The sequence below is a fragment of the Homo sapiens genome, chromosome 20 (assembly GCF_000001405.40).
Source record: "Homo sapiens chromosome 20, GRCh38.p14 Primary Assembly".
In the NCBI taxonomy this organism is placed as follows: Eukaryota; Metazoa; Chordata; class Mammalia; order Primates; family Hominidae; genus Homo; species Homo sapiens.
Window position 1 is genome coordinate 34683008 of NC_000020.11, and position 851928 is coordinate 35534935.

General features: G+C 45.7%; 18 protein-coding genes, 4 long non-coding RNA genes, 4 other non-coding genes and 4 pseudogenes across 174 annotated transcripts, besides 78 other annotated features; 11 read left to right on the top strand and 19 right to left on the bottom strand.

The window, feature by feature from the left end:
* Positions 1-20651: 20651 nt before the first annotated feature.
* On the bottom strand, positions 20652-21175 carry LOC105372599 (uncharacterized). The gene is made up of 2 exons (XR_936690.3): positions 21130-21175; positions 20652-20806 (listed from the first exon to the last, which is right to left on the bottom strand). It is a non-coding gene; the product is annotated as an uncharacterized LOC105372599 (long non-coding RNA).
* Positions 21133-21612: a silencer, noted in NCBI's record as "silent region_12843". NCBI's record gives its function as "represses an Ori minimal core promoter by ATAC-STARR-seq in GM12878 lymphoblastoid cells {active_cell/tissue: GM12878}" and the evidence as "EXISTENCE:reporter gene assay evidence [ECO:0000049][PMID:35858748]".
* On the top strand, positions 21337-30429 carry TP53INP2 (tumor protein p53 inducible nuclear protein 2). 4 transcript variants are annotated; one of them, NM_021202.3, is made up of 5 exons: positions 21337-21505; positions 22351-22467; positions 25684-25856; positions 26229-26517; positions 27051-30429. In NM_021202.3, exons 3-5 carry the CDS (start codon positions 25733-25735, stop codon positions 27298-27300), a joined length of 663 nt encoding a protein of 220 aa, NP_067025.1. In that variant the 5' UTR covers positions 21337-21505; positions 22351-22467; positions 25684-25732; the 3' UTR covers positions 27301-30429. The 4 variants fall into 4 exon arrangements, with proteins under 4 accessions (NP_067025.1, NP_001316358.1, NP_001316359.1 ...); NM_001329429.2 differs by having other exon boundaries at positions 25702-25856; NM_001329431.2 differs by lacking the exon at positions 21337-21505 and adding an exon at positions 21712-21771.
* Positions 25518-25812: a silencer, noted in NCBI's record as "tiled region #13945; HepG2 Repressive non-DNase unmatched - State 12:CtcfO, and K562 Repressive DNase unmatched - State 4:PromP". NCBI's record gives its function as "represses a minimal TATA promoter and a strong SV40 promoter by Sharpr-MPRA in HepG2 and K562 cells {active_cell/tissue: HepG2 | K562}" and the evidence as "EXISTENCE:reporter gene assay evidence [ECO:0000049][PMID:27701403]".
* Positions 25912-26471: a silencer, noted in NCBI's record as "silent region_12844". NCBI's record gives its function as "represses an Ori minimal core promoter by ATAC-STARR-seq in GM12878 lymphoblastoid cells {active_cell/tissue: GM12878}" and the evidence as "EXISTENCE:reporter gene assay evidence [ECO:0000049][PMID:35858748]".
* Positions 26512-26771: a silencer, noted in NCBI's record as "silent region_12845". NCBI's record gives its function as "represses an Ori minimal core promoter by ATAC-STARR-seq in GM12878 lymphoblastoid cells {active_cell/tissue: GM12878}" and the evidence as "EXISTENCE:reporter gene assay evidence [ECO:0000049][PMID:35858748]".
* Positions 27022-27191: a silencer, noted in NCBI's record as "silent region_12846". NCBI's record gives its function as "represses an Ori minimal core promoter by ATAC-STARR-seq in GM12878 lymphoblastoid cells {active_cell/tissue: GM12878}" and the evidence as "EXISTENCE:reporter gene assay evidence [ECO:0000049][PMID:35858748]".
* Positions 30430-31766: 1337 nt separating the features above from the next.
* Positions 31767-142644, bottom strand: NCOA6 (nuclear receptor coactivator 6). 37 transcript variants are annotated; one of them, XM_047440047.1, is made up of 17 exons: positions 136295-138632; positions 126446-126515; positions 109443-109556; positions 99114-99397; positions 93286-93441; positions 85457-85579; positions 75798-75941; positions 74213-75097; positions 72089-72178; positions 71715-71828; positions 66396-67512; positions 63800-63921; positions 57356-60334; positions 53683-53751; positions 49552-49588; positions 44252-44400; positions 31767-32358 (listed from the first exon to the last, which is right to left on the bottom strand). In XM_047440047.1, exons 4-17 carry the CDS (start codon positions 99346-99348, stop codon positions 32315-32317), a joined length of 6264 nt encoding a protein of 2087 aa, XP_047296003.1. In that variant the 5' UTR covers positions 99349-99397; positions 109443-109556; positions 126446-126515; positions 136295-138632; the 3' UTR covers positions 31767-32314. The 37 variants fall into 37 exon arrangements, with proteins under 37 accessions (XP_047296003.1, XP_016883231.1, XP_016883237.1 ...); XM_017027742.3 differs by lacking the exons at positions 126446-126515; positions 136295-138632 and adding an exon at positions 142465-142644 and having other exon boundaries at positions 75798-75926; XM_017027748.2 differs by lacking the exons at positions 44252-44400; positions 126446-126515; positions 136295-138632 and adding exons at positions 55852-55925; positions 142465-142644 and having other exon boundaries at positions 58551-60334.
* Positions 113907-114883: an enhancer, noted in NCBI's record as "H3K27ac hESC enhancer chr20:33384717-33385693 (GRCh37/hg19 assembly coordinates)". NCBI's record gives its function as "activates a minimal SCP1, AML or CMV promoter by ChIP-STARR-seq in primed H9 embryonic stem cells {active_cell/tissue: H9 hESC(primed)}" and the evidence as "EXISTENCE:reporter gene assay evidence [ECO:0000049][PMID:30033119]".
* Positions 114884-115859: an enhancer, noted in NCBI's record as "H3K27ac hESC enhancer chr20:33385694-33386669 (GRCh37/hg19 assembly coordinates)". NCBI's record gives its function as "activates a minimal SCP1, AML or CMV promoter by ChIP-STARR-seq in primed H9 embryonic stem cells {active_cell/tissue: H9 hESC(primed)}" and the evidence as "EXISTENCE:reporter gene assay evidence [ECO:0000049][PMID:30033119]".
* Positions 142111-142550: a silencer, noted in NCBI's record as "silent region_12847". NCBI's record gives its function as "represses an Ori minimal core promoter by ATAC-STARR-seq in GM12878 lymphoblastoid cells {active_cell/tissue: GM12878}" and the evidence as "EXISTENCE:reporter gene assay evidence [ECO:0000049][PMID:35858748]".
* Positions 142561-142750: a silencer, noted in NCBI's record as "silent region_12848". NCBI's record gives its function as "represses an Ori minimal core promoter by ATAC-STARR-seq in GM12878 lymphoblastoid cells {active_cell/tissue: GM12878}" and the evidence as "EXISTENCE:reporter gene assay evidence [ECO:0000049][PMID:35858748]".
* HMGB3P1 (high mobility group box 3 pseudogene 1) lies at positions 150568-151455 on the bottom strand (annotated as a pseudogene). Its single transcript, NR_002165.1, has one exon. The product of NR_002165.1 is annotated as a high mobility group box 3 pseudogene 1 (transcript).
* Positions 151456-161712: 10257 nt separating this feature from the next.
* Positions 161713-189849, bottom strand: GGT7 (gamma-glutamyltransferase 7). Of its 11 annotated transcripts, XR_001754240.2 has the most exons (16): positions 189640-189849; positions 180306-180541; positions 179807-179958; positions 178438-178555; positions 177247-177314; positions 176962-177035; positions 176436-176632; positions 173799-173886; positions 171789-171916; positions 171524-171612; positions 169382-169531; positions 169148-169265; positions 168224-168361; positions 166954-167053; positions 165495-165660; positions 161713-162484 (listed from the first exon to the last, which is right to left on the bottom strand). XR_001754240.2 is itself a non-coding variant. In NM_001351702.2 (15 exons), the coding sequence occupies exons 1-15, from the start codon at positions 189806-189808 to the stop codon at positions 162422-162424; spliced, it is 1881 nt and encodes a 626-aa protein (NP_001338631.1). In that variant the 5' UTR covers positions 189809-189849; the 3' UTR covers positions 161713-162421. The 11 variants fall into 11 exon arrangements, 10 of the variants coding, with proteins under 10 accessions (NP_001338631.1, NP_821158.2, XP_047296063.1 ...); NM_001351702.2 differs by lacking the exon at positions 165495-165660 and having other exon boundaries at positions 166961-167053; NM_178026.3 differs by lacking the exon at positions 165495-165660.
* Positions 180026-180577: an enhancer, noted in NCBI's record as "H3K4me1 hESC enhancer chr20:33450836-33451387 (GRCh37/hg19 assembly coordinates)". NCBI's record gives its function as "activates a minimal SCP1, AML or CMV promoter by ChIP-STARR-seq in primed H9 embryonic stem cells {active_cell/tissue: H9 hESC(primed)}" and the evidence as "EXISTENCE:reporter gene assay evidence [ECO:0000049][PMID:30033119]".
* Positions 189731-190020: a silencer, noted in NCBI's record as "silent region_12849". NCBI's record gives its function as "represses an Ori minimal core promoter by ATAC-STARR-seq in GM12878 lymphoblastoid cells {active_cell/tissue: GM12878}" and the evidence as "EXISTENCE:reporter gene assay evidence [ECO:0000049][PMID:35858748]".
* Positions 191982-244952, top strand: ACSS2 (acyl-CoA synthetase short chain family member 2). Of its 13 annotated transcripts, none has more exons than XM_011528909.3 (21): positions 191982-192120; positions 199787-199982; positions 225898-225936; positions 230089-230180; positions 230386-230489; positions 230746-230818; positions 231089-231164; positions 231316-231430; positions 232211-232249; positions 236428-236565; positions 237532-237702; positions 237999-238132; positions 238323-238455; positions 238537-238593; positions 238779-238859; positions 238956-238985; positions 240316-240424; positions 242691-242759; positions 243098-243274; positions 243870-243944; positions 244080-244952. In XM_011528909.3, the coding sequence occupies exons 1-21, from the start codon at positions 192093-192095 to the stop codon at positions 244205-244207; spliced, it is 2064 nt and encodes a 687-aa protein (XP_011527211.1). In that variant the 5' UTR covers positions 191982-192092; the 3' UTR covers positions 244208-244952. The 13 variants fall into 13 exon arrangements, with proteins under 13 accessions (XP_011527211.1, XP_011527213.1, XP_047296249.1 ...); XM_011528905.2 differs by lacking the exon at positions 191982-192120 and adding an exon at positions 193605-193816; XM_011528911.2 differs by lacking the exon at positions 225898-225936.
* Positions 192824-192903: an enhancer, noted in NCBI's record as "active region_17768". NCBI's record gives its function as "activates an Ori minimal core promoter by ATAC-STARR-seq in GM12878 lymphoblastoid cells {active_cell/tissue: GM12878}" and the evidence as "EXISTENCE:reporter gene assay evidence [ECO:0000049][PMID:35858748]".
* Positions 192924-192973: an enhancer, noted in NCBI's record as "active region_17769". NCBI's record gives its function as "activates an Ori minimal core promoter by ATAC-STARR-seq in GM12878 lymphoblastoid cells {active_cell/tissue: GM12878}" and the evidence as "EXISTENCE:reporter gene assay evidence [ECO:0000049][PMID:35858748]".
* Positions 193244-193383: a silencer, noted in NCBI's record as "silent region_12850". NCBI's record gives its function as "represses an Ori minimal core promoter by ATAC-STARR-seq in GM12878 lymphoblastoid cells {active_cell/tissue: GM12878}" and the evidence as "EXISTENCE:reporter gene assay evidence [ECO:0000049][PMID:35858748]".
* Positions 193464-193893: a silencer, noted in NCBI's record as "silent region_12851". NCBI's record gives its function as "represses an Ori minimal core promoter by ATAC-STARR-seq in GM12878 lymphoblastoid cells {active_cell/tissue: GM12878}" and the evidence as "EXISTENCE:reporter gene assay evidence [ECO:0000049][PMID:35858748]".
* Positions 237833-239032: an enhancer, noted in NCBI's record as "CDK7 strongly-dependent group 2 enhancer chr20:33508643-33509842 (GRCh37/hg19 assembly coordinates)". NCBI's record gives its function as "activates an origin of replication core promoter dependent on BRD2, BRD4, P300/CBP, MED14 and CDK7 cofactors, with strong dependence on CDK7, by STARR-seq in HCT116 cells {active_cell/tissue: HCT116}" and the evidence as "EXISTENCE:reporter gene assay evidence [ECO:0000049][PMID:35650434]".
* Positions 245425-273020, bottom strand: GSS (glutathione synthetase). Of its 3 annotated transcripts, none has more exons than NM_000178.4 (13): positions 272720-272799; positions 268717-268853; positions 262946-263091; positions 259924-259999; positions 259481-259620; positions 258706-258822; positions 253936-254016; positions 253756-253833; positions 252569-252635; positions 248932-249126; positions 248329-248410; positions 246394-246583; positions 245425-245944 (listed from the first exon to the last, which is right to left on the bottom strand). In NM_000178.4, exons 2-13 carry the CDS (start codon positions 268843-268845, stop codon positions 245821-245823), a joined length of 1425 nt encoding a protein of 474 aa, NP_000169.1. In that variant the 5' UTR covers positions 268846-268853; positions 272720-272799; the 3' UTR covers positions 245425-245820. The 3 variants fall into 3 exon arrangements, with proteins under 3 accessions (NP_000169.1, NP_001309423.1, NP_001309424.1); NM_001322494.1 differs by lacking the exon at positions 272720-272799 and adding an exon at positions 272863-273020 and having other exon boundaries at positions 245426-245944; NM_001322495.1 differs by lacking the exon at positions 272720-272799 and adding an exon at positions 271709-272628 and having other exon boundaries at positions 245426-245944.
* Positions 272607-272706: an enhancer, noted in NCBI's record as "active region_17770". NCBI's record gives its function as "activates an Ori minimal core promoter by ATAC-STARR-seq in GM12878 lymphoblastoid cells {active_cell/tissue: GM12878}" and the evidence as "EXISTENCE:reporter gene assay evidence [ECO:0000049][PMID:35858748]".
* On the top strand, positions 272861-319430 carry MYH7B (myosin heavy chain 7B). 8 transcript variants are annotated; one of them, NM_020884.7, is made up of 45 exons: positions 272861-273000; positions 275091-275205; positions 292393-292492; positions 294625-294673; positions 294927-295089; positions 296383-296489; positions 296654-296797; positions 297571-297727; positions 298026-298053; positions 299452-299548; positions 301685-301708; positions 301847-301939; positions 302059-302122; positions 303093-303191; positions 303879-303982; positions 304142-304280; positions 304550-304668; positions 304758-304907; positions 305085-305255; positions 306733-306912; positions 307007-307139; positions 307227-307303; positions 307731-307818; positions 307997-308114; positions 310095-310218; positions 310327-310463; positions 311139-311394; positions 312329-312571; positions 313339-313515; positions 313606-313751; positions 314076-314166; positions 314244-314633; positions 315288-315414; positions 315504-315622; positions 315712-315908; positions 316049-316398; positions 316564-316688; positions 316784-316899; positions 317286-317682; positions 317761-317886; positions 317981-318151; positions 318238-318342; positions 318424-318519; positions 318941-319078; positions 319170-319430. In NM_020884.7, the coding sequence occupies exons 5-45, from the start codon at positions 294999-295001 to the stop codon at positions 319179-319181; spliced, it is 5826 nt and encodes a 1941-aa protein (NP_065935.4). In that variant the 5' UTR covers positions 272861-273000; positions 275091-275205; positions 292393-292492; positions 294625-294673; positions 294927-294998; the 3' UTR covers positions 319182-319430. The 8 variants fall into 8 exon arrangements, with proteins under 8 accessions (NP_065935.4, XP_047296292.1, XP_047296293.1 ...); XM_006723840.4 differs by lacking the exons at positions 272861-273000; positions 275091-275205 and having other exon boundaries at positions 292469-292492; positions 319152-319430; XM_047440336.1 differs by lacking the exons at positions 272861-273000; positions 275091-275205; positions 299452-299548 and adding an exon at positions 306317-306360 and having other exon boundaries at positions 292468-292492; positions 297571-297788; positions 306717-306912; positions 310095-310463; positions 319152-319430.
* Positions 272947-273126: an enhancer, noted in NCBI's record as "active region_17771". NCBI's record gives its function as "activates an Ori minimal core promoter by ATAC-STARR-seq in GM12878 lymphoblastoid cells {active_cell/tissue: GM12878}" and the evidence as "EXISTENCE:reporter gene assay evidence [ECO:0000049][PMID:35858748]".
* Positions 284091-284248: a silencer, noted in NCBI's record as "fragment chr20:33554901-33555058 (GRCh37/hg19 assembly coordinates)". NCBI's record gives its function as "represses an EF-1alpha promoter that drives an FKBP-Casp9 reporter gene in an ReSE screen in K562 erythroleukemia cells {active_cell/tissue: K562}" and the evidence as "EXISTENCE:reporter gene assay evidence [ECO:0000049][PMID:32094911]".
* Positions 297191-297742: an enhancer, noted in NCBI's record as "H3K27ac-H3K4me1 hESC enhancer chr20:33568001-33568552 (GRCh37/hg19 assembly coordinates)". NCBI's record gives its function as "activates a minimal SCP1, AML or CMV promoter by ChIP-STARR-seq in naive H9 embryonic stem cells {active_cell/tissue: H9 hESC(naive)}" and the evidence as "EXISTENCE:reporter gene assay evidence [ECO:0000049][PMID:30033119]".
* Positions 301051-301602: an enhancer, noted in NCBI's record as "OCT4-NANOG-H3K27ac-H3K4me1 hESC enhancer chr20:33571861-33572412 (GRCh37/hg19 assembly coordinates)". NCBI's record gives its function as "activates a minimal SCP1, AML or CMV promoter by ChIP-STARR-seq in primed H9 embryonic stem cells {active_cell/tissue: H9 hESC(primed)}" and the evidence as "EXISTENCE:reporter gene assay evidence [ECO:0000049][PMID:30033119]".
* Positions 302705-303256: an enhancer, noted in NCBI's record as "H3K27ac-H3K4me1 hESC enhancer chr20:33573515-33574066 (GRCh37/hg19 assembly coordinates)". NCBI's record gives its function as "activates a minimal SCP1, AML or CMV promoter by ChIP-STARR-seq in naive H9 embryonic stem cells {active_cell/tissue: H9 hESC(naive)}" and the evidence as "EXISTENCE:reporter gene assay evidence [ECO:0000049][PMID:30033119]".
* Positions 303257-303808: an enhancer, noted in NCBI's record as "H3K4me1 hESC enhancer chr20:33574067-33574618 (GRCh37/hg19 assembly coordinates)". NCBI's record gives its function as "activates a minimal SCP1, AML or CMV promoter by ChIP-STARR-seq in naive H9 embryonic stem cells {active_cell/tissue: H9 hESC(naive)}" and the evidence as "EXISTENCE:reporter gene assay evidence [ECO:0000049][PMID:30033119]".
* Positions 307369-307490, top strand: MIR499A (microRNA 499a). Its single transcript, NR_030223.1, has one exon. It is a non-coding gene; the product is annotated as a microRNA 499a (primary transcript).
* On the bottom strand, positions 307393-307465 carry MIR499B (microRNA 499b). The gene has a single exon (NR_039912.1). It is a non-coding gene; the product is annotated as a microRNA 499b (primary transcript).
* Positions 315755-316254: an enhancer, noted in NCBI's record as "H3K4me1 hESC enhancer chr20:33586565-33587064 (GRCh37/hg19 assembly coordinates)". NCBI's record gives its function as "activates a minimal SCP1, AML or CMV promoter by ChIP-STARR-seq in naive H9 embryonic stem cells {active_cell/tissue: H9 hESC(naive)}" and the evidence as "EXISTENCE:reporter gene assay evidence [ECO:0000049][PMID:30033119]".
* TRPC4AP (transient receptor potential cation channel subfamily C member 4 associated protein) lies at positions 319397-409800 on the bottom strand. Of its 11 annotated transcripts, none has more exons than XM_047440096.1 (20): positions 409607-409800; positions 395039-395167; positions 386289-386405; positions 374507-374564; positions 371969-372024; positions 366859-366987; positions 361498-361705; positions 352116-352301; positions 338183-338325; positions 333001-333132; positions 330001-330059; positions 327180-327281; positions 325657-325740; positions 324543-324633; positions 323428-323568; positions 322688-322796; positions 321451-321563; positions 320403-320609; positions 320100-320276; positions 319397-319634 (listed from the first exon to the last, which is right to left on the bottom strand). In XM_047440096.1, the coding sequence occupies exons 1-19, from the start codon at positions 409772-409774 to the stop codon at positions 320139-320141; spliced, it is 2370 nt and encodes a 789-aa protein (XP_047296052.1). In that variant the 5' UTR covers positions 409775-409800; the 3' UTR covers positions 319397-319634; positions 320100-320138. The 11 variants fall into 11 exon arrangements, with proteins under 11 accessions (XP_047296052.1, XP_047296051.1, NP_955400.1 ...); XM_047440095.1 differs by having other exon boundaries at positions 338183-338349; NM_199368.2 differs by having other exon boundaries at positions 319397-320276.
* Positions 335086-335286: a silencer, noted in NCBI's record as "peak4198 fragment used in MPRA reporter construct". NCBI's record gives its function as "represses an SCP1 promoter by STARR-seq MPRAs in K562 erythroleukemia cells {active_cell/tissue: K562}" and the evidence as "EXISTENCE:reporter gene assay evidence [ECO:0000049][PMID:32103011]".
* On the bottom strand, positions 347310-347413 carry RNU6-407P (RNA, U6 small nuclear 407, pseudogene; annotated as a pseudogene).
* Positions 372881-372990: an enhancer, noted in NCBI's record as "active region_17772". NCBI's record gives its function as "activates an Ori minimal core promoter by ATAC-STARR-seq in GM12878 lymphoblastoid cells {active_cell/tissue: GM12878}" and the evidence as "EXISTENCE:reporter gene assay evidence [ECO:0000049][PMID:35858748]".
* Positions 387331-387500: an enhancer, noted in NCBI's record as "active region_17773". NCBI's record gives its function as "activates an Ori minimal core promoter by ATAC-STARR-seq in GM12878 lymphoblastoid cells {active_cell/tissue: GM12878}" and the evidence as "EXISTENCE:reporter gene assay evidence [ECO:0000049][PMID:35858748]".
* Positions 407486-408045: an enhancer, noted in NCBI's record as "OCT4-NANOG hESC enhancer chr20:33678296-33678855 (GRCh37/hg19 assembly coordinates)". NCBI's record gives its function as "activates a minimal SCP1, AML or CMV promoter by ChIP-STARR-seq in naive H9 embryonic stem cells {active_cell/tissue: H9 hESC(naive)}" and the evidence as "EXISTENCE:reporter gene assay evidence [ECO:0000049][PMID:30033119]".
* Positions 409572-409701: a silencer, noted in NCBI's record as "silent region_12852". NCBI's record gives its function as "represses an Ori minimal core promoter by ATAC-STARR-seq in GM12878 lymphoblastoid cells {active_cell/tissue: GM12878}" and the evidence as "EXISTENCE:reporter gene assay evidence [ECO:0000049][PMID:35858748]".
* Positions 413335-413464: a silencer, noted in NCBI's record as "silent region_12853". NCBI's record gives its function as "represses an Ori minimal core promoter by ATAC-STARR-seq in GM12878 lymphoblastoid cells {active_cell/tissue: GM12878}" and the evidence as "EXISTENCE:reporter gene assay evidence [ECO:0000049][PMID:35858748]".
* Positions 418351-418852: an enhancer, noted in NCBI's record as "H3K4me1 hESC enhancer chr20:33689161-33689662 (GRCh37/hg19 assembly coordinates)". NCBI's record gives its function as "activates a minimal SCP1, AML or CMV promoter by ChIP-STARR-seq in naive H9 embryonic stem cells {active_cell/tissue: H9 hESC(naive)}" and the evidence as "EXISTENCE:reporter gene assay evidence [ECO:0000049][PMID:30033119]".
* Positions 418853-419352: an enhancer, noted in NCBI's record as "H3K4me1 hESC enhancer chr20:33689663-33690162 (GRCh37/hg19 assembly coordinates)". NCBI's record gives its function as "activates a minimal SCP1, AML or CMV promoter by ChIP-STARR-seq in naive H9 embryonic stem cells {active_cell/tissue: H9 hESC(naive)}" and the evidence as "EXISTENCE:reporter gene assay evidence [ECO:0000049][PMID:30033119]".
* Positions 432357-464329, bottom strand: EDEM2 (ER degradation enhancing alpha-mannosidase like protein 2). 3 transcript variants are annotated; one of them, NM_018217.3, is made up of 11 exons: positions 464145-464329; positions 463818-463928; positions 461972-462011; positions 459366-459471; positions 454873-454998; positions 451731-451942; positions 448635-448776; positions 443244-443368; positions 440883-441027; positions 435591-435712; positions 432357-432926 (listed from the first exon to the last, which is right to left on the bottom strand). In NM_018217.3, exons 1-11 carry the CDS (start codon positions 464249-464251, stop codon positions 432426-432428), a joined length of 1737 nt encoding a protein of 578 aa, NP_060687.2. In that variant the 5' UTR covers positions 464252-464329; the 3' UTR covers positions 432357-432425. The 3 variants fall into 3 exon arrangements, 2 of the variants coding, with proteins under 2 accessions (NP_060687.2, NP_001138497.1); NR_026728.2 differs by having other exon boundaries at positions 463818-464329; NM_001145025.2 differs by lacking the exon at positions 463818-463928.
* On the bottom strand, positions 432357-595115 carry MMP24-AS1-EDEM2 (MMP24-AS1-EDEM2 readthrough). The gene is made up of 15 exons (NM_001355008.2): positions 595039-595115; positions 588998-589138; positions 553074-553184; positions 534805-535054; positions 482780-482864; positions 463818-463928; positions 461972-462011; positions 459366-459471; positions 454873-454998; positions 451731-451942; positions 448635-448776; positions 443244-443368; positions 440883-441027; positions 435591-435712; positions 432357-432926 (listed from the first exon to the last, which is right to left on the bottom strand). The coding sequence occupies exons 6-15, from the start codon at positions 463910-463912 to the stop codon at positions 432426-432428; spliced, it is 1614 nt and encodes a 537-aa protein (NP_001341937.1). The 5' UTR covers positions 463913-463928; positions 482780-482864; positions 534805-535054; positions 553074-553184; positions 588998-589138; positions 595039-595115; the 3' UTR covers positions 432357-432425.
* Positions 434129-434200, bottom strand: LOC124900460 (small nucleolar RNA SNORD56). Its single transcript, XR_007067763.1, has one exon. It is a non-coding gene; the product is annotated as a small nucleolar RNA SNORD56 (small nucleolar RNA).
* Positions 450365-451564: an enhancer, noted in NCBI's record as "MED14-independent group 3 enhancer chr20:33721175-33722374 (GRCh37/hg19 assembly coordinates)". NCBI's record gives its function as "activates an origin of replication core promoter dependent on BRD2, BRD4, P300/CBP and CDK7 cofactors, and independent of MED14, by STARR-seq in HCT116 cells {active_cell/tissue: HCT116}" and the evidence as "EXISTENCE:reporter gene assay evidence [ECO:0000049][PMID:35650434]".
* Positions 463511-464114: an enhancer, noted in NCBI's record as "H3K27ac hESC enhancer chr20:33734321-33734924 (GRCh37/hg19 assembly coordinates)". NCBI's record gives its function as "activates a minimal SCP1, AML or CMV promoter by ChIP-STARR-seq in primed H9 embryonic stem cells {active_cell/tissue: H9 hESC(primed)}" and the evidence as "EXISTENCE:reporter gene assay evidence [ECO:0000049][PMID:30033119]".
* Positions 464363-464492: an enhancer, noted in NCBI's record as "active region_17774". NCBI's record gives its function as "activates an Ori minimal core promoter by ATAC-STARR-seq in GM12878 lymphoblastoid cells {active_cell/tissue: GM12878}" and the evidence as "EXISTENCE:reporter gene assay evidence [ECO:0000049][PMID:35858748]".
* On the top strand, positions 488089-533252 carry PROCR (protein C receptor). Of its 4 annotated transcripts, none has more exons than XM_047439830.1 (5): positions 488089-488212; positions 489082-489217; positions 491695-491946; positions 493161-493439; positions 493691-494355. In XM_047439830.1, the coding sequence occupies exons 1-5, from the start codon at positions 488168-488170 to the stop codon at positions 493804-493806; spliced, it is 828 nt and encodes a 275-aa protein (XP_047295786.1). In that variant the 5' UTR covers positions 488089-488167; the 3' UTR covers positions 493807-494355. The 4 variants fall into 4 exon arrangements, with proteins under 4 accessions (XP_047295786.1, XP_011526798.2, XP_047295787.1 ...); XM_011528496.2 differs by lacking the exon at positions 493691-494355 and adding an exon at positions 532886-533252 and having other exon boundaries at positions 488140-488212; XM_047439831.1 differs by lacking the exon at positions 488089-488212 and adding an exon at positions 488829-488887.
* Positions 491178-491880: an enhancer, noted in NCBI's record as "H3K4me1 hESC enhancer chr20:33761988-33762690 (GRCh37/hg19 assembly coordinates)". NCBI's record gives its function as "activates a minimal SCP1, AML or CMV promoter by ChIP-STARR-seq in naive H9 embryonic stem cells {active_cell/tissue: H9 hESC(naive)}" and the evidence as "EXISTENCE:reporter gene assay evidence [ECO:0000049][PMID:30033119]".
* Positions 492583-493285: an enhancer, noted in NCBI's record as "H3K4me1 hESC enhancer chr20:33763393-33764095 (GRCh37/hg19 assembly coordinates)". NCBI's record gives its function as "activates a minimal SCP1, AML or CMV promoter by ChIP-STARR-seq in primed H9 embryonic stem cells {active_cell/tissue: H9 hESC(primed)}" and the evidence as "EXISTENCE:reporter gene assay evidence [ECO:0000049][PMID:30033119]".
* Positions 512299-512416, top strand: RNA5SP483 (RNA, 5S ribosomal pseudogene 483; annotated as a pseudogene).
* Positions 533053-533552: an enhancer, noted in NCBI's record as "H3K4me1 hESC enhancer chr20:33803863-33804362 (GRCh37/hg19 assembly coordinates)". NCBI's record gives its function as "activates a minimal SCP1, AML or CMV promoter by ChIP-STARR-seq in naive H9 embryonic stem cells {active_cell/tissue: H9 hESC(naive)}" and the evidence as "EXISTENCE:reporter gene assay evidence [ECO:0000049][PMID:30033119]".
* On the top strand, positions 535002-535178 carry MT1P3 (metallothionein 1 pseudogene 3; annotated as a pseudogene).
* MMP24 (matrix metallopeptidase 24) lies at positions 543683-593991 on the top strand. Of its 4 annotated transcripts, none has more exons than NM_006690.4 (9): positions 543683-543977; positions 563833-563981; positions 568898-569014; positions 571443-571747; positions 580784-580945; positions 584198-584412; positions 586753-586891; positions 588562-588828; positions 591265-593991. In NM_006690.4, exons 1-9 carry the CDS (start codon positions 543732-543734, stop codon positions 591600-591602), a joined length of 1938 nt encoding a protein of 645 aa, NP_006681.1. In that variant the 5' UTR covers positions 543683-543731; the 3' UTR covers positions 591603-593991. The 4 variants fall into 4 exon arrangements, with proteins under 4 accessions (NP_006681.1, XP_011526802.1, XP_016883086.1 ...); XM_017027598.2 differs by lacking the exon at positions 543683-543977 and adding an exon at positions 560443-560637 and having other exon boundaries at positions 563813-563981; XM_011528500.3 differs by lacking the exon at positions 588562-588828.
* Positions 555826-555965: an enhancer, noted in NCBI's record as "active region_17775". NCBI's record gives its function as "activates an Ori minimal core promoter by ATAC-STARR-seq in GM12878 lymphoblastoid cells {active_cell/tissue: GM12878}" and the evidence as "EXISTENCE:reporter gene assay evidence [ECO:0000049][PMID:35858748]".
* Positions 578267-579028: an enhancer, noted in NCBI's record as "H3K27ac-H3K4me1 hESC enhancer chr20:33849077-33849838 (GRCh37/hg19 assembly coordinates)". NCBI's record gives its function as "activates a minimal SCP1, AML or CMV promoter by ChIP-STARR-seq in naive H9 embryonic stem cells {active_cell/tissue: H9 hESC(naive)}" and the evidence as "EXISTENCE:reporter gene assay evidence [ECO:0000049][PMID:30033119]".
* Positions 579029-579792: an enhancer, noted in NCBI's record as "NANOG-H3K27ac-H3K4me1 hESC enhancer chr20:33849839-33850602 (GRCh37/hg19 assembly coordinates)". NCBI's record gives its function as "activates a minimal SCP1, AML or CMV promoter by ChIP-STARR-seq in naive H9 embryonic stem cells {active_cell/tissue: H9 hESC(naive)}" and the evidence as "EXISTENCE:reporter gene assay evidence [ECO:0000049][PMID:30033119]".
* Positions 579793-580554: an enhancer, noted in NCBI's record as "OCT4-NANOG-H3K27ac-H3K4me1 hESC enhancer chr20:33850603-33851364 (GRCh37/hg19 assembly coordinates)". NCBI's record gives its function as "activates a minimal SCP1, AML or CMV promoter by ChIP-STARR-seq in primed H9 embryonic stem cells {active_cell/tissue: H9 hESC(primed)}" and the evidence as "EXISTENCE:reporter gene assay evidence [ECO:0000049][PMID:30033119]".
* Positions 590692-590761: an enhancer, noted in NCBI's record as "active region_17776". NCBI's record gives its function as "activates an Ori minimal core promoter by ATAC-STARR-seq in GM12878 lymphoblastoid cells {active_cell/tissue: GM12878}" and the evidence as "EXISTENCE:reporter gene assay evidence [ECO:0000049][PMID:35858748]".
* Positions 592443-593050: an enhancer, noted in NCBI's record as "H3K27ac-H3K4me1 hESC enhancer chr20:33863253-33863860 (GRCh37/hg19 assembly coordinates)". NCBI's record gives its function as "activates a minimal SCP1, AML or CMV promoter by ChIP-STARR-seq in primed H9 embryonic stem cells {active_cell/tissue: H9 hESC(primed)}" and the evidence as "EXISTENCE:reporter gene assay evidence [ECO:0000049][PMID:30033119]".
* Positions 593051-593658: an enhancer, noted in NCBI's record as "H3K4me1 hESC enhancer chr20:33863861-33864468 (GRCh37/hg19 assembly coordinates)". NCBI's record gives its function as "activates a minimal SCP1, AML or CMV promoter by ChIP-STARR-seq in primed H9 embryonic stem cells {active_cell/tissue: H9 hESC(primed)}" and the evidence as "EXISTENCE:reporter gene assay evidence [ECO:0000049][PMID:30033119]".
* MMP24OS (MMP24 opposite strand) lies at positions 593345-595115 on the bottom strand. 4 transcript variants are annotated; one of them, NR_149147.2, is made up of 3 exons: positions 595039-595115; positions 594383-594925; positions 593345-594290 (listed from the first exon to the last, which is right to left on the bottom strand). NR_149147.2 is itself a non-coding variant. In NM_001355004.2 (2 exons), the coding sequence occupies exon 2, from the start codon at positions 594920-594922 to the stop codon at positions 594707-594709; it is 216 nt and encodes a 71-aa protein (NP_001341933.1). In that variant the 5' UTR covers positions 594923-594925; positions 595039-595115; the 3' UTR covers positions 593345-594706. The 4 variants fall into 4 exon arrangements, 2 of the variants coding, with proteins under 2 accessions (NP_001341933.1, NP_001341932.1); NR_149148.2 differs by having other exon boundaries at positions 595002-595115; NM_001355004.2 differs by having other exon boundaries at positions 593345-594925.
* Positions 594245-594344: an enhancer, noted in NCBI's record as "active region_17777". NCBI's record gives its function as "activates an Ori minimal core promoter by ATAC-STARR-seq in GM12878 lymphoblastoid cells {active_cell/tissue: GM12878}" and the evidence as "EXISTENCE:reporter gene assay evidence [ECO:0000049][PMID:35858748]".
* Positions 594465-594634: an enhancer, noted in NCBI's record as "active region_17778". NCBI's record gives its function as "activates an Ori minimal core promoter by ATAC-STARR-seq in GM12878 lymphoblastoid cells {active_cell/tissue: GM12878}" and the evidence as "EXISTENCE:reporter gene assay evidence [ECO:0000049][PMID:35858748]".
* Positions 594765-594984: a silencer, noted in NCBI's record as "silent region_12854". NCBI's record gives its function as "represses an Ori minimal core promoter by ATAC-STARR-seq in GM12878 lymphoblastoid cells {active_cell/tissue: GM12878}" and the evidence as "EXISTENCE:reporter gene assay evidence [ECO:0000049][PMID:35858748]".
* Positions 595075-595294: a silencer, noted in NCBI's record as "silent region_12855". NCBI's record gives its function as "represses an Ori minimal core promoter by ATAC-STARR-seq in GM12878 lymphoblastoid cells {active_cell/tissue: GM12878}" and the evidence as "EXISTENCE:reporter gene assay evidence [ECO:0000049][PMID:35858748]".
* EIF6 (eukaryotic translation initiation factor 6) lies at positions 595899-601765 on the bottom strand. 7 transcript variants are annotated; one of them, NM_001267810.1, is made up of 7 exons: positions 601690-601710; positions 601374-601485; positions 601169-601254; positions 597647-597822; positions 596935-597111; positions 596559-596740; positions 595899-596199 (listed from the first exon to the last, which is right to left on the bottom strand). In NM_001267810.1, exons 2-7 carry the CDS (start codon positions 601478-601480, stop codon positions 596190-596192), a joined length of 738 nt encoding a protein of 245 aa, NP_001254739.1. In that variant the 5' UTR covers positions 601481-601485; positions 601690-601710; the 3' UTR covers positions 595899-596189. The 7 variants fall into 7 exon arrangements, 4 of the variants coding, with proteins under 4 accessions (NP_001254739.1, NP_852133.1, NP_002203.1 ...); NR_052023.2 differs by lacking the exon at positions 601690-601710 and adding an exon at positions 601719-601765 and having other exon boundaries at positions 595911-596199; positions 597647-597815; NM_002212.4 differs by lacking the exon at positions 601690-601710 and adding an exon at positions 601719-601765 and having other exon boundaries at positions 595911-596199.
* Positions 601495-601684: a silencer, noted in NCBI's record as "silent region_12856". NCBI's record gives its function as "represses an Ori minimal core promoter by ATAC-STARR-seq in GM12878 lymphoblastoid cells {active_cell/tissue: GM12878}" and the evidence as "EXISTENCE:reporter gene assay evidence [ECO:0000049][PMID:35858748]".
* Positions 601777-602327: an enhancer, noted in NCBI's record as "H3K27ac-H3K4me1 hESC enhancer chr20:33872587-33873137 (GRCh37/hg19 assembly coordinates)". NCBI's record gives its function as "activates a minimal SCP1, AML or CMV promoter by ChIP-STARR-seq in naive H9 embryonic stem cells {active_cell/tissue: H9 hESC(naive)}" and the evidence as "EXISTENCE:reporter gene assay evidence [ECO:0000049][PMID:30033119]".
* On the top strand, positions 602244-602765 carry FAM83C-AS1 (FAM83C antisense RNA 1). The gene is made up of 2 exons (NR_109815.1): positions 602244-602308; positions 602463-602765. It is a non-coding gene; the product is annotated as an FAM83C antisense RNA 1 (long non-coding RNA).
* On the bottom strand, positions 602724-609418 carry FAM83C (family with sequence similarity 83 member C). 2 transcript variants are annotated; one of them, NM_178468.6, is made up of 4 exons: positions 608785-609418; positions 605784-605951; positions 605454-605578; positions 602724-604965 (listed from the first exon to the last, which is right to left on the bottom strand). In NM_178468.6, exons 1-4 carry the CDS (start codon positions 609295-609297, stop codon positions 603528-603530), a joined length of 2244 nt encoding a protein of 747 aa, NP_848563.1. In that variant the 5' UTR covers positions 609298-609418; the 3' UTR covers positions 602724-603527. The 2 variants fall into 2 exon arrangements, with proteins under 2 accessions (NP_848563.1, XP_047295848.1); XM_047439892.1 differs by lacking the exon at positions 608785-609418 and adding an exon at positions 607396-607631.
* UQCC1 (ubiquinol-cytochrome c reductase complex assembly factor 1) lies at positions 619571-728966 on the bottom strand. Of its 9 annotated transcripts, XM_011528877.2 has the most exons (11): positions 728933-728966; positions 711085-711189; positions 709229-709270; positions 701031-701126; positions 698911-699018; positions 691177-691249; positions 683550-683607; positions 664157-664265; positions 631681-631758; positions 623659-623772; positions 619571-621062 (listed from the first exon to the last, which is right to left on the bottom strand). In XM_011528877.2, exons 1-11 carry the CDS (start codon positions 728954-728956, stop codon positions 620928-620930), a joined length of 942 nt encoding a protein of 313 aa, XP_011527179.1. In that variant the 5' UTR covers positions 728957-728966; the 3' UTR covers positions 619571-620927. The 9 variants fall into 9 exon arrangements, with proteins under 9 accessions (XP_011527179.1, NP_060714.3, XP_011527181.1 ...); NM_018244.5 differs by lacking the exon at positions 709229-709270; XM_011528879.2 differs by lacking the exon at positions 709229-709270 and having other exon boundaries at positions 728908-728966.
* Positions 621295-622115: an enhancer, noted in NCBI's record as "H3K27ac-H3K4me1 hESC enhancer chr20:33892105-33892925 (GRCh37/hg19 assembly coordinates)". NCBI's record gives its function as "activates a minimal SCP1, AML or CMV promoter by ChIP-STARR-seq in primed H9 embryonic stem cells {active_cell/tissue: H9 hESC(primed)}" and the evidence as "EXISTENCE:reporter gene assay evidence [ECO:0000049][PMID:30033119]".
* Positions 622407-623606: an enhancer, noted in NCBI's record as "P300/CBP strongly-dependent group 1 enhancer chr20:33893217-33894416 (GRCh37/hg19 assembly coordinates)". NCBI's record gives its function as "activates an origin of replication core promoter dependent on BRD2, BRD4, P300/CBP, MED14 and CDK7 cofactors, with strong dependence on P300/CBP, by STARR-seq in HCT116 cells {active_cell/tissue: HCT116}" and the evidence as "EXISTENCE:reporter gene assay evidence [ECO:0000049][PMID:35650434]".
* Positions 622699-622993: an enhancer, noted in NCBI's record as "tiled region #10216; HepG2 Activating DNase matched - State 5:Enh, and K562 Activating DNase unmatched - State 5:Enh". NCBI's record gives its function as "activates a minimal TATA promoter and a strong SV40 promoter by Sharpr-MPRA in HepG2 and K562 cells {active_cell/tissue: HepG2 | K562}" and the evidence as "EXISTENCE:reporter gene assay evidence [ECO:0000049][PMID:27701403]".
* Positions 628531-629454: an enhancer, noted in NCBI's record as "H3K27ac hESC enhancer chr20:33899341-33900264 (GRCh37/hg19 assembly coordinates)". NCBI's record gives its function as "activates a minimal SCP1, AML or CMV promoter by ChIP-STARR-seq in naive H9 embryonic stem cells {active_cell/tissue: H9 hESC(naive)}" and the evidence as "EXISTENCE:reporter gene assay evidence [ECO:0000049][PMID:30033119]".
* Positions 633419-633713: a silencer, noted in NCBI's record as "tiled region #6334; HepG2 Repressive non-DNase unmatched - State 15:Elon". NCBI's record gives its function as "represses a minimal TATA promoter and a strong SV40 promoter by Sharpr-MPRA in HepG2 cells {active_cell/tissue: HepG2}" and the evidence as "EXISTENCE:reporter gene assay evidence [ECO:0000049][PMID:27701403]".
* Positions 661299-661593: a silencer, noted in NCBI's record as "tiled region #14546; HepG2 Repressive DNase unmatched - State 25:Art". NCBI's record gives its function as "represses a minimal TATA promoter and a strong SV40 promoter by Sharpr-MPRA in HepG2 cells {active_cell/tissue: HepG2}" and the evidence as "EXISTENCE:reporter gene assay evidence [ECO:0000049][PMID:27701403]".
* Positions 661299-661593: an enhancer, noted in NCBI's record as "tiled region #14546; K562 Activating DNase unmatched - State 5:Enh". NCBI's record gives its function as "activates a minimal TATA promoter and a strong SV40 promoter by Sharpr-MPRA in K562 cells {active_cell/tissue: K562}" and the evidence as "EXISTENCE:reporter gene assay evidence [ECO:0000049][PMID:27701403]".
* Positions 722165-722324: an enhancer, noted in NCBI's record as "active region_17779". NCBI's record gives its function as "activates an Ori minimal core promoter by ATAC-STARR-seq in GM12878 lymphoblastoid cells {active_cell/tissue: GM12878}" and the evidence as "EXISTENCE:reporter gene assay evidence [ECO:0000049][PMID:35858748]".
* Positions 728298-729121: an enhancer, noted in NCBI's record as "H3K27ac-H3K4me1 hESC enhancer chr20:33999108-33999931 (GRCh37/hg19 assembly coordinates)". NCBI's record gives its function as "activates a minimal SCP1, AML or CMV promoter by ChIP-STARR-seq in naive H9 embryonic stem cells {active_cell/tissue: H9 hESC(naive)}" and the evidence as "EXISTENCE:reporter gene assay evidence [ECO:0000049][PMID:30033119]".
* Positions 728712-728811: an enhancer, noted in NCBI's record as "active region_17780". NCBI's record gives its function as "activates an Ori minimal core promoter by ATAC-STARR-seq in GM12878 lymphoblastoid cells {active_cell/tissue: GM12878}" and the evidence as "EXISTENCE:reporter gene assay evidence [ECO:0000049][PMID:35858748]".
* Positions 728872-729021: an enhancer, noted in NCBI's record as "active region_17781". NCBI's record gives its function as "activates an Ori minimal core promoter by ATAC-STARR-seq in GM12878 lymphoblastoid cells {active_cell/tissue: GM12878}" and the evidence as "EXISTENCE:reporter gene assay evidence [ECO:0000049][PMID:35858748]".
* Positions 729122-729944: an enhancer, noted in NCBI's record as "H3K27ac-H3K4me1 hESC enhancer chr20:33999932-34000754 (GRCh37/hg19 assembly coordinates)". NCBI's record gives its function as "activates a minimal SCP1, AML or CMV promoter by ChIP-STARR-seq in naive H9 embryonic stem cells {active_cell/tissue: H9 hESC(naive)}" and the evidence as "EXISTENCE:reporter gene assay evidence [ECO:0000049][PMID:30033119]".
* Positions 729152-729201: an enhancer, noted in NCBI's record as "active region_17782". NCBI's record gives its function as "activates an Ori minimal core promoter by ATAC-STARR-seq in GM12878 lymphoblastoid cells {active_cell/tissue: GM12878}" and the evidence as "EXISTENCE:reporter gene assay evidence [ECO:0000049][PMID:35858748]".
* Positions 744732-744932: a silencer, noted in NCBI's record as "peak4201 fragment used in MPRA reporter construct". NCBI's record gives its function as "represses an SCP1 promoter by STARR-seq MPRAs in K562 erythroleukemia cells {active_cell/tissue: K562}" and the evidence as "EXISTENCE:reporter gene assay evidence [ECO:0000049][PMID:32103011]".
* On the top strand, positions 750022-751644 carry GDF5-AS1 (GDF5 antisense RNA 1). Its single transcript, NR_161326.1, has 2 exons — positions 750022-750156; positions 750845-751644. It is a non-coding gene; the product is annotated as a GDF5 antisense RNA 1 (long non-coding RNA).
* GDF5 (growth differentiation factor 5) lies at positions 750340-771742 on the bottom strand. 2 transcript variants are annotated; one of them, NM_001319138.2, is made up of 4 exons: positions 771633-771742; positions 758225-758380; positions 754291-755162; positions 750340-751776 (listed from the first exon to the last, which is right to left on the bottom strand). In NM_001319138.2, exons 3-4 carry the CDS (start codon positions 754919-754921, stop codon positions 750902-750904), a joined length of 1506 nt encoding a protein of 501 aa, NP_001306067.1. In that variant the 5' UTR covers positions 754922-755162; positions 758225-758380; positions 771633-771742; the 3' UTR covers positions 750340-750901. The 2 variants fall into 2 exon arrangements, with proteins under 2 accessions (NP_001306067.1, NP_000548.2); NM_000557.5 differs by lacking the exons at positions 758225-758380; positions 771633-771742 and having other exon boundaries at positions 754291-755221.
* Positions 754922-755676: a promoter, noted in NCBI's record as "-448 to +319 promoter fragment". NCBI's record gives the evidence for it as "EXISTENCE:reporter gene assay evidence [ECO:0000049][PMID:23356643]".
* Positions 754984-755032: a protein binding site, noted in NCBI's record as "segment A probe containing Sox sites". NCBI's record gives its function as "positive regulation of promoter activity" and the evidence as "EXISTENCE:protein binding evidence [ECO:0000024][PMID:23356643]".
* Positions 755141-755394: a promoter, noted in NCBI's record as "-115 core promoter; StuI/ApaL1 fragment". NCBI's record gives the evidence for it as "EXISTENCE:reporter gene assay evidence [ECO:0000049][PMID:10512744]".
* Positions 755186-755211: a protein binding site, noted in NCBI's record as "rs143383 probe". NCBI's record gives the evidence for it as "EXISTENCE:protein binding evidence [ECO:0000024][PMID:23825960]".
* Positions 755186-755211: a protein binding site, noted in NCBI's record as "rs143383 probe". NCBI's record gives the evidence for it as "EXISTENCE:protein binding evidence [ECO:0000024][PMID:23825960]".
* Positions 755186-755211: a protein binding site, noted in NCBI's record as "rs143383 probe". NCBI's record gives the evidence for it as "EXISTENCE:protein binding evidence [ECO:0000024][PMID:23825960]".
* Positions 755266-755290: a protein binding site, noted in NCBI's record as "Inr; -41 bp C-allele probe". NCBI's record gives the evidence for it as "EXISTENCE:protein binding evidence [ECO:0000024][PMID:10512744, PMID:22929025]".
* Positions 756086-756145: a silencer, noted in NCBI's record as "silent region_12857". NCBI's record gives its function as "represses an Ori minimal core promoter by ATAC-STARR-seq in GM12878 lymphoblastoid cells {active_cell/tissue: GM12878}" and the evidence as "EXISTENCE:reporter gene assay evidence [ECO:0000049][PMID:35858748]".
* MIR1289-1 (microRNA 1289-1) lies at positions 770947-771090 on the bottom strand. Its single transcript, NR_031620.1, has one exon. It is a non-coding gene; the product is annotated as a microRNA 1289-1 (primary transcript).
* Positions 771526-771575: an enhancer, noted in NCBI's record as "active region_17783". NCBI's record gives its function as "activates an Ori minimal core promoter by ATAC-STARR-seq in GM12878 lymphoblastoid cells {active_cell/tissue: GM12878}" and the evidence as "EXISTENCE:reporter gene assay evidence [ECO:0000049][PMID:35858748]".
* Positions 771836-771985: an enhancer, noted in NCBI's record as "active region_17784". NCBI's record gives its function as "activates an Ori minimal core promoter by ATAC-STARR-seq in GM12878 lymphoblastoid cells {active_cell/tissue: GM12878}" and the evidence as "EXISTENCE:reporter gene assay evidence [ECO:0000049][PMID:35858748]".
* Positions 772006-772385: a silencer, noted in NCBI's record as "silent region_12858". NCBI's record gives its function as "represses an Ori minimal core promoter by ATAC-STARR-seq in GM12878 lymphoblastoid cells {active_cell/tissue: GM12878}" and the evidence as "EXISTENCE:reporter gene assay evidence [ECO:0000049][PMID:35858748]".
* Positions 772158-836273, top strand: CEP250 (centrosomal protein 250). Of its 26 annotated transcripts, none has more exons than XM_006723691.2 (35): positions 772158-772509; positions 775297-775367; positions 776976-777098; positions 779258-779546; positions 780568-780624; positions 782736-782818; positions 783032-783197; positions 783959-784065; positions 784297-784548; positions 786883-786979; positions 789043-789144; positions 789666-789824; positions 790367-790545; positions 790863-791045; positions 792495-792639; positions 793442-793588; positions 794864-795094; positions 796224-796417; positions 796639-796766; positions 796969-797138; positions 807630-807797; positions 808205-808339; positions 810422-810565; positions 811517-811650; positions 813570-813708; positions 814712-815060; positions 815588-815709; positions 817042-817162; positions 818838-818959; positions 819383-821998; positions 824731-824844; positions 825028-825183; positions 825936-826037; positions 826991-827047; positions 828356-836273. In XM_006723691.2, the coding sequence occupies exons 4-35, from the start codon at positions 779361-779363 to the stop codon at positions 828617-828619; spliced, it is 7329 nt and encodes a 2442-aa protein (XP_006723754.1). In that variant the 5' UTR covers positions 772158-772509; positions 775297-775367; positions 776976-777098; positions 779258-779360; the 3' UTR covers positions 828620-836273.
* Positions 780811-780990: a silencer, noted in NCBI's record as "silent region_12859". NCBI's record gives its function as "represses an Ori minimal core promoter by ATAC-STARR-seq in GM12878 lymphoblastoid cells {active_cell/tissue: GM12878}" and the evidence as "EXISTENCE:reporter gene assay evidence [ECO:0000049][PMID:35858748]".
* Positions 788648-807975, bottom strand: CEP250-AS1 (CEP250 antisense RNA 1). Of its 7 annotated transcripts, NR_184016.1 has the most exons (5): positions 807849-807975; positions 798126-798244; positions 796207-796328; positions 794990-795031; positions 788648-793668 (listed from the first exon to the last, which is right to left on the bottom strand). It is a non-coding gene; the product is annotated as a CEP250 antisense RNA 1 (long non-coding RNA). The 7 variants fall into 7 exon arrangements; NR_184015.1 differs by lacking the exon at positions 798126-798244; NR_184013.1 differs by lacking the exons at positions 794990-795031; positions 796207-796328 and adding an exon at positions 794819-794938.
* Positions 807774-807933: an enhancer, noted in NCBI's record as "active region_17785". NCBI's record gives its function as "activates an Ori minimal core promoter by ATAC-STARR-seq in GM12878 lymphoblastoid cells {active_cell/tissue: GM12878}" and the evidence as "EXISTENCE:reporter gene assay evidence [ECO:0000049][PMID:35858748]".
* On the bottom strand, positions 837734-846645 carry C20orf173 (chromosome 20 open reading frame 173). Of its 10 annotated transcripts, none has more exons than XM_047439907.1 (12): positions 846552-846645; positions 846058-846417; positions 845694-845872; positions 845444-845537; positions 845226-845277; positions 844039-844243; positions 840002-840232; positions 839666-839853; positions 839384-839582; positions 839183-839231; positions 838964-839083; positions 837800-838036 (listed from the first exon to the last, which is right to left on the bottom strand). In XM_047439907.1, the coding sequence occupies exons 2-5, from the start codon at positions 846364-846366 to the stop codon at positions 845251-845253; spliced, it is 609 nt and encodes a 202-aa protein (XP_047295863.1). In that variant the 5' UTR covers positions 846367-846417; positions 846552-846645; the 3' UTR covers positions 837800-838036; positions 838964-839083; positions 839183-839231; positions 839384-839582; positions 839666-839853; positions 840002-840232; positions 844039-844243; positions 845226-845250. The 10 variants fall into 10 exon arrangements, 9 of the variants coding, with proteins under 9 accessions (XP_047295863.1, XP_047295862.1, XP_047295860.1 ...); XM_047439906.1 differs by having other exon boundaries at positions 837800-838039; XM_047439904.1 differs by having other exon boundaries at positions 837800-838136.
* Positions 846646-851928: the final 5283 nt, after the last annotated feature.

The following is an 851928-nucleotide window of genomic DNA, read 5'->3' on the forward strand; positions in this document are numbered from 1 at the left end:
GTTGGTATTTCATCAAGATGTTAAACAGAATTGCCTTATGACCCACCAACTCAACACCTAGCTATATATCTGAGAGAAATGTAAACGTATGTCCACAAAAAAAATTATGCACAAATGTTCATAGCTCATTCATAAAACCAAGAAGTGGAAATAACCCAAATGAATGGATAAGCAAGATGTGGTATACCTACAATGGAATATAACTGGACAATAAAAAAAAATGAAGTAGTTATCCATGCTGCAACATAGATGAACCTTGAAGACATTATGCTAAATGAAATAAGCCAGTCACAAAAGACCACATGCTATGTAATTCCATTTATATTAAATGTCCATGGGTGGGCGTGGTGGCGCATGCCTGTAATCCCAGCACTTTGAGAAACTGAGGCGGGAGGATTGCTTGAGCCCCAAAGTTTGATACCAGCCTGAGCAATATAGGGGAGACTCCGTCTCTATAAAAAAGTAAAACATGGCCAGGTGCGGTGGCTCACCCCTATAATCCCAGCACTTTGGGAGGCCAAGGTGGGTGCGTCACCTGAGGTCAGGAGTTCGAGACCAGCCTGACCAACATGGCAAAGCCTCATCTCTACTAAAAATACAAAAATTAGCCGGGTGTGGTGGCATGTGCCTGTAATCCCAGCTACTCAGGAGACTGAGGCGGGAGAATCACTTTGAACCCAGGAGACAGAGGTTGCAGTGAGCGAGACTACGCCACTGCACTCCAGCCTGGGCAACAGAGCAAGAATCCACCTCAAAAAAAAAAAAAAAAAAAAAAAAGTAAAACATTAGCCAGGAATGGTGGCAGGCACCTGTGGTCCTAGCTACTCAGGAGGCTGAGACAGGAGGATCACTTGAGCCTAGGAGGTAGAGGCTGCAGTGAGCCGTGTTTGTGGCCACTGCCCTCTAGCCTGGGTGACAGTGAGACTCTTCCTCAAAAAATATTAAAAAAGAGAGAAATGTCCAGAAGAGTCAAATTTATAGAGGCAGAAAGTAGATTAGTGCTTGCCTAGGGCTGGGGGTGGTGACTGGGGGAGTAGGGAATGGGAAATGACTGCCAATAGGTACGGAGTTTCAGCTGGGTGCGGTGGCTCATGCCTGTAATCCCAGCACTTTGGGAGGCTGAGGGCGGGGGTGGATCACCTGAGGTCAGGAGTTCAAGACCAGCCTGACCAACATGGAGAAACGCTATCTCTACTAAAAATACAAAATTATCTGGGTGTGGTGGCGCATGCCTGTAATCCCAGCTACTTGGGAAGCTGAGGCAGGAGAATTGCTTCAACCCGGGAGGCAGAAGTTGCGGTGAGCTGAGATCACGCCATTTGTACTGCAGCCTGGACAACAAGAGTGAAACCTCATCTTAAAAAAAAAAATTAGTAAGCATCAGAATCACGGGGGAGATGTATTTTTTATTTTATTTATTTTTATTTTTCATAAATAGAGATGGGATCTTGCTATGTTGCCCAGGCTGGTCTTGAACGCCTGGGCTCAAGCGATCCTCCTGCCTCAGTCTCCCAAAGTGCTGGGATTACTGGCATGACCAGCCTAGATTTTTGAAGTGTAAATTTTCTAGTTCTGACCTAGAGACTAGGCCTGGTGTGGAGCCCAGGAATCTACATTCTTAATCTCTCCAGGTAATTCTAATGTTTGTGATTCAGAAGCCATACCTTGGGAAACAAAAAAATAACCCTGAAGGCGTAGGTGTCCAGTAGCTTACACAAAAAAAGATGAATATAGTAATGATAACTAGCAAATATTGAGTGCTTACTAGGTGCTAAGTACTGTTTTAAGTGCTTTACACATATTATCTCATTTAGTACATGTACCGTTACAAGTGCTATCTATTATTTCTCCATCACCAATGAGGAAACAGAGGCACAAAGAGGTTTAGTAACTTGCCTAAGGTCACATGGCTAGTAAGTGGCAGAACCAGGATCTGTCTGTTAGCTCTAGATACTGTGGTCAAGCTGCTCTGCCTGAGAAAATGAGAAGAATTTGGGTTGTGTTGGATTGGGTTGTGTTGGGTTGGGTTGCGTTGGGTTGGGTTGGGTTGTGTTGGGTTGGATTGGGGTGCTTTCTTGTTGTAGCTGAGAAGGAAGGGTAGGGAATAGAAAGGAAGGAGATAATAAAGGAGCAATCATGGTGTTTTGTTTTGTTTTTTTCCTGTGACACCAGAGATTCCTGTGATATGTGGGTTACCTAGAGAGGAAGAAATTGAGGTGCTAAGATACTAAGTAACCACTGGAATGAGTGAATTGCAATCAGTTTTTAATGACCTTGCATCTTTCCATTCAAGAATCAGCATTCTTGGAAAAAGCGCAAGATTGATTAAGATTAGGTCTTGTGCCCAATCTTAATCAGCCAGAAAAGTGTATCTGTGAGAAGTCAGATGATGAATTTACCATATTCGCCTGAGGACAGCACACCCTAAAGGCAATTGGATGAAGTCAGTTCGAGGAAGGCGAAAGGGTACAGTCCTGTGCTGCATAAAGACATTTTGGTCAACGTTGGACTGCATATACCACAGTGGTCCCCTACGATTATAGTGGAGCTGAAAAATTCCTCTTGCCTACTGATGTTGTAGCCATCATAACATCGTGGCTTAATTTGTTATCTTTTCTATGTTTCCATATGTTTAGATACACAAATACTTACCACTGTGTTACAATTGCCTGTAGTATCCAGTATAGTAACATGCTGTACAGGTTTGTGGCCTGCAAGCAATAGGCTATACCATATAGCTTAGGTGCGTAGTAGGCTTTACCATCTAGGTTTGTGAACCTGCTAATAATAATAGTGATGACAAAGACAGACCCAGGCCTCCCTGTACTGTGGTTTATAGTCTAGCAGGGAGTCATACAAAATAGAAGTAAGCAAACAAAATAATTAGGGACTGTGACCACACCAAAATAAGTAGGGATTGTGAGGGCAAAAGACCAGGAAGAATGATAATGAATAATGGAGGACCTACTGTATATTGGATGGTCAAGAAAAGCCTTTCTGAAGAGGTGATATTTCAGCTGACACCCAAAGGATGGGAAGGAGCCATTGATGTAAAGAGTTGGCAGTGGTATGTATTGGAAGGAGGGGATGGAGGTTACAAACAGCTTGTAATGAGGGAGGCCAATGTAGTCGGAGTGATACGAGCAAGATGTGAGACTGGAGAAGCAGGCAAGGGCCAGATGGCCTTGGTGGACTATGGTGCTAAGTTGGATTTTTATTCTAAGAGAAATGGGAAGTGCACGGAAGGGTTTCAAGTTGAGTTGGAACATAATCATCATTTAAAGTTTAAAAATATGCCTCTGGCCAGGCACGGTGGCTCACGCCTGTAATCCCAGCACTTTGGGAGGCCCAGGTGGGTAGATCACGAGGTCAGGAGTTCAAGACCAGCCTGGCCAACATGGTGAAACACCATCTCTACTAAAAATACAAAAATTAGCCGGGCATGGTGGCAGGCGCCTGCAATCCCAGCTACTTGGGAGGCTGAGGCAGGAGAATCGCTTGAAACTGGAAGGTGGAGGTTGCAGTGAGCCAAAATCACGCCACTGCACTCTAGCCTGGGTAAACAGTGTGAAACTCTGTCTCAAAAAAAAAAAAAAAAAGAAAAGAAAAGAAAAGAAAATATGCCTCTAAGGCTGGGCATGGTGATTCATGCCTGTAGTCACAGCACTTTGGGAGGCTGAGGCAGGAGGATTGCTTCAGCCCAGGAGTTTGAGACCAGCCTGGCCAACATTTCAAAACCACATCTCTACCAAAAAAAAAAAAACAAAACAAAAAAAAAAAACTAGCCAGGTGTGGTGGTGCACACCTGTGGTCCCAGCTACTTGGGAGGCTTAAGTGGGAGGATCACTTGAGCCTGGAGGGTCGAGGCTGCAGTGAGCCATGATCGTGCCACACTGTACTCCAGCCTGGGCGACAGAGTGAGACCCTGTCTCAAAAAAAATTTTTAAAAAGACACAGCAAAGGCCTGATCTGTGTGACTGCGGATTTTTTACCAGAAGACAATAAACTACATAAAAATTTAAAAACAAACAGTAACAACCACGTGGGTGGGTGTGGAAGTCAGTAGCATGTACGAAAAGGTCATTAAAGGCTTCTTTGAGGTCGCAAAAGTAAAAAGGGCCTGATCCAGTTCATTGTACAGATTGGGAAAAATAAAGCCCAGAGGAGCAGTGCCAGGCCCAGGATCACACAGCAAGTCAATAGTGGCACTTGGCCCAGAAACCAGGGTTCTCACTATCGGCCTTTTATACTAACGGCCTCCTGGTCCTGGGCTGGAGTCTCCCGTGAGGCCCACTGGGAGACCCATATACCAGCTCCCTCCTCAATCTGAGACCCAAGTATTGTAAGGGCCCAAAAGAAGGATTTGGATTTACATAACGCCCTGAGGACAGATTTCTGAAACCCTTCCTTCCTGTCCCCTACTCACAAATACCCACTATTGTAAAAGCTATCCTGTAGCAACAAGACCAAAATGTAAACTTGGCCTAAAACTGGAAAGCTGTAGATAGGCTCTTGCACCTCCAACTTTCTTTCTCTGAATCCCTCTCACTCCCCAGGAGCCACACTCCCTACAACTGTGCATCCAGGCCTCTCATCCCCATCCCCCAAATATACACACATTTCTCTGCTCTGAGAAAGGAGATAGGTTTGCTTGTTGCTTCCTGGTATCCATTCCCCCTTTCCCTGACATCCATTAGAAACTCAAAGATGGCTGGGCACAGTGGCTCATGCCTGTAATCCCAGCACTTTGGGAGGCCGAGGTGGGCGGATCATGAGGTCAAGAGATGGAGACCATCCTGCCAACATGGTGAAACCCTGTCTCTACTAAAAATACAAAAATTAGCTGGGCGTGGTGGCATGCGCCTGTAGTCCCAGCTACTCGGGAGGCTGAGGCAGGAAAATTTCTTGAATCCGGGAGGTGGAGGTTGCAGTGGGCCGAGATTGTGCCACTGCACTCCAGCCTGGCGACAGAGCGAGACTCCGCCTCAAACAAAAAAAAAAAGGGGAACTCAAAGATTTGCTGAATGAATGAATGAATGTGCAAATGAATGAATGAATGAATATCTCTAATTCCTTTCTTAAAACTCTTCATTGGCTTTCCATTGCACTTAATTTAAGAACCATAATTCTGAGGCCGGGCACGGTGGCTCACGCCTGTAATCCCAGCACTTTGGGAGGCTGAGGCGGGTGGATCGCTTGAGGTCAGGAGTTCAAGATCAGGCTCAGGGCTTAGACATCCCAATGATAACTGAGACTTTGAGCTTTGACTCAGAGGGAAGCACAAGGGCGAGTTCCAGATGACACCCTAAGGCTCATCTTAGGGTGGAAGTCTAAAGTGGTACAGCACTTTGGGAGAGTAACTTGACAGCATCTGTTAAATTTGAAATGTACATACCTATCAATCTTGCAGTTGACTTCTCTGAAAACTATTCTGTATATCCAAGGATAGTCACTGTAGCATTCATTGTGGCAGCTAACATGGTGAAGCCCTGTCTCTACTGAAAATACAAAAATTAGCTGGGCCTGGTGGCATGCTTGCAATCCTAGCTACTCGGGAGGCTGAGGCATGAGAATCACTTGAACCCAGGAGGCACAGGTTGCAGTGAGCTGAGATCGTGCCACTGTACTCCAGCCTGGGTGACAGAGCGAGACTCTGTCTCAAAAGAAACAAAAAGAAAGCATATACTCCAAGCATTATCTATTACAGTTGCCTTAGTCATTTACTTCACACTCCTACGGGCCTCAGAATACTTTGCAACAATCTTTACTATCTCCGACGGAGTGTACAGCTCAACATTCTTTATAGCCACAGGGTTTTATAGACTTCACATCATCATTGGCTCAACTTTCCTGCTGCCTTCTACGCCAACTACCATTTCACTTTATTCACCGTTTTGGATTTGAAGCTGCTGCTTGATACTGACATTTTGTAGATGTAGTATGGCTATGCCGGTACGTTTCTGCCTATTGAAGAAGATCATGTTCTTTTAGTATTAAACAGTACAGTTGACTTCCAATCAATTAGTTTATATATAGGAATCTTGTGTAGCCTGCAGTGGGGTTGTGGGGAGCAAGGCAGAAGCAGCCACTCCAGAGAGGATTTACATTTATTTCTTCCAGGCATCTGAGAGATCATTTCAGAGTGGGTCGCTTTTTATATTAATTTCTCAGCTTCGAGATTCCCAGCCATGCAGGTGATGCAAATGTGAACGCCAGACTCATGGAGGGTAGGCATGTGGTTTCAAATTCTCAGGAGATTATTTTCCCTCTTACCCAAAGACCAGGTCAAGATGGACACATCCTTTTTGTCTCCCTTCGCTAGTAGGTGTTGGTTTTTCCCCTAGTTTGTTCTTTCACTGTGGGTGTAGCCCTTCAAGGGTCCTAGATTTATCAAGGGTCTCAGTTGCAACCTCTAATTTCATATAAGCCCAAAGCTTCAACTCCCCAAATGTTTCTTTAAAAACACAAGCTATTGCAGATTCAGTTGTGCCTTTTAAAGGATGTTTGTTGTTTTTATTTCCAGCATCTCCTTGGGTTGTGTAGCAGGAAGTTCCTGATATTGTCAGAAAAGGAAGTCCAACTCAGTATTTAGTACAACTGTCTGTTTACTTGTCTATTTTCTCCATGAGTGTCAAGCTCTGGGAGGTCAGGAACTAAGGCTGACTCATCTCTGGGACAAAACACCAGGCCCAAGATCTGGCACAAAGTAAATGCTCAGTGCGTTTGTTGATACTGAACCTCCACTTGGTCACTTCTAATGATGGGGAGCTCACTTTCTCCCAAGGTGGCCTCTTTCCTTTAGAGAGGGTGTGTGACCTGAGTGACCACCGGGCTAATGGGGGACAGCCTGCCCCTCATTTATGTACAACCTTCCCAATACTTAGCTTGTCCATCCAGATTCTGCAGAAGGGGGCTCAAGGCCTAGACATCCCAGTAATAACTGAGACTTTGAGCTTTGACTCAGAGGGAAGCACACGGGCCAGTTCCAGATGACACCCTAAGGCTCATCTTAGGGTGGAAGTCTAAAGTGGTACAGCATTTTGGGAGAGTAATTTGACAGCATCTGTTAAATTTGAAATGTACATACCTATCAATCTTGCAGTTCACTTCTCTGAAACTATTCTGTATATCCAAGGATAGTCACTGTAGCATTATTTGTGGCAGCAAACAATTGAAAACCACCCAAATGTCTGTCAATAAGAATAACTAAATAAATTCTCTAAAGTCAAGTCATACAGTGGAAAACTGTGAGCCTTTTATTTTTGTTTTTTTGAGACAGGGTCTCACTCTGTTGCCCAGACTAGACTGCAGTGGCGCCATCACGGCTTACTGCAGCTTCAACCTTCTGGGCTCAAAGGATCTTCCCACCTTAGCCTCCCAAGTAGCTGGGACTACAGGTGCACACTACCACACTTGGCTAATTACTTTTTATTTTTGTAGAGATGAGGTCTCACTATATTGCCCAGGCTGGTCTCAAACTCCTGGGCTCAAGAGATCCTCCAACCTAGGCCTCCCAAAGTGTTGGGATTACATGCGTGAGCCACCACACCTGGCCTATGTTTTTTTTTGGTTTTTTTTTTTGAGATGGAGTCTCGCTCTTGTCACCCAGGCTGGAGTGCTGTGGCGCGATTCCGGCTCATTGCAATCTCTGCCTCCCGGGTTCAAGTGATTCTCCTGCCTCAGCCTCCTGAGTAGCTGGGATTGCAGGCGCCTGCCACCACGCCCAGCTAATTTTTTTACTTTTAGTAGAGATGGGGTTTCGCTATGTTGGCCAGTCTTGTCTCAAACTCCTGACTTCAGGTGATCCAGCTGCCTCAGCCTCCCAAAGTGCTGGGATTACAGGTGTGAGCCACTATGCCCGGCATGTTTTTTTTTTTTAATAAGGTAGATCTATGTATATTGACATAAGTGGAATTCCAAGACATGTTGCTGTGAGTCTGTAAGACAGAGTGTATAATATCAAGAAAACAGACAAACCTATAAGCAGTGTAAATTGGTACATCATGGAGGCTATTTGGTAATATCAGTCACCTTTTTTTTTTTTTTTTTTGAGATGGAGTCTTGCTCTGTCACCCAGGCTGGAGTGCAGTGGCGTGATCTTGGCTCACTTTAACCTCCACTCCCGGGTTCAAGCAATTCTCCTGCCTCAGCCTCCCGAGTAGCTGGGAATATAGGTGTGTGCCACCACGGCCAGCTAATTTTTGTATTTTTAATAGAGAAGGGGTTTCGCCATGTTGGCCAGGCTGGTCATGAACTCCTGACCTCAGGTGATCCATCTGCCTTGGCCTCCCAAAGTGCTGGGATTATAGGTGTGAGTCACCGTGCCCAGCCTAAGTCAACTTTTAAAATGCTATTTAAACTTTTAAAATAACCTCAACTGACTAATCCCCACTAATAGATATTTATATTACAAATAAATATGCAAAATAATGGGTAAAAATATTAATTGCCACATTGTAATAACAAAATATTGGAAACAAACTTTTTCTCCTTATGAGACTGGATATATAGAGTGCATCTATTTGATGGGATACTATGCAGGTTTGAAATAGAATGAGGCTGCTCTCCATATCGATATGGAAAGGTCTGCAAGATAGAGTATGAAGTGATGAAAAAACAAGGTGCAGAATAGTGTCTCTATGTTTATGAAAAATACATGTATTATATGTTGGATTTTATTATTTTATTATTAATTTTTTGAGACAGCATCTCACATCTCACTCTGTCACCCAGGCTGGAGTGCAGTGGTGCAATCATGGCTCACTGCAGCCTCAACCTCCTGGGCTCAAGCAATCCTCCCACCTGAGCCTCCTGAGTAGCTGGGACCACAGGGCTACACCACCACGCCCAGCTAATTTTTGTATGTTTTGTAACAACAGGGTTTCACCATGTTGCCCAGGCTGGTCTTGAACTCCTGGGCTCAAGTGATGCTCTCGCTTCAGCCTCCCAAAGTGCTAGGATTACAGGCATGAGCCAACATGCTCACTCTGCATTGGATTTGAAATGCATAGAATTCCTCTGGAAGGAATCACAGGGAACTGGAATTGGTTACCTCCAGGAAGGAGACCAATAATTGGGAACTGGGAAGGGAAGGACACCTGCAAACGCTGTACTCCCTATTGAAGCTTTGTAATTTTGAACTATTTCCTTACAATTAAGTAAGGAAGTAAAAAATGTTAAACCATAATTGTAAAACTGGAAGCAAAACAAGCTGTACAAAACACTTTCTATATGTACATACACATGTTGTGTAGAAAAAGAAAAGAAGGATACACTTCAGACTGGTGGCAGTGGCAGAAGTTTTCTGGGACTGGATAACAAAGGGTGGTCAAGGGTGACCTTGACTTTATCTTTTTGTTGTTGTTGGGGTTTTTTGTTTGTTTGTCCGTTTTGAGACGGGGTCTTGCTCTGTCTCCAGGCTGGAGTGCAGTGGCAGAATCTCGGCTCACTGCAACCTCCGCTTCCCAGGTTCAAGCGATTCCCCTACCTCAGCCTCCCAAGTAGCTGGGACTACAGGCGTGTGCCACTAAGCCCGGCTAAATTTTTTCATTTTAGTAGAGATAGAGTTTCACCATGTTGGCCAGGATGGTCTTGATCTCCTGACCTCCTGATCCACCCGCCTCAGCCTCCCAAAGTGCTGGGATTACAGGCGTGAGCCACCGCGCCCGGCCTGTTGTTGTTGTTGTTGTTGTTGTTGTTTTTTAACATACAGGGTCTTGCTTTGCTTTTTTTGTTTGTTTGCTTTGGGGTTTTGTGTTTGTTTGTTTTGGAGTTTTTTGTTTATTTGTTTTGAGATGTCATCCAGGCTGCAGTACAGTGGTGCAATCATGGCTCACTGCAGCCTGAACCTTCCAGGCTCCAGCAATCCTCCTACCTCAGCCTCTGGAATAGCTGGGACTACAAATGCATGTCATCACATGTCGCTTTTATTTTTATTTTTATTTTTTGTAGAGACAGGGGTCTCATCATGTTGCTCAGGCTGGTCTTGAATTCCTGGGCTCAAGCAGTCTTCCTGCCTCAGCCTCCCATAGAGCTGGGATCACAGGTATGAACCACCATGCCTAGCCTTGCTTAGATTTTTATATAATCTTTCTGTTAATTGTTACTTTTTTTTTTTGAGATGGCGTCTAGCTCTGTTGCCCAGGCTGGAGTGCAGTGGCACGATCTCGGCTCGTTGCAACCTCTGCCTCCTGGGTTCAAGTGATTCTCCTGCCTCAGCCTCCCGAGTAGCTGAGATCACAGGCACCTGCCACTACACCCAGCTAATATTTGTATTTTTAGTAGAGATGGGGTTTTGCCATGTTGGCCAGGCAGCTGGCTGGTTTCAAACTCCTGACCTCAAGTGATTTGCCCACCTCGGCCTCCCAAACTGCTGGGATTACAGGCGTGAGCCACAGTGCCCAGCCTGTTACATCATTTAAAATCCATTTTAATCTTTAAAAGTAGGCTTCAGGTGGATGGAACACAACCACAGCCTGGCAAAGGAATGAGGCTGACTCTCCTCCTTCTGAGGGAAGTATTCATGTTGTGCTCTTTGTCCCACTGCCTTCCCCAAGGACAGCCTGGCTCAGTGGAGGCACCGGGGCTACTCCTGGCATCATTCCAGAGAGCCTCTCTTGTCACCTCTTACCCACTTGGCTCCCTGTCACCAGTGTTCTGGGCTGGGCTGAGAAGCAGCACAGATTAACTATTGGGTTGTATCTCCAGAAGCCCCATCGATGTCAGGTTGGGCAGAGCCAGCCCAGGAAACATGGAACATCTGCCTCTGGCCTCTCACCTCTTTGTTCTCCTACGAAGCCCGGCTTTTTTTTCTTTTTTTGAGACGGAGTCTGCTCTGTCACCCAGGCTGGAGTGCAGTGGCGCGGTCTCAGCTCACTGCAAGCTCCGCCTCCCAGGTTCACCCCATTCTCCTGCTTCAGCCTCCCGAGTAGCTGGGACTACAGGCGCCCGCCACCATGCCCAGCTAATTTTTTGTATTTTTAGTAGAGATGGGGTTTCACTGTGTTAGCCAGGCTGGTCTCGATCTCCTGACCTCGTGATCCACCCGCCTCAGCCTCCCAAAGTGCTGGGATTACAGGTGTGAGCCACCGTGCCCGGCTTGCCCTTTTTTTTTTTTTTTATAGATTTTGGCAGTTACTTGGAATATTCTTTCCCTTTGATACTCCACTACCTTTTTCCTCATACCCCAATTTATATTTCTGTCTCATCTCATTCAGTGGAGAGGAGGCATCTGAAAAACCCATCAACTAGATGTGCAGGGATTTAATGTTCCTACATTAATTGTATTTTAGGAGGCATCTAAAAAGGACGATGCTTAACTATGAGGAAACACACAATAATGATGGAATTCCTAGCACCGGTGGAGAAGAGATCCTGAGGCAGAAAGGCCTTGCTATCACTCTTCAGTCATGTTGATAGGCAATGCTACAAAGGGCTTAAGAACGTGGCACTGAGGCTGGGCACTGTGGCTCATGCCTGTAATCCTAACACTTTGGGAGGCCCAGGCAGGAGGATTGCTTGAGCCCAGGAGCTCAAGACCAACATAGGCAATATAGGGAGACCCCGTCTCTATACACAACAACAGCAACAAAAATTAGACAGGCATGGTGGTGCATGCATGTAGTCCCAGCTAATGGGGAGGCAGAGGTGGAAGGATTGCTTGAGCCCAGGAGGTTGAGGCTTCAGTGAGCTGTGATTGCACCACCGCACTCCAGCCTGGGCAACAGAGTGAGACCTCATCTTAAAAAAAAAAAAAAAAGGCCAGGCCCAGTGGCTCACGCCTGTAATCCCAGCACTTTGGGAGGCCAATGTGGGCAGATCACAAGGTCAGGAGATTGAGACCATCCTGGCTAACATGGTGAAACCCCGTCTCTACTAAAAATACAAAAAAATTAGCTGGGTGTGGCGGCGTGCACCTGTAGTCCCAGCTGCTGCAGAGGCTGAGACAGGAGAATGGCATGAACCCAGGGCCAAGACCGCACCACTGCACTCCAGCCTGGGTGACAGAGCAGGACTCCGTCTCAAAAAAAAAAAAAAAAAAAAGAATGTGGGCACTGGAGCCAGGCTGCAGGCTGACAGATTCGTATCTGTCACTTAGCAGCTGTTGAACCTTTGACAAATAACCTGTCTGTGCCTCAGTTTCCAAATCTGCAAGATGGAGATAAGAGTAGCTCCTTTATAGGACTGTTGTGAGGCTGTAATGAGATATTACATGAAAAGCCTGTAGTCCCAGCTACTCAAGAGGCTGAGGCTGGAGTACCACTTGAGCCCAGGAGTTCAAGTCCAGCCTGGGCAACATAGTGAGACCCTCATCTCTAATTAAAGAAAAAAAAAGAGATTTAATCTCTCTGTAATCCCCATCACTTTGGGAGTCTGAGACAATTGGATCTCTGGAGCCTGGGAGTTTGAGACCAGCCTGGGCAACATGGTGAAACCCCATCTCTACTAAAAATACAAAAATTAGCCGGGCATGGTGGCTTATGCCCATAGTCCCATATACTCAGCAGGCTGAGGAACAAAGAATTGCTCGGGCCCAGGAGGCAGAGGTTGCAGTGAGCCGAGATTGCACTTGGGTAACACAGCAAGACTCTTTCTCAAAAAAAAAAAAAAAAAAAAAAAAAAAAATCGGCCGGGCGCGGTGGCTCACACCTGTAATCCCAGCACTTTGGGAGGCCGAGGCAGGCGGATCACGAGGTCAGGAGATTGAGACCATCCTGGCTAACATGGTGAAACCCCGTTTCTACTAAAAATGCCAAAAAAAATTAGCAGGTCGTGGTGGCGGCCGGCGCCTGCAGTCCCAGCTACTCCGGAGGCTGAGGCAGAATGGCGTGAACCCGAGAGGCGGAGCTTGCAGTGAGCCGAGATCGCGCCACTGCACTCCAGCCTGGGCGACAGAGCGAGACTCCGTCTCAAAAAAAAAAAAAAAAAAAATCAAAGGGCCTCCGATCTATGCCAACCACTCCTTAAGATCCCTTTGGTTCTCACCAATCTCTCATATCCCACCACTGCCTTTCAGTGGCCTTCACTCACCAAACCTGTTACTCTTCATCAAAAACTGTACCCCTAGGCCCTTTCCCTCAGGCCTCGCTTTTTTTCTTTTTTTCCTCTCACCTCTCCATCCTGTCCCTGTTACCCTGTTATCTCAGTTCCATATCTCAAAAGCCTAGAAAGGCAGACAAGACAGAGCTCTCCTTAAAAAGTGATGGGCAGGCCAGCTGTGGTGGCTTACGCCTATAATCCTAGCACTTTGGGAGATCAAGGCAGGAAGATCACTTGAGACCAGGAATTGGGCAACATAGTGAGACGCGGTCTGTACACAAAATTTTAAAAATTAGCTGGGCATGGAGGTGTGTGCTGTAGTCCCAGCTACTCAGGAGGCTGAGGCAGGAAGATTGCTTGAGCCCAGGAGTTCGAGGCTGCAGTGAGCCACGATTACACCACTGCACTCTAGCCTGGGTGTCAGAGACCCCATCTCTAAAAAATAAAAAAAGTGAAGGCCAGGTGCAGTGGCTCACACCCGTAATCCCAGCACTTCAGGAGGCCAAAGTGGGAGGACTGCTTGAGCCCAGGAATTCAAGACCAGCCTGAGCAACAAAGAGAGAGAGAGAGAGAGAGAGAGAGAGAGAGAGAGAGAGAGAGAGAGAAAGGAAGGGAGGGAGGGGGAGAGAGAGAGAGAGAGAAAGAAAAATAAATTAGCCAGGCATGGTGGCACAGGCTTGGATAATTTTTTAAAAACTATTTGTATAGAAGGGGTCCCACTATGTTGTCCAGGCTGGTCTTGAATTCCTGGCCTCAAACAATCCTCCTACCTTGACTTCCCAAAGTTCTGGGATTACAGGCGTGAAGCCTGCGTGTATCGATTTTCTATTGCTGTGTAACAAACAAAACCTCCACAGACCTAGGGGCTCATGACAGCACCTGTTTATTAGCTCACAATTCTCTAAGTCAGAAGTCTAGGCACATCTGGGTTCTCTGCTTGGGATCCCACAAGTCTGAAATCAAGGTGTTGGCCAGGTGTGTCCTCATATGGAGGCTTGACTAGAGAAAGATCAACTTCCAAGCTCCCTCTGGATGTTGGAAGAATTCATTTTCTTGTGACCATATTAGCAAGGCCCTGTTTTCTCACTTTCTGTTGGCAGGGGACCACTCTCAACTCTCAGCTTGTAGAGGTCCCTCTTGGGTCCTCCTCTTGTGGCCCTCTCCACACATAGCATTTGGTCCTTCATGGGAGCACCAGCTGCTGGAAAAAATGATTCTGTTAGGTAAAAATACTATACATTTTTGAAACATGCACCAATTATTTAGCTCTGTGATTGTGGGCAATTTCTTCAAGCAGCCTGAGCCTCAATTTCCTTATTTGTAAAGCTGGGAAAACAACGATGCCCATCTTGGAGGGTTACAGGCACATAGAAAAACAATCAATAAATATAAGCTGCTGTTTACATTTGTTCTTTTTTTAAAAATTTTTAAATTTTATTTATTTATTTATTTTGAGACAGAGTCTTGCTCTGTCATCCAGGCTGGAGTGCAGTGGCGTGATCTCGGCTCACTACAACCTCTGCCTCCCAGGTTCAAGTGATTGTCCTGCCTCAGCCTCCCAAGTAGCTGGGATTACAGGTGCACACCACCACGCCCAGCTAATTTTTGTGTTTTTAGTAGAGACGGGTTTTCACCATGTTGGCCAGGCTAGTCTCGAACTCCTGACCCCAGGGCATCCACTGCCTCCCAAAGTGCTGGGATTCCAGGTTTGAGCCACCACACCAAGCCTACATTAGTTCTAACGAATAGACAGGGTCTAGACACAGTGAGATTAGATGAGTGAGGGACAGGGTTCCCTACATGGAGAAAACTGCAAGAGCCAAATCTTGGAAGCAGGAAAGCTGGTGGTTTATTTGTGAAGGGTGTGTGTGTGCGTGTGTACAGAGAACGCTGAAAGAGTAGGTGAACACAGTTTTGCTTATCCCTCCAGTCAGAATTTACTGGATGCTTACTGTGTACCCAGTACCATGAAAGGGTGCCCGGCCAGCAGTGTGAATTCAGCCTGGAAGTGGGAGGGAGCCAAGGAAGAGCTCTGAGTTGGAGAGGGAAGTGGTCTAAGCTTCGGGAAATTTATCTGCTCCTAGTAGAGTGGTTGACTCAGCAGGAGAGAACCCCCTTCTCTTCTGCACCCTCTCCTCCCTAGCCTCAAAGCCTGCTAAGGACCCAGTTCCCAAGCAGAGACCCAGGAGGGAGTTGCAGAATCTGGCCCTGTCTGGACAAGACAGACAGGGTGCGACTCCAGATGCCAGTTCCTTTCTTTCTGCTCCTGAATGGCCCCAAAGCTATCCCTTCTCACCACAATGGTCAAGGAGGGATACAGCAATTTCTCTTTTAAATGTTACACATAGGGCTGGGCACGGTGGCCTCTAATCCCAGCACTTCAGGAGGCCGAGGTAGGAGGATTGCTTGAGCCCAGGAGTTGGAGACCAGCCTGGGCAACATAGGAAGACCCCTGTCTCTAAAAAAAAAATTAGAAAAATAAAGTTCTAAATGTGGGAAATCATGCTGGGCACTCAACTACAGCAGCTCACTTGGGTACTTGTCCACACTCACAAATATAGCCCTGGGACCCCAAAGTCACTGTCCCACCCTCACACCATGGGCAGATGGACTCAAACTAAGCCAGGCTTTTGGCTTTCTGCCACTTGCCTCTTCTCTCTGAAGTGAATCCTGTCCTGATCATCACCTCCTTGCTGACAGGGCCATTAAGCGCAGTTCACACAAACAAACCACGATGCCTTGAGGTTGAGACTGGGAGGTATGTTAAGGGAGCATGGAGCCAGCCATTCTGCAGATGGGGAAACTGAGGCAAAGAAAAAGGAAGTGACTTGCCCAGGCTCAGGCAGTGAGCCCAGGACAGACCAAGACTGAAATCTGACAATCAGCCCAGGGTTTATACACACACACACACACACACACACACACACACACCCCACAATTTGAGTTACGCTCAAATTCAGACATCGTGGGTTGAACAACAAAGCTTTTTTTTTTTTTTTTTTTTTTTTTTTTTGCCAGAGTCTTGCTCTGTTGCCCAGGCTGGAGTGCAGTGGTGCGATCTCAGCTTACTGCAACCTCCACCTCTTGGGTTCAAGTGATTCGCCTGCCTCAGCCTCCCGAGTAGCTGGGATTAAAAGCACCTGCCATCACTCCTGGCTAATTTTTGTATTTTTAGTTTCACCATGTTGGCCAAGCTGGTCTTGAACTCCTGAGCTCAAGTTGTGTGCCGGCCTTAGCCTCCCAAAGTGCTGGCATTACAGGTGTAAGCCACCACACCTGGGCCACAACAAAGCTTTTTGAATAGAAGTTCTTGGAATATGGCCTCTTGTTAATGTGTAGGCCCATCTGTTGGGGGAATTTGGGGATTATGCCTGCTCTAGCTGGCTTTACCAATTAAATGTTTTCCCCTCTCTGTCTCAGTTTTTTCACCGGTAAGATAGGAAGAATTTATTATCTATGTCAGAGGGATTCCTCTCAGCCTCACTCTCTATCTCAGGTCGGGGGGCAGGGGAGGGTGGGGAAGGAAAGGAGTGGTGGGCCAGTCCTCCAGCTAAGCACACAGACTGGCCCATACCTGCAAGTACACACAAGGTCCCTTGAGCGACACACCCAGGCTGACACATCACTTTAAGGGGGCACGGAGGGGGGCAGGCAGTGGGAGTGGCAAGCCAGTGGGGAGCCCCCAGGTGAGGGCAAGCCCGAGGAATAGAAGGGTGGCCTCTTTTTTTTTATTTTTGTTTTTGAGATGGAGTCTTGCTCTGTTGCACAGGCTGGAGTTCAGTGGCGTGATCTCTGCTCACTGGCAACCTCTGCCGCCCGGATTCAAGCAATTCTCCTGCCTCAGCCTCCCAAGTAGCTGGGACCACAAGTGCATGCCACCACGCCTGGCTAGTTTTTTGGTATTTTTTAGTAGAGACAGGGTTTCACTATGTTGGCCAGGCTGGTCTCGAACTCCTGACCTCAGGTGATCTGCCTGGCTCGGCCTCCCAAAGTGCTGGGATTATAGGCGTGAGCCACTGCGCCCGGCCTGAAGGGTGGCCTCTTGACCTCCAGTCCTGCAGCCCATGAAATTGGGCAGGTACTCACACCTGGGCATGGGTTAGATGGGCGTGGGTCCCTAGTAACTCTGAGTATGAGCTCATGTGCATGTGTGTATATGTTTATATATGGATGCCTTCATTGTATGCACAGATACCCATGATTATCCATGTGTGTGCATAGGAATGGCACCCTCTGTCTGATTGGAAATGAGACTCCAGAGTTACCCCAGCATGATGTTCACTGCCTTTTTTTTTTTTTTTTTTTTTTTTTTTTGAGACAGTGTCTCCCTATGTTGCCTAGGCTGAAGTGCAACCACCCAGGCTCAATTGATCCTCCCACCTCAGCCTCCTGAGTAGCTGGGTCTTCAGGTGCAGGCCACCACACCTAGCTAATTTTTGTATTTTTAATAGAGACAGGATTTTGCCATGTTGGCCAGGCTGGTATCGAACTCCTGGGCTTAAGCAATCCTCCTGCCTTGGCCTCCCAAAGTGCTATGATTACTGGCCTGCACTGCCGCGCCCAGCTCTGCTGCCTCTTTTTACAGCCTGCCGGCCCAGACCAGAGTCTCAGAATACTAAGCCCACTTTCTGGGGCCAGGGTCAGTAGATAGCTTTGCTGCTGTATGATTCTAAGCAAGTATCTTGACCTGCATGTGTCTCAGTGCACCTCAGTTTCCTCACCTATAAAATGAGGGGTTTGGATGAGTTGAGGTCTGAAGCCTCCTCCAGCCCAGGTAATAAATCTTTGTAGTGGACAGGAGGAATAGGTCCTAGGGGTTTCAGGAGGGGACTTCCATGGGTACCTCTGACTCTACAGAGAAATGGAAGACTGAGATCTGACTTAGCAGCCTAGAAAGACTTAGCAGCCTAGAAATGGGGTTCAGCTAATTCTGGGAACAGAGTCCGGTCACTTAAGGTACCAGAGTGTAGCCAAGAGCCCCCTTTTCTGGGCTTGGGGAACCAGAACCATGTGTTCAACAGACCATTGCCTGTACACAGGGTAGAGAGTGCAGGTGTATACTCCTGAACCAGCCACCCTTCTTTTTTTTTTTTTTTTTTTTTTGAGATGGAGTCTCACTCTGTCGCCCAGGCTGGAGTGCAGTGGCACGATCTCTGCTCACTGCAAGCTCCGCCTCCCCGGTTCACGCCATTCTCCTGCCTCAGCCTCCCGAGTAGCTGGGACTACAGGCGCCCGCCACCACGCCTGGCTAATTTTTTGTATTTTTAGTAGAGGCGGGGTTTCACCGTGTTAGCCAGAATGGTTTCAATCTCCTGACCTCGTGATCCGCCCGCCTCAGCCTCCCAAAGTGCTGGGATTACAGGCGTGAGCCACCGTGCCCAGCCCCCAGCCACCCTTCTTAAGCTTCAAGCTATAACTACTGAGCCTGTGATGAAAGTCTACTCTATGCCAGACCCCCACAAGCTGGGTGCGGGCAGTATAGGGACAAAGACTCTGCCCTTGGGATGCCAACCATCCACTTGAGAAGACACATACACATACAATGAGTCATCATCACTTACTGTTTATGGACAAATAAACGTCCATCAAGGTAGCCATCAACTCGTGGGTAGGGACAAGGAAGGCTACCTAGAGGAAGAAAGGGTGAGTAGAATCTCTCCCTCTCTCTCTCTTTTTTAAGAGACAGGGTCTGGCTCTGTCATCCAAGCTGGAATGCAGTGGCTTGATCATAGCTCATTGTAACCTAAACCCAAGTGATCTTCTTATTTCAGCCTCCCTAAGCAGCTGGGACTACAGGTGCATGGCATCTGGCTAATTTTCTCATTTTTTGCAGATAAGTGGTCTCGCTATATTGGCCAGGCTGGTCTCAAACTCCTGGCCCCAAGCAATCCTCCTGCCTTGGCCTCCCAAAGTGCTGGGATTATGGCTGTGAGCCACCACACCTGGCCAAGTAGAATCTTGAAGACAGGAAAGATCTGGATTTCAGAAAGTTCTGAAGAAGGCATTCCAGGCAGGGGAAACAGCTTGAGCAAAAGGGTGGAGGTGGGAGAGTGCTGTAGAGTCAACAAGGAGTTTGACTTTAGCACAAGATGCGTGTAGGAGAAGGGGAGGTGAAGCTGGAGAGAACTGGGGCCGGAGCATGGGGGGCATGAGTTCTGTGTTAGGAGTGTGGGGCTTTAGGAGCCACATCAGGTTTTAGAACAAACAAGTGGCTTGACAGGAGAGACGTGTTAGGGATTATTTAATTAAAGTCAGCAAGTAGGTCTGAAAGGGTATGAGGTTAGCAGGAAGTGGCTGTGATGGGCAGAGGCTCAGAGTTGCATGGAATGAGGACACTTTGGGTATAACACTCCAAGGGCCACAATGCCACTCCCCTCTCCACCCCTCAGCCTTGGGTTATTTTTTTCTGGCTTCTTCCCCTGTCGCTAGGGTTAAGGAGTCCCTTGGGGGTTTCAGATGAGGCTGGGATAGAGTTTTATCACTAGAGTGCCGGGCACGGTGGCTCACGCCTGTAATCCCAGCACTTTGGGAGGCCGAGGCAGGCAGATCACAAGGTCAGGAGACCGAGACCATCCTGGCTAACACTAAACATACAAAAATACAAAAAATACAAAAAATTAGCCGGGCGTGGTAGCGGGCGCCTGTAGTCCCAGCTACTCGGGAGGCTGAGGCAGGAGAATGGCGTGAACCCGGAAGGCGGAGCTTGCAGTGAGCCGAGATCGTGCCACTGCACTGCAGCCTGGGCAACAAGAGCGAGACTCCGTCTCAAAAAAAAAAAAAAAGTTTTATCACTAGATCATTAACCTCTGGCCTAGGTCACCTCCGGCCTCCTTTTGGGCTAGGTGGGCAGTTCTCGGACCCTCCCCCACCAGCCCTGCTCTGCTGACCTAGAACCTCTGGCCCTGGAGATTCTGATATGTGTATTTGTGGTCTCTTCTCGGGCATCTCCCAGGCCACTGGGAGAGCTGGGGCCTAGAGCGTGGGGTGGGTGGAATCCTGAGGGCAGAGAGTGTGGAAGAATCTTACAATGGCAGCTCTAGAGGGAAGCCTGGATATGTTTGTTTGACAAACTGAGACCCAGAGAGGTAACATGACTTGAGGTCACACAGCAAGTCTAGGGCACAGTCAGGACTGAAAGCCAGGACTCTGGGGAGGCTAAAGCGCCCTGAGGTTTAGACCATCTGGTTCATGTAGAGAATGGAGAGGGTCAGGGCTGGGAGCTATGGGTTCAAATCCTGGCTCTGCCATTGACTGTACTTTTGTGACCTAAGAAAGTCACTTGAGCTCTCTGAGTCTGTTTCCTCAACTGTTAAACGGGACAATATCTACCTTTTGGGTTGTTGTGAAGATAAAAAAACACACCCATAGCACAGGTCGTGGCACACAGTAAGTGTGCCAATACATGTCAGCTAGTGGTATGGTGGTGCAATAGTAGGTGCCTAATAAATGTTGAATGCATTGTTGAACATGAGTTCACACGCTAACAGTGAGATTGTGAGACTCAGCTTTCCCACGTGTAAATCAGGACTCATAATCAGTCCCTGTCCTGCCACTTCTTTACAGCCCCGGTAGCAACATAGATTAAATAAGGTATGTAAACGTTCAAGCGCGGAGCCGTCTCAGGTCAATGTTTACTCAGCCCAGGGCAATTCCTCTCCAAGTCCTACTCTGCGAAATTTCACGTCAGCTTCACTAACTTCTCTACATTCCCAGATGCTCCCCGGGAACCGGGGGTTGGGGATGTCCCTCTTTTCTCAAGCCCGCCGAGCTGAGGAAAAACGGGGTGGGAAAGCAGAGTGTGTAAGGCTGAGGAGGTGAGCCAGAGGGGGGAGGGAGAGCAGGAATAAGGGCAGTGGGGAGAATGCAGGTGCACGGACGTGGTGTGGGTCGAGAACAGGGTCCGCATCGGGGGACTTGGATATAGGATGCAGTGAAAGGATTTGGGGAGCAGTGGGAGAGGTGAGGGCGCTGCGATCCGGGAAGAATCAGGAAAATAAGGAGCCGGTAGGAGGGAGTGGAGATCCTCCTCGCGGAGAGCTCGCCGCGGCGCAGGGCTCCCAGCTCCCCGCAGCTGCCTCCCCGAACACTCACCCTCCCGGTTCCGAGAACGTTTCCCGGCCCGAGCGCCCGGCCCGCAAACCGGGAGGGGAGGGGAGGGGAGGGGCAGGGGGGGATCCGCAGCCCGGGATTGGCCGCCGCCCCGCCAGCCGGTGACGCGAGGCGGGCGGGCCCCTTTGTGACGTCACAATCAGCTGTTTGAACGTTCCAATTTGTGCCGTGAGCCCCGCCGCAGCGGCCGCACAGACTCAAAGCCCCGCGGGCGAGCTCAGCAGCCCGGAGCGACCGCGGCCCCGCCGCCTCCCCCGCGAGTCCCGGCGATGCGGCCCGGCCTGTGAGCGGCCGGCGACCCTGGGACGCCCCGCCGCACAACTACCTCAACGCCGTGCCGCCCCCCTCCCGCCCCCAGGTGAGTCCCGACCCGGGTGGGCCTGGGGGCTCCCCTGCCACGGACACGCCCTGCGCCCCCCGCGCCCGGGCCTTTGTCTGTCTCCGCCGGCGGCCGCCGGGGCCGCGTTCCCGGCTCCCGATTGGTTGCCGCACGCCCGGTAGACCATGACGTCGTTCTATTTGCATATGACATTGAGACGTCACCAAGGCCGGTACCGCCCCCACAGGCTCGGGTCGCTTGTCCTCCCGTGACCCGGTAGCCGCTGTGTCGGGGCTGGGCCCTGGGTGAGACGCTGCAATCCAAAGGGGGCTGCAGGGGGATCGGCGATTTCCTAGGCTTATCCAGGGGCTGGGGTCAGGCCTCTGATCCCCTACTTTCTCTTTGCAACCTGAGAAGGAGTCAGACGGCGCTGCTGGGCCTAGGTTGAGGGGGTCGTCAGGAGTTCAGGGCTGCATGGGACTCCAGGTGGTTGGGACAGCACCAGATGGTGGTGGGATCCCCTCCCTCCGGCTCCAGACTCCGCCCCCAGGGACTAACAGAATAACATCCTCCTAATCCCTGATTTGTGTGCAGCGCCTTAGCTGATGTCACTCCTAGACCCAAAATGAAGGGTCTTAGACCCCAGTGCATGGAAGGGGCAACAGGCCCAGAGAGGAGGATTAGCTCTCTCGAGGTCACATAACCAATTAGAGTCATGCTCACTGAGTGACAGATGGATTATTAGCCAGGGGCAAAGACATAATAGGGGCTCAGTACAAGTGGTAAGATACACATCCTCCTTCCACTGGGGACCCGATCTTGGGCTCAGCCTTATCACGGTTTGATAGGCTCCTAGGTGTCCTTACTCCTGGACCCTTTTCCAGGGAATCTCTGGAGATTGGTTCACCTTTTGTGGTCCTGACCCCTTCTGTCCTCACTGTACCTTGAAGTCCTAGAGTCCAATAAAATCGCTGCCTCCCAGCTGTTTGGATCACAGAGAGGTGAGTCATTGGCTGCCTCGGGGTGTCTCCAGGGCTGATGTTGGGGTGGAGGGTGGGGTGAGGGTTCCCTCTATTGGCCCTTTACCTTCCCAACTTCCTAGGTCGTCAGCTAGGAAGGGCCTGACCTGGCCTAGTGCAGACAATTGCAGGTGTTTTGCTGCTCCCTCGTCACCTCTGCCCACAGAGAGTATAGGAGAAGGGATAGGATAAGGAGAGTTTCTGACTTAACAAGTGGATGGGCCTAGAGGCTGAACCAGGAACTCCATTCCTGCTGGGAGTTTGCTCAAGGATGGGCTGGGGGTAGGGGTGGCTTAGGGCACAAATGCTATTCTGGGCAGAGCTGCTGTAGTTATTAAAGGGAATGGTTCTCCCTGGAGCAGAACTGGGAATGTGAGAACCAGGAAGCTGGCAGGGCTGGGAAAGGAAATCTGGGAGGCTCCCCAAGTGGTCAGGAGAGGGGGCAGGCACTGGCTGGCTGGTGACTGCTTTCACTCCTGGCTGTCACTGACTTGCTGTGTGACCTCAGGCAGGGAGCTTTTCCCCTGAGCCTCCCTCCCCTAAACCTATCTGAAATTTGGGGAGGCACAGTGCAGGCTCTGGTACACAGTGGGTCTTCAGTAAATGCATGCTAAATCTTGGTGCCAGTAACCCCAGACCCTTTTGTAGCTAGGCGAGGGGTGGTGTGGCTAGGTCAAGGTCTTTTTCACCTCCCTGTACCCCTGCATCATTGTATTCTTGGGGATTGTTTGCTGAGTCTTTCCTGACTGTGTACACTCTGGACTGGATGCACAGTAACGTGGGACTAGGTCTGCCCTGCCACTATCTAGCCATGTATTTTTGGATAGATTTATGTCTTCTTTCTGATCATCAGATTTTAAAATGGGCTGGGTGAATATGATGGTCCCTGAAACAGCTCTTAACTTCTCTTTCATATTCCATGAATTAGTAGGTTCTTGGAAGGAGGATGTGCCTCATCAAGGCCTCGATATTCCCTTCCTTCAAGAGGGGCCAAACTTTCTGGGCTTTTGGTAATGGAGTCACTAGCTCCCTGTGGCTACATATGGGTTGGGATACATGAATTGTGCTGGGTGGACACTAGTTGGGGGTGGCCCCACCTTCTTAATCCCTGTAGATCTCCCACCCCCATCCCACCAGAGAAGCCAGCATCTTAAGCCTACTGTGAGTCTGCAGATGTGGAAATATTCTCAGGGTATGGAAGTGAGGTGATTCTGCAGCAAGTGTGAAAACATTTCTAGGGAATGGGGGAGGTAGCAATAAGCATGGCAATACTGCAGGTGGATTAGCAGAAAGAGGAGAAATGCCTTCAGGGAAGTCTGGACATGCCCCCAGGAAGTTCTACAGGAAGTGTGGAAACACCCTTAGAGAATGGTGACAAGTGTCTCAGCAGCAAAACCGTTGAGCATCTTTAGGGAACAGGTGTGGAGAGTCAGTCAGGCTTCAGGTACTGGGGGAGTATGGCCAGCAGCCCCCAGCCAAGCTCTAGTCCTGAGGTAGGCTGGCATGGGGAGGGGGTAGATCTAGAGCTACCACCTTGGTGTTTCCATTTCTGCAGTAGGGGGCCTCCCTCTTCATCTTCACCCAGGGAAGGATTGGTTAAGGGCTTACCTCGGTCTGGGTCCAACCCTCAGTGCTCATCCTTAAGGGCTCCTGGGAACTGACAGCTCCCTCCCTTCATCATCACCTCCCACTGACCTGCTGTCTCACTGAGCCCAAGCAACCTGATCTTCCTCCTACCCCTGGATGCTGCCCTTGAACAGGAGCCTGGGAAAAGGGGGTCAGAGGGGGGAGGGCCTGCCGGCATGCCATCTTTACACTTCATATGACAGACACAACCGAGGTGTGCCAAATCACATGGTAAGATGGTAGCAGTTCTATGGGATTTCTGCTGGCCAGTGCTTTTCAAACCACACAGGCTCCAGGAGTGGTTCTTAATCTCTGGGGTCAAAGATTGCTGTTTAGGAAATCATGATGAAAACCAAGGTCCTTTTTCCCAGAAAAATACACATGGACCATGACCCCTGGCCACCAAATTGAAAATATCAAATTCAGACAGACACCCAGAAAAGGCAATAGAATATAGTGATTCTGGGTGCTGCCTCTGGAATCTGATTGTGTGGATTCAATCCCACCTTTGTCTCCTACTAGCTCTGAGACTTTGGGACAGTTAACTTCTCTGAGCCTCAATTTCTTAACTGTAAAGTAAGGACAGTAATTATCCACTTCCTGTAGTTGTTGTGAGGATTACATGAGGTAATATAGGTAAAGCTGCTTAGCATAGTGCCTGGAACATAAATGTTAGCTATATCATTATTATTATTTTGAGACCAAGTTTCGCTCTGTCACCCAGGCTGGAGTGCAGTGGCACCTCGCAGGTTCCAGTGATTCTCCTGCCTCAGCCTGGGATTACAGGCACCTGCCACCACGCCCAGCTAATTTTTGTATTATTAGTAGAGATGGGGTTCACCACGTTGGCCAGGCTGGTCTTGAACTCCTGGCCTCAAGTGATTCACCCACTTCTGCCTCCCAAAGTGCTGGGATTACAGGCGTGAGCCACTGTGCCCGGCCTAGCTATATTATAATGATAACAAGCAGACAATATGGGCAATTTCCTCCCTGCCTGGAGAACTCCTATTTACTCCTCAGAGTGCAGCTTGGATGTCCAATTCTCTGGAGACCTTCCCTGGCAGAGCTGTGTCATGTGTCACTCTATGTTCCTAAAGCACCCTGTAATAATAACTAATTTATTAGTTTGTTGAGTGCTTACCATATGCCCAGACAGTTCTAAGCACTTTATAAGTGTTTAGCTCATTTAATTCTTCCTCCTCCATCTTTTTTTCTCATTCAATAACTTTGGTATAGCTCATTTAATTCTTATTAGAGCCTGGAGGAGGATACTATTATTAGCTTATTTAATTCTTATAAGAGCCCGGAGGAAGGTACTATTATCATTGTCTTTTGACAGATGAGAAAACTAAGGCACAGATAAGTTAAATAACTTTCTAAAATCATACAGAAGATAAAAAAAAAACCCTGGATTTGAATGCAGAAAGCACATCTTCCCAAAGCGTCCGCACACATCCCCGTTGTGTGTACCCTTCTCCCTGCTCTGGGGGTGATATCTTCTGGCCTCTTCCCCAGGCCAGGAGTGGGGTGAACCTCAATCAGTGGTGGCTCTCACGTCCTTCTGATTCCCAGGTTTTTGCACTGCCATAGGGCGCCCCCGTGAGGCGCTTCGCCCCCCACCATGTTCCAGCGCCTCTCCAGCCTCTTCTTCAGCACCCCCTCGCCCCCCGAAGACCCCGACTGCCCCCGCGCCTTCGTGTCGGAGGAGGATGAAGTGGACGGCTGGCTCATCATTGACCTGCCGGGTGAGGCCTGGGTCTGTCTCCTGGGCCTGTGAAGTCATTCTAAGGGCAGATGGCCTAGCAGCGGAGGGGAAGGGCGCTGCTGGGGGACGGGGGAGTCCCCCAAGCCTACTGGAGGTGGGGTCACGGGGCCCCTTCCCATGAAAGCCGGGGCTCTCTCCTGGCGGCCCAGGAGAGGCCCGCACGTCAGGTCCCCTAGGGCAGCAGGGCGAGACGCCTGGCCCGTGGGTGCCCCGGGGCGCTGCGGACGGGCTGCGGGTCTGACTAACGATGCCCTTTCTCTCCCCGCCCCCTTGTCCGGTGTGTGTGTGTGTGTGTGTGTGTGCCTCCTCGCTGCTCCCCTCCTCTGCACGGCTCCCATCCCGCGCCCCGTAGACAGCTACGCGGCTCCACCCAGCCCCGGGGCCGCCCCTGCCCCCGCGGGCCGCCCTCCGCCCGCGCCCTCCTTGATGGACGAGAGCTGGTTTGTTACCCCTCCCGCCTGTTTTACGGCAGAGGGGCCTGGACTCGGTCCCGCCCGCCTCCAGAGCAGTCCCCTGGAGGACCTCCTCATCGAGCACCCCAGCATGTCCGTTTACGTCACCGGCAGCACCATAGTGCTAGAGCCCGGGTCCCCTTCCCCGCTCCCGGACGCGGCCCTGCCTGACGGCGACCTCAGCGAAGGGTGAGCGGGCCGGGGGCGGAGCCTGGAGGCCCAGGGAGACGGATCTTGGAGGCCAGGGTCCAGGCTAGGAGGCTGGGGTAGTGGGGCCAGGAGCCCGCCCCGCGCTCGAGGGGGTAGCGGCCTTGGGAGGGTTGCCTTTGAGACAAAGTGGGGGGCCGGTGGGCCTCCGGGCGAGGCTAGAAGCGGGCCTGAGGACGGAGGGGCGGGGCTTGAGAGGGAGGGGCGTGGCCAAGAGGCTGGGGCCGGGGTTGGAGGCTTGAGGAGCGTGGCTGGAGCGCCTAGGGAGTGGGACTTAAACAGAAAGGCAAGGGTGGAATAGGGGGTGGGGGTCCAGTCTCCCCCGAGGTCCAGTTTACCTGTTAAGGGCTAGAACCGAGGAGGCACCTCCGGGTTGGTACCCACAAGAAGGGCGTCGGGCACCCCAATCTGAACAGACACAGAACTGAGCCGAAGCAAGGGTGGGAGATGGCAGCGCCCTCTAGACCCCCCGCCCAGCTTACCCGGCTTGACCGAGCCTGGCTCTGTCCTCACAGGGAATTGACGCCCGCCCGCCGCGAGCCGCGGGCCGCGCGCCACGCCGCTCCTCTCCCAGCGCGGGCGGCGCTGCTGGAGAAGGCGGGCCAGGTGCGGCGGCTGCAGCGGGCCCGGCAGCGGGCAGAGCGCCACGCGCTGAGCGCCAAGGCGGTGCAGCGGCAGAACCGAGCCCGCGAGAGCCGTCCGCGCCGGTCCAAGAACCAGAGCAGCTTCATCTACCAGCCGTGCCAGCGCCAGTTCAACTACTGAGCGTCCACCGGCCGCGCCACGAACCCCTTGCCGATCCCGATCCCTGTCGGGCTCCTCCGACTCCTCGGGCTGGACACCGAAACCTCCCTTCTTAAAGCGTGTGAGGTTGGGTGATAGCCGTTCCTTCCCCGACACCCTCAATTTCCCCATCTCTGATCCTCTAATCTGCCTCTGAACCCATTCACCCTTCACCCTCACTCCTGGTCCCCATACCCAGCATCTAATCATCCATGCCCCCTACTCCTGGCCCCTCCATCCTTTCTTCTCTGGTCCCCATCCCTGTCTCTCCCTTTCACCCTTGCCCTCCAGTCCTCTACCTCTGGCCTGCCCCTATTTCTGAAAGCTTCTTCCAGTCCCTGATCTGGCTCATTCCCCACCTTCAACTCCCACCTTACATGTCTCACACTATCCCATGGTTGGCATTACACTCACTCCTGTTCCCTTATTCTTCATTCCCAGTAATTCCCTACCAAATGGTGGGGACCCTGAGCCCAGCTCTGACCAGGTAGAGCCTGTGCAGCCTGGGCTGCTGTCATTGCCCTCCAGTAAGGGCTCAGGGTTTTGCTTTTAGTCTCCCCTTCCTTCTGCCTTGGGGGCGGTACTCTGTGGAGCTGCTTAGGCCTGGAAAGGTACAGTATGTAGAAGAGGACTGTGAGACGTGAGTTAGAGGGAGAAGATGGAGGGAATCTAGGGAACGAGGCAGCCTATTGGAGATGCGGACAGGACAGACACGTTGAGAAGCTGCAGGGAGCAGGGCACCAAGGGAGTGTGCACTGTGCTTGCTCAGAGAGGCCAAACCCTGCTCCCAGGCTGAAGCCTGGAGTCTGCCCCCACTTCCCTTTTCTATAATCCACCCTTCTGCAGGCCCTGAAATCTGAAGGGCTTAGTTAGTACCTTGCCACTCTACCCCCAACACGTCACCCGAGTAGAAGCTGGGCAAGGCCCTACCATCCTGGCCGTCTGTTCACAAGCCCAAGGTGCTAGAACTAGCTTAGGAGACATGCAGGCCACAGGGCTTCTAGGCAGGGAAAGGGCACACACCCTAGGTCAGCGTGCAGAGCAGTGATGCTGGAGGACACACCATGGGGTGAAGCCATCCCAAGGCTGACAGCTCAGTCTTCACCTTGCCTCTGGCCTTGTATTTCACACCCTGCTCAGTATGGCTAGCCAGCAGTCCTGAGTAGGAGTCCAGGACTCCCACTGTCTCAATCTGCAAATTGTTCCTATCCAGGTTCAGGGCCTTCAGGGGGCCTCTTTTCATTTTCTCCCACAGGCCTCTCTTTCTTTCTAGGTTGCTGGGGAGAAATGGGTACCCTATGATCCCCCTCCCCTTCTCCTCCAGTAAATACCTGGAAGAGGGAACCTGAATCCCTGGGGGAGACAGAAGGGGCAGGGGCCACCAGCCTCCCCTTCTTGTGGTGAGACTGAATTTTGGGCTCAGACACCAGCAACAGCCTCTTGGGATGCCCTGAGTTGCTTCCCATTTCCTCTTTCTAGCCGTCCTTTTCTAGTGTGTGCTCACTCTTCCTAGGAACTTTTAAGACTTCTTGGTACCTATGAACATAGGTCCTCCCCTCACCCCAACTCTAGGTTTCCAGGCCTCACAGCCAAGCTGAAGCTTGGAGAAAACTCTGCATTCCCATGAGGGCAAAGGCAGCTGCCCTCCCTGACCCTATAGCCCCAGGCCTCATGGGGGGTATGTGGGGAAGGGATGGGGTATCCCCATGGATGCTGGGATGAGGACAGAGGAAGACCTGATGGGGTCTCCTATTCCAGGGAATAAGCCAAATTAACACTAAAAACGGATCAAAGCTCCCACGCCAGTCCACTAGGGCCCCAGTAGTTGACAGCCTTGCTCCTCTCCCAAGTTCTCCTTCAGAACCTAGTTGCTTTTATTCTTCCAGCTACCACTTGGGCACTTCACAGCCAGCCTAGGGTCTTCGGCACCTCCAAGAGCTGAATCTCCCTCCAACCCTTCTTGCCTACTCCTCACTGCCAGCTGGGACCTAGGCTCAGTCCTGTGTGGTGCCCATGATCCTTCTGGTGGGGGAAGAGTTTAAGTTATAGGGCATTTGGCTCAAATTTTAAAAGGCCTTTTGTTTACCTATATTTCTGGAGGCTCCTGTATTCTAGAACCCAATCTCTCACCTGCTTGGTTGCAAGGCTCATATTTTTTTGTACCTTTCCTATAGATTCTGTAGCATTTGAGTGTGGCAATATTTTAATTGTGTATAGATTTCTAAGAACCAACACTACTCAGTCTCCTGCTAGTCTGACTCCTGAAGCATCAGCCCTTGTCATACTGTATTGACTGTGTACGTGCCTTTCACCTTGAGCATGCTTCAGGATTTTTTTTTAAACCACAGAACTTGAATACATGAGGGAACCAGAGTTCAAAGTCCTATGCAACCTTAGGAGGGGGTTAGAGAGTCTGTTTTGATTGATGTTTTCTGAGGCCCTAGAGGAGTTTGTATCAATTTGTGAGTATTAATGTCAGTACTACCAGCACTTTGCCAAAACTGTCAGAGGGACCCGTTTCTAGAGTGAGTCCCAGTTACATCAAACAGTGACTTCCAGTTATTCCCCAGTAAGTCTGAGTGGTTCCTTCAAGCTGGGTGTCTTTCCAGCCTTTGCCAGTCTAGCCCCAGCAGGGCACCGTGTATGAATGCAGTTTGGTGCTGTTTTAGAGTATGCCTGCTCCCCAGCCCCCTGCCTGGAACCCTCTGAGCAACTTGCTCTGACCTATAATGTCTTAGGTGCAACACGGACCCCACCAGAGCTCTTGGATACCCCCCTAGATCCATGTGGCTTTATGTGAGGGGACTGAATGCAGACACACCATAGCCCCCTTCTACTACTTTCCCTCTCGCCCTGCCACCTAGTTCCACATGGAACCAACAAGTTGAGTGCATCCCTGTTGGGTGTTTTGTGTTGAGACTGGCTGAAATGAGGAGACTTTGACCATGTGACGTGTCAACAGACTCAAGGAGACAACCACCTCAACTGGGTCATGTGGCATGCCTGTGTATGTGTGTAACAGAATTCTGATTGTTAGACTGTAATGCTATTCCTCTATGGGAGAAAAAAATTAATATAAAGAAAAACAAATAAAAATATATTTAAAGCACATGATCCTTTCTGCCTGAGTTGAGCTTAAGTATGAGAAGCATCTTGTAATCTTAAGCACAGTAGTGGCATAGGATATTATGATAAAGCTGGCCTTGGTTCTGGTGTGTGTGTCATATGGGAGAGGAAGAGGGGAGATAAGCTTACTGGGAACAGAGCCAGACAATGGGGTCTGACTCATAAATGACTACTGTTAGAGGATCCTTACAATGCAAGACACATACATGAAGACAGCTGAAATAGAGATGAGAATAACAGCATGACAGAATGACCAAACTCATCCTTGTGGTCTCAGGCACTGGGTTAGAGCAAGGGCAAGTAGCCACTGGAGGGGAAAGGATGAAGTCTAATCCTGGGGGAGATGCAGCAGAAGGCTGAAGCCCAGGCTGAGACAAGGCCAGGGCCCCAAGCATCAGAGTCTCCTCAAGTTGCAGGTAGGGTGGGGCAGAAGCAGCTGGCTTTGGAGACTACACACATTTTGAAGAAGGACAGCCAGAGTGAAATGTAGTGGACATCTCTGAAATATACAGCACAAAATGACCCCTTTAATTTGGGAGCTGCTCTGTCTAACCACAGAACTAAAGGTGGAAACCTGACCTAAACTGGACTAGATTTTTTTTTTTTTGAGACGGAGTTTCACTCATTGCCCAGGCTGGAGTGCAATAGCGCAATCTCGGCTCACCGCAACCTCCGCCTACTGGGTTCTAGCGATTCTCCTGCCTCAGCCTCCCCAGTAGCTGGGATTACACGTGCCACCATGCCCAGCTAATTTTGTATTTTTAGTAGAGACAGGGTTTCTCCATGTTGGTCAGGCTGGTCTCGGACTCCCAACCTCAGGTGATCCACCCGCCTAGGCCCTCCAAAGTGCTGGGATTACAGGTGTAAGCCACCATGCCCGGCCCTGGACTAGATTCTTGATGCTGGCACAATCTTACAGGCCAGTTTGGGCTTACCTCCTGCAAGGAGGAGATGTCAGCACAATTGTTTTGGAGCAATCCACCATGCAAATGGAGGAGCAGATATGTGACATGGTGAAAAAGTGCCATCTCAGCTGCTGACAGCTTCCTGTCCCTAGAAAATCCTGGGTGGCCATTGATCTCTAAGTTGGTTTTGTTATTTGCATCAAAAGAAATCTGAGCAATATATATCAAAATACCTGGCACAGTGCTGAACAGGGCTAGTTTCTTCAAAGCCAAGAATGAGGTGAGGGAGCAAGTATGTACATTTTCCTCAACTTGCCAGGCGGGCATCTCAGGTTCAATGAGGACTAGATAGGAATTCCATCCACAAGGCTGTGTCTGCTTAGTTAAGGTCCAAAGAAAGAGCTGATCACCCAAAAATCCCTTACCAATAACATAACTTTATGTTCTATGACAATGACATTTATTTAACACGTTATTTCACATTGTACAAATCCTTAGATTCTCTTTATTCACTGGTCCATTTCTACAACAAATACATCCAAAACACTATATAATAAAATTATTTACAACATTTCCAAATGAGAAGATTGCTTTTGCCCCCACTACTGCTATTCACACACAGTACTTCCACGGCACAATACATCATTAGGAGATCTAAAAATGCTCACCCTGTACTCTAGGCTGCTTAGGAAATGTGAAAACTAGTAACATTTATAATGGCATTAGCTCCTTTCAATACAAGACAACATTTTAGAAACCTTGAACTTCAACTCGCAACACCAAAAGGGCTCAACAGTCCTGCTTTCCCCATTGCACTTTATGAAACAGGTTGCAGGGACTAGGAAAAGGGCCACATTATTAAAATTACTAACTGTACAGAAATTGATTTAAAAAAGTCACAGCTCAAAATTGCTCTTTGTAAAAGTCACACACATTTCCAAGTATCAAGTCGCAGTCCTGCTTGTTTACTTGGATTTTCTTCGCTTGGATTGCACCGCACTGGTTATGTCTGTGGGGGAAAGAAAGGACATGTTCAGTGGAAGTAACTCTTTACAGCAGTGCCCTTTAGACAGTCCACAACAAGCAGGGCAGACCTAAGGGGAGCCCTACTCAACTCAGAATCTGTCTAAGGGGTGCTCTGAATGGAGAGAGTCACAGGCTTTGCTTGATGACTTACGTGGGAAGAGGGTGTGGTCCTGCATTGGGCAGAATTGGAATGTGACAGAGGTGGTGGCGATGAAGCACACTGACTAGAGAAAGTGCAGGGTGGAGAGAGCCTTTGTAGCTGGGCAATTCACCCACTGTTTCCCTCACCAGTTCTCATCATAAAACGAAGTGTAATAGACAGACTGACAATGCTTTTGGTGAGAAATCAACGAGTAATGCCATAAGCAAATGAGTAAATTCTGTTAGAATGCAAAAAAAAACCTGCCTTGGGATCCCTTTTGGAGCCAAGCTATTGTTTCACAGTAAGGAACCATTTTTGTCATGCTATAGTCAAGGTCTAAACAACATGACCATGGGCCTTGGTCAGTGAGGGTCTACTATGGCCCAGCCAGTTATATCAAGATTGTGGAAGGCTGGGCGTGGTGGCTCACGCCTGTAATCCCAGCATTTTGGGAGGCCGAGGTGGGCGGATTGCCTGAGGTGAGGAGTTTGAGACTAGTTTGGCCAACATGGCGAAACCCCATCTCTACTAAAAATACACGAAAAACTAGCCGGGCGTGGTGGCGTGTGCCTTAATCCCAGCTACTCAGGAGGCTGAGGCAGGGGAATTGCTTGAACTACGGAGGTGAAGGTTCCAGTAAGCCGATATCCCACCACTGTACTGTAGCCTGGAGACAGCGAGACTCCGTCTCAAAAAAAAAAAAAAAAAAAAAGACTGTGGATACATACAGTCATGAATGCAATTCAGAATAAGCAACGGCCTGCTCTGAGCCCAAGTGAGCCTGAAGGCTTCATGGAGGAGGTGGGAACTGAGTGATTTACACACAGAATGACAGTGACATACAGGGAAATGACTATGTTTTGATTCCTTTAGTTTCTCTTGTACTATCAGTGTTTTAACTTAATCTTATGCCAGACTTAAACTGTGTTTCTTAAAAACGTTTTGGCCAGGTGTGATGGCTCACCCCTGTAATCCCAACACTTTGGAAGACTGACGCAGGAAGCTCACTTGAGCCCAGAAGTTTTGAGGCCAGCCTGGGCAAGATGGTGAGAACCCATCTCTACAAAAAGAAAAGAATTAGCTGGGTGTGGTGGCACATGCCTGTAGTCCCAGCTACTCAGGAGACCAAGTGGGAGGATCACTTGAGCCCAGGAGTTCATGGCTGAAGGAGTTCAAGGCTGAAGTGAGCTATGTTCATGCCACTGTACTCCAGCCTGGGTGACAGAGACCCCATCTCTATTTAAAAAAAAAAAAAAAATTCTACACAAAGTTATGGCAGAGTACAGTGAATAGCCTGAAGCTCTCCAAAGGTAAACACTTCTTTAGAATCTCATATTGACTTCAAAAGGTCACCTTTATTTCATATTCTGGTTTTAATATGAAAATAATGTTCTAAAATTACTTCTCATCAAGGAGAAAAAAAATGCTTCTAATATATCAATACAAAAGATGAATCAGATTTACCCATTTCTGGTAACTAGGCTGAATTTTCTGATACTGCATGTTAGGTTGTATTCAAGGCAAATTTTCCTTTGTCTTTTGTATCATAATATTTTGTGAACCCAGACTCTAATAAATATGTAGATTGTAAGGAAAAATTTCACTACTCTGTTAGCTAAGGTGACTGCTAAGAAGTGAGGCCTAGGCCAGGCGTGGTGGCTCATGCTTGTAATCCCAGCACTTTGGGAGTCTGAGGCGGGTGGATCACCTGAGGTCAAGAGTTCAAGAGCAGCCTGACCAACGTGGAGAAACCCCATCTCTACTAAATAAAGAAAATTAGCCAGGTGTGGTGGTGCATGCCTGTAATCCCAGTTACTCGGGAGGCTAAGGCAGGAGAATTGCTTGAGCCTGGGAGGTGGAGGTTGTGGTGAGCCGAGATTGCGCCATTGCACTCCAGCTTGGGCAACAAGATTGAGACTCCGTCTCAAAAAAAATAAAAAAATAAAAAGAAGTGCGGTCTAGATGAATTTCCAAGAGGTGCCCAGTACAGTAATTTCATTCAAGCCTCTGTTGGTGGAAATTTCAGTATGTTTGTCTTCTCAAAGGTCATGTTTTTTTTTGTGCCATGTGGTAGAATCAGTCTTTCTGATTTACTCATTAGTCTTTTACTAATCAGAAGACAGTTAATCTGCCAGGATGTTAATAATGGTGTTCTTTATTTTAATTCATGTAAATTAAAGAGTCTCACACAGCCCACATAACTCCCTAAAATCAACTCTTCAGGTCCAAATCTCAAGCGTTATTTTCACTGCAGCAAATTTGTCATTTGCAGTAAAAATAGGCAGGGTTTTTGTCTTGACAGTGTTCATCCTCAGCAAAACATTCATTAACTAGGTCAACTTTGGAAGCTTTTCCCTTGTTGTGATATGAAGGATCAAGTGGTATGTCTGAGAAACATATGTGGCTGGGAAAAGAAGTGGGTAGTGGGGTGTGGGGGAGAAGCAACCTCAGGCTCCCCCTCCTTCCTTGCTTGTTCCCATTTGTCACTGCTCCGAAGCACCCAATGAACTGGTAGGTTGCCTCTGAGCGTGAATCAATGAGTGGGGTCAGGAATAAACAAATGACTTGTGCTAGAAACTGCAAAAAAACCCACAAACACACCATTAAAAACCCTCATCTTTTGGATACTGTGGTTGGTGGGGAGAAGGATGTAAACTTTCATACTTCCATGAGGAAAAAAATAAATTTTAAACTGAGTTTGAAGTCTCTATCACCTTCCCTGGATAAATCCAGTCAATCTGAGACATAGAGCAAACCTCAGACTCAACATGTCTAAAACCAAACTTGGGATTTTCACCTCCAACAGTGAGGTCCTTTGCCACTGTTCCCCATCATGTCTGAAAAAAATCTGTCTGAAAAAAACATCTTTTGATGAGTTTTTTTGTTTTGGTAGTTGATTTTCTACTCCCTCCAAAATGTTACCACTTTTACTACTCTAATGAATAGGCAAATCACCTTTTTTTTTTTTTGAGATGGAGTCTTGCAAATTACTTTTTTTTTTGAGACAGTCTCGGATTGTCGCCCAGGCTGGAGTGCAGTGGTGCGATCTGAACTCACTGCAACCTCCACCCCCTGGGTTCAAGCAATTCTCCTGCCTCAGCCTCCCTAGTAGCTGGGATTACAGGCATGCACCACCACGCCCAGCTAATGGTTGTATTTTTAGTAGAGATGGGGTTTGGCCATGTTGGCCAGGCTGATCTCAAATTCCTCACCTCAACTGATCTGCCCGCCTCAGCCTCCCAGAACGTTAGGATTACAGAAGTGAGCCACTGAGCCTGGCCACAAATTACTTTAAGGTAAGAAATTCTAGGTAAGTGATGTAGAGGCTAATGATCCAGTCAGGGTGTACCTCAGACTGTGATTGGCACGCTGTTCCTAAAGGCTGCCTGGCCTGACTGTGAACCTACCTTCAGTTTTTTAACTATCAGGGATTTTACAAAATTAGTGTCTCTTAACAGATAGACAAATAGTTCAAACTCTAGCAGTGTAGTCAAATCATTTATATCCATGTCTTAGAACCAACTGGGTGGTAAAGAACTGGGTCAATAATAGTCTTTTAAGTGACTGTCCAACTATGTCACTGGGGGAACATTTAAATTTATAACCTAATAAAGGGATTTGTTTTTCAGCCTGGTTGCCTCATTTTGACCTTAAGCAAATTTGACCAAATCTACAGTACAAGGCTCTACTTAATCCTCTAGTATGTGACCTCTACCATCCAAGGAGCTTTAGAAATGGACTTTGACCTTGCTCACATCATTGTGCCTTTCACTGTACTATTTCTATCCGAGACGTCTAAGTAATTGTAAAAAATTCTGGAAATCGGCGAGATGCGGTGGCTCACACCTGTAATCCCAGAACTTTGATTAGCAGAGGTCGGCAGATCACTTGAGGTCAGGAGTTCAAGACCAGCCTGGCCAACAAGGCGAAACCCCATCTCTTCTAAAAATACAAAAATTAGCCGGGAGTGGTGGTGCATGCCTGTAGTCCCAGCTATTCGGGAGGCTGAGCCAGGAGAATCACTTGAACCCAGGAGGCAGAGGTTGCAGTGAGTTCAGATCGCACCACTGCACTCCAGCCTGGGCGACAATCCGAGACTGTCTCAAAAAAAAAAGTAATTTGCAAGACTCCATCTCAAAAAAAAAAAAAGGTGATTTGCCTATTCATTAGAGTAGTAAAAGTGGTAACATTTTGGAGGGAGCTCTCCAGCCTGGGTGACAGAGCAAGACTCTGTCTCAAAACAAACAAAAACATTCTGGAAATTTTCCTTCACAATTTGCATGGTTGGTTTCAAAATGAAGCTACTACAGTTTCAGGTGGTTACTCTTCAGGGTTTTCTCCCACGACATTATAAATGTATGTTCACTTGCATATCTACAGTAATACTTCTGTTTTAATTCAGTATATCTTTATACCCTGTGTTTTTTTAGACAGTTTCTTCACTGGCTGTGGGTAGGGTGGGGCTATCACCTACTTTGTTGTCAGAGGGACACCCAGGGCTGCTGATAATTACAGATTGCTCTGAACTTTCCTTAAATTAACATATTTTCCTGGTTCCAAACTTAAAGCTTTGAACTTCATATTTTTAACTACCTTTTAAAAAAATAATTACCTTTTTCCCAGTTGAAAATATAACAACAACTATTCTAAATGGAGGAGTAAATAATGATAAAGCAAGCTAGAAAAATCATTTGTGTTTTTGTGGCAAATTCATCATGTCAGGAAGGAAAACTACTCATTTGCATGTTTGTAAACAACACATCTGATCAGGTGCAATTTTAAAAAGTGATTTGTGGTAGCTAATTTTTGTGTAATTATAAGTGACCCAACCAACAAAAACAATGGACCAAAGAATGACCAAAAACCATGTGGGCCTTCCTGGACTTGCCCAGAAATCATCCATCCCACCTGCTCTGATCTGGCAGTCTGGCAGGCCTTGGCCAGCATGATGTAAGCAAACTCGGCTCTCGCAGCAGGAGCATGATTAATGTCACTGGTTCTCCAACAATACAAACAGCAACACTTTTAATTACAAACTGCTCATAGTGTTTCTCAGCTTCAGAGATTTTCATGAAAAACACAGAATGTCTCTGATTTTGTTTGCATATGATATATATGACCAAACTCTTATTAAATGCAAAAAGAAGCCCTCTTTCCCCCTCAAAACTTTACACAGTGCTGATTCTGCAGGAAGATACTTCACTCATATTTCAGGTACCCAGCACTGCATATGTCCCCACATTTGAGGTGCATCCATTTTAGAAACCAGCTTGATATTTGGTGATCACATTCTGGGTATGGGTTTAAATACAATCACAGTAAATTATTTTATAACTTGGTTCACATTTTTGGATACAATATACAGGCCAAAAATATGCATAATTATTCTTTAATTTGGCTCCAAGAGCTTTAATACTGAAAAACCAAAAGAGCTACAGTACTCATTTCTGATTTAAAAGGTAACTGTGATACTACAATATATATTTTTTGGTTTTTGTCCCACGTTCCTGGCTCACAGCTCCTATAACTCTTGTAATTTCCTAAGTGAGCCATCTTTTGTTAAAATATTTGGCCTTTTGCCCATGGTTCCTGAAACAGCTCTGAGGTTGAGTTGATCACAAATGGCCAACTCTTTTATCAATCATGCCTATGTAATGAAGCCCCACTAAAAACCCAAAAGGGACCTATCTCCCCTTCCCCTTCTTCCTCTATACAAAAAAAAAAAAAAAAAAAAAAAAAAAAACAACCCGCAAAACCCACAAAAGGACTGAATTCAGGGGCTTCCCAGAAGGTGAACGAGAACACATCTACCTGCTAAGAGGGTGGTGCACCAACTCCACAGGGATGGAAGCTTCTACACTTGGGATCCATCCAGACCTTGCCCTATGTATCTCTTCATCTGGCTGTTCATTTCTATCCTTTAAAAGTGGTCCCCAACCTTTTTGGCATGGACTGGGGGTTGCGGGGGAGACAGTTTCAGGATGAAACTGTTCCACCTCAGATTATCAGGCATTAGTTAGATTCTTATAAGGACTACACAACCTAGATCTCTCGCATGCACAGTTTACAGTAGGGTTCACACTCCTATGAGAATCTAATGTCACCTCTGATTTGACAGGAGATGGAGCTCAGGCAGTAATGCTCGCTTGCCCACCACTCACCTCCTGCTGTGCGGCCCAGTTCCTAACAGGCCACAGACCACTACCAACCAGTCCATGGCCCGGGGATTGGGGACCACTGCTTTAAAATATCAGGGCATAGTGGCTCACGCCTGTAATCCCAGCACTTTGGGAGGCGAAGGTGGGAGGATCACTTGAGCCCAGGAGTTCTAGACCAGCCTGGGCAACATGGTGAGTCCTGTTTCTACAAAAAATAAAGAATTTAGCTAGCCATGGTCATATGTGCCTGCAGTCTCAATTACTCAGGAGGCTAAGGCAGGAGGCTTGCTTGAGCCCAAGAGTTTGAGGCTGCAGTGAGTGATGATAGTGCCATTGCACTCTAGCCTGGGTGACACAGTGAGACCCTGTCTCAAAAAAAAAAAAAAAAAAAAAAAAAAAAAGCAAAAGAAAAAGCCGGCTGGGCATGGTGGCTCATGCCTGTAATCCCAGCACTTTGGGAGGCCGAGGCAGGTGGATCATTTGAGGTTAGGAGTTCGAGACCAGCCTGGCCAACATGGTGAAACCCTATCTCTACTAAAAATATAAAAATTAGCTGGGTGTGGTGGTACGCGCCTGTAATCCCAGCTACTTGGGAGGCTGAGGCACAAGAATTGCTTGAACCTGGGAGGCGGAGGTTGCAACGAGCCAAGATCACACCATTGCACTCCAGCCTGGGCGATGGAGTGAGACTCCGTCTAAAAATAAATAAATAAATAAATAAAATAAAAGTAAAAATTAAAAAAAAACTTTCATATGGGAGGCCAATGTGGGAGGATCACTTGAGGCTAGGAGCTCAAGATCAGCCTGGGCACACAGGGAGACCCCATCTCTACAAAAAAATTAAAAAATTAGCCAGGCATGGTGATGCACACCTGTAGTTCCAGCTACTTGGGAAGCTGAGGCAGAAGGATCATTTAAACTCAGGAGTTCAAGGTTACAGTGAGCCATGATCATGCCACTGTACTCTAGCCTGGGTGACACAGTAAGAACCTGTCTCAAATGAAAAAAAAAAAAAAAAAAATGCCAAGCACAGTGGCTCACACCAGTAATTCCAGCACTTTGGGAGGCCGAGGCAAGTGAATCACTTGAGGTCAGGACTTCGAGACCAGCCTGGCCAACATGGTGAAACCCCATCTCTACTAAAAAAAATACACACACACCCACACACACAAATTAGCCAGGAATGGTGGTGCAAGCCTCTGTAATGCCAGCAACCTGGGATGTTGAGGCATAAGAATTGCTTGAACCTGGGAGGTGGAGGTTGCAGTGAGCCGAGATTGTGCCACTGCACTCTGGCCTGGGCGACAGAGTGAGACTTTGTCACAAAACAAAACAAAGCAAGAAAAAACGAAAGAAAAAGCTGTATAATAAACTGGTAAACATGTTTCCCTGAGTTCTATGAGCCACTCTAGCAAATTAACTGGACCTGGTTACGAGGGGTTCATGGAAACTCCAATTTTTAGCCAGCTAGTCAGAAGCACAGGTAAAACAACCTGGGGCTTGCACCTGGCATTGGAAGTGGGCAGCAGTCTTGTGGGACTGAGCCCTCAAACCTGTGGATCTGATACTATCTCCAGGCAGATAGTGTCAGAATTGAATTGGAGGACACCCAGCTGGTGTCTGAGGCAGAACTGATGACTTGCTTGATGTGTGGGGAAAAAAACACCTTACATCTTGTGTCAGAAGCGTGTTGTGAGAGTATAGCAGGAGAAACTGAGTCTGTTTTTCTACTCATACACAGTAACTTAACCAGAGACAGTTAGAGAATGATGGCCTGAGGTCTTGCGACTGATGCGGATATCTATACATGACTGTGATTCCAGGGACAGGCCAGAGCTATGCCATTCTTTAGGGAGACACTTAGCACCCCTCCATGCAAGATCACAAAGCCTGAGAGTCATTATGGCCTCTTCTAAGCCAACTGCTAAGCCTCAGAGCAAGGATGTGCCAGGCTTTCCAACATCACCACTGCCACGGTGGGACAATGTTCAGTTTAAGTGTACAGGCTTATTCCCCATCCCCAACACCCCTTAAAAACAGGTTCTAGCTTTCCATCTCTTCTTGGCTGGTAGTTCTCTACAGAGCGGTTCTAGTTTGAGCATCTCTTCTTAACTGTCCCAGTTGCTTCTTAGATTCTTTCTGGTGCCCTGTAAATAACCCTTTAGTACCTTGAGGCTCTGGGCTGAGGTCAAGGTTCCAAAAATCTGGTGTGTGACATCTCTAAAGGCCAATACCTTTTCCCCGCTTTAAAGGTAATTACATACCATATTCTATAGCCTAGAAGATCTTACTCTTTTGGGAAAGTGAAAGGCTACAAGAACATGCAGAACTGAGGGGAAGCAGATTTTCCCATAGAACTCTAGGCATGTTCCCTTTTATGCTTTAAGTGTAGTACTTCAATATACTGAAAAGTGTACTCCCTTCCAAACTAGTTTCTGCCTAGAGATGATTCCCAGAGAGGAGGAATGAAGTTATTGGCTTCATATCTCCACCTAAAATGAGGATACCTAAGAGACCCTGACTGTGGTGTATACACTATTCCTGGAAAAGAAAGAAGGCCTCTCTCACCTTTGCCCCTTAACTCTCCAGCAGGCTGAGTATGGTGATGGTACTTTGTACACCTCAATTTTAACTGTATATGACCTCTGGCCTATTCCCAGAGGCTCTTGTGAGGCATCGTGACATTCTTGCCTAGAGACATAACCTGCCAACAGCAGCTGAGTCCTCAGATCCGTGTCTAGTGTCTAGTGTGGGTGCACCAGAATCTGCCTGGTCTTTAGGCTGGCATCCCAATGATACTTGACCGTTTCTCAGCAGTCCTGCTGATAATCAGGAACTCAGCCAGGATCCCAGCTCTTACCTTACCCAAACTGAACTACTCAAGCTCAGCACATTTCCTAAGAGAATGATCTGGTCACTGCCTCCTCATTCTTCAGGTCTCAGCTTAAATGTCATGTCATTTTTTTCTAGAAAGCCTTCTCTGACCTGGCAGAAGAGCAAGGTATCTCAGCTATATGCTCTTATAGTGCCATGTAATTTTGCTATCATAGCATTTAACATTTAACACAGAGTATTAGAATTCGTCTTTCAATGTGGTAAAGACAGAGACTTTTTTTTTTTTTTTGAGATGGAGTCTCACTCTGTTGCCCAGGCTGGAACACAATGACGCGATCTTGGCTCACTGCAACCTCCGCCTCCTGGATTCAAGCAATTCTCCTGCCTCAGTCTCCTGAATAGCTGGGATTACAGGCGCCCACCACCACACCCAGCTAATTTTTGTATTTTAAGTAGAGAGGGGGTTTCACCATGTTGGTCAGGCTGGTCTCGAACTCCTGACCTCAGGTGATTTACCTGCCTCGGCCTCCCAAAGTGCTGGGATTACAGGCGTGAGCCACTGCACGTGGCTGAGGCTCTGTCTTTTCACTATTATAACCTCAGGGCCTGACATGTAGTAAATATTTAATACATATTTGATAGATGGTTATTCATTTGATAATTACTGATTGGTACATCTCTGTATTTGGCACCATACTAGGCACCAGAGATACAGTAGTTCGCAAAATCAGACATAATCTCCTGCCCTAACCAAGTATACATACTAATTACCTATGTCACAAACTGGCATAGTTATAGCTGTGGTATTATGAAGAAGAACCTGGTGCTGTGATTCCCCATAGCAGTGACAACTGAGCTAAGATAAGTAGGAAGGGTGGGACGTTAAGGAGAAGAGAGGTGGGCAGAGAGAAGAGCACTCCCTGCAGTAGCTGCAACATATGCACAGGCTTGTGATCAGAGGAATGAGGACGGCATGTCCGACTTGCTAAGGGAAGTGGGATGAGGCTGGGAGATGACAGGGCCGAGACCACACAGAAGCTTGTGGGGTAGGTTGAAGCTTTTGGACTTTAATCCTAATTACAATGGTAAATCATTGAAGGGTTTTAAGCTAGTGGGTAGTAGTGAAGATGGAAAAGGGCCACCTGAGATAAAATGGGCAGTTTTTTGTGACGAGTTTGATATAAGGGTGAGGGAGAGAGGTATCAAGGAGGACTTGTCTAATGGATAGATGGTGGTGCCATTTATTGAGATGGGGTACAATGGCAGAGGACCTCACTGTTGGAGGTGAAAAATCACAAGTTTGGTTTTAGATATGTTGAGTCTGAGGTTCCAGTAAGGATGTGCATGCAGTTGTCTAAGATCTCTAGGGGTCTGTACTAGAAATAGAAATACAAATTTACAAGTCATCTGTGAAAGGCTGTTACTAAAGAAGAGGGGCATGACTGAGATCCATTAGGGAGAAAATACGAATTTGAAGAGAAAAGGTGACTCAGGATCAAAGTCTGAGGAAGGTCACCATCTAATGGCTGGGAAGGGAGACTGAGGAGGAGCAGCTGGAGAGGTGGTAGCAGAAGACAACAGAGAGTTCTTGGTCACAGAACCCAAGGGAAAAGTTAATTTAAAAAGGAGATAGTAGTCAACAGAGAACACTCACAGGGTAAGGTTCTTAAGAAGGTCAGAGGAGATGGGATCAAAGGCATAGATGGAGAAACTGGCCTTAGACTTGAGGAAGGACAGCTGCTCTATTATAGAAAGCACAAAGGAGGATACTGGTAGATTTATTTCTTGGTAGTGGGAAGCTGAGGGAATTCTATTTTCTCTGTGAAGAGGTCAGGGTCTCTACCAAGAGAGAGGGGGAGAAAGTGTGGACCAGAGGTTTAAAAAGAATAGAGTGGGAAAGATAGTTGACCATGGAAACATGGAAAGATAGCTGGGCCATATTCAGGACCTATCTGAAGTGGGTGATCATGAATTTAAAGTGGAATCAGCTGGGCGTGGTGGCTCAGCCTGTAATCCCAGCACTTTAGGAAGCTGAGATGGGCAGATCACTTGAGGTTAGGAGTTCGAGACCAGCCTGGCCAACATGATGAATCCCTGTCTCTACTAAAAATAGAAACATTAGCCAGGTGAGGTGGCACGCACCTGTAATCCCAGCTACTCAGGACGCTGAGGCAGGAGAATCACTTGAACCTGGGAGGCGGAGGTTACAGTAAGCTGAGATCACGCCACTGCACTCCAGCCTGGGCAACAGAATGAGACTCCATCTCAAAAAAAAAAAAAAAGTGGACTCAAGGCCAGGTGTGGTGGCTCATGCCTGCAATTCCAGCTTTGGAAGGCTGAGGCAGGAGAATTACTTGAGCCCAGGAATTCAAGGCTGCAGTGAGCTGTGATTGTGCCACTGCACTCCAGCCCAGGCAATAAAGTGAGACCCTGTTTCAAAAAAACAAACAAACAAAAACCAACAACAACAACAAAAAAACCCAAAACCCAAAAACCAGTGGAATAAATCTGCCCTGTTATGTTCTTTTTTCCAGCAGTGCTTGTTGCTCTTGAGTACACACACAGAAAACATACAGTTAAATGAACAAATAAAGGAAGGACCAAACAGGTAGTAGAAGACAAAGACACTTGACAGACTTCAGGAACAGAAGCAATGATGAAGGACAAAGTCTTCTACTGCTGTGGTAAGAACTCTATTCCTCTATTTGACCCACAAATAGCACCCACATCCCACTGCTAACCTTTAGTAGAGCTGGAGGCTGAAGCAGGTCGAGAAGATCGTTTACGATGTCCATTTTCCACACTTTCAGAGGCCACAGTTGGCTCTTCAGTTCGGGAGTTTCTTCGGCCTGGGATTTTGGACTTTTCAACTATCTCTTTGGGCTCACTGCTGACAGAGGGAAGCAAAAAGTTTCCAAGCAGGTGAGGGAACCAGGCCACACAAAAAACGGGCTCTTCAGATAGTTTCATTCGTAAAGTAGGAGACTAAGAACTATATAGTTATTCTGGAGAGAAAGCAGTTCAACCTGGGGTAATAAGCACTATTGCCTTCTATGTTACTGGGGGTTTAAAAGTGAGTCTAGCTTATTACATTAGTAAAAATAAAATAGTAAAGCATAATGTTGGTGAAATTGTAGAAAAACTGGTAAAAGACATAAAAAAATTGGAACAAAACTCCCCTAATTCCTCACCCATTTTCTTTTCTTTTCTTTTTTTTTTTTTTCCAGACAGAGTGTCACTCTGTCGCCCAGGCTGGAGTGCAGTGGCGCTGTCTCAGCTCACTGCGACCCCTGCCTCCTGGGTTCAGGCAATTCACCTGCCTCAGCCTCCCGAGTAGCTGGGACTACAGCCATGTGACACCACGCCCTGCTAATTTTTGTCTTTTTAGTAGAGATGGGGGTTTCACCACACTGGCCAGGATGGTCTTAAACTCCTGACCTCAAGTGATCCACCCACCTCGGCCTCCCAAAGTGCTGGGATTACAGGCGTGAGCCATTGCACCAGGCCCCTCACCCATTTTCCTAAGGTAATAGTTCCCTTCAAAAATTAAAACATTTTGGATTTTGTAATTTTTTAGAATCATGAAAATGGTCTTTAAGATGTCTGAAAATTGCTATTAACTCAAAATAGTATATAAACCTAGGAAATTATTAACATATATTGGCATTTACTAATGATCCCGGTAGAGTCAGATAACAGCATATTAGAAGCCACAGTATGGGGATAATTCACAATACACTGCTAGGTATATTGATTGTCCACACCCCAACCCCCTTTTCTTAGTATATGAAGATTTAAAATTGGTAATATTCACTGTTATTGAGGATACAGGAACAAAAACATTTACATACACTCCTAACTGGAGTGTAAATTGTATAACCCAGTGGTTCTTAAAAGGAGGCAATTTTGCTTCTTAGGGGACATTTAGCAACATCTGGAGACATTTTTGATTGTCACAACTTGGGGAGAGGGGTGCTACCGGAATCTTTTGGGTACAGGCCAGGGATGCCACTAAACGTAAGCCCCACACAACAAACAGTTATCTGGCCCCAAAGGTCAATAATGTTGAGGCTGAGAAACTCTGGTGTAACCCTTGACTCAGCAATCCCACTTCTAGGTGCCTAAGGAAACAAATCTTTTTACAGAGCTCCACACATAAGGAAGTTAAAACATTTTATTTGTACTAGTGAAAACAGAAGACCTAAATACCTAACGATAGTAGATTAGTTAGCTAAATCATGGCACATCCATATGGAGTCATGAAAAATCATGTTGTAGATTATTTAATGACAAAACGATTTATGACACATTACCAAGTGGGAAAAACTTACCAACACAATGAACAGTATAATTCCATTTTCATTGTTGTATGTGTTGAGTATATATGTAACTACATATGAATAAATATGAGCTATATACACATAAATCTTTTGTTGTTGTTGTTTGTTTTTGAGATGGAGTCTTGCTCTGTGCCCCAGGCTGGAGTGCAGTGGCAGGATCTCAGCAAAGTGCAAACTCTGCCTCCTGTGTTCAAGCAATTCTCCTGTCTCAGCCTCCTGAGTAGCTGGGATTACAGGCATGCGCCACCACGCCTGGCTAATTTTTGTATTTTTAGTAAAGATGGGGTTTCACCATGTTGGCCAGGCTGGTCTCGAACTCCTGACCTCAAATGATCCACCTGCCTTGGCCTCCCAAAGTGCTGGGATTACAGGTGTGAGCCACAACGCCCAGCCCTATACACATAAATCTGACACAATATATTTGGGTGCACACTGTGTGAAAAAGACTAGAAGCAGATGAACTAAAATATATGTACAGTGAATATTGTTGAGTTGTAGGAATACTAGTTTACTGGTGAGTTATTTTCTTCTTTGTAATTCTCTGATCTGAATTTCTGGTTTTCTTTAATAATTTTTTACACTTTCATGGTTCAAAAACGCATGTTAAAATGATCAGAAAAAAAATTCTTTAGAAAATTAAATTTGCTTGCAAGACATGTAACAAATAAAAATAATGCAACAAAACAAAACAAAACAAAACAAAACAAAACAAAACAATACTGGTCAAAAGGCTGCCTCTTCTGGGAAGTCTTCCATGATCTCATTTCCCAAGTAGAGCTGTCTCTTTTGTCTCTTGGGTTCACAGTCTTTATCTGGCATTCTAGAGCACCCATCAGATTGTACATCGTGTTCTATTTTAATGTTTTGTGTCTTCAACTAGACTGTGAACCTCTTAAGGACACAGACCATAACCTGACTGTCAACTATCCCTACCCTTCCACTGTTCACTCCTGCCAGAGGACCCTTTGCTAGTAGCACCGTGGTTGGGAACTGGGACACACCATTCACTCCCATAGCTTTATGTATAACAGCCGCCCGACACCCAACCATAAGCCAAGGTAAGTCAAGGAGAGGTGAGGCTGGAGCTGGGGTGGAATTACAAGTCAGGGGGATTTATACCTCCTTTGAGAGGTGGTGAAGATGGCTTTCTGGCTAGGAGCTCAGAAAATGGTCAAAGCTTCTGAGGAAAGAAAGTTCTTTTTTTAAAAAAAATTTTTGTTTTTTTTTTGAGACAGGATGTCACTCTGTCCCCCAGGCTGGGGTGTGGGTAGTGCAATCATGGCTCATTGCAGCCCTGACCTCCCAGGCTCAAGTGATCCTCCCACCTTAGCCTCCTGAGTAGCTGGGACTACAGGCAAGTGCCACCATGACCAGCTAATTTTTTATTAATTTTTTATTTTTTATTTTTTTTTCATAGAGACAGGGTCTCCCTATGTTGCCCAGGCTGGGCAACTCCTAAGCTCAAGCAATCCTCCCTCCTTGGTCTCCCAAAATGCTGGGGTTACAGGCATGAGCCACTGTACCTGGCTAGATGATTCCTAATGAAAGTGCCTCTTTCTCCTGGCAAAACAAAAGCCACAGCAAGACTATCCTGTTTTTTATGGTCAATGCTCAGGTATCTCTGGAAACAAACACCCCAAATGTATTTTTGGTCTGATTAGCTTCTTTCTCTAGACAAATAGCTGGTGCATGCTTGAGAAATGCAGATGAATTCAAACATTAGCCCAATCCAAATAAAATCAGACAGGCAGAGTGGTATAGTAGGAGTAGCAATGAATTTGGAATGAGATGAACAGGGGTGAAGTCTTAGCTATGCATTTATTGACTATGCTATTTAATGCTCTATGTTCTAGACTTTTTTTTTTTTTTTTTTAAGATAGAGTCTTACTCTGTTGCTCATGTTGGAGTGCAGTGAGCACGACCATGGCTCACTGCAACCTCGACCTCCCTGGGCTCAGGTGATCCTCCCACCTCAGCCTCCTAAGTAGCTGGGACTACAGGCACATACCACTATGCCCAGCTAATTTTTTGTATAGACAGGGTTTCACTATGTTACCCAGGCTGGTCTCAAACACCTGGGCTCAAGCCATCTGCCTACCTCGGCCTCCCAGAGTGTTGGGAGTACAGGTGTGAGCCACTGAGCCCGGCCGTTCTAGACTCTTTTTTCTTTTCTTTTCTTTTAGACAGAATTTCACTCTGTCGCCCAGGCTGGGGTGCAGTGGCATGATCTCGGCTCACTGCAACCTCCGCCTCCCAGGTTTAAGTGACTCTCCTGCCTCAGCCTCCCAAGTAGCTGGGATTATAGGCATGCGCCACCATGCCTGGCTAATTTTTGTAGTTTTAGTAGAGACGGGGTCTTACCATTTTGGCCAGGGTGGTATCGAACTCCTGACCTCAAATGATCTGCCTGCCTCGGCCTCCCAAAGTGCTGGGATTACAGGCGTGAGCCACTGCACCCAGCCTCATTCTAGATTCTTGATCTATAAATCCCATCTTGTCTGTTGCAATACATAGGTTAAATATCAGGGCTCTGAAGTCAGAAGGCTTGGGTTTGAATCTAACCTTCACCATTTACTAATTCTGTGACCTTGGGCAATTTAGTTAACCTTTCTGAACTTTAGATTTCTCATCTATAAGACAGAATTTACTTTCCTAATAGATACTGTGAAAATTAGATGAGATAACACATCTAGGGCACTTGTAGCTCAATCTATTAAGGATGCATGGCATGGAACAACATTCAAATAAATGGTGGCTATTAACCTCCTCACAGGGATGATATGAAGATTAAATGAAAAAAATATTGTGAAAGTGTCTTATGAAGTTGCTGTACAATTATGAGAAGTTCTTTAAAATATTATCCAGTGCATTCCTACACTAAAAGAGACAAGACTGTGTGTGGTGGCTCACACCTGTAATCCCAGAGGCTGAGACGGGTGGATCACTTGAGGTCAGGAGTTCAAGACCAGCCTGGCCAATGTGGTGAAACCCCGTCTCTACTAAAAATACAAAAATTAGCTAGGTGTGGTGGTACATACCTGTAATCCCAGCTACTTGTGAGGCTGAGGCAGGAGAATTGCATCAACCCCAGAGGTGGAGGTTGCAGTGTGCCGAGATCGTGCAACTGCACACCAGCCTGGGTGATAGAGCAAGACTCTGTCTCCAAAAAAAGGCATGACTTTTGGAAAATGGTAATATTCCTCTCCACAGAGCTAATGAAGTTGAAGCCATAGATGTATGTCATTTTGTAGGGTTATGTGGAGCAGCACAGTGTAACAGAAAAAAGCATAGGTTTTGGGTCAGATCCTGCCTGGCTTTCTCCTTCTTTTGCTTTCAGGGTCAAACAACTGTTCTTTAGAAGACAGCTGCAAGGACTATTATTAATATTAATATCAATGGTAACAACAGCTCCCATATATTGAACATTTACTATTTCCTCATTATGCAGAACATGTTATCTCACTCAGCTTTGAAAACAACCATAAAAGGTAGAAACTTGGCCTCCAGCTTTTATTAAGAGAAATGTTACCTCTGAGGGATTAGGACTCATGACAGCTCTCTACGTTAGCAGTAAAAACAGACTGGTGCAAGAGTGAAGGAAAAGGACAAGGTGAAGAGAGGTTTAAAGACTGAGACAGCTGATACCTTTCAAAGAGGCTTATGCTGTGTTCATGCTACGTCTGCAGAAATGATCATCTTACCTTTGTCCAGAGACTATGGCAGCATTTACCTCCAGCTCTGCAAAAAAATATAAAGGATAGAAATGAAATGTGGGAGCTGCCACAGAGAGAAGCTAGGAGTCTACAAGAATTCTCTATGCCCTATTTAGGCTAAAGTGTCCCTGTGCCCAGCAGGATTCTCACCCTACATGGTATGGAGACAAAGCTGGCACAGATACAACTTGGTTTGTTTGGGACATAAGACACTTGGTCTATTTTTATTTCTACTCCACATGGTGAAATAATCTGTTTGGATTAATAGAACTAAGTTCACCCTTCCTTGTTCATATTTCATCCAGTTACAACCAGGTTAGCAAAATAAGTCTCTTCCTCTCATGTGGAAGAGACCGTTTTCATTTTAAAACATCTCCATCCACCTTGTTGCCACTTTTTTAAAAAAAGCAATCTTCAAATATGTCTTGAACATCTATTAAGGATGCATTCTTCTCCAAAGGACTTCCTCACTGAGTTTTAGAGGGCACAGTGCTTTGCTTTCAGATATTGCCTTTACACCCCATTCTATTCCTTTCTTTCTCAACCTCCCAGCAATGCCCTCCAAGCAAGGAAAATCTTAGTAATCTGTCTAGCAGGGTTTTCCATCAATGAGCACACTCTGGGTTTACCATGCACTTCTTCCTCAGCACCAGCAGAAAAACATTTGCTTTCTCTATTATGTGCCTTTAGGTAGTTCCATCTTTTCCAAAAGCCTTCCCTGATGTACCAGATAGCAGTGATCTATCCTGCCTCTGGCCTCCCACAGCCCTATTCCTGTTCCCCCATTGAGGGAAGTCAGCACCTCATTACTCAGTGTACATGTCTAACCTACTCTACTAATCACATGGTAACCTTAAAGGCAATGAAGTCAGAGTGCCTGGTTCAAAATTTTGACTTCAATGCTTATTAGCCATGTGACCTTGGGTAAATTATCTGACATCTCTGTGCTCAATCCCTTACCTAAAAAATGGGAATAATCACATTACCCACTTCAAAGTTAAGGAGATGAAATAATGCATGTAGAAATTTTAGTATGGCACCTGACACTTAGTCATAACTCAATGTTATTAGCTATTATTATTGCTATGAAGATCAGATTGATGCAGCCTTTCATGTAAGGAGGTTGGACTACTCTGCCTTTAATGCAAGGTGCTAGTAGAAGGGAATCTTTGATGGGAGGCTGAGGCAGAGGAATCCCTTGAACCCAGGAGGCAGAGACTTCAGTGAACCGAGATCATGCCACTGCACTCCAGCCTGGTGACAGAGCAAGACTCTGTCCCAAAAAAAAAAAAAAAAAAAAAAAAAAAAGGAAGGGAATCTTTGCTTCTCATTGCTGTTTAGCCTCCTGTATTTGTACCCACAAAGCCTGAAAACCCATCCACAAAAAATAGATACCAATTCACTGAGTCTCTGCTACTTTGCTGGCTTGGCTGGAACGTATAAACTCAGGTAATGTGTGCTCAAAAATGAAAATGACTCAAGTCAAAAGAAGTGCTCACCCTCATTGTTTTTTATTTTTTTGAGACAGGGTCTCACTCTGTCCCCCAGGCTGGGGTGCAGTGGCACTCACTGCAACCCCCACCTCCAGGGTTCAAGCGATTCTCCTGCCACAGCCTCCCGAGTAGCTGGGAGTATAGGCACGCGGTACCAGGCCAGCTAATTTTTGTATTTTTAGTAGAAACAGGGTTTCGCCATGTTGGCCAGGCTTGTCTTGAACTCCTGGCCTCAAGTGATCTGCCCGCCTTGGCCTCCCAAAGTCCTGAGATTACAGGCATGAGCCACCGCACCTGGCCTATTTTTATTTTTTGGGGGATGGTCTCACTCTGTCTCCCAGGCTGGAGTGCAATGGGATCACAGCTCACTGCAGCCTCAACCTCCTTGGGGTCAGGTGATCCTCCTACCTCAGCCTCCCAAGTAGTATGCATGCCAAGCCCAACTAATTTTTAAAAATTTTTTGTAGAGATGGGGTTTTACTATGTTGCCCAAGGTAGTCTTGAACCCCTCGGCTCAATCAATCCTCCCATCTCAGCCTCCTAAAGTGCTGGGGTTAGAGGCATGAACCATTACACCCGGCCTAGTTTGCTCTTCTTTTTTTTTTGAGACAGAGTTTTGCTCTTGTTGCCCAGGGTGGAGTTCAATGGCGCAATCTCCGGCTCACCGCAACCTCTGCGTCCCAGGTTCAAGCGATTCTCCTGCCTCAGCCTCCCAAGTAGCTGGGATTACAGGCATGTGCCACGACAGCCAGCTAATTTTGTATTTGTAGTTTGGGGTTTCTCCATGTTGGTCTGGGTGGTCTCAAACTCCCAACCTCAGGTGATCTGACCGCCTCGGCCTCCCAAAGTGCTGGGATTACAGGTGTGAGCCACCGCGCCTGGCCTAGTTTGCTCTTTTAAAACAAGAAAAAGTTTGATGCTTTTGAGAATCTTAACACTATCACTGCTGATTCACAAGTAGAGATCAAGAAGGTTTGATGAAGGTAATCAGTGGCTCTGAGGGATGTTAAGGATAAGGAGATTCATTTACGCCAGACTTCCAAATGGAAGAGGATTCTTCAGCCAATTACTGTGAGAAGGGGGAAAAATGATATGGTAAATCCTATTTTCTAGAGTAGGGTTGGGGCAGGAAATGGAATTCCCTTTCCCTTTAGAGTTACTCCTTTTCTTACCAAAAATGAGTTTTGCTGTATGACCCCTCCTTTAAATAACGTGCTCCATTCCTACCCTTCTCAAATATCCAACACAATGTCAGGTATCATGTGGGCAATTGGCAGCAAAGAAAGAATCTGGGTGGCTGGGCCGGAAGTAGTGGCTCATGCCTGTAATCCCAGCACTTTGGGAGGACGAGGCAGGTGGATCATGAGGTCAGGAGATCGAGACCATCCTGGCTAACATGGTGAAACCCTGTCTCTACAAAATATACAAAAAATTAGCCAGGCTGGTGGCGGGCACCTATAGTCCCAGCTACTTGGGAGGCTGAGGCAGGAGAATGGTGTGAACCCAGGAGGCAGAGCTTGCAGTGAGCCGAGATTGCGCCACTGCACTCCAGCCTGCGTGACAAAGCAAACTCCATCTCAAAAAAAAAAAAAGAAAAACAAAAAGAAAAAAAGACTCTAGGTGGCTGAAATGTTTTTTGCTCGCACACTATTTTCAGAGGCCTGATTTTATTCAGAGTGTGCAGTAGAAAGTCCTATCAGTCACACAGGATGTAGCATTCTGAAGTAGGTTTTAAAATAATCACAAACTATACCTTACTTTTACTGGCTCAGATTCACAAAATTAAGCATGGCTACTATTGCTTTTTCTTACTAACTTTGTCAAGTGTGTGAATTGTAGTTTCAATGAGATTCTTACCTCTGTGGGGACCAGTCATACTTTTTTTTTTTTAACTCCTCAATGATCTACAGTGACAAAGAATCAGGCGAAACTAAACTGTACCATATCTGCGATATTTATCTGCCTCCATAGTCTATAAAGGCAAAACAAGGGCTGTGGCTGCCATCATCCTCATGTATTCTGAGCTGACCCTGATCCCACAGCAGTTATTTGTCAGATTACCATGGGATCCTACTTCCAGAAATATCATCCCTTGTGCTATTTACAATATATTGGTCATGGGGAGAAACTTAATGCCACCCAGAGACGACTGAAATGACTCTGCCTCCCTGGAGGAATGGCTATCACATTGTGGCAGAGACTCAATGAACAAGACTCCACTACTGTCATAATAAAATTACAAAGTGCGTTAATGCTTGCCAGCCCAGTAAGTCACCATATGCCAGCTATTCAGCTGCCAACCATGGGTGCCAGGGTCACAGAACAGGGAAAACTCTGCAACAGAAACCCATGGCTGGGTGGCAGACAGACAATGGGCACGGAATTGCCCTTCTTGAGTTCCCTAGCTGACACTATGAATGCATGAGAGAGCAAGCTGGTCGGGGGGAAAATAATCTCAAGTAGAACTGCACAAGCTTTGTCACTCAACCAAAGTCTGCTCTGAAGCAAACAGATAAAATAGTTCCTGTCACTTCCTGGCATAAGAACACACGACATTGAGGACAGCAGTAGTTCCTTCACATGTAACCCATCCCACTCCAAGAAGTTTTTCCAAAGTACGCCTTACCTGGTCTGGCAACAGAGGCCTGCAGTGCTGTGGTTGAAGTTTCCTTTGAGACTAAATTCTGCGACGGGGCTAAGGCAAGGAAAAAAAAATTACAGACCTTTTACTTTCTTTTCTAAACAAAAAGAAAGCATTAACCTAATCAAGGGCTAAGTAACTGCTGAAACAATGTACTCTTAGAGGGCAGTACTCAAAATTGGCCTCGAAATTACAAGTACATTTTAAAACTTACTACAAAAATTAATTACCATAACACCCAGTACCAATGACTACCATTTAGGGGTATAGGCTCTTCCTTTTTGTATGTATAATAATAAGGGGAAGAGATGGCTATAAGAACATAGCACTCACATTTTCTGCTTCTTGGGGTCAGGTCCTGACCACTACTTGAAAAAGCCCCAAAGCATATCTTAGTAGGCAACCCAAACCATAGAGGTACAATTATACCATTCCCCTCAGCATTTAAAAAATCTAGCCTCACTCCCTAAAGACTATACTCTATGAGAGTGGAAATGGTCACATAATTTTGTACTTTTCTATAGCACTTAGCAAAAGTGATGGGCATAAAGCAGGCATTCAATTCATACATAATAAATAAATAAATTTGATATGTTATTTACTTATCTAACAAATAGTTGCAAAGAACTTACTAGGGGCAAGGCACTGTGCCAGGTACCCTGAGAGACCAAACTATATCCTCTTGCACATCAGGAACTCAGTCTAGTATTAAAGATAAGATATATACATGTAGTGCACTTGAGTGCACTCTGATGTCATATGAAGGAGTCACAAAGTATAAAATACTACAAAAGTCCAAAGCAAGAGTTAGCAATTCTAGGTTGAGAAATCTGAAGGTACATTAAAGGGAGAAACATCAGAATCAGGCTTCAAAGGACACAGAGAACTTAGGCCCTTAAGGAATGGAATAAAATATGTAATGCCCTCTAGAAGGGAACCATCCTGGAAGATAAAGATTATGGCATGGATATGCCACAGTCACATCTTGACATCTCAGTCTAAAATCCTAGATAAACTCTGCAACAACATGTTTTACTCTCTTGTGGAAACTGAATTTTGTATATTTCCCTCCCTGCTTAGCAAAGCAGTAAATTATGCATTTGTGTTTAAGAATTTATTTTGGATGCTTATCTGATAAAGCTTAAAACTATATCTTAACTTCTACTTTTAACTTTAGTGTTCATTTCTCAAATTTCCTTTTCTTTTTCTCCTGAGACAGAGCCTTGCTCTGTTGCCCAGGCTGTAGTGCAATGGCAGGATCTCGGTTCACCACAACCTCCGCCTCCTGGGCTCAAGCAATCCTCCCACCTCAGCCTTCTGAGTAGCTGGGACCACAGGTGCATGCCACCATGCCCAGCTAATTTTTACATATTTTTTTTGTAGAGACAGGGTTTCGCCTCATTGCCCGGCATGGTCTCAAACTCCTGGGCTCAAGTGATCCACCAGCCTCGGCCTCTCAACATGCTGAGATTACAGGCATGAGCCACCGTGCCTGGCCAATTTCTCATATTTTCAAAGTAAAAGCACAGAAGCCCCTTGAAAAAGAACAGAAACAATCACTTATAAGCAAAGTGAGTGTTCTTAACTAAAATTGAGAACTTTTCCCAAGTGCTGGTTCATCTCCTCAAGGCCCACATATTTCTCTAGTATAATATATGATCCAGATAAAAATAATTTCTAATTACTTCATCATTTTTCTCTTGATACCAGAGGGAAAAGTCTCCTGAAAGAAGGAGAAATGGAAATACTTAATAGTGAAGGATATACTTAATTTACACCAGGTTCCCTTTTAATTCTTAGGGTTCATCTACACCAACAGAACTAGAACAATATACAATAAGCACCCAGTCTTGTGAAGACTGTCTCTTGTAAGAGCAGCAGACTTCTTGAAGGCCTTTATCCTGCCCCCATCTCTCTAACACTGAGGTGAAGAGGCAGAGAGAAGGGGAATTAACCTTTCCAGAGCTCTGCGTGAGGCAGTGTGTTGGCCACTTGACAAATCTTCTCATTGAGTCCTCTCTCAGAATCCTAAATTCTGGGAGGTAGAATGTACGATCTCCATTTTACAAGTGAAATACATGGCTTAGGAGAGGTTAAGGAACGTATCAACTGTAACTGGTAACCAGTGGGCTAGAATTTGAACTCTGATCTTACCCTGAAGTTTGTGTTCTTTCTGCCTCTCCTCCTGGGTGCTTACCACTCAGTGGTAGGCACTCGAAGCATTTTAGCTGCATAAATAAGATAGGCACTTAATTAGCTGGCCTAGGATATCGTAAAGGTCTTTCCCAGCTCTAGCAGTGTGTGACTGACTCCACTCTGGGGAAATAGAGCTTCTTCACTTAAGCCTCACAGGAGGAGGAACATGTCAGGGAAGGGAAGAAGGGAAGGAGGGGCGGTTGTAAGGACACCTATGCTTCCATCATTAGCCCATCTTAACAGTACATAGGAAATAGCCTGAACTAGATACACAAATGGAATGTACCAATCAACAAAGAGATTACATCAAAAAGAAACTGGGAATAACAATTTTTACCATTTATTGAATAATAATTATATGCTAGGTTCTGTGCTAAGAATGTTATATGTACTACCTTATTGAATTCTTACAACTATTATTGTTCCATATTACAAAGGAGGAAACCAAAGTCTGGAGTGGTCAAGTAACTTGCCCAAGCCCATATAGCTGGTAAATGCTGGTGTTATAATACCAACCCAAGCCTACTGGCTCTTGACCACTTTGTTTCTACTGTGTCCATTATCATGAAACCCAGTTTTCTTCCAGCTCTCCTCTAGAGTAGCCCAGACAAAAAAAGAATGGTTCCTGAGATAGAGTACAGTGAGAATGGGGCTATGAGGACCCATTGTTCTGAAATAGTCATGAGCAAATCTTCACCCTGGTAAAGAGAATCTGCAGAAGCTGCTGTTCACACTTAAGGCACAGTGTTAAATGGGAGGTTCACAGTATAGACTCTGAACAAACACTGAACGTCTTTGAGCTTCAATCTTCTCACCCATACAATGGGGTTAAGAATATCTGACATAGTTGGTATAAAGATGATGCAAGACAACATATGTAAAAATGCTTCCTTATAAATTGAAAAACTTATATAAATGAAAGGTATCATTATTTCAGGAACTCTTTGTTTTGAGAGCCTTAGCTCTCTGTTTTGTTTTTTTCAGACAGAGTCTCGCTCTGTTGCCCAGGCTGGAGTGCAGTGGCATGATCTCAGCTCACTGCAACCTCTGCTCCCAGGTTCAAGCTATTCTCATGCCTCAGCCTCCTGAGTAGCTGGGATTACAGGTGTGTGCCATCATGCCTGGCTAATTTTTGAATTTTTAGTACAGATGCAGTTTCACCATGTTGGCCAGGCTGGTCTCGAATTCCTGACCTCAACTGATCCACTCACCTCGGCCTCCCAAAGTGCTGGGATTACAGGCGTGAGCCACCGCACCTGGCCCTTAGCTCTCTTTAATGAATGCAAACTTAACATGGGATTTAAAAGCATATTTTCCAACGTACTTTCAATAAATAAAACTACTGCTATTGCCATTTAGCCCATTCTCTTTCCTCCAAGTAAAAAAGGAGTCATGCTTTCTCTTGTGGGATTAGGTCATCAAAAAACTGACACAAAGAGATGATGAAGCCCCAAGTACATACCTATGCTGGGTAGAAGTTCTGGATGGGATCCCACCTTCTCCTCCACTAGGCCACCCGCAAGTGACTCAGATGCTATGCCACCATGATTGCTTTTTGTGGTCGGTACGGCGGAGATGAGCTCGGAGGGTACCAGAGTGGTTACTATCGAGCGTACACTGGTGGGGAGAGCACCGCCAGGTAAGCTGGGTCCTGCTGAGGCAGTGCCCGGGCCCACAGGGCTAGAGGTCATTTTTAGCAGAGTGGGTGCTGGGGGCGTTGGGGTTTTACTGTCCAGCTCTGTGGATAACTGCTCTGTTCCCATGAGCCCCGGAGCTGTGGTGTCTAGCCCTTGGCCTTCAGTCTCTCCATCTGCACCATATTGTTCTTCCCCTTTCTCAAGAGAGCCTGTAACTTTCTTACATGCCTTGGTCAACAAAATTTGGCCAATTTTGTCCACTTTTCCTTTGCCCTTACTAGACGAGACTGGGCTTCGCCGGTTGCCAGAGGACCCTGGACTATTGGTCAAAAGGGGAGAAACCATTGTGGTTGACTGTGAAGAGGGAAGAGTGTTCTGATCTGCTGAGGTGTTCACCTGAGGGCTAGCCTCATCTGGATTCAATTCTTTCACTTGCTGCACAGGGGGATGAGAAGGGACAACTGGAGAAGACGTACAAGGAGGGGAAGGAAGCTGAACAGGGGTGGCTCGTGAGCTAAGGACCAAAGGTCGACCTGTCTGGATGTTTGGAGCAGGACTACTGGAGAGGGCATTAGGCGGTACAGGAGCAGAAGAAAATTTTATGTTCTGAGGTATGTGTAAAGGGCCAACAACTGCAACAGAGGGAGGCATCAGGCCAGAGTTGGTTGTCAGTGGGGCTGCAGGAATTGTGCTTGGCTGTGATCCTTTCATAACCTGAATTATTGAGGATGAATTGATAAAGACAGGTGTAATGAACTGAGGCCGGGCATTAGACTGAGCAGCTGACTGTCCCTCAGAAACCATAACCTTGCTACCCGCATTGGGCATTGTGACAACTGTTGACATCAATGCAGACTGCAAGTGAGTTGGCAAAGCTGCTGATGTGTTAGCTGAAGTTGTGATGGGATTGGAAGTGACAAATACAGTTATTTGATTTGGGGGCAAGGGAGTGGAAATGGAGGAAGAGCTAACAGGTCTTGACATTACTGGAGGGATGCTTGGTGCAACGTTAGAACTGACCTCACTCAATTCGGGATGCACAAGGGATGAACACAGCTCATTACTGTGAGGTAAGTTTAGGGAATTAGAAGGTTCTTTAGAAGAAGACAGATCCTGCAGTGTGGGAATGACAGATGCTTTTTTGAGGTCCTCCCCAGAAACTACTGGAGGTGTTACTTCCAGATCTGTAAGCCCAGGGGGTTTAATTGTCACATTGGGAGCTCCAGAGTTGTCAAGAAGTTGACTTAACGATGTTGGTGCTTCCCTCATAGCAGGAGACACCAAATTTTTGTTCTCTTCGACACTGGGAAGTTTGTTAGGATCCGAAGGCTGCCCATCCTTTTTGGACTGATCTTCAGGGACAACCATTTTAACTTCTTGGGCAGGGACTGCTTTTAGTTCAATGTTTACCTGTTCCTTCCTACTCTGGGAATTCTGGCAATCACTGTCCTGAGGCACATTCAAGCTCTCCTTGTTATCCTCAACAACACCCCCAACTGCAGCCACAGACACAGTAGAATTCTGAGGATTCAGCCCACTGTTGTTAGGAAAGCTCCCAGGTACAGGGGGATTGGCCAGAGGAGTGGGACTGACCAATACATTTCTCGGCAACTCCACATTCTGCAATAGGGCTGCATTTGTCTGAGAGGCCAGAGTAAGTTTAGGGGCTTTTGAATTTTGCCTCCCAGGGCTTGGAGTGGTTTTCCTACTGGACCCAGGACTAGACCTGCGACTGTTGCTTGGACTTGCCCGTTTTGTTGCTCCAGAATTAGACTGCTTTCCAGAATTCACTACCACAGAATCTAATTTGTGAGTTTGTGGGGTAGCAAAATTGGAAGGATTCATGGTAAGATTTGAAGGTGCTTGCCCGATGGCCTTCAAAGTTGTTGGATTTAGGCCTTGTTGATCAAAGCCCCTGTTTAAATTTGGCCTAGGAGGTAAAGGAATATTAATCTGTGGAGGGAAGAGTCCTGCTATGGAGGCATTGAGTCTTTCTGGTGACAGACTGATTTCTGAAGGTTCTGTGCTGGGAGGGCGGTTGTTGGGTGTCTGAGGATAATAGGGTCTGGGGCTGGCTCTGTTTGGTGTTTTGGGCCTAGATGTCTGGGTTGGCGCAGCCACATTTGGGAAGTGGTGGCCGTGAGAGCTGGGCAGGGAATTTACAGGGGGTTGCTGGGGAGTTGCACCTTGAGTTGCTGAAAGGGGCGATGGTCCAGGTTTTGGCCCTGTCATCATTAACTGATTCTGGGGAAGTACTACATGTGAAGGCATGTTGTTTGGGCCTCCTGGGACAGATGGTGCTTCACTGCCACTTGCTTCAGGGAGTGAGGCCATCTCCGCCAGTGGCGAGCTGGAAGGATTCTGCGGGCTCTCCTGATAGACCATTTTCCTTGAATTGCTTCCCAAGGGAGTATTCACAGGCATTGGCATTCTTTGTTTATCAGGTGATGGTGGCACGGAGGCAGGTCCTTGCAGACTGACCATGACAGGCACACTGCCACTCTGTTGCATGGGCATTCTCTGGGAGTCGGGGTTCAGGGGGCCCCTTGGAGGATGGACATTTTGAGAGACTGGAAGCCTAACTGATTTGGGATCCTGCTGCATCATGAGCATCATCATCATTTGTTGCTGCTGCTGCTGCTGCTGCTGAGACTGTGGCTGACTGGGAGGTGGTGGCTGCTGCTGCTGAGGCAGTTGTGGCTGTGGCTGCTGCTGTGGTGGCTGTGGTGGGGGTGCCACATGCTGCATGAGTTGAGGAGGCATCTGCTGAAGTGGCCTCTGTTCAACTGGTTGAGAAGGATAACCTAAAACAAGCCCCCCAAATTAGGGAAGTTAGATTTTTCAGCAAGAAAATGTTGCTACCTTTAGAGTATAGCCAAGCAATACTCATCTAGGTGGCACAGACTATGCACAAACAGCTCAGGCATGCCCACTCCTGGGGCAGGGGGCAGCCCCTCATTACTTGACATAAGCAAAAGGGGCACAGTGCTTAAGGAAGCAAAAAGCAAAGCATCAAAAAACCTGGAGCTCCTCGGTGTGTAGGATCTGAATGAGCCATGACTGTACTAAGAGCCTGATTTTCTGTGCTATGCACTGAAAATGGCTGTGTCTATACCAGCCAAACATTCAGATGAAATGAGAAAAACTCCATCAACATCAAGTGCCTGGCCACCCAAGATTCAGGTCTCATGTAGTCATAATCAATATTTCAATGTACTTGTGAATGAAGTAAAGCATTTAGGATTCACTTCTTCTGTTAGCACAGGAATAATTTTTTTAAGATGTGGTTTTGTTGAAAATAACAGCACTGAAGACAGCCTTTTTATTCTTTCAACAGAAGTAAAATATAAAATTCTAGGATTCAGTTCCTTAAGAAAGAGGAATTTAAAATTATTCCAATTCATTGGCTCCATACACTACGCCGCATCCTTCAGGCTTAATCCTTTGGGGGAAACCGACTGAATTAAAATTGCCCTTCAGGTGTAAATCAGTTTAATAAACAGTAGGAGCTAATGGAAGCTGATATACACATTGAAAATAAAATTAGGGCATTGAAGTTTTTATGGATATTAATTTGCACTTACTTTCTTACATGCAAATCTCTATTTGGAGAAATATTTTCCATGAATCCACAGCTGGAGAATAAGTAAGGCAGAAGCATAGCCCTCAGGAATAAAAAATAATTTTGGGAAAAGAACTCTGAAGGACAATGTCTTCTAGATATGCAGAGGGCAACATCTCAAATTATTCTCTTTTTTTGTGAAGATTTTACTTGGCATTTTAGAACCAAAACCTTACAATCAGAAAAGATAAAAAGATACGCAAACCAAGAATAACGGTGGTTCTGTGGGAAAAAGTGGGCATACAGCTGGGCATATATGGGATACAATTCCAGTTCCACAAACTAGATTTATTCCATTGTTGCATGAAGAGTACATTAGGGAGGTTTTAAGAAGGTGTAGGAATAAGAACAACTGGCTCTGGCAGTCAAAAGAAATGCTGACTCAACATTTTCATAGAGCAGCTACCAAATTTTGTGGGTCAGACTCAGCACTCAATTAATGTCTTCTGGCCAAAGATTTCCATGGTATCAATGAATACAATGTGTAGAATCCAGTTTTGAAGATTTTTAAAAAAATCCTTTTTTATTTTAGGCCCGAGTAACTTCTTCACCTTTATAAAGCCAATAACATGGCATTTCTATGGTTCAACTGTCCTTTCGACTACATAGTCAAATACAGTGGGTTCCTATTTTTCACATTCAGTCTGGGGTTCCCACATTAAGAAATTTGTAATTGCTACAAAAGCCTGTTGATGTCAGGGTTATGACATGGATGCCTTTTATCTTTAAAATCAGCCCACCAGACAGTAAATACCAAAGAGGACAGCATAGACAATATAGCAGCCTCTCAAAAGTAACAGTTAAGGGCATGGCTGCTACAGAGTCCAGAAGCTGGAGGCAGCAGTCCAAAAGGCACTAATGATAAGACAGATTGGGGCTGACGTGACAGAATGGTGAAGAGGGAAAGCCAGGACACACATAGTGCCCATAACACAATCACAAACTGAATTTATTACTCAGGGAATGCAAACTCCTATGCCTTTAGGGGCCAGGCAGGTAGTAGAGAATAGAAGTGGACTGGTATAAGACAGCAGGAGTCCTGTCAACAGTGCCAAACTGCAGAGCAGATGCCCTATTTAAAGGCATTTAAACTCGGACTTTTGTTTAAGACACTGCATAGCAACTCAAAACCATTATAGGCCAAATTCAGCCTGCAGGCCCCCAGTTTGCAGAAAGAAGGCAATAAATGTATACAAAGACCCCTGGGATTCTTATAAGAAGAGTTCAGATGTGTCTGAGGCAAGCAGGCATGTTCCTGCTCTCAATGCCTTCTGGACATACTCCCCAAAGACTGATGACCTCCCAGTCTCAGCTATGCTGCTGCATCTCACTGACGGGAAGTGTGATATGCCCAAATAATTTGTAATAAATAACACAAAGTATTGATATCATGATGGATTTAGCTTTTTGTTTGGATTCAATTTTAAAATACATAAATTAGGGGTAGATTAAAGGTTACTCCTAAAATAATGTCGCTCTCATTTTCATGCCAAAAAGAAGTTGAAATAACTAGTGAGGAAGAAACAAAACATACCCTCTGTACACACAGGGGAGAGTGGCCTAAGTGTGAAGGGTTGTGTATCTTCAACCGTGTCATAGGGGAATAAAGTTACAAGTCATTGCTCAGGCCAAGATAACCAGGTATAGAGATATTGTGGCAGCTGGCCTTGGTTCTATAATATCTAGGTTTGAATGAATTAATTTTAGGAGCTTTTCCATCTTTGACATAATTTTTCAACATTTAAAGGATAGTATTATTTTATAATCAGAGAGGATACAACAAAGGGGGCTTCCAATATTGGTCCTATTTATTATAAATTATTAACCTATGTGGTAGATACATGGGTGTCTCTTTTATTCTTTATATCTTCTTTATATTTTAAAGACTCATTAATGAAACTTCTATAAAAAAGATCATCTTGTTTTAAACCCTGGTAGTTCCCTGCTTTGAGAAGCCCCAGGAAGAAACGCTGCAGGAAAGGCAGGCAAGCAGGATTAGAGTGAAATCATCTCTCCATTTAATCTTATCCTGTTCTGATGCCAACTAGAATCTTGACATTGACAAGAATAAAGAGGCACTTCACATTTCATGGTTTTTTTTTTTTTTTTTGAGACAGGGTCCCAGGCTGGAGTGCAGTGGCATGATCATGGCTCACTGCAACTTCGACTTCCTGGGCTCAGGTGATGCTCCCACCTCAGCCTCCTGAGTAGCTGGGACTATAGGTGCGTGTCACCACACCTGGCTAATTTTTAAAAAATTTTTAGTAGAGACAAGGTTTCACCATGTTGCCCAGGCTGGTCTTGAACACTTGCGCTCAAGCGATCTGCTCATCTTGGCCTCCCAAAGTGCTGTGATTACAGGTGGATGAGCCATCATGCCCAACCACATTTCAGTCCGATTTTATGAGGACTTAAAATAACAAAGACAAATTTGAATAGAATGTGTGTGTGTATGTGCCTTCAAAAGTTATATTTGAAATTTTTACTTAATATCAAGGCAAAGCTTCCAAATACCAGACACATTAAATCACTGAAGTAGACTAGTTAGCAGATAAAATAAAATACTATTGTTTCCTTGAAGACATGGAAGCCTTGTAATGCCACATGCACATGTAATAAGTATATAATCTAGCTAACATTTTATCACCTGGTGGCCGGTTTGAAAATTCTGGCAGTTTAGGGCCTGAGTTATCCAAGTTAATTCCTTGTTCTCCAGGCAACGGTGGCTGATCAGCCTCTTCCAGACCAGCTGGGCGAGTATCTGGGGTGCTAAAAAAAAAAAAAAAAAAAAAAGTGACATATTTTAGAATAAGTTGTATAGAAAATACACAAAACTAGCTTAACCCTTCCCCTATTTCTGAAGAACTAAAATGTTTGCATTACCATTATTCATCTCTCTCTAGTCTAGATAAAATATTAAATATTGGCATAAAAATAATCTGGCAATTTCATTAAATGTTAAAATCCATTTAATCTAACAGCACTGTATTTACTCAGAATGCTTTCCACAAATTCCTGGTGCAATAATTTTCATGTAATCACCCATTCCTTAGCTGTTTTAAGACCTGATCATAGGACTATCAATGTTACAAGGTACTGTTCCTGTGAAACCACACTATCTTCAATGTAGCGATCAAATTCAACTAGGGGGTCTGATTGTTTCTTTTTTGTGGATATAACAGTGGGGGCTCAATTCATAACACCTTGCAAAAGGTTGTATAGGTTGGCTGATGGTATTCAGAGAACAAAGAAAGATTGAGACCACCACCACAAAGATTTTGCTGCAGAATGAGAATTTGCAGACATCTCTATTTGCTTTGAGATGCCTTTGCTTTTACCTGGGTGTAGCTTAAAATTTTTAGTAAGGAAGAAAAAAATGAAGAAATTGTAGCTACTAACACCCACATTCTCAAAGAACAAGACTGGTCACGGGCCTCATTTTGTTTGTAATCTCAGTACTAATTGTACTTTTCTTTTCTATCTTTAGTTTCCCTTTGCCCTGATTTTGTTCACCCACTTTTAGGTAGTGTTTTGTCTCATTATACTCTGTACAGTTTCATAAGCCACAAAAATCCACTTTAAAAGCCTCCCAGCAAATGGAAATTTAGAACCTGAAGCAGATCGTCAGCACATCCAGACCTATAACAATTTGCTCCTTGTAAGACTTCTCTCTCACTTTAAATTACAGGCAAGAATTCAGTGGTAACCTTTACTTTCAGAAAATTGTAGAGATAAGAAATCTCAGATATCTGGTCCAGCCCCATCATGTTATGAATGAGAAAACTAAGGCCCAAAAAGGTGTATGAAACAGGCCCAAGATTCCACAGTGAAGTAGTGGTAGAGCTGGAAGCAGGTACTTTTCCTGTAAATCCACTGTCTCCCTTTCCTGGGAGTCCTGATGCTGTGTAAGGTCCCTTTCACAATTTGTAGACCTAAGTAACCAATTTCCCTAAGGGCTGGTGAAGATGGCAAAAAATACACACTAGAGGCAACTGAATAACCTTGCAATTTTACTCCCAGACTACCGAGAGAATAAAATATTTATTAAATAATTATTCCCATAGGTTGATGCTAGTAAAGAATTTAACTGAGAAAGAGCTATCAGAAAAATTAGATAATTAACTTTGAATTCAGGAAAATATAGGTTATCATTAATAATACACCATGATTAGCTTTTAAAGCATAAGATTCAAGAAGAGGCAAGTGAGCATGATATAATACAGTACAAAGAATGTTGTGGGAAGGCTGGGATAAAGGTAGTTGGTTTAATTTTGAATATTTAAGCTGGTTGAAATAAAGTTTCTTGATTCTTTTTCTATAATTCTAACAATTTATTTCAATTAACCTGTTTTACATTCATTAGCCATTATTTCCTCATTTATTATTTTTTTATGATTAAAGGCACAAAATATAGCTCAGTGAATATTCCTTCTGGAAACATTTTATCAAACCCAGAAACACAAATTAATACTTAGCTTCAGGAAATGAAATATAAATTGTTAATTGCCTTTCCTGCTATGATCTTGCAAAATAACTCACCTGGAGAACGTTTACTGAAAGGGTAACTGATTTAAAAGGTCCAATCATCTTAGCGTGGGGTTTTAAGCTTCTAGGGATGATAAAGAGCCTTTAAAGGAAAGGCACCTGTGCAAAAAAACCATTTCTATTTGAGAGACAGCAGTAGTTTTAATTTCCAAAACACATTTGGCCTCTCTGGTTCCCCAATAGCCATCATAAGCCTAAAGTCAGTGCTTTGTGGAGTTGCCATATGGTAGCACTGGTTACTTTTCAGGCTCTGATTGCCAAAACCCCCCGACACTGTAAAATTAAGAGATATACCAGCCAATTGCAACATATGAATCTTGTTTGGATCCTTATTTGAACAAATTGTAAGAAAAAAATTTGAGATAATCAGGGAAGTTTGAACACTGGATATGAGAGTACTAAGGAAGTATTAGTTTTCTAGGTGTGCTAACAATATTGTGCGGGCATATTAAAAAGTGTCCTTATCTTTTAGAGACACACACTGAAATATTTACCCAGCGAATTTGCTTTGAAATACTCAAAAGGGTAATGGAAGAGAGTACAGATGAAGGCAAGACAGACTATGAGTTGATAATTATTGAAGCAGGGGGATTTCATTATACTATTCTAGTTTTATATTCTGTAAAATTTTCCATCAAAAAAGTTATCCACACAGAAAACAAATGAATAAAATTTGAGGCAAAACCATCACAACCTACTTTAGATCTTGCTGACTATTTTTCTTCTTCCGAGGGGGTTTCTTCTTCTTCGGTTTATTTGCGTTGGTATTATTTTGCTTATTGTTTACCCCAAAATGGCCTGCAGATATGTCACTCTGCAATAAGTTGACCAACAATGGGCTCGTTAGCGTGACATCCTTATTGACTGGGAAGCCTGGATTTTGACCACAGGACATCTGATTTCCATTGGGAGCTCCACTGAAAGGTGCATTGAAAGACATCCCATGGCCTGAGAAGTGGTTTCCCGAGGCACTGTTTCCCTGCATGGCCTGCACATGAGGGGGGACCATGTTGGTTTGTTGAATGCTAACATCAGGCATCATCTGAGATAAACTGACATCGTTATTTGCTGTAGTAGCAGGATCACCATGCTGCTGGGCCATGTGTGGGCTGGGCCCTGGTGGCCGCAGGACCTGTCCCTGAATGCCCATAACCTGAGATGGACTGTTGTTCACAGGCCCTTGCTGGGGCAGCATCTGTCCTGACATCTGTCCCGTAAACTGCACCATATTTCCTTGCATGTTTGGAGTTGGTCCCCTCATTATCTGGGCTGGTCCCGGCATGACATTGGACTGGTTCTGAGTGTTAAACTGCTGCTTATTCCCCTGCATTTGATTGGTCATAATCTGCTCTATCATTGGGTTCTGTTGGAGCAAAACCTGCCCCTGAGGCCCCATCATCTGGTTATGTGGCGCCATCATTTGTGGGCCCTGCTGGGAAAGCATCTGCTTGGGTGGGGTCATCCTTTGGGGCGAGGGCCCAAGATTTTGGCTCGGGGGGTTCACCATCATCTGGCCCTGTGGCATAAGCTGGGCCCTTGAAAGGATCATAGGGTTCTGAGGGTTCAAGGTTCCTTGTTGCTGGACCATCTGGCCCTGGGAGGGCACGATTTGCTGGTGCATGCCCATCAGCTGAGATGGTGGGCCCTGCTGGGGCTGGCCTTGCATGTTGCTGAGGTTCACTTGAGGAACCCCAGAAGTACCAGCCTGCTGATTGTTCATGTTGCCATGAATTCCCATGAGGCTGGGCTGCATCATATTTGGCGGCCCGTGGGACACCTGCATCTGGTTTTGAGGAGGACCAGCTCCTTGACCACCTTAAAAAAAAAAAAAGTCACAGTTTCAGAAATAAATATTTTTATCTTATTGGTATTAAGATACTCAAGTTACATTACTCAGAAAGACATCCATCACCCTTATATCCACTGACCAACATAAATATGCTGTTGACATACTTCCTGTGAGTTTTCTAAACTACAAAGATGTGGCTGTGGGATAACTGCTTACATTCCCAATGACCATATAATAGAGAAGGAGAAACAGTTTCTACATTCCCATATGGTATCTTAAAGATTTAACGTTTCAAAGATCAAGAAAGTTTACTTTCTTTCAGATTAAATAATGAGAAAGGCAGCATCTCACTGTTTTAAAATGACTTGTAGTGGCCAGGCTCGGGTGGTTCATGCCTGTAATCCCAGCACTTTGGGAGGCTGAGGCAGGCGGATTGCTTGAGCCTGGGAGGTGGAGGTTGAAGTGAGCCAAGATCATGCCATTGCACTCCAGCCTGGTGACAGAGTGAAACCCCGTCTCAAAAAATTAAATTAAATTAAATTCAAAAAGCACTATGGGCTACTGAAATAACTCTGCTATAAGAATGTGAAGTGTCGGCCGGGCGCGGTGGCTCACGCCTGTAATCCCAGCACTTTGGGAGGCCGAGGCGGGTGGATCACGAGGTCAGGAGATCGAGACCATCCTGGCTAACAAGGTGAAACCCCGTCTCTACTAAAAATACAAAAAATTAGCCGGGCGCGGTGGCAGGCGCCTGTAGTCCCAGCTACTCGGGAGGCTGAGGCAGGAGAATGGCGTGAACCCGGGAAGCGGAGCTTGCAGTGAGCCGAGATTGCGCCACTGCAGTCCGCAGTCCAGCCTGGGCGACAGAGCAAGACTCCGTCTCAAAAAAAAAAAAAAAAAAAAGAATGTGAAGTGTCCTCTTAGGAAAACCTCAACAATCATGAGAAGACATTTAAAAATGCTTCTTGGAAAACTGTAATAATAATGACTCTCAAAAGCTATGTGTGTGATATGTGGATGCTGCACTTCAAAGAAAATAACACCAAGGACAGGTGTCCTCTGCCCTGATGTGGTAAAAAGCAGTTAATCTTGATCTGGAAGCTGAGCCTCTGGTGGGAGCCAACTGACTAGATGACCCATCTGGAAGCTGCAAATAGAGGAATAATAAAACCTCAGTGACCCTCTCCTGCGCAGTCCCTGGTGAATCATGTGGCACATGTTTTAGTCTTCTCAGCTATTTCTAACTTAGACAAAAGTTGCTACCCGCCTTGCTGTAGTGCTTATTTATTTACTGGGTCTTTGGGATTTTCCTATAGCTACTTGCATTATCTCCCCGTTTAACTGAATAACTTTGTAGTTAATTTTGTCCCTTTTATTTTTCACTTTTTTTGTTGTTTTGTTTTTGAGACAGAATCTGGCTCTGGTGCAACCTCGGCTCATTGCAACCTCCACCTCCTGGGTTCAAGTGATTTTCATGCCTCAGCCTCCCCAGTAGCTGAAACTAGAAGCGCACAACAACACACCCGGCTAATTTTTGTATTTTCAGTAGAGACAGGGTTTCAGCATGTTGGTCAGGCTGGTCTCGAACTGCTGACCTCAGGTGATCCACCCGCCTTGGCCTCCCAAAGTGCTGGGATTACAGGCTGAGCCACCGCACTTGGCCTTATTTTTCACTTTTAAATGGGGACTAGAAAATCCCCTACAATGAAGTTATGAAGCCAGTCCATGCTCCAACTATGAAGGCAGGGGGCAAACTACCTTGTTCACACTATCCAGACTTCTCCTGAACTCTAAGGAAGATTTTCTAAACCAGCCTTATAAACTCAAAGTGGAACTCCATGACCATTGTATATGCTTGTATACAATAAATATACTGTGTATATTCATTCAACTGACAATTATTCATTAAGTACCTGATACATAGAAGGCACTTTGGTGCTGAGGTAACATCAATAAACAAGACAGACCAAATCCCTGCATCCTTGGAGCCTACAGTCTAACTGGCAAGAGACACAACTAACAAACAGACAAGTATTTTTTCAGGAAGCAGTAAAAGCTAACAAGAGAAAGTAGGGTGAGAGAAGAGAAAGTAAGAGATAAGAGTAGAGCTACTTTAGATAGGATAAATGGGGAAACCAAAACATGTACACGTGGGCCGGGCACAGTGGCTCAGGCCTGTAATCCCACCACTTTAGAAGGCCAAGGTGGGTGGATCACCTGAGGTCAGGAGTTCGAGACCAGCCTGGCCAACATGGTGACACCCCATCTCTACTAAAAATTAAAAAAATAGCAGGGCATGTAATCCCAGCTACTTGGGAAGCTGAAACAGAAAAACGCTTGAACCTGGGAGGCAGAGGCCGCAGTGAGCCGAGACTGCGCCACTGCACTCCAGCTTGGGCACAAGAGCAAAAACTCCATCTCAAAAAAAAAAAAAAACACACACAAAGAAAACAAACAAAAAACATGTACATGTGGAAGGTACCATATAAAAACACAAAATAGCTGTGATAGGGTACAAGAATGAGAAATGACTTTGTCATTGTTTTAAAACATACTTTTTTTTTTTTGAGATGAAGTCTCTCTCTGTCGCCCAGGCTGGAGTGCAGTGGCGTGATCTCAGCTCACTGCAACAACCTCTGCCTCCCAGGTTCAAGTGATCCTCCCGCCTCAGCCTCTTAAGTAGCTGGGATTACAAGCGTCCGCCACCACACCCGGCTAGTTTTTTGTATTTTTAGTAGAGACAGGGTTTTACCACGTTGGTCAGGATGGTCTCAAACTCATGATCTCAAGTGATCCACCTGCCTCGGCCTCTCAAAGTGCTGGGATTACAGGCGTGAGCCACCGCACCTGGCCTGTTTTAAAACTTCCTATAAAAAAACATGAATTTGCTGGGTACAGTGGCTCATGCCTGTAATCCCAGCACTTTGGGAGGCCAAGGCAGGTGGATCATGAGGTCAGGAGTTCAAAGACCAGCCTGGCCAACATGGTCAAATCCCGTCTCTACTAAAAATACAAAAATTAGCCAGGCATGGTGGCGGGCACCTGTAATCCCAGCTACTCAGGAGGCTGAGGCAGAGAATTGCTTGAACCTGGGAGGTGGAGGCTGCAGTGAGCCGATATTGAGCCACTGCACTCCAGCTTGAGCGACGGAGCAAGACTCCGTCTCAAAAAACAAAACAAAATAAAAAAAAAACAAACATGAATTCATATAACTCAGGAATGCAGTTTTGCATTAGCAGATAGAGAAATTCAAGCAGTTTGCACTACCCTTCTGTTACCCTGCCAGAAATAGTGTGAACTTTTTTTGTAAAAGTCAGATTTTTGTCTCATTCCTTAGTGATTTACAATTAAAGTTGGAGTCACATTACTAAATTAACTCCAGGAGGGATGGGAATTCAGAAACTAGTTGCACTATCTCAGTCCAAACTGCTTCAATGAGAAAGGGTAAGAGGATTAGTCATGTGGTCCTTAAGCAACCAGAAACATGAAGTTTGAGCTTATACATTACTGCTTTGCAAATACTTTTTAGCCATTCCCCTGTATCTTATTTCCTCTCCAAAATTTCTTCTTTTTGCAGTACACTGTTGGTAGTAAACGTGAACTGATGAAGTTTGAAAAATATCACACTGTAAACCAGAATTCAGACACTCAGCATAAACAAAGCTTAACATGTACCACGTAGAGATTTAAAAAGTTGCAGTTGTCCAAACATGCCTCCATGCCTTTGTGTCTGTGGTTTTCATTTGCCAGAAATGCCTTTTTGCCTTTTACTACCTGAGCAAGCTCTAACTCAGGGGTCAGCAAACTATGGCCCTCTGCTGGTCTGTAAATAAACAAGTGTTTGGAATGCTACCATGCTTGTTTGTTTATGTATTGTCTATGGCTACTTTCTGTGCTATCATAACAAAGTTGAGTAGCTCCAACAAGAGACTATATAACCTGAAAAGCCAAGAATATTTACTATCTGCCCCTTCAGAGAAAAAAAATACTGCTGATTCCTGCTCTAACTCAAGTTCCATCTCCTCTTAGATGTTTCTGAGTTCCTGTGACATTTTACCTACTTTTGATATATTGACAAAAGTTACTGCCCTGAAAGAATAATTATTTATGGGCTTGAAATTAAGGGGAGAGACCAAGACTTATTACTTATCTGTATACTCCTGTTGTCTATCAAGTCTACGACACAATGCTCAATAAATGCTGGCTAAACAAATCACAGAAAACAAACCTGCATGCTGGACATTTTGATTTGCTTGCAGCTGAGGGGCTCCTGAATTCCCAGGGGTGGTTGCTGTGGTCGAAGGCACCTGACCTTGCATAAAGTTCGGATTGGCCTGTCCTGCTGAGAAGCCAGGTGGGAGGCGTTTAGGCATTCCTTAATAGAAAACAATGAGTAAGGCAGTTACCTAGCAAATTTATACTCTTGCTTAGATATGGAATGAATAAGGAAGGATGAGCTGCATGAAGTCTCCACTGGCTTAGCTCTCTCTGTCACACTGGTAGGATCTTTAATAATAAGGTTGGGAAAGATGGTTAAAAAAATCAACACAATCTCTTATATGAGGCATTGTCAAAATGAAAAATAAATACTAAAAAACTTACACTTAGAACATGCCAAGGAAAAGATGGCAATCTGCTCCCTAAATGTGATCTGAGGCCACGCCACAGCAAGGTTTGAGGGCTCACTTTTCTCTGTAATTAACAATGGACCCCAAAACTTTAGTTATTTTAACACAGGCACCAAAGGAATATGCTAAATTCTCTCATTTCAAACAAATTGATGTGAAATAGTATAAAACAAAGAGATGGGTCCTGATATTAAGGATAGATTGATTATTTTTCCTTTGAGGGAAACTGATGGCAATCTCCTTTGCAGAAAATTTCCCCCCATTATTGCGCTTGTCTCTTTGGAAGAGACAGGAGATTAGAAACAGTTCATGGGAGCTTCAAAGTGATGCTGTATTAAATCATTATGCTTTCCCCTCATAAGGTTTGCTGTGATTCTGACAGGTTTGGTACCAAAAACCATACTCTAATGGAATCTTTCTCAAGTATCAGTTCCTTTTTGGAAGGGCTAATTTTAGAAAACTTGTAATAAGGAGAATCTCAGAACCCACTTATCATTTACAACACAGGCCTTGATGTGGCCAGATCACCTAGGTGAGCATATCATCTGCTCTATGAAAGCATCAAGACCTAAACTCACTTAAAAATTTATTACATTCATTCATTTATTTATTTACTTTTATTTTTATTTTTTGAGATGGAGTCTCGCTCTGTTGCCCAGGCTGGAGTGTGGTGGAGCAATCTCAGCGCACTGCAACCTCCTCCTCCCAGGTTCAAGCAATCCTCCCTGCCTCAGCCTCCCAAGTAGCTGGGATTACAGGTGTGCACCACCACACCCAGCTAATTTTTGTATTTTTAGTAGAGACGGGGTTTCACCATGTTGGCCAGGCTGGTCTCGAACTCCTGACCTCAGGTTATCTGCCCGCCTTGGCCTCCCAAAGTGCTGGGATTACAGGCGTGAGCCACTGCGCCTGGCCATTTATTTTTTTAAGGGCCAAATTTTCAATGTCCTGAAAAACTCTTAGTAGACAAATATGCATTTGTCCTTTCTTTAACAGTGACAAGTCCCATTTGCATGCTCCCACTGTAATTAAATCAGTAATCACATTTGCAGGAGGGACTACCCAGCTTCCACTGATCTGGGGTAGATACCCAGAACAGTGAAATTTGGAGCTGAAACATCCTTGCATTTTCTAAGAACTTCTTACAATTCAAATATTAGAGCCTGCATGTCAGCAAAATTAATTACAAGAGAGTAAAAGGCTGATGAGCAACTTAACTTCATCAGAAACCATGGGAACATGCCTTTGCTATGTTGCACTAAAGATGCAAGGGGTTTTTTCTGGGTAGGCAATGGGTGTCTTTTGGTGGGGAGTATGTTTATCAGATGACAGTATTACTGATACTCTATACCTTACTGAAAAGCTCCAAGCACATTCATGTGCACTAGATCAATGATTAATAAGAATAAATAATAAACATGGAGATGGATAAGTTTTACTGTAATCGTTTTACCTCTCACACATTAAGCTCCATTGCTTTTTCTTCATACAAGAGGCACCTTACAAAATAAATAAATAAATCTCCTTTAGGTATAACTGGTGGAATTCCCTCTCTAAGGAGCAGGCATTGGCATTATAAAACTATAAAAGTCAATGATTTCTGAACTTATTCCCCTTTAATACTTTAACCAAACTTAACAAGTACCATGCTTACTATTTTATTAACTAGGATTATCAAAATTGATAACTAAAAGGGCCTTTTCTTCAATGAGACCCTGTTCTTTTTATTTTGCTCTATTGCATAATCTTAATTTTTCAGCAACTGAGAAGTTTAAATTGTTAACAAAATGCATTTTTCTTCTGGACATTTTAATTTACTAGTACAAGATCAAGCAAAAATAATTTGAAAAACAAAATGAACATCTCTACATTGAATTTTACCTGAATTTTAGTCCAGAGAGCTAGCTTAAATTTAACCAGTAAGATGCTGCATAACGTATCAAGTTAACTTTAAGTTATATCAAGTGTCACCACCATATCCACAAAACCAAATAATTATATCCTTACTCCACTCCCTCCATTAACTCTAAAAACTGAAGTTCTACTAAGATCTAGCTCCAGCAAATTTACCAACACAAATAGCTACAGTGTTCCTCACCTCCTAGGCCTGGATGTAAACTCTGTGGCCCCTGGTTTGGTGGTTGCTGCTGCATCACCATGAAGTTAGGTGGCACATTTCCCTGTTGAACCATAGGATTCCGACCCGGAGAGCTGACAGGCTGCTGAAATCCCTGGGGAAGTGGGTTATTTTGAGGTGGCCTTGGTCCCATCTGCTGCTGAGTTTGGTTAACCGTTGGGGAGGATGCAGGGGATCCCTGCTGGAAGGAGGAGGGTGAGGAGGCAGGAGACTTGTTGGTGAGGTGGGGCTGCTGCAAGGGAGTTGGGACCCTAGAGGGCCCTCCCTGCAAACTCTTCATCTGAGGAGCTGTGAACTGGCCTGGGTTGCTCATCTGAGGAAAGTTTGTGTGGGCTTGTGAGGCTTGCTGGCTGCCAAAGGGATATGGAGGGGGAGGGTGGGAAGGCGTCTGTACCGTGGCTAAGGATGGTCTTGCCTGGAGTTGCTGTTGCATTGGGCCGGGCAAGGGAGCCTTCTTCCACCCTTGGTTTGCAGTCATTGTGCCCAGAGAACCCTGGGCTGGAGGAGGTTGAAGGGCTCCAGAAGGCAGCTGGTTCCAGCCTGGAGGAACAGGCACCTGAGTTGGGGCAGTAAACTGGGGTCGAATTCCCTGTGGCTGTTGCTGCTGATGTTGCTGTGGGGGTCTTGCCTGCAACTGTTGTTGCTGCTGTTGCTGTTGTTGCTGCTGCTGCTGCTGCTGCTGCTGTTGTTGTTGTTGCTGCTGCTGCTGCAGCTGGGGAAAATTAGCTGGGTTCATTTGTCTGTTCACAGAGACAGGCTGCATTGGGTGATGTGGGGGAGCTAAAGATCCTGAGGGATGACTTTGCTGCTGTATATGGAGCCCAGAGAGGAGTGGATCCATTGCATCTGTTTAAAGATAGTCAACAAAGCAATAATTAACCTACTGCAATCTAGATCTTAGAGAAGTGGCCTTTGTAATTCTGGATATACAGAGCAAAATCTGCTGGTACTATTCGATAAAATAAATGCTTGTGAATACCTTCTATGTATGAAGCAACATACCAAGATGATGAATTCTGTCTTAAAAAGAGCTTGGTCAGTAGTGGACATTAAGAGCGAAGTGTAAAACATGGAGACCAGTATTTACCAAATCATATTCTGGAGAACTATGTTAATTAGCATTATAAGAAAACAAAACAATTAGGTTTGGGAAACACTGAACCTAACAAACTTAGATGCGTTTCTTCACTGTAGGACTTTCAGTGCCTCCAATATGTTACTTTTGAATCTCCAGGAGGGAGGGTAAAGAATGATGCATTTACCAAATTTACTTGACTACAGAATTCTATGTAATGAGCATCTTGCAGGACTACGCAGGCCAAGGCACACTTTTAGAAATGTTGGGGTATAATTGATAAGAAAACAATGAGAAATTCTGAAAAGAAAATAATGACATTTAGTTTGAAGAAATCAGGTCAGATTTTGTAAAGAAGGTTGACATTGTGAGTTTGGAAATTAGAAATTCAGCATCAGAGATAACTGAATTTTATAATGATCTGTGCAGAAAGTTTCAGACTCTTCATCCTCAAAGATTGGAAGTCATTACCTGACTGAGAAGCAGGGCGAGGAGTCCTGGGCTGCAGCTCTGGATTGGGGCCTGGTGCCATCATGGAAGATGACACATTTCCACCCGGGGGTATCATAACAGTGGCAGGGTTGTTCATCCTTATTATTCCTAGAAAAAAGATCCCTAAAATAGAGTACTGGAATTGGCACAATTTTTGTTTTTTAATGAGTTATTTCAAGAATATGAAAAGATATGGAAAATTTGTTTTTTTTTTTTTGACAGGGTCTCGCTCTGTTGCCCAGTCTGCCAAGTGGCACAATCACAGCTCACTGCCATCTCGACTTCCCGGGCCCAAGTGATCCTTCTGAGTCAGCCTCCCAAATAGCTGGGACCATGGGCACATGCCACTGGGACCACAGGCACACACCACTGTGCCCAGCTAATCGTTCTATATTTTATAGAGATGGGGTCGCTATGTTGCCTAGGCTGGTCTCAAATTCCTGGGCTCAAGCGATCCTCCAGCCCAGCCCTCCCAAAGTGCTGGGACTACAGGCGTGAGCTACTGCACCCGGCCTGGAAGTTTCTACACCCACCATCTACCTTTTTAAAATTTAAAAAATTTGCTCTTATGTCCTTCAGATATATATGTAGATACAGCAGAAGCCCCCTACTCCTTCCATTCCACTTCCTCCCTCTTATTGCAATTGTGGTTAACAGTTCTGTTCTTGTTTATTGACCTTTTCTGTATCTGTAGGTAAACTGCACTTTTTCTGTAGATAAACATTTTTTGTATGCTTTTAATCTTTGTATAAATGGCACCTTACTATATGCATTCTTTGTCAGCTTCCTTTTTCACTTAATGTATTTTTTGAGATTCATCTCTCTTGACTGTTATAAGGGTTCCATTGTATAGAAGCATATATCCACCCTTCTGCTGATGAATACTAAGGTTTTATTTTTCCTTTATTCTTATAATTTTGCAATGTTGTGTATTTGTCATGAATTCTTGTGGATACATGAGAGTGTCTTTAGACTATATATTTAGAATTGCTAGGTTTTAAAGTCTAAGCATCTTTAATTTTACTAGATATTGGTAAACTGCTCTCAAAAGTGGTTATACCAATTTATACTCAAACTAGCAGTTTGAGAACTCCTCTTTCTCCATATCTGAAAATTTCTGATACTGCTAAACTTTTCAGAATTTATCATCTATGCTCCTAAGTGAGAATAGGTCAGGCATGGTAGCTCATGCCTGTAATCCCAGAGCTTTTGGAGGCCAAGGTGGGAGGACTGCTTGAGGCCAGGAGTTTGAGACCAGCCTGGGCAACATAGAAAGACCCCATCTCTACAAAAAATAAAAAAATCAGCCAGTGTGGTGGCAAGCGCCTGGATTCCTAGCTATTTAGGAAGCTAAGGCAGGAGGATCACTTGAGCCCAAGAGTTTGAGGCTGCAGTGAGCTATGATCATGCCACTGCTCTCCAGCCTAGGCAACAGGGCAAGAGCCTGTCTTCAAGAAAAAAAAGTGACAACGCCTATACTTATTCTCTTTTCCTTTCCTTGGCTACAGAATTCTCTGTCATGGAGCATCTTGCAGGACTAAGTTGGCCAAAGCACACTTTTAGGAATGTTGAGGTATGAATAAGAGAACAATGAAAAATTCTAAAAAGAAAATGATGACATTTAGCTTGAAGGGCAGATTTTGTGACATTTTGATTTTTGGCATCGAGGTGAAAATAACCTCAAAATGAGTTGGAAAGCATCTTTCTTCTTTTTCTATGCTCTGGAAGAATGTGTGTATCTGTTCTTTAAATGTCTGAGAAAACTTTCCTGTAAAACCATCTGGGCCTATAGGTCATACTAATTGATTTACAGGGAAACAGATTTTTATTTCAATTTCTTAAATGGCTATAGACTTTTCAAGTTTTCAATGTCTTACTGTCAATTTTTATTAAATTATAATTTTGCCAACACTAAAATTTATTAGCATAGTTAATTGTGGAATATATTTTTTCTATTCTTTTTAAAAAATGATATATAATTCATATACTATAATATTCACCTTTTAAAATTTGTACTTTTTTCATTCTTTACATTGTTTGTGCCCTCTTTTTTTCCTTGGTGGTCTTAGCACATTCATCAGTTTTAGCTGTCCTTTCAAAGAAACATCTTTTGGGCCAGGCACGGTGGCTGACACCTGTAATCCCAGCACTTTGGGAGGCTGAGGCAGGTAGATCACTTGAGATCAGGGGTTCGAGATCAGCCTGGCCAACATGGTAAAACCCCTGTCTCTAGTAAAAATACAAAAATTAGCTGGGCGTGGTGGTGGGCGCCTGTAATCCCAGCTACTCAGGAGGCTGAGGCAGGAGAATCTTTTGGTTTTGCTGTTCTGTTGTTTTTTTGATTCATATTTTACTTATCTCTATTCTTATCTGTATTATTTCCCTCATAACTTACAGCTCTGCTCAATTCTTAAGTCAGACACTTAGCTTGTTAATTTTCAGTTGGTGTTCTTTCTTAATATAAATTTCTGAAGGCTTAACATTTCTTTGAAGTGTTGTATTGGCTACATCTCACACATTTCAGTATATATTATTCTCATAATTCCATTCTAAATATTGTCTAATTTCCATCAGGATTGCTTTTTTAAATCACTAAGTATTTATAATGCATTTTTACGTTTCCAAAAATATGAGATATTTTGGTTATGCTTTTTTTTTTTTGCCACTGACTTAACCTAACAGCACTATGGTCAGAGAACAGAATCTATGTGATATTAATATTTGGTATTTACTGAAACGTGCTCTTGGAATAATCCTTGGTCAGTTTGTATAAATTTTCCATTTATGCTTGGAAATATTAAGAATTCTTGAATTATGACTGCATGGTTTTGTTTTGTTTTTTTTCTCCGAGATGGAGTCTCACTCTGTTGCCGAGGCTGGAGTGCAGTGGCGCAATCTTGACTCACCACAACCTCTGCCTCCTGGGTTCAAGTGATTCTCCTGCCTCAGCCTCCCGAGTAGATAGGACTACAGGCACACGCCACCATGCCTGGCTAATTTTTGTATTTTTAGTAGAGACGGGGTTTCACTATGTTGGCCAGGCTGGTCTTGAACTCCTGACCTTGTGATCTGCCTGTCTCGGCCTCCCAAAGTGCTGGGATTACAGGCGTGAGCTATCGTGCCCGGCTGACTGCATGGTTTCTATATATGTCCATTATATAAAAAGTATTTTGTTATTCAAGCTCTCCTTTATCCTTACTAATTTTTTACAAACTTGGCCATCAATTACTCACAGAGGTGTATTAAATCTCCCCTAAGGTTTGCTGTTTACATGCAATTCTTAAATGTCTTGAGGCTAGGTTGTTAAATACGTAAGAGTTTAGCAACTTCCTGGTGAATTTTTCCTTTTACATTATATAGTGGCCCTATATACCTTCAGTGATGCTGTTTATTTTAATGTCTGCTTTATCTGGTAAAAATATTATTATGCTTTTCTTGGTTAATAATCACCTTGTTAATCTTTCTATCTTTCTAACTTTGAACCTTCTGAGTCCTTATATTTTATGTGTTTCCTGTAACAGCACATAGGTAAACCTGAGAATACTATTCTGATTAATCATTTCCTTTTTATCAGTGTTCATAATCCATTTACCTTTATTGTTTACTAGTATATTTTGATTTTTTTGTCATTTTATGATTTCTATTTACCCTTTTTTTCTATTCTGTTTTCCTATTTTCCTGAATTTTACTGGATTAATTTTTTTTCATCATGGTCATCCTCTTTAATCCTCCACTACTAGTTTAGAAGTTATATATTCCATTCATATTATTTTACTGGTATCTTTAAAATGTCAGCAGACATACCTGACTTAAAGTTTAAAGACATATATGATCATCATTATTACTAAATAAGTCAATGCTTATTTAGATTTACCCCATGCTTATCAATTATTTAGCTCACCATTCCTTCTTAGATCTTATTTCTTCCATCTTAGGTTCAATTTTCTTCTTCCTGAAGTACATCCTTGAGCAGTTCAATTAGCAAGGGTCTGTTAATGGTAAATTCTCTTAGTCTCTTTGAAAAGCTCTTTATTTCATACTACTCTTGATAGTATAGCTATGTTTAAAATTCTAGGCTGTCAATTATATCCTCAGCACTTTGAAAAAATTATTCCAATGCTTCCTGGCCTCCAATGCTGCTGTTGAGAAATCAAGAAAAGCTGATAGTCTTTCCTTTGTAAATAATACGTCTTTTCTTTTGGGTTGCTTTTAACATTCTGTTTTTCAATGTTCTGTAGCTTTACAATATTGTGTCTAGATGTAGTTTTATTTTTATTTTGTAGTGCTCAGGAATACTGGGCTTCTGAATCTGAGGACTTACGTCTTTCATCCATTCTGGAAAAAATTTTAGCCATTCTTTCTTTGACTGTCATCCCTCCTCAATTTCTTTATCTTCTTCAGGAACTCTTTTCAAACATATGTTAAACCTTCTCATTTTATTCTTCTTGTCTCTTGACCTCTTTCATATTTCCATCTCTTTTTCTCTGCGCATCCTGAGTGATTTATTCAAATTCACCTTCCAATCCACCTATTTCTAATTTGCTGAATAAGTTATCCACTTTGATGATTTTTAAATTTCTGTAAGTTCTGTTCCCCCCATCTCTCCTTATGTTTGATAGTGTCTTGTTTTCTTATGATTCTCATAATTGTTAATACTCTGACATTCCTATTACCTAAAATTTTAGAGGGAGGGAATCTAATCCTAAATTGTATAAATTCAGAATATAAGCTCATTTATATCAGGCTTTAACTAGGAGAAGTATGCAATGACTTGGGTTGAGAAAATACGCCCCTCCACAGCTTCAACAGTTATCACCAGTCTAGACCTACCTAATGTTAATGACTTAGCCTGGCTATTAATGGGTATTCACTAACATATCAAATGTCCAAAATGCAAGAGGGTAGAGAAGACAATTCCACAACACCCATTCTCCCACCTAACGTCTAGAGCCCCAGCGAACACAGACAAATTTCCCATTAATTTCCCTATGCCAGAGAGTGACATTTTCCTAATCTATCTTTCACTGAAAATTCTGGCTTCATGAAGAATTCTGAATTCTAACTTGCTTCTTCCTGTTGACCCAAGGCTTTATCTTCTATCCCTTCCCGGCCATTAAAACCCAAATGCTTTGGACCCTGCAGAATCTCATTTGTTTACTGCCGTTTAAATATTCACCTTTGACATTTTTTTTTTTTTTTTTTTGCCCTAGGGAGTTCCTCTACTTTCTTTCCCCATCCCTCTGCTTCCAAGCCCAGCTACATTTTTTTTTTTTGTTTTTTGAGAGGGAGTCTTGCTATGTCACCCAGGCTGGAGTGCAGTGGCGCGATCTCGGCTCACTGCAAGCTCCGCCTCCCAGGTTCATGCCATTCTCCTGCCTCAGCCTCCTGAGCAGCTGGGACTACAGGCGTCCGCCACCACACCCGGCTAATTTTTTGTATTTTTAGTAGAGACAGGGTTTCACCATGTTAGCCAGGATGGTCTCCATCTCCTGACCTTGTGATCTGCTCACCTTGGCCTCCCAAAGTGCTGGGATTACGGGTGTCAGCCACAGCGCCCGGCTGCCCAGCTACGTATTAAATGTTATAGGCCGGACGCGGTGGCTCACGCCTGTAATTCCAGCACTTTGGGAGGCTGAGACGCGTGGATCACTTGAGGTCAGGAGTTCGAGACCAGCCTGGCCAAGATGGTGAAACTACTAAAAATACAAAAATTAGCCAGACATGGTGGTGGGCACCTGTAATCCCAGCTACTAGGGAGGGTGAGGCAGAGAACTGCTTGAACTTGGGAGGCAGAGCTCGCAGTGAGCCAAGATCGCGCAACTGCACTCCAGCTTGGGTGACAGAGCGAGACTCTGTCTCAAAAAAAAAAAAAAGTTATATTTTAAGTTTTGTAGTTGGAGAGGACAGTTAGGCTAATGTTTATCTGTTGAAACTGGATCTGTTTCTGAGGAATCGCACCTGGTTTTTTAAAGATGGTAGTTAGACAGTTAAGAAAGCTCTCATGAGGGCTTGGTGCGGTGGCTCACACCTGTAATCTCAGCACTTTGTGAGGCCCAGGTGGGTGGATCACCTCAGAGCAGGAGTTCAAGACCAGCCTGGCCAACATGGTGAAACCCCATCTCTACTAAAAATACAAAAATTAGCCAATTAGCTGGGCATAGTGGCACCTGCCTGTAATCCTAGTCACTCGTGAGGCTGAGGTGAGACATCGCTTGAATCCAGGAGGTACAGGTTGCAGTGAGCTGAGATCATGCCACAGTACTCCAGCCTGGGTGATGGAGTGAGACTGCTTCACAAGAAAAAAAAAAAAAGAGAAAGCTCTCATGAGATAAGAAACAGGTTTTTGGCTGGGCGCGATGGCTCACACCTGTAATCCCAGCACTTTGGGAGGCCGAGACAGGTGGATCACAAGGTCAGGAGATCGAGACCATCCTGGCTAACACAGTGAACCCTCGTCTCTACTAAAAATACAAAAAAAAAAATTAGCCAGGCATGGTGGCATGGGAGGCTGAGGCAGGAGAATGGCGTGAACCTGGGAGGCAGAGCTTGCAGTGAGCCGAGCCGAGATCGTGCCACTGCATTCCAGCCTAGGCGACAGAGCGAGAGTCCGTCTCAAAAAAAAAAAAAAAAAAGAAACAGGTCTTCTTGGTCCATAATGAGCTTCCTAATCCCAGAAAATTTCAAGTATATGCTGACTACATGTTCAATAGTGACACTATAACATGCATTCCAGTACTAGATGGGAATCTGCACAAGATCCAAGGTTCTCACCTAGGGGAAATTTTGTCCCCTGGGGGACATTTGGTAATGTCTGGAGACATTTTAAGTGGCACAAATGCAGGGAAGTAGTGGTGCTACTGGCATCTGGTGGGTAGAAGCCAGGGATGCTACTAAACATCCCACAACACACAGGACAGCCTCCCACAGCAAAAAATTATTGGCCCCAAACATCAATAGTGTTGAAGTTGAGAAACTTGAATTAAATGACTACTATAGTATCCCCACAAATCTTGGAATTCTATAAGGCTATGAAAAAAAACAGGCTATGGATTTAGTTTTAGTTGCAAAAGACTCTTGCTTATTAGCTAACTTTCTGTTGCCCATGCTAAGAGAAGAAAGCAGTACTAAGAATAATTGAAAAACCAACTGTTGTAGATACACAGTTCTAAAGTTACTTATTATTGTTTTAGAGGGGATTTAAGGTCTCTTTCCCTAGAAAAATTTAGCTGTTCAGTTTAACCTAATATTAAACTTTGTTTGCATCCTTCAAGTCTCAATAGACAACAGAGAAAAGCAATCCTAAAATATGCTTGGCAGTAAAGAGAGATATCTTGGGGGTTAAGATGTTACTGTTACTACAGGTCATTACTAATTGATTATTCCTGAAACTTTATACTATATACATTATCACAATCTGAGTCCTTCATTAAATACCAATCTAATCTGATTTCAACCTAAAGCTTCTCAGTTTCCTAGGTTGATAATCAACTATAGCACTATAATTGGCTGGGTACGGTGGCTCAGTTCATGCCTGTAATCCCAGCACTTTGGGAGGCTGAGGTGGGCAGATCACTTGAGCCCAGGAGTTCAACCAGCCTGGTCAACATGGCAAAACCCTGTCTCTACAAAAAACAATACAAAACAAAACAAAAATAAGCCGGGTGTGGTAGTGCACGCCTGTAGTCCCAGCTACTGCAGGGCTGAGACAGGAGGAACACTTGACCCTGTCTCAAAAAAAAAGCACTATAATTTACATGCACTTCTTAGAGATACTTAGTAAACATGCTTGCTATTTGCCAGATACTAGCCCAAGAGAGCTTTTAATTAGGGTACTAATAACAGTTAAGTGGCGTCTTAACATTTTAAGCCTAGAAGGGATCTCTAGCATTGTTTCCAGAACATAAAGATGTTTATAGGCAACTAGAGTCAGTACATATTAAGTCCTTTGGCCAGGAGTTGAGATTAGAACCCAGATTTCCTGATGCTCATCCCAGGTTTATTCATTCTTTCATTAACTATATCTAACTTGGCTAGGCTTTTCCCACTCTGCTTCTGGCCCATGTCCTTCCAGTAGTGGCAACAGTGTCATCTATCATTTCTCATAAAGCTACCTTAACACCAAATGCTCAGACTTCTGTGGGGAACTACATCTATGTACACAATACCAGGCTGGATATTTTACATCTATTTTATGGTATTCCACAACAGCCCAACAGCACAGGTCCTGACATATATATTTTCCTAAGTCCTAACAAGAACTTAGGAAATGTTTGCTACACTGCTCAGGGCTCTTCTACCTTCAAGCATGAGCTCAAAAGATGGTAGGTATTATTATTTCATTTTATATGTGAAGAAAGTATTGCTTGGGGAAGTACAGTAACTAGCTTGAGGTAACCTGTAAATGGTAGTACCAGAATGAAAACCTAGTTCCAATTCTATGATCAGTTCATTAGCTACAGTTCAGAATAGCATTTTTTTTGTTTTGTTTTGAGATAGAGTCTCACTCTGTTGCCCAGGCTGGAGTGCAGGGTGCGATCTCGGCTCACTGCAACCTCCACCTCCCAGGTTCAACTGGTTCTCCTGCCTCAGCTTCTCAAGTAGCTGGGATTACAGGCGCCTGCCACCACACCTAGCTAATTTTTGTATTTTTAGTAGAGATGGGGTTTCACCATCTTGGCCAGGCTGGTCTCGAACCCCTGACCTCAGGTGATCCACCTGCCTCGGCCTCCCAAAGTGCTGAGACTACAGGCATGACCAATCGTGCCCGGCCAAGACTAGCATCTTATAAATTGAGCTCCTCTATACTGCTGCATTTCTCCAACAGCTACTCTGGTAGAGTGGGAGGGGAATGACTGGGTAAGCAGGTTCTTACTCTGCTTCAACCACAGCAGCTGTGCTTTTCTGTTTTATTTGAATAAAGGGTCCTGAAGCTGAAAAAATTGGAAAGCCACTAGTGCAGTGAAAAAAGCACTGAACTGGGAGTTAGAAGATCTGTGATACTAGTTTATCGCTCCTTGACCCTGGGCAAATCACTTCCTTTATGTGAGTTCCACAGCTTCCTCTGCTTTAAATGACAGCCAACTCAATTCTAATATTCTGAGATTCAATCTCAGAATATTGAGTTCAATCTCTGAAGAAGAAATTTCAGGATTACTAGAAAAGGAAGCAATTTATAACTCTCAAATTCTAAATACATAAAAACACATATTCTCTCAGATACATCTTCAGATTCCACATAAGCACACAAGAACTCAATTCACAGATATTCTCTGCCTCAGAGAAAGTGGGAGTTGGAAAGCTACATTCTCCATTGTACTATTAAAATAATGAGGGTAGAAAATGTCTCACTTATTTCTATTTCCAACAGCACAGGTCATGTCACACAACAGGAAGTCAATAAATGTTTGCTGCATGGCTCAGTGTTCATCAACCTTTAAGCACGAGACCAAAAGATTGCAAAGATGCTTCATGCTGTGACCTCTAGCCTCCGGGAAGGACTCATGTCTAGCTTTCCTGATTCAGCAAATAGAGATGTTAAGTATGCCATGAACCCCCACCTATCTTGCAGGGCTCAAATGATCAAATAAGCCAAAAAAGGAAACTAGTAAAATGTCATACAATTGAGTGGGAGGTCTTACCTGGACCACTTGCCATAGGAAATCCCGCCTCCATCCTAACTGAATTTCCAGCTCCCATGGGTCCATTCATTCTCACATCTTGGCTTCGGTTCTGAGCCAAAGCCAGGTTAATAGCACCTTCCCCTGAAAATGAGTCAAGTGATAAAAAGGAAATCATTAGAATAAAATGCAAATTTTGTTTATAGACAGCTATATAAGTGCTTTAGTTTTCTGTGCTTTTGAAGAATTATGGTTAGTTTACCACCAGAAAAATGGTGGGTTCAATGTAGATGGGTCTTTCTTCAACCCATCTAAGCAGGTTTCATGAAGCACAAGGAGATATAACCAATTCTTACTTGTAATAGGGAAGCAGGGTGACCATGAATGATGCTTAGTATCAACAGAGATCCTGGAACTCTGAATATTTATTTTCAACCATCTTACCAATTGTGTGTGTGTGTGGGGTGTGTGTGTGTGTAATGGAAGAAAATGTTCTCAAAAACTCTCAAAATCCTAGACTTCCTTTTGGTAATTTATGATCAGAAGGTAGACACTAAATATAAGTAGGTTTAAAGAAGAAAGAACCTATACTGGTGTGGGGACACTAACACTTGTGAACAAAATACCAATTCCATTCAATAACTGCAATATAAACATATTTCCAGCAGGAAAAAAATCATGCAATGAAGAGGAGATAGGTTGCTACAAATCTACTTTCTGAGACACCTAATGACAGGACCAATACTTTTATAGGTTTTTGTTTTCTGAGATGGGGTCTCACTTTGTCACCCAGGCTGCAGTGCAGTGGCACAGTCATATAGCTCACCACTACCTTAAATTCCTGGGCCCAAGGGGTCCTGCTGCCTCAGCCTCCTGAGTTGCTGGGACCACAGGCGCACATCACTATGTCCGGCTACGTATAGGATTTTTTTTTTTTTTGAGATGGAGTCTTGCTCTGTCACTCAGGCTAGAGTGCAGTGGTGTGATCTTGGCTCACTGCAACCTTCATCTCCTGGGTTCAAGGGATTCTCCTACCTCAGCCTTCCGAGTAGCTGGGATTACAGGCGCCCACCACCACGCCCAGCTAATTTTTGCATTTTTAGTAGAGACGGGGTTTCACCACGTTGGCCAGGCTGGTCTCGAACTCCTGACCTCACGTGATCCACCCACCTCGGCCTCCCAAAGTGCTAGGATTACAGGCGTGAGCCACGGTGCCCAGCCTGCATAGGATTTTTAATTTTACCTTATTTGAGCTTCACAGTACCCTCATAGGTAATGTTACTAGAAGTGTTCCAATTAAGTAGACTCTAAACTTAGAGGCAACTTAAATCTTACTTGGTCCAATGATAAAAACGTCTCTGAAACAAGCAACAGAATGTTTCTTGCACTTAATCCAAAATTTTGACTATTGTTATTGTAAGAGAGCACCACCTTGTGGAGAGTTAAAATATAGCTAGTCTGTGGCTGCTGAGCTGAAAGGCTGCACTCACCCAAGTCCTTCTAAACTGTAGGGTTCTGATTCACAGGGTCTGATGGTAAAACAGAAAGTTAATGAGGTATGGCAGTTTCCTCTGTTCTGTCACTGATCTAGGTCAGCCTTCCTTTTTTTTTTTTTTGAGATGGAGTCTCGCTCTGTCGCCAGGCTGAAGCGCAGTGGTGCAATCTCGGCTCACTGCCATCTCCACCTCCCAGGTTCAAGCGATTCTCCTGCCTCAGCCTCCCGAGTAGCTGGGATTACAGGCACGTGCCAATACAAGCAGCTAATTTTTGTATTTTTAGTAGAGACGGGGTTTCACCATGTTTACCAGGATGGTCTCGATCTTTTGACCTTGTGATCCGCCCAAAGTGCTGGGATTACAGGCGTGAGCCACCATGCCTGGCTAGGTCAGCTTTCTATGTCTATTTTAACCAGGGAGGTTCACTGGTCACAGGGAACAAACAGCCTACCAAAAAGGAAGCAATCACTGGGAGCTACCAGATGCTATAGCTTGCCTCTAGAAGTCAGGCGTAAAAAGAGAAACAGAATACAGGTCATGAGGGTTTCCATTAAAGGAAGGGAACTATTAATATACAAAATTTGTTAAGACATTCTAAGTAGAAAGAATATTGTTCTGGAAAAGGACATCAGTTCGTATCATTCCTTAAAAACAGTTCCATTGCTTCCCACTAGTTTAGAAATAAAGGCCAAACTTCTTTTTTTTTTTTTGAATCGGAGTGTCTCACTGTTGCCTGGGCTGCAGTGCAATGGCGCGATCTCGGATCACTGTAACGTCTGCCTCCGGGTTCAAGCGATTCTCCTACCTCAGCCTCCCGAGTAGCTGGGATTACAGGTGCTTGCCACCACGCCCGGCTAATTTTTGTATTTTTAGTAGAAACGGGGTTTCACCATGTTGGCCAGACTGGTCTCGAATTCCTGACCTCAGACAATCCGCCTGTCTTGGCCTCCCAAAGTGCTGGGATTACAGGCATGAGCCACCGTGCCAGGCCAGGCCAAACTTCTTAGCCTATACAAGGCCTTAAATTATCTACCTAGCCAAGTGTTGTTCAACAGAAATATAATATGAGCCACATATGCAATTTAAAATTTTCTAGAAGCCACAGTAAGAAACAGATGAAATTATCATTTATTTTACTTAATACATTCAATGTATTATTTCAACATGTAATTAATGTAAAAATTATTATTATTTTTTGAAACAGGGTCTCACTCTGTTGCTCAGGCTGGAGTGCAGTGGTGAGATCACAGTTCACTGCAGCATTGACCTAACTGGGCTTAAGTGATCCTTCCCACATCAGCTTCCCAAGTAGGTGGGACTACAGGAGTATGCCAACATGCCTGGCTAATTTTTTTATTTTAAATTTTAAATTTTTTGTAGAGACAGGGTATCACTATATTGCTCAGGCTGGTCTCAAACTCCTGTGCTCAAGCAATCCTCCTGGCCTCAGCCTTCCAAAGTGCTGGGATTACAGGTGTGAGCCACTCAGCCCAGCCAATGTAAGAATTATTGAGATATTTTACATTCCTTTGGGGAATACCAAATCTTCAAAATGTAATATGTATTTTATACTTACAGCGCACGTCAGTTTTAACTAGCCACATTTTCAGTGCCTAAAAGCAACATACAGTCTGTGGCTACCAATATTGGACTGCCCATATTTAGCCCTGTCTACCTCTTTAAACTCATCTCATGCTATTTTTCTCCTTCAATAGCAAGGATTCAGCCCCAGTGTTTCCTTTTAGTTTCTTAGGCACACAAGGCTGCTTCTCACCCCAAGGCCTTTGCTCATGCGGTTTCCTCTGCCTAGAACAGTTCTCTGCACTCTTCGCATAGCTAGCTTCTCAATTTTCATGTAATCTTAAGTGTCACATGCCCAAAAAGGCCTCTACCAACCATCTTATCCAAGGTTAGGTAACTTTTATCAGAACATCTTGTTATTTCTGCAGAGCACATTCCATGTAATCATTCACTCACTCGTTTTCTTGCTTGCCTCCCCCATCACTATACAGGGTTAATTACAAGTCTGTCCTTGTTCCTTCACATCTGTTGTTCCAGCATAATTAATAGCATTCTCTTTCACTTTCAGAAATGTCCTAATTTAGGCTAGGCATGGTGACTCACATTTGTTAATCCCAGCACTTTGGGAGGCCAAGGTGGGAGGATTGCTTCAGACCAGGAGTTCAAGACTAGCGACATGGTGAGACCCCGTCTCTATAAAAAATTAGTCAGGTCCGTGGTGGCACGCACCTGTGGTCCTAGCTACTCAGGAGGCTGAGATGGGAGGATTGCTTAAGCCCAGGAGGCCGGGGCTACAGTGAGTTGTGTTTGTACCACTGCCCTCCAACCTAGGCAACACAGTGAGACTTTGTCTCAAAAAAAAAAAAAAAGTGTCCTAATTTAGATGATAAATTATATGACTATCTATAATACATCATTTATACATAAAATAGTGCCTGGTACGTGGCAGATGCTCATTAGCTATTTATTAAATATAATGGTCATCTTATAACCTTATAAAGAATTATAAGCATTTTTCTATATGACAAATTACTTCCTGGAAAACCTCACATTTATCAAATCTCATACTGACAATAACAGGGTTAGGGCAAACTGAAAACCTGTGAGACTTTGTAACCAGAGCTCTAATAAAAACAATAACTGGTGGAGGCAAAATGCCAGAAAAAAATGCAGCAGAAATGCCTGGTTAAAGGTGCTGAGATAATGCACATGTAGTGGAGTTCTGAGCCAGCGGGGCTGCCATTATGGTGGGCACAGGAAGAAATGCAACCTGTCATGAACTGAGAGCCACACAAGGCTGGGGGATGCACGTCAGGAAGGCATACGAATATACACTCTCATTCTTAATTTTAATAGAGCTGAAAAGACTCCCACACATGCAACAGCTGAGTGAAAAGCTTTTTCTTGTTGATAATTATAATTCTATTTCTACTATTCCAGCTCCTCTTACCTAAGAAAAAAAATCACATATTAATAAACAGAATTTCCACACTATACTGCTATCATTCCCCTATTTACCAACTGCATATATGCTAATTTGTGTCAAAGAGAACACTACCGGCTCCCAAACTTGCCAATTAGGGGTCCACAAACTACGTCCTGTGGGCCAAATGCAGCCCACTGCATGTTTATTTAAATAAAGTGTTACTGAAATCCTGCCATGTTTACTTGTTTACATATCGCCTATGGCTGTTTTTGCCCTACAAGATGGAACTGAGTACTTGTTGAGTTGAGATCTTATGGCCTGCAAAGCCAAAAATATTTATTCTTGGCCCTTTACAGAAAAAGTTAGCAGACTACTCTTTAGATCACCATGAATTTACAGAGGGGGCACAAAATGTCCTCAAAAAAGATGTTTCCCCAATTCCCTGGCCAAAACTTAAAAAAGGAAGGGTACAGGAAGTATTTGTCAATGGAGAACGGACTGTTGGGAGAACCTGTCCCTCAAGCCTTGCAGCAGACACGATAGTGGCAACATTGCTTCATTCCTTCTTTTTTGTTGTTGTTGTTTTGAGACAAAATTTTGCTCTTGTCGCCCAGGCTGGAGTGCAGTGGCGTGATCTCGGCTCACCGCAACCTCCACCCAGGAAAATTTTGCTCGACACCCAGGCTGGAGTGCAGTGGCATGATCTCGGCTCACCGCAACCTCCACCTCCTGGGTTCAAGCAATTCTCCTGCCTTAGCCTCCCGAGTAGCTGGGACTATAGGCACGCCCCACCATGCTCGGCTAATTTTTATATTTTTAGTAGAGACGGGGTTTCACCATGTTGGCCAGGCTGGTCTCAAACTCCTCCCCTCAAGTGATCCACCCACCTTGGCCTCCCAAAGTGTTGGGATTACAGGTGTGACCCACCGTGGCTGGCCAACATTCTTCTTACAACTTACAAAATCAACAGCCCAGTTCCACAAAAGCAATAGCTGCTGCCATCACTTTCACTCCTGCTGAATTCCCAGGAGCATGGGAACAGAGATCATCTGGGACACACATGTAGCCTAAAAGTTAAAGAACTCTTTCTGTATTGTGATAATCATTGTCATATGTGAATTTCATAATTTCTTAAAATATGTTATCTATTTGCTTCCTTGCTAGTACTCATGTTTAAATTTATGGCTATAATGTTAAGGGAGAACCAGCATTATATTGTTTTAGGAAGTAGGTCTGCTTAAGAAATAAAACTGGTACTTCTTTCTCCAGTGAAAAACACTATCAATTAAGGTTTTGAAGCCTTTAAATAGGTAACAGAGACCAAAAAACATGTGGGGTTTTAAAGAAACCACTTATGTATTCCTTAAAGTATAAACAGCCCACATATTGTTATTTTATCCAATAGTTGTTCGACTTCCACTTTTCCTAATAGTTCATCCTACAGATTGCTGTGAATTAATTGTACTTTTCTGGATCCTTTTAGATAGTTCCACATTTTTCAAATTAAAGTGGTATTGCTTAAGCCACTATTCTCTCATTTATCAAATGGTGAAAATTATCCCATTTCTCAATCTACATATAACCCTTTCTAAATAATTTGTTTGTTGGTATTGCCCCTTTGAGGGCACAGCAACCTACAATGCTAGACTGCATAAAATGTGTCTCACTCCTATAAACAAAATGACCTCGACTGCTCAGGTTTCATGGAGCAATTAGGTTCTACGTAAGCACAGGGCCAGGAGGACCTGGACTAAAGTGGAAGGGAAAGCTGGAATTGCTGGTTGTCACCTGGCTGTATCAACACAGGAGGGGAAGAGAGGGTTCTAGTTCACTGAGCTTCCAAAGAGCTCCCCCACACATGGTAGGTACTTACATCTCTCACAGGTTTGTCTTCCTTACTAAAGTCATAAGCTCTTCCGAGTTTATAACAATAAGGACAATATTTATCATTGTATTCCAAATGCTAAAGCTTATAGTCTATGGGGATAAAACAATAATCAAATAATTGCTCTATGAAAGTGTGAGATAAATGATCTGAGGGAGAGAAACAAACTTTTGTGAGAGCACATAGCAAAGGACTCTGACTTGCCAAAGGAGTTCAGAAAATACATCCTCAAGATTTAAGCTGATACTTGAAGGCTGAGCAGGCATGAACTAGGGGAAGGGGGTTGGTAGGGAATAGTATTTCATTTAGAGAAGACATCAATGCAAAGGACCTGTGGCAGGAGGAAGAGAAAGCTGAGAAGCTGGAACACAGGGGGCAAGGGAGGAAAGTTACACAAGATAAGGCTGGATGAGGAAGGTAGAGGTGAGACCATGCAAAGCCTGAGGTCATGGTAAGGAGTTTGGTCTTCATTCTTTGAATAATACCAAGAGATAGCAGGATTTTAATCTAGGGGTGTAGGGTTATAGGGGTGTAGGTGTGTGTGTGTGTGTGTGTGTGTCTGTGCGTGCGTGCACGTGCTCATCAAATTCTCATTTTGAAAAAGATCATTCTGGTAAAAATACTGAAAATGAACACTGCGGGCCGGCGTGATGGCCTGTAATCCCAGCACTTTGGGAGGCCGAGAGGGTGGATCACCTGAGGTCAGAAGTTTGAGACCAGCCTGGCCAAGACGGTGAAACCCCATCTCTACTAAAAATACAAAAATTAGCTGGGCATGGTAGTACATGCCTGTAATACCAGCTACTCAGGAGGCTGAGGCAGGAGAATCACTTGAACCTGGGAGGTGGAGGTTGCAGTGAGCTGAGATCATGCCACTACACTCCATCCTGGGACTCTGTCTCAAAAAAAAAAAAAAAAAAAAGAAAAAAAAAAGAAAAGAAAATGAATGCTGCTACAAAAGGAAAGGACTGTTGAAGGCTTCATAATCTGTTAGACGAATAAAGAAAATACTAAAGTTTATTTGGTGGAAGGAAGGAAGCAAATTAAATTATATGTTAAGCTGGGTACAGTGGTATAGGTGTAGTCCCAGCTACTCAGGAGGCTGAGATGGGAGGATCATCTGAGGCCAAGAGTTTGAGTCCAGCCTGGGCAACACAGAAAGACACTGTCTCTAAAAATAACAACAATAACAAAGAAAACCACACAACTAAATAAATAAATAAGACAAATCAATTCCTGGTCAGGATGCCAATAAAATCAAAGTCTGAAAGACTGATGGTCAAAATTAGCCAAAGGAATGGAGTCCAAGGCTACAGATGCTAAAGACCATCAGGACCCAGCAATAACCTCAGTCAGTCCCTCTTCATCCTAAGGTGCTGCAAAGCAAAGTACAAGTTACATGAGTTGCTTGGCATTCTGAAACACAAGAGCAGAGGAACAGACAAAGCAGCACAGAAAATCATGCTATATTCTACTGTTGTAATGATTCTGGTCTAGATGGGCACATGGCAAAGTAAAAGACCTTCAATCTGAACGGAGAGAATCCCTAAATCCCGAAGCTGCTGGTTGTTGCTCTGAGCAAGGATCCGTAGCCGCTCCGCTGCTTCCCGGGGGATGTTGAATGTCACACGCACGCTGTTCCAGGGCTCCACCTTCTGTACTTTTAGCTTGCTGGACTCTTGATTGTGAAAGAAAAAGAATTATATTAATAATCTTTTAGCCACCAGAGGAGATGGAATTAAAAAACAAACCAAAAGAGCAAAAGAATAAGGTGGAGCACCAGCTTGGAATAGCTAACAGAGCATATGCTTTGGAGCTACAGACTCAAATCTAATCCTAGCTTTGCCACTTAGCACCTGGGTGACCATGAACGAGCTATTTAACCTTTCTGAAACTTATCTTTTTCTTTTCTAAAACTATGAAAAAACTACTTCATATGATTTTTGGGTACAAATTAGATAATATATGCAAAAAATCTAGCATAGTACCTGGCACACCACAGGCAATGAACGGAAAGCCGTAAGATGGAGAAAGGACCATAAGAAAGAAGAGAGAGGTTAAGTTTAAATTAATAGAATAGGCTCATGCCTATAATCCCAGCACTTCGGGAGGCCGAGGCAGGTGGATCACGAGGTCAGGAGTTCAAGAATAGCCCAGCCAACATAATGAAACCCCGTCTCTACTAAAAATATAAAAATTTGCTGGGCATGGTGGCATGCACCTGTAGTCCCAGCTACTCGGGAGGCTGAGGCAGGAGAATTGCTTGAACCCGGGAGGCAGAGGTTGTGGTGAGCCAAGACTGCGCCACTGCACTCCAGCCTGGGCAACAAAGTGAGACTCCGTCTCAAAAAAAAAAAAAAAAAAAAAAGGTAAAGGACAGTTCTCCAGAAAAGATACACAAATGGCCAATAAGCACATGAAAAAATGCTTGACATAACTAATCATTAGAGAAATGCAAATCATAATGATAAGATACCACCTCACCACCATTACCATGGCTACTATCAAAACCACAGAAAATAAACAATGGTGAAGATACGGAGAAATAGAACCTGCGGGGCACGGTGGCTCACACCTATAATCCCAATAATCCCAGCACTTTGGGAGGCTGAGGCTGGTGGATCACTTGAGGACAGGAGTTCGAGATCAGCCTGGCCAACATGGCAAAACCCCGTCTCTACTAAAAATACAAAAATTAGCCAGGCATGGTGGTGCACACCTGTAGTCCCAGCTACTCAGGAGGCTGAGGCCAGAGAATCGCTTGAACCCAGGAGGCGGAGGTTGCTGTGAGCCCAGAATGCACTACTGCACTCCAGCCTGGGTGACAGAACAAGACTCCGTCTCAAAAAAAAAAAAGAAACTGGAACCCTTGCGCACTGTCAGTGGGAATGTAAAAGGATACAAGCTGCTGCGGAAAACGACAGTTTCTCAAAAAAAATTAAAAATAGAATTACCACATGATGCAGCAATTCTACCTCGGAGTACACACTCAAATGAACTGAAAGCAGAGTCTCAAAGAGATATTTGTACACCATATTCATAGCAGCATTACCCACAATAGCTAAGATATGGAAGCAACCCAATGTCTACTGACAGATGAATGAATCAGTAAAATATGGTATATACATACAATGGAATATTATTATATTATTATTTGAGACGGAATCTTGCTCTGTCACCAGGCTGGAGTGCAATGGCATGATCTTGGCTCACTGCAACCTCCGCCTCCCAGGTTCGAGCAATTCTCCTGCCTCAGCATCCTGAGCTGGGACTACAGGTGCATGCCACCACGCCCAGCTAATTTTTGTATTTTTAGTAGACACAGGGTTTCACCATGTTGGCCAGGATGGTCTTGATCTCCTGACCTCATGATCGCCCGCCTCGGCCTCCCGAAGTGCTGGGATTACAGGCGTGAGCCACTGCGCCCAGCCACAATGGAATATTATTAAGCCTTAAAAAGGAAGGATATCCTGCCACATGAATGGGCTTTGAGCATCTTACGCTAAGCGAAATAAGCCAGTCACAAAAAGGCAAAATTCCACTTATATCAAGGAAGTAGAGTAGTCCAAAATCATAGAAACAGATAGTAGAATGGTGGTTTCCAGGGACTAGCAGCAAGGAGGAAATGGTGAGTTGTTATTCAATGGTTAGAGACGTTCAATTTTTTTTTTTTTTTGAGACGGAGTCTCAATCTGTCGCCAGGCTGGAGTGCAGTGGCGCAATCTTGGCTCGCTGCAACCTCTGCCTCCCGGCTTCAAGCAATTCTCCTGCCTCAGCCTCCCGAGTAGCTGGGACTATAGACACCTGCCACCATGCCCGGCTAATTTTTGTATTTTTAGTAGAGACGGGGTTTCACCATGTTGGCCAGGATGGTCTTGATCTCTTGACCTTGTGATCCACCTGCCTCGGCCTCCCAAAGTGCTGGGATTGCAGGCATGAGCCACCACACCCAGCCAGAGATGTTTAATTTTACAAGATGAAAAGAGTTACATCCTGGCTAACACGGTGAAACCCCATCTCTACTAAAAAATACAAAAAATTAGCCTGGTGTGGTGGCGGGCGCCTGTAGTCCCAGCTACTTGGGAGGCTGAAGCAGGAGAATGGCGTGAACCCGGGAGACGGAGCTTGCAGAGAGCCGAGATCGCACCACTGCACTCCAGCCTGGGTGACAGAGCAAGACTCCGTTTCAAAAAAAAAAAAAAAAAAAAAAAAAAGACAAGACAAGACTTAGGGCGACACATGGTGGTGATTGTTGCACAACATTATGAGTACATTTAATTTCCACTAAACTGTATACTTAATAATGGTTAACATGGTAAATTTTATGTTACATGTATTATACAATAAAAAATACTTTTTAAAAAAGTTAAGTAATTGAGGAGGTATTATTAATTGTAGTTACATTTTACAGATTGGAAAGCAAATCCCAGGCACAGTTAGCTGATAAAAAAGTTATTTGGCTGCGTGCAGTGGCGCATGTCCGTAATCCCAGCACTTTGGGAGGCCGAGGCGGGCAGATCACTTGAGCTCAGGAGTTTGAGATCACCCTGGGCAACATAGTGAGACCTCATCTCTACAAAAAATAAACAGAAAATTAGCTGGGTGCAGTGGCGTGCGCCTGTAGTCCCAGCTACTTGGGAAGCTGAGGTGGGAGAATTGCTTGAGCCTGGGAGATCAAGGCTGCAGTGAGCTGAGATCATGCCACTGCATTCCAGCCTGGGTGATGGGGTGAGACACTGCCTCAAAAAATAAATAAAAAATAAAAAAAGTTATTCAACAACCTCAGGCAAAACAATTTTCTCTTTTGTTATTAACTCAGCTAAACTTAAACTTCTGTATCCTTCATTCAGTTATACATTCTAATATTAAGATAATGGTCATTCAACACCTGTGAAAAGAAGGAAAAAAGAGATAATGGTCATAGAGGAATATGCTTTCTCAAAATGAGAAATATCTAAGGATAGAGGAAAGTGCCTACATGTTGCCTAAAGCCCCTTCCAGCTCTTAAACCATTGTACATTGAATGTTAACTTTTCCAGACATGGAGTTCACTTGTTCTAATGTGGAAAAAAAAACAGGGAAAACTTGCTAAAAGGAATGAGATAACACAATCATAGGAATTTAGAAAAGATTAGACAATATTTAGTCCAAGACCATTTTACAGGAGAGGAAACCAAGGCCCAGAAAGGCTAAGTGATTTGCTCAGAAGCCTGTGGCTAACCAGTAGCATCAGAGATGACATTAAAACCCAGCTCTGATTCTCAGGGCAATTTCCTTTCCATTACATGTAGGCCTCCAAACAGCAAAAGGCAGGAAGTTTGGGGATCCTGGTTCCACCAATCATAGACACTGCAGGACTTCTTCCCACTCTGAAGTATGTTGGAATCTTGTACATATTCTACACAAACATCAAATTTGCTTATGGTATTAACACTTGTAATATGCTTGCAGAAAAATCCATATTCATAACAGTTATATCTTATCAAAATCTTTTTAAACTTCCATATTTGAGAGATTTGACTTAAAATATTTTTTGGACCAAGAATATAATCTGATAGCACCATAAATCTAGAGTTGGTTATTTTTTATTTATTTTTATTTTTTTGAGACAGAGTCTCGCTCTGTCACTCAGGCTGGAGTGCAGTGGCATGATCTCGGCTCACTGCAACCTCTACCTCCCAGGTTCAAGCAATGCCTCAGCCACCCGAGTAGCTGGGATTACAGGCACCTGCCAGCACGCCTGACTAATTTTTGTATTTTTAGTAGACAAGGTTTCACCATGTTGGCCGGGCTTGTCTCAAACTCCTGGCCTCAAGTGATCCGCCCACCTCGACCTCCCAAAGTGCTGGGATTACAGGCATGAGCCACTGCGCCCACCTTTATTTATTATTTATTTTTTTTAGACAGGGTCTCACTCTGTCACACAGGCTGGAGTGCAGGGGCACTATTAGAGCTCACTGCAGCTTTGACCTCCCTGGGCTCAAGTGATCCTCCCACCTCAGCCTCTCGAGTAGCTGGGACTACAGGTGCATGCCAACATACCCAACTAATTTTTGTATTTTCTGTAGAGATGAGGTCTCTCTATATTGTCCAGGTTGGTCTTGAACTCCTGGGTTCAAGTGATCCACCCAACTCAATCTCCCAAAGTGCTGGGATTACAGGCATGAACTACTGTGCCTGGCCTAGGTTTGGTAATTTATTTGAAAGCCATAAATAAATTGAATTAGCAATATGTAAACAACAGAAAAATGTGGTAATTAATGAAGAGCAATGAACAATTTCAGGCCCAGCAAGACCTTTATAATATATAACTATGATTATGGTTACAATGATGTTGATAACTACATGAAAAATTCTTAATTGTATGCTAAATAACGCATAACTATGGAGAACCTTGTACAACACAGTGAAAAGCAGTTGAAAAAACAACAGCTTCCGTCCAGATAACAAATCTCAAAAGATAAAACCCCCAAGCCTTAAAAGAAAGCTAATTAGCTCTTGATCAATTTAGGATTTGTGATAAAAGGAATAAATCTAGGCTTTTCACTATGTCCGAAGGGATTAGATAATTGTGCTAACTAGAATAGAGAACATCTAAATCAAGGTTCAAAACCACAAATGCCCGTAAGATATGGACAGGTAATCTAAATGTGTGAAGAAGCCAGATGGGAACTGTGGTGAAGTGGGGCTGCTCTCAGAAGCAGCTGCTACTTCGTACCATCTGGGAGAGAGGGAGAACTCAATGTTATCAGATCTTCCTATTTTTAAAGACAAATGTAAAAATCCGGATTTTCATGCAATATAACTCAATTTTTAAAGCACTGGCAATGAAACTCAAACACTGAAAACAAACTAAATCTCAAACACTAACGTGGGCCAAATAACAAATGCCTGCAGACTGGATCCAGCAAGCTGTTAGCTAGTGACTTCTGACATAAAAGTTAAAGGAATAAATTTAAAGTATATTATAAGCAGATTCATGGAATAATAAGTTTTCTAAGCTTTAAGGGTCCTTAAAGATTCAGTTTAACCTTTTCAATTTACAGGTAAGGAAAATGAAAACCAGAGAGTTAAAAACAAATAAATTTGGGTCTTGAGAATTACTTTTATCCACTAGAGAAGATTATTCAACAATTACCATAATAAGCAACACTTTATGTTCAGTTCTTCTATGTACTTAAAAAGAAAGAAAACATGTATATTTTTAAAATCCTAAAATTCCACCTCTGTGCTTAAATTCAGCCTTTTGACCCAATTTAACAAGCTTGTTTTGTAAAACTCAAGATAACCATGGAAGGGCAAACATTTCAAAAACAGTAACAGGAAGAAAAAATAATTAAAGCAAATTACCCATGTGTAACAAATTGGGCACGTTTTTCAATATTGCATCTAATTTCCATTTGAAGTCTTTATCATCTATATTTCCTTTGAAGGCCACAAAAATTGTGGAATCCTCCAAAATACTATCACTTTTTGTGTCATCATCTTCTAGTCCAGAGTCAAAATCCATCTCTGAGTCTTCCATTGTTGATGAACACAAGGAAGTATAGATGTCTTCTAAGTTTGGAAGGTCATCCAAAACCATGGTGAATATTATTCCAGAAGCATATGCCAAGAGGACAATAAGAAAACTTCTGAAAAGAGAAGATGCAAAAGAGCATTACAATGCATAGTTATGCATTCAACAATGTATAATTCATAGTTCTATGAAAATTATAATTTATTTAATAAGAAAATACTATAAAAATTAAGAAATTACAGAGAAGATAAGCTATTTTAATTATGACATTCTAAAACAATTAGTTCTTACAGTTACCAAAAATAAAAATACACTAGTCTTAAATTTAACATTCTTTTTATTATGTTATATGCTACTTTTTTATAAGCTAGAATGTCAGGAGAAGGGAAGAAAGGATCACAAGAAAATAAAACAAGTACATACTTTTTGAGAATTATAGGCCTTTGGTTGACCCCACAGAGCAAGGGGCTCCCCAAGACTCCCCCTACTTCTGTCTTGACAAAAGCTTAAAAGGAGCCAAGGTTTCTAAAGCCTTCTTCTTTCTCCAAACTACAAAGCACAACCAGACCTGACTAATAGCAACTGGATGATTACCTAAAATTCTGAAGTCTTTCATGAACCATTTTAAACAACTATTAAAGGGTTATTAACAGTGGAATGGCTGAAAATAATGATTCTGAAATAAACACTTAAAAATTCTTATATGAAAGGGCTGGGCGCAGTGGCTCACACCTGTAATCCCAGCACTTTGGGAGGTCAAGGTGGGCAGATCACTTGAGGTCAGGAGTTTGAGACCAGCCTGGCCAACATAATGAAACCCTGCCACTACTAAAACACAAAAATAAGCTGGACATGGTGGTGTATGCCTGTAATCCCAGCTACTAGGGAGGCTGAGGCAGGAGAATTGCTTGAATCCAGGAGGGTGGAGGTTGAAGGGAGCCGAGGTTGCGTCACTGCACTCCAGCCTGGGCAACAGAGCAAGACTCCGTCTCAAAAAAAAAAGGGGGTTGATATGGACAGGTAATCTTTATGGAGGTAAAGAACTGTGTTCCGGACAGAATTAAATTGCTTCCTAAATTTTAGATATAAAGAAGTTACATTTTCTGCTATCTTCAGGTATGCTGCTTACCAAAGAGTACATGTATTAAAGATCACACAGTGTGGCCATTTCCTCTGTTAGTTTGGGGATTGAAGATCACATACTTAACCCAAAAGTAAATGAATGAACATTAATTTTCAGCATTTGCGGTAAGCAAAAATGGCATGGAAACCTAAGAACCTCCCACAAATGTTCTAATAAAATAATTCCTTATAATTTTAACTATAATACAACATTGATTGATTGATTGATTGAGACAGAGTCTCACTTTTTTGCCCAGGCTGCACTGCGGTGGCACAATTCGGCTCACTGCAACCTCCACCTCCCAGGTTCAAGCAATTCTCCTGCCTCAGCCTCCCGAGTAGCTGGGACTACAGGCAAGCACCATCATGCCTGGCTAATCTTTTGTAGTTTTAGTAGAGATGGGGTTTTGCCATGTTGCCCAGGCTGGTCTTGAACTTCTGAGCTCAAGCAAGCCATTCACCTTGGCCTCCCAAAGTGCTAGAATTACAGGCGTGAGCCACCTTTTATTTATTTATGGCACTTATTTATTTATGGCACATGTCCAGCCTTTATTTATGGCACTTATTTATATTATTAAAGTATTACGAATTATTACTTTATACTTATAACTATAATTACAAGTTTCTTAAAAAAAAGATGGATAAGAAAATTAATCCCCTAAAAAGCAACTATATTAGGTTGGTAGGATCATTGATAAATTTTATTTTCCTATTTTCCAAATATGCTGCAAATCATTAGGAAATACAAAACTGCTGTAATATGGTTATATTCCTTGCATAAATGAAAAAAAGTAACTCAAACACCGTTTAACTTTTTTTTTTTTAATTTATTTTTTTGAGACACGGTCTTTCTCTGTTGCTGGAATGTAGTGGCAAAAACATGGCTCACTGCAGCCTCAACCTCCTGGGCTCAAGTGATCCTCTCGCCTCAGCTTCCCAAGCAGCTGGGGTTACAGGCGTGTACCACCGTGCCCAGCTAATTTTTAAAATTTTTTGCAGAGATTGGATCTTGCCATATTGCCCAGGCTGGTCTCAAACTCTTAGGCTCAGGTGATCCTCCCACCTTGGCCTCCCAAAGTGCTGGGATTACAGGCATGAGCTACCATGTCCAACCAATTTTTCTTTTTTAAATAGTGAGGCTGGTGGATGGCTTGAGGGCAGCGATTTAAGACCAGCCTGGGCAACACTGTGAGACCTTGTCTCTACAAAAAATAAAAAAATTAACTGGGTGTGGTGGTGCATGCCTATAGCCCCAGCTACTCAGGAGGCTGAGGCGGGAGGATCCCTCAAACCCAGGAGTTCGAGGCAGCAGTGAGCTACGATAGTGCCACTGCATTCCAGTATGGGTGATAGCAACATTTTTGTCTCTAAAAATAAAAATAAAATAGGCTGGGCGCGGTGGCTCATGTCTGTAATCCCAGCACTTTAGGCGGCTGAGGTGGGCAGATCACCTGAGGTCAGGATTTCGAGACCAGCCTGGTCAACATGGTGAAACCCCGTCTTTACTGAAAATAGAAAAATTAGCTGGGCATGGTAGCAGGCGCCTATAATCCCAGCTACTTGGGAGGCTGAGGCAGGAGAATCACTTGAACCCTGGAGGCGGAGGCTGCAGTGAGCTGAGATCGCACCACTGCACTCCAGCCTAGGGGACAAGAGCAAGACTTCATCTCAAAAATAAATAAATAAAATAAAATAAAAAAATTACTACTGACTAAACTTCAACAGCAAAGGCTTTCCAAAAACCAACCTAAGCAATCCTTGGGGGAAAAATTCTTCTGTTATAAGTAAATATGGCAAAAATACTTCCAAATTTGAGCAGAGCACCTTGTGTTCTGGCAATTATATCCTTTTCTAGTGCTATGACTGTTACAATGAAACTGATTTGGGTGGTTAAGAAACAACAGCAGGGTCAGTGGCTCATACCTGTATTCCTAGCACTTTGGGAGGCAGAGGCAGGAGTGCTGTTTGAGCCCAGGAGTTCCAGACCAGGCTAGGTAACAGCGAGACCATGTCTCAATTTTTTTAAAAATTAAAAAAAAAAAAAAAAAGATACAACAGCAGTCAGAAAATCTCAAATTAATACCACTGCCCTTATTTGATTGCCATCTGCATTTTACAGATTTTTAATAAACTTTAGAGGTAATTAAACAAAACTAATGAAGATTTTTAGGGCTTAAAAGTTGCTGCTTAGCAGGAAAAATGATGACTGCCTAAAAAACTATGACTATTTAGCAGCTATTCCAAAGTTGGAACAACTGCAAGAAAACATCTTAAAATCTAAGAAACATTTTCCAAAAGAATCTTTAACCAGAAAGGAGACTAACTAAAAAGCCTGGACTTTGATAGTCTCCCTAAACAGGTCGTTGGTCATGACATGAGGACTATGTATCTAGATCTGGAAAATCTTCTACTGGCAGATACAGGAATTGTCAGTTTAACAATACTATGGGCATTACACAGTACTTAAAAAAAAAAAAAAAAACAGAGAGAAATTGAAAGTCAGTCTATGAAAAATTGCTGGCTTTCCCTCCAGAAAAAATAATTTTTAAAGAAACTTCTTTGGTTGGTAGGCTATTTATTACTGCCTCAATTTCAGAACTTGTTAATTGGTATACTCAGAGATTTAATTTTTTCCTGGTTCAGTCTTCCTGGTTCAGCTGAGAGTGTATGTGTCCAGGAATTTATCCATTTCTTCTAGATTTTCTAGTTTATGTACATAGAGGTGTTTATAGTATTCTCTGATGGTTGTTTGTATTTCTGTGGGGTCAGTGGTGATAGCCCCCTTATCATTTCTGATTGTGCTTATTTAATTCTTTTTTCTTCTTTATTAGACCTGCTAGCGATCTATTATAGCTAGTGATCTATCAATTTTTTTCAAAAAACCAGCTTCTGGATTCACTGATTTTTTGAAGGGTTTTTCACATCTCTATCTCCTTCAGTTCAGCTCTATTCTTGGTTATTTCTTGATCTTTTGCTAGCTTTGGGGTTTATTTGCTCTTCATTTTCCAGTTCTTTTAGTTGAGATGTTAGGTTGTTAACTTGAGATCTCTCTAGCTTTTTGATGTGGGCATTTAGTGCTATAAATTTCCCACTTAACACTGTTTAACACTGTCCCAGAGATTCTGGTATGTTGTCTCTGTTCTCATTAGTTTCAAAGAACTTCTTCATTTCTGCCTTAATTTCATTATTTACCCAAAAGTCATTCACGAGCAGGTTGTTCAATTTCCATATAGTTGTGTGGTTATGAGTGAACTTCTTAATCTTGAGTTCTAATTTGATTGTGCTATGATCTGAGAGACTGTTATGACTAAATAGGATTCCCTATTTAATAAATGGTGCTGAAAGAACTGGCTAGCCATATGCAGAAAATTGAAACTGGACCCCTTCCTTACGCCATCCTTACAAAAATTAACTCAAAATGGATTAAAGACTTAAATGTAAAACCCAAAACTAAAAAACTTCAGAAGAAAATCTAGGCAATACCATTCAGGACATGGGCATGGGCAAAGATTTCATGATAAAAACGCCAAAAGCAACTGCAACAAAAAAATTGAAAGTGGGATCTAATTAAAATAAAGAGCTTCTGCACAGCAAAAGAAACTATCATCGGAGTGAACAGACAACCTACAGAATGGGACAAAATTTTTGCAATCTACCCATCTGACAAAGGTCTAATATCCAGGGCCCACAAGAAACTTAAACAAATTTATGAAAAAAAAAAAACAACCCCATTAAAAAGTGCGCTTTCAGGTCTCCCCTGCCTCCAATCTTATTGTCCTCCAATCTGTCTCCAGACAGCAGCCACAGGGATCTTTCTAAAACACAAAATAGGCCAGGTGTGGTGGTTCAGGCCTGTAATCCCAGCACTTTGGGAGGCTGAGGTTGGAGGATCATTTGAGCCCAGGATTTTGAGACCACTCCTGCCAACACAGTAAGACCCCGACTCTACAAAAAAAATTTAAAAATTAACCAGGTGTGGTGATGCACACCTGTAGTCCCAGCTACATGGGAGGCTAGGGTGGCAGAACTGCTTGAGCCTGGGAAGTCAAGGCTACAGTGAGCTATGATTGTGCCACTACACTCCAGCCTGGGTAAGAGAGCAAGTTCCCGCTCTTAAAAAAAAAAAAAAAATTAAAAGAGATCAATTTTGGAGATGGCTTAATAGGCCTAGGAAACAAGTTATTGAGGAAAAACCTCAAAACAAACTTTGCCATTTACAAATTAACCTGTATTTGATGCAGGACCGGCAAGCCTCCAAAGTGGGGCTTAGCCTTCAAGCGTTCTTGGCTTCGCCCAGGAGAACTTAAGGGTGAGCCAGGGTAGGGTAGAAGAAAACAGCTCTATTGAAGCTGCAGTGTTACAACTCTGTGACTGCTCCTGCAGAGCAGGACTACCCCATAGGCAGTGTGCTGAGACTGGCAGCTCAGAGCAGTTTTGCAATTATATTTATACCTAATTTTTTTTTTTTTTTTGGAGATGAAGTCTTGCTCTGTCACCTAGGCTGGAGTGCAGTGGTGTGATCTCAGCTCACAGCAACCGCCGCCTTCCAGGTTCAAGCAATTTTCCTGCCTCAGCTTCCCAGTTAGCTGAGACTACAGGCAGATGCCACCACGCTTGACTAATTTTTTGTATTTTAGTAGAGATGGAGTTTCACCGTGTTGCCCAGGCTGGTCTCGAACTCCTGAGCTCAAGCAATCCGCCCACCTTGGCCTCCTACTGTACCTGGCCAGCAGTTATATTTATATCTACTTTTATGTATTTCATTTATTTTAATTTTTTTGAGATGGAGTCTAGCTCTGTCTCGCCCAGGCTGGAGTGCAGTGACACATTTTAGTAGAGATGGGGTTTCACCGTGTTGCCCAGGCTGGTCTTGAACTCCTGACCTCAGGTGATCCACCCGCCTCGGCCTCCCAAAGTGTTGGGATTACAGGCGTGAGCCATCGTGCCTGGCCTATACCTACTTTTAAGCATGTAGATTAACAGGTGGTTTATGCAGAAATTGCTAGCAGAAGTATGGTAACTTTTGGGTAGTCAGGTCATTGCCACGGAGAGGGGTGGTAAGTCTTGGGTGTTGTCATGGTAATGGTAAACTGACATGGCACACTGGTGGATGTGTCTTATGGAAAGCTGCTCCTGCCCCATCCCTGTTTTAGCAGTCCTCAATTTGGTCTGGTGTTCAAGCCCTGCCTCTGGAGTCAATTTCCACCTCCTACCTCATATTTAGGCTTAACTGAAGGACATATAGGTTTTAAAGTTGAAGATTAAGTAAACAGCCTGTAATTCCAGCACTTTGAGAGGCCGAAGCAGGCGGATCACCTGAGGTCAGGAGTTCAAGACCAGCCTGACCAACATGGAGAAACCCCGTCTCTACTAAAAATACAAAATTAGCCGGGCATGGTGGCACATGCCTGTAATCCCAGCTACTGGGAGGCTAAGGCAGGAGAATCACTTGAACCTGGGAGGCCGAGGTTGCGGTGAACATAGCGCCATTGCATTCCAGCCTGGGTAACAAGAGTGAAACTCCGTCTCAAAAATAAATAAATAAATAAATAAATCTCTTTAGCAGGTTGATGTTTTGCCTTGGTGTGCCAATGAATTGCTAGATTATGTGTCAAGTTCAAAGCATCTGAAAATTTCAAGTTACAACTTACAAAAAAGTATATACTATAGGTTACGTGGAAGCCTGATATTAGGAAATCAACAATTCATCTAAGTGCTGTATGAAGCAGCATCTAGAAAGCTTTATTCAACAAACTTTGAGGGAACTATGGTAGTAGTAATGAGAAAAGTTAAGTAAATAGCAGTGATCAAATGCAATTTCTTCAAGTTTCAATCTATGGAAGTCAACCAATGACAACAATGGTATCTTTCTTACTCATCTAACAAATAATTTACCTTTAGAAAAATATAAGGATAAAAAGGTTATTGTAAAGCCCTACAAGGAGGAAATCCAACAGTTTTTCTGATTACTGAGGCATCAAATGCCTGACATTGTATTTACAGGTATCTTGATATTGTGTCACAGGTTTATCAGCAGTTCCCCAAGTTCCTACTCCAACTTTGCATAAAGGCTTACTATGGCTAGGTGTGCTGGTTCACACCTGTAATCCCAGCACTTTGGGAAGCCGAGGTGGGCAGACGGCTTGAGCTCAGGCTTTTGAGACCAGCCTGGGGAACATGGTGAAACCCCATTTCTACAGAAAATACAAATATTAGCTGGGCCTGGTGGTGTGTGCCTGTAGTCCCAGCAACTCATGAGGCTGAGGTGAAACAATCCCTTGAGCCTGAGGGGAGTGAGGGGAAGGGTGGAGGTTGTGGTGAGCTGAAATTGTGCTACTGCACTATTGCTGCTCTGAGCAACAGAGTGAGACTCTGTCTCAAAAAAATTAAAAATGACTATAAATACTCGGTAAATGTCAAAGTGTTATAGTCACACACAGCATAACAATAAAATAATATTCTTCACGGCAATTATTCCTGCCTTAAATGGAAGAATATTCACTGAAAAACATTAATGTAAAAACAAAATTTAAGAAAGGCCGGGCGGGCACAGTGGCTCACACCTGTAATCCCAGTACTTTCGGAGGCCAAGGCGGGTGGATCACTTGAGGTCAGGAGTTCGAGACCAGCCTGGCCAACGTGGCAAATCCCATTTCTACTATTAAAAAAAAAAAAAAAAATTAAGAATAACTCTAAATTACACATATATTCACAGCAACATTATTCACAATAGCCAAAAACTCAAATGTCCATTAACAGGTGAATGGATAAACAAACTGTGGTAGATACATATAGATAGAATATTATTTAGATATAATAAGGAATGAAGTGCTGATACATGCTACAACGGAGATAAACCTCAAAAACTATATGCTAAGTAACAGAAGCCAGACATAAAAGGTCATATATTGCATAACTCCATTTATTTATTTTATTATTTATTTATTTATTTAATTATTTTGAGATGGAGTCTCGCTGTGTTGCCCAGGCTGGAATGCAGTGGTGTGACCTCGGCTCACTGTAAGCTCCGCCTCCCAGGTTCATGCCATTCTCCTGCCTCAACCTCCCGAGCAGCTGAGACCACAGGCACCCACCACTACGCCCAGCTAATTTTTTTGCATTTTTAGTAAAGACAGGGTTTCACCGTGTTAGCCAGGATGGTCTCGATCTCCTGACCTCGTGATGTACCCGCCTCGGCCTCCCAAAGTGCTGGGACCACAGGCGTGAGCCACCACGCCTGGCCTATTATTATTTTTGAGACGGAGTCTGGCTCTGTCACCCAGGCAGGAGTGCAGTGGCGTGATCTTGGCTCACTGCAACCTCTGCCTCCCAGGTTCAAGTGATTCTCCTGCCTCAGCCTTCCAAGTAGCTGGGATTACAGGCACGCACCACCATGCCTGGCTAATTTTGTTTGTTTTTAGGAGAGATGAGGTTTCACCATATTGGCCAGGCTAGTCTCAAACTCCTGACCTCAAGTGATACACCCGCCTCAGCCTCCCAAAGTGTTGGGATATCAGCCGTGAGCCACCGCACCCGGTCTAATTTGTATGAAATATCTAGAATAAGTAAATTCACAGAGACAGACAGACGGATTAGTGGTTGTGAGCGGGAGGTATAGGGGATGGGGAATGGGACATCTTAATGGTTATGAAGTTTCATTTTGGAGTGACAGACATGTTTTGGAACTAGATAGAAGTGGTGGTTGTAGTACAATGTGAATCTACTAAATGCCACTGAACTGTTCACTTTAAAATGGCTAATTTATGTTACGTGCATTTCAACCTGATGCATTTTTAACAACTCAGAACTCAGCCCACTCCATACAGAAAGTAGCACATTTAATTTCTTCTCGAAACATGCTTTTAGAAAAGTATTTTCCCTAGGTAATTTTTCTTGTATCTTTTTACTGCTTTAAAATGTCAATTGTGCACCCATCATGAGTATTCTCTAAGTAGGGAGCAGCAGTCTTTGTCAGTCAGATAAAGATTTACATAGAAGAGTAGCTGCTTGTGGCAACAGCTCTACAGTGCTTGCTTCCTTCTTTGTTCCTAATAGCACTCCTTCTTTCCTCCTAGGATCTGGGAGTGAAGGACTGGTCGTACCTCAATGCACTGCTCACCCTGGCAGAAATGACGGCCTTCTGCTCCTGGCACAAAGCTCTTAAGTCTCAGAATGAAAGAAAAAAAAACTTTCTAGATACAAAAACTACTTCTCAGTAACTTGCAAATGTCAGTGTCTTTAAGGAAAACCAGCAATAAACTCTTAAATTACATTTAATGTAAACAATGACTGCTTGCCAGAGTAGTCACTTCAACAAACTGAGATAAAAATCTAAGGATGTTAGGGCACCAAGGCACATACCCAAACCCCTGTCATAATACTGTACATGAAGGAAATTCTCAAAAGAAGAAGGAGAGAGGGCAGGGAGATGATGCAAAAATGTTCTAATATTAGCAACTTCTCATGGGCTTATGAAGCACTTCTGAAGAGTCCCCTGTGCCAATTTAAACCCATTATGACATACCTCCCAGTGGGGGACTGCCAGGATCTGTTATTGGAGTGCTATACAAAAGCTAGGAGGGAGGGAAATAGAAATTTCAAGATAAAAACAGTCTAATTTTTTCTGGGCTTTAGCTCACCTCAGATCTAAATACAGCATCAAACTAGAGTTATGTTGAGTTTGCAACTTTCAACATATATTTCTATTTTTAATCAAAGGTATTTATTTGAAGTACAATATCCTATTATCATTTTAATCAACATAAATTCTAAAAATAAGTATTGTTTACTGGTCTTTCATTGTCTTCTACAGTGAAACCTAAGATTATCATTTATAAAAAAGATGAGAAACTACATAGTTTGTAGTAAAAACCCCATTTAAAAACAGAAGAATAGCATCTGTATTTTATTAAATGTCTCCAAGAATAATAAATGCATTCTACACAGTTTTTCCAAAAGAGAGACAGTATCAGAAAAAAAAAAAAAAGAATAAGCATTAAGTTGGCTTTATTAACTCTCTCGCATAAGGTTTCACTCACCAAAATCTCTTTCTTAATTTTTATCATTTATCCAGGTCATCTTCTAAGTCCAAAGAAGCTGGCATTTTTAGGGCTTGGATTTCAAGGTAGCAGCCCAGCAGCCAAATCAAAATTCTAAAAACAAACAACAACAACAACAACAAAAAGAGAGAGAGAGATAAAATAAAACCACAGTATTATATAGAAATTAAAGATTTCTTTAATTTCATAACCTATCTTTTCAACAAAAGTCAATGTAAATATCACAAGTTATCAAGTCAGCATTGGCATCTTTAGAGAATGTTAAAACAGGGTTTTCATTAAGTCTACAAAGATTATCTTTTCTGATTTTTTTTTTTTTTTTTTTTTGAGACAGGGTCTCACTCTGTCACCCAGGCTGGAGTGCAGTAACAGATCATAGCTCACTGCAGCTCAACCTCCTAGGCTCAAGCAATCCTCCCACCTCAGGCTCCCAAGTAGCTGGGACCACAGGCGCATGCCACCACATCTGGATAATTTTTTTGTATTTTTTTTGGTAGAGATGGGGTTTCACCATGTTGCCCAGGCTAGTCTTGAACTTCTGGGCTCAAGCGATCCACCCGCCTGAGCCTCCCAAAGTGCTGAGATTACAAGCATGAGCCACTGCCCCCAGCCTTTTTTGAGATTTTAGGCCACTCATCAGCAAGCATTCAAAGATTGTAGAAGCAAAACTCACAGACTTATACAAGCATCACTTAAGAATCATAAAACTGTCACTTTAAGCCTTAGAGCCCTCTCTATACCTTCATTCTTAATTCTGTCCAGATTAATTAACATCAGGTCACACTATCTGCATATGCTTAGAGCCCAAAACAAAATATTTTGTACACATACAAAATACAAGACCCGCTTTTCTAACAGGATTTCAAATTTAGCTTTTTAAACTTGACAAAGTTTTAGGTGTAAGTTTTTTTCCTATTTTATCCATAATATCTATACATTATATTTTTCATTAAATTTTCAGTTTAAGTCTTGAAATATTTACTGTAGATATAAAACTTATGCATGGAACTTGCATGGTGGTGCATGCCGGTGGTCCCAGCTATTCAGGTGACTAAAGCAGGAGGATCACTTGAGGTCAAGAGTTTGAGGTTACAGTGAGCTATGATCATGCCACTGCAATCCAGTCTGGGCAAGAAAGCTAGATCCTGTCTCTAAAAAAAATAATAATAAAGCCATAAGAGAAAAGATTGATAAGTTCAAATGCAAAAAAAAATCAATTCTGCAAAGCAAAAAACATTGTAAGTCAAAAAAACAACAAACTAAGAAAAAAATACTTGCAATCATATCAGTGATAAAAGAACAAATCTCCCTATATAGAATGATATAGAAAAAAATATGCATAGGTATGTGTATGTATATGTGCTTATACAGGCACATAAAATAAAAAGATCAATTTGGACAAATGTATAAAAATGGACACAGAATATGATCAGAAAATTCACAGAAAAAGAAATACAAACGAACATTCAACATATGAAAAGATGTTTACCCTCACACAAAAGAAGCAAAAAACAATTTTTCACTCATCAGATTAGCAAAACTCCAAAAATTTGATAATTTACTGTTCCCAGCAAGGTTATGGTGAAACAGGCACTCTTATTCATTGCTGGCGGTAGTGCAAATTGGTACACCAGCAATTAAGTAATGTCTTTCAAAATCACAATTACAAGCTGGGTGTGCTGGCACACACCTGTAATCCTGGGTACTTGAGAGGCTAAGACAGGAGGACTACTTGAGGCCAGGAGTTCAAGGCTGTGGTGAGCTATAATAGCATCTGTAAATAGCCACTGCACTCAAGTCTGGGCAACACAGTGAAACTTCATCTCTTAAAAAAAATTACAATTGCATAAACTATTAACCTAGCAATTCCACTTCTGGATAGCAATCCTACAGATACACTTATCATCATATAAGATGACGTATGTATAGTGTTATGCACTACAGCACTGCTTGTAATAGAAAAGTTAGGAAATTACCCAGATGTCCATCAATGGGACTGATTTAAATTATAGAACATCCTTAAAAATGAAATGCAAAAAAAAAGAAACACAGCAAGAAGGAAAATGCTGTCTGTGTACTGACACAAAAAGATCTCCAAGATATATTTTTGAGAGAAAAAAAACAGAGTAAACCATTGAGTACCTTGTGCTACTTTTTTTGGGGAAAGGGGAGAAAAAATATTTTATACATGCTAGTGCTAAAATACTCTAGAAAGAAATATAAGACCAATAAAAATGGTTATCTTACAAGGTGAATTTAAAAAATGATGTTATACCAGAGGGAAGGAAGCACTCACACTAATGAGGAGTGTGTTACAAGAACACAGGAGCCAGTTTTAAGGGTTTTCCACTGGGCAAATTTGAGACAATTTGAGTACCAAAAGAGAATAATTACTAAAATTGATATCATGAATAAGAATCCATGAATCTCCAGCAATAACTCAGAGAGTGAAAAACTTTAAAAAAAAACACTTCTTCCCATCATTGGAGGTAACTATGACATTAATGACTTATTCTGAAGATTGATAATTAAAGAGAAAGAAATAAGCAATTTACAGCCTTTTTAGAAGGGTTCATCCTCGGTAGAGCGGCAAAGCTCTCTTACAGAAGACTACCAGTTAATAAATGTAGAAGCAAAGAAAGAATTTCAAAATCACCATTTTGCAACCCCAAATGAAATAAATGATTCAGGCAAGGACGATCACAGGTTGCTAAAAATCATTTTTGCATGATCGAAAATTGTTGGAAAACAGGTTACCACAGTGCCAAAGGATCATTCCAGAGATTACTTCCGAATTGCAAAGGGGAAAAACTGAGTACCATTATAATGGGAAGATGTGACAGTCACCAGCTTAACCTAGTGATCAAACTCAGCAACAATCAGAGTGAGACTCTTCATTTATGCCTCTTGATGTGATGTAACTTTAAATACACAGACTAAGTTATGATGTATTATTACCAAAAGTGCCTAACCTAGGTCTAAACAAGTCTTCAACGTAATTTCTCCTTCACAGGAATTCAAGAGATAGAGCAACAAGAAAAATCACAAGAAAACGTAATCTGACAGAACTAGAATATGGAACTTGCTACAATAAAACTGGTCTGGTCTCTTCAAAAAGCCAAAATCTTGGGGGAAAAAATAGGGGAAGGATAGAGTTCTAGATTAAAAGAGACTGAAAGTCACAACAACCAACTGCAATGCAGAAATGTTACTCAGATCTGGTTTGAAGAAAACAGTTTGAAATAATTTTTTAGGCAGCTGGGGGAAACTGAATGTGAACTGAGTAGAAGGTATTAGGGCATTATTTTTAATTTTCTTGGGTGTGGTAATGTTATTTGTAATTAGGTAGAGAATGTTCTTTATTCTTAGAAGATGCATGCTAAAGCACAGGGTTATAAAGTGTCATTATGTCTGCAGCTTGTTTTCAAATTATTCAACAAAGGTAGATATTACAAATATGGCAAAATGTTAACACTTGTTTAAACTACATGGTCTTCATGGTATTATTGTTTCAACTTTTCTATATGTTTGAATTTTTTTTTTTTTTTTTTTTTTTTTGAGACAGAGTCTTGCTCTGTCACCTAGGCTAGAGTGCGGTGGCATGATCACAGCTCACAGCAGCTTCAAACTCCTGGGCTCAAGTAACCTCCCACCTCAGCCCCAGAGTAGCTGGGACTACAGGTGCACAACCACCATGCCCAGCTAATTTTTTGATTATTTGTAGAGATAGGGTCTCCCTATGTTGCCCAGGCTTATCTCAAACTCCTAGGCTCAAGCAATCCTCCTGCCTCGGCCTCCCAAAGTGCTGGGATTATAGGTGTGAGCCACCGCACCCGACCTGAAATATTTCATATTAAAAAAGTTAGAACCAGGTATAGCGGCTCATGCTTGTAATCCCATCACTCTGGGGGTGCTGAGGAGGGCAGATTGCTTGAGCCCAGGAGTTTGAGATCAGCCTGGGCAACATGGTGAAATCCTGCCTCTACAAAAAAATACAAAAAATTAGCTAGGTGTGGTAGTGTGTGCCTGTAGTCCCAGCTACTCAGAAGGCTGAGGTGAGAGAATCACTTGAGCCCGGGAGGCAGAGATTACAGCGAGCTGTGATTGTGCCACTGAGCTCCAGCCTGAGCCTATAAGTTCGAGACCAGCCCAGGCAACACAGTGAGATATTGTTTCAACTAAAAAAAATAAATAAAAAATTGACTGGGTTTTGTAGCTACTCAGGAGACTGAATTGGGAGGATCACTTGAGCTGAGGAGACTGAGGCTGCAGTGTGCCATGATCAGCATTCCAGCATGCCGGAATTCCACTGCTTTCCAGCCTGGGCAAAAAAGCTAGCATCCCGTCTCAAATTAAAAAAAAAAAAGGTTGGAAGAAAAAGACCATAAAGGTCCATGGGAGCTGAGGGTGAGATCGAGACTTCTCACTATGTATCTTTTTGAATAATGTTTTTCTTTTGAACCATGTGAATATATTACCTATTGAAAACAAAAGTTAGCTATAAATAAAACCTCTTAAACGCTTAGTATCAATATTTCTACTCTTACCCCATCTCAGATATGCAACAACAAAAATGTCTCCTGCTTTTTATCTCCTTTTTTGAAGGGGGCTCCTCTGGCTACATTTCCCCACGAGTCATTTGACTCATGATAAGAACCTGGACCATCAGCCAGCATGGCCAAGGAGTAATTGTGCCACCTCTTCCCAAAGCCCAGGCAGCACAGCTCACAGCTCCGGGAAAGACTCCTTCCCTCTGCTTGAGGAGAGGAGAGGGAAGAGTAAAAGAGGATTTTGTCTTGCAACTTGGATACCAGCTCAGCCACAGTAGGAGAGGGCAGAGTCCTGAAGTCCCCATTCTAGACCCTAGCTCCTGGATGACATTTCTAGACATACCCTGGGCCAGAAGGGAACCCACTGCCTTGAAAGGAAGGACTCAGCCCTGGCAGCATTCATCACCTGCTGATTAAAGACCCATGAGGCCCCAAATAATCAGCACTGATAGCCAGGTGGTATTTGCTGTGGGGCCATGAGTGAGACTGAGACATGCTGTCTTCAAGCATGACCCAGCACATTCCCAGCTGTGGTGGCTACAGGGAGAGACTCCTTCTGCTTGAGAAAAGAAAGAGGAGTAAAGGGGCCGGGTATGGTGGTTCATGCCTATAATCCCAGCACTTTGGGAGGCCGAGGTGGGTAGATCACCTAAGGTCAGGAGTCCCAGACCAGCCTGGCCAACATGGTAAAACCCCATCTCTACTAAAAATGCAAAAATTAGCTGGGCGTGGTGGTGCATGCCTGTAGTCCCAGCCACTCGGGAGGCTGAGACAGAAGAACTGCTTGAACCTGAACCTGGGAGGCGGCAGCTGCAGTGAGCCAAGATCACACCATTGTACTCCAGCCTGGGAGACAGAGCTTCCAGCTTAGGTACCAGAGACACTAAGCTACAAGACAAAGTTCCCTTTACTATTTGGGCTATGTAGAGCACTAAGCAGGCTCTCGGGGTCCCCAATTCCAGGCCTTGGTTCTTGGATGGCATTTTCATTCTTTTTTCTTTTGTTTCCTCTGACTGCATATTTTCAAAGAGGCTCTGGGCCTGCCCTGGGCCAGACAAGAGCCCACTGTCCTGAAGGGAGAGTCCTAGGCCTGGCAGCATTCATCACAACCTAACTCAAGAGCCTTCGGGCCTTGAGTGAACACTGGCAGTAGCCAGGTGGTGCTTGCCACAGGTCTGGGGTGGTGGCGGCCGTAGGGAAAGATGCCTCTGTTTGCAGAAAGAGGACGAAAAAACGGGAAGGACTTTGTCTTGTTACTTGGGTGCCAGCTCAGCTGCAGCAGAACAAAGCACTAGATAGATTCCTAAGGTTTCTGACTTCAGGCCCTGGCTTCCGAACATCTCTGGACCCACCCAGGGCTGGAGAGAACTTGCTGCCCTGAAGGGAAGGACACAGCATGGCTGGCTTTGCCACTTGCTGACTGTAAAGCCCTAGGGCCTTGAGTGAAGAACACAGGTGATAGCCAGGTGGTAGTTACTACAGGCCTTGGGCGAGAGACCCAGTGCTGTGCTGGCTTTAGGTCTGACCCAGTGTAGTTTCAGTGGTGGGGTGGCCACAGGGGTGCTTGTGTAACCTCTCCCCTAGCTCCAGGTAGCTCAGCATAGACGGACAAATTCCAGTTGTTTGGGAGAGAGTAAGAGGAGAGAACAAGAGTCTCTCCCTGGTAATCCAGAGAATTATTCTGGATTTTACCTAAAACCACCAAGGTGGTACCTCTATGAGTCTGCAAGAGCCACAGTTTTACTACACTTGGGGTGCCACCTAATGTAGATACAAATGCAGTGACAAGAGACCTGGATCACAACACTCAAGTCCCTTTGAATACTCGGAAAGCCTTCGCAAGAAAGATGGGTAAAAACAAGCCCAGACTGTAAAGACTATAATAAATACCTAACTCTCCAATGCCTAGACACCAACAAACATCCACAAACATCAAGGTAATCCAAGAAAACATGACCTCACCAAATGAACTAAATATGGTACCAGAGACTAATTCCAGAGAGACAGAGATATGTGACCTTTCAGACAGAGAATTCAAAACAGCTGTTTTGAGGAAACTCAATGAAATTCAAGATAGCTCACAGAAGGAATTCAGAATCCTATCAGATAAATTTAACAAAGGGACTGAAATAATTAAAAAAATCAAGCAGAAATTCTGGATTGAAAATGCAACTGACATACTAAAGAATGCATCAGTCTCTTACCAGCAGAATTGATCAAGAAGAAGAAAAAAATGGTGAGCTTGAAGACAGCCTCTTTGAAAATACAAAGTCAGAGGAGACAAAAGAATGAAGCACATCTACAAGATCTATTAACAGAAAATAGCCTCAAAAGGGCAAATCTAAGAGTTACTGGCCTTAAAGAGGAGGTAGAGTGAAAGAGAGGGGCAGAAAGTTTATTCAAATGAATAATAACAGAGAATTTCCCAAACCTAGAGAAAGATATCAATATTCAAGTATAAGAAAGTTATAGAACACAAGCCAGTTTAACCCAAAGAGTACTACTTCAAGACATTTAATAACCAAACTCCCAAAGGTCAACGATAAAGAAAGGATCCTAAAAGCAGCAAGACAATAGAAACAAATAACAATTTTAAAAAATACAATGGAACTCCAATACATCTGGCAGCAGACGTTTTAGTGGAAACCCTATAGGCCAGGAGAGAGTGGTATGACATATTCCAAGTGCGAAAGGAAAAAAAATTTACCCTAGAATAGTATATCCAGTGAAAATATCCTACAAACATGAAGGAGAAATAAAGACTTTCCCAAACAAAAGCTGAGGGATTTCATCAACATCAGACCTGTCCTACAAGAAACGCTAAAGGGAATTCTTCAATCTGAAAGCAAAGGACGTTAATGAGCAATAAAAATCATCTGAAGATACAAAACTCACTGGTAATAGTAAGTACACAGACAAACACAGAATATTATAACACTGTAATTGTAGTGTATAAACTACTCATATCTCAAGTAGAAAGACTAAGAGACCAATTAAAAATAATAACTACATCAACTTTTCCAGACAGTACAATAAGATAAAAATACAAACAAAAAGTTTAAAAGTGGGGGGAACAAAGTTAGTATGTAGAGTTTTTATTAGTTTTCTCTTTGTTTATGCAATCAGTGTTGTTATCAGTTTAAAATAATGGTTATGAGATATTATTTGCAACCCTCATGATAAACTCAAATAAAAAAATACAACAGATAAGAAATAAAAAGTAAATTAAAACATACCACTAGAGAAAATCACCTTCACTAAAAGAAAGACAGGAAGGAAGGGAAGAAGGAAAAGAAGACCACAAAACAACCAGAAAACCAATAACAAAACGGCAGGAATAAGTCCTTACTTATTAATACTAACATTGAATGTTAATGGACTAAATTCTCCAATGAAAAGACACAGAAAGTGGCTGAATGAACAACAACAACAGAAAACAAGACCCAATGATCTGTTGACTACAAGAAACACACTTCACCTACAAAGACGCATACAGACTGAAAACAAAGGGATGGAAACCAAAAAAGAGCAGGAGTAGCTATACTTAGATCAGACAAAATGGATTTCAAGACAAAACTATAAAAAAGAGACAAAGAAGGTTATTATATAATGATAAAGGGGTCAATTCAGCAAGAAGATGTAACAATTATAAATATAAATGAACACAATCCTGGAGCACCCAGATATATAAAGTAAATATTATTAGAGCCAAAGAGAAAGACAGACCCCAATACAGTAAGAGCTGGAGATTTTAACATCCCATTTTCAGCACTGGACAGATGATCTAGACAGAAAATCAACCAAGAAAAATCAGATGTAATCTGCACTACAGACTACATGAACTTAATAAGATATTTACAGAACATTTAATCCAATGGCTGCAGAATCCACATTCTTCTCCTCAGCACATGGATCATTCTCAAGGACAGACCATATGTTAGGCTACAAAACAAGTATTAAAATTTTTTTTAATTGAAATAACATCAAGTATCTTCTATGACCACAATAAAACTAAAAATCAATAACAAGTGAAATTTTGGAAACTATACAAACACATGGAAATTAAACACTATGCTCCTCAATGACCAGTGGGTCCATGAGGAAATTAAGGAGGAAATTGGAAAATTTCTTGAAATAAATTATAATGAAAACACAACATACCAAAACCTGTGAGATACAGTGAAAGCAGGACTAAGAGGGAAGTTTATGGCTATAGGCATTTACATTAAAAAAGTAGAAAAATTTCAAATAAACAACCTAACAATGTATCTTAAAGAATTAGAAAAGCAAGAGCAAACCAAACTCAAAATTAGTAGAAGAAAAGAAATAAAGATGAGAGCAGAAATAAATGAAATTGAAAGAATACACAAGATCAGTGAAATGAAAAGCTGCCTTTTTGAAAAGATAAACAAAATTGACAACCTTTAACCAGACTAACAAAAAAAGAGAGAAGACCCAAATAAATAAAATCAGAGATGAAAAAGGAGACATTACAACTGATACTTCAGAAATTCAAAGGATCGTTAGAGGCTACTATAAGCAACTATATGCCAATAAATTGGAAAACCTAGAAGAAACAAATTCTTAGACACATACAATCTACCAAGATTAACCATGAAAAAATCCAAAACCTGAACAGACCAGTAACAAGTAACAAGATCAGGTGAAACCCTGTCTCTACTAAAAATACAAAAATTAGCCAGGCATGGTGGCACGTGCCTACAGTCCTATCTACTCGGGAGGCTGAGGCAGGAGAATCACTTGAACCCAGGAGGTGGAGGTTGCAATGAGCCGAGATTGCATCAATGCACTCCAGCCTCGGCGACAGAGACTCCATCTCAAAAACAAAACAAAACAAAACAAAAAACAAGATCAAAGCCATAAGTAAAAGCCACAATAAAAAAGAAGCCTGGGATCCAATGGCTTCACTGCTGAATTCTACCAAACATTTAAGGAAGAACTAATTCCAATCCTACTCGACCTATTCCAAAAAATAGTGAAGAGAATAGTTCCAAACTCATTCTACAAGGCCAATATTACCCTGATACCAAAAGCAAAGAAACATCAAAAAAAGATGATAGACACAGTGATAAACACTAATGCAAAAATCCTCAACAAAATACTGACAAATCAAATTAAACAACACATTAAAAAATCATTCATAGGCTGGGTGCGGTGGCTCACGCCTATAATCCCAGTACTTTGGGAGGCCAAGGCAGGCAGATCACCTGAGTTCAGGAGTTCAAGACCAGCCTGGCCAACATGGAGAAACCTCATCTCCACTAAAAATACAAAATTAGCCCAGGCACAGTAGCTCACACCTGTAATCCCAGCACTTTGGGAGGCCGAGGCAGTCGGATCACGAGGTTAGGAGATCGAGACCATCCTGGTCAACATGGGTGAAAGCCCGTCTCTACTAAAAATACAAAAATTAGCTGGGCGTGGTGGCGCATGCCTGTAATCCCAGCTACCTGGCAGGCTGAGGCAGAAGAATCACTTCAACCAGGGAGTCGGAAGTTGCAGTGAGCCGAGATTGCACCACTGCACTCCAGCCTGGCAACAGAGCAAGACTCCGTCTCAAAAAAAAGAAAAAAAAAATTGGTGAAAATATAAAAACGAAATAATACTATGATCATATATTGGTTACATATTAAAATATATCAGTTCATGAACTGTTCGAAACAACTAAGCAAAATATAGGTTTAATTATATAATTACATTATTTTAAAATTTTTGCAAGTCAAAATGCACATGAACTGAAAGGCAAAATGCAAGTTGAGAGTTACACATTTTTGTTTGTTTTAGTTTTTTGAGTCAGGGTCTCACCCTGCTGCCCAGGCTAAAGGACAGTGGCACAATTCCCAGCTCAATGCAGCCAAGTGATCCTCCCACTTCAGCCTCCCGAGTAGATGGACCCAAGTGATCCTCCCACCTCAGCCTCCACCATGCCCGGCTAATTTTCGTATTTTTTGTAGAGACAGGGTTTTATCATGTTGCCCAGGCTGGTTTCCAACTCCTGGGCTCAAGTGATCCACCCACCTCAGCCTCCAAAAGTGCTGGGATTACAAGCATGAGCCACCATGCCCAGCGATTTATAAAATTAGAAATGAAAATAATCAATGATCAAAAAGCTTGCTACACTTCGTAAGTAATCAAAGAAAAACAGGTCAGGCATGATGGCTCACACCTGTAATCTCAGAACTTTGGAATGCCAAGGCGACTGCATCACTTGAGGTCAGGAGTTCAAGACCAGCCTGGACAACATGGTAAAACCTCGTCTTTACTAAAAATACAAAAATTAGCAGGGTGTGGTGGCCTGCACCTGTAATCCCAGCTGCTCGGGAGACTGAGGCAGGAGAATCACATGAACTCAGAGGCAGAGGTTGCAGTGAGCCAATACGGCACCACTGTACTCCAGCCTGGGTGACAGAGCAAGACTTGGTCTAAAAAAAAAAAGAAAAAAAAAACAAAAAAACAAAGTGAAATGTGTCTTTTTTCATCAAACTGGAAGATTTAAAAATAAAATAATTGTGGCAATGTACAATGAAATAGATTAACATTTACATTTTGCTTAAATATAAGCAAATAGAATTATCCTTAACATCTTAACCATAAGCTTAACAATCTAGGAATCTAACCTAATGAAATAACTGATTTTGTGGTCAAAGATTTATATTCAAAGAAGTTCATCACTGACGGGTGCAGAGGCTCACACTTGTAACCCCAGCACTTTAGGAGGCTGAGGCAGGCGGATCACTTGAGGTCAGGAGTTCGAGAGACCAACCTGGCCAACATCATGAAACCCCGTCTCTACCCAAAATACAAAAAATTAGCTGGGTGTGGTGGCACACACCTGTAATCCCACCTACTAGGAGGCTGAGGCAGGAGAAATGCCTGAACCCGGGAGGTGGAGGTTGCGCCACTGCACTCCAGCCTGGGTGACAGGGAGAAACACCGTTTAAAAAAAAAAACAAAAAACCGTCATCACAGCTTAGACAACACAGTGAGATTCCATCTCTACAAAAATAAAATTTAGGCCAAGCGTGGTGGCTCATGCCTTAATCCCAGCACTTTGGGAGGCTGAGGCAGGCAGATCACCTGAGGTCGGGAGTTGGAGACCAGTCTGACCAATATGGTGAAACGCCATCACTACTAAAAATACAAAAATTAGCCGGGCGTGGTGACAGGTGCCTGTAGTCCCAGCTATTCAGGAGGCTAAGGCAGGAGAATCATTTGAATCCAGGAGGTGGAGGTTGCAGTAAGCCGAGATCACGCCACTGCACTCCAGCCTGGGTGACAGAGGGAGACCTTGTCATAAATAAATAAATAAATAAATAAGCAAGCTGGGTGTGGTGGCACACCTGTGGTCTCAGCTACTCAATAGGCTGAGGTGGGAGGATTGCTTGGACCTGGGAGGTTGAGGCTGCAGTGAGCCATGACTGCATCACTGTACTCCAGCATGGGTAACAGAGTGAGACCCTGTCTCAAAAAAAAAAAAAAAAAGTTCATCAAAATATTCTGTTGATGGTTCAACAACAGAAGTGGTTAAACAATTTAAATATACTCAAATATTGCTTCCCATTGAGACTAATGTTTTTGAGAATATTTAACATCATGAGCAATATTTATATTTTAAATATAAAATATATAAAACATGTTACTTCCGCTTTCTTTTTCAAAAAAATTATTTTAATCACACATAACTGTATATATACATGGGGTACAGTATAATATTTTGATACATGTATACAATGTGTAATAATCAAATCAGAGTAATTAATTAGCACATCCATCACCTCATTTATTATTTGTGTTGGGAACATTCAAAATCCTCTCTTCTAGCTATTTGAAAATATACAATAAATTATTTTTATCTATAGTCATCCTACAGTGCTAGAGAACACTAGAACGTATTCGTCCTATCCAGCTATAATTTTGTATCCATTAACCAGTCTCTTTTTATCCTTCCCCTGCTCTTCCCAGACTCTAGTAACCTCTGTTCTACTCTCTATTTCTTATACCCTTTTTTTTTTTTTTTAAGACAGTCTCATTCTGTCACCCAGGCTAGAATGCAGTGGTACAATCTCACCTTACTGCAACCTCTGCCTCCTGGTTTCAAGCAATTCTTGTGCCTCAGTCTCCCTAGCAGCTGGATTTTCAGGCGCGCACTACCACGCCCAGCTAATTTTCTTGTATATTTTTAGTAGAGATGAGGTTTTGCCATATTGCCCAGGCTGATCTCAAACTCCTGGGCTCAAGCAATCCACCCACCTGGGCCTCTCAAAGTGCTAGGATTACAGGTGTGATCCACCACACCTGGCCTATTCTACGATCTACTTCTATTGTGATCAACTTTTTTACCTTCCACATATAAGAACATATGGCATTTATCTTTCTGTGCCTGGCTTATTTCACTTAACATAATGTCCTCCAGGCTGATGCATGTTGCTACAAATGACAAGATTTCATTCTTTTATGGTATATATACCACATTTTCTTTATCTAGTCATGTACTGATGGACACAAGTTGATTATCTTGGCTATTGTGAATAGTGCTGCAATAAACATGAGAATGTAGATGTCTCTTTGACATACTGATTTCCTTTCCTTTGAATATATACCTATTAGTGGGATTGCTGGATCATATGGTAGTTCTCTTCTTAGCTTTTTTTTTTTTTTGAGACGGAGTCTTACTCTGGTGCCCAGGCCCCAGACTAGTATGCAGTGGTATGATCTCGGCTCACTGCAACCTCCAACTCCCAGGTTCAAGAGATTCTCCTGCCTCAGCCTCCCTAGTACTGGGATTACAGGCGCACACCATTGTACCCAGCTAATTTTTGTATTTTTAGTAGAGACAGGGTTTCACCATAGTAGCCTGGCTAGTCTCGAACTCCTGACCTTGTGATCCACCCGCCTCAGCCTCCCAAAGTGCTGGGATTACAGGCGTGAGCCACTGCGCCCAGCCCTCTTTTTGGCTTTTCAAGGAACCTCCATAACTATTTTCCATAATGGCTGTACTAATTTACATTCCAATCAACAGTATATAATAGTTGCCTTTTCTCCATCTTTTTGGTAATAGCCACTATTTTAACTGGGGTGAAATAATATCTCATTGTGGTTTTGATTTGCATTTCTTGATGACTAGTAATGTTAAGCAGATTTTCATATACTTGCTGACAATTTTACATTTTCTTTGGAGAAATGTCTATTCAGATCAAGTACCCAATTTTTAAAGTCAGACTGTTTTTCTACTGTTGAAACATTTCAGTTCCTTCTTTATTCCAGATATTAATCCCTTGTCACATGAATAGTCTGCAAATATTTTCTCCCATTCTGCAGGTTATCTCCTCACTGTTTCCTTTGCTGTGCAGAAGCTTTCTTAACTGGATATAATCCTATTTGCCAGCTTTTGTTTTTGTTGCCTGTGCTTTTAAGGTCTTATCTATAAAACCTTTGCACAGACCAATGTCCTGAAGTGTTTCCTCTATGTTTTCTTTTAGTGGTTTCATAGTTTCAGGTCTTACATTTAAGTCTTTAGCTCATTTTGAGTTGATTTTTGTATATGGTGAGAGATAGGGGTCTAGTTTCATTCTTCTCCATGTGGATATCCAGTTTTCTCAGCATATGCATTGAAGAGACTGTCTTTTTATCAATGTATGTTTTGGGCGTCTCTGTTGAAAATCAGTTGGCTGTAAACGTGTGGATTTATTTCTGGGTTCTCTATGGTGTTTCATTGGTCTATGTGTCTGTTTTTATGCCAGTGCCATGCTGTTTTGGTTACAATAGTTTTGTATACTTTCAAGTCAAGAAGTGTACTGCCTCCAGCTTTGCTCTTTTTGCTCAGGATTGCTTTGGCTACTCAAGGTCTTTTGTGGTGCCTGCCATACAAATTTTAGGATTGTTTTTTCTAAAGAAGTCTGTGGTAGACAGACTTGTAAAATGGCCACCAATTACTCCAGCCTCCTGGTGTTCATGCCTTTGTGTAATCTCTTCCTCCTGAGTATGGACTGGCCTGGTGATTTGCTTCTAACTAACGGACTATGGAAAATGTGATAGGATGCCACTCCATGATTATAAAAAATTGTGATTTCCATCTTCCTAGGAGACTTGCTATTCCTTTCTCAGCTTTGTGATGTTGAAGAAGCTACATGGAAAGGAATTCAGAGCAACCTCCAGCCATCAGCCAGTGAGAAACCAAGCCCTTCAATTCAACATCCCTTCAAGAAGAGAATTCTGTCACCAACCAAGTTAGTTTGGAAACAGATTATTCCCCAGCCAAGCGCTAAGATGAGACACCAGCCCTGGCTGACACCTTGACTACCTCCTGTGAGAGACCCTGAAACAGAAGACCCATCTAGGCTATGCCGATTCCTGACCCATGGAAACCCATGCCATAATAAAAATGTATGTTGTTTTAAACTACTAAATTTGTGGTAATCTGTTATGCAACAATAAATAACTATTGTACCCTACATGGAAATCCTGCTGAATAAACTGCCTGGCAATTTCCTTTTTTATTTTTTGAGATGGAGTCTCGCTCTGTCGCTCAGGCTGGAGCACAGTGGTGCAATCTCAGCTCACTGCAAGCTCCGCCTCCTGGGTTCACACCATTCTCCTGCCTCAGCCTCCCAAGTGGCTGGGACTACAGGTGCCTGCCACTAGTCCTGGCTAATTTTTTGTATTTTTAATAGAGACGGGGTTTCACCGTGTTAGCCAGGATGGTCTCGATCTCCTGACCTCATGATCCGCCCTCCTCGGCCTCCCAAAGTGCTGGGATTACAGGCATGAGCCACCGTGCCCGGCCTTTTTTTTTAGTTTTTGTTTTTTTGTAGAAACAGTATCTTGCTGGCGGGGCCTGGTGGCTCATGCCTGTAATCCCAGCACTTTGGGAGGCCGAGGAGGGTGGATCACATGAAGTCGGGAGTTTGAGATCACCTTGGCCAACATGGTGAAACCCTGTCTCTACTAAAAACACAAAAATTAGCTGGGTGTGGTGGCAGGCGCCTGTAGTTCCAGCTACTCAGGAGGCTGAGGCACGAGAATCGCTTGAACCCAGGAGGCGGAGGTTGCAGTGAGCCAAGATGGTGCCACTGCACTGCAGCCTGGTAACAGAGCGAGATTCCGTCTCAAAAAGAAAAAAAAAAAAGAAACAGTGTCTTGCTATGTTGCCCAGGCTGATCTCCAACTCCTGGCCTCAAACGGTCCTCCTGCCCTACCTTCCCTGGAACTCTGCCCAGCCAGGATTCTTAAATCAAATCACAGTGCTGGAACTGTGCCCAGCCAGGATTCTTAAATCAAAATATTTTTCCCTCTATTTATAAATATTTATCCAAATATTTATGGGGGGAAAAAAGTCACAGGTCACACAGTGGCCAGTTCTGCTTTAGCTAGCAGTGGTTCCCAAACTTGTCTGTGCTTTTTTTTTTTTTTTTTTTGAGTCGGAGTTTCGCTCTTGTTGCTCAGGCTGGAGTGCAATGGTGCGATCTTGGCTCACTGCAACCTCTGCCTCCCGGATTCAAGCGATTCTCCTGCCTCAGCCTCCCGAGTATCTGGGAGTAAAGGCATGAACCACCACGCCTGGCTAATTTTGTATTTTTAGTAGAGACAGGGCTTCTCTATGTTGGTCAGCCTGGTCTTGAACCCCTGACCTCAGGTGATCCGCCTGCCTCGACCTCCCGAAGTGCTGGGATTACAGGCGTGAGCCACAGTGCCCAGCCTTGTCTGCACTTTAGATCTTCTTGAGATCTTTTAAAAATTCCAAAGTCCAGGCCATACTCCCAGGGCAATCAAATCACAATCTGCTGGGGAAGGGAAAGGGACAATGGCATCAGTTGTCCAAGCTCCACAGGTGATTTCAATGTGAAGACAGGTTTGGGAAATCACTGAGCTAAAGTTTTATCTGTGTGATCAAGAAAAAGCTAATTCAAGATGACAGAGAGAGAGGCAGCTGAATGAAACTAACTATATACACCTGCCCTTCTCTGAGATCGTAAGGTAGCCTTGATTTCCCCCTGCAAAGTTATGAATTCTGAAAATATCAGAGAGAAGGCCAAATAAATGCTTATTTTGCTTTTTGGATTTATCCATGCCTCCATTCGCCTCCAGAATTATGAACAAGTGAGAAATTCACCTTTTTGTCTTTTCTTGGTACTTTTCATGGAACCAATAAAGAATTCTGCCATATTACATGTATTCAACATAACTAATAAGACATGACTTGAATGCTTTTTTATTAAGCAGATCTTATTTAATTTAGTCAGTTTTGATCCAACCCACATGCCAAATGCAGCTTGCCAAAGTAAAATACCCTATGGACATTAGGATCAAAATGCCTCCTTTTTAAAAAGTAAAGTCTATTTATAATCCAATCCTTTAAGTTGAAATTAGGCCTTTTATAAATTGAATTTCATGTATTCTACAGAATCAACAGACCTGCTTAAGAACTCTCTGACCACTCTCAGAAAAGTTAGTCAGTGGGACCCCTCTCCATTCCTCCCAGGACCTAAACAAAAAAGAAAAAGGGCAAGAGGAAGAAGAGAAACATCAGAAGAAAAGACTACATATAAACCCTTATAAACCTATTCAAAATAAATTTTTGTGATTGGCCAAATTCCTTCTCTCTACCACTGTTTCTGCTAATTTTACTCTAGAAAGAGTTGTAAAAGGCCAGGTGCTGTGGCTCACGCCTGTAATCCCAGCACTTTGAGAAGCCAAGGTGGGTGGATCACCTGAGGTAAGGAGTTCGAAACCAACCTGACCAACATGGCAAAACCCCATCTCTACTAAAAATAAAAAAAATTAGCCAGGCATGGTGGCGCACTCCTGTAGTCACAGCCACTCGGGAGGCTGAGGCAGGAGAATCACTTGAACCTGGGAGGCAGAGGTTGCAGTGAGTGGAGATTGCACCACTGCACTCCAGCCTGGGTGACAGAGCTAGACTGTCTCAAAAAAAAAGAGTTGTAAAAGACAGATGACCTATCTACAATTTCTAGTCCAGTGGCTTTTATTAAGGAAAGCTTATAATCATCAAAGAGGCTCAATATACTTTTGAAATACCACAGTAGTGGTTACACAAGTGTGTTAATTTTATAATTCATTAACCTTATAATTTGTGTGCTTTTCTTTGTATGTTACACATCAATTAACACATTTTTACAATAGATACATTTGTCCTGGGCAGAATCTCTGAAAGATTCTAAGTAAGCAGGTATCAGAAATAGTCAAGGTTACATGATTTGTCCTAGGTCACAGATATAGTTAGCTACAAATGAAGTCCTTCATATCACTTTCCTACTCTTTCTGTTATAAATTGTAAATATGTTGATATTATTATACTTTTTAATTTAACATTACTTTCCTACTTAAGACTATGAAAAAAATAAGTATTACAAGTGAGAACTGCAAAAAACAAGCAAACAAGTAAATAGAAAACACATGTCCTGGGTTCATAACTGTGCACTATTGAAGCTATTGTACCATCCATATGAGGAAATTAAATAAAGCCTAACGCCCATGCAACCATTTTTTTTCTTTTTTTTTTTTTGTTTGTTTTTGAGACGGAGTCTCGCTCTGTCACCCAGGCTGGAGTGCAGTGGTGCAATCTCGGCTCACTGCAAGCTCCGCCTCCCGGGTTCACGCCATTCTCCTGCCTCAGCCTCCCGAGTAGCTGGGACTACAGGCGCCCGCCACCATGCCCAGCTAATTTTTTTGTATTTTTAGAAGAGTCGCGGTTTCACCGTGGTCTCGATCTCCTGACCTTGTGATCTGCCCACCTTGGCCTCCCAAAGTGCTGGGATTACAGGTGTGAGCCACCGTGCCCGGACTCTGTGCAACCATTTCTTAACCTCAATATCCTTTTTCAAATGCTTTCAATGTAGACATATGTCAAACTATTAGTAGTAAAATCAACTGTGTACCTATTCAGATAGACTAGCATTATTTTTGATATGAAAATATAGGGTGATAGAACGGAAAAAGGGCTAGGCTGAGCATTGCAGAGTGGGTTTTAGTCATGGCTGTCCCATAAAGTTGTTTTATGATTTAGGGCAAGACATAAATCTCTCTGGTCTAAGAGTATTAAAATGAGAGGATGAACACCAGAGCTAGGACTAAACAGAATCTCAGGTTCCTTCCAGGTTTAAGAAAACTCAAGGACTATTTAACAACAACAACAACAACGTGTATATATATATATATATATATATATATATATATATGCTTTCAAAATGCATTTTACAAATGATTATCTCTATTCAAATATGTTTAAAGTAGCTTTGTAAAATAAAAATACTAGAATTCCTCTGGCACCTGCTTCATAAATACAAGCATATTCTTCAGCTTGTATCAAATGCAAACCTCTGATCTGTTGTCTAGGTGCAACAACCTCTCCCTCTCAGTTGGCTAATAATAACATTGTTGATTCTTTATCATCATGAGACTCTTTTGCCTGCATTTAAAAAACTTCATTTTATGAATCAATTTCAGATTTACAGAACATGAGTTATTTTTATGAGAAATATGTATCTCTCAATATGTAACAGAAGTCTTTCTTAATTTCTAATAATCTACTGTAATTTGAAAACTTTCCATGGATGCATTTATTTGACTACCCTTTACCAACTGCCTACTAGCACTCTGCTAGGCACTTTCCTGCTCCTGAAGTTACTATACAAGAACAAAAAGACTGTGGAATGGTTAATTGAAACAACATTATTTCATGAATGCCTCCATCTGAATATTACACTTATAGTATTTAAAAAATTAAGTTGGCCTTGTAACCACACAACCTTAAATGTTTCAGGATAACTTATAAGACATTGTTAAAGTGTCTAAATAAACAGTTAAATGCTCACTGTTAAAGACAATTTGCCTAGGCATAACTATTATAAGATCCAATTTCATCCTCCCTATACCCTTTCATGAGGTCCTTATAAAACTATTTCATGGTGGCCGGGCACGGTGGCTCATGCCTGTAATCCCAGCACTTTGGGAGGCCGAGGTGGGAGGATCACAAGGTCAAGAGATCAAGACCAGCCTGGCCAACATGGTGAAACCCTGTACCTACTAAAAATACAAAAAAAAAATTAGCTGGGCGTGGTGGCATGTGCCTGTAGTCCCAGCTACTTGGGAGGCTGAGGCATGAGAATCTCTTGAACCAGGGAGGAAGAGGTTGCAGTGAGCTGAGATTGCGCCACTGCACTCCAGTGTGGCGACAGATGGAGACTCTGTCTTAAAAAAAAAAAAAACAACAACAAAAAAACTATTTCATGCTTATTCTCAGATCTGGGGCTCCCAAGGGAAAATTTGTGCAGCTCTCCAGCCAAATCAGAGAAACTTAATGCTCTGAAAGGATCAACAAAATGCCTGTCAAGGTGATTGGCATTTCAATACAACAACCCTGGTTTGCTCTTGGTAGGGATAATAGACAATTTAAGGGATTAGGAAATATTAACATTAATTTTTAAACTTCAATCCTAACTTCTTAGTATAAGAAACAAAAGATAAATTAGTAAAACATGAAACTTGAGATTTCCAAAACCACTCATCCCAACACATATTATAAACATATTATAAACCGTAAGTCAGAGGCTCAGTGAGATTTTTCCCACGTTGTTACATAAAAAAAACAAAGAAATAAATCTGTGCCCAAATTGCAACAAAGAGAAAAAAAATTACAAATGAATAATACAAAAACAGAAATAAAATCTAGAAGAGGTCAGGCGTGGTAGCTCACGCCTGTAATCCCAGCACCTTGGGAGGCCAAGGCAGGAGGACTGCTTGAGCCTACGAGTTTGAGACCACCCTGGGCAACATAGGGAGACCCCACTTCTACAAAAAAAATTTAAAAATTACGGCCGGTCACAGTGACTCATGCCTATAATCCCAGCACACTGGGAGGCTGAGGTGGGTAGACCACCTATAATGAGGTCAGGAGTTGGAGGCCAGCCTGGCCAACATGGTGAAACCCTGTCTCTATTAAAAATATAAAATTAGCTGGGAATGGTGGAACACCCCTATAATCCCAGCTACTAGGGAGGCTGAGGCAGGAGAATTGCTTGAACCCGGGAGGAGGAGGTTGCAGTGAGTCGAGATCACGCCATTGCACTCCAGCCTGGGAGACAAGAGTGAAACACTGTCTCAGAAAAAAAAAAAACAAAAAAATAGGCTGGGTGCAGTGGTTCACGCCTGTATTCCCAGCACTTTGGGAGGCCGAGGAGGGTGGATCACTTTAGGTCAGGAGTTCGAGACCATCTTGGCCAACATGGTGAAACCCTGTCTCTACTGAAAATATAAAAATTAGCCAGGCATGGTGGCGGGCACCTGTAATCCCAGCTACCTGGGAGGCTGAGGCAGGAGAAACGCTTGAACCCACGGGGCAGAGGCTGCAGTAAGCTGAGACTGCACCACTGTATTCCAGTCTGGGCAACAGAGTGAAACTCTGTCTTAAAAAAAAAAAAAAAAGGTCATTTTGGAGACAACTGGAGAAACTTACAGACTTAATGTTAGATAATATTAAGAAATTACTGTTTTGTTAGGTGTTAATAATGGTATTGTGTTTATGTAGAAGAATATCCTTACTTGCAGGTGATGTGTGCTAAAATATTAAAGGCATAGTATCATGATATCTTTATTTTTAAAAAGTTTAACATAATAAACATATTATTAAACATATGACAACATGTTGAATATAGATGGTGAGTATAAGGGTGGTTCACTGTACTATTATTCCTGGGGCTTTTTCTATGTTTTAAAGTTTTAATAAAACATTTAAAATATCAAAAAAAGCCCACAAAACTGAAGAACTGCTATTATACTAGAAGAAAAAATTTATGAAATTCAATTTTAACTAGTAGCTAGTGGCACTATAAACTGGTAGTTGTTCTGAAGAATAATCTGACAATGTGGCTAAAAAGTGATAGCCTCAGACCTAATGAAATCATTTTAGGGAATATATTCTAAGAAAAAAACTGGAAGAAAAAAGATTTATAAAAAGATGTAACAGCGCTACAATTTAGAATTGTAAAATAGGGCTGGGCATGGTGGCTCACTCCTGTAATCCCAGCACTTTGGGAGGCTGAGGCGGGCAGATCACGAGGTCAGGAGTTCGAGACCAGCCTGGTCAACACGGTGAAATCCCATGAAATACAAAATCCCGTGAAAATACAAAAATTAGCCAGGCATGGTGGCGCATGCCTGTAATCCTAGCTACTCAGGAGGCTGAGGTAGGAGAACTGCTTGAACCTGGGAGGTGGAGGTTGCAGTGAGCTGAGATCACGCCACTACACTCCAGCCTGGGTGACAGAGTAAGACTCCATCTTGGGGAAAAAAAAAATTGTAAAATATAAATAAAAACGAACTGAAAATCACCCAAATGCCAAATAACCAGAGTATTTTAGACTTTGGTTGTCATATATCCATTAAAAATGATAAATATACAGATGTGTAGAAAAGTACGTCAATATATTGCCAAATGAAAAAAGACTAAAAAAACCTTTATATGAATTAAATTTGTAAAGACTGTATGAATATGAAAATGACTCAGAAGTTATGTACTTGCGGTATTTAAACATAATTTTTTTTTGTTTTTTGAGACGGAGTCTCACTCTTGTCACCCAGGCTGGAGTGCTACGGCATGATCTTGGCTCACCGCAACCTCTGCCTCCCAGGTTCAAGCAATTTTCCTGCCTGAGCCTCCCAAGTAGCTGGGATTACAGGCGCACGCCACCACGCCAGGCTAATTTTTGTATTTTTAGGAGAGACGGGGTTTCACCATGTTGGCCAGGCTGGTCACGAACTCCTAACCTCAGGTGATCCACCCGCCTTGGCCTTGCAAAGTGCTGGAATTACAGGTGTGAGCCACAGTGTACAGCCTTAAACATAATTTTTAAAATTTCATGGGGACACGTGCTATTAGAAAAAGTATAAACAATGCAAATATAAAATCAGGAAGAACTGCCTGGGCACAAATAAAGAAAGCACCTGAGGGCTATTACTGACCACAATTCAAATGAGTATTCACAATTTAAATACAGTACTATCCTGGGCAAGGCCAACATTGCTACCATTAAAAAGACACAGGCTGAGCACAGTGGCACACGCCTGTAATCCCAGCATTTTGGGAGGCAAGAGTATCGCTTAAACCCAGGAGGTTGAGACTGGCCTGGGCAACATAGGAAGACCCATTCTCTACCCCAAAAAAAAAAAAAGCCAGGTGAGGTGGTGAACACCTGTAGTCCCACGTGTTCACTCAGGAGACTGAGGTAAGAGGATCGCTTGAGCCTGGGAGGTTGAGGCAGCAGTGAGCCATGATCACACCACTGCACTCCAGCCTGGGTGACAAAGCGAGACTCTATTTTTTTTTTAAATAATAATTTAAAAATAAAAAGACACAGAAAAAGAGCATATCATTAGCCTGGACAGTACCCAGTCTTCCTCAATTCTATTTGTTATTTTAAAACAATACTCAGTTTTCCTCAATTCTTTCCAATATTTTTTTAAATTATGGAAAAACTGAAGAAGTTTCAAAGAAAAACCAAGAGGTAAAGAATAGGATGGAAAAGAGGTAATTTTGAAGAATGGTTTGAAATCAAATGAAGTGTGACATGACTATTAACACTGAAATATCCATGGGGAGGCTTTTGAATGGAGACCCTGAAAAGCTGATGTATCTCTCAATGCCCACAGATGACTCACCAAGAAGAGAGGGCTAACAAAACCCTCAAAGTTTGTTGTTTTACAGAAGAGAGATTTCTTTATTGTGCTGGCAAAAGTTACTGGCATAGGAAAATGAGGGAGGCTGGGTGTGTTGTCATTGACCATCTGTTTTTCTACAGGGTGTTTACTTATCCATGATCACCTGATCATATTAGAATGTCTCTAAAACTTGACTCAGTTACTCAAAGCTTGAATCAATTATCTACCATTTCAAAATTCCGCAGTGCCATCCTGCTCCCACACACTGGTCACTCAGCAACATTCAAATGTCTTAGACCTGGCATCCAGGGCCCCAAGAAAGTACGTCGGCTTCACTTCTCCACAACTCCTCAACAAACCAGCAAATCAGACTTCTCACTATTTCATTACCTAAATATTCCTTACATTTTCCTATGTCCATCATTCCTTTGGTTACTCTCTCCTTAATCCCATTTGTTGCAATCTTACCCTTCCATTTTAATAAATTTTAATTTAATGCCTCTATGTTATCTCAAACACTACCTGTTATGTGTTGACTTGTGCCCCCCAATCCCATCCCTGCCAAATATGTTAGTCTTAACTCTCAGTACCTCAGAATGTGACCTGATTTGGAAACAGAGTCGCTGCAGAGGTAATCAATTAAGATGAAGTTACTCCTACTGGAGTAGGGTGGGACCTACTAGTGACCTTATAAGGGAAATTTGGACACAGAGACATACAGGGAAAACGCCATGTGACAACAGAGGCAAAGATGGAGTGATGCAGCTACAAGCCAAGGAGCACCAAGAATTGATGGAAGGCTCAGCCTCTCAAGTAGGTGCGATTAGATGCACATGCCAGCACGCCTGGCTAATTTTTGTACTTTTAGTAGAGATGGGGTTTTACCATGTTGGCCAGGCTGGTCTCAAACTCCTGAACTCAAGTGATCCACCCACCTTGGCCTCCTAAAGTGTTGGGATTACAGGTATGAGCCAGCTATTTGGGAGGCTGAGGCAGGAGAATCACTTGAACCTGGGAGGCAGAGGTTGCAGTGAGCCAAGTTTGCACCACTGCACTCCAGCCTGGGCAAGGGAGTGAGATGCTGTCTCCAAAAACAAACAAACAAACAAACAAACAAAAAAGAGCAGCTGGGTGCAGTGGCTCACACCTGTAATCCCAGCACTTTGGGAGGCCGAGGCAGGTGGATCACCTAAGGTCAGGAGTTCGAGACCAGCCTGACCAATATGGTCAAACCCCATCTCTACTAAAACTACAAAAAAATTAGCTGGGCGTGGTGGCAGTTGCCTGTAGTCCCAGCTACTCAGGAGGTTGAGACAGGAGAATCACTTGAACCCAGGAGGCGGAGGTTGCAATGAGCCAAGATCTCACCACTGCACTCCAGCCTGGGCAACAGAGTGAGACTCCATCACACACACACACAAAAAAGCAAAAGCAAAAGCAAAAGAAAATGTATATAAATGGGTACTACGGAACTGATATTCAACAGATTCAATATCAGTAAAGGAGCTGATTAATGGGAACTTTTGTTGCCTTTGTGTGTGTGACGGAGGGGGAGGGGTTGCAGCTGGTTAATGCTAAATACAAACTGAAATATCTGTTTAAAGTATGAATGCCCTCTGAATTTGGTGCTCATTAATATTAACTGATATAGTTAATTTATTAACTGATAATGAATATTATAACTGACATAGAATACACAATTCATCACAAAGTAAAGGTATGGTCCTGGCCTTCTGCTTTATAGAGATTGTATATCAAATAAAGCATATGACCAACTCTAGGGCTGCATTCCTCCTTCCATCAAAGCCATAGTATTTCATTTGTGTATACATCTAAATGTAACTCTAGTTATTTACTAATTAACTCAGAATGTTTATTGAGCTCCTAGGCAGCTACTTTATGTCCTTTTTAGAATAAGGTGAGGTAGAAAAAGATCACATTTAAAAAAATAAATGAATATACCAGACATCAAAATAGGCAGACACTGGAGCTGAAGGGAGGGAAGGGGGAAGGCAGAGACAGACACCAGCCCAGTCCTAAAGGAGCACTCACCCAATCTAGTGAGAAGTAAGAGAGTAAACTAGCTCCATATCTCTCCTTTCTCCCCATGCTGATCCTACACTTCACAATCAGGCTTCCTTTCCTAACGTACAGCTTTCATCACATCACTGGCGAAAAACATTTGATGACTTCCCACTACCTAGTCAATCAAGTTCAAACTTCCCAGCTTGGAATAGAAATGGGTATTCAAAGCCTTCCATGATTTGATTATATGGTATGCAGAGATTAGGAAGGCAGGCTTTGAAATTAGACTACCTGGACTCAAATACTTTCTGTATCAATTGTTAGCTCTCTTCTTCATTTTATATGTAAAAAGGGATTAAAAACCAGTGCCTACCTCATCAGGTTGTTGTAAGGATTAAATAAAATGCTACTTATGAAATACTTAGCACATTATCTTGCAAATAGTAAGCATGCAAAAAATGTGAGCCATTGGCCAGGCATATGGCTTGTGCCTATAATCCTAGCAATTTGGGAGACCAAGGCAGGAGATCACTTGAGCCCAGGAATTAAAGACTGCAATGAGTTATAATCACGCCACTGCACTCCAGCCTGGGCAACAGAGTAAGACCCTGGTTCTATTTAAAAACAAAACAAAACAAAACAAAAAAACCCTACCCAAAGAACACTGGGGGGAAAGAAAAGCCACTACTACTATTAATTTTTTTAAGTTTTATTTATTTTAGGTTTTATCTATTATTGTTACTATTGTTCATCTCCATTTCCACCCTTAATTCCAACAACACCCTTATAACAATCCTCTTCTCCAAGCAAAGTGGACTCTTTACCATCTCCTAAATACCCACCTCTGTGTTTATGCTTTCACTCAGCCTGGAAAATACAGCACTGTCTCATCTCCAAGTATTAAGATACTAACTATTCTTGGCAGCTTCGTTCACAGACCACCTCTTTCAGGTACCATTCTCTAGTATCCCAGCTCCATAACACATTACAGACATTCCTCAGCATAGAAACCTTGGCTAGATTCATCTTGGTATCTTGCAGAGTTCTAGCCAGTTTCCAGAATACATGGTAGGGCTCAACAAATGTTTGAGAAAATAATACCTATATTTCCTTTCTCGTCCAACCACTCTCTTAGACAACAGCTCCACAATACAAGTAAAAAGAGTTCTTCTACAGTATTTCATAAAGCTGGCCAGCTAATTTTCTATCACCAATGTGGTAATTTCTAATACAGTACTTAATACATAGTAGATGCCTAAATATTCAAGGAGCTAAGCTGAATTTCACCTCATCTTTTAATTTCATTTATCATTCTATTCATTATGATCAAGTATGGCTCATCCTTAGAAATAGGTTTTAGTATTTACTTGCCCACAAACTCATCTGTCAATTTCTGGCCATCCCCCCCACCATCCCAATATGTCATTTACTGGTTTGGGGGAGACAATATTCAATACCTCAATAAAGTAAGAATCAGAAAATTAAATGTCTGCAGGGCCATAAAAATAAAGAGCAAAGCAAGACAGCAAGGCAGACTATGGAGAACTAGGAAACACATCTCACCTAAAAGTTTCAGCTGGTTACCGCTATAAATGAATATGGGCTTGCTGTTGACAGATCTTCCAATTTTTCAAGGTTAAGTCAGAAACTCAGAGGTCTGTGTACATTTTTAAGACATTAAAAATATTGTGTAAACCAAACAAAATACTTATACAGGTCAAATCCAACCACAGGTTGCCAGTTTGCAACCTCTGCTACAGAAGTTCTCTGCAAAAGTGATGGCGTGAGAAGAGTTCTATCCTAGCAGATAATCTAAGGCAGCCCCTAAAACTAAGTAGCTCCTTGGAAGCATCTCCTGCAACACTCAGCCCAACTCTCACCATTCTGATTGACCTGAAAACCAAATTAATTTGGCAATTTAATTGAGCAAAATGAGCCCCTGCTCTGTACCAGGTGCTGAGGAATCAGAAATGAACAGTAGTGCTAAAGTACAGCTAATATTTATTGAGCATGTTCTAGGTGCCAAGCACTGTTTTACACGTTATGTATATTGACTCATTTAATCCTCACAAAACCCTATGAGATTACTATTATCCTTAAAGACTGAGGCGCAATGAGGTTTTATTTGTCCAAGGTCACACAATCAGCAAGCAGCAGTGCTTAATAAGGACCTGAGACAGACTCCACCAAAAAGAGCTCACAATTTGAAAGCAAGCCCCATTCAATAAATGATGCTGGGATCACTGGTTATACATAGGGAAAAAAAATGAAACTGGACCCGACCTTACACTACACATAAGAATCCATTCCAGATACATTAAAGATCTAACCATTGAAAACAACAGTAGGTATTCCAGAATATAAAGAATAATTGCAGGCTGGGCACAGTAGCTCACACCTGTAATCCCAGCACTTTGTGGACTGCTTGAGCTCAGGAGTTCCAGACTAGCCTGGGCAACATGGCGAAACCCCGCCTCTACAAAAAATGCAAAAAGTAGCAGGGCATGGTGGCGCATGCCTGTGGTCTCAACTGGCATGGGAGGTGGGAGGGTTGCTTGAGCCCAGGAGGTTGAGGCTGCAGTGAGCCGAGATCGCACCACTGCACTCCAGCCTCGGTGACAGAGCGAGACCCTGCCTCAAAACAAAGAATAACTGCAAATCTTAAAGGAAAAGATTGATAAAGTTGATACTAAAATTCAGAACTTTTTAACAAATGACACCTTAAAACAGATGTTTTAAAATAAGCAACAGGCCAGGCGCAGTGGCTCACACCTGTAATCCCAGCACTTTAGGAGGCCAAGACGGGTGGATCACTTGAGGTCAGGAGTTTGAGACCAGCCTGGCCAACATGATGAAACCCCATCCCTACTAAAAACACAAAAATCAGCCAGGTGTGGTGGCACATGCCTGTAGTCCCAGCTACTTGGGAGGCTGAGGCAAGAGAATCACTTGAACCTGGGAGACGGAGGTTACAATGAGCTGAGATGGCACGACTGCACTCCAGCCTGGGCGACAGAGCAAGACTTCATCTCAAAAAAAAAAAAAAAAAAATTAAAATAAGCAAGAAACTGGGAAATGACATCTGTAATATCTACCAACAACAAAGGATTAATAATCAGAATATATAAATAAATCTTTTGTAAAAGACAACCCAATAAAAAAAATGGCAAAACAAGCCCGAGCATTATCTAATCCGTGTAAAGCTGGCACTACCACAGTTACCACACAGTACACTCCAGAACAATAGACCTTGCCATCACTGACTGATATAAATATTCAGGGGTCTGTGTTATGCTGCAGGTACACAGAGCATGGGTAATCCAGCCCAAAGGGCAGAGCCAAGACGTTTATTCATTCTCTATCATCATATAGACATTGGATGGCAAATTAGAGGTTGAACATCCAACACTCAAACACATAGATCAGGGGTTGGCAAATGTTTTTGTAAAGAGTATTTCCAGCTTTGTGAGCTGACACAACACATCTCTGTCACGACTACTCAACTCTGCTATTGGTACCACAAAAGAAGATATGGACAATATATAAATAAATGAGTGTGGCTATGTTCCAATAAAACGTTATTTACAAAAACAGATCGTGGGCCAGATTTGACCTATGGACCACAGTCTGTCGACCTCTGACATAGATAGTTGTGCTTTTTCTACACTATAGGTAGGACACTTCCCATGTTTTCCCCTGTCTTTTATGTCTGCTGACACCTCTGATTTCCTTAACCAAAAACTACACCACACTTGACAGCTTTGCAATGGTTTCCAAAACTCTATTACTCTGCCAAAAAAACCTTTTCGCCCTTATTATCAATGAGAATTCTCCCCTCATTTTCCTTTCACTTTTTTTTTTTTTTTTGAGACGGAGTCACGCTCTGTTGCCTGGGCTGGAGTGCAGTGGTGCGATCTCGGCTCACTGCAAGCTCCGCCTCCCGGGTTCACACCATTCTCCTGCCTCAGCCTCCCGAGTAGCTGCGACTACAGGCGCCCGCCACCACGCCCGGCTAATTTTTTGTATTTTTAGTAGAGATGGGGTTTCACCATGTTAGCCAGGATGGTCTCGATCTCCTGACCTCGTGATCCGCCCGCCTCGGCCTCCCAAAGTGCTGGGATTACAGGCGTGAGCCAACACGCCCAGACTTCCTTTCACTTTTTTAAACCTCTTTGACAGACACCACCCCAAACCAGAAATTTAAAAAACTCCCCCTAAGCCACTCACAATGTCAATAATCAACACCTGCAAATTCTAACTCCACTCAATGCCCACAGCCTCTGCCTTAGTTCAGATCCTCATTACTTCTAACTCTGCTCAGTGCCCACAGTCTCTGCCTTAGTTCAGATCCTCATTACTTCTAACTCTGCTCAGTGCCCACAGTCTCTGCCTTAGTTCAGATCCTCATTACCTCTCTGGTCTTCAGTCTACCCTCCTTCCAAAGAACATCCATTTATCTCCTAGAAATTAAACCTCCACCACATACTCCCCTTCTCGAAGATCTTGAATGCCTCTCTCAGCTAAGGATTCAGTCCAAACTCCTTAGCAAGGTCCTTCACAACCAGGTTCCTAACATGGTCTTCCTAGTCTCATCTCTGGCCATGCTTTCACACACATTCTATGCTCCAGCCACATTCAGTTATTAATACATTCCCTGAAAACGTGTCTTTACCTGAAAGGCCCTTCTCTCCATTTCACTGGCAAATTCCTGTATCTTTTAGGACACATCTCAAATGTCACCCCTTCGCAACACCTTCCCTGATTCTTTGAGCAGACACACCCATCTCCGTGTCCTTATAGCGTTTAATAACTCTTCTTTGGCATCGACCATCCTGAACTATGATTGTTCACATGTCTACTTCACTCATGGGGCTGCATACCCAAAGTGAAGTGACTCTGCCTTAAAAACTTCTGAAGCTACAGAGCCCAGTATAATGCTTGATATGCAGTAGATGCCTTGAGGCACAGTAAACGTTTGCTGAATGGAAGACATGCCTGGCAGTAGGAGTAGGGTTTCTTAACCTGGGGTTCATAGACAGGAGTCTATAGATAGGACTTCAGTGGGGCTTGTGAACTTGGACAGGGAGAAAAAAATCTCTTTTACTAACTTTTAACTGAAAATTACCATTCTATTCAAATATGAGTGTAGGTAACATACCATTCTAGTATTAGCAGTTCTGTGACTCTGTAACAACAGAAATCTCAAATATCTTTATATCATACTACAATTGTTGCATATAATCTTGAAGTAGCCTTTATGCGCATCATGTCTTTGAAATTATAATTATCGGATCCATCACTAAATCTGATTTCTTAACGTGCTGATAAACAAGTATATGCATATTAGATTTGTATATTTTGGAAACTGTATTTTAATATAATTGGTGTTCCTTATAATTCAATGTACTTTATTTTATACAATTAAAAAATATTATTCTGAAAGGGGTCCATGGCACAGATAAGGTCAGGTCTTCCTGCATTAGAAAAACCCAGAATAGGCTGGGCGCGGTGGCTCACGCCTGTAATCCCAGCACTTTGGGAGGCTCAGGTGGGCAGATCACTTGAGCTCAGGATTTCAAGACCAGCCTGGGCAACATGTTGAAACCCCAACTCTACAAACAGAAAAAAAAGAAAAGAAAAGAAAAGAAAAACCCAGAACAAATGAATTGTGTTGCTGTATATACATATGGTATTGACAGTTTTATTTTATATATGCCCGCATAATATTTTTGTTCGCTAATTCTCTTTGATTATATGGGGCCCTGGACCTATTTTCCATGACTAATTTGCATATTTCCTTCAGAACTCTCCCATAGCCCATGCGAACTTTGAATTCTTCTCTAACATGATCCAACTTCAATTAATAAAATAGAGACTCTGGGTGTCTACAATTTTTCACTTTTCTTTTTTAGGATTTTGTGTTCCTTTGTGGTAAACACCTAGAAGAGAAGGAGCATCTCTCTTTTTTTTTTTTCTTTAGACAGTGTCTTGCTCTGTCGCCCAGGCAGGAATGTCATGGAATGACCATAGCATGGCTCATTGCAGCCTTGACCTCCCAGGCTCAAGCGATCCTCCCACCTCAGCCTCCTGAGTAGCTGGGACTACAAGTACAAGCCACATCAGGTGGCTAATTTTTTTTATTTCTTTTGTAGAGATGGGGTCTGCCAGCTCCTGGGCTCAAGAAATCCTCCCACCTTGGCCTCCCAAAGTGTTGGGATTACAGGCGTGAGCCACTGTGGCTGGCCGGAGCACCTCTTAAAACTCTAGAAAGTTAGAAGGTCTCAAAGATAACTTCTTTGCACAATTAGAGATGAACCAGGAAATACCAAATAACTGGCTGCCTATACTTTTTTGTATTCCCTTCAGCCTTTGTATTGCCACACTCATTACAGGAAGAAAACAAATTTAATAGTTATCTGGTATATACTGTTATGCTTCATTTCTTGTTGTTTTTGTTTGTTTGCTTTTAGTTTCATCACAAGAATGTTATGCTTCATTTCTTAACACCTTTCTCCCAGCTAGCAAATTCCTTTAAGGCAATGTGTTTAGTGAGGAAGCAGCCGACAATTTCTAGTACCCCTCTGCCACTAACTTGTAAGATCTTGAAAAGTCAACTTTACCTTTCTATGTTTCAGCTAAAATCACTACCTGATTTGAAATCTTTACTTGATCTCTCAGGCCTTTGTAGTTTTTATACATTCACTCTTCTTCACCATTTTACTGGCTTCAATAACGCCTTTCTGATGACCTCTCCAGGTGACTCTGCTCTTAAGCTGTGGGCTGTCCCCTTCCAGGGAAGACACCTTGGGTCACCGCCCCCAAACAGCCAGGTCCCTCCTTTTAAAGACACACACAACTCCCTAAGTTGATAAAGGTTCTCTCCTTCCTTGCCAACCAGTTCCACTCTCTGTGCCTCTTTTGCTGGCCAGCTCCTGCACCCAAACCTCAGTCTCCCTTTGTCCCCCTTTTCTCTCATCAAACACCTCCTTTTTCCTGTTGCTTCCCCCAAGAGGGGGTGGAGGATGCTTGGGACATAAGTCTTCAGAGCCTTGGGAGTTATACAGCTTTGCAATTCAGCCCCAGTACCCCAAGGACTGCCCCAATCTGAACCAGCGTCTGTACCCAAAGGGCCCTCATTCCTCATCAATCACCTCCTTCCCTCCCAGCAAAGAACTGCTCCAGCCCTGACAGCCTGAGCTTGGCCCCCATGCCTCCACCCCAATCCCCAGGTCCTACCTGCATTAGGGCTCTAACACCGCCTAAGGCCTAACCCAGTTCCACGTCCTGCCATCCTCTCAGCCCATAGACCCCAATCCCGGTTCCCTTCGGACCCAGTGTTCCTTCTCCGCGACCCTGACCACGACCCCACGACCGGCTCCCGCCTGTTCCCCAGGCCTGGAGCGCCACCCCGTGCAGACCCCGGCCAGCCCTGCACTCCCTCAGTGCACCGGCCCCCGCGCCCAGCACCCTCCCCACCCAGCCCGGCCGCCGCTCCCTCCAGCGCCCCCGCCCGCAGGCCTGGGGCCCGCTCCCCAACATGGCGACGGGGACACAAGCGCGGCGGGCGGGGCGGCTCCGGGCCGGGCCCGCTCTCAGACCGTGCCACTCGGTCGCCCGGCGCCATTTTTCCGCGCGGGCCCGGGCGGCGCCTCCTCCCCGCGAAGCCAGCCCGACAAGGACCGCGGACGCCCGGCGGGCCCACCCCTTACGGGCCCGCGCCGCCGTCCCCTCACCTGAGCGCGGCCCCGGCCCTCCCGGGCGGGCCTTGGAGCGCCGGCCCGGGCCGTGCGTGCCCGCCGCCCTCGGTGCGTCCGTCCGTCAGTCCTCGCGTGCGCCCGTCTGTCCCGCCGCCCGCGCCCGGCCGCCCGCAGCCCGACCCGGCAGGGCCTCACGGAGCCGGCGGGGAGGGGGATGGGCCGGACCGGGCCGGGGAGGGAGGGGGAGGGAGGGAGAGAGGGAGGGAGCGCGAGAGGGGGCGGGGCGGACTCGAGGGGCGGGGCATTGCCCACGTGACCAGACGTCCCCGGGAGCGCGAGGTGGAGCGCGCGCCAGCTCCCTTCGGTGCTGAGTGCTTAGTGCTGGGATCTCGTGGGTCTCTGTCGGCTTTCCAGGGCTATTCTCTCGCCAGTGAGTCCCACTTCGGAAGCACACATTGCACAGTCTTTTGCGAGCGCTCTGAGTATCCTTGGACATGGCAACTCCAAGCCTCAGTTTACCCATCTGAAATATGGGGAAAATCATAGTGCTTGTGAAGAGCAAATGGAGGTGGGCTTGGAAAGCACTTGTCACCGTGCCTGACACATACTGTCTAATAATAAGCTTAATGGGATATAGATAAAAGCTTTCATTATTATTTGCCTCTAAATCCCTCTCTTCTTTTTCCCATCATTACCTCCCTAGCAAGCTAAAATGCTCAGTAAATAGAATTATTGATCGAACGAGTGTGGCCCCTCCCCTCTTCCCAAACGTAGAAAGGCCTCCTCAGCACTGGACTTCATGTCTGTCATACAGGCCTGGATTCATATCTGGCTTTCACTCTTTTTTAAAAATTTTCTGTTTTTTCCCACACTACACTGATGTATTTTTTAAATTTTCGTAAGTACGTAGTAGGTGAATATATTTATGGGGTACATGAGATTTTGATACAGGCATGCGATGTGTAATCACATCATGGTAAATGGGGTATCTAGCAACTCAAGCATTTATCCTTTGTGTTACAAATAACCCAATTATACTCTAGTTATTTTAAAATGTACAAGTAAATTTTGTGTGTGTGTGGTTTTTTTTTTGTTTTTTGTTTTATTTTTGTTTTTTTGAGACGGAGTCTCACTCCGTCGCCCAGGCTGGAGTGCAGTGGCGCGATCTCAGCTCACTGCAACTTCCGCCTCCCTGGTTCAAGGGATTCGCCTGCCTCAGCCTCCTGAGTAGCTGGTACTACAGGCGCATGCCACCACGCCCAGCTAATTTTTGTATATTTTTTAAGTAGAGATGGGGTTTCACCATATTGGCCGGGCTGGTCAGGAACTCCTGACCTCATGATCCGCCCGCCTCTGCCCCTCAAAGTGCTGGGATTATAGGCGTGAGCCACCGCGCCCGGCCAATTGTTTTTTACTGTAGTCACCTTCTTGTGCTAGCAAATACTAGGTCTTATTCTTTCTAACTATTCTTTTGTACCCGTTAATCATTCCCACTTCCCACCTACCTCCCCATTAATCTTACCAGCCTCTGGTAACCCTCCTTCTATTCTCTATCTCCATGAGTTCAATTGTTTTAATTTTTCGCTCCTGGCCCGGCATGGTGGCTCACGCCTGTAATCCTAGCACTTTGGGAGGCCAAGATGGGCGGATCACCTGAGGTCAGGAGTTCAAGACCAGCCTGGCCAACATGGTGAAACCCTGTCTCTACTAAAATACAAAAGCTAGGTGGGCATGATGGCGGGTGCCTGTAATCCCAGCTACTCAGGAGGCTGAGACGGGAGAATCTCTTGAACCTGGGAGATGGTGGTTGCGGTGAGCCTAGCTCGCGCCACTGCACTCCAGCCTAGGTGGCTGAGTGAGACTCCGTCTCAAAAAAAAATAAAAAATAGTTAATTTTTTGCTCCCACAAATAAGTGAGAACATGTGAAGTTTGTCTTTCTGTGCCCGGCTTCTTTCACATAACATAATGACCTCCAGTTCCATCCATATTGTTGCAAATGACACGATCTCACTCTTTTTTAATGGCGGAATAGTATTCCATTGTGTATATGTACATTTTATTTATCCATTCATCTGTTGATGGACACTTAGGTTGCTTCCAAATCTTGGCTGTTGTGAACAGGGATGCAGTAAACATGAGAGTGCAGATCTCTTCCATACACTGATTTCCTTTCTTTCCGGTGTATACCTAAGAATGGGATTGCTGGATTGTATGGCAGCTCTCTTTGGCTTTCGCTCTTGATAGCTGTCCTTGCCTCTCTGAACTTGAGCATCTTCATCTGTAAAATGGGAGTTGGGGTCTGTTCTGAGCATCCCAGGAGATAGAGGATGAGCAGGTGGATTGTAAACTAATTAAACAAATCAGTCCTACTGATCCCATAGAAGAAAGGGAGTCAGGAACCCTTTCATTCCATCAATATTTATTGAGTACACACAGTGTGCTTGGACTGGTGTAGTAGATACCCACCATCTTTTCACATTACCCTGACCGCCCTCTAATCTATTCTCCACCCTGCTGTCAGAGTAATGTTTCTAATGATCAGAAATATGATCATGTCACTACTCTACTTAAAAGTATCTGTTGATGGCCAGGTGCAGTGGCTCACACCTGTAATCCCAACACTTTGGGAGGCTGAGGCAGGTGGATTGTTTGAGCCCAGGAGTTCAAGACCGGGCTGAGCAACATGGCAAACGCTGTCTCAACAAAAAATACAAAAATGGCTGGGCTCAGTGGCTCATGCCTATAATTCCAGCACTTTGGGAGGTCGAGGTGGGTGGATCACGTCAGCTCAGAAGTTCGAGACTAGTCTGGGCAACATGGCAAAACCCCATCTCTACTGAAAATACAAAAATTAGCTGGGCATGGTGGTGCACACCTGTAGTCCCAGCTAATCGGGAGGCTGAGGCATGAGGCAAGAATCACTTGAGCTGGAAGGTGGAGGCTTCAGTGAGCCGAGATAACACCACTGCCCTCCTGCCTGGGTGGCAAAGGGAAACCGTGTCTCAAAAAGACAACAAAAGACAAAAACATAGCAGGCATGGTGCTGCACACCTGTGGCCCCAGCCACTTTGGAGGTTGAGGTGGGAGGATTGCCTGAGCCTGGGAGGTTGAGGCTGCAGTAAGCTAAGATCATATCATTGCACTCCAGCCTGGGCAATAGAGTGAGACCCTGTCTCAAAAAAAAAAAAAAATCTGATGGCTCTACATTGCTCTTAAGATAAAGGCCAAGCCGGGCGCGGTGGCTCACGCCTGTAATCCCAGCACTTTGGGAGGCCGAGGCGGGCAGATCACAAGATCAGGAGATCGGACCATCCTGGCTAACACGGTGAAACCCCGTCTCTACTGAAAATACAAAAAATTAGCCGGGCGTGGTGGCAGGCGCCTGTAGTCCCAGCTACTCGGGAGGCTGAGGCAGGAGAATGGTGTGAACCCAGGAGGCGGAGCTTGCAGTGAGCCGAGATCGCGCCACTGCACTCCAGGCTGGGCGACAGAGCGCGACTCCGTCTCTAAAAAAAAGATAAAGACCAAATAAATGTTGGCCTCCCCACATCTCTAGATTTATCTTAGGGCCCTCTTCCCCTTTCTCTGGGTTGCAACTACAGTGATATTTCTTACACATTGTTCTCCCTCCTTTCTGAGAACCCTTGCACATGCTGATCCCCCTGCCTGCAATGCTCTCCCCACTTAGATAACTCTCAGTCTTCAGATCCCAGTTCAAACGGGGCTACTCCAAGGATACCTTCCCTGACCCATTCCCACACAGGTTTTCTTAGCACGATATGCTTGTCCTTAGTAGAATACACTGAGTCATTATTACCTGTCTTTGCCACTAGACTATGGACACCATAAGGAAGAAAACCTTATCCATCTTGTTTAACATTGTTTTCTCAGCATATAGCACAGCACCTGGCACAGAGTAGGTGCTCAGTAAGTATTTGTTGCGTTTGTGAATCCTAAGCACAATACTAGGTATTGGGCCCAAGAGGGCAGACAGGAGCAAAGAGAACCACAGGCAACCGCAACAGGGGGGCACCTTAGACCTTTGAGCCTATGAAATTAACACCAAATAAATTTAAAATATCCTGGAAAAAAAAACTTTTCTGAAGCTTTTTATTTTAACTTTTAAAAACTGAAATATAATTTATATACAATAAAATGAAAAACTATTAAGTGTATATCTAATAATTTTTTTGCCTACATTCCTGTGTTACCACCACCTAGATCAAGTTATAGATCTATCAACCCAGAAAGTTCCCTTTTGTTCTCTTTTGTATGTTCTCTTCTAATAAATACCTGCTCCCCCAGATGTAACCATTATTCTGACTTCTAGCACCATAGATTAACTTTTTTTTTTTTTTTGAGATGGAGTCGCGCTCTGTCGCCCAGGCTGGAGTGCAGTGGCACAATCTCGGCTCACTGCAAGCTCTGCCTCCCGGGTTCACGCCATTCTCCTGCCTCAACCTCCTGAGTAGCTGGGACTACAGGCACCCACCACCACGCCAGGCTAATTTTTTGTATTTTTAGTAGAGACGGGGTTTCACCGTGGTCTCGATCTCCTGACCTTGTGATCTGCCCGCCTTGGCTTCCCAAAGTGCTGGGATTACAGGCATGAGCCACCACGCCCAGCCGTAGATTAACTTTGACAGTTTTTGATCTCCATAGAAACAGAACCATACAGTTTGTACTCTTGTGTTAGCCTGGAAATCTGACATAGCCAAAGGGTGATTTTTTGGATAAAGATACAATTAATGAATGACTTGATTAATTAACCTGAAAGACTGAATGAAAAGCTCTGGCTACTTCATCCTACAGACACAGAGGTCCTGACAACAGCCAGCCCAGAGGCTGAGAAGACCTCACTGACATATTTCCAAACCCACAAAGACTTCTAGAGATAAGAAAGCTCTCAAAGATTCCAGAAACTCAGCAATAAGACTGGGTGCTATGGCTCATGCCTGTAATTCCAGCACTTTGGGAGGCCAAGGCAGGAGGATTGCTTGAGTCCAGGAGTTTGAGACCAGCCTGGGCAACACAGTAAGACTTCATCTCTACAAAAAATTTAAAAATTAGCTGGTCATGGTCGTGTGTGCCCGTAATCCCAACTACTCATGAGACTGAGGTGGAAGGATCACTTCAGCCTGGGAATTGGAGGCTACAGTAAGCCAAGATCACATCACTGCTCTCCAGACTGGGTGACAGAGTGAGACCCTGTCTCAAAAAAAAAAGGCAAAGGACTTGAATAGACATTTCTTCAAAGAAGATATACAAATGGCTAATAAGCACATGAAAAGATGTTCAATCTCTGTAGTCATTAAGGAAATGCAAATCAAAACCACAATGAGATACCAATTCATACCCTATTTATGTATGTATGTATTTATTTATTGAGACAGAATCTCACTCTGTCGCCCAGACTGGAGTGCAGTGGTGCGATCTCAGCTCACTGCAACCTCTGCCTCCCAGGTTCAAGCAATTCTTGTACCTCAGCCTCTGAAGTAGCCGGAATTACAGGCGCGCACCACCATGGCCAGCTAATTTTTTGTATTTTTAGTAGAGGTGGGGTTTTGCCATGTTGTCCAGGCTGGTCTCAAACTCCTGAGCTCAGTCATTCCCCCTGCCTTGGCCTCCCAATGTGTTAGGATTACAGGCGTGAGCCACGGCGCCCAGCTGCTGTTATTTTTTTAAAAGGCAGAAAATAACAAGTTTTGGCAAAGATGCGGAGAAATTAGCACTTTTATGCATTGCTGGTGGGAATGTATTTTGTTTTTGTTTTTTGTTTTTCTTTGAGACGATCTCGCTCTGTCACCCAGGCTGGAGTGCAGTGGTGCAATCTCGGCTCACTGCAACCTCCGCCTCCCGGGTTCAAGCAATTCTCATGCCCCAGCCTCCAGAGTAGCTGGGATTACAGGCATGCGCCACCATGCCCGGCCAATCTTTGCATTTTCTGTAGAGACAGGGTTTCACCCTGTTGCCCAGGCTAGTCTCAAACTCCTGGGCTCAAGTGTTCCACCTGCCTTGGCCTCCCAAAATGCTGGGATTACAGGCGTGAGCCACTGCGCCCAGCCAGGAATATAAATTGATGCAGCCATGGTGGAAAACAGTTTGGCATTTCCTCAAAAAGTTAAACATAGGCGCCCCTGTAATCCCAGCTACTTGGGAGGCTAGGGCAGGAGGATCACTTGAACCCAGGAGTTTGAGTCCACCCTGGGCAACATAGCAAGACCCAGTCTCAAGGAAAAAAATGTTAAACATAGGATTACCCTATGAGCCAGTAATTCCACTTCTGGGTATTCATCCAAAATAAGTGAAATCACATTAGTACCACTGTACTCCAGCCTGGGTGACAGATGAGACCCTGTCTCAAAGTTTAAAAATAAATAAATGAACAAGCCAGGTGTGGCAGCACATACCTGTGGTCCCAGCTACCCAGGAGGCTAAGGCGAGAGGATCAGTTGAGCCCAGGAGGTTGAGGCTGCAGTGAGCCATGTTTCCATTCCTGCATTCCAGCCTGGGTGATGGAGCAAAACCCTGTTTCGAAATAAAATTTAAAAAATAAAGAAGTGAAAGCAGAGTTTCAAAGAGATATTTGTGCACCCCTGTTCACAGCAGCATTGTTCACAATAGCCAACATGTGGAAGCAACCTACATATCTATAGACAGTTGAATAGATAAGCAAAATGTGGTCTATACATGCAATGAAGCATCGCTCAGCCTTCATGAAGGAAGGAAATTCTGACCCGACGTACACCACAGATGAACCTTGAAGATATTATGCTAAGTGAAATAAGTCGGTCACAAAAAGACAAATATTGTATGATTCCTCCTATATGAGGTTCCTAAAGTAGTCAAATTCATAAAGACAGAAAGTAGAGTGGTTGCCAAGGGCTAGAGGGAGAGGGAATGGGAAGTTTGTGTTTAATGAATACAAAGTTTCAGTTGGGGAAAACAAAGTTCTGGAGGTAGATGGTGGTGATGGTTGCATGTGAATATACTTAATGCCACCGAATTATATGCTTAAAAATGGTTAAAATGGCAAATTTTATGTTATATATGTATTTTACCATACACACGCACAAAAGATTCCAGAGCCACTATCCTAATTTTTTCACCTTGTTGTCCATGTCCTTAAGCCAAGGGTCATGGGTGTTCCTGGGATCTGCAAGAATGCAAAGAGCTGAGAAGACAGGGGCGCATTGGGCACCTGCAGATCCTGTAGGTAAAAATAGCAGGAGCCTAGGCAACACAAATACTTGTTGCCTGCAGGCAGGCAGCAAAAGAACAAAAACAGGCCATAAACTAGCAGATAGTATAGCATAATGATTACAATATTGGGCTCTGAAGCCAAAGTGAATCTGAACACCCAAGTTCAGATTCTAGCTCTGCCATTTATTAGCTATGTGAAGAAACTGCAACCAAAAGGAGATAAATGACTTGTCCAACAGGGTCCAAAGTATTTTCTCATTTATATTGTTTAAAAATCTTTACATGGGTTTTGTTTCATTCTATATCCCCAGTAGACTGTAAGCTCCCCAAGGAAGCTATGTTTGTAATATCCTCACTTGAAATGTAACTTAACTTCTTTGTGCTTCAGTTGCCTCACCTGTGGGATGCAGAGAATAAGGGCTCCTACTTCATAAGGTTGTCAAGCATATTAATGAATTTATACCTATAAATGTTTAGGAGAAAGCTTAGTGCTTATGATAGTCTCAACAAGCAATAGATTGAGAGAGGCTTCTGAAGAGGTGGTCAGGCTATTTCATAAAATGTTTTGAGCAAGAAAAACAGTCCTAAAACATCCAGGATTGTTCTAGATTTGGACTAGAGTGAAGAAAAAGCAAATCAATTGTTCTTTGATAATTTGATTTGTATTTATTGGACTTCTACTTTCATGTGTGTCCAAACAGGCTCAAGCTCTGCAGTGATAAGACTGACAGTGAATACTTCAATGATGTCTTTAAGAAAAACAATAATAAAACAGGGGAAAAAAGAAAGAACAAAACCATCTAGAAAGTGTCAACATTTTACTGTCTGCAGGGTTCGTCACAACAGTGCCAAATGACAAACTTACCACATTTAGTTGGATGAATTTTGCCCTGCAGAAGGATATCACCTTTTTTTTTTATAGGCAAACAGTTTATTTATTCATCCTCCTTCTCTTCCTCCCCATCTTCTTCATCTTCTTCTTCCATCTTTTCCCAGGCAACTTTAGCAGGACCTTTTGTGCCGTCCAACTTTCCTTTCGACTTATAGTCAGCAACATCCTTCTCATACTTCTTCAGCTTTGCCACCTTAGTGACATAAGGCTGCTTTTCACTGTCATTTAAGTTATTCCACATCTCACCCAGCTTTTTTGCCACGTCTCCAATAGAGATGCCAGGGTTTGTGGATTTGATCTTGGGGCAGAATTCTGAACAGAACAGGAAGAATCCAGACAGTGGCCTTTTGGGGGCATTAGGATCGTTCTTGCCTCCCTTAGCTGGTCCATAATCCTTCATTTCTCTATCACAGTGCACTTTATCCGCCTTTGCCATTTAATCGAATTTAGACTCTCTCTCTCTTTTTTTTTTTCTGAGATGGAGTTTTGCTCTTATTGCCCAGGCTGGAGTGCAGTGGCACGATCTCAGCTCACCGCAACCTCTGCCTCCTGGGTTCAAGCCATTCTCCTGCCTCAGCCTCCCCAGTAGCTGGGATTACAGGCGCCCACCAACACGCCCGGCTAGTTTTTTGTATTTTTAGTAGAGACGAGGTTTCACCATGTTGGCCAGGCTGGTCTCAAACTCCTTACCTCAGGTGATCCACCCAACTCACCCTCCCAAAGTGCTGAGATTACAGGCGTAAGCCGCCGTGCCCAGCCTAGACTTCTCTTTCCCAGACATTGTCTTCCACCTCTCAGAGCACTTTTTGGAAAATTCTGCAAAATTGACAGGGACCTCTGGATTTTTCTTATGCTCTTCTCTGCACGTCTGCACAAAGAAGGCAAAAGCAGACATCTTGCCCCTTAGTTTCCTGGGGTCACTTCTAGCCATCCTGACTGTATTGTTCACTAGTCTTGAAGGATATCACTTTTAAGTGGACACCATTCACATGACATTATAATTTGCAAATTTATTATGATAATTTACCAGTAGATGGCAGTAAAATGCCTTGTTATTTCAGAATCTGTTCGTTGTAACAATTTTCAGATATATGGAAATAAAATGCCTTGAGGAGGGGGTCACTTGTGCTTTGCATAAAGACATGCTATGGCGAGGCGCAGTGGCTCATGCCTGTAATCCCAGCACTTTCGGAGGTGGAGGTAGGTGGATTGTGTCAGCCCAGGAATTAGGGACCAGCCAGGGCAACATGGCAAAACCCCGTCTCTACAAAAAAATACAGAAATTAGCCAATCGTGGTGGTGCATCATGCCTGTAGTCCCAGCTCCATGGGAAGCTGAGATGGGAGGATCACTTGAGCCTGGGAAGCAGAGGTTGCAGTGAGCTGAGACTGCACCACTGCACTCCAGCCTGGATGACAGAGTGAGACTCTATCTCAAAAAAAAAAAAAAAAAAGCGGTGGTGGGGTGGGGGCTTACTATGGGCAAGCCATGGCTTGCTCTTCAGGAAAAAAATCATTGAAAAAATAGAAGAAATAGACTAATAATTACACAATTTTAAAAAGTGGAAGAATATCAAGTGACCATACATACACAAAAAGGTGGGGGTGGGGGAGAAAAAAAAAACTGTTTTCAAAAATATTCTGAAATTTTAAAGCTTTTTATTAGAGTATAATATAAAGACATAAAAGTACAGAAATCGTAAGTGTAAAGCCTGTTGAATTTCCACAAAGCCAACACACATGTCTAACAAACACCCAAATCAAGAAATAGAACATTCAGCCCCACAGAAGCCCCTTCCAGTCATTACCCACAGCCCCCAAGGTTAAACAGTATTTTAACTTCTAACTCCATAGATTAGTCTCACCAGGAGTTAAACTTACAGATTCATCTACATTGTTGCATGTAGTTGTAGCATGTTCATTTTCATTGCTGGGTAGCATTTCATTATTTATTTTTTATTTTTTTGAGACAGAGTCTTGCTCTGTCACCCAGGTTGGAGTGCAGTGGTGGGATCACAGGTCACTGCAGCCTTGACCTCCCAGGCTCAAGTAATCCTTCTGCCTCAGCCTCCCTAGTAGCTAGGACCACAGGTGCATGCCACTACACCATGCTAATTTTTGTATTTTTTGTAGAGACGGGGTTTCACCATGTTGCCCAGGTTGGTCTCAAACTCCTGGGCTCAAGTGATCCTCCCACCTCTGCCACCCAGAGTGCTGGGATTACAGATGTGAGCCACCACACCTGGCCAGCATTTTATTGTTTGAATACACCATAATTTATCCATTCTACTGTTAATGAGCATGTGGGTTTCCACTTAGGAGCTATTTTATTTTATTTTATTTATTTTTTTTAGAGATGGACTCTTGCTCTGTCACCCAGGCTGGGGTGCAGTAGTGCGATCTCGGCTCACTGCAACCTTCGCATCCCTGGTTCAAGCAATTCTCTGGCCTCAGCCTCCCGAGTAGCTAGGACTACAGGTGCACGCCACCATGCCCGGTTAATTTCTTTTGTATTTTTTAGTAGAGACAGGGTTTCACTGTGTTGCCCAGGCTGGTCTCGAACTCCTGAGCTCAGGCAATCTGCCTGCCTCGGCCTCCCAAAGTGCTAGGATTACAGGCGTGAGCCATCACGCCTGGCCAGAGCTTTTTTTGTTTTGTTTTGAGACAGAGTTTCGCTCTTGTTGCCCAGGCTGGAATGCAATGGCGTGATCTCGGCTCACTGCAACCTCTACCTCCTGGGTTCAAACGATTCTCCTACCTCAGCCTCCTGAGTAGCTGGGATCACAGGTGCCCACCACCATGCCCGGCTAATTTTTTATATTTTTAGTAGAGACAGGGTTTCTCCATGGTGGTCAGGCTGGTCTCAAACTCCCGACCTCAAGTGATCCGCCCACCTCGGCCTCCCAAAGTGCTGGGATTACAGGCGTGAGCCACCGCACCCGGGCCGGAGTTATTTTAAATTTTACTACTATGAACATTCTTGTGCATGTCTTTGGATGAACATGTGTACAATTTTTTGCTGGATAAAAACCTAGGACTAGGATTGCTGGGTCATAGAGTTTGCATTCAGCTCTTAGCTCATATTACCAAATCCTATGTCTTTTTAAAACAGTTTTATTGACAGGCTGGGCACGGTGGCTCATGCTTGTAATTCAAGCACCTTTGGAGGCTGAGGCGGGTGGATCACCTGAGGTCAGGAGTTTGAGACCAGCCTGGCCAACATGGTGAAACCCCATCTCTACTAAAAATACAAAAATTAGCTGGGCGTGGTGGCGGGTGCCTATAATCCCAGCTACTCGGGAGATTGAGGGAGGAGAATTGCTTGAACCTGGGAGGTGGAGGTAACAGTTAGCAGAGATCCCGCCATTCCATTCCAGCCTGGGTGACAAGAGTGAAACTCTGTCTCAAAACAAAAATCAAAAACAAACAAAAAACAATTTTCCAAAACAAAACAAAAAAACAGCTTTTGAGATATAATTGACATACTATACAATTTACTCATTTAAAGTGTATTATTCAGCCGGGTGTGTGGCTCAAGCCTATGATCCCAGCACTTTGGGAGGTTGAATCGGTTCGCTCACATATGTCCAGGAGTTCGAGACCAGGCTGGGTGACATGGTGAAACCCCATTTCTACCCAAAATACAAAAATTAGCCGGACGTGGTGCTTTATACCTGCAGTCCCAGCTATTGTGGAGACTGAGGTGGGAGGATCACTTGAGCCCAGGAGGCGGAGTTTGCAGTGAGCCAAGACTGCACTATTGTGCTCCAGCCTGGGCTACAAAGCCAGACCCTGTCTCAAAAAAAAAAAAAAAAAAAGTATAATTCTATGGTATTTAGTGTAGTCACAGATATGTGCAACCATCACCACAGTCAATTTTAGAACATTTTCATTGCCTCAGAAGAAACTCTATAATCTTTAGGTATCTCCCTCTCCCCAACCCCCCCATTCCCTCAGCCCTAAGGAATCACTAATTGACTTTGTCTCTGTCAGTTTGCCTATTATGGATACTTCATATAAATGGAATCATACAATATGTGACCTTTTGGCTTCTCTCACTTGGCACAATGTTTTCAAGGTTCATCCATATTGTAGCATGTATCAGTATCAGTACTTTATTCTTTTTCATAGCTGAATAACATAATATGTATTATTATGTGAATATACCACATTTTGTTATCTTTTTGTCTGTTGATGGACATTTGGGTTGTTTTTTACCTTTTGGTATTGTGAATAGTGATGCTATGAACATTCATGTACAAGTTTTTCTTTGAACACCTGTTTTCAGTGATTTGGGGTTTATGCCTGGGAATGGTATTGCTGGGTCGTATGGTAATTTGGTTTGTCTTATTAAAGAAATGCCAAACTGTTTTCCATAGCTGCTGTACCATTTTACATTTCCACCAACAACGTATGAAGATTCCACTTTTTCACATCCTGAGCAACATTTGTTATTTCCTTTTTAAAAAATTATTGTTGTGGGCGCACAGTGGCTCACACCTGTAATCCCAACACTTTGGGAGGCTGAGGCAGGAGGATTGCTTGAGGCCAGGAGTTTGAGACCAACCTGAGCCACATAGTAAGACTCCATCTCTATTTAAATAAAAGATAAAAAATAACATTTAAGTAAATAAACAAATAAAAATAATATTTATGGCCAGTCTAATTGTTGTGAAGTGGTATCTCATGGTGATTTTGACCTGTTTTAATCTACATTTCCCTAGTGATTATGATATTCAGCATCTTATCATAGACTTATCTTTGAAGAAATGTCTGTTGAAGCCCAGGCACAGTGACTTACACCTGTAATCCCAGCACTTTGGGAGGCCAAGATGGGAGGATTGCTTGAGTCCAAGAGTTCCAGACCAGCCTAGGCTGCATGGCAAAACCCCATCTCTACAAAAAATACAAAAATTAGCTGGGTGTGGTGACATGCACCTGTAGTCCCAGCTACTCAGGGGGCTGAGGTGGGAGAATCTCTTGAGCCTGGGAGGTGGAGGTTGCAGTGAGCCGAGATGGTGCCACTGCACTCCATCCTGGGTGACAGAGTGAGACTCTGTCTCAGAAAAAAAAAAAAAGTGTCCTTTTTGTTTTGTTTTGTTTTGAGGCAGGGTTTCACTCCTGTCACCCAGGCTGGAGTACAATGGCACGATCTCAACTCAGTGCAGCCTCGATCTCCTGGGTTCAAGGGATCTTCCTGCCTCAGCCTCCCCAGTAGCTGGGACTACAGGCACGTGCCACAGCACCCAGCTAATTTTTTATATTTTTGGTATATACAGGGTTTCACCATTTTGCCCAGGCTTGTCTTGAACTCCTGGACTCAAGCGATCTGCCCACCTTGGCCTCCTAAAGTATTGGGATTACAGGCATGAGCCACTGAACCCTGCCAAGAAATGTCTATTGAAGTCCTTTGCCCATATTTTAATTGAGTTGTTTGTCTTTATGTTGTTGAAGTGTTTTTAATATATTCTGGGTACTATATAAAGTACTCAGATCAGATATAAGATTGCAAATACTTTTCACATTTTTTGGACTGTCTTTTCACTCAAGATTGTCCTTTTATGTACAAAACTTTTTAATTTCAATGACATCCAATTATCTATGTTTGCTTTTGTTGCTGTGCTTTCGGTGCCACATCTAAGAAACCATTTGCCAAATCCAAGGTATGAGGATTTACCCCTATGTTTCCTTCTAAGAGTTTTATAGTTTTAGCTCTTATATTTGTGTCTTTGATCCATTTTGAGTTACTTTTTGTATGTGGTGTGAGGCAAGGTTCAAACTTCATTTTGTGTATGTGAATATGTTAAAGAGAATATTCCTTCTTCATTGAATGATCTTGGCACCCTAGTTGAGATCAATTGGCCATAGATATATTGATTTATTTCTGGACTATCAATTATGTTCCATTGATATGTTTATCCTTATACCTACCACACTGTTTTGATTACTTTGTAGTAAGTTTTAAAATCGGGAAATGTGTGTCCTCCAACATTGTTCTTTTTCAAGATTGTTTTGGCTATTCTGAGTCCCTTGCAATTAATTCCATATGAATTTTAGGATCATCCATATTCATTTCTGCAATAAAGTGCTGCTGGAATTTCCATACAGATTGCATTGAATCTGTAGATCAATTGGGAAGTATTGTCATCTTAACAAAATTAAATCTTTCGATTCATAAACACAGAATGTCTTTACATTTATTTAGGTCTTCTTTCATTTCTTTCGACAATGTTTTATAGTTTTAATTTTTATACTTCTTTTATAAAATTTATTCCTAAGTATTTTATTCTTTCTGATGCTTCAGTAAATGGAATTGTTTTCTTTCTTTTTTCTTTTTCTTTTCTTTTTTTTTTTTTAAGGGTCTCACTCTATCACCTAGGCTGGAGTGCAGCGGCGCCATCAATCCACCTTCTGGCCTCAAGCTATTCTCCCACCTCAGCCTCCCGAGGAGCTGGGACTATAGGCACACACCACCACTGTCAGTTAATTTTTGTAGAGACAAAGTTTCACCATGTTGCCCAGGCTGGTCTCCAACTCCTAGGCTCCAGCAATCCTCCAGCCTCAGTCTCCCAAAGTGTTGCAATTCCAGGTGGGAGCCACTGTGCCTGGCCAGAATTGTTTTCTTAATTTCATTTACAGGTTGTTTATTGCAAGTGTACAGAAACTTTATACTGATCTTGTATTAGCAATCTTGCTGAACTCCTTTGTTAGCTGTCATTGTTTTCATTGATTTCTTAGGATTTTTTGTATACAAGATCATGCCATCTGCAAATAAAAATAGTTTTACTTTTTACTTTCCAATCTGGAGGCCTTTTACTTCTGTATCTTGCCTAATTGCCCTGACTAGAACATCCAATACAATATTGAATAGAAGTAGCAAGAATGGGTATGCTCTAATCTTAGTGGGAAAGCATCCAATCTTTAACTATTAAGTATGATGTTAACTGAGGGTTTTTTATATTTGCCTTTTATCATGTTGAAGAAGTTCCCTTCTATTCCTGGTTTGCTGAGTGTTTTTTGTTTGTTTGTTATCATGAAGGGGTGGTAGGATTTTGTCAGATGCCTTTTCTGCATCTATTGAGATGATCATGTGTTGTTTTTTATTCTACCAAAAAAATATAATGCAATACTTGATTTTTGAAAGTAAACCAAGCTTGAATTCCTGGAATGTATCCCACTGAGGCAGTGTATACTTCTTTTTATATGTTGTTGGCTAGTATTTTGTTGAGTATGTTACATCCATGTTCATAAAAGAATATTGGTCTGTAGTTTTCTTATTAGGTCTTATTTTGTTGGATTTTAATTTCAAGGTAAAACTAGCCTCACAGAATAAACTAGAAAGCGTTTCTTCCTCTTCTATTTATTGAAAGCTTTTTTTATAGAATTGGTATTAATTTTTTTCAATGTTTTGTAGAAATCACTAGTGAGGCCGTCTGAGACCTGGGCTTTTCTTTGTAAGTAGTTTGCTTTTTAGTATATATTACTAATCTCTTTATTTGTTATGTATCTCCTCAGATTGTCTATTTCTTCTTGAGTCAGTTTTGGTATGTGTCTTTCTAGGAAATTTTATGTTTCATCTAAGTTATCTGATTTATTAACATACAGTTGTTCATAGTATTTCTTTGTGATCCTTTTTTATTTCTGTAAGATTGTAAGTACTGTCCCATCTTTAATTTCTGATTCTAGTAATTTCGAGTCTTCTTTTTTTCTTGATCAATCTGGGACAGGTTTGTCAATTTTGTTGATTTTTTCAAAGAGCCAGGATTTGGTTTTATTGATTTTCTCTATTGTTTTTCTATTCTCTATTTCACTAATCTCTGCTCCAATCTACCCAGTTTATGATATTTTGGTATGGCAGCCCAAATGAACTAAGACACTCTGTCACTTGAAAGACAGCCTGGGAGAGTAGGTATGACTACAGGCATGGCTCAGGCACCTAAAGATATCAGGGCAAGGATCACCCAAACATCCATCAAAAGGAAACTGGTTAAACCCTTCAGTGAACTACGATGCATTATTATAAATAATGAAGTGGATCCATATATATTAACAGGGGAAAATGCCCACGCTCTATTGGTAAGTTAAAAAAAAAAGGAAGTTGTAGACAGTGTGAAAATATAGTCCCATTTTTACTTTTTAAACAGAATATATGTTAGTGTACAGAAAAAAGTTGGAGGAATGTGTATTAAATTATTGACAATGAGATTTTTGGAGGGTTTGGATTTTGAAGGGGTGGATTACAGATATACATTATATATCTATAAAGTATTTGATATTTGAAAAACTGTTATATCTGCAATCCAATAAAATAATTTAAAAATTTTTAAAGAAGTGGCCAGGCACAGTGGCTGAAGCCTGTAATCCCAGCACTTTGGGAGGCCAAGGCAGGAGAATCACTTGAGGCCAGGAGTTCAAGATCAGCCTGGGCAACATAGTGAGACTCTTGTTTCTACAAAAAAATGAAAAATTAGCCAGGTGTGGTGGTATGCGCCTGTAGTCCCAGCTACTTGGGAGTCCGAGGCAGGAGGATTGCTTGACCAGGAAAGTTGAGGCTACAGTGAACAGGGATTGCAACACTGCACTCCAGCCTGGATGGCAGAGTAAGACCCTATCTCTAAAAAAAAAGATAAAGAAACGAAGGGGAGGGAAGGGAAGGGAAAGAAGGGGAAAGAAAGGGAGGGAAGGAAGGAAGAAAGAGAAAGAAGGAAAGCAAAAGAGAGACAGTGAGACAGAGGGGAAGGGAAGGGGAGGGGAAGGAGAGGGGAAGGAGAGAGCAAGGAGAGGGGAGAGGAGGGGAGGAGAGGGAAGGGAAGGGAAACATAGTCTATGGAGTCGAACAGATGGCTTTTGAATCATGGATCTGTGAAAGGAGGGGAAGGAAGGGAGAAAAGAAGAAAAGAGAAAGGTAGGAAGGAAGGAAAGGAAAAGAAAAAGAAAGAAAGAAAGAGACATAGTCTATGGAGTCAAACAGATTGCTTTTGAATTATGCATCTGCCAACTACCAGCTGGGTGATCTCTGGTAAGTTGCTTCGGGTCTCTCAATTTTCTCATCAATAAAATGGGGGAATTAATACCAGCCTCATAAGAATGAGCTACCTATCTCACCAGTTTCATCTCATCTCATCATCCCCTCGGGGTGCTCTAGTGTAGGGGTCAGCACACTACTGCCCTTATAGCAGTAAGGGTCTGGTTTTTGTTTGTTTGTTTGTTTGTTCTTGAGACGGAGTCTCGCTCTGTCACCCAGGCTGGAGTGCAGTGGCGCAATCTCGGCTCACTGCAAGCTCCGCCTCCCGGGTTCACGCCATTCTCCTGCCTCAGCCTCCCGAATAGCTGGGACTACAGGCGCCCGCCGCCACGCCCGGCTAAATTTTTGTACTTTTAGTAGAGACAGGGTTTCACTGTGTTAGCCAGGATGGTCTCGATCTCCTGACCTCGTGATCCGCCCGCCTCGTGCCTCCCAAAGTGCTGGGATTACAGGCGTGAAGGGGTCTGTTTTCAGAAAATAAAGTTCTGGCGGGGCGCGGTGGCTCACGCCTGTAGTCCCAGCATTTTGGGAGGCCGAGGTGGGCGGATCACGAGGTCAGAATATGAAGACCATCCTGGCTACACGGTGAAACCCTGTCTCTATTAAAAAAAAATACAAAAAAAAAAATTAGCTGGGCGTGGTGGGCTCCTGTAGTCCCAGCTACTCGGGAGGCTGAGGCAGGAGAATGGCGTGAACCTGGGAGGCGGAGCTTGCAGTGAGCTCCACTTGCAGGCAGAGCTTGCAGATCGCGCCACTGCACTCCAGCCTGGGCAACAGAGCGAGACTCTGTCTCAAAAAAAAAAAAAAAAAAAAAAAGAAAAGAAAGTTCTATTGGAACACATCCACAGCCATCAGGATGTTGTCTTACACATTGTCTATGGCTGCTTTTGCACTTCAGCAACAAAGTTGAGTAATTACTACAGGAACCATATGACCTACAAAATCTGAAATATTTACTCTCTGGTCCTTTGTAGGAAAACTCTGCCAACCCCTGCTCTAGGAAGAATATATAGGCCTTCTTTCACCTCCTAAAACATGACACATTCCTTCTCACCACAATACCTTTGAACATACTGTTCCCTTTGCCTAGAATGACATTCCCACATCCCATATCTAATCCTTTCCTGTCAATCCTATTCATTCTCATGACCTTCTCAGGGAAGCTTTTGCGGATCCTCAAACTAGATTAACTTTCTTGATATACATTCTCTTAGTATCCCTCATAGAGTTTATTGTGATGGCAATTACCCGAATTATCTGTGCTCTTATTTCTTTAACATTTGACTGCCCCGATAGACTGCAAACCCATTAAAAAGTCTGTCTTGGCTAGGCGCGGTGGCTCATGCCTGTAATCCCAGCACTTTGGGAGGCTGAGGTGGGCGGATCACCTGAGGTCGGGAGTTCAAGACCAGCCTGACCAATATGGAGAAACCCTGTCTCTACTAAAAATACAAAATTAGCCAGGTGTGGTGGTGCACGCCTGTAATCCCAGCTACTCAGGAAGCTGAGGCAGGAGAATCGCTTGAACTGGGGAGGTGGAGGTTGCGGTGAGCTGAGATCACGTCATTGCACTCCAGCCTGGGTGACAAGAGCAAAACTGTCTCAAAAAAAAAAAAAAAAGAAAAGAAAAGCCTGTCTTGTTCAGTGCTGAATCTCTAGTGCCTAACAAAGTACCTGGAATGTAATGGATAGAAGAATGTATGCATGAATGATATTATCTATAAAAGGTATTTATTGTCTGATATATACTATATGACGTATACTTTATAACAAAGAGTTCAACTAATAGGTGTGGAATTGGTTAAGAGCACAAATTCCAGAGTTGGACATGCTGAGATGAACCCCAGTTCTTCCATTTAATAGATGAAGAACCTTAGACAAGTCCCTTAACCTCTTTTGGCCTGTTTCCCATCTGTAAAATGGCAATAATATTAGTACCTACTTCATGAGGCTTGTAATAAAGATTAGATGCTATATATTATAGTTATTGGTGTTATGAATTATTATTATTGGTGCATGTCTTAGCTGGACAGATATTATTATGAGTCCTTCAACGTTGACTCCAGGTTACTCTTGAATCGGTTACTGGGACAGGGTGAGCCGAGGTCTCCTCTCCCACTCCCACTCTCAACCCAGTTAAATATAAATTAAACCAGAGCCATGGTTAAGCAACATTCTTTCTTTAATTTCCCTTTGCAAATGGAAGCCCCTGAGCTGGTGCCCACCCCCACCCCTACCCCATACCCTGGGGACCCCCGATGCAAGGCCCCCACCTCAACCTGGTGGGAAAAGAGGAGCACCCCCTCCCTATGATGGTCCATTAAAAAATTCCTAGTCATTTAAGAAATGAGGCTGGGAATGGGAGAAAGGAACTGGAAGACAAGGCCCAGGTCAGGCCAGTCTGAAGATGTTGGGGTTGTGAGACCCTTGAGAAGGGTTTGCAAGCACATCCCTAAGCTCGGGGCCAGCATGGCTGAAGGAGGAGAGGTGACACACAGACAGATAGTCTGATTCCTCAAGGTCCTGCCTGCCTGGCTGTACTGTAGATGCTGACACTCACCACCACCACCACCACCACCACCACCACCACCACCACCACAGGCCTCCTGATGGAGAATTTTCCAGTTACTCTGGGATTGGGTTTGCTAAGCATCCCCTCTGGCCCCTGATCTGGGGCATCCCTGGGGTCCCCCTGAGACCAAACCTGGGAGAAGGAGGGACTCTGGGAACATGCAAAGTGGGGGAGCAGAGACCCCGCCCCACCCCGCTGCTCTACAGGATGGTGGCTCCAGCTGCATCTGGGCTCCGAGGGTCCTTAACAGCGATGATGAAGTTGTTGGTCCTTCGGCTGCCATGGACCCAGGATAAGACATCTACTTTCTCCACGTGGTGACCCCTGGCTTCCAGGAACTCAATCTCTTCCTCTGTGAACTCACCTGAAAACCATCCCCGACATATACACATTCAGAATGTACAGAGCACTAGTTCAAGAGTCCTACAGTCAGACCTGAGTCCTCATCCTGGCTGCTCCACCACAGAGCTGTATGACCTTGGACAAATCACTTTACCTTGCTGAGCCTCAGTTTCCTCATGCATAAATAGGGATTATATGAGAACATGAAGTTGCAGGGACTAAAGGAGATAATGCACACACAGCACTGAACCTTGCATACAGTAAGTGATCAATAATATGCAGTCATTCTTAATATTGAAAACAGGACAGGCCGGGTGCAGTGGCTCATGCCTGTAATCCCAGCACTTTGGGAGGCTAAGGTGGGAGGATCACTTGAGCCCAGGAGTTTGAGACTAGCTTGGGCAATATAGGGAGACCCCATCTCTACAGAAAATTTAAAAATTAGCTGAGCGTGGTGGTACATGCCTGTAGTCCCAGATACTCAGGAGGCTAAGGTAGGAGGATCGCTTGACCCTGGGAGGCACAAGTTGCAGTAAAGTAAGCTGAGATTGCACCACTGCACTCCAGTCTGGGCAAAAGAGCAAAACCCTGTCTCCAAAAAAAGAAAAGAAAGAAAATGGAAGGAAGGAAGGGAGGGAGGGAGGGAGGCAGAAAAAAGAAAAAGGGGCTTTGTGGGTCTTCATCTCCACCTGCCAAAGTCAAGCTGCCATCATTACTTGCCAGGATTTCTGCATAATCCACTAACTGGTCTCCCTGCTTCCAGCCCTCCCTTCCTTCCTTCCTTACTGGTCTCCCTGCTTCCAGCCCTCCCTCCCTCCCTCCCTTCCTTTCTTTCTTTCTTTCTTTTTTTTGAGGCGGAGTCTCACTCTTGTTGCCCAGGCTGGAGTGCAATGGCACGATTTTGGCTCACCTCAACCTCTGCCTCCCAGGTTCAAGCGATTCTCCTGCCTCAGCCTCCCCAGTAGCTGGGATAACAGGCTTGCGCCACCACACCCGGCTAATTTTCTATTTTTTTTTTTTGTAGAGGTGGGGGTTTATCCATGTTGGTCAGGCTGGTCTCGAACTCCTGACCTCAGGTGATCTGCCCACCTCAGCCTCCCAAAGTGCTAGGATTACAGGCGTGAGCCACCGCGCCTGGCCCCCTGCCTTTCTTATAGCCTGTTCAAACAGCAGCCAAGGGGATCCTTTTAAACCATTAGTCAGACCTTGTCACCTCCCCTGCTCAAAGCCCTCCAACAGCTTCAACGGAATTTAGAATAAAATCCAAAGTCCTTACCAAGGTGCCTCTAAGCCCAACATTGCTTGGGACCTTGCTACTTCTCTAAATTCCTCCCCTCATTTCCTTCTATTTCTCACCTTGCTTAACTGTATTCCAGCCACATTGACCTCCTTGCTGTCCCTTTAGAAGGCCAAACATGTTTCTACTTCAGTGCCTTTGCACTTACTGTTCTTTCTGCCTGGAATGCTCTCCTAGAAAGTCACACTGCTGGCCCCCTTACTGCTATCCAGTCTTTGGCACCTCTTCAAGAATTTCCTCCACCATTACCTAAAACAGCAGTCCCTACCATCTTTACCTTGTTTGGTTTTCTTCCAAAGTACTTACTGCTACCTGTATTTGTTTATTTATTTACTGTGTCTCCCTCCACTAGATTATAAGCTTTTTGAAGTTAGGAACGTTGTCTTGTTTGCTATTGATCTCCAGTGACAGGGTCAGTACATAGTAAATATTGAGCAGATACTTACTACATAGATGAACAAATCCCCATCCCATTGGATAAGTTCAGACCCTCATCATCTCTTGCCTGGGCCATATCCCAGCTGCTTCTCATATTTCCCTGACTTAAATTCTCCTCCCCTCAATCTACCTCCCCTAAATAAGACAAATCAGGTCATGTGTCTCCCCTTCCCAACTGGATAATCTTAAGGCTGACCTCTGTGAGAAGCCCTGTAACTCCACATCCTACCGCTTCTCAATAAAGATCTAGTCTTCTTCTTTCCCTAATAGGAAGACTTTTGGTAGCTCTTGAGATGAAGACCCAATCTTGAATAGCATTAAATCACTTAATCGAAAATCTATTTCCTTTGTGGTTCACTTTCAATCCTTTTGATTATGGCAAGGAACAAGTTTCAGTCTGCTCTCTAACGCTTCCTAATCTCCTTCTTTAATGGAGAAAGCAGTCTCAGAGCCTTCCATGGGCAACAATATTTAACTAAAAACTACACATATCTATTTGTATAGCTAACAAATAGATGATAGCTATTTGTCATCTATTTGTGGCAAATGATGTCATTTTTCCATTTGTGATTATGATATAAGGTCTATTTTTAAAATACATTTAGGGCCGGGCATGGTGGCTCACGCCTGTAAATCCAGCACTTCGGGAGGCCGAGGCAGGCGGATTACTTGAGGTCAGGAGTTTGAGACTAGCCTGGCCAGCATGGTGAAACCCTGTCTCTACAAAAATGCAAAAATTAGCTGGGTGTGGTGGCATGTGCACCTGTATTCTCAGCTACTCGGGAGGCTGAGGCACGAGAATCACTTGAACCCAGGAGGTGGAGGTTGAAGTGAGCTGAGATCGCACCACTGCACTCCAGCCTGGGTGACAGAGTGAGACTCTATCTCAAAAAAATAATAAAATACATTTAGGCTAAAAAGGAAGTTCATTTAGAGAGACATGTTATGTACATATTGGTTTAGATGGTGTGCAAATGTGGCAAAAGTCACAAAGGTGCTGGGTAAATTGAGAACTCTAGGAAACAACAGCTAGCCTCCTGGCTGCTCTCTGAGCCATTCATTCTGGTTTTTGCCTAGGCTGTTCCTCCTGTCCAGAATGTCCTTTACCTCCACATACCAAATTCCTACTCATACTTCAAAGCCAAGCTACTTGTCACCTCCTCCATAAAGCCTCCCCAGGGCCTCAGGTAGATGAACTTTCCCTTCACCAAGCCCCCACTCCTTGTACCTCCATCTTACACTAAGGCCCTGAAGGCAGGACTGGGCTGAGCCCAAATAACTTAGCACAGAGCCTCACATTCAACAGAGACCAGCAGATATTTGTTGAACAAAATTCAATTTCAAGGATGTGGCCTTGTCATCTATCAGCTGGGATCCAAGTGTCGCTGGCCAACCACAGGATGTGATTGTTGAAGATCGCGGTCTCTGCTTCTAATGTGATTCAGTCCAGGAGATATCAAGAGCTGTGCAGTAAAGAATAGAGTCTTTGGTATCAGCCAGGTGTGTGTCCTAATTGAAGTTCTGCCACTTAGTGGTTGATCTTTGACTAGTTTATAACTTCTGTGAGCCTCAGTTTCTTCCTCTATAGAATGGGGATAATAATATTGAACAGGCAAGGACTGTGTCTCAATCAATTCTGTATTCTTTTGGACTCGTGTCATATTAATACATTGTCTGTTATAATAAAAACTCCTCAAAGGTGCAGATACTTTCCTGTTTATAAAATTCAGCTGTGCCAAAATTAAGCCCTTTTCTTAGAGGAAAGTCCGTCTCCTCACCCTAAGGTCCACGATCCGGCGCCTGCCTGCCTCTCTGATCTAATTTCATCCTTGCTTACCTTGGTCTCCTTTTTAGTCCTCAAACTCACCAAACCCACTCCTGCCCTGAGTTCTTTGTACTTGCTCCCCTGACCTACAAAGCTCTGCACCAATTCTTTGTATAGTGGGCTCTCTCTTACTTTTTTTTTTTTTTTTTAGGAGATAGGATCTCACTCTGTTACCCAGGCTGTAGGGCAGTGGCGTGATCTTGGCTCACTGTAACCTCTGCCTCCCTGGTTCAAGCAATTCTCCTGCCTCAGCCTCCCGAGTAGCTAGAACCACAGGCACGTGCCATGCCTGGCTAATTTAAAAAAATTTTTTTATAGAGACGGGGGGGTGGAGGGGGGTCTCACTATGTTACTGAGGCTGCTCTTGAACTCTTGGCCTCAAGCGATCCTCTCACCTCAGCCTGGGATTATAGGTCTGAGCCATTGCACCCAGTTTCTTTCTCACTCTTTAGATCTCAGCTTAAATGCCACCAAAGAGAAGTCTTCCTTGATCATTGAGTCCGTCCTATTATATCACCCTGCTTTGACAGTTGGCAGAGCATTTATTTGTCTCATATTTCTTTGATGACTTATTTTCTTGTTTGCCTGTAAATGCAGAATCCCCAGCACCTAGGATGATGCCTGGAACACGTACGTGTTCAATACAAACTGTTGAGTAAATGAAAGTTTGAAGAATGAACAACTGTGTCTTATTTTACAAATGAGAAAACTGAGGCTCAGAGTTGAGACATGGATTTCCCAAGGCCACACAACCAGGAAATGGCAAGACTGGTTCCAATCCCCAGATCGTTCACTGCTCCAATAGAAATTTGCCAAATAAAACCAAACTTCACTGGCAGTTGGTGCTGGTTGAGGCATGGGCACCCTTGGGAGGAGTCCTTTCTCTACCTGTCCCTGTGCCCGCCCCACGAGGTCTCTGCTCTGCACTCACTGTCCACCTGCAGGAGGTTGGACTGCAGGTCCGGGTGTAGGCGGCCGCGGGCCAGGCTGTCACTCAGGTTCCGGTTCAAGGTCAGGACATTCAGCAGAACCTGTGGTAGCCAAGGTACAGAAAAATCAGGGCTGTCCCAGGGGTGATGGTCCAGGATTCCTCAGCTCTCACCCTTGGTCCAGGCTCCTTAGTCTTGAGAATTCTTACACCGGGTGTCATCTGAGCCTCCTAACAGCCCTGGAAGACAGGCAGGCCTGTGATGACTGTTTCCATTTCACAGAGAGGGAAAGTGAAGTCCAGCAAGGAAAATGACTTACTCCAGAGTTTAGAGGAAGCCAGGGAAGATACACCACTAGAACCAAGTCTCTTTAATCTAGCCCGGGGCTCCCTTCTTTTCTCTCTGGATAGGGCAAGGTTAATAGCTAGGAGTGGTCTAGGGCACAATGTGGGTGCTTTTAACTTAGTGGTTAGGAGTGTGCGTAGGCTCTGGAACCAAACTGCCTCCCTGCTCTTTCTAGCTGAAGGTACTTGACCTAAAGTCTTAACCTCTCTGGGCTTCGGTTTCCTTATCTATAAAATAGAAATAAGGATTCTCTCCAGAACTGGGAAGGTTAAAATGGTTAACACACATAACACAGTGCCCAGCACTTAGTACGAACTCTTTAAATGTTAGCTATTGTTATTATTTCCATTTTAAAGATGAAGAGACTGAGGTTCAGAGCTGTTAAGTGAATGCTCCAGCATCACACAGTTACAAATTGGTAGCACTTGGGCCGGAACCCAGGAGTGTCTGATTCCAGAACTTAAGATCGTTAACTCACCACCTGCCAAAATAGGTGCCTGGCATATATATCAGGTTCTCAAGACATTCATGGAGCCATTCTGAGGTGTTCTGGAGAAAAGCAGGCCCTTCCTTTCAAATCCCACCCTAAAGAGGGCTGGTTGTCTATTCAGATGCTGGGTAGAGGTATAATGGGACTTGAGGTTAACAGAACCCAGGCCACCCAGATGCTAACCCCACTTTTCAATCTACTGACCCTGCCATTTCCCCTGCAACCGGGAAAGACAGGGAGCATCAGGGCTCCATTTTCACTAAGAAACTCAGCGCAGCCCATGTCCACATTGCCCAGGATGCGCCTGGCACAAAACAGCCTCAGCCCATGTTTGCCGCATGAGGAATGGAAACAAGCCACAGATATGACAGGCATCTGCAGTCTAGGCCACAGCTTGGCTCCCGGCTGAAAAAGGCCAACCATGGCGTAAACCTCACCTGTGTCAGGCCGCTGAGGCCCCGCGCAGCTCCATTGGCCCCCAGAGCGAGGTAGGTTCCACAGAGCCCCTCCGCGGGTCGGACCACTGTGGGCAGCAGGAAAGAGAGTGGCCGCTTCCCTGGCTGCACTGAATTCTCCTGTTGTTAGAGGACAGAGACCACAAGGGGCAGGTGGGGTGGGACAAGACCGGGAAAGGGCCCCTCCACAACCCTTCCAACTGCTCTCCCTCTTCTACATCTTCCACAGGCCCAGTTTTCCTGGGAGACTGGTCCCTTCCCAGACAACAGTTTGCTATCTGTGAAATGGGTAGGGTGCCTGGATGGGTGGGGTGGATGGGGGAGTGATAAGTACATCCACTGAGCTATGAGGCTGCTACGGGTCACAGGAGAAAGGACCAAGCCAAGAAAGATGGCAATGGGGAAGAACAGGATAACCCCACCCTGATCATCTCTATGTGTCTTTGCCCTGCTGGGGCCCCAGATGGCGGGGTGTAAGAGTGCTGATTTTTAACTAGATAAAAATTATTAAATCCTTCCTCCTTGGGTCCCTCTTTGGTGCCCAACCATAGGGCTGAGCCCCATCAGCTCAAGCTCACATAGTCACAGACCGCTAGTGCTGGAAAATGCCCAAAACATCAAATAGGAGCCAAAACCCTCATTGTACAGGTGAAGAAATTGCCCAGAGAGGGCAAGATCTTCACAAGGTCACACAGTAAGACAGTGACAGAATGGGACAAGGGTTCTTCAGACCCACCAGGCTCCATGTCCCAGACTTAGCAGGGCTAGGGATGAGGTGAACCTCTTCTTTAGGCTTCCTTATACTAGAAGATTCTGGAGAAAGTAGGGAGAAAGGGGCAGCCATGCCATTGCACCTCCTACCTATAGGCCTCAGGGTCCCCAGGAAAGCAGGGAAGCAAATCCTACCAGGCTGGGTGCAGAGTGGTTAGCTGTCCGGTTGGGCCAGGAGAAGTCCAGCATCTGGCTGTTGAGCAGGATCCCCGAGGGGGTGATAAGGCCGCTGCCAAAGGGCTGGTTCAGGGAGCTGGGGGCCGAGGTGGGGTTGGGTGAGCCCTGGCCCATCCTCACCTCTACCCAGCCCCCACCCCCTCTTGGTTCAGAGGATCCCTTGTTCCAGGTTCTGAGTCTGAGCTGGCATACCTAACCATGGCCACAATGAAGTCATCAGGTCCCATGATCAGCACCTGGGCAGCCGTGGGAGCTCCGTCTAGTTCATAGACAGGCAGGAGTGGGGCAGGGGCTGCCTGGGAGTCATTGATATGGCCCCGGAGGTAGGCGGCCTCCACCTTGCTGAAAAGACAAGGGGTGGGAGATGAGCAAACAACAGGCTCTCAATACACCCCACCTACCTCACTTTTGTGGTGTTTGTGTAATTATTTGATGAAATCTACCTCCCTCACTGGACTACTAGGTCTATGAGTGCAGAAGCTCATTAATTGCACATAAGAAATACCCAGAAAATAGCTGTTGAATGTATTTAGGTATTATTTAGATTCTTTTCTGGAACCAACTTTTATTTAATGTTTAAATCAAGAGCCTTTTAGTTATCTGACTTCTTAATCCTTTCTATGAAAGTGCCTGGTGCATAATGGATCAGAAAATATTTGCTTTGAATTAACAAACTGGATTCATTTAAACTAATGTTTGTAGTCTAAAGTTTTATTAAGAGTTTAGTTGGGGGAGGATTTTGTATATGAGGATTTTTTTTTTCTTCCTAATGAGATAGAGTTTTTCTCTGTCACACAGGCTGGAGTGCAGTGACGCTGTCTCAGCTCACTGCAACCTCTGCCTCCCAGGTTCAAGTGATTCTCCTGCCTCAGCCTCCCGATTATCTGGGATTACAGGCACCTGCCACCACACCTAGCTAATTTTTTTTAGTAGAGACGGGGTTTCACCATGTTGGCCAGGCCGGTCTTGAACTCCTGACCTCAAATGATCCACTCACCTCGGCCTCCCAAAGTGCTGGGATTACAGGCATGAGCCACCACATCCAGTCAGGATCTTTACTTTCTTTTAGAGTTTTTTCCCAAGGCACAGAGTAAGTGCTCAATAACTATTTACTGGATGAACTGGTTGAATAGATTTCATATAGGTGTGTGTGTGTGTGTGTGTGTGTGTGTGTGTGTGTGTGTGTTTTAGAGCAAAGTTTGCATTGACCTTAGAAACAATATGTAATGCTCCAGACTTTTAAAAATTCAACTGAGGCGGGAGGCTGAAGCAGGAGAATTGCTTGAACCTGGGAGGCAGAGGTTACAGTGAGCCAAGATCATGACACTGCACTCCAGCCTGGGCGACAGAGCGAGACTCCATCTCAAAAAAAAAAAAAAAAAATTCAACTGAGGGTTTCTTACCTAATAACTATGTGTTGGATTATCCATAGCTGATTAGAGAATAAGTTACCAAAGATTACTTGAAGACATTTATTCAATTTTCAACCAAACAAAGCTTTACATGTATGATTTTGTTTAGTCCTTACCACAACCTTACAAGGTTGATACCATTATTGTCAAGCCCCCTTGTAGAAACAGATTTAGAGAGTTTAAACCACTTGCCCAAGGCTGCACAGCTAGCGAAGGGTCAAGCTGGAATTTGAATGAAGGCAGTCTCACCAGAGCCCACAAGCTACTACTATGTTATGTTGCTAATGAAGCTGTATTACCACCACCTTCAGTATTTGCTTGGAGACTGTTTGTTTGTTTGTTTTTGGAGACAAAGTCTCACTCTGTCACCCAGGCTGGAGTGCAGTGGCATGATCTCGGCTCACTGCAACCTCTGCTTCCCGGGTTCAAGTGATTCTCCTGCCTCAGCCTCCTGACTAGCTGGGACTACAGGCACGCGCCACCACGCCCGGCTAATTTTTGTATTTTTAGTAGAGGCAGGGTTTCACTATGTTGGTCAGGCTGGTCTCAAACTCTTGACCTCAGGTGATCCACCCGCCTTGGCCTCCCAAAGTACTGGGATTACAGGCGTGAGCCACCGTGCCTGGCTTTTGTTTGGTATTGAGCTTTCTTTTCCTACTCAAAAGGAGGAGCAGATGGGCTTATATAGGTGCTATGCTAGCCTCAAAAAAATTTAAGAGCCACATGAAGTAAGCCAACTCATTGTGCTGATAGGAAAGGTGAGGTGCAGGGAGAGGCACCCAGTGTCACGTTGTGAGTTGGGGTTGAGCTGAAATTGACTTAGGATTTCAGGCCTTTATTGCTATACCAGCTGCTTTTCTCCTGACCCTTTCCCCACACCCACCGCTGCCTCTGTAGCCCCCAGGTCCTGCCCAAGACCCACCTGAGCATGTCATCCATGCTCTCAGTGATGGTAGAATCATAGACGGGATCTCCCAGTCTGCTGGCCAGGGCTAATGCAATCTTCAGGGTCTGAAAATACAGCAGGGATATGGAAGAGGCTGCCAGGCCCCTCCCAGAACCCACACCCAGTGGACTTTCGTGTGTGAGAAAACTTGGAGGGGATTTAGTCCTGCCCTATGGCAGTACCCAATCTCCCCACTCCTAATATCCTTAAATCCAGGGAAAGGCAGACGGGTCAGCCTTACCTCTGCCACCCAGTGAAGAGCCTGTTCTCGGGATACCAGGCTGGTGAGATTGAAGCCCTCCAGGATGTTGAGAGCACTGATGAGGGCAGGGCCCGTGTGCGGAGGTGGGGGACTAAGAACCAGGTGGCCTGAAAGGACAGGAAGTGACTGATGGCAGGGTAGGGGTCAAGGCACCTTCACATCCCACATCCCATCTCCACATTCCACCATCACACACTGAGACCACTGCGCTGAACTCCCTCACCAGATGGGGAAACTGAAACATTGAGAGGCAAAGAGACTCATTCAAGTTCACATGGCAAGTCAAGGGCAGGGCCAGGACTTGAACTCAGAACACTGGTCTTCAGTTTCCTCTGCCATTTGAGAAAACTAAGGCTCAAGAGGGCTGTGGCTTGCCCAGAGTCACACTGCAGGCTATCAGCAGAGCACAGCAGAAACAGGTGACCAGATGTTCATATTCCTGGCCTGTCATGTGTCTCCTTTTAGCTCTCCCATAGGCCAGGATATTATCCATGACTCCTGATGGTCTCATCCAGCCCCAAACTTCTTGGCAGCAGCAACCTTCTCTTCCTATTCTGTTACTAGATGTTTGGACATCAAAGGAATAATAGCTGATGCATAACACTAACATTAACTCATTTAGTCCTCACTGTGGCTACTGTTATCACACATATTTGATAGGTCCAGAAACTGTGGTACAGAGAGACAAGGGGAATCCAGAGCACTCAAGGTACTAGCATTGTTGAGACAACCCAGGCTGGGAAGGGGAAATGGAAAATCTATATTCAGTGCATGCTCTGATCAGGGCAACTTCCTACATCATCTCATCAAATCCTTATGGGCATCCTAAGATGTAGGCACTATTATTATTTCCATTTTAAGGAGGGAACCAAGGCTCAGAGTGGGAAGTAGCTTGTTCAAGGTAAATGGCACAGTTGGTACTCAAACCCAGGTCTTCCTAGCTCCAACGCTACGCTTGTTCTTTTTTCTTTTCTGTGTGTGTGTGTGTGTGTGTGTGTGATAATGGTCTCACTCTGTCACCCAGGCTGTAGTGCAGTGGCACAATCATGCTTACTGCAGCCTTGACCTCCCAGGCTCAAGCAATCCTCCCATCTCAACCTCCTGAGTAGCTAGGACTATAGGTACACCACCACGCCTGGGTAATTTTTAAATTTTTTATAGAGACGGTGTCTCACTATGTTGCCCAGGCTGGTCATGAACTCCTGGGCTCAAGTGATCCTCCTGCCTCAGCCTCCCAATGTGCTGGGGTTATAGGCCTGAGCCACTGCACCCAGCTGATAGGCTCTTTCCATTGCTTCATATTCCACTGCCTCTGGCAGAGGAATCAGGTTGGAGATTGAGGCCTGGAAAGTTGAACTCAGAGAAACCCTTTCCTGGGGCTTGATGTGATCTGGCTCTCCTAGAAGGGAAAGAACCTGAGAATCTTCTGAGAAATCCAGCACCTACCACCTTGGGTTCAGTAAACATGGACCCCACCCATGTCATAAGCTTGGTTTTCTGGGTTCCCTGTTGGTTTTCTTGAGTTTGGCCAGTTGTTATATTCCCTCCTCGGGCCTCAATTTCTTTTTGGCACTATGAGGAGCTGGGTCTATGACTGTCTTGAAAGGTTCATTCTACTGTGAAGCTTGGATGGACTTTGTCTTAAAAATTCTTAGGAAGTACAGGGCAGTGACAGCGCTGCTGGGGAAAGGGCAGAGGCAACACAGAGCCCAAATCAAGAAAACCTATGGCCAGAACCCCAACTTCCAGGTTGGACCCTTTGACCAGGTCCACCCCCCAATATCCTAAATACTTGGGGTAACTGACCCCACAGCTACTTTTCAGAAGGTGGGCTGACTCTGGTTTGCTTCAACAGTTGACTGCCCAGGTAGCTCACTGCCTTAGTTTCTCTCCTGTGAAATGGAGAGGAGTCTCTAGGCCAAAACGATGTGGCCATGGACTGGGAGGCTTCTCCTGAGGGGGGACCCTGGGAGCCGGGGGAGAGGTCACCTCTGTACACGCCACACACAGGCTTCTCCACAAGGGCGCTGTAATTGCTGAAGTCCTCTTCGGTTATGACACCCCCTGCGTGCTGAGCCTGGAGGGAAGAGAATGAGGGAATGACCTCCCACCACTGTGACATGGTGGTTTTGGCCTATAACACGTTTGGATCACAGACAGATCAGCTGTTTATAACTTCTGTGCCTTCTGCAACCCCCATCGTGGCCTTTAGAGACCCCATTATCCCTAGACACCTCAGGAAAAAGGAAGGGGGAAAAGCACTAACATTGAGCACCTATCATGTGCCAGGCATCACACTGGGTACATTCCATGAATGACCTCCTTAGCTTGCCATTCAAGACTTTTTGTGATCTGGCCCCAGCCTACCCCTCCCACCTCATGTCCTGCTGTTCCCCAGTGAGCTCTATGCAGCTGCAGAGTGACCTGCAGTTCCTGAACTCATGCCTTCGTGTCTTTGTACCTGCTGCTCTCTCTGCCTATGTAAAAGGAAGGTTTTCTACTTATGGCACACTTGCCTAGGAGATACCAAAACTGAATGCTGCATCTCACCACAACCAACTAAAGCCACTAGAAAACCATGACTTTGAGTGATCCTAGAAGGACTGACCCTTATTGGACATAACCAAGCCCTCATTATTGACCAATGAACCAATCTTGTACAAACCAATGGGCTCATTCCATCCTATCCAGTGTGCTGTCAACCCTAAATTAGCATAACCACTCTGAATCCTTTCCTTTTTTGTACCTTATAGTACTTGAAACCCTTGAGTTATCTATCTTCAGAGAATTACACATTGATTTTTTTTTTTTTTTTTTTTGAGGCAGGGTCTCATTCTGTCGCCCAGGCTGGAATGCAGTGGCACGATCATGGCTCACTGTAGCCTCAACCTTCCCAGGCTCAGATGATCCTCCTGCCTCAGCCTCCTGAGTAGCTGGGACTACAGGCACATGCCACCACACCTGGCTAATGTTTGTATGTTTTGTAGAGATGGGGTCTCACTATGTTGCCCAGGCTGGTCTCAAACTCCTGAGCTCAAGTGATCCACCCATCTTGGCCTCCCAAAGTGGGGATTACAGGCATGAGCCACCATGGCCTGGCCCATTTGAATTCTTGAGTTCCTTTTTCTGGCAAGTTAATAAACTCAACTTTGGGTTTCTTTTTATCAAAGATCTGATGGTCTTTGTTACAATCTCCTGCATTCCCTTTGCCACCTCCAGGAAAGGGCACACAACCCAGGCCTGGCCAATTGGGGCATTCCCTTCTGTGCCACAGTGATTGATTTGGGAATAGTCATGAAACCTATGATGAGCTAATAAGACACAACCTGGAGGCTTTTGCTGGAACTACTGGGAAGGAAAAATGCTCTTTCTCTGGGATAGCTTGCTGGAAGGATGGCCTGATATGGGCTGGTGGGGAGCAGGTGGAAAGGATCTGAGAGTGAATCCAAACAAAGGAAAGTAGAGTTGAGAGAGAGAGAAAGAGAAAGAGGGAGAGCAAATCCTAACACAGTGGATTGATAATCTGGACACAGAAGAATCTAAAGCCAGTAATCTCCTGGACTTTCCAGTTAAGTCTGTTTGAGTCTATCGCCACATCCAGTGCCCAGCATAGGGCTTGGCACAGAGCAGGCACTCTGTGAATGTTGAATGAATAACAGACCTATTTAATTCCCACAACTGTATGGCAGAGACAGATATAATCATCCCCATTGCTCAGATGAGAGAACCACTGAGTTGGTCTATGCATCCTTACCATGAACTTAATTTTCCATTAGGACTTTTGCACTATTAATGACAGTTCTCACATCTGTTACTGCCTGAGACTGGGACTCTTTGGGATTGGATGGTAAACTTCTGTGTCAATCTCCCCAGTCTTGATACTCAACAATGAAAGAGGTGCTTCCCTCAGTCCCTAGAAAACCCAAAAGCAGGGAAGGATTGTGAGCTTAGGGAAGCTGAGGCCGATACTGGGTCTCCACCAGGCCTGGGAGGGACATGACAAGCCCCTGCACAGGCTGGCATCACCCCTGAGAAGCCCAAAGGTACCTCTGAATCAAGACAGAACACTTCTGGCTAGGCATGGGGGCTCACACCTGTAATCCCAGCACTTTGGGAGGCCAGGACAGGTGGATCTCTTGAGGTCAGGAGTTCGAGACCAGCCTGGCCAACATGGTGAAACCTCATCTCTACTAAAAATACAAAATTAGCTGGGTGTGGTGGTGCACACCTGTAATCCCAGTTACTCGGGAGGCTGAGGCAGGAGACTCACTTGAACCTGGGAGGCGGAGGTTGCAGTGAGCCAAGATCGCACCACTGCACTCCAGCCAGGGTGACACAGCAGGACTCCGTCTCATAAAAAAAAAAAAAAGACAACACTTCCATCATCCCAGGAGGTTTTTCATGTCATATCCCAGTCAGCTCCTCCCAGCCCCACCAACCACTGATCTGATTTCTGTCACTAGAGGTTAGTTTTGACTATTCTAGAATTTCAAATGAACATAATCCACAGTAAATAATATAGAAAGAAAGGGAGGGAGGGAGGGAAGGAAGGAAAAAATGCGGACGCGGATGTCCTGCAATAGGGACCTTGGGGCATGCCCCCACCCGCACAACACGAGCACTTACCTCGGCCACCATCTCCAGTGTGAGGTTGCCACCTGCGTAGAAGGCAGCCGGGCCGGAGGTGCCAAGTACATCCAGCACCTCAGCCAGGTCGGGCCGATGCAGCAACGAGCCAGGTAGTGGCGGGCGGCCCGATGGCAGGAACGTCTCCCGGAAGCGCTCGGACATGTTGGGTGGCAGCTGTTCAGCCAGGGCACGGGCTAGGGGCAGGGACGGGAGGCTGGGCAGGGCGGGACGCCAGGACTGGACCGGATGAGACGCGCAATAGATGGGGTAGATGGGGGCTGAGTGGCCCACCCTAAGTGCCCTGACCCCCAGGAGCCTGTTAAGTGCGAGGCAGGGATGTCTAAGGGCCCTTCCCAGACCCCCTCGTTTGAGGCCGCCTCCAGGTGAGGGTGGGATAAGGTGGGGAGGGGGTCTGAGGAGCAAACTGGAAGAGAGGGCCTCTCTGGCTTGGGCTCCAAATCTCAAAGATTCTACCCTTCTCCATCAACCTCATGTCTCTCCCAAATCCCCAGGCCCCACTGACCTAGATCATGAGTCACGTTGAAGCCATCTTGGGCCACAGCTGCTGCAAAGGCCAGGACTTGGGACCATGGCAGCCTGGGGGGGCCGGAGAGCAGGGGGTGGAGGAGGTCCTGGGGGAATGAGGAGGGGTCCGGGGGGAGGGGGGTTCCTGGGAAGGAGAGTCCTGGCAAGGGAAGGGGATATTAGGAGGGGGAGTTGGGAAAGGAAGAATCCAGGGAAGTAGGAGAAGGCCACCCAAGGAGAGATGCAAACGGGGGTCCCTGGTCCCCAGGGGGAGGGTTGTTACCTGCCATAGAGCTGGTGAGCTTCATGTAGCCCCTTCACCATTCCGGGAACCCCCACCAAGAGCCCAGGCTGGGCAAGGCGGGTAGGCGAGGGAGAGAGGAGACCAGGTCACTGGAAGGGGGGTGCTGGGCTGAACTCCGCAGAGCCCCAAGCCAGGGATGGCTGGCACAGGGGAGAGACACAGGCCAAGTATCCCAGGGGAGGGACAAGCTTTCCCAAGCAGGCACCCCTCCCATCTCCCTGACTTCCTATCAGCAAATGCAGAAAGGCCTCTTTTAGCTGCCGTAGTTGGGGGATTTATAAATTAAGCAAAACTCTTTTAAGAGCCAGGACATAACCAGTGTAGAAAGACACCTGTCTACATTGGATTTCACCAACCCCTGCCTTTTTTTTTTTTTTTTTTTTTTTTTCCTGTTACCCAGGCTGGAGTACAGTGGCATAGTCATAGCTCACTGTGGCCTCCAACTCCTGGGCTCAAGTCAAGCGATCCTTGGTGCATGCTACTGTGCCTGGCTAATTTCAAAGCATTTTTTGTAGAGACAAAGTCTCACTATGTCACTCAGGCTGGTCTCAAACTCCTGGCCTCAAGCAATCCTCCTGCCTTGGCTTCCCAGAGTGTTGGGATTACAGGTGTGAGCCACTGTGCCCAGGCAACCCTACCTTTTAAAACGGTGGACAAAGGACCTTCATTTAACCTATTCAGTTTCACCCCACCATTACTCTGAGCTCTGAAGACTCAGGGGTGTGTTTGGCTTTTGCCACCGCACTAAGTACCCATTTTTCCAAGTTATTCGATATCTTCTTTTTCTTTCAGCAGACAGTTGGTTTACTTCTGGCAATTCCCCTCTAATCTTCCAATATATCAAGGGCTGGGAAAGTTATAGTCAACTGGCTCAGAGTGAGATGTGTGAGTTTCATTGCATCAACTTCGTGACATTTCAGGGTACTCAGTAGCCTTTTTTCTTCCTTCCCACGTGCCAGATAGGTAAGATTCCCAGAGAAGTAAGGTTCCAGATTTTCTAGTTCATTATTTTATCTTGGGGGCTGCCTGACTCTCTCATAGCCTAAGAGAATCCTGCTCAACTCTTTTTCCCACTCCCCTGGTAAATACTTAGCAAATTAATGCTTGGGTTAGCAGAAGGGCAATGAAGAGAGACTCCCCTGAACTCTCTCTTCTCACCAGGGTCCCCACCTTGGTCTCCCAGGATCTTTGCAGGGTCTCTTCCCTGAGGGCCCCTGGTGCGGACTCCCGGAAATCAATTAGGTGGCTCTCATTTCGTCGGATGTCATGTACCAGCATCACGCCCCCACTGGGAGAGACACAGAAGGGGAAGTGTGATGATAACATGCTACCCCTCTGTACAATGAATCTGCTGCCCCTCCACCCCCAGTGGTGAGAGCTGTAGGCTCAGTTTTTCATTTGGGGTCAGGTGTCTGAGCTCCCTCCCCAGCATGGATTCACAGACTCAGCCACCCTAAGAGGATGGGAGCAAAACCAAGAGGGTTGGAGACCCAGGGTCCATGGACCTCTTCTATCCTGTCACTGGAGACTTTAATCCCTGATTAGGAAAAGCCCAGAGACTGGCAGAACAGGATGTTCTGCCCCATGCCCCCACCCTGGACCAGAGCTGGACCCCTGCCAGCTTCCTGCACCTGTCTACTTGGTATGTCCCTTGCCCCTCCCCCAGGACTGGATTATGTAAGGATAGAACATGCAAAACCAAAAGAGGAATTTCTTTGGTACGGCTTGGAGAGCTGGTCTTACAGGAGCCAAGATAGGAACTTTGTCAGCTTGTTCCTTTTCTGTAGCTTATTTACGTCTAAGATGGGGGCTGCAAACTTAAATGCCCACAGCCAAATGACAAACTAAGGCAAGCAGGACAGAGAAGAGGAAGTGGTAGAAACTACGGCAAACTGGACAGTGCATGCCCATCATGGGAAGCAGCTTCTATTCCACGCCAGGTAACTTCAGCCATGTGAGAATGCGGGCCCAAGTTGTTATCGGATTTCCCGATTGTTCAAGAGATGTTGGAAATCTGGATTTTTATGAAAATTCTCAACTTTTTAACAAAAGCAAACAAAATTTTAAGACAGTTCAGTGTCTAAACCAAACCAGTCTGTGTGCTGGGTGTTGCCCATGGGTGGCCAGCTTGTAACTTCTAAGAGTTCTTAGTGCAGGGTGTATTTTTGGAGGACAGAGGGTGCAAGGCTTTTCATCAGACCCATAGGGATTTATGATCCTAGAAGTTGAAATATCTCTGCCTTAATTGATGACAGTATACCTCCACCTGTGCATCTTAATTTATGGTTTACAAATTTCTTTTTCTAGTTAAAAAAAAAAAAAAAAAGCTTCTGAAAACACTTTCAGGTTTTCCATAAGGTAGCTTTGCTCTTCTGACTCCATCCAGGGAGAAGGGGGTGAAATTTGGTGTAGAAAGAGAAAATGCAAGGAGTTGGGGCCCAAAAGCCCCTCTCCCTAAGTTAGGAGTGCTGCACATGAGGCCTACAGACCTGGAGGCAAGAAGTAGGCCTGGGGGACCCCGACCTCCACTGCTCCTTACCCGCCCAGGCCAGAACTGTGTGGAGCCACGATACCCAAACACAAGGCTGCTGCCACCGCTGCGTCCACAGAAGATCCCTGTTTACTGAGCACCTCGATGCCCAGTGAAGTGCAGCGGGCAGCATCGGTCACCACGGCACCCTGCTGGAAGATCTGGGAGGGGAAAGAGGACTTGGTGGGGGCAGGAGGAGCTGTCCACCTCCCTAGGGCACCTCCACTAGCCCTAGAACTCTACGCGGCATGAAGGTCGAAGCCCTGCCCCCTTGTTGCCTTGACTCTGCCCTCATTACCCCAAGTGCCTCCTAATGGATCTGTCCTTATTCTTCCTTGTTCTGTCTCCCTCATGCCCTGGAGCTCCTCTCTTTGGGACCTTCCTCTCCCAAGTCACCACCCTCTCTCCCCTTCTACCACTCAGCCATTCCCCAGTTTCCACAGTTCCTCAAACATTACCCCACTCCCCACTCCCCAGTTTCCTCCCCCTCCCCATTTGTCCCCCTCACCTGGGGGTCCCCGAAGTAGATCTGCATGACCAGCGCCACGGTGACACCGGTAGCGAAGGTGAGACAGGCCGTGACGATGACCGTGAGCCCATCCTGGCGGCAGGAGCACTCGGCCGCTGCGGCGGAGAACGGGTCTTTGCGCGTCTCGCGTAGCGGCGACCCGTCTTGGCTGCCCATCTCCGACGACGACGATGGCAGCCGCTGCAGCCGTGCAGACTTCAGGAAGGAGTCCGGGTCTGCGGGCAGGCAGCCGGGGTCGGTCTGGGCATCTCCTATCTGGCCCTGCCCACCCTCCAGGTGGGACTATTCAGCGCTTTCCCTGCCCCGCCCCTGCCACACAATCCCCGCACTGGCTAGCACTACTCACCTTTCCTCATTTTCGCGTGCACCCCAGGACAGGCGGGGCAACGGTGCCCGGCTAGGAAGAGACAGGGACCTCCCCAGCTGGGCAGCAGGGAGGCTGGATTCCCGCCCCTCCCTGATACCTAGGCCAAATTTCCTGGCACCCAGGGCCCAGGGCTGAGAACACTTCCTGGGGGGTGGGGTGGGGGTTCCAGCCCTCAGTGGAAATCGGATCCTGCCCCAGTTGGGGCCCAGCCTTCCATGCAAGGAGGCAGCTACATAAACAGAGTGGAGGGACCCTGCCTTCCAACCTCACTTCAGTTATCAGCTCACTCATTCCTTAAATATGGAGAGCCCTATGCTAGGTGCCAGGGGACGGGAACAGATAGTTCCTGCCCTCATGTGGTTCATAGAGCCCTGGAAGAAAAAGCCAATAAGCAAAGGAGTCTATAATTACAAGTTGTGGCAGGTGCTATGAAGAAAAAGGAGGAAATGACAGAATAATGGTGGTAGGGGAGGGAGGATTCCTTAGCTGCAGAAATCAGGGAAGGCCTCTCAGGAAGTGACTTTTAAGCTGAAAACTAAGGGATGAGAAGGAGCCAGCTATAATGTAGAGCAAAGAGTATGTGTGTGGAATGTTCTGGAAAGAGGGAACAGTGGATGCAAAGGCCCTAAAGTGGGAATGAGCTTGGCACATTAGAAAAAAAAATAACCAAGGCCTGGGCGGCTCTGGTGTAGCAGGCATGGGGAAAGAGTAGTAAGGGTGGAAGCTAGGCCAGATACATACTGAGCGCAGTGGCTCAATCTTGTAATCCCAGCACTCTGGGGGGCCGAGGCGGGTGGATCACTTGAGGTCAGGAGTTTGAGACCAGCCTGGCCAACATGGTGAAACCCCGGCTCCACTAAAAATACAAAAATTAGCTGGGCATGGTGATGTGTGCCTCTAATTCCAGCTACTTGGGAGGCTGAGGCATGACAGTCACTTGAACCCACAAGGTGGAGGTTGCAGTGAGCCGAGATCGCGCCACAGCACTCCAGCCTGGGTGACAGAGTGAGACTCTGTCTCAAAAGAAAAAAAAAAAAAAAGGAAGATATGTGGGGCTCTACTAGCCTGGGGAGAAGCTTGGGTTTTACCCTAAGGACTATGGGAGGTCACTACTCGAGAGGCTATTTTTGTTTGTTTTTGAGATGGAGTTTCGCTCTTGTTGCCCAGGCTGGAGTGCAATGGCACAATCCTGGCTCACTGCACCCTCCGCTTCCTGGGTTCAAGCGACTCTCTTGCCTCAGCCTCTCCAGTAGCTGTGATTACAGGCACATGCCACCATGCCTGAGTAATTTTGTATTTTTAGTAGAAACAGGGTTTCAGCATATTGGCCAGGCTGGTCTCGAACTCCTGACCCCAGGTGATCTACCTGCCTCAGCCTCCCAAAGTGCTGGGATTACAGGTGTGAGCCACCGCACCCAGCCCACTACTAGAGAGTTTTAAGCAAGAATGTGAAACCATCTGTTCTGTGTGTTATTGTTGTTGTTTGAGACAGGGTCTGGCTCTGTCACCCCAGCTGGAGTGCAGTGGCACCATCTCAGCTCACTGAAACCTCTGCCTCCCTGCAACCTCTGCCTCCCAGGCTCAAGCCATCCTCCCACCTCAGCTCAGCTTCCTGAGTAGTTGAGACTACAGGCATGCCCCACTACACCTGGCTAATTTTTGTATTTTTTGTAGAGATGGGATTTCGCCATGTTGCCCAGGCTGGTCTCAAACTCCTGACCTCAAGTGATCCACTCACCTCAGCCTCCCAAAGCGCTGGGATTACAGGCATGAGCCACTGCGCCCGGCCTGTTTTGTGTTTTAAAATGATCCCTCTGGCTACTGTCTGGAGACAAACTGGAGGACGATAAGAGTGGAGGTAGGAGAGAACTGAAAGCTCACTATTTGCTGGTGGCTATGGACAAGTCAGTCAAGTCATGCACCTCACCTTCCTCATTCTAGTAATGGAACTAATCCCTAACTGGTGGGATAGGGGTACAAGGATTCCATGAGGTGATGTGCACCCAGTGCACTGTAGGTACTCACTCCAAGTTATTTCTATTCCTTTTCCACCTTGACCAGGGCTGAGACCCTCTTCCATCCCATAGCTCCCTCCTCTGAGTGTTATTAGCTGTGAACCCAGGTCCCTAAATGGCCTAAAGGTCCTAGGTGTTTGTGAACAGTAAAGAAATAGTCTTTACTTTACCTTGACCTCATGCTGTACTCACAATATGTTTTTTAAAGTTTATTCATTCAATTTTTTTAGTACCTGCTACTATGCACTAGGACTATAACCCCTTTAAAAGTCTATGTGATAATATTAAAAACTGACCATTTTATTGTTCTGTTTAAAATACGTGGTTCACTGATGCCAACATAATAAACATCTAAGCTCCTTGTGGTGTTTAAAGACCTTCATGATCCACAGTCCCATCTTTTGTGTAAATAAGAAACCAAATATATAGATAAAATGATGATATATGCAAGAAATGTTTATAAATTATTACAGAAGTTACTCTTGGGAAAGGATACTGAAGATGGGAATGAGATGGGGTGGGAGTTTTTTTGGTTTGAAATTTTTACCACTTATATCTATTTCCTTTTTAGAAATCAATACATAAACCGGGAGTGCTCGTGCATGCCTGTAAGCCCAGCTATTCAGAAGGCTGAGGCAGGAGATCACTTGAGTCTAGAAGTTCAAAGCTGCAGTATGATTGCAATATGAATAGCCACTGCACTCCAGGCTGGGCAACATAGATAGACCCTGTCTCTAAAAAAAATTAACACATATATTTTGAAATGAAAAGGAAAAATTACAGGGAGATAGGAATGGGAAAGGGGACTTTTTTATTCTTCCTCACTATTGCTTTTTTTTTTTTTATCATGAACATGTAATTTTTGTTTTTGTTTTTGTTTTTGAGACAGAGTCTCACTCTGTCGCCCAGGCTGGAGTGCAGTGGCGCAATCTCGGCTCACTGCAACCTCCATCTCCCAGGTTCAAGTGATTCTCCTGCCTCAGTCTCCTGAGTAGCTGGGATTACAGGCACATGCCACCACGCCTAGCTAATTTTTTATATTTTTAGTAGAGGCAGGGTCTCACCATGTTGGCCAGTCTGGTCTTGAACTCCTGACCTCAGGTGATCTGCCTGCCTCAGCCTCCCAAAGTGTTGGGATTACAGGCATAAGCCACCGCACCCTGCTGTTTTTAAACTTTATTTTCAAAAAAAGGTTATCTTCTGAGACTCTCCCTCACTTCATAATGCTTGCCTCTAACCCTCAACATCAGCATCACAGAGTCTGTAAATAAAACTGGAATTCATCCAAACAAACAGACGTTAAACACCCACTGTAGGCACAGAACTCTCCTTGGCCCCTAGAAATGTCTTGTTGTTGTTGTTGTTGTTGTTGCTGTTGCTGTTGTTGTTAATAGAGACAAGGTCTTGCTATGTTCCCCAGGCTGTTCTCAAACTCCTGAGCTCAAACAATCATCCCGCCTCAGCCTCCCAAAGTGTTGGGATTACAGGCGTGAGCCACAGCACCCGGCATTAGAAGTTTCAAAAGAAGTGTGGGAAAGGGTTTTGAACTTATATTTATTGATGCTGACTACATATTAAGCATTTTACATATATTCCTTTATTGAAGTGTTCCCAAGACTTTATGAAATAAGTCCCACTCTCGCCACTTTACAGATGAGAAAACTAAGACCAAGAAAGGTGATATTGCCCATCTCAGGTCATAAAATGAGTAAGTGGGCCAGGTTTGGTGGCTCACGTCTGTAATCTCAGCACTTTGGGAGGCCGAGGTGGGAGGATTGTTTGAGCCCAGGTATTCAAGACCAGCCTGGGCAACATAGCAAGACTCCTGTCTCTACAAAAAAATTTTTTTAATTAGCCAGGAATGGTGGTGTGCACCTGTTGTCCCAACTACTCGAAAGGCTGAGGTAAGAGCATCACTTCAGCCTGGTAGTTCGAGGCTGCAGTGAGCCACTGCCCACCAGCCTGGGCGACAGGGTGAAACCCTATCTCAAAAAATTTAAAGTAAAATATAAAATAAAATAAAATGAATAAGTGGCAGGACCAAGAGTCTGTGTAACTAGAAAGCCTCCTTCCCATTGCTCCACATGGCATCAAGAGCCATTTCTACCCTCAGAAACCAACCTTACAAGCTAATTTTTGTTGCTATTTCTTGGTACTTATTGCTTTGTTTTTGAGAGATAATCTTCCTGCCAGGCTGGAATGCAGTGGCGCAATCTCGGCTCACTGCAACCTCCGCCTTTGGGTTCAAGCATTTCTCATGCCTCAGCCTCCCAAGAAGCTGGAATTATAGGCATGCACCACCATGCCCAGCTAATTTTTGTATTTTTAGTAGAGATGGGGCTTCACCATGTTGGCCATGAGGCTGGTCTCAAACTCCTGGCCTCAAGCAATCCGCCCGCCTTGGCCTCCCAAAGTGTTGGCATTACAGGCGTGAGCCACTGTGCCCGGCCCTAGGTATGGTTTAATTTGTTTTCTCCAGTCAGATATAAGGATCCAGGAGGTAAAGGTGACATGTCCCTATCATAGCTATTCAAGACTCTCTACTCCACCAGTCCATCATAAAGTTATTGATTTATACAATAAAAATATTTACTGAGTACCTACTATGTGCACTGTGGAACAGCTAGGGCAATAACAGTGTTGATTTTACTGATAGGGAAGAGCAACAGCAGGATACTGGAAAAAGATTAATTTGCAACCAGAAGGAATAAGTCTTTTGGGAGAAAGATGACAAGTTCAATTTTGGTTATTATAAATTTGTGGGACACCATAAGAAGCTGTCTGGAGGCAGTTGGCCTAGTAGATATCTAATTTTTACCTTCAGGGCTCATCCCTGGTATCTGCTTGGATACCACTTCTCATTCAATTTTCTTTTAAGGAACATTCTCTCTCCTCTCTCAGCCAACTCCCTCATCCCTGACCAAAGTATATAACTCAGACTTGGCCAGTCAGAACAGGTACCTCTGTGCAGTAACAGGCAATGTGAACAAAGCCAGGCCAATAAGACCCAAACTTTGTTATTTTGCTGGAACTACTGGGAAAGAGAAAGGCTCCTCTTTCTATTACACTTAAGTTGCTAAGTTGGTAGGATGTAAGCCTGTAGCTGCTGGGGGCATCTTGCCCCTAATAAAATGGGAGGCCTTCTGCCAATGAAGCCCACCAAAAGAAGGCAGAGCAAAAGATGGAGAAAAGTCCATTCCTTTTTAGGTACCTTAATCCAGCTATGCCTGAAACCCCATATCCCTGGACTTTTCAGTTATGCTACCCAGTAAAATTCTCTTTTTGGATGTAGCTCAGTTAAACTGGGTTTATAACAAAATAATCCTGAACAAAATTGATTATACAAGTCCAGAGTTTAGGAGAGTGATCTTGGCTAGAGGCTAGGGTCATCCCTGGCTTGTTGTTTATTCCCTTAAGGGGAGAATCACTAAAATAAATAAATAAATAAATATATATATATATAAAATTTTGAAACAGTGTCTCACTCTGTTGCCCAGGCTGGAGTACAGTGGTATAATCTCAGCTCACTGCAGCCTCAACCTTCAGGGCTCAAGCCATCTGCCCACCTCAGCCTCCCGAGTAGCTGGGACTACAGACAGGCATGCACCACCACACCTGGCTAATTTTTGTATTTTTTCTAGAGACAGGGTTTCACCATGTTGCCCCGGCTGGTTCTGAATTCCTGAGCTCAAGCAATCTGCCCACCTTAGCCTCCCAAAATGCTGGGATTACAGGTGTATGCCACTATGCCCGGCAGAATCACCAAAGATGTCTGAACCAGGGAGTGACATGACCAGAAGCGATGGATGGATTGGGGTGGGGACTGGGCAAGAGGGAGGAGGCAGGAGGAGTAGCTAGAAGCCTATAAATAATATTGATAAGAGAGGTTGGTGGCTTAGTCTACAGTGGTGATGACAGGGATGATGAGTAGGAATTTGGAAGATACTTAGGAGGGGTGCAGAGAGCACTTGATCACCATTTGGAAATGAGAAGAAAAGGAGGAGTCCAGCATGCCATTCATTATTGGGAGACTGGGTGACTGGCAGTGTCATTAATGGAGAATGGCAGTGGAGGAAGAGCAGGTGCATGGGGAAGGGATATGATGAGTTCAAAATAGAACATGCTATAGATGAGGCACTTGCAGGACATCTGGAGACACAGGCCTGGGAGAGAAAGGAACACAAGGGCTTGGAGCTCAGAAGAAAGAAAGTATTTCCCAACCTTGGAATGATCACTGTCTAGCTCTCTTTCCCACAGAGCCTGATGTGGGGTGCCTGGCACTTGGGTTTAGGGAATGGCAGGCTAGAGGCTAGCTGGGCACAACCAAGGTCCTGGCTAAGAGGATGGTGCTGTGCCACTAGATGGTACCACCAGGTTGAGAACACAGGAGGCCATGTCAGCCTGTAGTCTGGTCCAGGTGAACCGAGGAAGCCTTGGGGCTTGGAAGTAGGATTGGGAGATATGGCATTCAAATGATTACACTGAAATGATGGCAACACACAAACCTGACACATAAATTTGGCATAAGGTATAAACTCCCAGAAGCTCAGATGACTAGGATCTCTGCTGGATTTCCATACAGGGGTGAGGGCAGAGCCTGTATTGAACTTCCCAAAATACTCCCTGAGGTTTTGGAACTTGCTCTCTCCTACCATTCTTTCATCCTCTCTCCTACCATTCTTTCATCCTGAGATCTTCTCTCTCATGCATTTATTCATTCAACAATTATTGAGTGCCCAATAAATAAATAGAGATGAGGGTTTTTTTTGTTGTTGTTGTTTGTTTGTTTTTTTGAGACAGAGTCTCACTCTGTTGCCCAGGCTGGAGTGCAATGGCGCGATCTTCGCTCACTGCAACCTCTGCCTCAGCCTCCTGAGTAGCTGGGGTTACAGACACCTGCCACCAGGCCTGGCTAATTTTTTTTTTTTGTATTTTTAGTAGAGATGGGGTTTTGTCATGTTGGCCAGGCTGTTTTTGAACTCCTGACCTCAGGTGATCCACCCGCCTCAGCATCCCAAAGTGCTGGGATTACAGGTGTGAGCCACCACACCGGCCAGTGTATTTTGTTTTGTTTTTTGTTTTTTGTTTCTTTTTGAGACTGAGTCTCACTCTGTCACCCAGGCTGGAGTGCAGTGGAGTGATCTCGGCTCACTGTAACCTCTGCCTCCCCAGTTCGAGTGATTCTCCTGCCTCAGCCTCCCGAGTAGCTAGGATTACAGGCACCCACCACCATGCCCAGCTAATTTTTGTATTTTTAGTAGAGATGGGGTTTCACCATGTTGGCCAGGCAGGTCTTGAACTCCTGACCTCAAGTGATCCACCCACCTCAGGCATGAGCCACCGCGCCCGGCCTATGGATAAGGTCTTGATGCTGGAGAAAGGAGAGTGAACAAAACAATCATGATCCCTGCCCTCATGGGGCTTACAGACAGGGAGTAATCAGATAATTGCACAAATAAATAATCATAGATTTTGGTAAATGCTAAGACATTTACAGAGGGCCAGAAGAAAACATGTCAGGCAGTTCCAATCTCTAGGTCAAGAGAGACAGGCATTCTCTGTTGAGCTGGAAGAGGAAACTAAGGCCCAGGACAGGGTAGGTGTGCCTGTTGTCGCTTGGTGAGTCAGGGCTGTATTAGGACCAGAAGTCTCACTCCTGACTACTGAATAAAAGGCCTAGCTTCAGGCTGATATCCATCATGACACATCTTCCCACTCCTCTCCCTGCTACCTCCTGATTCCACTCCCTTTGGAAAATAAGTTTTGATCCGCAGCCCTGACATTTGACGCCCATAAACCTCTAAACTCCATCTTCATTATCTCCTCACCCCCACCCCATACAGAGTGCAGTCCAGTCAGGTTGGCAAGGGCTGCTGGTCAGGGCCAGATGACCAGAAAGTGTAGAGGAGGAGAGAATTTGGGGCTTTCAGGCTGGGAGCAGCTAGGGAAGGGCCAAGCCGGAAAAGCAGCATCTGCCAGGCTGGTAAGAGACAAGGCTCAAGTGCAGGCACTGCGAGGAAGCGAGAGTGAGGTAGAAGGATGCTCTAATGCCAGGAAGTGACGTGCAGGGACAGAGGGATGGGGGATGAAGGATGAAGAATGGAGGGGAGGATGAAGCTGGGCCACATGGCTAGGAGGAAGAGCAGCAGGGAAGGAATGCACAGAGAGCTCTTTGCCCCCAGGTCTCTTCCAATCCCTGTCTCCTCCTTCTCTTACCCCCACTTCTCACAATTCCAGCAGAGGGCTGAGGGGAACACAGTAAAATTCTGGAGACTGCTTCCTAGGGAGCAGAGTACCTTACTAATACCCCGGCCAGATCCATGGCTCAGGGAGGGGTGGGGTAATCCACAGGAGAGTGAAGGCGTTCTAGTCCCCAAGGACTTTTGAGAGGTCATGCAGTCCATGCCTCCGTCTCCCAACACCCAACAGAGGGGAATCATATTCTCTTTACCCCTCCCTAGACATGAAGAGATTCTCCGCTTCTCCCAGACCCTCTGCTTCTCACAATCCCTGGCTGTGGGGAACTTCTCTTAAGGCACAGATTGGATCCCTCTTGCTGCAGTCTCTGACTTGGTTTCTCCTATCCTGTCCTCTGTGGCTAGAGAAAGCCCTCTTCTGGGTGATCACAGCGGTTCCTTAGGATCTCCCCTTCAACATTCCTTCATCGTTAGTTGGTTCTTCCCAGAAGGTAAGCCCAATCCCTTCTACTGCAGTCCCTAGCATCCTCTCCGTTGTCGCATCCTACGCCTCCAAGGCAGAAATGCACCCCCTTCCTCACCAAATAATTAACAGAGACAAGGGAGAAGAAGGGAGAGATCCAAGAAGATGGGGATGAATTAAGGAGATGGAGCTGGAGGTGGATGCTTGACACAGAAGAAGGAAGACCGGGGACTTCCCAAGGCAGGGCAGGGACGGGGTCAGCGGGCCTCACCGGTGTCGGGGTCTCCCAGAAAGGCGTCCTCGTCCTTGCGGCCCCTCAGCGGGGCCGCGGGCGCCGGCTCGTCCTCGGGCAGCCGCGGGAAGCTGGTGATGCTCATGTAGTCCACTGGCGAGTAGGCGCCCAGGGCGCTCTCCTGGCTGGCCTCGTTCTCCGCCGCCATCCTCGCCCGCGCCCCCCAGCAGCGCAGCGCCTGCCGGAAGTGGCTGCGGCGGGGGAGTGGGAGGGCGGAGGGCGGGGCCTGATCTTCGCGACAGCCGGGAGGGGGCGCCTCTCCCAGCCCTCGGCCGTGTCCCGGTCTGACTCGCCCCCGTCTGCTCAGCGCTATCAGCCTGCAGCTGGCACACAGGTGCGTGTAGATGGACAGCCAGGAAGGCAGCGCAGGGTCGAGGGGAGAGCGCGGGGCAAGCGAGACTTCAGTGGCTCTGCACTTTACGCAGCTCAGGGACCAAACCCCTTCCTCCTTCCAGCCTGAATACAGCTAGTGTCCTCCTCAAATCCCAGGCTTCCTTTTCGGGCCCCAGACCCTTTCACTGACCGCAAATCCCTCTCGACCCCAGATCCTGTCTCTGACCCCAAACTCCTCGGACCCCAGACCCCTCCTTGAATTCCGAGATCCTCCTCCTCCGATTTTAGACTCCTCCTCCGACCTTAGACCTCTTTTTCGACTTCAGACTCTGTCTTCACCCCCAAACCCTTTTGAAAACCCCAGCCCATGCTTCATCTCCAGGCCTCTTTGACTGCAGACGCCTCTTTGGACAACAGATCCCTCCTCTGACCTCAGATCCCTTCCCGCACCCCGACACTTCTGACTCCTCTTTCAACCGCATTCTCAAACTTTAGTGTGTGTTAGGATCTTTGAAAGCGGATCCCCAGATTCCACTCCAGAGATCATGATTCAGTAGGCTGGGATGAGGTCCTTGGAACCTGAATATTTACCATCATTTTAAGAGTTTTTGATGTGGTTCTGGAAAGGACACTTTGAGAAAGAAGGAGTGGTGGTAGTGATGGTAGGGCAGGAGTGGGGCAAGGTGGGGAATAGGTCTCCATATTCTGGATGTCTGGGTTCTATTCTGCCACCGCTCAAACACTGTGTAATCTTGGGCAAGACAATTAGTCTCTCTATCAGTTTCCCCATCTGTGAAATGGAAAGAATAATAGTACCCATTTTAGAGGGTTGTCATGAGGATTAAGTAACAGAATGGAAAGCGATTAGTATAGGGCTTGGCACCTACTCAATAAATGGCATCATCATCATCATCATCATTGCCTTAATCTGGTAGATTCATTCCCTCCAAACTCATCCATCCTCTCTCCACTCCAAAATTCCAACCACACTACAGCTTGTACTACTTCTCCATATCCAAGGATGAGGGAGGTTCCTTCTTTTACGAGGTCTCTGTTCCAAACTTTCATTGTGAAGTCCACAGGAAGAGAGGGGGGCTGGTGAAGCCTCTATACACACATCCTTTCTCTTCCCAACCCCAGACCAGTCTCAGGGATGGCCTGAAGTGCTTGAAAAATCTACTATATACACAGCAGCTGCAGTAGCAACTATAGACAGGAGGGGGAAGCAGTGTGTCGGGAACAGCTCTGGGGTTTGGGTGTAGGACTTGGGAGAGAGGATAGGAAGGAGAGGGCTACTCAGAGCTGTGTGGTAAGAGTGCCCAGGGAGGGTAACAGTCTATCACCAAAAAGTGTACCCATTGTCTGTGCCTTTCCCCACCCCAGAGAGTTCTTATCTCCTCAGTGATGTTTGTAGGGTCTATTACACTACCCTGAGGTCTAATCCCTCTGGTGGGACCCTTCCCCACTTGATGAGGTCTGCACCTTCTCAGTGATGTCCACTCCCACAGTGTAGTTGGCAGCTCCTCACTGGAGTTTGAGTCCTCTGGTAGGGTCCACGTCTCCTTAGTAAAGTCTATATCCTCTGTATCTCTTAGGGGAAATCCATGTCTCCTCACTAGGGTAAGTGCCCTTCAAAGCCATTCATGTCCTATTAGCAGGGCCCAGGGCCCTTCAGTCAGATCTGAGAACCCCCAGCAACATCTGTGCTCCCTTAGTGGAGTCCATGTACTGTCAGTGAAGTGTGTGTCCCTTCGGTGCAGTGAATATCTCCTTTATGAAAGTATCTGACCCCTTGGTGGGGTCTATGTCCACCCCAAGAGGTCTGTACTCCTTCAGTGGGCCCTCAGATTCCCGCCCTCCTTGGGATTGGGCAGACTCTCGGTCTCCCATAGAGAGATTTTTTTTCAGCTTAGGGTGTGCAAGGTTTACAGTCAGCTGGGCAAAGTGCAGGGAAGTAGCTGGGAAGGGAGGCTGGGCTAGATGGGGTCACAAGGCCTGTGTAGGCTTCAGGAGGTGGGAGCTGCCCGCTTCAGGCCTCAGAATCACTCTTGGAGTTAGATATTTAAGAATCCTTCCTGCCTTGACAGCCAGTCTGTGAAATGATGGTGAGGTGGGCACTTCTTTGTGGTGAGTGCAGGTGAGAGATGGAGGAGGGTCCTGCCTGACTTCTTTCTGGGGTGGAGGGGCTAGAGAGAAGCTAGAGGTAATTAAGCCCAGGTTGTGGTGGTGGTGGTGGGGGTTTCCCTTGGTGGAGTAAAGAGATTGTGAAGGAAAGAAGAGAATGTGGGCCAGGTGTGGTGGCTCACGCCTGTAATCCTAGCACTTTGGGAGCCCAAGGCGGGCAGATCACCTGAGGTCAGGAGTTCAAGACCAGCCTGGACAACATGGTGAAATCCCATCTCTACTAAAAATACAAAAATTAGCTGGGTGTGGTGGTGTGCACCTGTAATTCCAGCTACTCGGGAGGCTGAGGCAGGAGAATTGCTTGAATCCAGGAGGCAGAGGTTGCAGTCAGCCGAGATTGTGCCATTGCACTCCAGCCTGGGCGACAGAGCGAGAGACTCCATCTCAAAACAAAAACAACAACAAAAAAAGAGAATGTGAATGATTTTTCCTATTTGCACAGACTTTGATATTTTACAAGCCTTAGCTTCAAGCCTGACGAGGAAGTAAAACCAAATCTGGAGTCAAAGAACCTAGCTTTGGCCCTAACTTGGTCGTTATTTGCTCTCTGACTGTGCACCAGTTCCTTCCCTTTCCTGGGTTTGCCATTTGTGCAATTAGGAGGTGGGCTTATTACAAAAAACCTGAAGGTGTCTCCTAGTCTTCACTTATTGAGTCTTGTACTTTAGATCTGGATGGAGATTTGTGAAGGCAAGGAGATTGAAGACATGTCCTCATAAGAGGGAGAAAATCTGAGCTGGTTCCAGGGTGAGCAGAGAGGAGGTGCTGTCGCCAGAGCATGCCCTCAAGGTCATGGGAGAAGTTTTTCCGGAGGACGAGAATGTGGGTGTGGCTCAGAGAGGGGGGACCTGGAGGGAAGGGTGTCACCTGGAAGGAACTGGTGATAGTCAGGACTGTGCAATCAGATCACGGGGCGGCTCCGCGATGGACCTTACTCAACTCCTCTCCTTAGTCCATCCCTTTCCCTTTCGATCCTTGCCTTAACCCAACCCCTTATCTGTCACTCCAAGACCCCACCCCACTCTGGTCACTCCATGGCTCTGCCTCCTCTCCTGTCACAACCAGCCGGGTTACTCCCCATCACTCCATGGGCCCACCTCCTCTCCTGTCCCGCCTGGCCCCGCCCCTCCCTTGGCACTCCACGGTTCCACCCTCTCCCTTGTCACACCCGGCCCCGCCCCTTCTGCTTTCACTCGACGGCGTCACTCCTTCCGGCAAGTCAGCTCCACCCCTATCCCTCGACTTTTCCTTATAGTATTTCTGTCCTTGCCAACCTCGATCCCTCCCCAACCAGACACGGCCCCGCCCCCTCTGGCACCGCCCACCCGCCAGACTAAGCCACTCCCCCACTCACCAGGCCCCGCCCCTCTACGGAGGCCCCGCCTCTAGTTCGGCCTGTTTTCTCAGTCCCGGCACCCGCCGCGACCGCAAAGGCGGCCGCGGTTCTAGGAACTTGACGTGATGGGGCTTCCTGAGGAGCGGGTCCGGAGCGGCAGCGGGAGCCGGGGCCAGGAGGAAGCTGGAGCCGGAGGCCGGGCGCGGAGTTGGTCTCCGCCGCCCGAGGTCAGCCGCTCCGCGCACGTCCCCTCGCTGCAGCGCTACCGCGAGCTGCACCGGCGCTCCGTGGAGGAGCCGCGGGGTGAGGCCCGGCCCGGGCGGGCCTGGGGTGTCAGTGAGGAGAAGAGTGGGGGCTCCCTGGGGGAGTCGGGGGCTCCCTTGGGAAGCTGAGGGGTGGGTGAGGAGATGGAGGTTCTGTGAAGGAAGAATTGCGGTTCTTTGAAAATGGAAAAGGGATTCCGGGAGGAGACGAGGGTTCCATGGGAGCTGGGGAGTTCCCTGCAGACTTGGAGGGTCCGTGGTGGAGATGCGGGTTTTTGCGAGGAGACGCGGGATTCCGTGAGGGAAGAAGTGAGGTTCCTTGAGATTGGGACGGGGAGGTCGGCCAAGAGAGTGAAAGTTTCATGGGAAGAGAAGGGGAGTTCCTGAGGCGAAAAGAGGGTCTCTAAGGGGCGACGGGAGCCTTGAAGGGAGGAGGGCCACGAATAGAACTTTCTTTGCTTCCCTTTCACACCAGCTCAGCCACTGCCTCCTGAGACCCTTAACCTGTGAACTGTTGAGGGCAATAACGGGTCTGGTTCCCATCTTGGGGTCCTCAGATTAGTAATGGAGTCCCCGATCTATTTTTAGTATATCGGACATCCTAATGGAAATTACGCGGTATAAGACTGAACGAGTTACTACGATGTCAAGTTGTTTTATTTATTTTTTTAACTTGGGCTGGGATTGTATTAGTAATAGTTCAGAAGTTCTGATAGATGGTTCCATGTCTGTTAAAATGTATGAGGAAAATCGGCCAGGAGCAGTGGCTCACGCCTGTAATCCCAGCACTTTGGGAGGCCGAGGCGGGCGGATCACTTGAGGTCAGGAGTTCGAGACCAGCCTGGCCAACATGGTGAAACCCCCGTCTCCACTAAAAATACAAAAATTAGCCGGGTGTGGTGGCGGGCACCTGTAATCCCAGCTACTCGAGAGGCTGAGACAGGAGAATTGCTTGAACCCAGGAGGCAGAGGTTGCAGTGAGCCACGATAGCACCACTGCACTCCAGCCTGGGCGACAGAGCAAGACTTTGTCTCAAAAAAAAAAAAAAAAAAAAAAAAAAAAAAAGGTATAAGGAAAATCCCCCTACCCTTGCCCTCAGTCTGGGTAAAGGACAGATAGATAGACAGATAGATAGATAGATAGATAGATAGATAGATAGTTTGTTTTGAGACAAGGTGTTGCTCTGTCACCCATGCTGGAGTGCAGTGGCCCGTTCTAGGCTCACTATAGCCTGCATCTCCTGGGCTCATGCGATCTTTCCGCTTCAGCCTCCTGGGTAGCTGGGACTACAGGCGGACGCCATGACACCCAGCTACTTTTTTGTATTTTTTGGAGAGACGAGGTTTTGCCATGTTGCCCAGGCTGGTCTTGAACTCCTGGCCTCAGGCTTTCCTCCTTACTTGGCCTCCCAAAGTGCTGTGATTACATGTGCATGAGCTACTGCGCCTAGCCAAGGAGTCAAAATTGCACCCCCATTGGGAGGCAGCATGATGTTTGGTTGTGGGACAAACATGGGCCACGAATCAAATCCAGAAAAATCTAGATTTAGACCCTGGCTCTGCTGTTCATTTACTGTGGGGTCTTAGGCAAATTTTTAAGCCTGTCTGAGATTCCTTTTCTTCCATCTATAAGATAGGTCTAGTAATACTTGCCTAATGGGTTTGTATGAGGTCTAAAGTGTGTAATAAGTATGCGCTATAACATGCCTGATGCACAGTACACATTCAATAAATAGTAGTTAGTCTGATACAATATAAATCAAGCAATTACCAAGTAATGCAAGACAGGATTCAATCAAGTGTAAAGTGGTGGAGTTGGGATTTGAACCAAGACAGTTTGACTGCAGAATCCATATCCTAATAGCAATGCTATTCCTCTTCCATGACCCCACAGAATGCATTTCACCAAATTCCATCAAATACAGAATTTCTACCAGGGAAGCAGCCTCCTAATTTGTCCTCTCTTGCCTAGTTTCGCCAACTTGAGTCTTTCCAGTAGATTTATCAAGACACCATTAGATTGATATTATGGAAATATGCTTTCATATGTCACTGCAAAAACTTTCAATGGTTCCCTGTTTCTGGCAGTTTCTAATTAAAATTCTGCTTTTCTTTTTTTTTTTTTTTTCTTTTTTTTTTGAGACGGAGTCTCGCTCTGTCGCCCAGGCTGGAGTGCAGTGGCGCGATCTCGGCTCACTGCAAGCTCCGCCTCCCGGGTTCACGCCATTCTCCTGCCTCAGCCTCCCGAGTAGCTGGGACTACAGGCGCCCGCTACCACGCCCGGCTAATTTTTTGTATTTTTAGTAGAGACGGGCTTTCACCGTGTTAGCCAGGATGGTCTCGATCTCCTGACCTCGTGATCCGCCCGCCTCGGCCTCCCAAAGTGCTGGGATTACAGGCGTGAGCCACCGCGCCCGGCCTCTGCTTTTCTTTTAAGACCTCCAGATAATCTAGCTCCACCCTGCCTCTCTATTCTTATCTCCCACTACTTGCTACCACTCCCCTCATTCTAGATAGATCATTCTCCTTGATATCCTGGATACACATTTATTCCCACCTTCTTGCCTTTGTTCATTTCCTTCTGCTTCTCTCTACCTAGTCAAACTCCACCACTTCCAATAGAGCATTCACTGATCATCCCAATTTATGCTCACCTTTTTCCTCTTCTGAATATCTTTAGTACTTAGAAACTATGCCACTCATCCAGATTCTGACACACACACACACACACACACACACACACACCCCTACCCCCCCCAAAAAAACCCAGAAAAACTAAGTGTGCATAAAATTCAGTTTTGTAGCCAAACATGGTGACGCACGTCTGTAATCCTGCTACTCAGGAGGCTAAGGCACGAGAATTGCTTGAACCCGGGAGACGGAGATTGCAGTGAGCCAAGATTGTGCCACTGCACTCCAGCCTGGGCGACACAGCGATACCCTGTCTCAAAACAAAAACAAAAACACCTCAGCTTTCTTCATTCTTTGTTGATGGACATAAATGTGGTTTATAAATAGTTTTATATACTATATGCCTACTATTATCACTTGAAAATATTTTTGAGTATTTGTACTCTCGTTATTAGCTGCGTGGTCCTTGGCAGAGTTTCCTGTGCTTCCTGAGCTTCAGTTTTCTCATCTATAAAATTAGGATAATTAATGTATACTTTGTAAGACCATAATGTCATAAAGATTAAATGAGATTAGTCCAGTCCCTGATACATGAATGGCATTTACTAAATACTAGCTCTCATTTGCTTTCTCTTTAATGGCCATTTATTATTCTATGGTATTACTACTTGTATTACTAGTTTTCATCAGTTTGTTATTGTTGGGCTATTGGGTTGTTTCCAGTTTCACTATTATAGTGTTGCTATAAACATCTCTTTACTAATCACTTTTTTTCTTTGTGATTATTTTCTTGAAGTCTATTCCCTATAGTTGAGATAGCAGAGAAAAGGGTATAAAAAGTTTTATGGGCTGGGCGTGGTGGCCCACACCTATAATCCCAGCATCCTTTGGGAGGGCAAGGTGGGCTCCCAAAGCTTGAGCTTAGGAGTTTAAGAACAGCCTGGGTAATATGGCCAAACCCTGTTTCTACAAAACAAACAAACAATGTGCGCCTGTAGTTCCAGCTACTGGTGGGGGAGGGGGTACAGCTGAGATGGGGGGATCACTTGAGCCAGGGAGATGGAGGTTACAGTGAGCTGAGATCATGCTACTGCACTCCAGCCTGGGTGACAAAGAGCGAGACACCGAGCTAAAAAAATAATAATAATAGAAATTAAAAAAAAAAAGTTTTATGGCTCTTGTCATGCATTGCCTTGCAATCTAATAAGACTGCGCCAATTTCTTACAATGCCATTATTGTGTAAGAGTATCTGTTTTCCCAGGGCCACCCAGACATTGGGCTTAATAATTTTTTTAAATTTTTACTAGTTTTCTAGGTATATAATGGCACCTTGGGGTTGATTTAATTTGGATTTCTTTAATACATTACAACGTTGTACACTATGTGATTTAGCTTTCAATTATATTCTGTCTTGTACATTAAAAAATATTTCATGTGTTAATCTTATCTCTCCAACTAGATTGTATAAGCTCTAAATTGTGTAACCTGAAACAAATGACTTAGCTTCTATGAATTTTATTTCTTATGAAATGAAATGAGGGGGTGATAATCTGTAAGGTTACTTCCATTGTTACGGTTCTAATTGCTTCTCTTTCCTCCAAATTTTTTTTTTTTTTTTTTTTTTTTTTTGAGATAGAGTCTTGTTCTGTTGCCTAGGCTGGAGTACAGTGGTGCAATCTCAACTCACTGCAACCTCCACCTCCCAGGTTCAGGCGATTCTCCTGCCTCACGCTCCTGAGTAGCTAGGAATACAAGCACCCGCTACCACACCTGGCAATTTTTTTTTTTTTTTTGTATTTTTAGTAGAGACAGGATTTCACCATGTTGGTCAGGCTGGTCTCGAACTCCTGATTTCAGGTGATCCGCCCGCCTTGGCCTCCCAAAGTGCTAGGATTACAGGAGTGAGCCACAGTGCCTGGCATCCTCTAACTCTTGATTCAGTACTCAGACTATCCTAAATTCTCTGCATTCATATGTTTTACCTGTTGAGTACATTTTCTGCAGAATAGCCAGGCAGATATTTTAAGAATGTAAATTTGATCATGTTACTTGCTTAAAACCCTTCAATGAATTTTCATTGCTCTTGGGATATATACCAAATTCCTTATTATACACAGAATTGCATGATTTGCCCAGTTTATGCATCAATTCCTGCTATTCTTTCCCTTATTCTCAGTGTTTCAGCCTCAAGGAGTTCCTCCTAACATATGCCCTTGGTCTCTTTTTTTCATATGGGAGTGGAGAAAAACTTCTATTCATCTTTCAGATTTTAGCAAAAATGTCTCAAGGAAGTTTAGATCTTGACTTAGTAATTGTGTAACCTTAGACAAGTTATTTAACCTCTCTGAGCCTTGATTTTCAAGTTTATAAAATGAGAAAAGCCTCCCTTCTAGAGTTGTGGTAAGGATTAAATGAGATAATACATATGAAAAGCTTAAAGAAACATTTGGCACATAGTGAATAACACTTATATAAGTAGAAGCTGGAGAAGGAGATGCTCAATATATAATTGCTGAGAGAGAATGCACGAATTAAGAGAAGAAAGAGTTGGTCATGGAAGGTTCTGTGGGTGAAGAATTTTTTCTTTTTACTAATTACTTCATTAAAAAATTTACTTTCTAGTTAGACAGATGGTGAAAAAAATTGTACCTGATTTCAGCAGAACTCGGTGTGTACCTATAATCCCAGCTTCTTGGGAGGCTGAGGCAGGAGGACAGCTGAGTCCAGGAGTTTAAGACAAGCCTGGGCAACAGCAACAAAAAATTACTGATTGCCTATTTTGTGCTAGGCATTGTGCTAGTACTAGGTGGCTCTGATTTTAATAGATGGTAAAAAGTGAGTAGGCAGTCTTGAGGACAGGAGGAAGAATTTGAGTCAAGATTCAGCCCAAGAGAATAGAAGATGGGTTAGAAGAGTGTTGGCTGCTGGCCGGGCGCGGTGGCTCAAGCCTGTAATCCCAGCACTTTGGGAGTCCGAGGCGGGCGGATCACGAGGTCAGGAGTTCGAGACCAGCCTGGCCAACATAGTGAAACCCCGTCTCTACTAAAAATACAAAAATTAGCCAGGCGTGGTGGCACGCGCCTGTAGTCCCAGCTACTCGGGAGGCTGAGGCAGGAGAATTGCTTCAACCGGGGAGGCAGAGGTTGTGGTGAGCCGAGATCATGCCACTGCACTCCAGCCTAGGTGTCACAGTGAGCCTCCATCTCCAAAAAAAAAAAAGTGGTGGGTGCTAAGATTAGACAGGTAAAGAAGGGACCCAGGTGGTGGGTCCTAGGGCAAGGAAGTTATAATTTGGTCCTGTGTATAGACTGGTAAGCCTTCTGAGGCTAAATATGTCTCAGAAGATTAATGATATCTGGGCTTCCATTTCTGTTGCAGAATTCTGGGGAGACATTGCCAAGGAATTTTACTGGAAGACTCCATGCCCTGGCCCATTCCTTCGGTACAACTTTGATGTGACTAAAGGGAAAATCTTCATTGAGTGGATGAAAGGAGCAACTACCAACATCTGCTACAATGTACTGGATCGAAATGTCCATGAGAAAAAGCTTGGAGATAAAGTTGCTTTTTACTGGTAAAAATATCTATCTTATACTTGGTGGCAGATAAAAACACTCATTTGATACTTACAACAACCCAGTAGAGTAAGCAAAGTGTCATCAACTTAATGCCTCAGGTGAGGAAAAATACCTCAAGGAAGCTACATGACTTCCTTCAGATCACATAACTAGTATGTGACAGAGCTGACATTCAAAGCCAAGTGTCCTGACTTCTAGTCTAGTGTTCTTGGCTTTGTAGTTGAAGAGGGAGAAAGGGCATTGGCAAATGGAAGAGAACAAGACTGAGTAGCTTTCTTCCTCATTCTTGCTTTGGAAGACAAATAGTATTGGGTTTTTCACCACCACTACTACCACTACCATTATCATTATCTTTTACAGAGCTGTGTGCCAGAAACTATGCTTAAGTGCTTAACAAATACTATCTCCTTTGATGCTTATAATAATTATGAAAGCACTATTTGTTTTCCTCATTTTACATAGGTGAAAACTGAAATTCTGAGAAGTCAAGTGACATATCTGAAGTGAAACAACTAGCTAGAAGCAAGGCTGAGATTCAAACCTAGGCAGTATAATTACAGAGCTTACACACAACCATGACACTCTATTATTCCTCTAATTCCTTACCTTGGCCTCTCAACAGGTTTGTAAAATAGGAATTCTTAGTTTCATTTTATAGGTGAACAAATGAAGCATTGAAGGGTTATGTAGTGAATAAGGTCATAGAGTGAATAAGTGGTAGAGCCAGGATTCAAATTCAAGTCTGCCTGACTCCTTGCTTGTACCACTAGGCCATGCAGCCTCCCCAGCAGGAAATTTCTAAGACTGCTTCTCCCAGGAATTTAGCTGTCTAGGAGATACTACTATACCGAATCCAAATAGGACTTAGAAATTCCAATAATTGGGGTGTTGCTTCTGCCACAATCTATGAGCACTCAGAGTTGATCTATTGTTTTTGTATTGTTTTGTTTTGTTTTGTTTTTTTGGAGACAGGATCTTGCTCTGTTGCCCAGCCTGGAGAGCAGCGGCATGATCTTGGCTTACTGCAACCTCTGCCCTGCCTCCCCTGCTCAAGCAATCCTGCCACCTCAGCCTCCTGAGTAGGTGGGACTACAGACATGCACCACCACGTTTGGCTAATTTTTGTATTTTGTATTTAGTATTTTTTGTAATGATGGGGTTTCACCATGTTGCCCAGGCTGTTCTCAAACTCCTGAACTCAAGCGATCCACCTGTCTTGGCCTCCCAAAGTGCTGGGATTAGTGTGAGCCACCATGTCTGGCCTGATTAATTATTTAAGCTAGCCAATAGGAGCAGCTTGGATGCTTCATGGGAGAGTTAAATTGAAACTCACTCAATATCTTTGCCCAGTTTGTGTGATATATTGAGAAGAGCCTTAACCTGAGAGACAAGAAATTTAGGTTCTCCTTTCAACTCTGCCATTAACATGTTATATAACCACAGACAAGGCATTTAACTAAGAGTCAGTTTCCTCTTCCATAAAATGGGGATAATAATTCTATCCTTGTTTTTCTCTCTAGATTGTTGTAAGAATCAAATGAGATAACGTTGTAAAAGCACTTATTTGTTTATTGGAAAACACTGTATAGGTGTGAGTGGTCTATTATTATACTACCATTGCTTAGTTGGGGGCCAGTTTGTCACTGAAATTCACTGTCCATTGTGTCTGTTGAGACTCTCTTTAGCTTCTGCTCTAGAGCTTTATGCTTGAGCTCCAGCCAACACTTGGGCTCATTTCCCAGGCTCTTTAAAGATCAGAAAACCTTTAAAGATCTTCAAAGGAGGCCGGGCATGGTGGCTCATGCCTGTAATCCCAGCACTTTGGGAGGCTGAGGCAAGAGGGTTGCTTGAGCTTAGGAGTTTGAGACCAGCCTGGGCAACACAGTGAGACCCCCATCTCTATTTCACAAAAAAGAAAGAAATAGGCTGGGCATGGTGCCTCATGCCTGTAATCCCAGCACTTTGGGAGACCAAGGCAGGTGGATTGCTTGAGCTCAAGAGTTCGAGACCAGCCTGGGCAACATGGCAAAACTCCCTCTCTACATAAAAGACAAAAATTAGCTGGGCATGGTGGTGCACGCCTGTAGTCCCACCTACTTGAAAGGCTGTGGTGGGAGGATTGCTTGAGCCCAGGAGGCGGAGGTTGCAGTGAGCACAGATCACACCACTGTACTCCAGCCTGGGCAACAGAGCAAGACCCTGTCTCAAAAAGTAATAGTAATAAAAATAAAATAAGAAAAATAAAAAGAGGAAAAAAAAGATCATAAAAGGAAATGCTTGTATCTGAATTTGTTCCCTGGTTTGAAAGAACTCAGGTGCCTAATGGAAAACAGAATACACAGGCCAGAGTTTTCAATCACTGGAGAGTTTTCCAGAATCCTGAGGCCCTTTCTTTCTAGAGACACCAGTTCCCCTACCACCCTTACCTGAACAGGCTCTGGAGAGCCTCTCTTTCCCCATCTGTAAAATGAGAGGAGTAGACTAGATCAGCATTTTCCAAAGAATGCTTCAGGAACTGCTAATTACTGGAGATATTAGTAGGGGGCTTCTTAATTCATAAAATGATTGAGTCTGAGAAACACTACATAATAAATTGCCTTTGTGTGAGATTCCCAATGTGTATTAGCATAGTAAAATCTCCAAGATGTCCTATATTAGAGATACCTGATTAATTTTGTTTAACATAGGATTTCCTGAATTTATTGAAGCCCCAAACACTTTTTGCCAGCATGCTATTGATATCACAAGAAGCAGTATTCCATGGAACACCCACTGGGGAAGCACTGGATTAAATAATCTCTAAATTTACTTCCAGTGCAAAATTCTGTAACTCAAAAACAAGACATCCTCACTCCATTTTTACATTGGTCACTCCCTCAACAAGAATTGTTAAAGATATTGGATACTCAGGGCTGCATTAGGCATTATGGATATGGGGGTAAAAAGGCAGGAGACAAGTACCATATAGGCAATTACTATTTAATTATTTTATGTTTATAGTAAAGCAAAAGCAAAATACAAATAAATTGCATTTTATTATAAGAAAGTAAAGTGCAAATATGCCGGATATGTGGTTACATCCCTTTGTTGCCTCTATATTTTTAAATGATATGCTTATACTGCTATTTTTCATCATTTTTAAAGAAAGTATTGATTTCTTACTACGATAGATAAGAATTTAGTTCTTATATACCTCTCTAACTTCCTTCTCTCTTCTTCTCAATATAATTATAGCTGTTTTCTAGTTAATTTAAAATCAGTTTACATAAGAATAGCATACTGTGGTTATATTTCCTTTTATGTACGGATTTTTATTTACTCTGAAGTTAATAATTGCTTACTGGGCTGGGTGCAGTGGCTTATACCTGTAATCCCAACACTTTGGGAAGCAGAGGCGGGCAGATCACCTGAGGTCAGGAGTTCTAGACAAGCCTGGCCAAAATAGTGAAACCTCATCTCTACTAAAAATACAAAAAAAAAATTAGCTGGGCATGGTAGTGCACACCTGCAGTCCCAGCTACTTGGGAGGCTGAGGCAGAAGAATCGCGTGAACCTGGGAGGCAGAGGTTGCAGTGAGCCAAGATCACACCACTGCCCTCCAGCCTGGGTGACAGAGCAAGACTCTGTCTCAAAAAACAATAAAAGTAATAATAATAATTGCTTACCGTTTTTCTTTTTGTACTATTTAAGCCTTTATCATATATTTAATATTTTCCAATCTCACTATCATATGAAATCCTCCTTTTCCTCCCAAAGTTCTCCCTCTTGGAGCTCACTTCTTTCTGTTCTAATTCTTACTAATGCTTTTAAAAATGACATCTTTTCTGTGATTCGCTCCAATTGATATACTTCTTATAGAAACACATTATGGCTTTCTTCTTAACTTTATGTCATTTAGACAGCTATGGTGGCATTAACAAGCCACATTTGTAGCTAGTTTCTTGTTTTGGAACATACATTGTGTAGTCATTGAAATTATCCACAAAGGAAATGGTGCTCTTAGGAAAGTACTCCCATTATCCAAAATAGAACCATATTAAGGAATAATTTGGCCTTTTACTTTTGGCTTGACACATTGCAAATGTTCACGGAATAGTAGTATTTTTAGAACTTGAAGTGACCGTTAGAGTCCATCTAGGCCAACTCTCTTCAAAGATTGGTAGATTAAGGGACAAAGAAGCTAAGTGATTTGCCTAAGGGTCATACACCTGTTTGAAGACAGAACTGAGACTAATCTCCAGATACTCTCACTCCTAGTCAACTATTTTTTTTCACTCGTGACACTACCTCATTATTCTAGTAGTCCAGCACTTGGCTGTGACAGATAAAAAGAGAAATTAGCCACATTAGCCAAACTGATTTAAATTAACTTTAAAATACCAGATAAAATGTGTTATTAGGTTTAAATGTCCCAGACCCTAGTCTCATGGAATTTACATTCTATTTGGAAAGACCAAATAGATTGGCCGGGCACAATGGCTCATGCCTGTAATCCCAGCACTTTGGGAAGCCAAGGCAGGTGGATCACCTGAGGTCAGGAGTTCGAGACCAGCCTGGCCAACATGGTGAAACCCTGTCTCTACTAAAAAATACAAAAATCAGCTGGATGTGGTGGCAGGTGCCTGTAATTGCAGCTACTTGGGAGGCTGAGGCAGGAGAATGGCTTGAACCCAGGAGGCAGAGGTTGTAGTGAGCCGAGATCGTGCCATTGCACTCCACCCTGGGCGACAAGAGCGAAACTCCATCTCAAAAACAAAATAAAACAAAACAAATAGATCTACATAAAAACAGCCTGGGCCAGGCATAGTGGCTCACGCCTGTAATCCCAACACTTTGGGAGGCTGAGGCGGGCGGATCACCTTAGGTCAGGAGTTCAAGATCAGCCTGGCCAACAAGACGAAACCCCATCTCTACTAAAAATACAAAAATAGCCAGGTGTGGTGGCGCACTCCTGTAATCCCAGCTACTTGGGAGGCTGAGACAGGAGAATTGCTTGAACCCAGGAGACAGAGGTTGCAGTGAGCCGAGATCAAGCCAATGTACTCCAGCCTGGGCAACAGAGCAAGACTCCATCAAAAAAAAAAAAAAAAAAAAAAGCCTGAAAAGAATTATGGGCCAAACTGCAAAGAGCTACTTACACAAATAGTTCACAGAAAGGAAAAAGCCTTATAGGGAGGCAGGATAATATAAAGATTAGGAGAATGGGTGTTTTGGTGTCAGACTAACCCAGTTTGAGTCCTATTTTTGCCACTAATTAGCTGTCTGATCTTGGGCAAGTTACTTAACCTCTTTGAGCCTCAGTTTTCTCAACTGTTAAACGTGGATAAAAATAGCTTTTATCTCATGGAGTTGTCAGTTTTGTAAGATTGAATAGGATAAAAAAAAACATGTCAAATTCCTGGCACATTGAATGCACTTAAATATTAGCCACCACAATTATTTATATTGGAACAGTGAGAAGACCAAGCATGTTTAGAGTAAAAGGTTTATGCAGGGAACAATTTATTCATTCAATAAATGCTTACTAAGAACTTATTAAGTGCCAGGCACTATTCTAAACAAAGTTCTTGCCCTCATGGAGGTTATAGTCCAGCTTGAGGAGACAGACAATAAACATAGAAACCAGTAAGTATATGACAGGTAGTGATGAGTACTATAGAAAAATATAGAGCAGAGTCAGGGGAAAGGGAAGTGACAGTGCAGAGTGGGAGCTGATAAGGAAAGAACCTTTTGATAAATATGACATTTGAGCAGAGATCTGAAGGAAAGTATGGAGTGTGCCACGCAGATAGTTGGGGTAGGGAGGGGAAATGTTCCAGGTAGGTGGAGAACAAATGTGCTGCTGCCTGGTGTGTTTGAAGACTAGCTAGGAAGTTAGTGTAGCTAAAATGTGTGAGCTAGGGAAGAGAGAGTAGTATTGACACCAGCAGGATATTAGATCATGTCACATCTTGAAAGCCAATGTAGACTCTGGCCTTTTATTCATGGTAAAATGGGAAACCACTAGACAATCTTTTTTTTTTTTTTTTGAGACAGAGTCTCGCTCTGTTGCCCAGGCTGGAATGCAGTGGTACGATCTCGGCTCACTGCACCCGCCATCATGCCTGGCTAATTTTTATATTTTTGTATTTTATTTTATTTTTTTTTGAGATGGAGTCTCGCTCTGTTGCCCAGGCTGGAGTGCAGTGGCACAATCTTCGCTCACTGCAAGCTCTGCCTCCTGGGTTCACACCATTCTCCTGCCTCAGCTTCCCGAGCAGCTGGTACTACAGGCGCCCGCCACCATGCCCGGCTAATTTTTTGTATTTTTAGTAGAGATGGGGTTTCACCATTTTAGCCAGGATGGTCTCTATCTCTTGACCTCGTGATCCACTCTCCTCGGCCTCCCAAAGTGCTGGGATTACAGGCGTGTGCCACTGCGCCTGGCCAATTTTTGTATTTTTAGTAGAGACAGGTTTTCACCATGTTGGCCAGGCTGGTCTCAAACTCCTGACCTTGTGACCCGCCCGCCTCGGCCTCCCAAAGTGCTGGGATTACAGGTGTGAGCCACCATGCCCACCCACACCACTAGACAATCTTAAGCACAGACGTGATAATGATTTGGCTTCTATTTAGGCTCTATCTTTTATATTAAGAAGAGACTGTAGAAGGGGAAAAGTAGAAGCAGGGTAACCAATTAGGAGGCTATTGTAGAAATCCAGGTGATAGATTGTGGTGATTTAGACCATAGTAGTAGTCATGAAGATGGTTAGATGTGGTCAAATTCTGGATCTATTTTGAATGAAGAACCTATGGAATTTGCTGACTTGGATTGGGTCTGGGGAGTGAAAGAGGAGTTACGGTTGTCATCAACAGCGGATGAGGTCCAGGTATGGGAGATCTTGACTATTTTTGGAGATCTGTGAAAGGATTGCATGCAGCGGAAGTCGCAGCAGAGGTTAAGAGGATTCATCTGGATACATATGGAAATGGGAATGTGAAGCCAGAGAACTGAGAGTTTGTTATTCAGTCCTGAACTAGGATGCTGCTGGTGGGAATGGAATGGAACAATGACATTTTAGAGTGATTTGATAATTTTACAGTAATTTAATCTGTATAAAGGGCTTAGTGCTTGGCAGAAAGTGTATTAGCTATTTTTTTCATTATGGAAAGAAACCAGCACAGGTAACTAGGTGTGTAGATGGTGGAGAGACAGGGAGAAAGTGAAAGGAAAGAGTCAAGGATTCTCCTAGTCTATATAAACACTGCCTCTTTTGAAGGCACACGTTCATCTGCTCCAAGGGCTAAATTTTCCCTGCAAAATACAGACTTTGGTTCCAACTTTCTCATGCTGTCTTCCCCCTGGTGTGGCAGATAAATATGTTAGTGGGGGTGCATGTGTATATGTATGGGAAAATGATCAGTGACAAGGTATTGGGATAGTCATTCAGGGAGAGAGAGTCAGTGAGGGTGTTAGAGGTAGCTGAAGGAGTGGAAGGGAGTTAGCTAGTTGAAGGAACACTGGAGGACTGTCGGGGATTTGGGGGATTAAGTAAAAGGTTTATAAGGAGAGGGTGGAAAGAGTGGTTGATGGCTGATATTCTGATCATTTATACTAGCTACTCAGTCTCTACTTTTTCTAGAAGTCCCCAGTAACCAAAGCCCAACACATTTGGTATCGTTGATTCCTTCCATTGTTTGCTTTGCTTTGGGTTGCCTAAGGCTGTGGTTATCTCTGAGCCACCTAAATTCTCACCCTCAGCTGAAATCACTACTGTCTCTTCATGGCTCTCAGTATATTTCAATCCTTCTTCAGGAACTGGAGCTTTTGAGAATAAGGCAACTTTAGGATTGACCCTAGGACAGAAGCTCTGCTCTCAGGATCCTTGTATGCTCCTGAATATGAATTCCATAGTATGATATTTGGAGCTCCCCAGATCCTTGTAGGCATATGTGTGTGTGTGTATTTGAGGCCAAAAAAAAAAAAAAAAAGTCCCTACCTCCCCATGTCACTGAAGTGAACTCCAGAATATGGACCTAGATAATTTAGAGTCCCTGGACATGAATGATAGGACAATATACTCTAGGGCTCTGATTTTCCATATCACCTTGACAAATCTCCTTGACAAAACATGGGCTTGCCTCACCTTCTCAACCATCCCCACCTTCTCAAATACACACACTACATCTATATCTTTACTAGTTTCACAACAGCATATCTATTGATTAAGATATATTTGGTAAAGAAAAACACTCATTTTGAGAAAGATGACTTCAGACCATTCTCTTCCTCTCTCTGGGCCTTCTCTTTGTGGGCATGATGGGAAATGAACTACAGATACTCTGCAAGGTCCCTTTCATCTCTAATCTTCCAGAATTCTATGACTGTTTCTGAAGAGAGGAAGCAGTTTTTAGAAGTTCTGTTGCAACCTGTAGTGACTCTGTGGTGACTCAGTAGGCGGGTTGAATTTCTGTTGAGATGGTAAGAAAGAGGGAGGATTTTGTTTATTTATTTATTTATTTAATTTATTTTCTATAATGATGTTGACACCATAAAGCAAGAATTTTAGAAGGTTTGGAATGAAGGGGCTGAGGAAGGAGTCTGTTCCTCTTGCCTGAGGGTTGTTTGTGGCTGGTAGCATAAATACTCAAAGCTAATGGGAGATACATGGGAAATACCTGTTGTTGGGAACAGTCTTTCTCCACTTGAATGAGGTGAGCAGATTGTGGAGGTGAGCTGGAGGATTTCATGTTTAAGGTGGATTTCTAACCTGCTTCTCTCATTTCTCCCTGAGTTTTATGACCCTTGACACTTTACAGAACACCTCCCTAAAGTGGTGAAAATGAGACAAGTAGGCTGTACTTTCCGAGTCACTTTTTTTGGAAGTAGGTGGCATATGAATAATAAATGTATTGCTCTGAAGACTCTGTCTTGAGGCCTGTTTCAGTGTCCTGAGCTTCATATCAGCTACCTGAGTTTGTGTCTGGGCCAACTTCTTATACTGGCATGTTCAGTAAACATTTAATGAAAAGAATGGCTTTAGTTAATGCCCTTTTCTAAGCCTTCTTTTTCCCACTTATAAACTGTTAGGGATGTACAAGACTCTTTTTTAAGTTACTTCTGGCACTGACCTTCAGAATTTCTGTCACAAATGCAGGGAACTGCCTGGATAAATTCTCTACATTTCTGGGAGAAGTTAGGGGAGAGGAGGAACTGGCCTCCTCTCCTTTGAAGATACTAGGTGGTCAGATGGGAGCAGGGGTTCTTGCCTTATGGCAGCCCCACATTTATAACAATTAACTCAGAAGGCGTGGAGTTGAGGATGGGCCTTCCCCCACTTCCTGGATTTGGTTTGGGAGAGGTTGGGCACTGGTAATGATCCCCGGTGTCTCACATCTTGAACCTCTGAGAATTCAAGACTCTCAGTTTCAGTCCTTAGAGGTCATTTGGTCCAATTCCCACACAAATCAGGAATTGTAGTACCAATATCCCAATCCCTAACAATCCCCATAAGTTATCATTCTGATTCTGGGTCATTCTCATTCAATTCCTACATCTCTACCTTAATACTTACTAGTTGGGCAAGTTACCTCACCTCTTTAAACCTCAATTTTCATGTCTGTAAAATGGAAATAATAAGTCCTGTGACATAGATTGTTGTAAGGAAGAATTGGAATAATCTATATAAAGGGCTTAGTGCTTGGCAAAAAGTGTATTAGCTATTTTTATTATTATGCCAAAACCCTATACCTAAAACAGGTAACAGCGGTGCTGATCTGGTTGGAGCATGGATGGGAGGCCTAGAGCCACATTCTGTAGGCTTCTCCACCCTGTTACTGTGTTCCCTGTGAGGTGTGTGTCTGGAATCCCTAGGGATTTGCAAAGCTCAGTTTGAAAACCCCTGATCTAGTCCAGTGTTCTTGTTTTATAAATGAAGTGATACTGAGTCCACAGTCTCAGGTTCCTCATATGATGTGGCTTCCTAAACAACCATGTCGGTCTCCCCTGGATATACTTTAGTTGGCCAATATCTCTCATTAAGTATTCCAGCTATGGTCTGACTTGAACAGGGTACTATTACCATTCTTTCACTTTACATATCTAAGATTATATTAGCCTCATTGACAGCCACACTCTCCAGTCAGTTTATAATCTCTCATAATACTTAAGATTTTCCTTTTCTTTCTCTCTTTCTCTCTCCTTTTCCTTTTTCCTCTTTCTCCTTTCATTTCCTTCCCTTTCCTTCCCTTGTTTGTCTCACTCTGTTGCTCAGGCTGGAGTGCAGTGGTGCAGTTGTGGCCCACTGTAGCCTCAAACTCCAAGGTCCAAGTGATCCTCCCACCTCAGCCTCCTGAGTAGCTAGGAGCACAGTCATGCACCAACACAATCAGCGAATTTTATTTTTATTTTTATTTTGAGACAGAATTTTGCTCTTGTTGCCCAGGCTGGAGTGCAATGGTGTGATCTTGGCTCGCTGTAACCTCTGCCTCCTGGGTTCAAGCAATTCTCCTGCTTCAGCCTCCTGAGTAGCTGGGATTACAGGCACACACCACCATGCCCAGCTAATTTTTTTTTTTTTTTTTTTGTATTTTTAGTGGAGACGTGGTTTTGCCATGTTGGCCAGGCTGGTCTCAACTTCCTGACCTCAGGTGAGCTTCCTGCCTCAGCCTCCCAAAGTGCTGGGATCACAGACGTGAGCCGTTGTGCCTGGCCAGCTTGGAATTTTGAATTAGAGAAGGTACAAGAGAAGACTGCAAAATCTCAGATATAGGAGGGCCTTGGACTACCTATTATCTCTTTTTGGGATATAAAGTTTTTAGAACAGCCCTCTTCTAGGGTTCTAAGGTCTGGTCTACTTATGGTTTTACTATCATGGTTTATTATCATGGTTACCTTATGGTTTTACCATCTTGGAGCATCATTATTTTATTTAAATAAAATAAATACAACCCTGAAACTATTCACCCTGGAATACTTTACACACAGAGTTGCCCGTACAGAAAACATCTCTAGAGCATATGAACACCTGCATTTCTAAGTGTGATTTTTTTGACCAGAGACTAATTTTTGAAACCAACGTTTGCTTCTTTTTGACCATGATATTTTAATACATGAAAATCTATCCAAAGGAGCAGTCACAGAGGGTTCTTGTTGAACTTTAGTTTCTGAGCTGCTTTTGAGGATGGTTACTTGAGGTGTCCTCCAAACTGCCACATATAGTGAGTTAGAGAATCTGCCAGGCACAGTGGCTCATGCCTGTAATCCCAGAACTTTGGGAGACTGAGGAGGGAGGATCACTGAACTCAGGAGTTTGAGATCAGCCTGGGCAACACAGGTAGACCCCATCTCTATAAAAAATTTTAAAATTAGGCCAGGCGTGGTGGCTCACACCTGTAATCCCAGCTACTCGGGTGGCTGAGGCAGGAAAATCGATTGAACCTGGGAGGCAGAGGTTGAAGTGAGCCAAGATCATGCCACTGCACTCCGGCCTGGGTGACAGAGTGAGACTCTGTCTCAAAAAATAATAATAATAAATAAAAAATTAGCTGGGTATGGTCATGCATGCCTGTGGTCCCAGATATTTGGGAGGCTGAGGTGGGAGGATTTCTTGAGCCTGGGAGGTTGAGGCTGCAGTGAGCGGTGATCGTGCTACTGCACTCCAGCCTGGGTGAGACCCTGTCTCAAAAAAGAAGTTAGGGAGTCCTAATACAACATCTGGATTTGTTAAAAATCTGTCTAGTTGTTTTCATATGATGGGAAACAAACTGACAGAAATCTAATTTTATTTATATGGATAGCCATGCTGTACTTGCTAAGACCACAAGAATAGGCTCAGAGAGAGGGGAAAGTTTGTGTAAATTATACATTGAATTAGGGGTAAACAATCTAGTCTGATGACTCCATATTCAGAGCCAGGGTTTCCCAATTTTAGTTTATGTAAATAATTACCTGAGGATGTCGTTAGAAATCCAGATTTCTGGACCCTATCCCAGACTATTGAGTTAGAATCTCCAGAGGATAAGACCTCTGACTTGTATTTTTGTAACCTCCTCAGACAATTCTGATGTTGGGGGGAGGGACAAAGTACCATTGAAAAATTATTTAGATTAATAACCTTAAACTCTTAAAATTATATACCTAAAAGAATTTTGAAAAATTATGTAACTCTTGACATAATGTTCATATCTAAAAATTTTATCATAAGATTTAAAAATTGCAAAAAATCGAATTTCCAAAACATTTTACATATTATATACACACATATATATATATGCACATATAGGTTATACCTCTTTCAAAACATTGGCACTGCAAATTTAGCTCATATAATTTATAGAAGACATCTACCATACAACCTGTTTTGCATAGCCAGTTATCACCCAACATAATCAGCCAAATCAGATCTACTGTGTTAGAAATTGCCTAACTTCTTTCTTAAGATAAATATGTTAATATATGACTCTGTGATAACTGTTTCACTTCTGAGTTGTAATTCTAAGAGATATAAGGCAAGTAGTCTTGCCATGAGTTTGTTACGTGGATGAATTAAGATGCCAATTCTTTCAATACTGATTTCTCAGAGAAGCTCTCATTGATTTGCTTTCTTGGGGCTCTCCCTCAGAAGTTATACATTCTCAAATTGTCCCTTTGTTTAACACTTTGTTCATACCCTGTCATTGTACCATAATAAAGTTTGAGATAAGAGAGAGCTATGACATTCTTGTTTAACGTGGGAGAAGGGTAATTGTAAAAGAGAGTGAGAAAGAAGAACCAACTCAGACAGATCATTGTTAGGAAATATTACATATGGAAGTTGAGGATCTAGACATTTATTCTCTTCATATTTTTCTGTGCAGGTACTCACAGGAATAGAGTACCGTAGATTGAGGACTAATGATTTAAACTGCCTTTGACCTAGATAATAGAGAACCATTGTAATGAATATTTTTGCATGTGTCTATTATACTTGAGAGACTTGATGTACACATAAAATGATGCCCCTGGATTTTCTTTCCACTTTCTGTTTCTGCTCTAGGCATATTCCTCTTTTGGGCTGCATTCCAAATGCTCTGCCCTCATTCACTTGTTATAGGTAAGGCCAGCATGGGACACAGGATGGTAGGAACAAGTGTGTGATTCCCCTCCTGTAAGTAGGCATGTAGGCAGTGAGAAAAGAGAAGAGGTACACAATCCATCGGGCACCAAAGCCACTTTGGCCAAGGGGAACATGCAAAAGGTATTTGGATCAAGGCCTGAAAATAGCTGGCAAGAGGACAGGGTACAATAATAGCCCAGACTGCAGGGCAGGAGTCCCATACTCTGAACCTCAGCTCCAGGGTTCTCTTCCAGCCTCTTCACAGAGTCCCAGACTGAGCCCACTGTAGGATCTCAAGAAACACTTCTTGACATGATTCCAAAATCCATTCCACAAATTCCACTCTTGTCTTTCCTCTGCCTGTCCAGCATCTATCTTGTTTATCTGTATCCTATCTTATCCCCTCTCCTTCCATACTTTCTCTCTTTGATCATCTTGGATCCAGCTGGTCATATAAGCAGAGATAAGTTTGTTCATTTATTTATTCATTCTTTTATCTATTCATTTTACAATTATGTATTAAGTGCTCACTGTGTATTGGCCTTTGTGGTAAGCACTAAGGAGAAAACATATAAAAAGATATCCTGTCTGCCATTAAGGAACTCATAATCCAGTGAGGGAAACAGATGTCTACATAGGACTCTAGTGCTAGAAAAAAATAAGTGCCCAAGTGTTGTCTTTAGAAATAAACAGGCTGGGCGTGGTGGCTCACGCCTGCAATCCTAGCACTTTGGGAGGCCAAGGCGGGCGGATCACTTGAGGTCAAGAGCCTGGCCAACATGGTGAAACCCTGTCTCTACTAAAAATATAAAAATTAGCCTGTGGTGGCGGGGGCCTGTAGTCCCAGCTACTCGGGAGGCTGAGACATAAGAATTGCTTGAACCCGGGAGGCGGAGGTTGCAGTGAGCCGAGATAGCACCACTGCACTCCAGCCTGGGCAACAGAGCTAGACTGTCTCAAAAAAAGGAAAAAAAAAAATAGAAAGAGGCAAGAATGAATGAATGAATAGTGCTTAATCTTTCTAATGAATGAATAGTTACAACCTTTCTGGAAAGGAAGGTTTGTAAAGATGTCTGTATTTTCCAAATTAATCTGTACATTTATTGCAATTCCAATCAAAATTGCAATTATATTTTTTATTGAGATATAATTTATACCATATAATTCACCCATTTAAAGTATACAATTCATATTTTTAATATATTTGCAAAGGTGTACAACTTTCAATTTTAGAAAATTTTCATCACCCCCAAAAGAAGTGCAATACTCATTAGCAGTCATTTTTCATTTTCCCCCAACTTCTTCTCCTCCAGCTCTAGGCAACCACTAATCTACTTTCTGTCTCTAAGGCTCTGCCTTATTCTGGATGTTTCATATAAATGGAATCATATAACACGTGGCCCTTTGTGTCTGGTTTCTTTCACTAAGCATAATGTTTTCAAGGTTCATCCATGTTATAGGCCGGATGCAGTGGCTCATGTCTGTAATCCCAGCACTTTGGGAGGCTGAGGTGGGTGGATCACCTGAGGTTGGTGGATCACCTGAGCTTGGCAGTTTGAGACCAGCCTGGCCAACATGGTGAAACCCCATCTCTACTAAAAATATAAAAATTAGCCGGCCATGGTGGTGCATGCTTGTAATTCCAGGTACTTGGGAGGCTGAGGCAGGAGAATTGCTTGAACCCAGGAGACGGAGGTTGCAGTGAGCCAAGATCATGCCACCACACTCCAGCCTGGGCAACAAAGTGAGACTGTCTTAAAAAAAAAAAAGTTCATCCATGTTATACCATATATCAGTACTTCATCCTTTTACATTGCTGAATAATGTTGCATTGTATAACTGTATCACATTGTGTCCGGAATTGGTGGGTTCTTGGTCTCACTGACTTCAAGAATGAAGCCGTGGACCCTCACGGTGAGTGTTACAGCTCTTAAGGTGGCACGTCTGGAGTTTGTTCCTTCTGATGTTCGGATGTGTTCGGAGTTTCTTCCTTCTGGTGGGTTTGTGGTCTCGCTGGCTCAGGAGTGAACCTGCAGACCTTCACAGTGAGTGTTACAGCTCATAAAAGCAGTGTGGACCCAAAGAGTGAGCAGCAGCAAGATTTATTGCAAAGAGCAAAAGAACAAAGCTTCCACAGTGTGGAAGGGGACCTGAGCGGGTTACCACTGCTGGCTGGGGCAGCCTGCTTTTATTCTCTTATCTGGCCCCACCCACATCCTGCTGATTGGTAGAGCCAAGTGGTCTGTTTTGACAGGGTGCCGATTGGTGCGTTTACAATCCCTGAGCTAGACACAAAGGTTCTCCACATCTCCACCAGATTAGCTAGATACAGAGTGCCAACACAAAGGTTCTCCAAGTCCCCACCAGAGTAGCTAGATACAGAGTGTCAATTGGTGCATTCACAAACCCTGAGCTAGACACAGGGTGCTGATTGGTGTGTTCACAAACCTTGAGCTAGATACAGAGTGCCGATTGGTGTATTTACAATCCCTGAGCTAGACATAAAGGTTCTCCAAGGCCCCACCAGAGTAGCTAGATACAGAGTGTCCATTGGTGCATTCACAAACCCTGAGCTAGACAGAGGGTGCAGATTGGTGTATTTACAATCCCTTAGCTAGACTTAGAGGTTCTCCACTTCCCCACCAGACTCAGGAGCCCAGCTGGCTTCACCCAGTGGATCCCGCACTGGGGCTGCAGGTGGAGCTGCCTGCCAGTCCTGCGCCGTGTGCCTGCACTCCTCAGCCCTTGGGTGGCCGATGGGACTGGGTGCCGTGAGCAGGGGGCGGTGCTCGTCGGGGGGGCTCGGGCCGCACAGGAGCCCACGGTGGGGGTGGGGGAGGCTCAGGCATGGCGGGCTGCAGGTCCCGAGCCCTGCCCCGCGGGAAGGCAGCTAAGGCCTGGCGAGAAATGGAGCGCAGTGCTGGTGGGCTGGCACTGCTGGGGTACCCAGTACACCCTCCGCAGCTGCTGGCCCGGGTGCTAAGCCCCTCATTGCCTGGGGCCGGCAGGGCCGGCCGGCTGCTCCGAGTGCGGGGCCTGCCAAGCCCACGCCCACTCGGAACTCCAGCTGGCCCGCAAGCTCCGTGCGCAGCCCCGGTTCCCGCTCGGGCCTCTCCCTCCGCACCTCCCTGCAAGCTGAGGGAGCCAGCTCCGGCCTTGGCCAGCCCAGAAAGGGGCTCCCACAGTGCAGCGGTGGGCTGAAGGGCTCCTCAAGTGCCGCCAAAGTGGGAGCCCAGGCAGAGGAGGCGCCGAGAGCGAGCAAGGGCTGTGAGGACTGCCAGCACGCTGTCACCTCTCAACGTTATCACATTTTTTTCTTTCTTTCTTTCTTTCCTTCTTTCTTTCTTTCTTTCTTTCCTTCCTTCCTTCCTTCCTTCCTTCCTTCCTTCCTTCCTTCCTTTCTTTTTCTTTCTTTTCTTTCTTTTTTGTTTTTTTTTGAGATGGAGTCTTGCTCTTGTCGCCCAGGCTGGAGTGCAATGGCATGATCTCGGCTCACTGCAACCTCCGCCTCCCGGGTTCAAGCGATTCTCCCACCTCAGCCTCCCGAGCAGCTGAGGTACAGGCACTGGCCACCACGCCCGGCTAATTTTTGTATTTTTAGTAGAGACGGGGTTTCACCATGTTGGCCAGGCTGGTCTTGAACACCTGACCTTGTGATCCACCCGCCCCAGCCTCCCAAAGTGCTGGGATTACAGGCATGAGTCACCACACCTGGCCCCACATTTTTCTTTATTCATTCCTCAATTGGTGGACATTTGGGTTGTTTACACTTTCTGATGTCATGAATAACGCTACTACAAACCTTTGGGTACATGTTTTTGTGTAGATGTATGTTTTCAATTCTCTTGGGTATATAGCTAGGAGTTTAATTGCTGAGTCATATGGTAAGTCTATATTTAACCTATTGAGGAACTGCCAGACTGTTTTCCAAAGTAGCTGAACCATTTTATATTCCCGGCAATGTATGAGGTTTCCAATTTCTGCACATGCTTGTCAGCACTTGTTACTGTCTGTTTGTTTGATTATGGCCATCTTAGTGAGTGTGAAGTGGGATCTGATTGTTATTTTGATTTGTATCTCCTTGACCATGCCTGACCTTTTTTTTTTTTTTTTTTTTTTGAGACTGAGTCTCGCTCTGTCGCCCAGGCTGGAGTGCAGTGGCACAATTTTGGCTGATTACGACCTCTGCCTCCCAGGTTCAAGAGATTCTCATGTGCAGCCTCCCAAGTAGCTGCGACTACAGGTGCGTGCCACCATGCCCGGCTAAATTTTTTTTTTTTTTTTTAGTAGAGATGGGGTTTGGCCATGTTGGCCAGGCTGGTGTCGAACTTCTGACCTCAGGTGATCCTCCCACCTTGGCCTCCCAAAATGTTGGGATTACAGGCATGTGCTACTGCACCTGGCCCATTAACTGCCTTTTGAAGACTGGCCGGTACAGTCCTGGCTCCCTCAATAGGTGAGGAATCAATGTTTAGGGAGAAATTTCATAAATAGTCCACTGATTGAGGCTATTTACTCTAGTTTCATCAGTTTTGAGTTGGTGAAAAGCCCGTCCAAATTTGGGTGATAGGATGACAGTTGATTCCAGTTTTTGAATCAGGAGCTGAGTGAGGCTGCATTAGGGTCTACAAGTTAGATATCATTTGAAACCAGAAATCTGTGGTGTTTTCAAAAGGAACTTTTTCTAAGGAACTAAGGGAAAACCAAACAGAATGATGAATTTCTGTTAAGTACACTAAAATTCCATCCTTGGTAGTTGTCAACCTCACAGTTCTCAGAGTTCCTACATTTTTATTTTTTTCCTTATGCTAATTCTGAATTTGGAAACAATACCCCCCTTTTGGAGGCCATGTCATTTAGGAGGAGAAGGCCCTGAACTAGACATTTAGACTCAAGAACTGTGCTATCCAACATGGAAGCCACTAGCTACATGTAACTATTGATATTTATAGTAATTAAAATTAAGTAAAATAAATAATCCAGTTCTTCCGCCACATTTCTAGTGTTTGATAGCTATATGTGGCTAGTGACTACCATTTTGGACAACAGTGCTTTAGAATAGTGTTGCTACTAATTTGTAAGTAACCTTGAGGTCATCACTTTCTATTTCTGTGCCATAGGTTTCTCAATGGTAAATAAGAGTGGTGAGTCTCAAAAGTACCATCCTCTTCTGGAATTCTTTCTTTTTCTCTTTTCTTTTCTTTCTTTTTTTGACAGGATCTTGCTTTGTTGTCCAGTCTAGTCTCTAACTCCTAGCTTCAAGTGATCCTCCCACCTCGGCCCCTAAAGTGTTGGGATTACAGGCATGAGCCACCATATCTGGCCCTCCTCTGGCATTCTGAGTAATCTGTGGTTCAGTTTTTGGGGTGTGCCTCCATCTACCTCCTCCTTCAGCCCTTCTTGATACTTACTGCAGCTAGGGCAGAAGCACCCAGAGGGAACATTAGGCTGCTAATTAGTCAAGGTACATTGCTCCCATTCCCTGGTGAAAGGGAAATTGACTTGTGGGTATACTTATATCTTGAGTGCTCCACAATTGTGCAGTGCTTTATGGATCACAGAACTCTTTCACATTGTTTTTTCATTTTATAGAATCAAAGAATCTCAAAGTTGGAAGGGCTGTAAAGGTCATCTCAAACTTCAATAACCATGAATTATATGGGGAGCTTATGCAATGAAAATTTCAAGGCCCCACTCCCTGGAGAATAATCTAGTAGAAGTAGGTGTCAGGGTTACCCTGGCCCAACCTGAACAATCCTGTGCTGCATGGGAACTTGGTACTGCATTATTAACACTATCTGACCACTCTTTGAGAAACACTGGTCTTGCTTGGTCCCCAGCCATATTGTGGAGGCTGCTCTTTGGTATCGCTACAAATCCCAGATTCAACATGATATCTCCAGGGTCAGGAAACTCCTGAAGGAGTGCCTTCCATCTTTGGACATCTCTAACAGAAAGGTTTTTTTTTTAATATGGAGCTCTCCCAATTGATGTAGATTTTCCATTTATAGTTATACTACATTAGTCTACTTTTCCCCATAATGATCCTTTAGATTCATGCATTCATTCAGCAAAAATTTACTGAACACCTATTATATACAAGGTTCTGTACGAGACAATGAGGGATTCAGCAGTGAACAAGACCAACTTGGCCTCTGCCTTCAGAAACTGTCTTCTGTCTAGTAGGGAAGATAGGAAATTAGCAAAAATAATAATAAGTAAACAAGTAATATTAATTCTATTAATAATATTAACAATAACAATAAGTAAACAAATAACAAAAGAAGTATAGTTTGAGAAAAATGCTGTGAAGAAAATAAGCAGTGTTATGATGAATAACAAGAAGAGCTGATCTACTTAGGGTGGTCAGGGAAAGCTTCACTAGGAAGTGACATTTAAGCTGAGATTTGAAACACAAGAAGAGTTGGGGAAAGATAGTTAAAGAATATGGCATGTTCTATCAGTCAGAAGGCCAGCATGTTTGGAGCCTAGTAGGCAGAATAGGAGAATGGCACAAGATGAAGTTGGGGAGGATACAAGGCATAGCAGGAGTGCGGATTTTCTTCTATATGCAGTGGAAGCTGTTAAAGGGTTTTAAGCAGGAGGTGATATGATCTGATTTGTGGTTTGTTTTATTGTTGTTTAATTAATTAATTAATTAATTAATTAATTTTGAGACAAGGTCTGGCTCTATTGCCCTGGCTGGAGTGCAGTGGCAACATCTCAGCTCACTGTAATCTCCACCTCCTGGGCTCAAGTGATCCTCCCACCTCAGCCTCCTGAGTAGCTGAAACTATAGGCATGTGCCACCACACCTGGCTATTTTTTTTTTTTTTTTTTTTTAGTAGAGAGAGCATTTCGCTATGTTGCCCAGTCTGGTCTCGAACTCTTGGGCTCAAGCAATCCTCCCACCTTGGCTTCCCAAAATGCTGGGATTACAGGCATGAGCCACCATGCCTGGCCAATTTATGTTTTTAATAGATCATTCTGTGGCCGGGTGCAGTGGCTCATGCTTGTAATCCCAGCACTTTGGGAGCCAAGGCAGGCAAATCACTTGAGGTCAGGAGTTCGAGACCAGACTGGCTAACATGGTAAAACTTCATCTCTACTAAAAATACAAAAATTAGCCAGGCATGGTGGCATGCACCTGTGGTCCCAGCTACTTGGGAGGCTGAGGCAGGAGAATCATTTGAACCCGGCAGGCAGAGGTTGCAGTAAGTCAAGATCACACCACTGCATTCCAGCCTGGGTGACAGACTGAGACTCTCTCAAAAAAAAAAAAAAAAAAGATCACAGATCATGCTGGGTGATGTGTGGACTGGAAGGGAACAAGAGTGAAGTGGGAAACCAGTTAGGTGGGCATTGTGGTCATCCAGGCAAGAGATGAAGGTAGCTTGACCGGGGTGGAGACAATGAAGATACAGATTTTTGAGACTTGCTATCACATCTCTCAATATCTTCTCTTCCACAAAATAAACAGTTCAGTGTTCCTCTCATCTCCTCTCATAACAGGTTTGGTGTCTCTTCTCACCTGGGTGTTTCTCCTCCTGTTTCTCCTCCATCTGATTCCTCTGTAAAGAACTCAGTCTTTCCCTCAGCTGTTTCTTCCTATCCTGTGCCTTGCTTGTAGTTCTAGGGAATTAAAATCTTCAATTCAATGACTATCGTTCTCATATAAAGAGGGGAGCTGGGTGCAGTGGTGCATGCCTGTAGTCCCAACTACTCTGGAGGCTGAGGTGGGAGAATCATTTGAGCCCGAGAGTTTAAGACCAGCCTGGGCAACATAGTGAGACATTGTCTCAAAAAAAAAAAAAAAAAAAAAAGTTGGGGGGTAGCACCAGTCTTCCCTGTCATTAGTCAATTACCAGTCTTTCAATTATTCAACCATGACCCTCGAATACCTATTGTGCCAATTGTGCTTGGAGGAGACAGAGAAGAAGACATGATCTCTGCCCTCCAAGAGCTCAGGGTATAATGGGAAAGATAAGGCCCAAATAAATATAATAAAAGCTAGAAAAACAGATCACAAAGAAAGTGAGATAAAGGGCTTTGGGAGGAAGAAAGAACTTTTAGCTTTTGGGTAGGTGAGAAAAAGAGAAACTAACAAAAATTTCATGGAAAATGTTAATTCAGAGAACCTGGGGCTGGAGAGGAGCGCAGGGAGTATTTTTTTTTTTTTAATGTGGTGATCAAAGATAACCTTACTGAGAAGCCAACATTTGAGCAACGACTCAAAGATAGGGAATAAGTCATGTGGCTATCTAGGGAAAGAACATTCCAAGTAGAGGGCAAAGGCTCTGAGGTTAAATGTTCTTGGTGCTTTTGCCAAACACTGGGGAGGCCGTTTGGCTGGAGCAGAGGGAAAGGGAGAGGAAGAGAGAATAGTTGTATGTGAGGACAGAGAGGAAATGAGGGACTAGATCATGTAGGCCATTGTGAGGACTTTGACTTTTACTCAAAATGAAATGGGAAGTGATCTGAGCATTCTGAGCAGAAGGGTGACATAATCTGAACTACCTAATGGTAGTTTTGGACTAGGATGGTAGAAATAGATGTGAAGAGAGGTAGTCTAATTCTAAATGGATTTTGAATCAATAATGGGTTAAAGTAAATTTCGAGAGTGTGAGAATGAAGTAGTTGGAGAAGACTCCTTGGAGGAGGTTCCCTAGGGGAAGAAGATGAGAAGGACTAGTGACTGTGTACCATGGGTTGTCACACCAACCATATGGCCTCCAGGTGAAGGAAAAGTAGTTTGGTTTATACCAAGGGTTCCCCATGTTATCCCACCAGCTAAATTTCTCATTAATAGTTTTGTTTGATTCACAGTGTTTAAACCTTTTTTTTTTTTTTTTTTTTTTGGTAGGCAGGGGCGAGACAGGGTCTCTGTTGCTAGGCTAGAGTATAGTAGCATCAACGTGGCTCACTGCAGCCTTGACCTCCCGGGCTTATGTGATCCTCCTATTTTAGCCTCTCGAGTAGCTGGGACCATAGGCATTAGCTACCATGCTTGGCTAATTATAAAATTTTTTGTAGAGACAAGTTCTCACCATGTTGCCCAGGCCAGTCTTGAACTCCTGTCCTCAAACAGTCCTCCTGCTTTGCCCTCCCAGAGTGCTGGTATTATGGCATGAACCACTGCAACTGGCCTTAAAGCTTTAAAAAAATTAGTGGTCAACACATATAAATTCAGAAGTTTTTTTTTTTTTTTTGAGACGGAGTCTCGCTCGGTCGCCCAGGCTGGAGTGCAGAGTGCAGTGCAGTAGTGTGATCTTGGCTCACTGCAAGCTCCACCTCCTGGGTTCACGCCATCCTCCTGCCTCAGCCTCCCGAGTAGCTGGGACTACAGGCGCCCGCCACCACCCCCGGCTAATTTTTTGTATTTTTAGTAGAGATGGGGTTTCACCGTCCTCTCGATCTCCTGACCTCATGATCCGCCCGCCTCAGCCTCCCAGAGTGCTGGGATTACAGGCGTGAGCCACCGTGCCTGGCCAATTCAAAAGTTTTGACAAAAATAGATTCCAGGCTGCTATTGAAAAATCGAAAAAATTGACAACATTGAGCCCTGATTCCTAGCAAGCAAAAGCTGACAGGAACCAAGTTTAGGTACTAGATGCCTCCTTTTGCCAGAGCATGCATTTGCCAGTTTTCCTGTCCTTCCCCTTCCCTATTGTTCCCCTGAAACTGAGGCTAAGGTTTATTATACATGTGCTGCTGTTTTCTTATAGGGAAGTGGAAAGGGAACTATTTCTTATCTTTATCATATATTTTCTTTCATGTGGTCCACTTATTTACATTCCGTGCCTAGATCCTGCCAATTTTTGAGCTTGCAGCTCCTGGTGTAGAGGAAAGAGGCCTGGACCTTAAGTCGTGGTCCCTGCTCTGCTGTGGTAACCCACCCTGTGATGCCAAGCATAGCTAATAGCCTCTTTGGATCTCAGAGTTAAGAGACTAAATTGGATGTTCTTTTAAGAGTTCTGATATCCTGGCCGGGCGCGGTGGCTCACACCTGTAATCCCAGCACTTTGGGAGGCCGAGGCGGGTGGATCACAAGGTCAAGAGATTGAGACCATCCTGGCTAACACGGTGAAACCCCGTCTCTACTAAATATACAAAAAATTAGCTGAGCGTGGTGGCAGGCGCCTGTGGTCCCAGCTACTCGGGAGGCTGAGGCAGGAGAATGGCGTGAACCTAGGAAGCACAGCTTGCAGTGAGCCGAGACTGCGGCACTGCACTCCAGCCTGGGTAACAGAGCAAGACTCCGTCTCAAAAAAAAAAAAAAAAAAGAGTTCTGATATCCTAGAGGGCTTGGGATTTTGCAGTAGGCCAATACCCTGCCCCTCACCTTTCCCAACCAGCCAGGGGCCCCAGCCTGGTGTGTATGTCAGAGAAAGAAGACACTGGAATGAGTAAGGTGCTTATATCAATAATGTATAACTTGAGCCCATAGCCAAGGAGAGGAATGCACACTGTGGTGTGTGTGTGTGTGTGTGTTTCACGGTTGGAAGTGGGCTCAAATAAGTTGTACTTGCATAGGTTGTGCTTATTTCTTCTTGTGCACTCTCTATGTACTAGGCTGTACTTGAGGTGCTAGGGATGTAGCAGTGAAGAAAACAAATAAGATCTCTGCTGTCAGCTGGGTGCAGTGGCTCACGCCTGTAATCCCAGCACTTTGGGAGGCCGAGGCAGGCGGATCACCTGAGGTCAGGGGTGTGAGACCAGCCTGGCCAACATCTTGAAACCCCGTCTCTACTAAAAATACAAAAATTAGCCAGGTGTGATGGTGGGTGCCTGTAATCCCAACTACCTGGGAGGCTGAGGCAGGGAGAATTGCTTGAACCCTGGAGGCGGAGGTTGCAGTGAGCCGAGATCGCACTATTGCACTCCAGCCTGGGTGACAGAGCGAGACTCCATCTCAAAAAAAAAAAAAAAAAAAAAGATCTCTGCTATCATGGAGCTTATATTCCAGTGAAGAAAACAGATAATATATAAGTAATTAACATACATGAGATAATTTCAAATAATGGAACGTTTCATGAAAAAAATAAAACAGAATGTGTTTTTTTTTTTTGAGACAGTCTTGCCCTGTCACCCAGGGTGGAGTGCAATGGCGCAATCTCAGCTCACTGCAACCTCCATCTCCTGGGCTCAGGTGATCCTCCCACCACAGCCTCCTGAGTAGCTGGGTTTACAGGCATGCGCCACCATGCCCGGCTAATTTTTGTCTTTTTAGTAGAGTTGGGGCTTCGCCATGTTGGCCAGGCCGGTCTCAAACTCCTGGCCTCAAGTGATCTACCCACCTCAGCCTCCCAAAGTGTGGGATTACATGTGTGGCACCTGGCAAAACAGAATGATTTGATAGAGAGTTTCTGAAGGGGCACACTGTGCACATAGGTGGCTACATGTATATGGTGGTTGTACTTGCAGATACAGATAAGTCCATGTTTGAATCCTGGGTGCATATATTTATCCTTGTTTGTGCCTATGTGTGCAGATGGGCAGCTTTTATGCCTAGAATGTTTGTATATTTATATGTGATTTTATACAAGTGAGCGCACATAGGTGAGTTGGTATGTGGTTTGCATATGGGGACACATGTGCTTGGGTATGTATATGTTGGCATTCAGCCATAACCGGAGACGTTCTGAAGTTCCTGTGGCACTTGTCAGTGAGCCAGTTAAGGAAATGGCTTTTCTGCCTCTGGCATTCAGGGCCGTTTGCCAGCTTCCTCTCTCCCTGTTCTTTCCCACTTTAGTAAGCTCCCTGTGTTTGGCTTCTCTCATCCCTAGGAGGGTTAAAGCCTACTGACTCATCGAGCCAGGAACTGGAAAAAGGCTGATAATCTTCTGTGTGACCTCTGTTAGTAAGAAAAGGCCTGGCTTCCCTGCCAGTCCCTGTCCTTCACACTATGAGGGAGAGTCCTGACTTGAAATCAGAAGACCTGAGCATCTATTCTTGGCTCTGCCACTTATTATTGTGTGACCAATAATCTCTCTAGGTTTCAGTTACCTCCTTCATAAGTGCTCTGTGCAGTAAGGAAGGAGAGGGGAAGCAATGGTCTGTGGTGCTAAGGGAGAGCCAGATGGTGCTGGTGTCTGAAGGAGGAGGGAGAATATTCTGAGCAGGGGCAATGATGTGGCCAAAAGCGTGGAGGTGGACCTGAACTTGCCAAGGGAAACCAGGGATCCACTTACAGTAAAATTCAAACTTCTTACTATTGCCTACAAGGCTCTACGTGATTTGGCTGCTGCCTACCTCTCATTCTTACCCAACTTCTTGCTCACTGAAATCTAGCCATACTGTCTTTCTTTCTTTCTTTGAAAAGGTCTCAGTGCCTTTTCACTTGATGCTCCTTTTCCCCAGAATACTCTTCCCAAGAATTAGTATGATTGCCTACCTCTCATTATTCAGGTCTTGGCTCAAATATCACCTCTCCAGAGAGAGGCCTTCCAGGACCATCTTATTTAAAGTAGTTGTTCCCTAATATTTATCAATATTTAAAATGCACACATCAGCCAGGCACGGTGGCTCACGCCTGTAATCCCAGTACTTTGGGAGGCCAGGGCAGGTGGATCACCTGACGTCAGGAGTTCAAGACCAACCTGACCAACATGGTGAAACCCCATCTCTACTAAAATGCAAAAATTAGCCAGGTGTGGTGGTGCACGCCTGTAATCCCAGCTACTCAGGAGTCTGAGGCAGAAGAATTGCCTGAACCCAGGAGGCGGAGGTTGCAGTGAGCCAAGATCGCGCCATTTTACTCCAGCCTGGGCAACAGGAGCAAAACTCCATCTTGGGAAAAAAAAAAAAAAAAAGCACACATCTCTTGAACCAACAGGTCCACTTCTGGTAATTCATCCTACAGATATACTTGCAGGTGAGTAAAGTGACATAAAAATAAAAATATTCATTGAAGCATTTATTTGTTAAATAAATTACAGTACATACAAATAGTGGAATATTTTGCAGCTGAGAAAGATAATGAAATAGCTCTTTAAGCTTGGCACCGTGGCTCACACCTGTAATCCCAACACTTTGGAAGGAAGGCTGAGGCAGGAGGATTGGAGGATCACTTGAGGCCAGGAGTTCCAGACTAGCCTGAGCAACATAGTAGGATCCTGTCTTTGCAAAAAAAAAAAAAAAAAAAAAAAGGTAGCCAGACATGGTGACTCTGGCCTGTAGTCCCAACTGCTCAAGAGGCAGAGGTGGGAGGATCACTTGAGTCTGGGAGGTTGAGGCTGTAGTGAGCTGTGATGGTGCCACTGCACCCCAGCCTGAGTGACAGAGTGAGACCCTGTCTCAAAAACAACAACAACAACAAATAAAAAAGAGAAATAGTTCTTTAAGTCTTGGTGAAGAATGATATCAAGGTATATTGTTAAATTTGAAAAATCAAGATGATCAATTTCTACACATAAGATTTGTGCATTTTATTGAATGCATATAATAATTAACAAAAGATACAGAATAGTGTGTATTGTATGCCATCATTTGTGTAGAAAAAATGAGACTATGTAAACAAATGCATGTAGTATATATGCTTGTCTGACAGACCTGTCCCTTAAGTAGAGCAGTTCTTCCTACCCCTGTTACCCTGTGCTTGACTGGGGACTATGAGGTGTTCATCTCTTTTCTGAACAACATTAAAATCCTTTTTTTTTTTTTTTTGAGACAAAGTCTTACTCTGTTTCCCAGGCTGGAGTGCAGTGGTGTGATCGCCGCTCGCTGTAGCCTTCACCTTCTGGGTTCAAATGATCCTCCCGCCTTAGCCTCCCAAGTAGCTGGGACTACAGGCGTGCACCACCATGCCCGGCTAATTTTTGTATTTTTAGTAGAGATGGGGTTTTGCCATGTTGGCCAGGCTGGTCTCAAACTCCTGACCCCAGGTGATCTGCCTGCCTTGGCCTCCCAAAGTGCTGGGAATACAGGTGTGAGCCTCTGTGCCTGGCCAAATTTTTTTTTTTTTTTTTTTTAAACAGAGTTTCACTCTTGTCGCCTAGGCTGGAGTGCGATGGCACGGTCTCAGCTTGCTGCAACCTCCATTTCCCGGATTCAAGCGATTCTCCTGCTTCAGCCTCCTGTAAAATTCAGTTTTTTAACATTCAATTTTCAAATTTTGGTCTTCAATGATATCTCAAGGGTCTTATTAAAGATCATAATGATACAGACTTCTTGCAAAGTAATTATTTTGGTCATTCCACACTAGTTGAATTACCCTAGCCCTGTGTCCTACAAAGAATGGTCCTGTCTGAATATTGATTGTTTCTGGAAAGTCACACAGAATATTGGTAACTGTTTTGCCCTGGGCATGGTGGCTCACGCCTGTAATCCCAGCACTTTGAGAGGCTGAAGCAGTTTTGCTTGAGGCCAGGAGTTTGGAGACCACCCTGGACAATATATCGAGACTCTGCCTCTATGAAAAATTTTAAAATAAAAAAATTAGCCAGGTGTGGTAGCATGTGCCCGTAGTCCCAGCTACTCAGGAGGCTGAAGTAAGAGGATTGCTTGAGCCCAGGAGTTGGAGGCTGCAGTGAGCTATGATTGTGCCTCTGTACTCCAGCCTATCAATAGAGTGAGACCCTGTCTCTAAAAAACAAATCACAAAACCCAAACTGTGGTTTGCCAGTAGGCAGGGTGATTGGGAGATAGGAGTGGGGAGAACACTTCTCATTATGTATCTTTTTATGTAGTCCCACTTGTATGTATTACTTATTCAAAAAAATCATAAAATTGGAAAAAAACCACTAAGGGAAACATTTATTTATTTATTTTTTGAGACAGGGACTCACTCTGTTGTCCAGGCTGGAGTTCAGTGACATGATTACAGCTCACTGCAGGCTTGACCTCCAGGGTACAAGCGATCTTCCTGCCTCAACCTCCTGAGTAGCTGAGACTACAGGTGTGCACCACCATGCTCAGCTAATTGAAAACGATTTTTTTTTTTTTAGCAATGAGGTTTTGCTGTGTTGCTCAGATTGGTCTTGAACTCCTGGTCTCAGGTGATCCTCCTGCCTTGGCCTCCCAAAGTGTTGGGATTACAGGCATGAGCCAAGAGATCTTCCCATCTCATCTTTCTGAGTGGCTGGGACTATAGGTGCATGACACCACACTCAGCTAAAATTTTTTTTTTTTTTTTTTGAGACAGAGTTTCATTCTTGTTGCCCAGGCTGGAGTACAGTGGCACAATCTTGGCCCACTGCAACTTCCGCCTCCCAGATTCAAGTGATTCTCCTGCCTCAGCCTCCCGAGTAGCTGGCATTACAAGCATGCACTACCACACCCAGCTGATTTTTGTATTTTTAGTAGAGACGGGGTTTCTCCATGTTGGTCAGGCTGGTCTTGAGCTCCTGACCTCACGTGATCCACCTGCCTCGGCCTCCCAAAGTGCTGGGATTACAGGTATGAGCCACCGTGCCCAGCCGGATCCAGCTCAATGTTTTTAGAGATGCGGTCTTGCTATGTTGCCAGGCTGGTCTTGAACTCTTGGCCTCAATAGATGGGCCCACTTTGGCCTCCTAAAGTGTTAGAATTACAGGTGTGAGCCACCGTGCCTGACCCAAGATAGTATATTTTTTAAAAGTATTTCTCCCTAGTCACTCATTTTTATATCATTCTGCTCTATTTATAATGCTTATCATAATCTGAAATTATCCTGGTTATATTTGTTATTTGTTTATTACCCACACTATCATTGGAATATAAGCTCCATGATATCAGGTATCTTACTTATGTTGTTCATTGGTGCCTTATTTCTTCTTTTTTTTGTTTGTTTGAGACGGAGTCTTACTCTGTCGCCCAGGCTGGAGTGCAGTGGCGTGATCTTGGCTCACCACAACCTCCACCTCCCTTCAAGCTATTCTCCTGCCTCAGCCTCCCAAGTAGCTGGGATTACAGGCGTGTGCCACCACACCCAGCTAATTTTTGTATTTTTAGTAGAGGCATGGTTTCACCACATTGGCCAGGCTGGTCTCAAACTCCTGACTTCAGGTCATCTACCTGCCTCAGTCTCCTAGTGTGTTGGGATTACAGGAAAGAGCCACCACGCCCCGCCCATTGGTGCCTTATTTCTATACATGTAGATAGCACATAGTAGTTGTTGAATAAGCAAATGAATGCATGAAGGAATGACTGAAGTAAACCAGGCTAAAGCCTAGGAAGGAGTGGGAGGCAAGGCTGAGGAGGTAGACAGAAATCACCTGATAAAGGATGGCGATTCTCAAACTTTATTTATTTATTCAAGATGGAAACTCACTCTGTCATCCAGACTGGAGTGCAGTAGTGTGATCTCAGCTCACTGCAACCTCTGCCTCCTGGGTTCAAGGGATTCTCGTGCCTCAGCCTCCCCAGTAGCTGGGATTACAGGCACACACCACCACACCCAGCTAATTTTTGTATTTTTAGTAGAGACGCGGTTTCACCATGTTGGCCAGGCTGGTCTCAAACTCCTGACCTTTGATCTGTCCACCTTGGCCTTCCAAAGTGCTGGGATTACAGGCGTGAGCCACCGCGCCTGGCCAATTCTCAAGAATCCCCTACTAATTCCTTGTACCATCTTGTAATAAAGAAGCAGATCCTTGGACCCTGTGATTCTAATTCAGTATGTTTGAGCTGGGGCCCAGGAATCTACAAATCCTCTAGATGATTTAGGCACAAGTGATCTGGAGACCCTACTCTGAATAATGCAGTCTTGATGCCTCATCAGAAGGAATCACATCTGTGATTTCACTTCTCCTTAATACATTACTAGGATGGAAGAGAAGGGGCCGTCACTCCATTTCATCAAGGATCAGAGATGGACAGTGCATTTTCTAATGACATACAACATGTGTATAAAATATCTTGAATGGCCAAAGTATCTGACCCGTCAGCTCAAGATTGGTGATGGCAAGATTGATGGTGGGCAGATAGCTCATCCTCATAGAACAGTTCCAGGCCTTAGTGTCACTGAATGGATTTTATGACTCTGCCTGTTTCTTGTTTGGGGAAGAAGTTATACCCCTAATCACTGGTTCTTTCTGGTATGTCTCAGGGAGGGCAATGAGCCAGGGGAGACCACTCAGATCACATACCATCAGCTTCTGGTCCAAGTGTGTCAGTTCAGCAATGTTCTCCGAAAACAGGGTGAGTGTGGGGGTGTGGGAAAGGACTGGGGGTCTGGCCTTGGGGTATCTGAGTATCTGAGACTTATGGGGAGAGGGCAAGGGATGGAAAGAATTTGGTAACAGAGGAAGAGAACAGGTCAGCTGGGAGGGAGGCCAGCTGGATGGGAGGGAGCAAGTAGCAGCAAGAAGGGTTCATGGTTCATATTCTGTGCTTTTACCTGCAGGCATTCAGAAGGGGGACCGAGTGGCCATCTACATGCCTATGATCCCAGAGCTTGTGGTGGCCATGCTGGCATGTGCCCGCATTGGGGCTTTGCACTCCATTGTGGTAGGAGTTTGGGCTGGTGAAAAGGGGCAGGCGGGGGGGTGGGGCTCTGGAGAAGTAGGTTGGGCCTAGATGATGGAGGGTCTTAAATAACAAACTAAGGAGCTTAGAAGGTTTGTGTCATAGGTCCATATTAGTTATTCAGTTTCTTCTAGGACCCTGGCTTAGAGATCCTGAAAGTTCCATGAGCAACCCCTTTCTTCATTCACTCAATCCCTGGGGCTTTCTTCTCTCCCTCAGACTTTCTTCCCTTCCCTAGTTTGCAGGCTTCTCTTCAGAGTCTCTATGTGAACGGATCTTGGATTCCAGCTGCAGTCTTCTCATCACTACAGGTGACTAATTCTCTCACCTCTTCTCCAGAACCCCCCATACCTCAAGCCTTGGTCTCCAATCAGCTCATTGGTATTTGGGGCTACTCAGCATAGAGGGTAGAGACTGCCTGCCTTTTCTCTCCTGGTCCCACCTCAGCTGACCCTCTGTCAGCTCGAATCAGCTGGAAGAGCCAGAGTTAAGAGGCCTACTCAGGAAGGGCCCTATGGACATTGTGCCCACTAGGCAGCATGGGGCTTACTAAGGCCTGGAATGTCTGTTGCTCCCCAAAGATGCCTTCTACAGGGGGGAAAAGCTTGTGAACCTGAAGGAGCTGGCTGACGAGGCCCTGCAGAAGTGTCAGGAGAAGTAAGTGTGTTTGGCTACTGTCTGAGTTGACTGAGCCTTTCCCCAGTGCCAGGTTCCCTTTGTCCCCTCTACCCTAAATGGACATGGGTGGGTCTTGCCAAGTTCCCTTTGAGCCAACAAGGCTACCACTTTAGGCTTTTCTCTTCTCCAGGGGTTTCCCAGTAAGATGCTGCATTGTGGTCAAGCACCTGGGGCGGGCAGAGCTCGGCATGGGTGACTCCACCAGCCAGTCCCCCCCAATTAAGAGGTCATGCCCAGATGTGCAGGTGAGTCTGGCACTGCTATGCCTTTCTCCAGGCTCAAATTCCTTCACTTTTCCTGCCTAGAAAATTCTTGATGTCCTTCTTTGCCTGCTCATCAGTATACTGAGGATCCAGGAGCAATTCTAGGAATGCCTCCTCTAGCAGGGCTAGGTGGGAACTGGAAGACTTTGACCTTGACTGTGGGTAGAGAGGCCCTTGTACCTTGAGAACATAGCACAAGCGATTGTAAGGGAGACTCCTATGCTGGTTGGGGTATCCTTGTGGGCACAGGGGATCCTCAGGGCCTAGGCTTGTGTTAGAAATGTCTAACTTGAGTGACAATATATAGTCATCTCCATTACTAGGCTGTGATGTGGGGTGGGCTATCTTTGTGGCCTAAGGGATGCCCACCTTGGAAGGACCAGAGTCCAGCCCTCACAATATGGCCTTTGTTAGCTTTGGACCCCCAGGCTTCTGGTGGGAATGGTAGAAATGCCCAGTGATGGCCTCCAGGCTGAGCAGCATGAGGGATCAAAGTTCTGGGGTTGAGTAAGAGTCTGTGACTTGAGGCTCCCTGAGGGGTCTTAGGGCTAGAGAGGCTGTAGTCTAGTTTAGGGAAGTTGGAAAGCCCAATCAGTGTTAGGGGTTTTACATATATAGGGGCTGGAATCAGGATCAGGAAAATGGAAGCTGGGAGGACCAGTGAGAAGGGAGTTTGGGGTTTATGACACACTGACCCTTTCCTCCCACTCCCTGTATACTTGGACCCTCCTCACTACCCTTTTCATCCTGGGCTCTTAACAGGGTAAACTGAAAGAGAAATCCAAGCGTGTTCAGCCCCAGGTATCCATTTCTGCACTGCCGTGGGCACCGCTTCTCTGTTTGCTTGTCTGTGTGCTCATCTGCCCTTTGCCTGTTTGCCCCATTGAGGTGGCTGCCAGACCTAACCTCCTTCCCCTTGCCCCTGGGCAACTTGACATCTAAGCCACTGAAGGGTGGTGAAATTAAATGTCCGTTACTGCCTCTGTGAATTGGTATAGAGTATGGATCTTAGAGAGGTAACAGCAGAACACATTTTATCCTGATACTCAGGACCTTTGTGGGAGAGGGGACAAGGTAACCTGTCAGAAAACATTTACTGTGCAGGTAGCTGGAGCAGAGCCGAGAGACAGGAGGAGGAGGAGGTGGAGGAGGTTCAGACCCTGACTTTGGGAATTCACTGTCAAGTTGGGGAGTTAGACATGTATTATTAATACAAAGGAAAATCTAAGTTTTATACAGGACAGCAGAGGAGATTCCTAAATACATTTATATAGTGCTTTGGGATTTATAAACTGCATATAACTTTGTAATATGATTAAGTGCTAAACTGAACAAAAGTCATATTGTAGGTGGTTCTAAGAAGGGAGATCCATAAGGGGGTGCTCAAAGCAGATTAGTATCGAGGAAAGAGTGGGCCTGAAGTCCAGAGACCAATTTTTAGCTGTATGACCTTGAGTAAGTCAATTCTCCCCTCTGGGATTCAGTTTCCTTATCAGTAATGGAGAGATGATAACACATGTTATAAAAGGAAACAGCTTCCCTTCCTAAAACAACACATAAAGCTCACTATTCCTCTGGATTTTACCATCTTCACAGGGTGTCTTACTCTAAATCTGCTATGATTAACCTCTTAGGCCAATGGTAGATATAAGCCCCTTTTCTCTATTCTCATTAGCATGGCGGAGACAGATCTGATTCCTAGGGCATACTGCTTTCCTTTTAAAACTCAGGCAGGACCTACACCCTTTCTTTTGAAAGAGGTGACAAACTTAGTGGCTTAAATTGTAATCTCTGGAGCCAGATTACTTGGGTTCAAATCCTGGCTCTGCCATCTGCTGCTGTGTAAACTTGAACAAATTACTTAAGCTCTCTCGCTTGTTTCTCCATCTGTAAGATAAGGATAATAATTATACCTATGTTATCGGGTTTTGTCAATATATGTAAGGTGTTTGGCACATAGTAACTACTCAATAAATGTTAGCTGTTTTTTCCTTCCCCTTAATGCAACAGACAGATTGGCATTTCTAAAACAGAGACCAGAAAAGAAATAACAAACTCTTGTAATTCTTAATACCAGAGACCTTCAGGCCAAAGGCTACTGGATTTTTGTTTCTTGGAGGTGAAAATAACCAGTTTCCAAAATACCAAAGAGCATAAAAATAGGCTTAAAAAGTCCAGGTTGTTGGTCTGAGAATTGCAGTCAAAGCTGCAAAAATCTTTCTGACAATGGGCCCCATATTTAAAAATTAAAAAATAGTTTTCAAAAGAGCTGCAAAAATCCTGGCAGGGCTCCAAACCCCTTTATCCTTAAACAATCTTCCAGGGAGATCCTGGCAGGGTTTGCAGGGACCCTCCTCAACCATATCGTCTATGAGCTCCCTCATATTCCTCTCCCGTACATGGCAGCTGCCCTCCTTGAGACTATCCTGGTCCAAGGACAAAGGCCAACTCCTCAATTCTTATTTTAGAAAATTCAGACCTTTTCCTGGTGCAGAGCCTGGGGCCTCATAGGCACACACCTAATTCACAATCAAAGGTTGCTTTGCTAATTGAGTTCACTCTGCTTCCTGGTGCTAGTTATCAGTTCCACACCTGGAGTACTCTGACCCCTCCACCTCTATATACACACCCACCCACAAAAGAAATAATAAGATTATAAGAGTGCCCTCATTGCAGAGCCACAGTTGTAACTATGCCTTGTCCTTACATGTACTTAGTGCCTGTTCTGTGGCAGTTCACAGTGCTGTAGACCAGCACCATTTGTCCAAAGCAGTATTGATACTTCTGGTTGAATACCTTAGTGCCCCCATCTCAAGTGATCATTTGGCAGGAAAAAAAGTACCCATGTGACAATGTATGTGTAGATGCATATGGATAGACCAAATCAGGTGTGTTCTTATGTTTTCTAACCGTAGGCAGCTTTCTCTCTCTTCTTCCTTTTTCTAGGCTTGTCGTTTTTATGATGTTGATAATCCAGAAATTTCAAATTCTCTACCATAAGGGGCAGGTGGTACAGAAAGAACGGAGTGGTTAGAGAGTCATTTTCTAATTTATCAAGCTATATATCTAACACTCCAGAAGTTTTTTTAACCAAATATGCACACAACAAATTAGCATATATCCTTATAATGGGAGAATGGCATTTATCTTACACCATCATGTCTACCTGCCAGCCAGGGCCATTGAACATACAAGAATCTAATTAATATGAAAGGACTTTGTGACAGCTAAAGCAAACCCCAAACAGTTCCTATCATCACACTCTTAAGTTTTTGTGGGTTTTTTTTGTTGTTTTTGTTTTTGTTTTTGTTTTTTGAGATGGAGTCTCACTCTGTCGCTCAGGCTGAAGTACAGTGGTACGATCTCGGCTTACTGCAACTTCTGCTTCCTGGTTTCAAGTGATTCTCCTGCCTCACCCTCCCAAGTAGCTGGGATTACAGGTGTCTACCACCACGCCTGGCTACTTTTTGTATTTTTAGTAGAGATGAGGTTTCACCATGTTGGCCAGGCTGGTCTTGAACTCACTCCTCACCTCAGGTGATCTGCCCACTTTGGCCTCCCAAAGTGCTGGGATTACAGGCGTGAGCCACCGCGCCCAGCCCCACACTCTTAAGTTTAACTCCCAGTAGTCACTGAACTAACCTCTGTCTCTCCTGACATTCATCAGTCTTCCTCATCTCACCCCAACCTCTACCCTTGGGGCAATCCAAGGCTTGATGTTTACTAGATAATACTTTTTTCTTTTGGTGTTTACCACATCCTGTGAGTCTGTTAAGGCAAGAATGACTGTCCTCATTTGTAAAAGGAGAGACTTAAGGTAAAGTGATTTGCCCAAGGTCATATAGCTAGGAAGTGGCAGAACTGGTATTGAAGTACACTGAAGATTTTGGACAAATTCAAGGGATCTAACTTCATTCAGCAGATGGTAGACTCAAAATTGGTGTTCAAAGAGGTGATATAGACAGAAAAGTAAAACAGTTTCAAAGGAGAATTTAGAGAAGTTTCAGGATGACAGATCCAGAAGTAATTATCAAAGGCATAGGGGGACATCCTTCTACTGGGAGAAGTCCACCTTGGTCCTTCTTCACCAACTTGAAGCAAAGCTTCCTGCTGAATGGAACCTGTCCCCTCAAGCAAAAGTCTCTATGGGAAACCCTATTGGTACCAGTGGTGTAAAGGCAGGAGCAGAGCTAGGGTAGGAAACACGCAGATGTGGATTGGGTCTGGACATGTAGGCAAAAGTGCTTGGACCAAGATCTGTTGACTTATTTTACTACTAACAGGGTCAGGTGCCCACCTCACCTGTAAGCTCTGACTAATTTTGCATTTCTGAATTGTGTGGTGTCCGCATCCCTGCTAATGAGCCTAGTCCCATAAGTACATATGTATGTATGTAGACCTGTGTGTGCATAGTCATTCATCCAACAAAAATTGACTGAGTGCCAGGCACTTTGCTAGGTGTTGGGAGATATGGCAGGGGTCGGGAGGAAAGACATTTCACCTCCTTCATAGATGTCGCTATCTAGATGGGGAGACAGTAATCAAGTAGACAACTAAACAAAATAACAGGAAATATGTACTGTGTGGGAAAGAAACATGGTGTTGTGATCAATAATAATAGCAGGGTTGGGGGTAGCAATCTATCAGATACTGTTCAGGTAAAGGCTTTCCAAGAAGGTGACATTTCAGCTCAGAATTGAAGGATGGGAAGGGACCAGCCAAGGGTTCCTCCTCAGCCTGAGGCCAGGTGAGAGGAGTTCTGGGGTAGAGATGGGGGTAGGATGGCAGGGTGGTTGGAGTACTCAGTAAGCTTGGGTTCTGCTCCTGTTCTTTCTGTTCCATTCCATCCTTGAAGGGCCTTCTCTCCCTTCCTGTACTCCTACCTGCCTGTCCCACCTCATTCCCTCCAGGGGCAAGGTACGGGTGTATCTTGTCCCCATCTTGAGCTGTTCACAGTTCTTCCCTGCCCATCCCTGCAGATCTCATGGAACCAAGGGATTGACTTGTGGTGGCATGAGCTCATGCAAGAGGCAGGGGATGAGTGTGAGCCCGAGTGGTGTGATGCCGAGGACCCACTCTTCATCCTGTACACCAGTGGCTCCACAGGCAAACCCAAGGCAAGTGTGTGTGTGTGTGTGTGTGTGTGTGTGTGTGTGTGTGTGTGTATTATGTAGGGGTAAGAAGTAAGTTTCTGAGGAAACAAGTAATGAAATTATTTTTTTCCTACAACCCTGAGTTTTGGAAATGTAGCATTGTCTTTTCTAAATCAAATTAAGACATAAATCCTCAATCTATAGGTGGTGAGGCCCAGGGTGAGACAGTTCAGGTGGAGGGTTTTCATACAGCTGACATGGATGTTCTTTCCCTATGCACCCATGGTTTGGTTGAAGGAGAGCTATTCTGTTAACTCAAGGCCAAGGGTGGGCACAGAGATCCCTCTCAGGCTTCTAAGACCATAACTCTTAGAGTTCAATTCCTTCCACCTGGCACACTATTAACATGTAGTCCTCTGCCAGCACACACCATGGGAGCCGGAAACACTTAAGAAAACTGTTTCTTCCATTGACTTGAAAGCTATGTCACTCTACCTTCTGCCCACTCCACCCCTAAATTATCTCCATATGCTTTGGAATATCCCTCAATAAGTCTTTAGAAACACAATTTTGGCCTCTCTTTCATAGAGATGGGGGTAGGGATGGAATAAGCAAAGGGAATTATCTTTTTTTTCCCACTCACTCTGATGGTGTGTAATTGAGTGTGTGGGCACAAATACACAACAGAGGGACTATTATGAGTGTGCTATGAGTGCTCATGTGTGAGTGATGTGGGTGGCTCTGAAATACCATCTGAGGGTGCTGGTATGAATGATGGCCTGATAGACATATGTGTCATCAGGAGTGTGATAAAGGAGATGAGATGGGAGCATGGAGAAAAGGAGATGGAAGGGAGATGGATGCTGTGAAAAGGGTGCTGGCAGGGCTGGAATCCCTGAGGAGGATCTTCCTCCAGCTCTGCCCAGCCTCCATTTGGTGGTCAGTAGGGGTGGGCATAAGACCCTAACCTGTTCCCCATTCTTCCCACAGGGTGTGGTTCACACAGTTGGGGGCTACATGCTCTATGTAGCCACAACCTTCAAGTATGTGTTTGACTTCCATGCAGAGGATGTGTTCTGGTGCACGGCAGACATTGGTTGGATCACTGGTCATTCCTACGTCACCTATGGGCCACTGGCCAATGGTGCCACCAGTGTTTTGGTGAGAAGGGAGCCACCTGGCCTAGCTGGGGGATGGACAAGATTATCCTGGGTGACTACCTCCCAAGGCTGCTTGGTCTAGAGGGAGGGGGACTTATACAATCATCTGTTTTCTGGAGAAAGAGAAGTCCTGAGGGGGTTGCGTATCCTGACTAGGATGGTATCTTGGCTTGTCTGGCCAGGGAGTGAAGATATGGTTGGTCAGAAAGGGCAAAATACTGAACCTGAGGGAATGGTAGGGGGATGAATAGAAGGACTATTAGGAAAGACTGGGAATGACCAGCCTTCATGGGTCAGTTTGAGGGGATTCCCACATATCCGGACGTGAACCGCCTGTGGAGCATTGTGGACAAATACAAGGTGACCAAGTTCTACACAGCACCCACAGCCATCCGTCTGCTCATGAAGTTTGGAGATGAGCCTGTCACCAAGTGAGACCTCTTCCCAGTTGCTGCCCTGTGGGTATCCCTCAGAGCTGGGTGCTGGCCTTTGTACAGTCTCTTCTTTTCCATTGTCCCAACTCTCTGACCTGGAATAGAGGATGGGGCAAGAGAAAAGCCTGGGTATGTGTGTCTTCCAGTAGTACTCAGAGCCTTCCTCTCTCCCATTCCCCTGCCCCAGGCATAGCCGGGCATCCTTGCAGGTGTTAGGCACAGTGGGTGAACCCATCAACCCTGAGGCCTGGCTATGGTACCACCGGGTGGTAGGTGCCCAGCGCTGCCCCATCGTGGACACCTTCTGGCAAACAGAGACAGTGAGTGAAGGGTACAGAAGGCTGGGGCCCAGGGACAATGTGGGAAGATTGACTCAAATTTCTCATCTCTGACTTCCCCAGGGTGGCCACATGTTGACTCCCCTTCCTGGTGCCACACCCATGAAACCCGGTTCTGCTGTGAGTGATGCTTCCCTGGCTGGTCTTGGGCTAGGCAGGGATGGTGTCTTGGGGCACTTGGCCTAGTTAGATAGTGGAGAACTGGACTGACATGTGTGAAGAATTTGGGGTTCTGGGGCCCCTTGGGAGTTGAGTCAGAGTTGCCTCATTCCTCTTCTTGGGTTCTGTCTCCCGTTTGCTTCTAGACTTTCCCATTCTTTGGTGTAGCTCCTGCAATCCTGAATGAGTCCGGGGAAGAGTTGGAAGGTGAAGCTGAAGGTTATCTGGTGAGGCCCTGGCCCTTGGGAGTCTTTAAGGAGAGAGGGAAAGGGTCTGCCAAGGGTACTTTGCTTTAGAGTTAATAACCTAATCTCTCCTGGTAGCTGCTTAGGACTGAAACTTCATGGTTGGAGGTTTGCTCACTGAGAGACCCTGGAGGGGACCCTCGATACTTTGCCTGCATCTCTTCCTTTTGGGCCATAAGTCTCCTAAGGGCGTTTTAAGAGTTGCTCAGATTCCTGATGGTACCTTTTTGGGTCTGGAAGACTAAGTCCCATCTTCTTTTGACAAAGATTCTACAGAAAGGAGGCTTTATAACATAGTAGAAAATCACGTAGGATCTGGAGTCACCCTGCCTGGGTTCGAATCCTAGCTCTGCCTCTTCTGTGACCTCAGATAAGTTATTTAACACCTCTGAATCTACATTTTCTAATTTGTAAAATAGGGTTAAAGTGGTGTCTCTGGCCGGGCACGGTGGCTCACACCTGTAATCCTAGCACTTTGGGAGGCTGAGGTGGGCGGATCACCTGAGGCCAGGAGTGCAAGACCAGCCTGGCCAACATGGTGAAACCCCGTCTTTACCAAAAATACAAAAAGTAACTGGGCGTGGTGGTGGACGTCTGTAATCCCAGCTACACGGGAGGCTGAGACAGGAGAATCACTTGAACCGGGGAGGTGGAGGTTGTATTGAGCCGAAATTGTGCCATTGCACTTCATCCTGGGCAACAAGAGCAAAATTCCGTCTCAGAAAAAAATAATGCCTTTGTCTCCTATGGTTGCTTGCTTGATTGAGTTAGATAATCCACATGAAGGGGTTAGCAGAGAAACTAACAATTAGTACTTGATAAACATTAGCTGTTGTGATTATTGTATTCATACTTGCAGGAGCCTCACCTGTCCCTTCAACCCCACCCCATTTCACTTTCCCAAGAGCAAGTTAGTAACAGGGACAGGGCTTACATCCAGGCCTTCTGACTCAGCCTAGAATTCCATCCATTCCATCGATCTGCTGCCAAAGAATGTTACTGATTGGGCAATAATTATTTACTTGGTGTGTGGGCACCACTGTTTTTTAAATGAGTGTTTTCATTTGTATCAAACTGGACCTGCTTTCCTCAAGGATTGCCCAAAAGGAGACACAAATTTACTAAACACTTATCAATAATAGAACACCGTGCTAGGCAATTTCCATATACTATTAATTTAATCCTCACAATAACTTTGGAAGACAGAAAGTATTTTCTCTGATTTACAGATGAGGATCCTGAAGCTCAGAGGGGTAAAGTTACTTCTCTGAGGTCACCTAGCTAGTAAGTGGTAGAGCTGGGATTCCAAGCCAGGATCCTCTGTCTCCAAAGCCTGTACTTCATTCAGGACACTTTCCCCCACATTTAGAAAAGCTGTAATTATCTTCCAGTGAGACAGCATAGCAAATGTGATCACTGTCCCTTCCTCACTCCCCAGGTGTTCAAGCAGCCCTGGCCAGGGATCATGCGCACAGTCTATGGGAACCACGAACGCTTTGAGACAACCTACTTTAAGAAGTTTCCTGGATACTATGTTACAGGAGATGGTGAGCCTTAGCTATCCCCCTCTTGCACCTCCCACTAAGACATGTACCTTCCACTTCCATTTTCAGGAAGAGTTGGTGTGTTGCTATAAAATAATACCTGAGACTGGGTGATTTATAAAGAAAAGAGGTTTATTTTGGATCATCATTCTTCAGGCTGTGCAGGAAGCATGGTGCTGGCATCTGCCTATGGTGAGGCCTCAGGTAGCTTCCAATCACGGCAGAAAGCAAAGGGAAAGCCAGTGTTTGACATGGCAAGAGAGGAAGCAAGGGAGAGAGGGAGGAGATACCAGCCTCTTTTAAACAACCAGATCTTACATGAACTCATAGAGTTACTGCAAGTACAGCACCAAGCCATTCATGAGGGATCTGTCCCCCCCGCCCCCCCCACCTCCCCGGCCTTGACCAAAACACCTCCCACCAGGCCCCACCTCTAACACTGGGGATCATATTTCAACATGAGATTTGGAAGGGACAAACATCCAAACTATATCAGTTGGTTAGGGGTAAAGAAAATTAGAGAAGAATGTGTCCTACATGTCAGTATCTGGTTTCTACGCAGAGCTACAAAGACTGTAAGGGCAGGAATGAGTATAGCAGGAGGGGTCTCAGAATGGTGCCATCCGAACTTTGATGTATGAGGAAAGATGGACAATGTATGCTCCTGTGTTGAAAGAGATGGGGCATGTGGCAGTGCATGACTATTATGTCATGTTTGTCTTTATGTCTGGAGTCTGTGTTTCTCCATCTATCCATCTACCAATCCATTCATCCATAAGATCTGAGCACTGTGATCCTGTGCCCAGGCACTGATCATGAATAATGTAGTCAAAATCTCCTCCCTCATGGGGATTCTAGTAAGGGGAGACAGACAAACCCAACAAACATAAATAAGCTTATCTTAGATAGAGATAAATGCTGTTAAGAAAAATAAACAGGGTAGCATGATAGTGTGTGCAGGGATGGCTACTGTACACAGGATCGTCGGAGAAGACTTCTCTGAATTGACATTTGAGCAGAGGCCTGAAGGGTGAGAAGGAAACAGGCATGGGAAAATCTAGAGTAAGAGTGTTTTGTGCAGAGGGACACAGCTTGAGATGTCTGAAGAATGGACTGAAGCCTGTGTGGCTGGAGCGTAGCAAGCAAAGGGAAGAATATTACATGACGTTGGAGACGTACATAATACAGGGAGGGTCTTGTGGGCCATGGTGAGGAGTTTGAATTTTATTCAAAGTACAGTGGGAAACCTTTTTTTTGTTGTTGTTGTTGTTGTTGTTTGTTTTTTTTTTGAGACAGAATCTCACTCTGTCACCCAGGCTGGAGTGCGGTGGCACGACCTCAGCTCACTGCAACCTCCACCTCCCGGGTTCAAGCAATTCTCCTGCCTCAGCTTCTCAAGTAGCTGGGATTACAGGCGGGTGCCACCATGCCTGGCTAATTTTTGTATTTTTAGTAGAGACGGGGTTTCACCATGTTGGCCATGTTGGTCTCGAACTCCTGATCCACCCACCTTGGCCTCCCAAAGTGCTGGGATTACAGGCATGAGCCACCATGCCTGGCCACCTTTTGGGGTTTTAAGCAGGGGAGTGCTAAGAATTGATTTACTGTTTAGAAAATAACTTTGCTGGATTTATGGAGAATAGAGTTTAGGTGAGTATACTATTGGCATGGAACAAATTATCCCAAAAGTTGGCAGCTTAAAATAACAAATATTATCTCACACAGTTTCTGAGGATCAGGAGTCTGTGAACAGTTTCACTGGGTAGTTCTCATTCTGGGTCTCTTGTGAGTTTCAGTCAAGCTGTTGGTAGGGCCTGTAGTCATCTGAAGGTTTGAGTGAGCCTGGAGGACCTACGTTCATGCTTACTCGCATGGTTGTTAGCAGGAATCCTCAGTTCCTCACCTCACCATAGGACTACTCAATACATGGCAGCTAGCTTACCCTACAGCAAATGATCTGAGACAATGCAACCGAGACAAGCTAGGTGTCTTCTACAACCTAATCTCAGAAGTGACATCCTATCACTTCTGCCAAATCCTATGATGACACAGACTAACCCTAGTACAATGAGAAAGAGGACTGCAGGGCTATGAATACCAAGAGGCAGAGATCAGTGGTGCCCTCTTGGAGGCTGGCTACTACAGTGGGCAAGAGTGGAAGCAGGAAGACTTGTTAGAAGGCTATTGCAGAAGGTGTAGCAGTTTGGTAATGTGGATCAGGTATCCTACCGTAGGGTTTTTATTTATTAGGTTTTGCATTTCTTCCCAGGCTGCCAGCGGGACCAGGATGGCTATTACTGGATCACTGGCAGGATTGATGACATGCTCAATGTATCTGGTGAGGGCCAGGGGCCACCTTCCCATCTTATTAACTCTGCTCCTCTGACAACACCCAGCCGAAGCCTTCCGCAAGAGCCCAGGAGTGTCCTTTGGCCAGACCATGTACTAAGTGTAGCATTCAGTTCTGGGCCCAGGTTTTAGAGGAGTAATGAACACTGGAATGTGCCTAGAGTAGGGGAACTTGGATGGTGGGGTGACTGAAAGCATGTCATCTGAGGAGTGAATGAAGGGTCTTCTCCATTTGGCCAGACCAGGACTGCCCCATGGGTACAGATGGAGCATGGGCTGGGGCAGAGCCTGGGATCTCTCTCATGGCACTTCCTTTCCCTTGACAAGGACACCTGCTGAGTACAGCAGAGGTGGAGTCAGCACTTGTGGAACATGAGGCTGTTGCAGAGGCAGCTGTGGTGGGCCACCCTCATCCTGTGAAGGGTGAATGCCTCTACTGCTTTGTCACCTTGTGTGATGGCCACACCTTCAGCCCCAAGCTCACCGAGGAGCTCAAGAAGCAGAGTAAGGAGCCTCCCTGGGCAGGGACTATAGGGTCTGTCTTGGAGGCCCAGTTATCACTGCAAGTTGTTGGGGAGGGGCTAGAGCAAGCTGCTCCCCAAACCACAAACAGATTCCAGGGGGCCCCATGGGCTGATTGCCCTCTTCCTGTTCAGTCTCCACTAGTCTCCCACTAGGATAATAATAATAGCCAACATTTCTAGAATACTTTGTGCCACCGCTAGGCTAAGTGCTTTAAATGAATTACCCCACTTAATCCCTAGAGTCACCTCCATGAAACAGATCTTATTGTTACCTTCATGCTAAAGATGATGAAACTGAGACTCATGGAAGTTAAATCACTTGCCCAAGGCCACACTGCTAGAAAGGTGGCATTTAAACTCTAGCAGGCTCATTCTACAGCCTGAGTTCCATAAGATAAAATGAGAGAGTAAAGAGACAAGTGTGTTGAGAGCAAGAGAAGCAGTGAACCTGAGGCTGTCTCTGTGGGCAGGGACTTGAGGAGGAAACAGGTGGGGAACAAAGCCATCTCTACTTTGATTTTTGAAAAGTCTGGCTAAGGGTGCTGAAGAAATGCTTGATGATTTGTTGGTTACAGTTAGAGAAAAGATTGGCCCCATTGCCACACCAGACTACATCCAGAATGCACCTGGCTTGCCTAAAACCCGCTCAGGTATGTTCAGAGGCCTCCATGGATTGGGATGGGCTGAGGCCTGGTGGTGGTGGGGTGTGCGTGGATGAAAGCCTTTGGCAGGGCTAGGGTGGGTCAGTGCTTTCACCAAGTAACTAGAGGTCTGTGGTTCCCCAGGGAAAATCATGAGGCGAGTGCTTCGGAAGATTGCTCAGAATGACCATGACCTCGGGGACATGTCTACTGTGGCTGACCCATCTGTCATCAGTCACCTCTTCAGCCACCGCTGCCTGACCATCCAGTGAACATGATCCTGACCTTTACCTAGGATTCCTCCTGCTCCAAACTTTGCCCATCCTCTTTGCCCCCTCAGGAGTGCTGAGGGCCAGTGTTGACCCACACTACCCTCCCTTGACCAGCTGTCTGGGACCGGAAACCAGCTTTGTCTCCAGGTAGAGACAACATCCTGTGACTGCCAGGCAGAAAGGACAGGGCCCAGGTCAGCCTCAGTCTGCTGTGCCTCCAGACTGCAGAGCTCTCAGAACCCAGAACAGAGACGAAAAGGCTACCTCTCCTACCCAAGTTAAGTGTTCAAAGGGGATGTGAGGGCCTCCACTGAAGCAGGGAGGCAGCTGTGTAATCCTATGTCAGCTCTCTTAGGAAGCCCCAGTACTTATATTGGGCATGCACTTGCCCTTAAAAACAATGATTTGTGAGTCCAGGAACAATTTACTATTTTTAAAATATTTTGCTGCTTCTGTTCTGGGTCTGAATTCCCTTTTGTGCCAGATGCCAGTACTGTCTGCCCATTGGCTCCAGGGGCTGTATGGGCAGATTCAGTCTCCAGAGGGTATTCAGATCATCTGCTTCTTTGAAGGAGTAAATGTGTTTTGTTCCTAGGGCCAGAGGAGCTTGTCTTCCTTGTCCTCTGTTCCCACCCTCCCCTGAACAGAACCCAGCCCATAAGAGACATTCTCAGATGAAACTCTGTTTTCTTGCCCCAGTCAGGCTCAAGCCCTGTGGTTGTAGGAATAAAGCCTGTGATCTCAAGAAGTGGTGACTTGTTTTCTTAGGTATCTGTGCCCTGAGGCTGTATATTCATTAGTGGCTCTGATTTGTGTGGCAGATGGGAAGGGAGGGGTATTTCCTAGGACTATCCCCAATATCTTCCTTCTAGAACTTTTGGTTTGGGCAGAGCGAAGGAGGCTTCACTGACAGGGCCTTTGACAAGCCCCTGAGCTAAGCAGGAAAGTGACTGAAGCCAGTTCACAACTGTTATGTATGTCCCATCTTGGTTGCCTTCCCTCCTGGGCTCCTGCCAGGGACTCTCATTCCTCCCTGTGATCCAGTAAGAGCATTAGTGGGTGGCTAAGGATTGAAACTTCAGGGTTCCACCTGTAGAGACTGGTCTAGGGGGACCCTGATTACAGACCAGTCACTTCCCTGCTCTAATACATCTTAAGTGGGCTAACGTAGATTACAGCTCCCGCCTCCCCTCTATGCACGAAGTAAGGAATCATCACTGAATCAGCAATGCAGTTTTATTTAAGGCAGAATTAGGGAAAGGCTATGCCCCTCCACTCCCCCTCCTCCTACCACTCAGTCCTATCCCAAGTCAGGCACTGGAACCTGCTGAAAAGGCTGATGAGGGGCTGACAGGAGTGGGGCAGGGTTCATGGACCTTTACCTCAGAGCAGCTTACCCTGAGCTATACCCACATCTCAAGGATTTGGGGGCGTCTAGATCTCATCTAAGGGAGACACAACTTTTCTGGTCCTCAGATGGAAAGCTGGGGGAAGGTACCAGTATTTACCCTTCCATAAAAACTTTGGAGGTCTTTAGGAGGATACCCCTCAGGAGGGCTAGGAGAGGAATGACAAATACAGAGGATAGAAGGTCCCGTGGCCTGGTTGTGCCCTCACACAGGGTATGGGTTGTCCAGGACTGCCACTCCCGCTGCCACACCACCATCTGCATGCTCGATGGCTTTGGTTCGAAGTAGATGCCCCACGTGCTTGTTCATCACGAGTGTCTTTTCCTGCCTATAGAAATGGAGGCAGGGGACACACATCACCTGGACTCAGCCCCAAACCCAGGACCTTCCCTGGACCCAGCTGAGCAGTACCTGGGTAACTGTCTATACCAAGAAAGTGCTAGGATTTTAGAGTCTCTATGCCTCTCTGGAGTCTCCTTCTAGTCCTAGGTTGTCAAACCATGTGTTCTGAGTCCTCTTGGTGCTATTTGGAGTTTCCTTCACGGTTGCAAAGGACTTCTCATCAGGGCTTCATCTGATACCCTGGTAAGGTGGGCAGGTCTTGGGTCCTTGGCCTCATTTAATAGATAAAGAAACAGGTAATAAAGCTAGTGATTGGCAGAGCTGGCACCGAAGCCCAGGATTCCTGACTCTTTCCAGTGTTCCCCTCTAGGCTGGCTCACTTGGCTGGCACTCTTGCAAGCAGGTAGTGGAAAGAGCTTCTCCTGATTGGCTCACCTGACATAGACCCCAAAGATGCCCAGCTCTGAAATGCACTGGACCACTCGGGCAGGGCTGCCAGGCCGTAGCAGGCAATTCTCAAAAGGCTCAGGTTCGATCTTCTCCATGAGGATGTAGGAGGCCCTCTCCTCACTGTCCTTCAGCTGTTTCAGGGCCTGTACCATTTCCTCCCCATATAGGTTGTTACCTGCAATGAAACTGGCCAGTCACCCTGGACCCTCTGCCTACCTCCTCCATCCCATGCCCTCACTTTTGGGGCCACATGGGCAAGTCAGCAGCCTCAGTTCCTGGCACCCGCTCAGTGAAGCCAGGGCATATCTGGCTTCTCAGGAGGGAAGCTCACTTTGACAGGAGAGCCCTTACTCATGCAGTGAACACATCTTCCACTACACTGTTCTGCCCTGGTTCTCCTCCTACCTACAGCTGTTCCTTCTCAAGCTCCATTGCTGGCTCCTTCTCTTAAATGCTGGGGTCCCAGGGGAATTGGTCCTCCACGCTTGCTCTCTCCCCCATGTACATTTTCCCAAGGAGATCTCTCCTATTCCTGAGTCTCCATCTATACCCTAAAAATTGTTAACTTCCGGCCGGGCATGGTGGCTCACGCCTGTAATCCCAGCACTTTGGGAGGCCGAGGCAGGCAGATCATGAGGTCAAGAGATTGAGACCATCCTGGCCAATATGATGAAACCCCATCTCTACTAAAAATACAAAAATTAGCTGGGTGTGGTGGCGCACACCTGTAGTCCCAGCTACTCAGGAGGCTGAGGCAGGAGAATCGCTTGAACCTGGGAGGCAGTGGTTGCAGTGAGCCAAGATCATGCCACTGCACTCCAGCCTGGTGACAGAGCGAGAATCCGTCTCAAAAAAAAAAAAAAAATTGTTAACTTCCAAATATTTAATGCAGGCTCCCTGCTTAGACATCATATGACTGGCCCCCAAACAAACTCAACTTGTCCAAGCAGAACTTATTACTTCTGCCTGAACCTGCCCCTCCTGGACCTTCCTACTCCCAATCAGGCAAAAGGTACCCCTGAGTCATATTTAACTCCTCCCTTCCACTACCCTCTCACTATCTAGGACATGTCTCTCCAGTTGGCCCCATAGTCATAGCCCTAGCCCAGGCCTCTACGTTGCTCTTCTGAACAACTGTATCAGCCTCTTCCACGGTCTTTCTGCTTCCAGTGTCTCCCCTCATTCCAGGACATCTTCTACAATGCAGAAACTGTAAGTTTTGCAAGTTCCCACCACTGCTAACCACTTGAGTCCTGGATCAATGTGTCCCTTCCTGGCTTAAAACTCCCTAATGGCTTCCCACTGCCCTTAAGATAAAATCCAATTTCTCAGTATATATTCAAGGCCCTTTATAATCAGGATGCAAACCATTTTTCCAGCCTAAATCCCTGTCCCCTCCCAGCTCCCCCTCCAGCCTCACCAGTTTCTCATTAACCTCCAAACATCTCACACTTTCATGGCCCGGTGCCTTGGCTTGAGGTTGTCCCTTTTGTATGGAACACTCTTCCTCCTTTCCACCTGGGAAATTCCTACCCACCTCTTAAGACAAAGATTAAAAAAATCCTCTCCTCTGGAGAGGCAGACATGACCCCTGACCTCAAGGAGTTTCAAACTAGAAAGGAAAACAGACATGTATTCTCTCCAGTCTCCTAATATGACCCTACTCTACTTCCCAACAATCTACCCACAGGCACCTCAGGTAAAACTTGTCCAAACCCTTCAATGCTGGTTAATCAGATTCCCCTGTGCTCCCGGACTTGGTCACAGGGTCTTAGGGGACACTGTCCAACATGTGGCCTGTGTCAGTTCCAATAGTTTCCCCCATGCCCGGGACTGTGCCCAGAGTAAGTGCCAATGAGCACTGGCCACAGCCTGCTAGTCCCTCTCATTGAGGAGCCCTGCAAAGGGAGATCCACCTACCTCCACCCTCTCTCTGGGGCTTTAGCACAAACCGGCTAGGGGCAGCAAGGGCCTCGGCGATGGCCTGGTCCCCTTCTTCACCCTGGCAGGAGGCAGAAAGCAGTTATCAAAAGTTTAAAGGCTAAAGAGGCAAGAAGCTTAGGTCCAGCTGGTTATGCAGAGCAGCATCAGAGGAAGAGCAGGAGGGAGAACAGCCACAAATTCCTTCAGGCAGGATGCTACTATCTGGATGACACTCCCAACAAACCCCCTGCAGCAGCCGATGCAATGAGAACAGGCCTTTCTTTAGCAACAGCTCAGGGCTCTGCAGCAGGCAGCCTGATACACTTCTCAATTCTTGCCACCTGCCTTAGTCCCTTCCCTCTGGTTGCCATCCTCATCTCTACCTTTGCTGAGGGAGCTTACAATGGATTCCAGCCCCCATCCTTCCATTATGAGGCTGCCCTTCTGCTCAGAGTTCTAGGGGTTCTCCAGAGCATCACCAACCTTGCCAGCTCCACCTTCCCCTTGTCACAATGCCAGCTCCACCCTCCCCAACACATTGGGCTGTAGGTCTCTGCCACCTAGGAGGCCTGTGGTAGGAGAAACAGGCTGCCCACGTACCACATCCAGTGAGTAGAGGCCAGCAAAGGTGGCGCGGAGGCGGGCCACAGCCTCAGGCTGGCCAGGGAGCAACATCTCCAGCATGCCCGGCCTGCTTAGCTCCTGCTGCACCTTCTTAGTCCCAGCCAGCTGGGTGGCAATGTCTGGGCACTTGGCAGCATGTGACCTCTCCAGCAGTAGACGTGCTTCCCAATTCTGCAGAGGGAAGAAGACAAAAGGAATTCGACTTTATTTTACTTCAGCTGACGTTTACTGAACATCCATCCATTAGGTGCCAGGTATCATGATTTGTATCTTCACCCTCATTATCACCCAGGATCATTCTAACATCCTTGTGAGCCAGGTGTGATATGTTGTAGTTATGTATCATTGTGCCAGACTGTGAGCCCCTGCAAAGGCAAGAATCCCCCAATCTGTGGGAAACAATAGAAGGTGTAAGGGTAGAACATTTGTCTACGTGCTCAGCTTCCCACTGTGTTCCATACTCCCTACCATGGCCTTCAAGATCCTTCAGGAGCTGGCTCCTGTCTACTTTTTCAACCTTGTACCATCCCTGACTCCTAGTCTCTGCCATTCTACTCACACAGGCCTGTCATTCCTCAAATCACAAAGCTCTTTCCCTCCTCAGGGCCTGCACTGCTTTTCCCTCAACCTGAAACCCCCTTCCTTTCGGCTTTTCCCATGCATAGCTGGATCCTTACCATCCTTACATCTCAGCTCAATGTCACCTTTTCAGAGAAGGCTTCCCTGTCCACTCTATTTAATGTGGATTTCCCATAATTCTCTTTTTACCCAGTTGTTTCATTGAAAGCAGTTACCTGAGACTAAAACACACACATGCACACATACACGCACACGCACACAAACATACACACACAAATCCCAATTTTTTTTTCCTATTTTTGTTTACTTTTTTTTTCTTTTGAGACGTGGGTCTTGCTCTGTCACCCAGACTGGAGTGCAACAGCGCAATCTTGGCTCACTGCAACTTCTACCTCCTGGGCTCAAGTGATCCTCCCTCCTCAGCCTCCCAAGTAGCTGGGACTACAGGTGCACGCCACCACACCCAGCTAATTTTTGTATTATTTGTAGAGATGGGGTTTTGCCATGTTGCCCAGGCTGGTCTTGAACTCCTGAGCTCATGCAATCCACCTACCTAGGCCTCCCAAAGTGCTGGGATTACAGGTACGAGCCACAGTAAATGGCCATATTTTTGTTTACTTTCTGATGCCCATTTCTCTGACCAGACTGTGAGCTCCATAGCACAGGGCTCTTATCATTTTCCTCATTTTCTGTTGTATCTCCAGTGTCTAACACAGTTCCTGGCACTTTGTAGTTGCTCAATAAATATTTGTTGTTGTTGCTGAATAAGTTGAAATTTGAGTGGGGTTCTGAAGGACAGGTAGAGCCTGACAAGTGAGACTCAATAGGGAAGGGATACTCAGGCTAAGAGAATAATATGAACACAGGTCTCAAGTGGATGATCACAGGATGAATGGTTTATTACCACAAGAGCTGAGGGTATAAAAGGCAAGGAAACAGCAGGGGATCATGCCTCCCAACTCTGGTTCCCATTCTCATGCAATGGGGAGACAGTCTGTCCTTGGCTCCAGACCACTGCAAACTGCACACAGCAGGATCAGGTCTCTCCTGTGACCCCCACCCAATGCTGTCCTTCCTTTGATACTACTGGTCCACCTGTAGCACCTTGACCTGATCTTCATCAATAACCCCAGGAACCCAACTACTAGTCTGGCATTCCACGCAGAATCACACGTGACCAGAACATCAGAAATAAACCCAGAGAAATACCCCATTATGGTAGAAGCAGGAAAGCAAAACCAAAGATAAGCAAGGACTTGCCCAGGGTCATCTAGTAAGTCACTAAGCCTTCTAGATCTCTCTCCATGTCTAAACCTGCTCTGAGCTGCTCAGTTCCCTAAAAATGTCTACCTCTTGGCCAGGTGTGGTGGCTAACACCTGTAATCCCAGCACTTTGGGAGGCCAAGGTGGGTGGATCGTAAGGTCAGGAGTTCGAGACCAGCCTGGCCAACATGGTGAAACCCTGTCTCTATTAAAAATACAAAAATTAGCTGGGTGTGGTGGTGGGTGCCTGTAATCCCAGCTACTCAGGAGGCCGAGGCAGGAGAATCGCTTGAAACTGGAAGTCAAAGGTTGCAGTGAGCCGAGATCGCACCACTGTACTCCAGCCTGGTCAACAAGAGCAAAACTCTGTCTCAAAAAAAAAAAAAAGTCTACCTCTTTAAACACTACTTTCCTTCCTTGTTATCTCAAACTCTTCTAAGTTTTCTTTGTCGTGTTTTGAAATCTAGACCCATTTCTTTTTTTTTTTTTTGAGACAGAGTCTCGCTCTGTCAGCCAGGCTGGAGTGCAGTGGCATGATCTCAACTTACTGCAACCTCTGCCTCCCGGGCTCAAGCAATTCTCCTGCCTCAGCGTCCTGAGTAGCTGGGATTACAGGGGTATGCCACCACGCCCGGCTAATTTTTGTATTTTTAGTAGAGACGGGGTTTCACCATGTTGGCCAGGCTGGTCTTGAACTCCTGACCTCAGGTAATCCACCTGCCTTGGCCTCCCAAAGTGCTGGGATTATAGGCGTGAACCACCGTGCCCGGCCTAGACCTATTTTTCTAATAGACAGTTTATCTCTCCTGTAGTCAGCAAGTTGCCACCACTGCTAACCACCTATCTAAAGAAAAGGATGTTCTATCGAGATACCACCTCTATAGAGCCTCCTCATGTGGAGCTCAACCCTCGGGGGGAGTCCTAGATGAATTACAGACCTAGAAGGAGCCCCCTCAGTTTTCTAGTGTAGCTCCCCCCGCTCATAGAAACAGACCTAGAAAGGGTCAGGAACTTGCCCATCATCACACAGAGGCAGTCAAGCTCATGACCTCCAGCTCACTGCCCATGGTATTTCTAAACTTATTTCCTCCTTTATCATCTCCCAGCTGAGAGCAGAGCTTCTTAGCCTCTCCATGATGTGGATGTTAGGAGCAGAGGAGAAGAATGGGAATACCATCGGCCTGAAAGTCAGAAAACCTGGGAACTTCCTGTAGGGCCTTAGAGAAGCCTCTCCATCTCTCTAAACGTTAGTTTCTCCATCTGTATAATGGGGATAATTATATGCCTCACCGAGTGGTTGTGAGGGTTAAATGAAATAATGGATGTGGAAACTAATGAAACTACATGGTAGGATAGCAAAATGAGGTGATATAACTGTCATTAACATGAATGAGGAGATGATAAAACTTTCTGATTCAGATAAAGGAAAGGTAAGAGTTGGCAGGAAAAAAAATGGTCAGCAGTATGCTGGAACTGGCTTATATCAACCAGTGAGAGCTGATTGTTGTTAAACATTTGCCAGCACATCTCTGGAAACAGTGTAAATGGCTGAAGCTCTGTGGATTCCTGAGGATTCAAATTCTAGAAGACTGTGTAGAGTGATAGGTAGCAAAAGGCTTGAGGGAGGATAGGAGGTTCTAGCAGCAAGCTCCCTGAGAAAGAAGTGAAGTGAGGACTCGGAAAACCCAGGTTGTTATAAGCCTGAATTGGGTCTCTGTGGAGCTCTTGTGGGTCCCAGGAGGCAAAGAATGGTCTCACAGAAAATACCAACCTGTAGACTGTACTGACGAGGCATGTAGCCATCCCGGAAGTAAACCACAGCAATTTCCTGGCCATCCCTGGAACACAGGATGGAGAAGGCTGCTGTGTTAAATTATAACTGATTTGTTCAGTGGTTCAATCTATTTCAGGGTGCATCAAGATGAATTTGGCTTTTTCAAAATTCAGCCCACAGTGGGAGCCTGGTCAGGGGTTCACTGGAACCAGTGAAAGTAGATATCCACACTACCAGGGCTTCCACTGAAAACAGGGAGGTGTGCCATACAGAATACTTTAGAATATGCCAGATTTAGAGTCATTCTAAGAAGGCCAGAAGGAACAAGAAGGTCACTAGAATCAAATTTGGTAAATGCATACAAATGTTGGCTCGAAATTACCGAGCAGCAGAATCATACTGCCATGTGTAGTAAAACACACTTTATATTTCCACTGCTTAAAGCAGCTGAAACCAGAATGAAAAAATTTTTAATGGCAGGGGTGAAGGTGAAAACGCAAACATGTAAAATGATGAGTCTGATTAAGACACAGGCTTTTTAAATGTCTTTTCCTTTTCTTTGACCTATTTGATATTGTCTAGTTTATCTGAAAAGTAAATTAACTACTTTGTTTAGTTATGATAAAAGCACATTTTGAAAAACAGTGAGTGGTATTGTGAAATTCCATGGACAGTTTTAATTTTAACAATCACAAAGGTCTAGGTCTAAATATATGTGCTGCAATGCTACCCAAATATGTAGCACCAAATCTACCTGGTGGTGGCCCCTAGAGAAAAGGATAAGGCTTGGCTTGGAACACAAATCCAGGCTCGAGCTCAGACAGTGGCATCCAGACCAATCACAGCATGAGCCAGCTGCTCCTCTTCCTCCCTGACTGCCCAGCTCAGCTTCTCAGGCCTGACCTCACCTTACTAGGAGAGGCAAGAAAACTTTTGGGAACTTAGGGCATATGAAAACTAAGATGATCTCTAAGGAGACCCTGATCCAGAATGTCAACAGCTCTGATAGAAGCACAGCGTGGCTGGCTTTCTCCAAAATTTCCTGGGAGGATGAGATATTTCAGGAATTATGAGAGAAGGAAGCAAGCCATCACATCTCCCAGAAGAAAGAATCATTTTGGGGAAGAGGGTGGCAGGATGAGTTTCATAAACCAGCCTTCCACTGGATTCTTGGGAATGCTTACACAAACAGCCTTCGGTCTTGGTCCAGAGACCCCTTTTCAGAGATATCTTCAAATGTTCGTCGGATCACATGGATGTTCCTGGGAAAAATGGGCAAGAGCCAGAGGGAATGGATGCTATGTTCTGAGTGCCCCACCCCTAATCCTGGAGCCACACCTAGAAGTCCCCCTTCCTTTACTTACCTGGCCAGTAGCTCATTCTCTATGGCACGCTGGTCAAATATGTTTCTTTCCTTCTCTTGAGCAATCAGTAGCACCAGAGCACTGGGGAAAGAGCACAGGTGGCCCGAGGCTACTATAGAACTTGTTCTTCTTTTGTTTCTCCCCTCAACCCCCATACCGCCCCACCTCCTGGAATAAGAATAAGAACACCGCTTCCCTGAAAGAACAGATGTTCCCTCTCTCAGGAACCTTGAGATTACCTCAGGCATAGACACCTGATGCTATCACATATGATTTCCTGAAAATAGAAAACTTCAAAAATGAAGATGCCTCTGACCCTTCTCCAGTGGGCAGATGAAATATTGTAATGATGTCATGGGTTGATGAATTTCTGTGCAAATTAAAATTTAGATTTAAAACCATCTCAAAAACCCAAGAGGACTTTTTCTTAGAACTTAACATAATTCTAAAATCTTTCTGGAAGAATAAACAAGTGGGAGTATTGAGGAACATTTTGTAAAAGAACAATGCAGGGGGTCCGGGGCTAATGGCTCTATTACTAGATTGTAAAGGATACAATAAAGGAATGTGGTTCTTACACAAGATGGAACCCTACAGAAACCCACAGGGCCAACTACAAACAACGACATTATCTCCTGGGCCCTCCCAAGATTCCTATAATGTACACAGGGCCACATTTGATCTCATAGTATTAATGAGATCACTAGGGCTTATGTGGCTTCTTCCTCTCTGATTATTCATGTATTTCTTAAAGAGGCAGGGGCTTGAGGGCTCAGGGAAAAGCTTATGCCAGGGAACTATCTGTTTGGCTGCCAGCTAACATATTTCCGTTGTCAAAGATAGGTCCAGTCCCCTAAGAGATTCCTAGGGCTAATGCTCAGCAGTACCAAACTGCATTTTTTTTCTTTTACATTTTATTTTATTTATTTTTTTGAGACGGAGTCTCCCCCTGTTGCCCAGGCTGGAGTGCAGTGGCACAATCTAGGCTCACTGCAACCTCCACCCCCTGGGTTCCAGCGATTCTCCTGCTTCAGCCTCCCGGGTAGCTGGGATTTCAGGTGTGCACCACCCCCGCCGGCTAATTTTTGTAGTTTGAGTAGAGATGGGGTTTCACCATGTTGGCCAGGCTGGGCTCGAACTCCTGACCTCAGGTGATCTGCCCGCCTCGGCCTCCCAAAGTGTTAGCATTACAGGTGTGAGCCACTGCGCTCAGCCTCCAAACTCCATTTTTGCTGTGACTGTACTGCTTTGTGTCTGTGGCTTCTTCCTGAGACCCATGGAACCCTAGGCTTTGGCTTAGGATTCTAAGTGTGTATTCCCTGACCTCCTCTGCTTAGCCTCTCTTGTCTATCTCTGCTTCTCCTGACCTTGGCTGAACCTCTTAGTCTAAACTCTGTTTGCCTGACTCCTTTCTGCTTAGCCAAAATATAGGTCTTAGTAAGTCCCCTCTCCTGGTTTGCCTGAAATCTCATGAGGTCAGATGTGATGTTAAGCTGAGTCTTGGCTTTGAGTTGGGTGCCTGAGAGACAAACTAAAAGTGGTGCTCTCACAAGTCATCTTGCCCTGAGAGAGTCCTAAGGGCCAATGGCTTTGCTCTTCACTTTGCAGCCTAAACTGTCCCGCTCATGGGTGAGGGTGTGTGTGGGAGGGAGGCAGTTGGCCCAGGCTGGCCCACCTCCAAAAAGAGGCGGAGGAGGAAGGCTGGCAGCTGGAGGTTAAAGAGGAACTGCACGCCCCAGCTAATTAAGTCAGCCTGCCAACTGCTAAACAATCAGAGCTGGGCTCAGAAAACATATTTGACCTCTCCTGCCTTCAGTTCTGAGCAGTTCTCAGCAGTCTGTTTCCTAGTAGGAAAGTTGTCAGCTAAGGACGCATGCGGGCTGGGGGTGAGGACCCCTGAGTCGTAGGTAGTCCAGGCTCTGCCAGTGACTTGTAGTGTGTCTTGGTAATTGACTTGGGTAAGGCAATTTCGTTCCTTGGGCCCTGGTTTTCCCATCTATAAAATAAGAGTGTTATGGCTGGGCATGGTAGCTCACGCCTATAGTCCCAGCACTTTAAGAGGCCGAGGCGGGCGGATTGCCTGAGGTCGGGAGTTTGAGACCAGCCTGACCAACATGGAGAAACCCCGTTTCTACTAAAAATACAAAATTAGCCAGGCGTGGTGGTGGGCACCTGTAATCCCAGTTACTTGGGAGGCTAAGGCAGGAAAATCCCTTGAACCTGGAAGGTGGAGGATGTAGTGAGCCGAGATCGTGCCATTGCACTCCAGCCTGGGCAACAAAAACGAAACTCTGTCTCAAAAAAAAAGAAAAAAATTGGTGTTAAAAAGATCACAGTTCCCAAACTTTTATCACCAGTAGTCCCCTTTTCTTATTCTACTCATTCTAACCACAGGCCCTATGCTTTGAGAGTTTGTCTAAATTGAAATTGTAAGTCATTTTGCAGGCTTCCATTTTTAAGAAATTTTAAAAATCATGAGATAATTGACGAAAATTAATCTGCTCTACCAATGCAGTTTTTCAGTCAATACTGTGGAACCATATCTCTTAAAGGCAGAATAGGGAAGTAGAGAGAACATAGGCTTTAGAGGCAGATGAATTCTATACTTACCGGTTGTGTAACTTTGGGCAAGTTATTCAAACTCTCTTAGCCTCAGTTTGCTGTTGTATGAATTAAAACTAATACTTGTCAAATGATAGCTATTATTATTATTATTTGGGTTTGTTTTTTGTTTTTTTTTTTTTTGAGATGGAGTCTCGCTCTGTCGCCCAGGCTGGAGTGCAGTGGGGTGATCTTGGCCACTGCAACTTCCACCTCCCGGGTTCAAGTGATTCTCCTGCCTCAGCATCCCAAGTAGCTGGGACTACAGGTGCCTGCCACCATGCCTGGCTAATTTTTGTATTTTTTAGTAGAGACAAGGTTTCACCATGTTGGCCAGGCTGGCCTTGAACTCCTGACCTCTGATGATCCACCCGCCTCGGTCTCCCAAAGTGCTGGGATTAGAGGTGTGAGCCACTGCACCCGGCCTATTATTATTATTGAAAGTACCACATAATGATCCACACAGATTTTTAAAAACATTTTTCAGATCCATGATCTCATTTAATTCTCACTAACACCCCTTTAGGTATTATTATTACTCCTATTTTACAAATGAGGAAACTGAAGCTCAGAGAAGAACTAACTTGCCAAGGTCATGTGCTATGTCAGCAGAAGAACCTATCTCACTCTCACAATGGGGGAAGCCAGTTCTGGCTCAGGTGCCACATAACTCCTACCTACCAGTGCCTAATTTTGGACACACAAGTATTTTCTGTCCACGTTACTGACAGGCTGGCAGGCAAAACCCTCTGCAGCATTTGTCTGTCAGCAGTTCCCCAGCTGACCCATCCCCTGGCTTCACTCTCTTAAAATACAACCTAGCCAATATACTTGAAAGAATATTTGTCTGATGACTTCTAAATGCTTACAGTCTGAGGTTTCTTTGGGCTTAGTGAGGCTTAGCAAGGACAGAGAGGCTCCCTTGGAGGTAAGAGCATGATTAAGAGTGGAGGTTTTAGAGGGAGGTAGACTTTGGGATCTGCCACCAACTCATCACTTAGCCTTAACAATTCACTTCGTTTCTCAGAACCTCAGTTTCCTCATCTGTAAAATGAGGGAGTTGAACAGTATTGACCTCAGAGAGCTTATTATGAGAATTCAATGAGATCCTGTATGTACAGAGCTTAGCACAAGGTGTAGCACTAGTAAGTGTACATTAAGGACTATTAATGCTATATTAACATTGCAATAACTGTTAGTATAGCGGCCCCTCGATGATCTGAAAATCACTTACCTAACATCTTCACTTGAGAAATAGGAAGAAAGCAAAAAATGCCTCTAAGCAGTTAAAAAGGATACCATAAAATTTCGTAGTCAAAGCTTATGCATTTACTCATCCAAGAGGCCCTCACACTCTTCAGACCCAATCATAACAATCTGGATCATTTGTTTTCCCAAACCACAGCAAATCAGAAGGGAGGCATGGGCATGGGGGGTGGAGGATTCCAAATTCAAGCATACCAACAGCAGTCAAAAGTAAGAGCTGAGAATTGGGAAACAGACAAGAAAACTATGAAGAAAATGAATGAGAGGCCGGGTGCAGTGGCTCATGCCTGTAATCCCAGCACTTTGGGAGGCCAAGGTGGGCGGATCACGAGGTCAGGAGTTCGAGACCAGCATGACCAACATGGTGAAACCCCGTCTCTACTAAAAATACAAAAATTAGCCAGGTGTGGCAGCATGCGCCTGAAATCCCAGCTACTCAGGAGGCTGAGGCAGAAGAATTGCTTGAACCCGGGAGGTGGAGGTTGAAGTAAGCCAAGATTGTACCACTGCACTCCAGCCTGGGTGAGAGAGTGAGACTCTGTCTCAAAAAAAAAAAAAAAAGGAAATGACTAAGAACTTAAAGCCTAGCAGTCAGAGCTATTAGCGCAGGCAAACAGCCTTGCGTGCCTCTCTAACCCTAGGTAGCACTACTGTATTACAGCAAGCTGCAATTGTTGACAGTCATAATGATGACCTCCACTCAATAAGAAAAAGTTAAATCATAGTCAGCATCTGTTATTTAAGAAGGAAACCTTAAAATAATTTTGGCATGTAAAGGTATAAGTTTCTATTCCTAGAAAAATCCCCTTATTCTCTAATGATGGCTGGCAAGAAAAGAAGTTGCTAAACCCATGAATGCTGAAACTAAAGCAGGATCCTCCTGCTACCTTTTCACACCCTTACTTGGGTGAGCCGTAGAGCTCCCAGGCTTTGGCAATTCCCAGGGCCAGTCCCTTGCTGGGATTATTAGAGAGGATCTTGCCAGCTTCTTTGGTCTTACTCAGGACACTGAGAACATGTCTGTTGGAAGAGAGATGGCTGTTCAGTAATTGGATGGACCTGGAAGACCCCTCTGCCCATGACCTCATATATACAGCAACATGACTCTGAGAATCAGCTGAGCACTAAAAAGCATCCTCCCATCACATTCCTGTAAGATCCACTTCAGGTTGGAATATGCTGGGCTGCCCTAACCTTGGCCCCTGGTGTATATGCCTGGAGGAGACCTGAGAGCCTCTGTCCCCACCCCAACCTACCCTAGTGTCCCAGTGAGCTGGAGCCCCTTACTCTGGGCCTCCAGGTGCTGTCTGGAATCCTGCTGCAGACCATCTAAAATCATTGCAACCTGGAGCATCACTGCTGGCTAGAAATGGATGCTACCAGGCCCAGCCCCCAGACAGAAGTCCCTGCATTCCTCTCTCTGGGGCTCTCAAGATATTGTTCCCTCTGCCTGTACAATGGAGGGACAGGACTAGATGAGCTATGAGGTCCTTTTTCTCCCTGACATACCAAGGATCTCATTACAAGTGGAAACTGCTGTCGGGGTGGCCAGGGGCAACATGTGACCCGGGGCCCAGGAAAGCACAATCATAGCTGGAGTTCCCTGGCCTAGCCAGTGACTGTACACCCATCAGCATGTCACCCCACAGGTATGCCGGGGGCTGCCCAGGGGACCCACCGGTGCACAGCTGGGGTCCGGGAGGCCAGGCCCCCAAAGCTGGCAGAGATGGTGTTGATTTCGATCTGTTTCAGGGCTGGGGAGCCATCTGCGCTGCGCTGGAACATGTAGTCTGAGCGATTCAGGCCCAGGAACACAGTCTGTGGGGAAAACTGAAGGCTGACAGTACCTGCCCAGGGACTGACTCTGAGGACCTAGCCACAGAGCACACAGGTACCATGAACTCTACACAGAGATTAGAGGTACCAGCAAACACTCCCAAGCCCAGTGGAATCATTCTTCTGGTCATCCTAGAATTGGTCACTGGGATAAACCCAGTGAGGACCAGTGAGAGGCAGATTCCCATGAGCTGAGGGCCTGGACCAAATTCTTCAAGCAAAACAGAAAACAAACAGAGATGGGAGGGACAGGTTACAGACTGGAGTAGGGCTGGGAATGGTTACCTGGGCAATGCCCTCTTTTAGGACTTGCTTGTGGATGTCAAAGAGACGAGCGGTAAAGTCATCCTGTTTGATGGTGCTGGAGGAAGAAACAGAGAACATTTTGCAGGCTTAATTGGACCTAAAATTTCAAGGAGTCCCATCCTCAGTCATTGACTCCTGAATCCTCTCTGAGTCTACTGGCCAAAACTTGAATGTCCGCCCCAATGTGGTAGAGAACAGTGGCTAAGAATCCAACTCTAGACCTGGGTTCAAATCCTAGCTCTACCACTCACTAGTAGGCAACCTCAGGGAATCATTTCACCTCTCTGTGTCTCAGTTTGCTGATCTTTAAAATGGAGAATATAATTATATTTATATCATAGAGTTGTGGTAAAAAGCCAATAAGATATTACATTCAAAGAATTGAACATACTGCACCGAAGAAGAGCTAGAAAATGACATGATGTATCTATTCTACTTGAATAGCTCTGATGGTTGGCAAGCCTTCTGGTTGACCTAATACTAACTCTCCATAGCTTTTCCTACCCTCTGCGACCTCCCAGGGTGAGCCTTCTCCTCCTCCTCCACAGCAGCCCTTGGAGATTAGAAGACAGCAGTTATGCCCTGTGCACCAATAAGATTTTTCTGACCCAAGCTAAATATCCTGGGTTTTTTTTGTTTGTTTGTTTCTTCTTCAACTAGTCCTCATATGATGTGATTTCCTCAGGGAAGCCTTCCCTATCTGAGTCAGATCCCCCTACTATGTGTTCTCATAGAACTAAGAACCACTCCTTTACAGCACTGACTGCAGTTGCAATTTTACATTTTCTTTGTGTGATGATTAGTGTCATCTCTCCTGTTTGACTATAAACCTCATGAAGGTAATGGCTGTGTCTATGCAGGCTCATCGTCACAGCTCAGTGTACTGCCATGACATGTGACATGTGTTAGGGGCCTATCCAGTATGGTTTTCTGAAGTCTCAACAAGAGCCACAGTAAGAAGGAATCCACAGGTGATTAACATCACACTTACTGCCCTTTGAGATTCAGGGTGGATTCTGCACACCTGCTCAAGCCTGAATCACCTTGTTACAGAAACGTCACAGCAGACCAGTGGGGGGAAGCCAAGTAGCCCAGGCCTGCCCTGAAGTTCCTCTGCTCCTCAGCCAGCTCTCTCCCAAGGGTGAGCTCTCTCATGCCAGCCCTTGGTTAGGAGGAGAGTCCCAGCTGGGCTTCAGCCTCCAAGGAAGTTGAGACACACTTTCCTTTTTCTGAAGAGGTGCTCCCCTTCATGTTTTGTAGGGGGCTCTTCTCCCTTAGGAACTAGGGTTTATATGTGTATGAGAGGAGAGAGGAACAGAGAAGGCAGGGGTTGCAAAGATGAGCTGCAAGTCTCCTTCATAATTGCATCATTAGGGTTATAAGCCAGGCTGCTCATGTTTCCCACAATCCAGGATTGCAGGTACAAAGCTGGGCCCATTCCAAGAAACAGCTCAGGGGCAAGGTGGTGGGCAGATTCATACATTCATGACTCATTGGGTTTTTGGCTACAAGTCAATGGTTTCCAAGCTTCTTACCATTATGACCCCTTCTCATATTCACCCACACATTTTTAAAAGATTTTGTCTCCAACAAAAGTCTAATTTCTGTTGAAAAATTAATCAAAGACATGCAATTACAGGTTGGATATCCCTTATCCGAAATGCTTGGGACCAGAAGTCTTTCGGATTTTGGAAGATTTGCATATACGTAATGAGACATCTTGGGGATGGGACTCAAGTCTAAACACAAAATTCATTTGTTTCATATACACCTTATACTCATAGCCTGAAGATTATTTTATACAATATTTTAATTAATTTTGTGCATGAAACAAACTTTTGACTGTGTTTTGACTGCACCTGTCACATGACATCAGGCGTGGCGTTTTCCACTGGTAGAGTCATGTGGTGTTCAACAAGTTTTGAATTTTGGAGCATTTCAGCTTTTGGATTTTTGGATTAGGGATGCTCAACCTGTACAGTATATACACATCTAGCATGTATATGTAAATACATAATATTTCTAGATATTTAATTCTACAATGAATATATATACATATATATATGTATTATTATTTCTTTTTTTTTGAGATGGAGTCTCGCTCTGTCGCCCAGGCTGGAGTACAGTGTCGTGATCTTGGCTTACTGCAGCCTCTGCCTCCTGGGTTCAAGCGATTCTCCTGCCTCAGCCTCCCAAGTAGCTGGGATTATAGGCACCCGCCACCACACCCAGCTAATTTTTTTATATTTTTAGTAGAGACGGGGTTTCACCATGTTGGCCAGGCTGGTCTCAAACTCCTGACCTTAAGTGATCCACCCACCTCGGCCTCCCAAAGTGCTGGGATTACAGGCCTGAGCCACCGCGCCCAGCCTATATATATTTAATTCTAAAATAAATAAAGAAATTTTAAGAAATTGCCCCAGAATCTGAAGAAAAAAAAAAAAAGATCAAGGGAAAGAGACAGAGAAGGGCGGATGGGCTGAACCATTTCAGAGGTTGCTTCCTCATGCCCTGAGTGTGGCCCAGTCTGTACCCCATCCCATCCAAAGATGAGAGGCCTGAGGTGACAAGAAAGTGTCGCTGCTTAGGAGAAGTAGAAAATCTGACTTTAACCCAATAACCTTCCCTACCTCTGTTTTCCTCCAAAACCAGGCTGACTTCCCCTAATTCCAAATGGAAATATCAGTCTTCAAAGTAGGGTGTCACGGATTACAGAATGTCAACAATAAAGGGATCTTGGATTTAAGCCAGTCTCTTCATTTTTCAGATGAAGAAACCTTAGGCCCAGAGAAGGAAAGGGAGTGGCTTGAGGCCATATAAATAACTGGTCGAGCCAGGATTAGAAGCCAGCTTTCCTGACTCCTATGACTTTTTGTTCTTTGGAGGTACCTTTCCTCTATCCCACCAAGTCAGCTGACACAGTAACACCTCACGGCTCTGCAATCTTCCAGTTCCTTGGCTCTGGCAGCTCCTGGCCCCCCAATGCTTCACTGTCCCCTACCTGGAAAGAGTTTGCTCCAGGAAGGCAGCGTTCTGGCTGACAGCATCCACTAGCAGGTTGAAGTCCATCTGCACAGCATAGGCTTGCTCCAGCAGGGCACTGGGGACCAGTGAGGGGAAGAGCGTGAATGGGGCATAGCTCACCACCTGTGATCAAGAAGAGAGAATGGGACAGGGGTAGGGCACCTGTGAACGGGTTGTCTTCCTGCAAATGGAATCCCATGGAAAGTCTGGCCTATATTTACTGAGGACACACCAACTGTAGATTAGTGGTTACCTTGGGAGAGTGGAAGGGGGAGAGTGGAACCCAGAGAGCTTCCAGATTCTGTGATAGTTTATCTCTACGTATTGAAGAGAGAGAAGCAAAAAAGCAAAATGCAAATAACAAAAAGAAACCCACAAGTTATTGAGCACTTACTATGTGCAAGGTACTATTTTAAATACTTTACATAGATTCATCATTCAGCCCTGTGAGGAAGATACTATTATTATCCACACTTAACAGAGACGGGACCTGAGAAAGAGAGGTTAACAGATCCAAAATTATATTCAGCTAGGAACTGGTGCTGGGATTTGAACCAGAACAGTTAACAGATCCAAAATTATATTCAGCTAGTAACGGGGTGCTGGGATTTGAACCAGGATGGTTACTAAACACAACACACACATACATACATGGAAGCCTGCTCCTTGCTGGTTGATGTTCAAGCCCAGGCCCTTCCATGCATCAGGAGCTCACACTCCAGTTTCCTTGCCTTTTGATTTTGATTTGGTTACTGGGTAGGACAAGTGAACTCTGGTTCCCTTAGTAGAAGCCAGGAGTGTTTTTTCCACCAATGTTAGTGATGGTGACTCAGGTTAACAGGCCTAGAGTTCAGCTGCATTCCGCATTCTTTGGACTTTATCATAGACGAGAAACCCAAATACCATCAAGGACACTGATTCTAGAAGGGAAAAGTGCATTCTGAGATCCCTGCCAACAACTGAACTAGAACTTGGGTAAGAGATGAAAAGAAAATCTTGTGACTTGTATTATAAAGCATTCCTGAGTTTAACCTTTGAGTTAATATCAGTTTGTCATTATGGTGGTATAAGTTTACGGTGTTAGAACTTGGTATTTAGATATTTATTTTTAAAGTACTATTTTTTTTTTTGAGGTAGAGTCTCACTCTGTTGCCCAGGCTGGAGTGCAGTGGTACAATCTCGGCTCACTGCAACCTCCATCTCCTGGGTTCAAGCAATTCTCCTGCCTCAGCCTCCCAAGTAGCTGAGACTACAGGTGTGTGCCACCACACCCAGGTAATTTTTGTATTTTTAGTAGAGATGGGGTTTCACTGTGTTGTCCAGGCTGGTCTCAAACACCTGGCCTCAAGTGATCTGCCTGCCTCAGCCTCCCAAAGTGTTGGGATTACAGGCATGAGCCACCATGCCCAGCCAAAATATTATTATTTTTTTAACAGGTAATACAAATACATGATACAAAATTCAAAAGAGACATAAGAATATATAGTGAGAAGTATGTCTCACTCTCATTCCAGTCTCCTGGGGAAAAGACTGGGCCCCAGCCACCCAGTTCTCCTCCCCAGAGGCAAATGACAGACTAGTGTCTCACACATCCTTCCAGTCATCTTTGTATTGATATATATGTATACACATATATTTTCTCTTTTTTTCACCCCCATAGCAAACTATACTACATTGTGCTTTTTAAATATTTCCTTATATGTTCAAATAGAGCATTTTCATTATTTTTAATTGCTGTATATTATTCTACTCTTAGGATATACCATAATTTATTGAATCTAGTATATAGGTGGTTTCTTTATTTTCCTATTACCATTAATGTTTCAATGGGTATCCTAGAATATACATTCTAGATATTTTCATATATGAGAAAGTCCATACATTCTAAATTTCTAAAAGTAAAAATATCAAGTAATTCAGGTAAATCTATTTTAAATTTTGGTAGATAATTTCTAAATTACCCTTCTCAGCATCTTTTTTTTTTTTTTTTGGAGTGGGGTCTTACTATGTTGCCCAGACTGGAATACAGTGGCTATTCATAGGTGCCATCATAGTGCACTATAGCCTCAAATTCCTGGGCTCAAGCAATCCTCCTGTCTCAGCCTCCCCAGTAGCTGAGACTGCAGGTGTGTACCACTGCCCTGGCCTCAGCATCTAAGATAAAACTGAGGAAGGCTATTTGTGAGAATAAGGTTTATTCAGTCTGAAGCCTTTATGAGTTAGAATGGGAATGACTGCAGATTACATAAGGGGTGACCTAATACCCTGAGTAGCTATGTGATGACTACAGGAGCATTTCCTTGGCTTGAACACATAGAGCTCTGCTGCCCCCAACAAGTCTCATCTTGGCCTCAAAAACTCAGAGTTTTTCTGCTAAGACATCCCTCTGCCTCTGTCCCAGGGCTCATTATGCCCTCCTGAATTTAGGATCAATAGTTTATAGCTGTTCTCTGCTATCTACAGGCTAAAGGCTGAAACACACAGTCTTCTCACTTTTGATAGAGACATTAACATAAAATGACATTACTGGCCGGGCACGGTGGCTCATGCCTGTAATCCCAGCACTTTGGGAGGCCGAGGCGGGCAGATCACAAGATCAAGAGATCGAGACCATCCTGGCCAACATGGTGAAACCCCATCTCTACTAAAAATACAAAAATTAGCTGGGCGTGGTGGCACACACCCGTAGTCCCAGCTGCTCTGGAGGCTGAGGCAGGAGAATCGCTTGAACCCAGGAGGCAGAGGTTGCAGTGAGCTGAGATCGTGCCACTGCACTCCAGCCTGGCGACAGAGTGAGACTCTGTCTCAAAAAAAAAAAAAGAAACATTTTTCTACTATTTAAAAAAACCTATAGCACGTGCATGACAAAATTCTGCTTTGTAGCCAGGAAGCAACAGGGAGTGATAGGAATTGTGGCAAAAAGAAGTACTTGCATCTTCTCTAAAGGGGGCAGCCAGAACTCTGCTCTAGCCAATTGTTGCCATGCAGGAAAGTAGGCCAGAGTTGCCAGATGATATAATTTTTCAAGACAAGTTGGGTTGCTAGATTTTTTGTTTTAATTTCATGATTTTTTTTTTTAAATGTTGGCTCTGACTTTTTAAAAATACTCTGGTGAAAACAACTGTTAACAATGCTTGCCCCTGGTCAGGGAAACAGTGGCTGGAGGAAGGGGACTTACTCTGTACTGAATACCCTTTTGAATTTTGCGCCCTGTTCAAATGTATTTGAACGTATTACTTATTGTAAAAAACAAATTAACTCCCCAAACACTGCAGGAGCCAAATACTCAGCCTAGATATGGCTAGTTTGCAGCTCTGATCTACAGGATAAAGTTCATACTCCTCCTCCACCCAGTAGCTAAGGCCCCGCGGCTGTCTGACGCTGGCCTGCCTTCTTTCCCACTATATCCACTTATGCGCCCTGCATTTCAGCTGCATTCTCTTGAACATTTTTTTTTTTTTTTGCCTTTTCCTACTTTTGGGTCCTTGCTATGCTGTTCCTTTTCCCTATTTGTCTTTTAAGGTCTAGTTCAAATACCACCCCCCATCTCAATCATCTAATCATAATGAACTACTCTTTCTTCCAGCTGTCCTATATAGTATCTTGGGAGAGGAAAAAAAGCATGGATGTTCAGAGCATGGACTCAGGAGCCAAATTCCTTGGGTTCACATCCTGGCTCTGCCAATTATTTTACCATTTAAATAACCTCAGGTAGGTTACTTAGCCTCTCTGGGCTTCGGTTTCCTTATCTCTGTTGTGGTGAGGAGTCAGTGATTCCAAAGTGTTTAGAATAATGCCTGGCACATACTAAATACTCAATAAATGATAGTTAACTTTGTGTAGCAGACTGCCTGTGTTTCCTCATAGAGCTGATGTTATTTAATTTTGTTTTGTGGTATGTTCTCTAACTAGACCAGGAGCCCCAGAGGCTAGGGCTCTGGCTGACTCACCTCTCTGTCCTCAGTGCCTACAATGGCCCGGCATAGAGCAGGCATTTGGTAAAGATTTGGAGTAAAATCATTCTCTCTCTCTCTCTCTCACACACACACACACACACACATACACACACACGTACACTTTCTGACTTTTTTTCTGGATTAGAAATCTCATTGTGGATTACGCCTTTTCTAGGCTCCATAACCTCCCAGAAAGACCAAGTGTTGGATCTTCACATGGTACCTATTGATTAACAGAAGAAACAAAAGCGTGGAAGAGAAAATGCTTCATTTTAGATTCATACAAGTAATTCACAAAATCTAGGTTCACAGCCCAAGCAATTCTATTCCATACCATCAGCCTGCCTTAGGTGACAGACATTGTCATTTACTTGGGCCTTAGCAAACAATTACTGAGTGTGGACTCCATCAGGCCTGTGTAGGTTCTGGGCACACAGAGACAAAAAAGAATGGGTCTGGCTAAAAAAAGAAGAGATGTTGGCAGCTCTTTAGTCACCAATATGGTCTTAAGGTGTACTGTTAAGTTAAAGAAAAAAAAGTGGGCAAAAGGAGGCTGGGCACGGTGGTTCACACCTGTAATCCCAGCAATTTTGGGGGGCAGAGGCCAGTGGATCACTTGAAGTCAGGAGTTTGAGACCAGCCTGGACAACATGGTGAAACCCTGTCCCTACCAAAAAAAAAAAAAAAATTAGCCAGGCGTAGTGGCACATGCCTGTAGTCCCAGCTACTTGGGAGGCTGAGGTGGGAGAATTGCTTGAACCCAGGAGGCGGAGGTTGCAGTGAGCCAAGATTGTGCCACTACACTCCAGCCTGGGCAACAGAGCGAGGCCCCAAGGAATATATTTACTTGTTATTAGTTACTTGTTATGAATAAGCCATCTGAAAGGATCAACAAGAAACCAAAACACAAGCTGCATTAGGGTAAACTCTTGTACCATTTGAATTTGAACCATGAAAATGTCTTACCTAGTCACCAAATTAAAAAAGATTTTATTTTTTTATTTTTTTTTCTTCCCTAAGGATGAGGTTTTAAAAAGGTGTGGTTTGGACTCAGCAGTTCTACTTTTACGTATTGAACCTGGAGAAACACTCACATAGGTGCCCCAACAGACATATGCATGGATGTTCCCTATAATGCTATTTATGGTCATAAAATAATGAGAAATCACCTAAATAGACATGAGTAGAGGGAAGCTAAACTGTGATACACCCACATCTGGAATACTATGCCTCAGAATGAAGATGACCCTAATAGAAGGCATTAGAAAGTTCTAAGACAGACAAATAAAAAACCAAAAACATATCATAGAATAATATATATGATACAATTTGTTTTTTAAAAAAGACGTATTTCTATATATACCTATCTATGTATATAAATGCACAGAGAAAGGCTTGAAAGCATATATCACAAACCAGTTACAGAGAAGGTAGAGTGATTATGGGGTTTTCAGTAATAGCTCACTGGGCAAAGTGCTTCACATGAATCATCCTGTAATTCTCTTACCAAACCAGTGAGGTAGGTCCTATTATTATCCCATTTTTACACCTGAAGAAACTGCAGCTGAGAGCGGTTAAGTAATTTGCCTAAGTCACACTTCAAACCCCATATTTAAATTTGATTACTCCAGGACACTGCCTTTTTATTTTCTACTTCTAGAGATCAATTTTAGTTACTGGAAAAAATAAGGCAAAAGAGATATGGTCCCTGATGCAAAGGAGTGACCCTCAGCCTGGCCGGGGCCAGACAGTGGGCCATGGTGAATGCTGTGGGGAGGAGCTAGGGGCTTACCTCCGAGGAAGTGGGCTCCTGTGAGGTCCTCAGCAATACTCCCTCAGCCAGGGCCCGGTCCACGGCCTGCCGTGCCAGCTCCTCTAGCTGCTGTTTATCCTGCAAGAGGCTCCCCCAGTTGGTGGCCATCCCAACACCTGCAAAAGATGGAGAGAAGAGAGTTGGTAACAGATGGCCTGAAGCCCAGCAACCACCGAAACTGGCTGGCGGCCACCCCCAACACAGCAGGACCCTGACCTCTGTTGGAAGGGAACAGCGTGGTATACAGGAGTGAACACTGGCTGGTTCTAGCTCTTAACAACTTCCATGTGCACAAAATAGAAAGCTTGACAAAGCATTTCCATTGCCACTCTCTCTTTTGATTCCCAACACAATGGCATTATTCTCACAGTAAGGAAGCAGAGGCTTGGAGAGGTGAAATGACTTGCCCGAGGTGATGACTGGTATAGCCTGGACTTGAACCCATGTCTCTGGACTCCCAGCCTAAAGGCTCTTCATTGGAGAAAGAAGCACTAATATCAGATGTGACTGGGGCAAGTTCCTTCCCTTCCCAGAGCTACAGATTCCCTAACTGTGAAACAAGAAGAATCGGATAGATCAGTTTCCAAACCTGGCTGAACATTCTGGGGAGCTGGGAAAGAATACAGATTCCTGGGCCCCATCCCAGAGACTCTGATGCAAGAGGCCTGATGGGAAGGAGGGGTTGAGGCTTTGTATTTTTTTTTTTTTGATATGGAGTCTCACTCAGTCGCCTAGGCTGGAGTTCAGTGGCTCGATCTTGGCTCACTGCAACCTCCGCCTCCTGGGTTCAAGTAATTCTCCCGCCTCAGCCTCCCTGAGTAGCTGGGATTACAGGCACACACCACCACGCCTGGCTAATTTTTTGTATTTTAGTAGAGACGGGGTTTCACCGTGTTAGCCAGGATGATCTTGATCTTCTGACCTTGTGATCCACACGCCTCGACCTCCCAAAGTACTGGGATTACAGGCGTGAGCCATCACACCCAGCCGAGGCTTTGTATTTTTAACAAGTTTTCCTGGGATAGGAGTCACTGCAGTACATTATTAATTCCCTTCAAGCTCCAACAACTCATGTCAGCAGATCTCAAATAAATTACATGGGAAGGGGGAGGGAGCTCTTTGTGGAATACCATGAAATGCGAATAAGGTGAACTCCTCCCTTATACAAACCAGAAGGAATCTTAGTAGCAGGAAATGACTACATTCCATATATGGACATTTATCATCAAAGCACCAAAAGACAGAAAATATTTTTGAGAAATCACATTAGCAAGATGGAAATTGCTGAAACCCAAGTGTCCAATGTAATAGGAGAAGTTGTCTGATTGGTTGCCCAGAGACATACAGAGGTGTACAAACTCACACCCTGATACTCATTCATTTTTCAGCAGGCCTCAGGAGTTTAAGATCTGGGTAAAAATCTGGAAACACAGTCACTAATTTTGTTCTGCCCTGTTGCCATTTAACAGAACATGGTTGCCCAACTCAGTGGTCCCCAGGAAGGGAGTTAGAGAATAATAGGAAACCTCCATCACATTCAGCTCTGTCCCCCTGTCCCCATGACAGAGCCAGTGCCAGGCCAATTATGAAAGTCTGCCAGCCTCAGCACAATGCTTTGAAAGAATGCGCATGTGATCTCAAGAGGGTCCTGATAATATCCCTGTTGAGTGAGACATACATGAGGGCAATCATAGTAAAGAACAAGGTTCAAGTCAGACAGACAGACAGACCTGGGTTTGAGTCCATAATAATACGACTTCTCCCTTTCCCTTCTTTCCTTCCTTCCTTTTCCCTTTCCCTTTCCCTTCCCTCCTTCTTTCCTTCCTTCCTTCCTTCTTTTTCTTTCTTTCTCTCTCTCTCCCTCCCTCTTTCTTTCTTTTTTTTTTTTTTTGACGGAGTCTGGCTCTGTCGCCCAGGCTGGAGTGCAGCCGCACGATCTCGGCTCACTGCAAGCTCCGCCTCCTGGGTTCATGCCATTCTCCTGCCTCAGCCTCCCGAGTAGCTGGGACTACAGGCACCTGCCACCATGCCCGGCTAATTTTTTGTATTTTTAGTAGAGACGGGGTTTCACCGTGTTAGCCAGGATGGTCTCGATCTCGTGATCCCCCACTCTCGGCCTCCCAAAGTGCTGGGATTACAGGCGTGAGCCACCCCGCCCAGCCGACTTCCCTTTCAAGTAAGATTGCTGTGTGGATTAAAAGAGAAAAATCAGTGTGAAATTTATCAGCAGTGTTTGAAGCTCTATACATGAGACCATTTTTTGGCTGTACTCTCTTTATAGGTAGGAGGAGACTTGTCAGAGGTCACACAGAAGCCTAGTGGCAGAGCCAGGACAAGAACCCATTACCTTGACATTAGAGTAATGAAACCCTCCATGAGCCCCCATCGTTCCACAACTCTGAAATTCCAACATCTGTTTGCTGTTGGGCTTTTATTTAGTTGGCAAACACTGATTTGCATTTAATGCCACTCCCTTGACTAGGTACTGGGGATATGGAGGAGGATAAGACATAAAGATAATCACCATGGGCCAGGTGTGGTGGCTCACTCGTGTAATCCCAGCACTTTGTGAGGCCGAGGCAGGCGGATCACCCGAGGTCGGGAGTTCGAGACCAGCCTCACCAACATGGAGAAACCCCATCTCTACTAAAAATACAAAATTAGCCGGGCCTGGTGGCGCATGCCTGTAATCCGAGCTACTTGGGAGGCTGAGGCAGGAGAATAGCTTGAACCCAGGAGGTGGAGGTTGTAGTGAGCCGAGATCGTGCCATTGCACTCCAGCCTGGGCAACAAGAGCAAAGCTCTGTCAAAAAAAAAAAAAAAGAAAAAAAGAAAGAAAGAAAAGAAATCAGATGAAGGTGCTAAGTGGGCCCTTTGTTTTTCTCATTCTACAGCCTCAACCCTCCCTTGGCTTTATTTATGTTTTGCTGATGACATTCAAATCTACATCTTCACAGCAATACTTTCCTACCTTCAAACTAGAATATCCAATTTTTTCCTGCGAGTCTCCATACAACCAGAATAGAATTTGTTGTTGTCTCCCACAAATCTGCTTCTTCTCTGATGAACCCCACCCAGGTACCCAAGCCTTGAGTACTTGTTTCCTACATCTCACTCTCCCCAAATCCTATGGATTTTGCTGCCTAAGTATATAGTACTTTGAATTCCTTTATTTATCTCCATTTCCAGAGTTTGTAGCCTAGCCCCGGCCACTGTCATCTCTTCCCTGGGCGTGAAACAGATTCAGAGTCAGGTGTCTTCAGTGACCAGGATATGTTGGCCTCTGTCCCCCTTCCAGGACTTGGCACGTGCTGTCTTCTCTTTGGAACTCTCGCCACCACTCCTGATCTGGGCTCGCGATTTCGTTCCGGAAGCTGTCCCTGTTCTCCGCCCCGGGCTTCTACATTCTACAGCCCATCACTTTTCCCTGTACCGTAGGAACAGTGTTTGTCTTGATCACTTCTCTACCTAGTAATTAGCCGCGCTTAGTACTGTATTCATTCATCACATGAATGAATGAAGAATGAATGACAGACGGGTCAGATCACCGAAAGCCTCAAAACGCCCACAAGGAAATCGGTCGCACTTTATCGCCAGGACTTAGGCCAGTGCCTGGAAAGGCCCCGAGGCAACGACACGGTCGGCTGCCCAGGCTGGCCCCACTTCACGGGCCCGCTCGCTTCCACCCTGGACAAAGTTTGGCCCTAATCGCTCCCCGTTGTAGCTCTAACTGGCTCCAGTCTCACTGGCCTACATGCCCCGACACCGGCCCGATCTAAAGGCAGAAGATCCGGAAAGTCTGGGATCAGTGCGCGCCAGCCCAACCCCCTCACTAGACACTAGTTGCCCCGCTCCTACGAAGGGTTTCAGCCACAAGGTCTCCCGGCCTCCGGAATTCCAATCTCTTGCCAGACCCCTCCCTCACATCGTTCCTCCCGAGGAAACGTGACCCATGCCGGCCGCCGTGGCCGCCCCAACCTACTAGTTCGCCTTTCCTCCGCGAACGGTTCTCCCGGCCCTCGCGCCGCTACCCAGGCTCAGGGGGCGGGGCCTCGATGCGACCCAGTGCGCTTGCGCTGACCGCCCCGGCTAGGCTTAAAGAGCAGGCGGGGCAGAGACCCATACCTTTGGCGCTGAGTCGAGGCCAGGAAGGGGCGGTCGATGAGAGGGCGGCCTTAGCATTAGGAGTGCGTCGGCTGCACCCTGGCGGATGGACCTTGGGAAGGAGGGGAGGGGACCATCGGGGTCGGCGGGGAGCTACGGGTATGCATAGCTCATAGAGCGTCAGAGCTGACGACGACTAGTGGAAGATGGGGAAACTAATGCTCAGAGCGGGACAGTCACTACCTCAGGGGCACACAATTGATAAGGGTGGGGGTGGCCGTGGTAATGGAGGCCCCAAGGAGGGGCAGGGGCCCATAGTACGTCAGGGGCTGAGCCTGTATTAGAACCCAGGCTTGTTTCCCAGCCCAGCCAAGTCCCAGAAAAATCCCCCTGATTTTATCTATTTTTTTTTAACCTGGGATACCAGCAGGGAAAGCATTAGAGGCAAAAGGAAAGGATTTTCATTTTTCCAGGAATGCTGAAGTCAGGACTGTTTGAGGGGAGCCCTGTGTTTCTCAGACTCTCTTGTACCGTTTACATCAGGATCTGGGGCAGTTTTTAAAAATATGCGGATTCATGATTCCTACCCCCCACCTCATTGCTTGGCAGCCCCCAGGTGCCTTCCCTGTTTCTTCCTTCTGGGTTGTGATAGGCTTGTCTGCAGTCCGAAGCACCTGATACGAATTTTAGTTAAATGGAATGTATCAGTCCAGCTTCTAGGGAATTAACCATAAATAAGACACAGCCACTGCTTTCAGTCTGATAAGATAGGCAATAAACTGCCTTTCTGAAGGAATCAGGGATGGTTTTTGGGGTCTTGAAGGATGGATAGGAAGGTATAGGTAGTGAAGGAGGTAGGGGTAGAGGTGAGAGGCTGGGATGGGGACAGTGTTCCAAATTGCAGGAACAAAAGCAGCAAAGGCTGGCTGGGTGCAGTGGCTCAGACCTGTAATCCCAGCACTTTGAGAGGCCGAGGCAGGTGGATTACTTGAGCTCAGGAGTTGGAGACCAGGCTGGGCAACATGGCGAAACCCCGTCTCTACTAGAAATACAAGAATTAGCCGGGTGTGTTGGCCCGTGCCTGTAATCCCAGCTACTCGGGAGGCTGCGGCGTGAGAATTCTTGAGCCCCGGAGACGGAGGCTGCTGTGAGCTGAGATCACGCTGCAGCACTCCTGCCTGGGTGACAGCGTGAGACCCTGTCCTAAAAACAAAACAAACGAGCAGCGAAGGCATATAATTCTGAGGGTTGCTCGGCTTGTTTTACAGACACTGAGGAGTTTGGTGTGGATAATGAGGAAGGGCCTGAGGGTTGCAACAGGACTTAGGCGCTTAGGCTTGGAGAGGTAGCCTCAGACGCCAGTTCCACTGAGCAACAGGAGCTAAGGGCTTTAAGCAGGGGAAGGACATGGTTAGTTTTGTGTGTTAGGCACTGGTTACAGCGTGACAAATGGTTTGGAAGTGGGGAGATGGGCCAGAGAAAGCAGAGAGAGTTAAGATGTGAGATCATGAGGCTGTAGCCAGTGCAGCAGCTGTGGAGATGGAGCGAAGCGAACAGATCAAAGAAATTTAGGAGTGAGAACTCCTAGTGATCGTAAATCAGTGGCCCAACCCAGGGACCAAGATCCTTTTGACTCTTTTTTTTTTTTTTTTTTTTTGAGACGGAGTTTTCGTTGTTGTTGCCCAGGCTGGAGTGCAGTGGCACGATCTCAGCTCACTGCAACCTCCACTTCCCAGGTTCAAGCAATTCTCCTGCCTCAGCCTCCCAAGTAGCTGGGATTACAGGCGTCCACCACCACACCCGGCTAATTTTTGTATTTTTGGTAGAGACAGGGTTTCACCATGTTGGCCAGATTGGTCTGAAACTCTTGAGCTCAGGTGATCCACCCGCCCCAGCCTCCCAGAGTGCTAGGATTACAGGCGTTAGCCACTGCGCCCGGCCCCTTTTGACTCTTTAAATAAACCATGTACATTATCTGACTACAGGACAGGCTGAGTCCTCCAGTCTCCCGTGTGTGGTCACGGGATGGGGGGAGATGGTGGCAGATAGGTGTCTGGTTATTCCCAGAACAATGTTTCCTGATGTCCTTTCCTCGTTGGCTTTTGTACCTGAGGGGATAAGCAGCTGTTAACTAGAATAGGCCCCAGGTGGCAGGAAGAGGCTCCTGGGTCAACCAGGAACAAAAGAAGCTATTTCTAGTGCAGCATGAAATTAAAAATCAAAAGCATGACCCAGGGTTCTCTGTGCAGGTTCCCCTCTTCCAAGACGGGTGCCAAGTGATGAGTATCAGGTGTCTATGGTGAGATTTGGGGAGGATCCCAGACCTTAACAGCCCTTTGGTTGAAACCTCTCACAATGTGGCAGGTAAGATGTCTTTATTCCCATTTTGTAGATGTGGCAGCTGAGCCTCAGAAGTTACGTGACTTGTTCAAGGTGACCCAGTTTGTGGTAGGACTGGGAGTGAAGGACTCTTGACTAAGAATCTTTCCAGGGAGCGTTTGCCCTTTCTGCACTCTCTGCCTGGGTGCTTTCCTCCAAAATCCTGGCATGACTGGCTCCTTTGGTCATTCAGATGTTTCATCCCTGGAGGCTGCCCCACCCTATAAGTCTATCACGTTATCCTTTTCTTTTTTTTGAGATGGAGTCTCACTCTGTTGCCCAGGCTGGAGTGCAGTGGTGCGATCTTGGCTCACTGCAACCTCTGTCTCCTGGGTTCAAACAATTCTCCTGCCTCAGTCTCCTGAGTAGCTGGGATTACAGGCACGTGCCACCATGCCCGGCTAATTTTTGTATTTTTAGGAGAGACAGGGTTTCACCATGTTGATCAGGCTGGTCTCAAACTCCTGACCTTGTGATCCGTCCGCCTCTGCCTCTCAAAGTGCTGGGATTACAGGCGTGAGCCACCGTGCCCGGCCTTGTATTTTCTTCATAGCAGTTATTCATATCTGAAATTGTTGCTTTTATTTGTTTGCTGTTTCCCTCTGCTAGAATGTGAGCCCCATGAAAATGGGCCATGTCTGTCTTGTTCACCACTTTACCCCCAGGACCTGACTGGTGCCTGCCACGTGGCAGATGCTCAATAATATTTGCTAACTGATGGAAATAGTTTGGGGAGAGAGAAAGAGAAGGAAACCAACATTTAATGAAAGCTGAGGATGTTTCAAGTACTTCTCACAAATTACCTCATTTAATCCCTTCACAGCCTTTCAAGGTAGAAATCGTATCTCCATTGGGTGAATAAGAAACCATGCTAAGTCAGGTCAAGTCTGTGGTTTGTTACTTTTGAGGCTATAGACTCGTCTGAGATCCATTAGTATAAAATTTTGCATCAGCTACGTGGAGGAATTCACAGACCTTCTCAGGCTCACTTGGGGATCTCAGATCAAGACACATAGGATTGGGGAACTTGCCCAGGGTCTTTTTGGCCCCAGGCCTTTGCTGGATCCTCACTCCCTGGCAAGGATGGAGTCCATGTAGTGGACTGTAGGGAACCTGCTGAAGATTCCGGAGCAGAGGGAGATGATTTGCCCTGAGCCTCTGGTGTCTCAGACCTGAGTTTGAATCCTGACTGTGCAGAAGTCATCTCACCTCTCCGAATCCCACTTTCCTCATTTTATTTTTTTTCTTTCTTTCTTTTTTTTTTTTTTGAGATGGAGTCTCTCTCTGTCACCCAGGCTGGAGTGCAGTGGCACGATCTTGGCTCACTGCAACCTCTGCCTCCCGGGTTCAGGCAATTCTCCTGCCTCAGTCTCCCGAGTAGCTGGGATTACAGGCACATGCCACCATGCCCAGCTAATTTTTTGTATTTTTAGTGGAGACAGGGTTTCACCTTGCTGTCCAGGCTGGTCTCGAACTCCTGACCTCGTGATCTGCCTGCCTCAGCCTCCCAAAGTGCTGGGATTACAGGTGTGAGCCACCGCGCCTGGCTTTCCTCACTTTCAAAGTGAAATCTGTTTTTTCCTAACAATAACTACCCTTTATTGATCTGGTCGCTAAGTGTCAGGTACTTGGCTAATGACTTTACAGTCGTTATCTCACTTTCCCTTACCTCCCTATCACATCAGTATCTTTATAGCCTCCATTTTACAGCCGGGGAAAGGAAGGCTTGAAGAGGTATCCTGACTTGCCAAAGATCACAGCAGCAGTGTCAGCCATGGTGTTCCCACATATGTACCTTGGGACATGCCATGGGCTCAGACTTCCCAAAGCTAACTGTTGAATCAATTTCATCCTCTGTTCTTGGGGTTTGTGGGAACATTTGGGTCTGAATTAGGTGAAAAAAGGTATGCAGGGATGTACTTCACTGTGAATGGAGGCCAATCCCTTAATTTTGTGTCTTGCCTTTCTCCCTGCGAGGGCCTCTCTCCAAGTCTGGACTGTGGGTTTTTTTTGTTTTTGTTTTTTTGAGATGGAGTCTTGCTTTGTAGCCCAGGCTAGAGTGCAGTGGCGCCATCTTGGCTCACTGCAAGCTCCGCCTCCCGTGTTCATGCCATTCTCCTACCTCAGCCTCCCGAGTAGCTGGGACTACAGGCGCCTGCCACCACGCCCGCCTAATTTTTTCTATTTTTAGTAGAGATGGGGTTTCACCGTGTTAGCCAGGATGGTCTCGATCTCCTGACCTTGTGATCCACCCGCCTCAGCCTCCCAAAGTGCTGGGATTACAGGCGGGAGCCACCGCACCCAGCCACTGGACTGTGCCTTTTGATTGGAACATCTCTGTCAGCCCCAGGGTCTGCATCACACATGGTCTGCATCTGTGCACATGGCTACTGTCTCTTTTTAGCAGTGATATCACCCTGCCTCATACTGTTGTTTATGAGGCCATCTCCCCACCTGGCTGGGGGCCACTGCTTTGGCCATTCAGAGTGGAATTCCTCTGTCTTCCAGCCCCTAGCACAGGCCTGGGCCAGCATTGCTGCTCAGGAAATGCCTGTGGAATCAAAGTGAGGACTGTCCCAGGTGTTGAGGATTTACTGTATGCTAGGCCTGTCCCTGACACTTTATATGTGTTATCTCATTTACACCCCCACAGTCATCCTGGGAGGGAGAAGTTACTCTGCCTATTTTACCGAGAAGAAACAGACTAATTGAAGTTGGGCTTTGCCTTAGGCCCTCTTGTGGTGGTTGATGGCACGAGGGCCAACTCTAGGGTCTGTGCCCTGGTCGTGTTTGAGGTGTGTGGGCTGAAAAAGGGAAGACACACTTCAAGGCTCCAGGGATCCTCAGAGACCTTCTACTAACAGGTTCCCAGTCCGGCTCTCATTTCATCCGTGAGGACACAGAAGGTTAGAAAGGGGAGATAACTTACTTATAGACCCTCTTCTCCACTTGTTATATACTTATGTATCCACTTACTTTTTGGCAGGATGGATCTGTTTTGACTCAACATTGTACCACCCATGTAGCCCAGTGCCTAATCCAGGTTGATGCCCAGTAAATACTTTTACATTTTATTTATTATGAAACCACTGAGAAAGGTATAAAAATTAACAGAACAAATACCTGTGTACCTACCATCCAGCTTGCAAAATAAAACACTGCTAATATAAAGACCTTTTTGTTTCCCTCCATGACTGACCCCCCAACCCAAGAAGTAAAGACTCTCCTGATTTGGTGTTTATTATTCCTATGCAATGTTTATTGAGATATAATTCATGCACCATAAAACTCCCCCTTTAAAGTGTGCAATTCAGTGGTTCTTGGTATATTTACAAGATTGTACAACCATTACCACTGTCTCATTCCAGAATATTTTCATCACCACAGAAAGAAACCTCATCCCTATTAGTAGATACTCCACAATTCTCCTTCTCCCCAGCCCCTGGCAACCAGTAATTTACTTTCTTTGTCTATGGATTTGCCTTTTCTGAATATTTCCTGTAGGTGGAATCCTACAATCTGTGGCCTTTTGTAACTAGCATCTTTCACTTAGCATAATGTTTGCAAGGTTCATCCATGTTGTAGCATGGATCAGAACTTTATTCCTTCATATGGCTGAATAGTCTTTCATTGTACAGATATATCACACTCTGTTCCTCCACTCATCAGTTGATAGGCATCTGGGTTGTTTCCACTTTTTGCCATTAAGAATAATGCTGCTATGGCCAGGAGTGGTGGCTCATGCCTGTAATCCCAACACTTTGCGAGGTTGAGGTGGGAGGATCACTTGAGCTGAGGAATTCAAGGCCAGCCTGGGCAACATAAGGCTCTCTACAAAAAAATTTAAAAATTAGCCGGGCGTGGTGGCATGCGCCTGTCATCCCCACTACTAGGGAGGCTGAAGTGGGAGGATCACTTGAGCCCAGTAGGTCAAGGCTGCAGGGACCTATGGTCACGCCACTGCACTCCAGCATGGGTGACAGAGCGAGACCCTGTCTCAAAAATAATTATAATAATGCTGCTATGAACATTCATGTACAGGTTTTTGTGTGAATGTTTTCTGTTCTCGTGGGTAGATACCTAGGAGTGGAATTGCCGGGTAATATGGTAAGTATATGTTTAACTTTTTGAGGAACTGCTGTTTTCCAAAGTGGCAGCAATTGTATCAGAGCTCCAATTTTTACATCCTCACCAATACAGTTATCCCTCTGTATCTGTGGGGAATTGGTTCCAGGACCTCCCATGGATACCAACATCCAAGGATACTTAAGTCCCTTATATAAAATGATGCAGTGTTTCATATATGCTTAAGTCCCTTATATAAAATGGTGTAGTGTTTCATATAAACTATATGCATCCTCTCATATGCTCTTTAATTTTGTTTTATTTTATTTTAAATTTAAATTTATTTTTATTTATTTTGAGACAAGGTCTCACTCTGTCAGGCTGGAGAGCAGTGGTGCGATCATAGCTCACTGCAGCCTTGAACTCCTCGGTTCAAGGGATCCTCCTGTCTCAGCTTCCCAAGTAGCTGAGACTACAAGCGAGAGCCACCACACTGTCCTTTCCATGTACTTTAAGTCATCTCGGCCGGGTGCAGTGGCTCACGCCTGTCATCCCAGAACCTCAGGAGACCAAGGCTGGCAGATCACCTGAGGTCAGGAGTTCGAGACCAGCCTGGCCAACATGGCGAAAACCCATCTCTACTAAAAATACAAAAATTAGCTGGGCGTGGTGGCGCACACCTGTAGTCCCAGCTATTCAGGGAGGCTGAGGCAGAGAATCGCTTGAACCCCAGAGGCAGAGGTTACAGTGAGCTGAGATCGCGACACTGCACTCCAGCCTGGGTGACAGAGCGAGACTCCGTCTCAAAAAAAGAAGTCATAAATGCTATATAAATTGTTATACTGTATTGTTTAGGGAATAATGACAAGGAAAAAAGTCTGTACATGCTCAGTACAGTTGAAACATTGTTTTCAAATATTTTCAAGCTGCAGTTGGTTGAATACACAGATGTGGAACCCATGGATATGGAGGTCCCACTGTACTTGTCTGATTGTGGCCATCCTGGTTGGTCATTGTGGTTTTGATTTGCATTTTCCTAATGACAAATAATGCGCATATCTTTTCATGTGCTTATTGGTAGTTTGTATATCTTCTTTGGAGAAGGGTCTATTTAAATGTTTTCCTTATTTGTAAGTTATTTGTCCTTTTATTATTGGGTTGTAGGAATTCTTTATATATTCAGGATAGTAGATCCTTCCTTATATGTGATTTGCCAATAATTTGTCCCATTCTGTGGATGGTCTTTTCTGTTTTTCGATAGTATCTTTTGAAGCACATATTTTAAAATTTTGACGAAGTCCAATTTATTTATTTTTTCCTTTGCTTGTGCTTTGAATGTCATATCTACGAAACCATTGCCTAATTCGAAGGTCACAAAGATTTACACTTACTTTTTCTAAGAGTTTTATAGTTTTGGCTCTTAAATTTAAGTCTTTGATTCATTTTGAGTTAATTTTTATATAGGATGTGAGGTAGGTCTTATGCATTTTTACCCTCCTATTAGGTGTATTTCTAAGCAATATATGACACTTTTTCATGGTATTTGCACTTTTAAGTGGTAAATTATATGATTCTTGTGCAGCTTGCTTTTCTCTTTCAGTGTTATATCAGGAGATTTATCCATGTTTTAAGGGGAAATAGTTCATTCATTTTCACTGCTCTATAGGTTTCATTGCATAAAAATACCAAAGTGGCAGCAATTGTATGAGAGTTTTGTTTATTCTCCTGTGAATGGTCACTTGGGTTCTCTAGTATTTTATTACTATATATGGTAAAAAGACTAATAGATGCCTCCTGTGCAGTGTGTTGAAGGTCGTGAGCATATTCAGACTTACAAGGTAATACAAAGTTTCTTTCCCAAATGGTTTTGCAAATGTGCACTCCTGCCAGCAGTGTATTAGAATTGCCCTCATTCTGCATCCTCACCGAGACAGAATGGTCAAGGTTTCTAGCTTTTGTCAGTCTAGTGATGTGAAACGGTGTCTCGTTGTGATTTTCCAGATTAATAGCAAGATTTGTTTTTCAGTAAGTGTTTACATGGTTGGATGGATGAATGCATGAAAGCAGAAGGGGCCCAGAATAACCCTTTACTCTGCCTGTTGTTGGAGGATGGCAGGGCTCTGGGCCTAGACTATGTGGCTCTCTGTAGGGACACCGTGGAGCTAGAGAATGTTGGGGGCAGGCTGACAACTCTAGATGTGGGAGAGGACGGTTGTCACCTTGAAACTAGTGATGGGAGCTTCTCTCTACCCAGGGAGAGGCTATCGTCCTGCTCTTCCATCTCCTTGAATTTTCCAAGAAGGGAGGGAGTGGAGAAAGAGTGAAGCCAAAAGAGAATTCCTGGGACTGGGCGCGGTGGCTCACGCCTGTAATCCCAGTACTTTGGGAGGCCAAGACAGGAGGATCACTTGAGACCAGGAGATAGAGACCAGCCTGGGCAACATAGTGAGATCCCACCTCTACAAAAAATTTTTGTAAAATTAAAAAACAAGGGAATTGCCTAAGGATGAGAGGTCACAGTGGCCTAAGTGACCCTTAGGAATGACCCTTTTTCTGGGACTTTTTCATGATCTTTATATTGGTGTGACATGAACTTTCCTTGTTTAATCTACTGAGTTTGGAGATGGTCTTAATGATAATAAGAAAATGAATAGTAATGATTATATGTTGAACTCTTATGTGCCAGGCACTTACGCCTTTTCTTTTTAAAAATAGGTATTATCTCATTCAATTCCTATGGGACAGGTACTATTAGTATTCCCATTTTATTTTATTTTTAAAATAGGGATGAGTCTCACTGTGTTGTCTAGGCTAGTCTCAAACTCCTGGCCTCAAGTGACCCTCTTGCCTTGGCCTCCCAAAGTACTGGGATTACAGGCATGAGCCACCGCACCTGGCTCATTCCTGTTTTATAGATGAGGAATCAGAAGATCAAAGAGACAGAGCAACTCTGAGGGTTTGCACATAGGCAGTTGGACTCCAGAACTCTTAGGCATCATGCTGTGTGGTTAACCTGGCTCAGCCGAATCCACTAGAGCAAAGAAAAGAGAGGCTTGCCCAGGCTTGGGTGAGAAACAGGAGTCAGAATATTCACTGGGCCTGGCCTGAGGGCGCAGCAGGGAGCAGAGCGAGAGGCCGCTGGGAAAGATGGTTCTCAAAAGCAGAAGCCTCACGCCAGGGGACATGGCCCATCAGCAAGCACATGGGTGCCTCTTCTGGGCATGCTGGCTGCTGGGGACCCAGAATGGGATCTGTCTGCTCCTGGGTCTCAAGAAAGACCTGTCTTGTGGGGTAGACAGATGATAATAAGCAGACTTACCCATAAGTGTAATACACTCAGAAATGGGGACATGTGATACAGAGGGTGAAGAGAGAACCTTTATAGAAAGGACCTAGTTTAGTTAATGTAGTCAAAGGAAGCCCCTTTGAGGAGGTGACATTTGAGTGGAGGCTCGAGAAGAAGGAAGCAGCCATGCCCCAGTTTGGGGAAAGAGTAAATGGCAGATGCAGAGTCCCTGAGACAGAAAGGAGCTGGTTTAGTTGTAAACTCTCAGAAGGCCACTGTATCTGGAGTGATATGAATGAGAGGGTGGGGCTACTGTAGATGGGCTGGTCAGTTGGCAGGGCCAGGTCAGGCTGGGTCTCCAGGCCAGGGTCAACATATAGGTCTATAGCCAACATGTTTAAATAAGGCCCATAAGACTGTCTTCTTGCTGTCCCTGAGAACTGGGTGTTTGCATATTTGGAAGGGACTGAATCCTGATGCCTAGGCTGGGAAAGAGGGTCGGGGGGTGGGGAGAATTCTTGGCTTCTGGCCCTAGAAAGCTGGAACAAGAATTTGGAGGCTGCATCCCACTGACTCCCAGATGGGTTGGAGGGTGGGTGGCCTCAGCCACCAGGGCCCTGTGATAAGGTGGCACCACATACTGATAGCTGTCCAGATATCCTTCCACAGGTGAACGGTTCATCAAACTGTGGCGCATCCATACATACCATGAGTACCACTCAGCAATAAAGACACAAACATGAAATGAGCAACACCTTGGAAGAATCTCCAGGGACTTATGTGGAGTGAAAAAAGCCAGTCTCAAAAGAGTACATCCTATATGATTTCATTTATGTAACATTTTGGAATGACAGTTTTAGAAACAGAGGACAGACTGGTGGTTGCCAGGGGTTAAAGATGGGAGGGAAGTTAGTGTGGTTCTATAAGGGCAACACCTTTTTATTGTTAGAACTGTTCAGTGTCTTGGTGGCAGTGGAAGATCTGTGAATTGACACGGGTGATGAAGTCGTATAGAACTTAATACATGCAGATGTGCGTGCACACACACGCTCACAACTAGTACATGTAAAACTGGGAAAATCTGAATAAGATCGGTACATTATATCAATGTCAATAGTACAGAGTTACTGTACTATTGCTTACAATTGCATGCGAATATACAATTATCTCAATAGAAATTTTAATTAAGAAATGAAATTTGGCTAGGCATGGTGAGGCACGCCTATAGTCCCAGCTACTTGGGAGGCTGAGGCAGGGGGATTGCTTGAGCCAGGAGTTCAAGGCTGCAGTGAGCTATGATTATGCCACTGTACTCGAACATGGGTAACAGTGATACCTTGTCTTTAAAAATTTTTTTTTTAAAAAAGGGAGGCTGAGCACGGTGGCTCACACCTGTAATCCCAGCACTTTAGGAGGCCGAGGCGGGTGGATCACGAGGTCAGGAGTTCGAGACCAGCCTAGCCAACATAGTGAAACCCCGTCTCTACTAAAAATATGAAAATTAGCTGGGCATGGTGGCGCGCACCTGTAGTCCCAGCTACTGGGGAGGCTGAGGCAGGAGAATCGCTTGAACCCAGGAGGCGGAGGTTGTAGTGAGCCGACATCACGCCACTGTACTCCAGGCTGGGAAACAGAACGAGACTCCATCTAAAAAAAAAAATAGGAAATTTAAGGCCCAAAGCATTAGATAGAATGATAGAGATATTTGTACTAATAAAATTTTCAGCCCATGGAAAAAAAATCTGAAGGCTCTGCTCAAGGAGGTCTCTTGTCCTTGAGTTAGCAAAGTCACAGGGAGGTAGGCAGTGTGCCCCCAGCTGTGGGAGCAAGCAGGGTCACCCTCAGGACACTCAATATAGAGCGGTGGTACCCTCAGACCCTCTGGGTAGGTTTCCCAGCTTAGCCTTTTGGGCCTCCCTCTGCCCCTCACCCCTCAAGCTGATTGACCACGATCACAAGGGTAGAGCAGAGCTACAGCACCCCCCGCCCTCCACTGCTGCTTGGTCTTTCATGGAGAACAGACATTCTCCTGCTCCCCACTCCACCAGGTTAGGTAAGGACCCTTCCTGGGGAGGCCCCTGTGTCAACTGTGCTTAACCGTCTGTGCCTGTGTGTCCCCCAGCAGCCTAAGACTCCTGAACCTTCAGAACAAACCTGATGCCAATTCCAACCTGGAGGGCACGGGAGAGTGTTTGTTTGAAGCACTGAACTACATGGGAAACTGACCAAGCCTGGGGCAAGCCCATCCTGAGACCCCAGGCAGGGCCTCAGCTTTGGTCCAGGATTTGTGGGGTGGTTTTACAAGATCCTGGGATTTCACATGTGGGCCCCACTAAGACCTCTCTTCCAGAATGTTGGCTGCATTGGGCACTGTCTCAAATTCCACCTACAGAGTGGCAGACCCAAGGCTTCCCGCCATAGTACCCCAACACCCACAGAGCCACAGCTGCATCCTCAAATTAATTGACATCTTCCCATGGGCTGAGCACTTTGTTTCATTTATTTCTCTCAACCACATTACAAGGTAGGTCTTCTTTGTGTATTTATTTTGCAGAGAAGGAACCCAGGGCTCAGAGAAGTTACGTAACTTGCCCAGGGTCACTCAGCTTGTAAATGGCAGAGCAAGGATTTGAAAAGGCAGTCCTGACATGTGGCAGGCCTGAACGAGTCCCTGCAGATGCAAAGCTGAAGGAGAAACATTGCCTGCTCTTAAGGAGCTAATGATAATATCACCAGATATTTACATAGTGCTTATGATGGGTCAGGCACAGGCTAGGCTCTCTGCATGTGTTATTTCATTGAATCCACACCACAACCCAGTGGAATAAGGTTATGCCTGTTTTATGATGGAAATTGAAGCTCCGTGAGGAAGAGGGACCTATTCAAGGTCACATAGTGAGTTGGAAAGTCTGACCTCCTCTTGTTGGCTTCTTCCATCCTCCAGGCTGGCCTCCCAGGCCCCTCCCTGCTCGTGGTCTGTACACCCCTTCTCCCTTACACTCGGCTAAGCCTTGTCCATGGCCCCTGCCCCTTTCATGTCTATTCTTAGCATAGTTTGGAGCCTGCGGTTGGGCCACATTATCTGGATGGTGACCCCTGGGGGTACATCTTCTACCCCAGTGTGTCCTTTAGCCCTTCCTGTCTCTTCCAGCTGTGCAGCAAGGGGCGTGTTAGAGGGGCCCACTACCCAGGCCCTTACACTGCGGCAGCCTACCTAAGTATGCACAGCGCACGTAGCGTAGAGGATGGAGCCCGCAGGACACCCTTAATGCCCTTACCTGGCAGGGAGGCCAGCACACAAGGGGCTGGGGGCGGGACTGGGCTTCTTGGGGTTGAGTGGTTCTGGAAGCCGATATGAGCAGCAGCAACTGCTGGCATTATCTAGGCTCTAAGAATAGCTTGGGATGAAGAGTCAGAGGTTGAGGCCAGGGAAGAGGACAGGAGCCTGTTCCTACTGCCCCCTCCTGCTGCTTGGCCTGGAAGCTGGGAAGCCTGCCTCCTGGCTCACCATTTGCTCTGGGATGGTTTTGCATAGACACATCTTGTCCACCACTGGACTGGAGGAAAGAGGGTACCCCTGGGACTCAGACCTAGGCTGCTTGACCTCAGGCTGAAGGCAGTGGGCCCACTCTCTGAGGACCAGCCCTCACCCAGGCCCCTCACCACTGGCACAGAGTAGGGGTTTGTATTTTTCAAGGATCATGCTGGAAGTGACCCTTATTCATTTAGCAAACACTTTAAAAATAGGTTATACATACACGATTTAAAGTTCAAAGGGTTTACAAGGGAAAAAAAATCACTCTGCCTCCCTTCCCTGGCCCCCAGCTACCAAACACTGTTACCAGCTTTCTTGGGTGACTTCCAAAGGCAGTCCATCCATAGATAAGCACACAGATGCACAAATGTCTCTCTCCCCCGATTTTTACGCAGGAGATGGCATAGCCCATACATTCTTCTGCTCCTTTTTTTTTTTTTTTTTTTTTTGAGATGGAGTCTAGCTCTGTCGCCCAGGCTGGAGTGCAGTGGCACGATCCCGGCTCACTGCAACCTCCGTCTCCTGGGCTCAAGCAGTCCTCCTGCCTCAGCCTCCCGAGTAGCTGGATTACAGGCACCTGCCACCATGCCCAGCTAGTTTTTTGTATTTTTAGTAGAGACAGGGTTTCACCACGTTGGCCAGACTGGTCTTAAACTCCTGACCTCAGGGGATCTGCCTGCCTCGGCCTCCCAAAGTGCTGGGATTACAGGTGTGAGCCACCGTACCCGGCCACAACTTTTTTTTTTTTGTAACCTAATGATCTATCTTGGAAATAACAGCAATGACATATTGAGTCTCCACTAGTGTCAGGTACTATTCTAAGCATTTTAGATGGTTTAACTCATATAATGCTCATCACAGCACTAGGAGGTAGGTCCTGTTTGTGAATCTCCACCATTAAGAGGTTTAGTCATTCTCCAAGACTTCGTGCCTGGTAACTGGCAGAGCCAGGACTAAAACCCAGGCAGCCTCACTTTAGATGAGGTGCTCCTTCCTCACTGCTCTGTGCTGCCTCCCAAGCTTGAGACATGTTGAGACTCACATCATGCCCTCCCTCTTCCTAAGGGCCAAGGTAAGCCATGTACGGTGAACACTTACCACGTACCAGGCTGAGGCTGGGCTACTGCAGTGTAAGGGAGACCAGGCCTCTGTCCTCATGGAACTGTCATCCCAGTGCCCATGAGTGTCTGCCAGCCAAGGCAGGAGGAGGGAAACCCACTTGTCTCATACCCATGTGCCCTTGTATAGGTCTGCTGTTCAGACACACCCTGGTCCCATGTCCACTAGTCCTGTAGTCACACCGCCTCTGAGCTGGAAGGCCTTAGAGCCCAGAGTTACAGATGGGAACATAGGGGCCCAAACAGAGGTGGACACGAGAGATCATCAGGTGGCCCTGGTGAGACTCATCCCCTGCCTCCCGGGATCTATTTCAGCAGGGTGGGTGGGGGGTGACTTTAATCCAGGGCCCAACCATTGTTTGAAGTTGGAAACAATTGAAGGACAAGGGAGCTATAGATAGATCCACAGCTGCTGTCACTTGTCCCAGCCTGGGCACTGGGCCTGAGCATTGTCTACAGAGGGGCACTCTAAGCAGTGAGGCCCACTCCTGGGGGTAGGAGGTTGGCCCAGCCCAGCTCAGCTCAGCTCGGCTCTAGAGATAAAGAGTCAGAGGCCAAGACAGAAATACAGAGTCTTGGAAGGCAGAGAGTGGGACAGGACAACATCGAAAGAACAAGACCCTTGAGAGATACGATGGACTCCCATCAAATATCGACAATACTCAGACTGGCTGGGGGTGGGAGGGCAGACGCAGGGCCTGAGCCACAGGTTGAACTCAAGGATGCGGCATGTCAGAGACCTGGACCAGAGTGGGTGCTGGGGTCTGGAGCACCTCAGCCCAGCTCAGGTCTTTCTGTCCATCCCTCCAGAACAGCTGTTCATGTTAATCACTCTTGGGGGCAGCCAGTCTGAGGTACCCTTGTGTGTGCTCGGGGAGGCCTCAAGGTCTTCCGAAGTGAGAGGTTGTGCTGTCAGGCCTGGTCATGGCTTGAATTCACTGTATGACATCAAGCAAGGACCTGCCTCTCTCTTTGCGGCTCAGTTTCCCCAGCTGTCCAATGAGAGAGCTGGTTGGCATGATGGCTGAAGGGCCCCTTCATCCTCCAATGATGTCAGGAGATTTCCTTTTATGTGTCTAACTCCCTCCTCTTGCTGTGGCTGAGGTCGCAGTCCCCTCCTTTCTTTGTCCTTTGTGAAGATGGGGGACAGCTGGTTCCCCACCCCCTCCCCCCAGTAACCTTTCAGCCATAAATCCATGCTGAGGCATCTCTCCTCTGGATAAACAGCCCTGATGCCTTTTGGCTGCCCTCGTCCTATTTTTTGCTTCAAGCCTCAGAGCTGGGGCCCACTTGGGCCCTCTGCAGCTGCCCAGGGCCCCAGGAGGGGTACAAACCTGGGACAAGCAGGGGCCCAACCACCCCCAGTGTGCCAGGGTCGTGGGCCCCTTTCTGGGCCTCACCACCTTGCACTGGGACCATTATGGCAGCCTCCTCCTGAGTCCTTCTTCCTGCCACCGGCCTCACCCCTTCAGTGCATCCTCCACACCAGCTGCCACAGGGAGCTTAGGAACACATAAATCTGACCACACTGTCAAATTCCGTCGCTCAGAGCTCTTTGATGCAAAAAATAAATAAATAAAAATGCCTTTGATGGCGCCCCAACTCCTGCAGGATAAAGCTCCAGATCTGAATCTGGCCTTTGAAGCCCTTCACAGTCCAGCCCACTACCCAGTCCTGCCCCACTCCCCTTTATGCCCCTGGTGGCCCAGCTGCAGCTGGTGGGGCTGCTTGGGCCCATCTTCACCCCCTACCCTGCCTTGGAGTTCTAGGTCATGCTGTCCATTTCCTGTCCCCTCTTGCCACCTCCATGCCAGACCCATCCGCTCTCACCCGGGTGACAGCAGCAGCTCGCCCCGCTGCCTCCCCTGCCCCTTCCAAGCCGTTCAAGTGGTCACTATGAAACTTCAGCTCACTCACATTTCTGCTCTCACAGGCTCCCTTTGCACTTGCAATACAACCCTGGGTCCCTTCCAAGTCCTTCAAGGCTCTGAATGATCTGCCTGTCCACCCTCACCTTGGAAAACTCTCCCCTTGTTGACCACTAGGACGGCACCTTAAACATCCCAAGCTGTTTTCTGCCTCATGGCTATTGTATTTGCTGTTCCTTCTGCTTGGAATACTGTTCCAAGGGCTTCCCGCCTCACCGGCTTCTTGGCACTCTCTGGTCTCACCTTCAGTATCGCCTCTTCAGAGAGGCCCTCCCTCACCCACCAGAACGAAGTACACGTACCCCATTACCCTCCAGGCCATACTTCTTGTTTCATGCTTACCACTTGCCACAATCTTTAATTACCTTAAAAATGTGTTTGCTTGTTTATTTTTTGCTTCTCCAGGGGAGTGTCAGCTCTATGAGGGAAGGAACCTTGTTGCCATACCCCTCTTCCTGGCAGTCTGGGTGTCACACTTGTTTGTTTTGAGTCAGGGTCTTGTTCCTGTTGCCCACGCTGGAGTGCAGTGGCATGATCTCAGCTCACTGCAGTCTTGAACTCCTGGGATCAAGCAATCCTCTCGCCTCTCAGCCTCCTGAGTAGCTGAGATTGTAGGCGTGTACCATCATGCCCAGCCAATTTTTAAATTTTTTGTCGAGACAGGGTCTTGCTATATCAGCCTAGGCTGGTCTTGAACTCCTTGGCTCAAGTGATCCTCCTGCCTCAAGCCTTCCAAGTTACTGGGATTATCATAGGTGTGAGCCATCATGCCTGGTTAATTTTAAAAATATTTTTTTGTAGAGATGTCACAGGGAGCTTACAAACACATAAATCTGAACACACTGTCAAATTCTCTTGCTCAGAGCTCTTTGATGCAAAAAATAAATAAATAAAAATGCCTTTGATGGCGCCCCAACTCCTGCAGGATAAAGTTCCAGATCTGAATCTGGCCTTTGAAGCCCTTCACACTCCAGTCCCAACTGCTCAGTCCTGCCCCGCTCCCCTTTATGCCCCAGTGGCCCAGCTGGTCTCAAACTCCTGGCCTCAAGTGATTCTCCCACCTTGGCCTCCAAAAGTGCAGGGATTATGGGCATAAGCCACTGCGCCCAGCCTTCAAACTAGCTTTTATCCTTCAGACTCCTCCGTGTTGATGTCTTCCTTGAGTATCTTTCCTTTCCTAGACAATGAGTGTCTTTTGTTCCATGTGTCCCTCCCAGCTGTAGAAGCATTATTCACAGAGTCCTTCGATGTCTTTACCCAAAGAAGAAATTCCAGGCATTGGGTTACATTGAGGGCAGATACATTTTGGGCTGGGATCTAAAATCCTGGAGTCTCGCTCTCCTGAAATCGGAACGAACTTCAAAGGTCATCCAGTTCAGAGGCCTCAGCCCTGGTCGACCTCTGCCTGAGTCTTCCTTGGTGCTGGCAGGCTCACTTTCCTCCAAGGCAGCCTCTCCCGCTGCTGATGGGCTGAGATGGTGAAAAGTCCCCTTTTGCATGCATCCGCATCCTGCTTCCTGTCGCTGCCCATGGATCTACTTTTGAGGCTACACAAGTCACATCAGCTCCCTCTGCTCCAGGACAGCTCTTCAAGTTTTTTTGATTTTTTGTTTTTTGAGAGGGAGTCTTGCTCTGTTGCCCAGGCTGGAGTGCAGTGGCACGATTTCAGCTCACTGCCACTTCCAGCTCTCAGGTTCAAGTGATCCTCCTGCTTCAGCCTCCCCAAGTAGGTGGGATTACAGGCACACGCCACCATGCCTGGCTAATTTTTTTTTTTTTTTTTGAGACGGAGTCTTGTTCTGTTGCCCAGGCTGGAGTGCAGTGGTGCGATCTCGGCTCACTGCAACCTCCGCCTCCCAGGTTCAAGTGATTCTCCTGCCTCAGCCTCCCGAGTAGCTGGGATTACAGGCGCCTGCCACCATGCCTGGCTAATTTTTTTGTATTTTTAGTAGAGACAGGGTTTCACCATGTTGACCAGGCTGGTCTCAAACTCCTGACCTCAGGTAATCCACCCGCCTTGGCTTCCCAAAGTGTTGGGATGACAGGCATGAGCCACCATGCCCAGCCTTTTTTTTTTTTTTTTTTTTTTAAGTAGAAACGGGGTTTCATCATGTTGGCCAGGCTGGTCTCAAACTCATGAGCTCAAATGATCCACCTGCCTCAGCCTCCGAAAGTGCTGGGATTACAAGCTCTTCAGGTATTGAAAGTCAGTATCTTACTTAAGTCCTTGCAGGTTATAGTATTTGTTGCAAATCACTCAGAGCATTGGGTTTCCTCTTTGCGTTGTCATGTTTGTTTGTGAGCTTATCTCAGCAGGAAGATGCACCCTGGGTGGTGGAAGGGAACCTACGAGGAAGATCTAGACCCATTTTGAGGCTTGGTTTCTCAGCCCCAGGTTCATACACTGAGTAGGTAACTCTAGGACTCAGACCCACATGATAGGTGTAAGTTAGACTTGCTAGAGGTTCTGATTCTCCAGGCTAATTCTGTTGGTCCCTGACAAGAAACCCTACCTTCTGAGCATCCTTGAACAATGAAAAGAATTTTTCCCACTTTCTGGGCTTTCTATAAATTGCTCCAGCCCAGCTCTCCAGCCTCTGATGCCATAGGAGATTAAAATCCTATTATCTATCAGGTTTGGTTCGTTCACTTACTAGGTATTTATTGACTTTCTATGATGTGCAGGCACTTGGCAAGGTGCCGGGGACACAGACCAAGCTCCTGCCCTTGTGCAGGTCTTTTCTAGTGGCAGGAGGTAGGCAAGGTACAATCTAAGCTCTACAAAGAGAATTGAAACAGTGAGGTTCTCACAGAGACAATGCGGAGAGAAAGAAGAAAGGAATACATAATGTAGGATTCCATTCAAACAAATTCTGAAAATAGACAACACTAATCTCTGAGGTTAGAAGTCAGTATTATATTGTGGATCAAGCAAGAGTCGGTATAAAAAAAATAAAAATAAAAAAGAAGTCAGTATTCTATTATCCTAGGTGAGGGATGGCCCGAAGGGGATAATTTTTCATAATTTCTGTTTTTGTACAGGGTACGGTTTTGTTTTGTTGTTGCTTTTGAGACTGGGTCTGTTGCCCAGCTGGAGTGCAATGGTGTGATCTCGGCGCACTGTAACCTCTGCCTCCTGGGTTCAAGCGGTCCTCCCACCTCAGCCTCCTGAGTAGCTGAGACTACAGGTGCATGCCACCATGCCTGGCTAATTTTTGTTTGTTTGTTTGTTTGTTGTAGAGATGGGGTTTTGATGTGTTGCCCAGGCTGGTCTTGAACTCCTGAGCTTAAGTGATGTGTCCGCCTGGGCCTCCCAAAGTGCTGGAATTACAGACATGAGGTACTGTGCCTGACCCAGGGTATGTTTACTTTGAGAAAATTCATCAAACTTTATAAGATCATTCACTGCAGCCTTGACTGTAATGGCAAAAGACTGAAAACAATCGAAATGTCTACCGAGAGGGGACCCGCGTCATTTCCTAATGGAGACACACTGTAGGACTAATTCCTAATAGGGTCTGGGCGGCTGTAATTTTGATAAATATCGCCAAGTTTGGCACTGTAATTTTTTTTTGAGACGGAGTCTCGTACTGTCGCCCAGGCTGGAGTGCAGTGGTGCCATCTCCACTCACTGCAAGCTCTGCCTCCCGGGTTCACGCCATTCTCCTGCCTCAGCCTCCAGAGTAGCTGGGACTACAGGCGCCCGCCACCACCTCTGGCTAATTTTTTTGTATTTTTACTAGAGACGGGGTTTCACTGTGTTAGCCAGGATGGTCTCGATCTCCTGACCTCGTGATCCGCCCTCCTCGGCCTCCCAAAGTGCTGGGATTACAGGCGTGAGCCACTGCGCTTGGCCGGCACTGTAATTTTAAATGTGTTCATGTAATATGCACACAGTAAAGTGCATACATCTTAGATGTACAGCTTGATTTGTTTTGCAAAGTGCACGCACCTGTGTCTCATGGCTCTACTCAGCGTATAGAGCATTTCCTGCCTCCCAGAGGCTCTCTGGTGCCTCCAGCCATTACCCTCCCTCAGAGGACCACTCTGCCACTTCTGTCACCATAGGCGAGTTTTGCCTGTTTTGAATGTAGATGGTTGAAAATGTAGCTGGGAAATTATTTCTCTATATTTCGTCTAGCACACCTGTGCATTTGGAATGGGAGCGCATCGGTCGGAGGACTTCCCGTGTGAGCCTGGTCTGGCCTCTGGCTGGAACCCTGGATCTGGAACTCCATTGTTCCATGTGTCTGGCGTCTGAGGTTCTCAGATCCTTTCATTCTCGATTCTAAAATCCTGTGGCGTCACGGAGCCCTGAATGGGGTGATGGACAGGAGAGCCTGGAGGTGCCCTGACACATTCCAAAGACTGTATCAGGCAGATGGACTGCCAGCGCCCTGAACCTCTGTCGAGAGTGGGCCACGGGAAGGTGGCTTCCTGTGAATCTTCAATGTGGGGATCTGAAGGGGCTCCTAACTGGGTTACATTTCCTTGATTTGCTTCCATTTCAGCCAAACAATTCCTTGATTCTATAAGTTCCAGGGCTGGTTTTCTTCATGTATGATTTCCCCAGGGGGTCCCCAGAAAGAGGATGGGGAGGGAGGAAGAGGGAAAGAGGGCATCGATGTGCTCCCACTTCCAAATGCACAAGTGTGCCAGATAAAATATAGAGAAATAAGTGCAAAGCTACATTTTCAGCCATATACATTCAAAACAGGCAAATCTCGCCTATGGTGATAGAAGTGGCAGAGTGGACCTCTGAGGTAGGGTACAGAGTGGAGGCACCAGAGAGCCTCTGGGAGGCAGGCGATGCCCTATACCCTGAGTAGAGCCGAGGGGACACAGGTGTTTGCGCTTTGCAGATGTCTGAGAAGGATGTCCCTCTCCCCCTACCCCTCCCCCCTCTCTCTCTCCCTCTCACTCCTTCTCTTTTTGATCTGTTCTTCTCCTTCTCTCTCCTTCTCTTTTTGATCTGTTCTTCTCCTTCTCTCTCCTTCTCTTTTTGATCTGTTCTTGGCCATTGCTCGTCTGTGAGACTTGGCCAATGCTTTCCTTTCTCTGGGCCTCAGTTTCCCTGGATGTATCAAGAGGGTTGGACTAGCTGGTCCAATCTCAGTAGGCATTCTGTGGTTTCCCCTCTGAGTGTCCTTGCTCTCTGTATCTGGAGGTGGGGTATTTTTCTGGGTGTGTCAGACTCTGCGTGACTTGGTTTCTCCCCGTGAGCTCTTCAGTCTCCTGAACCTCTTACTGCCTTGTCCCTGTCCCCGTCAGTCTCTGCACCCAGCCTCCCTGTCTCTCAGTGGAGTGTCTCTCTCCGCCTTTGTGATCCCCTGACAATGGGAGGTAAAAATAGCCCAGGGGCCGTGCTGGTGGAGATAAAAGGGAATTTGCCTTTTGTGTCCTGTGGCCAGGCTGGGGGGGCTGTGACACGTGGAGATTGCTGACATAGCTCTCCTCCTCTGACCTTGACAGTGGCAATAAAAGGGGTAGCAGAGCTTCCTGCCCTCACCGTGGTGCCGAGGTAGGTGATCAGGGCTGGGGTTGGAGCCGAAGGGAGGGCAGGAGGGTGGGCGGGTGGGTGAGGGTGCCCATGGGTGGCCGCGAGTCTTCTGAATCTGGAGTGGAGGAAGCCCTGGTGTTTGAGGGTGTGCATGTATGCTGGGCACTCACCCAAGGAGGCTGCATTGGGAGCCAGAGGGAGTCGCCTAGTATCTGGTCTTGTGGGTTGGGGGATCGTGCCCTAGTTCAGCTCCCTTGTCACTGCCATCTTCCAGTGCCTGCTGCCTTGGGCCGCCTTGAACCTCCAGGGTTTCCAGCTCCTCCTCCTTCACCCCAGTGCCACTGCCATGATGGATGTGAGTGAACTTGGGGAGTCTGCCCGCTACCTCCGCCAGGGCTACCAGGAGATGACGAAGGTGCACACTATCCCATGGGACGGTAAGTGGAGACAGAGGGGGAGGGGTCATAGCCACAGAGATGCCCTTATGGACTCAGACCAGGAATTGGGAGGGGTGGCACCAGCTCAGGGCTGAAGGGGCATTGGGGCCTGACAGCTGGAGCCCTGGACCTTTCCTGCAGAGTCTGGGGCCTGGAAATTAAAACCCCAGGGACACTGTATATCACTGTGTGTCTGTGAGCAAGCCTTGGTTTGTTCCCCTGTGAAATGGGATAATAGCACCTGCCTTCCGGAGCTGCAGTTTATGAAGACTCAGGCTGGAGCCCGAGGCCTCTGAGATGAGACTGATCGGCATGTGTGCAGGCTGCCTCCGCGTGTCCACAAAACTTGTGCTGGGGTTATTTTTAGTGGTTTCTGCAGAGCCAAAGCCACCCTTTATTAGGGACAGGAATAAAGGCTGTACTATTTATGACCTGGTTTGCTCATAGGACAATACTAACAATAGGCAGTGTGTACCGAATGCTTATTGTGTGTCAGGCCCAGAGCAGATGACTTTCCATGCATCATCTCAACAACCTGGGGAGGTGGGGCCAGCACCAGACCTAGCTTCACAGGGCGCCAGGCTAAGAGGGACCTTGTGTTTGATTCGACACTCTGCTGTTGCCGTCTTGAAAGTTTTAATTGTTTTCAACAAGGGGACCCACATCGTCATTTTGTACTGGGGTCTGTAGGTTATGTAGATGGTCCTAGATGGTTCTAGATGGTCCTGACCCAGGCACTTGGCAGAGCAGGGGACACAAACTCCGGTTTGCAGCCTGAGTCCATGCTTCTAACCACCATGAAATCTGGGCTCCTCAAAGCTCTGGGGACAGCTGGCCAGGCAGGAGAGCACAGGTTACAGTTAGGAGGCCTGGGTTTGAGTCTTCAGTGAAATAGGGAAGGCAGGACCCCTCCCTAAGAGTCATATGCCTGATATTGAGGGGCTGCTCTGTATGGGACCTAAGGAGATCTCCATAACATTTTGCATGTGAGGGAACTGGCCCAGAGAGAATCAGGGATTTTCCTGAGGTCAGAGGGCAAATATGGCGGAAGCAGGAATTGGAACCCAACCATTAACCCAGACTCATCCTCCAATAAGGGGATCTCTAGGGACCCTCCCAGCTCCGCCCTTCCTGAGCCTGGGTTTGGAGGGTTCTTCACTGGAACTCCTGGGTCCTGGCAGAGGGGCTTTGGGGAGGGTCACAGCTGTATGGATACCATGGCTTGGGAACTCCAGCTAGAACCTGGAGGTGCCTCAGCCCCTCTCTGAGTCCAGAGCTCTCTCTGCAACCCAGGGAAGAAGCGAGTCTGGGTGCCTGATGAACAGGACGCCTACGTGGAGGCCGAGGTCAAGTCGGAGGCTACCGGGGGCAGAGTCACCGTGGAGACCAAAGACCAGAAGGTTCCGTTCCCCCTTTCCTGAGATTAGCCTCTCTGTCCCTAGGCCTCCTGGCCAACAGGATCTGCCCTCTGGTTGAAGGGGGTCTGGGTATGTGGGTGGGGGTGACAGGTGAGGTCGGTCGGTTCCTCCCGGTCCCCCGGCCCCTGACACGATCTCCCTGGTAGGTGCTGATGGTGCGTGAAGCCGAGCTGCAGCCCATGAACCCGCCTCGCTTCGACTTACTGGAGGACATGGCCATGATGACGCACCTGAACGAGGCCTCTGTGCTGCACAACCTGCGCCAGCGCTATGCCCGCTGGATGATCTATGTGAGCCCCAGGCCCGGGCCATGGGCGGGGTGGGGCTTGTATGTGGGGCGGGGCTAGAGATGAGGTGCTGGGGGCGGGCCCATAGCGGTGGGGCGGGGCTGTGAGCGGTGGATCGGGGCTGTGAATGATAGAGCGGGTCCATAGCGGGGGTGGGGCTGTGAGCGATGAGGCGGGGCTCTGAGCAGTGGGGGCGGGGCTGGAGGTTGGGCCTTGGGACCTTAGGGGAGCAGCTGTAGCAGTGCGGGGCGGGTCTAGAACTCACCTGCGGACTATGGAGGCCGTGCGTGTGGGCTGGGGCAGGGCTGTGAGCACAAGTCAGGGGTGAGGCCAGGACGGCCACAGAGGGTGTGGTGTGGCAAGTCAAGTAGCTCCTTGAGGAATATCGCAGGGTTCTTCTGAAGACTGGGGCCTGGGGCCTGGGGATGGGAACTTGCGTATCCCTCCCAAAACCCTACCTATGGGGGGAGAATGTGGTGGCCCATGCCTGTAATCCCAGCACTTTGGGAGGGCAAGGCGGGCGGATCACCTGACGTCAGAAGTTCGAGACCAGCCTGGCCAACATGGTGAAACCCCGTCTGTACTAAAAATACAAAAATTAGCCGGTCGTGGTGGCACGCGCTTGTAGTCCTAGCTACCCTGGGAGGCTGAGGCAGGACCCAGGAGGCGGAGGTTGCGGTGAGCCGAGATCATGCCGTTGTACTCCAGCCTGGGAGACAGAGCAAGACTCCATCTCAAAAACAACAACATAAACCCTACCTATACTCTCTCTTCAGACCTACTCAGGCCTCTTCTGTGTCACCATCAACCCCTACAAATGGCTCCCAGTCTATACGGCCTCCGTAGTGGCTGCTTACAAGGGAAAGCGCCGCTCAGATTCCCCGCCCCATATATATGCGGTGGCGGACAACGCCTACAACGACATGCTGCGCAGTAAGGGCCGCCTGGACTCCTCCCCAACCGCAGACCCCGACCTCGGTCCCGGGAGGCCTCTGTAAGGGACCCCCTTCCCCCACTGGCACTGCCCCCCTTTTGACGCTGCTGGACATGGTCGCCCAGCCGTTCTGTCCCTCCGCATGGGAGCTGACCTCCACTAGGGACAGCCCCACCTGCTCCTTCCCATTCCTGGCTCTGGGTGGTGGGGTCTGCCCCAGATGGATACCCAGGGTGTTCCACCTGTGGCTGGCCCCACACCTTGGCTGACTTCTCTATCCCCTTCCCTTTCCTCCAGACCGAGACAACCAGTCCATGCTGATCACGTGAGTGTGGGGCTCTGGGGGTGGGGTGGAAAATGCTGGCCATCTGGCAGAAAGAGGGCGGTACCACAGTCATTTCCCAGGATTGAATCCAAAGTGCTTAGGCCAGGACTTTTACCACCTGGAGCTAGTGTCCCAGCTGAAGCTAAATTAGGCCTGAGCACTTTCCCTGCCCCCATTCTGAACAGATGTGTTCTTGATGGGGGATAGGGAGGGGACACCCACAAACGGAGTGACCACCAGCCCCACACCTCCTCTCCCCGGGGCCTGGAATCTCCCACCTTGATCCTCTGGGGTTCTAATTCTGGCTCAGGGGCAGCGGAAAGATTCCTCTGCTTTTCCTCCTTTTTACCATCTACTTATGTCTGAATCTTACCTCTGATCTTTCCATTGCCTCTGTGGGAAAATGGTAGAATAATTCTTACATGCCAGGCTCATGTCCAGTCAGGCCAATATGGACAATGTTTAGTGTGAGTGTGCATGCGCGTATGCAGTTAAGAGCAAGTGCCTTGGCCGGGCACAGTGGCTCATGCCCGTAATTTCTGCACTTTGGGAGGCTGAGGTGGGTGGATCACTTGACGTCAGGAGTTCGAGACCAGCCTGGCCAACATGGTGAAACCCCATCTCTACTAAAAATACAAAAAATTAGCTGGGCGTGGTGGCAGGTGCCTGTAATCCCAGCTACTCAGGAGGCTGAGGCAGGAGAATTGCTTGAACCCAGGAGGCGGAGGTTGCCGTGAGCCAAGATCACGCCACTGCACTCCAGCCTGGGCCACAGAATGAGACTCCATCTCACGAAAAAAAAAAAAAAAAAAAAAAAAGCAAGTACCTTTAACCCAGACGGGCCCGGCTGAGTGTGGTGGCTCACACCTGTAATCCCAGCACTTGGGGAGGCTGAGGCAGGAGGATTGCCTGAGGCCAGGGGTTTGAGACCAGCCTGAGCAACATAGCGAGACCCCATCTTTACCAAAAAAAAAAAATTGAAAAGTTAAATAAAAAATCCTACCTACCACACAAAGTTATGAGTCAGTGAGTTGATATATGTGCCTGGCACACAGCAGGGACAGCCACAGAACTCCTGAGGCCCAGTTCCTTGTTCCTAAAATGGGGGTGATAATGGAGCCTGCCTTCCAGGGTTTTCTGAGCTGTAACTGAGCCAATGGAGTAAAGTGCCGGGCACTGAGTTAGTCCGTAGTGGACAATGGCATCATCGTGTGTTGTCATCTCACAGGGATGGTCTACACTGGCTTGCTTTGTACACCTCTGAGGGTTGATCCATCCTTGGGGGTTTCAAGCTGGGGGGAAGGAGAGGTGGAGGGCTCTGCTTGAGGGGTGAGGCATTGGGGGTGGGGGAGAATTAGGCCAGATGGGCATTGGTGACTCATGTTTGTGTCGTCCAAGCGGAGAGTCGGGGGCCGGTAAGACGGTTAACACCAAGCGGGTCATTCAGTACTTTGCCATCGTCGCTGCCCTGGGAGACGGGCCGGGCAAGAAGGCCGTAAGACTTGCCCACTCGGGCATGCTCCCCGTTGCTTCTCGCTGTTTTTCTTTTCTTTCTTCCTCTCTTTTTTTTTTTTCCCCCTTTTTAAAAATTTTACTCCCCAGAACCCTGAGCCCTGCCTGAGCCTCCCACCCTGGTGGGGGACTCTGGCCTGAGCAAGGCTTGACCACAAAGGCTGTGGCCACCTGACGCGCCTGCCTTCGCCTTCCCATTGGTAAACATGGAGGGGTGGGGCCACGTTGCCGTTTCTAAATTTGTGTAATTTTTATCTTCCATTGTGACCTTCATATATTGAAAGAGTTTACTAGATGGGCTGCTTTTACTAAGCGTTGTTGTCTTGGTTTCCCTGACAGTTACCTGCTGCTGACACATTAGACACAGAGGTTGGCTGGCATGCAGGGCACTGGGCATTCCCAGCAGCCGGGGTTGGCAGGGCAATTTTGTGCCTTGTGATTTCTGTACAGTTTTTGGAAATTTCTGAAACAATGGGGCCAAGTTTTTTTGTTTTTGTTTTTAAGGCATAACATTTCATCCCTAGCCTTGGGGCCAGTTGTTCAGAGCCCTGTGGCTACCCCTAGATGGGCTGCCTTTTTCCAGAAGCCCGAGGCCTCCCTCCCCACCCAGTCCCTGCTCCTGGTCCTGTTAAGCCTTGCTTTATTCTGGGTGTTTTTCTTGTTTTTCCCCTGTTTTCTTTCTTTCTTTCTTTTCTCTTTCTTTTTTCTTTCTTTTCTTTTCTTTTCTTTTTTTTTTTTTTTTTTTGCCTTTTCCTTTTTACCCATTTGATTGTCTTGATTTTTGATTTTCATTTCAGTTTTGTTTTGTTTTGTTTTTGCTGTTGACTTTTTGGTCCTTTTTCCTCCTTCCCTTTCCTGCCCTGTCTTCCAAATCCCTAAAAAGGTCTCTGGGGACGTAACAGAAAGTTGGGTGGGTCAAGTGACAGGAAGAGATGTCAGGGAGAGGCCAGAGCTGGCAGGGACACAGCTGGAAGGGCAGAGGAGCACCTGGGCAGAAAGGAGCTGGGACAGTGGAGCCCAGGGGAGAGGGTCGGGCAAGGGAGGGGTGGGAGAGGCTGCCCGCAGGAGCCATGGCTGCAGGAACTTAAAAGATTGATCAGCTCCCCTTACCTTGGCCCCAAATTTGGCCAAACGGGCTAGAGAGAGCCCTGCACAAAAGCACTGGATGGGAGTGTATTGGGGGGTTCCACCTCCCCTGCCCAATGTCCCTGTGGGTATTTTAACTCTTGGGCTCCCTGGAGGTGAATGAATGACCACAAAGTCCGTGGTGGTATATCTGTTCCCTCCAGAATCCATTCCTTCCCTTCTCTCCCTTTCTTCCTTGGCTCCCAGCATCCGGAGTAGGGAAGAGAAGGAAAGGAAAAGGAAGGGAAAGTGAGGATGAGGCTAGGATGGGGAGAAGGAGGATCTGCTCAATTCACTTAGTCCCCCTGGGTGACACACAGGACCGCTGTGGCGTCCAGGCGGCAGGATGCTGGGCACCTGCCCTGCCGCTCCTGACTTGCTGTGTGGCCTTGAGCAGATCCACTCCCTGCCCAGAGCTAAGTCTCCTCATTTGCAAATTAGGGCTAATAATGGGCACCTGGCAGGGCCTTTGTGCGCACTGGTAGGTATACAGGCAGACAAACAATGAAGACACACCCAGTTGCATTACAAAGGAGAGGTGTGTAAGGTCATAGTGGGAGGTTAGGGCAGGAAGGTTCAGACCAGGAAGAGGTCTATTCCAGCTTTGGAGCAGCCAGGAGGCCTTCCTAGAGGAGGGGGCACTTGGGCTGGGCTCTGGAGGGCCCTAGATTTTAGTCGGGAGGCCCCTGGGGCTTGGAGCAGGGCCACTGCATGGAGACTAGAAAATGAAGGGAGGCCAGAGGCCGGGCTGGGGCAGAGGAGGCTGCAGGTGGAGACTCTGGCTGGGGCTGTGCCACTCCCACTTTCCAGCATTTTGCCTCCTAACAGCTGCAGGAGGGTCAGGCCGAGGGGCTGAGGGTGGGGGCCATGCATTCCGGTGACTAACTCCACCCCCCTGTCCTGCTGCCCGCTGCCTCCCGCTGATACCCTGCCCCACCCCGCCCTTCCCCACCGGAGGCCTGGCCCTCTAATGTTGTCTGTCTTCTTCCCCCAGCAATTTCTGGCAACAAAGACGGGGGTGAGTATGGGGCCAATGTCAATGGGGCAGCCCTGGGGGTACCCCCTTCCTCTGCACAACAGAGGGGCCACGGGTGGCTCTGGCCTCCCGGTGGGTAGGCACCAGAACTGACAGACCCCCTCACCCCCACCGCCCCAGGGCACCCTTGAGGATCAAATCATCGAGGCCAACCCTGCCATGGAGGCCTTTGGCAACGCCAAGACCCTGAGGAATGATAACTCCTCCCGCTTTGTGAGTGGCTGAGGTGGGAGGGGTGGCGGGGATGCCGTAGGCCACCAGCGGCAGGTCGGGCACAGGTGGGGACAGTGCTGGCTGTGCCCCTTGGCTGAGGGCTGCCCCTCTGCCCACAGGGCAAGTTCATCCGCATTCACTTTGGTCCCTCTGGGAAGCTGGCATCCGCGGATATTGACAGCTGTGAGTCAACCCCCTGCGGGCGGTGCAGGGGAAGGAGGCCTGAGCCCGGTCACCCCAACTCGGCCTCTGTCATCACGACTTCTGGGCTCCTGCCTGCTCTGGGCACTTCTCTCTACCCCCTGGCTGCTGCCCAGCTCAGGCCACCTCACCTATCACCAGAACATCACCCCAGCCTCTGCCTGGTCTCCAGCTTCCTCTCCTCTACGCGGCCATAGTTTTGCTGGTCATATCCTGTTCCTGCTTGAAAGCTTTCTCTAGATCCTGTCACCTGAGGATGGAGACCCAAATCCTCATTTGGCCAGTCAGGCTCCTGTGACTGCACCCCTAGCGTGTCCCCAGTCTTCTCTCTGGCCACCAAGAGGGCAGGCCTGGCCCACGGCCCTCCTGCCCCAGCTGCACAGCTACACGTAGAGTGCCCCATCCTTCCAGGCACCCCGCTGGGAAGTGCCCCAGTACCACCAGCTGCATAGACCCCAGGCGCCTAGGCCACACTCAAGGGGGCCAGGGACACAGAGGGGCCCCCACGTTGGCCACTCCCCACATTGGGCTGCATGGCTAGGTCTTGACGGATGAGCGCAGGCAGGCAGTGACGGGGACAGGGATAGGCTGTAATTCACACCCTGACCCCTACACAGACACACACAGACACACACGGAGGCTCGGCCACACACGCACACACGCTGACACACCAACAGATAAAAACCTGCACACGCAGACACCACACTCACCCCACACACACGCAAGGACACACACTGACCCATCTGGCCAGAGACACAGACACACAGGTACAGACACACGGCTCGTGTGATGACGCAGGCACAGGGGAGATACCCTCCCCACACAAGCTGGCAGGTGCAGATGCAGCCCCCCTGCACACTCCCTGCCCACCTCTCTCCCTCCGCATCGCCCCCTTGGGATGTCCACTCTGGGGAGGTGTGGGAGATGGCAGGCCAGCGTCCCTTCTCCCCAGATCTCCTGGAGAAGTCGCGGGTGATCTTCCAGTTGCCTGGTGAGCGCAGCTACCATGTCTACTACCAGATCCTCTCAGGGAGGAAGCCAGAGCTGCAGGGTGAGGGGCAGTACGATGAAGGGGGTGGGAGTCAGAACCTGGAGGGGCTGCCTGGCGCTTCCTGGCCCCCATCAGGCCAGGCCCTGGTGGTCTTTCCCTCCCTGTCCTGGGGTCTGTGGCCTCTCTTCCTTCTTGGGACTTTTGGTTACTTTCCTGCTAGGGAACAGTCCTCTTAGCTCCAGCAACCTGCCAACGTGTTATCGCTGCCTCCAGGAGCCTAAGCCCTAAACCCCACTTGCTGTCCTGAGACTAGAGAGGTCCCACCCAGCACCAAGGCGGACTGATGACTGTCTAGGCCCAGCTCTCCTCTCTGGCAAGCCCGTTGAGGGCAGAGTCTGGTCTTCCCTGTGCGCCAGCATCTAGCATGGGATCTGGGCCAGAGGGGGCCATGAGCAACAGTCAAAAGATGAGTGAGACGTGAGGACTGTGGCTCATTCCTCAGAGAACCAGAAAAAGAAGCCAGGGTCAAAGTGAAGGCCAGGTCAGGGCCCTTCACTCTCAGTGCCCTCAGCCTTGGCAGGAGTGAGGATGAGAAACTTAGGCCCCAGACTGGGAGATGAGGTCCTCTGGGAGGGCCCTAGACTCCTGCTGGGCTTGCCCCCGCAGGACCCCCTATGCTGCAATTGTTGTGGGGAGAATAGCCGGTAAGCACTGCCTGACCCTCCCTTCTCTGCCCTGTGTCCCCAGACATGCTGCTTCTGTCTATGAACCCCTATGACTACCACTTCTGCAGCCAGGGCGTCATCACCGTGGACAACATGAATGATGGGGAGGAGCTCATCGCCACCGACGTATGAGCTCTGGTGGGAGGGGAGCTGTGTGGACGCCTGTGGTGGAATCGGGCAGCACTGCCGGTGCCCCCAGCTGCATGAATGGTCCCGGGGCAGTGCCTGGCTGGACCCTGGAGGAGCCCAGACCTCTCTGAACTCGCTTTCCCTGCTGCCCCCCAGCATGCCATGGACATCCTAGGCTTCAGCGTGGATGAGAAATGTGCCTGCTATAAGATCGTGGGCGCCCTCCTGCACTTTGGCAACATGAAGTTCAAGCAGAAGCAGCGGGAGGAGCAGGCGGAGGCCGATGGCACTGAGAGTGAGGGGCCCTAACCTGGCCTTCAACTTGACCCAGACCTCAGCATCCTGTCCATGATGGTTAACCCCAACTCTTGTCCACAACCTTTAACCTCAGTCTTACCTGGCCCTGCCTCCTCAGCTCCAAACCCTTACCCTCCTGAGGCTTTGTTTGCTAGCCCTGAACTTGACCCCTCTTAACTTCCCTCTCCTAGCCCCAGGCTGAGGCAGTAGAGCCCCTGAGTGCGCATGGTGGTGTCCTCCTCCCTTACCCCACTCGTGCCCTGCCAGGTGCTGACAAGGCTGCCTACCTGATGGGGGTCAGCAGTGGGGACCTCCTCAAAGGCCTTTTGCACCCCCGGGTGCGTGTAGGGAACGAGTACGTGACCAAGGGCCAGAGTGTGGAGCAGGTGAGCTGCCTGCAGGCCAAACCCATGGGGGACAGCCGGGCAGGGTCCCCTCCTTGCCAGGTCCCAGCCCAGCCTCCCTGCACCTCCAGGTGGTGTTTGCTGTGGGGGCTCTGGCCAAGGCCACCTATGACCGGCTGTTCAGGTGGCTGGTGTCTCGGATCAACCAGACCCTGGACACAAAGCTGCCCCGGCAGTTCTTCATCGGGGTTCTGGACATCGCTGGGTTTGAGATCTTTGAGGTGAGGACAGGCCCTCACCTTGGCCTCTGTTCTCTCCAAGGTAGAGGACATGGGCCTGTGGGGGGGCAGAAGCCCTGGCCTTCTGCCTGGAAGTTGGGGGTGAACTCATGCCCCTCCCCGGGCCTCCCTTTCCCCATCTGCGAGAGGTCTGCTGAGCCAGGCCCCTCCCTCTTGTAGTTCAACAGCTTCGAACAGCTGTGCATCAACTTCACCAATGAGAAATTGCAGCAGTTCTTCAACCAGCACATGTTTGTGCTGGAGCAGGAGGAGTACAAGCGGGAGGGCATCGACTGGGTCTTCATCGACTTCGGCCTTGACCTGCAGCCTTGCATCGACCTCATCGAGAAGGTGGGTGCCGCGGCAAGGTCACTTTGAGGAAGGGAGGGTGTGTGTGGTGAGCAAGCAGGGATGGATGACCATGGCTTGCATGGAAGCCTGCAAGTGTGCATGGAAGCGTGTGACTGTGCGTTGCAGTAAGCATGCATGTGAGTGTAGTTGTGACAGCGTTTATGTGCTTGTGTGTGAAAGGGCACGTGTGTGAGTGGGTGTGTTGGAGTTGACCATGAGTGAGCCTTGGTGAGTGTGTGAGCAGTGTGAATGCATGCATCCCAGTACTGTGGACAACAGCTCCTCCTGGGTGCTCAGAATTCTGCAGCTCACAAGGCCCTATTTGCAGCCACAATTTCACTGGATCCCTAGAACTGCCCTGGGTGCAGGGCAGGGTGTGTTTCCTTGTTTTTGTGATTGTGGAACATTATGTATATTTACCCATTGTACAAAGAATGGAAGAAAGAAAATTTGAAAAATTGGCAGGGGAAAAAATGTTTCTCCCCATTCCTATCACAGCCAGTCACATGACACTTAGGTTCATTTCCTCGAAATCCTTTATCCCTTTTTTTTTTTTTTTTTTTTTGAGATGGAGTCTCACTCTGTCGCCCAGGCTGGAGTACAATGGCACCATCTCAGCTCACTGCAACCTTCGCCTCCAGGGTTCAAGCAATTCTTATGCCTCAACCTCCCAAGTAGCTGGGATTACAGGCATGCGCCACCACACCTAGCTAATTTTTGTATTTTTAATAGAGACATGGCTTCACCATTTTGGCCAGGCTGGTCTCGAACTCCTGACCTCAAGTGATCTACCCACCTTGGCCTCCTAAAGTGCTGGGATTACAGGCGTGGGCCACTGCGCCTGGCCTATCCATTTTCTTTTATAGACACAGATTTCATTTCATATCCTACTTTTTCTCTGAAAATGTATTTTGAATGCTGCTCATGGCAAGAGTAGTTCATGCAGTGGATGAGTTTCATACGATGCATTTCTGCAGTCCCCTACAGCTGGGCGTTTAGGTGATTGACAGCTTTTTAAATATTATGTCAGCACTGAAGACATTCATCTTCCCACTCTGCAGGTTAGAAGACTGAGGCTTAGTGATGTCGGAGGGCCCCACAGCTAGTGAGTGAGGAAGCCAAAATGTGAACTTGATGGCTTTTTTTGACTTACCCCATGTTTGTGTGTGACAGCCATGGCTGTGGCGGGGGTGAGAGTGGGTACAGAGATGCCAGCTTGGGTTTGCCATTGTTAGAAGTGAAGATGACACCTCAGTGCTGCAGATTTTGCAGGAGGGGACTGGAGCCAAGCCACAAACTTTTCTCTGTTAGGAGATGGGTTCTTGGAGTGGGTGTGGTGTCTGACCATCCGGGGAGATGGCTGAAGCTGGGGATCTGGGAAGGCTCCCAGAAGGGAGGTGGCCTGGGGAACCAGGGGTTCAGTCCTTCCAGGATGGACTGGCTTGATGGTGGCTTTTCAAGCTCGTTCTGTTCCCAGCCACTGGGCATCCTGTCCATCCTGGAGGAGGAATGCATGTTCCCCAAGGCCTCAGACGCCAGCTTCCGGGCCAAGCTCTACGACAACCACGCGGGGAAGTCACCCAATTTCCAGCAGCCTCGGCCTGACAAGAAGCGCAAGTACCAGGCCCACTTCGAGGTGGTCCACTACGCAGGCGTGGTAGGTGCTTGCTGGAACCCCAGCCCTCGGCCAGGCTCCTCCCGCCCTGCTCCAGGTCTCCCACCCGGGCTCAGCACCTGACTTGTCTCTCCAGGTGCCTTACAGCATTGTGGGCTGGCTGGAGAAAAACAAGGATCCCCTGAATGAGACCGTGGTCCCCATCTTCCAGAAGTCACAGAATAGGCTCCTGGCGACTCTCTATGAGAATTATGCGGGCTCCTGCTCCAGTGAGTATGGAGGGACAAGATCTCCACTCTGACAGGGGCCCACAGAGCGACATTCCCTGGAGTGACCAGGCCCCTTGTCTCTATTAGCTGAGCCCCCCAAGTCTGGGGTGAAAGAGAAGCGTAAGAAGGCAGCATCGTTCCAGACGGTGTCCCAGCTGCACAAGGTAAGGCCCCATCTGGGAGACAGACCCTCCCTCTTGGCAGCCTCCAGCCCCGTCCTTCACCCCCTGCCCTGTCCCCTGTGCCTTGGGCGGGCGGCTGTTAAGACTTGCAGTGATGTTTAACTCCTCTCCACGTGAACATCACAGCAAGTCTGTGCTGCTTCCCGTCCCTACGCTGCCTGGGCAGGGTTTGTGGGGAAGGGGTGGGAGCCCTGGGGCTCTGGGAGGGACGGGGATTTGGCAGGGAAGTGAAGACTTTGGTGGTGGTGATGGGAGACAGCGAAGGGTCTCCCATCACCAGAATGAGAGTGAAAGAGCAAAAGTGCAGGGCACTTAGGGCCCTGCTCCCGTCTCGGTCCTGACCACTGCGGCATCCAATTCTGGTTCTCTGCCCCCTTTGTGCCTTTCCCTCACTCTTCCCCACTGCCAGGAGAACCTCAACAAGCTGATGACCAACCTGCGGGCCACACAGCCCCACTTCGTCCGCTGCATTGTCCCCAACGAGAACAAAACCCCAGGTAGTCACCCAGGGCTGGCCTGGCTGGGGCCGGGAGGCATCATGGGAAGGTGACAGGGCAGAGGCCGGGAGGCTGAGTACATCTTCCCCCTCACCTCGCAGGGTCTCCACTGCTGCTTTTTCTCTGGGGCCTGCGGGTGTGCCTGTTGACCTCTGACCTTTTCCCCTCTCACGTCCAGGGGTCATGGATGCCTTCTTGGTGCTACACCAGCTGCGCTGCAATGGGGTCCTGGAGGGGATCCGGATCTGCCGCCAAGGGTTCCCCAACAGGTTGCTCTACACCGACTTCCGGCAGCGGTGGGTGACCCCTTCCCCCTGCCTGCTGCTCCAGGTGGAGGCCTGAGGGGCTGGGCAGGACACACATATCAGAGCCCAACAGACGGTCCCCTGTCTGGAGGGGGAAGCAGGGACTGTGAGGGGCCTGGCCAGGTATCCCAGCAAGACATGGGGGTGGCTCAGACCTGGCCGGGGACTTGGGGAGAAGTGAATAGGCTTGGGGCAAATAGTGGAGGTGGAGCCTACAGGCCTCGCTGATAAGCTGGACATGGAATTCTGGATGCAGAAAAGACGAATGATTTCTAGTTTTGGGAGTGAGCAACCTGGGAGCTACCAGTGGTAGATTTACTGAGCTACAAAAACAGGGTTTTTTGATTTGGAGGAGAGGTGAAGGGATACTGGTTTGAGCTCTGTTTTGCGTGTATCAGGTTTGAAATGCCTCCAGCAGACATCCTAGAAAAGTCATGGGGGAGATTGGGATTATCAATCTGGAGCTCAGGGCAGCGGGCAGAAAGGATGCAGATTTGGGAGTTGAACGAGAATCATGTGGACGAGGCTTCATGAGACACCTGGCACATAGCAAGCACCTGGGCAGTGCTGCCAGCTCCTCCCCGTTCCCTCAATGGGCAACAAGCATCCATCGTTCCTTCTCCCTCCAGAAGTCATGGTGTCATCCACACTATCCTTTGTAAACAGAGGTTCACACAGATACCATACACGCACACACACGCATGGTGCTGTGACCTTGTTTTTTCTAACAGTCTGGCCTGGAGATCGTTCCTTATCCCCAGGCGTATGCCTGCCATCGTCATCCGTTTTTCTTGGCTGTGAAACATCTCACAGTCTGGTGGACTGCATGCTTTGTTTAATGAGTCCCCCTCATGAGGGGCCTTCACAGCGTGGCTGTAGCCCACCTGACCCACACAGCCCTGTGCATGTGTCCACTTAGAAGTGGGCAGGCTGGGAGCCCTGGCTCTTTTGCATTAGAATTTCCCCCCAAATGGGCTGGGCGCGGTGGCTAACGCCTGTAATCCCAGCACTTTGGGAGGCCGAGGCAGGCGGATCACGAGGTCAGGAGATCGAGACCATCCTGGCTAACACGGTGAAACCCCATCTCTACTAAAAATATAAAAAAATTAGCCGGGCGTGGTGGCGGGAGCCTGTAGTCCCAGCTACTCGGGAGGCTGAGGCAGGAGAATGGCCTGAACCCGGGAGGCAGAGCTTGCAGTGAGCAGAGATCGTGCCACTGCACTCCAGCCTGGGCGACAGAGCGAGACTCCGTCTCAAAAAAAAAAAAAAAAAAGAATTTTCCCCCAAATGTTTCTTCAGTGATAGGGTACAGCATGTCACCTTCTACTAATATTTTTTGCCTTTAAAAAAATTTTAAAAATAGTGCATGCCTTCTGTAAAAAGCCTCTTTAAAAACTTAATGAATGCATTTAAAATCCCCCCAAGGTTGTGTTTTTTTTTTTTTTTTTGAGACGGAGTCTTGCTCTGTCACCCAGGCTGGAGTGCAGTGGCAGGATCTTGGCTCACTGCAACCTCTGCCTTCTGAGGTTCAAGCGATTCTGCAATTCTTCTGCCTCAGCCTCCCGAGTAGCTGGGATTACAGGCGCCCGCCACCATGCCCCACTAATTTTTGTGTTTTTAGTAGAGATAGGGTTTCACCATGTTGCCCACGCTGGTCTTGAACTCCTGGGCTCAAGCAATCCACCCGCCTTGGCTTCCCAAAGTGTTGTGATTATGGGCGTGAGCCACCGCACCCAGCCAACCCCCCAGGGATTTTAAGTGGAGTGTCCCTAGTGTCCCAGTGTGGTGACGCATCCCTGGCCCCCTTGTTTGGCATGTGCCCTGCTGGAACCTCTGCACCAGCCTCGGAGAGGCCCAGGAACGAGTCCCCTGCTACCCACACGAGCCTCCTCAGTCCCTGACTTCCCCATTCTCAGTGGCCTGTGCCCCATACCCAGCCCTCTCCTGACCAGCTCTGCCCTCCTTTCCCAGGTACCGTATCCTGAACCCCAGTGCCATCCCGGATGACACCTTCATGGACAGCAGGAAGGCCACAGAGAAACTGCTGGGCTCGCTGGACTTGGATCACACCCAGTACCAGTTTGGCCACACCAAGGTCGGGGCACTGTGGGATCAGGGCTGGCCATGGCTGTGGCGGTCACACTGGGCAGGGTTCATGCGGATGGTTGGGGGTTACCCTGGCTGTCTACCTCTCCGCCCCCAGGTGTTCTTCAAGGCTGGGCTTCTAGGCGTCCTGGAAGAGCTCCGTGACCAGCGCCTGGCCAAGGTGCTGACGCTGCTGCAGGCGCGGAGCCGTGGCCGCCTCATGCGCCTTGAGTACCAGCGCCTGCTGGGAGGCAGGTGGGTGTGGGAAGGAGGCTGGGGACAGGGTGTGTCCCCTGCCTCTCAGCTCCCAGACCCACTGGCTCTCCCAACCCTAACATGCTGCCCTGTAGTCAGATCAGCCCCTGTGGCTGGTTGGGGCAAGGTTCTGTTCTGTGTCCCCCAGCCTCCATTTCCCCACCTCAAAAAACGGGGTACGGCACTTGCCTCTCCATTTCAGGACATCAGCGTGTGGCCCGGAGGGGTAGCGATGGCACCCAGTGTCTTCCAAGACTCTTGCGGGCCGGGCCCCAGGCAAGATACTTTCTCTGCATTATCCTGGTTAAAGCGCTGACGGTCCTGAGAAACAGGCGCTGTGATGGCCTCCACTCAGCAGAAGGGTGCCCGTGTCAGAGATCCAGAGCTAGCTGGCACGTCAGCCCAGGCCGCTGACTCCAGAGCCCCGTGGCTTAACAGCCCTGGTGTCTTCCGGGAATTGCAGAGGCCACCAGGACATGGGGGGCTCATGAGCCCCTTCACTGGAGGCAGGCCTGTGGGACTGTGGGCCTCCCCTCACCCTCACCTATAAAGCAGAGCTATTAGGAGCTACTCCATGAGGCTGCTGGGAAGGCAAAACAAGTGAACTGTGCTGAGTGTCACCATTTGTGACGGGCAGCACTGAGCCACCTTCACAGCTTGGCTGCCCCTCCCTAGGGATGCGCTGTTCACCATCCAGTGGAACATCCGTGCCTTCAATGCCGTCAAGAACTGGTCATGGATGAAGCTCTTTTTCAAGATGAAGCCGCTGCTGCGCTCGGCGCAGGCTGAGGAGGAGCTGGCGGCCCTGCGGGCAGAGCTGCGGGGGTTGCGAGGGGCGCTGGCTGCGGCCGAGGCCAAGCGCCAGGAACTGGAGGAGACGCACGTCAGCATCACCCAGGAGAAGAATGACCTGGCCCTGCAGCTGCAGGCTGTGAGTCAGGGTTCCCCTTGTGACCGGGCGTCCCCAGCCCCGAGTACCCCTGGCTGCTCTGAGGGATAGTACAGCGAGACCCATGGGGCTCAGGCCTTATGTCTCTCTGTTCCAAAGATGCCATGAGATGAGGCCTCCATGTCCCAGCCTCACCACCCCAAGGCCTCGTCTGGCACGTTTCCTGGCACTCTCCCCTCGTGCCACCTTGGCCTCCCGCTAAAGCAGAGGAACCCCAGCTCCCCAGCTCTCCCCTCCCTGCAATCCCTGAAACCAAACAGACCCATGCTCTCTTCTCTGGTTAAGGGCCATGGGAACCCAGGTGGCAGGTAACAGGGTGATAGCCAGAGAGCACAGATCAAAGGTCTGGAATCTCCCCAGGTCCACAGAGCAAGCTTTCCTGCCTTCGGCACATGGCTTTGTGTATCAATTGTGTGCCAGGCTCAGGCTAGTGCAGGAGGAACGTTGGTGGGAAGACAGAGATGGCCCTGTGGTCACAAAACTCACCTGCTAGTGCAGGAGACTGTGACGCAGCTGGACAGTAAGGAAATGGGGGGTAAGGATACCTGAGCCCTTCCAGGGACTGCCTCCAGGAGCCCGTCCGTGGCTGTGCAGAGGCTGCTGCTGCTCACCCTGCCCCTCGGAAGGCCTCAGCCCAACAGCGGGGCAGTGAGCAGCGGGCTTCCCTCTCAGAACCCTTGTTTGGGCCTCACTCTGGGCCGCCCCGCACTTCTAACTTTCCCCTCTTAATGCTCTGGTGTGTCCCTCTGCGCTATTGCCCTTCCATGCCCAAGAGCGAGTCAAGACATTCCTGAGTTCTCAGAGCACAGCCAAACTTTGCTACAGAGGCAGTTTCCTCTCCAGGGCCTGGCCTGGTGTCTCTCTGCTGGTTTACCTGGCCCTCCCCCAACCTGGCCCCGTTCCGTGTGCCCTCCAGGAGCAGGACAACCTGGCAGATGCCGAGGAGCGCTGCCACTTGCTGATCAAGTCCAAGGTGCAGCTGGAGGGGAAGGTGAAGGAGCTGAGTGAGCGGCTGGAGGATGAGGAGGAGGTGAACGCTGACCTGGCCGCCCGCCGGCGCAAGCTGGAGGACGAGTGCACGGAGCTCAAGAAGGACATTGATGACCTGGAGCTGACACTGGCCAAAGCTGAGAAGGAGAAGCAAGCCACTGAGAACAAGGTGTGGGCCGGGCCAGCTGTGGGGAAGGGCCCTGAGCCAGGGGCCAGCTTTGGGGCCAGGTGGCTGCAGGTCCCACCCCGGCTCTGCTAAGCCTCTGCTTTCTGGCCCTGGGCATGTCACTGCCTTTCCTGGGCCTCAGTTTCTTTATCTGTCAAGTGGGGTTAGCAGCACTTACCCCATTAGGGTAGGTGGTGATGTGTGTAATTGGCCTTTACTGAGCACACGCTCCTAGGCCTTGCACACGGTAGGTGTTTAGCACATGCTGGCAATCCTCATCCATCCCGGAGTGCAAGCCCCTTGAGGGCAGGAACTCCATGTCCCCAGCTCGGCATCCCGCAGGTGACTTCTGCCCTTGAGCCCTCGTGATGGCCCCTGTGGTTCCCAGTGCTGGAGGAGGGACTCCATTACACAGGAGGGAAAGTGAGGCAGGGGTAGGCAGCTTAGGTTCTCACAGGTGCTCACTGAGGAAGCCGGGACTAGGAGGCAGCTGCCCTGAGCACATGCTAATACTGCACATGGCTGGCATCTGTGGATTTCTCACCAGGCCAGGTGTGGTGCTGAGCACTGCGGGTGCATCCACTCGTGAATCCTCATTACAACCCCATGAGGAGGGTCCTTCCCTCAGGCAGAAGCGGTGGAGGCTCGGAGTCAAGTGACTTGCCTGAGTCCCATAGCTGGAAGGGGCACTTGCTCTGACCTGGTGTGGTGTGGTGGCCGCTCAGAGTGCGGGGAAGGGCGTCCCCATTCTGGCCCTGGCCCTGGCACAGGTGAAGAACCTGACGGAAGAGATGGCTGCGCTGGACGAGTCAGTGGCCCGGCTGACCAAGGAGAAGAAGGCGTTGCAGGAGGCCCACCAACAGGCCCTGGGTGACCTGCAGGCCGAGGAGGACCGTGTGAGCGCGCTGACCAAGGCCAAGCTCCGGCTGGAGCAACAGGTGGAGGACGTGAGTCAGGGCCACCCCGAGACTGGGTGGCGGGGCCGGGGTGCCGGCTGGCTTGGGCCATGGCTGACCCCTGCTGTGCCTGCTCTGCAGCTGGAATGCTCCCTGGAGCAGGAGAAGAAGCTGCGCATGGACACGGAGCGGGCCAAGCGCAAGCTGGAGGGTGACCTGAAGCTGACGCAGGAGTCGGTGGCTGATGCTGCTCAAGACAAGCAGCAGCTGGAGGAGAAGCTCAAGAAGTAGGTGTGGTGGGGCAGCAGGTGGGGGCCTTCTGAGCCTGCACCTGGCCCTTGTTCCCTTCTGGATTCTTGTGGTTCCTGCGGCATTGCAGAGGTTAAGGGTGGGGGTTGACAGATGGGGCACTGGGGTGCAGGGGTAGTGTCTTGCCCTCCCTGTACTGAGGGCCCTAGCCAGGGTCCAGGGCTGAGGCCTCAGGGCCCAGTGCAGCAGGTGCATGGGGTGAGGTCCCTCAGGGCCTGAAGGGGACTGGGGGGCGTTATGGGGTCCCAGGCGGGTGGGTGGGAGTTAAGGCCTGTGCTGGCCACCCACTCTGTGGCTCCCAGGAAGGACTCCGAGCTGAGCCAGCTGAGCCTGCGGGTGGAAGACGAGCAGCTCTTGGGGGCCCAGATGCAGAAGAAGATCAAGGAGCTGCAGGTGCGTGGGGATCGGGTGGGTGAGGCCTGGGGTCAGAGGCCCACAGAGGTGACAGCTGCCCCACGTGCCCACCCCAGGCTCGGGCGGAGGAGCTGGAAGAGGAGCTGGAGGCAGAGCGGGCAGCCCGGGCCCGCGTGGAGAAGCAGCGTGCAGAGGCGGCGCGGGAGCTGGAGGAGCTGAGCGAGCGGCTGGAGGAGGCAGGCGGCGCATCCGCGGGGCAGCGCGAGGGCTGCCGCAAGCGGGAGGCGGAGCTGGGGAGGCTGCGGCGGGAGCTGGAGGAGGCGGCGCTGCGGCACGAGGCCACAGTGGCGGCACTGCGGCGCAAGCAGGCGGAGGGCGCGGCGGAGCTGGGGGAGCAGGTGGACAGCCTGCAGCGGGTGCGGCAGAAGCTGGAGAAGGAGAAGAGTGAGCTGCGCATGGAGGTGGACGACCTGGCTGCCAACGTGGAGACTCTGACCCGCGCCAAGGTGTCCGTGCCTTCCTCACCCCATACCCACCCTGACTTTAAACCAATCCCGATCCCAGCAGCCAATACTGTTCCCACACCAGCCTCCACCCAGTACCTTATCCTGAGCCCTGACCTCTTCACCTGGTACACAACCCTCATTTCTCAGCCTCCTACCAGTCCTGACCTTAAGCCGTGACTCCCAAGCCCTGTTCCCTGACTCCAGGTCATTTCTGATCCAGCATCTACTTCCAGCCTCAGACCCTTGAACCAGCAGTAGTTGTGACCCTAGCCCTTGACTCCTGAACTCTGACTTAATACCTGTCCTCTCTTCCTGTCCTGAACCCCAGCACCCTAGCCTTAACCCCTGACCTTTCTACCACATAATCCTGACAGCTGACCTCTGACCATTGTCCCCAGGTGACTCCGCAGCTACCATCCCAACTCTCACCCTGACCCACTGCCCTGGGACTGGCCCAGCCCTGTCAGTTCTGACACCTGTTAAGCCCAGCAGTAGAATCTCTTTCCCTGACTTTGAACTTGGGGCTCTGCTCTCCCTTTGATTCCTGGGCCCACATCTAGCTTACCAGTCTCTGATCCCAGATCCTGCCATCTGATGCACAAACTTGTTCTGACATCTAACTCCTGACCCCTGACTCCCAACCTGGGATCCTAGGCCAGTGCAGAGAAGCTGTGCCGGACCTATGAGGATCAGCTAAGCGAGGCCAAGATCAAGGTGGAGGAGCTGCAGCGGCAGCTGGCGGACGCAAGCACGCAGCGTGGGCGACTACAGACGGAAAGCGGTGAGGCTGGGGCTCAGCTGGCCACACCAGGCAGGGCTTTGGTGCAGCCCTCACCAGCCTGACCTGTCCGCTCGCCTCTTTGCCTGCAGGGGAGCTGAGTCGCCTGCTAGAGGAGAAGGAGTGTCTGATCAGTCAGCTGAGCCGTGGAAAGGCCCTGGCCGCCCAAAGCCTGGAAGAGTTGCGGCGCCAGCTAGAGGAGGAAAGCAAGGTGGGCTGGCACCGGTGACCATGGAGTGGGCAGGTGGGCACCAGAGCCACTGGGCTGCACTAACGCTGAGGTCACTGGTGTCCCTGCAGGCCAAGAGTGCCCTGGCCCACGCCGTGCAGGCTCTGCGGCACGACTGTGACCTCCTGCGGGAGCAACACGAGGAGGAGGCTGAGGCCCAGGCTGAGCTGCAGCGGCTGCTGTCCAAGGCCAATGCCGAGGTGGCCCAGTGGAGGAGCAAGTACGAAGCAGATGCCATCCAGAGGACCGAGGAGCTGGAGGAGGCCAAGTGAGTGCTTTGCTGGCCAGGCCACTGCCATGCAGAGCTTTATGCCTGTGCCTGAGCCCCGCTGAGGGTGGGTGAAGGGAGCTGCTGGGGCTGTTCTCCCTCCTTCCATGGTCCACACCTTGTCTGGTTCCATGGCCTAGAAAAAAGCTGGCACTGCGGCTGCAGGAGGCAGAGGAGGGCGTGGAGGCTGCCAACGCCAAGTGCTCATCGTTGGAGAAGGCCAAGCTGCGGCTACAGACAGAGTCAGAGGATGTAACCCTGGAGCTGGAGCGGGCGACCTCAGCAGCTGCTGCGCTGGACAAGAAGCAGCGGCACTTGGAACGGGCACTGGAGGAACGGCGGCGGCAGGAGGAGGAGATGCAGCGGGAGCTGGAGGCGGCACAGAGGGAGTCCCGTGGCCTGGGCACCGAGCTCTTCCGGCTGCGGCACGGCCACGAGGAGGCACTTGAAGCCCTGGAGACGCTCAAGCGGGAGAACAAGAACCTGCAGGGTAGGACCTGCCACACGCCAGGGCCAGGGTGCTGCCCTGGGGTCGGAGCAACTTTGAGTTATGGGGGTGCCCTGGTGGGGCCACCCTGGAATCAGGGGTGAGTGGAGTGACCTGGGTGGGAGTACAAGCCATGGGGGTGGCCTCTCAGCACCCTGTCCACTGCAGAGGAGATCAGCGACCTCACAGACCAGGTGAGTCTCAGTGGGAAGAGCATCCAGGAACTGGAGAAAACCAAGAAGGCGCTGGAAGGCGAGAAGAGTGAGATCCAGGCTGCACTGGAGGAGGCAGAGGTCAGGGGCTGGCTGCAGGGGTGGGTGGACACTGACCTGCTGCTCCACTGGCCATCCCCCCCCCCCACCCTACCCTGCCTGCTCTGTATCCACAGGGGGCCCTGGAGCTGGAGGAGACCAAGACGCTGCGGATCCAGCTGGAGCTCTCCCAGGTCAAAGCAGAAGTGGACCGGAAGCTGGCAGAGAAAGACGAGGAGTGCGCTAACCTGAGGTGTGTCCATCCTTCTCCCGTCCCCACCTCCCGAGAGCAGAAGGGGAGGGAAGCAGTGTGTACTCTGCTCTCTAGTCTGTCCCTCCCATGGGACTTTGAGGTCCGGGTTGCTGTCTCCATTCTAGCTGTGAACCTCGGAGATGCTAAAGGACTTGCCCAAAGTCACACAGTGGGGGTGGAGCCAGTCAGTCCACCTCTGTCTGCCTGGGCCTCACTCTTGTCCATGAACTTGCTCTGATGGGCCACAGGCAGTCACAAGAGACTTTAAATCGGGGAGGGGTGACTCATTTGTTCTCAAAATGGGTTCGTTTCCAACGGTCCTTGGGCATTTGTAAGGACAGGTATGCCCTTACGAGACCCCCTTTCATGCCACCCTCCTCCCATAGGCGCAACCACCAGCGAGCTGTGGAGTCCCTGCAGGCCTCCCTGGATGCAGAGACACGGGCCCGCAATGAGGCGCTGCGGCTCAAGAAGAAGATGGAGGGTGACCTCAACGACCTGGAGCTGCAGCTGGGCCATGCCACCCGTCAGGCCACAGAGGCCCAGGCTGCCACGCGGCTGATGCAGGCACAGCTCAAGGAGGAGCAGGCAGGGCGGGACGAGGAGCAGCGGCTGGCAGCTGAGCTCCACGAGCAGGCGCAGGCTCTGGAGCGCCGGGCCTCGCTGCTGGCTGCGGAGCTGGAGGAGCTGCGGGCTGCCCTGGAGCAGGGCGAGCGCAGCCGGCGACTGGCAGAGCAGGAGCTTTTGGAGGCCACCGAGCGCCTCAACCTTCTGCATTCGCAGGTGGGGACAGGAGTCCCTGGGGACAGAGCAGGTGCAGGCCTGCTGGCTGGCTGGCTCTGAGACTCCTCTTCCCCTCAGAACACAGGCCTCCTAAACCAGAAGAAGAAGCTGGAGGCGGACTTGGCCCAGCTGAGCGGGGAGGTGGAGGAGGCTGCACAGGAGAGGCGGGAGGCTGAGGAGAAGGCCAAAAAGGCCATCACTGATGTGAGGCTGGGCAAGGGCTGTGGGGAGCCTGGGACAGAATTGCAGAGGGACTTCCCTGAGGCTGGGCACCTGACCAGCTCCTCCTCCCCAACAGGCGGCCATGATGGCCGAGGAGCTGAAGAAGGAGCAGGACACAAGTGCACACCTGGAACGGATGAAGAAGACGCTGGAGCAGACGGTGCGCGAGCTCCAGGCCCGCCTTGAGGAGGCAGAACAGGCCGCCCTCCGTGGCGGGAAGAAGCAGGTGCAGAAGCTGGAGGCCAAGGTGTGTGCAGCCCCTCTAGTCCTTGGCGCAGGCAGGGTGGGTGACCCAGGGGTGGGCTTGGCATCAGGCTGTCCCCCTGCCTGCAGGTACGGGAGCTGGAGGCTGAGCTTGATGCAGAGCAGAAGAAGCACGCCGAGGCCCTTAAGGGCGTGCGCAAGCATGAGCGCCGTGTCAAGGAGCTCGCATACCAGGTGGGCGACAGGGTCTCCCTGGGGAGTGGCCCTGGAGCTGGCCCAGCCCAAGCAAGCCCTGAGTCCCCCTTGCCCGCCCAGGCCGAGGAGGACAGGAAGAACCTGGCTCGCATGCAGGACCTGGTGGACAAGCTGCAGAGCAAGGTCAAGAGCTACAAGCGCCAGTTTGAGGAGGCGGTGAGTGCGCTGGGGCCTGGACACCTGGACCGGGCACCCCAGCTCTGCCCCAGGGTCTGTGGCCAGGTGAGGCATCAGCAGCAGCTCCACCCTCCAAGGTCAGTGACCCAGAGGGAAGAGAGAAGCTTCTAACATCTCTGGGGAGATCAGACCTAGCTCCTTCTCATGGAACAGACCCCATGTGCTTTCCCCTGGCCAAGGCTGGGGCTGCCTCTGAGGGGTGGGGCAGGCACAAAAAGGCACATGAAGTTGGTGCGTCCCAACTTCCTTATTCCCGCTGTGGTATTGGTGAGGATGGACAGTGGCAATAGGAACAAAGTTGAGAACCAGGAGGAGCTAGCTCCCTTCTTGGACTGGGGCAGGGACCAGAATAAGCATCTCAGTCACCCAAGCGGAACCAAGGCCCTGTGTGTGCCCCCAGGAGCAGCAGGCCAACACCAACCTGGCCAAGTATCGCAAGGCCCAGCACGAGCTGGATGATGCGGAGGAGCGGGCAGACATGGCGGAAACCCAGGCCAACAAGCTGCGGGCACGGACCCGGGACGCCCTGGGCCCCAAGGTGAGGAGTGGCAGGGGCATTGCTCTCTGTGCAGGGGGACTGTGGGGGCTGACAGGTAGTACTGCTCACTCAGCTATCCCTTTCTCCTCAGCACAAGGAGTGACGGCCTGACCCCCTGGGCTCTAAAGAGGAATGTCTGCTGTTGCACATCTGGCTGAGGCCACCTGCCCCGATCCTGCCATCTCTGCATCGCCCCCTGCTGCCTTCAGCCTTCCCTGGGCCCTGAATAAACACCACAGCCAGTTTCCTTCTCATTCTTTTCTTTGGGGTTCAGGAGGAAAAACACAGTCCTAGGGACAAAAGCCAGGTCCACAGCAGTCATTTTTAAAATAAAGTTATTTAATAGTCTCCATTTAATTGGTTTATTTGCTGTTAATAAATTGGCAACACAAGGAAGGGCCCCATGTCCAGGCTCAGGCAGGAGCGGCTGCCTCAGGCAGAGGCAGGGCAGGCACAGCTGCCCCGTGCCCCAAGGGATGGAGGGAAAGGCCCCTCACTTCTGGGAGAACCCCCTTGGATGAACACAGCGGCCAATGAGCAAACAGAACCAGAGGAGCTACAGGAAAATGAGGCAGAGGGGCAGGCTTGGGGGAAGGCAGCATTCTCTGGTACCCACCACCCCTGCCCAGGGCTCAGAAGCCTTTGCCTGGGTCCAAAGGCCAGGGACAAGGGAGGCTTGGCTCACAGATGGGGGGTGGGGGTCACCCATATCTTCCTCCCCACTCTGGGACTGACTGACAGCCAAGAAACCGGCAGGAGCTCACACAGAGCTAATGCTAAATGTCCTCTTACCTCTGGGTGGCCCTGGGCCCCAGGGTTCTGAAGGAAAGGTGGGCATGGTACCCTGTCCTCATTATGGGGACTGAGGCTCTCCATGACCTAGGGCCCTCAGACCCAGGGGGACCAAGGGCTTCTAGGACTTCCCTCCCACCAAGCCTGTACCCAAAGACCTGGGGCAGGCAGAGAGCAGCAGGGAGGAACGGGAACAGGGCAGGGCGTGTGGCATCGTACCCACGCTCACCCACACTGGCCCAGCAGCCTCCCGAGGCCTGGCCCAAGGTCACTCCTCAGTGAAGTCCCTGTCTATGTCCATGTAGGGCTCCTCAATGTAGCTAACGAGAGCAGAGGGTGACTGCCGGTCCGGGTTCAACAGGATGGACACTGTCTCCTTCCAGTATGAGAAGCTGATGCAGGAGCTCTGGGCAAAGAGGGAGGGGCTGGGGGGCGCCTGGAGGACCCAGGTCAAGCCCAGCACCGGGACACCCCTCTGAGAGGCCCTGGGTCCGCGGCCCACCCATCACCCCCTTGAGGGTGGGGCACTCACGTTCTCTAGGCAGGTGCTGTCCTTGTCCTTGTGCAGGTAGTGCTGCTGCCAGAAGCGCAGCAGGTTGTGGAAGTTGTTGAGCAGGAAGCCGGGGTACTTCTTGCTGTGCTCCATCCGCTGCAGCAGCCGCAGGTACAGGGGCAGCCGCTCTTTCCGTCGGGCCAGCATCAGGATCACCAGGCTGGTGTTGAGGCAGCTGACGTTCTCCTGCAAGGCCACAGGCCCACAGGGTCAGGGGCTGGTGGGAGCCCCAGTGGCCCCTGGTGAACCTGGGTAGCCATCAGGCAGGGAGGAGAGTGGCCCCAGGCCTCGGGCCACCCACAGAGCTCTCCCTGCACAGAGGTGAGATAGGACTGGGGGAAGGGGGCCCCCAGCAGCCCCAGTTTCCTGACTGAGCACCTTCCTCTTCCCCACGCCCACCTCCCACCCCACCTGAGGCAACAACACCTGTCCCTGTCCAGACCTGGGCTCAAGCATCACTCCTTCCGGAAGGTCCGTCCCAGGCAGGGCTGGGTGCGTGTGTTGGGGCGGTTATCCCGCTTCAGAAGTGCCATTCAGCACTAGCCTGCGCGCCTCGGTGGGGAAAGAGTTCTGCCCCACTCACCATGCACTCCCACCTGGTGCTTCACCTCAGAACGGAACCAAAGACCACCTCTGAGAGGTGCTAAGATCACCCTCACTCTAGAAAAGAGGGGCAGGAGGCTCAGAGAAGGGAAGGCTGCATGACTATTCAGTGAGGGAGTTGGGCAGCCTCAGGTCCGATTCCAAAGCCCAGCAGGGCAGAAGGTGTGAGGGACGTGGACATGGGGGAGGCGGGGAGAGCACTGGCCTGCAAGTCAGCCTGTGACCTGAGGGCACTTGCGAGCCCTCCTTCCTTAGGCCCTGTCTGTACAATGGGACACTGATTCCTCCTGAGCACAGTCCTCAGAAGAGCTGGGTCTCCAGAGACGCACTTCTGGAGTGGGGGACAGAAACCTGCTGGGCACCAGGACAAAGGAAGTGGTTTCCAATCGACCTTCCCTGCTGTGTGTCTGCCGGGGCCTCTCACCTGGGTCAGCGTCTGCACGTGGATGATGTTGATGAGGCGGAAGAGGAAGGACATCTGCGTGGGCACCTGGGATATGTAGGCGAGCAGGCGGCATTCAGACAGTACCTCGGCAACTGTGGAGGGAGGCAGGGGTGCAGCAGGTCAGGCTTAGGCCCAGTGGCTGGGTCGCCCAGGCCTTTCGTGGAGCCCCGCTTGGGTCCTGACTCTGAAGCTAGGAGCTCATCATCAAAACAGCTTCAACGAAAGCTGACTGTGGCAGAAAGAAGGACCTCCAGCTGTCCTGCTACCAGGCAAAGCCATGTTCTCAGAGTGCCCAGGAGCACCCCACCTCATCCTCCAGAACCAAGCTCAGGGCAGCTCTCCCTCAGCCCTCCCCAGACTGGCTCCAGACCCGTGCCCTCCATATCACACACAGAAGAGTTCCCTCCACAGGAAGATGGATCCATGACGCTGCATTAAGAAAAACAACGCAAAAGTTCCACTCCTTCTGCAGAGGTCCTAGCGCAACTGGTTTTCCACACCAGCTCTCAGGTGAGTCCGGCCCAGTGCTGAGACCACAAGGCACAGGTTCTGCTCCGTCCACTAGTGTCGGAGCAACTGCTTCCCGCACAACTGGGAGGCAGGGCAATAACCGAAGGTACCAAAATCTGTGTGGCTGTTCCCCTGAAACAGACCCTCTGGGGCAGAAAAAGGAAGCAAACGGCTAAATTACCAACAACCGGGATACTTCTTGCTATCAATGACAGTGACCGTGACAAGGAACAAGTGCCTGACTTTTTGGGGGTGTGGGGGGGTCACAAACCCTCAGGAGAATCTGCTGGATGCCACAAGCCCTCTCCTAGGAAAAAAAGGAAACGCGTGCGCATACACATGGAAGTGCGTTAGCAAGTCCAGGAGGGTTCAGATGCCTGCTGCACCACAGGGCACCTGCGATGCCACGCACAGCACACTGAGGACGAGGGGGCCAACTCATCGTGCCAGGCAATACCAGCCCAGAAGAGGAAGGTCTTTTTCTGGTTTTCTTTGCATCTTGCTAGCAACAATGGATTTTCACCTTATTAAAGTGTTGAACAAGGCAGCAAAGCCAATTGCCCTGGAAGCCGCCACCTTGAGGCCGGCCACGTGGGCATCTGGTGCAGCTCCCTCAGTCATTCTTGTCTCCCTGCTGGAGACAGGGTGTCTGATGCCAGCATTCTTACCCTGCATGACTTGCCTTGACAGCCTGCCTTTCATGTACCTTTCATATCCACCTGGTTTTCAAATCGGTCCAGGGACAGAGTGACACAGCGCACCAGCATGTTGGAGTCCACCAGGGAGCTGTTGATCTGCTTCAGGAATACCTGGAACTATACAGAAACCAAGCTCACAGCAGGCAGTGGGCTGCTGGCCAGGTATGGCCATGGCCCGGGGGGATAGTCACTACAAGGGGCATCAGCGACCTCTACCAGCCCCACTGCTTCAGATAGGAAGACAGAGGCTCAGATAAGCTGAGGGACCTCCCCTCACCACCCAGGTACTAAGAGGCACTCCCCGGAATTCAGCACAGATCCGACACTCTCTCCAGTGGTTTTACGCTCAAGGGTGCTGGATTCCTTTAATTTTTACTTTTAATTTTACTTCAGCTAGCCTGAGCTGGGTTTCTGTCACACACACTCGGTGAGCCTAACACACCAGGCCCAGTCCCTCCCTACAGCGGCTCCCACCGTGGCACCCACCATGCTGCGTCACGGCAGGCGCACAAGCCACCCATTCCCACCCTCACTCCCTACCCACAAGCAGCCCCGGTTTTCATCCCTGCATTCCCAGGGTCTAGCACAAAGCCAGACAGAGCAGGTTCCAATGAATGTTTGCCAAAGACTGCCCAGACTCCCCCGTCGTCTCTAACGTAAAACCTGTGCCTAAAGCCTGGCAGACCAGGACTCCAGGTGAACTTCTGGACAACCCAGCACACTCCACAGAGCCCTGGGTTAACTTTACCTTTGCATCGGTGTTGATATATTTATTGAATCTCTTGAATGCATCAACGTTGAACTTCATCAGCTCCCCCAGGAGGTCAAAGTAACTCTGGAGCACATCCCTTGACTTACACTCGCTGTCCACAATGCAGTAAAGGATGTGCTGGGTGAGGAGGGACAGGGTGAAGGTGTCAACGTGGCTGCCCCCACCAGGGCCTGGCATGGAGCTCAGACCATGCATTGGCTTTGAGCAAGCATCCTGGGGATGGAACTGGCAACACTGTCTAGATTCTTGTCTGAGGATGCTGGTGGCTCCAAGGACAGGACCAGGCCTGACAGACCTCACCAGGAGGTGGAGCAGACTGGGAATGCAGCACAATCTCTCCCCTGCCCAGGGCGTACAGCTGAAGCCTGTGACCTGCTCTGTGGTCACCAAGATGGCCGGGGTGCTCAGCTCCTAGGTGAGGGGAGCTGTCATCACCAGGTCTAAAACACAGGCCACTGCCTAAGCACTGAGGTCATTCAAGTAAATGAAGGACAGAATTTAAAAGCAAAGGACACATTTTGACCCCATGGTTTGTCTTTGTGTTTATGAACGAAATTGTTTAAATAGAGTTTACACCAAAATACTGAGTTTTCATCAAGAGAATAAAGCCAATTTACTCCTTTATAAAGTTTTCTACATTTTCTTGAAGTTACATTGATTTGGATCAATTCTTTTCCACATGGATTTTATAATTCGTGGGTCAGTTTCTTGTCCATATGAAAAAATCTGAAAGACCAATTATAACTTTGGCCATTCTGCTCTAAGTTTTACTTTTTCTGAAGACCATTATTCAATAAAGGAAAATTAACTTTTAGTACAAAATATCTTCAGGGTCAAAATGCCTTGCTGGGTAACCAAACTGTCACCCTCCTGCATGGCCTGGCCACCCTCTAAACCTGTCACCCCGTAAGCACCCATGGGGAACCCACAGTTGGAAACCCAGGGCAAAATCTAAGGCAGCCTGCACAGGCATTTGGAAGTCACGAGATCTGCTCTGCTCCTGATGAACTGTTTGGGGCTCAGGACAGGACACAGCAACGCGTGGGCTGGGGGGAGACGGAACCCAAGACACTGGCTGCTCCAGATCATACCTCCAAGAGGCCTCGCTTCAGCAGGAACATCTGGTCTGCATAGGAGGTGGTCCCTCGGAGGAAACTCTCCACAGCCCGAGCTTGCCAAAACCTGCGACCCAAATACTGGCTCAGGTGGCTAAGGCTGCCCTCTTCCGGCCCATGTTCAGTTCTCCAAGGGGTTGGGAGATGTTTGTTGCCTTTTCATGTACTCAACATTTACTGAACATCTACCAAGCATCAGGCTTCATCCTGGGCCTGGGGACACAGCAGTGCCCCCATCCTCACAGAGAGCCAGCTCAGTGGAGAAGTCTTCTATCTGGGTCTGTCTGGAAGGGGCTGTGTCACAGAAAGGGTAACATCTGGGATCGAAGGGCTGGCTCCTGCGAGCCCCCGTGAAACATACTCTAGGCCTTGCCCTTTCACAAGAATGGGAGGACGTGCAATTGAGGGGCCAGGAATGTGTGTGGGAAGCGGACGAACACATGCAGACAGGCCACTGGGCTCACAGACGATGGGCTGGCCTAGGGAAGTAGTGGTTGATGCTGACCGAGGGACCCAGAGGGCACAGCGGGTATCCACGACAGGGAGTTTGGACAAGGCACTGAAGTGACAAAGGCCCATGTGGGCATGAAGCCTCCTGACAGCTCACGCCCGGCCCTGATGGAACTCTACCTGTCCACTGACTTCAAGACTCATCTTAGATGTATCTAAGGACCTCAGAGAAGGTCTCCCTGTATTCACCCAGCCCCCAGCCCTAGCAGCGGAAGAGGCTTTCCTTTGCTGCTATAGCTCCTGGGCCAACCCTGGCTCCATTCCTTCCCACACTGCATTGAAACAGCACAGCTCTAGGGAATTCATGGCAGGGCCCGTATCCTAGTTCTCTCCCACCCATAAGGCACCAGCACAGAACAGGTGCTTGGTGAATGCTCGGTCACTGTGGGCTGCAGAAGAAGCTCTCACATACCTGTCGAGTCAAAACTACACAAGATGGCAGTCAAACCACCTCTCCCCAACAGTAATTGTGCTTCAGGAGGCATGGACGCTGGTGACTAAAGGAGGTATTCCTAACCTCCTGAGAAACACCTGGCTCTGCAGCCCCGCAGAATCGGCAGGTACTTTTCCCCAGACTCACCTGAAAGACGACTCTGCTGGCTCCTTCTTCATGACCTGCAGCAGACGAGTTAATAAGCCCCTCTTCCCATCACACACCAAACTCCTGAAATAGAAGAGAGATATTGGTGACAGATCTGAGAGGCTGACAGGGGCCCTGGGGATGGGTCATTCTGCTGGCTTAGGCGGTGAAAAACCATGGGGACATTTCCAAGTCTGCAGGATGCCTTCCTGCTCCAACTGGGTCCAGAGCCCCGGAGACCCCTGCAGCCACAGAATTAAACTGCCAAGTGCATTCCCACCACATCTCAGGCCAGCTTTCCTTCCCAGGCCAGAAACATATCCAGAATCAGACATGGCTTAGAACTGCCAGAGGAGAGCTGTTTATACCAAAAGTGTGTTGAAACAGGTCATGCCAGTCTGCCAGATGGGGAAAGACTCTGCCAATAGGGTGAGGCCCAGCGTACTCCGTGCCTGAGGTTCACTTCCAGCTGGCCTTGGGCAAGTGTCCACAACTCCAAGCCTCAGCTTCCCAGTCTATGAAGCAAAGGCAGGAGATGAGGAAATGACTCTGGCCCCGTCATGGGGGAAGGAAGACGGCCAGGCACGCAGGGGTCTGGGCCCTTCAAACAGAGCAGCTCTGCTGTGATCCACTGCAGACATCAGGGCAGGACTGGGTACAATTTTATTTGAATGAAGAGTTCTGCTACCTTAGAAAAAAAAGATTGGGAGGCCAGGAGAGGTGGTTCACACCTGTAATCCCTGGACTTTGGGAGGCTCACTTGAGGCCAGGAGTTCGAGACCAGCCTGGGCAACATAGTGAGACCCCATCTCTACAAAAAAAAAGTAAAAACACTAGCTGGGAATGGTGGCGCACACCTGTAGTCCCAGCTACTCGGGCGGCTGAGGCAGGAGAATCACTTGAGCTCAGAAGTTTGTGGCTGCAGTGAGCTATAACACCACTGCTCTGCAGCCTGAGAGAAAGAGCAAGACCTTGTGTCTAAAAAACAAAACAAAACAAACAAACAAAAAAGGTTGGGAAATCATGGCTCTTGTTGGATAAAGTCCACTGTATTCTGACGCCTGTGAGACTAGCCCCCCACTGCCTGGCTCCAGGTGAGGCAAACCTAACCCAGGTAATGCAACCTAACACTTGGCAGCAGGTAAGAGGCTTCTGTCTGTCCTGCTTGGCTGCAGATGCCACCAGGCAAGAAAGGAGCACATAAGCAAAGGGGCTGAATGCACGAGACAAGGCGGTGGGGCAGTGCGGAGCACACATGACTTCTGGCAGGTGACCTCTCTGAGGCTCACCTCATCTGTCAAGTGCAGGTACTGATGGGGCTCCCCTCCTAGGGCTGCTGTGAGGCTCCAATGAGAAAATGCAGGTGACATGAATACAATGCCTGGCACACAGGAGCCCTCAGGACACTGTAGCTGCATGTGAGAGAGGACACGCGTGCATACCTGGATGTGCTCACCGGTGAGCCCCCGGGGAACGTGGGCAGCCGGGATGGGCTGAGGGAAAAGCTGCACCCCTGCACTCACCTGTCGGTGTTGAGGACAGCTTCCACCTCAGGGATGTTGGCCTTGAGAGAGATGGCACTGAGTTCATTCAGCTCCTGGTTGTTGAGTAACAAGTACTTGTTCCTGAAACAAAATGGGTTGGAGGAGGTAAAGGACAGGAACTGGGGCTGCTGGGTCAGCACCAGGCTAGTGTAGGGAGTCTCCTGCCCACTTCCTGTGGACAGAATCTGAGAAGCCACCAGGCACTTTCCTCTAGCACCTCTCACTCCAGCCAGCACCTGCAGGAGGGAACTCTGGGCTCTCAGGCAGTGGAATCTCTCCCTGGCCCCACCCCCATCCCCGACCCCTGCCTGCCACATTCATCGACAAGGCCCCTTCCCTCAGCAGCTCTGGGCCTTTCTCTTTGCCTACATTTCCACTTGTTTTCTCAAAGGCACCAACACCTCAACAGGTCCAATCACACTCAAGCCTGGCCCTGCTGCAGCAGTCCCACCAAGCACCACGGTCACACATCACACAGAGGCCTGGTTAACTGTGACACTTCCCCCGACTTGCCATCCAGGCCTGTCACTGCTGGGTCCTGTGTTCCCAGGACACCAGCTCCCTTTACTAAAAGGTATCCCACAGGAACTGAGTCATCACACGGTGCCAAAAGTGATCTTCAGAATCAGGACTCTGATCCTGTCACTCCCGGTGAAAACACTTCCACAGCTTCCCACTGCATTTAGAACAGACATTTCCTGACTTAGGAGGAGGTTATGTCCTGATAAACCCATCGTATTTGAAAATGCCGTTAAGTTGAAAACATATTGAGGCCGGGCGCGGTGGTTCACGTCTGTAATCCCAGCACTTTGGAAGGTCCAGGCGGGTGGATCACGAGGTCAGGAGTTCGAGACCAGCCTGGCCAACGTGGCGAAACCCCATCTCTACTAAAAATATAAAAAATTAGCTGGGCGTGGTGGCACACGCCTATAATCCTAGCTACTCAGGAGGCTGAGGTAGAATTGCTTGAACCCAGAAGGTGGAGGTTGCAGTGAGCCAAGATCATGCCACTGCACTCCAGCCTGGGCAATAGAGCAAGATTCCGTCTTGAAAAAAAGAAAAAGAAAGAAAACACATTTAATATATCTAACCCACTGAACCTCCTAGCTTAGCCTAGCCTACCTGGAATGTGCTCAGAACACTGACTTCAGCCTACAGTTGGCCATAATCACTGGCAACACGGCAGGCACAGCACAGAGTACTGGTTGTCTACCTTGGTGATCGTGTAGCTGGTCACCATTTTTCTTGAAATACATTCTGAGCTGCAGCTGCAGCTCAGTGCCCAGCATTGCAAGAGTATTGAACTGTTTATCATGAGCCCAGGAAAAGATCAAAATTCAAAATTCTACTTCTGTACCATTGTGAAGTTGAAAAATTCTAAGTGGACCATCTGTATATAAAATCCAGGCCTGTGACTGTGACCCACAACACCCTGTGACTGTGACCCACAACGTCCTGTGCAGCCCAGCCCAGAGCCAAGCCCACATCACTCCCATCAGCTGGCCACAATGGTCTTCCCTCGTTCAGGGGCTTCTGGCTAGAACACACACCCTCTCACATGCCTGTTCACTCAATTCACTACAAGCTGACACTTCAGGTCTTGGCTGGCAAGCCACTTCTGCAGGGGAGAGTTCCTGAGTGTCCTCTGGCCAGTCCTGGACCCTGTCAAATGTCTCTCACAGACCCCGTTCCTCTCCTCCTGAATACCATCTCCACTTATCACTAATGCTCAACGGTGGAATCCTTGGATGAACAACTGTCTCTGTTTTCAGACTCTGCCCTTCATGAGAGCAGGGGCCATGGCTGTTTGCATTCATCCTGATATCCCACAGAGTACTCAGACTGAAGAGTCTGATGAAAGCCAGAGACTCACTTCCTCAGGGAAAACAGCACAGTTCCATAACATATGTGGTGCCATTTTTCAGAAGGTTAACATGCTTCCTGGAGCCCTTCTATGGCTTTCAGCCGGAAAACCTCTCACAGAGGATGGGTGCATATGATGGAGGTGCCCTGGGGCCACAGCTGTCTCCAGGCATGTTCTGTTAGCTCAAATGCAAGGTTTTTAAAATATTTAAACCAACATTTAAAATCAGGACCTTTCACATAAATCTTAATTTCTGCCTTTGCTTGGCAGAAAAAATCAGAAGTTATGCAACAGTGGGCCCAGTTTCCTGTGCACACGCAGCTGGCTGGAGCTGAGCTCACTGAAATTCTTGTTCACTAAGGTCCCCACATCACCTCCCCAATGCCAAGGTCAAGGGTCAGCTGCTAGTCACCCCCTTCCTGCACTGTTTTCCTTACAGCAGAGAGTAATTTTCCTTGTACATTCTCCATCGAAGGTTAAAAAATAAATGAGCGCAGAATGTCTTTCAAGAAAAATGGGAGCACACCTCCTTGTGGAGGGAAGAATCCTCCAGCTGCTCAGTAAGCAGTCGGCTTTGCCTGTCTGAAGTTCCTGCCGGCCCCTGGGAATAGCCACGCTGTCCACTCTTGCTTTAGAGGGGCAGTAGGTTGAGAAATCCATTGATTCCAAAGGTAGTAAGGGGCCAACGACTTCCATACTCAGTTCCTGGGGTGGCTATGAGGGTTAGAAGAAAGCTTGGGGCAGTGCCTGCCATAAGGAAGTCTGGAAAGACGGGAGGTCCGACTGCAGTGTCACACCTGCTAACACTGAGGGGACAGTGGGCTTCCACCAGCTCCAGGGCCTCCTCTCGAGCTGAGGTCAGGGACCAGACAAGGAGATCGAGGCCTTCCGAAGACAGCCCAACAACTCTCCTTGCAGGGACACTCTTGTACTTACTCGTGGTGGTCACTGAAGCTCTGAAGAAGCCTCAAAAACTGTATCTTCAAGGTGATGTCCTGAAACACATGCACAGCCTCAATGTTAGGACCACAGCCACAAGGTTCCAAAATAACACAAGCAGACACTCTGGTGGGAGCCTGCTTCTCTAAGCCTCTGTCCTCATGTACCATGAGGACTTTTCTTTAGTTAGAAAACCATCTGTTCACTTCCACATCTGATCAACAGCAGATTAAGCTAATGTGGCCCCCTTCCTGCTAAAAACATGCCATCACACTCAATAAAAAATAAGGCGGGGCGTGGTGGTTACACCTGTAATCACAGCACTTTGGGAGGCCGAGGCGGGCAGATCGCTTGAGGTCAGGAGCTTGAGACCAGCCTGGGCAACATGGCAAACCCTGTCTCTACTAAAAATACAAAAATTAGCCAGGCATAGTTGCTGCGCCTGTAATTCTGGCTACTCAGGAGGCTGAGGCAGGAGAATCACTTGAACCTGGGAGGCGGAAGTTGCAGTGAGCCGAGATCGCACCACTGACTGCACTCCAGCCTGGGTGATGGAGACTCTGTCCCAAAAATCCAACCAACCAACAAACAAAACAACACGTGTGGGGAGGAGCGGGGGAAGTCCATAGGAGTTAGAAATGAAGAAAGGACCGAGGAGTTTGGAATAGTGAGCCAAGGAACTGATACTCAGCAGCTGTGGGCAGTGTGGAGAGGTGGAGACAAGACCTAGTCACACTAAGGCTTGGGTTTTAATGCCCTGCAGGGACTAGACAGGGTGTCAGGTCCCAGTAAAGCCTGGGGAGCATGTACACTTGGTGAAAGAAGGGTTAGAAAGGCCTGACCCACCAGCCCAGGGAGCCTGGCTCTGCCATGGTGCTGCTGGTGGGTGAAGGGGGCCCTCCCAAGAGCAGCAGAAACCCTGGGCTCATACGACTGGGGCAGTAGGGCCAAGACATTAAATAAGAAAACTGGCCCTGGGACAGCTGCCAGACAAAAGCAAAAGTGCCCTGTAGAAATGCCTCCAGGGCTGAGGCTACACAGGTATCCAAGGGGGAAACTAACCCCACTGACCTCAAGTGATCTGCCCGCCTTGGCCTCTCAAAGTGCTGGGATTACGGGTGTGAGCCACCATGCCCGGGAGCACGTTTCTATAGGTGGATGAAAATTACAATAGGATAAAACAGCAAATAAGGAAAAGCAGGCTGCTAGCTCATGCAGTGGGCAGCCCCCTCCCTGCCTGGAGTGAAATGAGATCCCCATCACAGAGATTACAAGGGGAAGTGGCTAGAGGGCCTCAGGCAGAATTTTTTTTTTTTTTTTTTTTTGAGACACAGTCTCACTCTGTTGCCCAGGCTGGAGTGCAGTGGCGTGATCTCAGCTCACTGCAACCTCTGCCTCCTGGGTTCAAGCAATTCTGGTGGCCGCTCCACAGACATTACAAAACACGAGGCAACACTCCACCCTGAGGTCTGAAGACCCAAACACAAGCATTAGTGCCCCATGAGCAATCGAAAGAGACCTTAAGAAAGTATTTTAAAAATGATTAAAAACAGAATATGCAGCAGAAAAAAGATATTAACATCATGGCTAAGCAGTTTCCGAATTGAGCCAGACAGAACATCTAGAAATGCAAAATATATTTGCTTGAAATTAAAAACTCAAATGATAAAGCAGAAGACAGGTCGCTGAGGGAAGTCCCCAGAGTGCAGTGAAGAGAAGAGGGCCCCATGGCACCAGGCCGATGGCTGGGTGGCACTTTTAGGTCCCAGAGCACTTTCCTTCTCATGCTGGTAGGCAGGGTGCCGACTAGCCGGGGGGCCAATAGGGGAAAGAGTATTATCCTTCTTTTGCAAGAAAACAGAGGCTCAGAGATTCAGTGATTCATTCAAGCTCTTCCAACAAGCCTTCCAATGTCCTGTTCAGAGCTCTCTCAAGGGGACTGTGAGAGACACAAGCTAAAGGAGAGTGCTTGGGCTCAAAAAACCAAAGCCACCTTTTTTTGTATGAGACAGTGTCTTTGCTCTGTCACCCAGGCCGGATGTGCAGTGGCTTGATCTTAGTTCACTGCAACCTCTACCTCCCGGGTTCAAGTGATTCTCCCACCTCAGCCTCCTGAGTAGCAGGGATTACAGGTGCCCCACCAACATGCCTGGCTAATTTTTGTATTTTTAGTAGAGACGGGGTTTCACCATGTTGGCCAGGCTGGTCTCGAACTCCTGACCTCAAGTGATCTGCCCGCCTTGGCCTTTCAAACTGCTGGGATTACGGGTGTGACCACCACGCCCGGGAGCACGGTTCTATAGGTGGATGAAAATTACAATAGGATAAAACAGCAAATAAGGAAAAGCAGGCTGCTAGCTCATGCAGTGGGCAGCCCCTGCCTGGAGTGAAATGAGATCCCTATCACAGAGATTACAAGGGGAAGTTGGCTAGAGGGCCTCAGGCAGGAACTTTTTTTTTTTTTTTTTTTGAGACACAGTCTCACTTTGTTACGCAGGCTGGAGTCCAGTGGCGTGATCTCAGCTCACTGCAACCTCTGCCTCCTGGGTTCAAGCAATTCTGGTGCCTCAGCCTCCCGAAGAGTTGGGATTACAGGCACCCAACACCATACCTGGCCAATTTTTGTATTTTTAGTGAGAGACGCAAGTGTCTCTCACACTAGTGAGACAGGGTTTCACCATGTTGGCCAGGCTGGTCTGTAACTCTTGACCTCAAGTGATCTGCCCGCTCGGCCTCCCAAAGTGCTGGGATTACAGGCCTGAGTCACTGTGCCCAGCCTAGGAAGATCTTAAAAGGGATTTCTGCATAGGTTGGGGTGGGGAGTGGAGTTCACTCAGATCCTACTCCAAGGTAGCTTCCAATTAGGGGACTATAAGATATGATTTTAGTTTCTGCTCTACTCCCAAAGGAAAAAAGGTCAAAGGGTCAGCAGCAGGTCTTGAAACAACTACTCCAAGCCAGTGAGGCCCCATCTGTCCCCGGGGGTCTCCTGCTTACCGGGCTACAGTCACAGTTCTGGTTGTGACCATGGAGGACAAGGGCAGATGCTGAATGCTTCCTCCAAATCAGTTTGTCAAACAAATTATTAAGTCCAGGGATCAGCTTGAACTCTGCAATCATTCTGTGAACCTGAATGGGATAGGAAGGAAAAAGTATTAAGACAAATGTGCTTGAAAAATCTAGCAAAACCTCGTGCTCAGTACACACGATAATGATATTCAGGACAAGTATCAGTACTGTCAGTAAGGAGGGCCAGGGTCTGAAGAAAACATCCGTGTATCCCCTATGCCCAGCACACACAAACCCACTTTCTAACTTTGCTCATTAATGCTCACAATAATCCTACAAGGCATAATGTCCGGTAGTTCCTATCACAGAAGCATGAGTTTGGGATTCAGAGAGTCCTGCATATGATTCAAGAGTCCTTTGGGATGCAAGAGTCCTGGGTTTGACTCTTAGCTTTACCATGTGCAAACTTTGTAACCTTAAACAAATTCCTTAAGATTTGTCTCCTCGTATTAACATCAAAATGTTCCTCATGCTTTGCACTAGGATAAATTTCAGCTGAAAGTAAGATACAATTATTAAAAAACTCTAAGATCTAGAAAAATCTCTGCAAAGAAAAAAAAATGATCTAAGAGTTGGAAAAGCCTTTCTGAAGGATTATAATAAACCTAGAAGCTCAAAAAGAAGCTTGTTGACATCAACCACCTAAACCTTTAAAAATTCTGTATGGCAAAACTCAAGCAAAGTCACAAGCCAAATATGACAAACAGAGAACATACATTGGCAATTCATGCCACAGGCAAAGAAATTCCTCTATAAGGAGTCCTACAAATGTCTCTGATTTTTCACTTTTTCAGACTGGGAAAGATGACAAAGCTTTATAAGACCGTGTTGGTGACTTGGGCATTGGGTACATTCACACGCTGTTGGTGGGAGGGCACACTGGTATGACCTGCACAGGGAAGAGTGTTTGGCAGTAGCTCTAAAATTGCAAATCCATAATCCCTTTAAACCAGCAATTCCACTTTAGGAATTTACACTCAGACAGATCCATATAAACACTAAATGATATATATTTACAACACTACTCACTATAGCATTATTTGTAATACCCCAAAATAAATTATGGTATGCCACTCAATGGGATACAAGGCACCAGTAAAAAAGAATCAAGGTATTTTATATGTCGTGAACTGAACAATTGCCGAGAGATAATACTGGGAAAGCAAGTGTGCTCATGCTGTATTACTGATTGTGTAAAAAAAGAGGAATACAATTCGCCTTTGTAAGCATAAAAATGTCTCTAGAAGGATACACTAATAACTGGTAAAATTAGCTGCTTCATGGAACCATTAGAATAGAATGTCAAGGATCAGAGGGGAGAGAGGCTTCACTTATACTAATTTATATCTTTTAAAACAGAACTGCAGGAATGATTTCCCTGTTAAAATTTGTTTATATAACATAAGGCTATTACTAGCCCTTCTCGGGGCTGTTGTAAGGATCGAGTCAGAAAGCAGATGTAAAGCTCTGCACACAGCACCAGTGCTCGCTTATTGCTATTTTACAAGGGGGAGAAGTTCAGCAAGACCAGCCTGGGTAAGGTCAGTGATTGCAACGGCACCTAACTCAGGTGTTCAGATCTTAAGTCTGCCCCTTTCTAGCCCACTACAGGTATGCATTTATCTTGGGAGACCAGAAGCTGACAAAGACATCCCTGGCAGCCTCCATTTCCATGGACCTCTTCCTTCAACATATTAGGTTGTGTAAAAGTAATTGCGATTTTTGCCACTGAAAGTAATAGAGGTGACTATTCTCTTCCTACTAGAAATCACAGCCTCTGGCCAGTGTTAAGACTCATAAGCAGCCCAGAATCTGTTAGACTGAGGCTGATGTAAAATGACACCTGTTCTGCCACTCAGGCCTTTACTAAAACCCAGCCTGGATCTACCTTGCCCTGCTTAACTGGGGGTGGGGAGGTACGGCTGACATCTATGGTGTTCACCAAGCCATGTGCCTTCCTGTCTCACTCCAAAGGGCCCTAAGCCAGGCCCAGGTCACACAGCTATAAAATGTTCCAACAATGGCCCAAAAAAATTCATCCAGTGCAATTGCCTCACTGCACAGACTAGAAACCCAAGCTTAAGAGATTAGGGGTGAGTCACACAGCTGGGAAGAGAGGGGCCTTCTAAGGCAGACTTGGACCTGACCCTGGGTCTCCTAAGTTCAGGCCAGTGCTTAGGTTTGAGGTTTCTACTACATCATTTCCCTTTTCTCTTAACAATACCAGCTTCTCGGCCGGGCATGGTGGCTCACGCCTGTTAATCCCAGCACTTTGGGAGGCCAAGGCGGGCGGATCACTTGAGGCCAGGAGTTTCAGACCATCCTGGCCAACATGATGAAACCCTGTCTCTACTAAAAATACAAAAATTAGCTGGGTGTGGTGGTGTGTGCCTATAACCCCAGCTACTTGGAGGGCTGAGGCAAGAGGATCGCTTGAGCTGGGGAGGCAGAGGTTGCAGTGAGCCGAGGTCATGTCACTGCACCACTCCAGCCTGGGTGGCAGAGCAAGACTGTCTCAAAAAAAGAAAAAAAAAAAAAAAAAAAAAAGAAAGAAAGAAAATAGCAGCTTCTTCATGTGTAAAATTTGTAAAACAAATTTTACTTGTAGAATGCATTATTCCTACTCTCAGGTCCAGCCCCGTAGCCTGCTCTATAGCAGGATGGTAGGCAGGTGGGCGAGATGAAGTGCCACTCTACCAGAGGAGGCAGCGGGTACAGGCTCAGGCATTTATCTCTGCAGTCAGACAGCCCTGGGTTCACAAGATAGCTCTGTGACCCTGGGCAACATTCTTTGAACCCAAGTCCCTTGATAGAAAAGGCGATGGGGGACGATGGAGCTGTTGAAAAGGCTCAGTGAGGTACTGTAGAAGCTACTCAGGGGGCACTAAAAGAAACGACTGCTATATGGATGGTTTTCATTAGCACCAGAGGGATGAAACTTGACAGCACATGGGGAGCCTTTCCAGTCCTGAGATTTCAATTTGGCCAAGATTGGTCTGAGAACTTGGCCCAACTGCTCATTAACGAGGAGGCCTCTTTAAGGAGGAAGCCTTCTGTGAGGCCTGGCCAAGGAAACCCTTCCCCTTGCTACCCAGTGTAGGCAGGATCTGGGAATCCAGATCCTCACGGTGCCCGGCACACAGCAGAAACCCAGGAAATGCTGACTGTGCAAATGAGAACACGCTAGTGAAACAGTGGTTTTGGGGGGCCAGGATTTCAAGGTCATTAGTGGTCCCTTCCCAAGGAACCAGCACTGTAATCATACAGTTTAACTCAAGACCGCAACAACTCATAGCAACCTGGCAACAAGAAGGCTCAGGGAACAGAGAACTGCTGTGAGAGGGCAGAAAGAGGAGACAGGGCAGCAGAGTTTAAATCCTGGCTCTATCCAGGCCTGTCCCCTGAGCGCACAGCCCAGTTTATGCCCTGGCTTTCTCAAGAATCGAGTGTGGGGACACAGAGTCACCACCTGTTGTGTAACTTACTAAATACCTGAAAATTCAAACAACTGTGAAAGTGCCTCGAAAAAGTAATAGCACTCAATGCACAGAAGCTGTCCCTACAATTATTTCACATATAAGCAACTGCGAAAGTGCCTCAAAAAAGTAATAGCACTCAATGCATAAAAGCTGTCCCTAAAACTATTATTTTTTATTAAAAACATGTTCCGTATTGAAGGAAGGGACACCAATGCTGTGGCTATCACCGTGGGATCTCATCCAGTGTCCTGGTTTTAAATACAACCATATGCTGAGGACTCCCAAAGTGATACCTCCAGCCTTGCCATCTCCCCAACACCAGGTGTAGGTAATCAATCCAAGTGTCAATTCTAACACACACCTCAAATCTACCTTGTACAAAACACAACTCCCCATCTTCCTCCCTAAGCCTGCTCCTCCACCCCTTACCTGCTAGTCTTAACCACCTCAATACCTGGCAAATCCATTCTCCTACTTCCTTGGGCGAAAAACCTTGGGAGTCACCCTTAACTCCTCTCCTCACTCTTAAGTTCACATCCAAACCATCAGCAAATCCTATCTTTCAAAACATATCCAGAATGCAACCACCTCCCACCAGTCCCACCATCAATGTGCTGGTCCTAGCTGCTATCATCTCTTGGCCCTATTATGAGGGCCCCTAATGGTCGCCCTATTCCCTTCCTTGCTGTTTCCAGTCTTTCCAAAAGCAGTCAGAGGAATGACTTCTCACTTCACTCAGAGTAAAAACCAAAGTCTTTAAAATGGCCTGTGACAGCTTGACATGACCTGGTCCCTGTGAGCCCTCAGCCCTCCTCTCCTGGCTGTTTGCTCCAGGCTGTCCCGCGCTGCCTCACTGTTCCAGCAACTATGCACACTCCTCCCCAGGGCACTGCCCCCTCCCACCTGGTACACTCTTTCATTCTCTTCTGGACGTTTTCATCCTCACTTGTAAAATGGGGGTAACTGCACCTCTGTTGCCCAGACTTGTGACAGTCCAGTGTCTGACTCAGAAAGATGTGGAAGGACTGCTGAGCCTCCAGCCTCTCCTGCCCCCATGCTTGGTTTCCTCCCTAGAAGGGCGCGGTCTGCAGGAAAAGGCTACTTCTCAATAGTCTTGAGGAGGGCCGCACTGTTCCAAGCCCTTTTTCCTCCACTGTAGGTTATGGGCCCCTCCTCCTCCGTCTTGGAACTACTTCAAGGCTCAGGGAACCTTGCACATCTGGAGCTCCCTGTACTTGCCCAGTTTTCCTAAGCAGACACAGCTCTGGGCTCTGTCCCACTGCCCTGAGCCCACATCAGGTTGGCAACTCCTCTAGCATGTCCACAGGGCCAGGCTTGCCAGCTTTCAACTCTTTAGTCTTCACCTCACAGAGGCAACTGCCTGCTTCTGCCCTCAGCACCAACCAAGACTGCCTAGAAACGCTCCATACAGCAAGGCACAGTGAAAAGACTCCCGGTTCTGGAATCAGCCTGGTTTCCTTATAGGTAGAACAGAAGGAGAAATACCCCTATGCTTTGCCAGGCTAAAGCGAGAGCCATTCTAACAGAAGGCCCAGTGGAGCACCTGGCATACCATGAGCACCCGGGCAGCACCTGCTCCCCGTGTCCTGAGACGCTGGAGAGGGGCCCACCTGGTTTCGCTGACGCCCCATCAGCAGCACGCAGAGGACATAGAGCACTTCCAGTTTGTACATGATCTCATGCATAATCTTCATTGACTGGGGCAGCTGGGTTCTGGCTGACGTGTGAGGCAGGCCATTCTCCTCAGAAGCCCCTGGAGGAGGGAACACAATGGAGGCTGACACAGCCACCGGAGACAGGATTGAGTCACAGCTTGTGAGGAAACACGTTTCTGCCCCTCGAACCTGCTCTGAACAGACTTGTAGCATGGCCATTCGGCTGGGCCATGAGCCCAAAACACAGACTCTGAAAGCTGCAAAACTCCCTCCACAATCCCAGGAGCCAGGTGAGCGCAGAGACTCGGAAAAATGGACTCTGCAATAGTTGTGCCTCATCAACTTTAACATAAAGTAAAAATATTCGGACACAGCCAATACAGTAACATGACCCATCCCTCCCTGCTTATGCCCTTCTCCTGCCACCAACCAGACCCCCAGGAAGTGCCCAGGCAGATGTATGACAGCAAATTATGGGGACCGCTCTTCAAGTCGCAAATGGCCCTGCTTACTTGGTTCTTCTGCTGAGACTCCATGAGGGACACTGCTGAAGCCCAAGAGGGATTCTTTTTGAAGAATTCCCCGTTTTTTAAAAGAAGAACCATCTAAATTTTTCTAAGGTTCAACTTTCTAAAGCAGACTGGGTATCACAACTGATGCTACTGATGCAGATGAACATATTATCTACAGGCAGATTTTCATTTTACCCAATGTCATTACTGCTAACATCAACAGCAGCTAAGTGATATTTATGGGACACTTGATATGTGTCAGACTTGCTGGCTTTATGACTTTGGGCCAGTCACCTCCTCACTAGGCCTTAGACTGCTCTGCAGCAGACAGCTAGGGTTACTGTGCAGACTGAATGGGAACGTAAGAGAAGCCCAGCATCTGATTCTTAGGAAGCCCCCATTCACTCCTAGATCCTTTCTTTACTTATTTACAGAGTCTTGCTCTGTCACCCAGGCTGGAGTGCAGTGGCATGACCTTGGCTCACTGCAACTTCCGCTTGCTGGTTTCAAGCAAGTCTCCTGCCTCAGCCTCCCGAGTAGCTGGGACTACAGGCATGTGCCACCACGCCCAGCTAATTTTTCTATTTTTAGTAGACATGGGGTTTCACCATGTTGGCCGGGCTGGTCTTGAACTCCTGACCTCAAGTGATCTGCCCGCCTCAGCCTCCCAAAGTGCTGGGATTACAGGCGTGAGCCACGGTGCCCAGCGTAGATCCCTACTATTTTAAGAGGGCATTGGTCAGAGTCAGGAGAGGCTAGGTGATCTTAGCAGAGTGACTTCCCTTCAGTTTCCTCATTTTAAAGGTGAACAGATGAATCAGTAACTGCCAAGGTCCTCTCAAGTTCCTACAGGAACTGCTTCCCTAGAGGCCTTTTGCAAAGGCCTCTATGTGTTATAGAGGAGTGGTTATCAGATATATTCAGGTAAGGCTCATACAGAAAACACAGTGATACTCTTTAAAGTATCAAGACAGAAGACCCTAACTTATTCCGACTAGGTGTGGTGGCTCATGCCTATGATCCCAGGACTTTGGGAGGCCGAGGCAGGTGGACTGCTTGAGCCTAGGAGTTTGAGACCAGCCTGGACAATACAGTGAGACCTCATTGCTATAAAAAAATTTAAAAAATTAGCTGGGCATGGTGGCATGCGCCTGTAGTCCCAGCTACTCAAGAGGGAGAGGTGGAAGGATCGCTTGAGCCTGGAAGGTGAAGGTTGCAGTGAACCAACAGAGATCGTGCCACTGCACTCCAGCCTGGGCGACAGAGCTGGACTGTCTCAAAAAAAAAAAAAAAAGAGAGAATCTAACTTACTCTATCCTACAGACTTGGAACTATCTTTCCCCGTCATGTTAAAATCACAACCTTGGAAGACGACAAGCTGCTGAATGAAGTGTGACTGAGACACAGTGTGACACGGTAGTTAAGAGCACTGACCCTGAAGCCAGACTACTGGGTTTGAACCCCATTCACTAGCCGGGTGGTCTTCAGTAAATCAGTGGACCTCTCTGTGCTTCAGTATCCATCCTCCTTTGTAAAACAGCAATACTGACAACCATACCTACCCCTTAATGTTGTAAGGAGTAGAGGGATATACTGAAGGTGCCTGGAACATAGCCCCAAGTAAGCAACATACAATTAGAAACTAAATAGAAGTTAAGTTCTCAGAAAACTGAGTTTTTCTGCGAATGCTTGCTTGTTACTTTGTATTCTTTTTCATCTCCAAGCTTTTAATGGGAACTAAACAGGCAGGAGGCAAAGACTTAGGAAAAATTTACTGGAGAAATTTTTAATTTAAGAGATTCTATCTACTCATATTTATTCTCCTGTACCTTGGGCAAAAAACTATAGTTACTCAATTTCCATGTTAGCACTCCTTGGCCCAGCTTCCAGAACAGTTAAGTGTCAGCTAATCTGTGAAGTGAACCTGAAGAACTATCACGCAGAATCCTGCCTCTGTCGTGCACTGCTGTGAGACCTTGCGTGCTTGGCATCCTCGGCACCCAGCCCATGGTGCTCTAGGGAGTCCTGCAGGGAAGGATGTTTATGCAAGCAGTGGGCACAGTGTGGGGCACACAAGTCCTACTGAGAAATGAACGTCTGCGAAGAAAGAGACAGGGCAGCCTGACCCCTCTCCAAGTCACCACCAACTTTTGGTGCCTGGCTTGCGCAGGCCTGACAAGACTTTCTGTGATAAATATTTTCAAGAAACAGTCTCCAAAGCAATGGCCAGAGCTTAGCAACAAGGTCAGTCCCAAGGATGAGGATGGGAAAACCAGCTCACGAGGCCTGTGCTCCCCTGAGTCTCTTCAGCTCTACCACACCGATTGGAGCGGTCACCACTCTCTGTCTGCACTGCACTGTTTTCTGCGGACATGCACACTCACTTTTTTTTTTTTTTAACAGCTTTGAGGTACAATTCACATACCATGCAATTCACCCATTTAGTTAACCATGGTATCGTGATTTTTAGGACATTCATAGAGTTGTGCAGCCATTACCACAATCAATTTTAGAATATCTTCATCACCCCCCAAAAGCAGCCTTGTACTCACTACCAGTCACTTCCTATTTCCCACCAAACTCCTTAGCTCTAGGCAACCATGAAACTATTTTCCATCTCTATGCAATTGCCTGTTCAGGACACTTCATATTAATGAACTCATGCAATATGCCATCTTTTGTGACTGCTTCTTTCACCTAGTACAATGTTTTCAAGGTTTATCCATGTTGTAGCCCCTATCAGCATTCCCTTTTATTGCTGAATAATATCCGCTAGTATAAATATATCACATTCTGGCTTGGTACAGTGGCTCAGGCCTGTAATTCCGGCACTTTGGAAGACCAAGACGGGAAGATCATTTGAGTGCAGGAGTTTGAGACCAGCTTGGGCAACACAGCAAGATCCTGTCTCTTTTTATTACAAAAAATAAAAAAATTAGCTGGGCGTGGTGGTGTGCACCTGTTTCCAGCTACTCGGGAGGCTGAGGTAGAAGGATGGCTGAGCCTGGGAGGTCAGGGCTGCAATGAGCTGTGATCACACCACTGCACTGTAGCCTAGGTGACAGAGAGAGACCGTCTCAAAAAAAAAAAAAAAAAAAAAAAAAAAAAATTCTGTTTATTCATTAATCAGGTGACAGTCATTTGCGTTGTTTCCATATTTTGGCTGTTATGAATATGCTGTGATGAACATACCTGAACAAATTTTTGTGTAACATATATTTTCATTTCTCTTGGGTATATACCTGGGAGTAGGATTTCTAGGCCCTATGACATAACTGTATGTTAACCCTTTGAGGAACTGCTAGACTCTTTTCTAAAGTGGCTGCACTATTCTACATGCCCACTAATAGTGACTGAGGGCTCTGATTTCTCCATATTCTTGCCAACCCTTATTATCCACCTTTTTTGATGATAACCATTCTAGTGAGTATGAAGTACTATATCATTGTGGGGTTTGTTTTTTCCTCTATCATCTAGACTACTTAAGTGCAGTGGCAGGATCACAGCTCACTGCAGCATTGAACTCTGGACCCAAACAATCCTCCCACCTCAGCCTCCCAAGTTGTCAGGACTATGGGCACGTGCCACCATGCCTGGCTAACCGAAACAAAATTTTTTTTTGTAGAGATGAGGTCTTGCTCTGTTGTTTGAGCTGGTCTTGAACAATCCTCCTGCCTTGGCCTCCCAAAGTATTGGGATTACAGGTGCCAGCCACTGTGCCTGGCCTCACTGTGGTTTTGATTTGCATTTCCCTGACGGCTAATGATGGTGAACATTTTTCACGTGCTTAATAATTATTTATATATCTTCTTTGGAGAAACATCTATTCAGATCCTTTGTCTATATTTTGAAATGGGTTTTTTTATTATTGTTATGAGAGTTCTTTATACATTCTAGATACAAATCCCTTATTAGATATATTATTTGCAAAGATGTCCCACCCTGCCTTACCCACAAAAAACGTTCTTCCATTCTGTGGGTTCTCTTTTCACTTTCCTCATTGTGTTTTCTGAAGAACAAAAAGTTTTAATTTTGATGAAGTCCAATTTATTATTTATCTGGTTGCTTGTGCTTCAGATGTCATTGTGTATGACAGCTAAATTGTTAAATCCAAGGTCATGAAGCTTTATCCTTATGTTTTCTTCTAAGGGTTTCACAGGTTTAGCTCTTACATTTAGGTCTTTGACCCTTTTAATTTTGTATATGACATAAGGCAGGGGATCTAACTTCATTCTTTCGCATGTGGACATCAAATGGTCCCAATACCATTTGTTGAAAAGACTACTACTGTTTCCACCAATGAATGGTCTTGGTACCCACTGAAAATCAATTGATCATAATAAGCATGAGGGTTTATTTCTGAACTCTCAACAATATTCCATTGATCAATATGTCTATCCTCAGGCCAGCAGCATAGTGTCTCGATTGCAGCTTTGTAGTAAGTTTTCAAGTCAGGATGTGAGTTGTCTTAGGTTGTTTTTTTTTTTTGAGACAGAGTCTTGCTGTCACCCAGGCTGGAGTGCAGTGGCACAATCACAGGTTACTGCAGCCTCAAACTCCTGGGCTCAAGCTACCCTCCCACCTCAGCCTCTTGAGTAGCTGGGACTATAGGTGGGTGTCACGAGGCTTGCCTAATTTTTAAATTTTTTATAGAGACAGGGGTCTCACTATGTTACCCAGGCTGGCCTCAAACTCCTGAGGCCAAGTGATCTTCCTGCCTCAGCCTCCCAAAGTGCTGGGATTACAGGCATGAGTCACTGTACCCGGCCTAGTTCAAGACTGTTTTTGTTAATCCAAGTCTCCTGCATTTCCACATGAACTTTAGGATCAGCTACTCCATTTGTGCAAAGTAGTCAGCTGAGAGTTATGACAGAAATTGTGTTGAATCTGTAAGGCTGATCTATAGATCAGAATGGGACTATCATTATCTTAACAATATTAATTTTCTGATTCAAAGACATGGGATGTCTTTACATTTATTTAGGGTTTAATTTCTTTCAATGATGTTTTAGAATTCTCAGAGTATAAGTTTTACACTTAAGTTCCTAAGTATTTTATTTTTTTGATCCTATTATAAATAAAATTGTTTTCTTAATTTTTGGTTTGTTGATTGCTACTCTATAGAAATACTACTCATTTTTTAATATTAGCCTTGTATTCTGAACCTTTGTTGAACCTATTTATTAGTTTACTGGTTTTTATAGTAGATTCCTTAGATTTTTCTACATATAAGATCATCCCATCTGTGAACAGTTTCACTACTTTTCTAATTTGCATGCCTTTAATTTCTTTTTCTTGCCTAACTGCCCTAGCCAGAACCTCCAATACGATGCTGAAGAGAAGTGGCAATGGCACTGCCACTTCCAGAAACGATCAGGAACTCGTCTTGTTCCTGATCTTAGTGGTAGAAGCTTTCAATTTTTTGCCATTAGGTATGTCAGCCATGGGTTTTTGTAGATGCCCTTTAACAGGCTGAGGAAGTTCTCTCCTGAGTTTTTGTTTTTACCATGAAAGGGTGTTGGATTTTGTCAAATGCTTTTTTGCTCCTATGGAAACGATCATGTGGTTTTTGTCCTTTATTCTATTAACACAGTGTATTACATAAACTGATTTTCAAATGTTGAACCAAACTTGCATAAATCCATTTGGTCATGGTATACAATCCTTGTATGTTGCTATACTTGGTGTGCTAGTATTTTGTTGAAGATTTTTGCACCTATAATCATAAGAGATACTGGTCTTGTGATGTCTTTATCTGGTTTTGGTATCATGATAATATGACCTCAAAGAGTAAGTTGGGAACTGTTCCTTCCTCTTTTATTTTCTATTAGAGTCTGGAAAGTATTGGTGTGAATTCTTCTTGAAACATTTGGTAGAATTAACCAGTGAAGCCATGTGGGCCAGGACTTTTCTTTGTGGGCAGTTTTTCATTATTTATTCAATCTCGTTGTTATACTTCAGGTTTTCTATTTCTTCCTGAGTTAGCTGCAATAGTTTGTGTCTTTTAACTTGCTCATTTCATCTAGGTTATTTAGTTTATTGGCTTATATTGTTTATAGTATTCCCTTAGAGTCCTCTTACTTTCTTAAGGTTGGTTGTAACGTACCTTCTTTCATTTCTAATTTAGTAATTTGAGCCTTTCTTTTTTGGTCAGTGTGGCTAAAAGTTTGTCAACTTTGTTGATCTTTTTAAAGATTACCTTTAAAAAAATCACCTTTGGTTTTACAGATTTTCTCTACTGTTTTTCTATTCTCTATCTCACCAGTTTTCACTCTAATCCTATTACTTCCTTTTCCTTTTGAGATGTTTGTTCTTTTTCCAATGACTTAAGGTAGACGTTTAGGCAATTTAGATTTATTTAAAAATGTAGGCATTTATAGCTCTAAAGTTCCCTCTAAGCACGCTTTAGCTGCATCCCATAAGTTTGATATATAGTATCATTTTCATTTGTCTCAAAATATTTCCTTTTTTTTTTTTGATGGAATCTCACTCTGTCACCCAGGCTGTAGTGTGATCTCGGCTCACTGCAACCTCTGCCTCGGGGGTTCAAGCAATTTTCCTGCCTGGACCTCCTGACCTTAAGCGACCCGCCTCCTCGGCCTCCCAAAGGGCTGGGACTACAGGTGTGAGCCACCGCGCCCGGCCTCAAGACACTTCCTAATTTTGTTTGTGATCTCCTGTTTGACCCACTGGTTATTTAGAAGTATACTGCTTAATTTGCATGTATTTATTAATTTCCCAAGTTTGTTATTTATTTCTAACTCACCCCACTGGGATTTGAGGACATACTTTTGTACAGTTTTAATCCTTTTAAATTTGCTGAACTTTTTTTTAACAGCCTAGCATATGGTCTGTCCTGGAGAATGTTCATGTGCACTTGAGAAGAACGTGCATTCTGTAGTAGTTGGGTGGAGGGTTCTACAGTTCTCTGTTAGTCCTTGTTGGTATACAGTGTTATTTAAGTCTTCTGTTTCCCTGTTGATCTTCTGCTTAGTTTTATCCATTATTAAAAGTAGTATGTTAAGGTCTCCAGCTGTTGTTTTTGAACTACTGCTCTCTTCCAATCTGTTAGTTTTTGCTTCATGTATTTTTTGGGGGCTGTTTTTGGATGCATACATGTTTATAACTGTTGTATCTTCTTGATGGTTTCACCCTGTTATTATCAAATATCCCTATTTTGCTCTGATAACAGTTTTTGTTTTAAAGTCTCTCCAGCTTTTTTGGCTGGGTGGTGGTGGCTCATGCCTGTAATCCCAGCACTTTGAGAGGCCAAGGCAGGCAGATCACCTGAGGCCATCTGAGACCAACCTGGCCAACATGCTGAAACCCCATCTCTACTAAAAACACACACAAAAATGAGCTGGGCGTGGGCTCCCCGCCTGTAATCCCAACTACTTGGGAGGCTGAGGCATCAGAATTGCTTGAACCCGGGAGGTGGAGGTTGCAGTGAGCTGATCGTGCCACTGCACTCCAGCCTGGGTGACAGAGTGAGACTCTGTCCCTCCAACTTTTTAAAAGTACAGCCTCTCCAGCTTTCTCGTGGATGCTGCCTGCATGATACATCTTTTTCTGTCCTTTACTTTCAACCTATTTTATCTCTGAATTGAAAGTGTGTTTTCTATAGGCTGCATATAACTGGATCTTGTTTTCTGATCCAATATAACAATCTGTCTTTTGAATGAATTGTTAAATCTATTCACATTTAATGTTACTATTGATAAGGCTGGACTGACTTCTGCCATTTAACTTTTTGTTTTCTGTATGTCTTGTGTGTTTTTTTGTTCCTCTATATCTCCTTTAGTGTTTCTTTTGATTAATATTTTCTAGTATAACATTATATCTCCTTCAATTATTTCTTTACTATATTTCCCAAGTTACTTTCTTTTTTTTTTTTTTTTTTTTTTTTTGAGACAGAGTCTCGCTCTGTCACCCAGGCTGGAGTGCAGTGGCGCGATCTCGGTTCACTGCAAGCTCCGCCTCCTGGGTTCACGCCATTCTCCTGCCTCAGCCTCCCCAGCAGCTGGGACTACAGGCGCCCGCCACCACGCCCAGCTAATTTTTTTGTATTTTTAGTAGAGACGGGGTTTCACCACGTTAGCCAGGGTGGTCTCGATCTCCTGACCTCGTGATCCGCCCACCTCAGACTCCCAAAGTGCTGGGATTACAGGCGTGAGCCACCGCGCCCAGCCCCAAGTTACTTTCTTAGAAGTTGCTGGCTGGCGCGGTGGCTCATACCCGTAATCCCAGCACTTTGGGAGGCCAAGGTGGGTGGACCACCTGAGGTCAGGAGATCGAGACCAGCCTGACTAACATGGAGAAACCCCGTCTCTACTAAAAATACAAAATTAGCTGGGCATGGTGGCACATGCCTGTAATCCCAGCTACTAGAGAGGCTGAGGTAGGGGAATCACTTGAACCCAGGAGGCGGAGGTTGCGGGGAGCCAAGATGGTACCACTGCACTTCAGCCTGAGTAACAAGAGCGAAACTCCATATCAAAAAAAAAAAAAAAAAAAGAAGTTGCTTACCACATACATCTTAATCTTTTCCAGATTTTTTTTAAAAATTAGAAATAAATATGGAATGCATCAGGAATTTGCATGTCATCCTTGCACAGGGGCCATGCTAATCTCTGTACTGTTCCAATTTTGGAATATGTGTTGCTGAAGCAAGCATTTTCGGATTTATTCTAACTTAGAGCTCCATTCCATCTTCATTCTTTTTGTGCTGTAATTGTGCATATTGTATCTATGTATGTTAAAAGCCCAACAATACTTGTTCTAATTGTTACTTTAAATAATTTTATGTTAGAGAAACTGAGAAAAGGAATGAAGAGCAAGTATACATTTATGGAGTTTTTATATTTACCCTCTTATTACCATTTTGGTTCTCCTCACCGATTCCTAGGGATTCAAGTTGCAATTTGGTGTCATGATACTCCATTACAACTTTGGTACCACCCGTTTTCTTTGTACAGTTATTGCAAAATATGTTTCCATATGTTATAGGTTCAACAATATAATTAGATGGTTTGTGTAAGTTTTTTAACTGAAGAAAAGGAGAAGAAATATGCATTTACACAATCTCTTACAATTACAGAATTACCTTTACTTAAGGTGCTCTTTGTTTTTCATGTGGAGTCAAATTACTGTCTGAAGTCACCTGCTTTCAACCTGAAGAACTTCCTTTGGTATTTCTCATAAGTCGGTATGCTGCTTAATTTCCAGATGTTTGTCTGTTACTAATGAGTTCTTTCAGTTTTTCTTTTCTAAGAATGTTTTTATTTCAACTTCATCTTTGAAACATAGTTTTGTAAAATACAAGATTCTTGGTTGACTGTTTTCTTTCAGCATTCTGAATATGTCACCCTACTGCCTTCTGCCTTCCATTATTCCTGATGAGCAGTCAGCCACTAATCTTATTGGAATATCCTTGGGCATGATGAGCCATTTTTCTCTTACTACTTTCAAGATTTTCTTATCTTTCAGGATTTTTTTTTTTTCTTTTTGGAGGCAGGGTCTCGCTCTGTCACCCAGGCTGTGATTGCAGCTCACTACAGCCTCATCCTCCTGGGTTGAGGTGATTGTCCCATCTCAGTCTCCTGAGTAGCTGGGATTACAGGTGTGCACTACTACCCCTGGTTAACTTTTTTTTTTTTTTTTTTTTTTTTTCAAAGAGATGGGGTTTTGCCACATTCCCCAGGCTGGTCTTGAACTCCTGAGCTCAAGCAATCCACCCTTCTTGGCTTCCTAAAGTGCAGGGATTACAGGTGTGCGCCAACATGCCAGGCCTCAGCGTTTTTATTACCATGTGTCTGCATGTGGATCTGAGTATTCCGACTTGGATTCTTTGGGCTTCTTGAATGTGTGCATTAATGATTTACATTACATTTGGGAGATTTTCAGCATTATTTCTTTGATAATTTTTCTGTTACTTTATCTCCTTCTGGTACTCCCATTATGCATATCTTGGTGTGCTTAATAGTGCCCCACATTATTTTAAGGCCCTGTTTTCTTTATTCTTTCTTCCCTCTGTTCTTTAGAATGTTTAATCTCTATCAACCTATTTTGCTGAGTCTTTCTTCTGCCAGTTCATATCTACTGCTGAGTCTTTCTAGTGATTTTTTCATCTTGATTATTATACTACTTAAAAAAAAGTTTTTTTTGAGACAAAGTCTCACTTTGTCACCCAGGCGCAACTGCAGTGGCACCATCTCAGCACACTGCAACCTCTGCCCCGGGTTCAATCGATTCTCATGCCTCAGCAATCCAAGTAGCTGGGATTCCAGGTGTGCACCACCATGGCCATCTAGCTTTTGTATTTTTAATAGAGATGGGGTTTCGCCATGTTGGCCTGGCTGATGTCAAACTCCTGGCCTCAAGTGCTCCGCCCACCTCAGCCTCCCAAAGTGCTGGGATTACAGGTGTGCACCACCATGGCCATCTAACCTTTATATTTTTAATAGAGATGGGGTTTTGCCATGTTGGCCTGGCCAATCTTGAACTCCTGGCCTCAAATGCTCTGCCCGCCTCAGCCTCCCAAAGTGCTGGGATTACAGGTGTGAGCCACCACACCTGGCCTGATTATTATACTACTCTTCAATTCTAGAACTTCCACTGGGCTCTTTTCAAATACTTCCTATCTTTTTATTGTTATTCTCTATTTAACGACACATTATCAAATAGTCCTTTACTTCTTCAAGCATAGTTTTAGTTCTTTGATCTTTTTTTTTTTTTTTTTTTTTTGAGACAGAGTCTCGCACTGTCGCCCAGGCTGAAATGCAGTGGCAGGATCTCGGCTCACTGCAACCTCTGCCTCCCAGGTTCTCGCCATTCTCCTGCCTCAGGCCTCCCCAGTAGCTGGGACTACAGGCGCCTGCCACCACGCCCAGCTAATTTTTTGTATTTTTAGTAGAGACGGGGTTTCACCGTCTTAGCCAGGATAGTCTCGATCTCCTGACCTCGTGATCCGCCCGCCTCAGCCTCCCAAAGTGCTGGGATTACAGGTGTGAGCCAACGCGCCCAGCCCTTTGATCATATTTTTAATGGCTGCTGTTAAATCTGGTATCTGGACCCTTTCACAGGAAATTTCTGTTGCCTGCTTTTTCTTGTGTATAGGTTACACTTCCTGTTTTTTGTGTGTATGTCTCAATTTTTGTTAAAAACTGGACATTTTAGGCTGGGTGTGGTAGCTCACGCCTGTAATCCTAGCACTTTGGGAGGCCAAGGTGGGTGGATTGCCTGAGCTCAGGAGTTCAATACCAGCAACTAGGTAAAATCCTTTCTCTACTAAAATACAAAAAATTAGCCGGGTGTGGTGGCATGCACCTGTAACCCCAGCTACTCGGGAGGCTGAGAGAGAACTGCTTGAACATGGGAGACAGAGGTTGCAGTGAGCCGAGATTGTGCCACTGCCCTCCAACCTGGGCGACAAGAGACTCCATCTCAAAAAAGGACATTTTAAGTAATATACTGTAGCAACTCTGGATACTGATTCCCCCTCCTTCAGGGTTTGTTGTTGTTATTTGCTTATTTATTAGTTTAGTGACTTGGTTAGACTATTTTCGTAAAGTCTCCTTCCCCAAAGACTGGTGAAGATTTTCATGTTGTGCCTCAGAGAGTGCAACCTTGGGCATGTACAGAGTCTCCCTGGGATGACATTGAGCCAGGCTGTCTTTGACTAGCTCTTTCCATGATCTCTCTGTTAAGCTTTCTACCTCTTCTGGTATCACATCCAGCTGTTAGGCTCTACTAACTGCTGACTGAATTCTCGACTGTTTTTGATAATGCCCTGGAGTATACACTGCTCCAAAGTCTAATTCAATTAAATTCAGGAAGGGGTAATTTTTGAAATTGAGCTTTGTTCTGACCTTGGGAGAGTTCTTCTCAGCTGTCTCCTTCCCTGGTTCTCTGGTGAACTAGCTGGCCTGTAGATCACCCTGTTCTTAATTAAGAAGAGGGTACCTGGCCAGGCACAGTGGCTCATGCCTATAAACCTGGCACTCTGGGAGGCCAAGGAGGGTGGATCACTTGAGGCCAGGAGTTTGAGACCAGCCTGACCAACATGGCAAAACCCGTCTCTATTCAAAAAAGAGAAAATATAAAAAATAAAAGAGTAAAGGCCGGGCGCGGTGGCTCACGCCTGTAATCCCAGCACTTTGGGAGGCCGAGGCGGGTGGATCATGAGGTCAGGAGATCGAGACCATCCTGGCTAACAAGGTGAAACCCCGTCTCTACTAAAAATACAAAAAATTAGCCGGGCGCGGTGGCGGGCGCCTGTAGTCCCAGCTACTCGGGAGGCTGAGGCAGGAGAATGGCGTGAACCCGGGAAGCGGAGCTTGCAGTGAGCCGAGATTGCGCCACTGCAGTCCGCAGTCCGACCTGGGCGACAGAGCGAGACTCCGTCTCAAAAAAAAAAAAAAAAAAAAAAAAAAAGAGTAAAAAAAAAGAAGAGGTACCTCTTTTTATTTGCTTACCATCAAAATCTCCTCAGGCATGAACTTCCCTGGACTCTGTTCTTATTAACTGCCTCTCTCTGTGGGCAAATTCTCAGAGCAGGGTCAGTAGCCTCTAGTCTTCCGGGCTTGCCTCTCCCAGTGTAAAACCTCTGTACATGAGCAAGCTAGGGCAAAGGTGATCAGAGCCATAGAATTCTTGGCCTCAAGTATGTGGGATAGAGCTTCCACACCGTGAGTACAGTATGGAGCTGGGTGGAGGAAGGAAGCCTCTGACCTCTTTGCCATACTCACCGAGAACTTAGTCTCTTCAATTTGGAGCTGGAGGGAAGAAGAAAAGCTGATGGCCCCCCACTCCCAATGAGAAACCTATTCCTTGTTTGGGAGCTGAGAATTCCTGGGTTTGTATATTCTGAACCTGCTGGCCAGAGTCAAATGCTTTAAGGCTGGGCACCTAACCAAAGATGGGCCAGAGTTCTTTACCAGGAAGCTGGAGCTGAGACTGGGAGTCTTCTTATTTAATAGGCAGTCTTCTGCCTAGTCCCATCAAGGGGACCAGGAAAAGGTAGGGTACAGTGAGAGAGAAGACTAAGAAACACTGTAGAAAGAAAAAGAGACGAGGAGAGAAGTTTCTAGGTTCCTAAGAATGCTCTGGTTACTGGTTCTTGTTAGTCCCTGAGACACAGCTGTCTCAGGTCTGCAACAAAGCCCTTCTCCCTGAAATCAGGTCCACTTTGGGGAGTTCAATGAAGTTTCTGTAACAAGCTGTCAAAAGAGTCTTAATAGTCATGGTCTAGAATTGCCTTGAGGACAATTCTACTCTGAGCAAATCTCAAATTAATCCTTCTTGGAAAGAAGAGCAAGAATGGTCCCAGGCGCCCAAGGAAAAGCTCCCGATCACTCAGGGGACCCATCCTTCCATACCTTGATTGTGCTCTGACTCCTCATTGGCCACTCGCATCAGGGCATCTAGCACCAAAGCATTGTCTAGCCATGTGTACCACTCTTCCAACTCCTGAAGGAAGCTGGCTGTGCCCGTTGACTCTGACACCTTTCGAGTCGCCAGTTTGCAAAGCCGCTCAACAAAGCCAGGAATGCTGAGAAGGGCCGCTGCCAGGGAAAGAACAAGCGAGGAAATTTTCAAAATAGAGACCAGCAAAACTACCCCTAAAGCCCTAACAAACAATCTGCATGATAGGAATAATTCTTACTCTGATAGTAGCTAAAGCTACTCTTTTAAAATGAATGTCAAACCAAGGTAAATAGTAATTATGTTACAGGCATAAGCTCAGTTTTTAGCAGGTACAGGGAAACAGGCTTTTTATCTACTGGGAATATAAATTAGAATAATCTTTATGCCTTAAATGTGTGTGTCTTTGAGCCAAGAGGTCAATTTCTGGGAATTTACCATAACGAAATAACCAGTCATATTACACGAGAATATCTGTATAAGGAGGTTCACTGATGTGGTTTCTGTAACAGCAAAAAGGTGAAGGTAACTAAATGTTCATCAACAGCTGATTAATTAAATACAATGACACATTTATACAATGGAATACTGCATAGACACTAAGAATGATGACACATACATCTTTATATAGTGACTCAAAACAGCTGTTTACTTGTTAGAGAGTAAATTATTAAACAATATGAATTTAATTTTCTTCAAAAATTTAAATATTTGCTTCTTCAAAATACACAAGGAATGAAAGCATATATACCAAGGAATTTACTGTGGCTGTTCCTAAGCAGGAGAGAATACAAACAATTCTCTTAAAATTACTCATCTATAGTTTCTAATTTTCCTGTAACATTTACTAGCAGGATGAAAGATAAACATTTTTTTAAGGTAAAGAAAAAAACTGAATAATCACCCAATTTTTCTTTCCACCAATCTCATTTTATTCACAATGAGTGAGGTGGAAATTCTGATCGGCATATTAGAACATCATAAACTTTGGAGGCAGGGAGATCCAGATTCAAATCCTGACTCCATCATTTAACCTTCTTTAAAATGAGACTAATGCCTGATCATGTTTGCCTGTATATGCATTAAGTCTCCCTGGAAGGACAGAAAAGAAGCCAAGAGCAGTGGCTGCCACAGTAAACAGCCATAAGATGGAAACAGCCAAAATGTCCGTCAAGTGGAAAAGGGGATTTAGGTCACTGAGAGTAACAGTGGAACTGAAACTTTTCAATAAATACCTTTTTGAATCCGCAGATTTTTTGGAACCATGTGAATGTTACACCTAATTAAAAATTAATAAATAACTAGATATTTCAGGATATCAAGGGATTACTATTAATTTTTGATACAGTGGCAGTTACGTTTCTTAAAAGTCGTTATCATGTAGAAACACTGAAATATATGCAGGTGAAATTATACGATGTCTGGGGTTTACTTCAAAATAACCCAAGGTGAAGTAGGGTATAGTGAATGGGAGTAGAGATAAAGTAAGACAAGCTGGCCAGGCACGGTGGCTCATGCCTGTAATCCTAGCACTTTGGGAGGCCAAGGTGGGTGGATCACTTGAAGCTAGGAGTTTAAGACCAGCCTGGTCAACATGGCGAACTCCATCTCTACCAATAATACAAAAATTAGCCAGGCGTGGTATCGTGCGCCTGTAGTCCCAGCTACTCAGGAGGCTGAGGCATGAGAATTGCTTGAACCTGGGATGCAGAGGTTGCAGTGAGCTGAGACTGCACCACTGTACTCCAGCCTGGGCAAGAGTGATACTCTGTCTCAACGCGTGCGCACACAAACACACACACACACACACACCCCTCCCATAATTAGTGAGTGGCTATAAGATGATGTTTGACCTTAGTTATAAAATAAAACTACATTGAGGTTCCTCAAAAAGTTGGCCAGGCACGGTGGCTCACGCCTGTAATCCCAGCACTTTGGGAGGCCGAGGCGGGTGGATCACAAGGTCAGGAGATCGAGACCATCCTGGCTAACACGGTGAAACCCCATCTCTACTAAGAAGTACAAAAAATTAGCTGGGCGCGGTGGCAGGCGCCTGTAGTCCCAGCTACTTGGGAGGCTAAGGCAGGAGAATGGCGTGAACCCAGGAGGCAGAGCTTGCAGTGAGCGGAGATCGCGCCACTGCACTCCGGCCTGGGCGAAAGAGCGAGACTCTGTCTCAAAAAAAAAAAAAAAAAAAAAAAGTCAAACATAAAATTACCATATGACCCAGCAATTTCACTCCTACATATATACCCAAAAGAATTGAAAACAGGTGCACACACAAATATGTGTACACACATGTTCATAGCAGCACTATTCCCAACAGCCAAAAGATGAAAATATCCCAAATGTCCATTAACTGAAGGGATAAACAAACTGTGGTATCTACATGATGAGTATTATTCAGCCATATAAAGGAATGAAGTACTGACATGCTACAACATTAATGAACCACAAAAACATTATGCCAAGTGAAAGAAACCAGATTCAGAAGGCCACATGCTATATGATTCCATTTACAGTTATGCACTGCATTAACGCTGTTGCGGTCAACAACGACCACACAGAAGACGGTGGTGCCATCAGATTATAATACTGTATTTTTACTATACCTTTTTTCTATGTTTAGATACACAAATACTTACCATTATGGTACAACTGCCTACTGTATTTAGTACAGAAACATGCTGTACAGGTTTGCAGCCTAAGTGTATCATGGGCTATACCAGCTAGGTTTGTGCAAGTACACTCTATGACATTCACACAATGACAAAATCACCTCACTGCATTTCTCAGAAGGATAGAGACTGCTAAGTGACAACATGACTGTATATGAAGTAATCTGAATAGGTAAATCCACAGAGAAAAAAGCAGAATGGTGGTTGCCAGCAGTTGGGGAGAAGGGGTAATGGGAAGAAGCTGCTTAATGTGTACGGCGTTTCCTTTTGGGGTGATGAAAACGTGCAACTAGATAGAGGTGGTAGCTGCACAACACTGTAAATGTACTAAATGCCGCTGAGTTGTTCACTTTAAGACGGCTAATTTTATGTTACGTGACTTCCATCTCCATAAAATAATTACACAGAAATAGATTTTTGTTTGAGACACCATTTTTTTTTTTAACATATCAGCTTGGCAAATATAAAAAAGTTTGATAATGCTCTGTACTGGGAAAGGCTACAGACAACACGGTGGGGAAGATGAACAAGTAATTTCTTTGGAGGGTTAATTTGTCAACACTTACCAATTTCCATTAATGGGGGACTAATTAAATTACAGTATGCCTGTATAATAGAATATTATATAATTACAAAAAGGAATCATATAATTCTATATATACTAGAGTGTAATTTTTGGCAAGATAAGTTTAATAAAAAGAGAGCAGCACTTATTTTATATTACCTATTTACATTACCATCTGTACAAACAGGAGTCAATCTCTCTCTGTCCCTCCCTCCTTCCCCCGTCCCATGATTGGGCATGTATAGAATATTTTTCGAAGGACGTTTAAGAAACTGGTAAAAAGTTACCACAGGGAGGGGAACAAACTCTCTGCTGTACTTTTTGTATCATTTAAAAAAAATTTTAGGTGTGTATTATTTTTTCTAAAAACAAATCAGTAGGCGGGGCATGGTGGCCCATGCCTGTAATCCCAGCACTTTGGGAGGCCGAGGTGGGTGGATCACCTGAGTTTGGGAGTTCAAGACCAGCCTGGCCAATATGGCAAAACCGATGTCTACTAAAAATACAAAAAAATTAGTCGGGCCTGGTGGCGCATGCCTGTAGTCCCAGCTACTTCGCAGACTGAGGCACGAGAATCGCTTGAACCAGAAAGTGGTGGTTGCAGTAAGCCAAGATTGTGCCACTACACTCCAGCCTGGGCAACATAGCCAGACTGTGTCTCAAAATAAAACAAAGCAAAAAAAACAAAAAAGAAATAAAAAGAATTTGTATTCTACATGAAAATCTTCACATAGCTGGATTTTTACTCTTATACTTCTGTTCTCAGCAAAAATAGCTCCTGCTGCTTGACCTGCTCCTCTCAGGACAGCATGTAGGAGCTAGTCTTCCCCATTCCTGCACACTCAACACACTCCTCCAGATGGGAAGTGCCCGGTACTCAGGGTTCTAAGTCTGACTTCCCACCTGAGATTCTTGAGCTGTTGTGAGTCACTCACCTCTTGAAAAGCTAATAAAAGCTAAGACCTTCTCCCCAGAAAAAAATTCACTGGACCAATCATACCTAGCAACTCATACACAATCTCATGGGCTGACATCCCAGCATATCCAGTCCTTGTAATTCTCACAGCTTTATCAGTAGCTACCACACCTGGCTGGTTAATGTTAAACTGACAACTAAATCACTCACAACCCCTGAGAATTTCTGCAGAAGCAGGCCTCTTCTCTCTTCTCACTGTTGAAACATCAGTATTCCCCCCATACTCCTGTAGTTTCCCCTCCTGCTTTCCAGCTTCATGTGCTGCATAATTCAGCCCCTCTCAGCTAAGTGTCACTTATAAATTGACAATTATCTAGCCTATAGCTTCATTTACATCTCTGCTAAGAATCTTGAAAGACGTTACTTTCCCCCAGAAGGAAACCAGCTGTTCTCTTCTAAATCGACAGAAGAACAACTGGTAGTTCTGAGAATCTCAAAAAGGACTCAAAAAATAATTATTTATTTTAAAATGAATCTCAAAAAATAATGACTTACGCTATCTTCCTGGGGCTCAGATAATTTACATTAGATAATTACATGTAAATTATCTGAGCCCCAGGAAGATAGTGTAAATCATTATTTTTGCTAGACAAGAAAATGACCTCACAGCCACAGTTTATTAAAAACGAAACGAAAACTTTTTGGCAACATCCTACATATTTCAGCTTTCCATACAGTTATGGACTGTGTCCCCACCCCCCGCGCCCCCACAAATTCATACGTTGAAGCTCTAGCCCTAAATATGACTGCGTTTTGAAACAGGCCCTTTAGGGAATGCGGTGGTGTGATGGTTAATTTTAGCTGTCAACTTGACTGGACTATGGGATGCCTACATGGCTGGCACAGCACTGTTTCTGGGTGTGTCTGTGAAGGTGATTCCAGAAGAGATTGGTGTATGAGTGTGTGAACTAAGGGAAAATCTGCCCTCAATGTGGGCAGGCACCATCCAATTGGTGGGGGAGCAGTGGGAGGCGATGGAGGAAAACAAAAAGGGATTCTCCCCCTTCTGGAGTGGGAAGTTTTTCTCCTACTGCTCTTGGATATCAGACTCCAGGATCTTTGGCTTTTGGTCTCTGAGACTTGCACCAGCAGTTTCTGGGGTCCTCCAGCCGGGGAGCTACACCATTAGCTTTCCTGGTTCTAAGTTTTCCGGACTTGGACTGAGCCATGCTAATGGCTTCTCAGGTTCTCCAGCTTGCAGACGGCTTATCTTTTATTTTATTTATTTATTTTTGGAGACGGAGTTTCACTCGTTGCCCAGGCTGGAGTGCAATGGCACAATCTCAGCTCACTGCAACCTCTGCCTCCTGGGTTCAAGCAATTCTCCTGCTTCAGCCTCCCAGGTTGTTGGGATTACAGGCGTGTCACCATGCCCAGCTAATTTTTGTCGCAGATGGCTTATCATGGGACTCCTCCGCCTGTGATCGTGTGAGCCAATTCCCCTAACAAATCCCACCTCATAAATCCTACTGCTTCTGTCTCTCTGGAGACTGCTGCCTAATACAGGGAAGTAATTAAGGTTAAATGAGGTTACAAAGTGTGGGGCCCTAAACCGAGAGGACTGGTGTCCTTCTAAGAAGAGGAAGAGACACCAGAGATCTCCGTCTCTCCTCAATGACAGAGAGGAAAATTCATATGTGGATACAATAAAAAGGTGGCCTTCTACAAGCCAGGAAGAAAGGCCTCAACCAGGAACCAATCCTGACAGCACCTTGATCTTGGACTTCTAGCCTCCAGAACTGTGAGAAAAATAAATGTCTGTTAGTTAAGCCACCTAGTCTACGGTACCTTGTTATGGCAGCTCAAGCTGACTGATACACACACCTGAGATAAAGGCATTCACTACTGGAGCGCAATTCAAGAATGATAACATTCAGAGGACTAAGACTTTCCTCATCCACTCGTGATTTAATTATGTCCACCAGCTTGGCCTTCCCAGGGCATTTGAATGGAGAAAATCGTGCGGGTAAGGGAATGGAGTAGGAATTATGGTCAGGGTTGGGAAGGGTCAGATCCTGCACAACCTCATGTGTGGAACTACAACTTTTAGGCTTTATCCCAAAAGCTACAAGCAGAATCACACATAGACTGTCTACTAGGCTAGTCACACAGATATGAAAGTGAATCTAGATTATTTTATAGAGACTTTAAGAAAAAACTCCCAAATAAAAAAACAAAAACAAAAACTGGGCTTTCCGTTCTCAGTTAATCAAAAAAGCCCAGCTGACCAGAACAGTTCATTCCTCAAGAATAATGGGTAATGCTGGTTTTACTTAAGTCAGTTTACAAATAGGCATCTGAAAGCAATCAATACTAACAGGATCAAAATCATCTGCCAGAATAGATTCCTTAAATGGGAAACTAAAAGATGAAAGTTACTTAGTGCCTCGGCATACACAGGCATCCAATACAGAACCTTTCTAGCCCTCAGTTTCCTCACATGTGCAATGGGGATACTAATCTCTATTCCACAGGGCACTTGAAGGATTAAATAAAATCACTTCTAGGTAAAGCAGTTACCCAGCGTTTGCCACATACCAGGAGCTTAGCAAATACTACCTTTTGTCAATGTATATGGAGGTGTGTACACCAGCTCTGAGGTATAATTTAGTTATAATGAAAGTCACTTTTTTTAAAATTATACTTTAAGTTCTAGGGTACATGTGCACAACGTGCAGGTTTGTTACATATGTATATATGTGCCATGTTGGAAAGTCACATATTTTTTAAAAATGTAAATTTCCTAAAATGAGAACTCCCCCAAAATCATAAAGGAGTGGGAAGAAAACCGTACACAGACCAAGGAAGACCTTGTATCTAGTGACACAGGAGGAAAAGCAAATCTAGAGAGAGAATAAACTGGGGTTGGAGTCCACAAACTTCTACCTTTACATATGACTACAACATGTAAAATTATATTCCCTAATAACCTACAAAGTATAGTTATGATCACCTCATGTTCCTAACTAAAACTAGACAATAACAGAGTGAATGGCAGGTTCATATTCAGCCTCAGGAGAGGAGGCTGCTCTGAAGCACTTGATAACTCTGCAGAGCCAGCCTGGGGAATGCACACAACTGGACTTTAGAAACAAAGAACTGTTTTCAGAGCATGATTAGGGCTACCTCTGCATGGTCATGGTTTTCTACTGCTGCTTTTTAATGATACATTTGTATAATTTTACCTTGTTTATTTGGTGTACCATAAGGTACACAGTGATAGGTTTTTGTATTAACAATATTTCCAGCCTGTTAACATTGAAAAACTAGCTTTTAAGACACAAGTTTCAGTTCAAATATGAATTATCTACACTCTTATGACCAAAATACATCTATGCCAGTTTCTCCAAAATCTGTGCAGGCAACAACATTTTAGATAGAACACAGTTCTTTTGCTACTGAACAGAAATAGGTGGGCTAGATTGGTTAGAATAGTGTTTTGTTTTTAAGTAATATATTTACACGGTTCTAAAATCAAACAATATATGAAAGTATACAGTAAGGAGTCCCACTCCCACTGCTACTACCTTCCCTTACCAGCTACTTCCTATTAATAACCACTTTATGTTTCTTGTGTACCCTTTGTTTCTTTAGGCATACCATATATGTGGGCAAACGTATGGTCTTATTCTCCCCCTGACTTAATACAAAAACTATACCATATACACACTGTTCTGTATTTTCCTCTTTATCATTAATATATCTTGGAGATTTTTCTATAGCAGTACATAGAGATCTTCATTTTTTCAAAGCTACACAATTTTCCATTATATAAATATTGAATACACTAAGCAGTCCAGTGTTAATGAACATCTGGGTTTCTAGTCTTTTGTTATTACAAATAATGTTGCAATGAATAATTTTTTTTTTTTTTTTTGAGACGGAGTCTAATTATGTCGCCCAGGCTGAAGTGCAGTGGTGCAATCTGGGCTCACAGCAACCTCTGCCTCCTGGGTTCAAGCAATTATCCTGCCTCAGCCTTCTGAGTAACTGGGACTACAGGCGTGCACCACCACACCCAGCTAATTTTTGTATTTTTAGTAGAGATGGGGTTTCGCCATGTTGGCCAGGCTGGTCTCAAACTCTGAACCTCAAGTGATCCTCCTGCCTCGGCCTCCCAAAGTGCTGGGATTACAGGCGTTAAGCCACCGTGCCTGGCCTCAGTGAATAATCTTGTACAGTAGTCCTCCCTTAGTCAAGACCCTCACAGTGGATACCTGAAATGGCAGATAGCACCAAACCCTATATATACTATGTTTTTTCTTATATACACACATAACTATGATAAAGCTTAATTTATAAATTAGGTACACTAAGAGATTAACAATAACTAATGATAAAATAGAACAATTGTAACAAGATGCTGTAATAAGAGTTATACGAATGTGGTCTCTCTCTGGAATTTTTCAGTTAATATTTTCGGATTGCAGTTGACCACGGATAACTGAAACCACAGAAAGTGAAACTGCAGACAAGAGGAGATTAGTGTCTATACATCATTATCTATAAAATGAAGGCCCAGGAGAGACTTAGTAGATCAAAAAGTATATGCATTTGTAATTCTGATAAAAAGTAGTTCTTAACTTTTTTTGTGGTTCTGAGCCCATTAACAAATCTAATGAAAGGTATGGAACTCAGTTCCCAAAATAATGAACAGATACACAAAATTTACATACTAGGAGCCTTCACATGGATCCATCTCTAGAGATATTTAAAAGGGGTGCTAGGTGTGGTGGCTCACACCTGTAATTCTAGCACTTCGGGAAGATGAGGTGGGTGGATCACTTGAGACCAGGAAGTCAAGACCAGCCTGGGCAACATGGCGAAACCCCATCTCTACAAAAAATACAAAAATTAGCCCGGTGTGGTGGCACCTGCCTATAGTTCCAGCTACTCAGGTGGCTGAGGTGGGAGGATCACCTGAGCCTGGGGAGGTCAAGGCTGCAGTGAGCCACGATTGTGCCACTGCACTCCTGCCTGGGTGACATAGTGACGATCCCATCTCAAAAAAGGAAAAAAAAAAAAAAAGAAAAGAAAAGAAAAAGAAAAAAAACTAGATGATTTAGTAAGGGCCTCAGAGCTATAATCTCAAAATTCTGAGAACTTGGAGACTTTACCTTGATTGATTTCAGCTGCAGAAGGCCCCAAACTCAAGCTCTTCTTCTGTTGAGCATTTTTGGCAAGAAGCGTGTGCTTGTCATCATTCCCTGTATCCATCTCTGAAATGGTGACAGCCAGAATCCGGCAGAAATTAGCGAGCTGCTGCTGATCGAAATTGGATACTAAGGAACTCAGATTGGGGACTTCATCTAGTCGGATCATTTCCTACAGAAGACAAAAATGAAACAATCCCCATGCTCAATTCACTCAAGAGATTGGATGTGCCTCTCTTTCGCATCCCCTTACATACGGGGCTTAGTGGCTAGATCACTTAGGTTCCTATCCCAGCTCTGTAACTTGCAGCTCTGAAACTTTGGTTAAGTTACAAAAACCTTTCGAGTCTTTGCTTGTTTATCTGTAAAACGGAACTAATCTACCTCACAGGATTAGTCTGAGGACTAAATTTACCTTTTGAGCACCACTGTTTTCAATTGTTCTTGTGGTATATTTTGCCTATTTAAAAAAAAAGGAAATGCCTACCACTCAAGTTTTGGAAATCATAAATTACCATTCTTGCTACAGATTTGCTTTTTTAAAAAATAAAATACTTCAAATATAGCTAAAGGCCTCTGTGTATCCCCCATCCAGTCGCATTTTTTTCTCTCCCTGCAGACGTAAACATTATTTTGAACTCTGTGTTTATTATTCCCGTGCATGTTTTTATACTTACAAATATTTCCATTAAAATACATGTTACTGCTCTGCATGCACAGTGTGAATGATACCATACTATACCTTACTTTTCATCCAACATTTTGAAGTTTATCTACACTGATACAAGCAGCTGATTCAATCACTTCCCGCCGTTTTACCCCACAGTTTAATCATCTCTCTCTTTTAAGAGACAGGGTCTCACTCTGTTGCTCAAGCTGCGGAGCAGTAGTGTCATCATAGCTTACTGCAGACTCAAACTCCTAGGCCCAAGCAATCCTCCTACCTCAGCTTCCCAAGTAGCTAGGACTACAGGTGCGTGTCATTACACCTGGCTACTTTTTTAATATTTTTTTTTTTGAGATGGTATCTCATTGTCGCCCAGGCTGGAGTGCAGTGGCGCAATCTTGACTCACTGCAAACTCCACCTCCTGGGTTCAAGTGATTCTCCTGCCTCAGCCTCCCAAGTAGTGGGGATTACAGGCGCCCGCCACCACGCCTGGCTAATTTTTGTATTTTTTAGTAGAGATGGGGTTTCACCATGTTGGCCAGGCTGGTCTTGAACTCCTGACCTCAGATGATCCATCCACCTTGGCCTCCCAAAGTGCTGGGATTACAAGCGTGAGCTACCACGCCTGGCCAATACTTTATTTTTATGGAGACAGGGTCTCACTATTGTTGCCCAGGCTGGAACTCCTGGACTCAAGCAATCCTCCCACCTTGGCCTCCTAAACTGCTGGGATTACATGTATGAGCCACTGTGCCTGACCCTTTCTTCTTTTAATACATATTTAGGTAAACTACAGTTTTTCACTATTAAACAATGTTGCAATGAACATTCTTACAGGTACTCTCTGTGTACACATGTATGTGACCATTTATCCAGAGTGAGAGCAAGAATTCTTGTCTTTTTCTTGACTTTACCAGAAATAATTCCAAAACATTAAAATTAAGTTCAATATTTGCTGTAAATTTTAATATCCTATAAGTTAAATTTTAATAAATACCCTATATATAGTTTATAAGTTTTCCTTCTATTGCTAGCTTTTATTAAGAATGATAATTTTATGGAATGCCTTGTGCTATTTGGTTCTATTCTCACTCATTACTCCTTAAAATCTGTAAATGGCATGTACTACATCAACTTTTCTCATTTTGAACCATCCCCGTGCTACTCAGATAACACCTGCTATCCTTCATCCCACTAATTTACTTCCACTGGATTGGGTGTTTCTCTTTCACTGCACAGATCACATGAACTTTTAATAATCTGTTCCTGCATCTATTTCCCAAATAATCTGACCATACTTTGATGAAGGCATATATCCTACCCTTTCTCCTGAGACTCAATGCACAGGACCTGGTAGCAAGGGTATCAGTGAATGTGCCCAAAACGAGTGCATGATTCCTAGAAGCTCTCATGAATCCCATACTCGCCTCTATTTCTAGTAATGGAGGACAGGAATTTGCTGTGCAGGGGGCATTGGGGAACAACTGCTTCCACTTTTCCTTTTCCCTAGTACAAAACAAATGTAAGCTACTACTATTATTGGCAACTGTAACTTGTAGCTCACCAGTTCCTCTAGCCCTGTCTAACTCAGTATATGGTTCCCAAAACAGGTCCCACCACCCCCAGCCCACTTCTTATGGTTTTTTGTTTTGTCTTAAATTTTAAGATTTTTTTTTTTAAGGCGGAGTCTCACTGTGATGCCCAGGCCAGAGCGCAATGGCACAATCTCTGCTCACTGCAACCTCTGCCTCCTGGGTTCAAGCAATTTTTCTGTCCCAGCCTCCCAAGTAGCTGGGACTACAGGCATGCACCACCATGCTGGGCTAATTTTTATATTTTTAGTAGAGACAGGGTTTCACCCTGTTGGCCAGGCTGGTCTCCTGACCTCAAGTGATCTGCCCACCTCGGCCTCACAAAGTGCTGGGATTACAGGCATGAGAGCCACTGTGGCTGGCCAAGAATTTACTTCTTATGTTTTAATTTTTGATATGTACAATACGTATTATGCAGCACAACAAAATGACTAGCTGTGTGTGCCTTTCCTATTGCATCTCTCTGCCTCTGGGAACCACCATCATTAATTATTATTGCCTTGCCATTTAAAAACTAGTTTTATCAACAAATAATTTGCTTTTTTGAGCTTTATGAAAATGATATACTACCTACAGTGTTCTGCAACTGGCTTCTACCACTCGATTATTTCAATTACTCAGCTATGTTGTTGCCTATGGCAACAGTTCATTCATTTCTACTATATAATATTCCATTGTGTGAAGAAAGTACATTCATCCCTTCTCCTATTCATGGATCAGAGACTTGGTTTCAGTTTTTTGTTCTGAAACAACGAAGCTACAAATGTTCTTATGTGTTTCTTGATGCACAGGTGGAGAAGTTTTTGCTGGGGCAGTGGCTTCTAAACTTTTTAGCTATCACCAAGAACGACCACCAGTAAACATACATATTGGAATGTATATAGAAATGTCAAACAAAAACTTATTCAAAAAATACCCTTACACAATACAGTTTGATCTTTTCTACTTGGCTGGTAGACCCGATGGACTGACTTTACAACCTTCTGGGTTTCAATCCTAAGAATCACTGTTCTAGGACTGAGCTTCCCCACAAGTGTGTCCAGGCACAGGTTATAGGTAACCCATGGCAAAATACTGATGCCTCAGCCCTCAGGGTAAAGCTTCCCTAGGTGCTGGGGCACAAGATATGTGCCTGTTCAACTACAAAACAAAAAAAAAGAGGATATTCTGCTGATAAACATTTATCAGTAGTATACAAGTGTTTCCACTGATACACACACTCACCAACATTTGCCCACTCTCTCCCTCACTATGGTATTGATTTGCATTTCCTTGATTGCCAATCAAGTTAAACATCTTCTCTTTTATGTTTATGGACCATTTCTTTCTTGTCTGTGAAATGCTTGTTCATAACATTGCCCATTTGTCTACTGGGCTATTTCTCTTTTTCATGCTGATTTGTAAGAATTCTGTTTTTTTTTTTTTTTTTGAGAGGGAGTCTTGCTCTGTTGCCCAGGCTGGAGTGCAGTGACATAATCTTGGCTCACTGCAACCTCTGCCTCCCGGGTTCAAGCAATTCTCATGCCTTAGCCTCCCAAGTAGCTGGGACTACAGGTGTGCACCACCATGCCTGGCTAATTTTTGTATTTTTTAGTACAAAATGAGACTGGGTTTTGCCATGATGGCCAGGCTGTTCTCAAACTCCTGACCTCAAGAGATCTGCCTGCCTCAGCCTCCCAAAGTGTTGGAATTACAGGCATGAGCCACCGTGCCTGGCCTGTAAGAATTATTGATAAATTCTGAATACAACAAATCCTTTGTTGGTTACCTGAATTCAAATGTCTTTTCCCAGTTTATGGTGTTTCCACTTTCTTTATGGTATCTATCCCCCTTTCAAACTGCACCAAGATACCCATAATGTTTGGTGGAACACCTCGCCATTTTGGGGTACACAAAAAGGAATGAGAGGGAGTGAGAGGCAAGTGGGAAAAGTTGTGAAGGAGCACTTCTAGACTCCTATGCTGAGACTGCTAAGGAGTCTGGAGTTTCCACTCTGGAGGTCCCCTTTCACACACTGGCTGGAACACACAATTACTGGAATAACAACAAAGCCTTTTTATCAAAGGGCACAAAGGGTCTGTCTGGGGCCTGCACACATCTCCAATGTGTTCCTACAGACAATAGGCCACTTGTGCTGGGCAATGACAAGCAAGGCCTGGGGAAAGCACAGCAAGAAGAAATGAACGCTGGGTTCACCACAGTGCACATGAACATCCACCTCCCTGCAACAGCAACCTCTAGGAGGCTGCTCAACAGGAAGAGAAAGAAATCTGCCAACCAGCAACCAACATGGAGGCTCAGGACAGATTAGGACTGGGGAGGTGAGCTCCAGGTCCTAACAAGCATTACACCAAAAATGTAACACAGTAAGTCTCTAACAGAGATCTATGAATGTATTTTTGGGTATCTGTGAATTCTTGAAATTTTTAATTTAGTTTTCATTTCGATCATAGCTGTTTTTTTTTTTTTTTAAAGTTATGGGTCATCCGAATATTAACCTTATGACCAAGTGGCAGGATTTCAGAGCTCCCATTTGTCTCCTACTGCGCTGGTGCCAATTAACCAACTTTAATTGTTGAAGACTAATGAGAAAAAATAGAGGCGGACTTCATAAGTGAAAGCCAAACATTACTACCAAGGAGAACATATCCTAATGAATGAAGGCTTCACACCAGTTCAGATAGCGGTAAAGTGGTAAGAGAATGGAGTCACTGCATAGCATACAATAGCACATACATGCTACAAAGAACTTGCCCCAACGGTGATGAGTGAGGGGCAATTTGATTTCAGCAAAGTAACATGAGGCATCACCCTACATTCACAGAGTCAATCTGAAGTTCTGAGTTTTAGAATTAGTTTGATTTCAATGTATGTCTGTTTAGGTTTTACAGTCATTTAAGAACCACTAGTATAAGGGGTAATCAAGTTTTATACTTGAATACATCTGAGTAACAAGACATAATTTAACACTTTCTTTTAAAAAAGCTCTGTATATTATTCAGTTTTGAGAATCCAATGGTCTGAGACACCCTTCCCCATCTGGTCAGCTAGAGGACACAGCTCACCTTTTTAACACCCAAAATATCTTCAATGAGGGTTGCTGTTTGTAAGAATGTCTTCTTACTTGTCATCAATGTAAACAGGAAGATCACAAAGTCATTCTTTTCTGCCAAACGCTTTGTAACTCCCTCTGTCTGTCACAAGAAGAAAAGGCAGAATAGGTTGTAAGTACAAAATAAATTATGAAAGTACAAGGCATCCTTTACAGACACTGAAAAGCAGTTTCACCTCTGAAAACTGGCATGAGTCAACAAAACAGGAATGGCATGGCTTAACTGTGGGAAACGCTCGTTAACTCCCCAGCTATGGAAGAAAAAAGTCTCCTGACGTGCAGGCTACACAAGTGGGAACTCACTTGTGAGAACATAACACAATGAGATGGTATTTCCTAAAATAACTTATCTCAGAGTTCTGAAGGCCATTCTTAAATCTGAAATCAAACAGTGCCGAAGCATGGACTTAAGAGTCAGACCTAAGTTCTAATTCCAGCTGTGTGATCCTGAGCAAATCACTTCTCACCTTTGGAACTCCATTTTTTTCATCAGTAAAATGATCATCTTAAAAGTCTTTGAGGCCAGGCGTGGTGGCTCACACCTGTAACCCCAGCACTTTGGGAGGCCAAGGTGGGCAGATCACTTGAGGCCAGGAGTTCGAGACCAGCCTGGCCAACGTGCCAAAACCCTGTCTACTGAAAATATAAATATTAGCTGGGTGTGGTGGTGCATGCCTGTAGTCCTAGCTACTCAGGAGGCTGAGGTAAAAGGATCATTTGAGCCCAGAAGGTGGAGGCTGCAGTGAGCCTAGACTGTGCAAATGCACTCTAGCCTTGGCAACAGAGGGAGACCCTAACTCAAAAAAAAAAACAAAACAAAAAAACCAACAACAACAAAAAAACAAAACCCCCAAGGGGTATGAAGGAAGTTAAGGAAACTAGCTGGTAAAAGACCTTAAAACTTAGGTTCAAGAGTTTGGATTTAAAACTGCAGTATTGTCAAGTGCAGTGGCTCACACCTGTAATCCCAGCTACCCCGGAGGCTGAGGTGAGAGGACCGCTTGAGGCCAGGAGTGTGAGGCCGCAGTGAGCTACAATCTGTCTCACCACTGCATTCCAGCATGGGGACAGAGTGAAACCCTATCTCTAAAAAGAAAGAAACTGCAGTACTGCTATAGCTTACACACACACACACACACACACACACACACACACACATATATATCCCACCCCTACTGCCTTAAGGCAACTAGAGCTTAGTGACTTTAATATTTCTTTTTTTTAGCCTCTAAGCTGAAAAAATTCCAAGGTTTACTGCGATAAACTTGACTTCTCCTTAAAAAGTATAATCAAGAGTGCAGACACACACAGTTTGGTAAATGGGAACCCCAAGCTAGGAGGCATTTCAGAATCAGTGAAATGAGATATGTTGCAACAAATTTAATTTTCTTTCTTTTAATTTTAGAGACAGGGTCTCACTCTGTTGCCCAGGCTGAGGCCATGACTATTCACAAGTACGAATATAGCTCACTACAGCCTCAATCACCTGGGCTCAAGCGATCCCCCCACCTCAGCCTCCTGAATCACTGGGACTACAGGCGTGCACCACCGCACCTGGCAAATTTAATTTTCAAAGTGAAGGCATCAATAAAGATGTGCCACGTATATAAATCTTTGACGATCACATTAAATAGGACACTAAAGAAAGCAATCTCCATCTGTATTAATACATTTCGGTTCTTCAGTCGTAGCACTGACACATTAAAAAAAAAAAAAAAAAAGGTTGTTATTCCCGAACTACATACAGTACCTACACTGGCTATGATATGTGAAACAGGACTGACTCTAGTTTTACTGACAAGCAAAAGTTCTGGAAGATCCAAAGAAACAGAACAAAAAGAGAACTAAATTTACACTTTCTCAAAGCTTAAAAATCTATCTCCAGGCTGTCAAATACACAACCCTGCTGCTCTAACTAGCTACCCTTGACTACCCACCTTTCTCCTCTCTTCAATTTATCAAAGTGCTACTCCTTTTACAGACTGACTAAAATGACTCCTCTTGGAAAACCTTCCCAAGTCAACAGTGGCCACCCAAAAGGCCATCACAATCCTTCCTTTCCTCTATATCACAAGTTCTTAACTGAGGCCAAAAAGCACTAAAACAATATATAAAAGGTTGTATGCAACTACATTTTTCGGGGGAGAGTTTTTTCCATGTAACATTCATCATAGGTTTTTTTTTGGTTTTTTTTTTTTTTTGGAGACAGGGTCTCACTCTATAGCCCAGGCTGAGTGAGTACACTGGCACAATCATGGCTCACCGCAGCCTTAACCTCTCAGGCTCAAGCAATCCTCCCACCTCAGCCTCCTGAGGAGCTGGGACTATGGTATATAACACCACGTCCAGCCAGTTTTTTATTTTTTGTAGAGACAGGTTCTATGTTGCCCAGGCTGGTCTTGAACTCCTGGACACACACAATTCTCCTGCCTCGGCCTATCAAAGTGTTGAGATTATAGGTGTGAGCCACTGCGCCCAGCCTAATCATAAGCTCTTGACCTAGTATCTGTCAAGTATCTAAATGAGGAGCTACAAACTAGCATCCAGTAGGCCAAGCTTTTTCTGGTGAGCAGTACTGTTTATTTTTTTATCTTTTATTTTTTGAGAGACCCTCACTCTGTCACCCACGCTGGAGTGCAGTGGTGCAATCTCAGCTCACTGCAACCTCTGCCTGCTGGGTTCAAGTGATTCTCTTGCCTCTCCTGAGTAGCTGGGACTATAGGCATGTACCACCACACCTGGCTAATTTTTGTGTTTTTAGTACAGACGGGGTTTCACCATGTTGGCCAGGCTGGTCTGGAACTCCTGACCTCAAGTGATCCACCCGCCTCAGCCTCCCAAATTGCTGGGATTACAGGTGATAGCCACCGTGCCCGGCCAACAGTACTTTTTAAACTTTTGAATTCAAACATCTTTAGACAGGACATACTTGCTCCAGTTTAGTCACAGTTTACACAAGTCCCCACTCCAACACCAGCAATTCCAAACATTTCCTGTTTTCTGCCTGATCCCTGGAGGCATTGGTGTTTGCAACCCTGAGAGCCCCAGGTTCTCTACATTAACATGGAATTCAGCCAGATAGCACATAATTGAACCATATCGCCCTATGTTCCTCAAATTTTTTAAAAAATTTTATTTAAAAATACTTTTAGTTGATATATAATAAAGGTACATAATTTCAGGGAGCATATAATTTAATACATTCGTATAATTTATAAAAATCAAATCAATGTACTTGGGATAGCCATCAGCTTAAATACTTGTCTTTTCTTTATGCTAAGAACCATTCAAATTCTCTTCTAGCTATTTTGAAATGTAAAACAGAACAGAATATTATAAACTAAGTCACCCTTACTGATTTATCTAACACTAGGTCTTATTTATCATCCCATATATTTGTACCCATTAATCAACTTCTCTTCATACATTTCATTTTTTTAACTTAACTGTTTTATTGGAATGTCACTGATTAACATTAGGTATCATGATTTTAAAACGGCCTCATAAAACTAGTGACTATATGGAGTTGCCAAAGATGGAGTCATTATATTATACACTGTCTTCTTCTATAAGGACAATTTCTTATTGGCCTTAGTTGCAAGAACTGTGCATTTCCTGAACAATTTGAAATTTTATCTTATAGATCTCCCTGTGCCTATCTCTGTCATTGGCTATACATGGCTACCGAGCACTTAAAAGGTGGCCAGGCCAAACTAAGATGTGCTCTGGGTGTTCAAACAAGAGGAAAGAAAAACAAAACACACACACACATTGGATTTTGAGAGCTCAATACGAAAAACAAGTAAATATCTCATTAATAATTAATTATACTGATTACATGTTAGAATGACAATATTCTTGATACACTGTGTTAAACAGAATTTATCATTAAAATTAACTTCACCACTTCTTCCTACTTTTTTCTTTAAAAAAATGTGGCTACAAGGAAATTTAAAATAACCCAAGTGGCTTGCATTATATTTCAATTGCACAGCACTATTATAGATGCTGAATTACGTAAGTGTTCAAACATATTCCCCTATTTGTGTTGGCTGCTAAGAAGCTTGAAGCCAAATTTGTGCCCATCCGTAATACAGATGATTTTATGGTCTTCATTTTTATATCAGCCCAATTCCTGGCTATACGTTATGTCCCCACCTTTATCTTCTTCTTTCTTACCTGCTTCTAAGTTCGTGATCTTGGTAGATTTTGCATACACCCACAAGATGTCAGAAATCTTATTTTGAATGAGGCAAGAAATGAAATGGAGCTAAATGTTTTTTTTTTTTTATTTCCACAGCATACAGGGTTCACATTTATAATAGCGCTCGTCTCATTCTGCCATGTATTATGATTCACAGTTTACACAGTTTATCATAAGTTTCTAAAAGACAGGTACTGTATCTTTTAAAAACTAACATTTATATATTGTTTTACAAAGTGTTTTCACATCTACTATCTCATTTCTCACAATAAATCTATGATGTTAATACAACTGCTAACTGCATTCTATTGGTAAGAAACTACGGCTTGGGAGGTGTACTAAGCCAAGGGCCAGAACACAAAATCAGGTCCTAACACTAAGTGCCATCCTCTTTTGTTTCTACCAGATTGCTTTCTTTATTCACCATTCTTCCTGGCTCAGTGGTCAACCTAGTAGAGTCCTGCTCAATATATGGGCGGGGCTTCTGGTTCTCATTTTGTTTTCTAACAAGGAAAATGAAGAAATAGGCATAATGGAGTTAAAATGAGTCTTAAAGGTCACAGTCTGCCAACACTTGTCACCTTTTGACAAGTGTCCAGTTTCTACTTGGACAGCTCTAAGGCCAAAGGAGTTTACTACCTGCTGCAGCAGTCCTGGCTCTTAACAACTGCTACAAAATTCTGCCTCCCCGTAATTTCTACCAGTTAGTCCTGATTTTCAGGCACACATAAAATAAGCCCGATTCCCCCACTGTCTGAAAGCAGCTCTTATGTCTGCCATTCTACTCGAATATTCCCATCTTAAACATTGCAGACCTGGTAGGGGAGATAAACAGAGCCCCAGTGGCAGGGGTACTTACACAGACACAGGTATTATACAGGATACTCAAGCAGTCCTTGGACATTTCATCACTTACTGAAAGTGAAAGGGTAATGACTGGTTATTTTTCTCAATGAAAAGATAGTACAACAGTTACCACATTTTTTTCAGCATAAGAACTGTTATAATCCCCTCCAAGATGATTATTTTTCCTTTAATATACTTCTTCCAGCCCCTGTCTACCAAAGGTTTTCATAGTGCCCATCAGAACCTACAAGCCCATTTGCATATTGCTTTTGGTTTGATACAGCAGCTGTTTTCTTATTATGCTCCACAGTCTTCATAATTTCAACCTGTTGTTGTGCCATCATTTAATAAAGCCATTTTCCCTTAATGTCTTGCTTAGGATATATCTAGGATTTGTTTTTTTTGTTTTTTGTGTTTTTTGGCTATTTAAGTAGACCACAAATGAACAACTTAATATATATGTGTATCCTTTTCATGTTTGTATTAAACTAGTTCCTCAAGATACATTTTCAAAAGTAGAACTACTAGAATCTAAAGTATAGGCATCTTTTTTTTGTTCATTTGTTTTGGTTTTTTAAATGAGGTCTTACTCTGTCACTCAGGGGCACAATCACAGCTCACTGTAGTCTCGAACTCCTAGGCTCAAGCAATTTTCCCTCCTCACCCTCCCGAGTGGCTAGGACTGCATGCGCGTGTACCACGCCTGGCTAAAAGTTAAAAGTATAAGCATCTCAATTGCTCTTGTTATAAATTTCCATTGAAAGTTCTACTGCAGCAAACAAAAATACCATTTTTATCAGACTCATTAACTGAGCATTTCTTTTTTTGTTGCTGTTATCTGTGTTGGGCAAATGGCTCTTAATGTCTGATCTATTACTAATTCTTATAAAGAAACTACTACTTCCCTGTGAGCAGGAACAGGAAAGTAGCATAAAAACGAAACTTAATTTTCATGAGCCCAAAACCAAAAGATGATGAAACTGAGTATGAACCATGGACAAAGTGCTTTATTTGGCACTTGCTTCTATTTTTTAAAATTGTTTCCATTCACTCCTAAGCTGCTAGGAATGCTAAAATGCTAGGTCTCCTTCTCAGATCCCAATGGGCAGCCCTGCCAAGCTAGCTTGACTAGATGGGTTGTCTCATAATCCTGAGACAACGCAGACGCTCTGCATCCCTTATCACCACCTTTCAACCTACTGGGGCTCTGTGATTGATTTATTTAACGACTTCAGAGCAGGGTGAAACACTGCTCTGCATGTCTCACTATATATCTCACTATTTCTAGATCCTCCATTTTTAAAAGGAATTGGGATTCACTCATTCATCAAGTATTGTTCAGCATCTACTCTAGAGCAGATACAGTGGTGAGGGAAAAAAAGTCTCAGCCTTCATGGAACCTATAAATCTAGTGGGAAGAAGAGAGACTAAACAAGTGCACCAACAAATAATTACAATATGCTACTTGCTATGAGGGTACATAGAGAACATGAAAGACCAAGTTAGAATACACAGCTGAGACATTAAAAATGAATATAAATCCTCTTAATAACCACTACTGCATGCACAAATGAGGCCTTATACAGTATGTCGTATTGGGGTAAAAAAAAAATCTTTTAAATTAAAAAAACGCAAAGTTGGTAGGAGGGCATTCACCAAACATTAACTGAAGTCATCTCTGGCTTTTAACACCAGAGTAAAGTGCATTCACTTTTTTATTTTAAATTAAATACCGAAGCTGGGTGCGGTGGCTCATGCCTGTAATCCCAGCACTTGGGAGGCTGAGGTGGGCAGATCACTTGAGGTCAGGAGTTCGAGACCAGCCTGGTCAACATGGTGAAACCCCATCTCTACTAAAAAAAAAAATACAAAAATTAGCCGGGTATGGTGGTGGGCGCCTGTAATCCCAGCTACTTGAGAGGGTGAGGCAGGAAAATCACTTGAGCTCAGGAGGCGGAGGTTGCAGTGAGCCAAGATCATGCCACTGCACTCCAGCCTGGGCAACAGAGCGAGAGACTGTCTCAAAAAAAAAAAAATTGAATACCTAAAAAGAATTATTTGTAACGTGTAAGTTATAAAAAATAATAATAGAATATTACCCATATATCTACCACCCAGCTTAAGAAATAGTGCATACCAAAACACTCTGACTTTTTACCATTCACACCCTGGTAATGCCTGAACTTTTTACAAAGAGCATGTATCACCTTTCTAAAAAAAATAGTTTAAAAAAAATAAAACAGAGTGATCTTACTCTCTCAGCTAGTTATATGTGAGAAAGAAGAATTTCCCAAGGAAACATAGAAGCTGGATCACAGGACTATCAAAAGTACAAAGATGCATTCTCTTAACCCAGATCTGAATTTCTACGCAGTACAGAATGAATAAAGACAGCTGCTTAGCTGGGGGAGGAGAGAGCAACCTGTAGCTAAATGTAAGACATGTCCTTACTATTAAGAGTTAGGAAGGGAAGGAAGAAGGCAGCTGCTGGGAACTGCCACCGTATCGGCAGGTTGGAAAACAAGGACCAGTAGCTAATAGGTATACTTACTTTTCAGTTTCTGTCCCCGGATAGAGATCGTAGGCCTCATAAGAATTTCTACAAGAAGCTATAAAAAAAATTAGATAAAATCTTCAAAATTAATTCAAAGTATAACTTATAAAATGATTTTGCCATAACCATTCATGGCCCATGTATCTGTCACAGTATTACAAGACCCTTTTGTTCCAGGAGGCAGTTAAGGTTCAGTAAGGCTCCTGACTGCAGCAAGTCAGGAGACCCAGGTTCTAGTCCCAGCTTGGCCACCTACTTGCCCTTCTCTGGCCTCAGCTTTCTCATTTTTGAAAAGAAGTATTTTAGATTAGGTAATCTCTGGGATCTAATGCGGCTTTAATTTCTGAAAAGCTGCAGAACATTATTACTATGATTCTTCTGTTTAAAGAACATTTGTAAGTTTATTTTAAAAGGACTCAAAAGATACACCATAAATTGTTAACACTGATTTCTACAGGTTTGGGGGTTATATGCATGTGTTTTTTATTTTACATACTTTAATACAATTTTGCACAAACTGTTTAAAATAAGCATGTATTTAAAAATTCATTCTACGGAGAGAAAGGATAGTTGATAAAAGGGTCAATCCATTAGAAAGATATAACAACTACAAATATGTATGTACCTAACAATAGAGCCCAAAAATACATGAAACAAAAGCTGGCAGAAATGAAGGAAACAGATAATTTAAAAATAAAAGTTGGACACGTTAATAACTCTGCTTTCAATAATAGACAACTAGGCAGACGAGCAAAGAAATAGAAGACTTGAACACAACGAACACATATATTCTAACAGACATCTACAGAACACTCCATGCAGCAAGAACAGAGTATACATTCTACTCAAGTGCACATGAAACATTCTCCAGGACAGATCAAATTTCAGGCCACTGAACAAGCCTCAATAAATTTAAAAGCACTTAAATCACATACAGTATGTTGTGTGGCCACAATGGAATGAAATTAAAATCAGAACGAAATTTGGGAAATTCATGAATTATATGGATAATTTTAAAAACCCATCCTAAATAATAATGGGCCAAAGAAGAAACCACAAGGGGAAGTATAAAGTATCCAAGAAGGATGAAAATACCAAAACTTATGATGTAGCTAATGGAGTGCTCAGAGGGAAATTTATAGCTGTAAATGCCTATATTAAAAGAAAATTCTTTTTTTTTTTTTTTTTTTTGAGACAGAGTCTTGCTTTGTCTCCCAGGCTGGAGTGCAATAGCCCTATCTCGGCTCACTGCAACCTCCGCCTCCTGGGTTCAAGCGATTCTCCTGCCTCAGCCTCAGAGTAGCAGGGATTACAGGTGCCTGCCACCACTCCTGGCTACTTTGTGTATTTTTAGTAGAAACGAGGTTTTGCCATGTTGGCCAGGCTGGTCTTGAACTCCTGACCTCAGGTGATCTGCCCACCTTGACCTCCCAAAGTGCTGGGATTACAGGCATGAGCCACCGCACCCGGCCAAAGAAAATTGTTTCTAATCGATAACCTAATCTTCTACCTTAAGACACTGGAAAAAGAGCAGACTAAACCCAAAGCAAGCAAAAGGGAGAATAAGAGTTGAAACAAATGAAACAGAGAATAGAAAATAACAGAAAATGAACAAAACCAAAAGCTGGCTCTTTGAAGACTGGCAAATTCTTAACTAGACTGACCAAGAAAAAAGGAGAGAGGATACAGATTACTATACTCAGAAATAAAGGAGAGGGCATTACCACCAACCTTATGGCAACAAAAGTGATTATAAGGAACTACTATGAACAACTGTATGCCAACAAATTAGATGACCTAGACGAAATGGACACATTCCTAGAAAGACATAAAACTAAAAACTGACTTAAGAAGAAACAGAGGCTGAGCATGGTTGTTCATGCCTGTAATCCCAAGACTCTGGGCGGCTGAGGTGGGAGGACTGATTGAAGCCAGAAGATTGAGACCACCCTGGCCAACACAGCAAGACCCCATGTCTCTACAAATAAAATAAATTAGCTGGGCGTGGTGGTACGCCTATAGTTCCAGCTACTTGGGAGACTGAGGCAGGAGGATTACTTGAGCCCAGAAGGTTGAGGCTGCAGTGAGCTATGATCATGCCAATACACTCCAGCCTGGATGGCAGGGTGAGACTCCATCTCTTTAAAAGAAAAAAAAGAAGAAGAAGAAGGAAGAAGAAGAAAGAAGAAGAAATAAGAAGAAGAAGAAGAGGAAGAAGACTACGACGAAGAAGAAGAAGACGAAGAAGACGACGAAGACAAAGAAGATGAAGAAGAAGGCGAAGACGAAGACAAAGATGAAGACGAAGAAGATGAAGACAAAGAAGACGAAGATGAAGATGAAGAAAAGATGAAGAAAAGACGAAGACAAAGATGAAGATGAAGAAGACGAAGACGAAGAAGACAAAGACGAAGAAGACGAAGAAGAAGAAAAAACAGAACATCTGAACAGCCCTATAACAAGTAGAGACTGACTTAGTGATTTAAAAAAAAACAAACAAAAACAACAATAACAAAAAACTACCCATAAAGAAAAACCTTGGACATGATGGCTCCATTGGTGAACAATACAAGACATTTAAAGAATGATCAATTCTTCACAAACTCTTCCAAAAAACAGAAGAGAAGGAAACATTTCCCAACTCATTCTTTGAGGCGAGTATTACCCTGATACCAAAACCAAACAAAGACATCACAAGAAAACTACAGATGAGTATCTCATGCATATATACACAAAAATCCTGAAAACCCTAGCAAACAAAATCCAGACACATACAAAAAGGATTATACTCCACGCATGATGGCTTATGCCTGTAATCCCAGCACTTTGAGACGTCAAGGCAGGAGGACTACTTAAGCCCAAGAGTATGCAACCAGCCTGGGCAACATAGTGAGACCCTGTCTCTACAAAAATTAAAACCAAAAATTAGCCAAGCATGGTAGCATGCTCCTGTAGTCCCAGCTACTCAGGAGGCCGAGATAGGAGGCTCGCTTGAGCCCAGGAGAGGCTGCAGTGAGCTGTGATCACACCACTGCATTCCAGCCTGGGTGACAGAGAGACCTTGTCTCCAAAAAAAAAAAAAAAAAAAAAAAAACAAGAAAAGGATTATACACCATGACACTATGACAAAGTGGAATTTATCCCAGGAATGTAAGGTTGGTTCAACATATGAAAATCAATATAATACACCATATCAATAGAATAAAGGACAAAAGCCAAAAGCCACACGGTCATCTCAACAGATGCAGAAAAAGCGTTTGGAAAAAAAAACCCAAAACACTTTCATGATAAAACAATCAACAAGGAATAGAAGAGAACTTCTTCAGCCTGATAAAGGGCTTTTATTAAAAAACCCACAGCTAGCATCACGCTTAACAGTGAAGACTAAATGCTTTCCCATTAAGATGAGGAAAAAGACAAAGATGTCCACTCTCGCCACTTCAATTTAACATTGTACTGAGTGTTCTAAGGCAACTAGAGAAAAATAAAAAAAGAAATTAAAGGCACCCAAATTGGAAAGGAATAAGTAAAACTAACTATTTACAGATGTCACAATCTAGAATACAGAAAATTCCTAAAGAATCCACTCAAAAAAACTATTAGAGCCAATAAGCAAGAGTTCAGCAAGATTTCACGATATGTGATCAATATACATAAATCAACTGTATTTCTAAAATTGTAGCAAGAAGCAAAAAAAACTGGAATTATGAAAACAATTCCATTTAAAGGAGCATCAAAAACAGTAAAAACACTTAGAAATAAGTTTAACAAGTGCAAGACTTGTACAACAAAACATTTTTGAAAGAAATTAAAGACAATCTAAAAAAATGGAAAGCTATCTTGTAGTTCATGGATCAGAAGATTTAATATTGTTAAGATGATAATACTCCCTAAATTGACCTACAAATTCAATGCAATCACTATCAAAATCTCAGCTGGCTTCTTTGCAGAAATTGGCAAGCTGATCCTGAAATTCACATGCAAATATAAGGGATGCATAACAGCCAAAACAATCTTGATCTGTAAATACAAAAATAAACCCGTGTCTATGATCAGTTGATTTTTGACAAGGTTGCCAAGACAATTCAATGATGAAAGAGTAGTTTTTTCAATAAGTGGTGCTGTGACAACTGGATAGTCACATGCAAAAGAATGAAACTGGACCCCTGCCTCACATGATAAACAAAGTCAATGCAAATGGATCAAAGATCTAAATGTAAGATACAAAATATAAAATTCTCAGAAGAATACATAGGTAAATCTTTGTGACCTTGGATTAGGAAATGGTTTCTTAGATGCACACCAATACCCAAGTAACAAAAGATAAAATGAACTTCATCAAAATTAAAGACTTTGTGTTTCAAAGGACACCATCAAGAGAGTGAAAAGACAGCTACTTAATGGGGGAAAATATTTGCAAATTACAAGGAATTAGTATCCAGAAACTAATACAACTCAATAATAAAAAGACAACCCAATCAAGAAATGGAGAAAGCAGATGAACAGACATTTCTCCAAAAGTCCAATAATAAACAGATGATCAACATTAGTCATCAGGGAAATGCAAATCAAAACCACAATGAGATACCTCTTCATACCTACTACGATGGTTATAATGAAAAAGACAAATAGTAACTATTGGCAAAGATGTGGAGAAATTAGAACCTTCATACACTGCTGGTAGATATGTAAAATGGTGCAGCTGCTTCAGAAAGCAGTCTGGCAGATCCTTAAAAATTAAACAGAGTTACCAGCAACTCCACTTCTAGGTATATACCAAGGGAAATTTTTTAGTAAGACAATCTAATAGAAAATGAAAACACGTCCACCTAAAAATTTATATGCCAATGTTCATGGCAGCATTATTAATCATAGCAGATTACTAATAATAGCCAAAAGTGGGAACAACCCAAATGTCCATCAACTGATGAATGGATAAATAAGATGTGGTCTATCCATACAGTGGAATATTTCTTGACAATAAAAAGGAATGGAGTATTGATACACGTTATGACACGGATTAACCTTGAGAACATTATGTTAAGCAAAAGAAGCCAGTCACAAAAGACCACGTATTGTTATGACTCCATTTATGTGAAATGTCCAGAATAATTAAATCTATAAAGACAGAAAGTAGATTAGTGGTTGCCTAAGGATGTGGGAGGGAGGCCTTGGGAGGAAATGGGGAGTGGCTACTGAAGAATATGGTGTTTCTTTTTTGGAGTGATGAAAATGTTTTAAAATCAATTGTGGTGACAGTGGTATATAACTCTGACTATACTAAAAAACTGAATTATATCTTTTAATATATCTTTTAAATGGGTGACTTGTATGACATGAATTATATCTCAATAAAGCTATTATTTAAAACAATAAAACACCTCATGCTCAGTTATAGAAGCTAGACATAAAAAGCCACACAGTGGACGATTCTGTTGATATGAAATATCCGTAACAGGTGATATGGTTTGGCTGTGTGCCCTCACCCAAATCTCACCTTCAATTGTAATAATCCTCATGTGTCAAGGGTGGGACCAGGTGGAGGTGACTGGATCATGGAGGCAGGTCCCCCATGCTGTTCTCGTGATAACGAGGGAGTCTCATGAGATCTGATGATTTTATAAGTGTCTGGCATTTCCCCTGCTTGCACTCACTCTGTCCTGCTGCCCTGTGAAGAAGGTGCCTGCTTCTCCTTTGCCTTCTGCCATGATTGTGAGTTTCCTGAGGCCTCCCAGGCCACATGGAACTGTGAGTCAATTAAACCTCCTTCCTTTATAAACTACCCAGTCTCAGGTATTTCTTCATTGCAGCATGAGAACGGACTGACAGAACAGGCATATTATGGACATTATGGATATTTCACAACAGGCATAATACAGACATAAAATAGATTAACGGCTGCCAGAGCTGGGGAGAAGGGGAGATGGGGAGTGACTGCTAATTTGTACAAGATTTCTTTTTGGCGTGATAAAAATGTTCTGGTTATCACTGCACAATACTGATGGGTGGTTACAAGAATTAACTTTATGTAAATTATATTTCAATAAAGCTGTTATTGCTGGGGAGGCAGGGTGGCTCGTGCCTATAATCCCAGCTACTGAAGAAGGTGAGGCAGGAAGATCATTTGAGACCAGGAGTTGGAGACTGCCTAAGGAACAAAGCAAGACCCCCATATCTCTAACAAATATTAAAAAATTAGCCACGTGTGATGGCATGAACCTGTAGTCCCAGCTACTCGGGAGACTGAGGCAGGAGGATCACTAGAGCCCAGGGGTTCAAGGCTGCAGTGAGCTAGGATCGTACCACTGCACTCCAGCCTGTGACACAGTGCAACTCTATCTCTAAAATCATCCCAACAATTTTTAAAAGCTGTAATTAAAAAAAATTCTGTTAAACAAATTCTAGGTTAATATAAACAGAAAAAAATAAATGTTAGAAAGGAATACTCCCGAATCTTAACAGTGGTTGAATTTTGGTGACAAGTCCCAAGACAGTTTTTCACATTTTCCTTGACAAACACCTTTTCCTTTTAAAATGAGAAAAATTAGGACCTTTGTTTTCCAAAAAAGTCCAATTTTCACTTAAAGCATTTAAAAATTATCTATATGCTGAGAATATGACTAAGCCCATATGTTTAAAGACATTCCCTATATACGTATGTATTTTTTATTATTGTTTAAATCAAGCTAGGAGCTACCCCAGAACAAAAAGAAAAATTCTTCCTTAGCCCCTTCTAGCTATAGGCCAATACTTAGGCAGCATGTCCAAGACACCTCAAGCCAAATGAAGAAGGAAGATTCCATAGCATTTTTTAAATTAAAAAGCCAGCAGGCAAATCTTTGAGACTAGACAGTTCAGCTTGAGGGTCTGAGAAAGCCTCTGCTCATCTCAAACCAGCAACAAATCTTTAGAAAGTAATTCACATGCCATGAGATTGCTCGTGGCATGAATGTGACACTATAATTCAACATCCTGAATTAAGAGAGATGTGTTATTTTAGCTTAAAGCAGCAGATTAAAAATAAAAATCCTAAACTACTACACCACAGATTGTCAATTCTAGAGAAGCACTGGGCTCAGCTTTCTGCACATCTGTATTTATTGTTAACTGCACTTGCAGGAGGGAAAAGAAAGAAGTCTCATGACTTGAGGCAACAATGAAAACTGCCCTGAACATATGCCTGCTTTGCTTTGTATAATAGAGACCTAAGGTCATCCTCTAGAAAAGGTGAAGTAATTATTATACAGTATATAACCATTTTATAGCCTGTTTTCATCATGAATTTTCCCATATTACTATAACTTTAACATTATATTAACAACTTCATAAAATTCAACAAAATAGATAGAATAACCATTATCTTCTCCTGGTAGATAGTCATTACAAATAATGTTACACCTAACGGTCTTGGTATACACAAGCTTTATCTCATTTTGACTTACGTCTTCATCAGAGTCACAGAAATGGAAACAACAGGGCAAAATGAGTAGTAATGTTTAAAGCTCTGAAGTATACTACACCAATTCTTCTCAAAAGAGATCACATTCATCCAAGTAAGACGTAAGATGCTCAAGTGCATAGAATGTATTTAAAATAAATTAACTTCAAATGGAAGATAGACTATGTCAGTGAATAAAAGTTCCTGAATGCCAAGCAATGGCTTACACCTGGCCCACAATTACTGAAAAGCTGGAAGATTTTTACCTACAAATCTAGATTTCCCATAACCTCTCAGGGAAACACTCAATGGGAGAGGAAGAGTCATTTCCTCCATAAAAGCAGGCACACACTCTCTAGCCCAAAACATTCCCCATACTCATTTAATTTATGCAGATGAGCTTGCTCTGGGTCTGCTTCACTCCACTTAGTTACATACTTCACATCTGCTTTGTAAACTCTAAGACACACTTTTCACAGTCATGTTATGGATAGGGTCAGGCTGACAAGGAGTGATCCCACTGAGCTTTGGGCAGCATGACCAAGAGAGGCTTACTTTGGGTTCTTGCTAGTTATTAGCAGAGGAAGAAATAACAAGCTGTTTGGAAAATACTACCAGCAGCAGGACAGCAAGAGAGTTCACTAACAAATGCACCCAAACTGAAGGTCAGTGAGGTGCATAATTACTTAAGCAGGAGCCCATGTTTATAAAATGACTGGGATTCCTGGAGAAGCTGCCCTAACTCAAAGCAGGAAAGAAAAACCCCCACAAAATCAAGAACAGTTGATCCAAAGATGTCCGAAGATGGGATAGGCTCCTACTAGAGAGCCACATTTCCACTGCAAATAGACACAGGCTACAGACCTACATTATTATTTTTCCTCCCATAAATACATCAGTTCTTACTAAGTAGATTTCTTGATGAAACAATTCAAAAGTAAAGGGTCTCTTGAGCTAGCCAAGTAAGTAAATGCCCTAGGACCACCGACACTGCTGTGGAGAGGGAATGCGGAGCAGCAGTTAAAGAAGAAAGGCTGTGGCTGATGCCATGCATGCAGATGTCACACTCAATCTTTACTTTACTGGAAAATGGTAGCTTTAAACAAAAGGAAACTTTAATAATTGAAGTATAACGTGATACCGCATAAAGAGTACAATTTTTTTTTTTGAGATGGGGTCTTGCTCTGTCACCCAGGCTGCAGTTCATGGTGCGATCTCGGCTCACTGTAGCCTCAACCTCCCGGACTCAACCAATCCTCCCACCCAGCCCCCATCAAGCAACTGGGACTGCAGGCCATGTGCTACCACAATCGGCTAATTTTTTTAATTTTTAGTAGTGATGGGGTTTTGCCGTGTTGCCCAGGCTGGTCTCTAACTCCTCAACTCATGCAATCCGCCTGCTTCGGCCTCCTAAAGTGCTGGGATTACAGGCATGAGTCACTGTACCTGGCCATGAGTATAAATTGCACATGTAGTTTTACACACTGAACACCATTCCTGTACAATCGCCACATAGATCAAGATAAAGACTAACCATAATACCCAGAAATGCCCTCTCCCTCATGTTCACTTCAGGTAATGGGGTTAAGGGCAGATATCTAGGGGAGCAAAGTCAGATCCTAACCCCTCAGTCATTACACCAAAATAAACTTCAAATGATGCAAAAATTTAAACATACACAATAAAAACTGTAAAATATTAGAAGGAAATAGGCATGGTTTAAATCCAACAGTGGGAAAGGCATGAACCAAAACTCTGAAGCCATTATAGTAAAACACTGATCAATCTGACAATCTAAAAATTAAACATTTCTAATTTTAAAATAACATCAAAATTTAATTCTCAAAATAGTAAAAAAACACAAATGACAAAGGCCTTTAAAAAATCAAAAGCACTTACAGATCAATAAGAAAAAGGACAAATAATCAAATCGAAAAAGGTGCAAAACAGAAAACTGGCAGAAAAGGAACTACTTATAAACACAAGAAAAAATATCCAATCTCAGTCATAGAAGAATGAATTTTAAAAACTATGCAGAGAATTTATAAAGAACTCTTACAACACAATATTCAAAAGAGATATATCTCAACTAAGAAATTGAAAAAGGAGAGACAGACATTTCTCCAAGGAAGATATACAAATGACAAACTCAAGAATAAGATGGTCATCATTGGCAATCAGAGAAATTCAAATCAAGACCACAATGAGATGTCTCTTCACACTCACTAGAATGGCTGTAATCATTACAGGGCTGGAGCGGGGGCTCATGCTTGTAATCCCAGCACTTTGGGAGGCCAAGGCTGGGGGACTGTTTGAGTCCGGGAGTTTGAGACCAGTCTGGGCAACAAAGCAAAACGCCATCTCAGTACTTTTTTTTTAAATTTTAAAACACTTTCAAAATGACAGATAACAAGTGTTGGCAAGGATACAGAAAAACTGAAACCCTTATACACTGCTGGTGGCAATGTAAAATGGCAGGGCCTCTTGGAAAACATTCTGGCAGTTCCTCAAACAATTAAACATAGAGTTACCCCATATGACCCAGCAACTGTATTCCTAGGTATGTATATGCCTGAGAGAAATGAAAACATGTCCACAAAGAACCTGTGCAAGAATGTTTATAGCACTGTTATTCATAATAGCAAAAAGACGGAGGCAATCCAAATGCCTCTCAACAAATAAAAAATGTGGCATATCCACACTGTGAAACATCATTTGACCATAAAAATGAGTGTTGATACATGCTACAACACAGATGAATCTAGAAATCATTACGCTAAGTGAAAAGAAGCCAGTCACAAAAGACCACATATTATATAACTAAATTTATACAAAACGTCCACGACAGAGAAATCTATAGAGACAAAAAGTATACTAGTGTGGGGAGAGGGGGAGGAGGTGGTAGAGGTAGGGGAGTGCTAGATAAAACACATGGAGTTTCTTTTTTGAGGTGATGAAAATGCTCTAAAGTTGACTGTGGTGATGGTTGCACATATCTGCAAATATACTAAGAACCACTGAATTGTGTACTTCAAATGGGTGAAATGTATGGTATATGAACCATATCTTAATAAAGCTGATTAAAAAAAACTATGGAAAAATATCACTTTTCTCATAACTGCTTAGTAAATACTTAAAATACACTGTTTGTGGAAGGGGGCTTCTGGGTACTGGTAATGTTCTATTTCCTAATTTGGGTGGTAGTGCAAAAGTGAATGTATTTTGTGGTAATTATTGGTGTACTTTTCTGTATGAAGGTTATACTTCAGTAACAAAGTCTATAAAAATACACACATAAACACAGTATGTTGGTGATGGTATGGGTAAACAGACGCTCATACTTTGTTCCTGGGGATATAAACTGACAAAACTTCTTAGGTAGGTAAACTTCAGATTTATAAACAATAAAAAACATACGTTCTTGTTCCAAAGGTATATACTCACATGTATACAAAAATATGTAAAAGATCTTTACTGCAACCTTGTCTGTAAGAGAAATGGTGTGGAAAAATTATAAATGCCAGTCAACTGGGGCCTGGGTAAATAAATTATGGCACAATCACACCAGGAAACACTAACCATTTAATTTTTTTTTGAGAGCTCATCACCCAGGCTAGAGTGCAGTGGTATGATCTTGGCTCACGGCAACCTCTGCCTCCCGGCTTCAAGCAATTCTCCTGCCTCAGCCTCCTGAGTAGCTGGGATTACAAGTGCCTGCCACCGTGCCCATCTAATTTTGGTATTTTTAGTAGAGACAGGGTTTCACCATCTTGGACAGGTTGGTCTCGAACTCCTGACCTCACGATCCACCTGCCTTGGCCTCCCAAAGTGCTGGGATTACAGGCGTGAGCCACTGCGCCCGGCCTAAAATTGTTTTAATTAAAAAAAAAAAAAGAAGAAGAAAGAAGGTACAGAATAGTGTAGCCGTGTATATGGTATATCACTCTATGTGCGGAGAAAATAAACTAAGGTGGAGGTGGTGGGGAATATTTACACACACACACACACACACACACACACACACAAAAAAAACAAAACATCTTAAGCAGGACACACAAGAAACTAGTAATCACAACTGGTTCTGAGGAGGGGACACTGGGAAATTTAGAGATGTACTTTTCACTTAGTATTTTTTTAAAAAGGTATACACCAATTTAAATAAATGAATTCTTCTGAAGTAAAAACTATGCTGCTTCAACATGTAAATGCCGCTAAGCTTCTAAAAGTTAAAATCTGAAATGTTATAAATTCTGAAATCTTTCCTATCTCCCATTTCAAAAGTTAAATTCCCAAACCATTAAGCAGTAGTAACAGCAGTAGTAATAATAAATAGCTACTTACATCAACACCTCCAAACAAGTCAAAAATGTAAGTATTTGGATAAGTGGTTTCTTGGGTAAGTTTCCTCTCTTCAGTAACAAATGCCATAGCCTCCATGGAGAGAAGAGGAGAAATTTCCTAGTTTTTTTAAAAAAAAGTACATACATTGTTTTAGTAACCAACACAGACCAGACACTAAAGCATCAGTTTGAGCTTTAGTCCCAACTGGAGTTCCCATGAACACAAAGACAGTCCCCAATGAACCACACTTCCTAGTATTCAGGCCCCTGTAAAGCCCCTTCTCACACTAAATCTGGGCTGGTATGACACACCTCAACTAACAGCATGTGGTAGAAGTGACACTAGGCCACTTCCAGCACAAGCCTTAAGAAAGCCAGGCTCACACCTGTAATCCCAGCACTTTGGGAGGCTAAGGTGGGCGGATTACTTGAGGCCAGGAGTTTGAGACCAGCCTGGCCAACATGGCAAAACCCCATCTCTACTAAAAGTACAAAAATTAGCCGGATGTGGTGCTACACACCTGTAATCCCAGCTACTCAGGAATTTGAAGTACAAGAAGCACTTGAGCCACGGAGGCAGACGTTGCAGTGAGCCAACATAGAGCCACTGCACTCCAGCCTCGGCAACAGAGGGAGACTCTGTCATTAAAAAAAAATAAAAAGCCTGACAGACTTCGCTCTTGCCATCCTGGAACCCAAACATCATGCTGTGAGAACACAGCCAATGGGGAGGCCATAAGGAGAAGAAATGAGGCCAAGAGCAACATCCTTAGTTGATCTCCAGCTGACAGCCAGCACCAACCTGCCAGGGATGTGAGAGAGACCATTTTGGACATTCCAGATATCTCAGTACCACCCTACCCAACAGCACATGAAGCAGAGGAGCCACTCAGTCAACCAAGAATTGTTGACAGATAAATGATTCTTGTTACTTCCGGCTGCTAGGTTTCGGGGTGACTAGTTCTGTAGCAATAACCAAGTCACTGCTCAAATATAATCTCCTGCAGGAAGTCTTCTTGATTTCCCCCAACCAGAAGCATGCTCTTCAGACCCCCAAAACAATCTACAACTCATTTGTAACATTTAGCACTTTTACTTTGCACCTATTTACAAACCATTTCTTTTTTTTTTTTTGAGAGGGAGTCTCGCTCTGCCACCCAGGCTGGAGTGCAGTGGCGCGATCTCGGCTCACTGCAAGCTCTGCCTCCCGGGTTCACGCCATTCTCCTGCCTCAGCCTCCCGAGTAGCTGGGACTACAGGCGCCCGCCACTGCGCCCGGCTAATTTTTTGTATTTTCAGTAGAGACGGGGTTTCACCGTGGTCTCCATCTCCTAACCTTGTGATCCACCCGCCTCGGCCTCCCAGAGTGCTGGGATTACAGGCGTGAGTCACTGCGCCCGGCCAAACCTATGTTATTTCTTCCCTAGACTAAACGTTCCTTGAGGACAACACAAACAGATCCCACTTTGTATTCCCCACAGATTCCAAGACAGAGTATTTGATACAGCACACATAGGGTAGTAGTTCTCAAACTGACGGCCACAGAATCCTTTGTTCATATGGAACAAAGCTAAGAGGAAAAAAAATCTTACAAGAAAACCTAAAACATAGTAAGTTTCAAATAAGTACTTACTTAATGAATAAAGAAATGATGATCACATAGCAAAGATATACAAATATTAATTTCCCTCCCCTTTAACTTCACCTCAATCTCCTGAGATTTTGCAAGAAGCAAATAATGTGCAACTCTTTGAAAAGCATTTTTAAACAAGTTTAAGAAGCTATAATTATTTCTATCAGACTGTGAGATTCAAAATATGAAAATGTCTCTTCTTAAACGTAAAGACTAAGTTTAATTAGTTTCTATTACATTTTAAAATAACTTACTATGTGATATAATAATCAAAACTTCACCTCTGAAGAACACTGTCATTCAGTTTCATTACGTTCAATATAACTTACATGGTTTTTATTTATTTATTTTTGCTGTTTTTTATTTTATTATACTTTAAGTTCTAGGGTACTTGTGCACAACATGCAGGTTTGTTACATATGTATACATGTGCCATGTTGGTGCGCTGTACCCATTAACTCGTCATTTATATTAGGTATATCTCCTAATGCTATCCCTCCCCCCTCCCCCCACCCCATGCCAGGCCCTGGTGTGTGACGTTCCCCACCCTGTGTCCAAGTGTTCTCATTGCTCAATTCCCACCTATGAGTGAGAACACACGGTGTTTGGTTTTCTGTCCTTAACGATAGTTTGCTCAGAATGATGGTTTCCAGATTCATCCATGTCCCTACAAAGGACATGAACTCATCATTTTTTATGGCTGCATAGTACTCCATGGTGTATATGTGCCACATTTTCTTAATCCAGCCTACCATTAAATGGACATTTGGGTTGGTTCCAAGTCTTTTGCTATTGTGAATAGTGCTGCAATAAATATACACGTGCATGTGTCTTTATAGCAGCATGATTTATAATCCTTTGGGTAAATACCCAGTAATGGGATGGCTGGGTCAAATGGTATTTCTAGTTCTAGATCCTTGAGGAATCGCCACACTGTCTTCCACAATGGTTGAACTAGTTTACAGTCCCACCAACAGTTTAAAAGTGTTCCTATTTCTCCACATCCTCTCCAGCACCTGTTGTTTCCTGACTTTTTAATAATCGCCATTCTAACTAGTGTGAGATGGTATCTCATTGTGGTTTTGATTTGCATTTCTCTGATGGCCAGTGATGATGAGCATTTTTTCCTGTGTCTGTTGGCTGCATAAACGTCTTCTTTTGAAAAGTGTCTGTTCATATCCTTCGCCCAGTTTTTGATGGGGCTGTTTGCTTTTTTCTTGTAAATTTAAGTTCTTTGTAGATTCTGGATATTAGCCCTTTGTCAGATGGGTAGATTGCAAAAATTTTCTCCCATTCCGTAGGTTGCCTGTTCACTCTGATGGTAGTTTCTTTTGCTATGCAGAAGCTCTTTAGTTTAATTAGATCCCATTTGCCAATTCTGGCTTTTGTTGCCATTGCTTTTGGTGTTTTAGTCATGAAGTCCTTGCCCGTGCCTATGGCCTGAATAGTATTGCCTAGATTTTCTTCTAGGGTTTTTATGGTTTTAGGTCTAACATTTAAGTCTTTAATCAATCTTGAATTAATTTTTGTATAAAGTGTAAGGAAAGGATCCAGTTTCAGCTTTCTACATGTGGCTAGCCAGTTTTCCCAGCACTATTTATTAAATAGGGAATCCTTTCCCCATTTCTTGCTTTTGTCAGGTTTGTCAAAGATCGGACAGTTGTAGATATGCGGCATTATTTCTGAGGGCTCTGTTCTGTTCCACTGGTCTATATCTCTGTTTTGGTAATAGTACCATGCTGTTTTGGTTACAGTAGCCTTGTAGTATAGTTTGAAGTCAGGTAGCGTGATGCCTCCAGCTTTGGTTCTTTTGGCTTAGGATTGTCTTGGCAATGTGGGCTCTTTTTTGGTTCCATATGAACTTTAAAGTAGTTTTTTCCAATTCTGTGAAGAAAGTAATTGGTAGCTTGATGGGGATGGCATTGAATCTATCAATTACCTCGGGCAATATGGCCATTTTCACAATATTGATTCTTCCTATTCATGAGCATGGGATGTTCTTCCATTTGTTTGTGTCCTCTTTTATTTCATTGAGCAGTGGTTTGTAGTTCTTCTTGAAGAGGTCCTTCACATCCCTTGTGAGTTGGATTCCTAAGTATTTTAGTCTCTTTGTAGCAATTGTGAATGGGAGTTCACTCATGATTTGGCTGTCTGTTATTGGTGTATAGGAATGCTTGCGACTTTTGCACATTGATTTTGTATCCTGAGACTTTGCTGAAGCTGCTCATCAGTTTAAGAGGATTTTGGGCTGAGACAATGGGGTTTTCTAAATATACAATCATGTCATCTGCAAACAGGGACAATTTGACTTCCTCTTTTCCTAATTGAATACCCTTTATTTCTTTCTCCTGCCTGACTTCCCTGGCCAAAACTTCCGACACTATGTTGAATAGGAGTGTGCTGAGAGAGGGCACCCCTGTCTTGTGCCAGTTTTCAAAGGGAATGCTTCCAGTTTTTGCCCATTCAGTATGATATTGGCTGTGGGTCTGTCATAAATAGCTCCTATTATTTTAAGATACGTCCCATCAATACCTAGTTTATTGAGAGTTTTCAGCATGAAGGGCTGTTGAATTTTGTCGAAGGCCTTTTCTGCACCTATTATCATGTGGTTTTTGTCTTTGGTTCTGTTTATATGATGGATTACGTTTATTGATTTGCATATGTTGAACCAGCCTTGTATCCCAGGGATGAAGCCAACTTGATCGTGGTGAATAAGCTTTTTGATGTGCTGCTGGATTTGGTTTGCCAGTATTTTATTGAGGATTTTTGCATTGATGTTCATCAGGGATATTGGTCTAAAATTCTCTTTTGTTATGTCTCTGCCAGGCTTTGGTATCAGGATGATGCTGGCCTCATAAAATGAGTTAGGGAGGATTCCCTCTTTTTCTATTGATTGGAATAGCTTCAGAAGGAATGGTACCAGCTCCTCTTTGTACCTCTGGTAGAATTCGGCTGTGAATCCGTCTGGTCCTGGACTTTTTTTGGTTGGTAGGCTATTAATTATTGCCTCAACTTCAGAGCCTGTTATTGGTCTATTCAGGGATTCATTCAACTTCTTCCCAGTTTAGTCTTGGGAGGGTGTATGTGTCCAGGAATTTATCCATTTCTTCTAGATTTTCTAGTTTATTTCCGTAGAGGTGTTTATAGTATTCTCTGATGGTAGTTTGTATTTCTGTGGGATTGGTGGTAATATCCCCTTTATCATTTTTTATTGCATCTATTTGATTCTTCTCTCTTTTCTTATTAGTCTTGCTAGCGGTCTTTCAATTTTGTTGATCTTTTCGAAAAACGAGCTTCTGGATTCATTGATTTTTTGAAGGGTTTTTTGTGTCTCTATATCCTTCAGTACTGCTCTGATCTTAGTTATTTCTCGCCTTCTGCTAGCTTTTGAATGTGTTTGCTCTTGCTTTTCTAGTTCTTTTAATTGTGATGTTAGGGTGTCAATTTTAGATCTTTCCGGCTTTCTCTTGTGTGCATTTAGTGCTATAAATTTCCCTCTACACACTGCTTTAAATGTGTCCCAGAGATCCTGGTATGTCATGTCTTTGTTCTCAATGGTTTCAAAGAACACCTTTATTTCTGCCTTCATTTCGTTATGTACCCAGCAGTCATTCAGGAGCAGGTTGTTCAGTTTCCACGTAGTTGAGTGGTTTTGAGTGAGTTTCTTAATCCTGAGTTCTAGTTTGATTGCACTGTTGTCTGAGAGACAGTTTGTTATAATTTCTGTTCTTTTACATTTACTAAGGAGTGCTTTACTTCCAACTATGTGGTCAATTTTGGAATAAGTGCGACGTGGCGCTGAGAAGAATGTATATTCTGTTGATTTGGGGTGGAGAGTTCTGTAGATGTCTATTAGGTCCGCTTGGTGCAGAGCTGAGTTCAATTCCTGGATATCCCTGTTAACTTTCTGTCTCGTTGATCTGTCTAATGTTGACAGTGGGGTGTTAAAGTCTCCCATTATTATTGTGTGGGAGTCTAAGTTTCTTTGTAGGACTTGCTTTATGAACCTGGGTGCTCCTGTATTGGGTACATACATATTTAGGATAGTTAACTCTTCTTGTTGAATTGATCCCTTTACCATTATGTAATGGCCTTGTCTCTTTTGATCTTTGTTGGTTTAAAGTCTGTTTTATCAGAGACTAGGATTGCAACCCCTGCTTTTTTTTTTGTTTTCCACTTGCTTGGTAGATCTTCCTCCATCCCTTTATTTTGAGCCTATGTGTGTCTCTGCATGTGAGATGGGTCTCCTGAATACAGCACGCTGATGGGTCTAGACTCTTTATCCAATTTGCCAGTCTGTCTTTTAACTGGAGCATTTAGCCCATTTACATTTAAGGTTAATTTTGTTATGTGTGAATTTGATCCTGTCATTATGATGTTAGCTGGTTATTTTGCTCATTAGTTGATGCAGTTTCTTCCTAGCATCGAAGGTCTTTACAATTTGGCATGTTTTTGCAGTAGTTGGTATCGGTTGTTCCTTTCCATGTTTAGCGCTTCCTTCAGGAGCTCTTGTAAGGCAGGCCTGGTGGTGACAAAATCTCTCAGCATTTGCTTGTCTGTAAAGGATTTTACTTCTCCTTCACTTATGAAGCTTAGTTTGGCTGGATATGAAACTCTGGGTTGAAAATTCTTTTCTTTAAGAATGTTGAATATTGGCCCCCACTCTCTTCTGGCTTGTAGAGTTTCTGCCAAGAGAACCGCTGTTAGTCTGATGGGCTTCCCTTTGTGGGTAACCCGACCTTTCTCTCTGGCTGCCCTTAATATTTTTTCCTTAATTTCAACTTTGGTGAATCTGACAATTATGTGTCTTGGAGTTCCTCTCCTCGAGGAGTATCTTTGTGGCGTTCTCTGTATTTCCTGAATTTGAATGTTGACCTGCCTTGCTAGATTGGGGAAGTTCTCCTGGATAATATCCTGAAGAGTGTTTTCCAACTTGGTTCCATTCTCCCCGTCACTTTCAGGTACACCAATCAGACGTAGATTTGGTCTTTTCACACAGTCCCATATTTCTTGGAGGCTTTGTTTGTTTCTTTTTATTCTTTTTTCTCTAAACTTCTCTTCTCGCTTCATTTCATTCATTTGATCTTCAATCACTGATACCCTTTCTTCCACTTGATCGAATTGGCTACTGAAGCTTGTGCATGCGTCACGTAGTTTTCGAGCCATGGTGTTCAGCTCCATCAGGTCATTTAAGGTCTTTTCTATGCTGTTTATTCTAGTTAGCCATTCGTCTAATCTTTTGTCAAGGTTTTTAGCTTCTTTATGATGGGTTCAAACATCCTCCTTTAGCTCGGAGAAGTTTGTTATTACTGATCATCTGAAGCCTTCTCTCAACTCATCAAAGTCATTCTCCATCCAGCTTTGTTCCGTTGCTGGTGAGGAGCTGTGTTCCTTTGGAGGAGAAGAGGCGCTCTGATTTTTAGAATTTTCAGCTTTTCTGCTCTGGTTTCTCCCTATCTTTGTGGTTTTATCTACCTTTGGTCTTTGATGATGGTGACATACAGATGGGGTTTTGGTGTGGATGTCCTTTCTGTTTGTTAGTTTTCCTTCTAACAGTCAGGACCCTCAGCTGCAGGTCTGTCAGAGTTTGCTGGAGGTCCACTCCAGACCCTGTTTGTCTGGGTATCACCAGCAGAGGCTGCAGAACAGCAAATATTGCAGAACGGCAAATGCTGCTGCCTGATCCTTTCTCTGGAAGCTTCATCTCAGAGGGGCACCCGGCTGTATGAGGTGTCAGTCGGCCCCTACTGGGAGGTGTCTCCCAGTTAGGCTACTCAGGGGTCAGGGACCCACTTGAGGAGGCAGTCTGTCTGTTCTCAGATCTCAAACTCTGTGCTGGGAGAACCACTACTCTCTTCAAAGCTGTCAGACAGGGACATTTAAACCTGCAGAAGTTTCTGCTGCCTTTTGTTCAGCTATGCCCTGCTCCCAGAGGTGGAGTCTACAGAGGCAGGCAGGTCTCCTTGAGCTGCGGTGGGCTCCACTCAGTTCGAGCTTCCCGGCCGCTTTGTTTACCTACGCAAGTCTCAGCAGTTGTGGACACCCCTCCCCCTGCTTTGCTGCCACCTTGCAGTTTGATCTCAGACTGCTGTGCTAGCAGTGAGCAAGGCTCCGTGGGCATGGGACCCTCCAAGCCAGGCGCAGGATATAATCTCCTGCTGTGCCATTTGCTAAGGCCGTTGGAAAAGTGCAGTTATTAGGGTGGGAGTGTCCCGATTTTCTGGGTACCATCTGTCATGGCTTCCCTTGGCTAGGAAAGGGAATTCCCCCACCCCTTGCGACTCCCAGGTGAGGCAATGCCCCGCCCTGCTTCAGCTCACACTCCGTGGACTGCACCCACTGTCTGACAAGCCCCAGTGAGATGAACCCGGTACCTCAGTTGGAAATGCAAAAATCACCTGTCTTAGGCATCGCTCATGCTGGGTACCATAGACTGGAGCTGTTCCTATTTGGCCATCCTGGAACCGGACCCCCACTTACATGGGTTTTAACTGCATTAGAGCTGGTGCTCTAAATTCAAATTTAGATCCAAACTACAGCTAAAGTTTAGATACTCCAGCCCTACTGAATCAGAATTTCAGGGGTGGGGCCCAGAACTCTGTGTTTTAACACGCTCTTCAGGTGATTCATAAACACACTCCAGTTTGAGAACAATTATCCTAGCATAATGTCTCCGTGCTCTTTCCACTCATTTCCCAATCATCAAACCTGGCCCCTTCAATCTTCTTACGTTAGTAATAATATTCAACAACCATAAGGCCTCTTCCACGAGCCTTCAGCAGTATGTAATCTTCTAAACCCTTTTCAAAAAGAATGTCATCCCAATCACAGGATAGTGTTGACCTCCCAAAATTAAGCAAGCACTGCCACAAAATAAACACACATAGAGCCCAAAAGGATAACACAGGGAACCTAATGGTGATTATCTTGGGATGATGGGATTATAGGTGATGTATATTTTCTTCTTTGTACTTTTTCTGAATTTCTCAAATTTTCTATAGCTCACACAGTAAAAACAGGCTATTTTTAAAAGCCAACGGAAGGGAAAAAAAAAACAGCAGACATCTTGTGTCACCTAGAGGCCCTGAATACGCCCCTCCAAGGTCCTTAAGAGTTACCTTGAGGATGTTTTGACACTCAACAAAGTCACTGTGGAGGTGGCTGGTGGTGTGCAGCTTGAGGAGCAGCTGAGGAATTCCACTCCACTTGGATTGTTTGTCCCTCTCCGTCAAAAAAGTCTCAGTGAACTGTGAGTCAAAAAAAGAGAGAACATATTATTGTATTATTGATGATAATAGCTGATACGGCAAAGGAGAGCAGCCGACTTCCAAACCCACCCAGGACAGTTACAAATTTATCTCTAAGCACTACTATAAAAAGCCTCTTTCTATAAATCTTCAAAACCTCCCCAACAGCCTATTACTATGTTATAATAAGAAGGAGGGATTGGAAATACTCTTGTACCACTCACAAACAGCACAATATCATTGAGAGTGGACTTAGACTCGTCGTAAATATATACTGGAAATTCTAGGGCAACTGCTAAAAGTATTTTTACAAGAAGAATAATTGATATGCTAAGAGATGAAAAATAATGGAACCATATAAACTGCTCAGTTAAGCCCATAAAAGGCAGAAAAAGAGGGGAAGACAAAGAACAAGTATAATAAAACAAACATGGTATACATTAATCCAACTATATCAATAATCACTGTAAATATCTATGAATGGTCTAAACTTACCAATCAAAGGAAAGAGACTAAAAGAATGGATTTAAAAAACCAAGATCCAACAATATGCTGTCTACAAGAAACTCATTTAAATATACATATAGATAGGTTAAAAGTAAGGGAAAAGGCCAGGCACGGTGGCTCACACCTGTAATCCCAACACTTTGGGAAGCCGAGGCAGGTGGATCACCTGAAGTCAGGAGTTTGAGACCAGCCTGGCTAACGTGATAAAACCCCATCTCTACTAAAAATACAAAAATTAGCTGAGTGTGGTGGCAAGTGCCTGTAATCCCAGCTACTCGGGAGGCTGAGGCAGGAGAACCGCTTGAACTCGGGAGGCAGAGGTTGCAGTGAGCCAAGATCGCGCCATGGCACCCCAGCCTGGGCGACAGACCAAAACTCTGTCTCAAAAAATAGAAAAGGGGATGGAGAAAGATAAATCACATAAAAAGAAAGATGGAGTAGTTATATTAATTTCAGAGAAAGCAGGCTTCATAAAAAAATTATCAGAAATAAAGTGGGTCATTTCATAATGACAAAGGGGTTAATTCTCCAAGAAGACATAACAATCCTTATCATATATGCACCTAACAACAGCATGTCAAAATATGAGGCAAAAACTGCCTAAAAGAACTGCCAGACAAAAAAATGGCAAATCAACTCTTACAGTTAAAATATTTTAAACTAAATGAAAATATAACTTATCAAAATTTGTGGGATGCAGCGAAAGCAGTAATAAGCCAGAAGTGTATATCACTGAATGCATATAATAGAAAAGAAGAAATATCTATAGTCAATAATCTAAGCTTCTACCTTAGTAAACTACAGAAAGAGCAGTTTAAGCCTACAGCAAACAGAAGAAAAAAATAAAAATGAGAGCAAACATCACTGAAATTGAAAACAAAAAATCAAGAGAGAAAACAAAACCAAAAGTTAGTTCTTTAAAAAGATCAATACGATTGATAAACTCTAACCAGGCTTATCAAGAAAAAAAGACAGAAACACAAATTACTAATATGTGGTACATAAGAGGAGTTATTATTACTGACTCCATGGACTTCGAAGGATGATAAAGGAGTATTATGAACCGTTTGCCCCAATATTTGCCTAGCACTTTGGGAGGCTAAGGCGGGAGGATTGCTTCAGCTCAGGAGTTCAAGACCAGCCTGAGCAACATAGCGAGAGCTCGCCTCTACTAAAAATAAAAAAAAAAAATAAGCCAAGGGTGGTGGTGCACACCTCTGGTCTCAGCTACTCAGAAGGATGAGGTGAGAAGATCACTTGAGCTTGGGAGAATGAGGCGGCAGTGAGCTATGACAGCACCACTGCACTCCAGCCTGGGTGACAGAGCAAGATAAAAAAAAAAAAAAAAAAAGACATCATTATAACCAAAGAGTGAAACAACTCAAATGTCCATCAACTGATGAATAAATAAAATATAGTATATCCATCCAATGGAATATTATTCAGCAAAAAAAGTAATGATGTACTGATACTACAACAAGGATAAATCTTGAGACCATTATGCTAAATCAAAGAAGCCAGTGTCTAACTGGGCACAGTGTCTCATGCCTCTGATGCCAAAGTAATCCCAGCACTTTGGGAGGCCAAGGTGGACAGATCACTTGAGCTCACAAGTACAAGACCAGCCTGAGCAACATGGCGAAACCCCACCTCTACAAAAAAAAAAAAAATTAGCCGGATGTAGTGGCACATGCCTGTAGTCCCAGCTACTCGGGAGGCTGAGGTGGGAGAATGGCTTGAGCCCAGGAGGCAGAGGTTGCAGTGAGCCAAGACTGCGCCACTGCACTTCAGCCTGGGCGATAAAGCCAGACCTTGTCTCAAAACAGAAACAAAAACAAAGCGAGACTCCATCTAAAAAAAAAAAAAAAAAAAAAACCTAAAAGAAGCCAGTCTCAAAAGGCCATATATTGTCTGATTCTATTAATTTAAAATGTCCAGAATAAGCATATCCAGAGACAGAAAGATCACTGGTTGGCAAAGGCTGTGGGGATGGGGAAACTGGGGAGTAACTGCTACTGAATACCAGGTTTCTTTTTTGGGTGATAAAATATTCTAAAATTGATCGTGATGATAGATGCATAACTTTGTGCATACAGTAAAAACCACTGACTTGTACACTTCAGTTTTTTTTTTTTTTACCCTTTTATCTCCTTAGTTTACCAACTTGTACACTTTAAAAGGGTGACTTGTGCAATATGTGAATTACATCTCAATAAAGCTGCTATAAAAACTAAATAAATAAATGAACATAAGTGAACTTTTTAGGATGACAATGTTCTAAAACCAGATTGTGGTGATGGTTGCATAACTTCATCAATTTGCTGAAAATCACTGAACTGTACACTTACAATGGGTAAATTTTATTGTATATAAATCATGCCTCAATAAAGTTGTTTAAGAAATATTTAAAAGAAGAAAGAAGAGAAAAGGGAACAAAGGATAGGACATTAAAAAAGCATATATTGTATTAAGCAAGTATAAACACCAAAATGTCAGTTATTACATTAAATCTAAATATGCTAAAATGCTCCAATTAAAAACAAAGTTTGGGCCGGTTACAGGGCCTCATGCATGTTACTGCAGCACTTTGGGAGGCAGAGACAGACAGATCACTTGAGCCCAGGAGTTAAAGACCAGCCTAGGCAACACAGTGAAACCCTGTCTCTACCAAAGGAAAAAAAAAAAAATTAGGCATGGCAGCATGTGCCTGTAATCCCAGTTACTCAGGTAGCTGAGGCAGGAGGATCCCTTGATGCTAGGAGGCCGAGACTGCAGTGACCTGTGATCTGGTACCATACTCCAGCCCGGGCAACAGAATGCAACCCTGTCTCAAAAAATAAATAGAAAATAAAATAAAATAAAAATAAAATAAAATAAAATAAAAACAAAGTTTGTTATGCCACCTACCAGAGAAACAGAAAGGCTAAAAGTAAAAGAATGGGAAATAATACTCAATGTAAACATATACCAAAAGGTAGTATAACTATATTAAAATCAGCAAGAGCAAAGAAAAAGCATTACCAAGCCAGGCATGGTGGCTCACACCTCTAATCCCAGCACTCTGGGAGACCGAGACAGGTAGATCACTTAGGTCAGGAGTTCAAGACCAGACTGGCCAACATGATGAAACCCTGTCTCCACTAAAAATGCAAAATTAGCTGGGCATGGTGGCACAGGCCTGTAATCCCAGTTACTCGAGAGGCTGAGGCAGGAGAATTGCTTGAACCCAGGAGGTGGAGGTTGCAGTGAGCCAAGAATGCACCATTGCACTCCAGCCTGGGTGACAGAGTGAGACTCTGTCTCAAAAACAAAACAAAACAAAAACAACAACAACAACAAAGTACTACCAGAGATAGGCACTTTAATAAGGATAAAAATGGCAAACTGGATAATGTTAATGATCCTAAATTTGAAAATATCTAATAAAAACTTCAACATACATAAAGCAAAAACTGACAAGGCTAAAAGGAGAAATAAGGAAATCCATAATCATAATGGGAGATTTTACACATCTCTTTCAAAAACTGATATATGCAGACAAAAATTAGTGAGAATACAGAATATTTTAACACAATTAAACAAAATGGACACACCTCGAGCAGTATATCTAGTAAATGCACTCTACATGTCCTTTACAAATACAAATAGAACATTTGCAAAATGACCAGCTGCTAGGCCATACTGCAAATGTCAATACATTTAAATGAACTGAAATACAGACTATGTTCCACATCAGAAAGATAGTTATAAAATCCCCATGTTTGGAAAATAATATACTTCTCAAAAATGCATGGGTCAAAGAAGAAATCGAAGTGGATATATGAAAATATCCTGAAAGATAATGAAAATACTACACATCCAAACTGATGAGGTACAACTAAAGCCATGCTTACTGACCATTATAACCCTGATACCAAAACCTGTCAAAAGGAAAACTGCAGGCCAGTTTCACTAACGACGATGTAAGGGAAAAACCACAATTCAAAAATTGAATTAAATTTAAAATTTGTATCAGAAATTAAAAGTTGGTTTAATATTTGAAAATTTTATTCAATGCAATTCACCACATTGATAACATAAAGGAGAATAATTATTTGATAACATAAAGGAGAATAATGATATGAATACCTCAATTGATACAGAAAAAGCATTTGATAAAATTTAACATCCATTCATGATAAACTCAAATAAAAAAATGAATTTCTAGTAACAGGTATCCACAGAAAACCCACTGCAAACATCATACTTAATGGCAAAATGTTTAAGGTTTTTTCCCTCTTAGATCAGGAACATGCTACTTCTATTCATCATACTGGAGGTCTCAGGCAGCAGAGTAAGGCAAGATATATAGAAGACATAAGATTGGTAAGGGTAAGATAAAAGATTCATTTGCAGATGATATAATATTCACAGATGACTGTACAGTATACAATCCAAAAGAACCTAAATGTAAATTATCAACTATTACAGCAATATACATGAATAATATAAAAATCTATCTTATTTTTATATTACAGCTACAATTTTTAAATGCAGTTTTAAAAACACTACTTACAATACCACTTTTAAAAACGCTAAGGAATAAATCTAACAAAGTTATGCAAGACGGCTACATAGAAAACTGTAACACACTCTTGGCTGGGCACAGTGGTTCACACTTGTAATCCCAGCACTTTGGGAGGCTAAGGTGGGCAGATCACCTGAGATCAAGAGTTTGAGTCTAGCCTGACCAACATGGTGAAACCCCATCTCTACTAAAAATACCAAAAAAAAAAAAATTAGCTGGGCGTGATGGTGGGCGCCTGTAATCCCAGCTACTAGGGGAGGCTGAGGCAGGAGAATCGCTTGAACCTGGGAGGCGGAGGTTGCAGAAAGCTGAGATGGTGCCACTGCACTACAATCTGGGAGACAGAGCGAGACTCCATCTCAAAAAAAAAAAAAATTACAGGAAAATAACTTCCAATTTATACTTCTATACCCAGTCAAACTAAATATATGTGTCAGAATAAGACATTTTCTGATCTGCAAGCTTTAAAAAAAAAAAAAAAGTTACCTCCCATGTACTCTTTCTTGGGAGGCTACCAGAGAGTGTGCCCCAGGAAAAAGGAAGACAATTGAGGAAACAAGGTCTAAAACATGAGAAAAGAAAGAAAAATGCTCTGGATTTGGTGAAGAGAAGTCCCAAGAACTCAGCTGTATAGCAGACCTAGTAAGCAGCTAAACTAAACTGCTAAACTGCTAAACTGCAGTAGGGGAATGAAGGGCTTCAAATGATTTCTTTAAAAAAAAAAAAAAGTTTTAGAATTTAGGAACAAATTATAAGTATACAGAAAGCAGGCCGGGCGCGGTGGCTCACACCTGTAATCCCAGCACTTTGGGAGGCCGAGGTGGGTGGATTACCTGAGGTCAGGAGTTCGAGACCAGCCTGGCCAACATAGTGAAACCCCATCTCTACTAAAAATACAAAAAAATTAGCCAGACTTGGTGGCGGGCACCTGTAATCCCAGCTACTCGGGGGGCATAGGTTGCAGGGAGCCGAGATTGCGCCATTCCACTCCAGCCGGGCAACAGTGCGAGACTCCGTCCCAAAAAAAAAAAAGGTATACACAAGGCAAAACAATTTAAAAGGATGCATTATACCTGACTTCACCACCATGCGATACACCAATGTAGCAAAATTTCACTTGTACCCCATTAATACAAATTTAAAAACAGTAAAATAAATTAAAGGATGCACTATTATGCTAATGAAAGTCAAAAGGGTATATGTATATATGTGTGTATATATGTATATATGTGTATATATGTATATATCTATATATGTATATACGTATATATGTGTATATATGTATATATGTATATGTATATATGTTTATATGCATATATGTGTATATGTATATATGTTTATATGCATATATGTGTATATGTATATATGTTTATATGCATATATGTGTATATGTATGTATGTTTATATGCATATATGTGTATATGTATATATGTTTATATGCATATATGTGTATATGTATATATGTTTATATGCATATATGTGTATATGTATATATGTTTATATGCATATATATGTATATGTATATATATACAGGGTATATGTATATTTATCCTTCAATTTAAAAAATGGAAGAGGACTGTTTTTAACACTACAAAAAAATTATATAAAACAAATATAATTGTACAATATATGGCCCTGCTGTAAATAATAATGCTAACATCATAATGTAAATACTTAACAACAGCCAAAGCTGTGATATAACTACATTGGTAGACTAGTGGAGACGAGTAAGAAGGAATCGAATGTGTGAATTAAATCCTAGTCTTTCAAGAGCGAAGAAAATAGATAGTATCTAAAAGTGAAAAGAAACAGCTTTATAACCATGTTATTTAGAAATACTGGCTCTCCTGTTTCCTGGATCCTTCTCTTGCAAAAGAAATAGCTAAGTATGGACACTGAACAGCATTAGGAGTATGGAACTTAGAGGTGCAAAGCAGGCAGGGCACTGCTGTTTTTTTGTTACAAGCTCCATGATACGCAGAGATCTAATCACAGTCCAAATATTTGACTTCACAAGCAATTTCTTTACTATTTATACATTGTCTTACAAGGCATGTACTCTCATTTAAAAATAATAATTTGGGGCTGGGCACAGCGGCTTACACTCATATCCTAGCACTTGGGAGGCCAAGGTAGGCCCATTGCTTGATCCCAGGAGTTTAAGACCAGCCTGGGCAACATGGCAGAACCTTATCTCTACAAAAAAATACAAAAATGAGCTGCGTATGGTGGCATGCGCCTATAGTCCCAGATACTCGGGAGGCTGAGGTGGGAGGATTGCTTGAGCCCAGGAGGCGGAGGTTTCAGTAGTTTTTTTTCACCACTACACTCCAGCCTGGGCAACAGAGCAAGACCCTGTCTAAAAAAAAAAAAAAAAATCATTAGAATTTTGTTTTCCTTGTGAACAGCTCAGCACTGTGACAAAAGTGCCACCATTCAGTCATCTTCCCAGTTGAATTACTGGCAGGTATCACATGGGTTTTCTCTTGAAGTACTTGTGGTTTAACAGTTTACAGCAGTGATAATCTCTTACATCATACCCTCTAAACTGTCAACCTGTTTAGCAAATATGACATTTCTAGACATTTACAGTTTCCACTGATTTTATTGTTTTTAAAAATAACTAAAGGCTAAATTCCATGAAGATAACTGTGCATCTTATTTGTTTCTTTAATCCTAAATGTAAGACATCTAATGCCTCAAAATACCACACTAAATGCAAGGGTCTCGCGCAATCTCACTGCAACCTCCGTCTCCTGGGCTCAAGTGATCCTCCCACCTCAGCCCTGCCCCCTTCCCCCTCCCAGCCCCCCACACCACCACCACTGCCACCAAGTAGCTGGGATTACAGGCACGCACCACCACGCCCGGATAATTTTTTGTATTTTTAGTAAAGATGGAGTTTCACCCATCTTGCCCAGGTTGGTCTTGAACTCCTGAGCTTAAAGAATCCGTCTAGCTCGGCCTCCCAAAGTGCTAGAATTACAGGTGTGAGCCACCGCACCCAGCCTAAATAGATATCTTAAAGGATAATAAAGATAAAATACCTTGTTGGGTTATTCTGACAATACATGTTAACCACTGAATACTTTTGTGTCCTTTAATGGGGTATGATTCAGTAAAATTAGGAGCAAATTTAAGGGCTTGTGAATACGAAAACTTCCCATTGAAATGAATGGCATATGTGTGTGTGTGTGTGTGTGTGTGTGTGTGTGTGTGTGTGTGTGTATGTGTGTGTATATATATATGTGTATATATATGTGTGTGTGTGTATATATGTGTGTGTGTGTGTGTGTGTGTGTGTGTGTGTGTGTGTGTGTGTGTGTGTATATATATATGAATAAGACTTTATCCTAATCAGGAGTTTTTCAGTATCAAATTACCTTTGAAAAGCCAGGTAAGATTTGTTTGACTTAAATGCCTAGGTTTCATAAATACTAATGGTTAGAATGAGGCTAAAACAAGTAGTGCCTAATGAAATTTTTTTTAAAAGTTAGTGAATCTGGCTGGGCACGGCGACTCACATCTGTAATCCCAGCACTTTGGGAGGCTGAGGTGGGTGGATCAAGAGATCAAGAGTTTGAGACCAGCCTAGCCAGCATGGTGAAACCCTGTCTTTACTAAAAATACAAAAAGTAGCCGGGCATGGTGGCACATGCCTATAGTCCCAGCTACTCAGGAGGCTGAGGCAGGGGAATCGCTTGAACCCGGGAAGCGGAGGTTGCAGTGAGCCGAGACTGTGCACTGCACTCCAGCCTGGGCAACAGCACGAGACTCCATCTCACAAAAAAAAGAAGTCAGCCAGGCGCAGTGGCTCACACCTGTAATCCCAGCACCTTGGGAGGCCGAGGTGGGCGGATCATGAGGTCAGGAGATCGAGACCATCCTGGCTAACACGGTGAAACCCCGTCTCTACTAAAAATACAAAAAAAAAAAAAAAATTAGCCAGGCGTGGTGGCGGGCACCTGTAGTCCCAGCTACTCGGGAGGCTGAGGCAGGAGAATGGCATGAACCTGGGAGGCGGAGCTTGCAGTGAGCTGAGATTGCACCATTGCCCTCCAGCCTGGGCAACAGAGCGAGACTCCATCTCAAAAAAAAAAAAAAAGTCAGTGAATCTAAAGAAAAAATATAAAGTAAGGAACACTCAGGGGCATTTAGATATGCCAATAATCATAAAGGAAGCAACGACTGCCATGTGGGAAATATAACAGCATCCCACAACCCAGTCTGTCACCAGATTGCCAAACTGAAGGGCATCCAGGGATGGCGGGTCATGACCTGTAATGTGAGCTGCACTATCCTAGAGCCCAGCGTTTACTCAGTCTATCCTTTCCTTCAACTCGTACTGATCATTTGGGGCCTTGTACGCCCATGGTAAGGAATCCAGAATTGATTCTATCAACTGCAATGAGATGAGGCTGGAGAGTTTTAAGCAAAGGATTTATAAGATCTGATTTGCATTAAGCATCAAATGTGCTGATGAATATGAAAAGGCTCAGTAAACTCCAAAGTATCACCCCAGCATATTTTATTGCCTTGACAGAGGGCAGAACAAAACGAAGGGAAGAAAATAAAGCAAACTAAAATCCAAGTAGAATTGACCCATTACAAATTATGTGGCCAGTAGTCATGACTCAGGCTTCCCTTATGCCCCATTTAGGGAGATGGAGAAGATCAGGTCTGATGGAAAAGGGAGAGGATTTTGGCTTTCGACATACTAAGTTTGAGATGCCCATTAGACATCAAAGTGGAAATGCTAGAAGGCAATTGGATATACCTACCCATCCAGAGCTAAAAGGAGAAACACGAATGGAAACAGAAACTTAGGATCCGTCAGCGTATAGAGCAGTTATTAATAACAATACAAGCTAATCTTTATAGCAGTAAGCTATGTACTTATAGCTGAGAAAGTATGTTTCAGTCACTATTTTAAGTGCTTTATATGTACAACTCACTTGGTCCTCACCACAACCTTGGAAGGTCAGGTCCTATGATACTTACTTTACAAATAAATAAACTGAGGCATAAACAGATTAAATAACTTGCCTAAAGACACATAGTAAGTAAATACCAGAGCTAGGTTTCAAACCTAGGTAATCTGACTCTGGAACTCTTTAAAGCCATGAGATTGCTTGGCAAGTACAGACAGAAATTAGACTGAGGACACAGTATTTCAATTTAAGCAATTTCCTGAATATCAAATGGCTGGCAAGGTTTCAGGCTCTGCAGATACAATGAAAAATAAGACACAGTCTCTTCAGGAAGCCCAGTCTAATTAACTACTAGCTGAGAGCAACTATTTACTAAACAACTATTCCTATATGCCACACTGGCTACGCTTTTAAAACATATTATTTCACTTAATCCTCCTAACAACTTTATGGGATAGATGTTATCATCACCTCTTTAGAAATAAGGAAACTGAAGTTAAGAGAGGTTAAATAACTTAATCTTGGTCACCCTGCTAGGATTCAATTCAGGTCCACCTTACTTTAAAATCTGATTTTTTTTTCCAAGGAAATTCCATCACATGCTATACCACAGATGATCCTTGAGGACATTATGTTAAGTAAAATAAGCCAGTCACAAAAAGACAAATACTGTATTACTATACTGGGGTTATCTAAAGTAGTCAAACTCACAAAAACAGAAAGGAGAAGAATGGTTACCAAGGACTGGGAGGGAGAAATGGGAAGTTGTTCAATGGTAGTTTCAGATTTGCAAGATGAAAAAGTTCTGGAAATCTGTTTCACAACAATGGGAATATACTTCACATTACTTAACTATACACCTTTTTTTTTTAAGATACAGGGTTTCACCATGTTGCCCAGGCTGGTCTCAAACTCCTGGGCTCAAACAATCCGCTCACCTCAGCTTCCCAAAGTGTTGGGATTACAGGTGTAAGCCACCACACTGGGCCTGACCTATACACTTATAAATGGTTAAGATGGTAAATTTTATGTTTACATATATATATTTATATATGTATATAGTTTGAGGCAGGGTCTCATTCTGTTGCCCAGGCTGCAGTGTAATGGTGTGATCATGGCTCACTGCAGCCTTGACTTGCCAGGCTCAAGCGATCTTCCCACCTCGGGTTCCTGAGCAGCTGGGACTACAGGCATGCATTTCCACACCTGGTTAATGTTTTTTTTTTTTTTTTTTGTAGTAGAGCTGGGGCTCCACCACACTGCCCAGGCTTGACTCAAACTGGCTCAGGTGATCATCCCATCTTGGTCTCCCAAAGTGCTGGGATTACACACATGAGCCAATGTACCTGGCCTATATTATATATTTGTTTACTACAATGAAAAAATTTTGGCTAGGCGCAGTGGCTCACACCTGTAATCCCAGCACTTTGGGAGGACAAGGCAGGGGGATCATGACGTCAGGAGTTGGAGACCAGCCTGACCGACATGGTGAAACCCCATCTCTACTAAAAATACAAAAAGTAGCCAGGTGTGGTGGCACACGACTGTAATCCCAGCTACTCAGGAGGCTGAGGCAGAATTGCTTGAATCCGGGAGACGGAGGATGCAGTGAACCGAGATTGCGCCACTGCACTCCAGTCTGGGCAACAGAGCGAGACTCCGTCTAAAAAATAAAAAATAAAAAATGTTTAAATCTGGTCTTTTCCTACTATACCACATGCCATAACAGTATAAAAATATGGGTAATCTGGGCAACAGAGCAAAACCCTGTCTCTACCAAAGATACAAAAATTAATGGGGTGTGGTGGCACACGCCTGTAGTCCCAGCTACTAGGGAGGCTAAGGTGGGAGGATCACTTGAGCCCAGGAAGTTGAGCTTGCCACTGCACTCCAGCCTGGGTGACAGAGCAAGATTCTGTCTCAAAAAAAAAAAAGGGTAAGCAAATAACTTATTCTGCAGGATGGGAGAGAGGAGCGGAAGGGCACAGCATGGAATAAATTAAAAAAAAAAAAAACTAAGAAAAGAAATATTTGAAAGATGAAGGTCCCCATTTTATCCTCACTATAGCTCCAGGCAGGGGGTCTCTACTTCAACTTCTGAAATAGCTCCCACACCTATATACAACCATCAGTTACCACAATAACCTGCCTTGCTTTTGTGGCTCCAGAATATTCCAGCAGCCTTGTATCTGGTGAGCTTTTTTTTTTTTTTTTTGAGATGAAGTCTCACTATGTCACCCAGGCTGGAGTGCAGTGGCGTGATCTCAGCTCACAACCTCCACCTCCCAGGTTCAAGCAATTCTCCTGCCTCAGCCTCCAGAGTAGCTGGGATTACAGGTGCTTACCACCACGCCCGGCTAATTTTTGTATTTTTAGTAGAGACGGGGCTTCGCCATGTTGGCCAGGCTGGTCTCAAACTCCTGACCTCAGATGATCCACCCGCCTCGACCTCCCAAAGCACTGGGATTACAGGAATGAGCCACTGTGCCCAGCCTCTGGTGGGCTTTTCTAGGCTCCTCCCATTCTAAGTCATTCAGCACTGGAAACAAATTAAGTTGCCTAAATTGCCTCATTTATCATGCTAAAGAACTTCTGTGGCTCCCTATTATTCTCAGAACACTGATTATCAGGATGGGTGTTTAGGAACATATCATCTAACCTCTCTGAGCCTCAGTTTCCTCATCCATATTAAGAAATGAGTCTTGAAGCATAACTCAAAAGCTTGAGGATTAAAGATAACATATGCCTTGTACCGTACTTTTTCTAAAGGTTATGTGCTCACTAAAAGTTAGTCCTCTTTCTGCCTGTCTCTACACACCCAGCTCGGTAAGGTATCTTAGCTTAAGAAGGAAAGAGCAAGTATTTCTAGGATTTTTTTTTTTTTTTGAGACAGGGTCTCACTCTGTCAATCTCCGCCTCCCAGGCTCAGGTAATCCTCCCACCTCAGCCTCCCCACAGGCACACACCACCACCATGCCCGGCTAAATTTTTGGAGACACAGGATTTTGCCGTGTTGCCTGGGCTGGTCTCGAATTCCTGGATTCAAGCGATCTGCCTGCCTCGGCCTCCCAAAGTGCTGGGATTACAGGGTCTTAAGTCAGGTCTTAAGAACACAAGGGGGAAAAAGGCTGCTCATCTATGGTTGTGTGATGGCCAGGAAAACATTTCTCACTCACAACTGCTCCTTTCGTCCACAGTCCTCCATACACACAGACCCCCTAGCCTTTATTTTATTCTATCCTTTTCGTCATTTGAGGAAGTGATATTCAAATTAAATTTAAATAAAGTTACACTGTGAAAAGTCTCACTCCCATTTTCTCCCCCTTTAGCCCAATTCCCACCTCACTCCCACCAACCACTTTATCAGTTTCTTGAGTATCCTTCAAACTTTTTATGAAAAAGCTGTCTTTAAATAAAGCTAATGTTTTACAGGTGTTAGCAAGGTTCGGGGTGGGGGAGGGTGGAAGAAGTAGTGGACTAGGTCCTATTCAACCTGGTTTACCCTAAAGCAGTGTCCTTCGCTCACTCAAAAATAACAATAATCATATGTTGGGCACCTGTTATAAGTCAGATGCTTAATATTAACTACCTTCAGCCCTTAGTATGCACCAGAAATGCACTAATGCTTTACACAATTGCCCCCTTTGATCTCCACAACAATCTTAAAAGGTAGGTTACTAATTCTCATCTTCATCTTACAAGTGAGGAAACTGAGGCACAGAAAGGTCACCTGCCCAAGCAAGAGAGAGGAGCAGGGCTTTGAACCCAGGCCTGACTCCAGAGTCCCTCTTAACCGTGACGCTCTACACTAGCAAACCAGATATAGTCTCTGCACCCGCTGGAACTCAGCCTAATGTGGGAGACGGGCGAGAAAAAGGCAGACAACAAAGAAATACGAAATTATAGACTAAGAAAGTAATGTAAACGAAACGAATTCGCGGCTGTGACAGAATAACAATGGGGACCTACTTTAGAAAGGGGAAGGAAAGAGTGTCAAGGAAAGGCCTGAGAAAATGACATTTATGAAATGCTCGGGAACCATTTGGGGGCTGCAATGATGACCCCCTCCCCCACGCCCAATACACGGGATAAACTCGAGGCCCACAGAGGCTAAAACAAACACGACAGGGTCCCCCAGACGTGTAGACGTGGCGCAAAGAAGGGAGGATCCAGAAACTGGGCCCAGGGTTCGTACACGCCATCAGTGTCCACAGCAGCCCAGCCCCGCTCGGCCCCTGACAAGGGACATCAAGCCAGCTGCTTCCCACGGCCCCGCTGCAGCTGAGAGCGTCCGGGCAGCTCACAGGGAGGCCTTCCGGCCAGCCAAAAGGGCTTTGGCCCGTCCAGCGGCGGCCTGGAAAGGCCTCTTCCCCGGCCCCCCGCCAGCTCCCGCCTGGTCCGCCCCGCCCCGCCCCTCCTGGTCCAGCCTCGTACCTGCACCGCCCGGACCAGGCCCCGGCCGGTCAGCTGGCCCTGCCGCAGCTGCAGCAGAATGTTACCAGGCCGCGGCCGGCCGCCCCATCCGCCCCAAGCCGCCACTGTGGCTGCCGACCGTCTCCCTCGGCCGGCTCCAGACCCAGCCGCTACCGGCGCCGCCGCCATGTCTCCTCGTCGGACAAACAGGAAGCAAGCGGCCTCGGGGCCGCGGAGATTTCTACGGGGCGGCGGAGGGGTCGCCGCAGCGCCCCCAGTGGGCCGTCGGCGGAGGCGCAAGCCGCGTGGCAGGGACCGTGTGCGGCGTGGAGGCTACTGGGAATTGTAGTCCTGCGCGGCAGCGGGGTAGGTGGGAAAAGAGATGTGGCCTTTCCTGCACTGCCGGTTTCTCTGGCCCCCGGGCCCAGCATTTCGGCGAAATCTCCCAAGGTCCACATTCTCCCATTTCTCTCGCCGATTTGGGCAGGATGCAGGCAGCTGGCCAAGAAATGATCCTGGGCTTCAGGTCAGGAGTCAGGCCCTCGAGTCCGCTTCCTGCCTGCTTCTCTCTACACGTGACTCACCGCGGACATCGACCAAGTCATCGCGCTCTGCCACTGCGCCTGTGTCCTCGTCAGGTCACTCCATCTATAGATTCTGGGAGCCTGATCAATCGTAGTTCCTGGGGCTTTCTCTGCGCCCGACACCAAACCATGTCTAGGGGAAAGGGAGGGTGTCTGGGATACAGTGGTGAGCAGAACGGCCTGGGATCCTTTATCACGAAATGCAGGTTACAGGGGAAGACAGCAGATCCATACACAAAGAAACGCAGTCTCAAACTGGATAAGTTGTGTAACTGGGTAGGTTGTTGTGAAATTAAATAATGGAAGGGAAAGGGATTAGTAAATTGTGACATCATATTCTCTGTCAGATGAAAACCCTGTCCTAATTTCTATCCACCAGATAGCATGTTGTCTCTAATACTCATTTTTTCAGCTAACTTCTGTGGCAGGATGGCACTGACTCCCCCCACCCAACACACACACACTTTTTCCCTTCCTAGCAGGGGGCCTGTAATAAAAATGAAAGAGGAGAGCTAAGTGTGATGTAACAGGGAATGGTGAAGATTGTGACTCATAACTAAGATGACTGTAACTTACTGCTCAAACCAGAACACTTTAAAGAATGAAAAGACACAATAAATAATTACACCGGGACGGTAGGCATAAAAGTGACTCTCCCAGGTGAACTGGCACTATGGTTACCATCCTCACACCCCATCTAAAAGGAGTAGACTCACCATCCATCTTCATAGAACTAGAAAAAAGAATCCTAAAAATCATATGGAACCAAAAAAGAGCCTGCATGTCCAAAGCAAGACTAAGCAAAAAGAATAAATCTGGAGGCATCACATTACCTGACTTCAATCTATACAATAAGGCCATAGTCACCCAAACAGCATGGTACTGGTATAAAAATAGGCACATAGACCAATGGAACAGAATAGAGAACACAGTATAAAACCAAATACTTATAGCCAACTGATCTTCGATAAAGCAAACAAAAACATAAAGTGGGGAAAGGACACCCTATTCAACAGCTGGTGATAACTGGCAAGCCACATGCAGAAGAATGAAACTGGATCCTCATCTCTCACATTATACAAAAATAAACTCAGCCGGGTGCAGTGGCTCACACCTGTAATCCCAGTGGCTCACACCTGTAATCCCAGCACTTTGGGAGGCCGAGGTAGTCAGATCATGAGGTCAGGAGTTCGAGACCAGCCTGGCCAACATGGTGAAACCCCATCTCTACTAAAAATGCAAAAATTAGCTGGGCGTGGTGGCATGCACCTGTAGTCCCAGCTACTTGGGAGGCTGAGGCAGGAGAATCACTTGAACCCTGGAGACAGAGGTCACAGTGAGCCGAGATCACGCCACTGCACTCCAGTTTGATGACAGGATGAGACTCCATCTCAGAAAAAAAAAAAAAAATAGCCAAAGAAGTTACAGTCAGGAGATATTTTGTTCCCTATAGAAACTGAATATAACATCTTAAAATTTGTCCCTGAGTGTTGTTTCTTAGAAACTCGAACCCCCACCAAATGGATCTGCTGATAGGCAAACTCAGATAAGGGAGAGCTGAGAACTAAACTTTGACTTCTATTTTTTGTTATAAATTTCTTCCTAGGGGGCCTGGAGGAGGACACGACCATAAGTCAGAGCTAACATTCTTTTCTGCAGATCCCAAATTTTTAGACAAAGCTTTACCTCCTTAACCAATTACAAGTCAGAAAATCTTTGAATCCACTTGTGGGCCCCTGGTTGGAGATGTCCTGTCTTTTTAGGTGGAACCAATATACAGCCCCTATGTATTGATTTATGACTTCGCCTGTGGCCTCTGCCCTCCTGCCATTAAAAACCTGTAAGCCGGCTGGGCGCGGTGGCTCACACCTATAATCCCAGCACTTTGGGTGGCCGAGGCAGGTGGATCACCTGAGGTCAGGAGTTCGAGACCAGCCTGACCAAAACGGCAAAACCCCGTCTCTACTAAAGATACAAAAATTAGCCAGGCATGGTGGCACGTGCCTGTAATCCCAGCTACTCGGGAAGCTGAGGCAGGAGAATCGCTTGAACCCAGGAGGCAGAGGTTGCAGTGAGCTGAGATTGCACCACTGCACTCCAGCCTGGGCGACAGAGCAAGACTCTGTCTCAAAAAAATAAAATAAAACCCCTGTAAGCCATAAGGGAGTTCAGGTCTTAAGCATAAGCTGTTTGATTCTCCTCGCTTGGCACCCTGCAGCAAGTGCAATAATAAATGCCTCACTTTCTCTTGCTGTAATCCCAATGTCAGTGGCTTTGCTGCACCAGGTAAGCAGCCCTCACTTTGGTTCAATAACAATACTTTTCATAACTTTTTGCACCAGCTATGTATCATTTCTAGATTCAAGAAAAAAAAGTCTTCTAATATGTGAAATTAACTTTAAAAAGACATAAAAAGAAAAGGCATTTCCAGGGATACAAACAGGGCATTGGTGAGCTGTCCGGGCAGCAGCCAGCCTTACCAGGGAATCCACAGCCCAGGGATTCCACCCAGAGCTCTTCCTGAGGCATATGGTGATGGATATTCTCACCCTTGTCGCGGTGAGGAGACAGGATCCTGACTAATTTCACAGTTCACATGGCCCTCCAGGTTTCCCTTGGCACTCATCATGCTAGGGACAAATCTTCCCACCTCAGCTTTGACCCAACTGCAAATGTCACTTTCCATTCCTCAGTTCCTATCTTTGTCAGTCTAGCCTGGCCCAGGCATTCACCAAAGCTGGGTATTCACTGGGTCAAAAATGACAACCTCAAATTCAGTCCTTACAGATACCATGTGACCATGAAGTAAGGGGACATGTTTCCAGAAACCTCTGTGGAAAGACACTCTTTTCCACTTCACCTCTGCTCTGCCAGCCTTTTCCGTAGAAACTAGCTGAGGCTAGGCGCGGTGGCTCAGGCCTGTAATCCCAGCACTTTTGGAGGCCGAGGCGGGCAGATCACGAGGTCAGGAGTTCGAGACCAGCCTGGTCAATATGGTGAAACCCCGTCTCTACCAAAAACACAAAAATTAGCTGGGCGGGGTGAAGCGCGCCTGTAGTCCCAGCTGCCCTGGAGGCTGAGGCAGGAGAATTGCTTGAACCCGGGAGGCGGAGTTTGCAGTGAGCCGAGATCGCGCCACTGCACTCCAGCCTGGGCCACAGAGCAAGACTCTGTCTCAAAAAAAAAAAAAAAAAGCTGAGTGTCTCTCACCACCAGAGGGCGAAGTACCTCTCCCACCAGAGGTCTGTTGATGTCAATTTTAATCAGCACTAGAAAAAAAATGAAGCTCCCAAACTGGCTAATTTTTTTTCCACCGTAATCCCAAATGGCTTAACCAAACATGATGATGCTATTCAGAGAACATTAACTCTTGTAAATAAATCGCCAAACTCATCTCAATTGGGCAGACAGATTTTCTGGGACTTTTTTTTTTTTTTTTTTTTTTGAAGTCTTGCTCTGTGGCCCAGCCTGGAGTACAGTGGTGTGATTATAGCTCACTGCAGCCGCCAAGCTCCTGGGCTCAAGCAATCCTCCCGCTTCAGCCTCCCAAAGTGCTGGGATTACAGGCATGAGTCATGGCACCCTGCCAAGAAGTCACTTTAATCAAAGCAACTGGCACTGTTATATCAGGCCATGGTAACAGCTGTCCCATGCAACTATGCATTGTCCTGTGGTGTCATTTTTTACAGTGATTTTTTTTTACATTACATTTCTAATGTACAACCTCTCCATGATTTGTCTTTTAAATGTTTGTTAAGTACTATCTTATGTGCCAGGCACTGTTATAGGTGCTGTGGATATTGTGCTAAATAAAATAAACAAAATTTCCTGCCCTCATGGGGCTTATACTTCTGGGTAAGATCTACCCTTTATTGAGCACTTACCATTGGCCAAGCACTTTCTTTGCACTATCTTATTATTCTCGCAGCATTTTTGGGGAAGTTTTTCAAATCTACAGAAAGTTAAAAGATACACCATTAACACTCATATACCCTTTGCTTAGACTTGTCAGCTACTAAAACTATATTTTATCTTTCTCTCTGTGTATATATACACATATATGTACATATATGTGTATATATACATATACATATATACACATATGTACATATATGTGTATATATACATATACATATATACACACGTGTATATATACATATACATATATACACACGTGTGTATATACATATACATATATACACACGTGTGTATATACATATACATATGTACACACGTGTGTATATATACATATGTACACACGTGTGTATATATACATATGTACACACGTGTGTATATATACATATGTACACACGTGTGTATATATACATATGTACACACGTGTGTATATATACATATGTACACACGTGTGTATATATACATATGTACACACGTGTGTATATATACATATACACACGTGTGTATATATACATATACACACGTGTGTATATATACATATACACACGTGTGTATATATACATATACACACGTGTGTATATATACATATATACACGTGTGCCTATATACATATATACATGTGTGCCTATATACATATATACATATATGTGTATATATACATATATACATATGTGTATATATACATACACATATATACATATACGTACATATGTGTATATATACATATACATACATATATATGTGTATATATACATATATACACATACATATATGTATATATACATATATGTATATATACAGCTCTTTCCATATATGTATCTCTCTCTATACTTCATTTATACGTAGAGAGGGTTTGTGTTAGTTTTGCTAAACATTTTTTTTTTTTTAGACAGGGTCTCGCTCTGTTGCCCAGGCTGGAGTGCAGTGGCACGATCATAGCTCACTGTAGCCTTGGGCTCCTGGGCTCAAGGGATCCTCCCATCTCAGCCTCTCAAAGTGTTGGGATTACAGATGTGAGCCACTGCACCCATCCTGCTAAGCCATTTTTTGCTAAACCATTTGAAAGTAAATTGTAGATATTATGACACTTCACCTGCATATTTTAGAATGTATCTCCTAAGATCAAGGACATGCTCCTAAAAACTATGATACCATCACACCCAAGAAATTTAATATTGATACAATTTATCTTTTTTTAAATTTATTTATTTAAGACAGGGTTTCACTCTTTTTGCCCAGGCTGGAGTGCAATGGCACAATCTCAGCTCACCACAACCTCTGCCTCCTGGGTTCAAGCTATTGTTCTACCTCAGCCTCCCAAGTAGCTGGGATTACAGGCATGCGCCACCACACCTGGCTAATTTTGTATTTTCAGTAGAGATGGGGTTTCTCCATGTTGGTCAGGCTGGTCTCAAACTCCTGACCTCAGGTGATCCGCCTGCTTTGGCCTCCCAAAGTGCTGGGATTACAGGCATGAACCACCATGCCCAGGCTTTTTTTCTTTTTTGACATGGAGTCTTGCTTTGTAGCCCAGGCTGGAACACAGTGGTGTGATCTCGGCTTACCACAACCTCTGCCTCCCAGGTTCAAGCGATTCTCTTGCCTCAGCCTCACGAGTAGCTGAGATTACAGGCACCCACCACCACACCCAGCTGACTTTTGTATTTTTAGTAGAGATGGGGTTTCACCATGTTGGCCAGGCTGGTCTCGAACTCCTGACCTCAAGTGATCTGCCCACCTTGGCCTCTCAAACTGCTGGGATTACAGGCATGAGCCACCATGCCTGGCCATTATTTATCTTATAATCCATATTCAAATATCTGCAATTACCCCCCAAATGTCCCTTACAGTCTCTTCCCCCCAGTCCAGAGTTCAGTAAAGGATCATGCATACATTTGAAAGCTATGTCTTGTCACTGTCTTTTAATCTAGAAGAGTCCCTCATCTCTTTTGTCCTTTCGGGATATTGACAGTTTTGGGGTCCGGGCCAGTTGTACTGAATACCCTGACATCTGGATCTGCTTTATTGTTTTCTCATGATTTGGTTAGGATTAAGCTTTTATGGCTAGAATATTAAACAGGTGATGGTGTGTCTTTCCCATTGCTTCATATCAGAAAGAAATAATGTAAATGTGTCCCATTATTGATGATGCTAAGTTTGATCTGTTGGATCAAACTTAATATGTCTTCATTGGAAACATACATTTTGGGGTTAATAAGTAATCTGTGGCCTTCAAGACTACGAGACTGTCTTGTTCTCCACCCACCTTTCACCCAGTAATGTTTGTGTTTGTTTGTTTTGAGATGAAGTCTCGCTCTGTTGCCCAGGCTGGAGTGCAGTGGCGCAATCTCGGCTCACTGCAACCTTCTGTTCTTCTTCTCTTGCCTCAGCCTCCCTCCCGAGTAGCTGGGACTACAGGCACGAGCCACTTCACATTGCAAGTTTTGCTTTTTTTTTTTTTTTTTTTTTTAGTAGAGATGGGGTTTCACCATTTTGGCCAGGCTGGTCTGGAACTCCCAACCTCAGGTGATCCACCCGCCTTGGCTTCCGAAAGTACTGGGATTACAGGCGTGAGCCACCGCGCCCAGCCCCCACCCAGTAGTTTTTTTTGTTTTGTTTTGGGTTTTTTTTGTATTTTTAGTAGAGACGGGGTTTCACCATGTTAGCCAGGATGGTCTCGATCTCCTGACCTCGTGATCCACCCACCTTGGCCTCCCAAAGTGCTAGGATTACAGGTGTGAGCCACCACACCTGGCCAACCCAGTAGTTTTTATCATCCCTTGATGATCCCTCCCTGGATTATCATGCTGGTGGTTGCAAAATTGTAACTTTCTAATTCTACCATTGCTTCCTCTTTTATTAGGTAATATTCCCCCCCAAAAGGAGCTCCCGCCCTTTTTCTGGGGTATCACTATGGACTCATAAACTTTTTTTTATTTTATGTGTTATAATCCATTACTATGGTTATTCTATTTTCCCTTGGTTTTATTAGGGTATCATTTACATAAAATGAAATGCATAGATATTAGGTAATATGTAATCTGATGAATTTTGACATATGTATATACTTGTGTAACCAACACCTGAATTTAACCAATACTCCCAATGGATATAGAAATTTCCATTACTCCAGAAAGTTCTCATGCACTTGTTACTTACTAACTCCAAAGGAGAAAAATGTACCTCTCCACTGTTCTAATTTTATCATCATAGATTAATTTTGACTGTTCCATAACTTCCTATAAATGGAACCATCTAATATATAGTCTTTTGTGTTTAGCTTTTTTCACTAAGGATGATGTTTTCTAGATTCATCCATGTTGATCTGCATGTCAGTGGTTCATTCCTTTTTACTGCTGGGAAGTGTACCGTCTCAGGAAATGATAGTCCAGGGCCGGGTGCAGTGCCTCACACCTAGAATTCCAGCACTTTGGAAAGCTGAGGTACAAGAATCGCTTGAAACCAGGAGTCTCTACAAAAAATTTTAAAATGAGCTGGGCTTGGTGGCACACACTTGTAGTTCTAGCTACTTGGGAGGCTGAGGTGAGAGGACTGCTTGAGCCCAGGAGTTGGGGTCTGTAGTGAGCTATGATCCCACCACTGCACTCCAACCTGGGTGACAGTGTGAGACCCTGTCTCTGAAAAAATAAAAAAGAAGATGATACCCTAAGATAAAGGCTTCAGAAGCAGCTCTCTCTGACCGTCTCCTGCCCTTCTGTCTCTGGCCTCTTATTCTCCCCTGAGGCTAGTCATAGAAACTAGAATCCCTCTTCCCCAAGGCAGGGTTTAGAAACCAGAAACTGGCAGGGCGCAGTGGCTCACTCCTGTAATCCCAGCACTTTGGGAGGTCGATGCAGGCGGATCACCTGAGGTTAGGAGTTCGAGACCAGCCTGGCCAACATGGTGAAACCCCATCTCTACTAAAAATACAAAATTAGCCAGGTGTGGTGGTACATGCCTGTAATCCCAGATACTCTGGAGACTGAGGCAGGAGAATCGCTTGAATGTGGGAGGCGGAGGTTGCAGTGAGCCAAGATTGTGACACTGCACTCCAGCCTGGGCACTAGAGCAAAACTCCATCTCAAAAAAAAAAAAAAAAAAAAAAAGAAACCAGAAACCTTCCTCCTTCCCCTTGCCAGCGGTGAAACCAAACCTAAAAATATTACTCTAACTCCCTCCCCCTAAACCACCACACCTTTCTGTGCATAAACTGGCCATCAAGAAATTATCCAACCTACCTGGTTTGACTGTAGGTCATAAGACCCCCATTCCAGAGAGGGTCCTGCTGCACACCCGGAAGGAAGGACAAGAACAAAACTCTGTCTCAAAAAAAAAGAAAAAAAATTCTGTGTGTGTGTATTTCTCATTCTTTTTGATGCTCAAATTGTCCCAAATTTGACCATTGGTAGTCCTCTCAAATTAATTCCTGTGTCATCTTTGGGACAATCTTAATTTTAAATGGGCCCTGTGGGACTTAAACTTGTCCAACACTATGATCGGTTCTGAGTTCAGAAAATAGTCTCTCTAAATTTTTGTTCCAATCTCCACAGATGTAGATTCTTACCTCATTCCCAAAGCTAGTCACTCCTTAATCTACAACAGCCATTCTTCAGCAACACTGAAGACTCTTATGACATAAAGTTGAAACTTCTTTCCCCAAATGATGCATGCATCCGACACACAGGCAGACACACACGTGCATGCGCAGACACACAGGCAGACACACACGTGTGCGTGCGGACACACAGGCAGACACACGTGCATGCACACACACACACATTTTGCCAGTGGTTCTTGGATTGTTTACAGTGATCTCTAAATCACTGAACGCCTACTATGTATTAGAGATTGTGCTAGATGCAAAGAAATGCAAAGGGAAGAAAATAAGAAAATTAACATTTAAAAAAGACCTAGGCCCCATGTGGTGGCTCACACGTGAAATCCCAGCATTTTGGGAGGCCAAGGCAGGAGGGTCACATGAGCCCAGGAGTTGGACACAAGCCTGGGCAACATAGTGAGACCTCATCTTTACAAATATATATATATTTTTTAATTAGCCTGGCATGGTGGTGCATGCCTGTGGTCCCAGCTAGTTGGGAGGCTGAGGTGGGAGAACTGCTTGAGCCCTGGGGGCCAAGGCTGCAGTGAGCAGAGATTGCACAGTCCAGCCTGGGCAACAGAACGAGACCCCGTCTCAAAAAGAAAAAGAAAATACCTACCATGTATGTTCCGGACATTGTACTAAGTGTTTGATACATGTCATCTTAACAAAGATGCATAAAATAGAGATTTCATAAACTAACAAATTATCACAGCACACTAGAATACATACTATTGTAAATAAAGGCATGTAGTCACTGAATTACATTCATTCACCAGATATTTCTTGAAAACTTCCTATGTACAAGCTCTGCCCCAGGCGTGGGGGATACATCTGTGAATAAGACAAATGCAGCCTGTGCCTTCTAGGGCTCAAGTCTAGTGGAGGAAGGCAGACACATAAGCAATTACCATCAGAGCTCCAACCCACACAAACATTTTTAAAAACATATTATTGTAGAGACAGGTTCTCACTATGTTGCCCAGGCTTGTCTCAAACTCCTGGCCTCCAGCAATCCCCTCACCTCTGCCTTTCAAAACATTGGGATTGCAGGCGTGAGCCACTGCATCTAACCCAAAAATATGTTTCAAAAAGAAAAACAAAATCTAAAACCCACTGCCTCTGAATCTGTACTATATTCTTTGGAAGCTCCTCACAGGTGACAAATTAGCATTGTCTTATATACAACCCAAAGCCCTCTGAGCAGAGCTTGATGAATAAGTGGATAATTAATATCTTTTTTTTTTTTGAGACAGAATCTCACTCTGTCGCCAGGCTGGAGTGCAGTGGCATGATCTCAGCTCGCTGCAACCTCCAACTCCCTGGTTCAAGCGATTCTCCTGCCTCAGCTTCCCGAGTAGCTGGGATTACAGGCGTGTGCCACCATGCCATGCCCAGCTAATTTTTGTATTTTTGGTAGAGACAGGGTTTCACCATGTTGGTCAGGATCACAAGCTCCTGACCTTGTGATCCGCAGGTGCAGATAGAAAAGAAATCCCAGATTGAGTGTTGTGCTGTAATCCTAGAAAACAATCGATCAAATCAGAACAGACTCCATGAATAAAAAGAAGAGATTCCAACCAGAAATTAATGTCAGAAATTTGAAAAGGGAATATCATTTCAGATTCTTCAGCACCAAAAGATCATAAGAAGACATGATGAATAACTTTATGCCTATGTATTTGAAAATTTAAGTGGAACAGAAATATTTCTAGAAAAAAGTCTTACCTAAATGGACACAAAACATAATAGAAAATTGGAATCATCCTATAACTATTAAAGACATTTCATCTCTAATTTAAAAGGTTCCCACAAAGAAAACTCCAATCCCTAATGCCTTTGAAATCTACCACACTTTTAAGGAAGAAATAATGCCAACATCACATAATTTCTTCCAAAGGCCAGGAAAAAAGGTCACCAACCGACATGAAAGCAACATAACATTGACACCAACATAGGAGATAAGGTGCAAAAATATCTCTAATTTCATTTCATTCAGTTCAAACCGTGATACAGTTTGCCTGTGTCCCCACCCGAATCTCATTTTGAATTGTAGTTCCCATAATCCCCACATGTTGTGGGAGGGACCGGGTGGGAGGTAATTGAATCATGCGGGCAGTTACCCCCATGCTATTCTGATCATGAGTTAGTTCTCACAAAATCTGATGATTTTAGAAGGGGCTTTTCCCCCCATTCGCGCTTCACTTCTTGCTGCTGCCAGGTGAAGAAGACCTTGTTTGCTTCCCCTTCCACCATGATCATAAGTTTCCTGAGGCTTCCCCAGCTATGCGGAACTGTGAGTCAATTAAACCTCTTTCCTTTATCAATTACCCAGTTTTGAGTATGTCTTTATTGGCAGCGTGAGATTGGATTAATACAAACTGCTTTCATTAATAAAATTGCATCAATTTGTTGCAGCAATGTTGGGAACATCTAGTACCCTTGTTCTCAGTCTTGAGCTTGCATTAGAATCACCTGGAGGGGTTGGCTTTGTTAAACCAGATTGGGGGCCCATCTGTGGTCAGGGATGGGGCCCAAGAGTTTTAAATACAACAAGATCCTTGGTAATGCTGTTGCCTCTGCACCAGGGACCACTTTTGACAATCACTGACCCAGTGGCACATACTATTTTGAAATCTTGCTTGCCATAGAAGTAATGTTATTTGGAATGCTTGGACAGGCTCAGTATGTTGGAACAACTTCTAATTTAATTCTCTAAGGATGTAAAAAAAAAAATCTTGGTTAGATTGGCCAACATTGATATGATTGGCCAATTTCAATATGCTAAAGTAAATGATGTGGTCAGCTGTAATCCCTGAAAATTTGTTTTCAAGAAGTTGATTATCACTGTTTTTCCCCCAACATATATATGAATTTTAGCAGGATCCCTTTGTTTTCCTAAGATTTACAGCATATAAAAGAGTATTCCAAATAGCATTGCTTTCAGATTCTTCTAACAATTTTATAATAACTGTATTATATTTTCATTCATATTTGCTACTCTCATACAATGTCTTTATATTTGTCTGGACTAATCTGTATTGGCCAAAGTTACAATTGTCAATTCTCTGAATGCTTTTAATCCAGTTTTGTGAGAGAAGATTAACCAAACAAGAAGACCCTCCTTAAAATGTTCTTACCACTCATGTAAGATATAAGCTAAGTGTTGTGCAACTTTCAATTTGACTTTCTCTGGTTGGATTACAAAATCTATACGAGATTGTAACAGCATAATAAGCATTGTTTCCAACATTCCGCAACAGTATAGATTCAAGGAGAAACTCTATTATTGCTAAGGTATGTTTTTATGGCTTGCTACACCATAAAAACTATACACACCAAAATACATGCCAGAGAATAAATGTTTTTTTCAGGAACCATGTGAGCAATTTTTTTCTTTTGGCACATAATATGCAACCCAATACAATGATAATAAGGCTTTCTCACTGACAGTCACAACATGAATCATAAAATTTGCCTATCACATTATATATGTTTTTCTTTCTTTGGAAATATTCGAGAGACTGACTAATTCAACATGTCATGTTTCCAAGCATCTTTTAAGTTTTGATGGTTTTAAGTTCTCATTTGCAAGAACATCATTATAATGCATTGGTGTACATGTCATTTTGTTGGTTTTACACATTTCATAAAATAATACACACATATATGTATATATATATATAGAGAGAGACAGAGTTTCATAATTATCACCCAGACTAGAGACTGTGATCTCAGCTCACTGCAACCTCCGCTTCCCGGGTTCAAGTGATTCTTCTGCCTCAGCCTCCAGAGTAGCTGGGATTACAGGCGCCTGCCACCACACCTGGCTAATTTTTGTATTTTTAGTAGAGATGGGGTTTTGCCATGTTGGGCAGGCTGGTCTCAAACTCCTGATCTCAGGTGATCTGCCTGCCTTGGCCTCCCAAAGTGCTGGGATTACAGGTGTGAGCTGGCTGGGCATGGTGGCTCATGCCTGTAATCCCAGCACTTTGGGAGGCTGAGATGGGAGGATTGCTCAAGGCTAAGGGTTTGAGACCAGCCTAGTCAACATAGTGAGACCCCCATCTCTATTAAAATAAATAAATAAATACATAAATAAAGCAAATCTTGCATTTACCCTTTTTAACAAGATGCAAATGATGTCAGTCTGTTGATTAGAGTTGATATTTTCTCCAATATTTCCATTTACTCTTCCCATGTTTTTCACCTTATTATTCTTGTTCTTTGTAGCATTAAAACAGTCAACTTAAGAGCAATTTGAACTAGTTCAATTAAAATGCTACAATTATTGCACATCCAAAATTTTTTATCTGATTATAAACTTTCTGAAAAACTGCACTGCAAATTCCTAACCAAAACTCAGTTGAAAGTCATGGCAATATTGCAAAAAAAAAAAAAAAAAAAAAAAAATTCCACTCTTCAATTCACAACTAACTACAAACTATTTTGATATAAAATTAAATAATACACAGCTGGGTGTGGTGGCTCACGCCTGTAATCCCAGCACTTTGGGAGGCCAAGGCGGGTGGATCACGAGATCATGAGTTCAAGACCAGCCTGGTCAAGATGGTGAAACCCCATCTCTACTAAAAATACAAAAATTAGCCAGGCGTGGTGGCAGGTGCCTGTAATCCCAACTACTAGGAAGGCTGAGGCAGAGAATTGCTTGAACCCGGGAGGCGGAGGTTGCAGTGAGCCGAGATCGCAACACCACACTCCAGCCTGGGCAACAAGAGCAAAACTCCATCTCAAAAAAAAAAAATAAATAAATAAATAAATACTATACTATTCTGCCATTATAACTTGATGGTCATATTGACACTCATGTACCAGAAAATCAAATGAGATGACAATTCACCAAATAAACTGCTTTTAGCCAACGTGCACATTTTTCACATCCCCTCCTCTGTCTCTCCCACAATGTAATGCAATTAGCCTTGTGCGATTAGTAATGTGCTCCTGTCCTCAGTTCTTGTCAAGAATCCACACAAGGCACTCTAATATTTTCGAATCCATTCTATTTCATTATTTAAAAAGTTAGTGGGACACATTAAATTTATTTCTTGACCCACTAAAGGGTCATGAGCAAAGTCTCAAAAACACTACTGTAAGACACTAAACTATTAACTATTGCAAGGGAGTTTGTAAAAAATACAATAAACAGAATAGCTTACCTCTCTGCATGCAGAATGTTTTCTTTGCTAACTTTATTTTTCAAGGCTGGATTTATACCACACTGGGCTTGCAAACTTGCTGCTTCATGGGTTGGTGGGGAGGGGTAGGAGAGGGGTGTGTGGGGTATATATGTTTTCTTTTTTATTTTATGGTCTTTTTAAAAAATTGAGATATAATTCATACACCATAAAATTCACACTATTAAAGTACAATTCAGTGGTTTTTAGTATATTCCCAATATTGTGTAACTATCATCACTATCTAATTCCAGAACATATTAATCACCCATCAAAAAAATCCATACCCATGAAGAGTAACTCCCCATTTTCCCTGCCCCTGGTCCCTGCCAACCACTAATTTACTTCCTGTCTCCATAGATTAATCTATTCTAGATATTTTATATAAAAGGAATCACACAGTATGTGGCCTTTTATGTCTGGCTTCTTCCACTTAGCATATATTTTTAAAGGTTTATCCACGTTGCAGCATTTATCAGTAGGTCATTCCATTTAGTGGTCAAGTAATATGCCATTGTATGAATATTCCACATTTTAATCATTTGTAAGTTGATGAATGCTAGGATTGTTTCCACTTTTAGCTATTATGAATAATGCTGTTACAAACTGACGTACAAACTTTTGTGTAGACGTAATTCATTTTAGTTTTCTCTTGGGTGAGTGGAATTGCTGGGTCACATGGTAACTTAATCTTTAATTTTAATTAATTTATTTATAGGCTGAAGTGCAGTGGCGTGACCTTGGCTCACTGCAACCTCCACCCCCCAGATTCAAGCAATTCTTCTGCCTCAGCCTCCCGAGTAGCTGCAATTACAGGCGTGCGCCACCATGCCTGGCTAATTTTTTGTATTTTTAGTAGAGACGGGGTTTCGCCATGTTGGCCAGGCTGGGCAATGTTTAATTTTTGATAAGCCAATAAAGTGTTTTCCAAACCAGCTACCCCGTTTTATATCCCCGCTAGCAATGGATGAAAATTCCAGGGCTGGGCGCGGTGGCTCACGCCTGTAATCCAGCACTTTGGGAGGCTGAGGCGGGCAGATCATTTGAGCGCAGTAGTTCGAGACCAGCCTGGGCAACGTGGCAAAACCCTGTCTCTACAAAAAATAAAAAATTAGCCAGGCGTGGTGGCATGCGCCTGTGGTCCCAGCTACTTGGGAGGCTGAGGTAGGAGTATCACTTGAGCCCCAGAAGTCGAGGCTTCAGTGAGCTTTGATTGCGGCACTGCACTCCAGCCCGGGCAACAGAGTGAGAACCTGTCTCAAAAAATAATAAATAAATAAATAAATAAAAATTTTAAAAACAAAATTCCAAATTCTCCACATCCTCACTAACATCTCCCACCTCAGCCTCCCTAAAAGCTGTGACTACAAGTGCGAGCCACCATGCTCAGCTAATTTTTTTATTTTTGGTAGAGACAGGGTTTCGCCATGTTACCCAGGTCTTAAACTCCTGGACTCAAACTATCCACCCACTTTGGCCTCCCAAAGTGCTGGGATTACAGGCTTAAGCCACTGTTCCTGGCCTTTTTTTTTTAAATAAATGATTTTTAAAAATTTTTATATTGACAAGGCTGGGCGTGGTGGCTCACGCCTGTAATCCCAGCACTTTGGGAGGCTGAGGCAGGCAGATCACGAGGTCAAGAGATCGAGACCATCCTGGCCAACATGGTGAAACCCCGGCTCTACTAAAAATACAAAACTTAGCTGGGCGTGGTGGCACATGCTTGCAATCCCAGCTACTCGGGAGGCTGAGGCAGGAGAAGCACTTGAACCAGGGAGTCGGAGGTTGCAATGAGCCGGGATCGCGCCACTGTACTCCAGCCTGGCGACAGAGACTTCGTCTCAAAAAACAAACAAACAAACAAAAAAATTACATTGACAAATAAAATTAGTATATATTTATCAAGTACATGTTGTTTTGAAATATATATACATTGTGGAATGGCTAAATTGAGGTAATTAGCATATGTGATTAACTTTAGACTTTAAGGATATGTACTCGTCATAATGGTCTCTATTAGCCAGGAACCTGACAGGAAACAGATGGCTCATTCAAATTAGAAAAATTAGTGGAAGGTTTAATAAAGAGACTACTTACAAAGGTGTGGACAGAGTGTTAGAGAACCGCAAGGGAAAATACAGTAATCCTATACAGCCAATCCTATCCCTAGCCTGAAGGGAATAAGAGAATGGTTACTGTATTAGTCAGAATTACAAAACAGAACTAATGGAATATGTTTGTGTAAGGAGGGCGAGGTGGCTTACACCTGTAATCCCAGCACTTTGGGAGGCGGAGGTGGGTGGATCACCTGATGTCAGAAGTTGGAGGCCAGCCTGACTAACATGGTGAAACCTCGTCTCTACTAAATACAAAAAATTAGTCAGGCATGGTGGCAGGTGTCTGTTATCCCAGCTACTTGGGAGGCTGAGGCAGGAGAATCACTTGAACCCGGGAGGCAGAGGTTGCAGTGAGCCGAGATGGTGCCACTGCATTCCAGCTTGGGCAACAAGAGTGAAACTCCATCTCAAAAAAAAAAAAAAAAAAAAGAATATGTGTGTGTATAGAAAGAGGTTTATCATAAGGAATTGGCTCACACAGTTGCAGAGATTGGCAAGTCCAAATGTGCAGTGTGGGCTGGCAGGTTTGAAACCCAGGAAAGCCAGTGGTATAGATGAAGTCCCAGAGCGGGCTGCTGGAGAATTCCCTCTCATGTAAGGGAGAGGCCGTCTCTTCATTCTCTTCAGGCTCCAGCTGATTGAATGAGGCCCATCCACATTATGAAGGGTAATCTTCACCAATTAAAATGTTCATCTCATCCAAAAACACCCTTGCAGAAATACTCAGAATAATGTTTGACCAAATATCGGAGTACCCAGTGGTCCAGCCAGGTTGACACATAAAATTAACCACCACCTGAAAATAAAAAGTTGTGTAGAGATGGGCACCTTGGGATAAAATGATACTTTTTTTTTATTATTGTACTTTAAGTTCTAGGGTACACGTGCACAACGGGCAGGTTTGTTACATATGTATACGTGTGCCATGTTGGTTTGCTGCACCCATTAACTCATCATTTACATTAGGTATTTATCTTAATGCTATCCCTCCCCTATCCCCCCACCCCACCACAGGCCCCGGTGTGTGATGTTCCCCGCCCTGTGTCCAAGTGTTCTCATTGTTCAATTCCCACCTATGAGTGAGAACATGCAGTGTTTGGTTTTCTGTCCTTGCGATAATTTGCTCAGAATGATGGTTTCCAGCTTCATCCATGTCCCTACAAAGGACATGAACTCATCAAAAGGATATTCTTTTTATATACATATATATAGAGATAGGATCTCACTATGTTGCCCAGGCTGGTCTTGAACTCCTGGGCTCAAGCAATCCTCCCATCTCTGCCTCCCAGAGTGCTGGGATTACAGGTGTGAGTCACCATGCCCAGTCAGAAATGATACCTTTTGATTGAGAGATGTAGCCAGCCTGAAGCAAATCCTGCAAGAAGGGAGCCAGAGGGATAAACGCCCTTGAACTCACTCCACTCCCTTTCACCAGTCTCCTGTCTGGGCTCCCCACTGGATGAACCCAACTGGAAGCCAGGAAGAATGAGCCCATTAATTGTAGCTCATACCAGACCACGAGAACAGAGGATAATGAATTTCTTGGGGCAAAGAATAGGGTGAAAAAGGGTGAAAAGCACATCCACAGGGGGAAATGGAAGATATCCTACACACAAGATTATGCCACAGTAATAAGCAATTCCAGCGGACTCAAAGAAAGTAGAAGGAAGGAAATAAGATCAAAGCAGAAATTAGCACAACAGACAAACATACACTTGACAGCAACAAGTCAGTCCCAAGTTTGTTCTTCAAAAAAGAGAAATACAATAAGAAATATCTGGCAAGACTAATCAAGAAAAAGAGAAGGCATAGATAATTAATAATAAAAAACAGGCCAGGCATGATGGCTCACACCTGTAATCCCAGCACTTTTGGAGGCTAAGTCAGGAGGATCATTTGGATGCCAGGAGTTTGAGACCACTCTGGGCAACATGGCAAAACCCTGCCTCCACACAAAAAATTTTTTTAATTAGCCAGGTGTGATGGTGCATACCTGGAGTTCCAGCTACTTGGAAGGCTAAGGCAGGAGGATTGCTTGAGTGTGGGAGGTCAAGGCTGCGGTGAGTCGTGATCACACCACTGCACTCCAGCCTGGGCAACAGAGCGAGATCTTTTCTCAAAAAAAAAAGAACAAAACAGATAGGACAACTTCATGCCAATGAATTCATAGAAAAGTACAACTTTCTAAGTTAGGGAAGAGCAGGGTTTAGGAAAGGACTTTCTTTCGTCTCTCTGATCTGGCCTGGAATCCGGGGTGTTGACTAATGATCAAGGGTATCCCTGGGTGTGGGGATGAGCTGGCCTTGGCCACAAAGAAGCCTGAATAATGAAGTGGACTGTGGTTCTAAGAGTAGTCATAGCTAATAGTAGCTGTTAGCTAGTAGATGATGTAATTTCCTTCCATTATGCCTCAGTTTTCAGTCAAGACTTCTTCAAAGTTATAGCAGTTCTCGTCTAGGTTATGGGGAATTATGTGTAGGCCTGAGTCTCTATTTGAGGCAAAGTAATAGAAGAGAGGGCAGGAGGTATATCCCTGCCTATCAAGGTAGCCAGAGGTTTGCCATGGTACTGAAGAAAATGATCAGCAGCTGAATTAGCCAAGGTTCATGGGCAAAGATGAGGCTGGCAGATAAAGCCAGACAAATTCCTGGTTAAAAGTCACCTCCTGAGCTATTTAGAGAAACAGTTGATTCAGGGCTGGGATAGGAACGGGATCAGCTGAGCTTGGAACATCTTGTAATACCAGAAAGCAGGACACTATCAAAGACTATTGGGGTTGTGTTAACAGGACTCAGGGCTAACTTGAAGAGAGGCTTCCACTGGCCAGAAATGGGACAATTTGAGCTTTGATAAGAAAAATAATTTCAATGAACTGAAAACCATCAAATGAGTTTAAATCCAAGAGTTCACAATACTTGAAAAACAAAACTTCATTGTCACAATTGGAAGATGCTAGGAAAATGATGCATTATTCTGGAAAATAAAAAATAAAAGTTAAGAATCAAATATTTATCCTGGCTTTCCTGAATGAACTGTGCCCCAAGGAACCCAAATAGTTGACGAGAGGAAGTCTTTCTTTAGAGAAGTAGTCTAGCCTTGGCTGGGCATGGTGGCTCACACCTGTAATCCCAGCACTTTGGGAGGCCAAGGTAGGTGTATCACCTGAGGTCAGGAGGTCGAGACCAGCCTGACTAACATGGTGAAACCTTGTCTTTACTAAAAATACAAAATTAGCTGGGTGTGGTGGCGCATGCCTGTAATCCCAGCTACTTAGGAGGCTGAGGCAGGAGAATTGCTTGAACCCGGGAGGCAGAGGTTGCGGTGAGCCGAGATCAAGCCATTGCACTCCAGCCTGGGCAACAAGAGCAAAACTTCATCTCAAAAAAAAAAAAAAAAAAAAAAAAAAAGAGAAGTAGTCTAGACTAATTAAAATCTCACTATTTTGAAACCCCTGTTGAAATAATGGATCCAAGCAATGACCAACAAATGGCTGTTAGTAACAGGCAAGGAGACATCATGTGTCTCTTGACCAAAAGAAACAACAGTGCTTATTCTTGAAAAATAAAAACACCAGCCTAGACAACATAGCGAGACCCCATCTAAACAAAAAATTTAAAAATTAGCCAGGTGTGGTGGTGTGGGCCTGTAGTCCCAGCTATTCGGGAGGCTGAGGCGGGAGAATCACTTGTGCCCGTGAGGCTGCAGTGAACTGTGATCACCCCACTGGGTGACAGGGTGAGACGCTGTCTCAAAATACATAAATACACAAATAAAAATAAAAACAAAAGTAAAAATCCAAATCTGATGATGTCTCTAGATCTTAATATCAACTTTAAAAAACAGTTATATAATAAATACCTCAGAGATGCAATTAACAAAATCCATAATATGGAAACCTACAGGACATACAACTGTTGTCTTCAACAAACAAACTGCAATGAAAATAGAGGAGGAGTGGGAAAGGAGGGAGGGAGGGAGAGGGAAAGAATTCCTGTAAATTAAAAGACATTTCAGAGATATATCATCTAATTTCAAATATATAAATCAACCCTATGTGGGTCCTGATGCAAACAAACTATAATACAAAGTTATGAAACAAAACATTTTGAACATTGGAGAGGATATCAAGGAATAATGATTTATTTTTATAGGCATGCTTTGGGGATGCATTCTGAAATACTTTTAGGAATAAAATGTTTGGAATCCTAAATAATCTAGTGTGGATATAAATGAAATAAGGTTGGCCATGAATTCATCATCTTTGAAGCTAGTTTGTTGAAATTGGGTGATGAGCACACAAAGGATGGATGTCCTGTTCGCTCCATTTTTGTTTATTTAAAATTTTACTTAGCCAGGCATGGTGGCATGCACCTGTGGTCCCAGCTTCTTGGGACGCTGGGGTGGGATGACCGCTTGAGCCTGGGAGGTGGAGGCTTCAGTGAGCTCAGATCATGCCACTGCATTCCAGCCAGGGCATGAGTGAGATCCTGTCTCCAAATAAATAAGAAAATAAATAAAAATAAAATAAAATAAAATAAAATAAAAATAAAAAAATAAAAAATAAATAAAATAAAATAAATAAAAAATAAAATAAAAAAATAAATAATAAAAATAAAAAAATAAACAAAATAAAATAAAATAGTACATCCTGGCCAGGCACGGTGGCTCATGCCTCCTAGCACTTTGGGAGGCCAAGGCAGGCAGACTGCTTGAGCTCAGGAGTTTGAGACCACCCTGAGCAACGTGGCAAAATCCCATCTCAACAAAAAATACAAAATTAGGAAAATTAGCCAGGCATGGTGGCATGCTCCAGTTGTCCCAGCTACTCGGGAGGCTAAGGTGGGAAGATTGCTTGAGCCCAGAAGGTCAGGGATTGCAAGGCTTGCAGGGCTTGCAGTGAGCCGTGATTGCGCCACTGCACTCCAGGCTGGGCAACAGGGTGAGACCCTGTCTCAAAAAAAAAAAAAACAACTTTGTGGCCAGGGACAGTGGCTCATGCCTGTAATTCCAGTACTTTGGGAGGCTGAGATGGGAGGATTGCTTGAGCCCAGGAATTCGAGACCACCCTGGGCAACAAAGCAAGATCCCATCTCTAATGTTTATAAAAATGTAAAAAGAAAAAATTAAAGTTACAAGAAAATAAAATTTTAAAAAGCAATAAAATTTTACATAATTAAAAGCTCACGTCCTCAGGGAGGCTTTTTCCACCCACCCTATCTAAAGCAGCTTATCTTTCCCCATTATTTTCTAGCACAGCCCCGTGTTTTCTTCATGGAACTGATCACAATGTTACTTTATCTATTTACTAGGTTATTTCTTTCTGCTAGAAATTTAGTTTCACAAGAATAAAAACTGTTTGCCTTGTTTGCTGCTGAACCTCTGGGGCTGCGGCTGGCACACAAAGGTGCCTGCCCAGCCCCATGGCTCACGCCTGAAATCCCAGTTAATCAGGAGGCTGAGGCAGGGGATTGTTTGAGCCCAGGAGTTTGAGATCAGCCTGGGCAACATAGGGAGACACCGTCTCTGCAAAAAAATTTTTAAAAATCAGGCAAATTATAGTGGTGTGTGCCTGTGGTCCCAGCTACTCCAGAGGCTGAGATGGGAGGATCACTTGAGCCTGGGAGGTCGAGGCTGCAGTGAGTCGTGATCATGCCACTACATTCCAACCTGGGTGACAGAGGGAGACCCTGTCTCAAAAGAAAAAAGGTGCTTAATAAATCTTCGTTGCTTGGAAGGACAGGTGGATAGATAGGTCAACTAAAGAGTAAGAAGCAGCCGGGGCATGGTGGCTCACGCCCATAATCCCAGCACTTTGGGAGGCCGAGGCGGGTGGATCACCTGACGTCAGGAGTTCGAGACCAGCCTAGGCAACATGGTGAAACCTCATCTCTACTAAAAATACAAAAAATAAAAATAAAAATAAAAAAATTAGCCAGATGCGGTGTAGCCAGATGCACGCCTATAGTCCCAGTTACTCAGGAGGCTGAAGCTGGAGAATTGCTTGAACCTGGGAGGCAGAGGTTGTAGTGAGCCGAGATCACACCACTGCACTCCAGCCTGGGTGACTGAGTGAGACTCTGTCTCAAAAAAAAAAAAAAAAAAAAAAAAGTAAGAAGCACATGTTGGAGCAAGAACTAACAAAGAAATACATTTATGACAACACTTTCCACAAAGACACCAGAAAAGGAAGGGAGATTCAACTATCGACCCCTAGGATCTTTGGAGCCAGCTAACCGCATTTAGCCGTCTCTCCAGCTGCATGAGAAAATTAACTAGAGTCACAATTGCCCGTAGCCACCAATCCTTTCTTTGAATGAAATCTCATGAGACAGCCCAATATGTAAAACATGATAACCAAAATATGATAGCCAAAAGCAATTTATTATAGTTTAGCCTCAAAAAAATAAAAATAAAAAAATTATCCAGTGGTTATGAGGAGTCTAGGAAAACCTGTCCCAGTAATGCCAACTTGGAGGTGAAGGGCTGACTGGGGCAGCTGAGAAGTGGGACCTTCTGTTTGGCAGGCTTCCTCTCCCTTGCCTGGTCATGGTTTTCTGGTGAGAAGAGTGTTCCTGGCCTTGCTGGAGGTTCCCATGGCCCCGAACTAACAGTGTTTTTCTGAAATTTCGACCTGCTCCGTTTGAGAGAGTAGAATTCCCTCATCAAGTCCTCCACCTCCCACTGCTCTTCCTTCAGCCTCTGGCAGCAGTGCAGGGCGGCAGGGTCGATGGGGTGAGCTTCTGTGTTGAAGATGTACCCCCCAGCCCCCAGGATGCACTCCCCATAGGGGGTGATCACCGCGTCGAAGGTGGACCCATTGTTGTGGATGAAGTTGGTTGGGTCAAACAGGAGGTAGAGGTATTTCACAGTCTCGGCCAGGAAGAACGACTCCATGCGGTTGTCCAGCTTGTGGTCTCGCAGATCTTTGATCTGACATGTGGGAGAAGGAAGCAAGCTGGAACACCATCACAATTTAGTAGTAAGGGTCAGGCAATCCCTTAAGAAGGCCTGTTCTGCCACAAAGCAGCTGAGGGCCTGTGAGCAAATCACTGAACTTTTCAGAACTTCACTCTTTCCCAAGCCACCATCATCTCTCACCTGGATTATCACATAAGCTTCCAAATGGGCTCCCAGCTTCCAATCTTAGCCCTGCAGTTTATATACACACACTATTTTAAAAAATAGGGACAGGGTCTCACACCATGTTGCCCAGGCTGGTCTCAAATCCCTGGGCTCAAGCAATTCCTCCTACCTTGGCCTCCCAAAGTGCCAGGATAACAGGCGTGAGACACACACCAAGCTCCTACAGTATCTGTATAACATAAGTCTTCCTGTCAATTCTCTACTCACAACTTTCTGTGAGCCCTCCATTTCATGCAGGATAAAAATGCAAGTCATGACCTGGCCCCTGCTCCCTTCCTGCCCTCACCTCTTACCACTCTAAGAGCTCCAGCTGCTGCCTTTCTGTCCTGAGCTAGCACAGCACCCTCCTGCTTCGGGCTCTTTGCATCTGTGGTTCTTTCAGCCTGGAGCACTCCGCCTCCAGTTTTTCTCATAGCTTGTTCCCTCCCTTCCTTCAGGTCTCTGCTCAAATGCTTCCTCACCAGAAAGGTCTCCGCTAACCTTGCTCTATGACATGACAATCTCCTATCCCCTTTATCCCAACTTTTTGTGACTATAAACATAGAGCTAATCGTCCCTTTTAATGATGGCAGAGTATTCCATCGTGAAAATGGATCACCATTTACTTGGCTAATCCTCCTTGGAAGGGCATTCAGATGATTACCAAGTTTTTTTTTTTTTAGAGATGGAGTTTCACTCTGTTGCCCAGGCTGGAGTGCAATGGCATGGTCTCGGCTCACTGCAACCTCTGCCTCCCGGGTTCAAGCAATTCTCCTGCCTCAGCCTCCAGAGTAGCTGGGACTACAGGCACATGCCACCACACCCAGGTAATTTTTTTTGTATTTTTAGTAGAGACAGGGTTTCACCATGTTGGTCAGGCTGGTCTTGAACTCCTGACCTCGTGATCCGCCTGCCTTGGCCTCCCAAAGTGCCGGGATTACAAGCCTGAGCCACTGCGCTTGGCCAATTACCAAGTTTTTGTAAGCAACTAATAAGGGGTCTTTTTTTCTCCACTCAGACCCAAAGTATCGACACTTACTAGGTTCAACTGCTGTTGATGAAAACTATTGACATTGTTTTAGTAAGGAGTCTTATTTAGAGAATTTCAACTGAGTTTTCAGGCATGGATGACTAAGATTACTTGCTACAAACATTTATTTTAGCTTCTCAGAATTAGTAATACTTCTAAACAAAACATTCTCAGTGGACTCTATCTTACATTTAAAAATATGACTCAAATATGGTCTTGATGTATCAAGATGATTATTTCCTTGCCCTGTTTGAGAAAGGTCAGACCCCTGTTCCCATCATTCACCATGGAAGACCTCCAAAGGGCTTCATGTTCATGGAAATGAGCCCAGCATTCCTAGGAAGGCCCCAGTGGGCTTATCATTTTGGTTTTTCACACAATACAGCATATTAGAAACCAAATCATATCAGGGGTTTATTTTTTCCCTTCCACATGTAGGTCTTCTCTCTTCCCCTACACATATCTATATTTTACTTATAGAATATAATCACATTACAAACTTTTGCAAAATAAGTGTTTTGTTGTTGTTTTGAATTCCATACCCCAACACTGTAGGCTTTTCAGGGGATTTTCTTCCAGACTATTTTCTTCTACTTTCATATTTATATCTTGCCTGCTTGGTTCCTGCATGGATGTGAGATGGCTCTCACCTTTGACCCTTTCAATCTATTCTTCACAAAGCAGCCAAAGCGATCTTTCTAAAATACAAATCAGATCATGTCACTGCTCTGCTGTAAATCCTACCAAGGGTTCACATTCCAAGTAGAAAAAAAAACCCAAACTCTTTCCTGTGGCTTACACAAAACCCTACATGATCTAGCCCCTGCCTACCTCTGGGACCTTATCTCTTCCCACTTTTCTCCTTGCTTGCTCCGCTCCAGCCACACTGGCCTTCTGTCTACCAGATACACATTCATGGTTTTTTTCTCATTAAAATGTAAGCTCCATGAGAGCAAGGCCACTGCTGTAACCCTTGGGCCTAGCAGAGTGCCTGGCATGTGAAAGACATTCAAGAAATATCTGTGAGACTAAGCAGGACTGCTTTGTTAAGGAGTCCCAGGTTTGAATATAGGGCTATGGGACTCTGGATTCCCCTTAAAATCTATTTTAGTGTCTCACAAAACTTTTCGCTAAACTCACCTTTTCAAAGTCACCTATTCAAACAGATCAAAGATCTCCACTGTGGGAGGAATGCCAAGGGCCGGGGTCAAGATCCCAAGGAACTAATTCTAGCTCTACCTCTACTAGCTGTGAGATCTTTAGCAAGGCACTTAGCTTCTCTGTTCTTTGGTCTCCCCATCTGTAAAATATGAGCATTATGTATATCTCCAAGGTCCCTTCTAGTGCTGATATGTCAGAACTCCCAAAGCTCTACCCTTAAAGAGGCTTTTTAGCAGCAAGGGGAGACTCTTCCCAGTTCTTGGGGCCATGCAAACACTTACTGTTGCAAATCCGCACTCCACCTTGCTGATTTTTTCAATGGATTCCACAGCATCTCTTCCGAGTTCTAGGAGGGTGGGATCCCCCGTGGCACGGTAGAGGTACATTGCGCTTTCAATAAGTTCTGCAAAGTCCAAAGCAGACCCTCCTCACTCAGTGGCTGCACAGAGATGGCCTGGGGCCTCTTAGGGCCGTGAGGGACTACTCCCCTCCATATCTTGTCCATAAGGCCCCAACTAGCAGGAACACAGGATACCTCACCCAGTGCTGAGTTTCAGAGCCAGTATACCCAAAGCTTGAAGCTCAGTGGAGACCAGCATTAAGGCTGACCAGTGACTTCCACCACAAGGGAGAGAAAGGTGGCCAGGTTCTGGCATAGAGAAGGTGGCGGAGGTTGTTGCCTAATTCCCAATATCTGTTCCCCGCTTCCTCCTTAGTAGCAGGATTCCTAACTTTAGCTAAGCACAGGCTGCCTGGCTGCCAACACTAACTATTCTAACAGCTAGGTGGGATTAAGGACACCATGGCGAGCCATATAAGCCCAGAACATGAGAGAGAAATACATTTCTATCCTAATTAAGCTACTATTTTTTTTCCTGTCACTCAGAGTCTAACCTAATTCTAAAACTCAAAAGAAGAGTAAGAGCTTGGCATCATAAGGCTCGTTCTAAGATAGGATGGACCAAAAGAAAAGGCTGAGATATCCAAGAGCAGGCCAGGCATGGTGGGTGGCTCATGCCTGTAATCCCAGCACTTTGGGAGGCCAAGGTGAGAGGATCGTTTGAACCCAGGAGTTTGAGACCAGCCTGGGCAACATGGCGAGATCTTGTCTCTACAAAAATTAAAAATGATTAGCTGGGTGTGGCATGCACCTGTAGTCCTAGCTACTCAGGAGGCTGAGGTAGGAGGATCACTTGAGCCCAGGAGTTTGAGGCTGCAGTGAGCCATGATTAAGCCACTGCGGCACTCCAGCCTGGATGACAAGAGTGAGACCTTATCTCAAAAAATAAAAATTAAAAAAATAAAATAAAATAAACCACCAAACCGTCAATCTAACAAAGACGTAGTCATCAGTTCACTGTGGCCAGAAAAAGTGATGTTTTGTCTTGCCCAATTCTATGCCACAACTGGAACTTGATGTTAAGACATGAGCTCTACCTTAAGATGAATATTAGCCAACAGGAGTGGGTCCAGATGAGAATATTTATTCTAGAGATAAGGAAATCCAAAAAAAATGTGTTTATTGCTTTCAAATACCTGAAGAACTGTTGTAGAGTTGACTTCAAGGGTGGCCTCAGCTCAGTATGTTTTTCTACTTCATCCATCTTTTCTAAGAGACAGAAGAACCCCTGTCTCCTTTCTATACCATCATCTCCCCCTGACCTTCTCCTGTCCTGTTTCCTCCTGGGCTTGATCAGTGCTTCTGTCCCTTTTGGCTTATTGCTGCAAACTCTGGTTCTTATTTTATTCCGTTAATTACTTTTTTGTGACAGAGTCTCACTCTGTCACCCAGGCTGGAGTGCCATGGTGCGATCTCCGCTCACTGCAACTCTGCCTCCTGGGTTCAAGGGATTCTCATGCCTCAACCTCCCAAGTAGCTGGAATTACAGGCATGCGCCACCAGCCCTGACTAATTTTTGTATTTTTAGTGGAGACAGGGTTTCGCCATGTTGGCCAGGCTGGTCTCAAACTCCTGACCTCAAGTCATCCGCCAGTCTTGGCTTCCTGAAGTGTTGAGATAACAGGCGTGAGTCACTGCACCCAGCCTCTAGTTCTTATTTTAGAGAAAAGGTCTCTGCCTATCTCCCCAGTTCTCTCTTACTTCCTCCTCCCCTCTCCTCACAGGCCTCTAGACAATTGCTAATCTAATTGCTCATATTCTAAGGCACAGACTAGGGTACATTCATTACTAGATGAACACATTCTGTGTGTTCAAAGGCAGAAAAGACAGTGCCCTCATGGGAGGCCTCCTCTTCTGCTTCTTTTTTCGGCTTCTTCTTTTTTTTTTTTTTTTTTTTTTGAGAGGGAGTTTTGCTGTGTTACCCAGGCTAGAGTGCAATGGCATGATCTTGGCTCACTGCAACCTCTGCCTCCCAGGTTCAAGCAATTCTCCTGTCTCAGCCTCCTGAGTAGCTGGGACTACAGGCACATGCCACCGTGCCCGGCTAATTTTTGTATTTTTAGTAGAGACAGGGTTTCGCCATATTGGTCAGGCTGGTCTCGAACTCCTGACCTCAGTTGATCCACCGCCTTGGCCTCCCAAAGTGCTGGGATTACAGGCGTGAGCCACCACACCCAGCCCTCTTCTGCTTCTAGCAGCTGGTGGGCCAGTGCCCTCATGACCAGCCATCACGCTTCTCTCCTCACATGTGGGCCTCCTAAGCATGTTAGTTATTGCTTTACTTTCCTGTGCATCTGACCAACTCTGTCGAGCAGTGGTCCCCAACCGTTTTGGCACCAGGGACCAGTTTCATGGAAGACAATTTTTCCATGAACTGGGCTTGTAGGAGATGGTTTTGGGATAATTCATGTGCATTACATTTATTGTGCACTTTATTTATATTATTATTACATTGTAATATATAATGAAATAATTATACAATCCACCATAATGTAGAGTCAGTGGGAGCCCTGAGTTTGTTTTCCTGCAACTAGACAGCCCTATCTGGGGTTGATGGATGACAGTGACAGATCATCAGGCATCAGCTTCTCCTAAGGAGCACACAACCTAGATCCCTCACATATGCAGTTCACAATAGGGTTTGTGCTCCTATGAACGTCTAATGCCACCACGGATAAGACAAGAGGCGGAGCTCAGGCAGCAATGTGAGCGATGAGGAGCAGCTATAAATATAGATGAAGCTTTGCTTGCTCACACGCAGCTCACCTCCTGCTGTGTGGCCTGGTTTCTAACAGGCCATGGACTTGTACCGGTCCACGGCCTGGGGGTTGGGGAATCCCTGCTCTAGAGGAAGGAGACAGCCCAAAGTTCAGATTTGGACTTAGAGGAAGGTAAAAGCCTGCAGAGGCCTTTAGGCTAGGCTCTGTGCTCCAACACTGCTGATCAGAGAGACATATACGAAAGTACAGGGCTCTGGCCAATTTAGTGAAAGAGTAGTCCTTATCTCCTATTTGCCATTGTTTTGGGGTAGGAGGGATGACTGGATTAACGCACTCCTGGATTCCTGACAGCGGTGCCTTATGTTTTTTTTTTTTGGAGACAGGGTCTCACTCCATTGCCCAGGCTGGATTGCAGTGGCGCCATCATGGCTCACTGCAGCTACGACCACCTGGGCTCAAGTGATCCTCCCAGGTAGCTGGGATGGGACTACAGGCATGCAACACCACTCTTGGCTAATTTATTTATATTTCTTATAGAGACAAGGTCTTGCTATGTTGCCCAGGCTGATCTTGAACCCCTGGGCTTAAATGATCCTCCTGCCTCAGGCTTCCAGAGTGCTGGGATTACAGGCATAAGCCACTGCATCTGGCCAGTAGTGTCTTACTTTCCATGAATGCCTTCCTGCCAGCCTGTCCCAAATGGAACAGGTTGCCTCTGTTAAGTAGCAAGCTCCTTGTCACTCGTGGTAACTAAGCAAAAACTAGATAACCACTTGACAGGGCCATATTAGGAAAATTCCAATTAGAACACCTCTCAGGTTCCCTCTAACCCTAAGATTGTGCAAGCCTATGTCTTACATTTAGTTCCAAACCCTAATCTTTACCTGTTGGTAACACCAGATACGATACCTTCTCAGAGCTTCTTATTTTTAAAATTTACTTATTTATTTTTTTGAGATGGAGTTTTGCTCTTTTTTGCCCAGGCTGGAGTGCAATGGCGTGATCTCAGCTCACTGCAACTTCTACCTCCCGGGTTCAAGCGATTCTACTGTCTCAGCCTCCCCAGTAGCTGAGATTACAGGTGCACGCCACCATGCCCAGCTAATTTTGTATTTTTAGTAGAGATGGGGTTTCACCATGTTGGCCAGGCTGGTCTCAAACTCCTGACTTCAGGTGATCCACCTGCCTTGGCCTCCCAAAGTGCTGGGATTACAGGCGTGAGCCACCATGCCCAACCAAGTTTCCTGTTTTAAAAACATGCCATGAGAACAAATGCATGAGAAACATCAATAACAGTGGCCTCTAAGGAGTCAAAAGTTGATGAATTTGCTCTTTATTCCCTCTCCTGGTCCCCTCTACACCTCCTACGATAATCACTTGAGTTAGAAGAGGAAGGAAATGGGGTAGAGGAAGGCAGGATAACCAGAAGGCCTGTCCCATGGCTAAAAGGCAATTCAGGTGGGAAAGTGGGAAGTGTCTAAGACAATGGGCTCATAGCCTGTTTTGGGGTGGGGGATGACTATGTGTGCTGACTAAGCTTCCTTCCTTTGTCCCTCTTTTTCTTTCCCTCCTCACAATTTTCAGCTTCCCTGAAGTGAATCAAATGACATTAGGGCTAGAAAGGAACCTATGAGAGTGTCTCAAATATAGTCCTTTGCTTGATTCTGAGCTGCAAATGGGGAGGTGGAAGAGACTAGGTAATTCCTAAGGTCCGCCCCAAAGTTCTAACATTCCATACACGTAAGCATAATTTATCTGACCCATGGACTTAGGAAGCTTGCCTACACTTCTGAAATCCTGATGGCAGGAGCTCAAAAGGAGTCAACCTTGGCCTTTTCCTTCTCACTCATTTCCTGATTTGAAAGAGCATATGGGGCCAGTCGCAGTGGCTCACATCTGTAATCCCAGCACTTTGGGAGGCCAAGGTGGGCGGATCACCTGAGGCTGGGAGTTCAAGACCAGCCTGACCAACATGGAGAAACTCCATCTCTACTAAAAATACAAAATTAGCTGGGCATGGTGGCTCATGCCTGTAATCCCAGCTACTCGGGAGGCTGAGGCAGGAGAATCGCTTGAACCCAGGAGGCGGAGGTTGCGGTGAGCCGAGATCACACCATTGCACTTCAGTCTGGGCAACAATAGCGAAACTCCATCTCAAAAAAATAAAAATAAAAAAGAGCATGCAATTTAGTTAGGAGCCCTGGGTTCCAGGCCTAGCTCCTGCACTTAAGAGCCAGAGGCGAGCCATTTCATCCCACTAGGCCTCAGTTTCCATATCTGAAAACATGGGGATAATTAACTCCTAGTAAGAAAACCACCCAGAGCCACTGAAAGGAACAGATGGAAAGAAATGAACTTGTGGGCAGTTGTGGAGGATGGAGCCTTGTAGAGGGGATTTGGGGTTTCAGCAACCAGAGCCTGTGGGCAGATGACAAGCCAGAAATGCTGCTCACCTGGCCGAAGTGGGTAGCCCTCTCGCTTCTCCACTGTGTATCCCTGAGGAATGTTGTAGAATTCCGGGAGCCCCCCAAACTGCTTCCATACAGTGTAGTAGTTGAGGAAGGTCCTCATGGCATTGTCAATGTCTCCAATGAGGCTCTGTGGGAGAAAGTGGCTGTCAGGCAGGTAGACACCAGGCATAAAACCCCACAGACAACCTTAAGAAAAGACAAAGTAAAATCTGTGGGGCCAAAAAGGCCTTGAATCAATCCCTGAGTCTGCCAGTTACTCAGTGTGGTGCTGAGCCAGGCACTGGACTTCTCTGAGCCCCATCTATAAAACGTAAAATACACCACCTATCTCATGCATTGTTGGAAGGAACAAAGATTGTATATTAAGTCCCTAAATCTTCAGAGTCAATGTCAGCTAACAGTTTTGGAATTCGGCCAGCCAGTTAAAAATTCTAAGAATAGAGAAAAGTTTGTGCTAAGGCTCACTCCCACACCACACCCCCAAAAGATAACCATTTTTGTTTTTGTTTTTGAGACAGGGTCTCGCTCTGTCACCTAGGCTGGAGTGCAGTGGCACAATCACGGTTCATTACAGCCTTGACCTCCTGGGCTCAAGAGATCCTCTCACCTCAGCCTCCCAGTGCTAATTTTTTTATTTTCTGTAGAGATGGGGGTCTCACTTTGTTGCCCAGGCTGGTCTTAATCTCCTGGGCTCAAGTGATCCTCCTACCTCAGCCTTCCAAAGTGCTGGGATTACAACCATCACCCATCTTGCCTGGCCTCAGATAAACATTACTGGTTTCTTGTATAACCTTTCAGAGTTTCTTTATGCATGAGTATATGTTATTTTCCCCACACTAAAAAATAGCCTTTGGTTCTTTATTAATAGGGATATTAATTATCTCCATATTTTTAGATATGGAAATTTGGCTTTCAGATATTTTTATTTGAATTGGTTCCAACAACTAATGTGGCAATAAATAATTCTGTATATATGTCACATCAAATAGATGTAAAATGTTATGTGTAAGATACATTTTCAGAATTAGGATCACTGGGTCAAAGGATATATGCATTTATAATTTTACCACTATTGCTAAGTAGCCATTACTATTAATGTAATCTCACAGGGAAGCAGCTGACCCTGACATCTTCATTGGATGTCTCATGGACAGAACAAACTTGGCACTTCCTAAACAAAATTCTTGGTTCCCTTACTTTCCCACGAAATTGCCTCCCTACTTTGGCCTTTTTCCCTTCTTGGTAAATGACACAATGTCTACCTGGTTATTCTGGATAGAAACCCGGTGGCCACTTTTTTTTTTTTTTTTTGAGACAGGGTCTCACTCTGTCACCCAGGCTGCAATGGCATGATCATGGCTCACTGCAGCCTTGATCTTCTGGGTTCAAGCAATCCTTCCACTGCAGTCTCCTGAGTAGCTGGGACTACAGGCATGTGCCACCACCCTAGGCTAATTTTTTATTTTTATTTTTATTTATTTATTTTTATTTTTTTGAGACGGAGTCTTGCTCTGTCATCCAGGCTGGAGTGCAGTGGCGCAATCTCAGCTCACTGCAAGCTCCGCCTCCCAGGTTCATGCCATTCTCCTGCCTCAGCCTCCCGAGTAGCTGGGACTACAGGCGCCCACCACCACGCCCAGCTAATTTTTTGTATTTTTAGTAGAGATGGGGTTTCACCGTGTTAGCCAGGATGGTCTCAATCTCCTAACCTTGTGATCCGCCTGCCTCGGCCTGCCAAAGCGCTGGGATTATAGGCCTGAGCCACCGCGCCCGACCTAATTTTTTATTTTTTGTAGAGATGAGGTCTCACTATGTTGCCCAGGTGGGACTACTTTTTCTTAAAACTTTTAAAAACGTAGATTATAAAAACATTTTGGTACATGCACTATTTTGGAACACCAAAGTGGGGTAGATTAGATAAGCTCTAAGATCCTTCCAGCTGCAACTCTACCAGACCATGTAATGGAAAAACAACGAGATGGCACAGCGGCACAAGCTGCTTCCTGCCCTTCCTGAGGCCCACTGTCAAGAATGAGATTGGACAGAAACGCCCAGTGGAGAAACACCTGTTGCCAATGGCCATTCCTGCCCAGACTGGAAATGCACTGTCGACTTTAAGTACTGTAACACTCCATGGCAAACTGGAAGCTCAGTTCCTGACACTCAATTTGGCAGAACTCTAAATCTATCTAATTCACTCTAGGTCTCTCTTCCATCCTCAACCTGTCCCTCCAAAAAAAGTACTCAAGCAATTAACAAAGTACATTATTTGACTTATACATCAGAATGAGCTTGCTTTGCCAGACTCATAGAAAGATGATCACATTCTTTGATCATTCCTACCTGAAGACCAGGCCAGTAGGCCTCCAAGGACTGGAAGACTGGCATGGACACAGTCCCCTTGTACATCTGAACCCACAGGTACCAGTCATCGAAGCGGGTGTAGTTCCGGATGGCTTTGTTATACTCTGCAGTGGGGGAGATGGGATAATGGACATATGAGTGATTAGGGAGAAAAAAGGCAGGCCTGGACAGCGGAAGCGAGAACTTACACTTTGGAAAGAGCACCAGGATGCAATGAGGCAAGGAGGCTAGACAAGAGCATGGATTCTGGAGTCAAACTTCCAGCTCAAATTCCAGCTCCAGCTCTACCACTTGCTAACCGTGACCTGGGGTGGGTTTTTCCCTTTTAAGCCTCAGCCTTATGATCTATAAAATGGGGAGGCCAGGCGTGGTGGCTCACATCTATAATCCCAGCACTTTGGGAGGCCGAGGTGGGCGGATCACCTGAGATTGGGAGTTCGAGACCAGCCTGACCAACACGGAGAAACCCTGTCTCTACTAAAAATACAAAATTAGCCAGGTGTGGTGGTGCATGCCTGTAATCTCAGCTACTTGGGAGGCTGAGGAAGGAGAATTGCTTGAACCCAGGAGGCGGAGGTTGCTGTGAGCTGAGATCGCACCATTGCACTCCAGCCTGGGCAACAAGAGTGAAACTCCATCTCAAAAAGAAAAAAGCAGAAAATAATTGATGTGGTTTGGCTGTGTCCCCACCTAAATCTCACCTTGAATTGTAGCTCCCATATTTCTCACGTGTTGTGGAAGGGACCTGGTGGGAGATAATTGAATCATGGGGGCCGTTTCCCCCATACTGTTCTCATGGTAGTGAATAAGTCTCACAAGATCTGATGGTTTTATAAGAGGTTTCCCCTTTCACTTGGCTCTCATTCTCTCTTGCCTGCACCATGTAAGATGTGCCTTTCGCCTTCCGCCACGATTGTGAGGCCTCCCCAGCCATGTGGAACTGTGAGTCCATTAAACCTCTTTTTCTTTATAAATTACCCAGTCTTGAGTACGTCTTTATCAGCAGTGAAAATGGTCTAATACAGTAATGTTAGGTATCTGTGGAATTTTTCAGTCATTTATTTATACCACAAACATTCGCTAAGCACCTACTAGGTTCCAGGCTCCTATGAGTTTGTAAACAAGACAAAATCCAGCCTTCAGAGAACTTACATTCTAGTAGGAACTTGAATTTATCCCTCATATCTCTCCCCTAGATTGTAAATCCATGAGGCCTGGGACTTTGTTTTGTCTACTGCAGAATCCCCCACACTAGTACAATGAGCAATAAACATTTTCTGAATGAACAAAGTACCAAATATACATGCAAATAAATAAGATAATCTCAAACAGGAGTTGTAAGGATTATATGAAACAGTCCATGTTCAGAGCTTGGCACAATGCTTGGTACATCCGTGGTATTCAATAAATATTTGTTGAATAAATGAGTAAAGTAGTCCCCCCTTATGTGAGGAGAATACGTTCCAAGACCCTCAGTGGATGTCTGAAACCATGGATAGTACTAAATAAACTCTATATACAGTCATGTGCCATATAACAACATGTTGGTCAACACTGAACTGTAGAGATGGTGGTCCTATAAAATTATAATAGAGGTGAAAAATCACCACAGCCTAAAGATATCACAGCTGTTGTAATTTTATAATGCAATGCATTACTTACTTGTTTGTGGTGATACTGGTGTAAACACACCTACTGTGCTGCCAGTCATAAAAGTATAACACATACAATTATGTATAGTACGTGATATTTAATAAACAACCATTTACGCGTTTATGTATTTACTATATTATTATCATTAGATAACTCCTTCCTCTTATATAAAAAAAGTCGGCTGGGCGTGGTGGCTCACACCTGTAATCCCAGCACTTTGGGAGGGCGAGGTGGGCGGATCACGAGGTCAGTGTTAGACCATCCTGCCTAACACGGTGAAACCCCATCTCTACTAAAAATACAAAAAAATTAGCTGGGTGTGGTGGCGGGCGCCTGTAATCCCAGCTACTCGGGAGGCTGAGGCAGGAGAATGGCGTGAATCCGGGAGGTGGAGTTTGTAGTGAGCGGAGATCACACCACTGCACTCCAGCCTGGGCAACAGAGCAAGACTCTGTCTCCAAAAAAAATAAAAACAAAAACAAAAATTAGCTGGGCGTAGTGGTGGGTGCCTATAATCCCAGCTGCTCAGGAGGCTAAGACAGGAAAATCACAGGAGAATTGAACCTGGGAGGCGGAGGTTGCAGTGAGCCGAGATGGTGCCACTGCACTCCAGCCTGGGCAACATAAGCAAAACTCTGTCTAAAAAAAAAAAAAAAATGAAACAGCTTCAGGCAGGTCCTTCAAGGAATTCCAGAAGGCATTGTTATCAATCATCTGAGATAACAACAGTTCTGTGAGTGTTACTGCCCCCAAAGACCTTCTAGCAGGATAACATGGGGAAGTGGAAGACAGTGATATTGATGATACTGACCCTAGGCCTAGGCTAATGTGTGTTTGTAGCTTAGTTTTTAACAAAAAAGTCTAAAAGGTGAAAACAAAATAAAAAACTAAAAACAGAAAAAAACTTAGAGAATAAGGATATAAATAAAATATTTCTGTATAGCTGTACAATGTGTTTTAAGCTAAGCATTATTACAAATGAGTCAAAAAGTTTTTTAAAATTTTAAAGTTCATAAAGTAAAAAAGTTACAGTAAGCTAACGTTAATTTATTATTGGAGGCCAGGCATGGTGGCTCACGCCTCTAATCCCAGCACTTTGGGAGGCCAAGGTGGGTGGAGATCACCTGAGATCAGGAGTTTGAGACCAGCCTGGCCAACATGGTGAAAACCCATCCATCTCTACTAAAAATACAAAAATTAGGCCAGGCACGGTGGCTCACGCCTGTAATCCTAGCACTTTGGGAGGCCGAGGCGGGTGGATTGCCTGAGCTCAGGAGTTCAAGACCAGCCCGGGCAACACAGTGAAACCCCATCTCTACTAAAATACAAAAAATTAGCTGGGCATGGCAGCGTGCACCTGTAATCCCAGCTACTCGGGAGGCTGAGGAAGGAGAATTGCTAGAACCCGGGAGGCAGAGGTTGCAGCGAGCCGATATTGCACCACTGTACTCCAGCCTGGGCAACAGAGTGAGACTCTGTCTTTAAAGAAAAAAAAAATCAGCCAGGCATGGTGGTGGGCGCCTGTAATCCCAGCTACTCAGGAGGCTGAGGCAGGAGAATCACTTGAACTGGGGAAGCAGAGGTTGCAGTAAACCAAGATCATGCCACTGCACTCCAGCCTGGGCAACAGAGCAAGACTCTATCTCAAAAAAAAAAAAAAAATTTATTACTGGAGAAAGAAAAAAAAATTTAAATAAATTTAGTATAGCCTAAGTGTACAGTATTTATAAAGTTTACAATAGTGTAATGTCCTAGACCTTGACATTCACTCACCACTCACTGACTCACCCAGAGCAACTTCCTGTCCTGTGAACTTCATTCATGTGCCCTTTTATACTGTATTTGTACTGTACTTTTTCTATGTTTATATACATACTTACCATTCTATTACAATTGTCTATAGTATTCAGTAGAGTAACATGCTGTACAGGTTTGTAGCCTAGGAGCAATAGGCTACACCATATAGCCTAGGTGTGTAGTTGGCTATACCATCTAGGTTTGCTTAAGTACACCCTATGATGTTTGCACAATGATGAAATCACCTAACGATGCAATTCTCAGACTATATCCCTGTCATTAAGCAATGCGTGACTACTGTTTTCCTATACATACACATCTATGAGAATTCTTAATTCATTAAATTTTTAAAAATTTTTATTTTTGAGACAGGGTCTTACTCTGTCACCCAGGCTGAAATGCAGTGGTATGATCACGGTTCACTGCACCCTTGACCTCCCAGGGTCAAGCAATCCTTCACCTTGGCCTCCCAAGTAGTGGGGACTACAGGCACGCACCATCATGCCCAGCAAATTTTTTTTTATTTTTTGTAGAGACGAGGTCTCACCATGTTGCCCAGGCTGATCTTGAACTTCTGGGGTCAAGCAATTCTCTCGCCTCAGCTTCCCAAAGCACTGGGATTAAAGGCATGAGCCACTGTGCCTAGCCGAAAAAGTTTAATTTATAAATTAGGCATGGGAAGAGATTAACAACAATAACTAATAATAAAGCAGAACAAGTATAACAATATATGTTATAGAAGTTATGTGAATTTGTCTTTTTGGTAAGAGACAGGAAAAAAAGAAATTATGTAAATTTAGTGCCTCAAAATATCTTTGTTTTTTTAGAGAGGGGGTCTTACTATATTGCCCAGGCTGGTCTCAAACTCCTGGCCTCAAACAATCCTCACTTCCAAAAAACTGGGACTACAGGCGTGAGCCACTGCACCCAGCCTCAAAATATCGTATCTGACTGTACTCACCTATTTTCAGACTGCAGTTGACCATGGATAACTGAAACCATGGAAATCAAAACTGTGGATAACGGGGGACTACTGTAGCTATAATAATAATAGTAATTAGGTGCTCAACAATTCCTCAAGATTGCTAGTGTCTAAGGGCCTGGCGGGTAAGATGTATTTATTCAACAGGTATTAATCTATTACCTACCACATGTAAAGCACTGTGGGGAACATAAGATGAGTAAGGCATGGATTCTGCATTCAATTTGTAGAGCTGTAACTGTTGATGAGAGCTAACTGCAAGAAAGATGCTGAAGGTCCCAAATTCTGTAGAAGGATCAAGCTACTTCCTGGGCAAGGCGACATTTAAGTTAGGCTTTGAAGGGTGAAAAGAATTTGGACATAGGAAGACAGGAAAAAAGACATTCTAGGCAAAGAAGATGCCATGTGCAATGGCCAGGAGATAAGAAATCCAGGGCTACATACACAGAATGCAGCACGCTTCAGTTGGCTTTTGCAAGAAGGCATCAAGTGCTGTAGTGGGCATGAAGTGGGCAGTGTAAGTCCATAGTGACTCTGAATTCAGAACTGATTCTGCAGGCACTCAGGCCAGGCGTGGTGGCTCACACCTGTGATCCCAACACTTTGGGAGGCCAAGGCGGGCAGATCACCTGAGGTCCGGAGTTTGAGACCAGCCTGGCCAACATGGTGAAACCCCGTTTCTACTAAAAATACAAAAATTAGCTGGATGTGATGGTGTGCGCCTGTAGTCCACACCATCACATGCCCAGCTACTCAGGAGGCTGAGGCATGAGAATCACTTGAACCTGGGAGGCAGAGGTTGCAGTGAGCCTAGATTGTGCCACTGCACTCCAGCCTGGGAGATGGAGCAAGACTCTGTCTCAAAAAAAAGTTTTTAAACAAATCACACATCAGCAAGAAAAATGAGGGGAAAAGCTCCCTTACTCTGCCATTTTTACCTAGGAACATGGCCATGAGCTTCTTATCCTGAAGCAGGATGGCTCCTTTCACCAAGTACTCAAAGTAGGAGTCCACGCCAGCCCCGATGCCTGCGTCCTGGGCCACCCACTTGCCAGTGAGCACATCAATGTGGTTGCCGACCTGAGAGAGAGAAAGACACACGGTCCCAACGGGAAGGCCGATGGCCAAAGAAGGATCTACTCACCCCCAACCCTGACTGCCCAGGGAGATGCAGGGCAGGTGCCCCAGTGCTTCTTGGGAAACATGCAGACCCTGAGAGGGAAGGGCAATGCTGGATCATGGCCAGCCTTCCTGTACATCTGCATAGTAGAGATGCATCTCATGCACATTTATGAGGACTTAATTATACACATTGAGCAAAAAATGAAAAAGAAAAATGATTTGGAGTGTTTATGTCCTGCCTAGAGTGAGTGTGAGATGGGAGATGAGAATTTGCTGTTGCCGCAATCTGTCTGATTTCTCAGCACCCAGCATGTGATTCCACTATCTGAAGACACAGACGTGCTTTACGTATTTCCATAAATTAACTCAATAAGAACATCCACCAAGAAGCTGACAGAGTGGTTCTAAGGAGAGAAACCGAATAGCTGGAGACAGGGGCAAAAGGGGACTTCACCAATGTCACTGAGTACCCTTTTTTGTATCCTTTGACTTTTTTTTTTTTAATTGTTCAGTCTCTGTAGAGACTGTGAAAAATTGGCAATGCCGGCCAGGCGCGGTGGCTCATGCCTATAATCCCAGCACGTTGGGAGGCTGAGGGGGGCAAAATCACTGGAGGTCAGAAGTCCGAGACCAACTTGGCCAACATGGTAAAACCCTGTCTCTAATAAAAACACAAAAATTAGCCAGGCATGGTGGTGTGTGCCTATAATCCCAGCTACTCAGGAGGCAGAGGCATGAGAATCACTTGAACCCAAGAGGGGGAGGTTGCAGTGAGCCGAGATCGTGCCACTGCACTCCAGCCTGGGCGACAGGGGGAGACTCTGTCTCAAAAAAATAAACAAAGATACGTATTTTTCTATTTTATTGTATTTATTTTATTTTTTGTATTTTTAGTAGAGACATGGTTTCTCCCTGTTGGTCAGGCTGGTCTCGAACTCCCGACCTCAGGTGATACGCCTGCCTTGGCCTCCCAAAGTGCTGGGATTACAGGCGTGAGCCACTGCGCCCAGCCAAATATATGTATTTTTCATATGGCTTAGACCCTCATGGAAGCTGGTAACTTCATCTGGTACTCAAAGAAATAGCTAACTGTTCCGCGTTGGTTTGTGTCCCCCCAGGAGCACAACCTCATTCTGCCTGAAAGTAGTTGATTTGGAAGGTAAGTCCTTGTAAACACCAGTAGAGGAGGGGGAAGTGAGGCAGGGCAAGGGAGGCGGCATTTAAGGGGTATGCCATCAGGCAGGTTTCCACCATGGGAACTGGAGTTCAATCTTGCTGGGGAGCTTAGGAATTCAGTGTAGAGCTCCAGCTTCGGAGTGATCCCACCCAAGGGGCAGGGAACTGGAATGTTTATCCACCAACTCCCATCAGTATCAGTTACCGGCTTGAGAGCTACTCATGGGTAGCATTAAATCCTGGTACCCTCAGCCAAAGGCAAGCAGAGTGGCTCCAGGCACCAGAGGAGACCCACAGGCAAAGAGGCGCAGGTGATGGCAGTTGGAAGACTGGCCAGTGTGCATGGAAATGTTAAGAGTTGAGAGGATATGGGCATGGCACCAACAGAGTCTACTACGGTCCCACTGCTGGAGCAAAACCTGCCTGAGATGGACTAAGGGATTTACTACAGGTCTCCAGCGGGGCACCTTTTTTTTTTTTTTGAGATGGAGTTTCGCTCTTGTTGCCCAGGCTGGAATGCAATGGCGCGATCTCGGCTCATCCCAACCTCCACCTCCCAGGTTCAGGCAATTCTCCTGCCTCAGCCTCCCAAGTAGCTGGGATTACAGGCATGCACCACCACGCCCGGCTAATTTTGTATTTTTTAGTAGAGATGGGGTTTCTCCATGTTGGTCAGGCTGGTCTCGAACTCCCAATCTCAGGTGATCCGCCCGCCTCAGTCTCCCAAAGTGCTGGAATTACAGGCGTGAGCCACCGCACCCAGCCTTAGGGGGGCACCTTCTTAAGGGATTTTCGGGGAGTCCTCACACAAGCTTTACTTTTCAAGCTGGATTAGCACCAGACTGCATAAAATGTGCCTAGACCTAAATGCAGTCTTCCTAAGTCAGAGTGACTCAGCAAAGTTGGTATTAATATATTAACGTTACTGCTGAAGTAACTGAGGACCAGAGAGGTTGAGTGACTTGCTCAGGGTCACACAGTTTCGATGTAGCAAGGCCAGGGCTTGAATCCAGTTCTGACTAAATCCAGTGTTATGTCCTGGATGGCTTTGGCTCAATTACTGTTAATCTTATTGATTATCCCATTTAGAAGCTGAAACTGACCTTAGAGATCATCTGGTCCAAAGTGTGTTCAATTTCCATGGGTTAATAGTACTGGAAGATAAAGGGAAGCTCTGGTGTTAAATAAGTTTGGGAAATGTTAAATTAAACAAAGTTGAATAGATTTCTTTACTAGAGGATTTTTATTCTGCTCATGTGCATTCTGACTCTCCAAAAAAGGGGGGGATATTATATCTAATATTCCCCTAACTTAATTGGCCAAGACTCATTTTTTCATGCAACTGCCACTCAGTATCTCTCAGAACCGGTGTCCTAAGAAACACAGCAAATACAGATAGACGCTAAAAATGAAGGCCGGACGAGCTGATGATCTGAAGCCGTCAAGTGAGTCAGGGGCATGAAACATACGACCCTCTTCCTAGAAATCAGAGAATCTCAACTGGTCAAAGCTGAATGCAGCCCCTGCTGCCTGCCAGAAACGTGCTTTCCCACTCTCCTCCCCACTCCAAGCCAAACTTGAATTGGAGGCTTGGTCTATTTTTGGTGTCCTGAGCCCAAATCCTGGACCACTCCCAAGGTCACCCTAAGTTTTCCTTGGCTTGACTGCAACTTATTGCTCAGAGCCCTGGGCCTCGTAAGCAGGGACTCAAACAGGAAGGGCAGCAGCGAACCTACCAGCCCGATATCTGACCGGCTCTCCCAGAGGCGCATCAAAGCCACTCTGGCCACATCTTCGAACACCGGGTCACCAGTGAGGCTGCTCAGGGTGGCAAATTCAACAATGAAGGTCCCAATCCCTGCCGTACAGGTGACAGGGGTCTCTCCTGGGTTCACGCCATGAAGTAAGTTCACTGTTCCATATGGCATGCCAGTGGGGGTCTGAAAGGCTGAACAATCGACAAATTATGATCCCGGACAGGAGCAGGGGGATAGGGATAGTTCTGATACACGCCCAAAGCCTGGGACCTTAGCCAGCACTTCCCTCTTTCTCCTGGGTATCCTGCTAGAGTCTGAGCCAGAGAAAGATAAATGTCATAACTGGAGGGCCCTGAGCAGCCACCCAGCCCAGATGCTGTCAAACACTGCTCTGCATAACCTTGGGTTCCTGCTCATCATGAGGGGGCAGGGAGCAGGCTGTGCTCCACACACACTCGCTTTAGCTAGAGAGCTTTACCTATTTTTATTTATTTTACACTACGCCTTCAAAGCCCAGGCAGGTAACTTATTGTGATGCAGGCAGGGTTTAAGCCACAGAAAGTGGTGGGGCTTGTGGCACAATGACAAGAGTAAGCCCCGTTCAAAGCCATTCATAGACTTTTGGCTCACGCCTATAATCCCAGCACTCTGGGTGGCCAAGGCAGGCAGATCACTTGAGGCCAGGAGTTCGAGACCAGCCTGGCCAACATGGTGAAACCCTATTTCTACTAAAAATACAAAAATTAGGCAAGCGTGGTGGTGCACGCCTGTAATTCTGGCTATCTGGGAGACTGAGGCACGAGAATCGTTTGAACCCAAGAGGCGTGGGCTGCAGTGAGCTGAGATTGCACCACTGCACTCCAGCCTGGGTGACAGAGCGAGACCCTGTCTCAAAATAATAATAATAATAAACAAAGCCATTCATAGACTTTAAATAAAGATCTCTGCTTTAAATAAAGAGTATAGGGGCTAAATTATTTTTAAAGGGAAGCAAAATAGGATATAAACCACTAAACCACGGATATAGTATGACCCTCGATTTATAGGTAGGGAAAACCATGCCTGTAAAGAAGTAATTCAGCCACAGGTCACACAGAGAGAGTCAAACAGAGCTGGGATGGGAACGCCTCCCCTGTGCCCACCCCAGCCCCAGTCCAGTTCTCTGCCCGCCCCACCCAAGTGGCACCCAAGTGCCTTCTGGTTCAAGACGAGAACTGGACAACCAGCCAGAGGCAGAGATTTCCTCTCTGGGCCTAAAGGTCAAACAACTCCAGAGCAGCCTATGCGTCACCAAACTGTGAACAAAGGTGTCGACACTTCCAAGAACCACAGGGTCTAGCAACTGTGTCTGCCACAGACAAGAAACTTGCAATCTGGCAGGCACCAGCGGGAGAGCAAGTCACAACCAGGAAGGGCTCTAAGCAATATTTCAGAAAAAGTCAGGCTGTAATAAAAAGAAGAGGAGTGACAAAATCCTGTTTCTTGACCTTTTTTTATAAAATGACCAATGACCAAAAATAATTAAATTATAAAGGAGGAGCAGCTAGGCAGAGTTTCCAGAGTTTCCTCCAGGGATGAATCACACAGGACACAATGTCTGCAAGGAGACGCTCAAGCCATGAGCCATGAGCCATGAGTGAGACCTGAACCTAGCTCACCCGCTATCCTCAGCTCTCCCCCAAAGGAGAGGCAAGTGCTATGTGAGAAGGATAAAGAGGCCGGGTGTGGTGGCTCACGCCTGTAATCCCAACACTTTGGGAGTCCAAGGCAGATGGATCACTTGATCCCGGGAGTTCAAGACCAGCCTGGGCAACATGGTGAAACCCCATCTCTACAAAAAAAAATTTAGCCATGCATGGTGGCATCTGCCTGTAATCCCAGCTACTCAGGAGGCTGAGGTGGGAGAATCAACTGAGCCCAGAAGTTCGAGAGGCTGCAGTGAGCCATGATCACGCCACTGCACTCCAGCCTGGGCGACAGAGCAAGACCCTGTCTGAAAAAAAAAAAAAAAAAAAAATTAAGAAAGAAAAGGGATAAATAAGTGAGATGGCCAAGAGGTGATGGAAAGCACAGTGTGACGTGTCTGGGTGTGAACAGTCCTCAGAGCCTCCACCACACCCTGAAGGGAACACAGTGTACAGTTGATGCTACTGAGCCTGGTGTTACTGCCCCACTAGACAAAAACATGGAGGCTTGACCTGCAGCCCTGGACACAGCTTAGCCACAAAACAAATCCCTCTCGTTTTAAAAGTGTTGGACGTTCTCTAAGCAGTTTCTCCTTCCTGACCTCATTTTAGCCTCTCCAAAACCCGATGTGGTAGGGAAGTAGAAATTATGATTCTCATTTGATAGATGGGGAAACCAAACTGTGGAGAGAGGCCAGACACAGTGGCTCATGCCTGTAATCCCAGCACTTTGGGAGGCCGAGGCAGCCAGATCACTTGAGGTCAAGAGTTTGAGACCAGCCTGATCAACGTGGCGAAACTTCATCTCTACTAAAAAATACAAAAATTAGCTGGGCATGGTGGCAGGCGCCTGTAATCCCAGCTACTCAAGAGGCTGAAGCAAAAGAATTGCTTGAACCCAGGAGGCGGTGGTTACAGTGACTTGAGATTGTGCCACTGCACTCCAGCCTGGGCGACAGAACAAGACTCCATCACAAACAAACAAACAACAAACTATGAAGAGAAAGAGTGGCTTGGTCACGATGTTGGCTGGCAGAGCTGAGTCTAGAATCCAGGGCTGCTAATGCTCACACCAACACCCTTCCCTGGGCCCCTGTTACTCCAGCAGTGTGTGGAATAACTGTAGTACCTGGAAGGGGACAAATGGGCTCATTCAAAATAAGGGTAATGGCCTTCCACCCACCAGGCTGGCCACCTTCAACCATCCCCTGCAAACAATAATGAGGTCAACTCATCCATCCGGGTCAGGGCCCCAGCAGGCCCTTAAAATGCCCAGGACACTCCTGATTTCCATGGTGGGTGCCTGGTGGGTAGAAAGACCAAATACACCTGGTGAGAAATACCAGGAATTAATTCAGCACTGCCACTCTCATCTTCAGCAAGGGAAGCAGGACCTACTGGACTTCGTCTCTGCCCCATCTCTGTGTGGGTCTTACCTGGGAGGAGTTTTCGGGCCGCCTCCTCAGCCATTCTCAGGAGAGGCCCGGAACAGGGCCATCCAGCCTCTACTTCCACCCCAGCCTTCTTGGAGAGCAGATGAGCAGACAGGAGTCCTCCTACCACTACAGATGGCACAGAAAGCAAATGGCACAGTCCAAAGGGAAAGACCAAGGGATCAAGGATCTTTCCCCTGTGCGAGTTAAACATAAACACTCTATTGTGGGGCGCATGTTCTCAGGACCTCCTGAAGCTATTTCACGGGTAAAAACAAACAAACAAAAACCTCACTCTGTTGGGGTGGCTCACTGGGAAGGAGCTAGAGCCACCCAGCGAAAAAAGAGTCCCTTAATCCCACATATTTCTATGGTGTTAAGTTTATGGGGTTTTCTTCTCTTGGTTCATCACAGGAACAGTGGCTATTTTTTGTAAGTCCCTATTGTGTACCAAGCACTAAGTACTACTGTCCCCTCTTCGTATGAAGATACTGAGGTTCCATGAGATAAAGTGACTTGCCCCAGGTCACCCATCTAGTAGGTGGTAGGGCTGAGTATCTTTGATTCCAAAGCCCATGCTCATTCCATTTGTCACTCTGTCTGTCTCCCAGTCACCTGTCATACCTGGGGGGAAGGGGTAATGATGGTTATTACCTTTATTTTACTAATTTATCTATTTCAACTTATTATGCAATATGTAGAACTTTTTTTTTTTTTTTTTGAGACGGAGTCTCGCTCTGTCACCTAGGCTGGAGTGCAGTGGCGCGATTTCGGCTCACTGCAAGCTCCGCCTCCCAGGTTCACGCCGTTCTCCTGCCTCAGCCTCCCGAGTAGCTGGGACTACAGGAGCTCACCACCATGCCCGGCTAATTTTTTTGGATTTTTTTTTTGTAGACACGGTGTTTCACTGTGCTAGCCAGGATGGTCTCGATCTCCTGACCTCATGATCCACCTGCCTCAGCCTCCCAAAGTGCTGGATTTACAGGCATGAGCCACCGCACCCGGCCTACTTAGAACTTTTAAAAAGACACAAAGGTTCTTGGAAATACAGCTAAATAGATATCCTGAGTGGCCCTCTCAATGAAAATAACTGGTGACCCTAAGTTTCAAAATTCCCCTCCTCCCTGCAGAGGGGGAATAGGAGACCAAGGTCAGACCTGCCCCAAGTGGAAGTCTGATAAAAGGTCCCTATGCAGGCCAGGCATGGTGGCTCACATCTGTAATCCCAGCACTTTGGGAGCCGAGGTGGAGATCACGAGGTCAGGAGATGGAGACCATCCCGGCTAAAATGGTGAAACCCTGTCTCTACTAAAAATACAAAATATTAGCTGGGCGTGGTGGCAAGCGCCTGCAGTCCCAGCTACTTGGGAAGCTGAGGCAGAAGAATGGCTTAAACCCAGGAGGTGGAGGTTGCAGTGAGCCAAGATTGCACCACTGCACTTCAGCCTGGGTGACAGAGTGAGACTCCGTCTCAAAAAAAAAAAAAAAAAGTCTGGGCACGGTGGCTCATGCCTGTAATCCCAGCACTTTGGGAGGCTGAGGCAGGTGGACTGCCTGAGCTCAGGAGTTCGTGACCAGCCTGGTAAACACGGTGAAACCCTGTCTCTATTAAAAATACAAAAAATTAGCCGGGCATGGCGTTGTGCGCCTGTAGTCCCAGCTACTCGGGAGGCTGAGGCAGGAGAATTGCTTGAACCCAGGAGGCGGAGGTTGCAGTGAGCTGAGATCATGACACTGCACTCCAGCCTGGGCGACAGAGCGAGACTCCATCTCAGAAAAAAAAAAAAAAAGAAAAGAAAGAAAGAAAAGAAATCTACATGTATGTACCTTATGGTAAAACTGCAGAACACCAAAGGGAAAAATGATCTCGAATGCAGCCAGAATCCATGTAATAATAATTATTAATGCTGGGTGATGGGCACGTCTGGTTCATTATGCTATTTTCTCTACTTTTATGTTTGAAGTTTTCCATAACAAAAAGTTTTTAAAAGGAGAAGACAGCCAAAGTGAAAACCAAAACAAGATTCTCTACAAATAAATAATAATTACATTGACAGATTACTTCTTAACAATAATGAAACCAGAAGATAATGGAAAAAGTTTTTAACACAATAAGAGAAAGTAACCATCAACCTAGAACCATACACCCAGCAAAAATATCACTCAAAGGCCAACCAAAGGCAGTTGAATAAAGACATTTTCATATAAACAAAAGCTGGGAATGTTTATGAAGCACACACCTGCATTAAAGGAAATTCTAAAGGAAATACTTTAGAGAAAAGGTCTGAGACACGAAAAGAAAAAATAGTCAAAAAAGTGGTAAATAGGCCAGGCACAGTGGCTAAACCTGTAATTCCAGCACTTTGGGAAGCCAAAGCAGGTGGATCACTCAAGATCATGAGTTTGAGACCAGCCTGGCCAATGTGGTGAAACACCATCTCTACTAAAAATACAAAAATTAGCCTGGTGTGGTGGTGCACAACTGTAATCCCAGCTACTCTGGAGGCTGAGGCAGGAGAATCGTTTAAACCCAGGAGGTGGAGGTGAGCCAAGATCGCGCCACTGCACTCCAGCCTGGGTGGCAGAGTGAGACTCTATTTCAAACCAACAACAACAAAAAAAGTGGTAAATTTATGTGTAAATGCAAAACTTCAACAATATAGAACAAAAATTATAATGTATGGAAGGTTTAAAACAAATAACTAAAATATATAACTGTAGCATATAGGTCAGGATGTTCTCTAAGTCAGGTTTTGCATTATTCAGGAGGAGAACAAAGATTTTCATTAAATTTAGACTTTGATAAGTTATGTTTGTTAAATTTGCTTGGAAAACTATGTAAAAAGCTAGATATTGTGCATAATTTCCATATTAGTAAGAGGAAAATGGAATGGGGGGAAAACAATCTAAAGAAGGCATGAAAAAGGACAGAATAAAGGAACATAAAGAAGATGGCACAGGGCCAGGTGCAGTGGCTCACACCTATAATCCCAGCACTTTGGGAGGCTGATGGGGGGCGGATCACCTGAGGTCAGGAGTTCGAGACTAGCCTGGCCAACATGGTGAAACCCCATCTCTACTAAAAATACAAAAATTAGCAGGGCACGGTGGCAGGCACCTGCAATCCCAGCTACATAGGAGGCTGAGACAGGAGAATCGCCTGAACCCGGGAGGCAGAGGTTGCAGTAAGCCAAGATTGCACCACTACACTCCCGCCTGGGCGACAGAGTGAGACTCCGCCTCAAAAAAAAAAAAAAAAAAAAAAAAAAGAAGACGGCACAGAGAGCACAATACTGTAGAAATGAGTGCAAATATATCAGTAATTACAGTAAATGTAAATGGATTAAATGTGCCAGTTAAAGATTGTCAGAATGGATAAACAAAATATAATACACTATTTGCAAAAGATGTATCTAATCATAAAACTACAGAAAGATGGAAAGGATAGAAAAAGATACATGGGAAAATGTCAACCAAAAGAAAGCTGGTATCACTTATATTCCTATCAGAAATAAAGGTATAAGAATGACCTTCATTTACAGATGACAAACTGGGCTCAGAAGCTGGGAGACATAGCAGCAAGTACAGCCTCAAACTCAGGCCGGATTCCTAAACCAGGATTTTAGACCATGTTGTCCCTCTGCTCTCTTCTCTTTTTTAATCTTTTATGGATCATATGTCTGGAATATAAGTTTCATTGCAGAAAACATACAAAATAATGGGGAAAAATAGAACTCTGCCATCCAGAGGTGACAGCTGTTAAGTGGTCTAGAGGTTCGATGCAAATAAGGGCTGTGCTGGCTTCACAAGAATCACTGGAAGTCTGCTAAAAATACTGATTCTAGGACCCAACACAGAGATTCCAATTCATTAGGTTTAGGGTGGAGTCTCAACATCTGAATTTTTTAACCACTTGGGAGTGGTTCCTATGGGCTGCCAAGTTTGGAAGATTAATGCTGTAGATTTGCACTGTCCAATACAATAATCACTAACTACATGTGACTACTTAAATTTAATATCATTAAAATTAAATGAAATTAAAAATTCAATTCCATAGTTGTAGTAGATACATTTCAAATGCTCAATAGCTCATGTGGTTCGTGGCTACCATACTGGACAAAACACAGCTATAAGACATTTCCATCACTGCAGAAAATTGGATTGGACAGACAATAAGTTCCAAGAAGGCAAGGATCATATCTTTCTTGTTCATAGCTGTATGCCTAGTATCAAATACATATTAAAGAGGTGAGTAATCTGGTGTATTTCTTTCCAGTCTCTTAGTCTCCTGCTCACTTTCATATCTGAAACTGATGGGGAAATCCTGAGACTTCCCCACCTCACCCTCCAGGAGGGAAGAAGAGCTCTGTCGGTCAGAGGTTTTGGCCAAGGGTCCTGGCATGGTCAGTCCTTAAAATCCTATTTACCACTTCTTGGTTTACAGAGGCAACTTCACACTCTTTTTTCTTTTAAAGGTCCTAGAGAGCAGCCCTTACCTCGAATGTTTGTTTCAAACACAGAGGCGTTCACATCAATATCAAAGTCCACGCTGTCCTGGAGCACTTCAACCACTCTTTGGAATTCTGAGACATTCCCCAAAATCTGGAAATAAAAAAGAGACCTGACAATGAGGCTCTTACATGCATGGAGGCAGATTCAGAGTCTGGGATCCTATGTTGATGTGGCCCTCACTAATTCCACTTAAGACCTCCAGTTTCTGTCCTAGGATTGGTGACAGCAGAAGAAAACACTGAGAGCTAGAAATCATCTAGAGACTTCATACCAAGAGACTGGTTAAGTAAATTCCTAGGTCCCAATTAAGAGTCACGATGTTGTCATTTAAATGGACACAATATAAAGAACGCAAACTACGCATAGAAGTCTTAGGTTTTTTGTTTCGTTTTTTTGAGACAGAGTCTCGCTCTGCTGCCCAGGGTAGAGTGCAGTGGCGTGATCTTGGCTCACTTCAAACTCCGCCTCCTGGGTTCAAGCGATTCTCCTGCCTCAGCCCCGAGTAGCTGGGATTATGCACCACCATGCCCGGCTAATTTTTGTATTTTTAGTAGAGACGGGGTTTCACCATGTTGATCAGGCTGGTCTCAAACTCCTGACCTCATGATCCACCCGCCTTGGCCTCCCAAAGTGCTGGGATTACAGGTGTGAGCGACCGCACCTGGCCAAAAGTCTTAGTTTGACATTTGCAGTAGATACCAGTTGTCACCTTCAACCTTGTGGAAAACAGAACAGGTTGGTTGGCCCAAAACAAATTCATTCCTACCCTCTTTACCTCATGGCCTCCCACCAGAGGTTGGAAATCCAGAAGCTTTCTCGGCCTCCTTTGCTGCTGCAGTTGATTGTGTTACCCAGTCAATTCTGACCCTTGAGAGGTCTACTGGGGGCACTTCTGGGAAGGCTTCTGTTTTCTTAATACCAAGGGACAAACACAGCTAACATGGCTTTTAGTCTCTCTCTTTCTGCCTTGAACTCAGACTCGATTTCTGAAGTGATGGCAGCTATGTGAGACCATGACGTACTAAGCATTAGAATAAAAGCCAAAACACTAACGATACTAGAATGCAAAGCTACAAAGAGGCTGGTCTCTAATGACACAGTTGCGTAGCTGACCCAATGCTAGAAATTACCTCTAGACTTTCTTTTACTTGAGAAAATAAACCCTCTTTATTTAAACCGTTAGCCAAATGCAATCTCAATCTCTCTTCTTTTGATAGTAACATCTCAATTTACCCTCGAGGAATCACTCTTCCCCGGCAGTCACTCCTGTGGTTTGGGAGAGGCTGATCCCATCCCTCTAGCTGTGGAGTGGGTACTTGACCTGAACCAGTCCAAGTCTTTTTTTTGAGACAGGGTCTTGCTCTGTTACACAGGTTGGAGTGCAGTGGTGTGATCATAGCTCATCACAGCCTCGAACTCTGGGACTTGAGCAATGTTGGCCTCCCAAAGTGCTGGGATTACAGGCATGAGCCACCACACCTGGCCCTTTTTACCTTTCTAAGCATCAGGTTTCTTTTATATCTTTTTTTTGTTTGTGTGAGACAGGGTTTTACTCTGTTACCCAGACCAGAGTGCAGTGGTGCGATCTCGGCTCACTGCAACCTCTGCCTCCCTGACTCAAACAATCCTCCTACCTCACCCTCCTCCCTAACAAATGGAGCCACAGACATGTGCCATCATGCCTAATTTTTTATATTTTTGGTAGAGACGGGGTTTCACCATATTGCCCAGGCTGGTCTTGAACTCCTGTGCTCAAGCAGTCCTGCCGCCTTGGCCTCCCAAAGTGCTGGGATTACAGGCGTGAGCCACTGTGCCCATCCCTAAGCATCAGGTTTCTTAACGATAAGAAGGAGTAAAGGTACTAACCTCAAGAAGTTGTTAGAAGAATTAATACATGTCTGTACTAAGCCCTACAGAAACATACTAACTAGTCACTGATATTATTTCTTTATAATTTTTTTTGAGATGAAGTTTCACTCTTGTCACCCAGGCTGGAGTGCAATGGTGCAATCTCGGCTCACTGCAACCTCCGCCTCCCGGGTTCAGGCAATTCTCCTGCCTCAGCCTCTCCAGTAGCTGGGATAACAGACATGTGCCACTATGCTGGGCTAATTTTTTGTATTTTAATAGAGATGGAGTTTCACCATATTGGCCAGGCTGGTCTCAAACCCCTGACCTCAGGTGATCTGCCTGCCTCGGCCTTCCAAAGTGCTGGGATTACAGGTGTGAGCCACCATGCTCAGCCTGATACCCTTTTATTATCATTGAACATGGCCACTAGAATGTAAGCCTCTGAAAACAGGAGATGTCAAAGTCTCTGTATCCCCCATAGAGCTATGCAAGCCTATCACAATTCTCCGTACATAACAGGTCCTCTATAAATGTTTGCTAAATAAATGAATCTGCATAAGTTGTAGTTCGTTTTTCCCCTATCTAGCTAGGCAACCACAGCCGGACGCTTCAGAATCATGAGATGCAAATAAAAGGCCTAGGAGAGGAATTCATTTTTCACCCACAGTCACGCTGCCAAAAGAGGAAGGATGTTGGTTATGTAACAGTGGAAAGGAAAAGAAACAGACGAGATACTTACCAGCAAGGTGTCCAGTGCATCAATTAGAGTCAGAGAAAAACTGCAAAAGGACAGAAATCCCAGCCGCTTAGTAAGAAAATCAAATACCAGATATTATGGCTGCCCTAGATCTGATCCCCCTAAAACTAAATGAGGCAAAGTAATGCCTCTGCCTGTCCCACTTACAGTCACAACAGAGAAACCACAGTGAAAATCGCAGGTATTCTCTGACCCACTTAATGCACCTGGGAGGGTTGGCTGATGTAGCTCAATTGTAATTAAATACATCACCTATAGTCTGGCATTCTCCTCTACCATTGGGAGGCAGTATAAGATTGCAGCTTAAAGCACAGGCCTTTCACCAATTTTCACCTCTAGGAATTTAATTCACAGTGAACAGCTGTTTGAGAGTGTTCATGGCAGTATTGCTTAGAACAGCAAGAGGCTGGAAAGAACCCAACTGTCCACCCATTAATGGGTGATTAAACTGTGTTATAAACAGTGCAAAACTATGAGTTATCAAAAAGATTGTTATCAAGACTTCTATGTGCTGATGGAAAGACATTCGAATTGTTTTTAATGAAAAAGTCAGGGTGGTTTAGTATGTTTCCATCTGTTTCAAAAAGACATGCTGACAGAAAGCAGACAGCAATTGTTAGGGTCAGTGGTGGTGCAGGGATGAACTATAAAGGGCCACAAGGGAACTTTTTAAAGTGACAGAAGTGTTTCATATCTTGACTGTGATGGTGGTCACTTCAAACGAGTGTAGGCTGGGCACAGTGGCTCATGCCTGTAATCCGCCAGCACTTTGGGAGGCCTAGGTGGGTGGATCACCTGAGGTCAGGAGTTCAAGACCAGCCTGGCCAAATGACAAAACCCCGTCTCCACAAAAAAATTAGCCGGGTGTGGTGGTGGGCTCCTGTAATCCCAACTACTTGGGAGGCTGAGGCAGGAGAATCGCTTGAAGCCAGGAGGCGGAGTTTGAAGTGAGCCAAGATCACGCCATTGCACTCCAGCCTGGGTAACAAGAGCGAAACTCCATCTCAAAAAAAAAAAAAAAAAAAAAAGAGTGTATTTTATTATATGTAAATTATGCCTTTAAGAAGTTCATTTTAAAAAGATACACATACACACATCTATATATATAATGGTATAAACCAAGAATATTTCTGGACAGATACAAAGGAAAGTTAATAGTTGGAATTCTAGGGTATGGGAGATATTTATTGTATATAATCTTTTACCACTTGAATTTGCCATTTGTATTTACTTTGTTTCAACTTAAAAAAATAAAAACCATCACAAGTTTTGAGTTTAATTTCTCCCGACCTTAGCACATTCGTGTGTAAAACAGGGATAATGGCACCTAACTCGTAGGGGTATTAAGATACTGAGCTGAGATCTGAATGACAAGCAGCAGCCAGTGATGGGAGGAAAATGGGGAGTGTATTTCAGGCACGGGGCACACCAACTACAAAGACTTAAGTTTTAGGAGTGTCACACTCCTTCCTGGATCTGAATGCCCACCTACATAATGAAAGGGGTGGGTTTTCTAATTCTTGGAGCCCTTCCACGGTATCTCGTTACTCCAGAAATTGCCTATGTCCCCACAGCTGATGCCTGTTACTGCTGGGGCTGAGCTCAGCGATCCAGCCCACCCGGCTAATCCAGGACTTTTTTTTTCACTGCGAGAGGCTAAGTGGATCCTGGAGGTGATAGTAAGAATTGCGGGGAGCGCGGCTCTAGCTCAGCTGGGAGCTTTCTGGTGCCGGTGAGGAGACCATGAAGCCACCAGCCCCAGCTGACCCGCCCGCCGAGGCCCAGAGAGTCAGACCCTGGCCGCCCCTTGCCCCTCCGCTCGCACTACCTGCCCCAGGTGTCGTGCCCGTCACAGGTGAGAGGTCGCAGCTCATCGAAGGGAAAGGCATTCTCCAGGTAGCTGTCGTAGGCGTGGTAGAACATGGCCTTGACTCGCTCCCTGGGTGGGGGACGAGAAATCAGGCATGGGGCAAGAACACAAAAACAAGCGGGGGAAGAACAAGATACAGGGCGGAAAGTGGGAATCACTAGCTGATTTCTCCCTGGGACCTAGCGGCTGTGTCGGAGCAAGTCGGGGTCTGGGATGGACGGAAAGGGAAAGGACCGGGTTCACGCTTCCCATTCCCCAACTGCGAAAGGGCGGGTCACAGTTCACCTGTAGTGGGCGGGATCTGGCGCGGAGCCGTCGGGACCTGGCGCACCATGGTGCTGAGGCAGCAGCGCGCACAGGAGGCCGAGCGGGATGAGCAGCCGGAAAGGCATAGAGCTCGTGTCCTCTCAGCGCCCCCGCAGCAGCAGCAGCCACTGCAACCAGTTCATCCTGGGAGCTGCTGCGGGTTCTTCCGGGAATCCGCGCCACTGCGCCTGCGCGCTGAGAAATCAGCCTCTCACTTCCGGACTACAAGCCCCTGAATGCAATGGGCAGCGAAACGCGGCCGAAGAGCAACTTCGGATGTACGGTTTCGGCAACACTGATCAACGTGTCTTAAAGTCAGTGGCTGTTGTTACTACTGTTATTAATTAATGTTTTAATAATAACAGCTAGCATGTATTGAGCACTTATTGTGTACTAGTACTGTACGGAGCATTTAAAATGCATTCTCTCATTCATTTTTTTCAACAACCTTATTAAGTATGAAGGCAGGGTAAGCATGAGAAATGTTCAGCCTTTACCATTATTACCTAGCAGGACAAGCCGCAGACAAAACTCCTCAGACACCGGGTTAAAGAAGGAAGGAGCTTTATTCGGCCGGGAGCGTCAGCTGACTCACTTCTCAAAAACGGAGCTCCCCGAGTGAGCAATTCCTGTCCCTTTTAAGAGCTTACAACTCTAAGGGGGTCCGCGTGAGAGGGTCGTGATTGATTGAGCAAGCAGGGGGTACGTGACTGATTACCGGTGCACCGGTAATCAGAACGGAACAGAACAGGACAGGGATTTTCACAATGCTTTTCCATACAATGTCTGGAATCTATAGATAATATAACCGGTTAGGTCAGGAGGGGTCGATCTTTAATTACCAGGCCTGGAATGCATCGCCGGGCTGTCTGACTACTGATTTCACTTCTGTCTTTCTTTTAACTCCTACATTTTCTTTGAGGCAGAAATTGGGCATAAGACAATATGAGGGGTGGTCTGCTCCCTTATTTAGGGATATTGAGTTTCCCAAACCAGTTACTTGTTGATTGTATAAGACACAACTCACATTTATTTGTCCAAAACTTCCACTCTTTTTTTTTTAAAACCTCTTGCATTTTCCGATGCTGTCACTCTTGAGGTTTCCTGAAATCCCGTCAGTTCTAGGAATTCATGACACTTCTCTCCTCCCAATTTGGGATGTGGTTACACAATCATGGTCCCTTCAGTCTCCATCTCAAACCGGAAGCTTTACCCCTGTCAGCCCTGTAGAATGTCTTGGGTAAGAATGAATACCCTGGTTGGGCGCGGTGGCTCACGCCTGTAATCCCAACACTTTGGGAGGTTGAGGTGCGTGGATCACCTGAGGTTAAGAGATAGAGACCAACCTGGCCAACATGGTGAAACCCCGTCTTTACTAAAAATACAAAAATTAGCCAGGGGTGGTGGCGGGTGCCTGTAAATCCCGGCTACTCGGAAGGCTGAGGCCGGAGAATCGCTTGAAACCGGAAGGCGGAGGTTGCAGTGAGCGAGGATCGCGCCACTCCACTCCAGCCTGGGCAAAACAGCAAAACTCCATATCAAAAAAAAAAAAAAAAAAAAAAAAAAAAAGACAAATGACTACCCTGGGGCACTATAGCTTTCAGGAGGTTTGTGATCCATTTCTCCATTCCCCTTATTCCCAAGTTTCTAAAATTTGGTCAGCACCTTAGACCACAGCAACACCCATGACTTTGGTCAGTGTGACATGCGGTAGAACCAACACTGGATTTGAAGTCAGATCTAGGATCCAGTTAATTACAACTCTGTCACTCATCTATAACCTGTGTATGTGACCCTCTCCTTCTCTGGGGCTAGCATCCTTGTCTATAAATAATGAGGAGTTTGAACAAATGGATCTTTAAGATCCTTTTCGGTCGAGCTTTCTATGATTCTAGGATTGGCTATCTCTTATTTGCTGAAAAAGTCAGATGGAAGTGATAGCTCAGTTTGTTGAGCCAGAGTGCAGCCAGGCCTCCCAAAGTGCTGGGATTACAGGCATAAGCCACTGTACCCAGCCTGGGATGTTTTTAGAAACTCTTCTTGGCCGGGTGCAGTGGCTCACGCCTGTAATCCCAGCACTTTGGGAGGCCAAGGCGGGCGGATCACGAGGTCAGGAGTTCAAGACCAACCTGGCCAATATGGTGAAACCCTGTCTCTACTAAAAATACAAAAATTGGCCGGGAGTGGTGGCAGACGCCTGTAGTCCCAGCTACTCAGGAGGCTGAGGCAGGAGAATCGCTTGAACCCGGGAGGTGGAGGTTGTAGTGAGCCAAGATCAAGATCAGGCCACTGCACTCCAGCCTGGGAGACAGAGCGATACTCTGTCTCAAAAAAAAAAAAAAAAAAGAAACTCTTCTTGGGGCTTCCAAATGGAAGGGAAAGGAGATGACAGTAAGCTGAGACCTGGATAACAACACAGGAGCACTGTATTCGTTTCCTGTGATTCCTGCAACAAATTACCACAAACCAAGTGGCTTAAAGCAACAGAAATTTATTCTCTCGCAGTTTGGGAGGTCAGGAGCCTGAAATCAATTTCACTGGGCTAAAATTAAGTTATTGACAGGGCCACACCCACTCCAAAGGCTCTAAGGGATAATCCGTTCCTTGCCTCTCTAGATTCTCCTGACTGCTGGCATTCCTTGGCTTATGGTTGTATCACTCCAGTATCTGCCCGTGCCTTCATATCGCCTTCTCTGTGGATGTGTCACATCTCCTTCTGCTTTTCTCTTATAAGGACATTTATAATTGCATTTAGGACCCCCCCCGCGCCCCCCCCAACCCAGATAATACAGGATAAACTCCCATTCCAAGATTTTTAACTTAATCACATCTAGGGGGAAAAAAAAAAAAAAACACCATTTTTCCAAATAGAGAAACATTTACAGTTTCCAGAGATTAGGACCTGGACTTTAGGTGGCTGTTTCCAGCCTAGCGCAGGGACTAAATATTTTTCAGACCTGGGCCTTTCCCTGTGACGAAATTCACCTTCTCCATATTATAAATCCTATAGCTTATCTTTTTGTCTCCCATTCAAAATTCTAGTGTGGATAAAACTTTTGCAGGAAGGGTGGGTTCAGGTTGCCTGGATTTGGTAACGATAGGTCTCTCTTTATGAGCAAGATTGAAACACTCATGATTTTCCTTTATATTCTTTTTCTAGCTTGATGTCATTCTCCACACTGTCACTGAACAAATAAAACCATGACTTACGTTTTCACAATTCATGTGACTATATGTTCTCTAATGAGAATAAAAAAATTGTTTTACCCTCTGGAAAGTATCAGGACTCTTCTTTCTCTCACTCTGTGTTTATGATATTGGATTCTAGAAGGTTATGACCCACCAGTGAAGTGTCACACTTGAGCATTTACTTGTGAAGAGACTCAGGGTAAGTTGCCTACCTCTCTGAGACTCAATTTCCTATTGTAAAATACAGAAATTGATGAGGCCATAAAGGAATTCTGGGAATTAAATGGGATAATGAAAGTGAACATTCTCAGCACAGTGACTGGTATATATTAAATTCTTGATACATATTAATTCTCTTCCCTGCCTCCCCAACTCTTCTTTTTTTTTTAAGGCAGGGCAGTTGTTTCCATTTACTGAGCATCTGCCCCGAGTCATCCAAGGTGTTATAGGCAATAGTTCCTACCCTCAAAAGTTTGAGGCACAGTGCTGAGCATATAACTAAGATTCCAAAATAATCAAGTCATAGTCCTTTCCCTTGAAGTGCTTGCAATTTTGTTAGAAGGGGAAGATGTCAATTGGAGAATACTTGGAATCATAGGGTGTTCAAGTCTTCCCTGTGGGTGAATAGAGTTTGGAGGGAGCTCAGATCACATCAGTATCTGAGGCCAATGTCCTCGGACTCTGTGTTCAGTGGAACAAGACTTGGACTGGTTGTCGGAAACCCTTGGTCTTGTTACTTGTTTATCCACTATCTCTGTGTGATCTCGGGCAAGTCATTTTCCCTTTTGGGGACTCAGTTTCCATATCTGGAAGATGAAAGAGTGAGACTATCTCTCAGCACAAGGAAAATATTAACAGATCCATACAGTTATTGCAAAAAATCAGAAAACAGAATTCAACACACATCGACTGCACAAATTTCCCCCAGAAACATCCATGAAGCAGAATAAAACAGTGGGACAGCATTCCAAATGGAATTTGACTATTTGCCAACTAAACAAGGAAGAGGAGGGGGATGGGGAGGGGGACAAGAAGAAGAAGGAGAAAATAGTCACGTGTATTGATAATAGCGAACATTTACATAGCAAGTAATGTTCTTTGTACTTTACATCCATCAACACCATTAATCCTTACCACAACCCTCTGAGAAAGTGTCATTATCACCATTTTATAAACCAAAAACCTGAAGCACAGATTCTAAGAATTGAAGAAAGATTTAGCAACTTAATCAATGTCTCATACCGAATAAGTAGAAGAGTCAAGATATGGACCCAAACAGCCTATACTCTAACGCATTAATGAAAATAATGACAAATATATAAATAAAAGGCCAACACAGAATTCAACAATGGAGATCTGGCGAACTGCTACAGTGTCCTCTAGCTTTAGCTTCATGTGGTTTTAGGGTCAACATTTCCTTCCCTTTTGCTAGAAAGTTAGAGGGAAAAGCTCAGTTCCCTGAAGTTGGAAGCCAAGGCATTTTAGATCCCCTTTGGCCAAGTACACTCGACCTCTTTTAGCAGGGAAGAATCCTTTTTGTAGCATCTGGAGGTCATTTGGTTCTCCCAACTCCCAAAGCAGGGCTTGCACAATACATACTTTTGACTTGCCAAAAAATAAGTTTATCCCTGGGAAATTTCCCATCCATCTGTTGCTTTGTAGAAATGCTTGAACTTTGCATGCAGTATGTCCAAACATTTCGATCGACTCCCTGGTTAGAGTCTCAGACCTCGTTATTATTATTATTATTATTTGAGATGAGAGTTTTACTCTCGTCACCCAGGCCATAGTGCAGTGGCGCGATCTTGGCTCACCACAACCTCCACTTCCTGGGTTCAAGTGATTCTCCTGCCTCAGCCTCCCGAGTAGCTGGGATTACAGGCATGCGCCACTATGCCCGGCTAATTTTTATATTTGTGGTAGAGACAGGGTTTCGCCATGTTGGCTAGGCTGGTCTCGAACTCCTGACCTCAGGTGATCCGCCCACCTCAGCCTCCCAAGGTGTTGGGATTACAGGCATTAGCCACCGTGCCTGACCTTACACTTTTATTCTTATTTTATTTTTCTTCTTTTTGAGATAGGGTCTCGCTCTGTCACCTAGGCACTATCACCACTCACTTCAGCCTCGACTTCCCAGGCTCAAGTGATCTTTCCACCTCAGCCTCCCAAGCAGCTGGGACCACAGATGCGTGACACTATGCCCAGCTAATTTTTAATTTTTTTGTAGAGACAAAGTCTCGCTGTATTGCCGAGGCCGGTCTTGAACTCCTGGGCTCAAGCAATCCTACCGCCTTGGTCTCCCAAAGTGTAGAGATTACAGAAATGAGCCACCACACCTGGCCTCAGACCACGTTTTTATTATGCTCATATTCCAAGTGAACTCAGACCTGTAGCTAAATCTGCCACAGAATTGTGCACTTTAAAATGGTTCAGATGGTAAGTTGTGTCACAAGTATTTTGTCACAATTTCTTAAAAATTAAAAAGTGAGCCCTCTCCCTCTCCCTCTCCCTCTCCCTCTCCCTCTCCCTCTCCGTCTCCCCACGGTCTCCCTCTCATGCGGAGCCGAAGCTGGACTGTACTGCTGCCATCTCGGCTCACTGCAACCTCCCTGCCTGATTCTCCTGCCTCAGTCTGCCGAATGCCTGCGATTGCAGGCACGTGCCGCCACGCCTGACTGGTTTTGGTGGAGACGGGGTTTCGCTGTGTTGGCCGGGCCGGTCTCCAGCCCCTAACCGCGAGTGATCCGCCAACCTCGGCCTCCCGAGGTGCCGGGATTGCAGACGGAGTCTCGTTCACTCAGTGCTCAATGGTGCCCAGGCTGGAGTGCAGTGGCGTGATCTCGGCTCGCTACAACCTACACCTCCCAGCCGCCTGCCTTGGCCTCCCTAAGTGCCGAGATTGCAGCCTCTGCCCGGCCGCCACCCCATCTGGGAAGTGAGGAGTGTCTCTGCCTGGCCGCCCATCGTCTGGGATGTGAGGAGCCCCTCTGCCTGGCTGCCCAGTCTGGAAAGTGAGGAGCGTCTCCGCCCGGCCGCCATCCCATCTAGGAAGTGAGGAGCGCCTCTTCCCAGCCGCCATCACATCTAGGAAGTGAGGAGAGTCTCTGCCCGGCCGCCCATCGTCTGAGATGTGGGGAGCGCCTCTGCCCCGCCGCCCCATCTGGGATGTGAGAGCGCCTCTGCCCGGCCGAGACCCCGTCTGGGAGGTGAGGAGCGTCTCTGCCCGGCCGCCCCATCTGAGAAGTGAGGAGACCCTCTGCCTGGCAACCGCCCCGTCTGAGAAGTGAGGAGCCCCTCCGCCCGGCAGCTGCCCCTACTGGGAAGTGAGGAGCCCCTCAGCCCGGCCAGCCACCCCGTCCGGGAGGGAGATGGGGGGGTCAGCCCCCCCACCCGGCCAGCCGCCCCGTCCGGGAGGGAGGTGGGGGGGTCAGCCCCCCACATGGCCAGCCGCCCCGTCCGGGAGGGAGGTGGGGGGGTCAGCCCTCCGCCCGGCCAGCCGCCCCGTCTGGGAGGTGAGGGGCGCCTCTGCCCGGCCGCCCCTACTGGGAAGTGAGGAGCCCCTCTGCCCGGCCAGCCGCCCCATCCGGGAGGGAGGTGGGGGGGTCGGCCCCCCGCCCGGCCAGCCGCCCCGTCCGGGAGGGAGGTGGGGGTGTCAGCTCCCCGCCCGGCCAGCCGCCCCGTCCGGGAGGGAGGTGGGGGGGTCAGCCCCCCGCCCGGCCAGCCGCCCCGTCCGGGAGGGAGGTGGGGGGGGTCAGCCCCCCTGCCCAGCCAGCCGCCCCGTCCGGGAGGTGAGGGGCGCCTCTGCCCGGCCGCCCCTACTGGGAAGTGAGGAGCCCCTCTGCCCGGCCAGCCGCCCCGTCCGGGAGGGAGGTGGGGGGGTCGGCCCCCCGCCCGGCCAGCCGCCCCGTCTGGTGGGGGTGTCAGCCCCCCGCCCGGCCAGCCGCCCCGTCCGGGAGGGAGGTGGGGGGGTCAGCCCCCCGCCCGGCCAGCCGCCCCGTCAGGGAGGGAGGTGGGGGGGTCAGCCCCCCGCCCGGCCAGCCGCCCCGTCCGGGAGTGAGGTGGGGGGGGTCAGCCCCCCTGCCCGGCCAGCCGCCCCGTCCGGGAGGTGAGGGGCGCCTCTGCCCGGCCGCCCCTACTGGGAAGTGAGGAGCCCCTCTGCCCGGCCACCACCCCGTCTGGGAGGTGTGCCCAACAGCTCATTGAGAACGGGCCAGGATGACAATGGCAGCTTTGTGGGATAGAAAGGCGGGAAAGGTGGGGAAAAGATTGAGAAATCGGATGGTTGCCGTGTCTGTGTAGAAAGAAGTAGACATGGGAGACTTTTCATTTTGTTCTGCACTAAGAAAAATTCCTCTGCCTTGGGATCCTGTTGATCTGTGACCTTACCCCCAACCCTGTGCTCCCTGAAACATGTGCTGTGTCCACTCAGGGTTAAATGGATTAAGGGCGGTGCAAGATGTGCTTTGTTAAACAGATGCTTGAAGGCAGCATGCTCGTTAAGAGTCATCACCAATCCCTAATCTCAAGTAATCAGGGACACAAACACTGCGGAAGGCCGCAGGGTCCTCTGCCTAGGAAAACCAGAGACCTTTGTTCACTTGTTTATCTGCTGACCTTCCCTCCACTATTGTCCCATGACCCTGCCAAATCCCCCTCTGTGAGAAACACCCAAGAATTATCAATAAAAAAATAAATTTAAAATTAAAAAAAAAAAAAAATTAAAAAGTGAGGCTGGGCACAGTGCCTCAAGCCTGTAATTCCAGCACTTTGGGAGGCTGAGGCGGGTGGATTGCTTGAGCCCAGGAATTTGAGACCAGCTTGGGCAACATGGCAAAACCCTGTCACTACAAAAAAAAAAAAATTAGCAGGGTGTTGTGGCATGTGTCCATAATCCCAGCTACTCAGGAGGCTGAGGTGGGAGGGTGGAATAAATGGAATGTGATCCAACAAAATTATTATTATTATTATTTTGATGATGTCTATTGCCCTTTTGAAATACCCAATTCTGGCAGGGTGCAGTGGTTCACGCCTATAATCCCAGCACTTTGGGAGGCCGAGGTGGGCAGATCACCTGAGGTCAGGAGTTTGAGAGCAGCCTGGCCAACAAACCCCATCTCTACTAAAAATACAAAAATTAGCCAGCTGTGTTGGTGAGCGCCTGTAATCCCAGCTACTTGGGAGGCTGAGGCATGAGAATTGCTTGAACCTGGGAGGTGGAGGTTGCAGTGAGCCGAGATCATGCCACTGCACTCCAGCCAGGGTGACAGAGCGAGACTCTGTCTCAAAAGAAAAAAAAAAAAAAAAAAGAAATACCCAATTCTTTCACAGAAAATATGTTCTTACTGGCTGGCGGGGAGAGGGGTGGTTGGTAAATGGGAAAAGGGTGCTTCCTTTGCTGATATCCAAAGCAGATACTTTCTCTGCCTATTTGATGATACAAAACTAGCCCTACCACACCAGGCTAAGGGAGAGAAGAGGATCCGTGTCCTACAGAATTCCCCCTATTAGCCTACCTGCCCCATAGCCCCCAAACTCTGCTGCTAATCAACTGTGCCAGGTCAGGAAGAAAGAAACTGGAGGGAAAGAAGAAGCCTAATAGATTGAAAATCCCTTCAGCAAACATTTTTTGAGAGCCTTATAACTGTTAGTGTCTACTGAATTAAACTTACTAGTGTTAAGAAAAATTATCTGAAACATGTTACTAAGGTAAAAAGATGATTGTGTGACTTTTTGCTGTCATGATAAAGCATTGACTAGCAAGTCTACTTGTCATCTGTCCCTGAAGAGAAACGTGACACTATTTTCATATTAATTACGGCCCAGACATTGTACAATTCTGTAAAGTAATAAGATGTGACAATTTCCTTTCCTGCCTGGTAGAGAAGATAATCCCAAAGGTTATGATATTATTACTCTGTAGGACATTAACCCATTTAGTATTTAATTTAGCAATCTTACTTCAATATTTTCCTTTTCCATTGACTATAAAAACTCAAGTTCTTTTTTCTTTTTTTTGAGACAGGTCTCACATTGTTGCCCAGGCTGGAGTGCAGTGGTTCGAACACGGCTCACTACAGTCTTGACCTCCCACATCCCAGGCTCAAGTGATCTTGCCTCAGTCCCTCAAGTAGCTGGGACTATAGGCATGTGCCACCATGGCCAGCTAATTTTTGTATCTTTTCGTATAGACGGGGTTTTGCCATGTTGCGCAGGCTGGTCTCAAACTCCTGGCTAAGCGATCCACCCACCTTGGCCTCCCAAAGTGCTGGGATTACAGATGTAATCCCACCATGCCCAGCCAAAACTCTAGTTCTTATATTCTATTTTGAACTGGCTTTGTCGTCCTGCTTGTCCCTTCATTAATGAGTTAAATGAAACTCTGACCCATGCTCACTGTCTATTTCAATGAGAATTATGGTTGGTTTTGTTTGTTTGTTTGTTTGTTTTGAGACAGAGTCTCGCTCCGTTGCCCAGGCTGGAGTGCAGTGGTGTGATCTTGGCTCACTGCAATCCCCGCCTCCCAGATTCAAATGATTCTTTTGCCTCAGCCTCCCAAGTAGCTGGGATTACAGGCACCTGCCACCACTCCCAGCTAATTTTTGTATTTTTAGTAGAGACGGGGTTTCATCACGTTGGCTAGACTGGTCTTGAACTCCTGACTTCAAGTGATCCATCCACTTTGGCCTCCCAAAGTGCCGGGATTTACAGGAGTGAGCCACTGCGCCTGGCCAAGAATTACATTTTTAACATGCTGACAGTTGTCCTTGACACTAAGTGTCAGACCCTGGATTAAGTAATTTATAGACCCATGATACTCCTTTGAGATAGTTTTTGTCCCCATTTTCCAGATGAGAAAGTGAAGGCACAAAAAGATAAAAGAAATTTTCTCAGTGCCAGTTTTGTGCCAGGAGCTTTACTAAGTTACAGTTTTTTTCTCCTTCCCTCGAAGTCCTGTTTATCTATTCATTGATTAAAAAAAAAAAAATCATTGAGTACTTACGATGTGCCAAATACTCTGCTAAGCTGGTAATACAGAACTTTAAAACACATTCTCTGCCCTCTTATGGCTTTTGGTGTGGAAGACAGATGCATAAATAGACAATTATCATTTAAAGAAGTAAGGGAGGAAAACTCTCTGAACTTATTCTGGTTTGGGGGCTGCCTGCAAAAAAATTAATTAATGAATTAATTAATTAAAAATTAAAAAAAATAAAAAGAACTAAGGGAAAGAGAGGGCTCCAGTAGAACAGAGGGAGCATCTAACCCTGGCTTGTGGACATGAAGTCAGGGAAGGCTTCCTGTAGTAGGTGACACCTGAGTATTCTAATAGGAATTAGTAGGGCTGAAGAAGGTGGTGGGAAGCACCTCAATTCAAAATTTTGATTCCTTTGTGTATTATGAAAGGCTCTTCTGACTCCTGCTTACCTCCTCATATCACTTCTTCCTTCCTATCACCTACTCCTATTTGGCCATACTTAAGTATTACTGCTTTCTCAAGTATGTTATATTCTCTCTCCTTTCCTATTATATTCTTTTGTACCTTCTTCACCCTGTACTTGAAACAACTTTTTCCTCACCCCTACTTGCCCCTTAGGCATTATCGGGGTTTTTTGTTTTTGTTTTTTTCTTTGTTTGTTTGTTTTTGAGACAGGGTCTTGCTCTGTCACCCAGGCTGGAGTGCAGTGGTGCGATCTCAGCTCACTGCAGCCTCAGCCTCCTGGGCTCAAGTGATCCTCCCACCTCAGCCTCCCGAGTTGCTAGGACTACAGGCACACGTCACCACGCCTGGCTAATTTTTGTATTTTTTGCAGAGCCCAGATGAACTCCTGGGCTCAAGCAATCCTCCCACCTCAGCCTCCCAAAGTGCTGGGATTACAGGTATGAGCCACCGGACCCGGCCTGGAAAGCATTCCTTTTTAAACCAGGAAAATGGCAAGAATATTCTCTTATATTCTCTATCACTTTTTTTTTTTTTTTTTCCTGGAGACAGAGTCTTGCTCTGTTGCCCAGGCTGGAGTGCAGTGGCACGATCTCGGCTCACTGCAGCCTCCGCCTCCTGGGTTCAAACGATTCTCCTGCCTCAGCCTCCTGAGTAGCTGGGATTACAGGCATGCACCACCACACCCAGCTAATTTTTGTATTTTTAGTAGAGATGGGGTTTCACCATATTGGCCAGGCTGGTTTCAAACTCCTGGCCTCGAGTGATCCACCCACCTCGGCCTCCCAAAATGCTGGGATTACAGGCGTGAGCCACTGTGCCTGGCCTTCTATTACTATCTCTGTTAAACATTGTACTAGAGGTTATAGCCAGAACAATAAGTTGAAACAAACATTATAAAAATTAAAAAAGAAGAAATAATCTGTCATTATCTATTGGTGCTATGAATATGCATGTAGAAAATCCAAAAGAGTCTAAAAATAATTATTATAACAAACAAAAGAATTTATTAAGGTTGCTAGAAACAAAACTAATGCAACAAAATCATCAGTACTTCTATATGCTGAGAATAAGCACACCATGAGATTTAAAAAAAAATTATTTGCAATAATATTTTTAAAATATGGAGAACTTGACTGGGTGCAGTGGCTCATGCCTGTAATCCCAGCACTTTGGGAGGCCAAGGCGGGCAGATCACTTGAGGTCAGAGTTTGAGACCAGCCTGGCCAACATGGTGAAACCCTGTCTCTACTAAAAATACAATTAGACTGGTATGGTGGTGTGTGCCTGTAACCCCAGCTACTCTGGAGGCTGAGGCAGGAAAATTGCTTGAATCTGGGAGGTGGAGGTTGCAGTGAGCCAAGATTGTGCCATTGCACTCCAGCCTGGGCAACAGAGCAAGACTCTGTCTCAAAAAATATATATACGTATGTATATATGAAGAACTTAGAGGGGAAAACTTAACAGAGGATGGGCCATATGTTCAGAGAGAAAATTATGAAACTCTGAGAGATACCAAAAAAGATGTAAACAAATGAAAAAAATACACCCTATCATGCACTGGATGATTCAATATTGTGAAGATGTCAATTCTTCCCAGTCATTTACATGCTAAATGCAATACCAACCAAAACTTCATCAACGTGATAAAAAAGATTCCAAAATTTAGGTGTAGACGTTCAAATATTCAAAAATAGCTAAGACACTCTTGAAGAACAAAGAGGAAAGGCTTGATCTACAAGATATAAATACATTATGAAATAATACTAATCGAGGGCCAGGCACTGTGGCTCACGCCTGTAATCCCAGCACTTTGGAAGGCCAAGGCAGGTGGATCACCTGAGGTCAGGAGTTCGCGAGCAGCCTGACCAATATGGAGAAACCCCGTCTCTACTAAAAACACAAAATTAGCCGGGTGTCATGGCGTGTGCCTGTAATCCCAGCTACTCGGGAGGCTGAGGCAGGAGAATCTCTTGAACCCGGGAGGCAGAGGTTGCGGTGAGCTAAGATCCTGCCATTGCACTCCAGCCTGGGCAACAAGAGTGAAACACCGTCTCAAAAAAAAAAAAAAAAAAAGAGAAAAAAAAATTTAAAAAAAAAAGAAATAATACTAATTGAGATAATGAGCATTGGTACCAGGTGAGACAACTGGACCACTGAAACAGAATAGACATATTTACTGTAAGTCAGAGATGCCACTGCAGATCAGTAAGGAAAGGCCAACTTTTGATAACTGGTTCTGTCTGGGACAGTGGATATCCATTAAAAGAAACTAATCTTGACCTCCACTTCATACCATACCTCAAGGTGAAAGACAAAACTAAAAAGCTTTGAACATAAACAGAATATCTTCATGACCTTGGGGTTTAGGGAAGGGTTGCTTAAATAAGGCACAAAAAGTACAAACTGTAAAGGAATAGGTTGATAAACATAACCACCTTAAAATTAGGAACTTTTGTTTATCTAAAGACATGATAAAGAAAGTGCAAAGCGGCTGGGCGCGGTGGCTCATGCCTGCAATCCCAGCACTTTGGGAGGCTAAGGTGGGAGGATCACTTGAGCCCAGAAGTTTGAGACCAGCCTGGGCAGCATAGCAAGACCTCATCTCTACAAAAATAAGGTTTTTTAAAAAAAAAAAAACTGTGACGGTTAAACCACCTACTCAAGACTCAGCAATGGTGGATGCCCTACGACACCTAGGTGGCGTAGCCTACTATACCCCTAGGCTCCTTGGTATAGCCTATTGCTCCTAGGCTACAAACCTGTAGAACATGTTATGATCCTGAATACTTTAGGCAACTGTAACACAACGGAAATATTTGTGCATCTTAAGAAATCTAGGATTTGCTGGCAAGATGGCCAAATAGGAAGAGCTCTGGTCTGCAGCTCCCAGTGAGATCGATGCAGAAGGTGGGTGATTTCTGCATTTCCAACTGAGGTACCCGGTTTATCTAATTGGGACTGGATGGGCAATGGGTGCAGCCCACGGAGGGCAAGCCGAAGCAGGGTGGGGCGTCGCATCACCCAGGAAGTGCAAGAGGTTAGGGGATATCCCCCCTAGCCAAGGGAAGCGGTGAGGGACTGTGCCCTGGGAAATGGTGCACTACGGCCCAGATACTGCGCTTTTCCCAAGGTCTTCGCCACCTGTAGACCAGGAGATTCCCTCTGGTGCCTACGCCACCAGGGCCCTGGGTTTCAAGCACAAAACTGGGCGGCCATTTGGGCAGACACCGAGCTAGCTGCAGGAGTTTTCTTTTTTTTTTTTCATACCCCAGTGGTGCGTGGAACGCCAGCAAGATAGAATCGTTCACTCTGCAGGCTGGGCGCGGTGGCTCATGCCTGTAATCCCAGCACTTTAGGAGGCCAAGGTGGGCAGATCACGAGGTCAGAAGTTCGAGACCACCCTGGCCAACATGGTGAAACCCCGTCTCTACTCAAAATACAAAAATTAGCTGGGTATAGCAGTGGGGGCCTGTAATCCCAGCTACTCAGGAGGCTGGGGCAGGAGAATCACTTGAACCCAGGAGGTGGAGCTTGCAGTGAGCTGAGATTGCACCACTGCACTCCAGCCTGGACGACAGGGCGAGACTCCGTCTCAAAAAAAAAACAAAAAAAAAAAAACAGGTTTGTTCAATCCGCTGGAAAGGGGGCTGAAGCCAGGGAGCCAAGTGGTCTGGCTCCATGGGTCCCACCCCCACAGAGCTCAGCAAGCTAAGATCCACTGGCTTGAAATTCTCGCTGCCAGCACAGCAGTCTGAGGTCGACCTGGGATGCTTGAGCTTGGTGGTGGGAGGGGTTGTCCGCCATTGCTGAGGCTTGAGTAGGTGGTTTTACCCTCACAGTGTAAACAAAGCTGCAGGGAAGTTCAAACTGGGTGGAGCCCACCACAGCTCAGCAAGGCTGCTGTGGCCAGACTGCCTCTCTAGATTCCTCTTCTCTGGGCAGGGCATCTCTGAAAAAAAGGCAGCAGCCCCAGTCAGGGACTTACAGATAAAACCCCTGGCCAGCACGGTGGCTCACGCCTGTAATCCCAGCACTTTGGGAGGCCGAGACGAGTGGATCATTTGAGGTCAGGAGTTTGAGACTAGCCTGACTAACATGGTGAAACACCATCTCTACTAAAATACAAAAAAAATGAGCCAGGCGTGGTGGCAGGGGCCTGTAATCCCAGCTACTCGGGAGGCTGAGGCAGGAGAATTGCTTGTACCCAGGAGGTGGAGGTTGCAGTGAGCCGAGATTGTGCCACTGCACTCTAGCCTGGGTGATAGAGTGAGACTCTATCTCAAAAAAAAAAAAAAATCTCCCTGGGACAGAGCACCTGGGGGAAGGGGTGGCTTGGAAACAGCTTCAGCAGACTTAAACGTCCCTGCCTGATGGCTCCGAAGAGAACTCCCAGGACAACATTCGAGCTCTGATAAGGGTCAGACTGCCTCCTCAAGTGGGTCCCTGACCCCTATGTATCCTGACTGGGAGACACCTCCCATAGGGGCCAACAGACACCTCATACAGAAGAGCTCTCGCTGGCATCTGGTGGGTGCCTCTCTGGGACAAAGCTTCTAGAGGAAGGAACAGGCAGCAATCTTTGCTGTTCTGCGGCCTCCAGTGGTGATACCCAGGCAAACAGGGTCTGGAGTGGACCTCCAGCAAACTCCAGAAGACCTGCAGCAGAGGGGCCTGACTGTTAGAAGGAAAACTAACAAATACAAAGGAATAGCATCAACATCAACAAAAAGGACGTCCACTCAGAGACCCCATCTGAAGGTCACCAACATCAGAGACCAAAGGTAGATAAATCCATGAAGATGGGGAGAAACCAGCACAAAAAGGCTGAAAATTCCAAAAACCAGAATGCCTCTTCTCCTCCAAAGGATCACAATTCCTTGCCAGCAAGGGAACAAAACTGGAAACAGAGAATGAGTTTGAAGAATTGACAGAAGTAGACTTCAGAAGGTGGGTAATAACAAACTCCTCCGAGCTAAAGGAGCATGTTCTAACCCAATGCAAGGAAGCTAAGAACCTTGAAAAAAGGTTAGATGAATTGCTGACTAGAATAACCGTTTAGAGAAGAACATAAATGACCTGATGGAGCTGAAAAACACAGCACGAGAACTTCGTGAAGCATACACAAGTATCAATAGCCGAATTATCAAGCAGAAGAAAGGATAACAGAGATTGAAGATCAGCTTAATGAAATAAAGCGAGAAGACAAGATTAGAGAAAAAAGAATGAAAAGAAACAAAGCCTCCAAGAAATATGGGACTATGTGAAAAGACCAAATCTACATTTGGTTGGTGTACCTGAAAGTGACAGGGAGAATGGAACCAAGTTGGAAAACACTCTTCAGGATATTATCTAGGAGAACTTCCCCAACCTAGCAAGACAGGCCAACAATCAAATTCAGGAAATACAGAGAACACCACAAAATCAATGTGCAAAAATCACAAGCATTCCTATACACCAATAACAGACAGAGCCAAATCATGAGTGAACTCCCATTCACAATTGCTACAAAGAGAATAAAATACCTAGGAATACAACTTACAATGGATATGAAGACCTCTTCAAGGAGAACTACAAACCACTGCTCAAGGAAATAAGAGGTCACAAATAAATGGAAAAACAATCCATGCTTATGTATAGGAAGAATCAATATCGTGAAAATGGCCATACTGCCCAAAGTAATTTATAGATTCAATGCTATTCCCATCAAGCTACCATTGACTTCCTTCACAGAACTGGAAAAAACTACTTTAAATTTAATATGGAACAAAAAAGAGCCCCCGTATCCAAGACAATCCTAAGCAAAAAGAACAAAGCTGGAGGCATCACGCTACCTGACTTCAAACTATAGTACAAGGCTACAGTATACAAAACAGCATGATATACCAAAACAGATATATAGACCAATGGAACAGAACAAAGCCCTCAGAAGTAACACCACACATCTACAACCATCTGATCTTTGACAAATCTGACAAAAACAAGCAATGGGGAAAGGATTCCCTGTTTAATAAATGGTGTTGGAAAAACTAGCTAGCTATATGCAGAAAACTGAAACTGGACCCCTTCCTTACACCTTATACAAAAATTAACTCCAGATGGATTAAAGACTTAAACATAAGACCTAAAACCATAAAAACCCTAGAAGAAAACCTAGGCAATACCATTCAGGACATAGGCATGGGCAAAGATTTCATGACTAAAACACCAAAAGCAATGGCAACAAAAGCCAAAATTGGCAAATGGGACCTAATTAAACTAAAGAGCTTCTGCACAGCAAAAGAAACTATCATCAGAGTGAACAGGCAACCTACAGAATGGGAGAAAATTTTTGCAATCTATCCACCTGACAAAGGGCTAATATCCAGAATCTACAAAGAACTTAAACAAATTTACAAGAAAAAAAACAACTCCATCAAAAAGTGAGCAAAGGATATGAACAGACACTTCTCAAAAGAAGACATTTATGTGGCCAAAAAACATATGAAAAACAGCTCATCATCACTGGTCATTAGAGAAATGCAAATCGAAACCACAATGAGATACTATCTCATGCCAGTTAGAATGATGATCATTAAAAAGTCAGGAAACAACAGATGCTGGAGAGGATGTGGAGAAATAGGAATGCTTTTACACTGTTGGTGGGAGAGTAAATTAGTTCAAACATTGTGGAAGACAGTGTGGTGATTCCTCAAGGATCTAGAACCAGAAATACCATTTGACCCAGCAATCCCATTACTGGGTATAAGGATTATAAATCATTCTACTATAAAGAATACATGCAGAGGTATGTTTACTGTGGCACTATTCACAACAGCAAAGACTTAGAACCAACCCAAATGCCCATCAGTGATAGACTGGATAAAGAAAATGTGGCACATATATACCATGGAATACTATGCAGCCATAAAAAAGGATGAGTTCATGTCCTTTGCAGGGACATGGATGAGGCTGAAAACCATCATTCTCAGCAAACTAACACAAAAACAGAAAACCAAACACTGCATGTTATCACTCATAAGTGGGAGGTGAACAATGAGAACACATGGACACAGGGAGGGGAATATCACATACCAGGGCCTGTCAGGGGGTAGGGGGCTAGGGGAGGGATAGCATTAGGAGAAATACCTAATGTAGATGACGGGTTGATGGGTACAGCAAACCACCATGACAAGTGTATACCTGCGTAACAAACCTGCACATTCTGCACATGTACCCCAAACTTAAAGTATAATAAAAATTAAAAAAAGAAATCTAAACACAGAAAAGGTACAGTAAAAATATGGTATAGTCGATTTTAAAAGGTACACCTGTAGAGTGTGTACTTCATGCATGGAGCTTGAAGGACTTGGTGTTGCTCTGAGTGGGTCAGTGAGTGAGTGGTGAGCAAATGTGATGGCCTACGACATTACTGTACACTACTGTAGAATTTATCAATACTGTTCACTTAGGCTGCACTAAGTTTATGCAAAAATATTTTTCTTTCTTCAGTAATAAATTAACCTTAGCTTACTGTAAAAAAAAAAAAAGTGAAAAGTTAATATTTATGTGTTCTGTGTTCAGGAAACCAGGAGGAATGGATTTGGCTGAAACTGGAATACATGGATAGATAAGGCTAGAGAGATAGGCAGGAGCCAAGCCAACAATACTAGGCTCCCATCAATTGCTGGGGCAGGCAAGAGCAGGCATCATCCTGAGTGTTTGGAGCTTCTTTTCATGTTCCCTAAGTTGGGGGGTGTTGGGGGGATGATACAGGGGGAAATTCTGATTAAGACTTAACATCTATTCCTTTGCCTTCTCTTCAAGAAGTCATACTTGATGTCCATCCCTCCTGGACAGGGTCCGTTCTGTTTGCTGCTAAGCTCCTTTCTTATCTCTCCCACCTACTGAACACGTACTGTGTTCTGGGAGTTTTGAATGCATCATCTTGTTTATCCTCATGAGATGGTCTAATAATGAAGAAAGCATGTTTTGGCATCCAACTCACCTGGGTATGAGTCCCAGCTCTGCCTTTTACTAGCTGGATGTCTTTGAGCAGCTCAGTTCCCTGTTCTGTGCTTCTGTGTCCTCATCTGTAAAATGGGAACGACGGCTATTTCTTCAGACTGCCCTCCCTCCCTCCTTTTCTGTCTCCCTCCCTCCCTCCCTTCCTCCCTCCCTCTTTCCCCCTTCTTCTTTTCTTTTCTTTCTCTCTTTCTTTCTTTTCTTCTTTCCTTCTTTCTTTTTTCTTTCTCCTTCTTTCCTTCCTTCCCTCCTCTCTCTCTCTCTTTATTTCTGTCTGCCTGTCTTTCAACAGGGTCTTGCTATATTACCCAGGCTGGTCTCAAACTCCTGGACTCAAGCAATCCTCCCAGCTTGGCCCCCCAAAGTGCTAGGATTACAGGCCTGAGCACCTGGCCTGGACTTTCTTCAGACTTTTCACAGGGTACTAGTGAGAAAAAAATACATGGACTCTGCTTACTTAATACTGTGCCTGGCACATTGTAAGCTCTTCGCACATGTTATTGTTATTATTCCTCATCCTAAGGGGGAAGTGCCTTTGAAGGGTCCACACTCCTTTGTTACCCAAATTGGGCCAGGTTGCTTAAACTGCCGTTCTTCAGTAGCTAACAACAGGGGTGGGAGAGCCTGGTCCTCTGAAGTCCAGCTGGGCACACGGCCAGTCCCTGGCCTGTCCCTGCTCCTGCTGCCCTGGCAAGGCCTCCCTCACCCACTGGGGCTGCACCAGCACTGGCCCCAGCTCAGCTTCCTGTCTCCCTTATCTTCCTCCAGCATGTGCTCTCTGGAGTAGGAAACACCACCGCTTGCTTCCTTCATTTCCCTTTGCTCAACGGGACCCTCATTCTTTAGGTCTCAGTCAAATCCCAGCTGCTGGCCTGGTGCCCACTCTGTGATTTTCTACACCTCAGCCACCCAGGCCAGATGCAGTGTAGGCCATGGCTCCAACAGCAGCATTTCTCTTTTCTTCCCCACCCCCATCCCTGGGTTTAGAATGAGAAAAGGCTCAAGTTGCCCCCCTCCCAACTTCCCTACCCGCAACACTCTTTTTATTTTCTCTGTTCCCAGCTCCATACTTCCATGCTTTTTTTTTTTTTTTTTTTTTTTTTTGAGATGGAGTCTTGTTCTGTTGCCCAGGCTGGAGTGCAGTGGCAGGATCTCGGCTTACTGCAACCTCCACCTCCCGGGTTCAAGTAAGTCTCCCACCTCAACCTCCTGAGTAGCTGGGATTACAGGCACGCCACCATGCCCAGCTAATTTTTGTATTTTTAGTAGAGACGGGGTTTTACCATGTTGCCCAGGCTGGTCTCAAACTCCTGACCTCAGGTGATCCATCCACCTTGGCCTCCCAGAGTGCTGGGATTACAGGCATGCCCAGTCCCATACTTTCTGAGTTCAAATCCTCGCTCTGCACTTCCAAGCTGTGTGACCTTGGGCAAGTTACTTAACTATTTTTCTGGGCTTTGATTTTTTTTTTTTTTTTTTGTACAGAGGAGCAGAGGAGGATTCATCAGGTTGCCCAGGTTGGTCCAAACTCCTGGGCTCAAGGGATCCTTCTGCCTGGGCCTCCCAAAATGCTGGGATTACAGGCATGAGCCACCATGCCCAGTTTTTTTGGTTGTTGTTTGTTTTGTTTTGTTTTGTTTGAGACAGGGTCTCTTTCTGTCACCCAGGCTGGGGTGCAGAGGCACAGACATAGCTCACTGCAGCCTTGACCTTTTGACATCCTGGGCTCAAGCCATACTCCTGCCTCAGCCTCCCAAGTAGATGGGACCACAGGTGTGTACTACCATGCCTGGCTAATTTAAAAAAAATTTTTTTGTAGAGATGGAGTCTCATATGTTGCCATGCTGGTCACTAATTTACAGGCATGAGCCACTACACCCAGGCAGCTTTATTTTATTTATTTTTTTGTCTGTAGCATGGAAACAATGAGCATGGTCTGCCCCAGAGAAAGTGATTAAAGGCCTAGCACATAGTATGAATTTAAAGAATGTTTTATAACATATATATTAAACATTCAAGCATGTTGGAGGTATGTGTTAAAAAAATGTATTGATGGAAAGTGATCAAAATAATTTTTGAGTCACTGTGTGGGAGTTAAATTCACAAACTTTGGCACCAGAGAGAGAGAGAAACTTTCAAATTATAGCTTTTGCTGTGTGACCTTAGGTAAGTCACTTAACCTCTCTGAGCCTCAGTTTCTTAGTAAAATGGTGATGCTAGTGAAACCCATTTCACAGGGCTAGCATAAGAATAAAGTAAGATTATTTAAGTAAAGAGCCGAACACTGTTTCTGGCCTACAATAAGTGTTACCTATAATAATGCTATCATTGTCTCACTGTTCAATTTTCAGGGCTCTAGTATATGAGAGGGGTGCTTGGGAAATAGCTGTTGCTGCTGCTATCTGTCCATGATGGATCTTAACCTGATTAGAAAGGCCTCCATGTGGCTGGGCGTGGGGGCTCGTGCCTGTAATCCCAGCACTTTGGGAGGCCAAGGCAGATGGATCACTTGAGGTCAGGAATTCGAGACCAGCCTGGCCAACATGATGAAACCCTATCTCTACTAAAAATGCAAAAATTAGCCAGGCATGGTGGCACCTGCCTGTAATCCCAGCTACTTGGGAGGCTGAGGCAGGAGAATTGCTTGAATCCAGGAGGTGGAGGTTGCAGTGAGCAGAGATCATACCATTGCACTCCAGTCTGGGCAACAGAGCGAGACTCCATCTCAAAAAAAAAAAAAAAAAAAGAAAGAAAGAAAAGGAAAGAAAGCCCTTGATGTAATGAGCTCTGTGTAAGATAATGTGGATGAAAGTGGACCCAGACCCTACCCGCTTAGATGGAAGGCTCACAGCATTCAATTCCAAATTGGTTCAATCGTACACTCTTTTGCCCTCTCTTATCCATCCCAAAGTACCCTTCAAGCCTTCAAGGGAGAAAAAAGGCAAAGCAAAAATATGCACAACCTCACTAAGAACCAGAAAAATGCAAACTAAAACCAAAGAGAAATGCCATTTTACACCCAACCATCTGATAATGCCAAGGGCTGGCAAGGATGTGAAGCGAGGGAATTCTCATACACTGCTGGGAACGTAAATTGGCACAACCTTTCTGTAAAACAGTTTGGCAATATCTAGTAAAACTGAAGATGCATATACTTTATTACTCAGAAATTCCACTGTCAAGTTTGCACCTACAAAAACTCCCACATATGCACAAGGACTCGAGTATGAGAATGTTCATACCAGCACTGTTTGTAATAGCAAAAAACTGGAAAAAACTTAAGTGTTCAGCAACAAGAGAATGGATACATAAATAATGATCTATTCCCAAAATTGATTTTTTTTTTTGAGACAGGGTCTTGCTCTGTTGCCCAGGCTAGAGTGCAGTGGCATGATCATGGCTCACTGCAGTCTCAACCTCCTGGGCTCAAGCAATCCTCCTACCTCAGCCTCCTGAGTAGCTGAGACCACAGGCACAACCCATCACACCCAGCTAATTTTATTTTTTTTGTAGAGATGGGGGTCTCACTATGTTGCCCAGGCTGGTCTTGAACTCCTGGGCTCAAATGATCCACCCACCTCGGCCTCCCAAAGTGCTGGGATAATACCTCCCCAGCCGGAATATTTTAAAGCAGTGAAAATGAATGGTCTACACATAGCCACATGAATGAATCTTATTAATACATTAAGTGAAAAAAGCAAAAGGTACAGAGGAATACATACATTTTAATACCATTTATATAAAGCTCAAAATATGTGAAATACCACTATCTATTGTTTAGGGATATATACATAAGTAGTGTAAGTATACAGAAATATAAGGAAATGAAAAATATCAAATCTTCATTTTCATCTGAAGTGGTTACTTCAGGGGCTGTGGCAGGGAGAGAGAGATGCAGCTGAGGAAGAGTCCATAGGGGGCTTCAACTATATTAGCAATATTGTATTTCTTATGCTTGGTGGTGGGGATAGGTATGTTTGAAATGTAATCCTTTAAGCATGAAATAACTCTTCAAAAATGAAATATTTCAGGCTGTGCACAGTGGCTCAGGCTTGTAATCCCAGCATGTTGGGAGGCTGAAGTGGGCGGATCACCTGAGGTCAGGAGTTTGAGACCAACCTGGCCAACATGGTGAAATCCCATCTCTACTAAAAATACAAAAATTAGCCAGGTGTGGTGGCAGGTGACTGTAATCCCAGCTACTTGGGAGGCTGAGGCAGGAGAATCGCTTGAATCTGGGAGGTGGAGGTTGCAGTGAGCCGAGATCACGCCACTGCATTACAGCAAGACTCCATCTCAAAAAAAAGAAAAAAAAAAAGAAAAAAGAAATGTTTCATAATTTTTAATAAAAGGCAAGACAATATAAATTGGTAGTTATTTAAGTCATTCTACTTTTCCTGAGGCCCAGTGCAGGAAAACAAAGTTCCTATCCTTGTTCCAACTAGACCATTTTGATAAGCTGCAAAAAGAAAAGACTTTGATGCTATTTCTTAGCCAGTTTGCAACAGCTGAGAGGTGAGCATGGAAGCTCTTGCATATATTCAGTTCAGAGAATGGGTGCTTAGTTTATGTCCAGAGTTTGTCCCAGATTTCACTATGACGTCAGCTCTCCGGGGAGAAGTATATAAAATAAAAAGTTAAAATCCCTCTCAGTCCTTTACCCAATCCTATTCCCCAGAGGTAATCTCTATTGACAGTACCCCTCCAGATATTTTCCCTATGTATATACAAATACACAGATACACACTGAAAGTTAATTTTGGCCAGGTGCAGTGGCTCCTGCCTATACCAGAGGATTGCTTGAGTGCAGGAGTTCAAGACCAGCCTGGGCAACATAGCGAGACCACATCTCTAGTAAAAATAAAAAAAAATAGCTAGGCGTGGTGGCACAGTGGCACGTACCTTTAGTCTCAGCTACTCGGGTGGTTGAGGTGGGAGAATCACTTGAGCCCGGGAGGTCAAGCCTACAATTAGCTGTGATTGCTTCACTGCACTATAGCCTGGGCAACAGAGCTAGACCCTGTCTCAAAAAAATAATAATAAATTTTATATATATATATGAGGATGAAATTACATATGTATTATTTGAACAGAAGTGAAATCTTTTCTTTTTTTTTTTCAGACAGAATCTTGCCGCATGACCCAGGCTAGAATGCAGTGGTGTGATCTCGGCCCTCTGCAACCTCCACCTCCCAGGTTCAAGCGATTCTCATGCCTCGGTCTCCCAAGTAGCTGGGATTACAGGCATGCACCACCATGCCCAGCTAATTTTTGTATTTTTCGTAGAGACGTTCGCCATATTGGCCAGGCTGGTCTCAAACTCCTGGCCTCAAGTGATCTGCCCACCTCGGCCTCCCAAAGTGCCAGCAGCATGCTCGGAGGAGTGACTTTAAAGCTTTTCTACTTGCTTCCTAGAGTAAGGGACGCATTTTACACTGCTATCCAAAACTCATCATAGAAACATACACACACAAAACCAAAGCACACATATACAACTGAGCAAATATTTCATGACATAACACTTTCTCTTACTAAGGGTGACGCGCTGAAATTTTGTATTCTGTCCTATTTCATTTTTTAAAAATGGTAACCATGACCTGCTAAATTGATTTCATTGTCCACTAATAAATTATGACCTCAGTTTCAAAAAGATTGCTTTAGGTAACCAATCATCTTCTGAGATTTATACAGATTGCTCATAATTCTCTCCTATTTTTTAAAAACATGCTGCAGTGAACTGCTTTACACTCATTTTATGACTACTTCTGAGACCAAGATCCCGGATTATGTAATTGTTATTTACTTAAAATTCTGGTAAAATGTAGCCATTATACTGGAAAACTAAATTTTAATCTTGGATCTGTCACCACCATGATATATAAACTTTGGGCAAGTCCCTGCACCTCTCTGGACCTCAATCTCCCCATCAGCAACCTGCTGATCCTACTCCCAGGAGTGTGCTCTAAGTTGAAAGTAGATGCCCCACCCCCTGAGTCAGCGCCGGCAGGACTTCTCACCAAGCCCTTCTCCCCCTTTTCCGCTCCCTGTTCCTGGTTCCTAGGAAGCAGCCCAAGGAGAAGGGAAAAGGCAGGTCTGGGCAGGAGGGAGCAATGAAGGGCGGGGCAGAGGGAGGGCAGGAGGGAGGCCGGCCCCCTAGTAGGAAATGAGACACAGTAGAAATAACACTTTATAAGCCTCTTCCTCCTCCCATCTCCTGGCCTCCTTCCATCCTCCTCTGCCCAGACTCCGCCCCTCCCAGACGGTCCTCACTTCTCTTTTCCCTAGACTGCAGCCAGCGGAGCCCGCAGCCGGCCCGAGCCAGGAACCCAGGTCCGGAGCCTCAACTTCAGGATGTTGACAACATTGCTGCCGATACTGCTGCTGTCTGGCTGGGCCTTTTGTAGCCAAGACGCCTCAGATGGTGAGTCGGGGGCACATCTCCTGCCTCAGGATGGTTCTGGAGAATCTCAGTCTATCTGGGCACATGGCAAGACCACAGGAGAGCTTATCTCACAGCATCTGTGTCTGCAGCTGGCTAGATCTCTCTACAGGGCAGGCAGAGTCTTGGGGACTGGTTCGTGTCCCAAAGCCAAGGTGAGTTAGTACATTTAAGCCCCTGAAAAGGGGGAGATGAAAGAGGCTAGGGGAAACAGGATGACTGGAAACATGAGAAAGAAACCAGCAGAGAGGGTAGGAGAATCAGCCCCAGGGAGAGGGGAGAAAGGGGAACTGAGGGTGATGGTAGATAGGGGTACATCTAGGGGAGACGGGAAGAGGCTCAGAAGAGAAGAGAAATGGAGGGAATGGGAAGACCCTGGGAAAACTGATGGAAGAAGTGGGGGAAGAGTGGGGCAGAGAGAGGTTAGGGGAGGCTAGGGAAAATGGAAGGAGACTGGTCGCAGCTGGTGGAACTGGGGAGAAAGAGATGCTGTGCCTAATAGAACTTATGGGCGATCAGGCTACTGAAGTGGCCCTGTTTAAGCAGAAAAGGGAGTTATTACCCTCCATTATAATTGCACAGGGGCCTCCTTTCCCCTCTCTCACAATCCCCGTAACTTCAGTCTCCCCCTCAGAGAGGCAGCAAATAATAACCAGTATTCAATGAGTGCTCACTATGGTTAATACATGTATTGACCCATTTAACTTGCACAAACCCCTAAAGGTGGGTAATATTATTACTATCTCCATTTTATGAGGAGGAAACTGGGTCACAGAGTAGTTAAGGACCATGTCTAGGGTTATCCATAAATATACTTATTCACATCTGCAGATACAAAGCACAACTTCTCAAATGCAAACACAGACAGGACCCACTCACACACACAGATTTACAACCCCGGACTCATCCAAATGTGCTCTGGGCATCAACTCTGTGCCAGCCTCTTTTCTGGGTGTAGGAAGCAGAGATTACCAAGCATGGTTCCATAGCCTAGAGGAGTCCAGTGTGGCCTGTGTGTGTTTGGAGACAGCCAGGTAGTATCCCGTGAGATACACACTAATATATGGTGGTCTGGGATCACTGAAACAGACACACTGTGTCTCGTGGGGCATCAGAAAAAAATTTCCAAGAAGAGGGCAACTGAGCTGGGTCTTTTTTTCTTTGCTTTTCTTTCTTTTTTCTTTTTTTTTTTTTTTTTTTTTTTTGAGATGGAGTCTTGTGCTGTCACCCAGGCTGGAATGCAGTGGCACAATTTCAGCTAACTGTAACCTCCAACTCCCAGGTTCAGGCGATTCTCCTGCCTCAGCCTCCTGAGTAGCTGGGACTACAGGCATGTACCACCACGCCTGGCTAATATTTGTATTTTTAGTACAGATGGGGTTTCGCCATGTTGGCCAGGCTGGTCTTGAATCCCTGACCTCAAGTGATCCGCCCGCCTCGGCCTCCCAAAGTACTGGGATTACAGGCATGAGCCACCGCGCCCAGTCTCTGAGCTGGGTCTTAAATCATGAATAAACTTCGCCAGGCAGAAAAAGGGAGGCAGAGCAATCCTGACATGCTATTCATGTGTCAGCCAAAGGCAGCATGAGGAATCCCAACTAGTTTGATATATAAGCAGCGGGAAGCGGCCAGAAAAGGCAGCAGGGGCCAGGTCTCTAGCAGCCTTGAATGCCAGGCTAAAGACTCTGGACTTGATCCTGTGGGGAGGCAGTGTAGCAGAATGGCTGAGTGCTGGACTTGACTGCCTACGTGCAAACCTTGGCTCTGCTACACTATCTCTGTCTCAGTTTCCCATGTAGACTGGGGTTAATAATAGTAGCTATTGCATTAAGCCACTGGGGAAAGGCACAAAGATAATAATGTATGTAAAGCCCATTGCCCAGGTTATAATAAGCACTGAATCGACATTGGCTATGATTATTTTTGATTAATGAAGGGGAGGGGGTTATGGCACTGGAAGATTTTAAGTAGGAAAAGGACATGATCTCATCCCTGGGTCAGGTGGAGGTCGGAATAGAGAACGGGGAGATGAAGTAGAAAGTTACTACCCCAGTCTAGATGAGACGGATGAATCCTGAATCAGGGCAGTGGAAGAGGAGATGGAGAACAGGCGATGGAATTGGAATTTTATTCAGGTCAGGATTTGTTAACCATTTGTTCCGTTGGTTAACAGGAAACGGGGGGAGGGAGAGCCGAGGGTGAAAAAGGAGGCAGAAAGGAGTGTCTCTTCCACTGCAGGCCTCAGTTTCCTCATCTGTAAAACGGAGATAATAATCCCTGTCCTGTCCTCCTGGCAGAGTTACTGTCAGCGTCAAACGGGAGAAGCGGTGGGAGGGCACATTATAGTTTATGAAGGGTCGAGAAGGCGGGCGGCCAGCCTCGAGGTAGGGGGTTATTATCTTCCGCTGCCCGCCGCCCCCTCCCACGCCGGCCCAGGCTGAAGCTGACTCTGCCCGCAGGCCTCCAAAGACTTCATATGCTCCAGATCTCCTACTTCCGCGACCCCTATCACGTGTGGTACCAGGGCAACGCGTCGCTGGGGGGACACCTAACGCACGTGCTGGAAGGCCCAGACACCAACACCACGATCATTCAGCTGCAGCCCTTGCAGGAGCCCGAGAGCTGGGCGCGCACGCAGAGTGGCCTGCAGTCCTACCTGCTCCAGTTCCACGGCCTCGTGCGCCTGGTGCACCAGGAGCGGACCTTGGCCTGTGAGTAGGCGCGCAGCGGGGGCGGGGTCTGGGCGGGGCTAGTGGGGGCGGGGCCTGGCGGGTGGGGGCGGGGCCTGGCGGATGGAGGCGGGCTGGGACTTGCAGGGACCCGGCAGCCACTGGAGCTCGGTGGCGCCTGGGCCTTTGAAGATTGCTGGGTGGGGGCTGGAGAGAGGCAGTTGTCCCCGCTAAGAAAGCCCCGACTCGGGCGGTCGTCCTGCTGGCATAACCTCTTGGGATAGACCCTGTTGGAAGGCCCTGACACCGTGACGTCGAAGGTCCCCAGAAAACTCCTCACCCCTCGCCTCACAGTCCTCCAACTCCTTTTCTTCATAGATCTCCGTCCTTCCCTTCCCACAGCCCCCAGCACTTCACCCCCCACCCTCCAGCCACTTCTCATACAAGCTGATGACTTCGCTCTTAGCTCCACTCATGACCCGAACTCTTCCCCCAAAGACCCCAAGTTCTTCTCTCAAAGCCCCACTCCTTCCCCGTCACAACCCTAACTCCTTCTTCTCAAAGACCCCAATTTCTTTTCTCAAAGCACCAAGCACCACTCCGTCCCCCTTCCCCCACCATCATGGCCTTTAACTCCTTTCTCTCCTAGTCCCCCACCCCACCCCCCTTTTTTTTTTTTTTTTTTTTTTTTGAGACGGAGTCTTGCTCTGTCGTCCAGGCTGGAGTGCAGTGGCGCGATCTCGGCTCACTGCAACTTCCGCCTCCCGGGTTCAAGCGATTCTCCTGCCTCAGCCTCCCAAGCAGCTGGGACTACAGGCACCCGCCACCACGCCCGGCTAATTTTTTGTATTTTTAGTAGAGACGGGGTTTCGCCATGTTGGCCAGGCTGGTCTCGAACTCCTGACCTCAGGCGATCCACAAGCCTGGCCTCCCAAAGTGCTGGGATTACAGGCGTGAGCTGCCGCCCCTGCCCCAGCCTCACCCCCTGTTTTTTTTTTCTATTACAGTTGAACAAGGCCTGACAATTCCCTTTTTTCATCACAGTCCCTGGCCCCTTCTTTCTTAGCCTCTAACAGGCTAACCCCAAACCCCTCCTCACAGCCCCAGGCCCTTCTCCCCATAGTTCCCTGACCTAGACTCCCCTCTCCTCACAGCACTGACTCTTGCCTTCTCATGTTCTTTTCCCCTTGGTGGGCCTCGCCCCACACCTGGCACCCTCTCTGCACAGTCCCCTGACCCTGACTGTCTATCCACAGTTCCTCTGACCATCCGCTGCTTCCTGGGCTGTGAGCTGCCTCCCGAGGGCTCTAGAGCCCATGTCTTCTTCGAAGTGGCTGTGAATGGGAGCTCCTTTGTGAGTTTCCGGCCGGAGAGAGCCTTGTGGCAGGCAGACACCCAGGTCACCTCCGGAGTGGTCACCTTCACCCTGCAGCAGCTCAATGCCTACAACCGCACTCGGTATGAACTGCGGGAATTCCTGGAGGACACCTGTGTGCAGTATGTGCAGAAACATATTTCCGCGGAAAACACGAAAGGTATGATGGGACGGGGCCCAGGCCTGCAAGCTGGGGAGAGGGCGGGTTCCAGACAAATGGATGGACCTGAAGGATGGATGCCTAGAGCAACAAGAGGCCCACAGCTGGGGGTTTGGGACAGAACACACGCAGCTTCAGTCAGTTGGTAAACGGGTCCCTTTCCTCTGGGGCAGAAACGCTTTGGGGTTTGACTCAAATCATGGACTCCTTGGGGGCCTATTCTTCGGGCTAACTCTTTGCATGTTCTGCAGGGAGCCAAACAAGCCGCTCCTACACTTCGCTGGTCCTGGGCGTCCTGGTGGGCAGTTTCATCATTGCTGGTGTGGCTGTAGGCATCTTCCTGTGCACAGGTGGACGGCGATGTTAATTACTCTCCAGCCCCCTCAGAAGGGGCTGGATTGATGGAGGCTGGCAAGGGAAAGTTTCAGCTCACTGTGAAGCCAGACTCCCCAACTGAAACACCAGAAGGTTTGGAGTGACAGCTCCTTTCTTCTCCCACATCTGCCCACTGAAGATTTGAGGGAGGGGAGATGGAGAGGAGAGGTGGACAAAGTACTTGGTTTGCTAAGAACCTAAGAACGTGTATGCTTTGCTGAATTAGTCTGATAAGTGAATGTTTATCTATCTTTGTGGAAAACAGATAATGGAGTTGGGGCAGGAAGCCTATGGCCCATCCTCCAAAGACAGACAGAATCACCTGAGGCGTTCAAAAGATATAACCAAATAAACAAGTCATCCACAATCAAAATACAACATTCAATACTTCCAGGTGTGTCAGACTTGGGATGGGACGCTGATATAATAGGGTAGAAAGAAGTAACACGAAGAAGTGGTGGAAATGTAAAATCCAAGTCATATGGCAGTGATCAATTATTAATCAATTAATAATATTAATAAATTTCTTATATTTAAGGCATTGTTATCTCCTCCACTTTGCAAAATTTCTGGAAAAGTAACCTATACCCATTTCTTCTGCTTCCTTATTTCTCACTCATTCTTTTTTTTTTTTTTTTTTTTTTTGAGACAGAGTCTTGCTCTGTTGCCTAGGCTGGAGTGCAATGGTGTGATCTCAGCTCACTGCAACCTCTGCCTCCCGGTTCAAGCAATTCTCCTGCCTCAGCCTCCCAAGCAGCTGGGATTACAGATGCATGCCACCACACCCAGCTAATTTTTGTATTTTTAGTAGAGATGGGGTTTCACCACGTTGGCCATCCTGACCTCGTGATCCGCCTACCTCGGCCTCCCCAAGTGCTGGGATTAGACGTGAGCCACTGCGCCTGGTCTTCTCACTCATTCTTAGACCCAGTGCAATCTGACTTCTCTATAAACTACTCTGAGATCACCAGTAACCTCTAATTGTCAAACCATCACCCTACATGGTATCTGCAAATTTGCGGACTAGAACTCTCTTTTTGCCTTAACTTCTGAGATACCATACTTCAATTTTTAAAACTGTTCTGTCTACTTTTTTTCAATCCCTTTGACTATGTCATCTTACACGATTCACCCTGGAAATGCTGGCTTCCTTAGAATTCCATTTTTTGGTTCCTTTTGTTCCTGTTTGAACTATACCCTTTCTAGGTGACCTACTGACCTTCATGGCTGCAAATACTATCTACCTGTGGTTTCCATGGAGAAGCAATATAATTTTATCTTTAAGAGCATGTGTTTTGTCGGCCAGGCGCGGTGGCTCACGCCTGTAATCCCAGCACTTTGGGAGGCCGAGGCGAGAGGATCACTTGAGGTCAGGAGTTCAAGACAAGCCTGGCCAACACAGTGAAACCCTATCTCTACTAAAAATACAAAAATTAGCTAAGTTTGGTGGCACGCGCCTGTAATCCCAGCTACTTGGGAGGCTGAGGCAGGAGAATCACTTGAACCCGGGAGGCAGAGTTTGCAGTGAGCTGAGATCACACCACTGCACTCCAGCCTGGGCAACAGAGTGAGATTCTTTTTTTTTTTAATTCTAAAAAAAAAAAAAAAAAAAAAAGAGTATGTGTTTTGTCATCAGACTTAAGTTTTACTTCTTTGAACTAGAAATTTAACTTCTTCAAGTCTCAGTTTTTTTTTTTTTTTTTTTTTTTTTTGAGACGAAGTCTCGCTCTGTCGCCCAGGCTGGAGTGCAGTGGCGGGATCTCGGCTCACTGCAAGCTCCGCCTCCCGGGTTCACGCCATTCTCCTGCCTCAGCCTCCCAAGTAGCTGGGACTACAGGCGCCCGCCACTACGCCCGGCTAATTTTTTGTATTTTTAGTAGAGACGGGGTTTCACCATTTTAGCCGGGATGGTCTCGATCTCCTGACCTCGTGATCCGCCCACCTCGGCCTCCCAAAGTGCTGGGATTACAGGCGTGAGCCACCGCGCCCGGCCTAAGTCTCAGTTTTTTTTGTTCCCAAATGGTATTAATAAAATATACCAAAGGGTCTAAGAAAAACAATACCCAATTCATAAAGGCATGAAGAGTATTAAATAAAAGTATATATGTAAAATAATATGCCAAGCGCAAGCTGGGCACGGTGGCTCATGCCTGTAATCCCAGCACTTTGGGAGGCCGAGGCGGGCGGATCACAAGGTCAGGAGATCGAGACCATCCTGACTAACACAGTGAAACCCTGTCTCTACTAAACAAAAACAAAAAATTAGCCGGGCATGGTTGCGGGCGCCTGTAGTCCCAGCTCCTCGGGAGGCTGAGGCAGGAGAATGGCATGAATCCGGGAGGCAGAGCTTGCAGTGAGCCGAGATCACGCCACTGCACTCCAGCCTTGGCGACAGAGTGAGACTCCATCTCAAAAAAAAAAAAAAAAAAAAAAATGCCAAACGCAATGACTGGCTCACACCTGTAATCCCAACACTTTGGGAGGCAGAGGCAGGAGGATTGCTTGAGCTCAGGGGTTTGAGACCAGCCTAGACAACATAGTGAGACCCTGTCTCTACAAAAAAAAATAGAAAAAATTAGCTGGGCATGGTGGTGTGGGCCTGTAGTTCCAGTTACTCAAGAGGCTGAGGTAAGAGGATTGCTTGAGCCCAGAAGGTTGAGGCTGCACTGAGCCATGATCGTGCCACCACACTGCAGCCTGGCAACAGACCAAGAAAAAAAAAAAAAGATAGTGTATGTATAGTCAGTAAATACAGCAGTGGCTTCTGATCTCCAGACCTCTCATTTGCATTGATTCTTTAAAATCATCTCTACCTTAATGTTCTGTAGACATTTCAAAATCAACATGTTCAAAATCAAATTTATTATCTATCTCCCCAAATCTGCTCTCTCTACTTCTGATGTTTACTGTTCATTAATGGATAACAGAATAACCATCAAATCATGTAAGTGGAGAGAACTCAGTGTTAACCTTTATTTACTCCCTCTTATTTATCCCCATCTACCAACTACAGTATCTATAAAACACATTCACTCCTTTCTACCCCATTGCTTTTGTTCAAGATATCATAATTCCTCTCTTTCTTTGTGGTAAACATGAAGGTGTACCATCCAGTTCTACCTCCAAAGAAAGACTTCCTGTTGGCCGGGCATGATGGTTCACGCTTGTAATCGCAGCACTTTGGGAGGCCGAGGTGGGGGGATCACCTGAGGTCAGGAGTTGGAGACCAGCCTGGCCAACATGGCGAAACCCTGTCTCTACTAAAAATACAAAAATTAGCCGGGCGCGGTGATGCACGCTTGTAATCCCAGCTACTAGCAGGGGCTGAGGCAGGAGAATCTCTTGAACCCAAGAGGCAGAGGTTGCAATGAGCTGAGATCTCGCCACTGCACTCCAGCCTGGGCAACAAGAGCAAAATTCCATCTCAAATAAATAAATAAATACATAAATAAGAAAAAAAAGACTTGCCGTTCAGCTATAGGGGGAATAGCCAGCAGATAGCTTCCGCTTGCTTCAGTTCTTTCAATGTCTGCCTCAGCTGTAGAGGACAGTCCTGCACAAGATCATGCCCATCCCAGGGCTGCCCTCACTCGGTGCCTAAGCAAGGCAGGGGTATAAAAGTTCGGTCATTTTGGCCAACTGCAGGACAACTCTGAGAATAGGTTGGATTGACAAGGGCTAGCCAGGGCTGGAAATATTCACTCCAGAGCTCCCTGCCAGGGAGGCTGGGTCTTTGTCAGATCTGCATTGCCGTTTGACTTCTCTCTTAGCTCAGCCCTACTTCTTCCCCCTGGTAAGCATCTTGCACCTCAAACTCTGTCTCAGCCTCTGCTTCCAGATAACCCAACTTGTGTGTGTGTGTCTCTCTCTCTTTCAAAATTGAGAAATTTTCTCAATCTTGTCTGGACCATGGCAGCAGCCTCCTCCTAAGAAATTGCCTCTAATTTCTCCATATTTTAATTCATCTTCTACATGGCAGTAAGAAACACAGATCTAATTGTGTCATTATTCCGTTTTTTGTTGTTGTTTGTTTTTTGTTTTTTGTTTTGTTTTGTTTTGTTTTGAGACAGAGTCTCTCTCTGTCACCCAGGCTGGAGTGCAGTAGTGTGAACTTAGCTCACTGCAACCTCTGCCTCACAGGTTCAAGCAATTCTCCTGCCTCAACCTCCCGAGTAGCTGGGATTACAGGCATGTGCCACCACGCCCGGCTAATTTTTTGTATTTTTAGTAGAGTCGGGGTTTCACCATGTTGGTCAGGCTGGTCTTGAGCTCCTGACCTCAAGTGATCTACCCGCCTTGGCCTCACAAAGTGCTGGGATTACAGGCGTGAGCCACCACGCCTGGACTGTTTTTTAAATTTCTCATTGAGTTAAATTCAGAATCCTCAAAATGACATTCAAGGCCTTGCACAATGTGGCCCCAACCTAATTTTCTAATTTAATTTTAATTTAATTTTATTTTATTTTATTTTGAGATGGAGTCTCACTCTGTCACCCAGGCTGGAGTAAAGTGGTGCGATCTCTGCTCACTGCAACCTCCACCTCCTGGGTTCAAGCTATTCTCCTACCTCAGCCTCCCAAGTAGCTGGGATTGCAGGCATGTGCCACCACGCCCGGCTAATTTTTGTATTTTTAGTAGTGACGGGGTTTCACCATGTTGGTCAGGCTGGTCTTGAACTCCTGACCTCATGATCTGCTCTCCTTGGCCTCCCAAAGTGCTGGGATTGCCGGCGTGAGCCACTGTGCCCGGCCCCTCAAATTTTATTTTCTACCATTTCTCTTTAGCCACTGTGCCTTAGATTATTTATTTTAAAAGCATATTTTTAAATGACGGAAGTGGTACAACAACAGCAATAACAGAGAAGTTTACAAAGAAATTTCATAAAGGAAAAACGGAACGCCTCCTGCTTTCTCATTCTCCCCAAATCCTTACTCCAGAGGTATGCTAAGATTATTAGTTGCAAGCAACAGAAACCAATTCTGCCAACTTAAGGGGAAAATAAGTATATTGGAAGGTTATTAAGTAATCCTCAGAGTTGATGGGAAAGCCAGATAATCAAGCTCAGAAAGTAGAACCAGGGACCACAGCCAAAGTCACACCACAGGAATGGTATTAAGGATGCCACAGCTGGAAGCACTACCTCCATCACCAATGCTGCTGCCATATTAAAGGAATTCTCCTCTGACCCTGTGTCTTTACATCATTTGTTCAAGAGTCAATATCCTGAGTGGAAGCAGCCAAATGACCAAGCCTTGATCATGTTGCTTTTGCCTTAGCTGCAAGTGCAGGGGGGAAAAGGAAAACTTTAGATACCTTTGACTTCTCTTGTGGGAGGTGAGAACCTGTCTCCCATTAAGACTCACACAGAGGAAGAGATTTCAGATGCTGGGCAACCAAAACAGGTACAGGTGATTTTAAAGAATTGATGCAAATGAGAAGCCTGGAGATCAGTAGCCACTGCTGTATTTACTAACTCTACATATATTATCTTTTTTTTGAGACAGACTCTTGGTCTGTTGCCCAGGCTGGAATTGGTGGCACGATCATGGCTCACTGCAGCTTCAACCTCCTGGGCTCAAAAAACAGAACAAAAGAAAAATAAAATAGAAAAGCAAAAACAACAAAAACCCATAAATGTTCACTATATCTCACATCATTAATTTATTTACTCGTTTAATAAATGTTTGTCAGAAACTTCCATATAGAAGGCTTTATGTTATGTACTTTGGAAGACACAAAACGATTAGGATATGATCCTTCTCAAGGAGCCCAGTCTTTTCTTGGGAAGATAAAACATACAAAAGAGAACAACACAAGGCAAGATGCATTGTATAACTAGAAGAAACACACAAATAAAAATGTGATGTTATGTGGCCGGGCATGGTGGCTCACGCCTGTAATCCCAGCACTTTGGGAGGCTGAGGTGGGCAGTTCACCTGAGGTCAGGTGTTCGAGACCAGCCTGGCCAACATGGTGAAACCGTCTCTACTAAATATACAAAAATTAGCCAGGCATGGTGGCACGTGCCTGTAGTTCCAGCTACTCAGGAGGCTAAGGAAGGAGAGTAGCTTGCACCCAGGAGGCAGATGTTGCAGTGAGTTGAGATCGTGCCACTGCACTCCAGCCTGGGCGACAGAGCGAGACTCCGTCTCAAAAAAAAAAAAAAAAAAAAAAAAAAGGAAAGAAAGAAAGAAAAATGTTATGCTCTGATTTACTCTTGTAGCTATCATTTACATATTGCTATATAGTTTTTGGAATTCTGTAACTTGCGTTTATCATTTAATACTCTCTTTGGTCTTGTAAGATAGATATAATCATTTTAGATTAGGAGACATGTTTAGGGAGAATAAGAAAGTTAATAACTGATATGGTTTGGATGTTTTGTCCCTCCAAATCTCATGTTGGAACGTGACCTCCATTGTTAGAGATGGGCATAATGGGAGGTGTTTGGGTCATGGGGGCAGATCCCTCATGAATGGCTTAACACCATCCTTTAGTGTTGAGTGAGTTCTTGTTCAGTTAGATTACACATGAGATCTCGTTGTTTAAAAGGATCTGAGACCTCCCCTCCTCTTTCTTGCTTCCTTCTGTCTCATCTTATATGCCTGCTCCCCCTTTGCCTTCCAACATGATTGAAAGCTTCCTGAGGCCTCACCAGAAGAAGATGCTGGTGCCATGCTTCCTGTACATCCTGCAGAAGTGTGAGTCAAAAATAAACCTCTTTTCTTTTATAAATTAGCCACTTGCAGGTATTCCAGTATAGCAGCACAAGAATTGACTAATATAGTATCAGAGCTAGGATTCAAACCCGTGCCTTTGTGTTCTAGGATTTATGCTTTCTCTCCTCTACTAAAACTGCAGGAATCAGAGGAATCTAGGGGAGAAACATGGTATTTGTGAATTGGTGAGATATGACCATGCCCAGATAGGAAAGATAGACAGAACAGATTCAATAATGAAAATAGGAAAAAGCAGAGTAAATTTTAGACATTTCTTAAAGAAGATACACCAGTGGCCAATAAGCACATGAAAAGATGCCCAACATCGTTATAGTCATTATGGAAATGCAAATCAAAACCATGAGATACCACTTCATACCATCAAGAATGGCTATAGGAGGATGGATAGAATCAATATTGTGAAAATGACCATACTGCCAAAAGCAATCTACAAATTCACGCAGTCCCCATCAAAATACCACCATCATTCTTCACAGAGTTAGAAAAAACAATTCTAAAATTCATATGGAATCAAAAAAGAGCCCACATGGCCAAAGCAAGAGTAAGCAAAAAGAACAAATCTGGAGGCATCACACTACCTGATTTCAAATTATACTATAAGGCCATAGTCACCAAAACAGCATGATACTGGTATAAAAATAGGCACATAGACCAATGGAACAGAATAGAGAACCCAGAAATAAACCCAAATACTTATAGCCAACTGATCTTTGACAAAGCAAACAAAAACATAAAAGTGGGGAAAGGACACCCTTTTCAACAAATGGTGCTGGGATAATTGGTTAGCCACAGGTAGAAGAACGAAACTGGATCCTCATCTTTTACCTTATACAAAAATCAACTCAAGATGGATTGAGGAGCTGGGCGTGGTGGCTCACGCCTGTAATCCTAGCACTTTGGGAGGCCGAGGCGGGCAGATCACGAGGTCAGGAGATTGAGACCATCCTGGCTAACACGGTGAAACCCATCTCTACTAAAAATACAAAAAATTAGCTGGGCGTGGTGGCGGGCGCCTGTAGTCCCAGCCACTCAGAAGGCTGAGGCAGGAGAATGGCGTGAACCCAGGAGGTGGAGCTTGCAGTGAGCTGAGATGACGCCACTGCACTCCAGCCTGGGTGACAGAGCGAGACTGTGAGACTCTGTCACAAAAAAGAAAAAAACACAAGATGGATTAAGGACCTAAACCCAAGACCTGAAACTGTAAAATTTCTAGAAGATAACATTGGAAAAACCCTTCTAGACATTGGCTTAGCCAAAGATTTCAAGACAAAAAAACCAAAAGCAGTTGCAATATAAATAAAGGTAAATAGCTGGGACCTAATTAAACCAAAGAGCTTTTGCACGGCAAAAGGAACAGTCAGCAGAGTAAACAGACAACTCACAGAGTGGGAGAAAATCTTCACAATCTATACATCTGACAAAGGACTAATATCCAGAATCTACAATGAACTCAAACGAATCAGTAAGACAAAAAAAAAAAAAAAAAAAATCAATCCCAACAAAAAGTGGGCTAAGGAGATGAATAGACAATTCTCAAAAGAAGATATACAAATAGCCAACAAACATGAAAAAATGCTCAACATTACTAATGATCAGGAAAATGCAAATCAAAACCACAAAGCGATACCACCGTACTCCCATAAGAATGGCCATAATCAAATAATAAAATAATAGTAGACGTTGACGTGGATGCAGCAATCAGGGAACACTTCTACACTGCTGGTGGGAATGTAAACTAGTACAGCTGCTATGGAAAACAGCGTGGAGATTCCTTAAAAAACTAAAAGTAGAGCTACCATTTGATCCAGCAATCCCACTACTGGGTATCTACCCCGAGGAAAAGAAGTCATTATTCAAAAAAGATACTTGCACACGCAAGTTTATAGCAGCACAATTCACCATTGCAAAATCGTGGAACAAACCCAAATGCCCATCAATCAATGAATGGATAAAGAAACTCTGGTATATATATATGATGGAGTACTACTCAGCCATAAAAGGAATGAATTAACAGCATTTGCAATGACCTGGAGGAGATTAGAGACTATTATTCTAAGTGAAGTAACTCAGGAATGGAAAACCAAACATCATATGTTCTCACTGATATGTGGGAGCTAAGCGATGAGGATGCAAAGGTATAAGAATGATACAATGGACTTTGGGGACTTGGGGCAAAGAGTGGGAGGGGGGTGAGGGATAAAAGACTACAAATATGGTGCATTGTGTACTGCTTGGGTGACGGGTGCCACAAATCTCCACCAAACAACTTACTCATGTAACCAAATGCCACCTGTACCTCGATAACTTATGGAAAAATAAAATTTTAAAAAGAATGGCTATAGGAAAAAAGACAGACAATAACAAGTGTTGGCAAGAATGTGAAGAAATTGGAACCCTCATACATTGCTGGTGGCAATGGTATAGCACTTTGGAAAACAATTTGACAGTTCTTCAAAAAGTTAAACATAGAGTTATTGTGTGGCCCAGCAAGTCCGCTCCTAGTATATGCCCAAGAAAATTGAAACATACATCCATGCAAATACTTGTACATGAATGTTCACAGAAGCATTATTCCTAATAGCCAAAAATGGTAATAATCCAAATGTCTGTTAATTGATGGAGAAACAAAATGTAGTATTTTAATACAATGGAATATTATCTAGCCATGAAAATGAGGTACTGACACATGTTACAACACGGATGAGCCTTAAAAACATGATAAGTAGTCCGGGAGCAGTGGCTCTCGCCTGCAGTCACAACACTTTGGGAGGCCAAGGCGGGTGGATCATGAGATCGGGAGTTCAAGACCAGCCTGACCAACATGGAGAAACCCCGCCTCTTCTAAAAATAGAAAATTAGCCGGGCATGGTAGCACATGCCTGTAATCCCAGCTACTCGGGAGGCTGAGGCGGGAGAATCACTTAAGCCCAGGAGGCTGAGGTTGCGGTGAGCCAAGATCGCGCCATTGCACTCCAGCCTGGGCAACAAGAGTGAAACTCCATCTCAAAAAAAAAAAAAAAAAAAATGATAAGTAAAAGAAGCCAGTCACAAAGAACCAGGTATTATATGATTCAACACACGTGAAACATCCAGAATAGGCAATCTGACCAGGCACAGTGGCTCATGCCTGTAATCCCAGCAATTTGGGAGGCCAAGGCAGGTGGATCACAAGGTCAGGAGATCGAGACCATCCTTGCTAACATGGTGAAACCCTGTCTCTACTAAAAAAAAAAGTACAAAAAAGAGCTGGGCATGGTGGCACGTGCCTATAATCCCAGTTACTCGAGAGGCTAAGGCAGGAGAATGGCGTGAACCTGGGAGGCGGAGGTTGCAGTGAGTGGAGATTGCGCCACTGCACTCCAGCCTGGGCAACAAAGCAAGACTCTGTCTCAAAAAAAAAAAAGAAAAAAAAATAGCAATAGCTGTTTAAGTCAGTGGCCTGCAAAACATGTTAACAATTAGGTCAATTCCTTCTTTGCGCTTCCTCAATCCATAGTTTGATCTATCTTCCTCCAAATCTGCTCTGTCACTCAGGCTGGAGTGCAGTGGTGTGATCCCAGTTCACTGCAGTCTCCATCTCGCAGGCTCAAACGATCCTCCCACCTCAGCTTCCTGAGTAGCTGGGACTACAGGCATGCACCTCCAAGCCTGCCTAAATTTGTTTTGTTTGTTTGTTTGTTTGTTTTGTAGAGTCAGGGTTTCACCATGTTGCCCAGGCTCGAATTCCTGAACTGAAGTGATCCACCTACCTGGGCCTGCCAAAGTGCTGGGATTACAGGCATGAGCCACCACACCTGGCCTGAACACGCTTATACTAATGGTGAAATAATGTTGGGTAGCTGTAAGTGGCTTGCCCAAAGTTCCACAGTGATGTGGTACAAGAACTGGCACTAGAGCTTGGGACTTCTGACTTCTGATCCTGAGCTATTGCTGCTACATCATTCCATGAGAGGCATTAGGAATCATAGGTTAAAGAGGTAAGGTACTACTTGGAGGGATTCTCTGAAAATTTTTGCCCATGTCCAAAAGCAGGAGAGGTAAGTAATCAGGGAAACAGTGGGATGAATAACTCTGACCGTTTAGGGAGAAGATATGATCCTCATTTCCAGGAGTTTCTACACAGGGTGAAGAGTGAATGGAAGGTTCATCTGCTTATGCTTACGTATGTGAATACATGTTCATAGCTACATGACCTTAGATAAGTCAGTGCCCCTCTCTGAGAGGGAGTTTGTAATCTCTGAGATATCTAAGGTATCTCCCAGCTCTGATAACTAGGATTCTACATTCCTAAGTCCAGATGGCTGACAGGACAATTGTAAAGGTCCTAGAAGTTCCATTCCTCTTTTTGGGAATGATCTTAGAATGTTTGGCTTGGGTCAGTTACGTGGCAGCCAGACTATTAGAGCTCCAGTTGGAGTTTACAAGAGAAATAAACAAATCTGAAATAAAGGTAAACAAATGACTCCCTGGCATATTCTAAAAGTATCCTTCTGGGTGGCTTGGCTTACTGGATTCCCCATCTTTTAATTCAGTTCAACACGTGTGCCTTGATTTTATATCTCTGCCAGGTGGCCTGAGGTTTAGGTTTTGGACCGCATTCTTTTTCCAACTCAGCCAACTGTTGCTGAGGACTGTTTTATGCAAAGAATTGTGCTAACTGCTAGCAGGGATGCAAAAGTGGGTAAAACATGATCTCTGCCCAGGAACTGATAGTCTAGAAGGAGAAGCATACAAAGCAGTTTATTTTAACACAGAAGGAATGAAAAGATTCAAAGTAATTATAAGCTATGTACTGAAAGAAAGAGATCTGGGAAGGCTACACAGAGGCCATAGATTTCATCTGGGGCTTGAAGAAGAGAATTACAGTAGGTGAAAAGGGGAAAGATGTTTCTCCTTTCCTAGACTAAGATCTTTGAGGGCAGAGATTACATCTTATTTATCTCTGTGTTCCTGATACCCAACATAGTGCCTGGCACAAGGAAAGAGTCCAATACATGTGTTTTGAATCAATGAATAATGAGTGGATTCTAGACTGATATAATAGCACAAAGACAAAGTGGATAAAAGTGCACCTTATGTTTGGGGAATGCTAAATGGTCTGATGTGGTTGCTCCGAATATTGGTTATATAAGGAAATGTTATGGGAAATCAAATTTTAGTACCAGATTAAGAATGCCATGCTAAGAAGTTATACTTAGTCTATAGGCAATAGTTAACTATTTACTCCTCTAGGACAAAATACCCTTGGGTTGTGGGAAGTCAGGGACCCCGAACAGAGGGACCTGCTGAAGCCGTGACAGAAGAACATAAATTGTGAAGATTTCATGGACATTTATCACTTCCCCAATCAATACTCTTATAATTTCCTATGCCTGTCTTTACTTTAATCTCTTAATCCCATCATCTTCATAAGCTGAGGATGTATGTCACCTCAGGACCCTGTGATGATTGCGTTAACTGCACAAGTTGTTCATAAAGCATGTGTGTTTGAACAATTTGAAATCTGGGCACCTTGAAAAAAGAACAGGATAACAGCGACGTTCAGGGAACAAGGGAGATAACCATTAGGTCTGACTGCCTGGGAGCTGGGCAGGACAGAGCCATATTTCTCTTATTACCAAAAATGGGTAAGAGAAATATAGCTGAATTCTTTCCCCAGTAAGGAATATTAATAATTAACAGCCCTGGGAAAAGAACGCATTCCGGGGGGGGGCCTCTAAAATGGCCACTCTGGAGGGGTGTCTGCCTTATGCAGTTACAGATAAGGGATGAAACACACCCTGGTCTCCTGCAGCGTCCCCAGACTTGCTAGGATTAGGAAATTCCAGCCTGGCGAATTCTAGTCAGACCGGTTCTCTGCTCTTGAACCCTGTTGTTTATCAATGACAATGCATGCACAGTGGGACATGGAACTTCATTAATAATTCTAGTTTCGCCCTGACCTTGTGATCTCGCCCTGACCTTCTGCCTTGTGATCTTTTGTTGCCCTTGAAACAAGTGATCTCTGTGACCCACACCCTATTCGTACACTCCCTCCCCTTTGAAAATTGCTAATAAAAACTTGCTGGTTTTACGGCTCAGGGGGCATCACGGAACCTGCCGACATGTGATGTCTCCCCCGGACACCCAGCTTTAAAATTTCTCTCTTTTGTACTCTTTCCCTTTATTTCTCAGACCAGCCAACACTTAGGGAAAATAGAAAAGAACCCACGTTGAAATATCGGGGGCTGGTTCCCCCAATACCCTTGTTCATCTTTGTATCCTTAGTATCTACAACAGTGCCAGGAATTTAGAAGTTAGTCAATAAATGGCTGGATGAATGAATGAATTGAAGAGTTTTGAGGAAGGAAATTATTTCATCCAATCTGCACCTTACTTTACTGATAATAATCCCTCGCCTTTTTGTACAATTTTGTAGTCACAGAAACATTTTATCCTATTATGTCATGAAAAATTTTATTGATATGCTCAAAAAGCTTATTAGGAAAGAAAGGCAGATATTATTATCATTTCCTATAGATGTTATTATTCTCATTTCCTGGCAACGTTATTATTCTCACACCCAGTAAAAAGAAACCAAAACTCTATTTCTTCTAATATCTCTTGGTATATCCGATGATCTGTTGTATGTGTACTGGCATATAACAGGGTTCTCATGGGTAGCCTTAATCTTGCATCACACTCACTATAATCAGGATTTCTACATATCCCAAAAAATAGATCCAACTCGCAATGCAGGGATATTGTACTGATTACTTCATGGGGATCCTGGCTGTACCATACCCCACACAGCAGAAGCTTAATCAATTCTTAGACATTTCTGTTCTTTTTCTTAAGCTTGATCTCTCTCAACATCAACGAACTTATCTCTCTTCCTTCTCTTTCCTCTCACAACCTTGCCCCCTTTTCCCACCCAAACAAAAAACAAAACCCATTATTTTATTAAGCCTTTCATTTTTCAGTATGTTTATTTTTCTCAGCAAAACAAAAGCCCTGTAGTTTTTCTTATTTCCTTAAACATGGTGTTTTATTTCATCCAAATGCAAGTGAAGAGGAGATTAGATTTGGTTTGTGGAATTCCAGGGAACAGATTAATGAATGAGAGGAAGTCAGAGAGAAATAAATGTTAGTTTAATGTAACTTTCTGACCCAGCAATTCAATAATGGAACTGGCTGTTTCACAGAGTAGTGAACTCCCTGTTACTGGAAGTATTTGGCATGTCAAGTCCAACTTCTGACCTCTAAAACCGCATGTGACCGTCCTACATATGTTCAAAGATGATGGTCCTGTTCTCCTAAATCTTTTCTTCTTTTTTTGAGACAGAGTCTCGCTCCGTCGCCAGGCTGGAGTGCAGTGGTGTGATCTCGGCCCACTGCAATGTCTGCCTCCTCAGTTAAAGTGATTCTCCTGCCTCAGCCTCCTGAGTAGTTGGGACTACAGGCACGTACCACCAGGCCCAGCTAATTTTCATATTTTTAGTAGAGACAGGGTTTCACCATGTTGGCCAGGATGGTCTCGATCTCTTGACCTCATGATCCACCTACCTCAGCATCCCAAAGTGCTGGGATTACAGGCTGTGAACCACCGTGCCCAGCAATCTTTTCTTCTCCAGATTAAACATCTTACTTTCTTCAAGGGTTCCTTATTTGATGTGGCAGTTCAGTAACCTGCTATTGTTCTTCTGGACTTGTTACAATTTGTCAATTTCTCATGCATTTATTTAAAAAAATTTATTGAGTCGGGTCACTAGAATTACTAAATAAGAAAAAGAAAATTATTGAGTGACTTCTATGGTTCAGACGCTGTTTTAGGACGTGGGAATAGAGCAATATAGCAGAGAACAAAAACAAAGTCTGTCTTAGAAGCTACAGTTTACTGGGAGGGACAGACCCTAAACAAATAATTTTTTTTTAATGTCAGAGATAATTAGTAGGAAATAGGTAGAAAAATAAGGAAGGTCGAAGGGAGAATAACTGAGTTGCTGTTTTAGACAGCATAATCAGGGCAGGCCTCTGGAATAAGATGACAGTTGAGCAGAGATATGAAGGAAGTGCAAGAGTGGCCAGGGGAAGAACAAGCCAATTTAGATAGACCGAACAAGTGCAAAAGCTCTGAGGAGTAAGCTTGGTTTATTTCATGAACAAGGAGGCCAGTTTATCTGAAGTGGTACAGGCAAAGAGAAGAGAAAGAGCAGGAGGCAAATAACCGAGGGCCTAATAAGCCAATTATCTGTACTTTGCTATTTGTTCTGAGTGAGATGGAAAGGCATTGGAGGCTTTCGAGAAGAGGACTGACGTGATTTGACTTGCATTTGAAAAGCATCACTATGGCTACCATGGGGGGAAACAAAGTTTAAAAGGCAAAGAAATACTCAGGGACCTCCAAGGATACTCATACATTCCTGTTAGGAGGCAATAATATGGGTGAAAAATGATGGTGGCAAGGACAAGGGTGATACCACTACTTACCCATTACCCATCAGAATAGTCAGAAAGAAAAAGACAAACAAGGAAGGAAAGAAAAGACAGTATTGGCAAGGATACAGGCCAATTAGAACTTTCCTACACTGCTGTTGGTAAGGTAAATTGATATGAAACAACCACTGTTTAGAAAACCGCAGTATCTACTAAAGTTGAACATCTGCCTCCTAGGCATATGCCTAACAGAAACGTTTACCTATGTTCACTGAAAGACATATACAAGATTAGTCATAGCTGTAAGAATTAAAGAAAGAAGAGAGAAACACGAAGGGCGGCTCGACAGTCAACAGGGACAGGTTTATTCTGAATAAACTTGAGTGGGGCAGCTGGCCAAGTTAGGTCAGAGCCACACTCTCTTACAGACTAAGTGTTTTTAAGGATTCAGGGTGGGAGAATTTATCAGAGGCTTGGACTGCTTCTGTGTTTCTTTGTTGTGCTTATCTGGGAGGGAAAGTTGTGTGTCTGTTCCCATACATCTTTCTGCAGCTGCAGGCATATCCCCCGGGTTGCTTTTAGCTTCCCTATCTTAGTGCACCTGAAGGGAAAGGAATGTGCTTATTAGGGCCTACTGTTTTACTGGGAGCCATCGTATGAGGGTGAAGTTTGGCAGTTACCCAGGAGACTTTCCCCCCACCTCCCTCTGTACCCAAGCTGTCTTATCTATGTTTTACTGTCTGCTCTTTCTATTTGTACTTAGAAGAGAGTGATTTCCTTGAAATGCACGAGGCTAGAAAGGGAGCTGGAACTTAAAGTGGCAGTGTTTGTTCGAGATGACAGTGCTCCTGCTCTGTCAATAGCAGTATTCTTTGTAATATCCCCAACTAAAAAGTACCCAAACACCATCAAGAATAGAATAATGAAACAAATTATACTATATTTACATAATGGAATATACAACGAGAGTAGAAAAACTTAAACTACAAGTCTTAATATAAGTGAATGTCACAAATATAATATTGATCAAAAGAAGCCAAACACAAAAAAGTATAAACTATATGATTACATTTATATAAATTTCAAAGACACACAGAACTAACCTGTGGTGTTAGAAGCCAGGATATTGGTTACATTTGGGAAGCTAATGATTAGAAGGGAGACATGAGGGCTTCTGAGGCAATGCCCTGTTTCTTTCTTTCTTTTTTTTTTTTTTTTAAGATGGAGTCTCGCTCTGTCACCAGGCTGGAGTGTAGTGGCGCAATCTCGGCTCACTGCAACCTCCACCTCCCAGGTTCAAGCCATTCTCCTGCCACAGCCCCCCGAGTAGTTGGGCCTACAGGCGCATGCCACCACGCCCAGCTAATTTTTGTACTTTTAGTAGAGACGGGGTTTCACTGTGTTGGCCAGGATGGTCTTGATCTCTTGACCTCGTGATCTGCCTGCCTCAGCCTCCCAGAGTGCTGGGATTACAGGCATGAGCCACCGCACCTGGCCTGCCCTGTTTCTTAATCTGGATGCTGGCTATATCAATAGGCTCACTTTGTGAACATTCACTAAGTTGTACATTTATAATTTGAGCACTTTCCTGTATCAGTGTTATGCCTCAATAAAGTTTACATTACAAAGGAATGACTCAGAGGTTTTGATCTGTGCAACTGGAGGCTATAATTGACATTTATTGAAATGGGGAAGCTATAGAAGAAGCAGGTTTTGGTGGGAAATGCATTCATTATGTACATACTACATTTGATATTTATTAGACATCCAAGTTGAAATGCTGATAGAATGCAGTTGGTATACAAGTCTGCAGTTGAGGGAAATGTCTAGGCTGAAGACCTAAATTTGAGAGCTCACTATATAGATAACATGTAAACTCATAAAGCTGGATGGGATCACCTAAGGAATAGTCTAGACAGAGAAAACATTCAAGTACTAAACCCTGAGGACGCCCCAACATTTAAAGGCTGGAAATTGAGGAGAAACCAGTAAAGAAAACTGAGTAGCCAGTGAGGTGTGATAAGAGCTGAGAGAGTGGAATCTCAGAAGCCAGGTGAAAAAAGTGTTCTAAGGAGGAAGTAACCACTGTAACAGATACAGCAGATAGTGGAATAAGGTAAGGACTGATCATCGGTTATTGATGGAGATCACTGGAGACCTTGATAAACAGCAGTTTTGGTGGTGTGGTAGGGACAAAAGCCTAATTAGAATGAGCTCAAGAAACAAACTAATTTGAGACAGTGACTATAAATAACTCTTTTGAGGAGTTTGGTTTGTTTTACAGAAGAACAGAGAAGTAAGATATTAAAAAGAATATTAATTAAGGATATGAAGCAGTGTTGGGTTAAGTAACTAAGGAGGCTTATGGGATCAAGAAAAGTTTTTTCTCTTAATAAGGTAGATAATAAAGTATGTTTGTACACTTACAGGGATAATCAATAGAGAGGGAAAATTTGATGACACAAGAAAAAGAGAGGGCAGTGGCTGGAGTGATGTCCTGGAGCAGGTTATAAAAGAGGTTAGACTCCAAGGCACAAATGGAGAGACCAACTTAGCTAAGATCATGGACAGTTCCTCTAGGGAGGAAAGAGCTAGAGAAAGGGATCCCTTAAATCTGTACGTGAGCCAAGAGAAATTGCAAGCTCACTACCAAGTTGCACATGTGCTTGGTAAAAAGAAAGCTTGGTAATGGCTTTGATAACTCAACTGTAATATAAATCACCATCTGACTGTCAGACTAACCCCAGAGTGGCATGGGGTAGATTCAAACAGCCTAGCAAAGACTCTGAAAATGAACTGACACTGCAACCACCCACAGCAGGTGAGACAAAGCTTGTAGTCTGAAACTAATTGAGTTATTTGCCTGCTAAAATAAACTAGTCACCATCCAGATAATTTAAACAGGACTCAGAGTCCCACAATCTAACACTCAAGATGGGCAAGATACAATCCAAAATTACTTAATATACAAAGAACCAAGAAACTGATAAATGTTTAAAGGAAAAGAAAACAAATAGATGCTAATCCCCAAATTATTTAGATGTTAGAATTATCTGACAAAAACTTTAAAGTAGCTATTATAACCATCCCCCATGAGGTAAAAGTTAAACATCCTTGAAATAAATAGAAAGGTAGAAGTTCTTAGCAGAGAAATAGAAATTATGAAAAAGAACCAAATAGAAATTATGTGAAGTAAAAATATTTGCTGCAGAGCTCATTAGTAGAATGGAGATAACAGATGGATGAATGAATGAGTGAATTTGAAGATAGATCGATATAAATTATTCAATATAAAGATCATAGAGAAAAAAATATTTTAAAAATGAACAGTCTACAGATATACCATCCTGAATGCACCTAATCTTGTCTAATTTTTGAAGCTAGGCAGGGTCAGGCCTGGTTAGGATTTGGAGGGAGACCACCTGGGAATACTGGGTAATGTAGGCTGTCAATTAAAAAAATGTTTTTAAACAATCAGACACCTACTATGTACCGATAAAATTTTGTAATAAAAAAATTCAAAAAGTAAACGAGAATAAATAAGAATAAAGAATGTGATGTTGGCCAGGAGTGGTGGCTCACACTTGTAATCCTAGCACTTTGGAAGGCCAAGGTGGGTGGATCACCTGAGGTCACGAGTTTGAGACCAGCCTGGTCAACATCATGAAACCCCATCTCTACTAAAAACACAAAAATTAGCCAGGTGTGGTGGTGCTTGCCTATAATCCCAGCTACTCGGGAGGCTGAGGCAGGAGAATCACTTGAACTGGGGAGGCAGAGATTGCAGTGAGCTGAGATTGCACCATTGCACTCTAGCTTGAGTGACAGAGCAAGAGTCTGTCTCAAAAAAAAAAAAAAAAAGAAAAAGAAAAGAAAGAAAGAAAGAAAAAGAACATGATGTTTTAGATATATATTAAAAATAGTCTGGGCACAGTGGCTCATGCCTGTAAGCTCAGCACTTTGGGAGGCAGAGGTGAGCAGACTGCCTGAGCTCAGGAGTTCGAGACCAGCCTGGGCAACATGGTGAGACCCTATCTCTACTAAAAATACAAAAAATTAGCACAGTGTGGTAGCATGCACCTGTAGTCCCAGCTACTCAGGAGGCTGAGGCAGGAGAATCGCTTGAACCCAGGAGGCAGAGGTTGCAGTGAGCCAGGATTGGGCCACTGCACTCCAGCCTGGGCAACAGAGTGAGACTGCCTCCAAAAAAAAAAAAAAAAAAAAAAAAAAATTAACAGAGCCTCAGATACCTGTGGAAAAATATCAAAAGCTCTAATATTGGTGTCATCAATATTTCTGAAATAGAGGAGAAAGAGACTGATGTGGAAAAGTATTTGAAGAAATGATGGCTGAAAACTTCATAAATTTGGTTAAAGATACAAATTTACAGAATTGTAAAGCTCAGTGAACCCCAAAAGGATAAAAGCAATGAAAACCCCACCCACCCTAATCAAACTTCTGAAAACCAAATATTAGGAAAAAAATTTTAAGAGTAGCCACCAAAAAATCACATGTTACATATGGGGGAACAATAATTCTTATGACTGTAGATTTTTCATCAGAGACCATGGAAGCCAGAAGACAATGGAATAACACCTTTAAAGTGCTGAAAGAAAAGAACTGTCAACTTGAAATTTTCTATCTAGTGAATATTCCCTTTGAGAATAAAAGTGAAATAAAAACATTCTCAGATAAAGAAAGCCTAAAAGAATTTGTCTCCAGAACACCTGTTCTGAAAGAAATGCTAATAGAAGCCAAAGTGAAATAATACCAAAAGGAAACTTGGAACTACAGAAATGAAGGAAGAGCAACAGAATTGGTATATATCTGGATAAAGTTAGGTTATTTTTCTCTCCTTACATAAAGTTATTTATGATCATTGAAAGAAAAAATTATAACACAGTCTAGGAGAGTTTCAATGTATGTAGATGTCATGGATAGGACAATTATAAACAACAGGGGGAAGGTAAAGGGACCCATATACAGGCATACCTCATTTTATTCATTTTCCCATCGTGTTTTGTAGATATTGTGATTTTACAGATTGAAGGTTTATGGGGCAAGTCTATCAGTGCCATTTTTCCAACAGTATATGTTCACTTCCTGTCTCTTGTATCACATTCTGGTAATTCTTGCAGTATTTCAAACTTGTTTTTTCTTTTGTAGAGACAAGGTCTCACTATGTTGACCAGGCTGGTCTTGAACTCCTGGCCTCAAGTGATCCTCTGCCCTTGGCCTCCCAAAGTGCTAGGATTACAGATGTGAGCCATCGAACTTAGCCCAAACTTTTTCATTATTATTATATCTGATGTGGTGATCTGTGATCAGTGATCTTGGATGTTACTATTGTAATTGTTTTGGGGTGTCACAAATCACACCTATATAAGATGGCAAACCTATAGTTGATAAATGTAGTATGTGTCTGGCTGCTCCACTGACCACCTGTTCCCTCACCTTTCTCCCTCTTCTTGGCCCTCCCTATTCTGTGAGGCAATATACATTGAAATTAGGCCAATGAATAACCCTACAATGGCCTCTAAATGTTCAAGTGAAAAGAAGAGTCACGTCTGTGTGCGGTGGCTCATGCCTGTAATCCCAGCACTTTGGGAGGCCGAGGTGGGCGGATCACAAGGTCAGGAGTTCGAGACTAGCCTGGCCAACATGGTGAAACCCCATCTCTACTAAAAATACAAAAATTAGCCTGGCATGGTGGCAGATGCCTGTAATCCCAGCTACTCAGGAGGCTGAGGCAGGAGAATTGCTTGAACCCAGGAGGCAGGGGTCACAGTGAGCCGAGATCGCGCCACTGCACTCCAGCCTGGGGGACAGAGCAAGACTCCGTCTCAAAAAAAAAAAAAAAGAAAAGAAGAGTCACATACATCTCTCACTTTAAATCAAAATCATGATATGATTAAGCTTAGTGAGGAATGTACATCAAAAGACTAGATAGGTCAAAAGCTAGGCCTCTTACACCAAATGGTTAGCCGAGTTGTAAATGCAAAGTAAAAGTTCTCAAAGAAAATTAAGGCCAGGCGCGGTGGCTCACACCTGTAATCCCAGCACTTTGGGAGGCCAAGGCAGGTGGATCACGAGGTCAGGAGATTGAGGCCATCCTGGCTAACGTGGTGAAACCCCATCTCTACTAAAAAAAAAAAAATACAAAAAATTAGCTGGGCATAGTAGCGGGTGCCTGTAGTTCCAGCTACTCGGGAGGCTGAGGCAGGAGAATGGCGTGAACCAGGGAGGTGGAGCTTGCAGTGAGCTGAGATTGTGCCACTGCACTCCAGCCTGGGTGACAGAGTGAGACTCTGTCTCAAAAAAAAAAATTAAAAGTGCTACTCCGGTGAACACATGAATGATAAAGTGAAACAGTCTTAATGCTTATACAGAGAAAGTTGTAGAGGTCTGGATAGAAGATTAAACAAGCCACAACATTCCCTTAAGCCAAAACTTAATCTAGATCAAATCCCTAACTCTCTTTAATTTTATGAAGGCTGAGAGAGGTGAGGAAGTTGCAGAAGAAAAGTTTGAAGGTAGCATAAGTTGGCTCCTGAGGTTTAGGGAAAGAAGCCATCTCCAGAACATAAAAGTACAAGGTGAAGCAGCAAGTGCTGATGCGGAAGCTGCATCAAGTTCTACAGAAGATCGAGCTAAGATCACTGATGAAGGTGGCTACACTAAACAACACATTTTCCATGTAGGCAAAACAGTCTTCTATTGGAAGAAGATGCCATCAAGGACTTTTTTTTTTTTTTTGAGATGGAGTCTCACTCTGTCACCCAGGCTGGTGTGCAGTGGTGCAATCTCAGCTCACTGCAACCTCCATATGCTGGGTTCAAACAATTTTCCTGCCTCAGCCTCCCAAGTAGTTGGGACTACAGGTGTACACCACCATGCCTGCCTAATTTTTTGTATTTTTAGTAGAGATGGAGTTTCACCATGCTGACCAGGCTGGTCTCGAACTCCTGACCTCATGATCTGCCCGCCTCATCCTCCCAAAGTGCTGGGATTACAGGCATGAGCCACCATGCCCAGCCAGCCACCTAGGACTTTTATAGCTAAAGATAACTCATTGCCTGGATTCAAAGCTTCAAAGCACAGGCTAACTCTCTTACTAGGGGATAATGCAGCTGGTGATTTTAAGTTGAAGCCAATGTCCATGTACCATTATGAAAATCCTAGGGCCATTAAGAATGATGTGAATTCTCTGCCTATGCTCCATAAATGGAACAACAAAGCCTGGATGACAGCATATCTGTTCATAGCATGGTTTACTGGATATTTTAAGCCTACTGTTGAGACCTACTGCTCAGGAAAAAAGATTCCTCTCAAAATATTACTACTCATTGGCAATGCACGTGGTCACCCAAGAGCCCTGATGGAGATGTACAAGGAGATTCAGGTTGTTTTCATGCTTGCTAACACATCATTCATTCTGCAGTCCATGGATCAAGGAGTAACTTCGATTTTCAAGTCTTATTTAAGAAATACAGGCCAGGTGCAGTGGCTCACGCCTGTAATCCCAGCACTTTGAGAGGCCGAGGTGGGCGGATCACAGGGTCGGGAGTTCAAGAGCAGCCTGGCCAGCATAGTGAAACCCTGTCTCTAATAAAAATGCAGAAATTGGCCGGGCATGGTGGTGGGCGCCTGTAGTCCCAGCTACTTGGGAGGCTGAGCAGGAGAATCGCTTGAACCTGCGAGTCAGAGGTTGCAGTGAGCCAAGATCATGCCACTGCACTCCAGCCTGGGCAACATAGTGAGACTGTGTCTCAAAAAAAAAAAAAAAACATTTCATAGGCTAGAGCTGCCATAGATAGTGATTTCTCTGGATGATCTGGGCAAAGTAAACAAAAAGCCTTCTGGAAATGATTCACCATTCTAAATGTCATTAAGAACAGTTGTGATTCATGGGAGGAGGTTAAAAATATCAACATTAACAGAAATTTGGAAGAAGTTGATTCCAACCCTCATGAATGACTTTGAGAGGTTCAAGTCTTCAGTGGAGGAAGGAACTGCTGATGTAGTGGAAATAGCAAGATAACTAGAATTAAAAGTGAAGCCTGCAAATGTGGCTGAATTCTGTAATCTCATGATAAGACTTTAATTAATGAGGAGTTGCTTCTTCTGGATAAACAAAGAAAGTGGTTTGTCAAGATAGAATCTACTCCTGTTGAAGATACTGTAAACACTGTTGAAATGACAACAAAGGATTTAGAATATTACATAAACTTAGTTGATAAAGAAGCAGCCAGAATTGAGAGGATTGACTCCAATTTTGAAAGAAGTTCTACTGTGGGTAAAATGCTATCAAACACCATCACATGCTACAGAGAAATATTTTGTGGAAGGAAGAGTCAATTGATATGCAAACTTTATTGTTGTCTTATTTTAAGAAATTGCCACAGCCACTCCAATCTTCAGCAACCACCACCCTTATTAGTCAGTAATCATGAACACTGAGGCAAGAACCTCCACCAGAGAAAAGACTATGACTCACCGAAGGCTCTGATGATTGTTCAGATTTTTAAGCAACAAAGTACTTTTTAACTAAGGTATTTACATTTTAGACAAAATGTCATTGCATAACACTGTATGCAATGTCTAATGTAATTAGACATAATGTTATTGCACATTTATTAGACTATAATATAGTATAAACACAACTTTTATTTATTATTGTTTTTCTTTTTAGACGAACTCTTTGCTCTGTCGCCCAAGCTGGAGTGCAGTAGCAATCTTGGCTCACTGCAATATGCACCTCCTGGGTTCCAGCGATTCTCCTGCCTAAGCCACTTTGGTAGCAGGGATTACAGGCATGTTGCCACCATGCCCGGCTAATTTTTGTATTTTTAGTAGAGACGGGGTTTCACCATGTTGGCCAAGTTGGTCTCGAACTCCCAACCTCAGGTGATCCACCTGCCTCGGCCTCACAAATTGCTAAGATTACAGGTGTGAGCCACTGCACCCGGCCTTAAACATAACTTATATATGCACTGGGAAACCAAAAACCTTGTGTGATTCACTTTGTTGCAATATTCACTTTACTGAAGTGGTCTAGAACTGAACCTGCAATATTTCCAAGGTATGCCTGTAGTTGTGAGATGTCAGTGTTTTACTTGAAGTGTTAAAACATTGATTTTAAGTTGACTGTTAAAATTAGGTATGTGTATTATTATCCCTAGATCAACAGCTAAAAAAAAAAAACCACAAAAGATATAGACAACCAATATATTAAATTGGAATATAAAACATATTCAAATAATCCAAAATATAACAGGAAAGGGGACATTGAGAGGCAAAAAAATGGAGGAGACAAGCAGAAAAATAACAAATTGTAGACCAAAATCCACTCTTATCAATAACTACATTAAATGTAAATGGTCTTTAAAAATGTAAATGGTCTAAACACACCAATTAAAAGACAAAGATGGCTGGGTGCGGTGGCTCACGCCTGCAATCCCAGCACTTTGGGAGGCCGAGGTGGGCTGATCACCTGAGGTCAGGAGTTCAAGACCAGCCTGGCCAACATGGTGAAACCCCACCTCTACTAAAAATACAAAAATTAGCCGGGCAAGGTGGTGCATGCCTGTAATCCCAGCTACTCGGGAGGCTGAGGCATGAGAATCGCTTGAACCTGGGAGGCGGAGGTTGCAGTGCACTGAGATCATGCCATTGCATTCCAGCCTGGGCGGCAGAGCAAGATTCCATTTCAAAAAAAAAAGACAAAGATCATCAGATTGGAAAAAGAAAAAAACAAGACCCAACTATATGCTATTACATTTTATTTTATTTTTACTTCTCAAATGTTAAGGAAACCTATTTTAAATATAAAGATATAAATATAGGGAAATTACATAATGATAAAAGGGTCAATTCACCAAGAAGATAAACACTGAAATATAATATGCAACTAACAAAGATCCAAAATAAATGAAGCAAAAATTGATAGAACTAAAAGAGATATGGAAAAATCCACAGTCATAACTGGGAGACTCAATAAGTCCATTCTCAATGACTGATAAACAAATAGATGGAAATCAAAAAGGATATATCAAACCTGGATAACGTTATCAACTGGTTTAATATAATGGACATTTACAAAAAACACTCTACCCAAGAACAACAGAATACATATTCTTTCCAAGTGCCCACAGAACATATACCCAGATAGATCATATTCTGGGTCATAAAATAAACTAACAATTTTTAATAAAACCACATAAAGCATGTTCTCTGGCTATACCAAAATTAAACAAGAAATAAATAATAGAAAACTCCCCCAGCCTAACCAACATGGTGAAACCCCGTCTCTACTAACAATACAAAAATTAGCTGGGCATCGTGGCGGGTGCCTATAATCCCAGCTACTCGGGAGGCTGAGGCAGGAGAATTGCTTGAACCTGGGAGGTGGAGGCTGCAGTGAGCTGAGATCACGTCATTGCATTCCAGTCCAGGTGGTAGAGCAAGATTCCATTTCCAAAAAAAAAAAAAAGACAAAGATTATCGGATTGGAAAAAGAAAAAAACAAGACCCGACTATATGCTATCAGCAAGAAAGCTATTTTATTTTATTTTTACTTCTCAAATGTCTTATGGTTTAAGGAAATCTATTTTAAATATAAAGATATAAATATAGGGAAGTTACATAATGATAAAAGGGTCAATTCACCAAGAAGATAAACACTGAAATATAGTATGCAACTAACAAAGATCCAAAATAAATGAAGCAAAAATTGATAGAACTAAAAGAGACATGGAAAAATCCACAGTCATAACTGGGAGACTTCAATAACTCTGTTCTCAATAACTGATAAACAAATAGATGGAAATCAAAAAGGATATATAAAACCTGGATAACATTATCAACTGGTTTAATATAACGGACATTTATAAAACACTCTACTCAAGAGCAACAGAATACATATTCTTTCCAAGTGCCCACAGAACATATACCCAGATAGATCATATTCTGGGTCATAAAGTAAACTTTAACAATTTTTAATAAATTAAAACCACACAAGGCCGGGCGTGGTGGCTCACACTTGTAATCCCAGCACTTTAGGAGGCTGAGGCAGTGGATCACCTCAGGTCGGGAGTTCAAGACCAGCCTGACCAACATGGTGAAACCCCATCTCCACTAAAAATACAAAACTAGCCGTGCATGGTGGCACATGCCTGTAATCCCAGCTACTCGGGAGGCTGAGGCAGGAGAACCGCTTGAACCCAGGAGGCAGAGGTTGTGGTGAGCCGAGATCATCCACATAAATGGTGTTCTCTGGCTATACCAAAATTAAATAAGAAATCAATAATAGAAAACTCCCCCAGCCTGACCAACATGGCAAAACCCTGTCTCTACTAAAAATACAAAATGTCATTGCATAACATTGTATGCAATGTCTAATGTTATTAGACATAATGTTATTGCACATTTATTAGACTATAATATAGTATAAACATAACTTTTATTTATTATTGTTTTTCTTTTTAGACGAACTCTTGGGCGTGATAGTGCGCGCCTGTAATCTCAGCTATTCAGGAGGCTGAGGCAGGAGAATTGCTTGAATCCAGGAGGTGGAGGTTGCAGTGAGCTGAGATCGCACCACTGCACTCCAGCCTGGGTAACAGAACAAGACTCTGTCTCAAAAAAAAAGAAAAAAAAGAAAAAAAAGAGAACTCTCAAATATTTAGAAATTGTTAATATACTTCTAAATAATCCATGGGTCAGAGAAAAAATCTTAAAGTAAATCAGAAAATATTTGAACTGACTGAACATCAAAACAAAACATATCAAAATTTATGGGTTGCAGCTAATGCAGCGTGTACAGGAACATTTATAGCTTTACATGCCTATGATAGAAAAAAGAAAGGCCTCAAATCATACTCTAAGCTTCTACCTTAAGAAACTAGAGAAAGAACAAATTAAACCTAAATCAAGCAGAAGAAAAAGAAATTAGAAAAGCAGAATTCAATGAAATTGAAAACAGAAAAAAATAGAGAACAATCAATAAAACCAAAAGCTTTGAAAAGGTGTACAGAATTCATAAACTTTTTGACAGATTTACCAAGGAAAAGAAAGAGAGAAGACATAAATTACTAATATCAGGAATGAAAGAGGGGATGTCACTTCAGACCCTCCAGATATTAAAAGGATAATAAGAGAATATTACAAACAACTCTATGCTCATAAGTTTGACAACTTAGAGGAAATGGACCAATTTCTTGAAAGACACAAATTACCTAAACTCAGTCCAGAAGAAACAGATCAGAGAAATAGTCCTAAATGTACTAAAGAAAATTTAATTCATAGTTTAAAACCTTCCAATGTAGAGAAGAAAACTCCAGGCCCAGAAGGTTTCTTTTCTTTTCCTTCCTTCCTCCCTCCCTCCCTCCTTCCCTCCCTCCCTCCCTCCTTCCTTCCTTCCTTCTCTCTTTTCTTTCCTTTTCTCTTTTCTTTTCTTTCCTTTTCTTTCTTTTCTTTGTGGCAGGGACTCACTCCTGTTATTCAGGCTGGAGTACAGTGGTGCAATCACAGCTCACTGCAGCCAAGACTTCCACACCCAGCAAATTTTTTTGTATTTTTAGTAGAGATGGGTTTTCATCATGTTGCCCAGGCTGGTCTCGAACTCCTGGCTCAAGCAATCTGCCTGCCTTAGCTTCCCAAAGTGCTGGGATTACAGGCATGCGCCACCATGCCTGGCCCCCAAATGGTTTCACTGGGAAATTCTACCAAATGTTAAAGAAAGAAATAGTATCAATTCCACACAAACTCTTCCAGAAAATCAAAAAAACTTAGCTCATTTTATGAAGGCAGCATGGTCCTGATGCCAAAATTTGAAAAAGATAACAAGAAAACTATAGAACAATACTTCACATGAACATATACCCCAAAACTTCAACAAACTACAAACTATTAGCAAAGGAATCCAGAAATATATATATATTTTTAAAAAATAATACTTCACTACTATGTGGAGTTTATCCCAGGTAATTTAATGCTGGTGTAACATTCAAAAATAGCCAGGCATGGTGGCTCACGCCTGTAATCCCAGCACTTTGGGAGGGTGAAGCGGGCAGATCACCTGAGGTCAAGAGTTTGAGACCAGCCTGGCCAACGTGGTGAAACCCCGTCTCTACTAAAAATACAAAAATTAGCTGGGTATGGTGGTGTGCACTAGTAGTCCCAGCTACTTGGGAGGCTGAGGCAGGAGAATTGCTTGAACCCGGGAGGTGGAAGTTGCAGTGAGCTGAGATCGCACCACTGTACTCCAGCTTGGGGGACAGAGCAAGACTCCATCTCAATAATAATAATAATAATAAATAAATGAGCATAATTCACCATATTGGCAGACTAAGGAAGAAAAAAACACATGATAATCCTAACTGATGAAGAAAATGCATTAACAAAATTTAAAACCCATTCATGATAAAAAAAAAAAAATCTCTCAGCAAACTAGAGAAGGAAACTTCGTTAATCCAAAAATATATATATATATTGGCCGGGCGCAGTGGCTCACACCTATAATCCCAGCACTTTGGGAGGCCGAGGCAGGCGGATCACCTGAGGTCCAGAGTTCAAGACCAGCCTTACCAACGTGGAGAAACCTCGTCTCCACTAAAAATACAAAATTAGCCGGGTGTGGTGGTGCATGCTTGTAATCCCAGCTACTCGGGAGGCTGAGGCAGGAGAATTGCTTGAACCTGGGAGGTGGAGGTTGCAGTGAGCCAAGATCATGCCATTGCACTCCAGCCTGGGCAACAAGGACAAAACTCTGTCTAAATATATATATATATATATATATATATATATATATATGTATATATACACACATATATATGTACATATATACATATATCTACATATACATATATACATGTATACATATACATATGTATACATGTATATATGTATATATGTGTATGACCTCCGGTGATCCCCCCCCCAACCTCGGCCTCCCAAAGTGCTGGGATTACAGGTGTGAGCCACTGCACTTGACCGCAAATCACATTTCTAACAAAGGACTTGAATCCAGAATTTATTTTTTAACATTTTTAAAAAATTTTATTTTATTTTATTTTTGGTAGAGACAGGATTTTTGTATGTTGCCCAGGCTGGTCTCAAACTTCTGACCTCAAGTGATCCTCCTGCTCAGCCTCCCAAAGCACTAGGACTACAGGCATGAGCCACTGTGCCTGGCCTAGAATTTATAAAGAACCCTCAGTAGGGCGCAGTGCCTCATGCCTGTAATCCCAGCACTTTGGGAGGCTGAGGCAGGCGGATCACGAGGTCAGGAGTTCAAGACCAGCCTGGCCAACATAGTGAAACCTCGTCTCTACTAAAAATACAAAAAAATTAGCCAGGCATGGTGGCAGGCACCTGTAATCCCAGCTACTCAGGAGAATGAGGCAGGACAATCACTTGAACCCGGGAGGCAGAGGTTGCAGTAAGCCAAGATGGCGTCACTGCAGTCCAGCCTGGGCAACAGTGTGAGACTCTATCTCAAAAAAAAAAAAAAAAAAAAAAACTCTCAAAACTCAGAAATAAGAAAACAAACAATTTTTTAAAAAGGCAAAAGTTTTGAACAGGCACCTCACCAGAGAAGATACATGGATGGCAAATAAATATTTGAAAATATGCTCAACATCATTTGTTGGTAGGGAATTGCAAATTAAAACCACAGTAAGGTATGTCTATACACCTATTGAAATTGAAAAAAATCCCTGACAATACCAATTGTTGGTGAGAAGGCGGAACAACTGCCACTCTCATAAATTACTGGTGGGAAAACAAAATGATACAGCCCCTCTAGGTTTCTTATAAAGTTAAACACACACTTACCATAGGCTCCAACAATCCCTCCTAGAAATTAGCCCAAGTAAAATGAAAATTTATGTTCATACCAAAACCTGTACGTGAATGTTTACAGAAGCTTTATTCATAATTGCCAAAACTAGAAACAACCTAAATATTCCTCAACTGGGAAGTGGAGTAACAAACTGTGGTACATCCATACAATACACTACTACTCAGCAATGAAAAGGAATTGACTACTGATACACTCAACAACATGGATGAATCTTAAATCCATTATGCCAAGTGAAAGAAGCCAAATTCAAAATACAACATATTGTATGGTTCCATTTTATATGACAGTCTGGAAAAGAAAAAACTATAGGAATAGAGAACATATCAGTGTTGCCAGGGCTTAAGGGTAGGGAAGGCTTTGACTACAAAGGGGTAACAAAAGGGAATTTGGGAAGGTGATTAACTGTTTTATTTTTTTGTTTGTGTGTGGTGGTGTTTACATAATTCTTTGCATTTGTCAAAACTCACAGAACTCTACACCAAAATGTAAATTTTACTGAATGTAAATTACAATTAAATTATATGTATGCAAATCTATTATGTGTATGTTTGTGTATATATATATATATATATATACACATATGAATATTTTTAAAAGCTTTTTCCCCTCATATTACTATCAAGTCATATCTCACAGATTTTGTATTTGTACAATTATTCTTTCTTGAGCCTGAAATTAGTTAGGACTGTTTTGTTTTGTTTTTTTCTTGAGATGGAGTCTTACTCTGTTGCCCAGGCTGGAGTACAGTGGTATGATCTCGGCTCACTGCAACCTCTGCCTCCCAAGTTCAAGTGATTCTCTGGCCTCAGCCTCCCGAGTAGCTGAGACTACAGGCGCTCACCACCACACCTGGCTAATTTTCATATTTTTAGTAGAGACGGGGTTTCTCCATGTTGGTCAGGCTGGTCTCGAACTCCTGACCTCAGGTGATCTGCCTGCCTTGGCCTCCCAAAGTGCTGGGATTACAGGTGTGAGCCACCACGCCCGGTCAAGTTAGGACTGTCTTCATCTCTGTTAACCTTCCATTTCCTCTCCTTCCACAAAACCTAAACTTTATTATTATTTGAAACATAATTTTTGAGTAAGTTATTCCGTCTCAAGAAGGTCCAATTCGTGTTATTGAGAATGGTAAAATAATACACTACCTGCCCTGGGCACTTTAGTGAGAATCCATTTATTGGGTTAACTAGCAGTGACTGTGGATGGCAGTGAGCAGGCCTGGGAGTGGCCAGGACATAGGACAGATGTGCTTTGATGGGAGAGAAGGGAAGGAAAAGCCGGCAGCACAGCGATGGGAAACTAGAGGCCAGAGGTAGAGGTGGAGGGCAATGATCAGGGAGCAGAGATGACAGCATGCCAAGGACATCCTGTGCTGACTTCACAGGCTGGCTCTGGGCATAGGCCAGTCTCTTCCTGGAGCTTTCATTTTCTCTCTTCGGAATCTGTCAACTCTCTACTGCAATCTGTTCCACAGTCGTATAGCCAAAATCCTCTTGCTCTGTGTCTGTTTATTCAACAAATATTTATCTTAACTGACTCTAATCACATTGTCTCCTGTTTGTCCTGCAGTGAAGCCCTTTTACATCTGCTTATCTCTTTTGATCCAAGGGAAGGAGACTTAACCCTGACTTCCAGAGAAGGAAATAGTCTCAGAAAGGTTAAGTCATTTATCTGAAGTTGCCCTTTTAATACTGAGTACTGGACTCTCTCAGTATCCGCGTACTCTGCTGCCCCCTACCGTGAACATAGCAATAGGTTTTAAATCACAAAAACACACAGCAGAACACTACACAACACTGGAAAGACTACGACACTATAAATAGTGCTTACATTTGTTCATTTAGCAAATATTCAGCTGGACGTGGTGGCTCACGCCTGTAATCCCAGCACTTTGGGAGGCCGAGGCAGGTGGATCACTTGAGGCCAGGAGTTCAAGACCAGCCTGGCCAACATGGTGAAACCCCACCTCTAAAAATACTAAAATTAGCCGGGCATGGTGGCACGCACCTGTAATACCAGCTACTCGGGAGGCTGAGGCAGGAGAATTGCTTGAATCCAGGAGGCGGAGGCTGTAGTGAGCCGAGATCACACCACTGCACTCCAGCCTGGGTGATACAGCAAGACTCCATCCCCAAAAAATAAATAAACAAATATTAATTGAGAGCCTACTATATGCCAGAAATAAGCAGGTATTGTCCTTGTGTTCATGGAGCTTATGGTGTAGAGGGGGAGACAGAATTACACAAAATAATTACTTAATTACAGTTTGAATAAATACTATGAAGTACAAGGTGCTATATGAGGGTATAGAATAAGGGTATGTAGCCTGGTCTGGAGGCTTAGGGAAATCTTACATGAAGTAGAATTCATAGGAATAAATTATTGGTTGGCTATGGGGGAGGTTAAAGAGACATCAAGAATGCCTTCCAGGTCTCTGGCATGAACAACTGGGCAGATAGAGCACTGTTACTAAGCAGGGGAAGCCTAGAGGAGGAAGACATTATGAATGGAAAGAATATGAACTTGGCTTTGGCTTTTTGCAGTTCGGGAATCCCACGAGACATTAAGGTATAGATGTGGAATAAGCAATCAGATTCAGGAGTTTGGGAGCAAGGTCTATGCTAGAAATAGAAAGTTGGGAGTTGTTGGGATACAGATTATATTTGAAACTGTGGTCATGGATGACATTTCTTAGAAAATAATAGAAAGAGTAGAAGGCTTATAACTTCCCTGAGAAACTCCAGAATTTAAAAGGTCAACTGGAAGAGATGGAGCTAGCAAAAACTTAGGACAAGGGGCCAAGGAGGGGAAAATCAGGAATGTGCAATGATGCCAAAGTCAGGGGAAGTGTATTTCAAAAAGAAGACTGGTCAACCATGGTGGTAATTACAAAGAAATCAAGTGCAATGACTTTCTTGGTCTACGATGATTTTTTTGGTCTGCCTAGTGAAACAGATTCAGTTTCAGAGGACTAGAGGTGGAGAAGACTAGGCCACTACCTCTTAGAAAACCTCCTAAAGGCCACCATAGCCTATGGTCTTGAACCAGTGGTCTTCATAGTCTTTTGCTCACATACCACTTAAAATAATTTTGATAAATAATGTGAGCTGGGCACAGCGGCTCAAGCCTGTAATCCAAATGTTTTGGGAGGCTGAGTCTGGAGGATCACTGGACCCCAGGAGTTTGAGACCAACCTGGGCAACATAGAGAAACTCCATCTCTACAAAAATTAAAAAATTAGCCAGGTGTGGTGGTGTGTGTCTGTAGTCCTAGCTATTTGGGAGGCTGAGGTGGGAGAATTGCTTGAGCCCAGGAGTTCAAGGCTGCAGTGAGCTATAATCATGCCACTATACTTCTACCTGGGCAACAGAGCAAGACCCTATCTCTAAGAAAATAAATAAATAAAATTTTTAAAAAACATTAGGCCAAGTGCAGTGACTCATACCTGTAATATCAACACTTTGGGAGGCCAAGATGGGAGAACTGTTTGAGCTTAGGAATTGAGGACCAGCCTGGGCAATATAGTATGACCTCATCTCTATGAAAAATTTTTAAAAATTAGGTGGGTGTGGTGGCACACGCCTGTAGTCTCAGCTACTTGGGAGGCTGAGGCGGGAGGATCACTTGAACTCAGGAGATTGAGGCTGCAGTAAGCTACGGTTGCGCCACTGCACTCCAGCCTGGGCAACAGAGCGAGACCCTGTCTCAAAACAAACAAACAAAAATATAGACATATTTTTAAAAGATAATAGAAGGCTATTTTCTGAATCTTGTATTTTTAACTGTCCCCAGTTCTGAACTTTTTTTTAATTGCCCCGTGCAATGTATCATTCAGGGTGGGTCAGATATATGCCTTTCTTTCTTTTCTTTTTTCCATTTTTTTTTTTTTCTCTGAGATGGAGTCTCACTCTTGCCCAGGCTAGAGAGCAATGGTGTGATCTCGGCTCACTGCAACCTCCACCTCCAGGGTTCAAGCGATTCTCCTGCCTCAGCCTCCCCAGTAGCTGCGATTACTGGCACGTGCCACTGTGCCTGACTAATTTTTGTATTTTTAGTAGAGACAGGGTTTCACCATGTTGGCCAGGCTGGTCTTGAAGTCCTGACCTCAGGTGATCCACTCACCTCTGCCTCCCAAAGTGCTGGGATTACAGGCGTGAGCCACCATGCCTGGCCTTTCTTATGAAGACTAGCAGAACTACAATTATGAAGAAAAAGTCGGCTTGGAGCCTCAACCCCAGGAACTTTCTCAGGTGGAGTACATCTGGAAGTTGAGGATCTGGAAATGAATTTCCTTAAATATATCCATGCATGAGTACCGCTTACCAAGCCTTCATTTACTTTACGGCTATTGCATACCCCATTTGAAAACCAGTGTTGCAAAGGACTGGGGGCAATCTGAAACTACTGGGTTCCTGGAACCTGGCACTGATTGATGGGGCCAGTGGGCCCTAATGAGATTGCACCTCCATTTTAAAAGCGTGAAAGGTATAAGGAGATTCAGAGATAGGTGTAAATGGCTTGCGGGAGCCTCCAAAATTTTCAGGTCCAGGTACCTCCCACCCCTTCAAGGGACTGTCTGATACTATTCTATGGCTCCTGGAATGAAGAACCAGTCATCAGGACCTGCTGGCCTCTATTAAATTAAGAGTCCAGTCAGATTTAACAACCTGAAGATGAGGTGTAACTGTGAAGCAATATATGGCTGATTTTTTAACACACCCATCCAAATACATCCACTCCAGCTGATTCATTCTCTCAACTCCCATGTGCTAGGTAATGTATGAGGTGCCAGAGTTACCCAAAAAACAAACAAAGCACAATCCATAGGCCAAGTCCTGCAGAAACTCTAGGAGAGAAACTTTTAAAGAAATAATTATAAAAACACTGTGATCGGCTGGGCGTGGTGGCTCACGCCTGTAATATCAGCACTTTGGAAGGCTGAGGCAGGAGGATCACCCGAGATCAGGAGTTTGAGACCAGCCTGGCCAACATGGTGAAACACCATCTCTACTAAAAATATAAAAAAATTAGCTGGGTGTGGTGGCTCACAACTGTAATCCCAGCTACTTGGGAGACTGAGAGCAGGAGAATTGCTTGAACCTAGGAGGCAGAGGTTGTAGTGAGCCAAGATCATGCCACTGCACTCCAGCCTGGGTTACAAGAGTGAAACTCTGTCTCAAGAAAAAAAAAAACAAACACTGTGATAAAGAGTTAATAAAACTATGTGCAAGAGCTAGGGGAGTACTGAAGAAAGAGTGATTTGAGTAAGAACTTTGTAAGACTTTGAGTAAGAACTTTTTAAGACTTTGGGAAAACTTCCCAAAGGAGGTCACATTAGAGTTATTTATTGGCAGGCGTGTAGTACATCATAGAGAAAAAGAGATGGCAGTGGAAGGATGTTCCAGGCAGAGGATGCAGCATGTCACATGGGCAGCCAGTGTCCAAGTGACACTCAAGGGGCAAGACCTGCTTCATGGACTTGTGACCTCTGTAGTCACACAGGGCCCCCCTCTTAGAAGGGCCCTCACGCTTGTTTTAATGTTCTGCTGTCATCATTTTGAAATTCTTATTTTTTTTTTAACAAGGAGACTTGCATTTTCATTTTTGCACTGGGCCCTGCAAATTACGTAGCAGGTCCTGCAAGAGGGCAAGATGAAGGCAGGGAGACCTGCTGGGAAGTTATTACTGCGGTCCAAGTAAGAGATAATGAAGGGGCTAAATCAAGGTCTTGTCGTAACAGTAATACACAGCCACACCATTTTCAACTTCTTCCCAGTGTATTCCTCAGTTTAGATGTAGCAATTTCCCCAACTGGAAAGTACTTAGGTTGATTTTGGTGTTTTGTAATTACAAAGAATGAGGCAATTGAATAATTTGCTACAAATAATTTTGTGTTTGCACCTATGCAAGGATATCTATCTAGGATAAATTCTCAGAATTAGAATTGATGGGTCAAAGGTATGCTCATTTTCAAGGTTGATAGGCATTGCCAGTTGGTGACCTGAAGAGAGTAAACCAATTTGTATCTCTTCCAACAGTATGGAGGAGTATCTGTTTTATCATGCCCTCTTTAACACTCTGTAGTATCCAACCTTTTGGTATTTGCAGTCTGATAATGTTAAGAAAGCAGTGGCTGATTGTCTTAATTTGCCTTTCTTTAATTACAAACATGGTTGGTCATTTAAAAAATTATTATAGGAGTCTGTTCAGGCCAGGCACAGTGGCTCACGCCCATAATCCCAGCACTTTGGGAGGCCGAGGCAGATGGATCACTTGAGGCCAAGAGTTCCAGATCAGCCTGGCCAACACGGCAAAACCGCGTCTCTACAAAAAACACAAAAAAATTAGTCAGGTATGGTGGCATGTGCCTGTAGTCCCAGCTACTTGGGAGGCTGAGACATGAGAATCGCTTGAACCAAGGAAGCAGAGGTTGCAGTGAGTTAAGATCGTGCCACTGCACTCCATCCTGGGTAACGGAGCGAGACTGTCTCAAAAAAAAAAAAGAGTCCATTTATATTTCTGTTTGCATGAAGCCCATTTAGTCCTTCGCCATTATTGAATTGGGTCATAGGTCTTTTTCTTATTGGTTTATAACAGCTGTTTTACGTTAAAAAAATAATAATAAATATTTTACCTAGTTTATAGTTTGTTGCTTTATTTCTGCTTTTTTTTTGGCCATGCAGATGAAGGCCTGAATTTTTGAAACCTAAGTGAACTGTTACTGCTTTCACTGTATACCAGTATTTTGCAATATAAGCCCTCTTTTCAGGGAGTGGCCTTTAGAGACTATTACACTTATTTTTTTAGAAGCTCAGCTTGTTCATTTGGAGAACATACAATATTAAAGGGAAAAAATGCTCAGCTTGTACTTATTTTTTGAAGAGATAATATATCCACATGATTAAAAAGTCAAAAGATACAAAAAGGTATACAGTGAGAAAAATCTCCTTCCAGCCAGGCATGGTGGCTCCCACCTGTAATCCCAGCACTTTTGGGAGGCCAAGGCAGGCGGATCACATGAGGCCAGGAGTTCGAGACCAGCCTGCCCAACATGGTGAAACACTGTCTCTACTAAAAATATAAAAAATAGCTGGGCTTTGTGGTGTTTGCCTGTAGTTCTAGCTACTTCGGAGGCTGAGGCAAGAGAATTGCTCCAACCCAGGAGGCAGAGGTTTCGGTGAGCCGAGACTGTGCCACTGCACTCCAGCCTGGGTAACAGAGCGTGACTCCATCTCAAAAAAATAAAATAAAATAATTAAAAAAAATTAAAAAATAAAAATAAAAATTGCCTTCCCACCCTGTCCTCAAACCACTTAAGCTTCCCTCCAGGAAGTAAGCACTATTATCAGTTCCTTGGGTATCTGTCCCTATTTTATGTGTAAATGAGCAAGTGCATGCACACACATGTATTCTTTTTTCCGATTATTACACAAATAGTAGCCTACAATATCCAGGATTCTGCACCTTTGCCTTTTTTTTACCACTTAACATTACATTTTGGAAATAATGTCCTAATTATTCATAAATTCGTAAGTACTTCCTCATTTTAAAAAATGGCTGCATTGGGCCGGGCGCGGTGGCTCACGCCTGTAATCCCAGCACTTTGGGAGTCCAAGGCGGGTGGATCACAAGGTCAGGAGATCGAGACCATCCTGGCTATCACGGTGAAACCCTGCCTCTACTAAAAAAATACAAAAAAATTAGCTAGGCGTGGTGGTGGGCGCCTGTAATCCCAGCTACTCGGGAGGCTGAGGCAGGAGAATTGCTTGAACCCAGGAGGTGGAGGTTGCAGTGAGCCGAGATCGCGCCACTGCACTCCAGCCTGGGCGACAGAGCGAAACTCCATCTCAAAAAAAAAAAAAAAAAATTACAAAAGGCTGCATAGTGTCCCATTGTATGCATTGGTTTGAATATGCTTTTAAGGGAGAAACCTGAGTAAGAAATACTCTCAAGTCATTTGGGGCTGGACATTGAGACTGAGTCGGGGGATTGGACTGGGACCTTCTCTAGATCCTGAACAATCAGACCTTTTCCTTCCTCCAGGCCTTTACCTCCCATTTTCTTTTTCTTTTTTTTTTTTTTTTTGAGATGGAGTCTCACTCTGTAGCCCAGGCTGAAGTGCAGTGGCACCATCTCAGCTCACTGCAACCTCTGTCTCCTGGGTTCAAGAGATTCTCCTGCCTCGGCCTCCTGAGTAGCTGGGATTACAGGCACGCGCCACCAAGCCAGGCTAATTTTTTTGTGTTTTTAGTAGAAACGGGGTTTCACCCATGTTGGTCAGGCTGGTCTCAAACTCCTGACCTCAAGTGATCCACCCGCCTCAGCCTCCCAAAGGTGCTGGGATTACGGGCGTGAGCCACAGCGCCCGGCCTTTTACCCTCCATTTTCTGCCAATTAAAACTTCACACAGTCTTCCATTGCTTGTAACTTTTGAACACGTGTGTGGTAATGTTCTGTGTATATTGCATATAAAACTATTAGCTTTTAAAATATTACCAGTTTATATAGACTCATCTCAAATGCTACTTCCTTTTGGAAACCTTCCTTGATCTCCCTGATATCCCCAGCCAGAGTGACCTCACTCCCCTCTGAAATCCTATAGAATGGTGTAATGTTTTGTGGTTATTTGTCACGCCTTTTATGTGCACAAGTCTTATCTTTTTTTTTTTTTTAACCTGAAGACGGCCTCACTTGCCCCAGTACCTTCCACAGAGTGGCTTCTGAGTAATGTTTACAGAATTTTTGAGGTAATTAATGAATGAACAAAGGCACCAAGGGTTAAGGACATGAATTTAGTGTCAGACACTTGGGTTCTACTCCTGGTTTTGCTGTTTTTTAGGTGTGTCGTGGGGTAGGTCACTTCTCTCACCCTTTCCTTAGAATCCACTTCACAGGACAGTGGTGAGGATTAAGTGATTTGATGTAGGTAAATTGCTTTTCATTGACTGTTAGCTGCTGAAATAGGAATTCAGAGGAAGGAGGAGAGAGGTCAAGGAGACTTCCTAAGCTGGACTGTGCTCTCCAGCCACCCTCTCATTTATATTTCCTTTCAGATCTCTACTAAGAATGTCACTCTGGCCGGGCGCAGTGGCTCACTCCTGTAATCCCAGCACTTTGGGAGGCCGAGGCAGGAGGATCACTTGAGGTTGGGAGTTCGAGACCAGCATGACCAACATGGAAAAACCCCGTCTCTACTAAAAATACAAAATTAGCCAGGCGTGGTGGTGCATGTCTGTAATCCCAGCTACTCGGGAGGCTGAGGCAGGAGAATCACTTGAACCCGGGAGGCAGGGGTTGCGGTGAGCCGAGATCACACCATTGCACTCCAGCCTGGGCTACAAGAGCGAAACTCTGTCTCAAATAAATAAATAAATAAAACAAAATAAAAAATAAAGAATGTCACTCTTCCTTGTTCCTGCATTTTCTTTTTATGTCTTTATCTTTTGGGTAAATTTGCCTGGCTTCAGGGCGAAGGCCCTCCAGCACCAAGAGCTGCCTAGTACTGCAGATTCTTACGACCACTCAAATCTTTCTTTCCTTTATAAGAAACAAGCAACTCTACCCTATGGTTGAGCCAATGTGTCAGTTTCTTCCTATCCAAATGGATGGCATCCTGACATCTGCAGTGAGAGGCCAATGCAATTTGGTGGGGGTAGGGGCAAGGGTGGGGGAGTTTTGCAGAGCATAAAGAGCACAGTATCTTGGATCTTCAGCAGCTTGAGTTCAGTTCTTAACTTTTCTTGCCTCATTACAACAGTGTCACAACCCATTTTCCTCATACATTGAGAACTGCTGCAGTCAGGCACGGTGACTGTTACATGGCTGTTATATTGGCCATGGATGGCCAACATAGTGAGACCTCCATTTTAAAAAAAAAATTAAAATTAGTCAGGCATGATGACACGTACCCGTAGTCATAGCTACTCAGGAGACTGAGGTGGGAGGATCGCTCGAGCCCAGGAGTTTGAGGTTGCAGTGAGCTATGATCATGCCAGTGCACTCCAGCCTGGGTGACAGAGTGAGATCCTGTCTCTAAAAAAATAAAAATAATTAGAAAGAATATGATTGGAAAAAAATAAAAATACAAGTAAAAATAAAAAAGAACTCTTGTGAGGAAAGCATCTAACAATGCTAGACAAAAAGTAAGTAACCAACAAATGCAAGTTCTCCCTTTAAGCTCTTCTCCACACTGGTACCAGATTTGTACTGCTAAAAGTCCTGTTCTTTCCTCTTATTATGGAGGAATTATCCTAGCTCATAGCCAACCTCCTCACTCATATACATGCTTACTCAAGGGCATGGCTTCAGCAGTTCTCCTCTCTCTCCTGCATCATCAATTTTTCCCTCTCTCCTGGATCAGTCTCAATCAACATACAAATGTTATGTTTCCCATCTTAAAAACAAACAAAAAGTCTGTTTTGACTCCACTACCAACTACAGCTGCCACATTTTCTCCTTCTTCTTTGTAGTAAAACTTCTTGAAAAAGCTATAACCTGTATACTCAACATTTTCAATTCCTCTTGAACCTACTCCAATCAGATTTTTGTCCCATACACTCCACCAAAACATCTCAAGATCACCAACAACCTCCACATTGGTAAATCTAATTACCTTCTATTCATCTTCATATTATTTGATCTGTGTGACACAGTTGATTACTCTCTCTTTCTTAAAACATTTTATTCACTTGGCTTCCGGGAGTTCTCACTTTCCTGGTTTTCTTCTTTTTGGCTCTTCCTTCTCAGTGTCTTTGGCTGATTCCTCTTCATTTTCCCAACCTCTAAGTATTAGAGTTGCCCCAGGATCCAGTCATTGGAACTCTTTGCTTTTCTGTCTACACTCATTTCCTAAGTAATTTCTTCAGTCCCTTGGGTTTTACATATTATATTGATTCTGAAAACCTCCAAATTCCCACTTCACTCTCAACCTTCTTCCTGAACTCAGGTCCAAATATCAAAATAGCCTACTTACCACATCCACTTGGGTGAGCTCTTCATATTTCTACTCAAACCTGTCCCTCCTGCAGTCTTCTTTGTGTCAAATAATGGCAACTCCATTCTTCTAGTTGCTCAGGTCAAAAAGTTTGGTAATTGGTGAACACGCCGTCCACGTGCGCCTTGCTGTCTCTCCATTATCGCTTGAGATCTCCAGCCTTACCGCGGCTTGAAATGGACCCCAACTGCTCCTGCACCACTGGTGGCTCCTGCACGTGCGCCGGCTCCTGCAAGTGCAAAGAGTGCAAATGCACCTCCTGCAAGAAGAGCTGCTGCTCCTGCTGCCCCATGGGCTGTGCCAAGTGTGCCCAGGGCTGTGTCTGCAAAGGGGCGTGCAGCTGCTGTGTCTGATGTGGGGACAGCTCTTCTCCCAGATGTTAATAGAACAACCTGCACAACCTGGTTTTTTTTCCTTAATACAACCCTGAGCCATTTGCTGCATTTCTTTTCATATTAAATATGTGAATGACAATAAAACAATTTTGACTTGAAAAAAAAGTTTGGTAATTGGTAATGTGACTCTCCGCTTTGTCTCATACCTCCTATCCAATCCATTAACAAATTCTGCCAACTCTACTTTCAAAATCTATGATTCCAAAAAAATCCAAAAAAAGTGTAAAGGGAAAAAATACAAAATACAAAAAACAAAAAATTAAAAATCAAAGTCTATGAGAATCCAACTACATCTCTGTATCTCTACTTGGACCCAGGTCTGAGCCGCCATCATCTTGTACTTGGATTATTGTAATAGCCTCCTAACTGGCCTTTCTGATATGGTCTTAAAACCTTTTCTCAGCCCAGCAACCAAAGTAATTCTGTTAAAACATAAGCCAGAAGATGTCTCTTCCACTCTCAGAACCTCTCATCAGTTTTTGTTAAGAGACAGGGTCTCACTCTTGCTCAGGCTGGAGTGCAATGCAATGATGATCACATAGTTTACGACATTCTCAAAGTCCCATGCTCAAGCAATCCTCTCACCTCAGCCTCCCAAGTAGCCAGGACTACAGGTGTACCCCACCATTCCTGGGTAATTTTTTTTTGTTTTTGGTAGAGATGGTGTCTTGAACTCCTGGCCTCAAGTGATGAGTGAGAGTATCAGGAGATGACAGATGATGATCAGGTGAGAGGATCAAGAGACTGTCCTACCTCAGTCTCCCAAAGTGCTGGGATTACAGGCATGAGCCACCATGCCCAGCCCCATCAGTTTTTTATCTCATGTAGACCACCCTTCCCTCCATAACCTTCATCTCCTGATACTCTCACTCTCTTCCACTCTAACCACAGTGATTCTTACCCTTTTCCTCAAACCTACCAGGCACGTTCTTGCCTCAAAACTTTTGCATTTGCTGTTCCGTCTGCCTGGATTCATTTCTTTCAGATATCTACATGGTTCACTCCCTTGTTCCTCCAGATCTTTACAAAAAACTCACTTTTTTACTGAGGCCTTCCCTGGCCACTCCATCCAAAAATTTTTTTTTTTTCTCTCTCTCTCTCTCTCTCACACACACACACACACCATTCAGATTTCAAGTCCTAAATCCTGCTTTTCTCAACAGAAAAAAAATGCTATTTAACTACATATATATATTTAAATCATTTTGTTCGTTGTCTATCACCCCAGTTTTTTTGTTTGTTTGTTTTTGTTTTGTTTTGTTTTGTTTTTTCTTTTGAGACAGAGTCTCACTCTGTCACCCAGGCTGGAATGTAGTGGTGCGATCTCAGCTCACTGCAACCTCCACTTCCCGGGTTCAAGTGATTCTCGTGCCTCAGCCTCCTGAGTACCTGGGATGACAGATGTGCACCACCATGCCCAGCTAATTTTTGTGTTTTTTAGTAGAGATGGGGTTTCACCATGTTAGCCAGGCTGGTCTTGAACTCCCAACTTCAGGTGATCTGCCCACCTTGGCCTCCCAAAGTGCTGGGATTACAGGTGTGAGCCACCATGCCCGGCCTGCTCCATTATAATTTAAGTTCCATGAAAGCAGGAAGTGTTATTAGATTTGTTCAAAGCTCTATCATCCCAGTACCGAGAATAATGTTCAACACAAAATAGGTGTTTCACATAAGTATTTGTTGAACTTGTTTCTTGAGTGAAATCAAACGTTATCATTTTGCTCCTCTGTTTTGGGTCATTCTGCCCAGAACAGAGTACTCATGCCTTTTGGTCTCAGGACCCTCTCTACACTCAAAGTATTGAGGGCCAGACACAGTGGTTCATTCCTGTAGTCTCTGGTACTTGAAAGGCTCAGGTGGGAGGATCACCTGAGCTCAGGAGTTTGAGGTTGCAGTGAGCTATGATTGTGCCACTGCACTGTAGCCTGGGCGACAGGGTGAGACCCTGTCTCAAAAAAAAAAAAAACACAAAAACATTCAGGCTGGGCTTGGTAGCTCATGCCTGTAATCTCAGCACTCTGGGAGGCCGAGGCAGGCAGATCATGAGGTCAGGAGTTCAAGACCAGCCTGGCCAACATAGTGAAACCCCATCTCTACTAAAAATACAAAAAATTAGCCAAGTGTGGTGGCTGGCACCTATTACGTAATCCCGGCTACTTGGGAGGCTGAGGCAGGAGAATCGCTTGAACCTGGGAGGCAGAGGTTGCAGTGAGCCAAGATTTCGCCACTGCACTCCAGCACGGGAAATAGTGCGAGACTCTGTCTCAAAAAAAAAAAAAAAAAAATTTCAGGACTCCAAATAACTTTTGAAAATTCAGGACTCCAAATAACTTTTGTTTATGTGGATTCTGTCTATTGATAAGTATCACACTAGGGATCAAAACTGAGAAATTGTTAAATATTTACATACTAATTCATTTAAAATAACAATAATAAACATGTTAACATAACATTTTTATTTTTAAAAAAATAATAAAAATTTAGCTGTTTTGTTCCAAAACGAAACAAAAAAAATAGTGAGAGGAATGCTACTGTTTTGCTTTTTTGAAAATCTGTTTTATGTCTGGTTTAATAGAAGATAATTGTATTATCCTATTTACTTCTCATTCAATCTGTATAATGTGCCATGAAGCCCTGGAAAACTACCCAGTACTCTCATGAGAAAATGAGAGTTTAAAAAGAAAACAATGTCTTCGTATTATTATGTAAATGGTTGTTGTCTCCATATATATCTGTTGTCTTTGTACATAGTTTTCCCTCCCATTCTACATAGCAAACTCCTGCTGGTCACTCAAGGTCTGTCTCACCTGCCATCTCTAGACAGTCAGTTGTTCCCTCCTCCCTACTCCCATTTCTCTATTATAGCACATATTATGTTATCTTGTTATCTGGATAATTGTCTATCTTCCCAACCGACTATCTTCCTAAAGAAGGCAACTATAACTTGATCTTCTTTACATCCCTAGCCCCACTCACAGTATCTAGCACCAAAAAGATATTTAATAAATATTAGTTGAATAAAGAAATATGAGGCCAGGTGCAGTGGCTCATGCCTGTAGTTCTAGCACTTTGGGAGGCCAAGGCAGGTGGATCACCTGACGTCAGGAGTTTGAGACCAGCCTGGCCAACATGGCGAAACCCCATCTCTACTAAAAATACAAAAATTAGCCGGGCATGTTGGTGGGTGCCTATAATTCCAGCTGCTCAGGAGGCTGAGGCAGGAGAACCGCTTGAACCCAGGAGACGGAGGTTGCAGTGAGCCGAGATCATGCCACTTCACTCCAGCCTGGGCAAAAGAGCAAAACTCCATCTCAAAATATATAAATAAATATGAAAGGAGGTGAAGGGAAGAGGGGACCCAGTTTATCTACAGTGAGCTCAGGCACTGATATAACATTTCTTTTTTTTCTTTTCTTGAGACAGGGTCTAGCTCTGTTGCCCGGACTGGAGTGCAGTGGCATAATCACAGCTAACTGTAATCTCTGCCTCCTGGCCTCAAGTGATCCTCTCTCCTCAGCCTCCCAAGTAGCTGGGACTACAGCCATGTGCCACAACTCCCAGCTAAATTTTTTTTTTTTTTTTTTTTTTTGTAAAGACAGAGTTTCACCATGTTGCCCAGGCTGGTCTTGAACTCCCGGGCTCAAGTGATCCATCCTCCTTGGCCTCCCAAAGTGGTAGGATTACAGGTGTGAACAACTGTGCCCAGCCAATATCATAATTCTTTTCTTTTCTTTTTTTTTTTTTCTTTTTTGAAACAGAGTCTCTTGTCGCCCATGCCAGGGTGCAGTGGCACAATCTTGGTTCACTGCAACATCTGCCTCCCAGGTTCAAGCAATTCTCCTGCCTCAGCCCCCAAGTAGCTGGGATTACAGGCGTGCACCACCACGCCCGGCTAAGTTTTGTAGAGATGGGGTTTCACCATGTTGGCCAGGCTGGTCTCGAACTCCAGACCTCAGGTGATCCACCTGCCTCAGCCTCTCAAAGTGCTGGGATTACAGGTTTGAGCCACTGCGCCAGCCCCAATATAATATTTCTTGTTAAGATTATCAGTGTCAAAGGTTTTCCAACATCACACTCTGGGGACTGTTGTGGGGTGGGGGGAGGGGTGAGGGATAGCATTAGGAGATATACCTAATGCTAAATGACGAGTTAATGGGTACAGCACACCAGCATGGCACATGTATACATATGTAACTAACCTGCACATTGTGCACATGTACCCTAAAACTTAAAGTATAATAATAATAATAAAAAAAGAAAGAAAAAAACAAACAACCCCATTAAAAAGTGGGCGAAGGATATGAACAGACACTTCTCAAAAGAAGACATTTATGCAGCCAAAAAACACATGAAAAAATGCTCATCATCATTGGCCATCAGAGAAATGCAAATCAAAACCACAATGAGATACCATCTCACACCAGTTAGAATGGCAATCATTAAAAAGTCAGGAAACAACAGGTGCTGGAGAGGATGTGGAGAAATAGGAACACCTTTACACTGTTGGTGGGACTGTAAACTAGTTCAACCATTGTGGAAGTCAGTGTGGCGATTCCTCAGGGATCTAGAACTAGAAATACCATTTGACCCAGCCATCCCATTACTGGCTATATACCCAAAGGACTATAAATCATGCTGCTATAAAGATACGTGCACATGTATGTTTATTGTGGCACTATTCACAATAGCAAAGACTTGGAACCAACCCAAATGTCCAACAATGATAGACTGGATTAAGAAAATGTGGCACATATACACCATGGAATACTATGCAGCCATAAAAAAATGATGAGTTCATGTCCTTTGTAGGGACATAGATGAAACTGGAAATCATCATTCTCAGCAAACTATCGCAAGGACAAAAAACCGAACACTGCATGTTCTCACTCATAGGTGGGAATTGAACAACAGAACACATGGACACAGGAGTGGGAACGTCACACTCCGGGGACTGTTGTGGGGTGGGGGGAGGGGGGAGAGATAGCATTAGGAGATACACCTAATGCTGAATGACGAGTTAATGGGTGCAGTACACCAACATGGCACATGTATACATATGTAACAAACCTGCACATTGTGCACATGTACCCTAAAACTTAAAGTATAATAATAATAATAATAATAATAATAAAAAGCTTTTCCTAGCAGCTGGTCAGTTTACCATATAGTTCATTAAGTGAATTCCAACCACTCATGTGGTCTTTCAAGTGAAGTGGAGAAGACAGAGGTCATTCATTTCATTTTATGAGGCAACCAAGGCCCAAATAAATGAAGTGACTTGCTGAAAGGCATACCAAAAGTCAGTGACAGAGCCAGTGCTTGAATCAGGTATCTGACGTTAAGTCAAGTGCTGTTTCCATTTTATCCCATGCTCATCATGGTGACTGGAGGCTGCAAAGTCAGAGTTCCCGTGATTCTATCTTGGGGTGTTGCTCTGAAACCTTCTAAACCTCCTCTTGAACTGATTTCACAGCAGTCTCTGGACCGTCCTCTTACTAAGGACTATCTTAGGGATCCATTTTATAAGCAACCATTGACTTCTATCAGCCTCTTCTTTCCTTATCATCAATACCTACTGCCATTCACATCCGCCATCCTTGGGAGCTGGTCAAGGTGGACCACCACAGTGCTATATCATCATCGGCAGTTCCACAAGCATTTGGTATTAGAGGAAAGGAGAAGAATAAGACAGAGCTCAGTCCAGTCTGTTCCCCTTCATTCTTTGAATATACTATTTCTTCTTTCTGGAATATATCCCCTCCCAAACCTTCCAACTTTGGCAGTTCATTGCTCTTTCCTCAGTGTTTCCACAACACTTTGTTCTCATTCGTGTCATAACTCATCATGTAACCACAATGATTTGTCTCTATCATCTCCCTACCGGGACTGTGAGCTGTTCACCTCAATGGTGTTAATACAGTCTTCAGTCTCTTTGATTTCCCTGAGACTGTCAACTCCTTCTCTCTCTCTCTTTTTTTTTAGACAGAGTCTCACTCTGTTACTGGGCTGGAGTGCGGTGGCGCAATCTCAGCTCTCTGCAACCTCTGCCTCCCAGGTTCAAGCGATTCTCAGGCCTCAGCCTCCTCAGTAGCTGGGATTACAGGTGTGCACCACTATGCCTGGCTAATTTTTGTATTTTTTGCAGAGACAGGGTTTCACCATGTTGGCCAGGCTGGTCTCAAACTCCTGGACTCATGTAATCCGCCTGCTTTGGCCTCCCAAAATGCTGGGATTACAGGTGTGAGTCACCACGCCCAGCCAACTCCTTCCTTTTCTTTGAACCTCTCTTCTTCTTTCCGGTGATACTCCACAATCCTGATTCTTCAGTCTTTTTGGACAATCTTTAGATTCACTTTTGGCTTGACTTTTCTCAGGCTCTGAATATGTATGTCTCAGGATGGAACTCTTGGCCTTTTGCTCTCTTCAACTCTTTGCTTTCAGCTTCAACTACCGTATTTACTTGAAGGTGTCCAAAATATCCATTCTCCACCTTCTTCGAGAACTCATTCCCATACCCATCTCACAGATCTTGTGGTCACCCCAGTTTCAGCAAGTCTAAAACCGAGCTCCTTGTCACCTCCTTCAAGCCAGTTCCTCCACATGAGGACTCCGTTTCTGTGAAGATGCTACCATCCATCTTTCTCGATTTGCCATCACTCCAAACTCCTTTCCCTCTTCTTGTATGCCCATTGTCTCTTAAATCTGTCTCTTTTCTCACCCCCATCCTAGAAAAAAATGGGTTCTGAAGTCAAATCGATTCAGCTCTATCACTTATGAATCACGCAAGTTTGGCAAACTTATTCAGAGTCTTCCACTTCTTTATCCTAAATTAGGGGTAATAATAGCATCTATTTCATAGGGTTTATCTATGAAGATTAAATGAGATATCGTGGAGGAAAGTGCTTAGCCCAGTAACTAGTATGTATTAGGCACTCAATAAATGTTAATTATTATTGTTATCCTTATTTCCTTATACTTAGACTATTACACTAGTCTCCTAACCAATCTCTCTGCCTCCTCTGGTCATTATTCTCTCCACTGGGAGGGGAACTAACATGGAATATCTATTAAGTGTCAAGCACCTCATGCTGAAAGCAATCTTATACAGTAATAGTAGCATCATTTTATAAAAATGGAACAGAGCCAAGATATGAACATAGGTCTGACGCTAAAGCCTGTGCCCTTTTTTCATCTCCAAATTACCACGTAATCATAAAATACTATTTTCACACATCATCCTGCTTAAACACACACATACACACACACACACCACACACACACAACCTTTAATGACCACCCTCCCCCATTTTCCTTCAGAACACAACCCAAATTTATTATCCTAGCATTCACTGTCTTGTACAACTTCCCTCACTTCCCAACACTTTCCTATAGGAACCCTGTGCTCCAGAGAAACTTATCTGCCGCCTCAGGCACATCCTGTACACCCTCAACTTCCTCCCTGAAATGCCCTCTCCTCTCCCCTCCCCTGGTTTAAATCCAGCCTTTCCTTCAGGTCCTAGCTAGAGTCCCACCCTCCTCCATTACACTTTTTCCTAACTTCCCCAGCCCCTCATCAGGTCTCCCTCGACCCCTGGAGCAGCCGCCTGTATCCTTGTTGACACGTGGTGTTTGCCATTCTGTTTTTCTTTGCGTTTATGTTTTCTCATCAAGCTGTAAACCTCTGCACTCCAGGAAATCGGCCTTCTCTTTTTTGTTTTTGTTTTTGGGTGTTTTTTTTTTTCCTTTCAGCATCCCAAGTAGCCCAGAGCCCTACAAATAGAAAGCGCTTGATAAATATGGGTTGTTTTGGATGAAAGATGATCTTCCCAGCTGGATGAGCTCTTTCCCTCTAGGGGTGAGGGACTGAGCTTCACCTCAACTTCACCTAATGTCTCACAGGAATGCCCCCTCTTAAACGCTCCTCAGGTCTTCTCTACCCCTTTCCCCCACCACCCCGGCCCAGGAGAGCCACTCAGAGCTCCCTCTCCGGAGTCACCCTCTCAGACCCAGGGCTATTTCTTTAGCTTGCTCTCGAACCCCGCCTTTACCCCAGAGCCGCTCCTCAGTCTCCTCCCCCAGGCTGCCTCTCAGGCCCCCTCTCCTCCAATGCCACTCCCTAGGACCCTCTCCCCAGGGTTCCGGACCCCCAACCCCGGATATGTTCCCCCAGGGCCATCCAGTTGTTCTACCTCCAGGATTACTGATTTAGCCTCTTCCCCCTCCTGCTCAGGGCTACCCCCAGACCCCGACCTCCAGTTCCACCCCTTCGGACCCTGCCTCTAGAACTGTTCTTTTAGCCTCTGCAACCCCCTCCCCAGCGCCGCTCCGCGGCCCCTGCCCCAGGGCTGGTCGGGGAGCCACTGCCCTCGCAGGTCCCGCCCGGGTGCTGCCCCCGCGCCCCCGGCCGCCCCCCACCGGGGCGGGGCGCGCGGAGGCGGGGGCGCGCTGGCGGCCGAGGCGGCGGCGGCGGCGGCGAAGGCAGGCGGGCCGGGCGCGGGCCCCGCCGCCGGGATGCCGAGGAGCCGGGGCGGCCGCGCCGCGCCGGGGCCGCCGCCGCCGCCGCCGCCGCCGGGCCAGGCCCCGCGCTGGAGCCGCTGGCGGGTCCCTGGGCGGCTGCTGCTGCTGCTGCTGCCCGCGCTCTGCTGCCTCCCGGGCGCCGCGCGGGCGGCGGCGGCGGCGGCGGGGGCAGGGAACCGGGCAGCGGTGGCGGTGGCGGTGGCGCGGGCGGACGAGGCGGAGGCGCCCTTCGCCGGGCAGGTGGGGCTGGCGCGCGGGGCCGGGGCGCGGGCTCGGGGCATCCGGGCAGGGCGGGGGGCGGCACCGGGGACGGGCCTGGGCCGGGCCGCACCTACTGCCGAGGTCGCGGAGGCGGCGCGCCGGGGGTCCGCGCCTTGGGTCCGGGCTGGCGCGGCCCAGGGCGGGGGCTGGGGAGGGCCTCGCCGAGGGCCGCCGAGGCCGGGAGCTGCTTCAGCACCGCGGACAGGGGCAGCGGGCGGGGGCCGAGCACGAGGGTCGGGTTTGTTGTGTTGGCAGTGGGGTGTGTGGCCTGCATGACTATGTGCGAGGGAAACCGTACAACGCCTCGGAGTAAATAGTAAGCGCAGCCAGTCTGTTGTGGGTTGGGAGAAGAAACCGAGGATGTTCAAGCTGGAGAAGGGGGAGGGGGAGGGCGGAGGAAGGACTCGATCACTGTCTTCGTAGCTGAAGGGCTGTCAGGTGGAGGTAGGATAGACTTGTTCTAGCTTGGCCCCACAGGGCAGAACTAGGGCCAGCGGGAGTGGGGGTTGCAAGAAGACAAATTTGGGCTCGATATAGGAAGAAGTTTGTAACAATTGGAGCTGCTCAACCAGCTTAGGAGGCGGCGAGCTGCTCATCACTGGCATGTGCAAGTAAAAGCTCTCGGAGGGGATTGGATGGAGGCATGCATAATGCTTGCATGGATGCATACATCATCATCACAATAATGCCAGCTAGCATTTACTGAACACTCACTATGTGCCAGGCCTGGTGCTATGTTTTATACGAATTATCCAATTCAATCCTCATAACTACTCTATGAAATAGCTGCAATTATTATCCCCATTTTACAGATGGGGATACAGACTCAAAGAGCTTAAGTAACTTGCCCAAGGTCACACAGCTAGTGAGTGATGGAATTGGAATTCTAACCTAGGCAGGCTGACTCTAGTCTCCCCTTATTTACCCATGACCTTATCCTATATCTCATGGGGGGTGCAGTTGGACTAATTTCTCTAGTATCTTCCAACCTAGAGGACTGCAATATTCTAATAAATGATGTTGGGACAATGGTGTTTTGCTGAGGAAAATCAGAGTGATAGCCTCGCCACCCTAAGAGATGGAGTATATTTGTTGAAGCAGGCAGTCTGTTTGTTTAGAAGAATCTGCCTCAAGAGATATTCTTAATTGGGCATGGAGCTCAGGGGGTCATACGTGCACTGAAATTGCGTACAAATTTGTAAGTGCAAATGTGTGTATTTCTAGGCGAGGACCCCTAGATTTCTTCAGCCTCTCAAAGGGTTACAGGTTCCACAAAACAACAAAAAAGATATGGTGTGTAAAAGAACCTTTAGTGCCAGTTGGCAGTTGTCCTCCAAAGATTTTATAATTGCTGGTTGACTTGTTGTGGAAACTTTGCTTAGCCTCTTTGTGTTTTCACATGTGTTTTATCACATGTTAAAGTAATGCATTTCCTAAGTTTATACCCTAGAAGAAAGATTGCTTTAGACTGCCTGAGTGCACAGGATGAGGTGGAAAGACCCTGGCCTGGGATTAAGGAGGCCTGGGCTCTGATCTGACCTTGGCCCCCATTGGTTTGTGTGACCTTGAGCCATTTCCTTGCCCTCTCTAGGCTTGAATTTCACCATGTCTAACATAAAGAGATAGAGCTAGACAATCTCAACTCTGAAACTTTTTTATTCCTACAATATTTCAAGCATTAAGAGGAAGCTAGTCCTTACCTGTATCAGTTTTATAGGCTTTGATTATTCCACCTCTTAGCCTTTGTCTTTTTAAACTTAAGTTTCCCCCTATGACACGAGACCCCTAGAATAGCCACACTCATTCTCTGGGTCATTTTAGTTGTCCTTTTCTAGATACCTTTTGGCCCTAATTTTCAATAGATGTCAACTTGACCATTGTCTCCAGATACAGGACCCTACGGTTTTGCATAAAGGAAGGTTGGTTTCTTCTTTGCTCTCCTGGTCCCATCCTGCTTCCCCCTTCCCTCTGTCAGCTTTCCTGATCTCAACACACTAGGCCACTGCCTTTAGGGAACAATCTATAATAGCTCCCGGAGCCTTTTCCTGGGTCAAAACTGATAGCCTGGAACACAACACCCTGTATGTGGATTATTTTTATCGGAGTGCATTACCTTACATTTCTCCACCTTGACGTTTGTCTGCCATCTTGCATTGCACTCAGTAACTTCCTTCAAGCATTCGCTCACTCTCTCTCTCCCTTCCTCCACCTCTTCCTCCTTCCTTCTCTTTTGGCATAGCATTTCCCTGTCTGAAAGGGCTTAATATGATCTGAAGTCTTGAAATTTTCACTTTGCTATATTTCTTCTGGATCACTTATAAAAAATTTAAGTGAGACAGGTCCCAGCATGGTCTCTTGGGGCCCCCTGCACTCTTAATCCCCTTTCATTCACGGAAGTGACCATTTATATCTATCTATTGTTTTCTAAGTGACAAAAACATCATCCTTAATTTGACAATGACTCCATTTTAAATGTCTAATACATTGTCCAAAACTTCCTGAAAGATAGACAAATTATATCCACTGCTTCTCTCAATAATTTGTGCCTAATTATCCTTTCACTGAACACTAGGGGATCACTTGATTGACACCTTATAGAAATATTGTTGCTTTTAAGCCGGCAGATAATATTGCTTACTCCTCTTTCTGTCTTTTAAGCCCTCTGGAGTCTGTCTCCACCCTACCCCTCCATTAGCAGGCCATATTTCCCACTGCTTATTGATAACGCATCCTTACTCGACAAGCTCATCTCTCCTTTACCCTTAGACAGGCTGCCCATATTTCTCTGGACATTGTCACATAGTTACTTCTGCACCCCTACCCGTTCATTTGAAACCTTTCCTTAAAGTTTCAGCTCAAGCCCTGCTTCTCCAATAAACTTTCCCTGATTTCTCTAGTTGTCATTTTCTTCTCTCTTCTCCAGGAAACATTTTTAAGGCAGCCCCAGCCAGTTTGTCATTTATTTATTTACTTATTTTTATTTATTTTATTTATTTATTTTTGAGACAGAGTCTCACTCTGTTGCCCAGGCTGGAGTGCAGTGGGGTGATCTCGGCTCACTGCAACCTCCGCCTCCCAGGTTCAAGCGATTCTCCTGCCTCAGCCTCCTGAGTAACTGGGATTACAGGCATGCACCACCACGCCCGGTTAATTTTTGTATTTTTAGTAGAGAAGGGTTTTCGCCGTATTGGCCAGGCTGGTCTCAAACTCGTGACCTCAAGTGATCCACCTTCCTCAGCCTCCCAAAGTGCTGGGATTATAGGTGTGAGCCACCGTGCCCAGCCCTATTTATTTTTTAATAGTTAAACATTATTTTTGGGGAGAGGAAGGTTGGTTCTTAGGCAAGGCTTTCTTGACCAAAATGTTTTATTTTTTTACATTGAACAAAATCCCTGATTCTCAATGCTCATCATTAAGTATTCAATGAGCAATCAATGATTCTACTCTTTATCCTTTATCTCAAAAAGTTACATGGATCTGAAATAGGCACTCATGGGCATGGGGCTCCAAGCCCCCTTCTAAAACCCTTCTTAGAGATGGGACTCATTGCCAACTTGTACTTTCTTCGGTAGAAATCAAGCCTATTCCTTTTGGCAGTGGTTCCACAAGCTCACCCTTGAGTTCCTTCAGAACTCTTTAGGTAGTCTTCTAATGGTAGTGGCATCAATAGAAAGAAATTGAGAGATAACCGTGACCTTAGAGATCACCCAGTACCTACTACAGCACTTACTAGATACTTCTTTAATTGAGTTGCCCAAGGGCACAGAACGTGATAGTAGATGATTCGGAACTACTGTAGAACTTTTCCTAGTTCTCCTGATTTCTAAATTGAAAGCATTTTTCATCATCATTGATTTTTCATTTCGTATCTATGATCTTTCATTACCAAGCCAAAAAATTTTTTTATTCAGTCTATCTTCTCCTTTGCTTTATTTTTCTCCACACCCCACAACCCCCGACCCCTTGAAGCTCAACAAACAGGATCCTATGCTTTCTTTAGTCTTTCTTTTTTATCTTACACATCAAGAGGTCCCACTGATTCTCTAACTGGCTTCCTTCATTTGATTTATTAAAAGCACCACTTCTCTTATTTGCTGAGTAGAATGCTCCTCAAATACTTTTCTGGCCTTCCTAGTTTCCAACTTGATTCTGAGGAAGATCAGAACAGGATGAAAGAGACAAGTCAATTATCACAGGCCACATGAATAAGTAACAGAGTGTGACTCCTAGACCCAGGACTTATGGATTCCTGCCCTTGAGACTGGTTTTGAGTGGTTTGTGCTGAGGAGATGGAGAACAGTCTTTGGTTTGAAACTGTAGTCAAGGAAGATTGACCCCGAATGATTGGAGGGGTAAGAGAGTGACCTACTAAGAAGCACCAACGTATTCCCAAATCAAAATATTCTTTCACTGTGATCATGGCCTCCAGTATATCTTCATTCTTGTCTGGAAAAAAAAAACTCACTATTAGGAAGTTTTCCCTTTTACATAAGCTGGATCTAGTCTACTGTATTTTTAATTCATTTTCTCTTATTTTTACTGTGGGGTTTCATATTACTTTAATAGCTGTTTATATTTGTAAGGTGCTTTGCACTTCCCATATGCCATGTATGTGGCCCTATTTGGTCCTGGGAACAATACCATGAGGTAGATAAGGAAGACATTGTCCTCATTTTATAGGTGAGTAAAAGGAGACTCAAAGATGATGTGAATTGCCTATCATCTTGTCTAAGGACCCACACATAGCTCATAAACATTAAAGCAGGCCAGGCATGGTGGCTCACACCTGTAATCCCAGCACTTTGGGAGGCCGAGGCAGGTGGATCACCTGAGGTCAGGAGTTTGAGACTAGCCTGGCCAACATGGTGAAACCCCATCTCTACTAAAAATACAAAAATTAGCTGAGCCTGGTGGTGCATGCCTGTAATCCCAGCTGCTGAGGCAGGAGAATTGCTTGAACCCCGGGGGCAGAGGTTGTAGTGAGCCAAGACTGTGCCACTTCACTCCAGCCTGGGCAAAAGAGTGAATCTCCGTCTCAGAAGAAAAAAAGAAATTAAAGCAAATAACAGAAGCTAGGTTTTCTGTTCTTGGGCTCAGCACTCTGCCCACTATACAAGTTTCCTGTTCTGGATTATTATTGTAGCCTTTTAGCCAGTCTTTTCTACTTTCAAGTATGTCCTACTCTGGTCCTTGAAAGAGGTATTTTTAGAACTAATAAAAGTAAATTATAATTGTACCCAAAAGACTAATCTTAGGAAATGCCTAGCCCTATAGTATGGTATTGTTTGAACTCAAAACAGGAAGAACAAACCACAGCCAATATCTCCTCAGTACCTAGCACAGTGCATGATACATTCTGGACATGTGATAAATATTTTAAAATTAATTTTGTTATCTAATCCCCATCAACTTCTTTGAATAGTGCTTGGCACACAAAAGTCGCTACCTTTTGTGAAGAATAAATGAATGCATGCTAGAGGTATAACAAGGTGCCGGGAAGCACCGAAGAGGGAGGAGATGAGGTTCCCCAGTTGAGGTTCGGGAAGCCAGAGAATGCTTCAGGAAGAAGGTGGTATCTGAGATGAACCTTTGAGGGAGGAGAATGATGGAGAAGGGTGAGTGGGGCAGTCCAGGCAGAATAAAAAATATGAACCATGGCTCCACAAAAATGCATGGCATGTTTAGGAAACAGTGGATAATTTGATGTGCCTGAATCATCAAGTTACTTGCTGTTTCCAGTAAGAGTGTATAAGGAGAAGAGGCTGGAGAGGGAGACTGAGAGCAGATTGTGCATTTGGCTTTTGTCCAAAGGCTGAGGGGAGTCATTAAAGGTTTCTGAGCAGAGGAGCGACCTGCTCAGAGCCATGTTGAGGAAGTGGAGGGACTGGAGTTTGTTCCTGAGTTGTTCTGGCTGCTGGCTCCTGCCCTGAATGCTTTTAAGCTTTCTTAGCACAACTTAGGGGCGAGTACTCATTTTAGGGCTCAAGTGACCCGCCCACCTTGGCCTCCCAAAGGGCTTACAGGCATGAGCCCTGGCCTTGCCTGTTAGCAGTAATTTAAAGACTCAATTCTATGCCACAAACACTTACGAGGCATAAAGGGCACCAAAAGTACTTGGCCAGAAAGTCAGGAGTTGTTCTTTACTCCTTTCTCTCTTTATACATATGTATGTATAAAGATCATTTGAGGCCAGGAGTTCGAGACCAGCCTGGCCAACATGGTGAAACCCTATCTCTATTAAAAATACAAAAAAATTAGCTATGCATGGTGGTACATGCCTGTAGTTCCAGCTACTTGGGTGGCTGAGGCACAAGAATCACTTGAACCTGGGAGGCGGAGGTTACAGTGAGCCAGGATTGAACTACTGTACTCCAGCCAAAGCAAGACTCTGTATCAAAAATCAATCAATGAATCAATCAATCAGTCCACTCAGGAGTCAGTTATATCTGAAGCCTATATGGCAAAAACTAATGTTTGACAAAGCTGGCTGGTGATTTTCCAATATATATTGTTATTTTATGCCTTTCTGAATGACTGAAATATTGAATAATAAAAAAAATTAAAAACAAACCAAAATCTGATCACCTTACTCCCACCCTCACCTGGCTTAAAATGACTCTTAGGACAAAGATTATACTATTATTACTGTACTACTATCACTTCTTCCTTTTAGTTTTATTATGGAAAACTTTCAAATGCATATGAAAATGGAAAGAACAATATTATAAACTCCCTTGGACGCAGCACCCACAAGGATCACTTGAGTCCGGGAGTTTGAGACCAGCCTGTGCAACATGGCAAAACCCCATCTCTACAAAAAAATACAAAGAGTAGCTGGGTGTGGTGGCATGTGCCTGTAGTCACAGCTACTTGGGAGGCTGAGGCAGGAGGATTGCTTGAGCCCAGGAAGCTGAGGCTACAGTGGACAGAGATCACACCACTGCACTCAAGCCTGGGCCACAGCGCAAAACCCTGTCTAAAACAAAAACAAAAACATGCTTAATGAAGCCGATGAGGCCCTGCATGACTGAGTCCTTCCCATCTCTCTGACTTCCTTTTATACCACCCATTCTCCCCATTGGTCACTAGACTCCAGTCACCCTGCCCTTCCCTCTCTTTTTCTAATATACAGGCTCCTTCCCATTCAGGAATTCAGTAAGGTACTCTTTCCTGGAGTCTCATTCTCAGCCTTCACCTAGCCTCTTCTGTTCATTCACAGATGTCAGCTGAGATGTCATGTACTCAGGGAGGCCATCCCTGATATCACAGCCTATATCTCCTGCCACACACTTTTGTAGCTCCTGGTTCTTCTCTTTCATTCCACTTATCACCACTGTAATGAAATGTTTAGTATTTCCATGTCTATCTCTCCCACCGGCTGTAACTTCCATGAGGATGAGTTCAAAGGGGACTACAGGCATGTAAACCATTATTTATAATGTAATACAAAATATGCTATAAATGAGGATACATATAATGCCATTGGGAGCACATAGAAAGTCCATTTAACCCCAGACAGATAGCCCTCCCTGATGAAGTGGCATTCAAGTTGCATTTTGAAGTAGCGCACCATGGGGAGGCCAGAGTACATATGGGAAAGGAGTTCTAGGGAGAGGGAATGAAATAAAGGCACAGAGGCAGGACTCTGCAGGATATGCTCAGGCAACACAATTAGGTCAGTATAGCTAGAGGTTGGGGTACTTGAGGTGAGCAATAAAGGGTAGAAGGTACAGGACAGAACATGAGGCTGGCAGAACCAGGCATGGTGGCTCATGCCTGTAATCCCAGCTTCTCAGGAGGCTGAGGCTGGAGGATTGCTTGAGACCAAGAGTTTGAGGTCATAGTGAGCTATGATTGTGCCACTGCACTCCAGCCTGAGCGACAGAGCAGAACCCCATCTCTACAAAAGAAAACAGGGCTGGAAAGGTGCATTGGCATCACATTGTAAGGGTTGTTGTGTCATGCTAAAGAATCTGGACTTTAAGACTGGCAATGAGGAACCAGAAGATCGGCTTCACAGTCAATCCACTTAGGCTAAAATAATGGAACTTTTTAACATGACTTACAGGTTATTTAGTTCAACCATCTCCCTGTTGCAGTTAAGAAACTGAGACTTGGTCTGGCTGTGGGGCTCACATCTGTAACCCTAGCACTTTGGGAGGCCAAGCTGGGAGGATCACTTGAGCCCAGGAGTTTGAGACCAGCCTGGGCAACATGGCGAAACCCTATCTCTACAAAAAATACAAAGATTAGCTGTGTATGGTGGCATACACCTACAGTCACAGCTACTTGGGAGACTGAGGCAGGAGGATTGCTTGAGCCCAAGAAGTTGAGGCTACAGAGAGCAGAGATTGTACCACTGCACTGCAGCCTGGGCCATAGAGTGAAACCCTGTCTTAAAAAAATTAGGCCAGGTGCAGTGGCTCACACTTGTAATCCCAGCACTTTGGGAGGCTGAGGTGGGTGGATCACCTGAGGTCAGAAGTTCGAGATCAGCCTGGCCAATAGGGTGAAACCCTGTCTTTACTAAAAAATACAAAGAATTAGCTGAGCGTGGTGGTGGGCACCTGTAATCCCAGCTACTTAGGAGGCTGAGGCAGGAGAATCACTTGAACCCGAGAGGCGGAGGTTGCAGTGAGCCAAAATCACGCCATTGCACTCCAGCCTGGGTGACAAGAGCAAGACTATGTCTCAAAAAAAAATTTTTTTTAATTTAAATTTTAAAAACCCTGAGGCCTGGCCACTGGTCTTTGTCTTCACTTTTCCCTTTTCTTAACTCACCAAGAAGTCGAGCCTCAGGGGACAGAAAATTAGCAGATCTGCGGGAGGGCCTTGGACAGGGTGAGGAAGACTAAGGCCTCTCCTTTTCCAGAGAGTGAATGAGACCATGGCCACACTCCTGACTGTGGGCAGAGGCCTCCCCAGAACTGCAAAACTTGGACATCCCAGTGCTGACCCAAAACCCCAAATGTGCCACCTCCCCGGGTATGGTGATCATCTGGCTTGTGGTGGCCTCCTGGGAGTGGGCCAAGGACATTCTGCAGAGCGCCAGGGAATTCCCGCTAGTGCACTTACCACCCACTCAAGAGCCGATGGCAGCCAACAGGCAATGCTGCGCCATTAAGGTGTTTGTCAAGAAGCTAAGCTGGGCATTGTGGGCGATCCTGAGGGCCCTTTTTAGATTGGCTGTAAGTGAAGAAAAAAAACAGCATTTGGAGGCAAACTAGAGCTAGTGCAGAGGGTGTAGCATGACAGAAAACCCTCTGAGAGGCAGAGATGCTTGCCTCCATGTCTGGCTTCCTTACCAACTTGCTCTGTGATTTTGAATAAGTCATTTCCCCTCCCGGAGTTTTCTTTCTCTCTTCTGCAAAACAAGTATGTTAAATTAGATGATCTCTGAGTATTGGTGACCAGTGCATTTTCTAGATACCTGAATGATTATGCCTTCAGTATGAAATTTTACGAATTAGTTATATAACTCAGGTGGGCTCAGCAGCAAGGCTGGGACCTCAGTTATATGGGTAGAGGAGGAAGCAGGGTTTTGGTGGGACAAGAAGTGGAGGGAACTGACACAGTGATAGGACCCATCCCTGAGGAGTCACCAGAAAGACCCAGTGATTTGGTCTGGCAGCAATAACCAAACGTGGTGGTCAAAGAGGAGAAATGACTTATTAAAAATCACCAAGGGCTGGGTGAGGTGGCTCACACCTGTAATCCCAGCACTTTGGGAGGCTGAGGTGAGTGGACCACCTAAGATCAGGAGTTCGAGACCAGCCTGACTAACATGGTGAAACCCTGTCTCTACTAAAAATACAAAAATTAGCCGGGCATGGTGGCGTGCACCTGTAATTCCAACTACTCGGGAGGCTGAGGCAGGAGAATCACTTGAACCCAGGAGGCAGAGGTTGCAGTGAGCCAAGATCGCACCACTGCACTCCAGCCTGTGCGACAGAGCGAGACACCATCTCAAAAAAAAAAAAAAAAAAAAAATCACTAAGAGCAAGTTGGTGGGGGAGCTGGGAATGGAGCCAAGCGTCTCTGCCTTTCAGCGGTTCTTTCCAAGGAGTATGGGAGCAGGAATAGACAATAACATTGTACGAACACTTACTATGTGCCAGAATCTGCTAAATGCTTCTTGCTGCTGTAACAAATTACCACAAACTTATTTCTAAAAGCAACACAGACTTGTTTTCTTACATTTCTGGAGGTCAGAAGTCCAAAATGGGTCTTGCTGGACTGAAATCAAGTTATTGGCAGGGCTGCATTCCTGCTGGAGTTTCTAGGAGAGGATCTCTTCCTTGCCTTTTCCAGTGTCTAGAGAATGCCCGCATCCCTTGGCTTGTGGCCCCTTCTAGCAGCAGCAGCACTGCTATAACCTATGTCTCCCAACACCTTCTCTGACTCAAACCCCCTGCCTTCCTCTTATAAGGATGCTTGTGATTTCATTAGACCCACCTGGATAATCCGGGCTAATCTCCCCCATCTGAAGATCCTTAACTTAATCATTTCTATAAAGTCTCTTTTACCACATAAGGCAACATATTCCCAGGTTTTGGGGATTAGGATGTGGCTGTCTTTGAAGGGTCATTATTTTACCTACCACAGTGCATCATCTCACTGAGTCCTCCTAACAGCCCTTCTTTAAACATCTGTTTAACAGATGAGGAATGTGATGCTTAGAGGAGTTAGGTCATTTGCCCAAGGGCACTCTGCTGGAAAGAGAAAAGTTAGGTAATATTTGGTATGTGGTGGCATCTTGGTCCCAAGTGAGCTGTCTTTTTAGATAGGACCCCATTCAGCTCCCAAGTGTATTGAGAATACAGTCTAACTCTGTGGAGGAGGCTGTCTAAGAACTAGGCAGGGAATCTGAGACCCTGAAAAATAGATTAGGGTCACAGCAGTCTCAGCTTAGAACTTGAATGCTAGAGAGAGAAACTGAGGGAAAAAACCCAGTTGTAAGCATTAAGCCAATATAGCAATGGATGAGGAAGAATGATCTTAGGCCACCATTCATGCCTGCATACAGTGATACAATAATATCTTAGTGTTGGGGGTTGAAGCTGCTGATGGACCATTTGCTCAAGTTAGGATTGACCAAGGAGATGGACAAGGTGAGGGACTCAGAGATAACTGCAGAGCCGAGGCACAGAGAGCAGAGGCTGGCTACTGAGCCAGTGCTAATAGAAGACTTTTCTAAATGGGTAACATAGTCAATTATAAGTGACACTGAACAACATGTCCATTTCGTCATGGTTATGGCAGGCCCTGTGCTAGCTGTTGGGGTGACAATGATGAGGAGGACATATATGCATTTTAGAGTCAGGAGGAAGCGACAGATATTTCAACATGTGGTTACAATACAGTGTGGTAAGAATTGCGATAAGGAAACAGATGGGGGACTGACAGGGATGTACAAGGACCTTCTGAAATAGATGTAAGAGGCCAAGGCTCCCCAAAGAGGGAGGAGGGGAGAGTGAACTGAATAGAAGGAACAATACGTGTAAGGGCCTGGGAGAACTGGAACTCACTGGAACACAGAGCACTAGGTGGGGAAAGATAAAAGGGGTTGCAGAGGGAGTCAGGGACCATATCATAAAGGCTCTTAACTGCAGAGATGGAAAGCTCTTAGAGCCACCTCAGGGCATTCACACTTACTGTTCCCTCATCCTGGAACACGCTTTCCTAGTAGCCACAGGGTCCACTCCCTCACCTCCTTCAGATCTCTTGCTCAAATGTCACCTGCTCAAAGAGATTGTCCCTGATCACCCTCCATAAATAGCTGTCCCACTCTCCATCTCTCCAACCGGCTCTATTCTTCACAGCACTTATTCCCACATGGTTCTTCCACTAGACCATAACTACTAGAAAGTAACTAGAATGCTGTTTTTGGTTTTTGTTTTTGTTTCTGTTTTAGACATGGTCTCATTCTGTCGCCCACAGCCCACTGCAGCCTCCAACTCCTGGGCTCAAGGATCTTCCTGCCACAGTCTCCAGAGCAGCTAGGACTACAGGGGTGTGTCACCACGCCTGGCTACTTTTTTCAATTTTTTTTTTTTTTTTTAGACAGAGTCTTGCTCTGTCGCCAGGCTGGGGTGCAGTGCCGTGATCTTGGCTCACTGCAACCTCCACCTCCTGGGGTCAAGCGATTCTCCTGCCTCAGCCTCCCGAGTAGCTAGGATTACAGGCGCACGCCCGGCTAATTTTTGTATTTTTAGTAGAGATGGGGTTTCACCGTGTTGGCCAGGATGGTCTCGATCTCTTGACCTCATGATCTGTCTGCCTCGGCCTCTCAAAGTGCTGAGATTACAGGCATGAGCCACCACGCCTGGCTGTTTTTCAATTTTTTTCTTTTTTTGTAGAGAGGTGTCTTGCTATGTTGGCCAGGCTGGGACTAGAATGTTTTTGTTTGCTCTTTTAGCCCTAGCACACAGTACTTGGTACATAGTAGGTCCTCAATAAATATTTATTGAATGAAGGGACAGAAATAAACATTTGATGTTTAGGAGGTAGGACCCATAGTTCTTTGGTAAAAGACTAGTGTGCTGTGGCTCACGCCTGTAATCCCAGCACTTTATGAGGCCAAGGCAGATGTATCACTTGAGCCTAGGAGTTCAAGACCAGCCCTAGCAACACAGCGAGACTTCGTCTCCACAAAAGATTAAAAAAGAAAAATTAGCCAGGCGTGGTGGCAAACGCCTGTAGTCCCAGCTACTCAGGAGGCTGAGGTGGGAGGATCACTTGAGCCCAGAAGTTCAAGGCTGCAGTGAGCCATGGCTGAGAGCGAGACCCTGTCTCAAAAAAAAACCAACCAAACAAACAAACAAAAAAGGAAACTGGATGTAGGCAGTGAAGGAGAGGGAAGAGTCACAGGTCATATGAGGCTGCTGGTTTGGACAACTGGGTAGCTGATGGTGCCATACCCTGACATAGCACAGGCATATTGAGCTCACTATTGTCTGAGATAAGGCATTGCACTCCAGGAGTGTGAGGTATAGGAAGTCCTGGGAGGGGGAAGGGCTGCCTGTCCAACACTCTGACCGTACGGAATATGCCTGAATTCTGCCATTTCTTAGCTTTAGGGCTCTGGATACTTGTAGGCACTGCCAGAGCTCTGCCTCTTGCCACCCCCATTGCCACTTCTAACCTCACCACCACCTCTGCTGTCTCCCGCTCTCTTCCCTCTTCTGTGCACATTTTGTTCTCCTTGGTATTCTCTGCTCTCTCCTTTCACTGCCACCACTCCGGGACTTCTCAGCTTTGGCTTCTCAGGAACCCAAATCCTGCCTTCTGGCCGGCAGACCAGTCACACCATATTGTCTATGATCTCTACGTCTTTGGCTCAGCCCAGCTATTTTGGTCTCTGCTTGCACTCTGAGATTTTTCTTACTTTCCTCTGGGTTTACACCTCTTTCTGCACTTAAAGGGTGACAGACATCTTAAGAGTTGGTTAACTGAGCTGTAAAGGTTAGACTTCTGACGTGGCTGATGATTGATTAATGGATCTAGGTGTAAAGAGATGAAAGCAAGGTCATTCTGTCTAAAAGTGAATGGGACTTTTTTCCTTCAGTGGGTTTTATCTTTTTTTTCAAATGGAACAATGGAACCTATTGCCTCATCAAGCAAGGAAGTCAAATCACAATAGATTGAATTTCAGCAAGTGTTTTTTGAAACCTCTAATAGATACCAGGAATTGTGCTTGGTGCTTTCAGTGTATTACTAAATCTTCCCAAGATGAAGTCCCTTCCTTGATATCCAGGCAGTGCCTCCTAGATCAACTGTTCATTCATTAACTCAGTGATTATTTCTTGTGTCAGACACTGTGCTAAATACTATAACAGATACAAAAATAAATATGACACCATCTCTGTTCTCCAGGAACTCAATCTAGTGGGAAAAACAGACATATCCATGACTGGGTATGATACATTGTGGTAGCTGTGTGTACAAAGTACTGCAGGAGTAAAGAGGGCACCCACTAGCTCTGACAGGGAGAGCTAAGGAAGATTTAACAAAGGAGGTGACATTGAGCTAGACCTTGAAGGATGAGTAGGAGTTTGCTAATGTGCATAAAGAGAATGGGTTTTGGAGGCAGCAGAAACAGCCTGGAACTGTGAAGGGCAGAGAGTGCTTTGGACTTGCTATGACTGGAATGTAGAACACTTGCTCTAGCCTCAGGAGTTCTGCCCAGAGAAGGCAGAGGATTGTCTGGGTCACAGAGAAAGTGAGTGGCAGAGACAGGATTAAGCAGCATGAATTAGAATTGTCCGACCCCGATCCATCTTCCTTAGCCTCTAATACACACACACAGACACACAGACACACACACACATAATGCTAGTCCAACTTCTTGTCCTGTCCCCTGGCTTAGATGCTGTCATTCGACTGCCCCCACCCCATTTGCCCTTCTAGGAGTGTGCCCCTAGGCTCTGAGGATTGTCCCCAGAGAACCTGGGAGAGAAACAGAGCCTAGAGAATATTAGAGAATACACTAATACTGGCCCACCCCCACCATGTGTCTGATCCATCCCAGTGTTTAGTTCTGGCCTAGACATTTGCCTATGACCTGAGTCCATAGATCCTAACTCCTGATGTGGCCACGATAGACTCTGTGATGTTCGTAATGGATTTGGATGGGCTGTGAGATGCTCCTTGCTTGAGTATCCCAGAAAACGAGCTGCGTAAACCAGGTTGCCAGCTTTTTACTGAGGAGGAGCTACTTTTAATTCCCAGAGCACTGGAACGCTAGAGTGGGCTTATGTAGAAGACCCCCTGTTCCTCACTTCCTACCATAAGCAGGAATGAAAATTTTTAAATTCCATGCTAGCTTCGAGGTGGATGCTCAAAAAATACTCCATTGGCTGACTGGCTTGTGAGTAGTTATCTGTTCAGAGGTCCCTAGCTATTTCCCAAATGGTGTAATTCATCTTAGTCAAATTTTTAGAGAACCAGTAGAGTCCGTTGGCAGATAGGGAGGCACTGGATATATTTTAGGTTTGTACCACACCTCTTTTGGGGATGTCTTGAGGCAGCTTACATATTAAAACATAATGTCTTGTGGCTCTACGCCTGTAATCCCAGCACTTACGGAGGCCAAGGCGGGTGGATCACCTGAGCCCAGGAGTTCAAGACCAGCCTGGCCAAAATGGTGAAACCCCGTCCCTACTAAAAATACAAAAATTACCTGGGCATGGTGGCACATGCCTGTAATCCCAGCTACTTGGGAGGCTGAGACAGGAGAATTGCTTGAACCTGGGAGGCAGAGATTGCAGTGAGCCGAGATCGTACCACTGCACTCCAGCCTGGGCAACAGAGTGAGACTCCATCTCAAAAAATAAAATAAAATAAAAATTAAATTTAAAAAAAGCCCATAATGTCTTTATGTAAGTCTTTTAAGGATGAAACATAAAACTTGGTGGTCTGAAGGATGAAAAAAGTAATGGTTACTTCCAAACATCCCCATGCTCAACAAATAAGCTATAAATTTGGCTGAAAAATTCCTGGGAGAAAGACAAAAAGGGAAACGCATTGGGTTATCCAGTGTTCCTTTTCTTATACCTTAAAGTATACAGAATATCCTATAGGGAAAACATTTTCCTCAAGCTAAAGCCTAATAGAAAGTAATTGTGTTTGGTCCTAAGAAAGTTGAGTGAGAAGGTGAAGGGTATGTAATTCCATTTAGCCGTCGTTTCTCCGTATCCACTCAGCACCAGGCCCTATGCAGTGTCCCCAGTCTTCTGGGAGATGCTGTCATGTCCATAAGTCACCCAAGAGAAAGAAGACTTGACCGCAAAAGATGAACTGCCCTCCATAGGACCCACAAGAACTGGCTCTTGGTCCAAGGAGCACATGGGAGGGCAGGATGGCTAGATTTCAAAAAGCAAGAGTCAAATGGCCAGGCACGGTGGCTCATGCCTGTAATCCCAGCACTTTGGGAGGCCAAGGCAGGTGTATCACTTGAGGTCAGGAGTTCAAGACCAGCCTGGCCAACATGGTGAAACCCCATCTCTACTAAAAATACAAAAATTAGCCAGGCAGTAGTGGCATGTGCCTGTAATCCCAGCTACTTGGGAGGCTGAGGCAGAAGAATCACTTGAACCTCGGGGGTGAAGGTTGCAGTGAGCCGAGATCACACCACTGCACTCCAGCCTGGGCAAGAGAGCAAGACTTCATCTCAAAAAAAGAAAAAAAAAATCTGCTCAGAATGTGCTATGCTCTCCCACATTTCCAGGCAATTGCACATGCTGTATACTTCAAGGCTTAGCTTAAATCTCATCTCTATCTGGAAGCCGTCCCTGAGTTCCCCTTTCTCTGTGGTGCTCTGCTCCCCACCATGGATAAGACACCCTTCTTTTGTTCTCCCATAGAACTCTATGCACACTTGCTTTTTAGCATTGTATTTTTATTGTGGGTTTACTTGTCAGTCTCTGAGTTCCTTATTCATCTTTATTTTTTCAGAGCCTCGCACAGTGCCTAGCCTGTAGTAGGTGCTCAGTTAATGCTTGTTGAATGCACATAATGAGCAACTACTGTATCCAGCACTGTCCTGGGCACTGGATGATTAAGCTACAGCCCCTTCCCTCGAGGATGTTAAAGTCCCAGCACTTTGGGAGGAGGAGAAGGAGGAGGAGGAGGAGGAGACTCTTACATAATGATTCCAGCCCAATCTTATAATATCTATAATAGGGGATTTGGGGAGCACAGAAGAGGAAGAAAATAACTTAGCCTGACACGTCAGGAAAGTCTTCCAGAGGTAGTAATTTATGGGCTGAACCTTAAAATATAATTTGTTTTTTGCCAAACTGAGAAAAATATTAGGCAGAGGAAAAAACATGTATTAATACAAAGGCAGGAAAGAGAATCAATATTTAGGGAACTGCAAGTATTGATATTCTGTGCCATCATTTGGAATGGAAAGTATGTTTCAGATCCAATTGTGAGAGACAGAAAGTTGTTACTTTATTGTGTATGTTTCAAGGCTTTATTATTCCAACAATTTTTCTTGTATCATCAGATGGATTTTATCACAAGGCAGTAAAGATGTTATAGTCACCTTTGGTGAAGCAAATAATAACTTATTTATAGTTTCTGGCTGGCTGCCTTCTGAAAAACTGTTTCATTTGACTTATAATAAAAGACACATCCATAATTAGCCTGTTCATATAGACACATGAAACAAAAGCTATAGCTAGGAGGGGAATAATGCCATTTCCCCAGGCTCTTTTCCCTTCATTGGCTTACTTGGCATTCAGGATAATCCTCTGAGGATGGGAAACAGGGTTATCTAGATTCGAGCCCAGCATGTAGCTCCTGGAAGTGCTTGTGGGCTCAACAAATACACGGATGTTTTCCTCATTTTCCAGCTGATGCCACACATATTTCCTGGTACTCTTGTGTCCCTGGGTCTCCATCCCCTCATGCTTTTGGGTGGGAATAATTTTTTTGTTTGTTTTTTGAGACAGAGTTTTGCTCTTGTTGCCCCAGCTCGAGTGTAATGGCGTGATCTCAGCTCACTGCAACCTCCGCCTCCTGGGTTCAAGTGATTCTCCTGCCTCAGCCTCCCGAGTAGCTGAGATTACAGGCACCCGTCACCATGCCCGGCTAATTTTTGTATTTTAGTAGAGACGGGGTTTCACCATGTTGGTCAGGCTGGTCTCGAACTCCTGACCTCAGGTGATCCACCCACCTTGGCCTTCCAAAGTGCTGAGATTACAGGCATGAGCCACCGCGCCCAGCCGGGAATAATCTTTACTTGCTATCCTTCAGAGTCATTACTTGTTGGAGCTCCTTCACCCAAGCTTCTTTCAGATTCTCTTGCCTTTTTAATGTTTTTCTCCTCTTTAAAAAAATCACTCCATGCATAAAACTTAGAAAACAGGAAAGCACAGAAAAGAAGTGCCTCGTGATACTATAACCAAAGGATACTCAGTCAATTCTTTTTTATTTAAAAAAAAAAGTTATGACATCATTTCAGACTTTCAGAAACATTTTCGAGAATAGGACAATTTCTTTAAATATTTATTTATTTACTTATTTATTTTAGAGATGAGATCTCACTCTGTGGCCCAGCCTGGAGTACAGTGGCATGATCATGTCTCACTACAGCCTCTTACTCCCGGGCTCAAGCGATCCTCCTGCCTCAGCCTCCCAAGTAGCTAGGACCATGGGTGCACACCAGCATGCACAGCTAATGTTTAACTTTTTTGTAGAGATGGGGTCTTGATATGTGGCCCAGGCTGGTCTCAAACTCTTGGCTTCAAGCCATCCTTTCACCTCAGCCTCTTAAAGCACTGGGATTACAGGCATGAGCCACCACACCCAGCCAATAAAGAATTCTTGAATGCTCCTCACCCAAAACTGTTAACATCTAACTATACTTACTTTATCTCTCTCTCTTCTCTCTGTCTCTGTCTGTCTCTCTCTTTATATATATAGGCATATATGTATATTTCTTTTTTTTTTTTAAGACAGAGTCTTGCTCTGTCACCCAGGCTGGAGGGCAGTTGTGCAATCTTGGCTCAGTGCAGCCTCTGCCTCCCAGGTCCGAGTGATTCTCCTGCCTTAGCCTCCTGAGTAGCTGGGATTACAGGTGTGCACCACCACGACTGGCTAATTTTTGTATTTTTAGTAGAGACGAGGTTTCATCATATTGGCCAAGCTGGTCTCGAACTCCTGACCTCAAGTGATCCTCCCGCCTAGGCCTCCCAAAGTGCTGGGATTTTAGGCGCGAACCACCACGCCTGGCCATATATGTATATTTCTGAACCCATTTAAGAATAATTTGCTAGCCAATTGTCACCTGGGCCAAAAAAAAAAAAAAAAGAATAAGTTGCAGATATTATGCACCCTTATGTCAGCCTCAGTCCTTCAGTGTGTATTTCCTAAAAATCACATATTCTCCTACATATTAATTTTTATATATGCCTTTCTAGATTTTTTCTATGCACACATGATTTATTTATATTTAAATAAGATCATGCATTGTTTTATTTATATTTATTTATAGTGCCTTGCTTTTTTGGGGGGTAGCAATACATATTGTATATAATCTCCTGCCAATAAATATTCTACAACATGATTCTTCATCAGGCTTTGACAGCAGACACGGTGGATTTCTGGGTGGCACAACATTTTCAAAATACCACTCTGCATCACGGAATCAGCCGTGCTGGCCGGGCGCGGTGGCTCACGCCTGTAATCCCACAACTTTGGGAGGCTGAGGCGGGCGGATCATGAGGTCAGGAGATCGAGACCATCCTGGGTAACATAGTGAAACCCTGTCTCTACTAAAAAAAAAAAAAAAAATACAAAAAATTTTACAAAAATTAGCTAGGCATGGTGGCGTGTGCCTGTAATCCCAGCTATTCGGGAGGCTGAGGCAGGAGAATCACTTGAACCCCGGAGGCGGAGGTTGCAGTGAGCTGAGATTGTGTCACTGCACTCCAGCCTGGCGACAAAGCTGGACTCCGTCTCAAAAAATAAAAAAGAATTAACCATGCTGTGCTTTTCCAGGTCTAGTCCAATATCAGTGGAAAGCACTGAATAAATGAGTAAAGAGGCAGGGCAATGGAAAACTCTGAATTCAAATTTAATCTTTATTCTGTGGCCAGTAGAAATCCAATGAAATGTTTCTAGCAGGAGGGGACACCAATAAAAGCTGCTCTCTGGAGATGAATTTGACAGTGTCTGCAGGATGGGGTGAAGGAAAAAGAACTCAGAGCATGAGTCCAGGAGTCACTGGGGTCAAATGATCCCTCGTGTTCAAGGCACATCTCTGCCCAGGTAGAACAGAGCCTTTCCCAGCATAACGCATCTTTTTCTTTCCCGTGTCTTTCAGAACTGGTTAAAGTCCTATGGCTATCTGCTTCCCTATGACTCACGGGCATCTGCGCTGCACTCAGCGAAGGCCTTGCAGTCGGCAGTCTCCACTATGCAGCAGTTTTACGGGATCCCGGTCACCGGTGTGTTGGATCAGACAACGATCGAGTAAGATTTCCATAGGACATTGTGCCTTTGAACTTTCTGGACTTACATTTGGGTTCACATTTGTCATGGCCTGTGTACACCCCATGCCCATCCTCCCTTCCTATCTTTTATTCCTGCAGTGCCATCCTGGGAAAGAATATCTCGATGTGAGTTGGGGGTGTGCTGGGATGGGAGTCCAGCCCTCCCATTAACATTCCATGTGACCTTGGAGACAAGTTGCTTAACCCTTCTGGACCTCAGTTTCCTTATCAGTACAGTGAGGGGTTGGGTTATAGATGGGGTCTTAAATCCCCTCTGGCTCGAATAATTTATCTATGGGTCACCCTCTGGAGTTCCCTGCAACGTGCATGTCTCACAGAATACAGAAAACGCTTGAATGATAATGAGTTGGCTCCACTTTTTCCATTTACCAAACATGTGCTGGGTGCCTGCATGTGCCTGTCATCCGGCCCTCCAGAGGCTCACCATTTAGTGACAAATACAGTCATCTAGCCACACCAGTCTAGAGCTCAGAAGGAAACAATGAGTTTTGGGGAGACACTTAGGAGGTAGTAACACTTAGGAGGTAGAAAAAAGCCATGAGGATGGTCCCAATCACTCAAGGAGAATGTAAAGATTCACGGGCAGGGTGCTGGGGATGGAACCCCACAAAGCCAGCCGAGAAGGGGCAGCCGGAGGGCAAGAAGCCTGACGTGATGATGTGATGCAATGTCATGATGCCACATGGTGTGGGGTGGTCAGTGGGGCCAGCCACTCCAGAGCCCTCCAACAGGAGCATGGCTGAAAGTTGTCTGCTGGGTTTAGTGACAAAGAGCTTGTTGTTAACCTCAGCAGAATGGTGGAGATGAAGTCAGACTGAAGTGGGGAGAAGCGGAGGTGAGGAGAAGAGGTGGCAAGTGGAGGGAAGACATTCAAGAAGCTTGACAGGGAGGTGGGGAGAAATGGGTAGCAGCTAGAGGATGAAGTTTTGTTTGTCTAAGATAGGAGAGAGTTGAACAGCCTTAAACTTGCTTAAGAAAGCTATGAGAGTTGTTTAAGAAAAGCCATTCACATCATTAAAGCATGGAAAAGAACAGGAGTGAGTTTCCTAAGGAGGTGGGAAGGGAGGGGAACCTGAGGCAGGTGGAAGATGCTAGCAGGGCTGGGTGAGGATCCAAGGGAGTTGGTGGGGGGAGGAACAGGAAATGCACCCAGTTGTGGATCAAGGATCAATTTGACGTAAGTCACTCCTGGACAGAATCATCTCTCTGGGTCTCAGTGTGTTCATTTGCAAAGGAGGGTGTTGGATTATGGCTCTAAATTCTAGATTCCCCCCCCCTTTTTTTTTTTTTTGATGAGATGAAGTCTCGATCTGTCACCCAGGCTGGAGGGCAGTGGCGTGATCTCGGTTCACTGCAACCACTGCCTCCAGGGTTCAAGCGATTCTCCTGCCTCAGCCTCCCAAGTAGCTAAGATTACAGGCATGTACCACCATGCTGGCTAATTTTTTTTGTATTTTTAGTAGAGATGGGGTTTCACCATGTTGGCCAGGCTGGTCTCGAACTCCTGACCTCAGGTGATCGGCCCACCTCGGCCTCCCAGAGTGCTAGGATTACAGGCGTGAGCCACCGTGCCCAGCCTAGATTCCATTATTTTAAGCATCTAAGCTTTTAAAACTTGGCAAGTCTGGGGTTTTAGGATCCTAAAATCCTGTGTGAACATTTCCCATTCCTAGGATTCTCTGATTATGAGTGTGAACTTCTTCTCCTGTGCTGTTGTGAATACAGTGGACTCCTTGGCCCCGTGGTCTCCAGAGTGGGCTGGTTAAAGAGAGCCCAGCCGCCTTTCAAAGCGGAGGTTATTTTGAGGGCTTTGCACAGGCCTCATGGCAGTGCATCCTGGGGCAGAAGCACTGGTGTCTCTGCTGCGGCACCACCTGGCCTTGGGTTTTACTCTGTTCCAAAAAGCCCCAGGCCTGTTGGATGGCGCTCAGAGAGTGGCAGGTGGATGGTGAAAGGAGGAGGCAGCGGGAATGATCCGAGGGAAAAGGATGGCATTTCCCACTTGCAGTTCTGCCCACACCTCCTTGTAGAAGGCGGGGGAGTTGTGGTCTGGAAGCAGGGGAAGGAGGAAGCCAGTTGCACTTATTAATCCAAGACCTGAGATGGGGAGTGTTCAGGGTAGAATTTAGAGCCCCAAGATGCAGCTCCAGCTCTGTGACCTTGGGCAATGGCTGCCTTTCTCTGAGCCTGTTTCCTCCCCTAGGTGCCTTTGGGTCTAACTCAGTCAGAGGTGGTTCTTGGTTCCCTTCCCAGGGACTGTTAATTAAAGGAAGCTAGATTAGCCATTTAAAGTCCTATGTTTGAGTGTCGCCTTGGGAAATGTCACACATTTATTCATTCACTCATTCATTTGGTCAACAACATAGTTCCTCTAGCTCAGCTTTGTGCTAAGCACTGACAGGAAAAAATAAAAGCTCCAGGCTTTGTTAAATTGCATTAATGAATAGTTCATTTTTTCATTCAACTAAGTTCCAGTCCTGCCTTGCTGATTTCTGTGTTTTGCAAGGTACTGGATTTATCTGTGGATTGTTTCCCTCATCTGTGAAATGGGAATAATAATTTCTTTTTTTTTTTTTTGAGACGGAGTCTCGCTCTGTCGCCCAGGTTGGAGTGCAGTGGCGGGATCTCGGCTCACTGCAAGCTCCACCTCCTGGGTTCAAGCCATTCTCCTGCCTCAGCCTCCCAAGTAGCTGGGACTACAGGGGCCCGCCACCACGCCCGGCTAATTTTTTTTTTTTATTTTTTAGTACAGACGGGGTTTCACCATGTTAGCCAGGATGGTCTCGATCTCCTGACCTCGTGATCCGCCCGCCTCGGCCTCCCAAAGTGCTGGGATTACAGGTGTGAGCCACCGTGCCTGGCCCGGGAATAATAATTTCTGTTACCTCACAGTGTTGTTTTGAGAATCAAACTTTTTTATTTTATTTATTTATTTATCTATTTATTGAGACAAGGTCTGACTCCCCTCACCCAAGTGTACTGGTGTGATCTTGGCTCACTGTAGCCTCAACTTTCCAAGCTCAGGTGATCCTCCCACCTCAGCCTCCCTAGTAGCTGGGACTACAGGCACATGCCACCATGCCTGGCTAATTTTTTGTATCTTTAGTAGAGATAGGGTTTTGCCATGTTGCCCAGGCTGGTCACAATCTTCTAGGCTCAAGCAATCTCCTGCCTCAGCTTCCCAAAGTGCTAGGATTATAGGTGTTAGCTACTGCACCTGGCCAAGAATTAAACATTTTAAAAGAATGTGCTGGGCGCAGTGGCTCATGTCTGTAGTCCCAGCACTTTGGGAGGCCAAGGTGGGCAGATCACCTGAGGCTAGGAGTTCAAGACCAGCTTGGCCAACATAGTGAAACCCTGTCTGTACTAAAAGTACAAAAATTAGCCAAGCGTGGTGGTGCGCGCCTGTAATCCCAGCTACTACTCAGGAGGTTGAGGCAGGAGAATTGCTTGAACTTGGGAGGCAGAGGTTGCAGTGAGCTGAGATGGCACCACTACACTCCAGCCTGGGCAACAGAGCGAGACTCTGTCTCAAAAAAAAAAAAAGAAAGAAAGAAAGAGAAATACCTGAAACTGGGTAATTTATAAAGAAAAGAGGTTTAGTTGGCTCAGGGTTCCACAGGCTTTACAGGAAGCATGGCTGGGGACGCCTCAGGAAACTTTCAATCGTAGTAGAAGGCAAAGGGGAAACAAGCACATCATCATATGGCAGGAGCAGGGGGAAGAGTGAGAAGGGGGAGGTGCTCCACACCATTAAACAACCAGATCTCATGAGAACTCACTCACTATCAGCAGAACAGCAAGGGGGAAGTCTGCCTGCATGGCCCAATCACCTCCCACCAGGCCCCGCCTCCAACAGAGACACAAATCAAAACATATCACCTGGTAACAAACAGATATCAGGATTTACGTAATTTCAGGCACTGGGCTACCTTCTTTTGAGGATACAATGATGAATAGGACATAGTTCCTGTCCTCAATTTACCATTTATTAGAGGAAATAAACCAATAAATTTTAAATCACAACACAATATAATAAGTGCTGCAGAGAATTATGTTCCACATCCCACAGTTGTTAAGCCACTTCTTTTTTTTTTTTTTTTCCTGAAACGGCATTTCACTCTTCTTGCCCAGGCTGGAGCACAATGGCACAATCTTGGTTCACTGCAACCTCCGCCTCACGGGTTCAAGCAAGTCCCCTGCCTCGGCCTGCTGAGTAGCTGGGATTACAAGTGTGAACCACTGCAGCTGGCTAATTTTTTTTTTTGTATTTTTAGTACAGATGGGGTTTCACCGTGTTGGCCAGGCTGGTCTCGAACTCCTGACCTCAGATAATCCACCCGCCTCAGCCTCCCAAAGTGCTGGGATTACAGGCGTGAGCCACCGTGCCCAGCTGAAGAGTTTGAATTTTATTCTCAGTGTTTGGGGAAGTCGCTGGAGGCTTTTAACCAGGGCATCCTGTAATCTCATTGCATTTACAGAGCATTTTCACATGTACTTCCTCCTTGAAGACGCACCTCCACCTAAGACCAAGAACTAGAGTTCTCATGTTGCAGAGGAGGAAACTGAGGTTCATATTGGTTCAGCCACTTGCCTGGGGGTCCTATGACTAGTGGTGGAGCTGGAGCTTATCAAGCCCATATATTCTGATTCTCAGTCTTTATACAGCTATTTCCTCATCTATGATTGTGAGTGCATGAATTAATGAATCAATCAATCATGTTCTTGTTGGGGTCCATCCAAGCCAGGGTCCCAGAGTGTAGCTTGAGGATGCACATTGCTTTCCAGACTGGAGCTGGGGAATAGGCAGTCCCTTCCTAAAGTGTTCAGTGACCACAGTGCATATGCGTGTGTGTGTGTCCTCTCTCTGCCCAGGTGGATGAAGAAACCCCGATGTGGTGTCCCTGATCACCCCCACTTAAGCCGTAGGCGGAGAAACAAGCGCTATGCCCTGACTGGACAGAAGTGGAGGCAAAAACACATCACCTACAGGTGCTTCGACTCTCCCTCTTCCTCCCTGCCTTTGGCTCCACCCTCACTCTGTTTTTCCTGGCCTGAGTTTCAAAGGCTCACAATGTAGGGGGGCCTGGGGATCAGGCTTACAACATAGGCCAAGAGCCAGGCATGTGGGCATTGGCACTAGGTGCTGAGAGCCCATAACCTTGTCCTCCTTGTGGCTTCCACAGGATGCTGTGACTCCAACCTCAGGTTTATTTGGTCCTCTGGGGGCTCTTAGTTGTCTTCTGTTTAGATGCCTATAGTTTTTAGGTTACAGGAAGTGGGGTATGAATGGTTTGGTAACTTTCAGCTGTGAAAAAGAATCGTGGCTTGCAGTGAGCTATATCATGCCACTGCACTCCAGCCTGCGTGACAGAGTGAGACTCTGTCTCCAAAACAAAACAAATGAAACAAAAACCACAAAACAAAACAAACAAAACCATGGCTTAATTCAGTCTCCTTATCACTGCCTGCCAAACCCCATTCCCTCTGATCTGGATCCTCCCACCCCAAAATCCACCTGATGGACTTCACCTGAGATTCCCAACGCAGAGTTCCAGTTGTTTCTTAAGGAGTATAAAGAACTGGGACCTGAATCATAATAGTGTCATCTTTGACTGTCTGGAGGAACCAAGGGCAGAGCAGGATCCATCTCCAAGTCAGATCAGTGGCCCAAGAACTAGATGATGGAGCCCATCACAGCAGACTGAAGCACCGGAGTGAGGCTGGGGCAAGGGCCAGGCATTGAGCAGGCTCAGGTGGGGGTGGGGCAAGGGGCAGGCACTGGACAGGCTCAGGTGGGGCTGGGGCAAGGGCCAGGCATGGGCAGGCTCAGGTGGGGCTGGGGCAAGGGCCAGGCATGGGCAGGCTCAGGTGGGGCTGGGGCAAGGGCCCGGCATGGGCAGGCTCAGGTGGGGCTGGGGCAAGGGCCAGGCATGGGCAGGCTCAGGTGGGGCTGGGGCAAGGGCCAGGCATGGGCAGGCTCAGGTGGGGCTGGGGCAAGGGCCAGGCATGGGCAGGCTCAGGTGGGGCTGGGGCAAGGGCCAGGCATGGGCAGGCTCAGGTGGGGCTGGGGCAAGGGCCAGGCATGGGCAGGCTCGGGTGGGTGCTGGCTGGCACTTCTCAAGGCTCTGCTGTCATCTCAGGTGGATCCCTTTGGTGCAGAGGCAAGATCTAAGACAGAGATCCTCAAGAGTTGAACTAAGGGCTCCCCTGCTGACAAGCACTCCCTACAGAACGGGACTTTTTTTTTTTTTTTTTTTTTTTCAGAAATCTGACAAGAGAAGGAAAGTTAGGGTTGAACTAAGGGCTCTTCTGCTGATAAGCTGTCCCTTCAGAACGGGATTTTTTTTTTCCAGAAATCTGACAAGAGAAGGAAACTTAAGAATCTAGGTTAGAAACTGAATAGACTCTTGGGTCTCTTGAAGGGGTAGAGTGGATCAAGAGAAAGAAGCACTGGGTTCTAACCCAACTCTGAGTAACTTCTATCACTAGACTTCTCTGGGCTTCAGTTTCCTTACGTGTGGAGTAGGTAGAATAATCCATGCCCCAGAGGGTCACAGGGCAGGGAACCCACAGGTAGTAACGTTGTTTTGTGAAGAACCAATGCAATATGAACACAGCGACGCTAAACAGCTAAACCTATAATGGATTAAATCAGATACCGGCCAGCTTCTAGGCAGACAAGCCAAAGATTGGTACCAAAGATTTTTTAAAGAGACTTTTCACTTAAACTCCTCTCTATTATTTGAATATTTTTATAACTTTTATAAATGAACATATTTCGTATTAGGGAAAAAAACTTAAAATTCAGAAAATGCTATCTACCAATTTCCTTTGGGTTTTTTTTTTTTTTTTTTGAGACAGAGTCTCACTCTTGTTACCCAGGCTGGAGTGCAGTGGTGCAATCTTGGCTCACTGCAACCTCTGCCTCCGGGTTCAAGCAATTATCCTGCTTCAGCCTCCCGAGTAGCTGGGATTACAGACTCACACCACCACGCCTGGCTAATTTTTGTACTTTTAGTAGAGACAGGGTTTCACCATGTTGGTCAGGCTGGTCTCGAACTCCTGACCTCATGTGGTCCGCCAGCCTCGGCCTCCCAAAGTGCTGGGATTACAGGCGTGAACCGCTGCGCCCAGCCCCAATTTACTTTTCTCAACAAACTAGAGTGGAATCCTTTATTCGACACAGCTTTGCTGGAGATCAAATGGAAAACACTGAGTAAAGCAAAGCCATCTGACTGAGGCAGGGTGGGGATCCAGAGCTCTGTTACTCAGCCTCTTCTTCAATCCCTGAGGCAGCTAAGCAGAATTCTAGGGTTCAAAATCAGATCACTGAGCCACATTGTCTCAGGTATCTATTTTAGCTCTGCTAGTCTCTGACTCTCTGATCTTGCCTAATGATCCTCCCCTCTCTCACCAGCATTCACAACTATACCCCAAAAGTGGGTGAGCTAGACACGCGGAAAGCTATTCGCCAGGCTTTCGATGTGTGGCAGAAGGTGACCCCACTGACCTTTGAAGAGGTGCCATACCATGAGATCAAAAGTGACCGGAAGGAGGCAGACATCATGATCTTTTTTGCTTCTGGTTTCCATGGCGACAGCTCCCCATTTGATGGAGAAGGGGGATTCCTGGCCCATGCCTACTTCCCTGGCCCAGGGATTGGAGGAGACACCCACTTTGACTCCGATGAGCCATGGACGCTAGGAAATGCCAACCATGACGGTAAGGCCATGAGGGGACAGGGGTCAGTCTTGGGCTGCTCAGTTGTTGGGAAAGAACTTGGAGGACATCCTAGATGAGTTTCCTGCTTTCTAGAGCCTCTTGTCCAAGAACTAAGACCGTAAGAGGGTGGGAACTGTGATTTCTGATAATATTCAACGTTCAATCCACCAGGGCCAGGGCCATGGAGATGAGTCAGATCACTTAGAAGATAGTCCGGTTGGCAGGAGAAAAGTAAGGTTAGGCCAGTAAGAAGATAAAGTAATGGACCAGAGGCTGAAGAAAAAGTTTAAAAGGGGCCAGGCACAATGGCTCACGCCTGTAATCCCAGTACTTTGGGAGGCCAAGGCAGGTGGATCACCTGAGGTCAGGAGTTCAAGACCAGCCTGGCCAACATGGTGAAACCCTGTCTCCACTAAAAATACAAAAATTATCTGGGCGTGGTGGCGGGTGCCTGTAATCCCAGCTACTCAGGAGGCTGAGGCATGAGAATCGCTTGAACCCAGAAGGCAGAGGTTGCAGTGAGCCGAGATCGCACCATTGTACTCCAGCCCAGGCGACAAGAGTGAAACTCCATCTCAAAAAAAAAAAAAGTTAAAAGGCATTAAAGCTGAAAGAGGGGTCTGAAAGTAGTAGGCTCTGGCCTGAATGATGAGGGCTCCAAAAGCCATCTTATGAATGACACGACTGGCTCTCTCCTTTGTCACCCTCACAGGTGAGTAGCAGGCCCTGAAATTATTCTGGCATCCTTGGATAATTTACCCTGCACCACTATGGTTCAATGAATATTTATGGAGGCAGAGTCAATACCGTGCAGCAATAGTAATGATACCCTGCAGGTTGCCAAAAAATTCATCATCAATATTTACTCACAAGGCACATGCTTAGTATGTAGGCAAGTGTACATTATTACACCCATTTTTAAGATGAAGAGTTGGGGCTCAACTGGCATAGCTGAAAGGTGACAATGCAGGTATCAAGCCCTGGTTCAACTACTGGCTATGTGATACCCTCGGTCTCCTCGTCTGCAAAGTGAGGGGCTGGATTAGGTGATCGCTAAGGGCCCTTCCAACTCTAATGAACATGATACAAAGTCTTGCAAAGACCAGGGGGAGCTGAATGTTTGAAAAAAATGGCATGATCTCTGTCCCCTGGCAGTCCAGAGTCAGTCTAGCAGGGGAGTTAGGTGTGCACGTAAGTAACCCTGTCATAGACAGACTCTACCCAAGGCTGTAGCAGAGGCACAAAGAAATATGTAGGAGTTTGGAGGAAAGAGGGACAGAGGAGTGTGGCTTTTGGATTATAAGAGATGATAATTAGTGGGTATGCTGGTGTTCTGAGGCCCGTGCCAAGTGCTTGCCACCCATTATGTGTGGAAACTATTATATCTATTAATACATTATAATGCATAATTAAATTTATGTATTAAGCAATATATAATGTTAAATTATTATTATAGGTAAATATTGCTATCTTCATTTTACAGATAGGTAAACTGAGATATAGAGAAACATTAAGTCACCTACCTAAGGTCCCACAGTTGGTGAATGGTGAAATAAGGCTTTGAATCTGGGCATTATGGCCCTGGAGCCCATGCTGTCAGCCATCATGCTAAGCTTCCATGGTTCTCAAACTGTAGGGCACAGCAGAATCACCTGGGAACCATTTTTAAGAATTCAGATTCCAGGCCAGGCACGGTGGATCACACCTGTAATCCCAGCACTTTGGGAGGCCGAGGCAGGTGGATCACCTGAGGTCGGGAGTTCAAGACCAGCCTGGCCAACATGGTGAAACCCATCTCTACGAAAAACACAAAAATTAGCCAGGCATGTTGGCAGGTGCCTGTAATCCTAGCTACTCTGGAGGCTGAGGCAGGAGAATCCCTTGAACCCGGGAGGCGGAGGTTACAGTGAGCCGAGATCATGCCACTGCACTCCAGCCTGGGCAACAGAGATTCCGTCTCAAAAAAAAAAAAAAAAAAAAAAAAAAGACTGCAGATTCCAGGACCCTAACCTCTTGTCATTCTGATTCTCTGGGTCCGGGGTAGGGCCTGGGAATCTGCAAGTGGTCTAATACATTCCTGGGGCCTTCTGATGCAGGTGTTCCATCACCATGAGAAACGCTATCTTAATACCTAGAGTTTTCCTACCTGGCCTGATCATAAGAACCAATGGGGGTTCTTGTTATAAACGGGGATTCCCAGGCCCTTCCCACAGAAATCCTGACTCTTGAGCTCAAACAAGCTTGGGAAACACCGAGCATCCTTTTTTCCTGCCCTGCGGCTGCTCCAGGCTGAGAGCAGACTCTCAAAGCTGGTTTGGTGTCTATAGTTGGGGCCATGTTTGGTGTCTATAGTTGGGGATCACCTCCTTGAGAACACTTTATATCATCGCATGGATTAGGGATTGGCAGCTCTGGGGTTATCTGTCAAAGGCTGGACCAGGAGGTGGTTTGGCCAAGGCTCAGCCTAGGCAAAGTCATGAACCTGTTAAATTGTTCTTTGTCCTCTTCTTTCTTCAGATTTTTGTCCTCTTTCCTATTGAACTCCGTTTCCTTTGCCCTGGTATCTCTCCCGTATGTCCTGCATGTATTCCTGGCTGAGTACCTGTTCTTTATCTCATTCTTATTTTTGGATCGGTGTCAACGAATGGCTGTCTGTGCTAACAGATAAGATGTGAGGAGAAGAGAACTAATATTTTTGAGGCCCTGTTATGTGCCAGGCACTGTTAGCTGATAGGGTTTTAGTTATATTCCTGATAGAGGCAAATGAATGTCCAAAGAGTTGTCCAGAGGCAACGGGAAGACACTCCCACTCCTCTGCCCTCCCCTTCTGCCCAGCACTGGGGGTGTGCACTTCCCACACCTGCTCCTTGCTTTTGCAGAACTTGTTGGACCCAGCCCCCAAATCCCAAGAGCCGGTGGTATGTGTGGGAAGGACCGGGGACCTGTGGATGGGCACCATCCCAGCACCTCTCCCATCTGTCCAACCCTAACCTTCATGAAAGACTGCCAATTCTGATAGAAATTCCAAGATTGCTAATGTTTTCTTTGGATAAGAATCAGGACTTTGCTCTGCTCTGGAAAACCAAGCAGGAACTGTCCAGATGCAGCTCAGGACCACAGCAATCGACTCCTGAACTGGAATGCAGTGAAGGCAGGTTTTGGGTGAGAGGCAAGGAACCAAAATTTATTGAGCATCCATATATTATCTCGTTTAATTTCCACATAGACTCAGCAAAGGGGTGGAGTTTCCTGGGAACTTTTTGAACTTATTAGCTTACTTCTTTTTTCTAAACTCTCATTATGGAAAATTTCAAACTCACAAAAGTAGGAAGAATGCTTCTATGATCTCCCAGATACCCACCACCTGCCTCAGCAATTATCAACGTTGTGGCATTCCTATTTATCTACCTTTTTTTGGCTGATGTATTTTAAAGAAAATCTCAGGCATTCTAACATTTCACCTTTAAATACTTTAGTATATACCTCTAACAGATAAAGGCTAATTTTTAACATAAGCACACAATCATTATCAAGCCCAACAAAATTAACAATAATTTTTTAAAATCTAATACCCAGTTCGAGTTCACTTTCCCAAAGTACCTTGGAAATGTCTTTTACAGTTGTTTGCTTGAATCAGGATCCAAACAAGATCCACACACACATGGCTGACATGTCTCTTAAAGCCCTTTTTATTTAAAACACCCCCGTCCTACACACACGTTTCCCTCCATATATTTGTTGAAGAAACTGGGTCAGGTGTCCCGAGTATAATCATTTGGCGTGACTAGAATCAAGTTTACTTTTAATACGTCTCTCTTGCCCATAATTCCTGAATGTTGTTCATTAGATTTACAGGCTGACTAGATTCAAGTTCAATTTTTTTGGCAAGAATACTTCCTAGGTGGTGCTGGTACTTCCTATTCACCATATTAGCAAATACATATGATGCAGACTGTCCCACTTTTAGTGATGTTGAGGTCGAGCATTTGCTTCAGGTTGTGTCAGCCTGACCCAACCATTATACAATTCACCTGGAGAACTTAAAAAAAAAAAACAACAAAAAAGATTGCCTACGTCCCAAACCAAACCTCCTGAATCAGAATATCTTCCCCACCTCCTCCATGTGTTTAAAAGGCTCCCCGGGCCAGGTGCGATGGGAGCACTGGAGTAATCCCAGCACTTTGGGAGGCCGAGGGGGGGCAGATCACCTGAGGTCAGGAGTTCGAGACCAGCCTGGCCAACATGGCAAAACCCCGTCTCTACTAAAAATACAAAAATTAGCCGGGTGTGGTGGCACATGCCTGTAATCCCAGCTACTCGGGAGGCTGAGGCAGGAGAATGGCTTGAACCCGGGAGGCGGAGGTTCAAGTGAGCCGAGATTGCACCACTACACTCCAACCTGGGTGACAGAGTGAGATCCTGTCTCAAAAATAAAAAAGAAAGAAAATACTTTTTAAAAAAATAGGAAATTCACCCCTTTGGAAAGTGGCAGAGCCAGGTGTGACCCCAGGACTCCGCATTTTTAAGTCACCACAGGTGGTTCTGCTGCAGGTGGTCCGAGTATTTCCCTTGGTAAAATACGGTGCTTTTGGCGCTGTTCCATTCCGGGGGCTGTCACCTGGTTCTTCAACACAAAGCTTGTCCTCAAGGAACCCACAGTCCTGGGGCAGCGAGCATGTGCACTAGTGGCAATCACGTGGGGAGGAAGCGGTCAGTGCCATAAAGGCAGTTCAGGGAAACTGCTGGGAGGGCACAGCAGAAGGAGCACTCACTGCCAGCTGGGAAGTCATGGAAGGCTTCCTGGAAGACAGGCATGGAGCTGAACTTTGAAGGAATCAGGTTATTCCAGGGGAAGGGGCAGCACTGGCAGAAGAACAGAGGCAAAGGGAAATGCTATCACCTTTCGTGGGGCTGGGGGAGTTAATGAGATGGGAACGACCAAATATGGAGATCCTAAAAGAAAGAAATGAGGCAGAGACAAGGTCCACTTGAGTAGCCGAGTAGACTGCTGGGGACTTGCTCGGAGGCCCAGGGACTTACAGGAACACACCCTATCAGGGGTGCTGGTGCTCACACACAGCTCAACAGGACCCTGCTAATGAAGGGTAATACTTCTGTACCAGGAGCTGGTATCAGCGCATTACACACCCTGCCCCATGAATCTTCACCCACATCCCTATGACGAAGGTGCCATTGTTCCTTCTATCTTCCAGAGGAAGAATTTAAAATGTCACACTGCTAGGACATGGCAGAGCTGGGATTCAAAACCAGGCAGTCTGGCTCCCAGAGACTGCATTCCTGACCACTCTGCTTCCCTGCCGCTCACCCTCTTGAAGAGTGAAGACCCTAGCAGCCTCCTGCCCATGGAGCATGGGGTCCTCATAGCAGGCCTCTCCTCCTCATACCTCTGCCTTCACCTCACAAGCTCAGGGAGTCCTCCTGCCCCTGCCCTGCTCCCTCTGTCTCCCCCTCAGGGCTCTCTTGGGTTTCTGTGCAGCAGGATACTGGCTCCCTCGCTCTTCCCTTCCTTTTGGTTCCTGGACCCAAACCACAGGCCTCTTTCCTTTAAGGGGTCACTCCTGTTCTCTGCAGACCCAGAACAGGGGTTAAAAGAGCAAGAGACAAGGCTGCGGACAAAGGTTTTGAGTCTCCCACAGTGCTCAGAGCCGTGTTCCCTGGTTCCCAGCTGAGCTCCCTGTGGACAGCCCCTGGGGAAGAGCCTGCTCAGGAGACAGAGGCCCTGAACAGCTTGTCCCAGGTCATAGAATAGCCCAGGAGCACAGCCAGGACTGGACCCCAGGAAGCAGAGCTGCCTTCCGCTGGCTCTACCAGTTTGTTTGGGATGGAGCTCAGCGATGAGCTCACCCTTCCCTGCTGCCAGAGGGGCCAGGACCTGAGTAAGGAGCTGGGGGCGGCCTGGCCCTCTCATGCCAGCAGAAGGCCAGCCCCAGGCTTTTGGCCAACCTTGCACTGATCTTGCCCATCCCCCTTCCTTTCCGTTGCTCAAAGGTGGCTTCACAGAAGACACTGGCGGTGTCAGTAGTGTGGGAGGCATGTACTGCCCGTGGCCTGGGTCTGCCCCATGGGGTTCTTCTCTCTTCCAGAGACCTAAGCCAGGAAGGCCAAACAATCCCCACCCCCATGTGTCCCTAGGCCAGTGACGCTGGGGCCAGAGTGGGCAGTAGGACTCTAGACCACCTCCTAGGTTCCTGGCAGCCTCCCTGGACTTACAGGTGGCAGGAATGGGCCGAGCCATGCCTTAGGGCCAGAAGATAAGAGGCAGGGCTCAAGGGGCTACAAATGCCAGAGGTCAAGGCAAGCAAGGGTCTGACACTGGGCAGACAGGAGTCAGGACTGGTGATCCACAGCCTACCTGACTCCCTACCCCCTGCATTTTCTCCCCAAAGCTGCGGTTACTTCATCCCCCTAAGTTCAGGCCTCCTTGTCCTGTCCTAGGCACAATACAGAAGCCCAGGGGAGTTGGCTTTCAGAGGATCTGGTTGCTGGCGCTCCACTGGCCTCGTGCTTCCTTTCTGGTCAATGGGCTTCCTCCAGTAACCAAGCTTCTATCTTACATAGGATTACAACAGCTGCCATTCTGTGTCATACCACGCACTTCACGTGTATCTTATTCAACCTCACACAACCCGGTGAGGTAGGTCTGATGCCCCCAGTTTACAAGTGAGGACATTGAGGCTTAGGGGTAGCCCTGCTGGCCATATTCACAAACTGGCAGGGGGAATGAAGGTAATCTGTCCTACTCAGGAGCCCAAGCTCGTAACCACCGTGCCATGGAGCTGCCTCAGTTCCACCCTCAGGATCCTGTGTCCCACTTCCAGGACCTGGAGTGTGTTTTCACCTACACTTGAATCCCTGCCTCAATCTTAGCCAACAGTTCCCTGCTTCCACAACCAAGGTCCTGCAGAGAGCTGCCCACGCCCGGGCCCCACCTGCCCTGCCCGGGGTCTCCTGAAGCTGACTGCCAGTTTGCCAGGACTTGCTCTCTTTGTCCCCACTCCCTCCCTCCACCTCAGGGCATCCTTTTTTTTTTTTTTTTTTTTTTTGAGATGGAGTCTCACTCTGTTGCCCAAGCTGGAGTGCAGTGGCGCGATCTTGGCTCACTGCAACCTCCACCTCCCAGGATCAAGCGATTCTCCTGCCTCTACCTCCGGAGTAGCTGGTACTATAGGCGCAGGCCACCATATCTGGCTAATTTTTGGTATTTTTAGTAGAGATGGGGTTTCACCATGTTGGCCAAGCTGGTCTCGAACTCCTGACCTCAAGTGATCCACCCCGATCAGCCTCCCAAAGTGCTGGGATTACAGGCGTGAGCCACCACGCCCAGCCAGCTCAGGGCCTTTTCATCTCTTGTAGGGGTGGGTTGCCCCTCCACACCTGTGGGTGTTTCTCGTAAGGTGGAATGAGAGACTTAGGAAAGAAAAAGACACAGAGACAAAGTATAGAGAAAGAAATAAGGGGACCCAGGGAACCAGCGCTCACCATATGGAGGATCCCGCCAGCCTCTGAGTTCCCTTAGTATTTATTCATCATTTGTGGGTGTTTCTCGAAGAGGGGGATGTGTCAGGGTCACAAGACAATTGTGGGGAGAGGGTCAGCAGACAAACACGTGAACAAAGGTCTTTGCATCATAGAGAATGTAAAGGATTAAGTGCTGTGCTTTTAGATATGCATACACATAAACATCTCAATGCTTTACAAAACCGTATTGCTGCCCGCAGGTCCCACCTCCAGCCCTAAGGCGGTTTTTCCCTATCTCAGTAGATGGAGCATACAACCGGGTTTTATACCGAGACATTCCATTGCCCAGGGACGGGCAGGAGACAGATGCCTTCCTCTTGTCTCAACTGCAAGAGGCATTCCTTCCTCTTTTACTAATCCTCCTCAGCACAGACCCTTTACGGGTGTCGGGCTGGGGGACAGTCAGGTCTTTCCCTTCCCACGAGGCCATATTTCAGACTATCACATGGGGAGAAACCTTGGACAATACCTGGCTTTCCTAGGCAGAGGTCCCTGCGGCCTTCCGCAGTTTTTGTGTCCCTGGGTACTTGAGATTAGGGAGTGGTGATGACTCTTAAGGAGCATGCTGCCTTCAAGCATCTGTTTAACAAAGCACATCTTGCACCGCCCTTAATCCATTTAACTCTGAGTTGACACAGCACATGTTTCAGAGAGCACAGGGTTGGGGGTAAGGTTATAGATTAACAGAATCTCAAGGCAGAAGAATTTTTCTTAGTACATAACAAAATGGAGTCTCCTATGTCTACTTCTTTCTGCACAGACACAGTAACAATCTGATCTCTCTTGCTTTTCCCCACAATCTCTCGCCTGGACCCCAGCATCCAAACAGATCCCCCTGCCCCAGGTCTTGTTCCCTCTAATCCTCCCTCAACTGCAGCCAGAGTGATTTAATTGTATCACCACCCCCACTCCTACTTAAACCCCCCACTAGCCAAGAAGCTGATCCAAATTCCTTTGTATGGCATTAAGCGCCCTGCTTTCCAGCCTGGCTGACCTCATCTCTCTCCGGCCCTCCCCTCCTGCTTTGTTCCAGAGCCAGGTGGAATGAAACTGCCTGTCTCTGGACTGTGTTTATTGCATTCCATCCGCCAGGAATGCCACCCCCACCCTTCCTCTCCTGCCCCCTGAATCCGTTCTCCTGACTAACTTCTGATCCTTCAAGACTGAGCTTCAACTTCACCTTTGTGAAGCTTTCCCTGAACATCTTCCTCCAGGTTTAAATGACCCCTCTCTCCTCAGAATCCCTGCTCGACCCTCCCAGACATTCTTAAAGCACCCAGAGCCCTCTGCCTCACTTGTCACTCTCTCTCTCCTTGTCCCTGCTCTGCAGAGAGGCTTGGGAGGCAGGGGTTGTGCCTGATTTCTCTGTATGTCCCTGGTGTCCAGCACGGGGCCTGGCACAGGGCCCGTGCTCGGTGTTTGCTGAGGTAATGGGTTGGCTGACCGACTCATATCTAAGCAGGTGCCCTGGGCACCTCCCCACACTCCTCTCCACAGGGAACGACCTCTTCCTGGTGGCTGTGCATGAGCTGGGCCACGCGCTGGGACTGGAGCACTCCAGCGACCCCAGCGCCATCATGGCGCCCTTCTACCAGTACATGGAGACGCACAACTTCAAGCTGCCCCAGGACGATCTCCAGGGCATCCAGAAGATCTATGGTGTGTGGCAGGGAGAGGGGGGACTGCTCCTTCCTCGGGGCTGGGCTGTGACTGCCTACCTGTCATGGGGCAGGGGACGAGGGAGGGGGACGTTGCTATCATCAGCACTGCTGCTGTTTCTCTGTGTGTGACCTTTACAGACTTCCAATGGCTTTGCCTGGCCAGAGGGCAAGGCTTCCCCTGGCACACCTGGGAAACCTAGGGGAGGGTCTGAGCTGTAACTGAGAGGGACAAAAGTGAGGTGAGGGCCACCCATTCCCTCTCCTTTACCCCTCCCCTTCCACACTCTTCCCCGTCCCTTCATGCTTCTCTCCCTCCCTCCCACACCAGATGGTGACTGAGTGCTCCCATAGATTCCACCTCTAGCCAGGCAGGTTCACACATCTGCAGGAGTAACGGTGATACAGCGTGATGGGGACTATAACCAGAGCTTTGTTCTTTAAAAAGAAAAAACGAGGGCCAGGCGTGGTGGCTCTTGCCTGAAATCCCAGCACTTTGGGAGGCTGAGGCAGGCAGGTCACTTGAGGTCAGGAGTTTGAGACCAGTCTGGCCAACATGGTGAAACCCCATCTCTACCAAAAATATTAAAACAAACAAACAAAAAAATTAGCCAGGTGTGGTGGTGGGCAAGTGAAATCTCAGCTACTTGGGAGGCTGAGGCAGGAGAATCACTTGAACCCAGGAGGCAGAGGTTGCAGTGAGCTGAGATCGCACCACTGCACTCCAGCCTGGGCAACAGGGCGAGACTCCGTCTCAAAAAAAAAAAAAAAAAAAAAAAAAAAAAAAGAAAGAAAAGGTGAAAGATGAGAAGCTACTGCTATCTAGGTAAGATATGAAAGGCCTCCTACACACCTCTCTCCCAGTTCTGTTCACACTGGTATGTGAGGTTCTTGTTCTGGTCAAGTCAGGTGAGCTAGGGAGACCAGTTTACTTGAGCAAATGCTTGTCAAGACAGCACAGGCACCCACAGCCCACAGGCTACGGAGCACAGAAGGAGGGCTCCCTCTGGAGGAGATGACCCAGCCAGAGCCCTGGAGGACAGGCAGGACCTCCACAAGTAAAGCAGCAGAGACCAGGTGGGGGCTGTGGGTCCCAGAAGCTATTCCAAAGGTAGAACAACAGGATCTGCTGACAGATCAGACATGGGGTGAGAGGAAGGAGGGAGGGTCAAGGATGCCCCCAGGGTTTCCAGCTTTTGTAATTGTGAAGCAATAGGGTCCACCAGTCTGCAGCTCAAAATTCTAGGCTGGAGGCCGAGGCGGGCGATTACCTGAGGTCAGGAGTTCAAGTCTAGCCTGGCCAACATGGCAAAACCCTGTCTCTACTAAAAATACAAAAAATTAGCCTGGCATGGTGGTGCACGCCTATAATCCCAGCTACTTGGGAGGCTGAGGCAGGAGAATCACTTGAACCCGGGAGGCGGAGGTTGCAGTGAGCTGAGATCACACCACTGCACTCCAGCCTAGGCGACAGAGTGAGACTCCGTCTCAAAAAAAAAAAAAATCTAGGCTGGAATACTTATTTGGGATCTTTGTTGTTCAATACAGTAACCACTAGTCATACACTAGTATGTATTAAATAAACTACTATTAAATAAACTAGTATTAAATTTCATAGTAATGAAATTTAAATTTATATTTATTAGGCCGGGCGCGGTGGCTCAAACCTGTAATCCTAGCGCTTTGGGAGGCCGAGGTGGGAGGATTGCTTGAGGCCAGGAGTTCAAGACCAGCCTGGGCAACAAAGTGAGACCCCTGTCTCTACCCCCCCAAAAATATATTAAAATTATCATTTCAGTTATAGTTCTTTAGTGGGTCTCAGTCACACTAAGAACTAGTCATTCATCTTAAGACCTCAGTAGCCATATGTGGCTGTGGCTAGGGGCTACTGTAGTGAACGATGCAGATATGGACCATTTCCATCATCACAGAACACTCTACTGGACAGCTCTGATGCAGGTCTGTAAAGCCATGAGCCTGGATGAGACCACCTAGAGCAGTGATTCTCAACTTGGCTGCCCTTTGGAATTACCTTGGGATTCTAATAAAAAAACACAGACACCCAGCCCTCAGCTCTAGAGATTTGGTTTTATTAATAGTTGGGTATTGGGCGTGGTGGCTCACGCCTGTAATCCCAGCACTTTGGGAGGCCAAGGTGGGTGGATCACTTGAGGTCAGGAGTTCAAGACCAGCCTGGTCAACATGGTGAAACCCCATCTCTGCTAAAAAAAAAAAAAAAAAAAAAAAAAAATCACCTGGGTGTGGTGGTACGTGCCTGTAGTCCCAGCTACTTGGGAGGATGAGGCAGGAGAATCACTTGAACCTGGGAGGCAGAGGTTGCAGTGAGCTTAGATCACGCCACTGCACTCCAGCATGGGGGACGGAGCGAGACTCCTTCTCAAAAAAAAAAAAAAAAAAAAAAAAGTTGGAGAGCTGGCCTGGTGCTTCCTGAACATCCAGTTTGAAAAGCTCCCAAAGGTGATCCTAATATGCAGCCCAAGTGAAGAAGCACTGACCTAAGGATGAAAATGTAGAGACGGAAGAGAAGAGGACCCAAGGGCACGCCAGCCTCTAGAGTAGGGCAGATGAGGACACGCAGCCAGCAAAGGAGACTGAGAAAGAACAGCCCATGAGGCAGGAGGACAACCAAGAGAGTGTTTCCAGGAAAGTGTTTCTATGAATCTTGCTGCTCAAAATGTAGTCTTCAGACCAGCAGCATCAGCATCACCTGAGAGTGTGAAGGAATGCAAACTCTCAGGCCCCACCCCAGGCCCTCTGAGCCCTCATCTGCATTTTAGCAACATCCCCAGATGATGCATGTGCTTATTAAAGTCTGAGTCAAGTAACCATTGGATGATCTTGGCAGAGCAGTTGGAGTGGGTGACGGGTAGAAGCTGCACTGGGGTGGGAAAGAGAATAAATGAAGGGGGTGAGGAAGTGGGGCCAGTGCGTGTGAAGGGGGCAAAGAGGGTATGGCCTAAGGAAGAGCGCTGACCCTAAGGAAGGACATGATTGCTCTGTAACAGGAGAGAGAAAAGAGAAGATACCAGATTCGGGGATGGAAAGATGAGAGTCCCATTCTAATGGCTATTTTCATCCATTTTCTCAAAGACTGGGGGAGTTAAACTGGGGAGAGGGAACAGGAGGCTGAACTGGGACAGACTTGTCTCAGAGCTGCCTGGGTGATGCTGAGACTGGCAATGGGAGGCGGGAAACGGCTGCCCCCTCTCTAAGATGCAGCTCCTCTCTCCAGGACCCCCAGCCGAGCCTCTGGAGCCCACAAGGCCACTCCCTACACTCCCCGTCCGCAGGATCCACTCACCATCGGAGAGGAAACACGAGCGCCAGCCCAGGCCCCCTCGGCCGCCCCTCGGGGACCGGCCATCCACACCAGGCACCAAACCCAACATCTGTGACGGCAACTTCAACACAGTGGCCCTCTTCCGGGGCGAGATGTTTGTCTTTAAGGTAGGGCCAATGGATTGGCACCACCCAGCTGGCCCCTGACCTTTCCTCCTCCTCCCCGACATCATGGAGCTGGGGAAGGCTCCTGATTTGGGATTCGATTACAATGGGGCCTGGACAGGAGCTAGCCCAGTGGCCAGGGCATGGGGTCTCTTCCTAGTGCTGCTGGGTGAATCAACTGTTCCCAAGAGGGAGGGGGAAAGATGGGTGATCCCTCACCTCCCCTGGGGTTAATGCTGGGAGAAAGTGCTGGAAGCTGGCTTCTGGTCTGTGACCACCCTTCTTGGGACCTCAGTTTCTCCATCCGAAACCTGGGGGAGTCATTCCTCTAACAAAGAGTGTGTGAAGATCCAGTGAGTACCCGGCTCTGAAGATGGTCAACTTGGAGTAGGGGCTAGGTCAGTGGTGGCTGAGTCTGACTCCAGACCCTACCAAGGCTTGAGGGGCTGCTACTGGCAGCAGCCCAGGGTATATCTTGTCATCTGTCCTCCATCAGCCATGGACTGACAGGGTGGCAGTCTGCTTGACGTGTTGCAGGTTGGGCTCTCGGGGAGTGAACTCTGAGGTGGGGTCTGGAATGCAGGATTTCGATTAGAGAGTACTTTCAGAATCAACATTTGTGAGGGGGAGAAGGAAGCAGGACAGGGAAGAGGGAGAGGTTAAGTGGCAACAGAGGCCCATGGCAGCCTCAGCCACCCCCGCAGGGAGCTCTGGGGCTACGGTGGCCTGTCACTCAGCCTACGTTGGGTCCAAAATATCTGGAACATTATAACCCCTACCTCATTCAATCACTGGATGAGGAAGGGCATCCAGTGACTGAGGAGAGCTCTCTGAAGCAGGGAACATCCCCAAAGGGGCTGACAGTTGAAAACTGCCTGCTGGCCACACTGCTGGCCACTGGGGCAACAAGCCCTTCTCTGAAGGGGATCTGGGCAGGGTGGCTCCATCACACAGGATGGTGAAAGAGGCTGCCTCGCTCCCCTTGTGGAGTTCTCCCAGCACGCACTGAGCACTGCGCAGGAATCGGGCAGCGTGAGTCAGCCCCAGTCTGGCTTCTCACTGAGTGGCTCTAGGCAAGTCACCTGGCCTTTCTTAAGACTCCGTATATCTCAGATCAACTTAACAGAGACATGAAAGTCAAAATAAGGTCAAAAACCTGGATGTGAAAGTGCTTTGTAAAACACCTTTTAAAATACTAGCTTTTGTACCATCTTTTACAAATCATGCTTCTTCTTCTGCACTCATTCTACTTTGATCCAACTGAACCGTTCATAGGCAGGTCCGGGTTTTATCATCCCCATTTACACATAAGAAAACTGAGGCCTGGAGGCTGGGCGCAGTGGCTCACGCCTTGCAATCCCAACACTTTGGGAGGCCAAGGAGGGCGGATCATAAGGTCAGGAGATCAAGACCATCCTGGCTAACATGGTGAAACCCCATCTCTACTAAAAATATAAAAAATTAGCCGGGTGTGGTGGCGGGCGCCTGTAGTCCCAGCTACTCAGGAGGCTGAGGCAGGAGAATAGCATGAACCTGGGAGGCGGAGCTTGCAGTGAGCCGAGATTGCGCCACTGCACTCCAGCCTGGGTGACAGAGCGAGACTCCATCTAAAAAAAAAAAAAAAGAAAGAAAACTGAGGCCTGGAGGCTACAGGCCTTGCCTAGACTGCTTGTGTACCAGCCCAAGACTGAGGCACCAGTTACAAGAGGCGTTTTTACTGGACTCGGACTATTTAGCTGCCATTTACTCAACATGGACTGTGTGCCCCGTACTGGTCTGGGCATTTTGCCTAGAATCTCTCATCTGATTCTCCATTATTACCTGCACTTGCAGGTGAGGCCTAGGTCATGCAGCTATAAATGGAGGAATGTGAATTCATGCCCAGGTCTCGAGGGAATTCCCATGACTTGGCTTCCATGATCCTGGCCCTGCTGGATGGAGCCAGCCTCATGGAGGGCGCTCGGCCCAGGCTCAGTGACCACCCCAGCCTCCCACTGTCCCGAGGACCAGTCTGGCTGATGTCAGTGACGCTCCACTGCCCCCATGTGGCCACTCCAGGCCCCAACATCATCCTTTCCGGCTCCCTCACACCTCCTTTTCCACACCAGGCCTGTCTGCTGTTTGTCTCATTGTCCACCCAGCAGCAAGAGTCAGCAGGAGGCTGAATTGAAGACAGTTACAGGAGCATCCTGTCTTCCTCCCAGGGCTTTAAAAGTCAGAAGCAGCTAATGGACAGTCTCGGTGGAGGGCTGGGCTGTTGGGACCTAAGCCCCACAGCTGCAATCACTGGGTTCGGAGGCAGGGCCTGACACACCTCTCTCCCCCTCTCCCGCTTCCTCCCAGGATCGCTGGTTCTGGCGTCTGCGCAATAACCGAGTGCAGGAGGGCTACCCCATGCAGATCGAGCAGTTCTGGAAGGGCCTGCCTGCCCGCATCGACGCAGCCTATGAAAGGGCCGATGGGAGATTTGTCTTCTTCAAAGGTAATGTAGACTGTGCTGTGGGACAGTTCCCTGCCCAAGGTCTTGGGACCTCCTTTTTCCCATCTAAACTGGAAGAGGCGGGGTGGGAGGCAGATGTCCTCAGAGGGCCCCTCTAGTCTAACGGAGACACTGACCTCTGACAAATCAAGTCAGAAAGTGAGACTGAGAATCTGTATGTGCCGAGATTGGTGGGGTGACCAGCTTCGTCCACATGAAGTAGAGTGTGGGACAAGCAATTGAAGACCACCCAGTACCTCATGGGAGGCCATCGGGTCAGTTCTGTAAGAACCCAGAGGGAAGAGGTCACTCAAGCTGGGGAGGTCGGGGGAGGGTGTGGGAGGGAGCTAAGGTGCCCACCCTGTACCCAGCACTGTGCTAGGTTGTTTCATGACAGTTATCTTGACTCGGGCCAGACCTCAGATGGGTGAGATACAGATAGTGAGAAGCAAGGAAGGCATTCCAGAGGGACAACGGCTGAATAAAGGAGCAGGGCTGGGATGTGTACGGACGGCCACAGGGCTTAGAAGGCCCACCTGATGGCCACGGAGGCCCCGCCTTGGAAAGCTGTGAGAAATGGCCCAGAAAGGTCATTTGGAGGCAAATCCTGAAGAGCCCTGGCTGCCAGGCCAGAATGTGGTCTTGATCCATTAGGCCAAGGCTGGAAATTCATGGAATGTTTCCGAGCAGCAGAGAGCCAGAGGGCAGGAGGTGACAGACATGGCAGGGGCAGGGCAGCCATTTCTGAGGTGGTTCTGGAGCGCGCCACTCATGAGGCCCAAATGAGGGAGGAGCCGTGCAGCTGAAGGGCAGGGGACAGCTGCCAGGAGAGTCAGAGGGCCTCAGAAGTGGCTGAATACTCGGCCAGGCGCAGTGGCTCACGCCCGAAATCCCAGCACTTTGGGAGGCCAAGGCTGGCAGATCACCTGAGGTCAGGAGTTTGAGACCAGCCTGACCAACATGGTGAAACCACGTCTCTACTAAAATTACAAAAACTAGCCAAGCATGGTGGCACGTGCCTGTAATCCTAGCTACTCAGGAGGCTGAGGCAGGAGAATCGCTTGAACCCAGGAAGTGGAGGTTGTGGTGAGCTGAGATCACACCATTGCACTCCAGCCTGGGCAACAAGAGCCAAACTCCATCTTAAAAAAAAGAAGTGGCTGAATACTGAGAGGAGAAGGAAAGAGAGGGTCAACAGTGAGGCTAGGACTCCCTGTTGGGGACCTGGGAGGCAGAAGGTGATGAGGAGGGAGCCCCTCTGTGGTGCAGATGAGGAGCTCTGGGGAGCCAGCCAATGCAGAGCTGCCGGTAGGCCGAGGGAGGTCAGGGTTTCTGGCTCTGCTGCTCAGGTCCAGTGGGAGAGCCTCAGAGTCGGGTGTCACTGGTAGCAGGTTTGGGGAGTGGTAGTGCATATGCAAAGTCATGTAAGTGGCTGAGATCACCAGAGAGGAGAGAGGAGCAAGTCACATGAACAAAAGAGGGTGGGACTCGGAGCCCAGGCAGCAGAGGCAAGTTGTCCAGGATCTGTGACTGGCCTCAGGCTTCGTGCCCTTCCCAACTCTAACTGGGCCAAGGGGCTGAGGGCATCAGACTGTTTTCACCTGACACCCTGAAGATGGGCAAACGGCACTGAGTGACTGGGGAAGCTGATCCTGGGCTCCTCTTGGCCACAGGTGACAAGTATTGGGTGTTTAAGGAGGTGACGGTGGAGCCTGGGTACCCCCACAGCCTGGGGGAGCTGGGCAGCTGTTTGCCCCGTGAAGGCATTGACACAGCTCTGCGCTGGGAACCTGTGGGCAAGACCTACTTTTTCAAAGGCGAGCGGTACTGGCGCTACAGCGAGGAGCGGCGGGCCACGGACCCTGGCTACCCTAAGCCCATCACCGTGTGGAAGGGCATCCCACAGGCTCCCCAAGGAGCCTTCATCAGCAAGGAAGGATGTACGTAAGGGCCGGGCCAGGGTGGGCATGGGGAGCCGGTTTTATGTGGTCCTCACCAGTGCCCACGGGCATACTCAGTGCCCATGGGCGTCCAGGTTTGAAAAAACACCTGGTGGCAGACAACTGCCTCATATCTACCCATGTTCACGTGGTCCATTAATTCACTTACCAGCTGCCAAGTCACACTTTTTCATCTGCAGGAATGATTCACGGCAGAGAGACGTTGTCATAGACTGACTTCATTCCTTCAGACAGCATTTCTCAAACACTTATCCTCAGTGTACTCCAGGGACGCCTTGAGTTACCCAATCTGAAAAGCAATGATGGGCATGCATGTTTCAAAGCCACTTTTTCACAGGGCTCGAGGGCAAGAAGATGGAAAGAAAACCTTCAAAAAAAATTTTTTTTTAAATTCTAAGAGATAAGGTCTCACTCTGTCGCCTAGGCTGGAATGCTGTGGCATGATCATAGCTCACTGCAGCCTCAACCTCCTAGTCTCAAATGATCCTCCTGCCTCATCAGCCTCCCGAGTAGTTGGGATTATAGGCACATGCCACTGTGCCTGGCTAATTTACATTTTTTTGTAGCAACAGGGTTTCACTATGTTGGCCAGGCTGGTCTCAAACTCCTGGCCTCAAGCAATCCTCCCACCTCAGCCTCCCAAAGCCCTGGGATTACAAGTGTGAGCCACTGCATCAAGAGAGAAACTTTTTATGTTTCCTGAACTCCTCCTAGAAGCCATGCTGGCCACCAGCCCCCACGACTGCCATCAGACACTCAGCCTGTCTCCCCACCAGCCTAGGAGCTTCTCAGGAGGAGCTGCTAGCCTGGCCAGATGCAGAGTGGGCCTCCAGGAGTGTTTGTTAAATAGATCTCCATTGATATGGTCAAAAACACAGACTCTAGAGCTGGACTGGCTGGGTTCGTAACCACCATAGTACCACTCACTATGAATCTGAGCAAATCTTTAATAAGTTTTCTGTTTTCTCATTTATAAAATGATAATAACAGTACCTACCTTTATATAATGGTTTTGTGAGGATTAAAGAAGACAAATTATGTAGCATACTTAGAAATAATGCCTAGCACACCATCCATGCTGTATATTTTAGCTGCTATCGTCATCATCATTGTCATCATCATGGGTTTCAGTTTATGTGGATTGACAGGATTCATTCACTCACTCCATAATAATAGACAGCTTGTGTGGTGGGAGCTGGGGACGTAGCAGTCAACAGGACTTGCAGACGTCCAAGTCTAGGGGCATAAAGCAAGATGGCAACAGACGCTATAAGGGAAAGACTCCCAGCACTTTGGGAGGCTGAGGTGGGAGGATCACTTGAGGCCAGGAGTTCGAGACCAGCCTGAGTAACATAGTGAGATTCATCTCTACAAAAAAAAAATACAAAAATTAGCTGGGCGTGGTGACATGTGCCTGTAGTCCCAGCTACTTGGGAGGCTGAGGCCAGAGGATTGCTTAAGACCAGGAGTTTGAGGCTGCAGTGAGTTACAACTGCACCACTGTACTCCAGCCTAGGCAATGGAGTGAGACCTTGTCTTAAAAAAAAAAAAAAAGGAAATAAATGCTGGGAGAGAGCAACGAGCTAGAGGGGGCCGTGTTAGAGATGGCTGGGAAGGAGTCTCTGAGGAGGCTTCACTGCTGAGAAAGCCAATGGCCACAGCTGCTATTTGTTGGCTGTCTTGTATACCTGATGCTTTACGCACAAGATCTCCCTTTTTGGGGAGCCTCAGAGACAGGTGACATCAAGGACCGAGACCAATGAAAGCCCTAGCCACGGTGGGAAGCCAGCCAATGAGGACGGCCTAAGCAAGCTGCTTTGCCCACTGGCTGGGCCGCTCAGGCTGTTGCTCGAGCCCTGGGGTGGTTGCCCAGGGAGTGATTGGCAGGGCTGCCCAGCCTCTCTCCCAGAAGGCTCCCAAAGGTCCTGCATCTGTGTTGTGAAGTGATGTGTGCCAAGCCAAAAAAATCCATAATTGCAGAGAGGTCTTGCTGTCAACACAAGGTGAAATCTTGCTCCCTGCCTCCCTTGGCTCAAGCAGGAGCCAGGCTGAGGCTTAATGGAGCCCACATGAGCGGGGCAAGGGGGACCTGTGCGCACAGTGTGACAGAGCTGTGACCCAGGCTTGCGTGCAAGGGGTCCTGTCTGGGCAGCACAAAGTGAACCATGTCCCAGTTCTCCCTGAAGCCCCTCTGGTTTCCTAGCACCCGTAGGATGACAGGCGGACCACTCCAGGTCCCGGGTGCCCCCCTCTGCAGCTTCTTACTCCATGACTCAGCCAAGCACTGCACCCCAAACCTCCAGGTGTGCCCACCTTGCCTCCCTTGCCACAGTGCCTGTGCCCTCCTTTTCACACTGCCCCAGAGCAGGTGCCGGAAGTGTCTGGGAGTGGTGATGCTGGGCTGTATTTCTGCAGATTACACCTATTTCTACAAGGGCCGGGACTACTGGAAGTTTGACAACCAGAAACTGAGCGTGGAGCCAGGCTACCCGCGCAACATCCTGCGTGACTGGATGGGCTGCAACCAGAAGGAGGTGGAGCGGCGGAAGGAGCGGCGGCTGCCCCAGGACGACGTGGACATCATGGTGACCATCAACGATGTGCCGGGCTCCGTGAACGCCGTGGCCGTGGTCATCCCCTGCATCCTGTCCCTCTGCATCCTGGTGCTGGTCTACACCATCTTCCAGTTCAAGAACAAGACAGGCCCTCAGCCTGTCACCTACTATAAGCGGCCAGTCCAGGAATGGGTGTGAGCAGCCCAGAGCCCTCTCTATCCACTTGGTCTGGCCAGCCAGGCCCTTCCTCACCAGGGTCTGAGGGGCAGCTCTGGCCAGTGCTCACCAGGGCCAGCAGGGCCCTAGGCTGGGGTCGTACAGCTGAAGTGGTGGGTGCATTGGCCTAGGCTGAGCGTGGGGCAGGGAATTATGGGGGCTGTGCCCCAGGGTGGGTGTCTGGCACCCAGCTGCCAGCCTTCTGTCCTGGGCAAACTACTCCCTACTTAAGGGAATAGGCCAGGCTCCATCCGGAGGCAGGGACCATGCCAGGAGGAGCCCCTGTGGTCACGGCATCCTGTGGTGTCCATGAGGTACCACAGCTCCACTCCTGGCTGGAACCCAGCACCCTCTGTGGGAAGCCAGCACTAGCTCTCATCCCCCATCCGGGAGATACCACCAGTCCTGGTCCCCTTTTGCCAACACCTGCTGGTCAGATGTCCCCCTACCCCCACCCCACTGTCCTCCAAGGCTACAGGACCCCTGCTTCTGACACAGTGAGCAACAAGCCTGGGTTTCCCTGCTGGCAGACGGCAGATCCCTCAGGAAACCTGCTCCACTTGTCAGGGTCTCTTCGGAGACCCAGGATTTAGGGTCACATGCTGCAGGCAGGGCTGTGGCCCAGCTGGGTCTGACAAGGACCCAGCTGTCACATCGTGAATATTTAAATGTCCTGTCACTACTGTCCCATTTTGCAAAGGCTGCTTGAGGCTTTAGGTGAACTAGAGGTGACTGTCTTGGTGATGAGGCCAGCATAGCGGCCCTCCCCCAGGCGACAAGGACCAAGGTGCTGCTAAGGCCACTCTAGCGCCCAGACACCCCAGTAGCTGAGCTCTGCTCCTATGGCTACAGAGCTGGGGCAGAAGCTGACCCCATTTCTGGAGGAAGATCCGAGTTTGTGACCGTCCTCCACTCCCCTCTATTGTCACTGTCCCCAGCTTTGCTCCAGTCTGTCACTTGCAGCCTGGAGCTCAGCCTCACCAGTTAGGTGAGGCAGAGATGGCTGCAGGGCCAACACTGGCAGAGCCTGGGAGTCCTTCGGAAGGGGACCAGGGCGTCTGAAGTGCTCAGTGCCCCCACTACTCTGAGGCCGACTCCAGCTACTCTGAGGCCGACTCAATCTCTCGGCTGGAAGCAGTGTTTTCCCAGAGCTTGGCCCTTGCTGACCTCGCTCACTGGGCCCATCTTCCCACACTGCTCTTAGAAGGACACCCCTACCGGTAGCAGCCCCAAGCTGAGGGGGCTCCCTTTTTGACCTTCACTGGCCCGCCCTTCACTGTCTCCAGCAGGAGTTCCTAGGGCTTGGCCTGCCTTGCTCCACAGTACGGCGGAGGCAGCCCTGCTTGTCACTGAGGAGCCCTAGACAAGGCCAATGGGTTCATCAATGCCCACTGGCTCTCTGCCAAAGCCAAAAAGGTGTCAGGCAGTCTCCAGCGTGCTGGCCGGGTCTCGGATGCCACCCCTGCTCACTGAGCCTGCATGGGCCTTGCCCCCGACCCTGTGGTCTCTGGGATTGGGGTCGGCTTACCCTGTAGCACAGACAGGGACTCCTGCTGCCCTGGGAGCTGTCTCAAGCAAAATCTCTTGTCCCAGAGGTGCCCATGTGGGTCCGCTGTGTCCCCTGTCATCATCCTTGTTTTTTCTCATTTTGGCCAAGGGCAGGCTCCCTGGGACAGGCAGGGAACAACTGCGGAGATATTAGTGATTCATAGGTTTGTACAGTGTTTTATACTTTGCAAAGCACTTTATTAGCTCACACCTGTCCACTCACATGAAACTCGTGTTAGGCCCTGGGAGGCCGACGGTAACTCTCACCGTGCCCTCAGATGAAGCACAGAGAGGTTGTTACTTGCCCGGGCCATCCAGTGGGCTGGCTGGGTCTTGTGTCCCCATCTGTGGACCCCTCTAGGGTCTGAGATGAGATGAGAAGTGTCTCCTGTATCCACCTCTTCCTGGCCTCCCTTCCCCCACTTCCTGGTCCCTGTCCACTCCTCAGGTTGGTGCTCTCACTTCTTGAAAGCTCTAGGCACCCCCGCCTCCCGCCAGGCTCCCCATTGGCTCCTGGCAGGCCAGCTGAGAATGAACAGGAGATGGAGGCAGGCAGCCCAGGCTGCAGAGGTGAGGGATGTGGGGCCAGGCCCAGAGGGCTCAGCCTAGAGGCTTCCAATCTCAGATTCTCCTGCCTGTGGTCATCTGTTTGTCCATCACCCCAGGACAGGGCAGACAGAGGGGCAAAGCACTGGGGGCCCCAGAGCCTAGCTTCCCCTCAGCCTGGGGGACATCACAGCATTTCAGTGTCAGTCACATTTTAAACTGATCAGCCTTTGTATAATGTTTTTTAAATCATTTCTAAATAAAACAGAAATACAGAGTGTGTCATTTCCCTGGGATGAGGGAACAAAGATCAGGTTCCAAGAGTAACCTTAGGACGCTCTGGGAAGAGAACCGGGTCCTTTGGGGTGTCTGGGAGCTGCCCACCCATCTCCTCTGCCAGACCGGCGGTCAGATAGCCTCCCTCTACAACAGGCTGGCCCTGGGGGCCCAGGGTTATTGGGGTTCCAGGAACACAGCCTGATGATGCCTCCTTACGATCCAGGATGGAGAGCAGCCCCCCCAGGAGTATGGGGAGGGTCACTGTGGCACGGGCTTCTCCATGACCTGGGACATGACCTGGGACACATAGTCAAGAGCACGGTTATCAGCAATACAGATATTAATAAAAGGCAGACGAAGTCAGGAGGTCAGCAACTTTGCGGGCTTACCAGGAGGCCTGTCCTGCCTCTGGAAGCCAGCGACAGAGAGGGATGCCCCCGACCCAGCCAGCCGGAGAAAGGGATGGGGTGGTCACGAAGGTCTGAGCTGGGTCTGGGTGTAGGCTGGGAAGCAGGCTGGGGTGTAGACTGCGAAGGCGGCCCTGCCGGGACTTCTTTCCAGTCCCCGGCGACCTCTTCGAATTCTCTGCTATCTCTGGGGAGCCTCGGGTGGGAGGGGGTGTAAGAGACGCAGGGACGTGGGGAGAGGAGACAAGGCAGGCAAGAACCACAGGGGACGGCGGACAGACGGGCGACATCCTGCGGAGGACGCCGTCAGTACCAGGAAGTGCAGGCGATGAGGAAGCGCACGTCGTCCAGCGGCCCCCACGGGCTGGGCTCGGGCTGGGGCTGGGGCTGGGGCTGGGGCTGGGGCTGGGGCGGATGCCGGGGCTGTTCCGGGCCCTCCGGCGCCGCAGGCTGGGGCTGGGGCTGGGGCTGGGTTTGCGCAGGCTCCGGGGCGCCGCGGCCGCCGCTTAGCTGAGCCCCCATGGTCTGCAAGAAGAGAAGCCCTTTAAGGTCTGGGTCGCCGGGACACCCCGCTAGGGCCCCGCCCCGGCTCTGCCCTCACCTCTCGCAGCCAGACCCGCGGGTCTCCCGGAACCCACCTCGGCGTCGGGAGGAGCTGGCGCCGTGACGCCACCACCGCGTACCGACCTCACCCTCCGTGCGTTGGAGCGGAAAGAAGGGACTCGACCCTGTGCTTCGGGGCGGGGCTCCGCGACCGTCCCCCGCCAATCCCGCCCCAGCGCCTCAAGGCCCCGCCCCGCGCAAGGGGACGGAATGCACCCCAACAGCCTCCAAGACGCCCAGGCCAGGAGGACGCTGGGAACCCGCTGCCCCGCCCCACGCCCACCCAGGAAAAGACCTGCAACCTCCATCCACCTTAGTCAAAGAATGCCCCGAAGCCAGATGCCCCAGAGCTCTCACAGGGGACTTGCCCAGCTCAGGGGAAAATCGGAACGGACTCTCTGCCTTTCAAGGCCAGAGAAGACCGGCGCAGAAGTCGGGTGAAAACTGTGAGAACTAGACCGGGCGCCGTGGCTCACGCCTGTAATCCCAACACTTTGGGAGGCCGAGGCGGTGGGTCGCTTGAGTTCAGGAGTATAAACCAGCCTGGGCAACACAGTGACTTCGTTTCTACAAAAAAATAAACGAGGCGAGAGGATCGCTTGAGCCCAACAGGTCAAGGCTACAGTGAGCCATCCTTGCGTCACAACACTCCAGCCTGGGTGACAGAGGGAGACACTGCCTCAAAAAGAAAAAAGAAAAAAGGAGAACTGTAGTGGAGAGTGTTTCTTGCCCCAGGATGAAGCCTCACATCCTGATGGTAGAGGAGAAGGGAATGGCGTGTGTGGAGGTGGTGAACTGGGTTGGGTGTGTGTTGTGTTCATCCCACCCTATCTTCCCAGAATGCTGGAACAACTGGAGAGTGCAGGGATTGTACACAGGCTGAGGGCCCCAAACATCACATTCAGAATGGCCCGGAGGGAACTGCACTTTAATGGGGTGGCACAGGACAGCAGAACCCTCAGCCAGCAGCCACAGGGCCTGCCAGCCAGCACAACAGAGCAGGTTTTTGCAGTAATGATAGATCCAGGCGATAAGCACAGGTGGAAAAGGGTTGGGTGCCCAGCCCCTCAGTCCCAGTGAGCTCTCTGCCACCTCCCTGCCAGCATCCGGTACAGATTGGGCGGAATGTGGAGAAGGTTGGCCACAGTCCAGAGCCAGGAGCCCATGGAACAACTTGGAAGGTGACTCAGGTGAGGCTGAAGAGAAAGGAAAGCGCACGGTCAGTAGCTGTTTCACAGAGCCCACCTCACTCTCAAGTGAGGTGCCTGCCTCAGCCCTCATCCCGGGACCAGCTCTGACAAGCTGCTCAAGCAGCTACTGCTCTAGTATCCTAGCCCTGAAAAACCACAAAGATGAGGATTAGCAGATGCTCAAGAAATATTTTTTGAATATGCTGGCTCTTATCTGCTCAGCAGTGTACAGATATGCTCTCACACTCGAGAAGCTACCAGAACAAACTGGTAGGCTCCCATTCTAGATGACATCTTTTCCCCATACTCTCAAAATGCAAGTTAACCCCCAACCCTGAGCAGAAGAAAGGAGAGGCCCCAGGTACCTGTCAATGAGGGAATCCCGCATGCTGGTGGCAATGGTGCTAGGCTGGGCTTCATTCAGCTTGAAGACACTCTCCACCACTGACAGCTCTGTGCTGGTTGTGTCCAGGCCACAGAAGGCACACCAGTCATTCACCACCATCCCAGCAGCAATCACCTCACTGCCTCGGTTCACAGTCCCCGCCTGCCAAGGGATGGGCTCAATGTGAGTCACGGCACCAAATTCTCTCCCTCCTCAATGAAGACTCTCCCCAAACCCTGCTCCTCCCTGACCTGCAGCCCCAGTCCCAAACTGTGGCAGGTAATGACCCAGACTCCCAAACACTAGGCAAAAGGATCTGCCTCGGGAGACGGGGTTCAGAGGACAGGAATGCTTACCACAAGGGGGACTTGAAGAAGAGAGGACAGCTCATCCTGGTCTTCAATTGAAGTCTTGGGATGCACCAGCCCTCCCTGATTGCTGAAGACACAGTAGCTTCCTACTAGCACCTGGTCGGCCACTGTCTGTCTGAAGACTTCCACCTTGAGCACATCTGCCAGAATTTCTTCTGTCTCCTGTCAATCAAAGATATTGTGTTCAGGGCTCAGAACTTACAGCCCCAGAACCAAGGTTCTCCATGCCCAGAAGCATCCAGGCCTTGGCTCCCTGAGCCCCTCATTTCTCCTCTGTACCTCATATGAAAGCCTCACCCAGAGAAAGGAGGAAGTACAGCTTAGAGCAGAGTCAAGGGCAGCTGTGAAGCCCCTAATATTCATGCATGCCCTGAACAGCTGGAGGCTGGTCTCAATATCACTTCTTTCCCCTCTCACCCACAGTCAAAAGTTCAACAGTCAATCACCTATCCTGGCCCAGGATGCAGGACTGGATGGTTCAATCTCCCCAATCATGAAGGATTCATACCCTCCCCAGCTTCTTTCTGACACTTGATAAGGCCTCTGTTATCACTATTCCAATGAGTACCTGAAACTCAAGAGCCCATATAGAAAAACCACAGGAGAGACCCCTAATTGCTGCCTGTTGGGAAAGAACAGTGGCTAACCACTGACTAGGATGGCCCTGTGACTCTTGGGTCAAGTTGGGCTGCCTCACCCTGTCCAAGTCTGGGTGGACCAAGGCCACGTAGTCATTGCAGGTGGTGACATTGCCCAAGGCTGAGAGCCGCTCCTCCACCCGCCTAATCTGCACTGTGTCTGGGAGGCTGTTGCGAATGTGTTGCAGCTCCTGGTCGGTGGTATTGTTGGGTACCAGGAGACCGTGCCTGTTCCCTGGAGAAACCCAAATTAGAGGGTGAATACACAAGATGCCTGCTGAGCCCTAGGGGCTGAGGATACCACTCAGCCCAGCCCAATCAGCTTTCCCAGGAAAGCTTTAGGCCCAGAGCCCAGCCCTCCAACCCACTGATCTGGAAAACACCCAGGGCAGGCCAGAGACCACCCAGGAATCCCAATAAATCCTGCCTACTTCACCATCACCAACTGGGAGGGAAGCTGAGCTCTTGGCATTAGCTGTATATTTTGCTACTTAAAAACTGAGCTGCCGGGCGTGTTGGCTCACGCCTGTAATCCCAGCACTTTGGGAGGCTGAGGTGGGCAGATCACAAGGTCAGGAGATCGAGATCGAGATCATCCTGGCTAACACGGTGAAACCCCGTCTCTACTAAAAATACAAAAAATTAGCCAGGCGTGGTGGCGGGCGCCTGTAGTCCCAGCTACTCGGGAGGCTGAGGCAGGAGAATGGCGTGAACCCGGGAGGCGGAGCTTGCAGTGAGCCGAGATCGCGCCACTGCACTCCAACCTGGGTGACAGAGCGAAACTCCGTCTCCAAAAAAAAAAAACAAAAAAACAAAAAAAACTGAGCTAACACTACACACATAGCAGAATGGCTAGATTATTATTTTTTAAGGCAGAGTCTCACTCTGTCACCCAGGCTGGAGCGCAGTGGTGCGATCTCAGCTCACTGCAACTTCTGCATCCTGGGTTCAGGTGATTCTCCTGCTTCGGCCTCCTGAGTAGCTGGAATTACAAGTGCGTGCCACCACACCTGGCTAACTTTTTGTGATTTTGTAGAGATGGGGTCTCACTATGTTGGCCAGGCTGGTCTCGAACTCCTAACCTCAGGTGATCCGCCCACCTCGACCTCCCAAAGTGCTACGATTACAGGTGTGAGCCACTGCCCCCAGCCAGAATGACTAAAATTTTTACAAGTCATCAATTCCAAGTGTTGGCAAAGATATATGGAGCAACTGAACTCTCATACTGAGACAGGAGTGTAAGTTGGTCAATCACTTTAGATAATTATCTGGCATCATCTGCAACTACTACTAAATAGTCACATAACCTGTGACTCTGCCATGCCACTCTTAGGTATCATATACCCAGTAGAAATATGTACATGTGTTCACTAAAAAAACATAGCAGCACTATTACTTTTTTTTTTTTTTTTGAGACGGAGTCTTGTTCTGTTGCCCAGGCTGGAGTGCAGTGGCACAATCTCGGCTCACTGCAAGTTCTACCTCCCCGGTTCACACCATTCTCCTGCCTCAACCTCCCAAGTAGCTGGGACTACAGGCACCCGCCACCACACCTGGCTAATTTTTTTGTATTTTTAGTAGACACGGGGTTTCACCGTGTTAACCAGGATGGTCTCGATCTCCCGACCTCGTGATCCGCCCGCCTCGGCCTCCCAGAGTGCTGGGATTACAGGCGTGAGCCACCATGCCCGGCCAGCAGCACTATTCCTAACAGACCAAAGTGAAAACTGCCCAAATGCACTGTCGATGGAATGGATGAATACGTTGTGATATACTTACACAAAACACACCATACAGCAACAAGAATGAACAATCTACAAATACACGCCAATCAATTTCTGAATTCCAGGTCACTCCCATCATAAAATACACAAGGACTAAGCTAAAATCTCCCTTGTTGTCAGAACTTGCTTCAAGTCCTAAGGGCATGGTTAGAGATCAGAGTATTTTAACTGAATAGGAAAATACTTTGAGGTCACTAGGCTTAAGTTTTTGTTGTTGTTGTTTTTTGTTTTTTGTTTTTTTTTGAGACACAGTTTCACTCTTATTGCCCAGGCTGAAATGCAATGGCACAATCTCAGCTCACCGCAGGGTGAGCTCCACCTCCAGGGTTCAAGCAATTCTCCCGCCTCAGCCTCCCAAGTAGCTGGGATTATAGGTATGCGCCACCACACCCGGCTAATTTCTGTATTTTTAGTAGAGACGGGGTTTCTCCATGTTGGTCAGGTTAGTCTCGAACTGCTGACCTCAGGTGATCCACCTGCCTCGACCTCCCAAGCAGGCTTAAGATTTTTAAAAATTAAAGTAAAAGTAAAAAAATAAAATAAACAGACTTCTAAAAGTGACCTCAATGAGCAGAACTAAGAAACAATGGGCAGCAGTAATGGAAGACAGATCCAGCTTAATGAAAGGACCGGCCGGGCGCAGTGGCTCACGCCTGTAATCCCAGCACTTTGGGAGGCCGAGGTGGGAGGATCACCTGAGGTCAGGAGTTCAAGACCAGCCTGGCCAACATGGTGAAACTCCATCTCTACTAAAAATACAAAAAAATTAGCCGGGTGTGGCGGGATGCGCCTGTAATCCCAGCTACTTGGGAGGCTGAGGCAGGAGAATCACTTGAAGAGAGTGTTGCAGTGAGCCAAGATCGTGCCATTGCACTCCAGCCTGGGCAACAAGAGCGAAAACTCCATCTCAAAAAAAAATAATAATAATAATAAAAAGGAAAGGACCAACGACCAGAATTAACAGTGCTGACAGGTAGGAAGGTAGGGTAGAGATGTGGTAAAGGGAATTTAAGATTCCAACGTAACTGAGCAGGAAGACCGCATATCTTAGCTAATCTTTACAGAGACAGAAATGGATGCTTAGAAAGAGAAAGCACCTTGCCCAGTCAGTGGCAGGGAGAGATGAGATACAAATCCTCGGCTGGGTATAGTGGCTCTCGCCTATAATCCCAACACTTTAAGAGACCAAGGTAAGAAGATCACTTGAGCCCAGGAGATCAAGGCCAGGCTGGGCAACACAGGGAGGCCGCGTCTCTACCAAAAATGTAAAAATTAGCCAGGTGTGGTGGCACGTGCCTGTGGCCCTAGCTACCTGGTAGGCTGAGGTGGGAGGATCACTTGAGCCTAAGAAGTTGAGGATGCAGACAGCTGTGATCTTGCCACTGCACTCCAGCCTGGGCGAAAGAGCAAAAATCTGGCCTCAAAAAAAAAAAAAAAAGAGAAAAATCCTTCTCCAACACTAGGAACTAGGTGTGGAACTTACTGAGTCACTTAGGTCAAGTCTCAACTTCCTCATCAGTCAAGTTAGGCCAGTAACTCCTACCTTCTAGTGTCTTTGTGACGAAGGAATGAGAACAGGAGTGAAAGCACTTTACATTATTTGTTATTACTATTATCCAGCAGCCTTTGCTAGAGGGTTGCCCCGATCTCCTGACGCTTGGCCTGAGAGATTCTATAGTGCCCAGAGATAACAGATGATACCCTGGGAATCCCTAGGTCACTCCGGGTTCCCTCCGGGGGTGTAATTAATGGTGCTTGGAGACCACTCCCTCCCTCGGCGTCCTCCACCTGCCTTACCCACACACATGCGCCCGATGATGCGGCAGCCGGCGATAGACGCGTGCACCACGGGGATGGTATCGGAGAGCTCGCCCTCGAACACACTGTAGGGACATGGACTCGGTGGTGGCGGGGCAGAGGGGCCGGCACCCTCCCACTGCCGGAGCTCTTGACTCCTGCGCACGCCTCCCCGCCACCGTAAGCCCCGGGGCTCCCGCCGCACCTGTAGAAGTTCTCTGAGCCTCCGATCGCTACCAGACAGTAGGTGTTGGTGAGCTTGGCAAAGCAGCCGATCTCACAGTTGTTCTCGAACGAAGCTCGGACCGCCATGAGGCCTAGGGGCGGCGGAGGCGGGAGTTCAAGGCCGGCGGATCCTTTCCCAAGTATCCCGGCCTCCGTCCCTCAGGCCCCGCCGCGACCCCGCCCCTCTCGGCCTCCCGGCCCCTCCGTCCTCGGGTCCCGCCCACTGGGCCCCCACCAGAACCTCCGGCCCTGAATCCTCTGGCCCCCACCCCTCCCGACCCAGGACCGGAGCTGACCCTCCCAGGTTCCCCTCACACCAGCTTACCAAGTAACCAGTAACAAGCTCCGCACGCGGCGACTGTACCTTGGACTCCCTAAAAAGGTTTCCGTTTCCACTTCCGTCCAGGGAGACTTCCGGGAGAGCCCGGCGCTCCCCGCCACGCATCCAGCCCCTCTACCTCCGGCCTCCGGCGGACTCTATGGTCGCGAGCGGTCTGGGCGCGACCCCGCCTGGCCCCACGCCTAGCCTGCTCGCGTTCATTCATTCATTATTCATTCAGGAGCTTTTTAGGAGCTGTCATCGACCTAGACCTCCGGCTGGTCGGTTGTGAGGCATGAGGGAGAGGAGGGGCCAGGAGTGTCTCGCGGAAGGGTTGATGATGGAGGTATTGATGGAAATGAAGCCGGAGGAAGGGCAGGTTTGGGGAAAGGGATGAGTCCAGCTGTGCCTTGAGGGACAGAAGTCCATGTCTGGAGCCCAGCAGGGGAGTGGAGTGCTGACGAATGAGATGAGGGGCTGAAGACGGGTGGACTAGAAGAGGCTACCCATGGAGAGAGTTCCAGGAGGCAGAAGTGCGGCCAGACCGAGGCTGGAGAAAGAGCGCAGCCAGAGACGGAAAGGCAGCCAGGCTGCAGGTGCTGGAGAGAGGGGAGGACTGAGGAAGCAGGGGCTCAGGAAAAGGCTGGAAAGGGGTCCAGGGTGGGCAAGGATGTGGGTGCTGGTTGGCTTCCACGATGTGCCTCTCGCACGGCCTCTATCACTCACTCAGCAGCCAACTTCTGTCCCCAGGATAGTGATGGGGGCCAAGGGCCCTGCTGCACACTTGGACAGGATGAACTTGGCCCACATTTTGTAGAATCTGCAAAAGCCCCGGGTTCTCTCAAAATGTCACAGTGGTAACTTGGAGCCCCTGGACTCCCCCAATTCCTCCTTCGGCATTCACCCTCCTCCAGGGGTTTCCCCATAATTGGCCTGAATGGTGCCCTTCCCATTCCCCCAACGTGTCCCTCCCATAACTCCTCAAAGTTCAGGATACACCAGGCGCTGTGATTCACAATAAAGTCTGCCTTTATTGATGTGTATCATGTTTACTATCCCGGGTAAGTGGTGAGTTCAGGAAAATGGCCCACAACCTGTCACAGCCTGTACTTCAAGAGACACTCAGCAAGATGATGACGACGACAATGATGATGATGATGATGATGACTCAGCAAGATGATGACGACGACAATGATGATGATGATAATGATGATGTGTGTGTGTGTGTGTTTCCGGGTATCCACATACTCTGCTCTTCCTCACTCATTCACCTCAGACCCACTCAGTCCTCTTTAGGGCATCTCTTTCACCTGATTCTCTCTACCAAAAATTTTTCTAACTCTCTCCTCCCTCTGTCCAAAACCTCCCCATCCTTCAGGGCCTGGCTCAAAGGCCACCTCCATCTCCTCTAAGAAAGTTTTCTGACTACTCCACCTTCTCCAGGACTCTCTGCCCTTTGTTTTCTAACACCCTCTGTAACTGGTTAACCTTTAACTTGATATGGCTCTGACCCCTTCTCCAGCAGCTTGTGCATTTCACCTCTGTCCCCAGGTCTGAGTGTGACCCACCTGTCAGCTCTACAGGCCCAGCACAGGGCTGGAAACACAGCCTAGATTCAAGAAGATACTAGTTAGGGTGTGTGTGTGTGTGTGTGTGTGTGTGTGTGTACACAAGAATCTTGAGCCCAGAGAGTGTGTCTGACCTGGGTTTCTAGACACCTCCCTTCCCCAGTCTGGGACCTGAGCAAGTCCAGAGTCTCGGTGGACAGAGGAGGGGCCTGCCCTTGCCAGTGCACCCCCGATGCCAGTCCTTTGGCTAGGACTCAAAGCGGCTTCGGAGCTGCTTGAACTTGGACTTGTTGTACTTAGTGATGAGGTCCAGTTTGCTGTGACCCAGGGTCAGCCGTTTCTCATCCCTGACCAGGTCACTGTTACCACCATTGAGATGGCCACCCTTGGGACCCCCAGGCTCAGTTCCCTGCCTGGCCCCGTGCAACTGATGATACTTGGTGATGAGGTCCAGCTTGCTGTGGCCCAGGGTTAGCCGTTTCTCATCCCCAGACCCAGCTCCAGCCGTGCGAGCAGGGCTTGATATCGGGAGACCATTGGGCCCAGGCCCCTCACCACGGAATGGGCCGAACTTTGTGATGAGGTCCAGCTGGCTGTGCCCCAGGGTCTGCCGCCGCTCATCTGGTGCCCGTCTGGCAGGTCTGGCTGAGGAGTTGGTTTCAAGGGGCACTCTGGAACCCTGGGCCTTGGGGTACTGCATCAGGAGGTCTGATTGGCCACGGCTTTGGTTTAGGGACAGCCTCCTGTCCTCCAGGGCCCGATCACCAGGTCTGAGGGAACCCAACTCAGGGGCACCCCCAGTACCCAGGGCTCGGGACAGGAGATCCAGCTGGCTGTCGGCCTGGCTTGGGGACAACCTCCTGTCCTCTGGGGCCTGCTCGCCAGGCCGAAGGGGGCCTGAGTTGGGGGTAACCCCAGAGTCAGGGTCTCCCACTTCTCGGGCTCTGGGGAAGGGGACAAGGAGATCCAGCTGGCCACGGCTCTGACTTGGAGATGCCTTCTTCTCCTTCTCCTCCACTGTCTCCAGGGTTGTGCCAGGTACCCATCGACCCCGCAGGGGGCTGGGCTCTTGGCTTCCTGGGAGCCCATTCTCTGGGAACCGGGACAGAGCTGGGGCACCCCGATGGAACTGGAGGAGGGGCCGGGAGCGAGGAAGCAGAGGTGACCCCACTGCCAAGGTTAAGGGGCTGGTACTATTATGGTTGAGGGCAGGGGAGGACTGGGACCATGGGTATGCCCCTAGCTTGCCGAGATTGGCCCTATAGAGCCCAGGAGGGGAGCCGTGGTTAGGGTCTGACAGTTGGCGATGTAGGGAGGGCTGGCCACTGGCCTCACGGCGGGCAGGACCCAGGGACGAGGACACCACACCCGTATCACTGCAATCACCACCTCCTGGTAGAGCGAGGTAGGAGGAGCGACCCATAAGCGGTGACTGCTTGATGCTGCTGAGGCTGGTGCTGGAGGGCAGGGACGACGTGGGGCTTGGGACATCAGGCCTGAAGGCTAGGGCCACAGGGGGAGGACGCAGTGCCCGGGGAGACAGCGGGTCCTCACCGCCACAGAAGCCCTCCACAGGCTGCGACTCAGCGTACAGACAGCGGAACTCCCGGTCAAAGTCTTCCACGATGCGGCCCCTCAGCTGCAGCACCATGCTAGTGTGGGCCTGGCTGCAAAGCCAGGTGAAGCTGGGGGCAGAGGGACAGGGGGGTCAGGAGGCAAAGTGCAGGATCCTGGGGGTCGGCAGGAGTCACAGCCAGGGGTGCATACCTGGTCCAGCACGCTAGACCCAAACCCCACCACCACGAGGGCTCACAGCGAGGGGCAGAGCTCCAACTCCAGAGTCTGTGCTTGCCCTAGCCCTGCTTAGTGTGTGACCTCATGGAGGCCCCAACTTCCCCATCTGTCAAATGGACTTGGGGGAGGTTCCCTGAAGTCACTCCAGTTCCAATGGGCATAGTCATTTTCTATACCAAGGGTATTAAAGTAATCATTCCCCTAGAGTGAGCTCCTCCAGGGCCGATGCCCCCGACACCCTCCCCTGAGCCTGGCATGATGCCTGGCACATGGCAGGTACTCAGCCCGTGTCCGAAGGAAAGGATGAGTGGAGGGAAGCTCAGAGCTGCCAGCCAGTGATGCAGCCCCAGGCCCCCCTTGCCTCCTCGTGCCTGCTCACCTGTAACTGCCCGCCACCACTTGCTCACAGTCAATGAGGACGAACTTCTCCAGGGCCTGCCCCGTGAAGCGGCGGCCAGCCTTGCTGCAGTATGTGTCCCCACACGTGCTCCGCACACGCATGTTCTAGGTGGAAGTAGGTTGGGGGTGACCTTGAGAGAGTGAGGCTCAAGCCATGTCTCTGCCCCATGGGGTCTCTAACCCCAGACAGCTAAGGGAACCCACCCCCCACTCCCAGTGCCCCCCAGTGCTGACTGGCCACCCACTGGCTCCCCTGCCCTCCCTGACTCCCCGCCCACACCCCTGGTTACTGCCCCTGGTCCTCACTGACCGGCAGGTGCTCCCCATTGAGGTCCATCTTGTAGCACATCTCCAGGAAGTGCCTCAGGTGCTCCTGGGCAAGGAGCAGGTACACAGGGACACCACGCCGGCTTGAGGCCTCCATGAGGTCACACAGAAGCTCCATGTCAGTGAATATGTCCATCACCACAGCCACCACCTGGGTGGGGGGAGGCACACGAAAGCTCAGCGCTGCCCAGGGCACTCCCCACATCCAGCCAAACCTGGGGCAGGAAACTGGGCGCCGGGAAAAGAGTACTGGACTGAAAATCAGGAGGCCAGAGCCTTCAAGAGCAAGTGAACAGGAAGGGCACTTAGCAGTGACCTAGCCCAGGGCTTCTTAACTTGGGCACAGGCAGATTTGACTGTCTTCTTTTTTTTAAGAGTCAGTGTCTGTCTCACTCTGTTGCCCAGGCTGCAGTGCAGTGGCGTGATCATAGCTCTCTTCTGCCTAGAACTCCCAGGCTCAAGCAATCTCCTCCCAACTCAGCCTCCCAAGTAGCTGGTATTATAGGCATGTGCCACTATGCCTGGCTAATTTTCTTTTCTTTTTTTTTTTTGAGACAGAGTCTCACTCTGTTGCCCAGGCTGGAGTGTAGTGGCGTGATCTCGGCTCACTGCAACCTCTGCCTTCTGGGTTCAAGCGATTCTCGTGTCTCAGCCTCTCAAGTAGCTGGAATTTCAGGCATCCACCACCATGCCCAGCTAATCTGTATTTTTAATAGAGATGGAGTTTCACCATGTTGGCCAGGCTGGTCTCAAACTCCTGACCTTGTGATCTGCCTGCCTTGGACTCCCAAAGTGCTGTGATTACAGGCGTGAGCCACCACGCCCAGTCGCTAGTTTTTTTTTAATTCTAATTTTTTGTAGAGATGGGGTTCTCACAAGCTGGTCTTGAACCCCTGGCCTCAAGCGATCCTCCCACCTCAGCCTCCCAAAGCACTGGGATTACAGTCAAATCCCAGCCCAGATTTGACTGTCTTGAACCCCTAGCTGTTTGAAAGCATTTGTGTGCATCCTTCTGTGCACCGAGTGTTTATCCATCATCAGATTCTCAAAGATGACTGTGGATCAGCTGTGCTAGTCCAACACTCCCTCTGCACTGAGCCCCAGATGGGACAGCAGTGAGAAGGAGAACCCAGACCCCAATTCCCAGGCAAGTTCCTGGCACTCCCCCGACTAACTCCAGCCCAGCTCTGACCCAGGGACTGTCTGTCTGAGGCTCCCTTCTCCAGGGTCACAGCTACAAGCCACTTACTGGGGTCTTCGCTGCCCTTTCCCAGTCCTGCCTCAGTTTCCCTGTGAAGCCACAGAGGTCTGGTGTGACCCCTTACACTGCAGACTCCCTTACTTGCACCCATGCCAAATGGATCCAAGTTTTCTGCTCAGTTGAGGGCTGGGCTGGGGCTTGTGCCTCCATCCCATATAAAGGGCTGCCTCAAAGAGGCCCCTGAAACCTTCTTGGCACCTCCCAGCCCCCAGCTGGCCTTTCTTCCCATGGCATATATCTGCTATGAGAGTCTTCTCTCCCAGGCAGGGCCGAGAGGCAGGAGGTACAGAGCATAGCACTCCAGCTCTGGAGTCAGAAAGAACTGGGTTCAAACCTGGACTCTATCACTTCCTGGTGACACAGCTTTGGGTGAGTCCCTTCACCTCTGGAAGCCTCACCTTCCTCATCTGTTAAATGGAGATAATGATAGCCATGTCTCAGAGTTACAGGGAATTAAATGTGAAAATGCTCAAGACATAACAGAGCTCTATAAACATTGGGCTGCAGGGCAACGCAGCATTTCCCAAGGTCACTAGGAGTCATGACAGCCCAGTGCACGAACCTGGCTCCTGACCCAGGATAGAGGGGTCTAAATGGGGGCTGAGAAGGCGAGGCACTGGGGGATGCCCTAGTTCACAGCACAGGCCTGGCCAGGGTGGGGGAACAAGGACAGGCAGGAAGATCAAAGAGGCAGGGGTGAGGAGGACGACAGCAGCAGCCTCACTAATAACCCCATTCCTGATGCCAATCAGGCCTGGCCGTCCCCTGCCTGGGGCACAGGAAGGCTTGCCAGGGAGGCTCTGGAAGTACCGGTGGGATCCCAGCATCCTGGCTTCCCATCTCTGCAGCAGGAGCCTAACTCTCCCTCAAACCCTGCCAGGGATCATCTCGTCCATTCCCCTGGAGTCGGAGGCCAGGGCTTCAGAAGGGAAGCTGTGCTCGTGTGTGGCCAGAGCCTTTCTGGGTGCTGACCACCCCTACCTGCCCTCCCAATTCTCTTTCTCCTGAGCTCCCGCTCCCCATCACTGAGCCCAGCAGCCTCCTCTCCTCCTTCCTCCTTGGTTCCAAAGCCCAGCCCTCAAGGCCACGCCAAAGAGGCCCACACGCTGGCCCCTTCCCCTGCTTCAGGCCCAGCTGCAGATGTGGTGCAGGAGGGTAGGGGGCAACTAGGGACCTGAGCCAGCAAGGAGGGCCGGACTGGTCCCCAGGACCCAAGTCAGAGAGCCCCTGTCTCCCCAAGCCCTGAGCTCTATGTCACCATATGGACCTCCCTGGGCAAGTCCCAAGCCCCTCTCTGGCCTCAGTTTCTTCTTCTATAAGTGAAGGAGGTGACTCAGATGTTCCCCAAGGTTGGAGTTCTTAGTGTGGGGATCATAAAACTTTTTGAGAATCTGATTTAAGGCAGTGGAGCATCTTCCAAGGTAAAGATGCAGCGAGGACTCCTCCCTCCAACCTGCACCACTTCGTGTGCATTTCAGGGGATTGTGGAGTCCCTGACACCCATGCCCTGTTCTATGCTCATCCATACTATTCCTGGGTACCAAGCAGTTGCCAAGGTAAATATGGGATGTCCCCCTTCTAGGAGTTTGCAATCTAATAGTGCCAGAGGTGCTGGTCCTCATTCTGCCCCTAAGTCGCTGTGTGGCCTTGGGCTGGTCCCTTCCCTCTCTGGACCTCAGTTTCCTCCTCTGTGAGATGAGTGATGGAGAGATGAGGCCCTTACCGTGTGGGCCTGGCTGAAAAGGAAGCGCAGCAGGTCCTTGATGTTCTTGGCCTTGTCCCTCTGGAAGTGGACCACAGCCTGGGTGGGGCTGAAGCCTGTGGCCTGTGGCACCTCGGGCCAGCCCAGGTCCAGGTCTGGGGGGTCTATGTCAGAGGCCATGGGGAAGTAAGTCCCTGAGGTGACTTCAGAGAGCAGGCTGAGGCGGTCTGGCCCGGAGGCCTCCTGCCCCTGAGCCTCGCTGAGCTCAGGGCCCCCGCGCACATGGCTGGTCATGTAGTCCACATCCAGGGCGCTCAGGAAGGGCAGCTCCCGCTCCTCGGAGATGACCCGCAGGTAGGCAGCCTCACCCCGCTCCAGGAGGGCGTCGGCCGCCAGCCGAGCCGCCTCGCTGTGCCGCAGCACCAGCGGTGAGCTCTCCCGCCACCACGGCAGCTTCAGCTCTTCCACCCGGCCCCGCAGGGGTCCCGCCATGCCCTGGGCTCCCAGGACCCCAGGCCCCGGGCCTCCGAACATGCCTGCCACGCGGCTGCCTCACCCGCCGGCAGGGCCCATGGCCCGCACGCTGGGCTGGCTGCAGCAGGAAGAGGAGACCAGCAGAACCGCCTTCTGCCCGCCCGCTCGCTGTGTGTGTGGCAGGGCCCCCAAACTGTTGCCACCCTAAATCAGAGCCACGCTCCACCCTATTGCCCCTGGCCTCTGGAACCTGTCAGGTCAGCCCCACCTGTCTGCCTGTGTTGGGACTCGCCTGCCCAGGGAAGCGGCAGTGCCAGGCCCTCGGTGCACACTCCTGCCTCCCTCTCTTCCTCCCAGCAACGCCGCCCCATCCCCACCAGGCTCCCAGCAAGTCTCCAAATGCTGACTTCCCGGGACCCACAGAGGTTGAATTACAGCCAAGAGGGGCCCAGGCGACTCAGGAACACACACTCACACGCACACGCACACACACTGCAGGTGGGTGAGCGACTCAAGACACCCAGGAAAAGACATGAACACCCATGCAGATGGACACACTGACAACTGACCGATACACAGACATGGAGTGTGGGCTGACACAGACCGACCACACATTGTAATCACATCCACTTGCATAAACTCTTCACCCAAACGCCGATGTAGAGACCGGCCATGACCCCCACAACACATACCACAGTGGATAGCACGTGCCCTGGCTCAAGTCTGCAAGGCCCTGAGAGCTGAACGACTGTCACATGGAATATCCAAGGACATCAACGCTGGTCTGTCCCCCAGCCAGCCCTCTTTTTGCTCCCATAATCGTCCTGCCACTCTCCATCATCTTAACTGTGGTGCTCACAGCCCCCTGGCTCTCTCCCACCCCGGCTCGGAGCTGTCCTTCAAGAACCTAGAGCAGTGGCTCTCACCCTGACCCCAGGGGTGGTGAGAGGTGATGAAATGCAGATCCCCGGGCCCCACCCTCCTGGAAATTCTCATCCAGAAGGTGTCCGTAGGCTTCTGGAGCTTGTCTTTTTTCTTTTTCTTTTTGAGATAGGGTCTTGCTCTGTCACCCAGTCTGGAGGGCAGTGGCGCAATCACAGCTCACTACAGCTGTGCCTCAGTTTCTCTGGACTCGAGCGATCTTCCCACCTCAGCCTCCTGAGTAGCTGGGATTACAGGTGCATGTTACCATGCTCGGCTACTTTTAAAATTTTTTTAGAGATGGGATCTCACTATGTTGCCCAGGCTGATCTTGAACTCCTGGCCTCAAGCAATCCTCCTGTCTCAGCCTCCCAAAGTGCTGGGATTACAGGTGTGAGCCGCCACACCTGGCCATTTTTCTTTTTTAATTGAGACATGATCTTGCTCTGTCACCCAGGCTAGAGAGAGCAGTGATGTGATCATAGCTTACTGTAACCTCAAATTCCTGAGTTTTTAAACAAGTGCCCAGTGCACTGTGGGCAGTGGGCTAAGGCCCACCCCTGAGACATGCTGTTCCAGATGGCTGTGCTTGCAACACCCTTAACTCCAGGGATGTTCTTGGCCTGGTGGTGGCCAGACCCCAGCCTTCTTCCCCTCCTCCAGGGCTGAGTATGAAAATGGTTGGAAGGTTGTTTCAGAGAATGGGCGGACACACTGCAAGGTCAGGAGGCAAACAGGGCAGGTAGATTTCTGACCTCTGCCCCAACAAAGATTAAAGTCCTGGAGCATGTACCGTGTGTCCTTCGGAGGATGGTGAGCAGCTTTGCTCTGGGGAAGGGGGTGAGCAGGTGACAGCTGCAGCTGGGGAGCCAGGCTAGGCAGAAGCGGTCACCACCTTTCCACGGAGGCATGAGGTCCAGCGAGGATGGCGGGAAGCGCAGAAGACCTAAAGCCGTGCCTCGCAGCCTGTTTAGCACTAAGCGCACTTGGTTTATCTGGTCTGCGATCATGTCCGGAACACAGGGTCTTCTGTGTCCAAAGAACTTGACACACATATAGTGGGAGGGAGCTGGGTGGGATTTAGAGGTTCCGGAGTTGAGCTGAGCCCTAGGACCAAAGGTGAATGGGGCTAGGGCTGTGTCTTCAAGGACCCTATAAGTGAAGGGCCTGGGGGAGCATGGGGGAGCCACAGGTCAGGAGTTATGGCCTACTCCATCCCATCCCAGGTGCAGGAGCACCGGGCACTCCAAGGAGGCCCTTCCATGGGGGTGAGGAGGCTGCAAGAGGGGCAGAAGGTTGAGTAAACAAAGCCAGACCGTGGGAGGGTGATGAGCTGTGGGGGCAGCCGAGGTGGCAGGGCCATCATTAGGGCCTTATCTCCAGATTTGTTTGAAGGGGAGGACCAACCAGGGTCTTATCTGGGTGGTAGAAGTGCTCCCGGGAGGGAGGGAGGCATGTTTGCGTGTCACTGAGTTAGTTTTGTTTATCTTGCAGTGTGTATACATCTACTTCAGGTACATATCTTTGGCTCTGTATCTTTTAATTGTGGTAAAATACGCATAAAATTTGCCTTTAAAAAATAATTCGTGGCCAGACGCTGTGGCTCATGCCTATAATCCCAGCCCTTTGGGAGGCCGAGGTGGGCGGATCACCTGAGGTTGGGAGTTCAAGACCAGACTGACCAACATGGTGAAACCCCATCCATCTCTAATAAAAATACAAAAAGTAGGTGGCTGTGGTGGCAGGCGCCCATAATCCCAGCTACTTGGGAGGCTGAGGCAGGAGAATCGCTTGAACCTGGGAGGCAGAGGTTGAGGTGAGCTGAGATTACGCCACTGCACTCCAGCCTGGGTGACAGAGCGAGACTTCATCTCAAAAAAAAAAAAAAAAGAATTAGAGATGGAGTCTTGCTCTGTTGCCCAGGTTACTCTCAAACTCCTGGCCTCAAGCGATGCTCTTGCCTCCGCCTCCCAAAGTGTTGAGATTACAGGTGTGAGCCACTGCACCAAGCCAAAATCTGCTATTGTAACCATTTTTAAGTGGTACGCTTTAAGTGTCGTAAGTGCATTCACACTGTGGTGTAACCCTCACCACCATCCATCTCTAGAACTCTTCTCACTTTGCAAAACTAGAGCTCTGTACCCACTAAACACGAATTCCCCATTTCCCCCTCCCCCAGCCCCTGGCGCCCACTATTCTGCTTCCTGTCTCTATGAATTTGACTCCTCTAGGTATCTCATTTAAGTGGAATCATACGGTTTTGTCCTTTTGTGACTGGCTCATTTCACGTAGCTTCATGTCTTCAAGTTCCTTCACATTGTAGCGTATGTCGGAATCTCCTTCCACTTTAGGCTGAATAACATCCCATTGCATGTATGTAGCATGTGTGTAGCACATTTAGCTCATTCCTCCATGGATGGATGCCTGAGTTGCTTCCACCTTTTGGCTGTTGTAAATAAGGCACAGGTGTACAAATTTGGCTCTGTATTTTTGTATACTTCCCCCCACGCCCAGGTTTGTACTAGATTCCTTTTTTGTACATAAGAAACCACTGAATATTGGCAATTTCATATGGTTTGACTAAATATATACAGGTGTACCTATGCAGAACTGTACCTGTGCTTGTATGTGTGTGCACGTCCTGTCTGTGATGTTTGTGTGCCCGTGTGGCACGGCAGTGTGCATGGACCTGTGTGTGCATGTGTGTCTGGGTGGCGGGATAGTCCTTGAGTCGGACTCTGTGTTGCGGTACTGGGGCTGTGTGTACAGGAAGCACAATGGAGAGGGGCAGGGGTGGGAAGACTTTGTTGAAAGGCAAGGGGTTCCAGTGGATCCCGGACATCCTGATAATACTTGTGTGCAAATCAAATCAAATCCCCCCAGGCTGCGGGACCAGCTGCCTCTCCCTAGGCAGCCCCTCCCTGTGAGTTGAGTTGGTCAAGGGCAATGGGAGGGCAGACAGGTGGCTCCCGGCATTGGGGCTGGGCCTAGGGGTGGTGGCCAAGGGTGATGGGAGCGTCCAGACAGACCCAAGCCCTGTCCCTGGCTGAGGTATGTCAGGCACAGGCCCCTTAATGACTGTAATTAAGAGGAAGGAAACTGTTTTCCTGTATAGGAGGTGTGTCAGGCGCCTGCCTGGCATCACTCAGCTGTCCTGGAGGCCACTTAGCCTTGTCTATTGTCTCTCACAAGCCAAGCGGCGTCTGGGCAGGCAATGTCATGTAGGGTAGGGGGAGCAGAGGCTGGGTTGCAGCCCTCCAGGTGCAGGCTGCTCTGAGGCCAGTGCTGCCGCATACCTTTCCTCTGGCACCCCGGGTCAGGAGAGACAGGGCTCCCGCAGAGGAGCAGCTGGGACTGTAGGGCCCGGAGTGCCCTACCAGGGATTTGGAGTGCACCCAAATCCCTTGAATCAAGGCAAAGTGGACACATGCTGAAGAGTCCCCGAGGCTGGCTTGAGCCAGGTAGCAAAGGGTGAGAAAGATTTCAGGTGCAGAGGGGTAAGTGGAGTGTTCCTGGCTGGAGAAAGAGGGCAAGGACATGCCCAAGGAAGGCAGGTGGGGGCCGTGGTGCAGGGGAAGATGCTAACAGGAAGGCTAGAGCCGCACTAGGAAGAGCTCGAGGGCCTTCTAAAGTGCTGGGTTCTTACCTAGAGATGATGGCACAAAGGCTGGGAAGACTCCAGAGCATCGTCCTAGGATAACTCAGAAACAGCTCCAATGGCGAGAGTGGGCCAAAGCACCAGAAACAACCCACATTGGTTGAACCCAGTGTGGTTCACTGTTCACTGAGTGTGACACAGGTCTCAGGAGGTCACCATTCCGCACTCTTGTCTCATCCTGATACCCCATGGGCTATTGTGCCACTGGACTGAGTCGACCCCCTGGTAGGAACACAGGCTCTGCCACTTAATGGGGGAGCCGAACAATCACAACTTCTCTGAGTCACAGTGGCTGACTCTGTAGAGTGGGACCCACACTATCTCCTTTACAGGGTTGTCTTGAGGAATATATGGGCTCAGCTACGCCAAGTGCCTGGCTGAGAGCAGCTGTGGTTGCTCAGTACATGCTGAAGTCCAGAGCTTTCCCAGTTGTGAAAGGACAGGGGCTCGATGAAGGCCTGAAAGCTCAGGAAGCCACCGGGGGAGCTCTCCTGGTCAGTCTCTGGTTCCTTCTAGACCAAAGGCTGGTGCCAAGGCCAACACGGTCCCAGCCGAGTCAGTGGGGTGTGGTCTGTCACCACTGCCTCTGAGATCTGGCCTCTCATCACACGCCTGCTCACAGGAGGCGGGGTGTCCATCTGTCTGTCTCCTGCATTTTATTTCTCCATTTGTTTTGAACTTGGGAGGGGAAGAAAGAGGTGCATCTGCTGACTCCTGGAGCCCCGTTATTGAGGCAGCCTCCCCTTCCCACCCCCTCTCCCTCTGTCCAATCCTCCCAGCATGGATTTAGTGTCCACCTTCAGCCGGCAGGTGACCCAAAGATGAGTAAGAGTTTGTCTCTGCCCTGGAGGAGCTCACAGTTCAGTGGGGAAGACAGACTCATAAATAATTATAAACCATGCATTAGGCTGAGGTATAAACCAAGCTCCTGGGGTTTAGAGCCTGGACCTATTGAAGAACCTCAGACGAGCCATGGCCCCACCTCCCGCCCCTTCAAGCAAGGCACAGCGCAGTGGCGGGCCCTCTCCCAAGTGTGAGGTGAATGCTGTTCCTGGCCACAGGGAGAGAAAAAAAGTAAGAGCACCCAGCCCAGGCCCGTGGGTGCTGGTTCCTGACTGAAACCTGCAGTGAGGCCTGGCAGGGCCTCAGCCTCCCCCGTCCAACGCGCTGGCTGGGCGGGAGGTCTCCAGGTGCTTCCGGCGCTACCGCTGTAGTCCATCACTTGTTGACGCCACGGGTTGGTGCTTGGAGGTCCCTTCCTGGAAATTCCCCAGCCAGGGTCTCCAGGATCTTTTCTCCTTGTTCTCCCCTCCACACGGAAAAGGGGAGCCCGTGGCCTGGTCAGGGTCTGGGTCCTAGGCTCACCAACGTCACTCCAGGGAAGTCCCCTGGAAGCTACAGAGAACCTGATGGGGGAGCGGGGAGGGTCGGGGCCAGGGGCCTGAGGTCTGGCCTCCCCCTCTCTAAGGCCAAGCCCAGTGGATAGGGTGGGTGAGGCATGGTAGGTGCAGTGGACAGACTAGAAGTGGGAACCAGAGCAATAGGTACAGGAGGGCTGCTCCCAGGGGAAGCGTTCGAACACCCCTGCCAGCTCCACTTCCCTCCCACTCCACCCCCATAGCTGATAAACTCTAGATCGAGACCAGCTGGCATGAGCTCTCCCTTCCCCCTTAGCCCTCTCCTCAGAAACTCCTTTTCCCCCTATCAGTCCTCCTAATCGCTGGTCTCAGGAAAGGATTCCCTTCACCACCTCCAAAGCCAGGCCCTTGTTCTCAAGATCAGGCTTCCATTTCCAGAGGGATCTCATCGGAGTCCCTAACACTCATGGGAAGTTCCCTACTCCACTAAGTGCTTAGCTCATCAGGGTGCTTCCTGCCCCCAAATACATCTTCAGCACGTTCCTGCAAACCCCCTTGTTTCACCCCCTCTTCCGCCTCCTCCCAGTATCCCTCCATCTCTTCTCAGCATGCTGCTCCGAGTCTCCTTCTGGAAGCTCTCCTCTTCCCTGGGTCCAGTCTACCTTCTGCACTGGTGCCTGCTCTTCCCGCCACCTCCTGTGAATGCTCCTTGCACTCCCAACCCAGTCTCGGGGCTGCCCTCACCTCCGGGAGCTCATCAACTTCAGGATCTCTATACCCAAGACAAAGCCAACATCCTTCGTCCCTGAGGTCCATCCTGAGGTTCGCCAAGGTCCTTCCTCCCCCATGCCCTTGCCCTCCCTGGAGCATCTCTAGCATCTGAAGTCCATCTGCCACCAGACTGGCTCCCCACAGATGCAACCAAGGTGCACCAAAAGCAATGGAGTGGAACCCAGAAAAAATGACTGTTCAGCTTTGCTGCAGGGTCACCTTGCACCAGCAAGCAGATTCTTCTCAGTGCGCCTATTTCCCTATTGCATCATGGGTGCAGCAATCCCTGCCCTGCCCAGCTCATAGGGTGCTGTAAGTTTCACTTGAAAAAACACAACACATGGCCGGGCGCGGTGGCTCACACCTCTAATCCCAGCACTTTGGGAGGCTGAGGCAGGTAGATCACCTGAGGTCAGGAGTTCGAGACCAGCCTAGCCAACATGGTGAAACCCTGTCTCTACTAAAAATACAAAAAAATTTAGCAGGGCTTGGTGGCGGGCACCTGTAATCCTAGCTACTAGGGAGGTTGAGGCAGGAGGATCCCTTGAACCTGGGAGGCGGAGGCTGCAGTGAGCCGAGATCACACCACTGCACTCCAGCCTGGGCAACAGCAGCAAAACTTCATCTCGAAAAAGAAAAAGAAAAAGAAAAAACACAACACAGAGAGGATTCTTCTCCTCCAAAGAGGATCTTCTGCCAGACGTCACCATCTCTGGGCCCCAGTGAGTTCTGTGACTGCACTCTCTTCAGGCTCCACATTAGGCCTCAAGTCCTGATGAGTTTTTTCTCGGAAATGTCTCTGGGGTTTGAGCTTCCCTTTGAATTCCATCTGTCACCCCCGGCATCTCAAGCCCAGATGGCTAAACTCCCTTCCTGACAGAGCCAATCCATCCTGGTACCACTGTCTCTCCACTGCCATCATGCCCCAGTCTTTACCAAGAATGCGCACAGTGGCTTCCTGCTGCCTGGCAGCTGATGTGTGATCTGTGCTACCCCTACTCATGGTCCCACCTGATCTCTGCAACCCTTCCTTCCCTTAGCAGCTAACTCAACAGTTGCTGCAGTCTGAAGAGCTTCCTGTTCTGTGCCTTCAACTGGACAGCTAGTCCTCAATTCCCGTTTTCCTACCTCCTTAAGCCTCACTCTTCACAGCCTGAAGCGGTGGACTGGGTCAGAGCCACCATACAGGGTACATCTGGGCATTCCCCTCCTGGAATATGAGCTTAAGAATCCTCACCTGCAAGGCGGCGAGTGAGGTGACAAGTGAAAATACCAAGCAAGCCTGGCATGGAGGGAAAACTCAAAAGATGCTGGCTGAAGTGCGGCCTGGGCTTCAACCTCAGTTTAAGATTCACCCCGTCTTGTCGTACAGCATTGCTATTTCTCATCGGAAGAAATAGCGATGATTTCTTTTTTCAAATTTTTAGGTAAAACATCAATCTTAGGGGTACTGTTCAGTGTTTCTCATTTGAAAACCTCTATAATACAGTCTTCTCTGAAGAGTAAGGAAGACATATGTTTCTTCTGATGAGTAAGTGTACTTCCTTTTATGTGACAATGGGAACTCTACAACCTTAGGGCTTTCCATTTTCCACCTTTGACCAGGAAGCTCAGAGCAAGGTCTCATACTCAATTGCAAATCTCCTGGCTGACCTGGGGGAGGGAGGCAGGGTGACATGGGGACAAAGCAGGGTCCCCAGGGTCTGTCGTGGGCTGGAGCACTCTTGGCCCCTTCTTATCCTCGATCACTCTTTCTCTAGGCCCCTCTAAGCTTCAGTCCCCTCACTTGTGTTAAAGGGATAATAAAAATGATGAGGGCAATACCTGTTTTACCTGATTGTTGTGAGACAATGCATTTACAGTATTTTATAAAATTTTAAAAAAGTCATATGAAAGTTGCTCATTAGCAGTCCAGGTTTTCCAACATAATTATTTTCCCTCTTTTTCCCTCCCAATACCTGGATCTGATCTTTCAAACTTTAAGGATTTTTTTTTTTTTGAGACAGGGTCTCACTCTGTTGCCCAGGCTGGAGTGTGGTGGCATGATCTCAGCTCACTGCAACCCCCACCTCCTGGGCTCAGGTGATCCTCCTACCTCAGTCTCCTGAGTAGCTGGGACTACAGGCTCATGTCACCACACCCAGCTAACTTTTTGTAGAGACAGGGTCTCACTGTATTGCCCAGGCTGGTCTTGAACTCCTGGACTCAACCAATCCGCCCACTTCGGCCTCCCAAAGTGTTAGGATTACAGGCATGAGCCACTGCACCCAGCCTACAATTTTATTACAAACTGTGTCTCTTAATCTGCTGTGATCTTTTCTGGAAGAATACAGAATACAAATATTAATAAATGACAAAATCATTCCTACAGAGCAGTCTCCCTGAAGGCAAGAAATTGTGTCCTTCACTTGTTTTGTACAATAATGAGTTACACTAGAAAAGCATTTAGCTATGGAAAGAACTTTCCATTTTGGTTCCTATGCTAAGACCAAAGGGAGTGCTCAATATTAAGTCGCTAAAATAAGTGAAACTGTATGGGTCACACTGAGAATGGTCCAGAAGGGGGCTTTTTGGTTGGGGTTGTATTGATAACACTTGGTGATTTAGTCACACATTCATTCTTTCATTTATCCAAGTATACACTGATGCTGATCATGAATCAGGCATTTGGCTGAGCACTGGAAAAACAACAGTGACCAACACAAACACAGTGTCCACTCCACGCTGAGGCAGCTCACAGTACAGTGTAGGAGGTGGGTAAAAAAATCATTTTAACATGGTAAGGTAAGTGTTACCAGGGCTAGGTGTGGAGGCTTATGCCTATAATCCTAGCACTTTGGGAGGGCAAGGTGGGAGGATCAACATAGTGAGAAACTGTCTCTACATAAATAAAAAGGTAAGTGCTCCAGAGCAGAGAACCACGTGGGGAGCAGCACGGATATCGTGACTGTACCTGGAGGGGACAGGAGAGGGAGGGACAAAGGTTCTAGGTAGAGGACACATAGCATGATCTCTCCAGGTAACCCCAAGAGGTTCAGTGTGCTCAGAGAAGAGATGGGTAGACTCATAAAAACAGGAATGGAGGCAGTGGCCAAACCAAGAATAAGGGTAGCCTCCAAGGAACCTGGAATAGATCTTAAGGGGAGGGGGATTGGCAGAGTCAGGGAAAGGTGCTGATGGCCAAGAAGTGAGGGCTCACCAACATCAGACACGATAGATCCAATCTGGCTCCTTCAAAGGCAGCTCCATACTGCAAGTTGCTGTGTTGCACGACGACAAACTCCTGAGCAGACAGGACTAGCTCTGTAGGCAGGGACCATCAGATGCTGGAGGGACTCACCCAGGGCCTGCATGAACACTGGCTGACTGGGATGCTAAGAAGGGGAGTCAGGTTCTGGACCAGGGCTGGACCAAATGACCTTTCAAGTTCCTTCCAAATCTGAGCTTCCAGGATTCTAAAGCAAGCCCGGTAGCTGAACTGGTGCCATGAGCTGGGATCTGTGGCTGGGGAGCTACCCTGGGCAGCAAATGGGTTAAAGCTCAAATAACTTTTATATATGAATTAATGTGTAGAGTTGGGAGCCAAAATCTGTTCCATTAATTTTTCCATCCATTCCAGGAGCAGTTAGGTACACACAGTAAAGTTTATTTTGGTGCATGGTATACTTCACTCCATTAAAAATAAATTAATCAGCAAATTCCTGCCTGGCTCAGCTCTGGTTTATGTAAATAGTGCCCAGCTGTAATGAGTTACAAGGTGTTATTATCTCACACACACACAGGAGGCTTCACTCTAGAGCTCCGCTCGCAACAAAAGCATCTTAAATAAACTGAGAGAAGCGGTTTGATTTGTAATGTTTTCACAGAAGTGGGATATACCTCACCCATATAGAGTTTCTTTATATGACTCATTTTATAGCAAGTTAAATGAAGGAAGTTTGATGGGGGAGGGAGGGGCAATATGGTTCCCCACCCCCTTTCTTCACTTTAAGAAAATCCCCCAAGAGATGACCCGCACTGAGGGAGGAGGGGCTGGTCCTCAGGTGCTCAGACCAAGGTGGCTCTGCAGCACGTGCTTCAGAAGTTGGGAAGGGGGACCAAAGCTGGGCACAGGTCTGGGTCTGCTACAACTAAGCCAGGAGGAATGTTCTCTTCTCCCCAGTATCTCATGAAAGGGGAGGCCAAGACAGGAGACAGCATGTTCCTCATTCAGTTCACTGGGAGTGACAAAGGTGACTTTGTTCTCAAGGCCTCCTTCCAAATGACTTAGGATGTGAAAGCCCTTGGTCATCAGAGGCCTCCTGGGTCCCAGACGACAGGCCTGGCTGGCTGTATCTTGGCCTGAACAGAGACACATCTCCATGAACTAGAGGCAAGAGCAGCAGAGACCATCCCAGCCTCTTCCCTTTCTCCGTCTCTAACTGAGCTGCGCGGTGCCCTCATTACTGCGTCCACCATCTCAGGCAAGTTTCTAAGTCCCTGGAATAAAGAAGGGCCATGGCAGAGAGAAGTCTCTGTTTCTTTTAATGGCCAACTCAACCCCATGGCTGAAAGCCGAGGGACAACGCGTGGTCACCGACCGGACTCGGCAGCATTACAATCTGCTCCTAGGCCACAGCAGGCCCTGGGGGGTTTCCCTTTTGAACCTACACCATCCCTTCCTTGGCCTTTGGGAAAAGCTATCAGTCACATGTAGTTGCTGGAGGGGGTTGGGGAGTGTGTGCTGGGGGACTCTCACTCGGGGCTTCCCCTAAGGGAGAGGACACCCCGGGAGAGCTAGGGGTTCTCCCAGCCCTGTACCCCAGCAGATCAGACTCCTGGGCACACTAAGAGGAAACTCAACACAAATGGGGCCAGGTATTTGACAGATGCTGTTCAGAGGTCAGTTCAGGCCACTTTCTGCAGGGTCCTGGACCAACAGGCACTTCTCTCCTGGAGGTTCCTCGAAGCCAGCTGGCGGGCCGTGCGGAGGGCCCAGCCCATCAAAGTCCCTCGTCGTTGTAAGTCGGAGAATGGGGCTTCAGGATGCTCTGAGGATTCTTCTCCACTAGAGGGCGCCAGCTCACCTCCCCTGTCAGAAGCAGATCCTCCCCGTTCATGGAGTCCAGGTACTGTATCTGCAACCAGGGGAGGGGGAAGGAGGAAGCGACAGAGGCAGGGCAGAGGTGAGGAGCCAGCGTCAGGAACCAGCCTCCCAGAGGAGAGGAAGGAAGGGGACGGGGCATGAGGGGGGCTTCTGACCATCCCAGGTCCCAGACCAAGCCGTCCCAGGCCAAGCCGTCTCTGATCTCCTAGATAATTTCACTAAGGTGGTTCAGAGAAAGCAGTCACTGGGGAGCTGGGTGGCGGGGGCAGTTAGGGAATTCCCTATCACACCTCTGAATGGAGACAGACACACACCTCCCAAGGACACGTCTCCCCTACACGCCCTCCCTAGACAGCTCCTGCAGGCCAGGAAGTCAGGGCTTGCAGCGCACACAGCCATGCTGTCCACCCCAGCACTGCTGGGTGAGAGTCCTGATTCTGTCCCTTCCCAGTGCTGCTACCCAGGGTGGCAGCTTCCCCTCTCTGAGATTTAAGTTCCCTTGTCTTGAGAGAGGGGATAGAAACAGGTACCTCACAGGACACATGAAGAGATTCAACAATATGCATATATGCAGTGCTAGGCACTCACGCTTTAAACATATGTATGCCTCTGTTGTCCTCTAGTGGGCCCCTGGTCAGTGGGCCCCAGTATCACCTCTCTAGGACAGTAGGGGCAGACAGCTCTGCCATTAAAATGGTCATCATCCAGAGAAGCCACTGCTGCAGGGCCAGGAGACTTCATCTTAGGCTTTAGGTCATTCCCCCTTCCAAGAATCCACCACTCTGGTTGCTTCCGCTTCCAGCTGCTGACGCTTGAACTCAACCCCAGCCTCTCGCACGTGTCTTGGCTCTGGATTCCCACCTGCCCTGCCATCTCTTCCCTAAAGCCCACTCCTCCCTTACAGTGACTCCATTTCTGCCCCCAGTGCCACCCCTCTGCCCACCTCCTGGGTTGAAAATCTCAACAGAACCTCTGGTTGGCTCTTGGGCCATCGGCCACACCAAACAGTCTGCTCAAGGCCCAGCTCCTGCTCTTCCTTTCCCGGCCTTCAGCACTCTGCCCTCCCTGTATCACATAACAGGCTGGCTTACTCCAGGGTTAGCCGTGTGCCTGGGCTTCCTCACCAAACCATGAGCTGGCTCCTCGAGGGCAGGACTGGGTCTTATTAATCGTTGCTTTCCCAAGAGTACATGGAGCAGCAGGTGCTCAAAAGGTTTGCTGATAGAACTGGGTCCCCACCAAAGCTCCCTGCTTTCCCAAGAACCCCTTCACGGTTTTTCCACTGCCTCTCACTGGGGCCACATGGGACCTCTTGTAGGGACAATGGTTGTGGCAGCCCCTTCCTAGAGGGCCCTCGGAGAAGTCCCAGTGTGTCTTGTTGGGGCTTCTGGCACAAGCCCACCATGGCAGATGGAAATGTTGGGCAGGTCTCTCAGAAAACACAGCATTTGCTTTGCGAATTGCTACTCCCGTCTGAGGGTGAGTCCAGTCAACAGAGTATCAGAATTCTCTGTGAGTGGGGCCCTCTGGCCATGCCGTGCCCTCTCCCTGGCTCTAGCAGATTTGAAGAGTGGTCAAACAGAAGTCCTGGCTCCTGGGATTCTCTACCCTGTGGGTCTGCAGAGCCCCAGTATGTGGTTTTTCCAGCAGTTAACAAGCTAGTCCTATGGGCCCTGTCTTCTCAAGAGCTGAAGTCCAGCCTTGCCTTTCCTGGTTGTTGAAGACCATGAATACAAGTGAACAAGAGAGTAACTGTGGCGTGACACCCCTTCAGCTCCAGGGGCCAGGCCATGAAGCAAAGGTGTGACTCATGGCACAGCCTGAGCTGTCTGAGGCAGCTGAGGCCTCAGTGGTCACATGAATCACACAGCTTGGGGCCCTAGGGCAGCTGTGCAGGCTGACTCACTGGGAGGCCCTGGAAGAGCCTCTATGTCCTCTTCGCTGCCAGTCAGCTCACTCATCTATCAAGTATGAGTTTCCCATCAATACAGGATCTGAGGGCAGGGAGGTCAAGGAATTAATTCCCCGGGGCTTGAGGACAGCTATGTGGGTAAGCAGCCCCCACTGCGGAGCTTTCTCGTAGAAGCTTTGATGTCGGGGAGCCCTGGGGAGCCAGAGGGGTGAGAAACTGAAGTGGGGGGACTCTACTTGACTGTGGAGAGCATCTAGCAGGAAGAGGCTGTCTGTGAAATGCTGCCTGCTGCCCAGTTTTGCTGGAAGTCAGGAGCAGGAAACAAATCCAAGTGGGTAGAGAAGGGGTCCACAGTGGGCAGCTGCTACTACACCACGTGCTCATATCTGCCAGGACTCTGTGGGCCCAGCTGCTAGCATAGCACTGGGCGCACAGTAGGCAATGAGGTGCACAGTGAATGAATGACTCAAAGTTCCTGAGGGCAGGAGACTACTCGATGCCTCTTTCTCTCTCTCTTCCCATTTCCCGCTCCCTGGCCCAGTTCATGGTTGGACATACAGAAGGCGCTCCTTCTTCAGCGTCTAGTGCTGATGTGATCTGGTCAGAATTCTCTCAGGCTGGTCCTTGGTAACTCCACCTCTCATGATCCCCTGAAAGCCCAAGAGGAGGACCCACTGTTGCCAGGACTTGGGAGGGGAGGGAAAGGGTCACTCACCTGTTTCCTCACATACTCTACCAGCAATTCAAGATGTCGAGGGTCTTCACATTTCCGGTTGAAGAAGGTTCTCCAGAGGGCAGCGGCCAGCCCATGATCATCTGAAAGGATCCCCTGGAACATACAGCACAGCAGTGGTCTCCTGAGGGATCCACAGAGCCAGGACACAGACGGTGGGGATACTATGAACATGCTAGCAACCATGGAATCAGCTCAGAAGGGCCCTCCACGCACAAGAGGAAAATGGGGCAGTCACACAGTAGAGGTGGAAGGGGTCTTACAAGGGTATCTGGCCCAATCCCTTCATTTTATTACATACAGAGGGAGAACAGGGGGTCCAGAGGGGCCAAGCCACCAGTTAGGTGATGCAGAGCTGGGACTCAGGCAGTACTCCGTACTGCGCCTGGCCCAGGCAACACTTGAGAGGCTGAGAAGAGAAACAGTAGCAGCAATGCTCCCCCTGCTGTCCATAGCAGCAATGCTCCCCCTGCTGTCCACAGGGCACGGGCTGGGAATATTGTGAATGTATGTTTCTCCCAGGAATGGAGGTGGGCATGGACTGTGCCTTCTTGCTTGGTCCAAGGACCAAGGCAAGGCAACTGGTCCTTGGGGGAAGGGAGCCAGCTACCTTGTCTTCACTCTTACCCAACTCTGGGCCCAGCCTCTCCCTAAGTAGGGGAACAGGATGTTCAGCAGGATTGCTGGGGCCACAGAGGGCCAGGCTCAGAGCTTGCATGTGTGTGTGTGCCTAACGCTGCCTCTTTTGGCAGAGGAGACTTCTGTTGGGAAGCTTAAAGATTACAGAGCAAAATAAGAGCCCCAGCCACCAGCTAAGGACATTTTCTAGCTTGGACCTCTAGAGGAGGGAGGGCTGAGAGTCTTGCTTCCTGGGGTGAAGGTGGCTGATGGAACAGGCCCTGAGAAGTTGCTCTGTCCAGGTGCCAAGGTAGTGTGTGGAATCGATGTGCTGACTTGGAGTTAGAAGGGAGATCAAGTCCTAATTCCACCTCTGCCAAGATCAGTGATGGTGGCAGCTGACTAAACCAAAGTCTCAATCTTCTACTTCTTCAAAACAGATGAAGTTACCTGCTCTACTTATAGCATTCTTGAACTATTTGTTAAGTGTAATCTGTTGGATACAAAGATTAGGAGCATGCTTTGGCAGACAGCGGGGATACAGTCAAAACCGTGGGGTCTGGGAGCCAGAGCACAGAGTTCGAATGCCAGCTGTGTCACTTGATGGCCATGCGGCCTTTAAGAAGCTATTAGCCATTCCTGAGCCTCAGTTTTTCATGAGTCAAACAAGCCTAATAATACCTATCCCACAGAGTTGCTGTGAGAATTAAGAGATACTGGCCATGAATGGCTCTGTAAGTGGTAAACATTACCCAAAGACCCAGGATCACTTTATTCGACATTTTATTGTGGTCTGTCCTCTTGGGCATTGTGGTATGTGAGGTCTGGCTCCAGGCCTGCTGCCAACAAGGGCCATGTCCAGTATGGGGTGCTGACAGTTTGGTAGAAAAACATTCCACCTGTTCCAAATGCTCTCTGATAAACCCTCCTTACGGTTCCACAGCTTAGGACTGTCCTGGCACAATGGCTGAGTCAGGAAAACTGGCTTTTTCTGGCACATGGGGACAGGAGCAGAGGACAAGCTCAGGCACATCACCCTTCTGCAAACGATTTGCTAGCACAACAGCGTGCCTGTGTCTGCTGTGCCTGGGCACATGCCAGAGCGCTGCTGGCAGCAACCCACATGTGCTGTGCAGAAAGGAATGGGATTGGGAGCGCGTGTTATGGGGACCTGGAGAATGGGCAGAGCCCAGGATGGGAAAACAGGCAACTTTAGCAGCGGGTGAGATGGCTGGGAAGGGGCAAATTCATAATCAGGAATTCCTGAGCCATCAGAAGGAAAAGGATGACTCAGGACCCACTAATAGTGAGAACAACCCAACTGTTTCAGACTGTTAGGGTTCCCTCACACGCCTAGCTCCTAATGATTATGTTTGCCAAGTAGAATAGATATTATATTCCCATTTGCTTTGCTTTGTTTTGTTTTGTTTTGAGATGAAGTCTCACTCTGTCACCCAGGCTGAAGTGCAGTGGCATGATCTTGGCTCAATGCAACCTCTGCCTCCCAAGTTCAAGTGATTCTCTTGCCTCAGCCTCCCAAGTAGCTGGGACTACGGGCATGTGCCATCACACCCGGCTAATTTTTTGTATTTTTAGTAGAGACAGGGTTTCACCATGTTGGCCAGGGTGGTCTCGAACTCCTGACCTCAAGTGATCTGCCTGCTTCGGCCTCCCAAGTGCTGGGATTACAGGCGTGAGCCACCGCACCTGGCCTATATCCCCATTTGAAAGATAAGTAAACTGAGGCTTAGAGGCTAGCTAACTGATGGCTGAACTAGAACCAGCATGCATTGATGAGGTGGGGGATGATGACTGACCCACTCTAGTCAGAATACAGAACCTGGCATAGAGTGGGAGAGCAATCAGAATGGCTGAATACCCAGCACTTTGGGAGTCCAAGCTGGGTGGATCACTTGAGCCCAGGAGTTCAAGACCAGCCTGGACAACATGGCGAAACTGTTTCCACAAAAAAATATAAAAATTAGCCAGGCATGGTGGCACACAAGTGTAGTCCCAGCTACTCGGGAGGATGAGGTGGGATGATCACCTGGGCCTGGGGAGGTTGAGGATACAGTGAGCTGTGATCACACTGCTGCACTCCAGCCTGGGCAACAGAGTGAGACCCTGTCTTAGGAAAAAAAAAAAGAATAGCTGAATAAATCAACGAACACAACTTCAGCCTTCTTCCCACCACACTGCTAGTGTAAGGCAGTGAAAACAAATGAGAGACTAATCTGAGGGTGCACATTTCAAACTAAGAAAGCAGAACTGGAAGAAGGGTCCTGGGAACCAAACATGAGGGCACAGCATAATTTCCCCCCAATCTAATCGGGTGCCTACTTGTTTTCCCTCGTGACACAATGAAGCATCCTTCAGAAATTAAGACACCTAGGTCTAGAGTAACTGAGAGGAAGCCAAGGGGATTGTTTCAGCTTTGGAGGGTTCTAGTTCTGATTAAGGGTTTAAAGTGGCAGAGTTCCACTCAGTGAAGATTGATTTGACATCACTATGTGCTCAGCATGATGCTAGGAACACAAGAGTCACAGCAATATGGTCTGAGCTCTCAGGGAACTTGCAATCTAGCTGAAGGGACAAAATCAGTGCACATCTAACAGCAGCACAGAGTAAAATCCCGGAGAATGAACACATGCCAAGCTGCACAGTGAGACTCAGCTACACTCTACATGGCTGCCTCCTTGTTCTACAGTCTTAGCTTTTATGACAACTCCTCAGAGAGATCTTCCTGGTCCACATCAAGTCATTCCCCCTGTTGTTCTCTCTCACTGCACTCTACTGTAGTTAGATATTTACTGCTTATCTGCTACTTGTTTACTATGTCTCTCAATTAGAAGGTAAGCTCTAGTGGGAAAGAGCCAGACCGTGTTTGTTTTATTCACCAATATATTCCCATGTATCACACATGGTAGACACTCAAAAGCTACCTGTTAAATGGATAATGAATAGATGGATGGGTGTGGAAATTCACAGTAAAAACACAAGCGATCCAGAGAGGTCAGGGAAACCTTTCTGAAGAAGTAGGCCTTTAAGAATTGGGAGGATTTAGCGGGTGTGGTGGCTCACGCCTGTAATCCCAGCACTTTGGGAGGCCGAGGTGGGTGGATCACGAGGTCAAGAGATCGAGACCATCCTGGGCAACGTGGTGAAACCCTGTCTCTACGAAAAATACAAAAAAAATTAGTCAAGCATGGTGGCGCCTGCCTCTAGTCCCAGCTACTCAGGAGGCTGAGGCAGGAGAATCCCTTAAACCCGGGAGGTGGAGGTTGCAGTAAGCTGAGATTGTGCCACTGCACTCCAGCCTGGCAACAGAGTGAGACTCTGTCTCAAAAAAAAAAAAAAAAAAAAAAAATTGGGAAGATTTGGAAAGCTGCAGATTTTTTTTTTTTTTTTTGAGATGGAGTCTCGCTCTGTCACCCAGGCTGGAGTGCAGTAGCGTGATCTCAGCTCACTGCAAGCTCCACCTCCTGGGTTCATGCCATTCTCCTGCCTCAGCCTCCCGAGTAGCTGGGACTACAGGCGCCCACCACCATGCCGGGCTAATTTTTTTTTTTTTTTTTTTCAGTAGAGACGGGGTTTCACCATGTTGGTCAGGCTGGTCTCGAACTCTTGGCCTCGTGATCTATCCACCTCGGCCTCCCAAAGTGCTGGGATTACAGGCGTGAGCCACTGTGCCTGGCCAGCTGCAGATTATTCTAAGCAAGAGAAAATATTCAAAATATTTACAGAGGGAGTGCCTACAAGGTACACCAGGCCCTGAACCAGACCCTAAAGCTGACCAAGACTCAGCTACTGCCCTCAACCCCTCATTGTTAGGTAGAGTCTCAGTCAGGCACAGCATGTCTATAGGGCAGTAAGGCAAACGGCCTAAGAGAGAGCACAAGAAATATAAAGGCAGATAGGGCACATAGCAATGGCAACAGTTCACAGAAGGCCTGGAAGTTCAGGGAGCAATTTGGACCTAATGTCACAGAAAACAGGGAGGTTCCCAAAGCGTCCAGGGAGGGGGAACAATCCAAGCAAGATTCTAGGAAAAGGTTGCTGTAGAACAGCGCTGTCCAATAGAACTTTTTGTGACTATGGAACTGTTCTGTATCTGCACTGTCCAAGATGGTAGTCACATATAGTAACTGAGTACCTGAGGATCTGAATTTTCCATTTTATTTAATTAATTTAAATTAAAATAGCTGCATGTGTTTAGTATCAAATAGCTCTAGCACCTTGTGACTCCAAGTGTGGTCTGCAAAATGGCTGCACCCCCATCACGTGCAGCTGTTAGCAATGCAGAATCTCAGGCCCCGCCCCAGACTTGCTGAGTCAGAATCTGAATTGTACCTAGGTCCTCTAGGTGACTCACATGCACATTAAAATACAGGAAAAACTTCTAGAATTGCACATTAAAATCACCTGGGAACTTTTACAACTACAGATGTCCACCTCCACCAATTAAATCAGAATCTTTGGGGGACAGGGCCCAGACACTGATATTTCTAAAAAGTGTCCCAGGTAATTAGTATATTTCCCCAAAATTTCCTGCTCTTAAAAGTCACCTTCGGGTGACTTGTTGAACCACCAGGCAGCACTCCTACTGAATTGTAATCTTCAGAGAGGTGATAAAGATTTAGATTTTAAAAGCACCCCAGGTGACTCCTGTGGTCAGGCACAGTTGGGTAAAATGGCTCTGCCAGAATGGACTGGATGGGGGACCGGAAACAAACACAATTCGGTACATTTTTATTAATACTGATGAAAGGATCGACTGAGCCAATAGAGCCACCTGCAATAAAGACCATAAACAAAGGCTCACAGAGAGGTGTAGTTCTTCACTCCTAAGCCTCATCCTTTTCTATATTGTAAGGCTTCTACAATTACAATTCGTCCACTTTTATAATTGATATGTACACTTGAGCAATAATTCTCAATTCCCAACCCATAACCCCCGAAAGCTCATGTTAAGTTAATGATGTGTATAGTATGCAATGTAAATGCTCCCTTGTAATTCAGGATATCCAGTAGAATAGGAATCAGGAGACCCTATTTTAACAAAAGTTAAGAAACTGAACTCCAGTTTCTTAACTTTTGTCCTTTTATGCATTTCTCACTCTTTGACTACCACATGCCAAGCACTATGCCAGGCCACAGAAATGCAAACACAGTAGGCATTGCACTACCCAAAAAGAAATCCCCACCCAGCCAAGGTGACAGATAATGTGAATGTAGTAAGCACTGTGAGAGTGCAGGGAGGATGGAATGAGCTGAGTCACAGGAAGTTCAGGAACCGCTTCCCAGGAGGGGTCATGCTTGCATTAAATCTGGAGGTAACCACAAAATCAGTATAAAAGCATATGGTTAGTTTAAAATATCAGGTGTTCATTACACCATTCTTTCTACATGCTTGAAATCTCCACAATAAATGTTGGGGAGAAAAAAGATGAGATAGATGAACCTCGAGGGCATTATGTTAAGTGAAATAAGTCAGTCACAAAAGGTCAAAAATTGTGTGATTCTACTTATATGAATTATCTACAGTAGTCAAATTCATAGAGACATAAAGTCAAATGAATGGTGGTTGCTAGGGGATATGAGGGAAGGAGGGAATAATTATTGTTCAATAGGGACAGAGTTTCAGTTTGGAAGATGGAAAAGCTCTGGAGATGAATGGTGGTGACGGTGCAAAGCAATGGGAATGTACTTTATGCTACTAAACTGTACACTTAAAAATAGTTAAAATGGTACATTTTATGATATGTATATTTTACAATTTTTTTAAAAAGATGAGGCCAGGCGTGGTGGCTCACGCCTGTAATCCCAGCACTTTGGGAGGCCGAGGCGGGCAGATCACAAGGTCAGGAGATCGAGACCATCCTGGCTAACACGGTGAAACCCTGTCTCTACTAAAAATACAAAAAATTAGCCGGGTGTGGTGGCAGGCGCCTGTAGTCCCAGCTACTCAGGAGGCTGAGGCAGAAGAATGGCGTGAACCTGGGAGGTGGAGCTTGTGGTAAGTAGAGATCGCGCCACTGCACTCCAGCCTGGGTGACAGAGCAAGACTCTGTCTAAAAAAAAAAAAAAAAAAAAAAAAAGATGAGATAGATCCAAATGTCCTGATGTGGAAGGACACCCAAGATACATACTTCAGTGAAAAAAGCAAGTTGCAGAATCATGTGTCTAGTGTAACTCCAGTTGCATAAAGAAGGAAAAGACAAAGGTGCTTGTCTATGCACAGACAACATTCGGAAGGACATCCAATAAACTAGAAATTAAGTTTTCGTCTGGAGCAGGGTAGGAAATAGGTCTTCTAATTTCATTTTTTTTGAGACCAAGTCTCATTCTGTTGCCCAGGCTGGAGTGCAGTGGCGCAATCTCAGCTCACTGCAGTCTCCGCCTCCCAGGTTCAAGAGACTCCGCCTCTCATGCCTCACCTTCCCAAGCAGGTGGGATTACAGGCACATGCCACCATGCCTGGCTAATTTTTGTATCTGTAGTAGAGACGGGGTTTCAGGCTGATCTCAAACTCCTGACCTCAGCTGATCCACCCACCTCGGCCTCCCAAGGTGCTGGGATTACAGGCGTGAGCCACTATGCCTGGCCAGGTCTTCTGATTTCTATTTCAACCACTTATGTACAGCTTTACAAACTTTTATTTTTATTTATTTATCTTTTTTTGAGACGGAGTCTCACTCTGTCACCCAGGCTAGAGTGCAGAGGCATGATCTCGGCTCACTGCAACCTCCGTCTCCCAGGTTCAAGCGATTCACCTGCCTCAGCCTCTAGAGTAGCTGGGATTACAGGCACCCACCACCATACCCGGCTAAGTTTTGCATTTTTAGTGACACGGGGTTTCACCATGTTGGCCAGGCTGGTCTCGAACTCCTGACCTCAAGTGATCTGCCCACCTCAGCCTCCCAAAGTGCTGGGAGCCACTGCGCCCAGCCAGTTTTACAAACTTTCAAAATGAATATGTATTGCTTTCATAATTAAAGCAAAAAAAAAAAAAAGTGTATACTTTGCCTGGCAGACCATGCTGTTTACGTGAATATCCTCCTCTCTCTGGGAGCACATGGGGCTAAGACAGTGTCTCATTTGCCTCTGTCCCTCCATCCAGCACCCAGCAGCCACTCAACAAATGCTGACTAGTTGAATGGTTTGACCATATTATATACTGCTTTCTTTCCCAAACATGTGGCATGTTTCCCAAACATGCTCAGCACATTCATTCTCGCTGCCCAGTTGATGAATATGAAGAAATAAATACTACGCCATGGTGGTAGCCAGTAACAATGGTCCCTGTGGCTTCCCTCAGAGGCTCTCATCAAAAGCCTTTGCTGGGGGAGGCCACCGTCCTGCCTAAGCCTTGGCAAACAATCTTACCTCATCATATCCCAAGATCGCTGCATAGAAATGATTTGTCATGAGGATCATGTTCTTCTTCAGGATATAGGGATTAACCTACAGAAACAAATGGCAAAAACAAAAGTTTGAAAGAAAGAAAGAAAAAAACCCAAAAAGTATGATCTTTGACTCTTAGCTGTCACAGACTCTTAGTAGAAGAGAGACGGCCACTAACAAGTCAAGCTGCCAGTCCATTCTCAATTCCCTGATGTGTCAGGATTCTCCCCAATTTGCCAAATTCTTTTAGGTTTTGATCTCAAATTACACAAGTCAGCTTAATGAACTGAGCCCCAACCACATGTTTAGTTTTGTGCTAGATCCTATGAACCAAGTATAAGAAACAGTTTCTTGATTGGAGGAGCACAGTCCAATGTAGGAAAATAGGCATATAAAAAATAATTATACTGCAACATGTTGCCTCAAATCCTATTCTAAACATGCTGAGTGATAAATGGGTTTTAGTTTTACCTGCTTGAGGGAGCTGGTAAGGGCTCTCTAGGAGGTAACATTTAAGTGAAACTTGGAGGAGGAGGAGTTTGACAGAGGAGAGTGAGGGGGAGGAGGGAGAGAGAGCATTCTAGACAGAGCAAGGTGTGCAAAGGTGCAGAGGCTGGAAAGAAAATGGCGCAGGGAGGGTGTCAGGGAGGGTGAATAGGCAGGATCACAAGAAAGTTATGTTGAGACTAGGTTAGGAGACATCTTAAGGGCCACTCAAAAGAGTTTGTCGTGATGAAAAAACAGAGAAGGAAGTGGTCAGAGGTGGGAAGAGGAGGGAGAGAGGCAGGACTCTGAGAGACATGCTGAGGAAAAAGGGGGGCCTCTGAGGCCATGGAAAGGAGGGAAGAACAAAGCAGGGGCAGCTCTGAAGCAAGAAGAATGTTAAAGTTAAGAGATCATTTTGGCTGGGCAGTGGTTCATGCCTGTAATCCCAGCACTTTGGGAGGCCAAGGCAGGCAGATCGCTTGAGCCCAGGAGTTTGAGACCAGCCTGGGCAACATGGCGAAACCCCATCCCTACAAAAAAATACAAAAATTAGCCTGGCATAGTGGTGCATGACTGTAGTCCCGGCTACTTGGGAGGCTGAGGTGCATCACTTGAGCCTGGGAGGCCGAGGCTGCAGTGAGCCAGGATCGCGCCACTGCACTCCAGCCTGGGCAACAGAACAAGAGCCTGTCTCAAACAAACAAAAACTCAGAGACTGTTTTAGAAATGCAATTCTGGTGAGATGGTTGAGAGCCCAGTAGAACTCCTCTCTCCTCTTGGGGAACAGCCTGGCCTGGAGGATCTTCAGGGCCCAGAGTGCAGTTCGCTGAATGCCTTCAATAGGGTACAACTCTGACCTCCAGACAGTAACACGCTGTAAGGCAGGGTCCACGTTTTATTCCTCTTCAGGATCCCAGCAGAAAGCCAGTGCAATGTATAGCACAGAGTAAGGACTCTGACTATCTGAACTGATGGTTTTGGAAATAGCCAAAAGGCATTTGGAACTTTATGTGGAGAACAAGATTTGTGCTTAACAACTCTGACGGTGACCATGCCCACAGTCATCTCATTTACGAAGCACCTGTCATGGGCTGGGAGGTAGATGTGTTACAGTCACTCAGACTGTAAGTGACTGTGTGAGAGACTCAGACTGGTGAAGTGATGCCTTGTGTCACACAGCAAATTCATGATAAAGCTGAGATCAGCATCCAGGTCAGTCTGAATCCAGAGTCCACACTCCTTACAGTCTGCCAGGGTTCTGCTTCTGGGAGGATAATTTTACTTTGGGTCACAAATCAAAGACTGAGTGATTTTATCCTGTGGCTCATAACTAGTCTCGGAAGAAATGTAGAAAGGGTGATCTGGATTTAGACTCAGAAAACCTGGGTTCAAGTGATAGTTTTGCTATGTACACAGGATGTTATCTTAAGCAAGTCAACCTGAGTCCATTTCCTTTTTCTTTTTTGAGACAGAGTCTCGCTCTGTCACCCAGGCTGGAGAGCAGTGGTGTGATCTTGGCTCACGGCAACCTCCGCCTCCCGGGTTCACAGCATTCTCCTGCCTCAGCCTCCCAAGTAGCTGGGACTACAGGTGCCCGCCACCATGCCCAGCTAATTTTTTCTATTTTTAGTACAGACGGGGTTTCACCGTGTTAGCCAGGATGGTCTCGATCTCCTGACCTCGTGATCCACCCGCCTCGGCCTCCTAAAGTGCTGGGATTACAGGCATGAGCCACCACGCCCGGCCCATTTCCTTTTTTTTTGAGACAGAGTCTCGCTCTCTTGGCCAGGCTGTAGTGCAGCGGCATGATCTCAGCTCACTGCAATCTCCGCCTCCCGGGTTCAGGCGATTCTCCTGCCTCAGCCTCCCGAGCAGCTGGGATTACAGGCACCTGCCACCACACCTGGCTAATTTTTTTGTATTTTTAGTAGAGATGGGGTTTCACCATGTTGGCCAGGCTGGTCTCGAACTCCTGACCTCAGGCGATCAGCCCGCCTCGACCTCCTAAAGTGCTGGGATTACAGGCGTGAGCCACTGCGCCCGGCCCCTTTCCTACACACAGGGCTATTTGGAAGAGCACGTGAGTTAGCATGCATTCATTCATTAATTTAATAATGTATGTATGCTGAAAGCCTTGGTAAACTGCAGAATGCTCTGCAAATGTAAGGAATTATAAGTAATAACTTCTGGTTTGTTTACATAAAACCAAAACCAGTTCCAATGCTTTACAGCCATGGATAATTTTCAAAAATGAAAGGATTGTGAAGCTCAAGGCTGGAAAATGTAGACTGGATGTAACTAGGAGTGCAAACCATGACCTATCCCACACACCTTCAACCAGGGCTACATTAGCCATCCATCCTTGGTGTTCTCACAGCTCTCTGGGCATATTTTCTGCCTGGGTACACACGTGGTTTAGAGCTGCTTATGCACCTGTCTCTCCCATTAGTCTGGGAGCTACTCAAGGGTCATAGGAACCATGTCTGATTAATCTCGGCACCCCCATCATCTGGTCCAGAGCCTAACCCAGAGCAGGGGCTAAGACAGGCTTGCTGGTAACTGAATTTTTACAAGGGCCTGTGTACTACGCCATGCATAGCATGTTCTATCCAACTAGTGTTTTAGGGGATTTTCTTCTTCTTCGCCTTTCTTTCCCCCTGTTGAATACCTTCTGTGTTTCTGGAATTTCAGAAACATATACTGCCAAACTTCTACTGTCCCATCTTCCAGAAAGGGGTAAAGGGAAGAGTCAAGAAACAGGCCAGAGCTAGAGTTCATTCCTTCTGTCATGTGAGGATGAGACTACAACTCAGACCTCCTGATACCCATACTTGGAGGATCTCCCTACTCCCACATGAGTTGTTCTCCTAATTGTGTTAGGAATAATCACAGCCACAAACGGATGATATCAGAGGTGTCAAACAGTAAGGCAGGAGCATCTCTCAGAGGAAAACATTCACTGAACCTGCCTAGCAGAGCTAGTTTATGTCATGTATCACACCATTAAGCTTTGGAGCAGGAAGGGCCCTCAGAGATTACCTAGCTCAATACCCTTGAGGAAAGGGTGAACTGAAACCCAGAAAGAAGAGACTTATTCAAGATCACACATCAAGTTAGTATAAGAGCCAGGATTAGAACCTGATTTCTGGGTAAGTGCTTTTCCTACTTTACCATCTGCAGGGCATTTCCAGAGATCATCAACACATTCATCTGCAAACCTCAGTTCTTGCTTTCCAGCAAGGCCCACAAACATACAAACACATTTTCTCCTCTTGGGATACACCTGCATTCTGGTTGGCTACTGCCCAGGAAAAACGGAGTGCAAGAGTAGAGTTCCTTACTAGCAAGGCTCCTTGACTTCCTGGTCCTATATTCTAACTCCAGTGACCTGTAAGCTGCCTCTCCCTTCACCTCTAGCTGAGACAATGGCAAACTGCCACAGCTAGAAATGCTTTTCAGATATCATCACCCAGGCTGGATTAGATCATGAAAAGGGGCCTTCCTGGAAGAGGGTGGAAGTGAGATCAGTACAGACACGTGATCTGCAGGCAACAGGTGAGGGCAAGTGACAGCACCTTCCTCAACTACCGGACTCACTCGGCAGGGCCCTTCTAGCTAGTCCAGCAGCCAAGGGGAGCAGGATATTCGCTCTGGTGAATCCCTGTTGGATTTTATTCCCTCATTTAAGTTTTTGGTTGCTGGTGTGCAGGTTCCCCACCTCTCCACTGCCAGATCATTCTATATGGAGCACTCTGCCCATGACTACACAGCTGCACCCAGCAGAAGAGAAACTCCTCCCAGATAGTGTTGGGCCGTTCTCTTATTAAACTCATCCTTTCCATAATGCTTTGCTTTTCATAAAAACCCATACATACAACACCACAAGGAAAAGGTTCCTTTTATATCAGTTACTCATATTTTCCCATTTATTTAAGCCATTAAAATTCATGCAGATATTTTATAAGCCACCAGGATTCAGTGACTGGTATTACTGAATGTTTAATAATAAACTAAACAGAAGAAATCAGAGGGTTAAATGATGACTGCAATTCCTGTAATGACTTAATTAAATTTTTATTGAGTACATAAACTATGATGTCACCTCTAGCCAACCACAGGCCTGCTTTCCCAGCATGTCACAGGGAGGGAGCACTCAATAGGAGGCTTGGCTAAATGAGCAGCAGGTCTCAGCTGAAATGGGGAGGGGAGTGAGGCTCATGTAACACACTCAATAAATTATCCGTTCATTTTTAAACAAAGTCCATGAGTTATAATATATTTGCCATGCACTTTTTATGACATAATAAAAATGTTACCTTAAGGATTACTTAACACATACTACAAATATTATAGCAGAGGCAGGCACAAGGGGCAAAGAAAACAAACACGAGCAGGCCAGGGACGGGTCCTGGAGTTTATGTCCCAGGGGAAACAGCATAGTATATTAAAAAGGGAATGCAAAAAAAAGGAAGGGATGCAAGAGTTCAGGGTTACTAATCGGCAGATTAATGAATGAGACAACCAACAGAGAACACAAGTAAGGCAATAATGAATCTTGCAGGGCACATGTTTAATTAAAGTAGCATTCTCAAGGAGGAATATTAGCTTTAAAGAGATGCCAGTTCATTTGAGGCCAATTCGCTGCTCTCTTTCCCCTTTTCACTGTTGCTGCCTTAAAGATATTTATGTGACTGCTTAACAGAGGAACCAGACTATGTGGATACAGGGACTGATGGGAGATCAAGTTTTAACTCCTCCATGGACTCTACAAGGCTTCTAGTGATCTGCTCTTGGCCATCTTTTTTGCCTCCCCTCCTCTTGCCTCCCCATCTTACTTCACCCTGCAGTCAGTAAAGTATGTGCACAGATACATCATGCTGTCATCTATTTCTTAGTCATACTGCTGCCAGGAATTCTTCTCTTCTTTATCCACTGATGGAAGGGATGCTAACTCCTTATCCTCTAAGACTTAGCACACATATTTTCTCTACTAAGTCTGCCCTCTCCCCCATCTACAGGTGCCCCAAAGTGATTCAAGTCTGGAGACGGGTCCCATCATTCATTATTTACCAAGTGCCAATAACTGTGCTACAACTTTACACATTAGCCCACTTAAACCTTCCCAAGGACTCTAAGAGACAGGAACTGTTACTGTCTCCACTTTAGAGAAGAGGAATCTGATGTTTGGGAAAGTTAAAGCTAGACAGCTAGGAAATAGTGGGGTCAAGATAAGAATACAGAGCAATCCAACTCCATTGCCTACCTGTGTTGGAATAGACACTGGAAGGAATGTAGCTGCCCCTTCCTGTGCCCCACAGCTCAGGCTATCTGCAGAGGCAGAACTAAGAAATGCTAATGTGGTCTTGAGTAAACACAACTCAGAGATTCCAGTTCCAGTGGCAGCTAGAGACAGCCACCAGATGGGTCATCAGTGGCCGGTTACTAATACATCAGATATCCCTAGTAGAGCCAAGCTCCACTCCTGGGAAAACCTGAGGTTGAGAGTGGGTGTAATTATGGTGGGGGAATGGGAAAACAGAAGAAAGTTGGTATGGAAAACACTGATGAGCATGAAGGTGAGAATAAGCTTTAAGGTTACTGGCTTGAAGCAAAGTTGCTAACAGTAGCAGACTAAGAATTTGCTGGAATGAATGAATGACAAAGGACAGCTAGAGTTGCTGGCTGAAGCCTAAGGACTATATCAAATTCATCATAAGGCAACAATGCAACACAAGATTGTAGGTCATGTTTTAGTTTGCTGTAGTAGACAGTAATGCCACCACCAATGCTTTGCAGTGCCAACGCCATGTTCTACAGTCATTGTGCGGCAACAGGCTGATGTGCACTGAACATCAGCTAGCCTATTTAAAGTTCAGGTTAGAAATTAGCCCACTGTGGAATATTTTGTGAGATACTTAGAAACAGAGTAAGAGTAGACAGACAAGAGAGACGGGGGACATGGAGAGACCAAATAAAAAAGTCTACCTGTTAACTCACATGCATTACGACTGAAAGATCTATTGAGGGTCTTTTAGCAATGATGACAAAATACAAACAAAACTGTGTGTGTGTGTGTGTGTGTGTGTGTGTGTGCGCGCGCGCGCGCGCACGCTCAGGCACGCATGCATATTGAGCAGTTCCAGAAAAAGTTGTTAATACCAAGAATAAAAAGAAAAATATTTTAAATGAAAGACAATTTCTTTTTCTCTTTTTAGAAAATAATGTGAACATTTAAATAGAGTATGTTCCCGTTGCGATGAAAGGCCAACCTAAACCCAGCATGAGGAGGTCCATTTTAAAATCCATTTTAAACATTTCAAACTTTTAATGTACAAGGGAAGCTTGCTATGATGACATGCTGTTTAAAAATATTCCCTTATTGGCTGGGCAAGGTGGCTTACGTGTATAATCCCCATGCTTTGTGAGGCCAAGGCAGGTGGATCACTTGAGGCCAGGAGTTCAAGACTAGCCTGGACAAAAAAGTGAGGTCCTGTCTCTACAACATAGTAATAATAATACAAACCCCTTTCTTATTTATTTTGAAAATTCTAGTTTTGCTGCTTGGGATCTACATGTTCAAGACTGCATAGCCTGATAATGTGCTGAAAAACAAGGGACATGGTTGGCAGACAGAATTGCAGAACCAGCAGCCCTAATTTCTATATAGTCACGAAGTACAGGAGTCCTTCCCTCAGGCTTGGAAAATAGCCAAGAGAGAAGAGATGTATGTCCTCAGAAATTCTAGTCATTTGTCCAGTTGAGAAAACATGAGAACACATAATATTAAGTCCACAATCATCTTCAAAAGGAGCTGATGAGGTACACTACGGTTCTGGGATGATCAAACTACCATGGCAATTTAACTTTCGTCTCTTTTAGGGCATTTGAATAAGGGGAACATTATAGCTATAATCTACTTTGGTTTCTGGAAGCTTTTTGTAGTATTCCACATGACAAGTCTCATGCATACTCATTAGAGAAGCCAACACCTGGCTTGAAAGAGTCGCAGTTTCAACAACAGCACTGATGGTGCGGAGTCCTAAAGGAAATAATCCTGGGTACTATCTAAAATCCGTACTGATAATAATGATGACAGTGATGGTCGTAACAATGATTACACAATGCATTTAATAATATTTTCATTTTATTATCTTATTTGTGCCTCACAACCACAACCCTGCCCTCGAGGAGCTCACAGCCAAAATGCTATTGTTGTCCTGATTCTATAAACAAGGAAACAGAAGCTCAAAACTGTTAAGTGGCCAGGTGCGGTGGCTCACGCCTGTAATCTCAGCACTCTGGGAGGCTGAGGTGGGCCGATAACCTGAGGTCGGGAGTTCGAGACCAGCCTGGCCAACATAGTGAAACCCCATGTCTACTAAAATACAAAAAATTAGCTGGGCATAGTGGCGCATACCTGTAGTCCCAGCTACTCAGGAGGCTGAGGCGGGGGAACCATTGAACCCGAGAGGCAGAAGTTGCAGTGAGCCAAGATTGTGCCACTGCACTCCAGCCTGGCAACTGAGCAAGACTCTGTCTCAAAAAACAAAAACAAAAACAAAAACAAAAACGTTAAGTCACTTGTAGTCAAATCACATCCTGCTTGTAAGTGACAGTGCTGGGACTTTTAACTCAGATGGTCAGTCTCTAAATCTACTGTCTTTTCTTTTTTTTGAGACGGAGTCTTGCTCTGTCACCCAGGCTGGAGTGCAGTGGGACCATCTCGGCTCACTGCAAGCTCCGCCTCCCGGGTTCACGCCATTCTCCTGCCTCAGCCTCCTGAGTAGCTGGGACTACAGGCGCCTACCACCATGCCCGGCTAATTTTTTGTATTTTTAGTAGAGACGGGGTTTCACCGTGTTAGCCAGCATGGTCTTGACCTCCTGACCTTGTGATCCGCCTGCCTCAGCCTCCCAAAGTGCTGGGATTGCAGGCGTGAGCCACCGCGCCCGGCCCCAATCTACTGTCTTTTCTAAGCGATCACACCTTTCTGCTTCTGATGAGTCATATGAGAAATGGAAGAATCACACAAGCACAAAGCTAAAATTGCTCATTTCTGCACTTTGGAAAGCAAGAGTAAAATAGACTCTTTTTAAATTTAGAAAAACTGTCCTTAAAAAGAAGATGAGATTCGACAAGGTCAAATGCACAGTATTATGTCTATATCAAAATAAAAAAATAACAGGATGAAGCAAGGGTCTGACCAAGTAGATGTAATAGCATCCCAGAGCAAATCTTTCTCATGAACAGATAAATCAGAAATATGAAAAGGTAATTATTATTATCTATATTAAAGGAAAAGCCATATGCAAAGGTCAAAAAGTTTTCTCCCCTCATTTATTTTAATAGTCAAAAGTCTTTGTCTTACCAACCGTACTTAAGAATGAACATGGAGAAACCAGAGAGGTTTCAAGAAAGAATGTCAGATATATATGGTTACAATGGGTTGGCACTGGTCACAGGCCAGGGCGTTCAAGATTCTATGGCCAAGAGAAACACCCAGAGGCTATTCCATGGATTGGTCAGGTTGCCTCCATCATCTGCCTCAATGGGTCAGTAGATCTTAGAAGTACTGTGACACTGAGGTTTCTCTCTCTGCATTTCTTCCTTATGTTCAGGACCTACTCTTTCCCATTTCCACGAGTTGGCAGGCTGTTGATCCTAGAATGCTGTCCTCTCATCACAGAGATGGGCACATAGCTGAAGCTTAGCTAATCTGACTCTTGCTTCTGAGAGTACAAACAACCAAATATAAAAGGAAGCTACAGTTGGATCACCCTTGGCAGGGCACAGTGGCTCATGCCTGTAATCCTAGCACTTTGGAAGGCCATGGCAGGAGAACTGCTTGAGGCCAAGAATTAAAGACCAACCTGGCCAACACAGCAAGACCTCATTTCTAAAAAATAAATAAATAAAATAGTAAAGTTGGGTCACCCCAAAGAGACTATACATAAGTTCCTATTGCTAAGATCCCTTAGCTGCCCTGTATCTTTCCTTCCTGAGCTCTGTTGTTAAACTCTCCATTCCATGAGCCTTAGTTACCTTCCAATAAATCCTTTGTTTGCTTAAATTAGCTAAAGTCAGCCTCCCAAGTAGCTGGGATTACAGGCACGCACCACCACACCCAGCTAATTTTTTTTTCTTTTTCTTTTTGAGACGCAGTCTTGCACTCTTGCCCAGGCTGGAGTGCCGTGGCGCCATCTCTGCTCACTGCAAGCTCTGCCTCCCAGGTTCACGCCATTCTCCTGCCTCAGCCTCCAGAGTAGCTGGGACTACAGGTGCCCACCACCACGCCCAGCTAATTTGTTGTATTTTTAGTAGAGACGGGGTTTCACCGTGTTAGCCAGGATGGTCTCGATCTCCTGACCTTGTGATCTGCCCGCCTTGGCCTCCCAAAGTGCTGGGATTACAGGCGTGAGCCACCGCACCTGGCCGAGCAAGATAATTCCATTTACACCCACTAGGATGGCTATAATTTAAAAAGAAAAGAAAAATAAGTATTGGCAAGGATGTAGAAAAACTGAAACCCTCATGCATTGTTGAAGAAAATGTAAAATGGTACAGCCACTGTGGAAAACAGTTTGGCGGTTTCTCAAAAGGCTGAACATAGAACTACCATATAGCCCAGCAATCCCATTCCTAACTATATGTCCAAAAGAATTGAAAGCGGGAATTGGAACTGATATATTTGTACACCAATTTTCATAGTAGTATCATTTATGATAGCCAAAAGGTGGAAACAACCCAAGTGTCCAATGACAGGGATAAACAAAATGTGGTACACACATACCAAGGGATATTATTCAGCCATAAAAAGGCATAAAATTTTGATATATGCTATAACATGGATGGACCTTAAAAATGCACTCATAAATGCATTATGCTTAATGAAATAAGTCAGACATGGAAGGACAAATATTGTATAATTTGATTTATATGAGGTACTTAGGTACCTTCAGAGACAGAAAGAAGAATAGTCTACCTGGGGCTGATGGGAGGAAGAAAGGGAAAATTATTATTTAATGGGCACAGAGTTTTTGTTGGGGATAATGAAAATGTTTTGGGTATAGATAATGAAAATTGTTACACAACACTGTGAATGTACTTAATGCCACTGAATTGAGCATTTATGAATGGTTAAAATGATAAATATTATGTATGTATATTTTACCACAATAAAGGAAATCCCAGTTACAAACAGTTCTTCTCAGACAGGCATTTCAATCTGTGACTTAACCATGTGTGTATTAAAGCCTCTCTTAGGACACTTATCCATTTGGCACAGTGGTATCATGAGCTAACTGATGTTCCTCACCAGACTATAAACGGTCTTGGTACAGAATTCTACGTTGCATTGTACATGTTTGATAAGCACGTATTGAGTAACTGCTGTATTCTACTGTGGTATATGCTGGAGGTAAAAAAATCAATAAAACACAGTACTTGTCCTCAAGAAGTTTACAATCTCACGTGGGAGACACACCTAGCACGTTGTATGTACAAAACGGTAATGGTATAGGGACTGAAAGGCTTGAGAGAAGAGGCAACATTTATTACAGTGGGTATTAAAGGGTCAACAGGTATGTTCAGACAGAAAGAATGGTATGTGTAAAGGCACAGGGAGGTGAACAAGTACAGCATTTTCAAAGGGAAGTTTGTAAAAAAAAAAACAAAAAAACACACACAAAAAAAACAAAAAAACACAGAAGCTGCTCATGGTGGCAAGAATCAGAAGGTGGAGCTGGAAGGGCAGTTTGTGTGAGATTGTAAATGGCCCTGAACGCCAGCCACATGAAAGAAAGAACAAGGAAGGGGTTTAAGCACAGGGAAATTGCATGGACAGATTTATTTTCAAAAAGTAACCCTAGAAGTACAGATCACAAAGTTGGGGGAAGGTCCAGAGGCAGGAAAACCAGAGGAGGCTGCTACAATGGTGTAGATGAGAGTCTGTAAGGAACTGAAACAATGTGAAGTGACAACACGAACAAAGAGGAAGGCATGCTTTCAAGAGAAATGACTACAGCCAGAGCAACGGGATTTGATTATCGAGTAGATGAGGAGGAGGAAAGGGGAGGCCATGACTTGCATGTAATCAGACCTCACTGAAGAAAGTGGAGAGAACAGAAAGATGAAAACGGAATGCAAGTTATATGCAATCATACACTGATGACTTTCTGACCCTGGCAGTGCCAAGCGCAGACAACCAGTCTTGTATGATTTTAGCAATCACCATGCCCTTCATGTCTCCTATGTTGTGGTAATGGAAAATCTTACTTGGATAAGATGTAATATGAGCAAGATGTGTATTTAGTTTGAGCCCGGCAGGCGTCTCCAGTGGAGCACAGGCATAACACACCAGGGCCTAGGAGCCTGAGCCCCTTTTCCAGTAATTTGTTCACTACATGTAGGTCGGTATCATTACTCCGGGCCCTCTGCATTCTGACTGCAGCCATGAGGTCTGATTACCGTCAGCAAGAAGACGCTGACACACTCAGGTTTCCAGAGACACTTGGAGGCTGCTAATTGCACCCTGAGCCTCATGACTGCATTTATGAGCGCAGAAAAGCTGCAGGCACTACTTGGCTTTTTTAATTATTTTCTATTAAATTTAGGCAGACTGGGTACAGTGGAAAACTACAGGATGCTTGTTCCACATCACTACCAACCATGTCAACTGCACAGACACAAAAGGCAAACAGGTGAATATAGATCAACAAGTTGGTCAGTTCTTTGCTAATAGAGCTGAGCCACTGTCACTTGTCATGGATGCTGAGGCCCTGAACAACCTAGAGGATCTAAAGGCAACACTGAGATCACTGACCCGAGTCCTTTCCCAGCGATCCTAAAATAGATATCATATTGCCCAGATGGCAACATTTTCTCAGAGGACCCAAAATTTAGCCCCTTACTGATCTTGAGGTTCCTGACCCTTCATCCAACAGCCCTGCCTTCTTCTTCTCCACAGCAATGAAGAGTGAAAGGGGCGGGGTCACCCTAATGAACTGAATCACAGGAGTTAACTGCTAACTCCACCTGGGCACAATGGGTCAGACCAAAGTCTAAAGCTCAAAACAGTAAAGCAGACATTTACATTGTTTCACACAGGTCACAGAATGTTTGTCTTTCACTGCTGTGTCCTAACTGCTCACTGTTCAGAGCTGTACAATTGCCAAAATACTGACCCAATGGTTATCTGAGAAAGAGGCTGTTCCCTGCTGAAGACATGAGGAAGCAAAGGCTCAGAAAGGTCAAGTGACTCACCCAATTATCACTTGGCTAATAAATGGTCAAGAGGTTCACAGAGACAAGGTCTTCTGGCTCCTAGTCCAAGTTTTTTTGTTTGTTTTAAGGCTCAAACAGAATTGCCACTCAGTGGATAGTTTGTACATTCCTGTAGAAGCATCCTGGGAATGGCTGAGCCTGGATCCCAGGTAGAAGCCATATGATCATTCTTACTTAAGTAGTGAGGTGGTCAAGGTTGAGGCCAAGAGTGAGGTTCAGATATCCCTTAAAATGGAATTGACAGAGCCGGGTGCAGTGGCTCATGCCTCTGTAATCCCACCACTTTGGGAGGTTAAGGCAGGCAGATCACCTGAGGTCAGGAGTTTGAGACCAGCCTGGCCAACATGGTGAAACCCCTTCTTTACTAAAAATACAAAAATTAGCTGGGCATGGTGGTGGGTGCCTGTAGTCCCAGCTACTAGGGAGGCTGAGGCAGGAGAATTGCTTGAACCAGGAGGCAAAGATTGCAGTGAGGTGAGATTACGCCACTGCAATCCAGCCGGGGCAACAGAACAAGACTTTGTCTCACAAAAAAAGGAAAAAAAAAAAAAAAAGCATGGAACTGACACAGCCTGTGAGTTCTGAGAGTGACTCCATCTTTATAGGGTAATTCTCTTTTGTCCTCTTTTCTCAGTAAAATGTTCTTAGAAAGGTATTTTATCCAAAGGAAAGAGACAAACTCAGTTAGAATGCTGTATGTTAAAGAGATGATCTCTTTGGTGTTCTGTATTTAAGTCCCAACTCAGACCTAGGAAACGCACTGAAATCTAAGTAAATTTTGGGCCCCAACAGCCCTGTTTCCCCACCTGGTGAGTCTGAAAGATTAATCACTCTGAGCCTCAGTTTTTCCATCACAACTATGCAAAACCACCTTTCCTTTTTCCTTTTCATATTAACAGATGAAAATGCCTAACAGTAAGTAAATTAGTAGTGGCAAACATCTATTTCACTCTCAGGCATTGTTTAAAGAACCTCACATGTGATAACTCATTTATCCCTCACAATGCTACAAGCGATGTAAGGTGGGTATTACAGTTATGTCTATTTTACGGAGAGAAAACTGAGGCATAGAAAGGAAACAGGCATAGAGACCTTGCCCAAGGTCACATGGCTAGGGCAGGATTTGAGTCCAAACTGGCTTCAGTATGTGAGCACTCTCAACTACTCTGTGATACTGCATTGGAAAGGAGGTTATAAACTCAACCCAATCCCCCACTTGGAGATGAGAGCCTGGAAGTCTCTGAAGCTTCTCTCAGGACCTTGGGGCTCACCTACTCTCCTGCCTCATCCTCCCATTACACTCAGCCCTGCCCTGGGATAACTCCTGGAAGAAGCCTGCAGTGAACACAAAACAAAAAAGCAAGTGAACTCATATCTTTCTCGTTCGTCTGTTTCGTGTGGAAGTGAATCCAGGAAAGATTCAACTTCCTTTCTCAGCATAAACTAGATTGTAAGCCCTGTAAGATCACTTATCTCTGGTATATTATCTACCAACCACATTCAGGGATTAGCATGTGGCGAGAGACAAAAATGTTCCTTGAATAAATGAATGAAACAATTCTTAATAAAACCATACAAATTAATAATGCTACTGGATCTAGAGGAAATACATTCAATATTGCCTTCATCAAATGTATTCAGCACTACCCAGGCATCAAGCACTGTTTTAGGAGCTGAGGCTACAGCAGTAAACAAGAGACAATTCCCGAACTCCGGGAGTTTAGGATGATTAGTCAGGCTGCTGAATGATTTGCAGAATGAATCTGAGATGAAGAGAGTCAAGAGGCAGGAGGACCAGTGAAGAAGCAGCCGACAGTGAGTTTAGGTGAGAGGTCAGGACTGGATCTGAGCATCAGTAGGACAGTTGAGGCCCTGATAGTGGTTGTTTTAAAGAAGGGCTCCTTATAGTTCCTCCTGCTCCTTTGAGAACCAGGCACGTCACATTGATGGCAAGGATCACTGACATTCAGAAAGACCAGCTAAAGAGAGGACAATGAACATGGAAAAACAAGTCCCTCCACTCTAGCTGGGCCCCTTCAGCTCCAACCAACCCCACAGGGCCATTCACTCAGCATTTTGGGGGAAACAAAGTGAGAAAAGAGTGTTACAGCTGCCTCATCAATGGATCCAGAAATACTCATGGCACACCCAGGGCAGCTGAAAGAAACATCTGTCTCTACTGTATCCTAGGTCTGACCTCAGAGCCTCCAGAACTTTTTTACATAGCCCCACCCAGATCCTGGCGGAGCTACTGCCCTCTGGTGGTACCCAATGCAGGGGTTAAGCCCACAGGAGAAAAGAGTCTTGTGGTAGGACATGGAGTGAGAGGCATAGTCAACCCCAAGAGCTCGTCACAGTGCCTGTATGTCTTACTACTGCAACCACTGCTTTTTCCAAAGACGCTATTTACAGAAAACTCTGGTTAAAATGCAAGAGTTATCTGGGACCATTAAAACAGATCCTGTTGGCAACCCTTAACGATTTGGCATGAATTTAATCAGGTAAACTGCAGTGTAAGTATAGAATTGATTCTAAGAAGATAGGGTTAGGAATAGACTCTGTGAGTTCACTCACTCATTCACCATTCAACCAATATTGGATGGAGGCTTACCATGTGCTAAGCACTGTGCTAGACACTGGAATGCTGACCTTAAGAGAAAAGGATCAGGAGGTCTTTGATTGGAGGCTTTTCCCAGCAACACAAAATGCAGGGTGTGTGTAGTGGCTCTAGAGAACAGCAAAGATGATAGTATCAAGTAACGAAAAGAGCAACAGAATCAATCAAGAGAAGTGAGTTTTAGTCTCTGCTACTACCGCTACTATATGACACTGACCAAGCCTTTTTCCTGACCAGGACTGAGTGTCCTCACTTGGAAAGGGTTGAATTAGGATCATCTTTGTGGCTGTCAAGCTTCTAGGAGCTTGGCGGCCACTGAAATGATTAGGAGATGGCATAAAATAAAAACACTGACTGCTTGGCAATTCTGACCAGCTAGGGCTAGCCCTGGGTGGGGCTTCCTGCCATCAGCCAGGGCAATCTAAAATTCCTTTACATAGTTCCTGAGGATCATCACCAAGTGAGATTCTTCTGACATCCATACCCAACCACTTCATCAGACGAGATACCCCTAGTACGTTATGAACCCCACATTTGTCCCCAACTACCCTAGTCTCTTCTGGTCCCTTTGAACTGAGGCTATTAGGGACGGAGCCAGTTCTTCCAGTGCTACAGGGCAAGAGAGGCTTGGAGAAAAGTAGAAAGTTTTGCAAACTGTGTTCACTCTTGGAAATTCTACCCTGGGCTGGAAAATTTTTATCTCATGGATTTTTTTTCAAGCAGGAAAGGCCCTTAGAAATAACCTGGTCCAGGCTCTGCATTGGAGCCTGCTGGTTAATTGTGGAACTAAGTCTAACTCCACTCTTGTAGCTCCAAGATTGGTGAGTGTTTTTCAGTTCTCCCACTGTCCTTCTAGAGGGAGGCTCTTCTCTGGCAGCCAACTCACCTTGGGACCTAAAGCACAGGAGACGATAAACACCTTCTGTCTTTGAAGGAGAAGGAGTATAGCCACAAACACCTATCGAAAATGCCAAAGACAACAAGGTTCATTTGAAATCTGAAGAATCTTAGCAAAACGGTATGGGACAGGGATGAAAAGAAGAGCAGGAGACAGAAGCCTGCTCAGCGCTTAACAGGAATCATCTCCTACTTGCCCCATAACCATACACATACCACAAGCCAGCTGATTCCTAACCCCAGCAGCTAAACTGCCCAAGGCCTAGGAAAGGGGGCAACACACACAGTTTACACCTTTTATTATTCTGATCAAAATTTCTCTCCTGGGAGCAGAAAGGGGTCAAAAGTCCAACACCAAAAATATATATCTTTATAAGTCATGGGCAAAGAAGTATTACAGCAGACAGTTATTTAAAAAAAAAAAAAAAAGCTACGGTGAACAGAGCAGAGTAGGAGGTGTGAGAAAACTCACTCCAAGTAATTTATTCACTGGGAACCACAAAGGGCTTTCCCAAGAACAGCAAAAACACCATTAATTTCTCCAGTACCCTCCTTTCAAAGGGCTCCAAACACTTCACACATATCGTTTTAAATTGTCCTCAAAGGCTCCAAAATAAGGGGTTACTATTTCCCCAGGCACAGATGGAGAAACTAAAGCATTTATGCCCACCCTGCTCTGCCCAAGTCATCCTAAAAGATTCAGCCAACATCAACTGAGTGCCTGCTATGTGCCTTACTCATGCCAGGCAGAACAGGAGACGGATGAAAGATAGGATCTTTGTCCTCCAGAAAGCCAGAATCCAGTGTGGTGTCACAGATGCACCTATAAATCCCTTCAAGATATGACAGCTTATGCTAGGTGCTATTGAAAATGTCCAAATACAGCATCCTGATAGCTCCCATTTATCAAGTACTTAATATGTGCCAAACACTGTGCTAAGCCATATTGTTTAAGTCACATAACTGTGCGTGACTTACCTTATAGAGGATGGAATGGAGACAATGAGAGGTAAAGAGACTTGCCTAGGATCTCAAAGCAACATTGTGGCAGAGCAGAGATTAGAACCTATGTCTGTCTGGCTCCAAAGACCACATGACAGGAAAAGAACTGTTTGGAAAACTGGGCACCGGCCTCTCAACTTTCTAGCACTGAATGCCACACTTTAGAGGCGAACAGCAGAACACACAGGGGCCCTCACTAGATTTTGGGGGAATGGCCTGTTTCCTGGGCCCAGAATTGTATGTGCATGTACTAACTGGGATTCTCCATCATGGGGACATCTGAAGCCAAAGGTAGGTGTGTCTTCCAAAAGGGAACAGAGCTCTCTCTGGGTAAAGGAGAGCTGAAAGGTCCTGAGCTCTTCTTGCTCCTTTGGTAAGTACTGAAAATGGAACAGGACTAGAAGGTATGGGATTCCCATGCTGGCTTTAACAGAAGGTTCACAGCCTGCAGGAAGGCATGGTGGCTGCAGTGCACATGCAGTACGGTATCCTTTTCTCAGAGCCAGAGTAGAACTCTTGCTGGGGAAGGAGTCCTCTGCTGGAGAAGGGCCTGGCTTAGTGACAGCTCTGCAGAGCTCACCTGGTGGCAGCAAGTGCTGCCTCTTTTGCCAAAGCCCCATTTTGGAGGCCAAGGAAGAAAATGCCAGACTTGGAGAAAGAAGAGCTCCCCACACCAGACAGGTTACAAAGAAAATGGTCAGTCCTGGGGAATGCCTAGGTCTTAGCAAGGGCTGGGCTAATAAATCGCTCTATTTTAAGCCCACAGGACATAAGACAGATGCGAGAAAGAGAATGTCCTCCAAACTCTGAGAGCAAAGTTGAGCCTGGAAATAGGAAACCTAATCCCCAGCCTAGCATTCTTCCCACTTACCTCAAGGCATCCTTCTGTAATCGTTTCATATCTTAATTTCAACCTAATAAAACAACAACAAGAACAAAAACCCTTTGATGGAGCCAGGTACTTCTGTGTATTATTATCTCATTTAACATAAGTGACTTGTGCTTCTATCAATGGATCAGTTAGTCCATTAGTTCACTCATAATTACTTATATTCTACCTATTTCCAAAAAAAAAAGGTTCAAATTGGATTACAACAAAAGGCACATGTTATGGCCAAAAGAGCCAATTTTTTTTTTTGAGCAAAGATTTTGAAATCCGTCAGCTCTGGGCTTGTGACTTACTATGGCGGCCACAGCCAAGTCCTTTAAGTTTTCTGCTCCTTGGTTCTCCTCAGTTGTAATATGGGGACACTCCCAACTCTATCACAAGGTAATTTGTAAGGATTAAATGAGATGATGTCTGTAAAATTCCTGGCACAGAGTTTGGCCCATAGTATGCACCGCAACCAAAATAAAAGTAAAAGAAAAGACTTAAGTAATAAAGTCTGTGGGGGGCGGGAGAAGAAAGGGGATAATGAATACTTACATCAAAATATCTAAATAAGGGAAGCGCTGTACTTTTTGGCAGTTGTGGCAAAAGGAAAGCGGGACTGCTATACCATTCTCATTGTTTAATAAAGAGAAGCATGGAAATTCATCAGGACAAAGAAAGTTCTTAATTCTCAATGCAGAAGGGCACATAAATACACGAGTGACTGTGTATGTTACACACATACACATGCTTATACCATCTCTCTCTCCAACAGGAACAGGGCAAACGGCTCTCCAGAGTCCTGCTGCCCCCTGACACCAAACTACTGCGGTGTACAGAGAAGTACTTCAAGAGTTAAAACATTTTTGTGCCAATATTTTAAGAGTGCAGAAGGTTCCAAATTACATGTAAAATAAACAATGCCAGACTGTGAAAACTCTTGGCTGCAACGTTCTCTGATGTTAACAAGAGTTTCTTTATTACTGTAACCTTTCAGAAGTGAATAAAAATTATTTCTCTGCCCTAGTTTTGCCCTCCAGTAAAAGTGAAGAGAGCAGTGACCATGGAAAGAGCTGTACAATGACCTCTCCTGAAGGCCGGGGGCTGGGAAGGGGGCAGTTTAGAACACAAAGCCTTCCATATATGCTTCTAGGTTAAAGGCTAGAAATTTAGTTTGTGCTGTGCTGATCATATTGTAAAATTTTACATTCCTAATACTTTTATGTAACCAAAACCCTTAGAGCGACAAGAAGGCATTTTCAAGAGCCCAACCTGAGCTGGTGCTATGGAGAAAACCCAAATCTGGACCATGACCCCTCAACTACTCAGTGAACCCCCTTACTCAGAAACCGAGTCTGAAGTGTCCTTAACAAAGAAGGAAGAAGTACTGTGTGTGACCAGTACTTAAGACAAAACATGTTACTACTCAGATCCTTAAGTGTGGATGAGTCTGTAAATATCAGACACACACAAGGATCTCAAAATGGAGCTAGTCTGGATAAAGAGAATCTGCATTTACCATTGCAGGAGAAGTAAGAATGTCACCAAACAAAGCCAAACATTGTTTGTCTTCTCATACCAACTCGGTGCCTTTATCCACACTGTTCCTCTGCCTGGCATTCTCTTCTTGTCTAGCAAACACCTACTTATCTGAAAAGATTTAACTCAAATGTCATCTATTCCCAGCCTGTCTCGAGACTCTGGGCATTCTCAGCAATTTAAAAACATTATAATTTCTTAATATTGTAATTATCTGTTTATGTTTATCTTCTCCTACTAGACTAGGGAGTCATGGAAAATGTCTTAATCATCCTTGTATCTCCAGTGCTTTTAGCACAGTACCTGGAAGCTAACAGGCCACAATAAAATGGATGGATAGATGGGTAAAACTTTGTTTGTGTCTGGGAACAGAAATCAGACAGAGAGTGATGAACTGCTAAAAAAACAGAACACAAGCTCTGGGACTTAACACAAGGCTAGCTTTTCAGACTTCCACAGAGTTGCAGAATGTTAAGTCTGGAAGAGAATGTAGAAATCATCTAACTCTCCTCCCCAGAGAGGTGATGTGATTTGACTTACTCAGGCTTACCCGAAGAGTGGCCAGGCCAGGCAGAACTCGTTCCATTATGCCACACTGTCCCTTCTTACTACTGTCTAAAATTGTCGGTAAAATAAGTAATGATTAAGGTCACATATCTAATTTCATTATAAACATATCTAATTTCATTATAACTAATTTCATTATAACTAACACATATCTAATTTCATTATAAACAAATGAACAATGGAAATCATCTAGGAATTCAAACAACTTGATAAAAGACACAATATCTGAATTCTTCAAAAAGTTTACATAGTGTCACCATATGACCCAGCAGTTCCACTCCTAGGTATACCCCTCAAGAAAGCTGAAAACTTATGTTCAGACATAAACTTATATATGAATGTTCACAGAAGCATTATTCACAAAAGCTAAAAAGTGGAAAGTGGAAAGACTAAATGTCTATTAACTGATTAATAGATTTTTAAAACATGGTATATCTACACAACAGACTATCCCAAAAAGGAATGATGTCGGTCGGGGGAGTTGAGCAAAAAATAAATAAATAAAAAGAAGAAAAAAGACAAAAGAAGGAATGAAGTACTGAAAATATGCCACAACATGACTGAACTTTGAAAACATTCTGCTAAGTGAAAGAAGCCAAACATAAAATACTGCATATTATATGATCCTATTTATATGAAATGTCCCAAATAGGTCAATCCATAGAAACAGAATGTAGAATAGTGGTTTCCAGGGGCTAGGGGTAAGGGGAACGGGTGTGACTGCTAATGGGCACAGGATTTCTATCTGAGGTAATTAAAATATTCTGGAATAGTGGTGATGGGTACATAATGCTGCAAATTTACTAAAAAGCAAATTTACATGTTATGGGATATAAATTATATCTCTATTTTTAAAAACAGAAAAATGGAATATCTGCCCTCTAGAAGCTAACTAACTGGAGAAGCTAGGACCAACATATAAGATGCCTGGCTAGGCGTGGTGGCTTATGCCCAGCACTTTGGGATGCCAAGGTGGGAGGATCACTTGAGCACAGAAGTCCAAGATCAGTGTGGGCAGCACGGAGAGAACCCATCTCTACAAAAAAACCCACAAAAACAAAAACCTAAGATGCTTATGGACTGAAAGGTTCAATGCTACAATACAAGTGGATACTGTGGAAGTTAGAGGAAGAAAGAAACAACACTTGGGTTAAAAATCTTAATGCCAATGCTAGAGCCATAGTTTTTAGTTTCGTACAGAGTAGTAATTAAAAGCACAGGCTCTAGAGTCCAGAAGGTTTGGGTTCCAATCCAGGCTCCCATATTTACTGTGTAAGTCTAATTAAATTGCCTAACAGTGGTAGGTAGGCTGAATTTGGTCTCCTAAAAGATATCCATGTCCCAGTTCCTGGAACCTGTGCGTGTTACCTTATATGGCAAAAAAGGATTTTGCAGCTGTGATCAAATTAAGACACTTGAGATGGGGAGGGAATCCTGGATTACCCAGTTGAGCCCTAAATGCCATCACACATATCCTTCCTTTTAAGAGAGAGGCGGAAGGAACTTAGGCTCAGATAGAAGAAAAGGCAACATGACTACAGAGGCAGAAATTGCAGTGATGCAGCCACAAGTCAAGGAACATCAGCAGCCACCAAGAGCTGGAAGGGGCAAGAGTCTCCCCTAGAACCTCCAGAAGAAGCACAGCCCTGCCGACACCTTAATTTCAGCCCCATGAAACTGATTTCTGGCCTCCGGTACTGTAAGAGAATAAATTTTTGTTGTTTTAAACCACCAAGTTTGTGGTAATCTGCTGTAACTGCTATGGGAAACTATCTCTGAGCCTTAGTTTCCTCATCTGTAAAATGAGGCTAGAAATGTTACTAATCTCACAGGTAAGACTGTTGCAAAATGTTATAAAATTCAAATGGTGCTTGTAAAGTGCATGAAAAAAAGAAAGTGCTCAATAAATGTTAGCTATTACTATTGGGGAACTCTGCTTCTGAATTATGCTGAAATCCTCAAGTTTCACATGTCGTTAGCCCATGCCTAGACCCTGCTCCTCTTAGCGAGGAGAACAGTAACAGTGGCAACAAAGACACCCGAGTTCTACTCTTCAGTGTTTCTAATTTGTACGCAGCTCTTCCAGAGCCAATTTCCCAATCATCTAAATGATATAATTAGTTTAGGAGCAGTGGTTCTCAAACTAGAGAGCTGGTGAAAAGACAGACTGTTGGGTCCCACCCCAGTTTTCAGAAGATCAAGGGTATGCCCTAGAGCTAGCATTCTTTTTTTTTTTTTTTGAGACAGAGTCTTGCTCTGTCGCCCAGGCTAGAGTGCAAATGCACAGTCTAGGCTCACTGCAACCTCCACCTCCCAGGTTCAAGTGATTCTCCTGCCTCAGCCTCCCAAGTAGCTGGGACTACAGGTGCATGCCATCACACCAGGCTAATTTTTGTATTTTTAGTAGAGATGGGGTTTCACCATGTTGGCCAGGCTGGTCTCAAACCCCTGACCTCATGATCCACTCGCCTCGGCCTCCCAAAGTGCTAGGATTACAGGCTTAAGCCACCACATCTGGCCTGAGCTAGCATCCCTAACGAGTTCCCAAGCGATGCTGAGGCTGCTGGTCTGGGGACCACACTTTTAGATCTCTGGATCAGATTATTTCAGGGTTCCTTTCCAGTTTAAACAGTCTAAGATTCCCCAGTAACATCCAACAGATGCAGCACTCAAGTAATAAACACTGCTGTACCATGCTGAAATAGCCTTAAAACTAAGTTCTTTCCTAAGTAAGAGTGGGAGGCCTTGGAGGCTGAGTATGAAGTACATGGTAAAGACTAGTTTTAACTTCTGAACTCAGCAGATTGAGAAATCTAAAGCAATGGTGGAAACAGGAAGAGACTGTCCCCTTATCTAACATGTTGGCCCCATTTTAATTTATCTTAATCCCACCTTTCTGCCTTTTCACCAGACCCCTCCCCGTCACGGTCTCCTCTAGAAACACATCTAGGTGTCTCCTGAATTCATTTATTGGCTTTGCCGCACACAGTATAATACCGCCTTTGTTAGTCTCCTGGCCCGGCCCCTTCAAGCACGGTGTTCAGTCTCGGTGTTCCTCTACCCTTAAAAAAAACACACAACCAAGGAGTCTCTGAAAAATAATTGTAAAATCAACTAAGGCAAATTCAGATGATGTAGAGACACTCAGACTCTAAACGATGGAAAAAGAAACAAATTCAGAACATTGTCAGCATTCTCATGTCTTTTTTTTCCCCCTTAATCTCTATTAGTCCTGTTGAGTAGGAAGTCTCTGCCGTATTGGATTAGAAATTGAGTAAAAGAGGCCTCAGGCTTGGGAGTGCACTGAAGAAATAAATGGAATGCCTTTAGATTCAAGAAAAGCTGTCCTCTTGGTCTTTGGCAGTCCTTGGTAATAAGACAGGAGAAAAGGTTTCTTTCTTTCAATTGGAAGGTACCATGGTATAGTAAAGAGGACACTGGACTGGAAATTGGTGTAATCTGGCCTTGGTCCTCATTCTGCTATTCTCTAGCTGTATGACCTTGGCCAAATCAATGAACTTTTCTGGGCATCCATTTCCTCACCACAGAAATGAGAGGGTAGAACCTTAACCAGAAATATGTATTAGAAATCTTTTGGGGCCGGGCACGGGGGCTCATGCCTGTAATCCCAGCACTTTGGGAGGCCGAGCGGGTGGATCACTTAAGGTCAGGAGTTTGAGACCCACCTGGCCAACATGCTGAAACCCCGTCTCTACTAAATGTAAAAAATCAGCCTGGCATGGTGGCATGAGCCTGTAGTCCCAGCTACTTGGGAGGCTGAAGCAGAAGAATCGCTTGAACCCGGGAGGTGGAGGTTGCAGTGAGCTGAGACCACACCACACAACACTGAACTCCAGACCGGGCGAGAAAGCAAGACTCCGTCTCAAAAGAAAAAAAAAAAAAAAAAAAAAAAAAAAAAAAAAAAAATATATATATATATATGGAGAGATTTTTCAAAATGCATATACCTGAGCCTCTTCACAGACTCAGAACCGCTGAATAGAGAACCTCTGAGGTACCCAGTCTGACATTCCAAGGTTCATCCATCCTATAAAGCAGATTAAGTGTATAACCAGGCTTAAATGAGAGCCAGGGAACCCATGAGGCAGGGCAGAGAAAAACCGGACCTTTTTCAAAGGGGGAGGGTAGTTAGAGAAATTGAATCCAAGTGTAATCAGAGAAGATCATTCTTCAGTCAGTATTTGGAATACAGGGCTAGCCAGATGCTAACAAAAGAAGCAAGTATTTATGTTCATCCAACACATATTTGAGTAGTGACTACGGTAGGCATGTGGTTTAAGACACCAGAAATCCAAGAATCCTTATCCCATCTAACAGGAGTGACCTACATAAACCATGAGCACACCATGGTAAGTTCAGAGAAGGGAGTGGCCAGATATATGAACATTATTGGTGAATACTGGAAAAAGCTTCTTGGAGGAGGTGTTATCCAGCTTGTGTCTTATAGTGCCATGAGCAGACAGGGGAGAAGACCAGATCAGACGGAATAGCATAAACAAAAGCCTAGAGGCATAAAAGAACACAGCACACTTACGGCACCAGTGAAAGTCTGGCATGAGAAGAATATGTATTTGTGTGCATGCACTTGAACTTTTTTGGAGGGAAGGGGTATGATTTGTTGCAGATTAAACTAGAAGAATGGGCTGGAGCCAGAACATGAATACTTCTTTTCTCTCCAATTTTTTGCTTTGAAGAATTTCAAAGAATTTTTAAAGGATGTAAGAGTAATACAACAAAAACTCATATAAGTTGTTTTGAGATCTGCAACTTCAAATGGTTCAGCAAAAGAAAAGGGTGTGTATATGTATGGGTAGAGATAAAGCAAATGTTGCAAAAGATTCAGCATTTTGCACAATCTTAGATGCACAATTTTTTTTTGCAACATTTGTTTATCTCTATCCATACATCTACACATCCTTTTCTTTTGCTGAACCATTTGAAGTTCCAGATATCAAAACATTTTACCCCTAAATACTTCAATATGTATCTGCTAAGAACAAGCACGTTCTCCTATGTAACTACAAGGGTTCTATATGCATCCTTACCCACTCTAATAGGAGGGATCTATATAAACCAATAATTACAGCACATCATGGTAAGTTCTATCTCTGAAGTTGGTGTAGTGCTGCAGTAACGCAGAGTCCGATGTGCCACTCAGGACAGGACTGGCACCCTGACTGTATGCACCTATGCATCTGACCAGTTGTAAAACTGCCTGAGGCACCTACTCCTCGAACTCTTGCTACCTCTTAAGGCCTAGGGGTAGGAAACATGTGTAAAGAAAGGCATGTATCTACCAGACGTACATGTTCAGTAGGACCCTGCTTAAATTCGTAAGCCAATCCCAAAATGGAATTACTCTGACTTCTTAGAATTTAGCCTTCTCTCCCCTAATAACTGACTATCCACTCCAACAGCTCAGGCCATTTTAGAAACTTTCAAAAGAACAACTGGTATCTGAGAACATGTATTCTTATTTTCATGGCCTCAAGCCCAAGGGACTGTCCTTTAGTTACACTCACACTTTTTTCCCCCCACCCAAGCTGGAGTGTAACACTGTGATCACAGCTCACTGCAACATCAAACTCCCTGGCCCAAGTGATCCTCCCACCTCAGCCTCCCACAGAGCTGAGACCACAGGCATGTGCCACCATAACCGGCTAATTTTATTTTTGTAAAGATGGGGTCTCCCTACATTGTCCAGGCTAACTATACCTTTTAATGTGCTCCTTGTCTTTAAAAACAATACCTTTGGCAGTGAGTTTTAATTCTGACCTAGAGATGCAAAACAGTAAAATTTTTATATCGTAAAATAGAAGAGGTCTGAAAATTTTTGTAGGGAAAGAGAGGCGATTTGGTGACAGGTGGTGATTACAGAGGCCTGAAAGGAAATTTTCAGAAAAACTAAAGCCTCCTAAAATGTAATGCCTTTGTTAGTTTAGAAAGATAAAATACCAGCCGGGGGTGGTGGTGGCTCATGCCTGTAATCCCAGCACTTTGGAAGGCCGAGAAGGGCGGATCACCTGAGGTCAGGAGTTCGAGACCAGTCGGGCTAACATGGTGAAACCCTGTCTAAAATTACAAACATTAGCCGGGTATGGTGCACGCCTGTAATCCCAGCTACTCAGGAGGCTGAGGCAGAAGAATCGCTGGAACCCAGGAGGCAGAGGTTGCAGTGAGCCAAGGTCGCGCCACTGTACTCCAGTCTGGGTGACAGAGAGAGACTCCGTCAAAAAAAAAAAAAAAAAAAAGAAAGAAAGAAAGAAAGAAAATAAACATAATATACCCTATGTATAACCTGGGGTTTTTAAAAAATCAAGTAATTCCATTAGAAGATGGAAAAGTATGGGAAAAAGGAACTGAACAGTTGATGGTGGGGGAAACGATTTATTTCCTTTTCTTCCAATATTTAAGACTAACACAGCAAACAAATATCCTCAGAATAAAAAACGGTATCTCCCTGCCCCACTTTTTCCAGTACTCATTCTGGGCCTGCAGGACTGGCTTCCTTCATTCTTCAGATAGTTACTGGGCACCTATTCAGGAAAGGGGCAATAACAGGCACTTTGGAGACAGATGTACGTGATCCTGCACCACAGGAATTCACCTGGAAGACAGTCAACATAAGTGAATAACAGTGATACAAAATAGAAAGAGTAAGAGCTGGAAGAAGGGTAGATATAAATCATTAAGGTACTTCCTTAGGGGAAACTGGGATTGGCTTCCAGTTAGCTGTGGAAGGATGTGAAGGAATTGAGGCTGGGGTGTTAGGGCAATCTAGGTGTATGCATGGAGTGAGCAAAGACACAAGACAGAAATAGCAAGGAATTCAGCTTGGCTGGAGTGAAGGGTATGTGAAGCAAGGATGGAATGTGATGTTCACTGAGTGCTTACTAAGTGCCAGGCACATGTGCTAGTAGGTTTCACATATTTAAGGTTCAAGAAGAACTAGAGGAAATGAGTTTGGAGAGGTGGTCTGGAGTGTGATCGTAGAGGACCTTACAAAGCAAAATGGTGGTTCTGAGAAGCAAGGCAGAATTACACAAGAGTCAAGTTCAGCCCACAGTTCCTCCATTTTTCCTAGGCCCTCTGCATCATCCCATCAAGCAGCTCTGCTAGAGAGTGAGCAGGGGACCATGAGGTGACAGAAGGTGCATTCTTATTCCAGAAGTCTCACTGAGGCAACAGGCATGCCAGGGACCGCTGATAAGGGTAAACTGTAATTTCTCAACTACAGCCCACTCCCATCCCTTCCCATCTCTGTCTTGGAAAGCTTGAGCCTGCTCATTGTGAGCCACAAGGTGGAGATGTCTGGCAGGGCAGAACTGAGAGGAAGTCGTTTAGCCAGCCTAAGGTTACCATTAACACTTTGAGCCACTGCCGTGAGCTAATTTTTATGTTTGTTTTTTAAGTTTGGTTGAAATGTCACAAATGGAAAAATTAAGTAAAGCGCCCTGGTTAGCCACAAGACTGGACACACCTGGCTGCAAACCCAGCAAAAGAAACTTACTTCATTAGTAGGAGAGGCAGAGAGTGAAATTTACATCTGAAATCTGCCTGCACCAGGAGAAAGTGCTGAGGCCAAAGGCGCTGTCTGTTTTTACAGCTGTGTCAAGACTTAGTTCTTTACTCTTACCAACACTCAGGAGTGCGGCAAGGGCCCAAGGAAAAATGGTCTCCAAGCTCTTCAGCTGCAACTCAGCTCACAAAGATTTTTAAGAAGCAGTTAATGAAATAAAACTAGACCAGATGAGGTGATATAATGAACTTTATTTCCACAGCTAATTTATAAGTTTAAATCCCAAATAATGTTTTTTTAAGTCAGAACACTCTAAATTATTGATGTGATTTTTGTAACCTCAAATTTAACACCTGCTTTTTGTACCAGCTTCACGATGATATATGAGTCTGCTCCATTTTTCACAATAGTTGGGCTCCAAAAAGTTGGTGAAAAGCAAATTTTTGTAAAATAAAAAATTTCCCACCAAATCAGAATAGAATTCTAATTTCAAAGGAGTTTTTGATGCAAATTTATTATTCATCACTAACTCGAAAGTGGCTCTCTTATTTCTTGATCTTCCACACACCAATCCACTCAAAGCAATCACCTCTAAGTTTTTGGCATGAGAAAAATCACTACTACATTGATTGGTTTTATAAATTCTACATTTTATATGTTTTCTTACAGAGGTACACCTGGGATGCCAAATAACACAGAGATAGATTTGCAAATTACCACCTTCAAACCATAGATTTTCAAGCTGAAAAAAAGCTGAAAACTTGGGGCTCATGTAGTTAGGCCTCCCCTGTCCCCACCTTTCTTTTAATACAGAAACTGAAGCACAGAAGAGGAAAGATTTGCCAGTCAGGGTGAGAACCAGGCCAGACTGGCTCTACACTGCCTATTACTTCTCCCTAGCCACGTGTCCCATTTATAGGTTGTACACACACGGAAGACTGAGATCCCCTCAAACACACACATGCACTCACACTCATCCATGCATGCACTCACAACCCAGTGATTAATATACAATTGTCTTGCCTATATAAGGCATGTCTATTTATGCCATGAGGTTAGAAAGAAGGTATCAAGTCAACTATAGCAGAAAGCAGTAATAGTAATTCCCCAACTCTTCCAAATCTCTATTATTTTAAAACCATCATCCTTTAGTTATAGTCTTTGTAACTAAACCGGAATTTGGGCACTTCTCTTCATGAAGGCAATTTAAGAGCCTGTATTGGGGGACCACCTAAAACCTTGCTATTGTCCCCTACCCCACCCTGCGTCACTAGCAACATCCGCATCACCTGGAAGCTTTTCAGAACTGTAGATTTTCTCACCCCTGTCCTGAAACTTACTGAATCAGAATCTGTATTTTAACAAGATCCTCAGGTGAACCATAGGCACATTAAAGTATGAGAAACGCTGATCTAAAACACTCCCTTATGGGGCAGCACCCTATCTACAACAATCCAAATAGAAAAAACGGCTGGATAAAATGCGATAGGGGAAAAATTCCCCAATTCCTGCAGGACTGCACTGATATACACTTGGATCAGAGACTAATAAAGCAGGTATGATTTATCTAATAAATGTTAGCTTAAAAAAGAATTCCAAAGGCTGGTATTCAATATATTCATTTATTTGACAATTATTTATTCATTTGACAATTATTCAATGTTTACTGCATAAGCAAAAAACTGAATAAGACGGTTTTCTGCTTTTATAAAACTTACAGTTAAGTAGAAGGGACACTGCATAAGAAGTAACATGGGAGAAGGCTCAAGTGTTGACAACTGTGATGAAGAGAGATGGAGGTCCAGAAGGAAATTCAACTGTGGCGAGAGGCAACTAAAAGGTTCCTGCAGTCCAGGAGTCAGCAACCTATGGCTCATTAAGCTATTCAGGATAGAGACAGCTGTGGCTCATATGGCTAGTGAGACAACTTCCAACAGAGTTTAGTCAACAATGATAAGAAGAACAGTTTCACTACAGGAAGAGCTACTGCGCAACTGCCTGGCAGTCAGCCAGGGCTTTGGCTGACCAGGAGGTATCTCTGGCCATCATTAAATAGGACTGAGACTGCCAACACCACCTTATGTCCACTGTGCACTGCTACAGAGTTGGGTGGTAAGTACTTGAGGGCATGTGGGAACATTCAGCTGGATGAATACCTTAAAGGCTGCCGATCTCACTCTGGGCAGCTGTGATATTGTGAAATATATAGTTGGTCTTCAACTCCCTTCCTGGCATACAACTCCTAAAATCTTTGGCCTTTCCAAAGTGGTGTCATTTTGTATGCTAATGATTGGTGGCTGGCGCACTTAGGTAGCTTCAGGGTAGGGGCTGGTCACTGAAAAACCAAGGGAGGATTAGAAGGTTAGGACTTTCTGTCCCATCTCCCAACCTCCAAGGAGGGCAGAGAGGCTGACTGATTTCCAATGGCCAGTGGTTTAATCAGTTGTGCCTACATAATGCAGCTTCCATAAAACCCTTAAAAGGACTGGGTTTGGGGCACTTCCAGATAGCTGAACAGGTGGAGGTTTCTGGACAGCTGCACACCAGGAAAGGTATGGAATCTCCTCACCCCTTCCCCCATCTTGTCCTATGCATCTCTTCATCTGTATCCCTTGCAATATCCTTTATAATAAACCGGTAATGTAATAAGTGTTTCCCTGAGTTCTGTGAGCCGCTCCAGCAAATTAATTGAACCAAAGAAAGGGGTGGGGAACCCCAATTTATAATCGGTTGGCCAGAAGCACAGGTAAAACAGCCTGGAGCTTGCAATTGGTGTGGCAAGTTGGGGGCAGTCTTGTGGGCAGAGCCCTCAACCTGTGGGATCTGACACTATCTCCGAGTACACAATGTTGGAATTGAATTGGGTTAGAGGACACCCACCTGGTGACCTCTCTCCAGAATTGACTGCCTGTTTGCTGTGTGGGGAGAAACTCCCACAAATGTGTCACAGAAACCTTCTGTGTAATTGTAATTGAGTGAGAGAGCTGAAAAAATACTTTTTTTCTCTATATTACACAGCAGCTACGACAGAAAGAAAGCAAAAAATGAAAAAGGAACCAAAAAGGATGATTACAAAGATAGCTCTCAGGCGAAGGATACGCATCAACTCAAAAATGGTTACTTTTCTCCTTCCTTGAAGGTAAGAAAAAATAACATAAAAAATAAAAAAGGTTACTTCTGGGGAGTTAGACTGGGGGGAAAAAAGACACTTGTTTTTTACACTCAATACTTTTTACTCTTTGATTTCTATTCTATGAGCATATGTAACTTTTATAATATGTTTATTTCTCAGTCCACAGGGAGAACTTTGCCCTGTAATGAAAGAAACCAAATTAACCCATTTCATGACCCAGTCATGGTTCTACTTTGGATGCTCCCAAGCTGGGAGGCAATGAAATGCTTCCCAGTAACAGGGAACTACAAGCTACTAAAACGTGATCTAGATACACAAAATACACAACATAAACAAAAGAAGATACTAGTGGGAGGTGAAGCCAGCTGGGCTTCTGGGTCGGGTGGATACTTGCACCAATCAGTGCTCTGTGTCTAGCTAGAGGATTGTAAATGCACCAATCAGCATTCTGTAAAAACGCACCAATCAGCGCTCTGTGTCTAGCTACAGGATTGTAAATGCACCAATCAGCACTCTGTAAAAACGCACCAATCAGCACTCTGTAAAATGGACCAATCAGCAGACATGGGCAGGGACAAATAAGGGAATAAAAGCTGGCCACCCTAGCCAGCAGTGGCAACCCGCTCAGGTCCCCCTTCCACACTGTGGAAGCTTTGTTCTTTCGGTCTTCACCATAAATCTTGCTGCTGCTCACTCTTTGGGTCCGCACCACCTTTAAGAGCTGGTAACACTTGCTGTGAAGGTCTGCGGCTTCATTCTTGAAGTCAGCGAGACCACGAACCCACTGGAAGGAAGAAACTCCGGACACACCATCTTTAAGAGCTGTAACACTCACAGCGAAGGTCTGCGGCTTCATTCTTGAAGTCGCGAGACCAAGAACCCACCACAAGGAACCAACTCCGGACACACTATGATCTGTATAACCAGCTATATTCTAGTGTTTTGGTTTCATTTTTCTATTGTCATTACATCCCATGTGACATATATATATATATAATATATTCCCCTTTCTCAGGTTAATTATTAAATGTACTAATGTACATTTTCAGGAGGTATCTTACCAGACTCTTCTAGGTTGCCAGTGATCAAGGAGCTTGAGTTTCAGTTCCTGAAGACAGTGCAGGCCCCATACCAGGGCCTCCCATCAGAACTAATTTATAGAAGGACTGGTTCAAATATTGAACTGGTGTCAAAGGTATAGTATCCTTAACTGGATTATCATTTGATTCCCTCCATTCACCAAATCCATCCCTCCTATCACCACGATTTGGGCTTTACAATCCCATCTCCATACAGGATGACTTCACACTGACAAATCACTATAATGTGTACAAACACATAAAGTATCTGTGGAGTATTAGTTTCCACAGAGGCAGAAAAAGTGACTTTAGCGGAACTGCCACTTGATATTAGGCAGCATTTCACAGAAATCTAAAAGCAGGGCCATTTTACAACAGATAAAACTCCAAACTCAAACCCTTCTCTGGAATTGTCCAGGACAAGCATCTGACAGCACTCACTTACCCCCATGACTCTGCCGCGCTGCTGAACATCCTCCCACATAAAATGAACTATGATACGACACATGTACTTCCCACTCCGGCCTTCCTGCTTCATTCGGACTAGACACATCCTGGGTGGGAAGAAGACAAAAAAAGTCTTGGCTGTTTGCATTTTTCACATCACACATTTCCACTGAAGGTCTCCTCATCTAAGAGTGAGTTTAGCAAAGGGCACCAAATCAAACTGGAAGTGAACTTTTTTTTTTTAAACTTTTACTGAGATATAACAAAGATACTATTAAGTGTATAAATCTTAAGTGTACTGCCTGATAAATTTTTATGTATTATACATACACCCACACAAGCACCACCCAGATCGAGATACAGATTATTTAGGGCACCTCTGAAGGCTCCCTCATACCTGGAGGGAACCACATTTTTTTGTTAGAAGACAAACAAGTCTGAATCCTTCATTTTACTGATGAAAGCAGGAGTCCTAAAGACGGAAAGTAATTTGCCCAACACCAGTTTTATATCCGTAAAACTGGGTATAGAACTGTGCTGTCCAATACAGTGGCTCCCCTGTGGCTATTGAGCATTTTAAATACAGCTAGTCAAAGCTGAGATGTGGCACAAGTTTAAGATTTCAAAGATTTAGTTGAAGAAAAAGAATATAAAATATCTCAATTTTTAATACTGCTTTCATGTTGAAATAATATTTCAGATATACTGGGTTACATACAATCTATTAAAATTTGTTTCTTTTTACTTTTTCAAATGTAGATACTAGAAAATTTTAAATTACATACATGGCTTGCGTTATATTTCTGTTGGACAACACCTGTCCAGAACACAGATCACAGAAAGTATTATGATTACATTTGTGTAATTATCCAATTGTTTCCCCCACTAGAAGGTAAGCTCTACTGAAGATAAAGATCAAATCTGGTTTTTGTCAACATTTTATTTCCAGGGCTTAAGTACAGTAGGCACTCAATATACACTTGCTGAATAAATAAATGAACAAACACCTATGGTTAGGGCCAAGTTTAGGACCTTTTCCCCTATACCACATTTGCCTCTAGTCAGTCCAGAGGGCTTTCTGAATAATCAAGACCTCACATAATCTAAACATACAAGAATTATATTTTATTATATATAGGAATATAAGCAGGGTCCCCAACTTTTCAAACTAGTTCCTCATTTCATGCATGACCATAGTTCATTCTTTTTTGTTTTGTTTTGTTTTGTTTTGTTTTGTTTTTTGAGACGGAGTCTCGCTCTGTCACCCAGGCTGGAGTGCAGTGGCGCCATCTCGGCTCACTACAAGCTCTGCCTCCCGGGTTCTTGCCATTCTCCTGCTTCAGCCTCCCAAGCAGCTGGGACTACAGGCGCCTGCCACCACACCCAGCTAATGTTTTTGTATTTTTAATAGATATGGGGTTTCACTGTGTTAGCCAGGATGGTCTCAATCTCCTGACCTGTGATCCACCCGCCTCAGCCTCCCAAAGTGCTTGTTTTCTCCTTTTTGAGACAGGGTCTCATTCTGTCACCCAGGCCGGAATGCAGTGGCACAAACACAGCTCACTGTAGCCTCAACCTCCCGGGCTTAAGGGAGCCTCCTGCCTCAGCCTCCTGTGTAGCTGAGATTACAGGTGTGCACCACCACGCCCAGCTAATTTTTTATTTTTTTGTAGAGACGGGGGTCTCAATTTGCTGTGCAAGCAGATCTCAAACTCCTGGGCTCAAGACTTCCTCCCACTTTAGCCTCCCGAAGTGTGGGGATTACAGGTGTGAGGCACCATGCCTGGCAGACTATAATTTTTATTGTTTCTCATTAAATAGCTTATTAAGCAGCTACAATAGGATTACTCACCTAAAAGACAATTCCTGTTATAATTATGGAATAGTTAATCCAACCTGACAATTCTATATCCATACACAATTGATCTTGCCAATTAAAATCTACCAGCAATAGTAATGGTACAATGAAATGATTACAGCTTGGCCTGTCTCAACATCTTTGTTAATAACTAAGATGGAGAAAAGAAAACATATTTACCAAATTTGCAGGTGACAAGAAGCTGGGCAGGAGAACAAATGTGCCAGATGATCCAACCATGAACCAAAAATACTTCAACAGGTTGAATCTAACAAGATCAACCTAATGGGGATAAATTCAGGATCCTGCATTTGAGTCTAAAAGAACAACTGTAAAAGTACAGCACAGATAAGTCATGCCTACCTATGTGTGAAAAGACTTATAGGCTTAAGTTGATATTATGTGCTCAGTAGGAATCAAGAGGATAACAATGCTGCCCTCCAAATTAATGTGATTTTAGATACAGTAATGCAAATATAATACCATCAATGTGTAAAGTGAGACTTTTGTTATACTCAACACAAACCAGAACGTATTTGGAATACTATCCACAGTTTTGAACATTACATTTTAAGAAATAGGAGGACTAGAAGTATCTTAAGAAGACCAGAAGATATTTAACCTGGAGAAAAACAGGAAAGTTGACTTAAACATTGTAGAAAAGCAATTAAACTGTTTACCAAAGAGAATCAGGTCAGGCCTGGTGGTTCACACCTATAATCCCAGCATTTGGGAGGCCAAGGCAGGAAAATCACTTGAGCCCAGATGTTTGAGACCAACCTGGGCAACACAGTTGGACCCCGATTCTACAAAAAATATGAAAATTAGTCAGGTGCCGTGGTGCATGCCTGTAGTCCCAGCTACTCAGGAGGCTGAGGCAGGAGGATCCCTCCCAAAAGGTCAAGGCTGCAGTGAGCCACGATGGTGCCACTGAACTCCAGTCTGGGTAATGGAGTGAGACCCTGTCTCAACAAACAAACAAACAAACAAACAAACAAAACCAAAGAGTTAGAATCAGAACCAATGGGCAGGCCATAGAGGGAGAAAGATATAATCAACATTGAACAGCAAAATTAAAAGCTTACTAACAGGAATGTCTAAAGTTTTGTTTTTTTAATTTTAGAGACAGGGTCTTGCTCTGTCACCCAGGCTGGAGTGCAGTGACACAATCATAGCCCACTGTAACTTCAAATTCTTGGACTCAAGCCATCCTTCCACCTCGGCCTCCCAAAGCCCTGGGATTATAGGCATGAGCCACTGTGCCTGGCCTGAGTGTCTGAAGATTTGAATAATCAAACTGACAACCTCAAAAAGTAGAGAATTTGTCTGTCACGGAGAAGTGAATCAACGCTTGGTGGGAACTCGGGTATCTGACAGAAGGTTGACAACATGACCAGGTGCAGTGGCTCACACCTGTAATCCTAGCACTTTGGGAGGCCAAGGCCAGTGGATCACCTGAGGTCAGGAGTTCGAGACCAACCTGTCCAACATGGTGAAACCCCATCTCTACCAAAAACACAAAAATTAGCCAGGTGTGGTGGTGTGCGCTTGTAATCCAGCTACTCCAGAGGCTGAGGCAGGAGAAATGCTTGAACCCAGGAGGCAGAGGTTGCAGTGCCAAGATCGCACCACTGCACTCCAGCCTGGGCGACAGAGTGAGATTCCATCTGAAAATAAAAAGAAGGCTGACTACATGATCCCAAATGAGATTTACTGATGTGATTCGAAACTTGTAGGCCAGGCGCAGTGGCTCACACCTGTAATTCCAACACTTTGGGAGGCCGAGGTGGGTGGATCACCTGAGGTCAGGAGTTCAAGACCAGCCTGACCAACATGGTGAAACCCCGTCTCTCCCAAAAATACAAAAAATTAACCGGGCGTGGTGGTACAAACCTGTAGTCCCAGCTACTTGGGAAGCTGAGACAGGACAATTGCTTGAACCCGAGGGGTGGAGGTTGCAGTGGGCCAAGATCGCGCCACTGCACTCCAGCCTGGTCAAAAGAGCAAGACTCTTGTCTCAAAACAAAAAAACAAAAAACCTGTAACCTCTGACCCCAGGTAGTGCTTAAGAAATAGCACTTTGTAGGCTGGGTGTGGTGGCTTACACCTGTAATCCCAGCACTTTGGGAGGCTGAGGTGAGCGGATTACTTGAGGTCAAGAGTTCAAGACCAGCCTGGCCAATGTGGTGAAACCCTGTTTCTACTAAAAATACAAAAATTAGCCAGGTATGGTGGCGCGTGCCTGTAATCCCAGCTACTCGAGACACTGCGGCAGGAGAATCTCTTGAACCCGGGAGGCAGAGATTGCAGTAAGTCAAAGATCACGCCACTGCACTCCAGCCTGGGCAACAGGGCAAGACTCCATCTCAAAAAAAAAAAAAAAAAGCACTTTGTGACAATAATGAAACAGGTCACAGAAAAAAGATTTGGCTACTTTATAGGACACAGAGCCTATTCCACAGCAGAAACAAACTGGGGAAAAGTTCAACAGTCCTTTTTCATAAGACTTTTCTAAAGTTAATCAAATCCCTCATGTCAGCCTCTCACCTGAAAAGACGCTGTGTGTTTTGATGCTTAAGTGTTGTCAGAGGCCAATTCATCAACAGCAATAGTGAGGTAATGGAATTCTTCATTTATTTGAAAATTCTGTAGTTTGTTAATACACCTGCCCTCTGAGGTTTAAAAGGCACAGATTTTCTCAGACCATAAACTTTCTAACTGTATCAACATGGGATGAAGTGTTTTTTGTTTCACAACACAGTTTGTTCTATAGCCCTTACAGATAACAGTGGGCTCAAATGGTTATCCAGTTGAAAAGATAAGGCAAAATGAAGACACTTTCAAAATGGTGACTGACAATTCACTCAATGAACACAGGAGTTCCTATTGTGTGAAGGTGTATGGTTGGATGCTGTGGGGATTATAGTGATGGCTAAAACTAGAACCCAGCTTTTATGGAGCAGTTTCCTCTAGGGGAGATAAGGTACACCACACATCAACAGCCCTAAAAGGGAATGCCATAGATCTCCCAAGAGAAGAGTGCAATGAAGTTTAAAAGGATGACTTTTGGCTGAGTAGAATCAGAGAAAGCTTCATGGAAAATGAAACACTGTACCTGGATCTTAGAAGGATAAGCTGAAGTTGAAGAGGTTGAGACAAAAGACAAAGGGAATGTCCAGCTGATGGAATGTTCTAAGCAAAGGCAGGGCCATGGAAGAGTTCAGGATGTTAAGGTAACAATGAATACCTAGATTGTGGGGAGGACAGGGTATAGGATGCAGAAAACTGAAGCCAGAAAGGTCATGAAGAGCTTTGAAATGACTTGCTAAGAAAAAGTATGGACTTTGCTCAGCAGAGAGTGGCCAGCTACTGGAAGAAGATTCGCTCCTTAGCACTGACCGGAGATGAGTCTCTGAGAAGTTAACCTTTTCTTCCCAGCCTCAATCCTATAATTAAATATACAAATATCACCAGGGCTGGAAAAGGACAAATTTGGTGAATATAGTCATGTACCACATAACAATTTTGGTCAGCAAGAGACCACACATATGAGAGTGGTCCCATAAGATTATAATGGAGCAGAAAAATTCCTATCACCTGGTCTAGATGATCCTGACCTGGTAGAGGCCTAGGCTAATGTGAGTGTTTGAGTCACAGTTTGGTTTTTGTTTTTTTCAGAGACAGGTTCTCACTTTGTCACCCAGACTGCAGTGCTGTGATACAATCACATCTCACTGTAACCTCAAACTCTTGGACTCAAGCTATCCTCCTGCCTCGGCATCCTAAGTAGCTAGGACTACGGGTGCACGCCACTGAGCCCGGCTAATTTTTTAAATTTTTTTGTAGAGGCAGGGTCTCACCATCTTGCCCAGGCTGGTCTCGAATTCCTGGGCTCAAGTGATCTACCTTGGCCTCCCAAAGTGCTAAGATACAGGCACGAGCCACTGCGCCCAGCTCTATGTCTTAATTTTTAACAAAATTTTTAAAAGTAGAATAAAATTTAAAAAAACAGAAAAAAGGTTACAGAATAACAATATAAAGAAAGCTATATAATGTGTGCTTTAAGCTTAAAATGTCAGAGTCAAAAAGTTTTTTTAGGTTGGGAACAGTGGCTCACACCTGTAATTCCAGCACTTTGGGAGGCCGAGGCAGGTGGATTACTTGAGGTTAGGAGACCAGCCTGGCCAACATGGTGAAACCCTATCTCTACTAAAAATACAAAAATTAACCAGGCATGGTGGCGCGTGCCTGTAGTCCCAGCTACTCAGGAGGCTGAGGCAGGAGAATCACTTGAACCCGGAGGTGGAGGTTTCAGTGAGCTGAGATCATGCCACTGTACTCCAGCCTGGGCAACAGAGCAAGACTCTACCTAAAAAAAAAAAAAAAAATTTAAATTAAAAAGTTTATAAAGTATAAATGTTACAGTAAGTTAAGTTTAATTTATTATTGAAGAAAAAATTTCAAAATAAATTTAATGTAGCCTATGGCCAGGTGTGGTGGCTCACACCTGTAATCCCAGCACTTTGGGAGGCCAAGGTGGGAGGATTGCTTGAGGCCAAGAGTTCAAGACCAACCAAGGTAACAAAGTAAGACCCCACCTCTACAAAAAAACGTAAAAATTAGCCAAATGTGGTGGTAAGCGTCTGTAGTCCCAGCTACTAAGGAGGCTGATATGGGAGGATTGCTTCAGCCTGGGAGGTCAAGGCTGCATTGAGTTGTGATTGTACCACTAAATTCTGGCCTGGATGACAGAGTGAGACCCTGTCTAAAAAAAAAAAAATTAGCTTAGCTTAAGTGTACAGTGTTTATAAAGTCTACAGTAGTATACAGTAATATCTGACTCATCCAGAGCAACTTCTAGTTCTGCAAGCTGTATTTATGGTAAATATCTTATACAAGAATACCATTTTTTATTTCTTATATTGCATTTTTACTGTACTTTTTGTATGTTTAGATACATTTAGATACACAAATACTTACCATTATAACTGCTTACAGTATTCAGAACAGTAATAAGTTGTATAGGTCTATAGCCTAGGAGCCATAGGTCATACCATACATCCTAGGTATATAACAGGCTATACCACCGAGGTTTGTGTAAGTATACTCTATGATGCCCACACAATAATGAAATACCTAATGATGCATTTCTCAGGACAGATCCCCATCATTAAGCAACACATGACTGAATTTACTTTAATAGAACATCATTTTCAGAATATTCTGATCCAGAAATATAAACTAAAGATTATACCTGCCTTTTGAGAAATATACAACCAGCAAAGATTGTTATAACCTGTACCTAATTTTGCTGATACTAACAGTTTAGAAGACATGGATTGACACCTGAAAATAAAAGGAGGGCAAATTCTCTTTTTTTTTTTTTGTTTTGAGACAGAGTCTTGCTCTGTCGCCCAGGCTGGAGTGCACTGACGCAATCTTGGCTCACTGCAAGCTCCGCCTCCTGGGTTCACGCCATTCTTCTGCCTCAGCCTCCCGAGTAGCTGGGACTACAGGTGCCCGCCACCACACCGGGCTAATTTTTTGTATTTTTAGTGGAGACGGGGTTTCACAGTGTTAGCCAGGATGGTCTCATCTCCTGACCTCTTGATCCGCCCACCTTGGCCTCCCAAAGTGCTGGGATTACAGGCGTGAGCCACCATGCCCAGCCAAAGGAGGGCAAATTCTCATTACTCCTAAAACATTGGACCCAATAAGTTCAACAGACCTTTTATTGATGCAGAACACTAAATATTGTAACTCTTCATTTAACATCACAGATAGATTCTTGGAAACTGTAACTGTAAGCTTAACAACTTACGAAACCTATTTTACCATAGGCTAAGTGACATAAACAAGAGTTATATTCCTACAGTATATTTCTGGTCACAAAAACATCACTAAACTTCTAAATAAAGACCCAAAAGACTTCCAATATTAAACACTGAAATAATGTGAGCTATGCATACATTATGGCACGGCACACTCACACCCACACCCACTCCAATAAGGACAATTTAGACATGCTAATTCACCTTCTGTGCACATCTTTGGGATGTGGAAGGAAACAGGAGGACCCAGAGAAAACCCACCTAGACAGGGACAGAACATGCAAACTCCACACAGGCAGTGGCCCCAGATGGGAATTGTTATTTTTCTCCTCATCACTGTTATAACAAAGTGACATTGAACAGAACAATGTAATTTGAAGAAATGCTATATAAAACTCTACCGCAAATCTCATTACACATAAAGTTGTAAGACCAAAGGCAAAGAATCAGTCTTCCTATCAACCGGAAGTTACTGAAGATTCCCATGAGTTCTACTGGGAAAATAAGGTTCTGATCCACAGGGCTGTCCAATCACCAGTACAACATTCAGCTAATTAAATGCTCACCTAATTCTTTCCCTGAGTTTGTGAATCGAATTTACTAGGTAGTTAAGGACAGAAAAGCAGTCCTGTTGTGAAGGACTTTTTTGTTTATCCTCTTCAAGGGAAAAGCAGAGCTGAAGGCTGGGCCAAAATCTTAAGAAGTCAGCTGCCTGGAATGTCCAGACAAGCAGCTGAATACCAATTCTTAGGCCACCTGACCTTGAAGCCTATCACATTCAATTTACGCTTGTTTGATAACTGTTTTTAAAAGGTAATACATGTACATAGTAATAAAAACCAAGTCTCCTTCCTACCTTCATCCCCTGCCAACCCGTTCCTCTCCCAAAGACAACCTCAGCTACTAGTTTCTTAGGAATCCTTCCACATATAACCTATACACACACAAGTTTATGTATGTGTGTATTCTTTTTACATAAATGGTACCTTCTTTATCTTCCCTTTTGTGCTAGCATTCTACACATACTATCTTTTTTTTTTTTTTTTTGAAACAAGGTCTGGCTCTATCACCCAGGCTGGAAAGCAGTGGTATAATCTCAGCTCACTGCAACCTCTGCCTCCTGGGCTCAAGCCATCCTTCTACCTCAGCCTCCCAAGTAGCTGGGACTTCAAGCATGCACCACCATGCCCAGCTAACTTTTGTATTTTCTGTAGAGATGAGATGGGGTTTCGCCACGTTGCCGAGGCTGGTCTCAAACTCATAAGCTCAAGTGATCCTCCTGCCTTGGCCTCCCAAAGTGCTGGGATTATAGGCGTGAGCCACCACACCAGGCCAACATACTATTATTCTCAGACATTAAGAAAAAATTACATCTGATATTGGAATGGAAGGATGGAAGTGAAGAAATCTCAACTCCAACTCTGTGTTTCATCCACAGACACCCCAGTGAAAACTTTTGGACACCAGAGATAATAGATTACTACTAACTTATTTGACCATTATTAGGGTGACATCTGATTGACGCTGAATTCAACCAGTTAGTTTATCTGGCAATTTTTCCTATTCTAAAAATGACTAACAGGAAGAAAGAAAGAAAAAAAAAACTTAAATAGCAAAAACGGACAAGTGCTATAATTAACAGTTAACACAACTACGTGCCAGGCACTATGCCAAGTGATTTGGATGCATTATTTTTCCTAATTTTTACAACAACTCCATGAAGCTGATACTTGTGTCCTTACTGTCCTCATTTCACAGGTGAGAAAATTGAGTCCTAGAGAAGTAACTTGCCCAATGATACAAACCTAGTAAGTGCTAAAACTGAGATCTGAACCTAGACAATCTGATCCCAGAGTCCTACGAAGGTTTTTGTTGTTTTTGCCTCCTTTAATGATTAGAACAAACCCTCCAGGATCTATTGACCCTATTTTTCATTCAGTCCTCACAAGTACAGTAATTTAAGCTTCAAAACTAGCATCATATTAGAAATAGCACATCAGGAAAAAAAAAGACTGGCTAACTGGAGGCAAGCATACCTATAACAAGAGTAACTGCTAGCAGCCTAGTAGGAAAAGAGGAAATGAAAAATTTATTTAATAGAGACACGAAAAAAATAACAGAGCAATTGAGGTTCAACAGGTACAACTCAGAGACAATAGTCTGGCAAAATACAGTTAAGAGTTATCAGGACATCCTGAATCATTCAGAAAAGACTGAAGTATGTTGAATGGTAAAAGAAAACTAAATAGGCCAGGTGCAGTGGCTCATGCCTGTAATCCCAGCACTTTGAGAGGTCGAGGCAGGCAGATCACCTGAGCTCCGGAGTTCGAGACCAGCCTGGACAACATGACGAAACCTCATCTCTATAAAAAATACAAAAATTAGGCCGGGCGCAGTGGCTCACGCCTGTAATCCCAGCACTTTGGGAGGCTGAGGCAGGCAGATCACCTGAGGTCAGGAGTTCAAGACCAGCTTGACCAACATGGTGAAACCACATCTCTACTAAAAATGCAAAATTAGCTGGGCGTGGTGGCACATGCCTGTAATCCCAGCTGCTTGGGAGGCCGAGGCAGGAGAATGGCTTGAACCAGGGAGGCGGAGGTTGCAGTGAGCCGAGTTCACACCATTGCACTCCAGCCTGGCAACAGAGCAAGACTCCGTCTCAAAAAAAAATTAGTGGGGCACGGTGGTGCATGACTGTAGTCTCAGCTACAGTCTGAGGCAGGAGAATCGCTTGAGCCCCAGAGGTGGAGGTTGCAGTGAGCTATGGTAGTGCCATTGTACTCCAGCCTGGGAGACACAGTGAGACCTTGTCTCAAAAAAAAAAAAAAAAAGAAAGAAAAAGAAACAAAGAAAAATAAATAAAACAAAGTCAAAATGGTTAATAAAAATAAAAGACTTGAAGATCCTGCTACCCACTGCAAAACAAAGCCAACACCTGTCACAGACTCTGACCATATAACAATAACGTTGAGTCATTAAGTAAGCTATTTCACAATACAGCTCACTTTAACTCACATCATGGGTGTATACCCTCATAATAAATGCCTAAATTTAACATTGAGAGGTCAAATTACATTTTGCCACTGATTTAAAGTCATAATGTCAGACCTCTGTTGGAAACGAGGGGGAATTGAGAAGGGCAGGGGGCATTATGGAGGGGATAACACACTTCCATGCTAAAACATAATAAATAAAAACTGCCCTTAAGAATGCAGGCTGGGCGCGCTGGCTCATGCCTGTAATCCCAGCACTTTGGGAGGCCGAGGAGGGTGGATCACCTGAGGTCAGGAGTTTGAGACCAGCCTGGCCAACCTGGTGAAACCTCATCTCTACTAAAAATACAAAAATTAGCTGGGCATGGTGGCAGGTGCCTGTGGTCCCAGCTACTCCGGAGGCTGAGGCAGGAGAATCGCTTGAACTTGGGAGGCAGAGGTAGCAGTGAGCCGAGACTGTGCCATTGCACTCCAGCCTTGGCATCAACAGTGAGAGACTCTGTCTCAAAAAAAAAAAAAAAAAAAAAAAAGCAAAGTATCAGTGTGCCAATCTGTATCCAGGAAACAAAAAAAATGCAAAATAAACTTAAAAAAATCTTGTAATGAAAAAGATTCCTATATTAATTAACTAATCATTTATTGAACAAGTATTACTAAGCACCTACTCTGAATATAGACTGAATCTGTGCAGAAGCTACTACTCTGTTTAGGATCAAACTCAAGTTGCTCCTCCCAAGTTTGATGTGTCACCCAGGCTGGAGTGCAGTGGCATGATATTGGCTCACTGCAATCTCTGCCTCCCGGGTTCAAGAGATTCTCCTGCCTCAGCTTCCTGAGTAGCTGGGATTACAGGCACCCACCACCACACCCAGCCAATTTTTGTATTTTTAGTACAGACACGGTTTCACCATGTTGGTCAGGCTGGTCTCAAACTCCCGACCTCAAGTGATCCACCTGCCTCAGCCTCCCAAAGTGCTGGGATTACAGGCGTGAGCCACCGCGCCTGGCCTGATGATGTTCTTAAACCCACAATTTATTATTTAGGTTTTAAGCTTCACAGTACTATCCTTGTCTCTCAGTGATTCCAGTGGCTCATACATAATACTGATCTCTTTTACATATAAGAAAGGCAAATAACGCAGCTAGCAAAGTAAAGAAAAAAAGGAGTGTTCAAACCTGGCGTGCAAATATCTCTAAAAGGCAAGCATGGAGACGGGACAAAGGAAGAAAATGTCACTCACTAGGAATATCAAATAATAAAGGGCTGAAGCTATCAATCCTGCCTTATAGAAAATAATAATAATGATTACTACCATTTACTATGTTCTGTAATGTGAGACTTGTCACTGTAAGATGCATTTACATTCATTCTGTCTCTCAGGACATTATAACTGTCCCCGTTTCACAGAAAAGAAAACACACTCTGAAGAGGTTAAGTAACTTAAGGTTGCACGGTAGAGAAGAAAGAAGCTGGAATGAAGCCTGAGCTCCCCCCTTTTTCTCCCATTCTGTGATAGCACCAAGAACCTCTTCCTGCTAAATAAGACAAATCGGAAGGCAACAACACTGTCTGTAGAGTTCAAAGGAATAGGAGAGTTTCCTAGCTATGATTTCCTCCTGTCAGCCTAAATCTGGGAGGGAAGATTCTTGTTATTCCTGATGCTGACCTCCTGCCAGGTACTGGCAGCTCTGAGCATCCTGTCTCGCTCACTCTGCTTGGGCCCTCTGACAATGCCAGTTGTGTTTTGGCCTTGTTTCTCCCACATGATAGTTTATAAGCTGCTTAGAGTAGATCTGATTTTGAATTAATAAAGACTAGCAGGCACTTGGGCAGGTTCGTCACTCTGGCTGCTATGAAGGAATCCCAAAGGGGACTTTCACACAGCATGTTTCCCTTACTCTGTCACCAGCTGAGGCCAAGAAAGCAGAGCCTAGATGGCTACACTCAAGCCCCAGCAGTGTGCTAATGAATGAGTTTATTGATCTGTAAGCTGGCACACTGACCCTTTTCCAGGGCTGTGTACATGGCTATCTCCACCTGGTTTCCCAAACTCCCTCACTATGAAGCCTAACCCTTCTGGGGGGAGCATGAGGGCCACAGGACAGCCTGTGGGCAAACAGACAAGTTGGGTGAGGCACTTCCTGAAGCCATCTCACCTGACAACGAGCCTCCTCCAAGAGCTACACCTGGCCTGCAGCTTGCCTGTCAGATCCACTATAAAGAATAAGCCCCTGGGTACCAGGTATCAGCGCACTTAGGGTATGCAATGCTGGTAAAATGCTGCTGCATAGGCCTTTGGTTTGGGCAAGAAAGCTACAAGCGTGGGTGTTTGAACACTGCAACTCTGGCTGGGGGAGGGCAAAAGAGGATGTGCACATGGCCAGGGCTCACCATGTATAGCAGGCCTGGGGTTGCTGGAATCCAGCAGAAGCCTGAATGCCCTACAGCTACATCAAAAGTGCTGTGGTGGTTTTAAAGAGCCTCTGCAGAGGCTGCCAGTGTCTGCCGGTGCAGTTCTCTGGCTGCGCTGAGACTGGCACCAGTCTGCTTTCTAACCCTTTCCCATCCCCACACTTTAATTCCTTCTTTTCTTTCCCAAAGGCTTCTTCCCTTCAGCTTATGAAATCATTCCAGTGTTTCCCCATTTTAAAATAAAAAACAATTAATGCTTCCCTTCTGAACTGTTTTTCCCTCAAGCGATCATCCCCTCATTTGAAACTTCTTGAAAAGTAGTTTACAATAACTTCTTTGCCTCTTAATTACTCCTCAATCCCATATAGTCTGTTCTGGCCCCCAGAAGGCCAAGGCAACTGCTTTCCTTGACCATCCCCAGGCAACCCCCCTTCCCCCGTGATCCCATATAATCTGTACATCACCCTGTGCTAGTTTCAGGTTTACCTGTGGCCTCTCCCAGGACACAGATAGTGAGCGCCAAGAAACACGGGGCCCATCATACAGCTGGTGATCCGTAAATGTTTGCTGTGCTCATATGACATGTTCATACTCAGGGGAAGAGACCCCTATCCCCTGACCACCAAATAGGACAATCAGAAAGGAAGCAAAGTGTTTAGAAGGGGCAGGTAACCATAGTTAACTTCAGAGTTGTCTCGGGTCAGCCACTACTGAGTAAGTGGCCTGAGACAATTCCTTAAAATTGCCAAAACTGTCTCCCCATTTGCAAAATGAGAGAATTGGACTAGATCTGTAGTTTTTAAACTACATTCTGAGTTTCCATGGAACTACTTAACAGTCTTTTTTCAGTGGACATGTTGTGAAGATGTGAAGCAAGCAGGTCATTCCCACCTCCTTTCATCATATTTATCATATATGGTGGCTGAGCATAAGATTTCATTTTTAAAAAGGACTCTGCTGATAAAAAGTTTGAAAACCACTAGATCCCTCTACCTGGAAGGCTTTTTCATCCACTCTTTCACTTGCTAACTTCTACTCACCCTTTAGGTGTCAATGTAAATGTCCTCTTCAGTGAAGCCTTCCCTGACTGACCCACCCCTAAACTAAATGAGGTTCCCAGCTTCTCCCACATAGCCTTGTCACATCCTCTCATTGCACCTATCACAGTTGTATTTTATTAGTGATTTGTTTAATGTCTCTCTTCTCACCTAAGCCTTAAGAGGGCACGAAATAAATTTGTCTGCTGTACACAGTACCTTCAATCAAGAGAATAAATGCCATAATTTTATGAATCTATGTTTAAGTAGGTACTTTAGTATTAATTAACATTAATTTAAGTATTTAATTAGTTACTTTAGTAGTTATAATTACTAAAGAGGAAAGCAACTTAATGCTTTCAGTTAGCCAGACCAGCACCTGAATTTCCTCTCCACCACATTCTAACTACTTCTTTGGGAAAGTTCTCTGACTTCTCTAAGCCCCTGATCCCTCATATGTAAAATGAGAATAAAGTAGTTGTGAGCATGTGTGAAATAATGTATGTAAATAAATAAATGATAATATACATAAAACACCTAGTAGTAATTGTATTTATGAAATACCTGACTTTAAAATAATCTTTAAAAACAGACTACATTTTACTCCCTCTCCATCGTACCTCCATCATAGGTATGTTCCAATTTTATTTGTTCCATTCCATTTTGTAAAATTAATTTCTGCACTGAGAAGGTACTAGTGCTCCATGACAATTTGAAAAGGGGAGTCTCTACAAATCTGTTAACACTTACAATGCCAACACAAATTCCAACTACATAAATCTCCCTGCCCAGAAGGGAAGGTTTCAAAGCAGAGATAATACCTGAATTGGATACTGAAGGAAAAACAGGAATTTGTCAAGTGGAGAGGCGGGGGAAGGGCCTTCTAGGCAGAAGAAACTTTGTGCAGAAGACTTGATATTTCTACTACATAGTTTTGCTTTTTCTTGCAGAGAAGGGAGTAGTGATGGTAATAGTGCCTAAAATAGCAACAAATGAGACTAGTAAAGGCACCATAGGTCACATTTGATCAGATGTGAATGCCATGATATGAAACTTTTATTTTATTTTATTTTCCGAGATGAAGTCTCGCTCTGTCGTCTAGGCCGGAGTGCGTGGCGCCATCTCGGCTCACAGCAACCTCAGCTTCCCAGGTTCAAGCGATTCTCATGCTTTAGCCTCCTGAGTAGCTGGGACTACAGGTGCCCGCCACCATGCCTGGATAATTTTTTTGTATTTTTATTAGAGACAGGGTTTCACCATGTTGGCCAAGCTGGTCTTGAACTCCTAACCTCAGGTGATCTGCCCACCTCAGCCTCCCAAAGTGCTGGGATTACAACCGTGAGCCACTGGGCCCGGCCAAAACTTGTATTTTATTCTGAGAACAATGGAGAACATTAAGGAGTGAGTGCATGTGTGTGCGTGTGTGTGTGTCTGTTTGTGTACTGACCCCATTTGTACTGAGAAGGCCAATGGAATGGGGATAGGGAAGCTAGAGGCCAAAGACCACTTTTCAAGTACTGTTGGTTGCAACTCAGTGAAATCAATTTAGTGGGTGACATTATCAATGTCTGTTTAAAATGAATTCAAATGGAATAGAAAATATCAGGGGTTCCCTCTCTCAGCCTTGGAGCCTCCTCCCTCTGTCTCTGTACAGGGGAGCTGCTTCTTTCTTCCTTCCCCCTTCTTTCTTTTCTTTCTTGCCTATTAAACTCCTTGCTCCTTAAAACTAAAAAAAAAAAAAAAAAAAAGAAAGAAAGAAACAAAAGAAAATATCAGAGATTACCTGACATTATAAGGATAAATTTTACAGAACTTCTGTATCAGATTCATGTGTCCATTCTGGTCACAAAGTAACATGCATTTGTTACGATGGGTCAGAGTCAAAAAAATTTTGAGTTAGGTGACTGAGCAGGTGAAGGGGTGAGAGAAGAGACAAATGAGGGCTCCCAGGTTTCTGGTGTGGGCATGATGCCAGTGGCCAAGACAGGATATAGGGGAGGAGGCCTGCTTTTATCAAGTCCACGTGGGGATGCTAGACAGCGCAGACAGTGGCCTCTCTCAGCATTTTTTCAGCAGCCACAGTCAATACTAATCTTGTTCAGCAAAGACAATGAACACATAGTCATTGCAGCTGCAAGCTCAAGTGAGTATACAACTGATAAGGGTCCTCTAGGAGCTGGAGGGTGTCCCAGTCCTAAATCCTAAACCACAGAAAAACTGTGAAACTAAAAAAATCAGACAGGATAAGTGAAACACCATTTCCTCCAGGGAACTAACAGGGTGTGAGAAATCTTGTCCTTATTCTAAGAGTCAACAGGGAACCCTTACCCTTGGGAACCTAAGCAAACCTTCTGAAATGTCAGCGACCAGGGTATTTTTGTTTATTAGTAGTTTGTTTGGTTTTGGTTTTGTTTGGCGGAGGAGGCATTATTTCTACTTTTCTGTTTTCTAAGCCTCCTCCCCCACCCCACACTACCACCTCCAAGAGGTACTTCAACCCCTATGCCTCCAGCAAGTCCACTGAGTCCTGTAATCTTGATGTGGCTATCCTTCGGTTACCCTCCTGGAGCTTCAGGCTAAGAGAGCAGGGCCAATAGAACATGGCTTCTCCACAGACTTGGGGTGGATCCATCATTCCTCCTAACAGCCTGCCCACCCCGCCCCTGCACGATTCCATTAGAAGAAAGACTTCTCCGATTCTTGGAGGATCACAGCACAACTGAGCCCCAAACTAACTACTTTCCTGGTGACCCTTCCACTACATTCCTCAATAAACCTGCCCCAGACACATCAGGCAACTGGCTGCCCTCAAATACTCCATGTTCTTGTACACATTCTATCTTTTGCTCCTATTATTCCCTCAATCTAAAATGCCCACCCTTTCTCTGACAGAAATTCTAGTCACTCTTCGTGGTGCATCTCAAATGTCACCTCTACCACAAAGCCACTCTTTATCCAACACTCCACCCCATCACCAAATCTGGATTTAGTTACACCACTTTGTGCTTCCACTGCATCTGCCTGTGTCTTGGGCACAGCATTTCTTTCACTGGCATGCATTATAGGCAATCGTGCTTTATGTCTGTTTTCCATTAGACTTACATTTCTTGAAGATACAGACACAGAGTCTGTATCTGATTTGCCCAAAAGAAATTACCAGAAAAGAATGCATGTCATACCCTTCTCTCCAACATCCCATGGTCCTGCACACATAGGAGGTCCTCAAGAAGAGTGCTGATTCAAACTGAAAAGCTACAGATTCTTTCCACCAAAACCTGCATATCATCAGAACTAGGCGAGAGAAAGAGTGGAAGGGGAATCAAGTATAGATTTGAAGCAGACAGCTTCCCTCTCTCAATTGAACTGGGGGTGGTACACCCTACTCCTCAGAAATTAAACCAACCTCAGCAAGGAAGATTAAGCAGGCACAGTTTGGAAACTTTAAAGAACTATAAGTAGTTTCAAGGTTCTCCCATCTGCTGTTAGTCAGGTATTGACCTTGGGATGTGGTCACAGGGATTATATATTTTATTTTATTTTGCCATCCACTCCCTCTAACACTGATACCTCTAGCTATATGGGCAATAAAGAGTCTTTCATACAGGTTCTGAATATTATCTTTGAGTTCCCCTAGCCTTCTTGCAACCCTCCCACCTTTCCAGTGAGTAATTTTACAGTGCCACCTCTACAGTCCTCCTCTCCTAAAAAAGCACTTTTTCCCTTCAATATATGCAGCTTCCTTCCCTGAACGCTATGCCTTACCCTTCACCATTCAGACAACAAGATGGCAGGCAGTGTGCCTTTTAAGCTACCTGATGCGTGGCACATTTCAAAGAACTAACAGGTAGAAGTATAAGGGTTTTGATAGTTGCAGCTTCCTTTGTGATCCTATAAGTACTTCTTACTCATATTTATTATATAACTTAGGCATTCTGATTTATAATTGACCATTTTACACATCTTATCTCCCTCACTAGACTGTGAGCTTCTTGAGAACTATTCCCTAGTTCCCACAAAGTGCCCAGGATATGGTGTGCACTTACTAAACTACTGCTTAGAAAAAGATAGCATAGGCTGGGCACGGTGGCTCACGCCTGTAATCTCAGCACTTTGGGAAGCCGAGGTAGGTGGATCACTTGAGGTCAGGAGATTGAGACCAGCCTGGCCAAGATGGTGAAACCCTGTCTCTACTAAAAATACAAAAAAATCATATGGGCGTGGTGGTGGGCTCCTGTAATCCCAGCTACTCGGAGGGCTGAGGCACAAGAATCACTTGAACCTGGGAGACGGAGGTTGTAGTGAGCCACAACTGCACCACTGCACTTCAGCCTAGGCAGCACAGTGAGACTATGTCTAAAAAAAAAAAAAAAAAAGCATAAAATAAACTGCCACCTTAGGCCCCTAAGCCAAACTCAGTGTAACTGTGTGAGTACAGAGGAAGAAACATTTCAGAGGTGATCAAAACCAAAAAGTATATAGTAGTCAGTTGTATGATGCAAAGGTTCAGCTGAAGGCAGTCTCAAACAAGGGTCCTTTTGACAGGGCAGCCATTCCCATGTTCCTCAGATACTCACTATGGTCAAAGTAGTAAACTTAGTTCTCCAGAATTTACTTTCCCAAGATCTGGCAGTTCAATAAATACATTCCCCAGCCCCTGACTTCAACGACTCTCCTATATCCTTCTGACCTTTAATACTGTGTAACATTAGATGAAAAATTGATTTTTTTTGGCTACTTATTTCACAGCTGAAGAAAAAATATACTGTTTAAGGTGTTAAATATTTTTACATGCAACAAACCTGGCATGAAGCTAACTTGTATGCACATTTTAGAGGTACAGGCGTAAATGTCAGTGCTATAATTTGTTATAGGTTTCTGATGACCAGCAATGAAAATGACCACGGATTCTCACAATTCAAACCACTTTTACGTAAATGTGAACTTTCCTAAAACAGCCAAGGGAGAGAAAACTTTCCATCCAAGCTCATAGAGTGTGTTAAGAGATACTGATAGCATTGTTCACTGGGTTAGGTGTTCTCTGAAAAAATCCTACAAATATTAGTTTCCTTCTGGGCTTATGCTTTGACCTTTAATAAAAATGTGCTTCAAGACACCAGTTATTAAAATGAAAGGAACAGTTTTTAACACCTGAACAACTGCCATTTCATATAATCAGCCCTCCTGAAGGCTATACCTTACAAGTCAGCAGTGTTTAAAAAAATACATTTGGTGACTTCATTTAAATTGCTCACTTACCAGACGTGGAGTAGGGTTATAAGAAACCATGAATTGAATGTATCAGGCATCTGACACCCTAGAAAATAACAATAAGGTATAAGTATGTGAGGGTTTAAAGGAAGCATATTGACCATATATTAAATATTGGCAGGCACGGCACTTATGGTGCTCTCTGATTATGCTATTGCAGAAAAGTCCAGTAGAACAATAGGGCGAGACCACAGGATAAAAGAACTTTGAATCATAGCACGCCAGGAGTAAAAGAAAAAAAAAGGATGGATGCGGTGGCTCATGCCTGTAATTCCAGCACTTTGGGAGGCCGAGGTGGGCAGATCACCTCAGGTCAGGAGATCAAGACCAGCCTGGCCAACATGGCGAAACCCCATCTCTACTAAAAATACAAAAATTAACCAGGCGTGGTGGTGGGCGCCTGTAATCCCAGCTACTGAAGAGGCTGTGGCAGGAGAATTACTTGAACCTGGGAGGCGGAGGTTGCAGTGAGCCAAGATCACGTCACTGCACTCCAGCCTGGGCAATAGAGTGAGACTCTGTCTAAAAAAAAAAAAAAAAACAAACAAAAAAACAACCCATTGAATTTAGTCAGACCACCAGCCTTCTAGTTCCAGCCCTGTTACCAGCTTGTTATGTGGCCTTGGACAAATCACTTCTCCCCTTTGAGTCTTGGTTTTCTCACTTTGCAGAATGTGGCCTAGATGATTTCTATGGTTCCTTCCAGCTTCCGTGTGCTTCTACAGTATTTTCCCTCCATGGGCTTGAATTCTGAAAAGCTAGGCAAACACTCCCTTACTTTTTTCAGTTGGGCTCCACTGAGAAGCTTAAGTCTTTCTAGTATCCTTTTCCTGTCTTCTTTCTCTAAGGTACCCAATGTGCTATGGATATGGGTGTGCTAAATGATTTGCCCAAAAGAAATGACCAGGAGCTGGGTGCAGTGGCTCACACTTGTAATCCCAGCACTTAGGGAGGCTGAGGTGGGTGGATTGCTTGAGCCCAGGAGTTTGAGACCAGCCTGGGAAACATAGTGAGACCCCATCTCTACAAAAAACTACAAACATTAGCTAGGCATGGTGGCATGCACCTATAGTCCCAGTTACTTGGGAGGCTGAGGTGGAATGATCACTTGAGCCAGGGAGGTAGAGGTTACAGTGAGCCAAGATCATTTAACTGTACTCACGCCTGAGTGACACAGCAAGACCCTGTCTCAAAAATAAGAAAAAAGAAAAAGAAAAGATCAGGCGAAAAAAATCAGGGCTCTAGGGAGCTGCAGCTGAATAAGAAAGCATATTGTACTTACTGAAAGGCTGTTCATCACCCCCCCAGAAATGACAAAACTGGGAAGGGCTTCTCCTTGGTTTCAGATCCCACAAATTAGTTCTGTGCTCAGACATCAAAGCCTCTCAATTCTCACTCAGCTAAGAAAAGCCTCCTGCTGGATGAGGGGTCTCCCACTGAATGTGCCCGCCTTATTACATAACAGGGAGAAAAGCCAGAGCAAGAGGAAGATGCAAAAAGAGAATAAGTGGGGAATTTGGGCCCTTATGGTAGAATCTGTCCTTTGGGGCAATGACTCAAGAAAGAAGCGCTATCCTCTGCTTTTCAGCAACCATCAAGGTACATGATGTACTAAATGATAACAAAGAGGGGACACTAGGAGATAACACATAGGCCCGGACCCCCATGAGGTACATTAACAGCACCAATAATAAAGAGCTGTAATTCACTGCGGGCTTACTATGTGCCAGATGTTCTACTGGGTTCTTTACATCCATGAGCTCAATGAATCCTCCCAATAACCCTGAGGTAGGCATTGATATTATCCCAAATTGACAGGTAAGAAAACTGACTCAGAGAGACCAAGACAATTGCTGTTCAAGGTCATACAGCTATGAAAAGAGACACCTGAGATCAAATTCAGATCTACTTGATTCCAAACACTGTGTTCTTAATCCTGCTCTAACAGCCTCTCTAATACCACTATCAGAAACTAACTCACTAAGGGCCCATCTGCATACCAGATCTACTGCAAGCCATGTCAATACATTATCTCACTCAATCCTCACTTTAACCCTGGAGGGAAGCATTATAATCCTCATTTTAGAGATGAGGAAACAGACTCAAACTAAGTAACGTGTGGGCAGCCACAATATTAACAAGCTAGTGGCAGGGCTGCAGTTTGAATCCAAGTCTGTCACAAAGTGACACCAAAATACTTTGGTGAGCTTACTGGGAGGTGCCTAGCAGCTGTCAAGTCGACTTCCTCTCAGAGCCCAGCAGGAGGGAGCTGAAGGCTGGCCTGGCCAGCCATACAGCTATTAAGACACATGCCATCTGAGAATGGGCCAACCACCCTCCACCTAGACAAGAATAGCCCTGAGAAACTCTGAAGCCCGGATCTGAAGTTGGGTCTTTTTTGGATGCTAGAACAAAACATTAAAAAGAAAAATTTTCTTGGAAGTCTGTCTTTCAATCTGGAAAATGAAATTTGGCTGCTTCTAAAGGACAATCTGTTCAATTGCTACCTCTACATCAAAGCTTCTCAGCAGCCTCCAGGAGCCTTTCCAATTTTCTCAGAGAGGGAATCAGTTCTTGGGCTGGAAAGCACAGACAGACAGGCCAGCAGCTGGACTTGGGTCACCATTTCCCCTTCTGGGGTCACCTCAGGGCTGAGGGTGGGAAAAGTGCTGGCATATGATTGAGTCCCTATACACACTGGTGTCAGAACAGAAACCCACAGGGTAAAGCCCTAAAAAGTAACACCATTGACTGTTGACTGTGAACTATGCAAAAATACAGCAGATTCTTTAGTTCAATGAAATGCATTTAAACACTTCAAAGTTAAAACCTGCTGTAGTATTTTGCCATGATCACACTCTTGCTCCAATGCACATTCAGTGCTTTAGTTTCTGAAGCTAGGCACTTTCTTTCTTGACATCAAGTTGGATACAATTAAATAGTTCATTACTGTTATGGGGTGGCAGCATAACACAGTTGTACATTTAATGTGGGGTCAGACTGCCTGATTCAATTCTTTGACTCTACCTCTCACTCACTATGTGACACTGGGTAAAATTACTCAATTTTCTTCTCTGTAAAAATGAGAAAAACAAGATAACTGACCTTGTAAGATTTTTGTGAGAATGAGATAAGGCCTATAAAATGTTTAGCAAAATGGTTAGTATTAAGTTAGTAGGTACTCAATAAATATTCACTATTGTTGGTTTTCAGCAAATTATTTAAATAGTAGAATTGAAATTATCTTTGAAAAACCCCACTAATTATTTCAGATTGTATCAGTGATAAACCTCAACCACAGACTCAGAATGTATTCATTAAGGAGCCTCCTCTCCAAGGCCTCCAGTCTCTTAAGGGTTAAAGACAAAGCAGTCTGCAGACAACACTGTGGAATTCAACAGGAGCTCTACTGATTGACCACCTCTGCTCCAAAGTGCTCTTCACAGCAAACATCTCTAAAAGACCAGTCAGCAAACCGCAGTGTACTCATCAGTGCAACATGCTCAGACAAAAGACATCCTCAAAATATCTAAGAAACAGCGGGCTGCTGAATTCTCAGGACTCCAAAAGTTAAGCCCTAAAATACCACAAGTCCAAGTGAGCAATGACCACTTTAAAAAGTACAATCTTGGGAAGCAATATATATATACTGCTTTCTCTTGTTTCTTTTTTTTTTTTTTTCTGCCCAGGCTGGTCTTGAACTCCTCAGCTCAAGGGATCCTCCTGCCTTGGCTTCCCAAACTGCTGGGATTACACGTGTGAGCCACTGCACCCAGCCCCTTTCTCTTATTTCAAACCTGTCTGGCCTACTCTTTAGAATCCAAGCCACAGGAAAGTCAGTGTAATTATTTGAAAGATATTTGTCATCTTCTGCATCCAGAAGGTATATTCCAGATTTGTTCCCTTTTTATTCACTAGCCACAGTTTGGAAGCACTTTGGTTTGATATGAAAACTTAATCTACCCACAAATGACAAAGATGGGCCACAACAGAATGTAATAAAAATGAACATGCTATAGGTCTCAAAAGGAAATTCTCAAATTGAGTCTCAGAAAACCTGAAGAGTAGCGTTACTAAAAAATTTACTTTCTCCCTAGGTAACTACTTCAAAGACTAAGCTAAGACAAAGCTCACCAATAGATTCACACTATAATTAGTATAAACATCAGTTTCCAATACTAATAGAAAATCTCACAGAGGTAGTTTGCATTTAAATATAACAAAATACAAAAAATATTAAAATGAATTACATTTTCTAATTTGCAATTACACTCATTCACAGACAATATGTTATAGTGGAGAAATCCCTGGATTTTAAACCAGACAACACAGGTTCAAGGCTTGGCTAGGCAACCCTGGGTGAGTCACTTAGCCCCTTTGAGCCTCAACTGTTTCTGAAAACAAAATAAAACAAAATGAAAACAGTAATACAAGCCCTTCCTAGCCCACAATATTTTGTAACTCCTAAATGAGACAAATATAAAACCATACTATATGAGCTAATAGTATAAAACAGTTATTTATAAACTTTTCTTAAGTTTTATAAGTAGTTTACACCAGGCTATGAATTGAAACATGATATGTTAAATACGTAAAAAGTCTTATTATTCAATACTACAATATTAACTGAAGAACCTTCAATAATGAACAGCTGGCCAAGACAAAGTTATCTAGTAAACATCCTTTCAAAATAATTCTAAGAAATTTCTGAGTTATTTATTGAATCAAATATAAAATAGACATTAAATAGACATCTGAGGATGAGGGTTTTTTTTGTTTTTTTTTTTGAGATGGAGTCTTGCTCTGTCGCCCAGGCTGGAGTGCAGTGGTGTGATCTCGACTCACTGCAACCTCTGCCTCCCGGGTTCAAGTGATTCTCCTGCCTTGGCCTCCCGAGTAGCTGGGATTAGAGGCACCCACCACCATGCCCAGCTAATTTTTAGTAGAGGGTGGGGGTTTCACCATGTTGGCCTGGCTGGTCTCAAACTCCTGACCTCAAGTGATTCACCCACTTCAGACTCCCAAAGTGCTGGGATTACAGGCGTGAGCCACCGCGCCCAGCCTGAGGATGAGGTTTTAAAAAGACCTGATGAAAAATACTTCACACATGGATTCAAGAAGGCACTTAAAGAAAAAAAAAAAAAAAAAAAAAACAGGCTGGGCATGGTGGCTTATGCCTGTAATCCCTGCACTTCAGGAAGCTGAGGCAGGATCACTTAAGGCCTAAGACCAGGAGTTCAAGACCAGCCTGGGCAACATAGTGAGACCCTGTCTCTACAAAAAATAAAAATAAAAAAATGACCCAGGCATAATGGCATGTCTTTGTAGTCCCAGCGACTCAGGAGGCTGAGGTGGGAGGGTTGCTTGAGCCCAGGAGTAAAAGGATGCAGTAAAAGGGCTAGAGCCACTGATTCCAGCCTAGGTGACAGAGCAAGATCATCTCTTAAAAAAAAGAAAAAGAGGCCGGGTGTGGTGGCTCACGCCTGTAATCCCAGCACTTTGGGAGGTCGAGGTGGGTGGATCACAAGGTCAGGAGTTCGAGACCAGCCTGGCCAATATGGTGAAACCTCGTCTCTACTAAAAGTACAAAAAAATTAGCCGGGCATGGTAGCACATGCCTGTAATCCCAGCTACTTGGGAGGCTGAGGCAGAATTGCTTGAATCCGGGAGGCAGAGGTTGCAGTGAGCCGAGATCACACCACTGCAGTCCAGCCTGGGTGACAGATTGAGATTCTGTCTCAAAAAAAAAAAAAGAAAAAGAAAAAAAGCAGTTTCTAATATTAATAGCTTCATCAGATAGAGAAAAAATATTTTTTCCTTTTGGACTAACTTATCCTAGACTAACAAAGAAGCAGGAAAATATTCTTTCCAGGTTATGAATAAAGAAGAAAGGAAAGGTGAACACTAAATTGGAATTATAATTCAGTATGGTATTTCAGTTTTTGGTGTCAATCTGCTGAGACAGTAAAATAAAATGATTTGTATTTATTTGATTTTTAAAAACCAAAATAGGCCAGGTCCCATGGCTCACGCCTGTAATCCGGAACTTTGGGTTGGGAGACTAAGGCAGGTGGATCATGTGAGGCCAAGAGTTTGAGACCAGCCTGGCCAACATAGCCAAACCCTGTCTCTACTAAAAAAAATACAAAACTTAGCTGGGCATGGTGGCGTGCACCTGTAGTCCCAGCTACTCAGGAGGCTGAGGAACAAGAATCACTTGAAACTGGGAGGTGGAGGTAGCAGTGAGCCAAGATGGCACCACTCCACTCCAATCTGGGCAATAGAGCAAGACTCAAAGCAAGTCTCAAAAAACACGATGCAACAAAAAAATAGTTATTAAATAACCAAAACTGCACCCAGCTTTCTTCATTGTTGTGAACACAATTATATACAAATATTTGCTGCTAGAGAAAAATCTCAAATGTATACAGTTAGGTGTATGCTGCTTTGAGGATGTGACTATTACCACAGAAGTACACAGCATACATTTCCTTCCAAAACCTGTGGAACTGGAAATGATTTAATCTCTCCCAATTACAAGTACCTGCTTTAATTAACTTTGTTAATAATATAACTGTTTACAGCATCAAAATTAATACTGTGATAACAATCAACTGCTTCTGACAGTCTAAACCAGCAAAACCCTTTTGGAAAGCAATTTATCAATGAGATATACATAATAAAATTATATATGCCTTTTGACCCAATAGTCTTTTAACATGAGAAAAATCATAATTAATCCAGGATTAATTAAAACAATTAAAAATTAAAAACAGGAATAGCTGGCCAAACGTCCATGTCAAAATGCTAAGTAAAACATCCAGAATGGGCCAGGCACAGTGGCTCACGCCTGTAATCCCAGCATTTTGGGAGGCCAAGGAGGGCGGATCACGTGAGGTCAGGAGTTTGAGACCAGCCTAGCCAACATGGTGAAACCCCATGTCAACTAAAAATACAAAAATTAGCTGGGTATGGTGGCACATGCCTGTAATCCCAGCTATTCGGGAGGCCGAGGCAGGAAAATTGCTTGAACCTGGGAGGTGGAGAGGTGGAGGTTACACTGAGCCAAGATCGTACCACTGCACTCCGGCCTGGGCTAATAGAGCAAGACTCCATCTCAAAAAAAAAAAAAAAAAAAACCATCCAGACTGTAAAACAGAATATGTTTACTATGATATGAATACTCTTATGTAAAAAGATGCATGTGTGGACAAGGGAGATAATGTCAAAGTACAGTTTGTTTGTTTTTTCAAAATAAGCAAAATGTTTTATTTATAGGATCCTTTTGCTCTCTGTTTACTCTATTAAAAAAGAAAAGCAGCTGGGTACAGTGCCATGTGCTTTTAGTCCCAGCTACTATTCAGGAGGCTGAGGTGGTAGGACTGCTTGAGCCCAGGAGTTTTAGGCCAGCCCGGGCAACACAGCAAGACCCTTGTCTCTAAAGAAATATATACAAGAAGTTTTTTAAAGAGACAAATAGACAGTTTGGATTATATGCTTTGTGCAGGAAAAACTGTTTCACTAGGGACTAAAAAAACCTATCCTATTAAAACACAACCATAAAAATGAAATGTAGATTTGTTCTCCTTTTCAGTACTATCAAACAATAACTTACTTAGAAAGAATTCCTCGAAGTCAGTTTTCTCCACACAGCTAGTATACATGCGCAGGGCCGCAATCTTAATCTTCTAGACAAAGAGAATAAAACCAAACTCAAGACATGACCAAGTGGATGTTCTACTTCCATTAGACATGGGTCACAAAATCTTATATTTCTTCAACTAGAAGGAAGGGTCCAAACCACTCTCTAGGTAATTTAAACCAATATAAATTTTTTTTGTTTTCTTAGAGCTTAGCCATTCATACAGACTTCACACAATTTTCATATTTTAGGACTTTAGCATGAAAACCTCAGAAAGGCTTTTCCAATATTTAAATGAAATCTCTCATTTAATTCCAACCTACTTCACCACATTTGTGCCTCTAAATCACTGTTCAGCATTATCCACATTAACTCTTTAGAATCTGAAATCCTTTATAGTAAAAAAGTACACATTCTTCTGGCCAAAATCAAAGAAATATACAAAAACCCTCAAGCCTTTAATCTTTCCTCAGAGGCACTACTATCTATTCTATAAATCTCGGGGGATGGAGTAAGCGGTATCTTTTTTCCAGATCTTTAATTTTATAGTTTGCTGATTAACACTGTGTCTGTAAATAAGGGTTTCTAATGACTGTAAAATACAATATAAGAATCAAACTTTTACTATTCCCAAAGCACTAGGAATTCTCTTAGGCTTTTGATATGAGTGGTGGTTTTAATTTTTTCACTGAGCTGTATACTTAAGATTTTTATATTACACTGTATATAAATTATGCCTTAATAAAAATAAATCTAAAAATAAATTATTTAAGAGTTGACTTATGGGTCTGAAGACCAACTCAGCACTCTAGGAACAGGTATTTTAAGGACTTTCAAAACATTTCATTAAGGATATAACTAAATAAATGAGCACTTCAACAAGGCTTCTAGAAGCTTATTTTTTCTTATAACAACAGGGAAAGTTATAAACTCAAATATGCATAGACCAAAAACAAATGTGTACAGGCTGAGAATGACATAGCAACTGAAGAAAAACCAATCTAGAATTTAGTGGAGCTATGATACTAAGGTTTAAAGTCACCAAGAACATACTATACCCAAAACTATATAATGTTCATGTTTTTCTAAATTCTCTAGAGTTAAAGCAAGTGTCTCTGATGGGTAGAAATACCCATAGCAAATTAAAGAATGATTACGTCTCTGATTGTAATTAAGATATTTTATTTGCTAACTTGAGATCTGTCATGTTTTTAAGAGCTTCCAGTCTAAAGTTAATACAGGGGAAAATAGGACATATAGAAATAGACAAATAAAAATCAGATATCCCTATCTGGGGAGTAAATCAGCATTAGAAGCCCACGTTTAAACAAAACCCATGGTGAAATGCTAGAAAAGCAAAGCAAATTAAACCTAAAAGCAAGCAGAAAGAATGATATAGTAAAGATCAGAAATCAACAAAACTGAAACAGGAAGATAAAATACAGAAAATTCAAGCCAGGCCAGGCATGGTGGCTCACGCCTGTAATCCCAGCACTTTAGGAGGCTGAGACAGGCAGATCGGCTGAGCCCAGGAGTTGGAGACCAACCTGGGAAACATGGCAAAACGTTTCCATCTCTACCAAAAATACAAAAATTAGCTGGCCATGGTGGTGTGTGCCTATAGTACCAGCTACTCAGGAGGCTGAGGTAGGAGGCTGAGCCTGGAAGGCGGAGGTTGCAGCAAGCTGAGATCACGCCACTGCACTCCAGCCTGGGTGACAGAGCTGGACCTTGCCTAAAAAAAAAAAAAAAAAAAAAAGGAAAATTGAAGCCAAAGCCGTTTCTTTAAAAATATCAATAAAATTAGGTTGGGTTGTGGTGGCTCACCCACCCGGCTCACTAATCCCAGCACTTTGAGAGGCCAAGGCAGGAAGATCAACTGAGGTCAGGATTTCGAGACCAGCCTGGCCAACATGGTGAAACCCCGACTCTACTAAAAATACAAAAATTAGCCAGGCATGGTGGCAGGCGCCTGTAATCCCAGTTACTTGGGAGGCTGAGACAGGAGAATCACTTGAACCTGGGAGGGAGAGGATGCAGTGAGCCGAGATTGTGCCACTGCACTCCAGCCTGGGCGACAGAGCCAGACTCCGCCTCAAAAAAAAAATCAATAAAATTGATAACCTATAAAACTGATCAAGGAAAAAGAAAAGCCCAAAACACATAAGATACAAATTTTCAGTATCAGGAATCAGAGAGCAGACATCACTGCATATCCTAAAGACATTAAAAGGATAATAAGGGAATCCTATGAACAACTTTACTCCAATGAATGTGATTACTTAGATGAAATGGACAAATTCCTTGAAAGATACAAACTATTAAAGCTCACTAAAATAAATAACATGAACAGTCTTGTATCTATTAAAGAAATTGGATTTGTCTTTAAAAACCTCCCCACAATGCAAACTGCAGACCCAGATAGCATCACTAGAGAACTGTACTGAACATCTAAAGAAATGTTATGAAATCAGCCAGGCGCGGTGGCTCACACCTGTAATCCCAGCACTTTGAGAGACTGAGGTGGGCGGATCACGAGGTCAAGAGATTGAGACCATCCTGGCCAACATGGTGAAACTCCATCTCTACTAAATATACAAAAATTAGCTGGGTGTGGTGGTACGCGCCTGTAGTCCCAGGCTGAGGCAGAAGAATCGCTTGAACCCAGGAGGCAGAGGTTGCAGTGAGCTGAGTGCGCCACTGCACTCCAGCCTGGCGACAGAGTGAGACTCCATCTCAAAACAAAACAAAACAAAACAAAAAAAAAAAGAAAAAGAAAAGGAAAAAAGGAAATGTTACGAAATCTACACAAACTCTGCCAGAAAACAAGAAGAAAGGATATTTCCCAGCTCATTCAATAAGGCCAACCTTATCCTGATATCAAAATCAAAGTCATTAGGAGAAAACAAAACTACAGAACAATAGCCTTCATGAACATAGATCATTGATGCAAAATTCCTTAAGAAAATATTTTAAAATTAAATCCATCAATATTTTTAAAAGGATAGTATATCATAATCAAGTGAAATTTATCCCAGGAATGCAAAGATAATTCAACACTGACAAATCAATCAGTTTCACCATATCAACAGACCAAAAAAAGCCTGTTTAATTTTGTTAACACTTGCAGTTCTAGGAAGTATCTGACCACAGAACACATCTTGGGAAGCACTGGTCTGTGCCATTACCAAACTAATGATAATCTAATAATATCATGATCCTAATAATTTGGCCTTGACAGGCCTACTCCTATCCTTAAGACAGGGAGTTCAGGACATCTGCCCTAGCTCCTCACTTCATCCAATAATTCACTGAGTACATAACTCAGTGCCTGGCACTGATCTGGATGATGAGAATAGAGCAGTGGGCAAAACAGACAAAAATCTCTACTCTCATGGAGCTTACGGCCCAGTTCAGCTACAGACAAGTATGTAACTTTAACTAAAATTTCTAATCATCTATTTCTTGATTTTTTTAAATCTTGTAATCTCCTTCAGATTCCTATATATAAAGTCCTGGGTTCATAATTAATCACCTTGCCTGGAGACTTGCCTTCAAGGCCCAAGGCCCAAGTCTTTCCTTGAGAAGGAAGCTTCCCCAACAACACGTTTGTGAAAAAGCATTCATCACAAACAATGAAGACTTCACCAGATTGGCCAGAGTATGTTTTCAGTGCTCATGCTATGGCAATCAGGAGCATTTTATAGTTCTTCACTTTTCCTGCTGCAAGGCCAAGCCTTTATACTTGGGTGAGCCATTTTCCTGGACAAATCTCTAAAACAAGTCTCTAAAGACTATCACACAGAGACTGGAAATAATAACTTGAGGAAAGAACCTCATCAAGAATCATGCACTGATCTGAGTTAAGGACGTAGGGGGACTGAATTTTCAACCAGTCAATACAAGTTGTTCTGGTCCTTGGATGACTTCATATTTATTTCATTTTAATTTTAGAAGACTTCATCAGTCATCTTTTACTTGAGTAAAAGAGAGGCACCTTGAACAGCTTTAGGAAATGAAAATCTGCTCTCCCACGAACTAATGCATTTTTTAACATCCTACAGGATGAAAAACAAATCTAGTAAAATGCTTGCATTAACAGCTATGTAAGAGTTTGAAAGGGCCTGGCAAGGTGGCTCATGCCTGTAATCCCAGCACTTTGAGAGGCCGAGGTGGGCGGATCATGAGGTCAGGAGTTCTGAGACCAGCCTGGCCAAGAGACCAGGGTGGCCAGTATGATGAAACCTCATCTCTACTAAAAATACAAAAATTAGCTGGGCGTGGTGGCAGGCACCTGTAATCCCAGCTACTCGGGAGGCTGAGGCAGGAGAATTGCTTGAACTTGGGAGGCAGAGGTTGCAGTGAGCCGAGATCGCGCCACTGCACTCCAGCCTGGGCGACAGAGCGAGACTCCAACTCAAAAAAAGATAAAAAAGAGTTAGAAGGGTGTTTTAAGTAATTTGAACCTTCTATTGTCTACTGGAAATCCTTCTACAGCATTCTTGATTCACAGTCAACCATCTGGGCCTCTGTTCAAACAAGACCAATGACCTTGTAAGGCTACCTGTCCCACCTGAGGACAATTCTTGTTAGATTCTTATTTTGCTAAACTTAAAATCTGCTTCATATAACATTCATTGAACATTATTCTGCCCACTGGAATACCTTCTTTTTTTCACATTTGCCCCTCAAATACCTGAGAAGAATCATCCTGTCTTCTCTTTTCCAGGCTAAGCATCCCTATTTCCTTCAACCGTTCTTAACAGTTTCTGAAATGTTCATAAGGCTCACTGCCTACCTCTGAATACATTCCAGTTTGTCAGTGTCCTTCAGAATAGGAATAACTTTTTGGCTTAATGCTAATATGGAAACCTATTCTATGGCATGTGGCTGAGTTGGGTAAATATTGTGCTTATCTCACCTGATACTGCATATAAAGGTAATTTTTTAAAATGATGATTCCAAGATACTCAAATAGGTAAGGGAAAGCTACATTTAAGATCCTAAACATGATTATCAAACATGGGAATAACACATGAAACCTAAAGAAAAAGATAGAGAAAAGATAGCTGATACTGCTGATGTGGACAGACATGCAGGTATTTTACTCCCTAATCAAATACATGTGAAAACACAAAACAAATAATTTTGCCAGTGCAATCCAATACAAGTGCATTGATTTGAGTCAACATTGCTGAAAACGGTTCTGTTTTTCAAAATGAAAAGTTACACATACATTTTCACATCTCAATTACACTAGAATGTCATACGTTGATATTGTGATGTAACAAATTTTAAAATGAAGGTTATAGGCTGGGCGCAGTGGCTCAATCCTATAATCCCAGCACTTTGGGAGGCCAAGGCAGGCGGAATCACTTGAGGTCAGGAGTTGGAGACCAGGCTGGCCCAACATGGTGAAACCCCATCTCTACTAAAAATACAAAAGTCAGCCAGGTGTGGTGGCATGCGCCTGTAGTCCCAGCTACTTAGGAGGCTGAGGCAGGAAAATTGCTTGAACCTGGGAGGCGGAGGTTACAGTAGGCTGAGATCACGCTACTGTACTCCAGCCTGGGTGACAGAGTGAGACTCTGTCTCAAAAAAATAAAATTAAAATTAAATAAAATAAAATGAAGGTTATAGAAAGTACACACCATCACATCACAAGAGTTTTAAAATGCAAACATTAGGGATTTAGTTGATGTCACAAGGGAACCAAGAAAAATCAGAGGCTAACTTAGGCTAAAAGAGCAAAGGAATTTTCCTGATGATTTAGTAATCCTCCAAATGATAGCCAATTTTCTCTCTAGAATCATTAAAAAACAGCCTAGACAAAACATATGGTAGCAACCAAGTGGAACCCAATCACCAAGAAATGAATAAAACTGTAAATGTTTCTTTTCTTTTTTTTGTTTTGACTTCCCTCTTAATTTCTAATTTTCAAACAAAACATATACTTTAAGTTTGTAAATCCAAATGCCATAAGCATAACATTTTTTTAATAGGGGAAAAGATTCTGGTTAAAAACATTACCAAGTATATCAACAATTATCAAGTGTCAAAAATTAAGATATTAAAAAATACAACTTTAAAGAACATAACTAATATTTCATTGGCAATTAAGAAGATACTTCATAACCTTAGGGACTCAAGAACATCATTGTCAGTATTTGTGTTCTTTCTATATTTTTTCAAAGCTCCTTAAAAACAAAATGCTTGTGGAATTACTGTTCACTTTTCAGAATTCAGGTAAAAGAGTAATTATAGAGAGAAGCTCATATTTGCTGTAGTGAGAATTGTTAGAAAGAGAACCAGACACCATAAGAAGAAACCACAAGTAGAAGTCTATAATAAAATTGAAATTCTAATTTGAATCCAACTTGTTAAAATGGTGTAAGTGGCATTACTTGGTTGTTCTCAGTAAAGCTTATATATTTTCTAGAAAAATCTTCCCTACTGCTTTGAGTGGGCTTGCTTTGACTTATGACTGATTAGGCTTACCCAATATTCCAGCAACCCTGAAAGGCATTAAAAGGCACTTCTGCCATAGTGAAAGAGAGAAATGGTATTACAGGTTGAGTATTCCTTATCTGAAACGTGTGGAAACAGCAGTGTTTTGAATTTTGGATTTGGGGGGATTTTGGATGCTTTGCATTATACTTACCAGCTGAGCATCCCAAATCCAAAAATCCAAAATGCTCCAGTGAGCATTTCCCTGGGGCATCATGTCTAAAAACTCCAAACGTTTTAGATTTTGAATTTCCAATTTTCCAATTTGGGATGCTCAACCTGTTCTAGGAGATAAGTGGGCTGAGAAGAACTGAATCGCTGATGTTTTATTTCTATAATTGGTTAGAGGTATTATTATAAAAGCCCAGGGGCAGTATGCATCTGAGGCAGAGAGGACATTCATTCATTTATAGCCACTACTATTATAACAGATAATGTGCTAGGCCAAGAGTTGACTGGGAGTGACATGGTTAACAAATATCCCTCCATAATAAGAATTACAATAGATCGTGGGCTTAATTAGTTAATAAAAAGATGATTAGTAAAATTTTAAAGAAAATCCCTTATAAAATATGGGTCCATCAGAAAGTAATGCTTCCTTAAGAATGTTGCCAATCAGAACATTTGGCCCATCTGACCCCTCAGAAGTCATCTATATGGCATACCATGCAGCAAGGGCCTGGAAAGCCCAGTCTTGTTGCCATGCCTGCTACTATGAGATGCTTCTAAGGAATCAGGTGGAGGGACTAGTTCAGCCCCACATGTTGTATAGATCTGACTGGAAGCAGCAAGAGGTTGTGGCACGTGGGCAAAGATATTTTGAAGAAGTTATCAGAATAATGTATGGACCTTGAGAGCTTACTTGGGAGGTTCTGGCAGGGGAGTGCAGCTACTCATATACCCTTGATCAAAGAATGGTCCTCCTCTATTGGAGAAGGTCATCCTCTTCAACCAAGAACACAGCTTCAAAAAGGTCGCACATAGAGTGGTCAAGGAGGAAGGGGACACCCGCCTACCCAGCCAGATCAGCCGAATCAACCCTGGTGATCAATGGGGTGACAGATGTCGCAGCTAGATCGTCCTCACATCCAAAATAATGTATGAATTCCATGAAAGCAAAGCAGAAGCTTTAAAAAATCTATTAGGAGCAGAAAGCACAATGCCCAAAAGGAAAAATGAGAAGAACTTAAAGGACTTTACCCATTTACTGTATTTCAAAGGTCCCGTGAATCCCATGGCTTCTATTATCTTTGTGAAAGCACCAACCTTCTCCTCAACAGGCTGTGGGGAATCTTTGGTAGTAGAAAGCTGATTAACCAAAAAGAAAAAAACTAAAATTAGTTGCAAAAAATTTTTAATAGAATGCTTTGTTCCTCATCAGGTCTGAGAGCATTTTTTTTTTAAATACAGTCAGGGTCTCCTCCCCTCACCCAGGCTAAAGTGAAGTGGCACAATCATAGCTCACTGCAGCCTCAAACTTCTGGGCTCAAGTGATCCTCCTGCCTCAGCCTCCCAAGTAGCTGGGATTACAGGTGCACGCCATCACGCCAAGTCAATTTTTTAAATTTTCTGTGGAGGTGGGGTCCACAGCCTGTTGTTCTCTGGAGAGGGGGGGTCCATAGCCTATTGCCTAGGCTGGTCTCAAACTCTTGGCCTCAAGCAATCTTCCTGCTTCAGCCTCCCCAAATGCTGGGATTACAGGTGTGAGCCACCATGCTTGGGCTGAGGGCATTTTTATTGCTTAGATTTTTGTTTTCACCTACAATTTTTAATTTTCTTTTTTTTTTCTTTTTTCTTTTTTTTTTTTTTTTTTGAGACAGAGTCTTGCTCTGTCGCCCAGGCTGGAGTGCAGTGGCGAGATCTCGGCTCACTGCAAGCTCCGCCTCCCGGGTTCCCGCCATTCTCCTGCCTCAGCCTCCCGAGTAGCTGGGACAGGCACCCACCACCACGCCCGGCTAATTTTTTTGTATTTTTAATAGAGATGGAGTTTCACCGTGTTAGCCAGGATGGTCTAGATCTCCTGACCGCATGATCTGCCCGCCTCGGCCTCCCAAAGTGCTGGGATTACAGGCGTGAGCCACCGCGCCCGGCCTAATTTTCATTTTTTTAAGCATCTTATCATTCAGTGAAAACACATTTGGAACTGTACCTAATAGATGCCCTCCAAATTTCAGAGCAAGACATGCCTACCTCATTGACTGTATGTCTATTAACCCATATCTAGCAGATGACAGATGTGGGGTATTAGAATAAAAGTTCTATCAAAAAGAAGACTTTTAAAAGGAAATCTTGACCCCCATCTCCCAAGAACAATTCTGAGAAGTAAAACATTCTATGCTTATTGATGTAATAGGAAAAGGAAAAAAAAATACTGCCTGAAAGCAGTCAAAAGTCATTCAAAACTGCAATCAAGCACTGAATGTTTTTAAACTCTTGCATTTTTTAGTAAAGGTATCACAAATTTTATTAATGACTACAGAGTCTTGTAGTTTGCAAATAACCTCCAAGGAAAGTCTGTTCTAATGTTAACCCTCTCCAAGCAAAGGCAAGCTATCTAACCAATAAAAAATTATCCAAAAGTTAAATATCACTTTATTTTTAACATGTAAAAAATTCATATGTTTTCCTCTTAAGTGTTTTCCAGACACAACAATGGAAGAAACATAGGACATAGCCTCAGAAGGCTTAGGTCCAAATATTCAGGCTGGCATGGTGGCTCACACCTATAATCTCAGTAATCCCAGTACTTTGGGAGGCCGAGGTGGGAGGATCACCTAAGCCCAGGAGTTCAAGGCAGTAGTGAGCCATGATCATGCCACTGCACTCCACCAGGGTAACAGAGCAAGACCTCATCTGTTAAAAAAAATTTTAAAAACAATCCCAGCACTTAGGGAGGCTGAGGCAGGAGGATCGCTTGAAGCCAGGAGTTTGAGACCAACCTAGGTAACAAAACGAGACCCTGGTCTCTACAAAAATTTAAAAATTGGCAGTACACAGTGGTGCATGACTGTAAGTCTCAGCTATTCAGAAGGCTGAGGCAGGAGGATAGCTCGAGCTTGGGAGTTCGAGACTACAGTCAGCTATGAAGGCACCACTCTACTCTAGCCTGGGTGACAGAGCAAGACCTTGTCCCTGAAAAAAAAAAATTCATTTTGTCTGCCACTTACTTACCATCCTTGTGACCTTGGGCAAGTCACTTTACCCCCTGAGCCTCACCTTCTGCATTCGCTAAAACTCACCTAGCTAACAATTTTGTTGAGATCCAAAGAACACCTGTGTGAAAGCACTCTATAAACACAGAATGCACTGATAATTCTCACCTTACGTGTGGTGTGATACTTCCTATTCAGCTGTATGTCTATTCCAGGAATCTGTTCTGATCCACCACATGCTCGGGACTGGCTCATCTGGGGCCACTGAAGAATAAAAACACAGATCTATGCAACACTGAGCACTTACAGGGTTAATCTGAACAGAGCTGTTTCAAAGTAAAGACTATAGGATCTTTCCAACCTTACTTAGCCCACTTCCCCGTGATCAGCTCACCAGGAAGACCCAAGATCAGCACCTAGAAGGGTGTCTAGTACATGGTAGATGCCCAAGAAATATCTGTTGAATACCTGAAGAAATAAAAGAATTTGGGCCAGGCACAATAGCTCACACCTGTAATTCCAACACTTTGGGAGGTCAAGGTGAGAGGATTGCTTGAGGCCAGAGTTTAAGACTCAGCCTGGGGAACATAGCAAGACTCTATTTCTACAAATTTTTTTTTAATTGGCTGGGTGTGGTGGTGCATGCCTATAGTCTTAAGCTGCTTGGGAGGCTGAGGTGGGAGGATCACTTGAGCCCAGAAGATCGAGGCTGCAGGGAGCTATCATCACACCACTGCACTTCAACCTGGGCGACTCAGCAAGAGCAAGACCCTGTCTGTAAAAAAAAAAAAAAAGAGAGAGAGAGAGTGAATTCAAAGGCCAGGTGGCGTGGCTCACACCTGTAATCCCAGCACTTTGGGAGGCCGAGGTGGATGGATCACTTGAGGTCAGGAGTTTGAGAGCCTGGCCAATATGGTGAAACCCCATCTCTACTAAAAATACAAAAAATTAGCCAGGTGTGGTGGCACATGCCTGTAATCCCAGTTACTCAGGAGGCTGAGGCAGGAGAATAGCTTGAACTGAGGAGGCAAAGGTTGCAGTGAACCAATATCATGCCACTGCACTCCAGCCTGGGCAACACAGCAAGAATCGGTCTCAAAAAAAAAAAAAAAAAAAAAAAAAAAGAATTCAGCCCTGGAAACCTGGAACTACATCTAAGTCAATTCTAGGAAACAGAACTGTAGTATCTATCTATTTAAATATGGGCAGCAGTGCCGTATATGGGGAAAAAAATAAAGACACCAGCCACTTTTAGGTTTAAAACCTGCTTCTGTCGCCTACGACAAGCTCAGTGGCCATGGAAAACTTACTGAACCTCAGTTGCAGTAAGGATGAAAGAAGGTAAGATATATAAAGTGCCTTTCACAAAATAGGCACTCAATAAATAGCAGAAGTTTCCATCATCACTATCATCACCAGCATTATTGTTTGGATCACAATCGCCACCTTTTTCATGTTCACATTGCATTTAAAAACAATTTGGCAATAAAATAGCCGTTATTATGTGCCAGATACTATACAGAATGAAAACTGGGAGGAAAGTCCATTAAGGAGATGGTTAATGAAAGTTCAGTCACTCAGTGGAAAATCAGGTATCCATTGAGGGTTTTTTGTTTTGTTTTTGTTGTTGTTGTTTTGTTTTTGTTTTTTGAGACAAGGTCTGGCTCTATGGCCCAGGCTGGAGTGCAGTGGTGCAATCTCAGCTGACTGCAACCTCCACCTCCCCGGCTCAAGCAATTCTCCTGCCTCAGCCTCCTGAGTTGCTGGGACTACAGGCATCTGTCATCACACCCTGCTGATTTTTGTATTTTTGTAGAGACAGTGTCTCCATATGTTGCCCAGGCTGGCCTCAAACTCCTGGGCTCAAGTGAGTGATCTTCCTGCCTTGAACTCCCAAAATGCCTTGAACTCCCAAAATGGGACTACAGGCATGAGCCTGGGTGCCTGGCTGGGATTTTTTTTTTTTTAAATAGACTTTTTTTTTTTTTTTTAACAGCAGTTTTAGGCTCATAGCAAAACTTCCTGGAAAGGGCAGAGTTCCCACATACCCCTTCCCCCACATGCACAGCCTCCCCCGCCATCAACATCCCATACCAGAGTGGTGCATTTGATACAAAGAACAAACCTACACTGACACATCATCATCACTCAGACTGCACGGTTTACTCAGAGATTATTATTATTGTTAACAACATGAAAAATGTTAAATGCTTATAATATGTATAAAATTATAGGTAAAACATGACTGCGTAGACTGCATATGGGCAAGTTTAGAAAGAACACACAAGAAACCAAAGAGTTATTTTGTTAAGTTAGAATTATGGATAAATTTAAGAATCTATAGCCAAAATAATTCTGGCAAAAAAAAAAAAATCTAGTTTCCAAACTCTCACTAATGCTATATTACCTTTACAATAAAAAAGGGTGAGAGGGAGCAGGAAGAGGGCTGACTCTTCAATTCTGGTTTATTCCAAGAAGAAATGGAACACATGGAATGAAAATGATTTTTTTTCTTTAACCCTAACGAAGAAAAAATAGAATTTCTAATTGTGGAATGTTACTATTTACTTTTCTTTCCAAACGAGGATATTAAAAAATTAGTCAGGATTCTTCTGGTCAGTCCCAAGGACACTTAGGCTTTAATTCATAAGTATCAAGCAGGCTTTGTAAAACACAGACTAAACACAGAACACCTCCCCATTACATCACATACATCAATGCAATGGTCCACCTAAAACACAAAGCACTTAAACTGGTTCAAAGAACACAGCCAACAGCAGTTTCCACAAGCTGTGCTTTGGGCTGGGTCCTCTTCTATTAGGTTCTATTAGATCCTTCTTTTTCCTCACAGCTCTAGGAGTAACCAGTAGATTCCTTCTGTGGCTGTCCTACCATCTACTGTATTTCTATCCTACCATTAGCTAACATTTCACACTATATTGAACTACTAAAGTACCTATGTATCTAGTATCAAGGACATCTAGTTTCTCCACACCTACACACTTATAAACACACACATTTACTTTTTTGTACTACCCACTCTTGTCCTTGCACTTCCCGCAAAAAATTCACTCGACCCTTAAAGACCTCAATTTTTCCTTTGCTTAGATTAGAAAATATCAATAGGCTGGGCGTGGTGGCTGACGCCTGTAATCCCAACACTTTGGGAGGCCGAGGCGGGAGGGTTGCCTGAGTCCAGGAGTTAGAGACCAGCCTGGGCAACATGGCAAACCACCATCTCTACCCCCCTCCAAAAAAAAACAAAAATTAGCCAGGCATGGTGGTGTGTGCCTGTAATCCCAGCTACTCAGGAGGCTGAGGCAGGAGAATCGTTTGAACCCAGAAGGCGGAGGTTACAGTGAGCCAAGATCATGCCACTGCACTCCAGCCTGGGTGACAGAGCAAGGCTCTGTCTCAAAAAATAAAAATAAAAAATAAAAAAACAAGAATGACAGAGGCAGAGAAGTAGAAAGGGGGTGCTGGGACAAACTCAAGCGATTCTTGAATACCATGGGCGTGTGTGTCTGCTCCTTTTAGCAACTATAAGCTCCAGGGCACAGCCCATCTTATATGTCTGTCATTTTCTGTCCCAATACTCAACACCATTCTGGGCATGAAGTCATTACTCAATAAAAACTAGGTGGATTTTTTTTTTTTTTCAAAGAGGACAACTTTGGAGAACGTCCAAAAAAAGAACCACAGGAATGATCAAAGGGATGAATAAAAGGTCCTAGTGGAAAGGTCAAAAGGAATTTAGGCTGTTTAGCTTGGAGAAAAGGCAACTGAAGAACTAAAGAGTAACTCAGAATAACAACACTTGAGCTGGAAGAAATCTCAGAGATATTCTGGTCCAACCTTTTCACTTCACAGATGAGGAAACTAAGACAAAGGGAGAGGTTGCAATTTGGTAAAGGTAATTTTAGGACAACTTTTTTTTTTTTTTTTAAGTTTCATTTCATACAGTGAGGAGAAAACTTTCCCAAGCAACAGGAACATAAATAGCAACAAAAATAGCAATTGCAACTTACTGAAGATCTCCTGTATGTCTAGTACCTACCTACATGCTTGGTGTTTTACTTATGTTATCTCACAACAATCTTATAAAGTATATTTTCCTATTTTTTTTTTTTTTGAGACGGAGTCTCGCTGTGCCCAGGCTGGAATGCGGTGGCATGATCTCGGCTCACTACAACCTCCACCTCCTGGGTTCAAGCAACTCTCCTGCCTCAGCCTCCCAAATAGCTGGGATTACAGACGTGTGCCACCACGCCAGCTAATTTTTTTATTTTTTTAGTAGAGACAGGGTTTGACCACATTGGCCACCCTGGTCTCAAACTCCTGACCTCAAGTGATCAGCCCACCTTAGCCTCCCAAAGTGCTGGTATTACAGGCATGAGCCACCACACCTGCCCCTTCTATTTCTTTTTTTCTTTTTTTTTGAGACAGGGTCTTGCTCTGTCACCCAGGCTGGAGTACAGTGGTGTGGTCATGGGTCACTGCAACTTTGACCCCCCCAGACTCAAGGGATCCTCCTGCCTCAGCCTCCTGAGTACCTGGGAACACAGAGATCCAGCTATTCCGGATTTTTTGTAGAGATAGGGTCTTGCTATGTTACTCAGGCTGGTCTCAAATTCCTGGCCTCAAACAATCCTCCCACCTTGGCCTCCAGAAGTGCTGAGATTACAGGCATGAGCCACTGTGCCCGGACTATTTTTTCCTGTTTTAGAAATTAGAACACAAAGGCTCAAAGAAGTAAAGTTCATTAAAGACTAGGATATATACTCAAAGCTATGTTCTGTCCGCTATATCAAGCTGCCTTCAAAAGTCTGAGTAGAGTTCAACAACACAGGCTCATGCACACTTAATACCCAGATCTTGATTTCTAAATACTGCTCTCCAATAGAAGGAATCGGGGCTGGGTGCGGTGGCTCATGCCTGTAATCCCAATACTTTGGGAGGCTGAGGCGGGAGGATCACCTGAGGTCAGGAGTTCAAGGCTAACCTGGCCAACATGGTGAAACCCCTTCTCTACTAAAAAATATAAAAATTAGCTGGGCGTGGTGTGTGCGCCTGTAGTCCCCAGCTACTCGGGAGGCTGAGGCAGGACAGTCACTTGAACCTGGGAGGTGGAGGTTGCAGTGAGCCAAGATCGCACCACTGCACTCCCACCTGGGCAACAGAGTGAGACTCCATCTAAAAATAAAAAATAAAAAAAATAAAAAAATAAAATCAGGACTCCTTGGAGTAATGTTTGAATCTAGGGCCAGGGCAAAGAAAATACAGCATGAACCTGAAACATCTTGTGGTGCCAGCAATTAAGAGAGTATTCAAAAAATGATGGGGGGCATGTAGAAAGGCGTTCCCAATAGCCCAAGCTGGGACAATCTAATCAACAAAATAACTAATTGGAAAATGAATTATAAGCCGGGTGCTTATAATTTGCACCTCTCTTTGGGAGACCGAGGCGCATAGATCACAAGGTCAGGAGATGAAGGCCATCCTGGCCAACACGGTGAAACCCCATCTCTACTAAAAATACAAAAATTAGCTGGGCGTGGTGAGCTCGCACCTGTAATCAAGCTATTCAGGAGGCTGAGGCAGGAGAATCACTTGAACCCGGGAGGCGGAGGTTGCAGTGAGCCAAGATCTCGCCACTGCACTCCAGCCTGAGTGAGAGAGTGAGACTCCGTCTCAAAAAAAAAAGAAAAGAAAAGAAAAGAAAATGAATTATAACTCAGAAGAAAATAAATATCCATGAGCTCATACTGGTATAAATAAATAATTGAATAAATAAATAAATGGGGAAGAAGTGACAGCTCTTTCTTACAACAGAGTTCCAGTTAATAAATGTAGGAATGATGGAAATAAAAAATCATTAGACAAACACCACAATAATGATCACTGCAGTGAAGAACCATCAATGCAATTATCATATAATCCATCAATCCTAATTCTGGGTATATATCCAAAAGAATTCAAAGCAGGATCTCTAAGATATTTGTACACTGACATTCACTGCAGCATTATTCACAATAATGTGTGCAAGAGACAGAAGGAACCCAAATGTCCATTGATCCAAATGGATAAAGAAAATATACAATAGAAGAGTACGCAGCCTTAAAAAAAGAAGGAAATCCTGTCATGTGCTACAACATAGATGAACCTTGAGGACATTATGCTAAGTGAAATAAGCATGTGCCAGTTATAAAAGAACAAAAACTGTATGAGTCCACTCACATGAAGTATCCTAAAGTAGTCAAAATCACAGAAACAAGGCCAGGGTGATGGCTCATGCCTGTAATCCCAGTGCTTTGGGAGGCTGAGGCGGGCAGATCACTCGAGGTCAGGAGTTTGAGACCAGCCTGGCCAACACAGTGAAACCCCGTCTCTACTAAAAATACAAAAATTAGCCAGGCGTGGTGGTGAGCACCTGTAATCCCAGCTACTCAGGAGGCTGAGGCAGAAATGCTTGAACCTGGGAGGCGGAGGTTGCAGTGAGCTGAGATTGCACCACTGCATTCCAGCCTGGGCGACAGAGTGAAACTCCGTCTCAAAAAAAAAAAAAAAAATCATAGAAACAGAAAGTAGAAAAGCAGGGTGGGGAGAGAATTAGTGTTTAGCATAGAGTTTTGCAAGATGAAAAAGTTTATAGAGATCTGTTGCAAAACAATGTGAATATGCTTAAATTAACATTACTGAACTGTACACTTATAATGGTTATGACAATAAATTTAATGTTAACATATCATTAAAAAAAACCACCAATGACTGCTAAAATTAGTAAGCAAAAGTATAATGTGAAATGGGTATCTGCACAGTCTCCAAGTATCTCCTGACAAGATACTAATTACAAAGGGAAAATACTAACTTTAGAGTTCAGGAACCTGACAAACACCAATTTAACCAAGTGGCCAAAGTTATAAGACCTACTAGCATTATGTATCCCCTGATATGATGCACTGAGAAGGGAATAACATCATTTTTGCCAAAAATGCATAACCTCAATCTCATTATAAGAAAATATTAGAAAGGCCGGGCTTTCTATATTATAGGTGGTAGCTCACACCTATAATCCCAGCACTTTGAGAGGTCGAGGTGGGCGGATCACCTCGGATCAGGAGTTCAAGACCAGCCTGGCCAACGTGGCAAAACCCCTTCTCTACTAAAAATACAAAAAGTAGCTGGGTGTGGTGGCGGGCACCTGCAATCCCAGTTACTGGGGAGGCTGAGGCAAGACAATCACTTGAACAGGAGGCAGAGGTTGCAGTGAGCCAAGATCGCACCACTGCACTCTAGCATGGGTGACAGAGCAAGACTCTGTCTCAAAAAAATGAATAAAAAATAAAAGAAAATAAAGAAAAAAGAAAAGAAAATATTACACAAACTCAAATTGAGAAACATTCTACAAATAACTGACTAGTACTCTTCAAAAGTGTCTAAATCTTGAGAAGAAAAAGAATAAGAAAATGTGACCAGACACAGTGGCTCATACCTATATTCCCAGCACTTGGGGAGGCCCACAGGGGTGGATCACTTGAGGTCAGGAGTTTGAGACCAGCCTGTTCACCAAATGGTGAAACCCCGTCTCTACTAAAAATACAAAAATCAGCCAGGTGTCATGGCACATACTTGTAATCCCAGCTACTTGGGAGGCTGAGGTGGGAGGATCGCTTGAACCCAGGAGGTGGAGGTTGCAGTGAGCAAGATAGTGCCACTGCCAAGATAGTGTCATCCACCCTGGACGACAGAGTGGGACTCTGTCTTAAAAAAAAAAAAATGAAAATTTAACAGATTGGAGACGACTAAGAATATATGACAACTGGATTTGTTATCGCAGATCAAAAAAGGACATTCATAAAAAAAAAAATTGACAAAATTGGAACAAATAGACTAATTAATAGTATTATTTCAATGTTAATTTCCTGGTTTCAGTAATTGCACCATGGTTATGTAAGAGGTTAACATTAGGGGAAGCCAGATGAAGGCTATTTGGGAATGCTACTACTTTTACAACTCTTACATAAGTCTAAAATTATTTCAAAATTTAAAAAATATTTTTAAGTAGACAGAACTTCAAGAGGCTAATTAAGACAAAGCTGAAAGTATGTCTCTAGCTCTTTGAAAACAATAATAGGATTACAGCACTGGACATTACCTTACAGATACCTGATACTACCACTCATCGAAGGAAGGATTCCTTTATGTCAGGCCCTTGACATACATTCATCCTACCACTGCCTGAATATTTCCAGTAAGAGTAAATTTACTATGTGAAAACGCAGCTCACACATCCCATTATGCACAATTCTAATTAACAAAACTCTTTCTCATTCTGAGCCAAATCTTCCTCCCTGTGAGACATGTACCTGAGGATGCCATTCTGAAGCAGAAGTTTCCAACCAGGGGACCTCAAAGATAGGAAGATACTCCAGTAAGTTACAGTCGATACGACAAAAGGTCCAGTTGATTTACAATGACTAAAATTACATCTGGTCAGCATGAGATAAACCACCCTCAGTTATTTACATAAATGCTTTGCTATAATGTTGTCCCAGAGCCTAATACAGTACCCGGTACTTATTAGGTGCTCAAGAAACGTTTACTGACCCAAAGAGTAGGGCACAAGTCAGAGATTCATATAATGAGTTATTTTCCCCTACCATCTACACACATACAAATAACAAATACTATTAAAAATTTGTACAAAAAGTAACAGAACACAGCCCAAGCTCTGAAAAGAAATACCTGCATAACTACCCAAAGTAGACGCCTCTTCTGCACAGGCATATTCTCCATTCATTCAACATATACTTAGTGACTACTCTGTGCCAGGCATAGTGAAAAGACCAGGAAATACAAGAAAAAAGCAAGATGTCCTCAGAAGGGCAGGGCTTACACATTAATTGGAGGGAATTTTTAAGTAGATTATATATGTTACATAAATTATATAATATATATAATTACATATAGCAAACATATTTTTAATTGCATCGAATACGAAAAAGAAAGTTAATGACTACAGATAAAAATCATAAATTGGTAAGAAAAATGAGTTCCCAATAGATGAATGGAGAAATGCCATAAGCATACAATTTTCACAAACTGAAAAACAACTGATCAATACAGAAAAAATACATAACCCTGAGAGCTAAACAAAGAAATACAAGGTAAAACAAGGTAACATTTCTTACCCAATTTATTTAAGTTAAAAAAAACTCAACTTGAGAGAGGTAATAATGAAAAACTACTTATACATACATTGCTGGTGGCAGCATAAATTAAAACAACCTTTTGAAGAGGCAAACTGTTCATACTCTGACCCAAGGTATGCCTTCCTAGGAATTATTAATAAGTAATTAAAAGTAAGAAAAAATATGTGCTAAGACAATGGTAAGAAAATTAAAGCTTATAATGGCAAAAAAAAGGAAATGATTTTCATATCAAAGGCTAAGTAAATAAAATATTATATGGTCATTAAATTTTTAATTACAAAGTCTATCAAAACAATATGAATAATGTCCACTCTAATAAGTGAAAAGGTACCAGAATATAAACTTCTGTGGACATTTGTTAGGGTACTTCAGGAATAACATTACATATACATACACACACACACACACACAAACACACACAAACACACACACACACACACACACACACACACAGGCTGAAAAAGAACCAGCAGAGATAAAATACTGACGTTTTCAGATTTGAAGTCATAGATGATTTATTTCCCTTATTACTAAATTATTTGTATTATTAACAAAAATCAGGAGGGACACAAGGTCCAAGGTAAACTACATTATAATGATTAGGTGGTCAATGGTAAATGAATACCTCAAATAATTGTTTCTTGGATTTTATATTCATATAAAGGAAAAAGAAATAATTATCACGCCCAAATAAAAGTAGCACAAGATGGCCACAAAAAGAAAATTGAAAAAGGTTAACTCGGAGATGAATATCTGGAAAAATTCCCTAACAGTAAAAATCATCAGACTGTAGCATGGTATCCTAGGCTAAGTTCCACTGCTAGGGTATTTAGAAGCAACGCCCTAGACACCATACTTTAGGAATCAGTCCTAAGTTGGCACCACAGAGACCCAGAGTGGTCTCATGAGGTTTTTCCATCACACAATTTGGTTGGCTAATCTATAAATACATGACATTTGCACATAAACACTAAGGTTTTCATACTAAGCAAAAGAACAACAAATCTTACCTGGGAAGTGCGAGACAGAGCCCTGTCCCCCTGTCCTTGGGTAGGAGACACAGGTATCAATCGGCTGCATACTGGAACCCACTGAGAAATGCTAGTCTGGTTCCTCTAAAGAAAGAAAATAATAATCTGTCAGGAATCTAAATCATACTCCCTACATGGAAGGCAAAGAGTGTACCTGTGATACTGTAATATAATTAGAAATATATATTTGGCCTTCATCTCTAGTTCCTGGCACAGAGCTCCTAAAACCCTTGGAATTTCTGAGTGAGGGGGGTGTCTGTAACTCATAATAAGCCCCTTTCAACCATACCTGAGTTTATGCTAATGAGGTGATTCATGCAGGATGGAGGCTGGTTGCCAGAGAAACCTACCACAGGAGTAGAGGGTTGGAACTCAGCCCCAACTCCTCAAGGCATCCCCACCTCCAGGAGAGGAGAGGGATTAGAGACTGAGCCAATCACTGGTACCCAGTGATTTAATCAATCATGCCAACAATAAGCCTCCACAAAAATTCTAAATGACAGAGTTCAGAGAACTTCCGGTAAAGATGAAAAACTCTTTTTTCTATACTCAACACTCCACTTCTGATACCAAATGTGCAGGGGCAAGGGGTCTCCATACCAAGCAATTCTCTAGTTCTCTGCAGACACCAACTGGGTGTCCTACAATTTAACTTAATTCTTAAACTAACTGCCTGGAGTTAGCAGAGACCTCACAGCACCATCCAACAGGACTGTCCCCCACTTCAGACTCCCATCACAAGTAGTGGGTCCCCAGGTTACTCACACTTTTGTCCAACTTGTCCATACATTGGGGGTTCCCACAGCTGCCTCCTCAGATTCAATAATTTGCTAGCATGGCTCAACTCGGGGAGGCACTTCACTTACTTTTATCAGTTTATTATAAGGGATACACCTCAGGAACAGCCAAATGGAAGCGATGCAAAAGACAGGGTACGGGGTGGGAGCTTGCTCTCCGGGTGTGCCACCCTCCCTACACTTTGATGTGTTTACTAACCTAGAAGCTCTCCAAACCCAGGGATTTCTATGGAGGCTTCATTACGTAGACATGATTGATTATCACTGATCACTGGTGATCAGCTCAATCTCCAGCCCCTCTCCCCTTCCAAAAGTCAGGGAGGAGTGGGAGAAGCTACAAGTTCCAACCTTCTACACACATATTTGTTCCTCTAGCAACCAGCCTCTACCCTCCAAGAGTCACCTTATTAACATAAACTCACTGCCGGTCATAGCAGCTCATGCCTTCACTCCTATTATCTCAGCACTTTTGAGAGGCTGAAGCAGGATTACTTGAAGCCAGGAGGTCGAAACCAGCCTGGGCAACAAAGCGAGACCCCCAGCTATACAAAAAAAAACCCATAAACTCATGTATGGTTGAAAGGGGCTTATTATAAATAAATAAAAAAAAAACCATTCCTCTCACCCCAATCACTCTGCAAGGGTTTCAAGAGCTCTGTGCCAGGAACCAGGGATAAAGACCAAATATATATTTCTTCTCTCACAATATCATATCTGGGTTGCAGCCACAGGCCAGGAGGGTGGCACACTCTAATTCCACAGGGACAGAAGCAACTACACTCAGGACCATTCCAGATCTGGCCTTTAGTACCTAAGTTTAAAAATCCTGCCAGAATGGGGTATCACATGAATGAAGAACTTCCAAAATGGGACCAAGACCAAGCCTCCACATGCTCATTTCTCCAAGGATAAGATAAACCACTGCCTACTACTGATTCCACAGACTAAAATAATTCTGGTAATAGGTGACTCAAGCAGTGGGCACGGGCTCCCTCTGGGAAGAGAAACAAAATAAGCAGACTTCTGGCATTTTATGATTAGATTATAATTCAAATTACGGTTTGCAATGTCTTTTTTTTTTTTTTTTTTTTTTGAGGCTGAGTCTCGCTCTGTCACCCAGGCTGGAATGCAGGGCCATGATCCCAGCTCATTGCAATTTCCACCTCCTGGGTTCAAGCGATTCTTACGCCTCAGACTCCCAAGTGGCTGGGACTACAGGCATGAGCCACCACATAGGGCTAATTTCTGTATTTTTAGTAGAGACAGGGTTTCACCATGTTGACCAGGCTGGTCTTAAACTGCTGACCTTAAGTGATCTACCTACCTCGGACTCCCAAAATGCTGGGATTACAGATGTGAGCCACTGTGCCTGGCCTTTTTTTTTTTTTTTTTTTTTTTAAGAGACAGGGTCTCACTACATTCCCCAGGCTGGAGTCCAGTGCCTAGTCATGGTGCTAACATTGCACACTACAGCCTCAAATGCCTGATGCCTGGGCTCAAGTGATCCTCCCACCTCAGCCTCCCAAGTAGCTGGGACTAAAGGCTTGCATAGCTGTGCCTGGCTTACAATGTGTTTTCATAAACACTGACTTACTTACCTGATCTTCATAGAATCCCTTTATAGTAAGCAATGCTGAGATCATCATCATCCCCAAAAGGAGGAGGAAACTAGGGTAGAAGTTTTGCAGTGGGAAAACACACGTGGGCAACTTGATTTCCAAGACAAGAGAGATTAAATGGCTGTTCAAGCTAAAACTGAGATTCACGTTTTCCCTCTAACATGAAGCTCACTTCAGAAAGGTCTCTTGGCCAAAGTGAGAGGCTAGGCTGGAGAAAGGGATAGCTCTCTCTTGCTAAATAAGAAGTCTGCTTTATTTTATGAACCTGAAATACATTCCACTGTATAAATGATAGCCATGTACACAGCACTGGAAATCTTAATTTTAGGAACCAACTCTAGGGATCTGAGGGTTTTCTTCACTTGACCTGTAGACCTTATAGGGCCATAATGAGGACCAGATACATAAATTGCTTGAAAATCCTTTGCCAAGCATAATGTATAACACAGTCAGCCCTCCACAGCCATGGGTTCTGCATCCATGGATTCAGCCACCCACAGATTAAAATATTCAGGAAAAAAATACCGGGCATGGTGGCGTGTACCTGTAGTCCCAGCTACTCTGGAGGCTGAGGCACGAGAATCACTTGAACCCAGGAGGCAAAGGTTGCAAGTGAGCAGAGATTGTGCCACTGCACTCCAGCCTGGGCGATAGAGAGGGAGACTCTGTCTCAAAAAAAAAAGAAAAAAAAAAAAAGAAAAATCAGGCCGGGCGCGGTAGCTCACATCTGTAATCCCAGCACTTTGGGAGGCCGAGGCTGGCGGATCACGAGGTCAGGAGATCGAGACCATCGTGGCTAACACAGTGAAACCCCTTCTCTACTAAAAATACAAAAAAATTAGCCAGGCGTGGTGGTGGGCGCCTGTAATCCCAGCTACTCAGGAGGCTGAGGTAGGAGAATGGCATGAACCCGGGAGGCGGAGCTGGCAGTGAGCCAAGATCACGCCACTGCACTCCAGCCTGGGTGACAGAGCGAGACTGTCTCAAAAAAAAAAAAAAAGAAAAAAGAAAAAAAAATCAGGAAAAAAACATGCCATACTAAACATGTAGACTTTTTTTTTCTCGTCACTACTCCCTAAATAATACAGTATAACAACTATTTACATAGCACCTATATTGTATTAAATGTAAGTAATCTAGAGATTATTTAAAGTACATGGGGGAATATATATAGGTTATATGCAAATACTATGCCACTTTGTATCAAGGACTTGAGCATCCACGGATTTTGCTATCCGAGGGAGGTCCTGGAACCAAAGGACCAGGGATACTTGGGGACAATTGTACTAGGAGTCAAAGATTCTAGTTTAAATTCAGCTACTCTAACATTATCTTTACAAGTAATTTAACCTCTGTGACATTCAGTTTCCTGATAGCAATTATGAGGAACACTTAATGAGCATTTGATGGCAGGCACTTTTCTGGTACTTTACATATATGAACTCATTTAAACTTCACAATCACCACTCATGTAGGTATATCATTATCCCATTTACACAAAAAAGGAAACTGAGGCATGGAGAGGATAAGCAACCTCCCAATGTCACATAGTTCTAACAGCAGGATTAAGATATGAACCCAGACAACCCAACTCTAGAATCCTTGCTCATTTATGGGATGAAAGGGTAGAGTATCTGCAAGGTACCTTCTAGCTCTAACACTATATGACCTGGTCTGGAACCAATTAAAACAGCATATTGTGGAAAGTGCCACATAACTAAAGGCAGGAAGTACTGTTCAGAAGCTACATATTAGATAATCACCTCTGTGAGCCTTGGTTGTCTCTTTTTATCAAAAATAAAGACAAAATCCCCACTTCTCAGGATTTTCTTTAAAATTAACAAATGTACCTTGCAGTATGTTCAGCACAATATTAAGTTGAATCTGAATCTCCATTTCCTCGAGTAGAAACAGGTTGAGGTGGGGTGGAGAAAGGCATTAAATTTTTAAACCTACAGATGCTTTCTAAAGTGTCTCACAGTTCTAAAATTGTATAATTGCCACTTACAGCACCTTAAATTTCAAATGAAAAGTGGAGCTAAAAATATTTTATTTGAGCTGTGGTTGGATCAGTTGAAATGGTTTTCCAAGTGAGAGACAGTTACTGGTGTTTTGTTTTACAAACACTGACAGATTTACCAGAAACATTCAATGTCAGATGTTCCTGTACTAAAAATGTTAACTATGGGATAAGAGGAAACTGCTTCAGATTCAGGGCCAAAGGTGGGGGGGGGGGGGGGGCGGTGCAGGGGGAGCAAGAGGAAATTACAAGTTGAAACAATGCAAACTTTTGGAAGATTTTCTGAAGAATTTCATCATGTAATTTCCAATGTCAACAAAACTTTTCTCTGTAATTTTGGCTCCGGTTGGTCTTAGGCCAATACTTTTAAATCAGTTCTTATTAGAAGAAAGGAACAATCAGCTGTTCTTTCCTTCGCCAATCCTACAACAATTCTTGTCCAAATCCTTAATTGAAACCACTGAAGTGTAACAGAAAGGGTAATCCCAAGTCTGCCATCAAATAGCTGTGAACTGGTTACTCAACAATCTGGGCCTCCATTTTCCCTTATGAAAAATGGGAATAATAAAAGCTATCTCACAGGAGTGTTCCCAGGAACATTCCTAAAAGCACTTTGATAACAGAAAAACACAACTAAAGGCATCACTGTTATGAACAACTGTTACCGAATTATACAAGCCCTGCTTTCCCCAGCAAACTGCCAGAGAAGCAAAAACTGTTTTCTTAAAATATTGTTTGGAATCTGGCATTTATTCCCTTTCTCAAAAGCTTGCAGTGGTTTCCAAGGACCTCTTTATTGAAACTTAAACACCTGGTCCTTACTGGTCTTTACCAACTGGACCCCTCTAAACTCATAATACTTACTGTGTTTTCCACTCAACAGTTTCAACACCTGACTCAGATTCTCTGGTTTGGGAATCACTGCTTCACTCCACACATGCTAATTTCCTTGTAGTAATTTTTTGGGACTCTCCTCTTCACTCCAACCCAAACTATAAGCTCAATTGCTTCAAGAAATCTCTCTAGGCCGGGCGCAGTGGCTCACATCTGTAATCCCAGCACTTTGGGAGACCATAGGCGGGCAGATCACCTGAGGTCAGGAGTTCGAGACCAGCCTGGCCAACATGGCAAAACCCCATCTCTACTAAAAATACAAAAATTAGCCGGGCGTGGTGGCAGGTGCCTGTAATCCCAGCTACTCGGGAGGCTGAGGCATGGAGAATCGCTTGAACTGGGGAGACAGAGATTACAGTGAGCCAAAATCAGGCCACTGCACTCCAGCCTGCGTGACAGAGCAAGACTCCACTCAAAAAAAAAAAAAAAGAAAAGAAATCTGTCTAGATGTCAGCTTCTGGTTCTACTGGCTCTACTCAGTCCTTTTTTTTTTTTTTTTTTGAGATGGAGTCTTACTCTGTCACCCAGGCTGGAGTGCAGTGGCGCAATCTCGGCTCACCGCAACCTTCACCTCCTGGATTCAAGCAATTCTCCTGCCTCAGCCTGCCGAGTAGCTGGGACTAGAGCGGCGCGCTACCACGCCCAGCTAATTTTTGTATTTTCGGTAGAGGCGGGGTTTCACCATGTTGGCCAGGCTGGTCTCAAACTCCTGATCTCAGGTGATCCACCGGCCTCGGCTTCCCAAAGTGCTGGGATTACAGGCATGAGCCACCGTGTCGACCTCTACTCGTCCTTTTTCCTTTCCACCTCTTCCACCACTTCATCTATAAATATAAATCTGTGGAAGTACTTATCTCTCTCTTAAGGTACTAATATATTAGGCCTATAACAATTAGCACATCTCAACTTCTCCCAAGTTCAAAAGACATTCATAGCCACTCCCAATGGCAAAAATTATTCCTTTAACTTAAGATAAATGCACTGTTACTAAGTGAGAACTAGTTTTATTGCCATTTTGCCTTTCCAACACTTCAAAACCAAAAAAAAAATTTTTTTCTTTTTTTTTTTTTTGAGACGGAGTCTCGCTCCGTTGCCCAGGCTGGAGTGCAGTGGTGGGATCTCAGCTCACTGCAAGCTCCGCCTCCCAGGTTCACGCCATTCTCCTGCCTCAGCCTCCCAAGTAGCTGGGACTACAGGCGCCCGCCACCTCGCCTGGCTAATTTTTTGTATTTTTAGTAGAGATGGGGTTTCACCATGTTCGCCAGGATGGTCTTGATCTCCTGACCTTGTGATCCGCCCGCCTCGGCCTCCCAAAGTGCTGGGATTACAGGTGTGAGCCACCATGCCTGGCCAAAACCAAAATTTTTAAGATAGGCTTCATGTTTTCGTTTCCCGTGCACATTGTTAATTGCAGTGATTTTTACATCAGTATTTCAAAACATTCTGACATACCACCTCTTGTACTGACTACCCTTTAATCAGTCCACTGACAGGCCTGTTTCTGCATGTGGTTTTTTAAGATACATAGTATTTTCCTTGGCTCATTCATGAGCTAGAAAACAATTTACAGGTGTAGCGGATTCTAGTTATTCACCATAAAATCACCACAAACACTGAGTTAGCAAATACTGAACCATTGCTTCTAAAGGAAATGCCAGACTTAGGTTCCTGGAAGCCTCTGGTCACAACATTCATCAACCAATCAATATATAACCTTGTTTTATTGGTTTCTGTTGAAAGACACCCTATTTAATATACATTGTTGATTCATTAACACGGAACTCACAGCCAACAGCACTATAACTCACTTAGCAAAATTTACCTAACAAACATATTTTCCCATAAGGCACATTGTGGCCTTCTCGCACTCAGCAATGCTAGATAGCGTTTCCATACTACACTTGGGTGACATTTTAAAGATGGGATTCACCAACAAAAGCACAAAAATACGAAAAATATGGCACTAAACAGGCCATGAAAAGAATACTTGTTACAGTATGAAAACTGAAACAAGAAGGCGGAATGTTGACCCATCTCAGCCAGGAACACACACATTGGCAGCTCAAATTTCTTACCCCTCTGCAAATGTCCACAAGTGACTACAAAAGTGCTGCAAGTATTGATTTTGGGGTTTCAAATAAATTTTAGCAACTAGGTGAGTTCACAAATATAGAATCTGTGAATAACGAAAATCAATTATAAACATGAAATCCACCTTTTTTTTTTTTTTTTTTTTGAGACAGAGTTTCACTCTTGTTGCCCAGACTGGAGTGCAATGACGCAATCTCAGCTCACCGCAACCTCTGCCTCCTGGGTTCAAGTGATTCTCCTGCCTCAGCCTCCCGAGCAGCTGGGATTACAGGTATGCGCCACCACGCCCAGCTAATTTTGTATTTTTAGTAGAGACGGGGTTTCTCCATGTTGGTCAGGCTGGTCTCGAACTCCCAACCTCAGGTGATCCCTCAGCCTCAGCCTCCCAAAGTGCTGGGATTACAGGCATGAGCCACCATGCCCAGCCGAAATCCACTTTATAAGTCACCACTGGTGCCTATATTCCAAATGCCATGGATACTAACTCAATTCCGGAGTCCAAAGAACAGATACTACGGTAACAAACTTTCCTTCCAGTTACAATGTGGCATGCTATAATACAAAAGGATATTTCCACAGAGGGAAGAAGAGAATGTTTAACCATTCCTTCAAAAATTACTGAATACAGGCCGGGCATAGTGGCTCACGCCTGTAATCCCAACACTTTGTGAGGCTGAGGTGGGTGGATCACTTGAGGTCAGGAGTTCGAGACCAGCCTGGCCAACACAGTGAAACCCGTCTGTACTAAAAAATACATAATATAGGCCGGGCGCGGTGGCTTACGCCTGTAATCCCAGCACTCTGGGAGGCCGAGGCAGGCAGATCACGAGGTCAGGAGATTGAAACCATCCTGGCTAACATGGTGAAACCCCGTCTCTACTAAAAATACAAAAAATTAGCCGGGTGTGGTGGTGGGCGCCTGTAGTCCCAGCTACTCGGGAGGCTGAGGCAGGAGAATGGCGTGAACCTGGGAGGCGGAGCTTGCAGTGAGCTGAGATCGCACCACTGCACTCTAGCCTGGGCGACAGAGCGAGACTCCATCTCAAAAAACAAACAAACAAACAAACAAACAAACAAACAAAATATATATATATATATAATATATATAAATTAGCCGGGCATGGTGGCGCATGCTGGTAATCCCAGCTACTCAGGAGGCTGAGGCACAAGGATCGCTTGAACCCGGGAGGCGGAGGTTGCAGTAGGCAGAGATCATGCTGCTGTACTCCAGCCTGGGTGACAGAGTGAGACCCCATCTCAAACAATAACAAAAAATTACTCCAGTACTTTGGGAGGCCGAGGCAGGCGGACTGCCTGAGCTCAGGAGTTTGCAACCAGCCTGGGCAACACAGTGAAACCCCATCTCTACTAAAATACAAAAAAATTAGCTGGGCATGAGGGCATGCACCTGCAGTCCCAGCTACTTGGGAGGCTGAGGCAGGAGAATTGCTTGAACCCGGGAGGCGGAGGTTGCAGTGACCTGAGATCGCGCCATTGCACTCCAGCCTAGGGGACAAGAGCGAGACTTCGTCTCAAAAAAAAAAAAAAAAATTACCTATACACTGCCTCCTCCCACTTTTTTGGGAGTTTTCAATCTGAGCTTTCAAAAGATTGATTACATACAGGAAAGATTTGAATAAATCAATAAATACATTAAGGGTGAGGGGTCAGGTTTCTATCAGAGAAAGGAGTTAACAAATATGGCAAGGCAAAAGAGTAGAACAAACCCTGTGGTATTAGAATAGATTAGAATAACTGGTGTGGGCTTTTAATATATAAAGAAAAAGATATATGCATGTTTATGTGTATATATAGACATATATATATTTCCTACCCACGTCCTGGTAGGGCCTGCAGATGACACTCCAGTAGCAATAAGCACATGTAGCACCCAGATGTGGTTTCTAAATAGCAACAACCACTAAAGGAACTAGTCTCCTCAGGAGACAAGTTGACTCCAGAATGGGGATGATGTTCATCAAAGCCTTACAAAGAACTGGCATTATTCCCAGACATCCCATTACTGGGTATATGCCCGAAGGATTATAAATCATGCTGCTATAAAGACACACACACACGTATGTTTACTGAGGCACTATTCACAATAGCAAAGACTTGGAACCAACCCAAATGCCCAACAATGATAGACTGGATTAAGAAAATGTGGCACATATACACCATGGAATACTATGCAGCCATAAAAAAGGATGAGTTCATATCCTTTGTAGGGACATGGATGAAGCTGGAAACCATCATTCTCAGCAAACTATCACAAGGACAGAAAACCAAACACTGCATGTTCTCACTCAGAGGTGGGAATTGAACAATGAGAACACTTGGACACAGGAAGGGGAACATCACACACCAGGGCCTGTCGTGGGGTGGGGGGAGCGGGGAGGGATAGCATTAAGAGATATACCTAGGCCGGGCGTGGTGGCTCATGCCTGTAATCCAAGCACTTTGGGAGGCCGAGGAGGGCGGATCACAAGGTCAGGAGATCGAGACCATCCTGGCTAACATGGTGAAACCCCATCTCTACTAAAAATACAAAAAATTAGCCAGGCGTGGCCGGGCGCAGTGGCTCACGCTTGTAATCCCAGCACTTTGGGAAGCCGAGGCGGGCGGATCACGAGGTCAGGAGATCGAGACCACGGTGAAATGCCGTCTCTACTAAAAATACAAAAAATTAGCCAGGCGTGGTGGCGGGTGCCTGTAGTCCCAGCTACTCGGAGAGGCTGAGGCAGGAGAATGGCGTGAACCCAGGAGGCGGAGTTTGCAGTGAGCCGAGATTGCACCACTGCACTCCAGCCTGGGTGACAGAGCGAGACTCCGTCTCAAAAAAAAAAAAAAAACAAAATTAGCCGGGCATGGTGGCAGGCGCCTGTAGTCCCAGCTACTCGGGAGGCTGAGGCAGGAGAATGGCGTGAACCCGGGAGGTGGAGCTTGCAGTGAGCTGAGATTGCGCCAGTGCACTCCAGCCTGGGTGACAAAGCAAGACTCCATCTCAAAAAAAAAAGAGATATACCTAATGTAAATGATGAGTTAATGGGTGCAGCACACCATCATGGCACATGTATACATATGTAACAAACCTGCACGTTGTGCACATGTACCCTAGAACTTAAAGTATAAAAAAAAAAGAAGCTTGACTCTGAAAAAAAAAAAAAAAAAGAACTGGCATTATTCAACCTGTCTGACAGTTCCTTAGAAGGCCCTATTTCAAGGCTGTCTTAGAACTCACCCAGTGTGAAAAAACCTTTTCCCCAGGAGCACCGGTTGAAAACAAATAGAGGTAACTGTTTGACTTCATGGCTTCCTGAGGCAGTGATTAACAGGTGGAGAAAACAACAGGCTAACCAAAAAGGTTTAAAGGAAAAGCTGGGGAATAAGATGTCCACAGAGGCTTAGAAAAGCCCCAATATATTCCTGGGCATCTAGGAAGCCATGAACATACCCAGGTCTGTGCATATACCCAAAGCTGTGCACATGCTCAGGAAAGACCTAAGAATGTCTCTTACTTGTGGTTGACCTTGAGGTTCTGCATAGCAGGAAGTGAAAGTTAAGGCAGAGTTATCGAATGCCTGGCAGAGTGTTATAGGTACATCCCAACGTGCACACAGAGCCCCAAAGCAAAAACTGGGATACTCACTGCTTCCAGGCAGTGAGAACAGAATTTTAAGAAATTTAACAGAAATTTAAAGAAATTTGTTTAATCATTACCTGACCACTAAGCTATCTAAGCAGAGACTTCAGTAGCCACAAACAACAAAGAATACAGACTACAGAATCAATTCAGAAAAGTCACTAAACAAAAATACAACAGCAAACCCTGGGAAGGGAAACAATCTGATTTCCGGAGTGGCCACATTATTTAAAATGTCCAGTTTTCAACAACAAAAAGTTATAAAACATGCAAAGAAACAATAAAGTATGGCCCATACACAGGGGGAAAAAATGCAATCAATAGAAACTGTCTCTAAGAAAACCCAGGCAGCAGACAAAGAGATTTTTAACTATTTCAAATATGTTCAAAGATCTAAATGAAAATATGTCTAAAGAACTATAAGAAAGTGGCCGGGTGCGGTGGCTTACACCTGTAATCCCAGCACTTTGGGAGGCCAAGGCAGGGGGATCACCTGAGGTCAGGAGTTTGAGACCATCCTGGCCAACATGGTGAAACCCCATCTCTACTAAAAATACAAAAATTAGCCGGGCGTGGTGGCAGGCACCTGTAATCCCAGCTACTCAGAAGGCTGAGGCGGGAGAATCGCTTGAACCCGGGAGGTGGAGGTTGCAGTGAGCCAAGATGGCACCAAAGAGAATATCAACAGAAAGAGAAGTTATTTTTTTAAAGACAAAATAAATTCTAGAATTGAAAAGTCCAACAACTAAAATGAAAAACTCATTAGAGGGACTGAACAGCAGATTTGAACAGGCAGAAGAAAATAATCAGTGGTCTTGAAGATAGGTCAATTTAGATCATCCAGTCCAAGGAACAGAAAGAAAAAGCAATAAAGACAAATTAGTAGCCTCAAAATGAAAAGCAAAAACAAAAAAAGAAAAAAAAGAACAAATTTAACAGCCTCAGACTGTGGGACACCATCAAACACACCAATATATGTATAATTAGAGTCTCAGAAGGAAAGAAAAGGACCGAAAAATATTTGAAGAAATAATGGCAGAAAACATCCCAAACATAATGGAAAATGGTAATTTAGGAATCCAAGAAGCTCTACTAACTCCAAATAGGATAAACACAAAGAGAGCCACAGACACATCATATGCAAGCTGCCAAGAGACAAAGATTCTTTAAATGAGCAAGAGAAGAAACTCATCATATACAAAGTATCCTCAAGAACATTAACAGTGGATTTCTTCTCAGAAACTGTAGCAGCCAGAAGGCAGTGGGATAAAATAGTCAAAACAAGGAAAGACAAAGATTTTCAAACAAGAATTCTATATCCAGCAAAACTATTATTCAAAAGTGAAGGAAAAAATGAAGATTTCCCAGATAAACAAAATGGAAAGAATTTGTCAGTAGTAGACTTGCCCTGCAAGAATAAGGCAGACCTTCAGGTTGAAATGAAAGGAAACTACAGAATAACTCAAATCTACATGAAGAAATAAAGTAGACTGGTAAAGGTAACTGTTTAGGTAAATAAAAAATACAGTACAAATGGATTTTTTGTTTGTAATTCTTTTTCTTTTTAATTTAAAAGACAACTACAAGAAGAAATAATTATAAATCTACATTGGTAGACATATAATGCATAAAGATGTAATTTAGATGACAATAACACAATGTTCGGGAAGGAACAGAGCTATATAGAAAGAAAGTCTTTACATATTACTGAAATGAAGTTCGTATTAATCCAAACAAGACTGTTATGAATTAAGATGTTCATTGTAATCCCAGGGCAGCCACTAAGAAAACAGCTCATAAAATATAGTAAAAGCTTGTAACATGTACACAAATTAGCTCAAAATGGATAAAAGACCAAAATGTAGGACCTAAAATGATACAACTTTCAAAAGAAAACTTACGGGAATGGCTTCATGACATTGGATTTTGCAATGATTTCTTGGACATGATATCAAAAAAGTAGGCAATAGGCCAGGCATGGTGGCTCACACCTGTAACCCCAGCACTCTGGGAGGCTGAGGTGGGCGGATCACTTGAGGCCAGGAGTTTGAGACCAGCCTGGCCAACATGGGAAAACCCCCTCTCTATTAAAAACATAAAAATTAGCCAGGTGTGCTGGTGCATGACTGTAATCCCAGCTACTTGGGAGGGTGAGGCAGGAGAATTGCTTGAACCTGGGAGGCAGGGGCTGCAGTGAGTCTAGATTGTGCCACTGCACTCTAGCCTGGGTGACAGTGCAAGACCCTGTCAAAAAAAAAAGAGTGGGCAATAAAAGAAAAAAAAATAAGTTGGACTTCATGAAAATTTAAAACTTTTGTGTATCAAAGAATAGTATCAACAGACTGAAACAGCAACCCATAGGATAGGAAAAATACATGCAAATCATATATCTGATGAGGGATTGATATTCAAAATATATGAAAAACTTGCCAGATGCAGTGGCTCATGCCTGTAATCCTTGCACTTCGGGAGGCCAAGGCGGGTGGATCACCTGAGGTCAGGAGTTCAAGACCCGCCTGGCCAACATAGCAAAACCCCATCTCTACTAAAAATACAAAATTTAAGGCTGGGCGTGGTGGCTCACGCCTGTAATCCCAGGATTTTGGGAGGCCGAGGCAGGCGGATCACCTGAGGTTGGGAGTTTGAGACCATCCTGACCAACATGGGGAAACCCCATCTCTACTAAAAATACAAAATTAGCCAGGTGTGGTGGTGCAGGTCTCTAATCCCAGCTACTTGGGAGGCTGAGGCGGGAGAATCACTTGAACTCAGGAGGCAGAGGTTGCGGTGAGCCGAGATCATGCCATTGCACTCCAGCCTGGGCAACACGCGTGAAACTCTGTCTCAAAAAGAAAAAAGACATGAAGAAGTGCCCAATATCACTAGTCACTAGAGAAATGTAAATCAATAATACAATGAGACACCATTTCATACTCATTAGAATGGCAATTGTCAAAAAACAGAATATAAGGCCACGTGTGGTGGTTCACACCTGTAATCCTAACACTTCGAGAGGCTGAGGCAGGAGTATCACTTAAACTCAGGAATTTGAGACCAGCCTGGGCAACATAGCAAGAACTCCTCTCTACTAAAAATTTAAAAACTAGCTGGGTGTGTTGGCACACACCTGTAGTCCCAGCTACTCGGGAGGCTAAGATGAGAGGATTACTTGAGCCCAGAAGTGGAGGCTGCAGTAAGCTGTCATTGGGCCACTGCACTCCAGCCTGCATGACACAGCAAGACCTTGTCTCAAAAACAAACAAACAAAAACCAGAAAATAACAAGTGTTGGCAAGGATGTGGTGAAACTGGAACCCTTGTGCACTGCTAGTGAGAATGTAAAACAGTGTATCTGCTGTGGAAAACAGTAGGACAATTCCTCAACAAATTAAACAGGCTGGACATAGTGGCTCACGCCTGTAGTCCCAGCACTTTGGGAGACCGAGACAATGGATTGCTTGAGCCCAGGAGTTCAAGGCCAGCCTGGGCAACATAAGGAGACCCCATCTCTACAAAAAAGAAAAAAAAAAGTAGCCAGGCGTGGTGGCACATGCCTGTGGTCCCAGCTACTCAGGAGGCTGAAGTGGGAGGATCACTTGAGCCCAGGAGGTCAAGGCTGCAGTGAGCTATGATTGAGCCACTACACTTCAGCACGCATGACAGAGCGAGACCCTATCTCCAAAAAAAAAAAAAGAGAAAATTCTGACACATGCTACAACATGGATGAATCTTGAGGACATTACGCTAAATGAAATAAGCCAGTCACAAAAGGTCAAATACTGTATGATTCCACTTATATGAGGTACACAAAGTAGTTAAACTCACGGAGACAGAAAGTAGAATGGTGGCTGCCAGGGGCTGGGGAGAAAAGACTATAGAGAGTTATTAATAGGTTCAGAGTTTCAGTTTTATAAAATGAAAATAATTCTGTGGATAAGGGTGGTAAAGATGGCACAACAATGTAAATGCACTCAATACCACAGAACTGTACACTTAAAAAGTTTCAAAGGTGGCCAAGCACAGTGGCTCATGCCTGTAATCCCAGCACTTTGGGAGGCCAAGGCGGGCAGATCACCTGAGGTCAGGAATTCAAGATCAGCCTGGCTAAAATGGTGAAACCCCATTTCTACTAAAAATACAAAAAATTAGCTGAACGTAGTGGCACGTGCCTGTAATCCCAGCTACTCAGGAGGCTGAGGCAGGAGAATCGCTTGAACCCGGGAGGCAGAGGTTGCAGTGAGCCAAGATCACGCCATTGCACTCCAGCTTGCGCAACAAGAGCAAAACTCCGTCTCAGAAAAAAAAAAAAAAGTTTAAAAGGTAAATTTTGTTACATGTATTTTACCACAACTTTTTTTTAATTTTCTAAAGTACAGGGTGGCTTTCTGCAATTTTTACTATTTCCAAAGAAAAGCAGAAATGATCAGCAATGCCCAGGACAACTCATAAAAACCATAAGCATGTCCAGTTCCACTGATCAAATGTCCAGGCTCTCTGCTGTAGTCATTCAACAATAGCAGTGTTTTAGTTTCCTCCTCCTTCCCAAAACCATCACTGGAGAAGGGAAAATATTGGCTGACAAGACAAAAAGAGGAAAAAATAAAGCAAGACTAACAAGAATGTTTCAGGAATACTTCTTTTTTTTTTTCAGACAGAGTTTCACTCTTTCACCCAGGCTGGACTGCAGTGGCACAATCTCAGCTCACTGCAACCTCCGCCTCCTGGGTTGAAGCAATTCTCGTGTCTCAGCCTCACGAGTAGCTGGGATTACAGGCGCCCACCACCAGGCCTGGCTAATTTTTGTATTTTTAGTAGAGACAGGGTTTCACCACGTTGGCCAGGCTGGTCTTGAACTCCTGGCCTCAAGTGATCCACCTACCTCAGCCTCCCAATGTGCTGGGATTACAGGTGTGAGCCACGGCACCTGGCCAGGAATACCTCTCTGTGGTTCAGTTTTCTTATCTGTAAAATAGAGGAAATAACACGCCCTCCTTTCCAAAGGGATGTTATAAGGATTAGGTAAGTATTTTAAAGTGCTTAGCACGTAGTAAGTGCCCTATAAAATGATAGTTGTCAGGCCAGGCTCGGTGGCTCATGCCTGTTATCCCAGCACTTTGGGAGGCCGCAGGAGGCGGATCATGAGGTCAGGAGTTCGAGACCAGTCTGGCCAACATGGTGAAACTCCATCTCTACTAAAAATACAAAAGTTAGCCAGGTGTGGTGGCAGGCGCCTGTAATCCCAGCTACTTGGGAGGCTGAAGCAGGAGAACTGCTTGAACCCAGGAGGCAGAGGTTGCAGTGAGCCGAGATCACACCGCTGAACTCCACCCTGGGTGACAGAGCGAGACTCCATCTCAAAAAAAAAAAAAATACAAAAATTAGTCAGGTGTGGTGTGGTGCATGCCTGTCATCCCAGCTACTCGGGAGGCTGGCACAGGAGAATTGCTTGAACCCGGGAGCAGAAGTTGCAGTGAGCCCGAGATGGCACCACTGCACTCCAGCTTCGGCGACAGAGCAAGACTCTGCCTCAAAAAAAAAAAAAAAAAAAACAAAACCCTAAAGGGTGGCAGGGGAAGGATTAAAAAAAAAAAAAAAAAAAAAACCACTAAATTCAGAACATTCTAATTGCCATTTCCCCAGCAGTCCTCATTTCTGAATCAATTTCTGGCCTGAAATCAAACAATCACTTCACCAGGTGAATCTTTCTGGCAGTTACAGGGGCTACTCTACAAATAAATATTTACTGAACAGCAGTCGAGGGTACCTCACTCTGCTAGGCTGGCAAGGAATACAAGAAGTAAAACTGTCGTCCTTGTAAGACATATATAAAAAGATCAAAAACACAAATGTAAAATAACAATTCAGAAGTTACCTAGACACAGGAATAGACCATGTCTACTATGAAAAACAGTGTCTTTGACCCAGTTTTTGAAGACTCGCTAAAACTATACACTCTCCCATCCCTCCATGATTAAAAACTAAGCTCTGTATCCTAACGTTTTTTCTGCTGCCACTTTCTTTTCTCCTTTAATTGCTAGAGAAAAGAGTATGCTAGAAGGGTCAGGACTAAATCTCAAGAGGTGCAGTAGTTTCACACACGGGTGCTAAAGAGTCTGGTAGTCTTTCCTTACTTCATTCATTTATTCAACAAGTAATCATTTAACACCTATGATGTGCCAGACACCATGCTAGGCAAAGTGAAAACGACGGAGACAGACATGACTCCAATTCTCACGCAGCTTTCAATCTAATAATCTATATTCCACTTAACTGTACAGTTAAGAACTGACTTATTACCTATGAAAGAAACCCTGAGAATCTCAGAATCTAAAGGGACTGCAGGAGATAAATGTCCTCGTTTTTCACATAGGGTCAATGAGGCCCAAAAGTGACTTGCTTAAAGTCACTATGCATCAGTGACAGTCAGGGACTAGAACCCAGGCCTCCTGAAACTCCAATCAGTGTCCTACATGCTCCTCTCCCTGAGGGGAAGCAGGTACATGGGGGAGGGAAGGAAAAGTAAACCCCATCAAATAAAGGCCAGATGTCAGTCTTCCCCTTCTCGAAAGATGGGGGAGCTAAGGTCAAAACGGGGTAGGAAGAGGTCGGAAGCTGCCTCAGTTTCCCCACGGAAAAGCGGCCACTCAGCCTAGCTATAACACAGGCTTCCCTCCTGCGATTCCTTCCAATTCCTCCCGCCCTGCCTTGTCGAACTCCAACCCGGGACCCAGAGAGCTACCGTAGAAAATTACTCCTTCACTCACAAGGACTCGCACCAGCAACGCCATGTTCCTCAATAACCATTTCCGGGTGAAGAGTGAGTTTCCGGTGTCCCCTTTTCTACGTCCTCCTTTTGCCGGCGAAAGACTGGCAAGGGGGGCGCAGGCGCAAAGAGGTCGCTACGCGCACGCGCTGTTGTTTTCTCGGCTGTGCACCAGGCTGTCGTGCCCGGGCACGCTCTCCCTGCTGTCTCCCCCACTACACGTAACAGTGGTTCAAATCCTTCCCCCACGCCTGTCTCCTTGACCCCAGACCTCGGGGCTTCTCATATCCCTCTCTTTATTCCCCACCTAACCCAGCCTCACTCCTCAGCCCCTCCTTCCCAAACTCCACCCCAACACTTTTCAATGGAGGTTGAAAAGAACAGGACTTTAGGAAATCCCAATCTTTAGAAAGAGCCAGAAGACCGGGCGCGGTGGCTCACGCCTGTAATCCCAGCACTTTGGGAGGCCGAGGCGGGCGGATCACCTGAGATCAGGAGTTCGAGACTAGCCTGGCCAACATGGCAAAACCCCGTCCCTAACTAAAAATACAAAGAAAGTAGCCGGGCATGTTGGTGTGTGCCTGTAATCCCAGCTACTCTGAAGGCAGAGGTTGCAGTGAGCCGAGATCGCGCCACTGCACTCCAGCCTGGGCGACAGAGCAGGACTGGACTCTGTCTCAAAAAAAAAAAAAAAAAAAAAAAAAAAAAAGCCAGAGAAGGAGGCTAAGATAAAAGAATACGGGGGATACCAGACTCCTGAAAGTCAAGGCAAGAAGGCGGTCATGTGCCGATCTGAAGCCTGGTAGAGGAAGAAACTTTTGGGATTTGTGGTTGGTTGGTTGTTTAAGGGAAACATCTTTGCATATTGATAGGAAAAGATTAGTGAAGAGTATACAGGGCCGTGCCCGGTGGCTCATGCCTGTAATCCCAACACTTTGGGAGGCCGAGGCAGGTGGATTGCCTGAGGTCAGGAGTTCAAGACCAGCCTGACCAATATGGTGAAACCCCGTCTCTACTGAAAATACGAAAAAAATTAGCCGGGCATGGTGGCGTGTGCCTGTAATCCCAGCTACTTGGGAGGCTGAGGCAGGGAATCGCTTGAACCCGGGAGGCAGAGGTTGCAGTGAGCTGAGACTGGGGCACTGAACTCCAGCCTGGGTGACAAAGCGAGACTCCGTCTCAAAAAAAAAAAAAAAAAAAGAGTATACAGGAGAATCAATCAAAGAGGCAAGGAGCTTCTTGAGGAAAGTGGCAGAGAACGGCCTTGGTAGAAGACTCCTCTTCCATTACATCCCAAGAGAAGAGAAGACAAAGTACTGGTGCTTTGGGGGTTGAGGGAGCAGAGGGGCAGGATGTTGAAGGACTTCTTTCATTTCATTCAGTCAACAAAGACCTATTGAGTCTTCCCTATGTGCTGAACACAAGACATACTGGCTTCATGGAGTTCTTAGACTGGTGGGGGAGGCATAGGAACCCAGTGAAAAAAATTAAAACTGGGGAGCTACTTTGGTTAGGTTGGTAAGGCCTCTCCAAGAAAGTGACATGTAAGATGAAATCTAAAGGAAGAAGAGGAGCTAGTCATGGGAAATAACTTCACTCGACTATTTTTTTAATTAAATTTATTGATTTTTATTAATTGACAAAAAATATATATTGTGTACAACAGGATGTTTTCTTTTTTCTTTTTTTTTTTTTTTTTGAGACAGAGTTTCACTCTTGTCGCCCAGGCTGGAGTGCAGTGGCTCAATCTCGGCTCACTGCAACCTCCACCTCCCAAGTCAAGCGATTCTCCTGCCTCAGACTCCCAAGTAGCTGGGATTACAGATGCGCACCACCACGCCTGGCTAATTTTTGTGTTTTCAGTAGAGACGGGGTTTTGCCATTTCGGCTAGGACGGTCTCAAACTCCTAACCTCAGGTGATCCACCCACATCGGCCTCCGAAAGTGCTGGGATTACAAGAGTGAGCCACCGTGCCCCCGGCCAGGATGTTTTAAAATATGTATACATTGTGAAATGGCTAAGTCAAGCTAATTAATATATGCATTACCTCATATTTTTGTGCTGGAAATGTTTAAAATATGTTCTTTAAGCAATTTTCAAGAATACAATACATATTCATAGTGGGTATAGTCACCATGTTATACAATAGATCTTTTCTTTTTTTTTTTGAGACGGAGTTTCACTCTTGTTGCCCAGGCTGGAGCGCAATGGCGTGATCTTGGCTCACTGCAACCTCTGCCTCCCGGGTTCAAGTGATTCTCCTGCCTCAGCCTCCTGAGTAGCTGGGATTACAGGCATGCGCCACCACGCCCAGCTAATATTATATTTTAGTAGAGACGGGGTTTCTCCATGTTGGTCAGGCTGGTCTCGAACTCCCGACCTCAGGTGATCCGCCTGCCTTGGCCTCCCAAAGTGGCCTCCTGAACTTATCTCTCTTAACTGAAATTTTGTATCCTTTGACAAACATCTCCTCAGCCTCTAGTAACCACCATTCTACTCTCTACTTCTGTGTGTTCAACTTATATTCCACATATGAGAGAAATCAAGCAGTGTTTGTCTTTCTGTGCCTCATTTATTTCTCTTAACATAACATCCTCCCAGTTCATCCATGTTGTCATAGATATGAGCATTTCCTTCTTTTTTTTTTCCTTGAGACAGAGTCTTGCTCTTGTTGCCCAGGCTGGAGTGCAGTGGCACAATCTTGGCTCACTGCAACCTCTCCCTCCCGGGTTCAAGCAATTCTCCTGCCTCAGCCTCCCAAGTAGCCTGGACTACAGGCATGTGCCACCACACCCAGCTAATTTTTATTTTTAGTAGAGATGGGGTTTCTCCATGTTGGTCAGGCTGGTCTTGAGCTCCCGACCTCAGGTGATCTGCCCACCTTGGCTTCCCAAAGTGTTGGGATTACAGGTGTGAGCCACCGCACCTGGCCAGCATTTCCTTCTTCTTTTAGGCTGAATAGCATTCCATTATATATATAAATCACTTTTTTTTTTTTTTGAGACAGAGTCTTGCTCTGCCGCCCAGGGTGGAGTGCAGTGACACAATCCCAGCTCACTGCAGCCTGTACCTCCTGGGTTCAAGCAATTCTTGTGCCTCAGTCTCCCAAGTAGCTGGGACTACAGGCACGTGCCACCATGTCCGGCTAATTTTTGTATTTTTAGTAGAGACAGGGTTTCACCATGCTGGCCAGGCTGGTCTCGAACTCCTGGCCTCAAGTCATCTGCCCACCTCTGCCTCCCAAAGTACTGGGATTACAGGCATGAGTCACTGTACCTGGTCATAAACCACATTTTCTTTCTTTCTTTCTTTCTTTTTTCTTTTTTTTTTTTTTTTTTTTTGAGACGGAGTCTCACTCTGCCACCAGGCTAGAGTGCAGTGATGCAATCTCAGCTCACTGCAACCTCCCCCTCCCAGGTTCAAGCGATTCTCCTGCCTCAGCCTCCTGAGTAGCAGGGATTACAGGCGTGCACCACTACACCCAGCTAATTTTTGTATTTTTAGTAGAGACGGGTTTCACCATGTTGGTCAGGATGGTCTCGGTCTCCTGACCTCATGATCTGCCCACCTCGGCCTCCCAAAGTGCTGGAATTACAGGCGTGAACAACCACGCCCAGCCACCACATTTTCTTTATTTGTTCATCACTAATGGACACTTAGGTTAATTCCATACTTGGCTGTTGTGAATACCACTGCAATGAACATGTTAGTATAGATGCCTCTTCAACATACTGATTTCATCTCCTTTGAATATATATCCAATAGTGAGACTGCTGTATCCTATGGTGGTTCTGTTTTTAATTGTTTGAGGAACCTCCATACTGTTTTCTATAATGGGTGTACTAATTTACATTCCACCAACAGTGTGCAAGGGTTCCCTTTCTCCACGTCCTTAGGAACAATGTTATAGTAGCCATTCGAACAGGTGCAAGGTAATATCTCATTGTGGCTTTAGATTGCATTTCCCTGATGATTAATGATGCTGAGCATTTTTTCATATACTTGTTGGCCATTTGTATGTCTTCTTTTGAGAAATGTCTATTCAGATCTTTTGCCCATTTTAAAATTTGGGTATTAACCCCTCATCAGATATATGGTTTTTAAATGTTTTCTCCCATTCCATACGTTGTCTCTTCACTCCGTTGATTGTTTCCTTTGCTGTGCAAAAGTTTCTTAGTTTCATATAACACTATTTCTCTATTTTCACTCTTTTTGCCTGTACTTTTGGGGTCATATTAAAAAAATTATTGCCCAGACCCAGGTCATGCAGCTTTTCCTCTATATTTTCTTCTTCTAGTAATTTTAGTTTGAGGTCTTGTGTTTAAGGCTTAAATCTATTTGGAATTGATTTTTATTTGAGACAGGGTCTTGCTCTGTCACCCAGGCTGGAGTGCAGTGGTGCAATCAAGGCTCACTGTAGCCTCAAAGTCCTGGGCTTAAGTGATCCTCCCTCCTCAGCCTCTTGAATAGCTGGGTCCGTAGGCATGTGCCACCATGCCTAGCTAATTTTTTTATTTTTAGTAGAGATGGGGTACGGGGGTCTCTCTATGTTTCCCAGGCTGGTCTCAATCTTCTGGGCTTGAGCAATCCTCTCATCTCAGCCTCTCAAAGTGCTAGGATTAAAGGTGTGAGCCATAACACCCGACCTTCGATTTTTGTATATGGTATGAGGTGAGAGTCTAATTTCATTCTGCATGTGGATATCTAGTTGTCCCTACACCATTTATTAAAAAGACTGCCCTTTACCCATTGTGTGTTCTTTGCACCGTTGTTGAAAATCAATTGACTGTAAATGCATAGGTTTATTTTGGGTCTCTATTCTGTTCTATTGGTCTATGTGTCTGTACAAATGCTATTCTATCAGCAAATGTTGGGAAGTGGGAGAGGGACAGAAGATTTCAGAACAAGAGTCTTGAGGTGGGGAAAAAAAACAGTACATTTTAAGGCCGGGTGCAGTGGTTCATGCCTGTAATCCCAACACTTTTGGGAGGCCGAGGCAGGTGGATCACCTGAGACCAGGAGTTCGAGACCAGCCTAGGCAACATGGCTAAACTCTGTCTCTACAAAAAAATACAAAAAATTAGCCGGGTATGGTCGGGGGTCGCTCTGTCGCCCAGGCTCGAGTGCAGTGGCGCAATCTCAGCTCACTGCAACCTCTGCCTCCCGGATTCAAGTGATTCTTCTGCCTCAGCCTCCCGAATAGCTGGGACTACAGCTGTGCATCACCATGCCCGGCTAATTTTTGCATTTTTAGTAGAGACAGGATTTCACCATATTGGCCAGGCTGTTCTTGAACTCCTGACCTCGTGATCCGCCCGCCTTGGCCTCCCAAAGTGCTGGGATTACAGGCGTGAGCCACCGCATCTGGCCAGAGGAATTATATTTTAAGAGACAGGATCTCTCTATGTTGCCCAACCTGATCATGAACTCCTGGGCTCAAGGGATCCTCCTGCCTCAGCCTCCTGAGTAACCGGGACTACATGTGAGAGCCACCGTATGCAGCCATTGGAGGATATTAAGTAGGGAGGGCTACCTAATTCATATTTAAGAAGTTGACTTTGGGCCATGTACGGTGGCTCACACCTGTAATCCCAACATTTTGGGAGGCCAGGCTGGGCAGATCTCTTGAGCCCAAGAGTTTGAGACCAGCCTGGGTAACATGGCAAAACCCTGCCTCTACTGAAAACACAGAAAAATTAGCTGGGTGTGGTGGTGTATGCCTGTGGTCCCAGCTACGCAGAAGGCTGAGATGGGAGGATCACCTGAGCCTGGGGAGGTCAAGGCTGCAGTGAGCACTGATCGTGCCACTGTACCCCAGCCTGGGTGACAAAGTGAGACCCTGTCTCAAAAAATATATACATTAATTAATTAAAATAAAAAATCAAGAAACAGTTTTTGTTGTGGTTTGTTTGTTTGTTTTTTGAGATGGAGTCTTGCTCTGTCACCCAGGCTGGAGTCCAATGGCGCAATCTCGGCTCACTGCAACCTCCGCCTCCTGGGTTCAAGCGATTCTCCAGCCTCGGCCTCCTGAGTAGCTGGGATTACAGGCGCCCGCCACCAAGCCCACCTAATTTTTGTATTTTTAGCAGAGGCGGGGTTTCACCATATTGGTCAGGCTGGTCTCGAACTCCTGACCTCAGGTGATCTGCCCGCCTCTGCCTCCCAAAGTGCTGGGATTACAGGGGTGATCCACCGTACCTGGTCAACTCCCAGTCTTAACACAAACAGAGCATATAATGATGGCAGACAACATTCCAGAGAGGGCTACAAGGGAAGTAATATTCAAATGGGAAGGCCAGGTTTCATTCATGCAGAAAGTAGAAGGAACTTTCTAGGAATGGGCTGGCAGTATAGACAACTTTATCTCACATAGATTCCATAGTCCTCTCACAGAGGACTCCCCATTCTCCTTAACCTCAGCTCCCCAGTGCTGCTCGGCTTCCCTCCGCTGCCAGAGCTCCTCAACTTCTTGTACCCCAAACCCTCAGCCTGAAGCCCCAGCAATCTCCACTGTTCTCCCCAAGCTCCCTCTGCCCATCTTTCTCTTCACAATGACTTCACCCCTCAGAATTCCCATACTTCTTTATAGGCCCCACATTGAAACCCAGCCGTTTATTTAAAATAAAACAATTGGGCCAAGCATGGTGGCTCATGCCCATAATCCCAGCAACTCAGGCAGCCCAGGCAAGAGGATTCCTTGAGGCCAGGAGTTTGAGACCAGTCTGGGCAACATAGTGAGACCCCATCTCTATGAAGAAAAAAAAAATTTTTTTTTTTTTGAGAGAGACTCTTGCTCTGTCGCCCAGGCTGGAGCAATCTCAGCTCACTGCAAACTCTTGGAAAACAGTCTGGCTGTTCTATGAATTTTAAACATACAGTTACTATATGATTCAGCCATTCCATTCCTAGGTATATATCCAAGAGAAATGAAAATATATATCCACACAAAAACTTGTTTGCAAATGTTCATCACAGCATTATTCATAATAGCCGAAAAGTAGAAGCAACCCAAATATCCATCAACCAAAGAATAGATAAAAACAATATGGTGGCCAGGCACAGTGGCTCACGCCTGTAATCCCAGCTCTTTGGGAGGCCGAGGTGGGGGGGATCACTCGAGGTCAGGAGTTCGAGACCAGCCTGGCCAACATGGCGAAACCCTGTCTCTACTAAAAATACCAAAAAAATTAGCCGGGCATGGTGGCAGGCGCCTGTAATCCCAGCTACTTGGGAGGCTGAGGCAAGAAAACTGCTTGAACCCGGGAGGTGGAGGTTGCAATGAGCCGAGATCGTGCCATTGCACTCCAATCCAGCCTGGGCAACAAGAGCAAAACTAAAAAAATGAAAAAACCACAATATGCTATATCCAGACAATGGATTATTACGCAGCAATAAAAAGAAATGAAATACTAATACATGCTACAACATGAATGACCCTCAAAAAACATTAAATGAAAGAAACCAGTCACAAGAGGCCACATATTGGATTGTTCCATTTCTATAAAGTGTGCTGCCCCACCCACTCCCATGGCCAATTTTAGACCTCAACACCAGAATTGTTTGAATTCTGAAATTTTTAATTTATGCCTTCTGTGTTCTCACCATCCTATTATTCTGGTTTTCATTCATTACCCCTAGTACGCCTGTTGTTCTACCCCATTGAGACACCACACTTTTTATCTCTTCTCTTTATAGTCTATTGACCCTCTCCCCTCTTTGCTTCTCCCATCTAGTTCCCATCTGGTCTATTGTTTTAATTTCTCTCTTGCCAGTATTAACTCCCTTGCTCAATTGTCTTCCTATCTCGTCCACCTAGAAAGACCTCAACCCTCCAATTGTCTATTTATTCCATGCCTGCCTCCGGATTCTTGAGTACTATCGAAGAAAATCATGCAAATATTATATTGGTACCACTAAATATGGTTTTCAACCTTTATTAAGTTATACTCTGTCCACCTTCTTCAAAACCACCATTTATAACTACATTAGATTGTTAGGGCTGCCATAAAAAAGTGCCACTATGTGGGTGGCTTAAAGCAATGGAAATGTATTGTTTGGTAGTTATGGAGGCTGGAAGTCTGAAATCAAGGTGTTGACAGGGCCACGCTCTATCTGTAGGTTCCAGGAGAGGAAGCTTCCTTGCCTTTTCTAGCTTCTGGAGATTGCCAACAATCCCTGGCATTTCTTACCTTGCACCTGCATAACTCCAATCTCTGCCACTGTTATCACATGACATTCTCCCTGGGTGTCTGTCTCTGTGTCTCTTCTCTTCCTCTTCTTTTTTTTTTTTTTTTTTTTTTGAGATGGAGTCTCATTGTGACACCCAGGCTGGAGTGCAATGGCGCGTCTCCACTCACTGCAACCTCCACCTCCCAGGTTCAAGTGATTCTCCTGCCTCAGCCTCCTGAGTAGCTGGGATTAAAGGCACCCACCACCACGCCTGGCTAATTTTTATATTTTTAGTAGAGACGGGGTTTCACCATGTTGATAAGGCTGGTCTTGAACTCCTGACCTCATGATCCACCTGCCTTAGCCTCCCAAAGTGCTGGGATTACAGGCATGAGCCACCATGCCCGGCCAATACGTATGAATTCTATCTGCTCCTCGCCAATCTCCACTGCCTCCTTCCTAGGTAAGACTAACGTCTTCTCTCACCTGGACTACTACAACTGACTTGATCAGCAAGTTATGTTGATAGAGCATTTCAGGCAGAAAGAATAGCACAATTCAAGAATTGGCTTGAAGATTTTGAGGACAAAAGGAAAGCCAAGATCAGTGTGACTGGAAGATAATGAGTGAGGGTTGCAGTATAAAAGATGAGGTCTGAGGCAGGGCGAGGTGGCTCACGCCTGTAATCCCAGCACTTTGGGAGGCCGAGGCGGGTGGATCACGAGTTCAGGAGATCGAGACCATCCTGGCTAACACAGTGAAATCCCATCTCTACTAAAAACAGAAAAAATTAGCCGGGCGTGGTGGTGGGCGCCTGTATTCCCAGCTACTCGGGAGGCTGAGGCGGGAGAATGGTGTGAACCCGGGAGGCAGAGCTTGCAGTAAGCGAAGATCGTGCCACTGCACTCCAGCCTGGGCAACAGAGCGAGACTCCGTCTCAAAAAAAAAAAAAAAAAAAAAAAAGATGAGGTCTGAGAGGCAGGCAGAGTCCAGATTTTGGGGGCCTTGAAGGTCCATGATAAGGAGTTTGCATTTTATTTTATTTTATTTTAAGCAAAGCAGTGACATGTTTTAAAAGGGCTCTCTTAGCTGGTTTACAGAGAATAGATTGTAGATCATAGCATAGTTTACTTCCAGCATGCTCTTTAGGCTTGGCAAGTTGAGATGTTAATGCGACCCCAATTTTGGGGCTTGCTCTAGCTTGCTTTCACTGTATATGAAACTGGAAAGCTATCCAAGTTGTTTTCATTTTAGCTTCAAATAAGGAAACCTCTTTTATTCTCTGTTAACTGCCAAGGATCAAGAGTCCCTCCCTGGAAGAGGTAAGGTGATACATTCTTTCCCTGGAGAAAAAAACTGTTAGAGGAAGCCAGAAAGAAGAAGGGAAGGGGGGCAGTGTCCCAATCCCATTAGATTATGCAATCAAGCCGAAGGTACCCACCTCCATTCAAATAAAGTGATTGTGCTTTCCTAAAACGAAAAGCCATTGTCTATCAAGAATTTATGCTGATTTACAAATTTATCTATGTGAAAATCTTTAGGAAAGTTAAATATTTAATAAATCACCTTTTTTTTTTTTTTGAGATGGAGTCTCACTCTGTTGCCCAGGCTGCAGTGCAATGGCGCGATCTCGGCTCACCGCAACCTCTGCCTCCGGGGTTCAAGCAACTCTCCTGCCTCAGCCTCCTGAGTAGTTGGGATTACAGGTGCCTGCCACCACCCCCGGCTAATTTTTGTATTTTTAGTAGAGACAAGGTTTCACCACGTTGGCCAGACTGGTCTTGATCAGCAAGTTATGTTGATAGTGCATCCTGACCTCAGGTGATCCACCCACCTCGGCCTCCCAAAGTGCTGGGATTACAAGTGTGAGCCACCACGCCCAGCCAATCACCTTTTTTTTTTAGAGATAAGGTCTCCCTCTGTCACCCATGCTGAGCACAGTGGCATGATCACAACTCATTGCAGCCTCAAACTCCCGGCTCAAGTGATCCTCCCACCTCAGCCTCCCAAGTAGCTGGGACCACGGGCACATACCACTAGGCCCAGGTAATTATTTTTACTTTTTGTAGAGATGGGGTCTTGCTCTGTTGCCCAGGCTGGTCTCAAATTCCTGGACATGAGCGATCCTCCCACCTGGGCTTCTGAAAATGCTGGGATTATAGGTGTGAGCCACCTTGCCCAGCCATAAATCATGGTTTGTTTTTTATTTTTTTGAGACAGAGTCTCACTCCGTCACCCAAGCTGGAGTGCAGTGGCATGATCCCGGCTAACTGCAACCTCCGCCTTTGGTGTTCAAGAGATCCTCCTGCCTCAGCTTCCTGAGTAGCTGGAATTACAGGTGCACACTACCACACCTGGCTAATTTTTGTATTTTTAGTCGAGACAGGGTTTCACCATGTTGGCCAGGCTGGTCTCAAACTCCTGGCCTCAAGTGATCCACCTGACTCGGCCTCCCAAAGTGTTGGGATTACAGGTGTGAGCCACTGAGCCTGGCCAAATGACCTTTATTAAAAAGACAAATTTTATGCTGAAACTGTTCTAGAACTTTCAGAATATATATACTCTATGACTACAGGACAATATTTGCCAATGGGATCAGTTATGATGTCTGTTTCTCTTTGAGGAACAGTCTATGCCCTTTACCTGTCAATTAACCCAGCAGAGGGCTGGTTTCTGTGTCTTATTGGCCCCCACACAAAGTTGTTTTCTTTGCCCCTTAGTGCAGTGCAGACAATTCTATTAAGAAACCATTCTATTGGCCGGGCGCGGTGTTTCATGCCTGTAATCCCAGCACTTTGGGAGGCTGAGGCTGGCGGTCACTTGAGGTCAGGAGTTTGAGACCAGCCTGGCTGATGTGGTGAAACGCTGTCTCTACTAAAAATACAAAAATTAGCCAGGTGTGGTGTCATGTGCCTGTAATCCCAGCTACTCGGGAGGCTAAGGCATGAGAATCTCTTGAACCTGAGAGAAGAAGGTTGCAATGAGCCAAGATCACGCCACTGTACTCCAGTCTGGGTGACAGAACAAGACTCTGTCTCAAAAAAAAAAAAAAAAAAAAAAAAAAAAGAAAAAGAAAAAGAAACCTTTCTATGAATCTTATTGTTGTGTTTATTGTAATAATGTAATTGAAGATATTTGTTACATTAGTTTTCAAGAATGGCTGTACAATTTGCTGAGCAATGCTTGATTAACTCAGATGCAATAACCTGTGTAATAGCCTATTTTCTTGCTTTGTATTGATTGCTAGACAGCTTAGGTATTGCTCACCTGTAGCAGATATAGATCAATATGATCCACATTTTAGCCCCATTCTTGGCTTCATTTTGTTCCCTTGTTTTCTTTTCCTATTGATTCACATTTGATTTATCTTGTCTTGCATTTTACATATCTTACTAAGACTTTAAAATCAATTCTTAAACATGGCAAAATAGGAAGGGGTGAATGATATTGAATATACTGAAACCATTTCCAAGCAGGCATTAAATTCTATCCTTTTTTGAGACAGAGTCTCACTCTGCCACCCGGGCTGGAGTGCAGTGGCACGATCTCAGCTCACTGCAGCCTCCGCTTTCCAGGCTCATGCCTCAGCCCCCTGAGTATCTGGGATTACAGGCCTGTGCCACCATGCCCAACTAATTTTTGTTTTCTTAGTAGACACAGGGTTTTGCCATGCTGGCCAGGTGGTCTCAAACTCCTGGCCTGAAATGATCCATCCGCCTCAACCTCCCAAAGTGCTGGACGGGTAGATTGCTTGAGCTTAGGAGTTCAAGACCAGCCTGGGCAACATGGCAAGACCCCGTCTCTACAAAAAAGAGATAAATAAATTGTTGGCCGTGGTGGTGCACAGCTGTGGTCCTGGCTACTCAGGAGGCTGAGATGGGAGGATTGCTTGAGCCCAGGAGGCAGAGGTTACGGTGAACCAAGATTGCGCTACTGCACTCCAGCCTGGGCCACAGAGGGAGACCCTGTCTCAAAAAAAAGTAAAAATATGGCCAGGCACGTTGGCTTACACTTGTAATCCCAGCACTTTGGAAGGCCAAGGCAGACGGATCACCTGAGGTCAGGAGTTTGAGACCAGCCTGGCCAATGTGGTGAAACCCCGTCTCTACTAAAAATACAAAAAAATTAGCCAGGCGTGGTGGCAGGCGCCTGCAATCCCAGCTACTTGGAAGGCTGAGGCAGGAGAATAGCTTGAACATGGGAGGCAGAGGTTTCAGGGAGCCAAGACGGTGCCATTGCACTCCAGCCTGGGCAACAAGAACGAAACTCAATCTCGAAAAAATAAAAGAAAAAGAAAAAGAAAAAATAATGGAAATTATTTGTTTGCATTCCTGTCTCTATAACTAGACTATAAACTCTTTTGAAGGCAGTTATTGTTCATTCATTCAACAAATACAATGGAGTCACATTATGTACCCATTTGACTTACTTGACTTCTTAGGGAAAACATAAAAAAAAGAAGAAAGACCAATACTCTATGATTCCACTTATGTAAGGTACCTGGAGTAGTCACGTTCATAGAGACAAAAAGTAGAAGGGTGGCTGCCAGGGGCTGGGAGGAAAGGGAAATGGGAAGCTGCTCAAATGGGTAGAGGGTTTCAGTTTTGCAAAATAAAAAAGTTCCAGAGATCTGTTGCACAGCAATGTGAATATAGTTAACAGTATAAAGTATGCGCTTCAAAATGGCTAAGATGGTGAATTTTGTTATGTGTTTATTACCACAATTTTTTAAAAAAAGAAAAGGAAGAAGAATCAGCTAGCAGTGCTTGAGATGAGAACATGAATCTGTGCTGTTTCCACGGCTGGTCTTGGTTCCTTCCTTCATAGAGTATGCATCTCACTGGGCTGAATGTGATTTTATTGTTTAAAGATAAATGTTTCTGGCCAGGTGCGGTGGCTCACGCCTGTAATCCCAGCACTTTGGGAGGCTGAGGCAGGAGGATCACCTGAGGTCAGGAGTTCGAGACCAGCCTGTCCAACGTGGTGAAACCCTGTCTCTGCTAAAAATACGAAAATTAGCTGGGCATGATGGCGGGCGCCTGTAATCTCAGCTACTTAGGAGGCTGAAGCAAGAGAATTGCTTGAACCTGGGAGGCAGAGGTTGCAGTGAGCCAAGATCACACCACTGCACTCCGTCCTGGGCAACAAGAGCAAAACTACAACTCAAAAAAAAAAAAAAAAAGGATAAATGTTTCTTACAACATGGCCCCTACATGCAAGGCAGCTGCTTACATGGGCCTTAATCAAAGAAACTGTTTTCCTATTGGAGGGGAAAAATGGTCATACTAAACTTGTTAAGAGAAGAGAGAGTTAAAAGAATCTTCAAGGATCATTTTTACTATATGAGTATTACCATATAGTAAAATATATTATATATCAAAAATATATTACGTATATCATGGAGTTCCTAGTACCAGTTTTTACTACTGTTTTCTTTCCTCACCAACTCTCAAGCGATATGTCTAATCTTTGAGGCCCTGGCTGTTGGGTTTTCTCTGTTCTCCAAGTCAGCACCTCTCAGAAGGCAAGTGGACAGCCTCAAGTGCCCAAACCTAAGGGACTTGGCAGCTCCCAGCTGAAGCCATCCTTCACAGAGTCAGTGGAACCAATCATCAACATGATATGATTTTAAGGATGGGAAGATATGTCCTCTGCACCTTGCAAACTCATGTTATTCGTTTGCTCATATAGTCCCTATGCTGAATATGTCTTCCTTCAACCCTGCTATGGCTTGAGTATTTTGAGTGTGTCCTCCAAAAGTTCATGTGTTGGAAACTTAATCCCCAATACCATAGCGTTGGGAGGTGGGCCCTAATAAGAACGCGATTGGGTCATGAGGGCTGAGTCACTGGGAATTGATTAATGTTGTCATCACAGAAGCAGGTTAGTTATTATGAGTGGGTTTTTGTTTTTTTGTTTTGTTTTGTTTTGAGATGGAGTCTCACTCTGTCGCCCAGGCTGGAGTGCAGTGGCATCATCTTGGCTTACTGCAACCTCTGCCTCCCGGGTTCAAGCGATTATCTTGCCTCAGCCTCCTGAGTAGCTGGGATTACAGGTGCGCACCACCACGCCCGGCTAATTTTTGTATTTTTAGTAGAGAAAGGGTTTCTACTAAGCTCCATCAGGGCTGGTCTTGAACTCCTGTCCTCGTGATCCGCCTGCCTTGGCCTCCCAAAGTGCTGAGATTACAGGCGTAAGCCACCGCGCCCAGCCAAGAGTGGGTTGTTATAAAGCGAATCCAGCCCCGGATGCCTTTCTCTGTTTCACATGTTCGCTTCCACCTTCTGCCCTTTGCCCATGGGATAAAGCAGCACAAGGCCCTCACTGGATACCAGCACCACACTCTTTAACTTCCCAGCCTCCAGAACTGTGAGCTAAATAAATGTCTGTTCATCACAGATTAACCATTCTGTAGCATTCTGTTACAGCAACAGAAAATCGATCAAGACAAACTCCACTCAAGTTTCATTCAGTCTTCAGGACCCAGCTCAGTCCCTTATCCTCCGTGAAGCCTTCTTACCATTTTCTCCATTGTTCCACTCACTTGTCATGTGAACATTTAATTACCTTCTTTCTCTTATTTACCTGAGTTAAACTATTATGTATTTCTCACATAATTCTTTATTTCTTTCTTTACTTTTTTTTCTTTTTTCAGACACAGGGTCTCACTCTGTCACCTAGCCTGGAGTGCTGTGGCATGACCATGGCTCACTGCAGCCTCAAACTCCTGGCTCAAGTGATCCTCCTTTCTCAGCTGCCCAGATAGCTGGGACTACAGGCGTGTACCACCAGGCCCAGCTATTTCAGAGACAGGGTCTCAGTGTGTTGCACAGGCTGTATTCTTTTTTTCTTTTTTGAGACAGAGTCTCACTCTGTCACCCAGACTGGAGTGCAGTGGCATGATCTCAGCTCTCTGCAACCTCTGCCTCCCGGGTTCAAGCGATCCTCATGCCTCAGCCTCCCACGTAGCTGGGACTACAGGTGTGCACCACCACGCCTGGCTAATTTTTGTGTTTTTAGTAGATATGGGGTTTTGCCATATTGGCCAGGCTGGTCTCGAACTCCTGACCTCATGTGATCCATCCGCCTTGGCCTCCCAAAATGCTGGGATTACAGGAGTGAGCCACAACTCCCGGCCCAGGCTGTATTCTTTTTTTTTTTTTTTTTTTTTTGAGACAGACTCTCACTCTGTTGCCCAAGCTGGAGTGCAGTGGTGCGATCTCGGCTCACTGCAAGCTCCGCCTCCCAGGTTCACGCCATTCTCTTGCCTCAACCTCCTGAGTAGCTGGGACTACACACGCCTGCCACCATGCCCGGCTAATTTTTTGTATTTTTAGTAGAGACAGGGTTTCACTGTGTTAGCCAGGATGGTCTCAATCTCCTGACCTTGTGATCCGCCCGCCTCAGCCTCCCAAAGTGCTGGAATTACAGGCGTTAGCCACTGCGCCCGGCTAGGCTATATTCTTTACTTCTTTTGTTATTATTTAATATGTCATGTTTGCAGGCCTTGACTCCCCCATTATCAATAAATACAGGTAAAGTTTATAGGCCAGACATTCTTCAAAGGACTTTTTATGAACATTATATATAACCTTCCCAACAGCTCCATGATATAAGAACTATTATTGTCTCCATTTGACATATGAGGAAACTTGAGGAAAGATAGCTGTGGTGACTTTGCACAAGTTCACACAGCAAGAATGAGGCATAGCTGGAGTTTAATTTCAGGCTGTCTGACACCATAGCTCAAACCTATGTTCAATGTGCAGGATTGGAGGGATCTTTAGTGTTTATCTAGTCAACTTCCCTCTCTTGCACTGCTCTTTCTCTTCCTCTAAACCAAGCTCAAATCCCTTTTCCAGTTTCCCAAGTCGTTATCTAAACTCTTTTTTTACTTTTTGCTTTCTATTTTTATTTATTTATTTTTTTTAAGATGGAGTCTCACTCTTTCACCCAGGCTGGAGTGCAGTGGCATGATCTCGGCTCATTGCAACCTCCACCTCTTTGGTTCAGCAATTCTCCTGCCTCAGCCTCCCAAGTAGCTGGGATTACAGGTGTGCGCCACCCCATCCAGCTAATTTTTTTTAATTTTTATCAGAAACGGGGTTTCATCATGTTGGCCAGGCTAGTCTCGAACTCCTGGCTTCAAGTGATCCACCTGCCTTGGCCTCCCAAGGTGCTGGGATTACAGGTGTGAGCCACCACACCTGGCCTATTTTTTATTTTTTTGAGACAGGGTCTCCCTCTGTTTCCCAGCCCAGGCTGGAGTGCAGTGGTGTGATCTCAGCTCACTACAGTCTCGACCTCTCAGGCTCAAGCAATCCTCCCACCTTAGTCTCCTGAGTAGCTGGGACTACAGCCACACACCACCATGCCCAGCTAATTTTTAAATATTTTTTAGAGACAGAGTCTCCCTATATTTCCCAGGTTGGTCTCAAACTCCTGTTCTCAAGGAGTCCTCCCACCTCAGCCTCCCTAAGTGCTGGGATTACAGATGTGAGCCACCACACCCACCCCTAAGCTCTTCTTGCCATGGAGAACTTAGTATTTTGCCTTTTCCATCTTTAGACTTAAAAAGCTCTCCTTTAAATTCATCTGACTTCTGCCTAAGGAGGAATATAGTATAGTAGCTCATCTGTACAATGGAGATTATAGTAGCTATCTCCCAGGATGGTTGTAAGGAATGAATGAAGTCAGGACAAAAGCATTTAGCTCAGTGCCTGGCACCAGGAGCTGCTGAACACACAGCAGCAATGAGCTATCCTTTACTTCTCTTTACAGATCTGTGCTTTGGAGCCACACAAACCAATCACTTCTCTTTTACCCATGGTAGTCCTTCAGTCTTTTTTTTTTTTTTTTTTAACATGGAGTCTTGCTCTGTCACCCAGGCTGGAGTGCAGTGGTGTGATCTCAGCTCACTGCAACCTCCGCCTCCTGGGTTCAAGCTATTCTCCTGCCTCAGCTTCCGGAGTAGCTGGGACTAAGGTGCATGCCACCACGCCCGGCTAATTTTTGTATTTTTAGTAGAGACGGGAGTGTTGGCCAGGCTGGACTCGAACTTCTGACCTCATGATCCGCCTGCCTCGGCCTCCCAAAGTGCTGGGATTACAGATGTGAGCCACTACGCCCGGCCAGTCCTTCAGTCTTGAAAGCTGTGATCATTTGCTCTAAGTTGTCATCACTCTGCTCTTCCTCTTCCTCCTTTTCTTTTTTTATCTCTATATCTCTAGTTCCTTCAACTGAATCTCACAAGGCATTGTTTCTAGGCCCCTTATTATTCTGTCCTCCTCTGCCCCTCTCACTGTGGTCACTGAACAGAGTGAAACCACAATTTCCTTGGGTTTGTGCTACGTGTCTATTAATGAAGCCCACAATTGTATTAGCATTTAGGCCGCCGCATTATATTCAGCTAGCTCCAGCCAGCTCCATTGAGTTCGTAGCCACCTACAGCACCATTTCTTCCCCATCTGAAACTGTGAAATCATGTTTTTTTACATTCTATACCTGTGCAGTTGGTTTCATGAATTCAGATGGATAATTTGACTGTTTTCTCTCTTTTATTTTATCTCCTCTGATTCAGCCTATCTTATCCTAACATCTTTTGGAATCTTTATGTCTTCTTCCATTTATGCACAGATTTTGAGGACAGGATTGTTGCAAGGTAAGAGAATTCCTGTAAAGCACAAGTACGTGGCATGCAATAAGTCCTTGATAAACATTAACAATGGTGATTGTTATTATTATCCTCAGCACAGCATCTGGCCCATAGTTGACTCTCAATAAATAGTCACTGATTAATGAATGAGTGACTGGATCCATGATTGGTGAAATGAATGAATGTTCCCTCTCCTGAATCCTAGGCCCAGTAAATTTGATATTATCCTTCTTTTACAGATAGGAAAACTGAGGCTCAGAGAGCTTAAGGAACTTCCCCAAAGTAGCTCAGCTGGAGAGTGGTAAAACCAGGACTAGAACTCAGGTCTGCCTGATTCCCAGGCCTGTGTGACTAACACTTCCCCACTATACTTTCTTACATCTGTATTCAGGTCAGAACTAGTTGTGGAGTCAGAAGTCTGAGGGGTTTCCCGAGATTGTATGTTCCATGCCCTAGAAAAGCGGGTTCTCCTGTTGTGACCCTGGGAGATGTGGAGGGGCCATGAGATGGGGGACAGAGCACTGGAAGCCTCTTCTCTTTTCTCCCCCATGGGCCTCTCAATTTTCACTGCCTTAAACTCTGCTTAGCTGTTTCTCGCAAGAAACTAACAGCGCTGTGTGTCCCCAAGGAGAAACTTTTAAGACCAAGGAGCCAAGACCCAGGGAGGTGATTCAACAGCTTGCCAGGACTGCAGTCAGTGGAGTCAAGGGCCCAGAGAGCAGCAGCAAGAATGGTATAAAGAACACTGAGGGCCCAGCGCAGTGGCTCATACCTGTAATCCCAGCACTTTGGGAAACCAAGGTAGGAGGATTGCTTGAGGCCAGGAGTTCAAGAGCAGCCTGGCGAACATGATGAAACCCCATCTCTACTAAAAATACAAAAATTAGCCTGGCATGGTGGCACTCGTCTGTAGTCCCAGCTACTCAGGAGGCTGAGACAGGAGAATCTCTTGAACCCAGGAGGCAGAGGTTGCAGTGAGTGAGCTGACATTGTGCCACTGCACTCCAGCCTAGGCGACAGAGGGACACTCTGTCTCAAAAAAAAAAAAAAAAAAGAAGAACACTGAGGGCCAGGTGCGGTGGCTCATGCCTGTAATCCAGCACTTTGGGAGGCTAAGGTAGGAGGATCGCTTGAGGCTAGGAGTTCAAGACCAGCCTGGATAACACAGTGAGACCTCATCTCTTAAAAAAAAAAAAAAGTTTAAAAGTTAGCCAGATGTGGTGGCACACACCTGTGGTCCTGGTACTTGGGAGGCTAAGGTGAAAGCTGCAGTGAGGTGAGCTATGATTGTTCCACTGAATTGCAGCCTGGGCAACAAAGCAAGAAAGACCCTGTCTTTAAAAAAAAAAAAAAGAAGAAGAAGAAGAATGCAGACCTGCAGGAAGCTGTAGTTATCACTCTGCCTCTTTGGATATCAGCTTCCGCATCTGTAAAAAGTGAGGGTGGAGAGTTCTTGCTTTACCTGCTTCACTACGCAAGGCATGGCAATGATAACAGCTAACACATCCTGAGTGCCACCTCTGTGCCTGCTCCTGTGTTGAGTGCTTCTCATATCCTTGCAGTTAGCACCATGAAATAAGCATATTGTTAACCCTCTTTTTTTTTTTTTTTTTTACAAATGAGGAAACCAAGGTTCATGGAATTAAGTTACTTGCCCAAGGCCTCTAACTCTAAGTGACAGAACTGAAATTTTGAAAGTGTGCAGCCTTCAGAGCTGAGTGACCATGGGTGGAGAGTGTTTGTGAACTCTCAAGTATGATAGATGCCTTGTACCCTTTGGGGCAAGAATGAACAGTACCAGTTTGCAGCTTGTTATGGTTGCGGTTGGAGGTGGGTGGCTGGGGGAGAGTGTTTTCCAAGGAGGCAGCTGAACAGATCCTGTGGTTAGGATGGGTGACCTGATCACATCCCCAGAGTCTGGGTGGGAAAATGCAGGAGGGTCCACAGTCTGAAAGAGAGCCCTAGGGCAGGTTGTGGTGGTAGAGGAAACTCCTAGCGTGTCAATCCAAACAGTCCATTGGGAGCCCAGGCCTTCAGTAGGAGGGGCATTGTGGCTCAGATGACATGAACCTCTCTGACTGGGCTAAGGCAGAGAGAAGCTCCAGTTCGGTCAGAACTTTCCAAGAAACCAGGGACACGCAGCCCAGGAAATAATACCTGTGGGAGTCAGCCCCACCTGTGACCCATTCATCTTATCTATCTGCCCTTGGGTTTCTGGCCCCCCAGTTTCTACACTGCTCTCCCTGGATCCCCAGCCCACTCCTTGGCTTCCCCAGCACCTCCCTTCCAGGCCCATTCTCCCCTCACACACACCACAGCTCTGTCTGCCACGGCAGCTCCTTTGTTTACTTCCAGAGCTGCCAGGCCCACCACTAGCCAAACACAACGAAGCCCAGCCAGTGAGGGGAGGCTCCAGGCTCAGTCTGTCCCCTCAGAGAGAGGTAATAGCCTCCAGACCAAGGAGGCAGCTCAAAGGTAGGCTGCCCCCGCACTGTGCCCAAGCTTCAGGCCTAGAGGGAAAGGGCACAAGGTCTGCCCATAGCTGGGTAGGAATCCCTACTGTTGAAGCAGCTTTGGTGAGGAGCCCCAGGAATCAAAGACCCAGCTGGAGGGAGGTAGGGGAAATGTTGAAGCCCCCTGGGTGGGAAGTGGAGGCTTAGACTGCTCCTGGTTCTCCCTGTGTCTATTCTGCCAGGTAGAACTGGAGTCCTCAGCCCAAGGCACCCATATGCCTGTCTCCCCACCAGAGGGCTATGTTCCCCTCCCAAAAGTCTGTGCCCTGTGCCTCCCCAAAGATTCCAGCTGAGAAAAGGAAGTGAGCATTTACTCTGGGCCAAGCCCCAAGCAGGAAACATTGTCAGGGTGTGCCTGGCATTTGTCTGTCTGAGGTTAGTGGGGAGTTTATTTATCTGATGTATAATTATGTATTTATATAATGTGTAATATAAAGGCAGGGGACTCCGATTCTGTTTCTGGAGCTGGGGGCTGATGGGTGAGCAGTGAGGTGTAGTGAGGGTGTCAAGCTGGAGGGCAACAGGGCCACAGACATGGTCATGTGAGGAACAGTGGTCAGTGGCGAGAGGAGATGCCCCAACAGGGAGAAGGAGAGCCTTGGCAGCCCAGATTCCCCAGGGGAGAGATAAAGGACTCTTTCAATGGTGCCCAGGTAATTCTGTGAGTATGGGGGTAGCAGGGCAGGCAGATATTGGTCGATGATGTAGGAATGATTTTAGAAGAAATGAAATCCCCAATTTCCCTCCCTTTTAGGGATCTATTTTGGAGACAACAAACTTGACTAAGGAATCTCAAGAAGAAAATATAATTCTGCTGCCAGGCCCCAATGGAGCAAATAGAGCTCGGGACCCAGGGGCCTTTGGAAGGAACAGGAATGCGGTTAGAGGTGAGCACTGGCCCTGCTTAGCTGCACTCTCTGTCCCATTGTGCTTCAGTTTCCAGGAGTGGGGGTGGGGATAGGGCTCTGAAAACTGAGTTTATACATGAAGCAACCCACCTCCCTGCCCTGGGTCAGTAATTCTTCAAGGGGTCACTGGGTCCCCTGGAGTAAACAAGAAATTTGCCACAGTTTTAGGCACAGTTTTGCTTTTTATCTCATCAATATACATTTAAATCTAACAGTCTAACAGCCTCACACTCCTCAACTCTATCCAAGCCCTCTCCTCTTCTCTCCCACTCTTGCCCAGTCAGCTTCTCAACTGTCCCAGGGACAGGAAGTCACCAGGCACAAATGTGATTTGAGGAGGCAGTGGCACCTGTGGCTCTCCTGAGAGGTGCTTAGGAGAGTCCAGAGGCTGAGAAGGCCCAGGTGAGGAGAAATGGTGGGCTGAGTCTCATCGGAAAGCACTGTTTCCTGGGACTCAGTCCCATTCAGAGTCTGTCTCCCTGGACCTGTGCCTGCCACTGGTCACATCAGCAGACGGGCAGCAATCCTCAGCCAGGGGAACTTGTGGATAAAAGGGGGCCTTTAGCCCAAGTCACACTCAGAGAGCGAGCAAGCTTATTGGAATCCCCTTTCACCCAAGCTGTGTAGATGCTCCTGCCACAGCTTCCTGACCCCTCTGTGATTCCAGGAGTGCAGGAAGGGGCTCTTGGGATGTGCCACCCAGGAAGACAGAGGGCCAGTGCTGCTACCTGCAGCCACACGACTCCACGACCATGTCCTCATACTGCTTATACACCACGTTGTTGGCAGAGTCAATGAAGAGGATGCTGATGGGACTCAGCCGCGTGGGCACACAGCAGGTGGGTGGTGTGGACTCGGGGTCCATGGAGTTCATCAGGGTCTGGATGACTGCATGATTCGTGGGCTCCAGGTGGGAGCGCAATGGGAACTCGCACAGCCCCTCGCAGTGGAAAGCCTCGTACTCAAGGGGTGCGATGATCCAGTCGTCCCAGCCCATGTCCTTGAAGTTGACATGCAGTGCCTTCCGACTGCAGCGAGCCTTAAGGTTCTTGCTGGGTCGCTTGCCCTGGCGAGTGGCCAGTGGGGCCCGCCGTTTTCGCCGCTGGCTGAACAGGTACTCATACACGGTCTTATCGTCCTGGCCAGAGCGGGCCTTAATCTCATTAAAGAACAGGTCCCGTTTCTTGGTGCGGCCAAACACCAGGAACAGGGCTTTCTCGTGGACCTGCCGGGCGGCGCGGTCGAAGCCCAGGCCACGGAGGTCCACGGCCCTGCCCCGTTCCCAGGCCTCCAGCTCCAGGCACAGCTGGGCCGAGTTCTTAAAGTTTCGGAAGAGCTTCCAGATGTCGAACACCTCCCAGCCAGATCCGTCCAGGCCTGGCACGGAGCGCACATCCAGCAAGGCGGCCGGCTGCCGGCCGCTGGGGCAGCTGGACAGCTTCAGCTGGGCAGCCCGCCCGCCTCCGGGGGCCGCTGGCTTGGCCGTGTCCGAGGGCTTCTTCCGCAAGATCCGCAGCTCGGCCCCCAGCAGCCCATCCTTCTCCAGGGCACTAATGTCAAACACGTACCTCTGCTTCCTGACCACGGGACCTCGGTCATCTAGAGAGAACACCCAGAAGTCATTCCCTGCAACCTCACCAAGGGAGCCAGTCACTTCGAGGCTGCGGGGGAAGGCCCCAGCTCTCTCCCAGTCCAGAGAGCTTTCTTTCACCTCTGCCCCATTCTGACAGAAGCCAAGAGCCAAACCACTGAGAGCCTTTTTGAAAATGAGAGCATTTCCTACATAGCCGACCAAGTAGGGGTGTTCACCTGAAGATGTGGCTGGGGATGATTTGCGTGATTCTGGTGTTTGTGTCATGATATACGTGTTATCAGAGATTTATCAGCTTTGTAACTGCCTTCTACCTATCTCTCTCCCAGCCATGAGCTAACGTGATGTCTCATTTGTGAGATAGGTGGAGTGAGCATTAAAATTACTCCTGTTGACTGGGCACAGTGGCTCACACCTGCAATCCCAGCACTTTGGGAGGCTGAGGTGGGTGGATTGCTTGAGCTCCGGAGTTCGAAACCAGCCTGCACAACATGGTGACACTCTGTCTCTACAAAAAATACAAAAATTAACCAGGCATGGTGGCGTGCACATGTAGTCCCAGCTACTCAGGAGGCTGAGGTGGGAGGATTGATTGACCCCAGGGAGGTCAAGGCTTCAGTGAGCCGTGAATTCGCTATTGCACTCCGGCCTGGGCAACAGAGAAAGACCCTGGCTAAAAAAAAAAAAAAAAAAAAAAAAAAAAAAAAAAAAAAAAAAAAAAAATACACGCTTTTCCAGAGGAGAATCCCAAGGTTCAGAGAAGTTAGATGACTTGCTCAAATTCTCAGCTGCTTCCACCATCCCTTAAAGGAGACCTTGGTGCTCTTGTTATGCAGATGAGGCACAGAGATGGGGAGTGACTTGACTAAGGTCACACAGCAAGTTAATGACAAAGCTGGTCCACACTGACCTACAGCCCAATTTTCCTGGCTTTCCAGTGCAAGGATTTTGTTGCCTATGTGTCTTACTCTCCTGAGCATGTGTGTGTGTTACAGTTGTATGCATGTGTGTGATTGGGTTCATATGTGAATATGAAAGAGTGTATACGTTAATGACGCATTATATGTATAAATGATTGGGCTTGTGTGACTATTTGAAGAGCACATATATGTCTGTATATGCATGATTGATCTTGTGTGTGTATGTAAGAAGGTGTGTGTGCACATGCATATGTGTGTGATTCGGCATGTGTGTACGTGTGTGATTCAGCACGTGTGTGTGTGAGTCAGCATGCATGTACATGTGTGATTCAGCATGTGTGTATAAACATAAGGCTATGTATGTGTATGTGAGAAGCTCAGTAGTATCTCCGAATCAGCATGCCCTCCTTCCTAAATTGCAATTTGCCATTGGGGAGCTTTCATATATTGCTCTAGAAGGTGACTAATTAGGCCTTTAAACTCCCCATCTCCCCCTCTCCAAGCTCCCTTAGTGCTGGGGGGCACACGGACTTATTTTATGAGCCCCCAAGGGGTCACAGCTTTCCCTGGCTGGGCAGGCAGCCAGACCACCTCCCCCACCTCAGCCAGACCTGCTGCCTCTGTGCCTCCCCCGCCCCCTGGCAGCCCCCTCCAGGCCAGCTCTAATGAGGAGCCTCTCCCACCCTCTGACCCCTCCCCCACCCTGCCAGCCTAGGACCAGAGCAAATGAGCTGCAGGCAACTTGAGCGACCAACAGCCCACCTCCCTCTTCACACTAGGAAGAAACTGAGGCCCTGAGAGGGGGAGGGACTTGCTTAGATCACACAGCAAGTGGAGAGGAAAAGCTGCAACAGTAACATTAGGTGGGCCGAGAGAGACAGAGGGGAGCAGGTAGTCTCTGGAGTTAATGAGGAGAATGAGGCATGTTCAGGACAGCATCTAAAGTTTTCATGTTGGAAGGGCTCTCAGAAACCACCCTGTCCAACCCCATATAGGTGTACAGATGGGAAAACGGAGACCCCAAGTGAGAAGGAGCTTTCCCAAGGTCATACTGCGAGTTAGGCCCTGGGTCTGCTCCCTCCCCATGTATCTGAACATCATTCCATGACTCCAAGATGCCCCATTTACTGTGTGCACCTCTCTTGCCTCCTCTATCCCCTTGCCTGAGGGCAAAGTTGCAGAAGCATGGGGACCTCAAGATTCATTTCTTTCTCTGCCGTCTGAGACCGCCTACAAACCTGTGAAGCTTGGAAAGTTCGGCCAGCCCAGCAGGTACAGATGCACAACTGAGCAATCAAGTCTCGGAATCTGGTCTCCAACTCTGCCACGAACTGGCAGGTCTTGTCTCTTCTCTAGGCTTTAGTGCCCACTCTGCACCTTGCAGGCGTTGGACCTGGTGCTTCCTAGGTGCCCTCCAGCCCTGATGTGTGGGCAGCCTAGGATCTGCTATGTGTGAGATATGTGTCAGTGTCCCCAGACACCCACCCCGGGCCAGATGCACACAGTGTCTCCCACCAGGGCAGTGCCAGGGCTTTGAAAGCCCCTCCATTCATGCAGATGCCCCTCCCTCTGAGCCGTGCCCCTGCCACCCCGCCCCCTCACCTTGCCCTTTGTCAATAAAGCTGGTGATGGTGTTGGCCAGGCCAGCCTCCAACTTCACGCTGCTGTTGCCTCCCTTTCTGTCAGCATCGGACAGCGTCCTGTACAGCGAGAGCATGTACTCGTGGGGTGTGATGGGGGGTGGGCGAAACGGCTCCTTGGGCTCTCGTGGGGGCCCGGGCTCCCTGGCCTTCTTCAGCAGGAAGGAGCTGGGGACAGATCCTGCTTTTGGGGGTGCCTTGCCTCCGGGAAGCTGTCCTTTTGGGGTCACAGTCCGGGCTGTAGCCTGCCTTGTTTGGGGAGGGTGTCCTGGCTTGGGTTCAGGGCCGCCCGGTCTGGGGGGCAGCTTTTTGGGTTCATCCTTCTTGGGCTGTGTCAGGCCTCCTGTCTGCCCGGTGCCTCCCTTTGCCCTGGCATTGGCATTGGTGGCCCCCCCACCATAGCTGTGACCCCCTGGCCTGAAGACGTTCCGGGCCAGGGGGGGCCTCTCCTTGGCCTCTGCTTTGGCCAATCCTGGCCTGGTCCCCTGGGGTCTCTGGCCCAAGTCAGGGGCACCCAACACAGTGCAGATGAATTCCAGGTCCAGCCAAGCCAGGTACCAAAGCAAGAAAGTGAGGAGTTTGGGGAGTCTCATCCTCTGGCCAGCCGCTGAATGACACCAAAGAGAACAGCGGCAGCAGCGAAGGTGCCTCTGGTTTGGCAGGAAAAACCATGAAAGGAGTGGACTTTCAAAAGCAGCGGCAGCAGCAGTAGCAGCAGAAGGAAAGGCTTTCTCCTCAGTCTGAGACTCTTGAAGTCTGCCGGGTGTGTGTTTGTATCCAGTCCCATAGTGGAAATGCTCTCGTATCCAGACGTGCACCGTCTCCAGTCAGCAGCTGAAAATAACTCGTTCTTGAAAGGAGAAAGCCGACCGCCCCCTTTCTCCTGCACAACTGACTGAGGGCTTGAAGGAGGCTTGTATAAGGCTGAGGGATTTTTCCAAGAAGGAAGAATGGCGTAATGCTGCCTGTGTGCTCCAGTTTTTTTTTCCCCCTAGTTTTGAATCCTTTCCAGTGAAAATACTTCACACACACACACACACACACACACACACACACTCACAGGCCTGCAGGTGCTCAGAAAAATCTTTTACAAACCTGAACTCAGGAATTGGAAACGGAATTCCAACCCAAACCAATTTAATTACTCTCTGATGTCATGCTGTCTAAACTCATTTAAGTGCGATATATTTATGTGAAAAAAATCACCGCTGCCCTTTCGAGGCCATGGCTCACGGGGGCTCCTGGCACAGAGCCCTGCAGCGGGACTCTAGGCTTAGGGGGCCTCCCCCTCCACAGGGCAGACTCAGGGGTCTTCACCTCCACCTCATGGAGCAGCCCACCCCACTTTCCCGAGGAGAGATGCTGAAGAATGAGCTCAAAGATCTTAAGCCCCAGAAGCATGGGGAGTGTGGGTTTGTAGTTAAGTTCTTAGAGTGTTTTTAAAGCAGTTTCAACTCCTGCATCTAGTCTGGGACCTGATTTGTTATGCGTGTGTGTGTGTGTGTGTGTGTGTGTGTGTGTGTGTTTATGTGCCTGTGTGTGTGTGTGCCTGTGTGTGTGTGTGCCTGTGTGTGTGTATTGGGAGTAGGGACAGCACAGATGGCAGCATTTACCCACATTTTCTTTTATTTTAATAAACTTGTGGTGACCCAGAGACTGAAAAATATCAGTGCCCACTACACCCCCTCCCTACCCCCAAATGCCATTGACTGAGTGCATATTCTTCAGGCTTGGGGGCACTGTCGCCCTTAAGTTCACTCCTTGGATGGCGGCAGGTCCAGGGTGTACCCCACCACCACCCCAGCAGAGACGTCCTCTGAGTTTTCTTAGACAAGACTGGCTGAGTCTGGGGCAGCAGCGGCCCCTACAGGAGGCTGGAAAAGCCATTTCCCACATGACGCTTTTTTTTTTTTTTTTTTTGAGACGGAGTCTCGCTCTGTCGAGTGCAGTGGCATGATCTCAGCTCACTGCAATCTCTGCCTCCCAGGTTCACGCCATTCCCCTGCCTCAGCCTCCCCAGTAGCTGGGACTACAGGCCCCTGCCACCACACCTGGCTGATTTTTTACGTTTGTAGTAGAGATGGGGTTTCACCATGTTAGCCAGGATGGTCTCGATCTCCTGACCTCGTGATCCGCCCGCCTCGGCCTCCCAAAGTGCTGGGATTACAGGCGTGAGCCACCGCGCCGGGCACAATTTCCCACATGATGTTTTTCTGGTAGCTCTGGAAGGTCTGAATTCCAGCTGAACTCAAGGGTTTCTTAAAGTGCCTCATTGAAGTATGGAAGATCCCTTCCTCTGGGGAACCTTCGCCGTAGAGCCCCTGGGCAACTTAACACAGGGTCAGCGGGGAAAGCTGTTCGCTTCACCTGAAATATCCTCCTCTCTCTCTCCCACAACTGGAGGAAGCACTCTACATCCTGAGAAGTTTAGCTGAAAATTTACCTCCTTCGGGAAGCCTTTCCTCGTCCCCAGACAGAGCCAGTTACCCCTTCTGTACATTTCTCTACAACAACACTTTTCACGCTGTAAGAAGGATGGCGGGGGAGAAGCAATAGTCAGATAGGCTTCCTTCTTTTTTTTTTTTTTTTTTTTTTTTTTGAGACAGAGTCTCACTCTGTCACCTAGGCTGGAGTGCAGTGGTGCGATCTTGGCTCACTGTAATCTCCACCTCCTGGGTTCAAACGATTCTCCTGCCTCAGCCTCTCGAGTAGCTGGGACTACAGGTGCACACCACCATGCCTATCTATTTTTTGTATTTTTAGTAGAGACGGAGTTTCACCATGTTGGCCAGTCTGGTCTCGAGCTCCTGACCTCAAGTGATCCACCCACCTTGGCCTCTCAAAGTGCTGGGATTGCAGGCATCTCTACCAAAAATACAAAAAATTAGCCGGGTGTGGAGGCAAAGGTTGCAGTGAGCCGAGATCGCACCACTGCACTCCAGCCTAGGTGACAGAGCTAGAGTCCATCACACACACACAAAATAAGTAAATAAATAATATTAATAAAATAAAAAAATTAAAAACAGACTTGTTCCCACTGAACCAGTCCTCTCTGGCATCCCTCCCTTCACTCCCTCCTCACCACCTCTGTCACTGCCCTGTCCTCCTCATTGCTTGCCTCGCTATGATTCTCCCCTATAACTGGCTTCTAGGCCTCCAGGCTCTCTCTGGTTCAACCCTCTACTAAAAGCTACCCATCAAACAAGTGCCAACCCACGTGCCACCTCCTCCATGAAGCCTTCTTGCATCCTCCAGAAAATGCACACTCCCCCTGAGCTGCCATCACACATTTTCTGTGCTCTTTTACATTTTTTGGCAGCTGAAAGTTTATTCAGTCTCTGCCTCTGCCCCCTATCCCAACACAGTTTGTTTCTTCCACTCTGTATTTTGTCATATTTTAAAATCATAACTTAATTCCTTATAACTATAATAATTTCTTTACATACCTGTCTCTCCCATTAGATTATGACTAGACTGTGCCATATTTATCTTTGAATTATACCCAGTGCTTGGCAGAGGGCCCAGCCCACAGCAGCTCTCAGTACGTGTTATATGAATAAATTAATCTCTAACTGGCCCTTATTGACAAAAATCATCATTTTCTACTTTGAGGTGTAGTTATTTGTGGACATAACCTGCCTTTCCCATTAGACTCTAAGTTTCTTGAAGGGAAGAATTGTCTTGCCACTTCTTAAGCATTTTGTAAGCTCAGAGAGTGAATAAATGAATGAGTTGAACAACCACAATGTCTCTGTACGTGGCTTGATAAAGAGCAAGGATTCTGGAGACAAACAGACCTGGTTTTGAAGCTTGGTTCTGCTATTTATGTATTGTGTGATCTTGGGAAGCCTCTAAACCCCTCTGAAACTCTAAACAGTGATAACGATAGTGCTTACCTCACAGGACTCTTGTTGGAGATTCAATGAAGTAAATTGCGGCCAGGCGCAGTGGCTCACGCCTGTAATCCCAGCACTTTGGGAGGCCGAGGCAGGTGGATCACGAGGTCAGGAGATCAAGACCATCCTGGCTAACATGGTGAAACCCTGTCTCTACTAAAAAAATAAATAAAATTAAATTGCATAAAGTGATCAACTATTAATGGCAATTGTTAATGATAGCTTTTTTTTTTTTTTTTTTTAGATGGAGTCTCACTCTGTCACCCAGGCTGGAGTACAGTGGCATGATCTTGGCTCACTGCAACCTCCACCCCCCGGGTTCAAGTGATTCTCCTGCCTCAGCCTCCCAAGTAGCTGGGACTACAGGTGCGTGCCACCACGCCCGGCTAATTTTTGTATTTTTAGTAGAGATGGGGTTTCACTGTGGTAGCCAGGATGGTCTCGATCTCCTGACCTTGTGATCTGCCTGCCTCGGCCTCCCAAAGTCCTGGGATTACAGGTGTAAGCCACCATACCCGGCCAATAATAGCTATTTTTTTTAAAGCACTTATTCCAGTCAACTAGACTCTGGGTTTTGTACTCCATTGCATTTATGTGTTATTTATCTTCATGACAATGCTATGAAGGTAGTGGTTTTCATTGTTGTTTTTTGAGACAGGGTCTTACCTGTTGCCCAGGTTGGAGTGCAATGGCGTGATCATGGGGCTCAGGTGATCCTCCCACCTCAGCCTCCCAAGTAGCTAGGACTACAGGTGCACATCACGATGCCCAGCTAATTTTTGTATTCTTTGTAGAGACAGGGTCTCACCATGTTGCCCAGGCTGGTCTCAAATTTCTGGGCTCAAGTGATCTGCCCGCCTTGGCTTCCCAAAGTGCTGAGATTACAGGTGTGAATCACCACATGTGGCCGAAAGTAACTTTTTTTATTTTTTTGAGATGGAGCCTCGCTCTCTCACCCAGTCTGGAGTGCAGTGGCGCAATCTCAGCTCACTGCAACCCCCGCCTCCTGGGTTCAAGGGGTTTTCCTGCTTCAGCCTCCTGAGTAGCTGGGATTACAGATGTGTACCACCACGCCCAGCTAATTTTTGTATTTTTAGTAGAGATGGGGTTTCACCATGTTGGCCAGGCTGGTCCCAACTCCTGACCTCAGGTGATCCACAAAAAAGCATTTTGTAAGCTCAGAGAGTGAATAAATGAACGAGTTGAACAACCACAATGTCTCTGTATGTGGCTTGGCCTCCCCTAGTGCTGGGATTACAGGCATCAGCCGCCGTGCCCAGCCCGAAGGTAACTCTTGATACCCGTCTTTTTTTTTTTTTTTTTTTGAGACAGAGTCTTGCTCTGTCACTTAGGCTAGAGTGAAGAGTGCAGTGGCTCAATCTCAGCTCATTACAACCTCTGCCTCCCAGTTTAAGTGATTCTCCTGCCTCAGCCTCCCAAGTAGCTGGGACTACCGATGCGCACCAAGACGCCCGGCTAATTTTTTGTATTTTTGTGGAGACGGGGGTTTCACCATGTTGGCCAGGCTGGTCTCGAACTCCTGACCTCAAGTGATCTGCCCACCTCGGCCTCCCAAAGTGCTAGGATTACAGGCATGAGCCACCATGCCTGGCCCAATACTCTCATTTTAAAGATAAATAAATTTAGGTTCAGAAAGGTTAAATTATTTTTTAAATCTAATTTTGGCTTCAACACATTTTATACCCAAAAAGCCTAATCTGGCCCCTAGAAACACTAGAAGTGATAGGGCACTGGGGAAAGTTACAGTATTCCTTTCAGTCAACGTCTAACCCAGTGGGCTGGGACTTTGGGGACATGGAGGAGTCTCGAGGCCAGGGCTATTGTTTGAGGAACAGGGAACTCCCAGAAATGGGCTGGGAGCAGGGAAAGGGGACTCTGAGCTTGGTTAGAAGGCCCTCTCCAGAGAGGAGCCCAGGGTTCCTGCCTGGCTCTCACTATAAAGGTGACTAATCACTTTGGTTCCCTCTGGTAATTGCAACCAGATGCTGCCGCTGGCAGTGCTTCAGTCCCGACATGTTTAATTACTGGGACACAGCGTCCCTGGGTCCCCCGTGTCCCCCAACCTCCCCCTCTCCTGTCAGCAATATTAATGTCAAACTTGAGGTAGAGGATGGGAGCCTTGGGAAGCCACTGACATGGAAGTAATCTCTGCAGCCCCTTCTGCCATGTAGAGCCTTTTGCTTTTATGTTTCCCCATCCATTGTCTCATTGCTGTTCCATAAACCATCCTTATAAAGTCAGTTGGCCAGATTATTATTATTATTATTATTATTTTTGGAGACAGAGTCTAGTTCTGTTGCCCAGGCTGGAGTGCAATGGCATGATATCGGCTCACTGCAACCTCTGCCTCCCAGGTTCGAGCGATTCTCCTGTCTCAGCCTCCCAAGTAGCTGGGACTACAGGCATGCGCCACCACCCCTGGCTAATTTTTGTATTTTTAGTAGAGACAGGGTTTCACCATGCTGGCCAGGCTGGTCTCGAACTCCTGACCTCAAATGATCCACCCACCTCAGCCTCCCAAAGTGCTGGGATTACAGGCGTGAGCCACTGCGCCGGCCGGCCAGATTATTATTATCCCTTTTTTATTGTGTCTCCAGATGAGTAAACAGTGAACTGAGTGATAATAATAATAATCCCTTTTTCAAGCACTTGTCAATTTTCAAAATGGCTTCCCATTCATGATGCTATCCGAACCTCCCGAGATCTCTCCGGGAGTCAGTCCTGCACAGCACAGCAGCTGAGAGAACAGGCGCTGGGACCAGACAATGCAGTGTTCCAGTTCTGCCATTTGCCAATTGGGTGATGTTGGGTATTCATTTCTTTATCTACTTAACTATTCAGCAAACATTTATTGGGTGCCTACCATGGGATGGGCCCCAGGTAGAGTTCTGGGTATCTAGCCATGGACAAGACAAACCAAGTGTTTTATCTGAAATTTCTCTTATGCGTTTGTTTGTCTCTTCTCACATTCTGGTGGAAGAGACAGAGGAACAAACACATAAGAGAATGCTAAGTGCTGTGAAGAAAAATTAAGCAGGGTCAAAGAGGTGTCTATTTTAGCAAGGAATGCCCTTTGAGGGGGTGATGTTTGGGCAGAGACCCAGATGTAGTGAGAAAACGAGACATACTGAAGTCTGGAGGACAAGCATTCCAGGTGGGGGGAACAGCAGTTGCAAAGGCCCTGAGGCCTTTGCACTTGGTACATCTGAGGTAAGGAGGAGCTGGTGTGGCTGAAGCAGAGTGAGCGAAGGGGGCAGTGGCAGGAGGTGAGGTCAGATCATGCCAGAACCACATCTTGTATGGCCTTATAAGCCCTGGAAAGGGAGCTGGATTTTCTTTTCTTTTTCTTTTGTTTTTTTGAGACAAGAGTCTTGCTCTGTTGCCCATGCTGGAGTGCAATGGTGTGATCTCAGCTTACTGCAACTTCCGCCTTCTGGTTTCAAGCGATTCTCTTGCCTCAGCCTCCCAAGTAGCTGGGATTACAGGTGCCCGTCACCATGCCCAGCTAATTTTTGTATTTTTAGTAGAGACAGGTTTTCACCATGTTGGCCAGGCTGGTCTCGAACTCCTGACCTCCTGATCTGCCCACCTAGGCCTCCCAAAGTGCTGGGATTACAGGCATGGGCCACCGCACCCCGTCTAATTTTTGTATTTTTAGTAGGGATGGGGTTTCACCATATTGGTCAGGCTGGGCTGGTCTCAAACTCCTGACTTCAGGTGATCCACCCGCCTCAGCCTCCCAAAGCGCTGGGATTACAGGTGTGAGCCACCGTGCCTGGCCTGGATTTTACTTTTAGTGCACTGGGAACCCAATGGGATGTTTTAAGCAGGAGAGTAGTGAAATAATGATTAAGAGCTAAGTCACTCACCTTCAAATCCTGGTTCCCCCCATTTATCAGCTATGTAATCTCAAGCAAATTATTTCATCTCTCCCTGCCTCAGTTTCCTCATGTATAAAATGGGAATAATAACGATATACCTAGCTGGGCAAACCGGTAAAAACATACTTGGCTCACACCTATAATCTCAGCACTTTGGGAGTCTGAGATGGGAGGATTGCTTGAGCCCAGTAGTTCGAGACCAGCCTGGGCAACATAGCAAGACCTGTCTCTATAAAAATAAAAAAAACTGGCCGGGTGCAGTGGCTCACGCCTGTAATCCTAGCACTTTGGGAGGCAGAGGCGGGGCAGATAACAAATTCAGAAGTTCGAGACCAGCCTGGCCAACATGGTGAAACTCTGACTCTACTAAAAATACAAAAATTAGCTGGGCATGGTGGCGGGCACCTGTAATCCTAGCTACTCGGGAGGCTGAGGCAGGAAAATCATTTGAACCCAGGAAGCGGAGGTTGCAGTGAGCTGAGATAGCACCATTGCACTCCAGTCTGGGCGACGGGGTGAGACTCCATCTCAAAAAACAAAAAAATAAAAAAATAGGCTGGGCATGGTGGCTCATGCCTGTAATCCCAGCACTTTGGGAGGCTGAGGCGGGCAGATCACCTGAGGTTGTGAGTTCGAGACCAGCCTGACCAACATGGAGAAACCCCCATCTCTACTAAAAATACAAAATTAGCTGGGTGTGGTGGTGCATGCCTGTAATCCCACTATTCGGGAGGCTGAGGCAGGAGAATTGCTTGAACCCGGGAGGCGGAGGTTGCAGTGAGCTGAGATCGCGCCATTGCACTCCAGCGTGGGCAACAAGAGCAAAACTCTGTCTCAAAAAATAATAATAAAAATAAATAAATAAAAATAAAACAATAAAATAAAATAAATAAGCCAGGTGTGGTGGCTCACACCTGTAATCCCAGCACTTCGGGAGGCTGAGGTGGGCAGATTACCTGAGGTCAGGAGTTTGAGACCAGCCTGGCCAACATGGTGAAACCCCGTCTCTACTAAAAATACAAAAAAAATAGCTGAATGTGGTGGCAGGCACCTGTAATTCCAGCTATTTGGGAGTCTGAGGAAGGAGAATTGCTTGAACCCAGGAGGCAGAGGTTGCAGTGAGCTGAGATCCAGCCATTGCACTCCAGCCTGGGCAACAAGAGCGAAACTCCGTCTCAAAAACAACAACAAAAAAAAACTTGTATCACAGAGTGGTTATAAGAATTAATGTGTTTATATATGTAAAGTACCTTTCAATGACCAAAATACAGTATGTGCTTCATAAATTATAATTTTATTTATTGCTTTTTTTTTTTTTTTTTGAGACAGGGTCTCACTCTGTCATCCAGGCAGGAGTGCAGTGGTGAGATCTCGGCTCACTGCAGCCTCGAACTCCTGAGCTCAAGTGATCCTCCCTTCTCAGCCTCCTGAGTAGTTGGGACTACAGGTGCAAGCCACTGCACCTGGCTAATCATAAATTACAGTTTTGTTTTGTTTTGTTTTTTTAAAAAAGATTCCACTGTTAATATTGTCCTTGTTTCATAAATGAGGAAATTAAGCCTCTGAGTAGTTAAGTGATCGGCACAAGTTCACACAGCTAAAGACGACCGAGCTAGAATTCAACCCAAGACCCTAATTCTGAATCCAGTGCCCTTCCCACGTAAAGAGAGGACTGACCACCCTACAGGTTAGGAGCTGGCAGGGAGGAAAGCCCAGAGTCCCTTCCCTTTTCATCTGTGCTCCTTCTAATCTGTGGGGACTGCCTGTCCCAACCCGAGAATCCCAGCAAGAGCAGAGCCGCCTCTGCCTACACTCACCCGCGCCGCAAACCTGGTTTCTTTTCTTTTCTTTTTTATTATTATTATACTTTAAGTTCTAGGGTACATGTGCACAGCATGCAGGTTTGTTACATATGTTTTTTTAAAATTTTTTTATTATACTTTAAGTTCTAGGGTACATGTGCACAATGTGAAGGTTTGTTACATATGTATACGTGTGCCACGTTGGTATGCTGCACCCATTAACTCGTCATTTACATTAGGTATATCTCCTAATGCTACCCCTTCCCCCTCCCCCCACCTCACAACAGGCCCCGGTGTGTGATGTTCCCCTTCCTGTGTCCAAGTGTTCTTATTGTTCAATTCCCGCGTGTTCTCACTCATAGGTGGGAATTTAACAATGAAAACCTGGTTTCTTTTCTAGACTCCGCAGCAGTGGCCACTGCTCAGGACGCGCTCTCAAGGGCTCCCCCTGCTGGGATACTCGGGAGCTGCACCTTGCTAGAGTTGAGTGTCTCTGGGCCTTCTGTCCATAAGTCAATCAAATTCCTTCCCTGGGCTGCAAATACCTGTACTACAATCTGAAGCTGGAAATTGTATGTGAGTGTTGCGTGTGTCTGTCTGTTGTGGGTAGAGGGGTGTGAATAAAATAACCACATGTTTTACATATTTATTCTAGAAAATATTTTTATTTTTAAAATAATTCTAAAACTTATAAAAAGTCATACATATTAGGAAGAAAAGTAATATGAATTCATGATTTTAAAAATTCAAACAGTAGAAAAGAATGCAAAAGAAAATATTTTCCTCCCACCCCAGACCCTGGGTCTTTCAGTCCTCCCCAGAAGCAACAACTCTGATCAGTCTCCTAGATGACTTTCCACACAATATAGTAACATCAGCTTTTTAAAAACTTTATTAGGCAGGGCACGGTGGCTCATGCCTGTAATCCCAGCACTTTGGGAGGCTGAGGCGGGAAAACTGCCTGAGCCCAGGAGTTGGAGATCAGTCTGAGCAACATGGCACAAGCCCGTCTCTATAAAATAAAAAAAAAATTTAAACACCTTTTTATCGATGCATGATATTCATACCAAATATATTTGATTATAAAATTAAATCATGTTCATTGTAAAAATATTCAAATAATACCAAAGTTTATAAAGTTAAAAGAGAAAGTTCCCCTCTCCCCTCACACCCCAATCTCTCTAATCACAGGAAACCTCTCTAATCACTGGAAACCTTGTTGTCATTCTTGAGCTCAGAAATCTCAGATCCTTGCTGGACTCCTCCACTCCTCCTTCCCTCCATCTAATTCTAATTCCCACTTTGTGTATAAGAACCCTAGCTGGTAAGTACTGTTATCCCCATATTGCAGCTGAGGAATTTGAGGCTCAGAAAGGGAAAGAGGGTTGCTCAAGAACATAAGGCAAGCTGGACGCGGTGGTGCACATCTGTAGTCCTGGCTACGGGACTTTTTGTTTTTTTCAAAAAAAAAAAAAAAAATATATATATATATATAGTTAAGGGCCCCCCCGACTTTTTTTTTTTTTTTTTTTTTGTCTCACTCTGTCACCCAGGCTGGAGTGCAGTGGAGCAATCTTGGCTCACTGTAACCTCCTCCTCACAGGTTCAAGCGATTCTTGTGCCTCAGCCTTCCGAGCAGCTGGGATCACAGGTGCACGACACCAGGCCCGGCTAATTTGTGTATTTTTAGTAGAGACAGGGTTTCGCCATGTTGGCCAGGCTGGTCTCAAACTTCTGGCTTCAAGCGATCCACTTGCCTCCACCTCCCAAAGTGCTGGGATTACAGGCATGAGCCATCAGGCCTGACCAAGGGCCCATTTTTGAGGAAGGAGAGGACCTGGTCCTGTGGGAACTGTGACTGGACATCCTTTATTGCCCAAGCCCTGAGTGATAGTGAAAAGATGTCATCCACTTCAAGAATCTCAAGCTTGGGTACGCTGGTCACTTCGAGCCTGACTTAGTGAGTGAGAGGGGGCTAGGACTGGAATAAGAACTGCCTACTGAGGCGGGGTCAGGACCAGGGAGAAAATATCCAGCTGACAAAGGGAATCCAACTAGGGAGATTGACACAATTCAACCAGATGGTGGCATCAGCAAGAGGAGTGTCCGGCATTCCTAACACATCCCATGCTCTAGCATGCTGCTGTGCCTTTGCACATGCTGCTTGGAATCCCCGCCACCACCCCACCCCTGCCACTTTGCTTAGCATTTTTTTTTGAGATGGGGTCTTGCTATGCTGCCCAGGCTGGTCTCAAACTCCTAAGCTCAAGAGGTTCTTCTGACTCAGCCTCTTGAGTGGGTGGGACTACAGCCACATGCCACCATGCCTGGCTTGTCTGCTTAGCATTTTTTTTTTTTGAGACAGGGTCTTGCTGTGTTGCCCAGGTTGGAGTGCAGTGGCTTGAACACAGCTCACTGCAGCCTCAACCTCCTGGGCTCAAGCGATCCTTCCTACCTCAGCCTCCAGAATAGTTGGGACTACAGTAGTGCACCACCACACCTGGCTAATTTTAGCGTTTTTATCCTTCACAAACAAGTCATAGTGGCCTGATGCTGTGTAGCCAGCTGCTCCCTCTTTATAGAATTTACTACACTGTGTGTGTGTGAACTATTTCTTTACTTGCTTGCCTGCCATGTGAGTTTGTGAACAGAGGCTCTGGACAGAGTTCATTTATTATTGTTCTTTGGGTCCCTCCCAGTGCATAACTCAACTTTTGGCACACAGTAGGTGCTCAATCAATATTTTAAAAATAATGAATGAATGGAACTTCAGCGCGGCAGCTCAAGCCTATAATCCCAGCACTTTGGGAGGCTAAAGTAGGAACATTGCTTGATGCCAGGAATTCAAGACCAACCTGGACAACACAGTGAGTCCCCATCTCTACAAAAAAATTTTTAAACAAATTAGCCAGGACTGGTGGCACAGGCCTATAGTCTTAGCTACTCGGGAGGCTGAGCCAGGAGGATCGCTTGAGCCCAGGAGATTGAAGCTGCAGTGAGCTATGATCAAATCACTGCACTCCAACCTGAGTGAAAGAGCAAAACCCTGTCTCTTAAAAAAAAAAAAAGAGAGAGAGAGAGAATGGGCCGGGCGTCGCGGCTCACGCCTGTAATCCCAGCACTTTGGGAAGCCGAGGTGGGCGGATCACTTGAGGTCAGGAATTCAAGACCAGCCTCGCTAACATGGTGAAACCCCATCTCTACTGAAAAAAAAAAAAAAAGCTGGGTGTGGTGGTGGTGGGCGCCTGTAATCCCAGCTTCTCAGGAGGCTGAGGCACGAGGATCACTTGAACCCAGGAGGCGGAGGTTGCAATGAGCCAAGATCGTGCCACTGCACTCCAGCCTGGGCTACAAAGTGAGACTCTGTAAAAAAAAAAAAAAAGAATGGACTCAGAGGAACAGCAGCAAGAGACTATCGTTTTGGTGCTCCAGACTGTTACCTTGCAGTGAGAAAGAAAGAGGAAAGTGGTTGACTTTTTTTCCCTCTATTTTTCCCTCTCTGTCATCCTCAGCTCACTTTAGTCACTCAACATGTCTCCATGTTAACATGGAGAGGAAGATGGGGGTGGGAAAAGTCTTCTTTGAACCAGTGTAATAGCTGGCTTAGTGCTTTCTGGGCCTCGCAGATGTTTATAGCCATCTCTATCCATCATCAAAGCATCATGGGGTGCTTTTATACACTCTTCAGGGGTTCCCTACTGGCCCCTCTCCTGCAGTTCCCTTAGCAAAGGCATCTATTAATGGCCATTTGTCTAGCTTCTTGTTCCTGGGGTCCCTTTATACCTCCAGGAAGCCCTACTGAACAGGACCTAATAGTCAGCAGGCTTGTCTCTTCTTGCTAGAGTTCACAGGCAGGAAGCATATCCTGGTCACGATACTCCCTAAGTGCAATGGTATGGATTCTGCATCTCAGATTCTCATGGAAGCCCCCTCTCCTAGTCACTTGGTTTGAGCGGTTAAAAGTAATGTCCTCTTAATCTTCCCCAAGGAGGAATGGGGACTCATAGCCAGAAATATCTCCACACAAATTATCTATCCTCCACCTGCAGACCCCTTTATATTGGGATAAGGGATTTAGGAACTTTCAAACAGATTTTAGACTAACAGAAAAAAAAAAAAAAAAAAAAAAATATATATATATATATATATATATATATACACAAATATATATGTAGTGATTTAGCACCTCATTTTGAAATTTCACATACATATATATATATATTTTTTAATTCAGTTAGTCCAGACGGCCTCTTGGCATGGGCTAGGAGGAATATGTATAAATAATGAGCAAGGCTGGGTGTAGGAAAGATCCATATTATAGCCCTCAGAGAGGGTTTGAGTACAAGGCATATTTCTAGAGATGGAATTTAGGATATAAAGGAAGAAACCGTTCCCCTCACCTGGCAGGGACCAGGGTTGATTTTCTTTCAACTCATCCATTGCCTTTCCCTCCAATCCAGCCTCCTTTGAGAACTCCCCAGTCTGGTTCATCAGACAGGTCTGAACATGATCAGACTTGAATTGTCTGGTTTAAGTCTTTATAGGACTCTTGGGCCCCAAGCCAGGTGATAGGTAGGAACACCTGTTTGTACGTCTCAAATGCTCCATGCAGTTTGCAGAATGCGTTTTTTTTCTGTTTTTTTTTCCTTTTTTTTTTTTTTTCGAGACAGGGTCTTACTCCTGTCACCCAGGCTAGAGTGCAGTAGGGCCATCACGGCTCATTGCAGCCTCGACCTCCTGGGCTCAAGCAATCCTCTCACCTCATTTTTTTATTTTTTTGTAGAGACAAGGTCTAACTATGTTGCCCAGGCTGGTCTCCAACTCCTGGGCCCAAGTGATCCACCTGTCTTGGCCTTCTAAAGTGCTGGGGTTACAGGCGTGAGCCACTGCACCCAGCCATCTGCAGGTTGTGTAAGACTGATGTGGTGTACTCTTATGCCTACAGAACCACTAGGGCAGGGGTTTCTAATCCCCCAGGCCATGGACTACTATCAGTCTGTGACCTGTTAGGACCCTGGCAGCACAGTAGGAGTTGAGCAGATAAGCGAGCATTACCACCTGAGCTCCACCTCCTGTCAGTTCAGCAGCAGCATTAGATTCTCATAGGAGGCAAATCTTATTGAGACCTGTGCATGCAAGGGATCTAGGTTACACACTCATGAGAATCTAATGCCTGATGATCTGAGGTGGAAGTCTCATCTCAAAACCATTCCCACCCACCCCTGCCCATCCCTGTTTCACACACCAGCTAATTCCACTTTGGGCTTTGGCTCAGATAATATCCAGTTGTACTACATTATTATGTTTTAATACAATTTCCAACTTGTCCTTACTACATTGTATTATTATTCAATACTAGAACATAATCAATGCTCAATAAATGTCCACTGGGTAAATGAATAAATAAGGGAATGAATCCCCCTTTACAAACATCAAAGATTACTATTTGGTTTGGTATATCTTGGTAGTCTGAAACCTGTTTACTCCTCATAGTCTTTTTCTTTGAGATGAACTTTCGCTCTTGTTGCCCAGGCTAGAGCACAATGGTGCAATCTCGGCTCACCGCAACCTCCGCCTCCCGGGTTCAAGTGATTCTCCTGCCTCAGCCTCCCGAGTAGCTGGGATTACAGGCATGCGCCACCACGCCTAGCTAATTTTATATTTTTAGTAGAGATGGGGTTTCTCCCTGTTGGTCAGGATGGTATTGAACTCCCAACCTCAGGTGATCTGCCCACCTCAGCCTCCCAAAGTGCTGGGATTACAGGCGTGAGCCACCGCACCCGGCCGACTCCTCATAGTCTTAAAAAATATTGTCTAGTTTGCTAATGGATGTTATGTCATTAAACTTTGTAACACTAGGGCTGACTTGATTCATTCATTCAATGGACACTTACTTGATACCTACCATGTGTGTAAGACTGTGCTAAATCCCAGGAATAAGTCTCCTATCCACACAAAGCTTAAATTTTGGAGGGAATGTTAATAGGAAAACAAAATAATAAATGGAAAGTGCTATGAAAGAAACAGAAGACGGCCGGGTGCGGTGGCGCATGCCTGTAATGCCAGCATTTTGGGAGGCTGAGGCGGGCGGATCACGAGGTCAGGAGATCAAGACCATCCTGGCTAACACGGTGAAACCCCGTCTCTACTAAAAATACAAAAAAATTAGCCGGGCGTGGTGGCGGGCACCTGTGGTTCCAGCTATTGGGGAGGCTGAGGCAGAAGAATGGCGTGAACCCGGATGGTGGAGCTTGCAGTGAGCCGAGATTGCGCCGCTGCACTCCAGCCTGGGCGACAAAGCAAGACCCCGTCTCAAAAAGAAAAGAAACAGAAGACTATCCTAGAAAGTATAGGGTATTACTTTAGATAGCATGGTCAGGGAAGACCTAGTTGAGGAAGTATCATTTAAGCTGGGACCTGAAGGACAGGAAGGTACCAGCTAGGCCAAGAGCTGGGGGAAAAGTGGTCTAGGTAGCTGGCATAGTGTATGCAAACGCCCTGAGGCAGAAAAGAGCTTGATGTGCATAATATTTAGATTGTTTCATTTGTATTTCAAATATTGTTGCAGTGAACATTCAAGCACAATGCCTGTTGTGGGATTATTTCCCTAGGATGGAATCCCACACCACTGCTTCTTTGCATCGTTTTCTCTGTCTAGTGCCTGGAGATGTTCCTTTTCCCCTCTCTAGATAGTTTGCCTTTCAGAATCCGTGTCCTTCCTTCCCCTTTTACTCTCCACTTTCTCTATTTCTCAAATTAGCTATTAAGATCTTTTTTGTGTTCTTACAGGAGAAAGATAAAATATAGCTTTTAAGCGTTCCTTTCTCAGGTTACCTTTGGCTGTGGATTAACCTGAAGCCTTGCTGTTTCACTCGAGCTATCCACTCATTCACCCATTCACTCAGCACTTATTGAGCACCTATTTTGTACCAGGCCTTGTGCTGAGCGCTATAGTCAGATGACCAAATTACAGTCTCTACGCTCAAGCTCACAATCTCATGCAGCGCTTCCTAAAACGTGTTCCCAATTATCAGAATCACCCTGGGTACTTTCTAAAATGCAGATTCCTGGACTCCACCCCCGGTTTAGGGATTCTCTGGGGGTGGAAACCAAGAGTCTGCATTTACCAGTTTTGTTTTTAATTCCTACTAAAAATTGAGAACCACTGAGTGCAAGAGTGAGGCAGGTAAATGGAGTTTACAACTCTAAGAAAGTGCATTAACAATTTATACACAAGGCCGGGCGCGGTGGCTCACGCCTGTAATCCCAGCCCTTTGGGAGGCCGAGGCGGGAGGATCACGAGGTCAAGAGAGATCGAGACCATCCTGGCCAACATGGTGAAATCCTGTCTCTACTAAAAATACAAAAATTAGCCGGGCGTGGTGGCGGGCGCCTGTAGTCCCAGCTACTCGGGAGGCTGAGGCAGGAGAATTACTTGAACCTGGGAGGCAGAGGTTGCAGTGAGCCGAGATCGTGCCAATGCACTCCAGCCTGGCGACAGAGCAAGACTCCATTTCAAAAAAAAAAAAAAAAATTTATACACAAAATGCTACAGGAATAACGCATGGGTCCTATTGGGAAGAAAAAGTTCTCTAGAAGTCAGGCTTAAGCAGAACTGCAGCTCCGGGACGGATTAAGTCAGGTAAAGGTAACACTCTGTGCAGAGACATGCAGACAAAACCGAGTGTTGAGTAAGTAACTCGCCTGTAAGTGTTATGCTGCCTGAAGCTTCTCGGAGCGTCTGAGCAGCAAGGTGAACAACCCTCAGAAACCGGTCGCGCTGCCAGTATTATCGCTAACCAGTGGCAGCGAGCCCCTTTGTTTCTCGGCAGTTGTAATTGTAGTCTGGTTTGTAGGTGGAGCTGTGCGCAGGCGCACCTAGAACCAGGTGACCTTGCACATGCGCTGTATGTAACACTGAAGCCAAAAGCGAAATGATTGAGGGCAATTTTTCTTTTCTGCTTCCGAAATGTCCCTTTCGCGAATCCAGAGACCCTGACCGTCCCCATTTCTGGCTAGGGATCTTATAATTCTTAAAATAATACCCCCTTTCCTTCAGGGCCTCTCTAGTAAGTCGGCTGCCAATACCCAACATGGCGGGAGGCCCTGCGCCGGCTCAGTCTGCCTATAGGTGCAGGACTTGGAGGGGCGGGCCCCTCCCAAAGGGCGGGAGTTTGGGGGGGCGGGGCCTGGCCCTCTGCCTCGGGGTGGGCTCCGCCCCCGTCCCCCGCAGGGCCTTAGCAGCGGCTGCCGCAGCTCAATCGCGGAGCAACTAGCCGGGCGTCTGCGGGAGCCGAGCGTGGTGAGGTGGGGCCTCAGGGGCAGGTGGGAGGTGCTCGGGTTAACCGTCCGAGGCCCGGAGACCCGCCCGTCTAGGGCGCCTGAGGGAATCCCGTTCGGGCAGCGGCCTCTTGTTACCCGGGAGGAACCCGAGGCCCAGAGAGGGGCTGGGACGCGTCGTTAGGGCCCGGGGCCCGCTTGCCTCAGCTTCTTGCTGCCGCCAGCACGCTAAGCTCCAGTCGGCGCCGAAGGAGAGCTTCCCGACCCTCGTGTCCAGTAGCCGCAATCCCAGGCTGGGAGGGTGAGGCGCCGCGCTCTGCCGCCCCCCCGCCCCTCGCTCCCTGTGTCCTGGCGGATTTGCACGTAATCTATCCGAAAGCCCAGTCCCACCCGCCACCCGACTCTGGAGCTCCCATTCTTCAGGACCCTGCTGAAGTATCGCTTCTCAGCCGCCTTCTCCAGGCGCAGCTGCATTCGCTTCTCGGTTTTTGCACTCGCTGTGCACCGAGTTACTTTCCCGGCCCCTCGTTGACACCGTAAGCTCGTTCGTTAGATGTTATGCCTTGCCTTTTTCATCTCTAGATCCCAGGGCCTAGCACGTGATGATAATAGTCATGGCTTACTGTACGGAATGATCACAAATTGTCAGGTGCTACTGAATGCATTACACATAAGGGCCCATTTATTTATTTATTTAGAGACGGAGTTTCGCGCTTGTTGCCCAGGCTGGAGTGCAATGGCGCGATCTCGGCTCACCTCAACCTCCGCCTCCCGGGTTCAAGCGATTCTCCTGCCTCAGCCTCCCAAGTAGCTGGGATTGCAGGCATGCGCCACCACACCCGGCTAATTTTATGTTTTTAGTAGAGACGGGGTTTCTCCATGTTGGTCAGGCTGATCTCGAACTCCCGACCTCAGGTGATCCGCCCGCTTCGGCCTCCCAAAGTGCTGGGATTACAGGCGTGAGCCACCGCGCTCAGCCAAAGGCCTATTTAATCTTCCCAACAATCCTATGGGGTGAGTTCTTTCTATAGCTTCACGTTTTACCCATGAAGAAACTGAGGTATTCATAGAAAAAGTAATTTGCCAGGAGTCCCACAACTAATAAGTGGATGGAGCTGGGAAACTGTCCCCAGGGCATTTGATGACTTGACTAGATTGCCTTTGGGTTTAATCAACGTCTGTTGAATTGATCTTTACTTTGGCCCTGGGAGTTATTGGAGGCTAGGCTTGTGATCAGTATTTTACCGCGAAGGCTTAGAAAGGAGAACTGGTCCCAGATTTATAGAGGTCACAACAAAACCAAGGCTACTGGTACGCCCTCTGTTCCTTTAGTTCTTCTATCTTTCTTTGCTCCTTTTCGATCAGAAAGCTGCAGACATAGGTGTCATTATCGCTCACTATTTAAGAAGTGCCCCTCACAGAGCTGTGAGTTCGTAGTCCATGCTTTAACTAATGTAATGTTCATGCTTTAACAGCTAATGTAATGGAGAGAGTGTAGAATTTGGAATCAGATTGGGGTTCAGTCATTGCTCTGCCACTGACCAAGCTATAAGTTATATGCCTCCCCCCACTTTTTTTTTTTTTTTTGAGACCTGGTCTCAGTCACCCAGGCTGGAGTGCAGTGGTGCGATCTGGGTTCACTGGAACATCCTGTCTCCCAGGTTCAGGCGATTCTCCCGCCTCAGCCTCCTGAGTAGCTGGGATTACAGGCGCCCGCCACCGTGCCTGGCTAATTTTTGTATTTCTAGGAGAGATGGGGTTTTGCCATGTTGGCCAAGCTGGTCTCGAACTCCTGGCCTCAAATGATCTGCCCAACTCAGCCTCCCAAAGTGCTGGGATTACAGTTGTGAGCCACCACACCCAGCCTGTTTTTTTGCTTTTTATATAGGTAATAGAGCTGTTAGCATTTTGCAAGACCATTGGTGATAATATGGATCATGTTACCTAATGTCCTATAATAGTCAGTAATAATGGGCACTTGTTATAAACCAGGCTGTGTTTTAGGTAGGAGCTGGGAATACAGCATTCGATAAAACAATGCTTTTGCACTTGTGGAATTTGCATTTTGGTAAGTATATTACATAATAATTAGATAGGGACAGAAAAAGCATGGTAAGGTAAATAAAAGTACTAGTGTTATGTGGAGAGGTGATAGTATTTTATTTATTTATTTATTTGAGCATCTTGTCCCAGGCTGGAGTGCAGTGGCGTGATCACAGCTCACTGCAGCCTCGAACTCCTTGGCTCAAGCAGCCCTCCCACCTTAACTTCCCAAGTAGCTGGGACTACAGGTGAATGCCACACAGCCAGCAATTTTTTTTTTTTTAATAGAGATGGGAATCTCCCTGTGTTGCCCAGGCTGGTCTTGAACTCCTGGCCTCAAGAGATCCTCCCACCTTGGTGAAACTCTGTCTCTACTAAAAATACAAAAAAATTAGCTGGTCGTGGTGGCACATGCTTGTAATCCCAGCTACTCAGGAGGCTGAGACATGAGAATTGCCTGAACCGGGGAGGCAGAGGTTGCAGTGAGCTGAGATCATGCCAGTGCACTACAGCCTGGGTAACAGAGCCAGATCCTGTCTCAAAAACAAAACAAAACACTGGATGAGATTACCTTGGAAATTAATGGAGATGGAGAAGAGGTCTGAAGCCTTGAGGTTTCCAAACTTTAGATACTGGGGAGATGAGAAAAGGCAGCAAAGGAGACTGAGTGGGAGAGGCCAGAGGTTGGAAGAGAGCAACAGAGAGGCCCCACATGAGATTTAAATAAGGAGCTGCATGCTAATTTGTTTTTTTCAGGAGTAAGAAACAAATTATGTCTGTACACAAATGTCTATACTGTAGTTTCTTTCTCAGTAAATAAAATGTTTGTGTCCTCAAGTATTTTTCTGTTTTTGCTTTAAGTGACAAATTCTATTTAATACCATTCTGCATCTTAGTCCTTGTAGCATTTATGCCTCTATTCCAAGTTTAGGTGGTAGTGTTGCTTCTCTTTTAAACTTTATTTAAATACTCCTTTTGTAGTATTTTGGATGAGAGAGGATCAAATACATAATTTATCTCACTCTTCTGTCACTTTCCACTCCAGGTTCACAGGTGGCTGTTGGTCTTTAGTAAGGGTGCTGTCTTCCCTGTCTGATCCTTAGCAAAAGTAGGAAGGTAGGTCTTGTTCATTTCTGTACCACTGTGGCAGACTCCTGATACTGAGTTGAAATTCATGAGTGTTTATGGGATAAATTAATGTACAAAAGAAATGAATCTTTCCCTTTTTCCTGCAGTAATGATAACATTGGCTCAGTGGTTTACAGCTTAGAAGTACACTGACACTCATTATCTTATTTAGATGTAATCCAATTTGTTAGTTTGCCAGCTACTGCTCTTTTCCCTTTCTCAGGCACATTGAAATTTACTTTCCCTTTGGGGGCTCTGCTAGTTTATTCCTAGCAGATCTGATCTGGCAGTGTGTTTGTAAAAGGATGCTGAACTGTGTCTTGAGGAAGCTCAGAATGAAATCTGAATTTCAGAAAGATTCCTGAGATAATTTTTCTCTGTCTCTTCTCTTTTATTCTTGTTTTAATAAATTTTAGTTTTATGAGGATTGTTTTGGTTTTAAAAAACTTTAAATCATTTTTTAAAACTATTTTTTACAACAATTTTAGGGTTACAGAAAAATTGCATAGTACAGAGAGTTCCTGTATACCTTGCACCCAGTCTCCCCTTTTAGTATGGTATATTTGCTATAATGCAAATCTTTTTTTTTTTTTTTTTTTTTTTTTTTTGAGATGGAGCCTTGCTCTTGTCGCCCAGGCTGGACAGTGTTGGCCAGGCTGGTCTCGAACTCCTGACCTCAAGTGATCCGCCTGCCTCAGCCTCCCAAAGTGCTGGGATTACAGGTGTGAGCCACTGTGCCTGGCCATGCAAATCATTTTTTGAGATAAGTGGGGCATATAAAAATATAAACAAAATGAAGTTGCTTTATCTCTACAAGCCTCAGTTTCCTTATCTGCAAGATGAGGGGGGTGGACTAAATTTCTAAATAGCTTTAAAATTTTTTAATTATCTGCTAAAGTAAAATAATTATATAATTGTAATATAATTTTCTTTATTTGCTTAAGTATTACTAATACCACCTTGCCAAATCATGTTTGCAAGTTACTGACAGCCATATCCTAAAAGAAAACTTAATGAGAATTCATGGAACTATGTGTGGCAGGACTGCTTATTAGAGATATTAGGTTGAATGATGTGAAATTGCCATTTTTGTAGATAAAAAGTAATGAGTGAGGCTGGGCTTGGTGGCTCACACCTATAATGCCATTGCTTTGGGAGGCTTGGACCAGGGGGTGGCTGTCTGAAACCAGGAGTTCGAGACAAGCTTAGGCAACATGGCAAAACCTTGTCTCTACCAAAGAAAAAAAAAAAAAGCCTCGGTGGCACACATCTTCAGCTCCTCTGAAGGGTGAGGCTGGAGGATCCCTTCAGCCCAGGAATTTGAGGCTGCGGTGAGCTATGATTGCACCACTGTACTCCAGCCTGGGTGACAGAGCTAGATCCTTTCTCTAAAAATAATAATAATAATAGGATAATATTAGCAATTTCATATGGTTCAACCTAATGTTTTGGGATAGGGATTCAACAAAGTGTGAGGGGGCCTTTGAGACCTCATAAACTCCCACTGCATGCAAAAGCCCGGCTCAGCCCTCACCATACTAGGAGAGAAAAGGCTCCTCAGTTCCCTTGGAGTAACTTGGATCTACATTATTGTAGGTAGAGTTGTTGGCAGAAATCCTGGGATAAGAGAATAGTTTCCTGGAAGATCTGTGCCTCCAACCAGCAGAGAGGGATTGAGCTTCATTGAACTCAACAGAGCCAACATTTCATAGCACCATGGTGAGTTGGTCACACAGCCTTGGCAAAAAGGCTGAAAAGGAGGGTGTAATAGTATGGGGAAAGGTTGTATTCCCCTGGTTCGTAGGCTAGGAAGAGGCCTGGAGTACTGGTGCCACCAAACCTTTATTGGTGCCATTCTATTCTCCCTACTTTATGCACTTTCCTTACTGCCTAGTACAGGCTCTGCAAACTCAAGTATCTTCGGTTGTTCAGGAGGTAATGTAAATTAGTAAGCCGAGTTTTCCTCTTTAATGCTACTATAACAGAAACAATAGCACAGTTGCAATGATAAATGACAACTGAAATATGCTATCATTGTGAGGGAGAGAATCGGTGTGTGCATAGGGGAGGCCATGATGAACTGGAGAGCACATGCCCTGTCTAAAGGGGGCAGGCACTATACAACTGTGCAGAGCACACGCCCTGTCTAAAGGAGACAGGCGCTGTTCAACTGCACGGAGCGCGTGCCCTGTCTAAACGGGCAGGCACTATTCAACTGTGCAGCTGGTTGTTGCCTTATTGAAATATGGGTCAAGCATCACTGGGTATTCTGATTTTCCAAAGGAGCCAGAAATATGGATTTTATGTACATTCTCCCAATGATAAATGTTGGCACCTAATTTGAATTCTTAAAAACTATTATGTGGGCCACACAATGGCTGAAAAGAGCTAGCAGGGCACTGATTTGTCATCTCTGGCTTATGGCTTAGCTCTGCCAGGAGTGAGGCTCACATGCATTTCTTCACTGGACATTGTTGACAAGTTACAATTAAAATGAATTAGACAGCTCCTGCCTTTGAGGTACTCATGGATTAGCAGAGAAAATAGACAAGTAATGATGATAAGATGTAGAGTAGACATCAGAACATATGTATTCTCTCTGTGTATATAGCTATAAAAGTGACTAACTCTTCCTGGGTTCATCTGGGAGGACATGATAGGACGTGGCATTTGAGCCAGGATGTGGGAAATCAATAGTTTGGTGCATTAAAGGGATTTGGGGCCCTTGAAATTTCTACTGTATGTGCAAATGTTAGGTTTGCATTCGCTGTATATACCATTTTGTTGATAGGTAGTTGAAAATACGGATATTCCTTAGCCCTGCTGGTGAGAGTCTTAGGGTTAATAAAATGAGAGAACTCTTCCTCTGGCCCAGGTTATGGGATAATTGTGTGTTTTAGAGGCCTAAGTAACTCAGAGGTCATGATACCCTCATTTCTGGATGAGGGAAGTAGCACATCTGAGGTCACAGAGCCCATTGGAGGCAGAGCTTGGACTAACACCCAGAACTCTTTACCACCATGCCTTCCCCTGTCCTGGGTATCTCTGATGAAGGTCACCGTTAGGCTGGCCGCCTCTGCCTGTGGTGGCCCATTGCCCTGTTTTGGCCCAGCTCCTGGTGGGTGAGGGGGTTTGGCCATCCTGCTGCCACTGGTTCCTTCTCTCTTTTGGATCCTTTGCCTGAAATGCCTGCTACCCCTTTTCTTTGTCAGATAGACTACTTGTGTTCAAATCTCTCTCAACCATATGCCAGCTGTGTGGCCTGGCACAAGTTTTTTAACCTTTCTAAGCCCCAGTTTCCTCATCTATATATAAAGAGTTATAATAGTACGTTTGGTGAAGTGTAATGAGAAGGCATTGGAAGGTTTCAAGATTTTTGTAAAAACAAAATGACGTAATGCATGTAAAGCACTTAAAGCAACAGCCCTCCAGAAGCACTCAGCAAGTGTTAACAATGATGATGATGATTCACACAGTTCACAGGCTCCCAGGCTGGGTTCTCTTCCTTTGTTTTCTCATATTATCTTATTATTTCACATGCTACATTGTATGTATTGTAATAGTTTGTGTCTATTTCCCCTGCTAGACTAAGAACACCTTCAGCGATTCATTCAACAAATGTTTCTGAACCACTGTGCCAGGAACTAAGGATGCAGTGATAAACCAGGAGCTCTTGGTTTAGTGCAGAGTTCCAAAAGTCATGCCAGGAGACACTAGTCCTGTGAGCTTGTCTCATGGTCAGTTAAATTTGGGGAATGATGCTCATCATAGCGCCCTTCAGAGATGAGGGTCCCTTTTAGTATTTTAAAGGTTCTGAGGAGTCTTGTGTGTAGTAAAAGAACAGTCCTTTCCATTTGACTATGTGCTTTGGTCCCCAGTTCAAGAGGAGGTTGAAGTGGCATGGCAATGGTTAGAGACCCTGCTGGGCGTGAACACCCTCTGGCTACCTAGGGACCTGTGGGCCTACCACCTGGTGCCCTCATGGAGACAAGAAGCCCTGGGTTGAACAACATGAAGCCCCAGTCACTGCAGCTGGTACTGGAAGAGCAGGTGCTGGCACTACAGCAGCAGATGGCAGAGAATCAGGCAGCCTCCTGGCGGAAGCTGAAGAACTCCCAGGAGGCCCAGCAGAGACAAGCAACCCTTGTGAGGAAGCTGCAGGCCAAGGTGAGGCAGCTGCCCTTTTGGGGAGGGGAAAGAGAACAACCCCCAGAGCTAGGTGCTGAGGTGAGATAAGGGTTGCAGGAGGCAGAGTCTTGTGGTGGGAGTGGCCTACATCTAGCATGGTGAGATAAGACCCAGACCTTCTAGCTTTCATGTACAGCTTCTCTTTTGATGCTCACAACTGCTCCATGAGGTACGTATTATATCCTTTTAATTTAATTTTATTTTTGAGATAGGGTTTTGCTCTGTTGCCCAGGCTAGAGTGCAGTGGTATGATCACAGATCGCTGCAGCCTCAACCTCCTGGGCTCAGGCAGTCCTCCTGCCTCAGCCTCTGGAGTATCTGGGACCACAGGTGTACACCACCACTTTTGGCTAATATATCTCTTTAAAGATGAAATTCACAAGGGTTAAGTTAATTATCCAGGTTTCTTCAGCTAGTCTAGAGCCAAAGCCCATGATCTTGCCTCTGTGATATAAAAGGCATATAGAAAGTATTTATTTATTTATTTATTTATTTTTGAGACAGAGTCTCGCTCATATAGAAAGTATTATTTAAATGCCCAAATAAGGCCAGGCACGGTGGCCCATGCCTGTAATCCCAGAATTTTGGGAGGCCGAGGCAGGTGTATCACCTGAGGTCAGGAGTTTGAGACCAGCCTGGCCAACATGGCAAAACCCTGTCTCTACTAAAAATACAAAAATTAGCTGAGTGTGGTGGCGCATGCCTGTAATCCCAGCTACTCGGGAGGCTGAGTTAGAAGAATCACTTCAATCTGGGAAGCGGAGGTTGCAGTGAGCCAAGATTGTGCCACTGCACTCCAGCCTGGGACACAGAGCGAGACTCCATCTCAAAAAAGAAAAAAATGCCCAAATAGAAACTATAAGATGTTATGGCCTTACCTTACTGTCACCACCCATTTCCCCTGTTCATAGCAAGTTTGCCTAAGATCCTCAGGGGCCTTTGCTTTGGGCTGTTTGTGCCAGCTGTGTTCATTGCCCAGGGCCTGTTCTTTTTGCTGCAGGTGCTGCAGTACCGAAGCTGGTGCCAAGAGCTGGAGAAGCGGCTAGAAGCCACTGGAGTGAGTGAGGCTGAGCTCTCTGCACCCCCTGGGTCCTCAGTGAATATACTTGTTAGGTTTCATTTGTTGACTGAGGGAGGTTGGAGTGTACAAGTGAGGTGTTTGGTGGAAGGCTCTCTTTCTCAGCCTCTGAGAGGTTTATCACACTGATATCTTCATTGGACCTAGCTGGCCTGTCAGATTCCAACCCTTGGTTTTCAAAGGACGAAATGTAAATTAGATTGGAAGGAGTGTGGGATTAGCAGGAAGAAGTGCATGTTTCCTCCAGCAGGTGTCAGTGTTTCTTTTAGAAAGATGCAGGCCTTTGCGAGCCTACAGCATGTCTGCAGCAAAGGGATGTCTGTGCTATTAGAACTGGCTTTGAAAAACCCATTTATTTGCCTTTGTTCCAGCTGCCTCTCAGTACCTCCTCACATTTTCCTCAGAAAAGTTCTCTCAGAGGAAGGAAAGAACCAAAACTTATTGAGCACCCTCAATGCAGTCCAGGCAGCATGAGGCACTGTCATATACAGATGGTCCTCCCCAACTTAGGATGGTTGCAAGTTTTCAACTTTATGATGATGTGAAAGCTATATGCATTCAGTATGTTCCTTGGGTTATGATGGGGTTACAGCTGGATAAACCCATTGTTTGGGGTTGTTTTGCTTGCTTGTTTGGTTGGTTTTTGTTTGTTTGGTTGGTTGGTTGTTTTGAGACAGGGTCCTACTTACTCTGTCGCCCAGGCTGGAGTGGACTGGTGCAGTCATGAGTCACTGCAGCCTCAGCCTCCTGGGCTTAAGCGATCATCCCACCTCAGCCTCCCAAAAAGTAGCTGGGACTACAGATACATGCCTCAACATCTGGCTAATTTTCTTTATTTTCTGTAGACACAGGGTCTCTCTATGTTGCCCAGGCTGGTCTCAAATTCTTAGACTCAAGCAATCCTCCCACTGCTGGGATTACAAGTGTGAGCCACTGCATCTGGCCCGAACTCACTGTTAAGTTGAAAATATCATAAGTTGAAAATGTCAGCCAGGCGCAGTGGCTCATGCCTGTAATCCCAGCACTTTGGGAGGTCATGGTGGGTGGGTCACAAGGTCAGGGGTTCAAGACCAACCTGGCCAGCATGGTGAAACCCCATCTCTACTAAAAATACAAAAAATTAGCCGGGCATGATGGTGCGTGCCTGTAATCCCAGCTACTCGGGAGGCTGAGGCAGGAGAATCACTTGAACCCAGGAGGCAGAGGTTGCAGTGAGCCGAGATCATGCCACTGCACTCCAGCCTGGGCAACAGAACTAGACTGTCTCAAAAAGAAAAGAAAAAAAGAAAACGTCGTAAGTTGAAAACACACCTTTAACTTATGTTCAACTTATGATGGATTTATGGGATGAAATTCCAGCATAAGTCAAGGAGCATCTATAATTGTGTCTCTTAACCTGCACAGCAACTTTCTGAAGGGAACGATATACCGCTTTCATTTTGTAGCTGGAGACACTGTAGCTCCAAGAAGTTAAGTGACTTCACAGGCTGGGTGTGGTGGCTCATGCCTGTAACCCCAGCACTTTGGGAGGCTGAGGTGGGTGGATCACTTGAGGCCAGGAATTCAAGAACAGCCTGGCCAACATGGCGAAACCCCATCTCTACTAAAACTACAAAAATTATCCAGGTGTGGTGGCAGGTGCCTATAATCCCAACTACTTGGGAGGCTAAGGCAGGAGAATCACTTGAACCTGGGAGGCGGTGGTTGCAGTGAGCTGAGATTGTGCCATTGCACTCCAGCCTGGGCGACAGAGCGAGACTCTGTCTCCAAAAAAAAAAAAAAAAAAAATGAAAGAAGTTAAGTCACTTCCCAAGGTCAAACCGTTAGTGTAGTGGAAGTTAAGGCCATTAGTGAAAGATACATCACTTCTTAAGTTGAAGATTCTATTTACTACTGAAGGCCGTCTTTCAGGAGAGGTCATCAGTTTACTTTTGGAGTGAGGGATGCAGTGATTGAGAATAGAAGCATATTGCTAACAAAGGGGAGAAAGAATAAAAAGAAAGTGGACTGCCATGGAAGGGAGCCTTAGGGAACTGGTCTGAGTGATGTTCTCTTTGGAGGTAAGTAAGGCTTGTCTCTGTCTGGCGCAGGGACCAATCCCCCAGAGGTGGGAAAATGTGGAGGAGCCAAACCTGGATGAGCTGCTGGTCCGATTGGAGGAGGAGCAACAGAGGTGATGGACCCCAAACTTTCTGACCTGGGTGATTGGCCAGTTGGTGGAGAAGGCTGATGGGAAACTTCTGCCCTGAGGGCTAATGTGGACTTCAGCCATAGCCCTCTAATTCCTGCAATGGAAAATTTCAGTGGTTGCCATCTTACTCCCAGGAGGTCCAAGGGTTGGACTAGACCTTTATTTTGCACCCACTTTTACCCCTCCCCAGTGCAGGTGTGAGAGTCTAGCAGAGGTGAACACCCAGCTTCGACTGCACATGGAAAAAGCTGACGTGGTGAATAAAGCCCTTAGGGAAGATGTGGAAAAACTGACAGTGGACTGGAGCCGGGCCCGGGATGAGCTAATGAGGAAGGAGAGCCAGTGGCAGATGGAGCAGGAGGTAGGAAGAACGGGGACTGGAACTGTGAGAGGAAGCCTGTGTATTCTGGATGCTGCCCTGGTCAGTACTGGAAGGAGTTAACTTCAGGACTTGGATGAAAACTGAGCTGTTGCTGTTAAAGTCCCTGACCATCCTTACCTGCGCATGCTGGCAGCCTCAGCCTTCTTGGGCCTTCAGCTTAGACCTGCCACTACCCGCCTAGTCTAGGTTCTGCTGGGAGGTAGCATGACACTCAGAGCAACTCTGTTCCTGCAGCAGTGACGAGCTTAGGTTTTTGATGGATCTGAAAGCTTACTGATTCCTGGTCTGGAGGTCTTGCATATCTAGATGCTAAGGAGGTAGATATGAAACTGAATGGGAAAGAAAGAGCTGTTATGGGCCCTGGGGAATTTTCAGGTCCCAGCTGAAGGAAACAAATGTTTCCTGCATTTTTGCTTTGTGCTCAGTGGTTTATGTATATCATTGACTCCTCCTTAGAAAAGTCTGTGGTAATAGATCCCATTTGTTAAGCAGCTACCGTGTATCCTTTTCTAATCTGGCCCAGAGGAAGGCGATATACCATCCTAGGCCCTCTGACCTCTCGAATCCCACTGCCAGCTTTATTAAGCCCTTCACCATAACCTGGATAGATACCCATTCATAAACTATCTCCTGTAAGTCCCTCCTTCCTTCCCTCAGTAGTCAGGAGGAATCCAAGACTCTTGTGTTGGCAAAAGATAGCCCTCTGCCTTTGGGTATGACCTGGGTTTCTGAACACACAGTTCTTCAAGGGCTACCTGAAAGGGGAGCACGGTCGCCTTCTCAGTCTATGGCGGGAGGTTGTGACATTCCGACGCCACTTCCTGGAAATGAAGTCAGCTACTGACAGGTCAGTGTGGGGAGAAGAAGGGAGGAGGTTTGCCCCTACCAATTCTGGACTAATAACAGTGGGCTGCTATAGAAGCGGGATCAGCTGTGGGGGTGGGGTGGGTGGGGGAGTTGGTAGTATTGGAAGCAGATGATTTTTCCCAGCCCTGCTCCTCAGGCTTCACTGGGCCTGATCACCACACTCCTTCCCTGGTTCCTAGTGGAGTCTGCTGTTTTCCTTGCTTGTACTCAGAGATCTGATGGAGCTAAAAGCTGAGCATGTGAGGCTTTCAGGGTCTCTGTTGACCTGTTGTCTGCGCTTGACTGTGGGAGCACAGTCTCGGGAACCCAACGGATCTGGAAGAATGGATGGGCGGGAGCCGGCCCAGCTGCTGCTGCTACTAGCCAAGACCCAGGAGCTGGAGAAGGAAGCCCATGAAAGGAGCCAGGAGTTAATACAGCTGAAGAGTCAAGGGGATCTGGAGAAGGCTGAACTTCAGGACCGGTGAGATGGCCTGGGGTCCCAAGAAGGGTTCGCTGAGAGAGAGCTGACTCCTTTAGAGGGTTAGGGACAGGCAGGGGGAGGTGCCAGGAACATTCCTACCATGGAGGGGGAGAAGATGTGCCCAAGGAAATCTACTTTGAAACCTGATGCCACAGTTGGGGCTTGTACTGACCTCTGCCCTCAGCCTGTCTTTTAGCCCAGTTTCTTTCCTGTTGATTTATGGAGCTAGCTATGACTCCATCCTCCATCAACACCAAAGTGCTTGCCATTCCCAGAACAGCCAAGCTCTTCCCCCTCCCTGTCTTTGTACCTGCTGAATTTAGTCTGGAATGCCTCCCTCCCTTCTCTCTCTGCCTTATCCTCTAAGACATAGTTCAAATATTACCTCTTTTTTTTTTTTTTTTTTTTGAGACGGAGTCTCATTCTATCGCCCAGGCTGGAGAGCAGTGGCATGATCTTGCCTACTGCAACCTCTGCCTCCTGGGTTCAAGTGACTCCCCTGCCTCAGCCTCCCAAGTACCTGGGACTGTTTACAGGCACATGCCACCATACCCAGCTAATGTTTGTATTTTTAGTAGAGACAGGGTTTCACCATGTTGGTCAGGCTGGTCTCAAACTCCTGACCTCAAGTGATCCACCTGCCTCAGCCTCCCAAAGTGTTGGGATTACAAGCGTGAGCCACTGCAACTCGCCGAAATGTCACCTCTTCTATGAAGCCTTCTCTGACCTCAGTAGCCTGCTAAGTTACTGTGCCCTTGTAGTCTTTTGACCTCTTATTACAGCATTGATCTCACTGATGATTTAGTTTCCCCTACCTTCTTTTTTTGGTGAGGCTGTTTTACTTTTTGGATTATAATGAAGTAGGTTTTTAAAAAATAATGACATAGAAGGGCAGGGAAATGAGCAGAGAGCCCCATTGAATCTCAGGACAAAGTTCATATATGCCCATGACGAGGGTTGTATCTTCACCTGTTGGAGGTACATACATAAAATGCAGGGCTATTTTGTTTTGTTTTTGCTTTTGGAGGCACTGAGAAGTACAAAAGCAGGCCATGTCTTCGTAAGTTTTTATTTCTAGTACTTTGTACTTCACCTGCCGTATACTAGACACTCAATACATTTTGTTTCTTTGTTTTTTGAGACAGAGTCTAGCTCTGTTGCCCAGGCTGGAGTGCAGTAGTGTAAACACAGCTCACCGCAGCCTTAACCTCCTGGGCTGAAGCAATTCTCTTGCCTCAGCCTCCAAAGTAGCTGGGATTACAGGCACGCACCACTATGCCTGGCTAACTTTTTAATTTTTTTGTAGAGACGGGGTCTCACTATGTTTCCCAGGCCGGTCTGGAACTCCTGAGCTCAAGCAGTCTTTCCACCTTGGCCTCCCAAAGTTCTAGGATTACCGGTTGAGCCACCGTGGCTGGCCAGTGAATGTTTGTTGAGTGATGCAATACTTAAACAAATGACCATACAGTGTGTTAAGGTTCTTAGAGATGGTATAGAATAAAATTATTAAGACTTTTGCTGAGTGAGGAGGATCACTTGAGCCCAGGAGTTTGAGACCAGCCTGGACAACATAGTGAGACCTTGTCTCTACTAAAAGTAAAAATAAAAAAAGAATAGCCATGTGGTGGCATGCACCTATAATTCTAGCTACTTGGGAAGCTGAGGCAGGAGGATTGCTTGAGAGTGAGCTATGATTGCACCACTGTATTCCAGCCTGGGCAACAGAGCAAGACCCTGTCTCAAAAAAAAAATTGGAAAAAAATTTAAACTTTTAGATAGCATTCATTCAAGAAATATTTATTTAGCCACTCACATAATAGCAAGCAGTAAGCTCTAAGATATAGTGTTAAGTGTTTGGTGATTTTGCTGGACTTTGAGATTAATATCAAGAAGGTTGAACATAATCTTCCCCAAATTGCCCTTCCTTTTTCCCTATCAGAGTCAGAACCTCGGGCTGGAGGGACCTTGGGACTATCCCAAGTGCAATTCTGATGTTCTTATTGGCTTCAGGGTGCTTGACTTCAAGATCAAGCGAGGCCTGGAAGGGCCTGGGCCAGGGCTTTCCTTCAGCTCTTGGGCCCCCAAACACGTGTTCCAGCCTTGAGATGTGGTAAATCCCTGCATGTGTCTGAGTGGTTTTTTGCTTCCCCACTTCAAGGCTATAGCATCATGTGGTATTCAGGGAGTGCAGACGGGCTGGGGGTGCCTAAGGGATTTGGGGGAGGCTGCAGTTGGGAGTGGTTGGGGTTGGGGCTGGGGCTGGGGTGTGCTGCATCGTAGCTCTGTCCACATCCATGGGCTGTTCTGGTGACAGTGCTATGCTCTTCTCTTTAGGGTGACCGAGCTCTCTGCTCTGTTGACCCAGTCTCAGAAGCAAAATGAAGATTATGAAAAGATGATAAAGGCTCTGAGAGAGACAGTGGAGATCCTGGTACATGATCCTTTGCTCTGGAAAGGAGTTGGGCGTGGGCTTGTAGGTTCCTTGTGCTTTATGGACAGATAGTGCAGGATACCAGTTACATATTCCATGATGAAATCCTCTAAAGCTAAAAAATAAATTTTGGCTGAATCTGAAAATTAATTAACTCATTCATTTATTCATTGAATAAATACTATTGACTGTCTACTATCCCTACTGTATTCCTGGGGAAATTGCAATGGCATATGTATGCAGTGTGTCCTTACCAGAGAATTGGCACATACATTCAGAGACACATTGGCAAATTAGTGAGTTACCAGGAAGCGGATATGTGGAGAGATTTAAAATCTAGTCACATGGGAAACAACTGAGGAGTATGGCAATGTTTAGCCGGGAGAAGAAAGAGCTTGAGGCCCTGTGAAGGCCCTTGAAGACATGATAGCTGCCTTCACATATCTGAAGGACTGACGCTGGGAAAAGAGAGTTTATGAAGGGCCGGGCGCGGTGGCTCACGCCTGTAATCCCAGCACTATGGGAAGCTGAGGCAGGCAGATCACCTGAGGTCGGGAGTTTGAGACCGGCCTGACCAACATGCAGAAACCCCGTCTCTACTAAAAAAATAAAAAAAATTAGCCGGTCGTGGTGGCACATGCCTATAAACCCAGCTGCTCGGGAGGCTGAGGCAGGAGAATCACTTGAACCTGGGAGGTGGAGGTTGTGGTGAGCCGAGGTTATGCCATTGCACTACAGCCTGGGCAACAAGAGTGAAACTCCGTCTCAAAAAAGAGAAAAGAGAGTTTACATATTTAATGTTTTCCAGGGCAAAACCAATGTCAATAGCTAGAAGTTAATAGGGGAATAGATTCTGGCTCACAGCTAGAGCTGTTAAGTAGTTGAACAGCCTGTCTTGTGAAGGAGTAAGGTTTTGGTCATTGGCTTAACATCTGCCAGGGATGTTATCAGAGGGCTTCTCTAAGGTTGGATGTTAGAACCCTCTGGCTTAATACCATGTTTCATCTCTATAAGTTTTCAGATCTCTGATTTTAGGTAGCTCCTGAACCCCTATTCATATGTACACCCCTAGTCTTCTCATCCAAGCTGAGATCAACAGGAATTGTAGCTTTCTGATTCCCTCTTTTTTTTTCAGGAACTTGCCAATTCAGAATATCCATGGGGCTCAGATAATGTAAATAAATGAAATGGGTTCAGTTGTAAGAATTCTGGTTTTCCAGTGCTGTTTGTTGTATTTAGTTTTCAGTACTGCAGGGGACACTTGAGCTCAGTATTAAGGAAGCCATGAGGAGCAATAGGGATTGTGGGACCCTCAATAATAAATGTCTCATCTAGATGAGGCATCTACCATTCAACTTCAGTAAATCGTTTCCATGTAGGAATGGGGGCTGGGTGTGGCCCATTTGTTAACTTTTTGGGAGAAGCCAGAAATTTATATTTTTATGTAAAATCTTTCCATTTATAAATGTTGATTCAAATTTTGTATAAGCCAAATAAAACATAGTTGCAAGTCTGTGTCTTTAGGTCTTCACTAACACAAATAGGAAGGAAGAGAGGAACTCTTGAGTCTTCAAGATTATGTCTAGCTTTGGGGCTAGAGGATTCTCTGGTTTAGTATTAGGTCTCAAGCATCCATTTACTGTTCAGAGACAGCACCCATCCCCTATCTAATAATAGTTTACATTTATTGAACATTTGCTTTGTTCCAGACACTATATTGAATAATTTACATGCATTTTTCATTTAAGCCTCAAAACAACTAGTTGCTGTAATTATTTCTATTTTAAAGAAAAAGAAGTAAGTGATAGAAGCTAGTAAGTGATAGAGCAGGAATTCTAATCTGTGAAGTCCAATTTGGAACTCGTAATCACTTAATCTAAACTTGTAATCACCACATCACATTGTCTTCAGACTCTTCAGACAACATTAGCATTGACATATGGTCAGGGAAAAAGTGGGGCTGATAGAATAGACAGAATGAGACTTTGGTTGTTTGGGGTCCTGGAATAATAAATTCACTTTTGAGAGTTTGGCTCTGAGGCTCTGTTCTATTCCCTGTTCAGGAGACAAATCACACAGAATTAATGGAACATGAAGCATCTCTTAGTAGGAATGCGCAAGAGGAGAAGTTGTCTTTACAGCAGGTGATCAAGGATATAACCCAGGTACTGGGAAGCCTCCTGTTCATGGTAACCAGGTTATGCCTCCACTCCCCAGGTCTCCATGTCCTTTCAGTCCTGCCTAGATTTCCAGTCTCTGAGGTTCGGGTGCTTAAAGTCTTGTGGGGATGAGTTTTGTGTGTTTGAAGACCAGAACCCTAAGAGATAGCTAAGCATTCACGTTTAGCACTACCTGATGGGACAGGCCCTCTTTCCTGTTTCTAGCTGCAGTTCTCAGGCTGGAGGCTAGATTCTGGTATTCAATATCTCAATCGTTTCTTCTTTCATTTCCTCATTTATTGTTACCTCAGACAGTGTTCTAGCCTTGTTGTTAGTCCTAGACTTGGGTGACCAAAGGTGGAGAGTTGAAGGAACCAGACTTTTATGCTCAGATACTCCCCTCCTTCCCCCAGGGGAGAGGACCTGAGAAGGAAAACATCAGGTTTGTCCAGGCTATAGGGTTAAGTCCCTCTATAGACTCTAGGCTTTGGTCAGTAGGGTGGTGACCTTGCTGTATTGGGTTTCAGGTCATGGTGGAAGAAGGGGACAATATAGCCCAAGGCTCTGGTCATGAGAACTCTTTGGAATTGGACTCTAGTATCTTCTCCCAGTTTGATTACCAGGATGCAGACAAGGCTCTTACTCTGGTGCGTTCAGTGCTGACTCGGAGACGCCAGGCTGTGCAGGTAGGAACCCTCAGCATTCCACCTCAGTCACAGGGGTTTGTGTCTAAACTGGTTTGTGCCTCAGGTACCTCCCTAGCCTGGACTATCCCTTTCACTTTTTTGACCAGTCATGAGGTGTTCTGTCAATATCCCAGAGTAAATCTGCCTATGTCTGCTGAATTGTGCTTGTGAGTAGCAGGCACATCCTCCACGCCAATGGCATGCTTCACTTTGTGTACAATCTTTGCATAACAGTATGCAAAGATTGGGAACCAGAGCCCTGGGAGATTATTGGGTCAACGTTCTCCAACTCTGAGAGTCTTAGGCACACTTACCACTCCCCCATGCCACTGTACATTTGGAGATGACGAACTCTAAGAATCTAGAGCCACAGAAGCCCAATGACCTCTGATGGCCTGTCTTCTTGAATAGTTGCATCTCCCTTCTCAGCTTTCTTTTGTTGCACCAGCCCCCGACCCCCTTCTCCAGCCCCACTTTCGGGGTTCTGACATCCCTCCTTTGCCCTTGTTCATCATCTGGTTTCTCTTGCTCTCTCTCCACAGGACCTAAGGCAGCAGCTTGCAGGCTGTCAAGAGGCTGTGAACTTGTTGCAACAGCAGCATGATCAGTGGGAGGAAGAGGGCAAAGCCTTGAGACAGCGGCTGCAGAAGCTCACTGGGGAGCGGGACACTCTGGCAGGGCAGACTGTGGACCTCCAGGGAGAGGTGGACTCTCTCAGCAAGTGAGCAGACGGGCTGTTCATCCCACCCTCCCAGCCTGGTCTCAGTCTCAGTCACCATCCAGCCATTTACCCACTCCCATCAGGTTTTTGGGGTGCTGATCCTGTTCTCCTTGAGACTCAGGGCTGTTTTGCCCAGTGTTTCACTTGTTTCTCCAGAACAAGCTTTTGGGGTTGGAGTCTTTGTGATGATAAAAAAGTTTCGCACTAGAAACAGAAGATGGGATGTTGAAACAGGGTCTCTTGGCCCTGTGATGCCTGCTTCCAGAAAGAATTTTAGGTCCTATGGTCTCTGCTCATCTCTGATTCCCTTCTTCCAGGGAGCGAGAGCTGCTGCAGAAGGCCAGGGAAGAGCTGCGGCAGCAGCTGGAGGTGCTAGAGCAGGAGGCATGGCGCCTGCGAAGGGTAAATGTGGAGCTTCAGCTGCAGGGGGACTCTGCCCAGGGCCAGAAGGAGGAACAGCAGGAGGAGCTGCACCTGGCTGTCCGGGAGAGGGAGCGTCTGTAAGTGAGACTAGTCTCCTCCTCGCTGGGCCCTGGTCTTTCTTCAATTCTACACCCTCCCCGTCTACTCCCCTCTGTTACAAAGTAGAGTATGTAGAAGTCTGGCATGCAGTGGGTTCAGATTAGCTTGCTGCTTCTTCCTTTGCAGAAAGATGAATATGGAAAGTTCGTGGTTGGTTAAGTCTTAGTTGAGCACCCATATGGGATGAGACACTGAGGGGGATACAGAAATGAATAAGACAAAAGCCCTGATTTCAGGGAACTTGCCAGAAGACAGACAACTCACTGTGACATGAGGCTGGATGAAGTATGAGTTAAATAGAGTTTCAGACCAAGTCCTTTGGGAGCACAGGAGTGACAGCTAATTATTGAAGACTAGGAAATGCTTTATGGAGGAGAGAGTAGACTTTGAGCTGGGCCTTTACCTATTTGGTTAGCAGAGAGTGGGAGAAGAGCTCAAGGAACAGATTAGCAAAGAAAAGGCGGCAGGAAGGTTCATGGCATGTTCAGAGTAGGCTGGGCTGGCTAAAGGGTAAGACTTATACAGGGAAGTAGTGGGAAATGTGCTAGCTGGTCAAGAAAGGGAAATCCAGAATCAATGGCCCCAGCTAATCTGTAAATTCCCCTATATGATGTCACAGAAAAAGCAAGGACTTTGAGCTAGGCAGAAGCTTAGTTTAAATTATGGCTCTGTCACATGGACAGATTATTTGTAGAATGATGATAATATTTACCTTGAAGGGTTGCTGGGAAGATGAGAGCAATGTTTTGGAAAACGCCAGCATAGAACCTGGCATATGGTAGGTCTTTAATAACTGGGAGCAGGGATATATCTTCATCTTTGCTGTATTTCCCTCCTCTCCTGTGCCCCAGTTCCTTGTACCTGGTAGGCATGAATAGTGGAAGCTTGAAGGGCTGCCATAAGGGTCATGACTTGTGCTAAGAATGATCTCCCTGTACCAAGGAGAAGGGCAGACAACCCCTAACAACAAAAAATTAGCTGTAGCTGAATGTGGTGGCATGTGCCTGTAGCCATGGCAAGGTGAGATGGGAGGATCACATGAGCCCCCAGGAGTTTGAGGCTTCAGTGAGCTAAGAAGATACACAGAGAAGTCTCACTCTCATTTGTGCTTTCTCCATCCCATTTCCCTTCCCCCTTTAGGCAACCATTTTAGCTGACTTCTTGTTTATCTTGCCAGTGCTCCTTCATGCAAATACGGGCATATATTCTTTCTTCCCCCACTTTCTTGCATAAAAGGTAGTGTATCATGTATATACTGTTCTGCACCTTGATTTTTTTCACTTGACATGTCTTAGAAATCTTTCCTTATCAGTGTTTATAGACCATCCTCATTCTGTTGCATAGCAAAGGTGATTATATTCCTGTTACCTTTGGGGTTATGGCCCATCCCTAAGAGTTCCTCTAGACCCCTCTCTTTCCCATCTTAGTCAGGAGATGCTGATGGGCCTGGAAGCCAAACAGTCAGAATCACTCAGTGAACTGATCACTCTTCGGGAAGCCCTGGAGTCAAGTCACCTGGAAGGGGAGTTACTGAGGCAAGAGCAAACGGAAGTGACCGCAGCGCTGGCTAGGGTGCGTGGCCTCCTCTCCTCACTTGCTGGGTGGGCGGCTTCGAAAGTGTGTTCCCATGCAGCCTGCCTCATTCTTCACCTTCAAGCCAGGATCCCTCATCTTTCCTCAATCATTAGTCTGCTTCTGGGTTCTCTATTCCAACATACCCTCTATATTGGAATTAGAATGGGCTTTCTAAAGTATATACCTGGTTATGTCAGTCTCTTAAAACCATTCAACGGCTTTCTAGCTCTGTGGTGCCACATTCAAAGCTTTTTGTCATGTGCCTCAAAGTGTGTTTTAGCCTCCCCTTCTACTGCAAAACCCATCCTAACACCTCATATCCTTTGCTCCTGCCACAGCAGTAATTGCCTTCTCAGTTATTCCATGTTCTTCATGACTCTAATACTCTGCGTGTACTTTTCCCTTTCTCTGCACTACTTCTTTCCTCTTCCTTTATGTGCAAACTGTTCCTCATCTCTCAGTACACAACTTAATCGTCAACTCCTCTACCAAGCATATTTGACTCTTCCAAACTATATTAATATTTTTTTTAGTTCCCAGAGCACTTTGTGCTTACATTTTCTGTGGCATCATTACAATCATAGTCATTTCTCTATCCTAACTTTGGTATCTCTATACTGTGAGGTCCTGTCTCACTCCTTAATGAATGAATGAAGGGAAAACTTGTTTAGAATGCAGGAGAGGGAATGGAGTATTAACTGATCTCTGTACCAAAAAGCAGCAGTGTTGGGAATGTGAACTGTTTACTGTTCCAGGAAAATTGGAAATATGAAACTCTTTAATCCTTTTTGTTTTTTAGGCAGAGCAGTCAATTGCAGAGCTGTCGAGTTCTGAAAACACCCTGAAGACAGAAGTAGCTGATCTTCGGGCTGCAGCTGTCAAGCTCAGTGCCTTAAATGAGGCTTTGGCGTTAGATAAAGTTGGGCTGAACCAGCAGCTTCTCCAGGTGAGCAAAGATTTTCCTGGTCCCCACAGAAGGGCTGGGCCCTAACTGAGAGCAAGACGGATCAGCTCCCAAATGTAGGTCTGAAATGAGCAAAAGGAACATTTACAATGCAGAGGAGAGCAAAGACTGTAAGGATTGGGCTTAGCCATTATAAATATTCCCCTCCCACACCTCCAGCAGAACCACCTCTGGACTTCAGGGTAAGACACCAAGGTTGGGAAGGGGCCCATGTCCTCTGGAAGGAAGACTAGGTTTTTTGCTGGGGTTTTCTTGAGATGGATCTCCCTCTGTCACCTAGGCTGGAGTGCAGTGGTGCGATCTTAGCTAACTGCAGTTTTCATCTCCTGGGTTCAAGCAATTCTCCTGCCTCAGCCTCCTGAGTAGCTGGGATTACAGGCATGTGTCACCACACCTGGCTAATTTTTTTTTTTTGAGATGGAGTTTTGCTCTTGTTGCCCAGGCTGGAGTACAGTGGCACGATCTTGGCTCGCTGCAACCTCTGCATCCCGGGTTCAAGCAATTCTCTTGCCTCAGCCTCCTGAATATCTGGGATTACAGGCATGCACCACCATGCCTGGCTAATTTTGTATTTTTAATAGAGACAGGGTTTTACAATGTTGGTCAGGCTGTTCTCAAACTCCTGACCTCAGGTGATCCACCTGCCTCAGCCTCCCAAAGTGCTAGGATTACAGGCGTGAGCCACCACACTTGGCTGCCCTGGGCTAGTTTTTGTATTTTTAGTAGAGATGGGGTTTCACCATGTTGGCCAGGCTGATCTTGAACTCCTGGCCTCAGGTGATCCATCCACCTCAGCCTCCTGAAGTCCTGGGATTACAGGCATGAGCCACCATACCCGGCCTAAGTCTAGGTTGTTAATCCTGTTGGGTGAGATAATAGCAATCACCAGAAAAGAATCTGCTGAAGAGCCTAAGTCCCAAAGAATCTTTTCTATAGGTTATAAATTTAACCTATAATTATAGCGAGGGAACCTCCTTGCAATCTCTGTTTCCTTGAGTGTTCTCTATTCCATTATTCTGAATTATTTGAGAGCAGGACTTTGCCTTGCATATCTCCGTCCCCAGCATCCAGCCCATCTAGTACCTGGAATATAGGCACTAGATCAAATGAATGGATTTTCCCCCATCTTATAAACACTCCTTTGTTCATCTTTGGAGAATAGATTCATATCTCACTTGGATTTCAGTCTTAGCATTTGATTCCTAAACTAACCATTTGTCTTTGATGCTTGTACTCCCTTCCCTTTTTGGCCAGTAGTTAGAGGAGGAGAACCAGTCTGTGTGCAGCAGAATGGAGGCCGCAGAGCAGGCGAGAAATGCTTTGCAGGTCGACCTGGCGGAGGCAGAGAAGAGGAGGGAAGCCCTGTGGGAAAAGAACACTCACCTGGAGGCTCAGCTGCAGAAAGCTGAGGAGGCTGGGGCTGAGCTGCAGGCAGATCTCAGGGACATCCAAGAAGAGAAGGAAGAAATTCAAAAGAAACTAAGTGAGGTGAGAAGCCAAAATGGACACCATCATGTCTAGGTGTAATATATGCTCATTATAAAAAATTAAAACACTACAGAAATTATCTGGAAAGTGAAAAAGTCTTACTTCCTAGAAATGACCAGTGTTACTAGTTTGCAGTATATCTTCCAATTTTAAAAAAGAATGCCTATAACAATTCTTCACTGAGGCTGGGCGCAGTGGCTCATGCCTGTAATCCCAGCACTTTAGGAGGCCGAGGCGGGCGGATCACGAGGTCAGAGGTTCGAGACCAGCCTGACCAACATAGTGAAACCCTGTCTCTACTAAAAATACAAAAATTAGCCCGGCATGGTGGCACATGCCTGTAATCCCAACTACTCGGGAGGCTGAGGCAGGAGAATCTCTTGAATCTGGGAGGCGGAGGTTGCAGTGAGCCGAGATTGCGCCACTGCACTCCAACCTGGATGACAGAGCGACACTGCTCAAAAAAACAAAAAGAATTCTTCACTGATTCTCCACTACTTCATTCACACCACCCAGTTTGAATTAGAAGCTTCTCCTTATACTCTGATAGCACCTCATGCTTATTTTAACTACCACATTCCTCATGCTATAATTATCTGTTTATATGTCTCTACCATTAGACCAAAAGCTCCTTGAAGGCAAAGCTATATCTTATTTGTTTTTATTTCTCCAGCTTTTAGCATAGTGCCTACCACATAACAGGGGCCAAGTAAATTTTTTTCCTGAGCCAATGAATGACCTGGCTCAAAGGTCATCTTTCTCCTCTACAAAACCTCTCATTGTCCTAATAATTGTACGGACTCTCCCTTCACAGAGTCCCTTTCTCGGGACATTGATGACTTTCTTCCCAGTATTATGTGTGCATCTTCTCAAGGCCAAAACCTCCTTAGGGGCAGGTCTTCTGCTGTCCCTAGCACAGGGTCTTGCTCACAGGGGAGCATTCTTCCTGGGCTGGGGGCTCTGTGGGCGGATCAGGGAAATAGATAAATGCCACGTGCTATTGGGTAAGCAATCCGGGCTCACAGAGCTGGGTCCAGAATCTCTGAAGAGGCAATGACCCTAACCTGGTGGTAGCGGCCCCAGGGGAATCCAGCCTCTGCTCCATCTCTCACCACATTCTTCCCCTCAGTCACGTCACCAGCAGGAGGCAGCCACGACTCAGCTGGAGCAGCTACATCAGGAGGCAAAGCGACAGGAAGAAGTGCTTGCCAGGGCAGTCCAGGAGAAGGAGGCCCTAGTACGAGAGAAAGCGGCTCTAGAGGTGCGGCTGCAGGCCGTGGAGCGTGACCGGCAGGACCTCGCTGAACAACTACAGGGGCTCAGGTAGGGCCCAGACTCAGTTCAGCCAAGCACAGAGAGAGCTTTGCAAGGCAAAGGCGTGAAGCTAAGCTCCCTGCCATAAGTATGCAGGTCCTAAATTGATTATGAATTTATAATTGCCCCCCTAACTTCTCCAGGTAGCCAATACTTAGAACCCAGCTCCTCTTGAGGAAGGGTAAGGGGCTTGATGGGTAAGAAACTCTTCTGATTCCTGAACCTCACAGCTCAGCCAAGGAGCTACTGGAGAGCAGTCTGTTTGAAGCCCAACAACAAAATTCTGTGATAGAGGTCACCAAGGGGCAGCTGGAGGTCCAGATTCAAACTGTCACTCAAGCCAAGGAAGTAATCCAAGGTGAGAACCCAACTGGGATGGGATGCACTCCATTCCATGGAGATGTTGAAAGGCAGGAAGATGGTGGGAGACTATTAGAGGTCCTTCTCCAGCAGGGTGCAGGGCCTCTGAGATGGGAGTTGCTCATGAGGTCAGGGGAGAGGGAGAATTTTATTAGGTAAAAGGAGGGGGCGGAGGCCTGATCCTGTCCCTGGCATGTTAGGGGAAGTGAGGTGCCTGAAGCTGGAACTGGACACTGAACGGAGTCAGGCAGAGCAGGAGCGGGATGCTGCAGCCAGACAGCTGGCCCAGGCTGAGCAAGAAGGGAAGACTGCCTTGGAGCAGCAGAAGGCAGCCCATGAGAAAGAGGTGAACCAGCTCCGGGAGAAATGGGTAAGTGGTCAATGTGGCCGGGTATGGCCTCCCTTCCATGAGTGCTCTACCTGCTGCCTCTTGGTCCAGTTATTGCTGCTCGTATGAGTGAAATTTTGTAACCAAGCTGTAAAATCCAACTTCCTGCTATTAAATGAGTTAATATATGAAAAGCACTAAGAGTAGTTCCTAGCATGTGGTGGGCTCCCTATATGTGTTAGCCATTATTATTGTTGTTGTGTTGGTGTGTACAGAGAATTGAGAGTGGACCCTGGGATTTAGGATTATTAAACTGGCCTCAGGATGAAAACGGGGGAGAGGAATATCTTGGATGCATTCTTGTGCAGTTCAGAACTGTGTTTTGTCTTTTAATAATGTAATTTAGTCCATTTGGTTTTATTGTGGTTTTAGGTGTATTTGGATTTATTTGTGCCATCTTATGTTATTTGTCTTGCTTTTTTATATCTTTTTTTTTTTTTTTTTTCCTTGAGACAGTCTCACTCTGTCCCTCAGGCTGGAGTACAGTGGTGCATTCTTGGCTCACTGCAACCTCCGCCTCCTGGGTTCAAGCGATTCTCCTGCCTCAGTCTCCTAAGTAGCTGGGATTACAGGTGTGTGCCACCACATCTGGCTAATTTTTGTATTTTTAGTAGAGATGGGGTTTCACCATGTTGGCCAGGCTGGTCTCAAACTGACCTCGTGATCCACCTGCCTCAGCCTCCTAAAGTGCAGGGTACAGCTGTGAGCCACTGTGCCTGGCCATTTTTATATCTTTTAGGGAGGGGAAATCTCCTTTCTTAACTTCTTTTAGAGGATTAAGTTGGGTGATTAAGTTGTATTCTTTTCTCACCTCTTTTTTCTCTCTGCAACTGTGGATGATATATACTTTATTTTAAAAATCCTGTTAGTGGTTACCTTTAATATTTTTAAACATATACTTAATAAAATCTCAAGGTTCAGTAGTTTTACCCTTTTCCTGAACGATACAAGGGTCTTAGAACATTTTACCTGGGCCAGGGACAGTGGCTCATGCCTGTCATCTCAGCACTTTGGGAGGCTGAGGTGGGCAGATTGCTTGAGCCCAGGAGTTTGAGACCAGCCTGGACAACACGGCGAAACCCCATTCCCTACAAAAAAAAATACAAAAATTAGCCAGGCATGGTGGTACACACTGTAGTCCCAGCTACTTGGGAGGCTGAGGTGGGAGGATCACTTGAGCCTAGGAGGTTGAGGCTGTGGTGAGCTGAGCACCACTGCACTCCAGCCTGAGTGACAGAGTGAGACCCTGTCTCAAAAGCAAAAAAGAACATTTTACTTGTTTCACTGCTCCCTAATTTATAGGCTATTTTGTTCAGTGTGTTCAGTTCTAACTAGTTTAACACCACAAATTATGATTTTTTTATTGTTTTATACAGTCAATATTTGTTCAGATACAACGAATTGATACCTTTTCTGTTCACCATACCTTCTTGCATGTCAGACTTTCTATTCAGATTTTTTTTTTTTTTTTTTGCCTGAAGTAGGATTTTCTTTGGTAAGGGTCTGTTGGTAGTTAATTGTCTGAAGATGTTTCTATTTTATTTTTATTCTTTTATTGAGGCAGGGTCTCACTCTGTCGCCTAGACTGGAGTGCAGTCATGTGATCATGGCCTACTGCAGCCTTGGCCTCCTGGGCTCAGGTGATCCTCCCACCTCAGCCTCCCAAGTAGCTGGGATTATAGGCATATGCCATCACACCCAGCTAATTTTATTTTTGGTAGAGACAGGGTTTCACCATGTTGCCCAGGCTGGTCTCAAACTCCTGGGCTCAAGCGATCCACCCGCCCTTGGCCTCCCAAAGTGTTGGGATTACAGAGGTGAGCCACCATGTCCAGCCTACTTTTATTCTTGAAAGATAGTTTCTGGCTTTGTTCAGGCTTAAAAAATAGATAGATAGATAGATAGATAGATAGATAGATAGATAGATAGATAGATAGATAGATTCACTAAGTAAAACATTCAGATATAAGTTTCTAGGATGACAATTATTTTCTCTCAACATTGTTGGTATTGAGAAGTTAGCTTTCATTTTAATCATTCCACAGTTTCTTGTGTTTATTATTATTTTTTTGTTTGTTTGTTTTTTGAGACGGAGTCTCGCTCTGTTGCCCAGGCTGGAGTGCAGTGGCGCAATCTTGGCTCACTGCAAGGTCCGCCTCTGGGTTCACGCCATTCTCCTGCCTCAGCCTCCCAAGTAGCTGAGACCACAGGCGCTCACCACCATGCCCGGCTAATTTTTTGTATTTTTAGTAAATACAAAAATTTTTTGTATTCACCGTGTTAGCCAGGATGGTCTCGATCTCCTGACCTCATGATCCACCCGCCTCGGCCTCCCAAAGTGCTGGGATTACAGGCGTGAGCCACCGTGCCCGGCTATTTATTTTTTTATATTTTTTTTTATTTTTTATTTTTTTGAGACAGAGTCTTGCTCTGTCACCCAGGCTTGAGTGCAGTGGTGCAATCTCGGCTCACTGTAACTTCCACCTCTTGAGTTCATGCAGTTCTTCTGCCTCAGCCTCTAGAGTAGCTGGGATTACAGGCACGTACCACCATGCCCAGCTAATTTTTTTGTATTTTTAGTAGAGATGGGGTTTCACCATGTTGCCCAGGCTGGTCTCAAACTCCTGGGCTCAAGTGATCCACCCACCTCGGCCTCCCAAAGGGCTGGGATTAAAGGCGTGAGACCACGCCTGGCAATTTCTTGTGTTTAGATGTGTATTTCTTTTATTTGGTTGGAATTTCTTAGACATCCTGAATTTAAGATTTCATGTTGAAATATCAATTCTGGAAAATTCTTATATATTATCTCTTCAATATTACCTCTTTCCTACTGTCCTGCTTTTATTTATTTACTCTTTAAAATAAATTTTTTTTTGGCCAATTGCAGTGGCTCATGCCTGTAATCTCAGTAATTTGGGAGGCTGAGGTGGGCGGATCACCTGAGGTCAGGAGTTCGAGACCAGCCTGACCAACATGGAGAAACCCCGTCTCTACTAAATATACAAAATTAGCCGAGTGTGGTAGCACATGTCTGTAATCCTAGCTATTAGGGAGGCTGAGGCAGGAGAATCGCTTGAACCTGGGAGGTGGAGGTTGCGATGAGCTGAGATCGCGCCATTACACTCCAGCCTGGGCAACAAGAACGAAACTCCGTCTCAAAAAAAAAAAAAAATTTTTTTTTTTAAATTTATTTTATTTTATTTTTTAGAGACAGGGTCTTGCTCTGTTACCCAGGCTGGAGTATAATGATACAATCATAGCTCACTGCAGCCTCAAACTCCTGAGCTCAAGTGAGTCCTCCTGCCGCAGCCTCCGACGAACTGCAACTACAGGCACATGCCACCATGCCCAGCTAATTTTTTAATTTTAATTTTAATTTTTTTTTTTTTTAGAGATGGGTCTTGCTATGTTATCCAGGCTGGTCTCGAACTCCTGGGCTCAAGCTGTCCTCTTGCCTCAGCCTCCCACATAAGCTGGGACTACAGGTGCACGCCACCATACCTGGCTCTTTTCCTACTTTCTTCTCTCTTTCTGTACTCTGGTTAGTTGTATGTCAGACCTTTTTACTCTATCCTTCATGTATCTTCACTGCCTCTTGCATTTTACATGTTTACTTTTCTCTTTGTATGCTGTGTTCTGGATTATTTTTTTCAGATCTCTCATCTAGTTACTGATTTTCCTTTTCAGCTGTGTCGAATCTGATGTTTATTCTATTCACCAAGTTTTAAATTTCACTTTTTAAATTTTTTATTTCTAGATATTTTATTTGGTTATTTTTTCATATCTTCTTGGTCATTTTTTTCAGTCTGTTTTCCCTAATTTGTATTTTCAGTCCATTCTTTTAAACATATGAAACATACTTGTGTCCTGTCTAGTAATTCCAATAACTTTTAATTAACGTTTTGGGGTCTAGTTCTGTAATTTGTTGTTTCTGTTGGCTCTTACTCATGGGCTTGTTTCCCTGTGTTTTTGTGATTCTTGTCTATGAGCATGTCTTTGGAAATTTTCCTTTTTTTTTCTTTTTTCTTTTTTTCTTTTTTCCCCCAGAGACCTTTGTTCTGAGGAAGGTTTTCTGTGGGAATCTTTTTAGGCCTGAGGCAAAGGAGTTTTTCCTCAGAGGATTTGTGCTTCTGTCAGGAAGCTGGAGGACTAGCATCCCAGGACCACCTTAAAGTAAATTTTCTGTTTAAAGTTTTTTGACCCACAGTCAGGCCCAGACCCCATGTGCAGCTCAGCTTGTGGTTATGAATTTTCAGAGGAGACTTTTTTCCTACCCTGTATCAAAGTTGAGATAAGCATATTTCCTTGATAATTTCCTTCTATAGAGTTTATTTTGTTTTGTCCCCTCTCCACATCCCTCCAGTTTCTCTTTTTCTCCCTTCCTCCCCATGTCCTCCTTCTTTTTGCCTTTTCCCCCTTAAGCTGAGGTCACTACAGCCCAGAGATAGGCATTTTTTTTTTTCTTTCTAGAGATGGACTATCACTATGTTGCTCAGTCTGATCTTGAACTCCTGGGCTCAAGGGATCCTCCTGTCTCAGCCTCCTGAGTAGCTGGGACCACAGGCACAGTCCACCATGTCTGGCTTTTTGTTAAGGACTATATGCTAGGCTTTGCAGACCATATGGTCTCTGTTACAATTATCTAACTTTGCAATTGTAGTGCAAAGCAGCCATATATAAACAAATGAGCATGACTGTGCTCAGATAAAACTTTATGTATAGATACTGAAATGAGAATTTCATATAATTTTCGCATGTCACAAAACATTATTGTTTTCTACCATTAAAAATGTAAAGGCTGGGTGCAGTGGCTCATGCCTATAATCCCACCACTTTGGGAGGCTGAGGCAGGACGATTGGTTGAGACCAACCTGGGCAACATAGCAAGACCCTATCTCTTTAAAAAAAAAAAAAAAAAAAAGGTAAAGGCTGGGCGCAGTGGCTTACGCCTGTAATCCCAGCACTTTGGGAGGCCTAGGTGGCCGGATCACCTGAAGTCAGGAGTTCAAGACCAGTCTGGCCAACATGGTGAAACTCCATCTCTACTAAGAATACAAAAATATTAGCCGGGTGTGGTGGCACATGCCTGTAGTCCCAGCTACTTGGGAGGCTGAACAGGAGAATCGCTTGAACCTGAGAGGTGGAGGTTGCAGTGAGCCAAGATCGCACCATTGCACTCCAGCCTGGGCGACAGAGTGAGACTCTGTCTCAAAAAAAAAAAAAAAAAGTAAAAACCACTCTTAGCTCATAGCCAGAGAGCAACAGGTGGTGAGCCAGATTTGGTCCACATACTATAATTTGTTAACCCCAGTCCAGATTTTTGTTTGTTTGCTTGTTTTGTTTAGAGATAAGGTCTTGCTCTGGTCACCCAGGCTAGAGTATAGTGGCACAATCATAGCTCACTGCAGCCTCAAACTCCCAGGCTCAAGTGATCTTCCTGCCTCAGCCTCCTAAGTAGCTAGGACTACAGCGTCTGCCTGGCTTTTTTTTTTTTTTTTTTTTTTTTTTTTTTTGAGACAGGGTCTTGCTCTGTCACTCAGGCTACAGTGCAATGGTACAATCATGGCTCACTGCAGCCTCTACCTCACGGGCTCAAGTGATCCTCTCCAGCCTCCTGAGTAGCTGGGACCACAGGCATGAACCACCATGCCTGGCTAAGTTTTTTTTTTTTTTTTTTTTATAGAGATGGGGTTTCGTCATGTTACCCAGGCTGGTCTTGAACTCCTGGGCTCAGGTAATCTGCCCACCTTGGCCTCCCAAAGTGCTGGGGATTACAGGCGTGAGCCACCACGCCCAGCCACCTGGCTTATTTTTATTTTTATTTTAAATTCTGAATTACATTTGCATTGGGTGAAAGATAGTGGATTTACTTTTTTTTTTTTTTTTTTGAGACACAGTCTTGCTCTGTTGCACAGGCAGTGGTGCTGTTTCAGCTCCGCCTCCTGGGTTCAAGCAATTCTCGTGCTTCAGCCTCCCAAGTAGCTGGGATTACAGGCGCATGCTACCACACCTGGCTAATTTTTGCATTTTTAGTAGACACTGGGTTTCACCACATCAGCCAGGCTGGTCTCGAACTCCTGACCTCAAGACAAGGTCTTGCTATTGCCCAGGCTGGAGTGCAGTTGTACAACTGCACTGTACAACTCTAGCTCACTGAAGCTTCAAGCTCCTGGGCTTAAGCAATCCTTCTGCCTCAGCCTCCAGACTAGCTAGGACTACAGGCATGCACCATCATGCCTGGCTAATTTTTTTTTTTTTTGGTAGAGATGTGATCTCACTTTGTTGCCTAGGCTGGTCTTGAACTCCTAGCTTCAAGCAATCCTCCTGCCACAGCCTCCCAAACTGCTGGGATTATAGGTATGAACTACCACACCTGGCCTACACCACAAGTCTTGCTTTGCTTTTGGCTTCTGTGGAATTTTTATTATTTTCCTGCTGGTTCTGTGATACATTAAAATACATATTTAATATTTTATCCAGCATTTTTTGCGATTTCGTAGCTGGAGGGTTCAGAGATCTTGTTTATCAAGTATCTGGAAATGGAAGTTGACTTGTGCTTTATGTGTATTTGTAATTTGATTGTTATTATGAGGCAGGCTTATTGGCAAGATGATAACCAGAAGTTTGCTTATTTTTGGAATTCTGTGCCTAGTCTATAGTCGGTGCTTAAAAGTATTTGTTGAATGAACACTGATTCTAGCAGGAATCAGATGTATACCATGTACTGAAAACTCCATAAATAAAAGATGCTATAAAACTTCTGAATGATAAGCCAGCTACCTACGTGGCCTTGGTTTCCCTAAAAGGATTGACTATAGTGGCCATATCTGGGTCATGAAAGGGCCTTTTCTCTCTTTTCCTTTTCTGTCATTCAGCTAATCCTCCTGACTTCTGATTGTCCCACTTTATTATTTCTCTATGATTGAGCAGGTCAACTGCCCTCTTAAAACTCTCGACAGCCTGTTCGTTTTAGCAGTGACTGCCTTCTCCTGGAATCCTGGCAATTAGAAGCACTCTTGGGAGGCCGCGCGTGGTGGCTCACACCTGTAATCCCAGCACTTTGGGAGGCCGAGGTGGGCGGATTGCCCAAGGTCAGGAGTTTGAGACCAGTCTGGCCAACCTGGTGACACCCCGTCTCTACTAAAAATACAAAAAAATTAGCCAGGCGTGGTGGCATGCACCTGTAATCCCAGCTACTTGGGAGGTTGAGGCAGGGGAATTGCTTGAACCAGGGAGGTGGAGGTTGCAGTGAGCCAAGATCGCACCACTGCACTCCAGCCTGGGCAACAGAGTGAGACTCTGTCTCAAAGAAAAAAAAGAAAAAGAAACACTCTTGGCAGTTGTATTCTTTATTCTTCCATCTACTGTCTGTCTCCCCTTTAAGAGTAATGATATTGGACACTTGTTAAGCACCTCCCCATGCCAAGCACCATGCTGAATGCTTTATTCACACAATAAAGGTGAATAAATGCATGGAGAAGTCACTCAGGGCTGGGCGTGGTGGCTCACACCTGTAATTCCAACAATTTGGGAGGCCAAGGCGAAAGGATCGCTAGAGGCCAGGAGTTCGAGACCAGCCTGGGCAACATAGCAAGATCCCCATCTCTAAATAAATAAAATATAAAAAGAGAAGTCAGGGTTACATGGCTAATAAGGGGTAGAAAAGGGATTCAGGGCCCAAACTCCTAACCATTTCTTTTTTATCCACCTCTGTAATGTCCCTTCCAAATGGTTGCTTAGCTGCTATTGTATTCCATCACTTGGCTGCCCATTTATTTTAGATAGATCTAGTTATTAGGAAATTCATGTTGAACCAAAACCTATTACCAGGAACAAATGAGCCTTAGATTTGCTTGAAATACCCCACCAACATGGTTGCTTTCTTCTAGGCATGTTACAATTTACTCATGTCCCAGTGGTGTAAAGGTGGCACTTTGAACTGGGCAGAATATTCTGTTCATGGTCATACCAGCAATGCTGGACTGTTACTTCCTACACATCACAGAATTAGCTCTTCTTGTAGCTATAACACACTTCTAACTCACATAGAGCAAATAGATCAGTTTTTTTAACACTTGCAACTGCTATTAACATTCATCTTTTTCATATTTTTACAGTTGGCTTTGGCTTTTTGCAGTCACATACTCTGCCACTGAGCTATACCCGCTGTCTTTGGCTTTTTGAACCAGAGGGTAAAATGATTTGTCATTCATGACTGTCCTGTAACTGACATTACACATTGCCGGGTTTTATAAGGAAGAACAAAGGAAGACCTCTTTTTTTTCTTTTTATTATTATTATTTCTTTTGAGACAGGGTCTTGCTCTGTTGCCCAGGCTGGAGTGCAGTGGCGTGATCAGGGCTTAACGGCAGCCTCACCCTCAAGGCCCTCCTGGGCTCAAGTGATCCTCCTACCTCAGCCTCCCAAGTAGCTGGGACCACAGGAGTGAACCACCACACCTGACTAATTTTTGCATTTTTTGTAGATAAGGGGTTTCACCATGTTGCCTAGGCTGGTCTCAAACTCTTGGGCTCAAGTGATCATCCTACCTCGGCCTCGCAAAATGTTGGGATAATATATGTGAACTACCACGTCCAGCCAGACCACTGTCAATTGTATGGTCTGGGAAGGCTTCACCAAGGAAGTGTTAGTTTAGGCGTGAGGAATGATGGAGTAGGGGGGAGAAGGGCTTTCCAGGTAGAAGGAAGCATGAGTAAAGGCTCTAAGGCATGAACATGTTGGCTGGGTGCAGTGGCTCACACCTGTAATCCTAGCACTTTGGGAGGCCTAAGCGGGCAGATCACTTGAGGTTAGGAGTTCAAAACCAGCCTGGCCAACGTGGTGAAACCATGTCTCTACTAAAAATACAAAAAAAATAGCTGGGAGTGGTGGCGGGCGCCTGTAATCCCAGCTACTTGGGAGGCTGAGGCGGGAGAATCACTTGAACTTGGGAGGCAGAGGTTGCAGTGAGCCGAGATCACCCCACTGCACTCCAGCCTGGGCGATAGAGTGAGACTCTGTCTCAAAAAAAAAAAAAAAGTGCTTAGTGTGCTCAAGGACCTGCAAGGAGGCAAGTGTGTGTAGCCAGGGTGTAGTGAATGAGGGGGAAAGCTGCACAGGATGACACTGGGAAGGCTGAAACACTAGAGGCGTTCCCATTACATGAATAAGCAACGACAAACTTACAAGCATTTTAAAGGAAAAGTGCAGGGAATACTAATGTGATGATGATGCTGGCTGTTGTGTATTGCCCGCTTTCTGTGTGCTACGCACATTTAAAGTGATTCACATGACTTATCTCCATCCTCAATACAACCTGAGGAGAATGACACTGTTGTTATCCCCATTTTAATAGATGAAGAAACTGAGGCACAGAGTTGTTTAGAAATTGAGATCATGCTAGTAGTGGTAGATTAAAGATTCTCCACCCAGGCAGCCCAACTCCAGAGCCCTTCACCTCTATCCTGTACACCTAATAGAGGGTCCTGAACTAGTCAGAGAGCTTGGGAAAGCTTTGGTTGCTGGAAGACCGCTAAGACAAGAAGCACCCCTATCCTAATGCTCTTATATAATACAGGGAGACATCCTCACTGGGCCAGGCCTGATTCTTCAGGGGCTAACTCTGCAACTCTGAGTAGAGGAGAGCAGGCAGCAGACAGCCAGAATTGGCCGCCTCAGTTCATTGTTACAACTGTCAACCACAATGTGGCTGCTTTAAAGATAACAAATACGGAGCTGTGTGTGGTGTCATGCCCCTGTGTTCTTAGCTACTCAGGAGGCTGAGGCAGGAGGACCACTTGCGCCCAGGAGTTCGAGTCCAGCCTGGGCAACATAGTGAGACCCCATCTCTAAAAATAAGAATGCCTAGGCTAGGCACAGTGGCTCATGCCTATAATCCCAGCACTTTGGGAGGCCGAGGCAGGCAGATCACTTGAGGTCAGGAGTTCATGACCAGCCTGGCCAACATGTTGAAACCCCATCTCTACTAAAAATACAAAAATTAGCTGGGCATGGTGGGGGGCACCTGTAGTCCCAGCTGCTAGGGAGGCTGAGACAGGAGAATCACTTGAACCTGAAAGGTGGAGGTTGCAGTGAGCGGAGATCGTGCCACTGCAGTCCAGCCTGGGTGACAGGGCAAGACTCCGTCTCCAAAAAAAAATTAAAAATAGAAATACATTTTAAAACCCAGATACTTGTAGCATATATAAGGGACAATTGCAGTTTGGAAGGTACTTCCACATGTATTATATAATTTTATTTTTTAAAATGAATCTCATTTGGTTGTCATGAAATTTGGTAAGATAGATAAGGCAGGGAATATTAGCCTTGCTTTACAGATGAGGCAACAGGCTTAGAGAGGTACCAAGGTCACCCCACTAGTGAGTAGTAGAGAGACTTTGTTTTTCCAATCCAGTACCCCTGCCTCCCCTCCTCACCCATTTGGTTCTAATGGTGTTTCCTTCATGTGGCCAGGAGAAGGAGCGCTCCTGGCACCAGCAGGAGCTGGCAAAGGCTCTGGAGAGCTTAGAAAGGGAAAAAATGGAGCTGGAAATGAGGCTAAAGGAGCAGCAGACAGAAATGGAGGCCATCCAGGCCCAGAGGGAAGAAGAACGGACCCAGGCAGAGAGTGCCCTATGCCAGGTGGGAAGCTAGGAGGATTGGAGCTGCACGTCCAGTCAGCGATCTCCTTACCTTGACCACTTCCTTTTCTACTCCCAAGAGGAGTGCTGCAGAGGGGCTTCCAGAAGAGAGGGTAGCTACCCACTTTGCTAACAGTGAGCAGGGTGGTCCGCACCATTAGCCACAGTTCCGGCAGTATGTCATACTTCCTGAGGGAGGGCTGACATGTACCACATCCTGTCAGCTTGCAAACCAGTGGTAATCTTTGCACTTCCTTGTTCTGAACCCATGGGCTCAGACCTTCCTTTGCCCTCAGCCCCTTCCCATTTGCTAGGAGAGCCCTAGGGCAGCTGGGATGTGCTTGTGGCCTCGTTGGTGAGCATGGTAATCCTGAGCCCACAAGCTGTTACCCCCCTACCCCTCCACAGATGCAGCTGGAAACAGAGAAGGAGAGAGTATCCCTCCTGGAGACACTGCTGCAGACGCAGAAGGAGCTAGCAGATGCCAGCCAACAACTGGAACGACTGAGGCAGGACATGAAAGTCCAGAAATTAAAGGAGCAGGTATGGAGGGTGGTCTCGGGAGTAGGGGAGAAAGGGGCACTCATTTACCCATTCGACCATGAAGGGTTCTTGGGCACTTCTTATGTGCCAGGCCCTGTGCTAGGTGCTGACATATGACAAGTACATAAAGGTATGGCACAGGCTGGGCAGGGTAGATCACGCCTGTAATCCCAGCACTTTGGCAGGCCAAGGTGGGTGGATCACCTAAGGTCAGGAGTTAAAGACCAACCTGAGCAACATGGTGAAACCCATCTCTACTAAAAATACAAAAATTAGCCGGGCATGGTGGCAGGCCCCTGTAATCCCAGCACATTGGGAGGCTGAGGCGGACAGATCAGTTGAGGTCAGGAGTTCGAGACTAGCCTGGCCAACATGGTGAAACCTCATCTCTACAAAAATACAAAAATTAGCTGTGTGTGGTGGCATTTGCCTGTAATCCCAGCTGCTTGGGAGGCTGAAGCAGGAGAATAGCTTGAGCCCAGGAGGCGGAGGTTGCAGTGAGCCGAGGTCACGCCACTGCATTCCAGCCTTGGTGATAGAGCGAGTCTCAAAAAAAAAAAAAAAAAAAAAAAGGTGTGGCACAGCAGTCAGCATAACAGACATTGCCCCTGCTCTCAAGGAACTTACATTCCTGTGGCAGAAATGGATGACAAATGAGCAGACACAAAGTAAATGAGATTATTACAGTTTGTGATAAGTGCTGTAAAGGAAATAGAATGATACAACTGAGAGTGAGTCAAAGGAGGTTCACTTTGCACTTAGTGGTCAGGGAAGGCCTCACTGAGAAAGTAACATCTGAGCTGAGACTTGAAGGTTAGAAAGAAACCAGCTCCGTGATACAACATAGGTGAACCTTGAAAACATCAGGTTAAGTGGAAGAGCCATATATTTTATATGATATGCTTCCATTTATATGAAACACCAAGAATAGGCAACTCTATAGAGGCAGAAAACAGATTTATGGTGGGGAATGGGGTGGGGAATGGGGATTGACTGTGAATGGGCACGGGGTTTATTTTGGGATTGATGGAAATGTTCTAAGATTGATTGCGATGATAGTTGCACAACTCTGTGAATATCCTAAAACCCACTACACAGTATACGTTAAATGAGTGAATTGTATGGTATATGAGTTATATCTCAAGCCATTTGAAAAAAAAAATGCCTGCCATGTGAAGAACACTTTAGGCAGAGGAAACACCTGTCGCAAGGGCCCTGGGACACAGAAGAGGGCTTGGGAAGTTCAAGGACAAAAAGGAGGCAGTGTGGCTCCAGCTTGATAAACTCAGGGGCGAGTGGAGCGGTAGCCAGAAGCCCTGTGTCAGCCATTGTAGGAGCTTGGATTTTGTTCTAAGAGCAATGGGAAACTGTTGGGTGGTATGTATGTATGTATTTGTTTGAGACTGAGTCTCGCTCTGTCACCCAGGCTAGAGTGCGGTGGCACTATCTCAGCTCACTGCAACCTTCGCCTCCCAGGTTCAAGCAATTCTTGTGCCTCAGCCTCCCAAGTAGCTGGGATTACAGGTGCCCGCCACCATGCTTGGCTAATTTTTGTATTTTTAGTGGAGAAAGGGTTTCACCATGTTGGCCAGGGTCGTCTCAAACTTCTGACCTCAAGTGATCCACCCACCTTGGTTTCCCTAAGTGTTGGGATGATAGGCGTGAGCCACCGCGCCTGGGCAGTTGGATGGTATTTAAAAAGCAGGGGTGGGATATGATTTATTTATATATACGTATACATATGTATATACATATATGTATATGTATTCTCTACTCTCCTGAGTAGAGAATAGTGTGTGTGTGTTTTTAGGGGATCGTGGCATCAAGTGGAAGTAGGGATATGGTTAGGAGACTGTTTCCATGGTCTAGGTGAGAGACTATTACCAATTCATGGACTCTGACCAAGAAACCTGGGTGAGCCAGTGCACTTTGTGAGGGAGGAGAGGGACTAGGAAGTGAGAAGGTGAGGTGGAAACAATGTGGATTGCTGGCTCCTGCCTCAGCTTTTGCCACCCCACCAAAAAAACCAGTATTTCTATGACACAGATTTCCTCTACTCAATGATTTCTTATCCCTCTTCAGGAGACCACTGGGATACTACAGACCCAGCTCCAGGAGGCTCAACGGGAGCTGAAGGAGGCAGCCCGGCAGCACAGAGATGACCTTGCTGCCCTCCAAGAAGAGAGCAGCTCCCTGCTGCAGGATAAGATGGACCTGCAGAAGCAGGTCCCCTCCTCCTCCCCACCAAGTCCCATGGTCCTTCCCCAACACAGCCAGGCTTTCCCACTTCCTCTTGCAGGACAGGGAGAACCTTGGCCCTGCTGCCTGGTTTGGGAGGGTAGATGGGTGGGCCACAGTACTGAGTGGAAAATTAGAGGGTGCTCAGAGTTGAGCATGTGCCTGGCAGAGCCCTGGGATAGTAATCTCTTTCTCTGTAATGGTCACAGAGTTTTTGTTTTCCCTGGCTGTCTCAGTTTCAATTGTTCTTTCCGTCCTTGCCAAAAATCTAATATTTTTACATACTAGGTTGCTTCTCCTCAGAATCCTATATCAAATGATGTTCTGACTTTTCATTTTTAAAAAAGCAATCACAATACATGTTTTGCCTTTGGGAGTAGTTATAGTCAGCCTTTTTTTCCTTCTTTTTGGTGGGGGAGACAGGATTTCACTATGTCGCCCGGGCTGAAGTGCAGATCATAACTCACTGCAGTCTTGACTTCCCAAGCTCAAGCAATTCTCCCACCTCAGCCCCCTGAGTAGCTGGGACTACAGATGTGTGCCATCACACTGGCTAATTTTTAAATTTTTATAGAGACAGGGTCTCACTATGTTGCCCAGACTGATCTCGAACTCCTGGTCTCAAGCAGTCTGCTCGCCTTGGCCTCCCAAAGTGTTGAGATTACAGGTGTGAGCCACCGCACCCAGCCCAGCCAAGATTTTTATTTGTGCCTGCCTCTATGCAGCATATGTGAGGCTGGGAGGCAGATGACCAGGCCGAATTGTATTGAGGAAGGGGGTGGTTAAGAACAGTGTGTAGGAATTGGTAGAATCGCCAGAGCATTGGAAATGGCCACTGACTATGGTAAACCTCGAAGGACCCTGAAGCCCTAGGTGAGGAGCATCTTCCCACCGGCCCCCTGCCCTGCCATCTTGGTCTTCATGCCCTTAATTTTCCAGGTGGAGGACTTGAAGTCTCAGCTGGTGGCCCAGGATGACTCCCAGAGGCTGGTGGAGCAGGAGGTTCAGGAGAAGCTGAGAGAGACCCAGGAGTATAACCGAATTCAGAAGGAGCTGGAGAGAGAGAAAGCCAGGTAGGCTAGATAGGCCATGGAGGTGGCTTTTGTCTATCTGGCTGCCATGGTCACTGTGATATTGACAGTTGTTTGCTCAGGCCACCTTGCCTTTCATGTCTGCAACTCTGGGATGTACATGTAGCCATGTGGAGAGGACATGGTTCCTGTCTTCAAAGCTTGAACTTCATTTATTTAGTAAATATTTCGTGAACGCCTGTTATGCACCAGGCACCATGCTTGGGGATACAGTGATAAACAAGACTGTATGGTCCCTGCCCCAGTAGAATTTATAGTTTTGTGGGGAAGACATTAATCAAATAATAACTCAAATTATTACGTTATGACACATGGAGGAAACAGGGTGAGAGAGAGAAGAGACTTTAGAACCATTGTTAGGGAAGGCCTTTCTCAGGAAGTTGCATTTAAACTGAGCACTCAGCATGAAGTGGAGCTACCCATGTAAAAGGGTGAGGGGGAGTTCTATTCCGTAAGAGGAGAAATAATATGCAAAGGCCGTGAGGCAGATAAAAGTTTACAGTGTTAACTGAAAGAGTGGTTGGAGCCTGATTGGATTGTAATTGGAGCCTGGTGAATGAGGAGAGTGGCATGAGCTGGGCAGGTCCACAGCATTCAAGATTTGGTAGGCCACAGCAAGGAGTTCGTAGTTTGAGTTTCATAGGAAACCTCTGGAGAATTTTAAGCAGGGAAATTGATACAATCCAACTTATGATGTATTTGAAGGGATTGTAATGCCATGAGACATCAGGAGTGAAAGAAGACCATTCAGAGTGAAGAGCAGCTTGTATTCTTAGTGCTGTGGGAATTTGAGAAGGGGATGGGCTGGGTGCTGTGTCCCACGACTGTAATCCCAGCACTTTGGGAGGCTGAGGTGGGCAGATCACTTGAGGTCAGGAATTCAAGACCAGCCTGGCCAACATGTCTACTAAAAATACAAAAAAAAATTAGCTGGGCATGGTGGTGGGTGCCTGTAATGCCAGCTACTTGGAAGGCTGAGGCAGGAGAATTGCTTGAACCAGGAGGTGGAGGTTGCAGTGAGCTGAGATCACACCACTGCACTCCAGCCTCGGTGACAGAACGAGACTCCATCTCAAAAAAAGCAAAAAACAACAAAAAAAAGACACAGTTTGAGAAGGGACACATTATTTTGGTGGTGAATCTAGAGGCAGGAAGACAAGTTAGGCTGGTACAGTTGTCCTGATGAGAGATCCTAAAGCTAAACCAAGGTAGGGTAGTGGGGAAGAGGAGGAGAGAAGAGAAGAGGTTTAAAGGATGTTAAGGGAGTTAGAATCAATTGTATATAATTATAGATTGGATGTAGGTAGGTTGAAGGGAGAACTCTGGAGTAGTCAAGGTTCTACGTTAGGACACTGTGTGGATGGAAGTGCCATTCACTGAGCTAGGGAACATAGTAGGAGATGATTGGGTGGACAGGGGAGGAGAGGAAAGGGATGGGGAAGATTTGGACATGTTGAACGTGAGGTACTAATATAAGGTATGTGTGAAATTTGCCAGAGAAGAATAAGGTTGATAGCTAGGCATGGTGGCGCATGCCTGCAATCCCAGCTACTCTGGAGGCTGAGGCACGAGAATCATTTGAACCCGGGAGGCAGAGGCTGCAGTGAGCCGAGATCGTGCCACTGTACCCCAGCCTGGGTAACAGAGCAAGACTCTGTCTCAATAAAAAAAAAACACAAAAAAACCTGTGAGGTTGAAATGGGGCATCATCTGCAGGAAGTACCTAGGAGCACTTATTATAGTAAGTGCTCAATAAATGATAGCTTTTATTGTTACATCATAATCATTATCATTACTATTTCTATTTTGATTATTAATGCTATGTTTAGAATACTCAGATGAGAAGGTAATTTTTCATTCCCTAAGAGAATGGCCCAGCACTCTGACCCCTCTCTTTTTAGCCTGACTCTCTCACTGATGGAAAAGGAACAGAGACTCCTTGTTTTACAAGAAGCTGACTCTATTCGACAACAAGAGCTGAGTGCCCTGCGCCAGGACATGCAGGAGGCCCAGGGAGAACAGAAAGAGCTCAGTGCTCAGGTACTTCCCACTCTGGTTATGAGCTCTGCATCCCTGGCAGAAGCCTGATTCTGAAGCGGTGGATTGATTGCTCTGAGTCCTCTCATGGAGAGGACCCATCTATTTTTCCTGATTACAGGATAGGCTGGTGCCTCAACACCCCTACAGGAGGGGGAAGCCAGGACTAGACAAGGCGGGGGCTTGGGAATCTGACCCAGAGATGGACATGGCTCCTGTGGGAAACCTGACAGCCCACAGCAAAGTGCACACGGGTGTAGCCCATGCAGGCCTGGTTCCAGCACACCGGCTTCAAAGTATGCTGGGTCTGGTTGGCAAGATGTAGCAGGGAGAATGAGCAACCAGAAATACTCCAGATCAGGCAGGCAGCAGCAAGACTTCCAGGGACTCAGTCTGCCCCCATCAGAACCCCAGATATTGTATACAGAGAAAAGATGGAACTAGGAGGGAAGGAATGGGGTGTAAGAGCCAGATGGTGGCTTGCAGGGGTTAAGGGCACACAGGTTTGGCTGTTCAATGGTCTTGAGTTTGAATGTAAGCTTTCTAATTGTGTGAACGTCAGCTTCTTCATCCATAAAACAAGGGTGAACAATTCTTGTTCCTAATTCCTATAACCATTATAGGAATATATAAAGTGTCAGGAACACAATAAGCATTCAATACATGGTAGCTATGTTATTGTGACTGGTCTTACTAGGCGCAGCGTCGAGGTTTCAGGGCAGAGTTCTGGTCATAGCAAGGAGCCAGCATATCTGCCCAGGAAGCCAGGGCTGAAGCCCATTAGCATAGCAGCCTGGGCCCATGTGTTCAGTAGTCGGCAGGCAGCCAGGTGTTAGATCTAGGGTAACACTCATTTCAGAGCCCCTCTACCTGCCTGAGAGCTGAGCTGAAATCCTCCCAGCCCTGATCAGAGTTTGTACAAGGATTGAGTGGGGTCTGGCCTGGGAAGGCCTGAGGAGAGGGTATCCGCTTCCTGCTTATATTATGTAAAATTCTTCCTTGACAGATGGAATTACTAAGGCAAGAGGTGAAGGAAAAGGAGGCTGACTTTCTGGCCCAGGAAGCACAGCTGCTGGAGGAGCTGGAGGCGTCTCATATCACGGAGCAGCAGCTGCGAGCCTCCTTGTGGGCCCAGGAAGCCAAGGCAGCCCAACTACAGCTGCGACTGCGCAGCACAGAGAGCCAGCTAGAAGCGCTGGCCGCAGAGCAGCAGCCCGGGAACCAGGCCCAGGCCCAGGCCCAGCTGGCCAGCCTCTACTCTGCCCTGCAGCAGGCCCTGGGGTCTGTTTGTGAGAGCAGGCCTGAGCTGAGTGGTGGGGGAGACTCTGCTCCTTCCGTCTGGGGCCTTGAGCCAGGTGAGACAGCCTCCCCAGAACTAGGTCCTTTGGGCCAAAGCCAGGCCTGGCTCCCAGGGGAAAGGGAGAGGAATGCTATTTGTTAGACCATATTGCTTCAGGGTTAAGATTACATACTTGGGAATTAATTCTGAGTTTAAGCCCCAGCTCTACCATTTGCTAGCTATGTGTCCTTGGGCAAGTCACCTGTCCTCTCTGAGCTTGATTTTCCTCAACTACAAAATGAGGATGTTAAAAGTATTTACCTTATAATTTCACCAAGGAGTTATGAGGTTGCAGATGTGAATCACTTACACGGTTCCTGGCACTTATTAAGTGCGTAATAAGTGATAGCTCGCATTAATCTAGCACCCACCATAGTGCCTGGCCCATACTTATGGAGAAAATATGTGATGAGTGAACTGCTGAGAAAGGGGTTCTTTGCGGAGAGGAGGGACCAGTTGGAAGGACAGGGCTGTGTCTGGAGAGGTCTGGCTGTTTCTTTTCATAGTGGCAGCCAGGTAAGGAGGTTTTCCTCATTTTTTCAGACCAGAATGGAGCTAGGAGCCTCTTTAAGAGAGGGCCCCTGCTGACTGCTCTCTCCGCTGAGGCAGTAGCATCTGCCCTCCACAAGCTTCATCAAGACCTGTGGAAGACTCAACAGACCCGGGTATGTTTCTCTGCTCCCCTTTCCCGAACTCTTTACATCCCTGGAAAAGCATGAGGCAAAGGGGTGTGAAGCAGTTTGACCTGTTTTATTCCTGAGATCAAGTTGGGATGAGTTTCACCTCTATCACTTACCACCTGGCAACCACAAATGAAGCATTTGAAGTTCCTGGGCCTTGTTTTCCCTTGCAGAGTAGGGCAGATAGTGCCTGCTCAGGGTTTTGAGGATTAGATGAGAGAGGATCTTGAATGAGCCCTGTAAACCAAAAAACCCTGGGTAGGCCAGGCACGGTGGCTCATGCCTGTAATCCCAGTGCTTTGGGAGGCTGAGACAGGTGGATCACCTGAGGTCAGGAGTTCAAAATCAGCCTGGCCAACATGGTGAAACCCCATCTCTACTAAAAATACAAAAATTAGCCAGAGGTGGCGGTGGGCACCTGTAATCCCAGCTACTCAGGAGGCTGAGGCAGGAGAATCACTTGAACCTGGGAGGTGGAGGTTGCAGTGAGCCAAGATTGTGCCATTGCACTCCAGGTTGAACGACAAAAGTGAAACTCCATCTCAAACAAACACAAAAAAACCCTGGGCAGATGTATGGCATTGTTTTCCATCATCTTCCACTCAGCTATGAATTAATTCTTGGTACCCAGGCTTCCAAGAGAAACCCTAGAAATCAGTGACCACTGAGATTTGAGGTTGGCATTTATAGGCATGTTCTAGGCCTAGGTCTGAAAGAGCTCATAAATTCCACCTCACAGTGAACCTATCAGTCAATACAAATTGAGTGTCATCCATATGTCAGCCACTCTGGGCTGGGTATACAAAAAGGAGAAAGACCTGGTCTCTGCCTAAAGAAGGCTTGTGACATGGTGGAGGAACCAAACTGCATTCTACTGGAAAGCAGAACTGAGAGAATTAATTGGATCAATAACAGACGCAAGTGATGCACTGTTGGAACTAGGAGGAGGGGGCAATTCATCCTGATTTGGGAAGGGTCAGAAGGAAAGAAGAGATGACCTTTGGGCTGAGCTTTGAAGTAGGAGTGTTGAGAGGGAAGTGGTGACCCCTGGGCTAACTTTGAGCAGGAGCTCTGTTTCAAAAGACATAGATAGGTCAGAAGGGGATGGATTCTCACACTCCATCCAAGTGGAGCAGAGCCTGTCATCACTTCAGGAAGCTAAATACACATGTGTTTAAAGGAAGTAACCCGGCAATCTGGGAGTAGGTCCACAATGGCGGCCCACCACAGAAGCTGAGAATGAGGAGAGAGCTTGAGCCCTGCATTGTTTTGTGGAAGATGAGGAACTCACGTTTAGCCATGCCCTTCCTTTCCCAGGATGTTCTGAGGGATCAGGTCCAGAAACTGGAAGAGCGTCTAACTGATACTGAGGCTGAGAAGAGCCAGGTCCACACAGAGTTGCAGGATCTGCAGAGACAGCTCTCCCAGAATCAGGAAGGTGAGAAGCTCAAGACAGGCAGGGAGATTGAGAGGGAGAAGGGATAGGTGGGGAGCCCAGAAGTGGCAGGCACAGGCCTAGCAGCCACTCTGTTTATTTTATTTTATTTTTGAGACGACATCTCACTCTGTCACTCAGGTTTGAGTACAATGTCACGACTTCGGCTCGCTGCAACCTATGTCTTCCGAGCAGCTAGGATTATAGGCATGCGCCACCACGCCTGGCTAATTTTTTTGGATTTTTAATAAAGACGGGGTTTCACCATGTTCACCAACCAGCGGAGCCACCGGGGTCTCTAGGAGCTCCTGCACAATTATAGGATTGGGGGCTAGAAGGGACCTCCAGTGTCATCTGGCTCAACCCTGTCTGGAATTGAGGGCCAAGGCTCTCTGTGATGAGGATGAGGACATATTGGGATGATTACCAGGCAGCGCTGGGGCTGGCAGCAGCAGGGAGTGCTTGAACTCCTGGCCTCAAGTGATCCGCCTGCCTCGACCTCCCAAAGTGCTAGGATTACAGGCGTGAGCCACTGCGCCCAGCTGCACTGCATTATTTACCCAGAAATGTGAGGTGAGATCTAGATGCACTTCCAAAGGGGTGCTGACCACCTTGAACTATTTTTTCAGCTTTGCTTGGCCTTTGAGGCCCATCCTGGAAGAAGAGATTAGGAGGAACAGATTTGATGAACTGAAAGAAGGAAATGGCTGGGCTTCCATTTTCTGTCTCTGTAGATTTAAAAATTAAAAAAATTGGAGACCCAGGGCCAGGACTGTAAGAACATTATAAAACTGCATCTTTTGTCATCCATGTTACTTATTTTTATCATCTTCAACTGTGTCCTCCAAGTTAGCCTTTGGTAGCTGAGGGATTATGAGCTTATTTGGGAGAAAGCAAAGAGAGGGGATCTGGGGAGGATATATCCATGTGCCAGCCAAGGACTAGAAAGTGTCATGACTCCTTACAAAGGACAGGAGAGGAAGGGTCTTGAAGCTCAAGTTTCTACTGTAAAAGAGAAGAGTTAGCCGGGTGTGGTGGTGGGCACCTGTAATCCCAACTACTCGGGAGGCTGAGGCAGGGGAATCGCTTGAACCCGGGAGGTGGAGGTTGCAGTGAGCCGAGATTGTGCCACTGCATTCCAGCCTGGGTGACAGAGCAAGACTCCATCTCAAAAAAAGAAAAAAAGAGAAGAGGACACCTTGGGTCTGGGCCTTTTTTGAGGCCGTTTGAGGGTTCCCTGAGAGCCACAAAAATAATGGGATTCCAACGCCTGTTGCAGAAATGGTGGGCAACCAGCAGAGCCACCCGGGTCTCTAGGAGCTCCTGCACAATTATAGGACTGGGGGCTAGAAGGAACCTCCAGTGTCATCTGGCTCAACCCTGTCTGGAATTGAGGGCCAAGGCTCTCTGTGATGAGGATGAGGACATATTGGGATGATTACCAGGCAGTGCTGGGGCTGGCAGCAGCAGGGAGTGCTGCCAGGCAAATAGAAGCAGCTGGCATCTGCCAGCTCTTGATGTCCTTGATATCTCTAGGACACTGGATATAATTTTCTCCTTCTTGGCCTTCCTTCCCTTTGAATCTGTTCCCCATCCTCCATCTGCCTCTATATCCCTCTATATCCCAAACATGGGTCTTACTCCACTACCTCTCCTCTCCTCTCCTCTCTTCTCAAAGAGAAATCTAAGTGGGAAGGAAAGCAGAACTCCCTAGAATCTGAGCTGATGGAACTACATGAAACTATGGCATCCTTACAGAGTCGCCTGCGGAGAGCAGAGCTACAGCGAATGGAAGCCCAGGTAAAGTGGTACTGGTTTCAGGGAGGGGTTTGCCTCAGGAGTAGTCCCTTGGGCCCACCTTGGCCTGTGGTCCTGTGTCCCACTTCCTTCAGCAAGTCTGTCAGTTCCTCTGGCTGTCTCCATGTCCCTGGGGGCCATTATTCAGGTTCCAATGAATCCTCCTTCAATTGCTTTTTCTGAATTGAGGTTGATATTTTTGCCCCTTGTCCTGAAGGACCAGCGTCTCCCCTGGGCATAGCAGAGTCCTGGAAGGTGGTAGGGATGCCCTTTTACAGTATCAGCTTAAGTGGAATATACCACCACTTTTTTTTGCCCAAGTCCTTATCACTGCTAGTGCCACAAAATAAGAAAGAGAAGGGTCGGTGTTGGGGTGACAGTAGCAGGGAAGTGTAGTCTAAAGTGGCTTTTCATCTTGTCTTCTAGGGTGAGCGAGAGTTACTTCAGGCAGCCAAGGAGAACCTGACAGCCCAGGTGGAACACCTGCAAGCAGCTGTCGTAGAAGCCAGGGCTCAGGCAAGTGCTGCTGGCATCCTGGAAGAAGACCTGAGAACGGCTCGCTCAGCACTGAAGCTGAAAAATGAGGAAGTAGAGAGTGAGCGTGAGAGAGCCCAGGCTCTGCAAGAGCAGGGCGAACTGAAGGTGGCCCAAGGGAAGGCTCTGCAAGAGAATTTGGCCCTCCTGACCCAGACCCTAGCTGAAAGAGAAGAGGAGGTGGAGACTCTGCGGGGACAAATCCAGGAACTGGAGAAGCAACGGGAAATGCAGAAGGCTGCTTTGGAATTGCTGTCTCTGGACCTGAAGAAGAGGAACCAAGAGGTAGATCTGCAGCAAGAACAGATTCAGGAGCTAGAGAAGTGTAGGTCTGTTTTAGAGCATCTGCCCATGGCCGTCCAGGAGCGAGAGCAGAAGCTGACTGTGCAGAGGGAGCAGATCAGAGAGCTCGAGAAGGATCGGGAGACTCAGAGGAACGTCTTGGAGCATCAGCTTCTAGAACTTGAGAAGAAAGACCAAATGATTGAGTCCCAGAGAGGACAGGTTCAGGACCTGAAAAAGCAGTTGGTTACTCTGGAATGCCTGGCCCTGGAACTGGAGGAAAACCATCACAAGATGGAGTGCCAGCAAAAACTGATCAAGGAGCTGGAGGGCCAGAGGGAAACCCAGAGAGTGGCTTTGACCCACCTTACGCTGGACCTAGAAGAAAGGAGCCAGGAGCTGCAGGCACAAAGCAGCCAGATCCATGACCTGGAGAGCCACAGCACCGTTCTGGCAAGAGAGCTGCAGGAGAGGGACCAGGAGGTGAAGTCTCAGCGAGAACAGATCGAGGAGCTGCAGAGGCAGAAAGAGCATCTGACTCAGGATCTCGAGAGGAGAGACCAGGAGCTGATGCTGCAGAAGGAGAGGATTCAGGTTCTCGAGGATCAGAGGACCCGGCAGACCAAGATCCTGGAGGAGGACCTGGAACAGATCAAGCTGTCCTTGAGAGAGCGAGGCCGGGAGCTGACCACTCAGAGGCAGCTGATGCAGGAACGGGCAGAGGAAGGGAAGGGCCCAAGTAAAGCACAGCGCGGGAGCCTAGAGCACATGAAGCTGATCCTGCGTGATAAGGAGAAGGAGGTGGAATGTCAGCAGGAGCATATCCATGAACTCCAGGAGCTCAAAGACCAGCTGGAGCAGCAGCTCCAGGGCCTGCACAGGAAGGTAGGTGAGACCAGCCTCCTCCTGTCCCAGCGAGAGCAGGAAATAGTGGTCCTGCAGCAGCAACTGCAGGAAGCCAGGGAACAAGGGGAGCTGAAGGAGCAGTCACTTCAGAGTCAACTGGATGAGGCCCAGAGAGCCCTAGCCCAGAGGGACCAGGAACTGGAGGCTCTGCAGCAAGAACAGCAGCAGGCCCAGGGACAGGAGGAGAGGGTGAAGGAAAAGGCAGACGCCCTCCAGGGAGCTCTGGAGCAAGCCCATATGACACTGAAGGAGCGTCATGGAGAGCTTCAGGACCACAAGGAACAGGCACGAAGGCTGGAGGAAGAGCTGGCAGTGGAGGGACGGCGGGTCCAGGCCCTGGAGGAGGTGCTGGGAGACCTAAGGGCTGAGTCTCGGGAACAGGAGAAAGCTCTGTTGGCCCTCCAGCAGCAGTGTGCTGAGCAGGCACAGGAGCATGAGGTGGAGACCAGGGCCCTGCAGGACAGCTGGCTGCAGGCCCAGGCAGTGCTCAAGGAACGGGACCAGGAGCTGGAAGCTCTGCGGGCAGAAAGTCAGTCCTCCCGGCATCAGGAGGAGGCTGCCCGGGCCCGGGCTGAGGCTCTGCAGGAGGCCCTTGGCAAGGCTCATGCTGCCCTGCAGGGGAAAGAGCAGCATCTCCTCGAGCAGGCAGAATTGAGCCGCAGTCTGGAGGCCAGCACTGCAACCCTGCAAGCCTCCCTGGATGCCTGCCAGGCACACAGTCGGCAGCTGGAGGAGGCTCTGAGGATACAAGAAGGTGAGATCCAGGACCAGGATCTCCGATACCAGGAGGATGTGCAGCAGCTGCAGCAGGCACTTGCCCAGAGGGATGAAGAGCTGAGACATCAGCAGGAACGGGAGCAGCTGCTGGAGAAGTCTCTGGCCCAGAGGGTCCAAGAGAATATGATCCAAGAGAAGCAGAATCTGGGGCAAGAGAGAGAAGAGGAGGAGATAAGGGGCCTTCATCAGAGTGTAAGGGAGCTACAGCTGACTCTAGCCCAAAAGGAACAGGAGATTCTGGAGCTGAGGGAGACCCAGCAAAGGAACAACCTGGAAGCCTTACCCCACAGCCACAAAACCTCCCCAATGGAGGAACAATCTCTAAAACTTGATTCTTTAGAGCCCAGGCTGCAGCGGGAGCTGGAGCGGCTACAGGCAGCCCTGAGACAGACAGAAGCCAGGGAGATTGAGTGGAGGGAGAAGGCCCAGGACTTGGCACTCTCCCTAGCGCAGACCAAGGCCAGTGTCAGCAGTCTGCAGGAGGTAGCCATGTTCCTACAAGCCTCTGTCCTGGAGCGGGACTCAGAACAGCAAAGGCTGCAGGTAAGTCACTCCATGGGGAGTAAGGGCCAGGGGACACACCCCTGTCTGGCTGAGCTCAGGGACTGCCCACCACCCTGGGCCCTGTGGCACCTCAGGGGTATGAGAAAGCTGAGATCATGAGCACCTCAACATCGGTGGGATTCAGGCTACTGTGCTAGTCGGGAGATACAGAGAGGATAAGAACCCCACAGTCCCTGCCCTCACAGAGTTCACAGTCTAGTGGGTAAACAACGATAATGCAGTGTGGTTGGTGCCTAATGGGGGAAGTTTAGTATGCCCCAGGCATGCTGGAGGGATGCCCACCCTTTCCTGGGAGTGGGTCCTGAAAGGCTTTCTGGTAAAAGTGGTGTTTAAGATTAGACCTGGGCCAGGCACGGTGGCTCACGCCGGTAATCCCAGCACTTTGGGAAGCCGAGGCGGGCAGATCACTTGAGGTCAGGAGTTCGAGACCAGTCTGGCCAACATGGTGAAACCCCGTCTCTACTAAAAATACAAAAATTAGCCAGGTATGCTGGCATGTGCCTGTGATCCCAGCTACTTGGGAGTCTGAGGCAGGAGAATTGCTTGAACTCAGGAGGCGGAGGTTGCAGTGAGCCGAGATCGCACCATTGCACTCGAGCCTGGGCAAAGAAACGAGACTCCATCTCAAAAAAAAAAAAAAAAAAATAGACGTGAAGGGACCAGTAAGGAACTAGCCAAGCACAGGTTGAGGAGGAGCATTCACGGGAAGAGGAAAAGAGGGCGAGAACAAGTGTAGTATCTGTGTAGATGGTTCAGGTTGCATGGGACAGAGGGAGGATTTGGGAAGAGACCGGAAGACAGCAGGGGCCACACCTGTCAGGGCTTACAAGTCATGCTGAGGACCTGGGTGGTGGGAAGCAGATGAAGTTTTTGCAGCAGGGGAGTGATGTGATCAGACATACAGCTCACAAAGATTGCTCAGGCTGCCGTGTGGAGCAACAGCATGTCTGGAGAGACCCACTGGGAGGCTGTACTGGGAAGTCCAGGGGAGAGCTTGTGCCCTAAGATGGAAAGTGTGAATGGAGACATGTGGGTGGGTCTGAGAGGTAGGACTTGATTGGCTAAGAGGTGGGAGGAATAAAGAGAGGGCAGAAAGAAGTCAAAGATGACACTCAGGTTCCTGTTCATGAAGATGAAGAGAAGCAGGTGTGAGAAAGAGGAGTGGAATGAATGATGAGGTCAGTTTGGAAATGGAGGGAGGAGCCTGTTGGCAGGTCAGTAAAATGATCTGAAGCTGAAGGATGGAGTTGAAGCCAGAGACACTTTGGAGTCATCAGCAGTTAGAACAAATGGGTTTCTTGTAGGCAGAATGTTGAGTGAGAGAGGAAGTGGGCTTAGGAGAGGACTTCAGGGTGTATTATTTAACCTCAAGGTCAAGCACCGTGTCTTAGTCACCTTTGTACCCCCGGTACTGAGCACAAGACCTGCAGAGAGCAGGCAAACAGGAAAGCCAAGTTGGCTCAAGAGAGAGAGGCATCATCTCTTTTTCCAAAAGACGCCCAGTCCAATTTTCCAGGGAAATAGACTCTACATCCTGGTCCCTTGACTGGGCCCCAGAGAACCCCAGACACACAGTCCCCCAGAGAGTTCATTCTGGGAACTCACAAAGCTCTGCTCTTGGTGAAGGGCAATATGAGGAGAAGGAGGTCCATCTGTGAACTCCAAAGTTCACAGGGTTTGAAATACAGTAGTGCGGCTTATCAGCTGTGTAACCCCGGGTGAATGCCTTCACTCTGATCTTCAATTTCTCATCAGTAATATAGGCATTGGTGGTATGACATGGCATGATATGTATGAATTGCTTAGGAAGAAAGCACTAAGTGGACCTCCTTTCCTATGTTCAGGCCCATTCTTACAGGCACAGCAAAAGTAAGTTATGTAATTGGGCAGGAGGGCACTTCCCACCCATACTCTTGGGTTACTGAGCAGTATTCACTCAATAACATAACTCTGGTCAGAGTCACTTCACCCACTGCCACCTCCAAACACACAGGGTGAGACTCTTGTCTCAAAAAAACAAACTCATAAATGGCAGGACTGGAATGAGGTCTGAGTCATCTGCCTCTAGAGCGCAGGCTTTCTGTCACCAAGCTCTTCCTCTCTCCCAGGCAACCCACATCCACCTGCGTACACTTGTTTTCTCTTGTTCATCTCTTCTTGACTGTTATCATTTATGAACCACAGGGCACCTAGAAAGTATCTAGCATGAGGCTTCCCCATTTATCCAAAGGGACTTAACCTAAGGACTTGATCCATGTTTCATGGTGCATGTAGTCGTTTTATAAATGAGGAAATTGGGGTTTGGGGAGAGCTTGTGCTTTGACCAGAGTCATATAGCCACTGAGTGGCTATATGGGCCACTGGGTACGCCACAGGGCACCCAGCCCTGTGTGACTCGAGAGTCCATGCTGTTCCCACAGCACATCAGTGCTCTGAGTCATTGCTCAGCCTTCTAGGAGATGTGAAGTGAGCTGGGGGCTCTGATCCTAGCTTCCTTGCTAGCTCACCGCATATCCTTGAGAAGAGCCCCTCTGCTCCTTTGTTTTACCTATCTGTAAAATGAAGGTTCTGTACTAGAATGACTCAGAGCCTCTAGGAAAAATAAGACAAAAGCCTGAGGAGAACATTGAACCGCTGTTTGTGTGGAGGATGGGTTGGTCTGGATATGAGGTTGGCAAGGTGTGATTTTGCTCCATACCTCCGTACCCTAGGATGAACTGGAGCTCACCAGACGGGCTCTGGAGAAGGAGCGGCTACACAGCCCAGGTGCAACCAGCACAGCAGAACTGGGGTCCAGAGGGGAGCAGGGTGTGCAGCTGGGAGAGGTGAGCTGGGGGCTCTGGGGGAACAGGTGACCCAGCAGGGAGCTCCTGTCCAGGGGTTTGTCCCCTTCCCTTGGGAACTGGGTTCCTGAAGCTTAAACCTGCCAGATTGGTCTGTGTGTCCTCTGTCTGTTCCCTACCTGTCTTAGGGGCTGCCCAGGTGAGATTCACAGGTCTTTCCCACAGGTCTCAGGAGTGGAGGCTGAGCCTAGTCCTGATGGAATGGAGAAGCAGTCATGGAGACAAAGGCTTGAACACCTGCAGCAAGCAGTGGCCCGGCTGGAGATTGACAGGAGCAGGCTGCAGCGCCACAATGTCCAGCTGCGGAGTACCTTGGAGCAGGTGACCCCTCTTCTTGTCCAGTGGGCATGCATCTCCACTTCTCGTGTGGTCCCTAGAGCATAGGCTCAGTAAATTACAGCCTGTGGGCCAAATCCAGCCTGCTGCCTGTTTCTGAAAATTAAGTTTGTTTTTTTTTTTCCCGAGACAGAGTCTTGCTCTGTCTCCTAGAGCTGGAGTGGAATGGTACGATCTCCGCTCACTGCAACCTCCACCTCCCGGGTTCAAGCAATCCTCCTGCCCCAGCCTCCTGAATAGCTGGGATTACAGGCATGCACCACCATGCCTGGCTAATTGTTGTATTTTTAGTAGAGATGGTGTTTCACTATGTTGGCCAGGCTGGTCTTGAACTCCTGACCTTGTGATCCGCCTGCCTCAGCTTTCCAAAGTGCTGGGATTACAGGTGTGAGCCACCACGCCCAGCCCTGAAAATTAAGTTTTATTGGAATACAGCCATGCATTGTTTATGGCTGCTTCCCTGCTATGCCCCACAAAGCCTACAGTACTTACTGCAGGAGAACTTTGCTGGCCTTTGCTCCAGAGGTCTGAGAGGCTGGCCCTGCCTCTTCTGCTTCAGGAGCACTTCTTTGCACTGAGGCCTGCCCTAGCTGTGCCTTCCTCAGCCAGGAGTTCTCTTCCCATGGTTACTGTCCCCTCATATACCTGCACAGGCACTGGCCACCTCTGGAGAAAGGCAGCTCTGCTCCAACCACAGAGCCAAGCCGAGCCCTGATTTCTTATTTGCACCTTGGCAGGTGGAGCGAGAACGGAGGAAGCTGAAGAGGGAGGCCATGCGTGCGGCCCAGGCAGGGTCCCTAGAGATCAGCAAGGCCACGGCTTCTTCACCCACACAGCAGGTTTACTCATTTTCCTCAGCTGCAGCCTTAGAGAGCCCAACCCCAGCCACCAGAAACTCAGCCCTCCTCATTGCATATCCCGGGCCAACAGCACTTCAGCTAGTCCAGAGAGCCCCTCCTGACTGCATTCTGCCCTGCTCGGCACAGCTCAGTCTGTCCCTGCCCTGAGAAGGAGGCCCAACATTGGGGTGGGGGTTGGGGTGGCTAGTGGCCCTGCCTTCTGAGGGACTTAGATCTGTGTACTCCCAGACCAGTGCCACAGGCTGGCCCGGGAGTGGGGCTCATGGGGCTCTGCTTAGGATCCCTGGTGTATGGGGGTTGTGTGGTGCTTGCCAGCTCCTGAGGAGCCTAGGAGCTTGATCACAGCTTGATCTCTTAGACCTTTTTACAATGTTGAGTTTATAGGCTTAGGGTCCATGGTCTTTCCTGGAGCCAGTGTCCCTTTTTTGGGTAAGAGGCTTGGGGAAGACTCCCCAAACTACTCGTCTAGGTGAGGTATCCCTGCCAACAGACACAGGCTTGCAGCCTGACAGGGAGGCGCTGTTTATGGTGGCTGAGCACTAGATCTCCATCCCTTGTCCTTTATTGAAAGTTCTCAAGGGCAGGCACCGTGTCTTCCTCTCTGCATCCTTAGCTCACAGCCCAGGGCTAGCACAAAGCAGATACATGGTGTACTTCTGTTAAATTAAAACATGCCTCAGAGAAGCAAATGCCATCCAGGCCTTTTGGATGTTTTGTGTCAGGTCTCCATGGCGTTGCCCATTATGCTGGTGTGGGGCCTCTCCTTGCTGCAGGGCCTGCTGCCCCATAGACGTCCAGTCTGAGTTCAGATGCTTCTGGCCCATAGCCCTTGCCCAGGCCCCTAAGATTGTGATGAGGTTCTGCAAGGAAACTTGCAGAAACCCCAGAGTGGGAAGGCCTATGCCAACAAGAGTGCTGTTTGTCTTCCTTAGGATGGGAGAGGACAGAAGAACTCAGATGCCAAGTGTGTGGCTGAACTGCAGAAAGAGGTATGTTCTGGATTTTCTAAGCCCATATTCCCTCCCTTGCACTCAGGCCCTTTGTGCACCTCCAGCAGGGAGAGGGGAAGTTCCTCCCTTCAGAGAACTTCAGTCTCCATGGGAGGCAAAAATAGTCCCAGTCCCAACCCCATCTCTCATATGCCTAGGGTGGGAGTGGGGAAGAAAGCATGATCCTGGCCCCCGACTTCCAAATCCATACTTAGAAAGGGAAAGGAATAGGAAGAGGGCTGAGGAGCAGGCAGAAGATTCTAGGAGGACAGGTGGGAGCAAGGGAAGCCATCCTGGCCTCCCTGCCCTCAGAGGTGCCCTCGCAGCCAAGACTGTTGCCAGTGCCCCAGACAGAGGAGCCAGGCACCAGCACAAGCTCCAGGCCACACAGCTCAGCACAAGCTCCAGGCCACACAGCTCAGCTCAAGCCGCCACTCGCAGAGAAGTGACTTGAAGAGCCTTCCTGCCTCTTAGGCCTCAACTAAAAGTCCACTCTCCCTTTCAAGTTGCAGGAATCATAAGTGTTACCTTTTTATTTCTGAGCCTATTTCAGAAATCAGTAGTCACTACTGGCAGGGCCTGACTCTGTAGCTAGACCTAAGCTATTACTTTGAATTCTATTAAACTCAGAATGTTTTTCTATTTTATTAAAAAGTCAAAGCAGGTGCAGTAGCTCACACCTGAAATCCCAGCACTTTCGGAGGCCAAGGTGGGCGGATCGCTTGAGGTCAGGAGTTTGAAACCAGCCTGGCCAACATGACGAAACCCTGTCTGTACTAAAAATACAAAAATTAGCTGGACGTGGTGGTGCACACCTGTAATCGTAGCTACTCAGGAGGCTGACACACAGGAATCACTTGAACCCGATGGGGTGGAGGTTGCAGTAAGCCAAAATTGCATCACTGCACTCTAGCCTGGGCAACAGAGCAAGACTCTGTCTCAAAAAAAAAAGTCAGATAGTGGTTATACTTGAGTATATATTGTTATCAGCCTCATCAAAATGTACATTTAAAACTGGGCATTTTTCACATGTAAATTATCTTTCAGTGAAGTTGATGAATAGCTTTGTGGTTTTCAAGCGCGCTATTTGAGTCACATGTGCAGCCAGGATTGAGAATCACTGGATTCTAGAATTCCTAAGGGCCCTTCCTCTAAACTCTCTACAGCCTGTTTCTGAGATTCGTGTATGTGGTAGAGTTGATTCAGATGATCAGCCAACGAGCTTCAGAGAACACAGAGCAGGAAGAGCTGGGACAACTTCAGGGCCCTCAGCTGCTCTCGCTTTTTTTTTTTTTTCCTGCCCACCAGGTGGTCCTGCTGCAAGCTCAGCTGACTTTGGAGCGGAAGCAGAAGCAGGACTACATCACCCGCTCAGCACAGACCAGCCGTGAGCTAGCAGGCCTGCACCACAGCCTCTCACACTCACTTCTTGCCGTGGCCCAGGCCCCTGAGGCCACTGTCCTGGAGGCAGAGACCCGCAGGCTGGATGAGTCCCTGACTCAAAGTCTGACATCCCCAGGGCCAGTCCTGCTACACCCCAGCCCCAGCACTACCCAAGCCGCCTCCAGGTAGCAGCCACAGCCAGGAGCACACAGACAGAAGACTGTGTCATGGGTCATGGCCCCTCCGCACACCTACAGGTTTGCCAAAGGAAAAGCCTGGCTCTGTTAGGCACCCAGGAGCCCCAGGTCGGCGGGTGTTCCCAGGAAGAGGAAGTAAATCTGCAACCCTGGGGAGGACCCCAACTCACCTGGGAATGAGGCAAATTGCATTTGCTTGCTCCCTATGGAATCACCCAGAGGGGTGCCTTGCCCTGGCTGAGGGACATGTACTGCCTCTCATCTAGAATTTATTTTCCTAGCACTTCACCACCTCCTTCATCTTCTCCTTCAACAATAAACCCTGGGATCTTTGCATTCATTTTCTGCTGCTGTCTCCACTTGTGCAGCTGGGTGGCAGCACCACATCAAGGGAGTTTATCTGGGAAGAACTTGCCAAAGATTCCTGTTGAGGTAGCATGCATTTATTGTACACCATGCACTGTGATAGGGAAGGGTTACAGAGAACACACAAGACAAAGCCCCTGTCCACAGACAGCCTACAGTCCAGTTGATGAGAACAGGCTAACACTCATTTATGAGTCAGAGGCAATTCTGTGTACTGACTAGAAGAACTGTAGAAATTCCAGGGGCTGAGGAAGGGAGGCACGAACTGGCCCTTGAAAGATGGAGTGGGGTTGGAGGTGTTGCCAAGCACACAGTGAGAAGACTGGTCTGACTGTGGCAGGGGGTTGGGGCTGAGCTTGGGTGGGTTGAGCGGGGAGATTTTGGAGGGTTAAAAGAAGTTCTGGGGCCTCAAAAACACAGCGTTGACCTTTAGCTAAAGTCAGAGTCTCTGAGTTCAGAAGCTCCACATGGCCTCATTCCTCTTCTACTCTGGGTGAATGTCCTTGAGATGTCGCTTCCTGGGCATATCAGCTGGAACTGATCTGGTCGCCTGTAGTCCAACCATGTGTCAAGCCAATCAGAAGGATGGACTATGGCGGAACTTCTCACCCATGGACTGGTCCTAGTGGAGGCTGGACAGAACCCAGCTCACAGGCTTAAGACCTATTGCTGGCAACCTCCTCAAAGCCTAAAAATTGTTTAATTTTTTTAAGAGACAGGGTTTTGTCCTGTCTTCCAAGCTGGAGTGCAGTGGCACAATCACATCTTACTGCAGCCTGAAACTCCTGGGCTCAAGTGATCCTCCCACCTCAACCTCTCAAAGTGCTGGGATTACCGGTGTGAGCCACCATGCCCAACCAGAACAGTTTTCCTTAAAGAAGCAGGCCATTACCTTCCTCTGGCACTCCCACCATAATCTGGAATTCCTCTTTACTAAGCCTGGGGATGGAACTGAGACCTAGCCAAGAATCTGGGAGGGGTAAGAGCAGCACCCACTCACCCAGACCTCCTAATTTGGGGCTCAGCCCCATTATGTCTCATTGCACCACACAGAGTGGAAATGGGGCTGTTCACAGCGACTAGAGCTTTGTTCCAGAAACCTACACATGCAGCTCAGCAACAGATGCTTAGTGAAAACTTCTGAAACCCCAGAAACAGATCTGGGGCCCCAGAAATGCTGTCCTGGTCCCTATTTCCAGTCAGATTCCCTGTAGCTTAAAATCCTTACCTGGCTTTTAGGCCATTTATTTCTTTTTCCTTTTTTTTTTTTTGAGACAGAGTTTTGCTCTTGTTGCCCAGGCTGGAGTGCAGTGACGTAATCTCGGCTCACCAGTGGCAACATCCACCTCCTGGGTTCAAGCAATTCTCCTGCCTCGGCCTCCTGTGTATCTGGGATTATAGACACGTGCCACCATGCCCGGCTAATTTTGTATTTTTAGTAGAGACAGGGTTTCTCCATGTTGATCAGGCTGGTCTCGAACTCCCGACCTCAGGTGATCCACCCACCTCGGCCTCCCAAAATGTTGGGATTACGGGCATGAGCCACCGCGCCCGGCCCTTTAGGCCATTTTTATGCTAGGAGTTGTCAGAGACAAGACTTCTCTTGGTTGTTCACTTGTTACATCCTCCAGCCCTGGTTCTCAGGCTCGGGCTGACAGAGGGTCCCTGTTTTTTACCTTAGAGTTTCTTCTCAGCATCATTTTCTGTAGGTCATGAGCCAGGGCCTTAGGCCCCACATACCTTCTGGGCCTCAGAGAGGTTCCAGCAGCTGAAAGACATCTTAGAGGCTGCCAAGCAGGGTCTTTATTCAGGACTAGACTAATCTGTATTTGCTCTTCTCTTTCCATCCAACCCTCAAGAGCCCCCCAGCTCCATTATAGACCTCGGCCTAGGGTCTCCCCTCCCCACCAGATATTCAGAGCAGGGCTGGCCTTCAGTTCAAGTGTAGACTGTGCTCTTGCCCTCACACTCGAGCTTGTGGATGATCTTCCACTCCGGCTTTCTAAAGTACACTTTCCTTGCCCAGTAGCAGGATTGCCTCTGTGGAGTGTCCCACCAATAATGGTGACAACTGCTGTTTTCATCAGCTCCAGACCCAAAGAGACCTGAAGTGGGGAAGTGTGAAGGAAGGAATATGTGTCATCCAGGGGGGACCCAACTTTGCCTAAGGGCATGAGGCCGGAGCCTCCTTTCCTGACCTTGTCACATGTGGCAGGGTATAACCAGAATGGTGAATCCAGCAGACGGGAGGAGTCCCTGGCAGTCCAGCCAGTTCTCGTGGATGTACTTGAGGAAGGTGCAATTGGCCACCAGAACATGCAGGAGTAGAGGTTAGAGCTCAGCCACAGAGATTATCTTCTTGCAGAAAACTTTTTTCCCCCTTCCTAATCTTGTCTGCTTTGATAGAAGCTGGTACTGGCTGGAAAGGCCTGAAAGCAGGAGGGGACAAGAGTCGTCAGAGGCTGGGCAATGTTCTTGTTTCCGGGGAGTGCTGAGGTCCGGCGGGTGCTGCCCCTGTTCTCTCAAGGATCCCACGTGCTTTGTGTGTTAGAGCAGTGACCATCACCTCCCAACCCAAGGACCTTTGCTGCTCTGCTTCCCACATGGGACTGCCAGCACCCTGAAGGCAGAAAAACTGAATGTACCCGTTAAAGGAGGAGAAGCTGGTGGTGTATGTTGAGATAAGGAGGGTGGGGAGTGTACAGTTACAGGCTGCACAGGGAGGGCAAGATCAATGTTGACACCAAAGTGCCAAAGGCTGTCTGCGCCAGGTCTGGGGCCCCCACTGGTCATACCGCCTGATAAAACCATTGCAGTCCACACTAGGTCTGGAGGCTTCGACACCCACAGCATGTGGGTGTTCTCATGCAGGCCATGAGTATTCGGGGTGCTTTAAGTGCAGGGGAGTTCTGTTGTCCACGTTATTCTTAAAGCCCAGAATAGGCCCTGTTTTATTCTACAGAGATAGGAAGGCACTGGGGCTCACAGAGTGGTGCTGCTTCCCACCCTCACCCTTCTGCCCCCACCTGAGCACAGTGTGGTGCTCAGTGATGGTTATCCTATATTCCAAATACGCATGGCCCAGGACTGGCAGAGTCGGAGCTCGGGGTCTAGCTGTGACCTGGGGATCGGTTGGAGTAGCTTCTTGACCAGCCGGAATTGGGTTAGGTGTCCTAGCATTGGTGCCTATGGAGAAGAACACAGACTGTTTATCACTCACCCCTGGTTCCAGTACCAAGGAAAGGCTGGAGCCATTGCAACTGGAGGCCCAGCGGAGGAAGGGATCAAGAAGAGGATGCAGCCCAGAGCCCAGGACCGAGCATCCACCGGCCTCTGGAGATGGCGTGGTCTCCAGTTGCATCGGGGCTTCAGGGCCCATCTGAAGTGCTGATCAAACCAGGCAGACACACCATGCTGGTGAAGGCAGGCTTTGTAGATGCGGGGCTGAATTGAGCAGCCACAGAACCTCTGCAGCTCTGGGGCCAGTGGCAGAACTTCTAGAAGTACCTGTGGGGTGGGAAACCCCAGCCACAAAAGCAGTGAGCTGACTTCCAGGCCTGAGGCTTTGCCTGCAGGCCTCATCTCAGCCCATGGGACAGATTCCTGGTTTTTTTAGTTTGGCCTTGGGGTAGATGATACCTTCAGCTGTCCACCCTGCAATACCTCACCTCCTGCCTTCTGACCCAGTACTCTGCAGAGCGGGGGAATGGGGCCAGGGGACAGGGGCAGGGAAGAGGAAGAAGCAAGAGCTGCCAGTGTGCTCCAAACCAAGAGAGCCCTCCACATGATTCTGGGCACAGCTGAGGAGGAGTGCAAGCTCAACTCTGCTCACCACACTTAAGAAGCAGGCAAGGGAGGATGAAGGGCAAAAACATGGGGTCCTGAGGCCCTTTTACTCCCTCTACCCTGCTGGAGGTGAGGATGAGAGGTGAGACTTCGTTGGACTGTGCTCCTGGCCAGTTGATCTCACCCAACTCATTACATCAGTAGCCTGGTCACAGGGTGGACACTCTGACCTCTTCTTAGCCTTTCATTGGCAATACTACCAGCTCTATATATGCCCTTATAGGGCCTGAACCTTGGCTCAGGTGGATGGGCTTGGAGGTAAAATAATTGAATGGGTCAGGGGTAGGAGGAGAGATGAGTCTCTGCCAAGGCTGTGTGATGTGTCATCTGAGAGAGTGGGTAACCCCTATTCCCAGCACATGGCCATTTATTTAGAGCCAGGGAGGGGGACGAGAATTCATATTCAAATGTGATTCTTTCTTAATTACTACCAGTTGTTCAGGTGAGGGAATCAGGGAAGGCCAGATTAATAATCCACACATTGCCCTTGCACCTCCTGTCTTGGTTTCCTATCAAAACCTCTCCCGTATCTATGAACATTCCAGCCCTGCAGGTCAGATTGCTGGCCAGGAGTAGTCTCACATTCTAGCTGACTGATGGCCTCGGCTTCTGCTGTTGTATGTGGTTTGATGATTCATGCTGGAGCCTTTGGCTATAACTCTCTTCCCTGTATAAGGGCCATCTGAAGTTTGTCTGCCTGACTCCATTACCTGGTGAATGAGATTGGCTAGCTGCTGCTCCTGCCCCAGCTATTCAGTCATTTGGCAAATACTCATTTAAACAAAGCTCCACAGGGATCTCTGAGAAGGAGCTCACCTCTAGGCACACAGAACCTGGACACAGATGAAAGTTTGCAGAATGACCCAGTTGTGCAGAAGAGACCCACTGGCTGCTCTCAGTGAGGCCAGGGAGAGTCAAACAGAGCATCTTGGACAAAGAGAGGGCTTGAAGGCCCTTTCAAAGTGTCAAGCCAGTTGGATGCACGGGTTGTGTGGAGTCCAGGGGTACATCCAGAAGCAATGGCAGGTGTTATCCATTCATTCAGGTTAGACCTCTGAGCAGACGGCAGAAACGTCAGCCACAGGTGAGCATAAGCTCAAACCCCCCCATTGAAGGCTACATTCTTGTCCCACAGGGCAGAGCACATGGCAAGTGGCATGCTGACTCAGACACCGGGCACTGAGAAAAGTGGGAAGCCATGGTCACAGACTCTACATTCCCCTCTCCTGTTGGCCTCCATCCCTTCCTCAACCGTCCGCAGAACACCTCCTTCCAGCACCTTAGCTCCTGCCTCCCTCTGGACCTATTCAGTCCTCAAGGGTGCCCTGCTAAAGGCTGGGCTGAAAGCTAAGAGGAGAGGTGGCATTCAATGTGTCCTGTGTCCTCCCTGGGGTTGATTAAGGGGTCGATGCCCAATAGAGTCCTTCATCTTGGTGTTCAGCCCAGGGTCCAGCTGCCAAGGGAAGGCTTGGCAATCAAGGGTGATGGAGATAAGAATGAAAAGGGGCACCACCCTGTGCCAAAGCTGGCATGTTGTATATCTGAGAGAGGAGCTGCCTATTCACAGTGTAGGGTTGTCAAGCTGGAGGCAGGGAGAGAAAAGCAAGAGCTTTTTGGTTCCTCTTGAGGATAGAATCTATAGGAAAATGTAAGAGGGTTAAAAATAAATTTCCCATGCATCCAAACTTTTTTCTTTGGTAGACTTTCTTGTCATCTATTTAAAATGAAACAAGTGCATGTACGTGGTTAAGACATTTTAGCTAGGAATGATGGTGCGTGCCTGTAGTCCCAGCTACTTGGGAGGCTGAGGCAGGAGGATCGCTTGAACCTGGAAGGTCAAGGCTGCAGTGAGCCGAGATCATACCACTGCACTCCAGCCTGAGTGATAAAAGTGAGACCCTGTCTCAAAAAAAAAAAAAAAATTAAAGAAGTTAAACAGTGCCGGGCTTGGGGGCTCACGCCTGTAATCCCAGCACTTTGGGAGGCCCAGGCAGGCAGATTGCTTGGGCTCAGGAATTCAAGACCATCCTAAGCGAAAAAATATAAAAATTAGCTCAGTGTGATGATGTGCCTGTAGTCCCAGCTACTCGGGAGGCTGAGGTGGGAGGATCACCTGAGCCCAGGGAGGTCAAGGTTGCAGTGAACCATGATCATGTCACTGCACTCACTCCAGCCTGGGCAACAGAGCAAGACTGTCTCAAAAAAAAAAAAAAAGGAAATTAAATAAAAAGAAGATAGCAGTTTCCCACCTCATTCTTCTCAAACTCCTCTTCAGAGGCAGCGGGTTTTGTTTTTTTTTTAACTATGTTTTTCTACTGGCTCACTTTATTCCTCTAAAATAGTAACTTGTCTATGTGGTGCCATAACGGGTCCAGTATCTGGACACGAGGCCGCACTACCTACACCTTTGGGGATTCTCGGATCCTGACTCTGAGCTACCTCATTCCTAGACACCTGGTGCACCACAATGTGTCAGGGATGTCGGTTTATGTGGGATATTTGCATTTTGTTAGGTTGTGTGTGGTAGTTGAGCAGCCAAGGGGGTAGCATGCGGTGGATATTTGTTTTAGATACACAGTAACTGGAAACTCATTTACTGAGGCTATTTGGTTACCCTGAACTACTGTTTCTACCAAAAAGGCAGGATAAATGCTCCCTCAACACACACCTTTAATTACCAATTTTCAGAGTAAGGGGTTGAGGTAATAGCCACCGCCAGTTTTCCCTTTCTCTTTGAGTATCATTATGAGCTCAAAGTTTTTTATATATTCACTATGATTCAATCATGACAGTTGCTATTTTTGATGCTCAAATTGCCGCAAATCTAATGTCCAAGTGTTCTTGTACTTGTCTAGGCCTAGAATCTTTTAGTGAAGAAAAAGTATTTAGAAGACAAAAATCAGGCTGAGTGCAGTGGCTCACGCCTGTAATCCTAGCACTTGTGGGAGGCTGAGGCAGGCGGATTGCCTGAGCTCAGGAGTTGGAGACCAGCCTGGGCAACATGGTGAAACCCCGTCTCTACTAAAATACAAAAAATTAGCCGGGGGTGGCGGTGTGCACCTTGTAGTCCCAGCTACTCAGGAGGCTGAGGCAGGAGAATTGCTTGAACCCAGGAGGCAGAGGTTGCAGTGAGCTGAGATCGCGTCACTGCACTCCAGCCTGGGTGGCAGAGCAAGACTCCGTCTCAAAAAAAAAAAAAATACGAAAAACAAAAAACATAATCTGGATTGCAGGGCTGATCGTTGCTAATGGAGTGTTATGGCTGTTCAGATGACAGAGGGAGAAAATGTACTTTGTAAACTGTTAGTTCAATGAGGTTATGATTGCACAACAATGTGAACATACTTAATGCCACTGAACTTTATTGCCATTGATAACTTTTAAATGGTAAATTTTGTGTATTATTTTGTCACAATAAAAAGTTTGAAAATCGAGTTCATAATATTTCCAGTTTGGGCCGACCACGGTGGCTCATGCCTGTAATCGCAGCACTTTGGGAGGCTGAGGTGGGTGGATCACAAGGTCAGGAGTTCGAGACCAGCCTGACCAACATGGTGAATCCCTGTCTGTACTAAAAATACAAAAATTAGCCGGGCGTGGTGGTGCGCGCCTGTAATCTCAGCTACTCAGGAGGTTGAAACAGGAGAATCACTTGAACTCGGGAGGCGGAGGTTGCAGTGAGCCGAGATCGCGCCACTGCACTCCAGCCTGGGCGACAGAGTGACACTGTCTCAAAAAAAAAAAAAAAAAAAAAAAAAATTCCAGATTGAATTTAATGTCACAGAGTTTTTAGCCTGTCCACCTGCCCAATTTTGTATTGTTTCTTTTTTTTTTTTTTTTTTTTGAGATGAAGTCTCACTTTGTCACCTAGGCTGGAGTACAATAGTGCGATCTTAGCTCACTGCAACCTCTGCCTCCCAGACTCAAGTGATTCTCCTACTTCAGCCTCCCAAGTAGCTGTGATTACAGGCAGCCTCCACCACACCTGGCAAATTTTTGTATTTTTAGTAGAGATGGAGTTTCACTATGTTGGCCAGGCTGGTCTTGAACTCCTGACCTCAAGTGATCCACCTCCCTTGGCCTCCCAAAGTGCTGGCATTACAGGCGTGAGCCACCACACCTGGCCTGTGTCTAGTTTCTAATGTTGTTAATATAAGTAGTTATTTACTTATTCAAGACCAGCCTGGGCAATATAGTGAGACCTCAACTCTACAAGAAAATTTAAAAATTAGCTGAGGGTGGTGGCACGCACCAATAGTGCCAACCATTCAGAAGGCTGATGTGGAAGGATCACCTGAGCCTAGGAGGCAGAGGTTGCAGTGAGCCGTGATCATGCCAGTGCACTCTATCCTGGGTGACAGAGTGAGACTCTGTCTCTAAATAATAATAATAATACCAGCACTATAATGAAAATACTGAGTCAAGTTTAAAAAAAAATTTTTTTTTTTGAGACAGAGTGTCACTCTGTCGCCGAGGCTGGAGTGCAGTGGTGCGATCTCGGCTACTGCAACCTCCACCTCCCAGGTTCAAGCGATTCCCCTGCCTCAGCCTCCTGAGTAGCTGGGATTACAGGCACACACCGCCACGCCTAGCTAATTTTTGTATTTTTAGTAGAGATGGGGTTTCACCATGTTGGTCATGCTGGTCTTGACCTCCTGACCTCATAATCTGCCCGCCTTGGCCTCCCAAAGTGCTGGGGTTACAAGTGTGAGCCATCGCGCCTGGCCTAAAATTTCTTCTTAGTTCTTTTTGTCCACAGAGACTATCCTACAAAGAATATACAATCAAGGTGTTGAGTTTAAGGAACTTGAAATAATTATTTCTCTGGTGTTTATATTATCAATTAAATATAGTTAGGTCCATTTGATGTGTTTTCAACTTCAGGGTTCACTTTTTTCTCATTTAATTTTATTTTTTGGTAAGATACAACATAAGAGAGTCACATGGTGATAAGACAGAATCAGTAATAGAATGTAGCCCTTTAATGCCACCAGAAATCCAGAGAGAGAAATAAGCTAGGGTTTTATTCAGTAGCAGAGTAATCTCCATCCAGGGTCTGCTTGAAGCCCTAGTCCCTCTCTGACACCACAAGGTCCCCTTGGCTACCTGTCAAGCCTCCTGGGGACTCCACTGGAAACATCTCAGCCGTAGACAGCAATCTTCCTCTCACACTGCAGTTTCAAGATGATCTGGTATTCTGCTGGGAAATTTTGCATGGTGTTCTCAAACCAATATTTGTCATCCCAGTAATGGGACCACCTTTTGCAATTGTCTTCCCCAAAACCAAACAAGGATACCTGAGAGATTGGATAAGACAAAAGATGGTGGTGGTGTAACGGGCTGGATCCTGCCCTGCCCCCATGGAACACCTATCATGCCTTCAGCACCACTCACTCAACCACTAGTGTGCCAGGCTTCCTCTTGGAGCTGGGAGGAGAATGGAGTTCACCTTCTTCAAGGAAGACAGACTCTAAATACTCATAGTGACCCCAGAGCCCAGAAAAGAGAGCACCAACTAGTTGTTCTTCATTATATATTGAGAGAAGAGAGGATTCCCCTGGGAGACAAGGGAAGGGCATTCCAGGCAGAGGGAGCAAGGTGTGAGAAGGCGTGAGGCAGCTGGTATGTTTGGAGAACCCCAAGAAGTCCAGTGCGGGAATCTGGGAGAGAGGAGAGGGAGAGAGGAGAGGGGTCAGATCATGTAGGGTGTTGAAAGCTAGGCAGAAAGTTTTAGATTTAACGGGAAGTCCTTGGGAAGACAGATTTTTTTTTTTTTTTTGAGATGGAGTTTTGCTCTTGTTGCCCAGGCTGGAGTACAGTGGCATGATCTTGGCTCACCGCAACCTCCGCCTCCCAGGTTCAAGCGATTTTCTTGCCTCAGCCTCCCAAGTAGCTAGGATTACAGGCATGCGCCACCACGCCTGGCTAATTTTGTATTTTTAGTAGAGACGGCGTTTCTCCATGTTGGTCAGGCTGGTCTCGAACTCCTGACCTCAGGTGATCAGCCCGCCTCAGCCTCCCAAAGTGCAGGGATTACAGGCGTGAGCCCCCATGCCCAGCCAAGAAGACAGAAATTTTGAGTGGCAGAGGAGTGAAAGTCCGTGAGTTGCAGGAGATATCTTACCTGGTCACAGGTATGCAAGGCATACAACAGAGCCACAAACTCCAAGGACGGATACTGACCATGGTTCTCCAGCCAACTTTCCTGGATATACCTGAGGAAGTAGAGGCTGATCACCAGCACCTAGGAAGATGGAGAAAGGGACTGACCTGAAGCCTGTCCCATGGCTACCCACTATCATGTTGTCCTACCACTTTCCCCTTTCCTTCCTGGGACCCTCACCTTATCTTTGCTGTCTTCGGTTCCACCAGGAACCTGAACCGTCTGAAATCTAAAAAGAAATTGAGGTTTGGGAGGATTTCAGAGTCATTTGACAAGCAGACTTCAGCCTTAAGTAAGCCTTGGGGGTGCCCCAGTATCCAGCCAGGGTCTCTTTGGAGTTACCTCTGTCACTCCCTACAGTGACCTCACTCCCTGACATACCCAGGGTTTTTTTTGCTTCCACATGCTTGTCTGTTTATGCAGTACACTTATGAACCACTCCAGACCAGATGAATTCAACGGAAGCAGCAGCAGTTGGGTACCGGGGTCCTGAGGGCTGGCAATCCCAGGGTACATAACGCGCATGGTGGTCCTGTTCCCCACATCTGCCTCAAAGCCTCAGACAGGGGCCTGGTTCATCCTGAAAAGGAAGTTAGGATGGTCATTTAGAGGAGGAAAAGGCTTCGGCTTGGTCTTCGTCTCCACCTCCTACCCTGCACCCACCTGAGGACCACTTCATGTTGATTAATCCTGAAGCCAAGGCCAGAGCTCCATAGAGACCTTGAGTTTCCCACCACTGCACAGACCCGGCAGTTGGACACCACATGGCCCAGTGGGCACAGGGGAGGTGCTTTAATCAGCTGCTGCTGCTTATTCTCAACCTCCTTCTCTGACTTGACCCTCTCGAGTCCCTAGGAGCATAGGAGGGAAGAATTTAGGGGCTTGACCCAGGTTCCACCTACCTGTGGAAGAAGGTTAGAGCCTGGGGCCTTGATGGAGAGATGGCTAGGACCTGGGGTTGGGTCAGGGACTGGACAAAGACCAAGTTTGCGCACTGACCAGCCACAATATCAGAGCATCATTGGACGTGGGATCTTGTGGCCTCTGTAGGGGTTCAACGGTACTGTCGAAGCGTCTGTCAAACCAGTCAGACTCGCCAGGCACGTGGAGGCAGGCAGAGCATGTGTGGACCTCAGATGAGCAGTTGCATTTTCTGGAAAAGTTGCTGGGATGGTGGCAGATTCCTGGGTGTATCTTGGCCATATTACGGAGGTCCTTCTGGCTGGAGTGCTGGTGTAGGAAGGAGGTGATCAGCCACAATGAAAGGACATAGGCAGCCACCAGGCCCAAACTCCTGTATCGAATCATGATCTCTGGCCCTGATGATGGTGCCCCTGGCAGACAGTAGATTGGCCCCGACACCTGGCACCGGGAAGAAGAGGCTGGGGCCACAGAAGTCCCCAGCATCCCCCATCTTAATGGCTTCCATCCCTCTCCCAACCCTTGACATTACACCTCCTCCCAAAACCTCGCTCCTGCCTCCCTGGCCACCTACTGATCACTACTGGAACTGCCAAAGCCTGGCCTAGAGGCAGAAAGAAAGGGAGAGAGGACACTTTTTGTGTTCTGTGGCCTCCCTGAGGAAACTGATTCCTAATGGGGTCTTCTGTGCCAGCCCAGTGATATCAGGGACTCATCACAGAGGCCACGTTGTGACCTACTCCACCAAGGCCCCTCCTTCACCTTGGCATTCAGCCCAGTGCCCAGATGACCAGGGAGGTGTGGTAGTCAAGGGTCCAGGGGACAGGAGGGCACAGAGGGAGAGGTTGTATCCAGGCTGGGGTGGGTGAGCAGGAGGCAAAGAGGGAAACAGAAGGGCCACCTTGGCGATGGCTCACACCTGTAATCTCAGAGCTTTGGGAGGCCAAGGCAGGAGGATCACTTGAGCCCGTGAGTTCAAGAAGGGCCACCTGGAATCTTCTGAAGAGAATTTACTATACTGATGAAAGAGAATATTTGATACCTTTAGCCCTTAACACCTCTCAGGGGTCGACTTTTTCTTTTTAAGAACTGTTTTTTTGTGGTTTTTGTTTGTTTGTTTTTTTGAGATGGAATCTTGCTCTGTTGCCCAGATCTTGGCTCACTGCAACCCCCGCCTCCTGGGTTCAAATGGTTCTCTTGCTTCAGTCTCCCAAGTAGCTGGGACTGCAGGTGCACACCACTGTGCCCGGCTAATTTTTTTTTTACTTTTAGCAGAGACGGGGTTTCACCATGTTGGCCAGGCTGGTCTCAAACTCCTGAGCTCAAGTGATCTGCCTGCCTCTGCCTCCCAAAGTGCTGGGATTACAGGTTTGAGCCACTGCGCCCGGCCAATCCAGTGTATATCTTACACTTATAGTGTATCTAAATTCAAAGCGTTTTGTCAGAAATACATGATTTATAAATTTCATAAAATTTTACAGTCAAAAAAGATTTACATACCCAAGTTACAATAAGCATAGTGAAAAGTTTTCTAAGAACTGAATTGTTTTGAAATTTAGATTAATTAAAATAAATTTAAAAATTCCTTCCTCACTTGCATTTGCCGCATTTCAAGTGCTCATCCATCATATTGGATGGTACAGAAATACAGGCTAATTTAATTCTAAAAGTCAACAATCTACTATTAGTGTTTACATTATTGTAACTAGATAAATATTTCCTATAGAGTTTGTAAATGAACTAAGACTACCTTTTTTTGTTCATGATAATTTTTTTTTTTTTTTTGAGACAGAATTTCGCTCTTGTTGCCCAGGCTGGAGTGCAATGGCATGATCTCGGCTCACTGCAACCTCTGCCTCCCGGGTTCAAGCAATTCTCCTGTCTCAGCCTCCTGAGTAGCTGGGATTACAGGCGTGCACCACCATGCCTGGCTAATTTTTGTATTTTTAGTAGAGACGGGGTTTCATCATATCAGTCAGGCTGGTCTCGAACTCCTGACCTCAGGTGATCCACCCACCTTGGCCTCCCAAAGTGCTGGGATTATAGGCATGATCCACTGTGCCCGGCCTTTTGTTCGTGGTAACTTTCTAAGAAAGGGTGTGTAGGAGATAAAACATTCTAAGTTTGCATGTCTAGAAACGCCATTATTCTGCTTGCAGGAGGTAGAATTGTGTTACTTTAAAAAAAAAAAATCTTTATGTTCTCACCCCTGATACTTATAAATGTGACCTTATTTGGAAGTAGGGCCTTTGCAGATACAATGAAATTAAAATGAGATCATGCTGGATGAGAATGGGCCCTAATCCAATGACTAGTGTGTTTATAAGATGAGGGAAATTGGCCGGGCGTGATGACCCATGCCTGTAATCCCAGCATTTTGGGAGGCCAAGGCAGGCAGGTCACTTGAGGCCAGGAGTTTGAGACCAGCCTGGCCAACATGGCGAAACCCAGTCTCTACTAAAATACAAAAAATTAGCCAGGCGTAGTGGCGGGCACCTGTAATCCCAGCTACTCGAGAGGCTGAGGCAGGAGAATTGCTTGAACCTGGGAGGCAGAGGTTGCAGTGAGCTGAGATCATGCCACTGCACTCCAGCCTGGGTGACAAGAGCAAGACTCCATCTCAAAAAAAAAGATGAGGGAAATTTGGAAACAGAAGACACAGGGGAGTATGCCATGTGAAGTTGGAGGTAGAGACTGGAGTGATGCCTCTGATGCAGGGCAGGCAATCCCCAAAATTGGGGCTTAGCCTGAGAGGGTTCTTGGCTTTGCCCTGATGCGATCCAGTGGTGTTAGCAAACTGTATTGAAGCAGCATTGCACAGCAGCAGCAGAGGTACACTGCTTCTTGTGGACAGGGCTACCCCATAGGCAGTGTGCCCAGAGTTAGCAGCTCAGCAGCAGCTCTGCAATCCTATTTATACCCACTTTTAACTACATGCAAATTAAGGGGTGAATTATGCAGAAATTTTCCAGGCACAAGCAGTCCTCCTGCCTCAGCCTCACAACATGCTGGGTCTGAGCCACTGTGCCCAGCCAAAAGTCTGATTTTTTATTCTTTGTTAACTGTAGCAGTTGGATTCTTGGTCTTGGTCAACAGACTGGTAAACTTCAGAGAAAAACAATTCGCCGGCTAAATATTTAGTAGTTTACAGGATGATGCAAAAGCTAGAGAACCAGGCTCAGTCTATCATGAGATGCAAAACATGGCCAAAGACTACCCCAGGAATGGCCCACCTGGAATGCCACCACTGCTGCCAACACAACTGGGCCCTTGACACTGTGGTAGTCTCATTATGGCAGATTCTCTTCAGCTCTTTCCATTAGGAAGAGCAGTTCATTTCCCCACTTCTTGGATCTTGGATCACTTTATGACTTGATCTGACCAATGGAATGCTGCAGAAGTGACACGGTAAGTGCTAGGCACAGTGACTCACACCTGTAATCCCAGCACTTTGGGAGGCCAAGGCAGTAGGATTGCTTGAGCCTAGGAGTTCAAGGCCATCCTGGCCAACATGGCAAGACCCCCTTTCTACAAAAACAAAAATTAAAATTAACTGGGTGTGGTGACATGCATTTATAGTCCCAGCTACTCAGGGGGCTTAGGTGGGAGGATCACTTGAGCCCAGGAGGTCGAGGCTGCAATAAGCCATGATTGTGCCACTCCATTCCAGCCTGGGCAACACAGCAAACTCTTGTCTCAAAAAAAAAAAAAAAAAAAAAAGCGAATTGGAACTGAGGCACCTAAAAAAACTGGGAACCTCAAAATGCTAAACCTTCTGTGAAAAGCTGGGCAAAAAAACAAAAAACAAAAAACAACCCTCACCCTCCGGCATGGGTGAAACAAGGAGGTTTACTTCTTTTATCGAAGTGGGTAAAGAGCCTCCCCCAACAACTCAAAGTCTGGGTTTGCACTTGGCATGAAATTGAATCTAAACTTATACCTCCTACATGATCCAGGGCACTAGGCAAAGAAATCAACTCAAATATTGCCCCTGAGATCTGGAAGGCACCTCTGGCCCATCCCTCCCAGACACTGTGGTTACAGGTAAGACAATCAGGCCAGGATTTTATTCAGTACCAGACTGATCTTACAATTTCCTCCTGCCCTTTACCCACCCAGAAATAGGATTTGTATGGACTCAGCTAGGCTGAGCTTGTGTGAATAGTGAGCTTGTCCACACGCTAGCTGATGGATGACTTCGATTTCTGCTCCTGCACTAGACGTGGGCAGTATTTCCTTGGAGCCCTTGGTCTGATTATCCTCCTTCCAGTGATAGAAACACTTTCCTTGCTATTCTGATCCAAATCCAAAGAGGGTGACCTAGTGGATAAGAGAGGGACATGTGCGTCAGCAGGCAGACTCCTGTCCTCACCCCTGCCTCCCTTCACTCAGCATCTAGGATGACAGGTTGTCCCTGGGAGCTGGGAGGAGACTGGAGCTCACCTCCAGGAAACAGACTCTGGACACTCTCCTAGAGTCACTGAGGATCCCAAAAAAGAGAATGTCAACTCACTTTTCCTCATGGTATTGGAGGAAGAGAGGGGAACCCCCAGGACGTAAGAGAAGGGCATTCCAGGCAAACGGAATGGTGCGAGAGAAGGCATGAGGCAGCTCATGTGTCTGGGGAATTCTAAGAGCCCATTATGGGAGCCTGGGAGACAGGAGGCAAGGGGAGGAGTCAGAACATGTATAGTCTTTTTTTTTTCTGAGATGGAGTCTCGCTCTGTCACCAGGCTGGAGTGCAGTGGCGCAATCTCGGCTAACTGCAACCTCTGCCTCCCGGGTTCAAGCGATTCTTCTACCTCAGCCTCCCGAGTAGCTGGGACTACAGGCATGCCTGGCTATTTTTTGCATTTTTAGTAGAGATGAGGCTACCACCATGCCTGGCTATTTTTTGTATTTTTAGTAGAGATGGAGTTTGACCATATTGGCCAGGCTGGTCTCGAACTCCTGACCTCATGATCCACCCGCCTCAGCCTCCCAAAGTGTTGGGATACAGGCATGAGCCACCACGCTTGGCCTACATGTAGAGTCTTGAAAGCCAGGCAGAAAACTTTAGACTCCATGCTGAAGGCATTGAGGAGCAGGAATTTTAAGAGAAGAAGATACAAGAATCTTTCCTGCCGGGGCACAGTTGTGCAAGACACAGAACAAAGCCTTGGGCCCCAGGGATGACCCTGACCCTGGTAAGACAGCCAGTTGTCCTGGTTGCACCTGGGGAGGAAGGGGGAGGGAACTGACCTGGGGCCCTTCCCACAGCAACCCACAGCCACATCCTACCCCTTTTCCTATTCCCCCTCACCGTGTCTTTGCTATCTTCCACTCCACTAGGGAACCAGACCATCTTCCAAAATCTGAGAAAGAATTGGAGGTGGGGGAGTTTGGGCCACAAGACCTGGGAAAGTCCTGCAAGTGTCCCCAGTAAGCCAATAGAAGGTCTTCCCAGAGCCCCTGCTGTTACTCCCTGCAGTGACCTCCCCTCACCCCCACACAGAGAATGTCTGGGGACACCTCCATCACCTTATCACTTAGAGCATCTGAAGTCCACACCAGGTCAGAGAGCTTCCGCAGTAGCATCTCCAGCTGCATCCAGGAGCCCTGGTCGCTGGCATTCCTGGGATAGATGAAGCATTGTGTGTGGTTTGGTTCCCCACGTCCATCTCAAAGCCCTGGACTTGGGGCCTGCTTCATCTTGGGAAGGGGAGCAGAAACTGATGGAACTGTGGGGCAGGCCTGGCCTTCCTGCTCCCGCCCTCTCCCCAGCACCCACCTGAAAACCACGGGGTATTGGTCGATGTCGTTGCCAAGGCTGGAGCCCTGCGGGATCTGTGGGCGCCCCAACAGCACACAAGTCCCACAATAGAAATCAAAATGGCTCACCGAGAGCCTGGGAATCCCTTTAAACAGCTTCCTCCACAATTTCCCAAGCTCGCTCCCTGAGTTCATGCCCTGGAAACAGCAAGAGGGAGATTGGGGGCTGGGCCCAGGGGAGAGAAAACAGAGCTGGGTGGGTGAGATCTCCATCCAGAGGCTGTGAAGACAGGGCCAAGGGCAGGGATTTGGGCGGAAAGTGGGAGATGGGTGAGGCCCGGAAAGCATGGGGGATATGGCCGGGCCCAGTGTTGACCACTGACCAACCACCAGAGCACAGTGTCAGAGGTCATAGACTCTCTTGTCCTCATCAGGTACCCCATAGTCTTCCTGGAGCACGCATCAAGCCAGTTCCATTCGTCGGCTGTGTGGTGGCAGGAGGAGCAGTTGAGGGTCTCAGAAGGGCAGCCACACTTCCCGGAACTGAACCAAGGGCAGTCGCAATGCTGTGGTACCAAGTACATTCGTTTTTCCTGGGGTGCTGATTCAGGTGTCAGATCCAGATAGGGGGTCATCAGCCAGAGGATGAGCACCCAAAAGACCCACAGGACAAAAATCTGCCAGCGCTTCATGTCTGGCCCAGGCGGTGGCTCCCGTGGTGGGCCGTAGACTGGCTTCTCTACCTGTAAGGATGAGGGGCTGAGGCCACAGACAGCACCAGCTTCCCTCTGTCCTGTCGGCCTCCACAACTCCCCATCCCACCACCTTCCACCTCCTTCCAACCCCTCCTCTCCTGCCTCACTATCCATTTGCTCACCCTCAAAACGGTCTCTGACTGGGCATGGGGTGGAAGAGGCCAGGGCAGAGAGACAGCATGTGGCTAGTCCTGAGAGGGGAAGGAATACCTCAGTGGGGGCCTTGCTGTCATCCCAGTTATATCATAGATCTCATCACAAAGTACACATTGTGACCTCCCTCCTTTAGCCTGCCTGAAAAAAGCCACCACCCTACCCTTTCTCTGACACCGAAATGACCTCCACTGGATGTAAGATTCATGAGGACAGGGGCTGACCTAGTCTCTCTTCTTCACCTCTGCAGCTCTAAGACTTAGAATCATTTAATAAATATTTATGGGATAAATAAACAGGGGTTGAGAGGGAACTTTTTTTTTTTTTTTTGAGATGGAGTTTTTGCTCTGTTGTCCAGGCTGGAGTGCAGTGGCATGATCTTGGCTCACTGCAACTTCCGCCTGCCTGGTTCAAGCGATTCTCATGCCTCAGCCTCCCAAGTAGCTGGGACTACAGGCATGCGCCACCACGCCTGGCTAATTTTTATATTTTTAGTGGAGACAGGGTTTCGCCATATTGGCCAGGCTGGTCTCAAACTCCTGACCTCAAGTGATCCGCCCACCTCAGCCTCCCAAAGTGCTGGAATTACAGGCGTGAACCACCATGCCCAGCCGGGAACTTTATTTTTAAATTATTATTATTATTATTATTATTATTATTATTATTATTATTATTTTGAGACGGAGTTTCACTCTTGTCGCCCCAGCTGGAGTGCAGAGGCACGATCTCGGCTCACTGCACCCTCTACCTCCCGGGTTTAAGTGATTCTCTTGCCTCGGTTTCCCAAGTAGCTGGGATTACAGGTGCCCGCCACCACGCCTGGCTAATTTTTTTGTATTTTTAGTAGAGACGGGGTTTCCCCATGTTGGTCAGACTGATCTCGAACTTCTGACCTCAGGTGATCCGCCCGCCTTGGCCTCCCAAAGTGTTGGGATTACAGGCATGAGCCACTGCACCCCGCCCCAGCCTGGAACTTTAAATATACTTGTGTGTGATGCCCTCTCTGGAGTTGTGTGACATCAACTCAATCCTCTCTTGTAGTCTCTAGACCCCATATCCAACAGCCTACTGAATTGCCACTTAGATGGCTCAGAGACATCTCACCTGAATAAGCCTGAGACTGAACCCAGGATTTTCCCTGTAAACCAACCCTTCCCAAAACTTCTCTGTCTCTTTTGTTTTGTTTGAGACAGAGTCTTGCTCTGTCACCCAGGCTGGAGTGCAGTGGCGCAATCTCAGCTCACTGCAACTTCTGCCTCCTCCGGGGTTCAAGCAATTCTCCTGCCTCTGCCTCCCGAATAGCTGGGATTACAGGTGCGTGCCACCAAGCCCGGCTAATTTTTTGTATTTTTGGTACAAACGGGATTCCACCATGTTGGCCAGGCTGATCTCAAACTCCTGACCTCAGGTAATCTGCCCACCTCGGCCTCCCAAAGTACTGGGATTACAGGCGTGAGCCACTGCACCCAGCTTCAAAACTTCTCTATCTCAACAAATGGTTCCACCACGTACCCAGTTATTGAAACCAGAACTCATGTGTTATTAATTCCTCCTACTCCTATGATACCCAAATTCTTTTTTTTTTTTTTTTTTTAGGACAAAGTCTCACTCTGTCACCCAGGCAGGAGTGCAGTGGCACAATCTTAGCCCACTGTAGCCTCTGCCTCCAAGGTTCAAGCAATCCTTTCACCTCAGCTTGCCAAGATGCTGGGACTACAGAAGTGTGCCACCACGCTAGGCTTATTTATTTATTTAATTTATTTTTGAAACAGAGTCTCACTCTGTCGCCCAGGCTGGAGTGCAGTGGCACAATCTTGGCTCACTGCAACCTCTACCTCCCAGGTTCAAGTGATTCTCATGCCTTAGCCTCCCAGGTAGCTGGGACTACAGGCGCACAACACCACACCTGGCTCATTTTTGTATTTTTTTGGTAGAAACGGGGTTTCACTGTGTTGGCTAGGCTGGTCTCCATCTCCTGGTCTCAAGCAATCCGCCCACCTCGGCCTCCCAAAGTGCTGGAATTACAGGCGTGAGCCACCGAGCCTTGCTGATTTTTTTTTTTAAGTAGAGATGGGGTTTACTGTGCCAGCCCTGTCTCGAACTCAGCTCAAGTGATCCACCCTCCTCGGCCTTTCAAAGTGCTGAGATTACAGGCATAAGCCACTGAGTCTGGCCTCAAATCCATTTTTTAATTCGTTTCTATTTCTAAGTCATCTTCTTCATCTCCACTGCCACCCCCTTAATTCAATTGTAGTCTTGTAAAGATAGTAAAAAAATGAAAATGTTTGAGTTGTTTTTAAAGTTTAAGAAAAAAACAGAACATTTTGGTTTTTAAAAAAAATCAAAACATTTTATTCAATGGGATAAGAACAGTAAAATTCTTCATCTTAACTAGTGGAAAGCTGCACTGGATATTGTATAGCTTTTAAATCAATTCACCCAAATATCTGAGTAAGGTGTGTAGGCTAGTTAATTATATCATACCAACGTCAAGTTCCAGGTTTTGAAAAAGTACCATATGGGCTGGGCGCGGTGGCCCACGCCTGTAATCCCAGCATTTTGGGAGGCAAGGTGGGCAGATCACCTGAGGTCAGGAGTTCGAGACCAGCCTGACCAACATGGAGAAACCCTGTCTCTATTAAAAATACAAAATTAGCCAAGCATGGTGGCGCATGCCTGTAATTCCAGCTACTCGGGAGGCTGAGGCAGGAAAATTGCTTGAACCCGGGAGGCGGAGGTTGCGGTGAGCCGAGATCGCACCACTGAATGTGATTTTAGCTGGGCAAAAAGAGTGAAACTCTGTCTCAAAAAAAGAAAAAGAAAAATTACTATATGTATTATATGGTAAGACACTACCATTAAGAGAAAATGAAGGCCAGGCACAGTGGCTCGTGCCTGTAATCCCAGCACTTTGGGAGGCCAAGGTGGGGTTTGAAGCTTGAAGCCAGGAGTTTGAGACCAGCCTGGGCAACACAGCAAGACTCTACACACACACACACACACACACACACACACACACACACACACACACAAAATTAGCTGGGCTTGGTGGTGTGCGCCTTTATTCCTAGCTACTTGGGAGGTTCAGGTGGGAGGATCACTTGAGTCCAGGAGTTAAAGGCTGCAGTGAGTTATGATAGCAGCACTGCACTCCAGCCTGCGTGACAGAGCAAGACTCTGTCTCTAAAAAAAAAAAATAAAGCAAAAATAAAGAATAAAATGGGAAAATGGATGATGGGTACATGGGAATTTTCTGTACTATTTTTACAATTTCTTGTGTGCCTATGGTTTTTTCAAAATGAAAAGGTTTTAAAAATTATCTACCAGCCTGGGCAACGTAGGGAGACCCTATCTCTATAAAAAATATAAAAATTGGCCATTGTGGTCCCAGCTACTCAGGAGGAGACTGAGGTAGGGAATACTTGAGCCCAGGAAGTCAAGGCTTCGGTGATATGTGATTGCACCACTGCACTCCAGCCTGAGTGACAGAGTGAGACCTTGTCTCAAAGAAAAAAAATCATTTAGGAAAAGATGTATAGCAAGTTTTATTGCTATTTCATTTACATCAACTGCTACAATTTTTTTTTCTTTTTTGAGATGGAGCCTTGCTCTTTTGCCAGGCTAGAGTGCAGTGGCATGATCTCAGCTCACTGCAACCTCTGCTTCCCGGGTTCAAGAGATGCTCCTGCCTCAGCCTCCCGAGTAGCTGGGACTACAGGTCCGAGCCAGCACGCGCAGCTAATTTTTGTATTTTTAGTAGAGACAGGGTTTCACCATGTTGACCAGGATGATCTCAATCTCTTGACCTTGTCATCTGCCTGCCTTGGCCTCCCAAAGTGCTGGGATTACAGGTATGAGCCACTGTGCCTGGCCAACTGGTATAATTTTTAAAATTTTTGTAAACTCATAAAATTTACCATTTTAACCATTTTAAAAATATTTTGGCCGGGTGTGGTGGCTTATGCCTGTAATCCTAGCACTTTGGGAGGCTGAGGCAGGCGGATTGCCTGAGCTCAGGAGTTCAAGACCAGCTTGGGCAATATGGTGAAACCCTGTCTCTACTAAAATACAAAAATTAGCCAGGCGTGGCGGTGTGTGCCTGTAATCCCAGCTACTTGGGAGGCTGAGGCAGGAGAATTGCTTGAACCCAGGAGGCAGAGGTTGCAGTGACCTGAGATCGCACCACTGTACTCCAGCCTAGGCAATGGAATGAGACTCTGTCTCAAAAAAAAAAAAAAAAAAATATATATATATATATGTGTGTGTGTGTGTGTGTGTGTGTGTGTGTGTGTATATATATATATTTTTATTTTATATAATATATATAAAATTTTATTTTAAGTTCCAGGATACAGGCCAGGAGCAGTGGCTCACGCCTGTAATCACAACACTTTGGGAGGCCAAGACAGGGGAGGGGGATCACAAGGTCAAGGGATTGAGACCATCCTGGCCAACATGGTGAAACCCCATCTCTACTAAAAATACAAAAATTAGTTGGGCATAGTGGCGCGTGCCTGTAATCCCAGCTACTCAGGAGGCTGAGGCAGGAGAATCGCTTGAACCCAGGAGGCGGAAGTTGCAGTGAGCTGAAATCGAGGCACTGCACTCCAGCCTGGTGACAGACTCCATCTCAGAAAAAAAAAAAAAAAAAGAAAGTTCCGAGATACATGTGCAGGTTTGTTACGTAGGTAAATGTGTGCCATGGTGGTTTGCTGCACCTATCAACCCATCACGTAGGCATTAAGCCCTGCCTGCATTAGCTATCCTGATGCGCTCCCTCCCACTGGCCTGCCCACCAGGCAGGCCCCAGTGTGTGTTGTTCCCCTCCCTGTGTCCATGTGTTCTCATTGCATTTTATCCATTTTTTTAATGTGCAACCATCATCACTATCTAGTCTCAGAACACATTCATCATTCCAAGCATACTCTAGTGAATAATACATTGAATAAGACTAGAATCAATTACATGACATTCATATCCCCACTACCCATTTTTTCCAGATCTTAGCATTTCTTTGCTTTTGCTGTTCTGGTGTTTAGGTATGAATATATGTTCATTTATCCTGTTACAGTACATTCAGGCTTCCTAAATATGAGAACTCTTGCCTTTCATCAATTCTGGGTAATTCTCAGCCATTTCTTTCAAATATTGCCTCTCCCTTATTCTCAGTATTTCCTCCTATTAGGAAACTCCTATTAGGCAAATGTTGGATTGTTTTTCTTTCTATCCTTCAAGTATCTGAATCTCTCTTTTACATCTATGATTTTATTTCTCTATATTACATTATGGGTAATGTTTTTCAGCTCCATCTTTCTGTTCAATATTTCTCTCTCTCTCTCTCTTTTT

Excerpts from the sequence above, each read along its gene's own strand:
- TP53INP2 (NM_021202.3), top strand. The coding sequence starts at position 25,733 with ATGTTCCAGCGCCTCTCCAGCCTCTTCTTCAGCACCCCCTCGCCCCCC. Across the intron at positions 25,857-26,228 it reads GCTCATCATTGACCTGCCGG|ACAGCTACGCGGCTCCACCC; the intron begins GTGAGGCCTGGG and ends CGCGCCCCGTAG. Across the intron at positions 26,518-27,050 it reads GACGGCGACCTCAGCGAAGG|GGAATTGACGCCCGCCCGCC; the intron begins GTGAGCGGGCCG and ends CTGTCCTCACAG.
- NCOA6 (XM_017027739.2), bottom strand. The coding sequence starts at position 99,348 with ATGGTTTTGGATGACCTTCCAAACTTAGAAGACATCTATACTTCCTTG. Across the intron at positions 67,513-71,714 it reads TCAAAATGTCCAGCATGCAG|GTGGTCAAGGAGCTGGTCCT; the intron begins GTTTGTTTTCTG and ends TTTTTTTTTAAG. Across the intron at positions 32,359-44,251 it reads AGCCTCCAGCTCTACTAAAG|ACATAACCAGTGCGGTGCAA; the intron begins GTTAGCAGTGGG and ends TTTCCCCCACAG.
- GGT7 (NM_178026.3), bottom strand. The coding sequence starts at position 189,808 with ATGGCGGCGGAGAACGAGGCCAGCCAGGAGAGCGCCCTGGGCGCCTAC. Across the intron at positions 177,315-178,437 it reads AAAGATCCTGGGAGACCAAG|CCTGGGCTCTTGGTGGGGGT; the intron begins GTGGGGACCCTG and ends CGCCTTGCCCAG. Across the intron at positions 171,917-173,798 it reads TGTGTGTGGCGTGTACAGAG|GCCACCTGGTTCTTAGTCCC; the intron begins GTGACCTCTCCC and ends CTGTCCTTTCAG.
- ACSS2 (XM_011528905.2), top strand. The coding sequence starts at position 193,639 with ATGGGGCTTCCTGAGGAGCGGGTCCGGAGCGGCAGCGGGAGCCGGGGC. Across the intron at positions 230,490-230,745 it reads GGGCTTTGCACTCCATTGTG|TTTGCAGGCTTCTCTTCAGA; the intron begins GTAGGAGTTTGG and ends TCCCTTCCCTAG. Across the intron at positions 231,165-231,315 it reads CTGCAGAAGTGTCAGGAGAA|GGGTTTCCCAGTAAGATGCT; the intron begins GTAAGTGTGTTT and ends TCTCTTCTCCAG.
- GSS (NM_000178.4), bottom strand. The coding sequence starts at position 268,845 with ATGGCCACCAACTGGGGGAGCCTCTTGCAGGATAAACAGCAGCTAGAG. Across the intron at positions 263,092-268,716 it reads AGGAGCCCACTTCCTCGGAG|GTGGTGAGCTATGCCCCATT; the intron begins GTAAGCCCCTAG and ends TCTTGATCACAG. Across the intron at positions 253,834-253,935 it reads GAGAATGAGCTACTGGCCAG|GAACATCCATGTGATCCGAC; the intron begins GTAAGTAAAGGA and ends CATTTTTCCCAG.
- MYH7B (XM_047440336.1), top strand. Across the intron at positions 307,304-307,730 it reads CGGTGTCCCAGCTGCACAAG|GAGAACCTCAACAAGCTGAT; the intron begins GTAAGGCCCCAT and ends CCCCACTGCCAG. Across the intron at positions 316,900-317,285 it reads GAGGAGTGCGCTAACCTGAG|GCGCAACCACCAGCGAGCTG; the intron begins GTGTGTCCATCC and ends CTCCTCCCATAG.
- TRPC4AP (XM_047440095.1), bottom strand. The coding sequence starts at position 409,774 with ATGGCGGCGGCGCCGGTAGCGGCTGGGTCTGGAGCCGGCCGAGGGAGA. Across the intron at positions 333,133-338,182 it reads TGGGGCGTCAGCGAAACCAG|GTTCACAGAATGATTGCAGA; the intron begins GTGGGCCCCTCT and ends TATCCCATTCAG. Across the intron at positions 330,060-333,000 it reads AGAACTGTGACTGTAGCCCG|GACATCACCTTGAAGATACA; the intron begins GTAAGCAGGAGA and ends CATGTGTTTCAG.
- MMP24-AS1-EDEM2 (NM_001355008.2), bottom strand. The coding sequence starts at position 463,912 with ATGTTCTACCACGCCTACGACAGCTACCTGGAGAATGCCTTTCCCTTC. Across the intron at positions 443,369-448,634 it reads GCTCATGGCCATGTTCCTAG|AGTATAACAAAGCCATCCGG; the intron begins GTAAAAATGGCA and ends CCCCCACTGCAG. Across the intron at positions 432,927-435,590 it reads TGGAGTGCGGATTTGCAACA|ATCAAAGATCTGCGAGACCA; the intron begins GTAAGTGTTTGC and ends CCCACATGTCAG.
- EDEM2 (NM_018217.3), bottom strand. The coding sequence starts at position 464,251 with ATGCCTTTCCGGCTGCTCATCCCGCTCGGCCTCCTGTGCGCGCTGCTG. Across the intron at positions 463,929-464,144 it reads CCAGATCCCGCCCACTACAG|GGAGCGAGTCAAGGCCATGT; the intron begins GTGAACTGTGAC and ends TCCCCCACCCAG. Across the intron at positions 462,012-463,817 it reads GGGCACGACACCTGGGGCAG|TTTTTCTCTGACTCTAATTG; the intron begins GTAGTGCGAGCG and ends GTCCTTTTGCAG.
- PROCR (XM_047439830.1), top strand. The coding sequence starts at position 488,168 with ATGCTCGGAGGAGTGACTTTAAAGCTTTTCTACTTGCTTCCTAGA. Across the intron at positions 489,218-491,694 it reads TAGCCAAGACGCCTCAGATG|GCCTCCAAAGACTTCATATG; the intron begins GTGAGTCGGGGG and ends CTCTGCCCGCAG. Across the intron at positions 493,440-493,690 it reads TTCCGCGGAAAACACGAAAG|GGAGCCAAACAAGCCGCTCC; the intron begins GTATGATGGGAC and ends CATGTTCTGCAG.
- MMP24 (NM_006690.4), top strand. The coding sequence starts at position 543,732 with ATGCCGAGGAGCCGGGGCGGCCGCGCCGCGCCGGGGCCGCCGCCGCCG. Across the intron at positions 580,946-584,197 it reads GGGCATCCAGAAGATCTATG|GACCCCCAGCCGAGCCTCTG; the intron begins GTGTGTGGCAGG and ends TCCTCTCTCCAG. Across the intron at positions 586,892-588,561 it reads GAGATTTGTCTTCTTCAAAG|GTGACAAGTATTGGGTGTTT; the intron begins GTAATGTAGACT and ends TCTTGGCCACAG.
- MMP24OS (NM_001355004.2), bottom strand. The coding sequence starts at position 594,922 with ATGGGGGCTCAGCTAAGCGGCGGCCGCGGCGCCCCGGAGCCTGCGCAA.
- EIF6 (NM_001267810.1), bottom strand. The coding sequence starts at position 601,480 with ATGGCGGTCCGAGCTTCGTTCGAGAACAACTGTGAGATCGGCTGCTTT. Across the intron at positions 601,255-601,373 it reads GGCTCAGAGAACTTCTACAG|TGTGTTCGAGGGCGAGCTCT; the intron begins GTGCGGCGGGAG and ends ATGTCCCTACAG. Across the intron at positions 597,823-601,168 it reads CATCGGGCGCATGTGTGTGG|GGAACAGGCACGGTCTCCTG; the intron begins GTAAGGCAGGTG and ends GGGTTTCTCCAG.
- FAM83C (NM_178468.6), bottom strand. The coding sequence starts at position 609,297 with ATGTTCGGAGGCCCGGGGCCTGGGGTCCTGGGAGCCCAGGGCATGGCG. Across the intron at positions 605,952-608,784 it reads TTTTCAGCCAGGCCCACACG|GTGGTGGCTGTGGTGATGGA; the intron begins GTAAGGGCCTCA and ends CCCCCCACCCAG. Across the intron at positions 604,966-605,453 it reads GTGGTGGCGGGCAGTTACAG|CTTCACCTGGCTTTGCAGCC; the intron begins GTGAGCAGGCAC and ends CTCTGCCCCCAG.
- UQCC1 (XM_011528877.2), bottom strand. The coding sequence starts at position 728,956 with ATGGCGTTGCTGGTGCGAGTCCTT. Across the intron at positions 699,019-701,030 it reads AGTATCACACCACACGTAAG|CTTTCTACTACCAAAGATTC; the intron begins GTGAGAATTATC and ends TTGGTTAATCAG. Across the intron at positions 631,759-664,156 it reads AGCGCGGCAGAGTCATGGGG|GTTAATCCCTATATCCTGAA; the intron begins GTAAGTGAGTGC and ends TTGTTTCTGTAG.
- GDF5 (NM_001319138.2), bottom strand. The coding sequence starts at position 754,921 with ATGAGACTCCCCAAACTCCTCACTTTCTTGCTTTGGTACCTGGCTTGG. Across the intron at positions 751,777-754,290 it reads CTTTATTGACAAAGGGCAAG|ATGACCGAGGTCCCGTGGTC; the intron begins GTGAGGGGGCGG and ends TGTTCTCTCTAG.
- CEP250 (XM_006723691.2), top strand. The coding sequence starts at position 779,361 with ATGGAGACAAGAAGCCCTGGGTTGAACAACATGAAGCCCCAGTCACTG. Across the intron at positions 817,163-818,837 it reads GCTCTCCCAGAATCAGGAAG|AGAAATCTAAGTGGGAAGGA; the intron begins GTGAGAAGCTCA and ends CTCTTCTCAAAG. Across the intron at positions 824,845-825,027 it reads AGGGTGTGCAGCTGGGAGAG|GTCTCAGGAGTGGAGGCTGA; the intron begins GTGAGCTGGGGG and ends TCTTTCCCACAG.
- C20orf173 (XM_047439907.1), bottom strand. The coding sequence starts at position 846,366 with ATGAAGCGCTGGCAGATTTTTGTCCTGTGGGTCTTTTGGGTGCTCATC. Across the intron at positions 845,538-845,693 it reads CAATACCCCGTGGTTTTCAG|GAATGCCAGCGACCAGGGCT; the intron begins GTGGGTGCTGGG and ends CATCTATCCCAG. Across the intron at positions 845,278-845,443 it reads CAGATGCTCTAAGTGATAAG|ATTTTGGAAGATGGTCTGGT; the intron begins GTGATGGAGGTG and ends ATTCTTTCTCAG.